Raw genomic sequence first — 888693 nt, forward strand, 5'->3', positions numbered from 1 at the left:
TCCTTGGCCGGTTGCCAAGAGCTCCGGAAAGCAGCTTCTGCCGAAGGAGGCTCGCCTCTTGCGGTTACCTTCTCTGAGCTCCGGAGTCCTGTCTTCTGCCTTTCTTGCTCTTAATGCAAGCAGAAAGCTTTTGCACTGCGTCTGGCGAGGAGAACGTGTGACAGGAGAGCACATGTTTGTGCAGCTCACCCCTGCCACTGACACAAGCACGGATTTGCAGCCCCCTATTCCACCCATGGTGTGACAGGTTTCTGCGCTGTGCAGGGCATTTCTCTGCATCTGGGAGTCCAAGGGAAAGTAAAATTGTTGCCGCAGAGAGCAGCAACAGCAGTAGGGAGCAGCAGAAGAAAGTCTTGCCCGTACTTCTTCTACAAGACAACTAGAGACTTGTCAGCAAGCGGCTGAGCAGCATCTACGTTCCACTTGCAGTCTGAAAGTTTCCCGTGCCACATGCCTGTTCAACACCTTCCTTATTCGCCTGCTCGCAGCGCTCGCGCTTTCCCCCGCCCGCGCTTTCCCCCGCCCGCGCGCTGACCGGCATTCTCCCTCTGACACACATGGTTCCTTGGCCGGTTGCCAAGAGCTCCGGAAAGCAGCTTCTGCCGAAGGAGGCTCGCCTCTTGCGGTTACCTTCTCTGAGCTCCGGAGTCCTGGCTTCTGCCTTTCTTGCTCTTAATGCAAGCAGAAAGCTTTTGCACTGCGTCTGACGAGGAGAACGTGTGACAGGACAGCACATGTTTGTTCAGCTCACCCCTGCCACTGACACAAGCACGGATTTGCAGCACCCTATTCCACCCATGGTGTGACAGGTTTCTGCGCTGTGCAGGGCATTTCTCTGCATCTGGGAGTCCAAGGGAAAGTAAAATTGTTGCCGCAGAGAGCAGCAACAGCAGTAGGGAGCAGCAGAAAGAAGTCGTTGCAGTACTTCTTCCACACGACAACTAGCAACTAATCAGCAAGGATGCGAGCGGCAGCTATGTTCCACTTACAATCTGAAAGTTTCCCGTGCCACATGCCTGTTCAACACCTTCCTTATTCGCCTGCTCGCAGCGCTCGCGCTTTCCCCCGCCCGCGCTTTCCCCCGCCCGCGCGCTGACCGGCATTCTCCCTCTGACACACATGGTTCCTTGGCCGGTTGCCAAGGGCTCCGGAAAGCAGCTTCTGCCGGAGGAGGCTCGCCTCTTGCGGTTACCTTCTCTGAGCTCCGGAGTCCTGGCTTCTGCCTTTCTTGCTCTTAATGCAAGCAGAAAGCTTTTGCACTGCGTCTGGCGAGGAGAACGTGTGACAGGACAGCACATGTTTGTGCAGCTTACCCCTGCCACTGACACAAGCACGGATTTGCAGCCCCCTATTCCACCCATGGTGTGACAGGTTTCTGCGCTGTGCAGGGCATTTCTCTGCATCTGGGAGTCCAAGGGAAAGTAAAATTGTTGCCGCAGAGAGCAGCAACAGCAGTAGGGAGCAGCAGAAGGATGTCGTTGCAGTACTTCTTCCACACGACAACTAGCAACTAATCAGCAAGCATGCGAGCGGCAGCTATGTTCCACTTGCAATCTGAAAGTTTCGCGTGCCAGATGCCTGTTCAACACCTTCCTTATTCGCCTGCCCGCAGCGCTCGCGCTTTCCCCCGCCAGCGCGCTGACCAGCAGCGTTCCACAGACACATATGGTTCCTTGGCCGGTTGCCAAGAGCTCCGGAAAGCAGCTTCTGCCGAAGGAGGCTCGCCTCTTGCGGTTACCTTCTCTGAGCTCCGGAGTCCTGTCTTCTGCCTTTCTTGCTCTTAATGCAAGCAGAAAGCTTTTGCACTGCGTCTGGCGAGGAGAACGTGTGACAGGACAGCACATGTTTGTTCAGCTCACCCCTGCCACTGACACAAGCACGGATTTGCAGCACCCTATTCCACCCATGGTGTGACAGGTTTCTGCGCTGTGCAGGGCATTTCTCTGCATCTGGGAGTCCAAGGGAAAGTAAAATTGTTGCCGCAGAGAGCAGCAACAGCAGTAGGGAGCAGCAGAAAGAAGTCGTTGCAGTACTTCTTCCACACGACAACTAGCAACTAATCAGCAAGGATGCGAGCGGCAGCTATGTTCCACTTACAATCTGAAAGTTTCCCGTGCCACATGCCTGTTCAACACCTTCCTTATTCGCCTGCCCGCAGTGCTCGCGCTTTCCCCCGCCCGCGCTTTCCCCCGCCCGCGCGCTGACCGGCATTCTCCCTCTGACACACATGGTTCCTTGGCCGGTTGCCAAGGGCTCCGGAAAGCAGCTTCTGCCGAAGGAGGCTCGCCTCTTGCGGTTACCTTCTCTGAGCTCCGGAGTCCTGTCTTCTGCCTTTCTTGCTCTTAATGCAAGCAGAAAGCTTTTGCACTGCGTCTGGCGAGGAGAACGTGTGACAGGACAGCACATGTTTGTGCAGCTTACCCCTGCCACTGACACAAGCACGGATTTGCAGCCCCCTATTCCACCCATGGTGTGACAGGTTTCTGCGCTGTGCAGGGCATTTCTCTGCATCTGGGAGTCCAAGGGAAAGTAAAATTGTTGCCGCAGAGAGCAGCAACAGCAGTAGGGAGCAGCAGAAGGATGTCGTTGCAGTACTTCTTCCACACGACAACTAGCAACTAATCAGCAAGCATGCGAGCGGCAGCTATGTTCCACTTGCAATCTGAAAGTTTCGCGTGCCAGATGCCTGTTCAACACCTTCCTTATTCGCCTGCCCGCAGCGCTCGCGCTTTCCCCCGCCAGCGCGCTGACCAGCAGCGTTCCACAGACACATATGGTTCCTTGGCCGGTTGCCAAGAGCTCCGGAAAGCAGCTTCTGCCGAAGGAGGCTCGCCTCTTGCGGTTACCTTCTCTGAGCTCCGGAGTCCTGGCTTCTGCCTTTCTTGCTCTTAATGCAAGCGGAAAGCTTTTGCACTGCGTCTGGCGAGGAGAACGTGTGACAGGACAGCACATGTTTGTTCAGCTCACCCCTGCCACTGACACAAGCACGGATTTGCAGCACCCTATTCCACCCATGGTGTGACAGGTTTCTGCGCTGTGCAGGGCATTTCTCTGCATCTGGGAGTCCAAGGGAAAGTAAAATTGTTGTCGCAGGGAGCAGCAACAGCAGTAGGGAGCAGCAGAAGGAAGTCTTGCCCGTACTTCTTCTACAAGACAACTAGAGACTTGTCAGCAAGCGGCTGAGCGGCATCTAAGTTCCACTTGCAGTCTGAAAGTTTCCCGTGCCAGATGCCTGTTCAACACCTTCCTTATTCGCCTGCCCGCAGCGCTCGCGCTTTCCCCCGCCCGCGCTTTCCCCCGCCCGCGCGCTGACCGGCATTCTCCCTCTGACACACATGGTTCCTTGGCCGGTTGCCAAGGGCTCCGGAAAGCAGCTTCTACCGAAGGAGGCTCGCCTCTTGCGGTTGCCTTCTCCGAACCCCGGAGTCGCGGCATCTGCCTTTCTTGCTCTTATTGCAAGCGGAAAGCTTTTGCACTGCGTCTGACGAGGAGAACGTGTGACAGGACAGCACATGTTTGTTCAGCTCACCCCTGCCACTGACACAAGCACGGATTTGCAGCACCCTATTCCACCCATGGTGTGACAGGTTTCTGCGCTGTGCAGGGCATTTCTCTGCATCTGGGAGTCCAAGGGAAAGTAAAATTGTTGCCGCAGAGAGCAGCAACAGCAGTAGGGAGCAGCAGAAAGAAGTCGTTGCAGTACTTCTTCCACACGACAACTAGCAACTAATCAGCAAGCATGCGAGCGGCAGCTATGTTCCACTTGCAATCTGAAAGTTTCGCGTGCCAGATGCCTGTTCAACACCTTCCTTATTCGCCTGCCCGCAGCGCTCGCGCTTTCCCCCGCCAGCGCGCTGACCAGCAGCGTTCCACAGACACATATGGTTCCTTGGCCGGTTGCCAAGAGCTCCGGAAAGCAGCTTCTGCCGAAGGAGGCTCGCCTCTTGCGGTTACCTTCTCTGAGCTCCGGAGTCCTGTCTTCTGCCTTTCTTGCTCTTAATGCAAGCAGAAAGCTTTTGCACTGCGTCTGGCGAGGAGAACGTGTGACAGGACAGCACATGTTTGTTCAGCTCACCCCTGCCACTGACACAAGCACGGATTTGCAGCACCCTATTCCACCCATGGTGTGACAGGTTTCTGCGCTGTGCAGGGCATTTCTCTGCATCTGGGAGTCCAAGGGAAAGTAAAATTGTTGCCGCAGAGAGCAGCAACAGCAGTAGGGAGCAGCAGAAAGAAGTCGTTGCAGTACTTCTTCCACACGACAACTAGCAACTAATCAGCAAGGATGCGAGCGGCAGCTATGTTCCACTTACAATCTGAAAGTTTCCCGTGCCACATGCCTGTTCAACACCTTCCTTATTCGCCTGCCCGCAGCGCTCGCGCTTTCCCCCGCCCGCGCGCTGACCGGCACTATCCCTCTGACACACATGGTTCCTTGGCCGGTTGCCAAGAGCTCCGGAAAGCAGCTTCTGCCGAAGGAGGCTCGCCTCTTGCGGTTACCGTCTCTGAGCTCCGGAGTCCTGGCTTCTGCCTTTCTTGCTCTTAATGCAAGCAGAAAGCTTTTGCACTGCGTCTGGCGAGGAGAACGTGTGACAGGACAGCACATGTTTGTGCAGCTCACCCCTGCCACTGACACAAGCACGGATTTGCAGCACCCTATTCCACCCATGGTGTGACAGGTTTCTGCGCTGTGCAGGGCATTTCTCTGCATCTGGGAGTCCAAGGGAAAGTAAAATTGTTGCCGCAGAGAGCAGCAACAGCAGTAGGGAGCAGCAGAAAGAAGTCGTTGCAGTACTTCTTCCACACGACAACTAGCAACTAATCAGCAAGGATGCGAGCGGCAGCTATGTTCCACTTACAATCTGAAAGTTTCTCGTGCCAGATGCCTGTTCAACACCTTCCTTATTCGCCTGCCCGCAGCGCTCGCGCTTTCCCCCGCCCGCGCTTTCCCCCGCCCGCGCGCTGACCGGCATTCTCCCTCTGACACACATGGTTCCTTGGCCGGTTGCCAAGGGCTCCGGAAAGCAGCTTCTACCGAAGGAGACTCGCCTCTTGCGGTTGCCTTCGCCGAACCCCGGAGTCGCGGCATCTGCCTTTCTTGCTCTTATTGCAAGCGGAAAGCTTTTGCACTGCGTCTGGCGAGGAGAACGTGTGACAGGACAGCACATGTTTGTTCAGCTCACCCCTGCCACTGACACAAGCACGGATTTGCAGCACCCTATTCCACCCATGGTGTGACAGGTTTCTGCGCTGTGCAGGGCATTTCTCTGCATCTGGGAGTCCAAGGGAAAGTAAAATTGTTGCCGCAGAGAGCAGCAACAGCAGTAGGGAGCAGCAGAAAGAAGTCGTTGCAGTACTTCTTCCACACGACAACTAGCAACTAATCAGCAAGGATGCGAGCGGCAGCTATGTTCCACTTACAATCTGAAAGTTTCCCGTGCCACATGCCTGTTCAACACCTTCCTTATTCGCCTGCCCGCAGCGCTCGCGCTTTCCCCCGCCCGCGCTCTGACCGGCACTCTCCCTCTGACACACATGGTTCCTTGGCCGGTTGCCAAGAGCTCCGGAAAGCAGCTTCTGCCGAAGGAGGTTCGCCTCTTGCGGTTACCTTCTCTCAGCTCCGGAGTCCTGGCTTCTGCCTTTCTTGCTCTTAATGCAAGCAGAAAGCTTTTGCACTGCGTCTGGCGAGGAGAACGTGTGACAGGACAGCACATGTTTGTGCAGCTCACCCTTGCCACTTACACAAGCACGGATTTGCAGCACCCTATTCCACCCATGGTGTGACAGGTTTCTGCGCTGTGCAGGACATTTCTCTGCATCTGGGAGTCCAAGGGAAAGTAAAATTGTTGTCGCAGAGAGCAGCAACAGCAGTAGGGAGCAGCAGAAGGAAGTCTTGCCCGTACTTCTTCTACAAGACAACTAGAGACTTGTCAGCAAGCGGCTGAGCAGCATCTACGTTCCACTTGCAGTCTGAAAGTTTCCCGTGCCAGATGCCTGTTCAACACCTTCCTTATTCGCCTGCCCGCAGCGCTCGCGCTTTCCCCCGCCCGCGCGCTGACCGGCATTCTCCCTCTGACACACATGGTTCCTTGGCCGGTTGCCAAGGGCTCCGGAAAGCAGCTTCTACCGAAGGAGACTCGCCTCTTGCGGTTGCCTTCTCCGAACCCCGGAGTCGCGGCATCTGCCTTTCTTGCTCTTATTGCAAGCGGAAAGCTTTTGCACTGCGTCTGGCGAGGAGAACGTGTGACAGGAGAGCACATGTTTGTGCAGCTTACCCCTGCCACTGACACAAGCACGGATTTGCAGCCCCCTATTCCACCCATGGTGTGACAGGTTTCTGCGCTGTGCAGGGCATTTCTCTGCATCTGGGAGTCCAAGGGAAAGTAAAATTGTTGCCGCAGAGAGCAGCAACAGCAGTAGGGAGCAGCAGAAGGATGTAGTTGCAGTACTTCTTCCACACGACAACTAGCAACTAATCAGCAAGGATGCGAGCGGCAGCTATGTTCCACTTGCAATCTGAAAGTTTCGCGTGCCAGATGCCTGTTCAACACCTTCCTTATTCGCCTGCCCGCAGCGCTCGCGCTTTCCCCCGCCCGCGCTTTCCCCCGCCCGCGCGCTGACCGGCATTCTCCCTCTGACACACATGGTTCCTTGGCCGGTTGCCAAGGGCTCCGGAAAGCAGCTTCTACCGAAGGAGACTCGCCTCTTGCGGTTGCCTTCGCCGAACCCCGGAGTCGCGGCATCTGCCTTTCTTGCTCTTATTGCAAGCGGAAAGCTTTTGCACTGCGTCTGGCGAGGAGAACGTGTGACAGGACAGCACATGTTTGTTCAGCTCACCCCTGCCACTGACACAAGCACGGATTTGCAGCACCCTATTCCACCCATGGTGTGACAGGTTTCTGCGCTGTGCAGGGCATTTCTCTGCATCTGGGAGTCCAAGGGAAAGTAAAATTGTTGCCGCAGAGAGCAGCAACAGCACTAGGGAGCAGCAGAAAGAAGTCGTTGCAGTACTTCTTCCACACGACAACTAGCAACTAATCAGCAAGGATGCGAGCGGCAGCTATGTTCCAGTTACAATCTGAAAGTTTCCCGTGCCAGATGCCTGTTCAACACCTTCCTTATTCGCCTGCCCGCAGCGCTCGCGCTTTCCCCCGCCAGCGCGCTGACCAGCAGCGTTCCACAGACACATATGGTTCCTTGGCCGGTTGCCAAGAGCTCCGGAAAGCAGCTTCTGCCGAAGGAGGCTCGCCTCTTGCGGTTACCTTCTCTGAGCTCCGGAGTCCTGTCTTCTGCCTTTCTTGCTCTTAATGCAAGCAGAAAGCTTTTGCACTGCGTCTGGCGAGGAGAACGTGTGACAGGACAGCACATGTTTGTTCAGCTCACCCCTGCCACTGACACAAGCACGGATTTGCAGCACCCTATTCCACCCATGGTGTGACAGGTTTCTGCGCTGTGCAGGGCATTTCTCTGCATCTGGGAGTCCAAGGGAAAGTAAAATTGTTGCCGCAGAGAGCAGCAACAGCAGTAGGGAGCAGCAGAAAGAAGTCGTTGCAGTACTTCTTCCACACGACAACTAGCAACTAATCAGCAAGGATGCGAGCGGCAGCTATGTTCCACTTACAATCTGAAAGTTTCCCGTGCCACATGCCTGTTCAACACCTTCCTTATTCGCCTGCCCGCAGCGCTCGCGCTTTCCCCCGCCCGCGCGCTGACCGGCACTCTCCCTCTGACACACATGGTTCCTTGGCCGGTTGCCAAGAGCTCCGGAAAGCAGCTTCTGCCGAAGGAGGCTCGCCTCTTGCGGTTACCTTCTCTGAGCTCCGGAGTCCTGGCTTCTGCCTTTCTTGCTCTTAATGCAAGCAGAAAGCTTTTGCACTGCGTCTGGCGAGGAGAACGTGTGACAGGACAGCACATGTTTGTTCAGCTCACCCCTGCCACTGACAGAAGCACGGATTTGCAGCACCCTATTCCACCCATGGTGTGACAGGTTTCTGCGCTGTGCAGGGCATTTCTCTGCATCTGGGAGTCCAAGGGAAAGTAAAATTGTTGCCGCAGAGAGCAGCAACAGCAGTAGGGAGCAGCAGAAGTATGTAGTTGCAGTACTTCTTCCACACGACAACTAGCAACTAATCAGCAAGGATGCGAGCGGCAGCTATGTTCCACTTACAATCTGAAAGTTTCGTGTGCCAGATGCCTGTTCAACACCTTCCTTATTCGCCTGCCCGCAGCGCTCGCGCTTTCCCCCGCCCGCGCGCTGACCGGCATTCTCCCTCTGACACACATGGTTCCTTGGCCGGTTGCCAAGGGCTCCGGAAAGCAGCTTCTACCGAAGGAGACTCGCCTCTTGCGGTTGCCTTCTCCGAACCCCGGAGTCGCGGCATCTGCCTTTCTTGCTCTTATTGCAAGCAGAAAGCTTTTGCACTGCGTCTGGCGAGGAGAACGTGTGACAGGACAGCACATGTTTGTTCAGCTCACCCCTGCCACTGACACAAGCACGGATTTGCAGCACCCTATTCCACCCATGGTGTGACAGGTTTCTGCGCTGTGCAGGGCATTTCTCTGCATCTGGGAGTCCAAGGGAAAGTAAAATTGTTGCCGCAGAGAGCAGCAACAGCAGTAGGGAGCAGCAGAAAGAAGTCGTTGCAGTACTTCTTCCACACGACAACTAGCAACTAATCAGCAAGGATGCGAGCGGCAGCTATGTTCCACTTACAATCTGAAAGTTTCCCGTGCCACATGCCTGTTCAACACCTTCCTTATTCGCCTGCCCGCAGTGCTCGCGCTTTCCCCCGCCCGCGCTTTCCCCCGCCCGCGCGCTGACCGGCATTCTCCCTCTGACACACATGGTTCCTTGGCCGGTTGCCAAGGGCTCCGGAAAGCAGCTTCTGCCGAAGGAGGCTCGCCTCTTGCGGTTACCTTCTCTGAGCTCCGGAGTCCTGTCTTCTGCCTTTCTTGCTCTTAATGCAAGCAGAAAGCTTTTGCACTGCGTCTGGCGAGGAGAACGTGTGACAGGACAGCACATGTTTGTGCAGCTTACCCCTGCCACTGACACAAGCACGGATTTGCAGCCCCCTATTCCACCCATGGTGTGACAGGTTTCTGCGCTGTGCAGGGCATTTCTCTGCATCTGGGAGTCCAAGGGAAAGTAAAATTGTTGCCGCAGAGAGCAGCAACAGCAGTAGGGAGCAGCAGAAGGATGTCGTTGCAGTACTTCTTCCACACGACAACTAGCAACTAATCAGCAAGCATGCGAGCGGCAGCTATGTTCCACTTGCAATCTGAAAGTTTCGCGTGCCAGATGCCTGTTCAACACCTTCCTTATTCGCCTGCCCGCAGCGCTCGCGCTTTCCCCCGCCAGCGCGCTGACCAGCAGCGTTCCACAGACACATATGGTTCCTTGGCCGGTTGCCAAGGGCTCCGGAAAGCAGCTTCTGCCGAAGGAGGCTCGCCTCTTTCGGTTACCTTCTCTGAGCTCCGGAGTCCTGTCTTCTGCCTTTCTTGCTCTTAATGCAAGCAGAAAGGTTTTGCACTGCGTCTGGCGAGGAGAACGTGTGACAGGAGAGCACATGTTTGTTCAGCTCACCCCTGCCACTGACACAAGCACGGATTTGCAGCACCCTATTCCACCCATGGTGTGACAGGTTTCTGCGCTGTGCAGGGCATTTCTCTGCATCTGGGAGTCCAAGGGAAAGTAAAATTGTTGCCGCAGAGAGCAGCAACAGCAGTAGGGAGCAGCAGAAAGAAGTCGTTGCAGTACTTCTTCCACACGACAACTAGCAACTAATCAGCAAGGATGCGAGCGGCAGCTATGTTCCACTTACAATCTGAAAGTTTCCCGTGCCACATGCCTGTTCAACACCTTCCTTATTCGCCTGCTCGCAGCGCTCGCGCTTTCCCCCGCCCGCGCTTTCCCCCGCCCGCGCGCTGACCGGCATTCTCCCTCTGACACACATGGTTCCTTGGCCGGTTGCCAAGAGCTCCGGAAAGCAGCTTCTGCCGAAGGAGGCTCGCCTCTTGCGGTTACCTTCTCTGAGCTCCGGAGTCCTGGCTTCTGCCTTTCTTGCTCTTAATGCAAGCAGAAAGCTTTTGCACTGCGTCTGACGAGGAGAACGTGTGACAGGACAGCACATGTTTGTTCAGCTCACCCCTGCCACTGACACAAGCACGGATTTGCAGCACCCTATTCCACCCATGGTGTGACAGGTTTCTGCGCTGTGCAGGGCATTTCTCTGCATCTGGGAGTCCAAGGGAAAGTAAAATTGTTGCCGCAGAGAGCAGCAACAGCAGTAGGGAGCAGCAGAAAGAAGTCGTTGCAGTACTTCTTCCACACGACAACTAGCAACTAATCAGCAAGGATGCGAGCGGCAGCTATGTTCCACTTACAATCTGAAAGTTTCCCGTGCCACATGCCTGTTCAACACCTTCCTTATTCGCCTGCTCGCAGCGCTCGCGCTTTCCCCCGCCCGCGCTTTCCCCCGCCCGCGCGCTGACCGGCATTCTCCCTCTGACACACATGGTTCCTTGGCCGGTTGCCAAGGGCTCCGGAAAGCAGCTTCTGCCGGAGGAGGCTCGCCTCTTGCGGTTACCTTCTCTGAGCTCCGGAGTCCTGGCTTCTGCCTTTCTTGCTCTTAATGCAAGCAGAAAGCTTTTGCACTGCGTCTGGCGAGGAGAACGTGTGACAGGACAGCACATGTTTGTGCAGCTTACCCCTGCCACTGACACAAGCACGGATTTGCAGCCCCCTATTCCACCCATGGTGTGACAGGTTTCTGCGCTGTGCAGGGCATTTCTCTGCATCTGGGAGTCCAAGGGAAAGTAAAATTGTTGCCGCAGAGAGCAGCAACAGCAGTAGGGAGCAGCAGAAGGATGTCGTTGCAGTACTTCTTCCACACGACAACTAGCAACTAATCAGCAAGCATGCGAGCGGCAGCTATGTTCCACTTGCAATCTGAAAGTTTCGCGTGCCAGATGCCTGTTCAACACCTTCCTTATTCGCCTGCCCGCAGCGCTCGCGCTTTCCCCCGCCAGCGCGCTGACCAGCAGCGTTCCACAGACACATATGGTTCCTTGGCCGGTTGCCAAGAGCTCCGGAAAGCAGCTTCTGCCGAAGGAGGCTCGCCTCTTGCGGTTACCTTCTCTGAGCTCCGGAGTCCTGTCTTCTGCCTTTCTTGCTCTTAATGCAAGCAGAAAGCTTTTGCACTGCGTCTGGCGAGGAGAACGTGTGACAGGACAGCACATGTTTGTTCAGCTCACCCCTGCCACTGACACAAGCACGGATTTGCAGCACCCTATTCCACCCATGGTGTGACAGGTTTCTGCGCTGTGCAGGGCATTTCTCTGCATCTGGGAGTCCAAGGGAAAGTAAAATTGTTGCCGCAGAGAGCAGCAACAGCAGTAGGGAGCAGCAGAAAGAAGTCGTTGCAGTACTTCTTCCACACGACAACTAGCAACTAATCAGCAAGGATGCGAGCGGCAGCTATGTTCCACTTACAATCTGAAAGTTTCCCGTGCCACATGCCTGTTCAACACCTTCCTTATTCGCCTGCCCGCAGTGCTCGCGCTTTCCCCCGCCCGCGCTTTCCCCCGCCCGCGCGCTGACCGGCATTCTCCCTCTGACACACATGGTTCCTTGGCCGGTTGCCAAGGGCTCCGGAAAGCAGCTTCTGCCGAAGGAGGCTCGCCTCTTGCGGTTACCTTCTCTGAGCTCCGGAGTCCTGTCTTCTGCCTTTCTTGCTCTTAATGCAAGCAGAAAGCTTTTGCACTGCGTCTGGCGAGGAGAACGTGTGACAGGACAGCACATGTTTGTGCAGCTTACCCCTGCCACTGACACAAGCACGGATTTGCAGCCCCCTATTCCACCCATGGTGTGACAGGTTTCTGCGCTGTGCAGGGCATTTCTCTGCATCTGGGAGTCCAAGGGAAAGTAAAATTGTTGCCGCAGAGAGCAGCAACAGCAGTAGGGAGCAGCAGAAGGATGTCGTTGCAGTACTTCTTCCACACGACAACTAGCAACTAATCAGCAAGCATGCGAGCGGCAGCTATGTTCCACTTGCAATCTGAAAGTTTCGCGTGCCAGATGCCTGTTCAACACCTTCCTTATTCGCCTGCCCGCAGCGCTCGCGCTTTCCCCCGCCAGCGCGCTGACCAGCAGCGTTCCACAGACACATATGGTTCCTTGGCCGGTTGCCAAGAGCTCCGGAAAGCAGCTTCTGCCGAAGGAGGCTCGCCTCTTGCGGTTACCTTCTCTGAGCTCCGGAGTCCTGGCTTCTGCCTTTCTTGCTCTTAATGCAAGCGGAAAGCTTTTGCACTGCGTCTGGCGAGGAGAACGTGTGACAGGACAGCACATGTTTGTTCAGCTCACCCCTGCCACTGACACAAGCACGGATTTGCAGCACCCTATTCCACCCATGGTGTGACAGGTTTCTGCGCTGTGCAGGGCATTTCTCTGCATCTGGGAGTCCAAGGGAAAGTAAAATTGTTGTCGCAGGGAGCAGCAACAGCAGTAGGGAGCAGCAGAAGGAAGTCTTGCCCGTACTTCTTCTACAAGACAACTAGAGACTTGTCAGCAAGCGGCTGAGCGGCATCTAAGTTCCACTTGCAGTCTGAAAGTTTCCCGTGCCAGATGCCTGTTCAACACCTTCCTTATTCGCCTGCCCGCAGCGCTCGCGCTTTCCCCCGCCCGCGCTTTCCCCCGCCCGCGCGCTGACCGGCATTCTCCCTCTGACACACATGGTTCCTTGGCCGGTTGCCAAGGGCTCCGGAAAGCAGCTTCTACCGAAGGAGGCTCGCCTCTTGCGGTTGCCTTCTCCGAACCCCGGAGTCGCGGCATCTGCCTTTCTTGCTCTTATTGCAAGCGGAAAGCTTTTGCACTGCGTCTGACGAGGAGAACGTGTGACAGGACAGCACATGTTTGTTCAGCTCACCCCTGCCACTGACACAAGCACGGATTTGCAGCACCCTATTCCACCCATGGTGTGACAGGTTTCTGCGCTGTGCAGGGCATTTCTCTGCATCTGGGAGTCCAAGGGAAAGTAAAATTGTTGCCGCAGAGAGCAGCAACAGCAGTAGGGAGCAGCAGAAAGAAGTCGTTGCAGTACTTCTTCCACACGACAACTAGCAACTAATCAGCAAGCATGCGAGCGGCAGCTATGTTCCACTTGCAATCTGAAAGTTTCGCGTGCCAGATGCCTGTTCAACACCTTCCTTATTCGCCTGCCCGCAGCGCTCGCGCTTTCCCCCGCCAGCGCGCTGACCAGCAGCGTTCCACAGACACATATGGTTCCTTGGCCGGTTGCCAAGAGCTCCGGAAAGCAGCTTCTGCCGAAGGAGGCTCGCCTCTTGCGGTTACCTTCTCTGAGCTCCGGAGTCCTGTCTTCTGCCTTTCTTGCTCTTAATGCAAGCAGAAAGCTTTTGCACTGCGTCTGGCGAGGAGAACGTGTGACAGGACAGCACATGTTTGTTCAGCTCACCCCTGCCACTGACACAAGCACGGATTTGCAGCACCCTATTCCACCCATGGTGTGACAGGTTTCTGCGCTGTGCAGGGCATTTCTCTGCATCTGGGAGTCCAAGGGAAAGTAAAATTGTTGCCGCAGAGAGCAGCAACAGCAGTAGGGAGCAGCAGAAAGAAGTCGTTGCAGTACTTCTTCCACACGACAACTAGCAACTAATCAGCAAGGATGCGAGCGGCAGCTATGTTCCACTTACAATCTGAAAGTTTCCCGTGCCACATGCCTGTTCAACACCTTCCTTATTCGCCTGCCCGCAGCGCTCGCGCTTTCCCCCGCCCGCGCGCTGACCGGCACTATCCCTCTGACACACATGGTTCCTTGGCCGGTTGCCAAGAGCTCCGGAAAGCAGCTTCTGCCGAAGGAGGCTCGCCTCTTGCGGTTACCGTCTCTGAGCTCCGGAGTCCTGGCTTCTGCCTTTCTTGCTCTTAATGCAAGCAGAAAGCTTTTGCACTGCGTCTGGCGAGGAGAACGTGTGACAGGACAGCACATGTTTGTGCAGCTCACCCCTGCCACTGACACAAGCACGGATTTGCAGCACCCTATTCCACCCATGGTGTGACAGGTTTCTGCGCTGTGCAGGGCATTTCTCTGCATCTGGGAGTCCAAGGGAAAGTAAAATTGTTGCCGCAGAGAGCAGCAACAGCAGTAGGGAGCAGCAGAAAGAAGTCGTTGCAGTACTTCTTCCACACGACAACTAGCAACTAATCAGCAAGGATGCGAGCGGCAGCTATGTTCCACTTACAATCTGAAAGTTTCTCGTGCCAGATGCCTGTTCAACACCTTCCTTATTCGCCTGCCCGCAGCGCTCGCGCTTTCCCCCGCCCGCGCTTTCCCCCGCCCGCGCGCTGACCGGCATTCTCCCTCTGACACACATGGTTCCTTGGCCGGTTGCCAAGGGCTCCGGAAAGCAGCTTCTACCGAAGGAGACTCGCCTCTTGCGGTTGCCTTCGCCGAACCCCGGAGTCGCGGCATCTGCCTTTCTTGCTCTTATTGCAAGCGGAAAGCTTTTGCACTGCGTCTGGCGAGGAGAACGTGTGACAGGACAGCACATGTTTGTTCAGCTCACCCCTGCCACTGACACAAGCACGGATTTGCAGCACCCTATTCCACCCATGGTGTGACAGGTTTCTGCGCTGTGCAGGGCATTTCTCTGCATCTGGGAGTCCAAGGGAAAGTAAAATTGTTGCCGCAGAGAGCAGCAACAGCAGTAGGGAGCAGCAGAAAGAAGTCGTTGCAGTACTTCTTCCACACGACAACTAGCAACTAATCAGCAAGGATGCGAGCGGCAGCTATGTTCCACTTACAATCTGAAAGTTTCCCGTGCCACATGCCTGTTCAACACCTTCCTTATTCGCCTGCCCGCAGCGCTCGCGCTTTCCCCCGCCCGCGCTCTGACCGGCACTCTCCCTCTGACACACATGGTTCCTTGGCCGGTTGCCAAGAGCTCCGGAAAGCAGCTTCTGCCGAAGGAGGTTCGCCTCTTGCGGTTACCTTCTCTCAGCTCCGGAGTCCTGGCTTCTGCCTTTCTTGCTCTTAATGCAAGCAGAAAGCTTTTGCACTGCGTCTGGCGAGGAGAACGTGTGACAGGACAGCACATGTTTGTGCAGCTCACCCTTGCCACTTACACAAGCACGGATTTGCAGCACCCTATTCCACCCATGGTGTGACAGGTTTCTGCGCTGTGCAGGACATTTCTCTGCATCTGGGAGTCCAAGGGAAAGTAAAATTGTTGTCGCAGAGAGCAGCAACAGCAGTAGGGAGCAGCAGAAGGAAGTCTTGCCCGTACTTCTTCTACAAGACAACTAGAGACTTGTCAGCAAGCGGCTGAGCAGCATCTACGTTCCACTTGCAGTCTGAAAGTTTCCCGTGCCAGATGCCTGTTCAACACCTTCCTTATTCGCCTGCCCGCAGCGCTCGCGCTTTCCCCCGCCCGCGCGCTGACCGGCATTCTCCCTCTGACACACATGGTTCCTTGGCCGGTTGCCAAGGGCTCCGGAAAGCAGCTTCTACCGAAGGAGACTCGCCTCTTGCGGTTGCCTTCTCCGAACCCCGGAGTCGCGGCATCTGCCTTTCTTGCTCTTATTGCAAGCGGAAAGCTTTTGCACTGCGTCTGGCGAGGAGAACGTGTGACAGGAGAGCACATGTTTGTGCAGCTTACCCCTGCCACTGACACAAGCACGGATTTGCAGCCCCCTATTCCACCCATGGTGTGACAGGTTTCTGCGCTGTGCAGGGCATTTCTCTGCATCTGGGAGTCCAAGGGAAAGTAAAATTGTTGCCGCAGAGAGCAGCAACAGCAGTAGGGAGCAGCAGAAGGATGTAGTTGCAGTACTTCTTCCACACGACAACTAGCAACTAATCAGCAAGGATGCGAGCGGCAGCTATGTTCCACTTGCAATCTGAAAGTTTCGCGTGCCAGATGCCTGTTCAACACCTTCCTTATTCGCCTGCCCGCAGCGCTCGCGCTTTCCCCCGCCCGCGCTTTCCCCCGCCCGCGCGCTGACCGGCATTCTCCCTCTGACACACATGGTTCCTTGGCCGGTTGCCAAGGGCTCCGGAAAGCAGCTTCTACCGAAGGAGACTCGCCTCTTGCGGTTGCCTTCGCCGAACCCCGGAGTCGCGGCATCTGCCTTTCTTGCTCTTATTGCAAGCGGAAAGCTTTTGCACTGCGTCTGGCGAGGAGAACGTGTGACAGGACAGCACATGTTTGTTCAGCTCACCCCTGCCACTGACACAAGCACGGATTTGCAGCACCCTATTCCACCCATGGTGTGACAGGTTTCTGCGCTGTGCAGGGCATTTCTCTGCATCTGGGAGTCCAAGGGAAAGTAAAATTGTTGCCGCAGAGAGCAGCAACAGCACTAGGGAGCAGCAGAAAGAAGTCGTTGCAGTACTTCTTCCACACGACAACTAGCAACTAATCAGCAAGGATGCGAGCGGCAGCTATGTTCCAGTTACAATCTGAAAGTTTCCCGTGCCAGATGCCTGTTCAACACCTTCCTTATTCGCCTGCCCGCAGCGCTCGCGCTTTCCCCCGCCAGCGCGCTGACCAGCAGCGTTCCACAGACACATATGGTTCCTTGGCCGGTTGCCAAGAGCTCCGGAAAGCAGCTTCTGCCGAAGGAGGCTCGCCTCTTGCGGTTACCTTCTCTGAGCTCCGGAGTCCTGTCTTCTGCCTTTCTTGCTCTTAATGCAAGCAGAAAGCTTTTGCACTGCGTCTGGCGAGGAGAACGTGTGACAGGACAGCACATGTTTGTTCAGCTCACCCCTGCCACTGACACAAGCACGGATTTGCAGCACCCTATTCCACCCATGGTGTGACAGGTTTCTGCGCTGTGCAGGGCATTTCTCTGCATCTGGGAGTCCAAGGGAAAGTAAAATTGTTGCCGCAGAGAGCAGCAACAGCAGTAGGGAGCAGCAGAAAGAAGTCGTTGCAGTACTTCTTCCACACGACAACTAGCAACTAATCAGCAAGGATGCGAGCGGCAGCTATGTTCCACTTACAATCTGAAAGTTTCCCGTGCCACATGCCTGTTCAACACCTTCCTTATTCGCCTGCCCGCAGCGCTCGCGCTTTCCCCCGCCCGCGCGCTGACCGGCACTCTCCCTCTGACACACATGGTTCCTTGGCCGGTTGCCAAGAGCTCCGGAAAGCAGCTTCTGCCGAAGGAGGCTCGCCTCTTGCGGTTACCTTCTCTGAGCTCCGGAGTCCTGGCTTCTGCCTTTCTTGCTCTTAATGCAAGCAGAAAGCTTTTGCACTGCGTCTGGCGAGGAGAACGTGTGACAGGACAGCACATGTTTGTTCAGCTCACCCCTGCCACTGACAGAAGCACGGATTTGCAGCACCCTATTCCACCCATGGTGTGACAGGTTTCTGCGCTGTGCAGGGCATTTCTCTGCATCTGGGAGTCCAAGGGAAAGTAAAATTGTTGCCGCAGAGAGCAGCAACAGCAGTAGGGAGCAGCAGAAGTATGTAGTTGCAGTACTTCTTCCACACGACAACTAGCAACTAATCAGCAAGGATGCGAGCGGCAGCTATGTTCCACTTACAATCTGAAAGTTTCGTGTGCCAGATGCCTGTTCAACACCTTCCTTATTCGCCTGCCCGCAGCGCTCGCGCTTTCCCCCGCCCGCGCGCTGACCGGCATTCTCCCTCTGACACACATGGTTCCTTGGCCGGTTGCCAAGGGCTCCGGAAAGCAGCTTCTACCGAAGGAGACTCGCCTCTTGCGGTTGCCTTCTCCGAACCCCGGAGTCGCGGCATCTGCCTTTCTTGCTCTTATTGCAAGCAGAAAGCTTTTGCACTGCGTCTGGCGAGGAGAACGTGTGACAGGACAGCACATGTTTGTTCAGCTCACCCCTGCCACTGACACAAGCACGGATTTGCAGCACCCTATTCCACCCATGGTGTGACAGGTTTCTGCGCTGTGCAGGGCATTTCTCTGCATCTGGGAGTCCAAGGGAAAGTAAAATTGTTGCCGCAGAGAGCAGCAACAGCAGTAGGGAGCAGCAGAAAGAAGTCGTTGCAGTACTTCTTCCACACGACAACTAGCAACTAATCAGCAAGGATGCGAGCGGCAGCTATGTTCCACTTACAATCTGAAAGTTTCCCGTGCCACATGCCTGTTCAACACCTTCCTTATTCGCCTGCCCGCAGTGCTCGCGCTTTCCCCCGCCCGCGCTTTCCCCCGCCCGCGCGCTGACCGGCATTCTCCCTCTGACACACATGGTTCCTTGGCCGGTTGCCAAGGGCTCCGGAAAGCAGCTTCTGCCGAAGGAGGCTCGCCTCTTGCGGTTACCTTCTCTGAGCTCCGGAGTCCTGTCTTCTGCCTTTCTTGCTCTTAATGCAAGCAGAAAGCTTTTGCACTGCGTCTGGCGAGGAGAACGTGTGACAGGACAGCACATGTTTGTGCAGCTTACCCCTGCCACTGACACAAGCACGGATTTGCAGCCCCCTATTCCACCCATGGTGTGACAGGTTTCTGCGCTGTGCAGGGCATTTCTCTGCATCTGGGAGTCCAAGGGAAAGTAAAATTGTTGCCGCAGAGAGCAGCAACAGCAGTAGGGAGCAGCAGAAGGATGTCGTTGCAGTACTTCTTCCACACGACAACTAGCAACTAATCAGCAAGCATGCGAGCGGCAGCTATGTTCCACTTGCAATCTGAAAGTTTCGCGTGCCAGATGCCTGTTCAACACCTTCCTTATTCGCCTGCCCGCAGCGCTCGCGCTTTCCCCCGCCAGCGCGCTGACCAGCAGCGTTCCACAGACACATATGGTTCCTTGGCCGGTTGCCAAGGGCTCCGGAAAGCAGCTTCTGCCGAAGGAGGCTCGCCTCTTTCGGTTACCTTCTCTGAGCTCCGGAGTCCTGTCTTCTGCCTTTCTTGCTCTTAATGCAAGCAGAAAGGTTTTGCACTGCGTCTGGCGAGGAGAACGTGTGACAGGAGAGCACATGTTTGTTCAGCTCACCCCTGCCACTGACACAAGCACGGATTTGCAGCACCCTATTCCACCCATGGTGTGACAGGTTTCTGCGCTGTGCAGGGCATTTCTCTGCATCTGGGAGTCCAAGGGAAAGTAAAATTGTTGCCGCAGAGAGCAGCAACAGCAGTAGGGAGCAGCAGAAAGAAGTCGTTGCAGTACTTCTTCCACACGACAACTAGCAACTAATCAGCAAGGATGCGAGCGGCAGCTATGTTCCACTTACAATCTGAAAGTTTCCCGTGCCACATGCCTGTTCAACACCTTCCTTATTCGCCTGCTCGCAGCGCTCGCGCTTTCCCCCGCCCGCGCTTTCCCCCGCCCGCGCGCTGACCGGCATTCTCCCTCTGACACACATGGTTCCTTGGCCGGTTGCCAAGAGCTCCGGAAAGCAGCTTCTGCCGAAGGAGGCTCGCCTCTTGCGGTTACCTTCTCTGAGCTCCGGAGTCCTGGCTTCTGCCTTTCTTGCTCTTAATGCAAGCAGAAAGCTTTTGCACTGCGTCTGACGAGGAGAACGTGTGACAGGACAGCACATGTTTGTTCAGCTCACCCCTGCCACTGACACAAGCACGGATTTGCAGCACCCTATTCCACCCATGGTGTGACAGGTTTCTGCGCTGTGCAGGGCATTTCTCTGCATCTGGGAGTCCAAGGGAAAGTAAAATTGTTGCCGCAGAGAGCAGCAACAGCAGTAGGGAGCAGCAGAAAGAAGTCGTTGCAGTACTTCTTCCACACGACAACTAGCAACTAATCAGCAAGGATGCGAGCGGCAGCTATGTTCCACTTACAATCTGAAAGTTTCCCGTGCCACATGCCTGTTCAACACCTTCCTTATTCGCCTGCTCGCAGCGCTCGCGCTTTCCCCCGCCCGCGCTTTCCCCCGCCCGCGCGCTGACCGGCATTCTCCCTCTGACACACATGGTTCCTTGGCCGGTTGCCAAGGGCTCCGGAAAGCAGCTTCTGCCGGAGGAGGCTCGCCTCTTGCGGTTACCTTCTCTGAGCTCCGGAGTCCTGGCTTCTGCCTTTCTTGCTCTTAATGCAAGCAGAAAGCTTTTGCACTGCGTCTGGCGAGGAGAACGTGTGACAGGACAGCACATGTTTGTGCAGCTTACCCCTGCCACTGACACAAGCACGGATTTGCAGCCCCCTATTCCACCCATGGTGTGACAGGTTTCTGCGCTGTGCAGGGCATTTCTCTGCATCTGGGAGTCCAAGGGAAAGTAAAATTGTTGCCGCAGAGAGCAGCAACAGCAGTAGGGAGCAGCAGAAGGATGTCGTTGCAGTACTTCTTCCACACGACAACTAGCAACTAATCAGCAAGCATGCGAGCGGCAGCTATGTTCCACTTGCAATCTGAAAGTTTCGCGTGCCAGATGCCTGTTCAACACCTTCCTTATTCGCCTGCCCGCAGCGCTCGCGCTTTCCCCCGCCAGCGCGCTGACCAGCAGCGTTCCACAGACACATATGGTTCCTTGGCCGGTTGCCAAGAGCTCCGGAAAGCAGCTTCTGCCGAAGGAGGCTCGCCTCTTGCGGTTACCTTCTCTGAGCTCCGGAGTCCTGTCTTCTGCCTTTCTTGCTCTTAATGCAAGCAGAAAGCTTTTGCACTGCGTCTGGCGAGGAGAACGTGTGACAGGACAGCACATGTTTGTTCAGCTCACCCCTGCCACTGACACAAGCACGGATTTGCAGCACCCTATTCCACCCATGGTGTGACAGGTTTCTGCGCTGTGCAGGGCATTTCTCTGCATCTGGGAGTCCAAGGGAAAGTAAAATTGTTGCCGCAGAGAGCAGCAACAGCAGTAGGGAGCAGCAGAAAGAAGTCGTTGCAGTACTTCTTCCACACGACAACTAGCAACTAATCAGCAAGGATGCGAGCGGCAGCTATGTTCCACTTACAATCTGAAAGTTTCCCGTGCCACATGCCTGTTCAACACCTTCCTTATTCGCCTGCCCGCAGTGCTCGCGCTTTCCCCCGCCCGCGCTTTCCCCCGCCCGCGCGCTGACCGGCATTCTCCCTCTGACACACATGGTTCCTTGGCCGGTTGCCAAGGGCTCCGGAAAGCAGCTTCTGCCGAAGGAGGCTCGCCTCTTGCGGTTACCTTCTCTGAGCTCCGGAGTCCTGTCTTCTGCCTTTCTTGCTCTTAATGCAAGCAGAAAGCTTTTGCACTGCGTCTGGCGAGGAGAACGTGTGACAGGACAGCACATGTTTGTGCAGCTTACCCCTGCCACTGACACAAGCACGGATTTGCAGCCCCCTATTCCACCCATGGTGTGACAGGTTTCTGCGCTGTGCAGGGCATTTCTCTGCATCTGGGAGTCCAAGGGAAAGTAAAATTGTTGCCGCAGAGAGCAGCAACAGCAGTAGGGAGCAGCAGAAGGATGTCGTTGCAGTACTTCTTCCACACGACAACTAGCAACTAATCAGCAAGCATGCGAGCGGCAGCTATGTTCCACTTGCAATCTGAAAGTTTCGCGTGCCAGATGCCTGTTCAACACCTTCCTTATTCGCCTGCCCGCAGCGCTCGCGCTTTCCCCCGCCAGCGCGCTGACCAGCAGCGTTCCACAGACACATATGGTTCCTTGGCCGGTTGCCAAGAGCTCCGGAAAGCAGCTTCTGCCGAAGGAGGCTCGCCTCTTGCGGTTACCTTCTCTGAGCTCCGGAGTCCTGGCTTCTGCCTTTCTTGCTCTTAATGCAAGCGGAAAGCTTTTGCACTGCGTCTGGCGAGGAGAACGTGTGACAGGACAGCACATGTTTGTTCAGCTCACCCCTGCCACTGACACAAGCACGGATTTGCAGCACCCTATTCCACCCATGGTGTGACAGGTTTCTGCGCTGTGCAGGGCATTTCTCTGCATCTGGGAGTCCAAGGGAAAGTAAAATTGTTGTCGCAGGGAGCAGCAACAGCAGTAGGGAGCAGCAGAAGGAAGTCTTGCCCGTACTTCTTCTACAAGACAACTAGAGACTTGTCAGCAAGCGGCTGAGCGGCATCTAAGTTCCACTTGCAGTCTGAAAGTTTCCCGTGCCAGATGCCTGTTCAACACCTTCCTTATTCGCCTGCCCGCAGCGCTCGCGCTTTCCCCCGCCCGCGCTTTCCCCCGCCCGCGCGCTGACCGGCATTCTCCCTCTGACACACATGGTTCCTTGGCCGGTTGCCAAGGGCTCCGGAAAGCAGCTTCTACCGAAGGAGGCTCGCCTCTTGCGGTTGCCTTCTCCGAACCCCGGAGTCGCGGCATCTGCCTTTCTTGCTCTTATTGCAAGCGGAAAGCTTTTGCACTGCGTCTGACGAGGAGAACGTGTGACAGGACAGCACATGTTTGTTCAGCTCACCCCTGCCACTGACACAAGCACGGATTTGCAGCACCCTATTCCACCCATGGTGTGACAGGTTTCTGCGCTGTGCAGGGCATTTCTCTGCATCTGGGAGTCCAAGGGAAAGTAAAATTGTTGCCGCAGAGAGCAGCAACAGCAGTAGGGAGCAGCAGAAAGAAGTCGTTGCAGTACTTCTTCCACACGACAACTAGCAACTAATCAGCAAGCATGCGAGCGGCAGCTATGTTCCACTTGCAATCTGAAAGTTTCGCGTGCCAGATGCCTGTTCAACACCTTCCTTATTCGCCTGCCCGCAGCGCTCGCGCTTTCCCCCGCCAGCGCGCTGACCAGCAGCGTTCCACAGACACATATGGTTCCTTGGCCGGTTGCCAAGAGCTCCGGAAAGCAGCTTCTGCCGAAGGAGGCTCGCCTCTTGCGGTTACCTTCTCTGAGCTCCGGAGTCCTGTCTTCTGCCTTTCTTGCTCTTAATGCAAGCAGAAAGCTTTTGCACTGCGTCTGGCGAGGAGAACGTGTGACAGGACAGCACATGTTTGTTCAGCTCACCCCTGCCACTGACACAAGCACGGATTTGCAGCACCCTATTCCACCCATGGTGTGACAGGTTTCTGCGCTGTGCAGGGCATTTCTCTGCATCTGGGAGTCCAAGGGAAAGTAAAATTGTTGCCGCAGAGAGCAGCAACAGCAGTAGGGAGCAGCAGAAAGAAGTCGTTGCAGTACTTCTTCCACACGACAACTAGCAACTAATCAGCAAGGATGCGAGCGGCAGCTATGTTCCACTTACAATCTGAAAGTTTCCCGTGCCACATGCCTGTTCAACACCTTCCTTATTCGCCTGCCCGCAGCGCTCGCGCTTTCCCCCGCCCGCGCGCTGACCGGCACTATCCCTCTGACACACATGGTTCCTTGGCCGGTTGCCAAGAGCTCCGGAAAGCAGCTTCTGCCGAAGGAGGCTCGCCTCTTGCGGTTACCTTCTCTGAGCTCCGGAGTCCTCTCTTCTGCCTTTCTTGCTCTTATTACAAGCGGAAAGCTTTTTCACTGCGTCTGGCGAGGAGAACGTGTGACAGGACAGCACATGTTTGTGCAGCTCACCCCTGCCACTGACACAAGCACGGATTTGCAGCCCCCTATTCCACCCATGGTGTGACAGGTTTCTGCGCTGTGCAGGGCATTTCTCTGCATCTGGGAGTCCAAGGGAAAGTAAAATTGTTGCCGCAGAGAGCAGCAACAGCAGTAGGGAGCAGCAGAAAGAAGTCGTTGCAGTACTTCTTCCACACGACAACTAGCAACTAATCAGCAAGGATGCGAGCGGCAGCTATGTTCCACTTACAATCTGAAAGTTTCCCGTGCCAGATGCCTGTTCAACACCTTCCTTATTCGCCTGCCCGCAGCGCTCGCGCTTTCCCCCGCCCTCGCGCTGACCGGCATTCTCCCTCTGACACACATGGTTCCTTGGCCGGTTGCCAAGGGCTCCGGAAAGCAGCTTCTACCGAAGGAGACTCGCCTCTTGCGGTTGCCTTCTCCGAACCCCGGAGTCGCGGCATCTGCCTTTCTTGCTCTTATTGCAAGCGGAAAGCTTTTGCACTGCGTCTGGCGAGGAGAACGTGTGACAGGACAGCACATGTTTGTGCAGCTTACCCCTGCCACTGACACAAGCACGGATTTGCAGCCCCCTATTCCACCCATGGTGTGACAGGTTTCTGCGCTGTGCAGGGCATTTCTCTGCATCTGGGAGTCCAAGGGAAAGTAAAATTGTTGCCGCAGAGAGCAGCAACAGCAGTAGGGAGCAGCAGAAGGATGTCGTTGCAGTACTTCTTCCACACGACAACTAGCAACTAATCAGCAAGGATGCGAGCGGCAGCTATGTTCCACTTGCAATCTGAAAGTTTCGCGTGCCAGATGCCTGTTCAACACCTTCCTTATTCGCCTGCCCGCAGCGCTCGCTTGAAGAATTTTGAGGAATTTTTCTTAGATTCTGTGGAAACTTGTGGTGGTTTTGTGGGATTTTTGTGTGATTTTGTGGGATATTGAGGCGATTTAAGGATCTTGAGGGATTTCTCATGTATTTTGTGGGAATTTGTGGAGATTTGGTGGGATATTTTTCTAGAATTTGGTTGTGTTTTGAGAAGATTTAGGGAATTTTGTGGTGTTTTTTCTTGAATTTTGTGGTAAACTGTGCTGATTTTATGGGGCGTTTCTGGAATTTGGTCGAGTTTTCAGAAGATTTAGGGATTTTTGTGAGATTTTTGTGGGATGTTCTGGGAATTGGTGGAGATTTTGTGGGACATTCCTGTGAATTGGTAGGGTTTTGAAATGATTTAGGGAGTTTTGTGGGACTTCTCTGGAATTTTGTGTGTTTTTTCTGGAATTGTGTGGGATTCTGAGGAGACTTGAAGAATTTTGAGGAATTTGTTTTAGATTTTGTGGGAATTTGTGGAGATTCTGTGGGATTTTACTGGAATTTGGTGGGCCTTTTCAAGGACTTTATGTGGTTTTGAGGAGACTTGAAGAATTTTGAGGAATTTTTCTTAGATTTTGTGGAAACTTGTGGAGGTTTTGTGTGATTTTTGTGGAATTTTGTGGGATATTGAGGCGATTTAGGGATCTTGAGGGATTTTTCATGTATTTTGTGGGAATTTGTGGAGATTTGGTGGGATATTTTTCTAGAATTTGGTCGAGTTTTGAGAAGATTTAGGGAATTTTGTGTGATTTTTCTTGAATTTTGTGGGATATTGAGGAGATTTTGTGGGATGTTTGTGGAACTTTGAGGGACTTTTCTGGAATTTGGTGAGATTCTGTAGAAAACTGAGGAATTATCAGGGATTTTTCATGTATTCTGTGGGAATTTGTGGAGATTTGATGGGATTTTTGTGGATTTTGGCCGTGTTTTGAGAAGATTTAGGGAATTTTGTGTGATTTTTCTGGGATTTTGTTGGGTATTGAGGAAATTTTGTGGGATGTTTCTGGAATTTGGTGGGGCTTTTCAAGAATTTTGTGGTATTTTGAAAAGATTTAGGGAATTTTGTGGTGTTTTTTCTTGAATTTTGTGGGAAACTGTGCTGATTTTATGGGGCGTTTCTGGAATTTGGTCGAGTTTTCCGAAGATTTAGGGATTTTTGTGAGATTTTTGTGGGATGTTCTGGGAATTGGTGGAGATTTTGTGGGACATTCCTGTGATTTGGTAGGGTTTTGAAATGATTTAGGGAGTTTTGAGGGACTTCTCTGGAATTTTGTGTGTTTTTTCTGGAATTGTGTGGGATTCTGAGGAGACTTGAAGAATTTTGAGGAATTTGTTTTAGATTTTGTGGAAACTTGTGGAGGTTTTGTGTGATTTTTGTGTGATTTTGTGGGATATTGAGGCGATTTAGGGATCTTGAGGGATTTCTCATGTATTTTGTGGGAATTTGTGGAGATTTGGTGGGATATTTTTCTAGAATTCGGTTGTGTTTTGAGAAGATTTAGGGAATTTTGTGGTGTTTTTTCTTGGATTTTGTGGGAAACTGTGCTGATTTTATGGGGCGTTTCTGGAATTTGGTCGAGTTTTCAGAAGATTTAGGGATTTTTGTGAGATTTTTGTGGGATGTTCTGGGAATTGGTGGAGATTTTGTGGGACATTCCTGTGAATTGGTAGGGTTTTGAAATGATTTAGGGAGTTTTGTGGGACTTCTCTGGAATTTTGTGTGTTTTTTCTGGAATTGTGTGGGATTCTGAGGAGACTTGAAGAACTTTGAGGAATTTGTTTCAGATTTTGTGGAAACTTGTGGAGGTTTTGTGGGATTTTTGTGTGATTTTGTGGGATATTGAGGCGATTTAGGGATCTTGAGGGATTTCTCATGTATTTTGTGGGAATTTGTGGAGATTTGGTGGGATATTTTTCTAGAATTTGGTTGTGTTTTGAGAAGATTTAGGGAATTTTGTGTGATTTTTCTGGGATTTTGTGGGAAACTGCTGATTTTATGGGGCGTTTCTGGAATTTGGTCGAGTTTTCAGAAGATTTAGGGATTTTTGTGAGATTTTTGTGGGATGTTCTGGGAATTGGTGGAGATTTTGTGGGACATTCCTGTGAATTGGTAGGGTTTTGAAATGATTTAGGGAGTTTTGTGGGACTTCTCTGGAATTTTGTGTGTTTTTTCTGGAATTGTGTGGGATTCTGAGGAGACTTGAAGAATTTTGAGGAATTTGTTTTAGATTTTGTGGGAATTTGTGGAGAATCTGTGGGATTTTACTGGAATTTGGTGGGCCTTTTCAAGGACTTTGTGTGGTTTTGAGGAGACTTGAAGACTTTTGAGGAATTTTTCTTAGATTTTGTGGAAACTTGTGGAGGTTTTGTGTGATTTTTGTGGAATTTTGTGGGATATTGAGGCGATTTAGGGATCTTGAGGGATTTTTCATGTATTTTGTGGGAATTTGTGGAGATTTGGTGGGATATTTTTCTAGAATTTGGTCGTGTTTTGAGAAGATTTAGGGAATTTTGTGTGATTTTTCTTGAATTTTGTGGGATATTGAGGAGATTTTGTGGGATGTTTGTGGAACTTTGAGGGACTTTTCTGGAATTTGGTGAGATTCTGTAGAAAACTGAGAAATTATCAGGGATTTTTCATGTATTCTGTGGGAATTTGTGGAGATTTGGTGGGATTTTTGTGGATTTTGGCCGTGTTTTGAGAAGATTTAGGGAATTTTGTGTGATTTTTCTGGGATTTTGTTGGGTATTGAGGAAATTTTGTGGGATGTTTCTGGAATTTGGTGGGGCTTTTCAAGAATTTTGTGGTATTTTGAAAAGATTTAGGGAATTTTGTGGTGTTTTTTCTTGAATTTTGTGGGAAACTCTGCTGATTTTATGGGGCGTTTCTAGAATTTGGTCGAGTTTTCAGAAGATTTAGGGATTTTTGTGAGATTTTTGTGGGATGTTCTGGGAATTGGTGGAGATTTTGTGGGACATTCCTGTGAATTGGTAGGGTTTTGAAATGATTTAGGGAGTTTTGTGAGACTTCTCTGGAATTTGGTGGGGTTTTTCCGGAATTGTGTGGGATTCTGAGGAGACTTGAAGAATTTTGAGGAATTTTTCTTAGATTTTGTGGAAACTTGTGGAGGTTTTGTGGGATTTTTGTGTGATTTTGTGGGATATTGAGGCGATTTAGGGATCTTGAGGGATTTCTCATGTATTTTGTGGGAATTTGTGGAGATTTGGTGGGATATTTTTCTAGAATTTGGTTGTGTTTTGAGAAGATTTAGGGAATTTTGTGGTGTTTTTTCTTGAATTTTGTGGGAAACTGTGCTGATTTTATGGGGCGTTTCTGGAATTTGGTCGAGTTTTCAGAAGATTTAGGGATTTTTGTGAGATTTTTGTGGGATGTTCTGGGAATTGGTGGAGATTTTGTGGGACATTCCTGTGAATTGGTAGGGTTTTGAAATGATTTAGGGAGTTTTGTGGGACTTCTCTGGAATTTTGTGTGTTTTTTCTGGAATTGTGTGGGATTCTGAGGAGACTTGAAGAATTTTGAGGAATTTTTCTTAGGTTTTGTGGAAAGTTGTGGAGGTTTTGTGTGATTTTTGTGTGATTTTGTGGGATATTGAGGCGATTTAGGGATCTTGAGGGATTTCTCATGTATTTTGTGGGAATTTGTGGAGATTTGGTGGGATATTTTTCTAGAATTCGGTTGTGTTTTGAGAAGATTTAGGGAATTTTGTGGTGTTTTTTCTTGAATTTTGTGGGAAACTGTGCTGATTTTATGGGGCGTTTCTGGAATTGGGTCGAGTTTTCAGAAGATTTAGGGATTTTTGTGAGATTTTTGTGGGATGTTCTGGGAATTGGTGGAGATTTTGTGGGACATTCCTGTGAATTGGTAGGGTTTTGAAATGATTTAGGGAGTTTTGTGGGACTTCTCTGGAATTTTGTGTGTTTTTTCTGGAATTGTGTGGGATTCTGAGGAGACTTGAAGAATTTTGAGGAATTTGTTTTAGATTTTGTGGGAATTTGTGGAGAATCTGTGGGATTTTACTGGAATTTGGTGGGCCTTTTCAAGGACTTTGTGTGGTTTTGAGGAGACTTGAAGAATTTTGAGGAATTTTTCTTAGATTTTGTGGAAACTTGTGGAGGTTTTGTGTGATTTTTGTGGGATTTTGTGGGATATTGAGGCGATTTCGGGATCTTGAGGGATTTTTTGTGTATTTTGTGGGATTTTGTGGAGATTTGGTGGGACATTTTTCTAGAATTTAGTCGTGTTTTGAGAAGATTTAGGGAATTTTGTGTGATTTTTCTTGAATTTTGTGGGATATTGAGGAGATTTTGTGGGATGTTTGTGGAACTTTGAGGGACTTTTCTGGAATTTGGTGAGATTCTGTAGAGAACTGAGAAATTATCAGGGATTTTTCATGTATTCTGTGGGAATTTGTGGAGATTTGATGGGATTTTTGTGGATTTTGGCCGTGTTTTGAGAAGATTTAGGGAATTTTGTGTGATTTTTCTGGGATTTTTTTGGGTATTGAGGAAATTTTGTGGGATGTTTCTGGAATTTGGTGGGGCTTTTCAAGAATGTTGTGGTATTTTGAAAAGATTTAGGGAATTTTGTGGTGTTTTTTCTTGAATTTTGTGGGAAACTGTGCTGATTTTATGGGGCATTTCTGGAATTTGGTCAAGTTTTCAGAAGATTTAGGGATTTTTGTGAGATTTTTGTGGGATGTTCTGGGAATTGGTGGAGATTTTGTGGGACATTCCTGTGAATTGGTAGGGTTTTGAAATGATTTAGGGAGTTTTGTGGGACTTCTCTGGAATTTTGTGTGTTTTTTCTGGAATTGTGTGGGATTCTGAGGAGACTTGAAGAATTTTGAGGAATTTTTCTTAGATTTTGTGGAAACTTGTGGAGGTTTTGTGTGATTTTTGTGGGATTTTGTGGGATATTGAGGCGATTTCGGGATCTTGAGGGATTTTTTGTGTATTTTGTGGGATTTTGTGGAGATTTGGTGGGACATTTTTCTAGAATTTGGTTGTGTTTTGAGAAGATTTAGGGAATTTTGTGTGATTTTTCTGGGATTTTGTGGGAAACTGTGCTGATTTTATGGGGCGTTTCTGGAATTTGGTCGAGTTTTCAGAAGATTTAGGGATTTTTGTGAGATTTTTGTGGGATGTTCTGGGAATTGGTGGAGATTTTGTGGGACATTCCTGTGAATTGGTAGGGTTTTGAAATGATTTAGGGAGTTTTGTGGGACTTCTCTGGAATTTTGTGTGTTTTTTCTGGAATTGTGTGGGATTCTGAGGAGACTTGAAGAATTTTGAGGAATTTTTCTTAGATTTTGTGGAAACTTGTGGAGGTTTTGTGGGATTTTTGTGTGATTTTGTGGGATATTGAGGCGATTTAGGGATCTTGAGGGATTTCTCATGTATTTTGTGGGAATTTGTGGAGATTTGGTGGGATATTTTTCTAGAATTTGGTTGTGTTTTGAGAAGATTTAGGGAATTTTGTGGTGTTTTTTCTTGAATTTTGTGGGAAACTGTGCTGATTTTATGGGGCGTTTCTGGAATTTGGTCGAGTTTTCAGAAGATTTAGGGATTTTTGTGAGATTTTTGTGGGATGTTCTGGGAATTGGTGGAGATTTTGTGGGACATTCCTGTGAATTGGTAGGGTTTTGAAATGATTTAGGGAGTTTTGTGGGACTTCTCTGGAATTTTGTGTGTTTTTTCTGGAATTGTGTGGGATTCTGAGGAGACTTGAAGAATTTTGAGGAATTTGTTTTAGATTTTGTGGGAATTTGTGGAGAATCTGTGGGATTTTACTGGAATTTGGTGGGCCTTTTCAAGGACTTTGTGTGGTTTTGAGGAGACTTGAAGAATTTTGAGGAATTTTTCTTAGATTTTGTGGAAACTTGTGGAGGTTTTGTGTGATTTTTGTGGAATTTTGTGGGATATTGAGGCGATTTAGGGATCTTGAGGGATTTTTCATGTATTTTGTGGGAATTTGTGGAGATTTGGTGGGATATTTTTCTAGAATTTGGTCGTGTTTTGAGAAGATTTAGGGAATTTTGTGTGATTTTTCTTGAATTTTGTGGGATATTGAGGAGATTTTGTGGGATGTTTGTGGAACTTTGAGGGACTTTTCTGGAATTTGGTGAGATTCTGTAGAAAACTGAGAAATTATCAGGGATTTTTCATGTATTCTGTGGGAATTTGTGGAGATTTGATGGGATTTTTGTGGATTTTGGCCGTGTTTTGAGAAGATTTAGGGAATTTTGTGTGATTTTTCTGGGATTTTGTTGGGTATTGAGGAAATTTTGTGGGATGTTTCTGGAATTTGGTGGGGCTTTTCAAGAATTTTGTGGTATTTTGAAAAGATTTAGGGAATTTTGTGGTGTTTTTTCTTGAATTTTGTGGGAAACTGTGCTGATTTTATGGGGCGTTTCTGGAATTTGGTCGAGTTTTCAGAAGATTTAGGGATTTTTGTGAGATTTTTGTGGGATGTTCTGGGAATTGGTGGAGATTTTGTGGGACATTCCTGTGAATTGGTAGGGTTTTGAAATGATTTAGGGAGTTTTGTGGGACTTCTCTGGAATTTTGTGTGTTTTTTCTGGAATTGTGTGGGATTCTGAGGAGACTTGAAGAATTTTGAGGAATTTTTCTTAGATTTTGTGGAAACTTGTGGAGGTTTTCTGTGATTTTTGTGTGATTTTGTGGGATATTGAGGCGATTTAGGGATCTTGAGGGATTTCTCATGTATTTTGTGGGAATTTGTGGAGATTTGGTGGGATATTTTTCTAGAATTTGGTTGTGTTTTGAGAAGATTTAGGGAATTTTGTGGTGTTTTTTCTTGAATTTTGTGGGTAACTGTGCTGATTTTATGGGGCGTTTCTGGAATTTGGTCGAGTTTTCAGAAGATTTAGGGATTTTTGTGAGATTTTTGTGGGATGTTCTGGGAATTGGTGGAGATTTTGTGGGACATTCCTGTGAATTGGTAGGGTTTTGAAATGATTTAGGGAGTTTTGTGGGACTTCTCTGGAATTTTGTGTGTTTTTTCTGGAATTGTGTGGGATTCTGAGGAGACTTGAAGAATTTTGAGGAATTTTTCTTAGATTTTGTGGAAACTTGTGGAGGTTTTGTGGGATTTTTGTGTGATTTTGTGGGATATTGAGGCGATTTAGGGATCTTGAGGGATTTCTCATGTATTTTGTGGGAATTTGTGGAGATTTGGTGGGATATTTTTCTAGAATTCGGTTGTGTTTTGAGAAGATTTAGGGAATTTTGTGGTGTTTTTTCTTGAATTTTGTGGGAAACTGTGCTGATTTTATGGGGCGTTTCTGGAATTGGGTCGAGTTTTCAGAAGATTTAGGGATTTTTGTGAGATTTTTGTGGGATGTTCTGGGAATTGGTGGAGATTTTGTGGGACATTCCTGTGAATTGGTAGGGTTTTGAAATGATTTAGGGAGTTTTGTGGGACTTCTCTGGAATTTTGTGTGTTTTTTCTGGAATTGTGTGGGATTCTGAGGAGACTTGAAGAATTTTGAGGAATTTTTCTTAGATTTTGTGGAAACTTGTGGAGGTTTTGTGTGATTTTTGTGTGATTTTGTGGGATATTGAGGCGATTTAGGGATCTTGTGGGATTTCTCATGTATTTTGTGGGAATTTGTGGAGATTTGGTGGGATATTTTTCTAGAATTTGGTTGTGTTTTGAGAAGATTTAGGGAATTTTGTGGTGTTTTTTCTTGAATTTTGTGGGAAACTGTGCTGATTTTATGGGGCGTTTCTGGAATTTGGTCGAGTTTTCAGAAGATTTAGGGATTTTTGTGAGATTTTTGTGGGATGTTCTGGGAATTGGTGGAGATTTTGTGGGACATTCCTGTGAATTGGTAGGGTTTTGAAATGATTTAGGGAGTTTTGTGGGACTTCTCTGGAATTTTGTGTGTTTTTTCTGGAATTGTGTGGGATTCTGAGGAGACTTGAAGACTTTTGAGGAATTTTTCTTAGATTTTGTGGAAACTTGTGGAGGTTTTGTGTGATTTTTGTGTGATTTTGTGGGATATTGAGGCGATTTAGGGATCTTGAGGGATTTCTCATGTATTTTGTGGGAATTTGTGGAGATTTGGTGGGATATTTTTCTAGAATTCGGTTGTGTTTTGAGAAGATTTAGGGAATTTTGTGGTGTTTTTTCTTGAATTTTGTGGGAAACTGTGCTGATTTTATGGGGCGTTTCTGGAATTTGGTCAAGTTTTCAGAAGATTTAGGGATTTTTGTGAGATTTTTGTGGGATGTTCTGGGAATTGGTGGAGATTTTGTGGGACATTCCTGTGAATTGGTAGGGTTTTGAAATGATTTAGGGAGTTTTGTGGGACTTCTCTGGAATTTTGTGGGTTTTTTCTGGAATTGTGTGGGATTCTGAGGAGACTTGAAGTATTTTGAGGAATTTGTTTTAGATTTTGTGGAAACTTGTGGAGGTTTTGTGTGATTTTTGTGGGATTTTGTGGGATATTGAGGCGATTTCGGGATCTTGAGGGATTTTTTGTGTATTTTGTGGGATTTTGTGGAGATTTGGTGGGACATTTTTCTAGAATTTGGTTGTGTTTTGAGAAGATTTAGGGAATTTTGTGTGATTTTTCTGGGATTTTGTGGGAAACTGTGCTGATTTTATGGGGCGTTTCTGGAATTTGGTCGAGTTTTCAGAAGATTTAGGGATTTTTGTGAGATTTTTGTGGGATGTTCTGGGAATTGGTGGAGATTTTGTGGGACATTCCTGTGAATTGGTAGGGTTTTGAAATGATTTAGGGAGTTTTGTGGGACTTCTCTGGAATTTTGTGTGTTTTTTCTGGAATTGTGTGGGATTCTGAGGAGACTTGAAGAATTTTGAGGAATTTTTCTTAGATTTTGTGGAAACTTGTGGAGGTTTTGTGGGATTTTTGTGTGATTTTGTGGGATATTGAGGCGATTTAGGGATCTTGAGGGATTTCTCATGTATTTTGTGGGAATTTGTGGAGATTTGGTGGGATATTTTTCTAGAATTTGGTTGTGTTTTGAGAAGATTTAGGGAATTTTGTGGTGTTTTTTCTTGAATTTTGTGGGAAACTGTGCTGATTTTATGGGGCGTTTCTGGAATTTGGTCGAGTTTTCCGAAGATTTAGGGATTTTTGTGAGATTTTTGTGGGATGTTCTGGGAATTGGTGGAGATTTTGTGGGACATTCCTGTGAATTGGTAGGGTTTTGAAATGATTTAGGGAGTTTTGTGGGACTTCTCTGGAATTTTGTGTGTTTTTTCTGGAATTGTGTGGGATTCTGAGGAGACTTGAAGAATTTTGAGGAATTTGTTTTAGATTTTGTGGGAATTTGTGGAGAATCTGTGGGATTTTACTGGAATTTGGTGGGCCTTTTCAAGGACTTTGTGTGGTTTTGAGGAGACTTGAAGACTTTTGAGGAATTTTTCTTAGATTTTGTGGAAACTTGTGGAGGTTTTGTGTGATTTTTGTGGAATTTTGTGGGATATTGAGGCGATTTAGGGATCTTGAGGGATTTTTCATGTATTTTGTGGGAATTTGTGGAGATTTGGTGGGATATTTTTCTAGAATTTGGTCGTGTTTTGAGAAGATTTAGGGAATTTTGTGTGATTTTTCTTGAATTTTGTGGGATATTGAGGAGATTTTGTGGGATGTTTGTGGAACTTTGAGGGACTTTTCTGGAATTTGGTGAGATTCTGTAGAAAACTGAGAAATTATCAGGGATTTTTCATGTATTCTGTGGGAATTTGTGGAGATTTGATGGGATTTTTGTGGATTTTGGCCGTGTTTTGAGAAGATTTAGGGAATTTTGTGTGATTTTTCTGGGATTTTGTTGGGTATTGAGGAAATTTTGTGGGATGTTTCTGGAATTTGGTGGGGCTTTTCAAGAATTTTGTGGTATTTTGAAAAGATTTAGGGAATTTTGTGGTGTTTTTTCTTGAATTTTGTGGGAAACTGTGCTGATTTTATGGGGCGTTTCTGGAATTGGGTCGAGTTTTCAGAAGATTTAGGGATTTTTGTGAGATTTTTGTGGGATGTTCTGGGAATTGGTGGAGATTTTGTGGGACATTCCTGTGAATTGGTAGGGTTTTGAAATGATTTAGGGAGTTTTGTGGGACTTCTCTGGAATTTTGTGTGTTTTTTCTGGAATTGTGTGGGATTCTGAGGAGACTTGAAGAATTTTGAGGAATTTTTCTTAGATTTTGTGGAAACTTGTGGAGGTTTTCTGTGATTTTTGTGTGATTTTGTGGGATATTGAGGCGATTTAGGGATCTTGAGGGATTTCTCATGTATTTTGTGGGAATTTGTGGAGATTTGGTGGGATATTTTTCTAGAATTTGGTTGTGTTTTGAGAAGATTTAGGGAATTTTGTGGTGTTTTTTCTTGAATTTTGTGGGTAACTGTGCTGATTTTATGGGGCGTTTCTGGAATTTGGTCGAGTTTTCAGAAGATTTAGGGATTTTTGTGAGATTTTTGTGGGATGTTCTGGGAATTGGTGGAGATTTTGTGGGACATTCCTGTGAATTGGTAGGGTTTTGAAATGATTTAGGGAGTTTTGTGGGACTTCTCTGGAATTTTGTGTGTTTTTTCTGGAATTGTGTGGGATTCTGAGGAGACTTGAAGAATTTTGAGGAATTTTTCTTAGATTTTGTGGAAACTTGTGGAGGTTTTGTGGGATTTTTGTGTGATTTTGTGGGATATTGAGGCGATTTAGGGATCTTGAGGGATTTCTCATGTATTTTGTGGGAATTTGTGGAGATTTGGTGGGATATTTTTCTAGAATTTGGTTGTGTTTTGAGAAGATTTAGGGAATTTTGTGGTGTTTTTTCTTGAATTTTGTGGGAAACTGTGCTGATTTTATGGGGCGTTTCTGGAATTTGGTTGAGTTTTCAGAAGATTTAGGGATTTTTGTGAGATTTTTGTGGGATGTTCTGGGAATTGGTGGAGATTTTGTGGGACATTCCTGTGAATTGGTAGGGTTTTGAAATGATTTAGGGAGTTTTGTGGGACTTCTCTGGAATTTTGTGTGTTTTTTCTGGAATTGTGTGGGATTCTGAGGAGACTTGAAGAATTTTGAGGAATTTTTCTTAGATTTTGTGGAAACTTGTGGAGGTTTTGTGTGATTTTTGTGTGATTTTGTGGGATATTGAGGCGATTTAGGGATCTTGTGGGATTTCTCATGTATTTTGTGGGAATTTGTGGAGATTTGGTGGGATATTTTTCTAGAATTTGGTTGTGTTTTGAGAAGATTTAGGGAATTTTGTGGTGTTTTTTCTTGAATTTTGTGGGAAACTGTGCTGATTTTATGGGGCGTTTCTGGAATTTGGTCGAGTTTTCAGAAGATTTAGGGATTTTTGTGAGATTTTTGTGGGATGTTCTGGGAATTGGTGGAGATTTTGTGGGACATTCCTGTGAATTGGTAGGGTTTTGAAATGATTTAGGGAGTTTTGTGGGACTTCTCTGGAATTTTGTGTGTTTTTTCTGGAATTGTGTGGGATTCTGAGGAGACTTGAAGAATTTTGAGGAATTTTTCTTAGATTTTGTGGAAACTTGTGGAGGTTTTGTGTGATTTTTGTGTGATTTTGTGGGATATTGAGGCGATTTAGGGATCTTGAGGGATTTCTCATGTATTTTGTGGGAATTTGTGGAGATTTGGTGGGATATTTTTCTAGAATTCGGTTGTGTTTTGAGAAGATTTAGGGAATTTTGTGGTGTTTTTTCTTGAATTTTGTGGGAAACTGTGCTGATTTTATGGGGCGTTTCTGGAATTGGGTCGAGTTTTCAGAAGATTTAGGGATTTTTGTGAGATTTTTGTGGGATGTTCTGGGAATTGGTGGAGATTTTGTGGGACATTCCTGTGAATTGGTAGGGTTTTGAAATGATTTAGGGAGTTTTGTGGGACTTCTCTGGAATTTTGTGGGTTTTTTCTGGAATTGTGTGGGATTCTGAGGAGACTTGAAGTATTTTGAGGAATTTGTTTTAGATTTTGTGGGAATTTGTGGAGATTCTGTGGGATTTTACTGGAATTCTGTGGGCCTTTTCAAGGACTTTGTGTGGTTTGGAGGAGACTTGAAGAATTTTGAGGAATTTTTCTTAGATTTTGTGGAAACTTGTGGAGGTTTTGTGGGATTTTTGTGTGATTTTGTGGGATATTGAGGCGATTTAGGGATCTTGAGGGATTTTTCATGTATTTTGTGGGAATTTGTGGAGATTTGGTGGGATATTTTTCTAGAATTTGGTCGTGTTTTGAGAAGATTTAGGGAATTTTGTGTGATTTTTCTTGAATTTTGTGGGATATTGAGGAGATTTTGTGGGATGTTTGTGGAACTTTGAGTGACTTTTCTGGAATTTGGTGAGATTCTGTAGAGAACTGAGAAATTATCAGGGATTTTTCATGTATTCTGTGGGAATTTGTGGATATTTGGTGGGATTTTTGTGGATTTTGGCCGTGTTTTGAGAAGATTTAGGGAATTTTGTGGTGTTTTTTCTTGAATTTTGTGGGAAACTGTGCTGATTTTATGGGGCGTTTCTGGAATTTGGTCGAGTTTTCCGAAGATTTAGGGATTTTTGTGAGATTTTTGTGGGATGTTCTGGGAATTGGTGGAGATTTTGTGGGACATTCCTGTGAATTGGTAGGGTTTTGAAATGATTTAGGGAGTTTTGTGGGACTTCTCTGGAATTTTGTGTGTTTTTTCTGGAATTGTGTGGGATTCTGAGGAGACTTGAAGAATTTTGAGGAATTTGTTTTAGATTTTGTGGGAATTTGTGGAGAATCTGTGGGATTTTACTGGAATTTGGTGGGCCTTTTCAAGGACTTTGTGTGGTTTTGAGGAGACTTGAAGAATTTTGAGGAATTTTTCTTAGATTTTGTGGAAACTTGTGGAGGTTTTGTGTGATTTTTGTGTGATTTTGTGGGATATTGAGACGATTTAGGGATCTTGTGGGATTTCTCATGTATTTTGTGGGAATTTGTGGAGATTTGGTGGGATATTTTTCTAGAATTTGGTTGTGTTTTGAGAAGATTTAGGGAATTTTGTGGTGTTTTTTCTGGAATTTTGTGGGAAACTGTGCTGATTTTATGGGGCGTTTCTGGAATTTGGTCGAGTTTTCAGAAGATTTAGGGATTTTTGTGAGATTTTTGTGGGATGTTCTGGGAATTGGTGGAGATTTTGTGGGACATTCCTGTGAATTGGTAGGGTTTTGAAATGATTTAGGGAGTTTTGTGGGACTTCTCTGGAATTTTGTGTGTTTTTTCTGGAATTGTGTGGGATTCTGAGGAGACTTGAAGAATTTTGAGGAATTTTTCTTAGATTTTGTGGAAACTTGTGGAGGTTTTGTGTGATTTTTGTGTGATTTTGTGGGATATTGAGGCGATTTCGGGATCTTGAGGGATTTCTCATGTATTTTGTGGGAATTTGTGGAGATTTGGTGGGATATTTTTCTAGAATTCGGTTGTGTTTTGAGAAGATTTAGGGAATTTTGTGGTGTTTTTTCTTGAATTTTGTGGGAAACTGTGCTGATTTTATGGGGCGTTTCTGGAATTGGGTCGAGTTTTCAGAAGATTTAGGGATTTTTGTGAGATTTTTGTGGGATGTTCTGGGAATTGGTGGAGATTTTGTGGGACATTCCTGTGAATTGGTAGGGTTTTGAAATGATTTAGGGAGTTTTGTGGGACTTCTCTGGAATTTTGTGTGTTTTTTCTGGAATTGTGTGGGATTCTGAGGAGACTTGAAGAATTTTGAGGAATTTGTTTTAGATTTTGTGGGAATTTGTGGAGAATCTGTGGGATTTTACTGGAATTTGGTGGGCCTTTTCAAGGACTTTGTGTGGTTTTGAGGAGACTTGAAGAATTTTGAGGAATTTTTCTTAGATTTTGTGGAAACTTGTGGAGGTTTTGTGTGATTTTTGTGGGATTTTGTGGGATATTGAGGCGATTTCGGGATCTTGAGGGATTTTTTGTGTATTTTGTGGGATTTTGTGGAGATTTGATGGGACATTTTTCTAGAATTTTGTTGTGTTTTGAGAAGATTTAGGGAATTTTGTGTGATTTTTCTGGGATTTTGTGGGAAACTGTGCTGATTTTATGGGGCGTTTCTGGAATTGGGTCGAGTTTTCCGAAGATTTAGGGATTTTTGTGAGATTTTTGTGGGATGTTCTGGGAATTGGTGGAGATTTTGTGGGACATTCCTGTGAATTGGTAGGGTTTTGAAATGATTTAGGGAGTTTTGTGGGACTTCTCTGGAATTTTGTGTGTTTTTTCTGGAATTGTGTGGGATTCTGAGGAGACTTGAAGAATTTTGAGGAATTTGTTTTAGATTTTGTGGGAATTTGTGGAGATTCTGTGGGATTTTACTGGAATTTGGTGGGCCTTTTCAAGGACTTTGTGTGGTTTTGAGGAGACTTGAAGAATTTTGAGGAATTTTTCTTAGATTTTGTGGAAACTTGTGGAGGTTTTGTGGGATTTTTGTGGGATTTTGTGGGATATTGAGGCGATTTAGGGATCTTGAGGGATTTTTCATGTATTTTGTGGGAATTTGTGGAGATTTGGTGGGATATTTTTCTAGAATTTGGTCGTGTTTTGAGAAGATTTAGGGAATTTTGTGTGATTTTTCTTGAATTTTGTGGGATATTGAGGAGATTTTGTGGGATGTTTGTGGAACTTTGAGGGACTTTTCTGGAATTTGGTGAGATTCTGTAGAGAACTGAGAAATTATCAGGGATTTTTCATGTATTCTGTGGGAATTTGTGGAGATTTGGTGGGATTTTTGTGGATTTTGGCCGTGTTTTGAGAAGATTTAGGGAATTTTGTGTGATTTTTCTGGGATTTTGTCGGGTATTGAGGAAATTTTGTGGGATGTTTCTGGAATTTGGTGGGGCTTTTCAAGAATTTTGTGGTATTTTGAAAAGATTTAGGGAATTTTGTGGTGTTTTTTCTTGAATTTTGTGGGAAACTGTGCTGATTTTATGGGGCGTTTCTGGAATTTGGTCGAGTTTTCCGAAGATTTAGGGATTTTTGTGAGATTTTTGTGGGATGTTCTGGGAATTGGTGGAGATTTTGTGGGACATTCCTGTGAATTGGTAGGGTTTTGAAATGATTTAGGGAGTTTTGTGGGACTTCTCTGGAATTTTGAGGGTTTTTTCTGGAATTGTGTGGGATTCTGAGGAGACTTGAAGAATTTTGAGGAATTTGTTTTAGATTTTGTGGGAATTTGTGGAGAATCTGTGGGATTTTACTGGAATTTGGTGGGCCTTTTCAAGGACTTTGTGTGGTTTTGAGGAGACTTGAAGAATTTTGAGGAATTTTTCTTAGATTTTGTGGAAACTTGTGGAGGTTTTGTGTGATTTTTGTGTGATTTTGTGGGATATTGAGACGATTTAGGGATCTTGTGGGATTTCTCATGTATTTTGTGGGAATTTGTGGAGATTTGGTGGGATATTTTTCTAGAATTTGGTTGTGTTTTGAGAAGATTTAGGGAATTTTGTGGTGTTTTTTCTTGAATTTTGTGGGAAACTGTGCTGATTTTATGGGGCGTTTCTGGAATTTGGTCGAGTTTTCAGAAGATTTAGGGATTTTTGTGAGATTTTTGTGGGATGTTCTGGGAATTGGTGGAGATTTTGTGGGACATTCCTGTGAATTGGTAGGGTTTTGAAATGATTTAGGGAGTTTTGTGGGACTTCTCTGGAATTTTGTGTGTTTTTTCTGGAATTGTGTGGGATTCTGAGGAGACTTGAAGAATTTTGAGGAATTTTTCTTAGATTTTGTGGAAACTTGTGGAGGTTTTCTGTGATTTTTGTGTGATTTTGTGGGATATTGAGGCGATTTAGGGATCTTGAGGGATTTTTTGTGTATTTTGTGGGATTTTGTGGAGATTTGGTGGGACATTTTTCTAGAATTTGGTTGTGTTTTGAGAAGATTTAGGGAATTTTGTGTGATTTTTCTGGGATTTTGTGGGAAACTGTGCTGATTTTATGGGGCGTTTCTGGAATTGGGTCGAGTTTTCAGAAGATTTAGGGATTTTTGTGAGATTTTTGTGGGATGTTCTGGGAATTGGTGGAGATTTTGTGGGACATTCCTGTGAATTGGTAGGGTTTTGAAATGATTTAGGGAGTTTTGTGGGACTTCTCTGGAATTTTGTGTGTTTTTTCTGGAATTGTGTGGGATTCTGAGGAGACTTGAAGAATTTTGAGGAATTTTTCTTAGATTTTGTGGAAACTTGTGGAGGTTTTCTGTGATTTTTGTGTGATTTTGTGGGATATTGAGGCGATTTAGGGATCTTGAGGGATTTCTCATGTATTTTGTGGGAATTTGTGGAGATTTGGTGGGATATTTTTCTAGAATTCGGTTGTGTTTTGAGAAGATTTAGGGAATTTTGTGGTGTTTTCTCTTGAATTTTGTGGGAAACTGTGCTGATTTTATGGGGCGTTTCTGGAATTTGGTCGAGTTTTCAGAAGATTTAGGGATTTTTGTGAGATTTTTGTGGGATGTTCTGGGAATTGGTGGAGATTTTGTGGGACATTCCTGTGAATTGGTAGGGTTTTGAAATGATTTAGGGAGTTTTGTGGGACTTCTCTGGAATTTTGTGGGTTTTTTCTGGAATTGTGTGGGATTCTGAGGAGACTTGAAGTATTTTGAGGAATTTGTTTTAGATTTTGTGGGAATTTGTGGAGATTCTGTGGGATTTTACTGGAATTCTGTGGGCCTTTTCAAGGACTTTGTGTGGTTTGGAGGAGACTTGAAGAATTTTGAGGAATTTTTCTTAGATTTTGTGGAAACTTGTGGAGGTTTTGTGGGATTTTTGTGTGATTTTGTGGGATATTGAGGCGATTTAGGGATCTTGAGGGATTTTTCATGTATTTTGTGGGAATTTGTGGAGATTTGGTGGGATATTTTTCTAGAATTTGGTCGTGTTTTGAGAAGATTTAGGGAATTTTGTGTGATTTTTCTTGAATTTTGTGGGATATTGAGGAGATTTTGTGGGATGTTTGTGGAACTTTGAGTGACTTTTCTGGAATTTGGTGAGATTCTGTAGAGAACTGAGAAATTATCAGGGATTTTTCATGTATTCTGTGGGAATTTGTGGATATTTGGTGGGATTTTTGTGGATTTTGGCCGTGTTTTGAGAAGATTTAGGGAATTTTGTGGTGTTTTTTCTTGAATTTTGTGGGAAACTGTGCTGATTTTATGGGGCGTTTCTGGAATTTGGTCGAGTTTTCCGAAGATTTAGGGATTTTTGTGAGATTTTTGTGGGATGTTCTGGGAATTGGTGGAGATTTTGTGGGACATTCCTGTGAATTGGTAGGGTTTTGAAATGATTTAGGGAGTTTTGTGGGACTTCTCTGGAATTTTGTGTGTTTTTTCTGGAATTGTGTGGGATTCTGAGGAGACTTGAAGAATTTTGAGGAATTTGTTTTAGATTTTGTGGGAATTTGTGGAGAATCTGTGGGATTTTACTGGAATTTGGTGGGCCTTTTCAAGGACTTTGTGTGGTTTTGAGGAGACTTGAAGAATTTTGAGGAATTTTTCTTAGATTTTGTGGAAACTTGTGGAGGTTTTGTGTGATTTTTGTGTGATTTTGTGGGATATTGAGACGATTTAGGGATCTTGTGGGATTTCTCATGTATTTTGTGGGAATTTGTGGAGATTTGGTGGGATATTTTTCTAGAATTTGGTTGTGTTTTGAGAAGATTTAGGGAATTTTGTGGTGTTTTTTCTGGAATTTTGTGGGAAACTGTGCTGATTTTATGGGGCGTTTCTGGAATTTGGTCGAGTTTTCAGAAGATTTAGGGATTTTTGTGAGATTTTTGTGGGATGTTCTGGGAATTGGTGGAGATTTTGTGGGACATTCCTGTGAATTGGTAGGGTTTTGAAATGATTTAGGGAGTTTTGTGGGACTTCTCTGGAATTTTGTGTGTTTTTTCTGGAATTGTGTGGGATTCTGAGGAGACTTGAAGAATTTTGAGGAATTTTTCTTAGATTTTGTGGAAACTTGTGGAGGTTTTGTGTGATTTTTGTGTGATTTTGTGGGATATTGAGGCGATTTCGGGATCTTGAGGGATTTCTCATGTATTTTGTGGGAATTTGTGGAGATTTGGTGGGATATTTTTCTAGAATTCGGTTGTGTTTTGAGAAGATTTAGGGAATTTTGTGGTGTTTTTTCTTGAATTTTGTGGGAAACTGTGCTGATTTTATGGGGCGTTTCTGGAATTGGGTCGAGTTTTCAGAAGATTTAGGGATTTTTGTGAGATTTTTGTGGGATGTTCTGGGAATTGGTGGAGATTTTGTGGGACATTCCTGTGAATTGGTAGGGTTTTGAAATGATTTAGGGAGTTTTGTGGGACTTCTCTGGAATTTTGTGTGTTTTTTCTGGAATTGTGTGGGATTCTGAGGAGACTTGAAGAATTTTGAGGAATTTGTTTTAGATTTTGTGGGAATTTGTGGAGAATCTGTGGGATTTTACTGGAATTTGGTGGGCCTTTTCAAGGACTTTGTGTGGTTTTGAGGAGACTTGAAGAATTTTGAGGAATTTTTCTTAGATTTTGTGGAAACTTGTGGAGGTTTTGTGTGATTTTTGTGGGATTTTGTGGGATATTGAGGCGATTTCGGGATCTTGAGGGATTTTTTGTGTATTTTGTGGGATTTTGTGGAGATTTGATGGGACATTTTTCTAGAATTTTGTTGTGTTTTGAGAAGATTTAGGGAATTTTGTGTGATTTTTCTGGGATTTTGTGGGAAACTGTGCTGATTTTATGGGGCGTTTCTGGAATTGGGTCGAGTTTTCCGAAGATTTAGGGATTTTTGTGAGATTTTTGTGGGATGTTCTGGGAATTGGTGGAGATTTTGTGGGACATTCCTGTGAATTGGTAGGGTTTTGAAATGATTTAGGGAGTTTTGTGGGACTTCTCTGGAATTTTGTGTGTTTTTTCTGGAATTGTGTGGGATTCTGAGGAGACTTGAAGAATTTTGAGGAATTTGTTTTAGATTTTGTGGGAATTTGTGGAGATTCTGTGGGATTTTACTGGAATTTGGTGGGCCTTTTCAAGGACTTTGTGTGGTTTTGAGGAGACTTGAAGAATTTTGAGGAATTTTTCTTAGATTTTGTGGAAACTTGTGGAGGTTTTGTGGGATTTTTGTGGGATTTTGTGGGATATTGAGGCGATTTAGGGATCTTGAGGGATTTTTCATGTATTTTGTGGGAATTTGTGGAGATTTGGTGGGATATTTTTCTAGAATTTGGTCGTGTTTTGAGAAGATTTAGGGAATTTTGTGTGATTTTTCTTGAATTTTGTGGGATATTGAGGAGATTTTGTGGGATGTTTGTGGAACTTTGAGGGACTTTTCTGGAATTTGGTGAGATTCTGTAGAGAACTGAGAAATTATCAGGGATTTTTCATGTATTCTGTGGGAATTTGTGGAGATTTGGTGGGATTTTTGTGGATTTTGGCCGTGTTTTGAGAAGATTTAGGGAATTTTGTGTGATTTTTCTGGGATTTTGTCGGGTATTGAGGAAATTTTGTGGGATGTTTCTGGAATTTGGTGGGGCTTTTCAAGAATTTTGTGGTATTTTGAAAAGATTTAGGGAATTTTGTGGTGTTTTTTCTTGAATTTTGTGGGAAACTGTGCTGATTTTATGGGGCGTTTCTGGAATTTGGTCGAGTTTTCCGAAGATTTAGGGATTTTTGTGAGATTTTTGTGGGATGTTCTGGGAATTGGTGGAGATTTTGTGGGACATTCCTGTGAATTGGTAGGGTTTTGAAATGATTTAGGGAGTTTTGTGGGACTTCTCTGGAATTTTGTGGGTTTTTTCTGGAATTGTGTGGGATTCTGAGGAGACTTGAAGAATTTTGAGGAATTTGTTTTAGATTTTGTGGGAATTTGTGGAGAATCTGTGGGATTTTACTGGAATTTGGTGGGCCTTTTCAAGGACTTTGTGTGGTTTTGAGGAGACTTGAAGAATTTTGAGGAATTTTTCTTAGATTTTGTGGAAACTTGTGGAGGTTTTGTGTGATTTTTGTGTGATTTTGTGGGATATTGAGACGATTTAGGGATCTTGTGGGATTTCTCATGTATTTTGTGGGAATTTGTGGAGATTTGGTGGGATATTTTTCTAGAATTTGGTTGTGTTTTGAGAAGATTTAGGGAATTTTGTGGTGTTTTTTCTTGAATTTTGTGGGAAACTGTGCTGATTTTATGGGGCGTTTCTGGAATTTGGTCGAGTTTTCAGAAGATTTAGGGATTTTTGTGAGATTTTTGTGGGATGTTCTGGGAATTGGTGGAGATTTTGTGGGACATTCCTGTGAATTGGTAGGGTTTTGAAATGATTTAGGGAGTTTTGTGGGACTTCTCTGGAATTTTGTGTGTTTTTTCTGGAATTGTGTGGGATTCTGAGGAGACTTGAAGAATTTTGAGGAATTTTTCTTAGATTTTGTGGAAACTTGTGGAGGTTTTCTGTGATTTTTGTGTGATTTTGTGGGATATTGAGGCGATTTAGGGATCTTGAGGGATTTTTTGTGTATTTTGTGGGATTTTGTGGAGATTTGGTGGGACATTTTTCTAGAATTTGGTTGTGTTTTGAGAAGATTTAGGGAATTTTGTGTGATTTTTCTGGGATTTTGTGGGAAACTGTGCTGATTTTATGGGGCGTTTCTGGAATTTGGTCGAGTTTTCAGAAGATTTAGGGATTTTTGTGAGATTTTTGTGGGATGTTCTGGGAATTGGTGGAGATTTTGTGGGACATTCCTGTGAATTGGTAGGGTTTTGAAATGATTTAGGGAGTTTTGTGGGACTTCTCTGGAATTTTGTGTGTTTTTTCTGGAATTGTGTGGGATTCTGAGGAGACTTGAAGAATTTTGAGGAATTTTTCTTAGATTTTGTGGAAACTTGTGGAGGTTTTCTGTGATTTTTGTGTGATTTTGTGGGATATTGAGGCGATTTAGGGATCTTGAGGGATTTCTCATGTATTTTGTGGGAATTTGTGGAGATTTGGTGGGATATTTTTCTAGAATTTGGTTGTGTTTTGAGAAGATTTAGGGAATTTTGTGGTGTTTTTTCTTGAATTTTGTGGGAAACTGTGCTGATTTTATGGGGCGTTTCTGGAATTTGGTCGAGTTTTCAGAAGATTTAGGGATTTTTGTGAGATTTTTGTGGGATGTTCTGGGAATTGGTGGAGATTTTGTGGGACATTCCTGTGAATTGGTAGGGTTTTGAAATGATTTAGGGAGTTTTGTGGGACTTCTCTGGAATTTTGTGTGTTTTTTCTGGAATTGTGTGGGATTCTGAGGAGACTTGAAGAATTTTGAGGAATTTTTCTTAGATTTTGTGGAAACTTGTGGAGGTTTTCTGTGATTTTTGTGTGATTTTGTGGGATATTGAGGCGATTTAGGGATCTTGAGGGATTTCTCATGTATTTTGTGGGAATTTGTGGAGATTTGGTGGGATATTTTTCTAGAATTCGGTTGTGTTTTGAGAAGATTTAGGGAATTTTGTGGTGTTTTTTCTTGAATTTTGTGGGAAACTGTGCTGATTTTATGGGGCGTTTCTGGAATTGGGTCGAGTTTTCAGAAGATTTAGGGATTTTTGTGAGATTTTTGTGGGATGTTCTGGGAATTGGTGGAGATTTTGTGGGACATTCCTGTGAATTGGTAGGGTTTTGAAATGATTTAGGGAGTTTTGTGGGACTTCTCTGGAATTTTGTGTGTTTTTTCTGGAATTGTGTGGGATTCTGAGGAGACTTGAAGAATTTTGAGGAATTTGTTTTAGATTTTGTGGGAATTTGTGGAGAATCTGTGGGATTTTACTGGAATTTGGTGGGCCTTTTCAAGGACTTTGTGTGGTTTTGAGGAGACTTGAAGAATTTTGAGGAATTTTTCTTAGATTTTGTGGAAACTTGTGGAGGTTTTGTGTGATTTTTGTGGGATTTTGTGGGATATTGAGGCGATTTAGGGATCTTGAGGGATTTTTCATGTATTTTGTGGGAATTTGTGGAGATTTGGTGGGATATTTTTCTAGAATTTGGTCGTGTTTTGAGAAGATTTAGGGAATTTTGTGTGATTTTTCTTGAATTTTGTGGGATATTGAGGAGATTTTGTGGGATGTTTGTGGAACTTTGAGGGACTTTTCTGGAATTTGGTGAGATTCTGTAGAGAACTGAGAAATTATCAGGGATTTTTCATGTATTCTGTGGGAATTTGTGGAGATTTGGTGGGATTTTTGTGGATTTTGGCCGTGTTTTGAGAAGATTTAGGGAATTTTGTGTGATTTTTCTGGGATTTTGTTGGGTATTGAGGAAATTTTTTGGGATGTTTCTGGAATTTGGTGGGGCTTTTCAAGAATGTTGTGGTATTTTGAAAAGATTTAGGGAATTTTGTGGTGTTTTTTCTTGAATTTTGTGGGAAACTGTGCTGATTTTATGGGGCGTTTCTGGAATTTGGTCGAGTTTTCCGAAGATTTAGGGATTTTTGTGAGGTTTTTGTGGGATGTTCTGGGAATTGGTGGAGATTTTGTGGGACATTCCTGTGAATTGGTAGGGTTTTGAAATGATTTAGGGAGTTTTGTGGGACTTCTCTGGAATTTTGTGTGTTTTTTCTGGAATTGTGTGGGATTCTGAGGAGACTTGAAGAATTTTGAGGAATTTGTTTTAGATTTTGTGGGAATTTGTGAGATTCTGTGGGATTTTACTGGAATTTGGTGGGCCTTTTCAAGGACTTTGTGTGGTTTTGAGGAGACTTGAAGAATTTTGAGGAATTTTTCTTAGATTTTGTGGAAACTTGTGGAGGTTTTGTGGGATTTTTGTGTGATTTTGTGGGATATTGAGGCGATTTAGGGATCTTGAGGGATTTTTCATGTATTTTGTGGGAATTTGTGGAGATTTGGTGGGATATTTTTCTAGAATTTGGTCGTGTTTTGAGAAGATTTAGGGAATTTTGTGTGATTTTTCTTGAATTTTGTGGGATATTGAGGAGATTTTGTGGGATGTTTGTGGAACTTTGAGGGACTTTTCTGGAATTTGGTGAGATTCTGTAGAGAACTGAGAAATTATCAGGGATTTTTCATGTATTCTGTGGGAATTTGTGGAGATTTGGTGGGATTTTTGTGGATTTTGGCCGTGTTTTGAGAAGATTTAGGGAATTTTGTGTGATTTTTCTGGGATTTTGTCGGGTATTGAGGAAATTTTGTGGGATGTTTCTGGAATTTGGTGGGGCTTTTCAAGAATTTTGTGGTATTTTGAAAAGATTTAGGGAATTTTGTGGTGTTTTTTCTTGAATTTTGTGGGAAACTGTGCTGATTTTATGGGGCGTTTCTGGAATTTGGTCGAGTTTTCCGAAGATTTAGGGATTTTTGTGAGATTTTTGTGGGATGTTCTGGGAATTGGTGGAGATTTTGTGGGACATTCCTGTGAATTGGTAGGGTTTTGAAATGATTTAGGGAGTTTTGTGGGACTTCTCTGGAATTTTGTGGGTTTTTTCTGGAATTGTGTGGGATTCTGAGGAGACTTGAAGAATTTTGAGGAATTTGTTTTAGATTTTGTGGGAATTTGTGGAGAATCTGTGGGATTTTACTGGAATTTGGTGGGCCTTTTCAAGGACTTTGTGTGGTTTTGAGGAGACTTGAAGAATTTTGAGGAATTTTTCTTAGATTTTGTGGAAACTTGTGGAGGTTTTGTGTGATTTTTGTGTGATTTTGTGGGATATTGAGACGATTTAGGGATCTTGTGGGATTTCTCATGTATTTTGTGGGAATTTGTGGAGATTTGGTTGGATATTTTTCTAGAATTTGGTTGTGTTTTGAGAAGATTTAGGGAATTTTGTGGTGTTTTTTCTTGAATTTTGTGGGAAACTGTGCTGATTTTATGGGGCGTTTCTGGAATTTGGTCGAGTTTTCAGAAGATTTAGGGATTTTTGTGAGATTTTTGTGGGATGTTCTGGGAATTGGTGGAGATTTTGTGGGACATTCCTGTGAATTGGTAGGGTTTTGAAATGATTTAGGGAGTTTTGTGGGACTTCTCTGGAATTTTGTGTGTTTTTTCTGGAATTGTGTGGGATTCTGAGGAGACTTGAAGAATTTTGAGGAATTTTTCTTAGATTTTGTGGAAACTTGTGGAGGTTTTCTGTGATTTTTGTGTGATTTTGTGGGATATTGAGGCGATTTAGGGATCTTGAGGGATTTTTTGTGTATTTTGTGGGATTTTGTGGAGATTTGGTGGGACATTTTTCTAGAATTTGGTTGTGTTTTGAGAATATTTAGGGAATTTTGTGTGATTTTTCTGGGATTTTGTGGGAAACTGTGCTGATTTTATGGGGCGTTTCTGGAATTTGGTCGAGTTTTCAGAAGATTTAGGGATTTTTGTGAGATTTTTGTGGGATGTTCTGGGAATTGGTGGAGATTTTGTGGGACATTCCTGTGAATTGGTAGGGTTTTGAAATGATTTAGGGAGTTTTGTGGGACTTCTCTGGAATTTTGTGTGTTTTTTCTGGAATTGTGTGGGATTCTGAGGAGACTTGAAGAATTTTGAGGAATTTTTCTTAGATTTTGTGGAAACTTGTGGAGGTTTTCTGTGATTTTTGTGTGATTTTGTGGGATATTGAGGCGATTTAGGGATCTTGAGGGATTTCTCATGTATTTTGTGGGAATTTGTGGAGATTTGGTGGGATATTTTTCTAGAATTTGGTTGTGTTTTGAGAAGATTTAGGGAATTTTGTGGTGTTTTTTCTTGAATTTTGTGGGAAACTGTGCTGATTTTATGGGGCGTTTCTGGAATTTGGTCGAGTTTTCAGAAGATTTAGGGATTTTTGTGAGATTTTTGTGGGATGTTCTGGGAATTGGTGGAGATTTTGTGGGACATTCCTGTGAATTGGTAGGGTTTTGAAATGATTTAGGGAGTTTTGTGGGACTTCTCTGGAATTTTGTGTGTTTTTTCTGGAATTGTGTGGGATTCTGAGGAGACTTGAAGAATTTTGAGGAATTTTTCTTAGATTTTGTGGAAACTTGTGGAGGTTTTCTGTGATTTTTGTGTGATTTTGTGGGATATTGAGGCGATTTAGGGATCTTGAGGGATTTCTCATGTATTTTGTGGGAATTTGTGGAGATTTGGTGGGATATTTTTCTAGAATTCGGTTGTGTTTTGAGAAGATTTAGGGAATTTTGTGGTGTTTTTTCTTGAATTTTGTGGGAAACTGTGCTGATTTTATGGGGCGTTTCTGGAATTGGGTCGAGTTTTCAGAAGATTTAGGGATTTTTGTGAGATTTTTGTGGGATGTTCTGGGAATTGGTGGAGATTTTGTGGGACATTCCTGTGAATTGGTAGGGTTTTGAAATGATTTAGGGAGTTTTGTGGGACTTGTCTGGAATTTTGTGTGTTTTTTCTGGAATTGTGTGGGATTCTGAGGAGACTTGAAGAATTTTGAGGAATTTTTCTTAGATTTTGTGGAAAGTTGTGGAGGTTTTGTGGGATTTTTGTGTGATTTTGTGGGATATTGAGGCGATTTAGGGATCTTGAGGGATTTCTCATGTATTTTGTGGGAATTTGTGGAGATTTGGTGGGATATTTTTCTAGAATTTGGTCGTGTTTTGAGAAGATTTAGGGAATTTTGTGTGATTTTTCTTGAATTTTGTGGGATATTGAGGAGATTTTGTGGGATGTTTGTGGAACTTTGAGGGACTTTTCTGGAATTTGGTGAGATTCTGTAGAGAACTGAGAAATTATCAGGGATTTTTCATGTATTCTGTGGGAATTTGTGGAGATTTGGTGGGATTTTTGTGGATTTTGGCCGTGTTTTGAGAAGATTTAGGGAATTTTGTGTGATTTTTCTGGGATTTTGTTGGGTATTGAGGAAATTTTTTGGGATGTTTCTGGAATTTGGTGGGGCTTTTCAAGAATGTTGTGGTATTTTGAAAAGATTTAGGGAATTTTGTGGTGTTTTTTCTTGAATTTTGTGGGAAACTGTGCTGATTTTATGGGGCGTTTCTGGAATTTGGTCGAGTTTTCCGAAGATTTAGGGATTTTTGTGAGGTTTTTGTGGGATGTTCTGGGAATTGGTGGAGATTTTGTGGGACATTCCTGTGAATTGGTAGGGTTTTGAAATGATTTAGGGAGTTTTGTGGGACTTCTCTGGAATTTTGTGTGTTTTTTCTGGAATTGTGTGGGATTCTGAGGAGACTTGAAGAATTTTGAGGAATTTGTTTTAGATTTTGTGGGAATTTGTGGAGATTCTGTGGGATTTTACTGGAATTTGGTGGGCCTTTTCAAGGACTTTGTGTGGTTTTGAGGAGACTTGAAGAATTTTGAGGAATTTTTCTTAGATTTTGTGGAAACTTGTGGAGGTTTTGTGTGATTTTTGTGTGATTTTGTGGGATATTGAGGCGATTTAGGGATCTTGAGGGATTTCTCATGTATTTTGTGGGAATTTGTGGAGATTTGGTGGGATATTTTTCTAGAATTTGGTTGTGTTTTGAGAAGATTTAGGGAATTTTGTGGTGTTTTTTCTTGAATTTTGTGGGAAACTGTGCTGATTTTATGGGGCGTTTCTGGAATTTGGTCGAGTTTTCAGAAGATTTAGGGATTTTTGTGAGATTTTTGTGGGATGTTCTGGGAATTGGTGGAGATTTTGTGGGACATTCCTGTGAATTGGTAGGGTTTTGAAATGATTTAGGGAGTTTTGTGGGACTTCTCTGGAATTTTGTGTGTTTTTTCTGGAATTGTGTGGGATTCTGAGGAGACTTGAAGAATTTTGAGGAATTTGTTTTAGATTTTGTGGGAATTTGTGGAGAATCTGTGGGATTTTACTGGAATTTGGTGGGCCTTTTCAAGGACTTTGTGTGGTTTTGAGGAGACTTGAAGAATTTTGAGGAATTTTTCTTAGATTTTGTGGAAACTTGTGGAGGTTTTGTGTGATTTTTGTGGGATTTTGTGGGATATTGAGGCGATTTCGGGATCTTGAGGGATTTTTTGTGTATTTTGTGGGATTTTGTGGAGATTTGGTGGGACATTTTTCTAGAATTTGGTTGTGTTTTGAGAAGATTTAGGGAATTTTGTGTGATTTTTCTGGGATTTTGTGGGAAACTGTGCTGATTTTATGGGGCGTTTCTGGAATTTGGTCGAGTTTTCAGAAGATTTAGGGATTTTTGTGAGATTTTTGTGGGATGTTCTGGGAATTGGTGGAGATTTTGTGGGACATTCCTGTGAATTGGTAGGGTTTTGAAATGATTTAGGGAGTTTTGTGGGACTTCTCTGGAATTTTGTGTGTTTTTTCTTGAATTGTGTGGGATTCTGAGGAGACTTGAAGAATTTTGAGGAATTTTTCTTAGATTTTGTGGAAACTTGTGGAGGTTTTGTGGGATTTTTGTGTGATTTTGTGGGATATTGAGGCGATTTAGGGATCTTGAGGGATTTCTCATGTATTTTGTGGGAATTTGTGGAGATTTGGTGGGATATTTTTCTAGAATTTGGTTGTGTTTTGAGAAGATTTAGGGAATTTTGTGGTGGTTTTTTTTGAATTTTGTGGGAAACTGTGCTGATTTTATGGGGCGTTTCTGGAATTTGGTCGAGTTTTCAGAAGATTTAGGGATTTTTGTGAGATTTTTGTGGGATGTTCTGGGAATTGGTGGAGATTTTGTGGGACATTCCTGTGAATTGGTAGGGTTTTGAAATGATTTAGGGAGTTTTGTGGGACTTCTCTGGAATTTTGTGTGTTTTTTCTGGAATTGTGTGGGATTCTGAGGAGACTTGAAGAATTTTGAGGAATTTGTTTTAGATTTTGTGGGAATTTGTGGAGAATCTGTGGGATTTTACTGGAATTTGGTGGGCCTTTTCAAGGACTTTGTGTGGTTTTGAGGAGACTTGAAGAATTTTGAGGAATTTTTCTTAGATTTTGTAGGAACTTGTGGAGGTTTTGTGTGATTTTTGTGTGATTTTGTGGGATATTGAGGCGATTTAGGGATCTTGAGGGATTTCTCATGTATTTTGTGGGAATTTGTGGAGATTTGGTGGGATATTTTTCTAGAATTTGGTCGTGTTTTGAGAAGATTTAGGGAATTTTGTGTGATTTTTTTTGAATTTTGTGGGATATTGAGGAGATTTTGTGGGATGTTTGTGGAACTTTGAGGGACTTTTCTGGAATTTGGTGAGATTCTGTAGAGAACTGAGAAATTATCAGGGATTTTTCATGTATTCTGTGGGAATTTGTGGAGATTTGGTGGGATTTTTGTGGATTTTGGCCGTGTTTTGAGAAGATTTAGGGAATTTTGTGTGATTTTTCTGGGATTTTGTTGGGTATTGAGGAAATTTTTTGGGATGTTTCTGGAATTTGGTGGGGCTTTTCAAGAATGTTGTGGTATTTTGAAAAGATTTAGGGAATTTTGTGGTGTTTTTTCTTGAATTTTGTGGGAAACTGTGCTGATTTTATGGGGCGTTTCTGGAATTTGGTCGAGTTTTCAGAAGATTTAGGGATTTTTGTGAGATTTTTGTGGGATGTTCTGGGAATTGGTGGAGATTTTGTGGGACATTCCTGTGAATTGGTAGGGTTTTGAAATGATTTAGGGAGTTTTGTGGGACTTCTCTGGAATTTTGTGTGTTTTTTCTGGAATTGTGTGGGATTCTGAGGAGACTTGAAGAATTTTGAGGAATTTGTTTTAGATTTTGTGGGAATTTGTGGAGATTCTGTGGGATTTTACTGGAATTTGGTGGGCCTTTTCAAGGACTTTGTGTGGTTTTGAGGAGACTTGAAGAATTTTGAGGAATTTTTCTTAGATTTTGTGGAAACTTGTGGAGGTTTTGTGTGATTTTTGTGTGATTTTGTGGGATATTGAGACGATTTAGGGATCTTGTGGGATTTCTCATGTATTTTGTGGGAATTTGTGGAGATTTGGTGGGATATTTTTCTAGAATTTGGTTGTGTTTTGAGAAGATTTAGGGAATTTTGTGGTGTTTTTTCTTGAATTTTGTGGGAAACTGTGCTGATTTTATGGGGCGTTTCTGGAATTTGGTCGAGTTTTCAGAAGATTTAGGGATTTTTGTGAGATTTTTGTGGGATGTTCTGGGAATTGGTGGAGATTTTGTGGGACATTCCTGTGAATTGGTAGGGTTTTGAAATGATTTAGGGAGTTTTGTGGGACTTCTCTGGAATTTTGTGTGTTTTTTCTGGAATTGTGTGGGATTCTGAGGAGACTTGAAGAATTTTGAGGAATTTTTCTCAGATTTTGTGGAAACTTGTGGAGGTTTTCTGTGATTTTTGTGTGATTTTGTGGGATATTGAGGCGATTTAGGGATCTTGAGGGATTTCTCATGTATTTTGTGGGAATTTGTGGAGATTTGGTGGGATATTTTTCTAGAATTCGGTTGTGTTTTGAGAAGATTTAGGGAATTTTGTGGTGTTTTTTCTTGAATTTTGTGGGAAACTGTGCTGATTTTATGGGGCGTTTCTGGAATTGGGTCGAGTTTTCAGAAGATTTAGGGATTTTTGTGAGATTTTTGTGGGATGTTCTGGGAATTGGTGGAGATTTTGTGGGACATTCCTGTGAATTGGTAGGGTTTTGAAATGATTTAGGGAGTTTTGTGGGACTTCTCTGGAATTTTGTGTGTTTTTTCTGGAATTGTGTGGGATTCTGAGGAGACTTGAAGAATTTTGAGGAATTTGTTTTAGATTTTGTGGGAATTTGTGGAGAATCTGTGGGATTTTACTGGAATTTGGTGGGCCTTTTCAAGGACTTTGTGTGGTTTTGAGGAGACTTGAAGAATTTTGAGGAATTTTTCTTAGATTTTGTGGAAACTTGTGGAGGTTTTGTGTGATTTTTGTGGGATTTTGTGGGATATTGAGGCGATTTCGGGATCTTGAGGGATTTTTTGTGTATTTTGTGGGATTTTGTGGAGATTTGGTGGGACATTTTTCTAGAATTTGGTTGTGTTTTGAGAAGATTTAGGGAATTTTGTGTGATTTTTCTGGGATTTTGTGGGAAACTGTGCTGATTTTATGGGGCGTTTCTGGAATTTGGTCGAGTTTTCCGAAGATTTAGGGATTTTTGTGAGATTTTTGTGGGATATTCTGGGAATTGGTGGAGATTTTGTGGGACATTCCTGTGAATTGGTAGGGTTTTGAAATGATTTAGGGAGTTTTGTGGGACTTCTCTGGAATTTTGTGTGTTTTTTCTGGAATTGTGTGGGATTCTGAGGAGACTTGAAGAATTTTGAGGAATTTTTCTTAGATTTTGTGGAAAGTTGTGGAGGTTTTGTGGGATTTTTGTGTGATTTTGTGGGATATTGAGGCGATTTAGGGATCTTGAGGGATTTCTCATGTATTTTGTGGGAATTTGTGGAGATTTGGTGGGATATTTTTCTAGAATTTGGTTGTGTTTTGAGAAGATTTAGGGAATTTTGTGGTGTTTTTTCTTGAATTTTGTGGGAAACTGTGCTGATTTTATGGGGCGTTTCTGGAATTTGGTCGAGTTTTCAGAAGATTTAGGGATTTTTGTGAGATTTTTGTGGGATGTTCTGGGAATTGGTGGAGATTTTGTGGGACATTCCTGTGAATTGGTAGGGTTTTGAAATGATTTAGGGAGTTTTGTGGGACTTCTCTGGAATTTTGTGTGTTTTTTCCGGAATTGTGTGGGATTCTGAGGAGACTTGAAGAATTTTGAGGAATTTGTTTTAGATTTTGTGGGAATTTGTGGAGATTCTGTGGGATTTTACTGGAATTTGGTGGGCCTTTTCAAGGACTTTGTGTGGTTTTGAGGAGACTTGAAGAATTTTGAGGAATTTTTCTTAGATTTTGTGGAAACTTGTGGAGGTTTTGTGGGATTTTTGTGGGATTTTGTGGGATATTGAGGCGATTTAGGGATCTTGAGGGATTTTTCATGTATTTTGTGGGAATTTGTGGAGATTTGGTGGGATATTTTTCTAGAATTTGGTCGTGTTTTGAGAAGATTTAGGGAATTTTGTGTGATTTTTCTTGAATTTTGTGGGATATTGAGGAGATTTTGTGGGATGTTTGTGGAACTTTGAGGGACTTTTCTGGAATTTGGTGAGATTCTGTAGAGAACTGAGAAATTATCAGGGATTTTTCATGTATTCTGTGGGAATTTGTGGAGATTTGGTGGGATTTTTGTGGATTTTGGCCGTGTTTTGAGAAGATTTAGGGAATTTTGTGTGATTTTTCTGGGATTTTGTCGGGTATTGAGGAAATTTTGTGGGATGTTTCTGGAATTTGGTGGGGCTTTTCAAGAATTTTGTGGTATTTTGAAAAGATTTAGGGAATTTTGTGGTGTTTTTTCTTGAATTTTGTGGGAAACTGTGCTGATTTTATGGGGCGTTTCTGGAATTTGGTCGAGTTTTCCGAAGATTTAGGGATTTTTGTGAGATTTTTGTGGGATGTTCTGGGAATTGGTGGAGATTTTGTGGGACATTCCTGTGAATTGGTAGGGTTTTGAAATGATTTAGGGAGTTTTGTGGGACTTCTCTGGAATTTTGTGTGTTTTTTCTGGAATTGTGTGGGATTCTGAGGAGACTTGAAGAATTTTGAGGAATTTGTTTTAGATTTTGTGGGAATTTGTGGAGAATCTGTGGGATTTTACTGGAATTTGGTGGGCCTTTTCAAGGACTTTGTGTGGTTTTGAGGAGACTTGAAGAATTTTGAGGAATTTTTCTTAGATTTTGTAGAAACTTGTGGAGGTTTTGTGTGATTTTTGTGTGATTTTGTGGGATATTGAGACGATTTAGGGATCTTGTGGGATTTCTCATGTATTTTGTGGGAATTTGTGGAGATTTGGTGGGATATTTTTCTAGAATTTGGTTGTGTTTTGAGAAGATTTAGGGAATTTTGTGGTGTTTTTTCTTGAATTTTGTGGGAAACTGTGCTGATTTTATGGGGCGTTTCTGGAATTTGGTCGAGTTTTCAGAAGATTTAGGGATTTTTGTGAGATTTTTGTGGGATGTTCTGGGAATTGGTGGAGATTTTGTGGGACATTCCTGTGAATTGGTAGGGTTTTGAAATGATTTAGGGAGTTTTGTGGGACTTCTCTGGAATTTGGTGTGTTTTTTCTGGAATTGTGTGGGATTCTGAGGAGACTTGAAGAATTTTGAGGAATTTGTTTTAGATTTTGTGGGAATTTGTGGAGAATCTGTGGGATTTTACTGGAATTTGGTGGGCCTTTTCAAGGACTTTGTGTGGTTTTGAGGAGACTTGAAGAATTTTGAGGAATTTTTCTTAGATTTTGTAGAAACTTGTGGAGGTTTTGTGTGATTTTTGTGTGATTTTGTGGGATATTGAGGCGATTTAGGGATCTTGAGGGATTTTTCATGTATTTTGTGGGAATTTGTGGAGATTTGGTGGGATATTTTTCTAGAATTTGGTCGTGTTTTGAGAAGATTTAGGGAATTTTGTGTGATTTTTCTTGAATTTTGTGGGATATTGAGGAGATTTTGTGGGATGTTTGTGGAACTTTGAGGGACTTTTCTGGAATTTGGTGAGATTCTGTAGAGAACTGAGAAATTATCAGGGATTTTTCATGTATTCTGTGGGAATTTGTGGAGATTTGGTGGGATTTTTGTGGATTTTGGCCGTGTTTTGAGAAGATTTAGGGAATTTTGTGTGATTTTTCTGGGATTTTGTTGGGTATTGAGGAAATTTTTTGGGATGTTTCTGGAATTTGGTGGGGCTTTTCAAGAATGTTGTGGTATTTTGAAAAGATTTAGGGAATTTTGTGGTGTTTTTTCTTGAATTTTGTGGGAAACTGTGCTGATTTTATGGGGCGTTTCTGGAATTTGGTCGAGTTTTCAGAAGATTTAGGGATTTTTGTGAGATTTTTGTGGGATGTTCTGGGAATTGGTGGAGATTTTGTGGGACATTCCTGTGAATTGGTAGGGTTTTGAAATGATTTAGGGAGTTTTGTGGGACTTCTCTGGAATTTTGTGTGTTTTTTCTTGAATTGTGTGGGATTCTGAGGAGACTTGAAGAATTTTGAGGAATGTTTCTTAGATTTTGTGGAAACTTGTGGAGGTTTTGTGTGATTTTTGTGTGATTTTGTGGGATATTGAGGCGATTTAGGGATCTTGAGGGATTTCTCATGTATTTTGTGGGAATTTGTGGAGATTTGGTGGGATATTTTTCTAGAATTTGGTTGTGTTTTGAGAAGATTTAGGGAATTTTGTGTGATTTTTCTGGGATTTTGTTGGATATTGAGGAGATTTTGTGGGATGTTTGTGGAACTTTAAGGTACTTTTCTGGAATTTGGTGAGATTAACCTCAGCTCTACAGCAACAGCAGTAGGGAGCAGCAGAAGGATGTCGTTGCAGTACTTCTTCCACACGACAACTAGCAACAAATCAGCAAGGATGCGAGCGGCAGCTATGTTCCACTTGCAGTCTGAAAGTTTCGCGTGCCAGATGCCTGTTCAACACCTTCCTTATTCGCCTGCCCGCAGCGCTCGCGCTTTCCCCCGCCAGCGCGCTGACCAGCAGCGTTCCACAGACACATATGGTTCCTTGGCCGGTTGCCAAGAGCTCCGGAAAGCAGCCTCTGCCGAAGGAGGCTCGCCTCTTGCGGTTACCTTCTCTGAGCTCCGGAGTCCTGGCTTCTGCCTTTCTTGCTCTTAATGCAAGCAGAAAGCTTTTGCACTGCGTCTGGCGAGGAGAACGTGTGACAGGACAGCACATGTTTGTGCAGCTCACCCCTGCCACTGACACAAGCACGGATTTGCAGCCCCCTATTCCACCCATGGTGTGACAGGTTTCTGCGCTGTGCAGGGCATTTCTCTGCATCTGGGAGTCCAAGGGAAAATAAAATTTTTGCCGCAGAGAGCAGCAACAGCAGTAGGGAGCAGCAGAAAGAAGTCGTTGCAGTACTTCTTCCACACGACAACTAGCAACTAATCAGCAAGGATGCGAGCGGCAGCTATGTTCCAGTTACAATATGAAAGTTTCGTGTGCCAGATGCCTGTTCAACACCTTCCTTATTCGCCTGCCCGCAGCGCTCGCGCTTTCCATCGCCCGCGCTTTCCCCCGCCCGCGCGCTGACCGGCATTCTCCCTCTGACACACATGGTTCCTTAGCCGGTTGCCAAGGGCTCCGGAAAGCAGCTTCTACCGAAGGAGACTCGCCTCTTGCGGTTGCCTTCTCCGAACCCCGGAGTCGCGGCATCTGCCTTTCTTGCTCTTATTGCAAGCGGAAAGGTTTTGCACTGCGTCTGGCGAGGAGAACGTGTGACAGGACAGCACATGTTTGTTCAGCTCACCCCTGCCACTGACACAAGCACGGATTTGCAGCACCCTATTCCACCCATGGTGTGACAGGTTTCTGCGCTGTGCAGGGCATTTCTCTGCATCTGGGAGTCCAAGGGAAAGTAAAATTGTTGCCGCAGAGAGCAGCAACAGCAGTAGGGAGCAGCAGAAAGAAGTCGTTGCAGTACTTCTTCCACACGACAACTAGCAACTAATCAGCAAGGATGCGAGCGGCAGCTATGTTCCACTTACAATCTGAAAGTTTCCCGTGCCAGATGCCTGTTCAACACCTTCCTTATTCGCCTGCCCGCAGCGCTCGCGCTTTCCCCCGCCCGCGCTCTGACCGGCACTCTCCCTCTGACACACATGGTTCCTTAGCCGGTTGCCAAGGGCTCCGGAAAGCAGCTTCTACCGAAGGAGACTCGCCTCTTGCGGTTGCCTTCTCCGAACCCCGGAGTCGCGGCATCTGCCTTTCTTGCTCTTATTGCAAGAGGAAAGCTTTTGCACTGCGTCTGGCGAGGAGAACGTGTGACAGGAGAGCACATGTTTGTGCAGCTTACCCCTGCCACTGACACAAGCACGGATTTGCAGCCCCCTATTCCACCCATGGTGTGACAGGTTTCTGCGCTGTGCAGGGCATTTCTCTGCATCTGGGAGTCCAAGGGAAAGTAAAATTGTTGCCGCAGAGAGCAGCAACAGCAGTAGGGAGCAGCAGAAGGATGTCGTTGCAGTACTTCTTCCACACGACAACTAGCAACTAATCAGCAAGGATGCGAGCGGCAGCTATGTTCCACTTGCAATCTGAAAGTTTCGCTTGCCAGATGCCTGTTCAACACCTTCCTTATTCGCCTGCCCGCAGCGCTCGCGCTTTCCCCCGCCCGCGCTTTCCCCCGCCCTCGCGCTGACCGGCATTCTCCCTCTGACACACATGGTTCCTTGGCCGGTTGCCAAGGGCTCCGGAAAGCAGCTTCTACCGAAGGAGACTCGCCTCTTGCGGTTGCCTTCTCCGAACCCCGGAGTCGCGGCATCTGCCTTTCTTGCTCTTATTGCAAGCGGAAAGCTTTTGCACTGCGTCTGGCGAGGAGAACGTGTGACAGGACAGCACATGTTTGTTCAGCTCACCCCTGCCACTGACACAAGCACGGATTTGCAGCACCCTATTCCACCCATGGTGTGACAGGTTTCTGCGCTGTGCAGGGCATTTCTCTGCATCTGGGAGTCCAAGGGAAAGTAAAATTGTTGCCGCAGAGAGCAGCAACAGCAGTAGGGAGCAGCAGAAGGATGTCGTTGCAGTACTTCTTCCACACGACAACTAGCAACTAATCAGCAAGCATGCGAGCGGCAGCTATGTTCCACTTGCAATCTGAAAGTTTCGCGTGCCAGATGCCTGTTCAACACCTTCCTTATTCGCCTGCCCGCAGCCCTCGCGCTTTCCCCCGCCAGCGCGCTGACCAGCAGCGTTCCACAGACACATATGGTTCCTTGGCCGGTTGCCAAGAGCTCCGGAAAGCAGCTTCTGCCGAAGGAGGCTCGCCTCTTGCGGTTACCTTCTCTGAGCTCCGGAGTCCTGTCTTCTGCCTTTCTTGCTCTTAATGCAAGCAGAAAGCTTTTGCACTGCGTCTGGCGAGGAGAACGTGTGACAGGAGAGCACATGTTTGTGCAGCTCACCCCTGCCACTGACACAAGCACGGATTTGCAGCCCCCTATTCCACCCATGGTGTGACAGGTTTCTGCGCTGTGCAGGGCATTTCTCTGCATCTGGGAGTCCAAGGGAAAGTAAAATTGTTGCCGCAGAGAGCAGCAACAGCAGTAGGGAGCAGCAGAAGAAAGTCTTGCCCGTACTTCTTCTACAAGACAACTAGAGACTTGTCAGCAAGCGGCTGAGCAGCATCTACGTTCCACTTGCAGTCTGAAAGTTTCCCGTGCCACATGCCTGTTCAACACCTTCCTTATTCGCCTGCCCGCAGCGCTCGCGCTTTCCCCCGCCCGCGCTCTGACCGGCACTCTCCCTCTGACACACATGGTTCCTTGGCCGGTTGCCAAGAGCTCCGGAAAGCAGCTTCTGCCGAAGGAGGCTCGCCTCTTGCGGTTACCTTCTCTGAGCTCCGGAGTCCTGTCTTCTGCCTTTCTTGCTCTTATTGCAAGCGGAAAGCTTTTGCACTGCGTCTGGCGAGGAGAACGTGTGACAGGACAGCACATGTTTGTGCAGCTCACCCCTGCCACTGACACAAGCACTGATTTGCAGCCCCCTATTCCACCCATGGTGTGACAGGTATCTGCGCTGTTCAGGGCATTTCTCTGCATCTGGGAGTCCAAGGGAAAGTAAAATTGTTGCCGCAGAGAGCAGCAACAGCAGTAGGAAGCAGCAGAAAGAAGTCGTTGCAGTACTTCTTCCACACGACAACTAGCAACTAATCAGCAAGGATGCGAGCAGCAGCTATGTTCCACTTATAATCTGAAAGTTTCCCGTGCCACATGCCTGTTCAACACCTTCCTTATTCGCCTGCCCGCAGCGCTCGCGCTTTCCCCCGCCCTCGCGCTGACCGGCATTCTCCCTCTGACACACATGGTTCCTTGGCCGGTTGCCAAGGGCTCCGGAAAGCAGCTTCTACCGAAGGAGACTCGCCTCTTGCGGTTGCCTTCTCCGAACCCCGGAGTCGCGGCATCTGCCTTTCTTGCTCTTATTGCAAGCGGAAAGCTTTTGCACTGCGTCTGGCGAGGAGAACGTGTGACAGGACAGCACATGTTTGTTCAGCTCACCCCTGCCACTGACACAAGCACGGATTTGCAGCACCCTATTCCACCCATGGTGTGACAGGTTTCTGCGCTGTGCAGGGCATTTCTCTGCATCTGGGAGTCCAAGGGAAAGTAAAATTGTTGCCGCAGAGAGCAGCAACAGCAGTAGGGAGCAGCAGAAAGAAGTCTTTGCAGTACTTCTTCCACACGACAACTAGCAACTAATCAGCAAGGATGCGAGCGGCAGCTATGTTCCAGTTACAATCTGAAAGTTTCGTGTGCCAGATGCCTGTTCAACACCTTCCTTATTCGCCTGCCCGCAGCGCTCGCGCTTTCCCCCGCCAGCGCGCTAACCAGCAGCGGTTCCACAGACACATATGGTTCCTTGGCCGGTTGCCAAGAGCTCCGGAAAGCAGCTTCTGCCGAAGGAGGCTCGCCTCTTGCGGTTACCTTCTCTGAGCTCCGGAGTCCTGGCTTCTGCCTTTCTTGCTCTTAATGCAAGCAGAAAGCTTTTGCACTGCGTCTGGCGAGGAGAACGTGTGACAGGACAGCACATGTTTGTGCAGCTCACCCCTGCCACTGACACAAGCACGGATTTGCAGCCCCCTATTCCACCCATGGTGTGACAGGTTTCTGCGCTGTGCAGGGCATTTCTCTGCATCTGGGAGTCCAAGGGAAAGTAAAATTGTTGCCGCAGAGAGCAGCAACAGCAGTAGGGAGCAGCAGAAGGAAGTCTTGCCCGTACTTCTTCTACAAGACAACTAGAGACTTGTCAGCAAGCGGCTGATCAGCATGAACGTTCCACTTGCAGTCTGAAAGTTTCCCGTGCCACATGCCTGTTCAACACCTTCCTTATTCGCCTGCCCGCAGCGCTCGCGCTTTCCCCCGCCCGCGCTCTGACCGGCACTCTCCCTCTGACACACATGGTTCCTTAGCCGTTTGCCAAGGGCTCCGGAAAGCAGCTTCTACCGAAGGAGACTCGCCTCTTGCGGTTGCCTTCTCCGAACCCCGGAGTCGCGGCATCTGCCTTTCTTGCTCTTATTGCAAGCGGAAAGGTTTTGCACTGCGTCTGGCGAGGAGAACGTGTGACAGGACAGCACATGTTTGTTCAGCTCACCCCTGCCACTGACACAAGCACGGATTTGCAGCACCCTATTCCACCCATGGTGTGACAGGTTTCTGCGCTGTGCAGGGCATTTCTCTGCATCTGGGAGTCCAAGGGAAAGTAAAATTGTTGCCGCAGAGAGCAGCAACAGCAGTAGGGAGCAGCAGAAAGAAGTCGTTGCAGTACTTCTTCCACACGACAACTAGCAACTAATCAGCAAGGATGCGAGCGGCAGCTATGTTCCACTTACAATCTGAAAGTTTCCCGTGCCAGATGCCTGTTCAACACCTTCCTTATTCGCCTGCCCGCAGCGCTCGCGCTTTCCCCCGCCCGCGCTCTGACCGGCACTCTCCCTCTGACACACATGGTTCCTTAGCCGGTTGCCAAGGGCTCCGGAAAGCAGCTTCTACCGAAGGAGACTCGCCTCTTGCGGTTGCCTTCTCCGAACCCCGGAGTCGCGGCATCTGCCTTTCTTGCTCTTATTGCAAGAGGAAAGCTTTTGCACTGCGTCTGGCGAGGAGAACGTGTGACAGGAGAGCACATGTTTGTGCAGCTTACCCCTGCCACTGACACAAGCACGGATTTGCAGCCCCCTATTCCACCCATGGTGTGACAGGTTTCTGCGCTGTGCAGGGCATTTCTCTGCATCTGGGAGTCCAAGGGAAAGTAAAATTGTTGCCGCAGAGAGCAGCAACAGCAGTAGGGAGCAGCAGAAGGATGTCGTTGCAGTACTTCTTCCACACGACAACTAGCAACTAATCAGCAAGGATGCGAGCGGCAGCTATGTTCCACTTGCAATCTGAAAGTTTCGCTTGCCAGATGCCTGTTCAACACCTTCCTTATTCGCCTGCCCGCAGCGCTCGCGCTTTCCCCCGCCCGCGCTTTCCCCCGCCCTCGCGCTGACCGGCATTCTCCCTCTGACACACATGGTTCCTTGGCCGGTTGCCAAGGGCTCCGGAAAGCAGCTTCTACCGAAGGAGACTCGCCTCTTGCGGTTGCCTTCTCCGAACCCCGGAGTCGCGGCATCTGCCTTTCTTGCTCTTATTGCAAGCGGAAAGCTTTTGCACTGCGTCTGGCGAGGAGAACGTGTGACAGGACAGCACATGTTTGTTCAGCTCACCCCTGCCACTGACACAAGCACGGATTTGCAGCACCCTATTCCACCCATGGTGTGACAGGTTTCTGCGCTGTGCAGGGCATTTCTCTGCATCTGGGAGTCCAAGAGAAAGTAAAATTGTTGCCGCAGAGAGCAGCAACAGCAGTAGGGAGCAGCAGAACGAAGTCGTTGCAGTACTTCTTCCACACGACAACTAGCAACTAATCAGCAAGCATGCGAGCGGCAGCTATGTTCCAGTTACAATCTGAAAGTTTCGTGTGCCAGATGCCTGTTCAACACCTTCCTTATTCGCCTGCCCGCAGCGCTCACGCTTTCCCCCGCCCTCGCGCTGACCGGCATTCTCCCTCTGACACACATGGTTCCTTGGCCGGTTGCCAAGGGCTCCGGAAAGCAGCTTCTACCGAAGGAGACTCGCCTCTTTCGGTTGCCTTCTCCGAACCCCGGAGTGGCGGCATCTGCCTTTCTTGCTCTTATTGCAAGCGGAAAGCTTTTGCACTGCGTCTGGCGAGGAGAACGTGTGACAGGACAGCACATGCTTGTGCAGCTTACCCCTGCCACTGACACAAGCACGGATTTGCAGCACCCTATTCCACCCATGGTGTGACAGGTTTCTGCGCTGTGCAGGGCATTTCTCTGCATCTGGGAGTCCAAGGGAAAGTAAAATTGTTGCCGCAGAGAGCAGCAACAGCAGTAGGGAGCAGCAGAAGGATGTCGCTGCAGTACTTCTTCCACACGACAACTAGCAACTAATCAGCAAGGATGCGAGCGGCAGCTATGTTCCAGTTACAATCTGAAAGTTTCGTGTGCCAGATGCCTGTTCAACACATTCCTTATTCGCCTGCCCGCAGCGCTCGCGCTTTCCCCCGCCAGCGCGCTGACCAGCAGCGTTCCACAGACACATATGGTTCCTTGGCCGGTTGCCAAGAGCTCCGGAAAGCAGCTTCTGCCGAAGGAGGCTCGCCTCTTGCGGTTACCTTCTCTGAGCTCCGGAGTCCTGGCTTCTGCCTTTCTTGCTCTTATTGCAAGCGGAAAGCTTTTGCACTGCGTCTGGCGAGGAGAACGTGTGACAGGACAGCACATGTTTGTGCAGCTCACCCCTGCCACTGACACAAGCACGGATTTGCAGCCCCCTATTCCACCCATGGTGTGACAGGTTTCTGCGCTGTGCAGGGCATTTCTCTGCATCTGGGAGTCCAAGGGAAAGTAAAATTGTTGCCGCAGAGAGCAGCAACAGCAGTAGGGAGCAGCAGAAGGAAGTCTTGCCCGTACTTCTTCTACAAGACAACTAGAGACTTGTCAGCAAGCGGCTGATCAGCATGAACGTTCCACTTACAATCTGAAAGTTTCCCGTGCCAGATGCCTGTTCAACACCTTCCTTATTCGCCTGCCCGCAGCGCTCGCGCTTTCCCCCGCCCGCGCTCTGACCGGCACTCTCCCTCTGACACACATGGTTCCTTAGCCGGTTGCCAAGGGCTCCGGAAAGCAGCTTCTACCGAAGGAGACTCGCCTCTTGCGGTTGCCTTCTCCGAACCCCGGAGTCGCGGCATCTGCCTTTCTTGCTCTTATTGCAAGAGGAAAGCTTTTGCACTGCGTCTGGCGAGGAGAACGTGTGACAGGAGAGCACATGTTTGTGCAGCTTACCCCTGCCACTGACACAAGCACGGATTTGCAGCCCCCTATTCCACCCATGGTGTGACAGGTTTCTGCGCTGTGCAGGGCATTTCTCTGCATCTGGGAGTCCAAGGGAAAGTAAAATTGTTGCCGCAGAGAGCAGCAACAGCAGTAGGGAGCAGCAGAAGGATGTCGTTGCAGTACTTCTTCCACACGACAACTAGCAACTAATCAGCAAGGATGCGAGCGGCAGCTATGTTCCACTTGCAATCTGAAAGTTTCGCTTGCCAGATGCCTGTTCAACACCTTCCTTATTCGCCTGCCCGCAGCGCTCGCGCTTTCCCCCGCCCGCGCTTTCCCCCGCCCTCGCGCTGACCGGCATTCTCCCTCTGACACACATGGTTCCTTGGCCGGTTGCCAAGGGCTCCGGAAAGCAGCTTCTACCGAAGGAGACTCGCCTCTTGCGGTTGCCTTCTCCGAACCCCGGAGTCGCGGCATCTGCCTTTCTTGCTCTTATTGCAAGCGGAAAGCTTTTGCACTGCGTCTGGCGAGGAGAACGTGTGACAGGACAGCACATGTTTGTTCAGCTCACCCCTGCCACTGACACAAGCACGGATTTGCAGCACCCTATTCCACCCATGGTGTGACAGGTTTCTGCGCTGTGCAGGGCATTTCTCTGCATCTGGGAGTCCAAGGGAAAGTAAAATTGTTGCCGCAGAGAGCAGCAACAGCAGTAGGGAGCAGCAGAAAGAAGTCGTTGCAGTACTTCTTCCACACGACAACTAGCAACTAATCAGCAAGGATGCGAGCGGCAGCTATGTTCCACTTACAATCTGAAAGTTTCGTGTGCCAGATGCCTGTTCAACACCTTCCTTATTCGCCTGCCCGCAGCGCTCACGCTTTCCCCCGCCCTCGCGCTGACCGGCATTCTCCCTCTGACACACATGGTTCCTTGGCCGGTTGCCAAGGGCTCCGGAAAGCAGCTTCTACCGAAGGAGACTCGCCTCTTTCGGTTGCCTTCTCCGAACCCCGGAGTGGCGGCATCTGCCTTTCTTGCTCTTATTGCAAGCGGAAAGCTTTTGCACTGCGTCTGGCGAGGAGAACGTGTGACAGGACAGCACATGCTTGTGCAGCTTACCCCTGCCACTGACACAAGCACGGATTTGCAGCACCCTATTCCACCCATGGTGTGACAGGTTTCTGCGCTGTGCAGGGCATTTCTCTGCATCTGGGAGTCCAAGGGAAAGTAAAATTGTTGCCGCAGAGAGCAGCAACAGCAGTAGGGAGCAGCAGAAGGATGTCGTTGCAGTACTTCTTCCACACGACAACTAGCAACTAATCAGCAAGGATGCGAGCGGCAGCTATGTTCCAGTTACAATCTGAAAGTTTCGTGTGCCAGATGCCTGTTCAACACATTCCTTATTCGCCTGCCCGCAGCGCTCGCGCTTTCCCCCGCCAGCGCGCTGACCAGCAGCGTTCCACAGACACATATGGTTCCTTGGCCGGTTGCCAAGAGCTCCGGAAAGCAGCTTCTGCCGAAGGAGGCTCGCCTCTTGCGGTTACCTTCTCTGAGCTCCGGAGTCCTGGCTTCTGCCTTTCTTGCTCTTAATGCAAGCAGAAAGCTTTTGCACTGCGTCTGGCGAGGAGAACGTGTGACAGGACAGCACATGTTTGTGCAGCTCACCCCTGCCACTGACACAAGCACGGATTTGCAGCCCCCTATTCCACCCATGGTGTGACAGGTTTCTGCGCTGTGCAGGGCATTTCTCTGCATCTGGGAGTCCAAGGGAAAGTAAAATTGTTGCCGCAGAGAGCAGCAACAGCAGTAGGGAGCAGCAGAAGGAAGTCTTGCCCGTACTTCTTCTACAAGACAACTAGAGACTTGTCAGCAAGCGGCTGATCAGCATGAACGTTCCACTTGCAGTCTGAAAGTTTCCCGTGCCACATGCCTGTTCAACACCTTCCTTATTCGCCTGCCCGCAGCGCTCGCGCTTTCCCCCGCCCGCGCTCTGACCGGCACTCTCCCTCTGACACACATGGTTCCTTAGCCGTTTGCCAAGGGCTCCGGAAAGCAGCTTCTACCGAAGGAGACTCGCCTCTTGCGGTTGCCTTCTCCGAACCCCGGAGTCGCGGCATCTGCCTTTCTTGCTCTTATTGCAAGCGGAAAGGTTTTGCACTGCGTCTGGCGAGGAGAACGTGTGACAGGACAGCACATGTTTGTTCAGCTCACCCCTGCCACTGACACAAGCACGGATTTGCAGCACCCTATTCCACCCATGGTGTGACAGGTTTCTGCGCTGTGCAGGGCATTTCTCTGCATCTGGGAGTCCAAGGGAAAGTAAAATTGTTGCCGCAGAGAGCAGCAACAGCAGTAGGGAGCAGCAGAAAGAAGTCGTTGCAGTACTTCTTCCACACGACAACTAGCAACTAATCAGCAAGGATGCGAGCGGCAGCTATGTTCCACTTACAATCTGAAAGTTTCCCGTGCCAGATGCCTGTTCAACACCTTCCTTATTCGCCTGCCCGCAGCGCTCGCGCTTTCCCCCGCCCGCGCTCTGACCGGCACTCTCCCTCTGACACACATGGTTCCTTAGCCGGTTGCCAAGGGCTCCGGAAAGCAGCTTCTACCGAAGGAGACTCGCCTCTTGCGGTTGCCTTCTCCGAACCCCGGAGTCGCGGCATCTGCCTTTCTTGCTCTTATTGCAAGAGGAAAGCTTTTGCACTGCGTCTGGCGAGGAGAACGTGTGACAGGAGAGCACATGTTTGTGCAGCTTACCCCTGCCACTGACACAAGCACGGATTTGCAGCCCCCTATTCCACCCATGGTGTGACAGGTTTCTGCGCTGTGCAGGGCATTTCTCTGCATCTGGGAGTCCAAGGGAAAGTAAAATTGTTGCCGCAGAGAGCAGCAACAGCAGTAGGGAGCAGCAGAAGGATGTCGTTGCAGTACTTCTTCCACACGACAACTAGCAACTAATCAGCAAGGATGCGAGCGGCAGCTATGTTCCACTTGCAATCTGAAAGTTTCGCTTGCCAGATGCCTGTTCAACACCTTCCTTATTCGCCTGCCCGCAGCGCTCGCGCTTTCCCCCGCCCGCGCTTTCCCCCGCCCTCGCGCTGACCGGCATTCTCCCTCTGACACACATGGTTCCTTGGCCGGTTGCCAAGGGCTCCGGAAAGCAGCTTCTACCGAAGGAGACTCGCCTCTTGCGGTTGCCTTCTCCGAACCCCGGAGTCGCGGCATCTGCCTTTCTTGCTCTTATTGCAAGCGGAAAGCTTTTGCACTGCGTCTGGCGAGGAGAACGTGTGACAGGACAGCACATGTTTGTTCAGCTCACCCCTGCCACTGACACAAGCACGGATTTGCAGCCCCCTATTCCACCCATGGTGTGACAGGTTTCTGCGCTGTGCAGGGCATTTCTCTGCATCTGGGAGTCCAAGGGAAAGTAAAATTGTTGCCGCAGAGAGCAGCAACAGCAGTAGGGAGCAGCAGAACGAAGTCGTTGCAGTACTTCTTCCACACGACAACTAGCAACTAATCAGCAAGCATGCGAGCGGCAGCTATGTTCCAGTTACAATCTGAAAGTTTCGTGTGCCAGATGCCTGTTCAACACCTTCCTTATTCGCCTGCCCGCAGCGCTCACGCTTTCCCCCGCCCTCGCGCTGACCGGCATTCTCCCTCTGACACACATGGTTCCTTGGCCGGTTGCCAAGGGCTCCGGAAAGCAGCTTCTACCGAAGGAGACTCGCCTCTTTCGGTTGCCTTCTCCGAACCCCGGAGTGGCGGCATCTGCCTTTCTTGCTCTTATTGCAAGCGGAAAGCTTTTGCACTGCGTCTGGCGAGGAGAACGTGTGACAGGACAGCACATGCTTGTGCAGCTTACCCCTGCCACTGACACAAGCACGGATTTGCAGCACCCTATTCCACCCATGGTGTGACAGGTTTCTGCGCTGTGCAGGGCATTTCTCTGCATCTGGGAGTCCAAGGGAAAGTAAAATTGTTGCCGCAGAGAGCAGCAACAGCAGTAGGGAGCAGCAGAAGGATGTCGCTGCAGTACTTCTTCCACACGACAACTAGCAACTAATCAGCAAGGATGCGAGCGGCAGCTATGTTCCAGTTACAATCTGAAAGTTTCGTGTGCCAGATGCCTGTTCAACACATTCCTTATTCGCCTGCCCGCAGCGCTCGCGCTTTCCCCCGCCAGCGCGCTGACCAGCAGCGTTCCACAGACACATATGGTTCCTTGGCCGGTTGCCAAGAGCTCCGGAAAGCAGCTTCTGCCGAAGGAGGCTCGCCTCTTGCGGTTACCTTCTCTGAGCTCCGGAGTCCTGGCTTCTGCCTTTCTTGCTCTTATTGCAAGCGGAAAGCTTTTGCACTGCGTCTGGCGAGGAGAACGTGTGACAGGACAGCACATGTTTGTGCAGCTCACCCCTGCCACTGACACAAGCACGGATTTGCAGCCCCCTATTCCACCCATGGTGTGACAGGTTTCTGCGCTGTGCAGGGCATTTCTCTGCATCTGGGAGTCCAAGGGAAAGTAAAATTGTTGCCGCAGAGAGCAGCAACAGCAGTAGGGAGCAGCAGAAGGAAGTCTTGCCCGTACTTCTTCTACAAGACAACTAGAGACTTGTCAGCAAGCGGCTGATCAGCATGAACGTTCCACTTGCAGTCTGAAAGTTTCCCGTGCCACATGCCTGTTCAACACCTTCCTTATTCGCCTGCCCGCAGCGCTCGCGCTTTCCGCCGCCCGCGCTCTGACCGGCACTCTCCCTCTGACACACATGGTTCCTTAGCCGTTTGCCAAGGGCTCCGGAAAGCAGCTTCTACCGAAGGAGACTCGCCTCTTGCGGTTGCCTTCTCCGAACCCCGGAGTCGCGGCATCTGCCTTTCTTGCTCTTATTGCAAGCGGAAAGGTTTTGCACTGCGTCTGGCGAGGAGAACGTGTGACAGGACAGCACATGTTTGTTCAGCTCACCCCTGCCACTGACACAAGCACGGATTTGCAGCACCCTATTCCACCCATGGTGTGACAGGTTTCTGCGCTGTGCAGGGCATTTCTCTGCATCTGGGAGTCCAAGGGAAAGTAAAATTGTTGCCGCAGAGAGCAGCAACAGCAGTAGGGAGCAGCAGAAAGAAGTCGTTGCAGTACTTCTTCCACACGACAACTAGCAACTAATCAGCAAGGATGCGAGCGGCAGCTATGTTCCACTTACAATCTGAAAGTTTCCCGTGCCAGATGCCTGTTCAACACCTTCCTTATTCGCCTGCCCGCAGCGCTCGCGCTTTCCCCCGCCCGCGCTCTGACCGGCACTCTCCCTCTGACACACATGGTTCCTTAGCCGGTTGCCAAGGGCTCCGGAAAGCAGCTTCTACCGAAGGAGACTCGCCTCTTGCGGTTGCCTTCTCCGAACCCCGGAGTCGCGGCATCTGCCTTTCTTGCTCTTATTGCAAGAGGAAAGCTTTTGCACTGCGTCTGGCGAGGAGAACGTGTGACAGGAGAGCACATGTTTGTGCAGCTTACCCCTGCCACTGACACAAGCACGGATTTGCAGCCCCCTATTCCACCCATGGTGTGACAGGTTTCTGCGCTGTGCAGGGCATTTCTCTGCATCTGGGAGTCCAAGGGAAAGTAAAATTGTTGCCGCAGAGAGCAGCAACAGCAGTAGGGAGCAGCAGAAGGATGTCGTTGCAGTACTTCTTCCACACGACAACTAGCAACTAATCAGCAAGGATGCGAGCGGCAGCTATGTTCCACTTGCAATCTGAAAGTTTCGCTTGCCAGATGCCTGTTCAACACCTTCCTTATTCGCCTGCCCGCAGCGCTCGCGCTTTCCCCCGCCCGCGCTTTCCCCCGCCCTCGCGCTGACCGGCATTCTCCCTCTGACACACATGGTTCCTTGGCCGGTTGCCAAGGGCTCCGGAAAGCAGCTTCTACCGAAGGAGACTCGCCTCTTGCGGTTGCCTTCTCCGAACCCCGGAGTCGCGGCATCTGCCTTTCTTGCTCTTATTGCAAGCGGAAAGCTTTTGCACTGCGTCTGGCGAGGAGAACGTGTGACAGGACAGCACATGTTTGTTCAGCTCACCCCTGCCACTGACACAAGCACGGATTTGCAGCACCCTATTCCACCCATGGTGTGACAGGTTTCTGCGCTGTGCAGGGCATTTCTCTGCATCTGGGAGTCCAAGGGAAAGTAAAATTGTTGCCGCAGAGAGCAGCAACAGCAGTAGGGAGCAGCAGAAAGAAGTCGTTGCAGTACTTCTTCCACACGACAACTAGCAACTAATCAGCAAGGATGCGAGCGGCAGCTATGTTCCACTTACAATCTGAAAGTTTCGTGTGCCAGATGCCTGTTCAACACCTTCCTTATTCGCCTGCCCGCAGCGCTCACGCTTTCCCCCGCCCTCGCGCTGACCGGCATTCTCCCTCTGACACACATGGTTCCTTGGCCGGTTGCCAAGGGCTCCGGAAAGCAGCTTCTACCGAAGGAGACTCGCCTCTTTCGGTTGCCTTCTCCGAACCCCGGAGTGGCGGCATCTGCCTTTCTTGCTCTTATTGCAAGCGGAAAGCTTTTGCACTGCGTCTGGCGAGGAGAACGTGTGACAGGACAGCACATGCTTGTGCAGCTTACCCCTGCCACTGACACAAGCACGGATTTGCAGCCCCCTATTCCACCCATGGTGTGACAGGTTTCTGCGCTGTGCAGGGCATTTCTCTGCATCTGGGAGTCCAAGGGAAAGTAAAATTGTTGCCGCAGAGAGCAGCAACAGCAGTAGGGAGCAGCAGAAGGATGTCGTTGCAGTACTTCTTCCACACGACAACTAGCAACTAATCAGCAAGGATGCGAGCGGCAGCTATGTTCCAGTTACAATCTGAAAGTTTCGTGTGCCAGATGCCTGTTCAACACATTCCTTATTCGCCTGCCCGCAGCGCTCGCGCTTTCCCCCGCCAGCGCGCTGACCAGCAGCGTTCCACAGACACATATGGTTCCTTGGCCGGTTGCCAAGAGCTCCGGAAAGCAGCTTCTGCCGAAGGAGGCTCGCCTCTTGCGGTTACCTTCTCTGAGCTCCGGAGTCCTGGCTTCTGCCTTTCTTGCTCTTATTGCAAGCGGAAAGCTTTTGCACTGCGTCTGGCGAGGAGAACGTGTGACAGGACAGCACATGTTTGTGCAGCTCACCCCTGCCACTGACACAAGCACGGATTTGCAGCCCCCTATTCCACCCATGGTGTGACAGGTTTCTGCGCAGTGCAGGGCATTTCTCTACATCTGGGAGTCCAAGGGAAAGTAAAATTGTTGTCGCAGAGAGCAGCAACAGCAGTAGGGAGCAGCAGAAGGAAGTCTTGCCCGTACTTCTTCTACAAGACAACTAGAGACTTGTCAGCAAGCGGCTGAGCAGCATCTACGTTCCACTTGCAGTCTGAAAGTTTCGCTTGCCAGATGCCTGTTCAACACCTTCCTTATTCGCCTGCCCGCAGCGCTCGCGCTTTCCCCCGCCCGCGCTCTGACCGGCACTCTCCCTCTGACACACATGGTTCCTTGGCCGGTTGCCAAGAGCTCCGGAAAGCAGCTTCTGCCGAAGGAGGCTCGCCTCTTGCGGTTACCTTCTCTGAGCTCCGGAGTCCTGTCTTCTGCCTTTCTTGCTCTTATTGCAAGCGGAAAGCTTTTGCACTGCGTCTGGCGAGGAGAACGTGTGACAGGACAGCACATGTTTGTGCAGCTCACCCCTGCCACTGACACAAGCACTGATTTGCAGCACCCTATTCCACCCATGGTGTGACAGGTATCTGCGCTGTTCAGGGCATTTCTCTGCATCTGGGAGTCCAAGGGAAAGTAAAATTGTTGCCGCAGAGAGCAGCAACAGCAGTAGGAAGCAGCAGAAAGAAGTCGTTGCAGTACTTCTTCCACACGACAACTAGCAACTAATCAGCAAGGATGCGAGCAGCAGCTATGTTCCACTTATAATCTGAAAGTTTCCCGTGCCACATGCCTGTTCAACACCTTCCTTATTCGCCTGCCCGCAGCGCTCGCGCTTTCCCCCGCCCTCGCGCTGACCGGCATTCTCCCTCTGACACACATGGTTCCTTGGCCGGTTGCCAAGGGCTCCGGAAAGCAGCTTCTACCGAAGGAGACTCGCCTCTTGCGGTTGCCTTCTCCGAACCCCGGAGTCGCGGCATCTGCCTTTCTTGCTCTTATTGCAAGCGGAAAGCTTTTGCACTGCGTCTGGCGAGGAGAACGTGTGACAGGACAGCACATGTTTGTTCAGCTCACCCCTGCCACTGACACAAGCACGGATTTGCAGCACCCTATTCCACCCATGGTGTGACAGGTTTCTGCGCTGTGCAGGGCATTTCTCTGCATCTGGGAGTCCAAGGGAAAGTAAAATTGTTGCCGCAGAGAGCAGCAACAGCAGTAGGGAGCAGCAGAAAGAAGTCTTTGCAGTACTTCTTCCACACGACAACTAGCAACTAATCAGCAAGGATGCGAGCGGCAGCTATGTTCCAGTTACAATCTGAAAGTTTCGTGTGCCAGATGCCTGTTCAACACCTTCCTTATTCGCCTGCCCGCAGCGCTCGCGCTTTCCCCCGCCAGCGCGCTAACCAGCAGCGGTTCCACAGACACATATGGTTCCTTGGCCGGTTGCCAAGAGCTCCGGAAAGCAGCTTCTGCCGAAGGAGGCTCGCCTCTTGCGGTTACCTTCTCTGAGCTCCGGAGTCCTGGCTTCTGCCTTTCTTGCTCTTAATGCAAGCAGAAAGCTTTTGCACTGCGTCTGGCGAGGAGAACGTGTGACAGGACAGCACATGTTTGTGCAGCTCACCCCTGCCACTGACACAAGCACGGATTTGCAGCCCCCTATTCCACCCATGGTGTGACAGGTTTCTGCGCTGTGCAGGGCATTTCTCTGCATCTGGGAGTCCAAGGGAAAGTAAAATTGTTGCCGCAGAGAGCAGCAACAGCAGTAGGGAGCAGCAGAAGGAAGTCTTGCCCGTACTTCTTCTACAAGACAACTAGAGACTTGTCAGCAAGCGGCTGATCAGCATCAACGTTCCACTTGCAGTCTGAAAGTTTCCCGTGCCACATGCCTGTTCAACACCTTCCTTATTCGCCTGCCCGCAGCGCTCGCGCTTTCCGCCGCCCGCGCTCTGACCGGCACTCTCCCTCTGACACACATGGTTCCTTAGCCGTTTGCCAAGGGCTCCGGAAAGCAGCTTCTACCGAAGGAGACTCGCCTCTTGCGGTTGCCTTCTCCGAACCCCGGAGTCGCGGCATCTGCCTTTCTTGCTCTTATTGCAAGCGGAAAGGTTTTGCACTGCGTCTGGCGAGGAGAACGTGTGACAGGACAGCACATGTTTGTTCAGCTCACCCCTGCCACTGACACAAGCACGGATTTGCAGCACCCTATTCCACCCATGGTGTGACAGGTTTCTGCGCTGTGCAGGGCATTTCTCTGCATCTGGGAGTCCAAGGGAAAGTAAAATTGTTGCCGCAGAGAGCAGCAACAGCAGTAGGGAGCAGCAGAAAGAAGTCGTTGCAGTACTTCTTCCACACGACAACTAGCAACTAATCAGCAAGGATGCGAGCGGCAGCTATGTTCCACTTACAATCTGAAAGTTTCCCGTGCCAGATGCCTGTTCAACACCTTCCTTATTCGCCTGCCCGCAGCGCTCGCGCTTTCCCCCGCCCGCGCTCTGACCGGCACTCTCCCTCTGACACACATGGTTCCTTAGCCGGTTGCCAAGGGCTCCGGAAAGCAGCTTCTACCGAAGGAGACTCGCCTCTTGCGGTTGCCTTCTCCGAACCCCGGAGTCGCGGCATCTGCCTTTCTTGCTCTTATTGCAAGAGGAAAGCTTTTGCACTGCGTCTGGCGAGGAGAACGTGTGACAGGAGAGCACATGTTTGTGCAGCTTACCCCTGCCACTGACACAAGCACGGATTTGCAGCCCCCTATTCCACCCATGGTGTGACAGGTTTCTGCGCTGTGCAGGGCATTTCTCTGCATCTGGGAGTCCAAGGGAAAGTAAAATTGTTGCCGCAGAGAGCAGCAACAGCAGTAGGGAGCAGCAGAAGGATGTCGTTGCAGTACTTCTTCCACACGACAACTAGCAACTAATCAGCAAGGATGCGAGCGGCAGCTATGTTCCACTTGCAATCTGAAAGCTTCGCTTGCCAGATGCCTGTTCAACACCTTCCTTATTCGCCTGCCCGCAGCGCTCGCGCTTTCCCCCGCCCGCGCTTTCCCCCGCCCTCGCGCTGACCGGCATTCTCCCTCTGACACACATGGTTCCTTGGCCGGTTGCCAAGGGCTCCGGAAAGCAGCTTCTACCGAAGGAGACTCGCCTCTTGCGGTTGCCTTCTCCGAACCCCGGAGTCGCGGCATCTGCCTTTCTTGCTCTTATTGCAAGCGGAAAGCTTTTGCACTGCGTCTGGCGAGGAGAACGTGTGACAGGACAGCACATGTTTGTTCAGCTCACCCCTGCCACTGACACAAGCACGGATTTGCAGCACCCTATTCCACCCATGGTGTGACAGGTTTCTGCGCTGTGCAGGGCATTTCTCTGCATCTGGGAGTCCAAGGGAAAGTAAAATTGTTGCCGCAGAGAGCAGCAACAGCAGTAGGGAGCAGCAGAAAGAAGTCGTTGCAGTACTTCTTCCACACGACAACTAGCAACTAATCAGCAAGCATGCGAGCGGCAGCTATGTTCCACTTACAATCTGAAAGTTTCGTGTGCCAGATGCCTGTTCAACACCTTCCTTATTCGCCTGCCCGCAGCGCTCACGCTTTCCCCCGCCCTCGCGCTGACCGGCATTCTCCCTCTGACACACATGGTTCCTTGGCCGGTTGCCAAGGGCTCCGGAAAGCAGCTTCTACCGAAGGAGACTCGCCTCTTTCGGTTGCCTTCTCCGAACCCCGGAGTCGCGGCATCTGCCTTTCTTGCTCTTATTGCAAGCGGAAAGCTTTTGCACTGCGTCTGGCGAGGAGAACGTGTGACAGGACAGCACATGCTTGTGCAGCTTACCCCTGCCACTGACACAAGCACGGATTTGCAGCACCCTATTCCACCCATGGTGTGACAGGTTTCTGCGCTGTGCAGGGCATTTCTCTGCATCTGGGAGTCCAAGGGAAAGTAAAATTGTTGCCGCAGAGAGCAGCAACAGCAGTAGGGAGCAGCAGAAGGATGTCGCTGCAGTACTTCTTCCACACGACAACTAGCAACTAATCAGCAAGGATGCGAGCGGCAGCTATGTTCCAGTTACAATCTGAAAGTTTCGTGTGCCAGATGCCTGTTCAACACATTCCTTATTCGCCTGCCCGCAGCGCTCGCGCTTTCCCCCGCCAGCGCGCTGACCAGCAGCGTTCCACAGACACATATGGTTCCTTGGCCGGTTGCCAAGAGCTCCGGAAAGCAGCTTCTGCCGAAGGAGGCTCGCCTCTTGCGGTTACCTTCTCTGAGCTCCGGAGTCCTGGCTTCTGCCTTTCTTGCTCTTATTGCAAGCGGAAAGCTTTTGCACTGCGTCTGGCGAGGAGAACGTGTGACAGGACAGCACATGTTTGTGCAGCTCACCCCTGCCACTGACACAAGCACGGATTTGCAGCCCCCTATTCCACCCATGGTGTGACAGGTTTCTGCGCAGTGCAGGGCATTTCTCTACATCTGGGAGTCCAAGGGAAATTAAAATTGTTGTCGCAGAGAGCAGCAACAGCAGTAGGGAGCAGCAGAAGGAAGTCTTGCCCGTACTTCTTCTACAAGACAACTAGAGACTTGTCAGCAAGCGGCTGAGCAGCATCTACGTTCCACTTGCAGTCTGAAAGTTTCGCTTGCCAGATGCCTGTTCAACACCTTCCTTATTCGCCTGCCCGCAGCGCTCGCGCTTTCCCCCGCCCGCGCTCTGACCGGCACTCTCCCTCTGACACACATGGTTCCTTGGCCGGTTGCCAAGGGCTCCGGAAAGCAGCTTCTACCGAAGGAGACTCGCCTCTTGCGGTTGCCTTCTCCGAACCCCGGAGTCGCGGCATCTGCCTTTCTTGCTCTTATTGCAAGCGGAAAGCTTTTGCACTGCGTCTGGCGAGGAGAACGTGTGACAGGACAGCACATGCTTGTGCAGCTTACCCCTGCCACTGACACAAGCACGGATTTGCAGCACCCTATTCCACCCATGGTGTGACAGGTTTCTGCGCTGTGCAGGGCATTTCTCTGCATCTGGGAGTCCAAGGGAAAGTAAAATTGTTGCCGCAGAGAGCAGCAACAGCAGTAGGGAGCAGCAGAAGGATGTCGTTGCAGTACTTCTTCCACACGACAACTAGCAACTAATCAGCAAGCATGCGAGCGGCAGCTATGTTCCACTTGCAATCTGAAAGTTTCGCGTGCCAGATGCCTGTTCAACACCTTCCTTATTCGCCTGCCCGCAGCCCTCGCGCTTTCCCCCGCCAGCGCGCTGACCAGCAGCGTTCCACAGACACATATGGTTCCTTGGCCGGTTGCCAAGAGCTCCGGAAAGCAGCTTCTGCCGAAGGAGGCTCGCCTCTTGCGGTTACCTTCTCTGAGCTCCGGAGTCCTGTCTTCTGCCTTTCTTGCTCTTAATGCAAGCAGAAAGCTTTTGCACTGCGTCTGGCGAGGAGAACGTGTGACAGGAGAGCACATGTTTGTGCAGCTCACCCCTGCCACTGACACAAGCACGGATTTGCAGCCCCCTATTCCACCCATGGTGTGACAGGTTTCTGCGCTGTGCAGGGCATTTCTCTGCATCTGGGAGTCCAAGGGAAAGTAAAATTGTTGCCGCAGAGAGCAGCAACAGCAGTAGGGAGCAGCAGAAGAAAGTCTTGCCCGTACTTCTTCTACAAGACAACTAGAGACTTGTCAGCAAGCGGCTGAGCAGCATCTACGTTCCACTTGCAGTCTGAAAGTTTCCCGTGCCACATGCCTGTTCAACACCTTCCTTATTCGCCTGCCCGCAGCGCTCGCGCTTTCCCCCGCCCGCGCTCTGACCGGCACTCTCCCTCTGACACACATGGTTCCTTGGCCGGTTGCCAAGAGCTCCGGAAAGCAGCTTCTGCCGAAGGAGGCTCGCCTCTTGCGGTTACCTTCTCTGAGCTCCGGAGTCCTGTCTTCTGCCTTTCTTGCTCTTATTGCAAGCGGAAAGCTTTTGCACTGCGTCTGGCGAGGAGAACGTGTGACAGGACAGCACATGTTTGTGCAGCTCACCCCTGCCACTGACACAAGCACTGATTTGCAGCACCCTATTCCACCCATGGTGTGACAGGTATCTGCGCTGTTCAGGGCATTTCTCTGCATCTGGGAGTCCAAGGGAAAGTAAAATTGTTGCCGCAGAGAGCAGCAACAGCAGTAGGAAGCAGCAGAAAGAAGTCGTTGCAGTACTTCTTCCACACGACAACTAGCAACTAATCAGCAAGGATGCGAGCAGCAGCTATGTTCCACTTATAATCTGAAAGTTTCCCGTGCCACATGCCTGTTCAACACCTTCCTTATTCGCCTGCCCGCAGCGCTCGCGCTTTCCCCCGCCCTCGCGCTGACCGGCATTCTCCCTCTGACACACATGGTTCCTTGGCCGGTTGCCAAGGGCTCCGGAAAGCAGCTTCTACCGAAGGAGACTCGCCTCTTGCGGTTGCCTTCTCCGAACCCCGGAGTCGCGGCATCTGCCTTTCTTGCTCTTATTGCAAGCGGAAAGCTTTTGCACTGCGTCTGGCGAGGAGAACGTGTGACAGGACAGCACATGTTTGTTCAGCTCACCCCTGCCACTGACACAAGCACGGATTTGCAGCACCCTATTCCACCCATGGTGTGACAGGTTTCTGCGCTGTGCAGGGCATTTCTCTGCATCTGGGAGTCCAAGGGAAAGTAAAATTGTTGCCGCAGAGAGCAGCAACAGCAGTAGGGAGCAGCAGAAAGAAGTCTTTGCAGTACTTCTTCCACACGACAACTAGCAACTAATCAGCAAGGATGCGAGCGGCAGCTATGTTCCAGTTACAATCTGAAAGTTTCGTGTGCCAGATGCCTGTTCAACACCTTCCTTATTCGCCTGCCCGCAGCGCTCGCGCTTTCCCCCGCCAGCGCGCTAACCAGCAGCGGTTCCACAGACACATATGGTTCCTTGGCCGGTTGCCAAGAGCTCCGGAAAGCAGCTTCTGCCGAAGGAGGCTCGCCTCTTGCGGTTACCTTCTCTGAGCTCCGGAGTCCTGGCTTCTGCCTTTCTTGCTCTTAATGCAAGCAGAAAGCTTTTGCACTGCGTCTGGCGAGGAGAACGTGTGACAGGACAGCACATGTTTGTGCAGCTCACCCCTGCCACTGACACAAGCACGGATTTGCAGCCCCCTATTCCACCCATGGTGTGACAGGTTTCTGCGCTGTGCAGGGCATTTCTCTGCATCTGGGAGTCCAAGGGAAAGTAAAATTGTTGCCGCAGAGAGCAGCAACAGCAGTAGGGAGCAGCAGAAGGAAGTCTTGCCCGTACTTCTTCTACAAGACAACTAGAGACTTGTCAGCAAGCGGCTGATCAGCATGAACGTTCCACTTGCAGTCTGAAAGTTTCCCGTGCCACATGCCTGTTCAACACCTTCCTTATTCGCCTGCCCGCAGCGCTCGCGCTTTCCCCCGCCCGCGCTCTGACCGGCACTCTCCCTCTGACACACATGGTTCCTTAGCCGTTTGCCAAGGGCTCCGGAAAGCAGCTTCTACCGAAGGAGACTCGCCTCTTGCGGTTGCCTTCTCCGAACCCCGGAGTCGCGGCATCTGCCTTTCTTGCTCTTATTGCAAGCGGAAAGCTTTTGCACTGCGTCTGGCGAGGAGAACGTGTGACAGGACAGCACATGTTTGTTCAGCTCACCCCTGCCACTGACACAAGCACGGATTTGCAGCACCCTATTCCACCCATGGTGTGACAGGTTTCTGCGCTGTGCAGGGCATTTCTCTGCATCTGGGAGTCCAAGGGAAAGTAAAATTGTTGCCGCAGAGAGCAGCAACAGCAGTAGGGAGCAGCAGAAAAAGTCGTTGCAGTACTTCTTCCACACGACAACTAGCAACTAATCAGCAAGGATGCGAGCGGCAGCTATGTTCCACTTACAATCTGAAAGTTTCGTGTGCCAGATGCCTGTTCAACACCTTCCTTATTCGCCTGCCCGCAGCGCTCGCGCTTTCCCCCGCCCGCGCTTTCCCCCGCCCGCGCGCTGACCGGCATTCTTTCTCTGACACACATGGTTCCTTGGCCGGTTGCCAAGGGCTCCGGAAAGCAGCTTCTACCGAAGGAGACTCGCCTCTTGCGGTTGCCTTCTCCGAACCCCGGAGTCGCGGCATCTGCCTTTCTTGCTCTTATTGTAAGCGGAAAGCTTTTGCACTGCGTCTGGCGAGGAGAACGTGTGACAGGACAGCACATGTTTGTTCAGCTCACCCCTGCCACTGACACAAGCACGGATTTGCAGCACCCTATTCCACCCATGGTGTGACAGGTTTCTGCGCTGTGCAGGGCATTTCTCTGCATCTGGGAGTCCAAGGGAAAGTAAAATTGTTGCCGCAGAGAGCAGCAACAGCAGTAGGGAGCAGCAGAAAAAGTCGTTGCAGTACTTCTTCCACACGACAACTAGCAACTAATCAGCAAGGATGCGAGCGGCAGCTATGTTCCACTTACAATCTGAAAGTTTCGTGTGCCAGATGCCTGTTCAACACCTTCCTTATTCGCCTGCCCGCAGCGCTCGCGCTTTCCCCCGCCCTCGCGCTGACCGGCATTCTCCCTCTGACACACATGGTTCCTTGGCCGGTTGCCAAGGGCTCCGGAAAGCAGCTTCTACCGAAGGAGACTCGCCTCTTGCGGTTGCCTTCTCCGAACCCCGGAGTCGCGGCATCTGCCTTTCTTGCTCTTATTGCTAGGGGAAAGCTTTTGCACTGCGTCTGGCGAGGAGAACGTGTGACAGGACAGCACATGTTTGTTCAGCTCACCCCTTCCACTGACACAAGCACGGATTTGCAGCACCCTATTCCACCCATGGTGTGACAGGTTTCTGCGCTGTGCAGGGCATTTCTCTGCATCTGGGAGTCCAAGGGAAAGTAAAATTGTTGCCGCAGAGAGCAGCAACAGAAGTAGGGAGCAGCAGAAAGAAGTCGCTGCAGTACTTCTTCCACACGACAACTAGCAACTAATCAGCAAGGATACGAGCGGCAGCTATGTTCCACTTGCAATCTGAAAGTTTCGCGTGCCAGATGCCTGTTCAACACCTTCCTTATTCGCCTGCCCGCAGCGCTCGCGCTTTCCCCCGCCAGCGCGCTGACCAGCAGCGTTCCACAGACACATATGGTTCCTTGGCCGGTTGCCAAGAGCTCCGGAAAGCAGCTTCTGCCGAAGGAGGCTCGCCTCTTGCGGTTACCTTCTCTGAGCTCCGGAGTCCTGGCTTCTGCCTTTCTTGCTCTTATTGCAAGCGGAAAGCTTTTGCACTGCGTCTGGCGAGGAGAACGTGTGACAGGACAGCACATGTTTGTGCAGCTCACCCCTGCCACTGACACAAGCACGGATTTGCAGCCCCCTATTCCACCCATGGTGTGACAGGTTTCTGCGCTGTGCAGGGCATTTCTCTGCATCTGGGAGTCCAAGGGAAAGTAAAATTGTTGTCGCAGAGAGCAGCAACAGCAGTAGGGAGCAGCAGAAGGATGTCTTGCCCGTACTTCTTCTACAAGACAACTAGAGACTTGTCAGCAAGCGGCTGAGCAGCATCTACGTTCCACTTGCAGTCTGAAAGTTTCGTGTGCCAGATGCCTGTTCAACACCTTCCTTATTCGCCTGCCCGCAGCGCTCGCGCTTTCCCCCGCCCGCGCTCTGACCGGCACTCTACCTCTGACACACATGGTTCCTTGGCCGGTTGCCAAGGGCTCCGGAAAGCAGCTTCTACCGAAGGAGACTCGCCTCTTGCGGTTGCCTTCTCCGAACCCCGGAGTCGCGGCATCTGCCTTTCTTGCTCTTATTGCAAGCGGAAAGGTTTTGCACTGCGTCTGGCGAGGAGAACGTGTGACAGGACAGCACATGCTTGTGCAGCTTTCCCCTGCCACTGAGACAAGCACGGATTTGCAGCACCCTATTCCACCCATGGTGTGACAGGTTTCTGCGCTGTGCAGGGCATTTCTCTGCATCTGGGAGTCCAAGGGAAAGTAAAATTGTTGCCGCAGAGAGCAGCAACAGCAGTAGGAAGCAGCAGAAAGAAGTCGTTGCAGTACTTCTTCCACACGACAACTAGCAACTAATCAGCAAGGATGCGAGCAGCAGCTATGTTCCACTTATAATCTGAAAGTTTCCCGTGCCACATGCCTGTTCAACACCTTCCTTATTCGCCTGCCCGCAGCGCTCGCGCTTTCCCCCGCCCTCGCGCTGACCGGCATTCTCCCTCTGACACATATGGTTCCTTGGCCGGTTGCCAAGGGCTCCGGAAAGCAGCTTCTACCGAAGGAGACTCGCCTCTTGCGGTTGCCTTCTCCGAACCCCGGAGTCGCGGCATCTGCCTTTCTTGCTCTTATTGCAAGCGGAAAGCTTTTGCACTGCGTCTGGCGAGGAGAACGTGTGACAGGACAGCACATGTTTGTTCAGCTCACCCCTGCCACTGACACAAGCACGGATTTGCAGCCCTTTATTCCACCCATGGTGTGACAGGTTTCTGCGCTGTGCAGGGCATTTCTCTGCATCTGGGAGTCCAAGGGAAAGTAAAATTGTTGCCGCAGAGAGCAGCAACAGCAGTAGGGAGCAGCAGAAAGAAGTCGTTGCAGTACTTCTTCCACACGACAACTAGCAACTAATCAGCAAGGATGCGAGCGGCAGCTATGTTCCAGTTACAATCTGAAAGTTTCCCGTGCCAGATGCCTGTTCAACACCTTCCTTATTCGCCTGCCCGCAGCGCTCGCGCTTTCCCCCGCCAGCGCGCTGACCAGCAGCGGTTCCACAGACACATATGGTTCCTTGGCCGGTTGCCAAGAGCTCCGGAAAGCAGCTTCTGCCGAAGGAGGCTCGCCTCTTGCGGTTACCTTCTCTGAGCTCCGGAGTCCTGGCTTCTGCCTTTCTTGCTCTTAATGCAAGCAGAAAGCTTTTGCACTGCGTCTGGCGAGGAGAACGTGTGACAGGACAGCACATGTTTGTGCAGCTCACCCCTGCCACTGACACAAGCACGGATTTGCAGCCCCCTATTCCACCCATGGTGTGACAGGTTTCTGCGCTGTGCAGGGCATTTCTCTGCATCTGGGAGTCCAAGGGAAAGTAAAATTGTTGCCGCAGAGAGCAGCAACAGCAGTAGGGAGCAGCAGAAGGAAGTCTTGCCCGTACTTCTTCTACAAGACAACTAGAGACTTGTCAGCAAGCGGCTGATCAGCATCAACGTTCCACTTGCAGTCTGAAAGTTTCCCGTGCCACATGCCTGTTCAACACCTTCCTTATTCGCCTGCCCGCAGCGCTCGCGCTTTCCCCCGCCCGCGCTCTGACCGGCACTCTCCCTCTGACACACATGGTTCCTTGGCGGGTTGCCAAGGGCTCCGGAAAGCAGCTTCTGCCGAAGGAGACTCGCCTCTTGCGGTTGCCTTCTCCGAACCCCGGAGTCGCGGCATCTGCCTTTCTTGCTCTTATTGCAAGCGGAAAGCTTTTGCACTGCGTCTGGCGAGGAGAACGTGTGACAGGACAGCACATGTTTGTTCAGCTCACCCCTGCCACTGACACAAGCACGGATTTGCAGCACCCTATTCCACCCATGGTGTGACAGGTTTCTGCGCTGTGCAGGGCATTTCTCTGCATCTGGGAGTCCAAGGGAAAGTAAAATTGTTGCCGCAGAGAGCAGCAACAGCAGTAGGGAGCAGCAGAAAAAGTCGTTGCAGTACTTCTTCCACACGACAACTAGCAACTAATCAGCAAGGATGCGAGCGGCAGCTATGTTCCAGTTACAATCTGAAAGTTTCGTGTGCCAGATGCCTGTTCAACACCTTCCTTATTCGCCTGCCCGCAGCGCTCGCGCTTTCCCCCGCCCGCGCTTTCCCCCGCCCGCGCGCTGACCGGCATTCTCCCTCTGACACACATGGTTCCTTGGCCGGTTGCCAAGGGCTCCGGAAAGCAGCTTCTACCGAAGGAGACTCGCCTCTTGCGGTTGCCTTCTCCGAACCCCGGAGTCGCGGCATCTGCCTTTCTTGCTCTTATTGCAAGCGGAAAGCTTTTGCACTGCGTCTGGCGAGGAGAACGTGTGACAGGAGAGCACATGTTTGTGCAGCTCACCCCTGCCACTGACACAAGCACGGATTTGCAGCCCCCTATTCCACCCATGGTGTGACAGGTTTCTGCGTTGTGCAGGGCATTTCTCTGCATCTGGGAGTCCAAGGGAAAGTAAAATTGTTGCCGCAGAGAGCAGCAACAGCAGTAGGAAGCAGCAGAAAGAAGTCGTTGCAGTACTTCTTCCACACGACAACTAGCAACTAATCAGCAAGGATGCGAGCGGCAGCTATGTTCCAGTTACAATCTGAAAGTTTCGTGTGCCAGATGCCTGTTCAACACCTTCCTTATTCGCCTGCCCGCAGCGCTCGCGCTTTCCCCCGCCCGCGCTCTGACCGGCACTCTCCCTCTGACACACATGTTTCCTTGTCGGATTGCCAAGAGCTCCAGAAAGCAGCTTCTGCCGAAGGAGGCTCGCCTCTTGCGGTTGCCTTCTCCGAACCCCGGAGTCGCGGCATCTGCCTTTCTTGCTCTTAATGCAAGCAGAAAGCTTTTGCACTGCGTCTGGCGAGGAGAACGTGTGACAGGAGAGCACATGTTTGTTCAGCTCACCCCTGCCACTGACACAAGCACGGATTTGCAGCACCCTATTCCACCCATGGTGTGACAGGTTTCTGCGCTGTGCAGGGCATTTCTCTGCATCTGGGAGTCCAAGGGAAAGTAAAATTGTTGCCGCAGAGAGCAGCAACAGCAGTAGGGAGCAGCAGAAGGAAGTCTTGCCCGTACTTCTTCTACAAGACAACTAGAGACTTGTCAGCAAGCGGCTGAGCAGCATCTACGTTCCACTTGCAGTCTGAAAGTTTCCCGTGCCACATGCCTGTTCAACACCTTCCTTATTCGCCTGCCCGCAGCGCTCGCGCTTTCCCCCGCCCGCGCTCTGACCGGCACTCTCCCTCTGACACACATGGTTCCTTGGCGGGTTGCCAAGAGCTCCGGAAAGCAGCTTCTGCCGAAGGAGGCTCGCCTCTTGCGGTTACCTTCTCTGAGCTCCGGAGTCCTGTCTTCTGCCTTTCTTGCTCTTATTGCAAGCGGAAAGCTTTTGCACTGCGTCTGGCGAGGAGAACGTGTGACAGGACAGCACATGTTTGTGCAGCTCACCCCTGCCACTGACACAAGCACGGATTTGCAACACCCTATTCCAGCCATGGTGTGACAGGTATCTGCGCTGTGCAGGGCATTTCTCTGCATCTGGGAGTCCAAGGGAAAGTAAAATTGTTGCCGCAGAGAGCAGCAACAGCAGTAGGAAGCAGCAGAAAGAAGTCGTTGCAGTACTTCTTCCACACGACAACTAGCAACTAATCAGCAAGGATGCGAGCAGCAGCTATGTTCCACTTATAATCTGAAAGTTTCGTGTGCCAGATGCCTGTTCAACACCTTCCTTATTCGCCTGCCCGCAGCGCTCGCGCTTTCCCCCGCCCTCGCGCTGACCGGCATTCTCCCTCTGACACACATGGTTCCTTGGCCGGTTGCCAAGGGCTCCGGAAAGCAGCTTCTACCGAAGGAGACTCGCCTCTTGCGGTTGCCTTCTCCGAACCCCGGAGTCGCGGCATCTGCCTTTCTTGCTCTTATTGCAAGCGGAAAGCTTTTGCACTGCGTCTGGCGAGGAGAACGTGTGACAGGACAGCACATGTTTGTTCAGCTCACCCCTGCCACTGACACAAGCACGGATTTGCAGCCCCCTATTCCACCCATGGTGTGACAGGTTTCTGCGCTGTGCAGGGCATTTCTCTGCATCTGGGAGTCCAAGGGAAAGTAAAATTGTTGCCGCAGAGAGCAGCAACAGCAGTAGGGAGCAGCAGAAAGAAGTCGTTGCAGTACTTCTTCCACACGACAACTAGCAACTAATCAGCAAGGATGCGAGCGGCAGCTATGTTCCACTTACAATCTGAAAGTTTCGCGTGCCAGATGCCTGTTCAACACCTTCCTTATTCGCCTGCCCGCAGCGCTCGCGCTTTCCCCCGCCCGCGCGCTGACCAGCAGCGGTTCCACAGACACATATGGTTCCTTGGCCGGTTGCCAAGAGCTCCGGAAAGCAGCTTCTGCCGAAGGAGGCTCGCCTCTTGCGGTTACCTTCTCTGAGCTCCGGAGTCCTGGCTTCTGCCTTTCTTGCTCTTAATGCAAGCAGAAAGCTTTTGCACTGCGTCTGGCGAAGAGAACGTGTGACAGGACAGCACATGTTTGTGCAGCTCACCCCTGCCACTGACACAAGCACGGATTTGCAGCCCCCTATTCCACCCATGGTGTGACAGGTTTCTGCGCTGTGCAGGGCATTTCTCTGCATCTGGGAGTCCAAGGGAAAGTAAAATTGTTGCCGCAGAGAGCAGCAACAGCAGTAGGGAGCAGCAGAAGGATGTCGTTGCAGTACTTCTTCCACACGACAACTAGCAACTAATCAGCAAGGATGCGAGCGGCAGCTATGTTCCACTTGCAATCTGAAAGTTTCGCGTGCCAGATGCCTGTTCAACACCTTCCTTATTCGCCTGCCCGCAGCGCTCGCTTGAAGAATTTTGAGGAATTTTTCTTAGATTTTGTGGAAACTTGTGGAGGTTTTGTGGGATTTTTGTGTGATTTTGTGGGATATTGAGGCGATTTAGGGATCTTGAGGGATTTCTCATGTATTTTGTGGGAATTTGTGGAGATTGGGTGGGATATTTTTCTAGAATTTGGTTGTGTTTTGAGAAGATTTAGGGAATTTTCTGGTGTTTTTTCTTGAATTTTGTGGGAAACTGTGCTGATTTTATGGGGCGTTTCTGGAATTTGGTCGAGTTTTCAGAAGTGTTAGGGATTTTTGTGAGATTTTTTGGGATGTTCTGGGAATTGGTGGAGATTTTGTGGGACATTCCTGTGAATTGGTAGGGTTTTGAAATGATTTAGGGAGTTTTGTGGGACTTCTCTGGAATTTTGTGTGTTTTTTCTGGAATTGTGTGGGATTCTGAGGAGACTTGAAGAATTTTGAGGAATTTGTTTTAGATTTTGTGGGAATTTGTGGAGAATCTGTGGGATTTTACTGGAATTTGGTGGGCCTTTTCAAGGACTTTGTGTGGTTTTGAGGAGACTTGAAGACTTTTGAGGAATTTTTCTTAGATTTTGTGGAAACTTGTGGAGGTTTTGTGGGATTTTTGTGGAATTTTTTGGGATATTGTGGCGATTTAGGGATCTTGAGGGATTTTTCATGTATTTTGTGGGAATTTGTGGAGATTTGGTGGGATATTTTTCTAGAATTTGGTCGTGTTTTGAGAAGATTTAGGGAATTTTGTGTGATTTTTCTTGAATTTTGTGGGATATTGAGGAGATTTTGTGGGATGTTTGTGGAACTTTGAGGGACTTTTCTGGAATTTGGTGAGATTCTGTAGAGAACTGAGAAATTATCAGGGATTTTTCATGTATTCTGTGGGAATTTGTGGAGATTTGGTGGGATATTTTTCTAGAATTTGGCCGTGTTTTGAGAAGATTTAGGGAATTTTGTGTGATTTTTCTGGGATTTTGTTGGGTATTGAGGAAATTTTGTGGGATGTTTCTGGAATTTGGTGGGGCTTTTCAAGAATGTTGTGGTATTTTGAAAAGACTTAGGGAATTTTGTGGTGTTTTTTCTTGAATTTTGTGGGAAACTGTGCTGATTTTATGGGGCATTTCTGGAATTTGGTTGAGTTTTCAGAAGATTTAGGGATTTTTGTGAGATTTTTGTGGGATGTTCTGGGAATTGGTGGAGATTTTGTGGGACATTCCTCTGAATTGGTAGGGTTTTGAAATGATTTAGGGAGTTTTGTGGGACTTCTCTGGAATTTTGTGTGTTTTTTCTGGAATTGTGTGGGATTCTGAGGAGACTTGAAGAATTTTGAGGAATTTTTCTTAGATTTTGTGGAAACTTGTGGAGGTTTTGTGGGATTTTTGTGTGATTTTGTGGGATATTGAGGCGATTTAGGGATCTTGAGGGATTTCTCATGTATTTTGTGGGAATTTGTGGAGATTTGGTGGGATATTTTTCTAGAATTCGGTTGTGTTTTGAGAAGATTTAGGGAATTTTGTGGTGTTTTTTCTTGAATTTTGTGGGAAACTGTGCTGATTTTATGGGGCGTTTCTGGAATTTGGTCAAGTTTTCAGAAGATTTAGGGATTTTTGTGAGATTTTTGTGGGAATTTCTGGGAATTGGTGGAGATTTTGTGGGACATTCCTGTGAATTGGTAGGGTTTTGAAATGATTTAGGGAGTTTTGTGGGACTTCTCATGAATTTTGTGGGGTTTTTATGGAATTGTGTGGGATTCTGAGGAGACTTGAAGAATTTTGAGGAATTTGTTTTAGATTTTGTGAGAATTTGTGGAGAATCTGTGGGATTTTACTGGAATTTGGTGGGCCTTTTCAAGGACTTTGTGTGGTTTTGAGGAGACTTGAAGACTTTTGAGGAATTTTTCTTAGATTTTGTGGAAACTTGTGGAGGTTTTGTGTGATTTTTGTGGGATTTTGTGGGATATTGAGGCGATTTCGGGATCTTGAGGGATTTTTTGTGTATTTTGTGGGATTTTGTGGAGATTTGGTGGGACATTTTTCTAGAATTTAGTCGTGTTTTGAGAAGATTTAGGGAATTTTGTGTGATTTTTCTGGGATTTTGTTGGATATTGAGGAGATTTTGTGGGATGTTTGTGGAACTTTGAGGGACTTTTCTGGAATTTGGTGAGATTCTGTAGAGAACTGAGAAATTATCAGGGATTTTTCATGTATTCTGTGGGAATTTGTGGAGATTTGGTGGGATTTTTGTGGATTTTGGCCGTGTTTTGAGAAGATTTAGGGAATTTTGTGTGATTTTTCTGGGATTTTGTTGGGTATTGAGGAAATTTTGTGGGATGTTTCTGGAATTTGGTGGGGTTTTCAAGAATGTTGTGGTATTTTGAAAAGATTTAGGGAATTTTGTGGTGTTTTTTCTTGAATTTTGTGGGAAACTGTGCTGATTTTATGGGGCATTTCTGGAATTTGGTCGAGTTTTCAGAAGATTTAGGGATTTTTGTGAGATTTTTGTGGGATGTTCTGGGAATTGGTGGAGATTTTGTGGGACATTCCTGTGAATTGGTAGGGTTTTGAAATGATTTAGGGAGTTTTGTGGGACTTCTCTGGAATTTTGTGTGTTTTTTCTGGAATTGTGTGGGATTCTGAGGAGACTTGAAGAATTTTGAGGAATTTTTCTTAGATTTTGTGGAAACTTGTGGAGGTTTTGTGGGATTTTTGTGTGATTTTGTGGGATATTGAGGCGATTTAGGGATCTTGAGGGATTTCTCATGTATTTTGTGGGAATTTGTGGAGATTGGGTGGGATATTTTTCTAGAATTTGGTTGTGTTTTGAGAAGATTTAGGGAATTTTGTGGTGTTTTTTCTTGAATTTTGTGGGAAACTGTGCTGATTTTATGGGGCGTTTCTGGAATTTGGTCGAGTTTTCAGAAGTGTTAGGGATTTTTGTGAGATTTTTTGGGATGTTCTGGGAATTGGTGGAGATTTTGTGGGACATTCCTGTGAATTGGTAGGGTTTTGAAATGATTTAGGGAGTTTTGTGGGACTTCTCTGGAATTTTGTGTGTTTTTTCTGGAATTGTGTGGGATTCTGAGGAGACTTGAAGAATTTTGAGGAATTTGTTTTAGATTTTGTGGGAATTTGTGGAGAATCTGTGGGATTTTACTGGAATTTGGTGGGCCTTTTCAAGGACTTTGTGTGGTTTTGAGGAGACTTGAAGACTTTTGAGGAATTTTTCTTAGATTTTGTGGAAACTTGTGGAGGTTTTGTGGGATTTTTGTGGAATTTTTTGGGATATTGTGGCAATTTAGGGATCTTGAGGGATTTTTCATGTATTTTGTGGGAATTTGTGGAGATTTGGTGGGATATTTTTCTAGAATTTGGTCGTGTTTTGAGAAGATTTAGGGAATTTTGTGTGATTTTTCTTGAATTTTGTGGGATATTGAGGAGATTTTGTGGGATGTTTGTGGAACTTTGAGGGACTTTTCTGGAATTTGGTGAGATTCTGTAGAGAACTGAGAAATTATCAGGGATTTTTCATGTATTCTGTGGGAATTTGTGGAGATTTGGTGGGATATTTTTCTAGAATTTGGCCGTGTTTTGAGAAGATTTAGGGAATTTTGTGTGATTTTTCTGGGATTTTGTTGGGTATTGAGGAAATTTTGTGGGATGTTTCTGGAATTTGGTGGGGCTTTTCAAGAATGTTGTGGTATTTTGAAAAGATTTAGGGAATTTTGTGGTGTTTTTTCTTGAATTTTGTGGGAAACTGTGCTGATTTTATGGGGCATTTCTGGAATTTGGTTGAGTTTTCAGAAGATTTAGGGATTTTTGTGAGATTTTTGTGGGATGTTCTGGGAATTGGTGGAGATTTTGTGGGACATTCCTGTGAATTGGTAGGGTTTTGAAATGATTTAGGGAGTTTTGTGGGACTTCTCTGGAATTTTGTGTGTTTTTTCTGGAATTGTGTGGGATTCTGAGGAGACTTGAAGAATTTTGAGGAATTTTTCTTAGATTTTGTGGAAACTTGTGGTGGTTTTGTGGGATTTTTGTGTGATTTTGTGGGATATTGAGGCGATTTAGGGATTTTGAGGGATTTCTCATGTATTTTGTGGGAATTTGTGGAGATTTGGTGGGATATTTTTCTAGAATTTGGTTGTGTTTTGAGAAGATTTAGGGAATTTTGTGGTGTTTTTTCTTGAATTTTGTGGGAAACTGTGCTGATTTTATGGGGCGTTTCTGGAATTTGGTCGAGTTTTCAGAAGATTTAGGGATTTTTGTGAGATTTTTGTGGGATGTTCTGGGAATTGGTGGAGATTTTGTGGGACATTCCTGTGAATTGGTAGGGTTTTGAAATGATTTAGGGAATTTTGTGGGACTTCTCTGGAATTTTGTGGGTTTTTTCTGGAATTGTGTGGGATTCTGAGGAGACTTGAAGAATTTTGAGGAATTTTTCTTAGATTTTGTGGAAACTTGTGGAGGTTTTGTGGGATTTTTGTGTGATTTTGTGGGATATTGAGGCGATTTAGGGATCTTGAGGGATTTCTCATGTATTTTGTGGGAATTTGTGGAGATTTGGTGGGATATTTTTCTAGAATTTGGTTGTGTTTTGAGAAGATTTAGGGAATTTTGTGTGATTTTTCTGGGATTTTGTTGGATATTGAGGAGATTTTGTGGGATGTTTGTGGAACTTTAAGGTACTTTTCTGGAATTTGGTGAGATTAACCTCTGGCGGTTTCCTTCTCTGAGCTCCGGTGTCCTGTCTTCTGCCTTTCTTGCTCTTATTACAAGCGGAAAGCTTTTGCACTGCGTCTGGCGAGGAGAACGTGTGACAGGACAGCACATGTTTGTTCAGCTCACCCCTGCCACTGACACAAGCACGGATTTGCAGCACCCTATTCCACCCATGGTGTGACAGGTTTCTGCGCTGTGCAGGGCATTTCTCTGCATCTGGGAGTCCAAGGGAAAGTAAAATTGTTGCCGCAGAGAGCAGCAACAGCAGTAGGGAGCAGCAGAAGGATGTCGCTGCAGTACTTCTTCCACACGACAACTAGCAACTAATCAGCAAGGATGCGAGCGGCAGCTATGTTCCAGTTACAATCTGAAAGTTTCGTGTGCCAGATGCCTGTTCAACACATTCCTTATTCGCCTGCCCGCAGCGCTCGCGCTTTCCCCCGCCAGCGCGCTGACCAGCAGCGTTCCACAGACACATATGGTTCCTTGGCCGGTTGCCAAGAGCTCCGGAAAGCAGCTTCTGCCGAAGGAGGCTCGCCTCTTGCGGTTACCTTCTCTGAGCTCCGGAGTCCTGGCTTCTGCCTTTCTTGCTCTTATTGCAAGCGGAAAGCTTTTGCACTGCGTCTGGCGAGGAGAACGTGTGACAGGACAGCACATGTTTGTGCAGCTCACCCCTGCCACTGACACAAGCACGGATTTGCAGCCCCCTATTCCACCCATGGTGTGACAGGTTTCTGCGCTGTGCAGGGCATTTCTCTGCATCTGGGAGTCCAAGGGAAAGTAAAATTGTTGCCGCAGAGAGCAGCAACAGCAGTAGGGAGCAGCAGAAGGAAGTCTTGCCCGTACTTCTTCTACAAGACAACTAGAGACTTGTCAGCAAGCGGCTGATCAGCATGAACGTTCCACTTGCAGTCTGAAAGTTTCCCGTGCCACATGCCTGTTCAACACCTTCCTTATTCGCCTGCCCGCAGCGCTCGCGCTTTCCCCCGCCCGCGCTCTGACCGGCACTCTCCCTCTGACACACATGGTTCCTTAGCCGGTTGCCAAGGGCTCCGGAAAGCAGCTTCTACCGAAGGAGACTCGCCTCTTGCGGTTGCCTTCTCCGAACCCCGGAGTCGCGGCATCTGCCTTTCTTGCTCTTATTGCAAGAGGAAAGCTTTTGCACTGCGTCTGGCGAGGAGAACGTGTGACAGGAGAGCACATGTTTGTGCAGCTTACCCCTGCCACTGACACAAGCACGGATTTGCAGCCCCCTATTCCACCCATGGTGTGACAGGTTTCTGCGCTGTGCAGGGCATTTCTCTGCATCTGGGAGTCCAAGGGAAAGTAAAATTGTTGCCGCAGAGAGCAGCAACAGCAGTAGGGAGCAGCAGAAGGATGTCGTTGCAGTACTTCTTCCACACGACAACTAGCAACTAATCAGCAAGGATGCGAGCGGCAGCTATGTTCCACTTGCAATCTGAAAGTTTCGCTTGCCAGATGCCTGTTCAACACCTTCCTTATTCGCCTGCCCGCAGCGCTCGCGCTTTCCCCCGCCCGCGCTTTCCCCCGCCCTCGCGCTGACCGGCATTCTCCCTCTGACACACATGGTTCCTTGGCCGGTTGCCAAGGGCTCCGGAAAGCAGCTTCTACCGAAGGAGACTCGCCTCTTGCGGTTGCCTTCTCCGAACCCCGGAGTCGCGGCATCTGCCTTTCTTGCTCTTATTGCAAGCGGAAAGCTTTTGCACTGCGTCTGGCGAGGAGAACGTGTGACAGGACAGCACATGTTTGTTCAGCTCACCCCTGCCACTGACACAAGCACGGATTTGCAGCACCCTATTCCACCCATGGTGTGACAGGTTTCTGCGCTGTGCAGGGCATTTCTCTGCATCTGGGAGTCCAAGGGAAAGTAAAATTGTTGCCGCAGAGAGCAGCAACAGCAGTAGGGAGCAGCAGAAAGAAGTCGTTGCAGTACTTCTTCCACACGACAACTAGCAACTAATCAGCAAGGATGCGAGCGGCAGCTATGTTCCACTTACAATCTGAAAGTTTCGTGTGCCAGATGCCTGTTCAACACCTTCCTTATTCGCCTGCCCGCAGCGCTCACGCTTTCCCCCGCCCTCGCGCTGACCGGCATTCTCCCTCTGACACACATGGTTCCTTGGCCGGTTGCCAAGGGCTCCGGAAAGCAGCTTCTACCGAAGGAGACTCGCCTCTTTCGGTTGCCTTCTCCGAACCCCGGAGTCGCGGCATCTGCCTTTCTTGCTCTTATTGCAAGCGGAAAGCTTTTGCACTGCGTCTGGCGAGGAGAACGTGTGACAGGACAGCACATGCTTGTGCAGCTTACCCCTGCCACTGACACAAGCACGGATTTGCAGCACCCTATTCCACCCATGGTGTGACAGGTTTCTGCGCTGTGCAGGGCATTTCTCTGCATCTGGGAGTCCAAGGGAAAGTAAAATTGTTGCCGCAGAGAGCAGCAACAGCAGTAGGGAGCAGCAGAAGGATGTCGTTGCAGTACTTCTTCCACACGACAACTAGCAACTAATCAGCAAGGATGCGAGCGGCAGCTATGTTCCAGTTACAATCTGAAAGTTTCGTGTGCCAGATGCCTGTTCAACACATTCCTTATTCGCCTGCCCGCAGCGCTCGCGCTTTCCCCCGCCAGCGCGCTGACCAGCAGCGTTCCACAGACACATATGGTTCCTTGGCCGGTTGCCAAGAGCTCCGGAAAGCAGCTTCTGCCGAAGGAGGCTCGCCTCTTGCGGTTACCTTCTCTGAGCTCCGGAGTCCTGGCTTCTGCCTTTCTTGCTCTTATTGCAAGCGGAAAGCTTTTGCACTGCGTCTGGCGAGGAGAACGTGTGACAGGACAGCACATGTTTGTGCAGCTCACCCCTGCCACTGACACAAGCACGGATTTGCAGCCCCCTATTCCACCCATGGTGTGACAGGTTTCTGCGCAGTGCAGGGCATTTCTCTACATCTGGGAGTCCAAGGGAAAGTAAAATTGTTGTCGCAGAGAGCAGCAACAGCAGTAGGGAGCAGCAGAAGGAAGTCTTGCCCGTACTTCTTCTACAAGACAACTAGAGACTTGTCAGCAAGCGGCTGAGCAGCATCTACGTTCCACTTGCAGTCTGAAAGTTTCGCTTGCCAGATGCCTGTTCAACACCTTCCTTATTCGCCTGCCCGCAGCGCTCGCGCTTTCCCCCGCCCGCGCTCTGACCGGCACTCTCCCTCTGACACACATGGTTCCTTGGCCGGTTGCCAAGAGCTCCGGAAAGCAGCTTCTGCCGAAGGAGGCTCGCCTCTTGCGGTTACCTTCTCTGAGCTCCGGAGTCCTGTCTTCTGCCTTTCTTGCTCTTATTGCAAGCGGAAAGCTTTTGCACTGCGTCTGGCGAGGAGAACGTGTGACAGGACAGCACATGTTTGTGCAGCTCACCCCTGCCACTGACACAAGCACTGATTTGCAGCACCCATGGTGTGACAGGTATCTGCGCTGTTCAGGGCATTTCTCTGCATCTGGGAGTCCAAGGGAAAGTAAAATTGTTGCCGCAGAGAGCAGCAACAGCAGTAGGAAGCAGCAGAAAGAAGTCGTTGCAGTACTTCTTCCACACGACAACTAGCAACTAATCAGCAAGGATGCGAGCAGCAGCTATGTTCCACTTATAATCTGAAAGTTTCCCGTGCCACATGCCTGTTCAACACCTTCCTTATTCGCCTGCCCGCAGCGCTCGCGCTTTCCCCCGCCCTCGCGCTGACCGGCATTCTCCCTCTGACACACATGGTTCCTTGGCCGGTTGCCAAGGGCTCCGGAAAGCAGCTTCTACCGAAGGAGACTCGCCTCTTGCGGTTGCCTTCTCCGAACCCCGGAGTCGCGGCATCTGCCTTTCTTGCTCTTATTGCAAGCGGAAAGCTTTTGCACTGCGTCTGGCGAGGAGAACGTGTGACAGGACAGCACATGTTTGTTCAGCTCACCCCTGCCACTGACACAAGCACGGATTTGCAGCACCCTATTCCACCCATGGTGTGACAGGTTTCTGCGCTGTGCAGGGCATTTCTCTGCATCTGGGAGTCCAAGGGAAAGTAAAATTGTTGCCGCAGAGAGCAGCAACAGCAGTAGGGAGCAGCAGAAAGAAGTCTTTGCAGTACTTCTTCCACACGACAACTAGCAACTAATCAGCAAGGATGCGAGCGGCAGCTATGTTCCAGTTACAATCTGAAAGTTTCGTGTGCCAGATGCCTGTTCAACACCTTCCTTATTCGCCCGCCCGCAGCGCTCGCGCTTTCCCCCGCCAGCGCGCTAACCAGCAGCGGTTCCACAGACACATATGGTTCCTTGGCCGGTTGCCAAGAGCTCCGGAAAGCAGCTTCTGCCGAAGGAGGCTCGCCTCTTGCGGTTACCTTCTCTGAGCTCCGGAGTCCTGGCTTCTGCCTTTCTTGCTCTTAATGCAAGCAGAAAGCTTTTGCACTGCGTCTGGCGAGGAGAACGTGTGACAGGACAGCACATGTTTGTGCAGCTCACCCCTGCCACTGACACAAGCACGGATTTGCAGCCCCCTATTCCACCCATGGTGTGACAGGTTTCTGCGCTGTGCAGGGCATTTCTCTGCATCTGGGAGTCCAAGGGAAAGTAAAATTGTTGCCGCAGAGAGCAGCAACAGCAGTAGGGAGCAGCAGAAGGAAGTCTTGCCCGTACTTCTTCTACAAGACAACTAGAGACTTGTCAGCAAGCGGCTGATCAGCATCAACGTTCCACTTGCAGTCTGAAAGTTTCCCGTGCCACATGCCTGTTCAACACCTTCCTTATTCGCCTGCCCGCAGCGCTCGCGCTTTCCGCCGCCCGCGCTCTGACCGGCACTCTCCCTCTGACACACATGGTTCCTTAGCCGTTTGCCAAGGGCTCCGGAAAGCAGCTTCTACCGAAGGAGACTCGCCTCTTGCGGTTGCCTTCTCCGAACCCCGGAGTCGCGGCATCTGCCTTTCTTGCTCTTATTGCAAGCGGAAAGGTTTTGCACTGCGTCTGGCGAGGAGAACGTGTGACAGGACAGCACATGTTTGTTCAGCTCACCCCTGCCACTGACACAAGCACGGATTTGCAGCACCCTATTCCACCCATGGTGTGACAGGTTTCTGCGCTGTGCAGGGCATTTCTCTGCATCTGGGAGTCCAAGGGAAAGTAAAATTGTTGCCGCAGAGAGCAGCAACAGCAGTAGGGAGCAGCAGAAAGAAGTCGTTGCAGTACTTCTTCCACACGACAACTAGCAACTAATCAGCAAGGATGCGAGCGGCAGCTATGTTCCACTTACAATCTGAAAGTTTCCCGTGCCAGATGCCTGTTCAACACCTTCCTTATTCGCCTGCCCGCAGCGCTCGCGCTTTCCCCCGCCCGCGCTCTGACCGGCACTCTCCCTCTGACACACATGGTTCCTTAGCCGGTTGCCAAGGGCTCCGGAAAGCAGCTTCTACCGAAGGAGACTCGCCTCTTGCGGTTGCCTTCTCCGAACCCCGGAGTCGCGGCATCTGCCTTTCTTGCTCTTATTGCAAGAGGAAAGCTTTTGCACTGCGTCTGGCGAGGAGAACGTGTGACAGGAGAGCACATGTTTGTGCAGCTTACCCCTGCCACTGACACAAGCACGGATTTGCAGCCCCCTATTCCACCCATGGTGTGACAGGTTTCTGCGCTGTGCAGGGCATTTCTCTGCATCTGGGAGTCCAAGGGAAAGTAAAATTGTTGCCGCAGAGAGCAGCAACAGCAGTAGGGAGCAGCAGAAGGATGTCGTTGCAGTACTTCTTCCACACGACAACTAGCAACTAATCAGCAAGGATGCGAGCGGCAGCTATGTTCCACTTGCAATCTGAAAGCTTCGCTTGCCAGATGCCTGTTCAACACCTTCCTTATTCGCCTGCCCGCAGCGCTCGCGCTTTCCCCCGCCCGCGCTTTCCCCCGCCCTCGCGCTGACCGGCATTCTCCCTCTGACACACATGGTTCCTTGGCCGGTTGCCAAGGGCTCCGGAAAGCAGCTTCTACCGAAGGAGACTCGCCTCTTGCGGTTGCCTTCTCCGAACCCCGGAGTCGCGGCATCTGCCTTTCTTGCTCTTATTGCAAGCGGAAAGCTTTTGCACTGCGTCTGGCGAGGAGAACGTGTGACAGGACAGCACATGTTTGTTCAGCTCACCCCTGCCACTGACACAAGCACGGATTTGCAGCACCCTATTCCACCCATGGTGTGACAGGTTTCTGCGCTGTGCAGGGCATTTCTCTGCATCTGGGAGTCCAAGGGAAAGTAAAATTGTTGCCGCAGAGAGCAGCAACAGCAGTAGGGAGCAGCAGAAAGAAGTCGTTGCAGTACTTCTTCCACACGACAACTAGCAACTAATCAGCAAGCATGCGAGCGGCAGCTATGTTCCACTTACAATCTGAAAGTTTCGTGTGCCAGATGCCTGTTCAACACCTTCCTTATTCGCCTGCCCGCAGCGCTCACGCTTTCCCCCGCCCTCGCGCTGACCGGCATTCTCCCTCTGACACACATGGTTCCTTGGCCGGTTGCCAAGGGCTCCGGAAAGCAGCTTCTACCGAAGGAGACTCGCCTCTTTCGGTTGCCTTCTCCGAACCCCGGAGTCGCGGCATCTGCCTTTCTTGCTCTTATTGCAAGCGGAAAGCTTTTGCACTGCGTCTGGCGAGGAGAACGTGTGACAGGACAGCACATGCTTGTGCAGCTTACCCCTGCCACTGACACAAGCACGGATTTGCAGCACCCTATTCCACCCATGGTGTGACAGGTTTCTGCGCTGTGCAGGGCATTTCTCTGCATCTGGGAGTCCAAGGGAAAGTAAAATTGTTGCCGCAGAGAGCAGCAACAGCAGTAGGGAGCAGCAGAAGGATGTCGCTGCAGTACTTCTTCCACACGACAACTAGCAACTAATCAGCAAGGATGCGAGCGGCAGCTATGTTCCAGTTACAATCTGAAAGTTTCGTGTGCCAGATGCCTGTTCAACACATTCCTTATTCGCCTGCCCGCAGCGCTCGCGCTTTCCCCCGCCAGCGCGCTGACCAGCAGCGTTCCACAGACACATATGGTTCCTTGGCCGGTTGCCAAGAGCTCCGGAAAGCAGCTTCTGCCGAAGGAGGCTCGCCTCTTGCGGTTACCTTCTCTGAGCTCCGGAGTCCTGGCTTCTGCCTTTCTTGCTCTTATTGCAAGCGGAAAGCTTTTGCACTGCGTCTGGCGAGGAGAACGTGTGACAGGACAGCACATGTTTGTGCAGCTCACCCCTGCCACTGACACAAGCACGGATTTGCAGCCCCCTATTCCACCCATGGTGTGACAGGTTTCTGCGCAGTGCAGGGCATTTCTCTACATCTGGGAGTCCAAGGGAAAGTAAAATTGTTGTCACAGAGAGCAGCAACAGCAGTAGGGAGCAGCAGAAGGAAGTCTTGCCCGTACTTCTTCTACAAGACAACTAGAGACTTGTCAGCAAGCGGCTGAGCAGCATCTACGTTCCACTTGCAGTCTGAAAGTTTCGCTTGCCAGATGCCTGTTCAACACCTTCCTTATTCGCCTGCCCGCAGCGCTCGCGCTTTCCCCCGCCCGCGCTCTGACCGGCACTCTCCCTCTGACACACATGGTTCCTTGGCCGGTTGCCAAGGGCTCCGGAAAGCAGCTTCTACCGAAGGAGACTCGCCTCTTGCGGTTGCCTTCTCCGAACCCCGGAGTCGCGGCATCTGCCTTTCTTGCTCTTATTGCAAGCGGAAAGCTTTTGCACTGCGTCTGGCGAGGAGAACGTGTGACAGGACAGCACATGCTTGTGCAGCTTACCCCTGCCACTGACACAAGCACGGATTTGCAGCACCCTATTCCACCCATGGTGTGACAGGTTTCTGCGCTGTGCAGGGCATTTCTCTGCATCTGGGAGTCCAAGGGAAAGTAAAATTGTTGCCGCAGAGAGCAGCAACAGCAGTAGGGAGCAGCAGAAGGATGTCGTTGCAGTACTTCTTCCACACGACAACTAGCAACTAATCAGCAAGCATGCGAGCGGCAGCTATGTTCCACTTGCAATCTGAAAGTTTCGCGTGCCAGATGCCTGTTCAACACCTTCCTTATTCGCCTGCCCGCAGCCCTCGCGCTTTCCCCCGCCAGCGCGCTGACCAGCAGCGTTCCACAGACACATATGGTTCCTTGGCCGGTTGCCAAGAGCTCCGGAAAGCAGCTTCTGCCGAAGGAGGCTCGCCTCTTGCGGTTACCTTCTCTGAGCTCCGGAGTCCTGTCTTCTGCCTTTCTTGCTCTTAATGCAAGCAGAAAGCTTTTGCACTGCGTCTGGCGAGGAGAACGTGTGACAGGAGAGCACATGTTTGTGCAGCTCACCCCTGCCACTGACACAAGCACGGATTTGCAGCCCCCTATTCCACCCATGGTGTGACAGGTTTCTGCGCTGTGCAGGGCATTTCTCTGCATCTGGGAGTCCAAGGGAAAGTAAAATTGTTGCCGCAGAGAGCAGCAACAGCAGTAGGGAGCAGCAGAAGAAAGTCTTGCCCGTACTTCTTCTACAAGACAACTAGAGACTTGTCAGCAAGCGGCTGAGCAGCATCTACGTTCCACTTGCAGTCTGAAAGTTTCCCGTGCCACATGCCTGTTCAACACCTTCCTTATTCGCCTGCCCGCAGCGCTCGCGCTTTCCCCCGCCCGCGCTCTGACCGGCACTCTCCCTCTGACACACATGGTTCCTTGGCCGGTTGCCAAGAGCTCCGGAAAGCAGCTTCTGCCGAAGGAGGCTCGCCTCTTGCGGTTACCTTCTCTGAGCTCCGGAGTCCTGTCTTCTGCCTTTCTTGCTCTTATTGCAAGCGGAAAGCTTTTGCACTGCGTCTGGCGAGGAGAACGTGTGACAGGACAGCACATGTTTGTGCAGCTCACCCCTGCCACTGACACAAGCACTGATTTGCAGCACCCTATTCCACCCATGGTGTGACAGGTATCTGCGCTGTTCAGGGCATTTCTCTGCATCTGGGAGTCCAAGGGAAAGTAAAATTGTTGCCGCAGAGAGCAGCAACAGCAGTAGGAAGCAGCAGAAAGAAGTCGTTGCAGTACTTCTTCCACACGACAACTAGCAACTAATCAGCAAGGATGCGAGCAGCAGCTATGTTCCACTTATAATCTGAAAGTTTCCCGTGCCACATGCCTGTTCAACACCTTCCTTATTCGCCTGCCCGCAGCGCTCGCGCTTTCCCCCGCCCTCGCGCTGACCGGCATTCTCCCTCTGACACACATGGTTCCTTGGCCGGTTGCCAAGGGCTCCGGAAAGCAGCTTCTACCGAAGGAGACTCGCCTCTTGCGGTTGCCTTCTCCGAACCCCGGAGTCGCGGCATCTGCCTTTCTTGCTCTTATTGCAAGCGGAAAGCTTTTGCACTGCGTCTGGCGAGGAGAACGTGTGACAGGACAGCACATGTTTGTTCAGCTCACCCCTGCCACTGACACAAGCACGGATTTGCAGCACCCTATTCCACCCATGGTGTGACAGGTTTCTGCGCTGTGCAGGGCATTTCTCTGCATCTGGGAGTCCAAGGGAAAGTAAAATTGTTGCCGCAGAGAGCAGCAACAGCAGTAGGGAGCAGCAGAAAGAAGTCTTTGCAGTACTTCTTCCACACGACAACTAGCAACTAATCAGCAAGGATGCGAGCGGCAGCTATGTTCCAGTTACAATCTGAAAGTTTCGTGTGCCAGATGCCTGTTCAACACCTTCCTTATTCGCCTGCCCGCAGCGCTCGCGCTTTCCCCCGCCAGCGCGCTAACCAGCAGCGGTTCCACAGACACATATGGTTCCTTGGCCGGTTGCCAAGAGCTCCGGAAAGCAGCTTCTGCCGAAGGAGGCTCGCCTCTTGCGGTTACCTTCTCTGAGCTCCGGAGTCCTGGCTTCTGCCTTTCTTGCTCTTAATGCAAGCAGAAAGCTTTTGCACTGCGTCTGGCGAGGAGAACGTGTGACAGGACAGCACATGTTTGTGCAGCTCACCCCTGCCACTGACACAAGCACGGATTTGCAGCCCCCTATTCCACCCATGGTGTGACAGGTTTCTGCGCTGTGCAGGGCATTTCTCTGCATCTGGGAGTCCAAGGGAAAGTAAAATTGTTGCCGCAGAGAGCAGCAACAGCAGTAGGGAGCAGCAGAAGGAAGTCTTGCCCGTACTTCTTCTACAAGACAACTAGAGACTTGTCAGCAAGCGGCTGATCAGCATGAACGTTCCACTTGCAGTCTGAAAGTTTCCCGTGCCACATGCCTGTTCAACACCTTCCTTATTCGCCTGCCCGCAGCGCTCGCGCTTTCCCCCGCCCGCGCTCTGACCGGCACTCTCCCTCTGACACACATGGTTCCTTAGCCGTTTGCCAAGGGCTCCGGAAAGCAGCTTCTACCGAAGGAGACTCGCCTCTTGCGGTTGCCTTCTCCGAACCCCGGAGTCGCGGCATCTGCCTTTCTTGCTCTTATTGCAAGCGGAAAGCTTTTGCACTGCGTCTGGCGAGGAGAACGTGTGACAGGACAGCACATGTTTGTTCAGCTCACCCCTGCCACTGACACAAGCACGGATTTGCAGCACCCTATTCCACCCATGGTGTGACAGGTTTCTGCGCTGTGCAGGGCATTTCTCTGCATCTGGGAGTCCAAGGGAAAGTAAAATTGTTGCCGCAGAGAGCAGCAACAGCAGTAGGGAGCAGCAGAAAAAGTCGTTGCAGTACTTCTTCCACACGACAACTAGCAACTAATCAGCAAGGATGCGAGCGGCAGCTATGTTCCACTTACAATCTGAAAGTTTCGTGTGCCAGATGCCTGTTCAACACCTTCCTTATTCGCCTGCCCGCAGCGCTCGCGCTTTCCCCCGCCCGCGCTTTCCCCCGCCCGCGCGCTGACCGGCATTCTTTCTCTGACACACATGGTTCCTTGGCCGGTTGCCAAGGGCTCCGGAAAGCAGCTTCTACCGAAGGAGACTCGCCTCTTGCGGTTGCCTTCTCCGAACCCCGGAGTCGCGGCATCTGCCTTTCTTGCTCTTATTGTAAGCGGAAAGCTTTTGCACTGCGTCTGGCGAGGAGAACGTGTGACAGGACAGCACATGTTTGTTCAGCTCACCCCTGCCACTGACACAAGCACGGATTTGCAGCACCCTATTCCACCCATGGTGTGACAGGTTTCTGCGCTGTGCAGGGCATTTCTCTGCATCTGGGAGTCCAAGGGAAAGTAAAATTGTTGCCGCAGAGAGCAGCAACAGCAGTAGGGAGCAGCAGAAAAAGTCGTTGCAGTACTTCTTCCACACGACAACTAGCAACTAATCAGCAAGGATGCGAGCGGCAGCTATGTTCCACTTACAATCTGAAAGTTTCGTGTGCCAGATGCCTGTTCAACACCTTCCTTATTCGCCTGCCCGCAGCGCTCGCGCTTTCCCCCGCCCTCGCGCTGACCGGCATTCTCCCTCTGACACACATGGTTCCTTGGCCGGTTGCCAAGGGCTCCGGAAAGCAGCTTCTACCGAAGGAGACTCGCCTCTTGCGGTTGCCTTCTCCGAACCCCGGAGTCGCGGCATCTGCCTTTCTTGCTCTTATTGCTAGGGGAAAGCTTTTGCACTGCGTCTGGCGAGGAGAACGTGTGACAGGACAGCACATGTTTGTTCAGCTCACCCCTTCCACTGACACAAGCACGGATTTGCAGCACCCTATTCCACCCATGGTGTGACAGGTTTCTGCGCTGTGCAGGGCATTTCTCTGCATCTGGGAGTCCAAGGGAAAGTAAAATTGTTGCCGCAGAGAGCAGCAACAGAAGTAGGGAGCAGCAGAAAGAAGTCGCTGCAGTACTTCTTCCACACGACAACTAGCAACTAATCAGCAAGGATACGAGCGGCAGCTATGTTCCACTTGCAATCTGAAAGTTTCGCGTGCCAGATGCCTGTTCAACACCTTCCTTATTCGCCTGCCCGCAGCGCTCGCGCTTTCCCCCGCCAGCGCGCTGACCAGCAGCGTTCCACAGACACATATGGTTCCTTGGCCGGTTGCCAAGAGCTCCGGAAAGCAGCTTCTGCCGAAGGAGGCTCGCCTCTTGCGGTTACCTTCTCTGAGCTCCGGAGTCCTGGCTTCTGCCTTTCTTGCTCTTATTGCAAGCGGAAAGCTTTTGCACTGCGTCTGGCGAGGAGAACGTGTGACAGGACAGCACATGTTTGTGCAGCTCACCCCTGCCACTGACACAAGCACGGATTTGCAGCCCCCTATTCCACCCATGGTGTGACAGGTTTCTGCGCTGTGCAGGGCATTTCTCTGCATCTGGGAGTCCAAGGGAAAGTAAAATTGTTGTCGCAGAGAGCAGCAACAGCAGTAGGGAGCAGCAGAAGGATGTCTTGCCCGTACTTCTTCTACAAGACAACTAGAGACTTGTCAGCAAGCGGCTGAGCAGCATCTACGTTCCACTTGCAGTCTGAAAGTTTCGTGTGCCAGATGCCTGTTCAACACCTTCCTTATTCGCCTGCCCGCAGCGCTCGCGCTTTCCCCCGCCCGCGCTCTGACCGGCACTCTACCTCTGACACACATGGTTCCTTGGCCGGTTGCCAAGGGCTCCGGAAAGCAGCTTCTACCGAAGGAGACTCGCCTCTTGCGGTTGCCTTCTCCGAACCCCGGAGTCGCGGCATCTGCCTTTCTTGCTCTTATTGCAAGCGGAAAGGTTTTGCACTGCGTCTGGCGAGGAGAACGTGTGACAGGACAGCACATGCTTGTGCAGCTTTCCCCTGCCACTGAGACAAGCACGGATTTGCAGCACCCTATTCCACCCATGGTGTGACAGGTTTCTGCGCTGTGCAGGGCATTTCTCTGCATCTGGGAGTCCAAGGGAAAGTAAAATTGTTGCCGCAGAGAGCAGCAACAGCAGTAGGAAGCAGCAGAAAGAAGTCGTTGCAGTACTTCTTCCACACGACAACTAGCAACTAATCAGCAAGGATGCGAGCAGCAGCTATGTTCCACTTATAATCTGAAAGTTTCCCGTGCCACATGCCTGTTCAACACCTTCCTTATTCGCCTGCCCGCAGCGCTCGCGCTTTCCCCCGCCCTCGCGCTGACCGGCATTCTCCCTCTGACACATATGGTTCCTTGGCCGGTTGCCAAGGGCTCCGGAAAGCAGCTTCTACCGAAGGAGACTCGCCTCTTGCGGTTGCCTTCTCCGAACCCCGGAGTCGCGGCATCTGCCTTTCTTGCTCTTATTGCAAGCGGAAAGCTTTTGCACTGCGTCTGGCGAGGAGAACGTGTGACAGGACAGCACATGTTTGTTCAGCTCACCCCTGCCACTGACACAAGCACGGATTTGCAGCCCTTTATTCCACCCATGGTGTGACAGGTTTCTGCGCTGTGCAGGGCATTTCTCTGCATCTGGGAGTCCAAGGGAAAGTAAAATTGTTGCCGCAGAGAGCAGCAACAGCAGTAGGGAGCAGCAGAAAGAAGTCGTTGCAGTACTTCTTCCACACGACAACTAGCAACTAATCAGCAAGGATGCGAGCGGCAGCTATGTTCCAGTTACAATCTGAAAGTTTCCCGTGCCAGATGCCTGTTCAACACCTTCCTTATTCGCCTGCCCGCAGCGCTCGCGCTTTCCCCCGCCAGCGCGCTGACCAGCAGCGGTTCCACAGACACATATGGTTCCTTGGCCGGTTGCCAAGAGCTCCGGAAAGCAGCTTCTGCCGAAGGAGGCTCGCCTCTTGCGGTTACCTTCTCTGAGCTCCGGAGTCCTGGCTTCTGCCTTTCTTGCTCTTAATGCAAGCAGAAAGCTTTTGCACTGCGTCTGGCGAGGAGAACGTGTGACAGGACAGCACATGTTTGTGCAGCTCACCCCTGCCACTGACACAAGCACGGATTTGCAGCCCCCTATTCCACCCATGGTGTGACAGGTTTCTGCGCTGTGCAGGGCATTTCTCTGCATCTGGGAGTCCAAGGGAAAGTAAAATTGTTGCCGCAGAGAGCAGCAACAGCAGTAGGGAGCAGCAGAAGGAAGTCTTGCCCGTACTTCTTCTACAAGACAACTAGAGACTTGTCAGCAAGCGGCTGATCAGCATCAACGTTCCACTTGCAGTCTGAAAGTTTCCCGTGCCACATGCCTGTTCAACACCTTCCTTATTCGCCTGCCCGCAGCGCTCGCGCTTTCCCCCGCCCGCGCTCTGACCGGCACTCTCCCTCTGACACACATGGTTCCTTGGCGGGTTGCCAAGGGCTCCGGAAAGCAGCTTCTGCCGAAGGAGACTCGCCTCTTGCGGTTGCCTTCTCCGAACCCCGGAGTCGCGGCATCTGCCTTTCTTGCTCTTATTGCAAGCGGAAAGCTTTTGCACTGCGTCTGGCGAGGAGAACGTGTGACAGGACAGCACATGTTTGTTCAGCTCACCCCTGCCACTGACACAAGCACGGATTTGCAGCACCCTATTCCACCCATGGTGTGACAGGTTTCTGCGCTGTGCAGGGCATTTCTCTGCATCTGGGAGTCCAAGGGAAAGTAAAATTGTTGCCGCAGAGAGCAGCAACAGCAGTAGGGAGCAGCAGAAAAAGTCGTTGCAGTACTTCTTCCACACGACAACTAGCAACTAATCAGCAAGGATGCGAGCGGCAGCTATGTTCCACTTACAATCTGAAAGTTTCGTGTGCCAGATGCCTGTTCAACACCTTCCTTATTCGCCTGCCCGCAGCGCTCGCGCTTTCCCCCGCCCGCGCTTTCCCCCGCCCGCGCGCTGACCGGCATTCTCCCTCTGACACACATGGTTCCTTGGCCGGTTGCCAAGGGCTCCGGAAAGCAGCTTCTACCGAAGGAGACTCGCCTCTTGCGGTTGCCTTCTCCGAACCCCGGAGTCGCGGCATCTGCCTTTCTTGCTCTTATTGCAAGCGGAAAGCTTTTGCACTGCGTCTGGCGAGGAGAACGTGTGACAGGAGAGCACATGTTTGTGCAGCTCACCCCTGCCACTGACACAAGCACGGATTTGCAGCCCCCTATTCCACCCATGGTGTGACAGGTTTCTGCGTTGTGCAGGGCATTTCTCTGCATCTGGGAGTCCAAGGGAAAGTAAAATTGTTGCCGCAGAGAGCAGCAACAGCAGTAGGAAGCAGCAGAAAGAAGTCGTTGCAGTACTTCTTCCACACGACAACTAGCAACTAATCAGCAAGGATGCGAGCGGCAGCTATGTTCCAGTTACAATCTGAAAGTTTCGTGTGCCAGATGCCTGTTCAACACCTTCCTTATTCGCCTGCCCGCAGCGCTCGCGCTTTCCCCCGCCCGCGCTCTGACCGGCACTCTCCCTCTGACACACATGTTTCCTTGTCGGATTGCCAAGAGCTCCAGAAAGCAGCTTCTGCCGAAGGAGGCTCGCCTCTTGCGGTTGCCTTCTCCGAACCCCGGAGTCGCGGCATCTGCCTTTCTTGCTCTTAATGCAAGCAGAAAGCTTTTGCACTGCGTCTGGCGAGGAGAACGTGTGACAGGAGAGCACATGTTTGTTCAGCTCACCCCTGCCACTGACACAAGCACGGATTTGCAGCACCCTATTCCACCCATGGTGTGACAGGTTTCTGCGCTGTGCAGGGCATTTCTCTGCATCTGGGAGTCCAAGGGAAAGTAAAATTGTTGCCGCAGAGAGCAGCAACAGCAGTAGGGAGCAGCAGAAGGAAGTCTTGCCCGTACTTCTTCTACAAGACAACTAGAGACTTGTCAGCAAGCGGCTGAGCAGCATCTACGTTCCACTTGCAGTCTGAAAGTTTCCCGTGCCACATGCCTGTTCAACACCTTCCTTATTCGCCTGCCCGCAGCGCTCGCGCTTTCCCCCGCCCGCGCTCTGACCGGCACTCTCCCTCTGACACACATGGTTCCTTGGCGGGTTGCCAAGAGCTCCGGAAAGCAGCTTCTGCCGAAGGAGGCTCGCCTCTTGCGGTTACCTTCTCTGAGCTCCGGAGTCCTGTCTTCTGCCTTTCTTGCTCTTATTGCAAGCGGAAAGCTTTTGCACTGCGTCTGGCGAGGAGAACGTGTGACAGGACAGCACATGTTTGTGCAGCTCACCCCTGCCACTGACACAAGCACGGATTTGCAACACCCTATTCCAGCCATGGTGTGACAGGTATCTGCGCTGTGCAGGGCATTTCTCTGCATCTGGGAGTCCAAGGGAAAGTAAAATTGTTGCCGCAGAGAGCAGCAACAGCAGTAGGAAGCAGCAGAAAGAAGTCGTTGCAGTACTTCTTCCACACGACAACTAGCAACTAATCAGCAAGGATGCGAGCAGCAGCTATGTTCCACTTATAATCTGAAAGTTTCGTGTGCCAGATGCCTGTTCAACACCTTCCTTATTCGCCTGCCCGCAGCGCTCGCGCTTTCCCCCGCCCTCGCGCTGACCGGCATTCTCCCTCTGACACACATGGTTCCTTGGCCGGTTGCCAAGGGCTCCGGAAAGCAGCTTCTACCGAAGGAGACTCGCCTCTTGCGGTTGCCTTCTCCGAACCCCGGAGTCGCGGCATCTGCCTTTCTTGCTCTTATTGCAAGCGGAAAGCTTTTGCACTGCGTCTGGCGAGGAGAACGTGTGACAGGACAGCACATGTTTGTTCAGCTCACCCCTGCCACTGACACAAGCACGGATTTGCAGCCCCCTATTCCACCCATGGTGTGACAGGTTTCTGCGCTGTGCAGGGCATTTCTCTGCATCTGGGAGTCCAAGGGAAAGTAAAATTGTTGCCGCAGAGAGCAGCAACAGCAGTAGGGAGCAGCAGAAAGAAGTCGTTGCAGTACTTCTTCCACACGACAACTAGCAACTAATCAGCAAGGATGCGAGCGGCAGCTATGTTCCACTTACAATCTGAAAGTTTCGCGTGCCAGATGCCTGTTCAACACCTTCCTTATTCGCCTGCCCGCAGCGCTCGCGCTTTCCCCCGCCCGCGCGCTGACCAGCAGCGGTTCCACAGACACATATGGTTCCTTGGCCGGTTGCCAAGAGCTCCGGAAAGCAGCTTCTGCCGAAGGAGGCTCGCCTCTTGCGGTTACCTTCTCTGAGCTCCGGAGTCCTGGCTTCTGCCTTTCTTGCTCTTAATGCAAGCAGAAAGCTTTTGCACTGCGTCTGGCGAAGAGAACGTGTGACAGGACAGCACATGTTTGTGCAGCTCACCCCTGCCACTGACACAAGCACGGATTTGCAGCCCCCTATTCCACCCATGGTGTGACAGGTTTCTGCGCTGTGCAGGGCATTTCTCTGCATCTGGGAGTCCAAGGGAAAGTAAAATTGTTGCCGCAGAGAGCAGCAACAGCAGTAGGGAGCAGCAGAAGGATGTCGTTGCAGTACTTCTTCCACACGACAACTAGCAACTAATCAGCAAGGATGCGAGCGGCAGCTATGTTCCACTTGCAATCTGAAAGTTTCGCGTGCCAGATGCCTGTTCAACACCTTCCTTATTCGCCTGCCCGCAGCGCTCGCTTGAAGAATTTTGAGGAATTTTTCTTAGATTTTGTGGAAACTTGTGGAGGTTTTGTGGGATTTTTGTGTGATTTTGTGGGATATTGAGGCGATTTAGGGATCTTGAGGGATTTCTCATGTATTTTGTGGGAATTTGTGGAGATTGGGTGGGATATTTTTCTAGAATTTGGTTGTGTTTTGAGAAGATTTAGGGAATTTTCTGGTGTTTTTTCTTGAATTTTGTGGGAAACTGTGCTGATTTTATGGGGCGTTTCTGGAATTTGGTCGAGTTTTCAGAAGTGTTAGGGATTTTTGTGAGATTTTTTGGGATGTTCTGGGAATTGGTGGAGATTTTGTGGGACATTCCTGTGAATTGGTAGGGTTTTGAAATGATTTAGGGAGTTTTGTGGGACTTCTCTGGAATTTTGTGTGTTTTTTCTGGAATTGTGTGGGATTCTGAGGAGACTTGAAGAATTTTGAGGAATTTGTTTTAGATTTTGTGGGAATTTGTGGAGAATCTGTGGGATTTTACTGGAATTTGGTGGGCCTTTTCAAGGACTTTGTGTGGTTTTGAGGAGACTTGAAGACTTTTGAGGAATTTTTCTTAGATTTTGTGGAAACTTGTGGAGGTTTTGTGGGATTTTTGTGGAATTTTTTGGGATATTGTGGCGATTTAGGGATCTTGAGGGATTTTTCATGTATTTTGTGGGAATTTGTGGAGATTTGGTGGGATATTTTTCTAGAATTTGGTCGTGTTTTGAGAAGATTTAGGGAATTTTGTGTGATTTTTCTTGAATTTTGTGGGATATTGAGGAGATTTTGTGGGATGTTTGTGGAACTTTGAGGGACTTTTCTGGAATTTGGTGAGATTCTGTAGAGAACTGAGAAATTATCAGGGATTTTTCATGTATTCTGTGGGAATTTGTGGAGATTTGGTGGGATATTTTTCTAGAATTTGGCCGTGTTTTGAGAAGATTTAGGGAATTTTGTGTGATTTTTCTGGGATTTTGTTGGGTATTGAGGAAATTTTGTGGGATGTTTCTGGAATTTGGTGGGGCTTTTCAAGAATGTTGTGGTATTTTGAAAAGACTTAGGGAATTTTGTGGTGTTTTTTCTTGAATTTTGTGGGAAACTGTGCTGATTTTATGGGGCATTTCTGGAATTTGGTTGAGTTTTCAGAAGATTTAGGGATTTTTGTGAGATTTTTGTGGGATGTTCTGGGAATTGGTGGAGATTTTGTGGGACATTCCTGTGAATTGGTAGGGTTTTGAAATGATTTAGGGAGTTTTGTGGGACTTCTCTGGAATTTTGTGTGTTTTTTCTGGAATTGTGTGGGATTCTGAGGAGACTTGAAGAATTTTGAGGAATTTTTCTTAGATTTTGTGGAAACTTGTGGAGGTTTTGTGGGATTTTTGTGTGATTTTGTGGGATATTGAGGCGATTTAGGGATCTTGAGGGATTTCTCATGTATTTTGTGGGAATTTGTGGAGATTTGGTGGGATATTTTTCTAGAATTCGGTTGTGTTTTGAGAAGATTTAGGGAATTTTGTGGTGTTTTTTCTTGAATTTTGTGGGAAACTGTGCTGATTTTATGGGGCGTTTCTGGAATTTGGTCAAGTTTTCAGAAGATTTAGGGATTTTTGTGAGATTTTTGTGGGAATTTCTGGGAATTGGTGGAGATTTTGTGGGACATTCCTGTGAATTGGTAGGGTTTTGAAATGATTTAGGGAGTTTTGTGGGACTTCTCATGAATTTTGTGGGGTTTTTATGGAATTGTGTGGGATTCTGAGGAGACTTGAAGAATTTTGAGGAATTTGTTTTAGATTTTGTGAGAATTTGTGGAGAATCTGTGGGATTTTACTGGAATTTGGTGGGCCTTTTCAAGGACTTTGTGTGGTTTTGAGGAGACTTGAAGACTTTTGAGGAATTTTTCTTAGATTTTGTGGAAACTTGTGGAGGTTTTGTGTGATTTTTGTGGGATTTTGTGGGATATTGAGGCGATTTCGGGATCTTGAGGGATTTTTTGTGTATTTTGTGGGATTTTGTGGAGATTTGGTGGGACATTTTTCTAGAATTTAGTCGTGTTTTGAGAAGATTTAGGGAATTTTGTGTGATTTTTCTGGGATTTTGTTGGATATTGAGGAGATTTTGTGGGATGTTTGTGGAACTTTGAGGGACTTTTCTGGAATTTGGTGAGATTCTGTAGAGAACTGAGAAATTATCAGGGATTTTTCATGTATTCTGTGGGAATTTGTGGAGATTTGGTGGGATTTTTGTGGATTTTGGCCGTGTTTTGAGAAGATTTAGGGAATTTTGTGTGATTTTTCTGGGATTTTGTTGGGTATTGAGGAAATTTTGTGGGATGTTTCTGGAATTTGGTGGGGTTTTCAAGAATGTTGTGGTATTTTGAAAAGATTTAGGGAATTTTGTGGTGTTTTTTCTTGAATTTTGTGGGAAACTGTGCTGATTTTATGGGGCATTTCTGGAATTTGGTCGAGTTTTCAGAAGATTTAGGGATTTTTGTGAGATTTTTGTGGGATGTTCTGGGAATTGGTGGAGATTTTGTGGGACATTCCTGTGAATTGGTAGGGTTTTGAAATGATTTAGGGAGTTTTGTGGGACTTCTCTGGAATTTTGTGTGTTTTTTCTGGAATTGTGTGGGATTCTGAGGAGACTTGAAGAATTTTGAGGAATTTTTCTTAGATTTTGTGGAAACTTGTGGAGGTTTTGTGGGATTTTTGTGTGATTTTGTGGGATATTGAGGCGATTTAGGGATCTTGAGGGATTTCTCATGTATTTTGTGGGAATTTGTGGAGATTGGGTGGGATATTTTTCTAGAATTTGGTTGTGTTTTGAGAAGATTTAGGGAATTTTGTGGTGTTTTTTCTTGAATTTTGTGGGAAACTGTGCTGATTTTATGGGGCGTTTCTGGAATTTGGTCGAGTTTTCAGAAGTGTTAGGGATTTTTGTGAGATTTTTTGGGATGTTCTGGGAATTGGTGGAGATTTTGTGGGACATTCCTGTGAATTGGTAGGGTTTTGAAATGATTTAGGGAGTTTTGTGGGACTTCTCTGGAATTTTGTGTGTTTTTTCTGGAATTGTGTGGGATTCTGAGGAGACTTGAAGAATTTTGAGGAATTTGTTTTAGATTTTGTGGGAATTTGTGGAGAATCTGTGGGATTTTACTGGAATTTGGTGGGCCTTTTCAAGGACTTTGTGTGGTTTTGAGGAGACTTGAAGACTTTTGAGGAATTTTTCTTAGATTTTGTGGAAACTTGTGGAGGTTTTGTGGGATTTTTGTGGAATTTTTTGGGATATTGTGGCAATTTAGGGATCTTGAGGGATTTTTCATGTATTTTGTGGGAATTTGTGGAGATTTGGTGGGATATTTTTCTAGAATTTGGTCGTGTTTTGAGAAGATTTAGGGAATTTTGTGTGATTTTTCTTGAATTTTGTGGGATATTGAGGAGATTTTGTGGGATGTTTGTGGAACTTTGAGGGACTTTTCTGGAATTTGGTGAGATTCTGTAGAGAACTGAGAAATTATCAGGGATTTTTCATGTATTCTGTGGGAATTTGTGGAGATTTGGTGGGATATTTTTCTAGAATTTGGCCGTGTTTTGAGAAGATTTAGGGAATTTTGTGTGATTTTTCTGGGATTTTGTTGGGTATTGAGGAAATTTTGTGGGATGTTTCTGGAATTTGGTGGGGCTTTTCAAGAATGTTGTGGTATTTTGAAAAGATTTAGGGAATTTTGTGGTGTTTTTTCTTGAATTTTGTGGGAAACTGTGCTGATTTTATGGGGCATTTCTGGAATTTGGTTGAGTTTTCAGAAGATTTAGGGATTTTTGTGAGATTTTTGTGGGATGTTCTGGGAATTGGTGGAGATTTTGTGGGACATTCCTGTGAATTGGTAGGGTTTTGAAATGATTTAGGGAGTTTTGTGGGACTTCTCTGGAATTTTGTGTGTTTTTTCTGGAATTGTGTGGGATTCTGAGGAGACTTGAAGAATTTTGAGGAATTTTTCTTAGATTTTGTGGAAACTTGTGGTGGTTTTGTGGGATTTTTGTGTGATTTTGTGGGATATTGAGGCGATTTAGGGATTTTGAGGGATTTCTCATGTATTTTGTGGGAATTTGTGGAGATTTGGTGGGATATTTTTCTAGAATTTGGTTGTGTTTTGAGAAGATTTAGGGAATTTTGTGGTGTTTTTTCTTGAATTTTGTGGGAAACTGTGCTGATTTTATGGGGCGTTTCTGGAATTTGGTCGAGTTTTCAGAAGATTTAGGGATTTTTGTGAGATTTTTGTGGGATGTTCTGGGAATTGGTGGAGATTTTGTGGGACATTCCTGTGAATTGGTAGGGTTTTGAAATGATTTAGGGAATTTTGTGGGACTTCTCTGGAATTTTGTGGGTTTTTTCTGGAATTGTGTGGGATTCTGAGGAGACTTGAAGAATTTTGAGGAATTTTTCTTAGATTTTGTGGAAACTTGTGGAGGTTTTGTGGGATTTTTGTGTGATTTTGTGGGATATTGAGGCGATTTAGGGATCTTGAGGGATTTCTCATGTATTTTGTGGGAATTTGTGGAGATTTGGTGGGATATTTTTCTAGAATTTGGTTGTGTTTTGAGAAGATTTAGGGAATTTTGTGTGATTTTTCTGGGATTTTGTTGGATATTGAGGAGATTTTGTGGGATGTTTGTGGAACTTTAAGGTACTTTTCTGGAATTTGGTGAGATTAACCTCTGGCGGTTTCCTTCTCTGAGCTCCGGTGTCCTGTCTTCTGCCTTTCTTGCTCTTATTACAAGCGGAAAGCTTTTGCACTGCGTCTGGCGAGGAGAACGTGTGACAGGACAGCACATGTTTGTTCAGCTCACCCCTGCCACTGACACAAGCACGGATTTGCAGCACCCTATTCCACCCATGGTGTGACAGGTTTCTGCGCTGTGCAGGGCATTTCTCTGCATCTGGGAGTCCAAGGGAAAGTAAAATTGTTGCCGCAGAGAGCAGCAACAGCACTAGGGAGCAGCAGAAAGAAGTCGTTGCAGTACTTCTTCCACACGACAACTAGCAACTAATCAGCAAGGATGCGAGCGGCAGCTATGTTCCACTTACAATCTGAATGTTTCCCGTGCCACATGCCTGTTCAACACTTTCCTTATTCGCCTGACCGCAGCGCTCGCGCTTTCCCCCGCCAGCGCGCTGACCAGCAGCGTTCCACAGACACATATGGTTCCTTGGCCGGTTGCCAAGAGCTCCGGAAAGCAGCTTCTGCCGAAGGAGGCTCGCCTCTTGCGGTTACCTTCTCTGAGCTCCGGAGTCCTGTCTTCTGCCTTTCTTGCTCTTAATGCAAGCAGAAAGCTTTTGCACTGCGTCTGGCGAGGAGAACGTGTGACAGGACAGCACATGTTTGTGCAGCTTACCCCTGCCACTGACACAAGCACGGATTTGCAGCCCCCTATTCCACCCATGGTGTGACAGGTTTCTGCGCTGTGCAGGGCATTTCTCTGCATCTGGGAGTCCAAGGGAAAGTAAAATTGTTGCCGCAGAGAGCAGCAACAGCAGTAGGGAGCAGCAGAAAGAAGTCGTTGCAGTACTTCTTCCACACGACAACTAGCAACTAATCAGCAAGGATGCGAGCGGCAGCTATGTTCCACTTACAATCTGAAAGTTTCCCGTGCCACATGCCTGTTCAACACCTTCCTTATTCGCCTGCCCGCAGCGCTCGCGCTTTCCCCCGCCCTCGCGCTGACCGGCACTCTCCCTCTGACACACATGGTTCCTTGGCCGGTTGCCAAGGGCTCCGGAAAGCAGCTTCTACCTAAGGAGACTCGCCTCTTGCGGTTGCCTTCTCTGAGCTCCGGAGTCCTGTCTTCTGCCTTTCTTGCTCTTATTGCAAGCGGAAAGCTTTTGCACTGCGTCTGGCGAGGAGAACGTGTGACAGGAGAGCACATGTTTGTGCAGCTTACCCCTGCCACTGACACAAGCACGGATTTGCAGCACCCTATTCCACCCATGGTGTGACAGGTTTCTGCGCTGTGCAGGGCATTTCTCTGCATCTGGGAGTCCAAGGGAAAGTAAAATTGTGGCCGCAGAGAGCAGCAACAGCAGTAGGGAGCAGCAGAAGGATGTCGTTGCAGTACTTCTTCCACACGACAACTAGCAACTAATCAGCAAGGATGCGAGCGGCAGCTATGTTCCACTTGCAATCTGAAAGTTTCGCGTGCCAGATGCCTGTTCAACACCTTCCTTATTCGCCTGCCCGCAGCGCTCGCGCTTTCCCCCGACCTCGCGCTGACCGGCATTCTCCCTCTGACACACATGGTTCCTTGGCCGGTTGCCAAGGGCTCCGGAAAGCAGCTTCTGCCGAAGGAGACTCGCCTCTTGCGGTTGCCTTCTCCGAACCCCGGAGTCGCGGCATCTGCCTTTCTTGCTCTTATTGCAAGCGGAAAGGTTTTGCACTGCGTCTGGCGAGGAGAACGTGTGACAGGACAGCACATGTTTGTTCAGCTCACCCCTGCCACTGACACAAGCACGGATTTGCAGCACCCTATTCCACCCATGGTGTGACAGGTTTCTGCACTGTGCAGGGCATTTCTCTGCATCTGGGAGTCCAAGGGAAAGTAAAATTGTTGCCGCAGAGAGCAGCAACAGCAGTAGGGAGCAGCAGAAAGAAGTCGCTGCAGTACTTCTTCCACACGACAACTAGCAACTAATCAGCAAGGATGCGAGCGGCAGCTATGTTCCACTTACAATCTGAATGTTTCCCGTGCCACATGCCTGTTCAACACCTTCCTTATTCGCCTGACCGCAGCGCTCGCGCTTTCCCCCGCCAGCGCGCTGACCAGCAGCGTTCCACAGACACATATGGTTCCTTGGCCGGTTGCCAAGAGCTCCGGAAAGCAGCTTCTGCCGAAGGAGGCTCGCCTCTTGCGGTTACCTTCTCTGAGCTCCGGAGTCCTGTCTTCTGCCTTTCTTGCTCTTAATGCAAGCAGAAAGCTTTTGCACTGCGTCTGGCGAGGAGAACGTGTGACAGGACAGCACATGTTTGTGCAGCTCACCCCTGCCACTGACACAAGCACGGATTTGCAGCACCCTATTCCACCCATGGTGTGACAGGTTTCTGCGCTGTGCAGGGCATTTCTCTGCATCTGGGAGTCCAAGGGAAAGTAAAATTGTTGCCGCAGAGAGCAGCAACAGCAGTAGGGAGCAGCAGAAAGAAGTCGTTGCAGTACTTCTTCCACACGACAACTAGCAACTAATCAGCAAGGATGCGAGCGGCAGCTATGTTCCACTTGCAGTCTGAAAGTTTCCCATGCCACATGCCTGTTCAACACCTTCCTTATTCGCCTGCCCGCAGCGCTCACGCTTTCCCCCGCCCGCGCTCTGACCGGCACTCTCCCTCTGACACACATGGTTCCTTGGCCGGTTGCCAAGGGCTCCGGAAAGCAGCTTCTGCCGAAGGAGACTCGCCTCTTGCGGTTGCCTTCTCCGAACCCCGGAGTCGCGGCATCTGCCTTTCTTGCTCTTATTGCAAGCGGAAAGCTTTTGCACTGCGTCTGGCGAGGAGAACGTGTGACAGGAGAGCACATGTTTGTGCAGCTTACCCCTGCCACTGACACAAGCACGGATTTGCAGCCCCCTATTCCACCCATGGTGTGACAGGTTTCTGCGCTGTGCAGGGCATTTCTCTGCATCTGGGAGTCCAAGGGAAAGTAAAATTGTTGCCGCAGAGAGCAGCAACAGCAGTAGGGAGCAGCAGAAAGAAGTCGTTGCAGTACTTCTTCCACACGACAACTAGCAACTAATCAGCAAGGATGCGAGCGGCAGCTATGTTCCACTTACAATCTGAAAGTTTCCCGTGCCACATGCCTGTTCAACACCTTCCTTATTCGCCTGCCCGCAGCGCTCGCGCTTTCCCCCGCCCTCGCGCTGACCGGCACTCTCCCTCTGACACACATGGTTCCTTGGCCGGTTGCCAAGGGCTCCGGAAAGCAGCTTCTACCTAAGGAGACTCGCCTCTTGCGGTTGCCTTCTCTGAGCTCCGGAGTCCTGTCTTCTGCCTTTCTTGCTCTTATTGCAAGCGGAAAGCTTTTGCACTGCGTCTGGCGAGGAGAACGTGTGACAGGAGAGCACATGTTTGTGCAGCTTACCCCTGCCACTGACACAAGCACGGATTTGCAGCACCCTATTCCACCCATGGTGTGACAGGTTTCTGCGCTGTGCAGGGCATTTCTCTGCATCTGGGAGTCCAAGGGAAAGTAAAATTGTTGCCGCAGAGAGCAGCAACAGCAGTAGGGAGCAGCAGAAGGATGTCGTTGCAGTACTTCTTCCACACGACAACTAGCAACTAATCAGCAAGGATGCGAGCGGCAGCTATGTTCCACTTGCAATCTGAAAGTTTCGCGTGCCAGATGCCTGTTCAACACCTTCCTTATTCGCCTGCCCGCAGCGCTCGCGCTTTCCCCCGCCCGCGCTTTCCCCCGCCCGCGCGCTGACCGGCATTCTCCCTCTGACACACATGGTTCCTTGGCCGGTTGCCAAGGGCTCCGGAAAGCAGCTTCTGCCGAAGGAGACTCGCCTCTTGCGGTTGCCTTCTCCGAACCCCGGAGTCGCGGCATCTGCCTTTCTTGCTCTTATTGCAAGCGGAAAGCTTTTGCACTGCGTCTGGCGAGGAGAACGTGTGACAGGACAGCACATGTTTGTTCAGCTCACCCCTGCCACTGACACAAGCACGGATTTGCAGCACCCTATTCCACCCATGGTGTGACAGGTTTCTGCGCTGTGCAGGGCATTTCTCTGCATCTGGGAGTCCAAGGGAAAGTAAAATTGTTGCCGCAGAGAGCAGCAACAGCACTAGGGAGCAGCAGAAAGAAGTCGTTGCAGTACTTCTTCCACACGACAACTAGCAACTAATCAGCAAGGATGCGAGCGGCAGCTATGTTCCACTTACAATCTGAATGTTTCCCGTGCCACATGCCTGTTCAACACCTTCCTTATTCGCCTGACCGCAGCGCTCGCGCTTTCCCCCGCCAGCGCGCTGACCAGCAGCGTTCCACAGACACATATGGTTCCTTGGCCGGTTGCCAAGAGCTCCGGAAAGCAGCTTCTGCCGAAGGAGGCTCGCCTCTTGCGGTTACCTTCTCTGAGCTCCGGAGTCCTGTCTTCTGCCTTTCTTGCTCTTAATGCAAGCAGAAAGCTTTTGCACTGCGTCTGGCGAGGAGAACGTGTGACAGGACAGCACATGTTTGTGCAGCTCACCCCTGCCACTGACACAAGCACGGATTTGCAGCACCCTATTCCACCCATGGTGTGACAGGTTTCTGCGCTGTGCAGGGCATTTCTCTGCATCTGGGAGTCCAAGGGAAAGTAAAATTGTTGCCGCAGAGAGCAGCAACAGCAGTAGGGAGCAGCAGAAAGAAGTCGTTGCAGTACTTCTTCCACACGACAACTAGCAACTAATCAGCAAGGATGCGAGCGGCAGCTATGTTCCACTTGCAGTCTGAAAGTTTCCCATGCCACATGCCTGTTCAACACCTTCCTTATTCGCCTGCCCGCAGCGCTCACGCTTTCCCCCGCCCGCGCTCTGACCGGCACTCTCCCTCTGACACACATGGTTCCTTGGCCGGTTGCCAAGGGCTCCGGAAAGCAGCTTCTGCCGAAGGAGACTCGCCTCTTGCGGTTGCCTTCTCCGAACCCCGGAGTCGCGGCATCTGCCTTTCTTGCTCTTATTGCAAGCGGAAAGCTTTTGCACTGCGTCTGGCGAGGAGAACGTGTGACAGGAGAGCACATGTTTGTGCAGCTTACCCCTGCCACTGACACAAGCACGGATTTGCAGCCCCCTATTCCACCCATGGTGTGACAGGTTTCTGCGCTGTGCAGGGCATTTCTCTGCATCTGGGAGTCCAAGGGAAAGTAAAATTGTTGCCGCAGAGAGCAGCAACAGCAGTAGGGAGCAGCAGAAAGAAGTCGTTGCAGTACTTCTTCCACACGACAACTAGCAACTAATCAGCAAGGATGCGAGCGGCAGCTATGTTCCACTTACAATCTGAAAGTTTCCCGTGCCACATGCCTGTTCAACACCTTCCTTATTCGCCTGCCCGCAGCGCTCGCGCTTTCCCCCGCCCTCGCGCTGACCGGCACTCTCCCTCTGACACACATGGTTCCTTGGCCGGTTGCCAAGGGCTCCGGAAAGCAGCTTCTACCTAAGGAGACTCGCCTCTTGCGGTTGCCTTCTCTGAGCTCCGGAGTCCTGTCTTCTGCCTTTCTTGCTCTTATTGCAAGCGGAAAGCTTTTGCACTGCGTCTGGCGAGGAGAACGTGTGACAGGAGAGCACATGTTTGTGCAGCTTACCCCTGCCACTGACACAAGCACGGATTTGCAGCACCCTATTCCACCCATGGTGTGACAGGTTTCTGCGCTGTGCAGGGCATTTCTCTGCATCTGGGAGTCCAAGGGAAAGTAAAATTGTTGCCGCAGAGAGCAGCAACAGCAGTAGGGAGCAGCAGAAGGATGTCGTTGCAGTACTTCTTCCACACGACAACTAGCAACTAATCAGCAAGGATGCGAGCGGCAGCTATGTTCCACTTGCAATCTGAAAGTTTCGCGTGCCAGATGCCTGTTCAACACCTTCCTTATTCGCCTGCCCGCAGCGCTCGCGCTTTCCCCCGCCCGCGCTTTCCCCCGCCCGCGCGCTGACCGGCATTCTCCCTCTGACACACATGGTTCCTTGGCCGGTTGCCAAGGGCTCCGGAAAGCAGCTTCTGCCGAAGGAGACTCGCCTCTTGCGGTTGCCTTCTCCGAACCCCGGAGTCGCGGCATCTGCCTTTCTTGCTCTTATTGCAAGCGGAAAGCTTTTGCACTGCGTCTGGCGAGGAGAACGTGTGACAGGACAGCACATGTTTGTTCAGCTCACCCCTGCCACTGACACAAGCACGGATTTGCAGCACCCTATTCCACCCATGGTGTGACAGGTTTCTGCACTGTGCAGGGCATTTCTCTGCATCTGGGAGTCCAAGGGAAAGTAAAATTGTTGCCGCAGAGAGCAGCAACAGCAGTAGGGAGCAGCAGAAAGAAGTTGCTGCAGTACTTCTTCCACACGACAACTAGCAACTAATCAGCAAGGATGCGAGCGGCAGCTATGTTCCAGTTACAATCTGAAAGTTTCCCGTGCCACATGCCTGTTCAACACCTTCCTTATTCGCCTGCCCGCAGCGCTCGCGCTTTCCCCCGCCAGCGCGCTGACCAGCAGCGTTCCACAGACACATATGGTTCCTTGGCCGGTTGCCAAGAGCTCCGGAAAGCAGCTTCTGCCGAAGGAGGCTCGCCTCTTGCGGTTACCTTCTCTGAGCTCCGGAGTCCTGGCTTCTGCCTTTCTTGCTCTTATTGCAAGCGGAAAGCTTTTGCACTGCGTCTGGCGAGGAGAACGTGTGACAGGACAGCACATGTTTGTTCAGCTCACCCCTGCCACTGAAACAAGCACGGATTTGCAGCCCCCTATTCCACCCATGGTGTGACAGGTTTCTGCGCTGTGCAGGGCATTTCTCTGCATCTGGGAGTCCAAGGGAAAGTAAAATTGTTGCCGCAGAGAGCAGCAACAGCAGTAGGGAGCAGCAGAAGGAAGTCTTGCCCGTACTTCTTCTACAAGACAACTAGAGACTTGTCAGCAAGCGGCTGAGCAGCATCTACGTTCCACTTGCAGTCTGAAAGTTTCCCATGCCACATGCCTGTTCAACACCTTCCTTATTCGCCTGCCCGCAGCGCTCGCGCTTTCCCCCGCCCGCGCTCTGACCGGCACTCTCCCTCTGACACACATGGTTCCTTGGCCGGTTGCCAAGGGCTCCGGAAAGCAGCTTCTACCGAAGGAGACTCGCCTCTTGCGGTTGCCTTCTCCGAACCCCGGAGTCGCGGCATCTGCCTTTCTTGCTCTTATTGCAAGCGGAAAGCTTTTGCACTGCGTCTGGCGAGGAGAACGTGTGACAGGAGAGCACATGTTTGTGCAGCTTACCCCTGCCACTGACACAAGCACGGATTTGCAGCACCCTATTCCACCCATGGTGTGACAGGTTTCTGCGCTGTGCAGGGCATTTCTCTGCATCTGGGAGTCCAAGGGAAAGTAAAATTGTTGCCGCAGAGAGCAGCAACAGCAGTAGGGAGCAGCAGAAAGAAGTCGTTGCAGTACTTCTTCCACACGACAACTAGCAACTAATCAGCAAGGATGCGAGCGGCAGCTATGTTCCACTTACAATCTGAAAGTTTCCCGTGCCACATGCCTGTTCAACACCTTCCTTATTCGCCTGCCCGCAGCGCTCGCGCTTTCCCCCGCCCGCGCTCTGACCGGCACTCTCCCTCTGACACACATGGTTCCTTGGCCGGTTGCCAAGGGCTCCGGAAAGCAGCTTCTACCGAAGGAGACTCGCCTCTTGCGGTTGCCTTCTCTGAGCTCCGGAGTCCTGTCTTCTGCTTTTCTTGCTCTTATTGCAAGCGGAAAGCTTTTGCACTGCGTCTGGCGAGGAGAACGTGTGACAGGAGAGCACATGTTTGTGCAGCTTACCCCTGCCACTGACACAAGCACGGATTTGCAGCACCCTATTCCACCCATGGTGTGACAGGTTTCTGCGCTGTGCAGGGCATTTCTCTGCATCTGGGAGTCCAAGGGAAAGTAAAATTGTGGCCGCAGAGAGCAGCAACAGCAGTAGGGAGCAGCAGAAGGATGTCGTTGCAGTACTTCTTCCACACGACAACTAGCAACTAATCAGCAAGGATGCGAGCGGCAGCTATGTTCCACTTGCAGTCTGAAAGTTTCGCGTGCCAGATGCCTGTTCAACACCTTCCTTATTCGCCTGCCCGCAGCGCTCGCGCTTTCCCCCGCCCTCGCGCTGACCGGCATTCTCCCTCTGACACACATGGTTCCTTGGCCGGTTGCCAAGAGCTCCGGAAAGCAGCTTCTGCCGAAGGAGGCTCGCCTCTTGCGGTTGCCTTCTCCGAACCCCGGAGTCCTGTCTTCTGCCTTTCTTGCTCTTATTGCAAGTGGAAAGCTTTTGCACTGCGTCTGGCGAGGAGAACGTGTGACAGGACAGCACATGTTTGTGCAGCTCACCCCTGCCACTGACACAAGCACGGATTTGCAGCACCCTATTCCACCCATGGTGTGACAGGTTTCTGCGCTGTGCAGGGCATTTCTCTGCATCTGGGAGTCCAAGGGAAAGTAAAATTGTTGCCGCAGAGAGCAGCAACAGCAGTAGGGAGCAGCAGAAGGAAGTCTTGCCCGTACTTCTTCTACAAGACAACTAGAGACTTGTCAGCAAGCGGCTGAGCAGCATCTACGTTCCACTTGCAGTCTGAAAGTTTCCCATGCCACATGCCTGTTCAACACCTTCCTTATTCGCCTGCCCGCAGCGCTCGCGCTTTCCCCCGCCCGCGCTCTTACCGGCACTCTCCCTCTGACACACATGGTTCCTTGGCCGGTTGCCAAGGGCTCCAGAAAGCAGCTTCTACCGAAGGAGACTCGCCTCTTGCGGTAGCCTTCTCCGAACCCCGGAGTCGCGGCATCTGCCTTTCTTGCTCTTATTGCAAGCGGAAAGCTTTTGCACTGCGTCTGGCGAGGAGAACGTGTGACAGGAGAGCACATGTTTGTGCAGCTTACCCCTGCCACTGACACAAGCACGGATTTGCAGCACCCTATTCCACCCATGGTGTGACAGGTTTCTGCGCTGTGCAGGGCATTTCTCTGCATCTGGGAGTCCAAGGGAAAGTAAAATTGTTGCCGCAGAGAGCAGCAACAGCAGTAGGGAGCAGCAGAAGGATGTCGTTGCAGTACTTCTTCCACACGACAACTAGCAACTAATTAGCAAGGATGCGAGCGGCAGCTATGTTCCACTTGCAATCTGAAAGTTTCGCGTGCCAGATGCCTGTTCAACACCTTCCTTATTCGCCTGCCCGCAGCGCTCGCGCTTTCCCCCGCCCGCGCTTTCCCCCGCCCGCGCGCTGACCGGCATTCTCCCTCTGACACACATGGTTCCTTGGCCGGTTGCCAAGGGCTCCGGAAAGCAGCTTCTACCGAAGGAGACTCGCCTCTTGCGGTTGCCTTCTCCGAACCCCGGAGTCGCGGCATCTGCCTTTCTTGCTCTTATTGCAAGCGGAAAGGTTTTGCACTGCGTCTGGCGAGGAGAACGTGTGACAGGACAGCACATGTTTGTTCAGCTCACCCCTGCCACTGACACAAGCACGGATTTGCAGCACTCTATTCCACCCATGGTGTGACAGGTTTCTGCGCTGTGCAGGGCATTTCTCTGCATCTGGGAGTCCAAGGGAAAGTAAAATTGTTGCCGCAGAGAGCAGCAACAGCAGTAGGGAGCAGCAGAAGGAAGTCTTGCCCGTACTTCTTCTACAAGACAACTAGAGACTTGTCAGCAAGCGGCTGAGCAGCATCTACGTTCCACTTGCAGTCTGAAAGTTTCCCATGCCACATGCCTGTTCAACACCTTCCTTATTCGCCTGCCCGCAGCGCTCACGCTTTCCCCCGCCCGCGCTCTGACCGGCACTCTCCCTCTGACACACATGGTTCCTTGGCCGGTTGCCAAGGGCTCCGGAAAGCAGCTTCTACCGAAGGAGACTCGCCTCTTGCGGTTGCCTTCTCCGAACCCCGGAGTCGCGGCATCTGCCTTTCTTGCTCTTATTGCAAGCGGAAAGCTTTTGCACTGCGTCTGGCGAGGAGAACGTGTGACAGGAGAGCACATGTTTGTGCAGCTTACCCCTGCCACTGACACAAGCACGGATTTGCAGCACCCTATTCCACCCATGGTGTGACAGGTTTCTGCGCTGTGCAGGGCATTTCTCTGCATCTGGGAGTCCAAGGGAAAGTAAAATTGTTGCCGCAGAGAGCAGCAACAGCAGTAGGGAGCAGCAGAAGGATGTCGTTGCAGTACTTCTTCCACACGACAACTAGCAACTAATCAGCAAGCATGCGAGCGGCAGCTATGTTCCACTTGCAATCTGAAAGTTTCGCGTGCCAGATGCCTGTTCAACACCTTCCTTATTCGTCTGCCCGCAGCGCTCACGCTTTCCCCCGCCAGCGCGCTGACCAGCAGCGTTCCACAGACACATATGGTTCCTTGGCCGGTTGCCAAGAGCTCTGGAAAGCAGCTTCTGCCGAAGGAGGCTCGCCTCTTGCGGTTACCTTCTCTGAGCTCCGGAGTCCTGTCTTCTGCCTTTCTTGCTCTTAATGCAAGCAGAAAGCTTTTGCACTGCGTCTGGCGAGGAGAACGTGTGACAGGACAGCACATGTTTGTGCAGCTCACCCCTGCCACTGACACAAACACGGATTTGCAGCCCCCTATTCCACCCATGGTGTGACAGGTTTCTGCGCTGTGCAGGGCATTTCTCTGCATCTGGGAGTCCAAGGGAAAGTAAAATTGTTGCCGCAGAGAGCAGCAACAGCAGTAGGGAGCAGCAGAAGGAAGTCTTGCCCGTAATTCTTCTACAAGACAACTAGAGACTTGTCAGCAAGCGGCTGAGCAGCATCTACGTTCCACTTGCAGTCTGAAAGTTTCCCGTGCCTCATGCCTGTTCAACACCTTCCTTATTCGCCTGCCCGCAGCGCTCGCGCTTTCCCCCGCCCGCGCTCTGACCGGCACTCTCCCTCTGACACACATGGTTCCTTGGCGGGTTGCCAAGAGCTCCGGAAAGCAGCTTCTGCCGAAGGAGGCTCGCCTCTTGCGGTTACCTTCTCTGAGCTCCGGAGTCCTGTCTTCTGCCTTTCTTGCTCTTATTGCAAGCGGAAAGCTTTTGCACTGCGTCTGGCGAGGAGAACGTGTGACAGGACAGCACATGTTTGTGCAGCTCACCCCTGCCACTGACACAAGCACGGATTTGCAGCACCCTATTCCACCCATGGTGTGACAGGTTTCTGCGCTGTGCAGGGCATTTCTCTGCATCTGGGAGTCCAAGGGAAAGTAAAATTGTTGCCGCAGAGAGCAGCAACAGCAGTAGGGAGCAGCAGAAGGATGTCGTTGCAGTACTTCTTCCACACGACAACTAGCAACTAATCAGCAAGGATGCGAGCGGCAGCTATGTTCCACTTGCAATCTGAAAGTTTCGCGTGCCAGATGCCTGTTCAACACCTTCCTTATTCGCCTGCCCGCAGCGCTCGCGCTTTCCCCCGCCCGCGCTTTCCCCCGCCCGCGCGCTGACCGGCATTCTCCCTCTGACACACATGGTTCCTTGGCCGGTTGCCAAGGGCTCCGGAAAGCAGCTTCTACCGAAGGAGACTCGCCTCTTGCGGTTGCCTTCTCCGAACCCCGGAGTCGCGGCATCTGCCTTTCTTGCTCTTATTGCAAGCGGAAAGCTTTTGCACTGCGTCTGGCGAGGAGAACGTGTGACAGGAGAGCACATGTTTGTGCAGCTTACCCCTGCCACTGACACAAGCACGGATTTGCAGCACCCTATTCCACCCATGGTGTGACAGGTTTCTGCGCTGTGCAGGGCATTTCTCTGCATCTGGGAGTCCAAGGGAAAGTAAAATTGTTGCCGCAGAGAGCAGCAACAGCAGTAGGGAGCAGCAGAAAGAAGTCGTTGCAGTACTTCTTCCACACGACAACTAGCAACTAATTAGCAAGGATGCGAGCGGCAGCTATGTTCCACTTACAATCTGAAAGTTTCCCGTGCCACATGCCTGTTCAACACCTTCCTTATTCGCCTGCCCGCAGCGCTCGCGCTTTCCCCCGCCCTCGCGCTGACCGGCATCCTCCCTCTGACACACATGGTTCCTTGGCCGGTTGCCAAGGGCTCCGGAAAGCAGCTTCTACCGAAGGAGACTCGCCTCTTGCGGTTGCCTTCTCCGAACCCCGGAGTCGCGGCATCTGCCTTTCTTGCTCTTATTGCAAGCGGAAAGCTTTTGCATTGCGTCTGGCGAGGAGAACGTGTGACAGGACAGCACATGTTTGTTCAGCTCACCCCTGCCACTGACACAAGCACGGATTTGCAGCACCCTATTCCACCCATGGTGTGACAGGTTTCTGCGCTGTGCAGGGCATTTCTCTGCATCTGGGAGTCCAAGGGAAAGTAAAATTGTTGCCGCAGAGAGCAGCAACAGCAGTAGGGAGCAGCAGAAGGAAGTCTTGCCCGTACTTCTTCTACAAGACAACTAGAGACTTGTCAGCAAGCGGCTGAGCAGCATCTACGTTCCACTTGCAGTCTGAAAGTTTCCCATGCCACATGCCTGTTCAACACCTTCCTTATTCGCCTGCCCGCAGCGCTCACGCTTTCCCCCGCCCGCGCTCTGACCGGCACTCTCCCTCTGACACACATGGTTCCTTGGCCGGTTGCCAAGGGCTCCGGAAAGCAGCTTCTACCGAAGGAGACTCGCCTCTTGCGGTTGCCTTCTCCGAACCCCGGAGTCGCGGCATCTGCCTTTCTTGCTCTTATTGCAAGCGGAAAGCTTTTGCACTGCGTCTGGCGAGGAGAACGTGTGACAGGAGAGCACATGTTTGTGCAGCTCACCCCTGCCACTGACACAAGCACGGATTTGCAGCACCCTATTCCACCCATGGTGTGACAGGTTTCTGCGCTGTGCAGGGCATTTCTCTGCATCTGGGAGTCCAAGGGAAAGTAAAATTGTTGCCGCAGAGAGCAGCAACAGCAGTAGGAAGCAGCAGAAAGAAGTCGTTGCAGTACTTCTTCCACACGACAACTAGCAACTAATCAGCAAGGATGCGAGCGGCAGCTATGTTCCACTTACAATCTGAAAGTTTCGTGTGCCAGATGCCTGTTCAACACCTTCCTTATTCGCCTGCCCGCAGCGCTCGCGCTTTCCCCCGCCCTCGCGCTGACCGGCATTCTCCCTCTGACACACATGGTTCCTTGGCCGGTTGCCAAGGGCTCCGGAAAGCAGCTTCTGCCGAAGGAGACTCGCCTCTTGCGGTTGCCTTCTCCGAACCCCGGAGTCGCGGCATCTGCCTTTCTTGCTCTTATTGCAAGCGGAAAGGTTTTGCACTGCGTCTGGCGAGGAGAACGTGTGACAGGACAGCACATGTTTGTGCAGCTCACCCCTGCCACTGACACAAGCACGGATTTGCAGCCCCCTATTCCACCCATGGTGTGACAGGTTTCTGCACTGTGCAGGGCATTTCTCTGCATCTGGGAGTCCAAGGGAAAGTAAAATTGTTGCCGCAGAGAGCAGCAACAGCAGTAGGGAGCAGCAGAAGGATGTCGTTGCAGTACTTCTTCCACACGACAACTAGCAACTAATCAGCAAGCATGCGAGCGGCAGCTATGTTCCACTTGCAATCTGAAAGTTTCGCGTGCCAGATGCCTGTTCAACACCTTCCTTATTCGTCTGCCCGCAGCGCTCACGCTTTCCCCCGCCAGCGCGCTGACCAGCAGCGTTCCACAGACACATATGGTTCCTTGGCCGGTTGCCAAGAGCTCTGGAAAGCAGCTTCTGCCGAAGGAGGCTCGCCTCTTGCGGTTACCTTCTCTGAGCTCCGGAGTCCTGTCTTCTGCCTTTCTTGCTCTTAATGCAAGCAGAAAGCTTTTGCACTGCGTCTGGCGAGGAGAACGTGTGACAGGACAGCACATGTTTGTTCAGCTCACCCCTGCCACTGACACAAGCACGGATTTGCAGCCCCCTATTCCACCCATGGTGTGACAGGTTTCTGCGCTGTGCAGGGCATTTCTCTGCATCTGGGAGTCCAAGGGAAAGTAAAATTGTTGCCGCAGAGAGCAGCAACAGCAGTAGGGAGCAGCAGAAGGAAGTCTTGCCTGTACTTCTTCTACAAGACAACTAGAGACTTGTGAGCAAGCGGCTGAGCAGCATCTACGTTCCACTTGCAGTCTGAAAGTTTCCCGTGCCACATGCCTGTTCAACACCTTCCTTATTCGCCTGCCCGCAGCGCTCGCGCTTTCCCCCGCCCTCGCGCTGACCGGCATTCTCCCTCTGACACACATGGTTCCTTGGCCGGTTGCCAAGGGCTCCAGAAAGCAGCTTCTACCGAAGGAGACTCGCCTCTTGCGGTTGCCTTCTCCGAACCCCGAAGTCGCGGCATCTGCCTTTCTTGCTCTTATTGCAAGCGGAAAGCTTTTGCACTGCGTCTGGCGAGGAGAACGTGTGACAGGACAGCACATGTTTGTTCAGCTCACCCCTGCCACTGACACAAGCACGGATTTGCAGCACCCTATTCCACCCATGATGTGACAGGTTTCTGCGCTGTGCAGGGCATTTCTCTGCATCTGGGAGTCCAAGGGAAAGTAAAATTGTTGCCGCAGAGAGCAGCAACAGCAGTAGGGAGCAGCAGAAAGAAGTCGTTGCAGTACTTCTTCCACACGACAACTAGCAACTAATCAGCATGAATGCGAGCGGCAGCTATGTTCCAGTTACAATCTGAAAATTTCCCGTGCCACATGCCTGTTCAACACCTTCCTTATTCGCCTGCCCGCAGCGCTCGCGCTTTCCCCCGCCAGCGCGCTGACCAGCAGCGTTCCACAGACACATATGGTTCCTTGGCCGGTTGCCAAGAGCTCCGGAAAGCAGCTTCTGCCGAAGGAGGCTCGCCTCTTGCGGTTACCTTCTCTGAGCTCCGGAGTCCTGGCTTCTGCCTTTCTTGCTCTTAATGCAAGCAGAAAGCTTTTGCACTGCGTCTGGCGAGGAGAACGTGTGACAGGACAGCACATGTTTGTTCAGCTCACCCCTGCCACTGACACAAGCACGGATTTGCAGCACCCTATTCCACCCATGGTGTGACAGGTTTCTGCACTGTGCAGGGCATTTCTCTGCATCTGGGAGTCCAAGGGAAAGTAAAATTGTTGCCGCAGAGAGCAGCAACAGCAGTAGGGAGCAGCAGAAGGAAGTCTTGCCCTTACTTCTTCTACAAGACAACTAGAGACTTGTCAGCAAGCGGCTGAGCAGCATCTACGTTCCACTTGCAGTCTGAAAGTTTCCCGTGCCACATGCCTGTTCAACACCTTCCTTATTCGCCTGCCCGCAGCGCTCGCGCTTTCCCCCGCCCTCGCGCTGACCGGCATTCTCCCTCTGACACACATGGTTCCTTGGCCGGTTGCCAAGGGCTCCGGAAAGCAGCTTCTACCGAAGGAGACTCGCCTCTTGCGGTTGCCTTCTCCGAACCCCGGAGTCGCGGCATCTGCCTTTCTTGCTCTTATTGCAAGCGGAAAGCTTTTGCACTGCGTCTGGCGAGGAGAACGTGTGACAGGACAGCACATGTTTGTGCAGCTTACCCCTGCCACTGACACAAGCACGGATATGCAGCCCCCTATTCCACCCATGGTGTGACAGGTTTCTGCGCTGTGCAGGGCATTTCTCTGCATCTGGGAGTCCAAGGGAAAGTAAAATTGTTGCCGCAGAGAGCAGCAACAGCAGTAGGGAGCAGCAGAAGGAAGTCTTGCCCGTACTTCTTCTACAAGACAACTAGAGACTTGTCAGCAAGCGGCTGAGCAGCATCTACGTTCCACTTGCAGTCTGAAAGTTTCCCATGCCACATGCCTGTTCAACACCTTCCTTATTCGCCTGCCCGCAGCGCTCGCGCTTTCCCCCGCCCGCGCTCTTACCGGCACTCTCCCTCTGACACACATGGTTCCTTGGCCGGTTGCCAAGGGCTCCAGAAAGCAGCTTCTACCGAAGGAGACTCGCCTCTTGCGGTTGCCTTCTCCGAACCCCGGAGTCGCGGCATCTGCCTTTCTTGCTCTTATTGCAAGCGGAAAGCTTTTGCACTGCGTCTGGCGAGGAGAACGTGTGACAGGAGAGCACATGTTTGTGCAGCTTACCCCTGCCACTGACACAAGCACGGATTTGCAGCACCCTATTCCACCCATGGTGTGACAGGTTTCTGCGCTGTGCAGGGCATTTCTCTGCATCTGGGAGTCCAAGGGAAAGTAAAATTGTTGCCGCAGAGAGCAGCAACAGCAGTAGGGAGCAGCAGAAGGATGTCGTTGCAGTACTTCTTCCACACGACAACTAGCAACTAATTAGCAAGGATGCGAGCGGCAGCTATGTTCCACTTGCAATCTGAAAGTTTCGCGTGCCAGATGCCTGTTCAACACCTTCCTTATTCGCCTGCCCGCAGCGCTCGCGCTTTCCCCCGCCCGCGCTTTCCCCCGCCCGCGCGCTGACCGGCATTCTCCCTCTGACACACATGGTTCCTTGGCCGGTTGCCAAGGGCTCCGGAAAGCAGCTTCTACCGAAGGAGACTCGCCTCTTGCGGTTGCCTTCTCCGAACCCCGGAGTCGCGGCATCTGCCTTTCTTGCTCTTATTGCAAGCGGAAAGGTTTTGCACTGCGTCTGGCGAGGAGAACGTGTGACAGGACAGCACATGTTTGTTCAGCTCACCCCTGCCACTGACACAAGCACGGATTTGCAGCACTCTATTCCACCCATGGTGTGACAGGTTTCTGCGCTGTGCAGGGCATTTCTCTGCATCTGGGAGTCCAAGGGAAAGTAAAATTGTTGCCGCAGAGAGCAGCAACAGCAGTAGGGAGCAGCAGAAGGAAGTCTTGCCCGTACTTCTTCTACAAGACAACTAGAGACTTGTCAGCAAGCGGCTGAGCAGCATCTACGTTCCACTTGCAGTCTGAAAGTTTCCCATGCCACATGCCTGTTCAACACCTTCCTTATTCGCCTGCCCGCAGCGCTCACGCTTTCCCCCGCCCGCGCTCTGACCGGCACTCTCCCTCTGACACACATGGTTCCTTGGCCGGTTGCCAAGGGCTCCGGAAAGCAGCTTCTACCGAAGGAGACTCGCCTCTTGCGGTTGCCTTCTCCGAACCCCGGAGTCGCGGCATCTGCCTTTCTTGCTCTTATTGCAAGCGGAAAGCTTTTGCACTGCGTCTGGCGAGGAGAACGTGTGACAGGAGAGCACATGTTTGTGCAGCTTACCCCTGCCACTGACACAAGCACGGATTTGCAGCACCCTATTCCACCCATGGTGTGACAGGTTTCTGCGCTGTGCAGGGCATTTCTCTGCATCTGGGAGTCCAAGGGAAAGTAAAATTGTTGCCGCAGAGAGCAGCAACAGCAGTAGGGAGCAGCAGAAGGATGTCGTTGCAGTACTTCTTCCACACGACAACTAGCAACTAATCAGCAAGCATGCGAGCGGCAGCTATGTTCCACTTGCAATCTGAAAGTTTCGCGTGCCAGATGCCTGTTCAACACCTTCCTTATTCGTCTGCCCGCAGCGCTCACGCTTTCCCCCGCCAGCGCGCTGACCAGCAGCGTTCCACAGACACATATGGTTCCTTGGCCGGTTGCCAAGAGCTCTGGAAAGCAGCTTCTGCCGAAGGAGGCTCGCCTCTTGCGGTTACCTTCTCTGAGCTCCGGAGTCCTGTCTTCTGCCTTTCTTGCTCTTAATGCAAGCAGAAAGCTTTTGCACTGCGTCTGGCGAGGAGAACGTGTGACAGGACAGCACATGTTTGTGCAGCTCACCCCTGCCACTGACACAAACACGGATTTGCAGCCCCCTATTCCACCCATGGTGTGACAGGTTTCTGCGCTGTGCAGGGCATTTCTCTGCATCTGGGAGTCCAAGGGAAAGTAAAATTGTTGCCGCAGAGAGCAGCAACAGCAGTAGGGAGCAGCAGAAGGAAGTCTTGCCCGTAATTCTTCTACAAGACAACTAGAGACTTGTCAGCAAGCGGCTGAGCAGCATCTACGTTCCACTTGCAGTCTGAAAGTTTCCCGTGCCTCATGCCTGTTCAACACCTTCCTTATTCGCCTGCCCGCAGCGCTCGCGCTTTCCCCCGCCCGCGCTCTGACCGGCACTCTCCCTCTGACACACATGGTTCCTTGGCGGGTTGCCAAGAGCTCCGGAAAGCAGCTTCTGCCGAAGGAGGCTCGCCTCTTGCGGTTACCTTCTCTGAGCTCCGGAGTCCTGTCTTCTGCCTTTCTTGCTCTTATTGCAAGCGGAAAGCTTTTGCACTGCGTCTGGCGAGGAGAACGTGTGACAGGACAGCACATGTTTGTGCAGCTCACCCCTGCCACTGACACAAGCACGGATTTGCAGCACCCTATTCCACCCATGGTGTGACAGGTTTCTGCGCTGTGCAGGGCATTTCTCTGCATCTGGGAGTCCAAGGGAAAGTAAAATTGTTGCCGCAGAGAGCAGCAACAGCAGTAGGGAGCAGCAGAAGGATGTCGTTGCAGTACTTCTTCCACACGACAACTAGCAACTAATCAGCAAGGATGCGAGCGGCAGCTATGTTCCACTTGCAATCTGAAAGTTTCGCGTGCCAGATGCCTGTTCAACACCTTCCTTATTCGCCTGCCCGCAGCGCTCGCGCTTTCCCCCGCCCGCGCTTTCCCCCGCCCGCGCGCTGACCGGCATTCTCCCTCTGACACACATGGTTCCTTGGCCGGTTGCCAAGGGCTCCGGAAAGCAGCTTCTACCGAAGGAGACTCGCCTCTTGCGGTTGCCTTCTCCGAACCCCGGAGTCGCGGCATCTGCCTTTCTTGCTCTTATTGCAAGCGGAAAGCTTTTGCACTGCGTCTGGCGAGGAGAACGTGTGACAGGAGAGCACATGTTTGTGCAGCTTACCCCTGCCACTGACACAAGCACGGATTTGCAGCACCCTATTCCACCCATGGTGTGACAGGTTTCTGCGCTGTGCAGGGCATTTCTCTGCATCTGGGAGTCCAAGGGAAAGTAAAATTGTTGCCGCAGAGAGCAGCAACAGCAGTAGGGAGCAGCAGAAAGAAGTCGTTGCAGTACTTCTTCCACACGACAACTAGCAACTAATCAGCAAGGATGCGAGCGGCAGCTATGTTCCACTTACAATCTGAAAGTTTCCCGTGCCACATGCCTGTTCAACACCTTCCTTATTCGCCTGCCCGCAGCGCTCGCGCTTTCCCCCGCCCTCGCGCTGACCGGCATCCTCCCTCTGACACACATGGTTCCTTGGCCGGTTGCCAAGGGCTCCGGAAAGCAGCTTCTACCGAAGGAGACTCGCCTCTTGCGGTTGCCTTCTCCGAACCCCGGAGTCGCGGCATCTGCCTTTCTTGCTCTTATTGCAAGCGGAAAGCTTTTGCACTGCGTCTGGCGAGGAGAACGTGTGACAGGACAGCACATGTTTGTTCAGCTCACCCCTGCCACTGACACAAGCACGGATTTGCAGCCCCCTATTCCACCCATGGTGTGACAGGTTTCTGCGCTGTGCAGGGCATTTCTCTGCATCTGGGAGTCCAAGGGAAAGTAAAATTGTTGCCGCAGAGAGCAGCAACAGCAGTAGGGAGCAGCAGAAAGAAGTCGTTGCAGTACTTCTTCCACACGACAACTAGCAACTAATCAGCATGAATGCGAGCGGCAGCTATGTTCCAGTTACAATCTGAAAATTTCCCGTGCCACATGCCTGTTCAACACCTTCCTTATTCGCCTGCCCGCAGCGCTCGCGCTTTCCCCCGCCAGCGCGCTGACCAGCAGCGTTCCACAGACACATATGGTTCCTTGGCCGGTTGCCAAGAGCTCCGGAAAGCAGCTTCTGCCGAAGGAGGCTCGCCTCTTGCGGTTACCTTCTCTGAGCTCCGGAGTCCTGGCTTCTGCCTTTCTTGCTCTTAATGCAAGCAGAAAGCTTTTGCACTGCGTCTGGCGAGGAGAACGTGTGACAGGACAGCACATGTTTGTGCAGCTCACCCCTGCCACTGACACAAGCACGGATTTGCAGCCCCCTATTCCACCCATGGTGTGACAGGTTTCTGCACTGTGCAGGGCATTTCTCTGCATCTGGGAGTCCAAGGGAAAGTAAAATTGTTGCCGCAGAGAGCAGCAACAGCAGTAGGGAGCAGCAGAAGGAAGTCTTGCCCGTACTTCTTCTACAAGACAACTAGAGACTTGTCAGCAAGCGGCTGAGCAGCATCTACGTTCCACTTGCAGTCTGAAAGTTTCCCGTGCCACATGCCTGTTCAACACCTTCCTTATTCGCCTGCCCGCAGCGCTCGCGCTTTCCCCCGCCCTCGCGCTGACCGGCATTCTCCCTCTGACACACATGGTTCCTTGGCCGGTTGCCAAGGGCTCCGGAAAGCAGCTTCTACCGAAGGAGACTCGCCTCTTGCGGTTGCCTTCGCCGAACCCCGGAGTCGCGGCATCTGCCTTTCTTGCTCTTATTGCAAGCGGAAAGCTTTTGCACTGCGTCTGGCGAGGAGAACGTGTGACAGGACAGCACATGTTTGTGCAGCTTACCCCTGCCACTGACACAAGCACGGATATGCAGCCCCCTATTCCACCCATGGTGTGACAGGTTTCTGCGCTGTGCAGGGCATTTCTCTGCATCTGGGAGTCCAAGGGAAAGTAAAATTGTTGCCGCAGAGAGCAGCAACAGCAGTAGGGAGCAGCAGAAGGATGTCGTTGCAGTACTTCTTCCACACGACAACTAGCAACTAATCAGCAAGGATGCGAGCGGCAGCTATGTTCCACTTGCAATCTGAAAGTTTCGCGTGCCAGATGCCTGTTCAACACCTTCCTTATTCGCCTGCCCGCAGCGCTCGCTTGAAGAATTTTGAGGAATTTTTCTTAGATTTTGTGGAAACTTGTGGAGGTTTTGTGTGATTTTTGTGGAATTTTGTGGGATATTGAGGCGATTTAGGGGTCTTGAGGGATTTCTCATGTATTTTGTGGGAATTTGTGGAGATTTGGTGGGATATTTTTCTAGAATTCGGTTGTGTTTTGAGAAGATTTAGGGAATTTTGTGGTGTTTTTTCTTGAATTTTGTGGGAAACTGTGCTGATTTTATGGGGCGTTTCTGGAATTTGGTCGAGTTTTCAGAAGATTTAGGGATTTTTGTGAGATTTTTGTGGGATGTTCTGGGAATTGGTGGAGATTTTGTGGGACATTCCTGTGAATTGGTAGGGTTTTGAAATGATTTAGGGAGTTTTGTGGGACTTCTCTGGAATTTTGTGTGTTGTTTCTGGAATTGTGTGGGATTCTGAGGAGACTTGAAGAATTTTGAGGAATTTGTTTTAGATTTTGTGGGAATTTGTGGAGAATCTGTGGGATTTTACTGGAATTTGGTGGGCCTTTTCAAGGACTTTGTGTGGTTTTGAGGAGACTTGAAGACTTTTGAGGAATTTTTCTTAGATTTTGTGGAAACTTGTGGAGGTTTTGTGTGATTTTTGTGGGATATTGAGGCGATTTCGGGATCTTGAGGGATTTTTCGTGTATTTTGTGGGATTTTGTGGAGATTTGGTGGGACATTTTTCTAGAATTTAGTCGTGTTTTGAGAAGATTTAGGGAATTTTGTGTGATTTTTCTGGGATTTTGTTGGATATTGAGGAGATTTTGTGGGATGTTTGTGGAACTTTGAGGGACTTTTCTGGAATTTGGTGAGATTCTGTAGAGAACTGACGAATTATCAGGGGTATTTTCATGTATTCTGTGGGAATTTGTGGAGATTTGATGGGATTTTTGTGGATTTTGGCTGTGTTTTGAGAAGATTTAGGGAATTTTGTGTGATTTTTCTGGGATTTTGTTGGGTATTGAGGAAATTTTGTGGGATGTTTCGGGAATTTGGTGGGGCTTTTCAAGAATGTTGTGGTATTTTGAAAAGATTTAGGGAATTTTGTGGTGTTTTTTCTTGAATTTTGTGGGAAACTGTGCTGATTTTATGGGGCGTTTCTGGAATTTGGTCGAGTTTTCAGAAGATTTAGGGATTTTTGTGAGATTTTTGTGGGATGTTCTGGGAATTGGTGGAGATTTTGTGGGACATTCCTGTGATTTGGTAGGGTTTTGAAATGATTTAGGGAGTTTTGTGGGACTTGTCTGGAATTTTGTGTCTTTTTTCTGGAATTGTGTGGGATTCTGAGGAGACTTGAAGAATTTTGAGGAATTTTTCTTAGATTTTGTGGAAACTTGTGGAGGTTTTGTGTGATTTTTGTGTGATTTTGTGGGATATTGAGGCGATTTAGGGATCTTGAGGGATTTCTCATGTATTTTGTGGGAATTTGTGGAGATTTGGTGGGATATTTTTCTAGAATTTGGTTGTGTTTTGAGAAGATTTAGGGAATTTTGTGGTGTTTTTTCTTGAATTTTGTGGGAAACTGTGCTGATTTTATGGGGCGTTTCTGGAATTTGGTCGAGTTTTCAGAAGATTTAGGGATTTTTGTGAGATTTTTGTGGGTTGTTCTGGGAATTGGTGGAGATTTTGTGGGACATTCCTGTGAATTGGTAGGGTTTTGAAATGATTTAGGGAGTTTTGTGGGACTTCTCTGGAATTTTGTGTGTTTTTTCTGGAATTGTGTGGGATTCTGAGGAGACTTGAAGAATTTTGAGGAATTTGTTTTAGATTTTGTGGGAATTTGTGGAGAATCTGTGGGATTTTACTGGAATTTGGTGGGCCTTTTCAAGGACTTTGTGTGGTTTTGAGGAGACTTGAAGACTTTTGAGGAATTTTTCTTAGATTTTGTGGAAACTTGTGGAGGTTTTGTGTGATTTTTGTGGGATTTTGTGGGATATTGAGGTGATTTCGGGATCTTGAGGGATTTTTTGTGTATTTTGTGGGAATTTGTGGAGATTTGGTGGGATATTTTTCTAGAATTTGGTCGAGTTTTGAGAAGATTTAGGGAATTTTGTGTGATTTTTCTGGGATTTTGTTGGATATTGAGGAGATTTTGTGGGATGTTTGTGGAACTTTGAGGGACTTTTCTGGAATTTGGTGAGATTCTGTAGAGAACTGAGAAATTATCAGGGATTTTTCATGTATTCTGTGGGAATTTGTGGAGATTTGGTGGGATTTTTGTGGATTTTGGCCGTGTTTTGAGAAGATTTAGGGAATTTTGTGTGATTTTTCTGGGATTTTGTTGGGTATTGAGGACATTTTGTGGGATGTTTCTGGAATTTGGTGGGGCTTTTCAAGAATTTTGTGGTATTTTGAAAAGATTTAGGGAATTTTGTGGTGTTTTTTCTTGAATTTTGTGGGAAACTGTGCTGATTTTATGGGGCGTTTCTGGAATTTGGTCGAGTTTTCAGAAGATTTAGGGATTTTTGTGAGATTTTTGTGGGATGTTCTGGGAATTGGTGGAGATTTTGTGGGACATTCCTGTGATTTGGTAGGGTTTTGAAATGATTTAGGGAGTTTTGTGGGACTTGTCTGGAATTTTGTGTCTTTTTTCTGGAATTGTGTGGGATTCTGAGGAGACTTGAAGAATTTTGAGGAATTTTTCTTAGATTTTGTGGAAACTTGTGGAGGTTTTGTGTGATTTTTGTGTGATTTTGTGGGATATTGAGGCGATTTAGGGATCTTGAGGGATTTCTCATGTATTTTGTGGGAATTTGTGGAGATTTGGTGGGATATTTTTCTAGAATTTGGTTGTGTTTTGAGAAGATTTAGGGAATTTTGTGGTGTTTTTTCTTGAATTTTGTGGGAAACTGTGCTGATTTTATGGGGCGTTTCTGGAATTTGGTCGAGTTTTCAGAAGATTTAGGGATTTTTGTGAGATTTTTGTGGGATGTTCTGGGAATTGGTGGAGATTTTGTGGGACATTCCTGTGAATTGGTAGGGTTTTGAAATGATTTAGGGAGTTTTGTGGGACTTCTCTGGAATTTTGTGTGTTTTTTCTGGAATTGTGTGGGATTCTGAGGAGACTTGAAGAATTTTGAGGAATTTGTTTTAGATTTTGTGGGAATTTGTGGAGAATCTGTGGGATTTTACTGGAATTTGGTGGGCCTTTTCAAGGACTTTGTGTGGTTTTGAGGAGACTTGAAGACTTTTGAGGAATTTTTCTTAGATTTTGTGGAAACTTGTGGAGGTTTTGTGTGATTTTTGTGGAATTTTGTGGGATATTGAGGCGATTTAGGGGTCTTGAGGGATTTCTCATGTATTTTGTGGGAATTTGTGGAGATTTGGTGGGATATTTTTCTAGAATTCGGTTGTGTTTTGAGAAGATTTAGGGAATTTTGTGGTGTTTTTTCTTGAATTTTGTGGGAAACTGTGCTGATTTTATGGGGCGTTTCTGGAATTTGGTCGAGTTTTCAGAAGATTTAGGGATTTTTGTGAGATTTTTGTGGGATGTTCTGGGAATTGGTGGAGATTTTGTGGGACATTCCTGTGAATTGGTAGGGTTTTGAAATGATTTAGGGAGTTTTGTGGGACTTCTCTGGAATTTTGTGTGTTGTTTCTGGAATTGTGTGGGATTCTGAGGAGACTTGAAGAATTTTGAGGAATTTGTTTTAGATTTTGTGGGAATTTGTGGAGAATCTGTGGGATTTTACTGGAATTTGGTGGGCCTTTTCAAGGACTTTGTGTGGTTTTGAGGAGACTTGAAGACTTTTGAGGAATTTTTCTTAGATTTTGTGGAAACTTGTGGAGGTTTTGTGTGATTTTTGTGGGATTTTGTGGGATATTGAGGTGATTTCGGGATCTTGAGGGATTTTTTGTGTATTTTGTGGGATTTTGTGGAGATTTGGTGGGACATTTTTCTAGAATTTAGTCGTGTTTTGAGAAGATTTAGGGAATTTTGTGTGATTTTTCTGGGATTTTGTTGGATATTGAGGAGATTTTGTGGCATGTTTGTGGAACTTTGAGGGACTTTTCTGGAATTTGGTGAGATTCTGTAGAGAACTGAGAAATTATCAGGGATTTTTCATGTATTCTGTGGGAATTTGTGGAGATTTGGTGGGATTTTTGTGGATTTTGGCCGTGTTTTGAGAAGATTTAGGGAATTTTGTGTGATTTTTCTGGGATTTTGTTGGGTATTGAGGACATTTTGTGGGATGTTTCTGGAATTTGGTGGGGCTTTTCAAGAATTTTGTGGTATTTTGAATAGATTTAGGGAATTTTGTGGTGTTTTTTCTTGAATTTTGTGGGAAACTGTGCTGATTTTATGGGGCGTTTCTGGAATTTGGTCGAGTTTTCAGAAGATTTAGGGATTTTTGTGGGATTTTTGTGGGATGTTCTGGGAATTGGTGGAGATTTTGTGGGACATTCCTGTGAATTGGTAGGGTTTTGAAATGATTTAGGGAGTTTTGTGGGACTTCTCTGGAATTTTGTGTGTTTTTTCTGGAATTGTGTGGGATTCTGAGGAGACTTGAAGAATTTTGAGGAATTTTTCTTAGATTTTGTGGAAACTTGTGGAGGTTTTGTGGGATTTTTGTGTGATTTTGTGGGATATTGAGGCGATTTAGGGATCTTGAGGGATTTCTCATGTATTTTGTGGGAATTTGTGGAGATTTGGTGGGATATTTTTCTAGAATTTGGTTGTGTTTTGAGAAGATTTAGGGAATTTTGTGGTGTTTTTTCTTGAATTTTGTGGGAAACTGTGCTGATTTTATGGGGCGTTTCTGGAATTTGGTCGAGTTTTCAGAAGATTTAGGGATTTTTGTGAGATTTTTGTGGGTTGTTCTGGGAATTGGTGGAGATTTTGTGGGACATTCCTGTGAATTGGTAGGGTTTTGAAATGATTTAGGGAGTTTTGTGGGACTTCTCTGGAATTTTGTGTGTTTTTTCTGGAATTGTGTGGGATTCTGAGGAGACTTGAAGAATTTTGAGGAATTTGTTTTAGATTTTGTGGGAATTTGTGGAGAATCTGTGGGATTTTACTGGAATTTGGTGGGCCTTTTCAAGGACTTTGTGTGGTTTTGAGGAGACTTGAAGACTTTTGAGGAATTTTTCTTAGATTTTGTGGAAACTTGTGGAGGTTTTGTGTGATTTTTGTGGAATTTTGTGGGCTATTGAGGCGATTTAGGGATCTTGAGGGATTTTTTATGTATTTTGTGGGAATTTGTGGAGATTTGGTGGGATATTTTTCTAGAATTTGGTCGTGTTTTGAGAAGATTTAGGGAATTTTGTGTGATTTTTCTTGAATTTTGTGGGATATTGGGGAGATTTTGTGGGATGTTTGTGGAACTTTGAGGGACTTTTCTGGAATTTGGTGAGATTCTGTAGAGAACTGAGAAATTATCAGGGATTTTTCATGTATTCTGTGGGAATTTGTGGAGATTTGGTGGGATTTTTGTGGATTTTGGCCGTGTTTTGAGAAGATTTAGGGAATTTTGTGTGATTTTTCTGGGATTTTGTTGGGTATTGAGGAAATTTTGTGGGATGTTTCTGGAATTTGGTGGGGCTTTTCAAGAATGTTGTGGTATTTTGAAAAGATTTAGGGAATTTTGTGGTGTTTTTTCTTGAATTTTGTGGGAAACTGTGCTGATTTTATGGGGTGTTTCTGGAATTTGGTCGAGTTTTCAGAAGATTTAGGGATTTTTGTGAGATTTTTGTGGGATGTTCTGGGAATTGGTGGAGATTTTGTGGGACATTCCTGTGAATTGGTAGGGTTTTGAAATGATTTAGGGAGTTTTGTGAGACTTCTCTGGAATTTGGTGGTGTTTTTTCCGGAATTGTGTGGGATTCTGAGGAGACTTGAAGAATTTTGAGGAATTTTTCTTAGATTTTGTGGAAACTTGTGGAGGTTTTGTGTGATTTTTGTGTGATTTTGTGGGATATTGAGGCGATTTAGGGATCTTGAGGGATTTCTCATGTATTTTGTGGGAATTTGTGGAGATTTGGTGGGATATTTTTCTAGAATTCGGTTGTGTTTTGAGAAGATTTAGGGAATTTTGTGGTGTTTTTTCTTGAATTTTGTGGGAAACTGTGCTGATTTTATGGGGCGTTTCTGGAATTGGGTCGAGTTTTCAGAAGATTTAGGGATTTTTGTGAGATTTTTGTGGGATGTTCTGGGAATTGGTGGAGATTTTGTGGGACATTCCTGTGAATTGGTAGGGTTTTGAAATGATTTAGGGAGTTTTGTGGGACTTGTCTGGAATTTTGTGTGTTTTTTCTGGAATTGTGTGGGATTCTGAGGAGACTTGAAGAATTTTGAGAAATTTGTTTTAGATTTTGTGGGAATTTGTGGAGAATCTGTGGGATTTTACTGGAATTTGGTGGGCCTTTTCAAGGACTTTGTGTGGTTTTGAGGAGACTTGAAGACTTTTGAGGAATTTTTCTTAGATTTTGTGGAAACTTGTGGAGGTTTTGTGTGATTTTTGTGGGATTTTGTGGGATATTGAGGCGATTTCGGGATCTTGAGGGATTTTTTGTGTATTTTGTGGGATTTTGTGGAGATTTGGTGGGACATTTTTCTAGAATTTAGTCGTGTTTTGAGAAGATTTAGGGAATTTTGTGTGATTTTTCTGGGATTTTGTTGGATATTGAGGAGATTTTGTGGGATGTTTGTGGAACTTTGAGGGACTTTTCTGGAATTTGGTGAGATTCTGTAGAGAACTGAGAAATTATCAGGGATTTTTCATGTATTCTGTGGGAATTTGTGGAGATTTGGTGGGATTTTTGTGGATTTTGGCCGTGTTTTGAGAAGATTTAGGGAATTTTGTGTGATTTTTCTGGGATTTTGTTGGGTATTGAGGACATTTTGTGGGATGTTTCTGGAATTTGGTGGGGCTTTTCAAGAATTTTGTGGTATTTTGAAAAGATTTAGGGAATTTTGTGGTGTTTTTTCTTGAATTTTGTGGGAAACTGTGCTGATTTTATGGGGCGTTTCTGGAATTTGGTCGAGTTTTCAGAAGATTTAGGGATTTTTGTGGGATTTTTGTGGGATGTTCTGGGAATTGGTGGAGATTTTGTGGGACATTCCTGTGAATTGGTAGGGTTTTGAAATGATTTAGGGAGTTTTGTGGGACTTCTCTGGAATTTTGTGTGTTTTTTCTGGAATTGTGTGGGATTCTGAGGAGACTTGAAGAATTTTGAGGAATTTTTCTTAGATTTTGTGGAAACTTGTGGAGGTTTTGTGGGATTTTTGTGTGATTTTGTGGGATATTGAGGCGATTTAGGGATCTTGAGGGATTTCTCATGTATTTTGTGGGAATTTGTGGAGATTTGGTGGGATATTTTTCTAGAATTTGGTTGTGTTTTGAGAAGATTTAGGGAATTTTGTGGTGTTTTTTCTTGAATTTTGTGGGAAACTGTGCTGATTTTATGGGGCGTTTCTGGAATTTGGTCGAGTTTTCAGAAGATTTAGGGATTTTTGTGAGATTTTTGTGGGTTGTTCTGGGAATTGGTGGAGATTTTGTGGGACATTCCTGTGAATTGGTAGGGTTTTGAAATGATTTAGGGAGTTTTGTGGGACTTCTCTGGAATTTTGTGTGTTTTTTCTGGAATTGTGTGGGATTCTGAGGAGACTTGAAGAATTTTGAGGAATTTGTTTTAGATTTTGTGGGAATTTGTGGAGAATCTGTGGGATTTTACTGGAATTTGGTGGGCCTTTTCAAGGACTTTGTGTGGTTTTGAGGAGACTTGAAGACTTTTGAGGAATTTTTCTTAGATTTTGTGGAAACTTGTGGAGGTTTTGTGTGATTTTTGTGGAATTTTGTGGGATATTGAGGCGATTTAGGGATCTTGAGGGATTTTTTATGTATTTTGTGGGAATTTGTGGAGATTTGGTGGGATATTTTTCTAGAATTTGGTCGTGTTTTGAGAAGATTTAGGGAATTTTGTGTGATTTTTCTTGAATTTTGTGGGATATTGAGGAGATTTTGTGGGATGTTTGTGGAACTTTGAGGGACTTTTCTGGAATTTGGTGAGATTCTGTAGAGAACTGAGAAATTATCAGGGATTTTTCATGTATTCTGTGGGAATTTGTGGAGATTTGGTGGGATTTTTGTGGATTTTGGCCGTGTTTTGAGAAGATTTAGGGAATTTTGTGTGATTTTTCTGGGATTTTGTTGGGTATTGAGGAAATTTTGTGGGATGTTTCTGGAATTTGGTGGGGCTTTTCAAGAATGTTGTGGTATTTTGAAAAGATTTAGGGAATTTTGTGGTGTTTTTTCTTGAATTTTGTGGGAAACTGTGCTGATTTTATGGGGCGTTTCTGGAATTTGGTCGAGTTTTCAGAAGATTTAGGGATTTTTGTGAGATTTTTGTGGGATGTTCTGGGAATTGGTGGAGATTTTGTGGGACATTCCTGTGAATTGGTAGGGTTTTGAAATGATTTAGGGAGTTTTGTGAGACTTCTCTGGAATTTGGTGGTGTTTTTTCCGGAATTGTGTGGGATTCTGAGGAGACTTGAAGAATTTTGAGGAATTTTTCTTAGATTTTGTGGAAACTTGTGGAGGTTTTGTGTGATTTTTGTGTGATTTTGTGGGATATTGAGGCGATTTAGGGATCTTGAGGGATTTCTCATGTATTTTGTGGGAATTTGTGGAGATTTGGTGGGATATTTTTCTAGAATTCGGTTGTGTTTTGAGAAGATTTAGGGAATTTTGTGGTGTTTTTTCTTGAATTTTGTGGGAAACTGTGCTGATTTTATGGGGCGTTTCTGGAATTTGGTCGAGTTTTCCGAAGATTTAGGGATTTTTGTGAGATTTTTGTGGGATGTTCTGGGAATTGGTGGAGATTTTGTGGGACATTCCTGTGAATTGGTAGGGTTTTGAAATGATTTAGGGAGTTTTGTGGGACTTGTCTGGAATTTTGTGTGTTTTTTCTGGAATTGTGTGGGATTCTGAGGAGACTTGAAGAATTTTGAGAAATTTGTTTTAGATTTTGTGGGAATTTGTGGAGAATCTGTGGGATTTTACTGGAATTTGGTGGGCCTTTTCAAGGACTTTGTGTGGTTTTGAGGAGACTTGAAGACTTTTGAGGAATTTTTCTTAGATTTTGTGGAAACTTGTGGAGGTTTTGTGTGATTTTTGTGGGATTTTGTGGGATATTGAGGCGATTTCGGGATCTTGAGGGATTTTTTGTGTATTTTGTGGGATTTTGTGGAGATTTGGTGGGACATTTTTCTAGAATTTAGTCGTGTTTTGAGAAGATTTAGGGAATTTTGTGTGATTTTTCTGGGATTTTGTTGGATATTGAGGAGATTTTGTGGGATGTTTGTGGAACTTTGAGGGACTTTTCTGGAATTTGGTGAGATTCTGTAGAGAACTGAGAAATTATCAGGGATTTTTCATGTATTCTGTGGGAATTTGTGGAGATTTGGTGGGATTTTTGTGGATTTTGGCCGTGTTTTGAGAAGATTTAGGGAATTTTGTGTGATTTTTCTGGGATTTTGTTGGGTATTGAGGACATTTTGTGGGATGTTTCTGGAATTTGGTGGGGCTTTTCAAGAATGTTGTGGTATTTTGAAAAGATTTAGGGAATTTTGTGGTGTTTTTTCTTGAATTTTGTGGGAAACTGTGCTGATTTTATGGGGCGTTTCTGGAATTTGGTCGAGTTTTCAGAAGATTTAGGGATTTTTGTGGGATTTTTGTGGGATGTTCTGGGAATTGGTGGAGATTTTGTGGGACATTCCTGTGAATTGGTAGGGTTTTGAAATGATTTAGGGAGTTTTGTGGGACTTCTCTGGAATTTTGTGTGTTTTTTCTGGAATTGTGTGGGATTCTGAGGAGACTTGAAGAATTTTGAGGAATTTTTCTTAGATTTTGTGGAAACTTGTGGAGGTTTTGTGGGATTTTTGTGTGATTTTGTGGGATATTGAGGCGATTTAGGGATCTTGAGGGATTTCTCATGTATTTTGTGGGAATTTGTGGAGATTTGGTGGGATATTTTTCTAGAATTTGGTTGTGTTTTGAGAAGATTTAGGGAATTTTGTGGTGTTTTTTCTTGAATTTTGTGGGAAACTGTGCTGATTTTATGGGGCGTTTCTGGAATTTGGTCGAGTTTTCAGAAGATTTAGGGATTTTTGTGAGATTTTTGTGGGTTGTTCTGGGAATTGGTGGAGATTTTGTGGGACATTCCTGTGAATTGGTAGGGTTTTGAAATGATTTAGGGAGTTTTGTGGGACTTCTCTGGAATTTTGTGTGTTTTTTCTGGAATTGTGTGGGATTCTGAGGAGACTTGAAGAATTTTGAGGAATTTGTTTTAGATTTTGTGGGAATTTGTGGAGAATCTGTGGGATTTTACTGGAATTTGGTGGGCCTTTTCAAGGACTTTGTGTGGTTTTGAGGAGACTTGAAGACTTTTGAGGAATTTTTCTTAGATTTTGTGGAAACTTGTGGAGGTTTTGTGTGATTTTTGTGGAATTTTGTGGGATATTGAGGCGATTTAGGGATCTTGAGGGATTTTTTATGTATTTTGTGGGAATTTGTGGAGATTTGGTGGGATATTTTTCTAGAATTTGGTCGTGTTTTGAGAAGATTTAGGGAATTTTGTGTGATTTTTCTTGAATTTTGTGGGATATTGAGGAGATTTTGTGGGATGTTTGTGGAACTTTGAGGGACTTTTCTGGAATTTGGTGAGATTCTGTAGAGAACTGAGAAATTATCAGGGATTTTTCATGTATTCTGTGGGAATTTGTGGAGATTTGGTGGGATTTTTGTGGATTTTGGCCGTGTTTTGAGAAGATTTAGGGAATTTTGTGTGATTTTTCTGGGATTTTGTTGGGTATTGAGGAAATTTTGTGGGATGTTTCTGGAATTTGGTGGGGCTTTTCAAGAATTTTGTGGTATTTTGAAAAGATTTAGGGAATTTTGTGGTGTTTTTTCTTGAATTTTGTGGGAAACTGTGCTGATTTTATGGGGCGTTTCTGGAATTTGGTCGAGTTTTCAGAAGATTTAGGGATTTTTGTGAGATTTTTGTGGGATGTTCTGGGAATTGGTGGAGATTTTGTGGGACATTCCTGTGAATTGGTAGGGTTTTGAAATGATTTAGGGAGTTTTGTGAGACTTCTCTGGAATTTGGTGGTGTTTTTTCCGGAATTGTGTGGGATTCTGAGGAGACTTGAAGAATTTTGAGGAATTTTTCTTAGATTTTGTGGAAACTTGTGGAGGTCTGGTGTGATTTTTGTGTGATTTTGTGGGATATTGAGGCGATTTAGGGATCTTGAGGGATTTCTCATGTATTTTGTGGGAATTTGTGGAGATTTGGTGGGATATTTTTCTAGAATTCGGTTGTGTTTTGAGAAGATTTAGGGAATTTTGTGGTGTTTTTTCTTGAATTTTGTGGGAAACTGTGCTGATTTTATGGGGCGTTTCTGGAATTGGGTCGAGTTTTCAGAAGATTTAGGGATTTTTGTGAGATTTTTGTGGGATGTTCTGGGAATTGGTGGAGATTTTGTGGGACATTCCTGTGAATTGGTAGGGTTTTGAAATGATTTAGGGAGTTTTGTGGGACTTGTCTGGAATTTTGTGTGTTTTTTCTGGAATTGTGTGGGATTCTGAGGAGACTTGAAGAATTTTGAGAAATTTGTTTTAGATTTTGTGGGAATTTGTGGAGAATCTGTGGGATTTTACTGGAATTTGGTGGGCCTTTTCAAGGACTTTGTGTGGTTTTGAGGAGACTTGAAGACTTTTGAGGAATTTTTCTTAGATTTTGTGGAAACTTGTGGAGGTTTTGTGTGATTTTTGTGGGATTTTGTGGGATATTGAGGCGATTTCGGGATCTTGAGGGATTTTTTGTGTATTTTGTGGGATTTTGTGGAGATTTGGTGGGACATTTTTCTAGAATTTAGTCGTGTTTTGAGAAGATTTAGGGAATTTTGTGTGATTTTTCTGGGATTTTGTTGGATATTGAGGAGATTTTGTGGGATGTTTGTGGAACTTTGAGGGACTTTTCTGGAATTTGGTGAGATTCTGTAGAGAACTGAGAAATTATCAGGGATTTTTCATGTATTCTGTGGGAATTTGTGGAGATTTGGTGGGATTTTTGTGGATTTTGGCCGTGTTTTGAGAAGATTTAGGGAATTTTGTGTGATTTTTCTGGGATTTTGTTGGGTATTGAGGACATTTTGTGGGATGTTTCTGGAATTTGGTGGGGCTTTTCAAGAATTTTGTGGTATTTTGAAAAGATTTAGGGAATTTTGTGGTGTTTTTTCTTGAATTTTGTGGGAAACTGTGCTGATTTTATGGGGCGTTTCTGGAATTTGGTCGAGTTTTCAGAAGATTTAGGGATTTTTGTGGGATTTTTGTGGGATGTTCTGGGAATTGGTGGAGATTTTGTGGGACATTCCTGTGAATTGGTAGGGTTTTGAAATGATTTAGGGAGTTTTGTGGGACTTCTCTGGAATTTTGTGTGTTTTTTCTGGAATTGTGTGGGATTCTGAGGAGACTTGAAGAATTTTGAGGAATTTTTCTTAGATTTTGTGGAAACTTGTGGAGGTTTTGTGGGATTTTTGTGTGATTTTGTGGGATATTGAGGCGATTTAGGGATCTTGAGGGATTTCTCATGTATTTTGTGGGAATTTGTGGAGATTTGGTGGGATATTTTTCTAGAATTTGGTTGTGTTTTGAGAAGATTTAGGGAATTTTGTGGTGTTTTTTCTTGAATTTTGTGGGAAACTGTGCTGATTTTATGGGGCGTTTCTGGAATTTGGTCGAGTTTTCAGAAGATTTAGGGATTTTTGTGAGATTTTTGTGGGTTGTTCTGGGAATTGGTGGAGATTTTGTGGGACATTCCTGTGAATTGGTAGGGTTTTGAAATGATTTAGGGAGTTTTGTGGGACTTCTCTGGAATTTTGTGTGTTTTTTCTGGAATTGTGTGGGATTCTGAGGAGACTTGAAGAATTTTGAGGAATTTGTTTTAGATTTTGTGGGAATTTGTGGAGAATCTGTGGGATTTTACTGGAATTTGGTGGGCCTTTTCAAGGACTTTGTGTGGTTTTGAGGAGACTTGAAGACTTTTGAGGAATTTTTCTTAGATTTTGTGGAAACTTGTGGAGGTTTTGTGTGATTTTTGTGGAATTTTGTGGGATATTGAGGCGATTTAGGGATCTTGAGGGATTTTTTATGTATTTTGTGGGAATTTGTGGAGATTTGGTGGGATATTTTTCTAGAATTTGGTCGTGTTTTGAGAAGATTTAGGGAATTTTGTGTGATTTTTCTTGAATTTTGTGGGATATTGAGGAGATTTTGTGGGATGTTTGTGGAACTTTGAGGGACTTTTCTGGAATTTGGTGAGATTCTGTAGAGAACTGAGAAATTATCAGGGATTTTTCATGTATTCTGTGGGAATTTGTGGAGATTTGGTGGGATTTTTGTGGATTTTGGCCGTGTTTTGAGAAGATTTAGGGAATTTTGTGTGATTTTTCTGGGATTTTGTTGGGTATTGAGGAAATTTTGTGGGATGTTTCTGGAATTTGGTGGGGCTTTTCAAGAATGTTGTGGTATTTTGAAAAGATTTAGGGAATTTTGTGGTGTTTTTTCTTGAATTTTGTGGGAAACTGTGCTGATTTTATGGGGCGTTTCTGGAATTTGGTCGAGTTTTCAGAAGATTTAGGGATTTTTGTGAGATTTTTGTGGGATGTTCTGGGAATTGGTGGAGATTTTGTGGGACATTCCTGTGAATTGGTAGGGTTTTGAAATGATTTAGGGAGTTTTGTGAGACTTCTCTGGAATTTGGTGGTGTTTTTTCCGGAATTGTGTGGGATTCTGAGGAGACTTGAAGAATTTTGAGGAATTTTTCTTAGATTTTGTGGAAACTTGTGGAGGTTTTGTGTGATTTTTGTGTGATTTTGTGGGATATTGAGGCGATTTAGGGATCTTGAGGGATTTCTCATGTATTTTGTGGGAATTTGTGGAGATTTGGTGGGATATTTTTCTAGAATTCGGTTGTGTTTTGAGAAGATTTAGGGAATTTTGTGGTGTTTTTTCTTGAATTTTGTGGGAAACTGTGCTGATTTTATGGGGCGTTTCTGGAATTTGGTCGAGTTTTCAGAAGATTTAGGGATTTTTGTGAGATTTTTGTGGGATGTTCTGGGAATTGGTGGAGATTTTGTGGGACATTCCTGTGAATTGGTAGGGTTTTGAAATGATTTAGGGAGTTTTGTGGGACTTGTCTGGAATTTTGTGTGTTTTTTCTGGAATTGTGTGGGATTCTGAGGAGACTTGAAGAATTTTGAGAAATTTGTTTTAGATTTTGTGGGAATTTGTGGAGAATCTGTGGGATTTTACTGGAATTTGGTGGGCCTTTTCAAGGACTTTGTGTGGTTTTGAGGAGACTTGAAGACTTTTGAGGAATTTTTCTTAGATTTTGTGGAAACTTGTGGAGGTTTTGTGTGATTTTTGTGGGATTTTGTGGGATATTGAGGCGATTTCGGGATCTTGAGGGATTTTTTGTGTATTTTGTGGGATTTTGTGGAGATTTGGTGGGATATTTTTCTAGAATTTGGTCGTGTTTTGAGAAGATTTAGGGAATTTTGTGTGATTTTTCTTGAATTTTGTGGGATATTGAGGAGATTTTGTGGGATGTTTGTGGAACTTTGAGGGACTTTTCTGGAATTTGGTGAGATTCTGTAGAGAACTGAGAAATTATCAGGGATTTTTCATGTATTCTGTGGGAATTTGTGGAGATTTGGTGGGATTTTTGTGGATTTTGGCCGTGTTTTGAGAAGATTTAGGGAATTTTGTGTGATTTTTCTGGGATTTTGTTGGGTATTGAGGAAATTTTGTGGGATGTTTCTGGAATTTGGTGGGGCTTTTCAAGAATGTTGTGGTATTTTGAAAAGATTTAGGGAATTTTGTGGTGTTTTTTCTTGAATTTTGTGGGAAACTGTGCTGATTTTATGGGGCGTTTCTGGAATTTGGTCGAGTTTTCAGAAGATTTAGGGATTTTTGTGAGATTTTTGTGGGATGTTCTGGGAATTGGTGGAGATTTTGTGGGACATTCCTGTGAATTGGTAGGGTTTTGAAATGATTTAGGGAGTTTTGTGAGACTTCTCTGGAATTTGGTGGTGTTTTTTCCGGAATTGTGTGGGATTCTGAGGAGACTTGAAGAATTTTGAGGAATTTTTCTTAGATTTTGTGGAAACTTGTGGAGGTTTTGTGTGATTTTTGTGTGATTTTGTGGGATATTGAGGCGATTTAGGGATCTTGAGGGATTTCTCATGTATTTTGTGGGAATTTGTGGAGATTTGGTGGGATATTTTTCTAGAATTCGGTTGTGTTTTGAGAAGATTTAGGGAATTTTGTGGTGTTTTTTCTTGAATTTTGTGGGAAACTGTGCTGATTTTATGGGGCGTTTCTGGAATTTGGTCGAGTTTTCAGAAGATTTAGGGATTTTTGTGAGATTTTTGTGGGATGTTCTGGGAATTGGTGGAGATTTTGTGGGACATTCCTGTGAATTGGTAGGGTTTTGAAATGATTTAGGGAGTTTTGTGGGACTTGTCTGGAATTTTGTGTGTTTTTTCTGGAATTGTGTGGGATTCTGAGGAGACTTGAAGAATTTTGAGAAATTTGTTTTAGATTTTGTGGGAATTTGTGGAGAATCTGTGGGATTTTACTGGAATTTGGTGGGCCTTTTCAAGGACTTTGTGTGGTTTTGAGGAGACTTGAAGACTTTTGAGGAATTTTTCTTAGATTTTGTGGAAACTTGTGGAGGTTTTGTGTGATTTTTGTGGGATTTTGTGGGATATTGAGGCGATTTCGGGATCTTGAGGGATTTTTTGTGTATTTTGTGGGATTTTGTGGAGATTTGGTGGGACATTTTTCTAGAATTTAGTCGTGTTTTGAGAAGATTTAGGGAATTTTGTGTGATTTTTCTGGGATTTTGTTGGATATTGAGGAGATTTTGTGGGATGTTTGTGGAACTTTGAGGGACTTTTCTGGAATTTGGTGAGATTCTGTAGAGAACTGAGAAATTATCAGGGATTTTTCATGTATTCTGTGGGAATTTGTGGAGATTTGGTGGGATTTTTGTGGATTTTGGCCGTGTTTTGAGAAGATTTAGGGAATTTTGTGTGATTTTTCTGGGATTTTGTTGGGTATTGAGGACATTTTGTGGGATGTTTCTGGAATTTGGTGGGGCTTTTCAAGAATGTTGTGGTATTTTGAAAAGATTTAGGGAATTTTGTGGTGTTTTTTCTTGAATTTTGTGGGAAACTGTGCTGATTTTATGGGGCGTTTCTGGAATTTGGTCGAGTTTTCAGAAGATTTAGGGATTTTTGTGGGATTTTTGTGGGATGTTCTGGGAATTGGTGGAGATTTTGTGGGACATTCCTGTGAATTGGTAGGGTTTTGAAATGATTTAGGGAGTTTTGTGGGACTTCTCTGGAATTTTGTGTGTTTTTTCTGGAATTGTGTGGGATTCTGAGGAGACTTGAAGAATTTTGAGGAATTTTTCTTAGATTTTGTGGAAACTTGTGGAGGTTTTGTGGGATTTTTGTGTGATTTTGTGGGATATTGAGGCGATTTAGGGATCTTGAGGGATTTCTCATGTATTTTGTGGGAATTTGTGGAGATTTGGTGGGATATTTTTCTAGAATTTGGTTGTGTTTTGAGAAGATTTAGGGAATTTTGTGGTGTTTTTTCTTGAATTTTGTGGGAAACTGTGCTGATTTTATGGGGCGTTTCTGGAATTTGGTCGAGTTTTCAGAAGATTTAGGGATTTTTGTGAGATTTTTGTGGGTTGTTCTGGGAATTGGTGGAGATTTTGTGGGACATTCCTGTGAATTGGTAGGGTTTTGAAATGATTTAGGGAGTTTTGTGGGACTTCTCTGGAATTTTGTGTGTTTTTTCTGGAATTGTGTGGGATTCTGAGGAGACTTGAAGAATTTTGAGGAATTTGTTTTAGATTTTGTGGGAATTTGTGGAGAATCTGTGGGATTTTACTGGAATTTGGTGGGCCTTTTCAAGGACTTTGTGTGGTTTTGAGGAGACTTGAAGACTTTTGAGGAATTTTTCTTAGATTTTGTGGAAACTTGTGGAGGTTTTGTGTGATTTTTGTGGAATTTTGTGGGATATTGAGGCGATTTAGGGATCTTGAGGGATTTTTTATGTATTTTGTGGGAATTTGTGGAGATTTGGTGGGATATTTTTCTAGAATTTGGTCGTGTTTTGAGAAGATTTAGGGAATTTTGTGTGATTTTTCTTGAATTTTGTGGGATATTGGGGAGATTTTGTGGGATGTTTGTGGAACTTTGAGGGACTTTTCTGGAATTTGGTGAGATTCTGTAGAGAACTGAGAAATTATCAGGGATTTTTCATGTATTCTGTGGGAATTTGTGGAGATTTGGTGGGATTTTTGTGGATTTTGGCCGTGTTTTGAGAAGATTTAGGGAATTTTGTGTGATTTTTCTGGGATTTTGTTGGGTATTGAGGAAATTTTGTGGGATGTTTCTGGAATTTGGTGGGGCTTTTCAAGAATGTTGTGGTATTTTGAAAAGATTTAGGGAATTTTGTGGTGTTTTTTCTTGAATTTTGTGGGAAACTGTGCTGATTTTATGGGGCGTTTCTGGAATTTGGTCGAGTTTTCAGAAGATTTAGGGATTTTTGTGAGATTTTTGTGGGATGTTCTGGGAATTGGTGGAGATTTTGTGGGACATTCCTGTGAATTGGTAGGGTTTTGAAATGATTTAGGGAGTTTTGTGAGACTTCTCTGGAATTTGGTGGTGTTTTTTCCGGAATTGTGTGGGATTCTGAGGAGACTTGAAGAATTTTGAGGAATTTTTCTTAGATTTTGTGGAAACTTGTGGAGGTTTTGTGGGATTTTTGTGTGATTTTGTGGGATATTGAGGCGATTTAGGGATCTTGAGGGATTTCTCATGTATTTTGTGGGAATTTGTGGAGATTTGGTGGGATATTTTTCTAGAATTCGGTTGTGTTTTGAGAAGATTTAGGGAATTTTGTGGTGTTTTTTCTTGAATTTTGTGGGAAACTGTGCTGATTTTATGGGGCGTTTCTGGAATTGGGTCGAGTTTTCCGAAGATTTAGGGATTTTTGTGAGATTTTTGTGGGATGTTCTGGGAATTGGTGGAGATTTTGTGGGACATTCCTGTGAATTGGTAGGGTTTTGAAATGATTTAGGGAGTTTTGTGGGACTTGTCTGGAATTTTGTGTGTTTTTTCTGGAATTGTGTGGGATTCTGAGGAGACTTGAAGAATTTTGAGAAATTTGTTTTAGATTTTGTGGGAATTTGTGGAGAATCTGTGGGATTTTACTGGAATTTGGTGGGCCTTTTCAAGGACTTTGTGTGGTTTTGAGGAGACTTGAAGACTTTTGAGGAATTTTTCTTAGATTTTGTGGAAACTTGTGGAGGTTTTGTGTGATTTTTGTGGAATTTTGTGGGATATTGAGGCGATTTAGGGATCTTGAGGGATTTTTTATGTATTTTGTGGGAATTTGTGGAGATTTGGTGGGATATTTTTCTAGAATTTGGTCGTGTTTTGAGAAGATTTAGGGAATTTTGTGTGATTTTTCTTGAATTTTGTGGGATATTGAGGAGATTTTGTGGGATGTTTGTGGAACTTTGAGGGACTTTTCTGGAATTTGGTGAGATTCTGTAGAGAACTGAGAAATTATCAGGGATTTTTCATGTATTCTGTGGGAATTTGTGGAGATTTGGTGGGATTTTTGTGGATTTTGGCCGTGTTTTGAGAAGATTTAGGGAATTTTGTGTGATTTTTCTGGGATTTTGTTGGGTATTGAGGAAATTTTGTGGGATGTTTCTGGAATTTGGTGGGGCTTTTCAAGAATTTTGTGGTATTTTGAAAAGATTTAGGGAATTTTGTGGTGTTTTTTCTTGAATTTTGTGGGAAACTGTGCTGATTTTATGGGGCGTTTCTGGAATTTGGTCGAGTTTTCAGAAGATTTAGGGATTTTTGTGAGATTTTTGTGGGATGTTCTGGGAATTGGTGGAGATTTTGTGGGACATTCCTGTGAATTGGTAGGGTTTTGAAATGATTTAGGGAGTTTTGTGAGACTTCTCTGGAATTTGGTGGTGTTTTTTCCGGAATTGTGTGGGATTCTGAGGAGACTTGAAGAATTTTGAGGAATTTTTCTTAGATTTTGTGGAAACTTGTGGAGGTCTGGTGTGATTTTTGTGTGATTTTGTGGGATATTGAGGCGATTTAGGGATCTTGAGGGATTTCTCATGTATTTTGTGGGAATTTGTGGAGATTTGGTGGGATATTTTTCTAGAATTCGGTTGTGTTTTGAGAAGATTTAGGGAATTTTGTGGTGTTTTTTCTTGAATTTTGTGGGAAACTGTGCTGATTTTATGGGGCGTTTCTGGAATTGGGTCGAGTTTTCAGAAGATTTAGGGATTTTTGTGAGATTTTTGTGGGATGTTCTGGGAATTGGTGGAGATTTTGTGGGACATTCCTGTGAATTGGTAGGGTTTTGAAATGATTTAGGGAGTTTTGTGGGACTTGTCTGGAATTTTGTGTGTTTTTTCTGGAATTGTGTGGGATTCTGAGGAGACTTGAAGAATTTTGAGGAATTTGTTTTAGATTTTGTGGGAATTTGTGGAGAATCTGTGGGATTTTACTGGAATTTGGTGGGCCTTTTCAAGGACTTTGTGTGGTTTTGAGGAGACTTGAAGAATTTTGAGGAATTTTTCTTAGATTTTGTGGAAACTTGTGGAGGTTTTGTGTGATTTTTGTGGAATTTTGTGGGATATTGAGGCGATTTAGGGATCTTGAGGGATTTTTTATGTATTTTGTGGGAATTTGTGGAGATTTGGTGGGATATTTTTCTAGAATTTGGTCGTGTTTTGAGAAGATTTAGGGAATTTTGTGTGATTTTTCTTGAATTTTGTGGGATATTGGGGAGATTTTGTGGGATGTTTGTGGAACTTTGAGGGACTTTTCTGGAATTTGGTGAGATTCTGTAGAGAACTGAGAAATTATCAGGGATTTTTCATGTATTCTGTGGGAATTTGTGGAGATTTGGTGGGATTTTTGTGGATTTTGGCCGTGTTTTGAGAAGATTTAGGGAATTTTGTGTGATTTTTCTGGGATTTTGTTGGGTATTGAGGAAATTTTGTGGGATGTTTCTGGAATTTGGTGGGGCTTTTCAAGAATGTTGTGGTATTTTGAAAAGATTTAGGGAATTTTGTGGTGTTTTTTCTTGAATTTTGTGGGAAACTGTGCTGATTTTATGGGGCGTTTCTGGAATTTGGTCGAGTTTTCAGAAGATTTAGGGATTTTTGTGAGATTTTTGTGGGATGTTCTGGGAATTGGTGGAGATTTTGTGGGACATTCCTGTGAATTGGTAGGGTTTTGAAATGATTTAGGGAGTTTTGTGAGACTTCTCTGGAATTTGGTGGTGTTTTTTCCGGAATTGTGTGGGATTCTGAGGAGACTTGAAGAATTTTGAGGAATTTTTCTTAGATTTTGTGGAAACTTGTGGAGGTTTTGTGGGATTTTTGTGTGATTTTGTGGGATATTGAGGCGATTTAGGGATCTTGAGGGATTTCTCATGTATTTTGTGGGAATTTGTGGAGATTTGGTGGGATATTTTTCTAGAATTCGGTTGTGTTTTGAGAAGATTTAGGGAATTTTGTGGTGTTTTTTCTTGAATTTTGTGGGAAACTGTGCTGATTTTATGGGGCGTTTCTGGAATTGGGTCGAGTTTTCAGAAGATTTAGGGATTTTTGTGAGATTTTTGTGGGATGTTCTGGGAATTGGTGGAGATTTTGTGGGACATTCCTGTGAATTGGTAGGGTTTTGAAATGATTTAGGGAGTTTTGTGGGACTTGTCTGGAATTTTGTGTGTTTTTTCTGGAATTGTGTGGGATTCTGAGGAGACTTGAAGAATTTTGAGAAATTTGTTTTAGATTTTGTGGGAATTTGTGGAGAATCTGTGGGATTTTACTGGAATTTGGTGGGCCTTTTCAAGGACTTTGTGTGGTTTTGAGGAGACTTGAAGACTTTTGAGGAATTTTTCTTAGATTTTGTGGAAAGTTGTGGAGGTTTTGTGGGATTTTTGTGGAATTTTGTGGGATATTGAGGCGATTTAGGGATCTTGAGGGATTTTTCATGTATTTTGTGGGAATTTGTGGAGATTTGGTGGGATATTTTTCTAGAATTTGGTCGTGTTTTGAGAAGATTTAGGGAATTTTGTGTGATTTTTCTTGAATTTTGTGGGATATTGAGGAGATTTTGTGGGATGTTTGTGGAACTTTGAGGGACTTTTCTGGAATTTGGTGAGATTCTGTAGAGAACTGAGAAATTATCAGGGATTTTTCATGTATTCTGTGGGATTTTGTGGAGATTTGATGGGATTTTTGTGGATTTTGGCCGTGTTTTGAGAAGATTTAGGGAATTTTGTGTGATTTTTCTGGGATTTTGTTGGGTATTGAGGAAATTTTGTGGGATGTTTCTGGAATTTGGTGGGGCTTTTCAAGAATGTTGTGGTATTTTGAAAAGATTTAGGGAATTTTGTGGTGTTTTTTCTTGAATTTTGTGGGAAACTGTGCTGATTTTATGGGGCATTTCTGGAATTTGGTTGAGTTTTCAGAAGATTTAGGGATTTTTGTGGGATTTTTGTGGGATGTTCTGGGAATTGGTGGAGATTTTGTGGGACATTCCTGTGAATTGGTAGGGTTTTGAAATGATTTAGGGAGTTTTGTGGGACTTCTCTGGAATTTTGTGTGTTTTTTCTGGAATTGTGTGGGATTCTGAGGAGACTTGAAGAATTTTGAGGAATTTTTCTTAGATTTTGTGGAAACTTGTGGAGGTTTTGTGGGATTTTTGTGTGATTTTGTGGGATATTGAGGCGATTTAGGGATCTTGAGGGATTTCTCATGTATTTTGTGGGAATTTGTGGAGATTTGGTGGGATATTTTTCTAGAATTTGGTTGTGTTTTGAGAAGATTTAGGGAATTTTGTGGTGTTTTTTCTTGAATTTTGTGGGAAACTGTGCTGATTTTATGGGGCGTTTCTGGAATTTGGTCGAGTTTTCAGAAGATTTAGGGATTTTTGTGGGATTTTGGTGGGATGTTCTGGGAATTGGTGGAGATTTGGTGGGACATTCCTGTGAATTGGTAGGGTTTTGAAATGATTTAGGGAGTTTTGTGGGACTTCTCTGGAATTTTGTGTGTTTTTTCTGGAATTGTGTGGGATTCTGAGGAGACTTGAAGAATTTTGAGGAATTTGTTTTAGATTTTGTGGGAATTTGTGGAGAATCTGTGGGATTTTACTGGAATTTGGTGGGCCTTTTCAAGGACTTTGTGTGGTTTTGAGGAGACTTGAAGACTTTTGAGGAATTTTTCTTAGATTTTGTGGAAACTTGTGGAGGTTTTGTGTGATTTTTGTGGAATTTTGTGGGATATTGAGGCGATTTCGGGATCTTGAGGGATTTTTCATGTATTTTGTGGGAATTTGTGGAGATTTGGTGGGATATTTTTCTAGAATTTGGTCGAGTTTTGAGAAGATTTAGGGAATTTTGTGTGATTTTTCTTGAATTTTGTGGGATATTGAGGAGATTTTGTGGGATGTTTGTGGAACTTTGAGGGACTTTTCTGGAATTTGGTGAGATTCTCTAGAGAACTGAGAAATTATCAGGGATTTTTCATGTATTCTGTGGGAATTTGTGGAGATTTAATGGGATTTTTGTGGATTTTGGCCGTGTTTTGAGAAGATTTAGGGAATTTTGTGTGATTTTTCTGGGATTTTGTTGGGTATTGAGGACATTTTGTGGGATGTTTCTGGAATTTGGTGGGGCTTTTCAAGAATTTTGTGGTATTTTGAAACGATTTAGGGAATTTTGTGGTGTTTTTTCTTGAATTTTGTGGGAAACTGTACTGATTTTATGGGGCATTTCTGGAATTTGGTCGAGTTTTCAGAAGATTTAGGGATTTTTGTGGGATTTTTGTGGGATGTTCTGGGAATTGGTGGAGATTTTGTGGGACATTCCTGTGAATTGGTAGGGTTTTGAAATGATTTAGGGAGTTTTGTGGGACTTCTCTGGAATTTTGTGTGTTTTTTCTGGAATTGTGTGGGATTCTGAGGAGACTTGAAGAATTTTGAGGAATTTTTCTTAGATTTTGTGGAAACTTGTGGAGGTTTTGTGTGATTTTTGTGTGATTTTGTGGGATATTGAGGCGATTTAGGGATCTTGAGGGATTTCTCATGTATTTTGTGGGAATTTGTGGAGATTTGGTGGGATATTTTTCTAGAATTCGGTTGTGTTTTGAGAAGATTTAGGGAATTTTGTGGTGTTTTTTCTTGAATTTTGTGGGAAACTGTGCTGATTTTATGGGGCGTTTCTGGAATTTGGTCGAGTTTTCAGAAGATTTAGGGATTTTTGTGAGATTTTTGTGGGATGTTCTGGGAATTGGTGGAGATTTTGTGGGACATTCCTGTGAATTGGTAGGGTTTTGAAATGATTTAGGGAGTTTTGTGGGACTTCTCTGGAATTTTGTGTGTTTTTTATGGAATTGTGTGGGATTCTGAGGAGACTTGAAGAATTTTGAGGAATTTGTTTTAGATTTTGTGGGAATTTGTGGAGAATCTGTGGGATTTTACTGGAATTTGGTGGGCCTTTTCAAGGACTTTGTGTGGTTTTGAGGAGACTTGAAGAATTTTGAGGAATTTTTCTTAGATTTTGTGGAAACTTGTGGAGGTTTTGTGTGATTTTTGTGGGATTTTGTGGGATATTGAGGCGATTTCGGGATCTTGAGGGATTTTTTGTGTATTTTGTGGGATTTTGTGGAGATTTGGTGGGACATTTTTCTAGAATTTAGTCGTGTTTTGAGAAGATTTAGGGAATTTTGTGTGATTTTTCTGGGATTTTGTTGGATATTGAGGAGATTTTGTGGGATGTTTGTGGAACTTTGAGGGACTTTTCTGGAATTTGGTGAGATTCTGTAGAGAACTGAGAAATTATCAGGGATTTTTCATGTATTCTGTGGGAATTTGTGGAGATTTGGTGGGATTTTTGTGGATTTTGGCCGTGTTTTGAGAAGATTTAGGGAATTTTGTGTGATTTTTCTGGGATTTTGTTGGGTATTGAGGAAATTTTGTGGGATGTTTCTGGAATTTGGTGGGGCTTTTCAAGAATTTTGTGGTATTTTGAAAAGATTTAGGGAATTTTGTGGTGTTTTTTCTTGAATTTTGTGGGAAACTGTGCTGATTTTATGGGGCGTTTCTGGAATTTGGTCGAGTTTTCAGAAGATTTAGGGATTTTTGTGGGATTTTTGTGGGATGTTCTGGGAATTGGTGGAGATTTTGTGGGACATTCCTGTGAATTGGTAGGGTTTTGAAATGATTTAGGGAGTTTTGTGGGACTTCTCTGGAATTTTGTGTGTTTTTTCTGGAATTGTGTGGGATTCTGAGGAGACTTGAAGAATTTTGAGGAATTTGTTTTAGATTTTGTGGGAATTTGTGGAGAATCTGTGGGATTTTACTGGAATTTGGTGGGCCTTTTCAAGGACTTTGTGTGGTTTTGAGGAGACTTGAAGAATTTTGAGGAATTTTTCTTAGATTTTGTGGAAACTTGTGGAGGTTTTGTGTGATTTTTGTGGGATTTTGTGGGATATTGAGGCGATTTCGGGATCTTGAGGGATTTTTTGTGTATTTTGTGGGATTTTGTGGAGATTTGGTGGGACATTTTTCTAGAATTTAGTCGTGTTTTGAGAAGATTTAGGGAATTTTGTGTGATTTTTCTGGGATTTTGTTGGATATTGAGGAGATTTTGTGGGATGTTTGTGGAACTTTGAGGGACTTTTCTGGAATTTGGTGAGATTCTGTAGAGAACTGAGAAATTATCAGGGATTTTTCATGTATTCTGTGGGAATTTGTGGAGATTTGGTGGGATTTTTGTGGATTTTGGCCGTGTTTTGAGAAGATTTAGGGAATTTTGTGTGATTTTTCTGGGATTTTGTTGGGTATTGAGGACATTTTGTGGGATGTTTCTGGAATTTGGTGGGGCTTTTCAAGAATTTTGTGGTATTTTGAAAAGATTTAGGGAATTTTGTGGTGTTTTTTCTTGAATTTTGTGGGAAACTGTGCTGATTTTATGGGGCGTTTCTGGAATTTGGTCGAGTTTTCAGAAGATTTAGGGATTTTTGTGGGATTTTTGTGGGATGTTCTGGGAATTGGTGGAGATTTTGTGGGACATTCCTGTGAATTGGTAGGGTTTTGAAATGATTTAGGGAGTTTTGTGGGACTTCTCTGGAATTTTGTGTGTTTTTTCTGGAATTGTGTGGGATTCTGAGGAGACTTGAAGAATTTTGAGGAATTTGTTTTAGATTTTGTGGGAATTTGTGGAGAATCTGTGGGATTTTACTGGAATTTGGTGGGCCTTTTCAAGGACTTTGTGTGGTTTTGAGGAGACTTGAAGACTTTTGAGGAATTTTTCTTAGATTTTGTGGAAACTTGTGGAGGTTTTGTGTGATTTTTGTGGAATTTTGTGGGATATTGAGGCGATTTCGGGATCTTGAGGGATTTTTCATGTATTTTGTGGGAATTTGTGGAGATTTGGTGGGATATTTTTCTAGAATTTGGTCGAGTTTTGAGAAGATTTAGGGAATTTTGTGTGATTTTTCTTGAATTTTGTGGGATATTGAGGAGATTTTGTGGGATGTTTGTGGAACTTTGAGGGACTTTTCTGGAATTTGGTGAGATTCTCTAGAGAACTGAGAAATTATCAGGGATTTTTCATGTATTCTGTGGGAATTTGTGGAGATTTAATGGGATTTTTGTGGATTTTGGCCGTGTTTTGAGAAGATTTAGGGAATTTTGTGTGATTTTTCTGGGATTTTGTTGGGTATTGAGGACATTTTGTGGGATGTTTCTGGAATTTGGTGGGGCTTTTCAAGAATTTTGTGGTATTTTGAAACGATTTAGGGAATTTTGTGGTGTTTTTTCTTGAATTTTGTGGGAAACTGTACTGATTTTATGGGGCATTTCTGGAATTTGGTCGAGTTTTCAGAAGATTTAGGGATTTTTGTGGGATTTTTGTGGGATGTTCTGGGAATTGGTGGAGATTTTGTGGGACATTCCTGTGAATTGGTAGGGTTTTGAAATGATTTAGGGAGTTTTGTGGGACTTCTCTGGAATTTTGTGTGTTTTTTCTGGAATTGTGTGGGATTCTGAGGAGACTTGAAGAATTTTGAGGAATTTTTCTTAGATTTTGTGGAAACTTGTGGAGGTTTTGTGTGATTTTTGTGTGATTTTGTGGGATATTGAGGCGATTTAGGGATCTTGAGGGATTTCTCATGTATTTTGTGGGAATTTGTGGAGATTTGGTGGGATATTTTTCTAGAATTCGGTTGTGTTTTGAGAAGATTTAGGGAATTTTGTGGTGTTTTTTCTTGAATTTTGTGGGAAACTGTGCTGATTTTATGGGGCGTTTCTGGAATTTGGTCGAGTTTTCAGAAGATTTAGGGATTTTTGTGAGATTTTTGTGGGATGTTCTGGGAATTGGTGGAGATTTTGTGGGACATTCCTGTGAATTGGTAGGGTTTTGAAATGATTTAGGGAGTTTTGTGGGACTTCTCTGGAATTTTGTGTGTTTTTTATGGAATTGTGTGGGATTCTGAGGAGACTTGAAGAATTTTGAGGAATTTGTTTTAGATTTTGTGGGAATTTGTGGAGAATCTGTGGGATTTTACTGGAATTTGGTGGGCCTTTTCAAGGACTTTGTGTGGTTTTGAGGAGACTTGAAGAATTTTGAGGAATTTTTCTTAGATTTTGTGGAAACTTGTGGAGGTTTTGTGTGATTTTTGTGGGATTTTGTGGGATATTGAGGCGATTTCGGGATCTTGAGGGATTTTTTGTGTATTTTGTGGGATTTTGTGGAGATTTGGTGGGACATTTTTCTAGAATTTAGTCGTGTTTTGAGAAGATTTAGGGAATTTTGTGTGATTTTTCTGGGATTTTGTTGGATATTGAGGAGATTTTGTGGGATGTTTGTGGAACTTTGAGGGACTTTTCTGGAATTTGGTGAGATTCTGTAGAGAACTGAGAAATTATCAGGGATTTTTCATGTATTCTGTGGGAATTTGTGGAGATTTGGTGGGATTTTTGTGGATTTTGGCCGTGTTTTGAGAAGATTTAGGGAATTTTGTGTGATTTTTCTAGGATTTTGTTGGGTATTGAGGAAATTTTGTGGGATGTTTCTGGAATTTGGTGGGGCTTTTCAAGAATTTTGTGGTATTTTGAAAAGATTTAGGGAATTTTGTGGTGTTTTTTCTTGAATTTTGTGGGAAACTGTGCTGATTTTATGGGGCGTTTCTGGAATTTGGTCGAGTTTTCAGAAGATTTAGGGATTTTTGTGGGATTTTTGTGGGATGTTCTGGGAATTGGTGGAGATTTTGTGGGACATTCCTGTGAATTGGTAGGGTTTTGAAATGATTTAGGGAGTTTTGTGGGACTTGTCTGGAATTTTGTGTGTTTTTTCTGGAATTGTGTGGGATTCTGAGGAGACTTGAAGAATTTTGAGGAATTTGTTTTAGATTTTGTGGGAATTTGTGGAGAATCTGTGGGATTTTACTGGAATTTGGTGGGCCTTTTCAAGGACTTTGTGTGGTTTTGAGGAGACTTGAAGAATTTTGAGGAATTTTTCTTAGATTTTGTGGAAACTTGTGGAGGTTTTGTGTGATTTTTGTGGGATTTTGTGGGATATTGAGGCGATTTCGGGATCTTGAGGGATTTTTTGTGTATTTTGTGGGATTTTGTGGAGATTTGGTGGGACATTTTTCTAGAATTTAGTCGTGTTTTGAGAAGATTTAGGGAATTTTGTGTGATTTTTCTGGGATTTTGTTGGATATTGAGGAGATTTTGTGGGATGTTTGTGGAACTTTGAGGGACTTTTCTGGAATTTGGTGAGATTCTGTAGAGAACTGAGAAATTATCAGGGATTTTTCATGTATTCTGTGGGAATTTGTGGAGATTTGGTGGGATTTTTGTGGATTTTGGCCGTGTTTTGAGAAGATTTAGGGAATTTTGTGTGATTTTTCTGGGATTTTGTTGGGTATTGAGGACATTTTGTGGGATGTTTCTGGAATTTGGTGGGGCTTTTCAAGAATTTTGTGGTATTTTGAAAAGATTTAGGGAATTTTGTGGTGTTTTTTCTTGAATTTTGTGGGAAACTGTGCTGATTTTATGGGGCGTTTCTGGAATTTGGTCGAGTTTTCAGAAGATTTAGGGATTTTTGTGGGATTTTTGTGGGATGTTCTGGGAATTGGTGGAGATTTTGTGGGACATTCCTGTGAATTGGTAGGGTTTTGAAATGATTTAGGGAGTTTTGTGGGACTTCTCTGGAATTTTGTGTGTTTTTTCTGGAATTGTGTGGGATTCTGAGGAGACTTGAAGAATTTTGAGGAATTTGTTTTAGATTTTGTGGGAATTTGTGGAGAATCTGTGGGATTTTACTGGAATTTGGTGGGCCTTTTCAAGGACTTTGTGTGGTTTTGAGGAGACTTGAAGAATTTTGAGGAATTTTTCTTAGATTTTGTGGAAACTTGTGGAGGTTTTGTGTGATTTTTGTGGGATTTTGTGGGATATTGAGGCGATTTCGGGATCTTGAGGGATTTTTTGTGTATTTTGTGGGATTTTGTGGAGATTTGGTGGGACATTTTTCTAGAATTTAGTCGTGTTTTGAGAAGATTTAGGGAATTTTGTGTGATTTTTCTGGGATTTTGTTGGATATTGAGGAGATTTTGTGGGATGTTTGTGGAACTTTGAGGGACTTTTCTGGAATTTGGTGAGATTCTGTAGAGAACTGAGAAATTATCAGGGATTTTTCATGTATTCTGTGGGAATTTGTGGAGATTTGGTGGGATTTTTGTGGATTTTGGCCGTGTTTTGAGAAGATTTAGGGAATTTTGTGTGATTTTTCTGGGATTTTGTTGGGTATTGAGGACATTTTGTGGGATGTTTCTGGAATTTGGTGGGGCTTTTCAAGAATTTTGTGGTATTTTGAAAAGATTTAGGGAATTTTGTGGTGTTTTTTCTTGAATTTTGTGGGAAACTGTGCTGATTTTATGGGGCGTTTCTGGAATTTGGTCGAGTTTTCAGAAGATTTAGGGATTTTTGTGGGATTTTTGTGGGATGTTCTGGGAATTGGTGGAGATTTTGTGGGACATTCCTGTGAATTGGTAGGGTTTTGAAATGATTTAGGGAGTTTTGTGGGACTTCTCTGGAATTTTGTGTGTTTTTTCTGGAATTGTGTGGGATTCTGAGGAGACTTGAAGAATTTTGAGGAATTTTTCTTAGATTTTGTGGAAACTTGTGGAGGTTTTGTGTGATTTTTGTGTGATTTTGTGGGATATTGAGGCGATTTAGGGATCTTGAGGGATTTCTCATGTATTTTGTGGGAATTTGTGGAGATTTGGTGGGATATTTTTCTAGAATTCGGTTGTGTTTTGAGAAGATTTAGGGAATTTTGTGGTGTTTTTTCTTGAATTTTGTGGGAAACTGTGCTGATTTTATGGGGCGTTTCTGGAATTTGGTCGAGTTTTCAGAAGATTTAGGGATTTTTGTGAGATTTTTGTGGGATGTTCTGGGAATTGGTGGAGATTTTGTGGGACATTCCTGTGAATTGGTAGGGTTTTGAAATGATTTAGGGAGTTTTGTGGGACTTCTCTGGAATTTTGTGTGTTTTTTATGGAATTGTGTGGGATTCTGAGGAGACTTGAAGAATTTTGAGGAATTTGTTTTAGATTTTGTGGGAATTTGTGGAGAATCTGTGGGATTTTACTGGAATTTGGTGGGCCTTTTCAAGGACTTTGTGTGGTTTTGAGGAGACTTGAAGAATTTTGAGGAATTTTTCTTAGATTTTGTGGAAACTTGTGGAGGTTTTGTGTGATTTTTGTGGGATTTTGTGGGATATTGAGGCGATTTCGGGATCTTGAGGGATTTTTTGTGTATTTTGTGGGATTTTGTGGAGATTTGGTGGGACATTTTTCTAGAATTTAGTCGTGTTTTGAGAAGATTTAGGGAATTTTGTGTGATTTTTCTGGGATTTTGTTGGATATTGAGGAGATTTTGTGGGATGTTTGTGGAACTTTGAGGGACTTTTCTGGAATTTGGTGAGATTCTGTAGAGAACTGAGAAATTATCAGGGATTTTTCATGTATTCTGTGGGAATTTGTGGAGATTTGGTGGGATTTTTGTGGATTTTGGCCGTGTTTTGAGAAGATTTAGGGAATTTTGTGTGATTTTTCTGGGATTTTGTTGGGTATTGAGGAAATTTTGTGGGATGTTTCTGGAATTTGGTGGGGCTTTTCAAGAATTTTGTGGTATTTTGAAAAGATTTAGGGAATTTTGTGGTGTTTTTTCTTGAATTTTGTGGGAAACTGTGCTGATTTTATGGGGCGTTTCTGGAATTTGGTCGAGTTTTCAGAAGATTTAGGGATTTTTGTGGGATTTTTGTGGGATGTTCTGGGAATTGGTGGAGATTTTGTGGGACATTCCTGTGAATTGGTAGGGTTTTGAAATGATTTAGGGAGTTTTGTGGGACTTGTCTGGAATTTTGTGTGTTTTTTCTGGAATTGTGTGGGATTCTGAGGAGACTTGAAGAATTTTGAGGAATTTGTTTTAGATTTTGTGGGAATTTGTGGAGAATCTGTGGGATTTTACTGGAATTTGGTGGGCCTTTTCAAGGACTTTGTGTGGTTTTGAGGAGACTTGAAGAATTTTGAGGAATTTTTCTTAGATTTTGTGGAAACTTGTGGAGGTTTTGTGTGATTTTTGTGGGATTTTGTGGGATATTGAGGCGATTTCGGGATCTTGAGGGATTTTTTGTGTATTTTGTGGGATTTTGTGGAGATTTGGTGGGACATTTTTCTAGAATTTAGTCGTGTTTTGAGAAGATTTAGGGAATTTTGTGTGATTTTTCTGGGATTTTGTTGGATATTGAGGAGATTTTGTGGGATGTTTGTGGAACTTTGAGGGACTTTTCTGGAATTTGGTGAGATTCTGTAGAGAACTGAGAAATTATCAGGGATTTTTCATGTATTCTGTGGGAATTTGTGGAGATTTGGTGGGATTTTTGTGGATTTTGGCCGTGTTTTGAGAAGATTTAGGGAATTTTGTGTGATTTTTCTGGGATTTTGTTGGGTATTGAGGACATTTTGTGGGATGTTTCTGGAATTTGGTGGGGCTTTTCAAGAATTTTGTGGTATTTTGAAAAGATTTAGGGAATTTTGTGGTGTTTTTTCTTGAATTTTGTGGGAAACTGTGCTGATTTTATGGGGCGTTTCTGGAATTTGGTCGAGTTTTCAGAAGATTTAGGGATTTTTGTGGGATTTTTGTGGGATGTTCTGGGAATTGGTGGAGATTTTGTGGGACATTCCTGTGAATTGGTAGGGTTTTGAAATGATTTAGGGAGTTTTGTGGGACTTCTCTGGAATTTTGTGTGTTTTTTCTGGAATTGTGTGGGATTCTGAGGAGACTTGAAGAATTTTGAGGAATTTGTTTTAGATTTTGTGGGAATTTGTGGAGAATCTGTGGGATTTTACTGGAATTTGGTGGGCCTTTTCAAGGACTTTGTGTGGTTTTGAGGAGACTTGAAGACTTTTGAGGAATTTTTCTTAGATTTTGTGGAAACTTGTGGAGGTTTTGTGTGATTTTTGTGGAATTTTGTGGGATATTGAGGCGATTTCGGGATCTTGAGGGATTTTTCATGTATTTTGTGGGAATTTGTGGAGATTTGGTGGGATATTTTTCTAGAATTTGGTCGAGTTTTGAGAAGATTTAGGGAATTTTGTGTGATTTTTCTTGAATTTTGTGGGATATTGAGGAGATTTTGTGGGATGTTTGTGGAACTTTGAGGGACTTTTCTGGAATTTGGTGAGATTCTCTAGAGAACTGAGAAATTATCAGGGATTTTTCATGTATTCTGTGGGAATTTGTGGAGATTTAATGGGATTTTTGTGGATTTTGGCCGTGTTTTGAGAAGATTTAGGGAATTTTGTGTGATTTTTCTGGGATTTTGTTGGGTATTGAGGACATTTTGTGGGATGTTTCTGGAATTTGGTGGGGCTTTTCAAGAATTTTGTGGTATTTTGAAACGATTTAGGGAATTTTGTGGTGTTTTTTCTTGAATTTTGTGGGAAACTGTACTGATTTTATGGGGCATTTCTGGAATTTGGTCGAGTTTTCAGAAGATTTAGGGATTTTTGTGGGATTTTTGTGGGATGTTCTGGGAATTGGTGGAGATTTTGTGGGACATTCCTGTGAATTGGTAGGGTTTTGAAATGATTTAGGGAGTTTTGTGGGACTTCTCTGGAATTTTGTGTGTTTTTTCTGGAATTGTGTGGGATTCTGAGGAGACTTGAAGAATTTTGAGGAATTTTTCTTAGATTTTGTGGAAACTTGTGGAGGTTTTGTGTGATTTTTGTGTGATTTTGTGGGATATTGAGGCGATTTAGGGATCTTGAGGGATTTCTCATGTATTTTGTGGGAATTTGTGGAGATTTGGTGGGATATTTTTCTAGAATTCGGTTGTGTTTTGAGAAGATTTAGGGAATTTTGTGGTGTTTTTTCTTGAATTTTGTGGGAAACTGTGCTGATTTTATGGGGCGTTTCTGGAATTTGGTCGAGTTTTCAGAAGATTTAGGGATTTTTGTGAGATTTTTGTGGGATGTTCTGGGAATTGGTGGAGATTTTGTGGGACATTCCTGTGAATTGGTAGGGTTTTGAAATGATTTAGGGAGTTTTGTGGGACTTCTCTGGAATTTTGTGTGTTTTTTATGGAATTGTGTGGGATTCTGAGGAGACTTGAAGAATTTTGAGGAATTTGTTTTAGATTTTGTGGGAATTTGTGGAGAATCTGTGGGATTTTACTGGAATTTGGTGGGCCTTTTCAAGGACTTTGTGTGGTTTTGAGGAGACTTGAAGAATTTTGAGGAATTTTTCTTAGATTTTGTGGAAACTTGTGGAGGTTTTGTGTGATTTTTGTGGGATTTTGTGGGATATTGAGGCGATTTCGGGATCTTGAGGGATTTTTTGTGTATTTTGTGGGATTTTGTGGAGATTTGGTGGGACATTTTTCTAGAATTTAGTCGTGTTTTGAGAAGATTTAGGGAATTTTGTGTGATTTTTCTGGGATTTTGTTGGATATTGAGGAGATTTTGTGGGATGTTTGTGGAACTTTGAGGGACTTTTCTGGAATTTGGTGAGATTCTGTAGAGAACTGAGAAATTATCAGGGATTTTTCATGTATTCTGTGGGAATTTGTGGAGATTTGGTGGGATTTTTGTGGATTTTGGCCGTGTTTTGAGAAGATTTAGGGAATTTTGTGTGATTTTTCTGGGATTTTGTTGGGTATTGAGGACATTTTGTGGGATGTTTCTGGAATTTGGTGGGGCTTTTCAAGAATTTTGTGGTATTTTGAAAAGATTTAGGGAATTTTGTGGTGTTTTTTCTTGAATTTTGTGGGAAACTGTGCTGATTTTATGGGGCGTTTCTGGAATTTGGTCGAGTTTTCAGAAGATTTAGGGATTTTTGTGGGATTTTTGTGGGATGTTCTGGGAATTGGTGGAGATTTTGTGGGACATTCCTGTGAATTGGTAGGGTTTTGAAATGATTTAGGGAGTTTTGTGGGACTTCTCTGGAATTTTGTGTGTTTTTTCTGGAATTGTGTGGGATTCTGAGGAGACTTGAAGAATTTTGAGGAATTTTTCTTAGATTTTGTGGAAACTTGTGGAGGTTTTGTGTGATTTTTGTGTGATTTTGTGGGATATTGAGGCGATTTAGGGATCTTGAGGGATTTCTCATGTATTTTGTGGGAATTTGTGGAGATTTGGTGGGATATTTTTCTAGAATTCGGTTGTGTTTTGAGAAGATTTAGGGAATTTTGTGGTGTTTTTTCTTGAATTTTGTGGGAAACTGTGCTGATTTTATGGGGCGTTTCTGGAATTTGGTCGAGTTTTCAGAAGATTTAGGGATTTTTGTGGGATTTTTGTGGGATGTTCTGGGAATTGGTGGAGATTTTGTGGGACATTCCTGTGAATTGGTAGGGTTTTGAAATGATTTAGGGAGTTTTGTGGGACTTGTCTGGAATTTTGTGTGTTTTTTCTGGAATTGTGTGGGATTCTGAGGAGACTTGAAGAATTTTGAGGAATTTGTTTTAGATTTTGTGGGAATTTGTGGAGAATCTGTGGGATTTTACTGGAATTTGGTGGGCCTTTTCAAGGACTTTGTGTGGTTTTGAGGAGACTTGAAGAATTTTGAGGAATTTTTCTTAGATTTTGTGGAAACTTGTGGAGGTTTTGTGTGATTTTTGTGGGATTTTGTGGGATATTGAGGCGATTTCGGGATCTTGAGGGATTTTTTGTGTATTTTGTGGGATTTTGTGGAGATTTGGTGGGACATTTTTCTAGAATTTAGTCGTGTTTTGAGAAGATTTAGGGAATTTTGTGTGATTTTTCTGGGATTTTGTTGGATATTGAGGAGATTTTGTGGGATGTTTGTGGAACTTTGAGGGACTTTTCTGGAATTTGGTGAGATTCTGTAGAGAACTGAGAAATTATCAGGGATTTTTCATGTATTCTGTGGGAATTTGTGGAGATTTGGTGGGATTTTTGTGGATTTTGGCCGTGTTTTGAGAAGATTTAGGGAATTTTGTGTGATTTTTCTGGGATTTTGTTGGGTATTGAGGACATTTTGTGGGATGTTTCTGGAATTTGGTGGGGCTTTTCAAGAATTTTGTGGTATTTTGAAAAGATTTAGGGAATTTTGTGGTGTTTTTTCTTGAATTTTGTGGGAAACTGTGCTGATTTTATGGGGCGTTTCTGGAATTTGGTCGAGTTTTCAGAAGATTTAGGGATTTTTGTGGGATTTTTGTGGGATGTTCTGGGAATTGGTGGAGATTTTGTGGGACATTCCTGTGAATTGGTAGGGTTTTGAAATGATTTAGGGAGTTTTGTGGGACTTCTCTGGAATTTTGTGTGTTTTTTCTGGAATTGTGTGGGATTCTGAGGAGACTTGAAGAATTTTGAGGAATTTGTTTTAGATTTTGTGGGAATTTGTGGAGAATCTGTGGGATTTTACTGGAATTTGGTGGGCCTTTTCAAGGACTTTGTGTGGTTTTGAGGAGACTTGAAGACTTTTGAGGAATTTTTCTTAGATTTTGTGGAAACTTGTGGAGGTTTTGTGTGATTTTTGTGGAATTTTGTGGGATATTGAGGCGATTTCGGGATCTTGAGGGATTTTTCATGTATTTTGTGGGAATTTGTGGAGATTTGGTGGGATATTTTTCTAGAATTTGGTCGAGTTTTGAGAAGATTTAGGGAATTTTGTGTGATTTTTCTTGAATTTTGTGGGATATTGAGGAGATTTTGTGGGATGTTTGTGGAACTTTGAGGGACTTTTCTGGAATTTGGTGAGATTCTGTAGAGAACTGAGAAATTATCAGGGATTTTTCATGTATTCTGTGGGAATTTGTGGAGATTTGGTGGGATTTTTGTGGATTTTGGCCGTGTTTTGAGAAGATTTAGGGAATTTTGTGTGATTTTTCTGGGATTTTGTTGGGTATTGAGGACATTTTGTGGGATGTTTCTGGAATTTGGTGGGGCTTTTCAAGAATTTTGTGGTATTTTGAAAAGATTTAGGGAATTTTGTGGTGTTTTTTCTTGAATTTTGTGGGAAACTGTGCTGATTTTATGGGGCGTTTCTGGAATTTGGTCGAGTTTTCAGAAGATTTAGGGATTTTTGTGGGATTTTTGTGGGATGTTCTGGGAATTGGTGGAGATTTTGTGGGACATTCCTGTGAATTGGTAGGGTTTTGAAATGATTTAGGGAGTTTTGTGGGACTTCTCTGGAATTTTGTGTGTTTTTTCTGGAATTGTGTGGGATTCTGAGGAGACTTGAAGAATTTTGAGGAATTTTTCTTAGATTTTGTGGAAACTTGTGGAGGTTTTGTGTGATTTTTGTGTGATTTTGTGGGATATTGAGGCGATTTAGGGATCTTGAGGGATTTCTCATGTATTTTGTGGGAATTTGTGGAGATTTGGTGGGATATTTTTCTAGAATTCGGTTGTGTTTTGAGAAGATTTAGGGAATTTTGTGGTGTTTTTTCTTGAATTTTGTGGGAAACTGTGCTGATTTTATGGGGCGTTTCTGGAATTTGGTCGAGTTTTCAGAAGATTTAGGGATTTTTGTGAGATTTTTGTGGGATGTTCTGGGAATTGGTGGAGATTTTGTGGGACATTCCTGTGAATTGGTAGGGTTTTGAAATGATTTAGGGAGTTTTGTGGGACTTCTCTGGAATTTTGTGTGTTTTTTATGGAATTGTGTGGGATTCTGAGGAGACTTGAAGAATTTTGAGGAATTTGTTTTAGATTTTGTGGGAATTTGTGGAGAATCTGTGGGATTTTACTGGAATTTGGTGGGCCTTTTCAAGGACTTTGTGTGGTTTTGAGGAGACTTGAAGAATTTTGAGGAATTTTTCTTAGATTTTGTGGAAACTTGTGGAGGTTTTGTGTGATTTTTGTGGGATTTTGTGGGATATTGAGGCGATTTCGGGATCTTGAGGGATTTTTTGTGTATTTTGTGGGATTTTGTGGAGATTTGGTGGGACATTTTTCTAGAATTTAGTCGTGTTTTGAGAAGATTTAGGGAATTTTGTGTGATTTTTCTGGGATTTTGTTGGATATTGAGGAGATTTTGTGGGATGTTTGTGGAACTTTGAGGGACTTTTCTGGAATTTGGTGAGATTCTGTAGAGAACTGAGAAATTATCAGGGATTTTTCATGTATTCTGTGGGAATTTGTGGAGATTTGGTGGGATTTTTGTGGATTTTGGCCGTGTTTTGAGAAGATTTAGGGAATTTTGTGTGATTTTTCTGGGATTTTGTTGGGTATTGAGGACATTTTGTGGGATGTTTCTGGAATTTGGTGGGGCTTTTCAAGAATTTTGTGGTATTTTGAAAAGATTTAGGGAATTTTGTGGTGTTTTTTCTTGAATTTTGTGGGAAACTGTGCTGATTTTATGGGGCGTTTCTGGAATTTGGTCGAGTTTTCAGAAGATTTAGGGATTTTTGTGGGATTTTTGTGGGATGTTCTGGGAATTGGTGGAGATTTTGTGGGACATTCCTGTGAATTGGTAGGGTTTTGAAATGATTTAGGGAGTTTTGTGGGACTTCTCTGGAATTTTGTGTGTTTTTTCTGGAATTGTGTGGGATTCTGAGGAGACTTGAAGAATTTTGAGGAATTTGTTTTAGATTTTGTGGGAATTTGTGGAGAATCTGTGGGATTTTACTGGAATTTGGTGGGCCTTTTCAAGGACTTTGTGTGGTTTTGAGGAGACTTGAAGACTTTTGAGGAATTTTTCTTAGATTTTGTGGAAACTTGTGGAGGTTTTGTGTGATTTTTGTGGAATTTTGTGGGATATTGAGGCGATTTCGGGATCTTGAGGGATTTTTCATGTATTTTGTGGGAATTTGTGGAGATTTGGTGGGATATTTTTCTAGAATTTGGTCGAGTTTTGAGAAGATTTAGGGAATTTTGTGTGATTTTTCTTGAATTTTGTGGGATATTGAGGAGATTTTGTGGGATGTTTGTGGAACTTTGAGGGACTTTTCTGGAATTTGGTGAGATTCTGTAGAGAACTGAGAAATTATCAGGGATTTTTCATGTATTCTGTGGGAATTTGTGGAGATTTGGTGGGATTTTTGTGGATTTTGGCCGTGTTTTGAGAAGATTTAGGGAATTTTGTGTGATTTTTCTGGGATTTTGTTGGGTATTGAGGACATTTTGTGGGATGTTTCTGGAATTTGGTGGGGCTTTTCAAGAATTTTGTGGTATTTTGAAAAGATTTAGGGAATTTTGTGGTGTTTTTTCTTGAATTTTGTGGGAAACTGTGCTGATTTTATGGGGCGTTTCTGGAATTTGGTCGAGTTTTCAGAAGATTTAGGGATTTTTGTGGGATTTTTGTGGGATGTTCTGGGAATTGGTGGAGATTTTGTGGGACATTCCTGTGAATTGGTAGGGTTTTGAAATGATTTAGGGAGTTTTGTGGGACTTCTCTGGAATTTTGTGTGTTTTTTCTGGAATTGTGTGGGATTCTGAGGAGACTTGAAGAATTTTGAGGAATTTTTCTTAGATTTTGTGGAAACTTGTGGAGGTTTTGTGTGATTTTTGTGTGATTTTGTGGGATATTGAGGCGATTTAGGGATCTTGAGGGATTTCTCATGTATTTTGTGGGAATTTGTGGAGATTTGGTGGGATATTTTTCTAGAATTCGGTTGTGTTTTGAGAAGATTTAGGGAATTTTGTGGTGTTTTTTCTTGAATTTTGTGGGAAACTGTGCTGATTTTATGGGGCGTTTCTGGAATTTGGTCGAGTTTTCAGAAGATTTAGGGATTTTTGTGAGATTTTTGTGGGATGTTCTGGGAATTGGTGGAGATTTTGTGGGACATTCCTGTGAATTGGTAGGGTTTTGAAATGATTTAGGGAGTTTTGTGGGACTTCTCTGGAATTTTGTGTGTTTTTTATGGAATTGTGTGGGATTCTGAGGAGACTTGAAGAATTTTGAGGAATTTGTTTTAGATTTTGTGGGAATTTGTGGAGAATCTGTGGGATTTTACTGGAATTTGGTGGGCCTTTTCAAGGACTTTGTGTGGTTTTGAGGAGACTTGAAGAATTTTGAGGAATTTTTCTTAGATTTTGTGGAAACTTGTGGAGGTTTTGTGTGATTTTTGTGGGATTTTGTGGGATATTGAGGCGATTTCGGGATCTTGAGGGATTTTTTGTGTATTTTGTGGGATTTTGTGGAGATTTGGTGGGACATTTTTCTAGAATTTAGTCGTGTTTTGAGAAGATTTAGGGAATTTTGTGTGATTTTTCTGGGATTTTGTTGGATATTGAGGAGATTTTGTGGGATGTTTGTGGAACTTTGAGGGACTTTTCTGGAATTTGGTGAGATTCTGTAGAGAACTGAGAAATTATCAGGGATTTTTCATGTATTCTGTGGGAATTTGTGGAGATTTGGTGGGATTTTTGTGGATTTTGGCCGTGTTTTGAGAAGATTTAGGGAATTTTGTGTGATTTTTCTGGGATTTTGTTGGGTATTGAGGAAATTTTGTGGGATGTTTCTGGAATTTGGTGGGGCTTTTCAAGAATTTTGTGGTATTTTGAAAAGATTTAGGGAATTTTGTGGTGTTTTTTCTTGAATTTTGTGGGAAACTGTGCTGATTTTATGGGGCGTTTCTGGAATTTGGTCGAGTTTTCAGAAGATTTAGGGATTTTTGTGGGATTTTTGTGGGATGTTCTGGGAATTGGTGGAGATTTTGTGGGACATTCCTGTGAATTGGTAGGGTTTTGAAATGATTTAGGGAGTTTTGTGGGACTTGTCTGGAATTTTGTGTGTTTTTTCTGGAATTGTGTGGGATTCTGAGGAGACTTGAAGAATTTTGAGGAATTTGTTTTAGATTTTGTGGGAATTTGTGGAGAATCTGTGGGATTTTACTGGAATTTGGTGGGCCTTTTCAAGGACTTTGTGTGGTTTTGAGGAGACTTGAAGAATTTTGAGGAATTTTTCTTAGATTTTGTGGAAACTTGTGGAGGTTTTGTGTGATTTTTGTGGGATTTTGTGGGATATTGAGGCGATTTCGGGATCTTGAGGGATTTTTTGTGTATTTTGTGGGATTTTGTGGAGATTTGGTGGGACATTTTTCTAGAATTTAGTCGTGTTTTGAGAAGATTTAGGGAATTTTGTGTGATTTTTCTGGGATTTTGTTGGATATTGAGGAGATTTTGTGGGATGTTTGTGGAACTTTGAGGGACTTTTCTGGAATTTGGTGAGATTCTGTAGAGAACTGAGAAATTATCAGGGATTTTTCATGTATTCTGTGGGAATTTGTGGAGATTTGGTGGGATTTTTGTGGATTTTGGCCGTGTTTTGAGAAGATTTAGGGAATTTTGTGTGATTTTTCTGGGATTTTGTTGGGTATTGAGGACATTTTGTGGGATGTTTCTGGAATTTGGTGGGGCTTTTCAAGAATTTTGTGGTATTTTGAAAAGATTTAGGGAATTTTGTGGTGTTTTTTCTTGAATTTTGTGGGAAACTGTGCTGATTTTATGGGGCGTTTCTGGAATTTGGTCGAGTTTTCAGAAGATTTAGGGATTTTTGTGGGATTTTTGTGGGATGTTCTGGGAATTGGTGGAGATTTTGTGGGACATTCCTGTGAATTGGTAGGGTTTTGAAATGATTTAGGGAGTTTTGTGGGACTTCTCTGGAATTTTGTGTGTTTTTTCTGGAATTGTGTGGGATTCTGAGGAGACTTGAAGAATTTTGAGGAATTTGTTTTAGATTTTGTGGGAATTTGTGGAGAATCTGTGGGATTTTACTGGAATTTGGTGGGCCTTTTCAAGGACTTTGTGTGGTTTTGAGGAGACTTGAAGACTTTTGAGGAATTTTTCTTAGATTTTGTGGAAACTTGTGGAGGTTTTGTGTGATTTTTGTGGAATTTTGTGGGATATTGAGGCGATTTCGGGATCTTGAGGGATTTTTCATGTATTTTGTGGGAATTTGTGGAGATTTGGTGGGATATTTTTCTAGAATTTGGTCGAGTTTTGAGAAGATTTAGGGAATTTTGTGTGATTTTTCTTGAATTTTGTGGGATATTGAGGAGATTTTGTGGGATGTTTGTGGAACTTTGAGGGACTTTTCTGGAATTTGGTGAGATTCTCTAGAGAACTGAGAAATTATCAGGGATTTTTCATGTATTCTGTGGGAATTTGTGGAGATTTAATGGGATTTTTGTGGATTTTGGCCGTGTTTTGAGAAGATTTAGGGAATTTTGTGTGATTTTTCTGGGATTTTGTTGGGTATTGAGGACATTTTGTGGGATGTTTCTGGAATTTGGTGGGGCTTTTCAAGAATTTTGTGGTATTTTGAAACGATTTAGGGAATTTTGTGGTGTTTTTTCTTGAATTTTGTGGGAAACTGTACTGATTTTATGGGGCATTTCTGGAATTTGGTCGAGTTTTCAGAAGATTTAGGGATTTTTGTGGGATTTTTGTGGGATGTTCTGGGAATTGGTGGAGATTTTGTGGGACATTCCTGTGAATTGGTAGGGTTTTGAAATGATTTAGGGAGTTTTGTGGGACTTCTCTGGAATTTTGTGTGTTTTTTCTGGAATTGTGTGGGATTCTGAGGAGACTTGAAGAATTTTGAGGAATTTTTCTTAGATTTTGTGGAAACTTGTGGAGGTTTTGTGTGATTTTTGTGTGATTTTGTGGGATATTGAGGCGATTTAGGGATCTTGAGGGATTTCTCATGTATTTTGTGGGAATTTGTGGAGATTTGGTGGGATATTTTTCTAGAATTCGGTTGTGTTTTGAGAAGATTTAGGGAATTTTGTGGTGTTTTTTCTTGAATTTTGTGGGAAACTGTGCTGATTTTATGGGGCGTTTCTGGAATTTGGTCGAGTTTTCAGAAGATTTAGGGATTTTTGTGAGATTTTTGTGGGATGTTCTGGGAATTGGTGGAGATTTTGTGGGACATTCCTGTGAATTGGTAGGGTTTTGAAATGATTTAGGGAGTTTTGTGGGACTTCTCTGGAATTTTGTGTGTTTTTTATGGAATTGTGTGGGATTCTGAGGAGACTTGAAGAATTTTGAGGAATTTGTTTTAGATTTTGTGGGAATTTGTGGAGAATCTGTGGGATTTTACTGGAATTTGGTGGGCCTTTTCAAGGACTTTGTGTGGTTTTGAGGAGACTTGAAGAATTTTGAGGAATTTTTCTTAGATTTTGTGGAAACTTGTGGAGGTTTTGTGTGATTTTTGTGGGATTTTGTGGGATATTGAGGCGATTTCGGGATCTTGAGGGATTTTTTGTGTATTTTGTGGGATTTTGTGGAGATTTGGTGGGACATTTTTCTAGAATTTAGTCGTGTTTTGAGAAGATTTAGGGAATTTTGTGTGATTTTTCTGGGATTTTGTTGGATATTGAGGAGATTTTGTGGGATGTTTGTGGAACTTTGAGGGACTTTTCTGGAATTTGGTGAGATTCTGTAGAGAACTGAGAAATTATCAGGGATTTTTCATGTATTCTGTGGGAATTTGTGGAGATTTGGTGGGATTTTTGTGGATTTTGGCCGTGTTTTGAGAAGATTTAGGGAATTTTGTGTGATTTTTCTGGGATTTTGTTGGGTATTGAGGACATTTTGTGGGATGTTTCTGGAATTTGGTGGGGCTTTTCAAGAATTTTGTGGTATTTTGAAAAGATTTAGGGAATTTTGTGGTGTTTTTTCTTGAATTTTGTGGGAAACTGTGCTGATTTTATGGGGCGTTTCTGGAATTTGGTCGAGTTTTCAGAAGATTTAGGGATTTTTGTGGGATTTTTGTGGGATGTTCTGGGAATTGGTGGAGATTTTGTGGGACATTCCTGTGAATTGGTAGGGTTTTGAAATGATTTAGGGAGTTTTGTGGGACTTGTCTGGAATTTTGTGTGTTTTTTCTGGAATTGTGTGGGATTCTGAGGAGACTTGAAGAATTTTGAGGAATTTGTTTTAGATTTTGTGGGAATTTGTGGAGAATCTGTGGGATTTTACTGGAATTTGGTGGGCCTTTTCAAGGACTTTGTGTGGTTTTGAGGAGACTTGAAGAATTTTGAGGAATTTTTCTTAGATTTTGTGGAAACTTGTGGAGGTTTTGTGTGATTTTTGTGGGATTTTGTGGGATATTGAGGCGATTTCGGGATCTTGAGGGATTTTTTGTGTATTTTGTGGGATTTTGTGGAGATTTGGTGGGACATTTTTCTAGAATTTAGTCGTGTTTTGAGAAGATTTAGGGAATTTTGTGTGATTTTTCTGGGATTTTGTTGGATATTGAGGAGATTTTGTGGGATGTTTGTGGAACTTTGAGGGACTTTTCTGGAATTTGGTGAGATTCTGTAGAGAACTGAGAAATTATCAGGGATTTTTCATGTATTCTGTGGGAATTTGTGGAGATTTGGTGGGATTTTTGTGGATTTTGGCCGTGTTTTGAGAAGATTTAGGGAATTTTGTGTGATTTTTCTGGGATTTTGTTGGGTATTGAGGACATTTTGTGGGATGTTTCTGGAATTTGGTGGGGCTTTTCAAGAATTTTGTGGTATTTTGAAAAGATTTAGGGAATTTTGTGGTGTTTTTTCTTGAATTTTGTGGGAAACTGTGCTGATTTTATGGGGCGTTTCTGGAATTTGGTCGAGTTTTCAGAAGATTTAGGGATTTTTGTGGGATTTTTGTGGGATGTTCTGGGAATTGGTGGAGATTTTGTGGGACATTCCTGTGAATTGGTAGGGTTTTGAAATGATTTAGGGAGTTTTGTGGGACTTCTCTGGAATTTTGTGTGTTTTTTCTGGAATTGTGTGGGATTCTGAGGAGACTTGAAGAATTTTGAGGAATTTTTCTTAGATTTTGTGGAAACTTGTGGAGGTTTTGTGTGATTTTTGTGTGATTTTGTGGGATATTGAGGCGATTTAGGGATCTTGAGGGATTTCTCATGTATTTTGTGGGAATTTGTGGAGATTTGGTGGGATATTTTTCTAGAATTTGGTTGTGTTTTGAGAAGATTTAGGGAATTTTGTGGTGTTTTTTCTTGAATTTTGTGGGAAACTGTGCTGATTTTATGGGGCGTTTCTGGAATTTGGTCGAGTTTTCAGAAGATTTAGGGATTTTTGTGAGATTTTTGTGGGTTGTTCTGGGAATTGGTGGAGATTTTGTGGGACATTCCTGTGAATTGGTAGGGTTTTGAAATGATTTAGGGAGTTTTGTGGGACTTCTCTGGAATTTTGTGTGTTTTTTCTGGAATTGTGTGGGATTCTGAGGAGACTTGAAGAATTTTGAGGAATTTGTTTTAGATTTTGTGGGAATTTGTGGAGAATCTGTGGGATTTTACTGGAATTTGGTGGGCCTTTTCAAGGACTTTGTGTGGTTTTGAGGAGACTTGAAGACTTTTGAGGAATTTTTCTTAGATTTTGTGGAAACTTGTGGAGGTTTTGTGTGATTTTTGTGGAATTTTGTGGGAAATTGAGGCGATTTAGGGATCTTGAGGGATTTTTTATGTATTTTGTGGGAATTTGTGGAGATTTGGTGGGATATTTTTCCAGAATTTGGTCGTGTTTTGAGAAGATTTAGGGAATTTTGTGTGATTTTTCTTGAATTTTGTGGGATATTGAGGAGATTTTGTGGGATGTTTGTGGAACTTTGAGGGACTTTTCTGGAATTTGGTGAGATTCTGTAGAGAACTGAGAAATTATCAGGGATTTTTCATGTATTCTGTGGGAATTTGTGGAGATTTGATGGGATTTTTGTGGATTTTGGCCGTGTTTTGAGAAGATTTAGGGAATTTTGTGTGATTTTTCTGGGATTTTGTTGGGTATTGAGGAAATTTTGTGGGATGTTTCTGGAATTTGGTGGGGCTTTTCAAGAATGTTGTGGTATTTTGAAAAGATTTAGGGAATTTTGTGGTGTTTTTTCTTGAATTTTGTGGGAAACTGTGCTGATTTTATGGGGCGTTTCTGGAATTTGGTCGAGTTTTCAGAAGATTTAGGGATTTTTGTGAGATTTTTGTGGGATGTTCTGGGAATTGGTGGAGATTTTGTGGGACATTCCTGTGAATTGGTAGGGTTTTGAAATGATTTAGGGAGTTTTGTGAGACTTCTCTGGAATTTGGTGGTGTTTTTTCCGGAATTGTGTGGGATTCTGAGGAGACTTGAAGAATTTTGAGGAATTTTTCTTAGATTTTGTGGAAACTTGTGGAGGTTTTGTGTGATTTTTGTGTGATTTTGTGGGATATTGAGGCGATTTAGGGATCTTGAGGGATTTCTCATGTATTTTGTGGGAATTTGTGGAGATTTGGTGGGATATTTTTCTAGAATTTGGTTGTGTTTTGAGAAGATTTAGGGAATTTTGTGGTGTTTTTTCTTGAATTTTGTGGGAAACTGTGCTGATTTTATGGGGCGTTTCTGGAATTTGGTCGAGTTTTCAGAAGATTTAGGGATTTTTGTGAGATTTTTGTGGGATGTTCTGGGAATTGGTGGAGATTTTGTGGGACATTCCTGTGAATTGGTAGGGTTTTGAAATGATTTAGGGAGTTTTGTGAGACTTCTCTGGAATTTGGTGGGGTTTTTCCGGAATTGTGTGGGATTCTGAGGAGACTTGAAGAATTTTGAGGAATTTTTCTTAGATTTTGTGGAAACTTGTGGAGGTTTTGTGTGATTTTTGTGTGATTTTGTGGGATATTGAGGCGATTTAGGGATCTTGAGGGATTTCTCATGTATTTTGTGGGAATTTGTGGAGATTTGGTGGGATATTTTTCTAGAATTCGGTTGTGTTTTGAGAAGATTTAGGGAATTTTGTGGTGTTTTTTCTTGAATTTTGTGGGAAACTGTGCTGATTTTATGGGGCGTTTCTGGAATTGGGTCGAGTTTTCAGAAGATTTAGGGATTTTTGTGAGATTTTTGTGGGATGTTCTGGGAATTGGTGGAGATTTTGTGGGACATTCCTGTGAATTGGTAGGGTTTTGAAATGATTTAGGGAGTTTTGTGGGACTTGTCTGGAATTTTGTGTGTTTTTTCTGGAATTGTGTGGGATTCTGAGGAGACTTGAAGAATTTTGAGGAATTTGTTTTAGATTTTGTGGGAATTTGTGGAGAATCTGTGGGATTTTACTGGAATTTGGTGGGCCTTTTCAAGGACTTTGTGTGGTTTTGAGGAGACTTGAAGAATTTTGAGGAATTTTTCTTAGATTTTGTGGAAACTTGTGGAGGTTTTGTGTGATTTTTGTGGGATTTTGTGGGATATTGAGGCGATTTCGGGATCTTGAGGGATTTTTTGTGTATTTTGTGGGATTTTGTGGAGATTTGGTGGGACATTTTTCTAGAATTTAGTCGTGTTTTGAGAAGATTTAGGGAATTTTGTGTGATTTTTCTGGGATTTTGTTGGATATTGAGGAGATTTTGTGGGATGTTTGTGGAACTTTGAGGGACTTTTCTGGAATTTGGTGAGATTCTGTAGAGAACTGAGAAATTATCAGGGATTTTTCATGTATTCTGTGGGAATTTGTGGAGATTTGGTGGGATTTTTGTGGATTTTGGCCGTGTTTTGAGAAGATTTAGGGAATTTTGTGTGATTTTTCTGGGATTTTGTTGGGTATTGAGGACATTTTGTGGGATGTTTCTGGAATTTGGTGGGGCTTTTCAAGAATTTTGTGGTATTTTGAAAAGATTTAGGGAATTTTGTGGTGTTTTTTCTTGAATTTTGTGGGAAACTGTGCTGATTTTATGGGGCGTTTCTGGAATTTGGTCGAGTTTTCAGAAGATTTAGGGATTTTTGTGGGATTTTTGTGGGATGTTCTGGGAATTGGTGGAGATTTTGTGGGACATTCCTGTGAATTGGTAGGGTTTTGAAATGATTTAGGGAGTTTTGTGGGACTTGTCTGGAATTTTGTGTGTTTTTTCTGGAATTGTGTGGGATTCTGAGGAGACTTGAAGAATTTTGAGGAATTTGTTTTAGATTTTGTGGGAATTTGTGGAGAATCTGTGGGATTTTACTGGAATTTGGTGGGCCTTTTCAAGGACTTTGTGTGGTTTTGAGGAGACTTGAAGAATTTTGAGGAATTTTTCTTAGATTTTGTGGAAACTTGTGGAGGTTTTGTGTGATTTTTGTGGGATTTTGTGGGATATTGAGGCGATTTCGGGATCTTGAGGGATTTTTTGTGTATTTTGTGGGATTTTGTGGAGATTTGGTGGGACATTTTTCTAGAATTTAGTCGTGTTTTGAGAAGATTTAGGGAATTTTGTGTGATTTTTCTGGGATTTTGTTGGATATTGAGGAGATTTTGTGGGATGTTTGTGGAACTTTGAGGGACTTTTCTGGAATTTGGTGAGATTCTGTAGAGAACTGAGAAATTATCAGGGATTTTTCATGTATTCTGTGGGAATTTGTGGAGATTTGGTGGGATTTTTGTGGATTTTGGCCGTGTTTTGAGAAGATTTAGGGAATTTTGTGTGATTTTTCTGGGATTTTGTTGGGTATTGAGGACATTTTGTGGGATGTTTCTGGAATTTGGTGGGGCTTTTCAAGAATTTTGTGGTATTTTGAAAAGATTTAGGGAATTTTGTGGTGTTTTTTCTTGAATTTTGTGGGAAACTGTGCTGATTTTATGGGGCGTTTCTGGAATTTGGTCGAGTTTTCAGAAGATTTAGGGATTTTTGTGGGATTTTTGTGGGATGTTCTGGGAATTGGTGGAGATTTTGTGGGACATTCCTGTGAATTGGTAGGGTTTTGAAATGATTTAGGGAGTTTTGTGGGACTTCTCTGGAATTTTGTGTGTTTTTTCTGGAATTGTGTGGGATTCTGAGGAGACTTGAAGAATTTTGAGGAATTTTTCTTAGATTTTGTGGAAACTTGTGGAGGTTTTGTGGGATTTTTGTGTGATTTTGTGGGATATTGAGGCGATTTAGGGATCTTGAGGGATTTCTCATGTATTTTGTGGGAATTTGTGGAGATTTGGTGGGATATTTTTCTAGAATTTGGTTGTGTTTTGAGAAGATTTAGGGAATTTTGTGGTGTTTTTTCTTGAATTTTGTGGGAAACTGTGCTGATTTTATGGGGCGTTTCTGGAATTTGGTCGAGTTTTCAGAAGATTTAGGGATTTTTGTGAGATTTTTGTGGGTTGTTCTGGGAATTGGTGGAGATTTTGTGGGACATTCCTGTGAATTGGTAGGGTTTTGAAATGATTTAGGGAGTTTTGTGGGACTTCTCTGGAATTTTGTGTGTTTTTTCTGGAATTGTGTGGGATTCTGAGGAGACTTGAAGAATTTTGAGGAATTTGTTTTAGATTTTGTGGGAATTTGTGGAGAATCTGTGGGATTTTACTGGAATTTGGTGGGCCTTTTCAAGGACTTTGTGTGGTTTTGAGGAGACTTGAAGACTTTTGAGGAATTTTTCTTAGATTTTGTGGAAACTTGTGGAGGTTTTGTGTGATTTTTGTGGAATTTTGTGGGATATTGAGGCGATTTAGGGATCTTGAGGGATTTTTTATGTATTTTGTGGGAATTTGTGGAGATTTGGTGGGATATTTTTCCAGAATTTGGTCGTGTTTTGAGAAGATTTAGGGAATTTTGTGTGATTTTTCTTGAATTTTGTGGGATATTGAGGAGATTTTGTGGGATGTTTGTGGAACTTTGAGGGACTTTTCTGAAATTTGGTGAGATTCTGTAGAGAACTGAGAAATTATCAGGGATTTTTCATGTATTCTGTGGGAATTTGTGGAGATTTGATGGGATTTTTGTGGATTTTGGCCGTGTTTTGAGAAGATTTAGGGAATTTTGTGTGATTTTTCTGGGATTTTGTTGGGTATTGAGGAAATTTTGTGGGATGTTTCTGGAATTTGGTGGGGCTTTTCAAGAATGTTGTGGTATTTTGAAAAGATTTAGGGAATTTTGTGGTGTTTTTTCTTGAATTTTGTGGGAAACTGTGCTGATTTTATGGGGCGTTTCTGGAATTTGGTCGAGTTTTCAGAAGATTTAGGGATTTTTGTGAGATTTTTGTGGGATGTTCTGGGAATTGGTGGAGATTTTGTGGGACATTCCTGTGAATTGGTAGGGTTTTGAAATGATTTAGGGAGTTTTGTGAGACTTCTCTGGAATTTGGTGGTGTTTTTTCCGGAATTGTGTGGGATTCTGAGGAGACTTGAAGAATTTTGAGGAATTTTTCTTAGATTTTGTGGAAACTTGTGGAGGTTTTGTGTGATTTTTGTGTGATTTTGTGGGATATTGAGGCGATTTAGGGATCTTGAGGGATTTCTCATGTATTTTGTGGGAATTTGTGGAGATTTGGTGGGATATTTTTCTAGAATTTGGTTGTGTTTTGAGAAGATTTAGGGAATTTTGTGGTGTTTTTTCTTGAATTTTGTGGGAAACTGTGCTGATTTTATGGGGCGTTTCTGGAATTTGGTCGAGTTTTCAGAAGATTTAGGGATTTTTGTGAGATTTTTGTGGGATGTTCTGGGAATTGGTGGAGATTTTGTGGGACATTCCTGTGAATTGGTAGGGTTTTGAAATGATTTAGGGAGTTTTGTGAGACTTCTCTGGAATTTGGTGGGGTTTTTCCGGAATTGTGTGGGATTCTGAGGAGACTTGAAGAATTTTGAGGAATTTTTCTTAGATTTTGTGGAAACTTGTGGAGGTTTTGTGTGATTTTTGTGTGATTTTGTGGGATATTGAGGCGATTTAGGGATCTTGAGGGATTTCTCATGTATTTTGTGGGAATTTGTGGAGATTTGGTGGGATATTTTTCTAGAATTTGGTTGTGTTTTGAGAAGATTTAGGGAATTTTGTGGTGTTTTTTCTTGAATTTTGTGGGAAACTGTGCTGATTTTATGGGGCGTTTCTGGAATTGGGTCGAGTTTTCAGAAGATTTAGGGATTTTTGTGAGATTTTTGTGGGATGTTCTGGGAATTGGTGGAGATTTTGTGGGACATTCCTGTGAATTGGTAGGGTTTTGAAATGATTTAGGGAGTTTTGTGGGACTTGTCTGGAATTTTGTGTGTTTTTTCTGGAATTGTGTGGGATTCTGAGGAGACTTGAAGAATTTTGAGGAATTTGTTTTAGATTTTGTGGGAATTTGTGGAGAATCTGTGGGATTTTACTGGAATTTGGTGGGCCTTTTCAAGGACTTTGTGTGGTTTTGAGGAGACTTGAAGAATTTTGAGGAATTTTTCTTAGATTTTGTGGAAACTTGTGGAGGTTTTGTGTGATTTTTGTGGGATTTTGTGGGATATTGAGGCGATTTCGGGATCTTGAGGGATTTTTTGTGTATTTTGTGGGATTTTGTGGAGATTTGGTGGGACATTTTTCTAGAATTTAGTCGTGTTTTGAGAAGATTTAGGGAATTTTGTGTGATTTTTCTGGGATTTTGTTGGATATTGAGGAGATTTTGTGGGATGTTTGTGGAACTTTGAGGGACTTTTCTGGAATTTGGTGAGATTCTGTAGAGAACTGAGAAATTATCAGGGATTTTTCATGTATTCTGTGGGAATTTGTGGAGATTTGGTGGGATTTTTGTGGATTTTGGCCGTGTTTTGAGAAGATTTAGGGAATTTTGTGTGATTTTTCTGGGATTTTGTTGGGTATTGAGGACATTTTGTGGGATGTTTCTGGAATTTGGTGGGGCTTTTCAAGAATTTTGTGGTATTTTGAAAAGATTTAGGGAATTTTGTGGTGTTTTTTCTTGAATTTTGTGGGAAACTGTGCTGATTTTATGGGGCGTTTCTGGAATTTGGTCGAGTTTTCAGAAGATTTAGGGATTTTTGTGGGATTTTTGTGGGATGTTCTGGGAATTGGTGGAGATTTTGTGGGACATTCCTGTGAATTGGTAGGGTTTTGAAATGATTTAGGGAGTTTTGTGGGACTTCTCTGGAATTTTGTGTGTTTTTTCTGGAATTGTGTGGGATTCTGAGGAGACTTGAAGAATTTTGAGGAATTTTTCTTAGATTTTGTGGAAACTTGTGGAGGTTTTGTGGGATTTTTGTGTGATTTTGTGGGATATTGAGGCGATTTAGGGATCTTGAGGGATTTCTCATGTATTTTGTGGGAATTTGTGGAGATTTGGTGGGATATTTTTCTAGAATTTGGTTGTGTTTTGAGAAGATTTAGGGAATTTTGTGGTGTTTTTTCTTGAATTTTGTGGGAAACTGTGCTGATTTTATGGGGCGTTTCTGGAATTGGGTCGAGTTTTCAGAAGATTTAGGGATTTTTGTGAGATTTTTGTGGGATGTTCTGGGAATTGGTGGAGATTTTGTGGGACATTCCTGTGAATTGGTAGGGTTTTGAAATGATTTAGGGAGTTTTGTGGGACTTCTCTGGAATTTTGTGTGTTTTTTCTGGAATTGTGTGGGATTCTGAGGAGACTTGAAGAATTTTGAGGAATTTGTTTTAGATTTTGTGGGAATTTGTGGAGAATCTGTGGGATTTTACTGGAATTTGGTGGGCCTTTTCAAGGACTTTGTGTGGTTTTGAGGAGACTTGAAGAATTTTGAGGAATTTTTCTTAGATTTTGTGGAAACTTGTGGAGGTTTTGTGGGATTTTTGTGGATTTTTTTGGGATATTGAGGCGATTTAGGGATCTTGAGGGATTTTTCATGTATTTTGTGGGAATTTGTGGAGATTTGGAGCGATATTTTTCTAGAATTTAGTCGTGTTTTGAGAAGATTTAGGGAATTTTGTGTGATTTTTCTTGAATTTTGTGGGATATTGAGGAGATTTTGTGGGATGTTTGTGGAACTTTGAGGGACTTTTCTGGAATTTGGTGAGATTCTGTAGAGAACTGAGAAATTATCAGGGATTTTTCATGTATTCTGTGGGAATTTGTGGAGATTTGGTGGGATTTTTGTGGATTTTGGCCGTGTTTTGAGAAGATTTAGGGAATTTTGTGTGATTTTTCTGGGATTTTGTTGGATATTGAGGAAATTTTGTGGGATGTTTCTGGAATTTGGTGGGGCTTTTCAAGAATTTTGTGGTATTTTGAAAAGATTTAGGGAATTTTGTGGTGTTTTTTCTTGAATTTTGTGGGAAACTGAACTGATTTTATGGGGCATTTCTGGAATTTGGTCGAGTTTTCAGAAGATTTAGGGATTTTTGTGGGATTTTTGTGGGATGTTCTGGGAATTGGTGGAGATTTTGTGGGACATTCCTGTGAATTGGTAGGGTTTTGAAATGATTTAGGGAGTTTTGTGGGACTTCTCTGGAATTTTGTGTGTTTTTTCTGGAATTGTGTGGGATTCTGAGGAGACTTGAAGAATTTTGAGGAATTTTTCTTAGATTTTGTGGAAACTTGTGGAGGTTTTGTGTGATTTTTGTGTGATTTTGTGGGATATTGAGGCGATTTAGGGATCTTGAGGGATTTCTCATGTATTTTGTGGGAATTTGTGGAGATTTGGTGGGATATTTTTCTAGAATTCGGTTGTGTTTTGAGAAGATTTAGGGAATTTTCTGGTGTTTTTTCTTGAATTTTGTGGGAAACTGTGCTGATTTTATGGGGCGTTTCTGGAATTTGGTCGAGTTTTCAGAAGATTTAGGGATTTTTGTGAGATTTTTGTGGGATGTTCTGGGAATTGGTGGAGATTTTGTGGGACATTCCTGTGAATTGGTAGGGTTTTGAAATGATTTAGGGAGTTTTGTGGGACTTCTCTGGAATTTTGTGTGTTTTTTCTGGAATTGTGTGGGATTCTGAGGAGACTTGAAGAATTTTGAGGAATTTGTTTTAGATTTTGTGGGAATTTGTGGAGAATCTGTGGGATTTTACTGGAATTTGGTGGGCCTTTTCAAGGACTTTGTGTGGTTTTGAGGAGACTTGAAGACTTTTGAGGAATTTTTCTTAGATTTTGTGGAAACTTGTGGAGGTTTTGTGTGATTTTTGTGGAATTTTGTGGGATATTGAGGCGATTTAGGGATCTTGAGGGATTTTTTATGTATTTTGTGGGAATTTGTGGAGATTTGGTGGGATATTTTTCCAGAATTTGGTCGTGTTTTGAGAAGATTTAGGGAATTTTGTGTGATTTTTCTTGAATTTTGTGGGATATTGAGGAAATTTTGTGGGATGTTTCTGGAATTTGGTGGGGCTTTTCAAGAATGTTGTGGTATTTTGAAAAGATTTAGGGAATTTTGTGGTGTGTTTTCTTGAATTTTGTGGGAAACTGTGCTGATTTTATGGGGCGTTTCTGGAATTTGGTCGAGTTTTCAGAAGATTTAGGGATTTTTGTGAGATTTTTGTGGGATGTTCTGGGAATTGGTGGAGATTTTGTGGGACATTCCTGTGAATTGGTAGGGTTTTGAAATGATTTAGGGAGTTTTGTGAGACTTCTCTGGAATTTGGTGGTGTTTTTTCCGGAATTGTGTGGGATTCTGAGGAGACTTGAAGAATTTTGAGGAATTTTTCTTAGATTTTGTGGAAACTTGTGGAGGTTTTGTGTGATTTTTGTGTGATTTTGTGGGATATTGAGGCGATTTAGGGATCTTGAGGGATTTCTCATGTATTTTGTGGGAATTTGTGGAGATTTGGTGGGATATTTTTCTAGAATTTGGTTGTGTTTTGAGAAGATTTAGGGAATTTTGTGGTGTTTTTTCTTGAATTTTGTGGGAAACTGTGCTGATTTTATGGGGCGTTTCTGGAATTTGGTCGAGTTTTCAGAAGATTTAGGGATTTTTGTGAGATTTTTGTGGGATGTTCTGGGAATTGGTGGAGATTTTGTGGGACATTCCTGTGAATTGGTAGGGTTTTGAAATGATTTAGGGAGTTTTGTGAGACTTCTCTGGAATTTGGTGGGGTTTTTCCGGAATTGTGTGGGATTCTGAGGAGACTTGAAGAATTTTGAGGAATTTTTCTTAGATTTTGTGGAAACTTGTGGAGGTTTTGTGTGATTTTTGTGTGATTTTGTGGGATATTGAGGCGATTTAGGGATCTTGAGGGATTTCTCATGTATTTTGTGGGAATTTGTGGAGATTTGGTGGGATATTTTTCTAGAATTCGGTTGTGTTTTGAGAAGATTTAGGGAATTTTGTGGTGTTTTTTCTTGAATTTTGTGGGAAACTGTGCTGATTTTATGGGGCGTTTCTGGAATTGGGTCGAGTTTTCAGAAGATTTAGGGATTTTTGTGAGATTTTTGTGGGATGTTCTGGGAATTGGTGGAGATTTTGTGGGACATTCCTGTGAATTGGTAGGGTTTTGAAATGATTTAGGGAGTTTTGTGGGACTTGTCTGGAATTTTGTGTGTTTTTTCTGGAATTGTGTGGGATTCTGAGGAGACTTGAAGAATTTTGAGGAATTTGTTTTAGATTTTGTGGGAATTTGTGGAGAATCTGTGGGATTTTACTGGAATTTGGTGGGCCTTTTCAAGGACTTTGTGTGGTTTTGAGGAGACTTGAAGAATTTTGAGGAATTTTTCTTAGATTTTGTGGAAACTTGTGGAGGTTTTGTGTGATTTTTGTGGGATTTTGTGGGATATTGAGGCGATTTCGGGATCTTGAGGGATTTTTTGTGTATTTTGTGGGATTTTGTGGAGATTTGGTGGGACATTTTTCTAGAATTTAGTCGTGTTTTGAGAAGATTTAGGGAATTTTGTGTGATTTTTCTGGGATTTTGTTGGATATTGAGGAGATTTTGTGGGATGTTTGTGGAACTTTGAGGGACTTTTCTGGAATTTGGTGAGATTCTGTAGAGAACTGAGAAATTATCAGGGATTTTTCATGTATTCTGTGGGAATTTGTGGAGATTTGGTGGGATTTTTGTGGATTTTGGCCGTGTTTTGAGAAGATTTAGGGAATTTTGTGTGATTTTTCTGGGATTTTGTTGGGTATTGAGGACATTTTGTGGGATGTTTCTGGAATTTGGTGGGGCTTTTCAAGAATTTTGTGGTATTTTGAAAAGATTTAGGGAATTTTGTGGTGTTTTTTCTTGAATTTTGTGGGAAACTGTGCTGATTTTATGGGGCGTTTCTGGAATTTGGTCGAGTTTTCAGAAGATTTAGGGATTTTTGTGAGATTTTTGTGGGATGTTCTGGGAATTGGTGGAGATTTTGTGGGACATTCCTGTGAATTGGTAGGGTTTTGAAATGATTTAGGGAGTTTTGTGGGACTTCTCTGGAATTTTGTGTGTTTTTTCTGGAATTGTGTGGGATTCTGAGGAGACTTGAAGAATTTTGAGGAATTTTTCTTAGATTTTGTGGAAACTTGTGGAGGTTTTGTGTGATTTTTGTGTGATTTTGTGGGATATTGAGGCGATTTAGGGATCTTGAGGGATTTCTCATGTATTTTGTGGGAATTTGTGGAGATTTGGTGGGATATTTTTCTAGAATTTGGTTGTGTTTTGAGAAGATTTAGGGAATTTTGTGGTGTTTTTTCTTGAATTTTGTGGGAAACTGTGCTGATTTTATGGGGCGTTTCTGGAATTGGGTCGAGTTTTCAGAAGATTTAGGGATTTTTGTGAGATTTTTGTGGGATGTTCTGGGAATTGGTGGAGATTTTGTGGGACATTCCTGTGAATTGGTAGGGTTTTGAAATGATTTAGGGAGTTTTGTGGGACTTCTCTGGAATTTTGTGTGTTTTTTCTGGAATTGTGTGGGATTCTGAGGAGACTTGAAGAATTTTGAGGAATTTGTTTTAGATTTTGTGGGAATTTGTGGAGAATCTGTGGGATTTTACTGGAATTTGGTGGGCCTTTTCAAGGACTTTGTGTGGTTTTGAGGAGACTTGAAGAATTTTGAGGAATTTTTCTTAGATTTTGTGGAAACTTGTGGAGGTTTTGTGGGATTTTTGTGGATTTTTTTGGGATATTGAGGCGATTTAGGGATCTTGAGGGATTTTTCATGTATTTTGTGGGAATTTGTGGAGATTTGGAGCGATATTTTTCTAGAATTTAGTCGTGTTTTGAGAAGATTTAGGGAATTTTGTGTGATTTTTCTTGAATTTTGTGGGATATTGAGGAGATTTTGTGGGATGTTTGTGGAACTTTGAGGGACTTTTCTGGAATTTGGTGAGATTCTGTAGAGAACTGAGAAATTATCAGGGATTTTTCATGTATTCTGTGGGAATTTGTGGAGATTTGGTGGGATTTTTGTGGATTTTGACCGTGTTTTGAGAAGATTTAGGGAATTTTGTGTGATTTTTCTGGGATTTTGTTGGATATTGAGGAAATTTTGTGGGATGTTTCTGGAATTTGGTGGGGCTTTTCAAGAATTTTGTGGTATTTTGAAAAGATTTAGGGAATTTTGTGGTGTTTTTTCTTGAATTTTGTGGGAAACTGTGCTGATTTTATGGGGCATTTCTGGAATTTGGTCGAGTTTTCAGAAGATTTAGGGATTTTTGTGGGATTTTTGTGGGATGTTCTGGGAATTGGTGGAGATTTTGTGGGACATTCCTGTGAATTGGTAGGGTTTTGAAATGATTTAGGGAGTTTTGTGGGACTTCTCTGGAATTTTGTGTGTTTTTTCTGGAATTGTGTGGGATTCTGAGGAGACTTGAAGAATTTTGAGGAATTTTTCTTAGATTTTGTGGAAACTTGTGGAGGTTTTGTGTGATTTTTGTGTGATTTTGTGGGATATTGAGGCGATTTAGGGATCTTGAGGGATTTCTCATGTATTTTGTGGGAATTTGTGGAGATTTGGTGGGATATTTTTCTAGAATTCGGTTGTGTTTTGAGAAGATTTAGGGAATTTTCTGGTGTTTTTTCTTGAATTTTGTGGGAAACTGTGCTGATTTTATGGGGCGTTTCTGGAATTTGGTCGAGTTTTCAGAAGATTTAGGGATTTTTGTGAGATTTTTGTGGGATGTTCTGGGAATTGGTGGAGATTTTGTGGGACATTCCTGTGAATTGGTAGGGTTTTGAAATGATTTAGGGAGTTTTGTGGGACTTCTCTGGAATTTTGTGTGTTTTTTCTGGAATTGTGTGGGATTCTGAGGAGACTTGAAGAATTTTGAGGAATTTGTTTTAGATTTTGTGGGAATTTGTGGAGAATCTGTGGGATTTTACTGGAATTTGGTGGGCCTTTTCAAGGACTTTGTGTGGTTTTGAGGAGACTTGAAGAATTTTGAGGAATTTTTCTTAGATTTTGTGGAAACTTGTGGAGGTTTTGTGTGATTTTTGTGGGATTTTGTGGGATATTGAGGCGATTTCGGGATCTTGAGGGATTTTTTGTGTATTTTGTGGGATTTTGTGGAGATTTGGTGGGACATTTTTCTAGAATTTAGTCGTGTTTTGAGAAGATTTAGGGAATTTTGTGTGATTTTTCTGGGATTTTGTTGGATATTGAGGAGATTTTGTGGGATGTTTGTGGAACTTTGAGGGACTTTTCTGGAATTTGGTGAGATTCTGTAGAGAACTGAGAAATTATCAGGGATTTTTCATGTATTCTGTGGGAATTTGTGGAGATTTGGTGGGATTTTTGTGGATTTTGGCCGTGTTTTGAGAAGATTTAGGGAATTTTGTGTGATTTTTCTGGGATTTTGTTGGGTATTGAGGACATTTTGTGGGATGTTTCTGGAATTTGGTGGGGCTTTTCAAGAATTTTGTGGTATTTTGAAAAGATTTAGGGAATTTTGTGGTGTTTTTTCTTGAATTTTGTGGGAAACTGTGCTGATTTTATGGGGCGTTTCTGGAATTTGGTCGAGTTTTCAGAAGATTTAGGGATTTTTGTGGGATTTTTGTGGGATGTTCTGGGAATTGGTGGAGATTTTGTGGGACATTCCTGTGAATTGGTAGGGTTTTGAAATGATTTAGGGAGTTTTGTGGGACTTCTCTGGAATTTTGTGTGTTTTTTCTGGAATTGTGTGGGATTCTGAGGAGACTTGAAGAATTTTGAGGAATTTTTCTTAGATTTTGTGGAAACTTGTGGAGGTTTTGTGGGATTTTTGTGTGATTTTGTGGGATATTGAGGCGATTTAGGGATCTTGAGGGATTTCTCATGTATTTTGTGGGAATTTGTGGAGATTTGGTGGGATATTTTTCTAGAATTTGGTTGTGTTTTGAGAAGATTTAGGGAATTTTGTGGTGTTTTTTCTTGAATTTTGTGGGAAACTGTGCTGATTTTATGGGGCGTTTCTGGAATTTGGTCGAGTTTTCAGAAGATTTAGGGATTTTTGTGAGATTTTTGTGGGTTGTTCTGGGAATTGGTGGAGATTTTGTGGGACATTCCTGTGAATTGGTAGGGTTTTGAAATGATTTAGGGAGTTTTGTGGGACTTCTCTGGAATTTTGTGTGTTTTTTCTGGAATTGTGTGGGATTCTGAGGAGACTTGAAGAATTTTGAGGAATTTGTTTTAGATTTTGTGGGAATTTGTGGAGAATCTGTGGGATTTTACTGGAATTTGGTGGGCCTTTTCAAGGACTTTGTGTGGTTTTGAGGAGACTTGAAGACTTTTGAGGAATTTTTCTTAGATTTTGTGGAAACTTGTGGAGGTTTTGTGTGATTTTTGTGGAATTTTGTGGGATATTGAGGCGATTTAGGGATCTTGAGGGATTTTTTATGTATTTTGTGGGAATTTGTGGAGATTTGGTGGGATATTTTTCCAGAATTTGGTCGTGTTTTGAGAAGATTTAGGGAATTTTGTGTGATTTTTCTTGAATTTTGTGGGATATTGAGGAGATTTTGTGGGATGTTTGTGGAACTTTGAGGGACTTTTCTGGAATTTGGTGAGATTCTGTAGAGAACTGAGAAATTATCAGGGATTTTTCATGTATTCTGTGGGAATTTGTGGAGATTTGATGGGTTTTTTGTGGATTTTGGCCGTGTTTTGAGAAGATTTAGGGAATTTTGTGTGATTTTTCTGGGATTTTGTTGGGTATTGAGGAAATTTTGTGGGATGTTTCTGGAATTTGGTGGGGCTTTTCAAGAATTTTGTGGTATTTTGAAAAGATTTAGGGAATTTTGTGGTGTTTTTTCTTGAATTTTGTGGGAAACTGTGCTGATTTTATGGGGCGTTTCTGGAATTTGGTCGAGTTTTCAGAAGATTTAGGGATTTTTGTGAGATTTTTGTGGGATGTTCTGGGAATTGGTGGAGATTTTGTGGGACATTCCTGTGAATTGGTAGGGTTTTGAAATGATTTAGGGAGTTTTGTGGGACTTGTCTGGAATTTTGTGTGTTTTTTCTGGAATTGTGTGGGATTCTGAGGAGACTTGAAGAATTTTGAGGAATTTGTTTTAGATTTTGTGGGAATTTGTGGAGAATCTGTGGGATTTTACTGGAATTTGGTGGGCCTTTTCAAGGACTTTGTGTGGTTTTGAGGAGACTTGAAGAATTTTGAGGAATTTTTCTTAGATTTTGTGGAAACTTGTGGAGGTTTTGTGTGATTTTTGTGGAATTTTGTGGGATATTGAGGCGATTTAGGGATCTTGAGGGATTTTTTATGTATTTTGTGGGAATTTGTGGAGATTTGGTGGGATATTTTTCCAGAATTTGGTCGTGTTTTGAGAAGATTTAGGGAATTTTGTGTGATTTTTCTTGAATTTTGTGGGATATTGAAGAAATTTTGTGGGATGTTTCTGGAATTTGGTGGGGCTTTTCAAGAATGTTGTGGTATTTTGAAAAGATTTAGGGAATTTTGTGGTGTTTTTTCTTGAATTTTGTGGGAAACTGTGCTGATTTTATGGGGCGTTTCTGGAATTTGGTCGAGTTTTCAGAAGATTTAGGGATTTTTGTGAGATTTTTGTGGGATGTTCTGGGAATTGGTGGAGATTTTGTGGGACATTCCTGTGAATTGGTAGGGTTTTGAAATGATTTAGGGAGTTTTGTGAGACTTCTCTGGAATTTGGTGGTGTTTTTTCCGGAATTGTGTGGGATTCTGAGGAGACTTGAAGAATTTTGAGGAATTTTTCTTAGATTTTGTGGAAACTTGTGGAGGTTTTGTGTGATTTTTGTGTGATTTTGTGGGATATTGAGGCGATTTAGGGATCTTGAGGGATTTCTCATGTATTTTGTGGGAATTTGTGGAGATTTGGTGGGATATTTTTCTAGAATTTGGTTGTGTTTTGAGAAGATTTAGGGAATTTTGTGGTGTTTTTTCTTGAATTTTGTGGGAAACTGTGCTGATTTTATGGGGCGTTTCTGGAATTTGGTCGAGTTTTCAGAAGATTTAGGGATTTTTGTGAGATTTTTGTGGGATGTTCTGGGAATTGGTGGAGATTTTGTGGGACATTCCTGTGAATTGGTAGGGTTTTGAAATGATTTAGGGAGTTTTGTGAGACTTCTCTGGAATTTGGTGGGGTTTTTCCGGAATTGTGTGGGATTCTGAGGAGACTTGAAGAATTTTGAGGAATTTTTCTTAGATTTTGTGGAAACTTGTGGAGGTTTTGTGTGATTTTTGTGTGATTTTGTGGGATATTGAGGCGATTTAGGGATCTTGAGGGATTTCTCATGTATTTTGTGGGAATTTGTGGAGATTTGGTGGGATATTTTTCTAGAATTCGGTTGTGTTTTGAGAAGATTTAGGGAATTTTGTGGTGTTTTTTCTTGAATTTTGTGGGAAACTGTGCTGATTTTATGGGGCGTTTCTGGAATTTGGTCGAGTTTTCAGAAGATTTAGGGATTTTTGTGAGATTTTTGTGGGATGTTCTGGGAATTGGTGGAGATTTTGTGGGACATTCCTGTGAATTGGTAGGGTTTTGAAATGATTTAGGGAGTTTTGTGGGACTTCTCTGGAATTTTGTGTGTTTTTTCTGGAATTGTGTGGGATTCTGAGGAGACTTGAAGAATTTTGAGGAATTTGTTTTAGATTTTGTGGGAATTTGTGGAGAATCTGTGGGATTTTACTGGAATTTGGTGGGCCTTTTCAAGGACTTTGTGTGGTTTTGAGGAGACTTGAAGAATTTTGAGGAATTTTTCTTAGATTTTGTGGAAACTTGTGGAGGTTTTGTGTGATTTTTGTGGAATTTTGTGGGATATTGAGGCGATTTAGGGATCTTGAGGGATTTTTTATGTATTTTGTGGGAATTTGTGGAGATTTGGTGGGATATTTTTCCAGAATTTGGTCGTGTTTTGAGAAGATTTAGGGAATTTTGTGTGATTTTTCTTGAATTTTGTGGGATATTGAAGAAATTTTGTGGGATGTTTCTGGAATTTGGTGGGGCTTTTCAAGAATGTTGTGGTATTTTGAAAAGATTTAGGGAATTTTGTGGTGTTTTTTCTTGAATTTTGTGGGAAACTGTGCTGATTTTATGGGGCGTTTCTGGAATTTGGTCGAGTTTTCAGAAGATTTAGGGATTTTTGTGAGATTTTTGTGGGATGTTCTGGGAATTGGTGGAGATTTTGTGGGACATTCCTGTGAATTGGTAGGGTTTTGAAATGATTTAGGGAGTTTTGTGAGACTTCTCTGGAATTTGGTGGTGTTTTTTCCGGAATTGTGTGGGATTCTGAGGAGACTTGAAGAATTTTGAGGAATTTTTCTTAGATTTTGTGGAAACTTGTGGAGGTTTTGTGTGATTTTTGTGTGATTTTGTGGGATATTGAGGCGATTTAGGGATCTTGAGGGATTTCTCATGTATTTTGTGGGAATTTGTGGAGATTTGGTGGGATATTTTTCTAGAATTTGGTTGTGTTTTGAGAAGATTTAGGGAATTTTGTGGTGTTTTTTCTTGAATTTTGTGGGAAACTGTGCTGATTTTATGGGGCGTTTCTGGAATTTGGTCGAGTTTTCAGAAGATTTAGGGATTTTTGTGAGATTTTTGTGGGATGTTCTGGGAATTGGTGGAGATTTTGTGGGACATTCCTGTGAATTGGTAGGGTTTTGAAATGATTTAGGGAGTTTTGTGAGACTTCTCTGGAATTTGGTGGGGTTTTTCCGGAATTGTGTGGGATTCTGAGGAGACTTGAAGAATTTTGAGGAATTTTTCTTAGATTTTGTGGAAACTTGTGGAGGTTTTGTGTGATTTTTGTGTGATTTTGTGGGATATTGAGGCGATTTAGGGATCTTGAGGGATTTCTCATGTATTTTGTGGGAATTTGTGGAGATTTGGTGGGATATTTTTCTAGAATTCGGTTGTGTTTTGAGAAGATTTAGGGAATTTTGTGGTGTTTTTTCTTGAATTTTGTGGGAAACTGTGCTGATTTTATGGGGCGTTTCTGGAATTTGGTCGAGTTTTCAGAAGATTTAGGGATTTTTGTGAGATTTTTGTGGGATGTTCTGGGAATTGGTGGAGATTTTGTGGGACATTCCTGTGAATTGGTAGGGTTTTGAAATGATTTAGGGAGTTTTGTGGGACTTCTCTGGAATTTTGTGTGTTTTTTCTGGAATTGTGTGGGATTCTGAGGAGACTTGAAGAATTTTGAGGAATTTGTTTTAGATTTTGTGGGAATTTGTGGAGAATCTGTGGGATTTTACTGGAATTTGGTGGGCCTTTTCAAGGACTTTGTGTGGTTTTGAGGAGACTTGAAGAATTTTGAGGAATTTTTCTTAGATTTTGTGGAAACTTGTGGAGGTTTTGTGGGATTTTTGTGGGATTTTGTGGGATATTGAGGCGATTTCGGGATCTTGAGGGATTTTTTGTGTATTTTGTGGGATTTTGTGGAGATTTGGTGGGACATTTTTCTAGAATTTAGTCGTGTTTTGAGAAGATTTAGGGAATTTTGTGTGATTTTTCTGGGATTTTGTTGGATATTGAGGAGATTTTGTGGGATGTTTGTGGAACTTTGAGGGACTTTTCTGGAATTTGGTGAGATTCTGTAGAGAACTGAGAAATTATCAGGGATTTTTCATGTATTCTGTGGGAATTTGTGGAGATTTGGTGGGATTTTTGTGGATTTTGGCCGTGTTTTGAGAAGATTTAGGGAATTTTGTGTGATTTTTCTGGGATTTTGTTGGGTATTGAGGACATTTTGTGGGATGTTTCTGGAATTTGGTGGGGCTTTTCAAGAATTTTGTGGTATTTTGAAAAGATTTAGGGAATTTTGTGGTGTTTTTTCTTGAATTTTGTGGGAAACTGTGCTGATTTTATGGGGCGTTTCTGGAATTTGGTCGAGTTTTCAGAAGATTTAGGGATTTTTGTGGGATTTTTGTGGGATGTTCTGGGAATTGGTGGAGATTTTGTGGGACATTCCTGTGAATTGGTAGGGTTTTGAAATGATTTAGGGAGTTTTGTGGGACTTCTCTGGAATTTTGTGTGTTTTTTCTGGAATTGTGTGGGATTCTGAGGAGACTTGAAGAATTTTGAGGAATTTTTCTTAGATTTTGTGGAAACTTGTGGAGGTTTTGTGGGATTTTTGTGTGATTTTGTGGGATATTGAGGCGATTTAGGGATCTTGAGGGATTTCTCATGTATTTTGTGGGAATTTGTGGAGATTTGGTGGGATATTTTTCTAGAATTTGGTTGTGTTTTGAGAAGATTTAGGGAATTTTGTGGTGTTTTTTCTTGAATTTTGTGGGAAACTGTGCTGATTTTATGGGGCGTTTCTGGAATTTGGTCGAGTTTTCAGAAGATTTAGGGATTTTTGTGAGATTTTTGTGGGATGTTCTGGGAATTGGTGGAGATTTTGTGGGACATTCCTGTGAATTGGTAGGGTTTTGAAATGATTTAGGGAGTTTTGTGGGACTTCTCTGGAATTTTGTGTGTTTTTTCTGGAATTGTGTGGGATTCTGAGGAGACTTGAAGAATTTTGAGGAATTTTTCTTAGATTTTGTGGAAACTTGTGGAGGTCTGGTGTGATTTTTGTGTGATTTTGTGGGATATTGAGGCGATTTAGGGATCTTGAGGGATTTCTCATGTATTTTGTGGGAATTTGTGGAGATTTGGTGGGATATTTTTCTAGAATTCGGTTGTGTTTTGAGAAGATTTAGGGAATTTTCTGGTGTTTTTTCTTGAATTTTGTGGGAAACTGTGCTGATTTTATGGGGCGTTTCTGGAATTGGGTCGAGTTTTCAGAAGATTTAGGGATTTTTGTGAGATTTTTGTGGGATGTTCTGGGAATTGGTGGAGATTTTGTGGGACATTCCTGTGAATTGGTAGGGTTTTGAAATGATTTAGGGAGTTTTGTGGGACTTCTCTGGAATTTTGTGTGTTTTTTCTGGAATTGTGTGGGATTCTGAGGAGACTTGAAGAATTTTGAGGAATTTTTCTTAGATTTTGTGGAAACTTGTGGAAGTTTTGTGTGATTTTTGTGTGATTTTGTGGGATATTGAGGCGATTTAGGGATCTTGAGGGATTTCTCATGTATTTTGTGGGAATTTGTGGAGATTTGGTGGGATATTTTTCTAGAATTTGGTTGTGTTTTGAGAAGATTTAGGGAATTTTGTGGTGTTTTTTCTTGAATTTTGTGGGAAACTGTGCTGATTTTATGGGGCGTTTCTGGAATTGGGTCGAGTTTTCAGAAGATTTAGGGATTTTTGTGAGATTTTTGTGGGATGTTCTGGGAATTGGTGGAGATTTTGTGGGACATTCCTGTGAATTGGTAGGGTTTTGAAATGATTTAGGGAGTTTTGTGGGACTTCTCTGGAATTTTGTGTGTTTTTTCTGGAATTGTGTGGGATTCTGAGGAGACTTGAAGAATTTTGAGGAATTTGTTTTAGATTTTGTGGGAATTTGTGGAGAATCTGTGGGATTTTACTGGAATTTGGTGGGCCTTTTCAAGGACTTTGTGTGGTTTTGAGGAGACTTGAAGACTTTTGAGGAATTTTTCTTAGATTTTGTGGAAACTTGTGGAGGTTTTGTGTGATTTTTGTGTGATTTTGTGGGATATTGAGGCGATTTAGGGATCTTGAGGGATTTTTTATGTATTTTGTGGGAATTTGTGGAGATTTGGTGGGATATTTTTCTAGAATTTGGTCGTGTTTTGAGAAGATTTAGGGAATTTTGTGTGATTTTTCTTGAATTTTGTGGGATATTGAGGAGATTTTGTGGGATGTTTGTGGAACTTTGAGGGACTTTTCTGGAATTTGGTGGGATTCTGTAGAGAACTGAGAAATTATCAGGGATTTTTCATGTATTCTGTGGGAATTTGTGGAGATTTGGTGGGATTTTTGTGGATTTTGGCCGTGTTTTGAGAAGATTTAGGGAATTTTGTGTGATTTTTCTGGGATTTTGTTGGGTATTGAGGACATTTTGTGGGATGTTTCTGGAATTTGGTGGGGCTTTTCAAGAATTTTGTGGTATTTTGAAAAGATTTAGGGAATTTTGTGGTGTTTTTTCTTGAATTTTGTGGGAAACTGTGCTGATTTTATGGGGCATTTCTGGAATTTGGTCGAGTTTTCAGAAGATTTAGGGATTTTTGTGAGATTTTTGTGGGATGTTCTGGGAATTGGTGGAGATTTTGTGGGACATTCCTGTGAATTGGTAGGGTTTTGAAATGATTTAGGGAGTTTTGTGAGACTTCTCTGGAATTTGGTGGGGTTTTTCCGGAATTGTGTGGGATTCTGAGGAGACTTGAAGAATTTTGAGGAATTTTTCTTAGATTTTGTGGAAACTTGTGGAGGTTTTGTGTGATTTTTGTGTGATTTTGTGGGATATTGAGGCGATTTAGGGATCTTGAGGGATTTCTCATGTATTTTGTGGGAATTTGTGGAGATTTGGTGGGATATTTTTCTAGAATTCGGTTGTGTTTTGAGAAGATTTAGGGAATTTTCTGGTGTTTTTTCTTGAATTTTGTGGGAAACTGTGCTGATTTTATGGGGCGTTTCTGGAATTGGGTCGAGTTTTCAGAAGATTTAGGGATTTTTGTGAGATTTTTGTGGGATGTTCTGGGAATTGGTGGAGATTTTGTGGGACATTCCTGTGAATTGGTAGGGTTTTGAAATGATTTAGGGAGTTTTGTGGGACTTGTCTGGAATTTTGTGTGTTTTTTCTGGAATTGTGTGGGATTCTGAGGAGACTTGAAGAATTTTGAGGAATTTGTTTTAGATTTTGTGGGAATTTGTGGAGAATCTGTGGGATTTTACTGGAATTTGGTGGGCCTTTTCAAGGACTTTGTGTGGTTTTGAGGAGACTTGAAGAATTTTGAGGAATTTTTCTTAGATTTTGTGGAAACTTGTGGAGGTTTTGTGTGATTTTTGTGTGATTTTGTGGGATATTGAGGCGATTTCGGGATCTTGAGGGATTTTTTGTGTATTTTGTGGGATTTTGTGGAGATTTGGTGGGACATTTTTCTAGAATTTAGTCGTGTTTTGAGAAGATTTAGGGAATTTTGTGTGATTTTTCTGGGATTTTGTTGGATATTGAGGAGATTTTGTGGGATGTTTGTGGAACTTTGAGGGACTTTTCTGGAATTTGGTGAGATTCTGTAGAGAACTGAGAAATTATCAGGGATTTTTCATGTATTCTGTGGGAATTTGTGGAGATTTGGTGGGATTTTTGTGGATTTTGGCCGTGTTTTGAGAAGATTTAGGGAATTTTGTGTGATTTTTCTGGGATTTTGTTGGGTATTGAGGAAATTTTGTGGGATGTTTCTGGAATTTGGTGGGGCTTTTCAAGAATTTTGTGGTATTTTGAAAAGATTTAGGGAATTTTGTGGTGTTTTTTCTTGAATTTTGTGGGAAACTGTGCTGATTTTATGGGGCGTTTCTGGAATTTGGTCGAGTTTTCAGAAGATTTAGGGATTTTTGTGGGATTTTTGTGGGATGTTCTGGGAATTGGTGGAGATTTTGTGGGACATTCCTGTGAATTGGTAGGGTTTTGAAATGATTTAGGGAGATTTGTGGGACTTCTCTGGAATTTTGTGTGTTTTTTCTGGAATTGTGTGGGATTCTGAGGAGACTTGAAGAATTTTGAGGAATTTTTCTTAGATTTTGTGGAAACTTGTGGAGGTTTTGTGTGATTTTTGTGTGATTTTGTGGGATATTGAGGCGATTTAGGGATCTTGAGGGATTTCTCATGTATTTTGTGGGAATTTGTGGAGATTTGGTGGGATATTTTTCTAGAATTTGGTTGTGTTTTGAGAAGATTTAGGGAATTTTGTGGTGTTTTTTCTTGAATTTTGTGGGAAACTGTGCTGATTTTATGGGGCGTTTCTGGAATTTGGTCGAGTTTTCAGAAGATTTAGGGATTTTTGTGAGATTTTTGTGGGATGTTCTGGGAATTGGTGGAGATTTTGTGGGACATTCCTGTGAATTGGTAGGGTTTTGAAATGATTTAGGGAGTTTTGTGGGACTTGTCTGGAATTTTGTGTGTTTTTTCTGGAATTGTGTGGGATTCTGAGGAGACTTGAAGAATTTTGAGGAATTTGTTTTAGATTTTGTGGGAATTTGTGGAGAATCTGTGGGATTTTACTGGAATTTGGTGGGCCTTTTCAAGGACTTTGTGTGGTTTTGAGGAGACTTGAAGAATTTTGAGGAATTTTTCTTAGATTTTGTGGAAACTTGTGGAGGTTTTGTGTGATTTTTGTGGGATTTTGTGGGATATTGAGGCGATTTCGGGATCTTGAGGGATTTTTTGTGTATTTTGTGGGATTTTGTGGAGATTTGGTGGGACATTTTTCTAGAATTTAGTCGTGTTTTGAGAAGATTTAGGGAATTTTGTGTGATTTTTCTGGGATTTTGTTGGATATTGAGGAGATTTTGTGGGATGTTTGTGGAACTTTGAGGGACTTTTCTGGAATTTGGTGAGATTCTGTAGAGAACTGAGAAATTATCAGGGATTTTTCATGTATTCTGTGGGAATTTGTGGAGATTTGGTGGGATTTTTGTGGATTTTGGCCATGTTTTGAGAAGATTTAGGGAATTTTGTGTGATTTTTCTGGGATTTTGTTGGGTATTGAGGACATTTTGTGGGATGTTTCTGGAATTTGGTGGGGCTTTTCAAGAATTTTGTGGTATTTTGAAAAGATTTAGGGAATTTTGTGGTGTTTTTTCTTGAATTTTGTGGGAAACTGTGCTGATTTTATGGGGCGTTTCTGGAATTTGGTCGAGTTTTCAGAAGATTTAGGGATTTTTGTGGGATTTTTGTGGGATGTTCTGGGAATTGGTGGAGATTTTGTGGGACATTCCTGTGAATTGGTAGGGTTTTGAAATGATTTAGGGAGTTTTGTGGGACTTCTCTGGAATTTTGTGTGTTTTTTCTGGAATTGTGTGGGATTCTGAGGAGACTTGAAGAATTTTGAGGAATTTTTCTTAGATTTTGTGGAAACTTGTGGAGGTTTTGTGTGATTTTTGTGTGATTTTGTGGGATATTGAGGCGATTTAGGGATCTTGAGGGATTTCTCATGTATTTTGTGGGAATTTGTGGAGATTTGGTGGGATATTTTTCTAGAATTTGGTTGTGTTTTGAGAAGATTTAGGGAATTTTGTGGTGTTTTTTCTTGAATTTTGTGGGAAACTGTGCTGATTTTATGGGGCGTTTCTGGAATTTGGTCGAGTTTTCAGAAGATTTAGGGATTTTTGTGAGATTTTTGTGGGATGTTCTGGGAATTGGTGGAGATTTTGTGGGACATTCCTGTGAATTGGTAGGGTTTTGAAATGATTTAGGGAGTTTTGTGGGACTTCTCTGGAATTTTGTGTGTTTTTTCTGGAATTGTGTGGGATTCTGAGGAGACTTGAAGAATTTTGAGGAATTTGTTTTAGATTTTGTGGGAATTTGTGGAGAATCTGTGGGATTTTACTGGAATTTGGTGGGCCTTTTCAAGGACTTTGTGTGGTTTTGAGGAGACTTGAAGAATTTTGAGGAATTTTTCTTAGATTTTGTGGAAACTTGTGGAGGTTTTGTGGGATTTTTGTGGAATTTTTTGGGATATTGAGGCGATTTAGGGATCTTGAGGGATTTTTCATGTATTTTGTGGGAATTTGTGGAGATTTGGAGGGATATTTTTCTAGAATTTGGTCGTGTTTTGAGAAGATTTAGGGAATTTTGTGTGATTTTTCTTGAATTTTGTGGGATATTGAGGAGATTTTGTGGGATGTTTGTGGAACTTTGAGGGACTTTTCTGGAATTTGGTGAGATTCTGTAGAGAACTGAGAAATTATCAGGGATTTTTCATGTATTCTGTGGGAATTTGTGGAGATTTGGTGGGATTTTTGTGGATTTTGGCCGTGTTTTGAGAAGATTTAGGGAATTTTGTGTGATTTTTCTGGGATTTTGTTGGGTATTGAGGAAATTTTGTGGGATGTTTCTGGAATTTGGTGGGGCTTTTCAAGAATTTTGTGGTATTTTGAAAAGATTTAGGGAATTTTGTGGTGTTTTTTCTTGAATTTTGTGGGAAACTGTGCTGATTTTATGGGGCGTTTCTGGAATTTGGTCGAGTTTTCAGAAGATTTAGGGATTTTTGTGAGATTTTTGTGGGATGTTCTGGGAATTGGTGGAGATTTTGTGGGACATTCCTGTGAATTGGTAGGGTTTTGAAATGATTTAGGGAGTTTTGTGGGACTTCTCTGGAATTTTGTGTGTTTTTTCTGGAATTGTGTGGGATTCTGAGGAGACTTGAAGAATTTTGAGGAATTTTTCTTAGATTTTGTGGAAACTTGTGGAGGTTTTGTGGGATTTTTGTGTGATTTTGTGGGATATTGAGGCGATTTAGGGATCTTGAGGGATTTCTCATGTATTTTGTGGGAATTTGTGGAGATTTGGTGGGATATTTTTCTAGAATTTGGTTGTGTTTTGAGAAGATTTAGGGAATTTTGTGGTGTTTTTTCTTGAATTTTGTGGGAAACTGTGCTGATTTTATGGGGCGTTTCTGGAATTTGGTCGAGTTTTCAGAAGATTTAGGGATTTTTGTGAGATTTTTGTGGGATGTTCTGGGAATTGGTGGAGATTTTGTGGGACATTCCTGTGAATTGGTAGGGTTTTGAAATGATTTAGGGAGTTTTGTGGGACTTCTCTGGAATTTTGTGTGTTTTTTCTGGAATTGTGTGGGATTCTGAGGAGACTTGAAGAATTTTGAGGAATTTTTCTTAGATTTTGTGGAAACTTGTGGAGGTTTTGTGGGATTTTTGTGTGATTTTGTGGGATATTGAGGCGATTTAGGGATCTTGAGGGATTTCTCATGTATTTTGTGGGAATTTGTGGAGATTTGGTGGGATATTTTTCTAGAATTTGGTTGTGTTTTGAGAAGATTTAGGGAATTTTGTGGTGTTTTTTCTTGAATTTTGTGGGAAACTGTGCTGATTTTATGGGGCGTTTCTGGAATTTGGTCGAGTTTTCAGAAGATTTAGGGATTTTTGTGGGATTTTTGTGGGATGTTCTGGGAATTGGTGGAGATTTTGTGGGACATTCCTGTGAATTGGTAGGGTTTTGAAATGATTTAGGGAGTTTTGTGGGACTTCTCTGGAATTTTGTGTGTTTTTTCTGGAATTGTGTGGGATTCTGAGGAGACTTGAAGAATTTTGAGGAATTTTTCTTAGATTTTGTGGAAACTTGTGGAGGTTTTGTGTGATTTTTGTGTGATTTTGTGGGATATTGAGGCGATTTAGGGATCTTGAGGGATTTCTCATGTATTTTGTGGGAATTTGTGGAGATTTGGTGGGATATTTTTCTAGAATTTGGTTGTGTTTTGAGAAGATTTAGGGAATTTTGTGGTGTTTTTTCTTGAATTTTGTGGGAAACTGTGCTGATTTTATGGGGCGTTTCTGGAATTTGGTCGAGTTTTCAGAAGATTTAGGGATTTTTGTGAGATTTTTGTGGGATGTTCTGGGAATTGGTGGAGATTTTGTGGGACATTCCTGTGAATTGGTAGGGTTTTGAAATGATTTAGGGAGTTTTGTGGGACTTCTCTGGAATTTTGTGTGTTTTTTCTGGAATTGTGTGGGATTCTGAGGAGACTTGAAGAATTTTGAGGAATTTGTTTTAGATTTTGTGGGAATTTGTGGAGAATCTGTGGGATTTTACTGGAATTTGGTGGGCCTTTTCAAGGACTTTGTGTGGTTTTGAGGAGACTTGAAGAATTTTGAGGAATTTTTCTTAGATTTTGTGGAAACTTGTGGAGGTTTTGTGGGATTTTTGTGGAATTTTTTGGGATATTGAGGCGATTTAGGGATCTTGAGGGATTTTTCATGTATTTTGTGGGAATTTGTGGAGATTTGGAGGGATATTTTTCTAGAATTTGGTCGTGTTTTGAGAAGATTTAGGGAATTTTGTGAGATTTTTCCTGGAATTTTGTGGGATATTGAGGAGATTTTGTGGGATGTTTGTGGAACTTTGAGGGACTTTTCTGGAATTTGGTGAGATTCTGTAGAGAACTGAGAAATTATCAGGGATTTTTCATGTATTCTGTGGGAATTTGTGGAGATTTGGTGGGATTTTTGTGGATTTTGGCCGTGTTTTGAGAAGATTTAGGGAATTTTGTGTGATTTTTCTGGGATTTTGTTGGGTATTGAGGAAATTTTGTGGGATGTTTCTGGAATTTGGTGGGGCTTTTCAAGAATTTTGTGGTATTTTGAAAAGATTTAGGGAATTTTGTGGTGTTTTTTCTTGAATTTTGTGGGAAACTGTGCTGATTTTATGGGGCGTTTCTGGAATTTGGTCGAGTTTTCAGAAGATTTAGGGATTTTTGTGAGATTTTTGTGGGATGTTCTGGGAATTGGTGGAGATTTTGTGGGACATTCCTGTGAATTGGTAGGGTTTTGAAATGATTTAGGGAGTTTTGTGGGACTTCTCTGGAATTTTGTGTGTTTTTTCTGGAATTGTGTGGGATTCTGAGGAGACTTGAAGAATTTTGAGGAATTTTTCTTAGATTTTGTGGAAACTTGTGGAGGTTTTGTGGGATTTTTGTGTGATTTTGTGGGATATTGAGGCGATTTAGGGATCTTGAGGGATTTCTCATGTATTTTGTGGGAATTTGTGGAGATTTGGTGGGATATTTTTCTAGAATTTGGTTGTGTTTTGAGAAGATTTAGGGAATTTTGTGGTGTTTTTTCTTGAATTTTGTGGGAAACTGTGCTGATTTTATGGGGCGTTTCTGGAATTTGGTCGAGTTTTCAGAAGATTTAGGGATTTTTGTGAGATTTTTGTGGGATGTTCTGGGAATTGGTGGAGATTTTGTGGGACATTCCTGTGAATTGGTAGGGTTTTGAAATGATTTAGGGAGTTTTGTGGGACTTCTCTGGAATTTTGTGTGTTTTTTCTGGAATTGTGTGGGATTCTGAGGAGACTTGAAGAATTTTGAGGAATTTTTCTTAGATTTTGTGGAAACTTGTGGAGGTTTTGTGTGATTTTTGTGTGATTTTGTGGGATATTGAGGCGATTTAGGGATCTTGAGGGATTTCTCATGTATTTTGTGGGAATTTGTGGAGATTTGGTGGGATATTTTTCTAGAATTTGGTTGTGTTTTGAGAAGATTTAGGGAATTTTGTGGTGTTTTTTCTTGAATTTTGTGGGAAACTGTGCTGATTTTATGGGGCGTTTCTGGAATTTGGTCGAGTTTTCAGAAGATTTAGGGATTTTTGTGAGATTTTTGTGGGATGTTCTGGGAATTGGTGGAGATTTTGTGGGACATTCCTGTGAATTGGTAGGGTTTTGAAATGATTTAGGGAGTTTTGTGGGACTTCTCTGGAATTTTGTGTGTTTTTTCTGGAATTGTGTGGGATTCTGAGGAGACTTGAAGAATTTTGAGGAATTTTTCTTAGATTTTGTGGAAACTTGTGGAGGTTTTGTGTGATTTTTGTGTGATTTTGTGGGATATTGAGGCGATTTAGGGATCTTGAGGGATTTCTCATGTATTTTGTGGGAATTTGTGGAGATTTGGTGGGATATTTTTCTAGAATTTGGTTGTGTTTTGAGAAGATTTAGGGAATTTTGTGGTGTTTTTTCTTGAATTTTGTGGGAAACTGTGCTGATTTTATGGGGCGTTTCTGGAATTGGGTCGAGTTTTCAGAAGATTTAGGGATTTTTGTGAGATTTTTGTGGGATGTTCTGGGAATTGGTGGAGATTTTGTGGGACATTCCTGTGAATTGGTAGGGTTTTGAAATGATTTAGGGAGTTTTGTGGGACTTCTCTGGAATTTTGTGTGTTTTTTCTGGAATTGTGTGGGATTCTGAGGAGACTTGAAGAATTTTGAGGAATTTGTTTTAGATTTTGTGGGAATTTGTGGAGAATCTGTGGGATTTTACTGGAATTTGGTGGGCCTTTTCAAGGACTTTGTGTGGTTTTGAGGAGACTTGAAGAATTTTGAGGAATTTTTCTTAGATTTTGTGGAAACTTGTGGAGGTTTTGTGGGATTTTTGTGGATTTTTTTGGGATATTGAGGCGATTTAGGGATCTTGAGGGATTTTTCATGTATTTTGTGGGAATTTGTGGAGATTTGGAGCGATATTTTTCTAGAATTTAGTCGTGTTTTGAGAAGATTTAGGGAATTTTGTGTGATTTTTCTTGAATTTTGTGGGATATTGAGGAGATTTTGTGGGATGTTTGTGGAACTTTGAGGGACTTTTCTGGAATTTGGTGAGATTCTGTAGAGAACTGAGAAATTATCAGGGATTTTTCATGTATTCTGTGGGAATTTGTGGAGATTTGATGGGATTTTTGTGGATTTTGGCCGTGTTTTGAGAAGATTTAGGGAATTTTGTGTGATTTTTCTGGGATTTTGTTGGATATTGAGGAAATTTTGTGGGATGTTTCTGGAATTTGGTGGGGCTTTTCAAGAATTTTGTGGTATTTTGAAAAGATTTAGGGAATTTTGTGGTGTTTTTTCTTGAATTTTGTGGGAAACTGTACTGATTTTATGGGGCATTTCTGGAATTTGGTCGAGTTTTCAGAAGATTTAGGGATTTTTGTGGGATTTTTGTGGGATGTTCTGGGAATTGGTGGAGATTTTGTGGGACATTCCTGTGAATTGGTAGGGTTTTGAAATGATTTAGGGAGTTTTGTGGGACTTGTCTGGAATTTTGTGTGTTTTTTCTGGAATTGTGTGGGATTCTGAGGAGACTTGAAGAATTTTGAGGAATTTGTTTTAGATTTTGTGGAAACTTGTGGAGGTTTTGTGTGATTTTTGTGTGATTTTGTGGGATATTGAGGCGATTTAGGGATCTTGAGGGATTTCTCATGTATTTTGTGGGAATTTGTGGAGATTTGGTGGGATATTTTTCTAGAATTCCGTTGTGTTTTGAGAAGATTTAGGGAATTTTCTGGTGTTTTTTCTTGAATTTTGTGGGAAACTGTGCTGATTTTATGGGGCGTTTCTGGAATTGGGTCGAGTTTTCAGAAGATTTAGGGATTTTTGTGAGATTTTTGTGGGATGTTCTGGGAATTGGTGGAGATTTTGTGGGACATTCCTGTGAATTGGTAGGGTTTTGAAATGATTTAGGGAGTTTTGTGGGACTTCTCTGGAATTTTGTGGGGTTTTTCTGGAATTGTGTGGGATTCTGAGGAGACTTGAAGAATTTTGAGGAATTTGTTTTAGATTTTGTGGGAATTTGTGGAGAATCTGTGGGATTTTACTGGAATTTGGTGGGCCTTTTCAAGGACTTTGTGTGGTTTTGAGGAGACTTGAAGAATTTTGAGGAATTTTTCTTAGATTTTGTGGAAACTTGTGGAGGTTTTGTGTGATTTTTGTGGGATTTTGTGGGATATTGAGGCGATTTCGGGATCTTGAGGGATTTTTTGTGTATTTTGTGGGATTTTGTGGAGATTTGGTGGGACATTTTTCCAGAATTTAGTCGTGTTTTGAGAAGATTTAGGGAATTTTGTGTGATTTTTCTGGGATTTTGTTGGATATTGAGGAGATTTTGTGGGATGTTTGTGGAACTTTGAGGGACTTTTCTGGAATTTGGTGAGATTCTGTAGAGAACTGAGAAATTATCAGGGATTTTTCATGTATTCTGTGGGAATTTGTGGAGATTTGGTGGGATTTTTGTGGATTTTGGCCGTGTTTTGAGAAGATTTAGGGAATTTTGTGTGATTTTTCTGGGATTTTGTTGGGTATTGAGGACATTTTGTGGGATGTTTCTGGAATTTGGTGGGGCTTTTCAAGAATTTTGTGGTATTTTGAAAAGATTTAGGGAATTTTGTGGTGTTTTTTCTTGAATTTTGTGGGAAACTGTGCTGATTTTATGGGGCGTTTCTGGAATTTGGTCGAGTTTTCAGAAGATTTAGGGATTTTTGTGGGATTTTTGTGGGATGTTCTGGGAATTGGTGGAGATTTTGTGGGACATTCCTGTGAATTGGTAGGGTTTTGAAATGATTTAGGGAGTTTTGTGGGACTTCTCTGGAATTTTGTGTGTTTTTTCTGGAATTGTGTGGGATTCTGAGGAGACTTGAAGAATTTTGAGGAATTTTTCTTAGATTTTGTGGAAACTTGTGGAGGTTTTGTGGGATTTTTGTGTGATTTTGTGGGATATTGAGGCGATTTAGGGATCTTGAGGGATTTCTCATGTATTTTGTGGGAATTTGTGGAGATTTGGTGGGATATTTTTCTAGAATTTGGTTGTGTTTTGAGAAGATTTAGGGAATTTTGTGGTGTTTTTTCTTGAATTTTGTGGGAAACTGTGCTGATTTTATGGGGCGTTTCTGGAATTTGGTCGAGTTTTTAGAAGATTTAGGGATTTTTGTGAGATTTTTGTGGGTTGTTCTGGGAATTGGTGGAGATTTTGTGGGACATTCCTGTGAATTGGTAGGGTTTTGAAATGATTTAGGGAGTTTTGTGGGACTTCTCTGGAATTTTGTGTGTTTTTTCTGGAATTGTGTGGGATTCTGAGGAGACTTGAAGAATTTTGAGGAATTTGTTTTAGATTTTGTGGGAATTTGTGGAGAATCTGTGGGATTTTACTGGAATTTGGTGGGCCTTTTCAAGGACTTTGTGTGGTTTTGAGGAGACTTGAAGACTTTTGAGGAATTTTTCTTAGATTTTGTGGAAACTTGTGGAGGTTTTGTGTGATTTTTGTGGAATTTTTTGGGATATTGAGGCGATTTAGGGATCTTGAGGGATTTTTTATGTATTTTGTGGGAATTTGTGGAGATTTGGTGGGATATTTTTCCAGAATTTGGTCGTGTTTTGAGAAGATTTAGGGAATTTTGTGTGATTTTTCTTGAATTTTGTGGGATATTGAGGAGATTTTGTGGGATGTTTGTGGAACTTTGAGGGACTTTTCTGGAATTTGGTGAGATTCTGTAGAGAACTGAGAAATTATCAGGGATTTTTCATGTATTCTGTGGGAATTTGTGGAGATTTGATGGGATTTTTGTGGATTTTGGCCGTGTTTTGAGAAGATTTAGGGAATTTTGTGTGATTTTTCTGGGATTTTGTTGGGTATTGAGGAAATTTTGTGGGATGTTTCTGGAATTTGGTGGGGCTTTTCAAGAATTTTGTGGTATTTTGAAAAGATTTAGGGAATTTTGTGGTGTTTTTTCTTGAATTTTGTGGGAAACTGTGCTGATTTTATGGGGCGTTTCTGGAATTTGGTCGAGTTTTCAGAAGATTTAGGGATTTTTGTGAGATTTTTGTGGGATGTTCTGGGAATTGGTGGAGATTTTGTGGGACATTCCTGTGAATTGGTAGGGTTTTGAAATGATTTAGGGAGTTTTGTGAGACTTCTCTGGAATTTGGTGGGGTTTTTCCGGAATTGTGTGGGATTCTGAGGAGACTTGAAGAATTTTGAGGAATTTTTCTTAGATTTTGTGGAAACTTGTGGAGGTTTTGTGTGATTTTTGTGTGATTTTGTGGGATATTGAGGCGATTTAGGGATCTTGAGGGATTTCTCATGTATTTTGTGGGAATTTGTGGAGATTTGGTGGGATATTTTTCTAGAATTCGGTTGTGTTTTGAGAAGATTTTGGGAATTTTGTGGTGTTTTTTCTTGAATTTTGTGGGAAACTGTGCTGATTTTATGGGGCGTTTCTGGAATTGGGTCGAGTTTTCAGAAGATTTAGGGATTTTTGTGAGATTTTTGTGGGATGTTCTGGGAATTGGTGGAGATTTTGTGGGACATTCCTGTGAATTGGTAGGGTTTTGAAATGATTTAGGGAGTTTTGTGGGACTTGTCTGGAATTTTGTGTGTTTTTTCTGGAATTGTGTGGGATTCTGAGGAGACTTGAAGAATTTTGAGGAATTTGTTTTAGATTTTGTGGGAATTTGTGGAGAATCTGTGGGATTTTACTGGAATTTGGTGGGCCTTTTCAAGGACTTTGTGTGGTTTTGAGGAGACTTGAAGAATTTTGAGGAATTTTTCTTAGATTTTGTGGAAACTTGTGGAGGTTTTGTGTGATTTTTGTGGGATTTTGTGGGATATTGAGGCGATTTCGGGATCTTGAGGGATTTTTTGTGTATTTTGTGGGATTTTGTGGAGATTTGGTGGGACATTTTTCTAGAATTTAGTCGTGTTTTGAGAAGATTTAGGGAATTTTGTGTGATTTTTCTGGGATTTTGTTGGATATTGAGGAGATTTTGTGGGATGTTTGTGGAACTTTGAGGGACTTTTCTGGAATTTGGTGAGATTCTGTAGAGAACTGAGAAATTATCAGGGATTTTTCATGTATTCTGTGGGAATTTGTGGAGATTTGGTGGGATTTTTGTGGATTTTGGCCGTGTTTTGAGAAGATTTAGGGAATTTTGTGTGATTTTTCTGGGATTTTGTTGGGTATTGAGGAAATTTTGTGGGATGTTTCTGGAATTTGGTGGGGCTTTTCAAGAATTTTGTGGTATTTTGAAAAGATTTAGGGAATTTTGTGGTGTTTTTTCTTGAATTTTGTGGGAAACTGTGCTGATTTTATGGGGCGTTTCTGGAATTTGGTCGAGTTTTCAGAAGATTTAGGGATTTTTGTGGGATTTTTGTGGGATGTTCTGGGAATTGGTGGAGATTTTGTGGGACATTCCTGTGAATTGGTAGGGTTTTGAAATGATTTAGGGAGTTTTGTGGGACTTCTCTGGAATTTTGTGTGTTTTTTCTGGAATTGTGTGGGATTCTGAGGAGACTTGAAGAATTTTGAGGAATTTTTCTTAGATTTTGTGGAAACTTGTGGAGGTTTTGTGGGATTTTTGTGTGATTTTGTGGGATATTGAGGCGATTTAGGGATCTTGAGGGATTTCTCATGTATTTTGTGGGAATTTGTGGAGATTTGGTGGGATATTTTTCTAGAATTTGGTTGTGTTTTGAGAAGATTTAGGGAATTTTCTGGTGTTTTTTCTTGAATTTTGTGGGAAACTGTGCTGATTTTATGGGGCGTTTCTGGAATTTGGTCGAGTTTTCAGAAGATTTAGGGATTTTTGTGAGATTTTTGTGGGATGTTCTGGGAATTGGTGGAGATTTTGTGGGACATTCCTGTGAATTGGTAGGGTTTTGAAATGATTTAGGGAGTTTTGTGGGACTTGTCTGGAATTTTGTGTGTTTTTTCTGGAATTGTGTGGGATTCTGAGGAGACTTGAAGAATTTTGAGGAATTTGTTTTAGATTTTGTGGGAATTTGTGGAGAATCTGTGGGATTTTACTGGAATTTGGTGGGCCTTTTCAAGGACTTTGTGTGGTTTTGAGGAGACTTGAAGAATTTTGAGGAATTTTTCTTAGATTTTGTGGAAACTTGTGGAGGTTTTGTGTGATTTTTGTGGGATTTTGTGGGATATTGAGGCGATTTCGGGATCTTGAGGGATTTTTTGTGTATTTTGTGGGATTTTGTGGAGATTTGGTGGGACATTTTTCTAGAATTTAGTCGTGTTTTGAGAAGATTTAGGGAATTTTGTGTGATTTTTCTGGGATTTTGTTGGATATTGAGGAGATTTTGTGGGATGTTTGTGGAACTTTGAGGGACTTTTCTGGAATTTGGTGAGATTCTGTAGAGAACTGAGAAATTATCAGGGATTTTTCATGTATTCTGTGGGAATTTGTGGAGATTTGGTGGGATTTTTGTGGATTTTGGCCGTGTTTTGAGAAGATTTAGGGAATTTTGTGTGATTTTTCTGGGATTTTGTTGGGTATTGAGGACATTTTGTGGGATGTTTCTGGAATTTGGTGGGGCTTTTCAAGAATTTTGTGGTATTTTGAAAAGATTTAGGGAATTTTGTGGTGTTTTTTCTTGAATTTTGTGGGAAACTGTGCTGATTTTATGGGGCGTTTCTGGAATTGGGTCGAGTTTTCAGAAGATTTAGGGATTTTTGTGAGATTTTTGTGGGATGTTCTGGGAATTGGTGGAGATTTTGTGGGACATTCCTGTGAATTGGTAGGGTTTTGAAATGATTTAGGGAGTTTTGTGGGACTTCTCTGGAATTTTGTGTGTTTTTTCTGGAATTGTGTGGGATTCTGAGGAGACTTGAAGAATTTTGAGGAATTTTTCTTAGATTTTGTGGAAACTTGTGGAGGTTTTGTGGGATTTTTGTGTGATTTTGTGGGATATTGAGGCGATTTAGGGATCTTGAGGGATTTCTCATGTATTTTGTGGGAATTTGTGGAGATTTGGTGGGATATTTTTCTAGAATTTGGTTGTGTTTTGAGAAGATTTAGGGAATTTTGTGGTGTTTTTTCTTGAATTTTGTGGGAAACTGTGCTGATTTTATGGGGCGTTTCTGGAATTTGGTCGAGTTTTCAGAAGATTTAGGGATTTTTGTGAGATTTTTGTGGGTTGTTCTGGGAATTGGTGGAGATTTTGTGGGACATTCCTGTGAATTGGTAGGGTTTTGAAATGATTTAGGGAGTTTTGTGGGACTTCTCTGGAATTTTGTGTGTTTTTTCTGGAATTGTGTGGGATTCTGAGGAGACTTGAAGAATTTTGAGGAATTTGTTTTAGATTTTGTGGGAATTTGTGGAGAATCTGTGGGATTTTACTGGAATTTGGTGGGCCTTTTCAAGGACTTTGTGTGGTTTTGAGGAGACTTGAAGACTTTTGAGGAATTTTTCTTAGATTTTGTGGAAACTTGTGGAGGTTTTGTGTGATTTTTGTGGAATTTTGTGGGATATTGAGGCGATTTAGGGATCTTGAGGGATTTTTTATGTATTTTGTGGGAATTTGTGGAGATTTGGTGGGATATTTTTCTAGAATTTGGTCGTGTTTTGAGAAGATTTAGGGAATTTTGTGTGATTTTTCTTGAATTTTGTGGGATATTGAGGAGATTTTGTGGGATGTTTGTGGAACTTTGAGGGACTTTTCTGGAATTTGGTGAGATTCTGTAGAGAACTGCGAAATTATCAGGGATTTTTCATGTATTCTGTGGGAATTTGTGGAGATTTGATGGGATTTTTGTGGATTTTGGCCGTGTTTTGAGAAGATTTAGGGAATTTTGTGTGATTTTTCTGGGATTTTGTTGGGTATTGAGGAAATTTTGTGGGATGTTTCTGGAATTTGGTGGGTCTTTTCAAGAATTTTGTGGTATTTTGAAAAGATTTAGGGAATTTTGTGGTGTTTTTTCTTGAATTTTGTGGGAAACTGTGCTGATTTTATGGGGCGTTTCTGGAATTTGGTCGAGTTTTCAGAAGATTTAGGGATTTTTGTGAGATTTTTGTGGGATGTTCTGGGAATTGGTGGAGATTTTGTGGGACATTCCTGTGAATTGGTAGGGTTTTGAAATGATTTAGGGAGTTTTGTGGGACTTCTCTGGAATTTTGTGTGTTTTTTCTGGAATTGTGTGGGATTCTGAGGAGACTTGAAGAATTTTGAGGAATTTTTCTTAGATTTTGTGGAAACTTGTGGAGGTTTTGTGGGATTTTTGTGGGATTTTGTGGGATATTGAGGCGATTTAGGGATCTTGAGGGATTTCTCATGTATTTTGTGGGAATTTGTGGAGATTTGGTGGGATATTTTTCTAGAATTTGGTTGTGTTTTGAGAAGATTTAGGGAATTTTGTGGTGTTTTTTCTTGAATTTTGTGGGAAACTGTGCTGATTTTATGGGGCGTTTCTGGAATTTGGTCGAGTTTTCAGAAGATTTAGGGATTTTTGTGAGATTTTTGTGGGTTGTTCTGGGAATTGGTGGAGATTTTGTGGGACATTCCTGTGAATTGGTAGGGTTTTGAAATGATTTAGGGAGTTTTGTGGGACTTCTCTGGAATTTTGTGTGTTTTTTCTGGAATTGTGTGGGATTCTGAGGAGACTTGAAGAATTTTGAGGAATTTGTTTTAGATTTTGTGGGAATTTGTGGAGAATCTGTGGGATTTTACTGGAATTTGGTGGGCCTTTTCAAGGACTTTGTGTGGTTTTGAGGAGACTTGAAGACTTTTGAGGAATTTTTCTTAGATTTTGTGGAAACTTGTGGAGGTTTTGTGTGATTTTTGTGGAATTTTTTGGGATATTGAGGCGATTTAGGGATCTTGAGGGATTTTTTATGTATTTTGTGGGAATTTGTGGAGATTTGGTGGGATATTTTTCCAGAATTTGGTCGTGTTTTGAGAAGATTTAGGGAATTTTGTGTGATTTTTCTTGAATTTTGTGGGATATTGAGGAGATTTTGTGGGATGTTTGTGGAACTTTGAGGGACTTTTCTGGAATTTGGTGAGATTCTGTAGAGAACTGAGAAATTATCAGGGATTTTTCATGTATTCTGTGGGAATTTGTGGAGATTTGATGGGATTTTTGTGGATTTTGGCCGTGTTTTGAGAAGATTTAGGGAATTTTGTGTGATTTTTCTGGGATTTTGTTGGGTATTGAGGAAATTTTGTGGGATGTTTCTGGAATTTGGTGGGGCTTTTCAAGAATTTTGTGGTATTTTGAAAAGATTTAGGGAATTTTGTGGTGTTTTTTCTTGAATTTTGTGGGAAACTGTGCTGATTTTATGGGGCGTTTCTGGAATTTGGTCGAGTTTTCAGAAGATTTAGGGATTTTTGTGAGATTTTTGTGGGATGTTCTGGGAATTGGTGGAGATTTTGTGGGACATTCCTGTGAATTGGTAGGGTTTTGAAATGATTTAGGGAGTTTTGTGAGACTTCTCTGGAATTTGGTGGGGTTTTTCCGGAATTGTGTGGGATTCTGAGGAGACTTGAAGAATTTTGAGGAATTTTTCTTAGATTTTGTGGAAACTTGTGGAGGTTTTGTGTGATTTTTGTGTGATTTTGTGGGATATTGAGGCGATTTAGGGATCTTGAGGGATTTCTCATGTATTTTGTGGGAATTTGTGGAGATTTGGTGGGATATTTTTCTAGAATTCGGTTGTGTTTTGAGAAGATTTTGGGAATTTTGTGGTGTTTTTTCTTGAATTTTGTGGGAAACTGTGCTGATTTTATGGGGCGTTTCTGGAATTGGGTCGAGTTTTCAGAAGATTTAGGGATTTTTGTGAGATTTTTGTGGGATGTTCTGGGAATTGGTGGAGATTTTGTGGGACATTCCTGTGAATTGGTAGGGTTTTGAAATGATTTAGGGAGTTTTGTGGGACTTGTCTGGAATTTTGTGTGTTTTTTCTGGAATTGTGTGGGATTCTGAGGAGACTTGAAGAATTTTGAGGAATTTGTTTTAGATTTTGTGGGAATTTGTGGAGAATCTGTGGGATTTTACTGGAATTTGGTGGGCCTTTTCAAGGACTTTGTGTGGTTTTGAGGAGACTTGAAGAATTTTGAGGAATTTTTCTTAGATTTTGTGGAAACTTGTGGAGGTTTTGTGTGATTTTTGTGGGATTTTGTGGGATATTGAGGCGATTTCGGGATCTTGAGGGATTTTTTGTGTATTTTGTGGGATTTTGTGGAGATTTGGTGGGACATTTTTCTAGAATTTAGTCGTGTTTTGAGAAGATTTAGGGAATTTTGTGTGATTTTTCTGGGATTTTGTTGGATATTGAGGAGATTTTGTGGGATGTTTGTGGAACTTTGAGGGACTTTTCTGGAATTTGGTGAGATTCTGTAGAGAACTGAGAAATTATCAGGGATTTTTCATGTATTCTGTGGGAATTTGTGGAGATTTGGTGGGATTTTTGTGGATTTTGGCCGTGTTTTGAGAAGATTTAGGGAATTTTGTGTGATTTTTCTGGGATTTTGTTGGGTATTGAGGAAATTTTGTGGGATGTTTCTGGAATTTGGTGGGGCTTTTCAAGAATTTTGTGGTATTTTGAAAAGATTTAGGGAATTTTGTGGTGTTTTTTCTTGAATTTTGTGGGAAACTGTGCTGATTTTATGGGGCGTTTCTGGAATTTGGTCGAGTTTTCAGAAGATTTAGGGATTTTTGTGAGATTTTTGTGGGTTGTTCTGGGAATTGGTGGAGATTTTGTGGGACATTCCTGTGAATTGGTAGGGTTTTGAAATGATTTAGGGAGTTTTGTGGGACTTCTCTGGAATTTTGTGTGTTTTTTCTGGAATTGTGTGGGATTCTGAGGAGACTTGAAGAATTTTGAGGAATTTTTCTTAGATTTTGTGGAAACTTGTGGAGGTTTTGTGTGATTTTTGTGTGATTTTGTGGGATATTGAGGCGATTTAGGGATCTTGAGGGATTTCTCATGTATTTTGTGGGAATTTGTGGAGATTTGGTGGGATATTTTTCTAGAATTCGGTTGTGTTTTGAGAAGATTTTGGGAATTTTGTGGTGTTTTTTCTTGAATTTTGTGGGAAACTGTGCTGATTTTATGGGGCGTTTCTGGAATTGGGTCGAGTTTTCAGAAGATTTAGGGATTTTTGTGAGATTTTTGTGGGATGTTCTGGGAATTGGTGGAGATTTTGTGGGACATTCCTGTGAATTGGTAGGGTTTTGAAATGATTTAGGGAGTTTTGTGGGACTTCTCTGGAATTTTGTGTGTTTTTTCTGGAATTGTGTGGGATTCTGAGGAGACTTGAAGAATTTTGAGGAATTTGTTTTAGATTTTGTGGGAATTTGTGGAGAATCTGTGGGATTTTACTGGAATTTGGTGGGCCTTTTCAAGGACTTTGTGTGGTTTTGAGGAGACTTGAAGAATTTTGAGGAATTTTTCTTAGATTTTGTGGAAACTTGTGGAGGTTTTGTGTGATTTTTGTGGGATTTTGTGGGATATTGAGGCGATTTCGGGATCTTGAGGGATTTTTTGTGTATTTTGTGGGATTTTGTGGAGATTTGGTGGGACATTTTTCTAGAATTTAGTCGTGTTTTGAGAAGATTTAGGGAATTTTGTGTGATTTTTCTGGGATTTTGTTGGATATTGAGGAGATTTTGTGGGATGTTTGTGGAACTTTGAGGGACTTTTCTGGAATTTGGTGAGATTCTGTAGAGAACTGAGAAATTATCAGGGATTTTTCATGTATTCTGTGGGAATTTGTGGAGATTTGGTGGGATTTTTGTGGATTTTGGCCGTGTTTTGAGAAGATTTAGGGAATTTTGTGTGATTTTTCTGGGATTTTGTTGGGTATTGAGGAAATTTTGTGGGATGTTTCTGGAATTTGGTGGGGCTTTTCAAGAATTTTGTGGTATTTTGAAAAGATTTAGGGAATTTTGTGGTGTTTTTTCTTGAATTTTGTGGGAAACTGTGCTGATTTTATGGGGCGTTTCTGGAATTTGGTCGAGTTTTCAGAAGATTTAGGGATTTTTGTGGGATTTTTGTGGGATGTTCTGGGAATTGGTGGAGATTTTGTGGGACATTCCTGTGAATTGGTAGGGTTTTGAAATGATTTAGGGAGTTTTGTGGGACTTCTCTGGAATTTTGTGTGTTTTTTCTGGAATTGTGTGGGATTCTGAGGAGACTTGAAGAATTTTGAGGAATTTTTCTTAGATTTTGTGGAAACTTGTGGAGGTTTTGTGGGATTTTTGTGTGATTTTGTGGGATATTGAGGCGATTTAGGGATCTTGAGGGATTTCTCATGTATTTTGTGGGAATTTGTGGAGATTTGGTGGGATATTTTTCTAGAATTTGGTTGTGTTTTGAGAAGATTTAGGGAATTTTCTGGTGTTTTTTCTTGAATTTTGTGGGAAACTGTGCTGATTTTATGGGGCGTTTCTGGAATTTGGTCGAGTTTTCAGAAGATTTAGGGATTTTTGTGAGATTTTTGTGGGATGTTCTGGGAATTGGTGGAGATTTTGTGGGACATTCCTGTGAATTGGTAGGGTTTTGAAATGATTTAGGGAGTTTTGTGGGACTTGTCTGGAATTTTGTGTGTTTTTTCTGGAATTGTGTGGGATTCTGAGGAGACTTGAAGAATTTTGAGGAATTTGTTTTAGATTTTGTGGGAATTTGTGGAGAATCTGTGGGATTTTACTGGAATTTGGTGGGCCTTTTCAAGGACTTTGTGTGGTTTTGAGGAGACTTGAAGAATTTTGAGGAATTTTTCTTAGATTTTGTGGAAACTTGTGGAGGTTTTGTGTGATTTTTGTGGGATTTTGTGGGATATTGAGGCGATTTCGGGATCTTGAGGGATTTTTTGTGTATTTTGTGGGATTTTGTGGAGATTTGGTGGGACATTTTTCTAGAATTTAGTCGTGTTTTGAGAAGATTTAGGGAATTTTGTGTGATTTTTCTGGGATTTTGTTGGATATTGAGGAGATTTTGTGGGATGTTTGTGGAACTTTGAGGGACTTTTCTGGAATTTGGTGAGATTCTGTAGAGAACTGAGAAATTATCAGGGATTTTTCATGTATTCTGTGGGAATTTGTGGAGATTTGGTGGGATTTTTGTGGATTTTGGCCGTGTTTTGAGAAGATTTAGGGAATTTTGTGTGATTTTTCTGGGATTTTGTTGGGTATTGAGGACATTTTGTGGGATGTTTCTGGAATTTGGTGGGGCTTTTCAAGAATTTTGTGGTATTTTGAAAAGATTTAGGGAATTTTGTGGTGTTTTTTCTTGAATTTTGTGGGAAACTGTGCTGATTTTATGGGGCGTTTCTGGAATTTGGTCGAGTTTTCAGAAGATTTAGGGATTTTTGTGAGATTTTTGTGGGATGTTCTGGGAATTGGTGGAGATTTTGTGGGACATTCCTGTGAATTGGTAGGGTTTTGAAATGATTTAGGGAGTTTTGTGAGACTTCTCTGGAATTTGGTGGGGTTTTTCCGGAATTGTGTGGGATTCTGAGGAGACTTGAAGAATTTTGAGGAATTTTTCTTAGATTTTGTGGAAACTTGTGGAGGTTTTGTGTGATTTTTGTGTGATTTTGTGGGATATTGAGGCGATTTAGGGATCTTGAGGGATTTCTCATGTATTTTGTGGGAATTTGTGGAGATTTGGTGGGATATTTTTCTAGAATTCGGTTGTGTTTTGAGAAGATTTTGGGAATTTTGTGGTGTTTTTTCTTGAATTTTGTGGGAAACTGTGCTGATTTTATGGGGTGTTTCTGGAATTGGGTCGAGTTTTCAGAAGATTTAGGGATTTTTGTGAGATTTTTGTGGGATGTTCTGGGAATTGGTGGAGATTTTGTGGGACATTCCTGTGAATTGGTAGGGTTTTGAAATGATTTAGGGAGTTTTGTGGGACTTGTCTGGAATTTTGTGTGTTTTTTCTGGAATTGTGTGGGATTCTGAGGAGACTTGAAGAATTTTGAGGAATTTGTTTTAGATTTTGTGGGAATTTGTGGAGAATCTGTGGGATTTTACTGGAATTTGGTGGGCCTTTTCAAGGACTTTGTGTGGTTTTGAGGAGACTTGAAGAATTTTGAGGAATTTTTCTTAGATTTTGTGGAAACTTGTGGAGGTTTTGTGTGATTTTTGTGGGATTTTGTGGGATATTGAGGCGATTTCGGGATCTTGAGGGATTTTTTGTGTATTTTGTGGGATTTTGTGGAGATTTGGTGGGACATTTTTCTAGAATTTAGTCGTGTTTTGAGAAGATTTAGGGAATTTTGTGTGATTTTTCTGGGATTTTGTTGGATATTGAGGAGATTTTGTGGGATGTTTGTGGAACTTTGAGGGACTTTTCTGGAATTTGGTGAGATTCTGTAGAGAACTGAGAAATTATCAGGGATTTTTCATGTATTCTGTGGGAATTTGTGGAGATTTGGTGGGATTTTTGTGGATTTTGGCCGTGTTTTGAGAAGATTTAGGGAATTTTGTGTGATTTTTCTGGGATTTTGTTGGGTATTGAGGAAATTTTGTGGGATGTTTCTGGAATTTGGTGGGGCTTTTCAAGAATTTTGTGGTATTTTGAAAAGATTTAGGGAATTTTGTGGTGTTTTTTCTTGAATTTTGTGGGAAACTGTGCTGATTTTATGGGGCGTTTCTGGAATTTGGTCGAGTTTTCAGAAGATTTAGGGATTTTTGTGAGATTTTTGTGGGTTGTTCTGGGAATTGGTGGAGATTTTGTGGGACATTCCTGTGAATTGGTAGGGTTTTGAAATGATTTAGGGAGTTTTGTGGGACTTCTCTGGAATTTTGTGTGTTTTTTCTGGAATTGTGTGGGATTCTGAGGAGACTTGAAGAATTTTGAGGAATTTGTTTTAGATTTTGTGGGAATTTGTGGAGAATCTGTGGGATTTTACTGGAATTTGGTGGGCCTTTTCAAGGACTTTGTGTGGTTTTGAGGAGACTTGAAGACTTTTGAGGAATTTTTCTTAGATTTTGTGGAAACTTGTGGAGGTTTTGTGTGATTTTTGTGGAATTTTTTGGGATATTGAGGCGATTTAGGGATCTTGAGGGATTTTTTATGTATTTTGTGGGAATTTGTGGAGATTTGGTGGGATATTTTTCCAGAATTTGGTCGTGTTTTGAGAAGATTTAGGGAATTTTGTGTGATTTTTCTTGAATTTTGTGGGATATTGAGGAGATTTTGTGGGATGTTTGTGGAACTTTGAGGGACTTTTCTGGAATTTGGTGAGATTCTGTAGAGAACTGAGAAATTATCAGGGATTTTTCATGTATTCTGTGGGAATTTGTGGAGATTTGGTGGGATTTTTGTGGATTTTGGCCGTGTTTTGAGAAGATTTAGGGAATTTTGTGTGATTTTTCTGGGATTTTGTTGGGTATTGAGGAAATTTTGTGGGATGTTTCTGGAATTTGGTGGGGCTTTTCAAGAATTTTGTGGTATTTTGAAAAGATTTAGGGAATTTTGTGGTGTTTTTTCTTGAATTTTGTGGGAAACTGTGCTGATTTTATGGGGCGTTTCTGGAATTTGGTCGAGTTTTCAGAAGATTTAGGGATTTTTGTGAGATTTTTGTGGGATGTTCTGGGAATTGGTGGAGATTTTGTGGGACATTCCTGTGAATTGGTAGGGTTTTGAAATGATTTAGGGAGTTTTGTGAGACTTCTCTGGAATTTGGTGGGGTTTTTCCGGAATTGTGTGGGATTCTGAGGAGACTTGAAGAATTTTGAGGAATTTTTCTTAGATTTTGTGGAAACTTGTGGAGGTTTTGTGTGATTTTTGTGTGATTTTGTGGGATATTGAGGCGATTTAGGGATCTTGAGGGATTTCTCATGTATTTTGTGGGAATTTGTGGAGATTTGGTGGGATATTTTTCTAGAATTCGGTTGTGTTTTGAGAAGATTTTGGGAATTTTGTGGTGTTTTTTCTTGAATTTTGTGGGAAACTGTGCTGATTTTATGGGGCGTTTCTGGAATTGGGTCGAGTTTTCAGAAGATTTAGGGATTTTTGTGAGATTTTTGTGGGATGTTCTGGGAATTGGTGGAGATTTTGTGGGACATTCCTGTGAATTGGTAGGGTTTTGAAATGATTTAGGGAGTTTTGTGGGACTTGTCTGGAATTTTGTGTGTTTTTTCTGGAATTGTGTGGGATTCTGAGGAGACTTGAAGAATTTTGAGGAATTTGTTTTAGATTTTGTGGGAATTTGTGGAGAATCTGTGGGATTTTACTGGAATTTGGTGGGCCTTTTCAAGGACTTTGTGTGGTTTTGAGGAGACTTGAAGAATTTTGAGGAATTTTTCTTAGATTTTGTGGAAACTTGTGGAGGTTTTGTGTGATTTTTGTGGGATTTTGTGGGATATTGAGGCGATTTCGGGATCTTGAGGGATTTTTTGTGTATTTTGTGGGATTTTGTGGAGATTTGGTGGGACATTTTTCTAGAATTTAGTCGTGTTTTGAGAAGATTTAGGGAATTTTGTGTGATTTTTCTGGGATTTTGTTGGATATTGAGGAGATTTTGTGGGATGTTTGTGGAACTTTGAGGGACTTTTCTGGAATTTGGTGAGATTCTGTAGAGAACTGAGAAATTATCAGGGATTTTTCATGTATTCTGTGGGAATTTGTGGAGATTTGGTGGGATTTTTGTGGATTTTGGCCGTGTTTTGAGAAGATTTAGGGAATTTTGTGTGATTTTTCTGGGATTTTGTTGGGTATTGAGGAAATTTTGTGGGATGTTTCTGGAATTTGGTGGGGCTTTTCAAGAATTTTGTGGTATTTTGAAAAGATTTAGGGAATTTTGTGGTGTTTTTTCTTGAATTTTGTGGGAAACTGTGCTGATTTTATGGGGCGTTTCTGGAATTTGGTCGAGTTTTCAGAAGATTTAGGGATTTTTGTGGGATTTTTGTGGGATGTTCTGGGAATTGGTGGAGATTTTGTGGGACATTCCTGTGAATTGGTAGGGTTTTGAAATGATTTAGGGAGTTTTGTGGGACTTCTCTGGAATTTTGTGTGTTTTTTCTGGAATTGTGTGGGATTCTGAGGAGACTTGAAGAATTTTGAGGAATTTTTCTTAGATTTTGTGGAAACTTGTGGAGGTTTTGTGGGATTTTTGTGTGATTTTGTGGGATATTGAGGCGATTTAGGGATCTTGAGGGATTTCTCATGTATTTTGTGGGAATTTGTGGAGATTTGGTGGGATATTTTTCTAGAATTTGGTTGTGTTTTGAGAAGATTTAGGGAATTTTCTGGTGTTTTTTCTTGAATTTTGTGGGAAACTGTGCTGATTTTATGGGGCGTTTCTGGAATTTGGTCGAGTTTTCAGAAGATTTAGGGATTTTTGTGAGATTTTTGTGGGATGTTCTGGGAATTGGTGGAGATTTTGTGGGACATTCCTGTGAATTGGTAGGGTTTTGAAATGATTTAGGGAGTTTTGTGGGACTTGTCTGGAATTTTGTGTGTTTTTTCTGGAATTGTGTGGGATTCTGAGGAGACTTGAAGAATTTTGAGGAATTTGTTTTAGATTTTGTGGGAATTTGTGGAGAATCTGTGGGATTTTACTGGAATTTGGTGGGCCTTTTCAAGGACTTTGTGTGGTTTTGAGGAGACTTGAAGAATTTTGAGGAATTTTTCTTAGATTTTGTGGAAACTTGTGGAGGTTTTGTGTGATTTTTGTGGGATTTTGTGGGATATTGAGGCGATTTCGGGATCTTGAGGGATTTTTTGTGTATTTTGTGGGATTTTGTGGAGATTTGGTGGGACATTTTTCTAGAATTTAGTCGTGTTTTGAGAAGATTTAGGGAATTTTGTGTGATTTTTCTGGGATTTTGTTGGATATTGAGGAGATTTTGTGGGATGTTTGTGGAACTTTGAGGGACTTTTCTGGAATTTGGTGAGATTCTGTAGAGAACTGAGAAATTATCAGGGATTTTTCATGTATTCTGTGGGAATTTGTGGAGATTTGGTGGGATTTTTGTGGATTTTGGCCGTGTTTTGAGAAGATTTAGGGAATTTTGTGTGATTTTTCTGGGATTTTGTTGGGTATTGAGGACATTTTGTGGGATGTTTCTGGAATTTGGTGGGGCTTTTCAAGAATTTTGTGGTATTTTGAAAAGATTTAGGGAATTTTGTGGTGTTTTTTCTTGAATTTTGTGGGAAACTGTGCTGATTTTATGGGGCGTTTCTGGAATTGGGTCGAGTTTTCAGAAGATTTAGGGATTTTTGTGAGATTTTTGTGGGATGTTCTGGGAATTGGTGGAGATTTTGTGGGACATTCCTGTGAATTGGTAGGGTTTTGAAATGATTTAGGGAGTTTTGTGGGACTTCTCTGGAATTTTGTGTGTTTTTTCTGGAATTGTGTGGGATTCTGAGGAGACTTGAAGAATTTTGAGGAATTTTTCTTAGATTTTGTGGAAACTTGTGGAGGTTTTGTGGGATTTTTGTGTGATTTTGTGGGATATTGAGGCGATTTAGGGATCTTGAGGGATTTCTCATGTATTTTGTGGGAATTTGTGGAGATTTGGTGGGATATTTTTCTAGAATTTGGTTGTGTTTTGAGAAGATTTAGGGAATTTTGTGGTGTTTTTTCTTGAATTTTGTGGGAAACTGTGCTGATTTTATGGGGCGTTTCTGGAATTTGGTCGAGTTTTCAGAAGATTTAGGGATTTTTGTGAGATTTTTGTGGGTTGTTCTGGGAATTGGTGGAGATTTTGTGGGACATTCCTGTGAATTGGTAGGGTTTTGAAATGATTTAGGGAGTTTTGTGGGACTTCTCTGGAATTTTGTGTGTTTTTTCTGGAATTGTGTGGGATTCTGAGGAGACTTGAAGAATTTTGAGGAATTTGTTTTAGATTTTGTGGGAATTTGTGGAGAATCTGTGGGATTTTACTGGAATTTGGTGGGCCTTTTCAAGGACTTTGTGTGGTTTTGAGGAGACTTGAAGACTTTTGAGGAATTTTTCTTAGATTTTGTGGAAACTTGTGGAGGTTTTGTGTGATTTTTGTGGAATTTTGTGGGATATTGAGGCGATTTAGGGATCTTGAGGGATTTTTTATGTATTTTGTGGGAATTTGTGGAGATTTGGTGGGATATTTTTCTAGAATTTGGTCGTGTTTTGAGAAGATTTAGGGAATTTTGTGTGATTTTTCTTGAATTTTGTGGGATATTGAGGAGATTTTGTGGGATGTTTGTGGAACTTTGAGGGACTTTTCTGGAATTTGGTGAGATTCTGTAGAGAACTGAGAAATTATCAGGGATTTTTCATGTATTCTGTGGGAATTTGTGGAGATTTGATGGGATTTTTGTGGATTTTGGCCGTGTTTTGAGAAGATTTAGGGAATTTTGTGTGATTTTTCTGGGATTTTGTTGGGTATTGAGGAAATTTTGTGGGATGTTTCTGGAATTTGGTGGGTCTTTTCAAGAATTTTGTGGTATTTTGAAAAGATTTAGGGAATTTTGTGGTGTTTTTTCTTGAATTTTGTGGGAAACTGTGCTGATTTTATGGGGCGTTTCTGGAATTTGGTCGAGTTTTCAGAAGATTTAGGGATTTTTGTGAGATTTTTGTGGGATGTTCTGGGAATTGGTGGAGATTTTGTGGGACATTCCTGTGAATTGGTAGGGTTTTGAAATGATTTAGGGAGTTTTGTGGGACTTCTCTGGAATTTTGTGTGTTTTTTCTGGAATTGTGTGGGATTCTGAGGAGACTTGAAGAATTTTGAGGAATTTTTCTTAGATTTTGTGGAAACTTGTGGAGGTTTTGTGTGATTTTTGTGTGATTTTGTGGGATATTGAGGCGATTTAGGGATCTTGAGGGATTTCTCATGTATTTTGTGGGAATTTGTGGAGATTTGGTGGGATATTTTTCTAGAATTTGGTTGTGTTTTGAGAAGATTTAGGGAATTTTGTGGTGTTTTTTCTTGAATTTTGTGGGAAACTGTGCTGATTTTATGGGGCGTTTCTGGAATTTGGTCGAGTTTTCAGAAGATTTAGGGATTTTTGTGAGATTTTTGTGGGTTGTTCTGGGAATTGGTGGAGATTTTGTGGGACATTCCTGTGAATTGGTAGGGTTTTGAAATGATTTAGGGAGTTTTGTGGGACTTCTCTGGAATTTTGTGTGTTTTTTCTGGAATTGTGTGGGATTCTGAGGAGACTTGAAGAATTTTGAGGAATTTGTTTTAGATTTTGTGGGAATTTGTGGAGAATCTGTGGGATTTTACTGGAATTTGGTGGGCCTTTTCAAGGACTTTGTGTGGTTTTGAGGAGACTTGAAGACTTTTGAGGAATTTTTCTTAGATTTTGTGGAAACTTGTGGAGGTTTTGTGTGATTTTTGTGGAATTTTGTGGGATATTGAGGCGATTTAGGGATCTTGAGGGATTTTTTATGTATTTTGTGGGAATTTGTGGAGATTTGGTGGGATATTTTTCTAGAATTTGGTCGTGTTTTGAGAAGATTTAGGGAATTTTGTGTGATTTTTCTTGAATTTTGTGGGATATTGAGGAGATTTTGTGGGATGTTTGTGGAACTTTGAGGGACTTTTCTGGAATTTGGTGAGATTCTGTAGAGAACTGAGAAATTATCAGGGATTTTTCATGTATTCTGTGGGAATTTGTGGAGATTTGATGGGATTTTTGTGGATTTTGGCCGTGTTTTGAGAAGATTTAGGGAATTTTGTGTGATTTTTCTGGGATTTTGTTGGGTATTGAGGAAATTTTGTGGGATGTTTCTGGAATTTGGTGGGGCTTTTCAAGAATTTTGTGGTATTTTGAAAAGATTTAGGGAATTTTGTGGTGTTTTTTCTTGAATTTTGTGGGAAACTGTGCTGATTTTATGGGGCGTTTCTGGAATTTGGTCGAGTTTTCAGAAGATTTAGGGATTTTTGTGGGATTTTTGTGGGATGTTCTGGGAATTGGTGGAGATTTTGTGGGACATTCCTGTGAATTGGTAGGGTTTTGAAATGATTTAGGGAGTTTTGTGGGACTTCTCTGGAATTTTGTGTGTTTTTTCTGGAATTGTGTGGGATTCTGAGGAGACTTGAAGAATTTTGAGGAATTTTTCTTAGATTTTGTGGAAACTTGTGGAGGTTTTGTGTGATTTTTGTGTGATTTTGTGGGATATTGAGGCGATTTAGGGATCTTGAGGGATTTCTCATGTATTTTGTGGGAATTTGTGGAGATTTGGTGGGATATTTTTCTAGAATTTGGTTGTGTTTTGAGAAGATTTAGGGAATTTTGTGGTGTTTTTTCTTGAATTTTGTGGGAAACTGTGCTGATTTTATGGGGCGTTTCTGGAATTTGGTCGAGTTTTCAGAAGATTTAGGGATTTTTGTGAGATTTTTGTGGGATGTTCTGGGAATTGGTGGAGATTTTGTGGGACATTCCTGTGAATTGGTAGGGTTTTGAAATGATTTAGGGAGTTTTGTGGGACTTGTCTGGAATTTTGTGTGTTTTTTCTGGAATTGTGTGGGATTCTGAGGAGACTTGAAGAATTTTGAGGAATTTGTTTTAGATTTTGTGGGAATTTGTGGAGAATCTGTGGGATTTTACTGGAATTTGGTGGGCCTTTTCAAGGACTTTGTGTGGTTTTGAGGAGACTTGAAGAATTTTGAGGAATTTTTCTTAGATTTTGTGGAAACTTGTGGAGGTTTTGTGTGATTTTTGTGGGATTTTGTGGGATATTGAGGCGATTTCGGGATCTTGAGGGATTTTTTGTGTATTTTGTGGGATTTTGTGGAGATTTGGTGGGACATTTTTCTAGAATTTAGTCGTGTTTTGAGAAGATTTAGGGAATTTTGTGTGATTTTTCTGGGATTTTGTTGGATATTGAGGAGATTTTGTGGGATGTTTGTGGAACTTTGAGGGACTTTTCTGGAATTTGGTGAGATTCTGTAGAGAACTGAGAAATTATCAGGGATTTTTCATGTATTCTGTGGGAATTTGTGGAGATTTGGTGGGATTTTTGTGGATTTTGGCCGTGTTTTGAGAAGATTTAGGGAATTTTGTGTGATTTTTCTGGGATTTTGTTGGGTATTGAGGAAATTTTGTGGGATGTTTCTGGAATTTGGTGGGGCTTTTCAAGAATTTTGTGGTATTTTGAAAAGATTTAGGGAATTTTGTGGTGTTTTTTCTTGAATTTTGTGGGAAACTGTGCTGATTTTATGGGGCGTTTCTGGAATTTGGTCGAGTTTTCAGAAGATTTAGGGATTTTTGTGAGATTTTTGTGGGTTGTTCTGGGAATTGGTGGAGATTTTGTGGGACATTCCTGTGAATTGGTAGGGTTTTGAAATGATTTAGGGAGTTTTGTGGGACTTCTCTGGAATTTTGTGTGTTTTTTCTGGAATTGTGTGGGATTCTGAGGAGACTTGAAGAATTTTGAGGAATTTGTTTTAGATTTTGTGGGAATTTGTGGAGAATCTGTGGGATTTTACTGGAATTTGGTGGGCCTTTTCAAGGACTTTGTGTGGTTTTGAGGAGACTTGAAGACTTTTGAGGAATTTTTCTTAGATTTTGTGGAAACTTGTGGAGGTTTTGTGTGATTTTTGTGGAATTTTTTGGGATATTGAGGCGATTTAGGGATCTTGAGGGATTTTTTATGTATTTTGTGGGAATTTGTGGAGATTTGGTGGGATATTTTTCCAGAATTTGGTCGTGTTTTGAGAAGATTTAGGGAATTTTGTGTGATTTTTCTTGAATTTTGTGGGATATTGAGGAGATTTTGTGGGATGTTTGTGGAACTTTGAGGGACTTTTCTGGAATTTGGTGAGATTCTGTAGAGAACTGAGAAATTATCAGGGATTTTTCATGTATTCTGTGGGAATTTGTGGAGATTTGATGGGATTTTTGTGGATTTTGGCCGTGTTTTGAGAAGATTTAGGGAATTTTGTGTGATTTTTCTGGGATTTTGTTGGGTATTGAGGAAATTTTGTGGGATGTTTCTGGAATTTGGTGGGGCTTTTCAAGAATTTTGTGGTATTTTGAAAAGATTTAGGGAATTTTGTGGTGTTTTTTCTTGAATTTTGTGGGAAACTGTGCTGATTTTATGGGGCGTTTCTGGAATTTGGTCGAGTTTTCAGAAGATTTAGGGATTTTTGTGAGATTTTTGTGGGATGTTCTGGGAATTGGTGGAGATTTTGTGGGACATTCCTGTGAATTGGTAGGGTTTTGAAATGATTTAGGGAGTTTTGTGAGACTTCTCTGGAATTTGGTGGGGTTTTTCCGGAATTGTGTGGGATTCTGAGGAGACTTGAAGAATTTTGAGGAATTTTTCTTAGATTTTGTGGAAACTTGTGGAGGTTTTGTGTGATTTTTGTGTGATTTTGTGGGATATTGAGGCGATTTAGGGATCTTGAGGGATTTCTCATGTATTTTGTGGGAATTTGTGGAGATTTGGTGGGATATTTTTCTAGAATTCGGTTGTGTTTTGAGAAGATTTTGGGAATTTTGTGGTGTTTTTTCTTGAATTTTGTGGGAAACTGTGCTGATTTTATGGGGCGTTTCTGGAATTGGGTCGAGTTTTCAGAAGATTTAGGGATTTTTGTGAGATTTTTGTGGGATGTTCTGGGAATTGGTGGAGATTTTGTGGGACATTCCTGTGAATTGGTAGGGTTTTGAAATGATTTAGGGAGTTTTGTGGGACTTGTCTGGAATTTTGTGTGTTTTTTCTGGAATTGTGTGGGATTCTGAGGAGACTTGAAGAATTTTGAGGAATTTGTTTTAGATTTTGTGGGAATTTGTGGAGAATCTGTGGGATTTTACTGGAATTTGGTGGGCCTTTTCAAGGACTTTGTGTGGTTTTGAGGAGACTTGAAGAATTTTGAGGAATTTTTCTTAGATTTTGTGGAAACTTGTGGAGGTTTTGTGTGATTTTTGTGGGATTTTGTGGGATATTGAGGCGATTTCGGGATCTTGAGGGATTTTTTGTGTATTTTGTGGGATTTTGTGGAGATTTGGTGGGACATTTTTCTAGAATTTAGTCGTGTTTTGAGAAGATTTAGGGAATTTTGTGTGATTTTTCTGGGATTTTGTTGGATATTGAGGAGATTTTGTGGGATGTTTGTGGAACTTTGAGGGACTTTTCTGGAATTTGGTGAGATTCTGTAGAGAACTGAGAAATTATCAGGGATTTTTCATGTATTCTGTGGGAATTTGTGGAGATTTGGTGGGATTTTTGTGGATTTTGGCCGTGTTTTGAGAAGATTTAGGGAATTTTGTGTGATTTTTCTGGGATTTTGTTGGGTATTGAGGAAATTTTGTGGGATGTTTCTGGAATTTGGTGGGGCTTTTCAAGAATTTTGTGGTATTTTGAAAAGATTTAGGGAATTTTGTGGTGTTTTTTCTTGAATTTTGTGGGAAACTGTGCTGATTTTATGGGGCGTTTCTGGAATTTGGTCGAGTTTTCAGAAGATTTAGGGATTTTTGTGGGATTTTTGTGGGATGTTCTGGGAATTGGTGGAGATTTTGTGGGACATTCCTGTGAATTGGTAGGGTTTTGAAATGATTTAGGGAGTTTTGTGGGACTTCTCTGGAATTTTGTGTGTTTTTTCTGGAATTGTGTGGGATTCTGAGGAGACTTGAAGAATTTTGAGGAATTTTTCTTAGATTTTGTGGAAACTTGTGGAGGTTTTGTGTGATTTTTGTGTGATTTTGTGGGATATTGAGGCGATTTAGGGATCTTGAGGGATTTCTCATGTATTTTGTGGGAATTTGTGGAGATTTGGTGGGATATTTTTCTAGAATTTGGTTGTGTTTTGAGAAGATTTAGGGAATTTTCTGGTGTTTTTTCTTGAATTTTGTGGGAAACTGTGCTGATTTTATGGGGCGTTTCTGGAATTTGGTCGAGTTTTCAGAAGATTTAGGGATTTTTGTGAGATTTTTGTGGGATGTTCTGGGAATTGGTGGAGATTTTGTGGGACATTCCTGTGAATTGGTAGGGTTTTGAAATGATTTAGGGAGTTTTGTGGGACTTGTCTGGAATTTTGTGTGTTTTTTCTGGAATTGTGTGGGATTCTGAGGAGACTTGAAGAATTTTGAGGAATTTGTTTTAGATTTTGTGGGAATTTGTGGAGAATCTGTGGGATTTTACTGGAATTTGGTGGGCCTTTTCAAGGACTTTGTGTGGTTTTGAGGAGACTTGAAGAATTTTGAGGAATTTTTCTTAGATTTTGTGGAAACTTGTGGAGGTTTTGTGTGATTTTTGTGGGATTTTGTGGGATATTGAGGCGATTTCGGGATCTTGAGGGATTTTTTGTGTATTTTGTGGGATTTTGTGGAGATTTGGTGGGACATTTTTCTAGAATTTAGTCGTGTTTTGAGAAGATTTAGGGAATTTTGTGTGATTTTTCTGGGATTTTGTTGGATATTGAGGAGATTTTGTGGGATGTTTGTGGAACTTTGAGGGACTTTTCTGGAATTTGGTGAGATTCTGTAGAGAACTGAGAAATTATCAGGGATTTTTCATGTATTCTGTGGGAATTTGTGGAGATTTGGTGGGATTTTTGTGGATTTTGGCCGTGTTTTGAGAAGATTTAGGGAATTTTGTGTGATTTTTCTGGGATTTTGTTGGGTATTGAGGACATTTTGTGGGATGTTTCTGGAATTTGGTGGGGCTTTTCAAGAATTTTGTGGTATTTTGAAAAGATTTAGGGAATTTTGTGGTGTTTTTTCTTGAATTTTGTGGGAAACTGTGCTGATTTTATGGGGCGTTTCTGGAATTGGGTCGAGTTTTCAGAAGATTTAGGGATTTTTGTGAGATTTTTGTGGGATGTTCTGGGAATTGGTGGAGATTTTGTGGGACATTCCTGTGAATTGGTAGGGTTTTGAAATGATTTAGGGAGTTTTGTGGGACTTCTCTGGAATTTTGTGTGTTTTTTCTGGAATTGTGTGGGATTCTGAGGAGACTTGAAGAATTTTGAGGAATTTTTCTTAGATTTTGTGGAAACTTGTGGAGGTTTTGTGGGATTTTTGTGTGATTTTGTGGGATATTGAGGCGATTTAGGGATCTTGAGGGATTTCTCATGTATTTTGTGGGAATTTGTGGAGATTTGGTGGGATATTTTTCTAGAATTTGGTTGTGTTTTGAGAAGATTTAGGGAATTTTGTGGTGTTTTTTCTTGAATTTTGTGGGAAACTGTGCTGATTTTATGGGGCGTTTCTGGAATTTGGTCGAGTTTTCAGAAGATTTAGGGATTTTTGTGAGATTTTTGTGGGTTGTTCTGGGAATTGGTGGAGATTTTGTGGGACATTCCTGTGAATTGGTAGGGTTTTGAAATGATTTAGGGAGTTTTGTGGGACTTCTCTGGAATTTTGTGTGTTTTTTCTGGAATTGTGTGGGATTCTGAGGAGACTTGAAGAATTTTGAGGAATTTGTTTTAGATTTTGTGGGAATTTGTGGAGAATCTGTGGGATTTTACTGGAATTTGGTGGGCCTTTTCAAGGACTTTGTGTGGTTTTGAGGAGACTTGAAGACTTTTGAGGAATTTTTCTTAGATTTTGTGGAAACTTGTGGAGGTTTTGTGTGATTTTTGTGGAATTTTGTGGGATATTGAGGCGATTTAGGGATCTTGAGGGATTTTTTATGTATTTTGTGGGAATTTGTGGAGATTTGGTGGGATATTTTTCTAGAATTTGGTCGTGTTTTGAGAAGATTTAGGGAATTTTGTGTGATTTTTCTTGAATTTTGTGGGATATTGAGGAGATTTTGTGGGATGTTTGTGGAACTTTGAGGGACTTTTCTGGAATTTGGTGAGATTCTGTAGAGAACTGAGAAATTATCAGGGATTTTTCATGTATTCTGTGGGAATTTGTGGAGATTTGATGGGATTTTTGTGGATTTTGGCCGTGTTTTGAGAAGATTTAGGGAATTTTGTGTGATTTTTCTGGGATTTTGTTGGGTATTGAGGAAATTTTGTGGGATGTTTCTGGAATTTGGTGGGTCTTTTCAAGAATTTTGTGGTATTTTGAAAAGATTTAGGGAATTTTGTGGTGTTTTTTCTTGAATTTTGTGGGAAACTGTGCTGATTTTATGGGGCGTTTCTGGAATTTGGTCGAGTTTTCAGAAGATTTAGGGATTTTTGTGAGATTTTTGTGGGATGTTCTGGGAATTGGTGGAGATTTTGTGGGACATTCCTGTGAATTGGTAGGGTTTTGAAATGATTTAGGGAGTTTTGTGGGACTTCTCTGGAATTTTGTGTGTTTTTTCTGGAATTGTGTGGGATTCTGAGGAGACTTGAAGAATTTTGAGGAATTTTTCTTAGATTTTGTGGAAACTTGTGGAGGTTTTGTGTGATTTTTGTGTGATTTTGTGGGATATTGAGGCGATTTAGGGATCTTGAGGGATTTCTCATGTATTTTGTGGGAATTTGTGGAGATTTGGTGGGATATTTTTCTAGAATTTGGTCGTGTTTTGAGAAGATTTAGGGAATTTTGTGTGATTTTTCTTGAATTTTGTGGGATATTGAGGAGATTTTGTGGGATGTTTGTGGAACTTTGAGGGACTTTTCTGGAATTTGGTGAGATTCTGTAGAGAACTGAGAAATTATCAGGGATTTTTCATGTATTCTGTGGGAATTTGTGGAGATTTGATGGGATTTTTGTGGATTTTGGCCGTGTTTTGAGAAGATTTAGGGAATTTTGTGTGATTTTTCTGGGATTTTGTTGGGTATTGAGGAAATTTTGTGGGATGTTTCTGGAATTTGGTGGGGCTTTTCAAGAATTTTGTGGTATTTTGAAAAGATTTAGGGAATTTTGTGGTGTTTTTTCTTGAATTTTGTGGGAAACTGTGCTGATTTTATGGGGCGTTTCTGGAATTTGGTCGAGTTTTCAGAAGATTTAGGGATTTTTGTGGGATTTTTGTGGGATGTTCTGGGAATTGGTGGAGATTTTGTGGGACATTCCTGTGAATTGGTAGGGTTTTGAAATGATTTAGGGAGTTTTGTGGGACTTCTCTGGAATTTTGTGTGTTTTTTCTGGAATTGTGTGGGATTCTGAGGAGACTTGAAGAATTTTGAGGAATTTTTCTTAGATTTTGTGGAAACTTGTGGAGGTTTTGTGTGATTTTTGTGTGATTTTGTGGGATATTGAGGCGATTTAGGGATCTTGAGGGATTTCTCATGTATTTTGTGGGAATTTGTGGAGATTTGGTGGGATATTTTTCTAGAATTTGGTTGTGTTTTGAGAAGATTTAGGGAATTTTGTGGTGTTTTTTCTTGAATTTTGTGGGAAACTGTGCTGATTTTATGGGGCGTTTCTGGAATTTGGTCGAGTTTTCAGAAGATTTAGGGATTTTTGTGAGATTTTTGTGGGATGTTCTGGGAATTGGTGGAGATTTTGTGGGACATTCCTGTGAATTGGTAGGGTTTTGAAATGATTTAGGGAGTTTTGTGGGACTTCTCTGGAATTTTGTGTGTTTTTTCTGGAATTGTGTGGGATTCTGAGGAGACTTGAAGAATTTTGAGGAATTTTTCTTAGATTTTGTGGAAACTTGTGGAGGTTTTGTGTGATTTTTGTGTGATTTTGTGGGATATTGAGGCGATTTAGGGATCTTGAGGGATTTCTCATGTATTTTGTGGGAATTTGTGGAGATTTGGTGGGATATTTTTCTAGAATTTGGTTGTGTTTTGAGAAGATTTAGGGAATTTTGTGGTGTTTTTTCTTGAATTTTGTGGGAAACTGTGCTGATTTTATGGGGCGTTTCTGGAATTGGGTCGAGTTTTCAGAAGATTTAGGGATTTTTGTGAGATTTTTGTGGGATGTTCTGGGAATTGGTGGAGATTTTGTGGGACATTCCTGTGAATTGGTAGGGTTTTGAAATGATTTAGGGAGTTTTGTGGGACTTGTCTGGAATTTTGTGTGTTTTTTCTGGAATTGTGTGGGATTCTGAGGAGACTTGAAGAATTTTGAGGAATTTGTTTTAGATTTTGTGGGAATTTGTGGAGAATCTGTGGGATTTTACTGGAATTTGGTGGGCCTTTTCAAGGACTTTGTGTGGTTTTGAGGAGACTTGAAGAATTTTGAGGAATTTTTCTTAGATTTTGTGGAAACTTGTGGAGGTTTTGTGTGATTTTTGTGGGATTTTGTGGGATATTGAGGCGATTTCGGGATCTTGAGGGATTTTTTGTGTATTTTGTGGGATTTTGTGGAGATTTGGTGGGACATTTTTCTAGAATTTAGTCGTGTTTTGAGAAGATTTAGGGAATTTTGTGTGATTTTTCTTGAATTTTGTTGGATATTGAGGAGATTTTGTGGGATGTTTGTGGAACTTTGAGGGACTTTTCTGGAATTTGGTGAGATTCTGTAGAGAACTGAGAAATTATCAGGGATTTTTCATGTATTCTGTGGGAATTTGTGGAGATTTGGTGGGATTTTTGTGGATTTTGGCCGTGTTTTGAGAAGATTTAGGGAATTTTGTGTGATTTTTCTGGGATTTTGTTGGGTATTGAGGAAATTTTGTGGGATGTTTCTGGAATTTGGTGGGGCTTTTCAAGAATTTTGTGGTATTTTGAAAAGATTTAGGGAATTTTGTGGTGTTTTTTCTGGGATTTTGTGGGAAACTGTGCTGATTTTATGGGGCGTTTCTGGAATTTGGTCGAGTTTTCAGAAGATTTAGGGATTTTTGTGAGATTTTTGTGGGATGTTCTGGGAATTGGTGGAGATTTTGTGGGACATTCCTGTGAATTGGTAGGGTTTTGAAATGATTTAGGGAGTTTTGTGGGACTTGTCTGGAATTTTGTGTGTTTTTTCTGGAATTGTGTGGGATTCTGAGGAGACTTGAAGAATTTTGAGGAATTTGTTTTAGATTTTGTGGGAATTTGTGGAGAATCTGTGGGATTTTACTGGAATTTGGTGGGCCTTTTCAAGGACTTTGTGTGGTTTTGAGGAGACTTGAAGAATTTTGAGGAATTTTTCTTAGATTTTGTGGAAACTTGTGGAGGTTTTGTGTGATTTTTGTGGGATTTTGTGGGATATTGAGGCGATTTCGGGATCTTGAGGGATTTTTTGTGTATTTTGTGGGATTTTGTGGAGATTTGGTGGGACATTTTTCTAGAATTTAGTCGTGTTTTGAGAAGATTTAGGGAATTTTGTGTGATTTTTCTGGGATTTTGTTGGATATTGAGGAGATTTTGTGGGATGTTTGTGGAACTTTGAGGGACTTTTCTGGAATTTGGTGAGATTCTGTAGAGAACTGAGAAATTATCAGGGATTTTTCATGTATTCTGTGGGAATTTGTGGAGATTTGGTGGGATTTTTGTGGATTTTGGCCGTGTTTTGAGAAGATTTAGGGAATTTTGTGTGATTTTTCTGGGATTTTGTTGGGTATTGAGGAAATTTTGTGGGATGTTTCTGGAATTTGGTGGGGCTTTTCAAGAATTTTGTGGTATTTTGAAAAGATTTAGGGAATTTTGTGGTGTTTTTTCTTGAATTTTGTGGGAAACTGTGCTGATTTTATGGGGCGTTTCTGGAATTTGGTCGAGTTTTCAGAAGATTTAGGGATTTTTGTGGGATTTTTGTGGGATGTTCTGGGAATTGGTGGAGATTTTGTGGGACATTCCTGTGAATTGGTAGGGTTTTGAAATGATTTAGGGAGTTTTGTGGGACTTCTCTGGAATTTTGTGTGTTTTTTCTGGAATTGTGTGGGATTCTGAGGAGACTTGAAGAATTTTGAGGAATTTTTCTTAGATTTTGTGGAAACTTGTGGAGGTTTTGTGGGATTTTTGTGTGATTTTGTGGGATATTGAGGCGATTTAGGGATCTTGAGGGATTTCTCATGTATTTTGTGGGAATTTGTGGAGATTTGGTGGGATATTTTTCTAGAATTTGGTTGTGTTTTGAGAAGATTTAGGGAATTTTGTGGTGTTTTTTCTTGAATTTTGTGGGAAACTGTGCTGATTTTATGGGGCGTTTCTGGAATTTGGTCGAGTTTTCAGAAGTGTTAGGGATTTTTGTGAGATTTTTGTGGGATGTTCTGGGAATTGGTGGAGATTTTGTGGGACATTCCTGTGAATTGGTAGGGTTTTGAAATGATTTAGGGAGTTTTGTGGGACTTCTCTGGAATTTTGTGGGTTTTTTCTGGAATTGTGTGGGATTCTGAGGAGACTTGAAGAATTTTGAGGAATTTGTTTTAGATTTTGTGGGAATTTGTGGAGAATCTGTGGGATTTTACTGGAATTTGGTGGGCCTTTTCAAGGACTTTGTGTGGTTTTGAGGAGACTTGAAGAATTTTGAGGAATTTTTCTTAGATTTTGTGGAAACTTGTGGAGGTTTTGTGGGATTTTTGTGGGATTTTGTGGGATATTGAGGCGATTTCGGGATCTTGAGGGATTTTTTGTGTATTTTGTGGGATTTTGTGGAGATTTGGTGGGACATTTTTCTAGAATTTAGTCGTGTTTTGAGAAGATTTAGGGAATTTTGTGTGATTTTTCTGGGATTTTGTTGGATATTGAGGAGATTTTGTGGGATGTTTGTGGAACTTTGAGGGACTTTTCTGGAATTTGGTGAGATTCTGTAGAGAACTGAGAAATTATCAGGGATTTTTCATGTATTCTGTGGGAATTTGTGGAGATTTGGTGGGATTTTTGTGGATTTTGGCCGTGTTTTGAGAAGATTTAGGGAATTTTGTGTGATTTTTCTGGGATTTTGTTGGATATTGAGGAAATTTTGTGGGATGTTTCTGGAATTTGGTGGGGCTTTTCAAGAATTTTGTGGTATTTTGAAAAGATTTAGGGAATTTTGTGGTGTTTTTTCTTGAATTTTGTGGGAAACTGTGCTGATTTTATGGGGCGTTTCTGGAATTTGGTCGAGTTTTCAGAAGATTTAGGGATTTTTGTGAGATTTTTGTGGGATGTTCTGGGAATTGGTGGAGATTTTGTGGGACATTCCTGTGAATTGGTAGGGTTTTGAAATGATTTAGGGAGTTTTGTGGGACTTCTCTGGAATTTTGTGTGTTTTTTCTGGAATTGTGTGGGATTCTGAGGAGACTTGAAGAATTTTGAGGAATTTTTCTTAGATTTTGTGGAAACTTGTGGAGGTTTTGTGGGATTTTTGTGTGATTTTGTGGGATATTGAGGCGATTTAGGAATCTTGAGGGATTTCTCATGTATTTTGTGGGAATTTGTGGAGATTTGGTGGGATATTTTTCTAGAATTTGGTTGTGTTTTGAGAAGATTTAGGGAATTTTGTGGTGTTTTTTCTTGAATTTTGTGGGAAACTGTGCTGATTTTATGGGGCGTTTCTGGAATTTGGTCGAGTTTTCAGAAGATTTAGGGATTTTTGTGAGATTTTTGTGGGATGTTCTGGGAATTGATGGAGATTTTGTGGGACATTCCTGTGAATTGGTAGGGTTTTGAAATGATTTAGGGAGTTTTGTGGGACTTCTCTGGAATTTTGTGTGTTTTTTCTGGAATTGTGTGGGATTCTGAGGAGACTTGAAGAATTTTGAGGAATTTGTTTTAGATTTTGTGGGAATTTGTGGAGAATCTGTGGGATTTTACTGGAATTTGGTGGGCCTTTTCAAGGACTTTGTGTGGTTTTGAGGAGACTTGAAGAATTTTGAGGAATTTTTCTTAGATTTTGTGGAAACTTGTGGAGGTTTTGTGGGATTTTTGTGGGATTTTGTGGGATATTGAGGCGATTTAGGGATCTTGAGGGATTTTTCATGTATTTTGTGGGAATTTGTGGAGATTTGGTGGGATATTTTTCTAGAATTTGGTCGTGTTTTGAGAAGATTTAGGGAATTTTGTGTGATTTTTCTTGAATTTTGTGGGATATTGAGGAGATTTTGTGGGATGTTTGTGGAACTTTGAGGGACTTTTCTGGAATTTGGTGAGATTCTGTAGAGAACTGAGAAATTATCAGGGATTTTTCATGTATTCTGTGGGAATTTGTGGAGATTTGGTGGGATTTTTGTGGATTTTGGCCGTGTTTTGAGAAGATTTAGGGAATTTTGTGTGATTTTTCTGGGATTTTGTTGGGTATTGAGGAAATTTTGTGGGATGTTTCTGGAATTTGGTGGGGCTTTTCAAGAATTTTGTGGTATTTTGAAAAGATTTAGGGAATTTTGTGGTGTTTTTTCTTGAATTTTGTGGGAAACTGTGCTGATTTTATGGGGCGTTTCTGGAATTTGGTCGAGTTTTCCGAAGATTTAGGGATTTTTGTGAGATTTTTGTGGGATGTTCTGGGAATTGGTGGAGATTTTGTGGGACATTCCTGTGAATTGGTAGGGTTTTGAAATGATTTAGGGAGTTTTGTGGGACTTCTCTGGAATTTTGTGTGTTTTTTCTGGAATTGTGTGGGATTCTGAGGAGACTTGAAGAATTTTGAGGAATTTGTTTTAGATTTTGTGGGAATTTGTGGAGAATCTGTGGGATTTTACTAGAATTTGGTGGGCCTTTTCAAGGACTTTGTGTGGTTTTGAGGAGACTTGAAGACTTTTGAGGAATTTTTCTTAGATTTTGTGGAAACTTGTGGAGGTTTTGTGTGATTTTTGTGGAATTTTGTGGGATATTGAGGCGATTTAGGGATCTTGAGGGATTTTTCATGTATTTTGTGGGAATTTGTGGAGATTTGGTGGGACATTTTTCTAGAATTTGGTCGTGTTTTGAGAAGATTTAGGGAATTTTGTGTGATTTTTCTGGGATTTTGTGGGAAACTGTGCTGATTTTATGGGGCGTTTCTGGAATTTGGTCGAGTTTTCAGAAGATTTAGGGATTTTTGTGAGATTTTTGTGGGATGTTCTGGGAATTGGTGGAGATTTTGTGGGACATTCCTGTGAATTGGTAGGGTTTTGAAATGATTTAGGGAGTTTTGTGGGACTTCTCTGGAATTTTGTGTGTTTTTTCTGGAATTGTGTGGGATTCTGAGGAGACTTGAAGAATTTTGAGGAATTTTTCTTAGATTTTGTGGAAACTTGTGGAGGTTTTGTGGGATTTTTGTGGGATTTTGTGGGATATTGAGGCGATTTCGGGATCTTGAGGGATTTTTTGTGTATTTTGTGGGATTTTGTGGAGATTTGGTGGGACATTTTTCTAGAATTTAGTCGTGTTTTGAGAAGATTTAGGGAATTTTGTGTGATTTTTCTGGGATTTTGTTGGATATTGAGGAGATTTTGTGGGATGTTTGTGGAACTTTGAGGGACTTTTCTGGAATTTGGTGAGATTCTGTAGAGAACTGAGAAATTATCAGGGATTTTTCATGTATTCTGTGGGAATTTGTGGAGATTTGGTGGGATTTTTGTGGATTTTGGCCGTGTTTTGAGAAGATTTAGGGAATTTTGTGTGATTTTTCTGGGATTTTGTTGGGTATTGAGGAAATTTTGTGGGATGTTTCTGGAATTTGGTGGGGCTTTTCAAGAATTTTGTGGTATTTTGAAAAGATTTAGGGAATTTTGTGGTGTTTTTTCTTGAATTTTGTGGGAAACTGTGCTGATTTTATGGGGCGTTTCTGGAATTTGGTCGAGTTTTCAGAAGATTTAGGGATTTTTGTGAGATTTTTGTGGGATGTTCTGGGAATTGGTGGAGATTTTGTGGGACATTCCTGTGAATTGGTAGGGTTTTGAAATGATTTAGGGAGTTTTGTGGGACTTCTCTGGAATTTTGTGTGTTTTTTCTGGAATTGTGTGGGATTCTGAGGAGACTTGAAGAATTTTGAGGAATTTTTCTTAGATTTTGTGGAAACTTGTGGAGGTTTTGTGTGATTTTTGTGTGATTTTGTGGGATATTGAGGCGATTTAGGGATCTTGAGGGATTTCTCATGTATTTTGTGGGAATTTGTGGAGATTTGGTGGGATATTTTTCTAGAATTTGGTTGTGTTTTGAGAAGATTTAGGGAATTTTGTGGTGTTTTTTCTTGAATTTTGTGGGAAACTGTGCTGATTTTATGGGGCGTTTCTGGAATTTGGTCGAGTTTTCAGAAGTGTTAGGGATTTTTGTGAGATTTTTTGGGATGTTCTGGGAATTGGTGGAGATTTTGTGGGACATTCCTGTGAATTGGTAGGGTTTTGAAATGATTTAGGGAGTTTTGTGGGACTTCTCTGGAATTTTGTGGGTTTTTTCTGGAATTGTGTGGGATTCTGAGGAGACTTGAAGAATTTTGAGGAATTTGTTTTAGATTTTGTGGGAATTTGTGGAGAATCTGTGGGATTTTACTGGAATTTGGTGGGCCTTTTCAAGGACTTTGTGTGGTTTTGAGGAGACTTGAAGACTTTTGAGGAATTTTTCTTAGATTTTGTGGAAACTTGTGGAGGTTTTGTGGGATTTTTGTGGGATTTTGTGGGATATTGAGGCGATTTCGGGATCTTGAGGGATTTTTTGTGTATTTTGTGGGATTTTGTGGAGATTTGGTGGGACATTTTTCTAGAATTTAGTCGTGTTTTGAGAAGATTTAGGGAATTTTGTGGGATTTTTCCTGGAATTTTGTTGGATATTAGGGAGATTTTGTGGGATGTTTGTGGAACTTTGAGGGACTTTTTAGGAATTTGGTGAGATTCTGTAGAGAACTGACGAATTATCAGGGATTTTTCATGTATTCTGTGGGAATTTGTGGAGATTCGGTGGGATTTTTCTGGAATTTGGTAGAGTTTTGAGAAGATTTAGGGAATTTTGTGGGACTTTTCTGGGATTTTGTTGGATATTGAGGACATTTTGTGGGATGTTTCGGGAATTTGGTGGGGCTTTTCAGGAATTTTTTGGTATTTTGAAAAGGTTTAGGGAATTTTGTGGTGTTTTTTCTTGAATTTTGTGGGAAACTGTGCTGATTTTATGGGGCGTTTCTGGAATTTGGTCGAGTTTTCAGAATTGTTAGGGATTTTTGTGAGATTTTTGTGGGATGTTTGTGGAACTTTGAGGGACTTTTCTGGAATTTGGTGAGATTCTGTAGAGAACTGACAAATTATCAGGGATTTTTCATGTATTCTGTGGGAATTTGTGGAGATTTGGTGGGATTTTTCTGGAATTTGGTAGAGTTTTGAGAAGATTTAGGGAATTTTGTGTTTTTTTTTCTTGAATTTTGTGGGAAACTGTGCTGATTTTATGGGGCCTTTCTGGAATTTGGTCAAGTTTTCAGAAGATTTAGGGAATTGTGTGAGATTTTTCCTGGAATTTTGTTGGATATTAGGGAGATTTTGTGGGATGCTTGTGGAACTTTGGGGGACTTTTCTGGTATTTGGTGAGATTCTGTAGAGAACTGACGAATTATCAGGGATTTTTCATGTATTCTGTGGGAATTTGTGGAGATTTGGTGGGATATTTTTCTAGAATTTGGTCGTGTTTTGAGAAGATTTAGGGAATTTTGTGGGATTTTTCCTGGAATTTTGTTGGATACTGGGGAGATTTTGTGGGATGTTTGTGGAACTTTGAGGGACTTTTCTGGAATTTGGTGAGATTCTGTAGAGAACTGACGAATTATCAGGGATTTTTCATGTATTCTGTGGGAATTTGTGGAGATTCTGTGGGATTTTTGTGGATTTTGGCCGTGTTTTGAGAAGATTTAGGGAATTTTGTGTGATTTTTCTGGGATTTTGTTGGATATTGAGGACATTTTGTGGGATCTTTCGGGAATTTGGTGGGGCTTTTCAAGAATTTTGTGGTATTTTGAAAAGGTTTAGGGAATTTTGTGGTGTTTTTTCTTGAATTTTGTGGGAAACTGTGCTGATTTTATGGGGCGTTTCTGGAATTTGGTCGAGTTTTCAGAAGATTTAGGGATTTTTGTGAGATTTTTGTGGGATGTTCTGGGAATTGGTAGAGATTTTGTGGGACATTCCTGTGAATTGGTAGGGTTTTGAAATGATTTAGGGAGTTTTGTGGGACTTCTCTGGAATTTTGTGGGGTTTTTCTGGAATTGTGTGGGATTCTGAGGAGACTTGAAAAATTTTGAGGAATTTGATTTAGATTTTTGTGGGAATTTGTGGAGATTCTGTGGGATTTTTCTGGAATTTGGTGGGCCTTTTCACGAACTTTGTGTGGTTTTGAGGAGACTTGAAGAATTTTGAGGAATTTTTCTTAGATTTTGTGGAAACTTGTGGAGGTTTTGTGTGATTTTTGTGTGATTTTGTGGGATATTGAGGCAATTTAGGGATCTTGAGGGATTTTTCATGTATTTTGTGGGAATTTGTGGAGATTTGGTGGGATATTTTTCTAGAATTTGGTCGTGTTTTGAGAAAATTTAGGGAATTTTGTGGGATTTTTCTTGGAATTTTGTTGGATATTAGGGAGATTTTGTGGGATGTTTGTGGAACTTTGAGGGACTTTTCTGGAATTTGGTGAGATTCTGTAGAGAACTGACGAATTATCAGGGATTTTTCATGTATTCTGTGGGAATTTGTGGAGATTCGGTGGGATTTTTCTGGAATTTGGTAGAGTTTTGAGAAGATTTAGGGAATTTTGTGGGACTTTTCTGGGATTTTGTTGGATATTGAGGACATTTTGTGGGATGTTTCTGGAATTTGGTGGGGCTTTTCAGGAATTTTGTGGTATTTTGAAAAGGTTTAGGGAATTTTGTGGTGTTTTTTCTTGAATTTTGTGGGAAACTGTGCTGATTTTATGGGGCGTTTCTGGAATTTGGTCGAGTTTTCAGAAGTGTTAGGGATTTTTGTGAGATTTTTGTGGGATGTTTGTGGAACTTTGAGGGACTTTTCTGGAATTTGGTGAGATTCTGTAGAGAACTGACAAATTATCTGGGATTTTTCATGTATTCTGTGGGAATTTGTGGAGATTTGGTGGGATTTTTCTGGAATTTGGTAGAGTTTTGAGAAGATTTAGGGAATTTTGTGTTGTTTTTTCTTGAATTTTGTGGGAAACTGTGCTGATTTTATGGGGCCTTTCTGGAATTTGGTCAAGTTTTCAGAAGATTTAGGGAATTGTGTGAGATTTTTCCTGGAATTTTGTTGGATATTAGGGAGATTTTGTGGGATGCTTGTGGAACTTTGGGGGACTTTTCTGGTATTTGGTGAGATTCTGTAGAGAACTGACGAATTATCAGGGATTTTTCATGTATTCTGTGGGAATTTGTGGAGATTTGGTGGGATATTTTTCTAGAATTTGGTCGTGTTTTGAGAAGATTTAGGGAATTTTGTGGGATTTTTCCTGGAATTTTGTTGGATACTGGGGAGATTTTGTGGGATGTTTGTGGAACTTTGAGGGACTTTTCTGGAATTTGGTGAGATTCTGTAGAGAACTGACGAATTATCAGGGATTTTTCATGTATTCTGTGGGAATTTGTGGAGATTCTGTGGGATTTTTGTGGATTTTGGCCGTGTTTTGAGAAGATTTAGGGAATTTTGTGTGATTTTTCTGGGATTTTGTTGGATATTGAGGACATTTTGTGGGATGTTTCGGGAATTTGGTGGGGCTTTTCAAGAATTTTGTGGTATTTTGAAAGGATTTAGGGAATTTTGTGGTGTTTTTTCTTAAATTTTGTGGGAAACTGTGCTGATTTTATGGGGCGTTTCTGGAATTTGGTCGAGTTTTCAGAAGATTTAGGGATTTTTGTGAGATTTTTGTGGGATGTTCTGGGAATTGGTAGAGATTTTGTGGGACATTCCTGTGAATTGGTAGGGTTTTGAAATGATTTAGGGAGTTTTGTGGGACTTCTCTGGAATTTGGTGGGATTTTTCTGGAATTGTGTGGGATTCTGAGGAGACTTGAAAAATTTTGAGGAATTTGATTTAGATTTTTGTGGGAATTTGTGGAGATTCTGTGGGATTTTTCTGGAATTTGGTGGGCCTTTTCACGAACTTTGTGTGGTTTTGAGGAGACTTGAAGAATTTTGAGGAATTTTTCTTAGATTTTGTGGAAACTTGTGGAGGTTTTGTGTGATTTTTGTGTGATTTTGTGGGATATTGAGGCGATTTAGGGATCTTGAGGGATTTTTCATGTATTTTGTGGGAATTTGTGGAGATTTGGTGGGATATTTTTCTAGAATTTGGTCGTGTTTTGAGAAGATTTAGGGAATTTTTTGGGATTTTTCCTGGAATTTTGGTGGATATTAGGGAGATTTTGTGGGATGTTTGTGGAACTTTGAGGGACTTTTTAGGAATTTGGTGAGATTCTGGTGAGAACTGACGAATTATCAGGGATTTTTCATGTATTCTGTGGGAATTTGTGGAGATTCGGTGGGATTTTTCTGGAATTTGGTAGAGTTTTGAGAAGATTTAGGGAATTTTGTGGGACTTTTCTGGGATTTTGTTGGATATTGAGGACATTTTGTGGGATGTTTCGGGAATTTGGTGGGGCTTTTCAGGAATTTTTTGGTATTTTGAAAAGGTTTAGGGAATTTTGTGGTGTTTTTTCTTGAATTTTGTGGGAAACTGTGCTGATTTTATGGGGCGTTTCTGGAATTTGGTCGAGTTTTCAGAATTGTTAGGGATTTTTGTGAGATTTTTGTGGGATGTTTGTGGAACTTTGAGGGACTTTTCTGGAATTTGGTGAGATTCTGTAGAGAACTGACAAATTATCAGGGATTTTTCATGTATTCTGTGGGAATTTGTGGAGATTTGGTGGGATTTTTCTGGAATTTGGTAGAGTTTTGAGAAGATTTAGGGAATTTTGTGTTTTTTTTTCTTGAATTTTGTGGGAAACTGTGCTGATTTTATGGGGCCTTTCTGGAATTTGGTCAAGTTTTCAGAAGATTTAGGGAATTGTGTGAGATTTTTCCTGGAATTTTGTTGGATATTAGGGAGATTTTGTGGGATGCTTGTGGAACTTTGGGGGACTTTTCTGGTATTTGGTGAGATTCTGTAGAGAACTGACGAATTATCAGGGATTTTTCATGTATTCTGTGGGAATTTGTGGAGATTTGGTGGGATATTTTTCTAGAATTTGGTCGTGTTTTGAGAAGATTTAGGGAATTTTGTGGGATTTTTCCTGGAATTTTGTTGGATACTGGGGAGATTTTGTGGGATGTTTGTGGAACTTTGAGGGACTTTTCTGGAATTTGGTGAGATTCTGTAGAGAACTGACGAATTATCAGGGATTTTTCATGTATTCTGTGGGAATTTGTGGAGATTCTGTGGGATTTTTGTGGATTTTGGCCGTGTTTTGAGAAGATTTAGGGAATTTTGTGTGATTTTTCTGGGATTTTGTTGGATATTGAGGACATTTTGTGGGATCTTTCGGGAATTTGGTGGGGCTTTTCAAGAATTTTGTGGTATTTTGAAAAGGTTTAGGGAATTTTGTGGTGTTTTTTCTTGAATTTTGTGGGAAACTGTGCTGATTTTATGGGGCGTTTCTGGAATTTGGTCGAGTTTTCAGAAGATTTAGGGATTTTTGTGAGATTTTTGTGGGATGTTCTGGGAATTGGTAGAGATTTTGTGGGACATTCCTGTGAATTGGTAGGGTTTTGAAATGATTTAGGGAGTTTTGTGGGACTTCTCTGGAATTTTGTGGGGTTTTTCTGGAATTGTGTGGGATTCTGAGGAGACTTGAAAAATTTTGAGGAATTTGATTTAGATTTTTGTGGGAATTTGTGGAGATTCTGTGGGATTTTTCTGGAATTTGGTGGGCCTTTTCACGAACTTTGTGTGGTTTTGAGGAGACTTGAAGAATTTTGAGGAATTTTTCTTAGATTTTGTGGAAACTTGTGGAGGTTTTGTGTGATTTTTGTGTGATTTTGTGGGATATTGAGGCAATTTAGGGATCTTGAGGGATTTTTCATGTATTTTGTGGGAATTTGTGGAGATTTGGTGGGATATTTTTCTAGAATTTGGTCGTGTTTTGAGAAAATTTAGGGAATTTTGTGGGATTTTTCTTGGAATTTTGTTGGATATTAGGGAGATTTTGTGGGATGTTTGTGGAACTTTGAGGGACTTTTCTGGAATTTGGTGAGATTCTGTAGAGAACTGACGAATTATCAGGGATTTTTCATGTATTCTGTGGGAATTTGTGGAGATTCGGTGGGATTTTTCTGGAATTTGGTAGAGTTTTGAGAAGATTTAGGGAATTTTGTGGGACTTTTCTGGGATTTTGTTGGATATTGAGGACATTTTGTGGGATGTTTCTGGAATTTGGTGGGGCTTTTCAGGAATTTTGTGGTATTTTGAAAAGGTTTAGGGAATTTTGTGGTGTTTTTTCTTGAATTTTGTGGGAAACTGTGCTGATTTTATGGGGCGTTTCTGGAATTTGGTCGAGTTTTCAGAAGTGTTAGGGATTTTTGTGAGATTTTTGTGGGATGTTTGTGGAACTTTGAGGGACTTTTCTGGAATTTGGTGAGATTCTGTAGAGAACTGACAAATTATCTGGGATTTTTCATGTATTCTGTGGGAATTTGTGGAGATTTGGTGGGATTTTTCTGGAATTTGGTAGAGTTTTGAGAAGATTTAGGGAATTTTGTGTTGTTTTTTCTTGAATTTTGTGGGAAACTGTGCTGATTTTATGGGGCCTTTCTGGAATTTGGTCAAGTTTTCAGAAGATTTAGGGAATTGTGTGAGATTTTTCCTGGAATTTTGTTGGATATTAGGGAGATTTTGTGGGATGCTTGTGGAACTTTGGGGGACTTTTCTGGTATTTGGTGAGATTCTGTAGAGAACTGACGAATTATCAGGGATTTTTCATGTATTCTGTGGGAATTTGTGGAGATTTGGTGGGATATTTTTCTAGAATTTGGTCGTGTTTTGAGAAGATTTAGGGAATTTTGTGGGATTTTTCCTGGAATTTTGTTGGATACTGGGGAGATTTTGTGGGATGTTTGTGGAACTTTGAGGGACTTTTCTGGAATTTGGTGAGATTCTGTAGAGAACTGACGAATTATCAGGGATTTTTCATGTATTCTGTGGGAATTTGTGGAGATTCTGTGGGATTTTTGTGGATTTTGGCCGTGTTTTGAGAAGATTTAGGGAATTTTGTGTGATTTTTCTGGGATTTTGTTGGATATTGAGGACATTTTGTGGGATGTTTCGGGAATTTGGTGGGGCTTTTCAAGAATTTTGTGGTATTTTGAAAGGATTTAGGGAATTTTGTGGTGTTTTTTCTTAAATTTTGTGGGAAACTGTGCTGATTTTATGGGGCGTTTCTGGAATTTGGTCGAGTTTTCAGAAGATTTAGGGATTTTTGTGAGATTTTTGTGGGATGTTCTGGGAATTGGTAGAGATTTTGTGGGACATTCCTGTGAATTGGTAGGGTTTTGAAATGATTTAGGGAGTTTTGTGGGACTTCTCTGGAATTTGGTGGGATTTTTCTGGAATTGTGTGGGATTCTGAGGAGACTTGAAAAATTTTGAGGAATTTGATTTAGATTTTTGTGGGAATTTGTGGAGATTCTGTGGGATTTTTCTGGAATTTGGTGGGCCTTTTCACGAACTTTGTGTGGTTTTGAGGAGACTTGAAGAATTTTGAGGAATTTTTCTTAGATTTTGTGGAAACTTGTGGAGGTTTTGTGTGATTTTTGTGTGATTTTGTGGGATATTGAGGCGATTTAGGGATCTTGAGGGATTTTTCATGTATTTTGTGGGAATTTGTGGAGATTTGGTGGGATATTTTTCTAGAATTTGGTCGTGTTTTGAGAAGATTTAGGGAATTTTTTGGGATTTTTCCTGGAATTTTGGTGGATATTAGGGAGATTTTGTGGGATGTTTGTGGAACTTTGAGGGACTTTTTAGGAATTTGGTGAGATTCTGGTGAGAACTGACGAATTATCAGGGATTTTTCATGTATTCTGTGGGAATTTGTGGAGATTCGGTGGGATTTTTCTGGAATTTTGGTTGTGTTTTGAGAAAATTTAGGGAATTTTGTGGGATTTTTCTGGGATTTGGTTGGGTATTGAGGACATTTTGTGGGATGTTTCTGGAATTTGGTGGGGCTTTTCAAGAATTTTGTGGTATTTTGAAAAGATTTTGGGAATTTTGTGGTGTTTTTTCTTGAATTTTGTGGGAAACTGTGCTGATTTTATGGGGCGTTTCTGGAATTTGGTCGAGTTTTCAGAAGTGTTAGGGATTTTTGTGAGATTTTTGTGGGATGTTTGTGGAACTTTGAGGGACTTTTCTGGAATTTGGTGAGATTCTGTAGAGAACTGACGAATTATCAGGGATTTTTCATGTATTCTGTGGGAATTTGTGGAGATTTGGTGGGATTTTTCTGGAATTTGGTAGAGTTTTGAGAAGATTTAGGGAATTTTGTGTTGTTTTTTCTTGAATTTTGTGGGAAACTGCTGATTTTATGGGGCGTTTCTGGAATTTGGTCAAGTTTTCAGAAGATTTAGGGAATTGTGTGAGATTTTTCCTGGAATTTTGTTGGATATTAGGGAGATTTTGTGGGATGTTTGTGGAACTTTGAGGGAATTTTCTGGAATTTGGTGAGATTCTGTAGAGAACTGACGAATTATCAGGGATTTTTCATGTATTTTGTGGGAATTTGTGGAGATTTGGTGGGATTTTTTTCTAGAATTTTGTCGTGTTTTGAGAAGATTTAGGGAATTTGGTGAGATTTCTCTGGAATTTTGTTGGATTTTGGGGAGATTTTGAGGGATGTTTGTGGAACTTTGAGGGACTTTTCTGGAATTTTGTGGGATTCTGCAGAGAATTGACAAATTATCACGAATTTTTCATGTATTTTGTGTGAATTTGTGGAGATTCTGTGGGATTTTTGTGAATTTGGTAGAGTTTTGGAATGATTTAGGTCATTTTGTGGGATGTTTCTGGAATTTGGTGGGGCTTTTCTTGAATTTTGTGGTATTTTGAAAAGATTTAGGGAATTTGGTGGTATTTTTCTAGAATTTTGTGGACCTTTTCAAGGACTTTGTGAGGTTTGGAGGAGACTTGAAGAATTTTGAGGAAGTTTCCTTAGATTTTGTGGAAACTTGTGGAGGTTTTGTGTGATTTTTGTGGAATTTTGTGGGATATTGAGGGGATTTAGGGATCTTGGGGGATTTTACATGTATTTTGTGGGAATTTGTGGAGATTTGGTGGGATTTTTTTCCAGAATTTGGTCGTGTTTTGAGAAGATTGTGGGAATTTGGTGGGATTTTTCTGGAATTCTGTAGGCCTTTTCAAGGACTTTGTGTGGTTTGGAGGAGACTTGAAGAATTTTGAGGAAGTTTCCTTAGATTTTGTGGAAACTAGTGGAGGTTTTGTGTGATTTTTGTGGAATTTTGTGGGATATTGAGGGGATTTAGGGATCTTGGGGGATTTTACATGTATTTTGTGGGAATTTGTGGAGATTTGGTGGGATTTTTTTCCAGAATTTGGTCGTGTTTTGAGAAGATTTAGGGAATTTGGTGGGATTTTTCTTGAATTCTGTAGGCCTTTTCAAGGACTTTGTGTGGTTTGGAGGAGACTTGAAGAATTTTGAGGAAGTTTCCTTAGATTTTGTGGAAACTTGTGGAGGATTTGTGTGATTTTTGAGGAATTTTGTAGGAAATTTTGGAGATTTAGGGATCTTGAGGGATTTTTCATGTATTTTGTGTGAATTTGTGGAGATTCTGTGGGATTTTTGTGGAATTTGGTAGAGTTTTGGAATGATTTAGGTCATTTTGTGGGATGTTTCTGGAATTTGGTGGGGCTTTTCAAGAATTTTGTGGTATTTTGAAAAGATTTAGGGAATTTGGTGGGATTTTTCTAGAATTTTGTGGGCCTTTTCAAGGACTTTGTGTGGTTTGGAGGAGACTTGTAGAATTCTGAGGAAGTTTCCTTAGATTTTGTGGAAACTTGTGGAGGTTTTGTGTGATTTTTGTGGAATTTTGTGGGATATTGAGGGGATTTAGGGATCTTGGGGGATTTTACATGTATTTTGTGGGAATTTGTGGAGATTTGGTGGGATTTTTTTCTAGAATTTGGTCGTGTTTTGAGAAGATCTATCTATGTATCTATCTATGTATCTATGTATCTATGTATCTATGTATCTATGTATCTATCTATCTATCTATCTATCTATCTATTTCCTATCTATATATCTCCCTATCTATCACCCTATATACATTTCTTTAGTATAGATTTGTATATTTTCATTTCTATATTATTCATTTAAATGCTAAGCTTTTAAATAAATAGGGGAACCAAGTGAGAGAAGTGGCAGCATGGTACGGGTCGTCGCGAGTGCCAGAAGCCCGAAAAAGCGGCCGCGTCAAGGACCCCGGCAGAGTGCGGCGTCGTCACCGCTGCCTGTCGGCGCCCGACCGGCTCGCGCCCGGCCCCGGTGCCGCCGAGCGCACAGCCCATGTCCGCACGGCTGGAACAGCCGCGGAAAATTGCGACGGGGCGGCGTTGACGCCGGGGTGTTTGTCAGGCAGTCGAATTCACGCACCCAGTGCCCGGGGTCCTTCCATTTTCCCGCCTTTTTGGCCGCCATCCTTTGAAGGACAAGCCGGCCACGACCTGGCAGCCATCTTCTGCGTGGCGTGACGTAACTTCCGCCCTTCCTCGCCGCCATCTTTGCTGTGGCTGAAGCCACTTCCGGCAGAGCGGCCATCTTTGTTATGGCACAATTAAGGCCCCCGCTGCTCTCAGCGCGTCTGTCTAACTTATATGCCTGAACGAAAAACCTGCCGACGCCGACCGACTCCGAGCATTCCGCCCGATTTTCCGCCGCCTTTCCCGGGGCGAGGACGATGGCGGCGAGACTCAGCGGCTCCGTAGCTGGGTGGCGGCCGCGCCTGCGGCGGCAGGCATTGGAGTTAACGCCTCTGCCGCGGTCCTCCCGGCCGGCTCCGGCGGGGGGCGGGGGGGAGGCCCGACGCGGCTCGGCTCGGTTCGACTCTTTCCGGCCCGCTTTGGCTCGGCTCTTTCTGGCCCGCTTCGGCTCGGTTCGGCCCCGCCCGCTTCGGCTCGGCTCGCCGCTGCTCGGCCCCGCTCGGCCAGGCCCCGCCCGGCTCGGAGCACAGCTGCAGTACCGCTCTGTGCCCACAATGCGGCAGCACTGCCGCAGAGCTCAGCCCGGGGTGGGCGGGGGGAGCCCCTGCAAGTGCAGAGAAGCGAGGCAAGAAACCACGTGTACAGCCCCCTTCCATATGCTGCTACCTGTTTCCAGGCGACGACAAAGATCCATGAAGCAAATGCTTTTTCTTGGCCCATTTTGCTAAGCAAAGCTCTTCTGCAGCTCTTTAGTGCTTGCCAAACTCCAATGCGCGTGCTGCTGCTTCGATCGGATAAGAAGCACAGCCTTCTGACAGCAGCTTTCAGGTTGCTTCAGAAAGAGCTTGGCCATTTGAACGTGCAGCATGTCTGTGTGTGCATAAGCTGCAGGTGCAAGCTCCTGACAAATGTGTTCTGCAGGTACAGTTTCTCCCTGCCGGATGCAGTGGAAATGCTTTCTGCTGGTATTCTCGCCAAGAGTCACAGAGTGCTTAACTCAGGAGCTCTGAGAATGGAAGCGCAAGAAGCGTTCCGCATTTGGTGGGATATTTTTCTAGAATTTGGTTGTGTTTTGAGAAGGTTTAGGGAATTTTGTGGGATTTTCCCTGGAATTTTGTTGGATATTAGGGAGATTTTGGGGAGATATTAGTGGGATGTTTGTGGAACTTTGAGGGACTTTTCTGGAATTTGGTGAGATTCTGTAGAGAACTGACGAATTATCAGGGATTTTTCATGTATTCTGTGGGAATTTGTGGAGATTCTGTGGGATTTTTGTGGATTTTGGCCGTGTTTTGAGAAGATTTAGGGAATTTTGTGTGATTTTTCTGGGATTTTGTTGGGTATTGAGGACATTTTGTGGGATGTTTCTGGAATTTGGTGGGGCTTTTCAAGAATTTTGTGGTATTTTGAAAAGATTTAGGGAATTTTGTGGTGTTTTTTCTTGAATTTTGTGGGAAACTGCTGTTTTTATGGGGCGTTTCTGGAATTTGGTCGAGTTTTCGGAAGATTGAGGGATTTTTCTGGGATTTTTATGGGATGTTCTGGGAATTGGTGGAGATTTTGTGGGACATTCCTGTGAACTGGAAGGGTTTTGAAATGATTTAGGGAATTTTGTGGGACTTCTCTGGAATTTTGTGGGTTTTTTCTGGAATTGTGTGGGATTCTGAGGAGACTTGAAGAATTTTGAGGAATTTGTTTTAGATTTTGTGGGAATTTGTGTAGATTCTGTGGGATTTTACTGGAATTTGGTGGTCCTTTTCAAGGACTTTGTGTGGTTTTGAGAAGACTTGAAGAATTTTGAGGAATTTTTCTTAGATTTTGTGGAATCTTGTGGATGTTTTGTGTGATTTTTGTGGGATTTTGTGGGATATTGAGGCGATTTCGGGATCTTGAGGGATTTTTCATGAATTTTGTGGGAATTTGTGGAGATTTGGTGGGATATTTTTCTAGAATTTGGTTGTGTTTTGAGAAGGTTTAGGGAATTTTGTGGGATTTTCCCTGGAATTTTGTTGGATATTGGGGAGATTTTGTGGGATGTCTGTGAAACTTTGAGGGACTTTTCTGGAATTTTGTGAGATTCTGTAGAGAACTGAAGAATTATCAGGGATTTTTCATGTATTCTGTGGTAATTTGTGGAGATTCTGTGGGATTTTTGTGGATTTTGGCCGTGTTTTGAGAAAATTTAGGGAATTTTGTGGGATTTTTCTGGGATTTTGTTGGATATTGAGGACATTTTGTGGGATGTTTCTGGAATTTGGTGGGGCTTTTCAAGAATTTTGTGGTATTTTGAAAAGATTTAGGGAATTTTGTGGTGTTTTTTCTTGAATTTTGTGGGAAATTGTGGTGATTTTATGAGGCGTTTGTAGAATTTGGTCGAGTTTTCGGAAGATTTAGGGATTTTTGTGGGATGTTCTGGGAATTGGTGGAGATTTTGTGGGACATTCCTGTGAATTGGTAGGGTTTTGAAATGATTTAGGGAATTTTGTTGGACTTCTCTGGAATTTTTTTCTTTTGACACAGGGCAAGAATGGAGTGCCTGGATCTGCAGGAGAACCTGGCCCAGCTGGTATCCCAGTAAGTACCACAAAGGGAAACTCATGCATCCAGGAGAGGTGACTGATAAAATGTAGGAGGAGTGGATTATCTGTAGCTGGTTTGTGTGTTGAGGTTTCCATGGCTGAAGAAGGGTAATCTGAAAATCACTGTCTGGCCACAAGTTTGAAGGGGGCTTGGCTATGTTCCTGGAATTGAGATGCTAGTTGGGTCATCACTGTTCCCAGTGAAAGTTAAGTTTTCACAGTAAATGGAAATGATTGATTGCCTAGCATGGCAAAAAGATTGGCATGCCTCGTCTTCACCAGTAGGTTTAATTTTGCCAAGCAGAGAGCGTGCAGCCAGCAGAGAGTTGTCACAAGGAAGGAGAGGGCCTGAGGGAGTTGGCAGGCTGCCATTGAGGAATAGTGGCAGCAGAAAAATCCTCACAGGCAATTGGGGGAAGAGCAGACAGCGGGCAGTAAACCAGGATCAGGAAGCATAATGAAACTCCCCTGAGGCCATCCTGTGGGGAAGAACAGCTTGAAAATGAAGAGCTGTTAGAAGGACAGTGCGGAGCTGGTGGTTTGCTTGTTTTTTTGTGTTTTTTCCTCTATTCTGCTGAAAGTCGTCCAGAATTCAGCAAATCCATGAAAATATTCCCTTGTGCCCAGTAGCATCTATCACAATGCAGGGCTCTTCCCTCTCTTTGCCCATGGAGACAGTACAGCTTGCTGGACTGTTGCATTAATAGGGAAACAAAAGCAGAGCAGGAGGAATGTGAAAAGCTGCAGCAGGACTTCACTCTTTGTGACTCTTGCAAAGCCATAAAACCAGCCCAGCCTCACCACTGACTTGTGCCCTGATCAAGCATCTGCAGGGATGTCTCAGAGAAGCAAATAACACCTTTTTGTGTGGGGAGGTAGGACAGGGTGCTGCAGTCTGACAGCCTTTCTGCATCAAAAAATATGTGCCACAGGCTTTTTGTCCTTGACATAAGCTCTTTTTACCTTCCTGGGATTTCTGCCATTGCTTCTTACCCCATGGATCCTTGCTTTTGCCTTTCAAACTTATTTTCTTCTTTTCATTACACCCACCCATTCCCAATTCCTATCACTGATTTTTCACCTTCTGGGTCTTTATCAGGTCACTGTGGCTTTGGGATGCCTTGTGAATGCCAAGTTGGGATTATTATTTTAATCATCATAGTGTTATCACAGTACCTATACGATGTGACCCAGAGACTCACCAGACAGCTTCCTGCACAAACAGCACCACAGCAGCCTTTGCTCCAGAGGATTTAGAGTCCAAAAATAACATAGGAGATTGAAAAAGGATAAAGTCAGATGGATGAGGAAGGGGAAACAATGAGGCAGTGCTGGTCAGCAGAACAGACAGTCATCTCATCATTATCTTTCTCTGTCATTAAAATGAATCCTCTCCTTTTCATAAAGGTTATTATGGGAAGTGTCTGCTTGTGCTGTACATAAATCTATTTATTTTGAAATGCACTAATTTCCTTCACTGTGTGGTGTGACAAGCCAATGACAATAAGGGTGATTTTTTTTTTTTTCCACCTTCACCAGTGCTGACTTGTAACCACAAGGTAAAACCTACCAGGAGCCTTCTCTTTAGGCATTTGCTGACAGTACTCATCACAAGTCACACTTGCTCATGCTTAAGCCCACACACAGAAACACGGTCCAGCTCCTGAAGTCTCCAGGGCAAGTTGCACACCCCAAATCCATGTGCTTTGTGCCTGCCAGGCTCATTGGTGCTCACTTTGTATGCGTTTTACTCTAAGAAGAAAAAGGGCTATGTTCTGAACCGAAAAAGTAGGGAACAAACTCTGAAAGCAAAGGTTAAACTAAGAGTTAAAACCACATCAGAAGTGTGCCTGAAACAGTACTGTATCATGAACTGTCATTTCTACTGCCCTGATCTGCAAGGGAAAAGGGACAGTTTGACAGAATATCACAAGAGATAAGTGAAAGACAGACATTTTATAAATAGAACCTGGAAATAAAGGCAAAGGAGAAGCCCTGTATCTGTCTGTTGGTTGTATTTTTTGATTTGAGCAGTACGACCACCTGCACTGTTTCCTTGTTATCACCCATCACAGCATTTCCACTCTCAACACCCCCTTATAAACCATGTGACACCACCACAACCATGAAACACACCTCCTCCCCCTGCCATAATTGTCCCTTCCTTTTCATCTTCTCCCAGGGACCCTGCATAGCTTATTAATAATGCAACCACGGTGCCTGCAACCTGCTTTTCTAAAATACTTTGTTCTTCCTTGTCAGTGTTGGGAGTCCTGCTGCTAAAGGGAAATTTCCCAGTTCCAGTATCTGTAAATGAATGCTCTGGGAAAGAAGTGCTGGGGAAAGGGCTGCTAGTGTCTCTTTCATTTCTGTCCTAAGGGTCCCAAAGGAAATAAAGGAGAAACGGGCAGCCCAGGACTCCCTGGCTTTATAGGACCCCGAGGACCACCTGTAAGTATGTCTGGGGATGGATTAGATCCTCTCTTTACCTGCTTTTAAATGTTAGACAGGAAGATGGGACACGGTCATCTTCAGTTAGATTAAAAAAAAAAAGCATAAGCAGGAGATCTGACAAATCCAGAAGCCATATAATTTTACTTCCAAAGGAAACTGGACTGCAAAAATAGCATTTTTCATATGGATGAGCAACCACAATCTCATGTATGGAGCTGGTACCTGCCAGTCAGCCCTGATAATGTACACATTAATCAGACTGCTTCAGTAGTCTTCTTAATTCAAGTATGGGGTATTTAAGTTCTCAGATTATACCTCTGCATGAACCTTAGATGGTCTAAATAGGGAAATTCTGAGTGCCAGTAATAATACAGGTATTTCTGATATTCGCTATTCTAAAGGGAAATTCTTTTGTTGCTAGCAACAGAGGTACATTGCAATTAAAGCATTCATGTATCTCCCAAAGTGATCTAAAATAATAAATAATTAACCTATACCCATGACAATATCACAACCTCAGAATCCAGTATCTTTAGACCTTTCAAAGTGAGTAAAAGATGTTGAATTCCACTGGAAGGATGGGAAAAGTGAATGCTGGGTTTTTGGTGTTTTGTTGTTTTTTTTTAATTTCTAGATTTGTTGTGACAAAAAATGAGATTTAAAAGATTTTTGTGTCTCCAGCAGAGCTGAATCTTTCATGGGATGGTTCTTGCTTCTTTCTGTATTTTTTAGTATTTTATTTTATAATTTGAAAGTGAGCTTTTGGATGAAAAGAGGAGAAAGAAATATTTTTCTGGATAATTAATTTTAAGCAGCAAACATGGTGGCCATTTAAAACTAAAGTGGCCTTAAGGAAAACTCAAGTGAGTTTAATGCAGTCTAATTTGCATCACACATCTCTGATTAGTTCCATTTCTCATGGATACATGCATGGATACTAACACAGCTGAAGATGCTCTGTTTCCAGGGGAAAATATCACCTGAATGCATGTTATAGATATGATTATGCGTTTTGCCTGCAAACAGACTTAGAAAGATTATTTTTTTCTGTACATGAAATGGGAAAGTGGCCAGAATTTCAGGAACAAGTAGTTTAATGTTCATTTTGCTTTATCTGCAGTTCAGGACTGCAGTGATACTTTTTTCATTGAAACACTAAAATAGAAACTGTATTGTGTACTCATCACATTGTAAGTGAAAAAAAAATTAATATATATATAAATAATTCTATGAGGGTGCTTATTCAAATTATGATTATTTAATATAGTTCTGAAAGACAGGTGAGCAGGCTTAAAATTCCTTTATCCTCTGTATGTGTTTTTCCAGCTGGTGTAATACAAGTTGGTACTTCTTGCAAAATTTACTTAACTTACGTCTTCAGACACTTATACGTATGATGCTGGTGCTCCTTAATTTAAGCAAGGCCATATAAAGTGTATGAAGCTTTGGGAATTGTTGGTAAGAAAAAGGAACAAAATGTATTGAAAGCAGGAACACACTTGGAGTGAAACATCTGCCCTCAGTTGGTTTGTTAGAAATTACTTCCTGTTATTTATTTTAACATGGCATGCAAATTCACTAAAAAATTCTTTCCAAATAGCAGGATGTGTCTATCCAGGAATGACCAATAGCAGTAAGATAAGGATAAATCATGCAAACCTGCTACCATATAGAAGAAAACTTGTTAACACAACGAAAGACTTGTGGTTATTAGGTGGAGTCTTTCTTCCAACTCCTCCAGTGCAATGCTAAATCCAGTTTCTGTGTCTCTTAGGGAGAGCCAGGTGAGAAAGGTCCTCCTGGAAAAGAGGTAAGTTAAATTCTTAATTGTTTCAATATAAGATTGGTGTCACAGGGAAAAAATCATCAAGGGTGTTAGCACAGTTGCAACAAATTGGATTTTTTTGATAGAATGGTTGGAAGGGATCTTAAATATCATCGATTTATGCCCACCCTGCCAGGGGCAGAGACACCTTCCACTAGACCAGGTTGCTTGGAACCTCATTCAACCTGATTTTGAACCATTACAGAAATGGGAAATTCACAACTTGTCTGGACAATTTGTTCTAGTGCCTCACCACCCTCACAGTGAAAAATTTCTACCAAATATCACCCTCTCTGACTGTGAAGCCATTTAACTCTTGTTCTATCTCTACAGTCCCTGACAAAAAAGTTCATCCCCATTTTTCTTAAAAACTCCCTTTTAGTACTGGAAGGGGCTCTAAGGTTCCCCCAGAACCTTCCCTCCTTCAGGCTGAACAATCTCTGCCCTCTCAGCCTGAATCCACAGCAGAGGAGCTCCAGCTCTTTGAGCATCTTTGTGGCCTCATCTGAACTTGCTGTAACTGATTCATGTCCTTGCTTATATTCTGGCACCAGAGCTGGACACAGCACACCAGGTGGGGTCTAACTGAAGGGAAGTGGAGGGGGAGAATCATCCCCTCAACATGCTTGTCATGCTTTCTGTTTTGGTTTTTTTTTTTGTGGGTTGTTGATTTTCTTTTTGTTTTGGATTTTTTTGTCTGGGTTTTTTTGTTGGGTTTTTTTTGGTTATTTTTCTTTAATAAAGAAAGAAGATTGTTGATAATTGAAAGCAAAAGGGAAAGCTCTCAGGAAACTGTGGGGTTGTCATGGAAATAAATTTTCCTGGGGTCACAGGAATCATTACAAAGGCATATGTTTCATTATTTACTCTTATTATGGATGGTGCTTTTATATTTACCTTTATTTTGTTGCAGGACACACCAGGGAAACAGGGTGCAATTGGCTCCAGAGGAGAGAGGGTAAGTTGGAGAAGATTACAAGTTATTTCATTATGTTGAAATAAAGAGAGCTATTTTGAGTTAGGGCCTGGAGGCAGAGGTCATTCAAAACTGAAGCCAGTGTTTCCCAGTCTCCCAGGTCTCTCTTTAATCATTCTCCATCAGAATAATTTGTGGATCATTTGTAATGCACCAGATGTTGTACTCAGCAACTTAGCCAGCTTAGCTGTGAGCATTTCTCTGTGTTTGAAAATCAGAAGTTTGCCTCTTATTCTGTGGTGGTAATGTCCTTCTTTTCACTTAGGGTGAGCCTGGCATCAAAGGAGAAAAAGGCCCTCAAGGAGAAAAGGGTCCTCCAGGTGATCCTGGGATACCTGGTCATAAGGGCCATCCGGGACTGATGGGTCCCCATGGACCTCCAGGAGACACTGGGCAAGTTGGACCTCCCGGTCCTCCGGGACAACCAGGATTTCCAGGACCAAGGGTAAGATCTCCAGGGAACTGCTTTGTATGGTTATTTTCCTGCCACAGGGATCAGAAAAGTGTCTCGGGATGCATTGAGGCTGACAGAAACTGGAGCAGGAGCATGTTGTAAAGGGAGACAGTGTTTTTAAGCTCTTAATACCCATAAAGGGGAGCTGTCTCACATCTCAGGGAATCATAGCATCATAGAATGGTTTGGGTTAGAAGAAACATTAAAGACGATCTAGTTCCAGCCCCCTGCTATGGGCAGGGGACACCTTCCACTGGATCAGGCTGCTCCAATCTCTATCCAACCTTGGACACTTCCATGGATGGAAGTTGGGAAAGGCTTGTGGGGGTATTGACTTGAACTTCAGGGGAGCTAAATAATCCAGACCCATAGTCAGTGTGGCCAGTTGCTGACACTTTTTATTGCTAAATGCCTAAATCAGGTTCTCTGATGGTAGCCACAGCACTGGAGTCTCAAAAAAGATTCTTTCTATAAGGGCAGTAATATGTAGCACTTCATACAGAGGACTAACACCTTCCTCTGCTGCTGGTTGTTACGAGAGACAAAATGCTGAGCCGTGGAAAGGTCACCACTCTATTTCTGGAAATCCTGGAGTCAGCTCATCAGAATTCATGAAATACTATTTTTGTTTAATATTCTGCCTCTTTTTTTTTTTTTTTTTCCCCTGTTGGTCTCACTACTGAGAATGCCTGAGGGTGGTTTATGTTGTAGTATGAGAAAAACTACCAACAGCAGTGAAGCAACTGTGCCCATCCTGAGGATGAATTGGAGATTATCTCAGAGGAGAAAAAACAGAGAATAATGTCTGATGTAAATGCTGACTAAATTTTAGACAAAGCATTTCTTTGTGTGTGAAATCAAGTGATAGTTATGGAAACTTAATTTAACTAATTGGGTTAAAACCTGAAAACATAATTTGTAAACCTTTAAAGTATGCTTCACAATTATGTTTACTTAGTGGGATATACACTAAGAGCTATCAAAAATGCTTAGTACTTAATGACAAAATTGTTTCTTTTGTCACCAGTGACACATCTTTTTCTCATGCAAAATTTGTGACAGCAAGAAGGTAACAAATAGACCAACTCTGTATTTATTAACAATGCTATTGATTAAAACTGAAATGTCACTTAGCTATTTAATTAAATCTCATGTTTTTAATGAATAACTTCTGATTCAGAAGAACTCACTAGGTTTTCATAAAAAGAGGACACAAACTGCATCCTTGTATGTTAAAAGAGTAAGTGTGAGGAAAAAACAACACTTTTATAAGCAGCTGATCTACAAAAGAATGAAGTCTTTAGGTTGACCAGACACATTTTCAAAACTGGCAGAAATGTAAAGAATAATTTTAGCCAAAAAAAAATTGCAAATTATATTTAAAGTGAAACATCTTACTTTCTGATTTATAAAAGAAATGTTTGCTCTTGCTGCTTGAAAATGGTTTATTGTTTAAATGTAGTTACAATTTTCTTTTGAGCTTTTGCAAAAGCAAGAGCCTGGCTACCCTAAAAGCTTTTTATTATTATTATTTACTTGGAAAGCCACAATCTAAAAAATTATTCTACTTATCAAAAATGCTTTCATAATTTTTTTAGTTACATCATCCAGAGTTGTTCACATTACTTTCAGTTTCTACAGCTACTGCAGCTGTACAACAGCAACAGCACAAAAGACCTCAGAGAAAGGAATAAAGATACTGTACCTTGAGGGCTGGGTAGGGGGCCAAGGCCAGGAAGCCACATCCCCTGCCTCTCTTCAACAGCCTGAAATCAGGCAAAACCTTGTACTGCTTTGGAAGAATAAGTATCATATGCATGTACTGGCTTCTGTTTCCCGAGATAAGGCCTGTTGGCAGGGGATACATCCAATGTAAGTGTTTTTACCAAGTCCAGATACCCAGCATTAGAACCTTTGGGGTACATGTACATCTCTCTGTGAGGAAATGTGCCATGATGAAAAAGAACATGGGATCTCTGCTGAGATCTGATAGGGCAGAGATGTCTCCTGATGTGATTTCTATAACTTGTCCTATAAATGCATAGTAAGGAGATTTTCTTAAGAATGGATATGGGAACAGTGTTGCAACTAGTGACCTCGGGACCCAGCTCCCTGCTTAAACCACTGAGCCCATGGTTTTCTAGCAGGCTGGGAACAGAGAATGACTTTGACTCTGTATCCCACAGCAGAGTCCTGGAAAAGCCGACAGCCCAGGGCTTGGGCAGGGGCCCTCTTTGCTGGGTTAAGAACTGTCAGGATGGCCATGTCCAGAGAGTGGTGGGGAATGGTGCTGCATCCAGTTGGTGTCTGGTGACTAGCGGTGTCCCCCGTGGCCAGTCCTGTTCAGTGTCTGTCCTGCTGATGTGGCCAAGGGCATTGAGGGTATCCTCAGGAGGAAATTTGTGATGACACCAAGGTGGGTGGGAGTGTTGATGTGCTGGAGGGTAGGAAGGATCTTCAGGGGCATGTGGACAGGCTGGATTGATGGTGTATGACCAGTGGGGTGAGGTTCCAGAAGAGCCAGGCCTGGGTCCTGCCCTTGTGTCCCAAGAATCCCCTCAGTGCCCCAGGCTGGGGGCAGAGTGGCTGGAAAGCTGCCTGGCAGGAAAGGCCATGGGGGTGCTGGCTTAGAGTATCCAAACTGACATGACCTGGCATGTGCCCAGGTGGGTAAGGGGGCTGGTGGCTTCCTGGCCTTCTATGTCAGCAGCAGCATGGCCAGCAGGACCAGGGCAGTGATTGTCCCTCTGTGCTGGGCTATGGGGAGGCCACACCTGGAGTGCTGTGTGCAGGTGTGTGCCCCTGGTAAGGTGTGGTCAGTGAGAGATGCCTGTGTGTGAATGAAGGTGCCAAAGAGACCATCTACCAAAGTTAACAATAGGGATTTTATTTAACAAGAAACGTGTGGTATAGAGGTAGGGATGGGAAAGAAACAATGGGGATTTGATTTAACAAGAAATGTGGGGTAGAGGGATAGGGATGGGAAAGAAGAGAGTGAGAAGGGGAGTAGGGGGTAAAGTTGGGGTGGGGTGCCAATGCCACCCGGACCTGCCACTGGGAGCCGACCATTCTCAGGGGGAGCTGGCATCTCAGGGCCTCCTCCTGGTTCTGGCTCTGGGCTCAGTCCTCTCGCTGCCCCCTGAGGCAGCTGAAGGAGAAGAGCCGGCGCAGAGCCCGCCGGGCCGTCTTGGCGATGGAGCGCCATGGCCGTGGGGCCGGGGGCTGCGGGACGGCTGCGCTGCCGGCGGGGCAAGCAGGAGCGCTGCGTGCCAGGGGCTGGGCAGGCAGCGGGCAAGCCCCTGCCGGCTCCCCAGCCCTGCGGGGCTCTTCCTGGGGAGGGGCGGCCTGGGCACAGCCAGCCTCAAGCCATTCCACTTCAATCTCCTCCATGGTTTCGGCAGGCGAGGCACAAACCAGAGACATCTTTGCCTCTTCAGGAAGAGCCATGGGGAGAGGCTCGCTGTGCCCCTCATTGCAGGGATCACCGTCTGCCGCTGGTGCTGTCTCTTCCTCTTCTTCTTCCTGTGTTGGGAGAGACAGCGCGCTCTCTGGCTCACTCTGCATCTCTCCTGGTGCTGCTCTGTCATGGAGCTCTTCTTCATCCCATATTTCCAGTACCTGGTTTAGAAGGGTACTTGATGGCGAGTCCCCAGAGACAGAGCACAGCTGTTCCAACAGGTCAGGATGTGCAATCTCTGTGTTGTTTTCTGCCTCTCCTGTGGAGCCCTTGACGAGAGCATCAGAAGGTATGGAGTTGTCTGCGACAGGGTCCAGCTCGGCCAACAACTGGTCAAGAGACACAAGCTGGGAGAACTTTTGTGTCTCTCCTGCAGCAACTTCTGTCACGCTGGATGCACTGTGCAGGTCCGAGGGGCCTACAGCTGGCTTCAGGGTGGGGCTTGGTGGATCCCTGGAGATGCATGTGGACCTTACGGGGCTTTCTTTGTCTTCTAGGGAGGAGAAGATGTCTCTAAACATCACATCATACACTTTGTCTTCCATCTCCTCCAGCTGCTTACTCATTTTACAGAGACGAAGCATCACAGCCTCGTCATCCTCTGGGCACAGCTGCTTGCGATGCGCACTTTGCTTGGCTGGACGATGAATTGCCTCTGCCCCTTGGCGCCCACTCAACCACTTTGTGGTTCTCTGGGTGGACTCGATGGGCCTGTTCTCACGAAGACATGGGCCCAGGTCTCTGAACACATCACTGCAGGTGCTGCTACCATGCCCTTCCAGAAGCTTGAGGAGCACCTCTGTCTCAGAGTGCCCCAGGTGCTGCCAAGCCGGCTGGCTCCCAGTGCAGATCTGCACGCTGTGTGCGGGTTGCACGGGTGGCAGGCGATGGTCCTGCCTTGCCGCTGACCCATGCCAGAACCCTTCTGTTCTGCTTGCCAGGGAAGGTGTTTCCCAGGCCCCACCAGCAGCCAGAGTTCCCCATGGTGAAGGTGTCATGAGCTCTTGGTAGCCACTGGCCACAGAGCCCACAACATGTGCTGTGCCTCTGGGAGGAGACCCAGAGGCTGCTGCTGCTGGCAGAGGGGGCAGCTTGAGCCTTGCAGAGGCTGCTCTTTGAATTTGAGGGCTGAGCTGGCAAGGAGGTTCCAGTGGCAGTTGAGGGCCATGGAGAGGCGGCAAGTCGGACACAGACAGTCTCTGTGTCTGTGTGACACTGCCGCGTGGCATCTTGATTGTTGAGGTGACCTGAGGTGGTCCCTGTGGCTGGCTGTGGGTCACCTGTGGGAAGCAGGGGTAGGAGTGGGATGGAGGTGGCTGTGTGAGCGCGGTGTCTCCCACGTGTCAGCAAGCCCAGGGCAGGTGCTGGCCACAGCAGCCAGGCTGGGCTGGGTTCCCAGCTGTGCTCATTGCCTCAGGGTCATTGCTGTGCCTGAGCCATCCCATCATTGGCTCCCTTGCAGAGCGTGGCCTGGTGCCAGGCCTGGCTGTCTGTGCCCCAGGGCTTCCCCCACCTCCCACTGCAGCCTCTCCCTCCATCCCCAGCCCTCACCTTTTGCTGCTTGGATAGCAGTGACTGCCCCTCATGGGGCTGGTCATGGGCATTTGCCTCCTCTTTCTTCCACATTGTGGGAGTGCTCTGACGAACACTGGCCACAATCACCCAGGGGAGCTGCTTCCTCCAGAGAAGCTGCTGCCTCCTCAGAGAGCTGCTCTCCTGGGAGTGGCCACTGCAGGGATTTGTTGCCCCCACAGTCACGACACGAACTCACGTCACAATGGCCTCTGGGCACGATGTCACCGCGGGTCACAAAGGCCTGGTGGGCACGGCCGCCCTTTGTTCCAGGGGCCAGGCGGTTTCCATGCAGCCCAGCCTCATCACAAAGGCCTTTTTTAGGCCTCTGTCCCTCTCTTTCCCTATGCTAGTTCTTCTTCCAATGACTTGCAGTTCTCGTTTCTCCCACCTTGTGTTCCTCCCCTAAACATCCCAAAAGAAGCCTTTTGCTGGTGGCCAACCGTTTTATTACCCATCCAGCCAAGCATGTGTCCCAGCATTTGGCCCCAACACCAGATAAAAAGGATCATCAGAAGGCAAAAAATAATTGAATTTAATCTGGCCACTACTGTAAAAGACAATAAAAAGTCTTTATTAGAAGAGATTAGGAACACAGGAGTGCCAAAGAAAAATCTACTCTTTATTTGATGTGAGGGTGAGGGGAACATTGATCACAAGGGACGAGGAAAAGGCTGAGGTACAGAATGCCTTGTTTGCCTCAGCTTTCAGGAGTCAGATGGGTTATCTGGAGGACAAGCAGTCCCCTGAGCTGGCACACAGGGACAGGGAGCAGACCTGACCCCCTGCAATCCCGGTGTAAGTAATTGGTGACCTACAGAGCTGCTAAGACCCTGACAAGTCTATGGGGCTGCCCAGAGTCCCCCAGGGGTGCTGAGGGAGCCCATGGAAGAGCTTGCCAAGCAACTCTCCCATCCTTTATTGTCATCATTCCTGGCCAGTCAGGGAGGTCCCAGGTGACTGGAGGTGCCAATGGGACACCCAAGGTCCAAGAAGGGCTGCAGGGAGGATGTGAGGAACTGCAGGCCTGTCAGCCTGACCTCGGGGCCTGGTGAGGTTCTGGAGCAGATCATCGTGAGGGGGATCACATGGCCCAGAGAGGACAACTGAGGGATCAGGCCCGGCCTGATTTAGCGTTTAGGAAAGGCGGGTCCTGCCTGAGCAACCTGATGTCCTTTGCGCTGAGGATGATGCGCCTCAGGGCTGTGGGAAAAGCTGTGTATGGAGTCTCTCTGGACTTGAGCCAAGCGTTAGACTCTGTATCCCACAGCAGAGTCCTGGAAAAGCCGACAGCCCAGGGCTTGGGCAGGGGCCCTCTTTGCTGGGTTAAGAACTGTCAGGATGGCCATGTCCAGAGAGTGGTGGGGAATGGTGCTGTATTGAATTAGCATCCAGTCAGTAGTGGTGGCCCCCGTGGCCAGTCCTGTTCAATGTCTGTCCTGCTGATGTGGCCAAGGACATTGAGGGTATCCTCAGGAGGAAATTTGTGATGACACCAAGGTGGGTGGGAGTGTTGATGTGCTGGAGGGTAGGAAGGATCTTCAGGGGCATGTGGACAGGCTGGATTGATGGTGTATGACCAGTGGGGTGAGGTTCCAGAAGAGCCAGGCCTGGGTCCTGCCCTTGTGTCCCAAGAATCCCCTCAGTGCCCCAGGCTGGGGGCAGAGTGGCTGGAAAGCTGCCTGGCAGGAAAGGCCATGGGGGTGCTCGCCAACAGGGGCCAAACATGAAGCCAGCATTTGCCCAGGTGGGCAAGGAGGCCGGTGGCCTCCTGGCCTTCTGTGTCAGCAGCAGTGTGGCCAGCAGGACCAGGGCAGTGATTGTCCCTCTGAGCTGGGCACTGGGGAGCCTACACATTATATTCTCTATTGTCATGGTTTTTAAGCATTAACTAAAAAAATTACTGAAAAACTTACTTATTTCTTGCTGTGAGATATGGATTAGAACAAGAACAAAACAGGCTTAAAATTTAAAAGGAATAGAGAAAGTTTATTAACAAAACTACAAGAATAAGAACACCAGAATAAACTTCCAGAAAACTCTTTTATCCCCCACTACCCAACCATTCCCTTGCTCACATGACAATATAGAGACAGAAAAGTTTGGAACTTTGGTGTTTAAAACAGTCCCAATTCCTGCTAGTCTTTTCATCAGTCTTTGTAGAGAAACAGAAGTCTTCTTCTGCTAATCTATGGAGTTTCTCACAAGAAAGCTATTTCTGTTATAGCTCTCTATTTTTCTGATGCCAGCTGCCCGGAAATCTGTCATCAGTTCACTCCTCCCATTTCACATCACTATGAGGTGTGTATGGGTCAATGAATCTAGGGATGTCATTTTTAAGGACGAGTTATTCAAAGGCAAAAGTTCTCTTCATCTGTCTCTGTGAGCTTCTCTGGAAACAGAAGTTTTCTCTTTGCCTCTACAATGGCCCTAAATCTTCAACTATTACTTCTCCCCCCTCTGTTCCAGCACCTCACTGTATCCCAACTACTCCACCTTTTGCTCAAAATCCACACTTTGAACCCGCCATTCCTCCCAATATACTCTGTCATGAATTAAAGGAGTTTTTTCAGATCACTATTGTCCATCTCCATAGCTTTAACAGAAAAATATTTCAGCTTATAAAGCATCTCCTTATTCTCTACCTTTTCTGAAGTTTAATTCTTTTCTTTACTGTCTCTAATAGTTTATAAAGTCTCTTCACATGTTGATTACTCTCTTTTTCTTTCTCTGGAAAAAAGGATTAATCTGCAAGTCTCATCTGGGTAATGAAAAGGTTAAAATCTTGCCCAGGCTTTGTAGATAGTTCTGTGACTTCTGCTGATGTTACAATTCACTTCAAAACAATACCTGGGCCTGCTTCTTTTCAAAGCCTGTTCAATTTTTAATGTAAAACAGAAAAATAACCACTCTTCACATGGATCATCACTGTTAAGCCTTGCCTACGTTCTTAGCTTTTCTTATTTAACTTACAGGATAATGAAACGTATTGAAATGGGATTTCAAGGTAGACAAGGGATGGGAAGGTATGTGTTGTTTGAGAATCCTCAATATCAGCAGACAATTTGCTGAAGCCGAATCATTTTTCTCCCAAGCAAAATAACCACTTAGTGTTTTTATCCTCCCTGGTGTTTCCAGCAAGAGCACTATTAGCTCTGTAAATACAGAGTTACTGGCTATTTGAATGTATACATTTAACAAACTATTTCATTATTAGGACACTCTGCTGAAGCAGTATTGTATTTTTAAAAATGCTTAAACAAAATACTTGCTTTATGAAGGAAAAGTGTTTTGAATCACAATTTTGCCCTCCTTTATCCTTATTAAACAGCATTGATTTCCTAGTCTATGGGTAAATGGTTAAACTGAATGTGGCACAGATTTGCTGTTGCTGCTGAATACATCTTCTGCTATACTGCCAATTATCAGAGGAAAATTTAAAATCAAAAGATGTTGTTAAGAAAAATAACCAACATTATTTCTTCTTGACCCTTGAGTGCTAAGGTTACTTTTCAATCTCTTCTATTATTCCTCACTCTCAGAACAGAGCAAGCCTGGTCTTGTTATATCTAATCCAACTCCAAGTGCCATTTCTTTCCAACTCATTTTCACAACTTACACCTCTTTCAGTTGTGACTTTTTTATCATTTGTAGCTTTTGTTTGTTTGTTTCCCTTCAGCCACAGGTAACAAATTCTAGGTCATGTGAAATATAAACCAGATAGATATAGTACATCAGCTATGGGGGTTTGGGGTTTCTTTTCCTTTTCTGGATAGTTACCACAGGTAACAACAATTTCCCTACTTCTCCCACAAAAAAACCAGCACAAGCTTCCCAAAATGCAGTTTTTGAAAAGGCATGTAGGACCATAATTACATGTAGACCAGTGGAATTGCTTCACCAAAGGGGAAAATTAAAGGAGACCAACTAACCAATAGGTTAGCAAAAGGGGAGCGTTAATGGATCAATTGATCAATTTAAGTGCCAAGTGTCCAGAGAAGCTTTCAAAGGTGATAACTGATTTTAGTACCACTGTAGGGACAGATTTGAATTGTGCACTATAGCAGTGCTGTTTCAGCCATTATATGACTGAATTATTACTATTTCTGTAACAACTTGGATGTAAAACTTGACTCTGGGCTGAATTGCATCACTTAAGGGAATTCAGGAGGAAATCATTTTACACGTTCAATGAAATTAAATGTATTTTGCATTCCTGATGCCACCATTTGCCAGCCTTGAACAAATTCTGTGCCAAGCTTGTTAGACAAAACCCATGCACCGGCATAACCTATGCTGGTATCTTCCAGACAAGGAGAGAACCAGAAGGAAGCCTCAGTGTGCCCTAAGAGGTTTAAATCCATGTGTTCATTAAGAGAGCAGAGAAGAAACGAACCAAGAAAATAAATAGGAAGAGAGAGAGGTAGGCTGACATAAACACTTCTGCCTAACTCAGGGTATGCCTCCCCAAATCCATATGCAGATACAGTAATTCTAACCTCTCCCTGCCCCTCCCAAGTAAATTAGAAGGTCTAAACTTCAGAGCAAATAGAACAGAAATCTCCAAAGGCTTCATGGCTTCATCTGTTATAGAGTAATTATACCCTGATACACCAAGTTCCTCAACCAATATTTACTCCTCCTCTTTCTGATTTAAAATTAGAAAGCAAGAACCATATCCATAACACAATGTTTCTGAAACCAAAGAGCTAAGACTCTCCTCCCAATAAAAATGTAGCAAGCAGATTGGTTTTAACACTCAGTGGCATTCTTTTTATGGACTCTTATTCCTTCATAGACCACACAGTTATAAATAATCCATGCATAGAGCAATTAGGCATTTTTCTTGTTTTATGAGTTTCAGACCCTATGCCTGTGCAAGTGTCTTAAAATATTCAAAACCACTACAATGCAACAAAACACATTTAAATCCCTACATTAAGAGTAATTGAATAATTCTGATATTTAATTGCTCTTCTTCTGTCATAGGATTACAGTCCTTTGAGCAAATCAAACAATTACTGAGTGCAGATCAAAGAATGACTGTTCCCCAAAGTCATTTTAGACAAGAGCATCTTTAGCACCTCTAAAGGATTAAATGTGATGATCAAGTAGGACACTGACAAATTTGAGGACCTGAAATACTCACACAAACGAATCAGAATGGAAACAACAGAAAGTAACTTCCACACTTTTTATGGTAGAGAAGCAATAGTTTGGATTTATTTTCTAAGACTGATCTCACGTGCTTATAGGATCCTGTGAATGACAAGAGAGTTGGGTGAGTGAAACCAGAGAGAAAACTCTGCTTCAGTGGCCTCACACCAAGACTCACATGGTTCTTCTATTCTGTGCAGAACTTCATGACCCATAACAAGAGTGACTTGAGACCTCACTACCAATTTTGAGTGGAATTTGGGTAATAGCAAAGCCTTCAGAAATGATGCAGCAATTTTAAGCAAAACTAGAAGATTTAAATTCATTCGTTTCTCCACTGAAAGGAAACAGTACTTTGGATATTTGGGGGCAGATTAAAAACATGAGTTCTGCATCCTCTGACCCCATATTTTGCCTATTAATCATTTTTAATAAGCAGCAGAATGATACTGACATTACACATTAGAACAGGGAGTCAAGTAGAAGTGGATGTTTCTGGAATTTGGTGGGGCTTTTCTTGAATTTTGTGGTATTTTGAAAAGATTTAGGGAATTTGGTGGTATTTTTCTAGAATTTTGTGGGCCTTTTCAAGGACTTTGTGTGGTTTGGAGGAGACTTGAAGAATTTTGAGGAAGTTTCCTTAGATTTTGTGGAAACTTGTGGAGGTTTTGTGTGATTTTTGTGGAATTTTGTGGGATATTGAGGGGATTTAGGGATCTTGGGGGATTTTACATGTATTTTGTGGGAATTTGTGGAGATTTGGTGAGATATTTTTCTAGAATTTGGTCGTGTTTTGAGAAGATTTAGGGAATTTGGTGGGATTTTTCTGGAATTCTGTGGGCCTTTTCAAGGACTTTGTGTGGTTTGGAGGAGACTTGAAGAATTTTGAGGAAGTTTCCTTAGATTTTGTGGAAACTTGTGGAGGTTTTGTGTGATTTTTGTGGAATTTTGTGGGATATTGAGGGATTTAGGGATCTTGAGGGCTTTTACATGTATTTTGTGGGAACTTGTGGAGATTTGGTGGGATTTTTTTCTAGAATTTTGTCGTGTTTTGAGAAGATTTGGGGAATTTGGTGGGATTTCTCTGGAATTTTGTTGGATTTTGGGGAGATTTTGAGGGATGTTTGTGGAACTTTGAGGGACTTTTCTGGAATTTTGTGGGATTCTGCAGAGAATTGACAAATTATCAGGGATTTTTCATGTATTTTTGCGGAGTTTGTGGAGAATCTGTGGGGTTTTTGTGGAATTTGGTAGAGTTTTGGAATGATTTAGGTCATTTTGTGGGATATTTCTGGAATTTGGTGGGGCTTATCAAGAATTTTGTGGTATTTTGAAATGATTTAGGGAATTTTGTGGGACTTTTCTGGAATTTTGTGGGGATTTTTCTGGAATTCTGTGGGATTCTGAACAGACTTGAAGAATTTTGAGGAATTTGTTTTAGATTTTGTGGGAATTTGTGGAGATTCTGTGGGTCTTTTCTGGAATTTGGTGGGCCTTTTCAAGGACTTTGTGTGGTTTGGAGGAGACTTGAAGAATTTTGAGGAAGTTTTCTTAGATTTTGTGGAAACTTGTGGAGGATTTGTGTGATTTTTGAGGAATTTTGTAGGAAATTTTGGAGATTTAGGGATCTTGAGGGATTTTTCATGTATTTTGTGTGAATTTGTGGAGATTCTGTGGGATTTTTGTGGAATTTGGTAGAGTTTTGGAATGATTTAGGTCATTTTGTGGGATGTTTCTGGAATTTGGTGGGGCTTTTCAAGAATTTTGTGGTATTTTGAAAAGATTTAGGGAATTTGGTGGTGTTTTTCTTGAATTTTGTGGGAAACTGTGGTGATTTTATGGGGCGTTTCTGGAATTTGGTTGAGTTTTCAGAAGATTTAGGGATTTTTGTGGGATTTTGGTGGGATTTTCTGGGAATCGGTGGAGATTTTGTGGGACATTCCTGTGAATTGGTAGGGTTTTGAAATGATTTAGGGAATTTTGTGGGACTTCTCTGGAATTTTGTGGGGATTTTTCTGGAATTCTGTGGGATTCTGAACAGACTTGAAGAATTATGAGGAATTTGTTTTAGATTTTGTGGGAATTTGTGGAGATTCTGTGGGTCTTTTCTGGAATTTGGTGGGCCTTTTCAAGGACTTTGTGTGGTTTTGAGGAGACTTGAAGAATTTTGAGGAATTTTTCTTAGATTTTGTGGAAACTTGTGGAGGTTTTTTGTGATTTTTGTGGGATTTTGTGGGATATTGAGGCGATTTAGGGATCTTGAGGGATTTTTCATGTATTTTGTGTGAATTTGTGGAGATTCTGTGGGATTTTTGTGGAATTTGGTAGAGTTTTGGAATGATTTAGGTCATTTTGTGGGATATTTCTGGAATTTGGTAGGGCTTTTCTTGAATTTTGTGGTATTTTGAAAAGATTTAGGGAATTTGGTGGTATTTTTCTAGAATTTTGTGGGCCTTTTCAAGGACTTTGTGTGGTTTGGAGGAGACTTGAAGAATTTTGAGGAAGTTTCCTTAGATTTTGTGGAAACTTGTGGAGGTTTTGTGTGATTTTTGTGGGATATTGTGGGATATTGAGGGGATTTAGGGATCTTGGGGGATTTTACATGTATTTTGTGGGAATTTGTGGAGATTTGGTGGGATTTTTTTCTAGAATTTGGTCGTGTTTTGAGAAGATTTAGGGAATTTGGTGGGATTTCTCTGGAATTTTGTTGGATATTGAGGACATTTTGTGGGATGTTTGTGGAACTTTGAGGGACTTTTCTGGAATTTTGTGGGATTCTGCAGAGAATTGACAAATTATCACGAATTTTTCATGTATTTTTTGGGAATTTGTGGAGATTCTGTGGGGTTTTTGTGGAATTTGGTAGAGTTTTGGAATGATTTAGGTAATTTTGTGGGATATTTCTGGAATTTGGTGGGGCTTTTCAAGAATTTTGTGGTATTTTGAAAAGATTTAGGGAATTTGGTGGTGTTTTTCTTGAATTTTGTGGGAAACTGTGGTGATTTTATGGGGCGTTTCTGGAATTTGGTTGAGTTTTCAGAAGATTTAGGGATTTTGGTGGGATTTTGGTGGGATTTTCTGGGAATCGGTGGAGATTTTGTGGGACATTCCTGTGAATTGGTAGGGTTTTGAAATGATTTAGGGAATTTTGTGGGACTTTTCTGGAATTTTGTGGGGATTTTTCTGGAATTCTGTGGGATTCTGAACAGACTTAAAGAATTATGAGGAATTTGTTTTAGATTTTGTGGGAATTTGTGGAGATTCTGTGGGTCTTTTCTGGAATTTGGTGGGCCTTTTCAAGGACTTTTTGTGGTTTGGAGGAGACTTGAAGAATTTTGAGGAAGTTTCCTTAGATTTTGTGGAAACTTGTGGAGGATTTGTGTGATTTTTGTGGAATTTTGTGGGATATTGAGGGATTTAGGGATCTTGAGGGCTTTTACATGTATTTTGTGGGAATTTGTGAAGATTTGGTGGGATTTTTTTCTATAATTTGGTCGTGTTTTGAGAAGATTTAGGGAATTTGGTGGGATTTTTCTGGAATTCTGTGGGCCTTTTCAAGGACTTTGTGTGGTTTGGAGGAGACTTGAAGAATTTTGAAGAAGTTTCCTTAGATTTTGTGGAAACTTGTGGAGGTTTTGTGTGATTTTTGTGGAATTTTGTGGGATATTGAGGGATTTAGGGATCTTGAGGGATTTTTCATGTATTTTGTATGAATTTGAGGAGATTTGGTGGGATTTTTTTCTAGAATTTGGTCGTGTTTTGAGAAGATTTAGGGAATTTGGTGGCATTTCTCTGGAATTTTGTTGGATATTGAGGACATTTTGTGGGATGTTTGTGGAACTTTGAGGGACTTTTCTGGAATTTTTTAGGATTCTGCAGAGAATTGACAAATTATCAGGGATTTTTCATGTATTTTTTGGGAATTTGTGGAGATTCTGTGGGGTTTTTGTGGAATTTGGTAGAGTTTTGGAATGATTTAGGTCATTTTCTGGGATATTTCTGGAATTTGGTGGGGCTTTTCAAGAATTTTGTGGTATTTTGAAATGATTTAGGGAATTTTGTGGTGTTTTTCTTGAATTTGGTGGGCCTTTTCAAGGACTTTGTGTGGTTTGGAGGAGACTTGAAGAATTTTGAGGAAGTTTCCTTAGATTTTGTGGAAACTTGTGGAGGTTTTGTGTGATTTTTGTGGAATTTTGTGGGATATTGAGGGGATTTAGAGATCTTGGGGGATTTTACATGTATTTTGTGGGAATTTGTGGAGATTTGGTGGGATTTTTTTCTAGAATTTGGTCGTGTTTTGAGAAGATTTAGGGAATTTGGTGGGATTTCTCTGGAATTTTGTTGGATATTGAGGACATTTTGTGGGATGTTTGTGGAACTTTGAGGGACTTTTCTGGAATTTTGTGGGATTCTGCAGAGAATTGACAAATTATCACGAATTTTTCATGTATTTTTTGGGAATTTGTGGAGATTCTGTGGGGTTTTTGTGGAATTTGGTAGAGTTTTGGAATGATTTAGGTCATTTTGTGGGATATTTCTGGAATTTGGTGGGGCTTTTCAAGAATTTTGTGGTATTTTGAAAAGATTTAGGGAATTTGGTGGTGTTTTTCTTGAATTTTGTGGGAAACTGTGGTGATTTTATGGGGCGTTTCTGGAATTTGGTTGAGTTTTCAGAAGATTTAGGGATTTTGGTGGGATTTTGGTGGGATTTTCTGGGAATCGGTGGAGATTTTGTGGGACATTCCTGTGAATTGGTAGGGTTTTGAAATGATTTAGGGAATTTTGTGGGACTTCTCTGGAATTTTGTGGGGATTTTTCTGGAATTCTGTGGGATTCTGAACAGACTTGAAGAATTATGAGGAATTTGTTTTAGATTTTGTGGGAATTTGTGGAGATTCTGTGGGATGTTTCTGGAATTTGGTGGGCCTTTTCAAGGACTTTGTGTGGTTTGGAGGAGACTTGAAGAATTTTGAGGAAGTTTCCTTAGATTTTGTGGAAACTTGTGGAGGTTTTGTGTGATTTTTGTGGAATTTTGTGGGATATTGAGGGATTTAGGGATCTTGAGGGATTTTTCATGTATTTTGTGGGAATTTGTGGAGATTTGGTGGGATTTTTTTCTAGAATTTGGTTGTGTTTTGAGAAGATTTAGGGAATTTGGTGGCATTTCTCTGGAATTTTGTTGGATATTGAGGACATTTTGTGGGATGTTTGTGGAACTTTGAGGGACTTTTCTGGAATTTTGTGGGATTCTGCAGAGAATTGACAAATTATCAGGGATTTTTCATGTATTTTTTGGGAATTTGTGGAGATTCTGTGGGGTTTTTGTGGAATTTGGTAGAGTTTTGGAATGATTTAGGTCATTTTGTGGGATATTTCTGGAATTTGGTGGGGCTTATCAAGAATTTTGTGGTATTTTGAAATGATTTAGGGAATTTTGTGGGACTTTTCTGGAATTTTGTGGGGATTTTTCTGGAATTCTGTGGGATTCTGAACAGACTTGAAGAATTATGAGGAATTTGTTTTAGATTTTGTGGGAATTTGTGGAGATTCTGTGGGTCTTTTCTGGAATTTGGTGGGCCTTTTCAAGGACTTTTTGTGGTTTGGAGGAGACTTGAAGAATTTTGAGGAAGTTTCCTTAGATTTTGTGGAAACTTGTGGAGGATTTGTGTGATTTTTGTGGAATTTTGTGGGATATTGAGGGATTTAGGGATCTTGAGGGCTTTTACATGTATTTTGTGGGAATTTGTGGAGATTTGGTGGGATTTTTTTCTAGAATTTGGTCGTGTTTTGAGAAGATTTAGGGAATTTGGTGGGATTTTTCTGGAATTCTGTGGGCCTTTTCAAGGACTTTGTGTGGTTTGGAGGAGACTTGAAGAATTTTGAAGAAGTTTCCTTAGATTTTGTGGAAACTTGTGGAGGTTTTGTGTGATTTTTGTGGAATTTTGTGGGATATTGAGGGATTTAGGGATCTTGAGGGATTTTTCATGTATTTTGTATGAATTTGAGGAGATTTGGTGGGATTTTTTTCTAGAATTTGGTCGTGTTTTGAGAAGATTTAGGGAATTTGGTGGCATTTCTCTGGAATTTTGTTGGATATTGAGGACATTTTGTGGGATGTTTGTGGAACTTTGAGGGACTTTTCTGGAATTTTTTAGGATTCTGCAGAGAATTGACAAATTATCAGGGATTTTTCATGTATTTTTTGGGAATTTGTGGAGATTCTGTGGGGTTTTTGTGGAATTTGGTAGAGTTTTGGAATGATTTAGGTCATTTTCTGGGATGTTTCTGGAATTTGGTGGGGCTTTTCAAGAATTTTGTGGTATTTTGAAATGATTTAGGGAATTTTGTGGTGTTTTTCTTGAATTTGGTGGGCCTTTTCAAGGACTTTGTGTGGTTTGGAGGAGACTTGAAGAATTTTGAGGAAGTTTCCTTAGATTTTGTGGAAACTTGTGGTGGTTTTGTGTGATTTTTGTGGAATTTTGTGGGATATTGAGGGGATTTAGGGATCTTGGGGGATTTTACATGTATTTTGTGGGAATTTGTGGAGATTTGGTGGGATTTTTTTCCAGAATTTGGTCGTGTTTTGAGAAGATTTAGGGAATTTGGTGGGATTTCTCTGGAATTTTGTTGGATATTGAGGACATTTTGTGGGATGTTTGTGGAACTTTGAGGGACTTTTCTGGAATTTTGTGGGATTCTGCAGAGAATTGACAAATTATCACGAATTTTTCATGTATTTTTTGGGAATTTGTGGAGATTCTGTGGGGTTTTTGTGGAATTTGGTAGAGTTTTGGAATGATTTAGGTCATTTTGTGGGATATTTCTGGAATTTGGTGGGGCTTTTCAAGAATTTTGTGGTATTTTGAAAAGATTTAGGGAATTTGGTGGTGTTTTTCTTGAATTTTGTGGGAAACTGTGGTGATTTTATGGGGCGTTTCTGGAATTTGGTTGAGTTTTCAGAAGATTTAGGGATTTTGGTGGGATTTTGGTGGGATTTTCTGGGAATCGGTGGAGATTTTGTGGGACATTCCTGTGAATTGGTAGGGTTTTGAAATGATTTAGGGAATTTTGTGGGACTTCTCTGGAATTTTGTGGGGATTTTTCTGGAATTCTGTGGGATTCTGAACAGACTTGAAGAATTATGAGGAATTTGTTTTAGATTTTGTGGGAATTTGTGGAGATTCTGTGGGATGTTTCTGGAATTTGGTGGGCCTTTTCAAGGACTTTGTGTGGTTTGGAGGAGACTTGAAGAATTTTGAGGAAGTTTCCTTAGATTTTGTGGAAACTTGTGGAGGTTTTGTGTGATTTTTGTGGAATTTTGTGGGATATTGAGGGATTTAGGGATCTTGAGGGATTTTTCATGTATTTTGTGGGAATTTGTGGAGATTTGGTGGGATTTTTTTCTAGAATTTGGTTGTGTTTTGAGAAGATTTAGGGAATTTGGTGGCATTTCTCTGGAATTTTGTTGGATATTGAGGACATTTTGTGGGATGTTTGTGGAACTTTGAGGGACTTTTCTGGAATTTTGTGGGATTCTGCAGAGAATTGACAAATTATCAGGGATTTTTCATGTATTTTTTGGGAATTTGTGGAGATTCTGTGGGGTTTTTGTGGAATTTGGTAGAGTTTTGGAATGATTTAGGTCATTTTGTGGGATATTTCTGGAATTTGGTGGGGCTTATCAAGAATTTTGTGGTATTTTGAAATGATTTAGGGAATTTTGTGGGACTTTTCTGGAATTTTGTGGGGATTTTTCTGGAATTCTGTGGGATTCTGAACAGACTTGAAGAATTATGAGGAATTTGTTTTAGATTTTGTGGGAATTTGTGGAGATTCTGTGGGTCTTTTCTGGAATTTGGTGGGCCTTTTCAAGGACTTTTTGTGGTTTGGAGGAGACTTGAAGAATTTTGAGGAAGTTTCCTTAGATTTTGTGGAAACTTGTGGAGGATTTGTGTGATTTTTGTGGAATTTTGTGGGATATTGAGGGATTTAGGGATCTTGAGGGCTTTTACATGTATTTTGTGGGAATTTGTGGAGATTTGGTGGGATTTTTTTCTAGAATTTGGTCGTGTTTTGAGAAGATTTAGGGAATTTGGTGGGATTTTTCTGGAATTCTGTGGGCCTTTTCAAGGACTTTGTGTGGTTTGGAGGAGACTTGAAGAATTTTGAAGAAGTTTCCTTAGATTTTGTGGAAACTTGTGGAGGTTTTGTGTGATTTTTGTGGAATTTTGTGGGATATTGAGGGATTTAGGGATCTTGAGGGATTTTTCATGTATTTTGTATGAATTTGAGGAGATTTGGTGGGATTTTTTTCTAGAATTTGGTCGTGTTTTGAGAAGATTTAGGGAATTTGGTGGCATTTCTCTGGAATTTTGTTGGATATTGAGGACATTTTGTGGGATGTTTGTGGAACTTTGAGGGACTTTTCTGGAATTTTTTAGGATTCTGCAGAGAATTGACAAATTATCAGGGATTTTTCATGTATTTTTTGGGAATTTGTGGAGATTCTGTGGGGTTTTTGTGGAATTTGGTAGAGTTTTGGAATGATTTAGGTCATTTTCTGGGATGTTTCTGGAATTTGGTGGGGCTTTTCAAGAATTTTGTGGTATTTTGAAATGATTTAGGGAATTTTGTGGTGTTTTTCTTGAATTTGGTGGGCCTTTTCAAGGACTTTGTGTGGTTTGGAGGAGACTTGAAGAATTTTGAGGAAGTTTCCTTAGATTTTGTGGAAACTTGTGGTGGTTTTGTGTGATTTTTGTGGAATTTTGTGGGATATTGAGGGGATTTAGGGATCTTGGGGGATTTTACATGTATTTTGTGGGAATTTGTGGAGATTTGGTGGGATTTTTTTCCAGAATTTGGTCGTGTTTTGAGAAGATTTAGGGAATTTAGTGGGATTTTTCTGGAATTCTGTGGGCCTTTTCAAGGACTTTGTGTGGTTTGGAGGAGACTTGAAGAATTTTGAGGAAGTTTTCGTAGATTTTGTGGAAACTTGTGGAGGTTTTGTGTGATTTTTGTGGAATTTTGTGGGATATTGAGGGATTTAGGGATCTTGAGGGCTTTTACATGTATTTTGTGGGAATTTGTGGAGATTTGGTGGGATTTTTTTCTAGAATTTTGTCGTGTTTTGAGAAGATTTAGGGAATTTGGTGGGATTTCTCTGGAATTTTGTTGGATTTTGGGGAGATTTTGAGGGATGTTTGTGGAACTTTGAGGGACTTTTCTGGAATTTTGTGGGATTCTGCAGAGAATTGACAAATTATCACGAATTTTTCATGTATTTTTTGGGAATTTGTGGAGATTCTGTGGGGTTTGTGTGGAATTTGGTAGAGTTTTGGAATGATTTAGGTCATTTTGTGGGATATTTCTGGAATTTGGTGGGGCTTTTCAAGAATTTTGTGGTATTTTGAAAAGATTTAGGGAATTTGGTGGTGTTTTTCTTGAATTTTGTGGGAAACTGTGGTGATTTTATGGGGCGTTTCTGGAATTTGGTTGAGTTTTCAGAAGATTTAGGGATTTTGGTGGGATTTTGGTGGGATTTTCTGGGAATCGGTGGAGATTTTGTGGGACATTCCTGTGAATTGGTAGGGTTTTGAAATGATTTAGGGAATTTTGTGGGACTTCTCTGGAATTTTGTGGGGATTTTTCTGGAATTCTGTGGGATTCTGAACAGACTTGAAGAATTATGAGGAATTTGTTTTAGATTTTGTGGGAATTTGTGGAGATTCTGTGGGATGTTTCTGGAATTTGGTGGGCCTTTTCAAGGACTTTGTGTGGTTTGGAGGAGACTTGAAGAATTTTGAGGAAGTTTTCTTAGATTTTGTGGAAACTTGTGGAGGATTTGTGTGATTTTTGAGGAATTTTGTAGGAAATTTTGGAGATTTAGGGATCTTGAGGGATTTTTCATGTATTTTGTGTGAATTTGTGGAGATTCTGTGGGATTTTTGTGGAATTTGGTAGAGTTTTGGAATGATTTAGGTCATTTTGTGGGATGTTTCTGGAATTTGGTGGGGCTTTTCAAGAATTTTGTGGTATTTTGAAAAGATTTAGGGAATTTGGTGGTATTTTTCTAGAATTTTGTGGGCCTTTTCAAGGACTTTGTGTGGTTTGGAGGAGACTTGAAGAATTTTGAGGAAGTTTCCTTAGATTTTGTGGAAACTTGTGGAGGTTTTGTGTGATTTTTGTGGAATTTTTTGGGATATTGAGGGGATTTAGGGATCTTGGGGGATTTTACATGTATTTTGTGGCAATTTGTGGAGATTTGGTGGGATTTTTTTCCAGAATTTGGTCGTGTTTTGAGAAGATTTAGGTCATTTGGTGGGATTTTTCTGGAATTCTGTGGGCCTTTTCAAGGACTTTGTGTGGTTTGGAGGAGACTTGAAGAATTTTGAAGAAGTTTCCTTAGATTTTGTGGAAACTTGTGGAGGATTTGTGTGATTTTTGTGGAATTTTGTGGGATATTGAGGGATTTAGGGATCTTGAGGGATTTTTCATGTATTTTGTATGAATTTGTGGAGATTTGGTGGGATTTTTTTCTAGAATTTGGTCGTGTTTTGAGAAGATTTAGGGAATTTGGTGGCATTTCTCTGGAATTTTGTTGGATATTGAGGACATTTTGTGGGATGTTTGTGGAACTTTGAGGGACTTTTCTGGAATTTTTTAGGATTCTGCAGAGAATTGACAAATTATCAGGGATTTTTCATGTATTTTTTGGGAATTTGTGGAGATTCTGTGGGGTTTTTGTGGAATTTGGTAGAGTTTTGGAATGATTTAGGTCATTTTGTGGGATATTTCTAGAATTTGGTGGGGCTTTTCAAGAATTTTGTGGTATTTTGAAATGATTTAGGGAATTTTGTGGTGTTTTTCTTGAATTTTGTGGGCCTTTTCAAGGACTTTGTGTGGTTTGGAGGAGACTTGAAGAATTTTGAGGAAGTTTCCTTAGATTTTGTGGAAACTTGTGGAGGTTTTTTGTGATTTTTGTGGGATTTTGTGGGATATTGAGGCGATTTAGGGATCTTGAGGGATTTTTCATGTATTTTGTGTGAATTTGTGGAGATTCTGTGGGATTTTTGTGGAATTTGGTAGAGTTTTGGAATGATTTAGGTCATTTTGTGGGATGTTTCTGGAATTTGGTGGGGCTTTTCAAGAATTTTGTGGTATTTTGAAAAGATTTAGGGAATTTGGTGGTATTTTTCTAGAATTTTGTGGGCCTTTTCAAGGACTTTGTGTGGTTTGGAGGAGACTTGAAGAATTTTGAGGAAGTTTCCTTAGATTTTGTGGAAACTTGTGGAGGTTTTGTGTGATTTTTGTGGAATTTTGTGGGATATTGAGGGGATTTAGGGATCTTGGGGGATTTTACATGTATTTTGTGGGAATTTGTGGAGATTTGGTGGGATTTTTTTCCAGAATTTGGTCGTGTTTTGAGAAGATTTAGGGAATTTAGTGGGATTTTTCTGGAATTCTGTGGGCCTTTTCAAGGACTTTGTGTGGTTTGGAGGAGACTTGAAGAATTTTGAGGAAGTTTCCTTAGATTTTGTGGAAACTTGTGGAGGTTTTGTGTGATTTTTATGGTATTTTGTGGGATATTGAGGGATTTAGGGATCTTGAGGGCTTTTACATGTATTTTGTGGGAATTTGTGGAGATTTGGTGGGATTTTTTTCTAGAATTTTGTCGTGTTTTGAGAAGATTTAGGGAATTTGGTGGGATTTCTCTGGAATTTTGTTGGATTTTGGGGAGATTTTGAGGGATGTTTGTGGAACTTTGAGGGACTTTTCTGGAATTTTGTGGGATTCTGCAGAGAATTGACAAATTATCACGAATTTTTCATGTATTTTTTGGGAATTTGTGGAGATTCTGTGGGGTTTTTGTGGAATTTGGTAGAGTTTTGGAATGATTTAGGTCATTTTGTGGGATATTTCTGGAATTTGGTGGGGCTTTTCAAGAATTTTGTGGTATTTTGAAAAGATTTAGGGAATTTGGTGGTGTTTTTCTTGAATTTTGTGGGAAACTGTGGTGATTTTATGGGGCGTTTCTGGAATTTGGTTGAGTTTTCAGAAGATTTAGGGATTTTGGTGGGATTTTGGTGGGATTTTCTGGGAATCGGTGGAGATTTTGTGGGACATTCCTGTGAATTGGTAGGGTTTTGAAATGATTTAGGGAATTTTGTGGGACTTCTGTGGAATTTTGTGGGGATTTTTCTGGAATTCTGTGGGATTCTGAACAGACTTGAAGAATTATGAGGAATTTGTTTTAGATTTTGTGGGAATTTGTGGAGATTCTGTGGGTCTTTTCTGGAATTTGGTGGGCCTTTTCAAGGACTTTGTGTGGTTTTGAGGAGACTTGAAGAATTTTGAGGAAGTTTTCTTAGATTTTGTGGAAACTTGTGGAGGTTTTTTGTGATTTTTGTGGGATTTTGTGGGATATTGAGGCGATTTAGGGATCTTGAGGGATTTTTCATGTATTTTGTGTGAATTTGTGGAGATTCTGTGGGATTTTTGTGGAATTTGGTAGAGTTTTGGAATGATTTAGGTCATTTTGTGGGATGTTTCTGGAATTTGGTGGGGCTTTTCAAGAATTTTGTGGTATTTTGAAAAGATTTAGGGAATTTGGTGGTATTTTTCTAGAATTTTGTGGGCCTTTTCAAGGACTTTGTGTGGTTTGGAGGAGACTTGAAGAATTTTGAGGAAGTTTCCTTAGATTTTGTGGAAACTTGTGGAGGTTTTGTGTGATTTTTTTGGAATTTTGTGGGATATTGAGGGGATTTAGGGATCTTGGGGGATTTTACATGTATTTTGTGGCAATTTGTGGAGATTTGGTGGGATTTTTTTCCAGAATTTGGTCGTGTTTTGAGAAGATTTAGGGAATTTGGTGGGATTTTTCTGGAATTCTATAGGCCTTTTCAAGGACTTTGTGTGGTTTGGAGGAGACTTGAAGAATTTTGAGGAAGTTTCCTTAGATTTTGTGGAAACTTGTGGAGGTTTTGTGTGATTTTTATGGTATTTTGTGGGATATTGAGGGATTTAGGGATCTTGAGGGCTTTTACATGTATTTTGTGGGAATTTGTGGAGATTTGGTGGGATTTTTTTCTAGAATTTGGTCGTGTTTTGAGAAGATTTAGGGAATTTGGTGGGATTTCTCTGGAATTTTGTTGGATTTTGGGGAGATTTTGAGGGATGTTTGTGGAACTTTGAGGGACTTTTCTGGAATTTTGTGGGATTCTGCAGAGAATTGACAAATTATCACGAATTTTTCATGTATTTTTTAAGAATTTGTGGAGATTCTGTGGGGTTTTTGTGGAATTTGGTAGAGTTTTGGAATGATTTAGGTCATTTTGTGGGATATTTCTGGAATTTGGTGGGGCTTTTCAAGAATTTTGTGGTATTTTGAAAAGATTTAGGGAATTTGGTGGTGTTTTTCTTGAATTTTGTGGGAAACTGTGGTGATTTTATGGGGCGTTTCTGGAATTTGGTTGAGTTTTCAGAAGATTTAGGGATTTTGGTGGGATTTTGGTGGGATTTTCTGGGAATCGGTGGAGATTTTGTGGGACATTCCTGTGAATTGGTAGGGTTTTGAAATGATTTAGGGAATTTTGTGGGACTTCTCTGGAATTTTGTGGGGATTTTTCTGGAATTCTGTGGGACTCTGAACAGACTTGAAGAATTATGAGGAATTTGTTTTAGATTTTGTGGGAATTTGTGGAGATTCTGTGGGATGTTTCTGGAATTTGGTGGGCCTTTTCAAGGACTTTGTGTGGTTTGGAGGAGACTTGAAGAATTTTGAGGAAGTTTTCTTAGATTTTGTGGAAACTTGTGGAGGATTTGTGTGATTTTTGAGGAATTTTGTAGGAAATTTTGGAGATTTAGGGATCTTGAGGGATTTTTCATGTATTTTGTGTGAATTTGTGGAGATTCTGTGGGATTTTTGTGGAATTTGGTAGAGTTTTGGAATGATTTAGGTCATTTTGAGGGATGTTTCTGGAATTTGGTGGGGCTTTTCAAGAATTTTGTGGTATTTTGAAAAGATTTAGGGAATTTGGTGGTATTTTTCTAGAATTTTGTGGGCCTTTTCAAGGACTTTGTGTGGTTTGGAGGAGACTTGAAGAATTTTGAGGAAGTTTCCTTAGATTTTGTGGAAACTTGTGGAGGTTTTGTGTGATTTTTGTGGAATTTTGTGGGATATTGAGGGGATTTAGGGATCTTGGGGGATTTTACATGTATTTTGTGGCAATTTGTGGAGATTTGGTGGGATTTTTTTCCAGAATTTGGTCGTGTTTTGAGAAGATTTAGGGAATTTGGTGGGATTTTTCTGGAATTCTGTGGGCCTTTTCAAGGACTTTGTGTGGTTTGGAGGAGACTTGAAGAATTTTGAAGAAGTTTCCTTAGATTTTGTGGAAACTTGTGGAGGATTTGTGTGATTTTTGTGGAATTTTGTGGGATATTGAGGGATTTAGGGATCTTGAGGGATTTTTCATGTATTTTGTATGAATTTGTGGAGATTTGGTGGGATTTTTTTCTAGAATTTGGTCGTGTTTTGAGAAGATTTAGGGAATTTGGTGGCATTTCTCTGGAATTTTGTTGGATATTGAGGACATTTTGTGGGATGTTTGTGGAACTTTGAGGGACTTTTCTGGAATTTTTTAGGATTCTGCAGAGAATTGACAAATTATCAGGGATTTTTCATGTATTTTTTGGGAATTTGTGGAGATTCTGTGGGGTTTTTGTGGAATTTGGTAGAGTTTTGGAATGATTTAGGTCGTTTTCTGGGATATTTCTGGAATTTGGTGGGGCTTTTCAAGAATTTTATGGTATTTTGAAATGATTTAGGGAATTTTGTGGTGTTTTTCTTGAATTTTGTGGGCCTTTTCAAGGACTTTGTGTGGTTTGGAGGAGACTTGAAGAATTTTGAGGAAGTTTCCTTAGATTTTGTGGAAACTTGTGGAGGTTTTTTGTGATTTTTGTGGGATTTTGTGGGATATTGAGGCGATTTAGGGATCTTGAGGGATTTTTCATGTATTTTGTGTGAATTTGTGGAGATTCTGTGGGATTTTTGTGGAATTTGGTAGAGTTTTGGAATGATTTAGGTCATTTTGTGGGATGTTTCTGGAATTTGGTGGGGCTTTTCAAGAATTTTGTGGTATTTTGAAAAGATTTAGGGAATTTGGTGGTATTTTTCTAGAATTTTGTGGGCCTTTTCAAGGACTTTGTGTGGTTTGGAGGAGACTTGAAGAATTTTGAGGAAGTTTCCTTAGATTTTGTGGAAACTTGTGGAGGTTTTGTGTGATTTTTGTGGAATTTTGTGGGATATTGAGGGGATTTAGGGATCTTGGGGGATTTTACATGTATTTTGTGGCAATTTGTGGAGATTTGGTGGGATTTTTTTCCAGAATTTGGTCGTGTTTTGAGAAGATTTAGGGAATTTAGTGGGATTTTTCTGGAATTCTGTGGGCCTTTTCAAGGACTTTGTGTGGTTTGGAGGAGACTTGAAGAATTTTGAGGAAGTTTTCGAAGATTTTGTGGAAACTTGTGGAGGTTTTGTGTGATTTTTGTGGAATTTTGTGGGATATTGAGGGATTTAGGGATCTTGAGGGCTTTTACATGTATTTTGTGGGAATTTGTGGAGATTTGGTGGGATTTTTTTCTAGAATTTTGTCGTGTTTTGAGAAGATTTAGGGAATTTGGTGGGATTTCTCTGGAATTTTGTTGGATTTTGGGGAGATTTTGAGGGATGTTTGTGGAACTTTGAGGGACTTTTCTGGAATTTTTTAGGATTCTGCAGAGAATTGACAAATTATCAGGGATTTTTCATGTATTTTTTGGGAATTTGTGGAGATTCTGTGGGGTTTTTGTGGAATTTGGTAGAGTTTTGGAATGATTTAGGTCATTTTGTGGGATATTTCTAGAATTTGGTGGGGCTTTTCAAGAATTTTGTGGTATTTTGAAATGATTTAGGGAATTTTGTGGTGTTTTTCTTGAATTTTGTGGGCCTTTTCAAGGACTTTGTGTGGTTTGGAGGAGACTTGAAGAATTTTGAGGAAGTTTCCTTAGATTTTGTGGAAACTTGTGGAGGTTTTTTGTGATTTTTGTGGGATTTTGTGGGATATTGAGGCGATTTAGGGATCTTGAGGGATTTTTCATGTATTTTGTGTGAATTTGTGGAGATTCTGTGGGATTTTTGTGGAATTTGGTAGAGTTTTGGAATGATTTAGGTCATTTTGTGGGATGTTTCTGGAATTTGGTGGGGCTTTTCAAGAATTTTGTGGTATTTTGAAAAGATTGAGGGAATTTGGTGGTATTTTTCTAGAATTTTGTGGGCCTTTTCAAGGACTTTGTGTGGTTTGGAGGAGACTTGAAGAATTTTGAGGAAGTTTCCTTAGATTTTGTGGAAACTTGTGGAGGTTTTGTGTGATTTTTGTGGAATTTTGTGGGATATTGAGGGGATTTAGGGATCTTGGGGGATTTTACATGTATTTTGTGGGAATTTGTGGAGATTTGGTGGGATTTTTTTCCAGAATTTGGTCGTGTTTTGAGAAGATTTAGGGAATTTAGTGGGATTTTTCTGGAATTCTGTGGGCCTTTTCAAGGACTTTGTGTGGTTTGGAGGAGACTTGAAGAATTTTGAGGAAGTTTCCTTAGATTTTGTGGAAACTTGTGGAGGTTTTGTGTGATTTTTATGGTATTTTGTGGGATATTGAGGGATTTAGGGATCTTGAGGGCTTTTACATGTATTTTGTGGGAATTTGTGGAGATTTGGTGGGATTTTTTTCTAGAATTTTGTCGTGTTTTGAGAAGATTTAGGGAATTTGGTGGGATTTCTCTGGAATTTTGTTGGATTTTGGGGAGATTTTGAGGGATGTTTGTGGAACTTTGAGGGACTTTTCTGGAATTTTGTGGGATTCTGCAGAGAATTGACAAATTATCACGAATTTTTCATGTATTTTTTGGGAATTTGTGGAGATTCTGTGGGGTTTTTGTGGAATTTGGTAGAGTTTTGGAATGATTTAGGTCATTTTGTGGGATATTTCTGGAATTTGGTGGGGCTTTTCAAGAATTTTGTGGTATTTTGAAAAGATTTAGGGAATTTGGTGGTGTTTTTCTTGAATTTTGTGGGAAACTGTGGTGATTTTATGGGGCGTTTCTGGAATTTGGTTGAGTTTTCAGAAGATTTAGGGATTTTGGTGGGATTTTGGTGGGATTTTCTGGGAATCGGTGGAGATTTTGTGGGACATTCCTGTGAATTGGTAGGGTTTTGAAATGATTTAGGGAATTTTGTGGGACTTCTGTGGAATTTTGTGGGGATTTTTCTGGAATTCTGTGGGATTCTGAACAGACTTGAAGAATTATGAGGAATTTGTTTTAGATTTTGTGGGAATTTGTGGAGATTCTGTGGGTCTTTTCTGGAATTTGGTGGGCCTTTTCAAGGACTTTGTGTGGTTTTGAGGAGACTTGAAGAATTTTGAGGAAGTTTTCTTAGATTTTGTGGAAACTTGTGGAGGTTTTTTGTGATTTTTGTGGGATTTTGTGGGATATTGAGGCGATTTAGGGATCTTGAGGGATTTTTCATGTATTTTGTGTGAATTTGTGGAGATTCTGTGGGATTTTTGTGGAATTTGGTAGAGTTTTGGAATGATTTAGGTCATTTTGTGGGATGTTTCTGGAATTTGGTGGGGCTTTTCAAGAATTTTGTGGTATTTTGAAAAGATTTAGGGAATTTGGTGGTATTTTTCTAGAATTTTGTGGGCCTTTTCAAGGACTTTGTGTGGTTTGGAGGAGACTTGAAGAATTTTGAGGAAGTTTCCTTAGATTTTGTGGAAACTTGTGGAGGTTTTGTGTGATTTTTTTGGAATTTTGTGGGATATTGAGGGGATTTAGGGATCTTGGGGGATTTTACATGTATTTTGTGGCAATTTGTGGAGATTTGGTGGGATTTTTTTCCAGAATTTGGTCGTGTTTTGAGAAGATTTAGGGAATTTGGTGGGATTTTTCTGGAATTCTATAGGCCTTTTCAAGGACTTTGTGTGGTTTGGAGGAGACTTGAAGAATTTTGAGGAAGTTTCCTTAGATTTTGTGGAAACTTGTGGAGGTTTTGTGTGATTTTTATGGTATTTTGTGGGATATTGAGGGATTTAGGGATCTTGAGGGCTTTTACATGTATTTTGTGGGAATTTGTGGAGATTTGGTGGGATTTTTTTCTAGAATTTGGTCGTGTTTTGAGAAGATTTAGGGAATTTGGTGGGATTTCTCTGGAATTTTGTTGGATTTTGGGGAGATTTTGAGGGATGTTTGTGGAACTTTGAGGGACTTTTCTGGAATTTTGTGGGATTCTGCAGAGAATTGACAAATTATCACGAATTTTTCATGTATTTTTTAAGAATTTGTGGAGATTCTGTGGGGTTTTTGTGGAATTTGGTAGAGTTTTGGAATGATTTAGGTCATTTTGTGGGATATTTCTGGAATTTGGTGGGGCTTTTCAAGAATTTTGTGGTATTTTGAAAAGATTTAGGGAATTTGGTGGTGTTTTTCTTGAATTTTGTGGGAAACTGTGGTGATTTTATGGGGCGTTTCTGGAATTTGGTTGAGTTTTCAGAAGATTTAGGGATTTTGGTGGGATTTTGGTGGGATTTTCTGGGAATCGGTGGAGATTTTGTGGGACATTCCTGTGAATTGGTAGGGTTTTGAAATGATTTAGGGAATTTTGTGGGACTTCTCTGGAATTTTGTGGGGATTTTTCTGGAATTCTGTGGGACTCTGAACAGACTTGAAGAATTATGAGGAATTTGTTTTAGATTTTGTGGGAATTTGTGGAGATTCTGTGGGATGTTTCTGGAATTTGGTGGGCCTTTTCAAGGACTTTGTGTGGTTTGGAGGAGACTTGAAGAATTTTGAGGAAGTTTTCTTAGATTTTGTGGAAACTTGTGGAGGATTTGTGTGATTTTTGAGGAATTTTGTAGGAAATTTTGGAGATTTAGGGATCTTGAGGGATTTTTCATGTATTTTGTGTGAATTTGTGGAGATTCTGTGGGATTTTTGTGGAATTTGGTAGAGTTTTGGAATGATTTAGGTCATTTTGAGGGATGTTTCTGGAATTTGGTGGGGCTTTTCAAGAATTTTGTGGTATTTTGAAAAGATTTAGGGAATTTGGTGGTATTTTTCTAGAATTTTGTGGGCCTTTTCAAGGACTTTGTGTGGTTTGGAGGAGACTTGAAGAATTTTGAAGAAGTTTCCTTAGATTTTGTGGAAACTTGTGGAGGTTTTGTGTGATTTTTGTGGAATTTTGTGGGATATTGAGGGGATTTAGGGATCTTGGGGGATTTTACATGTATTTTGTGGCAATTTGTGGAGATTTGGTGGGATTTTTTTCCAGAATTTGGTCGTGTTTTGAGAAGATTTAGGGAATTTGGTGGGATTTTTCTGGAATTCTGTGGGCCTTTTCAAGGACTTTGTGTGGTTTGGAGGAGACTTGAAGAATTTTGAAGAAGTTTCCTTAGATTTTGTGGAAACTTGTGGAGGATTTGTGTGATTTTTGTGGAATTTTGTGGGATATTGAGGGATTTAGGGATCTTGAGGGATTTTTCATGTATTTTGTATGAATTTGTGGAGATTTGGTGGGATTTTTTTCTAGAATTTGGTCGTGTTTTGAGAAGATTTAGGGAATTTGGTGGCATTTCTCTGGAATTTTGTTGGATATTGAGGACATTTTGTGGGATGTTTGTGGAACTTTGAGGGACTTTTCTGGAATTTTTTAGGATTCTGCAGAGAATTGACAAATTATCAGGGATTTTTCATGTATTTTTTGGGAATTTGTGGAGATTCTGTGGGGTTTTTGTGGAATTTGGTAGAGTTTTGGAATGATTTAGGTCGTTTTCTGGGATATTTCTGGAATTTGGTGGGGCTTTTCAAGAATTTTATGGTATTTTGAAATGATTTAGGGAATTTTGTGGTGTTTTTCTTGAATTTTGTGGGCCTTTTCAAGGACTTTGTGTGGTTTGGAGGAGACTTGAAGAATTTTGAGGAAGTTTCCTTAGATTTTGTGGAAACTTGTGGAGGTTTTTTGTGATTTTTGTGGGATTTTGTGGGATATTGAGGCGATTTAGGGATCTTGAGGGATTTTTCATGTATTTTGTGTGAATTTGTGGAGATTCTGTGGGATTTTTGTGGAATTTGGTAGAGTTTTGGAATGATTTAGGTCATTTTGTGGGATGTTTCTGGAATTTGGTGGGGCTTTTCAAGAATTTTGTGGTATTTTGAAAAGATTTAGGGAATTTGGTGGTATTTTTCTAGAATTTTGTGGGCCTTTTCAAGGACTTTGTGTGGTTTGGAGGAGACTTGAAGAATTTTGAGGAAGTTTCCTTAGATTTTGTGGAAACTTGTGGAGGTTTTGTGTGATTTTTGTGGAATTTTGTGGGATATTGAGGGGATTTAGGGATCTTGGGGGATTTTACATGTATTTTGTGGCAATTTGTGGAGATTTGGTGGGATTTTTTTCCAGAATTTGGTCGTGTTTTGAGAAGATTTAGGGAATTTAGTGGGATTTTTCTGGAATTCTGTGGGCCTTTTCAAGGACTTTGTGTGGTTTGGAGGAGACTTGAAGAATTTTGAGGAAGTTTTCGAAGATTTTGTGGAAACTTGTGGAGGTTTTGTGTGATTTTTGTGGAATTTTGTGGGATATTGAGGGATTTAGGGATCTTGAGGGCTTTTACATGTATTTTGTGGGAATTTGTGGAGATTTGGTGGGATTTTTTTCTAGAATTTTGTCGTGTTTTGAGAAGATTTAGGGAATTTGGTGGGATTTCTCTGGAATTTTGTTGGATTTTGGGGAGATTTTGAGGGATGTTTGTGGAACTTTGAGGGACTTTTCTGGAATTTTGTGGGATTCTGCAGAGAATTGACAAATTATCACGAATTTTTCATGTATTTTTTTGGAATTTGTGGAGATTCTGTGGGGTTTTTGTGGAATTTGGTAGAGTTTTGGAATGATTTAGGTCATTTTGTGGGATATTTCTGGAATTTGGTGGGGCTTTTCAAGAATTTTGTGGTATTTTGAAAAGATTTAGGGAATTTTGTGGTGTTTTTCTTGAATTTTGTGGGAAACTGTGGTGATTTTATGGGGCGTTTCTGGAATTTGGTTGAGTTTTCAGAAGATTTAGGGATTTTGGTGGGATTTTCTTGGAATCGGTGGAGATTTTGTGGGACATTCCTGTGAATTGGTAGGGTTTTGAAATGATTTAGGGAATTTTGTGGGACTTCTCTGGAATTTTGTGGGGATTTTTCTGGAATTCTGTGGGATTCTGAACAGACTTGAAGAATTATGAGGAATTTGTTTTAGATTTTGTGGGAATTTGTGGAGATTCTGTGGGATGTTTCTGGAATTTGGTGGGCCTTTTCAAGGACTTTGTGTGGTTTGGAGGAGACTTGAAGAATTTTGAGGAAGTTTTCTTAGATTTTGTGGAAACTTGTGGAGGATTTGTGTGATTTTTGAGGAATTTTGTAGGAAATTTTGGAGATTTAGGGATCTTGAGGGATTTTTCATGTATTTTGTGTGAATTTGTGGAGATTCTGTGGGATTTTTGTGGAATTTGGTAGAGTTTTGGAATGATTTAGGTCATTTTGTGGGATGTTTCTGGAATTTGGTGGGGCTTTTCAAGAATTTTGTGGTATTTTGAAAAGATTTAGGGAATTTGGTGGTATTTTTCTAGAATTTTGTGGGCCTTTTCAAGGACTTTGTGTGGTTTGGAGGAGACTTGAAGAATTTTGAGGAAGTTTCCTTAGATTTTGTGGAAACTTGTGGAGGTTTTGTGTGATTTTTGTGGAATTTTGTGGGATATTGAGGGGATTTAGGGATCTTGGGGGATTTTACATGTATTTTGTGGCAATTTGTGGAGATTTGGTGGGATTTTTTTCCAGAATTTGGTCGTGTTTTGAGAAGATTTAGGGAATTTGGTGGGATTTTTCTGGAATTCTGTGGGCCTTTTCAAGGACTTTGTGTGGTTTGGAGGAGACTTGAAGAATTTTGAGGAAGTTTCCTTAGATTTTGTGGAAACTTGTGGAGGATTTGTGTGATTTTTGTGGAATTTTGTGGGATATTGAGGGATTTAGGGATCTTGAGGGATTTTTCATGTATTTTGTATGAATTTGTGGAGATTTGGTGGGATTTTTTTCTAGAATTTGGTCGTGTTTTGAGAAGATTTAGGGAATTTGGTGGCATTTCTCTGGAATTTTGTTGGATATTGAGGACATTTTGTGGGATGTTTGTGGAACTTTGAGGGACTTTTCTGGAATTTTTTAGGATTCTGCAGAGAATTGACAAATTATCAGGGATTTTTCATGTATTTTTTGGGAATTTGTGGAGATTCTGTGGGGTTTTTGTGGAATTTGGTAGAGTTTTGGAATGATTTAGGTCATTTTCTGGGATATTTCTGGAATTTGGTGGGGCTTTTCAAGAATTTTGTGGTATTTTGAAATGATTTAGGGAATTTTGTGGTGTTTTTCTTGAATTTTGTGGGCCTTTTCAAGGACTTTGTGTGGTTTGGAGGAGACTTGAAGAATTTTGAGGAAGTTTCCTTAGATTTTGTGGAAACTTGTGGAGGTTTTTTGTGATTTTTGTGGGATTTTGTGGGATATTGAGGGGATTTAGGGATCTTGAGGGATTTTTCATGTATTTTGTGTGAATTTGTGGAGATTCTGTGGGGTTTTTGTGGAATTTGGTAGAGTTTTGGAATGATTTAGGTCATTTTGTGGGATGTTTCTGGAATTTGGTGGGGCTTTTCAAGAATTTTGTGGTATTTTGAAAAGATTTAGGGAATTTGGTGGTATTTTTCTAGAATTTTGTGGGCCTTTTCAAGGACTTTGTGTGGTTTGGAGGAGACTTGAAGAATTTTGAGGAAGTTTCCTTAGATTTTGTGGAAACTTGTGGAGGTTTTGTGTGATTTTTGTGGAATTTTGTGGGATATTGAGGGGATTTAGGGATCTTGGGGGATTTTACATGTATTTTGTGGGAATTTGTGGAGATTTTGTGGAATTTTTTTCCAGAATTTGGTCGTGTTTTGAGAAGATTTAGGGAATTTAGTGGGATTTTTCTGGAATTCTGTGGGCCTTTTCAAGGACTTTGTGTGGTTTGGAGGAGACTTGAAGAATTTTGAGGAAGTTTCCTTAGATTTTGTGGAAACTTGTGGAGGTTTTGTGTGATTTTTATGGTATTTTGTGGGATATTGAGGGATTTAGGGATCTTGAGGGCTTTTACATGTATTTTGTGTGAATTTGTGGAGATTTGGTGGGATTTTTTTCTAGAATTTTGTCGTGTTTTGAGAAGATTTAGGGAATTTGGTGGGATTTCTCTGGAATTTTGTTGGATTTTGGGGAGATTTTGAGGGATGTTTGTGGAACTTTGAGGGACTTTTCTGGAATTTTGTGGGATTCTGCAGAGAATTGACAAATTATCACGAATTTTTCATGTATTTTTTGGGAATTTGTGGAGATTCTGTGGGGTTTTTGTGGAATTTGGTAGAGTTTTGGAATGATTTAGGTCATTTTGTGGGATATTTCTGGAATTTGGTGGGGCTTTTCAAGAATTTTGTGGTATTTTGAAAAGATTTAGGGAATTTTGTGGTGTTTTTCTTGAATTTTGTGGGAAACTGTGGTGATTTTATGGGGCGTTTCTGGAATTTGGTTGAGTTTTCAGAAGATTTAGGGATTTTGGTGGGATTTTCTTGGAATCGGTGGAGATTTTGTGGGACATTCCTGTGAATTGGTAGGGTTTTGAAATGATTTAGGGAATTTTGTGGGACTTCTCTGGAATTTTGTGGGGATTTTTCTGGAATTCTGTGGGATTCTGAACAGACTTGAAGAATTATGAGGAATTTGTTTTAGATTTTGTGGGAATTTGTGGAGATTCTGTGGGATGTTTCTGGAATTTGGTGGGCCTTTTCAAGGACTTTGTGTGGTTTGGAGGAGACTTGAAGAATTTTGAGGAAGTTTTCTTAGATTTTGTGGAAACTTGTGGAGGATTTGTGTGATTTTTGAGGAATTTTGTAGGAAATTTTGGAGATTTAGGGATCTTGAGGGATTTTTCATGTATTTTGTGTGAATTTGTGGAGATTCTGTGGGATTTTTGTGGAATTTGGTAGAGTTTTGGAATGATTTAGGTCATTTTGTGGGATGTTTCTGGAATTTGGTGGGGCTTTTCAAGAATTTTGTGGTATTTTGAAAAGATTTAGGGAATTTGGTGGTATTTTTCTAGAATTTTGTGGGCCTTTTCAAGGACTTTGTGTGGTTTGGAGGAGACTTGAAGAATTTTGAGGAAGTTTCCTTAGATTTTGTGGAAACTTGTGGAGGTTTTGTGTGATTTTTGTGGAATTTTGTGTAATATTGAGGGGATTTAGGGATCTTGGGGGATTTTACATGTATTTTGTGGGAATTTGTGGAGATTTGGTGGGATTTTTTTCCAGAATTTGGTCGTGTTTTGAGAAGATTTAGGGAATTTGGTGGTATTTTTCTAGAATTTTGTGGGCCTTTTCAAGGACTTTGTGTGGTTTGGAGGAGACTTGAAGAATTTTGAGGAAGTTTCCTTAGATTTTGTGGAAACTTGTGGAGGTTTTGTGTGATTTTTGTGGAATTTTGTGGGATATTGAGGGGATTTAGGGATCTTGGGGGATTTTACATGTATTTTGTGGGAATTTGTGGAGATTTGGTGGGATTTTTTTCCAGAATTTGGTCGTGTTTTGAGAAGATTTAGGGAATTTAGTGGGATTTTTCTGGAATTCTGTGGGCCTTTTCAAGGACTTTGTGTGGTTTGGAGGAGACTTGAAGAATTTTGAGGAAGTTTCCTTAGATTTTGTGGAAACTTGTGGAGGTTTTGTGTGATTTTTATGGTATTTTGTGGGATATTGAGGGATTTAGGGATCTTGAGGGCTTTTACATGTATTTTGTGGGAATTTGTGGAGATTTGGTGGGATTTTTTTCTAGAATTTTGTCGTGTTTTGAGAAGATTTAGGGAATTTGGTGGGATTTCTCTGGAATTTTGTTGGATTTTGGGGAGATTTTGAGGGATGTTTGTGGAACTTTGAGGGACTTTTCTGGAATTTTGTGGGATTCTGCAGAGAATTGACAAATTATCACGAATTTTTCATGTATTTTTTGGGAATTTGTGGAGATTCTGTGGGGTTTTTGTGGAATTTGGTAGAGTTTTGGAATGATTTAGGTCATTTTGTGGGATATTTCTGGAATTTGGTGGGGCTTTTCAAGAATTTTGTGGTATTTTGAAAAGATTTAGGGAATTTGGTGGTGTTTTTCTTGAATTTTGTGGGAAACTGTGGTGATTTTATGGGGCGTTTCTGGAATTTGGTTGAGTTTTCAGAAGATTTAGGGATTTTGGTGGGATTTTGGTGGGATTTTCTGGGAATCGGTGGAGATTTTGTGGGACATTCCTGTGAATTGGTAGGGTTTTGAAATGATTTAGGGAATTTTGTGGGACTTCTGTGGAATTTTGTGGGGATTTTTCTGGAATTCTGTGGGATTCTGAACAGACTTGAAGAATTATGAGGAATTTGTTTTAGATTTTGTGGGAATTTGTGGAGATTCTGTGGGTCTTTTCTGGAATTTGGTGGGCCTTTTCAAGGACTTTGTGTGGTTTTGAGGAGACTTGAAGAATTTTGAGGAAGTTTTCTTAGATTTTGTGGAAACTTGTGGAGGTTTTTTGTGATTTTTGTGGGATTTTGTGGGATATTGAGGCGATTTAGGGATCTTGAGGGATTTTTCATGTATTTTGTGTGAATTTGTGGAGATTCTGTGGGATTTTTGTGGAATTTGGTAGAGTTTTGGAATGATTTAGGTCATTTTGTGGGATGTTTCTGGAATTTGGTGGGGCTTTTCAAGAATTTTGTGGTATTTTGAAAAGATTTAGGGAATTTGGTGGTATTTTTCTAGAATTTTGTGGGCCTTTTCAAGGACTTTGTGTGGTTTGGAGGAGACTTGAAGAATTTTGAGGAAGTTTCCTTAGATTTTGTGGAAACTTGTGGAGGTTTTGTGTGATTTTTTTGGAATTTTGTGGGATATTGAGGGGATTTAGGGATCTTGGGGGATTTTACATGTATTTTGTGGCAATTTGTGGAGATTTGGTGGGATTTTTTTCCAGAATTTGGTCGTGTTTTGAGAAGATTTAGGGAATTTGGTGGGATTTTTCTGGAATTCTATAGGCCTTTTCAAGGACTTTGTGTGGTTTGGAGGAGACTTGAAGAATTTTGAGGAAGTTTCCTTAGATTTTGTGGAAACTTGTGGAGGTTTTGTGTGATTTTTATGGTATTTTGTGGGATATTGAGGGATTTAGGGATCTTGAGGGCTTTTACATGTATTTTGTGGGAATTTGTGGAGATTTGGTGGGATTTTTTTCTAGAATTTGGTTGTGTTTTGAGAAGATTTAGGGAATTTGGTGGGATTTCTCTGGAATTTTGTTGGATTTTGGGGAGATTTTGAGGGATGTTTGTGGAACTTTGAGGGACTTTTCTGGAATTTTGTGGGATTCTGCAGAGAATTGACAAATTATCACGAATTTTTCATGTATTTTTTAAGAATTTGTGGAGATTCTGTGGGGTTTTTGTGGAATTTGGTAGAGTTTTGGAATGATTTAGGTCATTTTGTGGGATATTTCTGGAATTTGGTGGGGCTTTTCAAGAATTTTGTGGTATTTTGAAAAGATTTAGGGAATTTGGTGGTGTTTTTCTTGAATTTTGTGGGAAACTGTGGTGATTTTATGGGGCGTTTCTGGAATTTGGTTGAGTTTTCAGAAGATTTAGGGATTTTGGTGGGATTTTGGTGGGATTTTCTGGGAATCGGTGGAGATTTTGTGGGACATTCCTGTGAATTGGTAGGGTTTTGAAATGATTTAGGGAATTTTGTGGGACTTCTCTGGAATTTTGTGGGGATTTTTCTGGAATTCTGTGGGACTCTGAACAGACTTGAAGAATTATGAGGAATTTGTTTTAGATTTTGTGGGAATTTGTGGAGATTCTGTGGGATGTTTCTGGAATTTGGTGGGCCTTTTCAAGGACTTTGTGTGGTTTGGAGGAGACTTGAAGAATTTTGAAGAAGTTTCCTTAGATTTTGTGGAAACTTGTGGAGGATTTGTGTGATTTTTGTGGAATTTTGTGGGATATTGAGGGATTTAGGGATCTTGAGGGATTTTTCATGTATTTTGTATGAATTTGTGGAGATTTGGTGGGATTTTTTTCTAGAATTTGGTCGTGTTTTGAGAAGATTTAGGGAATTTGTTGGCATTTCTCTGGAATTTTGTTGGATATTGAGGACATTTTGTGGGATGTTTGTGGAACTTTGAGGGACTTTTCTGGAATTTTTTAGGATTCTGCAGAGAATTGACAAATTATCAGGGATTTTTCATGTATTTTTTGGGAATTTGTGGAGATTCTGTGGGGTTTTTGTGGAATTTGGTAGAGTTTTGGAATGATTTAGGTCGTTTTCTGGGATATTTCTGGAATTTGGTGGGGCTTTTCAAGAATTTTATGGTATTTTGAAATGATTTAGGGAATTTTGTGGTGTTTTTCTTGAATTTTGTGGGCCTTTTCAAGGACTTTGTGTGGTTTGGAGGAGACTTGAAGAATTTTGAGGAAGTTTCCTTAGATTTTGTGGAAACTTGTGGAGGTTTTTTGTGATTTTTGTGGGATTTTGTGGGATATTGAGGCGATTTAGGGATCTTGAGGGATTTTTCATGTATTTTGTGTGAATTTGTGGAGATTCTGTGGGATTTTTGTGGAATTTGGTAGAGTTTTGGAATGATTTAGGTCATTTTGTGGGATGTTTCTGGAATTTGGTGGGGCTTTTCAAGAATTTTGTGGTATTTTGAAAAGATTTAGGGAATTTGGTGGGATTTTTCTAGAATTTTGTGGGCCTTTTCAAGGACTTTGTGTGGTTTGGAGGAGACTTGAAGAATTTTGAGGAAGTTTCCTTAGATTTTGTGGAAACTTGTGGAGGTTTTGTGTGATTTTTGTGGAATTTTGTGGGATATTGAGGGGATTTAGGGATCTTGGGGGATTTTACATGTATTTTGTGGCAATTTGTGGAGATTTGGTGGGATTTTTTTCCAGAATTTGGTCGTGTTTTGAGAAGATTTAGGGAATTTAGTGGGATTTTTCTGGAATTCTGTGGGCCTTTTCAAGGACTTTGTGTGGTTTGGAGGAGACTTGAAGAATTTTGAGGAAGTTTTCGAAGATTTTGTGGAAACTTGTGGAGGTTTTGTGTGATTTTTGTGGAATTTTGTGGGATATTGAGGGATTTAGGGATCTTGAGGGCTTTTACATGTATTTTGTGGGAATTTGTGGAGATTTGGTGGGATTTTTTTCTAGAATTTTGTCGTGTTTTGAGAAGATTTAGGGAATTTGGTGGGATTTCTCTGGAATTTTGTTGGATTTTGGGGAGATTTTGAGGGATGTTTGTGGAACTTTGAGGGACTTTTCTGGAATTTTGTGGGATTCTGCAGAGAATTGACAAATTATCACGAATTTTTCATGTATTTTTTTGGAATTTGTGGAGATTCTGTGGGGTTTTTGTGGAATTTGGTAGAGTTTTGGAATGATTTAGGTCATTTTGTGGGATATTTCTGGAATTTGGTGGGGCTTTTCAAGAATTTTGTGGTATTTTGAAAAGATTTAGGGAATTTTGTGGTGTTTTTCTTGAATTTTGTGGGAAACTGTGGTGATTTTATGGGGCGTTTCTGGAATTTGGTTGAGTTTTCAGAAGATTTAGGGATTTTGGTGGGATTTTCTTGGAATCGGTGGAGATTTTGTGGGACATTCCTGTGAATTGGTAGGGTTTTGAAATGATTTAGGGAATTTTGTGGGACTTCTCTGGAATTTTGTGGGGATTTTTCTGGAATTCTGTGGGATTCTGAACAGACTTGAAGAATTATGAGGAATTTGTTTTAGATTTTGTGGGAATTTGTGGAGATTCTGTGGGATGTTTCTGGAATTTGGTGGGCCTTTTCAAGGACTTTGTGTGGTTTGGAGGAGACTTGAAGAATTTTGAGGAAGTTTTCTTAGATTTTGTGGAAACTTGTGGAGGATTTGTGTGATTTTTGAGGAATTTTGTAGGAAATTTTGGAGATTTAGGGATCTTGAGGGATTTTTCATGTATTTTGTGTGAATTTGTGGAGATTCTGTGGGATTTTTGTGGAATTTGGTAGAGTTTTGGAATGATTTAGGTCATTTTGTGGGATGTTTCTGGAATTTGGTGGGGCTTTTCAAGAATTTTGTGGTATTTTGAAAAGATTTAGGGAATTTGGTGGTATTTTTCTAGAATTTTGTGGGCCTTTTCAAGGACTTTGTGTGGTTTGGAGGAGACTTGAAGAATTTTGAGGAAGTTTCCTTAGATTTTGTGGAAACTTGTGGAGGTTTTGTGTGATTTTTGTGGAATTTTGTGGGATATTGAGGGGATTTAGGGATCTTGGGGGATTTTACATGTATTTTGTGGCAATTTGTGGAGATTTGGTGGGATTTTTTTCCAGAATTTGGTCGTGTTTTGAGAAGATTTAGGGAATTTGGTGGGATTTTTCTGGAATTCTGTGGGCCTTTTCAAGGACTTTGTGTGGTTTGGAGGAGACTTGAAGAATTTTGAGGAAGTTTCCTTAGATTTTGTGGAAACTTGTGGAGGATTTGTGTGATTTTTGTGGAATTTTGTGGGATATTGAGGGATTTAGGGATCTTGAGGGATTTTTCATGTATTTTGTATGAATTTGTGGAGATTTGGTGGGATTTTTTTCTAGAATTTGGTCGTGTTTTGAGAAGATTTAGGGAATTTGGTGGCATTTCTCTGGAATTTTGTTGGATATTGAGGACATTTTGTGGGATGTTTGTGGAACTTTGAGGGACTTTTCTGGAATTTTTTAGGATTCTGCAGAGAATTGACAAATTATCAGGGATTTTTCATGTATTTTTTGGGAATTTGTGGAGATTCTGTGGGGTTTTTGTGGAATTTGGTAGAGTTTTGGAATGATTTAGGTCATTTTCTGGGATATTTCTGGAATTTGGTGGGGCTTTTCAAGAATTTTGTGGTATTTTGAAATGATTTAGGGAATTTTGTGGTGTTTTTCTTGAATTTTGTGGGCCTTTTCAAGGACTTTGTGTGGTTTGGAGGAGACTTGAAGAATTTTGAGGAAGTTTCCTTAGATTTTGTGGAAACTTGTGGAGGTTTTTTGTGATTTTTGTGGGATTTTGTGGGATATTGAGGCGATTTAGGGATCTTGAGGGATTTTTCATGTATTTTGTGTGAATTTGTGGAGATTCTGTGGGGTTTTTGTGGAATTTGGTAGAGTTTTGGAATGATTTAGGTCATTTTGTGGGATGTTTCTGGAATTTGGTGGGGCTTTTCAAGAATTTTGTGGTATTTTGAAAAGATTTAGGGAATTTGGTGGTATTTTTCTAGAATTTTGTGGGCCTTTTCAAGGACTTTGTGTGGTTTGGAGGAGACTTGAAGAATTTTGAGGAAGTTTCCTTAGATTTTGTGGAAACTTGTGGAGGTTTTGTGTGATTTTTGTGGAATTTTGTGGGATATTGAGGGGATTTAGGGATCTTGGGGGATTTTACATGTATTTTGTGGGAATTTGTGGAGATTTGGTGGGATTTTTTTCCAGAATTTGGTCGTGTTTTGAGAAGATTTAGGGAATTTAGTGGGATTTTTCTGGAATTCTGTGGGCCTTTTCAAGGACTTTGTGTGGTTTGGAGGAGACTTGAAGAATTTTGAGGAAGTTTCCTTAGATTTTGTGGAAACTTGTGGAGGTTTTGTGTGATTTTTATGGTATTTTGTGGGATATTGAGGGATTTAGGGATCTTGAGGGCTTTTACATGTATTTTGTGTGAATTTGTGGAGATTTGGTGGGATTTTTTTCTAGAATTTTGTCGTGTTTTGAGAAGATTTAGGGAATTTGGTGGGATTTCTCTGGAATTTTGTTGGATTTTGGGGAGATTTTGAGGGATGTTTGTGGAACTTTGAGGGACTTTTCTGGAATTTTGTGGGATTCTGCAGAGAATTGACAAATTATCACGAATTTTTCATGTATTTTTTGGGAATTTGTGGAGATTCTGTGGGGTTTTTGTGGAATTTGGTAGAGTTTTGGAATGATTTAGGTCATTTTGTGGGATATTTCTGGAATTTGGTGGGGCTTTTCAAGAATTTTGTGGTATTTTGAAAAGATTTAGGGAATTTTGTGGTGTTTTTCTTGAATTTTGTGGGAAACTGTGGTGATTTTATGGGGCGTTTCTGGAATTTGGTTGAGTTTTCAGAAGATTTAGGGATTTTGGTGGGATTTTCTTGGAATCGGTGGAGATTTTGTGGGACATTCCTGTGAATTGGTAGGGTTTTGAAATGATTTAGGGAATTTTGTGGGACTTCTCTGGAATTTTGTGGGGATTTTTCTGGAATTCTGTGGGATTCTGAACAGACTTGAAGAATTATGAGGAATTTGTTTTAGATTTTGTGGGAATTTGTGGAGATTCTGTGGGATGTTTCTGGAATTTGGTGGGCCTTTTCAAGGACTTTGTGTGGTTTGGAGGAGACTTGAAGAATTTTGAGGAAGTTTTCTTAGATTTTGTGGAAACTTGTGGAGGATTTGTGTGATTTTTGAGGAATTTTGTAGGAAATTTTGGAGATTTAGGGATCTTGAGGGATTTTTCATGTATTTTGTGTGAATTTGTGGAGATTCTGTGGGATTTTTGTGGAATTTGGTAGAGTTTTGGAATGATTTAGGTCATTTTGTGGGATGTTTCTGGAATTTGGTGGGGCTTTTCAAGAATTTTGTGGTATTTTGAAAAGATTTAGGGAATTTGGTGGTATTTTTCTAGAATTTTGTGGGCCTTTTCAAGGACTTTGTGTGGTTTGGAGGAGACTTGAAGAATTTTGAGGAAGTTTCCTTAGATTTTGTGGAAACTTGTGGAGGTTTTGTGTGATTTTTGTGGAATTTTGTGTAATATTGAGGGGATTTAGGGATCTTGGGGGATTTTACATGTATTTTGTGGGAATTTGTGGAGATTTGGTGGGATTTTTTTCCAGAATTTGGTCGTGTTTTGAGAAGATTTAGGGAATTTGGTGGGATTTTTCTGGAATTCTGTGGGCCTTTTCAAGGACTTTGTGTGGTTTGGAGGAGACTTGAAGAATTTTGAGGAAGTTTCCTTAGATTTTGTGGAAACTTGTGGAGGATTTGTGTGATTTTTGTGGAATTTTGTGGGATATTGAGGGATTTAGGGATCTTGAGGGATTTTTCATGTATTTTGTATGAATTTGTGGAGATTTGGTGGGATTTTTTTCTAGAATTTGGTCGTGTTTTGAGAAGATTTAGGGAATTTGGTGGCATTTCTCTGGAATTTTGTTGGATATTGAGGACATTTTGTGGGATGTTTGTGGAACTTTGAGGGACTTTTCTGGAATTTTTTAGGATTCTGCAGAGAATTGACAAATTATCAGGGATTTTTCATGTATTTTTTGGGAATTTGTGGAGATTCTGTGGGGTTTTTGTGGAATTTGGTAGAGTTTTGGAATGATTTAGGTCATTTTCTGGGATATTTCTGGAATTTGGTGGGGCTTTTCAAGAATTTTGTGGTATTTTGAAATGATTTAGGGAATTTTTTGTGTTTTTCTTGAATTTTGTGGGCCTTTTCAAGGACTTTGTGTGGTTTGGAGGAGACTTGAAGAATTTTGAGGAAGTTTCCTTAGATTTTGTGGAAACTTGTGGAGGTTTTGTGTGATTTTTGTGGAATTTTGTGGGATATTGAGGGGATTTAGAGATGTTGGGGGATTTTACATGTATTTTGTGGGAATTTGTGGAGATTTGGTGGGATTTTTTTCTAGAATTTGGTCGTGTTTTGAGAAGATTTAGGGAATTTGGTGGGATTTCTCTGGAATTTTGTTGGATATTGAGGACATTTTGTGGGATGTTTGTGGAACTTTGAGGGACTTTTCTGGAATTTTGTGGGATTCTGCAGAGAATTGACAAATTATCACGAATTTTTCATGTATTTTTTGGGAATTTGTGGAGATTCTGTGGGGTTTTTGTGGAATTTGGTAGAGTTTTGGAATGATTTAGGTCATTTTGTGGGATATTTCTGGAATTTGGTGGGGCTTTTCAAGAATTTTGTGGTATTTTGAAAAGATTTAGGGAATTTGGTGGTGTTTTTCTTGAATTTTGTGGGAAACTGTGGTGATTTTATGGGGCGTTTCTGGAATTTGGTTGAGTTTTCAGAAGATTTAGGGATTTTGGTGGGATTTTGGTGGGATTTTCTGGGAATCGGTGGAGATTTTGTGGGACATTCCTGTGAATTGGTAGGGTTTTGAAATGATTTAGGGAATTTTGTGGGACTTCTCTGGAATTTTGTGGGGATTTTTCTGGAATTCTGTGGGATTCTGAACAGACTTGAAGAATTATGAGGAATTTGTTTTAGATTTTGTGGGAATTTGTGGAGATTCTGTGGGATGTTTCTGGAATTTGGTGGGCCTTTTCAAGGACTTTGTGTGGTTTGGAGGAGACTTGAAGAATTTTGAGGAAGTTTTCTTAGATTTTGTGGAAACTTGTGGAGGATTTGTGTGATTTTTGAGGAATTTTGTAGGAAATTTTGGAGATTTAGGGATCTTGAGGGATTTTTCATGTATTTTGTGTGAAATTGTGGAGATTCTGTGGGATTTTTGTGGAATTTGGTAGAGTTTTGGAATGATTTAGGTCATTTTGTGGGATGTTTCTGGAATTTGGTGGGGCTTTTCAAGAATTTTGTGGTATTTTGAAAAGATTTAGGGAATTTGGTGGTATTTTTCTAGAATTTTGTGGGCCTTTTCAAGGACTTTGTGTGGTTTGGAGGAGACTTGAAGAATTTTGAGGAAGTTTCCTTAGATTTTGTGGAAACTTGTGGAGGTTTTGTGTGATTTTTGTGGAATTTTTTGGGATATTGAGGGGATTTAGGGATCTTGGGGGATTTTACATGTATTTTGTGGCAATTTGTGGAGATTTGGTGGGATTTTTTTCCAGAATTTGGTCGTGTTTTGAGAAGATTTAGGGAATTTGGTGGGATTTTTCTGGAATTCTATAGGCCTTTTCAAGGACTTTGTGTGGTTTGGAGGAGACTTGAAGAATTTTGAGGAAGTTTCCTTAGATTTTGTGGAAACTTGTGGAGGTTTTGTGTGATTTTTGTGGAATTTTGTGGGATATTGAGGGGATTTAGGGATCTTGGGGGATTTTACATGTATTTTGTGGGAATTTGTGGAGATTTGGTGGGATTTTTTTCCAGAATTTGGTCGTGTTTTGAGAAGATTTAGGGAATTTGGTGGGATTTCTCTGGAATTTTGTTGGATTTTGGGGAGATTTTGAGGGATGTTTTTGGAACTTTGAGGGACTTTTCTGGAATTTTGTGGGATTCTGCAGAGAATTGACAAATTATCACGAATTTTTCATGTATTTTTTGGGAATTTGTGGAGATTCTGTGGGGTTTTTGTGGAATTTGGTAGAGTTTTGGAATGATTTAGGTCATTTTGTGGGATATTTCTGGGATTTGGTGGGGCTTTTCAAGAATTTTGTGGTATTTTGAAAAGATTTAGGGAATTTTGTGGTGTTTTTCTTGAATTTTGTGGGAAACTGTGGTGATTTTATGGGGCGTTTCTGGAATTTGGTTGAGTTTTCAGAAGATTTAGGGATTTTGGTGGGATTTTGGTGGGATTTTCTGGGAATCGGTGGAGATTTTGTGGGACATTCCTGTGAATTGGTAGGGTTTTGAAATGATTTAGGGAATTTTGTGGGACTTTTCTGGAATTTTGTGGGGATTTTTCTGGAATTCTGTGGGATTCTGAACAGACTTGAAGAATTATGAGGAATTTGTTTTAGATTTTGTGGGAATTTGTGGAGATTCTGTGGGATGTTTCTGGAATTTGGTGGGCCTTTTCAAGGACTTTGTGTGGTTTGGAGGAGACTTGAAGAATTTTGAGGAAGTTTTCTTAGATTTTGTGGAAACTTGTGGAGGATTTGTGTGATTTTTGTGGAATTTTGTAGGAAATGTTGGAGATTTAGGGATCTTGAGGGATTTTTCATGTATTTTGTGTGAATTTGTGGAGATTCTGTGGGATTTTTGTGGAATTTGGTAGAGTTTTGGAATGATGTAGGTCATTTTGTGGGATGTTTCTGGAATTTGGTGGGGCTTTTCAAGAATTTTGTGGTATTTTGAAAAGATTGAGGGAATTTGGTGGTATTTTTCTAGAATTTTGTGGGCCTTTTCAAGGACTTTGTGTGGTTTGGAGGAGACTTGAAGAATTTTGAGGAAGTTTCTTTAGATTTTGTGGAAACTTGTAGAGGTTTTGTGTGATTTTTGTGGAATTTTGTGGGATATTGAGGGGATTTAGGGATCTTGGGGGATTTTACATGTATTTTGTGGCAATTTGTGGAGATTTGGTGGGATTTTTTTCCAGAATTTGGTCGTGTTTTGAGAAGATTTAGGGAATTTAGTGGGATTTTTCTGGAATTCTGTGGGCCTTTTCAAGGACTTTGTGTGGTTTGGAGGAGACTTGAAGAATTTTGAAGAAGTTTCCTTAGATTTTGTGGAAACTTGTGGAGGTTTTGTGTGATTTTTGTGGAATTTTGTGGGATATTGAGGGATTTAGGGATCTTGAGGGATTTTTCATGTATTTTGTATGAATTTGTGGAGATTTGGTGGGATTTTTTTCTAGAATTTGGTCGTGTTTTGAGAAGATTTAGGGAATTTGGTGGCATTTCTCTGGAATTTTGTTGGATATTGAGGACATTTTGTGGGATGTTTGTGGAACTTTGAGGGACTTTTCTGGAATTTTTTAGGATTCTGCAGAGAATTGACAAATTATCACGAATTTTTCATGTATTTTTTGGGAATTTGTGGAGATTCTGTGGGGTTTTTGTGGAATTTGGTAGAGTTTTGGAATGATTTAGGTCATTTTGTGGGATATTTCTGGAATTTGGTGGGGCTTTTCAAGAATTTTGTGGTATTTTGAAATGATTTAGGGAATTTTGTGGTGTTTTTCTTGAATTTTGTGGGCCTTTTCAAGGACTTTGTGTGGTTTGGAGGAGACTTGAAGAATTTTGAGGAAGTTTCCTTAGATTTTGTGGAAACTTGTGGAGGTTTTGTGTGATTTTTGTGGAATTTTGTGGGATATTGAGGGGATTTAGAGATCTTGGGGGATTTTACATGTATTTTGTGGGAATTTGTGGAGATTTGGTGGGATTTTTTTCCAGAATTTGGTCGTGTTTTGAGAAGATTTAGGGAATTTGGTGGGATTTCTCTGGAATTTTGTTGGATTTTGGGGAGATTTTGTGGGATGTTTGTGGAACTTTGAGGGACTTTTCTGGAATTTTGTGGGATTCTGCAGAGAATTGACAAATTATCACGAATTTTTCATGTATTTTTTGGGAATTTGTGGAGATTCTGTGGGGTTTTTGTGGAATTTGGTAGAGTTTTGGAATGATTTAGGTCATTTTGTGGGATATTTCTGGAATTTGGTGGGGCTTTTCAAGAATTTTGTGGTATTTTGAAAAGATTTAGGGAATTTGGTGGTGTTTTTCTTGAATTTTGTGGGAAACTGTGGTGATTTTATGGGGCGTTTCTGGAATTTGGTTGAGTTTTCAGAAGATTTAGGGATTTTGGTGGGATTTTGGTGGGATTTTCTGGGAATCGGTGGAGATTTTGTGGGACATTCCTGTGAATTGGTAGGGTTTTGAAATGATTTAGGGAATTTTGTGGGACTTTTCTGGAATTTTGTGGGGATTTTTCTGGAATTCTGTGGGATTCTGAACAGACTTGAAGAATTATGAGGAATTTGTTTTAGATTTTGTGGGAATTTGTGGAGATTCTGTGGGATGTTTCTGGAATTTGGTGGGCCTTTTCAAGGACTTTGTGTGGTTTGGAGGAGACTTGAAGAATTTTGAGGAAGTTTTCTTAGATTTTGTGGAAACTTGTGGAGGATTTGTGTGATTTTTGAGGAATTTTGTAGGAAATTTTGGAGATTTAGGGATCTTGAGGGATTTTTCATGTATTTTGTGTGAAATTGTGGAGATTCTGTGGGATTTTTGTGGAATTTGGTAGAGTTTTGGAATGATTTAGGTCATTTTGTGGGATGTTTCTGGAATTTGGTGGGGCTTTTCAAGAATTTTGTGGTATTTTGAAAAGATTTAGGGAATTTGGTGGTATTTTTCTAGAATTTTGTGGGCCTTTTCAAGGACTTTGTGTGGTTTGGAGGAGACTTGAAGAATTTTGAGGAAGTTTCCTTAGATTTTGTGGAAACTTGTGGAGGTTTTGTGTGATTTTTGTGGAATTTTTTGGGATATTGAGGGGATTTAGGGATCTTGGGGGATTTTACATGTATTTTGTGGCAATTTGTGGAGATTTGGTGGGATTTTTTTCCAGAATTTGGTCGTGTTTTGAGAAGATTTAGGGAATTTGGTGGGATTTTTCTGGAATTCTATAGGCCTTTTCAAGGACTTTGTGTGGTTTGGAGGAGACTTGAAGAATTTTGAGGAAGTTTCCTTAGATTTTGTGGAAACTTGTGGAGGTTTTGTGTGATTTTTGTGGAATTTTGTGGGATATTGAGGGGATTTAGGGATCTTGGGGGATTTTACATGTATTTTGTGGGAATTTGTGGAGATTTGGTGGGATTTTTTTCCAGAATTTGGTCGTGTTTTGAGAAGATTTAGGGAATTTGGTGGGATTTTTCTGGAATTCTGTAGGCCTTTTCAAGGACTTTGTGTGGTTTGGAGGAGACTTGAAGAATTTTGAGGAAGTTTCCTTAGATTTTGTGGAAACTTGTGGAGGTTTTGTGTGATTTTTATGGTATTTTGTGGGATATTGAGGGATTTAGGGATCTTGAGGGCTTTTACATGTATTTTGTGGGAATTTGTGGAGATTTGGTGGGATTTTTTTCTAGAATTTGGTCGTGTTTTGAGAAGATTTAGGGAATTTGGTGGGATTTCTCTGGAATTTTGTTGGATTTTGGGGAGATTTTGAGGGATGTTTTTGGAACTTTGAGGGACTTTTCTGGAATTTTGTGGGATTCTGCAGAGAATTGACAAATTATCACGAATTTTTCATGTATTTTTTGGGAATTTGTGGAGATTCTGTGGGGTTTTTGTGGAATTTGGTAGAGTTTTGGAATGATTTAGGTCATTTTGTGGGATATTTCTGGGATTTGGTGGGGCTTTTCAAGAATTTTGTGGTATTTTGAAAAGATTTAGGGAATTTTGTGGTGTTTTTCTTGAATTTTGTGGGAAACTGTGGTGATTTTATGGGGCGTTTCTGGAATTTGGTTGAGTTTTCAGAAGATTTAGGGATTTTGGTGGGATTTTGGTGGGATTTTCTGGGAATCGGTGGAGATTTTGTGGGACATTCCTGTGAATTGGTAGGGTTTTGAAATGATTTAGGGAATTTTGTGGGACTTTTCTGGAATTTTGTGGGGATTTTTCTGGAATTCTGTGGGATTCTGAACAGACTTGAAGAATTATGAGGAATTTGTTTTAGATTTTGTGGGAATTTGTGGAGATTCTGTGGGATGTTTCTGGAATTTGGTGGGCCTTTTCAAGGACTTTGTGTGGTTTGGAGGAGACTTGAAGAATTTTGAGGAAGTTTTCTTAGATTTTGTGGAAACTTGTGGAGGATTTGTGTGATTTTTGAGGAATTTTGTAGGAAATGTTGGAGATTTAGGGATCTTGAGGGATTTTTCATGTATTTTGTGTGAATTTGTGGAGATTCTGTGGGATTTTTGTGGAATTTGGTAGAGTTTTGGAATGATGTAGGTCATTTTGTGGGATGTTTCTGGAATTTGGTGGGGCTTTTCAAGAATTTTGTGGTATTTTGAAAAGATTGAGGGAATTTGGTGGTATTTTTCTAGAATTTTGTGGGCCTTTTCAAGGACTTTGTGTGGTTTGGAGGAGACTTGAAGAATTTTGAGGAAGTTTCTTTAGATTTTGTGGAAACTTGTGGAGGTTTTGTGTGATTTTTGTGGAATTTTGTGGGATATTGAGGGGATTTAGGGATCTTGGGGGATTTTACATGTATTTTGTGGCAATTTGTGGAGATTTGGTGGGATTTTTTTCCAGAATTTGGTCGTGTTTTGAGAAGATTTAGGGAATTTAGTGGGATTTTTCTGGAATTCTGTGGGCCTTTTCAAGGACTTTGTGTGGTTTGGAGGAGACTTGAAGAATTTTGAAGAAGTTTCCTTAGATTTTGTGGAAACTTGTGGAGGTTTTGTGTGATTTTTGTGGAATTTTGTGGGATATTGAGGGATTTAGGGATCTTGAGGGATTTTTCATGTATTTTGTATGAATTTGTGGAGATTTGGTGGGATTTTTTTCTAGAATTTGTTCGTGTTTTGAGAAGATTTAGGGAATTTGGTGGCATTTCTCTGGAATTTTGTTGGATATTGAGGACATTTTGTGGGATGTTTGTGGAACTTTGAGGGACTTTTCTGGAATTTTTTAGGATTCTGCAGAGAATTGACAAATTATCACGAATTTTTCATGTATTTTTTGGGAATTTGTGGAGATTCTGTGGGGTTTTTGTGGAATTTGGTAGAGTTTTGGAATGATTTAGGTCATTTTGTGGGATATTTCTGGAATTTGGTGGGGCTTTTCAAGAATTTTGTGGTATTTTGAAATGATTTAGGGAATTTTGTGGTGTTTTTCTTGAATTTTGTGGGCCTTTTCAAGGACTTTGTGTGGTTTGGAGGAGACTTGAAGAATTTTGAGGAAGTTTCCTTAGATTTTGTGGAAACTTGTGGAGGTTTTGTGTGATTTTTGTGGAATTTTGTGGGATATTGAGGGGATTTAGAGATCTTGGGGGATTTTACATGTATTTTGTGGGAATTTGTGGAGATTTGGTGGGATTTTTTTCCAGAATTTGGTCGTGTTTTGAGAAGATTTAGGGAATTTGGTGGGATTTCTCTGGAATTTTGTTGGATTTTGGGGAGATTTTGTGGGATGTTTGTGGAACTTTGAGGGACTTTTCTGGAATTTTGTGGGATTCTGCAGAGAATTGACAAATTATCACGAATTTTTCATGTATTTTTTGGGAATTTGTGGAGATTCTGTGGGGTTTTTGTGGAATTTGGTAGAGTTTTGGAATGATTTAGGTCATTTTGTGGGATATTTCTGGAATTTGGTGGGGCTTTTCAAGAATTTTGTGGTATTTTGAAAAGATTTAGGGAATTTGGTGGTGTTTTTCTTGAATTTTGTGGGAAACTGTGGTGATTTTATGGGGCGTTTCTGGAATTTGGTTGAGTTTTCAGAAGATTTAGGGATTTTGGTGGGATTTTGGTGGGATTTTCTGGGAATCGGTGGAGATTTTGTGGGACATTCCTGTGAATTGGTAGGGTTTTGAAATGATTTAGGGAATTTTGTGGGACTTTTCTGGAATTTTGTGGGGATTTTTCTGGAATTCTGTGGGATTCTGAACAGACTTGAAGAATTATGAGGAATTTGTTTTAGATTTTGTGGGAATTTGTGGAGATTCTGTGGGATGTTTCTGGAATTTGGTGGGCCTTTTCAAGGACTTTGTGTGGTTTGGAGGAGACTTGAAGAATTTTGAGGAAGTTTTCTTAGATTTTGTGGAAACTTGTGGAGGATTTGTGTGATTTTTGAGGAATTTTGTAGGAAATTTTGGAGATTTAGGGATCTTGAGGGATTTTTCATGTATTTTGTGTGAATTTGTGGAGATTCTGTGGGATTTTTGTGGAATTTGGTAGAGTTTTGGAATGATTCAGGTCATTTTGTGGGATGTTTCTGGAATTTGGTGGGGCTTTTCAAGAATTTTGTGGTATTTTGAAAAGATTGAGGGAATTTGGTGGTATTTTTCTAGAATTTTGTGGGCCTTTTCAAGGACTTTGTGTGGTTTGGAGGAGACTTGAAGAATTTTGAGGAAGTTTCCTTAGATTTTGTGGAAACTTGTGGAGGTTTTGTGTGATTTTTGTGGAATTTTGTGGGATATTGAGGGGATTTAGGGATCTTGGGGGATTTTACATGTATTTTGTGGGAATTTGTGGAGATTTGGTGGGATTTTTTTCCAGAATTTGGTCGTGTTTTGAGAAGATTTAGGGAATTTGGTGGGATTTTTCTGGAATTCTATAGGCCTTTTCAAGGACTTTGTGTGGTTTGGAGGAGACTTGAAGAATTTTGAGGAAGTTTCCTTAGATTTTGTGGAAACTTGTGGAGGTTTTGTGTGATTTTTGTGGAATTTTGTGGGATATTGAGGGGATTTAGGGATCTTGGGGGATTTTACATGTATTTTGTGGGAATTTGTGGAGATTTGGTGGGATTTTTTTCCAGAATTTGGTCGTGTTTTGAGAAGATTTAGGGAATTTGGTGGGATTTTTCTGGAATTCTGTTGGCCTTTTCAAGGACTTTGTGTGGTTTGGAGGAGACTTGAAGAATTTTGAGGAAGTTTCCTTAGATTTTGTGGAAACTTGTGGAGGTTTTGTGTGATTTTTGTGGAATTTTGTGGGATATTGAGGGGATTTAGGGATCTTGGGGGATTTTACATGTATTTTGTGGGAATTTGTGGAGATTTGGTGGGATTTTTTTCCAGAATTTGGTCGTGTTTTGAGAAGATTTAGGGAATTTAGTGGGATTTTTCTGGAATTCTGTGGGCCTTTTCAAGGACTTTGTGTGGTTTGGAGGAGACTTGAAGAATTTTGAGGAAGTTTTCGTAGATTTTGTGGAAACTTGTGGAGGTTTTGTGTGAGTTTTGTGGAATTTTGTGGGATATTGAGGGATTTAGGGATCTTGAGGGATTTTTCATGTATTTTGTGGGAATTTGTGGAGATTTGGTGGGATTTTTCTAGAATTTGGTTGTGTTTTGAGAAGATTTAGGGAATTTGGTGGCATTTCTCTGGAATTTTGTTGGATATTGAGGACATTTTGTGGGATGTTTGTGGAACTTTGAGGGACTTTTCTGGAATTTTGTGGGATTCTGCAGAGAATTGACAAATTATCAGGGATTTTTCATGTATTTTTTGGGAATTTGTGGAGATTCTGTGGGGTTTTTGTGGAATTTGGTAGAGTTTTGGAATGATTTAGGTCATTTTCTGGGATGTTTCTGGAATTTGTTGGGGCCTTTTCAAGGACTTTGTGTGGTTTGGAGGAGACTTGAAGAATTTTGAGGAAGTTTCCTTAGATTTTGTGGAAACTTGTGGAGGTTTTGTGTGATTTTTATGGTATTTTGTGGGATATTGAGGGATTTAGGGATCTTGAGGGCTTTTACATGTATTTTGTGGGAATTTGTGGAGATTTGGTGGGATTTTTTTCTAGAATTTTGTCGTGTTTTGAGAAGATTTAGGGAATTTGGTGGGATTTCTCTGGAATTTTGTTGGATTTTGGGGAGATTTTGAGGGATGTTTGTGGAACTTTGAGGGACTTTTCTGGAATTTTGTGGGATTCTGCAGAGAATTGACAAATTATCACGAATTTTTCATGTATTTTTTGGGAATTTGTGGAGATTCTGTGGGGTTTTTGTGGAATTTGGTAGAGTTTTGGAATGATTTAGGTCATTTTGTGGGATATTTCTGGAATTTGGTGGAGCTTTTCAAGAATTTTGTGGTATTTTGAAAAGATTTAGGGAATTTTGTGGTGTTTTTCTTGAATTTTGTGGGAAACTGTGGTGATTTTATGGGGCGTTTCTGGAATTTGGTTGAGTTTTCAGAAGATTTAGGGATTTTGGTGGGATTTTGGTGGGATTTTCTGGGAATCGGTGGAGATTTTGTGGGACATTCCTGTGAATTGGTAGGGTTTTGAAATGATTTAGGGAATTTTGTGGGACTTTTCTGGAATTTTGTGGGGATTTTTCTGGAATTCTGTGGGATTCTGAACAGACTTGAAGAATTATGAGGAATTTGTTTTAGATTTTGTGGGAATTTGTGGAGATTCTGTGGGATGTTTCTGGAATTTGGTGGGCCTTTTCAAGGACTTTGTGTGGTTTGGAGGAGACTTGAAGAATTTTGAGGAAGTTTTCTTAGATTTTGTGGAAACTTGTGGAGGATTTGTGTGATTTTTGAGGAATTTTGTAGGAAATTTTGGAGATTTAGGGATCTTGAGGGATTTTTCATGTATTTTGTGTGAATTTGTGGAGATTCTGTGGGATTTTTGTGGAATTTGGTAGAGTTTTGGAATGATTTAGGTCATTTTGTGGGATGTTTCTGGAATTTGGTGGGGCTTTTCAAGAATTTTGTGGTATTTTGAAAAGATTTAGGGAATTTGGTGGTATTTTTCTAGAATTTTGTGGGCCTTTTCAAGGACTTTGTGTGGTTTGGAGGAGACTTGAAGAATTTTGAGGAAGTTTCCTTAGATTTTGTGGAAACTTGTGGAGGTTTTGTGTGATTTTTGTGGAATTTTGTGGGATATTGAGGGGATTTAGGGGTCTTGGGGGATTTTACATGTATTTTGTGGCAATTTGTGGAGATTTGGTGGGATTTTTTTCCAGAATTTGGTCGTGTTTTGAGAAGATTTAGGGAATTTAGTGGGATTTTTCTGGAATTCTGTGGGCCTTTTCAAGGACTTTGTGTGGTTTGGAGGAGACTTGAAGAATTTTGAAGAAGTTTCCTTAGATTTTGTGGAAACTTGTGGAGGTTTTGTGTGATTTTTGTGGAATTTTGTGGGATATTGAGGGATTTAGGGATCTTGAGGGATTTTTCATGTATTTTGTATGAATTTGTGGAGATTTGGTGGGATTTTTTTCTAGAATTTGGTCGTGTTTTGAGAAGATTTAGGGAATTTGGTGGCATTTCTCTGGAATTTTGTTGGATATTGAGGACATTTTGTGGGATGTTTGTGGAACTTTGAGGGACTTTTCTGGAATTTTTTAGGATTCTGCAGAGAATTGACAAATTATCAGGGATTTTTCATGTATTTTTTGGGAATTTGTGGAGATTCTGTGGGGTTTTTGTGGAATTTGGTAGAGTTTTGGAATGATTTAGGTCATTTTCTGGGATATTTCTGGAATTTGGTGGGGCTTTTCAAGAATTTTGTGGTATTTTGAAATGATTTAGGGAATTTTGTGGTGTTTTTCTTGAATTTTGTGGGCCTTTTCAAGGACTTTGTGTGGTTTGGAGGAGACTTGAAGAATTTTGAGGAAGTTTCCTTAGATTTTGTGGAAACTTGTGGAGGTTTTGTGTGATTTTTGTGGAATTTTGTGGGATATTGAGGGGATTTAGAGATCTTGGGGGATTTTACATGTATTTTGTGGCAATTTGTGGAGATTTGGTGGGATTTTTTTCCAGAATTTGGTCGTGTTTTGAGAAGATTTAGGGAATTTAGTGGGATTTTTCTGGAATTCTGTGGGCCTTTTCAAGGACTTTGTGTGGTTTGGAGGAGACTTGAAGAATTTTGAAGAAGTTTCCTTAGATTTTGTGGAAACTTGTGGAGGTTTTGTGTGATTTTTGTGGAATTTTGTGGGATATTGAGGGATTTAGGGATCTTGAGGGATTTTTCATGTATTTTGTATGAATTTGTGGAGATTTGGTGGGATTTTTTTCTAGAATTTGTTCGTGTTTTGAGAAGATTTAGGGAATTTGGTGGCATTTCTCTGGAATTTTGTTGGATATTGAGGACATTTTGTGGGATGTTTGTGGAACTTTGAGGGACTTTTCTGGAATTTTTTAGGATTCTGCAGAGAATTGACAAATTATCACGAATTTTTCATGTATTTTTTGGGAATTTGTGGAGATTCTGTGGGGTTTTTGTGGAATTTGGTAGAGTTTTGGAATGATTTAGGTCATTTTGTGGGATATTTCTGGAATTTGGTGGGGCTTTTCAAGAATTTTGTGGTATTTTGAAATGATTTAGGGAATTTTGTGGTGTTTTTCTTGAATTTTGTGGGCCTTTTCAAGGACTTTGTGTGGTTTGGAGGAGACTTGAAGAATTTTGAGGAAGTTTCCTTAGATTTTGTGGAAACTTGTGGAGGTTTTGTGTGATTTTTGTGGAATTTTGTGGGATATTGAGGGGATTTAGAGATCTTGGGGGATTTTACATGTATTTTGTGGGAATTTGTGGAGATTTGGTGGGATTTTTTTCCAGAATTTGGTCGTGTTTTGAGAAGATTTAGGGAATTTGGTGGGATTTCTCTGGAATTTTGTTGGATTTTGGGGAGATTTTGTGGGATGTTTGTGGAACTTTGAGGGACTTTTCTGGAATTTTGTGGGATTCTGCAGAGAATTGACAAATTATCACGAATTTTTCATGTATTTTTTGGGAATTTGTGGAGATTCTGTGGGGTTTTTGTGGAATTTGGTAGAGTTTTGGAATGATTTAGGTCATTTTGTGGGATATTTCTGGAATTTGGTGGGGCTTTTCAAGAATTTTGTGGTATTTTGAAAAGATTTAGGGAATTTGGTGGTGTTTTTCTTGAATTTTGTGGGAAACTGTGGTGATTTTATGGGGCGTTTCTGGAATTTGGTTGAGTTTTCAGAAGATTTAGGGATTTTGGTGGGATTTTGGTGGGATTTTCTGGGAATCGGTGGAGATTTTGTGGGACATTCCTGTGAATTGGTAGGGTTTTGAAATGATTTAGGGAATTTTGTGGGACTTTTCTGGAATTTTGTGGGGATTTTTCTGGAATTCTGTGGGATTCTGAACAGACTTGAAGAATTATGAGGAATTTGTTTTAGATTTTGTGGGAATTTGTGGAGATTCTGTGGGATGTTTCTGGAATTTGGTGGGCCTTTTCAAGGACTTTGTGTGGTTTGGAGGAGACTTGAAGAATTTTGAGGAAGTTTTCTTAGATTTTGTGGAAACTTGTGGAGGATTTGTGTGATTTTTGAGGAATTTTGTAGGAAATTTTGGAGATTTAGGGATCTTGAGGGATTTTTCATGTATTTTGTGTGAATTTGTGGAGATTCTGTGGGATTTTTGTGGAATTTGGTAGAGTTTTGGAATGATTCAGGTCATTTTGTGGGATGTTTCTGGAATTTGGTGGGGCTTTTCAAGAATTTTGTGGTATTTTGAAAAGATTGAGGGAATTTGGTGGTATTTTTCTAGAATTTTGTGGGCCTTTTCAAGGACTTTGTGTGGTTTGGAGGAGACTTGAAGAATTTTGAGGAAGTTTCCTTAGATTTTGTGGAAACTTGTGGAGGTTTTGTGTGATTTTTGTGGAATTTTGTGGGATATTGAGGGGATTTAGGGATCTTGGGGGATTTTACATGTATTTTGTGGGAATTTGTGGAGATTTGGTGGGATTTTTTTCCAGAATTTGGTCGTGTTTTGAGAAGATTTAGGGAATTTGGTGGGATTTTTCTGGAATTCTATAGGCCTTTTCAAGGACTTTGTGTGGTTTGGAGGAGACTTGAAGAATTTTGAGGAAGTTTCCTTAGATTTTGTGGAAACTTGTGGAGGTTTTGTGTGATTTTTGTGGAATTTTGTGGGATATTGAGGGGATTTAGGGATCTTGGGGGATTTTACATGTATTTTGTGGGAATTTGTGGAGATTTGGTGGGATTTTTTTCCAGAATTTGGTCGTGTTTTGAGAAGATTTAGGGAATTTGGTGGGATTTTTCTGGAATTCTGTTGGCCTTTTCAAGGACTTTGTGTGGTTTGGAGGAGACTTGAAGAATTTTGAGGAAGTTTCCTTAGATTTTGTGGAAACTTGTGGAGGTTTTGTGTGATTTTTGTGGAATTTTGTGGGATATTGAGGGGATTTAGGGATCTTGGGGGATTTTACATGTATTTTGTGGGAATTTGTGGAGATTTGGTGGGATTTTTTTCCAGAATTTGGTCGTGTTTTGAGAAGATTTAGGGAATTTAGTGGGATTTTTCTGGAATTCTGTGGGCCTTTTCAAGGACTTTGTGTGGTTTGGAGGAGACTTGAAGAATTTTGAGGAAGTTTTCGTAGATTTTGTGGAAACTTGTGGAGGTTTTGTGTGAGTTTTGTGGAATTTTGTGGGATATTGAGGGATTTAGGGATCTTGAGGGATTTTTCATGTATTTTGTGGGAATTTGTGGAGATTTGGTGGGATTTTTCTAGAATTTGGTTGTGTTTTGAGAAGATTTAGGGAATTTGGTGGCATTTCTCTGGAATTTTGTTGGATATTGAGGACATTTTGTGGGATGTTTGTGGAACTTTGAGGGACTTTTCTGGAATTTTGTGGGATTCTGCAGAGAATTGACAAATTATCAGGGATTTTTCATGTATTTTTTGGGAATTTGTGGAGATTCTGTGGGGTTTTTGTGGAATTTGGTAGAGTTTTGGAATGATTTAGGTCATTTTCTGGGATGTTTCTGGAATTTGTTGGGGCCTTTTCAAGGACTTTGTGTGGTTTGGAGGAGACTTGAAGAATTTTGAGGAAGTTTCCTTAGATTTTGTGGAAACTTGTGGAGGTTTTGTGTGATTTTTATGGTATTTTGTGGGATATTGAGGGATTTAGGGATCTTGAGGGCTTTTACATGTATTTTGTGGGAATTTGTGGAGATTTGGTGGGATTTTTTTCTAGAATTTTGTCGTGTTTTGAGAAGATTTAGGGAATTTGGTGGGATTTCTCTGGAATTTTGTTGGATTTTGGGGAGATTTTGAGGGATGTTTGTGGAACTTTGAGGGACTTTTCTGGAATTTTGTGGGATTCTGCAGAGAATTGACAAATTATCACGAATTTTTCATGTATTTTTTGGGAATTTGTGGAGATTCTGTGGGGTTTTTGTGGAATTTGGTAGAGTTTTGGAATGATTTAGGTCATTTTGTGGGATATTTCTGGAATTTGGTGGAGCTTTTCAAGAATTTTGTGGTATTTTGAAAAGATTTAGGGAATTTTGTGGTGTTTTTCTTGAATTTTGTGGGAAACTGTGGTGATTTTATGGGGCGTTTCTGGAATTTGGTTGAGTTTTCAGAAGATTTAGGGATTTTGGTGGGATTTTGGTGGGATTTTCTGGGAATCGGTGGAGATTTTGTGGGACATTCCTGTGAATTGGTAGGGTTTTGAAATGATTTAGGGAATTTTGTGGGACTTTTCTGGAATTTTGTGGGGATTTTTCTGGAATTCTGTGGGATTCTGAACAGACTTGAAGAATTATGAGGAATTTGTTTTAGATTTTGTGGGAATTTGTGGAGATTCTGTGGGATGTTTCTGGAATTTGGTGGGCCTTTTCAAGGACTTTGTGTGGTTTGGAGGAGACTTGAAGAATTTTGAGGAAGTTTTCTTAGATTTTGTGGAAACTTGTGGAGGATTTGTGTGATTTTTGAGGAATTTTGTAGGAAATTTTGGAGATTTAGGGATCTTGAGGGATTTTTCATGTATTTTGTGTGAATTTGTGGAGATTCTGTGGGATTTTTGTGGAATTTGGTAGAGTTTTGGAATGATTTAGGTCATTTTGTGGGATGTTTCTGGAATTTGGTGGGGCTTTTCAAGAATTTTGTGGTATTTTGAAAAGATTTAGGGAATTTGGTGGTATTTTTCTAGAATTTTGTGGGCCTTTTCAAGGACTTTGTGTGGTTTGGAGGAGACTTGAAGAATTTTGAGGAAGTTTCCTTAGATTTTGTGGAAACTTGTGGAGGTTTTGTGTGATTTTTGTGGAATTTTGTGGGATATTGAGGGGATTTAGGGGTCTTGGGGGATTTTACATGTATTTTGTGGCAATTTGTGGAGATTTGGTGGGATTTTTTTCCAGAATTTGGTCGTGTTTTGAGAAGATTTAGGGAATTTAGTGGGATTTTTCTGGAATTCTGTGGGCCTTTTCAAGGACTTTGTGTGGTTTGGAGGAGACTTGAAGAATTTTGAAGAAGTTTCCTTAGATTTTGTGGAAACTTGTGGAGGTTTTGTGTGATTTTTGTGGAATTTTGTGGGATATTGAGGGATTTAGGGATCTTGAGGGATTTTTCATGTATTTTGTATGAATTTGTGGAGATTTGGTGGGATTTTTTTCTAGAATTTGGTCGTGTTTTGAGAAGATTTAGGGAATTTGGTGGCATTTCTCTGGAATTTTGTTGGATATTGAGGACATTTTGTGGGATGTTTGTGGAACTTTGAGGGACTTTTCTGGAATTTTTTAGGATTCTGCAGAGAATTGACAAATTATCAGGGATTTTTCATGTATTTTTTGGGAATTTGTGGAGATTCTGTGGGGTTTTTGTGGAATTTGGTAGAGTTTTGGAATGATTTAGGTCATTTTCTGGGATATTTCTGGAATTTGGTGGGGCTTTTCAAGAATTTTGTGGTATTTTGAAATGATTTAGGGAATTTTGTGGTGTTTTTCTTGAATTTTGTGGGCCTTTTCAAGGACTTTGTGTGGTTTGGAGGAGACTTGAAGAATTTTGAGGAAGTTTCCTTAGATTTTGTGGAAACTTGTGGAGGTTTTGTGTGATTTTTGTGGAATTTTGTGGGATATTGAGGGGATTTAGAGATCTTGGGGGATTTTACATGTATTTTGTGGGAATTTGTGGAGATTTGGTGGGATTTTTTTCTAGAATTTGGTCGTGTTTTGAGAAGATTTAGGGAATTTGGTGGGATTTCTCTGGAATTTTGTTGGATTTTGGGGAGATTTTGAGGGATGTTTGTGGAACTTTGAGGGACTTTTCTGGAATTTTGTGGGATTCTGCAGAGAATTGACAAATTATCACGAATTTTTCATGTATTTTTTGGGAATTTGTGGAGATTCTGTGGGGTTTTTGTGGAATTTGGTAGAGTTTTGGAATGATTTAGGTCATTTTGTGGGATATTTCTGGAATTTGGTGGGGCTTTTCAAGAATTTTGTGGTATTTTGAAAAGATTTAGGGAATTTGGTGGTGTTTTTCTTGAATTTTGTGGGAAACTGTGGTGATTTTATGGGGCGTTTCTGGAATTTGGTTGAGTTTTCAGAAGATTTAGGGATTTTGGTGGGATTTTGGTGGGATTTTCTGGGAATCGGTGGAGATTTTGTGGGACATTCCTGTGAATTGGTAGGGTTTTGAAATGATTTAGGGAATTTTGTGGGACTTTTCTGGAATTTTGTGGGGATTTTTCTGGAATTCTGTGGGATTCTGAACAGACTTGAAGAATTATGAGGAATTTGTTTTAGATTTTGTGGGAATTTGTGGAGATTCTGTGGGATGTTTCTGGAATTTGGTGGGCCTTTTCAAGGACTTTGTGTGGTTTGGAGGAGACTTGAAGAATTTTGAGGAAGTTTTCTTAGATTTTGTGGAAACTTGTGGAGGATTTGTGTGATTTTTGAGGAATTTTGTAGGAAATTTTGGAGATTTAGGGATCTTGAGGGATTTTTCATGTATTTTGTGTGAAATTGTGGAGATTCTGTGGGATTTTTGTGGAATTTGGTAGAGTTTTGGAATGATTTAGGTCATTTTGTGGGATGTTTCTGGAATTTGGTGGGGCTTTTCAAGAATTTTGTGGTATTTTGAAAAGATTTAGGGAATTTGGTGGTATTTTTCTAGAATTTTGTGGGCCTTTTCAAGGACTTTGTGTGGTTTGGAGGAGACTTGAAGAATTTTGAGGAAGTTTCCTTAGATTTTGTGGAAACTTGTGGAGGTTTTGTGTGATTTTTGTGGAATTTTGTGGGATATTGAGGGGATTTAGGGATCTTGGGGGATTTTACATGTATTTTGTGGCAATTTGTGGAGATTTGGTGGGATTTTTTTCCAGAATTTGGTCGTGTTTTGAGAAGATTTAGGGAATTTGGTGGGATTTTTCTGGAATTCTATAGGCCTTTTCAAGGACTTTGTGTGGTTTGGAGGAGACTTGAAGAATTTTGAGGAAGTTTCCTTAGATTTTGTGGAAACTTGTGGAGGTTTTGTGTGATTTTTGTGGAATTTTGTGGGATATTGAGGTGATTTAGGGATCTTGGGGGATTTTACATGTATTTTGTGGGAATTTGTGGAGATTTGGTGGGATTTTTTTCCAGAATTTGGTCGTGTTTTGAGAAGATTTAGGGAATTTGGTGGGATTTTTCTGGAATTCTGTAGGCCTTTTCAAGGACTTTGTGTGGTTTGGAGGAGACTTGAAGAATTTTGAGGAAGTTTCCTTAGATTTTGTGGAAACTTGTGGAGGTTTTGTGTGATTTTTATGGTATTTTGTGGGATATTGAGGGATTTAGGGATCTTGAGGGCTTTTACATGTATTTTGTGGGAATTTGTGGAGATTTGGTGGGATTTTTTTCTAGAATTTTGTCGTGTTTTGAGAAGATTTAGGGAATTTGGTGGGATTTCTCTGGAATTTTGTTGGATTTTGGGGAGATTTTGAGGGATGTTTGTGGAACTTTGAGGGACTTTTCTGGAATTTTGTGGGATTCTGCAGAGAATTGACAAATTATCACGAATTTTTCATGTATTTTTTGGGAATTTGTGGAGATTCTGTGGGGTTTTTGTGGAATTTGGTAGAGTTTTGGAATGATTTAGGTCATTTTGTGGGATATTTCTGGAATTTGGTGGGGCTTTTCAAGAATTTTGTGGTATTTTGAAAAGATTTAGGGAATTTGGTGGTGTTTTTCTTGAATTTTGTGGGAAACTGTGGTGATTTTATGGGGCGTTTCTGGAATTTGGTTGAGTTTTCAGAAGATTTAGGGATTTTGGTGGGATTTTGGTGGGATTTTCTGGGAATCGGTGGAGATTTTGTGGGACATTCCTGTGAATTGGTAGGGTTTTGAAATGATTTAGGGAATTTTGTGGGACTTTTCTGGAATTTTGTGGGGATTTTTCTGGAATTCTGTGGGATTCTGAACAGACTTGAAGAATTATGAGGAATTTGTTTTAGATTTTGTGGGAATTTGTGGAGATTCTGTGGGATGTTTCTGGAATTTGGTGGGCCTTTTCAAGGACTTTGTGTGGTTTGGAGGAGACTTGAAGAATTTTGAGGAAGTTTTCTTAGATTTTGTGGAAACTTGTGGAGGATTTGTGTGATTTTTGAGGAATTTTGTAGGAAATTTTGGAGATTTAGGGATCTTGAGGGATTTTTCATGTATTTTGTGTGAATTTGTGGAGATTCTGTGGGATTTTTGTGGAATTTGGTAGAGTTTTGGAATGATTTAGGTCATTTTGTGGGATGTTTCTGGAATTTGGTGGGGCTTTTCAAGAATTTTGTGGTATTTTGAAAAGATTTAGGGAATTTGGTGGTATTTTTCTAGAATTTTGTGGGCCTTTTCAAGGACTTTGTGTGGTTTGGAGGAGACTTGAAGAATTTTGAGGAAGTTTCCTTAGATTTTGTGGAAACTTGTGGAGGTTTTGTGTGATTTTTGTGGAATTTTGTGGGATATTGAGGGGATTTAGGGATCTTGGGGGATTTTACATGTATTTTGTGGGAATTTGTGGAGATTTGGTGGGATTTTTTTCTAGAATTTGGTCGTGTTTTGAGAAGATTTAGGGAATTTGGTGGGATTTTTCTGGAATTCTGTTGGCCTTTTCAAGGACTTTGTGTGGTTTGGAGGAGACTTGAAGAATTTTGAAGAAGTTTCCTTAGATTTTGTGGAAACTTGTGGAGGTTTTGTGTGATTTTTGTGGAATTTTGTGGGATATTGAGGGATTTAGGGATCTTGAGGGATTTTTCATGTATTTTGTATGAATTTGTGGAGATTTGGTGGGATTTTTTTCTAGAATTTGGTCGTGTTTTGAGAAGATTTAGGGAATTTGGTGGCATTTCTCTGGAATTTTGTTGGATATTGAGGACATTTTGTGGGATGTTTGTGGAACTTTGAGGGACTTTTCTGGAATTTTTTAGGATTCTGCAGAGAATTGACAAATTATCAGGGATTTTTCATGTATTTTTTGGGAATTTGTGGAGATTCTGTGGGGTTTTTGTGGAATTTGGTAGAGTTTTGGAATGATTTAGGTCATTTTGTGGGATATTACTGGAATTTGGTGGGGCTTTTCAAGAATTTTGTGGTATTTTGAAATGATTTAGGGAATTTTGTGGTGTTTTTCTTGAATTTTGTAGGAAACTGTGGTGATTTTATGGGGCGTTTCTGGAATTTGGTTGAGTTTTCAGAAGATTTAGGGATTTTGGTGGGATTTTGGTGGGATTTTCTGGGAATCGGTGGAGATTTTGTGGGACATTCCTGTGAATTGGTAGGGTTTTGAAATGATTTAGGGAATTTTGTGGGACTTCTCTGGAATTTTGTGGGGATTTTTCTGGAATTCTGTGGGATTCTGAACAGACTTGAAGAATTATGAGGAATTTGTTTTAGATTTTGTGGGAATTTGTGGAGATTCTGTGGGATGTTTCTGGAATTTGGTGGGCCTTTTCAAGGACTTTGTGTGGTTTGGAGGAGACTTGAAGAATTTTGAGGAAGTTTTCTTAGATTTTGTGGAAACTTGTGGAGGATTTGTGTGATTTTTGAGGAATTTTGTAGGAAATTTTGGAGATTTAGGGATCTTGAGGGATTTTTCATGTATTTTGTGTGAATTTGTGGAGATTCTGTGGGATTTTTGTGGAATTTGGTAGAGTTTTGGAATGATTTAGGTCATTTTGTGGGATGTTTCTGGAATTTGGTGGGGCTTTTCAAGAATTTTGTGGTATTTTGAAAAGATTTAGGGAATTTGGTGGTATTTTTCTAGAATTTTGTGGGCCTTTTCAAGGACTTTGTGTGGTTTGGAGGAGACTTGAAGAATTTTGAGGAAGTTTCCTTAGATTTTGTGGAAACTTGTGGAGGTTTTGTGTGATTTTTGTGGAATTTTGTGGGATATTGAGGGGATTTAGGGATCTTGGGGGATTTTACATGTATTTTGTGGCAATTTGTGGAGATTTGGTGGGATTTTTTTCCAGAATTTGGTCGTGTTTTGAGAAGATTTAGGGAATTTGGTGGGATTTTTCTGGAATTCTATAGGCCTTTTCAAGGACTTTGTGTGGTTTGGAGGAGACTTGAAGAATTTTGAGGAAGTTTCCTTAGATTTTGTGGAAACTTGTGGAGGTTTTGTGTGATTTTTGTGGAATTTTGTGGGATATTGAGGTGATTTAGGGATCTTGGGGGATTTTACATGTATTTTGTGGGAATTTGTGGAGATTTGGTGGGATTTTTTTCCAGAATTTGGTCGTGTTTTGAGAAGATTTAGGGAATTTGGTGGGATTTTTCTGGAATTCTGTAGGCCTTTTCAAGGACTTTGTGTGGTTTGGAGGAGACTTGAAGAATTTTGAGGAAGTTTCCTTAGATTTTGTGGAAACTTGTGGAGGTTTTGTGTGATTTTTATGGTATTTTGTGGGATATTGAGGGATTTAGGGATCTTGAGGGCTTTTACATGTATTTTGTGGGAATTTGTGGAGATTTGGTGGGATTTTTTTCTAGAATTTTGTCGTGTTTTGAGAAGATTTAGGGAATTTGGTGGGATTTCTCTGGAATTTTGTTGGATATTGAGGACATTTTGTGGGATGTTTGTGGAACTTTGAGGGACTTTTCTGGAATTTTGTGGGATTCTGCAGAGAATTGACAAATTATCACGAATTTTTCATGTATTTTTTGGGAATTTGTGGAGATTCTGTGGGGTTTTTGTGGAATTTGGTAGAGTTTTGGAATGATTTAGGTCATTTTGTGGGATATTTCTGGAATTTGGTGGGGCTTTTCAAGAATTTTGTGGTATTTTGAAAAGATTTAGGGAATTTGGTGGTGTTTTTCTTGAATTTTGTGGGAAACTGTGGTGATTTTATGGGGCGTTTCTGGAATTTGGTTGAGTTTTCAGAAGATTTAGGGATTTTGGTGGGATTTTGGTGGGATTTTCTGGGAATCGGTGGAGATTTTGTGGGACATTCCTGTGAATTGGTAGGGTTTTGAAATGATTTAGGGAATTTTGTGGGACTTCTCTGGAATTTTGTGGGGATTTTTCTGGAATTCTGTGGGATTCTGAACAGACTTGAAGAATTATGAGGAATTTGTTTTAGATTTTGTGGGAATTTGTGGAGATTCTGTGGGATGTTTCTGGAATTTGGTGGGCCTTTTCAAGGACTTTGTGTGGTTTGGAGGAGACTTGAAGAATTTTGAGGAAGTTTTCTTAGATTTTGTGGAAACTTGTGGAGGATTTGTGTGATTTTTGAGGAATTTTGTAGGAAATTTTGGAGATTTAGGGATCTTGAGGGATTTTTCATGTATTTTGTGTGAATTTGTGGAGATTCTGTGGGATTTTTGTGGAATTTGGTAGAGTTTTGGAATGATTTAGGTCATTTTGTGGGATGTTTCTGGAATTTGGTGGGGCTTTTCAAGAATTTTGTGGTATTTTGAAAAGATTTAGGGAATTTGGTGGTATTTTTCTAGAATTTTGTGGGCCTTTTCAAGGACTTTGTGTGGTTTGGAGGAGACTTGAAGAATTTTGAGGAAGTTTCCTTAGATTTTGTGGAAACTTGTGGAGGTTTTGTGTGATTTTTGTGGAATTTTGTGGGATATTGAGGGGATTTAGGGATCTTGGGGGATTTTACATGTATTTTGTGGCAATTTGTGGAGATTTGGTGGGATTTTTTTCCAGAATTTGGTCGTGTTTTGAGAAGATTTAGGGAATTTGGTGGGATTTTTCTGGAATTCTATAGGCCTTTTCAAGGACTTTGTGTGGTTTGGAGGAGACTTGAAGAATTTTGAGGAAGTTTCCTTAGATTTTGTGGAAACTTGTGGAGGTTTTGTGTGATTTTTGTGGAATTTTGTGGGATATTGAGGTGATTTAGGGATCTTGGGGGATTTTACATGTATTTTGTGGGAATTTGTGGAGATTTGGTGGGATTTTTTTCCAGAATTTGGTCGTGTTTTGAGAAGATTTAGGGAATTTGGTGGGATTTTTCTGGAATTCTGTAGGCCTTTTCAAGGACTTTGTGTGGTTTGGAGGAGACTTGAAGAATTTTGAGGAAGTTTCCTTAGATTTTGTGGAAACTTGTGGAGGTTTTGTGTGATTTTTATGGTATTTTGTGGGATATTGAGGGATTTAGGGATCTTGAGGGCTTTTACATGTATTTTGTGGGAATTTGTGGAGATTTGGTGGGATTTTTTTCTAGAATTTTGTCGTGTTTTGAGAAGATTTAGGGAATTTGGTGGGATTTCTCTGGAATTTTGTTGGATTTTGGGGAGATTTTGAGGGATGTTTGTGGAACTTTGAGGGACTTTTCTGGAATTTTGTGGGATTCTGCAGAGAATTGACAAATTATCACGAATTTTTCATGTATTTTTTGGGAATTTGTGGAGATTCTGTGGGGTTTTTGTGGAATTTGGTAGAGTTTTGGAATGATTTAGGTCATTTTGTGGGATATTTCTGGAATTTGGTGGGGCTTTTCAAGAATTTTGTGGTATTTTGAAAAGATTTAGGGAATTTTGTGGTGTTTTTCTTGAATTTTGTGGGAAACTGTGGTGATTTTATGGGGCGTTTCTGGAATTTGGTTGAGTTTTCAGAAGATTTAGGGATTTTGGTGGGATTTTGGTGGGATTTTCTGGGAATCGGTGGAGATTTTGTGGGACATTCCTGTGAATTGGTAGGGTTTTGAAATGATTTAGGGAATTTTGTGGGACTTTTCTGGAATTTTGTGGGGATTTTTCTGGAATTCTGTGGGATTCTGAACAGACTTGAAGAATTATGAGGAATTTGTTTTAGATTTTGTGGGAATTTGTGGAGATTCTGTGGGATGTTTCTGGAATTTGGTGGGCCTTTTCAAGGACTTTGTGTGGTTTGGAGGAGACTTGAAGAATTTTGAGGAAGTTTTCTTAGATTTTGTGGAAACTTGTGGAGGATTTGTGTGATTTTTGAGGAATTTTGTAGGAAATTTTGGAGATTTAGGGATCTTGAGGGATTTTTCATGTATTTTGTGTGAATTTGTGGAGATTCTGTGGGATTTTTGTGGAATTTGGTAGAGTTTTGGAATGATTTAGGTCATTTTGTGGGATGTTTCTGGAATTTGGTGGGGCTTTTCAAGAATTTTGTGGTATTTTGAAAAGATTTAGGGAATTTGGTGGTATTTTTCTAGAATTTTGTGGGCCTTTTCAAGGACTTTGTGTGGTTTGGAGGAGACTTGAAGAATTTTGAGGAAGTTTCCTTAGATTTTGTGGAAACTTGTGGAGGTTTTGTGTGATTTTTGTGGAATTTTGTGGGATATTGAGGGGATTTAGGGATCTTGGGGGATTTTACATGTATTTTGTGGGAATTTGTGGAGATTTGGTGGGATTTTTTTCTAGAATTTGGTCGTGTTTTGAGAAGATTTAGGGAATTTGGTGGGATTTTTCTGGAATTCTGTTGGCCTTTTCAAGGACTTTGTGTGGTTTGGAGGAGACTTGAAGAATTTTGAAGAAGTTTCCTTAGATTTTGTGGAAACTTGTGGAGGTTTTGTGTGATTTTTGTGGAATTTTGTGGGATATTGAGGGATTTAGGGATCTTGAGGGATTTTTCATGTATTTTGTATGAATTTGTGGAGATTTGGTGGGATTTTTTTCTAGAATTTGGTCGTGTTTTGAGAAGATTTAGGGAATTTGGTGGCATTTCTCTGGAATTTTGTTGGATATTGAGGACATTTTGTGGGATGTTTGTGGAACTTTGAGGGACTTTTCTGGAATTTTTTAGGATTCTGCAGAGAATTGACAAATTATCAGGGATTTTTCATGTATTTTTTGGGAATTTGTGGAGATTCTGTGGGGTTTTTGTGGAATTTGGTAGAGTTTTGGAATGATTTAGGTCATTTTGTGGGATATTACTGGAATTTGGTGGGGCTTTTCAAGAATTTTGTGGTATTTTGAAATGATTTAGGGAATTTTGTGGTGTTTTTCTTGAATTTTGTGGGCCTTTTCAAGGACTTTGTGTGGTTTGGAGGAGACTTGAAGAATTTTGAGGAAGTTTCCTTAGATTTTGTGGAAACTTGTGGAGGTTTTGTGTGATTTTTGTGGAATTTTGTGGGATATTGAGGGGATTTAGAGATCTTGGGGGATTTTACATGTATTTTGTGGGAATTTGTGGAGATTTGGTGGGATTTTTTTCTAGAATTTGGTCGTGTTTTGAGAAGATTTAGGGAATTTGGTGGGATTTCTCTGGAATTTTGTTGGATTTTGGGGAGATTTTGTGGGATGTTTGTGGAACTTTGAGTGACTTTTCTGGAATTTTGTGGGATTCTGCAGAGAATTGACAAATTATCACGAATTTTTCATGTATTTTTTGGGAATTTGTGGAGATTCTGTGGGGTTTTTGTGGAATTTGGTAGAGTTTTGGAATGATTTAGGTCATTTTGTGGGATATTTCTGGAATTTGGTGGGGCTTTTCAAGAATTTTGTGGTATTTTGAAAAGATTTAGGGAATTTGGTGGTGTTTTTCTTGAATTTTGTAGGAAACTGTGGTGATTTTATGGGGCGTTTCTGGAATTTGGTTGAGTTTTCAGAAGATTTAGGGATTTTGGTGGGATTTTGGTGGGATTTTCTGGGAATCGGTGGAGATTTTGTGGGACATTCCTGTGAATTGGTAGGGTTTTGAAATGATTTAGGGAATTTTGTGGGACTTCTCTGGAATTTTGTGGGGATTTTTCTGGAATTCTGTGGGATTCTGAACAGACTTGAAGAATTATGAGGAATTTGTTTTAGATTTTGTGGGAATTTGTGGAGATTCTGTGGGATGTTTCTGGAATTTGGTGGGCCTTTTCAAGGACTTTGTGTGGTTTGGAGGAGACTTGAAGAATTTTGAGGAAGTTTTCTTAGATTTTGTGGAAACTTGTGGAGGATTTGTGTGATTTTTGAGGAATTTTGTAGGAAATTTTGGAGATTTAGGGATCTTGAGGGATTTTTCATGTATTTTGTGTGAATTTGTGGAGATTCTGTGGGATTTTTGTGGAATTTGGTAGAGTTTTGGAATGATTTAGGTCATATTGTGGGATGTTTCTGGAATTTGGTGGGGCTTTTCAAGAATTTTGTGGTATTTTGAAAAGATTTAGGGAATTTGGTGGTATTTTTCTAGAATTTTGTGGGCCTTTTCAAGGACTTTGTGTGGTTTGGAGGAGACTTGAAGAATTTTGAGGAAGTTTCCTTAGATTTTGTGGAAACTTGTGGAGGTTTTGTGTGATTTTTGTGGAATTTTGTGGGATATTGAGGGGATTTAGGGATCTTGGGGGATTTTACATGTATTTTGTGGGAATTTGTGGAGATTTGGTGGGATTTTTTTCTAGAATTTGGTCGTGTTTTGAGAAGATTTAGGGAATTTGGTGGGATTTTTCTGGAATTCTGTTGGCCTTTTCAAGGACTTTGTGTGGTTTGGAGGAGACTTGAAGAATTTTGAAGAAGTTTCCTTAGATTTTGTGGAAACTTGTGGAGGTTTTGTGTGATTTTTGTGGAATTTTGTGGGATATTGAGGGATTTAGGGATCTTGAGGGATTTTTCATGTATTTTGTATGAATTTGTGGAGATTTGGTGGGATTTTTTTCTAGAATTTGGTCGTGTTTTGAGAAGATTTAGGGAATTTGGTGGCATTTCTCTGGAATTTTGTTGGATATTGAGGACATTTTGTGGGATGTTTGTGGAACTTTGAGGGACTTTTCTGGAATTTTTTAGGATTCTGCAGAGAATTGACAAATTATCAGGGATTTTTCATGTATTTTTTGGGAATTTGTGGAGATTCTGTGGGGTTTTTGTGGAATTTGGTAGAGTTTTGGAATGATTTAGGTCATTTTGTGGGATATTACTGGAATTTGGTGGGGCTTTTCAAGAATTTTGTGGTATTTTGAAATGATTTAGGGAATTTTGTGGTGTTTTTCTTGAATTTTGTGGGCCTTTTCAAGGACTTTGTGTGGTTTGGAGGAGACTTGAAGAATTTTGAGGAAGTTTCCTTAGATTTTGTGGAAACTTGTGGAGGTTTTGTGTGATTTTTGTGGAATTTTGTGGGATATTGAGGGGATTTAGAGATCTTGGGGGATTTTACATGTATTTTGTGGGAATTTGTGGAGATTTGGTGGGATTTTTTTCTAGAATTTGGTCGTGTTTTGAGAAGATTTAGGGAATTTGGTGGGATTTCTCTGGAATTTTGTTGGATTTTGGGGAGATTTTGTGGGATGTTTGTGGAACTTTGAGTGACTTTTCTGGAATTTTGTGGGATTCTGCAGAGAATTGACAAATTATCACGAATTTTTCATGTATTTTTTGGGAATTTGTGGAGATTCTGTGGGGTTTTTGTGGAATTTGGTAGAGTTTTGGAATGATTTAGGTCATTTTGTGGGATATTTCTGGAATTTGGTGGGGCTTTTCAAGAATTTTGTGGTATTTTGAAAAGATTTAGGGAATTTGGTGGTGTTTTTCTTGAATTTTGTAGGAAACTGTGGTGATTTTATGGGGCGTTTCTGGAATTTGGTTGAGTTTTCAGAAGATTTAGGGATTTTGGTGGGATTTTGGTGGGATTTTCTGGGAATCGGTGGAGATTTTGTGGGACATTCCTGTGAATTGGTAGGGTTTTGAAATGATTTAGGGAATTTTGTGGGACTTCTCTGGAATTTTGTGGGGATTTTTCTGGAATTCTGTGGGATTCTGAACAGACTTGAAGAATTATGAGGAATTTGTTTTAGATTTTGTGGGAATTTGTGGAGATTCTGTGGGATGTTTCTGGAATTTGGTGGGCCTTTTCAAGGACTTTGTGTGGTTTGGAGGAGACTTGAAGAATTTTGAGGAATTTTTCTTAGATTTTGTGGAAACTTGTGGAGGATTTGTGTGATTTTTGAGGAATTTTGTAGGAAATTTTGGAGATTTAGGGATCTTGAGGGATTTTTCATGTATTTTGTGTGAATTTGTGGAGATTCTGTGGGATTTTTGTGGAATTTGGTAGAGTTTTGGAATGATTTAGGTCATTTTGTGGGATGTTTCTGGAATTTGGTGGGGGTTTTCAAGAATTTTGTGGTATTTTGAAAAGATTTAGGGAATTTGGTGGTATTTTTCTAGAATTTTGTGGGCCTTTTCAAGGACTTTGTGTGGTTTGGAGGAGACTTGAAGAATTTTGAGGAAGTTTCCTTAGATTTTGTGGAAACTTGTGGAGGTTTTGTGTGATTTTTGTGGAATTTTGTGGGATATTGAGGGGATTTAGGGATCTTGGGGGATTTTACATGTATTTTGTGGCAATTTGTGGAGATTTGGTGGGATTTTTTTCCAGAATTTGGTCGTGTTTTGAGAAGATTTAGGGAATTTAGTGGGATTTTTCTGGAATTCTGTGGGCCTTTTCAAGGACTTTGTGTGGTTTGGAGGAGACTTGAAGAATTTTGAAGAAGTTTCCTTAGATTTTGTGGAAACTTGTGGAGGTTTTGTGTGATTTTTGTGGAATTTTGTGGGATATTGAGGGATTTAGGGATCTTAAGGGATTTTTCATGTATTTTGTATGAATTTGTGGAGATTTGGTGGGATTTTTTTCTAGAATTTGGTCGTGTTTTGAGAAGATTTAGGGAATTTGGTGGCATTTCTCTGGAATTTTGTTGGATATTGAGGACATTTTGTGGGATGTTTGTGGAACTTTGAGGGACTTTTCTGGAATTTTTTAGGATTCTGCAGAGAATTAACAAATTATCAGGGATTTTTCATGTATTTTTTGGGAATTTGTGGAGATTCTGTGGGGTTTTTGTGGAATTTGGTAGAGTTTTGGAATGATTTAGGTCATTTTCTGGGATATTTCTGGAATTTGGTGGGGCTTTTCAAGAATTTTGTGGTATTTTGAAATGATTTAGGGAATTTTGTGGTGTTTTTCTTGAATTTTGTGGGCCTTTTCAAGGACTTTGTGTGGTTTGGAGGAGACTTGAAGAATTTTGAGGAAGTTTCCTTAGATTTTGTGGAAACTTGTGGAGGTTTTGTGTGATTTTTGTGGAATTTTGTGTGATATTGAGGGGATTTAGAGATCTTGGGGGATTTTACATGTATTTTGTATGAATTTGTGGAGATTTGGTGGGATTTTTTTCTAGAATTTGGTCGTGTTTTGAGAAGATTTAGGGAATTTGGTGGGATTTCTCTGGAAGTTTGTTGGATTTTGGGGAGATTTTGTGGGATGTTTGTGGAACTTTGAGGGACTTTTCTGGAATTTTGTGGGATTCTGCAGAGAATTGACAAATTATCACGAATTTTTCATGTATTTTTTGGGAATTTGTGGAGATTCTGTGGGGTTTTTGTGGAATTTGGTAGAGTTTTGGAATGATTTAGGTCATTTTGTGGGATATTTCTGGAATTTGGTGGGGCTTTTCAAGAATTTTGTGGTATTTTGAAAAGATTTAGGGAATTTGGTGGTGTTTTTCTTGAATTTTGTGGGAAACTGTGGTGATTTTATGGGGCGTTTCTGGAATTTGGTTGAGTTTTCAGAAGATTTAGGGATTTTGGTGGGATTTTGGTGGGATTTTCTGGGAATCGGTGGAGATTTTGTGGGACATTCCTGTGAATTGGTAGGGTTTTGAAATGATTTAGGGAATTTTGTGGGACTTTTCTGGAATTTTGTGGGGATTTTTCTGGAATTCTGTGGGATTCTGAACAGACTTGAAGAATTATGAGGAATTTGTTTTAGATTTTGTGGGAATTTGTGGAGATTCTGTGGGATGTTTCTGGAATTTGGTGGGCCTTTTCAAGGACTTTGTGTGGTTTGGAGGAGACTTGAAGAATTTTGAGGAAGTTTTCTTAGATTTTGTGGAAACTTGTGGAGGTTTTGTGTGATTTTTGTGGAATTTTGTGGGATATTGAGGGGATTTAGGGATCTTGGGGGATTTTACATGTATTTTGTGGCAATTTGTGGAGATTTGGTGGGATTTTTTTCCAGAATTTGGTCGTGTTTTGAGAAGATTTAGGGAATTTGGTGGGATTTTTCTGGAATTCTATAGGCCTTTTCAAGGACTTTGTGTGGTTTGGAGGAGACTTGAAGAATTTTGAGGAAGTTTCCTTAGATTTTGTGGAAACTTGTGGAGGTTTTGTGTGATTTTTGTGGAATTTTGTGGGATATTGAGGTGATTTAGGGATCTTGGGGGATTTTACATGTATTTTGTGGGAATTTGTGGAGATTTGGTGGGATTTTTTTCCAGAATTTGGTCGTGTTTTGAGAAGATTTAGGGAATTTGGTGGGATTTTTCTGGAATTCTGTAGGCCTTTTCAAGGACTTTGTGTGGTTTGGAGGAGACTTGAAGAATTTTGAGGAAGTTTCCTTAGATTTTGTGGAAACTTGTGGAGGTTTTGTGTGATTTTTATGGTATTTTGTGGGATATTGAGGGATTTAGGGATCTTGAGGGCTTTTACATGTATTTTGTGGGAATTTGTGGAGATTTGGTGGGATTTTTTTCTAGAATTTTGTCGTGTTTTGAGAAGATTTAGGGAATTTGGTGGGATTTCTCTGGAATTTTGTTGGATTTTGGGGAGATTTTGAGGGATGTTTGTGGAACTTTGAGGGACTTTTCTGGAATTTTGTGGGATTCTGCAGAGAATTGACAAATTATCACGAATTTTTCATGTATTTTTTGGGAATTTGTGGAGATTCTGTGGGGTTTTTGTGGAATTTGGTAGAGTTTTGGAATGATTTAGGTCATTTTGTGGGATATTTCTGGAATTTGGTGGGGCTTTTCAAGAATTTTGTGGTATTTTGAAAAGATTTAGGGAATTTGGTGGTGTTTTTCTTGAATTTTGTGGGAAACTGTGGTGATTTTATGGGGCGTTTCTGGAATTTGGTTGAGTTTTCAGAAGATTTAGGGATTTTGGTGGGATTTTGGTGGGATTTTCTGGGAATCGGTGGAGATTTTGTGGGACATTCCTGTGAATTGGTAGGGTTTTGAAATGATTTAGGGAATTTTGTGGGACTTTTCTGGAATTTTGTGGGGATTTTTCTGGAATTCTGTGGGATTCTGAACAGACTTGAAGAATTATGAGGAATTTGTTTTAGATTTTGTGGGAATTTGTGGAGATTCTGTGGGATGTTTCTGGAATTTGGTGGGCCTTTTCAAGGACTTTGTGTGGTTTGGAGGAGACTTGAAGAATTTTGAGGAAGTTTTCTTAGATTTTGTGGAAACTTGTGGAGGATTTGTGTGATTTTTGAGGAATTTTGTAGGAAATTTTGGAGATTTAGGGATCTTGAGGGATTTTTCATGTATTTTGTGTGAATTTGTGGAGATTCTGTGGGATTTTTGTGGAATTTGGTAGAGTTTTGGAATGATTTAGGTCATTTTGTGGGATGTTTCTGGAATTTGGTGGGGCTTTTCAAGAATTTTGTGGTATTTTGAAAAGATTTAGGGAATTTGGTGGTATTTTTCTAGAATTTTGTGGGCCTTTTCAAGGACTTTGTGTGGTTTGGAGGAGACTTGAAGAATTTTGAGGAAGTTTCCTTAGATTTTGTGGAAACTTGTGGAGGTTTTGTGTGATTTTTGTGGAATTTTGTGGGATATTGAGGGGATTTAGGGATCTTGGGGGATTTTACATGTATTTTGTGGGAATTTGTGGAGATTTGGTGGGATTTTTTTCCAGAATTTGGTCGTGTTTTGAGAAGATTTAGGGAATTTGGTGGGATTTTTCTGGAATTCTATAGGCCTTTTCAAGGACTTTGTGTGGTTTGGAGGAGACTTGAAGAATTTTGAGGAAGTTTCCTTAGATTTTGTGGAAACTTGTGGAGGTTTTGTGTGATTTTTGTGGAATTTTGTGGGATATTGAGGTGATTTAGGGATCTTGGGGGATTTTACATGTATTTTGTGGGAATTTGTGGAGATTTGGTGGGATTTTTTTCCAGAATTTGGTCGTGTTTTGAGAAGATTTAGGGAATTTGGTGGGATTTTTCTGGAATTCTGTAGGCCTTTTCAAGGACTTTGTGTGGTTTGGAGGAGACTTGAAGAATTTTGAGGAAGTTTCCTTAGATTTTGTGGAAACTTGTGGAGGTTTTGTGTGATTTTTATGGTATTTTGTGGGATATTGAGGGATTTAGGGATCTTGAGGGCTTTTACATGTATTTTGTGGGAATTTGTGGAGATTTGGTGGGATTTTTTTCTAGAATTTTGTCGTGTTTTGAGAAGATTTAGGGAATTTGGTGGGATTTCTCTGGAATTTTGTTGGATTTTGGGGAGATTTTGAGGGATGTTTGTGGAACTTTGAGGGACTTTTCTGGAATTTTGTGGGATTCTGCAGAGAATTGACAAATTATCACGAATTTTTCATGTATTTTTTGGGAATTTGTGGAGATTCTGTGGGGTTTTTGTGGAATTTGGTAGAGTTTTGGAATGATTTAGGTCATTTTGTGGGATATTTCTGGAATTTGGTGGGGCTTTTCAAGAATTTTGTGGTATTTTGAAAAGATTTAGGGAATTTGGTGGTGTTTTTCTTGAATTTTGTGGGAAACTGTGGTGATTTTATGGGGCGTTTCTGGAATTTGGTTGAGTTTTCAGAAGATTTAGGGATTTTGGTGGGATTTTGGTGGGATTTTCTGGGAATCGGTGGAGATTTTGTGGGACATTCCTGTGAATTGGTAGGGTTTTGAAATGATTTAGGGAATTTTGTGGGACTTTTCTGGAATTTTGTGGGGATTTTTCTGGAATTCTGTGGGATTCTGAACAGACTTGAAGAATTATGAGGAATTTGTTTTAGATTTTGTGGGAATTTGTGGAGATTCTGTGGGATGTTTCTGGAATTTGGTGGGCCTTTTCAAGGACTTTGTGTGGTTTGGAGGAGACTTGAAGAATTTTGAGGAAGTTTTCTTAGATTTTGTGGAAACTTGTGGAGGATTTGTGTGATTTTTGAGGAATTTTGTAGGAAATTTTGGAGATTTAGGGATCTTGAGGGATTTTTCATGTATTTTGTGTGAATTTGTGGAGATTCTGTGGGATTTTTGTGGAATTTGGTAGAGTTTTGGAATGATTTAGGTCATTTTGTGGGATGTTTCTGGAATTTGGTGGGGCTTTTCAAGAATTTTGTGGTATTTTGAAAAGATTTAGGGAATTTGGTGGTATTTTTCTAGAATTTTGTGGGCCTTTTCAAGGACTTTGTGTGGTTTGGAGGAGACTTGAAGAATTTTGAGGAAGTTTCCTTAGATTTTGTGGAAACTTGTGGAGGTTTTGTGTGATTTTTGTGGAATTTTGTGGGATATTGAGGGGATTTAGGGATCTTGGGGGATTTTACATGTATTTTGTGGGAATTTGTGGAGATTTGGTGGGATTTTTTTCTAGAATTTGGTCGTGTTTTGAGAAGATTTAGGGAATTTGGTGGGATTTTTCTGGAATTCTGTTGGCCTTTTCAAGGACTTTGTGTGGTTTGGAGGAGACTTGAAGAATTTTGAAGAAGTTTCCTTAGATTTTGTGGAAACTTGTGGAGGTTTTGTGTGATTTTTGTGGAATTTTGTGGGATATTGAGGGATTTAGGGATCTTGAGGGATTTTTCATGTATTTTGTATGAATTTGTGGAGATTTGGTGGGATTTTTTTCTAGAATTTGGTCGTGTTTTGAGAAGATTTAGGGAATTTGGTGGCATTTCTCTGGAATTTTGTTGGATATTGAGGACATTTTGTGGGATGTTTGTGGAACTTTGAGGGACTTTTCTGGAATTTTTTAGGATTCTGCAGAGAATTGACAAATTATCAGGGATTTTTCATGTATTTTTTGGGAATTTGTGGAGATTCTGTGGGGTTTTTGTGGAATTTGGTAGAGTTTTGGAATGATTTAGGTCATTTTGTGGGATATTACTGGAATTTGGTGGGGCTTTTCAAGAATTTTGTGGTATTTTGAAATGATTTAGGGAATTTTGTGGTGTTTTTCTTGAATTTTGTGGGCCTTTTCAAGGACTTTGTGTGGTTTGGAGGAGACTTGAAGAATTTTGAGGAAGTTTCCTTAGATTTTGTGGAAACTTGTGGAGGTTTTGTGTGATTTTTGTGGAATTTTGTGGGATATTGAGGGGATTTAGAGATCTTGGGGGATTTTACATGTATTTTGTGGGAATTTGTGGAGATTTGGTGGGATTTTTTTCTAGAATTTGGTCGTGTTTTGAGAAGATTTAGGGAATTTGGTGGGATTTCTCTGGAATTTTGTTGGATTTTGGGGAGATTTTGTGGGATGTTTGTGGAACTTTGAGTGACTTTTCTGGAATTTTGTGGGATTCTGCAGAGAATTGACAAATTATCACGAATTTTTCATGTATTTTTTGGGAATTTGTGGAGATTCTGTGGGGTTTTTGTGGAATTTGGTAGAGTTTTGGAATGATTTAGGTCATTTTGTGGGATATTTCTGGAATTTGGTGGGGCTTTTCAAGAATTTTGTGGTATTTTGAAAAGATTTAGGGAATTTGGTGGTGTTTTTCTTGAATTTTGTAGGAAACTGTGGTGATTTTATGGGGCGTTTCTGGAATTTGGTTGAGTTTTCAGAAGATTTAGGGATTTTGGTGGGATTTTGGTGGGATTTTCTGGGAATCGGTGGAGATTTTGTGGGACATTCCTGTGAATTGGTAGGGTTTTGAAATGATTTAGGGAATTTTGTGGGACTTCTCTGGAATTTTGTGGGGATTTTTCTGGAATTCTGTGGGATTCTGAACAGACTTGAAGAATTATGAGGAATTTGTTTTAGATTTTGTGGGAATTTGTGGAGATTCTGTGGGATGTTTCTGGAATTTGGTGGGCCTTTTCAAGGACTTTGTGTGGTTTGGAGGAGACTTGAAGAATTTTGAGGAATTTTTCTTAGATTTTGTGGAAACTTGTGGAGGATTTGTGTGATTTTTGAGGAATTTTGTAGGAAATTTTGGAGATTTAGGGATCTTGAGGGATTTTTCATGTATTTTGTGTGAATTTGTGGAGATTCTGTGGGATTTTTGTGGAATTTGGTAGAGTTTTGGAATGATTTAGGTCATATTGTGGGATGTTTCTGGAATTTGGTGGGGCTTTTCAAGAATTTTGTGGTATTTTGAAAAGATTTAGGGAATTTGGTGGTATTTTTCTAGAATTTTGTGGGCCTTTTCAAGGACTTTGTGTGGTTTGGAGGAGACTTGAAGAATTTTGAGGAAGTTTCCTTAGATTTTGTGGAAACTTGTGGAGGTTTTGTGTGATTTTTGTGGAATTTTGTGGGATATTGAGGGGATTTAGGGATCTTGGGGGATTTTACATGTATTTTGTGGCAATTTGTGGAGATTTGGTGGGATTTTTTTCCAGAATTTGGTCGTGTTTTGAGAAGATTTAGGGAATTTGGTGGGATTTTTCTGGAATTCTATAGGCCTTTTCAAGGACTTTGTGTGGTTTGGAGGAGACTTGAAGAATTTTGAGGAAGTTTCCTTAGATTTTGTGGAAACTTGTGGAGGTTTTGTGTGATTTTTGTGGAATTTTGTGGGATATTGAGGGGATTTAGGGATCTTGGGGGATTTTACATGTATTTTGTGGGAATTTGTGGAGATTTGGTGGGATTTTTTTCCAGAATTTGGTCGTGTTTTGAGAAGATTTAGGGAATTTGGTGGGATTTTTCTGGAATTCTGTAGGCCTTTTCAAGGACTTTGTGTGGTTTGGAGGAGACTTGAAGAATTTTGAGGAAGTTTCCTTAGATTTTGTGGAAACTTGTGGAGGTTTTGTGTGATTTTTATGGTATTTTGTGGGATATTGAGGGATTTAGAGATCTTGAGGGCTTTTACATGTATTTTGTGGGAATTTGTGGAGATTTGGTGGGATTTTTTTCTAGAATTTTGTCGTGTTTTGAGAAGATTTAGGGAATTTGGTGGGATTTCTCTGGAATTTTGTTGGATTTTGGGGAGATTTTGAGGGATGTTTGTGGAACTTTGAGGGACTTTTCTGGAATTTTGTGTGATTCTGCAGAGAATTGACAAATTATCACGAATTTTTCATGTATTTTTTTTGAATTTGTGGAGATTCTGTGGGGTTTTTGTGGAATTTGGTAGAGTTTTGGAATGATTTAGGTCATTTTGTGGGATATTTCTGGAATTTGGTGGGGCTTTTCAAGAATTTTGTGGTATTTTGAAAAGATTTAGGGAATTTGGTGGTGTTTTTCTTGAATTTTGTGGGAAACTGTGGTGATTTTATGGGGCGTTTCTGGAATTTGGTTGAGTTTTCAGAAGATTTAGGGATTTTGGTGGGATTTTGGTGGGATTTTCTGGGAATCGGTGGAGATTTTGTGGGACATTCCTGTGAATTGGTAGGGTTTTGAAATGATTTAGGGAATTTTGTGGGACTTTTCTGGAATTTTGTGGGGATTTTTCTGGAATTCTGTGGGATTCTGAACAGACTTGAAGAATTATGAGGAATTTGTTTTAGATTTTGTGGGAATTTGTGGAGATTCTGTGGGATGTTTCTGGAATTTGGTGGGCCTTTTCAAGGACTTTGTGTGGTTTGGAGGAGACTTGAAGAATTTTGAGGAAGTTTTCCTAGATTTTGTGGAAACTTGTGGAGGATTTGTGTGATTTTTGAGGAATTTTGTAGGAAATTTTGGAGATTTAGGGATCTTGAGGGATTTTTCATGTATTTTGTGTGAATTTGTGGAGATTCTGTGGGATTTTTGTGGAATTTGGTAGAGTTTTGGAATGATTTAGGTCATTTTCTGGGATGTTTCTGGAATTTGGTGGGGCTTTTCAAGAATTTTGTGGTATTTTGAAAAGATTTAGGGAATTTGGTGGTATTTTTCTAGAATTTTGTGGGCCTTTTCAAGGACTTTGTGTGGTTTGGAGGAGACTTGAAGAATTTTGAGGAAGTTTCCTTAGATTTTGTGGAAACTTGTGGAGGTTTTGTGTGATTTTTGTGGAATTTTGTGGGATATTGAGGGGATTTAGAGATCTTGGGGGATTTTACATGTATTTTGTGGCAATTTGTGGAGATTTGGTGGGATTTTTTTCCAGAATTTGGTCGTGTTTTGAGAAGATTTAGGGAATTTAGTGGGATTTTTCTGGAATTCTGTGGGCCTTTTCAAGGACTTTGTGTGGTTTGGAGGAGACTTGAAGAATTTTGAAGAAGTTTCCTTAGATTTTGTGGAAACTTGTGGAGGTTTTGTGTGATTTTTGTGGAATTTTGTGGGATATTGAGGGATTTAGGGATCTTGAGGGATTTTTCATGTATTTTGTATGAATTTGTGGAGATTTGGTGGGATTTTTTTCTAGAATTTGGTCGTGTTTTGAGAAGATTTAGGGAATTTGGTGGGATTTCTCTGGAATTTTTTTGGATTTTGGGGAGATTTTGTGGGATGTTTGTGGAACTTTGAGGGACTTTTCTGGAATTTTGTGGGATTCTGCAGAGAATTGACAAATTATCACGAATTTTTCATGTATTTTTTGGGAATTTGTGGAGATTCTGTGGGGGTTTTGTGGAATTTGGTAGAGTTTTGGAATGATTTAGGTCATTTTGTGGGATATTTCTGGAATTTGGTGGGGCTTTTCAAGAATTTTGTGGTATTTTGAAAAGATTTAGGGAATTTGGTGGTGTTTTTCTTGAATTTTGTGGGAAACTGTGGTGATTTTATGGGGCGTTTCTGGAATTTGGTTGAGTTTTCAGAAGATTTAGGGATTTTGGTGGGATTTTGGTGGGATTTTCTGGGAATCGGTGGAGATTTTGTGGGACATTCCTGTGAATTGGTAGGGTTTTGAGATGATTTAGGGAATTTTGTGGGACTTTTCTGGAATTTTGTGGGGATTTTTCTGGAATTCTGTGGGATTCTGAACAGACTTGAAGAATTATGAGGAATTTGTTTTAGATTTTGTGGGAATTTGTGGAGATTCTGTGGGATGTTTCTGGAATTTGGTGGGCCTTTTCAAGGACTTTGTGTGGTTTGGAGGAGACTTGAAGAATTTTGAGGAAGTTTCCTTAGATTTTGTGGAAACTTGTGGAGGTTTTTTGTGATTTTTGTGGAATTTTGTGGGATATTGAGGGATTTAGGGATCTTGAGGGATTTTTCCTGTATTTTGTGGGAATTTGTGGAGATTTGGTGGGATATTTTTCTAGAATTTGGTTGTGTTTTGAGAAGATTTAGGGAATTTGGTGGGATTTTTCTGGAATTCTATAGGCCTTTTCAAGGACTTTGTGTGGTTTGGAGGAGACTTGAAGAATTTTGAGGAAGTTTCCTTAGATTTTGTGGAAACTTGTGGAGGTTTTGTGTGATTTTTGTGGAATTTTGTGGGATATTGAGGGGATTTAGGGATCTTGGGGGATTTTACATGTATTTTGTGGGAATTTGTGGAGATTTGGTGGGATTTTTTTCCAGAATTTGGTCGTGTTTTGAGAAGATTTAGGGAATTTGGTGGGATTTTTCTGGAATTCTGTAGGCCTTTTCAAGGACTTTGTGTGGTTTGGAGGAGACTTGAAGAATTTTGAGGAAGTTTCCTTAGATTTTGTGGAAACTTGTGGAGGTTTTGTGTGATTTTTGTGGAATTTTGTGGGATATTGAGGGGATTTAGGGATCTTGGGGGATTTTACATGTATTTTGTGGGAATTTGTGGAAATTTGGTGGGATTTTTTTCCAGAATTTGGTCGTGTCTTGAGAAGATTTAGGGAATTTGGTGGGATTTTTCTGGAATTCTGTAGGCCTTTTCAAGGACTTTGTGTGGTTTGGAGGAGACTTGAAGAATTTTGAGGAAGTTTCCTTAGATTTTGTGGAAACTTGTGCAGGTTTTGTGTGATTTTTGTGGAATTTTGTGGGATATTGAGGGATTTAGGGATCTTGAGGGATTTTTCATGTATTTTGTGGGAATTTGTGGAGATTTGGTGGGATTTTTCTAGAATTTGGTTGTGTTTTGAGAAGATTTAGGGAATTTGGTGGCATTTCTCTGGAATTTTGTTGGATATTGAGGACATTTTGTGGGATGTTTGTGGAACTTTGAGGGACTTTTCTGGAATTTTGTGGGATTCTGCAGAGAATTGACAAATTATCAGGGATTTTTCATGTATTTTTTGGGAATTTGTGGAGATTCTGTGGGGTTTTTGTGGAATTTGGTAGAGTTTTGGAATGATTTAGGTCATTTTGTGGGATGTTTCTGGAATTTGTTGGGGCCTTTTCAAGGACTTTGTGTGGTTTGGAGGAGACTTGAAGAATTTTGAGGAAGTTTCCTTAGATTTTGTGGAAACTTGTGGAGGTTTTGTGTGATTTTTATGGTATTTTGTGGGATATTGAGGGATTTAGGGATCTTGAGGGCTTTTACATGTATTTTGTGGGAATTTGTGGAGATTTGGTGGGATTTTTTTCTAGAATTTTGTCGTGTTTTGAGAAGATTTAGGGAATTTGGTGGGATTTCTCTGGAATTTTGTTGGATTTTGGGGAGATTTTGAGGGATGTTTTTGGAACTTTGAGGGACTTTTCTGGAATTTTGTGGGATTCTGCAGAGAATTGACAAATTATCACGAATTTTTCATGTATTTTTTTTGAATTTCTGGAGATTCTGTGGGGTTTTTGTGGAATTTGGTAGAGTTTTGGAATGATTTAGGTCATTTTGTGGGATATTTCTGGAATTTGGTGGGGCTTTTCAAGAATTTTGTGGTATTTTGAAAAGATTTAGGGAATTTGGTGGTGTTTTTCTTGAATTTTGTGGGAAACTGTGGTGATTTTATGGGGCGTTTCTGGAATTTGGTTGAGTTTTCAGAAGATTTAGGGATTTTGGTGGGATTTTGGTGGGATTTTCTGGGAATCGGTGGAGATTTTGTGGGACATTCCTGTGAATTGGTAGGGTTTTGAAATGATTTAGGGAATTTTGTGGGACTTCTCTGGAATTTTGTGGGGATTTTTCTGGAATTCTGTGGGATTCTGAACAGACTTGAAGAATTATGAGGAATTTGTTTTAGATTTTGTGGGAATTTGTGGAGATTCTGTGGGTCTTTTCTGGAATTTGGTGGGCCTTTTCAAGGACTTTGTGTGGTTTTGAGGAGACTTGAAGAATTTTGAGGAAGTTTCCTTAGATTTTGTGGAAACTTGTGGAGGTTTTTTGTGATTTTTGTGGGATTTTGTGGGATATTGAGGCGATTTAGGGATCTTGAGGGATTTTTCATGTATTTTGTGTGAATTTGTGGAGATTCTGTGGGATTTTTGTGGAATTTGGTAGAGTTTTGGAATGATTTGGGTCATTTTGTGGGATGTTTCTGGAATTTGGTGGGGCTTTTCAAGAATTTTGTGGTATTTTGAAAAGATTGAGGGAATTTGGTGGTATTTTTCTAGAATTTTGTGGGCCTTTTCAAGGACTTTGTGTGGTTTGGAGGAGACTTGAAGAATTTTGAGGAAGTTTCCTTAGATTTTGTGGAAACTTGTGGAGGTTTTGTGTGATTTTTGTGGAATTTTGTGGGATATTGAGGGGATTTAGGGATCTTGGGGGATTTTACATGTATTTTGTGGCAATTTGTGGAGATTTGGTGGGATTTTTTTCCAGAATTTGGTCGTGTTTTGAGAAGATTTAGGGAATTTGGTGGGATTTTTCTGGAATTCTATAGGCCTTTTCAAGGACTTTGTGTGGTTTGGAGGAGACTTGAAGAATTTTGAGGAAGTTTCCTTAGATTTTGTGGAAACTTGTGGAGGTTTTGTGTGATTTTTGTGGAATTTTGTGGGATATTGAGGGGATTTAGGGATCTTGGGGGATTTTACATGTATTTTGTGGGAATTTGTGGAGATTTGGTGGGATTTTTTTCCAGAATTTGGTCGTGTTTTGAGAAGATTTAGGGAATTTGGTGGGATTTTTCTGGAATTCTGTACGCCTTTTCAAGGACTTTGTGTGGTTTGGAGGAGACTTGAAGAATTTTGAGGAAGTTTCCTTAGATTTTGTGGAAACTTGTGGAGGTTTTGTGTGATTTTTATGGTATTTTGTGGGATATATAGGGATTTAGGGATCTTGAGGGCTTTTACATGTATTTTGTGGGAATTTGTGGAGATTTGGTGGGATTTTTTTCTAGAATTTTGTCGTGTTTTGAGAAGATTTAGGGAATTTGGTGGGATTTCTCTGGAATTTTGTTGGATTTTGGGGAGATTTTGAGGGATGTTTGTGGAACTTTGAGGGACTTTTCTGGAATTTTGTGGGATTCTGCAGAGAATTGACAAATTATCACGAATTTTTCATGTATTTTTTGGGAATTTGTGGAGATTCTGTGGGGTTTTTGTGGAATTTGGTAGAGTTTTGGAATGATTTAGGTCATTTTGTGGGATATTTCTGGAATTTGGTGGGGCTTTTCAAGAATTTTGTGGTATTTTGAAAAGATTTAGGGAATTTGGTGGTGTTTTTCTTGAATTTTGTGGGAAACTGTGGTGATTTTATGGGGCGTTTCTGGAATTTGGTTGAGTTTTCAGAAGATTTAGGGATTTTGGTGGGATTTTGGTGGGATTTTCTGGGAATCGGTGGAGATTTTGTGGGACATTCCTGTGAATTGGTAGGGTTTTGAAATGATTTAGGGAATTTTGTGGGACTTTTCTGGAATTTTGTGGGGATTTTTCTGGAATTCTGTGGGATTCTGAACAGACTTGAAGAATTATGAGGAATTTGTTTTAGATTTTGTGGGAATTTGTGGAGATTCTGTGGGATGTTTCTGGAATTTGGTGGGCCTTTTCAAGGACTTTGTGTGGTTTGGAGGAGACTTGAAGAATTTTGAGGAAGTTTTCTTAGATTTTGTGGAAACTTGTGGAGGATTTGTGTGATTTTTGAGGAATTTTGTAGGAAATTTTGGAGATTTAGGGATCTTGAGGGATTTTTCATGTATTTTGTGTGAATTTGTGGAGATTCTGTGGGATTTTTGTGGAATTTGGTAGAGTTTTGGAATGATTTAGGTCATTTTGTGGGATGTTTCTGGAATTTGGTGGGGCTTTTCAAGAATTTTGTGGTATTTTGAAAAGATTGAGGGAATTTGGTGGTATTTTTCTAGAATTTTGTGGGCCTTTTCAAGGACTTTGTGTGGTTTGGAGGAGACTTGAAGAATTTTGAGGAAGTTTCCTTAGATTTTGTGGAAACTTGTGGAGGTTTTGTGTGATTTTTGTGGAATTTTGTGGGATATTGAGGGGATTTAGGGATCTTGGGGGATTTTACATGTATTTTGTGGGAATTTGTGGAGATTTGGTGGGATTTTTTTCCAGAATTTGGTCGTGTTTTGAGAAGATTTAGGGAATTTAGTGGGATTTTTCTGGAATTCTGTGGGCCTTTTCAAGGACTTTGTGTGGTTTGGAGGAGACTTGAAGAATTTTGAAGAAGTTTCCTTAGATTTTGTGGAAACTTGTGGAGGTTTTGTGTGATTTTTGTGGAATTTTGTGGGATATTGAGGTGATTTAGGGATCTTGGGGGATTTTACATGTATTTTGTGGGAATTTGTGGAGATTTGGTGGGATTTTTTTCCAGAATTTGGTCGTGTTTTGAGAAGATTTAGGGAATTTGGTGGGATTTTTCTGGAATTCTGTAGGCCTTTTCAAGGACTTTGTGTGGTTTGGAGGAGACTTGAAGAATTTTGAGGAAGTTTCCTTAGATTTTGTGGAAACTTGTGGAGGTTTTGTGTGATTTTTGTGGAATTTTGTGGGATATTGAGGGGATTTAGGGATCTTGGGGGATTTTACATGTATTTTGTGGGAATTTGTGGAAATTTGGTGGGATTTTTTTCCAGAATTTGGTCGTGTCTTGAGAAGATTTAGGGAATTTGGTGGGATTTTTCTGGAATTCTGTAGGCCTTTTCAAGGACTTTGTGTGGTTTGGAGGAGACTTGAAGAATTTTGAGGAAGTTTCCTTAGATTTTGTGGAAACTTGTGCAGGTTTTGTGTGATTTTTGTGGAATTTTGTGGGATATTGAGGGATTTAGGGATCTTGAGGGATTTTTCATGTATTTTGTGGGAATTTGTGGAGATTTGGTGGGATTTTTCTAGAATTTGGTTGTGTTTTGAGAAGATTTAGGGAATTTGGTGGCATTTCTCTGGAATTTTGTTGGATATTGAGGACATTTTGTGGGATGTTTGTGGAACTTTGAGGGACTTTTCTGGAATTTTGTGGGATTCTGCAGAGAATTGACAAATTATCAGGGATTTTTCATGTGTTTTTTGGGAATTTGTGGAGATTCTGTGGGGTTTTTGTGGAATTTGGTAGAGTTTTGGAATTATTTAGGTCATTTTCTGGGATGTTTCTGGAATTTGTTGGGGCCTTTTCAAGGACTTTGTGTGGTTTGGAGGAGACTTGAAGAATTTTGAGGAAGTTTCCTTAGATTTTGTGGAAACTTGTGGAGGTTTTGTGTGATTTTTATGGTATTTTGTGGGATATTGAGGGATTTAGGGATCTTGAGGGCTTTTACATGTATTTTGTGGGAATTTGTGGAGATTTGGTGGGATTTTTTTCTAGAATTTTGTCGTGTTTTGAGAAGATTTAGGGAATTTGGTGGGATTTCTCTGGAATTTTGTTGGATTTTGGGGAGATTTTGAGGGATGTTTGTGGAACTTTGAGGGACTTTTCTGGAATTTTGTGGGATTCTGCAGAGAATTGACAAATTATCACGAATTTTTCATGTATTTTTTTTGAATTTGTGGAGATTCTGTGGGGTTTTTGTGGAATTTGGTAGAGTTTTGGAATGATTTAGGTCATTTTGTGGGATATTTCTGGAATTTGGTGGGGCTTTTCAAGAATTTTGTGGTATTTTGAAAAGATTTAGGGAATTTGGTGGTGTTTTTCTTGAATTTTGTGGGAAACTGTGGTGATTTTATGGGGCGTTTCTGGAATTTGGTTGAGTTTTCAGAAGATTTAGGGATTTTGGTGGGATTTTGGTGGGATTTTCTGGGAATCGGTGGAGATTTTGTGGGACATTCCTGTGAATTGGTAGGGTTTTGAAATGATTTAGGGAATTTTGTGGGACTTCTCTGGAATTTTGTGGGGATTTTTCTGGAATTCTGTGGGATTCTGAACAGACTTGAAGAATTATGAGGAATTTGTTTTAGATTTTGTGGGAATTTGTGGAGATTCTGTGGGTCTTTTCTGGAATTTGGTGGGCCTTTTCAAGGACTTTGTGTGGTTTGGAGGAGACTTGAAGAATTTTGAGGAAGTTTCCTTAGATTTTGTGGAAACTTGTGGAGGTTTTTTGTGATTTTTGTGGGATTTTGTGGGATATTGAGGCGATTTAGGGATCTTGAGGGATTTTTCATGTATTTTGTGTGAATTTGTGGAGATTCTGTGGGATTTTTGTGGAATTTGGTAGAGTTTTGGAATGATTTAGGTCATTTTGTGGGATGTTTCTGGAATTTGGTGGGGCTTTTCAAGAATTTTGTGGTATTTTGAAAAGATTTAGGGAATTTGGTGGTATTTTTCTAGAATTTTGTGGGCCTTTTCAAGGACTTTGTGTGGTTTGGAGGAGACTTGAAGAATTTTGAGGAAGTTTCCTTAGATTTTGTGGAAACTTGTGGAGGTTTTGTGTGATTTTTGTGGAATTTTGTGGGATATTGAGGGGATTTAGGGATCTTGGGGGATTTTACATGTATTTTGTGGGAATTTGTGGAGATTTGGTGGGATTTTTTTCCAGAATTTGGTCGTGTTTTGAGAAGATTTAGGGAATTTGGTGGGATTTTTCTGGAATTCTATAGGCCTTTTCAAGGACTTTGTGTGGTTTGGAGGAGACTTGAAGAATTTTGAGGAAGTTTCCTTAGATTTTGTGGAAACTTGTGGAGGTTTTGTGTGATTTTTGTGGAATTTTGTGGGATATTGAGGGGATTTAGGGATCTTGGGGGATTTTACATGTATTTTGTGGGAATTTGTGGAGATTTGGTGGGATTTTTTTCCAGAATTTGGTTGTGTTTTGAGAAGATTTAGGGAATTTGGTGGGATTTTTCTGGAATTCTGTAGGCCTTTTCAAGGACTTTGTGTGGTTTGGAGGAGACTTGAAGAATTTTGAGGAAGTTTCCTTAGATTTTGTGGAAACTTGTGGAGGTTTTGTGTGATTTTTATGGTATTTTGTGGGATATTGAGGATTTTAGGGATCTTGAGGGCTTTTACATGTATTTTGTGGGAATTTGTGGAGATTTGGTGGGATTTTTTTCTAGAATTTTGTCGTGTTTTGAGAAGATTTAGGGAATTTGGTGGGATTTCTCTGGAATTTTGTTGGATTTTGGGGAGATTTTGAGGGATGTTTGTGGAACTTTGAGGGACTTTTCTGGAATTTTGTGGGATTCTGCAGAGAATTGACAAATTATCACGAATTTTTCATGTATTTTTTGGGAATTTGTGGAGATTCTGTGGGGTTTTTGTGGAATTTGGTAGAGTTTTGGAATGATTTAGGTCATTTTGTGGGATATTTCTGGAATTTGGTGGGGCTTTTCAAGAATTTTGTGGTATTTTGAAAAGATTTAGGGAATTTGGTGGTGTTTTTCTTGAATTTTGTGGGAAACTGTGGTGATTTTATGGGGCGTTTCTGGAATTTGGTTGAGTTTTCAGAAGATTTAGGGATTTTGGTGGGATTTTGGTGGGATTTTCTGGGAATCGGTGGAGATTTTGTGGGACATTCCTGTGAATTGGTAGGGTTTTGAAATGATTTAGGGAATTTTGTGGGACTTTTCTGGAATTTTGTGGGGATTTTTCTGGAATTCTGTGGGATTCTGAACAGACTTGAAGAATTATGAGGAATTTGTTTTAGATTTTGTGGGAATTTGTGGAGATTCTGTGGGATGTTTCTGGAATTTGGTGGGCCTTTTCAAGGACTTTGTGTGGTTTGGAGGAGACTTGAAGAATTTTGAGGAAGTTTTCTTAGATTTTGTGGAAACTTGTGGAGGATTTGTGTGATTTTTGAGGAATTTTGTAGGAAATTTTGGAGATTTAGGGATCTTGAGGGATTTTTCATGTATTTTGTGTGAATTTGTGGAGATTCTGTGGGATTTTTGTGGAATTTGGTAGAGTTTTGGAATGATTTAGGTCATTTTGTGGGATGTTTCTGGAATTTGGTGGGGCTTTTCAAGAATTTTGTGGTATTTTGAAAAGATTTAGGGAATTTGGTGGTATTTTTCTAGAATTTTGTGGGCCTTTTCAAGGACTTTGTGTGGTTTGGAGGAGACTTGAAGAATTTTGAGGAAGTTTCCTTAGATTTTGTGGAAACTTGTGGAGGTTTTGTGTGATTTTTGTGGAATTTTGTGGGATATTGAGGGGATTTAGGGATCTTGGGGGATTTTACATGTATTTTGTGGGAATTTGTGGAGATTTGGTGGGATTTTTTTCCAGAATTTGGTCGTGTTTTGAGAAGATTTAGGGAATTTGGTGGGATTTTTCTGGAATTCTATAGGCCTTTTCAAGGACTTTGTGTGGTTTGGAGGAGACTTGAAGAATTTTGAGGAAGTTTCCTTAGATTTTGTGGAAACTTGTGGAGGTTTTGTGTGATTTTTGTGGAATTTTGTGGGATATTGAGGTGATTTAGGGATCTTGGGGGATTTTACATGTATTTTGTGGGAATTTGTGGAGATTTGGTGGGATTTTTTTCCAGAATTTGGTCGTGTTTTGAGAAGATTTAGGGAATTTGGTGGGATTTTTCTGGAATTCTGTAGGCCTTTTCAAGGACTTTGTGTGGTTTGGAGGAGACTTGAAGAATTTTGAGGAAGTTTCCTTAGATTTTGTGGAAACTTGTGGAGGTTTTGTGTGATTTTTATGGTATTTTGTGGGATATTGAGGGATTTAGGGATCTTGAGGGCTTTTACATGTATTTTGTGGGAATTTGTGGAAATTTGGTGGGATTTTTTTCCAGAATTTGGTCGTGTCTTGAGAAGATTTAGGGAATTTGGTGGGATTTTTCTGGAATTCTGTAGGCCTTTTCAAGGACTTTGTGTGGTTTGGAGGAGACTTGAAGAATTTTGAGGAAGTTTCCTTAGATTTTGTGGAAACTTGTGCAGGTTTTGTGTGATTTTTGTGGAATTTTGTGGGATATTGAGGGATTTAGGGATCTTGAGGGATTTTTCATGTATTTTGTGGGAATTTGTGGAGATTTGGTGGGATTTTTCTAGAATTTGGTTGTGTTTTGAGAAGATTTAGGGAATTTGGTGGCATTTCTCTGGAATTTTGTTGGATATTGAGGACATTTTGTGGGATGTTTGTGGAACTTTGAGGGACTTTTCTGGAATTTTGTGGGATTCTGCAGAGAATTGACAAATTATCAGGGATTTTTCATGTATTTTTTGGGAATTTGTGGAGATTCTGTGGGATTTTTGTGGAATTTGGTAGAGTTTTGGAATGATTTAGGTCATTTTGTGGGATGTTTCTGGAATTTGTTGGGGCCTTTTCAAGGACTTTGTGTGGTTTGGAGGAGACTTGAAGAATTTTGAGGAAGTTTCCTTAGATTTTGTGGAAACTTGTGGAGGTTTTGTGTGATTTTTATGGTATTTTGTGGGATATTGAGGGATTTAGGGATCTTGAGGGCTTTTACATGTATTTTGTGGGAATTTGTGGAGATTTGGTGGGATTTTTTTCTAGAATTTTGTCGTGTTTTGAGAAGATTTAGGGAATTTGGTGGGATTTCTCTGGAATTTTGTTGGATTTTGGGGAGATTTTGAGGGATGTTTGTGGAACTTTGAGGGACTTTTCTGGAATTTTGTGGGATTCTGCAGAGAATTGACAAATTATCACGAATTTTTCATGTATTTTTTTTGAATTTCTGGAGATTCTGTGGGGTTTTTGTGGAATTTGGTAGAGTTTTGGAATGATTTAGGTCATTTTGTGGGATATTTCTGGAATTTGGTGGGGCTTTTCAAGAATTTTGTGGTATTTTGAAAAGATTTAGGGAATTTGGTGGTGTTTTTCTTGAATTTTGTGGGAAACTGTGGTGATTTTATGGGGCGTTTCTGGAATTTGGTTGAGTTTTCAGAAGATTTAGGGATTTTGGTGGGATTTTGGTGGGATTTTCTGGGAATCGGTGGAGATTTTGTGGGACATTCCTGTGAATTGGTAGGGTTTTGAAATGATTTAGGGAATTTTGTGGGACTTCTCTGGAATTTTGTGGGGATTTTTCTGGAATTCTGTGGGATTCTGAACAGACTTGAAGAATTATGAGGAATTTGTTTTAGATTTTGTGGGAATTTGTGGAGATTCTGTGGGTCTTTTCTGGAATTTGGTGGGCCTTTTCAAGGACTTTGTGTGGTTTTGAGGAGACTTGAAGAATTTTGAGGAAGTTTCCTTAGATTTTGTGGAAACTTGTGGAGGTTTTTTGTGATTTTTGTGGGATTTTGTGGGATATTGAGGCGATTTAGGGATCTTGAGGGATTTTTCATGTATTTTGTGTGAATTTGTGGAGATTCTGTGGGATTTTTGTGGAATTTGGTAGAGTTTTGGAATGATTTGGGTCATTTTGTGGGATGTTTCTGGAATTTGGTGGGGCTTTTCAAGAATTTTGTGGTATTTTGAAAAGATTGAGGGAATTTGGTGGTATTTTTCTAGAATTTTGTGGGCCTTTTCAAGGACTTTGTGTGGTTTGGAGGAGACTTGAAGAATTTTGAGGAAGTTTCCTTAGATTTTGTGGAAACTTGTGGAGGTTTTGTGTGATTTTTGTGGAATTTTGTGGGATATTGAGGGGATTTAGGGATCTTGGGGGATTTTACATGTATTTTGTGGCAATTTGTGGAGATTTGGTGGGATTTTTTTCCAGAATTTGGTCGTGTTTTGAGAAGATTTAGGGAATTTGGTGGGATTTTTCTGGAATTCTATAGGCCTTTTCAAGGACTTTGTGTGGTTTGGAGGAGACTTGAAGAATTTTGAGGAAGTTTCCTTAGATTTTGTGGAAACTTGTGGAGGTTTTGTGTGATTTTTGTGGAATTTTGTGGGATATTGAGGGGATTTAGGGATCTTGGGGGATTTTACATGTATTTTGTGGGAATTTGTGGAGATTTGGTGGGATTTTTTTCCAGAATTTGGTCGTGTTTTGAGAAGATTTAGGGAATTTGGTGGGATTTTTCTGGAATTCTGTACGCCTTTTCAAGGACTTTGTGTGGTTTGGAGGAGACTTGAAGAATTTTGAGGAAGTTTCCTTAGATTTTGTGGAAACTTGTGGAGGTTTTGTGTGATTTTTATGGTATTTTGTGGGATATATAGGGATTTAGGGATCTTGAGGGCTTTTACATGTATTTTGTGGGAATTTGTGGAGATTTGGTGGGATTTTTTTCTAGAATTTTGTCGTGTTTTGAGAAGATTTAGGGAATTTGGTGGGATTTCTCTGGAATTTTGTTGGATTTTGGGGAGATTTTGAGGGATGTTTGTGGAACTTTGAGGGACTTTTCTGGAATTTTGTGGGATTCTGCAGAGAATTGACAAATTATCACGAATTTTTCATGTATTTTTTGGGAATTTGTGGAGATTCTGTGGGGTTTTTGTGGAATTTGGTAGAGTTTTGGAATGATTTAGGTCATTTTGTGGGATATTTCTGGAATTTGGTGGGGCTTTTCAAGAATTTTGTGGTATTTTGAAAAGATTTAGGGAATTTGGTGGTGTTTTTCTTGAATTTTGTGGGAAACTGTGGTGATTTTATGGGGCGTTTCTGGAATTTGGTTGAGTTTTCAGAAGATTTAGGGATTTTGGTGGGATTTTGGTGGGATTTTCTGGGAATCGGTGGAGATTTTGTGGGACATTCCTGTGAATTGGTAGGGTTTTGAAATGATTTAGGGAATTTTGTGGGACTTTTCTGGAATTTTGTGGGGATTTTTCTGGAATTCTGTGGGATTCTGAACAGACTTGAAGAATTATGAGGAATTTGTTTTAGATTTTGTGGGAATTTGTGGAGATTCTGTGGGATGTTTCTGGAATTTGGTGGGCCTTTTCAAGGACTTTGTGTGGTTTGGAGGAGACTTGAAGAATTTTGAGGAAGTTTTCTTAGATTTTGTGGAAACTTGTGGAGGATTTGTGTGATTTTTGAGGAATTTTGTAGGAAATTTTGGAGATTTAGGGATCTTGAGGGATTTTTCATGTATTTTGTGTGAATTTGTGGAGATTCTGTGGGATTTTTGTGGAATTTGGTAGAGTTTTGGAATGATTTAGGTCATTTTGTGGGATGTTTCTGGAATTTGGTGGGGCTTTTCAAGAATTTTGTGGTATTTTGAAAAGATTGAGGGAATTTGGTGGTATTTTTCTAGAATTTTGTGGGCCTTTTCAAGGACTTTGTGTGGTTTGGAGGAGACTTGAAGAATTTTGAGGAAGTTTCCTTAGATTTTGTGGAAACTTGTGCAGGTTTTGTGTGATTTTTGTGGAATTTTGTGGGATATTGAGGGATTTAGGGATCTTGAGGGATTTTTCATGTATTTTGTGGGAATTTGTGGAGATTTGGTGGGATTTTTCTAGAATTTGGTTGTGTTTTGAGAAGATTTAGGGAATTTGGTGGCATTTCTCTGGAATTTTGTTGGATATTGAGGACATTTTGTGGGATGTTTGTGGAACTTTGAGGGACTTTTCTGGAATTTTGTGGGATTCTGCAGAGAATTGACAAATTATCAGGGATTTTTCATGTGTTTTTTGGGAATTTGTGGAGATTCTGTGGGGTTTTTGTGGAATTTGGTAGAGTTTTGGAATTATTTAGGTCATTTTCTGGGATGTTTCTGGAATTTGTTGGGGCCTTTTCAAGGACTTTGTGTGGTTTGGAGGAGACTTGAAGAATTTTGAGGAAGTTTCCTTAGATTTTGTGGAAACTTGTGGAGGTTTTGTGTGATTTTTATGGTATTTTGTGGGATATTGAGGGATTTAGGGATCTTGAGGGCTTTTACATGTATTTTGTGGGAATTTGTGGAGATTTGGTGGGATTTTTTTCTAGAATTTTGTCGTGTTTTGAGAAGATTTAGGGAATTTGGTGGGATTTCTCTGGAATTTTGTTGGATTTTGGGGAGATTTTGAGGGATGTTTGTGGAACTTTGAGGGACTTTTCTGGAATTTTGTGGGATTCTGCAGAGAATTGACAAATTATCACGAATTTTTCATGTATTTTTTTTGAATTTGTGGAGATTCTGTGGGGTTTTTGTGGAATTTGGTAGAGTTTTGGAATGATTTAGGTCATTTTGTGGGATATTTCTGGAATTTGGTGGGGCTTTTCAAGAATTTTGTGGTATTTTGAAAAGATTTAGGGAATTTGGTGGTGTTTTTCTTGAATTTTGTGGGAAACTGTGGTGATTTTATGGGGCGTTTCTGGAATTTGGTTGAGTTTTCAGAAGATTTAGGGATTTTGGTGGGATTTTGGTGGGATTTTCTGGGAATCGGTGGAGATTTTGTGGGACATTCCTGTGAATTGGTAGGGTTTTGAAATGATTTAGGGAATTTTGTGGGACTTCTCTGGAATTTTGTGGGGATTTTTCTGGAATTCTGTGGGATTCTGAACAGACTTGAAGAATTATGAGGAATTTGTTTTAGATTTTGTGGGAATTTGTGGAGATTCTGTGGGTCTTTTCTGGAATTTGGTGGGCCTTTTCAAGGACTTTGTGTGGTTTGGAGGAGACTTGAAGAATTTTGAGGAAGTTTCCTTAGATTTTGTGGAAACTTGTGGAGGTTTTTTGTGATTTTTGTGGGATTTTGTGGGATATTGAGGCGATTTAGGGATCTTGAGGGATTTTTCATGTATTTTGTGTGAATTTGTGGAGATTCTGTGGGATTTTTGTGGAATTTGGTAGAGTTTTGGAATGATTTAGGTCATTTTGTGGGATGTTTCTGGAATTTGGTGGGGCTTTTCAAGAATTTTGTGGTATTTTGAAAAGATTTAGGGAATTTGGTGGTATTTTTCTAGAATTTTGTGGGCCTTTTCAAGGACTTTGTGTGGTTTGGAGGAGACTTGAAGAATTTTGAGGAAGTTTCCTTAGATTTTGTGGAAACTTGTGGAGGTTTTGTGTGATTTTTGTGGAATTTTGTGGGATATTGAGGGGATTTAGGGATCTTGGGGGATTTTACATGTATTTTGTGGGAATTTGTGGAGATTTGGTGGGATTTTTTTCCAGAATTTGGTCGTGTTTTGAGAAGATTTAGGGAATTTGGTGGGATTTTTCTGGAATTCTATAGGCCTTTTCAAGGACTTTGTGTGGTTTGGAGGAGACTTGAAGAATTTTGAGGAAGTTTCCTTAGATTTTGTGGAAACTTGTGGAGGTTTTGTGTGATTTTTGTGGAATTTTGTGGGATATTGAGGGGATTTAGGGATCTTGGGGGATTTTACATGTATTTTGTGGGAATTTGTGGAGATTTGGTGGGATTTTTTTCCAGAATTTGGTTGTGTTTTGAGAAGATTTAGGGAATTTGGTGGGATTTTTCTGGAATTCTGTAGGCCTTTTCAAGGACTTTGTGTGGTTTGGAGGAGACTTGAAGAATTTTGAGGAAGTTTCCTTAGATTTTGTGGAAACTTGTGGAGGTTTTGTGTGATTTTTATGGTATTTTGTGGGATATTGAGGATTTTAGGGATCTTGAGGGCTTTTACATGTATTTTGTGGGAATTTGTGGAGATTTGGTGGGATTTTTTTCTAGAATTTTGTCGTGTTTTGAGAAGATTTAGGGAATTTGGTGGGATTTCTCTGGAATTTTGTTGGATTTTGGGGAGATTTTGAGGGATGTTTGTGGAACTTTGAGGGACTTTTCTGGAATTTTGTGGGATTCTGCAGAGAATTGACAAATTATCACGAATTTTTCATGTATTTTTTTTGAATTTGTGGAGATTCTGTGGGGTTTTTGTGGAATTTGGTAGAGTTTTGGAATGATTTAGGTCATTTTGTGGGATATTTCTGGAATTTGGTGGGGCTTTTCAAGAATTTTGTGGTATTTTGAAAAGATTTAGGGAATTTGGTGGTGTTTTTCTTGAATTTTGTGGGAAACTGTGGTGATTTTATGGGGCGTTTCTGGAATTTGGTTGAGTTTTCAGAAGATTTAGGGATTTTGGTGGGATTTTGGTGGGATTTTCTGGGAATCGGTGGAGATTTTGTGGGACATTCCTGTGAATTGGTAGGGTTTTGAAATGATTTAGGGAATTTTGTGGGACTTTTCTGGAATTTTGTGGGGATTTTTCTGGAATTCTGTGGGATTCTGAACAGACTTGAAGAATTATGAGGAATTTGTTTTAGATTTTGTGGGAATTTGTGGAGATTCTGTGGGATGTTTCTGGAATTTGGTGGGCCTTTTCAAGGACTTTGTGTGGTTTGGAGGAGACTTGAAGAATTTTGAGGAAGTTTTCTTAGATTTTGTGGAAACTTGTGGAGGATTTGTGTGATTTTTGAGGAATTTTGTAGGAAATTTTGGAGATTTAGGGATCTTGAGGGATTTTTCATGTATTTTGTGTGAATTTGTGGAGATTCTGTGGGATTTTTGTGGAATTTGGTAGAGTTTTGGAATGATTTAGGTCATTTTGTGGGATGTTTCTGGAATTTGGTGGGGCTTTTCAAGAATTTTGTGGTATTTTGAAAAGATTTAGGGAATTTGGTGGTATTTTTCTAGAATTTTGTGGGCCTTTTCAAGGACTTTGTGTGGTTTGGAGGAGACTTGAAGAATTTTGAGGAAGTTTCCTTAGATTTTGTGGAAACTTGTGGAGGTTTTGTGTGATTTTTGTGGAATTTTGTGGGATATTGAGGGGATTTAGGGATCTTGGGGGATTTTACATGTATTTTGTGGGAATTTGTGGAGATTTGGTGGGATTTTTTTCCAGAATTTGGTCGTGTTTTGAGAAGATTTAGGGAATTTGGTGGGATTTTTCTGGAATTCTATAGGCCTTTTCAAGGACTTTGTGTGGTTTGGAGGAGACTTGAAGAATTTTGAGGAAGTTTCCTTAGATTTTGTGGAAACTTGTGGAGGTTTTGTGTGATTTTTGTGGAATTTTGTGGGATATTGAGGTGATTTAGGGATCTTGGGGGATTTTACATGTATTTTGTGGGAATTTGTGGAGATTTGGTGGGATTTTTTTCCAGAATTTGGTCGTGTTTTGAGAAGATTTAGGGAATTTGGTGGGATTTTTCTGGAATTCTGTAGGCCTTTTCAAGGACTTTGTGTGGTTTGGAGGAGACTTGAAGAATTTTGAGGAAGTTTCCTTAGATTTTGTGGAAACTTGTGGAGGTTTTGTGTGATTTTTATGGTATTTTGTGGGATATTGAGGGATTTAGGGATCTTGAGGGCTTTTACATGTATTTTGTGGGAATTTGTGGAAATTTGGTGGGATTTTTTTCCAGAATTTGGTCGTGTCTTGAGAAGATTTAGGGAATTTGGTGGGATTTTTCTGGAATTCTGTAGGCCTTTTCAAGGACTTTGTGTGGTTTGGAGGAGACTTGAAGAATTTTGAGGAAGTTTCCTTAGATTTTGTGGAAACTTGTGCAGGTTTTGTGTGATTTTTGTGGAATTTTGTGGGATATTGAGGGATTTAGGGATCTTGAGGGATTTTTCATGTATTTTGTGGGAATTTGTGGAGATTTGGTGGGATTTTTCTAGAATTTGGTTGTGTTTTGAGAAGATTTAGGGAATTTGGTGGCATTTCTCTGGAATTTTGTTGGATATTGAGGACATTTTGTGGGATGTTTGTGGAACTTTGAGGGACTTTTCTGGAATTTTGTGGGATTCTGCAGAGAATTGACAAATTATCAGGGATTTTTCATGTATTTTTTGGGAATTTGTGGAGATTCTGTGGGATTTTTGTGGAATTTGGTAGAGTTTTGGAATGATTTAGGTCATTTTGTGGGATGTTTCTGGAATTTGTTGGGGCCTTTTCAAGGACTTTGTGTGGTTTGGAGGAGACTTGAAGAATTTTGAGGAAGTTTCCTTAGATTTTGTGGAAACTTGTGGAGGTTTTGTGTGATTTTTATGGTATTTTGTGGGATATTGAGGGATTTAGGGATCTTGAGGGCTTTTACATGTATTTTGTGGGAATTTGTGGAGATTTGGTGGGATTTTTTTCTAGAATTTTGTCGTGTTTTGAGAAGATTTAGGGAATTTGGTGGGATTTCTCTGGAATTTTGTTGGATTTTGGGGAGATTTTGAGGGATGTTTGTGGAACTTTGAGGGACTTTTCTGGAATTTTGTGGGATTCTGCAGAGAATTGACAAATTATCACGAATTTTTCATGTATTTTTTTTGAATTTCTGGAGATTCTGTGGGGTTTTTGTGGAATTTGGTAGAGTTTTGGAATGATTTAGGTCATTTTGTGGGATATTTCTGGAATTTGGTGGGGCTTTTCAAGAATTTTGTGGTATTTTGAAAAGATTTAGGGAATTTGGTGGTGTTTTTCTTGAATTTTGTGGGAAACTGTGGTGATTTTATGGGGCGTTTCTGGAATTTGGTTGAGTTTTCAGAAGATTTAGGGATTTTGGTGGGATTTTGGTGGGATTTTCTGGGAATCGGTGGAGATTTTGTGGGACATTCCTGTGAATTGGTAGGGTTTTGAAATGATTTAGGGAATTTTGTGGGACTTCTCTGGAATTTTGTGGGGATTTTTCTGGAATTCTGTGGGATTCTGAACAGACTTGAAGAATTATGAGGAATTTGTTTTAGATTTTGTGGGAATTTGTGGAGATTCTGTGGGTCTTTTCTGGAATTTGGTGGGCCTTTTCAAGGACTTTGTGTGGTTTTGAGGAGACTTGAAGAATTTTGAGGAAGTTTCCTTAGATTTTGTGGAAACTTGTGGAGGTTTTTTGTGATTTTTGTGGGATTTTGTGGGATATTGAGGCGATTTAGGGATCTTGAGGGATTTTTCATGTATTTTGTGTGAATTTGTGGAGATTCTGTGGGATTTTTGTGGAATTTGGTAGAGTTTTGGAATGATTTGGGTCATTTTGTGGGATGTTTCTGGAATTTGGTGGGGCTTTTCAAGAATTTTGTGGTATTTTGAAAAGATTGAGGGAATTTGGTGGTATTTTTCTAGAATTTTGTGGGCCTTTTCAAGGACTTTGTGTGGTTTGGAGGAGACTTGAAGAATTTTGAGGAAGTTTCCTTAGATTTTGTGGAAACTTGTGGAGGTTTTGTGTGATTTTTGTGGAATTTTGTGGGATATTGAGGGGATTTAGGGATCTTGGGGGATTTTACATGTATTTTGTGGCAATTTGTGGAGATTTGGTGGGATTTTTTTCCAGAATTTGGTCGTGTTTTGAGAAGATTTAGGGAATTTGGTGGGATTTTTCTGGAATTCTATAGGCCTTTTCAAGGACTTTGTGTGGTTTGGAGGAGACTTGAAGAATTTTGAGGAAGTTTCCTTAGATTTTGTGGAAACTTGTGGAGGTTTTGTGTGATTTTTGTGGAATTTTGTGGGATATTGAGGGGATTTAGGGATCTTGGGGGATTTTACATGTATTTTGTGGGAATTTGTGGAGATTTGGTGGGATTTTTTTCCAGAATTTGGTCGTGTTTTGAGAAGATTTAGGGAATTTGGTGGGATTTTTCTGGAATTCTGTACGCCTTTTCAAGGACTTTGTGTGGTTTGGAGGAGACTTGAAGAATTTTGAGGAAGTTTCCTTAGATTTTGTGGAAACTTGTGGAGGTTTTGTGTGATTTTTATGGTATTTTGTGGGATATATAGGGATTTAGGGATCTTGAGGGCTTTTACATGTATTTTGTGGGAATTTGTGGAGATTTGGTGGGATTTTTTTCTAGAATTTTGTCGTGTTTTGAGAAGATTTAGGGAATTTGGTGGGATTTCTCTGGAATTTTGTTGGATTTTGGGGAGATTTTGAGGGATGTTTGTGGAACTTTGAGGGACTTTTCTGGAATTTTGTGGGATTCTGCAGAGAATTGACAAATTATCACGAATTTTTCATGTATTTTTTGGGAATTTGTGGAGATTCTGTGGGGTTTTTGTGGAATTTGGTAGAGTTTTGGAATGATTTAGGTCATTTTGTGGGATATTTCTGGAATTTGGTGGGGCTTTTCAAGAATTTTGTGGTATTTTGAAAAGATTTAGGGAATTTGGTGGTGTTTTTCTTGAATTTTGTGGGAAACTGTGGTGATTTTATGGGGCGTTTCTGGAATTTGGTTGAGTTTTCAGAAGATTTAGGGATTTTGGTGGGATTTTGGTGGGATTTTCTGGGAATCGGTGGAGATTTTGTGGGACATTCCTGTGAATTGGTAGGGTTTTGAAATGATTTAGGGAATTTTGTGGGACTTTTCTGGAATTTTGTGGGGATTTTTCTGGAATTCTGTGGGATTCTGAACAGACTTGAAGAATTATGAGGAATTTGTTTTAGATTTTGTGGGAATTTGTGGAGATTCTGTGGGATGTTTCTGGAATTTGGTGGGCCTTTTCAAGGACTTTGTGTGGTTTGGAGGAGACTTGAAGAATTTTGAGGAAGTTTTCTTAGATTTTGTGGAAACTTGTGGAGGATTTGTGTGATTTTTGAGGAATTTTGTAGGAAATTTTGGAGATTTAGGGATCTTGAGGGATTTTTCATGTATTTTGTGTGAATTTGTGGAGATTCTGTGGGATTTTTGTGGAATTTGGTAGAGTTTTGGAATGATTTAGGTCATTTTGTGGGATGTTTCTGGAATTTGGTGGGGCTTTTCAAGAATTTTGTGGTATTTTGAAAAGATTGAGGGAATTTGGTGGTATTTTTCTAGAATTTTGTGGGCCTTTTCAAGGACTTTGTGTGGTTTGGAGGAGACTTGAAGAATTTTGAGGAAGTTTCCTTAGATTTTGTGGAAACTTGTGGAGGTTTTGTGTGATTTTTGTGGAATTTTGTGGGATATTGAGGGGATTTAGGGATCTTGGGGGATTTTACATGTATTTTGTGGGAATTTGTGGAGATTTGGTGGGATTTTTTTCCAGAATTTGGTCGTGTTTTGAGAAGATTTAGGGAATTTAGTGGGATTTTTCTGGAATTCTGTGGGCCTTTTCAAGGACTTTGTGTGGTTTGGAGGAGACTTGAAGAATTTTGAAGAAGTTTCCTTAGATTTTGTGGAAACTTGTGGAGGTTTTGTGTGATTTTTGTGGAATTTTGTGGGATATTGAGGGGATTTAGGGATCTTGGGGGATTTTACATGTATTTTGTGGGAATTTGTGGAGATTTGGTGGGATTTTTTTCCAGAATTTGGTCGTGTTTTGAGAAGATTTAGGGAATTTGGTGGGATTTTTCTGGAATTCTGTAGGCCTTTTCAAGGACTTTGTGTGGTTTGGAGGAGACTTGAAGAATTTTGAGGAAGTTTCCTTAGATTTTGTGGAAACTTGTGGAGGTTTTGTGTGATTTTTGTGGAACTTTGTGGGATATTGAGGGGATTTAGGGATCTTGGGGGATTTTACATGTATTTTGTGGGAATTTGTGGAAATTTGGTGGGATTTTTTTCCAGAATTTGGTCGTGTCTTGAGAAGATTTAGGGAATTTGGTGGGATTTTTCTGGAATTCTGTAGGCCTTTTCAAGGACTTTGTGTGGTTTGGAGGAGACTTGAAGAATTTTGAGGAAGTTTCCTTAGATTTTGTGGAAACTTGTGCAGGTTTTGTGTGATTTTTGTGGAATTTTGTGGGATATTGAGGGATTTAGGGATCTTGAGGGATTTTTCATGTATTTTGTGGGAATTTGTGGAGATTTGGTGGGATTTTTCTAGAATTTGGTTGTGTTTTGAGAAGATTTAGGGAATTTGGTGGCATTTCTCTGGAATTTTGTTGGATATTGAGGACATTTTGTGGGATGTTTGTGGAACTTTGAGGGACTTTTCTGGAATTTTGTGGGATTCTGCAGAGAATTGACAAATTATCAGGGATTTTTCATGTGTTTTTTGGGAATTTGTGGAGATTCTGTGGGGTTTTTGTGGAATTTGGTAGAGTTTTGGAATTATTTAGGTCATTTTCTGGGATGTTTCTGGAATTTGTTGGGGCCTTTTCAAGGACTTTGTGTGGTTTGGAGGAGACTTGAAGAATTTTGAGGAAGTTTCCTTAGATTTTGTGGAAACTTGTGGAGGTTTTGTGTGATTTTTATGGTATTTTGTGGGATATTGAGGGATTTAGGGATCTTGAGGGCTTTTACATGTATTTTGTGGGAATTTGTGGAGATTTGGTGGGATTTTTTTCTAGAATTTTGTCGTGTTTTGAGAAGATTTAGGGAATTTGGTGGGATTTCTCTGGAATTTTGTTGGATTTTGGGGAGATTTTGAGGGATGTTTGTGGAACTTTGAGGGACTTTTCTGGAATTTTGTGGGATTCTGCAGAGAATTGACAAATTATCACGAATTTTTAATGTATTTTTTTTGAATTTGTGGAGATTCTGTGGGGTTTTTGTGGAATTTGGTAGAGTTTTGGAATGATTTAGGTCATTTTGTGGGATATTTCTGGAATTTGGTGGGGCTTTTCAAGAATTTTGTGGTATTTTGAAAAGATTTAGGGAATTTGGTGGTGTTTTTCTTGAATTTTGTGGGAAACTGTGGTGATTTTATGGGGCGTTTCTGGAATTTGGTTGAGTTTTCAGAAGATTTAGGGATTTTGGTGGGATTTTGGTGGGATTTTCTGGGAATCGGTGGAGATTTTGTGGGACATTCCTGTGAATTGGTAGGGTTTTGAAATGATTTAGGGAATTTTGTGGGACTTCTCTGGAATTTTGTGGGGATTTTTCTGGAATTCTGTGGGATTCTGAACAGACTTGAAGAATTATGAGGAATTTGTTTTAGATTTTGTGGGAATTTGTGGAGATTCTGTGGGTCTTTTCTGGAATTTGGTGGGCCTTTTCAAGGACTTTGTGTGGTTTGGAGGAGACTTGAAGAATTTTGAGGAAGTTTCCTTAGATTTTGTGGAAACTTGTGGAGGTTTTTTGTGATTTTTGTGGGATTTTGTGGGATATTGAGGCGATTTAGGGATCTTGAGGGATTTTTCATGTATTTTGTGTGAATTTGTGGAGATTCTGTGGGATTTTTGTGGAATTTGGTAGAGTTTTGGAATGATTTGGGTCATTTTGTGGGATGTTTCTGGAATTTGGTGGGGCTTTTCAAGAATTTTGTGGTATTTTGAAAAGATTGAGGGAATTTGGTGGTATTTTTCTAGAATTTTGTGGGCCTTTTCAAGGACTTTGTGTGGTTTGGAGGAGACTTGAAGAATTTTGAGGAAGTTTCCTTAGATTTTGTGGAAACTTGTGGAGGTTTTGTGTGATTTTTGTGGAATTTTGTGGGATATTGAGGGGATTTAGGGATCTTGGGGGATTTTACATGTATTTTGTGGCAATTTGTGGAGATTTGGTGGGATTTTTTTCCAGAATTTGGTCGTGTTTTGAGAAGATTTAGGGAATTTGGTGGGATTTTTCTGGAATTCTATAGGCCTTTTCAAGGACTTTGTGTGGTTTGGAGGAGACTTGAAGAATTTTGAGGAAGTTTCCTTAGATTTTGTGGAAACTTGTGGAGGTTTTGTGTGATTTTTGTGGAATTTTGTGGGATATTGAGGGGATTTAGGGATCTTGGGGGATTTTACATGTATTTTGTGGGAATTTGTGGAGATTTGGTGGGATTTTTTTCCAGAATTTGGTCGTGTTTTGAGAAGATTTAGGGAATTTGGTGGGATTTTTCTGGAATTCTGTACGCCTTTTCAAGGACTTTGTGTGGTTTGGAGGAGACTTGAAGAATTTTGAGGAAGTTTCCTTAGATTTTGTGGAAACTTGTGGAGGTTTTGTGTGATTTTTATGGTATTTTGTGGGATATATAGGGATTTAGGGATCTTGAGGGCTTTTACATGTATTTTGTGGGAATTTGTGGAGATTTGGTGGGATTTTTTTCTAGAATTTTGTCGTGTTTTGAGAAGATTTAGGGAATTTGGTGGGATTTCTCTGGAATTTTGTTGGATTTTGGGGAGATTTTGAGGGATGTTTGTGGAACTTTGAGGGACTTTTCTGGAATTTTGTGGGATTCTGCAGAGAATTGACAAATTATCACGAATTTTTCATGTATTTTTTGGGAATTTGTGGAGATTCTGTGGGGTTTTTGTGGAATTTGGTAGAGTTTTGGAATGATTTAGGTCATTTTGTGGGATATTTCTGGAATTTGGTGGGGCTTTTCAAGAATTTTGTGGTATTTTGAAAAGATTTAGGGAATTTGGTGGTGTTTTTCTTGAATTTTGTGGGAAACTGTGGTGATTTTATGGGGCGTTTCTGGAATTTGGTTGAGTTTTCAGAAGATTTAGGGATTTTGGTGGGATTTTGGTGGGATTTTCTGGGAATCGGTGGAGATTTTGTGGGACATTCCTGTGAATTGGTAGGGTTTTGAAATGATTTAGGGAATTTTGTGGGACTTTTCTGGAATTTTGTGGGGATTTTTCTGGAATTCTGTGGGATTCTGAACAGACTTGAAGAATTATGAGGAATTTGTTTTAGATTTTGTGGGAATTTGTGGAGATTCTGTGGGATGTTTCTGGAATTTGGTGGGCCTTTTCAAGGACTTTGTGTGGTTTGGAGGAGACTTGAAGAATTTTGAGGAAGTTTTCTTAGATTTTGTGGAAACTTGTGGAGGATTTGTGTGATTTTTGAGGAATTTTGTAGGAAATTTTGGAGATTTAGGGATCTTGAGGGATTTTTCATGTATTTTGTGTGAATTTGTGGAGATTCTGTGGGATTTTTGTGGAATTTGGTAGAGTTTTGGAATGATTTAGGTCATTTTGTGGGATGTTTCTGGAATTTGGTGGGGCTTTTCAAGAATTTTGTGGTATTTTGAAAAGATTGAGGGAATTTGGTGGTATTTTTCTAGAATTTTGTGGGCCTTTTCAAGGACTTTGTGTGGTTTGGAGGAGACTTGAAGAATTTTGAGGAAGTTTCCTTAGATTTTGTGGAAACTTGTGGAGGTTTTGTGTGATTTTTGTGGAATTTTGTGGGATATTGAGGGGATTTAGGGATCTTGGGGGATTTTACATGTATTTTGTGGGAATTTGTGGAGATTTGGTGGGATTTTTTTCCAGAATTTGGTCGTGTTTTGAGAAGATTTAGGGAATTTAGTGGGATTTTTCTGGAATTCTGTGGGCCTTTTCAAGGACTTTGTGTGGTTTGGAGGAGACTTGAAGAATTTTGAAGAAGTTTCCTTAGATTTTGTGGAAACTTGTGGAGGTTTTGTGTGATTTTTGTGGAATTTTGTGGGATATTGAGGGGATTTAGGGATCTTGGGGGATTTTACATGTATTTTGTGGGAATTTGTGGAGATTTGGTGGGATTTTTTTCCAGAATTTGGTCGTGTTTTGAGAAGATTTAGGGAATTTGGTGGGATTTTTCTGGAATTCTGTAGGCCTTTTCAAGGACTTTGTGTGGTTTGGAGGAGACTTGAAGAATTTTGAGGAAGTTTCCTTAGATTTTGTGGAAACTTGTGGAGGTTTTGTGTGATTTTTGTGGAATTTTGTGGGATATTGAGGGGATTTAGGGATCTTGGGGGATTTTACATGTATTTTGTGGGAATTTGTGGAAATTTGGTGGGATTTTTTTCCAGAATTTGGTCGTGTCTTGAGAAGATTTAGGGAATTTGGTGGGATTTTTCTGGAATTCTGTAGGCCTTTTCAAGGACTTTGTGTGGTTTGGAGGAGACTTGAAGAATTTTGAGGAAGTTTCCTTAGATTTTGTGGAAACTTGTGCAGGTTTTGTGTGATTTTTGTGGAATTTTGTGGGATATTGAGGGATTTAGGGATCTTGAGGGATTTTTCATGTATTTTGTGGGAATTTGTGGAGATTTGGTGGGATTTTTCTAGAATTTGGTTGTGTTTTGAGAAGATTTAGGGAATTTGGTGGCATTTCTCTGGAATTTTGTTGGATATTGAGGACATTTTGTGGGATGTTTGTGGAACTTTGAGGGACTTTTCTGGAATTTTGTGGGATTCTGCAGAGAATTGACAAATTATCAGGGATTTTTCATGTGTTTTTTGGGAATTTGTGGAGATTCTGTGGGGTTTTTGTGGAATTTGGTAGAGTTTTGGAATTATTTAGGTCATTTTCTGGGATGTTTCTGGAATTTGTTGGGGCCTTTTCAAGGACTTTGTGTGGTTTGGAGGAGACTTGAAGAATTTTGAGGAAGTTTCCTTAGATTTTGTGGAAACTTGTGGAGGTTTTGTGTGATTTTTATGGTATTTTGTGGGATATTGAGGGATTTAGGGATCTTGAGGGCTTTTACATGTATTTTGTGGGAATTTGTGGAGATTTGGTGGGATTTTTTTCTAGAATTTTGTCGTGTTTTGAGAAGATTTAGGGAATTTGGTGGGATTTCTCTGGAATTTTGTTGGATTTTGGGGAGATTTTGAGGGATGTTTGTGGAACTTTGAGGGACTTTTCTGGAATTTTGTGGGATTCTGCAGAGAATTGACAAATTATCACGAATTTTTCATGTATTTTTTTTGAATTTGTGGAGATTCTGTGGGGTTTTTGTGGAATTTGGTAGAGTTTTGGAATGATTTAGGTCATTTTGTGGGATATTTCTGGAATTTGGTGGGGCTTTTCAAGAATTTTGTGGTATTTTGAAAAGATTTAGGGAATTTGGTGGTGTTTTTCTTGAATTTTGTGGGAAACTGTGGTGATTTTATGGGGCGTTTCTGGAATTTGGTTGAGTTTTCAGAAGATTTAGGGATTTTGGTGGGATTTTGGTGGGATTTTCTGGGAATCGGTGGAGATTTTGTGGGACATTCCTGTGAATTGGTAGGGTTTTGAAATGATTTAGGGAATTTTGTGGGACTTCTCTGGAATTTTGTGGGGATTTTTCTGGAATTCTGTGGGATTCTGAACAGACTTGAAGAATTATGAGGAATTTGTTTTAGATTTTGTGGGAATTTGTGGAGATTCTGTGGGTCTTTTCTGGAATTTGGTGGGCCTTTTCAAGGACTTTGTGTGGTTTGGAGGAGACTTGAAGAATTTTGAGGAAGTTTCCTTAGATTTTGTGGAAACTTGTGGAGGTTTTTTGTGATTTTTGTGGGATTTTGTGGGATATTGAGGCGATTTAGGGATCTTGAGGGATTTTTCATGTATTTTGTGTGAATTTGTGGAGATTCTGTGGGATTTTTGTGGAATTTGGTAGAGTTTTGGAATGATTTAGGTCATTTTGTGGGATGTTTCTGGAATTTGGTGGGGCTTTTCAAGAATTTTGTGGTATTTTGAAAAGATTTAGGGAATTTGGTGGTATTTTTCTAGAATTTTGTGGGCCTTTTCAAGGACTTTGTGTGGTTTGGAGGAGACTTGAAGAATTTTGAGGAAGTTTCCTTAGATTTTGTGGAAACTTGTGGAGGTTTTGTGTGATTTTTGTGGAATTTTGTGGGATATTGAGGGGATTTAGGGATCTTGGGGGATTTTACATGTATTTTGTGGGAATTTGTGGAGATTTGGTGGGATTTTTTTCCAGAATTTGGTCGTGTTTTGAGAAGATTTAGGGAATTTGGTGGGATTTTTCTGGAATTCTATAGGCCTTTTCAAGGACTTTGTGTGGTTTGGAGGAGACTTGAAGAATTTTGAGGAAGTTTCCTTAGATTTTGTGGAAACTTGTGGAGGTTTTGTGTGATTTTTGTGGAATTTTGTGGGATATTGAGGGGATTTAGGGATCTTGGGGGATTTTACATGTATTTTGTGGGAATTTGTGGAGATTTGGTGGGATTTTTTTCCAGAATTTGGTTGTGTTTTGAGAAGATTTAGGGAATTTGGTGGGATTTTTCTGGAATTCTGTAGGCCTTTTCAAGGACTTTGTGTGGTTTGGAGGAGACTTGAAGAATTTTGAGGAAGTTTCCTTAGATTTTGTGGAAACTTGTGGAGGTTTTGTGTGATTTTTATGGTATTTTGTGGGATATTGAGGATTTTAGGGATCTTGAGGGCTTTTACATGTATTTTGTGGGAATTTGTGGAGATTTGGTGGGATTTTTTTCTAGAATTTTGTCGTGTTTTGAGAAGATTTAGGGAATTTGGTGGGATTTCTCTGGAATTTTGTTGGATTTTGGGGAGATTTTGAGGGATGTTTGTGGAACTTTGAGGGACTTTTCTGGAATTTTGTGGGATTCTGCAGAGAATTGACAAATTATCACGAATTTTTAATGTATTTTTTGGGAATTTGTGGAGATTCTGTGGGGTTTTTGTGGAATTTGGTAGAGTTTTGGAATGATTTAGGTCATTTTGTGGGATATTTCTGGAATTTGGTGGGGCTTTTCAAGAATTTTGTGGTATTTTGAAAAGATTTAGGGAATTTGGTGGTGTTTTTCTTGAATTTTGTGGGAAACTGTGGTGATTTTATGGGGCGTTTCTGGAATTTGGTTGAGTTTTCAGAAGATTTAGGGATTTTGGTGGGATTTTGGTGGGATTTTCTGGGAATCGGTGGAGATTTTGTGGGACATTCCTGTGAATTGGTAGGGTTTTGAAATGATTTAGGGAATTTTGTGGGACTTTTCTGGAATTTTGTGGGGATTTTTCTGGAATTCTGTGGGATTCTGAACAGACTTGAAGAATTATGAGGAATTTGTTTTAGATTTTGTGGGAATTTGTGGAGATTCTGTGGGATGTTTCTGGAATTTGGTGGGCCTTTTCAAGGACTTTGTGTGGTTTGGAGGAGACTTGAAGAATTTTGAGGAAGTTTTCTTAGATTTTGTGGAAACTTGTGGAGGATTTGTGTGATTTTTGAGGAATTTTGTAGGAAATTTTGGAGATTTAGGGATCTTGAGGGATTTTTCATGTATTTTGTGTGAATTTGTGGAGATTCTGTGGGATTTTTGTGGAATTTGGTAGAGTTTTGGAATGATTTAGGTCATTTTGTGGGATGTTTCTGGAATTTGGTGGGGCTTTTCAAGAATTTTGTGGTATTTTGAAAAGATTGAGGGAATTTGGTGGTATTTTTCTAGAATTTTGTGGGCCTTTTCAAGGACTTTGTGTGGTTTGGAGGAGACTTGAAGAATTTTGAGGAAGTTTCCTTAGATTTTGTGGAAACTTGTGGAGGTTTTGTGTGATTTTTGTGGAATTTTGTGGGATATTGAGGGGATTTAGGGATCTTGGGGGATTTTACATGTATTTTGTGGGAATTTGTGGAGATTTGGTGGGATTTTTTTCCAGAATTTGGTCGTGTTTTGAGAAGATTTAGGGAATTTGGTGGGATTTTTCTGGAATTCTATAGGCCTTTTCAAGGACTTTGTGTGGTTTGGAGGAGACTTGAAGAATTTTGAGGAAGTTTCCTTAGATTTTGTGGAAACTTGTGGAGGTTTTGTGTGATTTTTGTGGAATTTTGTGGGATATTGAGGGGATTTAGGGATCTTGGGGGATTTTACATGTATTTTGTGGGAATTTGTGGAGATTTGGTGGGATTTTTTTCCAGAATTTGGTCGTGTTTTGAGAAGATTTAGGGAATTTGGTGGGATTTTTCTGGAATTCTGTAGGCCTTTTCAAGGACTTTGTGTGGTTTGGAGGAGACTTGAAGAATTTTGAGGAAGTTTCCTTAGATTTTGTGGAAACTTGTGGAGGTTTTGTGTGATTTTTATGGTATTTTGTGGGATATTGAGGATTTTAGGGATCTTGAGGGCTTTTACATGTATTTTGTGGGAATTTGTGGAGATTTGGTGGGATTTTTTTCTAGAATTTTGTCGTGTTTTGAGAAGATTTAGGGAATTTGGTGGGATTTCTCTGGAATTTTGTTGGATTTTGGGGAGATTTTGAGGGATGTTTGTGGAACTTTGAGGGACTTTTCTGGAATTTTGTGGGATTCTGCAGAGAATTGACAAATTATCACGAATTTTTCATGTATTTTTTGGGAATTTGTGGAGATTCTGTGGTGTTTTTGTGGAATTTGGTAGAGTTTTGGAATGATTTAGGTCATTTTGTGGGATATTTCTGGAATTTGGTGGGGCTTTTCAAGAATTTTGTGGTATTTTGAAAAGATTTAGGGAATTTTGTGGTGTTTTTCTTGAATTTTGTGGGAAACTGTGGTGATTTTATGGGGCGTTTCTGGAATTTGGTTGAGTTTTCAGAAGATTTAGGGATTTTGTTGGGATTTTGGTGGGATTTTCTGGGAATCGGTGGAGATTTTGTGGGACATTCCTGTGAATTGGTAGGGTTTTGAAATGATTTAGGGAATTTTGTGGGACTTTTCTGGAATTTTGTGGGGATTTTTCTGGAATTCTGTGGGATTCTGAACAGACTTGAAGAATTATGAGGAATTTGTTTTAGATTTTGTGGGAATTTGTGGAGATTCTGTGGGATGTTTCTGGAATTTGGTGGGCCTTTTCAAGGACTTTGTGTGGTTTGGAGGAGACTTGAAGAATTTTGAGGAAGTTTTCTTAGATTTTGTGGAAACTTGTGGAGGATTTGTGTGATTTTTGAGGAATTTTGTAGGAAATTTTGGAGATTTAGGGATCTTGAGGGATTTTTCATGTATTTTGTGTGAATTTGTGGAGATTCTGTGGGATTTTTGTGGAATTTGGTAGAGTTTTGGAATGATTTAGGTCATTTTGTGGGATGTTTCTGGAATTTGGTGGGGCTTTTCAAGAATTTTGTGGTATTTTGAAAAGATTGAGGGAATTTGGTGGTATTTTTCTAGAATTTTGTGGGCCTTTTCAAGGACTTTGTGTGGTTTGGAGGAGACTTGAAGAATTTTGAGGAAGTTTCCTTAGATTTTGTGGAAACTTGTGGAGGTTTTGTGTGATTTTTGTGGAATTTTGTGGGATATTGAGGGGATTTAGGGATCTTGGGGGATTTTACATGTATTTTGTGGGAATTTGTGGAGATTTGGTGGGATTTTTTTCCAGAATTTGGTCGTGTTTTGAGAAGATTTAGGGAATTTGGTGGGATTTTTCTGGAATTCTATAGGCCTTTTCAAGGACTTTGTGTGGTTTGGAGGAGACTTGAAGAATTTTGAGGAAGTTTCCTTAGATTTTGTGGAAACTTGTGGAGGTTTTGTGTGATTTTTGTGGAATTTTGTGGGATATTGAGGGGATTTAGGGATCTTGGGGGATTTTACATGTATTTTGTGGGAATTTGTGGAGATTTGGTGGGATTTTTTTCCAGAATTTGGTCGTGTTTTGAGAAGATTTAGGGAATTTGGTGGGATTTTTCTGGAATTCTGTAGGCCTTTTCAAGGACTTTGTGTGGTTTGGAGGAGACTTGAAGAATTTTGAGGAAGTTTCCTTAGATTTTGTGGAAACTTGTGGAGGTTTTGTGTGATTTTTATGGTATTTTGTGGGATATATAGGGATTTAGGGATCTTGAGGGCTTTTACATGTATTTTGTGGGAATTTGTGGAGATTTGGTGGGATTTTTTTCTAGAATTTTGTCGTGTTTTGAGAAGATTTAGGGAATTTGGTGGGATTTCTCTGGAATTTTGTTGGATTTTGGGGAGATTTTGAGGGATGTTTGTGGAACTTTGAGGGACTTTTCTGGAATTTTGTGGGATTCTGCAGAGAATTGACAAATTATCACGAATTTTTCATGTATTTTTTGGGAATTTGTGGAGATTCTGTGGGGTTTTTGTGGAATTTGGTAGAGTTTTGGAATGATTTAGGTCATTTTGTGGGATATTTCTGGAATTTGGTGGGGCTTTTCAAGAATTTTGTGGTATTTTGAAAAGATTTAGGGAATTTGGTGGTGTTTTTCTTGAATTTTGTGGGAAACTGTGGTGCTTTTATGGGGCGTTTCTGGAATTTGGTTGAGTTTTCAGAAGATTTAGGGATTTTGGTGGGATTTTGGTGGGATTTTCTGGGAATCGGTGGAGATTTTGTGGGACATTCCTGTGAATTGGTAGGGTTTTGAAATGATTTAGGGAATTTTGTGGGACTTTTCTGGAATTTTGTGGGGATTTTTCTGGAATTCTGTGGGATTCTGAACAGACTTGAAGAATTATGAGGAATTTGTTTTAGATTTTGTGGGAATTTGTGGAGATTCTGTGGGATGTTTCTGGAATTTGGTGGGCCTTTTCAAGGACTTTGTGTGGTTTGGAGGAGACTTGAAGAATTTTGAGGAAGTTTTCTTAGATTTTGTGGAAACTTGTGGAGGATTTGTGTGATTTTTGAGGAATTTTGTAGGAAATTTTGGAGATTTAGGGATCTTGAGGGATTTTTCATGTATTTTGTGTGAATTTGTGGAGATTCTGTGGGATTTTTGTGGAATTTGGTAGAGTTTTGGAATGATTTAGGTCATTTTGTGGGATGTTTCTGGAATTTGGTGGGGCTTTTCAAGAATTTTGTGGTATTTTGAAAAGATTGAGGGAATTTGGTGGTATTTTTCTAGAATTTTGTGGGCCTTTTCAAGGACTTTGTGTGGTTTGGAGGAGACTTGAAGAATTTTGAGGAAGTTTCCTTAGATTTTGTGGAAACTTGTGGAGGTTTTGTGTGATTTTTGTGGAATTTTGTGGGATATTGAGGGGATTTAGGGATCTTGGGGGATTTTACATGTATTTTGTGGGAATTTGTGGAGATTTGGTGGGATTTTTTTCCAGAATTTGGTCGTGTTTTGAGAAGATTTAGGGAATTTAGTGGGATTTTTCTGGAATTCTGTGGGCCTTTTCAAGGACTTTGTGTGGTTTGGAGGAGACTTGAAGAATTTTGAAGAAGTTTCCTTAGATTTTGTGGAAACTTATGGAGGTTTTGTGTGATTTTTGTGGAATTTTGTGGGATATTGAGGTGATTTAGGGATCTTGGGGGATTTTACATGTATTTTGTGGGAATTTGTGGAGATTTGGTGGGATTTTTTTCCAGAATTTGGTCGTGTCTTGAGAAGATTTAGGGAATTTGGTGGGATTTTTCTGGAATTCTGTAGGCCTTTTCAAGGACTTTGTGTGGTTTGGAGGAGACTTGAAGAATTTTGAGGAAGTTTCCTTAGATTTTGTGGAAACTTGTGGAGGTTTTGTGTGATTTTTGTGGAATTTTGTGGGATATTGAGGGATTTAGGGATCTTGAGGGATTTTTCATGTATTTTGTGGGAATTTGTGGAGATTTGGTGGGATTTTTCTAGAATTTGGTTGTGTTTTGAGAAGATTTAGGGAATTTGGTGGCATTTCTCTGGAATTTTGTTGGATATTGAGGACATTTTGTGGGATGTTTGTGGAACTTTGAGGGACTTTTCTGGAATTTTGTGGGATTCTGCAGAGAATTGACAAATTATCAGGGATTTTTCATGTGTTTTTTGGGAATTTGTGGAGATTCTGTGGGGTTTTTGTGGAATTTGGTAGAGTTTTGGAATTATTTAGGTCATTTTCTGGGATGTTTCTGGAATTTGTTGGGGCCTTTTCAAGGACTTTGTGTGGTTTGGAGGAGACTTGAAGAATTTTGAGGAAGTTTCCTTAGATTTTGTGGAAACTTGTGGAGGTTTTGTGTGATTTTTATGGTATTTTGTGGGATATTGAGGGATTTAGGGATCTTGAGGGCTTTTACATGTATTTTGTGGGAATTTGTGGAGATTTGGTGGGATTTTTTTCTAGAATTTTGTCGTGTTTTGAGAAGATTTAGGGAATTTGGTGGGATTTCTCTGGAATTTTGTTGGATTTTGGGGAGATTTTGAGGGATGTTTGTGGAACTTTGAGGGACTTTTCTGGAATTTTGTGGGATTCTGCAGAGAATTGACAAATTATCACGAATTTTTCATGTATTTTTTTTGAATTTGTGGAGATTCTGTGGGGTTTTTGTGGAATTTGGTAGAGTTTTGGAATGATTTAGGTCATTTTGTGGGATATTTCTGGAATTTGGTGGGGCTTTTCAAGAATTTTGTGGTATTTTGAAAAGATTTAGGGAATTTTGTGGTGTTTTTCTTGAATTTTGTGGGAAACTGTGGTGATTTTATGGGGCGTTTCTGGAATTTGGTTGAGTTTTCAGAAGATTTAGGGATTTTGGTGGGATTTTGGTGGGATTTTCTGGGAATCGGTGGAGATTTTGTGGGACATTCCTGTGAATTGGTAGGGTTTTGAAATGATTTAGGGAATTTTGTGGGACTTCTCTGGAATTTTGTGGGGATTTTTCTGGAATTCTGTGGGATTCTGAACAGACTTGAAGAATTATGAGGAATTTGTTTTAGATTTTGTGGGAATTTGTGGAGATTCTGTGGGATGTTTCTGGAATTTGGTGGGCCTTTTCAAGGACTTTGTGTGGTTTGGAGGAGACTTGAAGAATTTTGAGGAAGTTTCCTTAGATTTTGTGGAAACTTGTGGAGGTTTTTTGTGATTTTTGTGGGATTTTGTGGGATATTGAGGCGATTTAGGGATCTTGAGGGATTTTTCATGTATTTTGTGTGAATTTGTGGAGATTCTGTGGGATTTTTGTGGAATTTGGTAGAGTTTTGGAATGATTTAGGTCATTTTGTGGGATGTTTCTGGAATTTGGTGGGGCTTTTCAAGAATTTTGTGGTATTTTGAAAAGATTTAGGGAATTTGGTGGTATTTTTCTAGAATTTTGTGGGCCTTTTCAAGGACTTTGTGTGGTTTGGAGGAGACTTGAAGAATTTTGAGGAAGTTTCCTTAGATTTTGTGGAAACTTGTGGAGGTTTTGTGTGATTTTTGTGGAATTTTGTGGGATATTGAGGGGATTTAGGGATCTTGGGGGATTTTACATGTATTTTGTGGGAATTTGTGGAGATTTGGTGGGATTTTTTTCCAGAATTTGGTCGTGTTTTGAGAAGATTTAGGGAATTTGGTGGGATTTTTCTGGAATTCTATAGGCTTTTTCAAGGACTTTGTGTGGTTTGGAGGAGACTTGAAGAATTTTGAGGAAGTTTCCTTAGATTTTGTGGAAACTTGTGGAGGTTTTGTGTGATTTTTGTGGAATTTTGTGGGATATTGAGGGGATTTAGGGATCTTGGGGGATTTTACATGTATTTTGTGGGAATTTGTGGAGATTTGGTGGGATTTTTTTCCAGAATTTGGTCGTGTTTTGAGAAGATTTAGGGAATTTGGTGGGATTTTTCTGGAATTCTGTAGGCCTTTTCAAGGACTTTGTGTGGTTTGGAGGAGACTTGAAGAATTTTGAGGAAGTTTCCTTAGATTTTGTGGAAACTTGTGGAGGTTTTGTGTGATTTTTATGGTATTTTGTGGGATATTGAGGATTTTAGGGATCTTGAGGGCTTTTACATGTATTTTGTGGGAATTTGTGGAGATTTGGTGGGATTTTTTTCTAGAATTTTGTCGTGTTTTGAGAAGATTTAGGGAATTTGGTGGGATTTCTCTGGAATTTTGTTGGATTTTGGGGAGATTTTGAGGGATGTTTGTGGAACTTTGAGGGACTTTTCTGGAATTTTGTGGGATTCTGCAGAGAATTGACAAATTATCACGAATTTTTCATGTATTTTTTGGGAATTTGTGGAGATTCTGTGGGGTTTTTGTGGAATTTGGTAGAGTTTTGGAATGATTTAGGTCATTTTGTGGGATATTTCTGGAATTTGGTGGGGCTTTTCAAGAATTTTGTGGTATTTTGAAAAGATTTAGGGAATTTGGTGGTGTTTTTCTTGAATTTTGTGGGAAACTGTGGTGATTTTATGGGGCGTTTCTGGAATTTGGTTGAGTTTTCAGAAGATTTAGGGATTTTGGTGGGATTTTGGTGGGATTTTCTGGGAATCGGTGGAGATTTTGTGGGACATTCCTGTGAATTGGTAGGGTTTTGAAATGATTTAGGGAATTTTGTGGGACTTTTCTGGAATTTTGTGGGGATTTTTCTGGAATTCTGTGGGATTCTGAACAGACTTGAAGAATTATGAGGAATTTGTTTTAGATTTTGTGGGAATTTGTGGAGATTCTGTGGGATGTTTCTGGAATTTGGTGGGCCTTTTCAAGGACTTTGTGTGGTTTGGAGGAGACTTGAAGAATTTTGAGGAAGTTTTCTTAGATTTTGTGGAAACTTGTGGAGGATTTGTGTGATTTTTGAGGAATTTTGTAGGAAATTTTGGAGATTTAGGGATCTTGAGGGATTTTTCATGTATTTTGTGTGAATTTGTGGAGATTCTGTGGGATTTTTGTGGAATTTGGTAGAGTTTTGGAATGATTTAGGTCATTTTGTGGGATGTTTCTGGAATTTGGTGGGGCTTTTCAAGAATTTTGTGGTATTTTGAAAAGATTTAGGGAATTTGGTGGTATTTTTCTAGAATTTTGTGGGCCTTTTCAAGGACTTTGTGTGGTTTGGAGGAGACTTGAAGAATTTTGAGGAAGTTTCCTTAGATTTTGTGGAAACTTGTGGAGGTTTTGTGTGATTTTTGTGGAATTTTGTGGGATATTGAGGGGATTTAGGGATCTTGGGGGATTTTACATGTATTTTGTGGGAATTTGTGGAGATTTGGTGGGATTTTTTTCCAGAATTTGGTCGTGTTTTGAGAAGATTTAGGGAATTTGGTGGGATTTTTCTGGAATTCTATAGGCCTTTTCAAGGACTTTGTGTGGTTTGGAGGAGACTTGAAGAATTTTGAGGAAGTTTCCTTAGATTTTGTGGAAACTTGTGGAGGTTTTGTGTGATTTTTGTGGAATTTTGTGGGATATTGAGGTGATTTAGGGATCTTGGGGGATTTTACATGTATTTTGTGGGAATTTGTGGAGATTTGGTGGGATTTTTTTCCAGAATTTGGTCGTGTTTTGAGAAGATTTAGGGAATTTGGTGGGATTTTTCTGGAATTCTGTAGGCCTTTTCAAGGACTTTGTGTGGTTTGGAGGAGACTTGAAGAATTTTGAGGAAGTTTCCTTAGATTTTGTGGAAACTTGTGGAGGTTTTGTGTGATTTTTATGGTATTTTGTGGGATATTGAGGGATTTAGGGATCTTGAGGGCTTTTACATGTATTTTGTGGGAATTTGTGGAGATTTGGTGGGATTTTTTTCTAGAATTTTGTCGTGTTTTGAGAAGATTTAGGGAATTTGGTGGGATTTCTCTGGAATTTTGTTGGATTTTGGGGAGATTTTGAGGGATGTTTGTGGAACTTTGAGGGACTTTTCTGGAATTTTGTGGGATTCTGCAGAGAATTGACAAATTATCACGAATTTTTCATGTATTTTTTTTGAATTTGTGGAGATTCTGTGGGGTTTTTGTGGAATTTGGTAGAGTTTTGGAATGATTTAGGTCATTTTGTGGGAGATTTCTGGAATTTGGTGGGGCTTTTCAAGAATTTTGTGGTATTTTGAAAAGATTTAGGGAATTTTGTGGTGTTTTTCTTGAATTTTGTGGGAAACTGTGGTGATTTTATGGGGCGTTTCTGGAATTTGGTTGAGTTTTCAGAAGATTTAGGGATTTTGGTGGGATTTTGGTGGGATTTTCTGGGAATCGGTGGAGATTTTGTGGGACATTCCTGTGAATTGGTAGGGTTTTGAAATGATTTAGGGAATTTTGTGGGACTTCTCTGGAATTTTGTGGGGATTTTTCTGGAATTCTGTGGGATTCTGAACAGACTTGAAGAATTATGAGGAATTTGTTTTAGATTTTGTGGGAATTTGTGGAGATTCTGTGGGTCTTTTCTGGAATTTGGTGGGCCTTTTCAAGGACTTTGTGTGGTTTGGAGGAGACTTGAAGAATTTTGAGGAAGTTTCCTTAGATTTTGTGGAAACTTGTGGAGGTTTTTTGTGATTTTTGTGGGATTTTGTGGGATATTGAGGCGATTTAGGGATCTTGAGGGATTTTTCATGTATTTTGTGTGAATTTGTGGAGATTCTGTGGGATTTTTGTGGAATTTGGTAGAGTTTTGGAATGATTTAGGTCATTTTGTGGGATGTTTCTGGAATTTGGTGGGGCTTTTCAAGAATTTTGTGGTATTTTGAAAAGATTTAGGGAATTTGGTGGTATTTTTCTAGAATTTTGTGGGCCTTTTCAAGGACTTTGTGTGGTTTGGAGGAGACTTGAAGAATTTTGAGGAAGTTTCCTTAGATTTTGTGGAAACTTGTGGAGGTTTTGTGTGATTTTTGTGGAATTTTGTGGGATATTGAGGGGATTTAGGGATCTTGGGGGATTTTACATGTATTTTGTGGCAATTTGTGGAGATTTGGTGGGATTTTTTTCCAGAATTTGGTCGTGTTTTGAGAAGATTTAGGGAATTTGGTGGGATTTTTCTGGAATTCTATAGGCCTTTTCAAGGACTTTGTGTGGTTTGGAGGAGACTTGAAGAATTTTGAGGAAGTTTCCTTAGATTTTGTGGAAACTTGTGGAGGTTTTGTGTGATTTTTGTGGAATTTTGTGGGATATTGAGGGGATTTAGGGATCTTGGGGGATTTTACATGTATTTTGTGGGAATTTGTGGAGATTTGGTGGGATTTTTTTCCAGAATTTGGTCGTGTTTTGAGAAGATTTAGGGAATTTGGTGGGATTTTTCTGGAATTCTGTAGGCCTTTTCAAGGACTTTGTGTGGTTTGGAGGAGACTTGAAGAATTTTGAGGAAGTTTCCTTAGATTTTGTGGAAACTTGTGGAGGTTTTGTGTGATTTTTATGGTATTTTGTGGGATATTGAGGATTTTAGGGATCTTGAGGGCTTTTACATGTATTTTGTGGGAATTTGTGGAGATTTGGTGGGATTTTTTTCTAGAATTTTGTCGTGTTTTGAGAAGATTTAGGGAATTTGGTGGGATTTCTCTGGAATTTTGTTGGATTTTGGGGAGATTTTGAGGGATGTTTGTGGAACTTTGAGGGACTTTTCTGGAATTTTGTGGGATTCTGCAGAGAATTGACAAATTATCACGAATTTTTCATGTATTTTTTGGGAATTTGTGGAGATTCTGTGGGGTTTTTGTGGAATTTGGTAGAGTTTTGGAATGATTTAGGTCATTTTGTGGGATATTTCTGGAATTTGGTGGGGCTTTTCAAGAATTTTGTGGTATTTTGAAAAGATTTAGGGAATTTGGTGGTGTTTTTCTTGAATTTTGTGGGAAACTGTGGTGATTTTATGGGGCGTTTCTGGAATTTGGTTGAGTTTTCAGAAGATTTAGGGATTTTGGTGGGATTTTGGTGGGATTTTCTGGGAATCGGTGGAGATTTTGTGGGACATTCCTGTGAATTGGTAGGGTTTTGAAATGATTTAGGTAATTTTGTGGGACTTTTCTGGAATTTTGTGGGGATTTTTCTGGAATTCTGTGGGATTCTGAACAGACTTGAAGAATTATGAGGAATTTGTTTTAGATTTTGTGGGAATTTGTGGAGATTCTGTGGGATGTTTCTGGAATTTGGTGGGCCTTTTCAAGGACTTTGTGTGGTTTGGAGGAGACTTGAAGAATTTTGAGGAAGTTTTCTTAGATTTTGTGGAAACTTGTGGAGGATTTGTGTGATTTTTGAGGAATTTTGTAGGAAATTTTGGAGATTTAGGGATCTTGAGGGATTTTTCATGTATTTTGTGTGAATTTGTGGAGATTCTGTGGGATTTTTGTGGAATTTGGTAGAGTTTTGGAATGATTTAGGTCATTTTGTGGGATGTTTCTGGAATTTGGTGGGGCTTTTCAAGAATTTTGTGGTATTTTGAAAAGATTTAGGGAATTTGGTGGTATTTTTCTAGAATTTTGTGGGCCTTTTCAAGGACTTTGTGTGGTTTGGAGGAGACTTGAAGAATTTTGAGGAAGTTTCCTTAGATTTTGTGGAAACTTGTGGAGGTTTTGTGTGATTTTTGTGGAATTTTGTGGGATATTGAGGGGATTTAGGGATCTTGGGGGATTTTACATGTATTTTGTGGGAATTTGTGGAGATTTGGTGGGATTTTTTTCCAGAATTTGGTCGTGTTTTGAGAAGATTTAGGGAATTTGGTGGGATTTTTCTGGAATTCTATAGGCCTTTTCAAGGACTTTGTGTGGTTTGGAGGAGACTTGAAGAATTTTGAGGAACTTTCCTTAGATTTTGTGGAAACTTGTGGAGGTTTTGTGTGATTTTTGTGGAATTTTGTGGGATATTGAGGTGATTTAGGGATCTTGGGGGATTTTACATGTATTTTGTGGGAATTTGTGGAGATTTGGTGGGATTTTTTTCCAGAATTTGGTCGTGTTTTGAGAAGATTTAGGGAATTTGGTGGGATTTTTCTGGAATTCTGTAGGCCTTTTCAAGGACTTTGTGTGGTTTGGAGGAGACTTGAAGAATTTTGAGGAAGTTTCCTTAGATTTTGTGGAAACTTGTGGAGGTTTTGTGTGATTTTTATGGTATTTTGTGGGATATTGAGGGATTTAGGGATCTTGAGGGCTTTTACATGTATTTTGTGGGAATTTGTGGAGATTTGGTGGGATTTTTTTCTAGAACTTTGTCGTGTTTTGAGAAGATTTAGGGAATTTGGTGGGATTTCTCTGGAATTTTGTTGGATTTTGGGGAGATTTTGAGGGATGTTTGTGGAACTTTGAGGGACTTTTCTGGAATTTTGTGGGATTCTGCAGAGAATTGACAAATTATCACGAATTTTTCATGTATTTTTTTTGAATTTGTGGAGATTCTGTGGGGTTTTTGTGGAATTTGGTAGAGTTTTGGAATGATTTAGGTCATTTTGTGGGATATTTCTGGAATTTGGTGGGGCTTTTCAAGAATTTTGTGGTATTTTGAAAAGATTTAGGGAATTTGGTGGTGTTTTTCTTGAATTTTGTGGGAAACTGTGGTGCTTTTATGGGGCGTTTCTGGAATTTGGTTGAGTTTTCAGAAGATTTAGGGATTTTGGTGGGATTTTGGTGGGATTTTCTGGGAATCGGTGGAGATTTTGTGGGACATTCCTGTGAATTGGTAGGGTTTTGAAATGATTTAGGGAATTTTGTGGGACTTCTCTGGAATTTTGTGGGGATTTTTCTGGAATTCTCTGGGATTCTGAACAGACTTGAAGAATTATGAGGAATTTGTTTTAGATTTTGTGGGAATTTGTGGAGATTCTGTGGGATGTTTCTGGAATTTGGTGGGCCTTTTCAAGGACTTTGTGTGGTTTGGAGGAGACTTGAAGAATTTTGAGGAAGTTTTCTTAGATTTTGTGGAAACTTGTGGAGGATTTGTGTGATTTTTGAGGAATTTTGTAGGAAATTTTTGAGATTTAGGGATCTTGAGGGATTTTTCATGTATTTTGTGTGAATTTGTGGAGATTCTGTGGGATTTTTGTGGAATTTGGTAGAGTTTTGGAATGATTTAGGTCATTTTGTGGGATGTTTCTGGAATTTGGTGGGGCTTTTCAAGAATTTTGTGGTATTTTGAAAAGATTTAGGGAATTTGGTGGTATTTTTCTAGAATTTTGTGGGCCTTTTCAAGGACTTTGTGTGGTTTGGAGGAGACTTGAAGAATTTTGAGGAAGTTTCCTTAGATTTTGTGGAAACTTGTGGAGGTTTTGTGTGATTTTTGTGGAATTTTGTGGGATATTGAGGGGATTTAGGGATCTTGGGGGATTTTACATGTATTTTGTGGGAATTTGTGGAGATTTGGTGGGATTTTTTTCCAGAATTTGGTCGTGTTTTGAGAAGATTTAGGGAATTTAGTGGGATCTTTCTGGAATTCTGTGGGCCTTTTCAAGGACTTTGTGTGGTTTGGAGGAGACTTGAAGAATTTTGAGGAAGTTTCCTTAGATTTTGTGGAAACTTGTGGAGGTTTTGTGTGATTTTTGTGGAATTTTGTGGGATATTGAGGGGATTTAGGGATCTTGGGGGATTTTACATGTATTTTGTGGGAATTTGTGGAGATTTGGTGGGATTTTTTTCCAGAATTTGGTCGTGTTTTGAGAAGATTTAGGGAATTTGGTGGGATTTTTCTGGAATTCTGTTGGCCTTTTCAAGGACTTTGTGTGGTTTGGAGGAGACTTGAAGAATTTTGAGGAAGTTTCCTTAGATTTTGTGGAAACTTGTGCAGGTTTTGTGTGATTTTTGTGGAATTTTGTGGGATATTGAGGGATTTAGGGATCTTGAGGGATTTTTCATGTATTTTGTGGGAATTTGTGGAGATTTGGTGGGATTTTTCTAGAATTTGGTTGTGTTTTGAGAAGATTTAGGGAATTTGGTGGCATTTCTCTGGAATTTTGTTGGATATTGAGGACATTTTGTGGGATGTTTGTGGAACTTTGAGGGACTTTTCTGGAATTTTGTGGGATTCTGCAGAGAATTGACAAATTATCAGGGATTTTTCATGTGTTTTTTGGGAATTTGTGGAGATTCTGTGGGGTTTTTGTGGAATTTGGTAGAGTTTTGGAATTATTTAGGTCATTTTCTGGGATGTTTCTGGAATTTGTTGGGGCCTTTTCAAGGACTTTGTGTGGTTTGGAGGAGACTTGAAGAATTTTGAGGAAGTTTCCTTAGATTTTGTGGAAACTTGTGGAGGTTTTGTGTGATTTTTATGGTATTTTGTGGGATATTGAGGGATTTAGGGATCTTGAGGGCTTTTACATGTATTTTGTGGGAATTTGTGGAGATTTGGTGGGATTTTTTTCTAGAATTTTGTCGTGTTTTGAGAAGATTTAGGGAATTTGGTGGGATTTCTCTGGAATTTTGTTGGATTTTGGGGAGATTTTGAGGGATGTTTGTGGAACTTTGAGGGACTTTTCTGGAATTTTGTGGGATTCTGCAGAGAATTGACAAATTATCACGAATTTTTCATGTATTTTTTTTGAATTTGTGGAGATTCTGTGGGGTTTTTGTGGAATTTGGTAGAGTTTTGGAATGATTTAGGTCATTTTGTGGGATATTTCTGGAATTTGGTGGGGCTTTTCAAGAATTTTGTGGTATTTTGAAAAGATTTAGGGAATTTGGTGGTGTTTTTCTTGAATTTTGTGGGAAACTGTGGTGATTTTATGGGGCGTTTCTGGAATTTGGTTGAGTTTTCAGAAGATTTAGGGATTTTGGTGGGATTTTGGTGGGATTTTCTGGGAATCGGTGGAGATTTTGTGGGACATTCCTGTGAATTGGTAGGGTTTTGAAATGATTTAGGGAATTTTGTGGGACTTCTCTGGAATTTTGTGGGGATTTTTCTGGAATTCTGTGGGATTCTGAACAGACTTGAAGAATTATGAGGAATTTGTTTTAGATTCTGTGGGAATTTGTGGAGATTCTGTGGGTCTTTTCTGGAATTTGGTGGGCCTTTTCAAGGACTTTGTGTGGTTTGGAGGAGACTTGAAGAATTTTGAGGAAGTTTCCTTAGATTTTGTGGAAACTTGTGGAGGTTTTTTGTGATTTTTGTGGGATTTTGTGGGATATTGAGGGGATTTAGGGATCTTGAGGGATTTTTCATGTATTTTGTGTGAATTTGTGGAGATTCTGTGGGATTTTTGTGGAATTTGGTAGAGTTTTGGAATGATTTAGGTCATTTTGTGGGATGTTTCTGGAATTTGGTGGGGCTTTTCAAGAATTTTGTGGTATTTTGAAAAGATTTAGGGAATTTGGTGGTATTTTTCTAGAATTTTGTGGGCCTTTTCAAGGACTTTGTGTGGTTTGGAGGAGACTTGAAGAATTTTGAGGAAGTTTCCTTAGATTTTGTGGAAACTTGTGGAGGTTTTGTGTGATTTTTGTGGAATTTTGTGGGATATTGAGGGGATTTAGGGATCTTGGGGGATTTTACATGTATTTTGTGGCAATTTGTGGAGATTTGGTGGGATTTTTTTCCAGAATTTGGTCGTGTTTTGAGAAGATTTAGGGAATTTGGTGGGATTTTTCTGGAATTCTATAGGCCTTTTCAAGGACTTTGTGTGGTTTGGAGGAGACTTGAAGAATTTTGAGGAAGTTTCCTTAGATTTTGTGGAAACTTGTGGAGGTTTTGTGTGATTTTTGTGGAATTTTGTGGGATATTGAGGGGATTTAGGGATCTTGGGGGATTTTACATGTATTTTGTGGGAATTTGTGGAGATTTGGTGGGATTTTTTTCCAGAATTTGGTCGTGTTTTGAGAAGATTTAGGGAATTTGGTGGGATTTTTCTGGAATTCTGTAGGCCTTTTCAAGGACTTTGTGTGGTTTGGAGGAGACTTGAAGAATTTTGAGGAAGTTTCCTTAGATTTTGTGGAAACTTGTGGAGGTTTTGTGTGATTTTTATGGTATTTTGTGGGATATTGAGGATTTTAGGGATCTTGAGGGCTTTTACATGTATTTTGTGGGAATTTGTGGAGATTTGGTGGGATTTTTTTCTAGAATTTTGTCGTGTTTTGAGAAGATTTAGGGAATTTGGTGGGATTTCTCTGGAATTTTGTTGGATTTTGGGGAGATTTTGAGGGATGTTTGTGGAACTTTGAGGGACTTTTCTGGAATTTTGTGGGATTCTGCAGAGAATTGACAAATTATCACGAATTTTTCATGTATTTTTTGGGAATTTGTGGAGATTCTGTGGGGTTTTTGTGGAATTTGGTAGAGTTTTGGAATGATTTAGGTCATTTTGTGGGATATTTCTGGAATTTGGTGGGGCTTTTCAAGAATTTTGTGGTATTTTGAAAAGATTTAGGGAATTTGGTGGTGTTTTTCTTGAATTTTGTGGGAAACTGTGGTGATTTTATGGGGCGTTTCTGGAATTTGGTTGAGTTTTCAGAAGATTTAGGGATTTTGGTGGGATTTTGGTGGGATTTTCTGGGAATCGGTGGAGATTTTGTGGGACATTCCTGTGAATTGGTAGGGTTTTGAAATGATTTAGGTAATTTTGTGGGACTTTTCTGGAATTTTGTGGGGATTTTTCTGGAATTCTGTGGGATTCTGAACAGACTTGAAGAATTATGAGGAATTTGTTTTAGATTTTGTGGGAATTTGTGGAGATTCTGTGGGATGTTTCTGGAATTTGGTGGGCCTTTTCAAGGACTTTGTGTGGTTTGGAGGAGACTTGAAGAATTTTGAGGAAGTTTTCTTAGATTTTGTGGAAACTTGTGGAGGATTTGTGTGATTTTTGAGGAATTTTGTAGGAAATTTTGGAGATTTAGGGATCTTGAGGGATTTTTCATGTATTTTGTGTGAATTTGTGGAGATTCTGTGGGATTTTTGTGGAATTTGGTAGAGTTTTGGAATGATTTAGGTCATTTTGTGGGATGTTTCTGGAATTTGGTGGGGCTTTTCAAGAATTTTGTGGTATTTTGAAAAGATTTAGGGAATTTGGTGGTATTTTTCTAGAATTTTGTGGGCCTTTTCAAGGACTTTGTGTGGTTTGGAGGAGACTTGAAGAATTTTGAGGAAGTTTCCTTAGATTTTGTGGAAACTTGTGGAGGTTTTGTGTGATTTTTGTGGAATTTTGTGGGATATTGAGGGGATTTAGGGATCTTGGGGGATTTTACATGTATTTTGTGGGAATTTGTGGAGATTTGGTGGGATTTTTTTCCAGAATTTGGTCGTGTTTTGAGAAGATTTAGGGAATTTGGTGGGATTTTTCTGGAATTCTATAGGCCTTTTCAAGGACTTTGTGTGGTTTGGAGGAGACTTGAAGAATTTTGAGGAAGTTTCCTTAGATTTTGTGGAAACTTGTGGAGGTTTTGTGTGATTTTTGTGGAATTTTGTGGGATATTGAGGTGATTTAGGGATCTTGGGGGATTTTACATGTATTTTGTGGGAATTTGTGGAGATTTGGTGGGATTTTTTTCCAGAATTTGGTCGTGTTTTGAGAAGATTTAGGGAATTTGGTGGGATTTTTCTGGAATTCTGTAGGCCTTTTCAAGGACTTTGTGTGGTTTGGAGGAGACTTGAAGAATTTTGAGGAAGTTTCCTTAGATTTTGTGGAAACTTGTGGAGGTTTTGTGTGATTTTTATGGTATTTTGTGGGATATTGAGGGATTTAGGGATCTTGAGGGCTTTTACATGTATTTTGTGGGAATTTGTGGAGATTTGGTGGGATTTTTTTCTAGAATTTTGTCGTGTTTTGAGAAGATTTAGGGAATTTGGTGGGATTTCTCTGGAATTTTGTTGGATTTTGGGGAGATTTTGAGGGATGTTTGTGGAACTTTGAGGGACTTTTCTGGAATTTTGTGGGATTCTGCAGAGAATTGACAAATTATCACGAATTTTTCATGTATTTTTTGGGAATTTGTGGAGATTCTGTGGGGTTTTTGTGGAATTTGGTAGAGTTTTGGAATGATTTAGGTCATTTTGTGGGATATTTCTGGAATTTGGTGGGGCTTTTCAAGAATTTTGTGGTATTTTGAAAAGATTTAGGGAATTTGGTGGTGTTTTTCTTGAATTTTGTGGGAAACTGTGGTGCTTTTATGGGGCGTTTCTGGAATTTGGTTGAGTTTTCAGAAGATTTAGGGATTTTGGTGGGATTTTGGTGGGATTTTCTGGGAATCGGTGGAGATTTTGTGGGACATTCCTGTGAATTGGTAGGGTTTTGAAATGATTTAGGGAATTTTGTGGGACTTCTCTGGAATTTTGTGGGGATTTTTCTGGAATTCTGTGGGATTCTGAACAGACTTGAAGAATTATGAGGAATTTGTTTTAGATTTTGTGGGAATTTGTGGAGATTCTGTGGGATGTTTCTGGAATTTGGTGGGCCTTTTCAAGGACTTTGTGTGGTTTGGAGGAGACTTGAAGAATTTTGAGGAAGTTTCCTTAGATTTTGTGGAAACTTGTGGAGGTTTTGTGTGATTTTTGTGGAATTTTGTGGGATATTGAGGGGATTTAGGGATCTTGGGGGATTTTACATGTATTTTGTGGGAATTTGTGGAGATTTGGTGGGATTTTTTTCCAGAATTTGGTCGTGTTTTGAGAAGATTTAGGGAATTTAGTGGGATCTTTCTGGAATTCTGTGGGCCTTTTCAAGGACTTTGTGTGGTTTGGAGGAGACTTGAAGAATTTTGAGGAAGTTTCCTTAGATTTTGTGGAAACTTGTGGAGGTTTTGTGTGATTTTTGTGGAATTTTGTGGGATATTGAGGGGATTTAGGGATCTTGGGGGATTTTACATGTATTTTGTGGGAATTTGTGGAGATTTGGTGGGATTTTTTTCCAGAATTTGGTCGTGTTTTGAGAAGATTTAGGGAATTTGGTGGGATTTTTCTGGAATTCTGTTGGCCTTTTCAAGGACTTTGTGTGGTTTGGAGGAGACTTGAAGAATTTTGAGGAAGTTTCCTTAGATTTTGTGGAAACTTGTGCAGGTTTTGTGTGATTTTTGTGGAATTTTGTGGGATATTGAGGGATTTAGGGATCTTGAGGGATTTTTCATGTATTTTGTGGGAATTTGTGGAGATTTGGTGGGATTTTTCTAGAATTTGGTTGTGTTTTGAGAAGATTTAGGGAATTTGGTGGCATTTCTCTGGAATTTTGTTGGATATTGAGGACATTTTGTGGGATGTTTGTGGAACTTTGAGGGACTTTTCTGGAATTTTGTGGGATTCTGCAGAGAATTGACAAATTATCAGGGATTTTTCATGTGTTTTTTGGGAATTTGTCGAGATTCTGTGGGGTTTTTGTGGAATTTGGTAGAGTTTTGGAATTATTTAGGTCATTTTCTGGGATGTTTCTGGAATTTGTTGGGGCCTTTTCAAGGACTTTGTGTGGTTTGGAGGAGACTTGAAGAATTTTGAGGAAGTTTCCTTAGATTTTGTGGAAACTTGTGGAGGTTTTGTGTGATTTTTATGGTATTTTGTGGGATATTGAGGGATTTAGGGATCTTGAGGGCTTTTACATGTATTTTGTGGGAATTTGTGGAGATTTGGTGGGATTTTTTTCTAGAATTTTGTCGTGTTTTGAGAAGATTTAGGGAATTTGGTGGGATTTCTCTGGAATTTTGTTGGATTTTGGGGAGATTTTGAGGGATGTTTGTGGAACTTTGAGGGACTTTTCTGGAATTTTGTGGGATTCTGCAGAGAATTGACAAATTATCACGAATTTTTCATGTATTTTTTTTGAATTTGTGGAGATTCTGTGGGGTTTTTGTGGAATTTGGTAGAGTTTTGGAATGATTTAGGTCATTTTGTGGGATATTTCTGGAATTTGGTGGGGCTTTTCAAGAATTTTGTGGTATTTTGAAAAGATTTAGGGAATTTTGTGGTGTTTTTCTTGAATTTTGTGGGAAACTGTGGTGATTTTATGGGGCGTTTCTGGAATTTGGTTGAGTTTTCAGAAGATTTAGGGATTTTGGTGGGATTTTGGTGGGATTTTCTGGGAATCGGTGGAGATTTTGTGGGACATTCCTGTGAATTGGTAGGGTTTTGAAATGATTTAGGGAATTTTGTGGGACTTCTCTGGAATTTTGTGGGGATTTTTCTGGAATTCTGTGGGATTCTGAACAGACTTGAAGAATTATGAGGAATTTGTTTTAGATTTTGTGGGAATTTGTGGAGATTCTGTGGGTCTTTTCTGGAATTTGGTGGGCCTTTTCAAGGACTTTGTGTGGTTTGGAGGAGACTTGAAGAATTTTGAGGAAGTTTCCTTAGATTTTGTGGAAACTTGTGGAGGTTTTTTGTGATTTTTGTGGGATTTTGTGGGATATTGAGGCGATTTAGGGATCTTGAGGGATTTTTCATGTATTTTGTGTGAATTTGTGGAGATTCTGTGGGATTTTTGTGGAATTTGGTAGAGTTTTGGAATGATTTAGGTCATTTTGTGGGATGTTTCTGGAATTTGGTGGGGCTTTTCAAGAATTTTGTGGTATTTTGAAAAGATTTAGGGAATTTGGTGGTATTTTTCTAGAATTTTGTGGGCCTTTTCAAGGTCTTTGTGTGGTTTGGAGGAGACTTGAAGAATTTTGAGGAAGTTTCCTTAGATTTTGTGGAAACTTGTGGAGGTTTTGTGTGATTTTTGTGGAATTTTGTGGGATATTGAGGGGATTTAGGGATCTTGGGGGATTTTACATGTATTTTGTGGGAATTTGTGGAGATTTGGTGGGATTTTTTTCCAGAATTTGGTCGTGTTTTGAGAAGATTTAGGGAATTTGGTGGGATTTTTCTGGAATTCTATAGGCCTTTTCAAGGACTTTGTGTGGTTTGGAGGAGACTTGAAGAATTTTGAGGAAGTTTCCTTAGATTTTGTGGAAACTTGTGGAGGTTTTGTGTGATTTTTGTGGAATTTTGTGGGATATTGAGGGGATTTAGGGATCTTGGGGGATTTTACATGTATTTTGTGGGAATTTGTGGAGATTTGGTGGGATTTTTTTCCAGAATTTGGTCGTGTTTTGAGAAGATTTAGGGAATTTGGTGGGATTTTTCTGGAATTCTGTAGGCCTTTTCAAGGACTTTGTGTGGTTTGGAGGAGACTTGAAGAATTTTGAGGAAGTTTCCTTAGATTTTGTGGAAACTTGTGGAGGTTTTGTGTGATTTTTGTGGAATTTTGTGGGATATTGAGGGGATTTAGAGATCTTGGGGGATTTTACATGTATTTTGTGGGAATTTGTGGAGATTTGGTGGGATTTTTTTCTAGAATTTGGTCGTGTTTTGAGAAGATTTAGGGAATTTGGTGGCATTTCTCTGGAATTTTGTTGGATTTTGGGGAGATTTTGTGGGATGTTTGTGGAACTTTGAGGGACTTTTCTGGAATTTTGTGGGATTCTGCAGAGAATTGACAAATTATCACGAATTTTTCATGTATTTTTTGGGAATTTGTGGAGATTCTGTGGGGTTTTTGTGGAATTTGGTAGAGTTTTGGAATGATTTAGGTCATTTTGTGGGATATTTCTGGAATTTGGTGGGGCTTTTCAAGAATTTTGTGGTATTTTGAAAAGATTTAGGGAATTTGGTGGTGTTTTTCTTGAATTTTGTGGGAAACTGTGGTGATTTTATGGGGCGTTTCTGGAATTTGGTTGAGTTTTCAGAAGATTTAGGGATTTTGGTGGGATTTTGGTGGGATTTTCTGGGAATCGGTGGAGATTTTGTGGGACATTCCTGTGAATTGGTAGGGTTTTGAAATGATTTAGGGAATTTTGTGGGACTTCTCTGGAATTTTGTGGGGATTTTTCTGGAATTCTGTGGGATTCTGAACAGACTTGAAGAATTATGAGGAATTTGTTTTAGATTTTGTGGGAATTTGTGGAGATTCTGTGGGATGTTTCTGGAATTTGGTGGGCCTTTTCAAGGACTTTGTGTGGTTTGGAGGAGACTTGAAGAATTTTGAGGAAGTTTTCTTAGATTTTGTGGAAACTTGTGGAGGATTTGTGTGATTTTTGAGGAATTTTGTAGGAAATTTTGGAGATTTAGGGATCTTGAGGGATTTTTCATGTATTTTGTGTGAATTTGTGGAGATTCTGTGGGATTTTTGTGGAATTTGGTAGAGTTTTGGAATGATATAGGTCATTTTGTGGGATGTTTCTGGAATTTGGTGGGGCTTTTCAAGAATTTTGTGGTATTTTGAAAAGATTTAGGGAATTTGGTGGTATTTTTCTAGAATTTTGTGGGCCTTTTCAAGGACTTTGTGTGGTTTGGAGGAGACTTGAAGAATTTTGAGGAAGTTTCCTTAGATTTTGTGGAAACTTGTGGAGGTTTTGTGTGATTTTTGTGGAATTTTGTGGGATATTGAGGGGATTTAGGGATCTTGGGGGATTTTACATGTATTTTGTGGGAATTTGTGGAGATTTGGTGCGATTTTTTTCCAGAATTTGGTCGTGTTTTGAGAAGATTTAGGGAATTTAGTGGGATTTTTCTGGAATTCTGTGGGCCTTTTCAAGGACTTTGTGTGGTTTGGAGGAGACTTGAAGAATTTTGAGGAAGTTTCCTTAGATTTTGTGGAAACTTGTGGAGGTTTTGTGTGATTTTTGTGGAATTTTGTGGGATATTGAGGGGATTTAGGGATCTTGGGGGATTTTACATGTATTTTGTGGGAATTTGTGGAGATTTGGTGGGATTTTTTTCCAGAATTTGGTCGTGTTTTGAGAAGATTTAGGGAATTTGGTGGGATTTTTCTGGAATTCTGTTGGCCTTTTCAAAGACTTTGTGTGGTTTGGAGGAGACTTGAAGAATTTTGAGGAAGTTTCCTTAGATTTTGTGGAAACTTGTGCAGGTTTTGTGTGATTTTTGTGGAATTTTGTGGGATATTGAGGGGATTTAGGGATCTTGGGGGATTTTACATGTATTTTGTGGGAATTTGTGGAGATTTGGTGGGATTTTTTTCCAGAATTTGGTCGTGTTTTGAGAAGATTTAGGGAATTTAGTGGGATCTTTCTGGAATTCTGTGGGCCTTTTCAAGGACTTTGTGTGGTTTGGAGGAGACTTGAAGAATTTTGAGGAAGTTTCCTTAGATTTTGTGGAAACTTGTGGAGGTTTTGTGTGATTTTTGTGGAATTTTGTGGGATATTGAGGGGATTTAGGGATCTTGGGGGATTTTACATGTATTTTGTGGGAATTTGTGGAGATTTGGTGGGATTTTTTTCCAGAATTTGGTCGTGTTTTGAGAAGATTTAGGGAATTTGGTGGGATTTTTCTGGAATTCTGTTGGCCTTTTCAAGGACTTTGTGTGGTTTGGAGGAGACTTGAAGAATTTTGAGGAAGTTTCCTTAGATTTTGTGGAAACTTGTGCAGGTTTTGTGTGATTTTTGTGGAATTTTGTGGGATATTGAGGGATTTAGGGATCTTGAGGGATTTTTCATGTATTTTGTGGGAATTTGTGGAGATTTGGTGGGATTTTTCTAGAATTTGGTTGTGTTTTGAGAAGATTTAGGGAATTTGGTGGCATTTCTCTGGAATTTTGTTGGATATTGAGGACATTTTGTGGGATGTTTGTGGAACTTTGAGGGACTTTTCTGGAATTTTGTGGGATTCTGCAGAGAATTGACAAATTATCAGGGATTTTTCATGTGTTTTTTGGGAATTTGTCGAGATTCTGTGGGGTTTTTGTGGAATTTGGTAGAGTTTTGGAATTATTTAGGTCATTTTCTGGGATGTTTCTGGAATTTGTTGGGGCCTTTTCAAGGACTTTGTGTGGTTTGGAGGAGACTTGAAGAATTTTGAGGAAGTTTCCTTAGATTTTGTGGAAACTTGTGGAGGTTTTGTGTGATTTTTATGGTATTTTGTGGGATATTGAGGGATTTAGGGATCTTGAGGGCTTTTACATGTATTTTGTGGGAATTTGTGGAGATTTGGTGGGATTTTTTTCTAGAATTTTGTCGTGTTTTGAGAAGATTTAGGGAATTTGGTGGGATTTCTCTGGAATTTTGTTGGATTTTGGGGAGATTTTGAGGGATGTTTGTGGAACTTTGAGGGACTTTTCTGGAATTTTGTGGGATTCTGCAGAGAATTGACAAATTATCACGAATTTTTCATGTATTTTTTGGGAATTTGTGGAGATTCTGTGGGGTTTTTGTGGAATTTGGTAGAGTTTTGGAATGATTTAGGTCATTTTGTGGGATATTTCTGGAATTTGGTGGGGCTTTTCAAGAATTTTGTGGTATTTTGAAAAGATTTAGGGAATTTGGTGGTGTTTTTCTTGAATTTTGTGGGAAACTGTGGTGATTTTATGGGGCGTTTCTGGAATTTGGTTGAGTTTTCAGAAGATTTAGGGATTTTGGTGGGATTTTGGTGGGATTTTCTGGGAATCGGTGGAGATTTTGTGGGACATTCCTGTGAATTGGTAGGGTTTTGAAATGATTTAGGGAATTTTGTGGGACTTCTGTGGAATTTTGTGGGGATTTTTCTGGAATTCTGTGGGATTCTGAACAGACTTGAAGAATTATGAGGAATTTGTTTTAGATTTTGTGGGAATTTGTGGAGATTCTGTGGGTCTTTTCTGGAATTTGGTGGGCCTTTTCAAGGACTTTGTGTGGTTTGGAGGAGACTTGAAGAATTTTGAGGAAGTTTCCTTAGATTTTGTGGAAACTTGTGGAGGTTTTTTGTGATTTTTGTGGGATTTTGTAGGATATTGAGGCGATTTAGGGATCTTGAGGGATTTTTCATGTATTTTGTGTGAATTTGTGGAGATTCTGTGGGATTTTTGTGGAATTTGGTAGAGTTTTGGAATGATTTAGGTCATTTTGTGGGATGTTTCTGGAATTTGGTGGGGCTTTTCAAGAATTTTGTGGTATTTTGAAAAGATTTAGGGAATTTGGTGGTATTTTTCTAGAATTTTGTGGGCCTTTTCAAGGTCTTTGTGTGGTTTGGAGGAGACTTGAAGAATTTTGAGGAAGTTTCCTTAGATTTTGTGGAAACTTGTGGAGGTTTTGTGTGATTTTTGTGGAATTTTGTGGGATATTGAGGGGATTTAGGGATCTTGGGGGATTTTACATGTATTTTGTGGGAATTTGTGGAGATTTGGTGGGATTTTTTTCCAGAATTTGGTCGTGTTTTGAGAAGATTTAGGGAATTTGGTGGGATTTTTCTGGAATTCTATAGGCCTTTTCAAGGACTTTGTGTGGTTTGGAGGAGACTTGAAGAATTTTGAGGAAGTTTCCTTAGATTTTGTGGAAACTTGTGGAGGTTTTGTGTGATTTTTGTGGAATTTTGTGGGATATTGAGGGGATTTAGGGATCTTGGGGGATTTTACATGTATTTTGTGGGAATTTGTGGAGATTTGGTGGGATTTTTTTCCAGAATTTGGTCGTGTTTTGAGAAGATTTAGGGAATTTGGTGGGATTTTTCTGGAATTCTGTTGGCCTTTTCAAGGACTTTGTGTGGTTTGGAGGAGACTTGAAGAATTTTGAGGAAGTTTCCTTAGATTTTGTGGAAACTTGTGGAGGTTTTGTGTGATTTTTATGGTATTTTGTGGGATATTAAGGATTTTAGGGATCTTGAGGGCTTTTACATGTATTTTGTGGGAATTTGTGGAGATTTGGTGGGATTTTTTTCTAGAATTTTGTCGTGTTTTGAGAAGATTTAGGGAATTTGGTGGGATTTCTCTGGAATTTTGTTGGATTTTGGGGAGATTTTGAGGGATGTTTGTGGAACTTTGAGGGACTTTTCTGGAATTTTGTGGGATTCTGCAGAGAATTGACAAATTATCACGAATTTTTCATGTATTTTTTGGGAATTTGTGGAGATTCTGTGGGGTTTTTGTGGAATTTGGTAGAGTTTTGGAATGATTTAGGTCATTTTGTGGGATATTTCTGGAATTTGGTGGGGCTTTTCAAGAATTTTGTGGTATTTTGAAAAGATTTAGGGAATTTGGTGGTGTTTTTCTTGAATTTTGTGGGAAACTGTGGTGATTTTATGGGGCGTTTCTGGAATTTGGTTGAGTTTTCAGAAGATTTAGGGATTTTGGTGGGATTTTGGTGGGATTTTCTGGGAATCGGTGGAGATTTTGTGGGACATTCCTGTGAATTGGTAGGGTTTTGAAATGATTTAGGTAATTTTGTGGGACTTTTCTGGAATTTTGTGGGGATTTTTCTGGAATTCTGTGGGATTCTGAACAGACTTGAAGAATTATGAGGAATTTGTTTTAGATTTTGTGGGAATTTGTGGAGATTCTGTGGGATGTTTCTGGAATTTGGTGGGCCTTTTCAAGGACTTTGTGTGGTTTGGAGGAGACTTGAAGAATTTTGAGGAAGTTTTCTTAGATTTTGTGGAAACTTGTGGAGGATTTGTGTGATTTTTGAGGAATTTTGTAGGAAATTTTGGAGATTTAGGGATCTTGAGGGATTTTTCATGTATTTTGTGTGAATTTGTGGAGATTCTGTGGGATTTTTGTGGAATTTGGTAGAGTTTTGGAATGATTTAGGTCATTTTGTGGGATGTTTCTGGAATTTGGTGGGGCTTTTCAAGAATTTTGTGGTATTTTGAAAAGATTTAGGGAATTTGGTGGTATTTTTCTAGAATTTTGTGGGCCTTTTCAAGGACTTTGTGTGGTTTGGAGGAGACTTGAAGAATTTTGAGGAAGTTTCCTTAGATTTTGTGGAAACTTGTGGAGGTTTTGTGTGATTTTTGTGGAATTTTGTGGGATATTGAGGGGATTTAGGGATCTTGGGGGATTTTACATGTATTTTGTGGGAATTTGTGGAGATTTGGTGGGATTTTTTTCCAGAATTTGGTCGTGTTTTGAGAAGATTTAGGGAATTTGGTGGGATTTTTCTGGAATTCTATAGGCCTTTTCAAGGACTTTGTGTGGTTTGGAGGAGACTTGAAGAATTTTGAGGAAGTTTCCTTAGATTTTGTGGAAACTTGTGGAGGTTTTGTGTGATTTTTGTGGAATTTTGTGGGATATTGAGGTGATTTAGGGATCTTGGGGGATTTTACATGTATTTTGTGGGAATTTGTGGAGATTTGGTGGGATTTTTTTCCAGAATTTGGTCGTGTTTTGAGAAGATTTAGGGAATTTGGTGGGATTTTTCTGGAATTCTGTAGGCCTTTTCAAGGACTTTGTGTGGTTTGGAGGAGACTTGAAGAATTTTGAGGAAGTTTCCTTAGATTTTGTGGAAACTTGTGGAGGTTTTGTGTGATTTTTATGGTATTTTGTGGGATATTGAGGGATTTAGGGATCTTGAGGGCTTTTACATGTATTTTGTGGGAATTTGTGGAGATTTGGTGGGATTTTTTTCTAGAATTTTGTCGTGTTTTGAGAAGATTTAGGGAATTTGGTGGGATTTCTCTGGAATTTTGTTGGATTTTGGGGAGATTTTGAGGGATGTTTGTGGAACTTTGAGGGACTTTTCTGGAATTTTGTGGGATTCTGCAGAGAATTGACAAATTATCACGAATTTTTCATGTATTTTTTGGGAATTTGTGGAGATTCTGTGGGGTTTTTGTGGAATTTGGTAGAGTTTTGGAATGATTTAGGTCATTTTGTGGGATATTTCTGGAATTTGGTGGGGCTTTTCAAGAATTTTGTGGTATTTTGAAAAGATTTAGGGAATTTGGTGGTGTTTTTCTTGAATTTTGTGGGAAACTGTGGTGCTTTTATGGGGCGTTTCTGGAATTTGGTTGAGTTTTCAGAAGATTTAGGGATTTTGGTGGGATTTTGGTGGGATTTTCTGGGAATCGGTGGAGATTTTGTGGGACATTCCTGTGAATTGGTAGGGTTTTGAAATGATTTAGGGAATTTTGTGGGACTTCTCTGGAATTTTGTGGGGATTTTTCTGGAATTCTGTGGGATTCTGAACAGACTTGAAGAATTATGAGGAATTTGTTTTAGATTTTGTGGGAATTTGTGGAGATTCTGTGGGATGTTTCTGGAATTTGGTGGGCCTTTTCAAGGACTTTGTGTGGTTTGGAGGAGACTTGAAGAATTTTGAGGAAGTTTTCTTAGATTTTGTGGAAACTTGTGGAGGATTTGTGTGATTTTTGAGGAATTTTGTAGGAAATTTTGGAGATTTAGGGATCTTGAGGGATTTTTCATGTATTTTGTGTGAATTTGTGGAGATTCTGTGGGATTTTTGTGGAATTTGGTAGAGTTTTGGAATGATTTAGGTCATTTTGTGGGATGTTTCTGGAATTTGGTGGGGCTTTTCAAGAATTTTGTGGTATTTTGAAAAGATTTAGGGAATTTGGTGGTATTTTTCTAGAATTTTGTGGGCCTTTTCAAGGACTTTGTGTGGTTTGGAGGAGACTTGAAGAATTTTGAGGAAGTTTCCTTAGATTTTGTGGAAACTTGTGGAGGTTTTGTGTGATTTTTGTGGAATTTTGTGGGATATTGAGGGGATTTAGGGATCTTGGGGGATTTTACATGTATTTTGTGGGAATTTGTGGAGATTTGGTGGGATTTTTTTCCAGAATTTGGTCGTGTTTTGAGAAGATTTAGGGAATTTGGTGGGATTTTTCTGGAATTCTATAGGCCTTTTCAAGGACTTTGTGTGGTTTGGAGGAGACTTGAAGAATTTTGAGGAAGTTTCCTTAGATTTTGTGGAAACTTGTGGAGGTTTTGTGTGATTTTTGTGGAATTTTGTGGGATATTGAGGTGATTTAGGGATCTTGGGGGATTTTACATGTATTTTGTGGGAATTTGTGGAGATTTGGTGGGATTTTTTTCCAGAATTTGGTCGTGTTTTGAGAAGATTTAGGGAATTTGGTGGGATTTTTCTGGAATTCTGTAGGCCTTTTCAAGGACTTTGTGTGGTTTGGAGGAGACTTGAAGAATTTTGAGGAAGTTTCCTTAGATTTTGTGGAAACTTGTGGAGGTTTTGTGTGATTTTTATGGTATTTTGTGGGATATTGAGGGATTTAGGGATCTTGAGGGCTTTTACATGTATTTTGTGGGAATTTGTGGAGATTTGGTGGGATTTTTTTCTAGAATTTGGTCGTGTTTTGAGAAGATTTAGGGAATTTGGTGGGATTTCTCTGGAATTTTGTTGGATTTTGGGGAGATTTTGAGGGATGTTTGTGGAACTTTGAGGGACTTTTCTGGAATTTTGTGGGATTCTGCAGAGAATTGACAAATTATCACGAATTTTTCATGTATTTTTTGGGAATTTGTGGAGATTCTGTGGGGTTTTTGTGGAATTTGGTAGAGTTTTGGAATGATTTAGGTCATTTTGTGGGATATTTCTGGAATTTGGTGGGGCTTTTCAAGAATTTTGTGGTATTTTGAAAAGATTTAGGGAATTTGGTGGTGTTTTTCTTGAATTTTGTGGGAAACTGTGGTGCTTTTATGGGGCGTTTCTGGAATTTGGTTGAGTTTTCAGAAGATTTAGGGATTTTGGTGGGATTTTGGTGGGATTTTCTGGGAATCGGTGGAGATTTTGTGGGACATTCCTGTGAATTGGTAGGGTTTTGAAATGATTTAGGGAATTTTGTGGGACTTCTCTGGAATTTTGTGGGGATTTTTCTGGAATTCTGTGGGATTCTGAACAGACTTGAAGAATTATGAGGAATTTGTTTTAGATTTTGTGGGAATTTGTGGAGATTCTGTGGGATGTTTCTGGAATTTGGTGGGCCTTTTCAAGGACTTTGTGTGGTTTGGAGGAGACTTGAAGAATTTTGAGGAAGTTTTCTTAGATTTTGTGGAAACTTGTGGAGGATTTGTGTGATTTTTGAGGAATTTTGTAGGAAATTTTGGAGATTTAGGGATCTTGAGGGATTTTTCATGTATTTTGTGTGAATTTGTGGAGATTCTGTGGGATTTTTGTGGAATTTGGTAGAGTTTTGGAATGATTTAGGTCATTTTGTGGGATGTTTCTGGAATTTGGTGGGGCTTTTCAAGAATTTTGTGGTATTTTGAAAAGATTTAGGGAATTTGGTGGTATTTTTCTAGAATTTTGTGGGCCTTTTCAAGGACTTTGTGTGGTTTGGAGGAGACTTGAAGAATTTTGAGGAAGTTTCCTTAGATTTTGTGGAAACTTGTGGAGGTTTTGTGTGATTTTTGTGGAATTTTGTGGGATATTGAGGGGATTTAGGGATCTTGGGGGATTTTACATGTATTTTGTGGGAATTTGTGGAGATTTGGTGCGATTTTTTTCCAGAATTTGGTCGTGTTTTGAGAAGATTTAGGGAATTTAGTGGGATTTTTCTGGAATTCTGTGGGCCTTTTCAAGGACTTTGTGTGGTTTGGAGGAGACTTGAAGAATTTTGAGGAAGTTTCCTTAGATTTTGTGGAAACTTGTGGAGGTTTTGTGTGATTTTTGTGGAATTTTGTGGGATATTGAGGGGATTTAGGGATCTTGGGGGATTTTACATGTATTTTGTGGGAATTTGTGGAGATTTGGTGGGATTTTTTTCTAGAATTTGGTCGTGTTTTGAGAAGATTTAGGGAATTTGGTGGGATTTTTCTGGAATTCTGTTGGCCTTTTCAAAGACTTTGTGTGGTTTGGAGGAGACTTGAAGAATTTTGAGGAAGTTTCCTTAGATTTTGTGGAAACTTGTGCAGGTTTTGTGTGATTTTTGTGGAATTTTGTGGGATATTGAGGGATTTAGGGATCTTGAGGGATTTTTCATGTATTTTGTGGGAATTTGTGGAGATTTGGTGGGATTTTTCTAGAATTTGGTTGTGTTTTGAGAAGATTTAGGGAATTTGGTGGCATTTCTCTGGAATTTTGTTGGATATTGAGGACATTTTGTGGGATGTTTGTGGAACTTTGAGGGACTTTTCTGGAATTTTGTGGGATTCTGCAGAGAATTGACAAATTATCAGGGATTTTTCATGTGTTTTTTGGGAATTTGTGGAGATTCTGTGGGGTTTTTGTGGAATTTGGTAGAGTTTTGGAATTATTTAGGTCATTTTCTGGGATGTTTCTGGAATTTGTTGGGGCCTTTTCAAGGACTTTGTGTGGTTTGGAGGAGACTTGAAGAATTTTGAGGAAGTTTCCTTAGATTTTGTGGAAACTTGTGGAGGTTTTGTGTGATTTTTATGGTATTTTGTGGGATATTGAGGGATTTAGGGATCTTGAGGGCTTTTACATGTATTTTGTGGGAATTTGTGGAGATTTGGTGGGATTTTTTTCTAGAATTTTGTCGTGTTTTGAGAAGATTTAGGGAATTTGGTGGGATTTCTCTGGAATTTTGTTGGATTTTGGGGAGATTTTGAGGGATGTTTGTGGAACTTTGAGGGACTTTTCTGGAATTTTGTGGGATTCTGCAGAGAATTGACAAATTATCACGAATTTTTCATGTATTTTTTTTGAATTTGTAGAGATTCTGTGGGGTTTTTGTGGAATTTGGTAGAGTTTTGGAATGATTTAGGTCATTTTGTGGGATATTTCTGGAATTTGGTGGGGCTTTTCAAGAATTTTGTGGTATTTTGAAAAGATTTAGGGAATTTGGTGGTGTTTTTCTTGAATTTTGTGGGAAACTGTGGTGATTTTATGGGGCGTTTCTGGAATTTGGTTGAGTTTTCAGAAGATTTAGGGATTTTGGTGGGATTTTGGTGGGATTTTCTGGGAATCGGTGGAGATTTTGTGGGACATTCCTGTGAATTGGTAGGGTTTTGAAATGATTTAGGGAATTTTGTGGGACTTCTCTGGAATTTTGTGGGGATTTTTCTGGAATTCTGTGGGATTCTGAACAGACTTGAAGAATTATGAGGAATTTGTTTTAGATTTTGTGGGAATTTGTGGAGATTCTGTGGGTCTTTTCTGGAATTTGGTGGGCCTTTTCAAGGACTTTGTGTGGTTTGGAGGAGACTTGAAGAATTTTGAGGAAGTTTCCTTAGATTTTGTGGAAACTTGTGGAGGTTTTTTGTGATTTTTGTGGGATTTTGTGGGATATTGAGGCGATTTAGGGATCTTGAGGGATTTTTCATGTATTTTGTGTGAATTTGTGGAGATTCTGTGGGATTTTTGTGGAATTTGGTAGAGTTTTGGAATGATTTAGGTCATTTTGTGGGATGTTTCTGGAATTTGGTGGGGCTTTTCAAGAATTTTGTGGTATTTTGAAAAGATTTAGGGAATTTGGTGGTATTTTTCTAGAATTTTGTGGGCCTTTTCAAGGACTTTGTGTGGTTTGGAGGAGACTTGAAGAATTTTGAGGAAGTTTCCTTAGATTTTGTGGAAACTTGTGGAGGTTTTGTGTGATTTTTGTGGAATTTTGTGGGATATTGAGGGGATTTAGGGATCTTGGGGGATTTTACATGTATTTTGTGGCAATTTGTGGAGATTTGGTGGGATTTTTTTCCAGAATTTGGTCGTGTTTTGAGAAGATTTAGGGAATTTGGTGGGATTTTTCTGGAATTCTATAGGCCTTTTCAAGGACTTTGTGTGGTTTGGAGGAGACTTGAAGAATTTTGAGGAAGTTTCCTTAGATTTTGTGGAAACTTGTGGAGGTTTTGTGTGATTTTTGTGGAGTTTTGTGGGATATTGAGGGGATTTAGGGATCTTGGGGGATTTTACATGTATTTTGTGGGAATTTGTGGAGATTTGGTGGGATTTTTTTCCAGAATTTGGTTGTGTTTTGAGAAGATTTAGGGAATTTGGTGGGATTTTTCTGGAATTCTGTAGGCCTTTTCAAGGACTTTGTGTGGTTTGGAGGAGACTTGAAGAATTTTGAGGAAGTTTCCTTAGATTTTGTGGAAACTTGTGGAGGTTTTGTGTGATTTTTATGGTATTTTGTGGGATATTGAGGATTTTAGGGATCTTGAGGGCTTTTACATGTATTTTGTGGGAATTTGTGGAGATTTGGTGGGATTTTTTTCTAGAATTTTGTCGTGTTTTGAGAAGATTTAGGGAATTTGGTGGGATTTCTCTGGAATTTTGTTGGATTTTGGGGAGATTTTGAGGGATGTTTGTGGAACTTTGAGGGACTTTTCTGGAATTTTGTGGGATTCTGCAGAGAATTGACAAATTATCACGAATTTTTCATGTATTTTTTGGGAATTTGTGGAGATTCTGTGGGGTTTTTGTGGAATTTGGTAGAGTTTTGGAATGATTTAGGTCATTTTGTGGGATATTTCTGGAATTTGGTGGGGCTTTTCAAGAATTTTGTGGTATTTTGAAAAGATTTAGGGAATTTGGTGGTGTTTTTCTTGAATTTTGTGGGAAACTGTGGTGATTTTATGGGGCGTTTCTGGAATTTGGTTGAGTTTTCAGAAGATTTAGGGATTTTGGTGGGATTTTGGTGGGATTTTCTGGGAATCGGTGGAGATTTTGTGGGACATTCCTGTGAATTGGTAGGGTTTTGAAATGATTTAGGGAATTTTGTGGGACTTCTCTGGAATTTTGTGGGGATTTTTCTGGAATTCTGTGGGATTCTGAACAGACTTGAAGAATTATGAGGAATTTGTTTTAGATTTTGTGGGAATTTGTGGAGATTCTGTGGGATGTTTCTGGAATTTGGTGGGCCTTTTCAAGGACTTTGTGTGGTTTGGAGGAGACTTGAAGAATTTTGAGGAAGTTTTCTTAGATTTTGTGGAAACTTGTGGAGGTTTTGTGTGATTTTTGTGGAATTTTGTGGGATATTGAGGGGATTTAGGGATCTTGGGGGATTTTACATGTATTTTGTGGGAATTTGTGGAGATTTGGTGGGATTTTTCTAGAATTTGGTTGTGTTTTGAGAAGATTTAGGGAATTTGGTGGCATTTCTCTGGAATTTTGTTGGATATTGAGGACATTTTGTGGGATGTTTGTGGAACTTTGAGGGACTTTTCTGGAATTTTGTGGGATTCTGCAGAGAATTGACAAATTATCAGGGATTTTTCATGTATTTTTTGGGAATTTGTGGAGATTCTGTGGGGTTTTTGTGGAATTTGGTAGAGTTTTGGAATGATTTAGGTCATTTTCTGGGATGTTTCTGGAATTTGTTGGGGCCTTTTCAAGGACTTTGTGTGGTTTGGAGGAGACTTGAAGAATTTTGAGGAAGTTTCCTTAGATTTTGTGGAAACTTGTGGAGGTTTTGTGTGATTTTTATGGTATTTTGTGGGATATTGAGGGATTTAGGGATCTTGAGGGCTTTTACATGTATTTTGTGGGAATTTGTGGAGATTTGGTGGGATTTTTTTCTAGAATTTTGTCGTGTTTTGAGAAGATTTAGGGAATTTGGTGGGATTTCTCTGGAATTTTGTTGGATTTTGGGGAGATTTTGAGGGATGTTTGTGGAACTTTGAGGGACTTTTCTGGAATTTTGTGGGATTCTGCAGAGAATTGACAAATTATCACGAATTTTTCATGTATTTTTTGGGAATTTGTGGAGATTCTGTGGGGTTTTTGTGGAATTTGGTAGAGTTTTGGAATGATTTAGGTCATTTTGTGGGATATTTCTGGAATTTGGTGGGGCTTTTCAAGAATTTTGTGGTATTTTGAAAAGATTTAGGGAATTTGGTGGTGTTTTTCTTGAATTTTGTGGGAAACTGTGGTGATTTTATGGGGCGTTTCTGGAATTTGGTTGAGTTTTCAGAAGATTTAGGGATTTTGGTGGGATTTTCTGGGAATCGGTGGAGATTTTGTGGGACATTCCTGTGAATTGGTAGGGTTTTGAAATGATTTAGGGAATTTTGTGGGACTTCTCTGGAATTTTGTGGGGATTTTTCTGGAATTCTGTGGGATTCTGAACAGACTTGAAGAATTATGAGGAATTTGTTTTAGATTTTGTGGGAATTTGTGGAGATTCTGTGGGATGTTTCTGGAATTTGGTGGGCCTTTTCAAGGACTTTGTGTGGTTTGGAGGAGACTTGAAGAATTTTGAGGAAGTTTTCTTAGATTTTGTGGAAACTTGTGGAGGATTTGTGTGATTTTTGAGGAATTTTGTAGGAAATTTTGGAGATTTAGGGATCTTGAGGGATTTTTCATGTATTTTGTGTGAATTTGTGGAGATTCTGTGGGATTTTTGTGGAATTTGGTAGAGTTTTGGAATGATTTAGGTCATTTTGTGGGATGTTTCTGGAATTTGGTGGGGCTTTTCAAGAATTTTGTGGTATTTTGAAAAGATTTAGGGAATTTGGTGGTATTTTTCTAGAATTTTGTGGGCCTTTTCAAGGACTTTGTGTGGTTTGGAGGAGACTTGAAGAATTTTGAGGAAGTTTCCTTAGATTTTGTGGAAACTTGTGGAGGTTTTGTGTGATTTTTGTGGAATTTTGTGGGATATTGAGGGGATTTAGGGATCTTGGGGGATTTTACATGTATTTTGTGGGAATTTGTGGAGATTTGGTGGGATTTTTTTCCAGAATTTGGTCGTGTTTTGAGAAGATTTAGGGAATTTGGTGGGATTTTTCTGGAATTCTGTGGGCCTTTTCAAGGACTTTGTGTGGTTTGGAGGAGACTTGAAGAATTTTGAGGAAGTTTTCGTAGATTTTGTGGAAACTTGTGGAGGTTTTGTGTGATTTTTATGGTATTTTGTGGGATATTGAGGGATTTAGGGATCTTGAGGGCTTTTACATGTATTTTGTGGGAATTTGTGGAGATTTGGTGGGATTTTTTTCTAGAATTTTGTCGTGTTTTGAGAAGATTTAGGGAATTTGGTGGCATTTCTCTGGAATTTTGTTGGATTTTGGGGAGATTTTGTGGGATGTTTGTGGAACTTTGAGGGACTTTTCTGGAATTTTGTGGGATTCTGCAGAGAATTGACAAATTATCACGAATTTTTCATGTATTTTTTGGGAATTTGTGGAGATTCTGTGGGGTTTTTGTGGAATTTGGTAGAGTTTTGGAATGATTTAGGTCATTTTGTGGGATATTTCTGGAATTTGGTGGGGCTTTTCAAGAATTTTGTGGTATTTTGAAAAGATTTAGGGAATTTGGTGGTGTTTTTCTTGAATTTTGTGGGAAACTGTGGTGATTTTATGGGGCGTTTCTGGAATTTGGTTGAGTTTTCAGAAGATTTAGGGATTTTGGTGGGATTTTCTGGGAATCGGTGGAGATTTTGTGGGACATTCCTGTGAATTGGTAGGGTTTTGAAATGATTTAGGGAATTTTGTGGGACTTCTCTGGAATTTTGTGGGGATTTTTCTGGAATTCTGTGGGATTCTGAACAGACTTGAAGAATTATGAGGAATTTGTTTTAGATTTTGTGGGAATTTGTGGAGATTCTGTGGGATGTTTCTGGAATTTGGTGGGCCTTTTCAAGGACTTTGTGTGGTTTGGAGGAGACTTGAAGAATTTTGAGGAAGTTTTCGTAGATTTTGTGGAAACTTGTGGAGGTTTTGTGTGATTTTTGTGGAATTTTGTGGGATATTGAGGGGATTTAGGGATCTTGGGGGATTTTACATGTATTTTGTGGGAATTTGTGGAGATTTGGTGGGATTTTTCTAGAATTTGGTTGTGTTTTGAGAAGATTTAGGGAATTTGGTGGCATTTCTCTGGAATTTTGTTGGATATTGAGGACATTTTGTGGGATGTTTGTGGAACTTTGAGGGACTTTTCTGGAATTTTGTGGGATTCTGCAGAGAATTGACAAATTATCAGGGATTTTTCATGTATTTTTTGGGAATTTGTGGAGATTCTGTGGGGTTTTTGTGGAATTTGGTAGAGTTTTGGAATGATTTAGGTCATTTTCTGGGATGTTTCTGGAATTTGTTGGGGCCTTTTCAAGGACTTTGTGTGGTTTGGAGGAGACTTGAAGAATTTTGAGGAAGTTTCCTTAGATTTTGTGGAAACTTGTGGAGGTTTTGTGTGATTTTTATGGTATTTTGTGGGATATTGAGGGATTTAGGGATCTTGAGGGCTTTTACATGTATTTTGTGGGAATTTGTGGAGATTTGGTGGGATTTTTTTCTAGAATTTTGTCGTGTTTTGAGAAGATTTAGGGAATTTGGTGGGATTTCTCTGGAATTTTGTTGGATTTTGGGGAGATTTTGAGGGATGTTTGTGGAACTTTGAGGGACTTTTCTGGAATTTTGTGGGATTCTGCAGAGAATTGACAAATTATCACGAATTTTTCATGTATTTTTTGGGAATTTGTGGAGATTCTGTGGGGTTTTTGTGGAATTTGGTAGAGTTTTGGAATGATTTAGGTCATGTTGTGGGATATTTCTGGAATTTGGTGGGGCTTTTCAAGAATTTTGTGGTATTTTGAAAAGATTTAGGGAATTTTGTGGTGTTTTTCTTGAATTTTGTGGGAAACTGTGGTGATTTTATGGGGCGTTTCTGGAATTTGGTTGAGTTTTCAGAAGATTTAGGGATTTTGGTGGGATTTTCTGGGAATCGGTGGAGATTTTGTGGGACATTCCTGTGAATTGGTAGGGTTTTGAAATGATTTAGGGAATTTTGTGGGACTTCTCTGGAATTTTGTGGGGATTTTTCTGGAATTCTGTGGGATTCTGAACAGACTTGAAGAATTATGAGGAATTTGTTTTAGATTTTGTGGGAATTTGTGGAGATTCTGTGGGTCTTTTCTGGAATTTGGTGGGCCTTTTCAAGGACTTTGTGTGGTTTGGAGGAGACTTGAAGAATTTTGAGGAAGTTTTCTTAGATTTTGTGGAAACTTGTGGAGGATTTGTGTGATTTTTGAGGAATTTTGTAGGAAATTTTGGAGATTTAGGGATCTTGAGGGATTTTTCATGTATTTTGTGTGAATTTGTGGAGATTCTGTGGGATTTTTGTGGAATTTGGTAGAGTTTTGGAATGATTTAGGTCATTTTGTGGGATGTTTCTGGAATTTGGTGGGGCTTTTCAAGAATTTTGTGGTATTTTGAAAAGATTTAGGGAATTTGGTGGTATTTTTCTAGAATTTTGTGGGCATTTTCAAGGACTTTGTGTGGTTTGGAGGAGACTTGAAGAATTTTGAGGAAGTTTCCTTAGATTTTGTGGAAACTTGTGGAGGATTTGTGTGATTTTTGAGGAATTTTGTAGGAAATTTTGGAGATTTAGGGATCTTGAGGGATTTTTCATGTATTTTGTGTGAATTTGTGGAGATTCTGTGGGATTTTTGTGGAATTTGGTAGAGTTTTGGAATGATTTAGGTCATTTTGTGGGATGTTTCTGGAATTTGGTGGGGCTTTTCAAGAATTTTGTGGTATTTTGAAAAGATTTAGGGAATTTGGTGGTATTTTTCTAGAATTTTGTGGGCATTTTCAAGGACTTTGTGTGGTTTGGAGGAGACTTGAAGAATTTTGAGGAAGTTTTCGTAGATTTTGTGGAAACTTGTGGAGGTTTTGTGTGATTTTTGTGGAATTTTGTGGGATATTGAGGGATTTAGGGATCTTGAGGGATTTTTCATGTATTTTGTGGGAATTTGTGGAGATTTGGTGGGATTTTTCTAGAATTTGGTTGTGTTTTGAGAAGATTTAGGGAATTTGGTGGCATTTCTCTGGAATTTTGTTGGATATTGAGGACATTTTGTGGGATGTTTGTGGAACTTTGAGGGACTTTTCTGGAATTTTGTGGGATTCTGCAGAGAATTGACAAATTATCAGGGATTTTTCATGTATTTTTTGGGAATTTGTGGAGATTCTGTGGGGTTTTTGTGGAATTTGGTAGAGTTTTGGAATGATTTAGGTCATTTTCTGGGATGTTTCTGGAATTTGGTGGGGCTTTTCAAGAATTTTGTGGTATTTTGAAAAGATTTAGGGAATTTGGTGGTGTTTTTCTTGAATTTTGTGGGAAACTGTGGTGCTTTTATGGGGCGTTTCTGGAATTTGGTTGAGTTTTCAGAAGATTTAGGGATTTTGGTGGGATTTTGGTGGGATTTTCTGGGAATCGGTGGAGATTTTGTGGGACATTCCTGTGAATTGGTAGGGTTTTGAAATGATTTAGGGAATTTTGTGGGACTTCTCTGGAATTTTGTGGGGATTTTTCTGGAATTCTGTGGGATTCTGAACAGACTTGAAGAATTATGAGGAATTTGTTTTAGATTTTGTGGGAATTTGTGGAGATTCTGTGGGATGTTTCTGGAATTTGGTGGGCCTTTTCAAGGACTTTGTGTGGTTTTGAGGAGACTTGAAGAATTTTGAGGAAGTTTTCTTTGATTTTGTGGAAACTTGTGGAGGATTTGTGTGATTTTTGAGGAATTTTGTAGGAAATTTTGGAGATTTAGGGATCTTGAGGGATTTTTCATGTATTTTGTGTGAATTTGTGGAGATTCTGTGGGATTTTTGTGGAATTTGGTAGAGTTTTGGAATGATTTAGGTCATTTTGTGGGATGTTTCTGGAATTTGGTGGGGCTTTTCAAGAATTTTGTGGTATTTTGAAAAGATTTAGGGAATTTGGTGGTATTTTTCTAGAATTTTGTGGGCCTTTTCAAGGACTTTGTGTGGTTTGGAGGAGACTTGAAGAATTTTGAGGAAGTTTCCTTAGATTTTGTGGAAACTTGTGGAGGTTTTGTGTGATTTTTGTGGAATTTTGTGGGATATTGAGGGGATTTAGGGATCTTGGGGGATTTTACATGTATTTTGTGGGAATTTGTGGAGATTTGGTGGGATTTTTTTCTAGAATTTGGTCGTGTTTTGAGAAGATTTAGGGAATTTGGTGGGATTTTTCTGGAATTCTGTAGGCCTTTTCAATGACTTTGTGTGGTTTGGAGAAGACTTGAAGAATTTTGAGGAAGTTTCCTTAGATTTTGTGGAAACTTGTGGAGGTTTTGTGTGATTTTTGTGGAATTTTGTGGGATATTGAGGGATTTAGGGATCTTGGGGGATTTTTCATGTATTTTGTGGGAATTTGTGGAGATTTGGTGGGATTTTTCTAGAATTTGGTTGTGTTTTGAGAAGATTTAGGGAATTTGGTGGCATTTCTCTGGAATTTTGTTGGATATTGAGGACATTTTGTGGGATGTTTGTGGAACTTTGAGGGACTTTTCTGGAATTTTGTGGGATTCTGCAGAGAATTGACAAATTATCAGGGATTTTTCATGTATTTTTTGGGAATTTGTGGAGATTCTGTGGGGTTTTTGTGGAATTTGGTAGAGTTTTGGAATGATTTAGGTCATTTTGTGGGATATTTCTGGAATTTGGTGGGGCTTTTCAAGAATTTTGTGGTATTTTGAAAAGATTTAGGGAATTTGGTGGTGTTTTTCTTGAATTTTGTGGGAAACTGTGGTGATTTTATGGGGCGTTTCTGGAATTTGGTTGAGTTTTCAGAAGATTTAGGGATTTTGGTGGGATTTTGGTGGGATTTTCTGGGAATCGGTGGAGATTTTGTGGGACATTCCTGTGAATTGGTAGGGTTTTGAAATGATTTAGGGAATTTTGTGGGACTTCTCTGGAATTTTGTGGGGATTTTTCTGGAATTCTGTGGGATTCTGAACAGACTTGAAGAATTATGAGGAATTTGTTTTAGATTTTGTGGGAATTTGTGGAGATTCTGTGGGATGTTTCTGGAATTTGGTGGGCCTTTTCAAGGACTTTGTGTGGTTTGGAGGAGACTTGAAGAATTTTGAGGAAGTTTTCTTAGATTTTGTGGAAACTTGTGGAGGATTTGTGTGATTTTTGAGGAATTTTGTAGGAAATTTTGGAGATTTAGGGATCTTGAGGGATTTTTCATGTATTTTGTGTGAATTTGTGGAGATTCTGTGGGATTTTTGTGGAATTTGGTAGAGTTTTGGAATGATTTAGGTCATTTTGTGGGATGTTTCTGGAATTTGGTGGGGCTTTTCAAGAATTTTGTGGTATTTTGAAAAGATTTAGGGAATTTGGTGGTATTTTTCTAGAATTTTGTGGGCCTTTTCAAGGACTTTGTGTGGTTTGGAGGAGACTTGAAGAATTTTGAGGAAGTTTCCTTAGATTTTGTGGAAACTTGTGGAGGTTTTGTGTGATTTTTGTGGAATTTTGTGGGATATTGAGGGGATTTAGGGATCTTGGGGGATTTTACATGTATTTTGTGGGAATTTGTGGAGATTTGGTGGGATTTTTTTCCAGAATTTGGTCGTGTTTTGAGAAGATTTAGGGAATTTGGTGGGATTTTTCTGGAATTCTATAGGCCTTTTCAAGGACTTTGTGTGGTTTGGAGGAGACTTGAAGAATTTTGAGGAAGTTTCCTTAGATTTTGTGGAAACTTGTGGAGGTTTTGTGTGATTTTTGTGGAATTTTGTGGGATATTGAGGGGATTTAGGGATCTTGGGGGATTTTACATGTATTTTGTGGGAATTTGTGGAGATTTGGTGGGATTTTTTTCCAGAATTTGGTCGTGTTTTGAGAAGATTTAGGGAATTTAGTGGGATTTTTCTGGAATTCTGTGGGCCTTTTCAAGGACTTTGTGTGGTTTGGAGGAGACTTGAAGAATTTTGAGGAAGTTTTCGTAGATTTTGTGGAAACTTGTGGAGGTTTTGTGTGATTTTTGTGGAATTTTGTGGGATATTGAGGGATTTAGGGATCTTGAGGGATTTTTCATGTATTTTGTGGGAATTTGTGGAGATTTGGTGGGATTTTTCTAGAATTTGGTTGTGTTTTGAGAAGATTTAGGGAATTTGGTGGCATTTCTCTGGAATTTTGTTGGATATTGAGGACATTTTGTGGGATGTTTGTGGAACTTTGAGGGACTTTTCTGGAATTTTGTGGGATTCTGCAGAGAATTGACAAATTATCAGGGATTTTTCATGTATTTTTTGGGAATTTGTGGAGATTCTGTGGGGTTTTTGTGGAATTTGGTAGAGTTTTGGAATGATTTAGGTCATTTTGTGGGATATTTCTGGAATTTGTTGGGGCTTTTCAAGAATTTTGTGGTATTTTGAAAAGATTTAGGGAATTTGGTGGTGTTTTTCTTGAATTTTGTGGGAAACTGTGGTGATTTTATGGGGCGTTTCTGGAATTTGGTTGAGTTTTCAGAAGATTTAGGGATTTTGGTGGGATTTTGGTGGGATTTTCTGGGAATCGGTGGAGATTTTGTGGGACATTCCTGTGAATTGGTAGGGTTTTGAAATGATTTAGGGAATTTTGTGGGACTTCTCTGGAATTTTGTGGGGATTTTTCTGGAATTCTGTGGGATTCTGAACAGACTTGAAGAATTATGAGGAATTTGTTTTAGATTTTGTGGGAATTTGTGGAGATTCTGTGGGATGTTTCTGGAATTTGGTGGGCCTTTTCAAGGACTTTGTGTGGTTTGGAGGAGACTTGAAGAATTTTGAGGAAGTTTTCTTAGATTTTGTGGAAACTTGTGGAGGATTTGTGTGATTTTTGAGGAATTTTGTAGGAAATTTTGGAGATTTAGGGATCTTGAGGGATTTTTCATGTATTTTGTGTGAATTTGTGGAGATTCTGTGGGATTTTTGTGGAATTTGGTAGAGTTTTGGAATGATTTAGGTCATTTTGTGGGATGTTTCTGGAATTTGGTGGGGCTTTTCAAGAATTTTGTGGTATTTTGAAAAGATTTAGGGAATTTGGTGGTATTTTTCTAGAATTTTGTGGGCCTTTTCAAGGACTTTGTGTGGTTTGGAGGAGACTTGAAGAATTTTGAGGAAGTTTCCTTAGATTTTGTGGAAACTTGTGGAGGTTTTGTGTGATTTTTGTGGAATTTTGTGGGATATTGAGGGGATTTAGGGATCTTGGGGGATTTTACATGTATTTTGTGGGAATTTGTGGAGATTTGGTGGGATTTTTTTCCAGAATTTGGTCGTGTTTTGAGAAGATTTAGGGAATTTGGTGGGATTTTTCTGGAATTCTATAGGCCTTTTCAAGGACTTTGTGTGGTTTGGAGGAGACTTGAAGAATTTTGAGGAAGTTTCCTTAGATTTTGTGGAAACTTGTGGAGGTTTTGTGTGATTTTTGCGGAATTTTGTGGGATATTGAGGGGATTTAGGGATCTTGGGGGATTTTACATGTATTTTGTGGGAATTTGTGGAGATTTGGTGGGATTTTTTTCCAGAATTTGGTCGTGTTTTGAGAAGATTTAGGGAATTTAGTGGGATTTTTCTGGAATTCTGTGGGCCTTTTCAAGGACTTTGTGTGGTTTGGAGGAGACTTGAAGAATTTTGAGGAAGTTTCCTTAGATTTTGTGGAAACTTGTGGAGGTTTTGTGTGATTTTTGTGGAATTTTGTGGGATATTGAGGGATTTAGGGATCTTGAGGGATTTTTCATGTATTTTGTGGGAATTTGTGGAGATTTGGTGGGATTTTTCTAGAATTTGGTTGTGTTTTGAGAAGATTTAGGGAATTTGGTGGCATTTCTCTGGAATTTTGTTGGATATTGAGGACATTTTGTGGGATGTTTGTGGAACTTTGAGGGACTTTTCTTGAATTTTGTGGGATTCTGCAGAGAATTGACAAATTATCAGGGATTTTTCATGTATTTTTTGGGAATTTGTGGAGATTCTGTGGGGTTTTTGTGGAATTTGGTAGAGTTTTGGAATGATTTAGGTCATTTTGTGGGATATTTCTGGAATTTGGTGGGGCTTTTCAAGAATTTTGTGGTATTTTGAAAAGATTTAGGGAATTTGGTGGTGTTTTTCTTGAATTTTGTGGGAAACTGTGGTGATTTTATGGGGCGTTTCTGGAATTTGGTTGAGTTTTCAGAAGATTTAGGGATTTTGGTGGGATTTTGGTGGGATTTTCTGGGAATCGGTGGAGATTTTGTGGGACATTCCTGTGAATTGGTAGGGTTTTGAAATGATTTAGGGAATTTTGTGGGACTTCTCTGGAATTTTGTGGGGATTTTTCTGGAATTCTGTGGGATTCTGAACAGACTTGAAGAATTATGAGGAATTTGTTTTAGATTTTGTGGGAATTTGTGGAGATTCTGTGGGATGTTTCTGGAATTTGGTGGGCCTTTTCAAGGACTTTGTGTGGTTTGGAGGAGACTTGAAGAATTTTGAGGAAGTTTTCTTAGATTTTGTGGAAACTTGTGGAGGATTTGTGTGATTTTTGAGGAATTTTGTAGGAAATTTTGGAGATTTAGGGATCTTGAGGGATTTTTCATGTATTTTGTGTGAATTTGTGGAGATTCTGTGGGATTTTTGTGGAATTTGGTAGAGTTTTGGAATGATTTAGGTCATTTTGTGGGATGTTTCTGGAATTTGGTGGGGCTTTTCAAGAATTTTGTGGTATTTTGAAAAGATTTAGGGAATTTGGTGGTATTTTTCTAGAATTTTGTGGGCCTTTTCAAGGACTTTGTGTGGTTTGGAGGAGACTTGAAGAATTTTGAGGAAGTTTCCTTAGATTTTGTGGAAACTTGTGGAGGTTTTGTGTGATTTTTGTGGAATTTTGTGGGATATTGAGGGGATTTAGGGATCTTGGGGGATTTTACATGTATTTTGTGGGAATTTGTGGAGATTTGGTGGGATTTTTTTCCAGAATTTGGTCGTGTTTTGAGAAGATTTAGGGAATTTGGTGGGATTTTTCTGGAATTCTATAGGCCTTTTCAAGGACTTTGTGTGGTTTGGAGGAGACTTGAAGAATTTTGAGGAAGTTTCCTTAGATTTTGTGGAAACTTGTGGAGGTTTTGTGTGATTTTTGTGGAATTTTGTGGGATATTGAGGGGATTTAGGGATCTTGGGGGATTTTACATGTATTTTGTGGCAATTTGTGGAGATTTGGTGGGATTTTTTTCCAGAATTTGGTCGTGTTTTGAGAAGATTTAGGGAATTTAGTGGGATTTTTCTGGAATTCTGTGGGCCTTTTCAAGGACTTTGTGTGGTTTGGAGGAGACTTGAAGAATTTTGAGGAAGTTTTCGTAGATTTTGTGGAAACTTGTGGAGGTTTTGTGTGATTTTTGTGGAATTTTGTGGGATATTGAGGGATTTAGGGATCTTGAGGGATTTTTCATGTATTTTGTGGGAATTTGTGGAGATTTGGTGGGATTTTTCTAGAATTTGGTTGTGTTTTGAGAAGATTTAGGGAATTTGGTGGCATTTCTCTGGAATTTTGTTGGATATTGAGGACATTTTGTGGGATGTTTGTGGAACTTTGAGGGACTTTTCTGGAATTTTGTGGGATTCTGCAGAGAATTGACAAATTATCAGGGATTTTTCATGTATTTTTTGGGAATTTGTGGAGATTCTGTGGGGTTTTTGTGGAATTTGGTAGAGTTTTGGAATGATTTAGGTCATTTTCTGGGATGTTTCTGGAATTTGTTGGGGCCTTTTCAAGGACTTTGTGTGGTTTGGAGGAGACTTGAAGAATTTTGAGGAAGTTTCCTTAGATTTTGTGGGAACTTGTGGAGGTTTTGTGTGATTTTTATGGTATTTTGTGGGATATTGAGGGATTTAGGGATCTTGAGGGCTTTTACATGTATTTTGTGGGAATTTGTGGAGATTTGGTGGGATTTTTTTCTAGAATTTTGTCGTGTTTTGAGAAGATTTAGGGAATTTGGTGGGATTTCTCTGGAATTTTGTTGGATTTTGGGGAGATTTTGAGGGATGTTTGTGGAACTTTGAGGGACTTTTCTGGAATTTTGTGGGATTCTGCAGAGAATTGACAAATTATCACGAATTTTTCATGTATTTTTTGGGAATTTGTGGAGATTCTGTGGGGTTTTTGTGGAATTTGGTAGAGTTTTGGAATGATTTAGGTCATTTTGTGGGATATTTCTGGAATTTGGTGGGGCTTTTCAAGAATTTTGTGGTATTTTGAAAAGATTTAGGGAATTTTGTGGTGTTTTTCTTGAATTTTGTGGGAAACTGTGGTGATTTTATGGGGCGTTTCTGGAATTTGGTTGAGTTTTCAGAAGATTTAGGGATTTTGGTGGGATTTTCTGGGAATCGGTGGAGATTTTGTGGGACATTCCTGTGAATTGGTAGGGTTTTGAAATGATTTAGGTAATTTTGTGGGACTTCTCTGGAATTTTGTGGGGATTTTTCTGGAATTCTGTGGGATTCTGAACAGACTTGAAGAATTATGAGGAATTTGTTTTAGATTTTGTGGGAATTTGTGGAGATTCTGTGGGATGTTTCTGGAATTTGGTGGGCCTTTTCAAGGACTTTGTGTGGTTTGGAGGAGACTTGAAGAATTTTGAGGAAGTTTTCTTAGATTTTGTGGAAACTTGTGGAGGATTTGTGTGATTTTTGAGGAATTTTGTAGGAAATTTTGGAGATTTAGGGATCTTGAGGGATTTTTCATGTATTTTGTGTGAATTTGTGGAGATTCTGTGGGATTTTTGTGGAATTTGGTAGAGTTTTGGAATGATTTAGGTCATTTTGTGGGATGTTTCTGGAATTTGGTGGGGCTTTTCAAGAATTTTGTGGTATTTTGAAAAGATTTAGGGAATTTGGTGGTATTTTTCTAGAATTTTGTGGGCCTTTTCAAGGACTTTGTGTGGTTTGGAGGAGACTTGAAGAATTTTGAGGAAGTTTCCTTAGATTTTGTGGAAACTTGTGGAGGTTTTGTGTGATTTTTGTGGAATTTTGTGGGATATTGAGGGGATTTAGGGATCTTGGGGGATTTTACATGTATTTTGTGGGAATTTGTGGAGATTTGGTGGGATTTTTTTCCAGAATTTGGTCGTGTTTTGAGAAGATTTAGGGAATTTGGTGGGATTTTTCTGGAATTCTATAGGCCTTTTCAAGGACTTTGTGTGGTTTGGAGGAGACTTGAAGAATTTTGAGGAAGTTTCCTTAGATTTTGTGGAAACTTGTGGAGGTTTTGTGTGATTTTTGTGGAATTTTGTGGGATATTGAGGGGATTTAGGGATCTTGGGGGATTTTACATGTATTTTGTGGCAATTTGTGGAGATTTGGTGGGATTTTTTTCCAGAATTTGGTCGTGTTTTGAGAAGATTTAGGGAATTTAGTGGGATTTTTCTGGAATTCTGTGGGCCTTTTCAAGGACTTTGTGTGGTTTGGAGGAGACTTGAAGAATTTTGAGGAAGTTTTCGTAGATTTTGTGGAAACTTGTGGAGGTTTTGTGTGATTTTTGTGGAATTTTGTGGGATATTGAGGGATTTAGGGATCTTGAGGGATTTTTCATGTATTTTGTGGGAATTTGTGGAGATTTGGTGGGATTTTTCTAGAATTTGGTTGTGTTTTGAGAAGATTTAGGGAATTTGGTGGCATTTCTCTGGAATTTTGTTGGATATTGAGGACATTTTGTGGGATGTTTGTGGAACTTTGAGGGACTTTTCTGGAATTTTGTGGGATTCTGCAGAGAATTGACAAATTATCAGGGATTTTTCATGTATTTTTTGGGAATTTGTGGAGATTCTGTGGGGTTTTTGTGGAATTTGGTAGAGTTTTGGAATGATTTAGGTCATTTTGTGGGATATTTCTGGAATTTGGTGGGGCTTTTCAAGAATTTTGTGGTATTTTGAAAAGATTTAGGGAATTTGGTGGTGTTTTTCTTGAATTTTGTGGGAAACTGTGGTGATTTTATGGGGCGTTTCTGGAATTTGGTTGAGTTTTCAGAAGATTTAGGGATTTTGGTGGGATTTTCTGGGAATCGGTGGAGATTTTGTGGGACATTCCTGTGAATTGGTAGGGTTTTGAAATGATTTAGGGAATTTTGTGGGACTTCTCTGGAATTTTGTGGGGATTTTTCTGGAATTCTGTGGGATTCTGAACAGACTTGAAGAATTATGAGGAATTTGTTTTAGATTTTGTGGGAATTTGTGGAGATTCTGTGGGTCTTTTCTGGAATTTGGTGGGCCTTTTCAAGGACTTTGTGTGGTTTTGAGGAGACTTGAAGAATTTTGAGGAAGTTTTCTTAGATTTTGTGGAAACTTGTGGAGGTTTTTTGTGATTTTTGTGGGATTTTGTGGGATATTGAGGCGATTTAGGGATCTTGAGGGATTTTTCATGTATTTTGTGTGAATTTGTGGAGATTCTGTGGGATTTTTGTGGAATTTGGTAGAGTTTTGGAATGATTTAGGTCATTTTGTGGGATGTTTCTGGAATTTGGTGGGGCTTTTCAAGAATTTTGTGGTATTTTGAAAAGATTTAGGGAATTTGGTGGTATTTTTCTAGAATTTTGTGGGCCTTTTCAAGGACTTTGTGTGGTTTGGAGGAGACTTGAAGAATTTTGAGGAAGTTTCCTTAGATTTTGTGGAAACTTGTGGAGGTTTTGTGTGATTTTTGTGGAATTTTGTGGGATATTGAGGGGATTTAGGGATCTTGGGGGATTTTACATGTATTTTGTGGGAATTTGTGGAGATTTGGTGGGATTTTTTTCCAGAATTTGGTCGTGTTTTGAGAAGATTTAGGGAATTTAGTGGGATTTTTCTGGAATTCGGTGGGCCTTTTCAAGGACTTTGTGTGGTTTGGAGGAGACTTGAAGAATTTTGAGGAAGTTTCCTTAGATTTTGTGGAAACTTGTGGAGGTTTTGTGTGATTTTTGTGGAATTTTGTGGGATATTGAGGGATTTAGGGATCTTGAGGGATTTTTCATGTATTTTGTGGGAATTTGTGGAGATTTGGTGGGATTTTTCTAGAATTTGGTTGTGTTTTGAGAAGATTTAGGGAATTTGGTGGCATTTCTCTGGAATTTTGTTGGATATTGAGGACATTTTGTGGGATGTTTGTGGAACTTTGAGGGACTTTTCTGGAATTTTGTGGGATTCTGCAGAGAATTGACAAATTATCAGGGATTTTTCATGTATTTTTTGGGAATTTGTGGAGATTCTGTGGGGTTTTTGTGGAATTTGGTAGAGTTTTGGAATGATTTAGGTCATTTTCTGGGATGTTTCTGGAATTTGTTGGGGCCTTTTCAAGGACTTTGTGTGGTTTGGAGGAGACTTGAAGAATTTTGAGGAAGTTTCCTTAGATTTTGTGGAAACTTGTGGAGGTTTTGTGTGATTTTTATGGTATTTTGTGGGATATTGAGGGATTTAGGGATCTTGAGGGCTTTTACATGTATTTTGTGGGAATTTGTGGAGATTTGGTGGGATTTTTTTCTAGAATTTTGTCGTGTTTTGAGAAGATTTAGGGAATTTGGTGGGATTTCTCTGGAATTTTGTTGGATTTTGGGGAGATTTTGAGGGATGTTTGTGGAACTTTGAGGGACTTTTCTGGAATTTTGTGGGATTCTGCAGAGAATTGACAAATTATCACGAATTTTTCATGTATTTTTTGGGAATTTGTGAAGATTCTGTGGGGGTTTTGTGGAATTTGGTAGAGTTTTGGAATGATTTAGGTCATTTTGTGGGATATTTCTGGAATTTGGTGGGGCTTTTCAAGAATTTTGTGGTATTTTGAAAAGATTTAGGGAATTTTGTGGTGTTTTTCTTGAATTTTGTGGGAAACTGTGGTGATTTTATGGGGCGTTTCTGGAATTTGGTCGAGTTTTCAGAAGATTTAGGGATTTTTGTGGGATTTTGGTGGGATTTTCTGGGAATCGGTGGAGATTTTGTGGGACATTCCTGTGAATTGGTAGGGTTTTGAAATGATTTAGGGAATTTTGTGGGACTTCTCTGGAATTTTGTGGGGATTTTTCTGGAATTCTGTGGGATTCTGAACAGACTTGAAGAATTATGAGGAATTTGTTTTAGATTTTGTGGGAATTTGTGGAGATTCTGTGGGATGTTTCTGGAATTTGGTGGGCCTTTTCAAGGACTTTGTGTGGTTTGGAGGAGACCTGAAGAATTTTGAGGAAGTTTTCTTAGATTTTGTGGAAACTTGTGGAGGATTTGTGTGATTTTTGAGGAATTTTGTAGGAAATTTTGGAGATTTAGGGATCTTGAGGGATTTTTCATGTATTTTGTGTGAATTTGTGGAGATTCTGTGGGATTTTTGTGGAATTTGGTAGAGTTTTGGAATGATTTAGGTCATTTTGTGGGATGTTTCTGGAATTTGGTGGGGCTTTTCAAGAATTTTGTGGTATTTTGAAAAGATTTAGGGAATTTGGTGGTATTTTTCTAGAATTTTGTGGGCCTTTTCAAGGACTTTGTGTGGTTTGGAGGAGACTTGAAGAATTTTGAGGAAGTTTCCTTAGATTTTGTGGAAACTTGTGGAGGTTTTGTGTGATTTTTGTGGAATTTTGTGGGATATTGAGGGGATTTAGGGATCTTGGGGGATTTTACATGTATTTTGTGGGAATTTGTGGAGATTTGGTGGGATTTTTTTCCAGAATTTGGTCGTGTTTTGAGAAGATTTAGGGAATTTAGTGGGATTTTTCTGGAATTCTGTGGGCCTTTTCAAGGACTTTGTGTGGTTTGGAGGAGACTTGAAGAATTTTGAGGAAGTTTTCGTAGATTTTGTGGAAACTTGTGGAGGTTTTGTGTGATTTTTGTGGAATTTTGTGGGATATTGAGGGATTTAGGGATCTTGAGGGATTTTTCATGTATTTTGTGTGAATTTGTGGAGATTTGGTGGGATTTTTCTAGAATTTGGTTGTGTTTTGAGAAGATTTAGGGAATTTGGTGGCATTTCTCTGGAATTTTGTTGGATATTGAGGACATTTTGTGGGATGTTTGTGGAACTTTGAGGGACTTTTCTGGAATTTTGTGGGATTCTGCAGAGAATTGACAAATTATCAGGGATTTTTCATGTATTTTTTGGAAATTTGTGGAGATTCTGTGGGGTTTTTGTGGAATTTGGTAGAGTTTTGGAATGATTTAGGTCATTTTGTGGGATATTTCTGGAATTTGGTGGGGCTTTTCAAGAATTTTGTGGTATTTTGAAAAGATTTAGGGAATTTTGTGGTGTTTTTCTTGAATTTTGTGGGAAACTGTGGTGATTTTATGGGGCGTTTCTGGAATTTGGTTGAGTTTTCAGAAGATTTAGGGATTTTGGTGGGATTTTCTGGGAATCGGTGGAGATTTTGTGGGACATTCCTGTGAATTGGTAGGGTTTTGAAATGATTTAGGGAATTTTGTGGGACTTCTCTGGAATTTTGTGGGGATTTTTCTGGAATTCTGTGGGATTCTGAACAGACTTGAAGAATTATGAGGAATTTGTTTTAGATTTTGTGGGAATTTGTGGAGATTCTGTGGGATGTTTCTGGAATTTGGTGGGCCTTTTCAAGGACTTTGTGTGGTTTGGAGGAGACTTGAAGAATTTTGAGGAAGTTTTCTTAGATTTTGTGGAAACTTGTGGAGGATTTGTGTGATTTTTGAGGAATTTTGTAGGAAATTTTGGAGATTTAGGGATCTTGAGGGATTTTTCATGTATTTTGTGTGAATTTGTGGAGATTCTGTGGGATTTTTGTGGAATTTGGTAGAGTTTTGGAATGATTTAGGTCATTTTGTGGGATGTTTCTGGAATTTGGTGGGGCTTTTCAAGAATTTTGTGGTATTTTGAAAAGATTTAGGGAATTTGGTGGTATTTTTCTAGAATTTTGTGGGCCTTTTCAAGGACTTTGTGTGGTTTGGAGGAGACTTGAAGAATTTTGAGGAAGTTTCCTTAGATTTTGTGGAAACTTGTGGAGGTTTTGTGTGATTTTTGTGGAATTTTGTGGGATATTGAGGGGATTTAGGGATCTTGGGGGATTTTACATGTATTTTGTGGGAATTTGTGGAGATTTGGTGGGATTTTTTTCCAGAATTTGGTCGTGTTTTGAGAAGATTTAGGGAATTTAGTGGGATTTTTCTGGAATTCTGTGGGCCTTTTCAAGGACTTTGTGTGGTTTGGAGGAGACTTGAAGAATTTTGAGGAAGTTTTCGTAGATTTTGTGGAAACTTGTGGAGGTTTTGTGTGATTTTTGTGGAATTTTGTGGGATATTGAGGGATTTAGGGATCTTGAGGGATTTTTCATGTATTTTGTGGGAATTTGTGGAGATTTGGTGGGATTTTTCTAGAATTTGGTTGTGTTTTGAGAAGATTTAGGGAATTTGGTGGCATTTCTCTGGAATTTTGTTGGATATTGAGGACATTTTGTGGGATGTTTGTGGAACTTTGAGGGACTTTTCTGGAATTTTGTGGGATTCTGCAGAGAATTGACAAATTATCAGGGATTTTTCATGTATTTTTTGGGAATTTGTGGAGATTCTGTGGGGTTTTTGTGGAATTTGGTAGAGTTTTGGAATGATTTAGGTCATTTTGTGGGATGTTTCTGGAATTTGTTGGGGCCTTTTCAAGGACTTTGTGTGGTTTGGAGGAGACTTGAAGAATTTTGAGGAAGTTTCCTTAGATTTTGTGGAAACTTGTGGAGGTTTTGTGTGATTTTTATGGTATTTTGTGGGATATTGAGGGATTTAGGGATCTTGAGGGCTTTTACATGTATTTTGTGGGAATTTGTGGAGATTTGGTGGGATTTTTTTCTAGAATTTGGTCGTGTTTTGAGAAGATTTAGGGAATTTGGTGGGATTTCTCTGGAATTTTGTTGGATTTTGGGGAGATTTTGAGGGATGTTTGTGGAACTTTGAGGGACTTTTCTGGAATTTTGTGGGATTCTGCAGAGAATTGACAAATTATCAGGGATTTTTCATGTATTTTTTGGGAATTTGTGGAGATTCTGTGGGGTTTTTGTGGAATTTGGTAGAGTTTTGGAATGATTTAGGTCATTTTCTGGGATGTTTCTGGAATTTGGTGGGGCTTTTCAAGAATTTTGTGGTATTTTGAAAAGATTTAGGGAATTTGGTGGTGTTTTTCTTGAATTTTGTGGGAAACTGTGGTGATTTTATGGGGCGTTTCTGGAATTTGGTTGAGTTTTCAGAAGATTTAGGGATTTTGGTGGGATTTTGGTGGGATTTTCTGGGAATCGGTGGAGATTTTGTGGGACATTCCTGTGAATTGGTAGGGTTTTGAAATGATTTAGGGAATTTTGTGGGACTTTTCTGGAATTTTGTGGGGATTTTTCTGGAATTCTGTGGGATTCTGAACAGACTTGAAGAATTATGAGGAATTTGTTTTAGATTTTGTGGGAATTTGTGGAGATTCTGTGGGTCTTTTCTGGAATTTGGTGGGCCTTTTCAAGGACTTTGTGTGGTTTTGAGGAGACTTGAAGAATTTTGAGGAAGTTTTCTTAGATTTTGTGGAAACTTGTGGAGGTTTTTTGTGATTTTTGTGGGATTTTGTGGGATATTGAGGCGATTTAGGGATCTTGAGGGATTTTTCATGTATTTTGTGTGAATTTGTGGAGATTCTGTGGGATTTTTGTGGAATTTGGTAGAGTTTTGGAATGATTTAGGTCATTTTGTGGGATGTTTCTGGAATTTGGTGGGGCTTTTCAAGAATTTTGTGGTATTTTGAAAAGATTTAGGGAATTTGGTGGTATTTTTCTAGAATTTTGTGGGCCTTTTCAAGGACTTTGTGTGGTTTGGAGGAGACTTGAAGAATTTTGAGGAAGTTTCCTTAGATTTTGTGGAAACTTGTGGAGGTTTTGTGTGATTTTTGTGGAATTTTGTGGGATATTGAGGGGATTTAGGGATCTTGGGGGATTTTACATGTATTTTGTGGGAATTTGTGGAGATTTGGTGGGATTTTTTTCCAGAATTTGGTCGTGTTTTGAGAAGATTTAGGGAATTCAGTGGGATTTTTCTGGAATTCTGTGGGCCTTTTCAAGGACTTTGTGTGGTTTGGAGGAGACTTGAAGAATTTTGAGGAAGTTTCCTTAGATTTTGTGGAAACTTGTGGAGGTTTTGTGTGATTTTTGTGGAATTTTGTGGGATATTGAGGGATTTAGGGATCTTGAGGGATTTTTCATGTATTTTGTGGGAATTTGTGGAGATTTGGTGGGATTTTTCTAGAATTTGGTTGTGTTTTGAGAAGATTTAGGGAATTTGGTGGCATTTCTCTGGAATTTTGTTGGATATTGAGGACATTTTGTGGGATGTTTGTGGAACTTTGAGGGACTTTTCTGGAATTTTGTGGGATTCTGCAGAGAATTGACAAATTATCAGGGATTTTTCATGTATTTTTTGGGAATTTGTGGAGATTCTGTGGGGTTTTTGTGGAATTTGGTAGAGTTTTGGAATGATTTAGGTCATTTTCTGGGATGTTTCTGGAATTTGTTGGGGCCTTTTCAAGGACTTTGTGTGGTTTGGAGGAGACTTGAAGAATTTTGAGGAAGTTTCCTTAGATTTTGTGGAAACTTGTGGAGGTTTTGTGTGATTTTTATGGTATTTTGTGGGATATTGAGGGATTTAGGGATCTTGAGGGCTTTTACATGTATTTTGTGGGAATTTGTGGAGATTTGGTGGGATTTTTTTCTAGAATTTTGTCGTGTTTTGAGAAGATTTAGGGAATTTGGTGGGATTTCTCTGGAATTTTGTTGGATTTTGGGGAGATTTTGAGGGATGTTTGTGGAACTTTGAGGGACTTTTCTGGAATTTTGTGGGATTCTGCAGAGAATTGACAAATTATCACGAATTTTTCATGTATTTTTTGGGAATTTGTGAAGATTCTGTGGGGGTTTTGTGGAATTTGGTAGAGTTTTGGAATGATTTAGGTCATTTTGTGGGATATTTCTGGAATTTGGTGGGGCTTTTCAAGAATTTTGTGGTATTTTGAAAAGATTTAGGGAATTTTGTGGTGTTTTTCTTGAATTTTGTGGGAAACTGTGGTGATTTTATGGGGCGTTTCTGGAATTTGGTCGAGTTTTCAGAAGATTTAGGGATTTTTGTGGGATTTTGGTGGGATTTTCTGGGAATCGGTGGAGATTTTGTGGGACATTCCTGTGAATTGGTAGGGTTTTGAAATGATTTAGGGAATTTTGTGGGACTTCTCTGGAATTTTGTGGGGATTTTTCTGGAATTCTGTGGGATTCTGAACAGACTTGAAGAATTATGAGGAATTTGTTTTAGATTTTGTGGGAATTTGTGGAGATTCTGTGGGATGTTTCTGGAATTTGGTGGGCCTTTTCAAGGACTTTGTGTGGTTTGGAGGAGACCTGAAGAATTTTGAGGAAGTTTTCTTAGATTTTGTGGAAACTTGTGGAGGATTTGTGTGATTTTTGAGGAATTTTGTAGGAAATTTTGGAGATTTAGGGATCTTGAGGGATTTTTCATGTATTTTGTGTGAATTTGTGGAGATTCTGTGGGATTTTTGTGGAATTTGGTAGAGTTTTGGAATGATTTAGGTCATTTTGTGGGATGTTTCTGGAATTTGGTGGGGCTTTTCAAGAATTTTGTGGTATTTTGAAAAGATTTAGGGAATTTGGTGGTATTTTTCTAGAATTTTGTGGGCCTTTTCAAGGACTTTGTGTGGTTTGGAGGAGACTTGAAGAATTTTGAGGAAGTTTCCTTAGATTTTGTGGAAACTTGTGGAGGTTTTGTGTGATTTTTGTGGAATTTTGTGGGATATTGAGGGGATTTAGGGATCTTGGGGGATTTTACATGTATTTTGTGGGAATTTGTGGAGATTTGGTGGGATTTTTTTCCAGAATTTGGTCGTGTTTTGAGAAGATTTAGGGAATTTAGTGGGATTTTTCTGGAATTCTGTGGGCCTTTTCAAGGACTTTGTGTGGTTTGGAGGAGACTTGAAGAATTTTGAGGAAGTTTTCGTAGATTTTGTGGAAACTTGTGGAGGTTTTGTGTGATTTTTGTGGAATTTTGTGGGATATTGAGGGATTTAGGGATCTTGAGGGATTTTTCATGTATTTTGTGTGAATTTGTGGAGATTTGGTGGGATTTTTCTAGAATTTGGTTGTGTTTTGAGAAGATTTAGGGAATTTGGTGGCATTTCTCTGGAATTTTGTTGGATATTGAGGACATTTTGTGGGATGTTTGTGGAACTTTGAGGGACTTTTCTGGAATTTTGTGGGATTCTGCAGAGAATTGACAAATTATCAGGGATTTTTCATGTATTTTTTGGAAATTTGTGGAGATTCTGTGGGGTTTTTGTGGAATTTGGTAGAGTTTTGGAATGATTTAGGTCATTTTGTGGGATATTTCTGGAATTTGGTGGGGCTTTTCAAGAATTTTGTGGTATTTTGAAAAGATTTAGGGAATTTTGTGGTGTTTTTCTTGAATTTTGTGGGAAACTGTGGTGATTTTATGGGGCGTTTCTGGAATTTGGTTGAGTTTTCAGAAGATTTAGGGATTTTGGTGGGATTTTCTGGGAATCGGTGGAGATTTTGTGGGACATTCCTGTGAATTGGTAGGGTTTTGAAATGATTTAGGGAATTTTGTGGGACTTCTCTGGAATTTTGTGGGGATTTTTCTGGAATTCTGTGGGATTCTGAACAGACTTGAAGAATTATGAGGAATTTGTTTTAGATTTTGTGGGAATTTGTGGAGATTCTGTGGGATGTTTCTGGAATTTGGTGGGCCTTTTCAAGGACTTTGTGTGGTTTGGAGGAGACTTGAAGAATTTTGAGGAAGTTTTCTTAGATTTTGTGGAAACTTGTGGAGGATTTGTGTGATTTTTGAGGAATTTTGTAGGAAATTTTGGAGATTTAGGGATCTTGAGGGATTTTTCATGTATTTTGTGTGAATTTGTGGAGATTCTGTGGGATTTTTGTGGAATTTGGTAGAGTTTTGGAATGATTTAGGTCATTTTGTGGGATGTTTCTGGAATTTGGTGGGGCTTTTCAAGAATTTTGTGGTATTTTGAAAAGATTTAGGGAATTTGGTGGTATTTTTCTAGAATTTTGTGGGCCTTTTCAAGGACTTTGTGTGGTTTGGAGGAGACTTGAAGAATTTTGAGGAAGTTTCCTTAGATTTTGTGGAAACTTGTGGAGGTTTTGTGTGATTTTTGTGGAATTTTGTGGGATATTGAGGGGATTTAGGGATCTTGGGGGATTTTACATGTATTTTGTGGGAATTTGTGGAGATTTGGTGGGATTTTTTTCCAGAATTTGGTCGTGTTTTGAGAAGATTTAGGGAATTTAGTGGGATTTTTCTGGAATTCTGTGGGCCTTTTCAAGGACTTTGTGTGGTTTGGAGGAGACTTGAAGAATTTTGAGGAAGTTTTCGTAGATTTTGTGGAAACTTGTGGAGGTTTTGTGTGATTTTTGTGGAATTTTGTGGGATATTGAGGGATTTAGGGATCTTGAGGGATTTTTCATGTATTTTGTGGGAATTTGTGGAGATTTGGTGGGATTTTTCTAGAATTTGGTTGTGTTTTGAGAAGATTTAGGGAATTTGGTGGCATTTCTCTGGAATTTTGTTGGATATTGAGGACATTTTGTGGGATGTTTGTGGAACTTTGAGGGACTTTTCTGGAATTTTGTGGGATTCTGCAGAGAATTGACAAATTATCAGGGATTTTTCATGTATTTTTTGGGAATTTGTGGAGATTCTGTGGGGTTTTTGTGGAATTTGGTAGAGTTTTGGAATGATTTAGGTCATTTTCTGGGATGTTTCTGGAATTTGTTGGGGCCTTTTCAAGGACTTTGTGTGGTTTGGAGGAGACTTGAAGAATTTTGAGGAAGTTTCCTTAGATTTTGTGGAAACTTGTGGAGGTTTTGTGTGATTTTTATGGTATTTTGTGGGATATTGAGGGATTTAGGGATCTTGAGGGCTTTTACATGTATTTTGTGGGAATTTGTGGAGATTTGGTGGGATTTTTTTCTAGAATTTTGTCGTGTTTTGAGAAGATTTAGGGAATTTGGTGGGATTTCTCTGGAATTTTGTTGGATTTTGGGGAGATTTTGAGGGATGTTTGTGGAACTTTGAGGGACTTTTCTGGAATTTTGTGGGATTCTGCAGAGAATTGACAAATTATCACGAATTTTTCATGTATTTTTTGGGAATTTGTGGAGATTCTGTGGGGTTTTTGTGGAATTTGGTAGAGTTTTGGAATGATTTAGGTCATTTTGTGGGATATTTCTGGAATTTGGTGGGGCTTTTCAAGAATTTTGTGGTATTTTGAAAAGATTTAGGGAATTTTGTGGTGTTTTTCTTGAATTTTGTGGGAAACTGTGGTGATTTTATGGGGCGTTTCTGGAATTTGGTTGAGTTTTCAGAAGATTTAGGGATTTTGGTGGGATTTTCTGGGAATCGGTGGAGATTTTGTGGGACATTCCTGTGAATTGGTAGGGTTTTGAAATGATTTAGGGAATTTTGTGGGACTTCTCTGGAATTTTGTGGGGATTTTTCTGGAATTCTGTGGGATTCTGAACAGACTTGAAGAATTATGAGGAATTTGTTTTAGATTTTGTGGGAATTTGTGGAGATTCTGTGGGATGTTTCTGGAATTTGGTGGGCCTTTTCAAGGACTTTGTGTGGTTTGGAGGAGACTTGAAGAATTTTGAGGAAGTTTTCTTAGATTTTGTGGAAACTTGTGGAGGATTTGTGTGATTTTTGAGGAATTTTGTAGGAAATTTTGGAGATTTAGGGATCTTGAGGGATTTTTCATGTATTTTGTGTGAATTTGTGGAGATTCTGTGGGACTTTTGTGGAATTTGGTAGAGTTTTGGAATGATTTAGGTCATTTTGTGGGATGTTTCTGGAATTTGGTGGGGCTTTTCAAGAATTTTGTGGTATTTTGAAAAGATTTAGGGAATTTGGTGGTATTTTTCTAGAATTTTGTGGGCCTTTTCAAGGACTTTGTGTGGTTTGGAGGAGACTTGAAGAATTTTGAGGAAGTTTCCTTAGATTTTGTGGAAACTTGTGGAGGTTTTGTGTGATTTTTGTGGAATTTTGTGGGATATTGAGGGGATTTAGGGATCTTGGGGGATTTTACATGTATTTTGTGGGAATTTGTGGAGATTTGGTGGGATTTTTTTCCAGAATTTGGTCGTGTTTTGAGAAGATTTAGGGAATTTGGTGGGATTTTTCTGGAATTCTGTGGGCCTTTTCAAGGACTTTGTGTGGTTTGGAGGAGACTTGAAGAATTTTGAGGAAGTTTCCTTAGATTTTGTGGAAACTTGTGGAGGTTTTGTGTGATTTTTGTGGAATTTTGTGGGATATTGAGGGGATTTAGGGATCTTGGGGGATTTTACATGTATTTTGTGGGAATTTGTGGAGATTTGGTGGGATTTTTTTCTAGAATTTGGTCGTGTTTTGAGAAGATTTAGGGAATTTGGTGGGATTTTTCTGGAATTCTGTACGCCTTTTCAAGGACTTTGTGTGGTTTGGAGGAGACTTGAAGAATTTTGAGGAAGTTTCCTTAGATTTTGTGGAAACTTGTGGAGGTTTTGTGTGATTTTTGTGGAATTTTGTGGGATATTGAGGGATTTAGGGATCTTGAGGGATTTTTCATGTATTTTGTGTGAATTTGTGGAGATTTGGTGGGATTTTTCTAGAATTTGGTTGTGTTTTGAGAAGATTTAGGGAATTTGGTGGCATTTCTCTGGAATTTTGTTGGATATTGAGGACATTTTGTGGGATGTTTGTGGAACTTTGAGGGACTTTTCTGGAATTTTGTGGGATTCTGCAGAGAATTGACAAATTATCAGGGATTTTTCATGTATTTTTTGGGAATTTGTGGAGATTCTGTGGGGTTTTTGTGGAATTTGGTAGAGTTTTGGAATGATTTAGGTCATTTTCTGGGATGTTTCTGGAATTTGTTGGGGCCTTTTCAAGGACTTTGTGTGGTTTGGAGGAGACTTGAAGAATTTTGAGGAAGTTTCCTTAGATTTTGTGGAAACTTGTGGAGGTTTTGTGTGATTTTTATGGTATTTTGTGGGATATTGAGGGATTTAGGGATCTTGAGGGCTTTTACATGTATTTTGTGGGAATTTGTGGAGATTTGGTGGGATTTTTTTCTAGAATTTTGTCGTGTTTTGAGAAGATTTAGGGAATTTGGTGGGATTTCTCTGGAATTTTGTTGGATTTTGGGGAGATTTTGAGGGATGTTTGTGGAACTTTGAGGGACTTTTCTGGAATTTTGTGGGATTCTGCAGAGAATTGACAAATTATCACGAATTTTTCATGTATTTTTTGGGAATTTGTGGAGATTCTGTGGGGTTTTTGTGGAATTTGGTAGAGTTTTGGAATGATTTAGGTCATGTTGTGGGATATTTCTGGAATTTGGTGGGGCTTTTCAAGAATTTTGTGGTATTTTGAAAAGATTTAGGGAATTTGGTGGTGTTTTTCTTGAATTTTGTGGGAAACTGTGGTGATTTTATGGGGCGTTTCTGGAATTTGGTTGAGTTTTCAGAAGATTTAGGGATTTTGGTGGGATTTTCTGGGAATCGGTGGAGATTTTGTGGGACATTCCTGTGAATTGGTAGGGTTTTGAAATGATTTAGGGAATTTTGTGGGACTTCTCTGGAATTTTGTGGGGATTTTTCTGGAATTCTGTGGGATTCTGAACAGACTTGAAGAATTATGAGGAATTTGTTTTAGATTTTGTGGGAATTTGTGGAGATTCTGTGGGATGTTTCTGGAATTTGGTGGGCCTTTTCAAGGACTTTGTGTGGTTTGGAGGAGACTTGAAGAATTTTGAGGAAGTTTTCTTAGATTTTGTGGAAACTTGTGGAGGATTTGTGTGATTTTTGAGGAATTTTGTAGGAAATTTTGGAGATTTAGGGATCTTGAGGGATTTTTCATGTATTTTGTGTGAATTTGTAAAGATTCTGTGGGATTTTTGTGGAATTTGGTAGAGTTTTGGAATGATTTAGGTCATTTTGTGGGATGTTTCTGGAATTTGGTGGGGCTTTTCAAGAATTTTGTGGTATTTTGAAAAGATTTAGGGAATTTGGTGGTATTTTTCTAGAATTTTGTGGGCCTTTTCAAGGACTTTGTGTGGTTTGGAGGAGACTTGAAGAATTTTGAGGAAGTTTCCTTAGATTTTGTGGAAACTTGTGGAGGTTTTGTGTGATTTTTGTGGAATTTTGTGGGATATTGAGGGGATTTAGGGATCTTGGGGGATTTTACATGTATTTTGTGGGAATTTGTGGAGATTTGGTGGGATTTTTTTCCAGAATTTGGTCGTGTTTTGAGAAGATTTAGGGAATTTAGTGGGATTTTTCTGGAATTCTGTGGGCCTTTTCAAGGACTTTGTGTGGTTTGGAGGAGACTTGAAGAATTTTGAGGAAGTTTCCTTAGATTTTGTGGAAACTTGTGGAGGTTTTGTGTGATTTTTGTGGAATTTTGTGGGATATTGAGGGATTTAGGGATCTTGAGGGATTTTTCATGTATTTTGTGTGAATTTGTGGAGATTTGGTGGGATTTTTCTAGAATTTGGTTGTGTTTTGAGAAGATTTAGGGAATTTGGTGGCATTTCTCTGGAATTTTGTTGGATATTGAGGACATTTTGTGGGATGTTTGTGGAACTTTGAGGGACTTTTCTGGAATTTTGTGGGATTCTGCAGAGAATTGACAAATTATCAGGGATTTTTCATGTATTTTTTGGGAATTTGTGGAGATTCTGTGGGGTTTTTGTGGAATTTGGTAGAGTTTTGGAATGATTTAGGTCATTTTCTGGGATGTTTCTGGAATTTGTTGGGGCCTTTTCAAGGACTTTGTGTGGTTTGGAGGAGACTTGAAGAATTTTGAGGAAGTTTCCTTAGATTTTGTGGAAACTTGTGGAGGTTTTGTGTGATTTTTATGGTATTTTGTGGGATATTGAGGGATTTAGGGATCTTGAGGGCTTTTACATGTATTTTGTGGGAATTTGTGGAGATTTGGTGGGATTTTTTTCTAGAATTTTGTCGTGTTTTGAGAAGATTTAGGGAATTTGGTGGGATTTCTCTGGAATTTTGTTGGATTTTGGGGAGATTTTGAGGGATGTTTGTGGAACTTTGAGGGACTTTTCTGGAATTTTGTGGGATTCTGCAGAGAATTGACAAATTATCACGAATTTTTCATGTATTTTTTGGGAATTTGTGGAGATTCTGTGGGGTTTTTGTGGAATTTGGTAGAGTTTTGGAATGATTTAGGTCATGTTGTGGGATATTTCTGGAATTTGGTGGGGCTTTTCAAGAATTTTGTGGTATTTTGAAAAGATTTAGGGAATTTTGTGGTGTTTTTCTTGAATTTTGTGGGAAACTGTGGTGATTTTATGGGGCGTTTCTGGAATTTGGTTGAGTTTTCAGAAGATTTAGGGATTTTGGTGGGATTTTCTGGGAATCGGTGGAGATTTTGTGGGACATTCCTGTGAATTGGTAGGGTTTTGAAATGATTTAGGGAATTTTGTGGGACTTCTCTGGAATTTTGTGGGGATTTTTCTGGAATTCTGTGGGATTCTGAACAGACTTGAAGAATTATGAGGAATTTGTTTTAGATTTTGTGGGAATTTGTGGAGATTCTGTGGGATGTTTCTGGAATTTGGTGGGCCTTTTCAAGGACTTTGTGTGGTTTTGAGGAGACTTGAAGAATTTTGAGGAAGTTTTCTTAGATTTTGTGGAAACTTGTGGAGGATTTGTGTGATTTTTGAGGAATTTTGTAGGAAATTTTGGCGATTTAGGGATCTTGAGGGATTTTTCATGTATTTTGTGTGAATTTGTGGAGATTCTGTGGGATTTTTGTGGAATTTGGTAGAGTTTTGGAATGATTTAGGTCATTTTGTGGGATGTTTCTGGAATTTGGTGGGGCTTTTCAAGAATTTTGTGGTATTTTGAAAAGATTTAGGGAATTTGGTGGTATTTTTCTAGAATTTTGTGGGCCTTTTCAAGGACTTTGTGTGGTTTGGAGGAGACTTGAAGAATTTTGAGGAAGTTTCCTTAGATTTTGTGGAAACTTGTGGAGGTTTTGTGTGATTTTTGTGGAATTTTGTGGGATATTGAGGGGATTTAGGGATCTTGGGGGATTTTACATGTATTTTGTGGGAATTTGTGGAGATTTGGTGGGATTTTTTTCCAGAATTTGGTCGTGTTTTGAGAAGATTTAGGGAATTTGGTGGGATTTTTCTGGAATTCTATAGGCCTTTTCAAGGACTTTGTGTGGTTTGGAGGAGACTTGAAGAATTTTGAGGAAGTTTCCTTAGATTTTGTGGAAACTTGTGGAGGTTTTGTGTGATTTTTGTGGAATTTTGTGGGATATTGAGGGGATTTAGGGATCTTGGGGGATTTTACATGTATTTTGTGGGAATTTGTGGAGATTTGGTGGGATTTTTTTCCAGAATTTGGTCGTGTTTTGAGAAGATTTAGGGAATTTGGTGGGATTTTTCTGGAATTCTGTTGGCCTTTTCAAGGACTTTGTGTGGTTTGGAGGAGACTTGAAGAATTTTGAGGAAGTTTCCTTAGATTTTGTGGAAACTTGTGGAGGTTTTGTGTGATTTTTGTGGAATTTTGTGGGATATTGAGGGGATTTAGGGATCTTGGGGGATTTTACATGTATTTTGTGGGAATTTGTGGAGATTTGGTGGGATTTTTTTCCAGAATTTGGTCGTGTTTTGAGAAGATTTAGGGAATTTAGTGGGATTTTTCTGGAATTCTGTGGGCCTTTTCAAGGACTTTGTGTGGTTTGGAGGAGACTTGAAGAATTTTGAGGAAGTTTTCGTAGATTTTGTGGAAACTTGTGGAGGTTTTGTGTGATTTTTGTGGAATTTTGTGGGATATTGAGGGATTTAGGGATCTTGAGGGATTTTTCATGTATTTTGTGGGAATTTGTGGAGATTTGGTGGGATTTTTCTAGAATTTGGTTGTGTTTTGAGAAGATTTAGGGAATTTGGTGGCATTTCTCTGGAATTTTGTTGGATATTGAGGACATTTTGTGGGATGTTTGTGGAACTTTGAGGGACTTTTCTGGAATTTTGTGGGATTCTGCAGAGAATTGACAAATTATCAGGGATTTTTCATGTAATTTTTGGGAATTTGTGGAGATTCTGTGGGGTTTTTGTGGAATTTGGTAGAGTTTTGGAATGATTTAGGTCATTTTCTGGGATGTTTCTGGAATTTGTTGGGGCCTTTTCAAGGACTTTGTGTGGTTTGGAGGAGACTTGAAGAATTTTGAGGAAGTTTCCTTAGATTTTGTGGAAACTTGTGGAGGTTTTGTGTGATTTTTATGGTATTTTGTGGGATATTGAGGGATTTAGGGATCTTGAGGGCTTTTACATGTATTTTGTGGGAATTTGTGGAGATTTGGTGGGATTTTTTTCTAGAATTTTGTCGTGTTTTGAGAAGATTTAGGGAATTTGGTGGGATTTCTCTGGAATTTTGTTGGATTTTGGGGAGATTTTGAGGGATGTTTGTGGAACCTTGAGGGACTTTTCTGGAATTTTGTGGGATTCTGCAGAGAATTGACAAATTATCACGAATTTTTCATGTATTTTTTGGGAATTTGTGGAGATTCTGTGGGGTTTTTGTGGAATTTGGTAGAGTTTTGGAATGATTTAGGTCATTTTGTGGGATATTTCTGGAATTTGGTGGGGCTTTTCAAGAATTTTGTGGTATTTTGAAAAGATTTAGGGAATTTGGTGGTGTTTTTCTTGAATTTTGTGGGAAACTGTGGTGATTTTATGGGGCGTTTCTGGAATTTGGTCGAGTTTTCAGAAGATTTAGGGATTTTGGTGGGATTTTGGTGGGATTTTCTGGGAATCGGTGGAGATTTTGTGGGACATTCCTGTGAATTGGTAGGGTTTTGAAATGATTTAGGGAATTTTGTGGGACTTCTCTGGAATTTTGTGGGGATTTTTCTGGAATTCTGTGGGATTCTGAACAGACTTGAAGAATTATGAGGAATTTGTTTTAGATTTTGTGGGAATTTGTGGAGATTCTGTGGGTCTTTTCTGGAATTTGGTGGGCCTTTTCAAGGACTTTGTGTGGTTTTGAGGAGACTTGAAGAATTTTGAGGAATTTTTCTTAGATTTTGTGGAAACTTGTGGAGGATTTGTGTGATTTTTGAGGAATTTTGTAGGAAATTTTGGAGATTTAGGGATCTTGAGGGATTTTTCATGTATTTTGTGTGAATTTGTGGAGATTCTGTGGGATTTTTGTGGAATTTGGTAGAGTTTTGGAATGATTTAGGTCATTTTGTGGGATGTTTCTGGAATTTGGTGGGGCTTTTCAAGAATTTTGTGGTATTTTGAAAAGATTTAGGGAATTTGGTGGTATTTTTCTAGAATTTTGTGGGCCTTTTCAAGGACTTTGTGTGGTTTGGAGGAGACTTGAAGAATTTTGAGGAAGTTTCCTTAGATTTTGTGGAAACTTGTGGAGGTTTTGTGTGATTTTTGTGGAATTTTGTGGGATATTGAGGGGATTTAGGGATCTTGGGGGATTTTACATGTATTTTGTGGGAATTTGTGGAGATTTGGTGGGATTTTTTTCCAGAATTTGGTCGTGTTTTGAGAAGATTTAGGGAATTTAGTGGGATTTTTCTGGAATTCTGTGGGCCTTTTCAAGGACTTTGTGTGGTTTGGAGGAGACTTGAAGAATTTTGAGGAAGTTTTCGTAGATTTTGTGGAAACTTGTGGAGGTTTTGTGTGATTTTTGTGGAATTTTGTGGGATATTGAGGGATTTAGGGATCTTGAGGGATTTTTCTTTTATTTTGTGGGAATTTGTGGAGATTTGGTGAGATTTTTCTAGAATTTGGTTGTGTTTTGAGAAGATTTAGGGAATTTGGTGGGATTTCTCTGGAATTTTGTTGGATATTGAGGACATTTTGTGGGATGTTTGTGGAACTTTGAGGGACTTTTCTGGAATTTTGTGGGATTCTGCAGAGAATTGACAAATTATCAGGGATTTTTCATGTATTTTTTGGGAATTTGTGGAGATTCTGTGGGGTTTTTGTGGAATTTGGTAGAGTTTTGGAATGATTTAGGTCATTTTCTGGGATGTTTCTGGAATTTGTTGGGGCCTTTTCAAGGACTTTGTGTGGTTTGGAGGAGACTTGAAGAATTTTGAGGCTTTTTTTTTGATTTTGTGGAAACTTGTGGAGGTTTTGTGTGATTTTTATGGTATTTTGTGGGATGTTGAGGGATTTAGGGATCTTGAGGGCTTTTACATGTATTTTGTGGGAATTTGTGGAGATTTGGTGGGATTTTTTTCTAGAATTTTGTCGTGTTTTGAGAAGATTTAGGGAATTTGGTGGGATTTCTCTGGAATTTTGTTGGATTTTGGGGAGATTTTGAGGGATGTTTGTGGAACTTTGAGGGACTTTTCTGGAATTTTGTGGGATTCTGCAGAGAATTGACAAATTATCACGAATTTTTCATGTATTTTTTGGGAATTTGTGGAGATTCTGTGGGGTTTTTGTGGAATTTGGTAGAGTTTTGGAATGATTTAGGTCATTTTGTGGGATATTTCTGGAATTTGGTGGGGCTTTTCAAGAATTTTGTGGTATTTTGAAAAGATTTAGGGAATTTGGTGGTGTTTTTCTTGAATTTTGTGGGAAACTGTGGTGATTTTATGGGGCGTTTCTGGAATTTGGTTGAGTTTTCAGAAGATTTAGGGATTTTGGTGGGATTTTGGTGGGATTTTCTGGGAATCGGTGGAGATTTTGTGGGACATTCCTGTGAATTGGTAGGGTTTTGAAATGATTTAGGGAATTTTGTGGGACTTCTCTGGAATTTTGTGGGGATTTTTCTGGAATTCTGTGGGATTCTGAACAGACTTGAAGAATTATGAGGAATTTGTTTTAGATTTTGTGGGAATTTGTGGAGATTCTGTGGGATGTTTCTGGAATTTGGTGGGCCTTTTCAAGGACTTTGTGTGGTTTGGAGGAGACTTGAAGAATTTTGAGGAATTTTTCTTAGATTTTGTGGAAACTTGTGGAGGATTTGTGTGATTTTTGAGGAATTTTGTAGGAAATTTTGGAGATTTAGGGATCTTGAGGGATTTTTCATGTATTTTGTGTGAATTTGTGGAGATTCTGTGGGATTTTTGTGGAATTTGGTAGAGTTTTGGAATGATTTAGGTCATTTTGTGGGATGTTTCTGGAATTTGGTGGGGCTTTTCAAGAATTTTGTGGTATTTTGAAAAGATTTAGGGAATTTGGTGGTATTTTTCTAGAATTTTGTGGGCCTTTTCAAAGACTTTGTGTGGTTTGGAGGAGACTTGAAGAATTTTGAGGAAGTTTCCTTAGATTTTGTGGAAACTTGTGGAGGTTTTGTGTGATTTTTGTGGAATTTTGTGGGATATTGAGGGGATTTAGGGATCTTGGGGGATTTTACATGTATTTTGTGGGAATTTGTGGAGATTTGGTGGGATTTTTTTCCAGAATTTGGTCGTGTTTTGAGAAGATTTAGGGAATTTGGTGGGATTTTTCTGGAATTCTGTTGGCCTTTTCAAAGACTTTGTGTGGTTTGGAGGAGACTTGAAGAATTTTGAGGAAGTTTCCTTAGATTTTGTGGAAACTTGTGGAGGTTTTGTGTGATTTTTGTGGAATTTTGTGGGATATTGAGGGGATTTAGGGATCTTGGGGGATTTTACATGTATTTTGTGGCAATTTGTGGAGATTTGGTGGGATTTTTTTCTAGAATTTGGTCGTGTTTTGAGAAGATTTAGGGAATTTGGTGGGATTTTTCTGGAATTCTGTGGGCCTTTTCAAGGACTTTGTGTGGTTTGGAGGAGACTTGAAGAATTTTGAGGAAGTTTTCGTAGATTTTGTGGAAACTTGTGGAGGTTTTGTGTGATTTTTGTGGAATTTTGTGGGATATTGAGGGATTTAGGGATCTTGAGGGATTTTTCATGTATTTTGTGGGAATTTGTGGAGATTTGGTGGGATTTTTCTAGAATTTGGTTGTGTTTTGAGAAGATTTAGGGAATTTGGTGGCATTTCTCTGGAATTTTGTTGGATATTGAGGACATTTTGTGGGATGTTTGTGGAACTTTGAGGGACTTTTCTGGAATTTTGTGGGATTCTGCAGAGAATTGACAAATTATCAGGGATTTTTCATGTATTTTTTGGGAATTTGTGGAGATTCTGTGGGGTTTTTGTGGAATTTGGTAGAGTTTTGGAATGATTTAGGTCATTTTCTGGGATGTTTCTGGAATTTGTTGGGGCCTTTTCAAGGACTTTGTGTGGTTTGGAGGAGACTTGAAGAATTTTGAGGAAGTTTCCTTAGATTTTGTGGAAACTTGTGGAGGTTTTGTGTGATTTTTATGGTATTTTGTGGGATATTGAGGGATTTAGGGATCTTGAGGGCTTTTACATGTATTTTGTGGGAATTTGTGGAGATTTGGTGGGATTTTTTTCTAGAATTTTGTCGTGTTTTGAGAAGATTTAGGGAATTTGGTGGGATTTCTCTGGAATTTTGTTGGATTTTGGGGAGATTTTGAGGGATGTTTGTGGAACTTTGAGGGACTTTTCTGGAATTTTGTGGGATTCTGCAGAGAGTTGACAAATTATCACGAATTCTTCATGTATTTTTTGGGAATTTGTGGAGATTCTGTTGGGTTTTTGTGGAATTTGGTAGAGTTTTGGAATGATTTAGGTCATTTTGTGGGATATTTCTGGAATTTGGTGGGGCTTTTCAAGAATTTTGTGGTATTTTGAAAAGATTTAGGGAATTTTGTGGTGTTTTTCTTGAATTTTGTGGGAAACTGTGGTGATTTTATGGGGCGTTTCTGGAATTTGGTTGAGTTTTCAGAAGATTTAGGGATTTTGGTGGGATTTTGGTGGGATTTTCTGGGAATCGGTGGAGATTTTGTGGGACATTCCTGTGAATTGGTAGGGTTTTGAAATGATTTAGGGAATTTTGTGGGACTTCTCTGGAATTTTGTGGGGATTTTTCTGGAATTCTGTGGGATTCTGAACAGACTTGAAGAATTATGAGGAATTTGTTTTAGATTTTGTGGGAATTTGTGGAGATTCTGTGGGATGTTTCTGGAATTTGGTGGGCCTTTTCAAGGACTTTGTGTGGTTTGGAGGAGACTTGAAGAATTTTGAGGAATTTTTCTTAGATTTTGTGGAAACTTGTGGAGGATTTGTGTGATTTTTGAGGAATTTTGTAGGAAATTTTGGAGATTTAGGGATCTTGAGGGATTTTTCATGTATTTTGTGTGAATTTGTGGAGATTCTGTGGGATTTTTGTGGAATTTGGTAGAGTTTTGGAATGATTTAGGTCATTTTGTGGGATGTTTCTGGAATTTGGTGGGGCTTTTCAAGAATTTTGTGGTATTTTGAAAAGATTTAGGGAATTTGGTGGTATTTTTCTAGAATTTTGTGGGCCTTTTCAAGGACTTTGTGTGGTTTGGAGGAGACTTGAAGAATTTTGAGGAAGTTTCCTTAGATTTTGTGGAAACTTGTGGAGGTTTTGTGTGATTTTTGTGGAATTTTGTGGGATATTGAGGGGATTTAGGGATCTTGGGGGATTTTACATGTATTTTGTGGCAATTTGTGGAGATTTGGTGGGATTTTTTTCCAGAATTTGGTCGTGTTTTGAGAAGATTTAGGGAATTTGGTGGGATTTTTCTGGAATTCTATAGGCCTTTTCAAGGACTTTGTGTGGTTTGGAGGAGACTTGAAGAATTTTGAGGAAGTTTCCTTAGATTTTGTGGAAACTTGTGGAGGTTTTGTGTGATTTTTGTGGAATTTTGTGGGATATTGAGGGGATTTAGGGATCTTGGGGGATTTTACATGTATTTTGTGGGAATTTGTGGAGATTTGGTGGGATTTTTTTCTAGAATTTGGTCGTGTTTTGAGAAGATTTAGGGAATTTGGTGGGATTTTTCTGGAATTCTGTGGGCCTTTTCAAGGACTTTGTGTGGTTTGGAGGAGACTTGAAGAATTTTGAGGAAGTTTTCGTAGATTTTGTGGAAACTTGTGGAGGTTTTGTGTGATTTTTGTGGAATTTTGTGGGATATTGAGGGATTTAGGGATCTTGAGGGATTTTTCATGTATTTTGTGGGAATTTGTGGAGATTTGGTGGGATTTTTCTAGAATTTGGTTGTGTTTTGAGAAGATTTAGGGAATTTGGTGGCATTTCTCTGGAATTTTGTTGGATATTGAGGACATTTTGTGGGATGTTTGTGGAACTTTGAGGGACTTTTCTGGAATTTTGTGGGATTCTGCAGAGAATTGACAAATTATCAGGGATTTTTCATGTATTTTTTGGGAATTTGTGGAGATTCTGTGGGGTTTTTGTGGAATTTGGTAGAGTTTTGGAATGATTTAGGTCATTTTCTGGGATGTTTCTGGAATTTGTTGGGGCCTTTTCAAGGACTTTGTGTGGTTTGGAGGAGACTTGAAGAATTTTGAGGAAGTTTCCTTAGATTTTGTGGAAACTTGTGGAGGTTTTGTGTGATTTTTATGGTATTTTGTGGGATATTGAGGGATTTAGGGATCTTGAGGGCTTTTACATGTATTTTGTGGGAATTTGTGGAGATTTGGTGGGATTTTTTTCTAGAATTTTGTCGTGTTTTGAGAAGATTTAGGGAATTTGGTGGGATTTCTCTGGAATTTTGTTGGATTTTGGGGAGATTTTGAGGGATGTTTGTGGAACTTTGAGGGACTTTTCTGGAATTTTGTGGGATTCTGCAGAGAGTTGACAAATTATCACGAATTCTTCATGTATTTTTTGGGAATTTGTGGAGATTCTGTTGGGTTTTTGTGGAATTTGGTAGAGTTTTGGAATGATTTAGGTCATTTTGTGGGATATTTCTGGAATTTGGTGGGGCTTTTCAAGAATTTTGTGGTATTTTGAAAAGATTTAGGGAATTTGGTGGTGTTTTTCTTGAATTTTGTGGGAAACTGTGGTGATTTTATGGGGCGTTTCTGGAATTTGGTTGAGTTTTCAGAAGATTTAGGGATTTTGGTGGGATTTTCTGGGAATCGGTGGAGATTTTGTGGGACATTCCTGTGAATTGGTAGGGTTTTGAAATGATTTAGGGAATTTTGTGGGACTTCTCTGGAATTTTGTGGGGATTTTTCTGGAATTCTGTGGGATTCTGAACAGACTTGAAGAATTATGAGGAATTTGTTTTAGATTTTGTGGGAATTTGTGGAGATTCTGTGGGATGTTTCTGGAATTTGGTGGGCCTTTTCAAGGACTTTGTGTGGTTTGGAGGAGACTTGAAGAATTTTGAGGAAGTTTTCTTAGATTTTGTGGAAACTTGTGGAGGATTTGTGTGATTTTTGAGGAATTTTGTAGGAAATTTTGGAGATTTAGGGATCTTGAGGGATTTTTCATGTATTTTGTGTGAATTTGTGGAGATTCTGTGGGATTTTTGTGGAATTTGGTAGAGTTTTGGAATGATTTAGGTCATTTTGTGGGATGTTTCTGGAATTTGTTGGGGCCTTTTCAAGGACTTTGTGTGGTTTGGAGGAGACTTGAAGAATTTTGAGGCTTTTTTTTTGATTTTGTGGAAACTTGTGGAGGTTTTGTGTGATTTTTATGGTATTTTGTGGGATGTTGAGGGATTTAGGGATCTTGAGGGCTTTTACATGTATTTTGTGGGAATTTGTGGAGATTTGGTGGGATTTTTTTCTAGAATTTTGTCGTGTTTTGAGAAGATTTAGGGAATTTGGTGGGATTTCTCTGGAATTTTGTTGGATTTTGGGGAGATTTTGAGGGATGTTTGTGGAACTTTGAGGGACTTTTCTGGAATTTTGTGGGATTCTGCAGAGAATTGACAAATTATCACAAATTTTTCATGTATTTTTTGGGAATTTGTGGAGATTCTGTGGGGTTTTTGTGGAATTTGGTAGAGTTTTGGAATGATTTAGGTCATTTTGTGGGATATTTCTGGAATTTGGTGGGGCTTTTCAAGAATTTTGTGGTATTTTGAAAAGATTTAGGGAATTTGGTGGTGTTTTTCTTGAATTTTGTGGGAAACTGTGGTGATTTTATGGGGCGTTTCTGGAATTTGGTTGAGTTTTCAGAAGATTTAGGGATTTTGGTGGGATTTTGGTGGGATTTTCTGGGAATCGGTGGAGATTTTGTGGGACATTCCTGTGAATTGGTAGGGTTTTGAAATGATTTAGGGAATTTTGTGGGACTTCTCTGGAATTTTGTGGGGATTTTTCTGGAATTCTGTGGGATTCTGAACAGACTTGAAGAATTATGAGGAATTTGTTTTAGATTTTGTGGGAATTTGTGGAGATTCTGTGGGATGTTTCTGGAATTTGGTGGGCCTTTTCAAGGACTTTGTGTGGTTTGGAGGAGACTTGAAGAATTTTGAGGAATTTTTCTTAGATTTTGTGGAAACTTGTGGAGGATTTGTGTGATTTTTGAGGAATTTTGTAGGAAATTTTGGAGATTTAGGGATCTTGAGGGATTTTTCATGTATTTTGTGTGAATTTGTGGAGATTCTGTGGGATTTTTGTGGAATTTGGTAGAGTTTTGGAATGATTTAGGTCATTTTGTGGGATGTTTCTGGAATTTGGTGGGGCTTTTCAAGAATTTTGTGGTATTTTGAAAAGATTTAGGGAATTTGGTGGTATTTTTCTAGAATTTTGTGGGCCTTTTCAAGGACTTTGTGTGGTTTGGAGGAGACTTGAAGAATTTTGAGGAAGTTTCCTTAGATTTTGTGGAAACTTGTGGAGGTTTTGTGTGATTTTTGTGGAATTTTGTGGGATATTGAGGGGATTTAGGGATCTTGGGGGATTTTACATGTATTTTGTGGGAATTTGTGGAGATTTGGTGGGATTTTTTTCCAGAATTTGGTCGTGTTTTGAGAAGATTTAGGGAATTTGGTGGGATTTTTCTGGAATTCTGTTGGCCTTTTCAAAGACTTTGTGTGGTTTGGAGGAGACTTGAAGAATTTTGAGGAAGTTTCCTTAGATTTTGTGGAAACTTGTGGAGGTTTTGTGTGATTTTTGTGGAATTTTGTGGGATATTGAGGGGATTTAGGGATCTTGGGGGATTTTACATGTATTTTGTGGCAATTTGTGGAGATTTGGTGGGATTTTTTTCTAGAATTTGGTCGTGTTTTGAGAAGATTTAGGGAATTTGGTGGGATTTTTCTGGAATTCTGTGGGCCTTTTCAAGGACTTTGTGTGGTTTGGAGGAGACTTGAAGAATTTTGAGGAAGTTTTCGTAGATTTTGTGGAAACTTGTGGAGGTTTTGTGTGATTTTTGTGGAATTTTGTGGGATATTGAGGGATTTAGGGATCTTGAGGGATTTTTCATGTATTTTGTGGGAATTTGTGGAGATTTGGTGGGATTTTTCTAGAATTTGGTTGTGTTTTGAGAAGATTTAGGGAATTTGGTGGCATTTCTCTGGAATTTTGTTGGATATTGAGGACATTTTGTGGGATGTTTGTGGAACTTTGAGGGACTTTTCTGGAATTTTGTGGGATTCTGCAGAGAATTGACAAATTATCCGGGATTTTTCATGTATTTTTTGGGAATTTGTGGAGATTCTGTGGGGTTTTTGTGGAATTTGGTAGAGTTTTGGAATGATTTAGGTCATTTTCTGGGATGTTTCTGGAATTTGTTGGGGCCTTTTCAAGGACTTTGTGTGGTTTGGAGGAGACTTGAAGAATTTTGAGGAAGTTTCCTTAGATTTTGTGGAAACTTGTGGAGGTTTTGTGTGATTTTTATGGTATTTTGTGGGATATTGAGGGATTTAGGGATCTTGAGGGCTTTTACATGTATTTTGTGGGAATTTGTGGAGATTTGGTGGGATTTTTTTCTAGAATTTTGTCGTGTTTTGAGAAGATTTAGGGAATTTGGTGGGATTTCTCTGGAATTTTGTTGGATTTTGGGGAGATTTTGAGGGATGTTTGTGGAACTTTGAGGGACTTTTCTGGAATTTTGTGGGATTCTGCAGAGAGTTGACAAATTATCACGAATTCTTCATGTATTTTTTGGGAATTTGTGGAGATTCTGTTGGGTTTTTGTGGAATTTGGTAGAGTTTTGGAATGATTTAGGTCATTTTGTGGGATATTTCTGGAATTTGGTGGGGCTTTTCAAGAATTTTGTGGTATTTTGAAAAGATTTAGGGAATTTGGTGGTGTTTTTCTTGAATTTTGTGGGAAACTGTGGTGATTTTATGGGGCGTTTCTGGAATTTGGTTGAGTTTTCAGAAGATTTAGGGATTTTGGTGGGATTTTGGTGGGATTTTCTGGGAATCGGTGGAGATTTTGTGGGACATTCCTGTGAATTGGTAGGGTTTTGAAATGATTTAGGGAATTTTGTGGGACTTCTCTGGAATTTTGTGGGGATTTTTCTGGAATTCTGTGGGATTCTGAACAGACTTGAAGAATTATGAGGAATTTGTTTTAGATTTTGTGGGAATTTGTGGAGATTCTGTGGGATGTTTCTGGAATTTGGTGGGCCTTTTCAAGGACTTTGTGTGGTTTGGAGGAGACTTGAAGAATTTTGAGGAAGTTTTCTTAGATTTTGTGGAAACTTGTGGAGGATTTGTGTGATTTTTGAGGAATTTTGTAGGAAATTTTGGAGATTTAGGGATCTTGAGGGATTTTTCATGTATTTTGTGTGAATTTGTGGAGATTCTGTGGGATTTTTGTGGAATTTGGTAGAGTTTTGGAATGATTTAGGTCATTTTGTGGGATGTTTCTGGAATTTGGTGGGGCTTTTCAAGAATTTTGTGGTATTTTGAAAAGATTTAGGGAATTTGGTGGTATTTTTCTAGAATTTTGTGGGCCTTTTCAAGGACTTTGTGTGGTTTGGAGGAGACTTGAAGAATTTTGTGGAAGTTTCCTTAGATTTTGTGGAAACTTGTGGAGGTTTTGTGTGATTTTTGTGGAATTTTGTGGGATATTGAGGGGATTTAGGGATCTTGGGGGATTTTACATGTATTTTGTGGCAATTTGTGGAGATTTGGTGGGATTTTTTTCCAGAATTTGGTCGTGTTTTGAGAAGATTTAGGGAATTTGGTGGGATTTTTCTGGAATTCTATAGGCCTTTTCAAGGACTTTGTGTGGTTTGGAGGAGACTTGAAGAATTTTGAGGAAGTTTCCTTAGATTTTGTGGAAACTTGTGGAGGTTTTGTGTGATTTTTGTGGAATTTTGTGGGATATTGAGGGGATTTAGGGATCTTGGGGGATTTTACATGTATTTTGTGGGAATTTGTGGAGATTTGGTGGGATTTTTTTCCAGAATTTGGTCGTGTTTTGAGAAGATTTAGGGAATTTGGTGGGATTTTTCTGGAATTCTGTTGGCCTTTTCAAGGACTTTGTGTGGTTTGGAGGAGACTTGAAGAATTTTGAGGAAGTTTCCTTAGATTTTGTGGAAACTTGTGGAGGTTTTGTGTGATTTTTGTGGAATTTTGTGGGATATTGAGGGGATTTAGGGATCTTGGGGGATTTTACATGTATTTTGTGGGAATTTGTGGAGATTTGGTGGGATTTTTTTCTAGAATTTGGTCGTGTTTTGAGAAGATTTAGGGAATTTGGTGGGATTTTTCTGGAATTCTGTGGGCCTTTTCAAGGACTTTGTGTGGTTTGGAGGAGACTTGAAGAATTTTGAGGAAGTTTTCGTAGATTTTGTGGAAACTTGTGGAGGTTTTGTGTGATTTTTGTGGAATTTTGTGGGATATTGAGGGATTTAGGGATCTTGAGGGATTTTTCATGTATTTTGTGGGAATTTGTGGAGATTTGGTGGGATTTTTCTAGAATTTGGTTGTGTTTTGAGAAGATTTAGGGAATTTGGTGGCATTTCTCTGGAATTTTGTTGGATATTGAGGACATTTTGTGGGATGTTTGTGGAACTTTGAGGGACTTTTCTGGAATTTTGTGGGATTCTGCAGAGAATTGACAAATTATCAGGGATTTTTCATGTATTTTTTGGGAATTTGTGGAGATTCTGTGGGGTTTTTGTGGAATTTGGTAGAGTTTTGGAATGATTTAGGTCATTTTCTGGGATGTTTCTGGAATTTGTTGGGGCCTTTTCAAGGACTTTGTGTGGTTTGGAGGAGACTTGAAGAATTTTGAGGAAGTTTCCTTAGATTTTGTGGAAACTTGTGGAGGTTTTGTGTGATTTTTATGGTATTTTGTGGGATATTGAGGGATTTAGGGATCTTGAGGGCTTTTACATGTATTTTGTGGGAATTTGTGGAGATTTGGTGGGATTTTTTTCTAGAATTTTGTCGTGTTTTGAGAAGATTTAGGGAATTTGGTGGGATTTCTCTGGAATTTTGTTGGATTTTGGGGAGATTTTGAGGGATGTTTGTGGAACTTTGAGGGACTTTTCTGGAATTTTGTGGGATTCTGCAGAGAATTGACAAATTATCACGAATTTTTCATGTATTTTTTGGGAATTTGTGGAGATTCTGTGGGGTTTTTGTGGAATTTGGTAGAGTTTTGGAATGATTTAGGTCATTTTGTGGGATATTTCTGGAATTTGGTGGGGCTTTTCAAGAATTTTGTGGTATTTTGAAAAGATTTAGGGAATTTTGTGGTGTTTTTCTTGAATTTTGTGGGAAACTGTGGTGATTTTATGGGGCGTTTCTGGAATTTGGTTGAGTTTTCAGAAGATTTAGGGATTTTGGTGGGATTTTCTGGGAATCGGTGGAGATTTTGTGGGACATTCCTGTGAATTGGTAGGGTTTTGAAATGATTTAGGGAATTTTGTGGGACTTCTCTGGAATTTTGTGGGGATTTTTCTGGAATTCTGTGGGATTCTGAACAGACTTGAAGAATTATGAGGAATTTGTTTTAGATTTTGTGGGAATTTGTGGAGATTCTGTGGGATGTTTCTGGAATTTGGTGGGCCTTTTCAAGGACTTTGTGTGGTTTGGAGGAGACTTGAAGAATTTTGAGGAAGTTTTCTTAGATTTTGTGGAAACTTGTGGAGGATTTGTGTGATTTTTGAGGAATTTTGTAGGAAATTTTGGAGATTTAGGGATCTTGAGGGATTTTTCATGTATTTTGTGTGAATTTGTGGAGATTCTGTGGGATTTTTGTGGAATTTGGTAGAGTTTTGGAATGATTTAGGTCATTTTGTGGGATGTTTCTGGAATTTGGTGGGGCTTTTCAAGAATTTTGTGGTATTTTGAAAAGATTTAGGGAATTTGGTGGTATTTTTCTAGAATTTTGTGGGCCTTTTCAAGGACTTTGTGTGGTTTGGAGGAGACTTGAAGAATTTTGAGGAAGTTTCCTTAGATTTTGTGGAAACTTGTGGAGGTTTTGTGTGATTTTTGTGGAATTTTGTGGGATATTGAGGGGATTTAGGGATCTTGGGGGATTTTACATGTATTTTGTGGGAATTTGTGGAGATTTGGTGGGATTTTTTTCCAGAATTTGGTCGTGTTTTGAGAAGATTTAGGGAATTTAGTGGGATTTTTCTGGAATTCTGTGGGCCTTTTCAAGGACTTTGTGTGGTTTGGAGGAGACTTGAAGAATTTTGAGAAAGTTTTCGTAGATTTTGTGGAAACTTGTGGAGGTTTTGTGTGATTTTTGTGGAATTTTGTGGGATATTGAGGGATTTAGGGATCTTGAGGGATTTTTCATGTATTTTGTGGGAATTTGTGGAGATTTGGTGGGATTTTTCTAGAATTTGGTTGTGTTTTGAGAAGATTTAGGGAATTTGGTGGCATTTCTCTGGAATTTTGTTGGATATTGAGGACATTTTGTGGGATGTTTGTGGAACTTTGAGGGACTTTTCTGGAATTTTGTGGGATTCTGCAGAGAATTGACAAATTATCAGGGATTTTTCATGTATTTTTTGGGAATTTGTGGAGATTCTGTGGGGTTTTTGTGGAATTTGGTAGAGTTTTGGAATGATTTAGGTCATTTTCTGGGATGTTTCTGGAATTTGTTGGGGCCTTTTCAAGGACTTTGTGTGGTTTGGAGGAGACTTGAAGAATTTTGAGGAAGTTTCCTTAGATTTTGTGGAAACTTGTGGAGGTTTTGTGTGATTTTTGTGGAATTTTGTGGGATATTGAGGGGATTTAGGGATCTTGGGGGATTTTACATGTATTTTGTGGGAATTTGTGGAGATTTGGTGGGATTTTTTTCCAGAATTTGGTCGTGTTTTGAGAAGATTTAGGGAATTTAGTGGGATTTTTCTGGAATTCTGTGGGCCTTTTCAAGGACTTTGTGTGGTTTGGAGGAGACTTGAAGAATTTTGAGGAAGTTTTCGTAGATTTTGTGGAAACTTGTGGAGGTTTTGTGTGATTTTTGTGGAATTTTGTGGGATATTGAGGGATTTAGGGATCTTGAGGGATTTTTCATGTATTTTGTGGGAATTTGTGGAGATTTGGTGGGATTTTTCTAGAATTTGGTTGTGTTTTGAGAAGATTTAGGGAATTTGGTGGCATTTCTCTGGAATTTTGTTGGATATTGAGGACATTTTGTGGGATGTTTGTGGAACTTTGAGGGACTTTTCTGGAATTTTGTGGGATTCTGCAGAGAATTGACAAATTATCAGGGATTTTTCATGTATTTTTTGGGAATTTGTGGAGATTCTGTGGGGTTTTTGTGGAATTTGGTAGAGTTTTGGAATGATTTAGGTCATTTTCTGGGATGTTTCTGGAATTTGTTGGGGCCTTTTCAAGGACTTTGTGTGGTTTGGAGGAGACTTGAAGAATTTTGAGGAAGTTTCCTTAGATTTTGTGGAAACTTGTGGAGGTTTTGTGTGATTTTTATGGTATTTTGTGGGATATTGAGGGATTTAGGGATCTTGAGGGCTTTTACATGTATTTTGTGGGAATTTGTGGAGATTTGGTGGGATTTTTTTCTAGAATTTTGTCGTGTTTTGAGAAGATTTAGGGAATTTGGTGGGATTTCTCTGGAATTTTGTTGGATTTTGGGGAGATTTTGAGGGATGTTTGTGGAACTTTGAGGGACTTTTCTGGAATTTTGTGGGATTCTGCAGAGAATTGACAAATTATCACGAATTTTTCATGTATTTTTTGGGAATTTGTGGAGATTCTGTGGGGTTTTTGTGGAATTTGGTAGAGTTTTGGAATGATTTAGGTCATTTTGTGGGATATTTCTGGAATTTGATGGGGCTTTTCAAGAATTTTGTGGTATTTTGAAAAGATTTAGGGAATTTGGTGGTGTTTTTCTTGAATTTTGTGGGAAACTGTGGTGATTTTATGGGGCGTTTCTGGAATTTGGTTGAGTTTTCAGAAGATTTAGGGATTTTGGTGGGATTTTCTGGGAATCGGTGGAGATTTTGTGGGACATTCCTGTGAATTGGTAGGGTTTTGAAATGATTTAGGGAATTTTGTGGGACTTCTCTGGAATTTTGTGGGGATTTTTCTGGAATTCTGTGGGATTCTGAACAGACTTGAAGAATTATGAGGAATTTGTTTTAGATTTTGTGGGAATTTGTGGAGATTCTGTGGGATGTTTCTGGAATTTGGTGGGCCTTTTCAAGGACTTTGTGTGGTTTGGAGGAGACTTGAAGAATTTTGAGGAAGTTTTCGTAGATTTTGTGGAAACTTGTGGAGGTTTTGTGTGATTTTTGTGGAATTTTGTGGGATATTGAGGGGATTTAGGGATCTTGGGGGATTTTACATGTATTTTGTGGGAATTTGTGGAGATTTGGTGGGATTTTTCTAGAATTTGGTTGTGTTTTGAGAAGATTTAGGGAATTTGGTGGCATTTCTCTGGAATTTTGTTGGATATTGAGGACATTTTGTGGGATGTTTGTGGAACTTTGAGGGACTTTTCTGGAATTTTGTGGGATTCTGCAGAGAATTGACAAATTATCAGGGATTTTTCATGTATTTTTTGGGAATTTGTGGAGATTCTGTGGGGTTTTTGTGGAATTTGGTAGAGTTTTGGAATGATTTAGGTCATTTTCTGGGATGTTTCTGGAATTTGTTGGGGCCTTTTCAAGGACTTTGTGTGGTTTGGAGGAGACTTGAAGAATTTTGAGGAAGTTTCCTTAGATTTTGTGGAAACTTGTGGAGGTTTTGTGTGATTTTTATGGTATTTTGTGGGATATTGAGGGATTTAGGGATCTTGAGGGCTTTTACATGTATTTTGTGGGAATTTGTGGAGATTTGGTGGGATTTTTTTCTAGAATTTTGTCGTGTTTTGAGAAGATTTAGGGAATTTGGTGGGATTTCTCTGGAATTTTGTTGGATATTGAGGACATTTTGTGGGATGTTTGTGGAACTTTGAGGGACTTTTCTGGAATTTTGTGGGATTCTGCAGAGAATTGACAAATTATCAGGGATTTTTCATGTATTTTTTGGGAATTTGTGGAGATTCTGTGGGGTTTTTGTGGAATTTGGTAGAGTTTTGGAATGATTTAGGTCATTTTCTGGGATGTTTCTGGAATTTGTTGGGGCCTTTTCAAGGACTTTGTGTGGTTTGGAGGAGACTTGAAGAATTTTGAGGAAGTTTCCTTAGATTTTGTGGAAACTTGTGGAGGTTTTGTGTGATTTTTGTGGAATTTTGTGGGATATTGAGGGGATTTAGGGATCTTGGGGGATTTTACATGTATTTTGTGGGAATTTGTGGAGATTTGGTGGGATTTTTTTCCAGAATTTGGTCGTGTTTTGAGAAGATTTAGGGAATTTAGTGGGATTTTTCTGGAATTCTGTGGGCCTTTTCAAGGACTTTGTGTGGTTTGGAGGAGACTTGAAGAATTTTGAGGAAGTTTTCGTAGATTTTGTGGAAACTTGTGGAGGTTTTGTGTGATTTTTGTGGAATTTTGTGGGATATTGAGGGATTTAGGGATCTTGAGGGATTTTTCATGTATTTTGTGGGAATTTGTGGAGATTTGGTGGGATTTTTCTAGAATTTGGTTGTGTTTTGAGAAGATTTAGGGAATTTGGTGGCATTTCTCTGGAATTTTGTTGGATATTGAGGACATTTTGTGGGATGTTTGTGGAACTTTGAGGGACTTTTCTGGAATTTTGTGGGATTCTGCAGAGAATTGACAAATTATCAGGGATTTTTCATGTATTTTTTGGGAATTTGTGGAGATTCTGTGGGGTTTTTGTGGAATTTGGTAGAGTTTTGGAATGATTTAGGTCATTTTCTGGGATGTTTCTGGAATTTGTTGGGGCCTTTTCAAGGACTTTGTGTGGTTTGGAGGAGACTTGAAGAATTTTGAGGAAGTTTCCTTAGATTTTGTGGAAACTTGTGGAGGTTTTGTGTGATTTTTATGGTATTTTGTGGGATATTGAGGGATTTAGGGATCTTGAGGGCTTTTACATGTATTTTGTGGGAATTTGTGGAGATTTGGTGGGATTTTTTTCTAGAATTTTGTCGTGTTTTGAGAAGATTTAGGGAATTTGGTGGGATTTCTCTGGAATTTTGTTGGATTTTGGGGAGATTTTGAGGGATGTTTGTGGAACTTTGAGGGACTTTTCTGGAATTTTGTGGGATTCTGCAGAGAATTGACAAATTATCACGAATTTTTCATGTATTTTTTGGGAATTTGTGGAGATTCTGTGGGGTTTTTGTGGAATTTGGTAGAGTTTTGGAATGATTTAGGTCATTTTGTGGGATATTTCTGGAATTTGGTGGGGCTTTTCAAGAATTTTGTGGTATTTTGAAAAGATTTAGGGAATTTGGTGGTGTTTTTCTTGAATTTTGTGGGAAACTGTGGTGATTTTATGGGGCGTTTCTGGAATTTGGTTGAGTTTTCAGAAGATTTAGGGATTTTGGTGGGATTTTCTGGGAATCGGTGGAGATTTTGTGGGACATTCCTGTGAATTGGTAGGGTTTTGAAATGATTTAGGGAATTTTGTGGGACTTCTCTGGAATTTTGTGGGGATTTTTCTGGAATTCTGTGGGATTCTGAACAGACTTGAAGAATTATGAGGAATTTGTTTTAGATTTTGTGGGAATTTGTGGAGATTCTGTGGGATGTTTCTGGAATTTGGTGGGCCTTTTCAAGGACTTTGTGTGGTTTTGAGGAGACTTGAAGAATTTTGAGGAATTTTCTTGGATTTTGTGGGAATTTGTGGAGGTTTTGTGTGATTTTTGTGGAATTTTGTGGGATATTGAGGGGATTTAGGGATCTTGGGGGATTTTACATGTATTTTGTGGGAATTTGTGGAGATTTGGTGGGATTTTTCTAGAATTTGGTTGTGTTTTGAGAAGATTTAGGGAATTTGGTGGCATTTCTCTGGAATTTTGTTGGATATTGAGGACATTTTGTGGGATGTTTGTGGAACTTTGAGGGACTTTTCTGGAATTTTGTGGGATTCTGCAGAGAATTGACAAATTATCAGGGATTTTTCATGTATTTTTTGGGAATTTGTGGAGATTCTGTGGGGTTTTTGTGGAATTTGGTAGAGTTTTGGAATGATTTAGGTCATTTTCTGGGATGTTTCTGGAATTTGTTGGGGCCTTTTCAAGGACTTTGTGTGGTTTGGAGGAGACTTGAAGAATTTTGAGGAAGTTTCCTTAGATTTTGTGGAAACTTGTGGAGGTTTTGTGTGATTTTTGTGGAATTTTGTGGGATATTGAGGGGATTTAGGGATCTTGGGGGATTTTACATGTATTTTGTGGGAATTTGTGGAGATTTGGTGGGATTTTTTTCCAGAATTTGGTCGTGTTTTGAGAAGATTTAGGGAATTTAGTGGGATTTTTCTGGAATTCTGTGGGCCTTTTCAAGGACTTTGTGTGGTTTGGAGGAGACTTGAAGAATTTTGAGGAAGTTTTCGTAGATTTTGTGGAAACTTGTGGAGGTTTTGTGTGATTTTTGTGGAATTTTGTGGGATATTGAGGGATTTAGGGATCTTGAGGGATTTTTCATGTATTTTGTGGGAATTTGTGGAGATTTGGTGGGATTTTTCTAGAATTTGGTTGTGTTTTGAGAAGATTTAGGGAATTTGGTGGCATTTCTCTGGAATTTTGTTGGATATTGAGGACATTTTGTGGGATGTTTGTGGAACTTTGAGGGACTTTTCTGGAATTTTGTGGGATTCTGCAGAGAATTGACAAATTATCAGGGATTTTTCATGTATTTTTTGGGAATTTGTGGAGATTCTGTGGGGTTTTTGTGGAATTTGGTAGAGTTTTGGAATGATTTAGGTCATTTTCTGGGATGTTTCTGGAATTTGTTGGGGCCTTTTCAAGGACTTTGTGTGGTTTGGAGGAGACTTGAAGAATTTTGAGGAAGTTTCCTTAGATTTTGTGGAAACTTGTGGAGGTTTTGTGTGATTTTTATGGTATTTTGTGGGATATTGAGGGATTTAGGGATCTTGAGGGCTTTTACATGTATTTTGTGGGAATTTGTGGAGATTTGGTGGGATTTTTTTCTAGAATTTTGTCGTGTTTTGAGAAGATTTAGGGAATTTGGTGGGATTTCTCTGGAATTTTGTTGGATTTTGGGGAGATTTTGAGGGATGTTTGTGGAACTTTGAGGGACTTTTCTGGAATTTTGTGGGATTCTGCAGAGAATTGACAAATTATCACGAATTTTTCATGTATTTTTTGGGAATTTGTGGAGATTCTGTGGGGTTTTTGTGGAATTTGGTAGAGTTTTGGAATGATTTAGGTCATTTTGTGGGATATTTCTGGAATTTGGTGGGGCTTTTCAAGAATTTTGTGGTATTTTGAAAAGATTTAGGGAATTTGGTGGTGTTTTTCTTGAATTTTGTGGGAAACTGTGGTGATTTTATGGGGCGTTTCTGGAATTTGGTTGAGTTTTCAGAAGATTTAGGGATTTTGGTGGGATTTTCTGGGAATCGGTGGAGATTTTGTGGGACATTCCTGTGAATTGGTAGGGTTTTGAAATGATTTAGGGAATTTTGTGGGACTTCTCTGGAATTTTGTGGGGATTTTTCTGGAATTCTGTGGGATTCTGAACAGACTTGAAGAATTATGAGGAATTTGTTTTAGATTTTGTGGGAATTTGTGGAGATTCTGTGGGATGTTTCTGGAATTTGGTGGGCCTTTTCAAGGACTTTGTGTGGTTTTGAGGAGACTTGAAGAATTTTGAGGAATTTTCTTGGATTTTGTGGGAATTTGTGGAGGTTTTGTGTGATTTTTGTGGAATTTTGTGGGATATTGAGGGGATTTAGGGATCTTGGGGGATTTTACATGTATTTTGTGGGAATTTGTGGAGATTTGGTGGGATTTTTCTAGAATTTGGTTGTGTTTTGAGAAGATTTAGGGAATTTGGTGGCATTTCTCTGGAATTTTGTTGGATATTGAGGACATTTTGTGAGATGTTTGTGGAACTTTGAGGGACTTTTCTGGAATTTTGTGGGATTCTGCAGAGAATTGACAAATTATCAGGGATTTTTCATGTATTTTTTGGGAATTTGTGGAGATTCTGTGGGGTTTTTGTGGAATTTGGTAGAGTTTTGGAATGATTTAGGTCATTTTCTGGGATGTTTCTGGAATTTGTTGGGGCCTTTTCAAGGACTTTGTGTGGTTTGGAGGAGACTTGAAGAATTTTGAGGAAGTTTCCTTAGATTTTGTGGAAACTTGTGGAGGTTTTGTGTGATTTTTATGGTATTTTGTGGGATATTGAGGGATTTAGGGATCTTGAGGGCTTTTACATGTATTTTGTGGGAATTTGTGGAGATTTGGTGGGATTTTTTTCTAGAATTTTGTCGTGTTTTGAGAAGATTTAGGGAATTTGGTGGGATTTCTCTGGAATTTTGTTGGATTTTGGGGAGATTTTGAGGGATGTTTGTGGAACTTTGAGGGACTTTTCTGGAATTTTGTGGGATTCTGCAGAGAATTGACAAATTATCACGAATTTTTCATGTATTTTTTGGGAATTTGTGGAGATTCTGTGGGGTTTTTGTGGAATTTGGTAGAGTTTTGGAATGATTTAGGTCATTTTGTGGGATATTTCTGGAATTTGGTGGGGCTTTTCAAGAATTTTGTGGTATTTTGAAAAGATTTAGGGAATTTTGTGGTGTTTTTCTTGAATTTTGTGGGAAACTGTGGTGATTTTATGGGGCGTTTCTGGAATTTGGTTGAGTTTTCAGAAGATTTAGGGATTTTGGTGGGATTTTCTGGGAATCGGTGGAGATTTTGTGGGACATTCCTGTGAATTGGTAGGGTTTTGAAATGATTTAGGGAATTTTGTGGGACTTCTCTGGAATTTTGTGGGGATTTTTCTGGAATTCTGTGGGATTCTGAACAGACTTGAAGAATTATGAGGAATTTGTTTTAGATTTTGTGGGAATTTGTGGAGATTCTGTGGGTCTTTTCTGGAATTTGGTGGGCCTTTTCAAGGACTTTGTGTGGTTTGGAGGAGACTTGAAGAATTTTGAGGAAGTTTTCTTAGATTTTGTGGAAACTTGTGGAGGATTTGTGTGATTTTTGAGGAATTTTGTAGGAAATTTTGGAGATTTAGGGATCTTGAGGGATTTTTCATGTATTTTGTGTGAATTTGTGGAGATTCTGTGGGATTTTTGTGGAATTTGGTAGAGTTTTGGAATGATTTAGGTCATTTTGTGGGATGTTTCTGGAATTTGGTGGGGCTTTTCAAGAATTTTGTGGTATTTTGAAAAGATTTAGGGAATTTGGTGGTATTTTTCTAGAATTTTGTGGGCCTTTTCAAGGACTTTGTGTGGTTTGGAGGAGACTTGAAGAATTTTGAGGAAGTTTCCTTAGATTTTGTGGAAACTTGTGGAGGTTTTGTGTGATTTTTGTGGAATTTTGTGGGATATTGAGGGGATTTAGGGATCTTGGGGGATTTTACATGTATTTTGTGGGAATTTGTGGAGATTTGGTGGGATTTTTTTCCAGAATTTGGTCGTGTTTTGAGAAGATTTAGGGAATTTAGTGGGATTTTTCTGGAATTCTGTGGGCCTTTTCAAGGACTTTGTGTGGTTTGGAGGAGACTTGAAGAATTTTGAGGAAGTTTTCGTAGATTTTGTGGAAACTTGTGGAGGTTTTGTGTGATTTTTGTGGAATTTTGTGGGATATTGAGGGATTTAGGGATCTTGAGGGATTTTTCATGTATTTTGTGGGAATTTGTGGAGATTTGGTGGGATTTTTCTAGAATTTGGTTGTGTTTTGAGAAGATTTAGGGAATTTGGTGGCATTTCTCTGGAATTTTGTTGGATATTGAGGACATTTTGTGGGATGTTTGTGGAACTTTGAGGGACTTTTCTGGAATTTTGTGGGATTCTGCAGAGAATTGACAAATTATCAGGGATTTTTCATGTATTTTTTGGGAATTTGTGGAGATTCTGTGGGGTTTTTGTGGAATTTGGTAGAGTTTTGGAATGATTTAGGTCATTTTGTGGGATGTTTCTGGAATTTGTTGGGGCCTTTTCAAGGACTTTGTGTGGTTTGGAGGAGACTTGAAGAATTTTGAGGAAGTTTCCTTAGATTTTGTGGAAACTTGTGGAGGTTTTGTGTGATTTTTATGGTATTTTGTGGGATATTGAGGGATTTAGGGATCTTGAGGGCTTTTACATGTATTTTGTGGGAATTTGTGGAGATTTGGTGGGATTTTTTTCTAGAATTTGGTCGTGTTTTGAGAAGATTTAGGGAATTTGGTGGGATTTCTCTGGAATTTTGTTGGATTTTGGGGAGATTTTGAGGGATGTTTGTGGAACTTTGAGGGACTTTTCTGGAATTTTGTGGGATTCTGCAGAGAATTGACAAATTATCACGAATTTTTCATGTATTTTTTGGGAATTTGTGGAGATTCTGTGGGGTTTTTGTGGAATTTGGTAGAGTTTTGGAATGATTTAGGTCATTTTGTGGGATATTTCTGGAATTTGGTGGGGCTTTTCAAGAATTTTGTGGTATTTTGAAAAGATTTAGGGAATTTGGTGGTGTTTTTCTTGAATTTTGTGGGAAACTGTGGTGATTTTATGGGGCGTTTCTGGAATTTGGTTGAGTTTTCAGAAGATTTAGGGATTTTGGTGGGATTTTCTGGGAATCGGTGGAGATTTTGTGGGACATTCCTGTGAATTGGTAGGGTTTTGAAATGATTTAGGGAATTTTGTGGGACTTCTCTGGAATTTTGTGGGGATTTTTCTGGAATTCTGTGGGATTCTGAACAGACTTGAAGAATTATGAGGAATTTGTTTTAGATTTTGTGGGAATTTGTGGAGATTCTGTGGGATGTTTCTGGAATTTGGTGGGCCTTTTCAAGGACTTTGTGTGGTTTGGAGGAGACTTGAGGAATTTTGAGGAAGTTTTCGTAGATTTTGTGGAAACTTGTGGAGGTTTTGTGTGATTTTTGTGGAATTTTGTGGGATATTGAGGGGATTTAGGGATCTTGGGGGATTTTACATGTATTTTGTGGGAATTTGTGGAGATTTGGTGGGATTTTTCTAGAATTTGGTTGTGTTTTGAGAAGATTTAGGGAATTTGGTGGCATTTCTCTGGAATTTTGTTGGATATTGAGGACATTTTGTGGGATGTTTGTGGAACTTTGAGGGACTTTTCTGGAATTTTGTGGGATTCTGCAGAGAATTGACAAATTATCAGGGATTTTTCATGTATTTTTTGGGAATTTGTGGAGATTCTGTGGGGTTTTTGTGGAATTTGGTAGAGTTTTGGAATGATTTAGGTCATTTTCTGGGATGTTTCTGGAATTTGTTGGGGCCTTTTCAAGGACTTTGTGTGGTTTGGAGGAGACTTGAAGAATTTTGAGGAAGTTTCCTTAGATTTTGTGGAAACTTGTGGAGGTTTTGTGTGATTTTTATGGTATTTTGTGGGATATTGAGGGATTTAGGGATCTTGAGGGCTTTTACATGTATTTTGTGGGAATTTGTGGAGATTTGGTGGGATTTTTTTCTAGAATTTTGTCGTGTTTTGAGAAGATTTAGGGAATTTGGTGGGATTTCTCTGGAATTTTGTTGGATTTTGGGGAGATTTTGAGGGATGTTTGTGGAACTTTGAGGGACTTTTCTGGAATTTTGTGGGATTCTGCAGAGAATTGACAAATTATCACGAATTTTTCATGTATTTTTTGGGAATTTGTGAAGATTCTGTGGGGTTTTTGTGGAATTTGGTAGAGTTTTGGAATGATTTAGGTCATTTTGTGGGATATTTCTGGAATTTGGTGGGGCTTTTCAAGAATTTTGTGGTATTTTGAAAAGATTTAGGGAATTTTGTGGTGTTTTTCTTGAATTTTGTGGGAAACTGTGGTGATTTTATGGGGCGTTTCTGGAATTTGGTTGAGTTTTCAGAAGATTTAGGGATTTTGGTGGGATTTTCTGGGAATCGGTGGAGATTTTGTGGGACATTCCTGTGAATTGGTAGGGTTTTGAAATGATTTAGGGAATTTTGTGGGACTTCTCTGGAATTTTGTGGGGATTTTTCTGGAATTCTGTGGGATTCTGAACAGACTTGAAGAATTATGAGGAATTTGTTTTAGATTTTGTGGGAATTTGTGGAGATTCTGTGGGATGTTTCTGGAATTTGGTGGGCCTTTTCAAGGACTTTGTGTGGTTTGGAGGAGACTTGAAGAATTTTGAGGAAGTTTTCTTAGATTTTGTGGAAACTTGTGGAGGATTTGTGTGATTTTTGAGGAATTTTGTAGGAAATTTTGGAGATTTAGGGATCTTGAGGGATTTTTCATGTATTTTGTGTGAATTTGTGGAGATTCTGTGGGATTTTTGTGGAATTTGGTAGAGTTTTGGAATGATTTAGGTCATTTTGTGGGATGTTTCTGGAATTTGGTGGGGCTTTTCAAGAATTTTGTGGTATTTTGAAAAGATTTAGGGAATTTGGTGGTATTTTTCTAGAATTTTGTGGGCCTTTTCAAGGACTTTGTGTGGTTTGGAGGAGACTTGAAGAATTTTGAGGAAGTTTCCTTAGATTTTGTGGAAACTTGTGGAGGTTTTGTGTGATTTTTGTGGAATTTTGTGGGATATTGAGGGGATTTAGGGATCTTGGGGGATTTTACATGTATTTTGTGGGAATTTGTGGAGATTTGGTGGGATTTTTTTCCAGAATTTGGTCGTGTTTTGAGAAGATTTAGGGAATTTAGTGGGATTTTTCTGGAATTCTGTGGGCCTTTTCAAGGACTTTGTGTGGTTTGGAGGAGACTTGAAGAATTTTGAGGAAGTTTTCGTAGATTTTGTGGAAACTTGTGGAGGTTTTGTGTGATTTTTGTGGAATTTTGTGGGATATTGAGGGATTTAGGGATCTTGAGGGATTTTTCATGTATTTTGTGGGAATTTGTGGAGATTTGGTGGGATTTTTCTAGAATTTTGTCGTGTTTTGAGAAGATTTAGGGAATTTGGTGGGATTTCTCTGGAATTTTGTTGGATTTTGGGGAGATTTTGAGGGATGTTTGTGGAACTTTGAGGGACTTTTCTGGAATTTTGTGGGATTCTGCAGAGAATTGACAAATTATCAGGGATTTTTCATGTATTTTTTGGAAATTTGTGGAGATTCTGTGGGGTTTTTGTGGAATTTGGTAGAGTTTTGGAATGATTTAGGTCATTTTGTGGGATATTTCTGGAATTTGGTGGGGCTTTTCAAGAATTTTGTGGTATTTTGAAAAGATTTAGGGAATTTTCTGTTGTTTTTCTTGAATTTTGTGGGAAACTGTGGTGATTTTATGGGGCGTTTCTGGAATTTGGTTGAGTTTTCAGAAGATTTAGGGATTTTGGTGGGATTTTCTGGGAATCGGTGGAGATTTTGTGGGACATTCCTGTGAATTGGTAGGGTTTTGAAATGATTTAGGGAATTTTGTGGGACTTCTCTGGAATTTTGTGGGGATTTTTCTGGAATTCTGTGGGATTCTGAACAGACTTGAAGAATTATGAGGAATTTGTTTTAGATTTTGTGGGAATTTGTGGAGATTCTGTGGGATGTTTCTGGAATTTGGTGGGCCTTTTCAAGGACTTTGTGTGGTTTGGAGGAGACTTGAAGAATTTTGAGGAAGTTTTCTTAGATTTTGTGGAAACTTGTGGAGGATTTGTGTGATTTTTGAGGAATTTTGTAGGAAATTTTGGAGATTTAGGGATCTTGAGGGATTTTTCATGTATTTTGTGTGAATTTGTGGAGATTCTGTGGGATTTTTGTGGAATTTGGTAGAGTTTTGGAATGATTTAGGTCATTTTGTGGGATGTTTCTGGAATTTGGTGGGGCTTTTCAAGAATTTTGTGGTATTTTGAAAAGATTTAGGGAATTTGGTGGTATTTTTCTAGAATTTTGTGGGCCTTTTCAAGGACTTTGTGTGGTTTGGAGGAGACTTGAAGAATTTTGAGGAAGTTTCCTTAGATTTTGTGGAAACTTGTGGAGGTTTTGTGTGATTTTTGTGGAATTTTGTGGGATATTGAGGGGATTTAGGGATCTTGGGGGATTTTACATGTATTTTGTGGGAATTTGTGGAGATTTGGTGGGATTTTTTTCCAGAATTTGGTCGTGTTTTGAGAAGATTTAGGGAATTTAGTGGGATTTCTCTGGAATTTTGTTGGATATTGAGGACATTTTGTGGGATGTTTGTGGAACTTTGAGGGACTTTTCTGGAATTTTGTGGGATTCTGCAGAGAATTGACAAATTATCAGGGATTTTTCATGTATTTTTTGGGAATTTGTGGAGATTCTGTGGGGTTTTTGTGGAATTTGGTAGAGTTTTGGAATGATTTAGGTCATTTTCTGGGATGTTTCTGGAATTTGTTGGGGCCTTTTCAAGGACTTTGTGTGGTTTGGAGGAGACTTGAAGAATTTTGAGGAAGTTTCCTTAGATTTTGTGGAAACTTGTGGAGGTTTTGTGTGATTTTTATGGTATTTTGTGGGATATTGAGGGATTTAGGGATCTTGAGGGCTTTTACATGTATTTTGTGGGAATTTGTGGAGATTTGGTGGGATTTTTTTCTAGAATTTTGTCGTGTTTTGAGAAGATTTAGGGAATTTGGTGGGATTTCTCTGGAATTTTGTTGGATTTTGGGGAGATTTTGAGGGATGTTTGTGGAACTTTGAGGGACTTTTCTGGAATTTTGTGGGATTCTGCAGAGAATTGACAAATTATCACGAATTTTTCATGTATTTTTTGGGAATTTGTGGAGATTCTGTGGGGTTTTTGTGGAATTTGGTAGAGTTTTGGAATGATTTAGGTCATTTTGTGGGATATTTCTGGAATTTGGTGGGGCTTTTCAAGAATTTTGTGGTATTTTGAAAAGATTTAGGGAATTTGGTGGTGTTTTTCTTGAATTTTGTGGGAAACTGTGGTGATTTTATGGGGCGTTTCTGGAATTTGGTTGAGTTTTCAGAAGATTTAGGGATTTTGGTGGGATTTTCTGGGAATCGGTGGAGATTTTGTGGGACATTCCTGTGAATTGGTAGGGTTTTGAAATGATTTAGGGAATTTTGTGGGACTTCTCTGGAATTTTGTGGGGATTTTTCTGGAATTCTGTGGGATTCTGAACAGACTTGAAGAATTATGAGGAATTTGTTTTAGATTTTGTGGGAATTTGTGGAGATTCTGTGGGATGTTTCTGGAATTTGGTGGGCCTTTTCAAGGACTTTGTGTGGTTTGGAGGAGACTTGAGGAATTTTGAGGAAGTTTTCGTAGATTTTGTGGAAACTTGTGGAGGTTTTGTGTGATTTTTGTGGAATTTTGTGGGATATTGAGGGGATTTAGGGATCTTGGGGGATTTTACATGTATTTTGTGGGAATTTGTGGAGATTTGGTGGGATTTTTCTAGAATTTGGTTGTGTTTTGAGAAGATTTAGGGAATTTGGTGGCATTTCTCTGGAATTTTGTTGGATATTGAGGACATTTTGTGGGATGTTTGTGGAACTTTGAGGGACTTTTCTGGAATTTTGTGGGATTCTGCAGAGAATTGACAAATTATCAGGGATTTTTCATGTATTTTTTGGGAATTTGTGGAGATTCTGTGGGGTTTTTGTGGAATTTGGTAGAGTTTTGGAATGATTTAGGTCATTTTCTGGGATGTTTCTGGAATTTGTTGGGGCCTTTTCAAGGACTTTGTGTGGTTTGGAGGAGACTTGAAGAATTTTGAGGAAGTTTCCTTAGATTTTGTGGAAACTTGTGGAGGTTTTGTGTGATTTTTATGGTATTTTGTGGGATATTGAGGGATTTAGGGATCTTGAGGGCTTTTACATGTATTTTGTGGGAATTTGTGGAGATTTGGTGGGATTTTTTTCTAGAATTTTGTCGTGTTTTGAGAAGATTTAGGGAATTTGGTGGGATTTCTCTGGAATTTTGTTGGATTTTGGGGAGATTTTGAGGGATGTTTGTGGAACTTTGAGGGACTTTTCTGGAATTTTGTGGGATTCTGCAGAGAATTGACAAATTATCACGAATTTTTCATGTATTTTTTGGGAATTTGTGAAGATTCTGTGGGGTTTTTGTGGAATTTGGTAGAGTTTTGGAATGATTTAGGTCATTTTGTGGGATATTTCTGGAATTTGGTGGGGCTTTTCAAGAATTTTGTGGTATTTTGAAAAGATTTAGGGAATTTTGTGGTGTTTTTCTTGAATTTTGTGGGAAACTGTGGTGATTTTATGGGGCGTTTCTGGAATTTGGTTGAGTTTTCAGAAGATTTAGGGATTTTGGTGGGATTTTCTGGGAATCGGTGGAGATTTTGTGGGACATTCCTGTGAATTGGTAGGGTTTTGAAATGATTTAGGGAATTTTGTGGGACTTCTCTGGAATTTTGTGGGGATTTTTCTGGAATTCTGTGGGATTCTGAACAGACTTGAAGAATTATGAGGAATTTGTTTTAGATTTTGTGGGAATTTGTGGAGATTCTGTGGGATGTTTCTGGAATTTGGTGGGCCTTTTCAAGGACTTTGTGTGGTTTGGAGGAGACTTGAAGAATTTTGAGGAAGTTTTCTTAGATTTTGTGGAAACTTGTGGAGGATTTGTGTGATTTTTGAGGAATTTTGTAGGAAATTTTGGAGATTTAGGGATCTTGAGGGATTTTTCATGTATTTTGTGTGAATTTGTGGAGATTCTGTGGGATTTTTGTGGAATTTGGTAGAGTTTTGGAATGATTTAGGTCATTTTGTGGGATGTTTCTGGAATTTGGTGGGGCTTTTCAAGAATTTTGTGGTATTTTGAAAAGATTTAGGGAATTTGGTGGTATTTTTCTAGAATTTTGTGGGCCTTTTCAAGGACTTTGTGTGGTTTGGAGGAGACTTGAAGAATTTTGAGGAAGTTTCCTTAGATTTTGTGGAAACTTGTGGAGGTTTTGTGTGATTTTTGTGGAATTTTGTGGGATATTGAGGGGATTTAGGGATCTTGGGGGATTTTACATGTATTTTGTGGGAATTTGTGGAGATTTGGTGGGATTTTTTTCCAGAATTTGGTCGTGTTTTGAGAAGATTTAGGGAATTTAGTGGGATTTTTCTGGAATTCTGTGGGCCTTTTCAAGGACTTTGTGTGGTTTGGAGGAGACTTGAAGAATTTTGAGGAAGTTTTCGTAGATTTTGTGGAAACTTGTGGAGGTTTTGTGTGATTTTTGTGGAATTTTGTGGGATATTGAGGGATTTAGGGATCTTGAGGGATTTTTCATGTATTTTGTGGGAATTTGTGGAGATTTGGTGGGATTTTTCTAGAATTTTGTCGTGTTTTGAGAAGATTTAGGGAATTTGGTGGGATTTCTCTGGAATTTTGTTGGATTTTGGGGAGATTTTGAGGGATGTTTGTGGAACTTTGAGGGACTTTTCTGGAATTTTGTGGGATTCTGCAGAGAATTGACAAATTATCAGGGATTTTTCATGTATTTTTTGGAAATTTGTGGAGATTCTGTGGGGTTTTTGTGGAATTTGGTAGAGTTTTGGAATGATTTAGGTCATTTTGTGGGATATTTCTGGAATTTGGTGGGGCTTTTCAAGAATTTTGTGGTATTTTGAAAAGATTTAGGGAATTTTCTGTTGTTTTTCTTGAATTTTGTGGGAAACTGTGGTGATTTTATGGGGCGTTTCTGGAATTTGGTTGAGTTTTCAGAAGATTTAGGGATTTTGGTGGGATTTTCTGGGAATCGGTGGAGATTTTGTGGGACATTCCTGTGAATTGGTAGGGTTTTGAAATGATTTAGGGAATTTTGTGGGACTTCTCTGGAATTTTGTGGGGATTTTTCTGGAATTCTGTGGGATTCTGAACAGACTTGAAGAATTATGAGGAATTTGTTTTAGATTTTGTGGGAATTTGTGGAGATTCTGTGGGATGTTTCTGGAATTTGGTGGGCCTTTTCAAGGACTTTGTGTGGTTTGGAGGAGACTTGAAGAATTTTGAGGAAGTTTTCTTAGATTTTGTGGAAACTTGTGGAGGATTTGTGTGATTTTTGAGGAATTTTGTAGGAAATTTTGGAGATTTAGGGATCTTGAGGGATTTTTCATGTATTTTGTGTGAATTTGTGGAGATTCTGTGGGATTTTTGTGGAATTTGGTAGAGTTTTGGAATGATTTAGGTCATTTTGTGGGATGTTTCTGGAATTTGGTGGGGCTTTTCAAGAATTTTGTGGTATTTTGAAAAGATTTAGGGAATTTGGTGGTATTTTTCTAGAATTTTGTGGGCCTTTTCAAGGACTTTGTGTGGTTTGGAGGAGACTTGAAGAATTTTGAGGAAGTTTCCTTAGATTTTGTGGAAACTTGTGGAGGTTTTGTGTGATTTTTGTGGAATTTTGTGGGATATTGAGGGGATTTAGGGATCTTGGGGGATTTTACATGTATTTTGTGGGAATTTGTGGAGATTTGGTGGGATTTTTTTCCAGAATTTGGTCGTGTTTTGAGAAGATTTAGGGAATTTAGTGGGATTTTTCTGGAATTCTGTGGGCCTTTTCAAGGACTTTGTGTGGTTTGGAGGAGACTTGAAGAATTTTGAGGAAGTTTTCGTAGATTTTGTGGAAACTTGTGGAGGTTTTGTGTGATTTTTGTGGAATTTTGTGGGATATTGAGGGATTTAGGGATCTTGAGGGATTTTTCATGTATTTTGTGGGAATTTGTGGAGATTTGGTGGGATTTTTCCAGAATTTGGTCGTGTTTTGAGAAGATTTAGGGAATTTGGTGGGATTTCTCTGGAATTTTGTTGGATTTTGGGGAGATTTTGAGGGATGTTTGTGGAACTTTGAGGGACTTTTCTGGAATTTTGTGGGATTCTGCAGAGAATTGACAAATTATCAGGGATTTTTCATGTATTTTTTGGGAATTTGTGGAGATTCTGTGGGGTTTTTGTGGAATTTGGTAGAGTTTTGGAATGATTTAGGTCATTTTGTGGGATATTTCTGGAATTTGGTGGGGCTTTTCAAGAATTTTGTGGTATTTTGAAAAGATTTAGGGAATTTTCTGGTGTTTTTCTTGAATTTTGTGGGAAACTGTGGTGATTTTATGGGGCGTTTCTGGAATTTGGTTGAGTTTTCAGAAGATTTAGGGATTTTGGTGGGATTTTCTGGGAATCGGTGGAGATTTTGTGGGACATTCCTGTGAATTGGTAGGGTTTTGAAATGATTTAGGGAATTTTGTGGGACTTCTCTGGAATTTTGTGGGGATTTTTCTGGAATTCTGTGGGATTCTGAACAGACTTGAAGAATTATGAGGAATTTGTTTTAGATTTTGTGGGAATTCGTGGAGATTCTGTGGGATGTTTCTGGAATTTGGTGGGCCTTTTCAAGGACTTTGTGTGGTTTGGAGGAGACTTGAAGAATTTTGAGGAAGTTTTCTTAGATTTTGTGGAAACTTGTGGAGGATTTGTGTGATTTTTGAGGAATTTTGTAGGAAATTTTGGAGATTTAGGGATCTTGAGGGATTTTTCATGTATTTTGTGTGAATTTGTGGAGATTCTGTGGGATTTTTGTGGAATTTGGTAGAGTTTTGGAATGATTTAGGTCATTTTGTGGGATGTTTCTGGAATTTGGTGGGGCTTTTCAAGAATTTTGTGGTATTTTGAAAAGATTTAGGGAATTTGGTGGTATTTTTCTAGAATTTTGTGGGCCTTTTCAAGGACTTTGTGTGGTTTGGAGGAGACTTGAAGAATTTTGAGGAAGTTTCCTTAGATTTTGTGGAAACTTGTGGAGGTTTTGTGTGATTTTTGTGGAATTTTGTGGGATATTGAGGGGATTTAGGGATCTTGGGGGATTTTACATGTATTTTGTGGGAATTTGTGGAGATTTGGTGGGATTTTTTTCCAGAATTTGGTCGTGTTTTGAGAAGATTTAGGGAATTTAGTGGGATTTTTCTGGAATTCTGTGGGCCTTTTCAAGGACTTTGTGTGGTTTGGAGGAGACTTGAAGAATTTTGAGGAAGTTTTCGTAGATTTTGTGGAAACTTGTGGAGGTTTTGTGTGATTTTTGTGGAATTTTGTGGGATATTGAGGGATTTAGGGATCTTGAGGGATTTTTCATGTATTTTGTGGGAATTTGTGGAGATTTGGTGGGATTTTTCTAGAATTTGGTTGTGTTTTGAGAAGATTTAGGGAATTTGGTGGCATTTCTCTGGAATTTTGTTGGATATTGAGGACATTTTGTGGGATGTTTGTGGAACTTTGAGGGACTTTTCTGGAATTTTGTGGGATTCTGCAGAGAATTGACAAATTATCAGGGATTTTTCATGTATTTTTTGGGAATTTGTGGAGATTCTGTGGGGTTTTTGTGGAATTTGGTAGAGTTTTGGAATGATTTAGGTCATTTTCTGGGATGTTTCTGGAATTTGTTGGGGCCTTTTCAAGGACTTTGTGTGGTTTGGAGGAGACTTGAAGAATTTTGAGGAAGTTTCCTTAGATTTTGTGGAAACTTGTGGAGGATTTGTGTGATTTTTGAGGAATTTTGTAGGAAATTTTGGAGATTTAGGGATCTTGAGGGATTTTTCATGTATTTTGTGTGAATTTGTGGAGATTCTGTGGGATTTTTGTGGAATTTGGTAGAGTTTTGGAATGATTTAGGTCATTTTGTGGGATGTTTCTGGAATTTGGTGGGGCTTTTCAAGAATTTTGTGGTATTTTGAAAAGATTTAGGGAATTTGGTGGTATTTTTCTAGAATTTTGTGGGCCTTTTCAAGGACTTTGTGTGGTTTGGAGGAGACTTGAAGAATTTTGAGGAAGTTTCCTTAGATTTTGTGGAAACTTGTGGAGGTTTTGTGTGATTTTTGTGGAATTTTGTGGGATATTGAGGGGATTTAGGGATCTTGGGGGATTTTACATGTATTTTGTGGGAATTTGTGGAGATTTGGTGGGATTTTTTTCCAGAATTTGGTCGTGTTTTGAGAAGATTTAGGGAATTTAGTGGGATTTTTCTGGAATTCTGTGGGCCTTTTCAAGGACTTTGTGTGGTTTGGAGGAGACTTGAAGAATTTTGAGGAAGTTTCCTTAGATTTTGTGGAAACTTGTGGAGGTTTTGTGTGATTTTTGTGGAATTTTGTGGGATATTGAGGGGATTTAGGGATCTTGGGGGATTTTACATGTATTTTGTGGGAATTTGTGGAGATTTGGTGGGATTTTTTTCCAGAATTTGGTCGTGTTTTGAGAAGATTTAGGGAATTTAGTGGGATTTTTCTGGAATTCTGTGGGCCTTTTCAAGGACTTTGTGTGGTTTGGAGGAGACTTGAAGAATTTTGAGGAAGTTTCCTTAGATTTTGTGGAAACTTGTGGAGGTTTTGTGTGATTTTTGTGGAATTTTGTGGGATATTGAGGGATTTAGGGATCTTGAGGGATTTTTCATGTATTTTGTGGGAATTTGTGGAGATTTGGTGGGATTTTTCTAGAATTTGGTTGTGTTTTGAGAAGATTTAGGGAATTTGGTGGCATTTCTCTGGAATTTTGTTGGATATTGAGGACATTTTGTGGGATGTTTGTGGAACTTTGAGGGACTTTTCTGGAATTTTGTGGGATTCTGCAGAGAATTGACAAATTATCAGGGATTTTTCATGTATTTTTTGGGAATTTGTGGAGATTCTGTGGGGTTTTTGTGGAATTTGGTAGAGTTTTGGAATGATTTAGGTCATTTTCTGGGATGTTTCTGGAATTTGTTGGGGCCTTTTCAAGGACTTTGTGTGGTTTGGAGGAGACTTGAAGAATTTTGAGGAAGTTTCCTTAGATTTTGTGGAAACTTGTGGAGGTTTTGTGTGATTTTTATGGTATTTTGTGGGATATTGAGGGATTTAGGGATCTTGAGGGCTTTTACATGTATTTTGTGGGAATTTGTGGAGATTTGGTGGGATTTTTTTCTAGAATTTTGTCGTGTTTTGAGAAGATTTAGGGAATTTGGTGGGATTTCTCTGGAATTTTGTTGGATTTTGGGGAGATTTTGAGGGATGTTTGTGGAACTTTGAGGGACTTTTCTGGAATTTTGTGGGATTCTGCAGAGAATTGACAAATTATCACGAATTTTTCATGTATTTTTTGGGAATTTGTGGAGATTCTGTGGGGTTTTTGTGGAATTTGGTAGAGTTTTGGAATGATTTAGGTCATGTTGTGGGATATTTCTGGAATTTGGTGGGGCTTTTCAAGAATTTTGTGGTATTTTGAAAAGATTTAGGGAATTTGGTGGTGTTTTTCTTGAATTTTGTGGGAAACTGTGGTGATTTTATGGGGCGTTTCTGGAATTTGGTTGAGTTTTCAGAAGATTTAGGGATTTTGGTGGGATTTTCTGGGAATCGGTGGAGATTTTGTGGGACATTCCTGTGAATTGGTAGGGTTTTGAAATGATTTAGGGAATTTTGTGGGACTTCTCTGGAATTTTGTGGGGATTTTTCTGGAATTCTGTGGGATTCTGAACAGACTTGAAGAATTATGAGGAATTTGTTTTAGATTTTGTGGGAATTTGTGGAGATTCTGTGGGATGTTTCTGGAATTTGGTGGGCCTTTTCAAGGACTTTGTGTGGTTTGGAGGAGACTTGAAGAATTTTGAGGAAGTTTTCTTAGATTTTGTGGAAACTTGTGGAGGATTTGTGTGATTTTTGAGGAATTTTGTAGGAAATTTTGGAGATTTAGGGATCTTGAGGGATTTTTCATGTATTTTGTGTGAATTTGTGGAGATTCTGTGGGATTTTTGTGGAATTTGGTAGAGTTTTGGAATGATTTAGGTCATTTTGTGGGATGTTTCTGGAATTTGGTGGGGCTTTTCAAGAATTTTGTGGTATTTTGAAAAGATTTAGGGAATTTGGTGGTATTTTTCTAGAATTTTGTGGGCCTTTTCAAGGACTTTGTGTGGTTTGGAGGAGACTTGAAGAATTTTGAGGAAGTTTCCTTAGATTTTGTGGAAACTTGTGGAGGTTTTGTGTGATTTTTGTGGAATTTTGTGGGATATTGAGGGGATTTAGGGATCTTGGGGGATTTTACATGTATTTTGTGGGAATTTGTGGAGATTTGGTGGGATTTTTTTCCAGAATTTGGTCGTGTTTTGAGAAGATTTAGGGAATTTAGTGGGATTTTTCTGGAATTCGGTGGGCCTTTTCAAGGACTTTGTGTGGTTTGGAGGAGACTTGAAGAATTTTGAGGAAGTTTTCGTAGATTTTGTGGAAACTTGTGGAGGTTTTGTGTGATTTTTGTGGAATTTTGTGGGATATTGAGGGATTTAGGGATCTTGAGGGATTTTTCATGTATTTTGTGGGAATTTGTGGAGATTTGGTGGGATTTTTCTAGAATTTTGTCGTGTTTTGAGAAGATTTAGGGAATTTGGTGGGATTTCTCTGGAATTTTGTTGGATTTTGGGGAGATTTTGAGGGATGTTTGTGGAACTTTGAGGGACTTTTCTGGAATTTTGTGGGATTCTGCAGAGAATTGACAAATTATCAGGGATTTTTCATGTATTTTTTGGAAATTTGTGGAGATTCTGTGGGGTTTTTGTGGAATTTGGTAGAGTTTTGGAATGATTTAGGTCATTTTGTGGGATATTTCTGGAATTTGGTGGGGCTTTTCAAGAATTTTGTGGTATTTTGAAAAGATTTAGGGAATTTTCTGTTGTTTTTCTTGAATTTTGTGGGAAACTGTGGTGATTTTATGGGGCGTTTCTGGAATTTGGTTGAGTTTTCAGAAGATTTAGGGATTTTGGTGGGATTTTCTGGGAATCGGTGGAGATTTTGTGGGACATTCCTGTGAATTGGTAGGGTTTTGAAATGATTTAGGGAATTTTGTGGGACTTCTCTGGAATTTTGTGGGGATTTTTCTGGAATTCTGTGGGATTCTGAACAGACTTGAAGAATTATGAGGAATTTGTTTTAGATTTTGTGGGAATTTGTGGAGATTCTGTGGGATGTTTCTGGAATTTGGTGGGCCTTTTCAAGGACTTTGTGTGGTTTGGAGGAGACTTGAAGAATTTTGAGGAAGTTTTCTTAGATTTTGTGGAAACTTGTGGAGGATTTGTGTGATTTTTGAGGAATTTTGTAGGAAATTTTGGAGATTTAGGGATCTTGAGGGATTTTTCATGTATTTTGTGTGAATTTGTGGAGATTCTGTGGGATTTTTGTGGAATTTGGTAGAGTTTTGGAATGATTTAGGTCATTTTGTGGGATGTTTCTGGAATTTGGTGGGGCTTTTCAAGAATTTTGTGGTATTTTGAAAAGATTTAGGGAATTTGGTGGTATTTTTCTAGAATTTTGTGGGCCTTTTCAAGGACTTTGTGTGGTTTGGAGGAGACTTGAAGAATTTTGAGGAGGTTTCCTTAGATTTTGTGGAAACTTGTGGAGGTTTTGTGTGATTTTTGTGGAATTTTGTGGGATATTGAGGGGATTTAGGGATCTTGGGGGATTTTACATGTATTTTGTGGGAATTTGTGGAGATTTGGTGGGATTTTTTTCCAGAATTTGGTCGTGTTTTGAGAAGATTTAGGGAATTTAGTGGGATTTTTCTGGAATTCTGTGGGCCTTTTCAAGGACTTTGTGTGGTTTGGAGGAGACTTGAAGAATTTTGAGGAAGTTTTCGTAGATTTTGTGGAAACTTGTGGAGGTTTTGTGTGATTTTTGTGGAATTTTGTGGGATATTGAGGGATTTAGGGATCTTGAGGGATTTTTCATGTATTTTGTGGGAATTTGTGGAGATTTGGTGGGATTTTTCCAGAATTTGGTCGTGTTTTGAGAAGATTTAGGGAATTTGGTGGGATTTCTCTGGAATTTTGTTGGATTTTGGGGAGATTTTGAGGGATGTTTGTGGAACTTTGAGGGACTTTTCTGGAATTTTGTGGGATTCTGCAGAGAATTGACAAATTATCAGGGATTTTTCATGTATTTTTTGGGAATTTGTGGAGATTCTGTGGGGTTTTTGTGGAATTTGGTAGAGTTTTGGAATGATTTAGGTCATTTTGTGGGATATTTCTGGAATTTGGTGGGGCTTTTCAAGAATTTTGTGGTATTTTGAAAAGATTTAGGGAATTTTCTGGTGTTTTTCTTGAATTTTGTGGGAAACTGTGGTGATTTTATGGGGCGTTTCTGGAATTTGGTTGAGTTTTCAGAAGATTTAGGGATTTTGGTGGGATTTTCTGGGAATCGGTGGAGATTTTGTGGGACATTCCTGTGAATTGGTAGGGTTTTGAAATGATTTAGGGAATTTTGTGGGACTTCTCTGGAATTTTGTGGGGATTTTTCTGGAATTCTGTGGGATTCTGAACAGACTTGAAGAATTATGAGGAATTTGTTTTAGATTTTGTGGGAATTCGTGGAGATTCTGTGGGATGTTTCTGGAATTTGGTGGGCCTTTTCAAGGACTTTGTGTGGTTTGGAGGAGACTTGAAGAATTTTGAGGAAGTTTTCTTAGATTTTGTGGAAACTTGTGGAGGATTTGTGTGATTTTTGAGGAATTTTGTAGGAAATTTTGGAGATTTAGGGATCTTGAGGGATTTTTCATGTATTTTGTGTGAATTTGTGGAGATTCTGTGGGATTTTTGTGGAATTTGGTAGAGTTTTGGAATGATTTAGGTCATTTTGTGGGATGTTTCTGGAATTTGGTGGGGCTTTTCAAGAATTTTGTGGTATTTTGAAAAGATTTAGGGAATTTGGTGGTATTTTTCTAGAATTTTGTGGGCCTTTTCAAGGACTTTGTGTGGTTTGGAGGAGACTTGAAGAATTTTGAGGAAGTTTCCTTAGATTTTGTGGAAACTTGTGGAGGTTTTGTGTGATTTTTGTGGAATTTTGTGGGATATTGAGGGGATTTAGGGATCTTGGGGGATTTTACATGTATTTTGTGGGAATTTGTGGAGATTTGGTGGGATTTTTTTCCAGAATTTGGTCGTGTTTTGAGAAGATTTAGGGAATTTAGTGGGATTTTTCTGGAATTCTGTGGGCCTTTTCAAGGACTTTGTGTGGTTTGGAGGAGACTTGAAGAATTTTGAGGAAGTTTTCGTAGATTTTGTGGAAACTTGTGGAGGTTTTGTGTGATTTTTGTGGAATTTTGTGGGATATTGAGGGATTTAGGGATCTTGAGGGATTTTTCATGTATTTTGTGGGAATTTGTGGAGATTTGGTGGGATTTTTCTAGAATTTGGTTGTGTTTTGAGAAGATTTAGGGAATTTGGTGGCATTTCTCTGGAATTTTGTTGGATATTGAGGACATTTTGTGGGATGTTTGTGGAACTTTGAGGGACTTTTCTGGAATTTTGTGGGATTCTGCAGAGAATTGACAAATTATCCGGGATTTTTCATGTATTTTTTGGGAATTTGTGGAGATTCTGTGGGGTTTTTGTGGAATTTGGTAGAGTTTTGGAATGATTTAGGTCATTTTCTGGGATGTTTCTGGAATTTGTTGGGGCCTTTTCAAGGACTTTGTGTGGTTTGGAGGAGACTTGAAGAATTTTGAGGAAGTTTCCTTAGATTTTGTGGAAACTTGTGGAGGTTTTGTGTGATTTTTATGGTATTTTGTGGGATATTGAGGGATTTAGGGATCTTGAGGGCTTTTACATGTATTTTGTGGGAATTTGTGGAGATTTGGTGGGATTTTTTTCTAGAATTTTGTCGTGTTTTGAGAAGATTTAGGGAATTTGGTGGGATTTCTCTGGAATTTTGTTGGATTTTGGGGAGATTTTGAGGGATGTTTGTGGAACTTTGAGGGACTTTTCTGGAATTTTGTGGGATTCTGCAGAGAATTGACAAATTATCAGGGATTTTTCATGTATTTTTTGGGAATTTGTGGAGATTCTGTGGGGTTTTTGTGGAATTTGGTAGAGTTTTGGAATGATTTAGGTCATTTTGTGGGATATTTCTGGAATTTGGTGGGGCTTTTCAAGAATTTTGTGGTATTTTGAAAAGATTTAGGGAATTTTGTGGTGTTTTTCTTGAATTTTGTGGGAAACTGTGGTGATTTTATGGGGCGTTTCTGGAATTTGGTTGAGTTTTCAGAAGATTTAGGGATTTTGGTGGGATTTTCTGGGAATCGGTGGAGATTTTGTGGGACATTCCTGTGAATTGGTAGGGTTTTGAAATGATTTAGGGAATTTTGTGGGACTTCTCTGGAATTTTGTGGGGATTTTTCTGGAATTCTGTGGGATTCTGAACAGACTTGAAGAATTATGAGGAATTTGTTTTAGATTTTGTGGGAATTTGTGGAGATTCTGTGGGATGTTTCTGGAATTTGGTGGGCCTTTTCAAGGACTTTGTGTGGTTTGGAGGAGACTTGAAGAATTTTGAGGAAGTTTTCTTAGATTTTGTGGAAACTTGTGGAGGATTTGTGTGATTTTTGAGGAATTTTGTAGGAAATTTTGGAGATTTAGGGATCTTGAGGGATTTTTCATGTATTTTGTGTGAATTTGTGGAGATTCTGTGGGATTTTTGTGGAATTTGGTAGAGTTTTGGAATGATTTAGGTCATTTTGTGGGATGTTTCTGGAATTTGGTGGGGCTTTTCAAGAATTTTGTGGTATTTTGAAAAGATTTAGGGAATTTGGTGGTATTTTTCTAGAATTTTGTGGGCCTTTTCAAGGACTTTGTGTGGTTTGGAGGAGACTTGAAGAATTTTGAGGAAGTTTCCTTAGATTTTGTGGAAACTTGTGGAGGTTTTGTGTGATTTTTGTGGAATTTTGTGGGATATTGAGGGGATTTAGGGATCTTGGGGGATTTTACATGTATTTTGTGGGAATTTGTGGAGATTTGGTGGGATTTTTTTCCAGAATTTGGTCGTGTTTTGAGAAGATTTAGGGAATTTAGTGGGATTTTTCTGGAATTCTGTGGGCCTTTTCAAGGACTTTGTGTGGTTTGGAGGAGACTTGAAGAATTTTGAGGAAGTTTTCGTAGATTTTGTGGAAACTTGTGGAGGTTTTGTGTGATTTTTGTGGAATTTTGTGGGATATTGAGGGGATTTAGGGATCTTGGGGGATTTTACATGTATTTTGTGGGAATTTGTGGAGATTTGGTGGGATTTTTCTAGAATTTGGTTGTGTTTTGAGAAGATTTAGGGAATTTGGTGGCATTTCTCTGGAATTTTGTTGGATATTGAGGACATTTTGTGGGATGTTTGTGGAACTTTGAGGGACTTTTCTGGAATTTTGTGGGATTCTGCAGAGAATTGACAAATTATCAGGGATTTTTCATGTATTTTTTGGGAATTTGTGGAGATTCTGTGGGGTTTTTGTGGAATTTGGTAGAGTTTTGGAATGATTTAGGTCATTTTCTGGGATGTTTCTGGAATTTGTTGGGGCCTTTTCAAGGACTTTGTGTGGTTTGGAGGAGACTTGAAGAATTTTGAGGAAGTTTCCTTAGATTTTGTGGAAACTTGTGGAGGTTTTGTGTGATTTTTATGGTATTTTGTGGGATATTGAGGGATTTAGGGATCTTGAGGGCTTTTACATGTATTTTGTGGGAATTTGTGGAGATTTGGTGGGATTTTTTTCTAGAATTTTGTCGTGTTTTGAGAAGATTTAGGGAATTTGGTGGGATTTCTCTGGAATTTTGTTGGATTTTGGGGAGATTTTGAGGGATGTTTGTGGAACTTTGAGGGACTTTTCTGGAATTTTGTGGGATTCTGCAGAGAATTGACAAATTATCAGGGATTTTTCATGTATTTTTTGGGAATTTGTGGAGATTCTGTGGGGTTTTTGTGGAATTTGGTAGAGTTTTGGAATGATTTAGGTCATTTTGTGGGATATTTCTGGAATTTGGTGGGGCTTTTCAAGAATTTTGTGGTATTTTGAAAAGATTTAGGGAATTTGGTGGTGTTTTTCTTGAATTTTGTGGGAAACTGTGGTGATTTTATGGGGCGTTTCTGGAATTTGGTTGAGTTTTCAGAAGATTTAGGGATTTTGGTGGGATTTTCTAGGAATCGGTGGAGATTTTGTGGGACATTCCTGTGAATTGGTAGGGTTTTGAAATGATTTAGGGAATTTTGTGGGACTTCTCTGGAATTTTGTGGGGATTTTTCTGGAATTCTGTGGGATTCTGAACAGACTTGAAGAATTATGAGGAATTTGTTTTAGATTTTGTGGGAATTTGTGGAGATTCTGTGGGATGTTTCTGGAATTTGGTGGGCCTTTTCAAGGACTTTGTGTGGTTTGGAGGAGACTTGAAGAATTTTGAGGAAGTTTCCTTAGATTTTGTGGAAACTTGTGGAGGATTTGTGTGATTTTTGAGGAATTTTGTAGGAAATTTTGGAGATTTAGGGATCTTGAGGGATTTTTCATGTATTTTGTGTGAATTTGTGGAGATTCTGTGGGATTTTTGTGGAATTTGGTAGAGTTTTGGAATGATTTAGGTCATTTTGTGGGATGTTTCTGGAATTTGGTGGGGCTTTTCAAGAATTTTGTGGTATTTTGAAAAGATTTAGGGAATTTGGTGGTATTTTTCTAGAATTTTGTGGGCCTTTTCAAGGACTTTGTGTGGTTTGGAGGAGACTTGAAGAATTTTGAGGAAGTTTCCTTAGATTTTGTGGAAACTTGTGGAGGTTTTGTGTGATTTTTGTGGAATTTTGTGGGATATTGAGGGGATTTAGGGATCTTGGGGGATTTTACATGTATTTTGTGGGAATTTGTGGAGATTTGGTGGGATTTTTTTCCAGAATTTGGTCGTGTTTTGAGAAGATTTAGGGAATTTAGTGGGATTTTTCTGGAATTCTGTGGGCCTTTTCAAGGACTTTGTGTGGTTTGGAGGAGACTTGAAGAATTTTGAGGAAGTTTTCGTAGATTTTGTGGAAACTTGTGGAGGTTTTGTGTGATTTTTGTGGAATTTTGTGGGATATTGAGGGATTTAGGGATCTTGAGGGATTTTTCATGTATTTTGTGGGAATTTGTGGAGATTTGGTGGGATTTTTCTAGAATTTGGTTGTGTTTTGAGAAGATTTAGGGAATTTGGTGGCATTTCTCTGGAATTTTGTTGGATATTGAGGACATTTTGTGGGATGTTTGTGGAACTTTGAGGGACTTTTCTGGAATTTTGTGGGATTCTGCAGAGAATTGACAAATTATCCGGGATTTTTCATGTATTTTTTTGGAATTTGTGGAGATTCTGTGGGGTTTTTGTGGAATTTGGTAGAGTTTTGGAATGATTTACGTCATTTTCTGGGATGTTTCTGGAATTTGTTGGGGCCTTTTCAAGGACTTTGTGTGGTTTGGAGGAGACTTGAAGAATTTTGAGGAAGTTTCCTTAGATTTTGTGGAAACTTGTGGAGGTTTTGTGTGATTTTTATGGTATTTTGTGGGATATTGAGGGATTTAGGGATCTTGAGGGCTTTTACATGTATTTTGTGGGAATTTGTGGAGATTTGGTGGGATTTTTTTCTAGAATTTTGTCGTGTTTTGAGAAGATTTAGGGAATTTGGTGGGATTTCTCTGGAATTTTGTTGGATTTTGGGGAGATTTTGAGGGATGTTTGTGGAACTTTGAGGGACTTTTCTGGAATTTTGTGGGATTCTGCAGAGAATTGACAAATTATCAGGGATTTTTCATGTATTTTTTGGGAATTTGTGGAGATTCTGTGGGGTTTTTGTGGAATTTGGTAGAGTTTTGGAATGATTTAGGTCATTTTGTGGGATATTTCTGGAATTTGGTGGGGCTTTTCAAGAATTTTGTGGTATTTTGAAAAGATTTAGGGAATTTTCTGGTGTTTTTCTTGAATTTTGTGGGAAACTGTGGTGATTTTATGGGGCGTTTCTGGAATTTGGTTGAGTTTTCAGAAGATTTAGGGATTTTGGTGGGATTTTCTGGGAATCGGTGGAGATTTTGTGGGACATTCCTGTGAATTGGTAGGGTTTTGAAATGATTTAGGGAATTTTGTGGGACTTCTCTGGAATTTTGTGGGGATTTTTCTGGAATTCTGTGGGATTCTGAACAGACTTGAAGAATTATGAGGAATTTGTTTTAGATTTTGTGGGAATTTGTGGAGATTCTGTGGGATGTTTCTGGAATTTGGTGGGCCTTTTCAAGGACTTTGTGTGGTTTGGAGGAGACTTGAAGAATTTTGAGGAAGTTTTCTTAGATTTTGTGGAAACTTGTGGAGGATTTGTGTGATTTTTGAGGAATTTTGTAGGAAATTTTGGAGATTTAGGGATCTTGAGGGATTTTTCATGTATTTTGTGTGAATTTGTGGAGATTCTGTGGGATTTTTGTGGAATTTGGTAGAGTTTTGGAATGATTTAGGTCATTTTGTGGGATGTTTCTGGAATTTGGTGGGGCTTTTCAAGAATTTTGTGGTATTTTGAAAAGATTTAGGGAATTTGGTGGTATTTTTCTAGAATTTTGTGGGCCTTTTCAAGGACTTTGTGTGGTTTGGAGGAGACTTGAAGAATTTTGAGGAAGTTTCCTTAGATTTTGTGGAAACTTGTGGAGGTTTTGTGTGATTTTTGTGGAATTTTGTGGGATATTGAGGGGATTTAGGGATCTTGGGGGATTTTACATGTATTTTGTGGGAATTTGTGGAGATTTGGTGGGATTTTTTTCTAGAATTTGGTCGTGTTTTGAGAAGATTTAGGGAATTTGGTGGGATTTTTCTGGAATTCTGTACGCCTTTTCAAGGGCTTTGTGTGGTTTGGAGGAGACTTGAAGAATTTTGAGGAAGTTTCCTTAGATTTTGTGGAAACTTGTGGAGGTTTTGTGTGATTTTTGTGGAATTTTGTGGGATATTGAGGGATTTAGGGATCTTGAGGGATTTTTCATGTATTTTGTGTGAATTTGTGGAGATTCTGTGGGATTTTTCTAGAATTTGGTTGTGTTTTGAGAAGATTTAGGGAATTTGGTGGCATTTCTCTGGAATTTTGTTGGATATTGAGGACATTTTGTGGGATGTTTGTGGAACTTTGAGGGACTTTTCTGGAATTTTGTGGGATTCTGCAGAGAATTGACAAATTATCAGGGATTTTTCATGTATTTTTTGGGAATTTGTGGAGATTCTGTGGGGTTTTTGTGGAATTTGGTAGAGTTTTGGAATGATTTAGGTCATTTTCTGGGATGTTTCTGGAATTTGTTGGGGCCTTTTCAAGGACTTTGTGTGGTTTGGAGGAGACTTGAAGAATTTTGAGGAAGTTTCCTTAGATTTTGTGGAAACTTGTGGAGGTTTTGTGTGATTTTTGTGGAATTTTGTGGGATATTGAGGGATTTAGGGATCTTGAGGGCTTTTACATGTATTTTTTGGGAATTTGTGGAGATTCTGTGGGGTTTTTGTGGAATTTGGTAGAGTTTTGGAATGATTTAGGTCATTTTGTGGGATATTTCTGGAATTTGGTGGGGCTTTTCAAGAATTTTGTGGTATTTTGAAAAGATTTAGGGAATTTGGTGGTGTTTTTCTTGAATTTTGTGGGAAACTGTGGTGATTTTATGGGGCGTTTCTGGAATTTGGTTGAGTTTTCAGAAGATTTAGGGATTTTGGTGGGATTTTCTAGGAATCGGTGGAGATTTTGTGGGACATTCCTGTGAATTGGTAGGGTTTTGAAATGATTTAGGGAATTTTGTGGGACTTCTCTGGAATTTTGTGGGGATTTTTCTGGAATTCTGTGGGATTCTGAACAGACTTGAAGAATTATGAGGAATTTGTTTTAGATTTTGTGGGAATTTGTGGAGATTCTGTGGGATGTTTCTGGAATTTGGTGGGCCTTTTCAAGGACTTTGTGTGGTTTGGAGGAGACTTGAAGAATTTTGAGGAAGTTTCCTTAGATTTTGTGGAAACTTGTGGAGGATTTGTGTGATTTTTGAGGAATTTTGTAGGAAATTTTGGAGATTTAGGGATCTTGAGGGATTTTTCATGTATTTTGTGTGAATTTGTGGAGATTCTGTGGGATTTTTGTGGAATTTGGTAGAGTTTTGGAATGATTTAGGTCATTTTGTGGGATGTTTCTGGAATTTGGTGGGGCTTTTCAAGAATTTTGTGGTATTTTGAAAAGATTTAGGGAATTTGGTGGTATTTTTCTAGAATTTTGTGGGCCTTTTCAAGGACTTTGTGTGGTTTGGAGGAGACTTGAAGAATTTTGAGGAAGTTTCCTTAGATTTTGTGGAAACTTGTGGAGGTTTTGTGTGATTTTTGTGGAATTTTGTGGGATATTGAGGGGATTTAGGGATCTTGGGGGATTTTACATGTATTTTGTGGGAATTTGTGGAGATTTGGTGGGATTTTTTTCCAGAATTTGGTCGTGTTTTGAGAAGATTTAGGGAATTTAGTGGGATTTTTCTGGAATTCTGTGGGCCTTTTCAAGGACTTTGTGTGGTTTGGAGGAGACTTGAAGAATTTTGAGGAAGTTTCCTTAGATTTTGTGGAAACTTGTGGAGGTTTTGTGTGATTTTTGTGGAATTTTGTGGGATATTGAGGGGATTTAGGGATCTTGGGGGATTTTACATGTATTTTGTGGGAATTTGTGGAGATTTGGTGGGATTTTTTTCCAGAATTTGGTCGTGTTTTGAGAAGATTTAGGGAATTTAGTGGGATTTTTCTGGAATTCTGTGGGCCTTTTCAAGGACTTTGTGTGGTTTGGAGGAGACTTGAAGAATTTTGAGGAAGTTTCCTTAGATTTTGTGGAAACTTGTGGAGGTTTTGTGTGATTTTTGTGGAATTTTGTGGGATATTGAGGGATTTAGGGATCTTGAGGGATTTTTCATGTATTTTGTGGGAATTTGTGGAGATTTGGTGGGATTTTTCTAGAATTTGGTTGTGTTTTGAGAAGATTTAGGGAATTTGGTGGCATTTCTCTGGAATTTTGTTGGATATTGAGGACATTTTGTGGGATGTTTGTGGAACTTTGAGGGACTTTTCTGGAATTTTGTGGGATTCTGCAGAGAATTGACAAATTATCAGGGATTTTTCATGTATTTTTTGGGAATTTGTGGAGATTCTGTGGGGTTTTTGTGGAATTTGGTAGAGTTTTGGAATGATTTAGGTCATTTTCTGGGATGTTTCTGGAATTTGTTGGGGCCTTTTCAAGGACTTTGTGTGGTTTGGAGGAGACTTGAAGAATTTTGAGGAAGTTTCCTTAGATTTTGTGGAAACTTGTGGAGGTTTTGTGTGATTTTTATGGTATTTTGTGGGATATTGAGGGATTTAGGGATCTTGAGGGCTTTTACATGTATTTTGTGGGAATTTGTGGAGATTTGGTGGGATTTTTTTCTAGAATTTTGTCGTGTTTTGAGAAGATTTAGGGAATTTGGTGGGATTTCTCTGGAATTTTGTTGGATTTTGGGGAGATTTTGAGGGATGTTTGTGGAACTTTGAGGGACTTTTCTGGAATTTTGTGGGATTCTGCAGAGAATTGACAAATTATCACGAATTTTTCATGTATTTTTTGGGAATTTGTGGAGATTCTGTGGGGTTTTTGTGGAATTTGGTAGAGTTTTGGAATGATTTAGGTCATGTTGTGGGATATTTCTGGAATTTGGTGGGGCTTTTCAAGAATTTTGTGGTATTTTGAAAAGATTTAGGGAATTTGGTGGTGTTTTTCTTGAATTTTGTGGGAAACTGTGGTGATTTTATGGGGCGTTTCTGGAATTTGGTTGAGTTTTCAGAAGATTTAGGGATTTTGGTGGGATTTTCTGGGAATCGGTGGAGATTTTGTGGGACATTCCTGTGAATTGGTAGGGTTTTGAAATGATTTAGGGAATTTTGTGGGACTTCTCTGGAATTTTGTGGGGATTTTTCTGGAATTCTGTGGGATTCTGAACAGACTTGAAGAATTATGAGGAATTTGTTTTAGATTTTGTGGGAATTTGTGGAGATTCTGTGGGATGTTTCTGGAATTTGGTGGGCCTTTTCAAGGACTTTGTGTGGTTTGGAGGAGACTTGAAGAATTTTGAGGAAGTTTTCTTAGATTTTGTGGAAACTTGTGGAGGATTTGTGTGATTTTTGAGGAATTTTGTAGGAAATTTTGGAGATTTAGGGATCTTGAGGGATTTTTCATGTATTTTGTGTGAATTTGTGGAGATTCTGTGGGATTTTTGTGGAATTTGGTAGAGTTTTGGAATGATTTAGGTCATTTTGTGGGATGTTTCTGGAATTTGGTGGGGCTTTTCAAGAATTTTGTGGTATTTTGAAAAGATTTAGGGAATTTGGTGGTATTTTTCTAGAATTTTGTGGGCCTTTTCAAGGACTTTGTGTGGTTTGGAGGAGACTTGAAGAATTTTGAGGAAGTTTCCTTAGATTTTGTGGAAACTTGTGGAGGTTTTGTGTGATTTTTGTGGAATTTTGTGGGATATTGAGGGGATTTAGGGATCTTGGGGGATTTTACATGTATTTTGTGGGAATTTGTGGAGATTTGGTGGGATTTTTTTCCAGAATTTGGTCGTGTTTTGAGAAGATTTAGGGAATTTAGTGGGATTTTTCTGGAATTCTGTGGGCCTTTTCAAGGACTTTGTGTGGTTTGGAGGAGACTTGAAGAATTTTGAGGAAGTTTTCGTAGATTTTGTGGAAACTTGTGGAGGTTTTGTGTGATTTTTGTGGAATTTTGTGGGATATTGAGGGATTTAGGGATCTTGAGGGATTTTTCATGTATTTTGTGGGAATTTGTGGAGATTTGGTGGGATTTTTCTAGAATTTGGTTGTGTTTTGAGAAGATTTAGGGAATTTGGTGGCATTTCTCTGGAATTTTGTTGGATATTGAGGACATTTTGTGGGATGTTTGTGGAACTTTGAGGGACTTTTCTGGAATTTTGTGGGATTCTGCAGAGAATTGACAAATTATCAGGGATTTTTCATGTATTTTTTGGGAATTTGTGGAGATTCTGTGGGGTTTTTGTGGAATTTGGTAGAGTTTTGGAATGATTTAGGTCATTTTCTGGGATGTTTCTGGAATTTGTTGGGGCCTTTTCAAGGACTTTGTGTGGTTTGGAGGAGACTTGAAGAATTTTGAGGAAGTTTCCTTAGATTTTGTGGAAACTTGTGGAGGTTTTGTGTGATTTTTATGGTATTTTGTGGGATATTGAGGGATTTAGGGATCTTGAGGGCTTTTACATGTATTTTGTGGGAATTTGTGGAGATTTGGTGGGATTTTTTTCTAGAATTTTGTCGTGTTTTGAGAAGATTTAGGGAATTTGGTGGGATTTCTCTGGAATTTTGTTGGATTTTGGGGAGATTTTGAGGGATGTTTGTGGAACTTTGAGGGACTTTTCTGGAATTTTGTGGGATTCTGCAGAGAATTGACAAATTATCACGAATTTTTCATGTATTTTTTGGGAATTTGTGGAGATTCTGTGGGGTTTTTGTGGAATTTGGTAGAGTTTTGGAATGATTTAGGTCATGTTGTGGGATATTTCTGGAATTTGGTGGGGCTTTTCAAGAATTTTGTGGTATTTTGAAAAGATTTAGGGAATTTGGTGGTGTTTTTCTTGAATTTTGTGGGAAACTGTGGTGATTTTATGGGGCGTTTCTGGAATTTGGTTGAGTTTTCAGAAGATTTAGGGATTTTGGTGGGATTTTCTGGGAATCGGTGGAGATTTTGTGGGACATTCCTGTGAATTGGTAGGGTTTTGAAATGATTTAGGGAATTTTGTGGGACTTCTCTGGAATTTTGTGGGGATTTTTCTGGAATTCTGTGGGATTCTGAACAGACTTGAAGAATTATGAGGAATTTGTTTTAGATTTTGTGGGAATTTGTGGAGATTCTGTGGGATGTTTCTGGAATTTGGTGGGCCTTTTCAAGGACTTTGTGTGGTTTGGAGGAGACTTGAAGAATTTTGAGGAAGTTTTCTTAGATTTTGTGGAAACTTGTGGAGGATTTGTGTGATTTTTGAGGAATTTTGTAGGAAATTTTGGAGATTTAGGGATCTTGAGGGATTTTTCATGTATTTTGTGTGAATTTGTGGAGATTCTGTGGGATTTTTGTGGAATTTGGTAGAGTTTTGGAATGATTTAGGTCATTTTGTGGGATGTTTCTGGAATTTGGTGGGGCTTTTCAAGAATTTTGTGGTATTTTGAAAAGATTTAGGGAATTTGGTGGTATTTTTCTAGAATTTTGTGGGCCTTTTCAAGGACTTTGTGTGGTTTGGAGGAGACTTGAAGAATTTTGAGGAAGTTTCCTTAGATTTTGTGGAAACTTGTGGAGGTTTTGTGTGATTTTTGTGGAATTTTGTGGGATATTGAGGGGATTTAGGGATCTTGGGGGATTTTACATGTATTTTGTGGGAATTTGTGGAGATTTGGTGGGATTTTTTTCTAGAATTTGGTCGTGTTTTGAGAAGATTTAGGGAATTTGGTGGGATTTTTCTGGAATTCTGTACGCCTTTTCAAGGACTTTGTGTGGTTTGGAGGAGACTTGAAGAATTTTGAGGAAGTTTCCTTAGATTTTGTGGAAACTTGTGGAGGTTTTGTGTGATTTTTGTGGAATTTTGTGGGATATTGAGGGATTTAGGGATCTTGAGGGATTTTTCATGTATTTTGTGTGAATTTGTGGAGATTTGGTGGGATTTTTCTAGAATTTGGTTGTGTTTTGAGAAGATTTAGGGAATTTGGTGGCATTTCTCTGGAATTTTGTTGGATATTGAGGACATTTTGTGGGATGTTTGTGGAACTTTGAGGGACTTTTCTGGAATTTTGTGGGATTCTGCAGAGAATTGACAAATTATCAGGGATTTTTCATGTATTTTTTGGGAATTTGTGGAGATTCTGTGGGGTTTTTGTGGAATTTGGTAGAGTTTTGGAATGATTTAGGTCATTTTCTGGGATGTTTCTGGAATTTGTTGGGGCCTTTTCAAGGACTTTGTGTGGTTTGGAGGAGACTTGAAGAATTTTGAGGAAGTTTCCTTAGATTTTGTGGAAACTTGTGGAGGTTTTGTGTGATTTTTATGGTATTTTGTGGGATATTGAGGGATTTAGGGATCTTGAGGGCTTTTACATGTATTTTGTGGGAATTTGTGGAGATTTGGTGGGATTTTTTTCTAGAATTTTGTCGTGTTTTGAGAAGATTTAGGGAATTTGGTGGGATTTCTCTGGAATTTTGTTGGATTTTGGGGAGAATTTGAGGGATGTTTGTGGAACTTTGAGGGACTTTTCTGGAATTTTGTGGGATTCTGCAGAGAATTGACAAATTATCACGAATTTTTCATGTATTTTTTGGGAATTTGTGGAGATTCTGTGGGGTTTTTGTGGAATTTGGTAGAGTTTTGGAATGATTTAGGTCATGTTGTGGGATATTTCTGGAATTTGGTGGGGCTTTTCAAGAATTTTGTGGTATTTTGAAAAGATTTAGGGAATTTTGTGGTGTTTTTCTTGAATTTTGTGGGAAACTGTGGTGATTTTATGGGGCGTTTCTGGAATTTGGTTGAGTTTTCAGAAGATTTAGGGATTTTGGTGGGATTTTCTGGGAATCGGTGGAGATTTTGTGGGACATTCCTGTGAATTGGTAGGGTTTTGAAATGATTTAGGGAATTTTGTGGGACTTCTCTGGAATTTTGTGGGGATTTTTCTGGAATTCTGTGGGATTCTGAACAGACTTGAAGAATTATGAGGAATTTGTTTTAGATTTTGTGGGAATTTGTGGAGATTCTGTGGGATGTTTCTGGAATTTGGTGGGCCTTTTCAAGGACTTTGTGTGGTTTGGAGGAGACTTGAAGAATTTTGAGGAAGTTTTCTTAGATTTTGTGGAAACTTGTGGAGGATTTGTGTGATTTTTGAGGAATTTTGTAGGAAATTTTGGAGATTTAGGGATCTTGAGGGATTTTTCATGTATTTTGTGTGAATTTGTGGAGATTCTGTGGGATTTTTGTGGAATTTGGTAGAGTTTTGGAATGATTTAGGTCATTTTGTGGGATGTTTCTGGAATTTGGTGGGGCTTTTCAAGAATTTTGTGGTATTTTGAAAAGATTTAGGGAATTTGGTGGTATTTTTCTAGAATTTTGTGGGCCTTTTCAAGGACTTTGTGTGGTTTGGAGGAGACTTGAAGAATTTTGAGGAAGTTTCCTTAGATTTTGTGGAAACTTGTGGAGGTTTTGTGTGATTTTTGTGGAATTTTGTGGGATATTGAGGGGATTTAGGGATCTTGGGGGATTTTACATGTATTTTGTGGGAATTTGTGGAGATTTGGTGGGATTTTTTTCCAGAATTTGGTCGTGTTTTGAGAAGATTTAGGGAATTTAGTGGGATTTTTCTGGAATTCTGTGGGCCTTTTCAAGGGCTTTGTGTGGTTTGGAGGAGACTTGAAGAATTTTGAGGAAGTTTCCTTAGATTTTGTGGAAACTTGTGGAGGTTTTGTGTGATTTTTGTGGAATTTTGTGGGATATTGAGGGATTTAGGGATCTTGAGGGATTTTTCATGTATTTTGTGGGAATTTGTGGAGATTTGGTGGGATTTTTCTAGAATTTGGTTGTGTTTTGAGAAGATTTAGGGAATTTGGTGGCATTTCTCTGGAATTTTGTTGGATATTGAGGACATTTTGTGGGATGTTTGTGGAACTTTGAGGGACTTTTCTGGAATTTTGTGGGATTCTGCAGAGAATTGACAAATTATCACGAATTTTTCATGTATTTTTTGGGAATTTGTGGAGATTCTGTGGGGTTTTTGTGGAATTTGGTAGAGTTTTGGAATGATTTAGGTCATTTTCTGGGATGTTTCTGGAATTTGTTGGGGCCTTTTCAAGGACTTTGTGTGGTTTGGAGGAGACTTGAAGAATTTTGAGGAAGTTTCCTTAGATTTTGTGGAAACTTGTGGAGGTTTTGTGTGATTTTTATGGTATTTTGTGGGATATTGAGGGATTTAGGGATCTTGAGGGCTTTTACATGTATTTTGTGGGAATTTGTGGAGATTTGGTGGGATTTTTTTCTAGAATTTGGTCGTGTTTTGAGAAGATTTAGGGAATTTGGTGGGATTTCTCTGGAATTTTGTTGGATTTTGGGGAGATTTTGAGGGATGTTTGTGGAACTTTGAGGGACTTTTCTGGAATTTTGTGGGATTCTGCAGAGAATTGACAAATTATCACGAATTTTTCATGTATTTTTTGGGAATTTGTGGAGATTCTGTGGGGTTTTTGTGGAATTTGGTAGAGTTTTGGAATGATTTAGGTCATGTTGTGGGATATTTCTGGAATTTGGTGGGGCTTTTCAAGAATTTTGTGGTATTTTGAAAAGATTTAGGGAATTTGGTGGTGTTTTTCTTGAATTTTGTGGGAAACTGTGGTGATTTTATGGGGCGTTTCTGGAATTTGGTTGAGTTTTCAGAAGATTTAGGGATTTTGGTGGGATTTTCTGGGAATCGGTGGAGATTTTGTGGGACATTCCTGTGAATTGGTAGGGTTTTGAAATGATTTAGGGAATTTTGTGGGACTTCTCTGGAATTTTGTGGGGATTTTTCTGGAATTCTGTGGGATTCTGAACAGACTTGAAGAATTATGAGGAATTTGTTTTAGATTTTGTGGGAATTTGTGGAGATTCTGTGGGATGTTTCTGGAATTTGGTGGGCCTTTTCAAGGACTTTGTGTGGTTTGGAGGAGACTTGAAGAATTTTGAGGAAGTTTTCTTAGATTTTGTGGAAACTTGTGGAGGATTTGTGTGATTTTTGAGGAATTTTGTAGGAAATTTTGGAGATTTAGGGATCTTGAGGGATTTTTCATGTATTTTGTGTGAATTTGTGGAGATTCTGTGGGATTTTTGTGGAATTTGGTAGAGTTTTGGAATGATTTAGGTCATTTTGTGGGATGTTTCTGGAATTTGGTGGGGCTTTTCAAGAATTTTGTGGTATTTTGAAAAGATTTAGGGAATTTGGTGGTATTTTTCTAGAATTTTGTGGGCCTTTTCAAGGACTTTGTGTGGTTTGGAGGAGACTTGAAGAATTTTGAGGAAGTTTCCTTAGATTTTGTGGAAACTTGTGGAGGTTTTGTGTGATTTTTGTGGAATTTTGTGGGATATTGAGGGGATTTAGGGATCTTGGGGGATTTTACATGTATTTTGTGGGAATTTGTGGAGATTTGGTGGGATTTTTTTCCAGAATTTGGTCGTGTTTTGAGAAGATTTAGGGAATTTAGTGGGATTTTTCTGGAATTCTGTGGGCCTTTTCAAGGGCTTTGTGTGGTTTGGAGGAGACTTGAAGAATTTTGAGGAAGTTTCCTTAGATTTTGTGGAAACTTGTGGAGGTTTTGTGTGATTTTTGTGGAATTTTGTGGGATATTGAGGGATTTAGGGATCTTGAGGGATTTTTCATGTATTTTGTGGGAATTTGTGGAGATTTGGTGGGATTTTTCTAGAATTTGGTTGTGTTTTGAGAAGATTTAGGGAATTTGGTGGCATTTCTCTGGAATTTTGTTGGATATTGAGGACATTTTGTGGGATGTTTGTGGAACTTTGAGGGACTTTTCTGGAATTTTGTGGGATTCTGCAGAGAATTGACAAATTATCACGAATTTTTCATGTATTTTTTGGGAATTTGTGGAGATTCTGTGGGGTTTTTGTGGAATTTGGTAGAGTTTTGGAATGATTTAGGTCATTTTCTGGGATGTTTCTGGAATTTGTTGGGGCCTTTTCAAGAATTTTGTGGTATTTTGAAAAGATTTAGGGAATTTTGTGGTGTTTTTCTTGAATTTTGTGGGAAACTGTGGTGATTTTATGGGGCGTTTCTGGAATTTGGTTGAGTTTTCAGAAGATTTAGGGATTTTGGTGGGATTTTCTGGGAATCGGTGGAGATTTTGTGGGACATTCCTGTGAATTGGTAGGGTTTTGAAATGATTTAGGGAATTTTGTGGGACTTCTCTGGAATTTTGTGGGGATTTTTCTGGAATTCTGTGGGATTCTGAACAGACTTGAAGAATTATGAGGAATTTGTTTTAGATTTTGTGGGAATTTGTGGAGATTCTGTGGGATGTTTCTGGAATTTGGTGGGCCTTTTCAAGGACTTTGTGTGGTTTGGAGGAGACTTGAAGAATTTTGAGGAAGTTTTCTTAGATTTTGTGGAAACTTGTGGAGGATTTGTGTGATTTTTGAGGAATTTTGTAGGAAATTTTGGAGATTTAGGGATCTTGAGGGATTTTTCATGTATTTTGTGTGAATTTGTGGAGATTCTGTGGGATTTTTGTGGAATTTGGTAGAGTTTTGGAATGATTTAGGTCATTTTGTGGGATGTTTCTGGAATTTGGTGGGGCTTTTCAAGAATTTTGTGGTATTTTGAAAAGATTTAGGGAATTTGGTGGTATTTTTCTAGAATTTTGTGGGCCTTTTCAAGGACTTTGTGTGGTTTGGAGGAGACTTGAAGAATTTTGAGGAAGTTTCCTTAGATTTTGTGGAAACTTGTGGAGGTTTTGTGTGATTTTTGTGGAATTTTGTGGGATATTGAGGGGATTTAGGGATCTTGGGGGATTTTACATGTATTTTGTGGGAATTTGTGGAGATTTGGTGGGATTTTTTTCCAGAATTTGGTCGTGTTTTGAGAAGATTTAGGGAATTTAGTGGGATTTTTCTGGAATTCTGTGGGCCTTTTCAAGGACTTTGTGTGGTTTGGAGGAGACTTGAAGAATTTTGAGGAAGTTTTCGTAGATTTTGTGGAAACTTGTGGAGGTTTTGTGTGATTTTTGTGGAATTTTGTGGGATATTGAGGGATTTAGGGATCTTGAGGGATTTTTCATGTATTTTGTGGGAATTTGTGGAGATTTGGTGGGATTTTTCTAGAATTTTGTCGTGTTTTGAGAAGATTTAGGGAATTTGGTGGGATTTCTCTGGAATTTTGTTGGATTTTGGGGAGATTTTGAGGGATGTTTGTGGAACTTTGAGGGACTTTTCTGGAATTTTGTGGGATTCTGCAGAGAATTGACAAATTATCACGAATTTTTCATGTATTTTTTGGGAATTTGTGGAGATTCTGTGGGGTTTTTGTGGAATTTGGTAGAGTTTTGGAATGATTTAGGTCATTTTGTGGGATATTTCTGGAATTTGGTGGGGCTTTTCAAGAATTTTGTGGTATTTTGAAAAGATTTAGGGAATTTGGTGGTGTTTTTCTTGAATTTTGTGGGAAACTGTGGTGATTTTATGGGGCGTTTCTGGAATTTGGTTGAGTTTTCAGAAGATTTAGGGATTTTGGTGGGATTTTCTGGGAATCGGTGGAGATTTTGTGGGACATTCCTGTGAATTGGTAGGGTTTTGAAATGATTTAGGGAATTTTGTGGGACTTCTCTGGAATTTTGTGGGGATTTTTCTGGAATTCTGTGGGATTCTGAACAGACTTGAAGAATTATGAGGAATTTGTTTTAGATTTTGTGGGAATTTGTGGAGATTCTGTGGGATGTTTCTGGAATTTGGTGGGCCTTTTCAAGGACTTTGTGTGGTTTGGAGGAGACTTGAAGAATTTTGAGGAAGTTTTCTTAGATTTTGTGGAAACTTGTGGAGGATTTGTGTGATTTTTGAGGAATTTTGTAGGAAATTTTGGAGATTTAGGGATCTTGAGGGATTTTTCATGTATTTTGTGTGAATTTGTGGAGATTCTGTGGGATTTTTGTGGAATTTGGTAGAGTTTTGGAATGATTTAGGTCATTTTGTGGGATGTTTCTGGAATTTGGTGGGGCTTTTCAAGAATTTTGTGGTATTTTGAAAAGATTTAGGGAATTTGGTGGTATTTTTCTAGAATTTTGTGGGCCTTTTCAAGGACTTTGTGTGGTTTGGAGGAGACTTGAAGAATTTTGAGGAAGTTTCCTTAGATTTTGTGGAAACTTGTGGAGGTTTTGTGTGATTTTTGTGGAATTTTGTGGGATATTGAGGGGATTTAGGGATCTTGGGGGATTTTACATGTATTTTGTGGGAATTTGTGGAGATTTGGTGGGATTTTTTTCTAGAATTTGGTCGTGTTTTGAGAAGATTTAGGGAATTTGGTGGGATTTTTCTGGAATTCTGTACGCCTTTTCAAGGACTTTGTGTGGTTTGGAGGAGACTTGAAGAATTTTGAGGAAGTTTCCTTAGATTTTGTGGAAACTTGTGGAGGTTTTGTGTGATTTTTGTGGAATTTTGTGGGATATTGAGGGATTTAGGGATCTTGAGGGATTTTTCATGTATTTTGTGTGAATTTGTGGAGATTCTGTGGGATTTTTCTAGAATTTGGTTGTGTTTTGAGAAGATTTAGGGAATTTGGTGGCATTTCTCTGGAATTTTGTTGGATATTGAGGACATTTTGTGGGATGTTTGTGGAACTTTGAGGGACTTTTCTGGAATTTTGTGGGATTCTGCAGAGAATTGACAAATTATCAGGGATTTTTCATGTATTTTTTGGGAATTTGTGGAGATTCTGTGGGGTTTTTGTGGAATTTGGTAGAGTTTTGGAATGATTTAGGTCATTTTCTGGGATGTTTCTGGAATTTGTTGGGGCCTTTTCAAGGACTTTGTGTGGTTTGGAGGAGACTTGAAGAATTTTGAGGAAGTTTCCTTAGATTTTGTGGAAACTTGTGGAGGTTTTGTGTGATTTTTATGGTATTTTGTGGGATATTGAGGGATTTAGGGATCTTGAGGGCTTTTACATGTATTTTGTGGGAATTTGTGGAGATTTGGTGGGATTTTTTTCTAGAATTTTGTCGTGTTTTGAGAAGATTTAGGGAATTTGGTGGGATTTCTCTGGAATTTTGTTGGATTTTGGGGAGATTTTGAGGGATGTTTGTGGAACTTTGAGGGACTTTTCTGGAATTTTGTGGGATTCTGCAGAGAATTGACAAATTATCACGAATTTTTCATGTATTTTTTGGGAATTTGTGGAGATTCTGTGGGGTTTTTGTGGAATTTGGTAGAGTTTTGGAATGATTTAGGTCATGTTGTGGGATATTTCTGGAATTTGGTGGGGCTTTTCAAGAATTTTGTGGTATTTTGAAAAGATTTAGGGAATTTGGTGGTGTTTTTCTTGAATTTTGTGGGAAACTGTGGTGATTTTATGGGGCGTTTCTGGAATTTGGTTGAGTTTTCAGAAGATTTAGGGATTTTGGTGGGATTTTCTGGGAATCGGTGGAGATTTTGTGGGACATTCCTGTGAATTGGTAGGGTTTTGAAATGATTTAGGGAATTTTGTGGGACTTCTCTGGAATTTTGTGGGGATTTTTCTGGAATTCTGTGGGATTCTGAACAGACTTGAAGAATTATGAGGAATTTGTTTTAGATTTTGTGGGAATTTGTGGAGATTCTGTGGGATGTTTCTGGAATTTGGTGGGCCTTTTCAAGGACTTTGTGTGGTTTGGAGGAGACTTGAAGAATTTTGAGGAAGTTTTCTTAGATTTTGTGGAAACTTGTGGAGGATTTGTGTGATTTTTGAGGAATTTTGTAGGAAATTTTGGAGATTTAGGGATCTTGAGGGATTTTTCATGTATTTTGTGTGAATTTGTGGAGATTCTGTGGGATTTTTGTGGAATTTGGTAGAGTTTTGGAATGATTTAGGTCATTTTGTGGGATGTTTCTGGAATTTGGTGGGGCTTTTCAAGAATTTTGTGGTATTTTGAAAAGATTTAGGGAATTTGGTGGTATTTTTCTAGAATTTTGTGGGCCTTTTCAAGGACTTTGTGTGGTTTGGAGGAGACTTGAAGAATTTTGAGGAAGTTTCCTTAGATTTTGTGGAAACTTGTGGAGGTTTTGTGTGATTTTTGTGGAATTTTGTGGGATATTGAGGGGATTTAGGGATCTTGGGGGATTTTACATGTATTTTGTGGGAATTTGTGGAGATTTGGTGGGATTTTTTTCCAGAATTTGGTCGTGTTTTGAGAAGATTTAGGGAATTTGGTGGGATTTTTCTGGAATTCTATAGGCATTTTCAAGGACTTTGTGTGGTTTGGAGGAGACTTGAAGAATTTTGAGGAAGTTTCCTTAGATTTTGTGGAAACTTGTGGAGGTTTTGTGTGATTTTTGTGGAATTTTGTGGGATATTGAGGGGATTTAGGGATCTTGGGGGATTTTACATGTATTTTGTGGGAATTTGTGGAGATTTGGTGGGATTTTTTTCCAGAATTTGGTCGTGTTTTGAGAAGATTTAGGGAATTTGGTGGGATTTTTCTGGAATTCTGTTGGCCTTTTCAAGGACTTTGTGTGGTTTGGAGGAGACTTGAAGAATTTTGAGGAAGTTTCCTTAGATTTTGTGGAAACTTGTGGAGGTTTTGTGTGATTTTTGTGGAATTTTGTGGGATATTGAGGGGATTTAGGGATCTTGGGGGATTTTACATGTATTTTGTGGGAATTTGTGGAGATTTGGTGGGATTTTTTTCCAGAATTTGGTCGTGTTTTGAGAAGATTTAGGGAATTTGGTGGGATTTTTCTGGAATTCTGTACGCCTTTTCAAGGACTTTGTGTGGTTTGGAGGAGACTTGAAGAATTTTGAGGAAGTTTTCGTAGATTTTGTGGAAACTTGTGGAGGTTTTGTGTGATTTTTGTGGAATTTTGTGGGATATTGAGGGATTTAGGGATCTTGAGGGATTTTTCATGTATTTTGTGGGAATTTGTGGAGATTTGGTGGGATTTTTCTAGAATTTGGTTGTGTTTTGAGAAGATTTAGGGAATTTGGTGGCATTTCTCTGGAATTTTGTTGGATATTGAGGACATTTTGTGGGATGTTTGTGGAACTTTGAGGGACTTTTCTGGAATTTTGTGGGATTCTGCAGAGAATTGACAAATTATCAGGGATTTTTCATGTATTTTTTGGGAATTTGTGGAGATTCTGTGGGGTTTTTGTGGAATTTGGTAGAGTTTTGGAATGATTTAGGTCATTTTCTGGGATGTTTCTGGAATTTGTTGGGGCCTTTTCAAGGACTTTGTGTGGTTTGGAGGAGACTTGAAGAATTTTGAGGAAGTTTCCTTAGATTTTGTGGAAACTTGTGGAGGTTTTGTGTGATTTTTATGGTATTTTGTGGGATATTGAGGGATTTAGGGATCTTGAGGGCTTTTACATGTATTTTGTGGGAATTTGTGGAGATTTGGTGGGATTTTTTTCTAGAATTTTGTCGTGTTTTGAGAAGATTTAGGGAATTTGGTGGGATTTCTCTGGAATTTTGTTGGATTTTGGGGAGATTTTGAGGGATGTTTGTGGAACTTTGAGGGACTTTTCTGGAATTTTGTGGGATTCTGCAGAGAATTGACAAATTATCACGAATTTTTCATGTATTTTTTGGGAATTTGTGGAGATTCTGTGGGGTTTTTGTGGAATTTGGTAGAGTTTTGGAATGATTTAGGTCATGTTGTGGGATATTTCTGGAATTTGGTGGGGCTTTTCAAGAATTTTGTGGTATTTTGAAAAGATTTAGGGAATTTTGTGGTGTTTTTCTTGAATTTTGTGGGAAACTGTGGTGATTTTATGGGGCGTTTCTGGAATTTGGTTGAGTTTTCAGAAGATTTAGGGATTTTGGTGGGATTTTCTGGGAATCGGTGGAGATTTTGTGGGACATTCCTGTGAATTGGTAGGGTTTTGAAATGATTTAGGGAATTTTGTGGGACTTCTCTGGAATTTTGTGGGGATTTTTCTGGAATTCTGTGGGATTCTGAACAGACTTGAAGAATTATGAGGAATTTGTTTTAGATTTTGTGGGAATTTGTGGAGATTCTGTGGGATGTTTCTGGAATTTGGTGGGCCTTTTCAAGGACTTTGTGTGGTTTGGAGGAGACTTGAAGAATTTTGAGGAAGTTTTCTTAGATTTTGTGGAAACTTGTGGAGGATTTGTGTGATTTTTGAGGAATTTTGTAGGAAATTTTGGAGATTTAGGGATCTTGAGGGATTTTTCATGTATTTTGTGTGAATTTGTGGAGATTCTGTGGGATTTTTGTGGAATTTGGTAGAGTTTTGGAATGATTTAGGTCATTTTGTGGGATGTTTCTGGAATTTGGTGGGGCTTTTCAAGAATTTTGTGGTATTTTGAAAAGATTTAGGGAATTTGGTGGTATTTTTCTAGAATTTTGTGGGCCTTTTCAAGGACTTTGTGTGGTTTGGAGGAGACTTGAAGAATTTTGAGGAAGTTTCCTTAGATTTTGTGGAAACTTGTGGAGGTTTTGTGTGATTTTTGTGGAATTTTGTGGGATATTGAGGGGATTTAGGGATCTTGGGGGATTTTACATGTATTTTGTGGGAATTTGTGGAGATTTGGTGGGATTTTTTTCCAGAATTTGGTCGTGTTTTGAGAAGATTTAGGGAATTTGGTGGGATTTTTCTGGAATTCTGTTGGCCTTTTCAAGGACTTTGTGTGGTTTGGAGGAGACTTGAAGAATTTTGAGGAAGTTTCCTTAGATTTTGTGGAAACTTGTGGAGGTTTTGTGTGATTTTTGTGGAATTTTGTGGGATATTGAGGGGATTTAGGGATCTTGGGGGATTTTACATGTATTTTGTGGGAATTTGTGGAGATTTGGTGGGATTTTTTTCCAGAATTTGGTCGTGTTTTGAGAAGATTTAGGGAATTTGGTGGGATTTTTCTGGAATTCTGTACGCCTTTTCAAGGACTTTGTGTGGTTTGGAGGAGACTTGAAGAATTTTGAGGAAGTTTTCGTAGATTTTGTGGAAACTTGTGGAGGTTTTGTGTGATTTTTGTGGAATTTTGTGGGATATTGAGGGATTTAGGGATCTTGAGGGATTTTTCATGTATTTTGTGGGAATTTGTGGAGATTTGGTGGGATTTTTCTAGAATTTGGTTGTGTTTTGAGAAGATTTAGGGAATTTGGTGGCATTTCTCTGGAATTTTGTTGGATATTGAGGACATTTTGTGGGATGTTTGTGGAACTTTGAGGGACTTTTCTGGAATTTTGTGGGATTCTGCAGAGAATTGACAAATTATCAGGGATTTTTCATGTATTTTTTGGGAATTTGTGGAGATTCTGTGGGGTTTTTGTGGAATTTGGTAGAGTTTTGGAATGATTTAGGTCATTTTCTGGGATGTTTCTGGAATTTGTTGGGGCCTTTTCAAGGACTTTGTGTGGTTTGGAGGAGACTTGAAGAATTTTGAGGAAGTTTCCTTAGATTTTGTGGAAACTTGTGGAGGTTTTGTGTGATTTTTATGGTATTTTGTGGGATATTGAGGGATTTAGGGATCTTGAGGGCTTTTACATGTATTTTGTGGGAATTTGTGGAGATTTGGTGGGATTTTTTTCTAGAATTTTGTCGTGTTTTGAGAAGATTTAGGGAATTTGGTGGTATTTCTCTGGAATTTTGTTGGATTTTGGGGAGATTTTGAGGGATGTTTGTGGAACTTTGAGGGACTTTTCTGGAATTTTGTGGGATTCTGCAGAGAATTGACAAATTATCAGGGATTTTTCATGTATTTTTTGGGAATTTGTGGAGATTCTGTGGGGTTTTTGTGGAATTTGGTAGAGTTTTGGAATGATTTAGGTCATTTTGTGGGATATTTCTGGGATTTGGTGGGGCTTTTCAAGAATTTTGTGGTATTTTGAAAAGATTTAGGGAATTTTGTGGTGTTTTTCTTGAATTTTGTGGGAAACTGTGGTGATTTTATGGGGCGTTTCTGGAATTTGGTTGAGTTTTCAGAAGATTTAGGGATTTTGGTGGGATTTTCTGGGAATCGGTGGAGATTTTGTGGGACATTCCTGTGAATTGGTAGGGTTTTGAAATGATTTAGGGAATTTTGTGGGACTTCTCTGGAATTTTGTGGGGATTTTTCTGGAATTCTGTGGGATTCTGAACAGACTTGAAGAATTATGAGGAATTTGTTTTAGATTTTGTGGGAATTTGTGGAGATTCTGTGGGATGTTTCTGGAATTTGGTGGGCCTTTTCAAGGACTTTGTGTGGTTTGGAGGAGACTTGAAGAATTTTGAGGAAGTTTTCTTAGATTTTGTGGAAACTTGTGGAGGATTTGTGTGATTTTTGAGGAATTTTGTAGGAAATTTTGGAGATTTAGGGATCTTGAGGGATTTTTCATGTATTTTGTGTGAATTTGTGGAGATTCTGTGGGATTTTTGTGGAATTTGGTAGAGTTTTGGAATGATTTAGGTCATTTTGTGGGATGTTTCTGGAATTTGGTGGGGCTTTTCAAGAATTTTGTGGTATTTTGAAAAGATTTAGGGAATTTGGTGGTATTTTTCTAGAATTTTGTGGGCCTTTTCAAGGACTTTGTGTGGTTTGGAGGAGACTTGAAGAATTTTGAGGAAGTTTCCTTAGATTTTGTGGAAACTTGTGGAGGTTTTGTGTGATTTTTGTGGAATTTTGTGGGATATTGAGGGGATTTAGGGATCTTGGGGGATTTTACATGTATTTTGTGGGAATTTGTGGAGATTTGGTGGGATTTTTTTCTAGAATTTGGTCGTGTTTTGAGAAGATTTAGGGAATTTGGTGGGATTTTTCTGGAATTCTGTACGCCTTTTCAAGGACTTTGTGTGGTTTGGAGGAGACTTGAAGAATTTTGAGGAAGTTTCCTTAGATTTTGTGGAAACTTGTGGAGGTTTTGTGTGATTTTTGTGGAATTTTGTGGGATATTGAGGGATTTAGGGATCTTGAGGGATTTTTCATGTATTTTGTGGGAATTTGTGGAGATTTGGTGGGATTTTTCTAGAATTTGGTTGTGTTTTGAGAAGATTTAGGGAATTTGGTGGCATTTCTCTGGAATTTTGTTGGATATTGAGGACATTTTGTGGGATGTTTGTGGAACTTTGAGGGACTTTTCTGGAATTTTGTGGGATTCTGCAGAGAATTGACAAATTATCAGGGATTTTTCATGTATTTTTTGGGAATTTGTGGAGATTCTGTGGGGTTTTTGTGGAATTTGGTAGAGTTTTGGAATGATTTAGGTCATTTTCTGGGATGTTTCTGGAATTTGTTGGGGCCTTTTCAAGGACTTTGTGTGGTTTGGAGGAGACTTGAAGAATTTTGAGGAAGTTTCCTTAGATTTTGTGGAAACTTGTGGAGGTTTTGTGTGATTTTTATGGTATTTTGTGGGATATTGAGGGATTTAGGGATCTTGAGGGCTTTTACATGTATTTTGTGGGAATTTGTGGAGATTTGGTGGGATTTTTTTCTAGAATTTGGTCGTGTTTTGAGAAGATTTAGGGAATTTGGTGGTATTTCTCTGGAATTTTGTTGGATTTTGGGGAGATTTTGAGGGATGTTTGTGGAACTTTGAGGGACTTTTCTGGAATTTTGTGGGATTCTGCAGAGAATTGACAAATTATCACGAATTTTTCATGTATTTTTTGGGAATTTGTGGAGATTCTGTGGGGTTTTTGTGGAATTTGGTAGAGTTTTGGAATGATTTAGGTCATGTTGTGGGATATTTCTGGAATTTGGTGGGGCTTTTCACGAATTTTGTGGTATTTTGAAAAGATTTAGGGAATTTGGTGGTGTTTTTCTTGAATTTTGTGGGAAACTGTGGTGATTTTATGGGGCGTTTCTGGAATTTGGTTGAGTTTTCAGAAGATTTAGGGATTTTGGTGGGATTTTCTGGGAATCGGTGGAGATTTTGTGGGACATTCCTGTGAATTGGTAGGGTTTTGAAATGATTTAGGGAATTTTGTGGGACTTCTCTGGAATTTTGTGGGGATTTTTCTGGAATTCTGTGGGATTCTGAACAGACTTGAAGAATTATGAGGAATTTGTTTTAGATTTTGTGGGAATTTGTGGAGATTCTGTGGGATGTTTCTGGAATTTGGTGGGCCTTTTCAAGGACTTTGTGTGGTTTGGAGGAGACTTGAAGAATTTTGAGGAAGTTTTCTTAGATTTTGTGGAAACTTGTGGAGGATTTGTGTGATTTTTGAGGAATTTTGTAGGAAATTTTGGAGATTTAGGGATCTTGAGGGATTTTTCATGTATTTTGTGTGAATTTGTGGAGATTCTGTGGGATTTTTGTGGAATTTGGTAGAGTTTTGGAATGATTTAGGTCATTTTGTGGGATGTTTCTGGAATTTGGTGGGGCTTTTCAAGAATTTTGTGGTATTTTGAAAAGATTTAGGGAATTTGGTGGTATTTTTCTAGAATTTTGTGGGCCTTTTCAAGGACTTTGTGTGGTTTGGAGGAGACTTGAAGAATTTTGAGGAAGTTTCCTTAGATTTTGTGGAAACTTGTGGAGGTTTTGTGTGATTTTTGTGGAATTTTGTGGGATATTGAGGGGATTTAGGGATCTTGGGGGATTTTACATGTATTTTGTGGGAATTTGTGGAGATTTGGTGGGATTTTTTTCCAGAATTTGGTCGTGTTTTGAGAAGATTTAGGGAATTTAGTGGGATTTTTCTGGAATTCTGTGGGCCTTTTCAAGGACTTTGTGTGGTTTGGAGGAGACTTGAAGAATTTTGAGGAAGTTTTCGTAGATTTTGTGGAAACTTGTGGAGGTTTTGTGTGATTTTTGTGGAATTTTGTGGGATATTGAGGGATTTAGGGATCTTGAGGGATTTTTCATGTATTTTGTGGGAATTTGTGGAGATTTGGTGGGATTTTTCTAGAATTTTGTCGTGTTTTGAGAAGATTTAGGGAATTTGGTGGGATTTCTCTGGAATTTTGTTGGATTTTGGGGAGATTTTGAGGGATGTTTGTGGAACTTTGAGGGACTTTTCTGGAATTTTGTGGGATTCTGCAGAGAATTGACAAATTATCACGAATTTTTCATGTATTTTTTGGGAATTTGTGGAGATTCTGTGGGGTTTTTGTGGAATTTGGTAGAGTTTTGGAATAATTTAGGTCATTTTGTGGGATATTTCTGGAATTTGGTGGGGCTTTTCAAGAATTTTGTGGTATTTTGAAAAGATTTAGGGAATTTGGTGGTGTTTTTCTTGAATTTTGTGGGAAACTGTGGTGATTTTATGGGGCGTTTCTGGAATTTGGTTGAGTTTTCAGAAGATTTAGGGATTTTGGTGGGATTTTCTGGGAATCGGTGGAGATTTTGTGGGACATTCCTGTGAATTGGTAGGGTTTTGAAATGATTTAGGGAATTTTGTGGGACTTCTCTGGAATTTTGTGGGGATTTTTCTGGAATTCTGTGGGATTCTGAACAGACTTGAAGAATTATGAGGAATTTGTTTTAGATTTTGTGGGAATTTGTGGAGATTCTGTGGGATGTTTCTGGAATTTGGTGGGCCTTTTCAAGGACTTTGTGTGGTTTGGAGGAGACTTGAAGAATTTTGAGGAAGTTTTCTTAGATTTTGTGGAAACTTGTGGAGGATTTGTGTGATTTTTGAGGAATTTTGTAGGAAATTTTGGAGATTTAGGGATCTTGAGGGATTTTTCATGTATTTTGTGTGAATTTGTGGAGATCCTGTGGGATTTTTGTGGAATTTGGTAGAGTTTTGGAATGATTTAGGTCATTTTGTGGGATGTTTCTGGAATTTGGTGGGGCTTTTCAAGAATTTTGTGGTATTTTGAAAAGATTTAGGGAATTTGGTGGTATTTTTCTAGAATTTTGTGGGCCTTTTCAAGGACTTTGTGTGGTTTGGAGGAGACTTGAAGAATTTTGAGGAAGTTTCCTTAGATTTTGTGGAAACTTGTGGAGGTTTTGTGTGATTTTTGTGGAATTTTGTGGGATATTGAGGGGATTTAGGGATCTTGGGGGATTTTACATGTATTTTGTGGGAATTTGTGGAGATTTGGTGGGATTTTTTTCCAGAATTTGGTCGTGTTTTGAGAAGATTTAGGGAATTTAGTGGGATTTTTCTGGAATTCTGTGGGCCTTTTCAAGGACTTTGTGTGGTTTGGAGGAGACTTGAAGAATTTTGAGGAAGTTTTCGTAGATTTTGTGGAAACTTGTGGAGGTTTTGTGTGATTTTTGTGGAATTTTGTGGGATATTGAGGGATTTAGGGATCTTGAGGGATTTTTCATGTATTTTGTGGGAATTTGTGGAGATTTGGTGGGATTTTTCTAGAATTTGGTTGTGTTTTGAGAAGATTTAGGGAATTTGGTGGCATTTCTCTGGAATTTTGTTGGATATTGAGGACATTTTGTGGGATGTTTGTGGAACTTTGAGGGACTTTTCTGGAATTTTGTGGGATTCTGCAGAGAATTGACAAATTATCAGGGATTTTTCATGTATTTTTTGGGAATTTGTGGAGATTCTGTGGGGTTTTTGTGGAATTTGGTAGAGTTTTGGAATGATTTAGGTCATTTTGTGGGATGTTTCTGGAATTTGTTGGGGCCTTTTCAAGGACTTTGTGTGGTTTGGAGGAGACTTGAAGAATTTTGAGGAAGTTTCCTTAGATTTTGTGGAAACTTGTGGAGGTTTTGTGTGATTTTTATGGTATTTTGTGGGATATTGAGGGATTTAGGGATCTTGAGGGCTTTTACATGTATTTTGTGGGAATTTGTGGAGATTTGGTGGGATTTTTTTCTAGAATTTGGTCGTGTTTTGAGAAGATTTAGGGAATTTGGTGGGATTTCTCTGGAATTTTGTTGGATTTTGGGGAGATTTTGAGGGATGTTTGTGGAACTTTGAGGGACTTTTCTGGAATTTTGTGGGATTCTGCAGAGAATTGACAAATTATCACGAATTTTTCATGTATTTTTTGGGAATTTGTGGAGATTCTGTGGGGTTTTTGTGGAATTTGGTAGAGTTTTGGAATGATTTAGGTCATTTTGTGGGATATTTCTGGAATTTGGTGGGGCTTTTCAAGAATTTTGTGGTATTTTGAAAAGATTTAGGGAATTTGGTGGTGTTTTTCTTGAATTTTGTGGGAAACTGTGGTGATTTTATGGGGCGTTTCTGGAATTTGGTTGAGTTTTCAGAAGATTTAGGGATTTTGGTGGGATTTTCTGGGAATCGGTGGAGATTTTGTGGGACATTCCTGTGAATTGGTAGGGTTTTGAAATGATTTAGGGAATTTTGTGGGACTTCTCTGGAATTTTGTGGGGATTTTTCTGGAATTCTGTGGGATTCTGAACAGACTTGAAGAATTATGAGGAATTTGTTTTAGATTTTGTGGGAATTTGTGGAGATTCTGTGGGATGTTTCTGGAATTTGGTGGGCCTTTTCAAGGACTTTGTGTGGTTTGGAGGAGACTTGAAGAATTTTGAGGAAGTTTTCTTAGATTTTGTGGAAACTTGTGGAGGATTTGTGTGATTTTTGAGGAATTTTGTAGGAAATTTTGGAGATTTAGGGATCTTGAGGGATTTTTCATGTATTTTGTGTGAATTTGTGGAGATTCTGTGGGATTTTTGTGGAATTTGGTAGAGTTTTGGAATGATTTAGGTCATTTTGTGGGATGTTTCTGGAATTTGGTGGGGCTTTTCAAGAATTTTGTGGTATTTTGAAAAGATTTAGGGAATTTGGTGGTATTTTTCTAGAATTTTGTGGGCCTTTTCAAGGACTTTGTGTGGTTTGGAGGAGACTTGAAGAATTTTGAGGAAGTTTCCTTAGATTTTGTGGAAACTTGTGGAGGTTTTGTGTGATTTTTGTGGAATTTTGTGGGATATTGAGGGGATTTAGGGATCTTGGGGGATTTTACATGTATTTTGTGGGAATTTGTGGAGATTTGGTGGGATTTTTTTCTAGAATTTGGTCGTGTTTTGAGAAGATTTAGGGAATTTGGTGGGATTTTTCTGGAATTCTGTACGCCTTTTCAAGGACTTTGTGTGGTTTGGAGGAGACTTGAAGAATTTTGAGGAAGTTTCCTTAGATTTTGTGGAAACTTGTGGAGGTTTTGTGTGATTTTTGTGGAATTTTGTGGGATATTGAGGGATTTAGGGATCTTGAGGGATTTTTCATGTATTTTGTGGGAATTTGTGGAGATTTGGTGGGATTTTTCTAGAATTTGGTTGTGTTTTGAGAAGATTTAGGGAATTTGGTGGCATTTCTCTGGAATTTTGTTGGATATTGAGGACATTTTGTGGGATGTTTGTGGAACTTTGAGGGACTTTTCTGGAATTTTGTGGGATTCTGCAGAGAATTGACAAATTATCAGGGATTTTTCATGTATTTTTTGGGAATTTGTGGAGATTCTGTGGGGTTTTTGTGGAATTTGGTAGAGTTTTGGAATGATTTAGGTCATTTTCTGGGATGTTTCTGGAATTTGTTGGGGCCTTTTCAAGGACTTTGTGTGGTTTGGAGGAGACTTGAAGAATTTTGAGGAAGTTTCCTTAGATTTTGTGGAAACTTGTGGAGGTTTTGTGTGATTTTTATGGTATTTTGTGGGATATTGAGGGATTTAGGGATCTTGAGGGCTTTTACATGTATTTTGTGGGAATTTGTGGAGATTTGGTGGGATTTTTTTCTAGAATTTGGTCGTGTTTTGAGAAGATTTAGGGAATTTGGTGGGATTTCTCTGGAATTTTGTTGGATTTTGGGGAGATTTTGAGGGATGTTTGTGGAACTTTGAGGGACTTTTCTGGAATTTTGTGGGATTCTGCAGAGAATTGACAAATTATCACGAATTTTTCATGTATTTTTTGGGAATTTGTGGAGATTCTGTGGGGTTTTTGTGGAATTTGGTAGAGTTTTGGAATGATTTAGGTCATTTTGTGGGATATTTCTGGAATTTGGTGGGGCTTTTCAAGAATTTTGTGGTATTTTGAAAAGATTTAGGGAATTTGGTGGTGTTTTTCTTGAATTTTGTGGGAAACTGTGGTGATTTTATGGGGCGTTTCTGGAATTTGGTTGAGTTTTCAGAAGATTTAGGGATTTTGGTGGGATTTTCTGGGAATCGGTGGAGATTTTGTGGGACATTCCTGTGAATTGGTAGGGTTTTGAAATGATTTAGGGAATTTTGTGGGACTTCTCTGGAATTTTGTGGGGATTTTTCTGGAATTCTGTGGGATTCTGAACAGACTTGAAGAATTATGAGGAATTTGTTTTAGATTTTGTGGGAATTTGTGGAGATTCTGTGGGATGTTTCTGGAATTTGGTGGGCCTTTTCAAGGACTTTGTGTGGTTTGGAGGAGACTTGAAGAATTTTGAGGAAGTTTTCTTAGATTTTGTGGAAACTTGTGGAGGATTTGTGTGATTTTTGAGGAATTTTGTAGGAAATTTTGGAGATTTAGGGATCTTGAGGGATTTTTCATGTATTTTGTGTGAATTTGTGGAGATTCTGTGGGATTTTTGTGGAATTTGGTAGAGTTTTGGAATGATTTAGGTCATTTTGTGGGATGTTTCTGGAATTTGGTGGGGCTTTTCAAGAATTTTGTGGTATTTTGAAAAGATTTAGGGAATTTGGTGGTATTTTTCTAGAATTTTGTGGGCCTTTTCAAGGACTTTGTGTGGTTTGGAGGAGACTTGAAGAATTTTGAGGAAGTTTCCTTAGATTTTGTGGAAACTTGTGGAGGTTTTGTGTGATTTTTGTGGAATTTTGTGGGATATTGAGGGGATTTAGGGATCTTGGGGGATTTTACATGTATTTTGTGGGAATTTGTGGAGATTTGGTGGGATTTTTTTCTAGAATTTGGTCGTGTTTTGAGAAGATTTAGGGAATTTGGTGGGATTTTTCTGGAATTCTGTACGCCTTTTCAAGGACTTTGTGTGGTTTGGAGGAGACTTGAAGAATTTTGAGGAAGTTTCCTTAGATTTTGTGGAAACTTGTGGAGGTTTTGTGTGATTTTTGTGGAATTTTGTGGGATATTGAGGGATTTAGGGATCTTGAGGGATTTTTCATGTATTTTGTGGGAATTTGTGGAGATTTGGTGGGATTTTTCTAGAATTTGGTTGTGTTTTGAGAAGATTTAGGGAATTTGGTGGCATTTCTCTGGAATTTTGTTGGATATTGAGGACATTTTGTGGGATGTTTGTGGAACTTTGAGGGACTTTTCTGGAATTTTGTGGGATTCTGCAGAGAATTGACAAATTATCAGGGATTTTTCATGTATTTTTTGGGAATTTGTGGAGATTCTGTGGGGTTTTTGTGGAATTTGGTAGAGTTTTGGAATGATTTAGGTCATTTTCTGGGATGTTTCTGGAATTTGTTGGGGCCTTTTCAAGGACTTTGTGTGGTTTGGAGGAGACTTGAAGAATTTTGAGGAAGTTTCCTTAGATTTTGTGGAAACTTGTGGAGGTTTTGTGTGATTTTTATGGTATTTTGTGGGATATTGAGGGATTTAGGGATCTTGAGGGCTTTTACATGTATTTTGTGGGAATTTGTGGAGATTTGGTGGGATTTTTCTAGAATTTTGTCGTGTTTTGAGAAGATTTAGGGAATTTGGTGGGATTTCTCTGGAATTTTGTTGGATTTTGGGGAGATTTTGAGGGATGTTTGTGGAACTTTGAGGGACTTTTCTGGAATTTTGTGGGATTCTGCAGAGAATTGACAAATTATCACGAATTTTTCATGTATTTTTTGGGAATTTGTGGAGATTCTGTGGGGTTTTTGTGGAATTTGGTAGAGTTTTGGAATGATTTAGGTCATGTTGTGGGATATTTCTGGAATTTGGTGGGGCTTTTCAAGAATTTTGTGGTATTTTGAAAAGATTTAGGGAATTTTGTGGTGTTTTTCTTGAATTTTGTGGGAAACTGTGGTGATTTTATGGGGCGTTTCTGGAATTTGGTTGAGTTTTCAGAAGATTTAGGGATTTTGGTGGGATTTTCTGGGAATCGGTGGAGATTTTGTGGGACATTCCTGTGAATTGGTAGGGTTTTGAAATGATTTAGGGAATTTTGTGGGACTTCTCTGGAATTTTGTGGGGATTTTTCTGGAATTCTGTGGGATTCTGAACAGACTTGAAGAATTATGAGGAATTTGTTTTAGATTTTGTGGGAATTTGTGGAGATTCTGTGGGATGTTTCTGGAATTTGGTGGGCCTTTTCAAGGACTTTGTGTGGTTTGGAGGAGACTTGAAGAATTTTGAGGAAGTTTTCTTAGATTTTGTGGAAACTTGTGGAGGATTTGTGTGATTTTTGAGGAATTTTGTAGGAAATTTTGGAGATTTAGGGATCTTGAGGGATTTTTCATGTATTTTGTGTGAATTTGTGGAGATTCTGTGGGATTTTTGTGGAATTTGGTAGAGTTTTGGAATGATTTAGGTCATTTTGTGGGATGTTTCTGGAATTTGGTGGGGCTTTTCAAGAATTTTGTGGTATTTTGAAAAGATTTAGGGAATTTGGTGGTATTTTTCTAGAATTTTGTGGGCCTTTTCAAGGACTTTGTGTGGTTTGGAGGAGACTTGAAGAATTTTGAGGAAGTTTCCTTAGATTTTGTGGAAACTTGTGGAGGTTTTGTGTGATTTTTGTGGAATTTTGTGGGATATTGAGGGGATTTAGGGATCTTGGGGGATTTTACATGTATTTTGTGGGAATTTGTGGAGATTTGGTGGGATTTTTTTCCAGAATTTGGTCGTGTTTTGAGAAGATTTAGGGAATTTAGTGGGATTTTTCTGGAATTCTGTGGGCCTTTTCAAGGACTTTGTGTGGTTTGGAGGAGACTTGAAGAATTTTGAGGAAGTTTTCGTAGATTTTGTGGAAACTTGTGGAGGTTTTGTGTGATTTTTGTGGAATTTTGTGGGATATTGAGGGATTTAGGGATCTTGAGGGATTTTTCATGTATTTTGTGGGAATTTGTGGAGATTTGGTGGGATTTTTCTAGAATTTTGTCGTGTTTTGAGAAGATTTAGGGAATTTGGTGGGATTTCTCTGGAATTTTGTTGGATTTTGGGGAGATTTTGAGGGATGTTTGTGGAACTTTGAGGGACTTTTCTGGAATTTTGTGGGATTCTGCAGAGAATTGACAAATTATCACGAATTTTTCATGTATTTTTTGGGAATTTGTGGAGATTCTGTGGGGTTTTTGTGGAATTTGGTAGAGTTTTGGAATGATTTAGGTCATGTTGTGGGATATTTCTGGAATTTGGTGGGGCTTTTCAAGAATTTTGTGGTATTTTGAAAAGATTTAGGGAATTTTGTGGTGTTTTTCTTGAATTTTGTGGGAAACTGTGGTGATTTTATGGGGCGTTTCTGGAATTTGGTTGAGTTTTCAGAAGATTTAGGGATTTTGGTGGGATTTTCTGGGAATCGGTGGAGATTTTGTGGGACATTCCTGTGAATTGGTAGGGTTTTGAAATGATTTAGGGAATTTTGTGGGACTTCTCTGGAATTTTGTGGGGATTTTTCTGGAATTCTGTGGGATTCTGAACAGACTTGAAGAATTATGAGGAATTTGTTTTAGATTTTGTGGGAATTTGTGGAGATTCTGTGGGATGTTTCTGGAATTTGGTGGGCCTTTTCAAGGACTTTGTGTGGTTTGGAGGAGACTTGAAGAATTTTGAGGAAGTTTTCTTAGATTTTGTGGAAACTTGTGGAGGATTTGTGTGATTTTTGAGGAATTTTGTAGGAAATTTTGGAGATTTAGGGATCTTGAGGGATTTTTCATGTATTTTGTGTGAATTTGTGGAGATTCTGTGGGATTTTTGTGGAATTTGGTAGAGTTTTGGAATGATTTAGGTCATTTTGTGGGATGTTTCTGGAATTTGGTGGGGCTTTTCAAGAATTTTGTGGTATTTTGAAAAGATTTAGGGAATTTGGTGGTATTTTTCTAGAATTTTGTGGGCCTTTTCAAGGACTTTGTGTGGTTTGGAGGAGACTTGAAGAATTTTGAGGAAGTTTCCTTAGATTTTGTGGAAACTTGTGGAGGTTTTGTGTGATTTTTGTGGAATTTTGTGGGATATTGAGGGGATTTAGGGATCTTGGGGGATTTTACATGTATTTTGTGGGAATTTGTGGAGATTTGGTGGGATTTTTTTCCAGAATTTGGTCGTGTTTTGAGAAGATTTAGGGAATTTGGTGGGATTTTTCTGGAATTCTATAGGCCTTTTCAAGGACTTTGTGTGGTTTGGAGGAGACTTGAAGAATTTTGAGGAAGTTTCCTTAGATTTTGTGGAAACTTGTGGAGGTTTTGTGTGATTTTTGTGGAATTTTGTGGGATATTGAGGGGATTTAGGGATCTTGGGGGATTTTACATGTATTTTGTGGGAATTTGTGGAGATTTGGTGGGATTTTTTTCCAGAATTTGGTCGTGTTTTGAGAAGATTTAGGGAATTTGGTGGGATTTTTCTGGAATTCTGTTGGCCTTTTCAAGGACTTTGTGTGGTTTGGAGGAGACTTGAAGAATTTTGAGGAAGTTTCCTTAGATTTTGTGGAAACTTGTGGAGGTTTTGTGTGATTTTTGTGGAATTTTGTGGGATATTGAGGGGATTTAGGGATCTTGGGGGATTTTACATGTATTTTGTGGGAATTTGTGGAGATTTGGTGGGATTTTTTTCCAGAATTTGGTCGTGTTTTGAGAAGATTTAGGGAATTTAGTGGGATTTTTCTGGAATTCTGTGGGCCTTTTCAAGGACTTTGTGTGGTTTGGAGGAGACTTGAAGAATTTTGAGGAAGTTTTCGTAGATTTTGTGGAAACTTGTGGAGGTTTTGTGTGATTTTTGTGGAATTTTGTGGGATATTGAGGGATTTAGGGATCTTGAGGGATTTTTCATGTATTTTGTGGGAATTTGTGGAGATTTGGTGGGATTTTTCTAGAATTTGGTTGTGTTTTGAGAAGATTTAGGGAATTTGGTGGCATTTCTCTGGAATTTTGTTGGATATTGAGGACATTTTGTGGGATGTTTGTGGAACTTTGAGGGACTTTTCTGGAATTTTGTGGGATTCTGCAGAGAATTGACAAATTATCCGGGATTTTTCATGTATTTTTTGGGAATTTGTGGAGATTCTGTGGGGTTTTTGTGGAATTTGGTAGAGTTTTGGAATGATTTAGGTCATTTTCTGGGATGTTTCTGGAATTTGTTGGGGCCTTTTCAAGGACTTTGTGTGGTTTGGAGGAGACTTGAAGAATTTTGAGGAAGTTTCCTTAGATTTTGTGGAAACTTGTGGAGGTTTTGTGTGATTTTTATGGTATTTTGTGGGATATTGAGGGATTTAGGGATCTTGAGGGCTTTTACATGTATTTTGTGGGAATTTGTGGAGATTTGGTGGGATTTTTTTCTAGAATTTTGTCGTGTTTTGAGAAGATTTAGGGAATTTGGTGGGATTTCTCTGGAATTTTGTTGGATTTTGGGGAGATTTTGAGGGATGTTTGTGGAACTTTGAGGGACTTTTCTGGAATTTTGTGGGATTCTGCAGAGAATTGACAAATTATCACGAATTTTTCATGTATTTTTTGGGAATTTGTGGAGATTCTGTGGGGTTTTTGTGGAATTTGGTAGAGTTTTGGAATGATTTAGGTCATGTCGTGGGATATTTCTGGAATTTGTTGGGGCTTTTCAAGAATTTTGTGGTATTTTGAAAAGATTTAGGGAATTTTGTGGTGTTTTTCTTGAATTTTGTGGGAAACTGTGGTGATTTTATGGGGCGTTTCTGGAATTTGGTTGAGTTTTCAGAAGATTTAGGGATTTTGGTGGGATTTTCTGGGAATCGGTGGAGATTTTGTGGGACATTCCTGTGAATTGGTAGGGTTTTGAAATGATTTAGGGAATTTTGTGGGACTTCTCTGGAATTTTGTGGGGATTTTTCTGGAATTCTGTGGGATTCTGAACAGACTTGAAGAATTATGAGGAATTTGTTTTAGATTTTGTGGGAATTTGTGGAGATTCTGTGGGATGTTTCTGGAATTTGGTGGGCCTTTTCAAGGACTTTGTGTGGTTTGGAGGAGACTTGAAGAATTTTGAGGAAGTTTTCTTAGATTTTGTGGAAACTTGTGGAGGATTTGTGTGATTTTTGAGGAATTTTGTAGGAAATTTTGGAGATTTAGGGATCTTGAGGGATTTTTCATGTATTTTGTGTGAATTTGTGGAGATTCTGTGGGATTTTTGTGGAATTTGGTAGAGTTTTGGAATGATTTAGGTCATTTTGTGGGATGTTTCTGGAATTTGGTGGGGCTTTTCAAGAATTTTGTGGTATTTTGAAAAGATTTAGGGAATTTGGTGGTATTTTTCTAGAATTTTGTGGGCCTTTTCAAGGACTTTGTGTGGTTTGGAGGAGACTTGAAGAATTTTGAGGAAGTTTCCTTAGATTTTGTGGAAACTTGTGGAGGTTTTGTGTGATTTTTGTGGAATTTTGTGGGATATTGAGGGGATTTAGGGATCTTGGGGGATTTTACATGTATTTTGTGGGAATTTGTGGAGATTTGGTGGGATTTTTTTCTAGAATTTGGTCGTGTTTTGAGAAGATTTAGGGAATTTGGTGGGATTTTTCTGGAATTCTGTACGCCTTTTCAAGGGCTTTGTGTGGTTTGGAGGAGACTTGAAGAATTTTGAGGAAGTTTCCTTAGATTTTGTGGAAACTTGTGGAGGTTTTGTGTGATTTTTGTGGAATTTTGTGGGATATTGAGGGATTTAGGGATCTTGAGGGATTTTTCATGTATTTTGTGTGAATTTGTGGAGATTCTGTGGGATTTTTCTAGAATTTGGTTGTGTTTTGAGAAGATTTAGGGAATTTGGTGGCATTTCTCTGGAATTTTGTTGGATATTGAGGACATTTTGTGGGATGTTTGTGGAACTTTGAGGGACTTTTCTGGAATTTTGTGGGATTCTGCAGAGAATTGACAAATTATCAGGGATTTTTCATGTATTTTTTGGGAATTTGTGGAGATTCTGTGGGGTTTTTGTGGAATTTGGTAGAGTTTTGGAATGATTTAGGTCATTTTCTGGGATGTTTCTGGAATTTGTTGGGGCCTTTTCAAGGACTTTGTGTGGTTTGGAGGAGACTTGAAGAATTTTGAGGAAGTTTCCTTAGATTTTGTGGAAACTTGTGGAGGTTTTGTGTGATTTTTATGGTATTTTGTGGGATATTGAGGGATTTAGGGATCTTGAGGGCTTTTACATGTATTTTGTGGGAATTTGTGGAGATTTGGTGGGATTTTTTTCTAGAATTTTGTCGTGTTTTGAGAAGATTTAGGGAATTTGGTGGGATTTCTCTGGAATTTTGTTGGATTTTGGGGAGATTTTGAGGGATGTTTGTGGAACTTTGAGGGACTTTTCTGGAATTTTGTGGGATTCTGCAGAGAATTGACAAATTATCACGAATTTTTCATGTATTTTTTGGGAATTTGTGGAGATTCTGTGGGGTTTTTGTGGAATTTGGTAGAGTTTTGGAATGATTTAGGTCATGTTGTGGGATATTTCTGGAATTTGGTGGGGCTTTTCAAGAATTTTGTGGTATTTTGAAAAGATTTAGGGAATTTGGTGGTGTTTTTCTTGAATTTTGTGGGAAACTGTGGTGATTTTATGGGGCGTTTCTGGAATTTGGTTGAGTTTTCAGAAGATTTAGGGATTTTGGTGGGATTTTCTGGGAATCGGTGGAGATTTTGTGGGACATTCCTGTGAATTGGTAGGGTTTTGAAATGATTTAGGGAATTTTGTGGGACTTCTCTGGAATTTTGTGGGGATTTTTCTGGAATTCTGTGGGATTCTGAACAGACTTGAAGAATTATGAGGAATTTGTTTTAGATTTTGTGGGAATTTGTGGAGATTCTGTGGGATGTTTCTGGAATTTGGTGGGCCTTTTCAAGGACTTTGTGTGGTTTGGAGGAGACTTGAAGAATTTTGAGGAAGTTTCCTTAGATTTTGTGGAAACTTGTGGAGGTTTTGTGTGATTTTTGTGGAATTTTGTGGGATATTGAGGGGATTTAGGGATCTTGGGGGATTTTACATGTATTTTGTGGGAATTTGTGGAGATTTGGTGGGATTTTTTTCCAGAATTTGGTCGTGTTTTGAGAAGATTTAGGGAATTTGGTGGGATTTTTCTGGAATTCTATAGGCCTTTTCAAGGACTTTGTGTGGTTTGGAGGAGACTTGAAGAATTTTGAGGAAGTTTCCTTAGATTTTGTGGAAACTTGTGGAGGTTTTGTGTGATTTTTGTGGAATTTTGTGGGATATTGAGGGGATTTAGGGATCTTGGGGGATTTTACATGTATTTTGTGGGAATTTGTGGAGATTTGGTGGGATTTTTTTCCAGAATTTGGTCGTGTTTTGAGAAGATTTAGGGAATTTGGTGGGATTTTTCTGGAATTCTGTTGGCCTTTTCAAGGACTTTGTGTGGTTTGGAGGAGACTTGAAGAATTTTGAGGAAGTTTCCTTAGATTTTGTGGAAACTTGTGGAGGTTTTGTGTGATTTTTGTGGAATTTTGTGGGATATTGAGGGGATTTAGGGATCTTGGGGGATTTTACATGTATTTTGTGGGAATTTGTGGAGATTTGGTGGGATTTTTTTCCAGAATTTGGTCGTGTTTTGAGAAGATTTAGGGAATTTAGTGGGATTTTTCTGGAATTCTGTGGGCCTTTTCAAGGACTTTGTGTGGTTTGGAGGAGACTTGAAGAATTTTGAGGAAGTTTTCGTAGATTTTGTGGAAACTTGTGGAGGTTTTGTGTGATTTTTGTGGAATTTTGTGGGATATTGAGGGATTTAGGGATCTTGAGGGATTTTTCATGTATTTTGTGGGAATTTGTGGAGATTTGGTGGGATTTTTCTAGAATTTGGTTGTGTTTTGAGAAGATTTAGGGAATTTGGTGGCATTTCTCTGGAATTTTGTTGGATATTGAGGACATTTTGTGGGATGTTTGTGGAACTTTGAGGGACTTTTCTGGAATTTTGTGGGATTCTGCAGAGAATTGACAAATTATCCGGGATTTTTCATGTATTTTTTGGGAATTTGTGGAGATTCTGTGGGGTTTTTGTGGAATTTGGTAGAGTTTTGGAATGATTTAGGTCATTTTCTGGGATGTTTCTGGAATTTGTTGGGGCCTTTTCAAGGACTTTGTGTGGTTTGGAGGAGACTTGAAGAATTTTGAGGAAGTTTCCTTAGATTTTGTGGAAACTTGTGGAGGTTTTGTGTGATTTTTATGGTATTTTGTGGGATATTGAGGGATTTAGGGATCTTGAGGGCTTTTACATGTATTTTGTGGGAATTTGTGGAGATTTGGTGGGATTTTTTTCTAGAATTTTGTCGTGTTTTGAGAAGATTTAGGGAATTTGGTGGGATTTCTCTGGAATTTTGTTGGATTTTGGGGAGATTTTGAGGGATGTTTGTGGAACTTTGAGGGACTTTTCTGGAATTTTGTGGGATTCTGCAGAGAATTGACAAATTATCACGAATTTTTCATGTATTTTTTGGGAATTTGTGGAGATTCTGTGGGGTTTTTGTGGAATTTGGTAGAGTTTTGGAATGATTTAGGTCATGTCGTGGGATATTTCTGGAATTTGTTGGGGCTTTTCAAGAATTTTGTGGTATTTTGAAAAGATTTAGGGAATTTTGTGGTGTTTTTCTTGAATTTTGTGGGAAACTGTGGTGATTTTATGGGGCGTTTCTGGAATTTGGTTGAGTTTTCAGAAGATTTAGGGATTTTGGTGGGATTTTCTGGGAATCGGTGGAGATTTTGTGGGACATTCCTGTGAATTGGTAGGGTTTTGAAATGATTTAGGGAATTTTGTGGGACTTCTCTGGAATTTTGTGGGGATTTTTCTGGAATTCTGTGGGATTCTGAACAGACTTGAAGAATTATGAGGAATTTGTTTTAGATTTTGTGGGAATTTGTGGAGATTCTGTGGGATGTTTCTGGAATTTGGTGGGCCTTTTCAAGGACTTTGTGTGGTTTGGAGGAGACTTGAAGAATTTTGAGGAAGTTTTCTTAGATTTTGTGGAAACTTGTGGAGGATTTGTGTGATTTTTGAGGAATTTTGTAGGAAATTTTGGAGATTTAGGGATCTTGAGGGATTTTTCATGTATTTTGTGTGAATTTGTGGAGATTCTGTGGGATTTTTGTGGAATTTGGTAGAGTTTTGGAATGATTTAGGTCATTTTGTGGGATGTTTCTGGAATTTGGTGGGGCTTTTCAAGAATTTTGTGGTATTTTGAAAAGATTTAGGGAATTTGGTGGTATTTTTCTAGAATTTTGTGGGCCTTTTCAAGGACTTTGTGTGGTTTGGAGGAGACTTGAAGAATTTTGAGGAAGTTTCCTTAGATTTTGTGGAAACTTGTGGAGGTTTTGTGTGATTTTTGTGGAATTTTGTGGGATATTGAGGGGATTTAGGGATCTTGGGGGATTTTACATGTATTTTGTGGGAATTTGTGGAGATTTGGTGGGATTTTTTTCTAGAATTTGGTCGTGTTTTGAGAAGATTTAGGGAATTTGGTGGGATTTTTCTGGAATTCTGTACGCCTTTTCAAGGGCTTTGTGTGGTTTGGAGGAGACTTGAAGAATTTTGAGGAAGTTTCCTTAGATTTTGTGGAAACTTGTGGAGGTTTTGTGTGATTTTTGTGGAATTTTGTGGGATATTGAGGGATTTAGGGATCTTGAGGGATTTTTCATGTATTTTGTGTGAATTTGTGGAGATTCTGTGGGATTTTTCTAGAATTTGGTTGTGTTTTGAGAAGATTTAGGGAATTTGGTGGCATTTCTCTGGAATTTTGTTGGATATTGAGGACATTTTGTGGGATGTTTGTGGAACTTTGAGGGACTTTTCTGGAATTTTGTGGGATTCTGCAGAGAATTGACAAATTATCAGGGATTTTTCATGTATTTTTTGGGAATTTGTGGAGATTCTGTGGGGTTTTTGTGGAATTTGGTAGAGTTTTGGAATGATTTAGGTCATTTTCTGGGATGTTTCTGGAATTTGTTGGGGCCTTTTCAAGGACTTTGTGTGGTTTGGAGGAGACTTGAAGAATTTTGAGGAAGTTTCCTTAGATTTTGTGGAAACTTGTGGAGGTTTTGTGTGATTTTTATGGTATTTTGTGGGATATTGAGGGATTTAGGGATCTTGAGGGCTTTTACATGTATTTTGTGGGAATTTGTGGAGATTTGGTGGGATTTTTTTCTAGAATTTTGTCGTGTTTTGAGAAGATTTAGGGAATTTGGTGGGATTTCTCTGGAATTTTGTTGGATTTTGGGGAGATTTTGAGGGATGTTTGTGGAACTTTGAGGGACTTTTCTGGAATTTTGTGGGATTCTGCAGAGAATTGACAAATTATCACGAATTTTTCATGTATTTTTTGGGAATTTGTGGAGATTCTGTGGGGTTTTTGTGGAATTTGGTAGAGTTTTGGAATGATTTAGGTCATGTTGTGGGATATTTCTGGAATTTGGTGGGGCTTTTCAAGAATTTTGTGGTATTTTGAAAAGATTTAGGGAATTTGGTGGTGTTTTTCTTGAATTTTGTGGGAAACTGTGGTGATTTTATGGGGCGTTTCTGGAATTTGGTTGAGTTTTCAGAAGATTTAGGGATTTTGGTGGGATTTTCTGGGAATCGGTGGAGATTTTGTGGGACATTCCTGTGAATTGGTAGGGTTTTGAAATGATTTAGGGAATTTTGTGGGACTTCTCTGGAATTTTGTGGGGATTTTTCTGGAATTCTGTGGGATTCTGAACAGACTTGAAGAATTATGAGGAATTTGTTTTAGATTTTGTGGGAATTTGTGGAGATTCTGTGGGATGTTTCTGGAATTTGGTGGGCCTTTTCAAGGACTTTGTGTGGTTTGGAGGAGACTTGAAGAATTTTGAGGAAGTTTCCTTAGATTTTGTGGAAACTTGTGGAGGTTTTGTGTGATTTTTGTGGAATTTTGTGGGATATTGAGGGGATTTAGGGATCTTGGGGGATTTTACATGTATTTTGTGGGAATTTGTGGAGATTTGGTGGGATTTTTTTCCAGAATTTGGTCGTGTTTTGAGAAGATTTAGGGAATTTGGTGGGATTTTTCTGGAATTCTATAGGCCTTTTCAAGGACTTTGTGTGGTTTGGAGGAGACTTGAAGAATTTTGAGGAAGTTTCCTTAGATTTTGTGGAAACTTGTGGAGGTTTTGTGTGATTTTTGTGGAATTTTGTGGGATATTGAGGGGATTTAGGGATCTTGGGGGATTTTACATGTATTTTGTGGGAATTTGTGGAGATTTGGTGGGATTTTTTTCCAGAATTTGGTCGTGTTTTGAGAAGATTTAGGGAATTTGGTGGGATTTTTCTGGAATTCTGTTGGCCTTTTCAAGGACTTTGTGTGGTTTGGAGGAGACTTGAAGAATTTTGAGGAAGTTTCCTTAGATTTTGTGGAAACTTGTGGAGGTTTTGTGTGATTTTTGTGGAATTTTGTGGGATATTGAGGGGATTTAGGGATCTTGGGGGATTTTACATGTATTTTGTGGGAATTTGTGGAGATTTGGTGGGATTTTTTTCCAGAATTTGGTCGTGTTTTGAGAAGATTTAGGGAATTTAGTGGGATTTTTCTGGAATTCTGTGGGCCTTTTCAAGGACTTTGTGTGGTTTGGAGGAGACTTGAAGAATTTTGAGGAAGTTTTCGTAGATTTTGTGGAAACTTGTGGAGGTTTTGTGTGATTTTTGTGGAATTTTGTGGGATATTGAGGGATTTAGGGATCTTGAGGGATTTTTCATGTATTTTGTGGGAATTTGTGGAGATTTGGTGGGATTTTTCTAGAATTTGGTTGTGTTTTGAGAAGATTTAGGGAATTTGGTGGCATTTCTCTGGAATTTTGTTGGATATTGAGGACATTTTGTGGGATGTTTGTGGAACTTTGAGGGACTTTTCTGGAATTTTGTGGGATTCTGCAGAGAATTGACAAATTATCCGGGATTTTTCATGTATTTTTTGGGAATTTGTGGAGATTCTGTGGGGTTTTTGTGGAATTTGGTAGAGTTTTGGAATGATTTAGGTCATTTTCTGGGATGTTTCTGGAATTTGTTGGGGCCTTTTCAAGGACTTTGTGTGGTTTGGAGGAGACTTGAAGAATTTTGAGGAAGTTTCCTTAGATTTTGTGGAAACTTGTGGAGGTTTTGTGTGATTTTTATGGTATTTTGTGGGATATTGAGGGATTTAGGGATCTTGAGGGCTTTTACATGTATTTTGTGGGAATTTGTGGAGATTTGGTGGGATTTTTTTCTAGAATTTTGTCGTGTTTTGAGAAGATTTAGGGAATTTGGTGGGATTTCTCTGGAATTTTGTTGGATTTTGGGGAGATTTTGAGGGATGTTTGTGGAACTTTGAGGGACTTTTCTGGAATTTTGTGGGATTCTGCAGAGAATTGACAAATTATCACGAATTTTTCATGTATTTTTTGGGAATTTGTGGAGATTCTGTGGGGTTTTTGTGGAATTTGGTAGAGTTTTGGAATGATTTAGGTCATGTTGTGGGATATTTCTGGAATTTGGTGGGGCTTTTCAAGAATTTTGTGGTATTTTGAAAAGATTTAGGGAATTTGGTGGTGTTTTTCTTGAATTTTGTGGGAAACTGTGGTGATTTTATGGGGCGTTTCTGGAATTTGGTTGAGTTTTCAGAAGATTTAGGGATTTTGGTGGGATTTTCTGGGAATCGGTGGAGATTTTGTGGGACATTCCTGTGAATTGGTAGGGTTTTGAAATGATTTAGGGAATTTTGTGGGACTTCTCTGGAATTTTGTGGGGATTTTTCTGGAATTCTGTGGGATTCTGAACAGACTTGAAGAATTATGAGGAATTTGTTTTAGATTTTGTGGGAATTTGTGGAGATTCTGTGGGATGTTTCTGGAATTTGGTGGGCCTTTTCAAGGACTTTGTGTGGTTTGGAGGAGACTTGAAGAATTTTGAGGAAGTTTTCTTAGATTTTGTGGAAACTTGTGGAGGATTTGTGTGATTTTTGAGGAATTTTGTAGGAAATTTTGGAGATTTAGGGATCTTGAGGGATTTTTCATGTATTTTGTGTGAATTTGTGGAGATTCTGTGGGATTTTTGTGGAATTTGGTAGAGTTTTGGAATGATTTAGGTCATTTTGTGGGATGTTTCTGGAATTTGGTGGGGCTTTTCAAGAATTTTGTGGTATTTTGAAAAGATTTAGGGAATTTGGTGGTATTTTTCTAGAATTTTGTGGGCCTTTTCAAGGACTTTGTGTGGTTTGGAGGAGACTTGAAGAATTTTGAGGAAGTTTCCTTAGATTTTGTGGAAACTTGTGGAGGTTTTGTGTGATTTTTGTGGAATTTTGTGGGATATTGAGGGGATTTAGGGATCTTGGGGGATTTTACATGTATTTTGTGGGAATTTGTGGAGATTTGGTGGGATTTTTTTCTAGAATTTGGTCGTGTTTTGAGAAGATTTAGGGAATTTGGTGGGATTTTTCTGGAATTCTGTACGCCTTTTCAAGGGCTTTGTGTGGTTTGGAGGAGACTTGAAGAATTTTGAGGAAGTTTCCTTAGATTTTGTGGAAACTTGTGGAGGTTTTGTGTGATTTTTGTGGAATTTTGTGGGATATTGAGGGATTTAGGGATCTTGAGGGATTTTTCATGTATTTTGTGTGAATTTGTGGAGATTCTGTGGGATTTTTCTAGAATTTGGTTGTGTTTTGAGAAGATTTAGGGAATTTGGTGGCATTTCTCTGGAATTTTGTTGGATATTGAGGACATTTTGTGGGATGTTTGTGGAACTTTGAGGGACTTTTCTGGAATTTTGTGGGATTCTGCAGAGAATTGACAAATTATCAGGGATTTTTCATGTATTTTTTGGGAATTTGTGGAGATTCTGTGGGGTTTTTGTGGAATTTGGTAGAGTTTTGGAATGATTTAGGTCATTTTCTGGGATGTTTCTGGAATTTGTTGGGGCCTTTTCAAGGACTTTGTGTGGTTTGGAGGAGACTTGAAGAATTTTGAGGAAGTTTCCTTAGATTTTGTGGAAACTTGTGGAGGTTTTGTGTGATTTTTATGGTATTTTGTGGGATATTGAGGGATTTAGGGATCTTGAGGGCTTTTACATGTATTTTGTGGGAATTTGTGGAGATTTGGTGGGATTTTTTTCTAGAATTTTGTCGTGTTTTGAGAAGATTTAGGGAATTTGGTGGGATTTCTCTGGAATTTTGTTGGATTTTGGGGAGATTTTGAGGGATGTTTGTGGAACTTTGAGGGACTTTTCTGGAATTTTGTGGGATTCTGCAGAGAATTGACAAATTATCACGAATTTTTCATGTATTTTTTGGGAATTTGTGGAGATTCTGTGGGGTTTTTGTGGAATTTGGTAGAGTTTTGGAATGATTTAGGTCATGTTGTGGGATATTTCTGGAATTTGGTGGGGCTTTTCAAGAATTTTGTGGTATTTTGAAAAGATTTAGGGAATTTGGTGGTGTTTTTCTTGAATTTTGTGGGAAACTGTGTTGATTTTATGGGGCGTTTCTGGAATTTGGTTGAGTTTTCAGAAGATTTAGGGATTTTGGTGGGATTTTCTGGGAATCGGTGGAGATTTTGTGGGACATTCCTGTGAATTGGTAGGGTTTTGAAATGATTTAGGGAATTTTGTGGGACTTCTCTGGAATTTTGTGGGGATTTTTCTGGAATTCTGTGGGATTCTGAACAGACTTGAAGAATTATGAGGAATTTGTTTTAGATTTTGTGGGAATTTGTGGAGATTCTGTGGGATGTTTCTGGAATTTGGTGGGCCTTTTCAAGGACTTTGTGTGGTTTGGAGGAGACTTGAAGAATTTTGAGGAAGTTTTCTTAGATTTTGTGGAAACTTGTGGAGGATTTGTGTGATTTTTGAGGAATTTTGTAGGAAATTTTGGAGATTTAGGGATCTTGAGGGATTTTTCATGTATTTTGTGTGAATTTGTGGAGATTCTGTGGGATTTTTGTGGAATTTGGTAGAGTTTTGGAATGATTTAGGTCATTTTGTGGGATGTTTCTGGAATTTGGTGGGGCTTTTCAAGAATTTTGTGGTATTTTGAAAAGATTTAGGGAATTTGGTGGTATTTTTCTAGAATTTTGTGGGCCTTTTCAAGGACTTTGTGTGGTTTGGAGGAGACTTGAAGAATTTTGAGGAAGTTTCCTTAGATTTTGTGGAAACTTGTGGAGGTTTTGTGTGATTTTTGTGGAATTTTGTGGGATATTGAGGGGATTTAGGGATCTTGGGGGATTTTACATGTATTTTGTGGGAATTTGTGGAGATTTGGTGGGATTTTTTTCCAGAATTTGGTCGTGTTTTGAGAAGATTTAGGGAATTTGGTGGGATTTTTCTGGAATTCTATAGGCCTTTTCAAGGACTTTGTGTGGTTTGGAGGAGACTTGAAGAATTTTGAGGAAGTTTCCTTAGATTTTGTGGAAACTTGTGGAGGTTTTGTGTGATTTTTGTGGAATTTTGTGGGATATTGAGGGGATTTAGGGATCTTGGGGGATTTTACATGTATTTTGTGGGAATTTGTGGAGATTTGGTGGGATTTTTTTCCAGAATTTGGTCGTGTTTTGAGAAGATTTAGGGAATTTGGTGGGATTTTTCTGGAATTCTGTTGGCCTTTTCAAGGACTTTGTGTGGTTTGGAGGAGACTTGAAGAATTTTGAGGAAGTTTCCTTAGATTTTGTGGAAACTTGTGGAGGTTTTGTGTGATTTTTGTGGAATTTTGTGGGATATTGAGGGGATTTAGGGATCTTGGGGGATTTTACATGTATTTTGTGGGAATTTGTGGAGATTTGGTGGGATTTTTTTCCAGAATTTGGTCGTGTTTTGAGAAGATTTAGGGAATTTAGTGGGATTTTTCTGGAATTCTGTGGGCCTTTTCAAGGACTTTGTGTGGTTTGGAGGAGACTTGAAGAATTTTGAGGAAGTTTTCGTAGATTTTGTGGAAACTTGTGGAGGTTTTGTGTGATTTTTGTGGAATTTTGTGGGATATTGAGGGATTTAGGGATCTTGAGGGATTTTTCATGTATTTTGTGGGAATTTGTGGAGATTTGGTGGGATTTTTCTAGAATTTGGTTGTGTTTTGAGAAGATTTAGGGAATTTGGTGGCATTTCTCTGGAATTTTGTTGGATATTGAGGACATTTTGTGGGATGTTTGTGGAACTTTGAGGGACTTTTCTGGAATTTTGTGGGATTCTGCAGAGAATTGACAAATTATCCGGGATTTTTCATGTATTTTTTGGGAATTTGTGGAGATTCTGTGGGGTTTTTGTGGAATTTGGTAGAGTTTTGGAATGATTTAGGTCATTTTCTGGGATGTTTCTGGAATTTGTTGGGGCCTTTTCAAGGACTTTGTGTGGTTTGGAGGAGACTTGAAGAATTTTGAGGAAGTTTCCTTAGATTTTGTGGAAACTTGTGGAGGTTTTGTGTGATTTTTATGGTATTTTGTGGGATATTGAGGGATTTAGGGATCTTGAGGGCTTTTACATGTATTTTGTGGGAATTTGTGGAGATTTGGTGGGATTTTTTTCTAGAATTTTGTCGTGTTTTGAGAAGATTTAGGGAATTTGGTGGGATTTCTCTGGAATTTTGTTGGATTTTGGGGAGATTTTGAGGGATGTTTGTGGAACTTTGAGGGACTTTTCTGGAATTTTGTGGGATTCTGCAGAGAATTGACAAATTATCACGAATTTTTCATGTATTTTTTGGGAATTTGTGGAGATTCTGTGGGGTTTTTGTGGAATTTGGTAGAGTTTTGGAATGATTTAGGTCATGTTGTGGGATATTTCTGGAATTTGGTGGGGCTTTTCAAGAATTTTGTGGTATTTTGAAAAGATTTAGGGAATTTGGTGGTGTTTTTCTTGAATTTTGTGGGAAACTGTGGTGATTTTATGGGGCGTTTCTGGAATTTGGTTGAGTTTTCAGAAGATTTAGGGATTTTGGTGGGATTTTCTGGGAATCGGTGGAGATTTTGTGGGACATTCCTGTGAATTGGTAGGGTTTTGAAATGATTTAGGGAATTTTGTGGGACTTCTCTGGAATTTTGTGGGGATTTTTCTGGAATTCTGTGGGATTCTGAACAGACTTGAAGAATTATGAGGAATTTGTTTTAGATTTTGTGGGAATTTGTGGAGATTCTGTGGGATGTTTCTGGAATTTGGTGGGCCTTTTCAAGGACTTTGTGTGGTTTGGAGGAGACTTGAAGAATTTTGAGGAAGTTTTCTTAGATTTTGTGGAAACTTGTGGAGGATTTGTGTGATTTTTGAGGAATTTTGTAGGAAATTTTGGAGATTTAGGGATCTTGAGGGATTTTTCATGTATTTTGTGTGAATTTGTGGAGATTCTGTGGGATTTTTGTGGAATTTGGTAGAGTTTTGGAATGATTTAGGTCATTTTGTGGGATGTTTCTGGAATTTGGTGGGGCTTTTCAAGAATTTTGTGGTATTTTGAAAAGATTTAGGGAATTTGGTGGTATTTTTCTAGAATTTTGTGGGCCTTTTCAAGGACTTTGTGTGGTTTGGAGGAGACTTGAAGAATTTTGAGGAAGTTTCCTTAGATTTTGTGGAAACTTGTGGAGGTTTTGTGTGATTTTTGTGGAATTTTGTGGGATATTGAGGGGATTTAGGGATCTTGGGGGATTTTACATGTATTTTGTGGGAATTTGTGGAGATTTGGTGGGATTTTTTTCTAGAATTTGGTCGTGTTTTGAGAAGATTTAGGGAATTTGGTGGGATTTTTCTGGAATTCTGTACGCCTTTTCAAGGGCTTTGTGTGGTTTGGAGGAGACTTGAAGAATTTTGAGGAAGTTTCCTTAGATTTTGTGGAAACTTGTGGAGGTTTTGTGTGATTTTTGTGGAATTTTGTGGGATATTGAGGGATTTAGGGATCTTGAGGGATTTTTCATGTATTTTGTGTGAATTTGTGGAGATTCTGTGGGATTTTTCTAGAATTTGGTTGTGTTTTGAGAAGATTTAGGGAATTTGGTGGCATTTCTCTGGAATTTTGTTGGATATTGAGGACATTTTGTGGGATGTTTGTGGAACTTTGAGGGACTTTTCTGGAATTTTGTGGGATTCTGCAGAGAATTGACAAATTATCAGGGATTTTTCATGTATTTTTTGGGAATTTGTGGAGATTCTGTGGGGTTTTTGTGGAATTTGGTAGAGTTTTGGAATGATTTAGGTCATTTTCTGGGATGTTTCTGGAATTTGTTGGGGCCTTTTCAAGGACTTTGTGTGGTTTGGAGGAGACTTGAAGAATTTTGAGGAAGTTTCCTTAGATTTTGTGGAAACTTGTGGAGGTTTTGTGTGATTTTTATGGTATTTTGTGGGATATTGAGGGATTTAGGGATCTTGAGGGCTTTTACATGTATTTTGTGGGAATTTGTGGAGATTTGGTGGGATTTTTTTCTAGAATTTTGTCGTGTTTTGAGAAGATTTAGGGAATTTGGTGGTATTTCTCTGGAATTTTGTTGGATTTTGGGGAGATTTTGAGGGATGTTTGTGGAACTTTGAGGGACTTTTCTGGAATTTTGTGGGATTCTGCAGAGAATTGACAAATTATCAGGGATTTTTCATGTATTTTTTGGGAATTTGTGGAGATTCTGTGGGGTTTTTGTGGAATTTGGTAGAGTTTTGGAATGATTTAGGTCATTTTGTGGGATATTTCTGGGATTTGGTGGGGCTTTTCAAGAATTTTGTGGTATTTTGAAAAGATTTAGGGAATTTTGTGGTGTTTTTCTTGAATTTTGTGGGAAACTGTGGTGATTTTATGGGGCGTTTCTGGAATTTGGTTGAGTTTTCAGAAGATTTAGGGATTTTGGTGGGATTTTCTGGGAATCGGTGGAGATTTTGTGGGACATTCCTGTGAATTGGTAGGGTTTTGAAATGATTTAGGGAATTTTGTGGGACTTCTCTGGAATTTTGTGGGGATTTTTCTGGAATTCTGTGGGATTCTGAACAGACTTGAAGAATTATGAGGAATTTGTTTTAGATTTTGTGGGAATTTGTGGAGATTCTGTGGGATGTTTCTGGAATTTGGTGGGCCTTTTCAAGGACTTTGTGTGGTTTGGAGGAGACTTGAAGAATTTTGAGGAAGTTTTCTTAGATTTTGTGGAAACTTGTGGAGGATTTGTGTGATTTTTGAGGAATTTTGTAGGAAATTTTGGAGATTTAGGGATCTTGAGGGATTTTTCATGTATTTTGTGTGAATTTGTGGAGATTCTGTGGGATTTTTGTGGAATTTGGTAGAGTTTTGGAATGATTTAGGTCATTTTGTGGGATGTTTCTGGAATTTGGTGGGGCTTTTCAAGAATTTTGTGGTATTTTGAAAAGATTTAGGGAATTTGGTGGTATTTTTCTAGAATTTTGTGGGCCTTTTCAAGGACTTTGTGTGGTTTGGAGGAGACTTGAAGAATTTTGAGGAAGTTTCCTTAGATTTTGTGGAAACTTGTGGAGGTTTTGTGTGATTTTTGTGGAATTTTGTGGGATATTGAGGGGATTTAGGGATCTTGGGGGATTTTACATGTATTTTGTGGGAATTTGTGGAGATTTGGTGGGATTTTTTTCTAGAATTTGGTCGTGTTTTAAGAAGATTTAGGGAATTTGGTGGGATTTTTCTGGAATTCTGTACGCCTTTTCAAGGACTTTGTGTGGTTTGGAGGAGACTTGAAGAATTTTGAGGAAGTTTCCTTAGATTTTGTGGAAACTTGTGGAGGTTTTGTGTGATTTTTGTGGAATTTTGTGGGATATTGAGGGATTTAGGGATCTTGAGGGATTTTTCATGTATTTTGTGGGAATTTGTGGAGATTTGGTGGGATTTTTCTAGAATTTGGTTGTGTTTTGAGAAGATTTAGGGAATTTGGTGGCATTTCTCTGGAATTTTGTTGGATATTGAGGACATTTTGTGGGATGTTTGTGGAACTTTGAGGGACTTTTCTGGAATTTTGTGGGATTCTGCAGAGAATTGACAAATTATCAGGGATTTTTCATGTATTTTTTGGGAATTTGTGGAGATTCTGTGGGGTTTTTGTGGAATTTGGTAGAGTTTTGGAATGATTTAGGTCATTTTCTGGGATGTTTCTGGAATTTGTTGGGGCCTTTTCAAGGACTTTGTGTGGTTTGGAGGAGACTTGAAGAATTTTGAGGAAGTTTCCTTAGATTTTGTGGAAACTTGTGGAGGTTTTGTGTGATTTTTATGGTATTTTGTGGGATATTGAGGGATTTAGGGATCTTGAGGGCTTTTACATGTATTTTGTGGGAATTTGTGGAGATTCTGTGGGGTTTTTGTGGAATTTGGTAGAGTTTTGGAATGATTTAGGTCATTTTGTGGGATATTTCTGGAATTTGGTGGGGCTTTTCTTGAATTTTGTGGTATTTTGAAAAGATTTAGGGAATTTGGTGGTGTTTTTCTTGAATTTTGTGGGAAACTGTGGTGATTTTATGGGGCGTTTCTGGAATTTGGTTGAGTTTTCAGAAGATTTAGGGATTTTGGTGGGATTTTCTGGGAATCGGTGGAGATTTTGTGGGACATTCCTGTGAATTGGTAGGGTTTTGAAATGATTTAGGGAATTTTGTGGGACTTCTCTGGAATTTTGTGGGGATTTTTCTGGAATTCTGTGGGATTCTGAACAGACTTGAAGAATTATGAGGAATTTGTTTTAGATTTTGTGGGAATTTGTGGAGATTCTGTGGGATGTTTCTGGAATTTGGTGGGCCTTTTCAAGGACTTTGTGTGGTTTGGAGGAGACTTGAAGAATTTTGAGGAAGTTTTCTTAGATTTTGTGGAAACTTGTGGAGGATTTGTGTGATTTTTGAGGAATTTTGTAGGAAATTTTGGAGATTTAGGGATCTTGAGGGATTTTTCATGTATTTTGTGTGAATTTGTGGAGATTCTGTGGGATTTTTGTGGAATTTGGTAGAGTTTTGGAATGATTTAGGTCATTTTGTGGGATGTTTCTGGAATTTGGTGGGGCTTTTCAAGAATTTTGTGGTATTTTGAAAAGATTTAGGGAATTTGGTGGTATTTTTCTTGAATTTTGTGGGCCTTTTCAAGGACTTTGTGTGGTTTGGAGGAGACTTGAAGAATTTTGAGGAAGTTTCCTTAGATTTTGTGGAAACTTGTGGAGGTTTTGTGTGATTTTTGTGGAATTTTGTGGGATATTGAGGGGATTTAGGGATCTTGGGGGATTTTACATGTATTTTGTGGGAATTTGTGGAGATTTGGTGGGATTTTTTTCTAGAATTTGGTCGTGTTTTGAGAAGATTTAGGGAATTTGGTGGGATTTTTCTGGAATTCTGTACGCCTTTTCAAGGACTTTGTGTGGTTTGGAGGAGACTTGAAGAATTTTGAGGAAGTTTCCTTAGATTTTGTGGAAACTTGTGGAGGTTTTGTGTGATTTTTGTGGAATTTTGTGGGATATTGAGGGATTTAGGGATCTTGAGGGATTTTTCATGTATTTTGTGGGAATTTGTGGAGATTTGGTGGGATTTTTCTAGAATTTGGTTGTGTTTTGAGAAGATTTAGGGAATTTGGTGGCATTTCTCTGGAATTTTGTTGGATATTGAGGACATTTTGTGGGATGTTTGTGGAACTTTGAGGGACTTTTCTGGAATTTTGTGGGATTCTGCAGAGAATTGACAAATTATCAGGGATTTTTCATGTATTTTTTGGGAATTTGTGGAGATTCTGTGGGGTTTTTGTGGAATTTGGTAGAGTTTTGGAATGATTTAGGTCATTTTCTGGGATGTTTCTGGAATTTGTTGGGGCCTTTTCAAGGACTTTGTGTGGTTTGGAGGAGACTTGAAGAATTTTGAGGAAGTTTCCTTAGATTTTGTGGAAACTTGTGGAGGTTTTGTGTGATTTTTATGGTATTTTGTGGGATATTGAGGGATTTAGGGATCTTGAGGGCTTTTACATGTATTTTGTGGGAATTTGTGGAGATTTGGTGGGATTTTTTTCTAGAATTTGGTCGTGTTTTGAGAAGATTTAGGGAATTTGGTGGGATTTCTCTGGAATTTTGTTGGATTTTGGGGAGATTTTGAGGGATGTTTGTGGAACTTTGAGGGACTTTTCTGGAATTTTGTGGGATTCTGCAGAGAATTGACAAATTATCACGAATTTTTCATGTATTTTTTGGGAATTTGTGGAGATTCTGTGGGGTTTTTGTGGAATTTGGTAGAGTTTTGGAATGATTTAGGTCATGTTGTGGGATATTTCTGGAATTTGGTGGGGCTTTTCAAGAATTTTGTGGTATTTTGAAAAGATTTAGGGAATTTTGTGGTGTTTTTCTTGAATTTTGTGGGAAACTGTGGTGATTTTATGGGGCGTTTCTGGAATTTGGTTGAGTTTTCAGAAGATTTAGGGATTTTGGTGGGATTTTCTGGGAATCGGTGGAGATTTTGTGGGACATTCCTGTGAATTGGTAGGGTTTTGAAATGATTTAGGGAATTTTGTGGGACTTCTCTGGAATTTTGTGGGGATTTTTCTGGAATTCTGTGGGATTCTGAACAGACTTGAAGAATTATGAGGAATTTGTTTTAGATTTTGTGGGAATTTGTGGAGATTCTGTGGGATGTTTCTGGAATTTGGTGGGCCTTTTCAAGGACTTTGTGTGGTTTGGAGGAGACTTGAAGAATTTTGAGGAAGTTTTCTTAGATTTTGTGGAAACTTGTGGAGGATTTGTGTGATTTTTGAGGGATTTTGTAGGAAATTTTGGAGATTTAGGGATCTTGAGGGATTTTTCATGTATTTTGTGTGAATTTGTGGAGATTCTGTGGGATTTTTGTGGAATTTGGTAGAGTTTTGGAATGATTTAGGTCATTTTGTGGGATGTTTCTGGAATTTGGTGGGGCTTTTCAAGAATTTTGTGGTATTTTGAAAAGATTTAGGGAATTTGGTGGTATTTTTCTAGAATTTTGTGGGCCTTTTCAAGGACTTTGTGTGGTTTGGAGGAGACTTGAAGAATTTTGAGGAAGTTTCCTTAGATTTTGTGGAAACTTGTGGAGGTTTTGTGTGATTTTTGTGGAATTTTGTGGGATATTGAGGGGATTTAGGGATCTTGGGGGATTTTACATGTATTTTGTGGGAATTTGTGGAGATTTGGTGGGATTTTTTTCTAGAATTTGGTCGTGTTTTGAGAAGATTTAGGGAATTTGGTGGGATTTTTCTGGAATTCTGTACGCCTTTTCAAGGACTTTGTGTGGTTTGGAGGAGACTTGAAGAATTTTGAGGAAGTTTCCTTAGATTTTGTGGAAACTTGTGGAGGTTTTGTGTGATTTTTGTGGAATTTTGTGGGATATTGAGGGATTTAGGGATCTTGAGGGATTTTTCATGTATTTTGTGGGAATTTGTGGAGATTTGGTGGGATTTTTCTAGAATTTGGTTGTGTTTTGAGAAGATTTAGGGAATTTGGTGGCATTTCTCTGGAATTTTGTTGGATATTGAGGACATTTTGTGGGATGTTTGTGGAACTTTGAGGGACTTTTCTGGAATTTTGTGGGATTCTGCAGAGAATTGACAAATTATCAGGGATTTTTCATGTATTTTTTGGGAATTTGTGGAGATTCTGTGGGGTTTTTGTGGAATTTGGTAGAGTTTTGGAATGATTTAGGTCATTTTCTGGGATGTTTCTGGAATTTGTTGGGGCCTTTTCAAGGACTTTGTGTGGTTTGGAGGAGACTTGAAGAATTTTGAGGAAGTTTCCTTAGATTTTGTGGAAACTTGTGGAGGTTTTGTGTGATTTTTATGGTATTTTGTGGGATATTGAGGGATTTAGGGATCTTGAGGGCTTTTACATGTATTTTGTGGGAATTTGTGGAGATTTGGTGGGATTTTTTTCTAGAATTTTGTCGTGTTTTGAGAAGATTTAGGGAATTTGGTGGGATTTCTCTGGAATTTTGTTGGATTTTGGGGAGATTTTGAGGGATGTTTGTGGAACTTTGAGGGACTTTTCTGGAATTTTGTGGGATTCTGCAGAGAATTGACAAATTATCACGAATTTTTCATGTATTTTTTGGGAATTTGTGGAGATTCTGTGGGGTTTTTGTGGAATTTGGTAGAGTTTTGGAATGATTTAGGTCATGTTGTGGGATATTTCTGGAATTTGGTGGGGCTTTTCAAGAATTTTGTGGTATTTTGAAAAGATTTAGGGAATTTGGTGGTGTTTTTCTTGAATTTTGTGGGAAACTGTGGTGATTTTATGGGGCGTTTCTGGAATTTGGTTGAGTTTTCAGAAGATTTAGGGATTTTGGTGGGATTTTCTGGGAATCGGTGGAGATTTTGTGGGACATTCCTGTGAATTGGTAGGGTTTTGAAATGATTTAGGGAATTTTGTGGGACTTCTCTGGAATTTTGTGGGGATTTTTCTGGAATTCTGTGGGATTCTGAACAGACTTGAAGAATTATGAGGAATTTGTTTTAGATTTTGTGGGAATTTGTGGAGATTCTGTGGGATGTTTCTGGAATTTGGTGGGCCTTTTCAAGGACTTTGTGTGGTTTGGAGGAGACTTGAAGAATTTTGAGGAAGTTTTCTTAGATTTTGTGGAAACTTGTGGAGGATTTGTGTGATTTTTGAGGAATTTTGTAGGAAATTTTGGAGATTTAGGGATCTTGAGGGATTTTTCATGTATTTTGTGTGAATTTGTGGAGATTCTGTGGGATTTTTGTGGAATTTGGTAGAGTTTTGGAATGATTTAGGTCATTTTGTGGGATTTTTCTGGAATTTGGTGGGGCTTTTCAAGAATTTTGTGGTATTTTGAAAAGATTTAGGGAATTTGGTGGTATTTTTCTAGAATTTTGTGGGCCTTTTCAAGGACTTTGTGTGGTTTGGAGGAGACTTGAAGAATTTTGAGGAAGTTTCCTTAGATTTTGTGGAAACTTGTGGAGGTTTTGTGTGATTTTTGTGGAATTTTGTGGGATATTGAGGGGATTTAGGGATCTTGGGGGATTTTACATGTATTTTGTGGGAATTTGTGGAGATTTGGTGGGATTTTTTTCCAGAATTTGGTCGTGTTTTGAGAAGATTTAGGGAATTTAGTGGGATTTTTCTGGAATTCTGTGGGCCTTTTCAAGGACTTTGTGTGGTTTGGAGGAGACTTGAAGAATTTTGAGGAAGTTTTCGTAGATTTTGTGGAAACTTGTGGAGGTTTTGTGTGATTTTTGTGGAATTTTGTGGGATATTGAGGGATTTAGGGATCTTGAGGGATTTTTCATGTATTTTGTGGGAATTTGTGGAGATTTGGTGGGATTTTTCTAGAATTTGGTTGTGTTTTGAGAAGATTTAGGGAATTTGGTGGCATTTCTCTGGAATTTTGTTGGATATTGAGGACATTTTGTGGGATGTTTGTGGAACTTTGAGGGACTTTTCTGGAATTTTGTGGGATTCTGCAGAGAATTGACAAATTATCAGGGATTTTTCATGTATTTTTTGGGAATTTGTGGAGATTCTGTGGGGTTTTTGTGGAATTTGGTAGAGTTTTGGAATGATTTAGGTCATTTTCTGGGATGTTTCTGGAATTTGTTGGGGCCTTTTCAAGGACTTTGTGTGGTTTGGAGGAGACTTGAAGAATTTTGAGGAAGTTTCCTTAGATTTTGTGGAAACTTGTGGAGGTTTTGTGTGATTTTTATGGTATTTTGTGGGATATTGAGGGATTTAGGGATCTTGAGGGCTTTTACATGTATTTTGTGGGAATTTGTGGAGATTTGGTGGGATTTTTTTCTAGAATTTTGTCGTGTTTTGAGAAGATTTAGGGAATTTGGTGGGATTTCTCTGGAATTTTGTTGGATTTTGGGGAGATTTTGAGGGATGTTTGTGGAACTTTGAGGGACTTTTCTGGAATTTTGTGGGATTCTGCAGAGAATTGACAAATTATCACGAATTTTTCATGTATTTTTTGGGAATTTGTGGAGATTCTGTGGGGTTTTTGTGGAATTTGGTAGAGTTTTGGAATGATTTAGGTCATTTTGTGGGATATTTCTGGAATTTGGTGGGGCTTTTCAAGAATTTTGTGGTATTTTGAAAAGATTTAGGGAATTTGGTGGTGTTTTTCTTGAATTTTGTGGGAAACTGTGGTGATTTTATGGGGCGTTTCTGGAATTTGGTTGAGTTTTCAGAAGATTTAGGGATTTTGGTGGGATTTTCTGGGAATCGGTGGAGATTTTGTGGGACATTCCTGTGAATTGGTAGGGTTTTGAAATGATTTAGGGAATTTTGTGGGACTTCTCTGGAATTTTGTGGGGATTTTTCTGGAATTCTGTGGGATTCTGAACAGACTTGAAGAATTATGAGGAATTTGTTTTAGATTTTGTGGGAATTTGTGGAGATTCTGTGGGTCTTTTCTGGAATTTGGTGGGCCTTTTCAAGGACTTTGTGTGGTTTTGAGGAGACTTGAAGAATTTTGAGGAATTTTTCTTAGATTTTGTGGAAACTTGTGGAGGTTTTTTGTGATTTTTGTGGGATTTTGTGGGATATTGAGGCGATTTAGGGATCTTGAGGGATTTTTCATGTATTTTGTGTGAATTTGTGGAGATTCTGTGGGATTTTTGTGGAATTTGGTAGAGTTTTGGAATGATTTAGGTCATTTTGTGGGATGTTTCTGGAATTTGGTGGGGCTTTTCAAGAATTTTGTGGTATTTTGAAAAGATTTAGGGAATTTGGTGGTATTTTTCTAGAATTTTGTGGGCCTTTTCAAGGACTTTGTGTGGTTTGGAGGAGACTTGAAGAATTTTGAGGAAGTTTCCTTAGATTTTGTGGAAACTTGTGGAGGTTTTGTGTGATTTTTGTGGAATTTTGTGGGATATTGAGGGGATTTAGGGATCTTGGGGGATTTTACATGTATTTTGTGGGAATTTGTGGAGATTTGGTGGGATTTTTTTCCAGAATTTGGTCGTGTTTTGAGAAGATTTAGGGAATTTAGTGGGATTTTTCTGGAATTCTGTGGGCCTTTTCAAGGACTTTGTGTGGTTTGGAGGAGACTTGAAGAATTTTGAGGAAGTTTTCGTAGATTTTGTGGAAACTTGTGGAGGTTTTGTGTGATTTTTGTGGAATTTTGTGGGATATTGAGGGATTTAGGGATCTTGAGGGATTTTTCATGTATTTTGTGGGAATTTGTGGAGATTTGGTGGGATTTTTCTAGAATTTGGTTGTGTTTTGAGAAGATTTAGGGAATTTGGTGGCATTTCTCTGGAATTTTGTTGGATATTGAGGACATTTTGTGGGATGTTTGTGGAACTTTGAGGGACTTTTCTGGAATTTTGTGGGATTCTGCAGAGAATTGACAAATTATCAGGGATTTTTCATGTATTTTTTGGGAATTTGTGGAGATTCTGTGGGGTTTTTGTGGAATTTGGTAGAGTTTTGGAATGATTTAGGTCATTTTCTGGGATGTTTCTGGAATTTGTTGGGGCCTTTTCAAGGACTTTGTGTGGTTTGGAGGAGACTTGAAGAATTTTGAGGCTTTTTTTTTGATTTTGTGGAAACTTGTGGAGGTTTTGTGTGATTTTTATGGTATTTTGTGGGATATTGAGGGATTTAGGGATCTTGAGGGCTTTTACATGTATTTTGTGGGAATTTGTGGAGATTTGGTGGGATTTTTTTCTAGAATTTGGTCGTGTTTTGAGAAGATTTAGGGAATTTGGTGGGATTTCTCTGGAATTTTGTTGGATTTTGGGGAGATTTTGAGGGATGTTTGTGGAACTTTGAGGGACTTTTCTGGAATTTTGTGGGATTCTGCAGAGAATTGACAAATTATCACGAATTTTTCATGTATTTTTTTGGGAATTTGTGGAGATTCTGTGGGGTTTTTGTGGAATTTGGTAGAGTTTTGGAATGATTTAGGTCATTTTGTGGGATATTTCTGGAATTTGGTGGGGCTTTTCAAGAATTTTGTGGTATTTTGAAAAGATTTAGGGAATTTGGTGGTGTTTTTCTTGAATTTTGTGGGAAACTGTGGTGATTTTATGGGGCGTTTCTGGAATTTGGTTGAGTTTTCAGAAGATTTAGGGATTTTGGTGGGATTTTCTGGGAATCGGTGGAGATTTTGTGGGACATTCCTGTGAATTGGTAGGGTTTTGAAATGATTTAGGGAATTTTGTGGGACTTCTCTGGAATTTTGTGGGGATTTTTCTGGAATTCTGTGGGATTCTGAACAGACTTGAAGAATTATGAGGAATTTGTTTTAGATTTTGTGGGAATTTGTGGAGATTCTGTGGGATGTTTCTGGAATTTGGTGGGCCTTTTCAAGGACTTTGTGTGGTTTGGAGGAGACTTGAAGAATTTTGAGGAAGTTTTCTTAGATTTTGTGGAAACTTGTGGAGGATTTGTGTGATTTTTGAGGAATTTTGTAGGAAATTTTGGAGATTTAGGGATCTTGAGGGATTTTTCATGTATTTTGTGTGAATTTGTGGAGATTCTGTGGGATTTTTGTGGAATTTGGTAGAGTTTTGGAATGATTTAGGTCATTTTGTGGGATGTTTCTGGAATTTGGTGGGGCTTTTCAAGAATTTTGTGGTATTTTGAAAAGATTTAGGGAATTTGGTGGTATTTTTCTAGAATTTTGTGGGCCTTTTCAAGGACTTTGTGTGGTTTGGAGGAGACTTGAAGAATTTTGAGGAAGTTTCCTTAGATTTTGTGGAAACTTGTGGAGGTTTTGTGTGATTTTTGTGGAATTTTGTGGGATATTGAGGGATTTAGGGATCTTGAGGGATTTTTCATGTATTTTGTGTGAATTTGTGGAGATTCTGTGGGATTTTTCTAGAATTTGGTTGTGTTTTGAGAAGATTTAGGGAATTTGGTGGCATTTCTCTGGAATTTTGTTGGATATTGAGGACATTTTGTGGGATGTTTGTGGAACTTTGAGGGACTTTTCTGGAATTTTGTGGGATTCTGCAGAGAATTGACAAATTATCAGGGATTTTTCATGTATTTTTTGGGAATTTGTGGAGATTCTGTGGGGTTTTTGTGGAATTTGGTAGAGTTTTGGAATGATTTAGGTCATTTTCTGGGATGTTTCTGGAATTTGTTGGGGCCTTTTCAAGGACTTTGTGTGGTTTGGAGGAGACTTGAAGAATTTTGAGGAAGTTTCCTTAGATTTTGTGGAAACTTGTGGAGGTTTTGTGTGATTTTTATGGTATTTTGTGGGATATTGAGGGATTTAGGGATCTTGAGGGCTTTTACATGTATTTTGTGGGAATTTGTGGAGATTTGGTGGGATTTTTTTCTAGAATTTTGTCGTGTTTTGAGAAGATTTAGGGAATTTGGTGGGATTTCTCTGGAATTTTGTTGGATTTTGGGGAGATTTTGAGGGATGTTTGTGGAACTTTGAGGGACTTTTCTGGAATTTTGTGGGATTCTGCAGAGAATTGACAAATTATCACGAATTTTTCATGTATTTTTTGGGAATTTGTGGAGATTCTGTGGGGTTTTTGTGGAATTTGGTAGAGTTTTGGAATGATTTAGGTCATTTTGTGGGATATTTCTGGAATTTGGTGGGGCTTTTCAAGAATTTTGTGGTATTTTGAAAAGATTTAGGGAATTTGGTGGTGTTTTTCTTGAATTTTGTGGGAAACTGTGTTGATTTTATGGGGCGTTTCTGGAATTTGGTTGAGTTTTCAGAAGATTTAGGGATTTTGGTGGGATTTTCTGGGAATCGGTGGAGATTTTGTGGGACATTCCTGTGAATTGGTAGGGTTTTGAAATGATTTAGGGAATTTTGTGGGACTTCTCTGGAATTTTGTGGGGATTTTTCTGGAATTCTGTGGGATTCTGAACAGACTTGAAGAATTATGAGGAATTTGTTTTAGATTTTGTGGGAATTTGTGGAGATTCTGTGGGATGTTTCTGGAATTTGGTGGGCCTTTTCAAGGACTTTGTGTGGTTTGGAGGAGACTTGAAGAATTTTGAGGAAGTTTTCTTAGATTTTGTGGAAACTTGTGGAGGATTTGTGTGATTTTTGAGGAATTTTGTAGGAAATTTTGGAGATTTAGGGATCTTGAGGGATTTTTCATGTATTTTGTGTGAATTTGTGGAGATTCTGTGGGATTTTTGTGGAATTTGGTAGAGTTTTGGAATGATTTAGGTCATTTTGTGGGATGTTTCTGGAATTTGGTGGGGCTTTTCAAGAATTTTGTGGTATTTTGAAAAGATTTAGGGAATTTGGTGGTATTTTTCTAGAATTTTGTGGGCCTTTTCAAGGACTTTGTGTGGTTTGGAGGAGACTTGAAGAATTTTGAGGAAGTTTCCTTAGATTTTGTGGAAACTTGTGGAGGTTTTGTGTGATTTTTGTGGAATTTTGTGGGATATTGAGGGGATTTAGGGATCTTGGGGGATTTTACATGTATTTTGTGGGAATTTGTGGAGATTTGGTGGGATTTTTTTCCAGAATTTGGTCCTGTTTTGAGAAGATTTAGGGAATTTAGTGGGATTTTTCTGGAATTCTGTGGGCCTTTTCAAGGACTTTGTGTGGTTTGGAGGAGACTTGAAGAATTTTGAGGAAGTTTCCTTAGATTTTGTGGAAACTTGTGGAGGTTTTGTGTGATTTTTGTGGAATTTTGTGGGATATTGAGGGATTTAGGGATCTTGAGGGATTTTTCATGTATTTTGTGTGAATTTGTGGAGATTCTGTGGGATTTTTCTAGAATTTGGTTGTGTTTTGAGAAGATTTAGGGAATTTGGTGGCATTTCTCTGGAATTTTGTTGGATATTGAGGACATTTTGTGGGATGTTTGTGGAACTTTGAGGGACTTTTCTGGAATTTTGTGGGATTCTGCAGAGAATTGACAAATTATCAGGGATTTTTCATGTATTTTTTGGGAATTTGTGGAGATTCTGTGGGGTTTTTGTGGAATTTGGTAGAGTTTTGGAATGATTTAGGTCATTTTCTGGGATGTTTCTGGAATTTGTTGGGGCCTTTTCAAGGACTTTGTGTGGTTTGGAGGAGACTTGAAGAATTTTGAGGAAGTTTCCTTAGATTTTGTGGAAACTTGTGGAGGTTTTGTGTGATTTTTATGGTATTTTGTGGGATATTGAGGGATTTAGGGATCTTGAGGGCTTTTACATGTATTTTGTGGGAATTTGTGGAGATTTGGTGGGATTTTTTTCTAGAATTTGGTCGTGTTTTGAGAAGATTTAGGGAATTTGGTGGGATTTCTCTGGAATTTTGTTGGATTTTGGGGAGATTTTGAGGGATGTTTGTGGAACTTTGAGGGACTTTTCTGGAATTTTGTGGGATTCTGCAGAGAATTGACAAATTATCAGGGATTTTTCATGTATTTTTTTGGGAATTTGTGGAGATTCTGTGGGGTTTTTGTGGAATTTGGTAGAGTTTTGGAATGATTTAGGTCATTTTGTGGGATATTTCTGGAATTTGGTGGGGCTTTTCTTGAATTTTGTGGTATTTTGAAAAGATTTAGGGAATTTGGTGGTGTTTTTCTTGAATTTTGTGGGAAACTGTGGTGATTTTATGGGGCGTTTCTGGAATTTGGTTGAGTTTTCAGAAGATTTAGGGATTTTGGTGGGATTTTCTGGGAATCGGTGGAGATTTTGTGGGACATTCCTGTGAATTGGTAGGGTTTTGAAATGATTTAGGGAATTTTGTGGGACTTCTCTGGAATTTTGTGGGGATTTTTCTGGAATTCTGTGGGATTCTGAACAGACTTGAAGAATTATGAGGAATTTGTTTTAGATTTTGTGGGAATTTGTGGAGATTCTGTGGGATGTTTCTGGAATTTGGTGGGCCTTTTCAAGGACTTTGTGTGGTTTGGAGGAGACTTGAAGAATTTTGAGGAAGTTTTCTTAGATTTTGTGGAAACTTGTGGAGGATTTGTGTGATTTTTGAGGAATTTTGTAGGAAATTTTGGAGATTTAGGGATCTTGAGGGATTTTTCATGTATTTTGTGTGAATTTGTGGAGATTCTGTGGGATTTTTGTGGAATTTGGTAGAGTTTTGGAATGATTTAGGTCATTTTGTGGGATGTTTCTGGAATTTGGTGGGGCTTTTCAAGAATTTTGTGGTATTTTGAAAAGATTTAGGGAATTTGGTGGTATTTTTCTAGAATTTTGTGGGCCTTTTCAAGGACTTTGTGTGGTTTGGAGGAGACTTGAAGAATTTTGAGGAAGTTTCCTTAGATTTTGTGGAAACTTGTGGAGGTTTTGTGTGATTTTTGTGGAATTTTGTGGGATATTGAGGGGATTTAGGGATCTTGGGGGATTTTACATGTATTTTGTGGGAATTTGTGGAGATTTGGTGGGATTTTTTTCCAGAATTTGGTCCTGTTTTGAGAAGATTTAGGGAATTTAGTGGGATTTTTCTGGAATTCTGTGGGCCTTTTCAAGGACTTTGTGTGGTTTGGAGGAGACTTGAAGAATTTTGAGGAAGTTTCCTTAGATTTTGTGGAAACTTGTGGAGGTTTTGTGTGATTTTTGTGGAATTTTGTGGGATATTGAGGGATTTAGGGATCTTGAGGGATTTTTCATGTATTTTGTGTGAATTTGTGGAGATTCTGTGGGATTTTTCTAGAATTTGGTTGTGTTTTGAGAAGATTTAGGGAATTTGGTGGCATTTCTCTGGAATTTTGTTGGATATTGAGGACATTTTGTGGGATGTTTGTGGAACTTTGAGGGACTTTTCTGGAATTTTGTGGGATTCTGCAGAGAATTGACAAATTATCAGGGATTTTTCATGTATTTTTTGGGAATTTGTGGAGATTCTGTGGGGTTTTTGTGGAATTTGGTAGAGTTTTGGAATGATTTAGGTCATTTTCTGGGATGTTTCTGGAATTTGTTGGGGCCTTTTCAAGGACTTTGTGTGGTTTGGAGGAGACTTGAAGAATTTTGAGGAAGTTTCCTTAGATTTTGTGGAAACTTGTGGAGGTTTTGTGTGATTTTTATGGTATTTTGTGGGATATTGAGGGATTTAGGGATCTTGAGGGCTTTTACATGTATTTTGTGGGAATTTGTGGAGATTTGGTGGGATTTTTTTCTAGAATTTGGTCGTGTTTTGAGAAGATTTAGGGAATTTGGTGGGATTTCTCTGGAATTTTGTTGGATTTTGGGGAGATTTTGAGGGATGTTTGTGGAACTTTGAGGGACTTTTCTGGAATTTTGTGGGATTCTGCAGAGAATTGACAAATTATCAGGGATTTTTCATGTATTTTTTTGGGAATTTGTGGAGATTCTGTGGGGTTTTTGTGGAATTTGGTAGAGTTTTGGAATGATTTAGGTCATTTTGTGGGATATTTCTGGAATTTGGTGGGGCTTTTCTTGAATTTTGTGGTATTTTGAAAAGATTTAGGGAATTTGGTGGTGTTTTTCTTGAATTTTGTGGGAAACTGTGGTGATTTTATGGGGCGTTTCTGGAATTTGGTTGAGTTTTCAGAAGATTTAGGGATTTTGGTGGGATTTTCTGGGAATCGGTGGAGATTTTGTGGGACATTCCTGTGAATTGGTAGGGTTTTGAAATGATTTAGGGAATTTTGTGGGACTTCTCTGGAATTTTGTGGGGATTTTTCTGGAATTCTGTGGGATTCTGAACAGACTTGAAGAATTATGAGGAATTTGTTTTAGATTTTGTGGGAATTTGTGGAGATTCTGTGGGATGTTTCTGGAATTTGGTGGGCCTTTTCAAGGACTTTGTGTGGTTTGGAGGAGACTTGAAGAATTTTGAGGAAGTTTTCTTAGATTTTGTGGAAACTTGTGGAGGATTTGTGTGATTTTTGAGGAATTTTGTAGGAAATTTTGGAGATTTAGGGATCTTGAGGGATTTTTCATGTATTTTGTGTGAATTTGTGGAGATTCTGTGGGATTTTTGTGGAATTTGGTAGAGTTTTGGAATGATTTAGGTCATTTTGTGGGATGTTTCTGGAATTTGGTGGGGCTTTTCAAGAATTTTGTGGTATTTTGAAAAGATTTAGGGAATTTGGTGGTATTTTTCTAGAATTTTGTGGGCCTTTTCAAGGACTTTGTGTGGTTTGGAGGAGACTTGAAGAATTTTGAGGAAGTTTCCTTAGATTTTGTGGAAACTTGTGGAGGTTTTGTGTGATTTTTGTGGAATTTTGTGGGATATTGAGGGGATTTAGGGATCTTGGGGGATTTTACATGTATTTTGTGGGAATTTGTGGAGATTTGGTGGGATTTTTTTCCAGAATTTGGTCGTGTTTTGAGAAGATTTAGGGAATTTAGTGGGATTTTTCTGGAATTCTGTGGGCCTTTTCAAGGACTTTGTGTGGTTTGGAGGAGACTTGAAGAATTTTGAGGAAGTTTTCGTAGATTTTGTGGAAACTTGTGGAGGTTTTGTGTGATTTTTGTGGAATTTTGTGGGATATTGAGGGATTTAGGGATCTTGAGGGATTTTTCATGTATTTTGTGGGAATTTGTGGAGATTTGGTGGGATTTTTCTAGAATTTGGTTGTGTTTTGAGAAGATTTAGGGAATTTGGTGGCATTTCTCTGGAATTTTGTTGGATATTGAGGACATTTTGTGGGATGTTTGTGGAACTTTGAGGGACTTTTCTGGAATTTTGTGGGATTCTGCAGAGAATTGACAAATTATCAGGGATTTTTCATGTATTTTTTGGGAATTTGTGGAGATTCTGTGGGGTTTTTGTGGAATTTGGTAGAGTTTTGGAATGATTTAGGTCATTTTCTGGGATGTTTCTGGAATTTGTTGGGGCCTTTTCAAGGACTTTGTGTGGTTTGGAGGAGACTTGAAGAATTTTGAGGAAGTTTCCTTAGATTTTGTGGAAACTTGTGGAGGTTTTGTGTGATTTTTATGGTATTTTGTGGGATATTGAGGGATTTAGGGATCTTGAGGGCTTTTACATGTATTTTGTGGGAATTTGTGGAGATTTGGTGGGATTTTTTTCTAGAATTTTGTCGTGTTTTGAGAAGATTTAGGGAATTTGGTGGGATTTCTCTGGAATTTTGTTGGATTTTGGGGAGATTTTGAGGGATGTTTGTGGAACTTTGAGGGACTTTTCTGGAATTTTGTGGGATTCTGCAGAGAATTGACAAATTATCACGAATTTTTCATGTATTTTTTGGGAATTTGTGGAGATTCTGTGGGGTTTTTGTGGAATTTGGTAGAGTTTTGGAATGATTTAGGTCATTTTGTGGGATATTTCTGGAATTTGGTGGGGCTTTTCAAGAATTTTGTGGTATTTTGAAAAGATTTAGGGAATTTGGTGGTGTTTTTCTTGAATTTTGTGGGAAACTGTGGTGATTTTATGGGGCGTTTCTGGAATTTGGTTGAGTTTTCAGAAGATTTAGGGATTTTGGTGGGATTTTCTGGGAATCGGTGGAGATTTTGTGGGACATTCCTGTGAATTGGTAGGGTTTTGAAATGATTTAGGGAATTTTGTGGGACTTCTCTGGAATTTTGTGGGGATTTTTCTGGAATTCTGTGGGATTCTGAACAGACTTGAAGAATTATGAGGAATTTGTTTTAGATTTTGTGGGAATTTGTGGAGATTCTGTGGGTCTTTTCTGGAATTTGGTGGGCCTTTTCAAGGACTTTGTGTGGTTTTGAGGAGACTTGAAGAATTTTGAGGAATTTTTCTTAGATTTTGTGGAAACTTGTGGAGGTTTTTTGTGATTTTTGTGGGATTTTGTGGGATATTGAGGCGATTTAGGGATCTTGAGGGATTTTTCATGTATTTTGTGTGAATTTGTGGAGATTCTGTGGGATTTTTGTGGAATTTGGTAGAGTTTTGGAATGATTTAGGTCATTTTGTGGGATGTTTCTGGAATTTGGTGGGGCTTTTCAAGAATTTTGTGGTATTTTGAAAAGATTTAGGGAATTTGGTGGTATTTTTCTAGAATTTTGTGGGCCTTTTCAAGGACTTTGTGTGGTTTGGAGGAGACTTGAAGAATTTTGAGGAAGTTTCCTTAGATTTTGTGGAAACTTGTGGAGGTTTTGTGTGATTTTTGTGGAATTTTGTGGGATATTGAGGGGATTTAGGGATCTTGGGGGATTTTACATGTATTTTGTGGGAATTTGTGGAGATTTGGTGGGATTTTTTTCCAGAATTTGGTCGTGTTTTGAGAAGATTTAGGGAATTTAGTGGGATTTTTCTGGAATTCTGTGGGCCTTTTCAAGGACTTTGTGTGGTTTGGAGGAGACTTGAAGAATTTTGAGGAAGTTTTCGTAGATTTTGTGGAAACTTGTGGAGGTTTTGTGTGATTTTTGTGGAATTTTGTGGGATATTGAGGGATTTAGGGATCTTGAGGGATTTTTCATGTATTTTGTGGGAATTTGTGGAGATTTGGTGGGATTTTTCTAGAATTTGGTTGTGTTTTGAGAAGATTTAGGGAATTTGGTGGCATTTCTCTGGAATTTTGTTGGATATTGAGGACATTTTGTGGGATGTTTGTGGAACTTTGAGGGACTTTTCTGGAATTTTGTGGGATTCTGCAGAGAATTGACAAATTATCAGGGATTTTTCATGTATTTTTTGGGAATTTGTGGAGATTCTGTGGGGTTTTTGTGGAATTTGGTAGAGTTTTGGAATGATTTAGGTCATTTTCTGGGATGTTTCTGGAATTTGTTGGGGCCTTTTCAAGGACTTTGTGTGGTTTGGAGGAGACTTGAAGAATTTTGAGGAAGTTTCCTTAGATTTTGTGGAAACTTGTGGAGGTTTTGTGTGATTTTTATGGTATTTTGTGGGATATTGAGGGATTTAGGGATCTTGAGGGCTTTTACATGTATTTTGTGGGAATTTGTGGAGATTTGGTGGGATTTTTTTCTAGAATTTGGTCGTGTTTTGAGAAGATTTAGGGAATTTGGTGGGATTTCTCTGGAATTTTGTTGGATTTTGGGGAGATTTTGAGGGATGTTTGTGGAACTTTGAGGGACTTTTCTGGAATTTTGTGGGATTCTGCAGAGAATTGACAAATTATCACGAATTTTTCATGTATTTTTTGGGAATTTGTGGAGATTCTGTGGGGTTTTTGTGGAATTTGGTAGAGTTTTGGAATGATTTAGGTCATTTTGTGGGATATTTCTGGAATTTGGTGGGGCTTTTCAAGAATTTTGTGGTATTTTGAAAAGATTTAGGGAATTTGGTGGTGTTTTTCTTGAATTTTGTGGGAAACTGTGGTGATTTTATGGGGCGTTTCTGGAATTTGGTTGAGTTTTCAGAAGATTTAGGGATTTTGGTGGGATTTTCTGGGAATCGGTGGAGATTTTGTGGGACATTCCTGTGAATTGGTAGGGTTTTGAAATGATTTAGGGAATTTTGTGGGACTTCTCTGGAATTTTGTGGGGATTTTTCTGGAATTCTGTGGGATTCTGAACAGACTTGAAGAATTATGAGGAATTTGTTTTAGATTTTGTGGGAATTTGTGGAGATTCTGTGGGTCTTTTCTGGAATTTGGTGGGCCTTTTCAAGGACTTTGTGTGGTTTTGAGGAGACTTGAAGAATTTTGAGGAATTTTTCTTAGATTTTGTGGAAACTTGTGGAGGTTTTTTGTGATTTTTGTGGGATTTTGTGGGATATTGAGGCGATTTAGGGATCTTGAGGGATTTTTCATGTATTTTGTGTGAATTTGTGGAGATTCTGTGGGATTTTTGTGGAATTTGGTAGAGTTTTGGAATGATTTAGGTCATTTTGTGGGATGTTTCTGGAATTTGGTGGGGCTTTTCAAGAATTTTGTGGTATTTTGAAAAGATTTAGGGAATTTGGTGGTATTTTTCTAGAATTTTGTGGGCCTTTTCAAGGACTTTGTGTGGTTTGGAGGAGACTTGAAGAATTTTGAGGAAGTTTCCTTAGATTTTGTGGAAACTTGTGGAGGTTTTGTGTGATTTTTGTGGAATTTTGTGGGATATTGAGGGGATTTAGGGATCTTGGGGGATTTTACATGTATTTTGTGGGAATTTGTGGAGATTTGGTGGGATTTTTTTCCAGAATTTGGTCGTGTTTTGAGAAGATTTAGGGAATTTAGTGGGATTTTTCTGGAATTCTGTGGGCCTTTTCAAGGACTTTGTGTGGTTTGGAGGAGACTTGAAGAATTTTGAGGAAGTTTTCGTAGATTTTGTGGAAACTTGTGGAGGTTTTGTGTGATTTTTGTGGAATTTTGTGGGATATTGAGGGATTTAGGGATCTTGAGGGATTTTTCATGTATTTTGTGGGAATTTGTGGAGATTTGGTGGGATTTTTCTAGAATTTGGTTGTGTTTTGAGAAGATTTAGGGAATTTGGTGGCATTTCTCTGGAATTTTGTTGGATATTGAGGACATTTTGTGGGATGTTTGTGGAACTTTGAGGGACTTTTCTGGAATTTTGTGGGATTCTGCAGAGAATTGACAAATTATCAGGGATTTTTCATGTATTTTTTGGGAATTTGTGGAGATTCTGTGGGGTTTTTGTGGAATTTGGTAGAGTTTTGGAATGATTTAGGTCATTTTCTGGGATGTTTCTGGAATTTGTTGGGGCCTTTTCAAGGACTTTGTGTGGTTTGGAGGAGACTTGAAGAATTTTGAGGCTTTTTTTTTGATTTTGTGGAAACTTGTGGAGGTTTTGTGTGATTTTTATGGTATTTTGTGGGATATTGAGGGATTTAGGGATCTTGAGGGCTTTTACATGTATTTTGTGGGAATTTGTGGAGATTTGGTGGGATTTTTTTCTAGAATTTGGTCGTGTTTTGAGAAGATTTAGGGAATTTGGTGGGATTTCTCTGGAATTTTGTTGGATTTTGGGGAGATTTTGAGGGATGTTTGTGGAACTTTGAGGGACTTTTCTGGAATTTTGTGGGATTCTGCAGAGAATTGACAAATTATCACGAATTTTTCATGTATTTTTTTGGGAATTTGTGGAGATTCTGTGGGGTTTTTGTGGAATTTGGTAGAGTTTTGGAATGATTTAGGTCATTTTGTGGGATATTTCTGGAATTTGGTGGGGCTTTTCTTGAATTTTGTGGTATTTTGAAAAGATTTAGGGAATTTGGTGGTGTTTTTCTTGAATTTTGTGGGAAACTGTGGTGATTTTATGGGGCGTTTCTGGAATTTGGTTGAGTTTTCAGAAGATTTAGGGATTTTGGTGGGATTTTCTGGGAATCGGTGGAGATTTTGTGGGACATTCCTGTGAATTGGTAGGGTTTTGAAATGATTTAGGGAATTTTGTGGGACTTCTCTGGAATTTTGTGGGGATTTTTCTGGAATTCTGTGGGATTCTGAACAGACTTGAAGAATTATGAGGAATTTGTTTTAGATTTTGTGGGAATTTGTGGAGATTCTGTGGGATGTTTCTGGAATTTGGTGGGCCTTTTCAAGGACTTTGTGTGGTTTGGAGGAGACTTGAAGAATTTTGAGGAAGTTTTCTTAGATTTTGTGGAAACTTGTGGAGGATTTGTGTGATTTTTGAGGAATTTTGTAGGAAATTTTGGAGATTTAGGGATCTTGAGGGATTTTTCATGTATTTTGTGTGAATTTGTGGAGATTCTGTGGGATTTTTGTGGAATTTGGTAGAGTTTTGGAATGATTTAGGTCATTTTGTGGGATGTTTCTGGAATTTGGTGGGGCTTTTCAAGAATTTTGTGGTATTTTGAAAAGATTTAGGGAATTTGGTGGTATTTTTCTAGAATTTTGTGGGCCTTTTCAAGGACTTTGTGTGGTTTGGAGGAGACTTGAAGAATTTTGAGGAAGTTTCCTTAGATTTTGTGGAAACTTGTGGAGGTTTTGTGTGATTTTTGTGGAATTTTGTGGGATATTGAGGGATTTAGGGATCTTGAGGGATTTTTCATGTATTTTGTGTGAATTTGTGGAGATTCTGTGGGATTTTTCTAGAATTTGGTTGTGTTTTGAGAAGATTTAGGGAATTTGGTGGCATTTCTCTGGAATTTTGTTGGATATTGAGGACATTTTGTGGGATGTTTGTGGAACTTTGAGGGACTTTTCTGGAATTTTGTGGGATTCTGCAGAGAATTGACAAATTATCAGGGATTTTTCATGTATTTTTTGGGAATTTGTGGAGATTCTGTGGGGTTTTTGTGGAATTTGGTAGAGTTTTGGAATGATTTAGGTCATTTTCTGGGATGTTTCTGGAATTTGTTGGGGCCTTTTCAAGGACTTTGTGTGGTTTGGAGGAGACTTGAAGAATTTTGAGGAAGTTTCCTTAGATTTTGTGGAAACTTGTGGAGGTTTTGTGTGATTTTTATGGTATTTTGTGGGATATTGAGGGATTTAGGGATCTTGAGGGCTTTTACATGTATTTTGTGGGAATTTGTGGAGATTTGGTGGGATTTTTTTCTAGAATTTTGTCGTGTTTTGAGAAGATTTAGGGAATTTGGTGGGATTTCTCTGGAATTTTGTTGGATTTTGGGGAGATTTTGAGGGATGTTTGTGGAACTTTGAGGGACTTTTCTGGAATTTTGTGGGATTCTGCAGAGAATTGACAAATTATCACGAATTTTTCATGTATTTTTTGGGAATTTGTGGAGATTCTGTGGGGTTTTTGTGGAATTTGGTAGAGTTTTGGAATGATTTAGGTCATTTTGTGGGATATTTCTGGAATTTGGTGGGGCTTTTCAAGAATTTTGTGGTATTTTGAAAAGATTTAGGGAATTTGGTGGTGTTTTTCTTGAATTTTGTGGGAAACTGTGTTGATTTTATGGGGCGTTTCTGGAATTTGGTTGAGTTTTCAGAAGATTTAGGGATTTTGGTGGGATTTTCTGGGAATCGGTGGAGATTTTGTGGGACATTCCTGTGAATTGGTAGGGTTTTGAAATGATTTAGGGAATTTTGTGGGACTTCTCTGGAATTTTGTGGGGATTTTTCTGGAATTCTGTGGGATTCTGAACAGACTTGAAGAATTATGAGGAATTTGTTTTAGATTTTGTGGGAATTTGTGGAGATTCTGTGGGATGTTTCTGGAATTTGGTGGGCCTTTTCAAGGACTTTGTGTGGTTTGGAGGAGACTTGAAGAATTTTGAGGAAGTTTTCTTAGATTTTGTGGAAACTTGTGGAGGATTTGTGTGATTTTTGAGGAATTTTGTAGGAAATTTTGGAGATTTAGGGATCTTGAGGGATTTTTCATGTATTTTGTGTGAATTTGTGGAGATTCTGTGGGATTTTTGTGGAATTTGGTAGAGTTTTGGAATGATTTAGGTCATTTTGTGGGATGTTTCTGGAATTTGGTGGGGCTTTTCAAGAATTTTGTGGTATTTTGAAAAGATTTAGGGAATTTGGTGGTATTTTTCTAGAATTTTGTGGGCCTTTTCAAGGACTTTGTGTGGTTTGGAGGAGACTTGAAGAATTTTGAGGAAGTTTCCTTAGATTTTGTGGAAACTTGTGGAGGTTTTGTGTGATTTTTGTGGAATTTTGTGGGATATTGAGGGGATTTAGGGATCTTGGGGGATTTTACATGTATTTTGTGGGAATTTGTGGAGATTTGGTGGGATTTTTTTCCAGAATTTGGTCCTGTTTTGAGAAGATTTAGGGAATTTAGTGGGATTTTTCTGGAATTCTGTGGGCCTTTTCAAGGACTTTGTGTGGTTTGGAGGAGACTTGAAGAATTTTGAGGAAGTTTCCTTAGATTTTGTGGAAACTTGTGGAGGTTTTGTGTGATTTTTGTGGAATTTTGTGGGATATTGAGGGATTTAGGGATCTTGAGGGATTTTTCATGTATTTTGTGTGAATTTGTGGAGATTCTGTGGGATTTTTCTAGAATTTGGTTGTGTTTTGAGAAGATTTAGGGAATTTGGTGGCATTTCTCTGGAATTTTGTTGGATATTGAGGACATTTTGTGGGATGTTTGTGGAACTTTGAGGGACTTTTCTGGAATTTTGTGGGATTCTGCAGAGAATTGACAAATTATCAGGGATTTTTCATGTATTTTTTGGGAATTTGTGGAGATTCTGTGGGGTTTTTGTGGAATTTGGTAGAGTTTTGGAATGATTTAGGTCATTTTCTGGGATGTTTCTGGAATTTGTTGGGGCCTTTTCAAGGACTTTGTGTGGTTTGGAGGAGACTTGAAGAATTTTGAGGAAGTTTCCTTAGATTTTGTGGAAACTTGTGGAGGTTTTGTGTGATTTTTATGGTATTTTGTGGGATATTGAGGGATTTAGGGATCTTGAGGGCTTTTACATGTATTTTGTGGGAATTTGTGGAGATTTGGTGGGATTTTTTTCTAGAATTTGGTCGTGTTTTGAGAAGATTTAGGGAATTTGGTGGGATTTCTCTGGAATTTTGTTGGATTTTGGGGAGATTTTGAGGGATGTTTGTGGAACTTTGAGGGACTTTTCTGGAATTTTGTGGGATTCTGCAGAGAATTGACAAATTATCAGGGATTTTTCATGTATTTTTTTGGGAATTTGTGGAGATTCTGTGGGGTTTTTGTGGAATTTGGTAGAGTTTTGGAATGATTTAGGTCATTTTGTGGGATATTTCTGGAATTTGGTGGGGCTTTTCTTGAATTTTGTGGTATTTTGAAAAGATTTAGGGAATTTGGTGGTGTTTTTCTTGAATTTTGTGGGAAACTGTGGTGATTTTATGGGGCGTTTCTGGAATTTGGTTGAGTTTTCAGAAGATTTAGGGATTTTGGTGGGATTTTCTGGGAATCGGTGGAGATTTTGTGGGACATTCCTGTGAATTGGTAGGGTTTTGAAATGATTTAGGGAATTTTGTGGGACTTCTCTGGAATTTTGTGGGGATTTTTCTGGAATTCTGTGGGATTCTGAACAGACTTGAAGAATTATGAGGAATTTGTTTTAGATTTTGTGGGAATTTGTGGAGATTCTGTGGGATGTTTCTGGAATTTGGTGGGCCTTTTCAAGGACTTTGTGTGGTTTGGAGGAGACTTGAAGAATTTTGAGGAAGTTTTCTTAGATTTTGTGGAAACTTGTGGAGGATTTGTGTGATTTTTGAGGAATTTTGTAGGAAATTTTGGAGATTTAGGGATCTTGAGGGATTTTTCATGTATTTTGTGTGAATTTGTGGAGATTCTGTGGGATTTTTGTGGAATTTGGTAGAGTTTTGGAATGATTTAGGTCATTTTGTGGGATGTTTCTGGAATTTGGTGGGGCTTTTCAAGAATTTTGTGGTATTTTGAAAAGATTTAGGGAATTTGGTGGTATTTTTCTAGAATTTTGTGGGCCTTTTCAAGGACTTTGTGTGGTTTGGAGGAGACTTGAAGAATTTTGAGGAAGTTTCCTTAGATTTTGTGGAAACTTGTGGAGGTTTTGTGTGATTTTTGTGGAATTTTGTGGGATATTGAGGGGATTTAGGGATCTTGGGGGATTTTACATGTATTTTGTGGGAATTTGTGGAGATTTGGTGGGATTTTTTTCCAGAATTTGGTCCTGTTTTGAGAAGATTTAGGGAATTTAGTGGGATTTTTCTGGAATTCTGTGGGCCTTTTCAAGGACTTTGTGTGGTTTGGAGGAGACTTGAAGAATTTTGAGGAAGTTTCCTTAGATTTTGTGGAAACTTGTGGAGGTTTTGTGTGATTTTTGTGGAATTTTGTGGGATATTGAGGGATTTAGGGATCTTGAGGGATTTTTCATGTATTTTGTGTGAATTTGTGGAGATTCTGTGGGATTTTTCTAGAATTTGGTTGTGTTTTGAGAAGATTTAGGGAATTTGGTGGCATTTCTCTGGAATTTTGTTGGATATTGAGGACATTTTGTGGGATGTTTGTGGAACTTTGAGGGACTTTTCTGGAATTTTGTGGGATTCTGCAGAGAATTGACAAATTATCAGGGATTTTTCATGTATTTTTTGGGAATTTGTGGAGATTCTGTGGGGTTTTTGTGGAATTTGGTAGAGTTTTGGAATGATTTAGGTCATTTTCTGGGATGTTTCTGGAATTTGTTGGGGCCTTTTCAAGGACTTTGTGTGGTTTGGAGGAGACTTGAAGAATTTTGAGGAAGTTTCCTTAGATTTTGTGGAAACTTGTGGAGGTTTTGTGTGATTTTTATGGTATTTTGTGGGATATTGAGGGATTTAGGGATCTTGAGGGCTTTTACATGTATTTTGTGGGAATTTGTGGAGATTTGGTGGGATTTTTTTCTAGAATTTGGTCGTGTTTTGAGAAGATTTAGGGAATTTGGTGGGATTTCTCTGGAATTTTGTTGGATTTTGGGGAGATTTTGAGGGATGTTTGTGGAACTTTGAGGGACTTTTCTGGAATTTTGTGGGATTCTGCAGAGAATTGACAAATTATCAGGGATTTTTCATGTATTTTTTTGGGAATTTGTGGAGATTCTGTGGGGTTTTTGTGGAATTTGGTAGAGTTTTGGAATGATTTAGGTCATTTTGTGGGATATTTCTGGAATTTGGTGGGGCTTTTCTTGAATTTTGTGGTATTTTGAAAAGATTTAGGGAATTTGGTGGTGTTTTTCTTGAATTTTGTGGGAAACTGTGGTGATTTTATGGGGCGTTTCTGGAATTTGGTTGAGTTTTCAGAAGATTTAGGGATTTTGGTGGGATTTTCTGGGAATCGGTGGAGATTTTGTGGGACATTCCTGTGAATTGGTAGGGTTTTGAAATGATTTAGGGAATTTTGTGGGACTTCTCTGGAATTTTGTGGGGATTTTTCTGGAATTCTGTGGGATTCTGAACAGACTTGAAGAATTATGAGGAATTTGTTTTAGATTTTGTGGGAATTTGTGGAGATTCTGTGGGATGTTTCTGGAATTTGGTGGGCCTTTTCAAGGACTTTGTGTGGTTTGGAGGAGACTTGAAGAATTTTGAGGAAGTTTTCTTAGATTTTGTGGAAACTTGTGGAGGATTTGTGTGATTTTTGAGGAATTTTGTAGGAAATTTTGGAGATTTAGGGATCTTGAGGGATTTTTCATGTATTTTGTGTGAATTTGTGGAGATTCTGTGGGATTTTTGTGGAATTTGGTAGAGTTTTGGAATGATTTAGGTCATTTTGTGGGATGTTTCTGGAATTTGGTGGGGCTTTTCAAGAATTTTGTGGTATTTTGAAAAGATTTAGGGAATTTGGTGGTATTTTTCTAGAATTTTGTGGGCCTTTTCAAGGACTTTGTGTGGTTTGGAGGAGACTTGAAGAATTTTGAGGAAGTTTCCTTAGATTTTGTGGAAACTTGTGGAGGTTTTGTGTGATTTTTGTGGAATTTTGTGGGATATTGAGGGGATTTAGGGATCTTGGGGGATTTTACATGTATTTTGTGGGAATTTGTGGAGATTTGGTGGGATTTTTTTCCAGAATTTGGTCGTGTTTTGAGAAGATTTAGGGAATTTAGTGGGATTTTTCTGGAATTCTGTGGGCCTTTTCAAGGACTTTGTGTGGTTTGGAGGAGACTTGAAGAATTTTGAGGAAGTTTTCGTAGATTTTGTGGAAACTTGTGGAGGTTTTGTGTGATTTTTGTGGAATTTTGTGGGATATTGAGGGATTTAGGGATCTTGAGGGATTTTTCATGTATTTTGTGGGAATTTGTGGAGATTTGGTGGGATTTTTCTAGAATTTGGTTGTGTTTTGAGAAGATTTAGGGAATTTGGTGGCATTTCTCTGGAATTTTGTTGGATATTGAGGACATTTTGTGGGATGTTTGTGGAACTTTGAGGGACTTTTCTGGAATTTTGTGGGATTCTGCAGAGAATTGACAAATTATCAGGGATTTTTCATGTATTTTTTGGGAATTTGTGGAGATTCTGTGGGGTTTTTGTGGAATTTGGTAGAGTTTTGGAATGATTTAGGTCATTTTCTGGGATGTTTCTGGAATTTGTTGGGGCCTTTTCAAGGACTTTGTGTGGTTTGGAGGAGACTTGAAGAATTTTGAGGAAGTTTCCTTAGATTTTGTGGAAACTTGTGGAGGTTTTGTGTGATTTTTATGGTATTTTGTGGGATATTGAGGGATTTAGGGATCTTGAGGGCTTTTACATGTATTTTGTGGGAATTTGTGGAGATTTGGTGGGATTTTTTTCTAGAATTTTGTCGTGTTTTGAGAAGATTTAGGGAATTTGGTGGGATTTCTCTGGAATTTTGTTGGATTTTGGGGAGATTTTGAGGGATGTTTGTGGAACTTTGAGGGACTTTTCTGGAATTTTGTGGGATTCTGCAGAGAATTGACAAATTATCACGAATTTTTCATGTATTTTTTGGGAATTTGTGGAGATTCTGTGGGGTTTTTGTGGAATTTGGTAGAGTTTTGGAATGATTTAGGTCATTTTGTGGGATATTTCTGGAATTTGGTGGGGCTTTTCAAGAATTTTGTGGTATTTTGAAAAGATTTAGGGAATTTGGTGGTGTTTTTCTTGAATTTTGTGGGAAACTGTGGTGATTTTATGGGGCGTTTCTGGAATTTGGTTGAGTTTTCAGAAGATTTAGGGATTTTGGTGGGATTTTCTGGGAATCGGTGGAGATTTTGTGGGACATTCCTGTGAATTGGTAGGGTTTTGAAATGATTTAGGGAATTTTGTGGGACTTCTCTGGAATTTTGTGGGGATTTTTCTGGAATTCTGTGGGATTCTGAACAGACTTGAAGAATTATGAGGAATTTGTTTTAGATTTTGTGGGAATTTGTGGAGATTCTGTGGGTCTTTTCTGGAATTTGGTGGGCCTTTTCAAGGACTTTGTGTGGTTTTGAGGAGACTTGAAGAATTTTGAGGAATTTTTCTTAGATTTTGTGGAAACTTGTGGAGGTTTTTTGTGATTTTTGTGGGATTTTGTGGGATATTGAGGCGATTTAGGGATCTTGAGGGATTTTTCATGTATTTTGTGTGAATTTGTGGAGATTCTGTGGGATTTTTGTGGAATTTGGTAGAGTTTTGGAATGATTTAGGTCATTTTGTGGGATGTTTCTGGAATTTGGTGGGGCTTTTCAAGAATTTTGTGGTATTTTGAAAAGATTTAGGGAATTTGGTGGTATTTTTCTAGAATTTTGTGGGCCTTTTCAAGGACTTTGTGTGGTTTGGAGGAGACTTGAAGAATTTTGAGGAAGTTTCCTTAGATTTTGTGGAAACTTGTGGAGGTTTTGTGTGATTTTTGTGGAATTTTGTGGGATATTGAGGGGATTTAGGGATCTTGGGGGATTTTACATGTATTTTGTGGGAATTTGTGGAGATTTGGTGGGATTTTTTTCCAGAATTTGGTCGTGTTTTGAGAAGATTTAGGGAATTTAGTGGGATTTTTCTGGAATTCTGTGGGCCTTTTCAAGGACTTTGTGTGGTTTGGAGGAGACTTGAAGAATTTTGAGGAAGTTTTCGTAGATTTTGTGGAAACTTGTGGAGGTTTTGTGTGATTTTTGTGGAATTTTGTGGGATATTGAGGGATTTAGGGATCTTGAGGGATTTTTCATGTATTTTGTGGGAATTTGTGGAGATTTGGTGGGATTTTTCTAGAATTTGGTTGTGTTTTGAGAAGATTTAGGGAATTTGGTGGCATTTCTCTGGAATTTTGTTGGATATTGAGGACATTTTGTGGGATGTTTGTGGAACTTTGAGGGACTTTTCTGGAATTTTGTGGGATTCTGCAGAGAATTGACAAATTATCAGGGATTTTTCATGTATTTTTTGGGAATTTGTGGAGATTCTGTGGGGTTTTTGTGGAATTTGGTAGAGTTTTGGAATGATTTAGGTCATTTTCTGGGATGTTTCTGGAATTTGTTGGGGCCTTTTCAAGGACTTTGTGTGGTTTGGAGGAGACTTGAAGAATTTTGAGGCTTTTTTTTTGATTTTGTGGAAACTTGTGGAGGTTTTGTGTGATTTTTATGGTATTTTGTGGGATATTGAGGGATTTAGGGATCTTGAGGGCTTTTACATGTATTTTGTGGGAATTTGTGGAGATTTGGTGGGATTTTTTTCTAGAATTTGGTCGTGTTTTGAGAAGATTTAGGGAATTTGGTGGGATTTCTCTGGAATTTTGTTGGATTTTGGGGAGATTTTGAGGGATGTTTGTGGAACTTTGAGGGACTTTTCTGGAATTTTGTGGGATTCTGCAGAGAATTGACAAATTATCACGAATTTTTCATGTATTTTTTTGGGAATTTGTGGAGATTCTGTGGGGTTTTTGTGGAATTTGGTAGAGTTTTGGAATGATTTAGGTCATTTTGTGGGATATTTCTGGAATTTGGTGGGGCTTTTCAAGAATTTTGTGGTATTTTGAAAAGATTTAGGGAATTTTGTGGTGTTTTTCTTGAATTTTGTGGGAAACTGTGGTGATTTTATGGGGCGTTTCTGGAATTTGGTTGAGTTTTCAGAAGATTTAGGGATTTTGGTGGGATTTTCTGGGAATCGGTGGAGATTTTGTGGGACATTCCTGTGAATTGGTAGGGTTTTGAAATGATTTAGGGAATTTTGTGGGACTTCTCTGGAATTTTGTGGGGATTTTTCTGGAATTCTGTGGGATTCTGAACAGACTTGAAGAATTATGAGGAATTTGTTTTAGATTTTGTGGGAATTTGTGGAGATTCTGTGGGATGTTTCTGGAATTTGGTGGGCCTTTTCAAGGACTTTGTGTGGTTTGGAGGAGACTTGAAGAATTTTGAGGAAGTTTTCTTAGATTTTGTGGAAACTTGTGGAGGATTTGTGTGATTTTTGAGGAATTTTGTAGGAAATTTTGGAGATTTAGGGATCTTGAGGGATTTTTCATGTATTTTGTGTGAATTTGTGGAGATTCTGTGGGATTTTTGTGGAATTTGGTAGAGTTTTGGAATGATTTAGGTCATTTTGTGGGATGTTTCTGGAATTTGGTGGGGCTTTTCAAGAATTTTGTGGTATTTTGAAAAGATTTAGGGAATTTGGTGGTATTTTTCTAGAATTTTGTGGGCCTTTTCAAGGACTTTGTGTGGTTTGGAGGAGACTTGAAGAATTTTGAGGAAGTTTCCTTAGATTTTGTGGAAACTTGTGGAGGTTTTGTGTGATTTTTGTGGAATTTTGTGGGATATTGAGGGATTTAGGGATCTTGAGGGATTTTTCATGTATTTTGTGTGAATTTGTGGAGATTCTGTGGGATTTTTCTAGAATTTGGTTGTGTTTTGAGAAGATTTAGGGAATTTGGTGGCATTTCTCTGGAATTTTGTTGGATATTGAGGACATTTTGTGGGATGTTTGTGGAACTTTGAGGGACTTTTCTGGAATTTTGTGGGATTCTGCAGAGAATTGACAAATTATCAGGGATTTTTCATGTATTTTTTGGGAATTTGTGGAGATTCTGTGGGGTTTTTGTGGAATTTGGTAGAGTTTTGGAATGATTTAGGTCATTTTCTGGGATGTTTCTGGAATTTGTTGGGGCCTTTTCAAGGACTTTGTGTGGTTTGGAGGAGACTTGAAGAATTTTGAGGAAGTTTCCTTAGATTTTGTGGAAACTTGTGGAGGTTTTGTGTGATTTTTATGGTATTTTGTGGGATATTGAGGGATTTAGGGATCTTGAGGGCTTTTACATGTATTTTGTGGGAATTTGTGGAGATTTGGTGGGATTTTTTTCTAGAATTTTGTCGTGTTTTGAGAAGATTTAGGGAATTTGGTGGGATTTCTCTGGAATTTTGTTGGATTTTGGGGAGATTTTGAGGGATGTTTGTGGAACTTTGAGGGACTTTTCTGGAATTTTGTGGGATTCTGCAGAGAATTGACAAATTATCACGAATTTTTCATGTATTTTTTGGGAATTTGTGGAGATTCTGTGGGGTTTTTGTGGAATTTGGTAGAGTTTTGGAATGATTTAGGTCATTTTGTGGGATATTTCTGGAATTTGGTGGGGCTTTTCAAGAATTTTGTGGTATTTTGAAAAGATTTAGGGAATTTGGTGGTGTTTTTCTTGAATTTTGTGGGAAACTGTGTTGATTTTATGGGGCGTTTCTGGAATTTGGTTGAGTTTTCAGAAGATTTAGGGATTTTGGTGGGATTTTCTGGGAATCGGTGGAGATTTTGTGGGACATTCCTGTGAATTGGTAGGGTTTTGAAATGATTTAGGGAATTTTGTGGGACTTCTCTGGAATTTTGTGGGGATTTTTCTGGAATTCTGTGGGATTCTGAACAGACTTGAAGAATTATGAGGAATTTGTTTTAGATTTTGTGGGAATTTGTGGAGATTCTGTGGGATGTTTCTGGAATTTGGTGGGCCTTTTCAAGGACTTTGTGTGGTTTGGAGGAGACTTGAAGAATTTTGAGGAAGTTTTCTTAGATTTTGTGGAAACTTGTGGAGGATTTGTGTGATTTTTGAGGAATTTTGTAGGAAATTTTGGAGATTTAGGGATCTTGAGGGATTTTTCATGTATTTTGTGTGAATTTGTGGAGATTCTGTGGGATTTTTGTGGAATTTGGTAGAGTTTTGGAATGATATAGGTCATTTTGTGGGATGTTTCTGGAATTTGGTGGGGCTTTTCAAGAATTTTGTGGTATTTTGAAAAGATTTAGGGAATTTGGTGGTATTTTTCTAGAATTTTGTGGGCCTTTTCAAGGACTTTGTGTGGTTTGGAGGAGACTTGAAGAATTTTGAGGAAGTTTCCTTAGATTTTGTGGAAACTTGTGGAGGTTTTGTGTGATTTTTGTGGAATTTTGTGGGATATTGAGGGGATTTAGGGATCTTGGGGGATTTTACATGTATTTTGTGGGAATTTGTGGAGATTTGGTGGGATTTTTTTCCAGAATTTGGTCCTGTTTTGAGAAGATTTAGGGAATTTAGTGGGATTTTTCTGGAATTCTGTGGGCCTTTTCAAGGACTTTGTGTGGTTTGGAGGAGACTTGAAGAATTTTGAGGAAGTTTCCTTAGATTTTGTGGAAACTTGTGGAGGTTTTGTGTGATTTTTGTGGAATTTTGTGGGATATTGAGGGATTTAGGGATCTTGAGGGATTTTTCATGTATTTTGTGTGAATTTGTGGAGATTCTGTGGGATTTTTCTAGAATTTGGTTGTGTTTTGAGAAGATTTAGGGAATTTGGTGGCATTTCTCTGGAATTTTGTTGGATATTGAGGACATTTTGTGGGATGTTTGTGGAACTTTGAGGGACTTTTCTGGAATTTTGTGGGATTCTGCAGAGAATTGACAAATTATCAGGGATTTTTCATGTATTTTTTGGGAATTTGTGGAGATTCTGTGGGGTTTTTGTGGAATTTGGTAGAGTTTTGGAATGATTTAGGTCATTTTCTGGGATGTTTCTGGAATTTGTTGGGGCCTTTTCAAGGACTTTGTGTGGTTTGGAGGAGACTTGAAGAATTTTGAGGAAGTTTCCTTAGATTTTGTGGAAACTTGTGGAGGTTTTGTGTGATTTTTATGGTATTTTGTGGGATATTGAGGGATTTAGGGATCTTGAGGGCTTTTACATGTATTTTGTGGGAATTTGTGGAGATTTGGTGGGATTTTTTTCTAGAATTTGGTCGTGTTTTGAGAAGATTTAGGGAATTTGGTGGGATTTCTCTGGAATTTTGTTGGATTTTGGGGAGATTTTGAGGGATGTTTGTGGAACTTTGAGGGACTTTTCTGGAATTTTGTGGGATTCTGCAGAGAATTGACAAATTATCAGGGATTTTTCATGTATTTTTTTGGGAATTTGTGGAGATTCTGTGGGGTTTTTGTGGAATTTGGTAGAGTTTTGGAATGATTTAGGTCATTTTGTGGGATATTTCTGGAATTTGGTGGGGCTTTTCAAGAATTTTGTGGTATTTTGAAAAGATTTAGGGAATTTTGTGGTGTTTTTCTTGAATTTTGTGGGAAACTGTGGTGATTTTATGGGGCGTTTCTGGAATTTGGTTGAGTTTTCAGAAGATTTAGGGATTTTGGTGGGATTTTCTGGGAATCGGTGGAGATTTTGTGGGACATTCCTGTGAATTGGTAGGGTTTTGAAATGATTTAGGGAATTTTGTGGGACTTCTCTGGAATTTTGTGGGGATTTTTCTGGAATTCTGTGGGATTCTGAACAGACTTGAAGAATTATGAGGAATTTGTTTTAGATTTTGTGGGAATTTGTGGAGATTCTGTGGGATGTTTCTGGAATTTGGTGGGCCTTTTCAAGGACTTTGTGTGGTTTGGAGGAGACTTGAAGAATTTTGAGGAAGTTTTCTTAGATTTTGTGGAAACTTGTGGAGGATTTGTGTGATTTTTGAGGAATTTTGTAGGAAATTTTGGAGATTTAGGGATCTTGAGGGATTTTTCATGTATTTTGTGTGAATTTGTGGAGATTCTGTGGGATTTTTGTGGAATTTGGTAGAGTTTTGGAATGATTTAGGTCATTTTGTGGGATGTTTCTGGAATTTGGTGGGGCTTTTCAAGAATTTTGTGGTATTTTGAAAAGATTTAGGGAATTTGGTGGTATTTTTCTAGAATTTTGTGGGCCTTTTCAAGGACTTTGTGTGGTTTGGAGGAGACTTGAAGAATTTTGAGGAAGTTTCCTTAGATTTTGTGGAAACTTGTGGAGGTTTTGTGTGATTTTTGTGGAATTTTGTGGGATATTGAGGGGATTTAGGGATCTTGGGGGATTTTACATGTATTTTGTGGGAATTTGTGGAGATTTGGTGGGATTTTTTTCCAGAATTTGGTCGTGTTTTGAGAAGATTTAGGGAATTTAGTGGGATTTTTCTGGAATTCTGTGGGCCTTTTCAAGGACTTTGTGTGGTTTGGAGGAGACTTGAAGAATTTTGAGGAAGTTTTCGTAGATTTTGTGGAAACTTGTGGAGGTTTTGTGTGATTTTTGTGGAATTTTGTGGGATATTGAGGGATTTAGGGATCTTGAGGGATTTTTCATGTATTTTGTGGGAATTTGTGGAGATTTGGTGGGATTTTTCTAGAATTTGGTTGTGTTTTGAGAAGATTTAGGGAATTTGGTGGCATTTCTCTGGAATTTTGTTGGATATTGAGGACATTTTGTGGGATGTTTGTGGAACTTTGAGGGACTTTTCTGGAATTTTGTGGGATTCTGCAGAGAATTGACAAATTATCAGGGATTTTTCATGTATTTTTTGGGAATTTGTGGAGATTCTGTGGGGTTTTTGTGGAATTTGGTAGAGTTTTGGAATGATTTAGGTCATTTTCTGGGATGTTTCTGGAATTTGTTGGGGCCTTTTCAAGGACTTTGTGTGGTTTGGAGGAGACTTGAAGAATTTTGAGGAAGTTTCCTTAGATTTTGTGGAAACTTGTGGAGGTTTTGTGTGATTTTTATGGTATTTTGTGGGATATTGAGGGATTTAGGGATCTTGAGGGCTTTTACATGTATTTTGTGGGAATTTGTGGAGATTTGGTGGGATTTTTTTCTAGAATTTGGTCGTGTTTTGAGAAGATTTAGGGAATTTGGTGGGATTTCTCTGGAATTTTGTTGGATTTTGGGGAGATTTTGAGGGATGTTTGTGGAACTTTGAGGGACTTTTCTGGAATTTTGTGGGATTCTGCAGAGAATTGACAAATTATCACGAATTTTTCATGTATTTTTTTGGGAATTTGTGGAGATTCTGTGGGGTTTTTGTGGAATTTGGTAGAGTTTTGGAATGATTTAGGTCATTTTGTGGGATATTTCTGGAATTTGGTGGGGCTTTTCAAGAATTTTGTGGTATTTTGAAAAGATTTAGGGAATTTGGTGGTGTTTTTCTTGAATTTTGTGGGAAACTGTGGTGATTTTATGGGGCGTTTCTGGAATTTGGTTGAGTTTTCAGAAGATTTAGGGATTTTGGTGGGATTTTCTGGGAATCGGTGGAGATTTTGTGGGACATTCCTGTGAATTGGTAGGGTTTTGAAATGATTTAGGGAATTTTGTGGGACTTCTCTGGAATTTTGTGGGGATTTTTCTGGAATTCTGTGGGATTCTGAACAGACTTGAAGAATTATGAGGAATTTGTTTTAGATTTTGTGGGAATTTGTGGAGATTCTGTGGGTCTTTTCTGGAATTTGGTGGGCCTTTTCAAGGACTTTGTGTGGTTTTGAGGAGACTTGAAGAATTTTGAGGAATTTTTCTTAGATTTTGTGGAAACTTGTGGAGGTTTTTTGTGATTTTTGTGGGATTTTGTGGGATATTGAGGCGATTTAGGGATCTTGAGGGATTTTTCATGTATTTTGTGTGAATTTGTGGAGATTCTGTGGGATTTTTGTGGAATTTGGTAGAGTTTTGGAATGATTTAGGTCATTTTGTGGGATGTTTCTGGAATTTGGTGGGGCTTTTCAAGAATTTTGTGGTATTTTGAAAAGATTTAGGGAATTTGGTGGTATTTTTCTAGAATTTTGTGGGCCTTTTCAAGGACTTTGTGTGGTTTGGAGGAGACTTGAAGAATTTTGAGGAAGTTTCCTTAGATTTTGTGGAAACTTGTGGAGGTTTTGTGTGATTTTTGTGGAATTTTGTGGGATATTGAGGGGATTTAGGGATCTTGGGGGATTTTACATGTATTTTGTGGGAATTTGTGGAGATTTGGTGGGATTTTTTTCCAGAATTTGGTCCTGTTTTGAGAAGATTTAGGGAATTTAGTGGGATTTTTCTGGAATTCTGTGGGCCTTTTCAAGGACTTTGTGTGGTTTGGAGGAGACTTGAAGAATTTTGAGGAAGTTTTCGTAGATTTTGTGGAAACTTGTGGAGGTTTTGTGTGATTTTTGTGGAATTTTGTGGGATATTGAGGGATTTAGGGATCTTGAGGGATTTTTCATGTATTTTGTGGGAATTTGTGGAGATTTGGTGGGATTTTTCTAGAATTTGGTTGTGTTTTGAGAAGATTTAGGGAATTTGGTGGCATTTCTCTGGAATTTTGTTGGATATTGAGGACATTTTGTGGGATGTTTGTGGAACTTTGAGGGACTTTTCTGGAATTTTGTGGGATTCTGCAGAGAATTGACAAATTATCAGGGATTTTTCATGTATTTTTTGGGAATTTGTGGAGATTCTGTGGGGTTTTTGTGGAATTTGGTAGAGTTTTGGAATGATTTAGGTCATTTTCTGGGATGTTTCTGGAATTTGTTGGGGCCTTTTCAAGGACTTTGTGTGGTTTGGAGGAGACTTGAAGAATTTTGAGGCTTTTTTTTTGATTTTGTGGAAACTTGTGGAGGTTTTGTGTGATTTTTATGGTATTTTGTGGGATATTGAGGGATTTAGGGATCTTGAGGGCTTTTACATGTATTTTGTGGGAATTTGTGGAGATTTGGTGGGATTTTTTTCTAGAATTTGGTCGTGTTTTGAGAAGATTTAGGGAATTTGGTGGGATTTCTCTGGAATTTTGTTGGATTTTGGGGAGATTTTGAGGGATGTTTGTGGAACTTTGAGGGACTTTTCTGGAATTTTGTGGGATTCTGCAGAGAATTGACAAATTATCACGAATTTTTCATGTATTTTTTTGGGAATTTGTGGAGATTCTGTGGGGTTTTTGTGGAATTTGGTAGAGTTTTGGAATGATTTAGGTCATTTTGTGGGATATTTCTGGAATTTGGTGGGGCTTTTCTTGAATTTTGTGGTATTTTGAAAAGATTTAGGGAATTTTGTGGTGTTTTTCTTGAATTTTGTGGGAAACTGTGGTGATTTTATGGGGCGTTTCTGGAATTTGGTTGAGTTTTCAGAAGATTTAGGGATTTCGGTGGGATTTTCTGGGAATCGGTGGAGATTTTGTGGGACATTCCTGTGAATTGGTAGGGTTTTGAAATGATTTAGGGAATTTTGTGGGACTTCTCTGGAATTTTGTGGGGATTTTTCTGGAATTCTGTGGGATTCTGAACAGACTTGAAGAATTATGAGGAATTTGTTTTAGATTTTGTGGGAATTTGTGGAGATTCTGTGGGATGTTTCTGGAATTTGGTGGGCCTTTTCAAGGACTTTGTGTGGTTTTGAGGAGACTTGAAGAATTTTGAGGAATTTTTCTTAGATTTTGTGGAAACTTGTGGAGGTTTTTTGTGATTTTTGTGGGATTTTGTGGGATATTGAGGCGATTTAGGGATCTTGAGGGATTTTTCATGTATTTTGTGTGAATTTGTGGAGATTCTGTGGGATTTTTGTGGAATTTGGTAGAGTTTTGGAATGATTTAGGTCATTTTGTGGGATGTTTCTGGAATTTGGTGGGGCTTTTCAAGAATTTTGTGGTATTTTGAAAAGATTTAGGGAATTTGGTGGTATTTTTCTAGAATTTTGTGGGCCTTTTCAAGGACTTTGTGTGGTTTGGAGGAGACTTGAAGAATTTTGAGGAAGTTTCCTTAGATTTTGTGGAAACTTGTGGAGGTTTTGTGTGATTTTTGTGGAATTTTGTGGGATATTGAGGGGATTTAGGGATCTTGGGGGATTTTACATGTATTTTGTGGGAATTTGTGGAGATTTGGTGGGATTTTTTTCCAGAATTTGGTCGTGTTTTGAGAAGATTTAGGGAATTTAGTGGGATTTTTCTGGAATTCTGTGGGCCTTTTCAAGGACTTTGTGTGGTTTGGAGGAGACTTGAAGAATTTTGAGGAAGTTTTCGTAGATTTTGTGGAAACTTGTGGAGGTTTTGTGTGATTTTTGTGGAATTTTGTGGGATATTGAGGGATTTAGGGATCTTGAGGGATTTTTCATGTATTTTGTGGGAATTTGTGGAGATTTGGTGGGATTTTTCTAGAATTTGGTTGTGTTTTGAGAAGATTTAGGGAATTTGGTGGCATTTCTCTGGAATTTTGTTGGATATTGAGGACATTTTGTGGGATGTTTGTGGAACTTTGAGGGACTTTTCTGGAATTTTGTGGGATTCTGCAGAGAATTGACAAATTATCAGGGATTTTTCATGTATTTTTTGGGAATTTGTGGAGATTCTGTGGGGTTTTTGTGGAATTTGGTAGAGTTTTGGAATGATTTAGGTCATTTTCTGGGATGTTTCTGGAATTTGTTGGGGCCTTTTCAAGGACTTTGTGTGGTTTGGAGGAGACTTGAAGAATTTTGAGGCTTTTTTTTTGATTTTGTGGAAACTTGTGGAGGTTTTGTGTGATTTTTATGGTATTTTGTGGGATATTGAGGGATTTAGGGATCTTGAGGGCTTTTACATGTATTTTGTGGGAATTTGTGGAGATTTGGTGGGATTTTTTTCTAGAATTTGGTCGTGTTTTGAGAAGATTTAGGGAATTTGGTGGGATTTCTCTGGAATTTTGTTGGATTTTGGGGAGATTTTGAGGGATGTTTGTGGAACTTTGAGGGACTTTTCTGGAATTTTGTGGGATTCTGCAGAGAATTGACAAATTATCACGAATTTTTCATGTATTTTTTTGGGAATTTGTGGAGATTCTGTGGGGTTTTTGTGGAATTTGGTAGAGTTTTGGAATGATTTAGGTCATTTTGTGGGATATTTCTGGAATTTGGTGGGGCTTTTCTTGAATTTTGTGGTATTTTGAAAAGATTTAGGGAATTTTGTGGTGTTTTTCTTGAATTTTGTGGGAAACTGTGGTGATTTTATGGGGCGTTTCTGGAATTTGGTTGAGTTTTCAGAAGATTTAGGGATTTTGGTGGGATTTTCTGGGAATCGGTGGAGATTTTGTGGGACATTCCTGTGAATTGGTAGGGTTTTGAAATGATTTAGGGAATTTTGTGGGACTTCTCTGGAATTTTGTGGGGATTTTTCTGGAATTCTGTGGGATTCTGAACAGACTTGAAGAATTATGAGGAATTTGTTTTAGATTTTGTGGGAATTTGTGGAGATTCTGTGGGTCTTTTCTGGAATTTGGTGGGCCTTTTCAAGGACTTTGTGTGGTTTTGAGGAGACTTGAAGAATTTTGAGGAATTTTTCTTAGATTTTGTGGAAACTTGTGGAGGTTTTTTGTGATTTTTGTGGGATTTTGTGGGATATTGAGGCGATTTAGGGATCTTGAGGGATTTTTCATGTATTTTGTGTGAATTTGTGGAGATTCTGTGGGATTTTTGTGGAATTTGGTAGAGTTTTGGAATGATTTAGGTCATTTTGTGGGATGTTTCTGGAATTTGGTGGGGCTTTTCAAGAATTTTGTGGTATTTTGAAAAGATTTAGGGAATTTGGTGGTATTTTTCTAGAATTTTGTGGGCCTTTTCAAGGACTTTGTGTGGTTTGGAGGAGACTTGAAGAATTTTGAGGAAGTTTCCTTAGATTTTGTGGAAACTTGTGGAGGTTTTGTGTGATTTTTGTGGAATTTTGTGGGATATTGAGGGGATTTAGGGATCTTGGGGGATTTTACATGTATTTTGTGGGAATTTGTGGAGATTTGGTGGGATTTTTTTCCAGAATTTGGTCGTGTTTTGAGAAGATTTAGGGAATTTAGTGGGATTTTTCTGGAATTCTGTGGGCCTTTTCAAGGACTTTGTGTGGTTTGGAGGAGACTTGAAGAATTTTGAGGAAGTTTTCGTAGATTTTGTGGAAACTTGTGGAGGTTTTGTGTGATTTTTGTGGAATTTTGTGGGATATTGAGGGATTTAGGGATCTTGAGGGATTTTTCATGTATTTTGTGGGAATTTGTGGAGATTTGGTGGGATTTTTCTAGAATTTGGTTGTGTTTTGAGAAGATTTAGGGAATTTGGTGGCATTTCTCTGGAATTTTGTTGGATATTGAGGACATTTTGTGGGATGTTTGTGGAACTTTGAGGGACTTTTCTGGAATTTTGTGGGATTCTGCAGAGAATTGACAAATTATCAGGGATTTTTCATGTATTTTTTGGGAATTTGTGGAGATTCTGTGGGGTTTTTGTGGAATTTGGTAGAGTTTTGGAATGATTTAGGTCATTTTCTGGGATGTTTCTGGAATTTGTTGGGGCCTTTTCAAGGACTTTGTGTGGTTTGGAGGAGACTTGAAGAATTTTGAGGCTTTTTTTTTGATTTTGTGGAAACTTGTGGAGGTTTTGTGTGATTTTTATGGTATTTTGTGGGATATTGAGGGATTTAGGGATCTTGAGGGCTTTTACATGTATTTTGTGGGAATTTGTGGAGATTTGGTGGGATTTTTTTCTAGAATTTGGTCGTGTTTTGAGAAGATTTAGGGAATTTGGTGGGATTTCTCTGGAATTTTGTTGGATTTTGGGGAGATTTTGAGGGATGTTTGTGGAACTTTGAGGGACTTTTCTGGAATTTTGTGGGATTCTGCAGAGAATTGACAAATTATCAGGGATTTTTCATGTATTTTTTTGGGAATTTGTGGAGATTCTGTGGGGTTTTTGTGGAATTTGGTAGAGTTTTGGAATGATTTAGGTCATTTTGTGGGATATTTCTGGAATTTGGTGGGGCTTTTCAAGAATTTTGTGGTATTTTGAAAAGATTTAGGGAATTTTGTGGTGTTTTTCTTGAATTTTGTGGGAAACTGTGGTGATTTTATGGGGCGTTTCTGGAATTTGGTTGAGTTTTCAGAAGATTTAGGGATTTTGGTGGGATTTTCTGGGAATCGGTGGAGATTTTGTGGGACATTCCTGTGAATTGGTAGGGTTTTGAAATGATTTAGGGAATTTTGTGGGACTTCTCTGGAATTTTGTGGGGATTTTTCTGGAATTCTGTGGGATTCTGAACAGACTTGAAGAATTATGAGGAATTTGTTTTAGATTTTGTGGGAATTTGTGGAGATTCTGTGGGATGTTTCTGGAATTTGGTGGGCCTTTTCAAGGACTTTGTGTGGTTTGGAGGAGACTTGAAGAATTTTGAGGAAGTTTTCTTAGATTTTGTGGAAACTTGTGGAGGATTTGTGTGATTTTTGAGGGATTTTGTAGGAAATTTTGGAGATTTAGGGATCTTGAGGGATTTTTCATGTATTTTGTGTGAATTTGTGGAGATTCTGTGGGATTTTTGTGGAATTTGGTAGAGTTTTGGAATGATTTAGGTCATTTTGTGGGATGTTTCTGGAATTTGGTGGGGCTTTTCAAGAATTTTGTGGTATTTTGAAAAGATTTAGGGAATTTGGTGGTATTTTTCTAGAATTTTGTGGGCCTTTTCAAGGACTTTGTGTGGTTTGGAGGAGACTTGAAGAATTTTGAGGAAGTTTCCTTAGATTTTGTGGAAACTTGTGGAGGTTTTGTGTGATTTTTGTGGAATTTTGTGGGATATTGAGGGATTTAGGGATCTTGAGGGATTTTTCATGTATTTTGTGTGAATTTGTGGAGATTCTGTGGGATTTTTCTAGAATTTGGTTGTGTTTTGAGAAGATTTAGGGAATTTGGTGGCATTTCTCTGGAATTTTGTTGGATATTGAGGACATTTTGTGGGATGTTTGTGGAACTTTGAGGGACTTTTCTGGAATTTTGTGGGATTCTGCAGAGAATTGACAAATTATCAGGGATTTTTCATGTATTTTTTGGGAATTTGTGGAGATTCTGTGGGGTTTTTGTGGAATTTGGTAGAGTTTTGGAATGATTTAGGTCATTTTCTGGGATGTTTCTGGAATTTGTTGGGGCCTTTTCAAGGACTTTGTGTGGTTTGGAGGAGACTTGAAGAATTTTGAGGAAGTTTCCTTAGATTTTGTGGAAACTTGTGGAGGTTTTGTGTGATTTTTATGGTATTTTGTGGGATATTGAGGGATTTAGGGATCTTGAGGGCTTTTACATGTATTTTGTGGGAATTTGTGGAGATTTGGTGGGATTTTTTTCTAGAATTTTGTCGTGTTTTGAGAAGATTTAGGGAATTTGGTGGGATTTCTCTGGAATTTTGTTGGATTTTGGGGAGATTTTGAGGGATGTTTGTGGAACTTTGAGGGACTTTTCTGGAATTTTGTGGGATTCTGCAGAGAATTGACAAATTATCACGAATTTTTCATGTATTTTTTGGGAATTTGTGGAGATTCTGTGGGGTTTTTGTGGAATTTGGTAGAGTTTTGGAATGATTTAGGTCATTTTGTGGGATATTTCTGGAATTTGGTGGGGCTTTTCAAGAATTTTGTGGTATTTTGAAAAGATTTAGGGAATTTGGTGGTGTTTTTCTTGAATTTTGTGGGAAACTGTGTTGATTTTATGGGGCGTTTCTGGAATTTGGTTGAGTTTTCAGAAGATTTAGGGATTTTGGTGGGATTTTCTGGGAATCGGTGGAGATTTTGTGGGACATTCCTGTGAATTGGTAGGGTTTTGAAATGATTTAGGGAATTTTGTGGGACTTCTCTGGAATTTTGTGGGGATTTTTCTGGAATTCTGTGGGATTCTGAACAGACTTGAAGAATTATGAGGAATTTGTTTTAGATTTTGTGGGAATTTGTGGAGATTCTGTGGGATGTTTCTGGAATTTGGTGGGCCTTTTCAAGGACTTTGTGTGGTTTGGAGGAGACTTGAAGAATTTTGAGGAAGTTTTCTTAGATTTTGTGGAAACTTGTGGAGGATTTGTGTGATTTTTGAGGAATTTTGTAGGAAATTTTGGAGATTTAGGGATCTTGAGGGATTTTTCATGTATTTTGTGTGAATTTGTGGAGATTCTGTGGGATTTTTGTGGAATTTGGTAGAGTTTTGGAATGATATAGGTCATTTTGTGGGATGTTTCTGGAATTTGGTGGGGCTTTTCAAGAATTTTGTGGTATTTTGAAAAGATTTAGGGAATTTGGTGGTATTTTTCTAGAATTTTGTGGGCCTTTTCAAGGACTTTGTGTGGTTTGGAGGAGACTTGAAGAATTTTGAGGAAGTTTCCTTAGATTTTGTGGAAACTTGTGGAGGTTTTGTGTGATTTTTGTGGAATTTTGTGGGATATTGAGGGGATTTAGGGATCTTGGGGGATTTTACATGTATTTTGTGGGAATTTGTGGAGATTTGGTGGGATTTTTTTCCAGAATTTGGTCCTGTTTTGAGAAGATTTAGGGAATTTAGTGGGATTTTTCTGGAATTCTGTGGGCCTTTTCAAGGACTTTGTGTGGTTTGGAGGAGACTTGAAGAATTTTGAGGAAGTTTCCTTAGATTTTGTGGAAACTTGTGGAGGTTTTGTGTGATTTTTGTGGAATTTTGTGGGATATTGAGGGATTTAGGGATCTTGAGGGATTTTTCATGTATTTTGTGTGAATTTGTGGAGATTCTGTGGGATTTTTCTAGAATTTGGTTGTGTTTTGAGAAGATTTAGGGAATTTGGTGGCATTTCTCTGGAATTTTGTTGGATATTGAGGACATTTTGTGGGATGTTTGTGGAACTTTGAGGGACTTTTCTGGAATTTTGTGGGATTCTGCAGAGAATTGACAAATTATCAGGGATTTTTCATGTATTTTTTGGGAATTTGTGGAGATTCTGTGGGGTTTTTGTGGAATTTGGTAGAGTTTTGGAATGATTTAGGTCATTTTCTGGGATGTTTCTGGAATTTGTTGGGGCCTTTTCAAGGACTTTGTGTGGTTTGGAGGAGACTTGAAGAATTTTGAGGAAGTTTCCTTAGATTTTGTGGAAACTTGTGGAGGTTTTGTGTGATTTTTATGGTATTTTGTGGGATATTGAGGGATTTAGGGATCTTGAGGGCTTTTACATGTATTTTGTGGGAATTTGTGGAGATTTGGTGGGATTTTTTTCTAGAATTTGGTCGTGTTTTGAGAAGATTTAGGGAATTTGGTGGGATTTCTCTGGAATTTTGTTGGATTTTGGGGAGATTTTGAGGGATGTTTGTGGAACTTTGAGGGACTTTTCTGGAATTTTGTGGGATTCTGCAGAGAATTGACAAATTATCAGGGATTTTTCATGTATTTTTTTGGGAATTTGTGGAGATTCTGTGGGGTTTTTGTGGAATTTGGTAGAGTTTTGGAATGATTTAGGTCATTTTGTGGGATATTTCTGGAATTTGGTGGGGCTTTTCTTGAATTTTGTGGTATTTTGAAAAGATTTAGGGAATTTGGTGGTGTTTTTCTTGAATTTTGTGGGAAACTGTGGTGATTTTATGGGGCGTTTCTGGAATTTGGTTGAGTTTTCAGAAGATTTAGGGATTTTGGTGGGATTTTCTGGGAATCGGTGGAGATTTTGTGGGACATTCCTGTGAATTGGTAGGGTTTTGAAATGATTTAGGGAATTTTGTGGGACTTCTCTGGAATTTTGTGGGGATTTTTCTGGAATTCTGTGGGATTCTGAACAGACGTGAAGAATTATGAGGAATTTGTTTTAGATTTTGTGGGAATTTGTGGAGATTCTGTGGGATGTTTCTGGAATTTGGTGGGCCTTTTCAAGGACTTTGTGTGGTTTGGAGGAGACTTGAAGAATTTTGAGGAAGTTTTCTTAGATTTTGTGGAAACTTGTGGAGGATTTGTGTGATTTTTGAGGAATTTTGTAGGAAATTTTGGAGATTTAGGGATCTTGAGGGATTTTTCATGTATTTTGTGTGAATTTGTGGAGATTCTGTGGGATTTTTGTGGAATTTGGTAGAGTTTTGGAATGATTTAGGTCATTTTGTGGGATGTTTCTGGAATTTGGTGGGGCTTTTCAAGAATTTTGTGGTATTTTGAAAAGATTTAGGGAATTTGGTGGTATTTTTCTAGAATTTTGTGGGCCTTTTCAAGGACTTTGTGTGGTTTGGAGGAGACTTGAAGAATTTTGAGGAAGTTTCCTTAGATTTTGTGGAAACTTGTGGAGGTTTTGTGTGATTTTTGTGGAATTTTGTGGGATATTGAGGGGATTTAGGGATCTTGGGGGATTTTACATGTATTTTGTGGGAATTTGTGGAGATTTGGTGGGATTTTTTTCTAGAATTTGGTCGTGTTTTGAGAAGATTTAGGGAATTTGGTGGGATTTTTCTGGAATTCTGTACGCCTTTTCAAGGACTTTGTGTGGTTTGGAGGAGACTTGAAGAATTTTGAGGAAGTTTCCTTAGATTTTGTGGAAACTTGTGGAGGTTTTGTGTGATTTTTATGGTATTTTGTGGGATATTGAGGGATTTAGGGATCTTGAGGGCTTTTACATGTATTTTGTGGGAATTTGTGGAGATTTGGTGGGATTTTTTTCTAGAATTTTGTCGTGTTTTGAGAAGATTTAGGGAATTTGGTGGGATTTCTCTGGAATTTTGTTGGATTTTGGGGAGATTTTGAGGGATGTTTGTGGAACTTTGAGGGACTTTTCTGGAATTTTGTGGGATTCTGCAGAGAATTAACAAATTATCACGAATTTTTCATGTATTTTTTGGGAATTTGTGGAGATTCTGTGGGGTTTTTGTGGAATTTGGTAGAGTTTTGGAATGATTTAGGTCATGTTGTGGGATATTTCTGGAATTTGGTGGGGCTTTTCAAGAATTTTGTGGTATTTTGAAAAGATTTAGGGAATTTTGTGGTGTTTTTCTTGAATTTTGTGGGAAACTGTGGTGATTTTATGGGGCGTTTCTGGAATTTGGTTGAGTTTTCAGAAGATTTAGGGATTTTGGTGGGATTTTCTGGGAATCGGTGGAGATTTTGTGGGACATTCCTGTGAATTGGTAGGGTTTTGAAATGATTTAGGGAATTTTGTGGGACTTCTCTGGAATTTTGTGGGGATTTTTCTGGAATTCTGTGGGATTCTGAACAGACTTGAAGAATTATGAGGAATTTGTTTTAGATTTTGTGGGAATTTGTGGAGATTCTGTGGGATGTTTCTGGAATTTGGTGGGCCTTTTCAAGGACTTTGTGTGGTTTGGAGGAGACTTGAAGAATTTTGAGGAAGTTTTCTTAGATTTTGTGGAAACTTGTGGAGGATTTGTGTGATTTTTGAGGGATTTTGTAGGAAATTTTGGAGATTTAGGGATCTTGAGGGATTTTTCATGTATTTTGTGTGAATTTGTGGAGATTCTGTGGGATTTTTGTGGAATTTGGTAGAGTTTTGGAATGATTTAGGTCATTTTGTGGGATGTTTCTGGAATTTGGTGGGGCTTTTCAAGAATTTTGTGGTATTTTGAAAAGATTTAGGGAATTTGGTGGTATTTTTCTAGAATTTTGTGGGCCTTTTCAAGGACTTTGTGTGGTTTGGAGGAGACTTGAAGAATTTTGAGGAAGTTTCCTTAGATTTTGTGGAAACTTGTGGAGGTTTTGTGTGATTTTTGTGGAATTTTGTGGGATATTGAGGGGATTTAGGGATCTTGGGGGATTTTACATGTATTTTGTGGGAATTTGTGGAGATTTGGTGGGATTTTTTTCTAGAATTTGGTCGTGTTTTGAGAAGATTTAGGGAATTTGGTGGGATTTTTCTGGAATTCTGTACGCCTTTTCAAGGACTTTGTGTGGTTTGGAGGAGACTTGAAGAATTTTGAGGAAGTTTCCTTAGATTTTGTGGAAACTTGTGGAGGTTTTGTGTGATTTTTATGGTATTTTGTGGGATATTGAGGGATTTAGGGATCTTGAGGGCTTTTACATGTATTTTGTGGGAATTTGTGGAGATTTGGTGGGATTTTTTTCTAGAATTTTGTCGTGTTTTGAGAAGATTTAGGGAATTTGGTGGGATTTCTCTGGAATTTTGTTGGATTTTGGGGAGATTTTGAGGGATGTTTGTGGAACTTTGAGGGACTTTTCTGGAATTTTGTGGGATTCTGCAGAGAATTAACAAATTATCACGAATTTTTCATGTATTTTTTGGGAATTTGTGGAGATTCTGTGGGGTTTTTGTGGAATTTGGTAGAGTTTTGGAATGATTTAGGTCATGTTGTGGGATATTTCTGGAATTTGGTGGGGCTTTTCAAGAATTTTGTGGTATTTTGAAAAGATTTAGGGAATTTGGTGGTGTTTTTCTTGAATTTTGTGGGAAACTGTGGTGATTTTATGGGGCGTTTCTGGAATTTGGTTGAGTTTTCAGAAGATTTAGGGATTTTGGTGGGATTTTCTGGGAATCGGTGGAGATTTTGTGGGACATTCCTGTGAATTGGTAGGGTTTTGAAATGATTTAGGGAATTTTGTGGGACTTCTCTGGAATTTTGTGGGGATTTTTCTGGAATTCTGTGGGATTCTGAACAGACTTGAAGAATTATGAGGAATTTGTTTTAGATTTTGTGGGAATTTGTGGAGATTCTGTGGGATGTTTCTGGAATTTGGTGGGCCTTTTCAAGGACTTTGTGTGGTTTGGAGGAGACTTGAAGAATTTTGAGGAAGTTTTCTTAGATTTTGTGGAAACTTGTGGAGGATTTGTGTGATTTTTGAGGAATTTTGTAGGAAATTTTGGAGATTTAGGGATCTTGAGGGATTTTTCATGTATTTTGTGTGAATTTGTGGAGATTCTGTGGGATTTTTGTGGAATTTGGTAGAGTTTTGGAATGATTTAGGTCATTTTGTGGGATGTTTCTGGAATTTGGTGGGGCTTTTCAAGAATTTTGTGGTATTTTGAAAAGATTTAGGGAATTTGGTGGTATTTTTCTAGAATTTTGTGGGCCTTTTCAAGGACTTTGTGTGGTTTGGAGGAGACTTGAAGAATTTTGAGGAAGTTTCCTTAGATTTTGTGGAAACTTGTGGAGGTTTTGTGTGATTTTTGTGGAATTTTGTGGGATATTGAGGGGATTTAGGGATCTTGGGGGATTTTACATGTATTTTGTGGGAATTTGTGGAGATTTGGTGGGATTTTTTTCTAGAATTTGGTCGTGTTTTGAGAAGATTTAGGGAATTTGGTGGGATTTTTCTGGAATTCTGTACGCCTTTTCAAGGACTTTGTGTGGTTTGGAGGAGACTTGAAGAATTTTGAGGAAGTTTCCTTAGATTTTGTGGAAACTTGTGGAGGTTTTGTGTGATTTTTATGGTATTTTGTGGGATATTGAGGGATTTAGGGATCTTGAGGGCTTTTACATGTATTTTGTGGGAATTTGTGGAGATTTGGTGGGATTTTTTTCTAGAATTTGGTCGTGTTTTGAGAAGATTTAGGGAATTTGGTGGGATTTCTCTGGAATTTTGTTGGATTTTGGGGAGATTTTGAGGGATGTTTGTGGAACTTTGAGGGACTTTTCTGGAATTTTGTGGGATTCTGCAGAGAATTGACAAATTATCACGAATTTTTCATGTATTTTTTGGGAATTTGTGGAGATTCTGTGGGGTTTTTGTGGAATTTGGTAGAGTTTTGGAATGATTTAGGTCATTTTGTGGGATATTTCTGGAATTTGGTGGGGCTTTTCTTGAATTTTGTGGTATTTTGAAAAGATTTAGGGAATTTGGTGGTGTTTTTCTTGAATTTTGTGGGAAACTGTGGTGATTTTATGGGGCGTTTCTGGAATTTGGTTGAGTTTTCAGAAGATTTAGGGATTTTGGTGGGATTTTCTGGGAATCGGTGGAGATTTTGTGGGACATTCCTGTGAATTGGTAGGGTTTTGAAATGATTTAGGGAATTTTGTGGGACTTCTCTGGAATTTTGTGGGGATTTTTCTGGAATTCTGTGGGATTCTGAACAGACTTGAAGAATTATGAGGAATTTGTTTTAGATTTTGTGGGAATTTGTGGAGATTCTGTGGGATGTTTCTGGAATTTGGTGGGCCTTTTCAAGGACTTTGTGTGGTTTGGAGGAGACTTGAAGAATTTTGAGGAAGTTTTCTTAGATTTTGTGGAAACTTGTGGAGGATTTGTGTGATTTTTGAGGAATTTTGTAGGAAATTTTGGAGATTTAGGGATCTTGAGGGATTTTTCATGTATTTTGTGTGAATTTGTGGAGATTCTGTGGGATTTTTGTGGAATTTGGTAGAGTTTTGGAATGATTTAGGTCATTTTGTGGGATGTTTCTGGAATTTGGTGGGGCTTTTCAAGAATTTTGTGGTATTTTGAAAAGATTTAGGGAATTTGGTGGTATTTTTCTAGAATTTTGTGGGCCTTTTCAAGGACTTTGTGTGGTTTGGAGGAGACTTGAAGAATTTTGAGGAAGTTTCCTTAGATTTTGTGGAAACTTGTGGAGGTTTTGTGTGATTTTTGTGGAATTTTGTGGGATATTGAGGGGATTTAGGGATCTTGGGGGATTTTACATGTATTTTGTGGGAATTTGTGGAGATTTGGTGGGATTTTTTTCCAGAATTTGGTCGTGTTTTGAGAAGATTTAGGGAATTTAGTGGGATTTTTCTGGAATTCTGTGGGCCTTTTCAAGGACTTTGTGTGGTTTGGAGGAGACTTGAAGAATTTTGAGGAAGTTTTCGTAGATTTTGTGGAAACTTGTGGAGGTTTTGTGTGATTTTTGTGGAATTTTGTGGGATATTGAGGGATTTAGGGATCTTGAGGGATTTTTCATGTATTTTGTGGGAATTTGTGGAGATTTGGTGGGATTTTTCTAGAATTTGGTTGTGTTTTGAGAAGATTTAGGGAATTTGGTGGCATTTCTCTGGAATTTTGTTGGATATTGAGGACATTTTGTGGGATGTTTGTGGAACTTTGAGGGACTTTTCTGGAATTTTGTGGGATTCTGCAGAGAATTGACAAATTATCAGGGATTTTTCATGTATTTTTTGGGAATTTGTGGAGGTTCTGTGGGGTTTTTGTGGAATTTGGTAGAGTTTTGGAATGATTTAGGTCATTTTCTGGGATGTTTCTGGAATTTGTTGGGGCCTTTTCAAGGACTTTGTGTGGTTTGGAGGAGACTTGAAGAATTTTGAGGCTTTTTTTTTGATTTTGTGGAAACTTGTGGAGGTTTTGTGTGATTTTTGTGGAATTTTGTGGGATATTGAGGGGATTTAGGGATCTTGGGGGATTTTACATGTATTTTGTGGGAATTTGTGGAGATTTGGTGGGATTTTTTTCTAGAATTTGGTCGTGTTTTGAGAAGATTTAGGGAATTTGGTGGGATTTCTCTGGAATTTTGTTGGATTTTGGGGAGATTTTGAGGGATGTTTGTGGAACTTTGAGGGACTTTTCTGGAATTTTGTGGGATTCTGCAGAGAATTGACAAATTATCAGGGATTTTTCATGTATTTTTTTGGGAATTTGTGGAGATTCTGTGGGGTTTTTGTGGAATTTGGTAGAGTTTTGGAATGATTTAGGTCATGTTGTGGGATATTTCTGGAATTTGGTGGGGCTTTTCTTGAATTTTGTGGTATTTTGAAAAGATTTAGGGAATTTTGTGGTGTTTTTCTTGAATTTTGTGGGAAACTGTGGTGATTTTATGGGGCGTTTCTGGAATTTGGTTGAGTTTTCAGAAGATTTAGGGATTTTGGTGGGATTTTCTGGGAATCGGTGGAGATTTTGTGGGACATTCCTGTGAATTGGTAGGGTTTTGAAATGATTTAGGGAATTTTGTGGGACTTCTCTGGAATTTTGTGGGGATTTTTCTGGAATTCTGTGGGATTCTGAACAGACTTGAAGAATTATGAGGAATTTGTTTTAGATTTTGTGGGAATTTGTGGAGATTCTGTGGGATGTTTCTGGAATTTGGTGGGCCTTTTCAAGGACTTTGTGTGGTTTGGAGGAGACTTGAAGAATTTTGAGGAAGTTTTCTTAGATTTTGTGGAAACTTGTGGAGGATTTGTGTGATTTTTGAGGAATTTTGTAGGAAATTTTGGAGATTTAGGGATCTTGAGGGATTTTTCATGTATTTTGTGTGAATTTGTGGAGATTCTGTGGGATTTTTGTGGAATTTGGTAGAGTTTTGGAATGATTTAGGTCATTTTGTGGGATGTTTCTGGAATTTGGTGGGGCTTTTCAAGAATTTTGTGGTATTTTGAAAAGATTTAGGGAATTTGGTGGTATTTTTCTAGAATTTTGTGGGCCTTTTCAAGGACTTTGTGTGGTTTGGAGGAGACTTGAAGAATTTTGAGGAAGTTTCCTTAGATTTTGTGGAAACTTGTGGAGGTTTTGTGTGATTTTTGTGGAATTTTGTGGGATATTGAGGGGATTTAGGGATCTTGGGGGATTTTACATGTATTTTGTGGGAATTTGTGGAGATTTGGTGGGATTTTTTTCTAGAATTTGGTCGTGTTTTGAGAAGATTTAGGGAATTTGGTGGGATTTTTCTGGAATTCTGTACGCCTTTTCAAGGACTTTGTGTGGTTTGGAGGAGACTTGAAGAATTTTGAGGAAGTTTCCTTAGATTTTGTGGAAACTTGTGGAGGTTTTGTGTGATTTTTATGGTATTTTGTGGGATATTGAGGGATTTAGGGATCTTGAGGGCTTTTACATGTATTTTGTGGGAATTTGTGGAGATTTGGTGGGATTTTTTTCTAGAATTTTGTCGTGTTTTGAGAAGATTTAGGGAATTTGGTGGGATTTCTCTGGAATTTTGTTGGATTTTGGGGAGATTTTGAGGGATGTTTGTGGAACTTTGAGGGACTTTTCTGGAATTTTGTGGGATTCTGCAGAGAATTGACAAATTATCACGAATTTTTCATGTATTTTTTGGGAATTTGTGGAGATTCTGTGGGGTTTTTGTGGAATTTGGTAGAGTTTTGGAATGATTTAGGTCATTTTGTGGGATATTTCTGGAATTTGGTGGGGCTTTTCAAGAATTTTGTGGTATTTTGAAAAGATTTAGGGAATTTGGTGGTGTTTTTCTTGAATTTTGTGGGAAACTGTGGTGATTTTATGGGGCGTTTCTGGAATTTGGTTGAGTTTTCAGAAGATTTAGGGATTTTGGTGGGATTTTCTGGGAATCGGTGGAGATTTTGTGGGACATTCCTGTGAATTGGTAGGGTTTTGAAATGATTTAGGGAATTTTGTGGGACTTCTCTGGAATTTTGTGGGGATTTTTCTGGAATTCTGTGGGATTCTGAACAGACTTGAAGAATTATGAGGAATTTGTTTTAGATTTTGTGGGAATTTGTGGAGATTCTGTGGGATGTTTCTGGAATTTGGTGGGCCTTTTCAAGGACTTTGTGTGGTTTGGAGGAGACTTGAAGAATTTTGAGGAAGTTTTCTTAGATTTTGTGGAAACTTGTGGAGGATTTGTGTGATTTTTGAGGAATTTTGTAGGAAATTTTGGAGATTTAGGGATCTTGAGGGATTTTTCATGTATTTTGTGTGAATTTGTGGAGATTCTGTGGGATTTTTGTGGAATTTGGTAGAGTTTTGGAATGATTTAGGTCATTTTGTGGGATGTTTCTGGAATTTGGTGGGGCTTTTCAAGAATTTTGTGGTATTTTGAAAAGATTTAGGGAATTTGGTGGTATTTTTCTAGAATTTTGTGGGCCTTTTCAAGGACTTTGTGTGGTTTGGAGGAGACTTGAAGAATTTTGAGGAAGTTTCCTTAGATTTTGTGGAAACTTGTGGAGGTTTTGTGTGATTTTTGTGGAATTTTGTGGGATATTGAGGGGATTTAGGGATCTTGGGGGATTTTACATGTATTTTGTGGGAATTTGTGGAGATTTGGTGGGATTTTTTTCCAGAATTTGGTCGTGTTTTGAGAAGATTTAGGGAATTTAGTGGGATTTTTCTGGAATTCTGTGGGCCTTTTCAAGGACTTTGTGTGGTTTGGAGGAGACTTGAAGAATTTTGAGGAAGTTTTCGTAGATTTTGTGGAAACTTGTGGAGGTTTTGTGTGATTTTTGTGGAATTTTGTGGGATATTGAGGGATTTAGGGATCTTGAGGGATTTTTCATGTATTTTGTGGGAATTTGTGGAGATTTGGTGGGATTTTTCTAGAATTTGGTTGTGTTTTGAGAAGATTTAGGGAATTTGGTGGCATTTCTCTGGAATTTTGTTGGATATTGAGGACATTTTGAGGGATGTTTGTGGAACTTTGAGGGACTTTTCTGGAATTTTGTGGGATTCTGCAGAGAATTGACAAATTATCAGGGATTTTTCATGTATTTTTTGGGAATTTGTGGAGATTCTGTGGGGTTTTTGTGGAATTTGGTAGAGTTTTGGAATGATTTAGGTCATTTTCTGGGATGTTTCTGGAATTTGTTGGGGCCTTTTCAAGGACTTTGTGTGGTTTGGAGGAGACTTGAAGAATTTTGAGGCTTTTTTTTTGATTTTGTGGAAACTTGTGGAGGTTTTGTGTGATTTTTATGGTATTTTGTGGGATATTGAGGGATTTAGGGATCTTGAGGGCTTTTACATGTATTTTGTGGGAATTTGTGGAGATTTGGTGGGATTTTTTTCTAGAATTTGGTCGTGTTTTGAGAAGATTTAGGGAATTTGGTGGGATTTCTCTGGAATTTTGTTGGATTTTGGGGAGATTTTGAGGGATGTTTGTGGAACTTTGAGGGACTTTTCTGGAATTTTGTGGGATTCTGCAGAGAATTGACAAATTATCAGGGATTTTTCATGTATTTTTTTGGGAATTTGTGGAGATTCTGTGGGGTTTTTGTGGAATTTGGTAGAGTTTTGGAATGATTTAGGTCATTTTGTGGGATATTTCTGGAATTTGGTGGGGCTTTTCAAGAATTTTGTGGTATTTTGAAAAGATTTAGGGAATTTTGTGGTGTTTTTCTTGAATTTTGTGGGAAACTGTGGTGATTTTATGGGGCGTTTCTGGAATTTGGTTGAGTTTTCAGAAGATTTAGGGATTTTGGTGGGATTTTCTGGGAATCGGTGGAGATTTTGTGGGACATTCCTGTGAATTGGTAGGGTTTTGAAATGATTTAGGGAATTTTGTGGGACTTCTCTGGAATTTTGTGGGGATTTTTCTGGAATTCTGTGGGATTCTGAACAGACTTGAAGAATTATGAGGAATTTGTTTTAGATTTTGTGGGAATTTGTGGAGATTCTGTGGGATGTTTCTGGAATTTGGTGGGCCTTTTCAAGGACTTTGTGTGGTTTGGAGGAGACTTGAAGAATTTTGAGGAAGTTTTCTTAGATTTTGTGGAAACTTGTGGAGGATTTGTGTGATTTTTGAGGAATTTTGTAGGAAATTTTGGAGATTTAGGGATCTTGAGGGATTTTTCATGTATTTTGTGTGAATTTGTGGAGATTCTGTGGGATTTTTGTGGAATTTGGTAGAGTTTTGGAATGATTTAGGTCATTTTGTGGGATGTTTCTGGAATTTGGTGGGGCTTTTCAAGAATTTTGTGGTATTTTGAAAAGATTTAGGGAATTTGGTGGTATTTTTCTAGAATTTTGTGGGCCTTTTCAAGGACTTTGTGTGGTTTGGAGGAGACTTGAAGAATTTTGAGGAAGTTTCCTTAGATTTTGTGGAAACTTGTGGAGGTTTTGTGTGATTTTTGTGGAATTTTGTGGGATATTGAGGGGATTTAGGGATCTTGGGGGATTTTACATGTATTTTGTGGGAATTTGTGGAGATTTGGTGGGATTTTTTTCCAGAATTTGGTCGTGTTTTGAGAAGATTTAGGGAATTTAGTGGGATTTTTCTGGAATTCTGTGGGCCTTTTCAAGGACTTTGTGTGGTTTGGAGGAGACTTGAAGAATTTTGAGGAAGTTTTCGTAGATTTTGTGGAAACTTGTGGAGGTTTTGTGTGATTTTTGTGGAATTTTGTGGGATATTGAGGGATTTAGGGATCTTGAGGGATTTTTCATGTATTTTGTGGGAATTTGTGGAGATTTGGTGGGATTTTTTTCTAGAATTTTGTCGTGTTTTGAGAAGATTTAGGGAATTTGGTGGGATTTCTCTGGAATTTTGTTGGATTTTGGGGAGATTTTGAGGGATGTTTGTGGAACTTTGAGGGACTTTTCTGGAATTTTGTGGGATTCTGCAGAGAATTAACAAATTATCACGAATTTTTCATGTATTTTTTGGGAATTTGTGGAGATTCTGTGGGGGTTTTGTGGAATTTGGTAGAGTTTTGGAATGATTTAGGTCATGTTGTGGGATATTTCTGGAATTTGGTGGGGCTTTTCAAGAATTTTGTGGTATTTTGAAAAGATTTAGGGAATTTTGTGGTGTTTTTCTTGAATTTTGTGGGAAACTGTGGTGATTTTATGGGGCGTTTCTGGAATTTGGTTGAGTTTTCAGAAGATTTAGGGATTTTGGTGGGATTTTCTGGGAATCGGTGGAGATTTTGTGGGACATTCCTGTGAATTGGTAGGGTTTTGAAATGATTTAGGGAATTTTGTGGGACTTCTCTGGAATTTTGTGGGGATTTTTCTGGAATTCTGTGGGATTCTGAACAGACTTGAAGAATTATGAGGAATTTGTTTTAGATTTTGTGGGAATTTGTGGAGATTCTGTGGGATGTTTCTGGAATTTGGTGGGCCTTTTCAAGGACTTTGTGTGGTTTGGAGGAGACTTGAAGAATTTTGAGGAAGTTTTCTTAGATTTTGTGGAAACTTGTGGAGGATTTGTGTGATTTTTGAGGAATTTTGTAGGAAATTTTGGAGATTTAGGGATCTTGAGGGATTTTTCATGTATTTTGTGTGAATTTGTGGAGATCCTGTGGGATTTTTGTGGAATTTGGTAGAGTTTTGGAATGATTTAGGTCATTTTGTGGGATGTTTCTGGAATTTGGTGGGGCTTTTCAAGAATTTTGTGGTATTTTGAAAAGATTTAGGGAATTTGGTGGTATTTTTCTAGAATTTTGTGGGCCTTTTCAAGGACTTTGTGTGGTTTGGAGGAGACTTGAAGAATTTTGAGGAAGTTTCCTTAGATTTTGTGGAAACTTGTGGAGGTTTTGTGTGATTTTTGTGGAATTTTGTGGGATATTGAGGGGATTTAGGGATCTTGGGGGATTTTACATGTATTTTGTGGGAATTTGTGGAGATTTGGTGGGATTTTTTTCTAGAATTTGGTCGTGTTTTGAGAAGATTTAGGGAATTTGGTGGGATTTTTCTGGAATTCTGTACGCCTTTTCAAGGACTTTGTGTGGTTTGGAGGAGACTTGAAGAATTTTGAGGAAGTTTCCTTAGATTTTGTGGAAACTTGTGGAGGTTTTGTGTGATTTTTATGGTATTTTGTGGGATATTGAGGGATTTAGGGATCTTGAGGGCTTTTACATGTATTTTGTGGGAATTTGTGGAGATTTGGTGGGATTTTTTTCTAGAATTTTGTCGTGTTTTGAGAAGATTTAGGGAATTTGGTGGGATTTCTCTGGAATTTTGTTGGATTTTGGGGAGATTTTGAGGGATGTTTGTGGAACTTTGAGGGACTTTTCTGGAATTTTGTGGGATTCTGCAGAGAATTGACAAATTATCACGAATTTTTCATGTATTTTTTGGGAATTTGTGGAGATTCTGTGGGGTTTTTGTGGAATTTGGTAGAGTTTTGGAATGATTTAGGTCATTTTGTGGGATATTTCTGGAATTTGGTGGGGCTTTTCTTGAATTTTGTGGTATTTTGAAAAGATTTAGGGAATTTGGTGGTGTTTTTCTTGAATTTTGTGGGAAACTGTGGTGATTTTATGGGGCGTTTCTGGAATTTGGTTGAGTTTTCAGAAGATTTAGGGATTTTGGTGGGATTTTCTGGGAATCGGTGGAGATTTTGTGGGACATTCCTGTGAATTGGTAGGGTTTTGAAATGATTTAGGGAATTTTGTGGGACTTCTCTGGAATTTTGTGGGGATTTTTCTGGAATTCTGTGGGATTCTGAACAGACTTGAAGAATTATGAGGAATTTGTTTTAGATTTTGTGGGAATTTGTGGAGATTCTGTGGGATGTTTCTGGAATTTGGTGGGCCTTTTCAAGGACTTTGTGTGGTTTGGAGGAGACTTGAAGAATTTTGAGGAAGTTTTCTTAGATTTTGTGGAAACTTGTGGAGGATTTGTGTGATTTTTGAGGAATTTTGTAGGAAATTTTGGAGATTTAGGGATCTTGAGGGATTTTTCATGTATTTTGTGTGAATTTGTGGAGATTCTGTGGGATTTTTGTGGAATTTGGTAGAGTTTTGGAATGATTTAGGTCATTTTGTGGGATGTTTCTGGAATTTGGTGGGGCTTTTCAAGAATTTTGTGGTATTTTGAAAAGATTTAGGGAATTTGGTGGTATTTTTCTAGAATTTTGTGGGCCTTTTCAAGGACTTTGTGTGGTTTGGAGGAGACTTGAAGAATTTTGAGGAAGTTTCCTTAGATTTTGTGGAAACTTGTGGAGGTTTTGTGTGATTTTTGTGGAATTTTGTGGGATATTGAGGGGATTTAGGGATCTTGGGGGATTTTACATGTATTTTGTGGGAATTTGTGGAGATTTGGTGGGATTTTTTTCCAGAATTTGGTCGTGTTTTGAGAAGATTTAGGGAATTTAGTGGGATTTTTCTGGAATTCTGTGGGCCTTTTCAAGGACTTTGTGTGGTTTGGAGGAGACTTGAAGAATTTTGAGGAAGTTTTCGTAGATTTTGTGGAAACTTGTGGAGGTTTTGTGTGATTTTTGTGGAATTTTGTGGGATATTGAGGGATTTAGGGATCTTGAGGGATTTTTCATGTATTTTGTGGGAATTTGTGGAGATTTGGTGGGATTTTTCTAGAATTTGGTTGTGTTTTGAGAAGATTTAGGGAATTTGGTGGCATTTCTCTGGAATTTTGTTGGATATTGAGGACATTTTGTGGGATGTTTGTGGAACTTTGAGGGACTTTTCTGGAATTTTGTGGGATTCTGCAGAGAATTGACAAATTATCAGGGATTTTTCATGTATTTTTTGGGAATTTGTGGAGATTCTGTGGGGTTTTTGTGGAATTTGGTAGAGTTTTGGAATGATTTAGGTCATTTTCTGGGATGTTTCTGGAATTTGTTGGGGCCTTTTCAAGGACTTTGTGTGGTTTGGAGGAGACTTGAAGAATTTTGAGGCTTTTTTTTTGATTTTGTGGAAACTTGTGGAGGTTTTGTGTGATTTTTATGGTATTTTGTGGGATATTGAGGGATTTAGGGATCTTGAGGGCTTTTACATGTATTTTGTGGGAATTTGTGGAGATTTGGTGGGATTTTTTTCTAGAATTTGGTCGTGTTTTGAGAAGATTTAGGGAATTTGGTGGGATTTCTCTGGAATTTTGTTGGATTTTGGGGAGATTTTGAGGGATGTTTGTGGAACTTTGAGGGACTTTTCTGGAATTTTGTGGGATTCTGCAGAGAATTGACAAATTATCACGAATTTTTCATGTATTTTTTGGGAATTTGTGGAGATTCTGTGGGGTTTTTGTGGAATTTGGTAGAGTTTTGGAATGATTTAGGTCATTTTGTGGGATATTTCTGGAATTTGGTGGGGCTTTTCTTGAATTTTGTGGTATTTTGAAAAGATTTAGGGAATTTGGTGGTGTTTTTCTTGAATTTTGTGGGAAACTGTGTTGATTTTATGGGGCGTTTCTGGAATTTGGTTGAGTTTTCAGAAGATTTAGGGATTTTGGTGGGATTTTCTGGGAATCGGTGGAGATTTTGTGGGACATTCCTGTGAATTGGTAGGGTTTTGAAATGATTTAGGGAATTTTGTGGGACTTCTCTGGAATTTTGTGGGGATTTTTCTGGAATTCTGTGGGATTCTGAACAGACTTGAAGAATTATGAGGAATTTGTTTTAGATTTTGTGGGAATTTGTGGAGATTCTGTGGGATGTTTCTGGAATTTGGTGGGCCTTTTCAAGGACTTTGTGTGGTTTGGAGGAGACTTGAAGAATTTTGAGGAAGTTTTCTTAGATTTTGTGGAAACTTGTGGAGGATTTGTGTGATTTTTGAGGAATTTTGTAGGAAATTTTGGAGATTTAGGGATCTTGAGGGATTTTTCATGTATTTTGTGTGAATTTGTGGAGATTCTGTGGGATTTTTGTGGAATTTGGTAGAGTTTTGGAATGATTTAGGTCATTTTGTGGGATGTTTCTGGAATTTGGTGGGGCTTTTCAAGAATTTTGTGGTATTTTGAAAAGATTTAGGGAATTTGGTGGTATTTTTCTAGAATTTTGTGGGCCTTTTCAAGGACTTTGTGTGGTTTGGAGGAGACTTGAAGAATTTTGAGGAAGTTTCCTTAGATTTTGTGGAAACTTGTGGAGGTTTTGTGTGATTTTTGTGGAATTTTGTGGGATATTGAGGGGATTTAGGGATCTTGGGGGATTTTACATGTATTTTGTGGGAATTTGTGGAGATTTGGTGGGATTTTTTTCCAGAATTTGGTCGTGTTTTGAGAAGATTTAGGGAATTTAGTGGGATTTTTCTGGAATTCTGTGGGCCTTTTCAAGGACTTTGTGTGGTTTGGAGGAGACTTGAAGAATTTTGAGGAAGTTTTCGTAGATTTTGTGGAAACTTGTGGAGGTTTTGTGTGATTTTTGTGGAATTTTGTGGGATATTGAGGGATTTAGGGATCTTGAGGGATTTTTCATGTATTTTGTGGGAATTTGTGGAGATTTGGTGGGATTTTTCTAGAATTTGGTTGTGTTTTGAGAAGATTTAGGGAATTTGGTGGCATTTCTCTGGAATTTTGTTGGATATTGAGGACATTTTGTGGGATGTTTGTGGAACTTTGAGGGACTTTTCTGGAATTTTGTGGGATTCTGCAGAGAATTGACAAATTATCAGGGATTTTTCATGTATTTTTTGGGAATTTGTGGAGATTCTGTGGGGTTTTTGTGGAATTTGGTAGAGTTTTGGAATGATTTAGGTCATTTTCTGGGATGTTTCTGGAATTTGTTGGGGCCTTTTCAAGGACTTTGTGTGGTTTGGAGGAGACTTGAAGAATTTTGAGGCTTTTTTTTTGATTTTGTGGAAACTTGTGGAGGTTTTGTGTGATTTTTATGGTATTTTGTGGGATATTGAGGGATTTAGGGATCTTGAGGGCTTTTACATGTATTTTGTGGGAATTTGTGGAGATTTGGTGGGATTTTTTTCTAGAATTTGGTCGTGTTTTGAGAAGATTTAGGGAATTTGGTGGGATTTCTCTGGAATTTTGTTGGATTTTGGGGAGATTTTGAGGGATGTTTGTGGAACTTTGAGGGACTTTTCTGGAATTTTGTGGGATTCTGCAGAGAATTGACAAATTATCACGAATTTTTCATGTATTTTTTGGGAATTTGTGGAGATTCTGTGGGGTTTTTGTGGAATTTGGTAGAGTTTTGGAATGATTTAGGTCATTTTGTGGGATATTTCTGGAATTTGGTGGGGCTTTTCTTGAATTTTGTGGTATTTTGAAAAGATTTAGGGAATTTGGTGGTGTTTTTCTTGAATTTTGTGGGAAACTGTGTTGATTTTATGGGGCGTTTCTGGAATTTGGTTGAGTTTTCAGAAGATTTAGGGATTTTGGTGGGATTTTCTGGGAATCGGTGGAGATTTTGTGGGACATTCCTGTGAATTGGTAGGGTTTTGAAATGATTTAGGGAATTTTGTGGGACTTCTCTGGAATTTTGTGGGGATTTTTCTGGAATTCTGTGGGATTCTGAACAGACTTGAAGAATTATGAGGAATTTGTTTTAGATTTTGTGGGAATTTGTGGAGATTCTGTGGGATGTTTCTGGAATTTGGTGGGCCTTTTCAAGGACTTTGTGTGGTTTGGAGGAGACTTGAAGAATTTTGAGGAAGTTTTCTTAGATTTTGTGGAAACTTGTGGAGGATTTGTGTGATTTTTGAGGAATTTTGTAGGAAATTTTGGAGATTTAGGGATCTTGAGGGATTTTTCATGTATTTTGTGTGAATTTGTGGAGATTCTGTGGGATTTTTGTGGAATTTGGTAGAGTTTTGGAATGATTTAGGTCATTTTGTGGGATGTTTCTGGAATTTGGTGGGGCTTTTCAAGAATTTTGTGGTATTTTGAAAAGATTTAGGGAATTTGGTGGTATTTTTCTAGAATTTTGTGGGCCTTTTCAAGGACTTTGTGTGGTTTGGAGGAGACTTGAAGAATTTTGAGGAAGTTTCCTTAGATTTTGTGGAAACTTGTGGAGGTTTTGTGTGATTTTTGTGGAATTTTGTGGGATATTGAGGGGATTTAGGGATCTTGGGGGATTTTACATGTATTTTGTGGGAATTTGTGGAGATTTGGTGGGATTTTTTTCCAGAATTTGGTCGTGTTTTGAGAAGATTTAGGGAATTTAGTGGGATTTTTCTGGAATTCTGTGGGCCTTTTCAAGGACTTTGTGTGGTTTGGAGGAGACTTGAAGAATTTTGAGGAAGTTTTCGTAGATTTTGTGGAAACTTGTGGAGGTTTTGTGTGATTTTTGTGGAATTTTGTGGGATATTGAGGGATTTAGGGATCTTGAGGGATTTTTCATGTATTTTGTGGGAATTTGTGGAGATTTGGTGGGATTTTTCTAGAATTTGGTTGTGTTTTGAGAAGATTTAGGGAATTTGGTGGCATTTCTCTGGAATTTTGTTGGATATTGAGGACATTTTGTGGGATGTTTGTGGAACTTTGAGGGACTTTTCTGGAATTTTGTGGGATTCTGCAGAGAATTGACAAATTATCAGGGATTTTTCATGTATTTTTTGGGAATTTGTGGAGATTCTGTGGGGTTTTTGTGGAATTTGGTAGAGTTTTGGAATGATTTAGGTCATTTTCTGGGATGTTTCTGGAATTTGTTGGGGCCTTTTCAAGGACTTTGTGTGGTTTGGAGGAGACTTGAAGAATTTTGAGGCTTTTTTTTTGATTTTGTGGAAACTTGTGGAGGTTTTGTGTGATTTTTATGGTATTTTGTGGGATATTGAGGGATTTAGGGATCTTGAGGGCTTTTACATGTATTTTGTGGGAATTTGTGGAGATTTGGTGGGATTTTTTTCTAGAATTTGGTCGTGTTTTGAGAAGATTTAGGGAATTTGGTGGGATTTCTCTGGAATTTTGTTGGATTTTGGGGAGATTTTGAGGGATGTTTGTGGAACTTTGAGGGACTTTTCTGGAATTTTGTGGGATTCTGCAGAGAATTGACAAATTATCACGAATTTTTCATGTATTTTTTGGGAATTTGTGGAGATTCTGTGGGGTTTTTGTGGAATTTGGTAGAGTTTTGGAATGATTTAGGTCATTTTGTGGGATATTTCTGGAATTTGGTGGGGCTTTTCTTGAATTTTGTGGTATTTTGAAAAGATTTAGGGAATTTGGTGGTGTTTTTCTTGAATTTTGTGGGAAACTGTGGTGATTTTATGGGGCGTTTCTGGAATTTGGTTGAGTTTTCAGAAGATTTAGGGATTTTGGTGGGATTTTCTGGGAATCGGTGGAGATTTTGTGGGACATTCCTGTGAATTGGTAGGGTTTTGAAATGATTTAGGGAATTTTGTGGGACTTCTCTGGAATTTTGTGGGGATTTTTCTGGAATTCTGTGGGATTCTGAACAGACTTGAAGAATTATGAGGAATTTGTTTTAGATTTTGTGGGAATTTGTGGAGATTCTGTGGGATGTTTCTGGAATTTGGTGGGCCTTTTCAAGGACTTTGTGTGGTTTGGAGGAGACTTGAAGAATTTTGAGGAAGTTTTCTTAGATTTTGTGGAAACTTGTGGAGGATTTGTGTGATTTTTGAGGAATTTTGTAGGAAATTTTGGAGATTTAGGGATCTTGAGGGATTTTTCATGTATTTTGTGTGAATTTGTGGAGATTCTGTGGGATTTTTGTGGAATTTGGTAGAGTTTTGGAATGATTTAGGTCATTTTGTGGGATGTTTCTGGAATTTGGTGGGGCTTTTCAAGAATTTTGTGGTATTTTGAAAAGATTTAGGGAATTTGGTGGTATTTTTCTAGAATTTTGTGGGCCTTTTCAAGGACTTTGTGTGGTTTGGAGGAGACTTGAAGAATTTTGAGGAAGTTTCCTTAGATTTTGTGGAAACTTGTGGAGGTTTTGTGTGATTTTTGTGGAATTTTGTGGGATATTGAGGGGATTTAGGGATCTTGGGGGATTTTACATGTATTTTGTGGGAATTTGTGGAGATTTGGTGGGATTTTTTTCCAGAATTTGGTCGTGTTTTGAGAAGATTTAGGGAATTTAGTGGGATTTTTCTGGAATTCTGTGGGCCTTTTCAAGGACTTTGTGTGGTTTGGAGGAGACTTGAAGAATTTTGAGGAAGTTTTCGTAGATTTTGTGGAAACTTGTGGAGGTTTTGTGTGATTTTTGTGGAATTTTGTGGGATATTGAGGGATTTAGGGATCTTGAGGGATTTTTCATGTATTTTGTGGGAATTTGTGGAGATTTGGTGGGATTTTTCTAGAATTTGGTTGTGTTTTGAGAAGATTTAGGGAATTTGGTGGCATTTCTCTGGAATTTTGTTGGATATTGAGGACATTTTGTGGGATGTTTGTGGAACTTTGAGGGACTTTTCTGGAATTTTGTGGGATTCTGCAGAGAATTGACAAATTATCAGGGATTTTTCATGTATTTTTTGGGAATTTGTGGAGATTCTGTGGGGTTTTTGTGGAATTTGGTAGAGTTTTGGAATGATTTAGGTCATTTTCTGGGATGTTTCTGGAATTTGTTGGGGCCTTTTCAAGGACTTTGTGTGGTTTGGAGGAGACTTGAAGAATTTTGAGGCTTTTTTTTTGATTTTGTGGAAACTTGTGGAGGTTTTGTGTGATTTTTATGGTATTTTGTGGGATATTGAGGGATTTAGGGATCTTGAGGGCTTTTACATGTATTTTGTGGGAATTTGTGGAGATTTGGTGGGATTTTTTTCTAGAATTTGGTCGTGTTTTGAGAAGATTTAGGGAATTTGGTGGGATTTCTCTGGAATTTTGTTGGATTTTGGGGAGATTTTGAGGGATGTTTGTGGAACTTTGAGGGACTTTTCTGGAATTTTGTGGGATTCTGCAGAGAATTGACAAATTATCACGAATTTTTCATGTATTTTTTGGGAATTTGTGGAGATTCTGTGGGGTTTTTGTGGAATTTGGTAGAGTTTTGGAATGATTTAGGTCATGTTGTGGGATATTTCTGGAATTTGGTGGGGCTTTTCTTGAATTTTGTGGTATTTTGAAAAGATTTAGGGAATTTGGTGGTGTTTTTCTTGAATTTTGTGGGAAACTGTGGTGATTTTATGGGGCGTTTCTGGAATTTGGTTGAGTTTTCAGAAGATTTAGGGATTTTGGTGGGATTTTCTGGGAATCGGTGGAGATTTTGTGGGACATTCCTGTGAATTGGTAGGGTTTTGAAATGATTTAGGGAATTTTGTGGGACTTCTCTGGAATTTTGTGGGGATTTTTCTGGAATTCTGTGGGATTCTGAACAGACTTGAAGAATTATGAGGAATTTGTTTTAGATTTTGTGGGAATTTGTGGAGATTCTGTGGGATGTTTCTGGAATTTGGTGGGCCTTTTCAAGGACTTTGTGTGGTTTGGAGGAGACTTGAAGAATTTTGAGGAAGTTTTCTTAGATTTTGTGGAAACTTGTGGAGGATTTGTGTGATTTTTGAGGAATTTTGTAGGAAATTTTGGAGATTTAGGGATCTTGAGGGATTTTTCATGTATTTTGTGTGAATTTGTGGAGATTCTGTGGGATTTTTGTGGAATTTGGTAGAGTTTTGGAATGATTTAGGTCATTTTGTGGGATGTTTCTGGAATTTGGTGGGGCTTTTCAAGAATTTTGTGGTATTTTGAAAAGATTTAGGGAATTTGGTGGTATTTTTCTAGAATTTTGTGGGCCTTTTCAAGGACTTTGTGTGGTTTGGAGGAGACTTGAAGAATTTTGAGGAAGTTTCCTTAGATTTTGTGGAAACTTGTGGAGGTTTTGTGTGATTTTTGTGGAATTTTGTGGGATATTGAGGGGATTTAGGGATCTTGGGGGATTTTACATGTATTTTGTGGGAATTTGTGGAGATTTGGTGGGATTTTTTTCCAGAATTTGGTCGTGTTTTGAGAAGATTTAGGGAATTTAGTGGGATTTTTCTGGAATTCTGTGGGCCTTTTCAAGGACTTTGTGTGGTTTGGAGGAGACTTGAAGAATTTTGAGGAAGTTTTCGTAGATTTTGTGGAAACTTGTGGAGGTTTTGTGTGATTTTTGTGGAATTTTGTGGGATATTGAGGGATTTAGGGATCTTGAGGGATTTTTCATGTATTTTGTGGGAATTTGTGGAGATTTGGTGGGATTTTTTTCTAGAATTTTGTCGTGTTTTGAGAAGATTTAGGGAATTTGGTGGGATTTCTCTGGAATTTTGTTGGATTTTGGGGAGATTTTGAGGGATGTTTGTGGAACTTTGAGGGACTTTTCTGGAATTTTGTGGGATTCTGCAGAGAATTAACAAATTATCACGAATTTTTCATGTATTTTTTGGGAATTTGTGGAGATTCTGTGGGGTTTTTGTGGAATTTGGTAGAGTTTTGGAATGATTTAGGTCATGTTGTGGGATATTTCTGGAATTTGGTGGGGCTTTTCAAGAATTTTGTGGTATTTTGAAAAGATTTAGGGAATTTTGTGGTGTTTTTCTTGAATTTTGTGGGAAACTGTGGTGATTTTATGGGGCGTTTCTGGAATTTGGTTGAGTTTTCAGAAGATTTAGGGATTTTGGTGGGATTTTCTGGGAATCGGTGGAGATTTTGTGGGACATTCCTGTGAATTGGTAGGGTTTTGAAATGATTTAGGGAATTTTGTGGGACTTCTCTGGAATTTTGTGGGGATTTTTCTGGAATTCTGTGGGATTCTGAACAGACTTGAAGAATTATGAGGAATTTGTTTTAGATTTTGTGGGAATTTGTGGAGATTCTGTGGGATGTTTCTGGAATTTGGTGGGCCTTTTCAAGGACTTTGTGTGGTTTGGAGGAGACTTGAAGAATTTTGAGGAAGTTTTCTTAGATTTTGTGGAAACTTGTGGAGGATTTGTGTGATTTTTGAGGAATTTTGTAGGAAATTTTGGAGATTTAGGGATCTTGAGGGATTTTTCATGTATTTTGTGTGAATTTGTGGAGATCCTGTGGGATTTTTGTGGAATTTGGTAGAGTTTTGGAATGATTTAGGTCATTTTGTGGGATGTTTCTGGAATTTGGTGGGGCTTTTCAAGAATTTTGTGGTATTTTGAAAAGATTTAGGGAATTTGGTGGTATTTTTCTAGAATTTTGTGGGCCTTTTCAAGGACTTTGTGTGGTTTGGAGGAGACTTGAAGAATTTTGAGGAAGTTTCCTTAGATTTTGTGGAAACTTGTGGAGGTTTTGTGTGATTTTTGTGGAATTTTGTGGGATATTGAGGGGATTTAGGGATCTTGGGGGATTTTACATGTATTTTGTGGGAATTTGTGGAGATTTGGTGGGATTTTTTTCTAGAATTTGGTCGTGTTTTGAGAAGATTTAGGGAATTTGGTGGGATTTTTCTGGAATTCTGTACGCCTTTTCAAGGACTTTGTGTGGTTTGGAGGAGACTTGAAGAATTTTGAGGAAGTTTCCTTAGATTTTGTGGAAACTTGTGGAGGTTTTGTGTGATTTTTATGGTATTTTGTGGGATATTGAGGGATTTAGGGATCTTGAGGGCTTTTACATGTATTTTGTGGGAATTTGTGGAGATTTGGTGGGATTTTTTTCTAGAATTTTGTCGTGTTTTGAGAAGATTTAGGGAATTTGGTGGGATTTCTCTGGAATTTTGTTGGATTTTGGGGAGATTTTGAGGGATGTTTGTGGAACTTTGAGGGACTTTTCTGGAATTTTGTGGGATTCTGCAGAGAATTGACAAATTATCACGAATTTTTCATGTATTTTTTGGGAATTTGTGGAGATTCTGTGGGGTTTTTGTGGAATTTGGTAGAGTTTTGGAATGATTTAGGTCATTTTGTGGGATATTTCTGGAATTTGGTGGGGCTTTTCTTGAATTTTGTGGTATTTTGAAAAGATTTAGGGAATTTGGTGGTGTTTTTCTTGAATTTTGTGGGAAACTGTGGTGATTTTATGGGGCGTTTCTGGAATTTGGTTGAGTTTTCAGAAGATTTAGGGATTTTGGTGGGATTTTCTGGGAATCGGTGGAGATTTTGTGGGACATTCCTGTGAATTGGTAGGGTTTTGAAATGATTTAGGGAATTTTGTGGGACTTCTCTGGAATTTTGTGGGGATTTTTCTGGAATTCTGTGGGATTCTGAACAGACTTGAAGAATTATGAGGAATTTGTTTTAGATTTTGTGGGAATTTGTGGAGATTCTGTGGGATGTTTCTGGAATTTGGTGGGCCTTTTCAAGGACTTTGTGTGGTTTGGAGGAGACTTGAAGAATTTTGAGGAAGTTTTCTTAGATTTTGTGGAAACTTGTGGAGGATTTGTGTGATTTTTGAGGAATTTTGTAGGAAATTTTGGAGATTTAGGGATCTTGAGGGATTTTTCATGTATTTTGTGTGAATTTGTGGAGATTCTGTGGGATTTTTGTGGAATTTGGTAGAGTTTTGGAATGATTTAGGTCATTTTGTGGGATGTTTCTGGAATTTGGTGGGGCTTTTCAAGAATTTTGTGGTATTTTGAAAAGATTTAGGGAATTTGGTGGTATTTTTCTAGAATTTTGTGGGCCTTTTCAAGGACTTTGTGTGGTTTGGAGGAGACTTGAAGAATTTTGAGGAAGTTTCCTTAGATTTTGTGGAAACTTGTGGAGGTTTTGTGTGATTTTTGTGGAATTTTGTGGGATATTGAGGGGATTTAGGGATCTTGGGGGATTTTACATGTATTTTGTGGGAATTTGTGGAGATTTGGTGGGATTTTTTTCCAGAATTTGGTCGTGTTTTGAGAAGATTTAGGGAATTTAGTGGGATTTTTCTGGAATTCTGTGGGCCTTTTCAAGGACTTTGTGTGGTTTGGAGGAGACTTGAAGAATTTTGAGGAAGTTTTCGTAGATTTTGTGGAAACTTGTGGAGGTTTTGTGTGATTTTTGTGGAATTTTGTGGGATATTGAGGGATTTAGGGATCTTGAGGGATTTTTCATGTATTTTGTGGGAATTTGTGGAGATTTGGTGGGATTTTTCTAGAATTTGGTTGTGTTTTGAGAAGATTTAGGGAATTTGGTGGCATTTCTCTGGAATTTTGTTGGATATTGAGGACATTTTGTGGGATGTTTGTGGAACTTTGAGGGACTTTTCTGGAATTTTGTGGGATTCTGCAGAGAATTGACAAATTATCAGGGATTTTTCATGTATTTTTTGGGAATTTGTGGAGATTCTGTGGGGTTTTTGTGGAATTTGGTAGAGTTTTGGAATGATTTAGGTCATTTTCTGGGATGTTTCTGGAATTTGTTGGGGCCTTTTCAAGGACTTTGTGTGGTTTGGAGGAGACTTGAAGAATTTTGAGGCTTTTTTTTTGATTTTGTGGAAACTTGTGGAGGTTTTGTGTGATTTTTATGGTATTTTGTGGGATATTGAGGGATTTAGGGATCTTGAGGGCTTTTACATGTATTTTGTGGGAATTTGTGGAGATTTGGTGGGATTTTTTTCTAGAATTTGGTCGTGTTTTGAGAAGATTTAGGGAATTTGGTGGGATTTCTCTGGAATTTTGTTGGATTTTGGGGAGATTTTGAGGGATGTTTGTGGAACTTTGAGGGACTTTTCTGGAATTTTGTGGGATTCTGCAGAGAATTGACAAATTATCACGAATTTTTCATGTATTTTTTGGGAATTTGTGGAGATTCTGTGGGGTTTTTGTGGAATTTGGTAGAGTTTTGGAATGATTTAGGTCATTTTGTGGGATATTTCTGGAATTTGGTGGGGCTTTTCTTGAATTTTGTGGTATTTTGAAAAGATTTAGGGAATTTGGTGGTGTTTTTCTTGAATTTTGTGGGAAACTGTGGTGATTTTATGGGGCGTTTCTGGAATTTGGTTGAGTTTTCAGAAGATTTAGGGATTTTGGTGGGATTTTCTGGGAATCGGTGGAGATTTTGTGGGACATTCCTGTGAATTGGTAGGGTTTTGAAATGATTTAGGGAATTTTGTGGGACTTCTCTGGAATTTTGTGGGGATTTTTCTGGAATTCTGTGGGATTCTGAACAGACTTGAAGAATTATGAGGAATTTGTTTTAGATTTTGTGGGAATTTGTGGAGATTCTGTGGGATGTTTCTGGAATTTGGTGGGCCTTTTCAAGGACTTTGTGTGGTTTGGAGGAGACTTGAAGAATTTTGAGGAAGTTTTCTTAGATTTTGTGGAAACTTGTGGAGGATTTGTGTGATTTTTGAGGAATTTTGTAGGAAATTTTGGAGATTTAGGGATCTTGAGGGATTTTTCATGTATTTTGTGTGAATTTGTGGAGATTCTGTGGGATTTTTGTGGAATTTGGTAGAGTTTTGGAATGATTTAGGTCATTTTGTGGGATGTTTCTGGAATTTGGTGGGGCTTTTCAAGAATTTTGTGGTATTTTGAAAAGATTTAGGGAATTTGGTGGTATTTTTCTAGAATTTTGTGGGCCTTTTCAAGGACTTTGTGTGGTTTGGAGGAGACTTGAAGAATTTTGAGGAAGTTTCCTTAGATTTTGTGGAAACTTGTGGAGGTTTTGTGTGATTTTTGTGGAATTTTGTGGGATATTGAGGGGATTTAGGGATCTTGGGGGATTTTACATGTATTTTGTGGGAATTTGTGGAGATTTGGTGGGATTTTTTTCCAGAATTTGGTCGTGTTTTGAGAAGATTTAGGGAATTTAGTGGGATTTTTCTGGAATTCTGTGGGCCTTTTCAAGGACTTTGTGTGGTTTGGAGGAGACTTGAAGAATTTTGAGGAAGTTTTCGTAGATTTTGTGGAAACTTGTGGAGGTTTTGTGTGATTTTTGTGGAATTTTGTGGGATATTGAGGGATTTAGGGATCTTGAGGGATTTTTCATGTATTTTGTGGGAATTTGTGGAGATTTGGTGGGATTTTTTTCTAGAATTTTGTCGTGTTTTGAGAAGATTTAGGGAATTTGGTGGGATTTCTCTGGAATTTTGTTGGATTTTGGGGAGATTTTGAGGGATGTTTGTGGAACTTTGAGGGACTTTTCTGGAATTTTGTGGGATTCTGCAGAGAATTAACAAATTATCACGAATTTTTCATGTATTTTTTGGGAATTTGTGGAGATTCTGTGGGGTTTTTGTGGAATTTGGTAGAGTTTTGGAATGATTTAGGTCATGTTGTGGGATATTTCTGGAATTTGGTGGGGCTTTTCAAGAATTTTGTGGTATTTTGAAAAGATTTAGGGAATTTTGTGGTGTTTTTCTTGAATTTTGTGGGAAACTGTGGTGATTTTATGGGGCGTTTCTGGAATTTGGTTGAGTTTTCAGAAGATTTAGGGATTTTGGTGGGATTTTCTGGGAATCGGTGGAGATTTTGTGGGACATTCCTGTGAATTGGTAGGGTTTTGAAATGATTTAGGGAATTTTGTGGGACTTCTCTGGAATTTTGTGGGGATTTTTCTGGAATTCTGTGGGATTCTGAACAGACTTGAAGAATTATGAGGAATTTGTTTTAGATTTTGTGGGAATTTGTGGAGATTCTGTGGGATGTTTCTGGAATTTGGTGGGCCTTTTCAAGGACTTTGTGTGGTTTGGAGGAGACTTGAAGAATTTTGAGGAAGTTTTCTTAGATTTTGTGGAAACTTGTGGAGGATTTGTGTGATTTTTGAGGAATTTTGTAGGAAATTTTGGAGATTTAGGGATCTTGAGGGATTTTTCATGTATTTTGTGTGAATTTGTGGAGATCCTGTGGGATTTTTGTGGAATTTGGTAGAGTTTTGGAATGATTTAGGTCATTTTGTGGGATGTTTCTGGAATTTGGTGGGGCTTTTCAAGAATTTTGTGGTATTTTGAAAAGATTTAGGGAATTTGGTGGTATTTTTCTAGAATTTTGTGGGCCTTTTCAAGGACTTTGTGTGGTTTGGAGGAGACTTGAAGAATTTTGAGGAAGTTTCCTTAGATTTTGTGGAAACTTGTGGAGGTTTTGTGTGATTTTTGTGGAATTTTGTGGGATATTGAGGGGATTTAGGGATCTTGGGGGATTTTACATGTATTTTGTGGGAATTTGTGGAGATTTGGTGGGATTTTTTTCTAGAATTTGGTCGTGTTTTGAGAAGATTTAGGGAATTTGGTGGGATTTTTCTGGAATTCTGTACGCCTTTTCAAGGACTTTGTGTGGTTTGGAGGAGACTTGAAGAATTTTGAGGAAGTTTCCTTAGATTTTGTGGAAACTTGTGGAGGTTTTGTGTGATTTTTATGGTATTTTGTGGGATATTGAGGGATTTAGGGATCTTGAGGGCTTTTACATGTATTTTGTGGGAATTTGTGGAGATTTGGTGGGATTTTTTTCTAGAATTTGGTCGTGTTTTGAGAAGATTTAGGGAATTTGGTGGGATTTCTCTGGAATTTTGTTGGATTTTGGGGAGATTTTGAGGGATGTTTGTGGAACTTTGAGGGACTTTTCTGGAATTTTGTGGGATTCTGCAGAGAATTGACAAATTATCACGAATTTTTCATGTATTTTTTGGGAATTTGTGGAGATTCTGTGGGGTTTTTGTGGAATTTGGTAGAGTTTTGGAATGATTTAGGTCATTTTGTGGGATATTTCTGGAATTTGGTGGGGCTTTTCTTGAATTTTGTGGTATTTTGAAAAGATTTAGGGAATTTGGTGGTGTTTTTCTTGAATTTTGTGGGAAACTGTGGTGATTTTATGGGGCGTTTCTGGAATTTGGTTGAGTTTTCAGAAGATTTAGGGATTTTGGTGGGATTTTCTGGGAATCGGTGGAGATTTTGTGGGACATTCCTGTGAATTGGTAGGGTTTTGAAATGATTTAGGGAATTTTGTGGGACTTCTCTGGAATTTTGTGGGGATTTTTCTGGAATTCTGTGGGATTCTGAACAGACTTGAAGAATTATGAGGAATTTGTTTTAGATTTTGTGGGAATTTGTGGAGATTCTGTGGGATGTTTCTGGAATTTGGTGGGCCTTTTCAAGGACTTTGTGTGGTTTGGAGGAGACTTGAAGAATTTTGAGGAAGTTTTCTTAGATTTTGTGGAAACTTGTGGAGGATTTGTGTGATTTTTGAGGAATTTTGTAGGAAATTTTGGAGATTTAGGGATCTTGAGGGATTTTTCATGTATTTTGTGTGAATTTGTGGAGATTCTGTGGGATTTTTGTGGAATTTGGTAGAGTTTTGGAATGATTTAGGTCATTTTGTGGGATGTTTCTGGAATTTGGTGGGGCTTTTCAAGAATTTTGTGGTATTTTGAAAAGATTTAGGGAATTTGTTGGTATTTTTCTAGAATTTTGTGGGCCTTTTCAAGGACTTTGTGTGGTTTGGAGGAGACTTGAAGAATTTTGAGGAAGTTTCCTTAGATTTTGTGGAAACTTGTGGAGGTTTTGTGTGATTTTTGTGGAATTTTGTGGGATATTGAGGGGATTTAGGGATCTTGGGGGATTTTACATGTATTTTGTGGGAATTTGTGGAGATTTGGTGGGATTTTTTTCCAGAATTTGGTCGTGTTTTGAGAAGATTTAGGGAATTTAGTGGGATTTTTCTGGAATTCTGTGGGCCTTTTCAAGGACTTTGTGTGGTTTGGAGGAGACTTGAAGAATTTTGAGGAAGTTTTCGTAGATTTTGTGGAAACTTGTGGAGGTTTTGTGTGATTTTTGTGGAATTTTGTGGGATATTGAGGGATTTAGGGATCTTGAGGGATTTTTCATGTATTTTGTGGGAATTTGTGGAGATTTGGTGGGATTTTTCTAGAATTTGGTTGTGTTTTGAGAAGATTTAGGGAATTTGGTGGCATTTCTCTGGAATTTTGTTGGATATTGAGGACATTTTGTGGGATGTTTGTGGAACTTTGAGGGACTTTTCTGGAATTTTGTGGGATTCTGCAGAGAATTGACAAATTATCAGGGATTTTTCATGTATTTTTTGGGAATTTGTGGAGATTCTGTGGGGTTTTTGTGGAATTTGGTAGAGTTTTGGAATGATTTAGGTCATTTTCTGGGATGTTTCTGGAATTTGTTGGGGCCTTTTCAAGGACTTTGTGTGGTTTGGAGGAGACTTGAAGAATTTTGAGGCTTTTTTTTTGATTTTGTGGAAACTTGTGGAGGTTTTGTGTGATTTTTATGGTATTTTGTGGGATATTGAGGGATTTAGGGATCTTGAGGGCTTTTACATGTATTTTGTGGGAATTTGTGGAGATTTGGTGGGATTTTTTTCTAGAATTTGGTCGTGTTTTGAGAAGATTTAGGGAATTTGGTGGGATTTCTCTGGAATTTTGTTGGATTTTGGGGAGATTTTGAGGGATGTTTGTGGAACTTTGAGGGACTTTTCTGGAATTTTGTGGGATTCTGCAGAGAATTGACAAATTATCACGAATTTTTCATGTATTTTTTGGGAATTTGTGGAGATTCTGTGGGGTTTTTGTGGAATTTGGTAGAGTTTTGGAATGATTTAGGTCATTTTGTGGGATATTTCTGGAATTTGGTGGGGCTTTTCTTGAATTTTGTGGTATTTTGAAAAGATTTAGGGAATTTGGTGGTGTTTTTCTTGAATTTTGTGGGAAACTGTGGTGATTTTATGGGGCGTTTCTGGAATTTGGTTGAGTTTTCAGAAGATTTAGGGATTTTGGTGGGATTTTCTGGGAATCGGTGGAGATTTTGTGGGACATTCCTGTGAATTGGTAGGGTTTTGAAATGATTTAGGGAATTTTGTGGGACTTCTCTGGAATTTTGTGGGGATTTTTCTGGAATTCTGTGGGATTCTGAACAGACTTGAAGAATTATGAGGAATTTGTTTTAGATTTTGTGGGAATTTGTGGAGATTCTGTGGGATGTTTCTGGAATTTGGTGGGCCTTTTCAAGGACTTTGTGTGGTTTGGAGGAGACTTGAAGAATTTTGAGGAAGTTTTCTTAGATTTTGTGGAAACTTGTGGAGGATTTGTGTGATTTTTGAGGAATTTTGTAGGAAATTTTGGAGATTTAGGGATCTTGAGGGATTTTTCATGTATTTTGTGTGAATTTGTGGAGATTCTGTGGGATTTTTGTGGAATTTGGTAGAGTTTTGGAATGATTTAGGTCATTTTGTGGGATGTTTCTGGAATTTGGTGGGGCTTTTCAAGAATTTTGTGGTATTTTGAAAAGATTTAGGGAATTTGGTGGTATTTTTCTAGAATTTTGTGGGCCTTTTCAAGGACTTTGTGTGGTTTGGAGGAGACTTGAAGAATTTTGAGGAAGTTTCCTTAGATTTTGTGGAAACTTGTGGAGGTTTTGTGTGATTTTTGTGGAATTTTGTGGGATATTGAGGGGATTTAGGGATCTTGGGGGATTTTACATGTATTTTGTGGGAATTTGTGGAGATTTGGTGGGATTTTTTTCCAGAATTTGGTCGTGTTTTGAGAAGATTTAGGGAATTTAGTGGGATTTTTCTGGAATTCTGTGGGCCTTTTCAAGGACTTTGTGTGGTTTGGAGGAGACTTGAAGAATTTTGAGGAAGTTTTCGTAGATTTTGTGGAAACTTGTGGAGGTTTTGTGTGATTTTTGTGGAATTTTGTGGGATATTGAGGGATTTAGGGATCTTGAGGGATTTTTCATGTATTTTGTGGGAATTTGTGGAGATTTGGTGGGATTTTTCTAGAATTTGGTTGTGTTTTGAGAAGATTTAGGGAATTTGGTGGCATTTCTCTGGAATTTTGTTGGATATTGAGGACATTTTGTGGGATGTTTGTGGAACTTTGAGGGACTTTTCTGGAATTTTGTGGGATTCTGCAGAGAATTGACAAATTATCAGGGATTTTTCATGTATTTTTTGGGAATTTGTGGAGATTCTGTGGGGTTTTTGTGGAATTTGGTAGAGTTTTGGAATGATTTAGGTCATTTTCTGGGATGTTTCTGGAATTTGTTGGGGCCTTTTCAAGGACTTTGTGTGGTTTGGAGGAGACTTGAAGAATTTTGAGGCTTTTTTTTTGATTTTGTGGAAACTTGTGGAGGTTTTGTGTGATTTTTATGGTATTTTGTGGGATATTGAGGGATTTAGGGATCTTGAGGGCTTTTACATGTATTTTGTGGGAATTTGTGGAGATTTGGTGGGATTTTTTTCTAGAATTTGGTCGTGTTTTGAGAAGATTTAGGGAATTTGGTGGGATTTCTCTGGAATTTTGTTGGATTTTGGGGAGATTTTGAGGGATGTTTGTGGAACTTTGAGGGACTTTTCTGGAATTTTGTGGGATTCTGCAGAGAATTGACAAATTATCACGAATTTTTCATGTATTTTTTGGGAATTTGTGGAGATTCTGTGGGGTTTTTGTGGAATTTGGTAGAGTTTTGGAATGATTTAGGTCATTTTGTGGGATATTTCTGGAATTTGGTGGGGCTTTTCTTGAATTTTGTGGTATTTTGAAAAGATTTAGGGAATTTGGTGGTGTTTTTCTTGAATTTTGTGGGAAACTGTGTTGATTTTATGGGGCGTTTCTGGAATTTGGTTGAGTTTTCAGAAGATTTAGGGATTTTGGTGGGATTTTCTGGGAATCGGTGGAGATTTTGTGGGACATTCCTGTGAATTGGTAGGGTTTTGAAATGATTTAGGGAATTTTGTGGGACTTCTCTGGAATTTTGTGGGGATTTTTCTGGAATTCTGTGGGATTCTGAACAGACTTGAAGAATTATGAGGAATTTGTTTTAGATTTTGTGGGAATTTGTGGAGATTCTGTGGGATGTTTCTGGAATTTGGTGGGCCTTTTCAAGGACTTTGTGTGGTTTGGAGGAGACTTGAAGAATTTTGAGGAAGTTTTCTTAGATTTTGTGGAAACTTGTGGAGGATTTGTGTGATTTTTGAGGAATTTTGTAGGAAATTTTGGAGATTTAGGGATCTTGAGGGATTTTTCATGTATTTTGTGTGAATTTGTGGAGATTCTGTGGGATTTTTGTGGAATTTGGTAGAGTTTTGGAATGATTTAGGTCATTTTGTGGGATGTTTCTGGAATTTGGTGGGGCTTTTCAAGAATTTTGTGGTATTTTGAAAAGATTTAGGGAATTTGGTGGTATTTTTCTAGAATTTTGTGGGCCTTTTCAAGGACTTTGTGTGGTTTGGAGGAGACTTGAAGAATTTTGAGGAAGTTTCCTTAGATTTTGTGGAAACTTGTGGAGGTTTTGTGTGATTTTTGTGGAATTTTGTGGGATATTGAGGGGATTTAGGGATCTTGGGGGATTTTACATGTATTTTGTGGGAATTTGTGGAGATTTGGTGGGATTTTTTTCCAGAATTTGGTCGTGTTTTGAGAAGATTTAGGGAATTTAGTGGGATTTTTCTGGAATTCTGTGGGCCTTTTCAAGGACTTTGTGTGGTTTGGAGGAGACTTGAAGAATTTTGAGGAAGTTTTCGTAGATTTTGTGGAAACTTGTGGAGGTTTTGTGTGATTTTTGTGGAATTTTGTGGGATATTGAGGGATTTAGGGATCTTGAGGGATTTTTCATGTATTTTGTGGGAATTTGTGGAGATTTGGTGGGATTTTTCTAGAATTTGGTTGTGTTTTGAGAAGATTTAGGGAATTTGGTGGCATTTCTCTGGAATTTTGTTGGATATTGAGGACATTTTGTGGGATGTTTGTGGAACTTTGAGGGACTTTTCTGGAATTTTGTGGGATTCTGCAGAGAATTGACAAATTATCAGGGATTTTTCATGTATTTTTTGGGAATTTGTGGAGATTCTGTGGGGTTTTTGTGGAATTTGGTAGAGTTTTGGAATGATTTAGGTCATTTTCTGGGATGTTTCTGGAATTTGTTGGGGCCTTTTCAAGGACTTTGTGTGGTTTGGAGGAGACTTGAAGAATTTTGAGGCTTTTTTTTTGATTTTGTGGAAACTTGTGGAGGTTTTGTGTGATTTTTATGGTATTTTGTGGGATATTGAGGGATTTAGGGATCTTGAGGGCTTTTACATGTATTTTGTGGGAATTTGTGGAGATTTGGTGGGATTTTTTTCTAGAATTTGGTCGTGTTTTGAGAAGATTTAGGGAATTTGGTGGGATTTCTCTGGAATTTTGTTGGATTTTGGGGAGATTTTGAGGGATGTTTGTGGAACTTTGAGGGACTTTTCTGGAATTTTGTGGGATTCTGCAGAGAATTGACAAATTATCACGAATTTTTCATGTATTTTTTGGGAATTTGTGGAGATTCTGTGGGGTTTTTGTGGAATTTGGTAGAGTTTTGGAATGATTTAGGTCATTTTGTGGGATATTTCTGGAATTTGGTGGGGCTTTTCTTGAATTTTGTGGTATTTTGAAAAGATTTAGGGAATTTGGTGGTGTTTTTCTTGAATTTTGTGGGAAACTGTGGTGATTTTATGGGGCGTTTCTGGAATTTGGTTGAGTTTTCAGAAGATTTAGGGATTTTGGTGGGATTTTCTGGGAATCGGTGGAGATTTTGTGGGACATTCCTGTGAATTGGTAGGGTTTTGAAATGATTTAGGGAATTTTGTGGGACTTCTCTGGAATTTTGTGGGGATTTTTCTGGAATTCTGTGGGATTCTGAACAGACTTGAAGAATTATGAGGAATTTGTTTTAGATTTTGTGGGAATTTGTGGAGATTCTGTGGGATGTTTCTGGAATTTGGTGGGCCTTTTCAAGGACTTTGTGTGGTTTGGAGGAGACTTGAAGAATTTTGAGGAAGTTTTCTTAGATTTTGTGGAAACTTGTGGAGGATTTGTGTGATTTTTGAGGAATTTTGTAGGAAATTTTGGAGATTTAGGGATCTTGAGGGATTTTTCATGTATTTTGTGTGAATTTGTGGAGATTCTGTGGGATTTTTGTGGAATTTGGTAGAGTTTTGGAATGATTTAGGTCATTTTGTGGGATGTTTCTGGAATTTGGTGGGGCTTTTCAAGAATTTTGTGGTATTTTGAAAAGATTTAGGGAATTTGGTGGTATTTTTCTAGAATTTTGTGGGCCTTTTCAAGGACTTTGTGTGGTTTGGAGGAGACTTGAAGAATTTTGAGGAAGTTTCCTTAGATTTTGTGGAAACTTGTGGAGGTTTTGTGTGATTTTTGTGGAATTTTGTGGGATATTGAGGGGATTTAGGGATCTTGGGGGATTTTACATGTATTTTGTGGGAATTTGTGGAGATTTGGTGGGATTTTTTTCCAGAATTTGGTCGTGTTTTGAGAAGATTTAGGGAATTTAGTGGGATTTTTCTGGAATTCTGTGGGCCTTTTCAAGGACTTTGTGTGGTTTGGAGGAGACTTGAAGAATTTTGAGGAAGTTTTCGTAGATTTTGTGGAAACTTGTGGAGGTTTTGTGTGATTTTTGTGGAATTTTGTGGGATATTGAGGGATTTAGGGATCTTGAGGGATTTTTCATGTATTTTGTGGGAATTTGTGGAGATTTGGTGGGATTTTTCTAGAATTTGGTTGTGTTTTGAGAAGATTTAGGGAATTTGGTGGCATTTCTCTGGAATTTTGTTGGATATTGAGGACATTTTGTGGGATGTTTGTGGAACTTTGAGGGACTTTTCTGGAATTTTGTGGGATTCTGCAGAGAATTGACAAATTATCAGGGATTTTTCATGTATTTTTTGGGAATTTGTGGAGATTCTGTGGGGTTTTTGTGGAATTTGGTAGAGTTTTGGAATGATTTAGGTCATTTTCTGGGATGTTTCTGGAATTTGTTGGGGCCTTTTCAAGGACTTTGTGTGGTTTGGAGGAGACTTGAAGAATTTTGAGGCTTTTTTTTTGATTTTGTGGAAACTTGTGGAGGTTTTGTGTGATTTTTATGGTATTTTGTGGGATATTGAGGGATTTAGGGATCTTGAGGGCTTTTACATGTATTTTGTGGGAATTTGTGGAGATTTGGTGGGATTTTTTTCTAGAATTTGGTCGTGTTTTGAGAAGATTTAGGGAATTTGGTGGGATTTCTCTGGAATTTTGTTGGATTTTGGGGAGATTTTGAGGGATGTTTGTGGAACTTTGAGGGACTTTTCTGGAATTTTGTGGGATTCTGCAGAGAATTGACAAATTATCACGAATTTTTCATGTATTTTTTGGGAATTTGTGGAGATTCTGTGGGGTTTTTGTGGAATTTGGTAGAGTTTTGGAATGATTTAGGTCATTTTGTGGGATATTTCTGGAATTTGGTGGGGCTTTTCTTGAATTTTGTGGTATTTTGAAAAGATTTAGGGAATTTGGTGGTGTTTTTCTTGAATTTTGTGGGAAACTGTGGTGATTTTATGGGGCGTTTCTGGAATTTGGTTGAGTTTTCAGAAGATTTAGGGATTTTGGTGGGATTTTCTGGGAATCGGTGGAGATTTTGTGGGACATTCCTGTGAATTGGTAGGGTTTTGAAATGATTTAGGGAATTTTGTGGGACTTCTCTGGAATTTTGTGGGGATTTTTCTGGAATTCTGTGGGATTCTGAACAGACTTGAAGAATTATGAGGAATTTGTTTTAGATTTTGTGGGAATTTGTGGAGATTCTGTGGGATGTTTCTGGAATTTGGTGGGCCTTTTCAAGGACTTTGTGTGGTTTGGAGGAGACTTGAAGAATTTTGAGGAAGTTTTCTTAGATTTTGTGGAAACTTGTGGAGGATTTGTGTGATTTTTGAGGAATTTTGTAGGAAATTTTGGAGATTTAGGGATCTTGAGGGATTTTTCATGTATTTTGTGTGAATTTGTGGAGATTCTGTGGGATTTTTGTGGAATTTGGTAGAGTTTTGGAATGATTTAGGTCATTTTGTGGGATGTTTCTGGAATTTGGTGGGGCTTTTCAAGAATTTTGTGGTATTTTGAAAATATTTAGGGAATTTGGTGGTATTTTTCTAGAATTTTGTGGGCCTTTTCAAGGACTTTGTGTGGTTTGGAGGAGACTTGAAGAATTTTGAGGAAGTTTCCTTAGATTTTGTGGAAACTTGTGGAGGTTTTGTGTGATTTTTGTGGAATTTTGTGGGATATTGAGGGGATTTAGGGATCTTGGGGGATTTTACATGTATTTTGTGGGAATTTGTGGAGATTTGGTGGGATTTTTTTCCAGAATTTGGTCGTGTTTTGAGAAGATTTAGGGAATTTAGTGGGATTTTTCTGGAATTCTGTGGGCCTTTTCAAGGACTTTGTGTGGTTTGGAGGAGACTTGAAGAATTTTGAGGAAGTTTTCGTAGATTTTGTGGAAACTTGTGGAGGTTTTGTGTGATTTTTGTGGAATTTTGTGGGATATTGAGGGATTTAGGGATCTTGAGGGATTTTTCATGTATTTTGTGGGAATTTGTGGAGATTTGGTGGGATTTTTCTAGAATTTGGTTGTGTTTTGAGAAGATTTAGGGAATTTGGTGGCATTTCTCTGGAATTTTGTTGGATATTGAGGACATTTTGTGGGATGTTTGTGGAACTTTGAGGGACTTTTCTGGAATTTTGTGGGATTCTGCAGAGAATTGACAAATTATCAGGGATTTTTCATGTATTTTTTGGGAATTTGTGGAGATTCTGTGGGGTTTTTGTGGAATTTGGTAGAGTTTTGGAATGATTTAGGTCATTTTCTGGGATGTTTCTGGAATTTGTTGGGGCCTTTTCAAGGACTTTGTGTGGTTTGGAGGAGACTTGAAGAATTTTGAGGCTTTTTTTTTGATTTTGTGGAAACTTGTGGAGGTTTTGTGTGATTTTTATGGTATTTTGTGGGATATTGAGGGATTTAGGGATCTTGAGGGCTTTTACATGTATTTTGTGGGAATTTGTGGAGATTTGGTGGGATTTTTTTCTAGAATTTGGTCGTGTTTTGAGAAGATTTAGGGAATTTGGTGGGATTTCTCTGGAATTTTGTTGGATTTTGGGGAGATTTTGAGGGATGTTTGTGGAACTTTGAGGGACTTTTCTGGAATTTTGTGGGATTCTGCAGAGAATTGACAAATTATCACGAATTTTTCATGTATTTTTTGGGAATTTGTGGAGATTCTGTGGGGTTTTTGTGGAATTTGGTAGAGTTTTGGAATGATTTAGGTCATTTTGTGGGATATTTCTGGAATTTGGTGGGGCTTTTCTTGAATTTTGTGGTATTTTGAAAAGATTTAGGGAATTTGGTGGTGTTTTTCTTGAATTTTGTGGGAAACTGTGGTGATTTTATGGGGCGTTTCTGGAATTTGGTTGAGTTTTCAGAAGATTTAGGGATTTTGGTGGGATTTTCTGGGAATCGGTGGAGATTTTGTGGGACATTCCTGTGAATTGGTAGGGTTTTGAAATGATTTAGGGAATTTTGTGGGACTTCTCTGGAATTTTGTGGGGATTTTTCTGGAATTCTGTGGGATTCTGAACAGACTTGAAGAATTATGAGGAATTTGTTTTAGATTTTGTGGGAATTTGTGGAGATTCTGTGGGATGTTTCTGGAATTTGGTGGGCCTTTTCAAGGACTTTGTGTGGTTTGGAGGAGACTTGAAGAATTTTGAGGAAGTTTTCTTAGATTTTGTGGAAACTTGTGGAGGATTTGTGTGATTTTTGAGGAATTTTGTAGGAAATTTTGGAGATTTAGGGATCTTGAGGGATTTTTCATGTATTTTGTGTGAATTTGTGGAGATTCTGTGGGATTTTTGTGGAATTTGGTAGAGTTTTGGAATGATTTAGGTCATTTTGTGGGATGTTTCTGGAATTTGGTGGGGCTTTTCAAGAATTTTGTGGTATTTTGAAAAGATTTAGGGAATTTGGTGGTATTTTTCTAGAATTTTGTGGGCCTTTTCAAGGACTTTGTGTGGTTTGGAGGAGACTTGAAGAATTTTGAGGAAGTTTCCTTAGATTTTGTGGAAACTTGTGGAGGTTTTGTGTGATTTTTGTGGAATTTTGTGGGATATTGAGGGGATTTAGGGATCTTGGGGGATTTTACATGTATTTTGTGGGAATTTGTGGAGATTTGGTGGGATTTTTTTCCAGAATTTGGTCGTGTTTTGAGAAGATTTAGGGAATTTAGTGGGATTTTTCTGGAATTCTGTGGGCCTTTTCAAGGACTTTGTGTGGTTTGGAGGAGACTTGAAGAATTTTGAGGAAGTTTTCGTAGATTTTGTGGAAACTTGTGGAGGTTTTGTGTGATTTTTGTGGAATTTTGTGGGATATTGAGGGATTTAGGGATCTTGAGGGATTTTTCATGTATTTTGTGGGAATTTGTGGAGATTTGGTGGGATTTTTCTAGAATTTGGTTGTGTTTTGAGAAGATTTAGGGAATTTGGTGGCATTTCTCTGGAATTTTGTTGGATATTGAGGACATTTTGTGGGATGTTTGTGGAACTTTGAGGGACTTTTCTGGAATTTTGTGGGATTCTGCAGAGAATTGACAAATTATCAGGGATTTTTCATGTATTTTTTGGGAATTTGTGGAGATTCTGTGGGGTTTTTGTGGAATTTGGTAGAGTTTTGGAATGATTTAGGTCATTTTCTGGGATGTTTCTGGAATTTGTTGGGGCCTTTTCAAGGACTTTGTGTGGTTTGGAGGAGACTTGAAGAATTTTGAGGCTTTTTTTTTGATTTTGTGGAAACTTGTGGAGGTTTTGTGTGATTTTTATGGTATTTTGTGGGATATTGAGGGATTTAGGGATCTTGAGGGCTTTTACATGTATTTTGTGGGAATTTGTGGAGATTTGGTGGGATTTTTTTCTAGAATTTGGTCGTGTTTTGAGAAGATTTAGGGAATTTGGTGGGATTTCTCTGGAATTTTGTTGGATTTTGGGGAGATTTTGAGGGATGTTTGTGGAACTTTGAGGGACTTTTCTGGAATTTTGTGGGATTCTGCAGAGAATTGACAAATTATCACGAATTTTTCATGTATTTTTTTGGGAATTTGTGGAGATTCTGTGGGGTTTTTGTGGAATTTGGTAGAGTTTTGGAATGATTTAGGTCATTTTGTGGGATATTTCTGGAATTTGGTGGGGCTTTTCAAGAATTTTGTGGTATTTTGAAAAGATTTAGGGAATTTTGTGGTGTTTTTCTTGAATTTTGTGGGAAACTGTGGTGATTTTATGGGGCGTTTCTGGAATTTGGTTGAGTTTTCAGAAGATTTAGGGATTTTGGTGGGATTTTCTGGGAATCGGTGGAGATTTTGTGGGACATTCCTGTGAATTGGTAGGGTTTTGAAATGATTTAGGGAATTTTGTGGGACTTCTCTGGAATTTTGTGGGGATTTTTCTGGAATTCTGTGGGATTCTGAACAGACTTGAAGAATTATGAGGAATTTGTTTTAGATTTTGTGGGAATTTGTGGAGATTCTGTGGGATGTTTCTGGAATTTGGTGGGCCTTTTCAAGGACTTTGTGTGGTTTGGAGGAGACTTGAAGAATTTTGAGGAAGTTTTCTTAGATTTTGTGGAAACTTGTGGAGGATTTGTGTGATTTTTGAGGAATTTTGTAGGAAATTTTGGAGATTTAGGGATCTTGAGGGATTTTTCATGTATTTTGTGTGAATTTGTGGAGATTCTGTGGGATTTTTGTGGAATTTGGTAGAGTTTTGGAATGATTTAGGTCATTTTGTGGGATGTTTCTGGAATTTGGTGGGGCTTTTCAAGAATTTTGTGGTATTTTGAAAAGATTTAGGGAATTTGGTGGTATTTTTCTAGAATTTTGTGGGCCTTTTCAAGGACTTTGTGTGGTTTGGAGGAGACTTGAAGAATTTTGAGGAAGTTTCCTTAGATTTTGTGGAAACTTGTGGAGGTTTTGTGTGATTTTTGTGGAATTTTGTGGGATATTGAGGGGATTTAGGGATCTTGGGGGATTTTACATGTATTTTGTGGGAATTTGTGGAGATTTGGTGGGATTTTTTTCTAGAATTTGGTCGTGTTTTGAGAAGATTTAGGGAATTTGGTGGGATTTTTCTGGAATTCTGTACGCCTTTTCAAGGACTTTGTGTGGTTTGGAGGAGACTTGAAGAATTTTGAGGAAGTTTCCTTAGATTTTGTGGAAACTTGTGGAGGTTTTGTGTGATTTTTATGGTATTTTGTGGGATATTGAGGGATTTAGGGATCTTGAGGGCTTTTACATGTATTTTGTGGGAATTTGTGGAGATTTGGTGGGATTTTTTTCTAGAATTTTGTCGTGTTTTGAGAAGATTTAGGGAATTTGGTGGGATTTCTCTGGAATTTTGTTGGATTTTGGGGAGATTTTGAGGGATGTTTGTGGAACTTTGAGGGACTTTTCTGGAATTTTGTGGGATTCTGCAGAGAATTGACAAATTATCACGAATTTTTCATGTATTTTTTGGGAATTTGTGGAGATTCTGTGGGGTTTTTGTGGAATTTGGTAGAGTTTTGGAATGATTTAGGTCATTTTGTGGGATATTTCTGGAATTTGGTGGGGCTTTTCTTGAATTTTGTGGTATTTTGAAAAGATTTAGGGAATTTGGTGGTGTTTTTCTTGAATTTTGTGGGAAACTGTGGTGATTTTATGGGGCGTTTCTGGAATTTGGTTGAGTTTTCAGAAGATTTAGGGATTTTGGTGGGATTTTCTGGGAATCGGTGGAGATTTTGTGGGACATTCCTGTGAATTGGTAGGGTTTTGAAATGATTTAGGGAATTTTGTGGGACTTCTCTGGAATTTTGTGGGGATTTTTCTGGAATTCTGTGGGATTCTGAACAGACTTGAAGAATTATGAGGAATTTGTTTTAGATTTTGTGGGAATTTGTGGAGATTCTGTGGGATGTTTCTGGAATTTGGTGGGCCTTTTCAAGGACTTTGTGTGGTTTGGAGGAGACTTGAAGAATTTTGAGGAAGTTTTCTTAGATTTTGTGGAAACTTGTGGAGGATTTGTGTGATTTTTGAGGAATTTTGTAGGAAATTTTGGAGATTTAGGGATCTTGAGGGATTTTTCATGTATTTTGTGTGAATTTGTGGAGATTCTGTGGGATTTTTGTGGAATTTGGTAGAGTTTTGGAATGATTTAGGTCATTTTGTGGGATGTTTCTGGAATTTGGTGGGGCTTTTCAAGAATTTTGTGGTATTTTGAAAAGATTTAGGGAATTTGGTGGTATTTTTCTAGAATTTTGTGGGCCTTTTCAAGGACTTTGTGTGGTTTGGAGGAGACTTGAAGAATTTTGAGGAAGTTTCCTTAGATTTTGTGGAAACTTGTGGAGGTTTTGTGTGATTTTTGTGGAATTTTGTGGGATATTGAGGGGATTTAGGGATCTTGGGGGATTTTACATGTATTTTGTGGGAATTTGTGGAGATTTGGTGGGATTTTTTTCCAGAATTTGGTCGTGTTTTGAGAAGATTTAGGGAATTTAGTGGGATTTTTCTGGAATTCTGTGGGCCTTTTCAAGGACTTTGTGTGGTTTGGAGGAGACTTGAAGAATTTTGAGGAAGTTTTCGTAGATTTTGTGGAAACTTGTGGAGGTTTTGTGTGATTTTTGTGGAATTTTGTGGGATATTGAGGGATTTAGGGATCTTGAGGGATTTTTCATGTATTTTGTGGGAATTTGTGGAGATTTGGTGGGATTTTTCTAGAATTTGGTTGTGTTTTGAGAAGATTTAGGGAATTTGGTGGCATTTCTCTGGAATTTTGTTGGATATTGAGGACATTTTGTGGGATGTTTGTGGAACTTTGAGGGACTTTTCTGGAATTTTGTGGGATTCTGCAGAGAATTGACAAATTATCAGGGATTTTTCATGTATTTTTTGGGAATTTGTGGAGATTCTGTGGGGTTTTTGTGGAATTTGGTAGAGTTTTGGAATGATTTAGGTCATTTTCTGGGATGTTTCTGGAATTTGTTGGGGCCTTTTCAAGGACTTTGTGTGGTTTGGAGGAGACTTGAAGAATTTTGAGGCTTTTTTTTTGATTTTGTGGAAACTTGTGGAGGTTTTGTGTGATTTTTATGGTATTTTGTGGGATATTGAGGGATTTAGGGATCTTGAGGGCTTTTACATGTATTTTGTGGGAATTTGTGGAGATTTGGTGGGATTTTTTTCTAGAATTTTGTCGTGTTTTGAGAAGATTTAGGGAATTTGGTGGGATTTCTCTGGAATTTTGTTGGATTTTGGGGAGATTTTGAGGGATGTTTGTGGAACTTTGAGGGACTTTTCTGGAATTTTGTGGGATTCTGCAGAGAATTGACAAATTATCACGAATTTTTCATGTATTTTTTGGGAATTTGTGGAGATTCTGTGGGGTTTTTGTGGAATTTGGTAGAGTTTTGGAATGATTTAGGTCATTTTGTGGGATATTTCTGGAATTTGGTGGGGCTTTTCTTGAATTTTGTGGTATTTTGAAAAGATTTAGGGAATTTGGTGGTGTTTTTCTTGAATTTTGTGGGAAACTGTGGTGATTTTATGGGGCGTTTCTGGAATTTGGTTGAGTTTTCAGAAGATTTAGGGATTTTGGTGGGATTTTCTGGGAATCGGTGGAGATTTTGTGGGACATTCCTGTGAATTGGTAGGGTTTTGAAATGATTTAGGGAATTTTGTGGGACTTCTCTGGAATTTTGTGGGGATTTTTCTGGAATTCTGTGGGATTCTGAACAGACTTGAAGAATTATGAGGAATTTGTTTTAGATTTTGTGGGAATTTGTGGAGATTCTGTGGGATGTTTCTGGAATTTGGTGGGCCTTTTCAAGGACTTTGTGTGGTTTGGAGGAGACTTGAAGAATTTTGAGGAAGTTTTCTTAGATTTTGTGGAAACTTGTGGAGGATTTGTGTGATTTTTGAGGAATTTTGTAGGAAATTTTGGAGATTTAGGGATCTTGAGGGATTTTTCATGTATTTTGTGTGAATTTGTGGAGATTCTGTGGGATTTTTGTGGAATTTGGTAGAGTTTTGGAATGATTTAGGTCATTTTGTGGGATGTTTCTGGAATTTGGTGGGGCTTTTCAAGAATTTTGTGGTATTTTGAAAAGATTTAGGGAATTTGGTGGTATTTTTCTAGAATTTTGTGGGCCTTTTCAAGGACTTTGTGTGGTTTGGAGGAGACTTGAAGAATTTTGAGGAAGTTTCCTTAGATTTTGTGGAAACTTGTGGAGGTTTTGTGTGATTTTTGTGGAATTTTGTGGGATATTGAGGGGATTTAGGGATCTTGGGGGATTTTACATGTATTTTGTGGGAATTTGTGGAGATTTGGTGGGATTTTTTTCCAGAATTTGGTCGTGTTTTGAGAAGATTTAGGGAATTTAGTGGGATTTTTCTGGAATTCTGTGGGCCTTTTCAAGGACTTTGTGTGGTTTGGAGGAGACTTGAAGAATTTTGAGGAAGTTTTCGTAGATTTTGTGGAAACTTGTGGAGGTTTTGTGTGATTTTTGTGGAATTTTGTGGGATATTGAGGGATTTAGGGATCTTGAGGGATTTTTCATGTATTTTGTGGGAATTTGTGGAGATTTGGTGGGATTTTTCTAGAATTTGGTTGTGTTTTGAGAAGATTTAGGGAATTTGGTGGCATTTCTCTGGAATTTTGTTGGATATTGAGGACATTTTGTGGGATGTTTGTGGAACTTTGAGGGACTTTTCTGGAATTTTGTGGGATTCTGCAGAGAATTGACAAATTATCAGGGATTTTTCATGTATTTTTTGGGAATTTGTGGAGATTCTGTGGGGTTTTTGTGGAATTTGGTAGAGTTTTGGAATGATTTAGGTCATTTTCTGGGATGTTTCTGGAATTTGTTGGGGCCTTTTCAAGGACTTTGTGTGGTTTGGAGGAGACTTGAAGAATTTTGAGGCTTTTTTTTTGATTTTGTGGAAACTTGTGGAGGTTTTGTGTGATTTTTATGGTATTTTGTGGGATATTGAGGGATTTAGGGATCTTGAGGGCTTTTACATGTATTTTGTGGGAATTTGTGGAGATTTGGTGGGATTTTTTTCTAGAATTTGGTCGTGTTTTGAGAAGATTTAGGGAATTTGGTGGGATTTCTCTGGAATTTTGTTGGATTTTGGGGAGATTTTGAGGGATGTTTGTGGAACTTTGAGGGACTTTTCTGGAATTTTGTGGGATTCTGCAGAGAATTGACAAATTATCACGAATTTTTCATGTATTTTTTTGGGAATTTGTGGAGATTCTGTGGGGTTTTTGTGGAATTTGGTAGAGTTTTGGAATGATTTAGGTCATTTTGTGGGATATTTCTGGAATTTGGTGGGGCTTTTCAAGAATTTTGTGGTATTTTGAAAAGATTTAGGGAATTTTGTGGTGTTTTTCTTGAATTTTGTGGGAAACTGTGGTGATTTTATGGGGCGTTTCTGGAATTTGGTTGAGTTTTCAGAAGATTTAGGGATTTTGGTGGGATTTTCTGGGAATCGGTGGAGATTTTGTGGGACATTCCTGTGAATTGGTAGGGTTTTGAAATGATTTAGGGAATTTTGTGGGACTTCTCTGGAATTTTGTGGGGATTTTTCTGGAATTCTGTGGGATTCTGAACAGACTTGAAGAATTATGAGGAATTTGTTTTAGATTTTGTGGGAATTTGTGGAGATTCTGTGGGATGTTTCTGGAATTTGGTGGGCCTTTTCAAGGACTTTGTGTGGTTTGGAGGAGACTTGAAGAATTTTGAGGAAGTTTTCTTAGATTTTGTGGAAACTTGTGGAGGATTTGTGTGATTTTTGAGGAATTTTGTAGGAAATTTTGGAGATTTAGGGATCTTGAGGGATTTTTCATGTATTTTGTGTGAATTTGTGGAGATTCTGTGGGATTTTTGTGGAATTTGGTAGAGTTTTGGAATGATTTAGGTCATTTTGTGGGATGTTTCTGGAATTTGGTGGGGCTTTTCAAGAATTTTGTGGTATTTTGAAAAGATTTAGGGAATTTGGTGGTATTTTTCTAGAATTTTGTGGGCCTTTTCAAGGACTTTGTGTGGTTTGGAGGAGACTTGAAGAATTTTGAGGAAGTTTCCTTAGATTTTGTGGAAACTTGTGGAGGTTTTGTGTGATTTTTGTGGAATTTTGTGGGATATTGAGGGGATTTAGGGATCTTGGGGGATTTTACATGTATTTTGTGGGAATTTGTGGAGATTTGGTGGGATTTTTTTCTAGAATTTGGTCGTGTTTTGAGAAGATTTAGGGAATTTGGTGGGATTTTTCTGGAATTCTGTACGCCTTTTCAAGGACTTTGTGTGGTTTGGAGGAGACTTGAAGAATTTTGAGGAAGTTTCCTTAGATTTTGTGGAAACTTGTGGAGGTTTTGTGTGATTTTTATGGTATTTTGTGGGATATTGAGGGATTTAGGGATCTTGAGGGCTTTTACATGTATTTTGTGGGAATTTGTGGAGATTTGGTGGGATTTTTTTCTAGAATTTTGTCGTGTTTTGAGAAGATTTAGGGAATTTGGTGGGATTTCTCTGGAATTTTGTTGGATTTTGGGGAGATTTTGAGGGATGTTTGTGGAACTTTGAGGGACTTTTCTGGAATTTTGTGGGATTCTGCAGAGAATTGACAAATTATCACGAATTTTTCATGTATTTTTTGGGAATTTGTGGAGATTCTGTGGGGTTTTTGTGGAATTTGGTAGAGTTTTGGAATGATTTAGGTCATTTTGTGGGATATTTCTGGAATTTGGTGGGGCTTTTCAAGAATTTTGTGGTATTTTGAAAAGATTTAGGGAATTTGGTGGTGTTTTTCTTGAATTTTGTGGGAAACTGTGGTGATTTTATGGGGCGTTTCTGGAATTTGGTTGAGTTTTCAGAAGATTTAGGGATTTTGGTGGGATTTTCTGGGAATCGGTGGAGATTTTGTGGGACATTCCTGTGAATTGGTAGGGTTTTGAAATGATTTAGGGAATTTTGTGGGACTTCTCTGGAATTTTGTGGGGATTTTTCTGGAATTCTGTGGGATTCTGAACAGACTTGAAGAATTATGAGGAATTTGTTTTAGATTTTGTGGGAATTTGTGGAGATTCTGTGGGTCTTTTCTGGAATTTGGTGGGCCAGTTCAAGGACTTTGTGTGGTTTGGAGGAGACTTGAAGAATTTTGAGGAAGTTTTCTTAGATTTTGTGGAAACTTGTGGAGGATTTGTGTGATTTTTGAGGAATTTTGTAGGAAATTTTGGAGATTTAGGGATCTTGAGGGATTTTTCATGTATTTTGTGTGAATTTGTGGAGATTCTGTGGGATTTTTGTGGAATTTGGTAGAGTTTTGGAATGATTTAGGTCATTTTGTGGGATGTTTCTGGAATTTGGTGGGGCTTTTCAAGAATTTTGTGGTATTTTGAAAAGATTTAGGGAATTTGGTGGTATTTTTCTAGAATTTTGTGGGCCTTTTCAAGGACTTTGTGTGGTTTGGAGGAGACTTGAAGAATTTTGAGGAAGTTTCCTTAGATTTTGTGGAAACTTGTGGAGGTTTTGTGTGATTTTTGTGGAATTTTGTGGGATATTGAGGGGATTTAGGGATCTTGGGGGATTTTACATGTATTTTGTGGGAATTTGTGGAGATTTGGTGGGATTTTTTTCCAGAATTTGGTCGTGTTTTGAGAAGATTTAGGGAATTTAGTGGGATTTTTCTGGAATTCTGTGGGCCTTTTCAAGGACTTTGTGTGGTTTGGAGGAGACTTGAAGAATTTTGAGGAAGTTTTCGTAGATTTTGTGGAAACTTGTGGAGGTTTTGTGTGATTTTTGTGGAATTTTGTGGGATATTGAGGGATTTAGGGATCTTGAGGGATTTTTCATGTATTTTGTGGGAATTTGTGGAGATTTGGTGGGATTTTTCTAGAATTTGGTTGTGTTTTGAGAAGATTTAGGGAATTTGGTGGCATTTCTCTGGAATTTTGTTGGATATTGAGGACATTTTGTGGGATGTTTGTGGAACTTTGAGGGACTTTTCTGGAATTTTGTGGGATTCTGCAGAGAATTGACAAATTATCAGGGATTTTTCATGTATTTTTTGGGAATTTGTGGAGATTCTGTGGGGTTTTTGTGGAATTTGGTAGAGTTTTGGAATGATTTAGGTCATTTTCTGGGATGTTTCTGGAATTTGTTGGGGCCTTTTCAAGGACTTTGTGTGGTTTGGAGGAGACTTGAAGAATTTTGAGGAAGTTTCCTTAGATTTTGTGGAAACTTGTGGAGGTTTTGTGTGATTTTTATGGTATTTTGTGGGATATTGAGGGATTTAGGGATCTTGAGGGCTTTTACATGTATTTTGTGGGAATTTGTGGAGATTTGGTGGGATTTTTTTCTAGAATTTGGTCGTGTTTTGAGAAGATTTAGGGAATTTGGTGGGATTTCTCTGGAATTTTGTTGGATTTTGGGGAGATTTTGAGGGATGTTTGTGGAACTTTGAGGGACTTTTCTGGAATTTTGTGGGATTCTGCAGAGAATTGACAAATTATCACGAATTTTTCATGTATTTTTTGGGAATTTGTGGAGATTCTGTGGGGTTTTTGTGGAATTTGGTAGAGTTTTGGAATGATTTAGGTCATTTTGTGGGATATTTCTGGAATTTGGTGGGGCTTTTCAAGAATTTTGTGGTATTTTGAAAAGATTTAGGGAATTTGGTGGTGTTTTTCTTGAATTTTGTGGGAAACTGTGGTGATTTTATGGGGCGTTTCTGGAATTTGGTTGAGTTTTCAGAAGATTTAGGGATTTTGGTGGGATTTTCTGGGAATCGGTGGAGATTTTGTGGGACATTCCTGTGAATTGGTAGGGTTTTGAAATGATTTAGGGAATTTTGTGGGACTTCTCTGGAATTTTGTGGGGATTTTTCTGGAATTCTGTGGGATTCTGAACAGACTTGAAGAATTATGAGGAATTTGTTTTAGATTTTGTGGGAATTTGTGGAGATTCTGTGGGTCTTTTCTGGAATTTGGTGGGCCTTTTCAAGGACTTTGTGTGGTTTTGAGGAGACTTGAAGAATTTTGAGGAATTTTTCTTAGATTTTGTGGAAACTTGTGGAGGTTTTTTGTGATTTTTGTGGGATTTTGTGGGATATTGAGGCGATTTAGGGATCTTGAGGGATTTTTCATGTATTTTGTGTGAATTTGTGGAGATTCTGTGGGATTTTTGTGGAATTTGGTAGAGTTTTGGAATGATTTAGGTCATTTTGTGGGATGTTTCTGGAATTTGGTGGGGCTTTTCAAGAATTTTGTGGTATTTTGAAAAGATTTAGGGAATTTGGTGGTATTTTTCTAGAATTTTGTGGGCCTTTTCAAGGACTTTGTGTGGTTTGGAGGAGACTTGAAGAATTTTGAGGAAGTTTCCTTAGATTTTGTGGAAACTTGTGGAGGTTTTGTGTGATTTTTGTGGAATTTTGTGGGATATTGAGGGGATTTAGGGATCTTGGGGGATTTTACATGTATTTTGTGGGAATTTGTGGAGATTTGGTGGGATTTTTTTCCAGAATTTGGTCGTGTTTTGAGAAGATTTAGGGAATTTAGTGGGATTTTTCTGGAATTCTGTGGGCCTTTTCAAGGACTTTGTGTGGTTTGGAGGAGACTTGAAGAATTTTGAGGAAGTTTTCGTAGATTTTGTGGAAACTTGTGGAGGTTTTGTGTGATTTTTGTGGAATTTTGTGGGATATTGAGGGATTTAGGGATCTTGAGGGATTTTTCATGTATTTTGTGGGAATTTGTGGAGATTTGGTGGGATTTTTCTAGAATTTGGTTGTGTTTTGAGAAGATTTAGGGAATTTGGTGGCATTTCTCTGGAATTTTGTTGGATATTGAGGACATTTTGTGGGATGTTTGTGGAACTTTGAGGGACTTTTCTGGAATTTTGTGGGATTCTGCAGAGAATTGACAAATTATCAGGGATTTTTCATGTATTTTTTGAGAATTTGTGGAGATTCTGTGGGGTTTTTGTGGAATTTGGTAGAGTTTTGGAATGATTTAGGTCATTTTCTGGGATGTTTCTGGAATTTGTTGGGGCCTTTTCAAGGACTTTGTGTGGTTTGGAGGAGACTTGAAGAATTTTGAGGAAGTTTCCTTAGATTTTGTGGAAACTTGTGGAGGTTTTGTGTGATTTTTGTGGAATTTTGTGGGATATTGAGGGGATTTAGGGATCTTGGGGGATTTTACATGTATTTTGTGGGAATTTGTGGAGATTTGGTGGGATTTTTTTCTAGAATTTTGTCGTGTTTTGAGAAGATTTAGGGAATTTGGTGGGATTTCTCTGGAATTTTGTTGGATTTTGGGGAGATTTTGAGGGATGTTTGTGGAACTTTGAGGGACTTTTCTGGAATTTTGTGGGATTCTGCAGAGAATTGACAAATTATCACGAATTTTTCATGTATTTTTTGGGAATTTGTGGAGATTCTGTGGGGTTTTTGTGGAATTTGGTAGAGTTTTGGAATGATTTAGGTCATGTTGTGGGATATTTCTGGAATTTGGTGGGGCTTTTCAAGAATTTTGTGGTATTTTGAAAAGATTTAGGGAATTTGGTGGTGTTTTTCTTGAATTTTGTGGGAAACTGTGGTGATTTTATGGGGCGTTTCTGGAATTTGGTTGAGTTTTCAGAAGATTTAGGGATTTTGGTGGGATTTTCTGGGAATCGGTGGAGATTTTGTGGGACATTCCTGTGAATTGGTAGGGTTTTGAAATGATTTAGGGAATTTTGTGGGACTTCTCTGGAATTTTGTGGGGATTTTTCTGGAATTCTGTGGGATTCTGAACAGAATTGAAGAATTATGAGGAATTTGTTTTAGATTTTGTGGGAATTTGTGGAGATTCTGTGGGATGTTTCTGGAATTTGGTGGGCCAGTTCAAGGACTTTGTGTGGTTTGGAGGAGACTTGAAGAATTTTGAGGAAGTTTTCTTAGATTTTGTGGAAACTTGTGGAGGATTTGTGTGATTTTTGAGGAATTTTGTAGGAAATTTTGGAGATTTAGGGATCTTGAGGGATTTTTCATGTATTTTGTGTGAATTTGTGGAGATTCTGTGGGATTTTTGTGGAATTTGGTAGAGTTTTGGAATGATTTAGGTCATTTTGTGGGATGTTTCTGGAATTTGGTGGGGCTTTTCAAGAATTTTGTGGTATTTTGAAAAGATTTAGGGAATTTGGTGGTATTTTTCTAGAATTTTGTGGGCCTTTTCAAGGACTTTGTGTGGTTTGGAGGAGACTTGAAGAATTTTGAGGAAGTTTCCTTAGATTTTGTGGAAACTTGTGGAGGTTTTGTGTGATTTTTGTGGAATTTTGTGGGATATTGAGGGGATTTAGGGATCTTGGGGGATTTTACATGTATTTTGTGGGAATTTGTGGAGATTTGGTGGGATTTTTTTCCAGAATTTGGTCGTGTTTTGAGAAGATTTAGGGAATTTAGTGGGATTTTTCTGGAATTCTGTGGGCCTTTTCAAGGACTTTGTGTGGTTTGGAGGAGACTTGAAGAATTTTGAGGAAGTTTTCGTAGATTTTGTGGAAACTTGTGGAGGTTTTGTGTGATTTTTGTGGAATTTTGTGGGATATTGAGGGATTTAGGGATCTTGAGGGATTTTTCATGTATTTTGTGGGAATTTGTGGAGATTTGGTGGGATTTTTCTAGAATTTGGTTGTGTTTTGAGAAGATTTAGGGAATTTGGTGGCATTTCTCTGGAATTTTGTTGGATTTTGGGGAGATTTTGAGGGATGTTTGTGGAACTTTGAGGGACTTTTCTGGAATTTTGTGGGATTCTGCAGAGAATTGACAAATTATCACGAATTTTTCATGTATTTTTTGGGAATTTGTGGAGATTCTGTGGGGTTTTTGTGGAATTTGGTAGAGTTTTGGAATGATTTAGGTCATTTTGTGGGATATTTCTGGAATTTGGTGGGGCTTTTCAAGAATTTTGTGGTATTTTGAAAAGATTTAGGGAATTTTGTGGTGTTTTTCTTGAATTTTGTGGGAAACTGTGGTGATTTTATGGGGCGTTTCTGGAATTTGGTTGAGTTTTCAGAAGATTTAGGGATTTTGGTGGGATTTTCTGGGAATCGGTGGAGATTTTGTGGGACATTCCTGTGAATTGGTAGGGTTTTGAAATGATTTAGGGAATTTTGTGGGACTTCTCTGGAATTTTGTGGGGATTTTTCTGGAATTCTGTGGGATTCTGAACAGACTTGAAGAATTATGAGGAATTTGTTTTAGATTTTGTGGGAATTTGTGGAGATTCTGTGGGATGTTTCTGGAATTTGGTGGGCCTTTTCAAGGACTTTGTGTGGTTTGGAGGAGACTTGAAGAATTTTGAGGAAGTTTTCTTAGATTTTGTGGAAACTTGTGGAGGATTTGTGTGATTTTTGAGGAATTTTGTAGGAAATTTTGGAGATTTAGGGATCTTGAGGGATTTTTCATGTATTTTGTGTGAATTTGTGGAGATTCTGTGGGATTTTTGTGGAATTTGGTAGAGTTTTGGAATGATTTAGGTCATTTTGTGGGATGTTTCTGGAATTTGGTGGGGCTTTTCAAGAATTTTGTGGTATTTTGAAAAGATTTAGGGAATTTGGTGGTATTTTTCTAGAATTTTGTGGGCCTTTTCAAGGACTTTGTGTGGTTTGGAGGTGACTTGAAGAATTTTGAGGAAGTTTCCTTAGATTTTGTGGAAACTTGTGGAGGTTTTGTGTGATTTTTGTGGAATTTTGTGGGATATTGAGGGGATTTAGGGATCTTGGGGGATTTTACATGTATTTTGTGGGAATTTGTGGAGATTTGGTGGGATTTTTTTCTAGAATTTTGTTGTGTTTTGAGAAGATTTAGGGAATTTGGTGGGATTTCTCTGGAATTTTGTTGGATTTTGGGGAGATTTTGAGGGATGTTTGTGGAACTTTGAGGGACTTTTCTGGAATTTTGTGGGATTCTGCAGAGAATTGACAAATTATCAGGGATTTTTCATGTATTTTTTGGGAATTTGTGGAGATTCTGTGGGGTTTTTGTGGAATTTGGTAGAGTTTTGGAATGATTTAGGTCATTTTGTGGGATGTTTCTGGAATTTGTTGGGGCCTTTTCAAGGACTTTGTGTGGTTTGGAGGAGACTTGAAGAATTTTGAGGCTTTTTTTTTGATTTTGTGGGAATTTGTGGAGGTTTTGTGTGATTTTTATGGTATTTTGTGGGATGTTGAGGGATTTAGGGATCTTGAGGGCTTTTACATGTATTTTGTGGGAATTTGTGGAGATTTGGTGGGATTTTTTTCTAGAATTTTGTCGTGTTTTGAGAAGATTTAGGGAATTTGGTGGGATTTCTCTGGAATTTTGTTGGATTTTGGGGAGATTTTGAGGGATGTTTGTGGAACTTTGAGGGACTTTTCTGGAATTTTGTGGGATTCTGCAGAGAATTGACAAATTATCACGAATTTTTCATGTATTTTTTGGGAATTTGTGGAGATTCTGTGGGGTTTTTGTGGAATTTGGTAGAGTTTTGGAATGATTTAGGTCATTTTGTGGGATATTTCTGGGATTTGGTGGGGCTTTTCAAGAATTTTGTGGTATTTTGAAAAGATTTAGGGAATTTGGTGGTGTTTTTCTTGAATTTTGTGGGAAACTGTGGTGATTTTATGGGGCATTTCTGGAATTTGGTTGAGTTTTCAGAAGATTTAGGGATTTTGGTGGGATTTTGGTGGGATTTTCTGGGAATCGGTGGAGATTTTGTGGGACATTCCTGTGAATTGGTAGGGTTTTGAAATGATTTAGGGAATTTTGTGGGACTTCTCTGGAATTTTGTGGGGATTTTTCTGGAATTCTGTGGGATTCTGAACAGACTTGAAGAATTATGAGGAATTTGTTTTAGATTTTGTGGGAATTTGTGGAGATTCTGTGGGATGTTTCTGGAATTTGGTGGGCCTTTTCAAGGACTTTGTGTGGTTTGGAGGAGACTTGAAGAATTTTGAGGAAGTTTTCTTAGATTTTGTGGAAACTTGTGGAGGATTTGTGTGATTTTTGAGGAATTTTGTAGGAAATTTTGGAGATTTAGGGATCTTGAGGGATTTTTCATGTATTTTGTGTGAATTTGTGGAGATTCTGTGGGATTTTTGTGGAATTTGGTAGAGTTTTGGAATGATTTAGGTCATTTTGTGGGATGTTTCTGGAATTTGGTGGGGCTTTTCAAGAATTTTGTGGTATTTTGAAAAGATTTAGGGAATTTGGTGGTATTTTTCTAGAATTTTGTGGGCCTTTTCAAGGACTTTGTGTGGTTTGGAGGAGACTTGAAGAATTTTGAGGAAGTTTCCTTAGATTTTGTGGAAACTTGTGGAGGTTTTGTGTGATTTTTGTGGAATTTTGTGGGATATTGAGGGGATTTAGGGATCTTGGGGGATTTTACATGTATTTTGTGGGAATTTGTGGAGATTTGGTGGGATTTTTTTCTAGAATTTGGTCGTGTTTTGAGAAGATTTAGGGAATTTGGTGGGATTTCTCTGGAATTTTGTTGAATTTTGGGGAGATTTTGAGGGATGTTTGTGGAACTTTGAGGGACTTTTCTGGAATTTTGTGGGATTCTGCAGAGAATTGACAAATTATCACGAATTTTTCATATATTTTTGGGGAATTTGTTGAGATTCTGTGGGGTTTTTGTGGAATTTGGTAGAGTTTTGGAATGATTTAGGTCATTTTGTGGGATATTTCTGGAATTTGGTGGGGCTTTTCTTGAATTTTGTGGTATTTTGAAAAGATTTAGGGAATTTTGTGGTGTTTTTCTTGAATTTTGTGGGAAACTGTGCTGATTTTATGGGGCGTTTCTGGAATTTGGTTGAGTTTTCAGAAGATTTAGGGATTTTGGTGGGATTTTGGTGGGATTTTCTGGGAATCGGTGGAGATTTTGTGGGACATTCCTGTGAATTGGTAGGGTTTTGAAATGATTTAGGGAATTTTGTGGGACTTCTCTGGAATTTTGTGGGGATTTTTCTGGAATTCTGTGGGATTCTGAACAGACTTGAAGAATTATGAGGAATTTGTTTTAGATTTTGTGGGAATTTGTGGAGATTCTGTGGGATGTTTCTGGAATTTGGTGGGCCTTTTCAAGGACTTTGTGTGGTTTGGAGGAGACTTGAAGAATTTTGAGGAAGTTTTCTTAGATTTTGTGGAAACTTGTGGAGGATTTGTGTGATTTTTGAGGAATTTTGTAGGAAATTTTGGAGATTTAGGGATCTTGAGGGATTTTTCATGTATTTTGTGTGAATTTGTGGAGATTCTGTGGGATTTTTGTGGAATTTGGTAGAGTTTTGGAATGATTTAGGTCATTTTGTGGGATGTTTCTGGAATTTGGTGGGGCTTTTCAAGAATTTTGTGGTATTTTGAAAAGATTTTGTGGGAATTTGGTGGTATTTTTCTAGAATTTTGTGGGCCTTTTCAAGGACTTTGTGTGGTTTGGAGGAGACTTGAAGAATTTTGAGGAAGTTTCCTTAGATTTTGTGGAAACTTGTGGAGGTTTTGTGTGATTTTTGTGGAATTTTGTGGGATATTGAGGGGATTTAGGGATCTTGGGGGATTTTACATGTATTTTGTGGGAATTTGTGGAGATTTGGTGGGATTTTTTTCTAGAATTTGGTCGTGTTTTGAGAAGATTTAGGGAATTTGGTGGGATTTTTCTGGAATTCTGTACGCCTTTTCAATGACTTTGTGTGGTTTGGAGGAGACTTGAAGAATTTTGAGGAAGTTTCCTTAGATTTTGTGGAAACTTGTGGAGGTTTTGTGTGATTTTTATGGTATTTTGTGGGATATTGAGGGATTTAGGGATCTTGAGGGATTTTTCATGTATTTTGTGTGAATTTGTGGAGATTCTGTGGGATTTTTCTAGAATTTGGTTGTGTTTTGAGAAGATTTAGGGAATTTGGTGGCATTTCTCTGGAATTTTGTTGGATATTGAGGACATTTTGTGGGATGTTTGTGGAACTTTGAGGGACTTTTCTGGAATTTTGTGGGATTCTGCAGAGAATTGACAAATTATCAGGGATTTTTCATGTATTTTTTTGGAATTTGTGGATATTTGGTGGGATTTTTGTGGAATTTGGTAGAGTTTTGGAATGATTTAGGTCATTTTGTGGGATATTTCTGGAATTTGGTGGGGCTTTTCAAGAATTTTGTGGTATTTTGAAAAGATTTAGGGAATTTTGTGGGAGTTTTTCTTGAAATTTGTGGGAAACTGTGGTGATTTTATGGGGCGTTTCTGGAATTTGGTGGAGTTTTCAGAAGATTTAGGGATTTTGGTGGGATTTTGGTGGGATTTTCTGGGAATCGGTGGAGATTTTGTGGGACATTCCTGTGAATTGGTAGGGTTTTGAAATGATTTAGGGAATTTTGTGGGACTTCTCTGGAATTTTGTGGGGATTTTTCTGGAATTCTGTGGGATTCTGAACAGACTTGAAGAATTATGAGGAATTTGTTTTAGATTTTGTGGGAATTTGTGGAGATTCTGTGGGATGTTTCTGGAATTTGGTGGGCCTTTTCAAGGACTTTGTGTGGTTTGGAGGAGACTTGAAGAATTTTGAGGAAGTTTTCTTAGATTTTGTGGAAACTTGTGGAGGATTTGTGTGATTTTTGAGGAATTTTGTAGGAAATTTTGGAGATTTAGGGATCTTGAGGGATTTTTCATGTATTTTGTGTGAATTTGTGGAGATTCTGTGGGATTTTTGTGGAATTTGGTAGAGTTTTGGAATGATTTAGGTCATTTTGTGGGATGTTTCTGGAATTTGGTGGGGCTTTTCTTGAATTTTGTGGTATTTTGAAAAGATTTTGTGGGAATTTGGTGGTATTTTTCTAGAATTTTGTGGGCCTTTTCAAGGACTTTGTGTGGTTTGGAGGAGACTTGAAGAATTTTGAGGAAGTTTCCTTAGATTTTGTGGAAACTTGTGGAGGTTTTGTGTGATTTTTGTGGAATTTTGTGGGATATTGAGGGGATTTAGGGATCTTGGGGGATTTTACATGTATTTTGTGGGAATTTGTGGAGATTTGGTGGGATTTTTTTCTAGAATTTGGTCGTGTTTTGAGAAGATTTAGGGAATTTGGTGGGATTTTTCTGGAATTCTGTACGCCTTTTCAATGACTTTGTGTGGTTTGGAGGAGACTTGAAGAATTTTGAGGAAGTTTCCTTAGATTTTGTGGAAACTTGTGGAGGTTTTGTGTGATTTTTGTGGAATTTTGTGGGATATTGAGGGATTTAGGGATCTTGAGGGATTTTTCATGTATTTTGTGTGAATTTGTGGAGATTCTGTGGGATTTTTCTAGAATTTGGTTGTGTTTTGAGAAGATTTAGGGAATTTGGTGGCATTTCTCTGGAATTTTGTTGGATATTGAGGACATTTTGTGGGATGTTTGTGGAACTTTGAGGGACTTTTCTGGAATTTTGTGGGATTCTGCAGAGAATTGACAAATTATCAGGGATTTTTCATGTATTTTTTTGGAATTTGTGGATATTTGGTGGGATTTTTGTGGAATTTGGTAGAGTTTTGGAATGATTTAGGTCATTTTGTGGGATGTTTCTGGAATTTGGTGGGGCTTTTCTAGAATTTTGTGGTATTTTGAAAAGATTTAGGGAATTTGGTGGTATTTTTCTAGAATTTTGTGGGCCTTTTCAAGGACTTTGTGTGGTTTGGAGGAGACTTGAAGAATTTTGAGGAAGTTTCCTTAGATTTTGTGGAAACTTGTGGAGGTTTTGTGTGATTTTTGTGGAATTTTGTGGGATATTGAGGGGATTTAGGGATCTTGGGGGATTTTACATGTATTTTGTGGGAATTTGTGGAGATTTGGTGGGATTTTTCTAGAATTTGGTTGTGTTTTGAGAAGATTTAGGGAATTTGGTGGGATTTCTCTGGAATTTTGTTGGATTTTGGGGAGATTTTGAGGGATGTTTGTGGAACTTTGAGGGACTTTTCTGGAATTTTGTGGGATTCTGCAGAGAATTGACAAATTATCAGGGATTTTTCATGTATTTTTTGGGAATTTGTGGAGATTCTGTGGGGTTTTTGTGGAATTTGGTAGAGTTTTGGAATGATTTAGGTCATTTTCTGGGATGTTTCTGGAATTTGTTGGGGCCTTTTCAAGGACTTTGTGTGGTTTGGAGGAGACTTGAAGAATTTTGAGGCTTTTTTTTTGATTTTGTGGGAATTTGTGGAGGTTTTGTGTGATTTTTATGGTATTTTGTGGGATGTTGAGGGATTTAGGGATCTTGAGGGCTTTTACATGTATTTTGTGGGAATTTGTGGAGATTTGGTGGGATTTTTTTCTAGAATTTGGTCGTGTTTTGAGAAGATTTAGGGAATTTGGTGGGATTTCTCTGGAATTTTGTTGGATTTTGGGGAGATTTTGAGGGATGTTTGTGGAACTTTGAGGGACTTTTCTGGAATTTTGTGGGATTCTGCAGAGAATTGACAAATTATCACGAATTTTTCATGTATTTTTTGGGAATTTGTGGAGATTCTGTGGGGTTTTTGTGGAATTTGGTAGAGTTTTGGAATGATTTAGGTCATTTTGTGGGATATTTCTGGAATTTGGTGGGGCTTTTCCTGAATTTTGTGGTATTTTGAAAAGATTTAGGGAATTTTGTGGTGTTTTTCTTGAATTTTGTGGGAAACTGTGGTGATTTTATGGGGCGTTTCTGGAATTTGGTTGAGTTTTCAGAAGATTTAGGGATTTTGGTGGGATTTTGGTGGGATTTTCTGGGAATCGGTGGAGATTTTGTGGGACATTCCTGTGAATTGGTAGGGTTTTGAAATGATTTAGGGAATTTTGTGGGACTTCTCTGGAATTTTGTGGGGATTTTTCTGGAATTCTGTGGGATTCTGAACAGACTTGAAGAATTATGAGGAATTTGTTTTAGATTTTGTGGGAATTTGTGGAGATTCTGTGGGATGTTTCTGGAATTTGGTGGGCCTTTTCAAGGACTTTGTGTGGTTTGGAGGAGACTTGAAGAATTTTGAGGAAGTTTTCTTAGATCTTGTGGAAACTTGTGGAGGATTTGTGTGATTTTTGAGGAATTTTGTAGGAAATTTTGGAGATTTAGGGATCTTGAGGGATTTTTCATGTATTTTGTGTGAATTTGTGGAGATTCTGTGGGATTTTTGTGGAATTTGGTAGAGTTTTGGAATGATTTAGGTCATTTTGTGGGATGTTTCTGGAATTTGGTGGGGCTTTTCTAGAATTTTGTGGTATTTTGAAAAGATTTAGGGAATTTGGTGGTATTTTTCTAGAATTTTGTGGGCCTTTTCAAGGACTTTGTGTGGTTTGGAATAGACTTGAAGAATTTTGAGGAAGTTTCCTTAGATTTTGTGGAAACTTGTGGAGGTTTTGTGTGATTTTTGTGGAATTTTGTGGGATATTGAGGGGATTTAGGGATCTTGGGGGATTTTACATGTATTTTGTGGGAATTTGTGGAGATTTGGTGGGATTTTTTTCTAGAATTTGGTCGTGTTTTGAGAAGATTTAGGGAATTTGGTGGGATTTCTCTGGAATTTTGTTAGATTTTGGGGAGATTTTGAGGGATGTTTGTGGAACTTTGAGGGACTTTTCTGGAATTTTGTGGGATTCTGCAGAGAATTGACAAATTATCAGGGATTTTTCATGTATTCTGTGGGAATTTGTGTAGATTCTGTGGGGTTTTTGTGGAATTTGGTAGAGTTTTGGAATGATTTAGGTCATTTTGTGGGATATTTCTGGAATTTGGTGGGGCTTTTCTTGAATTTTGTGGTATTTTGAAAAGATTTAGGGAATTTTGTGGTGTTTTTCTTGAATTTTGTGGGAAACTGTGCTGATTTTATGGGGTGTTTCTGGAATTTGGTTGAGTTTTCAGAAGATTTAGGGATTTTGGTGGGATTTTGGTGGGATTTTCTGGGAATCGGTGGAGATTTTGTGGGACATTCCTGTGAATTGGTAGGGTTTTGAAATGATTTAGGGAATTTTGTGGGACTTCTCTGGAATTTTGTGGGGATTTTTCTGGAATTCTGTGGGATTCTGAACAGACTTGAAGAATTATGAGGAATTTGTTTTAGATTTTGTGGGAATTTGTGGAGATTCTGTGGGTCTTTTCTGGAATTTGGTGGGCCTTTTCAAGGACTTTGTGTGGTTTTGAGGAGATTTGAAGAATTTTGAGGAATTTTTCTTAGATTTTGTGGAAACTTGTGGAGGTTTTTTGTGATTTTTGTGGGATTTTGTGGGATATTGAGGCGATTTAGGGATCTTGAGGGATTTTTCATGTATTTTGTGTGAATTTGTGGAGATTCTGTGGGATTTTTGTGGAATTTGGTAGAGTTTTGGAATGATTTAGGTCATTTTGTGGGATGTTTCTGGAATTTGGTGGGGCTTTTCTAGAATTTTGTGGTATTTTGAAAAGATTTAGGGAATTTGGTGGTATTTTTCTAGAATTTTGTGGGCCTTTTCAAGGACTTTGTGTGGTTTGGAGGAGACTTGAAGAATTTTGAGGAAGTTTCCTTAGATTTTGTGGAAACTTGTGGAGGTTTTGTGTGATTTTTGTGGAATTTTGTGGGATATTGAGGGGATTTAGGGATCTTGGGGGATTTTACATGTATTTTGTGGGAATTTGTGGAGATTTGGTGGGATTTTTTTCTAGAATTTGGTCGTGTTTTGAGAAGATTTAGGGAATTTGGTGGGATTTTTCTGGAATTCTATAGGCCTTTTCAATGACTTTGTGTGGTTTGGAGAAGACTTGAAGAATTTTGAGGAAGTTTCCTTAGATTTTGTGGAAACTTGTGGAAGTTTTGTGTGATTTTTGTGGAACTTTGTGGGATATTGAGGGATTTAGGGATCTTGAGGGATTTTTCATGTATTTTGTGGGAATTTGTGGAGATTTGGTGGGATTTTTCTAGAATTTGGTTGTGTTTTGAGAAGATTTAGGGAATTTGGTGGCATTTCTCTGGAATTTTGTTGGATATTGAGGACATTTTGTGGGATGTTTGTGGAACTTTGAGGGACTTTTCTGGAATTTTGTGGGATTCTGCAGAGAATTGACAAATTATCAGGGATTTTTCATGTATTTTTTGGGAATTTGTGGAGATTCTGTGGGGTTTTTGTGGAATTTGGTAGAGTTTTGGAATGATTTAGGTCATTTTCTGGGATGTTTCTGGAATTTGTTGGGGCCTTTTCAAGGACTTTGTGTGGTTTGGAGGAGACTTGAAGAATTTTGAGGCTTTTTTTTTGATTTTGTGTGAATTTGTGGAGGTTTTGTGTGATTTTTATGGTATTTTGTGGGATGTTGAGGGATTTAGGGATCTTGAGGGCTTTTACATGTATTTTGTGGGAATTTGTGGAGATTTGGTGGGATTTTTTTCTAGAATTTTGTCGTGTTTTGAGAAGATTTAGGGAATTTGGTGGGATTTCTCTGGAATTTTGTTGGATTTTGGGGAGATTTTGAGGGATGTTTGTGGAACTTTGAGGGACTTTTCTGGAATTTTGTGGGATTCTGCAGAGAATTGACAAATTATCACGAATTTTTCATGTATTTTTTGGGAATTTGTGGAGATTCTGTGGGGTTTTTGTGGAATTTGGTAGAGTTTTGGAATGATTTAGGTCATTTTGTGGGATATTTCTGGAATTTGGTGGGGCTTTTCTTGAATTTTGTGGTATTTTGAAAAGATTTAGGGAATTTTGTGGTGTTTTTCTTGAATTTTGTGGGAAACTGTGGTGATTTTATGGGGCGTTTCTGGAATTTGGTTGAGTTTTCAGAAGATTTAGGGATTTTGGTGGGATTTTGGTGGGATTTTCTGGGAATCGGTGGAGATTTTGTGGGACATTCCTGTGAATTGGTAGGGTTTTGAAATGATTTAGGGAATTTTGTGGGACTTCTCTGGAATTTTGTGGGGATTTTTCTAGAATTCTGTGGGATTCTGAACAGACTTGAAGAATTATGAGGAATTTGTTTTAGATTTTGTGGGAATTTGTGGAGATTCTGTGGGATGTTTCTGGAATTTGGTGGGCCTTTTCAAGGACTTTGTGTGGTTTGGAGGAGACTTGAAGAATTTTGAGGAAGTTTTCTTAGATTTTGTGGAAACTTGTGGAGGATTTGTGTGATTTTTGAGGAATTTTGTAGGAAATTTTGGAGATTTAGGGATCTTGAGGGATTTTTCATGTATTTTGTGTGAATTTGTGGAGATTCTGTGGGATTTTTGTGGAATTTGGTAGAGTTTTGGAATGATTTAGGTCATTTTGTGGGATGTTTCTGGAATTTGGTGGGGCTTTTCTAGAATTTTGTGGTATTTTGAAAAGATTTAGGGAATTTGGTGGTATTTTTCTAGAATTTTGTGGGCCTTTTCAAGGACTTTGTGTGGTTTGGAGGAGACTTGAAGAATTTTGAGGAAGTTTCCTTAGATTTTGTGGAAACTTGTGGAGGTTTTGTGTGATTTTTGTGGAATTTTGTGGGATATTGAGGGGATTTAGGGATCTTGGGGGATTTTACATGTATTTTGTGGGAATTTGTGGAGATTTGGTGGGATTTTTTTCTAGAATTTGGTCGTGTTTTGAGAAGATTTAGGGAATTTAGTGGGATTTTTCTGGAATTCTGTGGGCCTTTTCAAGGACTTTGTGTGGTTTGGAGGAGACTTGAAGAATTTTGAGGAAGTTTTCGAAGATTTTGTGGAAACTTGTGCAGGTTTTGTGTGATTTTTGTGGAATTTTGTGGGATATTGAGGGATTTAGGGATCTTGAGGGCTTTTACATGTATTTTGTGGGAATTTGTGGAGATTTGGTGGGATTTTTTTCTAGAATTTGGTCGTGTTTTGAGAAGATTTAGGGAATTTGGTGGGATTTCTCTGGAATTTTGTTGGATTTTGGGGAGATTTTGAGGGATGTTTGTGGAACTTTGAGGGACTTTTCTGGAATTTTGTGGGATTCTGCAGAGAATTGACAAATTATCACGAATTTTTCATGAATTTTTGGGGAATTTGTGGATATTTGGTGGGATTTTTGTGGAATTTGGTAGAGTTTTGGAATGATTTAGGTCATTTTGTGGGATATTTCTGGAATTTGGTGGGGCTTTTCTTGAATTTTGTGGTATTTTGAAAAGATTTAGGGAATTTTGTGGTGTTTTTCTTGAATTTTGTGGGAAACTGTGCTGATTTTATGGGGTGTTTCTGGAATTTGGTTGAGTTTTCAGAAGATTTAGGGATTTTGGTGGGATTTTGGTGGGATTTTCTGGGAATCGGTGGAGATTTTGTGGGACATTCCTGTGAATTGGTAGGGTTTTGAAATGATTTAGGGAATTTTGTGGGACTTCTCTGGAATTTTGTGGGGATTTTTCTGGAATTCTGTGGGATTCTGAACAGACTTGAAGAATTATGAGGAATTTGTTTTAGATTTTGTGGGAATTTGTGGAGATTCTGTGGGATGTTTCTGGAATTTGGTGGGCCTTTTCAAGGACTTTGTGTGGTTTTGAGGAGACTTGAAGAATTTTGAGGAAGTTTTCTTAGATTTTGTGGAAACTTGTGGAGGTTTTTTGTGATTTTTGTGGGATTTTGTGGGATATTGAGGCGATTTAGGGATCTTGAGGGATTTTTCATGTATTTTGTGTGAATTTGTGGAGATTCTGTGGGATTTTTGTGGAATTTGGTAGAGTTTTGGAATGATTTAGGTCATTTTGTGGGATGTTTCTGGAATTTGGTGGGGCTTTTCAAGAATTTTGTGGTATTTTGAAAAGATTTTGTGGGAATTTGGTGGTATTTTTCTAGAATTTTGTGGGCCTTTTCAAGGACTTTGTGTGGTTTGGAGGAGACTTGAAGAATTTTGAGGAAGTTTCCTTAGATTTTGTGGAAACTTGTGGAGGTTTTGTGTGATTTTTGTGGAATTTTGTGGGATATTGAGGGGATTTAGGGATCTTGGGTGATTTTACATGTATTTTGTGGGAATTTGTGGAGATTTGGTGGGATTTTTTTCTAGAATTTGGTCGTGTTTTGAGAAGATTTAGGGAATTTGGTGGGATTTTTCTGGAATTCTGTACGCCTTTTCAATGACTTTGTGTGGTTTGGAGGAGACTTGAAGAATTTTGAGGAAGTTTCCTTAGATTTTGTGGAAACTTGTGGAGGTTTTGTGTGATTTTTGTGGAATTTTGTGGGATATTGAGGGATTTAGGGATCTTGAGGGATTTTTCATGTATTTTGTGTGAATTTGTGGAGATTCTGTGGGATTTTTCTAGAATTTGGTTGTGTTTTGAGAAGATTTAGGGAATTTGGTGGCATTTCTCTGGAATTTTGTTGGATATTGAGGAGATTTTGTGAGATGTTTGTGGAACTTTGAGGGACTTTTCTGGAATTTTGTGGGATTCTGCAGAGAACTGACAAATTATCAGGGATTTTTCATGTATTTTTTGGGAATTTGTGGATATTTGGTGGGATTTTTGTGGAATTTGGTAGAGTTTTGGAATGATTTAAGTCATTTAGTGGGATGTTTCTGGAATTTGGTTGGGCTTTTCTTGAATTTTGTGGTATTTTGAAAAGATTTAGGGAATTTGGTGGTATTTTTCTAGAATTTTGTGGGCCTTTTCAAGGACTTTGTGTGGTTTGGAGGAGACTTGAAGAATTTTGAGGAAGTTTCCTTAGATTTTGTGGAAACTTGTGGAGGTTTTGTGTGATTTTTGTGGAATTTTTTTGGATATTGAGGGGATTTAGGGATCTTGGGGGATTTTACATGTATTTTGTGGGAATTTGTGGAGATTTGGTGGGATTTTTTTCCAGAATTTGGTCGTGTTTTGAGAAGATTTAGGGAATTTGGTGGGATTTCTCTGGAATTTTGCTGGATTTTGGGGAGATTTTGAGGGATGTTTGTGGAACTTTGAGGGACTTTTCTGGAATTTTGTGGGATTCTGCAGAGAATTGACAAATTATCAGGGATTTTTCATGTATTTTTGGGAATTTGTGGAGATTCTGTGGGGTTTTTGTGGAATTTGGTAGAGTTTTGGAATGATTTAGGTCATTTTGTGGGATATTTCTGGAATTTGGTGGGGCTTTTCTTGAATTTTGTGGTATTTTGAAAAGGTTTAGGGAATTTTGTGGTGTTTTTCTTGAATTTTGTGGGAAACTGTGGTGATTTTATGGGGCGTTTCTGGAATTTGGTTGAGTTTTCAGAAGATTTAGGGATTTTGGTGGGATTTTGGTGGGATTTTCTGGGAATCGGTGGAGATTTTGTGGGACATTCCTGTGAATTGGTAGGGTTTTGAAATGATTTAGGGAATTTTGTGGGACTTCTCTGGAATTTTGTGGGGATTTTTCTGGAATTCTGTGGGATTCTGAACAGACTTGAAGAATTATGAGGAATTTGTTTTAGATTTTGTGGGAATTTGTGGAGATTCTGTGGGATGTTTCTGGAATTTGGTGGGCCTTTTCAAGGACTTTGTGTGGTTTGGAGGAGACTTGAAGAATTTTGAGGAAGTTTTCTTAGATTTTGTGGAAACTTGTGGAGGATTTGTGTGTTTTTGAGGAATTTTGTAGGAAATTTTGGAGATTTAGGGATCTTGAGGGATTTTTCATGTATTTTGTGGGAATTTGTGGAGATTCTGTGGGATTTTTGTGGAATTTGGTAGAGTTTTGGAATGATTTAGGTCATTTTGTGGGATGTTTCTGGAATTTGGTGGGGCTTTTCTGGAATTTTGTGGTATTTTGAAAAGATTTAGGGAATTTGGTGGTATTTTTCTAGAATTTTGTGGGCCTTTTCAAGGACTTTGTGTGGTTTGGAGGAGACTTGAAGAATTTTGAGGAAGTTTCCTTAGATTTTGTGGAAACTTGTGGAGGTTTTGTGTGATTTTTGTGGAATTTTGTGGGATATTGAGGGGATTTAGGGATCTTGGGGGATTTTACATGTATTTTGTGGGAATTTGTGGAGATTTGGTGGGATTTTTTTCTAGAATTTGGTCGTGTTTTGAGAAGATTTAGGGAATTTGGTGGGATTTCTCTGGAATTTTGTTGGATTTTGGGGAGATTTTGAGGTATGTTTGTGGAACTTTGAGGGACTTTTCTGGAATTTTGTGGGATTCTGCAGAGAATTGACAAATTATCAGGGATTTTTCATGTATTTTTTGGGAATTTGTGTAGATTCTGTGGGGTTTTTGTGGAATTTGGTAGAGTTTTGGAATGATTTAGGTCATTTTGTGGGATATTTCTGGAATTTGGTGGGGCTTTTCTTGAATTTTGTGGTATTTTGAAAAGATTTAGGGAATTTGGTGGTATTTTTCTAGAATTCTGTGGGCCTTTTCAAGGACTTTGTGTGGTTTGGAGGAGACTTGAAGAATTTTGAGGAAGTTTCCTTAGATTTTGTGGAAACTTGTGGAGGTTTTGTGTGATTTTTGTGGAATTTTGTGGGATATTGAGGGGATTTAGGGATCTTGGGGGATTTTACATGTATTTTGTGGGAATTTGTGGAGATTTGGTGGGATTTTTTTCTAGAATTTGGTCGTGTTTTGAGAAGATTTAGGGAATTTAGTGGGATTTCTCTGGAATTCTATAGGCCTTTTCAAGGACTTTGTGTGGTTTGGAGGAGACTTGAAGAATTTTGAGGAAGTTTCCTTAGATTTTGTGGAAACTTGTGGAGGTTTTGTGTGATTTTTGTGGAATTTTGTGGGATATTGAGGGGATTTAGGGATCTTGGGGGATTTTACATGTATTTTGTGGCAATTTGTGGAGATTTGGTGGGATTTTTTTCCAGAATTTGGTTGTGTTTTGAGAAGATTTAGGGAATTTGGTGGCATTTCTCTGGAAGTTTGTTGGATTTTGGGGAGATTTTGAGGGATGTTTGTGGAACTTTGAGGGACTTTTCTGGAATTTTGTGGGATTCTGCAGAGAATTGACAAATTATCAGGGATTTTTCATGTATTTTTTGGGAATTTGTGGAGATTCTGTGGGGTTTTTGTGGAATTTGGTAGAGTTTTGGAATGATTTAGGTCATTTTGTGGGATATTTCTGGAATTTGGTGGGGCTTTTCAAGAATTTTGTGGTATTTTGAAAAGATTTAGGGAATTTTGTGGTGTTTTTCTTGAATTTTGTGGGAAACTGTGCTGATTTTATGGGGTGTTTCTGGAATTTGGTTGAGTTTTCAGAAGATTTAGGGATTTTGGTGGGATTTTGGTGGGATTTTCTGGGAATCGGTGGAGATTTTGTGGGACATTCCTGTGAATTGGTAGGGTTTTGAAATGATTTAGGGAATTTTGTGGGACTTCTCTGGAATTTTGTGGGGATTTTTCTGGAATTCTGTGGGATTCTGAACAGACTTGAAGAATTATGAGGAATTTGTTTTAGATTTTGTGGGAATTTGTGGAGATTCTGTGGGTCTTTTCTGGAATTTGTTGGGCCTTTTCAAGGACTTTGTGTGGTTTCGTGGAGACTTGAATTTTGAGGAAGTTTACTTAGATTTTGTGGAAACTTGTGGAGGATTTGTGTGATTTTTGAGGAATTTTGTAGGAAATTTTGGAGATTTAGGGATCTTGAGGGATTTTTCATGTATTTTGTGTGAATTTGTGGAGATTCTGTGGGATTTTTTTCCAGAATATGGTAGAGTTTTGGAATGATTTAGGTCATTTTGTGGGATGTTTCTGGAATTTGGTGGGGCTTTTCTTGAATTTTGTGGTATTTTGAAAAGATTTAGGGAATTTGGTGGTATTTTTCTAGAATTTTGTGGGCCTTTTCAAGGACTTTGTGTGGTTTGGAGGAGACTTGAAGAATTTTGAGGAAGTTTCCTTAGATTTTGTGGAAACTTGTGGAGGTTTTGTGTGATTTTTGTGGAATTTTGTGGGATATTGAGGGGATTTAGGGATCTTGGGGGATTTTTCATGTATTTTTTGGGAATTTGTGGAGATTCTGTGGGGTTTTTGTGGAATTTGGTAGAGCTTTGGAATGATTTAGGTCATTTTGTGGGATATTTCTGGAATTTGGTGGGGCTTTTCAAGAATTTTGTGGTATTTTGAAATGATTTAGGGAATTTTGTGGGACTTCTCTGGAATTTTGTGGGGATTTTTCTGGAATTCTGTGGGATTCTGTACAGACTTGAAGAATTATGAGGAATTTGTTTTAGATTTTGTGGGAATTTGTGGAGATTCGGTGGGATTTTTCTGGAATTCTGTGGGCCTTTTCAAGGACTTTGTGTGGTTTGGAGGAGACTTGAAGAATTTTGAGGAAGTTTCCTTAGATTTTGTGGAAACTTGTGGAGGATTTGTGTGATTTTTGTGGAATTTTTTGGTATATTGAGGGGATTTAGGGATCTTGGGAGATTTTACATGTATTTTGAGGGAATTTGTGGAGATTTGGTGGGATTTTTTTCCAGAATTTGGTCATGTTTTGAGAAGATTTAGGGAATTTGGTGGGATTTTTCTGGAATTCTGTAGGCCTTTTCAAGGACTTTGTGTGGTTTGGAGGAGACTTGAAGAATTTTGAGGAACTTTCCTTAGATTTTGTGGAAACTTGTGGAGGTTTTGTGTGATTTTTGTGGAATTTTGTGGGATATTGAGGGGATTTAGGGATCTTGGGGGATTTTACATGTATTTTGTGGGAATTTGTGGAGATTTGGTGGGATTTTTTTCCAGAATTTGGTCGTGTTTTGAGAAGATTTAGGGAATTTAGTGGGATTTTTCTGGAATTCTGTGGGCCTTTTCAAGGACTTTGTGTGGTTTGGAGGAGACTTGAAGAATTTTGAGGAAGTTTCCTTAGATTTTGTGGAAACTTGTGGAGGTTTTGTGTGATTTTTGTGGAATTTTGTGGGATATTGAGGGGATTTAGGGATCTTGGGGGATTTTACATGTATTTTGTGGCAATTTGTGGAGATTTGGTGGGATTTTTTCCAGAATTTGGTCGTGTTTTGAGAAGATTTAGGGAATTTGGTGGCATTTCTCTGGAATTTTGTTGGATTTTGGGGAGATTTTGAGGGATGTTTGTGGAACTTTGAGGGACTTTTCTGGAATTTTGTGGGATTCTGCAGAGAATTGACAAATTATCAGGGATTTTTCATGTATTTTTGGGAATTTGTGGAGATTCTGTGGGATTTTTGTGGAATTTGGTAGAGTTTTGGAATGATTTAGGTCATTTTGTGGGATATTTCTGGAATTTGGTGGGGCTTTTCAAGAATTTTGTGGTATTTTGAAAAGATTTAGGGAATTTTGTGGTGTTTTTCTTGAATTTTGTGGGAAACTGTGCTGATTTTATGGGGTGTTTCTGGAATTTGGTTGAGTTTTCAGAAGATTTAGGGATTTTGGTGGGATTTTGGTGGGATTTTCTGGGAATCGGTGGAGATTTTGTGGGACATTCCTGTGAATTGGTAGGGTTTTGAAATGATTTAGGGAATTTTGTGGGACTTCTCTGGAATTTTGTGGGGATTTTTCTGGAATTCTGTGGGATTCTGAACAGACTTGAAGAATTATGAGGAATTTGTTTTAGATTTTGTGGGAATTTGTGGAGATTCTGTGGGTCTTTTCTGGAATTTGTTGGGCCTTTTCAAGGACTTTGTGTGGTTTCGTGGAGACTTGAATTTTGAGGAAGTTTTCTTAGATTTTGTGGAAACTTGTGGAGGATTTGTGTGATTTTTGAGGAATTTTGTAGGAAATTTTGGAGATTTAGGGATCTTGAGGGATTTTTCATGTATTTTGTGTGAATTTGTGGAGATTCTGTGGGATTTTTTTCCAGAATATGGTAGAGTTTTGGAATGATTTAGGTCATTTTGTGGGATGTTTCTGGAATTTGGTGGGGCTTTTCTTGAATTTTGTGGTATTTTGAAAAGATTTAGGGAATTTGGTGGTATTTTTCTAGAATTTTGTGGGCCTTTTCAAGGACTTTTGTGGTTTGGAGGAGACTTGAAGAATTTTGAGGAAGTTTCCTTAGATTTTGTGGAAACTTGTGGAGGTTTTGTGTGATTTTTGTGGAATTTTGTGGGATATTGAGGGGATTTAGGGATCTTGGGGGATTTTACATGTATTTTGTGGGAATTTGTGGAGATTTGGTGGGATTTTTTTCTAGAATTTGGTCGTGTTTTGAGAAGATTTAGGGAATTTGGTGGGATTTCTCTGGAATTTTGTTGGATATTGGGGAGATTTTGAGGGATGTTTGTGGAACTTTGAGGGACTTTTCTGGAATTTTGTGGGATTCTGCAGAGAATTGACAAATTATCAGGGATTTTTCATGTATTTTTTGGGAATTTGTGGAGATTCTGTGGGGTTTTTGTGGAATTTGGTAGAGTTTTGGAATGATTTAGGTCATTTTGTGGGATATTTCTGGAATTTGGTGGGGCTTTTCAAGAATTTTGTGGTATTTTGAAATGATTTCGGGAATTTTGTGGGACTTCTCTGGAATTTTGTGGGGATTTTTCTGGAATTCTGTGGGATTCTGTACAGACTTGAAGAATTATGAGGAATTTGTTTATATTTTGTGGGAATTTGTGGAGATTCGGTGGGATTTTTCTGGAATTCTGTGGGCCTTTTCAAGGACTTTGTGTGGTTTGGAGGAGACTTGAAGAATTTTGAGGAAGTTTCCTTAGATTTTGTGGAAACTTGTGGAGGATTTGTGTGATTTTTGTGGAATTTTTTGGTATATTGAGGGGATTTAGGGATCTTGGGGGATTTTACATGTATTTTGTGGGAATTTGTGGAGATTCTGTGGGATTTTTTTCCAGAATTTGGTCATGTTTTGAGAAGATTTAGGGAATTTGGAGGGATTTTTCTGGAATTCTGTAGGCCTTTTCAAGGACTTTGTGTGGTTTGGAGGAGACTTGAAGAATTTTGAGGAAGTTTCCTTAGATTTTGTGGAAACTTGTGGAGGTTTTGTGTGATTTTTGTGGAATTTTGTGGGATATTGAGGGGATTTAGGGATCTTGAGGGCTTTTACATGTATTTTGTGGGAATTTGTGGAGATTTGGTGGGATTTTTTTCTAGAATTTTGTCGTGTTTTGAGAAGATTTAGGGAATTTGGTGGGATTTCTCTGGAATTTTGTTGGATTTTGGGGAGATTTTGAGGGATGTTTGTGGAACTTTGAGGGACTTTTCTGGAATTTTGTGGGATTCTGCAGAGAATTGACAAATTATCAGGGATTTTTCATGTATTTTTTGGGAATTTGTGGAGATTCTGTGGGGTTTTTGTGGAATTTGGTAGAGTTTTGGAATGATTTAGGTCATTTTGTGGGATATTTCTGGAATTTGGTGGGGCTTTTCTTGAATTTTGTGGTATTTTGAAAAGATTTAGGGAATTTTGTGGTGTTTTTCTTGAATTTTGTGGGAAACTGTGCTGATTTTATGGGGCGTTTCTGGAATTTGGTAGAGTTTTCAGAAGATTTAGGGATTTTGGTGGGATTTTGGTGGGATTTTCTGGGAATCGGTGGAGATTTTGTGGGACATTCCTGTGAATTGGTAGGGTTTTGAAATGATTTAGGGAATTTTGTGGGACTTCTCTGGAATTTTGTGGGGATTTTTCTGGAATTCTGTGGGATTCTGAACAGACTTGCAGAATTTTGAGGAATTTGTTTTAGATTTTGTGGGAATTTGTGGAGATTGGGTGGGATTTTTCTGGAATTTGGTGGGCCTTTTCAAGGACTTTGTGTGGTTTTGAGGAGACTTGAAGAAGTTTGAGGAATTTTCTTGGATTTTGTGGGAATTTGTGGAGGTTTTGTGTGATTTTTGTGGAATTTTGTGGGAAATTTTTGAGATTTAGGGATCTTGACGGATTTTTCATGTATTTTGTGTGAATTTGTGGGGATTCTGTGGGATTTTTGTGGAATTTGGTAGAGTTTTGGAATGATGTAGGTCATTTTGTGGGATATTTCTAGAATTTGGTGCGGGTTTTTCTGAATTTTGTGGTATTTTGAAAAGATTTAGGGAATTTGGTGGGATTTTTCTGGAATTCTGTGGGCCTTTTCAAGGACTTTGTGTGCTTTTGAGGAGACTTGAAGAATTTTGAGGTAGTTTTCGTAGATTTTGTGGAAACTTGTGGAGGTTTTGTGTGATTTTTGTGGAATTTTGTGGGATATTGAGGGGATTTAGGGATCTTGGGGGATTTTACATGTATTTTGTGGGAATTTGTGGAGATTTGGTGGAATTTTTTTCCAGAATTTGGTCGTGTTTTGAGAAGATTTAGGGAATTTTGTGTGATTTCTCTGGAATTTTGTTGGATATTGAGGAGATTTTGTGAGATGTTTGTGGAACTTTGAGGGACTTCTCTGGAATTTTGTGGGATTTTGCAGAGAATTGACAAATTATCACAAATTCTTCATGTATTTTTTGGGAATTTGTGGAGATTCTGTGGGGTTTTTGTGGAATTTGGTAGAGTTTTGGAATGATTTAGGTCATTTTGTGGGATATTTCTGGAATTTGGTGGGGCTTTTCAAGAATTTTGTGGTATTTGGAAAAGATTTAGGGAATTTTGTGGAGTTTTTTCTTGAATTTTGTGGGAAACTGTGGTGATTTTATGATGCGTTTCTGGAATTTGGTCGAGTTTTCAGAAGATTTAGGGATTTTTGTGGGATTTTGGTGGGATTTTTGCGGGATTTTTGTGGGATTTTCTGGGAATCGGTGGAGATTTTGTAGGACATTCCTGTGAATTGGTAGGGTTTTGAAATGATTTAGGGAGTTTTGTGGGACTCCTCTGGAATTTTGTGGGGATTTTTCTGGAATTCTGCGGGATTCTGAGGAGACTTGAAGAATTTTGAGGAATTTGTTTTAGATTTTGTGGGAATTTGTGGAGATTTTCTGGGATTTTTGTGGAATTTGGTGAGTTTTGGAATGATTTAGGTCATTTTGTAGGATATTTCTGGAATTTGGTGCGGGTTTTTCTGAATTTTGTGGTATTTTGAAAAGATTTAGGGAATTTTGTGGGATTTTTCTGGAATTCTGTGGGCCTTTTCAAAGACTTTGTGTGCTTTTGAGGAGACTTGAAGAATTTTGAGGAAGTTTTCGTCGATTTTGTGGAAACTTGTGGAGGTTTTGTGTGATTTTTGTGGAATTTTGTGGGATATTGAGGGGATTTAGGGATCTTGGGGGATTTTACATGTATTTTGTGGGAATTTGTGGAGATTTGGTGGAATTTTTTTCCAGAATTTGGTCGTGTTTTGAGAAGATTTAGGGAATTTGGTGGGATTTCTCTGGAATTTTGTTGGATATTGAGGACATTTTTTGAGATGTTTGTGGAACTTTGAGGGACTTTTCTGTAATTTTGTGGGATTCTGCAGAGAATTGACAAATTATCAGGGATTTTTCATGTATTTTTTGGGAATTTGTGGAGATTCTGTGGGGGTTTTGTGGAATTTGGTAGAGTTTTGGAATGATTTAGGTCATTTTGTGGGATATTTCTGGAATTTGGTGGGGCTTTTCAAAGACTTTGTGGTGTTTAGAAAAGATTTAGGGATTTTTGTGGTGTTTCTCTTGAAGTTTGTGGGAAACTGTGGTGATTTTATGGGGCGTTTCTGGAATTTGGTCTAGTTTTCAGAAGATTTAGGGATTTTTGTGGGATTTTGGTGGGATTTTCTGGGAATCGGTGGAGATTTTGTGGGACATTCCTGTGAATTGGTAGGGTTTTGAAATGATTTAGGGAATTTTGTGGGACTTCTCTGGAAATTTGTGGGGATTTTTCTGGAATTCTGTGGGATTCTGAACAGACTTGAAGAATTTTGAGGAATTTGTTTTAGATTTTGTGGGAATTTGTGGAGATTGGGTGGGATTTTACTGGAATTTGGTGGGCCTTTTCAAGGACTTTGTGTGGTTTTGAGGAGACTTGAAGAATTTTGAGGATTTTTTTTTATATTTTGTGGGAATTTGTGGAGGTTTTGTGTGATTTTTGTGGAATTTTGTGGGAAATTTTGGAGATTTAGGGATCTTGAGGGATTTTTCATGTATTTTGTGGGAATATGTGGGGATTCTGTGGGATTTTTGTAGAATTTGGTAGAGTTTTGGAATGATGTAGGTCATTTTGTGGGATGTTTCTGGAATTTGGTGCGGGTTTTTCTGAATTTTGTGGTATTTTGAAAAGATTTAGGGAATTTGGTGGGATTTTTCTAGAATTCTGTGGGCCTTTTCAAGGACTTTGTGTGGTTTGGAGGAGACTTGAAGAATTTTGAGGAAGTTTTCGTAGATTTTGTGGAAACTTGTGGAGGTTTTGTGTGATTTTTGTGGAATTTTGTGGGATATTGAGGGGATTTAGGGATCTTGGGGGATTTTACATGTATTTTGTGGGAATTTGTGGAGATTTGGTGGAATTTTTTTCCAGAATTTGGTCGTGTTTTGAGAAGATTTAGGGAATTTGGTGGCATTTCTCTGGAATTTTGTTGGATTTTGGGGAGATTTTGAGGTATGTTTGTGGAACTTTGAGGGACTTTTCTGGAATTTTGTGGGATTCTGCAGAGAATTGACAAATTATCAGGGATTTTTCATGTATTTTTTGGGAATTTGTGTAGATTCTGTGGGGTTTTTGTGGAATTTGGTAGAGTTTTGGAATGATTTAGGTCATTTTGTGGGATATTTCTGGAATTTGGTAGGGCTTTTCTTGAATTTTGTGGTATTTTGAAAAGATTTAGGGAATTTTGTGGTGTTTTTCTTGAATTTTGTGGGAAACTGTGCTGATTTTATGGGGTGTTTCTGGAATTTGGTGGAGTTTTCAGAAGATTTAGGGATTTTGGTGGGATTTTGGTGGGATTTTCTGGGAATCGGTGGAGATTTTGTGGGACATTCCTGTGAATTGGTAGGGTTTTGAAATGATTTAGGGAATTTTGTGGGACTTCTCTGGAATTTTGTGGGGATTTTTCTGGAATTCTGTGGGATTCTGAACAGACTTGAAGAATTATGAGGAATTTGTTTTAGATTTTGTGGGAATTTGTGGAGATTCTGTGGGTCTTTTCTGGAATTTGGTGGGCCTTTTCAAGGACTTTGTGTGGTTTTGAGGAGACTTGAAGAATTTTGAGGAATTTTTCTTAGATTTTGTGGAAACTTGTGGAGGTTTTTTGTGATTTTTGTGGGATTTTGTGGGATATTGAGGCGATTTAGGGATCTTGAGGGATTTGTCATGTATTTTGTGTGAATTTGTGGAGATTCTGTGGGATTTTTGTGGAATTTGGTAGAGTTTTGGAATGATTTAAGTCATTTAGTGGGATGTTTCTGGAATTTGGTGGGGCTTTTCTTGAATTTTGTGGTATTTTGAAAAGATTTAGGGAATTTGGTGGTATTTTTCTAGAATTTTGTGGGCCTTTTCAAGGACTTTGTGTGGTTTGGAGGAGACTTGAAGAATTTTGAGGAAGTTTCCTTAGATTTTGTGGAAACTTGTGGAGGTTTTGTGTGATTTTTGTGGAATTTTGTGGGATATTGAGGGGATTTAGGGATCTTGGGGGATTTTACATGTATTTTGTGGGAATTTGTGGAGATTTGGTGGGATTTTTTTCTAGAATTTGGTCGTGTTTTGAGAAGATTTAGGGAATTTGGTGGGATTTCTCTGGAATTTTGTTGGATTTTGGGGAGATTTTGAGGGATGTTTGTGGAACTTTGAGGGACTTCTCTGGAATTTTGTGGGATTCTGCAGAGAATTGACAAATTATCAGGGATTTTTCATGTATTTTTTGGGAATTTGTGGAGATTCTGTGGGGTTTTTGTGGAATTTGGTAGAGTTTTGGAATGATTTAGGTCATTTTGTGGGATATTTCTGGAATTTGGTGGGGCTTTTCAAGAATTTTGTGGTATTTTGAAAAGATTTAGGGAATTTTGTGGTGTTTTTCTTGAATTTTGTGGGAAACTGTGCTGATTTTATGGGGTGTTTCTGGAATTTGGTTGAGTTTTCAGAAGATTTAGGGATTTTGGTGGGATTTTTGTGTGATGTTCTGGGAATCGGTGGAGATTTTGTGGGACATTCCTGTGAATTGGTAGGGTTTTGAAATGATTTAGGGAATTTTGTGGGACTTCTCTGGAATTTTGTGGGGATTTTTCTGGAATTCTGTGGGATTCTGAACAGACTTGAAGAATTATGAGGAATTTGTTTTAGATTTTGTGGGAATTTGTGGAGATTCTGTGGGATGTTTCTGGAATTTGGTGGGCCTTTTCAAGGACTTCGTGTGGTTTGGAGGAGACTTGAAGAATTTTGAGGAAGTTTTCTTAGATTTTGTGGAAACTTGTGGAGGATTTGTGTGATTTTTGAGGAATTTTGTAGGAAATTTTGGAGATTTAGGGATCTTGAGGGATTTTTCATGTATTTTGTGGGAATTTGTGGAGATTCTGTGGGATTTTTTTCCAGAATATGGTAGAGTTTTGGAATGATTTAGGTCATTTTGTGGGATGTTTCTGGAATTTGGTGGGGCTTTTCTTGAATTTTGTGGTATTTTGAAAAGATTTAGGGAATTTGGTGGTATTTTTCTAGAATTTTGTGGGCCTTTTCAAGGACTTTGTGTGGTTTGGAGGAGACTTGAAGAATTTTGAGGAAGTTTCCTTAGATTTTGTGGAAACTTGTGGAGGTTTTGTGTGATTTTTGTGGAATTTTGTGGGATATTGAGGGGATTTAGGGATCTTGGGGGATTTTTCATGTATTTTTTGGGAATTTGTGGAGATTCTGTGGGGTTTTTGTGGAATTTGGTAGAGCTTTGGAATGATTTAGGTCATTTTGTGGGATATTTCTGGAATTTGGTGGGGCTTTTCAAGAATTTTGTGGTATTTTGAAATGATTTAGGGAATTTTGTGGGACTTCTCTGGAATTTTGTGGGGATTTTTCTGGAATTCTGTGGGATTCTGTACAGACTTGAAGAATTATGAGGAATTTGTTTTAGATTTTGTGGGAATTTGTGGAGATTCGGTGGGATTTTTCTGGAATTCTGTGGGCCTTTTCAAGGACTTTGTGTGGTTTGGAGGAGACTTGAAGAATTTTGAGGAAGTTTCCTTAGATTTTGTGGAAACTTGTGGAGGATTTGTGTGATTTTTGTGGAATTTTTTGGTATATTGAGGGGATTTAGGGATCTTGGGAGATTTTACATGTATTTTGAGGGAATTTGTGGAGATTTGGTGGGATTTTTTTCCAGAATTTGGTCATGTTTTGAGAAGATTTAGGGAATTTGGTGGGATTTTTCTGGAATTCTGTAGGCCTTTTCAAGGACTTTGTGTGGTTTGGAGGAGACTTGAAGAATTTTGAGGAAGTTTCCTTAGATTTTGTGGAAACTTGTGGAGGTTTTGTGTGATTTTTGTGGAATTTTGTGGGATATTGAGGGGATTTAGGGATCTTGGGGGATTTTACATGTATTTTGTGGGAATTTGTGGAGATTTGGTGGGATTTTTTTCCAGAATTTGGTCGTGTTTTGAGAAGATTTAGGGAATTTAGTGGGATTTTTCTGGAATTCTGTGGGCCTTTTCAAGGACTTTGTGTGGTTTGGAGGAGACTTGAAGAATTTTGAGGAAGTTTCCTTAGATTTTGTGGAAACTTGTGGAGGTTTTGTGTGATTTTTGTGGAATTTTGTGGGATATTGAGGGGATTTAGGGATCTTGGGGGATTTTACATGTATTTTGTGGGAATTTGTGGAGATTTGGTGGGATTTTTTCCAGAATTTGGTCGTGTTTTGAGAAGATTTAGGGAATTTGGTGGCATTTCTCTGGAATTTTGTTGGATTTTGGGGAGATTTTGAGGGATGTTTGTGGAACTTTGAGGGACTTTTCTGGAATTTTGTGGGATTCTGCAGAGAATTGACAAATTATCAGGGATTTTTCATGTATTTTTGGGAATTTGTGGAGATTCTGTGGGATTTTTGTGGAATTTGGTAGAGTTTTGGAATGATTTAGGTCATTTTGTGGGATATTTCTGGAATTTGGTGGGGCTTTTCAAGAATTTTGTGGTATTTTGAAAAGATTTAGGGAATTTTGTGGTGTTTTTCTTGAATTTTGTGGGAAACTGTGCTGATTTTATGGGGTGTTTCTGGAATTTGGTGGAGTTTTCAGAAGATTTAGGGATTTTGGTGGGATTTTGGTGGGATTTTCTGGGAATCGGTGGAGATTTTGTGGGACATTCCTGTGAATTGGTAGGGTTTTGAAATGATTTAGGGAATTTTGTGGGACTTCTCTGGAATTTTGTGGGGATTTTTCTGGAATTCTGTGGGATTCTGAACAGACTTGAAGAATTATGAGGAATTTGTTTTAGATTTTGTGGGAATTTGTGGAGATTCTGTGGGATGTTTCTGGAATTTGGTGTGCCTTTTCAAGGACTTCGTGTGGTTTGGAGGAGACTTGAAGAATTTTGAGGAAGTTTTCTTAGATTTTGTGGAAACTTGTGGAGGATTTGTGTGATTTTTGAGGAATTTTGTAGGAAATTTTGGAGATTTAGGGATCTTGAGGGATTTTTCATGTATTTTGTGTGAATTTGTGGAGATTCTGTGGGATTTTTTTCCAGAATATGGTAGAGTTTTGGAATGATTTAGGTCATTTTGTGGGATGTTTCTGGAATTTGGTGGGGCTTTTCTTGAATTTTGTGGTATTTTGAAAAGATTTAGGGAATTTGGTGGTATTTTTCTAGAATTTTGTGGGCCTTTTCAAGGACTTTGTGTGGTTTGGAGGAGACTTGAAGAATTTTGAGGAAGTTTCCTTAGATTTTGTGGAAACTTGTGGAGGTTTTGTGTGATTTTTGTGGAATTTTGTGGGATATTGAGGGGATTTAGGGATCTTGGGGGATTTTTCATGTATTTTTTGGGAATTTGTGGAGATTCTGTGGGGTTTTTGTGGAATTTGGTAGAGCTTTGGAATGATTTAGGTCATTTTGTGGGATATTTCTGGAATTTGGTGGGGCTTTTCAAGAATTTTGTGGTATTTTGAAATGATTTAGGGAATTTTGTGGGACTTCTCTGGAATTTTGTGGGGATTTTTCTGGAATTCTGTGGGATTCTGTACAGACTTGAAGAATTATGAGGAATTTGTTTTAGATTTTGTGGGAATTTGTGGAGATTCGGTGGGATTTTTCTGGAATTCTGTGGGCCTTTTCAAGGACTTTGTGTGGTTTGGAGGAGACTTGAAGAATTTTGAGGAAGTTTCCTTAGATTTTGTGGAAACTTGTGGAGGATTTGTGTGATTTTTGTGGAATTTTTTGGTATATTGAGGGGATTTAGGGATCTTGGGAGATTTTACATGTATTTTGAGGGAATTTGTGGAGATTTGGTGGGATTTTTTTCCAGAATTTGGTCATGTTTTGAGAAGATTTAGGGAATTTGGTGGGATTTTTCTGGAATTCTGTAGGCCTTTTCAAGGACTTTGTGTGGTTTGGAGGAGACTTGAAGAATTTTGAGGAAGTTTCCTTAGATTTTGTGGAAACTTGTGGAGGTTTTGTGTGATTTTTGTGGAATTTTGTGGGATATTGAGGGGATTTAGGGATCTTGGGGGATTTTACATGTATTTTGTGGGAATTTGTGGAGATTTGGTGGGATTTTTTTCCAGAATTTGGTCGTGTTTTGAGAAGATTTAGGGAATTTAGTGGGATTTTTCTGGAATTCTGTGGGCCTTTTCAAGGACTTTGTGTGGTTTGGAGGAGACTTGAAGAATTTTGAGGAAGTTTCCTTAGATTTTGTGGAAACTTGTGGAGGTTTTGTGTGATTTTTGTGGAATTTTGTGGGATATTGAGGGGATTTAGGGATCTTGGGGGATTTTTCATGTATTTTTTGGGAATTTGTGGAGATTCTGTGGGGTTTTTGTGGAATTTGGTAGAGCTTTGGAATGATTTAGGTCATTTTGTGGGATATTTCTGGAATTTGGTGGGGCTTTTCAAGAATTTTGTGGTATTTTGAAATGATTTAGGGAATTTTGTGGGACTTCTCTGGAATTTTGTGGGGATTTTTCTGGAATTCTGTGGGATTCTGTACAGACTTGAAGAATTATGAGGAATTTGTTTTAGATTTTGTGGGAATTTGTGGAGATTCGGTGGGATTTTTCTGGAATTCTGTGGGCCTTTTCAAGGACTTTGTGTGGTTTGGAGGAGACTTGAAGAATTTTGAGGAAGTTTCCTTAGATTTTGTGGAAACTTGTGGAGGATTTGTGTGATTTTTGTGGAATTTTTTGGTATATTGAGGGGATTTAGGGATCTTGGGAGATTTTACATGTATTTTGAGGGAATTTGTGGAGATTTGGTGGGATTTTTTTCCAGAATTTGGTCATGTTTTGAGAAGATTTAGGGAATTTGGTGGGATTTTTCTGGAATTCTGTAGGCCTTTTCAAGGACTTTGTGTGGTTTGGAGGAGACTTGAAGAATTTTGAGGAAGTTTCCTTAGATTTTGTGGAAACTTGTGGAGGTTTTGTGTGATTTTTGTGGAATTTTGTGGGATATTGAGGGGATTTAGGGATCTTGGGGGATTTTACATGTATTTTGTGGGAATTTGTGGAGATTTGGTGGGATTTTTTTCCAGAATTTGGTCGTGTTTTGAGAAGATTTAGGGAATTTAGTGGGATTTTTCTGGAATTCTGTGGGCCTTTTCAAGGACTTTGTGTGGTTTGGAGGAGACTTGAAGAATTTTGAGGAAGTTTCCTTAGATTTTGTGGAAACTTGTGGAGGTTTTGTGTGATTTTTGTGGAATTTTGTGGGATATTGAGGGGATTTAGGGATCTTGGGGGATTTTACATGTATTTTGTGGGAATTTGTGGAGATTTGGTGGGATTTTTTCCAGAATTTGGTCGTGTTTTGAGAAGATTTAGGGAATTTGGTGGCATTTCTCTGGAATTTTGTTGGATTTTGGGGAGATTTTGAGGGATGTTTGTGGAACTTTGAGGGACTTTTCTGGAATTTTGTGGGATTCTGCAGAGAATTGACAAATTATCAGGGATTTTTCATGTATTTTTGGGAATTTGTGGAGATTCTGTGGGATTTTTGTGGAATTTGGTAGAGTTTTGGAATGATTTAGGTCATTTTGTGGGATATTTCTGGAATTTGGTGGGGCTTTTCAAGAATTTTGTGGTATTTTGAAAAGATTTAGGGAATTTTGTGGTGTTTTTCTTGAATTTTGTGGGAAACTGTGCTGATTTTATGGGGTGTTTCTGGAATTTGGTGGAGTTTTCAGAAGATTTAGGGATTTTGGTGGGATTTTGGTGGGATTTTCTGGGAATCGGTGGAGATTTTGTGGGACATTCCTGTGAATTGGTAGGGTTTTGAAATGATTTAGGGAATTTTGTGGGACTTCTCTGGAATTTTGTGGGGATTTTTCTGGAATTCTGTGGGATTCTGAACAGACTTGAAGAATTATGAGGAATTTGTTTTAGATTTTGTGGGAATTTGTGGAGATTCTGTGGGATGTTTCTGGAATTTGGTGTGCCTTTTCAAGGACTTCGTGTGGTTTGGAGGAGACTTGAAGAATTTTGAGGAAGTTTTCTTAGATTTTGTGGAAACTTGTGGAGGATTTGTGTGATTTTTGAGGAATTTTGTAGGAAATTTTGGAGATTTAGGGATCTTGAGGGATTTTTCATGTATTTTGTGTGAATTTGTGGAGATTCTGTGGGATTTTTTTCCAGAATATGGTAGAGTTTTGGAATGATTTAGGTCATTTTGTGGGATGTTTCTGGAATTTGGTGGGGCTTTTCTTGAATTTTGTGGTATTTTGAAAAGATTTAGGGAATTTGGTGGTATTTTTCTAGAATTTTGTGGGCCTTTTCAAGGACTTTGTGTGGTTTGGAGGAGACTTGAAGAATTTTGAGGAAGTTTCCTTAGATTTTGTGGAAACTTGTGGAGGTTTTGTGTGATTTTTGTGGAATTTTGTGGGATATTGAGGGGATTTAGGGATCTTGGGGGATTTTTCATGTATTTTTTGGGAATTTGTGGAGATTCTGTGGGGTTTTTGTGGAATTTGGTAGAGCTTTGGAATGATTTAGGTCATTTTGTGGGATATTTCTGGAATTTGGTGGGGCTTTTCAAGAATTTTGTGGTATTTTGAAATGATTTAGGGAATTTTGTGGGACTTCTCTGGAATTTTGTGGGGATTTTTCTGGAATTCTGTGGGATTCTGTACAGACTTGAAGAATTATGAGGAATTTGTTTTAGATTTTGTGGGAATTTGTGGAGATTCGGTGGGATTTTTCTGGAATTCTGTGGGCCTTTTCAAGGACTTTGTGTGGTTTGGAGGAGACTTGAAGAATTTTGAGGAAGTTTCCTTAGATTTTGTGGAAACTTGTGGAGGATTTGTGTGATTTTTGTGGAATTTTTTGGTATATTGAGGGGATTTAGGGATCTTGGGAGATTTTACATGTATTTTGAGGGAATTTGTGGAGATTTGGTGGGATTTTTTTCCAGAATTTGGTCATGTTTTGAGAAGATTTAGGGAATTTGGTGGGATTTTTCTGGAATTCTGTAGGCCTTTTCAAGGACTTTGTGTGGTTTGGAGGAGACTTGAAGAATTTTGAGGAAGTTTCCTTAGATTTTGTGGAAACTTGTGGAGGTTTTGTGTGATTTTTGTGGAATTTTGTGGGATATTGAGGGGATTTAGGGATCTTGGGGGATTTTACATGTATTTTGTGGGAATTTGTGGAGATTTGGTGGGATTTTTTTCCAGAATTTGGTCGTGTTTTGAGAAGATTTAGGGAATTTAGTGGGATTTTTCTGGAATTCTGTGGGCCTTTTCAAGGACTTTGTGTGGTTTGGAGGAGACTTGAAGAATTTTGAGGAAGTTTCCTTAGATTTTGTGGAAACTTGTGGAGGTTTTGTGTGATTTTTGTGGAATTTTGTGGGATATTGAGGGGATTTAGGGATCTTGGGGGATTTTACATGTATTTTGTGGGAATTTGTGGAGATTTGGTGGGATTTTTTCCAGAATTTGGTCGTGTTTTGAGAAGATTTAGGGAATTTGGTGGCATTTCTCTGGAATTTTGTTGGATTTTGGGGAGATTTTGAGGGATGTTTGTGGAACTTTGAGGGACTTTTCTGGAATTTTGTGGGATTCTGCAGAGAATTGACAAATTATCAGGGATTTTTCATGTATTTTTGGGAATTTGTGGAGATTCTGTGGGATTTTTGTGGAATTTGGTAGAGTTTTGGAATGATTTAGGTCATTTTGTGGGATATTTCTGGAATTTGGTGGGGCTTTTCAAGAATTTTGTGGTATTTTGAAAAGATTTAGGGAATTTTGTGGTGTTTTTCTTGAATTTTGTGGGAAACTGTGCTGATTTTATGGGGTGTTTCTGGAATTTGGTGGAGTTTTCAGAAGATTTAGGGATTTTGGTGGGATTTTGGTGGGATTTTCTGGGAATCGGTGGAGATTTTGTGGGACATTCCTGTGAATTGGTAGGGTTTTGAAATGATTTAGGGAATTTTGTGGGACTTCTCTGGAATTTTGTGGGGATTTTTCTGGAATTCTGTGGGATTCTGAACAGACTTGAAGAATTATGAGGAATTTGTTTTAGATTTTGTGGGAATTTGTGGAGATTCTGTGGGATGTTTCTGGAATTTGGTGGGCCTTTTCAAAGACTTTGTGTGGTTTGGAGGAGACTTGAAGAATTTTGAGGAAGTTTTCTTAGATTTTGTGGAAACTTGTGGAGGATTTGTGTGATTTTTGAGGAATTTTGTAGGAAATTTTGGAGATTTAGGGATCTTGAGGGATTTTTCATGTATTTTGTGGGAATTTGTGGAGATTCTGTGGGTCTTTTCTGGAATTTGGTGGGCCTTTTCAAGGACTTTGTGTGGTTTTGAGGAGACTTGAAGAATTTTGAGGAATTTTTCTTAGATTTTGTGGAAACTTGTGGAGGTTTTTTGTGATTTTTGTGGGATTTTGTGGGATATTGAGGCGATTTAGGGATCTTGAGGGATTTGTCATGTATTTTGTGTGAATTTGTGGAGATTCTGTGGGATTTTTGTGGAATTTGGTAGAGTTTTGGAATGATTTAGGTCATTTTGTGGGATGTTTCTGGAATTTGGTGGGGCTTTTCAAGAATTTTGTGGTATTTTGAAAAGATTTTGTGGGAATTTGGTGGTATTTTTCTAGAATTTTGTGGGCCTTTTCAAGGACTTTGTGTGGTTTGGAGGAGACTTGAAGAATTTTGAGGAAGTTTCCTTAGATTTTGTGGAAACTTGTGGAGGTTTTGTGTGATTTTTGTGGAATTTTGTGGGATATTGAGGGGATTTAGGGATCTTGGGGGATTTTACATGTATTTTGTGGGAATTTGTGGAGATTTGGTGGGATTTTTTTCTAGAATTTGGTCGTGTTTTGAGAAGATTTAGGGAATTTAGTGGGATTTCTCTGGAATTCTATAGGCCTTTTCAAGGACTTTGTGTGGTTTGGAGGAGACTTGAAGAATTTTGAGGAAGTTTCCTTAGATTTTGTGGAAACTTGTGGAGGTTTTGTGTGATTTTTGTGGAATTTTGTGGGATATTGAGGGGATTTAGGGATCTTGGGGGATTTTACATGTATTTTGTGGCAATTTGTGGAGATTTGGTGGGATTTTTTTCCAGAATTTGGTCGTGTTTTGAGAAGATTTAGGGAATTTGGTGGGATTTCTCTGGAATTTTGTTGGATTTTGGGGAGATTTTGAGGGATGTTTGTGGAACTTTGAGGGACTTCTCTGGAATTTTGTGGGATTCTGCAGAGAATTGACAAATTATCAGGGATTTTTCATGTATTTTTTGGGAATTTGTGGAGATTCTGTGGGGTTTTTGTGGAATTTGGTAGAGTTTTGGAATGATTTAGGTCATTTTGTGGGATATTTCTGGAATTTGGTGGGGCTTTTCAAGAATTTTGTGGTATTTTGAAAAGATTTAGGGAATTTTGTGGTGTTTTTCTTGAATTTTGTGGGAAACTGTGCTGATTTTATGGGGTGTTTCTGGAATTTGGTTGAGTTTTCAGAAGATTTAGGGATTTTGGTGGGATTTTTGTGTGATGTTCTGGGAATCGGTGGAGATTTTGTGGGACATTCCTGTGAATTGGTAGGGTTTTGAAATGATTTAGGGAATTTTGTGGGACTTCTCTGGAATTTTGTGGGGATTTTTCTGGAATTCTGTGGGATTCTGAACAGACTTGAAGAATTATGAGGAATTTGTTTTAGATTTTGTGGGAATTTGTGGAGATTCTGTGGGATGTTTCTGGAATTTGGTGTGCCTTTTCAAGGACTTCGTGTGGTTTGGAGGAGACTTGAAGAATTTTGAGGAAGTTTTCTTAGATTTTGTGGAAACTTGTGGAGGATTTGTGTGATTTTTGAGGAATTTTGTAGGAAATTTTGGAGATTTAGGGATCTTGAGGGATTTTTCATGTATTTTGTGTGAATTTGTGGAGATTCTGTGGGATTTTTTTCCAGAATATGGTAGAGTTTTGGAATGATTTAGGTCATTTTGTGGGATGTTTCTGGAATTTGGTGGGGCTTTTCTTGAATTTTGTGGTATTTTGAAAAGATTTAGGGAATTTGGTGGTATTTTTCTAGAATTTTGTGGGCCTTTTCAAGGACTTTGTGTGGTTTGGAGGAGACTTGAAGAATTTTGAGGAAGTTTCCTTAGATTTTGTGGAAACTTGTGGAGGTTTTGTGTGATTTTTGTGGAATTTTGTGGGATATTGAGGGGATTTAGGGATCTTGGGGGATTTTTCATGTATTTTTTGGGAATTTGTGGAGATTCTGTGGGGTTTTTGTGGAATTTGGTAGAGCTTTGGAATGATTTAGGTCATTTTGTGGGATATTTCTGGAATTTGGTGGGGCTTTTCAAGAATTTTGTGGTATTTTGAAATGATTTAGGGAATTTTGTGGGACTTCTCTGGAATTTTGTGGGGATTTTTCTGGAATTCTGTGGGATTCTGTACAGACTTGAAGAATTATGAGGAATTTGTTTTAGATTTTGTGGGAATTTGTGGAGATTCGGTGGGATTTTTCTGGAATTCTGTGGGCCTTTTCAAGGACTTTGTGTGGTTTGGAGGAGACTTGAAGAATTTTGAGGAAGTTTCCTTAGATTTTGTGGAAACTTGTGGAGGATTTGTGTGATTTTTGTGGAATTTTTTGGTATATTGAGGGGATTTAGGGATCTTGGGAGATTTTACATGTATTTTGAGGGAATTTGTGGAGATTTGGTGGGATTTTTTTCCAGAATTTGGTCATGTTTTGAGAAGATTTAGGGAATTTGGTGGGATTTTTCTGGAATTCTGTAGGCCTTTTCAAGGACTTTGTGTGGTTTGGAGGAGACTTGAAGAATTTTGAGGAAGTTTCCTTAGATTTTGTGGAAACTTGTGGAGGTTTTGTGTGATTTTTGTGGAATTTTGTGGGATATTGAGGGGATTTAGGGATCTTGGGGGATTTTACATGTATTTTGTGGGAATTTGTGGAGATTTGGTGGGATTTTTTTCCAGAATTTGGTCGTGTTTTGAGAAGATTTAGGGAATTTAGTGGGATTTTTCTGGAATTCTGTGGGCCTTTTCAAGGACTTTGTGTGGTTTGGAGGAGACTTGAAGAATTTTGAGGAAGTTTCCTTAGATTTTGTGGAAACTTGTGGAGGTTTTGTGTGATTTTTGTGGAATTTTGTGGGATATTGAGGGGATTTAGGGATCTTGGGGGATTTTACATGTATTTTGTGGGAATTTGTGGAGATTTGGTGGGATTTTTTCCAGAATTTGGTCGTGTTTTGAGAAGATTTAGGGAATTTGGTGGCATTTCTCTGGAATTTTGTTGGATTTTGGGGAGATTTTGAGGGATGTTTGTGGAACTTTGAGGGACTTTTCTGGAATTTTGTGGGATTCTGCAGAGAATTGACAAATTATCAGGGATTTTTCATGTATTTTTGGGAATTTGTGGAGATTCTGTGGGATTTTTGTGGAATTTGGTAGAGTTTTGGAATGATTTAGGTCATTTTGTGGGATATTTCTGGAATTTGGTGGGGCTTTTCAAGAATTTTGTGGTATTTTGAAAAGATTTAGGGAATTTTGTGGTGTTTTTCTTGAATTTTGTGGGAAACTGTGCTGATTTTATGGGGTGTTTCTGGAATTTGGTGGAGTTTTCAGAAGATTTAGGGATTTTGGTGGGATTTTGGTGGGATTTTCTGGGAATCGGTGGAGATTTTGTGGGACATTCCTGTGAATTGGTAGGGTTTTGAAATGATTTAGGGAATTTTGTGGGACTTCTCTGGAATTTTGTGGGGATTTTTCTGGAATTCTGTGGGATTCTGAACAGACTTGAAGAATTATGAGGAATTTGTTTTAGATTTTGTGGGAATTTGTGGAGATTCTGTGGGATGTTTCTGGAATTTGGTGGGCCTTTTCAAAGACTTTGTGTGGTTTGGAGGAGACTTGAAGAATTTTGAGGAAGTTTTCTTAGATTTTGTGGAAACTTGTGGAGGATTTGTGTGATTTTTGAGGAATTTTGTAGGAAATTTTGGAGATTTAGGGATCTTGAGGGATTTTTCATGTATTTTGTGGGAATTTGTGGAGATTCTGTGGGATTTTTGTGGAATTTGTTAGAGTTTTGGAATGATTTAGGTCATTTAGTGGGATGTTTCTGGAATTTGGTGGGGCTTTTCTTGAATTTTGTGGTATTTTGAAAAGATTTAGGGAATTTGGTGGTATTTTTCTAGAATTTTGTGGGCCTTTTCAAGGACTTTGTGTGGTTTGGAGGAGACTTGAAGAATTTTGAGGAAGTTTCCTTAGATTTTGTGGAAACTTGTGGAGGTTTTGTGTGATTTTTGTGGAATTTTGTGGGATATTGAGGGGATTTAGGGATCTTGGGGGATTTTACATGTATTTTGTGGGAATTTGTGGAGATTTGGTGGGATTTTTTTCTAGAATTTGGTCGTGTTTTGAGAAGATTTAGGGAATTTGGTGGGATTTCTCTGGAATTTTGTTGGATATTGGGGAGATTTTGAGGGATGTTTGTGGAACTTTGAGGGACTTTTCTGGAATTTTGTGGGATTCTGCAGAGAATTGACAAATTATCAGGGATTTTTCATGTATTTTTTGGGAATTTGTGGAGATTCTGTGGGGTTTTTGTGGAATTTGGTAGAGTTTTGGAATGATTTAGGTCATTTTGTGGGATATTTCTGGAATTTGGTGGGGCTTTTCAAGAATTTTGTGGTATTTTGAAATGATTTAGGGGATTTTGTGGGACTTCTCTGGAATTTTGTGGGGATTTTTCTGGAATTCTGTGGGATTCTGTACAGACTTGAAGAATTATGAGGAATTTGTTTTAGATTTTGTGGGAATTTGTGGAGATTCGGTGGGATTTTTCTGGAATTCTGTGGGCCTTTTCAAGGACTTTGTGTGGTTTGGAGGAGACTTGAAGAATTTTGAGGAAGTTTCCTTAGATTTTGTGGAAACTTGTGGAGGATTTGTGTGATTTTTGTGGAATTTTTTGGTATATTGAGGGGATTTAGGGATCTTGGGAGATTTTACATGTATTTTGAGGGAATTTGTGGAGATTTGGTGGGATTTTTTTCCAGAATTTGGTCATGTTTTGAGAAGATTTAGGGAATTTGGTGGGATTTCTCTGGAATTTTGTTGGATATTGGGGAGATTTTGAGGGATGTTTGTGGAACTTTGAGGGACTTTTCTGGAATTTTGTGGGATTCTGCAGAGAATTGACAAATTATCAGGGATTTTTCATGTATTTTTTGGGAATTTGTGTAGATTCTGTGGGGTTTTTGTGGAATTTGGTAGAGTTTTGGAATGATTTAGGTCATTTTGTGGGATATTTCTGGAATTTGGTGGGGCTTTTCTTGAATTTTGTGGTATTTTGAAAAGATTTAGGGAATTTTGTGGTGTTTTTCTTGAATTTTGTGGGAAACTGTGCTGATTTTTTGGGGTGTTTCTGGAATTTGGTGGAGTTTTCAGAAGATTTAGGGATTTTGGTGGGATTTTGGTGGGATTTTCTGGGAATCGGTGGAGATTTTGTGGGACATTCCTGTGAATTGGTAGGGTTTTGAAATGATTTAGGGAATTTTGTGGGACTTCTCTGGAATTTTGTGGGGATTTTTCTGGAATTCTGTGGGATTCTGAACAGACTTGAAGAATTATGAGGAATTTGTTTTAGATTTTGTGGGAATTTGTGGAGATTCTGTGGGATGTTTCTGGAATTTGGTGGGCCTTTTCAAAGACTTTGTGTGGTTTGGAGGAGACTTGAAGAATTTTGAGGAAGTTTTCTTAGATTTTGTGGAAACTTGTGGAGGATTTGTGTGATTTTTGAGGAATTTTGTAGGAAATTTTGGAGATTTAGGGATCTTGAGGGATTTTTCATGTATTTTGTGGGAATTTGTGGAGATTCTGTGGGATTTTTGTGGAATTTGGTAGAGTTTTGGAATGATTTAGGTCATTTAGTGGGATGTTTCTGGAATTTGGTGGGGCTTTTCTTGAATTTTGTGGTATTTTGAAAAGATTTAGGGAATTTGGTGGTATTTTTCTAGAATTTTGTGGGCCTTTTCAAGGACTTTGTGTGGTTTGGAGGAGACTTGAAGAATTTTGAGGAAGTTTCCTTAGATTTTGTGGAAACTTGTGGAGGTTTTGTGTGATTTTTGTGGAATTTTGTGGGATATTGAGGGGATTTAGGGATCTTGGGGGATTTTACATGTATTTTGTGGGAATTTGTGGAGATTTGGTGGGATTTTTTTCTAGAATTTGGTCGTGTTTTGAGAAGATTTAGGGAATTTGGTGGGATTTCTCTGGAATTTTGTTGGATATTGGGGAGATTTTGAGGGATGTTTGTGGAACTTTGAGGGACTTTTCTGGAATTTTGTGGGATTCTGCAGAGAATTGACAAATTATCAGGGATTTTTCATGTATTTTTTGGGAATTTGTGGAGATTCTGTGGGGTTTTTGTGGAATTTGGTAGAGTTTTGGAATGATTTAGGTCATTTTGTGGGATATTTCTGGAATTTGGTGGGGCTTTTCAAGAATTTTGTGGTATTTTGAAATGATTTAGGGAATTTTGTGGGACTTCTCTGGAATTTTGTGGGGATTTTTCTGGAATTCTGTGGGATTCTGTACAGACTTGAAGAATTATGAGGAATTTGTTTTAGATTTTGTGGGAATTTGTGGAGATTCGGTGGGATTTTTCTGGAATTCTGTGGGCCTTTTCAAGGACTTTGTGTGGTTTGGAGGAGACTTGAAGAATTTTGAGGAAGTTTCCTTAGATTTTGTGGAAACTTGTGGAGGATTTGTGTGATTTTTGTGGAATTTTTTGGTATATTGAGGGGATTTAGGGATCTTGGGAGATTTTACATGTATTTTGAGGGAATTTGTGGAGATTTGGTGGGATTTTTTTCCAGAATTTGGTCATGTTTTGAGAAGATTTAGGGAATTTGGTGGGATTTCTCTGGAATTTTGTTGGATATTGGGGAGATTTTGAGGGATGTTTGTGGAACTTTGAGGGACTTTTCTGGAATTTTGTGGGATTCTGCAGAGAATTGACAAATTATCAGGGATTTTTCATGTATTTTTTGGGAATTTTTGGAGATTCTGTGGGGTTTTTGTGGAATTTGGTAGAGTTTTGGAATGATTTAGGTCATTTTGTGGGATATTTCTGGAATTTGGTGGGGCTTTTCTTGAATTTTGTGGTATTTTGAAAAGATTTAGGGAATTTTGTGGTGTTTTTCTTGAATTTTGTGGGAAACTGTGCTGATTTTATGGGGTGTTTCTGGAATTTGGTGGAGTTTTCAGAAGATTTAGGGATTTTGGTGGGATTTTGGTGGGATTTTCTGGGAATCGGTGGAGATTTTGTGGGACATTCCTGTGAATTGGTAGGGTTTTGAAATGATTTAGGGAATTTTGTGGGACTTCTCTGGAATTTTGTGGGGATTTTTCTGGAATTCTGTGGGATTCTGAACAGACTTGAAGAATTATGAGGAATTTGTTTTAGATTTTGTGGGAATTTGTGGAGATTCTGTGGGATGTTTCTGGAATTTGGTGGGCCTTTTCAAAGACTTTGTGTGGTTTGGAGGAGACTTGAAGAATTTTGAGGAATTTTTCTTAGATTTTGTGGAAACTTGTGGAGGATTTGTGTGATTTTTGAGGAATTTTGTAGGAAATTTTGGAGATTTAGGGATCTTGAGGGATTTTTCATGTATTTTGTGTGAATTTGTGGAGATTCTGTGGGATTTTTGTGGAATTTGGTAGAGTTTTGGAATGATTTAGGTCATTTTGTGGGATGTTTCTGGAATTTGGTGGGGCTTTTCTTGAATTTTGTGGTATTTTGAAAAGATTTAGGGAATTTGGTGGTATTTTTCTAGAATTTTGTGGGCCTTTTCAAGGACTTTGTGTGGTTTGGAGGAGACTTGAAGAATTTTGAGGAAGTTTCCTTAGATTTTGTGGAAACTTGTGGAGGTTTTGTGTGATTTTTGTGGAATTTTGTGGTATATTGAGGGGATTTAGGGATCTTGGGGGATTTTACATGTATTTTGTGGGAATTTGTGGAGATTTGGTGGGATTTTTTTCTAGAATTTGGTCGTGTTTTGAGAAGATTTAGGGAATTTGGTGGGATTTCTCTGGAATTTTGTTGGATATTGGGGAGATTTTGAGGGATGTTTGTGGAACTTTGAGGGACTTTTCTGGAATTTTGTGGGATTCTGCAGAGAATTGACAAATTATCAGGGATTTTTCATGTATTTTTTGGGAATTTGTGGAGATTCTGTGGGGTTTTTGTGGAATTTGGTAGAGTTTTGGAATGATTTAGGTCATTTTGTGGGATATTTCTGGAATTTGGTGGGGCTTTTCTTGAATTTTGTGGTATTTTGTAATGATTTAGGGAATTTTGTGGGACTTCTCTGGAATTTTGTGGGGATTTTTCTGGAATTCTGTGGGATTCTGAACAGACTTGAAGAATTATGAGGAATTTGTTTTAGATTTTGTGGGAATTTGTGGAGATTCGGTGGGATTTTTCTGGAATTCTGTGGGCCTTTTCAAAAACTTTGTGTGGTTTGGAGGAGACTTGAAGAATATTGAGGAAGTTTCCTTAGATTTTGTGGAAACTTGTTGAGGATTTGTGTGATTTTTGTGGAATTTTTTGGGATATTGAGGGGATTTAGGGATCTTGGGGGATTTTTCATGTATTTTGTGGGAATTTGTGGGGATTCTGTGGGATTTTTGTGGAATTTGGTAGAGTTTTGGAATGATGTAGGTCATTTTGTGGGACATTTCTGGAATTTGGTGCGGGTTTTTCTGAATTTTGTGGTATTTTGAAAAGATTTAGGGAATTTGGTGGGATTTTTCTGGAATTCTGTGGGCCTTTTCAAGGACTTTGTGTGCTTTTGAGGAGACTTGAAGAATTTTGAGGTAGTTTTCGTAGATTTTGTGGAAACTTGTGGAGGTTTTGTGTGATTTTTGTGGAATTTTGTGGGATATTGAGGGGATTTAGGGATCTTGGGGGATTTTACATGTATTTTGTGGGAATTTGTGGAGATTTGGTGGAATTTTTTTCCAGAATTTGGTCGTGTTTTGAGAAGATTTAGGGAATTTTGCGTGATTTCTCTGGAATTTTGTTGGATATTGAGGAGATTTTGTGAGATGTTTGTGGAACTTTGAGGGACTTCTCTGGAATTTTGTGGGATTTTGCAGAGAATTGACAAATTATCACAAATTCTTCATGTATTTTTTGGGAATTTGTGGAGATTCTGTGGGGTTTTTGTGGAATTTGGTAGAGTTTTGGAATGATTTAGGTCATTTTGTGGGATATTTCTGGAATTTGGTGGGGCTTTTCAAGAATTTTGTGGTATTTGGAAAAGATTTAGGGAATTTTGTGGAGTTTTTTCTTGAATTTTGTGGGAAACTGTGGTGATTCTATGATGCGTTTCTGGAATTTGGTCGAGTTTTCAGAAGATTTAGGGATTTTTGTGGGATTTTGTTGGGATTTTTGCGGGATTTTTGTGGGATTTTCTGGGAATCGGTGGAGATTTTGTAGGACATTCCTGTGAATTGGTAGGGTTTTGAAATGATTTAGGGAGTTTTGTGGGACTCCTCTGGAATTTTGTGGGGATTTTTCTGGAATTCTGCAGGATTCTGAGGAGACTTGAAGAATTTTGAGGAATTTGTTTTAGATTTTGTGGGAATTTGTGGAGATTTTCTGGGATTTTTGTGGAATTTGGTGAGTTTTGGAATGATTTAGGGCATTTTGTAGGATATTTCTGGAATTTGGTGCGGGTTTTTCTGAATTTTGTGGTATTTTGAAAAGATTTAGGGAATTTTGTGGGATTTCTCTGGAATTCTGTGGGCCTTTTCAAGGACTTTGTGTGCTTTTGAGGAGACTTGAAGAATTTTGAGGAAGTTTTCGTCGATTTTGTGGAAACTTGTGGAGGTTTTGTGTGATTTTTGTGGAATTTTGTGGGATATTGAGGGGATTTAGGGATCTTGGGGGATTTTACATGTATTTTGTGGGAATTTGTGGAGATTTGGTGGAATTTTTTCCAGAATTTGGTCGTGTTTTGAGAAGATTTAGGGAATTTGGTGGGATTTCTCTGGAATTTTGTTGGATATTGAGGACATTTTTTGAGATGTTTGTGGAACTTTGAGGGACTTTTCTGTAATTTTGTGGGATTCTGCAGAGAATTGACAAATTATCAGGGATTTTTCATGTATTTTTTGGGAATTTGTGGAGATTCTGTGGGGTTTTGTGGAATTTGGTAGAGTTTTGGAATGATTTAGGTCATTTTGTGGGATATTTCTGGAATTTGGTGGGGCTTTTCAAAGACTTTGTGGTGTTTTGAAAAGATTTAGGGATTTTTGTGGTGTTTCTCTTGAAGTTTGTGGGAAACTGTGGTGATTTTATGGGGCGTTTCTGGAATTTGGTCTAGTTTTCAGAAGATTTAGGGATTTTTGTGGGATTTTGGTGGGATTTTCTGGGAATCGGTGGAGATTTTGTGGGACATTCCTGTGAATTGGTAGGGTTTTGAAATGATTTAGGGAATTTTGTGGGACTTCTCTGGAATTTTGTGGGGATTTTTCTGGAATTCTGGGGGATTCTGAACAGACTTGAAGAATTTTGAGGAATTTGTTTTAGATTTTGTGGGAATTTGTGGAGATTGGGTGGGATTTTACAGGAATTTGGTGGGCCTTTTCAAGGACTTTGTGTGGTTTTGAGGAGACTTGAAGAATTTTGAGGATTTTTTTTTATATTTTGTGGGAATTTGTGGAGGTTTTGTGTGATTTTTGTGGAATTTTGTGGGAAATTTTGGAGATTTAGGGATCTTGAGGGATTTTTCATGTATTTTGTGGGAATATGTGGGGATTCTGTGGGATTTTTGTGGAATTTGGTAGAGTTTTGGAATGATGTAGGTCATTTTGTGGGACATTTCTGGAATTTGGTGCGGGTTTTTCTGAATTTTGTGGTATTTTGAAAAGATTTAGGGAATTTGGTGGGATTTTTCTAGAATTCTGTGGGCCTTTTCAAGGACTTTGTGTGGTTTTGAGGAGACTTGAAGAATTTTGAGGAAGTTTTCGTAGATTTTGTGGAAACTTGTGGAGGTTTTGTGTGATTTTTGTGGAATTTTGTGGGATATTGAGGGGATTTAGGGATCTTGGGGGATTTTACATGTATTTTGTGGGAATTTGTGGAGATTTGGTGGAATTTTTTTCCAGAATTTGGTCGTGTTTTGAGAAGATTTAGGGAATTTGGTGGGATTTCTCTGGAATTTTGTTGGATATTGAGGACATTTTTTGAGATGTTTGTGGAACTTTGAGGGACTTTTCTGTAATTTTGTGGGATTCTGCAGAGAATTGACAAATTATCACGAATTTTTCATGTATTTTTTGGGAATTTGTGGAGATTCTGTTGGGGTTTTGTGGAATTTGGTAGAGTTTTGGAATGATTTAGGTCATTTTGTGGGATATTTCTGGAATTTGGTGGGGCTTTTCAAAGACTTTGTGGTGTTTTGAAAAGATTTAGGGATTTTTGTGGTGTTTCTCTTGAAGTTTGTGGGAAACTGTGGTGATTTGATTGGGCGTTTCTGGAATTTGGTCTAGTTTTCAGAAGATTTAGGGATTTTTGTGGGATTTTGGTGGGATTTTCTGGGAATCGGTGGAGATTTTGTGGGACATTCCTGTGAATTGGTAGGGTTTTGAAATGATTTAGGGAATTTTGTGGGACTTCTCTGGAATTTTGTGGGGATTTTTCTGGAATTCTGTGGGATTCTGAACAGACTTGAAGAATTATGAGGAATTTGTTTTAGATTTTGTGGGAATTTGTGGAGATTGGGTGGGATTTTTCCGGAATTTGGTGTGCCTTTTCAAGGACTTTGTGTGGTTTTGAGGAGACTTGAAGAATTTTGAGGATTTTTTTTTATATTTTGTGGAAACTTGTGGAGGTTTTGTGTGATTTTTGTGGAATTTTGTGGGATATTGAGGTGATTTAGGGATCTTGAGGGATTTTTCATGTATTTTTTGAGAATTTGTGGAGATTCTGTGGGGTTTTTGTGGAATTTGGTAGAGTTTTGGAATGATGTAGGTCATTTTGTGGGATATTTCTGGAATTTGGTGGGGCTTTTCAAGAATTTTGTGGTATTTGGAAAAGATTTAGGGAATTTTGTGGAGTTTTTCTTGAATTTTGTGGGAAACTGTGGTGATTTTATGATGCGTTTCTGGAATTTGGTCGAGTTTTCAGAAGATTTAGGGATTTTTGTGGGATTGTGGTGGGATTTTCTGGGAATCGGTGGAGATTTTGTGGGACATTCCTGTGAATTGGTAGGGTTTTGAAATGATTTAGGGAATTTTGTGGGACTTCTCTGGAATTTTGTGGGGATTTTTCTGGAATTCTGCGGGATTCTGAACGGACTTGAAGAATTTTGAGGAATTTGTTTTAGATTTTGTGTGAATTTGTGGAGATTCTGTGGGATTTATGTGGAATTTGGTAGTGTTTTGGAATGATTGAGGTCATTTTGTGGGACATTTCTTGAATTTGGTGCGGGTTTTCCTGAATTTTGTGGTATTTTGAAAAGATTTAGGGAATTTGGTGGGATTTTTCTGGAATTCTGTGGGCCTTTTCAAGGACTTTGTGTGGTTTGGAGGAGACTTGAAGAATTTTGAGGAAGTTTTCGTAGATTTTGTGGAAACTTGTGGAGGTTTTGTGTGATTTTTGTGGAATTTTGTGGGATATTGAGGGATTTAGGGATCTTGAGGGATTTTTCATGTATTTTGTGGGAATTTGTGGAGATTTGGTGGGATTTTTCTAGAATTTGGTTGTGTTTTGAGAAGATTTAGGGAATTTGGTGGCATTTCTCTGGAATTTTGTTGGATATTGAGGACATTTTGTGGGATGTTTGTGGAACTTTGAGGGACTTTTCTGGAATTTTGTGGGATTCTGCAGAGAATTGACAAATTATCAGGGATTTTTCATGTATTTTTTGGGAATTTGTGGAGATTCTGTGGGGTTTTTGTGGAATTTGGTAGAGTTTTGGAATGATTTAGGTCATTTTCTGGGATGTTTCTGGAATTTGTTGGGGCCTTTTCAAGGACTTTGTGTGGTTTGGAGGAGACTTGAAGAATTTTGAGGAAGTTTCCTTAGATTTTGTGGAAACTTGTGGAGGTTTTGTGTGATTTTTATGGTATTTTGTGGGATATTGAGGGATTTAGGGATCTTGAGGGCTTTTACATGTATTTTGTGGGAATTTGTGGAGATTTGGTGGGATTTTTTTCTAGAATTTTGTCGTGTTTTGAGAAGATTTAGGGAATTTGGTGGGATTTCTCTGGAATTTTGTTGGATTTTGGGGAGATTTTGAGGGATGTTTGTGGAACTTTGAGGGACTTTTCTGGAATTTTGTGGGATTCTGCAGAGAATTGACAAATTATCACGAATTTTTCATGTATTTTTTGGGAATTTGTGGAGATTCTGTGGGGTTTTTGTGGAATTTGGTAGAGTTTTGGAATGATTTAGGTCATTTTGTGGGATATTTCTGGAATTTGGTGGGGCTTTTCAAGAATTTTGTGGTATTTTGAAAAGATTTAGGGAATTTGGTGGTGTTTTTCTTGAATTTTGTGGGAAACTGTGTTGATTTTATGGGGCGTTTCTGGAATTTGGTTGAGTTTTCAGAAGATTTAGGGATTTTGGTGGGATTTTCTGGGAATCGGTGGAGATTTTGTGGGACATTCCTGTGAATTGGTAGGGTTTTGAAATGATTTAGGGAATTTTGTGGGACTTCTCTGGAATTTTGTGGGGATTTTTCTGGAATTCTGTGGGATTCTGAACAGACTTGAAGAATTATGAGGAATTTGTTTTAGATTTTGTGGGAATTTGTGGAGATTCTGTGGGATGTTTCTGGAATTTGGTGGGCCTTTTCAAGGACTTTGTGTGGTTTGGAGGAGACTTGAAGAATTTTGAGGAAGTTTTCTTAGATTTTGTGGAAACTTGTGGAGGATTTGTGTGATTTTTGAGGAATTTTGTAGGAAATTTTGGAGATTTAGGGATCTTGAGGGATTTTTCATGTATTTTGTGTGAATTTGTGGAGATTCTGTGGGATTTTTGTGGAATTTGGTAGAGTTTTGGAATGATTTAGGTCATTTTGTGGGATGTTTCTGGAATTTGGTGGGGCTTTTCTTGAATTTTGTGGTATTTTGAAAAGATTTAGGGAATTTGGTGGTATTTTTCTAGAATTTTGTGGGCCTTTTCAAGGACTTTGTGTGGTTTGGAGGAGACTTGAAGAATTTTGAGGAAGTTTCCTTAGATTTTGTGGAAACTTGTGGAGGTTTTGTGTGATTTTTGTGGAATTTTGTGGTATATTGAGGGGATTTAGGGATCTTGGGGGATTTTACATGTATTTTGTGGGAATTTGTGGAGATTTGGTGGGATTTTTTTCTAGAATTTGGTCGTGTTTTGAGAAGATTTAGGGAATTTGGTGGGATTTCTCTGGAATTTTGTTGGATATTGGGGAGATTTTGAGGGATGTTTGTGGAACTTTGAGGGACTTTTCTGGAATTTTGTGGGATTCTGCAGAGAATTGACAAATTATCAGGGATTTTTCATGTATTTTTTGGGAATTTGTGGAGATTCTGTGGGGTTTTTGTGGAATTTGGTAGAGTTTTGGAATGATTTAGGTCATTTTGTGGGATATTTCTGGAATTTGGTGGGGCTTTTCTTGAATTTTGTGGTATTTTGTAATGATTTAGGGAATTTTGTGGGACTTCTCTGGAATTTTGTGGGGATTTTTCTGGAATTCTGTGGGATTCTGAACAGACTTGAAGAATTATGAGGAATTTGTTTTAGATTTTGTGGGAATTTGTGGAGATTCGGTGGGATTTTTCTGGAATTCTGTGGGCCTTTTCAAAAACTTTGTGTGGTTTGGAGGAGACTTGAAGAATATTGAGGAAGTTTCCTTAGATTTTGTGGAAACTTGTTGAGGATTTGTGTGATTTTTGTGGAATTTTTTGGGATATTGAGGGGATTTAGGGATCTTGGGGGATTTTTCATGTATTTTGTGGGAATTTGTGGGGATTCTGTGGGATTTTTGTGGAATTTGGTAGAGTTTTGGAATGATGTAGGTCATTTTGTGGGACATTTCTGGAATTTGGTGCGGGTTTTTCTGAATTTTGTGGTATTTTGAAAAGATTTAGGGAATTTGGTGGGATTTTTCTGGAATTCTGTGGGCCTTTTCAAGGACTTTGTGTGCTTTTGAGGAGACTTGAAGAATTTTGAGGTAGTTTTCGTAGATTTTGTGGAAACTTGTGGAGGTTTTGTGTGATTTTTGTGGAATTTTGTGGGATATTGAGGGGATTTAGGGATCTTGGGGGATTTTACATGTATTTTGTGGGAATTTGTGGAGATTTGGTGGAATTTTTTTCCAGAATTTGGTCGTGTTTTGAGAAGATTTAGGGAATTTTGCGTGATTTCTCTGGAATTTTGTTGGATATTGAGGAGATTTTGTGAGATGTTTGTGGAACTTTGAGGGACTTCTCTGGAATTTTGTGGGATTTTGCAGAGAATTGACAAATTATCACAAATTCTTCATGTATTTTTTGGGAATTTGTGGAGATTCTGTGGGGTTTTTGTGGAATTTGGTAGAGTTTTGGAATGATTTAGGTCATTTTGTGGGATATTTCTGGAATTTGGTGGGGCTTTTCAAGAATTTTGTGGTATTTGGAAAAGATTTAGGGAATTTTGTGGAGTTTTTTCTTGAATTTTGTGGGAAACTGTGGTGATTCTATGATGCGTTTCTGGAATTTGGTCGAGTTTTCAGAAGATTTAGGGATTTTTGTGGGATTTTGTTGGGATTTTTGCGGGATTTTTGTGGGATTTTCTGGGAATCGGTGGAGATTTTGTAGGACATTCCTGTGAATTGGTAGGGTTTTGAAATGATTTAGGGAGTTTTGTGGGACTCCTCTGGAATTTTGTGGGGATTTTTCTGGAATTCTGCAGGATTCTGAGGAGACTTGAAGAATTTTGAGGAATTTGTTTTAGATTTTGTGGGAATTTGTGGAGATTTTCTGGGATTTTTGTGGAATTTGGTGAGTTTTGGAATGATTTAGGGCATTTTGTAGGATATTTCTGGAATTTGGTGCGGGTTTTTCTGAATTTTGTGGTATTTTGAAAAGATTTAGGGAATTTTGTGGGATTTCTCTGGAATTCTGTGGGCCTTTTCAAGGACTTTGTGTGCTTTTGAGGAGACTTGAAGAATTTTGAGGAAGTTTTCGTCGATTTTGTGGAAACTTGTGGAGGTTTTGTGTGATTTTTGTGGAATTTTGTGGGATATTGAGGGGATTTAGGGATCTTGGGGGATTTTACATGTATTTTGTGGGAATTTGTGGAGATTTGGTGGAATTTTTTCCAGAATTTGGTCGTGTTTTGAGAAGATTTAGGGAATTTGGTGGGATTTCTCTGGAATTTTGTTGGATATTGAGGACATTTTTTGAGATGTTTGTGGAACTTTGAGGGACTTTTCTGTAATTTTGTGGGATTCTGCAGAGAATTGACAAATTATCAGGGATTTTTCATGTATTTTTTGGGAATTTGTGGAGATTCTGTGGGGTTTTGTGGAATTTGGTAGAGTTTTGGAATGATTTAGGTCATTTTGTGGGATATTTCTGGAATTTGGTGGGGCTTTTCAAAGACTTTGTGGTGTTTTGAAAAGATTTAGGGATTTTTGTGGTGTTTCTCTTGAAGTTTGTGGGAAACTGTGGTGATTTTATGGGGCGTTTCTGGAATTTGGTCTAGTTTTCAGAAGATTTAGGGATTTTTGTGGGATTTTGGTGGGATTTTCTGGGAATCGGTGGAGATTTTGTGGGACATTCCTGTGAATTGGTAGGGTTTTGAAATGATTTAGGGAATTTTGTGGGACTTCTCTGGAATTTTGTGGGGATTTTTCTGGAATTCTGGGGGATTCTGAACAGACTTGAAGAATTTTGAGGAATTTGTTTTAGATTTTGTGGGAATTTGTGGAGATTGGGTGGGATTTTACAGGAATTTGGTGGGCCTTTTCAAGGACTTTGTGTGGTTTTGAGGAGACTTGAAGAATTTTGAGGATTTTTTTTTATATTTTGTGGGAATTTGTGGAGGTTTTGTGTGATTTTTGTGGAATTTTGTGGGAAATTTTGGAGATTTAGGGATCTTGAGGGATTTTTCATGTATTTTGTGGGAATATGTGGGGATTCTGTGGGATTTTTGTGGAATTTGGTAGAGTTTTGGAATGATGTAGGTCATTTTGTGGGACATTTCTGGAATTTGGTGCGGGTTTTTCTGAATTTTGTGGTATTTTGAAAAGATTTAGGGAATTTGGTGGGATTTTTCTAGAATTCTGTGGGCCTTTTCAAGGACTTTGTGTGGTTTTGAGGAGACTTGAAGAATTTTGAGGAAGTTTTCGTAGATTTTGTGGAAACTTGTGGAGGTTTTGTGTGATTTTTGTGGAATTTTGTGGGATATTGAGGGGATTTAGGGATCTTGGGGGATTTTACATGTATTTTGTGGGAATTTGTGGAGATTTGGTGGAATTTTTTTCCAGAATTTGGTCGTGTTTTGAGAAGATTTAGGGAATTTGGTGGGATTTCTCTGGAATTTTGTTGGATATTGAGGACATTTTTTGAGATGTTTGTGGAACTTTGAGGGACTTTTCTGTAATTTTGTGGGATTCTGCAGAGAATTGACAAATTATCACGAATTTTTCATGTATTTTTTGGGAATTTGTGGAGATTCTGTTGGGGTTTTGTGGAATTTGGTAGAGTTTTGGAATGATTTAGGTCATTTTGTGGGATATTTCTGGAATTTGGTGGGGCTTTTCAAAGACTTTGTGGTGTTTTGAAAAGATTTAGGGATTTTTGTGGTGTTTCTCTTGAAGTTTGTGGGAAACTGTGGTGATTTGATTGGGCGTTTCTGGAATTTGGTCTAGTTTTCAGAAGATTTAGGGATTTTTGTGGGATTTTGGTGGGATTTTCTGGGAATCGGTGGAGATTTTGTGGGACATTCCTGTGAATTGGTAGGGTTTTGAAATGATTTAGGGAATTTTGTGGGACTTCTCTGGAATTTTGTGGGGATTTTTCTGGAATTCTGTGGGATTCTGAACAGACTTGAAGAATTATGAGGAATTTGTTTTAGATTTTGTGGGAATTTGTGGAGATTGGGTGGGATTTTTCCGGAATTTGGTGTGCCTTTTCAAGGACTTTGTGTGGTTTTGAGGAGACTTGAAGAATTTTGAGGATTTTTTTTTATATTTTGTGGAAACTTGTGGAGGTTTTGTGTGATTTTTGTGGAATTTTGTGGGATATTGAGGTGATTTAGGGATCTTGAGGGATTTTTCATGTATTTTTTGAGAATTTGTGGAGATTCTGTGGGGTTTTTGTGGAATTTGGTAGAGTTTTGGAATGATGTAGGTCATTTTGTGGGATATTTCTGGAATTTGGTGGGGCTTTTCAAGAATTTTGTGGTATTTGGAAAAGATTTAGGGAATTTTGTGGAGTTTTTCTTGAATTTTGTGGGAAACTGTGGTGATTTTATGATGCGTTTCTGGAATTTGGTCGAGTTTTCAGAAGATTTAGGGATTTTTGTGGGATTGTGGTGGGATTTTCTGGGAATCGGTGGAGATTTTGTGGGACATTCCTGTGAATTGGTAGGGTTTTGAAATGATTTAGGGAATTTTGTGGGACTTCTCTGGAATTTTGTGGGGATTTTTCTGGAATTCTGCGGGATTCTGAACGGACTTGAAGAATTTTGAGGAATTTGTTTTAGATTTTGTGTGAATTTGTGGAGATTCTGTGGGATTTATGTGGAATTTGGTAGTGTTTTGGAATGATTGAGGTCATTTTGTGGGACATTTCTTGAATTTGGTGCGGGTTTTCCTGAATTTTGTGGTATTTTGAAAAGATTTAGGGAATTTGGTGGGATTTTTCTGGAATTCTGTGGGCCTTTTCAAGGACTTTGTGTGGTTTTGAGGAGACTTGAAGAATTTTGAGGAAGTTTCCTTAGATTTTGTGGAAACTTGTGGAGGTTTTGTGTGATTTTTGTGGAATTTTGTGGGATATTGAGGGGATTTAGGGATCTTGGGGGATTTTACATGTATTTTGTGGGAATTTGTGGAGATTTGGTGGAATTTTTTTCTAGAATTTTGTCGTGTTTTGAGAAGATTTAGGGAATTTGGTGGGATTTCTCTGGAATTTTGTTGGATATTGGGGAGATTTTGTGGGATGTTTGTGGAACTTTGAGGGACTTCTCTGGAATTTTGTTTGGATTTTTCTGGAATTCTGTGGGATTCTGAACAGACTTGCAGAATTTTGAGGAATTTGTTTTAGATTTTGTGGGAATTTGTGGAGATTGGGTGGGATTTTTCCGGAATTTGGTGGGCCTTTTCAAGGACTTTGTGTGGTTTTGAGGAGACTTGAAGAAGTTTGAGGAATTTTCTTGGATTTTGTGGGAATTTGTGGAGGTTTTGTGTGATTTTTGTGGAATTTTGTGGGAAATTTTGGAGATTTAGGGATCTTGAGGGATTTTTCATGTATTTTGTGAGAATTTGTGGGGATTCTGTGGGATTTTTGTGAAATTTGGTAGAGTTTTAAAATGATGTAGGTCATTTTGTGGGTTATTTCTGGAATTTGGTGCGGGTTTTTCTGAATTTTGTGGTATTTTGAAAAGATTTAGGGAATTTGGTGGGATTTTTCTGGAATTCTGTGGGCCTTTTAAAGGACTTTGTGTGCTTTTGAGGAGACTTGAAGAATTTTGAGGTATTTTTCTTAGATTTTGTGGAAACTTGTGGAGGTTTTGTGTGATTTTTGTGGAATTTTGTGGGATATTGGGGGGATTTAGGGATCTTGGGGGATTTTACATGTATTTTGTGGGAATTTGTGGAGATTTGGTGGAATTTTTTTCCAGAATTTGGTCGTGTTTTGAGAAGATTTAGGGAATTTGGTGGGATTTCTCTGGAATTTTGTTGGATATTGAGGAGATTTTGTGGGATGTTTGTGGAACTTTGAGGGACTTTTCTGGAATTTTGTGGGATTCTGCAGAGAATTGACAAATTATCACGAATTCTTCATGTATTTTTTGGGAATTTGTGGAGATTCTGCAAGGTTTTTGTGGAATTTGGTAGAGTTTTGGAATGATTTAGGTCATTTTATGAGATATTTCTGGAATTTGGTGGGGCTTTACAAGAATTTTGTGGTAATTTGAAAAGATTTAGGGAATTTTCTGGTGTTTCTCTTGAAGTTTGTGGGAAACTGTGGTGATTTTATGGGGCGTTTCTGGAATTTGGTTGAGTTTTCAGAAGATTTAGGGATTTTTGTGGGATTTTGGTGGGATTTTCTGGGAATCGGTGGAGATTTTTTGGGACATTCCTGTGAATTGGTAGGGTTTTGAAATGATTTAGGGAATTTTGTGGGACTTCTCTGGAATTTTGTGGGGATTTTTCTGGAATTCTGCGGGATTCTGAGGAGACTTGAAGAATTTTGAGGAATTTGTTTTAGATTTTGTGTGAATTTGTGGAGATTCTGTGGGATTTATGTGGAATTTGGTAGTGTTTTGGAATGATTGAGGTCATTTTGTGGGACATTTCTTGAATTTGGTCCGGGTTTTCCTGAATTTTGTGGTATTTTGAAAAGATTTAGGGAATTTGGTGGGATTTTTCTGGAATTCTGTGGGCCTTTTCAAGGACTTTGTGTGGTTTTGAGGAGACTTGAAGAATTTTGAGGAAGTTTCCTTAGATTTTGTGGAAACTTGTGGAGGTTTTGTGTGATTTTTGTGGAATTTTGTGGGATATTGAGGGGATTTAGGGATCTTGGGGGATTTTACATGTATTTTGTGGGAATTTGTGGAGATTTGGTGGAATTTTTTTCCAGAATTTGGTCGTGTTTTGAGAAGATTTAGGGAATTTGGTGGGATTTCTCTGAAATTTTGTTGGATATTGGGGAGATTTTGTGGGATGTTTGTGGAACTTTGAGGGACTTCTCTGGAATTTTGTTTGGATTTTTATGGAATTCTGTGGGATTCTGAACAGACTTGCAGAATTTTGAGGAATTTGTTTTAGATTTTGTGGGAATTTGTGGAGATTGGGTGGGATTTTTCCGGAATTTGGTGGGCCTTTTCAAGGACTTTGTGTGGTTTTGAGGAGACTTGAAGAAGTTTGAGGAATTTTCTTGGATTTTTTGGGAATTTGTGGAGGTTTTGTGTGATTTTTGTGGAATTTTGTGGGAAATTTTGGAGATTTAGGGATCTTGAGAGATTTTTCATGTATTTTGTGGGAATTTGTGGGGATTCTGTGGGATTTTTGTGGAATTTGGTAGAGTTTTGGAATGATGTAGGTCATTTTGTGGGATATTTCTGGAATTTGGTGCGGGTTTTTCTGAATTTTGTGGTATTTTGAAAAGATTTAGGGAATTTTGTGGGATTTTTCTGGAATTCTGTGGGCCTTTTCAAGGACTTTGTGTGGTTTTGAGGAGACTTGAAGAATTTTGAGGTAGTTTTCGTAGATTTTGTGGAAACTTGTGGAGGTTTTGTGTGATTTTTGTGGAATTTTGTGGGATATTGGGGGGATTTAGGGATCTTGGGGGATTTTACATGTATTTTGTGGGAATTTGTGGAGATTTGGTGGAATTTTTTTCCAGAATTTGGTCGTGTTTTGAGAAGATTTAGGGAATTTGGTGGGATTTCTCTGGAATTGTGTTGGATATTGGGGAGATTTTGTGAGATGTTTGTGGAACTTTGAGGGACTTTTCTGGAATTTTGTGGGATTCTGCAGAGAATTGACAAATTATCACGAATTCTTCATGTATTTTTGGGAATTTGTGGAGATTCTGTGGGGTTTTTGTGGAATTTGGTAGAGTTTTGGAATGATTTAGGTCATTTTGTGGGATATTTCTGGAATTTGGTGGGGCTTTTCAAGAATTTTGTGGTATTTGGAAAAGATTTAGGGAATTTTGTGGAGTTTTTTCTTGAATTTTGTTGGAAACTGTGGTGATTTTATGATGCGTTTCTGGAATTTGGTCGAGTTTTCAGAAGATTTAGGGATTTTTGTGGGATTTTGGTGGGATTTTTGCGGGATTTTTGTGGGATTTTCTGGGAATCGGTGGAGATTTTGTGGGACATTCCTGTGAATTGGTAGGGTTTTGAAATGATTTAGGGAGTTTTGTGGGACTCCTCTGGAATTTTGTGGGGATTTTTCTGGAATTCTGCGGGATTCTGAACAGACTTGAAGAATTATGAGGAATTTGTTTTAGATTTTGTGGGAATTTGTGGAGATTTTGTGGGATTTTTGTGGAATTTGGTAGAGTTTTGGAATGATTTAGGTCATTTTGTAGGATATTTCTGGAATTTTGTGCGGGTTTTTCTGAATTTTGTGGTATTTTGAAAAGATTTAGGGAATTTGGTGGGATTTTTCTGGAATTCTGTGGGCCTTTTCAAGGACTTTGTGTGGTTTTGAGGAGACTTGAAGAATTTTGAGGATTTTTTTTTATATTTTGTGCAAACTTGTGGAGGTTTTGTGTGATTTTTGTGGAATTTTGTGGGATATTGAGGCGATTTAGGGATCTTGAGGGATTTTTCATGTATTTTTTGGGAATTTGTGGAGATTCTGTTGGGTTTTTGTGGAATTTGGTAGAGTTTTGGAATGATTTAGGTCATTTTGTGGGATATTTCTGGAATTTGGTGGGGCTTTTCAAGAATTTTGTGGTATTTTGAAAAGATTTAGGGAATTTTGTGGTGTTTCTCTTGAATTTTGTGGGAAACTGTGGTGATTTTATGATGCATTTCCGGAATTTGGACGAGTTTTCAGAAGATTTAGGGATTTTTGTGGGATTGTGGTGGGATTTTCTGGGAATCGGTGGAGATTTTGTGGGACATTCCTGTGAATTGGTAGGGTTTTGAAATGATTTAGGGAATTTTGTGGGACTTCTCTGGAATTTTGTGGGGATTTTTCTGGAATTCTGCGGGATTCTGAGGAGACTTGAAGAATTTTGAGGAATTTGTTTTAGATTTTGTGGGAATTTGTGGAGATTCTGTGGGATTTTACTGGAATTTGGTGTGCCTTTTCAAGGACTTTGTGTGGTTTTGAGGAGACTTGAAGAAGTTTGAGGAATTTTCTTGGATTTTGTGGGAATTTGTGGAGGTTTTGTGTGATTTTTGTGGAATTTTGTGGGAAATTTTAGAGATTTAGGGATCTTGAGGGATTTTTCATGTATTTTGTGGGAATATGTGGGGATTCTGTGGGATTTTTGTGGAATTTGGTAGAGTTTTGGAATGATGTAGGTCTTTTTATGGGACATTTCTGGAATTTGGTGCGGGTTTTTCTGAATTTTGTGGTATTTTGAAAAGATTTAGGGAATTTGGTGGGATTTTTCTGGAATTCTGTGGGCCTTTTCAAGGACTTTGTGTGGTTTTGAGGAGACTTGAAGAATTTTGAGGAAGTTTCCTTAGATTTTGTGGAAACTTGTGGAGGTTTTGTGTGATTTTTGTGGAATTTTGTGGGATATTGAGGGGATTTAGGGATCTTGGGGGATTTTACATGTATTTTGTGGGAATTTGTGGAGATTTGGTGGAATTTTTTTCTAGAATTTGCTTGTGTTTTGAGAAGATTTAGGGAATTTGGTGGGATTTCTCTGGAATTTTGTTGGATATTGAGGACATTTTTTGAGATGTTTGTGGAACTTTGAGGGACTTTTCTGTAATTTTGTGGGATTCTGCAGAGAATTGACAAATTATCACGAATTTTTCATGTATTTTTTGGGAATTTGTGGAGATTCTGTGGGGGTTTTGTGGAATTTGGTAGAGTTTTGGAATGATTTAGGTCATTTTGTGGGATATTTCTGGAATTTGGTGCGGGTTTTTCTGAATTTTGTGGTATTTTGAAAAGATTTAGGGAATTTTGTGGGATTTTTCTGGAATTCTGTGGGCCTTTTCAAGGACTTTGTGTGGTTTTGAGGAGACTTGAAGAATTTTGAGGATTTTTTTTTATATTTTGTGGAAACTTGTGGAGGTTTTGTGTGATTTTTGTGGAATTTTGTGGGATATTGAGGCGATTTAGGGATCTTGAGGGATTTTTCATGTATTTTTTGGGAATTTGTGGAGATTCTGTTGGGTTTTTGTGGAATTTGGTAGAGTTTTGGAATGATTTAGGTCATTTTGTGGGATATTTCTGGAATTTGGTGGGGCTTTTCAAGAATTTTGTGGTATTTTGAAAAGATTTAGTGAATTTTGTGGTGTTTTTCTTGAATTTTGTGGGAAACTGTGGTGATTTTATGATGCGTTTCAGGAATTTGGTCGAGTTTTCAGAAGAATTAGGGATTTTTGTGGGATTTTGGTGGGATTTTCTGGGAATCGGTGGAGATTTTGTGGGACATTCCTGTGAATTGGTAGGGTTTTGAAATGATTTAGCGAATTTTGTGGGACTTCTCTGGAATTTTGTGGGGATTTTTCTGGAATTCTGCGGGATTCTGAGGAGACTTGAAGAATTTTGAGGAATTTGTTTTAGATTTTGTGGGAATTTGTGGAGATTCTGTGGGATTTATGTGGAATTTGGTAGTGTTTTGGAATGATTTAGGTCATTTTGTGGGACATTTCTGGAATTTGGTGCGGGTTTTTCTGAATTTTGTGGTATTTTGAAAAGATTTAGGGAATTTGGTGGGATTTTTCTGGAATTCTGTGGGCCTTTTCAAGGACTTTGTGTGGTTTTGAGGAGACTTGAAGAATTTTGAGGAAGTTTCCTTAGATTTTGTGGAAACTTGTGGAGGTTTTGTGTGATTTTTGTGGAATTTTGTGGGTTATTGAGGGGATTTAGGGATCTTGGGGGATTTTACATGTATTTTGTGGGAATTTGTGGAGATTTGGTGGAATTTTTTTCCAGAATTTGGTCGTGTTTTGAGAAGATTTAGGGAATTTGGTGGGATTTCTCTGGAATTTTGTTGGATATTGAGGACATTTTGTGGGATGTTTGTGGAACTTTGAGGGACTTTTCTGGAATTTTGTGGGGATTTTTCTGGAATTCTGCGGGATTCTGAACGGACTTGAAGAATTATGAGGAATTTGTTTTAGATTTTGTGGGAATTTGTGGAGATTGGGTGGGATTTTTCCGGAATTTGGTAGAGTTTTGGAATTATTTAGGTCATTTTGTGGGATGTTTCTGGAATTTGGTGGGGATTTTTTTGAATTTTGTGGTATTTCGAAAAGATTTAGGGATTTTTGTGGTGTTTCTCTTGAAGTTTGTGGGAAACTGTGGTGATTTTATGGGGCGTTTCTGGAATTTGGTCGAGTTTTCTGAAGATTTAGGGATTTTTGTGGGATTTTGGTGGGATTTTCTGGGAATCGGTGGAGATTTTGTGGGACATTCCTGTGAATTGGTAGGGTTTTGAAATGATTTAGGGAATTTTGTGGGACTTCTCTGGAATTTTGTGGGGATTTTTCAGGAATTCTGCGGGATTCTGAACGGACTTGAAGAATTATGAGGAATTTGTTTTAGATTTTGTGGGAATTTGTGGAGATTGGGTGGGATTTTTCCGGAATTTGGTAGAGTTTTGGAATGATTTAGGTCCTTTTGTGGGATGTTTCTGGAATTTGGTGGGGCTTTTTTTGAATTTTGTGGTATTTCGAAAGGATTTAGGGAATTTGGTGGGATTTTTCTGGAATTCTGTGGGCCTTTTCAATGACTTTGTGTGGTTTTGAGGAGACTTGAAGAATTTTGAGGAAGTTTTCATAGATTTTTTGGAAACTTGTGGAGGATTTGTGGGATTTTTGTGGAATTTTGTGGGATATTGAGGGGATTTAGGGATCTTGAGGGCTTTTACATGTATTTTGTGGGAATTTGTGGAGATTTGGCGGAATTTTTTTCCAGAATTTGGTCATGTTTTGAGAAGATTTAGGGAATTTGGTGGGATTTCTCTGGAATTTTGTTGGATATTGGGGAGATTTTGTGGGATGTTTGTGGAACTTTGAGGGACTTCTCTGGAATTTTGTGGGGATTTTTCTGGAATTCTGGGGGATTCTGAACAGACTTGCAGAATTTTGAGGAATTTGTTTTAGATTTTGTGGGAATTTGTGGAGATTGGGTGGGATTTTTCCGGAATTTGGTGGTCCTTTTCAAGGACTTTGTGTGGTTTTGAGGAGACTTGAAGAAGTTTGAGGAATTTTCTTGGATTTTGTGGGAATTTGTGGAGGTTTTGTGTGATTTTTGTGGAATTTTGTGGGAAATTTTGGAGATTTAGGGATCTTGAGGGATTTTTCATGTATTTTGTGGGAATTTGTGGGGATTCTGTGGGATTTTTGTGGAATTTGGTAGAGTTTTGGAATGATGTAGGTCATTTTGTGGGATATTTCTGGAATTTGGTGCGGGTTTTTCTGAATTTTGTGGTATTTTGAAAAGATTTAGGGAATTTTGCGGGATTTTTCTGGAATTCTGTGGGCCTTTTAAAGGACTTTGTGTGCTTTTGAGGAGACTTGAAGAATTTTGAGGTAGTTTTCGTCGATTTTGTGGAAACTTGTGGCGGTTTTGTGTGATTTTTGTGGGATATTGAGGGGATTTAGGGATCTTGAGGGATTTTACATGTATTTCGTGGGAATTTGTGGAGATTTGGTGAAATTTTTTTCCAGAATTTGGTCATGTTTTGAGAAGATTTAGGGAATTTGGTGGGATTTCTCTGGAATTTTGTTGGATATTGGGGAGATTTTGTGGGATGTTTGTGGAACTTTGAGGGACTTTTTTGGAATTTTGTGGGATTCTGCAGAGAATTGACAGATTATCACAAATTCTTCATGTAATTTTTGGGAATTTGTGGAGATTCTGTGGGGTTTTTGTGGAATTTGGTAGAGTTTTGGAATGATTTAGGTCATTTTGTGACATATTTCTGGAATTTGGTGGGGCTTTTCAAGAATTTTGTGGTATTTGGAAAAGATTTAGGGAATTTTGTGGTGTTTTTTCTTGAATTTTGTGGGAAACTGTGCTGATTTTATGGGGCGTTTCTGGAATTTGGTTGAGTTTTCTGAAGATTTAGGGATTTTTGTGGGATTTTGGTGGGATTTTCTGGGAATCGGTGGAGATTTTGTGGGACATTCCTGTGAATTGGTAGGGTTTTGAAATGATTTAGGGAATTTTGTGGGACTTCTCTGGAATTTTGTGGGGATTTTTCAGGAATTCTGCGGGATTCTGAACGGACTTGAAGAATTATGAGGAATTTGTTTTAGATTTTGTGGGAATTTGTGGAGATTGGGTGGGATTTTTCCGGAATTTGGTAGAGTTTTGGAATGATTTAGGTCCTTTTGTGGGATGTTTCTGGAATTTGGTGGGGCTTTTTTTGAATTTTGTGGTATTTCGAAAGGATTTAGGGAATTTGGTGGGATTTTTCTGGAATTCTGTGGGCCTTTTCAATGACTTTGTGTGGTTTTGAGGAGACTTGAAGAATTTTGAGGAAGTTTTCATAGATTTTTTGGAAACTTGTGGAGGATTTGTGGGATTTTTGTCGAATTTTGTGGGATATTGAGGGGATTTAGGGATCTTGAGGGCTTTTACATGTATTTTGTGGGAATTTGTGGAGATTTGGTGGAATTTTTTTCCAGAATTTGGTCATGTTTTGAGAAGATTTAGGGAATTTGGTGGGATTTCTCTGGAATTTTGTTGGATATTGGGGAGATTTTGTGGGATGTTTGTGGAACTTTGAGGGACTTCTCTGGAATTTTGTGGGGATTTTTCTGGAATTCTGTGGGATTCTGAACAGACTTGCAGAATTTTGAGGAATTTGTTTTAGATTTTGTGGGAATTTGTGGAGATTGGGTGGGATTTTTCCGGAATTTGGTGGTCCTTTTCAAGGACTTTGTGTGGTTTTGAGGAGACTTGAAGAAGTTTGAGGAATTTTCTTGGATTTTGTGGGAATTTGTGGAGGTTTTGTGTGATTTTTGTGGAATTTTGTGGGAAATTTTGGAGATTTAGGGATCTTGAGGGATTTTTCATGTATTTTGTGGGAATTTGTGGGGATTCTGTGGGATTTTTGTGGAATTTGGTAGAGTTTTGGAATGATGTAGGTCATTTTGTGGGATATTTCTGGAATTTGGTGCGGGTTTTTCTGAATTTTGTGGTATTTTGAAAAGATTTAGGGAATTTTGCGGGATTTTTCTGGAATTCTGTGGGCCTTTTAAAGGACTTTGTGTGCTTTTGAGGAGACTTGAAGAATTTTGAGGTAGTTTTCGTCGATTTTGTGGAAACTTGTGGCGGTTTTGTGTGATTTTTGTGGGATATTGAGGGGATTTAGGGATCTTGAGGGATTTTACATGTATTTCGTGGGAATTTGTGGAGATTTGGTGAAATTTTTTTCCAGAATTTGGTCATGTTTTGAGAAGATTTAGGGAATTTGGTGGGATTTCTCTGGAATTTTGTTGGATATTGGGGAGATTTTGTGGGATGTTTGTGGAACTTTGAGGGACTTTTTTGGAATTTTGTGGGATTCTGCAGAGAATTGACAGATTATCACAAATTCTTCATGTAATTTTTGGGAATTTGTGGAGATTCTGTGGGGTTTTTGTGGAATTTGGTAGAGTTTTGGAATGATTTAGGTCATTTTGTGACATATTTCTGGAATTTGGTGGGGCTTTTCAAGAATTTTGTGGTATTTGGAAAAGATTTAGGGAATTTTGTGGTGTTTTTTCTTGAATTTTGTGGGAAACTGTGCTGATTTTATGGGGCGTTTCTGGAATTTGGTTGAGTTTTCAGAAGATTTAGGGATTTTTGTGGGATTTTGGTGGGATTTTCTGGGAATCGGTGGAGATTTTGTGGGACATTCCTGTGAACTGGTAGGGTTTTGAAATGATTTAGGGAGTTTTGTGGGACTCCTCTGGAATTTTGTGGGGATTTTACTGGAATTCTGTGGGATTCTGAACGGACTTGAAGAATTATGAGGAATTTGTTTTAGATTTTGTTGGAATTTGTGGAGATTGGGTGGGATTTTTGTGGAATTTGGTCGAGTTTTGGAACGATTTAGGGCATTTTGTAGGATATTTCTGGAATTTGGTGCGGGTTTTTCTGAATTTTGTGGTATTTTGAAAAGATTTAGGGAATTTGGTGGGATTTTTCTGGAATTCTGTGGGCCTTTTCAAGGACTTTGTGTGGTTTTGAGGAGACTTGAAGAATTTTGAGGAAGTTTCCTTAGATTTTGTGGAAACTTGTGGAGGTTTTGTGTGATTTTTGTGGAATTTTGTGGGATATTGGGGGGATTTAGGGATCTTGGGGGATTTTACATGTATTTTGTGGGAATTTGTGGAGATTTGGTGGAATTTTTTTCCAGAATTTGGTCGTGTTTTGAGAAGATTTAGGGAATTTGGTGGGATTTCTCTGGAATTTTGTTGGATATTGAGGACATTTTTTGAGATGTTTGTGGAACTTTGAGGGACTTTTCTGTAATTTTGTGGGATTCTGCAGAGAATTGACAAATTATCACGAATTCTTCATGTATTTTTTGGGAATTTGTGGAGATTCTGCAAGGTTTTTGTGGAATTTGGTAGAGTTTTGGAATGATTTAGGTCATTTTATGAGATATTTCTGGAATTTGGTGGGGCTTTACAAGAATTTTGTGGTAATTTGAAAAGATTTAGGGAATTTTCTGGTGTTTCTCTTGAAGTTTGTGGGAAACTGTGGTGATTTTATGGGGCGTTTCTGGAATTTGGTTGAGTTTTCAGAAGATTTAGGGATTTTTGTGGGATTTTGGTGGGATTTTCTGGGAATCGGTGGAGATTTTTTGGGACATTCCTGTGAATTGGTAGGGTTTTGAAATGATTTAGGGAATTTTGTGGGACTTCTCTGGAATTTTGTGGGGATTTTTCTGGAATTCTGCGGGATTCTGAGGAGACTTGAAGAATTTTGAGGAATTTGTTTTAGATTTTGTGTGAATTTGTGGAGATTCTGTGGGATTTATGTGGAATTTGGTAGTGTTTTGGAATGATTGAGGTCATTTTGTGGGACATTTCTTGAATTTGGTCCGGGTTTTCCTGAATTTTGTGGTATTTTGAAAAGATTTAGGGAATTTGGTGGGATTTTTCTGGAATTCTGTGGGCCTTTTCAAGGACTTTGTGTGGTTTTGAGGAGACTTGAAGAATTTTGAGGAAGTTTCCTTAGATTTTGTGGAAACTTGTGGAGGTTTTGTGTGATTTTTGTGGAATTTTGTGGGATATTGAGGGGATTTAGGGATCTTGGGGGATTTTACATGTATTTTGTGGGAATTTGTGGAGATTTGGTGGAATTTTTTTCCAGAATTTGGTCGTGTTTTGAGAAGATTTAGGGAATTTGGTGGGATTTCTCTGAAATTTTGTTGGATATTGGGGAGATTTTGTGGGATGTTTGTGGAACTTTGAGGGACTTCTCTGGAATTTTGTTTGGATTTTTATGGAATTCTGTGGGATTCTGAACAGACTTGCAGAATTTTGAGGAATTTGTTTTAGATTTTGTGGGAATTTGTGGAGATTGGGTGGGATTTTTCCGGAATTTGGTGGGCCTTTTCAAGGACTTTGTGTGGTTTTGAGGAGACTTGAAGAAGTTTGAGGAATTTTCTTGGATTTTTTGGGAATTTGTGTTGGTTTTGTGTGATTTTTGTGGAATTTTGTGGGAAATTTTGGAGATTTAGGGATCTTGAGAGATTTTTCATGTATTTTGTGGGAATTTGTGGGGATTCTGTGGGATTTTTGTGGAATTTGGTAGAGTTTTGGAATGATGTAGGTCATTTTGTGGGATATTTCTGGAATTTGGTGCGGGTTTTTCTGAATTTTGTGGTATTTTGAAAAGATTTAGGGAATTTTGTGGGATTTTTCTGGAATTCTGTGGGCCTTTTCAAGGACTTTGTGTGGTTTTGAGGAGACTTGAAGAATTTTGAGGTAGTTTTCGTAGATTTTGTGGAAACTTGTGGAGGTTTTGTGTGATTTTTGTGGAATTTTGTGGGATATTGGGGGGATTTAGGGATCTTGGGGGATTTTACATGTATTTTGTGGGAATTTGTGGAGATTTGGTGGAATTTTTTTCCAGAATTTGGTCGTGTTTTGAGAAGATTTAGGGAATTTGGTGGGATTTCTCTGGAATTTTGTTGGATATTGGGGAGATTTTGTGAGATGTTTGTGGAACTTTGAGGGACTTTTCTGGAATTTTGTGGGATTCTGCAGAGAATTGACAAATTATCACGAATTCTTCATGTATTTTTGGGAATTTGTGGAGATTCTGTGGGGTTTTTGTGGAATTTGGTAGAGTTTTGGAATGATTTAGGTCATTTTGTGGGATATTTCTGGAATTTGGTGGGGCTTTTCAAGAATTTTGTGGTATTTGGATAAGATTTAGGGAATTTTGTGGAGTTTTTTCTTGAATTTTGTTGGAAACTGTGCTGATTTTATGGGGCGTTTCTGGAATTTGGTCGAGTTTTCAGAAGATTTAGGGATTTTTGTGGGATTTTGGTGGGATTTTTGCGGGATTTTTGTGGGATTTTCTGGGAATCGGTGGAGATTTTGTGGGACATTCCTGTGAATTGGTAGGGTTTTGAAATGATTTAGGGAGTTTTGTGGGACTCCTCTGGAATTTTGTGGGGATTTTTCTGGAATTCTGCGGGATTCTGAGGAGACTTGAAGAATTTTGAGGAATTTGTTTTAGATTTTGTAAGAATTTGTGGAGATTTTGTGGGATTTTTGTGGAATTTGGTAGAGTTTTGGAATGATTTAGGTCATTTTGTAGGATATTTCTGGAATTTTGTGCGGGTTTTTCTGAATTTTGTGGTATTTTGAAAAGATTTAGGGAATTTGGTGGGATTTTTCTGGAATTCTGTGGGCCTTTTCAAGGACTTTGTGTGGTTTTGAGGAGACTTGAAGAATTTTGAGGATTTTTTTTTATATTTTGTGCAAACTTGTGGAGGTTTTGTGTGATTTTTGTGGAATTTTGTGGGATATTGAGGCGATTTAGGGATCTTGAGGGATTTTTCATGTATTTTTTGGGAATTTGTGGAGATTCTGTTGGGTTTTTGTGGAATTTGGTAGAGTTTTGGAATGATTTAGGTCATTTTGTGGGATATTTCTGGAATTTGGTGGGGCTTTTCAAGAATTTTGTGGTATTTTGAAAAGATTTAGGGAATTTTGTGGTGTTTCTCTTGAATTTTGTGGGAAACTGTGGTGATTTTATGATGCATTTCCGGAATTTGGACGAGTTTTCAGAAGATTTAGGGATTTTTGTGGGATTGTGGTGGGATTTTCTGGGAATCGGTGGAGATTTTGTGGGACATTCCTGTGAATTGGTAGGGTTTTGAAATGATTTAGGGAATTTTGTGGGACTTCTCTGGAATTTTGTGGGGATTTTTCTGGAATTCTGCGGGATTCTGAGGAGACTTGAAGAATTTTGAGGAATTTGTTTTAGATTTTGTGTGAATTTGTGGAGATTCTGTGGGATTTTACTGGAATTTGGTGTGCCTTTTCAAGGACTTTGTGTGGTTTTGAGGAGACTTGAAGAAGTTTGAGGAATTTTCTTGGATTTTGTGGGAATTTGTGGAGGTTTTGTGTGATTTTTGTGGAATTTTGTGGGAAATTTTAGAGATTTAGGGATCTTGAGGGATTTTTCATGTATTTTGTGGGAATATGTGGGGATTCTGTGGGATTTTTGTGGAATTTGGTAGAGTTTTGGAATGATGTAGGTCTTTTTATGGGACATTTCTGGAATTTGGTGCGGGTTTTTCTGAATTTTGTGGTATTTTGAAAAGATTTAGGGAATTTGGTGGGATTTTTCTGGAATTCTGTGGGCCTTTTCAAGGACTTTGTGTGGTTTTGAGGAGACTTGAAGAATTTTGAGGAAGTTTCCTTAGATTTTGTGGAAACTTGTGGAGGTTTTGTGTGATTTTTGTGGAATTTTGTGGGATATTGAGGGGATTTAGGGATCTTGGGGGATTTTACATGTATTTTGTGGGAATTTGTGGAGATTTGGTGGAATTTTTTTCTAGAATTTTGTCGTGTTTTGAGAAGATTTAGGGAATTTGGTGGGATTTCTCTGGAATTTTGTTGGATATTGAGGACATTTTTTGAGATGTTTGTGGAACTTTGAGGGACTTTTCTGTAATTTTGTGGGATTCTGCAGAGAATTGACAAATTATCACGAATTTTTCATGTATTTTTTGGGAATTTGTGGAGATTCTGTGGGGGTTTTGTGGAATTTGGTAGAGTTTTGGAATGATTTAGGTCATTTTGTGGGATATTTCTGGAATTTGGTGCGGGTTTTTCTGAATTTTGTGGTATTTTGAAAAGATTTAGGGAATTTTGTGGGATTTTTCTGGAATTCTGTGGGCCTTTTCAAGGACTTTGTGTGGTTTTGAGGAGACTTGAAGAATTTTGAGGATTTTTTTTTATATTTTGTGGAAACTTGTGGAGGTTTTGTGTGATTTTTGTGGAATTTTGTGGGATATTGAGGCGATTTAGGGATCTTGAGGGATTTTTCATGTATTTTTTGGGAATTTGTGGAGATTCTGTTGGGTTTTTGTGGAATTTGGTAGAGTTTTGGAATGATTTAGGTCATTTTGTGGGATATTTCTGGAATTTGGTGGGGCTTTTCAAGAATTTTGTGGTATTTTGAAAAGATTTAGTGAATTTTGTGGTGTTTTTCTTGAATTTTGTGGGAAACTGTGGTGATTTTATGATGCGTTTCAGGAATTTGGTCGAGTTTTCAGAAGAATTAGGGATTTTTGTGGGATTTTTGTGGGATTTTCTGGGAATCGGTGGAGATTTTGTGGGACATTCCTGTGAATTGGTAGGGTTTTGAAATGATTTAGCGAATTTTGTGGGACTTCTCTGGAATTTTGTGGGGATTTTTCTGGAATTCTGCGGGATTCTGAGGAGACTTGAAGAATTTTGAGGAATTTGTTTTAGATTTTGTGGGAATTTGTGGAGATTCTGTGGGATTTATGTGGAATTTGGTAGTGTTTTGGAATGATTTAGGTCATTTTGTGGGACATTTCTGGAATTTGGTGCGGGTTTTTCTGAATTTTGTGGTATTTTGAAAAGATTTAGGGAATTTGGTGGGATTTTTCTGGAATTCTGTGGGCCTTTTCAAGGACTTTGTGTGGTTTTGAGGAGACTTGAAGAATTTTGAGGAAGTTTCCTTAGATTTTGTGGAAACTTGTGGAGGTTTTGTGTGATTTTTGTGGAATTTTGTGGGTTATTGAGGGGATTTAGGGATCTTGGGGGATTTTACATGTATTTTGTGGGAATTTGTGGAGATTTGGTGGAATTTTTTTCCAGAATTTGGTCGTGTTTTGAGAAGATTTAGGGAATTTGGTGGGATTTCTCTGGAATTTTGTTGGATATTGAGGACATTTTTTGAGATGTTTGTGGAACTTTGAGGGACTTTTCTGGAATTTTGTGGGGATTTTTCTGGAATTCTGCGGGATTCTGAACGGACTTGAAGAATTATGAGGAATTTGTTTTAGATTTTGTGGGAATTTGTGGAGATTGGGTGGGATTTTTCCGGAATTTGGTAGAGTTTTGGAATTATTTAGGTCATTTTGTGGGATGTTTCTGGAATTTGGTGGGGATTTTTTTGAATTTTGTGGTATTTCGAAAAGATTTAGGGATTTTTGTGGTGTTTCTCTTGAAGTTTGTGGGAAACTGTGGTGATTTTATGGGGCGTTTCTGGAATTTGGTCGAGTTTTCTGAAGATTTAGGGATTTTTGTGGGATTTTGGTGGGATTTTCTGGGAATCGGTGGAGATTTTGTGGGACATTCCTGTGAATTGGTAGGGTTTTGAAATGATTTAGGGAATTTTGTGGGACTTCTCTGGAATTTTGTGGGGATTTTTCAGGAATTCTGCGGGATTCTGAACGGACTTGAAGAATTATGAGGAATTTGTTTTAGATTTTGTGGGAATTTGTGGAGATTGGGTGGGATTTTTCCGGAATTTGGTAGAGTTTTGGAATGATTTAGGTCCTTTTGTGGGATGTTTCTGGAATTTGGTGGGGCTTTTTTTGAATTTTGTGGTATTTCGAAAGGATTTAGGGAATTTGGTGGGATTTTTCTGGAATTCTGTGGGCCTTTTCAATGACTTTGTGTGGTTTTGAGGAGACTTGAAGAATTTTGAGGAAGTTTTCATAGATTTTTTGGAAACTTGTGGAGGATTTGTGGGATTTTTGTGGAATTTTGTGGGATATTGAGGGGATTTAGGGATCTTGAGGGCTTTTACATGTATTTTGTGGGAATTTGTGGAGATTTGGTGGAATTTTTTTCCAGAATTTGGTCATGTTTTGAGAAGATTTAGGGAATTTGGTGGGATTTCTCTGGAATTTTGTTGGATATTGGGGAGATTTTGTGGGATGTTTGTGGAACTTTGAGGGACTTCTCTGGAATTTTGTGGGGATTTTTCTGGAATTCTGTGGGATTCTGAACAGACTTGCAGAATTTTGAGGAATTTGTTTTAGATTTTGTGGGAATTTGTGGAGATTGGGTGGGATTTTTCCGGAATTTGGTGGTCCTTTTCAAGGACTTTGTGTGGTTTTGAGGAGACTTGAAGAAGTTTGAGGAATTTTCTTGGATTTTGTGGGAATTTGTGGAGGTTTTGTGTGATTTTTGTGGAATTTTGTGGGAAATTTTGGAGATTTAGGGATCTTGAGGGATTTTTCATGTATTTTGTGGGAATTTGTGGGGATTCTGTGGGATTTTTGTGGAATTTGGTAGAGTTTTGGAATGATGTAGGTCATTTTGTGGGATATTTCTGGAATTTGGTGCGGGTTTTTCTGAATTTTGTGGTATTTTGAAAAGATTTAGGGAATTTTGCGGGATTTTTCTGGAATTCTGTGGGCCTTTTAAAGGACTTTGTGTGCTTTTGAGGAGACTTGAAGAATTTTGAGGTAGTTTTCGTCGATTTTGTGGAAACTTGTGGCGGTTTTGTGTGATTTTTGTGGGATATTGAGGGGATTTAGGGATCTTGAGGGATTTTACATGTATTTCGTGGGAATTTGTGGAGATTTGGTGAAATTTTTTTCCAGAATTTGGTCATGTTTTGAGAAGATTTAGGGAATTTGGTGGGATTTCTCTGGAATTTTGTTGGATATTGGGGAGATTTTGTGGGATGTTTGTGGAACTTTGAGGGACTTTTTTGGAATTTTGTGGGATTCTGCAGAGAATTGACAGATTATCACAAATTCTTCATGTAATTTTTGGGAATTTGTGGAGATTCTGTGGGGTTTTTGTGGAATTTGGTAGAGTTTTGGAATGATTTAGGTCATTTTGTGACATATTTCTGGAATTTGGTGGGGCTTTTCAAGAATTTTGTGGTATTTGGAAAAGATTTAGGGAATTTTGTGGTGTTTTTTCTTGAATTTTGTGGGAAACTGTGCTGATTTTATGGGGCGTTTCTGGAATTTGGTTGAGTTTTCAGAAGATTTAGGGATTTTTGTGGGATTTTGGTGGGATTTTCTGGGAATCGGTGGAGATTTTGTGGGACATTCCTGTGAACTGGTAGGGTTTTGAAATGATTTAGGGAGTTTTGTGGGACTCCTCTGGAATTTTGTGGGGATTTTACTGGAATTCTGTGGGATTCTGAACGGACTTGAAGAATTATGAGGAATTTGTTTTAGATTTTGTTGGAATTTGTGGAGATTGGGTGGGATTTTTGTGGAATTTGGTCGAGTTTTGGAACGATTTAGGGCATTTTGTAGGATATTTCTGGAATTTGGTGCGGGTTTTTCTGAATTTTGTGGTATTTTGAAAAGATTTAGGGAATTTGGCGGGATTTTTCTGGAATTCTGTGGGCCTTTTCAAGGACTTTGTGTGCTTTTGAGGAGACTTGAAGAATTTTGAGGTAGTTTTCGTAGATTTTGTGCAAACTTGTGGAGGTTTTGTGTGATTTTTGTGGAATTTTGTGGGATATTTGGGGGATTTAGGGATCTTGGGGGATTTTACATGTATTTTGTGGGAATTTGTGGAGATTTGGTGAAATTTTTTTCCAGAATTTGTTCGTGTTTTGAGAAGATTTAGGGAATTTGGTGGGATTTCTCTGGAATTGTGTTGGATATTGAGGAGATTTTGTGGGATGTTTGTGGAATTTTGAGGGGCTTTTCTGGAATTTTGTGGGATTCTGCAGAGAATTGACAAATTTTCACGAATTTTTCATGTATTTTTTGGGAATTTGTGGAGATTCTGTGGGATTTATGTGGAATTTGGTAGAGTTTTGGAATGATGTAGGTCATTTTGTGGGATGTTTCTGGAATTTTGTGTGCCTTTTCAAGGACTTTGTGTGGTTTTGAGGAGACTTGAAGAATTTTGAGAATTTTTTTTAAGTTTTGGTGGAATTTGTGGAGGTTTTGTGTGATTTTTATGGTATTTTGTGGGATATTGAGGGATTTAGGGATCTTGAGGTCTTTTACATGTATTTTGTGGGAATTTGTGGAGATTTGGTGGGATTTTTTTCTAGAATTTGGTCGTGTTTTGAGAAGATTTAGGGAATTTGGTCGGATTTCTCTGGAATTTTGTTGGATATTGAGGACATTTTGTGGGATGTTTGTGGAACTTTGAGGGACTTTTCTGGAATTTTGTGGGATTCTGCAGAGAATTGACAAATTATCACGAATTTTTCATGTATTTTTTTGGAATTTGTGGAGATTCTGTTGGGTTTTTGTGGAATTTGGTAGAGTTTTGGAATGATTTAGGTCATTTTGTGGGATATTTCTGGAATTTGGTGGGGCTTTTCAAGAATTTTGTGGTATTTTGAAAAGATTTAGGGAATTTTGTGGTGTTTCTCTTGAAGTTTGTGGGAAACTGTGCTGATTTTATGGGGCGTTTCTGGAATTTGGTTGAGTTTTCAGAAGATTTAGGGATTTTTGTGGGATTTTGGTGGGATTTTCTGGGAATCGGTGGAGATTTTGTGGGACATTCCTGTGAATTGGTAGGGTTTTGAAATGATTTAGGGAATTTTGTGGGACTTCTCTGGAATTTGGTGGGGTTTTTTCTGGAATTCTGTGGGATTCTGAACAGACTTGCAGAATTTTGAGGAATTTGTTTTAGATTTTGTAAGAATTTGTGGAGATTGGGTGGGATTTTTCCGGAATTTGGTGTGCCTTTTCAAGGACTTTGTGTGGTTTTGAGGAGACTTGAAGAAGTTTGAGGAATTTTCTTGGATTTTGTGGGAATTTGTGGAGGTTTTGTGTGATTTTTGTGGAATTTTGTGGGAAATTTTGGAGATTTAGGGATCTTGAGGGATTTTTCATGTATTTTGTGGGAATTTGTGGGGATTCTGTGGGATTTTTGTGGAATTTGGTAGAGTTTTGGAATGATGTAGGTCATTTTGTGGGATATTTCTGGAATTTGGTGCGGGTTTTTCTGAATTTTGTGGTATTTTGAAAAGATTTAGGGAATTTGGTGGGATTTTTCTGGAATTCTGTGGGCCTTTTAAAGGACTTTGTGTGCTTTTGAGGAGACTTGAAGAATTTTGAGGTAGTTTTCGTAGATTTTGTGGAAACTTGTGGCGGTTTTGTGTGATTTTTGTGGGATATTTGGGGGATTTAGGGATCTTGGGGGATTTTACATGTATTTTGTGGGAATTTGTGGAGATTTGGTGGAATTTTTTTCCAGAATTTGGTCATGTTTTGAGAAGATTTAGGGAATTTGGTGGGATTTCTCTGGAATTTTGTTGGATATTGGGGAGATTTTGTGGGATGTTTGTGGAACTTTGAGGGACTTTTTTGGAATTTTGTGGGATTCTGCAGAGAATTGACAGATTATCACAAATTCTTCATGTAATTTTTGGGAATTTGTGGAGATTCTGTGGGGTTTTTGTGGAATTTGGTAGAGTTTTGGAATGATTTAGGTAATTTTGTGGGATATTTCTGGAATTTGGTGGGGCTTTTCAAGAATTTTGTGGTATTTTGAAAAGATTTAGGGAATTTTGTGGTGTTTCTCTTGAAGTTTGTGGGAAACTGTGCTGATTTTATGGGGCGTTTCTGGAATTTGGTCGAGTTTTCAGAAGATTTAGGGATTTTTGTGGGATTTTGGTGGGATTTTCTGGGAATCGGTGGAGATTTTGTGGGACATTCCTGTGAATTGGTAGGGTTTTGAAATGATTTAGGGAATTTTGTGGGACTTCTCTGGAATTTGGTGGGGTTTTTTCTGGAATTCTGTGGGATTCTGAACAGACTTGCAGAATTTTGAGGAATTTGTTTTAGATTTTGTGGGAATTTGTGGAGATTGGGTGGGATTTTTCCGGAATTTGGTGTGCCTTTTCAAGGACTTTGTGTGGTTTTGAGGAGACTTGAAGAAGTTTGAGGAATTTTCTTGGATTTTGTGGGAATTTGTGGAGATTTTGTGTGATTTTTGTGGAATTTTGTGGGAAATTTTGGAGATTTAGGGATCTTGAGGGATTTTTCATGTATTTTGTGGGAATTTGTGGGGATTCTGTGGGATTTTTGTGGAATTTGGTAGAGTTTTGGAATGATGTAGGTCATTTTGTGGGATATTTCTGGAATTTGGTGCGGGTTTTTCTGAATTTTGTGGTATTTTGAAAAGATTTAGGGAATTTTGCGGGATTTTTCTGGAATTCTGTGGGCCTTTTAAAGGACTTTGTGTGCTTTTGAGGAGACTTGAAGAATTTTGAGGTAGTTTTCGTCGATTTTGTGGAAACTTGTGGCGGTTTTGTGTGATTTTTGTGGGATATTGAGGGGATTTAGGGATCTTGAGGGATTTTACATGTATTTCGTGGGAATTTGTGGAGATTTGGTGAAATTTTTTTCCAGAATTTGGTCATGTTTTGAGAAGATTTAGGGAATTTGGTGGGATTTCTCTGGAATTTTGTTGGATATTGGGGAGATTTTGTGGGATGTTTGTGGAACTTTGAGGGACTTTTTTGGAATTTTGTGGGATTCTGCAGAGAATTGACAGATTATCACAAATTCTTCATGTAATTTTTGGGAATTTGTGGAGATTCTGTGGGGTTTTTGTGGAATTTGGTAGAGTTTTGGAATGATTTAGGTCATTTTGTGACATATTTCTGGAATTTGGTGGGGCTTTTCAAGAATTTTGTGGTATTTGGAAAAGATTTAGGGAATTTTGTGGTGTTTTTTCTTGAATTTTGTGGGAAACTGTGCTGATTTTATGGGGCGTTTCTGGAATTTGGTTGAGTTTTCAGAAGATTTAGGGATTTTTGTGGGATTTTGGTGGGATTTTCTGGGAATCGGTGGAGATTTTGTGGGACATTCCTGTGAACTGGTAGGGTTTTGAAATGATTTAGGGAGTTTTGTGGGACTCCTCTGGAATTTTGTGGGGATTTTACTGGAATTCTGTGGGATTCTGAACGGACTTGAAGAATTATGAGGAATTTGTTTTAGATTTTGTTGGAATTTGTGGAGATTGGGTGGGATTTTTGTGGAATTTGGTCGAGTTTTGGAACGATTTAGGTCATTTTGTAGGATATTTCTGGAATTTGGTGCGGGTTTTTCTGAATTTTGTGGTATTTTGAAAAGATTTAGGGAATTTGGCGGGATTTTTCTGGAATTCTGTGGGCCTTTTCAAGGACTTTGTGTGCTTTTGAGGAGACTTGAAGAATTTTGAGGTAGTTTTCGTAGATTTTGTGCAAACTTGTGGAGGTTTTGTGTGATTTTTGTGGAATTTTGTGGGATATTTGGGGGATTTAGGGATCTTGGGGGATTTTACATGTATTTTGTGGGAATTTGTGGAGATTTGGTGGAATTTTTTTCCAGAATTTGTTCGTGTTTTGAGAAGATTTAGGGAATTTGGTGGGATTTCTCTGGAATTGTGTTGGATATTGAGGAGATTTTGTGGGATGTTTGTGGAATTTTGAGGGGCTTTTCTGGAATTTTGTGGGATTCTGCAGAGAATTGACAAATTTTCACGAATTTTTCATGTATTTTTTGGGAATTTGTGGAGATTCTGTGGGATTTATGTGGAATTTGGTAGAGTTTTGGAATGATGTAGGTCATTTTGTGGGATGTTTCTGGAATTTTGTGTGCCTTTTCAAGGACTTTGTGTGGTTTTGAGGAGACTTGAAGAATTTTGAGAATTTTTTTTAAGTTTTGGTGGAATTTGTGGAGGTTTTGTGTGATTTTTATGGTATTTTGTGGGATATTGAGGGATTTAGGGATCTTGAGGTCTTTTACATGTATTTTGTGGGAATTTGTGGAGATTTGGTGGGATTTTTTTCTAGAATTTGGTCGTGTTTTGAGAAGATTTAGGGAATTTGGTCGGATTTCTCTGGAATTTTGTTGGATATTGAGGACATTTTGTGGGATGTTTGTGGAACTTTGAGGGACTTTTCTGGAATTTTGTGGGATTCTGCAGAGAATTGACAAATTATCACGAATTTTTCATGTATTTTTTTGGAATTTGTGGAGATTCTGTTGGGTTTTTGTGGAATTTGGTAGAGTTTTGGAATGATTTAGGTCATTTTGTGGGATATTTCTGGAATTTGGTGGGGCTTTTCAAGAATTTTGTGGTATTTTGAAAAGATTTAGGGAATTTTGTGGTGTTTCTCTTGAAGTTTGTGGGAAACTGTGCTGATTTTATGGGGCGTTTCTGGAATTTGGTTGAGTTTTCAGAAGATTTAGGGATTTTTGTGGGATTTTGGTGGGATTTTCTGGGAATCGGTGGAGATTTTGTGGGACATTCCTGTGAATTGGTAGGGTTTTGAAATGATTTAGGGAATTTTGTGGGACTTCTCTGGAATTTGGTGGGGTTTTTTCTGGAATTCTGTGGGATTCTGAACAGACTTGCAGAATTTTGAGGAATTTGTTTTAGATTTTGTAAGAATTTGTGGAGATTGGGTGGGATTTTTCCGGAATTTGGTGTGCCTTTTCAAGGACTTTGTGTGGTTTGGAGGAGACTTGAAGAAGTTTGAGGAATTTTCTTGGATTTTGTGGGAATTTGTGGAGGTTTTGTGTGATTTTTGTGGAATTTTGTGGGAAATTTTTGAGATTTAGGGATCTTGAGGGATTTTTCATGTATTTTGTGGGAATTTGTGGGGATTCTGTGGGATTTTTGTGGAATTTGGTAGAGTTTTGGAATGATGTAGGTAATTTTGTGGGATATTTCTGGAATTTGGTGCGGGTTTTTCTGAATTTTGTGGTATTTTGAAAAGATTTAGGGAATTTGGTGGGATTTTTCTGGAATTCTGTGGGCCTTTTAAAGGACTTTGTGTGCTTTTGTGGAGACTTGAAGAATTTTGAGGTAGTTTTCGTAGATTTTGTGGAAACTTGTGGCGGTTTTGTGTGATTTTTGTGGGATATTTGGGGGATTTAGGGATCTTGAGGGATTTTACATGTATTTTGTGGGAATTTGTGGAGATTTGGTGGAATTTTTTTCCAGAATTTGGTCATGTTTTGAGAAGATTTAGGGAATTTGGTGGGATTTCTCTGGAATTTTGTTGGATATTGGGGAGATTTTGTGGGATGTTTGTGGAACTTTGAGGGACTTTTTTGGAATTTTGTGGGATTCTGTAGAGAATTGACAGATTATCACAAATTCTTCATGTAATTTTTGGGAATTTGTGGAGATTCTGTGGGGTTTTTGTGGAATTTGGTAGAGTTTTGGAATGATTTAGGTAATTTTGTGGGATATTTCTGGAATTTGGTGGGGCTTTTCAAGAATTTTGTGGTATTTTGAAAAGATTTAGGGAATTTTGTGGTGTTTCTCTTGAAGTTTGTGGGAAACTGTGCTGATTTTATGGGGCGTTTCTGGAATTTGGTCGAGTTTTCAGAAGATTTAGGGATTTTTGTGGGATTTTGGTGGGATTTTCTGGGAATCGGTGGAGATTTTGTGGGACATTCCTGTGAATTGGTAGGGTTTTGAAATGATTTAGGGAATTTTGTGGGACTTCTCTGGAATTTGGTGGGGTTTTTTCTGGAATTCTGTGGGATTCTGAACAGACTTGCAGAATTTTGAGGAATTTGTTTTAGATTTTGTGGGAATTTGTGGAGATTGGGTGGGATTTTTCCGGAATTTGGTGTGCCTTTTCAAGGGCTTTGTGTGGTTTTGAGGAGACTTGAAGAAGTTTGAGGAATTTTCTTGGATTTTGTGGGAATTTGTGGAGATTTTGTGTGATTTTTGTGGAATTTTGTGGGAAATTTTGGAGATTTAGGGATCTTGAGGGATTTTTCATGTATTTTGTGGGAATTTGTGGGGATTCTGTGGGATTTTTGTGGAATTTGGTAGAGTTTTGGAATGATGTAGGTCATTTTGTGGGATATTTCTGGAATTTGGTGCGGGTTTTTCTGAATTTTGTGGTATTTTGAAAAGATTTAGGGAATTTGGTGGGATTTTTCTGGAATTCTGTGGGCCTTTTAAAGGACTTTGTGTGCTTTTGAGGAGACTTGAAGAATTTTGAGGTAGTTTTTGTAGATTTTGTGGAAACTTGTGGCGGTTTTGTGTGATTTTTGTGGGATATTGAGGGATTTAGGGATCTTGAGGGATTTTACATGTATTTTGTGGGAATTTGTGGAGATTTGGTGGAATTTTTTTCCAGAATTTGGTCATGTTTTGAGAAGATTTAGGGAATTTGGTGGGATTTCTCTGGAATTTTGTTGGATATTTGGGAGATTTTGTGGGATGTTTGTGGAATTTTGAGGGACTTTTCTGGAATTTTGTGGGATTCTGCAGAGAATTGACAGATTATCACAAATTCTTCATGTAATTTTTGGGAATTTGTGGAGATTCTGTGGGGTTTTTGTGGAATTTGGTAGAGTTTTGGAATGATTTAGGTCATTTTGTGACATATTTCTGGAATTTGGTGGGGCTTTTCAAGAATTTTGTGGTATTTGGAAAAGATTTAGGGAATTTTGTGGTGTTTTTTCTTGAATTTTGTGGGAAACTGTGCTGATTTTATGGGGCGTTTCTGGAATTTGGTTGAGTTTTCAGAAGATTTAGGGATTTTTGTGGGATTTTGGTGGGATTTTCTGGGAATCGGTGGAGATTTTGTGGGACATTCCTGTGAATTGGTAGGGTTTTGAAATGATTTAGGGAGTTTTGTGGGACTCCTCTGGAATTTTGTGGGGATTTTACTGGAATTCTGTGGGATTCTGAACGGACTTGAAGAATTATGAGGAATTTGTTTTAGATTTTGTTGGAATTTGTGGAGATTGGGTGGGATTTTTGTGGAATTTGGTCGAGTTTTGGAACGATTTAGGTCATTTTGTAGGATATTTCTGGAATTTGGTGCGGGTTTTTCTGAATTTTGTGGTATTTTGAAAAGATTTAGGGAATTTGGCGGGATTTTTCTGGAATTCTGTGGGCCTTTTCAAGGACTTTGTGTGCTTTTGAGGAGACTTGAAGAATTTTGAGGTAGTTTTCGTAGATTTTGTGCAAACTTGTGGAGGTTTTGTGTGATTTTTGTGGAATTTTGTGGGATATTTGGGGGATTTAGGGATCTTGGGGGATTTTACATGTATTTTGTGGGAATTTGTGGAGATTTGGTGGAATTTTTTTCCAGAATTTGTTCGTGTTTTGAGAAGATTTAGGGAATTTGGTGGGATTTCTCTGGAATTGTGTTGGATATTGAGGAGATTTTGTGGGATGTTTGTGGAATTTTGAGGGGCTTTTCTGGAATTTTGTGGGATTCTGCAGAGAATTGACAAATTTTCACGAATTTTTCATGTATTTTTTGGGAATTTGTGGAGATTCTGTGGGATTTATGTGGAATTTGGTAGAGTTTTGGAATGATGTAGGTCATTTTGTGGGATGTTTCTGGAATTTTGTGTGCCTTTTCAAGGACTTTGTGTGGTTTTGAGGAGACTTGAAGAATTTTGAGAATTTTTTTTAAGTTTTGGTGGAATTTGTGGAGGTTTTGTGTGATTTTTATGGTATTTTGTGGGATATTGAGGGATTTAGGGATCTTGAGGTCTTTTACATGTATTTTGTGGGAATTTGTGGAGATTTGGTGGAATTTTTTTCCAGAATTTGGTCGTGTTTTGAGAAGATTTAGGGAATTTGGTGGGATTTCTCTGGAATTTTGTTGGATATTGAGGACATTTTGTGGGATGTTTGTGGAACTTTGAGGGACTTTTCTGGAATTTTGTGGGATTCTGCAGAGAGTTGACAAATTATCACGAATTCTTCATGTATTTTTTGGGAATTTGTGGAGATTCTGTTGGGTTTTTGTGGAATTTGGTAGAGTTTTGGAATGATTTAGGTCATTTTGTGGGATATTTCTGGAATTTGGTGGGGCTTTTCAAGAATTTTGTGGTATTTTGAAAAGATTTAGGGATTTTTGTGGTGTTTCTCTTGAAATTTGTGGGAAACTGTGCTGATTTTATGGGGCGTTTCTGGAATTTGGTCGAGTTTTCTGAAGATTTAGGGATTTTTGTGGGATTTTGGTGGGATTTTCTGGGAATCGGTGGAGATTTTGTGGGACATTCCTGTGAATTGGTAGGGTTTTGAAATGATTTAGGGAATTTTGTGGGACTTCTCTGGAATTTTGTGGGGATTTTTCTGGAATTCTGCGGGATTCTGAACAGACTTGCAGAATTTTGAGGAATTTGTTTTAGATTTTGTGGGAATTTGTGGAGATTGGGTGGGATTTTTGTGGAATTTGGTAGAGTTTTGGAATGATTTAGGTCATTTTGTGGGATGTTTCTCGAATTTGGTGCGGGCTTTTTTTGAATTTTGTGGTATTTTGAAAAGATTTAGGGAATTTTGTGGGATTTTTCTGGAATTCTGTGGGCCTTTTCAAGGACTTTGTGTGGTTTTGAGGAGACTTGAAGAATTTTGAGGAAGTTTTCATAGATTTTTTGGAAACTTGTGGAGGATTTGTGTGATTTTTGTGGGATATTGTGGGATATTGAGGGGATTTAGGCATCTTGAGGGATTTTACATGTATTTTGTGGGAATTTGTGGAGATTTGGTGGAATTTTTTTCTAGAATTTGGTCGTGTTTTGAGAAGATTTAGGGAATTTGGTGGGATTTCTCTGGAATTTTGTTGGATATTGAGGACATTTTGTGGGATGTTTGTGGAACTTTGAGGGACTTTTCTGGAATTTTGTGGGATTCTGCAGAGAATTGACAAATTATCACGAATTTTTCATGTATTTTTTTGGAATTTGTGGAGATTCTGTTGGGTTTTTGTGGAATTTGGTAGAGTTTTGGAATGATTTAGGTCATTTTGTGGGATATTTCTGGAATTTGGTGGGGCTTTTCAAGAATTTTGTGGTATTTGGAAAAGATTTAGGGAATTTTGTGGTGTTTTTTCTTGAATTTTGTGGGAAACTGTGCTGATTTTATGGGGCGTTTCTGGAATTTGGTTGAGTTTTCAGAAGATTTAGGGATTTTTGTGGGATTTTGGTGGGATTTTCTGGGAATCGGTGGAGATTTTGTGGGACATTCCTGTGAATTGGTAGGGTTTTGAAATGATTTAGGGAGTTTTGTGGGACTCCTCTGGAATTTTGTGGGGATTTTACTGGAATTCTGTGGGATTCTGAACGGACTTGAAGAATTATGAGGAATTTGTTTTAGATTTTGTTGGAATTTGTGGAGATTGGGTGGGATTTTTGTGGAATTTGGTCGAGTTTTGGAACGATTTAGGTCATTTTGTAGGATATTTCTGGAATTTGGTGTGGGTTTTTCTGAATTTTGTGGTATTTTGAAAAGATTTAGGGAATTTGGCGGGATTTTTCTGGAATTCTGTGGGCCTTTTCAAGGACTTTGTGTGCTTTTGAGGAGACTTGAAGAATTTTGAGGTAGTTTTCGTAGATTTTGTGCAAACTTGTGGAGGATTTGTGTGATTTTTGTGGAATTTTGTGGGATATTTGGGGGATTTAGGGATCTTGGGGGATTTTACATGTATTTTGTGGGAATTTGTGGAGATTTGGTGGAATTTTTTTCCAGAATTTGTTCGTGTTTTGAGAAGATTTAGGGAATTTGGTGGGATTTCTCTGGAATTGTGTTGGATATTGAGGAGATTTTGTGGGAAGTTTGTGGAATTTTGAGGGGCTTTTCTGGAATTTTGTGGGATTCTGCAGAGAATTGACAAATTTTCACGAATTTTTCATGTATTTTTTGGGAATTTGTGGAGATTCTGTGGGATTTATGTGGAATTTGGTAGAGTTTTGGAATGATGTAGGTCATTTTGTGGGATGTTTCTGGAATTTTGTGTGCCTTTTCAAGGACTTTGTGTGGTTTTGAGGAGACTTGAAGAATTTTGAGAATTTTTTTTAAGTTTTGGTGGAATTTGTGGAGGTTTTGTGTGATTTTTATGGTATTTTGTGGGATATTGAGGGATTTAGGGATCTTGAGGTCTTTTACATGTATTTTGTGGGAATTTGTGGAGATTTGGTGGAATTTTTTTCCAGAATTTGGTCGTGTTTTGAGAAGATTTAGGGAATTTGGTGGGATTTCTCTGGAATTTTGTTGGATATTGAGGACATTTTGTGGGATGTTTGTGGAACTTTGAGGGACTTTTCTGGAATTTTGTGGGATTCTGCAGAGAGTTGACAAATTATCACGAATTCTTCATGTATTTTTTGGGAATTTGTGGAGATTCTGTTGGGTTTTTGTGGAATTTGGTAGAGTTTTGGAATGATTTAGGTCATTTTGTGGGATATTTCTGGAATTTGGTGGGGCTTTTCAAGAATTTTGTGGTATTTTGAAAAGATTTAGGGATTTTTGTGGTGTTTCTCTTGAAGTTTGTGGGAAACTGTGGTGATTTTATGGGGCGTTTCTGGAATTTGGTCGAGTTTTCTGAAGATTTAGGGATTTTTGTGGGATTTTGGTGGGATTTTCTGGGAATCGGTGGAGATTTTGTGGGACATTCCTGTGAATTGGTAGGGTTTTGAAATGATTTAGGGAATTTTGTGGGACTTCTCTGGAATTTTGTGGGGATTTTTCTGGAATTCTGTGGGATTCTGAACGGACTTGATAAATTATGAGGAATTTGTTTTAGATTTTGTGGGAATTTGTGGAGATTTTGTGGGATTTTTGTGGAATTTGGTAGAGTTTTGGAATGATTTAGGTCATTTTGTGGGATGTTTCTCGAATTTGGTGCGGGCTTTTTTTGAATTTTGTGGTATTTTGGAAAGATTTAGGGAATTTTGTGGGATTTTTCTGGAATTCTGTGGGCCTTTTCAAGGACTTTGTGTGGTTTTGAGGAGACTTGAAGAATTTTGAGGAAGTTTTCATAGATTTTTTGGAAACTTGTGGAGGATTTGTGTGATTTTTGTGGGATATTGTGGGATATTGAGGGGATTTAGGCATCTTGAGGGATTTTACATGTATTTTGTGGGAATTTGTGGAGATTTGGTGGAATTTTTTTCTAGAATTTTGTCCTGTTTTGAGAAGATTTAGGGAATTTGGTGGGATTTCTCTGGAATTTTGTTGGATATTGAGGACATTTTGTGGGATGTTTGTGGAACTTTGAGGGACTTTTCTGGAATTTTGTGGGATTCTGCAGAGAATTGACAAATTATCACGAATTTTTCATGTATTTTTTTGGAATTTGTGGAGATTCTGTTGGGTTTTTGTGGAATTTGGTAGAGTTTTGGAATGATTTAGGTCATTTTGTGGGATATTTCTGGGATTTGGTGGGGCTTTTCAAGAATTTTGTGGTATTTGGAAAAGATTTAGGGAATTTTGTGGTGTTTTTTCTTGAATTTTGTGGGAAACTGTGCTGATTTTATGGGGCGTTTCTGGAATTTGGTTGAGTTTTCAGAAGATTTAGGGATTTTTGTGGGATTTTGGTGGGATTTTCTGGGAATCGGTGGAGATTTTGTGGGACATTCCTGTGAATTGGTAGGGTTTTGAAATGATTTAGGGAGTTTTGTGGGACTCCTCTGGAATTTTGTGGGGATTTTACTGGAATTCTGTGGGATTCTGAAAGGACTTGAAGAATTATGAGGAATTTGTTTTAGATTTTGTGGGAATTTGTGGAGATTTTGTGGGATTTTTGTGGAATTTGGTCGAGTTTTGGAACGATTTAGGTCATTTTGTAGGATATTTCTGGAATTTGGTGCGGGTTTTTCTGAATTTTGTGGTATTTTGAAAAGATTTAGGGAATTTGGCGGGATTTTTCTGGAATTCTGTGGGCCTTTTCAAGGACTTTGTGTGCTTTTGAGGAGACTTGAAGAATTTTGAGGTAGTTTGCGTAGATTTTGTGCAAACTTGTGGAGGTTTTGTGTGATTTTTGTGGAATTTTGTGGGATATTTGGGGGATTTAGGGATCTTGGGGGATTTTACATGTATTTTGTGGGAATTTGTGGAGATTTGGTGGAATTTTTTTCTAGAATTTTGTCCTGTTTTGAGAAGATTTAGGGAATTTGGTGGGATTTCTCTGGAATTTTGTTGGATATTGAGGACATTTTGTGGGATGTTTGTGGAACTTTGAGGGACTTTTCTGGAATTTTGTGGGATTCTGCAGAGAATTGACAAATTATCACGAATTTTTCATGTATTTTTTTGGAATTTGTGGAGATTCTGTTGGGTTTTTGTGGAATTTGGTAGAGTTTTGGAATGATTTAGGTCATTTTGTGGGATATTTCTGGAATTTGGTGCGGGTTTTTCTGAATTTTGTGGTATTTTGAAAAGATTTAGGGAATTTTGTGGGATTTTTCTGGAATTCTGTGGGCCTTTTCAAGGACTTTGTGTGGTTTTGAGGAGACTTGAAGAATTTTGAGGATTTTTTTTTATATTTTGTGGAAACTTGTGGAGGTTTTGTGTGATTTTTGTGGAATTTTGTGGGATATTGAGGCGATTTAGGGATCTTGAGGGATTTTTCATGTATTTTTTGGGAATTTGTGGAGATTCTGTTGGGTTTTTGTGGAATTTGGTAGAGTTTTGGAATGATTTAGGTCATTTTGTGGGATATTTCTGGAATTTGGTGGGGCTTTTCAAGAATTTTGTGGTATTTTGAAAAGATTTAGGGAATTTTGTGGTGTTTCTCTTGAATTTTGTGGGAAACTGTGGTGATTTTATGATGCGTTTCCGGAATTTGGACGAGTTTTCAGAAGATTTAGGGATTTTTGTGGGATTTTGGTGGGATTTTCTGGGAATCGGTGGAGATTTTGTGGGACATTCCTGTGAATTGGTAGGGTTTTGAAATGATTTAGCGAATTTTGTGGGACTTCTCTGGAATTTTGTGGGGATTTTTCTGGAATTCTGCGGGATTCTGAGGAGACTTGAAGAATTTTGAGGAATTTGTTTTAGATTTTGTGGGAATTTGTGGAGATTCTGTGGGATTTTACTGGAATTTGGTGGGCCTTTTCAAGGACTTTGTGTGGTTTTGAGGAGACTTGAAGAAGTTTGAGGAATTTTCTTGGATTTTGTGGGAATTTGTGGAATTTTGTGTGATTTTTGTGGAATTTTGTGGGAAATTTTAGAGATTTAGGGATCTTGAGGGATTTTTCATGTATTTTGTGGGAATATGTGGGGATTCTGTGGGATTTTTGTGGAATTTGGTAGAGTTTTGGAATGATGTAGGTCTTTTTATGGGACATTTCTGGAATTTGGTGCGGGTTTTTCTGAATTTTGTGGTATTTTGAAAAGATTTAGGGAATTTGGTGGGATTTTTCTGGAATTCTGTGGGCCTTTTCAAGGACTTTGTGTGGTTTGGAGGAGACTTGAAGAATTTTGAGGAAGTTTCCTTAGATTTTGTGGAAACTTGTGGAGGTTTTGTGTGATTTTTGTGGAATTTTGTGGGATATTGAGGGGATTTAGGGATCTTGGGGGATTTTACATGTATTTTGTGGGAATTTGTGGAGATTTGGTGGAATTTTTTTCCAGAATTTGGTCGTGTTTTGAGAAGATTTAGGGAATTTGGTGGGATTTCTCTGGAATTTTGTTGGATATTGAGGACATTTTTTGAGATGTTTGTGGAACTTTGAGGGACTTTTCTGTAATTTTGTGGGATTCTGCAGAGAATTGACAAATTATCACGAATTTTTCATGTATTTTTTGGGAATTTGTGGAGATTCTGTGGGGGTTTTGTGGAATTTGGTAGAGTTTTGGAATGATTTAGGTCATTTTGTGGGATATTTCTGGAATTTGGTGCGGGTTTTTCTGAATTTTGTGGTATTTTGAAAAGATTTAGGGAATTTTGTGGGATTTTTCTGGAATTCTGTGGGCCTTTTCAAGGACTTTGTGTTGTTTTGAGGAGACTTGAAGAATTTTGAGGATTTTTTTTTATATTTTGTGGAAACTTGTGGAGGTTTTGTGTGATTTTTGTGGAATTTTGTGGGATATTGAGGGGATTTAGGGATCTTGGGGGATTTTTCATGTATTTTTTGGGAATTTGTGGAGATTCTGTTGGGTTTTTGTGGAATTTGGTAGAGTTTTGGAATGATTTAGGTCATTTTGTGGGATATTTCTGGAATTTGGTGGGGCTTTTCAAGAATTTTGTGGTATTTTGAAAAGATTTAGTGAATTTTGTGGTGTTTCTCTTGAATTTTGTGGGAAACTGTGGTGATTTTATGATGCGTTTCAGGAATTTGGTCGAGTTTTCAGAAGATTTAGGGATTTTTGTGGGATTTTGGTGGGATTTTCTGGGAATCGGTGGAGATTTTGTGGGACATTCCTGTGAATTGGTAGGGTTTTGAAATGATTTAGGGAATTTTGTGGGACTTCTCTGGAATTTTGTGGGGATTTTTCTGGAATTCTGCGGGATTCTGAGGAGACTTGAAGAATTTTGAGGAATTTGTTTTAGATTTTGTGGGAATTTGTGGAGATTCTGTGGGATTTATGTGGAATTTGGTAGTGTTTTGGAATGATTTAGGTCATTTTGTGGGACATTTCTGGAATTGATGCGGGTTTTTCTGAATTTTGTGGTATTTTGAAAATATTTAGGGAATTTGGTGGGATTTTTCTGGAATTCTGTGGGCCTTTTCAAGGACTTTGTGTGGTTTTGAGGAGACTTGAAGAATTTTGAGGAAGTTTCCTTAGATTTTGTGGAAACTTGTGGAGGTTTTGTGTGATTTTTGTGGAATTTTGTGGGATATTGAGGGGATTTAGGGATCTTGGGGGATTTTACATGTATTTTGTGGGAATTTGTGGAGATTTGGTGGAATTTTTTTCTAGAATTTGGTCGTGTTTTGAGAAGATTTAGGGAATTTGGTGGGATTTCTCTGGAATTTTGTTGGATATTGAGGAGATTTTGTGGGATGTTTGTGGAACTTTGAGGGACTTTTCTGGAATTTTGTGGGATTCTGCAGAGAATTGACAAATTATCACGAATTTTTCATGTATTTTTTGGGAATTTGTGGAGATTCTGTGGGGTTTTTGTGGAATTTGGTAGAGTTTTGGAATGATTTAGGTCATTTTGTGGGATATTTCTGGAATTTGGTGGGGCTTTTCAAGAATTTTGTGGTATTTGGAAAAGATTTAGGGATTTTTGTGGTGTTTCTCTTGAATTTTGTGGGAAACTGTGGTGATTTTATGGGGCGTTTCTGGAATTTGGTCAAGTTTTCAGAAGATTTAGGGATTTTTGTGGGATTTTGGTGGGATTTTCTGGGAATCGGTGGAGATTTTGTGGGACATTCCTGTGAATTGGTAGGGTTTTGAAATGATTTAGGGAATTTTGTGGGACTTCTCTGGAATTTTGTGGGGATTTTTCTGGAATTCTGCGGGATTCTGAGGAGACTTGAAGAATTTTGAGGAATTTGTTTTAGATTTTGTGGGAATTTGTGGAGATTCTGTGGGTCTTTTCTGGAATTTGGTGGGCCTTTTCAAGGACTTTGTGTGGTTTTGAGGAGACTTGAAGAAGTTTGAGGAATTTTCTTGGATTTTGTGGGAATTTGTGGAGGTTTTGTGTGATTTTTGTGGAATTTTGTGGGAAATTTTAGAGATTTAGGGATCTTGAGGGATTTTTCATGTATTTTGTGGGAATATGTGGGGATTCTGTGGGATTTTTGTGGAATTTAGTAGAGTTTTGGAATGATGTAGGTCTTTTTATGGGACATTTCTGGAATTTGGTGCGGGTTTTTCTGAATTTTGTGGTATTTTGAAAAGATTTAGGGAATTTGGTGGGATTTTTCTGGAATTCTGTGGGCCTTTTCAAGGACTTTGTGTGGTTTGGAGGAGACTTGAAGAATTTTGAGGAAGTTTCCTTAGATTTTGTGGAAACTTGTGGAGGTTTTGTGTGATTTTTGTGGAATTTTGTGGGATATTGAGGGGATTTAGGGATCTTGGGGGATTTTACATGTATTTTGTGGGAATTTGTGGAGATTTGGTGGAATTTTTTTCCAGAATTTGGTCGTGTTTTGAGAAGATTTAGGGAATTTGGTGGGATTTCTCTGGAATTTTGTTGGATATTGAGGACATTTTTTGAGATGTTTGTGGAACTTTGAGGGACTTTTCTGGAATTTTGTGGGATTCTGCAGAGAATTGACAAATTATCACGAATTTTTCATGTATTTTTGGGAATTTGTGGAGATTCTGTGGGGGTTTTGTGGAATTTGGTAGAGTTTTGGAATGATGTAGGTCATTTTGTGGGATATTTCTGGAATTTGGTGGGGCTTTTCAAGAATTTTGTGGTATTTGGAAAAGATTTAGGGAATTTTGTGGAGTTTTTCTTGAATTTTGTGGGAAACTGTGGTGATTTTATGATGCGTTTCTGGAATTTGGTCGAGTTTTCAGAAGATTTAGGGATTTTTGTGGGATTTTGGTGGGATTTTCTGGGAATCGGTGGAGATTTTGTGGGACATTCCTGTGAATTGGTAGGGTTTTGAAATGATTTAGGGAATTTTGTGGGACTTCTCTGGAATTTTGTGGGGATTTTTCTGGAATTCTGCGGGATTCTGAACGGACTTGAAGAATTATGAGGAATTTGTTTTAGATTTTGTGGGAATTTGTGGAGATTGGGTGGGATTTTTCCGGAATTTGGTAGAGTTTTGGAATTATTTAGGTCATTTTGTGGGATGTTTCTGGAATTTGGTGGGGATTTTTTTGAATTTTGTGGTATTTCGAAAAGATTTAGGGATTTTTGTGGTGTTTCTCTTGAAGTTTGTGGGAAACTGTGGTGATTTTATGGGGCGTTTCTGGAATTTGGTCGAGTTTTCTGAAGATTTAGGGATTTTTGTGGGATTTTGGTGGGATTTTCTGGGAATCGGTGGAGATTTTGTGGGACATTCCTGTGAACTGGTAGGGTTTTGAAATGATTTAGGGAATTTTGTGGGACTTCTCTGGAATTTTGTGGGGATTTTTCAGGAATTCTGCGGGATTCTGAACGGACTTGAAGAATTATGAGGAATTTGTTTTAGATTTTGTGGGAATTTGTGGAGATTGGGTGGGATTTTTGTGGAATTTGGTAGAGTTTTGGAATGATTTAGGTCATTTTGTGGGATGTTTCTGGAATTTGGTGGGGCTTTTTTTGAATTTTGTGGTATTTTGAAAAGATTTAGGGAATTTTGTGGGATTTTTCTGGAATTCTGTGGGCCTTTTCAATGACTTTGTGTGGTTTTGAGGAGACTTGAAGAATTTTGAGGAAGTTTTCATAGATTTTTTGGAAACTTGTGGAGGATTTGTGGGATTTTTGTGGAATTTTGTGGGATATTGAGGGGATTTAGGGATCTTGAGGGCTTTTACATGTATTTTGTGGGAATTTGTGGAGATTTGGTGGAATTTTTTTCCAGAATTTGGTCATGTTTTGAGAAGATTTAGGGAATTTGGTGGGATTTCTCTGGAATTTTGTTGGATATTGGGGAGATTTTGTGGGATGTTTGTGGAACTTTGAGGGACTTCTCTGGAATTTTGTGGGGATTTTTCTGGAATTCTGTGGGATTCTGAACAGACTTGCAGAATTTTGAGGAATTTGTTTTAGATTTTGTGGGAATTTGTGGAGATTGGGTGGGATTTTTCCGGAATTTGGTGGTCCTTTTCAAGGACTTTGTGTGGTTTTGAGGAGACTTGAAGAAGTTTGAGGAATTTTCTTGGATTTTTTGGGAATTTGTGGAGGTTTTGTGTGATTTTTGTGGAATTTTGTGGGATATTGAGGCGATTTAGGGATCTTGAGGGATTTTTCATGTATTTTGTGGGAATTTGTGGGGATTCTGTGGGATTTTTGTGGAATTTGGTAGAGTTTTGGAATGATGTAGGTCATTTTGTGGGATATTTCTGGAATTTGGTGCGGGTTTTTCTGAATTTTGTGGTATTTTGAAAAGATTTAGGGAATTTTGCGGGATTTTTCTGGAATTCTGTGGGCCTTTTAAAGGACTTTGTGTGCTTTTGAGGAGACTTGAAGAATTTTGAGGTAGTTTTCGTCGATTTTGTGGAAACTTGTGGTGGTTTTGTGTGATTTTTGTGGGATATTGAGGGGATTTAGGGATCTTGAGGGATTTTACATGTATTTCGTGGGAATTTGTGGAGATTTGGTGAAATTTTTTTCCAGAATTTGGTCATGTTTTGAGAAGATTTAGGGAATTTGGTGGGATTTCTCTGGAATTGTGTTGGATATTGGGGAGATTTTGTGAGATGTTTGTGGAACTTTGAGGGACTTTTCTGGAATTTTGTGGGATTCTGCAGAGAATTGACAAATTATCACGAATTCTTCATGTATTTTTGGGAATTTGTGGAGATTCTGTGGGGTTTTTGTGGAATTTGGTAGAGTTTTGGAATGATTTAGGTTATTTTGTGGGATATTTCTGGAATTTGGTGGGGCTTTTCAAGAATTTTGTGGTATTTGGAAAAGATTTAGGGAATTTTGTGGAGTTTTTTCTTGAATTTTGTTGGAAACTGTGGTGATTTTATGATGCGTTTCTGGAATTTGGTCGAGTTTTCAGAAGATTTAGGGATTTTTGTGGGATTTTGGTGGGATTTTTGCGGGATTTTTGTGGGATTTTCTGGGAATCGGTGGAGATTTTGTGGGACATTCCTGTGAATTGGTAGGGTTTTGAAATGATTTAGGGAGTTTTGTGGGACTCCTCTGGAATTTTGTGGGGATTTTTCTGGAATTCTGCGGGATTCTGAGGAGACTTGAAGAATTTTGAGGAATTTGTTTTAGATTTTGTGGGAATTTGTGGAGATTTTGTGGGATTTTTGTGGAATTTGGTAGAGTTTTGGAATGATTTAGGTCATTTTGTAGGATATTTCTGGAATTTTGTGCGGGTTTTTCTGAATTTTGTGGTATTTTGAAAAGATTTAGGGAATTTGGTGGGATTTTTCTGGAATTCTGTGGGCCTTTTCAAGGACTTTGTGTGGTTTTGAGGAGACTTGAAGAATTTTGAGGATTTTTTTTTATATTTTGTGGAAACTTGTGGAGGTTTTGTGTGATTTTTGTGGAATTTTGTGGGATATTGAGGCGATTTAGGGATCTTGAGGGATTTTTCATGTATTTTTTGGGAATTTGTGGAGATTCTGTTGGGTTTTTGTGGAATTTGGTAGAGTTTTGGAATGATTTAGGTCATTTTGTGGGATATTTCTGGAATTTGGTGGGGCTTTTCAAGAATTTTGTGGTATTTTGAAAAGATTTAGGGAATTTTGTGGTGTTTCTCTTGAATTTTGTGGGAAACTGTGGTGATTTTATGATGCGTTTCCGGAATTTGGACGAGTTTTCAGAAGATTTAGGGATTTTTGTGGGATTTTGGTGGGATTTTCTGGGAATCGGTGGAGATTTTGTGGGACATTCCTGTGAATTGGTAGGGTTTTGAAATGATTTAGGGAATTTTGTGGGACTTCTCTGGAATTTTGTGGGGATTTTTCTGGAATTCTGCGGGATTCTGAGGAGACTTGAAGAATTTTGAGGAATTTGTTTTAGATTTTGTGGGAATTTGTGGAGATTCTGTGGGATTTTACTGGAATTTGGTGGGCCTTTTCAAGGACTTTGTGTGGTTTTGAGGAGACTTGAAGAAGTTTGAGGAATTTTCTTGGATTTTGTGGGAATTTGTGGAATTTTGTGTGATTTTTGTGGAATTTTGTGGGAAATTTTAGAGATTTAGGGATCTTGAGGGATTTTTCATGTATTTTGTGGGAATATGTGGGGATTCTGTGGGATTTTTGTGGAATTTGGTAGAGTTTTGGAATGATGTAGGTCTTTTTATGGGACATTTCTGGAATTTGGTGCGGGTTTTTCTGAATTTTGTGGTATTTTGAAAAGATTTAGGGAATTTGGTGGGATTTTTCTGGAATTCTGTGGGCCTTTTCAAGGACTTTGTGTGGTTTGGAGGAGACTTGAAGAATTTTGAGGAAGTTTCCTTAGATTTTGTGGAAACTTGTGGAGGTTTTGTGTGATTTTTGTGGAATTTTGTGGGATATTGAGGGGATTTAGGGATCTTGGGGGATTTTACATGTATTTTGTGGGAATTTGTGGAGATTTGGTGGAATTTTTTTCCAGAATTTGGTCGTGTTTTGAGAAGATTTAGGGAATTTGGTGGGATTTCTCTGGAATTTTGTTGGATATTGAGGACATTTTTTGAGATGTTTGTGGAACTTTGAGGGACTTTTCTGTAATTTTGTGGGATTCTGCAGAGAATTGACAAATTATCACGAATTTTTCATGTATTTTTTGGGAATTTGTGGAGATTCTGTGGGGGTTTTGTGGAATTTGGTAGAGTTTTGGAATGATTTAGGTCATTTTGTGGGATATTTCTGGAATTTGGTGCGGGTTTTTCTGAATTTTGTGGTATTTTGAAAAGATTTAGGGAATTTTGTGGGATTTTTCTGGAATTCTCTGGGCCTTTTCAAGGACTTTGTGTTGTTTTGAGGAGACTTGAAGAATTTTGAGGATTTTTTTTTATATTTTGTGGAAACTTGTGGAGGTTTTGTGTGATTTTTGTGGAATTTTGTGGGATATTGAGGGGATTTAGGGATCTTGAGGGATTTTTCATGTATTTTTTGGGAATTTGTGGAGATTCTGTTGGGTTTTTGTGGAATCTGGTAGAGTTTTGGAATGATTTAGGTCATTTTGTGGGATATTTCTGGAATTTGGTGGGGCTTTTCAAGAATTTTGTGGTATTTTGAAAAGATTTAGTGAATTTTGTGGTGTTTCTCTTGAATTTTGTGGGAAACTGTGGTGATTTTATGATGCGTTTCTGGAATTTGGTCGAGTTTTCAGAAGATTTAGGGATTTTTGTGGGATTTTGGTGGGATTTTCTGGGAATCGGTGGAGATTTTGTGGGACATTCCTGTGAATTGGTAGGGTTTTGAAATGATTTAGGGAATTTTGTGGGACTTCTCTGGAATTTTGTGGGGATTTTTCTGGAATTCTGCGGGATTCTGAGGAGACTTGAAGAATTTTGAGGAATTTGTTTTAGATTTTGTGGGAATTTGTGGAGATTCTGTGGGATTTTACTGGAATTTGGTGGGCCTTTTCAAGGACTTTGTGTGGTTTTGAGGAGACTTGAAGAAGTTTGAGGAATTTTCTTGGATTTTGTGGGAATTTGTGGAGGTTTTGTGTGATTTTTGTGGAATTTTGTGGGAAATTTTAGAGATTTAGGGATCTTGAGGGATTTTTCATGTATTTTGTGGGAATATGTGGGGATTTTGTGGGATTTTTGTGGAATTTGGTAGAGTTTTGGAATGATGTAGGTCTTTTTATGGGACATTTCTGGAATTTGGTGCGGGTTTTTCTGAATTTTGTGGTATTTTGAAAAGATTTAGGGAATTTAGTGGGATTTTTCTGGAATTCTGTGGGCCTTTTCAAGGACTTTGTGTGGTTTGGAGGAGACTTGAAGAATTTTGAGGTAGTTTTCGTCGATTTTGTGGAAACTTGTGGAGGTTTTGTGTGATTTTTGTGGAATTTTGTGGGATATTGAGGGGATTTAGGGATCTTGGGGGATTTTACATGTATTTTGTGGGAATTTGTGGAGATTTGGTGGAATTTTTTTCCAGAATTTGGTCGTGTTTTGAGAAGATTTAGGGAATTTGGTGGGATTTCTCTGGAATTTTGTTGGATATTGAGGACATTTTTTGAGATGTTTGTGGAACTTTGAGGGACTTTTCTGGAATTTTGTGGGATTCTGCAGAGAATTGACAAATTATCACGAATTTTTCATGTATTTTTGGGAATTTGTGGAGATTCTGTGGGGGTTTTGTGGAATTTGGTAGAGTTTTGGAATGATGTAGGTCATTTTGTGGGATATTTCTGGAATTTGGTGGGGCTTTTCAAGAATTTTGTGGTATTTGGAAAAGATTTAGGGAATTTTGTGGAGTTTTTCTTGAATTTTGTGGGAAACTGTGGTGATTTTATGATGCGTTTCTGGAATTTGGTCGAGTTTTCAGAAGATTTAGGGATTTTTGTGGGATTTTGGTGGGATTTTCTGGGAATCGGTGGAGATTTTGTGGGACATTCCTGTGAATTGGTAGGGTTTTGAAATGATTTAGGGAATTTTGTGGGACTTCTCTGGAATTTTGTGGGGATTTTTCTGGAATTCTGCGGGATTCTGAACGGACTTGAAGAATTATGAGGAATTTGTTTTAGATTTTGTGGGAATTTGTGGAGATTGGGTGGGATTTTTCCGGAATTTGGTAGAGTTTTGGAATTATTTAGGTCATTTTGTGGGATGTTTCTGGAATTTGGTGGGGATTTTTTTGAATTTTGTGGTATTTCGAAAAGATTTAGGGATTTTTGTGGTGTTTCTCTTGAAGTTTGTGGGAAACTGTGGTGATTTTATGGGGCGTTTCTGGAATTTGGTCGAGTTTTCTGAAGATTTAGGGATTTTTGTGGGATTTTGGTGGGATTTTCTGGGAATCGGTGGAGATTTTGTGGGACATTCCTGTGAACTGGTAGGGTTTTGAAATGATTTAGGGAATTTTGTGGGACTTCTCTGGAATTTTGTGGGGATTTTTCAGGAATTCTGCGGGATTCTGAACGGACTTGAAGAATTATGAGGAATTTGTTTTAGATTTTGTGGGAATTTGTGGAGATTGGGTGGGATTTTTCCGGAATTTGGTAGAGTTTTGGAATGATTTAGGTCATTTTGTGGGATATTTCTGGAATTTGGTGCGGGTTTTTCTGAATTTTGTGGTATTTTGAAAAGATTTAGGGAATTTTGCGGGATTTTTCTGGAATTCTGTGGGCCTTTTAAAGGACTTTGTGTGCTTTTGAGGAGACTTGAAGAATTTTGAGGTAGTTTTCGTCGATTTTGTGGAAACTTGTGGCGGTTTTGTGTGATTTTTGTGGGATATTGAGGGGATTTAGGGATCTTGAGGGATTTTACATGTATTTCGTGGGAATTTGTGGAGATTTGGTGAAATTTTTTTCCAGAATTTGGTCATGTTTTGAGAAGATTTAGGGAATTTGGTGGGATTTCTCTGGAATTTTGTTGGATATTGGGGAGATTTTGTGGGATGTTTGTGGAACTTTGAGGGACTTTTTTGGAATTTTGTGGGATTCTGCAGAGAATTGACAGATTATCACAAATTCTTCATGTAATTTTTGGGAATTTGTGGAGATTCTGTGGGTTTTTTGTGGAATTTGGTAGAGTTTTGGAATGATTTAGGTCATTTTGTGACATATTTCTGGAATTTGGTGGGGCTTTTCAAGAATTTTGTGGTATTTGGAAAAGATTTAGGGAATTTTGTGGTGTTTTTTCTTGAATTTTGTGGGAAACTGTGCTGATTTTATGGGGCGTTTCTGGAATTTGGTTGAGTTTTCAGAAGATTTAGGGATTTTTGTGGGATTTTGGTGGGATTTTCTGGGAATCGGTGGAGATTTTGTGGGACATTCCTGTGAACTGGTAGGGTTTTGAAATGATTTAGGGAGTTTTGTGGGACTCCTTTGGAATTTTGTGGGGATTTTACTGGAATTCTGTGGGATTCTGAACGGACTTGAAGAATTATGAGGAATTTGTTTTAGATTTTGTGGGAATTTGTGGAGATTTTGTGGGATTTTTGTGGAATTTGGTCGAGTTTTGGAACGATTTAGGTCATTTTGTAGGATATTTCTGGAATTTGGTGCGGGTTTTTCTGAATTTTGTGGTATTTTGAAAAGATTTAGGGAATTTGGCGGGATTTTTCTGGAATTCTGTGGGCCTTTTCAAGGACTTTGTGTGCTTTTGAGGAGACTTGAAGAATTTTGAGGTAGTTTTCGTAGATTTTGTGGAAACTTGTGGAGGTTTTGTGTGATTTTTGTGGAATTTTGTGGGATATTGAGGGGATTTAGGGATCTTGGGGGATTTTACATGTATTTTGTGGGAATTTGTGGAGATTTGGTGGAATTTTTTTCCAGAATTTGTTCGTGTTTTGAGAAGATTTAGGGAATTTGGTGGGATTTCTCTGGAATTGTGTTGGATATTGAGGAGATTTTGTGGGATGTTTGTGGAATTTTGAGGGGCTTTTCTGGAATTTTGTGGGATTCTGCAGAGAATTGACAAATTTTCACGAATTTTTCATGTATTTTTTGGGAATTTGTGGAGATTCTGTGGGATTTATGTGGAATTTGGTAGAGTTTTGGAATGATGTAGGTCATTTTGTGGGATGTTTCTGGAATTTTGTGTGCCTTTTCAAGGACTTTGTGTGGTTTTGAGGAGACTTGAAGAATTTTGAGAATTTTTTTTAAGTTTTGGTGGAATTTGTGGAGGTTTTGTGTGATTTTTATGGTATTTTGTGGGATATTGAGGGATTTAGGGATCTTGAGGTCTTTTACATGTATTTTGTGGGAATTTGTGGAGATTTGGTGGGATTTTTTTCTAGAATTTGGTCGTGTTTTGAGAAGATTTAGGGAATTTGGTCGGATTTCTCTGGAATTTTGTTGGATATTGAGGACATTTTGTGGGATGTTTGTGGAACTTTGAGGGACTTTTCTGGAATTTTGTGGGATTCTGCAGAGAATTGACAAATTATCACGAATTTTTCATGTATTTTTTTGGAATTTGTGGAGATTCTGTTGGGTTTTTGTGGAATTTGGTAGAGTTTTGGAATGATTTAGGTCATTTTGTGGGATATTTCTGGAATTTGGTGGGGCTTTTCAAGAATTTTGTGGTATTTTGAAAAGATTTAGGGAATTTTGTGGTGTTTCTCTTGAAGTTTGTGGGAAACTGTGCTGATTTTATGGGGCGTTTCTGGAATTTGGTTGAGTTTTCAGAAGATTTAGGGATTTTGGTGGGATTTTCTGGGAATCGGTGGAGATTTTGTGGGACATTCCTGTGAATTGGTAGGGTTTTGAAATGATTTAGGGAATTTTGTGGGACTTCTCTGGAATTTGGTGGGGTTTTTTCTGGAATTCTGTGGGATTCTGAACAGACTTGCAGAATTTTGAGGAATTTGTTTTAGATTTTGTAAGAATTTGTGGAGATTGGGTGGGATTTTTCCGGAATTTGGTGTGCCTTTTCAAGGACTTTGTGTGGTTTGGAGGAGACTTGAAGAAGTTTGAGGAATTTTCTTGGATTTTGTGGGAATTTGTGGAGGTTTTGTGTGATTTTTGTGGAATTTTGTGGGAAATTTTGGAGATTTAGGGATCTTGAGGGATTTTTCATGTATTTTGTGGGAATTTGTGGGGATTCTGTGGGATTTTTGTGGAATTTGGTAGAGTTTTGGAATGATGTAGGTCATTTTGTGGGATATTTCTGGAATTTGGTGCGGGTTTTTCTGAATTTTGTGGTATTTTGAAAAGATTTAGGGAATTTGGTGGGATTTTTCTGGAATTCTGTGGGCCTTTTAAAGGACTTTGTGTGCTTTTGAGGAGACTTGAAGAATTTTGAGGTAGTTTTCGTAGATTTTGTGGAAACTTGTGGCGGTTTTGTGTGATTTTTGTGGGATATTGAGGGGATTTAGGGATCTTGAGGGATTTTACATGTATTTTGTGGGAATTTGTGGAGATTTGGTGGAATTTTTTTCCAGAATTTGGTCATGTTTTGAGAAGATTTAGGGAATTTGGTGGGATTTCTCTGGAATTTTGTTGGATATTGGGGAGATTTTGTGGGATGTTTGTGGAACTTTGAGGGACTTTTTTGGAATTTTGTGGGATTCTGCAGAGAATTGACAGATTATCACAAATTCTTCATGTAATTTTTGGGAATTTGTGGAGATTCTGTGGGGTTTTTGTGGAATTTGGTAGAGTTTTGGAATGATTTAGGTCATTTTGTGACATATTTCTGGAATTTGGTGGGGCTTTTCAAGAATTTTGTGGTATTTGGAAAAGATTTAGGGAATTTTGTGGTGTTTTTTCTTGAATTTTGTGGGAAACTGTGCTGATTTTATGGGGCGTTTCTGGAATTTGGTTGAGTTTTCAGAAGATTTAGGGATTTTTGTGGGATTTTGGTGGGATTTTCTGGGAATCGGTGGAGATTTTGTGGGACATTCCTGTGAACTGGTAGGGTTTTGAAATGATTTAGGGAGTTTTGTGGGACTCCTCTGGAATTTTGTGGGGATTTTACTGGAATTCTGTGGGATTCTGAACGGACTTGAAGAATTATGAGGAATTTGTTTTAGATTTTGTGGGAATTTGTGGAGATTTTGTGGGATTTTTGTGGAATTTGGTCGAGTTTTGGAACGATTTAGGTCATTTTGTAGGATATTTCTGGAATTTGGTGCGGGTTTTTCTGAATTTTGTGGTATTTTGAAAAGATTTAGGGAATTTGGCGGGATTTTTCTGGAATTCTGTGGGCCTTTTCAAGGACTTTGTGTGCTTTTGAGGAGACTTGAAGAATTTTGAGGTAGTTTTCGTAGATTTTGTGGAAACTTGTGGAGGTTTTGTGTGATTTTTGTGGAATTTTGTGGGATATTTGGGGGATTTAGGGATCTTGGGGGATTTTACATGTATTTTGTGGGAATTTGTGGAGATTTGGTGGAATTTTTTTCCAGAATTTGTTCGTGTTTTGAGAAGATTTAGGGAATTTGGTGGGATTTCTCTGGAATTGTGTTGGATATTGAGGAGATTTTGTGGGATGTTTGTGGAATTTTGAGGGGCTTTTCTGGAATTTTGTGGGATTCTGCAGAGAATTGACAAATTTTCACGAATTTTTCATGTATTTTTTGGGAATTTGTGGAGATTCTGTGGGATTTATGTGGAATTTGGTAGAGTTTTGGAATGATGTAGGTCATTTTGTGGGATGTTTCTGGAATTTTGTGTGCCTTTTCAAGGACTTTGTGTGGTTTTGAGGAGACTTGAAGAATTTTGAGAATTTTTTTTAAGTTTTGGTGGAATTTGTGGAGGTTTTGTGTGATTTTTATGGTATTTTGTGGGATATTGAGGGATTTAGGGATCTTGAGGTCTTTTACATGTATTTTGTGGGAATTTGTGGAGATTTGGTGGGATTTTTTTCTAGAATTTGGTCGTGTTTTGAGAAGATTTAGGGAATTTGGTCGGATTTCTCTGGAATTTTGTTGGATATTGAGGACATTTTGTGGGATGTTTGTGGAACTTTGAGGGACTTTTCTGGAATTTTGTGGGATTCTGCAGAGAATTGACAAATTATCACGAATTTTTCATGTATTTTTTTTGAATTTGTGGAGATTCTGTGGGATTTTTGTGGAATTTGGTAGAGTTTTGGAATGATTTAGGTCATTTTGTGGGATATTTCTGGAATTTGGTGGGGCTTTTCAAGAATTTTGTGGTATTTTGAAAAGATTTAGGGATTTTTGTGGTGTTTCTCTTGAAGTTTGTGGGAAACTGTGGTGATTTTATGGGGCGTTTCTGGAATTTGGTTGAGTTTTCAGAAGATTTAGGGATTTTTGTGGGATTTTGGTGGGATTTTCTGGGAATCGGTGGAGATTTTGTGGGACATTCCTGTGAATTGGTAGGGTTTTGAAATGATTTAGGGAATTTTGTGGGACTTCTCTGGAATTTGGTGGGGTTTTTTCTGGAATTCTGTGGGATTCTGAACAGACTTGCAGAATTTTGAGGAATTTGTTTTAGATTTTGTAAGAATTTGTGGAGATTGGGTGGGATTTTTCCGGAATTTGGTGTGCCTTTTCAAGGACTTTGTGTGGTTTTGAGGAGACTTGAAGAAGTTTGAGGAATTTTCTTGGATTTTGTGGGAATTTGTGGAGGTTTTGTGTGATTTTTGTGGAATTTTGTGGGAAATTTTGGAGATTTAGGGATCTTGAGGGATTTTTCATGTATTTTGTGGGAATTTGTGGGGATTCTGTGGGATTTTTGTGGAATTTGGTAGAGTTTTGGAATGATGTAGGTCATTTTGTGGGATATTTCTGGAATTTGGTGCGGGTTTTTCTGAATTTTGTGGTATTTTGAAAAGATTTAGGGAATTTGGTGGGATTTTTCTGGAATTCTGTGGGCCTTTTAAAGGACTTTGTGTGCTTTTGAGGAGACTTGAAGAATTTTGAGGAAGTTTTCGTAGATTTTGTGGAAACTTGTGGAGGTTTTGTGTGATTTTTGTGGGATATTGAGGGGATTTAGGGATCTTGAGGGATTTTACATGTATTTTGTGGGAATTTGTGGAGATTTGGTGGAATTTTTTTCCAGAATTTGGTCATGTTTTGAGAAGATTTAGGGAATTTGGTGGGATTTCTCTGGAATTTTGTTGGATATTGGGGAGATTTTGTGGGATGTTTGTGGAACTTTGAGGGACTTTTTTGGAATTTTGTGGGATTCTGCAGAGAATTGACAGATTATCACAAATTCTTCATGTAATTTTTGGGAATTTGTGGAGATTCTGTGGGGTTTTTGTGGAATTTGGTAGAGTTTTGGAATGATTTAGGTCATTTTGTGGGATATTTCTGGAATTTGGTGGGGCTTTTCAAGAATTTTGTGGTATTTTGAAAAGATTTAGGGAATTTTGTGGTGTTTTTCTTGAATTTTGTGGGAAACTGTGGTGATTTTATGGGGCGTTTCTGGAATTTGGTTGAGTTTTCAGAAGATTTAGGGATTTTGGTGGGATTTTCTGGGAATCGGTGGAGATTTTGTGGGACATTCCTGTGAATTGGTAGGGTTTTGAAATGATTTAGGGAATTTTGTGGGACTTCTCTGGAATTTTGTGGGGATTTTTCTGGAATTCTGTGGGATTCTGAACAGACTTGAAGAATTATGAGGAATTTGTTTTAGATTTTGTGGGAATTTGTGGAGATTCTGTGGGATGTTTCTGGAATTTGGTGGGCCTTTTCAAGGACTTTGTGTGGTTTGGAGGAGACTTGAAGAATTTTGAGGAAGTTTTCTTAGATTTTGTGGAAACTTGTGGAGGATTTGTGTGATTTTTGAGGAATTTTGTAGGAAATTTTGGAGATTTAGGGATCTTGAGGGATTTTTCATGTATTTTGTGTGAATTTGTGGAGATTCTGTGGGATTTTTGTGGAATTTGGTAGAGTTTTGGAATGATTTAGGTCATTTTGTGGGATGTTTCTGGAATTTGGTGGGGCTTTTCAAGAATTTTGTGGTATTTTGAAAAGATTTAGGGAATTTGGTGGTATTTTTCTAGAATTTTGTGGGCCTTTTCAAGGACTTTGTGTGGTTTGGAGGAGACTTGAAGAATTTTGAGGAAGTTTCCTTAGATTTTGTGGAAACTTGTGGAGGTTTTGTGTGATTTTTGTGGAATTTTGTGGGATATTGAGGGATTTAGGGATCTTGAGGGATTTTTCATGTATTTTGTGTGAATTTGTGGAGATTCTGTGGGATTTTTCTAGAATTTGGTTGTGTTTTGAGAAGATTTAGGGAATTTGGTGGCATTTCTCTGGAATTTTGTTGGATATTGAGGACATTTTGTGGGATGTTTGTGGAACTTTGAGGGACTTTTCTGGAATTTTGTGGGATTCTGCAGAGAATTGACAAATTATCAGGGATTTTTCATGTATTTTTTGGGAATTTGTGGAGATTCTGTGGGGTTTTTGTGGAATTTGGTAGAGTTTTGGAATGATTTAGGTCATTTTCTGGGATGTTTCTGGAATTTGTTGGGGCCTTTTCAAGGACTTTGTGTGGTTTGGAGGAGACTTGAAGAATTTTGAGGAAGTTTCCTTAGATTTTGTGGAAACTTGTGGAGGTTTTGTGTGATTTTTGTGGAATTTTGTGGGATATTGAGGGATTTAGGGATCTTGAGGGATTTTTCATGTATTTTGTGTGAATTTGTGGAGATTCTGTGGGATTTTTCTAGAATTTGGTTGTGTTTTGAGAAGATTTAGGGAATTTGGTGGCATTTCTCTGGAATTTTGTTGGATATTGAGGACATTTTGTGGGATGTTTGTGGAACTTTGAGGGACTTTTCTGGAATTTTGTGGGATTCTGCAGAGAATTGACAAATTATCAGGGATTTTTCATGTATTTTTTGGGAATTTGTGGAGATTCTGTGGGGTTTTTGTGGAATTTGGTAGAGTTTTGGAATGATTTAGGTCATTTTCTGGGATGTTTCTGGAATTTGTTGGGGCCTTTTCAAGGACTTTGTGTGGTTTGGAGGAGACTTGAAGAATTTTGAGGAAGTTTCCTTAGATTTTGTGGAAACTTGTGGAGGTTTTGTGTGATTTTTATGGTATTTTGTGGGATATTGAGGGATTTAGGGATCTTGAGGGCTTTTACATGTATTTTGTGGGAATTTGTGGAGATTTGGTGGGATTTTTTTCTAGAATTTGGTCGTGTTTTGAGAAGATTTAGGGAATTTGGTGGGATTTCTCTGGAATTTTGTTGGATTTTGGGGAGATTTTGAGGGATGTTTGTGGAACTTTGAGGGACTTTTCTGGAATTTTGTGGGATTCTGCAGAGAATTGACAAATTATCAGGGATTTTTCATGTATTTTTTTGGGAATTTGTGGAGATTCTGTGGGGTTTTTGTGGAATTTGGTAGAGTTTTGGAATGATTTAGGTCATTTTGTGGGATATTTCTGGAATTTGGTGGGGCTTTTCTTGAATTTTGTGGTATTTTGAAAAGATTTAGGGAATTTTGTGGTGTTTTTCTTGAATTTTGTGGGAAACTGTGGTGATTTTATGGGGCGTTTCTGGAATTTGGTTGAGTTTTCAGAAGATTTAGGGATTTTGGTGGGATTTTCTGGGAATCGGTGGAGATTTTGTGGGACATTCCTGTGAATTGGTAGGGTTTTGAAATGATTTAGGGAATTTTGTGGGACTTCTCTGGAATTTTGTGGGGATTTTTCTGGAATTCTGTGGGATTCTGAACAGACTTGAAGAATTATGAGGAATTTGTTTTAGATTTTGTGGGAATTTGTGGAGATTCTGTGGGATGTTTCTGGAATTTGGTGGGCCTTTTCAAGGACTTTGTGTGGTTTGGAGGAGACTTGAAGAATTTTGAGGAAGTTTTCTTAGATTTTGTGGAAACTTGTGGAGGATTTGTGTGATTTTTGAGGAATTTTGTAGGAAATTTTGGAGATTTAGGGATCTTGAGGGATTTTTCATGTATTTTGTGTGAATTTGTGGAGATTCTGTGGGATTTTTGTGGAATTTGGTAGAGTTTTGGAATGATGTAGGTCATTTTGTGGGATGTTTCTGGAATTTTGTGTGCCTTTTCAAGGACTTTGTGTGGTTTTGAGGAGACTTGAAGAATTTTGAGAATTTTTTTTAAGTTTTGGTGGAATTTGTGGAGGTTTTGTGTGATTTTTATGGTATTTTGTGGAATATTGAGGGATTTAGGGATCTTGAGGTCTTTTACATGTATTTTGTGGGAATTTGTGGAGATTTGGTGGAATTTTTTTCCAGAATTTGGTCGTGTTTTGAGAAGATTTAGGGAATTTGGTGGGATTTCTCTGGAATTTTGTTGGATATTGAGGACATTTTGTGGGATGTTTGTGGAACTTTGAGGGACTTTTCTGGAATTTTGTGGGATTCTGCAGAGAATTGACAAATTATCACGAATTTTTCATGTATTTTTTTGGAATTTGTGGAGATTCTGTTGGGTTTTTGTGGAATTTGGTAGAGTTTTGGAATGATTTAGGTCATTTTGTGGGATATTTCTGGAATTTGGTGGGGCTTTTCAAGAATTTTGTGGTATTTGGAAAAGATTTAGGGAATTTTGTGGTGTTTTTTCTTGAATTTTGTGGGAAACTGTGGTGATTTGATGGGGCGTTTCTGGAATTTGGTTGAGTTTTCAGAAGATTTAGGGATTTTTGTGGGATTTTGGTGGGATTTTCTGGGAATCGGTGGAGATTTTGTGGGACATTCCTGTGAATTGGTAGGGTTTTGAAATGATTTAGGGAGTTTTGTGGGACTCCTCTGGAATTTTGTGGGGATTTTACTGGAATTCTGTGGGATTCTGAACGGACTTGAAGAATTATGAGGAATTTGTTTTAGATTTTGTGGGAATTTGTGGAGATTTTGTGGGATTTTTGTGGAATTTGGTCGAGTTTTGGAACGATTTAGGTCATTTTGTAGGATATTTCTGGAATTTGGTGCGGGTTTTTCTGAATTTTGTGGTATTTTGAAAAGATTTAGGGAATTTGGCGGGATTTTTCTGGAATTCTGTGGGCCTTTTCAAGGACTTTGTGTGCTTTTGAGGAGACTTGAAGAATTTTGAGGTAGTTTCCTTAGATTTTGTGGAAACTTGTGGAGGTTTTGTGTGATTTTTGTGGAATTTTGTGGGATATTGAGGGGATTTAGGGATCTTGGGGGATTTTACATGTATTTTGTGGGAATTTGTGGAGATTTGGTGGAATTTTTTTCCAGAATTTGTTCGTGTTTTGAGAAGATTTAGGGAATTTGGTGGGATTTCTCTGGAATTGTGTTGGATATTGAGGAGATTTTGTGGGATGTTTGTGGAATTTTGAGGGGCTTTTCTGGAATTTTGTGGGATTCTGCAGAGAATTGACAAATTTTCACGAATTTTTCATGTATTTTTTGGGAATTTGTGGAGATTCTGTGGGATTTATGTGGAATTTGGTAGAGTTTTGGAATGATGTAGGTCATTTGGTGGGATGTTTCTGGAATTTTGTGTGCCTTTTCAAGGACTTTGTGTGGTTTTGAGGAGACTTGAAGAATTTTGAGAATTTTTTTTAAATTTTGGTGGAATTTGTGGAGGTTTTGTGTGATTTTTATGGTATTTTGTGGGATATTGAGGGATTTAGGGATCTTGAGGTCTTTTACATGTATTTTGTGGGAATTTGTGGAGATTTGGTGGGATTTTTTTCTAGAATTTGGTCGTATTTTGAGAAGATTTAGGGAATTTGGTGGGATTTCTCTGGAATTTTGTTGGATATTGAGGACATTTTGTGGGATGTTTGTGGAACTTTGAGGGACTTTTCTGGAATTTTGTGGGATTCTGCAGAGAGTTGACAAATTATCACGAATTCTTCATGTATTTTTTGGGAATTTGTGGAGATTCTGTTGGGTTTTTGTGGAATTTGGTAGAGTTTTGGAATGATTTAGGTCATTTTGTGGGATATTTCTGGAATTTGGTGGGGCTTTTCAAGAATTTTGTGGTATTTTGAAAAGATTTAGGGATTTTTGTGGTGTTTCTCTTGAAGTTTGTGGGAAACTGTGGTGATTTTATGGGGCGTTTCTGGAATTTGGTCGAGTTTTCAGAAGATTTAGGGATTTTTGTGGGATTTTGGTGGGATTTTCTGGGAATCGGTGGAGATTTTGTGGGACATTCCTGTGAATTGGTAGCGTTTTGAAATGATTTAGGGAATTTTGTGGGACTTCTCTGGAATTTTGTGGGGATTTTTCTGGAATTCTGCGGGATTCTGAACAGACTTGCAGAATTTTGAGGAATTTGTTTTAGATTTTGTGGGAATTTGTGGAGATTGGGTGGGATTTTACTGGAATTTGGTGGGCCTTTTCAAGGACTTTGTGTGGTTTTGAGGAGAGTTGAAGAATTTTGAGGATTTTTTTTTATATTTTGTGGAAACTTGTGGAGGTTTTGTGTGATTTTTGTGGAATTTTGTGGGATATTGAGGCGATTTAGGGATCTTGAGGGATTTTTCATGTATTTTTTGGGAATTTGTGGAGATTCTGTGGGGTTTTTGTGGAATTTGGTAGAGTTTTGGAATGATGTAGGTCGTTTTGTGGGATATTTCTGGAATTTGGTGGGGCTTTTCAAGAATTTTGTGGTATTTGGAAAAGATTTAGGGAATTTTGTGGAGTTTTTCTTGAATTTTGTGGGAAACTGTGGTGATTTTATGATGCGTTTCTGGAATTTGGTCGAGTTTTCAGAAGATTTAGGGATTTTTGTGGGATTTTGGTGGGATTTTCTGGGAATCGGTGGAGATTTTGTGGGACATTCCTGTGAATTGGTAGGGTTTTGAAATGATTTAGGGAATTTTGTGGGACTTCTCTGGAATTTTGTGGGGATTTTTCTGGAATTCTGTGGGATTCTGAACGGACTTGATAAATTATGAGGAATTTGTTTTAGATTTTGTGGGAATTTGTGGAGATTTTGTGGGATTTTTGTGGAATTTGGTAGAGTTTTGGAATGATGTAGGTCATTTTGTGGGATGTTTCTCGAATTTGGTGCGGGCTTTTTTTGAATTTTGTGGTATTTTGAAAAGATTTAGGGAATTTTGTGGGATTTTTCTGGAATTCTGTGGGCCTTTTCAAGGACTTTGTGTGGTTTTGAGGAGACTTGAAGAATTTTGAGGAAGTTTTCATAGATTTTTTGGAAACTTGTGGAGGATTTGTGTGATTTTTGTGGGATATTGTGGGATATTGAGGGGATTTAGGCATCTTGAGGGATTTTACATGTATTTTGTGGGAATTTGTGGAGATTTGGTGGAATTTTTTTCTAGAATTTTGTCCTGTTTTGAGAAGATTTAGGGAATTTGGTGGGATTTCTCTGGAATTTTGTTGGATATTGAGGACATTTTGTGGGATGTTTGTGGAACTTTGAGGGACTTTTCTGGAATTTTGTGGGATTCTGCAGAGAATTGACAAATTATCACGAATTTTTCATGTATTTTTTTGGAATTTGTGGAGATTCTGTTGGGTTTTTGTGGAATTTGGTAGAGTTTTGGAATGATTTAGGTCATTTTGTGGGATATTTCTGGAATTTGGTGGGGCTTTTCAAGAATTTTGTGGTATTTTGAAAAGATTTAGGGAATTTTGTGGTGTTTCTCTTGAAGTTTGTGGGAAACTGTGCTGATTTTATGGGGCGTTTCTGGAATTTGGTCGAGTTTTCAGAAGATTTAGGGATTTTTGTGGGATTTTGGTGGGATTTTCTGGGAATCGGTGGAGATTTTGTGGGACATTCCTGTGAATTGGTAGGGTTTTGAAATGATTTAGGGAATTTTGTGGGACTTCTCTGGAATTTTGTGGGGTTTTTTCTGGAATTCTGTGGGATTCTGAACGGACTTGCAGAATTTTGAGGAATTTGTTTTAGATTTTGTGGGAATTTGTGGAGATTGGGTGGGATTTTTCCGGAATTTGGTGTGCCTTTTCAAGGACTTTGTGTGGTTTTGAGGAGACTTGAAGAAGTTTGAGGAATTTTCTTGGATTTTGTGGGAATTTGTGGAGGTTTTGTGTGATTTTTGTGGAATTTTGTGGGAAATTTTGGAGATTTAGGGATCTTGAGGGATTTTTCATGTATTTTGTGGGAATTTGTGGGGATTCTGTGGGATTTTTGTGGAATTTGGTAGAGTTTTGGAATGATGTAGGTCATTTTGTGGGATATTTCTGGAATTTGGTGCGGGTTTTTCTGAATTTTGTGGTATTTTGAAAAGATTTAGGGAATTTGGTGGGATTTTTCTGGAATTCTGTGGGCCTTTTAAAGGACTTTGTGTGCTTTTGAGGAGACTTGAAGAATTTTGAGGTAGTTTTCGTAGATTTTGTGGAAACTTGTGGCGGTTTTGTGTGATTTTTGTGGGATATTGAGGGGATTTAGGGATCTTGAGGGATTTTACATGTATTTTGTGGGAATTTGTGGAGATTTGGTGGAATTTTTTTCCAGAATTTGGTCATGTTTTGAGAAGATTTAGGGAATTTGGTGGGATTTCTCTGGAATTTTGTTGGATATTGGGGAGATTTTGTGGGATGTTTGTGGAACTTTGAGGGACTTTTTTGGAATTTTGTGGGATTCTGCAGAGAATTGACAGATTATCACAAATTCTTCATGTAATTTTTGGGAATTTGTGGAGATTCTGTGGGGTTTTTGTGGAATTTGGTAGAGTTTTGGAATGATTTAGGTCAGTTTGTGGGATATTTCTGAAATTTGGTGGGGCTTTTCAAGAATTTTGTGGTATTTTGAAAAGATTTAGGGAATTTTGTGGTGTTTTTTCTTGAATTTTGTGGGAAACTGTGCTGATTTTATGGGGCGTTTCTGGAATTTGGTTGAGTTTTCAGAAGATTTAGGGATTTTTGTGGGATTTTTGTGGGATTTTCTGGGAATCGGTAGAGATTTTGTGGGACATTCCTGTGAATTGGTAGGGTTTTGAAATGATTTAGGGAGTTTTGTGGGACTCCTCTGGAATTTTGTGGGGATTTTACTGGAATTCTGTGGGATTCTGAACGGACTTGAAGAATTATGAGGAATTTGTTTTAGATTTTGTTGGAATTTGTGGAGATTGGGTGGGATTTTTGTGGAATTTGGTCGAGTTTTGGAACGATTTAGGTCATTTTGTAGGATATTTCTGGAATTTGGTGCGGGTTTTTCTGAATTTTGTGGTATTTTGAAAAGATTTAGGGAATTTGGCGGGATTTTTCTGGAATTCTGTGGGCCTTTTCAAGGACTTTGTGTGCTTTTGAGGAGACTTGAAGAATTTTGAGGTAGTTTTCGTAGATTTTGTGCAAACTTGTGGAGGTTTTGTGTGATTTTTGTGGAATTTTGTGGGATATTTGGGGGATTTAGGGATCTTGGGGGATTTTACATGTATTTTGTGGGAATTTGTGGAGATTTGGTGGAATTTTTTTCCAGAATTTGTTCGTGTTTTGAGAAGATTTAGGGAATTTGGTGGGATTTCTCTGGAATTGTGTTGGATATTGAGGAGATTTTGTGGGATGTTTGTGGAATTTTGAGGGGCTTTTCTGGAATTTTGTGGGATTCTGCAGAGAATTGACAAATTTTCACGAATTTTTCATGTATTTTTTGGGAATTTGTGGAGATTCTGTGGGATTTATGTGGAATTTGGTAGAGTTTTGGAATGATGTAGGTCATTTTGTGGGATGTTTCTGGAATTTTGTGTGCCTTTTCAAGGACTTTGTGTGGTTTTGAGGAGACTTGAAGAATTTTGAGAATTTTTTTTAAATTTTGGTGGAATTTGTGGAGGTTTTGTGTGATTTTTATGGTATTTTGTGGGATATTGAGGGATTTAGGGATCTTGAGGTCTTTTACATGTATTTTGTGGGAATTTGTGGAGATTTGGTGGGATTTTTTTCTAGAATTTGGTCGTGTTTTGAGAAGATTTAGGGAATTTGGTGGGATTTCTCTGGAATTTTGTTGGATATTGAGGACATTTTGTGGGATGTTTGTGGAACTTTGAGGGACTTTTCTGGAATTTTGTGGGATTCTGCAGAGAGTTGACAAATTATCACGAATTCTTCATGTATTTTTTGGGAATTTGTGGAGATTCTGTTGGGTTTTTGTGGAATTTGGTAGAGTTTTGGAATGATTTAGGTCATTTTGTGGGATATTTCTGGAATTTGGTGGGGCTTTTCAAGAATTTTGTGGTATTTTGAAAAGATTTAGGGATTTTTGTGGTGTTTCTCTTGAAGTTTGTGGGAAACTGTGGTGATTTTATGGGGCGTTTCTGGAATTTGGTTGAGTTTTCAGAAGATTTAGGGATTTTTGTGGGATTTTGGTGGGATTTTCTGGGAATCGGTGGAGATTTTGTGGGACATTCCTGTGAATTGGTAGGGTTTTGAAATGATTTAGGGAATTTTGTGGGACTTCTCTGGAATTTTGTGGGGATTTTTCTGGAATTCTGTGGGATTCTGAACAGACTTGCAGAATTTTGAGGAATTTGTTTTAGATTTTGTGGGAATTTGTGGAGATTGGGTGGGATTTTTCCGGAATTTGGTGTGCCTTTTCAAGGACTTTGTGTGGTTTTGAGGAGACTTGAAGAAGTCTGAGGAATTTTCTTGGATTTTGTGGGAATTTGTGGAGGTTTTGTGTGATTTTTGTGGAATTTTGTGGGAAATTTTGGAGATTTAGGGATCTTGAGGGATTTTTCATGTATTTTGTGGGAATTTGTGGAGATTCTGTGGGATTTTTGTGGAATTTGGTAGAGTTTTGGAATGATGTAGGTCATTTTGTGGGATATTTCTGGAATTTGGTGCGGGTTTTTCTGAATTTTGTGGTATTTTGAAAAGATTTAGGGAATTTGGTGGGATTTTTCTGGAATTCTGTGGGCCTTTTGAAGGACTTTGTGTGCTTTTGAGGAGACTTGAAGAATTTTGAGGTAGTTTTCGTAGATTTTGTGGAAACTTGTGGCGGTTTTGTGTGATTTTTGTGGGATATTGAGGGGATTTAGGGATCTTGAGGGATTTTACATGTATTTTGTGGGAATTTGTGGAGGTTTGGTGGAATTTTTTTCCAGAATTTGGTCATGTTTTGAGAAGATTTAGGGAATTTGGTGGGATTTCTCTGGAATTTTGTTGGATATTGGGGAGATTTTGTGGGATGTTTGTGGAACTTTGAGGGACTTTTTTGGAATTTTGTGGGATTCTGCAGAGAATTGACAGATTATCACAAATTCTTCATGTAATTTTTGGGAATTTGTGGAGATTCTGTGGGGTTTTTGTGGAATTTGGTAGAGTTTTGGAATGATTTAGGTCATTTTGTGGGATATTTCTGGAATTTGGTGGGGCTTTTCAAGAATTTTGTGGTATTTGGAAAAGATTTAGGGAATTTTGTGGTGTTTTTTCTTGAATTTTGTGGGAAACTGTGCTGATTTTATGGGGCGTTTCTGGAATTTGGTTGAGTTTTCAGAAGATTTAGGGATTTTTGTGGGATTTTCTGGGAATCGGTGGAGATTTTGTGGGACATTCCTGTGAATTGGTAGGGTTTTGAAATGATTTAGGGAATTTTGTGGGACTTCTCTGGAATTTTGTGGGGATTTTTCTGGAATTCTGTGGGATTCTGAACAGACTTGAAGAATTATGAGGAATTTCTTTTAGATTTTGTGGGAATTTGTGGAGATTCTGTGGGTCTTTTCTGGAATTTGGTGGGCCTTTTCAAGGACTTTGTGTGGTTTTGAGGAGAGTTGAAGAATTTTGAGGATTTTTTTTTATATTTTGTGGAAACTTGTGGAGGTTTTGTGTGATTTTTGTGGAATTTTGTGGGATATTGAGGCGATTTAGGGATCTTGAGGGATTTTTCATGTATTTTTTGGGAATTTGTGGAGATTCTGTGGGGTTTTTGTGGAATTTGGTAGAGTTTTGGAATGATGTAGGTCGTTTTGTGGGATATTTCTGGAATTTGGTGGGGCTTTTCAAGAATTTTGTGGTATTTGGAAAAGATTTAGGGAATTTTGTGGAGTTTTTCTTGAATTTTGTGGGAAACTGTGGTGATTTTATGATGCGTTTCTGGAATTTGGTCGAGTTTTCAGAAGATTTAGGGATTTTTGTGGGATTTTGGTGGGATTTTCTGGGAATCGGTGGAGATTTTGTAGGACATTCCTGTGAATTGGTAGGGTTTTGAAATGATTTAGGGAATTTTGTGGGACTTCTCTGGAATTTTGTGGGGATTTTTCTGGAATTCTGCGGGATTCTGAACGGACTTGATAAATTATGAGGAATTTGTTTTAGATTTTGTGGGAATTTGTGGAGATTTTGTGGGATTTTTGTGGAATTTGGTAGAGTTTTGGAATGATTTAGGTCATTTTGTGGGATGTTTCTCGAATTTGGTGCGGGCTTTTTTTGAATTTTGTGGTATTTTGAAAAGATTTAGGGAATTTTGTGGGATTTTTCTGGAATTCTGTGGGCCTTTTCAAGGACTTTGTGTGGTTTGGAGGAGACTTGAAGAATTTTGAGGAAGTTTTCATAGATTTTTTGGAAACTTGTGGAGGATTTGTGTGATTTTTGTGGGATATTGAGGGGATTTAGGCATCTTGAGGGATTTTACATGTATTTTGTGGGAATTTGTGGAGATTTGGTGGAATTTTTTTCTAGAATTTTGTCCTGTTTTGAGAAGATTTAGGGAATTTGGTGGGATTTCTCTGGAATTTTGTTGGATATTGAGGACATTTTGTGGGATGTTTGTGGAACTTTGAGGGACTTTTCTGGAATTTTGTGGGATTCTGCAGAGAATTGACAAATTATCACGAATTTTTCATGTATTTTTTTGGAATTTGTGGAGATTCTGTGGGATTTTTGTGGAATTTGGTAGAGTTTTGGAATGATTTAGGTCATTTTATTGGATATTTCTGGAATTTGGTGGGGCTTTACAAGAATTTTGTGGTAATTTGAAAAGATTTAGGGAATTTTGTGGTGTTTCTCTTGAAGTTTGTGTAAAACTGTGGTGATTTGATGGGGCGTTTCTGGAATTTGGTTGAGTTTTCAGAAGATTTAGGGATTTTTGTGGGATTTTTGTGGGATTTTCTGGGAATCGGTGGAGATTTTGTGGGACATTCCTGTGAATTGGTAGGGTTTTGAAATGATTTAGGGTATTTTGTGGGACTTCTCTGGAATTTTGTGGGTTTTTTCTGGAATTCTGTAAAATTCTGAACAGACTTGCAGAATTTTGAGGAATTTGTTTTAGATTTTGTGGGAATTTGTGGAGATTGGGTGGGATTTTTCTAGAATTTTGTGGGCCTTTTCAAGGACTTTGTGTGGTTTTGAGGAGACTTGAAGAAGTTTGAGGAATTTTCTTGGATTTTGTGGGAATTTGTGGAGGTTTTGTGTGATTTTTGTGGAATTTTGTGGGATATTGAGGGGATTTAGGGGTCGTGAGGGATTTTTCATGTATCTTGTGGGAATTTGTGGAGATTTGGTGGAATTTTTTTCCAGAATTTGGTCGTGTTTTGCAAAGATTTAGGGAATTTGGTGGGATTTCTCTGGAATTTTGTTGGATATTGGGGAGATTTTGTGGGATGTTTGTGGAACTTTGAGGGACTTCTCTGGAATTTTGTGGGGATTTTTCTGGAATTCTGTGGGATTCTGAACAGACTTGCAGAATTTTGAGGAATTTGTTTTAGATTTTGTGGGAATTTGTGGAGATTGGGTGGGATTTTTCCGGAATTTGGTTGGCCTTTCAAGGACTTTGTGTGGTTTTGAGGAGACTTGAAGAAGTTTGAGGAATTTTCTTGGATTTTGTGGGAATTTGTGGAGGTTTTGTGTGATTTTTGTGGAATTTTGTGGGAAATTTTGGAGATTTAGGGATCTTGAGGGATTTTTCATGTATTTTTTGGAAATTTGTGGGGATTCTGTGGGATTTTTGTGGAATTTGGTAGAGTTTTGGAATGATTTAGGTCATTTCGTGGGATATTTCTGGAATTTGGTGGGGCTTTTTTTGAATTTTGTGGTATTTTGAAAAGATTTAGGGAATTTGGTGGGATTTTTCTGGAATTCTGTGGGCCTTTTCAAGGACTTTGTGTGGTTTTGAGGAGACTTGAAGAATTTTGAGGAAGTTTTCATAGATTTTTTGGAAACTTGTGGAGGATTTGTGTGATTTTTGTGGGATATTGTGGGATATTGAGGGGATTTAGGGATCTTGAGGGATTTTACATGTATTTTGTGGGAATTTGTGGAGATTTGGTGGAATTTTTTTCTAGAATTTTGTCCTGTTTTGAGAAGATTTAGGGAATTTGGTGGGATTTCTCTGGAATTGTGTTGGATATTGGGGAGATTTTGAGGGATGTTTGTGGAACTTTGAGGGACTTTTCTGGAATTTTGTGGGATTCTGCAGAGAATTGACAAATTATCACGAATTTTTCATGTATTTTTTGGGAATTTGTGGAGATTCTGTGGGATTTATGTGGAATTCTGTAGAGTTTTGGAAAGATGTAGGTCGTTTTGTGGGATGTTTCTGGAATTTTGTGTGCCTTTTCAAGGACTTTGTGTGGTTTTGAGGAGACTTGAAGAATTTTGAGGATTTTTTTTAAATTTTGGTGGAATTTGTGGAGGTTTTGTGTGATTTTTATGGTATTTTGTGGGATATTGAGGGATTTAGGGATCTTGAGGTCTTTTACATGTATTTTGTGGGAATTTGTGGAGATTTGGTGGGATTTTTTTCTAGAATTTGGTCGTGTTTTGAGAAGATTTAGGGAATTTGGTCGGATTTCTCTGGAATTTTGTTGGATATTGAGGACATTTTGTGGGATGTTTGTGGAACTTTGAGGGACTTTTCTGGAATTTTGTGGGATTCTGCAGAGAATTGACAAATTATCACGAATTTTTCATGTATTTTTTTGGAATTTGTGGAGATTCTGTTGGGTTTTTGTGGAATTTGGTAGAGTTTTGGAATGATTTAGGTCATTTTGTGGGATATTTCTGGAATTTGGTGGGGCTTTTCAAGAATTTTGTGGTATTTTGAAAAGATTTAGGGAATTTTGTGGTGTTTCTCTTGAAGTTTGTGGGAAACTGTGCTGATTTTATGGGGCGTTTCTGGAATTTGGTTGAGTTTTCAGAAGATTTAGGGATTTTTGTGGGATTTTCTGGGAATCGGTGGAGATTTTGTGGGACATTCCTGTGAATTGGTAGGGTTTTGAAATGATTTAGGGAATTTTGTGGGACTTCTCTGGAATTTGGTGGGGTTTTTTCTGGAATTCTGTGGGATTCTGAACAGACTTGCAGAATTTTGAGGAATTTGTTTTAGATTTTGTAAGAATTTGTGGAGATTGGGTGGGATTTTTCCGGAATTTGGTGTGCCTTTTCAAGGACTTTGTGTGGTTTTGAGGAGACTTGAAGAAGTTTGAGGAATTTTCTTGGATTTTGTGGGAATTTGTGGAGGTTTTGTGTGATTTTTGTGGAATTTTGTGGGAAATTTTGGAGATTTAGGGATCTTGAGGGATTTTTCATGTATTTTGTGGGAATTTGTGGGGATTCTGTGGGATTTTTGTGGAATTTGGTAGAGTTTTGGAATGATGTAGGTCATTTTGTGGGATATTTCTGGAATTTGGTGCGGGTTTTTCTGAATTTTGTGGTATTTTGAAAAGATTTAGGGAATTTGGTGGGATTTTTCTGGAATTCTGTGGGCCTTTTAAAGGACTTTGTGTGCTTTTGAGGAGACTTGAAGAATTTTGAGGTAGTTTTCGTAGATTTTGTGGAAACTTGTGGCGGTTTTGTGTGATTTTTGTGGGATATTGAGGGGATTTAGGGATCTTGAGGGATTTTACATGTATTTTGTGGGAATTTGTGGAGATTTGGTGGAATTTTTTTCCAGAATTTGGTCATGTTTTGAGAAGATTTAGGGAATTTGGTGGGATTTCTCTGGAATTTTGTTGGATATTGGGGAGATTTTGTGGGATGTTTGTGGAACTTTGAGGGACTTTTTTGGAATTTTGTGGGATTCTGCAGAGAATTGACAGATTATCACAAATTCTTCATGTAATTTTTGGGAATTTGTGGAGATTCTGTGGGGTTTTTGTGGAATTTGGTAGAGTTTTGGAATGATTTAGGTCATTTTGTGGGATATTTCTGGAATTTGGTGGGGCTTTTCAAGAATTTTGTGGTATTTTGAAAAGATTTAGGGAATTTGGTGGTGTTTTTCTTGAATTTTGTGGGAAACTGTGGTGATTTTATGGGGCGTTTCTGGAATTTGGTTGAGTTTTCAGAAGATTTAGGGATTTTGGTGGGATTTTGGTGGGATTTTCTGGGAATCGGTGGAGATTTTGTGGGACATTCCTGTGAATTGGTAGGGTTTTGAAATGATTTAGGGAATTTTGTGGGACTTCTCTGGAATTTGGTGGGGATTTTTCTGGAATTCTGTGGGATTCTGAACAGACTTGCAGAATTTTGAGGAATTTGTTTTAGATTTTGTGGGAATTTGTGGAGATTGGGTGGGATTTTTCCGGAATTTGGTGTGCCTTTTCAAGGACTTTGTGTGGTTTTGAGGAGACTTGAAGAAGTTTGAGGAATTTTCTTGGATTTTGTGGGAATTTGTGGAGATTTTGTGTGATTTTTGTGGAATTTTGTGGGAAATTTTGGAGATTTAGGGATCTTGAGGGATTTTTCATGTATTTTGTGGGAATTTGTGGGGATTCTGTGGGATTTTTGTGGAATTTGGTAGAGTTTTGGAATGATGTAGGTCATTTTGTGGGATATTTCTGGAATTTGGTGCGGGTTTTTCTGAATTTTGTGGTATTTTGAAAAGATTTAGGGAATTTGGTGGGATTTTTCTGGAATTCTGTGGGCCTTTTAAAGGACTTTGTGTGCTTTTGAGGAGACTTGAAGAATTTTGAGGTAGTTTTCGTAGATTTTGTGGAAACTTGTGGCGGTTTTGTGTGATTTTTGTGGGATATTGAGGGGATTTAGGGATCTTGAGGGATTTTACATGTATTTTGTGGGAATTTGTGGAGATTTGGTGGAATTTTTTTCCAGAATTTGGTCATGTTTTGAGAAGATTTAGGGAATTTGGTGGGATTTCTCTGGAATTTTGTTGGATATTGGGGAGATTTTGTGGGATGTTTGTGGAACTTTGAGGGACTTTTTTGGAATTTTGTGGGATTCTGCAGAGAATTGACAGATTATCACAAATTCTTCATGTAATTTTTAGGAATTTGTGGAGATTCTGTGGGGTTTTTGTGGAATTTGGTAGAGTTTTGGAATGATTTAGGTCATTTTGTGGGATATTTCTGGAATTTGGTGGGGCTTTTCAAGAATTTTGTGGTATTTTGAAAAGATTTAGGGAATTTTGTGGTGTTTCTCTTGAAGTTTGTGGGAAACTGTGGTGATTTTATGGGGCGTTTCTGGAATTTGGTTGAGTTTTCAGAAGATTTAGGGATTTTTGTGGGATTTTGGTGGGATTTTCTGGGAATCGGTGGAGATTTTGTGGGACATTCCTGTGAATTGGTAGGGTTTTGAAATGATTTAGGGAATTTTGTGGGACTTCTCTGGAATTTGGTGGGGTTTTTTCTGGAATTCTGTGGGATTCTGAACAGACTTGCAGAATTTTGAGGAATTTGTTTTAGATTTTGTAAGAATTTGTGGAGATTGGGTGGGATTTTTCCGGAATTTGGTGTGCCTTTTCAAGGACTTTGTGTGGTTTTGAGGAGACTTGAAGAAGTTTGAGGAATTTTCTTGGATTTTGTGGGAATTTGTGGAGGTTTTGTGTGATTTTTGTGGAATTTTGTGGGAAATTTTGGAGATTTAGGGATCTTGAGGGATTTTTCATGTATTTTGTGGGAATTTGTGGGGATTCTGTGGGATTTTTGTGGAATTTGGTAGAGTTTTGGAATGATGTAGGTCATTTTGTGGGATATTTCTGGAATTTGGTGCGGGTTTTTCTGAATTTTGTGGTATTTTGAAAAGATTTAGGGAATTTGGTGGGATTTTTCTGGAATTCTGTGGGCCTTTTCAAGGACTTTGTGTGCTTTTGAGGAGACTTGAAGAATTTTGAGGTAGTTTTCGTAGATTTTGTGGAAACTTGTGGCGGTTTTGTGTGATTTTTGTGGGATATTGAGGGGATTTAGGGATCTTGAGGGATTTTACATGTATTTTGTGGGAATTTGTGGAGATTTGGTGGAATTTTTTTCCAGAATTTGGTCATGTTTTGAGAAGATTTAGGGAATTTGGTGGGATTTCTCTGGAATTTTGTTGGATATTGGGGAGATTTTGTGGGATGTTTGTGGAACTTTGAGGGACTTTTTTGGAATTTTGTGGGATTCTGCAGAGAATTGACAGATTATCACAAATTCTTCATGTAATTTTTGGGAATTTGTGGAGATTCTGTGGGGTTTTTGTGGAATTTGGTAGAGTTTTGGAATGATTTAGGTCATTTTGTGGGATATTTCTGGAATTTGGTGGGGCTTTTCAAGAATTTTGTGGTATTTTGAAAAGATTTAGGGAATTTGGTGGTGTTTTTCTTGAATTTTGTGGGAAACTGTGGTGATTTTATGGGGCGTTTCTGGAATTTGGTTGAGTTTTCAGAAGATTTAGGGATTTTTGTGGGATTTTGGTGGGATTTTCTGGGAATCGGTGGAGATTTTGTGGGACATTCCTGTGAATTGGTAGGGTTTTGAAATGATTTAGGGAATTTTGTGGGACTTCTCTGGAATTTGGTGGGGATTTTTCTGGAATTCTGGGGGATTCTGAACAGACTTGCAGAATTTTGAGGAATTTGTTTTAGATTTTGTGGGAATTTGTGGAGATTGGGTGGGATTTTTCCGGAATTTGGTGTGCCTTTTCAAGGACTTTGTGTGGTTTTGAGGAGACTTGAAGAAGTTTGAGGAATTTTCTTGGATTTTGTGGGAATTTGTGGAGATTTTGTGTGATTTTTGTGGAATTTTGTGGGAAATTTTGGAGATTTAGGGATCTTGAGGGATTTTTCATGTATTTTGTGGGAATTTGTGGGGATTCTGTGGGATTTTTGTGGAATTTGGTAGAGTTTTGGAATGATGTAGGTCATTTTGTGGGATATTTCTGGAATTTGGTGCGGGTTTTTCTGAATTTTGTGGTATTTTGAAAAGATTTAGGGAATTTGGTGGGATTTTTCTGGAATTCTGTGGGCCTTTTAAAGGACTTTGTGTGCTTTTGAGGAGACTTGAAGAATTTTGAGGTAGTTTTCGTAGATTTTGTGGAAACTTGTGGCGGTTTTGTGTGATTTTTGTGGGATATTGAGGGGATTTAGGGATCTTGGGGGATTTTACATGTATTTTGTGGGAATTTGTGGAGATTTGGTGGAATTTTTTTCCAGAATTTGGTCATGTTTTGAGAAGATTTAGGGAATTTGGTGGGATTTCTCTGGAATTTTGTTGGATATTGGGGAGATTTTGTGGGATGTTTGTGGAACTTTGAGGGACTTTTTTGGAATTTTGTGGGATTCTGCAGAGAATTGACAGATTATCACAAATTCTTCATGTAATTTTTGGGAATTTGTGGAGATTCTGTGGGGTTTTTGTGGAATTTGGTAGAGTTTTGGAATGATTTAGGTCATTTTGTGGGATATTTCTGGAATTTGGTGGGGCTTTTCAAGAATTTTGTGGTATTTGGAAAAGATTTAGGGAATTTTGTGGTGTTTTTTCTTGAATTTTGTGGGAAACTGTGCTGATTTTATGGGGCGTTTCTGGAATTTGGTTGAGTTTTCAGAAGATTTAGGGATTTTTGTGGGATTTTGGTGGGATTTTCTGGGAATCGGTGGAGATTTTGTGGGACATTCCTATGAACTGGTAGGGTTTTGAAATGATTTAGGGAGTTTTGTGGGACTCCTCTGGAATTTTGTGGGGATTTTACTGGAATTCTGTGGGATTCTGAACGGACTTGAAGAATTATGAGGAATTTGTTTTAGATTTTGTGGGAATTTGTGGAGATTTTGTGGGATTTTTGTGGAATTTGGTCGAGTTTTGGAACGATTTAGGTCATTTTGTAGGATATTTCTGGAATTTGGTGCGGGTTTTTCTGAATTTTGTGGTATTTTGAAAAGATTTAGGGAATTTGGCGGGATTTTTCTGGAATTCTGTGGGCCTTTTCAAGGACTTTGTGTGCTTTTGAGGAGACTTGAAGAATTTTGAGGTAGTTTTCGTAGATTTTGTGGAAACTTGTGGAGGTTTTGTGTGATTTTTGTGGAATTTTGTGGGATATTTGGGGGATTTAGGGATCTTGGGGGATTTTACATGTATTTTGTGGGAATTTGTGGAGATTTGGTGGAATTTTTTTCCAGAATTTGTTCGTGTTTTGAGAAGATTTAGGGAATTTGGTGGGATTTCTCTGGAATTGTGTTGGATATTGAGGAGATTTTGTGGGATGTTTGTGGAATTTTGAGGGGCTTTTCTGGAATTTTGTGGGATTCTGCAGAGAATTGACAAATTTTCACGAATTTTTCATGTATTTTTTGGGAATTTGTGGAGATTCTGTGGGATTTATGTGGAATTTGGTAGAGTTTTGGAATGATGTAGGTCATTTTGTGGGATGTTTCTGGAATTTTGTGTGCCTTTTCAAGGACTTTGTGTGGTTTTGAGGAGACTTGAAGAATTTTGAGAATTTTTTTTAAGTTTTGGTGGAATTTGTGGAGGTTTTGTGTGATTTTTATGGTATTTTGTGGGATATTGAGGGATTTAGGGATCTTGAGGTCTTTTACATGTATTTTGTGGGAATTTGTGGAGATTTGGTGGGATTTTTTTCTAGAATTTGGTCGTGTTTTGAGAAGATTTAGGGAATTTGGTCGGATTTCTCTGGAATTTTGTTGGATATTGAGGACATTTTGTGGGATGTTTGTGGAACTTTGAGGGACTTTTCTGGAATTTTGTGGGATTCTGCAGAGAATTGACAAATTATCACGAATTTTTCATGTATTTTTTTGGAATTTGTGGAGATTCTGTGGGATTTTTGTGGAATTTGGTAGAGTTTTGGAATGATTTAGGTCATTTTGTGGGATATTTCTGGAATTTGGTGGGGCTTTTCAAGAATTTTGTGGTATTTTGAAAAGATTTAGGGATTTTTGTGGTGTTTCTCTTGAAGTTTGTGGGAAACTGTGGTGATTTTATGGGGCGTTTCTGGAATTTGGTTGAGTTTTCAGAAGATTTAGGGATTTTTGTGGGATTTTGGTGGGATTTTCTGGGAATCGGTGGAGATTTTGTGGGACATTCCTGTGAATTGGTAGGGTTTTGAAATGATTTAGGGAATTTTGTGGGACTTCTCTGGAATTTGGTGGGGTTTTTTCTGGAATTCTGTGGGATTCTGAACAGACTTGCAGAATTTTGAGGAATTTGTTTTAGATTTTGTAAGAATTTGTGGAGATTGGGTGGGATTTTTCCGGAATTTGGTGTGCCTTTTCAAGGACTTTGTGTGGTTTTGAGGAGACTTGAAGAAGTTTGAGGAATTTTCTTGGATTTTGTGGGAATTTGTGGAGGTTTTGTGTGATTTTTGTGGAATTTTGTGGGAAATTTTGGAGATTTAGGGATCTTGAGGGATTTTTCATGTATTTTGTGGGAATTTGTGGGGATTCTGTGGGATTTTTGTGGAATTTGGTAGAGTTTTGGAATGATGTAGGTCATTTTGTGGGATATTTCTGGAATTTGGTGCGGGTTTTTCTGAATTTTGTGGTATTTTGAAAAGATTTAGGGAATTTGGTGGGATTTTTCTGGAATTCTGTGGGCCTTTTAAAGGACTTTGTGTGCTTTTGAGGAGACTTGAAGAATTTTGAGGAAGTTTTCGTAGATTTTGTGGAAACTTGTGGCGGTTTTGTGTGATTTTTGTGGGATATTGAGGGGATTTAGGGATCTTGAGGGATTTTACATGTATTTTGTGGGAATTTGTGGAGATTTGGTGGAATTTTTTTCCAGAATTTGGTCATGTTTTGAGAAGATTTAGGGAATTTGGTGGGATTTCTCTGGAATTTTGTTGGATATTGGGGAGATTTTGTGGGATGTTTGTGGAACTTTGAGGGACTTTTCTGGAATTTTGTGGGATTCTGCAGAGAATTGACAAATTATCACGAATTTTTCATGTATTTTTTTGGAATTTGTGGAGATTCTGTTGGGTTTTTGTGGAATTTGGTAGAGTTTTGGAATGATTTAGGTCATTTTGTGGGATATTTCTGGAATTTGGTGGGGCTTTTCAAGAATTTTGTGGTATTTTGAAAAGATTTAGGGAATTTTGTGGTGTTTCTCTTGAAGTTTGTGGGAAACTGTGCTGATTTTATGGGGCGTTTCTGGAATTTGGTTGAGTTTTCAGAAGATTTAGGGATTTTTGTGGGATTTTCTGGGAATCGGTGGAGATTTTGTGGGACATTCCTGTGAATTGGTAGGGTTTTGAAATGATTTAGGGAATTTTGTGGGACTTCTCTGGAATTTGGTGGGGTTTTTTCTGGAATTCTGTGGGATTCTGAACAGACTTGCAGAATTTTGAGGAATTTGTTTTAGATTTTGTAAGAATTTGTGGAGATTGGGTGGGATTTTTCCGGAATTTGGTGTGCCTTTTCAAGGACTTTGTGTGGTTTTGAGGAGACTTGAAGAAGTTTGAGGAATTTTCTTGGATTTTGTGGGAATTTGTGGAGGTTTTGTGTGATTTTTGTGGAATTTTGTGGGAAATTTTGGAGATTTAGGGATCTTGAGGGATTTTTCATGTATTTTGTGGGAATTTGTGGGGATTCTGTGGGATTTTTGTGGAATTTGGTAGAGTTTTGGAATGATGTAGGTCATTTTGTGGGATATTTCTGGAATTTGGTGCGGGTTTTTCTGAATTTTGTGGTATTTTGAAAAGATTTAGGGAATTTGGTGGGATTTTTCTGGAATTCTGTGGGCCTTTTAAAGGACTTTGTGTGCTTTTGAGGAGACTTGAAGAATTTTGAGGTAGTTTTCGTAGATTTTGTGGAAACTTGTGGCGGTTTTGTGTGATTTTTGTGGGATATTGAGGGATTTAGGGATCTTGAGGGATTTTACATGTATTTTGTGGGAATTTGTGGAGATTTGGTGGAATTTTTTTCCAGAATTTGGTCATGTTTTGAGAAGATTTAGGGAATTTGGTGGGATTTCTCTGGAATTTTGTTGGATATTGGGGAGATTTTGTGGGATGTTTGTGGAACTTTGAGGGACTTTTTTGGAATTTTGTGGGATTCTGCAGAGAATTGACAGATTATCACAAATTCTTCATGTAATTTTTGGGAATTTGTGGAGATTCTGTGGGGTTTTTGTGGAATTTGGTAGAGTTTTGGAATGATTTAGGTCATTTTGTGGGATATTTCTGGAATTTGGTGGGGCTTTTCAAGAATTTTGTGGTATTTTGAAAAGATTTAGGGAATTTTGTGGTGTTTCTCTTGAAGTTTGTGGGAAACTGTGCTGATTTTATGGGGCGTTTCTGGAATTTGGTCGAGTTTTCAGAAGATTTAGGGATTTTTGTGGGATTTTGGTGGGATTTTCTGGGAATCGGTGGAGATTTTGTGGGACATTCCTGTGAATTGGTAGGGTTTTGAAATGATTTAGGGAATTTTGTGGGACTTCTCTGGAATTTGGTGGGGATTTTTCTGGAATTCTGGGGGATTCTGAACAGACTTGCAGAATTTTGAGGAATTTGTTTTAGATTTTGTGGGAATTTGTGGAGATTGGGTGGGATTTTTCCGGAATTTGGTGTGCCTTTTCAAGGACTTTGTGTGGTTTTGAGGAGACTTGAAGAAGTTTGAGGAATTTTCTTGGATTTTGTGGGAATTTGTGGAGATTTTGTGTGATTTTTGTGGAATTTTGTGGGAAATTTTGGAGATTTAGGGATCTTGAGGGATTTTTCATGTATTTTGTGGGAATTTGTGGGGATTCTGTGGGATTTTTGTGGAATTTGGTAGAGTTTTGGAATGATGTAGGTCATTTTGTGGGATATTTCTGGAATTTGGTGCGGGTTTTTCTGAATTTTGTGGTATTTTGAAAAGATTTAGGGAATTTGGTGGGATTTTTCTGGAATTCTGTGGGCCTTTTAAAGGACTTTGTGTGCTTTTGAGGAGACTTGAAGAATTTTGAGGTAGTTTTCGTAGATTTTGTGGAAACTTGTGGCGGTTTTGTGTGATTTTTGTGGGATATTGAGGGGATTTAGGGATCTTGGGGGATTTTACATGTATTTTGTGGGAATTTGTGGAGATTTGGTGGAATTTTTTTCCAGAATTTGGTCATGTTTTGAGAAGATTTAGGGAATTTGGTGGGATTTCTCTGGAATTTTGTTGGATATTGGGGAGATTTTGTGGGATGTTTGTGGAATTTTGAGGGACTTTTTTGGAATTTTGTGGGATTCTGCAGAGAATTGACAGATTATCACAAATTCTTCATGTAATTTTTGGGAATTTGTGGAGATTCTGTGGGGTTTTTGTGGAATTTGGTAGAGTTTTGGAATGATTTAGGTCATTTTGTGACATATTTCTGGAATTTGGTGGGGCTTTTCAAGAATTTTGTGGTATTTGGAAAAGATTTAGGGAATTTTGTGGTGTTTTTTCTTGAATTTTGTGGGAAACTGTGCTGATTTTATGGGGCGTTTCTGGAATTTGGTTGAGTTTTCAGAAGATTTAGGGATTTTTGTGGGATTTTGGTGGGATTTTCTGGGAATCGGTGGAGATTTTGTGGGACATTCCTGTGAATTGGTAGGGTTTTGAAATGATTTAGGGAGTTTTGTGGGACTCCTCTGGAATTTTGTGGGGATTTTACTGGAATTCTGTGGGATTCTGAACGGACTTGAAGAATTATGAGGAATTTGTTTTAGATTTTGTTGGAATTTGTGGAGATTGGGTGGGATTTTTGTGGAATTTGGTCGAGTTTTGGAACGATTTAGGTCATTTTGTAGGATATTTCTGGAATTTGGTGCGGGTTTTTCTGAATTTTGTGGTATTTTGAAAAGATTTAGGGAATTTGGCGGGATTTTTCTGGAATTCTGTGGGCCTTTTCAAGGACTTTGTGTGCTTTTGAGGAGACTTGAAGAATTTTGAGGTAGTTTTCGTAGATTTTGTGCAAACTTGTGGAGGTTTTGTGTGATTTTTGTGGAATTTTGTGGGATATTTGGGGGATTTAGGGATCTTGGGGGATTTTACATGTATTTTGTGGGAATTTGTGGAGATTTGGTGGAATTTTTTTCCAGAATTTGTTCGTGTTTTGAGAAGATTTAGGGAATTTGGTGGGATTTCTCTGGAATTGTGTTGGATATTGAGGACATTTTGTGGGATGTTTGTGGAATTTTGAGGGGCTTTTCTGGAATTTTGTGGGATTCTGCAGAGAATTGACAAATTTTCACGAATTTTTCATGTATTTTTTGGGAATTTGTGGAGATTCTGTGGGATTTATGTGGAATTTGGTAGAGTTTTGGAATGATGTAGGTCATTTTGTGGGATGTTTCTGGAATTTTGTGTGCCTTTTCAAGGACTTTGTGTGGTTTTGAGGAGACTTGAAGAATTTTGAGAATTTTTTTTAAGTTTTGGTGGAATTTGTGGAGGTTTTGTGTGATTTTTATGGTATTTTGTGGGATATTGAGGGATTTAGGGATCTTGAGGTCTTTTACATGTATTTTGTGGGAATTTGTGGAGATTTGGTGGAATTTTTTTCCAGAATTTGTTCGTGTTTTGAGAAGATTTAGGGAATTTGGTGGGATTTCTCTGGAATTTTGTTGGATATTGAGGACATTTTGTGGGATGTTTGTGGAACTTTGAGGGACTTTTCTGGAATTTTGTGGGATTCTGCAGAGAATTGACAAATTATCACGAATTTTTCATGTATTTTTTTGGAATTTGTGGAGATTCTGTTGGGTTTTTGTGGAATTTGGTAGAGTTTTGGAATGATTTAGGTCATTTTGTGGGATATTTCTGGAATTTGGTGGGGCTTTTCAAGAATTTTGTGGTATTTGGAAAAGATTTAGGGAATTTTGTGGTGTTTCTCTTGAAGTTTGTGGGAAACTGTGCTGATTTTATGGGGCGTTTCTGGAATTTGGTTGAGTTTTCAGAAGATTTAGGGATTTTTGTGGGATTTTTGTGGGATTTTCTGGGAATCGGTGGAGATTTTGTGGGACATTCCTGTGAATTGGTAGGGTTTTGAAATGATTTAGGGAGTTTTGTGGGACTCCTCTGGAATTTTGTGGGGATGTTACTGGAATTCTGTGGGATTCTGAACGGACTTGAAGAATTATGAGGAATTTGTTTTAGATTTTGTGGGAATTTGTGGAGATTTTGTGGGATTTTTGTGGAATTTGGTCGAGTTTTGGAACGATTTAGGTCATTTTGTAGGATATTTCTGGAATTTGGTGCGGGTTTTTCTGAATTTTGTGGTATTTTGAAAAGATTTAGGGAATTTGGCGGGATTTTTCTGGAATTCTGTGGGCCTTTTCAAGGACTTTGTGTGGTTTTGAGGAGACTTGAAGAATTTTGAGGAAGTTTTCATAGATTTTTTGGAAACTTGTGGAGGTTTTGTGTGATTTTTGTGGAATTTTGTGGGATATTGAGGGGATTTAGGCATCTTGAGGGATTTTACATGTATTTTGTGGGAATTTGTGGAGATTTGGTGGAATTTTTTTCTAGAATTTTGTCCTGTTTTGAGAAGATTTAGGGAATTTGGTGGGATTTCTCTGGAATTTTGTTGGATATTGAGGAGATTTTGTGGGATGTTTGTGGAACTTTGAGGGACTTTTCTGGAATTTTGTGGGATTCTGCAGAGAATTGACAAATTATCACGAATTTTTCATGTATTTTTTTGGAATTTGTGGAGATTCTGTGGGATTTTTGTGGAATTTGGTAGAGTTTTGGAATGATTTAGGTCATTTTGTGGGATATTTCTGGAATTTGGTGGGGCTTTACAAGAATTTTGTGGTAATTTGAAAAGATTTAGGGAATTTTGTGGTGTTTCTCTTGAAGTCTGTGTGAAACTGTGGTGATTTGATGGGGCGTTTCTGGAATTTGGTCGAGTTTTCAGAAGATTTAGGGATTTTTGTGGGATTTTTGTGGGATTTTCTGGGAATCGGTGGAGATTTTGTGGGACATTCCTGTGAATTGGTAGGGTTTTGAAATGATTTAGGGAATTTTGTGGGACTTCTCTGGAATTTGGTGGAGTTTTTTCTGGAATTCCGTGGGATTCTGAACAGACTTGCAGAATTTTGAGGAATTTGTTTTAGATTTTGTGGGAATTTGTGGAGATTCGGTGGGATTTTTCCGGAATTTGGTGTGCCTTTTCAAGGACTTTGTGTGGTTTTGAGGAGACTTGAAGAAGTCTGAGGAATTTTCTTGGATTTTGTGGGAATTTGTGGAGGTTTTGTGTGATTTTTGTGGAATTTTGTGGGAAATTTTGGAGATTTAGGGATCTTGAGGGATTTTTCATGTATTTTGTGGGAATTTGTGGGGATTCTGTGGGATTTTTGTGGAATTTGGTAGAGTTTTGGAATGATGTAGGTCATTTTGTGGGATATTTCTGGAATTTGGTGCGGGTTTTTCTGAATTTTGTGGTATTTTGAAAAGATTTAGGGAATTTGGTGGGATTTTTCTGGAATTCTGTGGGCCTTTTGAAGGACTTTGTGTGCTTTTGAGGAGACTTGAAGAATTTTGAGGTAGTTTTCGTAGATTTTGTGGAAACTTGTGGCGGTTTTGTGTGATTTTTGTGGGATATTGAGGGGATTTAGGGATCTTGAGGGATTTTACATGTATTTTGTGGGAATTTGTGGAGGTTTGGTGGAATTTTTTTCCAGAATTTGGTCATGTTTTGAGAAGATTTAGGGAATTTGGTGGGATTTCTCTGGAATTTTGTTGGATATTGGGGAGATTTTGTGGGATGTTTGTGGAACTTTGAGGGACTTTTTTGGAATTTTGTGGGATTCTGCAGAGAATTGACAGATTATCACAAATTCTTCATGTAATTTTTGGGAATTTGTGGAGATTCTGTGGGGTTTTTGTGGAATTTGGTAGAGTTTTGGAATGATTTAGGTCATTTTGTGGGATATTTCTGGAATTTGGTGGGGCTTTTCAAGAATTTTGTGGTATTTGGAAAAGATTTAGGGAATTTTGTGGTGTTTTTCTTGAATTTTGTGGGAAACTGTGGTGATTTTATGGGGCGTTTCTGGAATTTGGTTGAGTTTTCAGAAGATTTAGGGATTTTTGTGGGATTTTGGTGGGATTTTCTGGGAATCGGTGGAGATTTTGTGGGACATTCCTGTGAATTGGTAGGGTTTTGAAATGATTTAGGGAGTTTTGTGGGACTCCTCTGGAATTTTGTGGGGATTTTACTGGAATTCTGTGGGATTCTGAACGGACTTGAAGAATTATGAGGAATTTGTTTTAGATTTTGTGGGAATTTGTGGAGATTGGGTGGGATTTTACTGGAATTTGGTGGGCCTTTTCAAGGACTTTGCGTGGTTTGGAGGAGAGTTGAAGAATTTTGAGGAAGTTTTCATAGATTTTTTGGAAACTTGTGGAGGATTTGTGTGATTTTTGTGGGATATTGTGGGATATTGAGGGGATTTAGGCATCTTGAGGGATTTTACATGTATTTTGTGGGAATTTGTGGAGATTTGGTGGAATTTTTTTCTAGAATTTTGTCCTGTTTTGAGAAGATTTAGGGAATTTGGTGGGATTTCTCTGAAATTTTGTTGGATATTGAGGACATTTTGTGGGATGTTTGTGGAACTTTGAGGGACTTTTCAAGAATTTTGTGGGATTCTGCAGAGAATTGACAAATTATCACGAATTTTTCATGTATTTTTTGGGAATTTGTGGAGATTCTGTGGGATTTTTGTGGAATTTGGTAGAGTTTTGGAATGATTTAGGTCATTTTATTGGATATTTCTGGAATTTGGTGGGGCTTTACAAGAATTTTGTGGTAATTTGAAAAGATTTAGGGAATTTTGTGGTGTTTCTCTTGAAGTTTGTGTGAAACTGTGGTGATTTTATGGGGCGTTTCTGGAATTTGGTTGAGTTTTCAGAAGATTTAGGGATTTTTGTGGGATTTTGGTGGGATTTTCTGGGAATCGGTGGAGATTTTGTGGGACATTCCTGTGAATTGGTAGGGTTTTGAAATGATTTAGGGAATTTTGTGGGACTTCTCTGGAATTTTGTGGGGATTTTTCTGGAATTCTGTGGGATTCTGAACAGACTTGAAGAATTATGAGGAATTTGTTTTAGATTTTGTGGGAATTTGTGGAGATTCTGTGGGTCTTTTCTGGAATTTGGTGGGCCTTTTCAAGGACTTTGTGTGGTTTTGAGGAGAGTTGAAGAATTTTGAGGATTTTTTTTTATATTTTGTGGAAACTTGTGGAGGTTTTGTGTGATTTTTGTGGAATTTTGTGGGATATTGAGGCGATTTAGGGATCTTGAGGGATTTTTCATGTATTTTTTGGGAATTTGTGGAGATTCTGTTGGGTTTTTGTGGAATTTGGTAGAGTTTTGGAATGATATAGGTCGTTTTGTGGGATATTTCTGGAATTTGGTGGGGCTTTTCAAGAATTTTGTGGTATTTGGAAAAGATTTAGGGAATTTTGTGGAGTTTTTCTTGAATTTTGTGGGAAACTGTGGTGATTTTATGATGCGTTTCTGGAATTTGGTTGAGTTTTCAGAAGATTTAGGGATTTTTGTGGGATTTTGTTGGGATTTTCTGGGAATCGGTGGAGATTTTGTAGGACATTCCTGTGAATTGGTAGGGTTTTGAAATGATTTAGGGAATTTTGTGGGACTTCTCTGGAATTTTGTGGGGATTTTTCTGGAATTCTGCGGGATTCTGAACGGACTTGATAAATTATGAGGAATTTGTTTTAGATTTTGTGGGAATTTGTGGAGATTTTGTGGGATTTTTGTGGAATTTGGTAGAGTTTTGGAATGATTTAGGTCATTTTGTGGGATGTTTCTCGAATTTGGTGCGGGCTTTTTTTGAATTTTGTGGTATTTTGAAAAGATTTAGGGAATTTTGTGGGATTTTTCTGGAATTCTGTGGGCCTTTTCAAGGACTTTGTGTGGTTTTGAGGAGACTTGAAGAATTTTGAGGAAGTTTTCATAGATTTTTTGGAAACTTGTGGAGGATTTGTGTGATTTTTTTGGGATATTGAGGGGATTTAGGCATCTTGAGGGATTTTACATGTATTTTGTGGGAATTTGTGGAGATTTGGTGGAATTTTTTTCTAGAATTTTGTCCTGTTTTGAGAAGATTTAGGGAATTTGGTGGGATTTCTCTGGAATTTTGTTGGATATTGAGGACATTTTGTGGGATGTTTGTGGAACTTTGAGGGACTTTTCTGGAATTTTGTGGGATTCTGCAGAGAATTGACAAATTATCACGAATTTTTCATGTATTTTTTTGGAATTTGTGGAGATTCTGTGGGATTTTTGTGGAATTTGGTAGAGTTTTGGAATGATTTAGGTCATTTTATTGGATATTTCTGGAATTTGGTGGGGCTTTACAAGAATTTTGTGGTAATTTGAAAAGATTTAGGGAATTTTGTGGTGTTTCTCTTGAAGTTTGTGTGAAACTGTGGTGATTTGATGGGGCGTTTCTGTAATTTGGTCGAGTTTTCAGAAGATTTAGGGATTTTTGTGGGATTTTTGTGGGATTTTCTGGGAATCGGTGGAGATTTTGTGGGACATTCCTGTGAATTGGTAGGGTTTTGAAATGATTTAGGGTATTTTGTGGGACTTCTCTGGAATTTTGTGGGTTTTTTCTGGAATTCTGTAAGATTCTGAACAGACTTGCAGAATTTTGAGGAATTTGTTTTAGATTTTGTGGGAATTTGTGGAGATTGGGTGGGATTTTTCCGGAATTTGGTGTGCCTTTTCAAGGACTTTGTGTGGTTTTGAGGAGACTTGAAGAAGTTTGAGGAATTTTCTTGGATTTTGTGGGAATTTGTGGAGGTTTTGTGTGATTTTTGTGGAATTTTGTGGGATATTGAGGGGATTTAGGGGTCTTGAGGGATTTTTCATGTATTTTTTGGGAATTTGTGGAGATTTGGTGGAATTTTTTTCCAGAATTTGGTCGTGTTTTGAGAAGATTTAGGGAATTTGGTGGGATTTCTCTGGAATTTTGTTGGATATTGGGGAGATTTTGTGGGATGTTTGTGGAACTTTGAGGGACTTCTCTGGAATTTTGTGGGATTCTGCAGAGAATTGACAAATTATCACGAATTTTTCATGTATTTTTTTGGAATTTGTGGAGATTCTGTGGGATTTTTGTGGAATTTGGTAGAGTTTTGGAATGATTTAGGTCATTTTATTGGATATTTCTGGAATTTGGTGGGGCTTTACAAGAATTTTGTGGTAATTTGAAAAGATTTAGGGAATTTTGTGGTGTTTCTCTTGAAGTTTGTGTGAAACTGTGGTGATTTTATGGGGCGTTTCTGGAATTTGGTTGAGTTTTCAGAAGATTTAGGGATTTTGGTGGGATTTTGGTGGGATTTTCTGGGAATCGGTGGAGATTTTGTGGGACATTCCTGTGAATTGGTAGGGTTTTGAAATGATTTAGGGAATTTTGTGGGACTTCTCTGGAATTTTGTGGGGATTTTTCTGGAATTCTGTGGGATTCTGAACAGACTTGAAGAATTATGAGGAATTTGTTTTAGATTTTGTGGGAATTTGTGGAGATTCTGTGGGTCTTTTCTGGAATTTGGTGGGCCTTTTCAAGGACTTTGTGTGGTTTTGAGGAGAGTTGAAGAATTTTGAGGATTTTTTTTTATATTTTGTGGAAACTTGTGGAGGTTTTGTGTGATTTTTGTGGAATTTTGTGGGATATTGAGGCGATTTAGGGATCTTGAGGGATTTTTCATGTATTTTTTGGGAATTTGTGGAGATTCTGTTGGGTTTTTGTGGAATTTGGTAGAGTTTTGGAATGATGTAGGTCGTTTTGTGGGATATTTCTGGAATTTGGTGGGGCTTTTCAAGAATTTTGTGGTATTTGGAAAAGATTTAGGGAATTTTGTGGAGTTTTTCTTGAATTTTGTGGGAAACTGTGGTGATTTTATGATGCGTTTCTGGAATTTGGTTGAGTTTTCAGAAGATTTAGGGATTTTTGTGGGATTTTGTTGGGATTTTCTGGGAATCGGTGGAGATTTTGTAGGACATTCCTGTGAATTGGTAGGGTTTTGAAATGATTTAGGGAATTTTGTGGGACTTCTCTGGAATTTTGTGGGGATTTTTCTGGAATTCTGGGGGATTCTGAACGGACTTGATAAATTATGAGGAATTTGTTTTAGATTTTGTGGGAATTTGTGGAGATTTTGTGGGATTTTTGTGGAATTTGGTAGAGTTTTGGAATGATTTAGGTCATTTTGTGGGATGTTTCTCGAATTTGGTGCGGGCTTTTTTTGAATTTTGTGGTATTTTGAAAAGATTTAGGGAATTTTGTGGAATTTTTCTGGAATTCTGTGGGCCTTTTCAAGGACTTTGTGTGGTTTTGAGGAGACTTGAAGAATTTTGAGGAAGTTTTCATAGATTTTTTGGAAACTTGTGGAGGATTTGTGTGATTTTTTTGGGATATTGAGGGGATTTAGGCATCTTGAGGGATTTTACATGTATTTTGTGGGAATTTGTGGAGATTTGGTGGAATTTTTTTCTAGAATTTTGTCCTGTTTTGAGAAGATTTAGGGAATTTGGTGGGATTTCTCTGGAATTTTGTTGGATATTGAGGACATTTTGTGGGATGTTTGTGGAACTTTGAGGGACTTTTCTGGAATTTTGTGGGATTCTGCAGAGAATTGACAAATTATCACGAATTTTTCATGTATTTTTTTGGAATTTGTGGAGATTCTGTGGGATTTTTGTGGAATTTGGTAGAGTTTTGGAATGATTTAGGTCATTTTATTGGATATTTCTGGAATTTGGTGGGGCTTTACAAGAATTTTGTGGTAATTTGAAAAGATTTAGGGAATTTTGTGGTGTTTCTCTTGAAGTTTGTGTGAAACTGTGGTGATTTGATGGGGCGTTTCTGTAATTTGGTCGAGTTTTCAGAAGATTTAGGGATTTTTGTGGGATTTTTGTGGGATTTTCTGGGAATCGGTGGAGATTTTGTGGGACATTCCTGTGAATTGGTAGGGTTTTGAAATGATTTAGGGTATTTTGTGGGACTTCTCTGGAATTTTGTGGGTTTTTTCTGGAATTCTGTAAGATTCTGAACAGACTTGCAGAATTTTGAGGAATTTGTTTTAGATTTTGTGGGAATTTGTGGAGATTGGGTGGGATTTTTCCGGAATTTGGTGTGCCTTTTCAAGGACTTTGTGTGGTTTTGAGGAGACTTGAAGAAGTTTGAGGAATTTTCTTGGATTTTGTGGGAATTTGTGGAGGTTTTGTGTGATTTTTGTGGAATTTTGTGGGATATTGAGGGGATTTAGGGGTCTTGAGGGATTTTTCATGTATTTTTTGGGAATTTGTGGAGATTTGGTGGAATTTTTTTCCAGAATTTGGTCGTGTTTTGAGAAGATTTAGGGAATTTGGTGGGATTTCTCTGGAATTTTGTTGGATATTGGGGAGATTTTGTGGGATGTTTGTGGAACTTTGAGGGACTTCTCTGGAATTTTGTGGGATTCTGCAGAGAATTGACAAATTATCACGAATTTTTCATGTATTTTTTTGGAATTTGTGGAGATTCTGTGGGATTTTTGTGGAATTTGGTAGAGTTTTGGAATGATTTAGGTCATTTTATTGGATATTTCTGGAATTTGGTGGGGCTTTACAAGAATTTTGTGGTAATTTGAAAAGATTTAGGGAATTTTGTGGTGTTTCTCTTGAAGTTTGTGTGAAACTGTGGTGATTTTATGGGGCGTTTCTGGAATTTGGTTGAGTTTTCAGAAGATTTAGGGATTTTGGTGGGATTTTGGTGGGATTTTCTGGGAATCGGTGGAGATTTTGTGGGACATTCCTGTGAATTGGTAGGGTTTTGAAATGATTTAGGGAATTTTGTGGGACTTCTCTGGAATTTTGTGGGGATTTTTCTGGAATTCTGTGGGATTCTGAACAGACTTGAAGAATTATGAGGAATTTGTTTTAGATTTTGTGGGAATTTGTGGAGATTCTGTGGGTCTTTTCTGGAATTTGGTGGGCCTTTTCAAGGACTTTGTGTGGTTTTGAGGAGAGTTGAAGAATTTTGAGGATTTTTTTTTATATTTTGTGGAAACTTGTGGAGGTTTTGTGTGATTTTTGTGGAATTTTGTGGGATATTGAGGCGATTTAGGGATCTTGAGGGATTTTTCATGTATTTTTTGGGAATTTGTGGAGATTCTGTTGGGTTTTTGTGGAATTTGGTAGAGTTTTGGAATGATGTAGGTCGTTTTGTGGGATATTTCTGGAATTTGGTGGGGCTTTTCAAGAATTTTGTGGTATTTGGAAAAGATTTAGGGAATTTTGTGGAGTTTTTCTTGAATTTTGTGGGAAACTGTGGTGATTTTATGATGCGTTTCTGGAATTTGGTTGAGTTTTCAGAAGATTTAGGGATTTTTGTGGGATTTTGTTGGGATTTTCTGGGAATCGGTGGAGATTTTGTAGGACATTCCTGTGAATTGGTAGGGTTTTGAAATGATTTAGGGAATTTTGTGGGACTTCTCTGGAATTTTGTGGGGATTTTTCTGGAATTCTGGGGGATTCTGAACGGACTTGATAAATTATGAGGAATTTGTTTTAGATTTTGTGGGAATTTGTGGAGATTTTGTGGGATTTTTGTGGAATTTGGTAGAGTTTTGGAATGATTTAGGTCATTTTGTGGGATGTTTCTCGAATTTGGTGCGGGCTTTTTTTGAATTTTGTGGTATTTTGAAAAGATTTAGGGAATTTTGTGGAATTTTTCTGGAATTCTGTGGGCCTTTTCAAGGACTTTGTGTGGTTTTGAGGAGACTTGAAGAATTTTGAGGAAGTTTTCATAGATTTTTTGGAAACTTGTGGAGGATTTGTGTGATTTTTTTGGGATATTGAGGGGATTTAGGCATCTTGAGGGATTTTACATGTATTTTGTGGGAATTTGTGGAGATTTGGTGGAATTTTTTTCTAGAATTTTGTCCTGTTTTGAGAAGATTTAGGGAATTTGGTGGGATTTCTCTGGAATTTTGTTGGATATTGAGGACATTTTGTGGGATGTTTGTGGAACTTTGAGGGACTTTTCTGGAATTTTGTGGGATTCTGCAGAGAATTGACAAATTATCACGAATTTTTCATGTATTTTTTTGGAATTTGTGGAGATTCTGTGGGATTTTTGTGGAATTTGGTAGAGTTTTGGAATGATTTAGGTCATTTTATTGGATATTTCTGGAATTTGGTGGGGCTTTACAAGAATTTTGTGGTAATTTGAAAAGATTTAGGGAATTTTGTGGTGTTTCTCTTGAAGTCTGTGTGAAACTGTGGTGATTTGATGGGGCGTTTCTGGAATTTGGTCGAGTTTTCAGAAGATTTAGGGATTTTTGTGGGATTTTTGTGGGATTTTCTGGGAATCGGTGGAGATTTTGTGGGACATTCCTGTGAATTGGTAGGGTTTTGAAATGATTTAGGGAATTTTGTGGGACTTCTCTGGAATTTGGTGGAGTTTTTTCTGGAATTCCGTGGGATTCTGAACAGACTTGCAGAATTTTGAGGAATTTGTTTTAGATTTTGTGGGAATTTGTGGAGATTCGGTGGGATTTTTCCGGAATTTGGTGTGCCTTTTCAAGGACTTTGTGTGGTTTTGAGGAGACTTGAAGAAGTCTGAGGAATTTTCTTGGATTTTGTGGGAATTTGTGGAGGTTTTGTGTGATTTTTGTGGAATTTTGTGGGAAATTTTGGAGATTTAGGGATCTTGAGGGATTTTTCATGTATTTTGTGGGAATTTGTGGGGATTCTGTGGGATTTTTGTGGAATTTGGTAGAGTTTTGGAATGATGTAGGTCATTTTGTGGGATATTTCTGGAATTTGGTGCGGGTTTTTCTGAATTTTGTGGTATTTTGAAAAGATTTAGGGAATTTGGTGGGATTTTTCTGGAATTCTGTGGGCCTTTTGAAGGACTTTGTGTGCTTTTGAGGAGACTTGAAGAATTTTGAGGTAGTTTTCGTAGATTTTGTGGAAACTTGTGGCGGTTTTGTGTGATTTTTGTGGGATATTGAGGGGATTTAGGGATCTTGAGGGATTTTACATGTATTTTGTGGGAATTTGTGGAGGTTTGGTGGAATTTTTTTCCAGAATTTGGTCATGTTTTGAGAAGATTTAGGGAATTTGGTGGGATTTCTCTGGAATTTTGTTGGATATTGGGGAGATTTTGTGGGATGTTTGTGGAACTTTGAGGGACTTTTTTGGAATTTTGTGGGATTCTGCAGAGAATTGACAGATTATCACAAATTCTTCATGTAATTTTTGGGAATTTGTGGAGATTCTGTGGGGTTTTTGTGGAATTTGGTAGAGTTTTGGAATGATTTAGGTCATTTTGTGGGATATTTCTGGAATTTGGTGGGGCTTTTCAAGAATTTTGTGGTATTTGGAAAAGATTTAGGGAATTTTGTGGTGTTTTTCTTGAATTTTGTGGGAAACTGTGGTGATTTTATGGGGCGTTTCTGGAATTTGGTTGAGTTTTCAGAAGATTTAGGGATTTTTGTGGGATTTTGGTGGGATTTTCTGGGAATCGGTGGAGATTTTGTGGGACATTCCTGTGAATTGGTAGGGTTTTGAAATGATTTAGGGAGTTTTGTGGGACTCCTCTGGAATTTTGTGGGGATTTTACTGGAATTCTGTGGGATTCTGAACGGACTTGAAGAATTATGAGGAATTTGTTTTAGATTTTGTGGGAATTTGTGGAGATTGGGTGGGATTTTACTGGAATTTGGTGGGCCTTTTCAAGGACTTTGCGTGGTTTGGAGGAGAGTTGAAGAATTTTGAGGAAGTTTTCATAGATTTTTTGGAAACTTGTGGAGGATTTGTGTGATTTTTGTGGGATATTGTGGGATATTGAGGGGATTTAGGCATCTTGAGGGATTTTACATGTATTTTGTGGGAATTTGTGGAGATTTGGTGGAATTTTTTTCTAGAATTTTGTCCTGTTTTGAGAAGATTTAGGGAATTTGGTGGGATTTCTCTGAAATTTTGTTGGATATTGAGGACATTTTGTGGGATGTTTGTGGAACTTTGAGGGACTTTTCAAGAATTTTGTGGGATTCTGCAGAGAATTGACAAATTATCACGAATTTTTCATGTATTTTTTGGGAATTTGTGGAGATTCTGTGGGATTTTTGTGGAATTTGGTAGAGTTTTGGAATGATTTAGGTCATTTTATTGGATATTTCTGGAATTTGGTGGGGCTTTACAAGAATTTTGTGGTAATTTGAAAAGATTTAGGGAATTTTGTGGTGTTTCTCTTGAAGTTTGTGTGAAACTGTGGTGATTTTATGGGGCGTTTCTGGAATTTGGTTGAGTTTTCAGAAGATTTAGGGATTTTTGTGGGATTTTGGTGGGATTTTCTGGGAATCGGTGGAGATTTTGTGGGACATTCCTGTGAATTGGTAGGGTTTTGAAATGATTTAGGGAATTTTGTGGGACTTCTCTGGAATTTTGTGGGGATTTTTCTGGAATTCTGTGGGATTCTGAACAGACTTGAAGAATTATGAGGAATTTGTTTTAGATTTTGTGGGAATTTGTGGAGATTCTGTGGGTCTTTTCTGGAATTTGGTGGGCCTTTTCAAGGACTTTGTGTGGTTTTGAGGAGAGTTGAAGAATTTTGAGGATTTTTTTTTATATTTTGTGGAAACTTGTGGAGGTTTTGTGTGATTTTTGTGGAATTTTGTGGGATATTGAGGCGATTTAGGGATCTTGAGGGATTTTTCATGTATTTTTTGGGAATTTGTGGAGATTCTGTTGGGTTTTTGTGGAATTTGGTAGAGTTTTGGAATGATATAGGTCGTTTTGTGGGATATTTCTGGAATTTGGTGGGGCTTTTCAAGAATTTTGTGGTATTTGGAAAAGATTTAGGGAATTTTGTGGAGTTTTTCTTGAATTTTGTGGGAAACTGTGGTGATTTTATGATGCGTTTCTGGAATTTGGTTGAGTTTTCAGAAGATTTAGGGATTTTTGTGGGATTTTGTTGGGATTTTCTGGGAATCGGTGGAGATTTTGTAGGACATTCCTGTGAATTGGTAGGGTTTTGAAATGATTTAGGGAATTTTGTGGGACTTCTCTGGAATTTTGTGGGGATTTTTCTGGAATTCTGCGGGATTCTGAACGGACTTGATAAATTATGAGGAATTTGTTTTAGATTTTGTGGGAATTTGTGGAGATTTTGTGGGATTTTTGTGGAATTTGGTAGAGTTTTGGAATGATTTAGGTCATTTTGTGGGATGTTTCTCGAATTTGGTGCGGGCTTTTTTTGAATTTTGTGGTATTTTGAAAAGATTTAGGGAATTTTGTGGGATTTTTCTGGAATTCTGTGGGCCTTTTCAAGGACTTTGTGTGGTTTTGAGGAGACTTGAAGAATTTTGAGGAAGTTTTCATAGATTTTTTGGAAACTTGTGGAGGATTTGTGTGATTTTTTTGGGATATTGAGGGGATTTAGGCATCTTGAGGGATTTTACATGTATTTTGTGGGAATTTGTGGAGATTTGGTGGAATTTTTTTCTAGAATTTTGTCCTGTTTTGAGAAGATTTAGGGAATTTGGTGGGATTTCTCTGGAATTTTGTTGGATATTGAGGACATTTTGTGGGATGTTTGTGGAACTTTGAGGGACTTTTCTGGAATTTTGTGGGATTCTGCAGAGAATTGACAAATTATCACGAATTTTTCATGTATTTTTTTGGAATTTGTGGAGATTCTGTGGGATTTTTGTGGAATTTGGTAGAGTTTTGGAATGATTTAGGTCATTTTATTGGATATTTCTGGAATTTGGTGGGGCTTTACAAGAATTTTGTGGTAATTTGAAAAGATTTAGGGAATTTTGTGGTGTTTCTCTTGAAGTTTGTGTGAAACTGTGGTGATTTGATGGGGCGTTTCTGTAATTTGGTCGAGTTTTCAGAAGATTTAGGGATTTTTGTGGGATTTTTGTGGGATTTTCTGGGAATCGGTGGAGATTTTGTGGGACATTCCTGTGAATTGGTAGGGTTTTGAAATGATTTAGGGTATTTTGTGGGACTTCTCTGGAATTTTGTGGGTTTTTTCTGGAATTCTGTAAGATTCTGAACAGACTTGCAGAATTTTGAGGAATTTGTTTTAGATTTTGTGGGAATTTGTGGAGATTGGGTGGGATTTTTCCGGAATTTGGTGTGCCTTTTCAAGGACTTTGTGTGGTTTTGAGGAGACTTGAAGAAGTTTGAGGAATTTTCTTGGATTTTGTGGGAATTTGTGGAGGTTTTGTGTGATTTTTGTGGAATTTTGTGGGATATTGAGGGGATTTAGGGGTCTTGAGGGATTTTTCATGTATTTTTTGGGAATTTGTGGAGATTTGGTGGAATTTTTTTCCAGAATTTGGTCGTGTTTTGAGAAGATTTAGGGAATTTGGTGGGATTTCTCTGGAATTTTGTTGGATATTGGGGAGATTTTGTGGGATGTTTGTGGAACTTTGAGGGACTTCTCTGGAATTTTGTGGGATTCTGCAGAGAATTGACAAATTATCACGAATTTTTCATGTATTTTTTTGGAATTTGTGGAGATTCTGTGGGATTTTTGTGGAATTTGGTAGAGTTTTGGAATGATTTAGGTCATTTTATTGGATATTTCTGGAATTTGGTGGGGCTTTACAAGAATTTTGTGGTAATTTGAAAAGATTTAGGGAATTTTGTGGTGTTTCTCTTGAAGTTTGTGTGAAACTGTGGTGATTTTATGGGGCGTTTCTGGAATTTGGTTGAGTTTTCAGAAGATTTAGGGATTTTGGTGGGATTTTGGTGGGATTTTCTGGGAATCGGTGGAGATTTTGTGGGACATTCCTGTGAATTGGTAGGGTTTTGAAATGATTTAGGGAATTTTGTGGGACTTCTCTGGAATTTTGTGGGGATTTTTCTGGAATTCTGTGGGATTCTGAACAGACTTGAAGAATTATGAGGAATTTGTTTTAGATTTTGTGGGAATTTGTGGAGATTCTGTGGGTCTTTTCTGGAATTTGGTGGGCCTTTTCAAGGACTTTGTGTGGTTTTGAGGAGAGTTGAAGAATTTTGAGGATTTTTTTTTATATTTTGTGGAAACTTGTGGAGGTTTTGTGTGATTTTTGTGGAATTTTGTGGGATATTGAGGCGATTTAGGGATCTTGAGGGATTTTTCATGTATTTTTTGGGAATTTGTGGAGATTCTGTTGGGTTTTTGTGGAATTTGGTAGAGTTTTGGAATGATGTAGGTCGTTTTGTGGGATATTTCTGGAATTTGGTGGGGCTTTTCAAGAATTTTGTGGTATTTGGAAAAGATTTAGGGAATTTTGTGGAGTTTTTCTTGAATTTTGTGGGAAACTGTGGTGATTTTATGATGCGTTTCTGGAATTTGGTTGAGTTTTCAGAAGATTTAGGGATTTTTGTGGGATTTTGTTGGGATTTTCTGGGAATCGGTGGAGATTTTGTAGGACATTCCTGTGAATTGGTAGGGTTTTGAAATGATTTAGGGAATTTTGTGGGACTTCTCTGGAATTTTGTGGGGATTTTTCTGGAATTCTGGGGGATTCTGAACGGACTTGATAAATTATGAGGAATTTGTTTTAGATTTTGTGGGAATTTGTGGAGATTTTGTGGGATTTTTGTGGAATTTGGTAGAGTTTTGGAATGATTTAGGTCATTTTGTGGGATGTTTCTCGAATTTGGTGCGGGCTTTTTTTGAATTTTGTGGTATTTTGAAAAGATTTAGGGAATTTTGTGGAATTTTTCTGGAATTCTGTGGGCCTTTTCAAGGACTTTGTGTGGTTTTGAGGAGACTTGAAGAATTTTGAGGAAGTTTTCATAGATTTTTTGGAAACTTGTGGAGGATTTGTGTGATTTTTTTGGGATATTGAGGGGATTTAGGCATCTTGAGGGATTTTACATGTATTTTGTGGGAATTTGTGGAGATTTGGTGGAATTTTTTTCTAGAATTTTGTCCTGTTTTGAGAAGATTTAGGGAATTTGGTGGGATTTCTCTGGAATTTTGTTGGATATTGAGGACATTTTGTGGGATGTTTGTGGAACTTTGAGGGACTTTTCTGGAATTTTGTGGGATTCTGCAGAGAATTGACAAATTATCACGAATTTTTCATGTATTTTTTTGGAATTTGTGGAGATTCTGTGGGATTTTTGTGGAATTTGGTAGAGTTTTGGAATGATTTAGGTCATTTTATTGGATATTTCTGGAATTTGGTGGGGCTTTACAAGAATTTTGTGGTAATTTGAAAAGATTTAGGGAATTTTGTGGTGTTTCTCTTGAAGTTTGTGTGAAACTGTGGTGATTTGATGGGGCGTTTCTGTAATTTGGTCGAGTTTTCAGAAGATTTAGGGATTTTTGTGGGATTTTTGTGGGATTTTCTGGGAATCGGTGGAGATTTTGTGGGACATTCCTGTGAATTGGTAGGGTTTTGAAATGATTTAGGGTATTTTGTGGGACTTCTCTGGAATTTTGTGGGTTTTTTCTGGAATTCTGTAAGATTCTGAACAGACTTGCAGAATTTTGAGGAATTTGTTTTAGATTTTGTGGGAATTTGTGGAGATTGGGTGGGATTTTTCCGGAATTTGGTGTGCCTTTTCAAGGACTTTGTGTGGTTTTGAGGAGACTTGAAGAAGTTTGAGGAATTTTCTTGGATTTTGTGGGAATTTGTGGAGGTTTTGTGTGATTTTTGTGGAATTTTGTGGGATATTGAGGGGATTTAGGGGTCTTGAGGGATTTTTCATGTATTTTTTGGGAATTTGTGGAGATTTGGTGGAATTTTTTTCCAGAATTTGGTCGTGTTTTGAGAAGATTTAGGGAATTTGGTGGGATTTCTCTGGAATTTTGTTGGATATTGGGGAGATTTTGTGGGATGTTTGTGGAACTTTGAGGGACTTCTCTGGAATTTTGTGGGATTCTGCAGAGAATTGACAAATTATCACGAATTTTTCATGTATTTTTTTGGAATTTGTGGAGATTCTGTGGGATTTTTGTGGAATTTGGTAGAGTTTTGGAATGATTTAGGTCATTTTATTGGATATTTCTGGAATTTGGTGGGGCTTTACAAGAATTTTGTGGTAATTTGAAAAGATTTAGGGAATTTTGTGGTGTTTCTCTTGAAGTTTGTGTGAAACTGTGGTGATTTTATGGGGCGTTTCTGGAATTTGGTTGAGTTTTCAGAAGATTTAGGGATTTTGGTGGGATTTTGGTGGGATTTTCTGGGAATCGGTGGAGATTTTGTGGGACATTCCTGTGAATTGGTAGGGTTTTGAAATGATTTAGGGAATTTTGTGGGACTTCTCTGGAATTTTGTGGGGATTTTTCTGGAATTCTGTGGGATTCTGAACAGACTTGAAGAATTATGAGGAATTTGTTTTAGATTTTGTGGGAATTTGTGGAGATTCTGTGGGTCTTTTCTGGAATTTGGTGGGCCTTTTCAAGGACTTTGTGTGGTTTTGAGGAGAGTTGAAGAATTTTGAGGATTTTTTTTTATATTTTGTGGAAACTTGTGGAGGTTTTGTGTGATTTTTGTGGAATTTTGTGGGATATTGAGGCGATTTAGGGATCTTGAGGGATTTTTCATGTATTTTTTGGGAATTTGTGGAGATTCTGTTGGGTTTTTGTGGAATTTGGTAGAGTTTTGGAATGATGTAGGTCGTTTTGTGGGATATTTCTGGAATTTGGTGGGGCTTTTCAAGAATTTTGTGGTATTTGGAAAAGATTTAGGGAATTTTGTGGAGTTTTTCTTGAATTTTGTGGGAAACTGTGGTGATTTTATGATGCGTTTCTGGAATTTGGTTGAGTTTTCAGAAGATTTAGGGATTTTTGTGGGATTTTGTTGGGATTTTCTGGGAATCGGTGGAGATTTTGTAGGACATTCCTGTGAATTGGTAGGGTTTTGAAATGATTTAGGGAATTTTGTGGGACTTCTCTGGAATTTTGTGGGGATTTTTCTGGAATTCTGGGGGATTCTGAACGGACTTGATAAATTATGAGGAATTTGTTTTAGATTTTGTGGGAATTTGTGGAGATTTTGTGGGATTTTTGTGGAATTTGGTAGAGTTTTGGAATGATTTAGGTCATTTTGTGGGATGTTTCTCGAATTTGGTGCGGGCTTTTTTTGAATTTTGTGGTATTTTGAAAAGATTTAGGGAATTTTGTGGAATTTTTCTGGAATTCTGTGGGCCTTTTCAAGGACTTTGTGTGGTTTTGAGGAGACTTGAAGAATTTTGAGGAAGTTTTCATAGATTTTTTGGAAACTTGTGGAGGATTTGTGTGATTTTTTTGGGATATTGAGGGGATTTAGGCATCTTGAGGGATTTTACATGTATTTTGTGGGAATTTGTGGAGATTTGGTGGAATTTTTTTCTAGAATTTTGTCCTGTTTTGAGAAGATTTAGGGAATTTGGTGGGATTTCTCTGGAATTTTGTTGGATATTGAGGACATTTTGTGGGATGTTTGTGGAACTTTGAGGGACTTTTCTGGAATTTTGTGGGATTCTGCAGAGAATTGACAAATTATCACGAATTTTTCATGTATTTTTTTGGAATTTGTGGAGATTCTGTTGGGTTTTTGTGGAATTTGGTAGAGTTTTGGAATGATTTAGGTCATTTTGTGGGATATTTCTGGAATTTGGTGGGGCTTTTCAAGAATTTTGTGGTAATTTGAAAAGATTTAGGGAATTTTGTGGTGTTTCTCTTGAAGTTTGTGTGAAACTGTGGTGATTTGATGGGGCGTTTCTGGAATTTGGTCGAGTTTTCAGAAGATTTAGGGATTTTTGTGGGATTTTTGTGGGATTTTCTGGGAATCGGTGGAGATTTTGTGGGACATTCCTGTGAATTGGTAGGGTTTTGAAATGATTTTGGGTATTTTGTGGGACTTCTCTGGAATTTTGTGGGTTGACTTGCAGAATTTTGAGGAATTTGTTTTAGATTTTGTGGGAATTTGTGGAGATTGGGTGGGATTTTTCCGGAATTTGGTGTGCCTTTTCAAGGACTTTGTGTGGTTTTGAGGAGACTTGAAGAAGTTTGAGGAATTTTCTTGGATTTTGTGGGAATTTGTGGAGGTTTTGTGTGATTTTTGTGGAATTTTGTGGGATATTGAGGGGATTTAGGGGTCTTGAGGGATTTTTCATGTATTTTGTGGGAATTTGTGGAGATTTGGTGGAATTTTTTTCCAGAATTTGGTCGTGTTTTGAGAAGATTTAGGGAATTTGGTGGGATTTCTCTGGAATTTTGTTGGATATTGGGGAGATTTTGTGGGATGTTTGTGGAACTTTGAGGGACTTCTCTGGAATTTTGTGGGGATTTTTCTGGAATTCTGTGGGATTCTGAACAGACTTGAAGAATTATGAGGAATTTGTTTTAGATTGTGTGGGAATTTGTGGACATTGGGTGGGATTTTTCCGGAATTTGGTTGGCCTTTCAAGGACTTTGTGTGGTTTTGAGGAGACTTGAAGAAGTTTGAGGAATTTTCTTGGATTTTGTGGGAATTTGTGGAGGTTTTGTGTGATTTTTGTGGAATTTTGTGGGAAATTTTGGAGATTTAGGGATCTTGAGGGATTTTTCATGTATTTTTTGGGAATTTGTGGGGATTCTGTGGGATTTTTGTGGAATTTGGTAGAGTTTTGGAATGATTTAGGTCATTTTGTGGGATATTTCTGGAATTTGGTGGGGCTTTTTTTGAATTTTGTGGTATTTTGAAAAGATTTAGGGAATTTTGTGGGATTTTTCTGGAATTCTGTGGGCCTTTTCAAGGACTTTGTGTGGTTTTGAGGAGACTTGAAGAATTTTGAGGAAGTTTTCATAGATTTTTTGGAAACTTGTGGAGGATTTGTGTGATTTTTGTGGGATATTGTGGGATATTGAGGGGATTTAGGGATCTTGAGGGATTTTACATGTATTTTCTGGGAATTTGTGGAGATTTGGTGGGATTTTTTTCTAGAATTTTGTCGTGTTTTGAGAAGATTTAGGGAATTTGGTGGGATTTCTCTGGAATTGTGTTGGATATTGGGGAGATTTTGAGGGATGTTTGTGGAACTTTGAGGGACTTTTCTGGAATTTTGTGGGATTCTGCAGAGAATTGACAAATTATCACGAATTCTTCATGTATTTTTTGGGAATTTGTGGAGATTCTGTGGGATTTATGTGGAATTCTGTAGAGTTTTGGAAAGATGTAGGTCGTTTTGTGGGATGTTTCTGGAATTTTGTGTGCCTTTTCAAGGACTTTGTGTGGTTTTGAGGAGACTTGAAGAATTTTGAGGATTTTTTTAAAATTTTGGTGGAATTTGTGGAGGTTTTGTGTGATTTTTATGGTATTTTGTGGGATATTGAGGCGATTTAGGGATCTTGAGGTCTTTTACATGTATTTTTTGGGAATTTGTGGAGATTTGGTGGGATTTTTTTCTAGAATTTGCTTGTGTTTTGAGAAGATTTAGGGAATTTGGTCGGATTTCTCTGGAATTTTGTTGGATATTGAGGACATTTTGTGGGATGTTTGTGGAACTTTGAGGGACTTTTCTGGAATTTTGTGGGATTCTGCAGAGAATTGACAAATTATCACGAATTCTTCATGTATTTTTTGGGAATTTGTGGAGATTCTGTGGGGTTTTTGTGGCATTTGGTAGAGTTTTGGAATGATTGAGGACATTTTGTGGGATATTTCTGGAATTTGGTGGGGCTTTTCAAGAATTTTGTGCTATTTTGAAAAGATTTAGGGAATTTTGTGTGAGTTTTTCTTGAAATTTGTGGGAAACTGTGGTGATTTTATGATGTGTTTCTGGAATTTGGTCGAGTTTTCAGAAGGTTTAGGGATTTTTGTGGGATTTTGGTGGGATTTTCTGGGAATCGGTGGAGATTTTGTGGGACATTCCTGTGAATTGGTAGGGTTTTGAAATGATTTAGGGAATTTTGTGGGACTTCTCTGGAATTTTGTGGGGATTTTTCTGGAATTCTGTGGGATTCTGAACAGACTTGAAGAATTTTGAGGAATTTTTTTTAGATTATCTGGAAACTTGTGGAGGTTTTGTGTGTTTTTTGTGGAATTTTGTGGGATATTGAGGGGATTTAGGGTCTTGAGGAATTTTTCTTGTATTTTGTGGGAATTTGTGGAAATTCTGTGGGTTTTTTGTGGAATTTGGTAGAGTTTTGGAACGATTTAGGTCATTTTGTGGGATATTTCTGGAATTTGGTGAGGCTTTTCAAGAATTTTGTGGTATTTTGAAAAGATTTAGGGAATTTTGTGGTGTTTTTCTTGAAGTTTGTGGGAAACTGTGGTGATTTGATGGGGCGTTTCTGGAATTTGGTCGAGTTTTCAGAAGATTTAGGGATTTTGGTGGGATTTTGGTGGGATTTTCTGGGAATCGGTGGAGATTTTGTGGGACATTCCTGTGAATTGGTAGGGTTTTGAAATCATTTAGGGAGTTTTTTGGGACTTCTCTGGAATTTTGTGGGGATTCTCTGGAATTCTGCAGGACTCTTAGGAGACTTGAAGAATTATGAGGAATTTGTTTTAGATTTTGTGGGAATTTGTGGAGATTCTGTGGGACTTTTCTGGAATTTGGTGGGCCTTTTCAAGGACTTTGTGTAGTTTTGAGGAGAGTTGAAGAATTTTGAGGAAGTTTTCGTAGATTTTTTGGAAACTTGTGGAGGATTTGTGTGATTTTTGTGGAATTTTGTGGGATATTGAGGGTTCAGGGATCTTGAGGGATTTTTCATGTATTTTGTGTGAATTTGTGGAGATTTGGTGGGATATTTTTCTAGAATTTGGTCGTGTTTTGAGAAGATTTAGGGAACTTGGTGGCATTTCTCTGGAATTTTGTTGGATATTGAGGACATTTTGTGAGATGTTTGTGGAACTTTGAGGGACTTTTCTGGAATTTTGTGGCATTCTGCAGAGAATTGACAAATTATCAGGGATTTTTCATGTATTTTTTGGGAATTTGTGGAGATTCTGTGGGGTATTTGTGGAATTTGGTAGAGTTTTGGAATGATGTAGGTCATTGTCCTAGTTTAGGGCAAATCAGGAAGGAAAACTCCAAATGGGGATCTCCACAGGGAAATGCCCCTCCCCACCAACGGGTCCGGGAAAAGGGAAAAAAAAAAAAAAAAATTCCGTGGAGAGAAGTGGAAAAAGCTGTTTATTTAACAGAAAATTGAGTAATATTAAATAATAAAATTATTAAATAATAAAACCTCTTGCTGTTCGATGGGATGGTAAGTCTAGGAAGAAAGGTCTTTTTTCATGTGGTGCAGCTCGGCTCGCTCAGGTTCTTATCAGTCCCTCTGGCGCTGGAAAGTGCCGAGGCCCAGGCCCCGGTGGGCCACAGGCGTGAGCTCCCGGGGTTTGGCTGGGTGTTCAGTCCAGAGCAGGCTTGCACAGATCCAAGAAAATTGAAAAAAAACAAGGGTCCAGGGAACTCCTCTGCCTCAGCTAGCTAAAACTAACTAAAAGTCAGAGAGAAGCTCTGTCCCGCTGTCTGTCCGTGCTGCAGACACCACAGTCCAGGAGCGGGGTGCGTGGGAGTGATGTTTTCCTTAACACACTGCGCGCTTCTTCTTTCCCCTCTCTTGCTTTCAAAGACAGTCTTAAAGGTGCAGGACTTAATATATAACATAAACCAGACGATTGGGGATACCAGTATCATAAAGTCACCCCAGGACATTCCACCCCTTATCCCCATATCGTCAACTTATTATCAAAATCAATATATATATATATATATATATATTTTAACCCTACAACACATACATTATATACAGACAAGGGCATTTATTCATAATCTTCACCCAACCATCAGATCTCCCTGAGGTACACATTGTGTTGTTCCATCTTTCCTCATTATCCACCATGTGCAACCCGGTCCTTGAGCAAAAACAACTCCACGAATGGGTTTGTCTGTACTCGAAGTAGAATTGATCCAAACTGTCTTTCCTAACAAACCTCTGAGATGTACTGCTGGGACCTTGTCTCCATCTACTTTATGCAGGGGCTCGGATTGGGCTGGGCCTGCTCGATTGGTGGAACCTCGGGTGTTAACTATCCAGGTGGCCTTTGCTAGATGCTGCTCCCAATTTTTGAAAGATCCCCCACCCAACGCTTTCAAGGTAGTCTTTAACAGTCCATTGTACCTCTCCACTTTTCCCGCAGCAGGTGCATGGTAAGGGATATGGTACACCCACTCAATGCCATGTTCCCTAGCCCAGCTGTTTATAAGGCTGTTCTTGAAATGAGTCCCATTGTCTGACTCAATCCTCTCAGGGGTACCATGCCTCCAAAGGACCTGCTTTTCAAGTCCCAGGATGGTGTTACGTGCTGTAGCATGAGGCACAGGGTAGGTTTCCAACCATCCAGTGGTGGCTTCTACCATTGTGAGCACGTAGCGCTTGCCTTGGCGGGTTTGGGGCAGTGTGATGTAGTCAATCTGCCAGGCTTCCCCATATCTATATTTGGACCAACGCCCACCGTACCATAGCGGCTTCAACCGCTTGGCCTGTTTGATTGTGGCACACGTCTCACAGTCATGGATAACCTGAGAAATACTGTCCATGGTTAGATCCACCCCTCGGTCTCGTGCCCACTTATAGGTGGCATCTCTACCCTGATGGCCTGAGGCGTCATGGGCCCATCGAGCTAGGAACAACTCTCCCTTGTGTTGCCAATCTAAGTCTATCTTTGACACCTCTATCTTTGCAGCCTGATCCACCTGCTCATTGTTTAGGTGCTCTTCATTAGCCCTGCTCTTGGGGACATGGGCATCTACATGACGGACCCTCACAGACAGTTTCTCTACCCTGGTGGCGATGTCTTTCCATTCATCAGCAGCCCAGATTGGCTTTCCTCTGCGTTGCCAGTTGGCCCTTTTCCACCTTTCCAGCCATCCCCACAGAGCATTGGCTACCATCCATGAATCCGTGTAGAGGTAGAGCTTTGGCCACTTCTCTCTTTCAGCAATGTCCAGGGCCAGTTGAACAGCTTTGAGTTCAGCAAGTTGGCTTGATCCACCTTCTCCTTCAGTGGCCTCTGCGACCTGTCGTGTGGGGCTCCATACGGCTGCTTTCCACTTCCGGTTCATCCCTACGACCCGACAGGAACCATCAGTAAACAGAGCGTAGCGTGTTTCTTCTGCTGGCAGTTGGTTGTACGGTGGAGCTTCTTCAGCCCGTGTCACTTGTTCCTGCTCCTCTTCATCAGTGAGACCAAAGTTTTCACCTTCTGGCCAGTTTGTAATTATCTCCAAAATCCCAGGGCGATTTGGGTTTCCAATACGGGCGCGCTGCGTGATGAGGGCGATCCACTTGCTCCATGTAGCGTCAGTGGCGTGGTGGGTAGCAGGAACCTTTCCTTTAAACATCCACCCCAGCACTGGCAGTCGGGGTGCCAGGAGGAGTTGTGCTTCTGTGCCAATCACTTCTGAGGCGGCTTGAACTCCTTCATAGGCTGCTAAAATTTCCTTCTCTGTGGGAGTGTAGTTGGCTTCAGACCCTCTGTAACTTCGGCTCCAGAATCCCAGTGGTCGGCCTCGAGTCTCCCCAGGCACTTTCTGCCAAAGGCTCCAGGACAGACCGTGGCTCCCGGCTGCAGAGTAGAGCACGTTCTTCACATCTGGTTCTGTTCTGACTGGGCCAAGGGCTACTGCATGAGCGATCTCCTGTTTGATCTGAGTAAAGGCTTGTTGTTGTTCAGGGCCCCACTGGAAAGTGTTCTTTTTGCGGGTGACCAGGTAAAGAGGGCTCACAATCTGGCTGTACTCAGGAATGTGCATCCTCCAAAAACCTATGGCACCTAGGAAAGCTTGCGTTTCCTTCTTGCTAGTGGGTGGAGACATTGCTGTGATCTTATTGACGACCTCAGTGGGAATCTGACGCCGTCCATCTTGCCACTTTACCCCCAGGAACTGAATCTCACGAGCTGGTCCCTTAACTTTGCTCTTCTTGATGGCAAAACCGGCTTTCAGGAGAACCTGGATGATTTTCTCTCCTTTCTCAAAGACCTCTTCAGCTGTTTTTCCCCAAACAATGATGTCATCAATGTACTGCAGATGTTCTGGAGCCTCACCCTTTTCCAGGGCAGCCTGGATCAGTCCATGGCAAATGGTGGGGCTGTGCTTCCACCCCTGGGGCAGTCGGTTCCAGGTGTACTGCACTCCCCTCCACGTGAAGGCAAACTGAGGCCTGCATTCTGCTGCCAGGGGAATGGAGAAAAATGCATTGGCAATGTCAATAGTGGCGTACCACTTCGCTGCCTTGGACTCCAGCTCGTACTGGAGCTCCAACATATCCGGCACAGCAGCGCTCAGAGGTGGAGTCACTTCATTCAATGCGCGATAGTCCACAGTCAATCTCCATTCTCCTGCAGATTTACGCACAGGCCAGATGGGGCTGTTGAAGGGTGAGTGGGTTTTGCTGACCACCCCTTGGCTCTCCAGTTCTCGGATCATCTTGTGGATGGGGATCACAGCATCTCGATTTGTCCTATACTGCCGGCGGTGCACCGTCGAGGTGGCAATTGGTACTCGCTGTTCTTCCACCTTCAGGAGTCCTACTACAGATGGGTTCTCTGACAGTCCAAGCAAAGTGTTCAATTGCTTGATGCTCTCTGTCTCTATAGCTGCTATCCCAAATGCCCACCTAAGCCCCTTTGGGTCCTTAAAATACCCGCTTCGGAGGTAGTCTATGCCTAAAATGCAGGGGGCCTCTGGGCCAGTCACAATGGGGTGCTTCTTCCACTCATTTCCAGTCAGGCTCACATCAGCTTCCACTAAAGTAAAGTCCTGTGATCCCCCTGTCACACCAGCAATAGAAACAGATTCTGCCCCTACATATCTTGATGGGATTAGGGTACACTGTGCACCAGTGTCAACCAAGGCCTCATATTTTCGTGGTTCTGATGTGCCAGGCCAACGAATCCACACAGTCCAAAAGACACGGTTTTCCCTAGCCTCTACCTGGCTAGAGGCAGGGCCCCTCTAAATTTGGTTATCATCATACTTGTCAGTTTGACTACAGGCTACTGGAGCGGCTTTCTTTTTGGTGGAGTATTCCCCCTGAGTCTTGCTGTCTTTCAGTTCAAGCATCCGTTTTGCCAGAGCAGCAGTAGATTTACCATCCCATCTTTTCATGTTTTCTCCACAGTCACGTAGGAAAAACCACAGCTCAGCTCGTAGCTTTTTCTCTCTATCTGGGGAACTTCTGCGTTGAGTACCAGGGCTCCTGGTCTGTACTGCTGAGACTGGAAGAAGGTCTTCCCTGAGTTTCTTGAGAGTCTCCTCTATTTTGTCGTGGAAGTTTTGCATACGTGTTTCTATAGCTGCAATTGTTGCCTGCATGGGGCCATGCACGGTATCTGCATATGCTCGAAGCTTCTTCGCCATATCCAGCACAGTCTCTTCTCGGTCATCCCGCTTCATTGTTGCTAAAGCAGAAGCGTATTCTTGTGGCCCAAGTCGAACAAGTTTTCGCCACATCACAGATGTGCATGGCACCAAGTCTGGATTTCTAGTACCTAAGTCACTCACAAAGACAATCTCTACTATTGCCATTTCTCTCAAGCGCTGAATCCCTTGTTCTATGGTTTTCCAACGAGTTTGCTGTATATAGAGATCGTCTGCACACAGATATCTTTGTGCCACACTTCTTAGGACCCGTTCCCAGAGACTATAAGGGTCAGCCCCCCTCATCATCTCCTGGTCAATAACCGGATCGTGTGACAGGGATCCCAGATGCCTCGCTTCAGTGCCATCCAGAACTGTAGCCTCTCCTGCAGCATCCCACAGACGGACTAACCAACTAATTATAGATTCATCAGGTCGTCGAGTGTAATCTTTTCTCAGGCCACGAAGGTCCTTCAGGGAGAAAGGTTCACCAGTGCCTTCTGATTTTGTGTCAGTTGCTGGTCTTGAGGGTCCTTCCCCCGCATCACCATTATCATCATCTACTGGCCGATCGGTTTTGGTTTTGAATTTCATGCCTCTCGTGGCAGGAGCAACAGACACTGGCTTAGGCTCACTGTCTGGTTTGGCTGGTGGCTTAGGCTCACTGTCTGGTTTGGCTGGTGGCTTAGGCTCACTGTCTGGTTTGGCTGCTGGCTTAGGCTCACTGTCTGGTTTAGCCTGAGTCACTGGGGTAGCTGCTGATTTATCTGCCTGCCCTACAGTATCTAGCACCGTGCGATAAGCATACGCTAGGGCCCAGCTTATTGCAATGATATTTTTCTTTTTAGAATCATCACAGCAATTCTCTTCCAGATATTTCCCTACTTCATCTGGGTTCTGAATTTGTTCACGTGAAAATTCCCAGGCTGGGGGATCAGAAAATTCCTTCAGAGTTCGGCCAATTCTCTCCCACTCTCTACACCACTCAGGATTTCCCACACCTGAGTCTACTTCTGGGGCAGGGGTCTCATTGGCTCTTCTGGATATCTCAGCCCTCATCCTATAGAAGCCGCAGACTATATAGAGGAAGCTTAACAGCTGAGCCAGCTGTACTACCAGGAAAGTGGTATCCTTAACACTCAGGGGAAACTGGGTATTCTCAAAGAGGGACATAACAGATTCAAAGGAGAAGAAGGAAAGAAAAGGCTGAAACGCCTCATCCCCTGGTCTTCCTCTAACAAACTGGGTGCAATTACCAATAAACTCCCAAAATGTGCCACTAGGACTGGGAGGCAGGGTCGGGCGAAGAAACCATGAGCCAAACATACCTGACAGAAACTTCAGTAGTTCTATAAACTTACTATAAATCAGTATCACCGAGCCCAGCACAATAACCATTCTAATTCGTTCCCCTCTACTGTGAAAGAGGGCAAAGACAGGTATTAAAACCTCAAAAACTTTTAGGGACCAGGTCCACATGAAGGCCTCCACCCCAAGAGACATTATGTATCCAAACAACATGACTACAGACTGCTTTATCCCAATAATAAATACAACCAACAATCAGTACAGGTTTTTCCACTTTCTCTTGCCCCACGTTCGGGCGCCAAAAACTGTATTTGTCCTAGTTTAGGGCAAATCAGGAAGGAAAACTCCAAATGGGGATCTCCACAGGGAAATGCCCCTCCCCACCAACGGGTCCGGGAAAAGGGAAAAAAAAAAAAAAAAATTCCGTGGAGAGAAGTGGAAAAAGCTGTTTATTTAACAGAAAATTGAGTAATATTAAATAATAAAATTATTAAATAATAAAACCTCTTGCTGTTCGATGGGATGGTAAGTCTAGGAAGAAAGGTCTTTTTTCATGTGGTGCAGCTCGGCTCGCTCAGGTTCTTATCAGTCCCTCTGGCGCTGGAAAGTGCCGAGGCCCAGGCCCCGGTGGGCCACAGGCGTGAGCTCCCGGGGTTTGGCTGGGTGTTCAGTCCAGAGCAGGCTTGCACAGATCCAAGAAAATTGAAAAAAAACAAGGGTCCAGGGAACTCCTCTGCCTCAGCTAGCTAAAACTAACTAAAAGTCAGAGAGAAGCTCTGTCCCGCTGTCTGTCCGTGCTGCAGACACCACAGTCCAGGAGCGGGGTGCGTGGGAGTGATGTTTTCCTTAACACACTGCGCGCTTCTTCTTTCCCCTCTCTTGCTTTCAAAGACAGTCTTAAAGGTGCAGGACTTAATATATAACATAAACCAGACGATTGGGGATACCAGTATCATAAAGTCACCCCAGGACAGTCATTTTGTGGAATATTTCTGGAATTTGGTGCGGATTTTTCTGAATTTTGTGGTATTTTGAAAAGATTTAGGGAATTTTGTGGGATTTTTCTGGAATTCTGTGGGCCTTTTCAAGGACTTTGTGTGCTTTTGAGGAGACTTGAAGAATTTTGAGGTAGTTTTCGTAGATTTTGTGCAAACTTGTGGAGGTTTTGTGTGATTTTTGTGGAATTTTGTGGGATATTGGGGGGATTTAGGGATCTTGGGGGATTGTACATGTATTTTGTGGGAATTTGTGGAGATTTGGTGGAATTTTTTTCCAGAATTTGGTCGTGTTTTGAGAAGATTTAGGGAATTTGGTGGGATTTCTCTGGAATTGTGTTGGATATTGGGGAGATTTTGTGGGATGTTTGTGGAACTTTGAGGGACTTTTCTGGAATTTTGTGGGATTCTGCAGAGAATTGACAAATTATCACGAATTCTTCATGTATTTTTTGGGAATTTGTGGAGATTCTGTGGGATTTATGTGGAATTCTGTAGCGTTTTGGAATGATTTAGGTCATTTTGTGGGATGTTTCTGGAATTTTGTGTGCCTTTTCAAGGACTTTGTGTGGTTTTGAGGAGACTTGAAGAATTTTGAGCATTTTTTTTAAATTTTGGTGGAATTTGTGGAGGTTTTGTGTGATTTTTATGGTATTTTGTGGGATATTGAGGCGATTTAGGGATCTTGAGGTCTTTTACATGTATTTTTTGGGAATTTGTGGAGATTTGGTGGGATTTTTTTCTAGAATTTGCTTGTTTTTTGAGAAGATTTAGGGAATTTGGTCGGATTTCTCTGGAATTTTGTTGGATATTGAGGACATTTTGTGGGATGTTTGTGGAACTTTGAGGGACTTTTCTGGAATTTTGTGGGATTCTGCAGAGAATTGACAAATTATCACGAATTCTTCATGTATTTTTTGGGAATTTGTGGAGATTCTGTTGGGTTTTTGTGGAATTTGGTAGAGTTTTGGAATGATTTAGGTCATTTTGTGGGATATTTCTGGAATTTGGTGGGGCTTTTCAAGAATTTTGTGCTATTTTGAAAAGATTTAGGGAATTTTGTGTGAGTTTTTCTTGAAATTTGTGGGAAACTGTGGTGATTTTATGATGCGTTTCTGGAATTTGGTCGAGTTTTCAGAAGGTTTATGGATTTTTGTGGGATTTTGTTGGGATTTTCTGGGAATCGGTGGAGATTTTGTGGGACATTCCTGTGAATTGGTAGGGTTTTGAAATGATTTAGGGAATTTTGTGGGACTTCTCTGGAATTTTGTGGGGATTTTTCTGGAATTCTGTGGGATTCTGAACAGACTTGAAGAATTTTGAGGAATTTTTTTTAGATTATCTGGAAACTTGTGGAGGTTTTGTGTGTTTTTTGTGGAATTTTGTGGGATATTGAGGGGATTTAGGGTCTTGAGGAATTTTTCTTGTATTTTGTGGGAATTTGTGGAAATTCTGTGGGTTTTTTGTGGAATTTGGTAGAGTTTTGGAACGATTTAGGTCATTTTGTGGGATATTTCTGGAATTTGGTGAGGCTTTTCAAGAATTTTGTGGTATTTTGAAAAGATTTAGGGAATTTTGTGGTGTTTTTCTTGAAGTTTGTGGGAAACTGTGGTGATTTGATGGGGCGTTTCTGGAATTTGGTCGAGTTTTCAGAAGATTTAGGGATTTTGTGGGATTTTTGTGGGATTTTCTGGGAATCGGTGGAGATTTTGTGGGACATTCCTGTGAATTGGTAGGGTTTTGAAATCATTTAGGGAGTTTTTTGGGACTTCTCTGGAATTTTGTGGGGATGTTTCTGGAATTCTGCAGGACTCTTAGGAGACTTGAAGAATTATGAGGAATTTGTTTTAGATTTTGTGGGAATTGGTGGAGATTCTGTGGGACGTTTCTGGAATTTGGTGGGCCTTTTCAAGGACTTTGTGTAGTTTTGAGGAGAGTTGAAGAATTTTGAGGAAGTTTTCGTAGATTTTTTGGAAACTTGTGGAGGATTTGTGTGATTTTTGTGGAATTTTGTGGGATATTGAGGGTTCAGGGATCTTGAGGGATTTTTCATGTATTTTGTGTGAATTTGTGGAGATTTGGTGGGATATTTTTCTAGAATTTGGTCGTGTTTTGAGAAGATTTAGGGAACTTGGTGGCATTTCTCTGGAATTTTGTTGGATATTGAGGACATTTTGTGAGATGTTTGTGGAACTTTGAGGGACTTTTCTGGAATTTTGTGGCATTCTGCAGAGAATTGACAAATTATCAGGGATTTTTCATGTATTTTTTGGGAATTTGTGGAGATTCTGTGGGGTATTTGTTGAATTTGGTAGAGTTTTGGAATGATTTAGGTCATTTTCTGGGAGGTTTCTGGAATTTGGTGGGGCCTTTTCAAGGACTTTGTGTGGTTTTGAGGAGACTTGAAGAATTTTGAGGAAGTTTTCGTAGATTTTGTGCAAACTTGTGGAGATTTTGTGTGATTTTTGTGGAATTTTGTGGGATATTGAGGCGATTTAGGGATCTTGAGGGCTTTTATATGTGTTTTGTGGGAATTTGTGGAGATTTGGTGGGATTTTTTTCTAGAATTTTGTCCTGTTTTGAGAAGATTAAGGGAATTTTGTCGGATTTTTCAGGAGGTTTGTTGGATATTGAGGAGATTTTGTGGGATGCTTGTGGAACTTTGAGGGACTTTTCTGGAATTCTGTGGGATTCTGCAGAGAATTGACAAATTATCAAGAATTAATCATGTATTTTGTGGGAATTTGTGGAGATTCTGTAGGGTTTGTGTGGAATTTGGTAGAGTTTTGGAATGATTTAGGTCATTTTGTGGGATATTTCTGGAATTTGGTGGGGATTTTCAAGAATTTCGTGGTATTTTGAAAAGATTTAGGGAATTTTGTGTGATTTTTCTTGAAGTTTGTGTGAAACTGTGGTGATTTGATGGGGCGTTTCTGGAATTTGGTCGAGTTTTCAGAAGATTTAGGGATTTTTGTGGGATTTTGGTGGGATTTTTGCGGGATTTTTGTGGGATGTTCTGGCAATCGGTGGAGATTTTGTGGGACATTCCTGTGAATTGGTAGGGTTTTGAAATGATTTAGGGAATTTTGTGGGACTTCTCTGGAATTTTGTGGGGATTTTTCTTGAATTGTGTGGGAATCTGAACAGACTTTAGGAATTTTGAGGAATTTGTTTTAGATTTTGTGGAAACTTGTGGAGGTTTTGTGTGATTTTTGTGGAATTTTGTTGGATATTGAGGAGATTTTGTGGGATGTTTGTGGAATTTTGAGGGGCTTTTCTGGAATTTTGTGGGATTCTGCAGAGAACTGACAAATTTTCACGAATTTTTCATGTATTTTTTGGGAATTTGTGGAGATTTGGTGGGATTTTTGTGGCATTTGGTAGAGTTTTGGAACTATTTATGTCATTTTGTGGGATGTTTCTGGAATTTGGTGGGCCTTTTCAAGGACTTTGTGTGGTTTTGAGGAGACCTGAAGAATTTTGAGGAAGTTTTCTTAGATTTTGTGGAAACTTGTGGAGGTTTTGTTGGGATTTTTGTGGAATTTTGTGGGATATTGAGGGGATTTAGGGGTCTTGAGGGATTTTTCATGTATTTTGTGGGAATTTGTGGAGATTTGGTGGGATTTTTCTGGAATTCAGTTGGGTTTTGAGAAGATTTAAGGAATTTGGTGGGATTTTTCTTGGGATTTTGTGGACATTTTTGGACATTTTGTGGGATGTTTGTGGAACTTTGAGGGACTTTTCTGGAATTCTGTGGGATTCTGCAGAGAATTGAAAAATTATCATGGATTTTTCATGTATTCTGTGGGAATTTGTGGAGATTTTGTGGGATTTTTGTGGAATTTGGTCGAGTTTTGAAATGATTTAGGTCATTTTGTGGGATATTTCTGGAATTTGGTGAGGCTTTTCAAGAATTTTGTGGTATTTTGAAAATATTTAGGGATTTTTGTGGTGTTTTTCTTGAAGTTTGTGGGAAACTGTGGTGATTTGATGGGGCGTTTCTGGAATTTGGTCGAGTTTTCAGAAGATTTAGTGATTTTTGTGGGATTTTGGTGGGATTTTTCTGGGATTTTCTCGGAATCGGTGGAGATTTTGTGGAACATTCCTGTGAATTGGTAGGGTTTTGAAATCATTTAGGGAGTTTTTTGGGACTTCTCTGGAATTTTGTGGGGATTTTTCTGGAATTGTGTGGGATTCTGAACAGACTTGAAGAATTATGAGGAATTTGTTTTAGATTTTGTGGAAACTTTTGGAGGTTTTGTGGGATTTTTGTGGAATTTGGTGGGCCTTTTCAAGGACTTTGTGTGCTTTTGAGAAGACTTGAAGAATTTTGAGGAATTTTTTTTGATTTTGTGGGAATTTGTGGAGGTTTTGTGTGATTTTTGTGGAATTTTGTGGGATATTGAGGCGATTTAGGGATCTTGAGGGCTTTTACATGTATTTTGTGGGAATTTGTGGAGATTTGGTGGGATTTTTTTCTAGAATTTTGTCCTGTTTTGAGAAGATTAAGGGAATTTTGTCGGATTTTTTTGGAGTTTTGTTGGATACTGAGGAGATTTTGTGGGATGTTTGTGGAATTTTGAGGGGCTTTTCTGGAATTTTGTGGGATTCTGCAGAGAATTGACAAATTATCAGGGATTTTTCATGTATTTTTTGGGAATTTGTGGAGATTTGGTGGGATTTTTGTGGCATTTGGTAGAGTTTTGGAACTATTTAGGTCATTTTGTGGGATGTTTCTGGAATTTGGTGGGCCTTTTCAAAGACTTTGTGTGGTTTTGAGGAGACTTGAAGAATTTTGAGGAATTTTTTTTGATTTTGTGGGAATTTGTGGAGGTTTTGTGTGATTTTTATGGTATTTTGTGGGATATTGAGGGATTTAGGGATCTTGAGGGCTTTTACATGTATTTTGTGGGAATTTGTGGAGATTTGGTGGGATTTTTTCTAGAATTTGGTTATTTTTTGAGAAGATTTAGGGAATTTGGTGGGATTTCTCTGGAATTTTGTTGGATATTGAGGACATTTTGTGGGATGTTTGTGGAACTTTGAGGGGCTTTTCTGGAATTTTGTGGGATTCTGCAGAGAATTGACAAGCTATCACGAATTCTTCATGTATTTTGTGGGAATTTGTGGAGATTCTGTGGGGGTTTTGTGGCATTTGGTAGAGTTTTGGAATGATTTATGTAATTTTGTAGGATATTTCTGGAATTTGGTGGGGCTATTCAAGAATTTCGTGGTATTTTAAAAAGATTTAGGGAATTTTGTGGGATTTTTCTGGAATTCTGTTGGATATTGAGGACATTTTCTGGGATGTTTCTGGAACTTTGAGGGGCTTTTCTGGAATTTTGTGGGATTCTGCAGAGAATTGACAGATTATCACGAATTTTTCATGCATTTTTTGGGAATTTGTGGAGATTTGTTGGGATTTTTGTGGAATTTTGTGGGATATTGAGGGGATTTAGGGGTCTTGAGGGATTTTTCATGTATTTTGTGGGAATTTGTGGAGATTTGGTGGGATTTTTCTGGAATTCAGTTGTGTTTTGAGAAGATTTAGGGAATTTGGTGGGATTTTTCTTGGGATTTTGTGGACATTTTTGGACATTTTGTGGGATGTTTGTGGAACTTTGAGGGACTTTTCTGGAATTCTGTGGGATTCTGCAGAGAATTGAAAAATTATCAGGGATTTTTCATGTATTCTGTGGGAATTTGTGGAGATTTTGTGGGATTTTTGTGGAATTTGGTCGAGTTTTGAAATGATTTAGGTCATTTTGTGGGATATTTCTGGAATTTGGTGAGGCTTTTCAAGAATTTTGTGGTATTTTGAAAATATTTAGGGATTTTTGTGGTGTTTTTCTTGAAGTTTGTGGGAAACTGTGGTGATTTGATGGGGCGTTTCTGGAATTTGGTCGAGTTTTCAGAAGATTTAGGGATTTTGGTGGGATTTTTGTGGGATTTTTGTGGGATGTTCTGGGAATCGGTGGAGATTTTGTGGGACATTCCTGTGAATTGGTAGGGTTTTGAAATGATTTAGGGAATTTTGTGGGACTTCTCTGGAATTTTGTGGGGATTTTTCTGGAATTCTGCAGGACCCTTAGGAGACTTGAAGAATTTTGAGGAATTTGTTTTAGATTTTGTGGGAATTTGTGGAGATTCTGTGGGACTTTTCTGGAATTTGGTGGGCCTTTTGAAAGACTTTGTGTGGTTTTGAGGAGACTTGAAGAATTTTGAGGAATTTTTTTTGATTTTGTGGGAATTTGTGGAGGTTTTGTGTGATTTTTATGGTATTTTGTGGGATATTGAGGGATTTAGGGATCTTGGGGGATTTTACATGTATTTTGTGGGAATTTGTGGAGATTTGGTGGGATTTTTTCTAGAATTTCGTTATTTTTTGAGAAGATTTAGGGAATTTGGTGGGATTTCTCTGGAATTTTGTTGGATATTGAGGACATTTTGTGGGATGTTTGTGGAACTTTGAGGGGCTTTTCTGGAATTTTGTGGGATTCTGCAGAGAATTGACAAGCTATCACGAATTCTTCATGTATTTTTTGGGAATTTGTGGAGATTCTGTGGGGGTTTTGTGGCATTTGGTAGAGTTTTGGAATGATTTATGTAATTTTGTAGGATATTTCTGGAATTTGGTGGGGCTATTCAAGAATTTTGTGGTATTTTAAAAAGATTTAGGGAATTTTGTGGGATTTTTCTGGAATTCTGTTGGATATTGAGGACATTTTCTGGGATGTTTCTGGAACTTTGAGGGGCTTTTCTGGAATTTTGTGGGATTCTGCAGAGAATTGACAAATTATCACGAATTTTTCATGTATTTTTTGGGAATTTGTGGAGATTTGTTGGGATTTTTGTGGAATTTTGTGGGATATTGAGGGGATTTAGGGGTCTTGAGGGATTTTTCATGTATTTTTTGAGAATTTGTGGAGATTCTGTGGGATTTTTGTGGAATTTGGTAGAGTTTTGAAATGATTTAAGTCATTTTGTGGGATATTTCTGGAATTTGGTGAGGCTTTTCAAGAGTTTTGTGGTATTTTGAAAAGATTTCGGGATTTATGTGGTGTTTTTCTTAAAGTTTGTGGGAAACTGTGGTGATTTTATGGGGCGTTTCTGGAATTTGGTCGAGTTTTCAGAAGATTTAGGGATTTTGGTGGGATTTTGGTGGGATTTTTCTGGGATTTTCTCGGAATCGGTGGAGATTTTGTGGAACATTCCTGTGAATTGGTAGGGTTTTGAAATGATTTAGGGATTTTTGTGGGACTTCTCTGGAATTTTGTGGGGATTTTTATGGAATTGTGTGGGATTCTGAACAGACTTGAAGAATTTTGAGGAATTTGTTTTAGATTTTGTGGAAACTTGTGGAGGTTTTGTGTGATTTTTGTGGAATTTGGTGGGCCTTTTCAAGGACTTTGTGTGGTTTTGAGGAGACTTGAAGAATTTTGAGGAATTTTTTTTGATTTTGTGGGAATTTGTGGAGGTTTTGTGTGATTTTTGTGGAATTTTGTGGGATATTGAGGGATTTAGGGATCTTGAGGGATTTTTCATGTATTTTGTGGGAATTTCTGGAGATTTGGTGGGATATTTTTCCAGAATTTGGTTGTGTTTTGAGAAGATTTAGGGATTTTTGTGGGATTTTGCTGGGATGTTCTGGCAATCGGTGGAGATTTTGTGGGACATTCCTGTGAATTGGTAGGGTTTTGAAATGATTTAGGGAGTTTTTTTGGGACTTCTCTGGAATTTTGTGGGGATTCTCTGGAATTCTGCGGGATTCTGAGGAGACATGAAGAATTATGAGGAATTTGTTTTAGATTTTGTGGGAATTTGTGGAGATTCTGTGGGATTTTACTGGAATTTGGTGGGCCTTTTCAAGGACTTTGTGTAGTTTTGAGGAGAGTTGAAGTATTTTGAGGAAGTTTTCGTAGATTTTTTGGAAACGTGTGGAGGATTTGTGTGATTTTTGTGGAATTTTGTGGGATATTGAGGGATTTAGGGATCTTGAGGGATTTTTCATGTATTTTGTGGGAATTTGTGGAGATTTGGTGGGATTTTTTCTAGAATTTGGTTATTTTTTGAGAAGATTTAGGGAATTTGGTGGGATTTCTCTGGAATTTTGTTGGATATTGAGGACATTTTGTGGGATGTTTGTGGAACTTTGAGGGGCTTTTCTGGAATTTTGTGGGATTCTGCAGAGAATTGACAAGCTATCACGAATTCTTCATGTATTTTTTGGGAATTTGTGGAGATTCTGTGGGGGTTTTGTGGCATTTGGTAGAGTTTTGGAATGATTTATGTAATTTTGTAGGATATTTCTGGAATTTGGTGGGGCTATTCAAGAATTTCGTGGTATTTTAAAAAGATTTAGGGAATTTTGTGGGATTTTTCTGGAATTCTGTTGGATATTGAGGACATTTTCTGGGATGTTTCTGGAACTTTGAGGGGCTTTTCTGGAATTTTGTGGGATTCTGCAGAGAATTGACAAATTATCACGAATTTTTCATGTATTTTTTGGGAATTTGTGGAGATTTGTTGGGATTTTTGTGGAATTTTGTGGGATATTGAGGGGATTTAGGGGTCTTGAGGGATTTTTCATGTATTTTTTGAGAATTTGTGGAGATTCTGTGGGATTTTTGTGGAATTTGGTAGAGTTTTGAAATGATTTAAGTCATTTTGTGGGATATTACTGGAATTTGGTGAGGCTTTTCAAGAGTTTTGTGGTATTTTGAAAAGATTTCGGGATTTATGTGGTGTTTTTCTTAAAGTTTGTGGGAAACTGTGGTGATTTTATGGGGCGTTTCTGGAATTTGGTTGAGTTTTCAGAAGATTTAGGGATTTTGGTGGGATTTTGGTGGGATTTTTCTGGGATTTTCTCGGAATCGGTGGAGATTTTGTGGAACATTCCTGTGAATTGGTAGGGTTTTGAAATGATTTAGGGAATTTTGTGGGACTTCCCTGGAATTTTGTGGGGATTTTTATGGAATTGTGTGGGATTCTGAACAGACTTGAAGAATTTTGAGGAATTTGTTTTAGATTTTGTGGAAACTTGTGGAGGTTTTGTGTGATTTTTGTGGAATTTGGTGGGCCTTTTCAAGGACTTTGTGTGGTTTTGAGGAGACTTGAAGAATTTTGAGGAATTTTTTTTGATTTTGTGGGAATTTGTGGAGGTTTTGTGTGATTTTTGTGGAATTTTGTGGGATATTGAGGGATTTAGGGATCTTGAGGGATTTTTCATGTATTTTGTGGGAATTTCTGGAGATTTGGTGGGATATTTTTCCAGAATTTGGTTGTGTTTTGAGAAGATTTAGGGATTTTTGTGGGATTTTGCTGGGATGTTCTGGCAATCGGTGGAGATTTTGTGGGACATTCCTGTGAATTGGTAGGGTTTTGAAATGATTTAGGGAGTTTTTTTGGGACTTCTCTGGAATTTTGTGGGGATTCTCTGGAATTCTGCGGGATTCTGAGGAGACATGAAGAATTATGAGGAATTTGTTTTAGATTTTGTGGGAATTTGTGGAGATTCTGTGGGATTTTAGTGGAATTTGGTGGGCCTTTTCAAGGACTTTGTGTAGTTTTGAGGAGAGTTGAAGTATTTTGAGGAAGTTTTCGTAGATTTTTTGGAAACGTGTGGAGGATTTGTGTGATTTTTGTGGAATTTTGTGGGATATTGAGGGATTTAGGGATCTTGAGGGATTTTTCATGTATTTTGTGGGAATTTGTGGAGATTTGGTGGGATATTTTTCTAGAATTTGCTTGTGTTTTGTGAAGATTAAGGGAATTTTGTCGGATTTTTCTGGAGTTTTGTTGGATATTGAGGAGATTTTGTGGGATGTTTGTGGAACTTTGAGGGACTTTTCAAGAATTTTGTGGGATTCTGCAGAGAATTGACAAATTATCACGCATTTTTCATGTATTTTTTTAGAATTTGTGGAGATTCTGTGGGGTTTTTGTGGCATTTGGTAGAGTTTTGGAATGATTGAGGACATTTTGTGGGATATTTCTGGAATTTGGTGGGGCCTTTCAAGAATTTTGTGTATTTTGAAAAGATTTAGGGAATTTTGTGGAGTTTTTCTTGAATTTTGTGGGAAACTGTGGTGATTTTATGATGCGTTTCTGGAATTTGGTCGAGTTTTCAGAAGATTTAGGGATTTTTGTGGGATTTTTGTGGGATTTTTGCGGGATTTTCTGGGAATCGGTGGAGATTTTGTGGGACATTCCTGTGAATTGGTAGGGTTTTGAAATGATTGAGGGAATTTTTTGGGACTTCTCTGGAATTTTGTGGGGATTTTTCTTGAATTGTGTGGGAATCTGAAAAGACTTGAAGAATTTTGAGGAATTTGTTTTAGATTTTGTAGAATTTGTGGAGATTCTGTGGGATTTTTGTGGAATTTGGTGGGCCTTTTCAAGGACTTTGTGTGGTTTTGAGGAGACTTGAAGAATTTTGAGGAATTTTTCTTGATTTTGTGGGAATTTGTGGAGGTTTTGTGTGATTTTTATGGTATTTTGTGGGATATTGAGGGATTTAGGGATCTTGAGGGCTTTTACATGTATTTTGTGGGAATTTGTGGAGATTTGGTGGGATTTTTTTCTTGAATATTGTCCTGTTTTGAGAAGATTAAGGGAATTTTGCCAGATTTTTCTGGAGGTTTGTTGGATATTGAGGAGATTTTGTGGGATGTTTGTGGAACTTTGAGGGACTTTTCAAGAATTTTGTGGGATTCTGCAGAGAATTGACAAATTATCACAAATTTTTCATGTATTTTTTGGGAATTTGTGGAGATTCTGTGGGGTTTTTTGTGGCATTTGGTAGAGTTTTGGAATGATTGAGGACATTTTGTGGGATATTTCTGGAATTTGGTGGGGCTTTTCAAGAATTTTGTGGTATTTTGAAAAGATTTAGAGAATTTTGTGGTGTTTTTCTTGAAGTCTGTGGGAAACTGTGGTGATTGTATGGGGCGTTTCTGGAATTTTGTCTAGTTTTCAGAAGATTTAGGGATTTTTGTGGGATTTTGGTGGGATTTTTGCGGGATTTGTGTGGGATGTTCTGTGAATCGGTGGAGATTTTGTGGGACATTCCTGTGAATTGGCAGGGTTTTGAAATCATTTAGGGAATTTTTGGGACTTCTCTGGAATTTTGTGGGGATTCTCTGGAATTGTGTGGGATTCTGAACAGACTTGAAGAATTTTGAGGAATTTGTTTTAGATTTTGTGGAAACTTTTGGAGGTTTTGTGTGATTTTTGTGGAATTTTGTGGGATATTGCGGGATTTAGGGATCTTGAGGGCTTTTACATGTATTTTGTGGGAATTTGTGGAGATTTGGTGGGATTTTTTTCTAGAATTTTGTCCTGTTTTGAGAAGATTAAGGGAATTTTGTCGGATTTCTCTGGAATTTTGTTGGATATTGAGGACATTTTGTGGGATGTTTCTGGAACTTTGAGGGGCTTTTCTGGAATTTTTTGGGATTCTGCAGAGAATTGACAAATTTTCATGAATTTTTCATGTATTTTTTGGGAATTTGTGGATATTTGGTGGGATTTTTGTGGAATTTGGTAGAGTTTTGGAATGATTTAGGTCATTTTGTGGGATGTTTCTGGAATTTGGTGGGCCTTTTCAAGGACTGTGTATGGTTTTGAGGAGACCTGAAGAATTTTGAGGAAGTTTTCTTAGATTTTGTGAAAACTTGTGGAGGTTTTTGTGATTTTTGTGGAATTTTGTGGGATATTGAGGGGATTTAGGAATCTTGAGGGATTTTTCATGTATTTTTTGGGAATTTGTGGAGATTTGGTGGGATTTTTCTGGAATTCAGTTGGGTTTTGAGAAGATTTAGGGAATTTGTTGGGATTTTTCTTGGGATTTTGTGGACATTTTTGGACATTTTGTGGGATGTTTGTGGAACTTTGAGGGACTTTTCTGGAATTTTGTGGGATTCTGCAGAGAATTGAAAAATTATCAGGGATTTTTCATGTATTCTGTGGGAATTTGTGGAGATTTGGTGGGATTTTTGTGGAATTTGGTAGAGTTTTGGAATGATGTAGGTAATTTTGTGGGATATTTCTGGAATTTGGTGAGGCTTTTCAAGAATTTTGTGGTATTTTGAAAAGATTTAGGGATTTTTGTGGTGTTTTTCTTGAAGTTTGTGGGAAACTGTGGTGATTTGATGGGGCGTTTCTGGAATTTGGTCGAGTTTTCAGAAGATTTAGGGATTTTGGTGGGATTTTTGTGGGATTTTCTGGGAATCGGTGGAGATTTTGTGGAACATTCCTGTGAATTGGTAGGGTTTTGAAATGATTTAGGGAATTTTGTGGGACTTCTCTGGAATTTTGTGGGGATTTTTCTGGAATTGTTTGGGATTCTGAACAGACTTGAAGAATTTTGAGGAATTTGTTTTAGATTTTGTGGGAATTTGTGGAGATTCTGTGGGATTTTACTGGAATTTGGTGGTCCTTTTCAAGGACTTTGTGTAGTTTTGAGGAGACTTGAAGAATTTTGAGGTAGTTTTCGTAGATTTTGTGGAAACTTGTGGAGGTTTTGTGTGATTTTTGTGGAATTTTGTGGGATATTGAGGGGATTTCGGGATCTTGAGGGATTTTTCATGTATTTTGTGTGAATTTGTGGAGATTTGGTGGGATATTTTTCTAGAATTTGGTTGTGTTTTGAGAAGATTTAGGGAATTTGGTGGCATTTCTCTGGAATTTTGTTGGATATTGAGGACATTTTGTGAGATGTTTGTGAAACTTTGAGGGACTTTTCTGGAATTTTGTGGGATTCTGCAGAGAACTGACAAATTGTCTGGGATTTTTCATGTATTTTTTGGGAATTTGTGGAGATTCTGTGGGGTTTTTGTGGAATTTGGTAGAGTTTTGGAATGATTTAGGTCATTTTCTGGGATGTTTCTGGAATTTGGTGGGGCCTTTTTGAAGGACTTTGTGTGGTTTTGCGGAGACTTGAAGAATTTTGAGGAATTTTTTTAGATTTTGTGGGAATTTGAGGAGGTTTTTGTGATTTTTGTGGAATTTTGTGGGATATTGAGGAGATTTAGGAATCTTGAGGGATTTTTCATGTATTTTTTGGGAATTTGTGGAGATTTGGTGGGATTTTTCTGGAATTCAATTGGGTTTTGAGAAGATTTAGGGAATTTGGTGGGATTTTTCTTGGGATTTTGTGGACATTTTTGGACATTTTGTGGGATGTTTGTGGAACTTTGAGGGACTTTTCTGGAATTTTGTGGGATTCTGCAGAGAATTGACAAATTATCACGAATTTTTCATGTATTTTTTTGGAATTTGTGGAGATTCTGTTGGGTTTTTGTGGAATTTGGTAGAGTTTTGGAATGATTTAGGTCATTTTGTGGGATATTTCTGGAATTTGGTGAGGCTTTTCAAGAATTTTGTGGTATTTTGAAAAGATTTAGGGATTTTTGTGGTGTTTTTCTTGAAGTTTGTGGGAAACTGTGGTGATTTTATGGGGCGTTTCTGGAATTTGGTCGAGTTTTCAGAAGATTTAGGGATTTTGGTGGGATTTTTGTGGGATGTTCTGGGAATCGGTGGAGATTTTGTGGGACATTCCTGTGAATTGGTAGGGTTTTGAAATGATTTAGGGAGTTTTTTGGGACTTCTCTGGAATTTTGTGGGGATTTTTCTTGAATTGTGTGGGAATCTGAAAAGACTTGAAGAATTTTGAGGAATTTGTTTTAGATTTTGTGGGAATTTGTGGAGATTCTGTGGGATTTTACTGGAATTTGGTGGGCCTTTTTAAAAACTTTGTGTGGTTTTGAGGAGACTTGAAGAATTTTGAGGAATATTTCTTAGATTTTGTGGGAATTTGTGGAGGTTTTGTGTGATTTTTATGGTATTTTGTGGGATATTGAGGGATTTAGGGATCTTGAGGGCTTTTACATGTATTTTGTGGGAATTTGTGGAGATTTGGTGGGATTTTTTTCTAGAATTTGCTTGTGTTTTGAGAAGATTAAGGGAATTTTGTCGGATTTTTCTGGAGTTTTTTTGGATATTGAGGACATTTTGTGGGATGTTTGTGGAACTTTGAGGGACTTTTCAAGAATTTTGTGGGATTCTGCAGAGAATTGACAAATTATCAGGGATTTTTCATGTATTCTGTGGGAATTTGTGGAGATTCTGTGGGGTTTTTGTGGAATTTGGTAGAGTTTTGGAATGATTTAGGTCATTTTATGGGATTTTTCTGGAATTTGGTGGGGCCTTTTCAAGGACTTTGTGTGGTTTGGAGGAGACTTGAAGAATTTTGAGGAAGTTTTCGTAGATTTTGTGGAAACTTGTGGAGGTTTTGTGTGATTTTTGTGGAATTTTGTGGGATATTGAGGGATTTAGGGATCTTGAGGGATTTTTCATGTATTGTGTGGGAATTTGTGGAGATTTGGTGGGATTTTTTTCTAGAATTTGGTTGTGTTTTGAGAAGATTTAGGGAATTTGGTGGGATTTCTCTGGAATTTTGTTGGATATTGAGGACATTTTGTGGGATGTTTGTGGAACTTTGAGGGACTTTTCTGGAATTCTGTGGGATTCTGCAGAGAATTGACAAATTATCACGAATTAATCATGTATTTTGTGGGAATTTGTGGAGATTCTGTGGGGTTTGTGTGGAATTTGGTAGAGTTTTGGAATGATTTAGGTCATTTTGTGGGATATTTCTGGAATTTGGTGGGGCTTTTCAAGAATTTTGTGGTATTTGGAAAAGATTTAGGGAATTTTGTGTGATTTTTCTTGACGTTTGTGGGAAACTGTGGTGATTTGATGGGGCATTTCTGGAATTTGGGCGAGTTTTCAGAAGATTTAGGGATTTTTGTGGGATTTTGGTGGGATTTTTGCGGGATGTTCTGGGAATCGGTGGAGATTTTGTGGGACATTCCTGTGAATTGGTAGGGTTTTGAAATGATTTAGGGAATTTTGTGGGACTTCTCTGGAATTTTGTGGGGATGTTTCTGGAATTGTGTGGGATTCTGAACAGACTTGAAGAATTTTGAGGAATTTGTTTTAGATTTTGTGGAAACTTGTGGAGGTTTTGTGTGATTTTTGTGGAATTTTGTGGGATATTGAGGAGATTTAGGAATCTTGAGGGATTTTTCATGTATTTTGTGGGAATTTGTGGAGATTTGGTGGGATTTTTCTGGAATTCAGTTGGGTTTTGAGAAGATTTAGGGAATTTGGTGGGATTTTTCTTGGGATTTTGTGGACATTTTTGGACATTTTGTGGGATGTTTGTGGAACTTTGAGGGACTTTTCTGGAATTCTGTGGGATTCTGCAGAGAATTGTCGAATTTTCAGGGATTTTTCATGTATTTTTTGGGAATTTGTGGAGATTTGGTGGAATTTTTGTGGAATTTGGTAGAGTTTTGGAATGATGTAGGTAATTTTGTGGGATATTTCTGGAATTTGGTGAGGCTTTTCAAGAATTTTGTGGTATTTTGAAAAGATTTAGGGATTTTTGTGGTGTTTTTCTTGAAGTTTGTGGGAAACTGTGGTGATTTGATGGGGTGTTTCTGGAATTTGGTCGAGTTTTCAGAAGATTTAGGGATTTTGGTGGGATTTTGGTGGGATTTTTTGTGGGATTTTCTGGGAATCGGTGGAGATTTTGTGGGACATTCCTGTGAATTGGTAGGGTTTTGAAATGATTGAGGGAATTTTTTGGGACTTCTCTGGAATTTTGTGGGGATTTTTCTTGAATTGTGTGGGAATCTGAAAAGACTTGAAGAATTTTGAGGAATTTGTTTTAGATTTTGTAGAATTTGTGGAGATTCTGTGGGATTTTTGTGGAATTTGGTGGGCCTTTTCAAGGACTTTGTGTGGTTTTGAGGAGACTTGAAGAATTTTGAGGAATTTTTCTTGATTTTGTGGGAATTTGTGGAGGTTTTGTGTGATTTTTATGGTATTTTGTGGGATATTGAGGGATTTAGGGATCTTGAGGGCTTTTACATGTATTTTGTGGGAATTTGTGGAGATTTGGTGGGATTTTTTTCTTGAATATTGTCCTGTTTTGAGAAGATTAAGGGAATTTTGCCAGATTTTTCTGGAGGTTTGTTGGATATTGAGGAGATTTTGTGGGATGTTTGTGGAACTTTGAGGGACTTTTCAAGAATTTTGTGGGATTCTGCAGAGAATTGACAAATTATCAGGGATTTTTCATGTATTTTGTGGGAATTTGTGGAGATTCTGTGGGGTTTTTGTGGAATTTGGTAGAGTTTTGGAATGATTTAGGTCATTTTATGGGATGTTTCTGGAATTTGGTGGGGCCTTTTCAAGGACTTTGTGTGGTTTTGAGGAGACTTGAAGAATTTTGAGGAAGTTTTCGTAGATTTTGTGGAAACTTTTGGAGGTTTTGTGTGATTTTTGTGGAATTTTGTGGGATATTGAGGGATTTAGGGATCTTGAGGGATTTTTCATGTATTTTGTGGGAATTTGTGGAGATTTGGTGGGATTTTTTTCTAGAATTTTGTCCTGTTTTGAGAAGATTAAGGGAATTTTGTCGGATTTTTCTGGAGGTTTGTTGGATATTGAGGACATTTTGTGGGATGTTTGTGGAACTTTGAGGGACTTTTCTGGAATTCTGTGGGATTCTGCAGAGAATTGACAAATTATCACGAATTAATCATGTATTTTGTGGGAATTTGTGGAGATTCTGTGGGGTTTGTGTGGAATTTGGTAGAGTTTTGGAATGATTGAGGACATTTTGTGGGATATTTCTGGAATTTGGTGGGGCTTTTCAAGAATTTTGTGGTATTTGGAAAAGATTTAGGGAATTTTGTGTGATTTTTCTTGAAGTTTGTGGGAAACTGTGGTGATTTGATGGGGCATTTCTGGAATTTGGTCGAGTTTTCAGAAGATTTAGGGATTTTTGTGGGATTTTTGCGGGATTTTTGCGGGATGTTCTGGGAATCGGTGGAGATTTTGTGGGACATTCCTGTGAATTGGTAGGGTTTTGAAATGATTTAGGGAATTTTGTGGGACTTCTCTGGAATTTTGTGGGGATTTTTCTTGAATTGTGTGGGATTCTGAACAGACTTGAAGAATTTTGAGGAATTTGTTTTAGATTTTGTGGAAACTTGTGGAGGTTTTGTGTGATTTTTGTGGAATTTTGTGGGAAATTGAGGAGATTTAGGAATCTTGAGGGATTTTTCATGTATTTTGTGGGAATTTGTGGAGATTTGGTGGGATTTTTCTGGAATTCAGTTGGGTTTTGAGAAGATTTAGGGAATTTGGTGGGATTTTTCTTGGGATTTTGTGGACATTTTTGGACATTTTGTGGGATGTTTGTGGAACTTTGAGGGACTTTTCTGGAATTCTGTGGGATTCTGCAGAGAATTGACAAATTATCACGAATTAATCATGTATTTTGTGGGAATTTGTGGAGATTCTGTGGGGTTTGTGTGGAATTTGGTAGAGTTTTGGAATGATTGAGGACATTTTGTGGGATATTTCTGGAATTTGGTGGGGCTTTTCAAGAATTTTGTGGTATTTGGAAAAGATTTAGGGATTTTTGTGGTGTTTTTCTTGACGTTTGTGGGAAACTGTGGTGATTTGATGGGGAGTTTCTGGAATTTGGGCGAGTTTTCAGAAGATTTAGGGATTTTTGTGGGATTTTGGTGGGATTTTTGCGGGATGTTCTGGGAATCGGTGGAGATTTTGTGGGACATTCCTGTGAATTGGTAGGGTTTTGAAATGATTTAGGGAATTTTGTGGGACTTCTCTGGAATTTTGTGGGGATGTTTCTGGAATTGTGTGGGATTCTGAACAGACTTGAAGAATTTTGAGGAATTTGTTTTAGATTTTGTGGAAACTTGTGGAGGTTTTGTGTGATTTTTGTGGAATTTTGTGGGATATTGAGGAGATTTAGGAATCTTGAGGGATTTTTCATGTATTTTGTGGGAATTTGTGGAGATTTGGTGGGATTTTTCTGGAATTCAGTTGGGTTTTGAGAAGATTTAGGGAATTTGGTGGGATTTTTCTTGGGATTTTGTGGACATTTTTGGACATTTTGTGGGATGTTTGTGGAACTTTGAGGGACTTTTCTGGAATTCTGTGGGATTCTGCAGAGAATTGTCGAATTTTCAGGGATTTTTCATGTATTTTTTGGGAATTTGTGGAGATTTGGTGGAATTTTTGTGGAATTTGGTAGAGTTTTGGAATGATGTAGGTAATTTTGTGGGATATTTCTGGAATTTGGTGAGGCTTTTCAAGAATTTTGTGGTATTTTGAAAAGATTTAGGGATTTTTGTGGTGTTTTTCTTGAAGTTTGTGGGAAACTGTGGTGATTTGATGGGGTGTTTCTGGAATTTGGTCGAGTTTTCAGAAGATTTAGGGATTTTGGTGGGATTTTGGTGGGATTTTTTGTGGGATTTTCTGGGAATCGGTGGAGATTTTGTGGGACATTCCTGTGAATTGGTAGGGTTTTGAAATGATTGAGGGAATTTTTTGGGACTTCTCTGGAATTTTGTGGGGATTTTTCTTGAATTGTGTGGGAATCTGAAAAGACTTGAAGAATTTTGAGGAATTTGTTTTAGATTTTGTAGAATTTGTGGAGATTCTGTGGGATTTTTGTGGAATTTGGTGGGCCTTTTCAAGGACTTTGTGTGGTTTTGAGGAGACTTGAAGAATTTTGAGGAATTTTTCTTGATTTTGTGGGAATTTGTGGAGGTTTTGTGTGATTTTTATGGTATTTTGTGGGATATTGAGGGATTTAGGGATCTTGAGGTCTTTTACATGTATTTTGTGGGAATTTGTGGAGATTTGGTGGGATTTTTTTCTTGAATATTGTCCTGTTTTGAGAAGATTAAGGGAATTTTGCCAGATTTTTCTGGAGGTTTGTTGGATATTGAGGAGATTTTGTGGGATGTTTGTGGAACTTTGAGGGACTTTTCAAGAATTTTGTGGGATTCTGCAGAGAATTGACAAATTATCAGGGATTTTTCATGTATTTTTTGGGAATTTGTGGAGATTCTGTGGGGTTTTTGTGGAATTTGGTAGAGTTTTGGAATGATTTAGGTCATTTTATGGGATGTTTCTGGAATTTGGTGGGGCCTTTTCAAGGACTTTGTGTGGTTTTGAGGAGACTTGAAGAATTTTGAGGAAGTTTTCGTAGATTTTGTGGAAACTTTTGGAGGTTTTGTGTGATTTTTGTGGAATTTTGTGGGATATTGAGGGATTTAGGGATCTTGAGGGATTTTTCATGTATTTTGTGGGAATTTGTGGAGATTTGGTGGGATTTTTTTCTAGAATTTTGTCCTGTTTTGAGAAGATTAAGGGAATTTTGTCGGATTTTTCTGGAGGTTTGTTGGATATTGAGGACATTTTGTGGGATGTTTGTGGAACTTTGAGGGACTTTTCTGGAATTCTGTGGGATTCTGCAGAGAATTGACAAATTATCACGAATTAATCATGTATTTTGTGGGAATTTGTGGAGATTCTGTGGGGTTTGTGTGGAATTTGGTAGAGTTTTGGAATGATTGAGGACATTTTGTGGGATATTTCTGGAATTTGGTGGGGCTTTTCAAGAATTTTGTGGTATTTGGAAAAGATTTAGGGAATTTTGTGTGATTTTTCTTGAAGTTTGTGGGAAACTGTGGTGATTTGATGGGGCATTTCTGGAATTTGGGCGAGTTTTCAGAAGATTTAGGGATTTTTGTGGGATTTTGGTGGGATTTTTGCGGGATGTTCTGGGAATCGGTGGAGATTTTGTGGGACATTCCTGTGAATTGGTAGGGTTTTGAAATGATTTAGGGAATTTTGTGGGACTTCTCTGGAATTTTGTGGGGATTTTTCTTGAATTGTGTGGGATTCTGAACAGACTTGAAGAATTTTGAGGAATTTGTTTTAGATTTTGTGGAAACTTGTGGAGGTTTTGTGTGATTTTTGTGGAATTTTGTGGGAAATTGAGGAGATTTAGGAATCTTGAGGGATTTTTCATGTATTTTGTGGGAATTTGTGGAGATTTGGTGGGATTTTTCTGGAATTCAGTTGGGTTTTGAGAAGATTTAGGGAATTTGGTGGGATTTTTCTTGGGATTTTGTGGACATTTTTGGACATTTTGTGGGATGTTTGTGGAACTTTGAGGGACTTTTCTGGAATTCTGTGGGATTCTGCAGAGAATTGACAAATTATCACGAATTAATCATGTATTTTGTGGGAATTTGTGGAGATTCTGTGGGGTTTGTGTGGAATTTGGTAGAGTTTTGGAATGATTGAGGACATTTTGTGGGATATTTCTGGAATTTGGTGGGGCTTTTCAAGAATTTTGTGGTATTTGGAAAAGATTTAGGGATTTTTGTGGTGTTTTTCTTGACGTTTGTGGGAAACTGTGGTGATTTGATGGGGAGTTTCTGGAATTTGGGCGAGTTTTCAGAAGATTTAGGGATTTTTGTGGGATTTTGGTGGGATTTTTGCGGGATGTTCTGGGAATCGGTGGAGATTTTGTGGGACATTCCTGTGAATTGGTAGGGTTTTGAAATGATTTAGGGAATTTTGTGGGACTTCTCTGGAATTTTGTGGGGATGTTTCTGGAATTGTGTGGGATTCTGAACAGACTTGAAGAATTTTGAGGAATTTGTTTTAGATTTTGTGGAAACTTGTGGAGGTTTTGTGTGATTTTTGTGGAATTTTGTGGGATATTGAGGAGATTTAGGAATCTTGAGGGATTTTTCATGTATTTTGTGGGAATTTGTGGAGATTTGGTGGGATTTTTCTGGAATTCAGTTGGGTTTTGAGAAGATTTAGGGAATTTGGTGGGATTTTTCTTGGGATTTTGTGGACATTTTTGGACATTTTGTGGGATGTTTGTGGAACTTTGAGGGACTTTTCTGGAATTCTGTGGGATTCTGCAGAGAATTGTCGAATTTTCAGGGATTTTTCATGTATTTTTTGGGAATTTGTGGAGATTTGGTGGAATTTTTGTGGAATTTGGTAGAGTTTTGGAATGATGTAGGTAATTTTGTGGGATATTTCTGGAATTTGGTGAGGCTTTTCAAGAATTTTGTGGTATTTTGAAAAGATTTAGGGATTTTTGTGGTGTTTTTCTTGAAGTTTGTGGGAAACTGTGGTGATTTGATGGGGTGTTTCTGGAATTTGGTCGAGTTTTCAGAAGATTTAGGGATTTTGGTGGGATTTTGGTGGGATTTTTTGTGGGATTTTCTGGGAATCGGTGGAGATTTTGTGGGACATTCCTGTGAATTGGTAGGGTTTTGAAATGATTGAGGGAATTTTTTGGGACTTCTCTGGAATTTTGTGGGGATTTTTCTTGAATTGTGTGGGAATCTGAAAAGACTTGAAGAATTTTGAGGAATTTGTTTTAGATTTTGTAGAATTTGTGGAGATTCTGTGGGATTTTTGTGGAATTTGGTGGGCCTTTTCAAGGACTTTGTGTGGTTTTGAGGAGACTTGAAGAATTTTGAGGAATTTTTCTTGATTTTGTGGGAATTTGTGGAGGTTTTGTGTGATTTTTATGGTATTTTGTGGGATATTGAGGGATTTAGGGATCTTGAGGGCTTTTACATGTATTTTGTGGGAATTTGTGGAGATTTGGTGGGATTTTTTTCTTGAATATTGTCCTGTTTTGAGAAGATTAAGGGAATTTTGCCAGATTTTTCTGGAGGTTTGTTGGATATTGAGGAGATTTTGTGGGATGTTTGTGGAACTTTGAGGGACTTTTCAAGAATTTTGTGGGATTCTGCAGAGAATTGACAAATTATCAGGGATTTTTCATGTATTTTTTGGGAATTTGTGGAGATTCTGTGGGGTTTTTGTGGAATTTGGTAGAGTTTTGGAATGATTTAGGTCATTTTATGGGATGTTTCTGGAATTTGGTGGGGCCTTTTCAAGGACTTTGTGTGGTTTTGAGGAGACTTGAAGAATTTTGAGGAAGTTTTCGTAGATTTTGTGGAAACTTTTGGAGGTTTTGTGTGATTTTTGTGGAATTTTGTGGGATATTGAGGGATTTAGGGATCTTGAGGGATTTTTCATGTATTTTGTGGGAATTTGTGGAGATTTGGTGGGATTTTTTTCTAGAATTTTGTCCTGTTTTGAGAAGATTAAGGGAATTTTGTCGGATTTTTCTGGAGGTTTGTTGGATATTGAGGACATTTTGTGGGATGTTTGTGGAACTTTGAGGGACTTTTCTGGAATTCTGTGGGATTCTGCAGAGAATTGACAAATTATCACGAATTAATCATGTATTTTGTGGGAATTTGTGGAGATTCTGTGGGGTTTGTGTGGAATTTGGTAGAGTTTTGGAATGATTGAGGACATTTTGTGGGATATTTCTGGAATTTGGTGGGGCTTTTCAAGAATTTTGTGGTATTTGGAAAAGATTTAGGGAATTTTGTGTGATTTTTCTTGAAGTTTGTGGGAAACTGTGGTGATTTGATGGGGCATTTCTGGAATTTGGGCGAGTTTTCAGAAGATTTAGGGATTTTTGTGGGATTTTGGTGGGATTTTTGCGGGATGTTCTGGGAATCGGTGGAGATTTTGTGGGACATTCCTGTGAATTGGTAGGGTTTTGAAATGATTTAGGGAATTTTGTGGGACTTCTCTGGAATTTTGTGGGGATTTTTCTTGAATTGTGTGGGATTCTGAACAGACTTGAAGAATTTTGAGGAATTTGTTTTAGATTTTGTGGAAACTTGTGGAGGTTTTGTGTGATTTTTGTGGAATTTTGTGGGAAATTGAGGAGATTTAGGAATCTTGAGGGATTTTTCATGTATTTTGTGGGAATTTGTGGAGATTTGGTGGGATTTTTCTGGAATTCAGTTGGGTTTTGAGAAGATTTAGGGAATTTGGTGGGATTTTTCTTGGGATTTTGTGGACATTTTTGGACATTTTGTGGGATGTTTGTGGAACTTTGAGGGACTTTTCTGGAATTCTGTGGGATTCTGCAGAGAATTGACAAATTATCACGAATTAATCATGTATTTTGTGGGAATTTGTGGAGATTCTGTGGGGTTTGTGTGGAATTTGGTAGAGTTTTGGAATGATTGAGGACATTTTGTGGGATATTTCTGGAATTTGGTGGGGCTTTTCAAGAATTTTGTGGTATTTGGAAAAGATTTAGGGATTTTTGTGGTGTTTTTCTTGAAGTTTGTGGGAAACTGTGGTGATTTGATGGGGAGTTTCTGGAATTTGGTCGAGTTTTCAGAAGATTTAGGGATTTTGGTGGGATTTTGGTGGGATTTTTTGTGGGATTTTCTCGGAATCGGTGGAGATTTTGTGGGACATTCCTGTGAATTGGTAGGGTTTTGAAATGATTTAGCGAATTTTGTGGGACTTCTCTGGAATTTTGTGGGGATTTTTCTGGAACTGTTTGGGATTCTGAACAGACTTGAAGAATTTTGAGGAATTTGTTTTAGATTTTGTGGGAATTTGTGGAGATTCGGTGGGATTTTTCTGGAATTTGGTGGGCCTTTTCAAGGACTTTGTGTGGTTTTGAGGAGACTTGAAGAATTTTGAGGAATTTTTCTTTGATTTTGTGGGAATTTGTGGAGGTTTTGTGTGATTTTTATGGTATTTTGTGGGATATTGAGGCGATTTAGGGATCTTGAGGGCTTTTACATGTATTTTGTGGGAATTTTTGGAGATTTGGTGGGATTTTTTTCTAGAATTTGCTTGTGTTTTGAGAAGATTAAGGGAATTTTGTCGGATTTTTCTGGAGTTTTGTTGGATATTGAGGAGATTTTGTGGGATGTTTGTGGAACTTTGAGGGACTTTTCAAGAATTTTGTGGGATTCTGCAGAGAATTGACAAATTATCACGCATTTTTCATGTATTTTTTGAGAATTTGTGGAGATTCTATGGGGGTTTTGTGTCATTTGGTAGAGTTTTGGAATGATTGACGACATTTTGTGGGATATTTCAGGAATTTGGTGGGGCTTTTCAAGAATTTTGTGTATTTTGAAAAGATTTAGGGATTTTTGTGGAGTTTTTCTTGAATTTTGTGGGAAACTGTGGTGATTTTATGATGCGTTTCTGGAATTTGGTCGAGTTTTCAGAAGATTTAGGGATTTTTGTGGGATTTTTGTGGGATTTTTGCGGGATTTTCTGGGAATCGGTGGAGATTTTGTGGGACATTCCTGTGAATTGGTAGGGTTTTGAAATGATTTAGGGAGTTTTTTGGGACTTCTCTGGAATTTTGTGGGGATTTTTCTTGAATTGTGTGGGAATCTGAAAAGACTTGAAGAATTTTGAGGAATTTGTTTTAGATTTTGTAGAATTTGTGGAGATTCTGTGGGATTTTTGCGGAATTTGGTGGGCCTTTTCAAGGACTTTGTGTGGTTTTGAGGAGACTTGAAGAATTTTGAGGAATTTTTCTTGATTTTGTGGGAATTTGTGGAGGTTTTGTGTGATTTTTATGGTATTTTGTGGGATATTGAGGGATTTAGGGATCTTGAGGGCTTTTACATGTATTTTGTGGGAATTTGTGGAGATTTGGTGGGATATTTTTCTAGAATTTGCTTGTGTTTTGAGAAGATTAAGGGAATTTTGTCGGATTTTTCTGGAGTTTTGTTGGATACTGAGGACATTTTGTGGGATGTTTGTGGAACTTTGAGGGACTTTTCAAGAATTTTGTGGGATTCTGCAGAGAATTGACAAATTATCACGCATTTTTCATGTATTTTTTGAGAATTTGTGGAGATTCTGTGGGGTTTTTGTGGCATTTGGTAGAGTTTTGGAATGATGTAGGTCATTTTGTGGGATATTTCTGGAATTTGGTGGGGCCTTTCAAGAATTTTGTGTATTTTGAAAAGATTTAGGGAATTTTGTGGAGTTTTTCTTGAATTTTGTGGGAAACTGTGGTGATTTTATGATGCGTTTCTGGAATTTGGTTGAGTTTTCAGAAGATTTAGGGATTTTTGTGGGATTTTTGTGGGATTTTGGTGGGATTTTCTGGGAATCGGTGGAGATTTTGTGGGACATTCCTGTGAATTGGTAGGGTTTTGAAATGATTTAGGGAGTTTTTTGGGACTTCTCTGGAATTTTGTGGGGATTTTTCTTGAATTGTGTGGGAATCTGAACAGACTTGAAGAATTTTGAGGAATTTGTTTTAGATTTTGTAGAATTTGTGGAGATTCTGTGGGATTTTTGTGGAATTTGGTGGGCCTTGTCAAGGACTTTGTGTGGTTTTGAGGAGACTTGAAGAATTTTGAGGAATTTTTCTTGATTTTGTGGGAATTTGTGGAGGTTTTGTGTGATTTTTATGGTATTTTGTGGGATATTGAGGGATTTAGGGATCTTGAGGGCTTTTACATGTATTTTGTGGGAATTTGTGGAGATTTGGTGGGATTTTTTCCAGAATTTGGTTGTTTTTTGAGAAGATTTAGGGAATTTGGTGGGATTTTTCTGGAATTCTGTGGGCCTTTTCAAGGACTTTGTGTGGTTTGGAGGAGACTTGAAGAATTTTGAGGAAGTTTTCGTAGATTTTGTGGAAACTTGTGGAGGTTTTGTGTGATTTTTGTGGAATTTTGTGGGATATTGAGGGATTTAGGGATCTTGAGGGATTTTTCATGTATTTTGTGGGAATTTGTGGAGATTTGGTGGGATTTTTCTAGAATTTGGTTGTGTTTTGAGAAGATTTAGGGAATTTGGTGGCATTTCTCTGGAATTTTGTTGGATATTGAGGACATTTTGTGGGATGTTTGTGGAACTTTGAGGGACTTTTCTGGAATTTTGTGGGATTCTGCAGAGAATTGACAAATTATCAGGGATTTTTCATGTATTTTTTGGGAATTTGTGGAGATTCTGTGGGGTTTTTGTGGAATTTGGTAGAGTTTTGGAATGATTTAGGTCATTTTATGGGATGTTTCTGGAATTGGGTGGGGCCTTTTCAAGGACTTTGTGTGGTTTTGAGGAGACTTGAAGAATTTTGAGGAAGTTTTCGTAGATTTTGTGGAAACTTTTGGAGGTTTTGTGTGATTTTTGTGGAATTTTGGTGGATATTGAGGCGATTTAGGGATCTTGAGAGCTTTTACATATATTTTGTGGGAATTTGTGGAGATTTGGTGGGATTTTTTTCTAGAATTTTGTCCTGTTTTGAGAAGATTAAGGGAATTTTGTCAAATTTTTCTGGAGGTTTGTTGGATATTGAGGACATTTTGTGGGATGTTTGTGGAACTTTGAGGGGCTTTTCTGGAATTTTGTGGGATTCTGCAGAGAATTGACAAATTATCACGAATTCTTCATGTATTTTGTGGGAATTTGAGGAGATTCCGTGGGGGTTTTGTGGCATTTGGTAGAGTTTTGGAATGATTTAGGTCATTTTGTAGGATATTTCTGGAATTTGGTGGGGCTATTCAAGAATTTCGTGGTATTTTAAAAAGATTTAGGGAATTTTGTGGGATTTTTCTGGAATTTTGTTGGATATTGAGGACATTTTGTGGGATGTTTCTGGAACTTTGAGGGGCTTTTCTGGAATTTTGTGGGATTCTGCAGAGAATTGACAAATTATCACGAATTTTTCATGTATTTTTTGGGAATTTGTGGAGATTCTGTGGGGTTTTTGTGGAATTTGGTAGAGTTTTGGAATGATTTAGGTCATTTTGTGGGATATTTCTGGAATTTGGTGGGGCTTTTCAAGAATTTTGTGGTATTTGGAATAGATTTAGGGAATTTTGTGGTGTTTTTCTTGAAGTTTGTGGGAAACTGGTGATTTTATGGGGCGTTTCTGGAATTTGGTTGAGTTTTCAGAAGATTTAGGGATTTTTGTGGGATTTTGGTGGGATTTTTCTGAGATTTTCTCGGAATCGGTGGAGATTTTGTGGGACATTCCTGTGAATTGGTAGGGTTTTGAAATGATTTAGGGAATTTTGTGGGACTTCTCTGGAATTTTGTGGGGATTTTTCTTGAATTGTGTGGGATTCTGAACAGACTTGAAGAATTTTGAGGAATTTGTTTTAGATTTTGTGGGAATTTGTGGAGATTGGGTGGTATTTTTCTGGAATTTGGTGGGCCTTTTCAAGGACTTTGTGTGGTTTTGCGGAGACTTGAAGAATTTTGAGGAATTTTTTTAGATTTTGTGGGAATTTGAGGAGGTTTTGTGTGATTTTTATGGTATTTTGTGGGATATTGAGGGATTTAGGGATCTTGAGGGCTTTTACATGTATTTTGTGGGAATTTGTGGAGATTTGGTGGGATTTTTTTCTAGAATATTGTCCTGTTTTGAGAAGATTAAGGGAATTTTGTCGGATTTTTCTGGAGTTTTGTTGGATACTGAGGACATTTTGTGGGATGTTTGTGGAACTTTGAGGGACTTTTCTGGAATTCTGTGGGATTCTGCAGTGAATTGAAAAATTATCAGGGATTTTTCATGTATTCTGTGGGAATTTGTGGAGATTTTGTGGGATTTTTGTGGAATTTGGTAGAGTTTTGGAATGATGTAGGTAATTTTGTGGGATATTTCTGGAATTTGGTGGGGCTTTTCAAGAATTTTGTGGTATTTGGTAAAGATTTAGGGATTTTTGTGGTGTTTTTCTTGAAGTTTGTGGGAAACTGTGGTGATTTGATGGGGCGTTTCTGGAATTTGGTCGAGTTTTCAGAAGATTTAGGGATTTTTGTGGGATTTTGCTGGGATGTTCTGGCAATCGGTGGAGATTTTGTGGGACATTCCTGTGAATTGGTAGGGTTTTGAAATGATTTAGGGAATTTTGTGGGACTTCTCTGGAATTTTGTGGGGATTCTCTGGAATTCTGCGGGATTCTGAGGAGACATGAAGAATTATGAAGAATTTGTTTTAGATTTTGTGGGAATTTGTGGAGATTCTGTGGGACTTTTCTGGAATTCGGTGGGCCTTTTCAAGGACTTTGTGTAGTTTTGAGGAGAGTTGAAGAATTTTGAGGAAGTTTCCTTAGATTTTGTGCAAACTTGTGGAGGATTTGTGTGATTTTTGTGGAATTTTGTGGGATATTGAGGGTTTAGGGATCTTGAGGGATTTTTCATGTATTTTGTGGGAATTTGGGGAGATTTGGTGGGATATTTTTCTAGAATTTGGTTGTGTTTTGAGAAGATTTAGGGAATTTGGTGGCATTTCTCTGGGATTTTGTTGGATATTGAGGACATTTTGTGGGATGTTTGTGGAACTTTGAGGGACTTTTCTGGAATTTTGTGGGATTCTGCAGAGAATTGACAAATTATCAGGGATTTTTCATGTATTTTTTGGGAATTTGTGGAGATTCTGTGGGGTTTTTGTGGAATTTGGTAGAGTTTTGGAATGATTTAGGTCATTTTATGGGATGTTTCTGGAATTGGGTGGGGCCTTTTCAAGGACTTTGTGTGGTTTTGAGGAGACTTGAAGAATTTTGAGGAAGTTTTCGTAGATTTTGTGGAAACTTTTGGAGGTTTTGTGTGATTTTTGTGGAATTTTGGTGGATATTGAGGCGATTTAGGGATCTTGAGAGCTTTTACATATATTTTGTGGGAATTTGTGGAGATTTGGTGGGATTTTTTTCTAGAATTTTGTCCTGTTTTGAGAAGATTAAGGGAATTTTGTCAAATTTTTCTGGAGGTTTGTTGGATATTGAGGACATTTTGTGGGATATTTGTGGAACTTTGAGGGACTTTTCTGGAATTCTGTGGGATTCTGCAGAGAATTGACAAATTATCACGAATTAATCATGTATTTTGTGGGAATTTGTGGAGATTCTGTGGGGTTTGTGTGGAATTTGGTAGAGTTTTGGAATGATTGAGGACATTTTGTGGGATATTTCTGGAATTTGGTGGGGCTTTTCAAGAATTTTGTGGTATTTGGGAAAGATTTAGGGAATTTGGTGGTGTTTTTCTTGAAGTTTGTGGGAAACTGTGGTGATTTGATGGGGCATTTCTGGAATTTGGGCGAGTTTTCAGAAGATTTAGGGATTTTTGTGGGATTTTGGTGGGATTTTTGTGGGATGTTCTGGGAATCGGTGGAGATTTTGTGGGACATTCCTGTGAATTGGTAGGGTTTTGAAATGATTTAGGGAATTTTGTGGGACTTCTCTGGAATTTTGTGGGGATTTTTATGGAATTCTGTGGGATTCTGAACAGACTTGAAGAATTTTGAGGAATTTGTTTTAGATGTTGTGGGAATTTGTGGAGATTCTGTGGGATTTTTGTGGAATTTGGTGGGCCTTTTCAAGGACTTTGTGTGGTTTTGAGGAGACTTGAAGAATTTTGAGGAATTTTTTTTGATTTTGTGGGAATTTGTGGAGGTTTTGTGTGATTTTTGTGGAATTTTGTGGGATATTGAGGCGATTTAGGGATCTTGAGGGAATTTTCATGTATTTTGTGGGAATTTGTGGAGATTTGGTGGGATTTTTTTCTAGAATATTGTCCTGTTTTGAGAAGATTAAGGGAATTTTGTCGGATTTTTCTGGAGTTTTGTTGGATACTGAGGACATTTTGTGGCATGTTTGTGGAACTTTGAGGGACTTTTCAAGAATTCTGTGGGATTCTGCAGAGAATTGTCAGATTATCAGGGATTTTTCATGTATTTTTTGGGAATTTGTGGAGATTCTGTGGGGTTTTTGTGGCATTTGGTAGAGTTTTGGAATGATTGAGGACATTTTGTGGGATATTTCTGGAATTTGGTGGGGCTTTACAAGAATTTTGTGGTATTTTGAAAAGATTTAGAGAATTTTGTGGTGTTTCTCTTGAAGTTTGTGGGAAACTGTGCTGATTCTATGGGGCGTTTCTGGAATTTGGTCGAGTTTTCAGAAGATTTAGGGATTTTGGTGGGATTTTGGTGGGATTTTTCTGGGATTTTCTGGGATTCGATGGAGATTTTCTGGGACATTCCTGTGAATTGGTAGGGTTTTGAAATGATTTAGGGAATTTTGTGGGACTTCTCTGGAATTTTGTGGGGATTTTTCTTGAATTGTGTGGGATTCTGAACAGACTTGAAGAATTTTGAGGAATTTTTCTTAGATTTTGTGGAAACTTTTGGAGGTTTTGTGTGATTTTTGTGGAATTTTGTGGGATATTGAGGGATTTAGGGATCTTGAGGGATTTTTCATGTATTTTGTGGGAATTTGTGGAGATTTGGTGGGATTTTTTTCTAGAATTTGGTCCTGTTTTGAGAAGATTAAGGGAATTTGGTGAGATTTTTCTGGAGGTTTGTTGGATATTGAGGACATTTTGTGGGATGTTTGTGGAACTTTGAGGGACTTTTCTGGAATTCTGTGGGATTCTGCAGAGAATTGACAAATTATCACGAATTAATCATGTATTTTGTGGGAATTTGTGGAGATTCTGTGGGGTTTGTGTGGAATTTGGTAGAGTTTTGGAATGATTGAGTTCGTTTTGTGGGATATTTCTGGAATTTGGTGGGGCTTTTCAAGAATTTTGTGGTATTTGGAAAAGATTTAGGGAATTTTGTGTGATTTTTCTTGAAGTTTGTGGGAAACTGTGGTGATTTGATGGGGCATTTCTGGAATTTGGTCGAGTTTTCAGAAGATTTAGGGATTTTTGTGGGATTTTGGTGGGATTTTTGTGGGATGTTCTGGGAATCGGTGGATATTTTGTGGGACATTCCTGTGAATTGGTAGGGTTTTGAAATGATTTAGGGAATTTTTTGGGACTTCTCTGGAATTTTGTGGGGATTTTTCTTGAATTGTGTGGGAATATGAAAAGACTTGAAGAATTTTGAGGAATTTGTTTTAGATTTTGTAGAATTTGTGGAGATTCTGTGGGATTTTTGTGGAATTTGGTGGGCCTTGTCAAGGACTTTGCGTGGTTTTGAGGAGACTTGAAGAATTTTGAGGAATTTTTCTTGATTTTGTGGGAATTTGTGGAGGTTTTGTGTGATTTTTATGGTATTTTGTGGGATATTGAGGGATTTAGGGATCTTGAGGGCTTTTACATGTATTTTGTGGGAATTTGTGGAGATTTGGTGGGATTTTTTCCAGAATTTGGTTGTTTTTTGAGAAGATTTAGGGAATTTGGTGGGATTTCTCTGGAATTTTGTTGGATATTGAGGAGATTTTGTGGGATGTTTGTGGAACTTTGAGGGGCTTTTCTGGAATTTTGTGGGATTCTGCAGAGAATTGACAAATTATCACGAATTCTTCATGTATTTTGTGGGAATTTGAGGAGATTCCGTGGGGGTTTTGTGGCATTTGGTAGAGTTTTGGAATGATTTAGGTCATTTTGTAGGATATTTCTGGAATTTGGTGGGGCTATTCAAGAATTTCGTGGTATTTTAAAAAGATTTAGGGAATTTTGTGGGATTTTTCTGGAATTTTGTTGGATATTGAGGACATTTTGTGGGATGTTTCTGGAACTTTGAGGGGCTTTTCTGGAATTTTGTGGGATTCTGCAGAGAATTGACAAATTATCACGAATTTTTCATGTATTTTTTGGGAATTTGTGGAGATTCTGTGGGGTTTTTGTGGAATTTGGTAGAGTTTTGGAATGATTTAGGTCATTTTGTGGGATATTTCTGGAATTTGGTGGGGCTTTTCAAGAATTTTGTGGTATTTGGAATAGATTTAGGGAATTTTGTGGTGTTTTTCTTGAAGTTTGTGGGAAACTGGTGATTTTATGGGGCGTTTCTGGAATTTGGTTGAGTTTTCAGAAGATTTAGGGATTTTTGTGGGATTTTGGTGGGATTTTTCTGAGATTTTCTCGGAATCGGTGGAGATTTTGTGGGACATTCCTGTGAATTGGTAGGGTTTTGAAATGATTTAGGGAATTTTGTGGGACTTCTCTGGAATTTTGTGGGGATTTTTCTTGAATTGTGTGGGATTCTGAACAGACTTGAAGAATTTTGAGGAATTTGTTTTAGATTTTGTGGGAATTTGTGGAGATTGGGTGGTATTTTTCTGGAATTTGGTGGGCCTTTTCAAGGACTTTGTGTGGTTTTGCGGAGACTTGAAGAATTTTGAGGAATTTTTTTAGATTTTGTGGGAATTTGAGGAGGTTTTGTGTGATTTTTATGGTATTTTGTGGGATATTGAGGGATTTAGGGATCTTGAGGGCTTTTACATGTATTTTGTGGGAATTTGTGGAGATTTGGTGGGATTTTTTTCTAGAATATTGTCCTGTTTTGAGAAGATTAAGGGAATTTTGTCGGATTTTTCTGGAGTTTTGTTGGATACTGAGGACATTTTGTGGGATGTTTGTGGAACTTTGAGGGACTTTTCTGGAATTCTGTGGGATTCTGCAGTGAATTGAAAAATTATCAGGGATTTTTCATGTATTCTGTGGGAATTTGTGGAGATTTTGTGGGATTTTTGTGGAATTTGGTAGAGTTTTGGAATGATGTAGGTAATTTTGTGGGATATTTCTGGAATTTGGTGGGGCTTTTCAAGAATTTTGTGGTATTTGGTAAAGATTTAGGGATTTTTGTGGTGTTTTTCTTGAAGTTTGTGGGAAACTGTGGTGATTTGATGGGGCGTTTCTGGAATTTGGTCGAGTTTTCAGAAGATTTAGGGATTTTTGTGGGATTTTGCTGGGATGTTCTGGCAATCGGTGGAGATTTTGTGGGACATTCCTGTGAATTGGTAGGGTTTTGAAATGATTTAGGGAATTTTGTGGGACTTCTCTGGAATTTTGTGGGGATTCTCTGGAATTCTGCGGGATTCTGAGGAGACATGAAGAATTATGAAGAATTTGTTTTAGATTTTGTGGGAATTTGTGGAGATTCTGTGGGACTTTTCTGGAATTCGGTGGGCCTTTTCAAGGACTTTGTGTAGTTTTGAGGAGAGTTGAAGAATTTTGAGGAAGTTTCCTTAGATTTTGTGCAAACTTGTGGAGGATTTGTGTGATTTTTGTGGAATTTTGTGGGATATTGAGGGTTTAGGGATCTTGAGGGATTTTTCATGTATTTTGTGGGAATTTGGGGAGATTTGGTGGGATATTTTTCTAGAATTTGGTTGTGTTTTGAGAAGATTTAGGGAATTTGGTGGCATTTCTCTGGGATTTTGTTGGATATTGAGGACATTTTGTGGGATGTTTGTGGAACTTTGAGGGACTTTTCTGGAATTTTGTGGGATTCTGCAGAGAATTGACAAATTATCAGGGATTTTTCATGTATTTTTTGGGAATTTGTGGAGATTCTGTGGGGTTTTTGTGGAATTTGGTAGAGTTTTGGAATGATTTAGGTCATTTTATGGGATGTTTCTGGAATTGGGTGGGGCCTTTTCAAGGACTTTGTGTGGTTTTGAGGAGACTTGAAGAATTTTGAGGAAGTTTTCGTAGATTTTGTGGAAACTTTTGGAGGTTTTGTGTGATTTTTGTGGAATTTTGGTGGATATTGAGGCGATTTAGGGATCTTGAGAGCTTTTACATATATTTTGTGGGAATTTGTGGAGATTTGGTGGGATTTTTTTCTAGAATTTTGTCCTGTTTTGAGAAGATTAAGGGAATTTTGTCAAATTTTTCTGGAGGTTTGTTGGATATTGAGGACATTTTGTGGGATATTTGTGGAACTTTGAGGGACTTTTCTGGAATTCTGTGGGATTCTGCAGAGAATTGACAAATTATCACGAATTAATCATGTATTTTGTGGGAATTTGTGGAGATTCTGTGGGGTTTGTGTGGAATTTGGTAGAGTTTTGGAATGATTGAGGACATTTTGTGGGATATTTCTGGAATTTGGTGGGGCTTTTCAAGAATTTTGTGGTATTTGGGAAAGATTTAGGGAATTTGGTGGTGTTTTTCTTGAAGTTTGTGGGAAACTGTGGTGATTTGATGGGGCATTTCTGGAATTTGGGCGAGTTTTCAGAAGATTTAGGGATTTTTGTGGGATTTTGGTGGGATTTTTGTGGGATGTTCTGGGAATCGGTGGAGATTTTGTGGGACATTCCTGTGAATTGGTAGGGTTTTGAAATGATTTAGGGAATTTTGTGGGACTTCTCTGGAATTTTGTGGGGATTTTTATGGAATTCTGTGGGATTCTGAACAGACTTGAAGAATTTTGAGGAATTTGTTTTAGATGTTGTGGGAATTTGTGGAGATTCTGTGGGATTTTTGTGGAATTTGGTGGGCCTTTTCAAGGACTTTGTGTGGTTTTGAGGAGACTTGAAGAATTTTGAGGAATTTTTTTTGATTTTGTGGGAATTTGTGGAGGTTTTGTGTGATTTTTGTGGAATTTTGTGGGATATTGAGGCGATTTAGGGATCTTGAGGGAATTTTCATGTATTTTGTGGGAATTTGTGGAGATTTGGTGGGATTTTTTTCTAGAATATTGTCCTGTTTTGAGAAGATTAAGGGAATTTTGTCGGATTTTTCTGGAGTTTTGTTGGATACTGAGGACATTTTGTGGCATGTTTGTGGAACTTTGAGGGACTTTTCAAGAATTCTGTGGGATTCTGCAGAGAATTGTCAGATTATCAGGGATTTTTCATGTATTTTTTGGGAATTTGTGGAGATTCTGTGGGGTTTTTGTGGCATTTGGTAGAGTTTTGGAATGATTGAGGACATTTTGTGGGATATTTCTGGAATTTGGTGGGGCTTTACAAGAATTTTGTGGTATTTTGAAAAGATTTAGAGAATTTTGTGGTGTTTCTCTTGAAGTTTGTGGGAAACTGTGCTGATTCTATGGGGCGTTTCTGGAATTTGGTCGAGTTTTCAGAAGATTTAGGGATTTTGGTGGGATTTTGGTGGGATTTTTCTGGGATTTTCTGGGATTCGATGGAGATTTTCTGGGACATTCCTGTGAATTGGTAGGGTTTTGAAATGATTTAGGGAATTTTGTGGGACTTCTCTGGAATTTTGTGGGGATTTTTCTTGAATTGTGTGGGATTCTGAACAGACTTGAAGAATTTTGAGGAATTTTTCTTAGATTTTGTGGAAACTTTTGGAGGTTTTGTGTGATTTTTGTGGAATTTTGTGGGATATTGAGGGATTTAGGGATCTTGAGGGATTTTTCATGTATTTTGTGGGAATTTGTGGAGATTTGGTGGGATTTTTTTCTAGAATTTGGTCCTGTTTTGAGAAGATTAAGGGAATTTGGTGAGATTTTTCTGGAGGTTTGTTGGATATTGAGGACATTTTGTGGGATGTTTGTGGAACTTTGAGGGACTTTTCTGGAATTCTGTGGGATTCTGCAGAGAATTGACAAATTATCACGAATTAATCATGTATTTTGTGGGAATTTGTGGAGATTCTGTGGGGTTTGTGTGGAATTTGGTAGAGTTTTGGAATGATTGAGTTCGTTTTGTGGGATATTTCTGGAATTTGGTGGGGCTTTTCAAGAATTTTGTGGTATTTGGAAAAGATTTAGGGAATTTTGTGTGATTTTTCTTGAAGTTTGTGGGAAACTGTGGTGATTTGATGGGGCATTTCTGGAATTTGGTCGAGTTTTCAGAAGATTTAGGGATTTTTGTGGGATTTTGGTGGGATTTTTGTGGGATGTTCTGGGAATCGGTGGATATTTTGTGGGACATTCCTGTGAATTGGTAGGGTTTTGAAATGATTTAGGGAATTTTTTGGGACTTCTCTGGAATTTTGTGGGGATTTTTCTTGAATTGTGTGGGAATATGAAAAGACTTGAAGAATTTTGAGGAATTTGTTTTAGATTTTGTAGAATTTGTGGAGATTCTGTGGGATTTTTGTGGAATTTGGTGGGCCTTGTCAAGGACTTTGCGTGGTTTTGAGGAGACTTGAAGAATTTTGAGGAATTTTTCTTGATTTTGTGGGAATTTGTGGAGGTTTTGTGTGATTTTTATGGTATTTTGTGGGATATTGAGGGATTTAGGGATCTTGAGGGCTTTTACATGTATTTTGTGGGAATTTGTGGAGATTTGGTGGGATTTTTTCCAGAATTTGGTTGTTTTTTGAGAAGATTTAGGGAATTTGGTGGGATTTCTCTGGAATTTTGTTGGATATTGAGGAGATTTTGTGGGATGTTTGTGGAACTTTGAGGGGCTTTTCTGGAATTTTGTGGGATTCTGCAGAGAATTGACAAATTATCACGAATTCTTCATGTATTTTGTGGGAATTTGAGGAGATTCTGTGGGGGTTTTGTGGCATTTGGTAGAGTTTTGGAATGATTTAGGTAATTTTGTAGGATATTTCTGGAATTGGGTGGGGCTATTCAAGAATTTCGTGGTATTTTAAAAAGATTTAGGGAATTTTGTGGGATTTTTCTGGAATTCTGTTGGATATTGAGGACATTTTCTGGGATGTTTCTGGAACTTTGAGGGGCTTTTCTGGAATTTTGTGGGATTCTGCAGAGAATTGACAAATTATCACGAATTTTTCATGTATTTTTTGGGAATTTGTGGAGATTTGGTGGGATTTTTGTGGAATTTGGTAGAGTTTTGGAATGATTGAGGACATTTTGTGGGATATTTCTGGAATTTGGTGGGGCTTTACAAGAATTTTGTGGTATTTTGAAAAGATTTAGAGAATTTTGTGGTGTTTCTCTTGAAGTTTGTGGGAAACTGTGGTGATTCTATGGGGCGTTTCTGGAATTTGGTCGAGTTTTCAGAAGATTTAGGGATTTTTGTGGGATTTTTGTGGGATTTTTCTGGGATTTTCTCGGAATCGGTGGAGATTTTGTGGGACATTCCTGTGAATTGGTAGGGTTTTGAAATGATTTAGGGAATTTTGTGGGACTTCTCTGGAATTTTGTGGGGATTTTTCTTGAATTGTGTGGGATTCTGAACAGACTTGAAGAATTTTGAGGAATTTGTTTTAGATTTTGTGGGAATTTGTGGAGATTGGGTGGTATTTTTCTGGAATTTGGTGGGCCTTTTCAAGGACTTTGTGTGGTTTTGAGGAGACTTGAAGAATTTTGAGGAAGTTTTCGTAGAATTTTTGGAAACTTGTGGAGCTTTTGTGTGATTTTTGTGGAATTTTGTGGGATATTGAGGGGATTTAGGGGTCTTGAGGGATTTTTCATGTATTCTGTGGGAATTTGTGGAGATTTTGTGGGATTTTTGTGGAATTTGGTAGAGTTTTGGAATGATGTAGGTAATTTTGTGGGATATTTCTGGAATTTGGTGGGGCTTTTCAAGAATTTTGTGGTATTTGGTAAAGATTTAGGGATTTTTGTGGTGTTTTTCTTGAAGTTTGTGGGAAACTGTGGTGATTTGATGGGGCGTTTCTGGAATTTGGTCGAGTTTTCAGAAGATTCAGGGATTTTGGTAGGATTTTGGTGGGATTTTCTAGGAATCGGTGGAGATTTTGTGGGACATTCCTGTGAATTGGTAGGGTTTTGAAATGATTTAGGGAATTTTGTGGGACTTCTCTGGAATTTTGTGGGGATTCTCTGGAATTCTGCGGGATTCTGAGGAGACATGAAGAATTATGAAGAATTTGTTTTAGATTTTGTGGGAATTTGTGGAGATTCTGTGGGACTTTTCTGGAATTCGGTGGGCCTTTTCAAGGACTTTGTGTAGTTTTGAGGAGAGTTGAAGAATTTTGAGGAAGTTTTCGTAGATTTTGTGGAAACTTGTGGAGGATTTGTGTGATTTTTGTGGAATTTTGTGGGATATTGAGGGTTTAGGAATCTTGAGGGATTTTTCATGTATTTTGTGGGAATTTGTGGAGATTTGGTGGGATTTTTCTGGAATTCAGTTGGGTTTTGAGAAGATTTAGGGAATTTGGTGGGATTTTTCTTGGGATTTTGTGGACGTATTTGGACATTTTGTGGGATGTTTGTGGAACTTTGAGGGACTTTTCTGGAATTCTGTGGGATTCTGCAGAGAATTGTCGAATTATCAGGGATTTTTCATGTATTTTTTGGGAATTTGTGGAGATTTTGTGGGATTTTTGTGGAATTTGGTAGAGTTTTGGAATGATGTAGGTAATTTTGTGGGATATTTCTGGAATTTGGTGAGGCTTTTCAAGAATTTTGTGGTATTTTGTAAAGATTTAGGGATTTTTGTGGGATTTTGGTGGGATTTTTGCGGGATTTTCTCGGAATCGGTGGAGATTTTGTGGGACATTCCTGTGAATTGGTAGGGTTTTGAAATGATTTAGGGAATTTTGTGGGACTTCTCTGGAATTTTGTGGGGATTTTTATGGAATTCTGTGGGATTCTGAACAGACTTGAAGAATTTTGAGGAATTTGTTTTAGATGTTGTGGGAATTTGTGGAGATTCTGTGGGATTTTTCTGGAATTTGGTGGGCCTTTTCAAGGACTTTGTGTGGTTTTGAGGAGACTTGAAGAATTTTGAGGAATTTTTTTTGATTTTGTGGGAATTTGTGGAGGTTTTGTGTGATTTTTGTGGAATTTTGTGGGATATTGAGGCGATTTAGGGATCTTGAGGGATTTTTCATGTATTTTGTGGGAATTTGTGGAGATTTGGTGGGATTTTTTTCTAGAATTTTGTCCTGTTTTGAGAAGATTAAGGGAATTTTGTCGGATTTTTCTGGAGTTTTGTTGGATACTGAGGACATTTTGTGGGATGTTTGTGGAACTTTGAGGGACTTTTCAAGAATTCTGTGGGATTCTGCAGAGAATTGTCAGATTATCAGGGATTTTTCATGTATTTTTTGGGAATTTGTGGAGATTCTGTGGGGTTTTTGTGGCATTTGGTAGAGTTTTGGAATGATTGAGGACATTTTGTGGGATATTTCTGGAATTTGATGTGGCTTTACAAGAATTTTGTGGTATTTTGAAAAGATTTAGAGAATTTTGTGGTGTTTCTCTTGAAGTTTGTGGGAAACTGTGGTGATTCTATGGGGCGTTTCTGGAATTTGGTCGAGTTTTCAGAAGATTTAGGGATTTTTGTGGGATTTTGGTGGGATTTTTCTGGGATTTTCTCGGAATCGGTGGAGATTTTGTGGGACATTCCTGTGAATTGGTAGGGTTTTGAAATGATTTAGGGAATTTTGTGGGACTTCTCTGGAATTTTGTGGGGATTTTTCTTGAATTGTGTGGGATTCTGAACAGACTTGAAGAATTTTGAGGAATTTGTTTTAGATTTTGTGGAAACTTTTGGAGGTTTTGTGTGATTTTTGTGGAATTTTGTGGGATATTGAGGGATTTAGGGATCTTGAGGGATTTTTCATGTATTTTGTGGGAATTTGTGGAGATTTGGTGGGATTTTTTTCTAGAATTTTGTCCTGTTTTGAGAAGATTAAGGGAATTTGGTGAGATTTTTCTGGAGGTTTGTTGGATATTGAGGACATTTTGTGGGATGTTTGTGGAACTTTGAGGGACTTTTCTGGAATTCTGTGGGATTCTGCAGAGAACTGACAAATTATCACGAATTAATCATGTATTTTGTGGGAATTTGTGGAGATTCTGTGGGGTTTGTGTGGAATTTGGTAGAGTTTTGGAATGATTGAGGATATTTTGTGGGATATTTCTGGAATTTGGTGGGGCTTTTCAAGAATTTTGTGGTATTTTGAAAAGATTTAGAGAATTTTGTGGTGTTTTTCTTGAAGTTTGTGGGAAACTGTGGTGATTCTATGGGGCGTTTCTGGAATTTGGTCGAGTTTTCAGAAGATTTAGGGATTTTTGTGGGATTTTGGTGGGATTTTTGTGGGATGTTCTGGGAATCGGTGGAGATTTTGTGGGACATTCCTGTGAATTGGTAGGGTTTTGAAATGATTTAGGGAATTTTGTGGGACTTCTCTGGAATTTTGTGGGGATTTTTCTTGAATTGTGTGGGATTCTGAACAGACTTGAAGAATTTTGAGGAATTTGTTTTAGATTTTGTGGAAACTTGTGGAGGTTTTGTGTGATTTTTGTGGAATTTTGTGGGATATTGAGGAGATTTAGGAATCTTGAGGGATTTTTCATGTATTTTGTGGGAATTTGTGGAGATTTGGTGGGATTTTTCTGGAATTCAGTTGGGTTTTGAGAAGATTTAGGGAATTTTGTGGGATTTTTCTTGGGATTTTGTGGACATTTTTGGACATTTTGTGGGATGTTTGTGGAACTTTGAGGGACTTTTCTGGAATTCTGTGGGATTCTACAGAGAATTGTCGAATTTTCAGGGATTTTTCATGTATTTTTTGGGAATTTGTGGAGATTTGGTGGAATTTTTGTGGAATTTGGTAGAGTTTTGGAATGATGTAGGTAATTTTGTGGGATATTTCTGGAATTTGGTGAGGCTTTTCAAGAATTTTGTGGTATTTTGAAAAGATTTAGGGATTTTTGTGGTGTTTTTCTTGAAGTTTGTGGGAAACTGTGGTGATTTGATGGGGCGTTTCTGGAATTTGGTCGAGTTTTCAGAAGATTTAGGGATTTTGGTGGGATTTTGGTGGGATTTTGGTGGGATTTTTTGTGGGATTTTCTCGGAATCGGTGGAGATTTTGTGGGACATGCCTGTGAATTGGTAGGGTTTTGAAATGATTTAGGGAATTTTGTGGGACTTCTCTGGAATTTTGTGGGGATTTTTATGGAATTCTGTGGGATTCTGAACAGACTTGAAGAATTTTGAGGAATTTGTTTTAGATTTTGTGGGAATTTGTGGAGATTCTGTGGGATTTTTCTGGAATTTGGTGAGCCTTTTCTAGGACTTTGTGTGGTTTTGAGGAGACTTGAAGAATTTTGAGGAATTTTTCTTTGATTTTGTGGGAATTTGTGGAGGTTTTGTGTGATTTTTATGGTATTTTGTGGGATAATGAGGCGATTTAGGGATCTTGAGGGCTTTTACATGTATTTTGTGGGAATTTGTGGAGATTTGGTGGGATATTTTTCTAGAATTTTGTCCTGTTTTGAGAAGATTAAGGGAATTTTGTCGGATTTTTCTGGAGTTTTGTTAGATATTGATGAGATTTTGTGGGATATTTGTGGAACTTTGAGGGACTTTTCTGGAATTCTGTGGGATTTTGCAGAGAATTGTCGAATTATCAGGGATTTTTCATGTATTTTTTGGGAATTTGTGGAGATTTGGTGGGATTTTTGTGGAATTTGGTAGAGTTTTGGAATGATGTAGGTAATTTTGTGGGATATTTCTGGAATTTGGTGAGGCTTTTCAAGAATTTTGTGGTATTTTGAAAAGATTTAGGGATTTTTGTGGTGTTTTTCTTGAAGTTTGTGGGAAACTGTGGTGATTTGATGGGGCGTTTCTGGAATTTGGTCGAGTTTTCAGAAGATTTAGGGATTTTTTTGGGATTTTGGTGGGATTTTTGCGGGATTTTCTGGGAATCGGTGGAGATTTTGTGGGACATTCCTGTGAATTGGTAGGGTTTTGAAATGATTTAGGGAATTTTGTGGGACTTCTCTGGAATTTTGTGGGGATGTTTCTGGAATTGTGTGGGATTCTGAACAGACTTGAAGAATTTTGAGGAATTTGTTTTAGATTTTGTGGAAACTTTTGGAGGTTTTGTGTGATTTTTGTGGAATTTTGTGGGATATTGAGGGATTTAAGGATCTTGAGGGATTTTTCATGTATTTTGTGGGAATTTGTGGAGATTTGGTGGGATTTTTCTGGAATTTGGTAGAGTTTTGAGAAGATTTAGGTCATTTTGTGGGATGTTTCTGGAATTTGGTGGGCCTTTTCAAGGACTTTGTGTGGTTTTGAGGAGACTTGAAGAATTTTGAGGAAGTTTTCGTAGATTTTGTGGAAACTTGTGGAGGATTTGTGTGATTTTTGTGGAATTTTGTGGGATATTGAGGGATTTAGGGATCTTGAGGGATTTTTCATGTATTTTGTGGGAATTTGTGGAGATTTGGTGGGATATTTTTCTAGAATTTGGTTGTGTTTTGAGAAGATTTAGGGAATTTGGTGGCATTTCTCTGGGATTTTGTTGGATATTGAGGACATTTTGTGGGATGTTTGTGGAACTTTGAGGGACTTTTCTGGAATTTTGTGGGATTCTGCAGAGAATTGACAAATTTTCACGAATTTTTCATGTATTTTTTGGGAATTTGTGGATATTTGGTGGGATTTTTGTGGAATTTGGTAGAGTTTTGGAACGATTTAGGTCATTTTGTGGGATGTTTCTGGAATTTGGTGGGCATTTTCAAGGACTTTGTGTGGTTTTGAGGAGACCTGAAGAATTTTGAGGAAGTTTTCGTAGATTTTGTGGAAACTTTTGGAGGTTTTGTGTGATTTTTGTGGAATTTTGTGGGATATTGAGGCGATTTAGGGATCTTGAGGGATTTTACATGTATTTTGTGGGAATTTGTGGAGATTTGGTGGGATATTTTTCTAGAATTTGGTTGTGTTTTGAAAAGATTTAGGGATTTTTGTGGTGTTTTTCTTGAAGTTTGTGGGAAACTGTGGTGATTTGATGGGGCGTTTCTGGAATTTGGTCGAGTTTTCAGAAGATTTAGGGATTTTGGTGGGATTTTGGTGGGATTTTGGTGGGATTTTTTGTGGGATTTTCTCGGAATCGGTGGAGATTTTGTGGGACATGCCTGTGAATTGGTAGGGTTTTGAAATGATTTAGGGAATTTTGTGGGACTTCTCTGGAATTTTGTGGGGATTTTTATGGAATTGTTTGGGATTCTGAACAGACTTGAAGAATTTTGAGGAATTTGTTTTAGATTTTGTGGGAATTTGTGGAGATTCTGTGGGATTTTTCTGGAATTTGGTGGGCATTTTCTAGGACTTTGTGTGGTTTTGAGGAGACTTGAAGAATTTTGAGGAATTTTTCTTTGATTTTGTGGGAATTTGTGGAGGTTTTGTGTGATTTTTATGGTATTTTGTGGGATATTGAGGCGATTTAGGGATCTTGAGGGCTTTTACATGTATTTTGTGGGAATTTGTGGAGATTTGGTGGGATTTTTTTCTAGAATTTTGTCCTGTTTTGAGAAGATTAAGGGAATTTTGTCGAATTTTTCCGGAGGTTTGTTAGATATTGAGGAGATTTTGTGGGATGTTTGTGGAACTTTGAGGGACTTTTCAAGAATTCTGTGGGATTCTGCAGAGAATTGTCGGATTATCAGGGATTTTTCATGTATTTTTTGGGAATTTGTGGAGATTCTGTGGGGTTTTTGTGGCATTTGGTAGAGTTTTGGAATGATTGAGGACATTTTGTGGGATATTTCTGGAATTTGGTGGTGCTTTACAAGAATTTTGTGGTATTTTGAAAAGATTTAGAGAATTTTGTGGTGTTTCTCTTGAAGTTTGTGGGAAACTGTGGTGATTCTATGGGGCGTTTCTGGAATTTGGTCGAGTTTTCAGAAGATTTAGGGATTTTGGTGGGATTTTGGTGGGATTTTTCTGGGATTTTCTGGGATTCGATGGAGATTTTCTGGGACATTCCTCTGAATTATAGGGTTTTGAAATGATTTAGGGAATTTTGTGGGACTTCTCTGGAATTTTGTGGGGATTTTTCTTGAATTGTGTGGGATTCTGAACAGACTTGAAGAATTTTGAGGAATTTTTCTTAGATTTTGTGGAAACTTTTGGAGGTTTTGTGTGATTTTTGTGGAATTTTGTGGGATATTGAGGGATTTAGGGATCTTGAGGGATTTTTCATGTATTTTGTGGGAATTTGTGGAGATTTGGTGGGATATTTTTCTAGAATTTTGTCCTGTTTTGAGAAGATTTAGGGAATTTAGTGGGATTTCTCTGGAATTTTGTTGGATATTGAGGACATTTTGTGGGATGTTTGTGGAACTTTGAGAGACTTTTCAAGAATTTTGTGGGATTCTGCAGAGAATTGACAAATTATCACGAATTTTTCATGTATTTTTTGGGAATTTGTGGAGATTCTGTGGGGTTTTTTGTCGCATTTGGTAGAGTTTTGGAATGATTGAGGACATTTTGTGGGATATTTCAGGAATTTGGTGGGGCTTTTCAAGAATTTTGTGGTATTTTGAAAAGATTTAGAGAATTTTGTGGTGTTTTTCTTGAAGTTTGTGGGAAACTGTGGTGATTCTATGGGGCGTTTCTGGAATTTGGTCGAGTTTTCAGAAGATTTAGGGATTTTTGTGGGATTTTGGTGGGATTTTTGTGGGATTTTCTCGGAATCGGTGGAGATTTTGTGGGACATTCCTGTGAATTGGTAGGGTTTTGAAATGATTTAGGGAATTTTGTGGGACTTCTCTGGAATTTTGTGGGGATGTTTCTGGAATTGTGTGGGATTCTGAACAGACTTGAAGAATTTTGAGGAATTTGTTTTAGATTTTGTGGAAACTTTTGGAGGTTTTGTGTGATTTTTGTGGAATTTTGTGGGATATTGAGGGATTTAAGGATCTTGAGGGATTTTTCATGTATTTTGTGGGAATTTGTGGAGATTTGGTGGGATATTTTTCTAGAATTTGGTTGTGTTTTGAGAAGATTTAGGGAATTTGGCGGGATTTCTCTGGAATTTTGTTGGATATTGAGGACATTTTGTGGGATGTTTGTGGAACTTTGAGGGGCTTTTCTGGAATTTTGTGGGATTCTGCAGAGAATTGACAAATTTTCACGAATTTCTCATGTATTTTTTTGGAATTTGTGGAGATTTGGTGGGATTTTTCTGGAATTTGGTAGAGTTTTGAGAAGCTTTAGGTCATTTTGTGGGATGTTTCTGGAATTTGGTGGGCCTTTTCAAGGACTTTGTGTGGTTTTGAGGAGACCTGAAGAATTTTGAGGAAGTTTTCTTAGATTTTGTGGAAACTTGTGGAGGTTTTGTGTGATTTTTGTGGAATTTTGGTGGATATTGAGGGATTTAGGGATCTTGAGGGATTTTTCATGTATTTTGTGGGAATTTGTGGAGATTTGGTGGGATATTTTTCTAGAATTTGGCTGTGTTTTGAGAAGATTTAGGGAATTTGGCGGGATTTCTCTGGAATTTTGTTGGATATTGAGGACATTTTGTGGGATGTTTGTGGAACTTTGAGGGGCTTTTCTGGAATTTTGTGGGATTCTGCAGAGAATTGACAAATTTTCACGAATTTCTCATGTATTTTTTTGGAATTTGTGGAGATTTGGTGGGATTTTTCTGGAATTTGGTAGAGTTTTGAGAAGCTTTAGGTCATTTTGTGGGATGTTTCTGGAATTTGGTGGGCCTTTTCAAGGACTTTGTGTGGTTTTGAGGAGACCTGAAGAATTTTGAGGAAGTTTTCTTAGATTTTGTGGAAACTTGTGGAGGTTTTGTGTGATTTTTGTGGAATTTTGGTGGATATTGAGGGATTTAGGGATCTTGAGGGATTTTTCATGTATTTTGTGGGAATTTGTGGAGATTTGGTGGGATATTTTTCTAGAATTTGGTTGTGTTTTGAGAAGATTTAGGGAATTTGGTGGCATTTCTCTGGGATTTTGTTGGATATTGAGGACATTTTGTGGGATGTTTGTGGAACTTTGAGGGGCTTTTCTGGAATTTTGTGGGATTCTGCAGAGAATTGACAAATTTTCACGAACTTCTCATGTATTTTTTGGGAATTTGTGGAGATTTGGTGGGATTTTTCTGGAATTTGGTAGAGTTTTGAGAAGATTTAAGTCATTTTGTGGGATGTTTCTGGAATTTGGTGGGCCTTTTCAAGGACTTTGTGTGGTTTTGAGGAGACTTGAAGAATTTTGAGGAAGTTTTCGTAGATTTTGTGGAAACTTGTGGAGGATTTGTGTGATTTTTGTGGAATTTTGTGGGATATTGAGGGATTTAGGGATCTTGAGGGATTTTTCATGTATTTTGTGGGAATTTGTGGAGATTTGGTGGGATATTTTTCTAGAATTTGGTTGTGTTTTGAGAAGATTTAGGGAATTTGGTGGCATTTCTCTGGGATTTTGTTGGATATTGAGGACATTTTGTGGGATGTTTGTGGAACTTTGAGGGACTTTTCTGGAATTTTGTGGGATTCTGCAGAGAATTGACAAATTTTCACGAATTTTTCATGTATTTTTTGGGAATTTGTGGAGATTCTGTGGGGTTTTTGTGGAATTTGGTAGAGTTTTGAAATGATGTAGGTAATTTTGTGGGATATTTCTGGAATTTGGTGAGGCTTTTCAAGAATTTTGTGGTATTTGGAATAGATTTAGGGAATTTTGTGGTGTTTTTCTTGAAGTTTGTGGGAAACTGGTGATTTTATGGGGCGTTTCTGGAATTTGGTTGAGTTTTCAGAAGATTTAGGGATTTTTGTGGGATTTTGGTGGGATTTTTCTGAGATTTTCTCGGAATCGGTGGAGATTTTGTGGGACATTCCTGTGAATTGGTAGGGTTTTGAAATGATTTAGGGAATTTTGTGGGACTTCTCTGGAATTTTGTGGGGATTTTTCTTGAATTGTGTGGGATTCTGAACAGACTTGAAGAATTTTGAGGAATTTGTTTTAGATTTTGTGGGAATTTGTGGAGATTGGGTGGTATTTTTCTGGAATTTGGTGGGCCTTTTCAAGGACTTTGTGTGGTTTTGCGGAGACTTGAAGAATTTTGAGGAATTTTTTTAGATTTTGTGGGAATTTGAGGAGGTTTTGTGTGATTTTTATGGTATTTTGTGGGATATTGAGGGATTTAGGGATCTTGAGGGCTTTTACATGTATTTTGTGGGAATTTGTGGAGATTTGGTGGGATTTTTTTCTAGAATATTGTCCTGTTTTGAGAAGATTAAGGGAATTTTGTCGGATTTTTCTGGAGTTTTGTTGGATACTGAGGACATTTTGTGGGATGTTTGTGGAACTTTGAGGGACTTTTCTGGAATTCTGTGGGATTCTGCAGTGAATTGAAAAATTATCAGGGATTTTTCATGTATTCTGTGGGAATTTGTGGAGATTTTGTGGGATTTTTGTGGAATTTGGTAGAGTTTTGGAATGATGTAGGTAATTTTGTGGGATATTTCTGGAATTTGGTGGGGCTTTTCAAGAATTTTGTGGTATTTGGTAAAGATTTAGGGATTTTTGTGGTGTTTTTCTTGAAGTTTGTGGGAAACTGTGGTGATTTGATGGGGCGTTTCTGGAATTTGGTCGAGTTTTCAGAAGATTTAGGGATTTTTGTGGGATTTTGCTGGGATGTTCTGGCAATCGGTGGAGATTTTGTGGGACATTCCTGTGAATTGGTAGGGTTTTGAAATGATTTAGGGAATTTTGTGGGACTTCTCTGGAATTTTGTGGGGATTCTCTGGAATTCTGCGGGATTCTGAGGAGACATGAAGAATTATGAAGAATTTGTTTTAGATTTTGTGGGAATTTGTGGAGATTCTGTGGGACTTTTCTGGAATTCGGTGGGCCTTTTCAAGGACTTTGTGTAGTTTTGAGGAGAGTTGAAGAATTTTGAGGAAGTTTCCTTAGATTTTGTGGAAACTTGTGGAGGATTTGTGTGATTTTTGTGGAATTTTGGTGGATATTGAGGGATTTAGGGATCTTGAGGGATTTTTCATGTATTTTGTGGGAATTTGTGGAGATTTGGTGGGATATTTTTCTAGAATTTGGTTGTGTTTTGAGAAGATTTAGGGAATTTGGTGGCATTTCTCTGGGATTTTGTTGGATATTGAGGACATTTTGTGGGATGTTTGTGGAACTTTGAGGGACTTTTCTGGAATTTTGTGGGATTCTGCAGAGAATTGACAAATTATCAGGGATTTTTCATGTATTTTTTGGGAATTTGTGGAGATTCTGTGGGGTTTTTGTGGAATTTGGTAGAGTTTTGGAATGATTTAGGTCATTTTATGGGATGTTTCTGGAATTGGGTGGGGCCTTTTCAAGGACTTTGTGTGGTTTTGAGGAGACTTGAAGAATTTTGAGGAAGTTTTCGTAGATTTTGTGGAAACTTTTGGAGGTTTTGTGTGATTTTTGTGGAATTTTGGTGGATATTGAGGCGATTTAGGGATCTTGAGAGCTTTTACATATATTTTGTGGGAATTTGTGGAGATTTGGTGGGATTTTTTTCTAGAATTTTGTCCTGTTTTGAGAAGATTAAGGGAATTTTGTCAAATTTTTCTGGAGGTTTGTTGGATATTGAGGACATTTTGTGGGATATTTGTGGAACTTTGAGGGACTTTTCTGGAATTCTGTGGGATTCTGCAGAGAATTGACAAATTATCACGAATTAATCATGTATTTTGTGGGAATTTGTGGAGATTCTGTGGGGTTTGTGTGGAATTTGGTAGAGTTTTGGAATGATTGAGGACATTTTGTGGGATATTTCTGGAATTTGGTGGGGCTTTTCAAGAATTTTGTGGTATTTGGGAAAGATTTAGGGAATTTGGTGGTGTTTTTCTTGAATTTTGTGGGAAACTGTGGTGATTTGATGGGGCATTTCTGGAATTTGGGCGAGTTTTCAGAAGATTTAGGGATTTTTGTGGGATTTTGGTGGGATTTTTGTGGGATGTTCTGGGAATCGGTGGAGATTTTCTGGGACATTCCTGTGAATTGGTAGGGTTTTGAAATGATTTAGGGAATTTTGTGGGACTTCTCTGGAATTTTGTGGGGATTTTTATGGAATTCTGTGGGATTCTGAACAGACTTGAAGAATTTTGAGGAATTTGTTTTAGATGTTGTGGGAATTTGTGGAGATTCTGTGGGATTTTTGTGGAATTTGGTGGGCCTTTTCAAGGACTTTGTGTGGTTTTGAGGAGACTTGAAGAATTTTGAGGAATTTTTTTTGATTTTGTGGGAATTTGTGGAGGTTTTGTGTGATTTTTGTGGAATTTTGTGGGATATTGAGGCGATTTAGGGATCTTGAGGGAATTTTCATGTATTTTGTGGGAATTTGTGGAGATTTGGTGGGATTTTTTTCTAGAATATTGTCCTGTTTTGAGAAGATTAAGGGAATTTTGTCGGATTTTTCTGGAGTTTTGTTGGATACTGAGGACATTTTGTGGGATGTTTGTGGAACTTTGAGGGACTTTTCAAGAATTCTGTGGGATTCTGCAGAGAATTGTCAGATTATCAGGGATTTTTCATGTATTTTTTGGGAATTTGTGGAGATTCTGTGGGGTTTTTGTGGCATTTGGTAGAGTTTTGGAATGATTGAGGACATTTTGTGGGATATTTCTGGAATTTGGTGGGGCTTTACAAGAATTTTGTGGTATTTTGAAAAGATTTAGAGAATTTTGTGGTGTTTCTCTTGAAGTTTGTGGGAAACTGTGCTGATTCTATGGGGCGTTTCTGGAATTTGGTCGAGTTTTCAGAAGATTTAGGGATTTTGGTGGGATTTTGGTGGGATTTTTCTGGGATTTTCTGGGATTCGATGGAGATTTTCTGGGACATTCCTGTGAATTGGTAGGGTTTTGAAATGATTTAGGGAATTTTGTGGGACTTCTCTGGAATTTTGTGGGGATTTTTCTTGAATTGTGTGGGATTCTGAACAGACTTGAAGAATTTTGAGGAATTTTTCTTAGATTTTGTGGAAACTTTTGGAGGTTTTGTGTGATTTTTGTGGAATTTTGTGGGATATTGAGGGATTTAGGGATCTTGAGGGATTTTTCATGTATTTTGTGGGAATTTGTGGAGATTTGGTGGGATTTTTTTCTAGAATTTGGTCCTGTTTTGAGAAGATTAAGGGAATTTGGTGAGATTTTTCTGGAGGTTTGTTGGATATTGAGGACATTTTGTGGGATGTTTGTGGAACTTTGAGGGACTTTTCTGGAATTCTGTGGGATTCTGCAGAGAATTGACAAATTATCACGAATTAATCATGTATTTTGTGGGAATTTGTGGAGATTCTGTGGGGTTTGTGTGGAATTTGGTAGAGTTTTGGAATGATTGAGTTCGTTTTGTGGGATATTTCTGGAATTTGGTGGGGCTTTTCAAGAATTTTGTGGTATTTGGAAAAGATTTAGGGAATTTTGTGTGATTTTTCTTGAAGTTTGTGGGAAACTGTGGTGATTTGATGGGGCATTTCTGGAATTTGGTCGAGTTTTCAGAAGATTTAGGGATTTTTGTGGGATTTTGGTGGGATTTTTGTGGGATGTTCTGGGAATCGGTGGATATTTTGTGGGACATTCCTGTGAATTGGTAGGGTTTTGAAATGATTTAGGGAATTTTTTGGGACTTCTCTGGAATTTTGTGGGGATTTTTCTTGAATTGTGTGGGAATATGAAAAGACTTGAAGAATTTTGAGGAATTTGTTTTAGATTTTGTAGAATTTGTGGAGATTCTGTGGGATTTTTGTGGAATTTGGTGGGCCTTGTCAAGGACTTTGCGTGGTTTTGAGGAGACTTGAAGAATTTTGAGGAATTTTTCTTGATTTTGTGGGAATTTGTGGAGGTTTTGTGTGATTTTTATGGTATTTTGTGGGATATTGAGGGATTTAGGGATCTTGAGGGCTTTTACATGTATTTTGTGGGAATTTGTGGAGATTTGGTGGGATTTTTTCCAGAATTTGGTTGTTTTTTGAGAAGATTTAGGGAATTTGGTGGGATTTCTCTGGAATTTTGTTGGATATTGAGGAGATTTTGTGGGATGTTTGTGGAACTTTGAGGGGCTTTTCTGGAATTTTGTGGGATTCTGCAGAGAATTGACAAATTATCACGAATTCTTCATGTATTTTGTGGGAATTTGAGGAGATTCTGTGGGGGTTTTGTGGCATTTGGTAGAGTTTTGGAATGATTTAGGTAATTTTGTAGGATATTTCTGGAATTTGGTGGGGCTATTCAAGAATTTCGTGGTATTTTAAAAAGATTTAGGGAATTTTGTGGGATTTTTCTGGAATTCTGTTGGATATTGAGGACATTTTCTGGGATGTTTCTGGAACTTTGAGGGGCTTTTCTGGAATTTTGTGGGATTCTGCAGAGAATTGACAAATTATCACGAATTTTTCATGTATTTTTTGGGAATTTGTGGAGATTTGGTGGGATTTTTGTGGAATTTGGTAGAGTTTTGGAATGATTGAGGACATTTTGTGGGATATTTCTGGAATTTGGTGGGGCTTTACAAGAATTTTGTGGTATTTTGAAAAGATTTAGAGAATTTTGTGGTGTTTCTCTTGAAGTTTGTGGGAAACTGTGGTGATTCTATGGGGCGTTTCTGGAATTTGGTCGAGTTTTCAGAAGATTTAGGGATTTTTGTGGGATTTTTGTGGGATTTTTCTGGGATTTTCTCGGAATCGGTGGAGATTTTGTGGGACATTCCTGTGAATTGGTAGGGTTTTGAAATGATTTAGGGAATTTTGTGGGACTTCTCTGGAATTTTGTGGGGATTTTTCTTGAATTGTGTGGGATTCTGAACAGACTTGAAGAATTTTGAGGAATTTGTTTTAGATTTTGTGGGAATTTGTGGAGATTGGGTGGTATTTTTCTGGAATTTGGTGGGCCTTTTCAAGGACTTTGTGTGGTTTTGAGGAGACTTGAAGAATTTTGAGGAAGTTTTCGTAGAATTTTTGGAAACTTGTGGAGCTTTTGTGTGATTTTTGTGGAATTTTGTGGGATATTGAGGGGATTTAGGGGTCTTGAGGGATTTTTCATGTATTCTGTGGGAATTTGTGGAGATTTTGTGGGATTTTTGTGGAATTTGGTAGAGTTTTGGAATGATGTAGGTAATTTTGTGGGATATTTCTGGAATTTGGTGGGGCTTTTCAAGAATTTTGTGGTATTTGGTAAAGATTTAGGGATTTTTGTGGTGTTTTTCTTGAAGTTTGTGGGAAACTGTGGTGATTTGATGGGGCGTTTCTGGAATTTGGTCGAGTTTTCAGAAGATTCAGGGATTTTGGTAGGATTTTGGTGGGATTTTCTAGGAATCGGTGGAGATTTTGTGGGACATTCCTGTGAATTGGTAGGGTTTTGAAATGATTTAGGGAATTTTGTGGGACTTCTCTGGAATTTTGTGGGGATTCTCTGGAATTCTGCGGGATTCTGAGGAGACATGAAGAATTATGAAGAATTTGTTTTAGATTTTGTGGGAATTTGTGGAGATTCTGTGGGACTTTTCTGGAATTCGGTGGGCCTTTTCAAGGACTTTGTGTAGTTTTGAGGAGAGTTGAAGAATTTTGAGGAAGTTTTCGTAGATTTTGTGGAAACTTGTGGAGGATTTGTGTGATTTTTGTGGAATTTTGTGGGATATTGAGGGTTTAGGAATCTTGAGGGATTTTTCATGTATTTTGTGGGAATTTGTGGAGATTTGGTGGGATTTTTCTGGAATTCAGTTGGGTTTTGAGAAGATTTAGGGAATTTGGTGGGATTTTTCTTGGGATTTTGTGGACATATTTGGACATTTTGTGGGATGTTTGTGGAACTTTGAGGGACTTTTCTGGAATTCTGTGGGATTCTGCAGAGAATTGTCGAATTATCAGGGATTTTTCATGTATTTTTTGGGAATTTGTGGAGATTTTGTGGGATTTTTGTGGAATTTGGTAGAGTTTTGGAATGATGTAGGTAATTTTGTGGGATATTTCTGGAATTTGGTGAGGCTTTTCAAGAATTTTGTGGTATTTTGTAAAGATTTAGGGATTTTTGTGGGATTTTGGTGGGATTTTTGCGGGATTTTCTCGGAATCGGTGGAGATTTTGTGGGACATTCCTGTGAATTGGTAGGGTTTTGAAATGATTTAGGGAATTTTGTGGGACTTCTCTGGAATTTTGTGGGGATTTTTCTTGAATTGTGTGGGATTCTGAACAGACTTGAAGAATTTTGAGGAATTTGTTTTAGATTTTGTGGAAACTTTTGGAGGTTTTGTGTGATTTTTGTGGAATTTTGTGGGATATTGAGGGATTTAGGGATCTTGAGGGATTTTTCATGTATTTTGTGGGAATTTGTGGAGATTTGGTGGGATTTTTTTCTAGAATTTTGTCCTGTTTTGAGAAGATTAAGGGAATTTGGTGAGATTTTTCTGGAGGTTTGTTGGATATTGAGGACATTTTGTGGGATGTTTGTGGAACTTTGAGGGACTTTTCTGGAATTCTGTGGGATTCTGCAGAGAACTGACAAATTATCACGAATTAATCATGTATTTTGTGGGAATTTGTGGAGATTCTGTGGGGTTTGTGTGGAATTTGGTAGAGTTTTGGAATGATTGAGGATATTTTGTGGGATATTTCTGGAATTTGGTGGGGCTTTTCAAGAATTTTGTGGTATTTTGAAAAGATTTAGAGAATTTTGTGGTGTTTTTCTTGAAGTTTGTGGGAAACTGTGGTGATTCTATGGGGCGTTTCTGGAATTTGGTCGAGTTTTCAGAAGATTTAGGGATTTTTGTGGGATTTTGGTGGGATTTTTGTGGGATTTTCTCGGAATCGGTGGAGATTTTGTGGGACATTCCTGTGAATTGGTAGGGTTTTGAAATGATTTAGGGAATTTTGTGGGACTTCTCTGGAATTTTGTGGGGATTTTTCTTGAATTGTGTGGGATTCTGAACAGACTTGAAGAATTTTGAGGAATTTGTTTTAGATTTTGTGGAAACTTGTGGAGGTTTTGTGTGATTTTTGTGGAATTTTGTGGGATATTGAGGAGATTTAGGAATCTTGAGGGATTTTTCATGTATTTTGTGGGAATTTGTGGAGATTTGGTGGGATTTTTCTGGAATTCAGTTGGGTTTTGAGAAGATTTAGGGAATTTTGTGGGATTTTTCTTGGGATTTTGTGGACATTTTTGGACATTTTGTGGGATGTTTGTGGAACTTTGAGGGACTTTTCTGGAATTCTGTGGGATTCTACAGAGAATTGTCGAATTTTCAGGGATTTTTCATGTATTTTTTGGGAATTTGTGGAGATTTGGTGGAATTTTTGTGGAATTTGGTAGAGTTTTGGAATGATGTAGGTCATTTTGTGGGATATTTCTGGAATTTGGTGAGGCTTTTCAAGAATTTTGTGGTATTTTGAAAAGATTTAGGGATTTTTGTGGTGTTTTTCTTGAAGTTTGTGGGAAACTGTGGTGATTTGATGGGGCGTTTCTGGAATTTGGTCGAGTTTTCAGAAGATTTAGGGATTTTGGTGGGATTTTGGTGGGATTTTGGTGGGATTTTTTGTGGGATTTTCTCGGAATCGGTGGAGATTTTGTGGGACATGCCTGTGAATTGGTAGGGTTTTGAAATGATTTAGGGAATTTTGTGGGACTTCTCTGGAATTTTGTGGGGATTTTTATGGAATTCTGTGGGATTCTGAACAGACTTGAAGAATTTTGAGGAATTTGTTTTAGATTTTGTGGGAATTTGTGGAGATTCTGTGGGATTTTTCTGGAATTTGGTGAGCCTTTTCTAGGACTTTGTGTGGTTTTGAGGAGACTTGAAGAATTTTGAGGAATTTTTCTTTGATTTTGTGGGAATTTGTGGAGGTTTTGTGTGATTTTTATGGTATTTTGTGGGATAATGAGGCGATTTAGGGATCTTGAGGGCTTTTACATGTATTTTGTGGGAATTTGTGGAGATTTGGTGGGATATTTTTCTAGAATTTTGTCCTGTTTTGAGAAGATTAAGGGAATTTTGTCGGATTTTTCTGGAGTTTTGTTAGATATTGATGAGATTTTGTGGGATATTTGTGGAACTTTGAGGGACTTTTCTGGAATTCTGTGGGATTTTGCAGAGAATTGTCGAATTATCAGGGATTTTTCATGTATTTTTTGGGAATTTGTGGAGATTTGGTGGGATTTTTGTGGAATTTGGTAGAGTTTTGGAATGATGTAGGTAATTTTGTGGGATATTTCTGGAATTTGGTGAGGCTTTTCAAGAATTTTGTGGTATTTTGAAAAGATTTAGGGATTTTTGTGGTGTTTTTCTTGAAGTTTGTGGGAAACTGTGGTGATTTGATGGGGCGTTTCTGGAATTTGGTCGAGTTTTCAGAAGATTTAGGGATTTTTTTGGGATTTTGGTGGGATTTTTGCGGGATTTTCTGGGAATCGGTGGAGATTTTGTGGGACATTCCTGTGAATTGGTAGGGTTTTGAAATGATTTAGGGAATTTTGTGGGACTTCTCTGGAATTTTGTGGGGATGTTTCTGGAATTGTGTGGGATTCTGAACAGACTTGAAGAATTTTGAGGAATTTGTTTTAGATTTTGTGGAAACTTTTGGAGGTTTTGTGTGATTTTTGTGGAATTTTGTGGGATATTGAGGGATTTAAGGATCTTGAGGGATTTTTCATGTATTTTGTGGGAATTTGTGGAGATTTGGTGGGATTTTTCTGGAATTTGGTAGAGTTTTGAGAAGATTTAGGTCATTTTGTGGGATGTTTCTGGAATTTGGTGGGCCTTTTCAAGGACTTTGTGTGGTTTTGAGGAGACTTGAAGAATTTTGAGGAAGTTTTCGTAGATTTTGTGGAAACTTGTGGAGGATTTGTGTGATTTTTGTGGAATTTTGTGGGATATTGAGGGATTTAGGGATCTTGAGGGATTTTTCATGTATTTTGTGGGAATTTGTGGAGATTTGGTGGGATATTTTTCTAGAATTTGGTTGTGTTTTGAGAAGATTTAGGGAATTTGGTGGCATTTCTCTGGGATTTTGTTGGATATTGAGGACATTTTGTGGGATGTTTGTGGAACTTTGAGGGACTTTTCTGGAATTTTGTGGGATTCTGCAGAGAATTGACAAATTTTCACGAATTTTTCATGTATTTTTTGGGAATTTGTGGATATTTGGTGGGATTTTTGTGGAATTTGGTAGAGTTTTGGAACGATTTAGGTCATTTTGTGGGATGTTTCTGGAATTTGGTGGGCATTTTCAAGGACTTTGTGTGGTTTTGAGGAGACCTGAAGAATTTTGAGGAAGTTTTCGTAGATTTTGTGGAAACTTTTGGAGGTTTTGTGTGATTTTTGTGGAATTTTGTGGGATATTGAGGCGATTTAGGGATCTTGAGGGATTTTACATGTATTTTGTGGGAATTTGTGGAGATTTGGTGGGATATTTTTCTAGAATTTGGTTGTGTTTTGAAAAGATTTAGGGATTTTTGTGGTGTTTTTCTTGAAGTTTGTGGGAAACTGTGGTGATTTGATGGGGCGTTTCTGGAATTTGGTCGAGTTTTCAGAAGATTTAGGGATTTTGGTGGGATTTTGGTGGGATTTTGGTGGGATTTTTTGTGGGATTTTCTCGGAATCGGTGGAGATTTTGTGGGACATGCCTGTGAATTGGTAGGGTTTTGAAATGATTTAGGGAATTTTGTGGGACTTCTCTGGAATTTTGTGGGGATTTTTATGGAATTGTTTGGGATTCTGAACAGACTTGAAGAATTTTGAGGAATTTGTTTTAGATTTTGTGGGAATTTGTGGAGATTCTGTGGGATTTTTCTGGAATTTGGTGGGCATTTTCTAGGACTTTGTGTGGTTTTGAGGAGACTTGAAGAATTTTGAGGAATTTTTCTTTGATTTTGTGGGAATTTGTGGAGGTTTTGTGTGATTTTTATGGTATTTTGTGGGATATTGAGGCGATTTAGGGATCTTGAGGGCTTTTACATGTATTTTGTGGGAATTTGTGGAGATTTGGTGGGATTTTTTTCTAGAATTTTGTCCTGTTTTGAGAAGATTAAGGGAATTTTGTCGAATTTTTCCGGAGGTTTGTTAGATATTGAGGAGATTTTGTGGGATGTTTGTGGAACTTTGAGGGACTTTTCAAGAATTCTGTGGGATTCTGCAGAGAATTGTCGGATTATCAGGGATTTTTCATGTATTTTTTGGGAATTTGTGGAGATTCTGTGGGGTTTTTGTGGCATTTGGTAGAGTTTTGGAATGATTGAGGACATTTTGTGGGATATTTCTGGAATTTGGTGGTGCTTTACAAGAATTTTGTGGTATTTTGAAAAGATTTAGAGAATTTTGTGGTGTTTCTCTTGAAGTTTGTGGGAAACTGTGGTGATTCTATGGGGCGTTTCTGGAATTTGGTCGAGTTTTCAGAAGATTTAGGGATTTTGGTGGGATTTTGGTGGGATTTTTCTGGGATTTTCTGGGATTCGATGGAGATTTTCTGGGACATTCCTCTGAATTATAGGGTTTTGAAATGATTTAGGGAATTTTGTGGGACTTCTCTGGAATTTTGTGGGGATTTTTCTTGAATTGTGTGGGATTCTGAACAGACTTGAAGAATTTTGAGGAATTTTTCTTAGATTTTGTGGAAACTTTTGGAGGTTTTGTGTGATTTTTGTGGAATTTTGTGGGATATTGAGGGATTTAGGGATCTTGAGGGATTTTTCATGTATTTTGTGGGAATTTGTGGAGATTTGGTGGGATATTTTTCTAGAATTTTGTCCTGTTTTGAGAAGATTTAGGGAATTTAGTGGGATTTCTCTGGAATTTTGTTGGATATTGAGGACATTTTGTGGGATGTTTGTGGAACTTTGAGAGACTTTTCAAGAATTTTGTGGGATTCTGCAGAGAATTGACAAATTATCACGAATTTTTCATGTATTTTTTGGGAATTTGTGGAGATTCTGTGGGGTTTTTTGTCGCATTTGGTAGAGTTTTGGAATGATTGAGGACATTTTGTGGGATATTTCAGGAATTTGGTGGGGCTTTTCAAGAATTTTGTGGTATTTTGAAAAGATTTAGAGAATTTTGTGGTGTTTTTCTTGAAGTTTGTGGGAAACTGTGGTGATTCTATGGGGCGTTTCTGGAATTTGGTCGAGTTTTCAGAAGATTTAGGGATTTTTGTGGGATTTTGGTGGGATTTTTGTGGGATTTTCTCGGAATCGGTGGAGATTTTGTGGGACATTCCTGTGAATTGGTAGGGTTTTGAAATGATTTAGGGAATTTTGTGGGACTTCTCTGGAATTTTGTGGGGATGTTTCTGGAATTGTGTGGGATTCTGAACAGACTTGAAGAATTTTGAGGAATTTGTTTTAGATTTTGTGGAAACTTTTGGAGGTTTTGTGTGATTTTTGTGGAATTTTGTGGGATATTGAGGGATTTAAGGATCTTGAGGGATTTTTCATGTATTTTGTGGGAATTTGTGGAGATTTGGTGGGATATTTTTCTAGAATTTTGTCCTGTTTTGAGAAGATTAAGGGAATTTTGTCGGATTTTTCTGGAGTTTTGTTAGATATTGATGAGATTTTGTGGGATATTTGTGGAACTTTGAGGGACTTTTCTGGAATTCTGTGGGATTTTGCAGAGAATTGTCGAATTATCAGGGATTTTTCATGTATTTTTTGGGAATTTGTGGAGATTTGGTGGGATTTTTGTGGAATTTGGTAGAGTTTTGGAATGATGTAGGTAATTTTGTGGGATATTTCTGGAATTTGGTGAGGCTTTTCAAGAATTTTGTGGTATTTTGAAAAGATTTAGGGATTTTTGTGGTGTTTTTCTTGAAGTTTGTGGGAAACTGTGGTGATTTGATGGGGCGTTTCTGGAATTTGGTCGAGTTTTCAGAAGATTTAGGGATTTTTTTGGGATTTTGGTGGGATTTTTGCGGGATTTTCTGGGAATCGGTGGAGATTTTGTGGGACATTCCTGTGAATTGGTAGGGTTTTGAAATGATTTAGGGAATTTTGTGGGACTTCTCTGGAATTTTGTGGGGATGTTTCTGGAATTGTGTGGGATTCTGAACAGACTTGAAGAATTTTGAGGAATTTGTTTTAGATTTTGTGGAAACTTTTGGAGGTTTTGTGTGATTTTTGTGGAATTTTGTGGGATATTGAGGGATTTAAGGATCTTGAGGGATTTTTCATGTATTTTGTGGGAATTTGTGGAGATTTGGTGGGATTTTTCTGGAATTTGGTAGAGTTTTGAGAAGATTTAGGTCATTTTGTGGGATGTTTCTGGAATTTGGTGGGCCTTTTCAAGGACTTTGTGTGGTTTTGAGGAGACTTGAAGAATTTTGAGGAAGTTTTCGTAGATTTTGTGGAAACTTGTGGAGGATTTGTGTGATTTTTGTGGAATTTTGTGGGATATTGAGGGATTTAGGGATCTTGAGGGATTTTTCATGTATTTTGTGGGAATTTGTGGAGATTTGGTGGGATATTTTTCTAGAATTTGGTTGTGTTTTGAGAAGATTTAGGGAATTTGGTGGCATTTCTCTGGGATTTTGTTGGATATTGAGGACATTTTGTGGGATGTTTGTGGAACTTTGAGGGACTTTTCTGGAATTTTGTGGGATTCTGCAGAGAATTGACAAATTTTCACGAATTTTTCATGTATTTTTTGGGAATTTGTGGATATTTGGTGGGATTTTTGTGGAATTTGGTAGAGTTTTGGAACGATTTAGGTCATTTTGTGGGATGTTTCTGGAATTTGGTGGGCATTTTCAAGGACTTTGTGTGGTTTTGAGGAGACCTGAAGAATTTTGAGGAAGTTTTCGTAGATTTTGTGGAAACTTTTGGAGGTTTTGTGTGATTTTTGTGGAATTTTGTGGGATATTGAGGCGATTTAGGGATCTTGAGGGATTTTACATGTATTTTGTGGGAATTTGTGGAGATTTGGTGGGATATTTTTCTAGAATTTGGTTGTGTTTTGAAAAGATTTAGGGATTTTTGTGGTGTTTTTCTTGAAGTTTGTGGGAAACTGTGGTGATTTGATGGGGCGTTTCTGGAATTTGGTCGAGTTTTCAGAAGATTTAGGGATTTTGGTGGGATTTTGGTGGGATTTTGGTGGGATTTTTTGTGGGATTTTCTCGGAATCGGTGGAGATTTTGTGGGACATGCCTGTGAATTGGTAGGGTTTTGAAATGATTTAGGGAATTTTGTGGGACTTCTCTGGAATTTTGTGGGGATTTTTATGGAATTGTTTGGGATTCTGAACAGACTTGAAGAATTTTGAGGAATTTGTTTTAGATTTTGTGGGAATTTGTGGAGATTCTGTGGGATTTTTCTGGAATTTGGTGGGCATTTTCTAGGACTTTGTGTGGTTTTGAGGAGACTTGAAGAATTTTGAGGAATTTTTCTTTGATTTTGTGGGAATTTGTGGAGGTTTTGTGTGATTTTTATGGTATTTTGTGGGATATTGAGGCGATTTAGGGATCTTGAGGGCTTTTACATGTATTTTGTGGGAATTTGTGGAGATTTGGTGGGATTTTTTTCTAGAATTTTGTCCTGTTTTGAGAAGATTAAGGGAATTTTGTCGAATTTTTCCGGAGGTTTGTTAGATATTGAGGAGATTTTGTGGGATGTTTGTGGAACTTTGAGGGACTTTTCAAGAATTCTGTGGGATTCTGCAGAGAATTGTCGGATTATCAGGGATTTTTCATGTATTTTTTGGGAATTTGTGGAGATTCTGTGGGGTTTTTGTGGCATTTGGTAGAGTTTTGGAATGATTGAGGACATTTTGTGGGATATTTCTGGAATTTGGTGGTGCTTTACAAGAATTTTGTGGTATTTTGAAAAGATTTAGAGAATTTTGTGGTGTTTCTCTTGAAGTTTGTGGGAAACTGTGGTGATTCTATGGGGCGTTTCTGGAATTTGGTCGAGTTTTCAGAAGATTTAGGGATTTTGGTGGGATTTTGGTGGGATTTTTCTGGGATTTTCTGGGATTCGATGGAGATTTTCTGGGACATTCCTCTGAATTATAGGGTTTTGAAATGATTTAGGGAATTTTGTGGGACTTCTCTGGAATTTTGTGGGGATTTTTCTTGAATTGTGTGGGATTCTGAACAGACTTGAAGAATTTTGAGGAATTTTTCTTAGATTTTGTGGAAACTTTTGGAGGTTTTGTGTGATTTTTGTGGAATTTTGTGGGATATTGAGGGATTTAGGGATCTTGAGGGATTTTTCATGTATTTTGTGGGAATTTGTGGAGATTTGGTGGGATATTTTTCTAGAATTTTGTCCTGTTTTGAGAAGATTTAGGGAATTTAGTGGGATTTCTCTGGAATTTTGTTGGATATTGAGGACATTTTGTGGGATGTTTGTGGAACTTTGAGAGACTTTTCAAGAATTTTGTGGGATTCTGCAGAGAATTGACAAATTATCACGAATTTTTCATGTATTTTTTGGGAATTTGTGGAGATTCTGTGGGGTTTTTTGTCGCATTTGGTAGAGTTTTGGAATGATTGAGGACATTTTGTGGGATATTTCAGGAATTTGGTGGGGCTTTTCAAGAATTTTGTGGTATTTTGAAAAGATTTAGAGAATTTTGTGGTGTTTTTCTTGAAGTTTGTGGGAAACTGTGGTGATTCTATGGGGCGTTTCTGGAATTTGGTCGAGTTTTCAGAAGATTTAGGGATTTTTGTGGGATTTTGGTGGGATTTTTGTGGGATTTTCTCGGAATCGGTGGAGATTTTGTGGGACATTCCTGTGAATTGGTAGGGTTTTGAAATGATTTAGGGAATTTTGTGGGACTTCTCTGGAATTTTGTGGGGATGTTTCTGGAATTGTGTGGGATTCTGAACAGACTTGAAGAATTTTGAGGAATTTGTTTTAGATTTTGTGGAAACTTTTGGAGGTTTTGTGTGATTTTTGTGGAATTTTGTGGGATATTGAGGGATTTAAGGATCTTGAGGGATTTTTCATGTATTTTGTGGGAATTTGTGGAGATTTGGTGGGATATTTTTCTAGAATTTGGTTGTGTTTTGAGAAGATTTAGGGAATTTGGCGGGATTTCTCTGGAATTTTGTTGGATATTGAGGACATTTTGTGGGATGTTTGTGGAACTTTGAGGGGCTTTTCTGGAATTTTGTGGGATTCTGCAGAGAATTGACAAATTTTCACGAATTTCTCATGTATTTTTTTGGAATTTGTGGAGATTTGGTGGGATTTTTCTGGAATTTGGTAGAGTTTTGAGAAGCTTTAGGTCATTTTGTGGGATGTTTCTGGAATTTGGTGGGCCTTTTCAAGGACTTTGTGTGGTTTTGAGGAGACCTGAAGAATTTTGAGGAAGTTTTCTTAGATTTTGTGGAAACTTGTGGAGGTTTTGTGTGATTTTTGTGGAATTTTGGTGGATATTGAGGGATTTAGGGATCTTGAGGGATTTTTCATGTATTTTGTGGGAATTTGTGGAGATTTGGTGGGATATTTTTCTAGAATTTGGCTGTGTTTTGAGAAGATTTAGGGAATTTGGCGGGATTTCTCTGGAATTTTGTTGGATATTGAGGACATTTTGTGGGATGTTTGTGGAACTTTGAGGGGCTTTTCTGGAATTTTGTGGGATTCTGCAGAGAATTGACAAATTTTCACGAATTTCTCATGTATTTTTTTGGAATTTGTGGAGATTTGGTGGGATTTTTCTGGAATTTGGTAGAGTTTTGAGAAGCTTTAGGTCATTTTGTGGGATGTTTCTGGAATTTGGTGGGCCTTTTCAAGGACTTTGTGTGGTTTTGAGGAGACCTGAAGAATTTTGAGGAAGTTTTCTTAGATTTTGTGGAAACTTGTGGAGGTTTTGTGTGATTTTTGTGGAATTTTGGTGGATATTGAGGGATTTAGGGATCTTGAGGGATTTTTCATGTATTTTGTGGGAATTTGTGGAGATTTGGTGGGATATTTTTCTAGAATTTGGCTGTGTTTTGAGAAGATTTAGGGAATTTGGCGGGATTTCTCTGGAATTTTGTTGGATATTGAGGACATTTTGTGGGATGTTTGTGGAACTTTGAGGGGCTTTTCTGGAATTTTGTGGGATTCTGCAGAGAATTGACAAATTTTCACGAATTTCTCATGTATTTTTTTGGAATTTGTGGAGATTTGGTGGGATTTTTCTGGAATTTGGTAGAGTTTTGAGAAGCTTTAGGTCATTTTGTGGGATGTTTCTGGAATTTGGTGGGCCTTTTCAAGGACTTTGTGTGGTTTTGAGGAGACCTGAAGAATTTTGAGGAAGTTTTCTTAGATTTTGTGGAAACTTGTGGAGGTTTTGTGTGATTTTTGTGGAATTTTGGTGGATATTGAGGGATTTAGGGATCTTGAGGGATTTTTCATGTATTTTGTGGGAATTTGTGGAGATTTGGTGGGATATTTTTCTAGAATTTGGTTGTGTTTTGAGAAGATTTAGGGAATTTGGTGGCATTTCTCTGGGATTTTGTTGGATATTGAGGACATTTTGTGGGATGTTTGTGGAACTTTGAGGGGCTTTTCTGGAATTTTGTGGGATTCTGCAGAGAATTGACAAATTTTCACGAACTTCTCATGTATTTTTTGGGAATTTGTGGAGATTTGGTGGGATTTTTCTGGAATTTGGTAGAGTTTTGAGAAGATTTAAGTCATTTTGTGGGATGTTTCTGGAATTTGGTGGGCCTTTTCAAGGACTTTGTGTGGTTTTGAGGAGACTTGAAGAATTTTGAGGAAGTTTTCGTAGATTTTGTGGAAACTTGTGGAGGATTTGTGTGATTTTTGTGGAATTTTGTGGGATATTGAGGGATTTAGGGATCTTGAGGGATTTTTCATGTATTTTGTGGGAATTTGTGGAGATTTGGTGGGATATTTTTCTAGAATTTGGTTGTGTTTTGAGAAGATTTAGGGAATTTGGTGGCATTTCTCTGGGATTTTGTTGGATATTGAGGACATTTTGTGGGATGTTTGTGGAACTTTGAGGGACTTTTCTGGAATTTTGTGGGATTCTGCAGAGAATTGACAAATTTTCACGAATTTTTCATGTATTTTTTGGGAATTTGTGGAGATTCTGTGGGGTTTTTGTGGAATTTGGTAGAGTTTTGAAATGATGTAGGTAATTTTGTGGGATATTTCTGGAATTTGGTGAGGCTTTTCAAGAATTTTGTGGTATTTTGAAAAGATTTAGGGATTTTTGTGGTGTTTTTCTTGAAGTTTGTGGGAAACTGTGGGGATTTGATGGGGCGTTTCTGGAATTTGGTCGAGTTTTCAGAAGATTTAGGGATTTTTGTGGGATTTTGGTGGGATTTTGGTGGGATTTTCTCGGAATCGGTGGAGATTTTGTGGGACATTCCTGTGAATTGGTAGGGTTTTGAAATGATTTAGGGAATTTTGTGGGACTTCTCTGGAATTTTGTGGGGATTTTTATGGAATTCTGTGGGATTCTGAACAGACTTGAAGAATTTTGAGGAATTTGTTTTAGATGTTGTGGGAATTTGTGGAGATTCTGTGTGATTTTTGTGGAATTTGGTGGGCCTTTTCAAGGACTTTGTGTGGTTTTGAGGAGACTTGAAGAATTTTGAGGAATTTTTTTTGATTTTGTGGGAATTTGTGGAGGTTTTGTGTGATTTTTGTGGAATTTTGTGGGATATTGAGGCGATTTAGGGATCTTGAGGGATTTTTCATGTATTTTGTGGGAATTTGTGGAGATTTGGTGGGATTTTTTTCTAGAATTTTGTCCTGTTTTGAGAAGATTAAGGGAATTTTGTCGGATTTTTCTGGAGTTTTGTTGGATACTGAGGACATTTTGTGGGATGTTTGTGGAACTTTGAGGGACTTTTCAAGAATTCTGTGGGATTCCGCAGAGAATTGTCGGATTATCAGGGATTTTTCATGTATTTTTTGGGAATTTGTGGAGATTCTGTGGGGTTTTTGTGGCATTTGGTAGAGTTTTGGAATGATTGAGGACATTTTGTGGGATATTTCTGGAATTTGGTGGGGCTTTACAAGAATTTTGTGGTATTTTGAAAAGATTTAGAGAATTTTGTGGTGTTTCTCTTGAAGTTTGTGGGAAACTGTGGTGATTCTATGGGGCGTTTCTGGAATTTGGTCGAGTTTTCAGAAGATTTAGGGATTTTGGTGGGATTTTGGTGGGATTTTTCTGGGATTTTCTGGGATTCGATGGAGATTTTGTGGGACATTCCTGTGAATTATAGGGTTTTGAAATGATTTAGGGAATTTTGTGGGACTTCTCTGGAATTTTGTGGGGATTTTTCTGGAATTGTGTGGGATTCTGAACAGACTTGAAGAATTTTGAGGAATTTTTCTTAGATTTTGTGGAAACTTTTGGAGGTTTTGTGTGATTTTTGTGGAATTTTGTGGGATATTGAGGGATTTAGGGATCTTGAGGGATTTTTCATGTATTTTGTGGGAATTTGTGGAGATTTGGTGGGATATTTTTCTAGAATTTGGTTGTGTTTTGAGAAGATTTAGGGAATTTAGTGGGATTTCTCTGGAATTTTGTTGGATATTGAGGACATTTTGTGGGATGTTTGTGGAACTTTGAGGGACTTTTCAAGAATTTTGTGGGATTCTGCAGAGAATTGACAAATTATCACGAATTTTTCATGTATTTTTTGGGAATTTGTGGAGATTCTGTGGGGTTTTTTGTGGCATTTGGTAGAGTTTTGGAATGATTGAGGACATTTTGTGGGATATTTCTGGAATTTGGTGGGGCTTTTCAAGAATTTTGTGGTATTTTGAAAAGATTTAGGGAATTTTGTGGTGTTTTTCTTGAAGTTTGTGGGAAACTGTGGTGATTCTATGGGGCGTTTCTGGAATTTGGTCGAGTTTTCAGAAGATTTAGGGATTTTTGTGGGATTTTGGTGGGATTTTTGTGGGATTTTCTCGGAATCGGTGGAGATTTTGTGGGACATTCCTGTGAATTGGTAGGGTTTTGAAATGATTTAGGGAATTTTGTGGGACTTCTCTGGAATTTTGTGGGGATGTTTCTGGAATTGTGTGGGATTCTGAACAGACTTGAAGAATTTTGAGGAATTTGTTTTAGATTTTGTGGAAACTTTTGGAGGTTTTGTGTGATTTTTGTGGAATTTTGTGGGATATTGAGGGATTTAGGGATCTTGAGGGATTTTTCATGTATTTTGTGGGAATTTGTGGAGATTTGGTGGGATATTTTTCTAGAATTTGGTTGTGTTTTGAGAAGATTTAGGGAATTTGGTGGGATTTCTCTGGAATTTTGTTGGATATTGAGGACATTTTGTGGGATGTTTGTGGAACTTTGAGGGGCTTTTCTGGAATTTTGTGGGATTCTGCAGAGAATTGACAAATTTTCACGAATTTCTCATGTATTTTTTGGGAATTTGTGGAGATTTGGTGGGATTTTTCTGGAATTTGGTAGAGTTTTGAGAAGCTTTAGGTCATTTTGTGGGATGTTTCTGGAATTTGGTGGGCCTTTTCAAGGACTTTGTGTGGTTTTGAGGAGACCTGAAGAATTTTGAGGAAGTTTTCTTAGATTTTGTGGAAACTTTTGGAGGTTTTGTCTGATTTTTGTGGAATTTTGTGGGATATTGAGGAGATTTAGGAATCTTGAGGGATTTTTCATGTATTTTGTGGGAATTTGTGGAGATTTGGTGGGATTTTTCTGGAATTTGGTAGAGTTTTGGAATGATTTAGGTCATTTTGTGGGATGTTTCTGGAATTTGGTGGGCCTTTTCAAGGACTTTGTGTGGTTTTGAGGAGACCTGAAGAATTTTGAGGAAGTTTTCTTAGATTTTGTGGAAACTTGTGGAGGTTTTGTGTGATTTTTGTGGGATTTTGTGGGATATTGAGGCGATTTAGGGATCTTGAGGGCTTTTACATGTATTTTGTGGGAATTTGTGGAGATTTGGTGGGATTTTTTTCTAGAATTTTGTCCTGTTTTGAGAAGATTAAGGGAATTTTGTCGGATTTTTCTGGAGTTTTGTTGGATATTGAGGAGATTTTGTGGGATGTTTGTGGAACTTTGAGGGACTTTTCAAGAATTTTGTGGGATTCTGCAGAGAATTGACAAATTATCACAAATTTTTCATGTATTTTTTGGGAATTTGTGGAGATTCTGTGGGGTTTTTGTGGCATTTGGTAGAGTTTTGGAATGATTTAGGTCATTTTGTGGGATATTTCTGGAATTTGGTGGGGCTTTTCAAGAATTTTGTGGTATTTTGAAAAGATTTAGAGAATTTTTGGTGTTTTTCTTGAAGTTTGTGGGAAACTGTGGTGATTCTATGGGGCGTTTCTGGAATTTGGTCGAGTTTTCAGAAGATTTAGGGATTTTGGTGGGATTTTGGTGGGATGTTCTGGGAATCGGTGGAGATTTTGTGGGACATTCCTGTGAATTGGTAGGGTTTTGAAATGATTTAGGGAATTTTGTGGGACTTCTCTGGAATTTTGTGGGGATTTTTCTGGAATTCTGTGGGATTCTGAACAGACTTGAAGAATTTTGAGGATTTTGTTTTGGATTTTGTGGAAACTTTTGGAGGTTTTGTGTGATTTTTGTGGAATTTTGGTGGATATTGAGGGATTTAGGGATCTTGAGGGATTTTTCATGTATTTTGTGGGAATTTGTGGAGATTTGGTGGGATATTTTTCTAGAATTTGGTTGTGTTTTGAGAAGATTTAGGGAATTTGGTGGCATTTCTCTGGGATTTTGTTGGATATTGAGGACATTTTGTGGGATGTTTGTGGAACTTTGAGGGACTTTTCTGGAATTCTGTGGGATTCTGCAGAGAATTGAAAAATTATCAGGGATTTTTCATGTATTCTGTGGGAATTTGTGGAGATTTTGTGGGATTTTTGTGGAATTTGGTAGAGTTTTGGAATGATGTAGGTAATTTTGTGGGATATTTCTGGAATTTGGTGAGGCTTTTCAAGAATTTTGTGGTATTTTGAAAAGATTTAGGGATTTTTGTGGTGTTTTTCTTGAAGTTTGTGGGAAACTGTGGTGATTTGATGGGGCGTTTCTGGAATTTGGTCGAGTTTTCAGAAGATTTAGGGATTTTTGTGGGATTTTGTGGTATTTTTGCGGGATTTTCTGGGATTCGATGGAGATTTTCTGGGACATTCCTGTGAATTGGTAGGGTTTTGAAATGATTTAGGGAATTTTGTGGGACTTCTCTGGAATTTTGTGGGGATTCTCTGGAATTCTGCGGGATTCTGAGGAGACATGAAGAATTATGAAGAATTTGTTTTAGATTTTGTGGGAATTTGTGGAGATTCTGTGGGACTTTTCTGGAATTCGGTGGGCCTTTTCAAGGACTTTGTGTAGTTTTGAGGAGAGTTGAAGAATTTTGAGGAAGTTTTCGTAGATTTTGTGGAAACTTGTGGAGGATTTGTGTGATTTTTGTGGAATTTTGTGGGATATTGAGGGTTTAGGAATCTTGAGGGATTTTTCATGTATTTTGTGGGAATTTGTGGAGATTTGGTGGGATTTTTCTGGAATTCAGTTGGGTTTTGAGAAGATTTAGGGAATTTGGTGGGATTTTTCTTGGGATTTTGTGGACATATTTGGACATTTTGTGGGATGTTTGTGGAACTTTGAGGGACTTTTCTGGAATTCTGTGGGATTCTGCAGAGAATTGTCGAATTATCAGGGATTTTTCATGTATTTTTTGGGAATTTGTGGAGATTTTGTGGGATTTTTGTGGAATTTGGTAGAGTTTTGGAATGATGTAGGTAATTTTGTGGGATATTTCTGGAATTTGGTGAGGCTTTTCAAGAATTTTGTGGTATTTTGTAAAGATTTAGGGATTTTTGTGGGATTTTGGTGGGATTTTTGCGGGATTTTCTCGGAATCGGTGGAGATTTTGTGGGACATTCCTGTGAATTGGTAGGGTTTTGAAATGATTTAGGGAATTTTGTGGGACTTCTCTGGAATTTTGTGGGGATTTTTATGGAATTCTGTGGGATTCTGAACAGACTTGAAGAATTTTGAGGAATTTGTTTTAGATGTTGTGGGAATTTGTGGAGATTCTGTGGGATTTTTCTGGAATTTGGTGGGCCTTTTCAAGGACTTTGTGTGGTTTTGAGGAGACTTGAAGAATTTTGAGGAATTTTTTTTGATTTTGTGGGAATTTGTGGAGGTTTTGTGTGATTTTTGTGGAATTTTGTGGGATATTGAGGCGATTTAGGGATCTTGAGGGATTTTTCATGTATTTTGTGGGAATTTGTGGAGATTTGGTGGGATTTTTTTCTAGAATTTTGTCCTGTTTTGAGAAGATTAAGGGAATTTTGTCGGATTTTTCTGGAGTTTTGTTGGATACTGAGGACATTTTGTGGGATGTTTGTGGAACTTTGAGGGACTTTTCAAGAATTCTGTGGGATTCTGCAGAGAATTGTCAGATTATCAGGGATTTTTCATGTATTTTTTGGGAATTTGTGGAGATTCTGTGGGGTTTTTGTGGCATTTGGTAGAGTTTTGGAATGATTGAGGACATTTTGTGGGATATTTCTGGAATTTGATGTGGCTTTACAAGAATTTTGTGGTATTTTGAAAAGATTTAGAGAATTTTGTGGTGTTTCTCTTGAAGTTTGTGGGAAACTGTGGTGATTCTATGGGGCGTTTCTGGAATTTGGTCGAGTTTTCAGAAGATTTAGGGATTTTTGTGGGATTTTGGTGGGATTTTTCTGGGATTTTCTCGGAATCGGTGGAGATTTTGTGGGACATTCCTGTGAATTGGTAGGGTTTTGAAATGATTTAGGGAATTTTGTGGGACTTCTCTGGAATTTTGTGGGGATTTTTCTTGAATTGTGTGGGATTCTGAACAGACTTGAAGAATTTTGAGGAATTTGTTTTAGATTTTGTGGAAACTTTTGGAGGTTTTGTGTGATTTTTGTGGAATTTTGTGGGATATTGAGGGATTTAGGGATCTTGAGGGATTTTTCATGTATTTTGTGGGAATTTGTGGAGATTTGGTGGGATTTTTTTCTAGAATTTTGTCCTGTTTTGAGAAGATTAAGGGAATTTGGTGAGATTTTTCTGGAGGTTTGTTGGATATTGAGGACATTTTGTGGGATGTTTGTGGAACTTTGAGGGACTTTTCTGGAATTCTGTGGGATTCTGCAGAGAACTGACAAATTATCACGAATTAATCATGTATTTTGTGGGAATTTGTGGAGATTCTGTGGGGTTTGTGTGGAATTTGGTAGAGTTTTGGAATGATTGAGGATATTTTGTGGGATATTTCTGGAATTTGGTGGGGCTTTTCAAGAATTTTGTGGTATTTTGAAAAGATTTAGAGAATTTTGTGGTGTTTTTCTTGAAGTTTGTGGGAAACTGTGGTGATTCTATGGGGCGTTTCTGGAATTTGGTCGAGTTTTCAGAAGATTTAGGGATTTTTGTGGGATTTTGGTGGGATTTTTGTGGGATTTTCTCGGAATCGGTGGAGATTTTGTGGGACATTCCTGTGAATTGGTAGGGTTTTGAAATGATTTAGGGAATTTTGTGGGACTTCTCTGGAATTTTGTGGGGATTTTTCTTGAATTGTGTGGGATTCTGAACAGACTTGAAGAATTTTGAGGAATTTGTTTTAGATTTTGTGGAAACTTGTGGAGGTTTTGTGTGATTTTTGTGGAATTTTGTGGGATATTGAGGAGATTTAGGAATCTTGAGGGATTTTTCATGTATTTTGTGGGAATTTGTGGAGATTTGGTGGGATTTTTCTGGAATTCAGTTGGGTTTTGAGAAGATTTAGGGAATTTTGTGGGATTTTTCTTGGGATTTTGTGGACATTTTTGGACATTTTGTGGGATGTTTGTGGAACTTTGAGGGACTTTTCTGGAATTCTGTGGGATTCTACAGAGAATTGTCGAATTTTCAGGGATTTTTCATGTATTTTTTGGGAATTTGTGGAGATTTGGTGGAATTTTTGTGGAATTTGGTAGAGTTTTGGAATGATGTAGGTCATTTTGTGGGATATTTCTGGAATTTGGTGAGGCTTTTCAAGAATTTTGTGGTATTTTGAAAAGATTTAGGGATTTTTGTGGTGTTTTTCTTGAAGTTTGTGGGAAACTGTGGTGATTTGATGGGGCGTTTCTGGAATTTGGTCGAGTTTTCAGAAGATTTAGGGATTTTGGTGGGATTTTGGTGGGATTTTGGTGGGATTTTTTGTGGGATTTTCTCGGAATCGGTGGAGATTTTGTGGGACATGCCTGTGAATTGGTAGGGTTTTGAAATGATTTAGGGAATTTTGTGGGACTTCTCTGGAATTTTGTGGGGATTTTTATGGAATTCTGTGGGATTCTGAACAGACTTGAAGAATTTTGAGGAATTTGTTTTAGATTTTGTGGGAATTTGTGGAGATTCTGTGGGATTTTTCTGGAATTTGGTGAGCCTTTTCTAGGACTTTGTGTGGTTTTGAGGAGACTTGAAGAATTTTGAGGAATTTTTCTTTGATTTTGTGGGAATTTGTGGAGGTTTTGTGTGATTTTTATGGTATTTTGTGGGATAATGAGGCGATTTAGGGATCTTGAGGGCTTTTACATGTATTTTGTGGGAATTTGTGGAGATTTGGTGGGATATTTTTCTAGAATTTTGTCCTGTTTTGAGAAGATTAAGGGAATTTTGTCGGATTTTTCTGGAGTTTTGTTAGATATTGATGAGATTTTGTGGGATATTTGTGGAACTTTGAGGGACTTTTCTGGAATTCTGTGGGATTTTGCAGAGAATTGTCGAATTATCAGGGATTTTTCATGTATTTTTTGGGAATTTGTGGAGATTTGGTGGGATTTTTGTGGAATTTGGTAGAGTTTTGGAATGATGTAGGTAATTTTGTGGGATATTTCTGGAATTTGGTGAGGCTTTTCAAGAATTTTGTGGTATTTTGAAAAGATTTAGGGATTTTTGTGGTGTTTTTCTTCAAGTTTGTGGGAAACTGTGGTGATTTGATGGGGCGTTTCTGGAATTTGGTCGAGTTTTCAGAAGATTTAGGGATTTTTTTGGGATTTTGGTGGGATTTTTGCGGGATTTTCTGGGAATCGGTGGAGATTTTGTGGGACATTCCTGTGAATTGGTAGGGTTTTGAAATGATTTAGGGAATTTTGTGGGACTTCTCTGGAATTTTGTGGGGATGTTTCTGGAATTGTGTGGGATTCTGAACAGACTTGAAGAATTTTGAGGAATTTGTTTTAGATTTTGTGGAAACTTTTGGAGGTTTTGTGTGATTTTTGTGGAATTTTGTGGGATATTGAGGGATTTAAGGATCTTGAGGGATTTTTCATGTATTTTGTGGGAATTTGTGGAGATTTGGTGGGATTTTTCTGGAATTTGGTAGAGTTTTGAGAAGATTTAGGTCATTTTGTGGGATGTTTCTGGAATTTGGTGGGCCTTTTCAAGGACTTTGTGTGGTTTTGAGGAGACTTGAAGAATTTTGAGGAAGTTTTCGTAGATTTTGTGGAAACTTGTGGAGGATTTGTGTGATTTTTGTGGAATTTTGTGGGATATTGAGGGATTTAGGGATCTTGAGGGATTTTTCATGTATTTTGTGGGAATTTGTGGAGATTTGGTGGGATATTTTTCTAGAATTTGGTTGTGTTTTGAGAAGATTTAGGGAATTTGGTGGCATTTCTCTGGGATTTTGTTGGATATTGAGGACATTTTGTGGGATGTTTGTGGAACTTTGAGGGACTTTTCTGGAATTTTGTGGGATTCTGCAGAGAATTGACAAATTTTCACGAATTTTTCATGTATTTTTTGGGAATTTGTGGATATTTGGTGGGATTTTTGTGGAATTTGGTAGAGTTTTGGAACGATTTAGGTCATTTTGTGGGATGTTTCTGGAATTTGGTGGGCATTTTCAAGGACTTTGTGTGGTTTTGAGGAGACCTGAAGAATTTTGAGGAAGTTTTCGTAGATTTTGTGGAAACTTTTGGAGGTTTTGTGTGATTTTTGTGGAATTTTGTGGGATATTGAGGCGATTTAGGGATCTTGAGGGATTTTACATGTATTTTGTGGGAATTTGTGGAGATTTGGTGGGATATTTTTCTAGAATTTGGTTGTGTTTTGAAAAGATTTAGGGATTTTTGTGGTGTTTTTCTTGAAGTTTGTGGGAAACTGTGGTGATTTGATGGGGCGTTTCTGGAATTTGGTCGAGTTTTCAGAAGATTTAGGGATTTTGGTGGGATTTTGGTGGGATTTTGGTGGGATTTTTTGTGGGATTTTCTCGGAATCGGTGGAGATTTTGTGGGACATGCCTGTGAATTGGTAGGGTTTTGAAATGATTTAGGGAATTTTGTGGGACTTCTCTGGAATTTTGTGGGGATTTTTATGGAATTGTTTGGGATTCTGAACAGACTTGAAGAATTTTGAGGAATTTGTTTTAGATTTTGTGGGAATTTGTGGAGATTCTGTGGGATTTTTCTGGAATTTGGTGGGCATTTTCTAGGACTTTGTGTGGTTTTGAGGAGACTTGAAGAATTTTGAGGAATTTTTCTTTGATTTTGTGGGAATTTGTGGAGGTTTTGTGTGATTTTTATGGTATTTTGTGGGATATTGAGGCGATTTAGGGATCTTGAGGGCTTTTACATGTATTTTGTGGGAATTTGTGGAGATTTGGTGGGATTTTTTTCTAGAATTTTGTCCTGTTTTGAGAAGATTAAGGGAATTTTGTCGAATTTTTCCGGAGGTTTGTTAGATATTGAGGAGATTTTGTGGGATGTTTGTGGAACTTTGAGGGACTTTTCAAGAATTCTGTGGGATTCTGCAGAGAATTGACAAATTATCACGAATTTTTCATGTATTTTTTGGGAATTTGTGGAGATTCTGTGGGGTTTTTTGTCGCATTTGGTAGAGTTTTGGAATGATTGAGGACATTTTGTGGGATATTTCAGGAATTTGGTGGGGCTTTTCAAGAATTTTGTGGTATTTTGAAAAGATTTAGAGAATTTTGTGGTGTTTTTCTTGAAGTTTGTGGGAAACTGTGGTGATTCTATGGGGCGTTTCTGGAATTTGGTCGAGTTTTCAGAAGATTTAGGGATTTTTGTGGGATTTTGGTGGGATTTTTGTGGGATTTTCTCGGAATCGGTGGAGATTTTGTGGGACATTCCTGTGAATTGGTAGGGTTTTGAAATGATTTAGGGAATTTTGTGGGACTTCTCTGGAATTTTGTGGGGATGTTTCTGGAATTGTGTGGGATTCTGAACAGACTTGAAGAATTTTGAGGAATTTGTTTTAGATTTTGTGGAAACTTTTGGAGGTTTTGTGTGATTTTTGTGGAATTTTGTGGGATATTGAGGGATTTAAGGATCTTGAGGGATTTTTCATGTATTTTGTGGGAATTTGTGGAGATTTGGTGGGATATTTTTCTAGAATTTGGTTGTGTTTTGAGAAGATTTAGGGAATTTGGCGGGATTTCTCTGGAATTTTGTTGGATATTGAGGACATTTTGTGGGATGTTTGTGGAACTTTGAGGGGCTTTTCTGGAATTTTGTGGGATTCTGCAGAGAATTGACAAATTTTCACGAATTTCTCATGTATTTTTTTGGAATTTGTGGAGATTTGGTGGGATTTTTCTGGAATTTGGTAGAGTTTTGAGAAGCTTTAGGTCATTTTGTGGGATGTTTCTGGAATTTGGTGGGCCTTTTCAAGGACTTTGTGTGGTTTTGAGGAGACCTGAAGAATTTTGAGGAAGTTTTCTTAGATTTTGTGGAAACTTGTGGAGGTTTTGTGTGATTTTTGTGGAATTTTGGTGGATATTGAGGGATTTAGGGATCTTGAGGGATTTTTCATGTATTTTGTGGGAATTTGTGGAGATTTGGTGGGATATTTTTCTAGAATTTGGCTGTGTTTTGAGAAGATTTAGGGAATTTGGCGGGATTTCTCTGGAATTTTGTTGGATATTGAGGACATTTTGTGGGATGTTTGTGGAACTTTGAGGGGCTTTTCTGGAATTTTGTGGGATTCTGCAGAGAATTGACAAATTTTCACGAATTTCTCATGTATTTTTTTGGAATTTGTGGAGATTTGGTGGGATTTTTCTGGAATTTGGTAGAGTTTTGAGAAGCTTTAGGTCATTTTGTGGGATGTTTCTGGAATTTGGTGGGCCTTTTCAAGGACTTTGTGTGGTTTTGAGGAGACCTGAAGAATTTTGAGGAAGTTTTCTTAGATTTTGTGGAAACTTGTGGAGGTTTTGTGTGATTTTTGTGGAATTTTGGTGGATATTGAGGGATTTAGGGATCTTGAGGGATTTTTCATGTATTTTGTGGGAATTTGTGGAGATTTGGTGGGATATTTTTCTAGAATTTGGTTGTGTTTTGAGAAGATTTAGGGAATTTGGCGGGATTTCTCTGGAATTTTGTTGGATATTGAGGACATTTTGTGGGATGTTTGTGGAACTTTGAGGGGCTTTTCTGGAATTTTGTGGGATTCTGCAGAGAATTGACAAATTTTCACGAATTTCTCATGTATTTTTTTGGAATTTGTGGAGATTTGGTGGGATTTTTCTGGAATTTGGTAGAGTTTTGAGAAGCTTTAGGTCATTTTGTGGGATGTTTCTGGAATTTGGTGGGCCTTTTCAAGGACTTTGTGTGGTTTTGAGGAGACCTGAAGAATTTTGAGGAAGTTTTCTTAGATTTTGTGGAAACTTGTGGAGGTTTTGTGTGATTTTTGTGGAATTTTGGTGGATATTGAGGGATTTAGGGATCTTGAGGGATTTTTCATGTATTTTGTGGGAATTTGTGGAGATTTGGTGGGATATTTTTCTAGAATTTGGTTGTGTTTTGAGAAGATTTAGGGAATTTGGTGGCATTTCTCTGGGATTTTGTTGGATATTGAGGACATTTTGTGGGATGTTTGTGGAACTTTGAGGGGCTTTTCTGGAATTTTGTGGGATTCTGCAGAGAATTGACAAATTTTCACGAACTTCTCATGTATTTTTTGGGAATTTGTGGAGATTTGGTGGGATTTTTCTGGAATTTGGTAGAGTTTTGAGAAGATTTAAGTCATTTTGTGGGATGTTTCTGGAATTTGGTGGGCCTTTTCAAGGACTTTGTGTGGTTTTGAGGAGACTTGAAGAATTTTGAGGAAGTTTTCGTAGATTTTGTGGAAACTTGTGGAGGATTTGTGTGATTTTTGTGGAATTTTGTGGGATATTGAGGGATTTAGGGATCTTGAGGGATTTTTCATGTATTTTGTGGGAATTTGTGGAGATTTGGTGGGATATTTTTCTAGAATTTGGTTGTGTTTTGAGAAGATTTAGGGAATTTGGTGGCATTTCTCTGGGATTTTGTTGGATATTGAGGACATTTTGTGGGATGTTTGTGGAACTTTGAGGGACTTTTCTGGAATTTTGTGGGATTCTGCAGAGAATTGACAAATTTTCACGAATTTTTCATGTATTTTTTGGGAATTTGTGGAGATTCTGTGGGGTTTTTGTGGAATTTGGTAGAGTTTTGAAATGATGTAGGTAATTTTGTGGGATATTTCTGGAATTTGGTGAGGCTTTTCAAGAATTTTGTGGTATTTTGAAAAGATTTAGGGATTTTTGTGGTGTTTTTCTTGAAGTTTGTGGGAAACTGTGGGGATTTGATGGGGCGTTTCTGGAATTTGGTCGAGTTTTCAGAAGATTTAGGGATTTTTGTGGGATTTTGGTGGGATTTTGGTGGGATTTTCTCGGAATCGGTGGAGATTTTGTGGGACATTCCTGTGAATTGGTAGGGTTTTGAAATGATTTAGGGAATTTTGTGGGACTTCTCTGGAATTTTGTGGGGATTTTTATGGAATTCTGTGGGATTCTGAACAGACTTGAAGAATTTTGAGGAATTTGTTTTAGATGTTGTGGGAATTTGTGGAGATTCTGTGGGATTTTTGTGGAATTTGGTGGGCCTTTTCAAGGACTTTGTGTGGTTTTGAGGAGACTTGAAGAATTTTGAGGAATTTTTTTTGATTTTGTGGGAATTTGTGGAGGTTTTGTGTGATTTTTGTGGAATTTTGTGGGATATTGAGGCGATTTAGGGATCTTGAGGGATTTTTCATGTATTTTGTGGGAATTTGTGGAGATTTGGTGGGATTTTTTTCTAGAATTTTGTCCTGTTTTGAGAAGATTAAGGGAATTTTGTCGGATTTTTCTGGAGTTTTGTTGGATACTGAGGACATTTTGTGGGATGTTTGTGGAACTTTGAGGGACTTTTCAAGAATTCTGTGGGATTCCGCAGAGAATTGTCGGATTATCAGGGATTTTTCATGTATTTTTTGGGAATTTGTGGAGATTCTGTGGGGTTTTTGTGGAATTTGGTAGAGTTTTGGAATGATGTAGGTAATTTTGTGGGATATTTCTGGAATTTGGTGGGGCTTTACAAGAATTTTGTGGTATTTTGAAAAGATTTAGAGAATTTTGTGGTGTTTCTCTTGAAGTTTGTGGGAAACTGTGGTGATTCTATGGGGCGTTTCTGGAATTTGGTCGAGTTTTCAGAAGATTTAGGGATTTTGGTGGGATTTTGGTGGGATTTTTCTGGGATTTTCTGGGATTCGATGGAGATTTTGTGGGACATTCCTGTGAATTATAGGGTTTTGAAATGATTTAGGGAATTTTGTGGGACTTCTCTGGAATTTTGTGGGGATTTTTCTGGAATTGTGTGGGATTCTGAACAGACTTGAAGAATTTTGAGGAATTTTTCTTAGATTTTGTGGAAACTTTTGGAGGTTTTGTGTGATTTTTGTGGAATTTTGTGGGATATTGAGGGATTTAGGGATCTTGAGGGATTTTTCATGTATTTTGTGGGAATTTGTGGAGATTTGGTGGGATATTTTTCTAGAATTTGGTTGTGTTTTGAGAAGATTTAGGGAATTTAGTGGGATTTCTCTGGAATTTTGTTGGATATTGAGGACATTTTGTGGGATGTTTGTGGAACTTTGAGGGACTTTTCAAGAATTTTGTGGGATTCTGCAGAGAACTGACAAATTATCACGAATTTTTCATGTATTTTTTGGGAATTTGTGGAGATTCTGTGGGGTTTTTTGTGGCATTTGGTAGAGTTTTGGAATGATTGAGGACATTTTGTGGGATATTTCTGGAATTTGGTGGGGCTTTTCAAGAATTTTGTGGTATTTTGAAAAGATTTAGGGAATTTTGTGGTGTTTTTCTTGAAGTTTGTGGGAAACTGTGGTGATTCTATGGGGCGTTTCTGGAATTTGGTCGAGTTTTCAGAAGATTTAGGGATTTTTGTGGGATTTTGGTGGGATTTTTGTGGGATTTTCTCGGAATCGGTGGAGATTTTGTGGGACATTCCTGTGAATTGGTAGGGTTTTGAAATGATTTAGGGAATTTTGTGGGACTTCTCTGGAATTTTGTGGGGATGTTTCTGGAATTGTGTGGGATTCTGAACAGACTTGAAGAATTTTGAGGAATTTGTTTTAGATTTTGTGGAAACTTTTGGAGGTTTTGTGTGATTTTTGTGGAATTTTGTGGGATATTGAGGGATTTAGGGATCTTGAGGGATTTTTCATGTATTTTGTGGGAATTTGTGGAGATTTGGTGGGATATTTTTCTAGAATTTGGTTGTGTTTTGAGAAGATTTAGGGAATTTGGTGGGATTTCTCTGGAATTTTGTTGGATATTGAGGACATTTTGTGGGATGTTTGTGGAACTTTGAGGGGCTTTTCTGGAATTTTGTGGGATTCTGCAGAGAATTGACAAATTTTCACGAATTTCTCATGTATTTTTTGGGAATTTGTGGAGATTTGGTGGGATTTTTCTGGAATTTGGTAGAGTTTTGAGAAGCTTTAGGTCATTTTGTGGGATGTTTCTGGAATTTGGTGGGCCTTTTCAAGGACTTTGTGTGGTTTTGAGGAGACCTGAAGAATTTTGAGGAAGTTTTCTTAGATTTTGTGGAAACTTTTGGAGGTTTTGTCTGATTTTTGTGGAATTTTGTGGGATATTGAGGAGATTTAGGAATCTTGAGGGATTTTTCATGTATTTTGTGGGAATTTGTGGAGATTTGGTGGGATTTTTCTGGAATTTGGTAGAGTTTTGGAATGATTTAGGTCATTTTGTGGGATGTTTCTGGAATTTGGTGGGCCTTTTCAAGGACTTTGTGTGGTTTTGAGGAGACCTGAAGAATTTTGAGGAAGTTTTCTTAGATTTTGTGGAAACTTGTGGAGGTTTTGTGTGATTTTTGTGGGATTTTGTGGGATATTGAGGCGATTTAGGGATCTTGAGGGCTTTTACATGTATTTTGTGGGAATTTGTGGAGATTTGGTGGGATTTTTTTCTAGAATTTTGTCCTGTTTTGAGAAGATTAAGGGAATTTTGTCGGATTTTTCTGGAGTTTTGTTGGATATTGAGGAGATTTTGTGGGATGTTTGTGGAACTTTGAGGGACTTTTCAAGAATTTTGTGGGATTCTGCAGAGAATTGACAAATTATCACAAATTTTTCATGTATTTTTTGGGAATTTGTGGAGATTCTGTGGGGTTTTTGTGGCATTTGGTAGAGTTTTGGAATGATTTAGGTCATTTTGTGGGATATTTCTGGAATTTGGTGGGGCTTTTCAAGAATTTTGTGGTATTTTGAAAAGATTTAGAGAATTTTTGGTGTTTTTCTTGAAGTTTGTGGGAAACTGTGGTGATTCTATGGGGCGTTTCTGGAATTTGGTCGAGTTTTCAGAAGATTTAGGGATTTTGGTGGGATTTTGGTGGGATGTTCTGGGAATCGGTGGAGATTTTGTGGGACATTCCTGTGAATTGGTAGGGTTTTGAAATGATTTAGGGAATTTTGTGGGACTTCTCTGGAATTTTGTGGGGATTTTTCTGGAATTCTGTGGGATTCTGAACAGACTTGAAGAATTTTGAGGATTTTGTTTTGGATTTTGTGGAAACTTTTGGAGGTTTTGTGTGATTTTTGTGGAATTTTGGTGGATATTGAGGGATTTAGGGATCTTGAGGGATTTTTCATGTATTTTGTGGGAATTTGTGGAGATTTGGTGGGATATTTTTCTAGAATTTGGTTGTGTTTTGAGAAGATTTAGGGAATTTGGTGGCATTTCTCTGGGATTTTGTTGGATATTGAGGACATTTTGTGGGATGTTTGTGGAACTTTGAGGGACTTTTCTGGAATTCTGTGGGATTCTGCAGAGAATTGAAAAATTATCAGGGATTTTTCATGTATTCTGTGGGAATTTGTGGAGATTTTGTGGGATTTTTGTGGAATTTGGTAGAGTTTTGGAATGATGTAGGTAATTTTGTGGGATATTTCTGGAATTTGGTGAGGCTTTTCAAGAATTTTGTGGTATTTTGAAAAGATTTAGGGATTTTTGTGGTGTTTTTCTTGAAGTTTGTGGGAAACTGTGGTGATTTGATGGGGCGTTTCTGGAATTTGGTCGAGTTTTCAGAAGATTTAGGGATTTTTGTGGGATTTTGTGGTATTTTTGCGGGATTTTCTGGGATTCGATGGAGATTTTCTGGGACATTCCTGTGAATTGGTAGGGTTTTGAAATGATTTAGGGAGTTTTTTGGGACTTCTCTGGAATTTTGTGGGGATTTTTCTGGAATTCTGTGGGATTCTGAACAGACTTGAAGAATTATGAGGAATTTGTTTTAGATTTTGTGGGAATTTGTGGAGGTTTATTGTGATTTTTATGGTATTTTGTGGGATATTGAGGCGATTTAGGGATCTTGAGGGATTTTACATGTATTTTGTTGGAATTTGTGGAGATTTGGTGGGATTTTTGTGGAGTTTGGTAGAGTTTTGGAATGATTTATGTCATTTTGTGGGATATTTCTGGAATTTGGTGGGGCTTTTCAAGAATTTCGTGGTATTTTGAAAAGATTTAGGGAATTCTGCGGGATTTTTCTGGAATTTGGTGGGCCTTTTCAAGGACTTTGTGTGGGATTCTGAACAGACTTGAAGAATTTTAAGGAATTTGTTTTAGATTTTGTGGAAACTTTTGGAGGTTTTGTGTGATTTTTGTGGAATTTTGTGGGATATTGAGGGATTTAGGGATCTTGAGGGATTTTTCATGTATTTTGTATGAATTTGTGGAGATTTGGTGGGATTTTTTTCTAGAATTTGGTCGTGTTTTGAGAAGATTGAGGGAATTTGGTGGCATTTCTCTGGAATTTTGTTGGATATTGAGGACATTTTGTGGGATGTTTGTGGAACTTTGAGGGACTTTTCAAGAATTTTGTGGGATTCTGCAGAGAACTGACAAATTATCACGAATTTTTCATGTATTTTTTTGGAATTTGTGTAGATTTTGTGGGATTTTTCTTCAATTTGGTAGAGTTTTGGAATGATTTAGGTCATTTTGTGGGATATTTCTGGAATTTGGTGGGGCTTTTCAAGAATTTTTTAGTATTTTGAAAAGATTTAGGGAATTTTGTGATGTTTTTCTTGAATTTTGTGGGAAACTGTGGTGATTTGATGGGGCGTTTCTGGAATTTGGTCGAGTTTTCAGAAGATTTAGGGATTTTTGTGGGATTTTTGCAGGATTTTTGTTGGATTTTCTGGGAATCGGTGGATATTTTGTGGGACATTCCTGTGAATTGGTAGGGTTTTGAAATGATTTAGGGAATTTTGTGGGACTTCTCTGGAATTTTGTGGGGATTTTTCTTGAATTCTGTGGGATTCTGAACAGACTTGAAGAATTTTGAGGAATTTTTTTTAGATTTTCTGGAAACTTGTGGAGGTTTTGTGTGTTTTTTGTGGAATTTTGTGGGATATTGAGGGGATTTAGGAATCTTGAGGAATTTTTCTTGTATTTTGTGGTAATTTGTGGAAATTTGGTGGGGTTTTTGTGGAATTTGGTAGAGTTTTGGAACGATTTATGTCATTTTGTGGGATATTTCTGGAATTTGGTGGGCCTTTTCAAGGACTTTGTGTGGTTTTGAGGAGACTTGAAGAATTTTAAGCAATTTGTTTTAGATTTTGTGGAAACTTTTGGAGGTTTTGTGTGATTTTTGTGGAATTTTGTGGGATATTGAGGGATTTAGGGATCTTGAGGGATTTTTCATGTATTTTGTGGGAATTTGTGGAAATTTGGTGGGATTTTTGTGGAATTTGGTTGTGTTTTGAGAAGATTTAGGGAATTTGGTGGGATTTCTCTGGAATTTTTTTGGATATTGAGGACATTTTGTGGGATGTTTGTGGAACTTTGAGGGACTTTTCTGGAATTTTGTGGGATTCTGCAGAGAATTGAAAAATTATCACGAATTTTTCATGTATTTTTTTGGAATTTGTGGAGATTCTGTGGGGTTTTTGTGGAATTTGGTAGAGTTTTGGAATGATTTAGGTCATTTTGTGGGATATTTCAGGAATTTGGTGGGACTTTTCAAGAATTTTGTGGTATTTTGAAAAGATTTAGGGATTTTTGTGGAGTTTCTCTTGAAGTTTGTGGGAAACTGTGGTGATTTGATGGGGCGTTTCTGGAATTTGGTCGAGTTTTCAGAAGATTTAGGGATTTTTTTGGGATTTTGGTGGGATTTTTGTGGGATGTTCTGGGAATCGGTGGAGATTTTGTGGGACATTCCTGTGAATTGGTAGGGTTTTGAAATGATTTAGGGAATTTTGTGGGACTTCTCTGGAATTTTGTGGGGATTTTTCTGGAATTCTGTGGGATTCTGAACAGACTTGAAGAATTTTGAGGAATTTTTTTTAGATTTTGTGGGAAGGTTTTGTGTGATTTTTTTGGAATTTTGTGGGATATTGAGGCAATTTAGGGATCTTGAGGGATTTTTCATGTATTTTTTTGGAATTTGTGGAAATTTGGTGGGGTTTTTCTGGAATTTGGTCCTGTTTAGGACCAAAGTCCTAGAGTTATTTGTCTCTATATTGTCATGTGTACAGAGAAATAGTTAAGGTGTAAAAGATAAGAGCGTTTTCTGAAAGTTGATTCTAGTGTTCTTATTCTTGTAGTTTGTTAATAAACTGTCTTTATTCCTTTTAAGTCTTAAACCTGTTTTGCTCTTGTTCTAATCCATATCTCACAACAAGAAATAAGTAGTTTTTTTAGTTACTGGTTTAAAACCACGACATTTAATTGGTGCATTGGCCGGGAAAATGAAAATTAGCAAATCTAGACTAGTACATTAATAGTGTTACTGTGAGATAAAGGATTAAGTAAGAGCAAAGCATGATTGTCTTAAGTTTATATAGCATTGATAGTAAAATCTAGGGGTGGATAGTAGTAAATATTTGTTTCTTCTTTTCTGTGAATTTATTAGTTTTTTAAGTTGTATATTGAATATAATTGATAATTTTTGAGTAGGTGTTTACAAGTTGAAAGGGTGGAATGTCATGGGGTCGCTTTACCTTTAAGACAGCTGGGAGGGAGAGGAAGCTGAAGCTGCTGGTGGCTGATGGGAGTTTTTCCTCCTGACCAATTATCAGTCATTTCCAAGAATTGACAGCAGATCTGACCATTAAAAAGTGAATTCAACTTGTAAACACCCCCTTAAGAAGTACAGACAGAATTCTCTTGCACTCTTTAGTTTCCGGCTTCTGACAAGGTAGCAGGACTCTGTCTCGGCCTCTTCCCCCCCATCTCTCCAGGCCGACCAGGCCACGGTTGAGGGAGTGGGGGGGAAGGGGGAAGAGAAGCAGCGCTGGTCAGCTGAGCTTGGTTTTCAGTTTTTGTTGCTAGACTGAAACTTAACACCATGAACTCTTGCAGTTTTCTTAAAGCTTTTAATTCTTTTACTACCTGGATAAACATACAGATTACTCCTTTTCTCAGAAAGACAGAGAAAGAGAGAGACAATCAACATAGAGAAGACATCATAGAACCACCAAAAAGCAGTGAAGAAAAGAGTTAAGTTTAAATAAGAAAGAGAGAATAAGGAGATGCTTTACAGCTGAAATATCTTTCTGTTAAAGCTATGGAGATGGACAATAATAGTATAAAAAGACTCCTTTAATTCATGATAAGAGTGTTGAGAGGAGCAAGGTATTCAAAGTGTAAGTTTTGAGCAAAAGAGAGAGAATACTTGTGATACTGTGAGTTGCTGGAATTGAGTTGAGTGAAGATTTTAAAGCTTTGAAGAGCAGAGAGAAAACTGTTTTCCAGGAAGGCTCACAGAGACAGATGAAGAAGACTTCTGCCTTTGAGTCACTTACCCTTAAAAATAAAATCTCCAAACTCAGTGACCCATACACACCTCAGAGAGATGTGAAATGGGAGGAGAAGATCTAATGACAAATTTCCGAGCAGCTGGCATTAGAGAAATAGAAAACTATGATGAAAAATAGTTTTCTCGTGAGAAACTCCGTAAGCTAACAGGAAGAGACTTCTGTTTCTCTACAAAGACTGATGAAAGACTGTAGCAAGAATTAAGACTGTTTTTAACCACCAAAGTCCTAGAGTTTTTGTCTCTATGTTGTCATGTGTACAGAGAAATAGTTAAGATGTGGAAGATAAGGGGGTTTTCTGAAAGTTTATTCTAGTGTTCTTATTCTTGTAGTTTGTTAATAAACTGTCTTTATTCCTTTTAAGTCTTAAACCTGTTTTGCTCTTGTTCTAATCCATATCTCACAACAAGAAATAAGTAGTTTTTTTAGTTACTGGTTTAAAACCACGACAATGACATATTTAAAAATGTATTGATTAAATGACTTTGGAAAGCAAACACTGCATAAAATAGCATTCAGTGTTGGAGATGTTATGTTAAAGTGAATTGTCAGTTTCTGCTTTTCCCTGTTTCTTCAGATTTTATCAATAAAACTCAGGCTTTATAAATATAACTCACTTTATTAATAAACCCCTCAGAATACACACCTGCACACATTGTAGAAATCAATCCTTTTCTGTTGCAAGTTTCATGCCAGTGCTGCTGTGATATTTCTTTGCTCCGTTTCAGCAATTATCTACAACAAAGAAACGCGTCCACAATTTTTGACTTTGCATAGGCAGTGCAAGCCTTCGTTGTCAGTCCCTGTATATTTCCCCCAAACTTATTTAGACTGAGAACCGAGTGATTCCAGCCTGTTTTTAAACCACTTTTCATGCTGATCTGCCTTCTACCGCTGGAGGAACGCTTCTTGCATTTGAGGAACATCAGAAAAGATTCTCGTTAAATGCTCTATGAACACTGAAAAGCCTGTTCTGTGTGTTTAATGGGACATTCTGAGGGTGTTTTGTTGTGGTTTGGGGGCTGAGGGAGGCACCCCATGGAAGGGCTGGTTCACCTTGACAGCCCTGTCAGGAGACGGACCCCGTTCTCCCTTGAGGCTGCCCGCAAGGCTCTGAGGGGGCTTTTGGGGCAAAAAAACCAAAACCCAAAAGAACAGTAAGAAAAAAACCCCAACAAGAACAACAACAAAAAACCCAACAAAAAAGCAAAAACCGACAGAAAAAAAACCACACAGAAAGCGATCGCTAAAAACGAACTTGCCAAACACAATTGGGCGAGCAGACAAGACACCTGCAAGGCTTCGCCGGCACATCCCCACCTGTTCGCCGATCCTGAGGCGAGAGCGAGGGCGGGAACGCGGCCCCTCACGGCTTCCCGCCCTTTTTAAAACTTCTGAGGGCGGGAGGCCGTGAGGGGGCGGTGTTCCCGCCCTTTTTTAAGGTTTCTGGGGGCACGGGGGCCCCCCGCTTTGGGATTTCCTGCCCTTTGTAAAGTTTCTGAGGGTGAAAGTTGTGGGGTAAGGTGTTTTGACCTTTTTTTTGAGCCTTTGTAGTTCCTTTCCTCAGGGCTGCTGGGCTGTGAGGGAGTGTCTGAGAGCCGGCCCCTCAGGGCTGTGGAGAGGGACTGGTGTTCTCCCGGGAGGTTAGTGGTGTTTTCTTGGCTATGAACTCCGTATGGCCGGGAAGAGCTGTCTCCCTTCTCTGTCTCAGGAAAGTAAAAATTTATTTTTTCAATAGAGTAGCGCTCTGAGGGGCTGTTTAAGGCCGGTCCGTGCCGCCTTCCCTTGCGGCTGCCTTGCTTTTGGCTGTGGCGTTGCGTGAGGTGCGAGGTCATTCCTTTCCTTCTGCTGGTGGTTTTATATATTTAGTTATGAACTTTTACATAAATACTTGTATCTATACACACTTTATATTTGTGTATATGTATATTTGTCAGCCTGTGAGGCTGGAGCAAAGACCCTGCTGAGCACTTTCAGGCAGGTGAGGGTTAACACTCCTTGTTGACCTGATGTGTGAGGGATGATGATTGTTCCGCTTATCTTATATACTTAATAAACCAACCAGCAGGGTGCTAATAAAAGAAATAGGTATTACTGAAACTTTTTTTCTCTCACAGAAGAAAACAAGTCCATGATTTTAGTTTGATCAGACCCCACCATTGCCTTGAGGGAGTGGGGTGGGTTTAAAGTAGCTATTGAAATTATTGCTGCGAAATGAAATTTGTTTAAAAAAGCAGCAGCCCCATGGCTTTACAAAAGCGTTTTGTTAAAATCGTGCTGTTTCAGGTTGTTATTTGAGCTCTGGGCGCTGCTTTATTGAAGATATCTACTTAAAATATTACAGATATGAAATGGAAAACTGCCTCACCTTTTATTATTGGATGTTTGAACAACAAATACAGGCCACTAGAAAGTAAAAGATTTGCTTGCCGCATTGCTAAATGTGTATTATTTTTGTAGCACAGAGGGCTCTTACACAGCAGTACAATGTTATTTTTCTACCTTTGGAATTTTGTTTTTGTTACTATTCCTTCTGGTGATTAGAATTAGGCAGAGAAAAGTGGGTGTGTATTTTGTTTGAGTTTTCCTGTTTGTTAGTTTTGAAAGGGGGCCTAAATATGTGAATTGCTGGCACTTTCTCCCTGAAACTGCCTTAGCAAAGCAATCTTTGCCTGGAAATGAACACTTGTTGTTGCTGGCAGCCTTCCAGGGTGAAGTCTGTGGTGGTCCTTGACCCTGCCAGGGTTCAAGTAGCAGCATCAGCCAAAGAGGTGTCAGAAAGGCCATCTCCATTTATTGTATTATTTTATTATTTGTAGAATGATTTCCATTGTACAAAAACAAATTATACACAGTGGATATAAGCATTTGCTGATGTTTATTCATCTGAATAAAAAGAAATCATGTTAGAAGGAGAGATGAGGAGAGTTGCTTGAAAGTAGAAAGTGTAGGTTGAGAAGAAGCATCAAATAGTGTTTAAGTAACTTCCATACCCAAAACGAATAGTAATCTTGTATTAAATAGCATTAATGACTTCAAAATGGAAAGTTTCAAACATTAGCACCATATGTGTATGTGTGGATGGATCCTATGGCATCAACCAGAAGACTTTCAATGTTAATACTTTTATTACACTGATTTTATTGAATTATGTTCCTTTAAGGGCTTAGGGAAGCTGCTAATAGTTGACATGACTTGTGTTTTATTATGATTAGATCAAGCTTTTAGTATAAAGCTCAGTGAATATTGCCAGCATATTTGGCTTCTATGATAGATTAGTATCCTTCAGTTTTTCCATATGGCTTTGTCTGTTGCAGCTTTTGTGACAACTGGGCTAAATTAGTGCTAATAAATGTGAGACAAGCAAGAATGGTTAATTCTTTGTTAGAAATATTTGTTTTGTTTAAGTGGAAATGTGAATCTGTGTGAAAGGTAATTGTAGATATTTTGTCATTTCAGAGTGCCTGTTTTCAAACAGCCTGCTTGGCTTTTTGGGAACATCCTGCTTTATGCCAATTCAAGCCATCTTTTACAGCCTCTGCTGGCCTGCAGCTGTAAAAAAATAAGAGGACAAAAAGTAGTGAGTTTGTCCCATAAAATTCAGAATCGCTGAGGTTTGACCCTCGTGCTTTACTAAAAGGGTGTCCTCTATTTCCTTGCCTTATTCGTGTTGTGATTTTGAGTGTACTTAATGGCAGTAAATCCACAGTGTTACTGTAGAACTTCTCTGCTGGATGCCAACTTCACCATTTTCAGGTAAGTGCTTGGAAGGAGAGCTTTATTTTTGTTTTTTCATTGCTCAGTTCCAAAGTTAATACAATGTAACATAAAAATGTTGCTGTGGTCAGCTACTGTTACTGATGTTACAGTGTTATTTCTGTGTCAAGGAGCATTTCCATGTATACTGTTCATATGTGTAAGAGATAGGGGTAGACAACCAAGATACTTTAAATTTTATGTTCTTATAGTTTTTCAAACACTTAAATAGTCCCTACAGCCCTGTTTTACTTCTCTGTAAGCTGCTTGGGGCTTGTTGGAAATGGCAGACTCCAAGCAGGGCCACCAGGTTAGAGGCTTGTTCACAGCTCATTCAGCAGTTACTGGGTTGGTTCTTCCCTTGATGGAGGTGCCAGATTTGGGGGCCCAAATGAGGTATTTAACTACAGGGTTTGAGTATGAAACCTTTTTGTGGCATGCCAGATTTCATGTTATCGGCTGTGTGATGGAATATGGTCAACCTATGGTGCTTGGAAGGATTTGTCTCGTGGTTGACAGTGGCTCTCAGAAAGAGAATATGCATTAATAAGACTTTTTAGTCTTTCTAAAAGGATAGCCTTAATGAATACTGGTAAATCAATTTAGAATTATTCAGATACATTAAAGCAAACCCAGACCTCTCTGGTTTGTCTGTGACAGAAATGGAGACTGGTGAGTCAGTAAGGGAAATCAGCTCATTTTCTTCATGTGATGTGTTTTAGCAGAACCACATTACATCATCCTGATTTGTGATGGGTGATTTCTAAGTCTGAAGTAGACCATGAGGAGTATAAAATCCTTCATGGTTACAATTTTGTTCTGCACTGATGCTCAGTAAAGCTTAATATTCATTGCAGTTCCTCCCTGAAAAGGATGCGAGTTGTGTTGCTGGTTTAGCACCATTTTCCAGCTGAAGTTTTAGACAGAAGGGTGATAATGTCTGTGCATGCTACGAAATTGATGCTGTGCTGCAGAACTTGTTTTGGCAACATCCAATAAGGGTGAATTTCTATCTGCTTTAATTCTCCTAAGTTAAAGGGGAGAAGACAGAAAAAGTTAAACATTAAGGTAGTGTTAATTTTGTACTTCTAAACCAGTAGATAAGCTTTTTCAGATTGATACTTGGAAAAGAAATTGCTTTAGTGGAAGAGTTCTATATTGAGTAAATAAAAAAAAAAAAAAAAAAAATCTTTTTGCCCAGAAAATAAATTATATGACAGAAACAAAATCAGTTCCTAGTATTTCTCTTCTGTCTGATGGATGTCTGACAGGACCTATATTCTGTCTTGCCCATGACTAAAGCACAAAGTGAAATATTTACTTGTCTTTCATGGCAAATATGTATTCTTGGTTGCTTGTTATTTTATTACCTTACCTGAGCTGTGCTGGCTTTGCTACCTTTTCCCTGCAGCCCCATCTTTGCACAGCTCAGCTGAGCGGTTTTGGCTGAGCCAGGAAGAAAAAGGAAGCAGAGACTCTAAACCTTTATCTCATATAACTACGATGGGGAGTGTCCTTGCTATCCCACTGAGGTCGCTGTGTTGCATGGAAAGGATGGGTACAGATCCTAAAACCACATTGCCACACTTCAATCCCATTCAGAATGGGCTCTCCTCAGAGATAGCAAGTATCCAAGGTCTAAATTCATATCAACGTGGTAGTCTCTATTATGTCTTATATTTACCTGGGAATATGAAAGAGTTGCGTAAAATGAAAACATTAAAAAAAAAACCCAATTGGTTCATCTATTCTTGTCTGCACTGTGGGGCTAGCTGGTAACACTGTAATTATCTCATGCATGAAAATCCTGCTTTCAGGTCATTACACTTCTTCAGGCCTGGTATAGTACACAAGACTATCACGATTAAATGACGGGACTAGATTAAATGTGAAATGCCAACTTGTAAAGGAATTGGCTGGCTCTATCCAGGGGCATTATTTTATTAATCTGAAAGCATAATAAACCTTGAACTTCTACAGTACAAATGCATCTGCATAATTGCTTACTGCTGTTGGGTATTTTTCTTCAACAAAGGCAATAATTCTAGAATGCTTAAACTGAGCTTTTTCATGGTTAAAAGGAAGGTTGGACTAAGGTTTGGCATGGTCTTAGTCCTGTTTTGATCTCAGGTCTAAAATGTACTGTTTCTCATAGGAATAATAGGCAAATTTTAAATATACTTCAAGGACTGTATTATTCATATATTCTTTGTTTAGTTCTTTCCCTTATTTTATTTATTTTATTATTTATTTATTTCTTATTATTAGCTTTTGATTCAGTTCTGTACTGTTTTTTCTGTTAGAACTGCCATTTTTTATTAAACCTAGGTATCTTTCCATTAGTCTCACAGATGTGCTAAGGCTTAATGATACAAATATGTATGATTTCTCTTTAACTTGGTTGCTATTATAATGTGACAGGGGCAAAATCCCAGTGTTTTGGTTCTAAATGAATACTTATCTATGCCTTTTCCTCTGATAGATTTATTACTGAGGGACACTCTTGAAAGATGAAGATTGGTGCTTTGGTAGTACATCCAGAGACATCTCCTCCTTGCAATTTGCTCTCTTCTGCCCTGTGCTGCAGATTTCTATTCCTCTGTTCCGTGTAGGTTTGAAACTGTTGCTATTCAGATGTTGCCTCCACACATGGCATTCAAACTGAAGCTTCTGAGTGTCAAACTGTTAAATCCTGTTCAGAGAAGCTGTCTGACAGCGCTTGCTCATCGGTGGTTGATGAACATTGCTCTTACAGGCTCTGTTTAAAAAACCCTCAGCCCTTACTGCAGTTTTTCTTTTCCCACTCGTGATTCAACAGAGTAGAATGTCACTTGTTGATAATGGCATAGATCAGTTGTCAAACTCCAAGGCTGAATTAGCAGAAATATTAAAATTCTCTAGGTTTGGGGTTTTTTTGGTGGCAAGGATTTGAGGTGAGAAGCTGCCAGCTCCTGTCATTACCAAGGTCTCAAATTTGCACTTCTTTTTTGAGTGCAACGGGATGTTTTAGCTTGTTAACAAAGTCTCTTTGACTTGGCAGATGACAGGTGGCTTCTCCAACACAAGTCTTCATAAAAAAGTTAGGGGCTTTTTTTTTCCACAGATGTTAATTGAATACAAAAGTCCTAAAAGCAGCATTTCTGTGAAATTTTCAGGGACATTGATCTGAGGTTAGTGTTACAGTGAGGAGATGAAAATCTTTGAATTTCCACTTACAGGAACTGCAAAGTAGTACAAAACATGGGACTCAAACATTAAATGAGATCAAGGGAGATTTACATCCCTGTTGCACATACTAAATTTGTGTTTTGTGCATTTGGGAAGTGTGGCCTTCTTGCCTTTCTTCTCCCTCAGCAGTGAGCATAATCGTCTTTCTTGTAGATACTCCAACACCCAACCAAAGTAAATATTTAAGAAACAGATGAAAAGAGCAGGCAATTAGCTCCCCTTCTGGTGGCTCTAAGTGCATAAAGCTGCCTAATGCTTTGCTTGCTCCTTCTCCTCACTTTCAGATTCAATTTTTTTGCCTCCTTTGGCTGTGAGCCGCAGATGGTCACAGAGAATAGATGCAAAGCAAACAGATACTGTACAAGGCTGAAATCTTTTGGCACAGGAGTCCCCATCTTGCTGAACAGGAACTGGCAGCTGGCTCTCTCTCCCAGGACTGCAAGTCCCAGCTGGGGTAGGCACAGAGGGAGATGAAGCCAGGTGTTCATGGTCTCTAGCAAAGTGCTCTAAGAACTTTGGGAAATGTGAATAAATCTCTTGTGTGCTGAAGAGAAAACGAGTCAGTGTTTGGGTACAAGAAAACAAGTATGTCTTAGTCCAGGTGGCAGTGATCTTCTGAATCACTGGGATTGCAGATTTCCCTAGAGCTACAGGCATCCTGTTGTTCCTCACAATTCAGCTTTCCCTCTTGTGGGACTGAGGTATGTCCTTGAGTGCACATCACAAATCCTTGTCTTTGGCACCTCGTTTTCTGTGTGTGGAAGAGGAGGATTTGTATACTGACAATGTCATGAGCTAAGCTGCTTTAGCCGAGCCTTAAGTCATAACATGTCAAAATCTGAGTGCTCACATGAGCACAAACATGAGTAAAATGACAAGAGCTGCCTAAGAATGAGCGAGACTTGGTAGTGTGCAACAAATCATTTCTATGCTGATCACTAAAAGTCGTCCTCTAATCCCATTTTGGGAATCATTCACTTAGCATTATTCTCTTCTGTTGTACACAAACCTGCCTCCTATCCAAGGCTGTATTTTCTCCTATGACCTGGTGTGAAGTTGCTGTCTAGGCACTGGTGACCTACTTTTGGGAGAGGCATCAGGGAGGAAGGGAAAGAAATGAGGTGAGCTGTGTTTTCATAGTCCATCTCAGTGACCCAATGCAGTGCAGTCTGTCTGAGTTGCTGTTGGGTGGCTGTGTAGAGCAGCAGCAAGGTTAGCAAGCTTATGCGACTGTGGTGCGGTGCCTCTGCCCCTTGTGATGTGTCGACTTCTCCAGAGTGACAGCAAGTCAGGAGCTGAAAAATTTGGAAATATTTGCCCAGTGTGGTCCAGCTGCCAGGCATCACAGTGTCTTAATGAGCTTGTTGTCCTTCTCAGTTTCTTTGGGACAGTGAGCCAGGCAAACCAGGAATCATATTCCTTATGATGCTTAGGTGTTCATCTATGCTCAGGTGTAGTTTATATTACAGCAGCAAAAATACTTTTCTGCTTTGCAGCTTCAGAGGTTTGCATCAACAGAGAAAGAGCAACATAATGGGGTTGAGGTTTGCTGCTCATTACACAAGTTCAGAGTTCTGATTTAACAAATGCTTGGCTTTTACCAGGTGCTTGGAAAAGTGATGGGCAAGAGGCTTCAGCATTTCCTGCTTCAGCAAAGATTTGATTCTTAATCTTAATTTGAGAAATTCTCCTTTAAATCAAGTCCACTTCTATTTTTCTTTTCCTCGGTCTCCCTCAACCATGGTTTTGTACCTTGTGTCCAGTTCATAGCATTAAGTCAGAGGTCAAGGTCTCCTTTTAGTGTGTGTCCATATAATACAGAGAAAAGCTGACATCTTGTTAATAGCTTTTAGTTGCTGTTACAGGGACACCCTGATAAATACCATCCAGGTCAGCACAGTGTCTGTTTGAATGTATTCTGTAAAGCAGTTGTTATTATATAGAAGTTAATTAGTACTAATTAGTTTCTCTGTTGACAGAGTTGTAAAGAAGCCAAGTAATTTTTTTTCCTTTTTTAGTGGTGTCCTTTGCTGTGATAAAGCCATGTTGGTACATTTGCACTTCTTAATTTTATTCTCCAGGACTTTCACCAATGCACAAAGTACTAAAAGCTTTTCTAGAAGTAACTATCAAGCAAAAAAATGAATAATTTACCATATTAGACAATTATCCTGCCAAAGAGCTCTGTGTGACCAGACACCATGCTTGGCATGAGGAGTATATCCACTCTGTAAGAAATCCTTTTGGGTGTTCCCTTCAACACCAGCAAAATAAGAATGATTGAATACAACTGTACTCAATATTAAAACTTATTTTGGACCACGATCATATGAAAATAGGAAAAAAGCTATCTGGAAACTTTAGTTAGTCATAATTCCAATTCACTAATATAAAAGGTGTAGTTTAACTTTCATGACACTGAAACTACAGCTGTTTTCTCTCTAGTGTTACATGAGCAGCTTGTGTAGTTGTCTGTTACTTGGTAATGCTTGCATTCCTGAATCCAGAAGATGTTTGGTAACTGAAGGAGCCAAATGCAGCTTAAATTGCTGGTATTGTTTTGCTGGACTGTAAAATTGCAGGATAAGAAATATTTGGGCAAGTGGAGCCTGGTGCTGTTTAGTGTTTGTTTTTGCTTGCATAAACCATCCTCCTTTTCAGAGAGTAGACTGATGAACTTTGCAGTATGTGTGCAATTTTAAAATATTTGTTTTCGGTGACAAATAATTCTCTCTAGATTTTGTTTCCTGCATGTACCCATTTGCATTTTAAAAAAAAAAATTATGGATGTTTTTTTCCTTTGTGCAACATGGAAGTCTACATCTTTCACTATAATAAAGTGCTGTACTTGAGGTGAGTGGGAAAGGTTAAGAAAAATCATGAAGGGTGTTAGTTTGAAGTTACTTGAAGGCTGTCAAGAAATCAGTTTGGTCTCTAGAGCAATCATGCTCACTCTCAAGATAATACCATTTTATAAATATTCTACTTGCTTATATTCCTTCCAGTGTTGAAACAAGTCATTTCTATGCTCAGCCAAGCTGTAGGTCCTAACACAGATTTCCTCTTAACGTGGATTTGCTTCACGTTGTCTGGATGATGCGGTGAGTTCTTGAAGCCAGTCTGAAAGGCAAAAGCCTGGGTTTAAACAACACTGATTTGTCAGGGACTGGTGGAAATGAGTTTGCCAAGGCTGTATCAAGTGTAAGAATGCCAGACAGATTTCAACTTCTTTGCAGTTTAAATCTAGTTCAGCTGGACTGTCTCTTGGTTTGGTGTGTTGAGTGCATCTCGCCTCTTTCTAATCTCAGTTTAAATGGCAGATAAAATTTCTGCTGTTGGTGACTACAGTCAGTGTGGTTTTGGTTATTTATGCAGCTTCAATTACAGAGCTTGTGTACAGTTTTAGATTTTAGGGGTTGACATCCGTGTGTACAATTGCAGTCGCACTGATGATGCAGTTAGTAAATATTTGCTGTAGTCCCTGTGACTTGAAGCCATTTCTGTAAGAAAACAGTGAGTACTTGTTCTTTGTAGTTTACAGTCATGGAGCAAAATTGATTTAATTGTTTTCTCCACCAATTTGTTTCCTTTGTGTTTTCTAGCTTCTCCCAGTTTAAGGTGAGCTTGTTTAGCTTTTGAAATGAAAATTTTTAGGTTTTTTTCATGCTTTTTCTTGCTTAAATGCAAAAGGAGCAGCCCTAGATGTGTAGAAACTGGATATATAAGGAAGGTTGTAATATTTAAGTGTCCAAGTTTCTGATTGAGACTAAATGGTTTTTTTGATTAGTTGCCTAACTAGTTGGTTTTGCCACCTGAGAAGAAACTGGGAGATAATTTTGTTTGCTTTTTCATGCAATTATCGAATATGATGTATCCTGAACTATTTCCAATATTTTTGTAGGTTATTAGTTTCAGGAACAGTGGATATAGTAGTTGAGCAGCATTCTTAAATAATATCAAGGTAGTTTCTTTTATGATGAATGAAAAAAGGGACATTTCCATTTATTCCCATTTTGTTGACCTGCTGCCTGGAAGAAAAGCACAGAGAGAGGGCTTTTAGCTTGTCACCCTGCTAATATTTAGTAATGTAACAACATAAACCTTTTTTATTTGATGGCTGATGTCTGCTGCCATCGATTCAATCACCACCTGTGGCTGACTGGAAGGAAAGAAATTTTTGTGTCTTTTCCTTTTAGACAGACAGATATGAGGAGAGGAGGAGTGGGGCTGGATTATTGTTTCTTAGCTACATCTGTGGTGGTGAGCTCTGACTAAATGCTGAATGCCTTGAGTTAGGATGAGGGAGGGATTTGTTCCCTTCCCTTTTGTTTTTCTCAGGATTGAAGGACTTGCTGTGCTCTGATGCTGGCTCTTGATACTGCCAGGGCTAAGAGAAGAGAAATGGGGATTGAGTGAGGGAAGTTTTGATTTGGAATAAGTTACCAACAGATCCTGAACCCCCAAAACATAAGGTACACGTTCAGCTGATTTTTTGGTACCATCTTAAATTGCAACAAGCAATCAGCGAATAACGAAGGAAGCTGGCACTGAGCTTTACGTTCCATGGCATGACAGTAATCCTTCATGGGAAACACAGGAGATTGCAGAAATTGTGTGATGCATCTCTGCACAAGCTCCTGTTTTCTTTGCATGATGGCTGCTGTGGAAAATGCCAAGTTTTAAACTTCCTTGTTACACTCATGGCTGAGGTTTGTAAGAAGTAATCATGGCTGTGTACATCTCTCTATGTGCTGTAAACTTTGGAGCTGTATCTTTTTCAATGCTTACCTGCTAATGATAAGAAAAGAGAAGCTTGTTTTTCCAAGTAGAATTGTTTTATAGCAGATTAGCCTGTTAAAAATTCAGTAACGTGGCATCATTAGTTTTAATTATTTGAGATGCCATAATTAATCACTCAAGTATCCATGTATATTAACAGTGTCTTTTTAATATCCTGCCTTTGTAGGTGTGAGAGTTGTGTCTTCTGACAGGGATAAAAACAGGGAACAATTTTGTTTGCTGTTATTTAGCACGACAGGCCTCTTAGCTTGTCAGTTGACCAGCACTAAAAGTCCTGGAATGTATTCCATGTTTTCTTAGAAGTCTATATTATACAGTATATACTATATATTTATTCTTCTATAATAGAATTGCTTAAAAAAAACCCTGAAGGCAAGAAGAATAGGAGAAATTGATTTTGTCTTGTCCAGTTATTTGGATAAGTAAGTTAATGCATTGTGGTGTAGCCCCTGTTTAATAAACCACCTTTTATTACTGTGGTAAATGTCATTTTACATGAGTTTTAACCTCTTCCTTCTACTGAGCAAGTCCCAGTGTTGAGTGGTAGAGCTCTTTCCTTCAGAGCCAGCTGGTGCCTCAGGACCAGAGCACATTACCCAGGCACTGTGAATGCTTGAGCAGGAGAAGTTATCCTACTTGCTGGGCCTCCTGAGCCTTGAAATCCTTACATCTGTAGATTTCTGTGCTTGTCGGTCTCCTTGGATGTGGAGAATTATGTGGGGAGGTGTAAGTTTCTTTGGAGATAAGAAAAGCTGAGAATGTAGTGCCTTCTCCCCTACAGAGAAGAGTTGTTTTCCTGTAGCTGAAGTTATGAGGTCTCGCTCCTTAATAAGGATTTTGTAGGGCAAAAAAAGAGTGAATATTCTAGCAGAGGTGACTTTTGAGCTGTAGACTGTCAGTGTCTCTACATCTGATAAGCTAAAGAATTTAAAGATGAATTCCCCCCTCCTTTATGGAATGGAGATCTGAGTCTTCTCATTGGTGTCCTTCTACCATTTTACATTGCAGATGCATTTTGATTCTGAATGTTTGCTGAAATTTTAGCAATGCCTTATATTGTGTGAAAAATGAAGTTGTGTGTTTTCTTTGCATAAGGAAATGCTTTGGATGATATCTTTTCAGTGTGTTTAAGAGAAGATACAAAGTTGCATTAAAATGAACTTCATACCTTCATGTTACTGCATCATTCAGAATTTCTATTTTGGCCAACCTTTGTTTCTTTCAAGGAAATTTTTTACTGCTATGGTTAAAGTGTGAGAAATGCAGTGTAGAAACATCCCAGAAGGTTTTCAATGACTTTCATCTGTAAAACTGAACAGGTAAAAGCTGGTAAAATGCACATTTCAAATGGTTCTAGAAGTAATGTACTTCATCTTGAGAAAAATAATTTATTTTGGTATGAAGTCTGTATTGTAGCCGTGAGGTGCAGAGTGTTAGCAGCAAACTTGGTGGCTCCCCTTAGCAAGACCCATAGAATTGCATCAGGTGACCTATTGAGATAAAGTCAACCTACACTCAAGTTGTTGATTATTTCTAAGTGGAGAAAATGTAGGGTTTCTTTGTCTCTAAAAGACTGGAAAAGAGCTTCTGTCATTGCCAGCACTACCAAGGACATGTCATTGTTCAATTGGTGTCTTTTTCAGCTTTGAACAGGGCTCTTTGAAAGTGATTGACGCCTGCCAATGAAGTCCTTGGCTCCCGAGCTTGTAACATCACTGGTAATTTAATTACATGGAGAGGTAAGAGCTTGCTTGGAGAAATATGAAGATGGACAGGAATGTGATTTTTGTCACATCACGTTTTTTCTTTCTCTAATTCATCTCAAGTTGTTATCACAAGCCCTGTCTTGACATGGACTACTTAGAGTAATTGCCTGAATTTGCCTGCTTCATAGCTTTATTTTAAGGCAGTTTGGATTACTGAGTTTTTGGGTGGTTTTCAAGATGGTGAGCTACTTTGCAGAAGTGTCTTTCAGGAAGTATGTGCCAAAACAATTAGTCCATTATTTCTGCTTCCAATCCAATGTTGTCAAGGTCTTGCAGATTTGAGGAACTAAACTTGAACTTAATAAGCTTGTGTACCGTTTCTAGGAGGAGATCGAGTGAATGAAATGGCTTGAGACAAGCTCATAGCTTCAAGACAGGTGAAATCCTGTCTGTCAGACATTAAACATCAGGTTAGCCTTTGGAGGGACCCATTCCTGGTTTATCCCGAAGGGCTGCGGCCCATGAGGAAGACCCCTGCTGAAGTAAAGGGGAAATACGAGGAAGGAACAAGAGGAAAGACACTATTTTGATTAAACACATCCCCCCATTCCTCATGCCCTCTGTGCCACTCGGTTGTGGGAGGAGGAGGTAAAGAAATAGGGAATGAAGGATTGGTGTTTGCTCTGGAAAGAAGGGATGGGGAGGTTATTTTAACCTTTTTCTTTTAGTTTTTTTCCTCATCATCCATCTTTATTTTTAACTGGTGATACATTAAACTAATTTATCCTTAGATCTGTTTTGCCTGTGATAATAAGTGGAAAATAATCACCCTGTCTTTATCTTGACTCAAGGGCTTTTTCATCTTACCAGCCTGTTGTGTTGTGGAGAGAGAGTGGCTGGCTGGGTGTGGGGTCCTCACATCTGGACAACATCAACTTGCCACAACTATTTGATGATGAGATGAAGGAATAGATATATATATATTTTTTAGGTGTTAGTCCTTAAATTTGGTGTAAACCTGCTTGGTAGGATTAGTGTCCCAGTCATAACTTCTTTCATTGTTTCTCCTAAAGGAGTAGCTTTGAAGGGTGAGAAAAATCCCACCTTGCCCAAGCAGACAAGTGTAATTGGAAACACAGGTGGTATTTCCTGTTCTCTGCAGCAAGAGAACTTTGTCTCCCCACAGATTTACAGCCCCATGACAATCATTTAATCACATTTATCTAAAATCATAATTGCCATTTCTTCAGTTGCCGCTGTCTTTCTTTCCCCCCGCCACCTTTATGAGTGCGGGGGGGCCGCTGCTAGAACTCAGATCGGGAGCGCAGCACGGCAAGCGCTCTCTCTCCTTCCCGCGTCTCCCTGCTGGAGCGCGGGGGGAGCGTGAGGGCGAGCCGTCTCGCGCACGCGCGGGGCGAGCGAGGCCGCCGGCCCCCCACCCCGCGCTTTCTCGACGGTGCTTCGGACGCGCGGGGGGGGCGATGCCTGCCATGGGCCTGGCCCCGGCTTCTGATCTGGGCTTGGGCTCGGCTTTTTCAGGGTTCTCGCGGCCGGCCGGTGGCCGGCCGGTGGCGGCGGGCAGGCGCAGGGGGAGCGAGGTTGTTGCTCTCCTTCCCCCCGCCGCTTCTCTGCCGGGGGGAACCGTGCGCCCCGCCACGTTGGTACACGGGGGGTTTGCTTGGGCAGCCCCCCCCCCCCCCCCCCGGCGGCGGTGGCCCGTGGCATTCTGGACCCGCGCTCGGACTCCTCGGCGGGGCCCTGCGCGCCGGGGGCTGAAGAGAGGCCCCTCTGCTGGCAAAACCCGCGCGCTGAGCTCCGCGGATGGCGAGCGCTTAAACCTCTCTGGAGAGGGAGATCTCTGGGCCGCAGATTGCTCTCGCTCGCCGCCAAAGTCCTCTGAGGGTCCGGGCAGAGTTAAAAGAGCACTATGCAGCTCATCCACGGTTTCATCTCCCGGTCCCTTATCTTGTACAACGGAGGAACTTTCGGCATCAAAGTTTCTCATCCCGGTTTTACTGTCCGCAGACTGGCTCTGTTTCAGCGCTTTAAAAAGCACTCCCCAGGTGGCTGCCAGGCTACACACGCTGATATCTCCGTTAATGAATTCTGACTATAAATGGTTCTCTATCGACAGCCAAAGTTCGAGATCAAAGGCATTGTCCATAGTTATATCAAAATCTTGCTCTTTCACCCACTGAAATAAAGCACGCATGGCATCTTCAGAAACACTGAGTCCCATGCGGGGCAGGGCATCCTGCCATGCAAGGTAGGCAAGCTGTTCATCAGCTGAAGTACAGTTCCCCATTATGAGGACTTTATCTTGGCGGCTCCGTGAATGCAATTATGCACACGCTATCGGCTCAGACCCGGGAATTTTGAGCTCTGCTTCGCCAAGATGGCCGTTCCAAGCCCGCTCACCGGCAGGGCTCCACTATCCCGTTGGTTTCCAGAACCAACTTCCTCTAGGAAAGCCCGGGAGAATTCCACTTACCCCTCTAGGGGGAAGGGCTGGCTTTTTCCCGCTCGCTGCTTACCCTCAGGGGATTAGCAGATCACGTCGGTTGCTTTCTGACTTCGGGGGTCAGCTGCACTTCACGTCGGGTTACCGGACCTCAGGGGTCGGTTCAACTTCACGTCGGGCGGTCACCAGATGTCGTTTTGATTGGGAACGGCTAGAAAGAACGACACTGGACTCTCAAGGGAGTCACAACACGAGAATTCCTTAGTTTATTACTTCAGGCCTGTCTTATAGACAGATACGTGGAAAGTACAGAAAGGAAACTCTTATTGGTTAGCAAAGTGCTACATCACCATCATTGGTCAGGGGCACTCTGCCCCCCTGACTCTCTCCTGCAAGAGGAAACAAGAGGCTGCAAAACAACACCTGCAAGGCTGTTTAGTGTCCCTGAGAATTGTTTTAATTCCTTCTCATATTTTTCCCAGGATACTTTCTCAGGCAGCCTGAGGAGCCATGCGGCCTGAAATTTGTACAGGCACTGTGGTTCAGATTTAGCATCCATAACCGCACAGCATGTGCTGTACAGGAAATTGCACATGAGGAGCTGCAGACACTGAAGAGAAGATGTGGGTTTCTTTTTGTAGTCAAGGCCCCCATAGTGAGATTGCTTTTCTTCATTTTATACAGATTGAGCATGGTTGTGAAACACAATGGAATGAGGCAGTAAATGGGCGATGAGCTGTTTTGCTGACGTGCCAGTACTAAAAAGACCACTCCTCTTCCCTAGTTCAGGATAATACTGGAGGTTTTCTGAGCAATTACTTGATTCAAACATTCATTGCTTATGAATGGCATTTGCTTCAGAAAACTGCATAGAGATCTAATGAAATGGTAATAAAATAATTCATGCATACCACATAATATAAATTATTGTGCAGCACAACCATTCAGTTTTTGAAAAAAAAATAGAAGAATAGTTCCTATTTAAAATACCATTATTTCTATGAAAACAGAAGGTGCTTTTGAGCATTTTCTCTGACAGAAAGCAGATTTTAATAATTAGCTCAGAAACTGAAGCTAATATTTTTAAAGTGTTGTGCAAAAGAAAAAAAATCACCTTAGCAGTGCACATTTCATTATAAAAACGCACTATAAGCAGTTCATGCTCTTAAAATGTAAAATAGGAAGTGGCCTATATTATGAAGTTCTTGACAGCTCTAGACAGAGTAAAAGGATTAATATTTATGCAAAGTCTTAATCCCGTGAAAAGTTATATCTTGATTGATATCACCTTTGCAATTCTGTTGGAAGAACACCCACAGCAGATATTAATATCTGCTTTGTGGTGGTTTAAATCATAAACTTGAAGGTGTAATTGTTAGCAAAATTTCTTCTGTGTCTCTGCACGAGACTGTGCCACAGCTTAATGTGTATGGTGGCACTTAAGCAACTACTTATTTGTGTATTTCTATTCACAGCACCAACAAAGCACTTCAGTTATCACTGAAAGAATATTTGGCATTAAGAAACTAGGACTATGACAGGAGTGTTGGAACAAGATTGTCTTTAAGGTGCCTCCTGACACAAAAGCTTTTGAGGTTCTTTAATTAAAGTCTGTAGATATGGAAGTGCAGTGAGACAAGTTATACCAAGAGTTTCTTGCTAAATTCCTAAAACTGGAGATTCCCAGCCTATAAACTCTTGTGTTTTTCAGTAAGCCAGGTAGGAATCTTGTGTAGTGTTTTAGATTGAAGCAGCCAAAAGTGGTAAATGATGAGTGAGGCTTACTGCCAAGGTTGGGGCATGAAATAGAAGGTTATGACTTGTATGTGAAGATGCAGGCTTTCAAATTTGAAGCCAATATTCCCACAGGCAAACAAATCTAAGACAGTAAAAATCAATTTTTCTTCTATCATTTTTCTTCTCCCGTTTAAATTGAAATACAGCCTTTGCTTTCAACAGGAAAAAGTAACTAATTGGTTCAATACCATAGCACATGTTTTAATATTATTCATTCAGACCCAGCTCTGTGATAGTTTGGAACTGGCATGTACTTACAGAAGGATAGTTTCCTGAGTCCAGTGCACTGTTTGATTGTGCACTTCCCATTAGTGGGTTAGTGCATGCTAATTTTCAGGGAAAAATGATTCAAGGGCCTGAATTCAGCCCTTGCCTGGATGCCAGGGGAGACATCCCTGGATTTGTCTCCAGACAGCTTTCCAGGGAAGATCCTGCTCCTTTCCTGGTGCCCCAGAGTGCTGCAAGCCCCCCGTCCTGGGGCCATCGTGATGCCTGCTGGGGCCTTTAGGGTCCCCCCTAAAGTGCAGACAGGGTTTGACTGCAAACTTCCTTGGAAGGTGGAGGCAGGTGAATATTGTCCACCTTCTTCTTTCCTGCTGCCCTCCACCCTCTTGCAAAGCCTGCTGGGGCACTCGGGCTCTCCATTGCAGGCAGTCTGGAGCTGCCATGCAAAGCCATCTCCCAAGGAGTCCCCAGGTCTCAGGTGCAACCTCAAGAAAATGACACAGCAACGTGTAGAAAACGTGAACTTTATTCACTTGACTACTTCTAAAATCTACAATCCAACGTTACTAGAAGACTATGGGGTAAGAATCTTAAGGCTAAAAAACTTCAATACTTCAACTGTTTAGAACTGAACACTAAGGGAAAGGTCAACTTCTTGGGGGAAACGTGGTGGGGAATCGAACAACAACAGAGGTGTGGCTAACTTGTAAGGTGGGGAACGTCGCAGTGCCTGGGCTGGGCACTGATCACCCATTCCCCATAAGGTTCTGTAGATGGAGCGCAACGCTGGAAGTCAGAGCTGGGGGGTGGTGCAGAGTCTCCTGTCAATGCCCTCTTTTGCCGCCATCTTGGTGGTTGGTTGAGGACTGTCACAAAGGAGCAGCCGCATCAGGTCACGGTTGTCCATCAGCAGCTGCATCAACTCGGTGGGACAGCCGAGTCTTGGATGGCGGCGGGGCCCCGCACGGCCCGAAGGGCTCTGGAGATTCCGCTGCAAGGCAAAGCACAGGGATCCCCATGGAAGAGGCAGAGGGGCGGAGCGGGGCCGGCACCTGTGGGGCTGCCTTTGGCCTGGGAGACAGAGGCTCGGGCTGAGTTGGGCTGGGCTGGCCCGGGGAAGAGGCTGCAGCAGGCAGAGCTCTGCCGCCTCTGCTTGGTGCTGTCCATGGGGCTCAGCCCCTGGGCCGCATTCCCCAGCCAGGAGCTCAGGCCCCTTCTGCCGCAGGGCATTGGCCAAAGGGTGCCCAAGAGGCCCTCAAGGTCTGCCCCATCCCTGCCTGAACCCCCACCCCCTGCCTCACCTCTCGCCAGCGTCTCTGAATTCTTCTTCCAAGGGCCCATCCCATGGCCATTCCTATGATGAGCAGGTCGATGAGCAGGAATGTCCTGGCCGCCCACCGGATGCGCTCAGGGTCCGTCTCGTCCAGATGGCAATCCTTCAGAACCAGAGGAGAGGCATCCGCGCTGCGCTCGGGTTTGCTCACAGGGTCGAGGGGATGGGCCAAGAGCAGCAGCACGTAAAGCTGCAGCAGCGTGGAGGAGCCGTGAGCAGCCATAGTGCTCTGCCAGCAGCACCGAGGCTCTGGGCGTCTCTCTGCGAGCAGCTGTGCCTGGGCTCTGGGGCGCAGCAACAGCTGGGGACAGTTGCCAGCCAGCGTGCCGTCCCCAGAGGCTGTGATGTCACAGAAGCACAGAACGCCCTGGCTGCAGAGAGCCCTGAGAGAATGTTGAGTCCAAGCTGGGAGCCATGGCGGCAAGCATGGCCAGCAGAGCGGGGCGCGAGTGCTGCGGCCTGGCTTGCCTTGCACCTGTGCCACAATGATGACTCCAGCAGCCCCCTGTCAGGCCATTGCAGAATCTGATGGCCCACGCTGGGCACAAGTTCTTCCCAATGGCCAGCGTAAACCTCCCTTGGCCCAGCTTCCAAGCCTTGTTGGCTTCTGCTCTCTCTTGTCCTTGCCTGTTGGGGAAGGTGAAACAGGGAAACCTTATGAATGTGATTGTTTGGCACTAGATTGTGAAAATATGAAGGCTAGAATCAAAGTAGAAATGAAAGCCTGCTTTGAGTTATAGGATACTGAGTACTGGTTAACCAAAGAACAATAGCCTAGCCAGCTAGAGGAGAATCCCTGTTGATAAAACAATGTCCTTCTGCTGATAAGAAGAGTCCAAAAGTAAAGAAGCAAGGAAAGAACTTGTAAAGCTCTGTAGAGTATAAAATGCAACACTGTATGTTAATATAGGGAAGCCCATAGGTTGTATGTAAATTCTTTAGTGGGTGTGTCTCATGGTGATTGGCTTCTGGTAGTTAGAATATTCACGATAGAAAAAGATATATTGGATTGTAACAAGAACTTCGCTCTCTTTGCTCTTTACTCTTTACTCTTACCTCTTACCTCTTGCCTCTTCTCTCTTCCCTCCTCCCTTTACCCCTCTCCCCCCTCTTAACTCTCAGCCCCCTTCTCCCTGTTCCTACCCCTCTCGCCTTCCCTGCTCTTTCCCTCTGTTGCTCTCTTACTCCCTCCCTCTCCCTTCCAACCTCACCTTCCCTGCTCTACCTGGTCTCTCTCCCCTCCCCCGGACCACGTGGACGCCAAGGCTGGTGGCGGACATGGGTCTCCCCTCCTTTTACTCTTATAATAAATCGCTTATACTTGAACAGCTTGACCCTGGAGAAGTCTCTCACCGCGAGCGAGTGTTTTTGCAACTCCAATATTTGGCGCCCAACGTCTGAGACCCGTCCCACGCCTTCTCCATCGGTGAGACACTTCTCCATCACTGGTAACTAGAAAGACTGGTTTTTCACCCTTTAAGGCCGTCTAGAGTGCAGTTTATGCGGCTGATCACCGTAACACTGTAACTCTTTCCCCTGTTCCGCGGCACCCTCGGCCACGGGCCGGCTGTTGCTTAGCAGCGTCAGCTCCGGAGCTTTAGAGGTATCCACCGCGTGGTTTATTCGGGGTGCAGGTTGCCAGGCGACCTCGGCACCCCTGGTTTCCGCAGGGCCCTGTGGCACTGAGAAGTGTGGCGAAGCCGCATCTCTTCTGTGCTACAAGGGATACCCCCCCTGCGTGGTTTTTTCGGGGTGCCGGTTGCCAGGTGACCTCTGCACCCCTGGTTTCCGCAGGGCCCTGTGGCATTAAGAAGTGTGGCGAAGCCGCATCTCTTCTGTGCTACACGGGACCCCCCCCCTGCGTGGTTTATTCGGGGTGCAGGTTGCCAAGCGACCTCTGCACCCCTGGTTTCCGCAGGGCCCTGTGGCACTGAGAAGTGTGGCAAAGCCGCATCTCTTCTGTGCTACACGGGACCCCCCCCCTGCGTGGTTTATTCAGGGTGCAGGTTGCTTGGCAGCGTCTGAACCCCTGGTTTCCGCAGGGTCCTGTGACACGAGAGAGGGTGGCAAAGCCACGCCTCTTCTGTGCTACACGGGACTCCCCCCCTGCGTGGTTTTTTCGGGGTGAAGGTTGCCAGGCAGCGTCTGAACCCCTGGTTTCCGTGGAGCCCCCGTGGAGCTCAGGGGGGCGTTGCAAGGCGACGTCTCACCTGGGCTGGACGGGGAAAGCCTCTACGTGGTCGAGCGAGGGGTAAACGCTGCCACAGCATCTGCACCCCGATCTCTCTAAAAGTTTTTCCACTGCAGTGTCCAAACCGTAGTTTTTAGACGGCTGTGCAGCGTGGTTATGTGCGAGTATTACTAAGTGACACCAGAGAACGGACAGGAGGTGCCTGGCCAGCACCCATCGCCCGAGCTCTGAGAGACGAGCCAACATCATTTAAATAAGAGGTGAGTCACAAACCAGTCTATCATGGGTCAAAGCTATTCAACCCCAAACAAAAAGCTGTATAAGCAACTAAAATTCTTACTGAAAGCCAGCCAAAGTAATTTGCCTAAAAGAGAACTAAAAACCCTCCTAACCTGGACTCTAGTTAATTTCCCAAACGCAAAACACTCAGATTTTTTTACCAGAGATTTCTGGGACACAGTTGGTAATAAGCTTTTTAATAACATTTCCCGCCGAGATATGGCAGCCGCTAAACTCCTCCCAGCCTGCAGAGCACTCGTAGAAATGTATGCTGACAATACACAACCCGCGGCCCCCGTACCCACGGTCCCTGCTGTGCCCCCTCCCCCCGACCATGCGGCCCCCGTACCCTCTTTCCCCGCCGGCTCCCCTCCCTTCCTGCCCGCTCAGACCTGTCTGCCCCCTCCCCCCGACCATGCGGCCCCCGTACCCTCTTTCCCCGCCGGCCCCCCTCCCTTCCTGCCCACTGACACCGGCGCGCCCCCTCCCCCCAACCACGCGGTCCCCGTTCCCCCTACCCCAGTCCCGGCACGCTCCATTCCCACCCCTCCCCCCGCCTTCCCCGTCCCACCGCCCCCCCACTTTTACCCCCCTCCTGCCGTCCAAGTTTCCCCCGATGTTGCGGTCCCGCCCCGTTCCACCGTCCCCGGCGGCGCGATACCCGCGGTCCCGCCTTCCCCCGCCGACACCGTGGTTCCCGGCTGCGCCACCCCGCCCGCCCTCGGCATCGCGGTTCCTGCAGCTCAGCTCCCCTACACCCCCTCCGTGCTGCCCGCGCTGCCTTGGTGCCCCGCGGGCTCCGCCTTCCCGGCGTCCGTGGGGCCGCGGGCCCCGGCCCCGCCGCCGTCCAGCGACACCGTTCTGTGCGGTGCGGCGCGCGCCGATCCGAAATTCGCGCTGCCGTCCACCACTCCCCCATGCTGCCCTGCGGCGCTGACGTCATGCACGCATGCGCAGTCACCGCTTCTATCGCCGATGCTCCTGCCGCCGCCGCCCCCGGGCCCCCCGTGCCACCCCCCTGTGCCAGCCTCTCAAACTGCGGAGGGGGAGAAAGAGAACAGGCACGGGACCCCGGCTCTACAACTGCTGACACCCGGGTTGCCTCTGCCACCGCCCAGCCCAGCCACTGTCGAGTCCCCGCCATGCGCCTTCACGCCCCCGCGTCCACCACCGAAGCCGCCCGACGGCGGAACACGGCCCCCGCCTGTCTCTGCCCCGCTGCTAACACCGGCACAGATCCCGTCTGTATCCGCTACACCAACAACTCTCCCCGACAACGCGAAACAGCGACAGCCACGGCCACCTCGCACCGATGTGCTGCCACTTCCGGGTTCACCTACGCGGCCACCGTCACAGCCCGTGACAAAACAGCGCGCGCGACTCTTGAATCCCCCTGCACCACCAGCAGCAGCCACGAAACACGGGGGAGAACGGGAGCGAGAAATGGAGGGAGATAAAGAAAGATTATTCACATGCAGATACTGTAGCACAAACAGTGACAGTTCAAGCAAAGGAACTTAGAAAGACTTTGAGAGAAAGTGATCTACCAGAGACGGTTCAAGAAAAAAAAAACCAAAAACAAAAACAAACAAACCCCAAAAAACCAAAATCCCGTTATTTGCATGAATGCGTGTTGTTTTTACCCTTTTGCTTTAATTTTTGTAGTAAAACTTTACCTGTAAATCAGTCCAAGATAAATACCTGGGTTGCCTTAGCCAAAGACTGCAAGCTTTGATACCATCTGTTTGTCTGATCATACTGTTCCCATTCATACACAGCTGCAAAATTTGAAAAATTTAGCCAACCAAACTCATTGATAATTCTAAAGTGAATCAATATGACCGTCAAAAGTTAGAGAAGCTGGACAATTTGTTTAAAGGTTTAAGCTTTGCACCTTGGCTAAGAGAACTCTGTAAAATAAGCTTAATTGTTTTAGTAAGTGTTAATTGTAGTCTTAGCAACAGTACCCATTATACTTCAGTGTGTGCAAAAACTAACAAGACAGTTTCTATTATCTTAAATAGTTCATCGAGACAGGGGAGATGTTGGGGAAGGTGAAACAGGGAAACCTTATGAATGTGATTGTTTGGCACTAGATTGTGAAAATATGAAGGCTAGAATCAAAGTAGAAATGAAAGCCTGCTTTGAGTTATAGGATACTGAGTACTGGTTAACCAAAGAACAATAGCCTAGCCAGCTAGAGGAGAATCCCTGTTGATAAAACAATGTCCTTCTGCTGATAAGAAGAGTCCAAAAGTAAAGAAGCAAGGAAAGAACTTGTAAAGCTCTGTAGAGTATAAAATGCAACACTGTATGTTAATATAGGGAAGCCCATAGGTTGTATGTAAATTCTTTAGTGGGTGTGTCTCATGGTGATTGGCTTCTGGTAGTTAGAATATTCACGATAGAAAAAGATATATTGGATTGTAACAAGAACTTCGCTCTCTTTGCTCTTTACTCTTTACTCTTACCTCTTACCTCTTGCCTCTTCTCTCTTCCCTCCTCCCTTTACCCCTCTCCCCCCTCTTAACTCTCAGCCCCCTTCTCCCTGTTCCTACCCCTCTCGCCTTCCCTGCTCTTTCCCTCTGTTGCTCTCTTACTCCCTCCCTCTCCCTTCCAACCTCACCTTCCCTGCTCTACCTGGTCTCTCTCCCCTCCCCCGGACCACGTGGACGCCAAGGCTGGTGGCGGACATGGGTCTCCCCTCCTTTTACTCTTATAATAAATCGCTTATACTTGAACAGCTTGACCCTGGAGAAGTCTCTCACCGCGAGCGAGTGTTTTTGCAACTCCAATACTTGCCCACCTGGCTGGCGCTGCCGTGTTGCTCGCTGACCTGTCTGTGGGAGAAGAGGCTGTGCCAATGAGTGCTGCTCAACTTTGAGGCCATTCAAAGGAGGATTTGATTGTGCCTGCTGTGGGAAGAAGGAATATGCGTGCACATGGCCACTTCCCCTAGGTTTTACCCCAGATTTTCATGAGCAGCTGTCCTAGTGAAAGTCAAGTCTGTTTTAGTGAGTATTTGAGGGCTTCCAGAACACAGTGCCATCTCAGGGGAATTCTGCTGGTTGAGTTCTACTGAGGCTTTGAGATGAGTTGCAAATCCTGAAAATGTTCTTCTTGCCCAGGTAGTAATTTCACAGTTTAGACTGTGGGGATATTGATTGCTCAGTGTTGAGGACCTCGTGTAACTTTCAGCCCCAGAAATTTTCAACCTCCAGTGATTGTACTTGAGACAAAACCATTTGAAATCTTTTTTTCTGTGGACAGGAATTGCTTCGGTGTTACTTCACATCATCCATTAAAAATTTGATGCCTGGAACAAGTCCCGAGTGCTGTGTGATTTCCTTGGTCGTGTTCTTTGGAATGGCTTCCCCCCCATTTTGTGAAGCTGGCCCCAGAAAGGTCATAGATGGGTGAGAAGTTCTGAAAGGCCAAGTGGTGTAGATCTTTGCCTCCTGTTTCGAGGTCTGTGGTGAGGTGTGAGTCAACGAGCTGATCTGACGTGATGTTGAAAACACAGTTGTTGTGGTTTTAAGCAGTAACTGAAAAATTACTAAAAAATTACTTATTTCTTGCTGTGAGATATGGATTAGAGCAAGAGCAAAACAGGCTTAAAACTTAAAAGGAATAAAGAAAGTTTATTAACAAAACTACAAGAATAAGAACACCAGAATAAACTTTCAGAAAACCCTTTTATCCCGCACTCCCCACCATTCCCTTGTTCACATGACTACATAGAGACAAAAGACTTTGGAACTTTGGTGTTTAAAACAGTCCCAGTTCTTGCTAGAGTCTCTTTATCAGTGTTTGTATAGAAACAGAAATATTCTTCTGCTAATCTATGGAGTTTCTCACAAGAAAAATATTTCTGTTATAGTTTTCTCTTTGTTTGATGCCAGCTGCCCGGAAATCTGCCATCAGTTCACTCCTCCCATTTCACATCACTCTGAGGTGTGTATGGGCCATGAGTCTAGAGATATCATTTTTTAAGGATGAGTTCTTCAAAGGCAAAAGTCCTCTTCACCTGTCTCTGTGAGCTTCGCAGGAAAACAGTTTTCTCATTGCCCTGAAGGCCTCAAATCTTCGCTCCACTCTGTTCCAGCACCTCACTGTATCACAATTACTCTACTTTTTACTCAAAATCCACACTTTGAACACTCCATGCTTCCCAATATACTCTGCCATGAATTAAAGGAGTGTTTTTCAGAACATGGTTGCTCATCTCCATAGCTTTAAGAGAAAAATATTTCAGCTTATAAAGCATCTCCTTATTCCCTCTTCCCTATCTAAAACTTAAGCCTTGTTTTTGTCCTATATTTTTCTAAAACTAAAAAAAAAAAAATTGTGTTTTTCTAAAAGTGAAAAAAAAAAGAAAAAAATAAAGTAAAAAGTAGAAACAGAATAATATTTCTGAGAGGCAGGACATTTTTTAGTTTGTGTTGTCAGATGGAATGATAGTCACTTGAAGAAATTCCATATAGTAGAACATGCCACATTTGTCAATTTTAACCTGAAATTTATTAACAGGAATGTCTGTACTACGAACATGTGTTAACTATAGGAATATATTGCATGTTTTCCTACTTGTAAGAAGTAAATTTCTGTCTTTACAAGCTAACACCATTAATTTCAGCTCTTAGTTATTCCCATTGCATATTCTTTTAAACAGACTTAATCAGACAAATTTTGTGTTATTTAGCAAGTAATGCTTGGTTATTACTACAAATTCTTGAAGTCATAACACTTAAAATTGCAGTACATATATATTATTCTTACTATGATTATGTGAGTTGGCTGCTAGTCATTTAACTGTATATAAGGTCTTACTATTTATTAGTGCAGTTACTTAAAATAAGTGTCTTGGAAATTGTTTTTAATTTTAGATTTAAAATTGTTCTTACTAAAGTTGATTTATTAAAGATTGGACAATGTATATTTAATAATTAATGTTCCCCAGTGATATTTATTATCAGTCAGGATTCACTTTACAGTCAATAAATAACCTAAAAAATCTGAATTTTGTAGCCAGTTTTGTCTAATTCTTAGAGCAATGCTTTGGGAAATTGGAGATATATATATATATATATGAATATAAATATGTATATCTGATATATACCTTTTTTATGAAGGTTTTGTCCTACTACTTCAAATGTTTCTTTTTGTTTCCTTTTTCCTAACATATATAAAATTTTCTTAAACATATTTAAAGCTACCAGCTTGTTATTCTAACAAAACCCTGTGAAAATAAATTATTTTTATTAATACTCTACATGTCAAAACCTTGCAGTCAGTCAAATAACAGAAGGAGTGTTCATTGTCTCTCTCCCCCACTGATGCTGTTCTAGGAGTTGGAGTTAGAAGATTCAGACATCAAGTGAAACAGTGAAAGATGATAAGAAAACACTTGATTCTCACAAGGTATTTCCTACTAAAAGAGATTGTTTTGCAGTTTTGTTTGCTCTTGATACTATTTTGAGTAAATCTGAACTCCTAAGACATGCTCAAGGCAATTAAATATTTATGCTCCCCAAACTGAATTTTTTAAGCAGCATTTTCTGTTTACAAGAATCAGGTTTGGTTTGGTTTTATCTCTTTTCTTTCAGGTTACAAGACAGATTTTTTTATTATTATTATTATTATTATTATTTTCATTGGGGGAAAAAGATATGTATTTATGGTGTCTGTGAAGACTTTGCTCAGCTGAAAAAAGTAATAGGTAACATGAGTATAACATTGTGTTCTTCCATATTTCTATTTTTAAGTCCTATTACATGTGATATTTTCCATTTTGCCTTCTATTAGGCCTGAAATTGGAAGCTATTTAAAACCTAACAAACCCTGGAGTTTATCCCTGTTCTTTGAATAGCAACAGAAGTATGGCTCTTATGGTTTGACACATCAGTGAAGAACAGCCTCTGCTCTGCAGCAGGTACTCAAGTGGAACTTTTGCAAGTGGGCTCTCATCAGGAGTGAAACACTGGCTGCTGACTCTGCTGCTTTTGCTCACAGACTGCTGCCTTTATGAACCAGGTTTGTCCTTCTGCCTCTTTTGTGTTTTATATAGACTTGATTACAAATGAGGCACTTGTCCTCTTACCTGGGAGTTGCAGCAGGTCAGCAGCAGCAGGAGTTACTGGCTGCTTCCCATCAGCTGACTCCTTTTAGCCAACCCTTCCCATTTCTTGCACCAATCCTATTTTTCCAAGCAATTAGGAAGAAATCTAAACCATAACTTTTACAAAATCACTTTAGGGAAGATACTGCTTAATTGTTTGCTTCATTCAAATGAACACTTCTAACATTCACTTCTTTGAGTAAGAATGCCTTTCATGAGAAGCTGCTAAAAATAGGAATTTGAGAACAGGGATGTTAAAAGTAGGGCCAGAGAGGAGCAAATTTGTTGCAGGGCAAGTTCTGTTTGCACTGAGGGAGTACTATCAATTTTGTCTCTGTCCTGTCTTTCACTGGTCCTGAAACAACAGTGCCTGCTTGAACAAACCTGCTCCTCAGGAGTGATTGGATCTGGTGCTCTGGGTGTTAGCAGCTGCAGTGCTGAACCACAGGCAGACATGAGATCTGACTGGATCAACCTTGCTAACATTTTCCTGTATAACCCGTAACTCACTTGATCAGCAACACTTGCTTGAATTTTGCCTTTTGCCTTGGCTCTTCCCACTAAATAGCTCTTGAGCTGGGAAGTGGTCCTGATCTAAGAATCTGCAGTAATTTTTAATTCTGCCTTTATAACTCAGGAAACCACAGTAACCTCACCTTCATTTTAGAATGTGAACATTTTTTGGACAAACACTGAATTGTAGCTTCATTGACATGAGCTAAAGTAAACTCTTTTAGTGGTCCTAGAGTGGTAGCTGTAAAAGGCAATCAGAGAGAAGATCCTGAATAATTTTCTTTTCCAACCAGGTTTTAATGTATTTCCCCTGCAAATCAATTCATGTATCATAGAGCTCAATTACCTGCCCATAAAATGAGAGTTGTTGCTCAGAACTGTGGAATTAGGGTTACAAGAACTGTAATGATACACTAGATAAACACTGTTGCAATACTCTCTCAGCCCTGTTAGGGTATTTTAAATTTGCAGCAGATCTCAGTAAGGATGAGAAAATGCTGAGGTGCATAAAAATAATGGAGACTGGAGGAGAAATTAGCCTTGCAGTGTTCTACAGTCCCAACATTTCCAACCACCACACCTGGTAGTGAAAATGCTGGTTTGTATTTGAAAAAAAGGAACTGCAATCAATTAAATGCACTGCCAAGTATAAATTAATTTCTGTAAGTCAAGTCCCTTAGGAACAATTCCTTAATAAAAGATCTGTTTCAAATCTACTATGTCTTCTAAAACAAACCCCAACAAAACATAGTGTCTTTATTTGACCTGTCCTAGACTTCATTTATTTATTTACAGTCTGAAGGATGAGTCAAGTACCTGCAGTGGTGCCTTTAGCAATGCAAAACAAAATATTTTGAATATTCTTATTTAGCGTTCCAGTTTTAATGAGCTTGGAGCATAGTGAAGGAGATCAGATGTTTGCAAGTTCTGGATGAGGGTAGAAATAATTAGAAAGCATCTTAAAAGTAACATCATATTTTTGTCAGGCATCTCTTCAGGGACTACTTTAAATCCCAGAATGTTCAAGAGCCATCACTGTACAAACAGAAGCTCCAACTGAACGAAACCAGAAGTGGATATGGCAAATTCTCTGGTCCAAGTGGTGATATTAATCTGGTGAGGCTCTGGATTCCCATTTCAGACATACTATCACAGCTTAAATATAGGAAAAAATTGGGATTTTACTTTGCTGTGGTCTCTTTTTGTTTTGCAAAATATGTGATAGTTAATATATGAGTAAAATCTTGTATAAAAACAGGTTGTTTTTTTTTTAACAAATAGCCAAATGCATATTACCTGCCTTGCTGGAAAATAATTGAGGTCTTCCTCTAAGAAATTTTTTCTCAGAGTGCCTTTCTTTGTGATTTGTGTTCTTATCTTAGGAAGATACAGGAGTTGCTCATTTTAATGCTGTCCAGCAGACTATTCCATGCTTTCTCAGCTGTTTGGATCTGCAGTTCAGGATTGGACCAAGAAAAATGGTGATGGGATCAAATTATTTCTATTCTTAAATGAGGACAATTCCATTTTTAAACATACACATGTGCTTCCAATGCTTTCAGTAGTCAAGGATGAAATTTTGAACAGACATGAATTCCTCAGTCTTTGTTTCTTTTTCCCTGAAGGATGGAATTTGGACTTTGCCCACCAGTGCAGTCCTTGCTATGGGCAGATGTTTCTTCTGTTCTTCTTACCAGCAGTAGGAGTGGTTGGACACTGAACCTCAAAGAAGAGGGAGCTAACATCCCTTACCTGGATAAGTCCCACAGGTAAGCACCTTGGAGAAGTTCTTCAACCAAAACCAGTTCCTGTAAGGCTTTCCAGCCCTTGACAGGAAATAAGCTGATTCCTGCAGGCTGCAACATGAAGACTTCCAGACTGAAGTGAGCATCCTGCTATAGGAAGGATTTGGGAGTAGTGAGTCATCATTTGTATGGGAAATTAATCTGTGATTTTTATTTTTTTTTTTTTTCATTTGAAGTAACATCACATCATCATAGAGAGACATTGTCTGTCATTTCTGGTGTGGATACCTGAATAACTCAGCTAGACAGGGAGCTTGATAAGGTGATACAATGCAGATATTGAAAGGAATTTTTTGGATTATTTTTTTGTAGATTCAAGCTGCAGTCCCTGATTTATTCAGGCTTTTAAGTACCATGCAAGCCTTTCCCACAGAAGAAATTCTGTTTTATGTAAATAATGCACTGTGCAGTAAGCTAGAAGAAAGCAGGGAGCAACAAAACTTCCTAGAACTTAAAATCTTCACATTTGGTGTGACTGTACAGTAAATGTTAGAAGAAAATTTTTAAAAGCTTTCTTCCTTTAAGTTCCATTGAAGCATTCACCCATTGTTTAATGTGCTTTTATTGTTACTCTCCATAAGTTTTCCCTGTTACATTTTTTTGATTGCAAATGGTTTACTGTGCTAGCTTTTTCCATTGTCACACAGTAAGAAGCCATAACTAAAGAATGATCATTTTTTTGTAATTTGAAATAATGATGGAAGCTTTATTCAAATGGAAAATATTGCCAACTCTGCTCTCCCTTGCCCCCTTGAAATCCAGTTTTAGAATTACAGAACTCTGTATTCTCCATTCCAGAAAAATGAATATGTAGACATCTGCCTGGACTAATCAAGTAATCACTGCTCTTTGTGATCTTCAATGCCGTTCTTCACTCAAAAACCTCAAAGCACAAAGAATTTTTCTGAGGCAGGTAAGAGAGCCACTTGCATTTCCTCTTTCAGTCTCGCAGCCATTCCTGTAGCTCACGTGACAATCATTTGGGCAGGCACATAAGAGTTGAAACTATGGGGTGAACTATCCTTCAGATACAGTCTCTTCCTGTACATCTTGGAAAACTCTGAACCAAATAGTGTAGTTCAGCACAGTTCAGTGCTTTGACTTTGCTAAAATGAACTTGGCAGTAGCAGCACTACTGGAATATTGTGATTCTGGTGCCTATCATGAATAATTATAAATATCAGAAAAAAATGAAGCTGCAGCAGTAGTGGAATACTGTGATACTGGTGCCTGTTACAAGTGCTTCTAAACATCATAAATATTTAAAATGACTAACAGAAATCTAAATTCCTAAGTTAATCTCCAAGACTGCAATTTTTAAGGACCCAAATTTTACTGATCCTGAAAAACCTGGGGATTAATATTTCCTTGGCTTTTGTGTCAGAAAGCCATGCACAGTGGAGCTGTTTGTGCATTGAGGGCAATCTCCTTTGGCTTTTTTGAGCTCAAGTTCTTCAAGCAAGTATTAGTGTGAACAGCAGCAGCTTAAAGCACTCCCTAATCTTGAAGAAACCATAAGTAACACACTGCTTGAACAAGGTGGGTTTGGACCAGATTTAACAACGTGATTTGCTTTTTCCTGTGTTTTAGTTTAAATTTTGCTTAAAACGGAGTTGTTTTAGCACTGGAATAGTTTAGATTATTCAGCATTTATATATACAAGAAAAAGGTTTCTAGAATTTTGTTCTTAGTGTTCATTGTAATGTGAGTTATGTATCTAAACCCATAGAAATTCTGTGAAATTTTAAATTCTAAGGGGTCAAGGATTTGGTTTTGGGTTGGTTCTGTTATTCCTGTGCGGATTGGAATGATTTGTTCAAACTCTGTGCATGTTACATGACATCTGTAGTAAGTGAATCCCAGAAGATTTTAAGATTTATTTTGAGTCTGTTTCAATCTTGAATATAATTCCAAAATTATTTTTATCTAGTCCCTGTAGATGGAAGCATCTTTGAGACTAATTCCATCATATCTTGGGGATTAGAAGAAATGGGGAAAATCTGTGAGAAATGAGGAGAGCAAATTATTGTCTTTCAATGAAGTAAGCACCAACTCAGATCTTGTCATACATTATGAATAATCTCATTTTTGCTGGAATCCTGTACTATATTAAAGACATTATGGCAGGTAAAATTACCTAGGGGAGTACTGCTTTCTTAGGTACCTTTGTACCAGAAGATGGAGCCGGAGAGCCTGGATTCAGCATCTATGCAGGGTCAACGTTCTTTCAGTAGAGCTGACCCGGCTTTTGTTATCTCCATGGATGAGATCAAAAAAGGAAAATGGAGATCACAGCTATTTCACAGTTTAATAGCCCTGTAACCATTAAAACATAGTAAACCCAAGAATAAAAACAGAACCCAAGTGAAGTCAATTTAAATAGTTAAGGAACAAGGACGTGTTTCAGTGGGAAACATCCATAAGGTAATGCATAACTTTTTTTTTCCCTATCACATACTTAGAGATGAATTTTAAATTCCAGTGTGACAGGTCTCAAAGGTAAAGCTGAACATGATAATTAATATAAGATCATTCATACCTGATTCTCTGCAGGACTTTTATTGAATTGTGAAAAGTAAGGGAGGGATATGATTCTGCAAACTTTTTCCCAGGCAGACCTCACACAGAAAGTGTTGCTGTAGAAGTTTTAAGCAAGATGCCCAACACCAATTAGTTTGAAGAGCTAATGCATGTTTGGATCCTCTGATGAAGGGTGCTGAGGATGAGTATTTTGCAAACTATTTTATATCTTAGAGAGCCCCAGCCATGAAATATGCCCACATGAATGCCATTTTCAGGGTTTCTAAGCAAAACAAAAGTATGTACATTTTATTAACGCAGATGGCGACATTTTTAAAAAGAATCCTAATCATCCACGGACATTGCAACTTCCCCCTCTCCCTCCCACCACTATTGCATGCACTAAGGATCGAACTCACATTACAAAAATAACTTCAGAGAAGGGCTGAAACTAAATTTCATCATTTCCCTTTTTTAATGGCAACAGTTGCAAATGTGTACATAATGTTGCTGCCACTTAATCAGTTTATTGTAAATACCACATACAAATCAGTAGGGGTTTTTTCTTTCTGTTTTCAAAACAAATCTTGAATATTTGCAAAGCACTCTGAAAATAAGTCCTTGTTTCAATATTTAGCTTAAAAAGTAGTATATTCTGTTATTTATTTTTGCCCCAAACCCTCGTTGTTTTATTAAGAACTCCTCGGGAAGTTTTGCATTGTTGGACATGAATTCATTCCATCCTCCAGACAAAACAGTGCTTGTGGAACTTGATCAGCTTGAGGTTGCTGTTGGAGTAATAGACAGCTGTTGGATTTCTCATGGGAAACAGCCCCGTTTTTATCATCCTTGCCTTCCATTCTTCTTCCTAGCAGCCGTTTGTGCTTTAAATTATTGTGAACACTATCTCTGGCTAACAAAAAACCAATAGTTCCTGTGCCAGGATTTGGTTTCTGTTCCCAAGGTCATGATGTGGCACAGTGCGGGTCTGATTCTCTGGTGTGCTACTGCAGATTTTTGAAACAAGCAGGAGAAATGATATTTATGTTGGTCATATTCTGACACCAGTCATTTTATGAAAGAGCTACAACCTTTGAGTCACTTGGAAAAATTACTTGAGTGACGCTGTGTGCTTCATTCAGTTATTTCATGAAGTGCCTAAATGCTTCAAGCATTTCTTCATATGAACATTACATTACTATGATATGGAATCTCTTGCTATGAATGTTCTGTCAAAATGGGTTTTTGTGAATGGTTAATGCTTGCATAGAAAAATAAAACCCATGCACTTCAGAGTTCTCAGAGAGGTAGGGCTGTAATTCCAGAAACATGCCTGCTTTTGATATTCCCGGTGGCACCCTGCCTATCTTTTAGTAAGTGAAACACAAGTGTTCATGAAACTCTAGTCCTTCTACTTTTTTATTTACTTCTGAATAATGAACAGAAATGCATCTGTGTATTGTATCCAACTGCATATGGGATTCTTGCTAGGTGATTGTAATTCTGTGGTGAGCCCAGAGTGTGATTATTAACAAATAATGCTGTGTCGTGATCAACAATAAGCCAGTGGGCTTGAAAATTTGAGAAAAAACCACTTGTATTAATTTTCTGGAATGTAAAGCTCTCAGGTAAATCAGAAGAGCTGGCTCACAGGAGTGGCAGAGCACTGCAGATTTATTCCCTAGGTCAGTAATTTACATCCACTTCTACTTGACTCCCTGTTCTAATGTGTAATGTCAGTAACATTCTCCTGCTTATTAAAATTGATTACTAGGCAAAATATGGGGTCAGAGGATGCAGAACTCATCTTTTTAATCTGCCCCCAAATATCCAAAGTACTGTTTCCTTTCAATGGAGAAACTAATGAATTTAAATCTTCTAGTTTTGGTTAAAATTGCTGCATCATTTCTGAAGGCTTTGCTATTACACAAATTCCACTCAAAATTGGTAGTGAGGTCTCAAGTCACTCTTGTTATGGGTCATGAAGTTCTGCACAGAAGAACCATGTGAGTCTTGGTGTGAGGCCACTGAAGCAGAGTTTTCTCTCTGGTTTCACTCACCCAACTCTCTTGTCATTCACAGGATCCTATAAGCACGTGAGATCAGTCTTAGAAAATAAATCCAAACTATTGCTTCCCTACCATAAAAAGTGTGGAAGTTACTTTCTGTTGTTTCCATTCTGATTCGTTTGTGTGAGTATTTCAGGTCCTCAAATTTGTCAGTGTCCTACTTGATCATCACATTTAATCCTTTAGAGGTGCTAAAGATGCTCTTGTCTAAAATGACTTTGGGGAACAGTCATTCTTTGGTCTGCACTCAGTAATTGTGTGATTTACTCAAAGGACTGTAATCCTATGACAGAAGAAGAGCAATTAAATATCAGAATTATTCAATTACTCTTAATGTAGGGATTTAAATGTGTTTTCTTGCATTGTAGTGGTTTTGAATATTTTAAGACACTTGCACAGGCACAGAGTCTGAAACTCATAAAACAAGAAAAATGTCTAATTGCTCTATGCATGGATTATTTATAACTGTGTGGTCTATGAAGGAATAAGAGTCCATTAAAAGAATACCACTGAGTGTTAAAACCAGTCTGCTTGCTGCATTTTAATTGGGAGGAGAGTCTTAGCTCTTTGGTTTCAGAAACATTGCGTTACGGATATGGTGCTTGCTTTCTAATTTTAAATCAGAAGGAGGAGGAGTAAATATTGATTGAGGAACTTGGTGTATCAGGGTATAATTACTCTCTAATGATGAAGCCATGAAGCCTTTGGAGATTTCTGTTTTATTTGCTCTGAAGTTTAGATCTGCTAATTTACTTGGGAGGGGCAGGGAGAGGTTAGAATCACTGTATCTGCATATGGATTTGTGGGGGCATACCCTGAGTTATGCAAAAGTGTTTATGTCAGCCTACCTCTCTCTCTTCCTATTTATTTCCTTGATTCGTTTGTTCTCAGCTCTCTTAATGAATACATGGATTTAAACCTCTTAGGGCACACTGAGACTTCCTTCTGGTTCTCTCCTTGTCTGGAAGATACCAGCATAGGTTATGCCAGTGCATGGGTTTTGTCTAACAAGCTTGGCACAGAATTTGTTCAAGGTTGGCAAATGGTGACATCAGGAATGCAAAATACATTTAATTTCATTGAACGTGTAAAATTATTTCCTCCTGAATTCCCTTAAGTGACGCAATTCAGCCCAGGGTCAAGTTTTACATATAATTTCAGTCATATAATGGCTGAAACAGCACTGTTATAGTGCACAATTAAAATCTGTCCCTACAGTGGTACTAAAATCAGTTATCACCTTTGAAAGCTTCTCTGGACACTTGGCACTTAAATTGATCAATTGATCCATTAACACTCCCCTTTTGCTAACCTATTGGTTAGTTGGTCTCCTTTAATTTTCCTCTTTGGTGAAGCAGTTCCACTGGTCTACATGTAATTATGGTCCTACATGCCTTTTCAAAAACTGCATTTTGGGAAGCTTGTGCTGGTTTTTGTGTGGGAGAAGTAGGGAAATTGTTGTTACCTGTGGTAACTATCCAGAAAAGGAAAAGAAACCCCAAACCCCCATAGCTGATGTACTGTATCTATCTGGTTTATATTTCACATGACCTAGAATTTGTTACCTGTGGCTGAAGGGAAACAAACAAACAAAAGCTACAAATGATAAAAAAGTCACAACTGAAAGAGGTGTAAGTTGTGAAAATGAGTTGGAAAGAAATGGCACTTGGAGTTGGATTAGCTATAACAAGACCAGGCTTGCTCTGTTCTGAGAGTGAGGAATAATAGAAGAGATTGAAAAGCAACCTTAGCACTCAAGGGTCAAGAAGAAATAATGTTTGTTATTTTTCTTAACAACATCTTTTGATTTTAAATTTTCCTCTGATAATTGGCAGTATAGCAGAAGATGTATTCAGCAGCAACAACAAATCTGTGCCACATTCAGTTTAACCATTTACCCATAGACTAGGAAATCGATGCTGTTTAATAAGGATAAAGGAGGGCAAAATTGTGATTCGAACACTTTTCCTTCATAAAGCAAGTATTTTGTTTAAGAATTTTTAAAAATAAAATACTGCTTCAGCACAGTGTCCTAGTAATGAAATAGTTGGCTAAATGTATATATTCAAATAGCCAGTAACTCTGTATTTACAGAGCTAATAGTGCTCTTGCTGGAAACACCAGGGAGGACAAAAACACTAAGTGGTTATTTTGCTTGGGAGAAAAATGATTCAGCTTCAGGAAATTGTCAGCTGATATTGAGGATTCTCAAACAACACATACCTTCCCATCCCTTGTCTACCACCTGCCTTGAAATCCCATTTCAATACGTTTCATTATCCTGGAAGTTAAATAAGAAAAGCTGAGAACGTAGACAAGGCTTAACAGTGATGATCCATGTGAAGAGTGGTTATTTTTCTGTTTTAAATTAAAAATTGAACAGGCTTTGAAAAGAAGCAGGCCCATGTATTGTTTTGAAGTGAATTGTAACATCAGTACATTTGTAGTGAAATTGTTGCTGGGTGCTGTTATGTAGCAGCAAAACTGCAGAGGTGAACAGAAGATGCAGAATGGATTTGAGGTGGAATTATTAACTACTTGGTGTAAGCTTCAAAGAGACAAGAGCTGCAACCATCAGCTCCTTGTGGTGCCTGGTCTGGGTGCTCCTTTAGGGTTTGGAGGTGGGGTAGAAAGCTGGTGCTTTGGAAGGCTTGAGTGTGTTTGCATACAGCTGTGCATACCCAGCTTTATGATGTGTGGTACTGATTTAGCTCTTCACTTCTATTTCCTCTGGGAACCTAAATAAACATGATAGGACTCTTGGGAAACCCAACTACTAGTACTGCATCACTGGCACCGTGGCAGAGCTCAAATTATTAAAGCAAGGCAAAAAATCCCAAATCTAAAATAAAGTAAAAGTTCTTTTTCATTTCTATTCCCTGGCAGTCGTATTTCTGGCCTATGACTGTAGTGTGTTGTAGATGTTCAAGATAAAAGTTGATTTCAGGTGATAAAGTACACTTAAATTTTCATAAGTCTTCATGTAAAAAACAGATCCTAAGCTGATCGACTTGTACAATTTTATGATTCACCCTTAGTCACTGGAGCTTAGAGTAGAGAATATATTCTGAAAGTGCCATGTTATCAGTGGATTGTCAAGTCTGATTTCTGATTTAGCCCCTGGCTCTAAGCAGACTGTCCTGCTTTCTGTGAGAGTAATAAAAAGATAAGCCTTGAGACATGTGTAGGGGGGAGAAGGAGCTCATTTGCATTCAGATGAGCTATTCTTCCAGCCTCTCTCTCTATTTGATCTTATAAAAATTATCCTAGATTTGATTAAGAGCAGAGAAAAGATGGATAAATCCAAAGACAGGTTAACAGCAGAGTTTCTCATCATGGTAACTCCAGTAGAAAAGTGATGCATAGGAACACATCTTTGCACTCACTGAAACCTGTGTACCGTGTCTCATATCATTGGTCAGGAGTATTAGATGTGACACTGAAACATCAAACAACTTCACAATGAGCTGAAATAGAGAATTCCATCTTAATAAGGCTTCTCTTAAAATGTTGGTAGGGTCCCTTAACTCTGATGACATTAATTTTCTTTTTGGCCACCATTGCACATGGCATGCCAAATGTTTTATTGTTAGAAACAGTATTCCAAGTCTGTAGGGGTGTGTTCGTAACACTGATACCATAAATTATCTTCAGCCATATCATCTGATAATGGCCCTAAAGTCAAGCTACTCATACAGGCCTGTGGGGCAATGCATTTGTAAATTTGTATTTCTAATGGAAGTGTCCTTACATTCATTTAGTACAAATGAGTGCAGACCCTCAGTGGTGTAAAGTCATTGGGATCCACTAAGCCAAGAACACTAAGTAGAGATATTTTCCAGCCCAGAATCCTGCTAGGATGCACAAATGTAGACCCTTGTCAGCCTTCCCCAATGACTTTGAGCTTATGGAAATAAGATTATAGGACAGGATGTAAAATTTGGTGGCAGATAGCAAACACTGCTGTTTGTTCTTCTCTGGCAGACTATTCAGGAGGAAGTTTACTTGTAGTAATACTTTTTGGACCTAAAAATGAAAGTAAACTTTAGAAAGTAAGTACCTCTGAGAACAGATGAACTCAGAATGTGGTTTAAAATGGCAGATAAACACAAGATGCAGAGCAGGTATTTTTCTTTCACCTTTTTCACATTTATTGCCACGGGGGGAAAAGCTCCTACATCCTTGTTCTGTATGAGACTCTTTTTCTCTTTTCCAAACTGTGGAGGAGCAGACCCAGGAATGAGCTGGGGAGGAAAAAGGACTGAACTGTTCTTTATTTTTGCCTCTGTAGAATCAAAGTTGTGGCCTGAAACCTACCCGAGCCAAGCATATTTTCAGTTTGTAGAAGCTTGCTCTGCTATGAATTTCTGTCTCTTGGCTGGATACTCAGCATCTCTAAGTGCAGAATCCCCCCTGGCACCGTATATCCTTGCCTTGTCCCTGCCACCACCACTCAAATATTCTCCTTTCATTGTAAAGTGAGTGAGATTTTACTTGGGTGGAATTCTGCAGTGCTGGGAATGAAGGCTTTTTCCTTCTTCATTTTTTTATGATGAATTTCTTTTTTATTCTATTCACACCTTCTGAGTGAGCCTTTCATAAGGGCTTTTGTATTTCCCTGAGGCTACACCTATTTGGGTCTGAAGACTTTGATACAATTGTAATCACTTGAAAATGGAACCTGTTTTATTTGTATGGAAGGCAGCCATTCTCCCTGTTCCAAACTTCATAAAATAGTTTATCCACATTGAAAAAAAAATACCTCTTGGAGATAGTCGAGACAGTGCATGATGGTGATTACAGGGATGGATAAGCAGGACCATCACCTTCCTCACACCGTCAAACTTGAGACTAATAGTCAGGTCTGCAGTTCTAATTTTAATCCACAGTAATCTACAGACAATCCTTTATTATCTAAAAAAGCTGATACCGTCAAGTTGGAAGCAAGCTGAAGTTGGAAGAGTTAGGATTCTTCAAAGCTCTTGTTTTCAGCAGGATTGGAGAGCCTTTACCTTTTGTAACAGGAAGGTTTTAAATTTGTAATCCTGACCTTGCAACTGGAACTTAGTGGCTCTTAACTTAAAGCAGCCTTAATTTGAAGGTGGAATTCTTTGTGGATGAGGCTGTGAAGAATATGGTGTTTATACTCTCATCCTACGGGCAGTACGGTAGAACAACTCCTAACTGATTTGGTAATAGAGACCTAGTTTTTCTTCACTAAACCTGCCCTAGCCAAATTCATCAGCTGGTGATAGCTATCTCTAGAGTGGAAAACCTTTATTGAGTTTATTGCCAATTTAATATACTTTGTCAAGCTGTGTTGTTTAGTTTCTGTTGATCCAGATGTCATGGAGTTACTTTACCTTTAAGGGAGTTGGAGTTGCTGGGAAGTGCTTGGAGTCTTTTCTCCTGACTAATTATCGGTCATTGCTGGGAATTGACAGCAGTTTAGGCCATTGAAAAGTGGGATCAACTTGTGAACCCTACCTTAAAATGTAAAAGCAGAGCTCTCTGGGTTCTCTTTGTTTCTGGCTGTGGAGGGTGGCGGAGCTCCAGGCCTCCCGTCCCTGCCCAGGCCATGCAGCCGGGCGGGGATGGGGCCGGGCCTGCCCCGTCTCCCGGCCGGGAGATGGGGGGGCCTGGGGAAGGTTTTCCTCGGGCCCGGGCTGAGCCGAGCCGATCTCTGGCTCGGCTGCAGGTTTTGCTGTAACTACATTCACTAGAAACTGCCCAGTGAAGGAAGAGGGAAGCCTTGGACTTGCAGCAGGTTGGAACAGCGACCACACGCTCCAGAGCAGCCATGAGGAACCTTCCATCGCAGACGGCTCCAGCTCTTGTTCAGCAGAGATCCTCGAACCATCTACAAAAGCCTGGGCAAGATTTTAACTCTTTCATTACCCAGATGAGACTTGCGGATTAATCTTTTTATCCAGAGAGAGAGAGAAAGAAAGATCAACATGAAAAGAGACTTTATAAACTACCAGTGACAAGAAAGAAAAGAAGCTTCAGGAAAGGTAGAGAATTAAGAAGATGCTTTAATTAAGCTGAAATATCTCCCTGTTAAAACTATGGAGATGGACAATGAAGTCCTGAAAAGAACTCCTTTAATTCATGATATAGGATCTAGAGAGGAATAGTGTTCAAAGTGTAAATTTGAGTAAAGAGTAATTATAGTATAGTGAAGTACTGAGAGATTAAAAGCCTTGAGAGGCCATGAGAAAACTGTTGAGAGATTTGAAGCCCTGAGAGGCCATGAGAAAAACTGTTTTCTGGTGAAGCTCACAGAAACAGATGAAAAAGACTTTTTTTCCTTTTTTTGCCTTTGAATAACTTATCCTTAAAAATGCTATCTCTAGACGCATAGCCCATACACACCTCAGAGTGATGTGAGAATGGGAAGAGTGAACTCTAATAATAGCATCTCTGGACAGCTAACATTAGAGCAATAGAAAACTATAACAAAAATAGTTTTCTTGTGAGAAACTCCATAAATTAACAGGAAGAAACTTCTGTTTCTCTATAAAGATTGGTAAAAAGACTAGCAAGAATTGGGACTGTTTTAACCATCAGAGTTCCAGAGTTTTTGTCTCTGTTGTCATGTGTACAAGGGAATAGTGGGTAGATAGGGGATGGAAAGGTTTTTCTGGAAGTTTATTCTGGTGTTCTTATTACTGTGGTTTGTCAATAAACTTTCTTTTTTTTTTCCCCTTTTAAGTTGTATGCCTGTTTTGCTCTTATTCTAATCCATATCTCACAGCAAGAAGTAAGTAATTTTCTTAGTTAGTGGTTTAAAACCACGACACCAGAGACACCTGGGGCTCCTTTTGCTTCCTAAGGGATTAAAGTAGCAAGCACTTAGAATGAGATATTGGGAAGATGGGTGCAGGAGACTTTGTAATTTCCTATGGAAAAACGTAATAATGATGAATATTTCAGGTGGAAATGATAGTACTTCACTATATACTATGTGAAATGTTTTTATGTGATTTTTTTCATTTCTCTTTTATTTTTTAATCCTGGATAAATTAAATGAGGCTTTTGGGGAAAGCATGAGCTGGAATTTCTATTGAGTTTGATAACCTCTGATTCTGCTCTCGTTTGTCTGTCTGCTGGAACTTGTAGCAAACTAGCTATGTCCAAGTTTAATTGTGTAATAATTATCTTTCAAATCGAGCCTTTCTCACCTGCTGTTGATGTATTTGGGGGAGGGAGGGGAATGGAGAGAAAAGAGCTCCTTTCATGAATACAATTGAAATTTCATCTTGCTGATTTGAGCCTTTCCAAGATTCAAGTGAGCATTGGATCAGGTTGGAACTGAGGGGATGACACATGACTCTGGCATAAAAACTACATTTCATTCCACATATTAGGAGTTTTCTGTTGCCCACAAGAAAGTTCAGGAAAAAAAGACAAAAAGAGAAATGGGTTTCAAATTTCCTGTGCTATTTTCAGTTGACTTCTCTTTCTGGAGATGCCTTAGCAAGTGTAGGACATCTGAAAAACTTGGAACTGCAACTTTCTTGTTGAGGCTCTGATGAACATTGCTTCTGTCATCAAGTTCTTGTGTTCATACTTTGAACTTAGCTGAGTAATGTTGGTATCAGCAGACTCTGCTAAAGCCATGCCTTCCTAATTAATAATGCATTCTTAATAAAAAAAAAAATAAATCTATTCATGTATTTAATTACCTAGTGAGTGTAAGACTGAATGAAGTTAATACCGTGCAGTTTTCAAGCCAAATGCTGCTTTTTAATGTGCTTCAGTATAGGCTATGCACAAGTCAATAGACATGATTTTTAAGCCTCAGTTACCTTTCATTACCCTGTGCATATTGAAATTCAGATTGATGAATGCTGAACCAAAAGCAGACATCATAGAGTTAATTGAAGTTCTTTAAATTCAGAGGCAAGCTATTTTCATAGCTTTGTTTTGAGGGTGGGTTGTTTTTGATGTTTTTTGGTTTTTTTTTGTTAAGGCAATGGCAAACATTTATTTATCCAGCTCCCTCCCCATTTTCCACCATCGTTGTTGCCAGTGATGCCTGCAGTGCTCAGTGGTCAATGACCCTCAGCCAGGGTGAGCTGCAGGAGCCTTACAGACGGGCCTGTTCTTTCTCCCAGTGCTAGAACAAGTGCAACAGCACAGTGCCATTTTGCTAAAAGCTAATCTTTTTCCCAGCAGCTTCTTCTCCAGGCAGAATGAAATGCTTTCTTCAAGAGCAACCACATCTTTTCTCTGCCTGAAAGGTTGTGTTTGTTTGGGTTTTTCTCTCTTACCTTAGGTGAGAGATCAAAAAATGAAGAGGAAAGTCCGAGG

General features: G+C 39.4%; 4 protein-coding genes across 7 annotated transcripts; 2 read left to right on the plus strand and 2 right to left on the minus strand.

The window, feature by feature from the left end:
• Positions 1–251532: 251532 nt before the first annotated feature.
• On the plus strand, positions 251533–880457 carry LOC147653239 (uncharacterized). 4 transcript variants are annotated; one of them, XM_086890277.1, is made up of 16 exons: positions 251533–251835; positions 252360–252479; positions 253959–254012; positions 256397–256468; positions 258246–258281; positions 259210–259254; positions 259538–259717; positions 859004–859099; positions 872701–872773; positions 873158–873385; positions 874970–875099; positions 875366–875464; positions 875609–875752; positions 876587–876701; positions 877173–877327; positions 877719–880457. In XM_086890277.1, the coding sequence occupies exons 1-4, from the start codon at positions 251696–251698 to the stop codon at positions 256449–256451; spliced, it is 369 nt and encodes a 122-aa protein (XP_086746403.1). In that variant the 5' UTR covers positions 251533–251695; the 3' UTR covers positions 256452–256468; positions 258246–258281; positions 259210–259254; positions 259538–259717; positions 859004–859099; positions 872701–872773; positions 873158–873385; positions 874970–875099; positions 875366–875464; positions 875609–875752; positions 876587–876701; positions 877173–877327; positions 877719–880457. The 4 variants fall into 4 exon arrangements, with proteins under 4 accessions (XP_086746403.1, XP_086746401.1, XP_086746402.1 ...); XM_086890275.1 differs by having other exon boundaries at positions 251533–252479; positions 877173–880457; XM_086890278.1 differs by having other exon boundaries at positions 251610–251835; positions 875366–875752; positions 877177–877921.
• On the minus strand, positions 262590–264918 carry LOC111925084 (uncharacterized). The gene is made up of 2 exons (XM_086890272.1): positions 264735–264918; positions 262590–264463 (listed from the first exon to the last, which is right to left on the minus strand). Exons 1-2 carry the CDS (start codon positions 264807–264809, stop codon positions 262847–262849), a joined length of 1692 nt encoding a protein of 563 aa, XP_086746398.1. The 5' UTR covers positions 264810–264918; the 3' UTR covers positions 262590–262846.
• LOC147653240 (uncharacterized) lies at positions 864060–865282 on the minus strand. The gene is made up of 2 exons (XM_086890274.1): positions 864851–865282; positions 864060–864540 (listed from the first exon to the last, which is right to left on the minus strand). The coding sequence occupies exons 1-2, from the start codon at positions 865103–865105 to the stop codon at positions 864343–864345; spliced, it is 453 nt and encodes a 150-aa protein (XP_086746400.1). The 5' UTR covers positions 865106–865282; the 3' UTR covers positions 864060–864342.
• On the plus strand, positions 866252–870093 carry LOC147653241 (uncharacterized). Its single transcript, XM_086890273.1, has 2 exons — positions 866252–866308; positions 867176–870093. The coding sequence occupies exon 2, from the start codon at positions 867356–867358 to the stop codon at positions 868871–868873; it is 1518 nt and encodes a 505-aa protein (XP_086746399.1). The 5' UTR covers positions 866252–866308; positions 867176–867355; the 3' UTR covers positions 868874–870093.
• Positions 880458–888693: the final 8236 nt, after the last annotated feature.

This window comes from Cyanistes caeruleus, chromosome 5 (assembly GCF_971803275.1).
Source record: "Cyanistes caeruleus chromosome 5, bCyaCae1.hap1.1, whole genome shotgun sequence".
Lineage (NCBI taxonomy): Eukaryota > Metazoa > Chordata > Aves > Passeriformes > Paridae > Cyanistes > Cyanistes caeruleus.

Excerpts from the sequence above, each read along its gene's own strand:
- LOC111925084 (XM_086890272.1), bottom strand. The coding sequence starts at position 264,809 with ATGTGGAAGAAAGAGGAGGCAAATGCCCATGACCAGCCCCATGAGGGG. Across the intron at positions 264,464-264,734 it reads TGCTATCCAAGCAGCAAAAG|GTGACCCACAGCCAGCCACA; the intron begins GTGAGGGCTGGG and ends TGCTTCCCACAG.
- LOC147653239 (XM_086890275.1), top strand. The coding sequence starts at position 252,208 with ATGCGCGTGCTGCTGCTTCGATCGGATAAGAAGCACAGCCTTCTGACA. Across the intron at positions 252,480-253,958 it reads CAAGAAGCGTTCCGCATTTG|GGCAAGAATGGAGTGCCTGG; the intron begins GTGGGATATTTT and ends CTTTTGACACAG. Across the intron at positions 254,013-256,396 it reads CTGGCCCAGCTGGTATCCCA|GGTCCCAAAGGAAATAAAGG; the intron begins GTAAGTACCACA and ends TTCTGTCCTAAG.
- LOC147653241 (XM_086890273.1), top strand. The coding sequence starts at position 867,356 with ATGGGTCAAAGCTATTCAACCCCAAACAAAAAGCTGTATAAGCAACTA.
- LOC147653240 (XM_086890274.1), bottom strand. The coding sequence starts at position 865,105 with ATGGCTGCTCACGGCTCCTCCACGCTGCTGCAGCTTTACGTGCTGCTG. Across the intron at positions 864,541-864,850 it reads TTCAGAGACGCTGGCGAGAG|CGGAATCTCCAGAGCCCTTC; the intron begins GTGAGGCAGGGG and ends TTTGCCTTGCAG.